The sequence below is a fragment of the Anabrus simplex genome, chromosome 2, assembly GCF_040414725.1.
Source record: "Anabrus simplex isolate iqAnaSimp1 chromosome 2, ASM4041472v1, whole genome shotgun sequence".
Lineage (NCBI taxonomy): Eukaryota > Metazoa > Arthropoda > Insecta > Orthoptera > Tettigoniidae > Anabrus > Anabrus simplex.
Genome location: NC_090266.1, coordinates 1,125,796,876 through 1,126,950,308, shown reverse-complemented (window position 1 = coordinate 1,126,950,308; position 1,153,433 = coordinate 1,125,796,876). Strand labels below are relative to the sequence as shown.

General features: G+C 40.1%; 3 non-coding genes across 3 annotated transcripts; 2 read left to right on the top strand and 1 right to left on the bottom strand.

Annotated features, from left to right (window-relative positions):
* The first annotated feature begins 454,967 nt into the window (after positions 1-454,967).
* On the top strand, positions 454,968-455,044 carry TRNAS-CGA (transfer RNA serine (anticodon CGA)). Its single transcript has one exon. It is a non-coding gene; the product is annotated as a tRNA-Ser (tRNA).
* Positions 455,045-804,201: 349,157 nt separating this feature from the next.
* Positions 804,202-804,278, bottom strand: TRNAS-CGA (transfer RNA serine (anticodon CGA)). The gene has a single exon. It is a non-coding gene; the product is annotated as a tRNA-Ser (tRNA).
* Positions 804,279-804,350: 72 nt separating this feature from the next.
* On the top strand, positions 804,351-804,427 carry TRNAS-CGA (transfer RNA serine (anticodon CGA)). Its single transcript has one exon. It is a non-coding gene; the product is annotated as a tRNA-Ser (tRNA).
* The last annotated feature ends 349,006 nt before the right edge of the window (positions 804,428-1,153,433 follow it).

Sequence of the window (1,153,433 nt, the reverse complement as noted above, 5' to 3'; positions counted from 1 at the left end):
CCGGAATTACCACATATTCCCACAAATAACAAAAGGCGAAGGGAATTCTGGTGATTACGAAACACCTCATTTGATGAACCAACTGTACATGCCATAAGGGTCTAAGCCCTACACTTAAACAAACTATCAATAGATTCTCACAGAATCTAGCTTCAATGAATCAATGATTACCTAAACATGTTCACACACTTCTACCACGTGGAAAATAAAACACATATAAAATAAATAATGGCTGCATTTATTTTATTATTGTACGGCGCTGTGTGACTAACAATTCTCATCGTGCCCCAAGGTTCGAAGTAGTGACCTCGGTTCCTTCCATATCAGGTCTCCTGAAAATGAAAACCCTATCTACCGCATCATTAGGTGTAACAATTAAATGTTCCTACATTAATTTCGACATAGTTTGTTGCGAATGAGATAATCAAGTAAAAATACGCCTCCTACTAACATAAGAACACAGTGTCTGAAAACATTCATTTCCTCGCCAAGCGGCATAGAGATGTCGACTCGCCGGTCTTTCTCTCAAAAGCAGCAACCCTCGGGTCACCTGCCATAAATAACTTGGGACAGACCTTCCGAAGGGACAATAACCTACTTAAAACAAACTACTCCACACAGTAACGCACTCTCAATGCATGGTCAGCGGCTAATTATATTAACGCAATAATACTGACGCACTTAGAAACATGCTAAAATCAACTCGGGCGTTCATCATATCCTATAAATATCTGTCAAAATCATGCTGCTATACCACTTCATATTTTCTTAACTTCACAGAAGGCCGGAGTTCAGATATCGTTCCCTTCACCGCAGAGTTAACCGCAATTTCCAATAGCTCACAAGCTAATATTTACTATTATCTCAGGCCAAACCAAATAAATTAACTCAATAAACATAAAATAACAAGCAACAACAGACAAAAAAATTACACAGGGGCCTAGCTAGTGTTTGGGGATGGAAATCGAACCTGGGCACAATGAATTCTTCCCACACATTTAGATACAGCCAGGTCTGAACCTACCATGCAATAAATTCTACTACTTTACATTAGAAAGAGAGTGCTGTGACTATCCCACATTAAAATACTGTTCAAAGGCAGTTGGCGAAGACCCTACCATCATATTATCCTGACTCATCTTGAATAGTCACTCAAAGGAACCCTATATCATTAGCTCACCCTAAATGTTGTACTCTCTTCCCCCGTTTCCTCTGACAGCACTCGTAAACACAAATAACCCCGAAACATGCACGTGCAATTAAATAAATTGGGACAAAAATACGTGCAATTACCCTAATTTGTTTCCTTCCCGAATAACCTCAAGTAGTTATCTTAAAAGGGAACCTACTGACCACTCTAAGCGAACTAATCTGACAATTCAATACTATAAATTATCTTAACCCTATCCTTACACCTCTACCTATTTACAAGGGGAATATTAGCATTACACAGTCATGACTTGGTACTCAACAGCTTTGGTTTGTCCACCATAGTCCGAGTCCTCAAGGGACTCGCCTGAAGCGTCTACTCCATGTCGCTGAGGTGGGAGGTGGTTCCAGACGTCCCTCGATGACTCTTGAATAATCCATGTTCTGGAGTCATGAACACTGGAAAGATACTATTCACACTGATTTTCACACAGACTTCTTCTGCACACGTCACAGTCAAAATTCCCCTTTTATTGGTATGCTTGCGATCTTTTTCAGAATTAATTTGATGCCGGACGCAGCTAAACTACCTCAGTTCAACAATGATAGTACAAAAATCACGGTTTCGTCACTGCAATAGTTTATTTAACTGAATTTAGGTGACATTGGGTTCCTATATTTATTTCAAAACCCAGTCCCGTACGTCTGTTTCTCTGTACTTATACAATTACGCCGTCATTCAGAACGATAACTTAATACTGGAGTTCTGTTTATATTATATTACACGGACATTCGTGCTACCTTTTTACATGTCTACCTTCACAGAATTCAAATTATTCTCACACACCACGAACTCTCTCTCTACCACGGGAGATTAATTGAAGAACAGTTTTCTCCGTCCGATATTCGGCACATCATAGCGTCACAGTTTCGCGATGTGAACATACGACGTAGTTCACGTAATTATGTGGCACGTTGCGAACAATCCATAATTCATACAGCACTATCGCTCAGTTAAATTTGCTACTGGCAATTCGTATGAGAAGTTGTACTTATGTTCACTCCCGTTGATAACCACATTTTCTATACAAAGAACAGGAACGTTCGACCACAAACCGACCGTCTGGTCACTTCATAGGCTGCCTGCTGACTAACTAACCACCCTGAGAAGTGCGAGCATATATGGACTCACATGGAGAGGGGGTTGGACAGAGGTACTGTTCCCTCTCCAACTTTGAGATCTCCAGATCCACTAAGTTTATGGAAAACAGCGATGCGGCAAATTGTGTGGCTCACAAATCACTAATACTAGATGTAAGCGAAACGCAAAACGATCAGTGGCTTAATAGTAATTCGGTCGTCTAAATCAAGAGCCCAACCGGGAACCCCTGTTGGTTGTCTGCTTCACAGCTAGCGTCATGACGCTAGAGCCGGTTACGTAACTTCTCTGGGACGTAATTTCGTAAATAATATTATACCATTTTAATTTATAATTTTCTTGTATTCTTGCTGTTACTTCGACGTGTGCTTCATGGTTAATTTAAGCGTTATTATCCCGAAAGTACTTCTAAAATCACCTCCTCATGTTGGCTCTACTGTGAGTTGGCATTTGTTTTAGGGGCGGAGTCAGCAGAAACTATTTTTTCCCTGTCTTCCCTCATCGTGCGCGCTCACTTCGAGGATTTTATAAGCCATATTCTGCGTGCGTTAGGCGCCAAGCTGGCGAAGATGTTACGCAACATGATGCAATCGAGCTCCCGTCCTGACAAAGAAGCTCCAAGCATGCACACTCCTCACATATATATTTCCGAATAAATATTCAATGTGAAGATACGGTCACATCACATCACATCACATCACATCACATCACATCACATCACATCACATCACATCACATCACATCACATCACATCACATCACATCACATCACATCACATCACATCACATCACATCACATCACATCACATCACATCACATCACATCACATACATACATACGTACATACATACATATATACATCATTATAGACCGAAATGCCCTTCAGCGTTCAGTCTGCAAGCTTCTGTGAATTTACTAAATGTCACCACAATCCTATATTTGCAAATAGTGCTGTGGCCTCGCTTAGCTCTATACCACTTATTTTTAAATCGTTAGAAACTGAGTCTAACCATCGTATTTCCATTGCAAATATAATAAAATGATAGCCGCAACAGCACATGTTAAACTTAAGGTCCGTTTTACAAACCGTAAGAAATCATAATCCCTAAAAGTGAACTGGCAATGCGGGCCGAGAGTGACGTGGGCAGGGTGACAATATCAGTTGGTCAAACGGCCAGCAAAACAATAACCTTCGCGGTGGGGAAGTTGGTCGAGCATCTTTGACAATGCTGAATACGGTCAAAATTTGAGAGGAAACCATAACGATCTGGAAGTGGAAACGGCAAGAGTCTTTCACTAGGCTGTAACACTTCGTCTTTTGAAATATTAGTCCTAAACTCTGATTGAACAAAATTTAAATCGATTAACTGATATGCAGATTTAGGTATACAAATATGTATGAAACAATAAATGTGCAACATATTGATATTTGGGCCCAAATGTAACTTGGGACTTAAAAGTCCCGACAGCATTGACGGGAATATTTTCGAGGTGCATGTGAATAACAGACTACTTCACAACGGTGTTAGCCAGAAAGGAAGTGTAAGCCTAGAAATGAGTTCATTTCATCCGACCATGTTATCTAGTGCCATGTCTAAATGGTTACCATGTCGGCCGTTGTTCCAAGGGATCCCACGTTCAATTCCCGGCCAGATTGGATTTTTTACCTTCCAATTCTTCGATCTTGGGGACTTGATATTTGAGCCGTCTTCATAATTAGAATTAATCTCAGGCAGGGCCCTATCCTCGCTGGTGTGCAGGTCGCGCAAAGGGAGTCAACTCAATATACATGTATATCACTCAAATGATGAAATAAAGCTAAATAATAATTTTCAATTGGCACTGGTACAACTCATATTTACCATGAATAGGCTGTTCAATAACCAATGGGTCCCAATGCAGTTAGAAACTTCTAATCATAACCTCAATTACTCTCTGCTATCTCTGGTATTCGACGGGACTTTGAAGTCCCCAGTATTTTGTAAAATCAGAATTTCACAATGCTACATAATGAATAAGTTCGTACAGAACATTTTGGTCATTTTAGGTAACCATTTAGGGAAGAAATATATACATATACTGTATTACATGTAGCTTTACGTCAAACCGACACAGATAGATATTATGACGACTATGGGGCAGGTAAGGGCTAGGAGTGGGAAGAAAATGGCCGTGGCTTTAAATAATGTACAGCCCAAAGCACTTGCCTGGTGTGAGAAAAATATTAGACTACCATTTGAGCAGTAGAAAGCTTTATATTTTTGATACTCCAACATTCAGCTTGGCTTCACCACGACTGTGTAGTGACACGCATTTGAGGCAGATAGCTGCTACATATCGTGCGTGATTGATGCTGCATCTCTCACTATACTTTGAAATTATTTTTGAAGAGGACTGTTTCAGCATGAGGTTATCTGGTTTGTAAGCTGTATCCTCGCGAAGGGAGTCTCAAGGCACGCGGAATGCATACCACCGAACATGTGCTCTAACTGCCTTAGTCTATTCATACTACGAGAGGTGGGGCAAAAGTCATGGCAACTATTTTTTTCTTGAAGATACCAGTCCGGTTGGAAAATGTGACATATACTGACGAAAGGACAAGGTGTTATTTACATGTGTGGAGAATGAATAGCACTGAAATATCGTAACACACGAATTTATTACGGTAGTATACAGGGCAATATGGCATTCCCGGTGCAAAAGAATGACAACACGGTACACATAAAGTTGACATGACAAATCTGGGCCTAAGTACTCTCAAAGTAGTCCCCTGCTACTGACATCACACGCTGCCAACGATGTGGGAGACGCTGAATAACATCTGCCTCAGCATTTTCCGCACCATGTGTGAATCAGGTCACCTGTTGGCGCACAGCATTAGCAACGTCCTCTCGCGTTGCAAACCGCCTACCACGTAGTTGTTCCTTAATATTTTGAATGAGATCAAAGTCACAAGGCGAAACGTCTGGAGAGTACGGTGGATGCTCCAATATTTCCCATTCCCAACGTCGCAGTAGTTGCCCTCTGCTTTATGTGGGTTTGCATTATCGTGCAGGATTTTTGCACTCTCCACAAGATCCGGGCGTTTCTCCCGAACGCCACGTCGTACCTGTCGCATTATGAAGTCCCTGTAGTACTGTGCGGTCACTGTTCTGCCATGTGGAACAATGTGGCAAACAATGACACCACGGACGTCATCCGCAACGATCACCATCAATTTGACTGGGGAAGGATTCTGATGGACCTTCTGCCTCCTTGGTGATCCAACATGTTGCCACTCCGCGGACTGACGTTTCATTTCTGGTTCGTATGCCCTGGCCCAAAATTCATCGATGGCGATTATTCGTGAAAAGAAATGATCGCCGTCCTGTTGCCGGCGTGCAAGGTGGTCGGAGCACATTGCATAGCCCACCCACCTTTGAACTTCCGTCAGTGCATGCGGTTCCGACCACTTTTTTTTTGCTAGGGGCTTTACGTCGCACCGACACAGATAGGTCTTATGGCGACGATGGGATAGGAAAGGCCTAGGAGTTGGAAGGAAGCGGCTGTGGCCTTAAATAAGGTACAGCCCCAGCATTTGTCTGGTGTGAAAATGGGAAACCATGGAAAACCATCTTCAGGGCTGCCGATAGTGGGATTCGAACCTACTATCTCCCGGATGCAAGCTCACAGCCGCGCGCCTCTACGCGCACGGCCAACTCGCCCGGTGGTTCCGAACACGATGCGATTTTGCGCAGTTGCAGGTCATTACGCAATATATTGTGGACGGTGCGTTTCTCGATGCCACTTGCCCTCTCTAACTCCAGTAGCGTCCATCGTCTGTCTTCATCCAGGAGCTGCTCGATGACGGCGCGTGAACGCGCCGGTCCGCACACTGACAGGTCGTCCCGAACGTTTCTCATCACTGGTTGACACACGTCCTTGCTGAAACTTTCCTACCTACCGTGCTACTGTACGGTGTGGTAGACCATTATTCCCAAGGGCTTCCACTAATTCACTGTGACATTCCATCGCATTTCTCCCTCGGAGAACTGCTATTTTGATGTAAGCGCGCTGCTCAACACGGGTTACGTCCATCTCGCACGAAATTCACCAAGTGACTTATTTCAGAGCCCTCGCTGCGCTACTACCAGCTATCACAGAGCGATATGTTGTTCTGCATACACAATATGCCTCCAGAACTTCCGTACGACACATATACGTTTGTGATCCGTTCACACATCTACAAGAAAAAAATAGTTCCCATGACTTTTGCCCCAATCCTCGTATATCAGTGAGCAGAAGATCGAGGAGATTACGAAACAGGTTGGCCGTTCATACTACGAAGCGCACCGCAAGTTAAATTTCATGTTCCTAAAAAGCAGTTAGATTATAGCACAGAGCATGCCAATTTTGTCGTTTGCTCCAGCTACAACATCGAATACAGTTGCGCTCTCCGCGCCTGTTTCTCCGGTGACCAACCCCGCTAACAATAAAAGCAGGAAAGGTGAGACCTATCCCAACTTCAAACACAAATGAATCTGTTCAAGCGAAGGCAAATAATCCGGCGCAGTAGGGGAAGAAGTCCAAGTTACCTACCCCTAAGAGGTCGGTGACAGCGGCCCATAAGCCGAAGGAGGTTGGGAATAACCACTTCCAGTTCTTTTCTACCATAACAAAAGACAAAGAGCTTTGCTCAATCGATCCACACCCCTACTAATGCAGAGAAACCACGTCCAACTCCTGAAATGTATATGTCGGCGCTTGGTGGAACATCTACCAAGCCTAGCTCGCTCTGCCCTGCGGGAGATTAGCGTCACCTATGGAAAGCTTGTCGGAGGCCTTCGAAGACCCCTTACCACTGTAAAACTTCGTCAGAAGACGATGGACTTTGAGGTTTCCATCCTTGGATGTCGAGGGAAGCAGTGTTTAGGTTAAGAAGCAGCTTGGCGCTTGAAACCTAACTCACATCAGAAAGAGTCAACAGTATGTCACTGTCGGATATAACAAGCAACTTATTGAACTGTTCAAGCTAAATAATAACTGAGTACATACTCCATGAAATAATATTTCTCTGACCATATCATACGGTACATAAAATGGGATAATGCCAAGAGGACTGCCCGCGGCGTTGCTACCTTCATCCGTTGTGATACCTACAAAAAACTGGTACCTCTAAGGAGCTTTCCTACTCTCTTGGATATGAATACGCGCCTTAGCGCGGATTTTCTCAAATGGTACCAAATTGACACCAGTATGCTGCGTTCGATAGGTTTATGACCACGAGGTTGTTCTTTTATAGTTGTTGCTATTTTCTCGATCCACCTGAGAGAAATGGGTTGAACTCTTCAGCAGTAGCAAGTATTAATTTGTGTCCTACATCTTTGTGTACACTCCGGAAATGATTGGAGTGAGGAAGGCTGTTTGTGCTAAATGTTGCTTATCAGCCACAAATTGCACAGATAGACTTGTTCGAGCAAGGATATACCATATGGCCCAACTTCTGGCCATTATAGCACTACACATGAAGTAGAATATGGGGCCTCTCTTCGGAACGAAAGATTGTTACCTTGAGTTTTGCTGGTAATACCGACTGCATAAATGATGATGAAGGCACCGTTGGAAATGTTTTCCTCGTTGGCAATGGGCGTAATGAGCCTGAAGTGTCCTACACCACGGCTCTTCATGTGTTTGGTTAGCTAATCTTCTGTGCTAAAGATCAGGCCCTGGTGGAGGATCATACCGTGAACTATACTGAGAGATGTGTGTTCATCCATTTTGACGGGAAGATCTCCAAATTGGTCGCACTTGTGCAAACGATCAGCTTAAGTTGTAGTGCGAGTCTTAAGTGACAAACTACCATTACGCATATACGTTAGATAGTCACATTCACCGTAGAAACTTTTTTTGTTCTACTAAACAAAATACACTTTACCCGCTCGATGCCCTTTCCACCAGTCCTGGTAGCAACCAGCTAACCAGGAAAGCGGGATCCCATACTTTCCCACTGGGCTTGTTCTAACGGGAGTGTCCAACCTGAGGGAATCGAATGTTAAAGTCCTGGAAAGCGGACCACGCTGGACAGGCTGGGGACGTTGCGAAGCCATTCCCGAACGCATTTTCCCCAAATGCCACCAACCCCGATCATGAGCAGCCTTTGTAGCGCCACACAACGAAGATAATACCTGCTTGGATTGGAACATGTTCGTCGAGGTCAAATGTTTAACAATACTGTACCGGTATGTACACCGAAGTATATGAAGAGGGGTCCTTGCCCAGGCTTTCCGCTGTACGGAGACCTGCATTTTTTAGGCGGATACTACCCTACTGGTACATGACCCACCCTCCTGAAGGGTTTGGGATTTTCTCCAGGATTTTGAGCGTGGTCTCATACATAAAAGCACCCAGACTCAGAACAAATTTCCGGTAATCGGCGTCCCTTGAAGACAGATAAGCGTTCAGGGAAACTAACAGATAGCGTTATTATTATTATTATTATTATTATTATTATGATGATGATTATTATTATTATTATTATTATTATTATTATTATTATTATTATTATTATTATTATTATTATTATTATTATTATTATTATTATTATTATTATTATCCTTAATTCAGAAATATCAGCACAGGAATTTGAGTTATCATGTTTGTAGTGGTACGTGTCCATTATTTTAATCTTCGTTCCATTACAATTTTAATTACCCGTAATGTGAAACTGTGATTGAAAACAGAACTGTCAAACACGAGCAGTAATGCAATATCATTTTCAAAGAATGCAGCGGGTATAATAACACCAGGCATTATGCTATTAACCACATGTAACTGGCTTCTATCGTGTTGACCTCACACCGCACGTGGATAAAATCAGATTTCTATAAATGCGATTCTACTAACAACTATGTATCAAATACGAGTTTCTTTTTCCAAATACCCCCTTCAAATGAGTATATATGAATTAATTAACATTCTACGGCCTACTTACGTCAGTAAGAGTTTAAACAGCAGAGTTCCGTAAAAATGTGATCAATGGTATTGGGAACATAGACATATAGGCCAAAGAACTGTGGATTTAAATATAGTTAATTCGATTACTATTATTTGACCTTATATAAGAAGGAATCAAATAATTTTATCGTAGTAATGAATGTATAGATTAACAACTGTAATCACTCAGTCTGTATAAGCCGTAAAAGTAGCTAGCGGGACGAAGACGAAATTGAAGCGTCTGATTTCCACCCGACTTTAGGAACATACTCATCACACGCAGGCTGCGACGTTAGAAAGAAGTGGTGGGGGCTTGGGGTGGGGGAAGGATCATAGGGCTTAAATTCTGATGTTTATTTCAGGCAGTACCAAGCGGGGGAGGAGATACATAATTTACCCCCCCCCCCCCGAACAATGTAAAGTTTATATCTTTTTGTTTGAATTATGTTGCATAACAAGAATGATTAAATATTGGAAATTTATTTCATTACTCGGACATGAGTCAACTCCCGTACCGAGGTCGATAGCTGCAGTCGCTTAAGTGCGGCCAGTGTCCAGTATTCTTTAGATCTTGGGTTCGAACCCCACTGTCGGCAGCCCTGAAGGTGGTTTTCCGTGGTTTCCCATTTTCACACCAGGCAAATGCTGGGGCTGTACCTTAATGAAGGCAATGGCCGCTTCCTTCCACTCCTAGCCCCTTCCTCCCTAATCGTCACCATAAGACCTACCCGTGTCGGTGCGACGTAAAAGTAAACGAAACAAACACAACTCCCGTAGCTATCTCCCTTCACGTTTTAGGACTGGTGGGGAGCACTTTAACTCCTCGGCATTCATTTAGAATGTTTGGAATGAGTGCGAAAGAAAATCACCCTATCTGGTCATCATTTTAAATTATAGTTTCTAAACTCTAATAAAAATAATAACAATCATCATGGCGTGTAGCCTCCGATGAGACCTGGTGCACGTCTATCGAGCCCGTCTGTGAGTATGGGGCCCCACCTACAATGAATTCTAATGCTGAAGACAGCACATACACACACCCAACTCCCGAGCTATCGGAAAACGAATGAAGGTTAAAATCACTGACCCAGCCACGAATCGAATCTGGGACCCCTTGGACAAAAAAACTAGCACGCTAACCGTTTAGACATGGAGCTGGTAATAATAATAATAATAATAATAATAATAGTAATAATAATAATCATAATAATACAATGTGCTACTTCTTTAACATCATTTTGGCGACGGAATATTGGAAAAGTGTTAAGATTGGGGGAGGTATCGGCCGTGACCTTAATTAAGGTCCAGCCCCATTATATGCCTAGTGTGAAAATGGGAAACTACTCAAAACCATCTCCAGGGCTGCCTACAGTGGAGTTTCGTATCTGCAATTGCTATGGATTTCAGAAAAGCAATATTATCGGAATTTTGTTCGACATTACCTCTTTTATGCTGGAAGCAGTGACTTGGAGTTGTTGAACTTGAATACCATCATATGCCACCGAACTCAGCCGGAACCCGGGATTTCCTTGTTGCCAATATTGAAATAATTAGATTATTTATTAATGTATTTATTCATTTATGTCATTAAATATGTATTCCTTCCTATAAGTGTTACAGCAATACAATAACATCAGCTATTGTGTTTTTAGTAGCTATGTACGATTCACTTTTGATGAGATACCGTAACTGACAGAAGACAGGAGAATACGATTTTCTAAGAGCGAATGTGTCATGATCCGAAGAAGACTCACACACAGGAGGGCTACTGTGAAAAGTATTGTACCATTACATTTCCCCTCCTTTCTCTAATCGTACGCATATCAGAGTGCACGCCTATGGTGGACTAGAAGATGGTCCGAGCGAAATTTAATTCAGAATCCTTGCGACAGGATTGACACGATGTGGTTTAGTCTGAGCAGCCATCAACGACTCCTCCTTCTCAAATTCCGTAATTTGATAACCGAGATCTACATCACTGCTGCCGCAATGAAGTTTAGAATTGATTTCCTCTTGGAATGGGATGGAGAGCAGATACGGCGCCCTGCGGCTGGAAATACGCCAACGTCTGCCACAACTGACAGACGATGAAATTCCCAAAGGTCAATGACGTATATTTGAAACGGCATCCTTAAAAAATCAGATCAAATACGTTAACTCAAATCATAATTAACTTCTCGCTCCAAATTTCAGCTTTGATAATGATCAAGGCGGTCGAGATACTCCGAATATACTTGAAATTTGTTACGGCTACCTTTCGTGGCAACGCAGAAGTTGTTCTTGTTTGTAAGTTGATTTTACTGTATATGTCTAAAAGATGAAATAATATTCTGTATTTCTTGCGACTGCTGCTTTTGTGATTGATTAATCAAGGGACCTATATTTAACGTGAAATTTGAACTAGGGAGAATTTAATCTAATCTTTTATTTATTATCCAGTATTCGAATAGTGGCCTCCTTGATAATGATGGTGACTGTTATTTTAAGGTACGAAACATCTAGGTCATTGGCCTTTGAGCGATAGCCACTTTGGTGATAAGTCAATGACAATAACAAGTGTTCACACTTGTAACCTTGTGAACACTTGTTTCAGCTGACCTGAGTTGTAGAAGATTCTTCAAGTGCGGGATTTTAAGTGCTTCTTCAGTGATCCATATTGGAAACAAGTGAACATCTCAAACTTTTCCATCAACATCATTCTGTTCACACTTATTTCAGCTGAGCTGAGTTCTAGAAGATACCTCAAGTACTGGTATTTTAAGTGCTTCTGTGAAGTGCATTTTTCAGATTGGAGGAAGGCTTAGAGCTTGCACAGGACATGTGATTGTGATGAGTGTTCTTCAAATCTTTACTTACCTTTCATTGAATTTCTACCGGTCGAGTTGGCCGTGCGGTCAGGGGCACGTGGCTGTGAGCTTGCATCCGGGAGATGGTGGGTTCGAATCCCACTGTCGGCAGCCCTGAAGATGGTTTTCCGTGGTTTCCCATTTTCACACCAGGCTGTACCTTGATTAAGGCCACGGCCGCTTCCTTCCAACTCCTAGGCCTTTCCTATTCCATCGTCGCAATAAGACCTATCCGTGTCGGTGCGACGTAAAGCAACTAGCAATTTAATTTGCATTGAATTTCATGCTTGCTTCATAAATTTTATCTATATTGATGTCTTTCCTTAACTTTAACTTTGACTGATGATGGCCTCTAGTAAGAGAAAAACTAGTTTCAACAAATGTATGTAATTTTTTTAAGGTTAAACACAAATAGTATTGAATTGGTGGAATCCTTAAAGCTTTTGTTTTACACTATATTGCTCTTCAATACGGATTAATATGAAATGCATTACCTATGAACACGCACAGATTAAGTGAGTTATGAGTGTGTCTGCTTCATCATTCTCAGTGGCTACATTATGTACCACTAAGTTAGGGAGAGATGGCAAGATATGGAGAAAAAGATAATTTAAAAGCTCTTTCTCTTGATGATTTGAGGAATTCTTTTCCAATAAGATGTGCCTCCCAAATGAGGAGACTAGGTGACAACGTCGTGTACTATACATCGACGCTATAGGTGCCTGCTGAGACAAATCCTCACGTTAGTATGATTTTATCAATACCATCAATCGATGCAAACTATTTCGAAAATCTTCAGCAAACTGATGTCGAGAAAAATTCAGATCCGTAGGGGCTTGAGCAAAAGAGTGCAACAAAAACTATTCCTGTAGAACACTGATATTACATGTTTGGTAGTTTTACAATATAAACACACTGAAGCCTATCCTTGAATGTGTGAGTTCTGCGGAACAAAATAGTAACCCTAACACAGATACGAGCTTGGTCAACCTCGAAGGAAAGGACCAAAGTAAGGGTGATTCCACGGGGCGTTTTGTTGAGTGTATAGTTGACTGTACAACACGTTACACAACAAATCCTTCAGGTCTTCGCTACAGGGAACTGGGTAGGGTGAAATGACCAAAAATGGCTATTTTTTAAGCTCAAGAAATGCTCCTCCCTTTTCCAATGACGACAATATATAACACATTATCAGGGGCGTTTTTGAGGTTATTATGGATATTTTTATGTAACCATGGATACGTCTAGGTCTTGTGGTGGCACGCCATTGTTTCCTTTTCCAGCAATATTTCATATTCTACATCGTGTAACTGAGAGCGTTAAAGTTTGTTGACTTCGGTTATTCTTCTGTCCGTCACACTGGCTAGCCTGAGTCTGCTTTAATGATCTTCAATAGTTTTCCTGTGTCTTCTTAATATTCATGCTTGCAATTTGCTTTACGTCGCACCGACACAGATTGGCCTTATGACGACGATGGGATAGGAAAGGCCTAGGAATGGGAAGGAAGCGGTCGTGGCCTTAATTAATGTACAACCACAGCATTTGCCTGGTGTGAAAATGGGAAACCACGGAAGACCATCTTCAGGGCTGCCGACAGTGTGGTTCGAACCAATCATCTCCCGATTACTGGATACTGACCACACTCAAGTGACTGCAGCTATTGAGCTCGGTATTTTTTATGTTTGCCTGTCACATCCTGTTTGGTTTACATTGTGATTTGTTCGGTATTGTGTATCTTGCTTGTTTTTTATTTTCCAAGTGTAAAATGTGTTTTCCACATGGAAATTCCGTGGAAACCAGCATACACCGTCTCAGAAGAGACAGGCATGTGAAGATGATATTTCTGATGAAATAACTCAGCAAGATACAACTCCGCCTGTATTTGGAGTTTATGAACGTCAGAATGAGAGTAAGAGAATCGACAGAAAAGGCGTACATTATGCCGGCAGAACAGCTGAATATGCATCAAAGGAAGGCAGAATAAGAAGAAGACGAGAAAAGAGAAACAATGAAGAGGATAAAGGTGATTATTGCCCTGAAATGTTTTAAAATCGTGGGTAAGTTCTTACTCGAACTTCAACCTCATTTTTCTCAAAATGACATTTTATCCAGTTATGTACCTTTCCCTCGGAAACTACAAAGTGTACAGACGGAACACCCCTATAATACATTCAGAAAATACCAAAGCATACACTGAAGCAGAATGGGTTATTTCGTTAGTAGTTATTGAGATACCAATTAAATACAAACCTAAAATAGTTTAAAAAGGTTCAAATATTCACTAGATTTTATTTTTTATAAAATCAACCATAAAAATAAATCGCTATAAATCTGCTACCGAGTATTAAGCACGTACATTTCATTGTATGTACCAATATTCATGACTCTGTGTCATCTGCATCACAAGAATAAGGTACGCCAAAAATCAGTGGCTTGTTTCGTTTCAAAAAATAATAATTTGAAATTTCCTTCAGTGATCACTGGGTCAGTCAATAATTTCAAAAGATACTCGTATATATGCCCACAAGTGATGAAAAATGAAATGTCGTATGGCTTTTATTGCCGGGATATCCCAGGACGGATTCGGCTCGCCAGGTGCAGATCTTTCTATTTGACACCCGTAGGCGACCTGCGCGTCGTGATGAGGATGAAATGATGATGAAGACAACACATACACCCAGCACCCGTGCCATTGGAATTAACCAATTAAGGTTAAAATCCCCGACCCTGCCGGGAATCGAACCCGGGGCCCTCTGAACCGAAGGCCAGTACGCTGACCGTTCAGCCAACGAGTCGAACTCCCACAAGTGATTGTATAATACTTCAAAATCACACAAAGATTGTCGGAGTAGTTTGGATGATATTAAGGATTTATCGGCGACCCGGTCCGCCTCTGTGGTGTAGTGGTTAGCGTGATTAGCTGCCACCCCGGAGGTCCGGGTTCGATTCCCAGCTCTGCCACGAAATTTGAAAAGTGGTACGAGGGCTGGAACGGGGTCCACTCAGCCTCGGGAGGTCAACTGAGTAAAGGTGGGTACGATTCCCACCTCAGCCATCCTCGAAGTGGTTTTCCGTGGTTTCCCACTTCTCCTCCAGGCGAATGCCGGGATGGTACCTAACTTAAAGCCACTGCCGCTTCCTTCCCTCTTCCTTGCCTATCCCATCCGATCTTCCCATCCCTCCACAAGGCCCCTGTTCAGCATAGCAGGTGAGGCCGCCTGGGCGTGGTACTGGTCATTCTCCCCAGTTGTATCCCACGACCAAGAGTCTGAAGCTCCAGGACACTGCCCTTGAGGCGGTAGAGGCTGAGTCCGAGGGAAAAACCGAACCTGGAGGGTAAACAGATGATGATGATGATGATGATGATGATCGGCGACCCGCGTTTACACCACCCTGTCCCATTAACGTACACATTGTTATCTAAATTCAAGGGTTGTTCAATTGAAACATAGACTGGGTATTAAAAACTTTCACTACGTGCATTGGACAACATGAGCTACAGTATGTAAATACGAAAGTGATGACAGATTGAGAGATTATCAGATTATCTCTCACACACCAAGGCACCTGTCTCTAAGCACAATCATTTTCCCTACAACCTCCACAATGAAGGACATTGGTTATTGGTTGAACCACTCCTCCTCAGCACCGGGAGCCACTTAAACGGTTGTGAAACTATTGCTCTTCAGGATTCTCTTCAGCAGATAAATGGCATTTCTGTCTCAAGGGGAGAGATCTTATCTGTAAGGAGGATCATCCGTAAGACCTCAGTGCATTCAGTACCAAAAACAACAGCGTGGACTGTCCATTGTTGCGACCGCAGTGTGTTGACGTGCGTCACTGTGGAGCACGTACAAACTTTGTGACAGTTTTCGCCGTTAGTCCATCTCCTCCGCACAAGAATTGAATCTTCGTATTGACGAAACGATTAAACAAAGATGTTGCGTTAGCTTTGTCCTCTACTTAAGAGATTCGTGTCTCACACTGGACACATTCTGAACTAATACAACACACACCAAAACTTACTTTGGTTGCTTACTCTTTAATGGGGCCTAAAGTAAACCGTACACTACTCCCATCTCTTGGCAGTTATTTAATATTTCACGAGCTCCGTCTACGTTTCAGTTGAATAACCATTATAATGACCTAATTAACTCTTAGGAGAGAAGGATCTCCAAATGCAGTAACATTCCGTAACTTTACTCGTTCCAGCGAGTCAGATTTCGTCCGGAGTGGTATTTTGTCAATTGTCAAACGCCAGTGGAGATGTATAACTGACCCAGTCAGTACCATCAATTATTCTGTGTCATGTTCATACTTTATACGAAGCAGAATACCATGGCTTTGAGGTATCTTTATATCCTCAGAGAGGTCCGGCTCCATATCAGAATGGCCAGCGTACTAGCCTCAGCTTGAAAGGGTAACGGGTTCGTTTCCCAAACGGACCGAGAAATTTAACTGCATACGATTAAATTTTCTGGCTGTTTGTGTTGGTCTCAATACGCTTATCTTCATCTACATACAAATCCATGACGTTACCAACCACCACAGCAACACGCAAAATTGAATACACCCCTCCACATAGGTTTGTCTTCAGGAAGGATAACCTGCCGAAAAACTGAGCCAAATCCCACCAAGTGCCGATCCCAATATATTAGAAAAATTATAGGAATAAGAAGAAGATTATACCATTTCTGCTCAGCATTAAATGATGAGGTGATAATAAAATAACTGAGATATCTTGGAATTTATTGTGAGAAAATCAGCAGGGTAGCCCTTAAACTGATCGAATGCTTCATTTGCTTGTCTCCTTACCTTAGTATTACCGTAATCATGTTCAAGTTTGGAAGTAATTTCTTTCAAATTGCTAACTAGCAAGCATTTGAACTCTGTATGATAGCGCTCAAATATAACATCTAAGATTTCTTAATCTGCTTTAGTTTTACATTACTTTCTTTTCACACATTTAAAAGAAAACATGAAACGACGAGAAGTTCAGAATTTAGTAAAACTTTCACTTCACCTCGATACACGTAGGAAAATGACTTAAAATTAAAACGGAAAAGGATATTTCATCAGTAAATACTCATGTGGACGATGATGAAACTGCGCTCGGTAAGACGTACATGTTGTGAACCTGTTCTGAACACTGACATGAAATATAGTTCAGAGTAAGCTTTTACTACTCATGAAGGATTCAGTAAGTACCAACTACTATGAAAAATATGATATGCTAATGATGAATGGTTGTACAATTATATTTTGAATCATCCAATCAATTTCAGGGCTTACGCATCATCATGAATGATTATGACTGCGTATGAGTGCACAATATAAATATGGAAATAAAAATCAGACCGCAGATTTATAATAAGAAAGGAATGAATATTCGGAAATATTGTAATGAAGAATTACCGTACTTTTGTGCACAATGCATTATTTACTTGGCTATCACACACCGTGTATGGCCCACTAGAGAATACGCGTTATTGCCCTTCAGAGCGATCTCTACCTCTGCACTTCGCTGATTACCCTCGAGTATAAAAACAAATGACAGTGCCACCTGATGGGGAGCAGCAATGAAAATGAAGTACGTGTTTAATGACACCCATCAGTTTGTTGAACGTCAAATTGCGTAAAATACTGGGAATCTGGGTACAGTTATCATTGAATATAACTTGCTTAGAAGTAGTAACATCGAGGGTTACCTGGGTAGAGTTCATATGCCAACTGGGAACCCTCAGAAGTTCAGCATGTGATAAATACACCACTTCTAACTTAAATATTGTAATGAACACTCTTCATATAGCATCCAAACAAGAAATGAAAAATCTATTATTTAAATTACGCACAGGATACCGAAATGAGAAACCCAAAAGTATGTAGGCGATGAGTCACGGAGTTATCTGCATACATTCAAGAAATAGTGGGTTCAAACCCCACTGTTGGCAGCCCTAAAGATGGATTTCCGTGGTCTCCCATTTTCACACCAGGCGAATGCTGGGGCTGTACTTTAATTAAGGCCCCAGTCTTTTCCTTCTCACTTGTAGATATTTCTTATCCCATCGTCGCCGTAGGATCTATCTGTGTCGGTGCGTCGTAATGAAAAGTGTATAAATGTATACTGTAGATAGCGTAAGGATCAGTATAATGTGCAATCGATCACAATTTCACATTCAATTAAAACATCATTGAACAACTCAAGAATTGGAGCTTAGTTCGTAATAATATGAAACATGAAACGTGAACATCACAATTACATCTTGTATATCTTGCTACGCAATTTTTGAAACAATCTTTATGATGGTGTTCCTTCTTTTCGTTTCGTTACTTTGGTGGTTGATCAATCTGTCCCGTAATTGACGTGATCAAGTTAAGCATCTATTTTTCTTCGTTTTCCCTGCAGTATAAATACTTTTCGTTTGTTTATTTCAATACAGTTCTCCTAAATTACAACATCCATAGAGTTTCCAGGCACATTTTCCAAGAAGTCTATCATGTATGTTATTAAAAGACAACAAACTTTATTTTCGTCTGCTTGACTCTTAGTACAATGATTCACTTTCACCAAACCGATAACATTTTTTTACTGCAGAAATATATGAATAAATTGTTGCGTTAGATACTGGTATTCTTCAAACAAAGGTAGGTGAACAAGGCGGTATTAAAATGGTACATTTTTGCTTTCAGAGGACGACTATGCATCAATTGGATCATTTATTTTCCCGTCTGAATTTTTACGTGAAAACTGGTTGTACTCGGAAAACCACGCTTTCTGTTCGGAGATGCATACGTGCTTTCAGATTATCCCAATAATTTCGGGTGGCTAGAGTCACATTGGCACATTCTTTGTGTTTCGGTAGGGATTTTAGGCCAGATGCCCTTTTTTGACGCCGTGTGATATATCAATACCCGGTCTTGGAAAGCAATAATAACGCCCGAGGGGACTCATAGTGCTTACCACACGACACTAATAATCTGTAGGACTTCGGGTTGAGCAGTGGTCACTTGGTAGGCCTAGGCCCATCGGGGCCCTTGCGCCATGGGGTTTGGTTTTGGATATATCAATATGGAGTTATCATAATCAGCATCATCATAACTTGAAAAATATCAGTGAGAACTATTTTTAATAACAGAAAGGAACAGCACTCATAGAAGAATGTTTATTAAGAGGAGATAAAAGTCAGGTAATAAAATGATACAGGGATGAGACATGTCCACATAAATCGGCGTAGACGATATGGTCTTGAATAACTACCTCTAAGAGATATGAAATTGTCCACAGAGTGCAAGTCGAGGAGAAGAAACTGATGGTTATTCGTTATACTTAATTACTTAAAGGAGAAAGGCGTGATGCAAGAGAAGACGCAGAACTATTGAGTTGTCTAGAAAGTACAGACCTAGGCAGAAATGAAGATGATATCATGATTTTTATTAGATCATATGTACTCATCAAACCATCCTGAATTCCATTTTATACTGTTTGATGATATGTTCGAAATTTCTACAATTCCCCCGTCCCCCTGTAAATCTGAGTAGACAAGGGGACAGGGAGGTCCTCCAGGTGCTGCTTGACACCGCCAAAGACATCGAATAAATTCCTGTCCACATAGTACAGGAATTGTAATTCTTCAGGGACGCAAAGTCTAACTTGGATGGTGGAATGACTGATAAAAAATAGTAAATACTGGCTAGCCTATTATGTGCCATTTCTTGAAAGTGATCTAATAGGCATGGAGTTTCATACTTGCTGCCGGTTCTAGTCTCCTATGTAGCTGCATTTTCAGTTAATGTACGCTTAAGACACGCTAATATGGTGTCATTGCATGGGACTAATTTCTAGCAAATGACACTGGAGTTCTACAAATATTAAGAAAAGTCTGTTCTGGTAGGAATATTCCTCTTCAATATTTGTTCAACACCTGGACTCCAATTTCTTCTCTGCACTGTATGCTTAATTTCCCATTAATTACTTTCGTTGCCTATTAAAACTATAGGTATTTTAGAAGGAGTATTGGCTCATGCAGTTCTTATCTGTCACGCAAACATATTCTTGAACGTACATATAGAGTAACACGAGTGTTTATACATAAAATATTCTCAAAACAATTCAGTCGATTCAACAACCCAGCAGCCACTAAGGGAAACACGGGCAGCTATTAATTTGTGATCAGAAATTTTCAGAATAAAATGTTTGTATACGGATTAAAACACCTAAATCTACCACCGCGAATATTTCTGAAATGAAAGCAATTGATTCGCTGTTCTCAGTGTACTTATAGGGGCTCACCAATTTAGTCCATACAGCGATTCAAAGACGCTTGGCAATTGTTTTTAATGGATTTCTATTAGCACATAGATGTTAAACGTTGAGACGATTATAATCACAATGAATTTTGTTCCAGAGTCTTAATGCAAATAGTGCATGAAATATAGTACTGTCTGCGGTCTGCTCGAGTTGACCTGTCCCTCGTATAAAACTGGTATGTGAGCCTACCTCGCCCGACTGTGTAAGTTTACCAGTTGTGTTCAAAATGAAGGCAACCACAATATATGCTTCCAGTATTTCAAGCAAAGATAGATTTGTGTCAAATCAGGAAAACCGGCCGGCCAGCTTACAGGTCCTGTCCGCACAATTAAGCGATCGGGGAGCATCTGTTGAAGACAAGATGGTAATTCGTCTTGCACTATGAGCTGAGCACCCAAAATGCTAATACCACATGTCCCTTCTCGAATCCAACGGAATGTTCTCTAACATCTACTGTTCCCAAGCACATGTTTAAATTTCATGGATGTTGATATTCCACTTGTCGAAGCAAATGGGAATTGGTTACTAACATATAGTTCATGGTTCTAAGATTTACCTCATCACTTGGCGAAGCAAGTGCGAATTGGTTACCGGCCAATGGTGCACAGTTCTAAGATTTATCTGACCACGATTTTTTTACCGTTACTTCTTCTGTGAAGAAGATACATGGCAACTCCGGTGTGCCATGTCCTGATATTTATTTACGAAAATCGATACGATTATGAAAATCACTTCCGGGTTGAGTGACTCAGACGGTTGATGCGCTGGCCTTCTGACTCCAACTTGGCAGGTTCGATCCTGGCTCAGTGCGGTGGTATTTGAAGGTGCTCAAATACGTCAGCCTCGTGTCGGTAATTTACTGGTACGTAAAAGAACTCCTACAGGAGTAAATTCCGGCACCTCGGCGTATCCGAAAACCCGTAAAAGTCGTTAGTGGGATGTAGAGCAAGTAACATTATTATTATTATTATTATTATTATTATTATTATTATTATTATTATTATTATTATTATTATTAAAGTAAGTTTAATTAAAAGCATAAAATTTAACTAATTTTATCTCACAATATCATCAGAAACTCGTTTGATAATTTTAAAGAAGAGAAACTGTTTAACGAAATATACAAACGGAAATGATCTTATCTCACAAATTCAAAAGGGATTCTATGTTTGAAATTTAGCACAAACAAGTGTATTATCTCACATAATCCAAACAATTGTTTTGTCTTTTTGAATTTAACACAATCTTCTTCATCTCTTTGAAGTGGGTAGTTACGCTGGAAAAATATTTTGCGCTGATTGGATTCATAACTTAGCTTAGAAAATTGTATCTGGTATGCATTATCTTTTTTTTTTGATTTATTATGGTTCATTACTGAAAATATTTTCCCCCAAACATACATCAAGCCATATATTGCAGCCTGTGTATGTAGCCGTGGGAACACTTGCTGGGCCAAATGTTCATGAAATCGTAGAAGATCTCTTGTAGAATGGTACCGATCTTTAAGGATTGTATGGCACTGTAACCAGATCAACTCCCTGTGGTAGCTGGCTGCTGCTTATTCAGACACAATGGAAAGGGTCAAAAAACCAGCGCCTCAACCGCCTGAGCACTTCAGCCCGGCTAAACTTCCTTTATTTAAATTTATGTTAAATGTGAAATTATTGAAATTCAATTATTGTTTTAGTGGGTTAAAATATAATTTACGTTTATATCTTGGTAGAATAATTACCTTTGTTTACAAAATATGTTCAAATCGGAAATGATGAAATTTTGTTTTGATTTTGAGAAACAAAATATCTTTTACGAATAATCAAACACCCTTGTTTAAATATTTAAGTTTCGTTTGTTTTTAAATGTCAGTTAAGTTCACGATATGATTATGATGGGAATGTTAGGCGGGACAGTCATTCCAACGTTGCCCTTTGGGGTGAACACGTGCCTGACAGTGCTGTTCAGTTACTCCGTCATATCCATGTCGCTCAGGGCAGTTGCTCCGCTCACTTGCAGGTTAGCTGCCCGGAGCCGCCCGTTGAGTAGTTGAACTGTAAAGGTATGAACTACACAATATTGTAAGTTCGTATACGCCTTAGCAGCTAGCATCAAGGTTTCCCAAGCTATCAGCGACTCGTGACCTCAACACCCTTTCCTACTTCCTGACCATCCTCGCACACACCATCAAACGGCACACCCACTCGTTCACGGAAGGTGCTACGCGGATCCCGACGACTTACGGAGCCTAACGTCGGGATCCTCATTCACGAACTGGGATAAGAAATATCACCTTTCAACTTAGCTGTGACTATTATTGCTGTTAGAATTATAATTACGACTATAATTATTTATTATTATGTACAATTTGTTTACGTCGCACCGACACACTTTGGTTTTATGGTGACGATGGGATAGGAATGGGCTAGGATTGGGAAAGAAGTGGTAGTGGACTTAATTAAGGTACAGCCTCAGCATTTTCCTGGTGTGATAATGGGAAACCGCGGAAAACCACCATCCGGTCTGCCGACAAACAGGGTTAGAATCCATTATGTCCCGAATACAATCTGATGGCTACGTGACCAAAACCGCGCATTTCTTATTGTTCATGATGATGTTAGTTGTTTAAGTGGGCCTAACAGTTAGGTCATCGAACCCTAATGGTACGAGATGCAACGAAATGAAAATGAAACCTTCAACATTTATCCACTGACTAGAATGGATTCTAAAACGAATGATGATGAGAAAATGATCTTGAAGCCTAAACAACCAGTAGATCCAATTTACAATGCCTTAGTTACTTTTTTTTCCTTTTTGCTAGTTGCTTTACGTCGCACCGACACAGATAGGTCTTATGGCGACGATACCTTTGTTACAGGTATGATGCTTATTATCTAAAGCGGTCCGAAATCCAGGTCACCGGCCCCTCTTAATGGTATTAATCACCGTTAAATCAGAACCATAGTCTTCCTCCTGTAGTGGTAGTAATCACGGGTAACGCAGACTCATGGTGGTCTTTCAAGTGTAGTAATGCAGACCCATGGTATGACACACATAACGACAACACTCGCAGGTAACAAGAACCCATGGTGTTCCTCACATAACGGCACTACTCGAAAACAACGTAGAGTAGACCCATGGTGTTCCCCAGTGTGGGTCTAACCACGGGCGCCGGCAATATCCGTGGTCTTCCTCACATAAAGGTACTAAGAACAGGCAACGTATAATTATGGTGTTTCTCACATAGTGGTACTAATCATACGCAATGAAGAACCACTTTGTTTCACACATTACGGTACCACCCATAGGCAACACAGACCCATGGTGTTTCTCACATAATGGTACTAATCACGGGCGATGTACAAACCCATGGTGTTCCTCACATAGTGGTACTAATCACGGGGGATGCACAAACCCATGGTGTTCCTCACATAGTGGAACCAATCATGAGCGATGCACAAACCTATGGTGTTCCTCATATGGTGGTACTAATCACGGGCGATGCACAAACCCATGGTGTTCCTCACATCGTGGTACTAATCACTGGCGATGCACAACCCATGGTGTTCCTCACATAGTGGAACTAATTACGGGTGATGCAAAAAACCCATGGTGTTCCTCATATAGTGGTACTAATCACGGGCGATGCACAAACCCATGGTGTTCCTCACATAGTGGTACTAATCACGGGTGATGCACAAACCCATGGTGTTCCTCACATCGTGGTACTAATCACTGGCGATGCACAACCCATGGTGTTCCTCACATAGTGGAACTAATTACGGGTGATGCACAAACCCATGGTGTTCCTCACATAGTGGAATTAATCACGGCCCATGCACAAACCCATGGTGTTCCTCACATAGTGGAACTCATCACGGGCGATTCACAAACACATGGTGTTCCTCACATAGTGGTACTAATCACGGGCGATGCACAAACCCATGGTGTTGCTCACATAGTGGAACTAATCACGGGCCATGCACAAACCCATGGTGTCCCTCACATAATTGAACTAATCACAGATGATGATCAAACCCATGGTGTCCCTCACATAATTGAACTAATCACAGACGATGATCAAACCCATGGTGTTCCTCACATAGTGGAACTAATCACGGGCGATGCACAAACCCACGGTGTTCCTCACATAGTGGTACTAATCACTGGCAATGCACAAACCCATGGTGTTCCTCACATAGTGGTACTAACCACGGGCAATGCACAAACCCATGGTGTTCCTCACAAAGCGGTACCAATCACGGGGGATGCACAAACCCATGGTGCTCCTCACATGGTGGAACCAATCACGGGCGATGCACAAACCTAAGGTGTTCCTCATATGGTGGTACTAATCACGGGCGATGCAAAAACCCATGGTGTTCCTCACATAGTGGTACTAATCACTGGCGATGCACAACCCATGGTGTTCCTCACATAGTGGAACTAATCACGGGTGATGCACAAACCCATGGTGTTCCTCACATAGTGGAACTAATCACGGGCGATGTACAAACCCATGGTGTTCCTCACATAGTGGCACTAATCACTGGCGATGCACAAACCCATGGTGTTCCTCGCATAGTGGTACTAATCACGGGCGATGCACAAACCCATGGTGTTCCTCACATAGTGGAACTAATCACAGAGGATGCACAAACCCATGGTGTTGCCCACATAGCGGAACTAATCACAGGCAACGTAGAGTCATGGTGTTCCCCATATAGTCGTGCTACTCATAGGTAACGCAGACCCCATTCCGAACACAGTGGAACCAACACTGTCGAGTGCAGTACTCGGCATCTACTCTCGCAAGACGCCAGTCTATACAACCGAGCACCACGGTGGAATGTCCACACGGTTGTACTAATCACAGGCAACGCTCAAATCTGTGGTATGCCTCACATAATGGTACTACTCCTAGGTTAGCCCTAAGGTGTTCCTCATATGGTGGTACTGATCGCAAGTAACGTCCACTCATGATGTTCCTCACGTAATGGGACTTAGCACAAGTAGTCTCATGGTTCTTATTTCATCACCCCTTGTTGACCCCTTTTAGTCGCAACTTACGACAGGCAGGGGATACCGTGGGTGTATTTTTCATCTGTGTCCCTCCCCCACGGGGTATTATTATTATTATTATTATTATTATTATTATTATTATTATTATTATTATTATTATTATTATTATTAAAATTTGTAATATCGTTATTATACCATAATTTAGTCTGTTTATACTTAAAATTATTTCACAATAACTTCAATTTTATCAGTTTCTTATAGTTGTTAACTTGGTTTAGTGTAAGAGAAAGCTTTAATGCCTTAACTACGCCAAATAAATCAAGCCAAAAAGCTAAATAAATAACTAACTGAATAAGTAAATAAATAAATCTGTTACGGAAGGTACACCCACCCTGTTCATTCAAATGAAGCACCTTGGAGAATGCCATCTACAAACTAAAACGCGCAACAACTAATACAAGAAGTTTTCTCTACATATATCTCTACTAAAAACTTATGTTATGCCCTATGGTGTGAAGAGGAACAATTAAAATTCTAAAGTAATTTTTCATTCTAAGGTTTACCACACTGAATTGATTATTCTTTTTTGGTGTGTTAAAGTTTACAGTACTTCTACCGCTTCCCGCCAACTTAAGATATTGGCCAATAGAAAAGTTTGTATGTTTATTTTTCATCCAATCGACGTTGTCTGTCATTTATTTAATTGACCAATAAAAATTGGGGGCGTGTCGGGCCTTTGTCCAGAGTTTTCCGGAACTTTCCTCTCGGGTATAAAAGCTGGCAGATTTTTCGACCAGGGTGTTTTTTTGATCGCTCCAGTCTAGTGTGTGTGTTTATAAAGGAGGCGGGGTGCCTCGTCCATCATCGAGTAGTCCATCTGCTCAAGTTAATGGCAGTCTTGGTTTAACTAAGTGATAGTTTTCTGACAGCTAGCTCGAGAAGAAGTTTTCCGAACTTTAATAATGTAATTTCAATCTTCTATAACGTAAATTTCAAATTTTTAAATTTCAAACTTATAATGTAAATCTCAAAGAAACGAAAGGAACTTAAACGCAATGAGGGAATAGAGAGTGCGCTACACTTTCGTGTTACCTACCTATTTGATTCTGAGGTGAATATGACTTTGTAACTGTTTTCTGCTTTTAACCTTCGTAACTGAAATATTTTCTCCATCTAGTCACCTCAGTATCATGAGAGTAGCACCAGTAACCTCGGGCCATGAGCCCAAATAGAGTTTTAAGCTTTTCATTGCAAATTTCAAGGAGCAACAAATTAATCTAAAGGGCCACCTAATCGATACATTATTTCTTTTGCCTTTGGCAAACTTAAAAATACATTAACAAACACAGTACATATTTCGACCACTTAGTGGTCATCTTCAGCCGTATATAAAAATCTTAGATGATAACATTTAAAAGCAAGCACATTGGATCTTAAAACTATGTCCCATGGGAATCTAAAAACTATTGTTCTAGATGCTTTAAATGAAATGGAAGATGTGGGGGGGGGGGTTGGGGGTAAGGAGATTTATGTGAATGATACTTAAATTACAGTATCGTTTATAATTGTGTTTAAAAACTTAAATGATGAAAAACATATTTAAAATATTTAAAAGTGTCTATGGTAAAATTCTTTTTGATAACATTAGGTGGCGTGAATAAAAAGTTTGTGTTCGTAATAATCTTCAGGCATTTGTGATAAAATAATAACTTAATTAAAATTCGCGTCTGTGGTGATGTTAAACACTTTGTTTTTAATAACCATACTTTAAAATATTCTAAAGTGTCTATGGTAAGGCACTTATTCAAAAAACACTTGTGCTTGAATGAAAGTTTATGTCATATGCACCAGTCTTCAGGTATTTGTTGTTTATATTTAATAACTTCCTTGAGTGATATTCTTGTGGTTAAAAGGCCGTGTTGACTGTTTAACTTCCGAGAATTGCTCTGCGGAATGTGATAAAAGAAATTGCGTTAGTCGTTTAACTTGCCAAAACCCTGTGGTGGCTTCTGTTATATAAAATGGCGATCTGATTCGGGCAGCTAGCCTCGCGATCTTATCTGGCAAATGTTTAATCCACGTTGCCTTGGAGAACTGCCTTCGTGCACGACGTAGTGTGATAGCGGTGTGGTCACCACAAGAATATCACTCAAGGAAGTTATTAAATATAAACAACAAATACCTGAAGACTGGTGCATATGACATAAACTTTCATTCAAGCACAAGTGTTTTTTGAATAAGTGCCTTACCATAGACATTTTAGAATATTTTAAAGTATGTTTATTAAAAACAAAGTGTTTAACATCACCACAGACGCGAATTTTAATTAAGTTATTATTTTCTCACAAATACCTGAAGATTATTACAAACACAAACTTTTTATTCACGCCACCTAATCTTATCAAAAATAATTTTACCATAGACACTTTTAAATACACTGACTGACGGAGCAAATGCAACACCAAGGAGGAGTGGTTCGAAAGGGATGAAAGTTGGGGAAAAAACAGAGACGGCACGGACGAATAATTGATGTTTATTTCAAACCGATATGCAGGTTACACAATGCGCACGGCATCGACTCAGTAGGATGTGGGACCACCGCGAGCGGCGATGCACGCAGAAACACGTCGAGGTACAGAGTCAATAAGAGTGCGGATGGTGTCCTGAGGGATGGTTCTCCATTCTCTGTCAACCATTTGCCACAGTTGGTCGTCCGTACGAGGCTGGGGCAGAGTTTGCAAACGGCGTCCAATGAGATCCCACACGTGTTCGATTGGTGAGAGATCCGGAGAGTACGCTGGCCACGGAAGCATCTGTACACCTCGTAGAGCCTGTTGGGAGATGCGAGCAGTGTGTGGGTGGGCATTATCCTGCTGAAACAGAGCATTGGGCAGCCCCTGAAGGTACGGGAGTGCCACCGGCCGCAGCACATGCTGCAGGTAGCGGTGGGCATTTAACGTGCCTTGAATACGCACTAGAGGTGACGTGGAATCATACGAAATAGCGCCCCAAACCATGATGCCGCATTGTCTAGCGGTAGGGCGCTCCACAGTTACTGCCGGATTTGACCTTTCTCCACGCCGACGCCACACTCGTCTGCGGTGACTATCATTGACAGAACAGAAGCGTGACTCATCGGAGAACACGACGTTCCGCCATTCCCTCATCCAAGTCGCTCTAGCCCGGCACCATGCCAGGCGTGCACGTCTATGCTGTGGAGTCAATGGTAGTCTTCTGAGCGGGCGCCGGGAGTGCAGGCCTCCTTCAACCAATCGACGGGAAATTGTTCTGGTCGATATTGGAACAGCCAGGGTGTCTTGCACATGCTGAAGAATGGCGGTTGACGTGGATTGCGGGGCTGCCACCGCTTGGCGGCGGATGCGCCGATCCTCGCGTGCTGACGTCACTCGGGCTGCGCCTGGACCCCTCGCACGTGCCACATGTCCCTGCGCCAACCATCTTCGCCACAGGCGCTGCACCGTGGACACATCCCTATGGGTATCGGCTGCGATTTGACGAAGCGACCAACCTGCCCTTCTCAGCCCGATCACCATACCCCTCGTAAAGTCGTCTGTCTGCTGGAAATGCCTCCGTTGACGGCGGCCTGGCATTCTTAGCTATACACGTGTCCTGTGGCACACGACAACACGTTCTACAATGACTGTCGGCTGAGAAATCACGGTACGAAGTGGGCCATTCGCCAACGCCGTGTCCCATTTATCGTTCGCTACGTGCGCAGCACAGCGGCGCATTTCACATCATGAGCATACCTCAGTGACGTCAGTCTACCCTGCAATTGGCATAAAGTTCTGACCACTCCTTCTTGGTGTTGCATTTGCTCTGTCAGTCAGTGTATTTTAAATATGTTTTCATCATTTAAGTTATTAAACACAATTATAAACGATACTGTAATTTAAGTATCATTCACATAAATCTCCTAACCCCCAACCCCCCCCCCCCATCTTCCATTTCATTTAAAGCATCTAGAACAATAGTTTTTAGATTCCCATGGGATATAGTTTTAAGATCCAATGTGCTTGCTTTTAAATGTTATCATCTAAGATTTTTTATATACAGCTGAAGATGACCACTAAGTGGGCGAAACATGTACTGTGTTTGTTAATGTATTTTTAAGTTTGCCAAAGGCAAAAGAAATAAAGTATCGATTAGGTGGCCCTTTAGATTAATTTGTTGATTATATTCATCGATACGGCCATGAAGTGGACAGCTTGCAATTTCAAGGAGCGCAAATGTCCGCCTCCACACTATTTTGATTTTTCGGCCAGTTACAGTAACCTATTGTTTTCACACAGGACCCGGTAGAATGGGTATTCAATACCCCTATGAAATTCGATTTCATTCCTTTTATGTTAAGATGTTAGACTGTTGAGCATACTAGACAGTGAATACTGCTCGCAGTGCTGGATGAAGGTGTTTGGAGGCCCTGGGCTATTTAAAAATGTGGGGCCCCTTCTTCGTAACATCACGTAAGACTAGCATACTGAAGTCGTTAGAGAACTACTTGCACTTAAATTAATGAATAGGGAAGTATTGAAATAGACTAAAATTTTTCTTTATTTTTCATGTTAATATTTCACAATGCCAAAACATATTTTACATTTGTCTCATCATCACTCTGAAATCGACATATAAACAGAACTTACGTTTTTTGGCACCGCTAGGATATTTTCTATCCATTTTACAAAAACATTACAGTTGTAACTTATAATGGTTCAATAATCAGAGGTGAAGTGGAAGTTCTCTTCCTGATGCAAAGATATAGTATAGCATGCGCATTCCACCATGCTTCCCCTGTCCCCTCCCGCTCACTTCCTAGACCTCTTCACCCCCTTCCCTCTCTGCCCGTACTCGCAAGCTGCCAGATTTAAATTTTCGTCAACAATAACCTTTACAATAATTACAGTGCGTAAGTAGCGAGGATTCGTGTCTCCGGACGGTAACTGATTCTAGCAGTGATGAAATACTAACGCGGACAACTGGTAAGAAGGAAGGAAGAGTGCGTGTTCGATATTTTGCGAGCGTAAATATTCATATACATGCACGTAGGTGGAGCAGCAGGTCTTTTTATACAATTTTAGGTTCGGCCAAGGGCCGGGGCCCCTTGGCATGCGGGGCCCGGAGCTCCAGCCCCTTTAGCCCCCCTCTTAATCCGGCCCTGACTGCTCGAATTTGTAAAATGTAGGTTGTGCCTTTGATAGGCCTGAAAGTTAAAGGTAAATTTTTTATACAGCATGGAAGCTCTTTCTACTAACGTAGAGATGTTAATGTAAATATTGAAAGGTGCCTTTGTAAGGCTGGAAAAGTGTAATGTTTGGAGAGTAGACTCCTAGATAAAGGTGCCCTTTTAAGAGTGTACATTTGAATACTATATTGCTACTACTGCTGCCTGGCCGAGGCGGTAAAGGCATGCTCGGTTCGCCCGGAAGGACGTGGGTTCGAATTCCCGTCAGGAAGTCGTAAAATTTAAGATACGAGATTTCCACTTCCGGAGGTGCATATGGCCCTGGGGTTCACTCAGCCTACACCAATAATGAGCACCAGGTTAATTCCTGGGGGCAAAGGCGGCCGGGCGTAGAGCTAAGCACTCTACCCCATCACGTGTCGCGGTTAACAATGGTGGAAGCCTTTACCTTCCACTCCTCCAAGGGCCTTCATGGCCTGTACGGAAGTGACTTTTGTTTTTTTGACTACTGATGTAAAAGAAATTGGAAGACCCGTCTCCTTGACTGTTTGTTGAAAGGAGCCTCAGCGCTCATGGAGAATGTATAATTTGGGAGCTTCAAGCTCAAAGTTGTTAATTAACTTTCTAAATTGTTATCCCGTCTTATGGACTTTTGTAGCTGAACTGTTAAAATTCAAGATACTAAAAAAACCAAAAATAGCAGAGAAAGAAAATATAGCTATAATTTATGAGTTTTAAAATTAATCTTCTGATTTTCTTATATCGACTCATTCATGCCCGCACCTTCTTTCACCTCTGTAATCCACAAAAACACCGTAACAAAATCAATGAATAAAAATACATACATACATGGATACACGTCTCCTCAGTGCATGCAAGGTTATCTATGATACATGTACCATTGAAGTTTGAAGTTATCACCGGATTATCCGGCAATCCTACAACATGGGGTATCCGTTGCACAGGAATGGAATTAAATATCACACACATATCGGACGGAATATGAACCATAGTATGCGATGGAGCCAGAACACAGCCGTGGTCCATTCGCTCCACCATTCGTGCAATAGCCGAGCAGAATGAAATATGATATATTTTCATTAGACTATCCACCAAACAATTTATTTCTCCTTTATATATTTTAATGATGCTGACCAGGACAATGTAAAACACAATATTTACCAAGTTGTAATCCAACAATCAGAGTAATATTAATTACATTTTTCTTATTATTTCCATGCAATACCCGTAACATTATCCAATTACAAACTTTGGTGCATAGAGTTCATTACTTTGGCAAGGGTTGTAGGAAAGTGTTGGAAATGGTGTATAGTTTTGTAGAGGAAATAGAACGACAAATTGAATGTGAGTCATTTACGGATTTAGATCGATGTTCACTACTTTAGAAACAGTATATGAATGATCTCATTCCGACTGTGTCAAAATTGTAGGCTAAAATCTCGGCCGATACCGGAGTTACTTTTGATATGAAGTCACAAATCTGAGGTTCTTCACGCATAAAACTACTGGCCATGCCCGTGATGTAAGCACCACATAAGCTGCTTTTGAAGTTGAGTTCATATCTTTCGGTAATAGCATACTTTACTGCCAGGCGGCCCCGTGGTGTAGGAGTAGCTTGCCTGCCTCTTACCCGAAGGACCCGGCTTCGATTCCCGACCCGGCCAGGCCATGGATTTTTACTTGGACCTGAGGGCTGGTTCGAGGTCCACTCAACCTACGTGATTGGAATTGAAGAGCTATCTGACGGTGAGATAGCGGTCCCGGTATAGAAAGCCACGAATAACGGCGGAGAGGATCCGTCGTGCTGACCACACGACACCTCGTAACCTGCAGGCCTTCGGGCTGAGCATCGGTCGCTTGGTAGTCATTCAAGGGCTGTAGTGCCACGGTTTTTTTGGGGGGGTATACTCTACTGCCAAAAGTTCATCATTGTGGGTTTCTCTTTCGATATCTGATTCACGTAATTTGACTGTCTTTCAGTTGTTGTGACAAACTTCCCACAATAATATTTATTCCACGGCACTAATTTGAGACATTTCAAAATACATTTACGCACTAATATTTACAGCATATTGCTTAAATGTGTATTTTTATACCACTGACTTTATGTCGCACCGACTCAGGCAGGGCTAAGTCTAGGAAGGAATCGAATGTAGCCTTAATGAAAGTACAACTCCAGGATTTGCCTGACGTAAACATGGGAAACCATGGAGACGAATCTTTTCAATTGCTGACAATGGAGTTCGAAACCACGACCTTCGGAATTCAAGTTTAAAATGTAACATGGCTGGAGACTCGTAGCCATATCGCTCTGTGATAAGCAGATGTTTTGTGTAATTTATGAAATAACCGACTTACTATAGCACAAAACGTACCGTATTTCTATGGATATCTGAGTGGTGAGCGGCTCCATATTCAGTGGAATTAATACACGGAACGATGATTATACACGAAGAAGGAAGCAAAGTAAAAACTAAAAGACTGATTTCTTAACTTCTAACAATAGACCAAAGAGACTTGCTATATTTAAGCGTAGTTCAAGAAAACTCCAACTTAATGTTCTTCGCTTTAAGTCCACTGTGATGTGCCTGGAGTGACGGGCTCGTAAAAATCCATGTCGGAAAATAAAATAGCGGTTGTAAAAATAGACGTGTCCCGTACTCAACAGCACATCCGTGTGAGTTTCTCACCCTCTCGCACACCATAAAAATGAGTGTTCGTTAATGTTTCAACGTTTCCCACATCAAGAGGCTATTAAGTAAGAATCCCGCCAAAAATTAACAGCTACTTGAGAGAAATAAGATTAGTTTTAATAAGTTACTAGAGATAGAATATAAAAACCATTACCACTCCAGACTTTCTTGACATAGCATTTAATATTAAGGGCAGACTCAACTAGCATTTTAACATTCTGCTAAGCCAATTTTCATCAAACATCCGCAAGTTGTTTGTAGTGGTTATAAGCTTATGGAAAAATGGTTCAACTAATTTCCGATTTATAATATACAGTATTTCAAATTTTTCTAAGCGATACTTACTAATACTTTTAAAATTTTTGAGGAATTTCTTGTGATAGTTATTCAGTTCATATGAATAACAATAGGTAACCCCATGGCACTACAGCCCTTGAAGGGCCTTGGCCTACCAAGCGACCGCTGCTCAGCCCGAAGGCCTGCAGATTACGAGGTGTCGTGTGGTCAGCACAACGAATCCTCTCGGCCGTTATTCTTGGCTTTCTAGACCGGGGCCGCTGTCACACCGTCAGATAGTTCATCAATTCTAATTACGAAGGCTGAGTGGACCTCAAACCAGCACTCAGGCCCAGGTAAAAATCGCTGACCTGGCAGGGAATCGAACCCGGGGCCTCCGGTTAAGAGGCAGGCACGCTACGCCTAGACAAAGAGGCTGGTGAATAACAGTAGGTATCATTTTCAAAATTTCCTGTTGTCAACATAGAAGATTATTTTTCTCTACGTTTTCAGATATTCTATTTCGTCTCCGCTTCATTCAGGCCTTGTTAAATATAACTAAAAAAGTAGTGGTTCCTCACCGATTCTGGATCCGCCAACTCCGCACGCCTCTGGGAGAGGCCATTGTCTCAGGAACGTGCTGAATAAGAGTGCATGCTTAACCTCACATGGACTCTTCTGAAAAGTAGGGCGGGTTGCTAAGAGCGCGCTCTAGCTCACATGACCCTACGCTGGCTACGTGTCCAGGCATAATCTTACAGACCTCGGGTTTGACCCCAGGTCTAAGGGTGCTAACCGTACATACACTAGTTCGAAGCCTAAAAGTACAACCTTAGCCTAAGAGACGCAAAAGTTATCACTGGGCTAACCACATAAGAGTGTAAGCTTAACTAACAGACTTCAAGTTCGATACGCTGGCAAACTCCATAAAAGTGCAGGCCTAGCGCTACGCTTACCACGCGTTAACCTAACTTAATCTTCAAGACTAACCGCAAAAGAATGTAAGCTTCACTTAACAGAATTTAAGTTCGACACGCAGAGTAACTGCACAAAATTGTAGGCTTAACCTCACTATATCCAGGCGTTGCACTAAACGGTTGCCCTTCCCTACACCATGCAGGTACGAAAATATGTTCGTGCTACCTGCATGCTAAAAGATTTTATGACCTATTTAAAAATCCCCTCCCCGAATGGAGATTGAACTTGATACTCACACTGAAGAGCTTAAAAGTAATTCAAACATCTAACTCTGAGTAAAGAAGAAATAACAGACTCGGGGTTTTGAGTCTGGAGGTCACTTGGACTTCGACCCACACAGAGATCCAACTTGGGACTCCCTAGAACAAAAGAAGAACTAATGCGGGACTAAAAACTGTCACTGTAGTTTCTCGGAAAAGTGTTAAAAGTAGTTAGTAGGACGTCAAGCTAATAACATTAATCAGAATATCTAACCCACACACAGATCGAGTCTAGGACTCCCTTGAACAAAATAAGAACGGACATCGAACTGGAACTTTATTAGACTGAAGCTCAGCATAACCAGTAATCGAACACTAGATTTTTTTGGACTGAAGACTAGTGTAACCTAACAGTATAACCCGTTACAGATAAAGCAATCCTGAAAAAGTACTATGAAGCGAACAATGTCACGTCCCAGCAAAATTATTTCTACAGTGAGCTAGGTTAACTAACCTAGCAAGCGAACTTTTCCTTTAGAATTTTTATGCATTTAGCCAGGTGCTCGTACATGTCTTCGTCCCTGTCTGCGTGTGGAAAGAATATGCATTCGTTTGAACTTCGGATTGCTACATAAAGTCGGGGGCTATCAACAGTGTGTTTGTTATTACTCATCAGGGAGCTCGTCGTAAATACTTGATAAGCTACGTTCTTCTTCTTCTCCTTCTGCTTCTTTTCCTTCTTCTTCTTATTATTATTACTGAATAATACTCCATGTTCTTAACATTTCGACTAGGACTGACTCTTTACTGTTATGTCAAATCTCTAGTGATGAATTGTAGTTCTCGTTGTAACTTCAGCTTGCAACTATGCCCGACCTTTATTGGTGAATTCTTAGTTTCTTCCTATTTTAGCTTTGCAACTATGTTTTTAATACATACACTTACGTTTAATCTCTGTTGATGAATAGTTGTTATTTTGTAACTTCAAACTTGCAATTATGTCCGTCCTTTATTGGTCAGCTCTTAATTTCTTCAAATTTTAACTTTCCAACTTTGGTTTGGATTCAATTCCACTGCCTAACATTTCGAGTGACTACATAGCTGATCTATTTGGATTCAAACTAGAAACCTAGAGTATAGTCTCATCAGATTGATATTATGCCAGACTGAGTGGCTCACACGCTGGAATATGGACATTCTAAGGCAAATTTGGTGGGTTCGAACCTTTCTCAGACGGTAGTATTTGAAGGTACTTACATGTGACAGTCTCGTGTTGGTAGATGGGACAATATTCCGTCACCTCTGTGTCTCCGATAGACCGCAAAAATAGTTAGGCGACGTAAAACGAACAACTTAATTATTATAATTTACCCCCAGGTATTTTATAGGCAAAATTTTGGTCTGCAGTGCCAAATGGACTTTGTCCCATCCTTCAGAATTTGAACCAACGATCTTGTAATTGAGAAACAGACACACTACCACTGATATACAGACGAGATGCATGTCTACACCTTAGTCCCGTTTCTTAATTCACGGTCGGGTATAAGGCGAGATGAATGTATATGGCATGTTTTACGGCCGGATGCCCTTCCTGACGCCAACCCCAGTTGAGAAGCTAATGAAGATTAAATGAATTATGGTGAATGAAATTGGGTAAGAAGGTGGAAGTGTTAAGCTGTGGCCTACGAATAGGAACTTCCCTGACATTTTCCCGGATGTGAAAATGTTAAACCAACGAAAACCATTCTCAGGACAGGCAACGGCGGGTTTCGAAGCCACGCGTCTCCCGAATGCAGCCATATTATTTAATACTCTCGACCACTCCGCTCGGTAATCTACAGACGGAGATGAAATGTGACAATACTAGCAATAATCGTTAAATCATCTATTGAGGTGGTTTGAAGACCAGATTCTTCAGGTCAATGACTTGATTCATCACTACATTGGCAATTCACACTTAATTATATGTATTATTGAGAAGACATGAACTGCTGCAATAGAGATTCCCATTCCTTTTATACTTTTGGAGTTTATACGTAATCCTCAAATTTCAAGAACACGATAGATATGCAAGAAATACTAGACACGACATAAATGCAAATTAACAGCAACTTACTGAAAGGTTGTCATTGGCTCTTAAGGCCACATCACGGTACTTCGGTATTGTGGAGGAAGCTAACAGCTGATATTGCTCTGAACCCATCAACATAATTCAGTCTTCTCACTTATAATTTGCTAAGGAATGAGGGTCTCTCTCCCTCTTCCTTTCTCCTTCTCTCTCCCTCTCTCTCTCCTTTCTCCTCTTTACATATCAATTCCAGCACGACTTGTCACCTTCAAGTCTAGATTCAAATTCCCGCATACATTAGTGTCAACGCGGATCTCGAATATTATGTCGAATTGAGGAAGTCAAAGTTTTACTGAGTGCTTCCGCAGTAAGGCACGTAGCATACTAATAGGTGATGTGTTGATTTACCACCTATCTTCTTGGTAACATGGCAGTATAACATCTTTCTTCCCTCTTCTCCTTCTGCTTATGCAGGGTATTTTAACTGCATTCATGAAGACATGCAAGACGTCTTCTTCCACTTAGATACGAACACGAAAATTTTACCTTTTCAGATTTATACAGAGGGTGAGTCAGGAAGAACGTTGCCATTATGGAGATCTAACAACACATGCATTCGATTTCTAGCCTTGATTTTTAAGCCTTTTGCTTTTTTACGATATTTTGAGTCCTGCCGACACACATAGGTCTTATGGCGACGATGAGACAGAAAAGCGTAGGAGCGGAAAGGAAAATACCGTGTCTTGATTAAGGTACAGCCCCAGAATGTGCCTGGTGTGAAAATGGGAAAAATCATCGCCATAAGACCTATCTCTGTCGGTGCGGCCGTAAAGGGAATTGTTAAAATAATTGGGAAGACGCTGAAAACCATCTTCGGGGCTGCCAACAATGGAGTTCGAACCCACCATCTGCCGAATGCAAGCTGACAGATAAATGAATAAACTTACGCGGCCACTCGCTCCGTGCAGCCGAAATTAGAAACCATTTGAGTGGTTTAAATGTTTCCTTGCAAGGCAAAAATATGTTGTTTGGTTATGTGGGATAAAATTTCGTTCTTTTAGGATGGAACTGAAATTTATTGCTCAATGAACAATTACAGGAGAAATATTTTGAATAATTCCCATGTTTAAAACTATGTGACTTGTCCGATTGCAACACCCGTAGTTACTGTGAGGGACTTAAATAAATCAACCATGGCTTAGAAATAAATACAAGACGAAATTTTGTGTAATTTTTGAGAACGCTTCAGAAGTTTCAAAGACAACTAATGGAGCTTCAGTGCAACACAACTTTCAAGGATGGCATGTGCTGCACTGGCATGGGAGCGGCTTGTACTGTACACAAGGCTGTTCCAAGTGGGCAGCCCCGTGCTTGGCCCGTGACAGCCCACGGCTGTCTGGGCTGAGAGTGAACCCTCAAGGGGAGAGTGGAGAAAGGGGAGTGAGGTGCATGAGACAGGAAAGAAATTAATGAATTACCAAAATCAGCCTTCATAAAAATTATCCAACAAAATGCTTCTTTTCCTACAGTTTGGAGAAAACAGTTTGAGCTAAGATTGCCAGCTTTAACCCTCGTGTGCTGGTGGAAGTCAAACGTGAGCTCCCTCACTTGCCAGCTGCAAAGACTGATCAGACAGGCATTAGTGGGGTGGCATCGAACTAGTGTCGTCTACAGTTAAACAGAACATACCACATATTATCAATACGTCGTGACTCATACCTATATATCACGACTTACTGATGCTGACTGACATCCAGTACGCGCGCCACGGTCCAACGGGTATAGTCTGGAATACGTAGGTACTGAATTTCTCCCAATTAAATAATTCTAGTTTGCCAGGGAAAACTGAGCAAAATAAGAGCGTAATCCTGCTTCCAACGCACCATCAGCCAAACCGGGTCTACTTTAATTCAGGTCTATGACAGATAATATATGCATATTCAGTCCTCAGCCTGAAGGCTGGTTGGATCCTCAACAGCTGCACCATTTGTTGTCATAGAGGGCCAAGGCATCAGTGAAGAGGCATGCTAGAGTAATGAGGAGCGAGGTAGTTCCACTTTGCTTTCCTCACTGAACCAGAAATTGCTATTACATATCAGTCTGCCAAGCCAACTGACTCACATGCACGCACCAACCGACCCTATGAGCAACATTTCCACACCATTCATGGCAAAGACTGGCTGCATAATGAATGCCATTACTAACATCGCTCATATATCAGTCACTTTCATATTGTTAAAGCCAAGGATATGACAGGGACAGAGCAATGAAAGTAACGACATTGCTCTAGAGGACATATTTCACTATAAACACTAGGACTTGCAACAAAAGCATATGACAGAAATGTGTTTTCGCAAAGTTATGTACACCCAAATACAGTAACTATTCGGCACGCCAACGTGCGGATACACGGAAACGCTTCTTATTACGAGATTTTATGGAATGCAAGGAGGTCGTCAGGAATGCTGTAATACCTATCCTTCATAGTTGTATTACACCAAAGCTTCATTTTTTCTCTTTGCAATTTGACTGAAGCCTGCTCAGAAGTTAAAGGCTCATGTGCTAGAAAGAACCAGAACTCAAAGTATAGCATAAAAAAGCTGTTTCGAATGTGAAGTCGCTCAAGAAAGGAATGAGCACATGCTATTGTATAAGTTCATCGAAGATGCACTTTTCTGAACAGGGTTTGTATCAACATGGAAGGTAAATTGTATTTTGAAAATAAGTTTGATAAAATATTAAATGCAAGGAACATTAAATTCCTTGAGCTAATTCTTTGTTCGAAGGACTATACAATATTCAAGCCTCTCATTGACTAGAATGTACATGCTAATTCTTTTCCAACACATTTATTAAGAAGTCTAACTTGTGATTCGGACATTATTTTATAGATGTATTCAGGTGAAACAGCAAACAGAAAGTCAGGAAGTAATGAAAAATAGTTCGACGCACAGGTGAAAAACAGGTTCACAATAAGAACTCAAACTTTCCTTAGCGTTGTCAGGGGGAAGAATGAAAATCTGCTTACAGCAGTTTATACTTTGACCGTGAAAGCAATCTGCCAATGCCCAAGGTACCCGACCAAATGTGTAATTAAAGTAGGTAATTAAAGCTCTATAATATCCGTCTCCATAGGTAATTGCTTAGCACGGTGGTCTTTGGTCCAAGGGATCCCGGATTCGATTACCGACTGGATAGGAAATTGTAGCTTTCACTAATGGGGGACTGGGTGTTTGCACCAACTTCAACATCAGAATAACTCATCGAGTGGTTCTCATCATTATACACGCGCAGGTCACCTATAGGGAGTCAACTCGAAAGACCTGCCCTAGGCCTCGGAGGCTGCATGCCGTCATTATCTTATCAAAAAATTTAGGGGTTCTGCTGTCATTTCCTTCGCCATATTTTGATATATTTATCCGTTCTAGGTCAACTCAAGTTCATATCAGTAGTTTTTAGCTTTCGTGTCTGTTTGCTTGTTTGTTTGTTCCATCATCACGCGTAAACGGCTGAATATATCTCAACCAAACATCATCTACTCATCCAGGAGCAGGTTTCGATTTGTATATAGCTTACAAATCACAGAAAAACAGGGTTTTATATAAAGACCGGAAGAGATTCCTTTAAACTGTATATTATATCTCGACCAAACTTCATATTTAGAGTCTACGTATTAATCAAGGAGCAGGCTTCAATTTGTATATCACTTAAATATCACTGAATAGACTGGGGGTTTATAGGAAGATCAGAAGAGGTTTCTTCATTTTTTCTTACACTCTTGATTATACGTAAATTGATATTTCACGTTACTGCACCGCAATTTCGTACGAAAACATTATTTTTACTTGTCGCATTAAACGCGTGAATAGAGCCAGTTTGCTTCGCATAAATTCCTGAAGGAAACATGTAGGTAATTCACTACCTATATTGGTCCCAAATCCATGTGTAACAATATGTCTTGTTTATTGATCTGTGAAACAGCCTACCGTTCTGATAGAATTATAGAGGTAACTAGCAATTGTACCCGTTCTTCGCGCGGGTAAGAATTTTCTCCAGTAAATCTGTATCATTAGTTTCGTGTTTTTTTCCTTTTTTTAAAATTTGAATTTATTGTGTTACAGCACAAAGAAATGGTTCACATGACCCTTTTAGGACGAGAACTGTTTCATTCACCATGTGAGGATTCAGATGAGGATGAAGTTGACGACTTTTACGAAGCACGAACTGACATCGTAGAGAGGGTCAATAGCAAGGATGGTCCGATGACCTTAGATGTTACGCTCCTTTAAACAACAAGCATCATCAGTAGCAAGGGCAGGATAATGCCAACAGGTAATTTCAATGCTATGTACAATGTTACAAGCACGGTACTCTAGGTTGTTTTATAGTATTAATGTGTAACAGTGTGTTATGTAAGAAAATATCGAGGCAATCATGTTATTAGTTTGGCAGAATTAACTTCAAACATTATAATGTACGTATCTGAGTTATAATAAATAAGTTATGGTTTTCAAGTATTTATTTTGTCAAAATTATGCATATTGGTGGTAAGAATCAGACAGCCTTTTCTAGGACATTTCAACTCTGCCTCTTTGTGTAACAGGAAGGGCTGTACTATTTGGTAAAACCATGGACATTATTATCCAGGTAAAAACAGCCGCGTGAATGTGATCAACACAGAACGTAAAATTTGTCACCCTGGGTTTATCAAAGCACCTGATTAAGAAAAGGTGGAGAGATGGAATGGAACTGAATCTCGATTTGATTGAAGTAGAAAAGGCGAATAACGCGGACATAAAGACGTAGGAAGTGTTTGTCTGGAGAGAATTCTTTATTCCGTTTCAGAGTCCCCATGACTTTACTCATTCTTTCCGTGGATACTTTTCTGATTGCGGCCCTCGTTCTGTAGTCATTGACTGTGGACCATGACTGTTGTCAGTGTATTGTACTGGCAGTTCTATATTTGTGAAGTTTGAGTGAATATATTTATCGTTGCAGTGTTGTAAGTGAGGGATAGACTGTGGACTGTCTCAGTTCGGTCGCAAACGAACTATCGTCGGTCTATTGGACTATTTTTAAGTAGCTCGTTAAATATTACCAAGTGCATCAGTTTGTATGCCATACTGTGTTGGTGGTAATTGAGTGCGTCCGGCAAGAGGGAGGATGGAGATATGTGCACTGACATAGTACAGCGCGAGTTTGGAGATATATCGTCGCAGGGAGGTCGAACTGAGGACGGCTCTGGAGGCCTCAGATCCACTCACGGAAGCAGTAATCTCTTGGAGTGAGTGGCCATTCATTCTCAAGATGGGATGAAAATGCATAATAATACGATGGAGAAAGGTTGTTGTGATTCTTATGGAAAATTATAAAACCTAATTGGTAAAATTTTGTGTGATCTTGTTTCCTTTTGTTGAAGTAATTAAATGTATTTATGGTAGACTGATTAGCATGCTCCTACCATTTTCTAAAGTTTGCAGGGGTACTAGGTAACGCCCAGTCAACAAAGTACCAGTTTTGAAGCTTTGATGACCACGACCTGAGAGGAACCTTTTATGCTCTCATATATGAGTTATTATTATTGATATTGTTATTAATATTCCAAACTAAGTGATCTTTTGCTGACCTCTGGCGCCCATTTATCTGCATTTTCGGCACATTATAAATTATTATCGCAATTTATTTATTCATTCACGTATAAAAATATATTCCACTGGAAGCCGCTAAGTGATAATTACATTCCTTTATGGTACGAGAATTAATATTATTAATATAATTTTGAATGTTACAATTAACACCAAAGCATGAAGTAAGTACTTTATTACATTACAATGCGAGAATTGTAAATAGAACTGAAGGATATGAGGTGATGGGTAAATATGGGGGTGATATGGAAGCTAATGGCAATGGGAAGCATTTACTGAACTTCTGTGATGGTATGGGATTCAATGTTACGAATAAATTCTGCAAGCATAAGGCAGAACGGTAGGGGGATACTAAATCCATTATAGACTATATCATAACCGACTTTGAATTCAAGAAATCTGTTACGATGATACAGGATAGAGAAAGTGAATACGTCTGAAAAACGATATTTTTGGATATTCTCCAGGACGAGGAAATTAGACCGAAGTACACAGATAGGATTAGTGAAAAGTTCTAAATAATAAACAATAAGCAGGTTCGGGATACAGAAAGAGAACGGGTGGCATTCGTTGACGCCTTAGTAGAAAGAGCAAGGGAATGCATAGAAACACCTGCGTGTAAAGATGGGGAAAATCTAACATCTTGGTGAAATGATGAGCTGAAGCCAGCTTATCGACGAAAAAAAGAGGAGGAGTATCAGAAATGTCTCCAAACAAGGACTCATACAGACAAGGAATTACAGTATACGTAGATGTAAAAACAGAGCGGTATGCATAATTTTAGAATCCAAGAAGAAGCCATGGGAAGATTTCGGTAATAACATGGAAAGGCTTGGTCAGGCGGCGGGGAAAATTTTTCCGGACTAAGAAATAATCTTAGAAAGGGACAGAAAAAGGAAATGAACAGTGTTTTGATGAACTCATAGTATATACGCTGACATTACTAAACTGGTTGTAGGAGTACTTTGAACGTTTTAACAACGCAAAAGGAAATCTTTCGGTTGAAGTCGCGAACAACCGGTGAAATAACTCTTGAGGAAGTTGAAAGGATGTTACAAGATATTGCACTGTCATAAACCAGAAGGAATAGATTAAATAATACCTGAAATGGTTAAAAATAGTGGGAGGCAGGAGGGAAATGGCTTTCTAAAGTAATACAGTTACAGTAGGATGGACTATTCTTAAGATAACTTCTGACTGGAGAGAAGTAAGGGAACAGGAAGGATTGCAACCACTATCGAGATGCTTCATTGATCGGTATACCAAGCAAGTTGTTCACTGGTATTTTGGAAGGGAGGATGCAATCAATGGAGAGTAAACTGGATGAAAACTAGCGTGGTTCCAGACCATAGAGCAGGGCCTCTCAGGGTGCATGCGCGTGGTGCATGCACTGTGCACGGTGCAAGAGACGACTTGGCTTGGTTGACCAGAGTGCAGACCCCCCACTCCTCGATTTGGAGCAATAGCGCTTACTCTCTCTTTCCTCACGCCTGTCTCGCTCGCTCCGCCTGTCTCCCTCTGCCCCACTTGTGCCGTAGCGCTCCAAATCCAGGCTGACTTGAGCCGAGCATAGGCGAGTTGAGCCGAGCTTAGCCGAGTAGCCCAGAGACGAAGCGTTGATCCGAGCCATGCCGAGCGGCAGCGATGCACAGTGCACGGGAGCTCTTGCGCCTCTATCTGCACGCGTGAGGTTTTGGGCGTTTGAGAGGCCCTGCCATAGAGGATAAGATTTTTAATATGGGCCACGTAAATGAAAAATGCTACCGGAGGAATAGAGAGTTACGTTTCAGTTTCTCTGACCAAGAAAGGGCATATGACAAAATACCCAGGGAAAAATGTTAGCCATACTGAGGGATTGTGGTATGACGGGTAGTGTTAAAAGTAATCAATGGCATTTATATTGACAATAGTACTTCAATGAGAATGACCATTTCAAGTATTTATGATGTGTCTTCTCCCAGGATGATGATTGTATCAAAGTGCAGCAAAACGAATGCAGTGAGCTTGCAGTTGCCATCAACAGTAGCCTGTAAGAAAGAAGTCAGCTCCCGGAAGAAATTTTCATAACACGGGTCCGTCTTCAGATCAACTTTGTGGTACGGGAGTGGAGGCTGGTTGGACTCAGGGTATCTTATTCATATGTTAGAAGTAACAAACGCGAAAGTAGCGAGAAATATCAACGGTACAAACAGGTGGGAACAATGGCAGGATGGTATGCGCAATGAGGATATAAATTTTAAGTTAGGAATGAATTCGATGGGTAAAGCTGTACGCCTAAACCGGCTTCGGTTGTAAGGCGAATGGAGAAGGGCAGGTTACCTAGGAGAATAATGGACTCGGTCATGGAGAGTAAGATGGTTAGAGGAGGAACAAGATGATGATGATTAGACACAGTTTCGAATGGTTTAGAAATAAGAGGTATAGAATTCAACACGCCCACGGAGCTAGTTACAAATAGATGATGATGATGATGATGATGATGATACTTGTTGTTTTAAGGGGCCTAACATCGAAGGTCATAGGCCCCGAGTTACAAATAGAAGGTTGTGGAGGCGTTTAGTTAATTCACTGATGCTTGCGTACCAAACGTTGAAAGGCATAACAGTACATAGATTGAGTGGCTCAGACGGTTAAGGCGCTAGTCTTCTAAGCCCAAGTTGACAGGATCGATCCTCGGTCTGTACGATGGTGTTTGAATCTGCTCAAGTACGTCAGCCCCGTGTCAGTAGATTTACCGACACGTACAAGAACACCTGAGGGGCACAATTCTGGCACAGTGACGTCTCCGGAAACCGCAAAAGTAGTTAGAGGGACGTAAAGGTAGTAACATTATTGACAGTATGTAATGAACCAGGACGTACGCATGTATGTAAAATACACTTATGTGTGGAAAAATAAACCAAGCGAGTTGGCTGGGCAGTAAGAGGCACGCGGCTGTGGGCTTGAATTTGGGGTATAGTGTGTTCGAACCCCACTGTCGGCAGTCCTAAGTATGCTTCTTCGTGGTTTCCCTTTTTCACACCCTGCATATGCTGGGGCTGAACCCTAATTAAGACTCCGGCCTCTTCATTCCCATTTCCAGGCCTTTCCTATCCCAAGACCTAACTCTGTCGGTGCGACGTGGAGGAACTAGTAAAATATGTGAATAGTAATAATTGATAAGATTACAAGCAGCATTCAAAATTTGGTTCCATTTATATTACTTTCATGATTAATTACTAAAAATAAACTGTAAACATATAACCATTCATTTTTAGCAGCTTTAATTAACTCTACCGACTTTCGGTACTTACGTACGGATGAAAGACTGAGCTATAAATTATCAAATGCCAGTCACAGAACTCTAAGGAATACCTGCGAGATCAAATAATAATGTTTGGCACGGTCTAGAGGAGCTCAATCGATAAGTGACTTTTCTGTCGGCTCAGTTCGCTACCAAAGGCATGCAAATGCCACTCAACTAACACAGGCTTCATTCTGTTGGGAATTGCACTGTATTTGTAAAATGCAATCGGAGTTTTCTAAGTATTTAAAATATTGATAATTGAATTACGGGATAATTTCAACAAGAAGTTTCAGGTAGAATTATTATTATTATTATTATTATTATTATTATTATTATTATTATTATTATTATTATTATTATTATTATTATTATTATTATTATTATTTGTTTATTATTATTATTATTATTATTATTATTATTATTGATTACAAGTTGCTTAACGTCGCACCGACACAGATAGGCCTTACGGCGACGATGGGATAAGAATGGGCTAGGAGAGGGAAAGAAATGGCCATGAGATTAATTAAGGTACCGAAAACCAAACATTCAAGGGTGCCGACATTGCTGTTCGAACCGACTATCTCCCGAATGCAAGCTCACAGCTGTGCGCCCCTAACCGCACGGCCATTCATTCGATTGACGCTTTATATCAGGTTTGTGACCACGTCTCATCAATGGCGACAATGCGCTATAGAAATGCGTCTCCATCATTGGGGTATCTGTCCAAGGGGATGCCAGCCAGTGCATAAAGGTGCCATTTCTGTACGTCGGTGATCTGATGTGGAACCCAACGGGACGCAATTGTCCAAATGTTAACACATTTCGTCAGTATGTGCCACACCGTTTGATGACTGAGACCAACCTCTACGGATATTTACCGGATAGCTCATCGATGGTCCATGGAAACCAGACCACTCACAATATCAATCTGATGTTGAGGAATGGCCGTCCGACCTGTGAGGCGCAAATCAGCAGTCTCATTCCGACCCACACGAAACGCCTTGGCCATTGTGCAACCGTCTTATATGATAATGCATTCTCGCCACAGGCTTCACGTAACCCTAGATAACATTCTGAGGCATTTTTACCACGGACAATCTCAATTTTAATCCACAAACACTGATCACCTTTTGAAAACATGCTTTAGAGCGGTGAAATAGACACTTTTCACTTCAACGCCACACAGCCACAACACTCCCAACTGGACGCCTCTCGGATACACACAACACTGCCACCTGACCGCTCCCATATCCCATTTGCGCATGCGAGTGTCTGGACTACATTGCTACTACTTCCTTTACAGCCCTCGTATGATCACTTTATGGAAGCTCCAGAGAAAATACAGCATGGAATTTCAAATTGCCCGCTACTACATAGCTAATGTGGCAACTATGAGGTTTAGTGGCGTCAAGATGGCAGCATGATGAGTTCTTGTTTAAAGATGGCAGCTGAAAGCTGTCAAAAAGCATGTTTAATTTCAAATTTCGCGCGTCTACGTGTCTAAGGTGGCAAGTATGGAGTTAGTGCCTTCAAGATGGCGGCACTGAGGTTAGCGATGCAAGACGGCCGCTGACAGCTATCAAAAAGCACGTGGCTTGGTATAAAGATCGCCGTTGACAGCTGTCAAAAAACACGTGGAATTTCAAATTGCCCTCCACAACATGCCTAAGGTGGCTTCTATGAGGTTTAGTGCCGTAAAGATGGCAGCACTGAGGTTAGCGGTGCAGGATGGCCGATGTGAGCTGTCAAAAAGCACGTGGAAATTCAAATTGCCCGCCATCCCCTTGCCTAAGGTGGTAGCCGTGAGGTTTATTGGCGTAAAGATGGCAGCACTGAGGTTAGCGATGCGTTGTTGTTTAAAGATGGCGTATGACAGCTGTCAAAAAGCACGTGGCTTTCAAAAAAAGCACGTGGCTTTGTTTACACACAAGAGCACGTGGTGATGACGTCCCCGTCACGTGGTCACGACATGACGGGGTTAATGACCCTGGCCGGGGTCAATGACCTCAGGTGCTGACTCAGCAAAAAAATTGCTGACTCATCGTATTTAGAACTCTCTTTGCTCCCCTACTCATTCGCCGTCGCAGGCGACAGGCCGGCTTTCAAGGACAGAACCGATGCTATCCCACGCACGGCAGCGAAGAAGGAAAACGTTCTGTCACCGGTCAAGCTTTAAAAATAAAGCCCTGTATAAACATTTTATTTGTTATCCAACATCATTTGTTCTCACAGTTCGTTTCGATGTGATTCAATATGGGTGGTTTGCCGCAGAGGTAGAAGGCATAAGCTGCAGCTTATAAATTGTAATCAGACAGAAATATATCCTAGGAAGAAAGACATCACTATGCACAAATTAGCGAGAATTTACAAACGAAGGTCACATTTAGACACTGTGTTCTCACTTGGACTTGGAAATTTTGGGAGAACATCTCTTCTTCTTCTTCTTCTCTGGTAGGTGGTGTACACGATAGTCCATCCATAATATGTTATCCGACAGTCTTCAAATAATGCTGGGGAAGCGGACGTCTTCCAGCAACATTTGGTAGTGCCTGAAATTTCTGTAGATACACTTTAGACACATGTCTTATCACTTCTATTTGGAACGTTTTCTGATCATTTGCTTTGTTGTAAAGATTACAAATTTTCTGAATGGCTACGTCAAACATCCATGACATGTAACTTATCATTCTCCCTTCTTCAACTCCCGAATACTCATCTGTATCCATAATAGGTTCTGAAGGCTGTATGAAAAATGTAATTTTCACTAAGTGTAAGTGACTTGATCACTTACAATACCCAATGTTTCAGCAGTTAAACGTCCTCTCCAAACGAAAAATATGATTGATCTGTGTCAATGAGTACAACCTCCTTGCGTGCCTACAGTATATAGCAACTCTAAACTAAAGGTCAGCCTAGCTCAACTAATGTAGGTCATAATTTTCATAGAGATTTATGTAAGTTTAATGAATATAAACGCAATGATAAACCTAAATGAACTAATAATTTAGCACAGATAAAATTGCACTAACGCAAAACCTTCGCTCTTCATTTGCATATTGATTTAATGCATTTGAAATTTAGCTGCGTTGTCGTTACAGTGGGAAAGAAACAACGAAACTGGGACAATTATTTCTTAGCGCACATAAAATAAATAGCGATAAAAGGCTTTTACAGTATCTATTGATAATAATTTTTAGATCTGTTTGAAAATTACGTTTTAAAATTGCATATTTTCCGTGTCCGTATGGCAACTGTAAGTGCCACTGGCTTAAAATTAACGTTTAATGAACTCAAGTATGACAATGAGACCTTTAATGATTTTGTACGAAATCATTTAAATTAATTACCTTCTCACTTTAAACACAAACCAACGGGCTAGAATATAATATATAGAGTCGCTATATGTTAGCTACAGACTGAAGTTTTGTCGTCAACTGCACGGCATGACGGTTTAGACTTGTTATTCCCAACCATATGCAATATGGGAGGAAACATTAATCCCAACGCAGAGAAATGTAGATCAGCATATAGAAAGAGTTTCCTGGGACAGATTGACTCACCGATCACTGCAAATTTCGGACCATCAAGAAGTGATGTGCTTTTCTTATCTATGTACTACGGTTTCTTCTGACGGCAGCACCTCTACTGATCATTATCTCTGTGCAACGAATTACGAGTCTCTCACCATGTGCTCTGAAAATGTTGTTGAATAAACAACAGGAAATGTCATCCGTGAGGTGGGAAAAATTCAAATGATACGACTGTCTGAAGGTTATGTTTGCTCAGCATTCCGAAGAGAAGAAAGGACTAATTGCCCAGAAGGATATAATGTAGGTATAGTCTATTTATCCAGATTATGATATGAAATTGGTACGTGGTTGAAAAGGTATTTAGAAAAAAGGCTCGGTCGTGAAGGTAACCTAAAATTTATGTTAGCTACAGACTGAAGTTTTGTCGTCAACTGCACGGCAGTTATTTTAGAGTAAGCATCACTATTTACTTCTACTGACTTTAGTGGTAAATCCCATTAGGCGTGCATGACGAAGTATACGTTACATCCGTACTTTAAATTGGACTGCATGGCAGATACAGAGCTATTACACAAGAACTGAAAAGTGGAACCACGAGGTAGATGTACACGAACTAGGACAATGGAACAGAGCTAGGAAATACGTATCGGTTCATGTGAATGAGAGAGCTGTCTCGTATCGAGAAATTTGACTGTTAATTGATCAATATAAAATTCAATCTTTTATTGTAAATAATATTTCCAGTCTTTGTTATAAAAAAATGTTTACGTAGAAAGGTTGCCTTTGAAATATATGATAATACATTAAAGTGCGCTTCATTTTCATGGCACCGAGCTCGATAGCTGCAGTCGCGTAAGTGCGGCCAGTATTCAGTATTCGGGAGATAGTATGTTCGAACCCCACTGTCGGCAGCCCTGAAAATGGTTTTCCGTGGTTTCACATTTTCACACCAGGCAAATGCTGGGGCTGTACCTTAATTAAGGCTACGGCCGCTTCCTTCTTATTCCTAGCCCTTCCATGTCCCATCGTCGCCATAAGACCTATCTGTGTCGGTGCGACGTAAAGCAACTAGAAAAAAAACCATTTTCATGGCTGTTTAAATACGCATCCTAATCCATAATATTGTACCGTAGGCCTATACTCTTCCAGATGATGATAAATGTTGGAGGTGTACGGATATCTCCACATCTTTGAGGCTAAACATTAATTGATTTAACCATTTTCAACAACACAATGCTTCAAGAGCAAGAAATAATTATATAATTTGTTTCTTCTTTTTTAAGTTACAATACATTGCGATTTTTTCGGGATCCCCCGCTTAGGGAAAACCTGTATGCATAAAATAGTTACGCTTTCCATTCAATGTTTTTATCATCAACTCATGTAACCTCTAACTGTTATACCTAATGAATAATAGGCCTATCTGCGCAAAAATGTCGCATTTTCCCTCTCAGTTCTGCACTCGCTTACACAGCGCTCTGCCTAATGAGGTACATTTAAGACATGGTGGTCGCCAGTTCAACTTTTTTCGAAGATGGCACCGTAATAGCCACTCTATGTATTATATTCTAGCTCTTTGACAAAAACCATCTGTCACTGACTGTGATCATAAGGGAACTGAAGTAAAATATTATAACCTTTCAGTGGTCTCGAGGTCAAGAGCGAAGGAGCCATTGAAAGTTATAAGTAAATAGATCAACAGAAGCGGTGCATAAGTACACAACCAGCCGGAATACGTCCAGTCTATACGTCCAACTACGTACGTAAACCGAGGCAACTCGCTCATTAAAAGGAAATCTAATGGAATGAAATCAGGAAATTCACAAGCTCAGAACCCCGTGGTATTCAGATGATTGAATTAAGAACATGAGTTGGGATACAAATGGAGACCAGCAGATGAAAGATCTCATATCAACAGCTGTGAAGGAGAAATCTCATATGTAACATTCAGGTCAAGAAACGTCACGCGGCGGAGACCATGGAACAGTTTGGAGCAGTGCAAGTTCAACCATCAAGAAGGCGTATGCGGAGTGACGGATCGTATGCATTTGAGAAAATAAATGAATATCAGAATGTGTTCCTTTGTGCAGTTCCGTGAATGAAGAGAGTGACTGTGTTAGGCAAAGTTCCTGAAATGTCAAAAACATATGTAACGGAGAATACGACATAATAATTTTAGTGTGAATCATAAAATGCGAACCAAAGTATTATTGTGATGTTATTAAAATGGGATTTTGTTTTATGTCAATGTATGAAGAAAAAACATCGTAGAAGTTTTAATTCGAGAATAGCTCTGATACATATTTAAAGGAATTGGGGAGATTATAAGAGTTTTTAAGATATTGCAAGGTTTAAAAGAGCTCAATAACAAATTATACGACGTCAATATACGAAGGCGAGTTTAGTAAACGAAATTGAGAATTTTAAAGTCTGTTTAGTACTATTCTAATCTGTACTGTACAAGTTTCAGGGTGGAAGAACAACGTAACTGGTTATTATTATGATGAAGATCCAACTAAGACGGAAATATGTGCCTAAGTCGAGACTGGGATCCTGATGGGTCAGAGTTCTGCTGGTGAGGCCACAATTACATGAAAACGGATGTCCATAGCTACCACAACCTAAAGGATGGGACGAACAACAGAGTCTTCGGATGTTAAGTACCCAAGCATTGTCTTCCCTTATTCTATTTGTAGAAGCTTATAGTAGTGTTAGATTTGTCATCATAATGCGGGTGACTTTTTAAGAATACGGCTTGAGTAACCTAACGTGTCTGTCATTATGTATCTGTGTGAAGTGTTGATCTAAACATTGATAAGAGTGAAATTCGGTCTATCGTCAGTGTCAAGTAGTAAAGGTATACAGGCGCGATTATATTTCATCTAATGTCCTGATATTGTCTGAATAATCGTGAGAATCTATTTGCGATGAGATAATATCGAGTGCTGTGTATGTAAGTTTAGTGAGTGATTGTACGTAATTTATGTCAATATCGAGATCCTCTTGTGTCGCAGAATAATTTAATGAGGAGCGTATATGCTGTAAATGATATGATGATTTTATATGCGTATAGCTGAGGTTCTTCGATACCTGCGCTTGTATATTTGAATAATGATGTAGACATGGAGCACATTTTTGTTGGGATGTGGTAAATATTAGGGTCGTTGAATATGTTATGGTAAGATAGTGTGATTATTATAAGAATGTGGTTTGTTGAGATTGACACTACGGTAACGTGGTAAATCTTCGAGAATGTCAATGAACCTAGGGTAGTAATGTCAAGTGATATGTTCATCATGAGATTTTAAAGATTTTGAATAGGCAAGCGGAATAATGTGATGCTAGTATTTTCAAACGTATCCCGGGGAGATTAAATGTTAAGCGTGTAAGAAATCATCAAAATACGGATTTACAGCACAGCATAGAGGTAAAACGGGTATATTAGCGGATGAACTGTTAGGATCTTCGGTACATGACATATCCAAACAATAATGTAGTGTTAGGAGGTTAATGTCACCTGATGGAGTGCGTTGGCAATCAAGGTGATTGCTTGCTGTAGTTATTTGGGAAGTAGAGTTATTTTCAGGAAACACTGGAGGAGAGCAAATGCAGTACAGACCTTACGATATTATCGTTTCATTGAACATGCCAGTAGTTAGATGTTGTTGATTTTCACGTACGGCGAAGCTGAATGTTCCCGATGAGTGTGACAGCACCATGATTGTTCATTTATTGAATTTATTTGGGTCCTTTTGGATGATTGACAGATGATTATATTTTCTCTTGCAACTTTAGGGAGACTAACCGTCAGGATATTCAAGTTGTATATTAGATAGCTAGACAGTTAAATGATGAAAAAGATAGAACAGGGGAAGGCAGACTGTGGGCAAGTATTGACTCAGATGAATTAACAAAGTGAATGACTTCATGATTGGCAGATTTTCGGAAGTGTTAATAATTTCATTATTGTGGAGAATGTTTCAGATATTGTGATGAATTATTTAAGAGTTTAAAAGTTAACGTCAGATAATGTTTTTTTATAATTATGTGTTTGCGGAACCAACAAAGATTGATAAGATGTGTGTTACTTGTAATTCTCCGTCATGTTATCTAGTCAGATGATTATTATTATTATTATTATTATTATTATTATTATTATTATTATTATTATTATTATTATTATTATATTTTCTTTCTTGATTACTTAATTAAATGGGATATCCTTCCAAAACTTTATTGTGATCTTTCATTCTTAAATTACAATTTAAGAGCCTTCATATAGTTAGGTAGGACGTGAAAATTACTCTGTTTGAGCTGATGTTGGAAGAGATTTGACCGGTACTCGCCGAATGACCATGCCCGTGAGTGGAGTTTCTTGCGAACCGTTGATACTAGCTGAGGTTTAATTGAAGAAGATCATATCATTTCGAACCACCCACATCCACAAACGGTCAAAAAATGAAACAAGAATGTGAGGTGGTAGCTTTACCCAAGCACACACGGGTAGTTCATGCTTTATCCGGATAGAATTCAGGTGGAAATTGAAATGAAATAAATTCCGTGCTTTATCCTGGTAAAGCGTAAATTAGCAACACTCCTTGCTTTTCCCGTATGATATATATGCGGCAGCTAAATAGCAAAGCTTTAAGTAATCAAGTAGACATGGTTGCAATGAAGTCTAACGACATGTGTTCGGTGTCTGTTAATGCCGTGGTAATATCCCTTACATCAAAGACCTCAACCAAAAGCCCAGTTGCTGTATTTCAACTTCATGACATGTTTTGTGGACCGCATTTCGAACTTCGATATGATATATCGCGATAAGACAATGAATAATAACCACCAACGCACGCCTATACATTCCAAGTTACGAGCCAGTAATTAGCAGAATGCTGTATTTTCTAACGATCTAACACGACCCTATTTCATTTTAACCAAGTTTTATGGAGAGTTCTTACTAAATTATTAAAAATTATTACTTTATACGTTGAGAGCTGCCTGGTTTGGTGGTGCTTTGTTTGCCACACTAATAACAGGAAGAAATCTCTGAGACTGGGATTCCGCTCAGAGGGAAAGTTACAAGAGAGAATAAAAAGCAATGCCGAGTACTGGAGAGGGGAAGAGGATGGAAGATGCCGTTAATTGAGTCAGTTTTCAGGCAAATAAATATAGGTACGTTATTACTTTCATTTTTTACCAAGACAAAAATGCTCCGAAAGCAATTTTGATTCTATTAATTGGAAATTAAAAGAGGAATTTTTACATTTAGTCTCCAAATAACAGAGGTAAACTGAATAAATATGTTCCTTGCACTAATGATAATGTTATAGGGACATGTTTCAGAATGTTGACACAAAATGACAGATATAAATGAGCAATTGATTATTAATGGTCATACGGCTAGTTAATGCATGCATGGACAATGTTACATCGTAATTAGTCCAGAAGCCCAGCAGACCGAAGTAGTACCGCAAAAAACCCAGTTTCTTGCTCTCAAAATCCACCTGTCCAATATGTTCTTAACGACTGCTGCACAACCGGCCTCATGGGAACCCACTGGAGTGGCTATACAATTTTAGCAGAAATTCTGGAAGCACTCCTGTAACCTAAATTTTGCAAAGTTCTCCTATGATACTGCTTTTAATTCATTTTTTGAAGCAGAATTACGTCAATTCAGGTGAAATTTCATGCCTGGAGAGAAGCAGAAATTACAGGTGTCTACATCGAGTAAAGGAGCCTCCGTGGCTCAGACGCCAGCGCGTCGGCCTCTCACCGCTGGATACCGTGGTTCAAATCCCGGTCACTCCATGTGAGATTTGTGCTGGACAAAGCGGAGGCGGGACAGGTTTTTCTCCGGGTACTCCGGTTTTTCCTGTCATCTTTCATTCCAGCAACACTCTCCATTATCATTTCATAGCATCTATCAGTCATTAATAATCACCTTGGGAGTGGCGACCCCATTGTAATACTAGCCTATATATGGTTCATTCATTACATTCCTGACCCAATCTAAGACTGGAAAACAGGTTGTAGGTTCTCATTTTCACATCGAGTAAAATTGGTGGCATGCAGGAACAAAGGACGAGAGACTACGAGACCAGTACGAACCGATTTGCAAATGTGTTGTCTTGGAGAAAGTACCACTATATACTTACATACTTTTCGGGAAACTTTCAACGGATGGTGTCCCACAAACAACGCAAACTATCTAGAAATAGGAATTTGTTTGCATCAGGATTCTATGTTAGTGGCCACTCGAACAAATCTGATATTCACTGAGTCACGATACAGTACCGTCAGCATTACCCAGATGCTAACAAAATTTAATGTTTTCATTCTGCTCTTCAAAATTTGTTTCTCACTTCACAACACTATCACGACTATTAACAGAAGAAAGCTTTGGCTCGTGACTTCTCGGTTACACGCAGTCATCCGATGTTTCGATTCTACTTCATGTTACTTTTACACTTCTATGATCTTTAAAATTTGTTCCACGTCTTTGATCATTAGCTTGGATGAGCAGTAAGGTTTCCAAACTCATTATTGATACTAGCTGATATACCCGTGTTTCGCTACGGAATTCTACATTGTATACAGAATTGTAGGTTAGATAGAGTACACGTTGTGAGCAAGACTGTATTAAATTGCATAGCTCTTAACGTTACCTTGGAAAGGCGACAGAGAAATCACCAAACGTCTTTTCTCATATGAAGACTGCGTTAGGGAATTTTCATTGTAACGATAGGCCCGCTTGCCTACCGTCACTCATAAGCAGGTTGGGGAATTGCATTATAATTCCACCTGCGTTTTTACATCCTCTGAAAGACTGTCTTAGTGGTTTTCCCAACGGAAATGAACATAGGTCATTACAATGACGTCAGTACGAATGATTTCACATGAAATACTCGATCAAATGAAAAGCCACACATTTTTAACGAACAGTAATACGGTGCCGATCTAACAGTCCAAAGTTCCAGAGGTGGAATGACCAGGACGCAGTCAGCCATGATTCGTGAACACTCTTCGTCTTTTTTTTTGGAGTGGGTGGGGTGTCGAATAGTGGAGAGTCCCAGCGCAAGAACTATGCCCTTTTACTAATCTGTTTCCTAGGAGTACCGGATGAGTCGGAAAATCTCAGTTCACTACATTGGCGGTGGAAAAATCTATCTGACTTGGAGGCAATTTCTTCCTCCAAGCCAGAGGAGAAACCCCCCCCTTTCACTGCTAATTTTGAATAAAATGAATGTAGAATTTAATAAAAGTGAAGAGGAGGAAGCTCTTTTTTAAGAAACAGCTCTTTTCAGGGTTGAATTTTGAGTTATTTAGTGAATTGTGGTGCTATAACTTGGAATATGCCTAAATTGTAATTCTAGACCAGGTCATACTACTACTACTACTACTACTAAGTGAGCCTCTGCCTTAAGAGACCAGCAGTACGCATCATAAATTGTATGAACGAGAGGAATGACATGCTAAAGAAGAAAGTTTTCTTACTCCCCAGTTATTTCCTGCCAATATTCAGTCAGACTGTTATACTCGGTTCGCAGCAGTAAGCCCATCTATCGGAGTTGAGCGGCAGCATAGGAGACAAAGAACATCACCACCAACAATGGTCAATGTAATGTTATTGTTGATCTATGTTATGCGCTTATGCTACTACTACTACTACTACTACTACTAAGTGAGCCTCTGCCTTAAGAGACCAGCAGTACGGCATCAGAAATCGTATGAACGAGAGGAATGACATGCTAAAGAAGAAAGTTTTCTTACTCCCCAGTTATTTCCTGCCAATATTCAGTCAGACTGTTATACTCGGTTCGCAGCAGTAATCCCATCTATCGGAGTTGAGCAGCAGCATAGGAGACAAAGAACATCACCACAAACAATGGTCAATGTAATGTTATTGTTGATCTCTGTTATGCGCTTTCAATATTGTAGGCCTTTTGTTTAGTTTTCTTCCGACTCTGAAATACCACTCTTTCTATAGTCGGTACGATAAAATTGAATAAAACATAAATGGTCGGAAATTGTATTCTCTATAACTTTTGTTATGTAATACTTTTCGATAGGACCAATAACATAGGTATTTGAAAATTAAATTTTAGGCGCCTTCCCCTAAACTGCTATTTTATACAGGACAAATAAAATTGTTTATAACTTAGACTGTAATTTCTTATTCCCCGACTCTGTATACCGACTTTCATTAAGTTCTGTTCACCCATTTTCTCATGGCTCGGCGTTGATATGGACTTGGCAACAAAAATACAAATTCGTGAATATCTGTGTTATCAGAGCCGGTACGGTAACAATGTATGACATAAATTATCAGAAATTTAATTCGATATAACTTTGGTTATATAGTATTTATCGATAGGACCACTAATAATATAAATATTTGAGAATTCAATTTTAGGCCTTCCCTAAACTACTATTTCACTCAGCGTAAGTAAAATGATTTATAGCCTAGATTGTAGTGGTTCATCCCCCGACTTCACATACCGATTTTCATTAAATTCTCTGCAGCCTTTTTCTCGTGATGCGTGTACAGACAGACAGACAGACAGACAGACAGACAGACAGACAGACAGACAGACAGACAGACAGACAGACAGACAGACATTACTGAAAAGTAAAAAGTGCATTTCCTTGTTACTGCGGACATGACCGATACAGAAAAACCATTATTTTCTAATTCTGAGCAATGTACAGACAAAACTCTTATTTTATATATATAGATTATTATGAATATTACTAACAAAATTACGTGGATTAGGCAGCAATGGATTTGAATTTTGTTTGTTAAAACTCTTTTACTTTCATTTTAAATGAGGCCTCCGTCGCGCTGATATAGATAGGACTTATGGCGTCGATGGGATACGAAGGGGCTTGGAGCAGGAAGGAAGCGACTGTGGTCTCAATTAATGTACAGCCCCAGTATTTGCGCGGTGTGAACGTGGGAAACCACGGAAAACTATCTTCAGTGATGCCGACATTGGAGTTTCGAATCCACTATCTCCCGAATGCATGTTGACATCTGCGATCAACAAACCTCGCAGCCACTCGCTCGGTGTTGAAACTCTTGTATATGTTCCATTTTTCTAGTGTTTATGATAATCGCGACTCGTTGCCGAGTTTGTAGAACTATCTGTTAAGAGATTGGCATTCAGTAAACAAAACACTACTTTCACTCATGTTTTACGGTATTTAATTCAATTGGGAATAAAGAAAGTGCAACTGCAATAATAAAGTTTCCTTTTATAGGATTAATTGGGCTGGAAAAAATACTAGATTTCAAGTATATAGGGTGATTCAAAATTTCTCAGTATAGCATATCTATCAAAAGGAAGAAAAAAGCTACACGCAACTGTATGTTTGTTGTTGAGGGTAGTAGGCCATTTATTGTAATAGTCAAAGCACTACGAGTGTAAAAGTAAGGTACGACCAAACTATCAGGACTCATTCTCCACACGTAGAAGAAGAAAATATGTTATATGAACATGGGTCCGGAAACGCTTTATTTACACGTTAGAACGCATTTCCTACAACTCTACATTAGTGTGTATTAATCGTGGGAAATTCACAGGTTCAGAACGCAGCATAGCATACGAAACTCTTTCTTACCAGAAAAGTACAAAATGCCCTCCGTTAGCATGGGCAAATGCATCAGTTCGCCGTCGTATTGATGACGAGATGTAACTCTCAGGGTAGGATCTTCGGGTATTTTCAGATAAATTATGTAGGAAATATTTAACCCATTTAGTGGACAATATGATAAATCCCTTTTTTCATGCGAGCCTAAAGTTAGTGCCGGGATTTGAATATAATCTTCACTAGGATGTTCGGGTGATTTACCTTCGGTATCTTCTTCCTTTTTCTCTTACTGCGAATAGGTATTTTGAAAATATAAACCCTCTGTAATCTTTTATCCTAGTCGCAGCCTAATTTGGGCTTATCCCCAGATTAAATGTGGCACCCTTTCCCCATTAGGTTATTTTTTTGACCTTTTGCTTTTTTCCCCGACATTTTAGAATACTATTCTGTCTTCAAGTTTGGAGTTAATTTTCCCTGTGGCCTATTATGTCATAATTTTGAGGGAGGAAATCCCAATTAGGATTTAAATTTTTGGACTGTTTTGGTTCCCTGTTTGGAGTAACTGAGTTCTAAATACCTGAACTTCCTTTGCGGTACGTCAATATTTAATGTGTAAAATGGGGCTTTAAAACAGACTCTGTGTACACTCCCTTTCTTGGACGAATTCTTCAGGACTCTATTAGCATTCTTTGCCTGGGTTCCTACATTCCTTGAGACTGGATCTCTACCCTGTTAAATTTATTAATAATTAATGTATGCTCTATAATTGTTAATTGTTGAGCTTACATTTTTATCCCTTGCAGATATTTAATTAATTGTTTAATATTGTTTTTAATTGATTGGTGAAGAAAGAAAGAATGAACTTTTTATTTTTCAAACATGATAAAATTGAAGAGTCTGATTCTTCTCGTAATCACCTAGTCTTGCCCTCAGGCCCTGCCTTTTTCTTAAACCAACCCTCCGCTGTAACACTTATATCTTCTCATAAGCGACATTACGTCTCATATTTTGTCAGCCACTTGACGCACGAATTCTCAGTAATGTGACTGGGGAGGTCTCGCCTTCGTTGCCTCCCCTACCACGTACAATGTATCATTACTTCGTTAAGCCGCTCACCAAAAGTTTTCCTTCCAATTATCATGTTCTTTCTACACTCCTAACGGCTTTGATTGCGATTATTGCTCTGAAATCACATTAGAGACGGCTACAACCCGGACGCAGTGTTTAGACCGCACTCGCTGTGAGCTGAGATTGGCTACAAACAAAACACCCGCAAATGAGTCAACCATTACAGCGTATTGACAATGCTAATGATCCGTAATGGGGAAAACAAATACGAACACGCTGTCAACTTGTTACAACAGTCATTTTTTTTAGTTCACAATGGCAATTAATGTATTTACTATTACATTAACGTATAACTCAACTGCTTACAGGTGATATTTAAAAATTTTGTTTGTCTTGTGTTTCACTGTTCCTGTTGAATTTGCCTTCATTTCTAACGTCTAAGGGGCCGATGACCATCGATGTTAGCCCCCTTAAAACAACAAGCATCTCTAACGTCTAAAGTGCTCTGCGAATAGTATACGCCAAACGTCTCGCATGAGTGTCGGTAATTACGTAATTCTCGAACACCAACATTTGGGGTAAGTATGTGTGACCTATTCAATTTCTCCAAGCTTGTCATGGCAAAACATTTCTACTGTAGGAATGCCATTCTTGGTTTGATTTTTGTTGCTACTTCAAATCGGACGCAAGGAAAATCATGATCATCAGTTCACTTATTTGAATATGATAGTATAACATAAATTCTCTGTGATGTTGTCGAGTCCATTTTAATGCCGAAAATCCCAAATAGGGTGTAATTTCTGGAACTGTTTTGCGGTTTCCTGTCTGGAGAAAGTGAGTTCTAAATACCCGAGCCTTCTTTGCGGTTCGGGAATATTTAACGTGAAATCTGGGGATTGAAAAGCCCACTCTGTGTAAACTCCATTTCTTGGACGAATTATTCAAGGCTCTATTAGAATTGTTAGCTTAAGTTATTCTTATTTTAATTCAGACTGGATCTCTACCTTGTTACGTCTATTAATGATTAATATATCCCTTATTATCGTCAATTTTGTATTTCACTTTTTTGTTGTCTCATGTATATATTTAATTATTTCTTATGTTTTTGTTAATAGATTGGGAAAAAAATAAATAGTGAAAGTTGTTAAATACATCTACCACAGAATACCACGTCCCTCAAGCTTCGAAACATTTACTACGACAGTGGGTTCGATATCATAGTGCCAAGCAGTACAGTAATAATAATTAGTGGAAGAGAAATAAAGCCCATTGGCATAATCGCTAGGTTTTCATCGAGGTGGTTATGGTTGATCAATGCATGTGTGAGTTCCGAAATCGATAGTGACTGGTATTTCAAATAAATTATAGTTCGTGAGACAATAGATTTTCTTCTTGCCATTCCACCATTTACTATGTGCGGATTTAACTCAGTTTTACTGCCAAGTGCTCTGCCAGTCACCAACCCTGGATGTAGGGATGTTTTCACTATTGTGCCTCTGTGGTGGTTGGTAGTGTAATGTGTTGTGTTGTGTTTGAATGAAGATGTGTATTAGGGCCAACACAAATACCTAGCCCTCGAGTTAGAGGAATTTGTGAGATGAGGTCAAAATCCCTGTTCCGGTCGATAATCGAACCTGGGACCCTCTGAACTGTGTACTACTATCGTGACCATTTAGCCAAAGAGACAAACTCCTGAGATTTTAGCTAATATGGTTTGATACTAAAATGTATATTATAACACCCTATTAGGAAAACGAGGAGGAGATGATGATGATGATGATGATGATGATGATGATTATGGTGGTGGTGGTGAATGGGAAGAAGTAAAATAATAAATGCTGTTAGGTTCGTAACCACTACTACCAGCCTTCATTCTTCAGGAAAGCACTTTTGACAAAGATTTGCATTTAAATAGGGTTCCTTTATCAGGGCCTCTTGCCTTTAAGCATTTATAAATGCTAAGGAAACTTGAAATTCATTATCGAATTCAGGGGGACAAGTACTTAACCAACTAGGTTACTCAGTTGACCTCAAGAAGTGTATCGTTAAGAAGTAGGAAAAGAAGAAAGAGATTAAAAAGAGAAGAAGAAAAAGACACTGACATCACGTGTAACTAAGTGCAAGTCTTACATAAGAGACGAACATTTCCAAACCACCCGATTTTCGGGGATTTCTTTCAACATAACGTCGGCTTCGCTTCGGCAACAATACAGAACATATATGCACCGAACGTGTTCCAAAGATTCTTACGAATCCTATATTTGCTGATATACAAGACATTGGTAGCCAATACTACCCCATATACATATCGCTACAGGTTATATACCGTGGTTAAACAGCCATATTAGATCATATTAGGCTATCATCCCATGACTTAAGAAGTCATGTGTAAGGAAAAATTCTAAATCATGAAGTACCTCAGATATAAGTTAGATTCCTTCATTTGAAAGTCACACAAGTTAGGTAATTACCCGGAATTTATCTCATAGCAGTCCATTATCATCGGTGGACATATTCTAAACGGAATAATGAAGTAGATGCTATAGCTGTATACCAGGAGAATGTAGCATTAGAATTATAACCCAGTTAACAGTGGGGATTATTATGCATGTATTCAAGTGGACTGCAATTTGGAAACAATGGAACGTACTGCTGGCCGTTGTATGGCAGCAGATATTGATCTTCGTAGCCAGAGAGATACTGATATGCATAGATTATGCAGCTCAATTCTCTTCAAACAGTATCTCTATGAAAAAAAATATTCCATATAATATACTGAAACAGTACGTGGTAATTAGTGTTGTCAGTATGGCTCAAACAGTTCTTTATCTCACAATTCTCATACTTCCCCTCGGTGGTGTCGTTTGTTAGCGTAACAGACATGGTCCGTTTTCCAGAATTTTGAAAAATGATAACAATACGATTTAAAATATTGACAGGGAGCTTATGCAATTTTCAAGTTCATGTTGCTACCCAACCCATAAGTGGTGACGAATTAAATCCACATGCAGGGTTTACTTCACATGTCGTGGTAACCACGTTATATCTTCCAAACGTGTTGGAAAACGATAAGTTCTAGTGTAACACTCTATTGAATACCACCGACAAATGGCGTCTATTTGCATTGTTCATTAGAAGTGCTCGAAAGTTGAGGAAAAGTCCTTTTCTTCGACTATCCGAAGACGAGGCCCTTTGTTCACACTGGGTTATTATATGCCACAAAATGGTGGCTTTTATTTGTCCTTTCTGTTTTGCCTTTTTAGGCGCTTATGGCTTATTGTTACCTTCATAACATTTTTCAGGTCTTGACGGCCTTATTCTTTTGCAACTTCGCCTTTTTTCTACCACATTTTTACTGCCCATTCTCAAATCGAATCATCATTAGTTCATCCGTCACCTCATAAACCTCTTTCCTCTGGCAAAAATATGGAAAGAGCGACAATGAAATGAAATTTGGTATCAAATTATGAGTGAAGTAGTGAAAGGAGAACATTTTGAAGACGAATATCTCCCTTGATACAAGAATGAACCCATATCGTCCGTTCATATGGACAGAATTTTATCGATGTATCGCAACGTGCTGTCTGAAAACCCACGATTCTTTACAGCTCAGAACCTGGATATAACTATTGTGATATACAGCACAGACATCTGAACAAAGTTCAGGAATACCAATTTCTGTAACCCTATTGTGGATAAGACAAATTTGATTCCAGTTGTACCAATTTCAATTTCTTACTCCAGAATGTCCATTGCGGATTCGTAGAAATCATCGTAGGTGGAAAAAATATTTCATTCTAAATCCTGCAAAATCTTTTTAACAAACGAGGATTTCTATTTTTAAATTTACACATACATACATCATCATTATAGACCGTTACGTCTTTCAGCGTTCAGTCTGCAACCCTCTGCGATTTTACTAAATGTCGCCACAATCCTCTATTTGCAACTAGTGCGATGGCCTCATTTACTTCTACTCGTATACCCCTTATTTTTAAATCGTTAGAGACTGAGTCTAACCATCGCATCGTCGTCTTGGTCTCCCTCTACTTCTCTCACCCTCCATTATTCTCCTAGGTAACCTATCCTCCTCCATTCACCTCACATGACCCCACCAACGAAGTCGGCTTATGCGTACAGCTTCATCCATCAAGTTCATTCCTAACTTAGCCTTCATATCCTCATTCCTTGTATCCTCCTGCCACTGTCCCCACCTCTTTGTACCCGCAATCATTCCCGCTACTTTCATGTCTGTTACTTCTAACTTGTGTATTAGATATCCTGAGTCCACCCAGCTTTCGCTCCCGTAAAGCAAAGTTGGTCTGAAAACAGACCCATGTTAAGATAATTTGGTGCGGGAGCTCACTTTCTTCTTACAAAATACTGTTGATCGCAACTGCCAGCTCACTACATTAGCATTACTGCACCTTAATTCAATCTCACTTACTATATTACTATCCTGGGAGAACAAACATCCTAAATACTTGAAATTATCGACCTGTTCCAGCTTTGTATCACCAATCTGTCATTCAGTTCTGTTGAATTTCTTGCCTACTGACATCAATTTAGTCTTCGAAAGGCTAATTTTCATACCATACTCATTGCACCTATTTTCGAGTTGAAAGATATTCTACTGCAGGCTTTCGGCACAATCTGTCATTAAGACCAAGTCGTGAGCGTAGGTCAGACTGCTTACTACATTTCCACCTAACTGATCCCCTCCCTGCCACTTTATACCTTTCAGCAGATCATCCATGTAAACTACGAAAAACAAAGGTGAAATATTACAGCCTTGTCTAACCCCTGTAAGAACCGGAAACCAAGAACTCATTCTACCATCAGTTCACACTGCAGCCCAGTTGTTAACATAGATGTCTTTAATTAATTTTAATAATCTACAATTAATCCCATAGTCCCCCAGTGTGGTGAACATCTTTCCCCTCTGTACCCTGTCATATGCTTTCTCTAGATCTGCGAAACTTCAACACAACTGTCTATTCGTCTCGTAGCATTTTTCAATTACCTGGCGCATACTGAATATCTGATCCTGACAGCCTTTCTGTGGTCTGAAACCACACTGGTTTTCATCCAACTTCCTCTCAACGACTGATCACACCCTCCCTTTCAAGATGCCAGAGAATACTTTGTCTGGTACACTAATCAACGGAAAACCAATACTTATTGTACCGGGCGGTACACCTCCACCCCGCTAATTCAAACCTTGCGCCAGTTGAAACTCCTCTGCTGGAGGAAGTCTCAACTTTATCAACTGTATTAATTTTCAAGTTTCTCAGACGATGTCACTACTTGGAAATTTTGAAGTTTCTGAACTGGGTCGTTTTCGATGTATTTTTGTTTTACCTGTAGTAAGAAGTGTGAACTTTCTCTTCTAGAGGACACTACTGAAGAACTACAATGGTGCACCCTAGTGCGAAGTGAAAGAACTGTTTTTTGGAGAAATTTTTATTTCAAAAGTTTGTTCCTTGTTAAATTTCTTTCTGTTATTGTTTAAGTTGGCTGTATACCCCTTTCTTTCCCCTTGTTTTGAATTTAGCCAATCCCGAATTTCTTTAATTAATTTATGACCAATCAGGTGTATCTTCTCCAACTTGAATATCTTGCTTAACCCTAGCCAATAAAGATTTTGTGGGAGGGTGTTCTCATTCCTGAAACGCCTCGAACTTTCTGCGAGAGTATATAAACTGCTGATTTTCGGGTTTCCGGGCCACTTCAGTAACATCTTTCTGTGTGTAAAGTACGTAGCAGGGGGCGGGAAGCGCCTCTTTCTTCGGGCAGCAGTTCATCCATAAGGTAACGGCCGTTTAATAACTTCTTTTCTTGCTAACTCGGCAGTTTAACTCTCGGGGCGGGTCCGAAGCTTTTCCGCCATGTAACTTTTCCCAAAAATGTAAAGCCTCTTAGTATCTATTCTCTTTTAAGCTACATATTGGGATAGAGAGTGCTTAACCCTCTCGAGCTCCCACTCATATTGTTTTGAGGTGAACTAATTTTTCACAACCAATTCTTCCTTAACGTAATGTAAATGGTTTCTTTCTAAAGTCACCTCTTTAGTATGGGATTAGCCCTTGCATTAGCGGCCTAGAGCCAGATTAGGTTTTAAACAAAATGTATTAGGAGTGCAGATCGCCTCCTCTCAAATTGGTATTTTAGAGGCCATGTAATTAACCTTTTCTCTCTTAATAGGCCTCAGTAGGTTGGGTATTTTACCCCTGTTTTCGTGTCCGTGGAGGACAACTTGAAAGCGGAATTTGGTGTGGCCTTTGATAGGCTTAGGGTTTGAGAGCGAGTGGCTCTTTCTTGAAAATTGAGTGTTGTATGCCTTGAGGAGGCTTTTCTGTGTAATTTCGAGCAAGTGCTCCTGGGCATGAATGGAGTTTTCTGCCCCTCTGTTAAATCTTGTTTTGGGGTAAAGTTGGGCTAGTTGCCCAAGAATTGTGAGTTCGGGGCTCGAAGCCCAAATCCTGTAAATACTGTAATTGTACTTTTGTTGCCTTGCTACTCTGTACCTGCCATGCTTGTTATTTCTTGATTTTGCAAAGAAAATATAACCTTGTTAAATTTTAAATTAACTTTAATTTCGTAGCCTGAGACCTGTTCATCCCCGCACCTTCTTTCACCTCTGCTGTTCCACAGATACCTCGGAACAAGTGGTAGCAGAGCGTGGTTGAATGGGTCTCAATATAGCCCCTTTTGACGGCTAAACATTGCTTTGATCCGAACTCTAACAATTTTCTAGGTTGCTGGAATTTTTTTCTTTTTCTTTTTCGAAATTGTTCTGTCATCATGCCCGGCCCTCGCGATGTTCTCCATCTTAACTATTTGCGCAAGGAGGAGTTGGTCTATGAGTTAACTATTAGAAATGTGCAATCTGGAGGCACGGTTGCGGTAGACACAAATAAGCTTAGAGAGTCCCTTGATTTGCCCATTTCCATCCCCACCTTGGAAGAGAAAGGAATTGACGATTCTCTTTCCACGATCACTGACAATACTACTGAGCTAGCATCTGTAGTTAGTTTTTTTGAAGAAAATGATCCTTCTCCTAATCAAATTAAGCGTGTGCAAGCCAGGCTATTTCATTTTTCTAATAGAGTTAATGATCTGTTGTCTCTGAAGTTGAATGACGTTCAGAGGAAGGAAGCTAGTATGGTTCTTGAAAATCTTTCTGAATTGTCCAGTAAGGTTACCCAATTGTTAACTGGGGAAGTTCCTCCCAAAACTGATCAACCCGCCACGGTGAATGTAGGTAGCGAGGAAGAGCCTCCTAAGGGAGAAGTCAATAGGAAAACCGTTGGAGCTCAAACAACCTCTGCCCCATTGGACGACGAGTCTGAACGCCGTACCTCGTTGAATAATGTACGTTCTGAATTATCATCTTTGCCACTTAAACCTTTACCTACTATGTCACCTGGGTTCAGCAGCTTGCCTCATCCTTTAGCAATGTTGCTCAGAGGTATCTCTAAGTTTTCTGTTAACACTACCAGTGAAGTTATTTCTTTCTTAAGGTTTTTAGTTGAATTTCAGGATCATGCCCTTGTTTTTTCTCTTTCTCCATGTCAGATTTTGCAAATCATCTATCCCTATGCAATTGGTATTATCTCAGACAAAATAGTAAGAGCCATTGCCGAGCAATCATCTGTTGAAGACTTCCACGCCCACTTGCTAGCTAACTTCATCCAGGCTAGGGCAAGGTCCTCCCTTATTCAGAAGTACTATTATCGTGTACAGCGCTTGGATGAAAACTTGGCAGACTTCATCCAAGATATTAAATTCTATACTAGGGTGTTTGCTCTTCACTTCCCTGAAGATCAGATTGTACAAGCTATTGTGGAAGGCATTTCACCATCCTATAGATCATATTTGTGTTTCGCGGCGTGCCCGCAAACCTTCTCTGAACTTGAAGCATTGGCCGTCTCAGCGGAAGGAGTTAGATACGCCGATTCCTTGCGTGTAGCGAAAGAACCCCGTCCTTCTTTTAGTAATCCTCGGCCTCCACCTCGCCGACCAGTCACACCCCGTAAATGTTATGCTTGCGGGTCGCCTGACCATCTTCGCAATAAATGTCCATTGGTCAAATCTAGTAGGGCAAATAAGGGAGCTGGTTCATCACAAGGTTGTTTTAAATGTGGGGCTTTCTCACATATTGCCAAGAATTGCCCAAATTCGACTAGCACCCCCTCCTACTCAACGTCTGGTGCAAATTCCACCAATGTCACTAATAATACGTGACTAGCGGCTTCGGCTGAGTCGACTAATCCATCTTCTCGAGGCTCAGCCCCTGGTAAACAGATCGAAAATTCAGGGAAAATGCCGTCCTCAAATTCATCTGTTGAATGCCCCAAAGAATGTCTTAGGATTGCGGCGGATACCCCTGCACCCGTACCTTTTCTCAAAATTGAGTTAAATTATGAGCCTATAACAGCTCTATTAGATTCTGGCAGTGTTTGTTCTATTATTTCGGCTGAATGGTATTCAAAATTGAAATCTGTTTGTAAGCTTCCTGACTATTGTTTGTCTGCGATCCAATATGTTTCGGCTAATTCATCTCCATTAGAAATTCTAGGTTCCTTACATGTCAAAATTCGTATTTTTAAATTTACATGGAAAATCAAATTGTTTGTGGCTAAGCACTTGTCTTGCCCCATTATATTGGGAGCTGACTTCATTTCTCACACTGGTCTTGTGCTCGATCTTCAGAGTAAGTCGTGCACCTTCAAATTTGCTTCTAATTGTAAAATCCCCTTGTTAAAGTGTAATTCTGTATCATGTTCCTCTATTTCGCCGACCCAGGATGAGATGTTATTAGACCTTAGACATCTACTTGAGGAGCAGGCTGATAGTATTCGTAAATTGTGTCAGTCGTTTCCTGAAGTGTTCTCTGATACTCTTGGTGTTACTGACCTTATTGAATACAAAATTGAGATCACGGATTCGATTCCGGTCCGTTTTCCACCTTATAGGCTATCTCCACCTAAAATGAAGGCTCTGAAAGAAATCATCGATCAAATGTTGAAGGATGGTATTATTCGGCCCTCTAAGTCGGCGTATTCTTCACCTATTTTTCTAGTCCCGAAACCCCAAGGGGGCTTCAGGCCTGTCATTGATTATAGGGCTCTCAATCGGAAGGTGGTGCTACAATCTGTGCCCCTTCCCGACCTTCATTCTTGCTTTTCATGGTTTCGTAAGGCCAAGTTCTTTACTATCTTGGACCTGAATCAGGCCTACAATCAAATTCCCCTTGCCGAAGAGTCTAAACATCTTACAGCGTTTGCCACGGATTGGAATTTGTATGAATACAACCGCGTGCCTTTCGGGCTCCCCACGGGAGCAGCTGTACTCACTAGACTGCTAGATAGGGTCTTCTCCGACATCAAATTTGAGTATTTGTATCACTACCTGGATGATGTCGTCGTATTTTCGGAGACCTTTGAAGAACATCTAGGTCATCTGCGAGAAGTTCTCAATCGCCTTCTTAAGGCTGGGTTAACTGTTAAGTTGTCCAAGGTTGCCTTTGCTAAGCCCTCCATGTCATTCCTAGGACATATTGTGTCACCGGATGGTGTTGTATTCGATCATTCTAGAACACAGGCCATCCGCGATTTTAAACCTCCCAAGGACATTAAAGGTATCGCCAGGTTCATTGGTATGGTGAATTTCTTCAGGAAGTTTATTCCTAACTTCGCTAATAGAGCGGCGCCCTTAAACCTTCTTCGTAGGAAAGGCATCAAATTTGAGTGGGGACCTTCTCAACAAGCCGCTTTTGAAGATCTTAAATTAGCTCTCTGTAATGCCCCTGTCCTTGCTATGCCTGGTTTCTCAAAGAAATTCATCGTCCAAACCGACGCGTCGTCGTCGGCGGTAGCTGCAGTCCTTCTTCAAGAGACTGAACTAGGGAGGCGACCCATCGCCTATGCATCTAGGACTCTGTCGTCTCAAGAAGCCAAGTATTCCATCTATGAGCTCGAAGGTTTGGCAGTCTTATTTGCCTTAGAAAAGTTCCGTCTCTATCTGGAACATGTCAAATTCGACTTGGAGACAGACAATCAAGCCTTAAGCTGGGTCTTAGGTAGGCCGCGTCGTACTGGTCGTATAGCCCGTTGGGCCATTCGTATTTCTGCCTTCCAATTCGATGTCAGGCATATCAGAGGTACCGAAAATGTTGTTGCTGATGGACTCAGCCGTATGTTTTCCAACGACGTTGAGACCCATGAACCGGTCGACAGTTCATCACCTCCCGAGTCCATACTATCTGATGTTAATGCCATCTTAACAGATGCTCCCATGCTCTTTAGGGATATCGAGAAATACCAACGTGAAGATCCGATGCTGGCTCCGATAATGGAAACCCTTTCTTCTGGGGAACATGTCGTCCCTTATGTACTGAGGAATGGTGTTTTATGTTGCCCGTCGAGGCATGATAAGATGATGAAGGTTGTCGTTCCAGCTGTTCTTGTACCTATGATCTTCAAGTACTATCATGAGACCCCATTAGGGGGGCATCTTGGAATCTTTAAAACTCGTGAGAAGATTCGTGAAATGTTCATCTGGAAAGGTATGGACGGTGAAATCCGTGAACTAGTAAAGGCTTGTAAATCCTGCTTGCTTAGTAAACCCACCATGTCCACCAAGGTAGGCCTGTTGTCTTCTCATCAAGCGTCGCACCCTATGGAACGTCTGTATATTGATTATGTAGGACCCTTCCCCCAGTCGAAGGGAAATGCCAACAAGTTCATCTTTGTATGTGTAGATTGTTTTACTAGATTTTCCTGGTTATTTCCAACTAAGCTGGCTACCGCTCAGTCCACCATTACTTGTCTAAATTCTGTCTTTGCTTCTTTTGGTCCGTGTCAATATATTGTGTCTGATAATGCTAAGGCTTTCACATCTAATTTATTTCGTAAATTCTGCTTTGACCTGTCCATCTCTCATGTGACAACTTCTGCTTATTACCCTCAACCATCTCTGGCTGAACGGGTTAATCGTAATCTCAGGTCCGCGCTTATCGCCTATCATCACGAAGATCATTCCAGGTGGGACACGTCCCTGCATTGGTTAGCTTTTGCTTTGAACTCCGCGGTTCATGAATCTCATAAGTTTACGCCAGCTTCGCTGATGTTCAAGTTTGTTCCCAACACGCCGCTCTCTAACCTCTGGTCTCTGAGTGACATTCTACCTGAGACAATAGACCCAGATTACATTAAAGATCTTTGGAAGAAGGCTAAAGCCAATCTTAAGGTGTCTCATGAAAAGGTTAGGGAAGGATATGATCGTGGACGGAGACCCACCAATTTGAAGATAGGTGACCAGGTGATGGTCAAAAATTTTGTTCCCGCGGGCAAGCTTGCCCCCAGATTTCATGGGCCGTGTATAATTCTCGATTTTCTTACGCCGGTCACATTATTGTTAAGCAATCCAGCCACCGAGAGGATATTTAGTGTTCACCTGTCACAGGTGAAACCGGTGTAATTTCTGTGTTAACTTGCTTCATTTAATTTGGAAAGAAATAGGAAGGTTATATTTTTTGAGGGGTTTCACTTTTAAGGCCTTCTGCTCTTGGAATCTGTTTCCTTGGTGTGTAATTATTGTTTGTAAACCTCTCCCGATCAGTTAAACTGCCATCCTGTCCTTACCATGGCCATTACCACGCTCCCGTCTCCTGCTAACATAACACACAGTGGCTTATAGATGCCATGAATATCTTCACGCCGCTGGCCCCTCAACCTCTCCACAAAGCCTGTGCCCTCAAAATATGATGATGGTCCAACAAAATTCTGCCGCCGAGCTTTAATGTTTCAGTGCCCCCGCAGCAGCACGGCGCCGTACCGCTCCTGAGGCAGGGTACGGGCCCGCCCTTCCCCAGTGAGGCCAACCTGTGTACGGCGAGCCGGAGTCCTTCTCCCGGCCAAGGCTGATGTGCGGCACACAACCTGTAACTGGCCCGCGACCTGCATGTTCGCCGCGGGCGCGGCGTGCTTCAACTCCACTACTCCTCTCATAGTGCGGGCGAGCGGTATCTCAGGGTACTTGAGGGGTCCGAGCGGCCTCCTCTGAACTCAAGCAGCGGCGGCTGGTCTGGCCGTCAAACTGATCAACGTTTAAAAGTACATATCCAGCTATATGGACATTCCAGTTCAACTTTATTACCTTCTTTTTTGGATTTTACTGCAATATCTGGTGGACTTAGAAAATTTTTTCTTAACCTTAAAAACTAAAAGTTTCCTTCTGAATTCAACTTCTACAGACATAAAGACATTACTTCAACAGCTACTACAAGAATTTCGAAACTGGATCAAACCCTAATTTAGAAAATTTTTATAAATGCTTCTGCAATTAATCTCCATATCAATATCATAACTTGGACCTTGTTATCACACAAATTTCATGTGTCACCCCTGGAGGGACTTTTGGGGGGGGAGGTCTGTACCGGGCGGTACACCTCCACCCCGCTAATTCAAACCTTGCGCCAGTTGAAACTCCTCTGCTGGAGGAAGTCTGAACCTTATCAACTGTATTAATTTTCAAGTTTCTCAGAAGATGTCACTACTTGGAAATTTTGAAGTTTCTGAACTGGGTCGTTTTCGATGTATTTTTGTTTTACCTGTAGTAAGAAGTGTGAACTTTCTCTTCTAGAGGACACTACTGAAGAACTACAATGGTGCACCCTAGTGCGAAGTGAAAGAACTGTTTTTTGGAGAAATTTTTATTTCAAAAGTTTGTTCCTTGTTAAATTTCTTTCTGTTATTGTTTAAGTTGGCTGTATAACCCTTTCTTTCCCCTTGTTTTGAATTTAGCCAATCCCGATTTTCTTTAATTAATTTATGACCAATCAGGTGTATCTTCTCAAACTTGAATATCTTGCTTAACCCTAGCCAATAAAGATTTTGTGGGAGGGCGTTCTCATTCCTGAAACGCCTCGAACTTTCTGCGAGAGTATATAAACTGCTGATTTTCGGGTTTCCGGGCCACTTCAGTAACATCTTTCTGTGTGTAAAGTACGTAGCAGGGGGCGGGAAGCGCCTCTTTCTTCGGGCAGCAGTTCATCCATAAGGTAATGGCCGTTTAATAACTTCTTTTCTTGCTAGCTCGGCAGTTTAACTCTCGGGGCGGGTCCGAAGCTTCTCCGCCATGTAACTTTTCCCTAAAATGTAAAGCCTCTTAGTATCTATTCTCTTTTAAGCTACATATTGGGATAGAGAGTGCTTAACCCTCTCGAGCTCCCACTCATATTGTTTTGAGGTGAACTAATTTTTCACAACCAATTCTTCCTTAACGTAATGTACATGGTTTCTTTCTAAAGTCACCTCTTTAGTATGGGATTAGCCCTTGCATTAGCGGCCTAGAGCCAGATTAGGTTTTAAACAAAATGTATTAGGAGTGCAGATCGCCTCCTCTCAAATTGGTATTTTAGAGGCCATGTAATTAACCTTTTCTCTCTTAATAGGCCTCAGTAGGTTGGGTATTTTACCCCTGTTTTCGTGTCCGTGGAGGACAACTTGAAAGTGGAATTTGGTGTGGCCTTTGATAGGCTTAGGGTTTGAGAGCGAGTGGCTCTTTCTTGAAAATTGAGTGTTGTATGCCTTGAGGAGGCTTTTCTGTGTAATTTCGAGCAAGTGCTCCTGGGCATGAATGGGGTTTTCTGCCCCTCTGTTAAATCTTGTTTTGGGGTAAAGTTTGGCTAGTTGCCCATGAATTGTGAGTTCGGGGCTCGAAGCCCAAATCCTGTAAATACTGTAATTGTACTTTTGTTGCCTTGCTACTCTGTACCTGCCATGCTTGTTATTTCTTGATTTTGCAAAGAAAATATAACCTTGTTAAATTTTAAATTAACTTTAATTTCGTAGCCTGAGACCTGTTCACCCCCGCACCTTCTTTCACCTCTGCTGTTTCACAGATACCTCGGAACACTTATATCCAATTCGCGCGGCTGTGAGCTTGCATCCGGGAGATCGTGGGTTCGAGCCCCACTGTCGGCAGCCCATAAGATACTTTTCCCTGGTTTCTCATTTTCACACCAGGCAAATTCTGGGGCTGTATCTTAATTAAGATCACGGCCGCTTCCTTCCAACTCCTAGGCCTTTCATATCCCATCGTTGCCACAAAACCTATCTGTGTCGGTGCGACGTAAAGCAACTAGATATCCAATTCTGATTTATGATTTATATTACTAATATATCTTATTCTCTGTTATAACAAAACTGTATTGTTGGTCATTTTTCTGGAATGTTTTTTGCGAACACAATCCTTCTCGGTACTTGGTCCAGGTTCAGCGGCCTTAATGTCACCTGGCCATTGGCACAACGAATCTCCGTTTCTGCAGTCATGCTTTTTACTTCCAAATTCCTAAGTATGTTCTGAGGAAGATAAACTGCCTTGCAAATCTTCACAATTACAGTTGGGTAGTCCAATTTTCGTTGACACGTAATGAACCCGGGTATATTATTTTCCGCGATAAAGGAATTATTTTCCAACCATGTTGCAAGTCATGTATATTTTTTGACAATTCCCCAGTTTTTTTAGATGATGACAGCTTTGTTAAGTTTTGACTGAGCGGTCTTATCTTAAATAACCGAGACAATATCCGTCACGAGGTGCTTCCTTTCCATGAGACCAAATATACAGTCACAACAACAACAAAAATTCGTATGACCTACTGACAGAAAAGAAATCGTTATTTCATGTAAACCTGACATAACTCTCTACATGGTAATGTTATTTTTATTTTGTGCGACGCACTTGTCTGCATGCAGAAGCAAATCGCAGCACTACGACCGTACTCCGGTCTACCGTTTTTTAAAATTACCAGTTATAATAAATGCAGCCAAGTAAATATCTATAATTTTAACTGAAGTCTTCCTGCATAGCGTAACGGTTATTGTTATTACCTGCCGTCTTCGGGGGCCCGGGTTCGATTCCCGGTACTGCCAGTAATTTAAGAATGGCATCAGGCCTGGTATATGGTTGAAATGGTACACGCATTCCATTTATGGGTGTGCCTGAAAAGAGTTGCACCACCGCAGGACGATGACAAGAGTTTGCCCTTTTTATTGTAACCCTCCACATGGCAATGCTATTTTTATTTTGTGCGACGCACTTGCATGACAATGCGGGAACTTCATTTATATCTGAAATCACCTATGTTAAATTCCCATTGCGACTTAAGGCATTGTTCTGCTAGACTGCACTACCAGTTTCCAAAATTATTTTGAAGAATTTTCCGTAAGGCCACGTCACTGTCACTGGCACTACCTTCAACACGTAGTTCAAGGATCAGACTGACGGATGGTGCCCAAAAATAAATATTCCTCGCCCCTTCCGCCTTTTTCCTTCGGAGCGTAAAATTTTGACACGCTACTTAAAGGTACGATTTCCTGGAGAGGGTAACATAAGTAAAAGGCCTCAGAATGTTTGCGGCTCATTTATATCGAGGTGCAGCACGCCCGCACAGTGTTTAATTAACCTATGCACAAGGATCACCCTTAGAAAGTATCCCACCGTTTTGAATCAAACCTACCTCCTCTCCTTTCCTGCATATCATATAGCAACTCTGATTTCATATCAGTTTATTTTATCTGTAAACAGCCTTCAATAACATGATTTCGTACATAAATTATTCGACGTCCGAACTAAAGGAGAACCTTTTCTTTACAAGTTGCTTTAGGTCGCATCGACACAGATAGGTCTTATGGCGACGATAGGATAAGAAAGGGCAAGACGTTGGAGGGAAGCAGCCGTGGCCTTAATTAAGGTACAACCCCAGCATTTGCCTGGTGTGAAAATGGTAAACCACTGGAAACCATATTCAGGGCTGCCGACAGTGAGACTCGAACCAACTATCTCCCAGATGCAAGCTCACAGCAGCGTGCCTCTAACCGCACGGCCAACTAACCCGGCAAAGGAGTACTTTTTGATATTAAATTATCTGAAATTTTGAGACGAAAGGAAAGCAATAGGGTGCCATATTCCCTTTCTGTCTTTATTAATCTGCTTCCATTCAGGGTTGGTTTGTCTCTCGGACTCAGTGAGAGATCCCACCTCTACCGCCTCAAGGACAGTGTCCTGGAGAATGAGACATTTGGTTGGGGATACAACTGGGTTGGATTACTAGTAACTCACCCAGGCGGTCTCACCTAAAATGCCCAACAGGGGCCTTTGGGGGATGGGAAGATTGGAAGGGGTTGACACGGAAGAGGGAAGAAAGCGGCTGTGGCTTTAATTTAGGTACCATCCGGGTAAGAAGGGGAAAACCAGGGAAACCACTTCGAGGATGACTGAGGTGGGAATCGATCACCCTGTACTCAGCTGACCTCTCGAGGCAGAGTGGACCCCGCTCCATTCCTCATACCAATTTTCAAGTTTTGTCGCACAGCCGGGAATCAAACCCGGGTAGACGCAAATTATACCAACCACTACACCACAGAGGGCGGACGCCATATTAAGTAAACAGATAAATTTAAAGATCATAACTAAATCACCCGCAACCCTTCGTCATCTAACAACTTGCATTAGACCGTTTCTGGTCTTTTAGGTTTTCAAGATCCATGCTGAATTAATATATCAACAACATGTTATGTTAGTATGAGCGTTTCACGTGGAACATACGCATATTGCGCTATTTTCTGATCTGCCTCTAAGAAAACATTTTGTGTGTGTCTGTTTACAGAGAAAATAACTTCAAAGATTGCAAGGTTTTATTCTCCATCGCCAATTGTACAATTCCCTACCTCCGATATACATGCCTCTTCCCTCCCTATCAAGCGACTTGACCGTGTGTTTGGCTCGCGTCGTTCTGAGCTTCAATTCGGGAGATGGTGGATTCGAAATCCAGCGTCAGGAACATGAAGATGGTTTTCCCTTGTTTCCCATTTTCACACTAGGAATTTCTGGGGCCATGGCCCCTACCTTCTCAATCCTAGCTCATTCCGATGCTTGCGTCGCCGAAAACCTTTGATGTGTTTCGATATGTCAGTGGGACCTCAAAACATTAGAAAGAAGAACTTCCCTCCCTTTCCTTTAATTGATGAACGTGCCTAACTTTAACTCTCCGAATCGCCTTTACAACTACAGAACGGTGCACAGCATTTCCAAATTCGAATATTCAATTTTCTTGACCATGCGGCACCAGTAAACCTTTCAATGATCATGTATACACACGCGGAAGAATGAAAATCTACCATACTTACCCGTATTTACGGTTATCATATTCTATCTGTTACAGGAATTAAGCATGTTGAAATACTGTACAACACAAAGAGTACAAACTTAATCATTTATGTAGCCCGTGTATACATTTCCAATCAATGTTTTAATCTCAACTTGAAGGTTACAGAGCGAGTATAATTTTATCTCCTCCAATGAATACTGAGCAAGCATGAGGCTTTCACTATCACATCTATCCCGTTACTGCAGTAAATACCTCTTTACTGCAATGACCTGCACGATAGCCATTGATTACTAAAGGTCAAAAGACAAACACTGAAGGCACTAAATAGTTTCGAAACTAATGATACATTGCTGCAGAAACAATTCCAGCCTTCCCTGCCCGTCCAAAGCGAGCAGTATAGTTTGTTACATTGAACACGAATTTAATGAATTAACAATTTCAGTTTCTACCAAGAAATGAATAAAACCACGAAATTTCGTAGCCTAATGAAATGTTTCTTTAAATGGTTGTAATAACACAGAGAGTAGTCTACTAATGAGGCCAAAATTAGGAGCAATATACAAACCTTCACAGCAAATATAGACTATATTTCATGGATAAATTAATTTATCTTCGGGAATAAAACCGAAAGAGTAACTTTTTAAGATATGCGAAACACGTTAACTCTCATGCTCTATACCTTAGCTGTCATTTAGTATTAGTGGGAAAATGAGAGCGAAAAATAGTCATGAAGGCAGACAACCATAATTCTTCTGACGAGTATATAAATCATGACCAACTTGAACAGTTGGCAGTAGAGCAAGGCATAATTTGGCGTGGAATCACTCCACACGTCACCGAAACTGCAATATAAATAATGTTACCACGTAAGATTTTGGGATTTAGTTTTTACATATACGTGTATGTGAATGCATAGGTAATCAAAACGTCCAAATCATAAATCAGTATGAGCTCAGACATCAGGAGCCCTTGAGGCCAAGGTCACGCCTTATAGAGAACACCAGCCGAGTCGCACATGTAAATGTCGGGAGCTCGAGCACCAAGCGACGAAGGAAATAGAACGAAGCATATGATCAAAACAAACAACACGACTTCAGCAGGAATTATCTGGACCTGTGCCCAGGAGGTATATCATTTCATTTCACTGAGAATAGTAAAAATCAAGTTACAAAATTAGTTTCGTTTTGACAAAACACAAGCGAAAAATCACAAAGCTCATGCGACTCATCAAGAGTAACTCGATTATGAGAATATGGCTAGAATTTTCAGAAGCGTGATAGTATCACAGACAACTTTAAAAAAGTAGGGTCATTTAGACCGTGACTAGACCAACATTTGATACTTGAAGAATAAACTCCTGGAATAATAAGGAGTTTCGACACAAAATAGATTAATGTTATCACAGTTAAAGAAGGGAACTAGCAGTAATCCTAAACGTTTAAAGAGAAAAAAGGTACGACGAATCGCACACCGAATACCTATTGTTTGTAATAAGTATAGGCCACTTTTACAAATCGAAGCACATGAATTAAAAAAAGGGGGAAAAGAAAAATGGACCGGGAATGGGAAAATTGTTGTCGTGAATGGCAAGGATGAAAGGAGTGAAATATCAGGCTGCTGTCTCTGTTTCTTTGAAATCACACGCACACAGGACGTACAGAAAGTTAGTGACCGAGAAAGATGTTCGTTCAAGCACAATTCCTTGCACAAGTATCACAAATACTGAAGGGTAGAAAAAGTCTATCCCAAACTGTATGAAGTACCCAGCGTGGACCAGAGTTCGAAAGGATAATGTAAGTTAAGGCGTAAGAAGCCAAATTTATTTTAAGAAATCAGAATAACATGATTGTAAGTCTGCTCACCCTGCACAGTGATGAAGTGAAGTCACGTAGAAGGAAATTATAATTTAAAAATTTGGCGTGGAATCACTTTACACGTCACCAAAACTGCAATATAAATAATGTTACCACGTAAGATTTTTGGGATTTAGTTTTTACATATACGTGAATGTGAATGCATAGGTAATCAAAACGTCCAAATCATAAATCAGTATGAACTCAGACATCAGGAGCCCTTGAGGCCAAGGTCACGCCGTGCGAAGAGATGCCTGCTCCCACCGCTTACATTAACACAGAATGCCTGACTGGTAATTCGATGGATGCGGCGAGTTTATATACCGTAGCGAAGTGAGGCCGAGAACATGCTGGAATCAGGTGACGTAGTCAAGTGCAGAGCAGGCAGCAGGAAAAGCAGGCAGTCGCAGACGAGGCGAGTGAGGAGACGGAGGACAGTGATGCCAGTAGAAATGTTCATTGCAGCAAGGCGACGAAGTAGGCAGAAGGTAAGACGACAGATGAACATAATAGCGTAATTTTGGGAGCCCGCAACACTATGAAATGAAATGGCGTATGGCTTTTAGTGCCAGGAGTGTCCGAGGACATGTTCAGCTCGCCAGGTGCGGGTCTTTCAATTTGACTCCCGTAGGCGACCTGCGCGTCGCGATGAGGATGAAATGATGATGAAAACAACACATACACCCAGCCCCCGTGTCAGCGAAATTGACCAATGATGGTTAAAATTCCCGACCCTGCCCGGAATCGAAACTGGGACCTCAGTGACCAAAGGCCAGCACGCTAAACATTTAGACATGGAGCCGGACAATACAACTATCAGTGTAACCCATTCTTTCCTTACATGAATCATTACAACCAAGTCCATAAAAATGTTGTTAGACACATGTTAGGTAGGTGCCTTACCGAGCATACACACACCGTGATACTAGCAGCATTTCATACGTTTTGTAGTTCATGGTACAAATTGAACTCTAGTGGAAAGCCTCATTTGATTTGATCTGCGATGACAGCTTCTATGTATGATCTAGTTTAATGCTACCCGTCGCGATTAGTAGAGTTCTGAAATACGTCGGTCCCTCTTCCTAAACCGGGGTAATATAACGAGATGTGTGTTTACCGGTTCGATAACAGCAGGAATCATGATCGCCACTATTAATTGATTACGAGTACGACGAATGAACCCGTAAAACTAGCACGGATACGAAGAACATACACCTTACAAGAGGACGTGCACACACACACACACACACACACAGACCAGGAGCATGTAATTCATAGGCTCGGAACTGCCCGCCGCATGTTAAGCCTCAGAGTATCTCACATGGCTAGGGCGCGGTGTGAGATGTGATAGTGGAAAGTGCTCGATGGTTCGGATCCTACGCAAGTACTTGTTTATACCGCCTATTGCCCGAGATATGGTAAGGTTGCATACTTGATAGCTTCTACAGACTGATTTGTTTATCCGGCCCTGTAAAGAAACGTAACTGTCGTGGCATAGGACATGGAGCTTGGTTGGACAAGGATGAAGATGTGGTGGTATGTGGCTGGGACAATAATGTCGCTCCTCATGCTGCCAGTTTTGATACAAATGATTGGGAAGTGTTCATAGGATCAGTTTACATTTCAATAGGCTTGGTGGATTGATTCGTTATAGCACTTTAGGACTCTGTGAAGAAAGCAATGGAAAACTACCACATTTCTCATTTCTCTAGCACACCCCTTCAGCGACGCCTAGGCTGTTTATGACAGCCGAAAGCAAAAAATACATGTTTTCTTATTTTCAAAACATTAAAAATACCAAATTTCACATCTTAAAAATGTTAATATTTTGAGATGTTCTGTAGATATGTCCATTTTAAAAATTGACCCCCTTTTTCAGTTTCCCTTAAGTGGATTTTTCGAAAACAAATTATCTTTGTTTCTTTACTTTACAGGAGAGTCCAAGTACCAGTTTTCAACTCTGTAACATGTTTAGTGTCTGACATATGTTGTAGGCCTAGATATATTTTTTTCAAATTCCACCCTTTTTTCACTCCGTTCACCCGCTATTCATTGGATTTTTCAAAAAACGTGTTTCTTTATTTTCATCGGGGATTCCAAGTACCAATTTTCATGTCTTTAACATCTTCATTTTTGAGATACATATATCCTCATTTAAAAATCGCCCCTTTTTTACCCCCTAAGAGACGGAATACCCGAAAATCCTTCCTTAGTGAGCACTTACACCCTTATATTAATTTATTCTCAAAATTTCCAATTTCTTTATGTCCAGTAGTTTTGGCTCGGCGATGATGAGTCAGTCAGTCAGTCAGTCAGTCAGTCAGGACATGTTATTTTATTGTTATAGGATGTTGGAGGGACGTAACATTACATAGACCGACGGTCTAACAGATCATAATTTAGGCAATTATATCACTTGCCGCTAAAAAGCATATCAGGCATTTATTTACGTGGGCATTTCTTAACTAGTAAAGTGGCTCTGTATAACATAAATATTTCACGTCACAGGGGCATTGTTCGCACAGCCTGTCCCAAAATTTCTTGCAATATTTATATAGTTACTACAGCGGCATTTCTTGCACGACCTGTCCAAGAAGTTAGTCGTTATAACAACGAGGGAATTTTCTAACACAACCTGTCACAAACTTTCTCCTCCTTCTCCTCCTCTTCCTCCTCCTCCTCCTCCTCCTCATCATCATCACCATCATCGTCGTCGTCGTCGTCGTCGTCTAAAGCGCATTCCAACTTCTTCAGTACATATTGGTGCACTTTCGATGTAGCCCAACAAATGATTTCATACCCAAACTAATTTTCCAACACAAATTTTCAGTAACAAGACAAATAATTCTTGACCTCAAGAAAATAACATAGACACTTATTTCTAACACACGCTGTTCCATAAAACATTATTAAAAAGTCAAGTTTAACTTCCTCAGTTTTATATTTCTTTACGACACGAATTAATTCTTAGCTCTTGACTAACAGTATTATTAAATTCATTTTTGAAAGTTATTAATATTTAAATTATTACTATACTTATTATAATGATTGAGTTTTCGCAGATACAAAATGCGGAGGATTTACCGTTACTGTTAATTTCACAAAAATGAACTCTGTATAAACTTGTTTATAACGAAACATGGACATAGACAATCTAACCAGAATTACACATTAAAATACGCATAAGAATTTCCATAAGCAGATTAAACATTTACTATGACACTTCGTAACATATTTACACAGCAGACAGCGGTGGCGACATTGGCCATTTTTTAGCATTTAAGAAGCCACTTTTTAGATGCTAATTACACATAGTAAAAATCATATTACAGACCATGTGTGTTGCCGTCGAGTTCTCCATGGCCACAATCCAAAATCCAGCGGCCTCACAGCTTACTCCATCAAAATGATTACCACACATTTCTGCCAAGGTTTGCCTCTGGATTCCCTTATTGATGTATTTGAATCACCTACTAACACAAGTTTAATGTTTACTCTAAGTTACATAGATACAACGTATCAATAATAATTTTCAACACGAACAATTCACGTCCACACTCGGAATCGCTTTACAAACGACTGCCCTACAAGGCCTTCAAAGAAGTTTACCGTTATCGATGACATGATTTGTCTCGGTAACACGGCCTGGGATAACACCGCTTCTTCGCTCCCAGCTAAAGGGAGGAGCAGATATACAAAATGCCAGATAAATCTTGAGTCAAGTCTTCTCTGCAGTCAGAACAAAATTAACATTCACCGCTTCCTACAAAATTTTATGAGCTGTACTAGTACAACACTAGGTCCGACTCATTGGCTGAATTGTTAACGTCGAGGCCTCCGTTCAGAGGGTCCCAGGTTCGATTCCCAGCCGGGTCGGGGATTTTAATCGTGTTCGATTAATTCTTCTGGCTCGGGGACTGGGTTTTTGTGTATGTTCCAACACTTTCTTCTTCATATTCAGACAACACACTACACTACCAACCACCACAGAAACACGCAATAGTGATGACATCCTTCCACATAAGGTTGGGGTCAGGAGGGGCATCCGGCCGTAAAACAGGGCCAAATCCACATGTACGACACAGTTCGCACCCGAGATCCCACAGGTGTGGGATAAACGGTAGAAGAAGAAGAAGACTATATACTTTTTTTGCTAGTTGCTTTACGTCGCACCGACACAGATAGGTCTTATGGCGACGATGGGACGGGAAAGGCCTAGGAGTGGGAAGGAAGCGGCCGTGGCCTTAATTAAGGTAAAGCCCCAGCATTTGCCTGGTGTGAAAATGGGAAACCACGGAAAACCATTTTCAGGGCTGCCGACAGTGGGGTTCGAACCTACTATCTCCCGAATACTGGATACTGGCGGCACTTAAGCGGCTGCAGCTATCGAGCTCGGTAGAAGACTATATACGACACTAGCTCACTACACAACGTACTTTGTTACTTGAAAATCATTCAATGTATTGTCATGATGTTTGAAATTAATTCTTAATACAAAACTTACACAGTTCTTATGAGTTCCTTCAGTTCCCACTTACAGTTTCGATCCTCTGACATTTATAAGCACCAATATCGAAAATTCACCTTCGAGAATCCGTCTAGGTCTTTCGCATATGATAGAGAAAATATATTTCCCGAACACGCGTTTCCTTTTACATAGCCAAACGCAGGTTCAGTCTTCGGACGACCAACCAAGAATGAGGGAGCAACCAATGTGTGTGGGGTATTTATCAATTCAGTGGGATCTCATAATGATTGCAACATCTAATTACTTTATATACCACTGGAATTTTAGCAGAAATATGTAGCTTACGGGATTCATTAAAAACAGCGGGGGTAGTCTCATATTTTTTCTACTTTTCCTGGAGAAGTAATTATGAAAGCGTCACATGCTATTTTTCCCATGGCTGTAGTTGTGAAATATAGCAACGCGCTGATCACCTTCTGGTGTTTGAGCGATGAAGCTTCTTTACAAGTCCTTTTAAGCTGAAATTTTGTAGTAATTTCTCAATAAATTTCTTCTAGTAATTTCCCTATTTTAAATGCCGGCCAAAATGTATCGGTGTTATCAGTTACCTATGATTTACTGTTATATGACACTCGAATATATTGCGAAGCTCTCCCGCCTCCATCGATGATTCGGGTCACGTTACGCACAGCCAAGGTAATCAGCATACAAGAATCTAAAATCCCTGTATTCTTGCTCACTCTAAAATAAAAATGGAGTATCGCTCTCCAGCGCAAACAAATACTGCAACTCCCAAAGCAGTGTCTCTGACCACGTAAGACAGGGCCTCTCAGGGTGCATGCGCGTGGTGCATGCACTGTGCACGGTGCAAAAGACGACTTCGCTTGGTTGACCAGAGTGCAGACCCCCCACTCCTGTCTCCCTACACCTGTCTCCCCGTTCGGCCTGTCTCCGCGTTCCTCACCTTCACTGCTGTTTCTCCCCCACTGCGAAATATTTACGTGTGGTGAGCGGAGACGCACAGTTGTATGGGACAAGGTTACCAGTGTTATTAAAAAAATTAAAAAAGTGAATTAGAAATACACATACATGTTTGAGAGGAATGTAAATATAATTTAAAAAAATGCAGAACCTGTAACCAAAATGAAAATGCTACAGTACTGGAACAAACCTCATTTGTGGATATAGAATGCTGTTCTTCAAGATGTTTCAACTTCCTTAATTCTTTCTCTCTGACGTCTCCTATGATTTCACAATAATTTTCCGAATGTAGTCTGTTGTAGTGTCTTTCAATAGACGATTTTCTTACGCACGTAATTATCGTCCCACAGATTAAGCATTTGGCGTTATCGTCACGACAAACAAACAAAAAAAAAATACGAAAGATCCCAGTTCGATTGAAATGGACTTTCGGAAGTCTTTGCTTTCTTCGAAACAGGTTATTCTATTATTTTGTTGTAGTCGTGCGCTTATCTATTTCACTGATAAACACGTCGTCTACCATCAAACGCTTCGTCGCTCTCAGCACACTACACCATCCGAGTCAAGCCGAGTTGAGGCGAAGCGTACCGATGCACAGTGCACAGAGCCTATGCACCTCGCTCTGCACGCGTGAGAGTTTGGGCGTTTGAGAGGCCCTGACGTAAGATATGGGTTCAATATATAACAGCGTATTCAGCTGTTGAATATCATCTGGATCTTGAGCCATAGCGAGCTAAAAGGTGTAAGTTGTATAGGAAATCGGACTGTGGCTAAAATGATCCTCCTCGAATTCTACGAAAGTAAATCGATGATATATAATTCAAGGGTATCTGATGAAATTGTTTGTATCATGTATGGTCTAAAATTGGAATCAATGTTCATGCTCTAATGATAATTATGAACTTGATGCCAAGTTAACCTTACTCCATCTGTTCTGTGAAAGCACGATGTTCGACGTACTGCCATAAATATTTTGTTCTGTTAAAAATTCCAGTTCCTACGTTGAACTCATTTGTACTGGAAAGGAGTCTTCTTGACATAGAAATTGCATACGTTTTAATTGGTATAAGGATGACAAAATACTGCTATTAAAACTTTATACAGTATATGTTATAAAGAAATGTCATTTGGCTGGAAAATTGTTGACAATATCTGGTGCGAAATTCATGTGTATAATTCAAAGGGCGAGGGTGTTCCATGTACAACTAGATATGCCTAGTTAAGTTAGATAATTCTGGTCTCTGGCAAATAACTGAGGCTGTGTTTGTAAAGATCTTTCCTATGGATACACTAAGATAGAAAATTACTCTCCATTTAGAGTGATTACCTCTTGCCCCTGTCATAATTAACCTATTTATTTCTCGAGAAGGCTGAGTGAACCCATGGACTGTCTGCCTCTCTAGAAGTTGAATTTTCTATTTCACATTACTAAATATCCTGAAGGGGAATAGAACCCACGTCCTTACTGGCGTACCAAGCACATCCTAATCATCTCTCTGCGACATATCATCTTTTAGTCTTGAGTCCAAGCCAAACCCCACGGGACTAGAGCCCTGGAGGGCCCTGGTCTAGTAACTGACCGCTGCTCAGCCAGAATTCCTACAGAATAAGAGGTGTCGTGTGTGATCAGCGAAACGAATCCCGTTGTTTATTATTCTTTGTTTTCTAGACAGGCTCCGCTAAATCACCGTCAGATAGCTTCTGATTTTTTCTCGCATAGGATGAGTGGACCTCAAACTAGGCCATGGAAGTCATCTCCCTACAGGCCATGAAGGCCCTTGGAGGGGTGGAAGGTAAAGGCTTCCACTATCCGTAACCTCGGCACTTGATGGGGAAACTAGGCCATGGAAGCACGGAAATATCCCTGACCTGGCCCTGAACGAAACGCAGAGCCCCCGAGTATGATGCAACCTCACTGTCCCTAAACAAGTACGCCGGCTTTAAAACTTGAATACTGAAATGAAATAACTTTCAGTTCCCAGAACTAATATTAGAGCCTTAATCAGAAGACCTACTCTCCCTGGCTGAATTGTCAGCGTACTGGACTTCAGTGCAGAGGGCATCAGGTTCGATACCCGGCCGGGTGGAGGGTTATATCGGCGTATGTTTAATATTCCTCTGCCGCGCCTCCTCGTCTGTGTACATCTCGCCACACTACCAAACACAGACACACGCAAAATTGAATATCTCCCTCCACGTAGGGTTGTCGTTCCGAAGGGCATTCTGCCGTAAAACCTGGGCCATACCCGCTACCACTGTCGATCCTAATTGAATGGGAAAGAGCCCAAGGAGGAGAATCATGAGAAGCCCTGCTGTACGATTACACAAAATGCCAGGGTATTTTGTGCTCGTGACAAACGAACTCTAACGTAGTGGGCCTACATCATACAAACAGGAAAGTAAACTAGGGTCCAGATGTTGAAGACATATAAATTGCCTAAACCTAACCTAAAATACCCCAAAAAATGACCTAAAATCTGGGGGAAAAGACGTAAAAATGCGAATCAAATTCATTCATAATTTTCATTTTAATTTACATAATTAATGAAAGAATATAATGTTTAAAAATGCAAAATTCTAGTGATATGCAACATTCAGTGCAAACGTATGAGTGAAATACTTACTCTTCTGACATTATATATACTTACATTAACATAATTCAAAGAAGTCCGTGTTTGTTAATAAAGTGCTTGCAGAAATTAGAATGAAACATGTTTTTCATATAGAAGGAATACAGCGAACCCGCAATTGTCATCGAGGAGAAAGAAATTGAAATAAGTTTAATTGGAATAATATTTGTCTCAACCACACTAGGGTTACAGAAATTTGAATTAGGAAACCTTACCTCAGTTGGCTTTGTAGTATAACACAACAATCAAATCCAGGTTCTTAGGTGTAAAGGATCGTCGCTGCGGAACATCGAGAAACTTGTCTCCATACCATCAACGGGTGTTAAGGGTTCATACTCCAAGCAAGTGAGATCTTCAAAGAAGCACTCTTATGAAAATTTTCTCCTTTCAGTATTTAACTTATCTTGCACATAATTTAATACCCCTGTTTTTTCAACAACTAGTTTCATTTTTTTAATTTCAATTCATTTCATTTCATTTTCTCTCCTTTCATATATGTATGTATTTACTAAGAGAAAATATGTCCAAGAGGTGATGGCTGAACTAATTATCATTCGAATTGAGAATGGGCAGTAAAAGTGTTCTAGAAACAAGGTGAGGTTGCTAAAAAGTCCTTAAGAAATAAAAAAGTCTAGAAAAGACCATTAAGCAAAAAGAAAAAAAACCGCAGGAAATTGCAAAGAAAGGACAAATTTAAACCCACCATTTTGTGACCAATAATGACCCAGAATGGAAATATATTGTTGGGCCTCGTCTTCGGATACTGGAGAAAAAAGTTATTTCTCTCATGAGCCCTAATCATGTACATAAATGATCGAACGAGATACTCATGGTACAGAGATTTTTCATCGTACTATTTCCATATTTTCTCGGTATCTTCACATCAAATCTATTAAACTACTCAACAGTTCAATTACTTTCACTGCAGTCATTAAACTGTTCTTGTTGAAATGTATTATTTGCTGTCCAGTTCAGAGTTAACATTCATAAAATACATTTTGTGTTGTACCTCTGCGAGAAATGAAGCGTCGCCATTGAAAGATCTTTCCTATTTCCATAATTGTGTCTAGTAGTTCGTTAGAGGTACGAAGGAGGAGGACGACGACTGTACGGTTTAACAGCATTAGTCTTGTGCTGAAAGAATTCCACTTTCCAAGATCCAACATAAAGTGAGCAAGAAGTCATCACAAAAGCTTCACTCAAAATATTTCACCAGAGAATTGAATAATTCCTTTCCTGGAGTTAGCGAGCACTGGGGAGCAGTTACTGGCGCGAAAGAGAAATACGAAGTAAAGAATGGATCAAGGTAACGTTTAAATATTAATCAGGAAGGTGAGGAAGCATAATAAAAAAAGAATAACAATATCATTTGCTACAGTGTGTAATGTACCAAGCTATCTTTTTGAGTTTCCACATTACTCAGAGCACCATGACTGTACTCGTTAAAATGTAATTGTGTAGAATAAAAGAAACAAACACAGAATTAAGCCAATTCCAAGCAACTGATGCGATGGATTTTGCTGCGATGTCTTCTCTCTTGTGGTTGACGATGAGGCTGGAATTGGTACCGTTCACACATCGAAACTATAAATCTCTGTCTTGATAGTCGTTACCAGAAAGCGAGTGGATATTATAAACACACTCTCTGTCTGTCTGTCTGTCTGTCTGTCTGTCTGTCTGTCTGTCTGTCTGTCTGTCTGTCTGTCTGTCTGTCTGTCTGTCTGTCTGTCTGTCTGTCTGTCTGTCTGTCTGTCTGTCTGTCTATTAGGTCATCATAGAGGGGGATGATTGAAATCTTCGAACAGCAACACCGATTATATGTAAACCACAAAGGAACGATGACGGAACAGAAAGGAGGAGTATTAAGCAAGATGAGGAATGCGGTAGTTTGCCAATTCATTCCTCACTGGGCCATGAAGTGGTATTGCAGCAGCAGGGTCGGCCCTAGAAAGAGTAACAATTCATAACATCTGAACGCACTAGTAGTACCAGTATTTCAAAACAGTGTAATTACTCAACGCACACATCAAGAGCTTCCATACTGTCATAAAATTAAATGGAACTCTGGCCTGTGTCAAGAGATAGATACAAAATTACTTTATCCTTCTAGGCGTAGCAACAGGTGCTTATCGACACTCACTTCCGGCAAATGTTTGAGGCCTTCATTTACACATGTTCCACAGCACCTACTTCAGTACATACATCACTAATCCCAATGAAAGATCGGTTTCTTCCACAATGAATACTGTTAAGGAAACTTCGATCTGGACAAAGTGCTGAAAGTGTGACGTTTAGATGAGATATTGTAAGTTCAATATTATATGGACATCGTTAAATTAAGTGTTGAAATATGAAGAAAGTGTAAAATTTAAGAAAAAGTCTATTTGGGAATATATTACTTACAATACAGAGATTTATCAGCTAAATGCTATTAGACAGTGACAGACAAGTCTTCGGTTACCTTTGTAAATCAGTAAGATAGAAATGATTCGTTTCACTGTAAAAAACGGAAAAGCGCTAGTGACGAACAAATGGAAGGGAGACTAGACAAAGGAATATTTAATTCTACAAGGTATAACACAATATTTGTCATTTGCCTGTTTATTTTGCACTAATGGAGACTTCAGATCTGTTTATCAAGAGCATTGTCCACCTCCACAGAGTAAAAATTACCGCTATTATTTGTAGTTCCCGGGGTTCATTTCCTGGCTGTGTCAGAGAGCTAGAATTGGAAAGAGAGCTGGTAAGTTGTTAAAAATTTACAGGTAGCTCACCTCTCTTTGTAGTGTGCCTGAGAAAGCTGTGCCGACGCGAAGAACATGAGGACACGCGTTTCTTTAATCTACAAGGCAATTACATACTTAGGTTTAAGTATAATGTTTTATTTTTACACTGAGATTAGAGTTTAAGTATGGAATTAATGAAATTGCTACTTATGTATGAGTTAACAATGCAAAAAGAAGTAAAATGAGAGCCCTAATTGAAATTACTCATCATGATTGCTTGGTGCCCCTACACCACGGGGCCGGCGCCTGTAATGTACACACACTGTATATTCTACTTGCACGAAATAAACTTTCCGTTCCTCAGCTACAGCTAATTCCCATATTCTTTTAAGAGTCTGTACAATTTCACAGGTTAACATACTCTTCAGTCTTCACTTAAGTTCTCGTTCTTACTCTATTCGTTCAGTTTCAAACATAATTATCCTTTGACTACTATGAGTACTAAACACATGCAATCAGCATTATAATCAGCAATTACTATAATTTCTATAAATCAATTTTGAAATGTATTATAACGGCGAGGGATATTTTGCTCTAGAAGGGATTTTTCGAAGTCCTTAGAGGGGTTTTCATTTTCATGTTTCTTGGCAACACTCCATAATGGTTAATGGCCAGAAAAATTTCAATTAAAGAGCTTCCTATGGAAAACTTCGGAGGTGGTGATGACAGCGCCAGTGCTCCTCCTGAGTAATCAACTTGATGAGCAGTAATACAGTCTGTTTGTTCAAACATAACCATACCTTACGACAATCTCGTTGAGGGTAAAGGTTTACACACATATAAAGAATGTCTGTGTCTGTTAGGTCATCAGCCCAGAGGCTGGTTGGAACCTCAAATAGCACCACCAAAGGTTATGCGGTTATAAGGAAACCGCAAAAACCAATGGCAGCATCAAAATGAGGCGTACTAGGCAAGACGAGGAGTGAGATAGTTTGCAATTACTTTCCTCACTGGGTCAGAAAGTGCTATTGCAGCACGACTGACCCTATGAACAACACCTTTCATAACACTCAGATGCACTAGTCGTGCTCTGAATGTCATTACTCAGCACCACCCATACCCCAGCAGCTTCCATATTGTCACAGCCATGGATGAGACTGGGACTTGGTGGAAGCTACACTTTACTCTGGCCTGTGCTAAGAGATGGATACAAAAGTACTGTATCCATCAAGAAATGGCAGCAGGCAAATATTCCAGGATATTCATATCATAAGATCGGTGCTACGTTCATGCATCAGGCCAAATTAAGTAAACCATGTAGACTTATCGTACATAGAAATGCGTATTTTTATTTGCAATTAATCTACGTGAGCACATTTTCTGAGTTAACATTATCCTTACAAATATAATTATGAACTTTAAGGATTATGGGGCTCAGACGCTGGTATAGAAGAGGACAAAATTAGTTGTACGAATGCACAAGCCGTTTTGTTTATTAAGGTACGGTTTCCATGTTTTCCTTGTGTAAAAATGGGAATTAATGGGATATCAGAGCTGCTTGTGGTGAGGTTTGAAACAAGCATGTACTAAACACAGCACTAGGGAATTATCGTTCCTTTATATTTTAGTACATACATTGCTTGTGACTTTTTATGACCTCGAACCTACTACGCTGGCGTAGCAGGGGGAGAGGTGATAACTCCCACGTGGCGCGTCCCAGGTGGCGGATTGGGGGGTCCTAACCGGCTTGCCGGCGGACTTGAGAGAAATAAAATACCTCTCGCGGACCAAACACACAATCCCCTGTGGGTGGGGGACGCAGACGAAGAATACACCCACGGTATCTCCTGCCTGTCGTAAGAGGCGACTAAAAGGGGCGACCAAGGGATGATTGTCTTGCAACCATGAAACTACTTGTGATTAGTACCACCACGCGGAGAACATCATGGGTCGCTTTTACTTGCGCGTTTTACCACTTTATTATGTACCAAATAGGTGTGTGATTAGTAGCAAACAGGAGCACCGCGCGATCGGCTTTTGCAGTACCTGTGATTAGTATCGCCATATGAGCGGGACCATGGGATGATAGCTACCATGGTTCTGCCTTGCCTATGATTAGTACCCACTATATGAAGAACACCACGGGATAGGGGAAGGTCCCTGTGGTCAGTACTCTTATGTGCTGAACACCATAGGTTTGCGTTGCCTGTAAATGGCGCCGCAATGTGAGAAAAACCATAGGTCTCTAGTATATGTCGAATTTCATAACCTGTGAGTAGTACCATAATGTGTGGAATACCGCGAGTCTCAGCTACTTTTGATTAGTACCGCAGCATGACAAATACCATGGTTCTACATTCCTAGCGATAAGTATCGTTATGAGGGGCCGATAACTTGGATTTTGGACCCCCTTTAGACTGCAAGCATCATCGATTCAGTATTATGCTATAGCAGCAGTCCCTTGGTCAGTAATCCTATTGTTTTACGTCAGAATATGTGGCTGTAAGGCATTGAGGGTCGCATCCACTGATTGTTTTATATTCATCTCCATCCATTCATTCTTCGTCCTCACGTTTTGAATTCTGGTCAGTGGAGAATTTCAGACTTTTATTTTGTCATTCCATTTCGTCTCATTTCATACCATTAGGGGCCGATGACCTCGATGTTAGGACCCTTTAAACAGCAAGCATCATCATCATCATCATCATCATCATCATCATCACTTTCTATGACGCAGTATATTATTCTCTTCAAGAGTCTGCTCAGACTGGTAGCATCTTCTATCTCTTCTAAAAGTAGTGTGAGGAAATGGGACACAGCGGACGAACGTATGGTTAGTTACTCCATTCGAAAAGTATTTATGTATGTAGGTCGTTCAGTTTTATCCCTCATAAGTCATTTGTGATTTATATAAATGTAGCATATCGATTAAACACAACTTTCTAAGGGTAAACTCAATCTCACACTTTGTTGAGAAACCACAATCACTTCAGACTAAATGAAGAATATTCCAGCTATCAGGACGTTTCTAGACAATCCAAAGGAGGGGTTATGCTGTTTAATTTGGTTTACTTTCACGTTCCAGGTCTTGGTGATATATTCCATATCAGTCTGCTGCTTACTTTGTAAGCATGTCTGTTTACTCATATTGGCGTAGATAAGATCCCATCCAACCGTGTCAGGAAAGCAGATAGGATAAAATACGATCTCAATGACTGCAATACTAAAGAAGAAGGAACTATAGACCTATGACTGACAAAGTAATGCATTATAATCAGAGATATCAAAATAATTCCAATTAACATACAACATATGAAGACAGCTCCACCCATTTTTATTAGAAAGCTTGCTTTAGATAACATAGACACAGCCTTCATACAACAAGTTGGGGTATATAAGCGTAGGAGCAGATGATAAAGTTGTGCTGGAGAAAAATCTGTGAATCTTCAAATTTAGTAGCTACCTTGCATGTAGGTAAACAGTTGTTTATATGCGTTTCCAATGTAATATTCTGTTCTAGGGATGTTAAAACAACTGAATCACCGGCCGACTTAGAATGATGCACGAGATAAAACATATCATCAGGATATCTACCTTATGAAGAGACGGATCCACCTTCTTCCGCTGTGAGGGACTTAGCCCTACACTGCAATGAGTAGATGAAGGCAGTCGTACTGTGGGTTGACGCAAATTGTCATCACATTAAGAGGGGGAGCACAGACCTCAACTGAAGAGAAGAACAGCTCATAGAGTTCTTGGTAAATAATGAAACGGGAATGTCACAGCGACATTCATTATCAAAGTATTTCTGGTGCATACGAGTGTAACCCGTAACAACAGCTGTACGAGAGGTTTGAAAAGACCGCGGTGCGCGCAGGTGACCGATGTAGCACCTATGCACGCAACCTGCTCGCTGATGGAAAGCCATCCAAAGACATATGACGTAGCCAACGAACATTCGATTCCTTCCATCCCATGATTTCCAGAACCGAATGTGATACAATAATGTCAATTAAAACAACAACAATGATAACAACAGACGATAGAATACCAAATTTCATTAAAATCAGCGGTGGGATAACCGAGAAATTGAAGATTGAAGATTGACGAATCAGAAGCCACGATGACCAGAATAGTGGTATAAAAGGAGCTAGTTGAGTTAGCTTAAAGAAGTATCTGTGTGTATTCCCAGCTGCCACGGTGTGCGGGCCCGCTGTGGAAGATATCGTTGAGAGATCTTTACTCTGTTCGGCAGACTGCCGACCGTAGTTGCGTTTACGAAACGTACAAGTGTTCGCGTCTGTGGACGTACAAATTTCTAAGTGTCGAAGGTGGAAACTTTGAACTCTAATTTTGTGCGAGATAGGAAGTGATATAATACTTTAATTCGTCAACAGCTGATAGACTTGTGTATTAAAACTTGAACAGTTCGATTAATTAACATTCATGAGAACGGGACTAAATTCTCCGAGCGAATAATCATAAACTATTATCAACTTCCATAAACTGGGTGGACTCGCCACATAGTTCTTACTGTACTTATTCATGGAAGTGAAAGTTTAGTTACAAACGAGACCATTTGATTCATGTCAATCTTTCGCAACGAACTGTATCATAATCATTTCTAAACACTGCGCCTCAGTGACAGAATTTATTTAGTAAAAACTGTGCTTTAATAACAGAATTTACTTTCATGAGACTGTGCCTTAGTAACAGATTAGACGCAAGTTTTATGAACTGTGATATACTATTAAGTTACGTCGACAAGTGCTTCGAACGACAATCATTTCATTTATGTTGAACTGTGTTAATCTTCTTCTTTTGTTATGAACCGTGGAACTTGTAAAAGTCTACGAACTGTGTTGAGTATTAATATTCAGTGAAGGTCCTAATTCGCAAAATGTGCAGTGCAGTAAAGAAGTATCATACCAGATCTCATTGAGATTCCGTGCGATGCCTATCCACTTCTTTACTCCCTTCATGGGACGGAAGTGGAATTAAATGCTAAATCAATAATTCCTCATTGCACGTAATCGATCATCAGGCGTCAGACTCTCGGATTCAATCCCAATCCTTATCAGACCTTCAAGACCAGTCAACCACCGTGGGATAACGTGGGTCCATGGTGCTGAGAGGAGACCCATGGTAAGGGGGAAGGAGTCCAGAAACGTGAGATATCGCCGACGCCGATGCCGAGAGACAGCGTCACTTCCAACCACTGTTTGGACTTTCTCAAGTCCATCCTTCACATCTGTAAAAGGTGATATATTCCTTGTCTATCATGAATAAACGAAGACTTGAATTTAAAAAGAACCTTGTCTCTGTGGTTCCAAGAATGGACCATACACGCCACGGTAGCTAGAAGAGAGACGGTAGGTGTCACGAGACGGATGCGCAGTAGACTGCCGTGGTCGTGACGTCACTGGACCGTCACTCCCATTACACTACGCATTGTTTGGCGCGTTAATATCAGTCTATATACCCTTTGGTGTCGGTAATTTCTTTCTAAGCAGCGAATTTCCGTGCATTGCTGTTCGTCTGCAGTCTGCACATTGTTTCATTAATTATTTAATTACTTTCGAGGCTTGCGAATGTTTTGAAAGTCGTGCACTTGGGCATAACGTTCGTGAATGAAGTGAATTCCAATGTATATGTCGTGTTTGTGCTGTTAAAATGCCGTGCTGTGCGGTGGCAAGCTGTACAAACCATCCCAGCCCTAATATACCTTGTCAAATAGGGCTTCATGCTCTACTGGATATTCAATATTATTATTATTATTATTATTATTATTATTATTATTATTATTATTATTATTATTATTATTGTTACGGACTTTTCCGTGGTAGGTAGAAGTGAAAGAAGGTACGGGTGTGAATGGGTTTCAAGCTACGAAATTATAGTGCAATGTAAAATTAATTTAAAAGTTAACAAGGTTATATTTTCTTTTCGAAAACAAAGAAATAACAAGCATGGCAGGTACAAAGTAGCAATTCAAAAAGGGGTTAGTTACAATATTTACAGAATTTGGGCTTCGCGCCCTGACTTCACAATGCTTGGGCAATCAGCTCAGTTTTACCCCAAATACAAGTTTTAACAGAGGGGGAGAAAACCCCATTCATACCTAGGAGCCCTTGCTCCCAATTACACTGAAAAACCTCCATGAGGCATACAACCCAGAATTTTCAAAAGAGCCACTCGCTCTCAAAATTTAAGCCTCTCCCAGGCCACACCAAACTCCACCTTCAAGTTGTCCTCAACGGACATAAACACAGGGGTAAAATACCCAATCTACTGAGGTCTATTAAAAGAAAAGCAGGTTAATTAAATGACCTCTAAAATAACAATTTGAGAGGAGGCGAACTTGCACTCCTAATACACTTTGATTAAGACCTACTTGGCACTAGGCCGTTAATACAAGGGCTAATCCCATGCTAAAGAGGTGACTTAAGAAAAGAACAATTTGTTTTACATTAACGAAAAATAGGTTGAGAAAATAAGTTCACCTCAAGACAATGTGAGTGGGAGCTCGAGAGGGTTAGCACTCTCTATCCCAATATGTCGTTTTAAAAGAGAATATATGAAAGGAGTAGTTACATTTTAGGAAAAGGTTACATGGCTGAACGCTTAGAACCCGCCCCGAAAGTTAAACTGCTGAGCTAGCAAAGAAAGAAGTTATTAATCGGCCATTACCTTGTGTTGAACAGCTGGAGAAGAAAGAGGCGCTTCCCGCCCCCTGCTATGTACTTAACACACTGAAAGATGGAACAGAAGTGGCCTAGAGACCCAAAAATCAGCAGTTTAAATACTCTCGCGGAAGTTTCTAGGCGTTAGGGGAAAGAAAACACCCTCCCACAAACTCTTTATTGGATAGGACCCCGCAACAGATTAAAGTTGGGGGAAGATACATCTGATTGGATAGAAATTAATTTAAGAAATTCGGGATTGGTTAGGTTCAACACAAGGGGAAGAAAGGGGTAAATATTGCCAACTTAAACAATGATAGAAAGAAATTTAACAAAGAACAAACTCTTGAAATTAAATTTTCTCCAAAAAAATAGTTCTTTGACTCCGCACTAGGTTGCACTATTGTAGATCTTCAGTAGTGTCCTCTAGAAGAGAAAGTTCACACTTCTTACTTCAAGCGAAACAAAAACACATCAAAAATGACACAGTTCAAAAACTCAAAATTTTCCACGTGGTGACATCTTCTGAGAAAGTAGAGAATTAATAGAATAGATAAAGTTCAACCTTCCTCCAGCAGAGGAGTTTCAACAGGCGCACATTTTAAATTAGCGGAGTGGAGGTGTACCGCCCGGTACAGACCTCCCCCCCCAAAAGTTCCTCCAGGGATGACACATGAAATCAGTTTGAAACAAGGTCCAAGTTATGCTGTGGGTATGAAGATTGATTGCCAACAAATTTATAAGATTTTCTTAATTTGGGGTTGATTTGATTTCAAAATTTGTTGTTGCAGATGAAGTAAAGTCTTTATATTTGTAGAAGTTGAATTTCTGAAGATAACTTTTTATACTTGAAAGTGAAGAAAAAAAATTTCAAAGTCCACCAAATATTGCAGTTGAATTCCCAAGTGTAGTCATTACTTATAGTATCTGTTCATGTAGTAGATGGAGATGAAGTGGGATGGCCAGACCGGCCGTTGCTGCTTGCGTCCAAAGAAGGTCGCTCGGACCCCTCAAGTACCCTGAGATACCGCTCGCCCGCACAATGAGGGGAGCAGAGGTGTTGAAGCACGCCGCGCCCGCGGTGAACATATACAGGCTGCGGGCAAGTAGCAGGTCGTGCGCCGCACATCAGCCTTGGCCGGGAGGAGAGCTCCGGCTCGCCGTGCACACGTCGTCCTCGCTGGGGCCGAGGGGGCCCGTCCTCTGCTCCAGTAGCTGCACGGCGCCGCGCGGCTGCGGGGGCACTGAAACATTAAAGCTTGGCGGCAGAATTGTGTTGGACCATCATCTTTTTTGAGGGTACAGGCTTGTGGAGAGGTTGAGGGGCCAGCGGCGTGCAAATATCCATGGCATAAGTCAAGCCACTGTGTGTATTGACGCAGGAGACGGGAGCGTGGTAATGGCCGAGGTAAGGACAGGAAGGCAGTTTAACAATCGGGGAGGTTTACAAGAAATGCTTACATATAAAATAAAATAGAAGGAGAAGAATGCCTTAAGAGTGGAACTCAAAAAAAAATATAACCTTCATATTCCTAAAAATTATATGAAGCAAGTTGACACAAAATTTACACTGGTTTCACCTGTGACAGGTGAACCCTAAATATCCTCTCGGTGGCTGGATTGCTTACTAACAAGGTAACCGGGGTGAGGAAATCGAGAATTATACAAGGCCCATGAAATCTGGGGGCAAGCTTGCCCGCGGGAACAAAATTCTTGACCATAACCTGGTCACCTACCTTCAAAGGGGTGGGTCTCCGTCCACGATCATACCTTTCCCTAACCTTTTCATGAGACACTTTAAGATTGGCTTTAGCCTTCTTCCAAAGATCTTTAATGTTATCCGGATCTATTGTCTCGGGTAGAATGTCATTCAGAGACCAGAGGTTAGAGAGCGGCGAGTTGGGAACAAACTTGAACATCAAAGAAGCTGGAGTGAACTTATGAGATTCATGAACCGCCGAATTCAAAGCAAAAGCTAACCAATGCAGGGGCGTGTCCCACCTAGAAGGATCTTCATGATGATAGGCGATAAGTGCGGACCTGAGATTACGATTAACCCGTTCAGCCAGAGATGGTTGAGGGTAATAAGCAGAAGTGGTTACATGAGAGATGGACAAGTCAAAACAAAATTTACGAAAAAGATTTGATGTGAAAGCCTTAGCATTATCAGATACAATATATTGGCACGGAACAAAAGAAGCAAAAATAGAGTTTAGACAGGTAATGGTGGACTGAGCGGTAGCCAGCTTAGTCGGAAATAACCAAGAAAATGTGGTAAAACCATCTACACATACAAAGATGAATTTGTTGGCATTTCCCTTCGACTGGGGGAAGGGTCCTACATAATCAATATACAGGCGTTCCATGGGGCGCGACGCTTGATGAGAAGACAAAAGGCCTACTTTAGTGGACATGGTGGGTTTACTAATCAAACAAGATTTACAAGCTTTTACAAGTTCCCGAATTTCACCGTCCATACCTTTCCAGATGAACATTTCACGAATCTTTTCACGAGTTTTAAAGATCCCAAGATGCCCCCCCAATGGGGTCTCATGATAGTATTTGAAGATCATAGGCACAAGAACAGCTGGAACGACAACCTTCATCATCTTGTCGTGCCTCGAAGGGCAACATAAAACACCACTCCTCAGAACATAAGGGACAACATGTTCCCCAGAAGAAAGGGTATCCATTATCGGAGCCAGCGTCGGATCTTCGCGTTGGTATTTCTCAATATCCCTAAAAAGCATGGGAGCATCTGTTAAGATGGCATTAACACCAGATAGTATGGACTCGGAAGGTGACGAACTGTCGACCGGTTCGTGGGTCTCGACGTCGTTATGAAACATACGGCTGAGTCCATCAGCAACAACATTTTCGGTACCTCTGATATGTCGAACATCAAACTGGAAGGCGGAAATACGAATAGCCCAGCGGGCTATACGACCAGTATGACGCGGCCTACCTAAGACCCAGCTTAATGCTTGATTATCTGTCTCCAGGTCGAATTTAACATGTTACAGATAGAGACGGAACTTCTCTAAGGCGAATAAGACTGCCAAACCTTCGAGTTCATAGATGGAATACTTGGCTTCTTGAGCCGACAAAGTCCTAGATGCATAGGCGATGGGGCGCCTCCCTAGTTCAGTCTCTTGAAGAAGGACTGCAGCTACTGCTGACGACGACGCGTCGGTTTGGACGATGAATTTCTTCGAGAAATCAGGCATAGCAAGTACAGGGGCATTACAGAGAGCTAATTTAAGGTCTTCAAAAGCGGCTTGTTGAGATGGTCCCCACTCGAATTTGATGCCTTTCCTACGAAGAAGATTTAAGGGCGCCGCTCTATTAGCGAAGTTAGGAATAAACTTCCTGAAGAAATTCACCATACCAATGAACCTGGCGATACCTTTAATGTCCTTGGGAGGTTTAAAATCACGGATGGCCTGTGTTCTAGAATGATCGACTGCTACACCATCGGGTGACACAATATGCCCTAGGAATGACATAGAGGGCTTAGCAAAGGCAACCTTGGACAACTTAACAGTTAACCCAGCCTTACGAAGGCGATCGAGAACTTCTCGCAGATGATCTAGATGTTCTTCAAAAGTCTCTGAAAATACGACGACATCATCTAAGTAGTGATATAAGTACTCGAATTTGATGTCGGAGAAGACCCTATCTAGTAGCCTAGTGAGCACAGCTGCCCCCGTGGGGAGCCCGAAAGGCACGCGGTTGTATTCATATAAATTCCAGTCCGTGGCAAACGCTGTAAGGTGTTTAGACTCTTCGGCAAGGGGAATTTGATTATAGGCCTGATTTAAGTCCAAGATGGTGAAGAGCTTGGCCTTACGAAACCATGAAAAACAAGAATGAAGGTCAGGAAGGGGCACAGATTGCAACACCACCTTCCGATTGAGAGCCCTGTAATCAATGACAGGCCTGAAGCCTCCTTGGGGTTTCGGGACTAGAAAAATAGGCGATGAATACGCCGACTTAGAGGGCCTAATAATACCATCCTTCAACATCTGATCGATAATTTCTTTCAGAGCCTTCATTTTAGGTGGAGATAGCCTATAAGGTGGAAAACGGACAGGAATCGAATCCGTGACCTCAATTTTGTATTCAATAAGGTCAGTAACACCAAGAGTATCAGAGAACACCTCGGGAAACGACTGACACAGTTTGCGAATACTATCGGCCTGCTCCTCAGGTAGATGTCTAAGGTCTAACAACATCTCATCCTGGGTAGGCGAAATAGAAGAACATGACACAGAATTACACTTTAATAGTGGGATTTTACAACTAGAAGCAAATTTGAATGTGCACGACCTAGACTTGAGATCGAGCACAAGACCAGTGTGAGAAATAAAGTCAGCTCCCAATATAATGGGGCAAGACAATTGCTTGGCCACAAACAATTTAATTTTCCATGTAAACTTAAAAACCCGAATTTTGACCAGTAATGAACCTAGAATTTCTAATGGAGATGAATTAGCCGAAACGTATTGAACAGGAGAAGAGACATAGTCAGGAAGTTTACAAACCGATTTCAATTTAGAATACCATTCAGCCGCAATAATCGAACAAACACTGCCTGAATCTAAGAGAGCTGTTATAGGCTCGTTATTTAACTCAATCTTAAGAAAAGGAACAGGTGCGGGGGTATCCGCCGCAATCCTAAGCAACTCTCTGGGGCATTCAAAAGATGTATTCGAAGACTTATCGTTCCCTGAATTCTCGACCTTTTTGCCAGGGGCTGAGCCTTGGGAAGCAGAATTAGTTGACTCAGCCGCAGCCACTAGTCACTTTTGATTATTGTTGGAAGTTACACCAGAAGTTGAGCAGGAGGGGGTGCTATTCGAATTGGGACAATTCTTTGCGATATGTGAGAAAGCCCCACATTTAAAACAGCCTTGTGCTGAACCAGCTCCATTATTTGCCCTACTACTTTTGACCAATGGACATTTATTGCGAAGATGGTCAGGCGACCCGCAAGCATAACATTTACGGGGTGTGACTGGTCGGCGAGGTGGAGGCCGAGTGTTACTAAAGGAAGGCGGGGGTTCTTTCGCTACACGCAAAGAATCGGCGTATCTAACTCCTTCCGCTGAGACGGCCAACGCTTCAAGTTCAGAGAAAGTTTGCGGGCACGCCGCAAAACACAAGTATGACCTATAGGGAGGTGAAATTCCCTCTACAATAGCCTGTACAATCTGATCTTCAGGAAAATGAAGGGCAAACACCCTAGTATAAAACTTAATGTCCTGTATGAAATCAGCCAAGTTTTCATCCAAGCGCTGTACACGATAATAGTACTTCTGAATAAGGGAGGACCTGGCCCTAGCAGGGATGAAGTTAGCTAGCAAGTGGGCATGGAAATCCTCAATAGATGATTGCTCGGCAATGGCTCTTACGATTTTATCAGAGAGAATACCAATAGCACACGGATAGATAATTTGCAAGATTTGACATGGAGAAAGAGAAAAAACAAGGGCATGATCCTGAAATTCCACTAGAAATCTTAAAAATGAAATTACGTCACTGGTGGTATTAACGGAAAACTTAGATATACCTCTGAGCAACATTGCCAATGGATGAGGCAAGCTACTAAACCCGGGTGACATAGTAGGTAAAGGTTTCAATGGCAAGGAAGTTAATTCAGAACGGATGTTACTCAGCGATGCACGGCGTTCCGACTCGTTGTCCAATGGGGCAGGGATAGTTTGAGCAGCAACGGTTATTCTATTAACTTCTCCCTTGGGAGGCGCTTCCTCACTACCTGCATTTACTATGGTGGGTTGATCAGATTTGGGAGGAACTTCCCCAGTTAACAATTGAGTGACCTTACTAGATAATTCGGAAATATTTTCCAGGAGCGTACTAGCTTCCTTCCTCTGAACATCATTCAGTTTTAGAGACAACAGATCGTTAACCCTATTCGAAAAATGATATAGCCTGCCTTGCACACGCTTAATTTGATTAGGAGACGGATCATTTTCATCAAAAAAACTAACTACAGAAGCTAGCCCAGAAATATTCTCCGTGATCGTGGAAAGAGAGTCGTCAATTTCTTTCTCTCCCAAATTGGGGATGGAAATGGGCAAATCAAGGGACTCTCTAAGCTTGTTAGTGTCTATTGCAACCGTGCCTCCAGATTGCACATTTCTGATAGTTAATTCATAGATCAACTCCTCCTTACGCAAATAGTTAAGAAGGAGAACATCGCGAGGGCCGGGCATGATGACAGACCAATTTTGAAAAACTCAAAAAATTCCAGCAACTGGGAAAATAGTTAGAGTTCGGAACAAACAATATTTAGCCGTCAAAAGGGGCTAAATTGAGACCCATTCAACCACGCTCTGCTACCACTTGTTACGGACTTTTCCGTGGTAGGTAGAAGTGAAAGAAGGTGCGGGTGTGAATGGGTTTCAAGCTACGAAATTATAGTGCAATGTAAAATTAATTTAAAAGTTAACAAGGTTATATTTTCTTTTCGAAAACAAAGAAATAACAAGCATGGCAGGTACAAAGTAGCAATTCAAAAAGGGGTTAGTTACAATATTTACAGAATTTGGGCTTCGCGCCCTGACTTCACAATGCTTGGGCAATCAGCTCAGTTTTACCCCAAATACAAGTTTTAACAGAGGGGGAGAAAACCCCATTCATACCTAGGAGCCCTTGCTCCCAATTACACTGAAAAACCTCCATGAGGCATACAACCCAGAATTTTCAAAAGAGCCACTCGCTCTCAAAATTTAAGCCTCTCCCAGGCCACACCAAACTCCACCTTCAAGTTGTCCTCAACGGACATAAACACAGGGGTAAAATACCCAATCTACTGAGGTCTATTAAAAGAAAAGCAGGTTAATTAAATGACCTCTAAAATAACAATTTGAGAGGAGGCGAACTTGCACTCCTAATACACTTTGATTAAGACCTACTTGGCACTAGGCCGTTAATACAAGGGCTAATCCCATGCTAAAGAGGTGACTTAAGAAAAGAACAATTTGTTTTACATTAACGAAAAATAGGTTGAGAAAATAAGTTCACCTCAAGACAATGTGAGTGGGAGCTCGAGAGGGTTAGCACTCTCTATCCCAATATGTCGTTTTAAAAGAGAATATATGAAAGGAGTAGTTACATTTTAGGAAAAGGTTACATGGCTGAACGCTTAGAACCCGCCCCGAAAGTTAAACTGCTGAGCTAGCAAAGAAAGAAGTTATTAATCGGCCATTACCTTGTGTTGAACAGCTGGAGAAGAAAGAGGCGCTTCCCGCCCCCTGCTATGTACTTAACACACTGAAAGATGGAACAGAAGTGGCCTAGAGACCCAAAAATCAGCAGTTTAAATACTCTCGCGGAAGTTTCTAGGCGTTAGGGGAAAGAAAACACCCTCCCACAAACTCTTTATTGGATAGGACCCCGCAACAGATTAAAGTTGGGGGAAGATACATCTGATTGGATAGAAATTAATTTAAGAAATTCGGGATTGGTTAGGTTCAACACAAGGGGAAGAAAGGGGTAAATATTGCCAACTTAAACAATGATAGAAAGAAATTTAACAAATAACAAACTCTTGAAATTAAATTTTCTCCAAAAAAATAGTTCTTTGACTCCGCACTAGGTTGCACTATTGTAGATCTTCAGTAGTGTCCTCTAGAAGAGAAAGTTCACACTTCTTACTTCAAGCGAAACAAAAACACATCAAAAATGACACAGTTCAAAAACTCAAAATTTTCCACGTGGTGACATCTTCTGAGAAGGTAGAAAATTAATACTGTCAATAAAGTTCAGACTTCCTCCAGCAGAGGAGTTTCAACAGGCGCACATTTTAAATTAGCGGAGTGGAGGTGTACCGCCCGGTACAATTATTATTATTATTATTATTATTATTATTATTATTATTATTATTATTATTATTATTATTATTATTATTATTATGTTTTGTATTATATTATATTTTGTTAGCAATTAAAAAGCAATAATGTTAGTACAGTACTTACTATTTTCAGCAAAAGTAACAACATGCAGTATTTAATTATGTGTACTTTATTTAGACTTTGAAAATGTACAGCGTGTTTCGGTTAATATTATTTCTTGGTTAAGCTCTGATTTATTTAATCTGTAAGTGTATAGGATTGGGAACTGTTAATACTAACATTTCCCGTATAATGGAACATTTAAAAGTGATTTTCAAACATATTAGCAAAATGTCACACTATTCTGGATTTCAGAGTACAGTATATCTGCAATATTTACGAAAGCACACAAACAAATCAATAAAAATAATAGTTCTATGCCATATCTTAGTGGTTTCATGTGATTTTTTTATTACAACTTAGACGTAATTGTGATAAGGAACATAAGCGGGGTGCTCGGCACGCTGCTTTGGAGTAAGTTACAGCGCCGGGCAGACGGTCCACGGTCCGCTGACGTCACACGCTCCTGGGCGGCTGCGCGTGACATCTACCGTCTCTTTTTAATTACCGTGGTACACGCCCTGGTGTCAACCCATGCTCTCCCATAAAGCTAAAGTACGGGAGTTACTGTTACAATACAGAGTTGAACACTTTCAATACTGTAAACGTAATGAGCGTAACATTCAAAAAAGCCAAGTTAAGGATGCAATGCTAGGGACCAAGGTAACGGGAAACCTAATATCAAACGGGCGTATTTCCATTGATGAATCTCCATCAGATCATAGGTATGTATGTTTCAACATTGAATAACAGGCATTTTAACTTGTGATATGTAGGAACCCCAAGAATATTGGCTGGCAAGTATATATTTAAGACCTGCCAGCGTTGAAGAAAAGTTTAACTGGGAACATACGTTTGGTATTGGACACAGAGTTGGCTGCTGATGAACTGCAGCAAGCTATTCTCTTACCCTCTTACCAAAATATAAGGCTAAGGTAACTCTTTCACCAAGGAGTGTTCATTGGTGTTCTGAAGAGTTATAGAATTTTAAGGAAATGCTACAAGGCTTTTCAATTAAGTTAAGAGGACTGGTGATCGGGGCGGCACCTATAGGAATGCCCTTCCTTGCTGCAATACTGCCTTGAGGGAAACCAAACAGGATTCATAGGGGATGTACATTCATTATATAGAGAATAATTATATCCATCAATGGTGTACTCACGTAATTCATGGCTTAAGGTGTTTTGCATACAATTAGCACATTAACGCTAGCAGAATGAAGCCTTCTTTCAAATGGGAAAGCAACTCTAAAGGAATTGTTTGTAGCAAATTTTCCAGAATCAGTATTAGTTTATGGATCTCTTACATAACAGGAGCTACCACAACTGTGTTTTAGGAACAGAATAAACCTAGAGGTCTGGCGACTTGTGAGAGGGAATTTCAATCAAACTAAGATAATATAGCCGGTCAATTCACTTCCAACATATAAACCGACAGGCCCAGACTTAGTAATGCTTGTTCTTCTGCAGCAAGTAATTGAAAAAGAAATCAATAATAGATACAAATTTTAGGGCCTGTCTGGCTTTAAGCATGGAGTTTCTTATGTTTATATTTGAACCCCGGAAAGGTGGGTGAATATTTGAAAATCCGTAGGTCCACCATACTGCTCATGCTGGAATTACAAAACACCTTGGTGAGGAAAATAGTAGATCGTGAAACAAAATCATCTGCACGTTGGCTGTAGTTATTATTATTACAACTTGAACCCGGATTGAAAATAAAGCTCTACGTTAGTGTACAATTATATGAAACGTTGAATCCATTTCATTATTAGCGGCTAGCTACGCCCCACTTATTAGTGCGGCAATATAAATTGTTCTACAATGCCGGTGATGTGTCAAGTTAGTCATGCTGCAGCTGCCATAAAGTTACATTGCTCCGACTCCCACTGCTCACACTCAGCACTGTAAACCTCATTCAATGTGTCAATTACCGCTACACATACGTGCAGTTAACGTGAATTAAATTGGCCTACAAAGATTTTAATTATGAGAGTTTCACGTCATTCACAGTAATGTTCATTATTAACTGGTTGAATTTCTCTCTGATCGAAACTATCCCTAACAATATACCAATAAATCAACTTATGAAACAATTTGTCACGAAAGATATTACAGCTCCACACACATTATGTCTATCAAGAATGCCTGCATATCCTCTGGGAGAGATAAATTGTGTAACGCTGTTCCATGAATATTTGCTTGTATTTGATATCTTCATGTTCAATGACGCCTTTGCTGGCGGGACCGAGTGCTTACAGTGCACTATATCTTCTGGTATGGGCTAGAGCAATTTTGTTTCTTTCATTGATCTGTCTCAGCTTTATCCTTGGCTTTGACAAAATGAAAGTGACTGAGGTATGAGTGATGCTAGTAATGCTATTCCTTCTGCAGCCGGTCCCTGCTATAAATGGTGTGAAGATATTGCTCATAGAGTCAGTTGGTGCATGCATTTCAGTAGGCTTAGCAGACTGATATGTAATAGCAACTTCTGGCTCGGTGAGGAAAGCAACGGGAAACTACCTCACTCCTCATTTCCCTAGTACGCCTCTTCAGTGATGCCTAGGCCATCTATGACAGATGATGGCGGAGCTGTTGAGGATCCAACCAGCCTTCGGCTGAGGACTAAACAAACAACAACAACAACAACAACATGTTCAATGAATTACGTGCTCATGACCTCCCTTTACTTTAATACATAAAGCAGGCTCAATTAGACAGTACCTTAGTAAGCAGCCAATTGAAAACTCTGCACACTATAGACCTATGATTTTCTAGAGATATGTAAAATACTGATAATTTCATGTGTTTTCTCAAGAGAAGAATACTTTTCCGACTGTATTCCAAACGAAAGCCTGATAAGGTCAAGTAGGCCCCCTGAGGAGTGTAAGGTTAAGATTTCTATGATTCTTAACCTCGGAACTACCGAGGAACCTCTCTCACATCGAGGTCAGAAACGCGCACTTTCTTTGTTAGATATTATTAAAAGCTCCTCACAACATCAAGTTTGCATGCGCTATGTTGGTTGATCGACTTGACTGTTTACCACACGGAAGAAGTTCGTCCTCGATTTAGAAGTGACCTTATCAGTGCAGTGCCTCATTCTTCGTTGGTTGTCAGTGCTTCGAGTTAATCCTCTTAGTGCCATGCCAATTTGAATTGGCTAAATTAAAAATCCCAATCGCAAAGTGGATTATACTCGCCTAAATATGGCATGGTACTGTGACAAGTCTTATGGAGTTTACTCATAGTAACATACAAAAAATCCGGGGATTTTTCCTTATTGTGACATGTAACTTAAATGTAATTTGAAAGCTGTCCAGTCTGTTGAACACACAAGTTAAACATAAATAATACAGTATACCGTAAGTGCAAAAGAACACATTATAAAGCAAGGAATAAAAATAGTATTAAACAAAGAATGACATGTTTTGTTCTTGAAAAAACATCATCAGATTCTATCTAGATACACTTAAATATTTAGAATATTTATGTATATTTCTGTTTCATACTTAGGAACGTGAAATCTGGAACTTACCTTAATGATTTCCTCCTTTATCCTTTCTTCAGTATTTACTGTCTTTCCCCTTAACAAATTACTGTGAGGCACAAAACATCGTTTCAGGTTAAGTCCGGGAAATCTTTATAGTAGCACTCCCTGGAGATTTTGATTGTTTGGATGTTGTGCGGAGGAGAAAGTCTCTTTTCAGATATCCACTCACATTCTAGAGTTCCAGTAATTAAGGATGTAAATATTAGGCATGACATTGGTGCATTTTCCTAACACAATTTTTACTTATGCATATCGCCATCAGCATCAAACCATGCTAAAATTTTGCAAGGAAGCCCCGAACACTAACAAGGAAACCCTTACAACTGTAAGTCATCGATCTGATTGAGATTTGGTACAATGGCTTCAGTAGGAATGCTTTAATCAGCCATATCAAAATTATATTTCCAGTCGTAAATATAGCACCTGTTATGGGGAGTCGAAATTTGCTCATTTAAGCTCCGCATAGACAGGAGTGAGCGGCGGGAAGCACATACACGCATGCACAGAAATGGTGTCCGGACATAAACAATCAGCACTGCCCCACTCCGATACTGAAAACGAGGGGGAGGGAGTGAAGAGGTAGTGTCGAAGGCCACTCCAGTACCGAAACGGAGGGGAAGGAAGTGAACGGGTAGTACTGAAGGCACATTATGTGTATTACTATACATCCACCACTGTGTTCATTTCAATCACAACAGTCTTTTAGCAGGCTGTCTACCTGTAGAAATGCGTTAAGTGAGGTTTTTTAATAACGGGACACGATTTCAGTGCATGCGTATAAACTTCATGTGTCACGCTCACGTTCTTTCTCTCTAACAGATATATTACTTCCCTATCTCTACCTGCTTTCCGTCACTCACTCCTGTCTACGCGGTGCTTCAATGAGCAAACTTCGACACCCCAAAGCAGGTACTATATATACAATTGGGCATCTAATTTTGATATGGATGAATAAAGCATTTCTGCTGAAGCCGTTGCATTGGTGACTTACAGTAGGAAGGGTTCCCATGTTAGTAAAATATGCACCAAGTTCAAGCGCTGATACCTCCAGAGCAATAAAGCGCAGTACCAAGCTATAAGCAGTAATGGAAATGACGCACCTTTGTCGTCTAGCAACTAACTCTGGGTCCCATCAGTGAAACAATACTCAGTAATTAGTGCTTAATTGGGCACCTGCAACAACAGAGTGATCACATTCACGGCAATTTTAGCGACAAAGGGGAGCATAGACCGAGGAAACGTCAGGGCCAGGGGCCACTCCAGATGTGTAAGTCTCGTGTTAAATTTTCCGTTTTTCTCGCGGAGGAGAACGACCTACCATCTCCGTTAGACAGTCCACTTGAATGTAAAACAACAGAACTTCAGTAATTTTCCTAGTTTTATCTCTAGAAATCTAGAACAACACTTAGTGTTACCAAAATTTCGTACGAAACATTACAGGTGCCAATATAAAAGGTTCTCGTTCCCAAAGACGCCACAGTTCTATGTTGCCAATCTCTCCGAACAGATCTCAGAAAGTAAATGCAAAAAAGCCAGTTATTTTACTTGAATGTTGGTACAGTGATCGTCCGGCTCCATGTATAAATGGTTAGAGTCATGGCGTTTGATCCAGGGGGTCTCGAGTTAAATTCCCGGCCGGGTCGGGGGTTTTTACCTTCATTGGTTAATTCGTCTGGCTCTGGAGCTAGGTGTGTTTGTCGTATTCATTATTATGAATCATCTGAGGTAGGGCACTATCCTCACAAATGTGCACATCACCGGGCGAGTTGGCCATGCGGTTAGGGGCTTGCAACCGGGAGATAGTAGGTTCGAACCCCACTGTCGGCAGCCATGAAGATGCTTTTTTATGGTTTCCGATTTTCACACCAGGCAAGTGTTGGGGCTGTACCTTCTTTAAGGCTACGGCCGCTTCCTTCCAACTCCTAGGCCTTCCCCCAACCATCGTCGCCATACGACCTATCTGTGTCGGTTCGACGTAAAGCCAATTGTAAAAAAATGTGCAGATCACCTGTAGGCCGTCTACTAGAAATAAGTGCTGCACCAGGCCTCTCCTGAGGCCATATGCCATTATTATTATTATTATTATTATTATTATTATTATTATTATTATTATTATTATTATTATTATTATTATTATTATTATTATTATTATTTACTGCATGATCCACACATCACAAGTATACCATCTCCCTTTCTCCGTCTCTCGTTTTCTCATATAAACATACTTAATTTCAGGAACTTAGCCTACAGCAATTCTGTGTCAGGTATGAGTTACTTAGACGGTATAGTTCTGGCTTTCTGAGCCCAACTTGGCAGGTGACGGAATTTTGTTCCACAGGAGTACTTTTACTTGCCGGTAAATCTACAGACACGGGGCTGACGTTTATGAACACCATCAAATACCACCGGACTGAGTCAGGGTCGAGCCTGCCAAGCCCGGGGTCAGTAGGCCAGCCCCTTAACCGTATGAGCCCCTCAGACCGACTAATTTCACCAGAAGAAGAGATAGACTGATGGGACACACCTTGAGACACCAGAAATTGTTTAGTTGGTTTATGAGGGAAGTGTAGGCGGTAAGAACGGTAGAGGTAGATCAAGGTATGAATATGACAAGCAGATTAGAGCAGATGTAGGATGCAGCAGTTACGTAGAAATGAAACGATTAGCACAGGATAGGGTGGCATGGAGGCTGCATCAAACCAGTCTATCGACCAAAGACCTAAACAACAATAACATCATGTAGTAGAGGGACGATGACGTCGGTAAAGATAAGAAAACTTCAGAACAAAATTCATCATCATCGTCATCGTCATCATTATTGATGAGAAGTAGATACCGAGCGAGTGGATATGCATTTTTGGTCAAGTATCTGTAACGTTGCATTCTGGTGTTAGTGGGCTCGAACCCCACTGTCGAAAGTCCTAGAGATAGTTTTCCGTGGTTTCCTATATTCAATCCAGGCAAATGCTTGGACTGTGCCTAACTAAAGGTCACGGTCACTACTTTCCGAATCCTATCCCTTTCTCCTTAACATCGTAACACCCGTGTGTGTTAATGCGAAGTCAATCAAACTGTAATTGAAGTAAGACGAGTATGTGGATAATCATTTCCCAATTTGTGATCAGACAGGTACTGGAGTGTTGCAGTAATTAAGGCCTAGGGCGTTACTTTCCCGGCCCTTGTTCCCAATCGCCAACCTAGGTTAATGTGACGCTAAGCAGGTATGAAACAGAAAAGAAAAATAATGTTTTCTTCCTAGAGGAACTGCACCCAGATCTACCACTTTCGCAAGTCATTTCTCCTTTAACTGTCCACAAATGCACATATCTCATTATGACAATTCATTTCTTGTGTGCTCATCATTTCTAATGTGATACACAAGTAAATTAAGGAACTCCAACAGCAGGGTCTGAATGTGGCCCATGATGGACCAAGCTTTCAGTAGAAATACGTATTATTGTTGTTATTGTTATTACTATTATTATTGTTAAGTACAATTTTACATATGCTACATATCTCAACGTAATAAGTATCAAGCACATAAACGTTACTTCTCTTTGACAAATATACTGAGATGTTGTGTTCTGGTGACACAGTTCTTTAGATGATTTCGTGAACAAACCATACCACGGAGTCGGCAGGTGCAGTGCAATCACCCCTTGAAGTGTGGAAACCGATGATTAGAAATGTCTTCCAGTAGAACTGGCAGATGCCGAAGAGTATGAATTAGTGACATAACTTGTAATGAGGCCTTTTCCAGATACTGACCTACTGAAGAACTCTTCTGATAGACCGTGCGAGTAGAAGCGCGGTTTGAATCACGTAGCTGTCAGCTTCCATTCGGGAGCTAGTGGGGTTCGAACCCCAGTATTTGCAGCTATGAAGGTGACTTTCCGCGGTTTTCCATTTTTGATTAATTACTTTAATGAACGCCACGATCGCTTCTTTCCCACTCCTAGCCCTTTCCTATCACATTGTCACCGTATGAACTATCTATTACGGTGCGACGTCACCATAGCTTCAAGAGCAACAATCGATGCGGCAGCATCAGGGTCTCCGTGTACAGATTTTATGACCTCCAAGAAGTACGGGTCATTGTCTGTTAAACCAGGTGATATAGCTGCCTCTATTCATTCAGTTTTATGCAATCAGCATATTATATCTTAACCTTGATCACTCACAACAATGTCTACGCTTTCTATAATTTGTTTATTCGTGTCAACCAAATTAGTTTTCTTTCTTTCTTTCTTTCTTTCTTTCTTTCTTTGTTAATCCGTTTACCCTCCAGGGTTGGTTTTCACCTCGGACTCAGCGAGGAATCCCACCTCTATCGCCTCATTGACAGTGTCCTTTAGCGTGAGACTTTGGGTCGGGGGATACAACTGAGGAGGAAGACTAGTACCTCCCAGGCGGACTCACCTGCTAAGCTGAAGAGGGGCCTTGTGGGAGAATGGGAAGATCCGAAAGGATAGTCAAGGTATAGGGAAGGAAGTGGCCGTGGCCTTAAGTTAGGTACCAACGTGGCATTTGTCTGGAGGAGAAGTGGAAAACCACGTAAAACCACTTACAGGATTGGCTGAGGTGGGAATCGAACCCACCTCTACTCAGTTGAATTCCCGAGGCTGATCTGACCCCGTTCCAGCCCTCGTAATATTTTTCAAATTTCGTGGCAGAGGCGGGAATCGAACCCGGGCCTCCGAGTTTGGCAGCTAATCTCGCTAAACATTTCCCTCTTCCTTGCCTGTCCCTTCCAATGTTCCCATCCCTCCACAAGGCACCTATTCAGCATATCAGGTGAGGCCACCTGGGCGAGGTACTGAGCATTCTCCCCTGTTGTATCCCCAACCCAAAGTCTGATGCTCCATGACACTGCCCTTGAGGTGGTAGAGATAGGATCCTTCGCTGAGTCCGAGGGAAAACCGACCCTGGAGGGTAAACAGATTATGAAGCAGAACAAAAAGAAAGTTATTTATGACCAATGCAGTTTTTTGTATTTTCCACGGATACAATAAAAGTTGGGCCAACAACCTCAAATATTTTTATAATGTACGTAATAATTTACAATATTCACTATTATATTCTAAGAGGTGCTTTAGAAACTGTTCTAGTATAATACGGAGTTACGGTGGATAAGTTGTGACTTGTGGTGGTTTGGTTTTAAATTATCTGGTATATTCAGCAACAATGCATTCATGCTTACCGGGATTAACATCAGTTAGTTATTTATTTGAAGGCATACTGCATATCTCTTTCGTAGATGCTTTTAAATTGTTGCCGTTATTGTTGTACTTTTATCTTTGATAGTACGGTAAATATCTATGTTCTCACTCGTGATGAAACTCCCTCACCATTATTATCGGACGCCTGATAAGGTGTTCGAAATAATATTTTCAGAAATTCAGTGAACAGGGAAAGTCACACAAAACTAAAAACTGTGCAAAATCAAACGTTAAACTAGTTGAATTATGCGAACATATTTCGTTTTGCTAAATGAATAACAGGGATTTTACTTTTTTTAATGGAAATACTGTCATTCGCACCCAAGGAATTATAGATCGTGGCTTGTACACTCAAACGTGGCATCTATGTAAACTGCAACACTAAAATAATAACGTGCCAGTTTTCTTTGAATGTATAAATGTGCTGCTTATACAAAGTGCAGTATAAATCAAACCGGAATGTGTCAAAAAAGTCCGTTTTCTTTCGATTACAGCGTTTTCTTAAATACTCTTCCCGAAAAGACAATTCGCTGAATAGTGAAAGAGAGCTTCGCAGTCACAGTCGAACGACACAGCTTCACTTCACTGCAAAGTGGGTCCGCTCTCTCGCCTCACTGTGACGTATGCTTGCTAGGTACGCTGCCCACATTTACGTCACGCCAGCCCAGCCGCACTGGGCTTGCCTCAGCGGGCGCCCAGCTGAGCACCTCTGATCTAGACTCACTCGTCCAGGCTATGGCCTATGGAAGTGTTGCCGCACTGCCAACGACCAATATGGAGTAGCTCCATCCTGCTGGAATAACATCCTTACCCGTGTTATAAGGAGCACACCCTCGAAAATGAGCGGGGAGTATTCACGGTACCTGAAATCGAGCTCCCCTTATCCAGTGAGAATTTTTAAAGCTCCAGTAATGGAAGTTGTGACGAGTAACAGTTCCGATGTTTTGAAATCTGTATTAGTCACTGGAGAGAATGTCCGTTAAGAAATCCGCATCATCTTCAATACCTTGCAGTATCCTTGTGAAAATTATATCCCGTTTTGAAGGTCATCTCCGTGAAGTTCCCGATGTAGTTGCTTATGGGAGGGGTGGAATTAAAGGCGGTGCAATTAGCGCAGTACAGCTACATGGCTGATATTCAGTTCATTTCCAATGGTTCGTGAGCTTGTATGCAGGTTGTACATAATTACATTTTGAACAGCTTATTCGTCATTTCAAGACGCCACTGGAGCATCCTGGAGTGCAATGCATAAAATGACCCCGTTGCACGCAACCGTCTTTCAACACGTCGAAATGCATCTGCATTTGGCAGTCTTTGCCAGGAAATCGTTCTTGATATAAACGTATAGATTCCCCTGAATTCTGACTTGCTTCCCCACAAAGTAGTACCATATTCACACACTCATCCCGTGAATACGAAATGTTTGTTCTTGAGCTAACCGTACAGTAGGTGTTCTCACTTTCCTGCAAAGTTTGCGATGTAATGTCCCATGTTCCCTACGCATGACGTCCATATAGCTGTTAGTCGTTCTTCGAGTTCAACGTGTGCAGTTGCTTGGTTGAATGGTTGTGTCATAATGTTGAAAATAAGTGCAGTGTTCTTCATTTGTTGTAGCCTTTTACCATATGAAAGTCGCATGTTACTATTCCTTTCTTATGAATGCTTTACTTTTTAAGGTGAAAAATTACTTTTCAGACTTAAGCAAGTTAAACCTTGAATACGAATGCCTTTACGAATATAATATAGGCTAACAAATAAATTAGAAAGAAGGCAACTACATTCCAACTCTGAATCACTGGAAAATACTATATGCTGGCTTCGAATAGTATCACGTAGCCACTCCAGGCGACAAGGCGTGAGCATCAAAACTCTGTACCAAGCGAATAATCTAGGCTGTAGCATCGAAACTGATTTTGTAGGTTACAAGTTCTGAACTCAAATATGCGGACAGATGGAGTGCTGTAAACACCACAGTGCCATTAGGACGTTCCCTACGCGTAGAGTATGTACCTATTACTTGGTTGAATGAGTCCAGCACAACGTTTCAGGTGGTATTCACAATACATGTGTCCGTGATCGGTGTTTACGTTGCGATTGTACCTACTTTAGAAGAATACCTGAGACTGCAGAAAAGTCAAGTCAAGTACGAAATAATCGCAGGAATAAAAAAGGGTTTGAACTCTCACTGCTCCATGTAGGCTATACAGGTACATATACTATGCATAATTCGGCGCAGCTACTTCCAGCATGAAAGCTCGAATCTTATAACTCTGTATTCACGAAGACAGTGAAAGTTCTTGCTTCGAAAAATTACTGATGTGTCTACCGACAGCTACAGGGGTGGCTATGGTTTGTACAGTAGAGTAATATTTCGTAAAAATGACTGGAATATTGGACTCCGCTCTACATAAAATGGTACAGTGTTTTTGAGATGGGCCTCAATTACTGTCTCTTGTAACGATTTCGCACTGGACGGGGAAGTCTATATCCGGCTAACTGCATATAAAACTGCTGTAAGATGTTGCATAAGATAAGACTAAGGGACATTTAATTCCTAACTGGTTGCATATGTTCGGGAAAAATAGGGGCAGCTCTACCAGCCGGTATATCGTCACTGTTTGGGTAAAAGGTCATATCTCACAATGCTCTTACTCGCCATTATTTTCTCTAAAACTGGTTACACCTCTCTGCCACATGTGTATATGCAATCCATTAAAATAATTTTCGTTGGGTTCAATTTCTTATGCTAACGTTAAAGGAAAATGAACCTGAAGTACATTATACTGTACTGTAGGAGCGTGTAAATAAATCATGCAAACATACATATTCAACGTCGTACTTTCTATATAGAGGTGTGCATCATGTACTAACGAACAGGAGGCCTAATCATTGGTTTACAAAGGAGCGCTACAACGTGCTGTATTTCGGATGTGAAACATATAGCAGTCATTTTACTACACACGTTCTACGACAGGGTGTATTTGTAAACATTCCAAAGATGCAGAAAGTAACGTTTAATAACTCATTAATTTAAAAAAGTACAGATATTCCAACTCGGCCATACAGTTGGTTGTATTAGGCATGTGCCTTGAACGAGCCATTAGGTCTTCATTGCAAATATGAATATGTGTTTAGAAAGCAGGCGGCTGTTTGAAAATTCCAGCGCAAACAGTCTGCGAGCTTCGACTGAATTTCGACGAGCTTCTCCATCATCATCATCATCATCATCATCATCATCATCATCATCATCATCATCGATTTTCCGCTCTTCCAGTACGTCCTGTCCATCCACAGATGATGTTCTACATTTTGCTGCCAATTTACTTCACGTTTTGAAAGGTCATTGATAATTTGCTTTTCCCAACAATCACGAGGCCTCCTCCTGGGCCTCTTACCAACAACATTCCTTTCATAGTAAGCTCTTGGGGTCCTAATTGGAGCCATTCTTCTCATATGTCCATACCATCGTATTCTGCTTAATTCTAAAGTTTCCAACAGGCTCCTGTCCAATACAAGTTGTTGCCGAATAATTTCATTCCTGATTTTGCCTCCTGTAGGTGACTTGGTGCAGATCTATTCAATGTTTCTGCTTACGGTCAGTATGTTAGAATTGGTATGTTTTGTACAGCGTAAGCTTGCAAGCTTGGGGAAATGAGTACAATATCACTGCTGTTGGTCTCAACACACCGACAACGACAAATGCACAGACGTAATTTTAAAATCTATGTAGAATCTATAGCCTATAACTGAGTGTTTGAACACGGGGCATATTGGAAGGGTTGCTCCGAGGAACATGCAGCGAGCAGTAGTACCACTATGTAAAATCAGTCATTAGACATCCCATTCATCATTAGTGCATGCGGGACACTTACAAGTAGAAAGTACGGCACCAGTGGGCCACCTGGTATATATTAAGTATGTCGTTCCGTTTTCCCTATATTTTGAAACACGTAGGATTCCTTTCAGGTATCTAAAGTTTATATTCCCTCCTTCTAAGGTTTCCTACATTCAATTAACGCCATATCAACTGGATAAGCTATACGTTATGATTGGGGCGACGTTAACAGTTGAAAAATGAAATGAAATGACGTGTGGCTTTTAGTGCCCGAAGTTTCCGAGGAAACGTTCGGCTTGCAAGACGCAGGTCTTTTGATTTGACTCCCGTAGGTGACCTGCGCGCCGTGATGAAGATGAAATGATGATGAAGGCGACAAATACACCCAGACCCCGTGGCAGCGAAATTAACTAATTATGGTTAAAATTCCCAACCCTGCCGGGAATCGAACCCGGTACCCCTGTGACCATAGGCCTGCACGCTAACCATTTAGCCATGGAGCCGGACGATATTAAGCGTTAAAGGAGCTTTGGGATCTGATATATGGAGTTGGCTGCCACTGCCGCTCCTTCTTCTGTGTGAAGCAAGGCCGTACCCAGGAATGTTTTTCGGAGGGGTTAGGATTTGGGGGGGTTTAGAACTCAACGGGTGAGATACTCGTAGAAAGATAAATTCGTAGCGGTCTGGTGGGCAGAGCACGCTTTAAAACGTGCCTGCATTGCGACAAAAAGAAGTGTTTAAAATGGAGGTAACAATATCCTTCACTGTAAGTGTTGATTCATTTTTCTACATTGTCTGGTGGCTTGATAACATGAAAATATCTTTATAAATTTATTGAAATCGATTTTTATGGTGCAAAATTTATTAAGTACGTAATAACAAGCAATATGTACTCCAAATCAAAATTAAAATTTCCATCATTATTTTTCAGTAAATACATAAATAAATATTTAAGATGGCACAGACATTATAGGTTAAATTCACTTGTTTGTTTTGCAAATAGTTGTTTTTATACTTTTGCTAATGTATTACAGGCTATTTGAAAACCCGTATAAGCTGTTTAGATTTGTCAAATTCACTTTTATTTCGTAGAGGGTTTGAATCTTACTAACCTACACCTGGGTACGACCTTGATGTGCAGCATCAAGGTTGTGTCTGTAGTTTGAAATATTTTAAGGTTGATGTGATTTCAAATTGTTCTCAGCCACAAATGAACACGTAATTTGTCGCCTGTTTCCGGTTTGATGTCGCTTTCCGTTTAATATGTCCAACTAAGGGTCCGATGACCTATGTGAATCCCCTTAACAAGACAATCATCACAATCATTGGAAAAGTCTTGATTAACGCACACATACGTTGTCTGCAGTAATTGGTCCAAATCTAGTGCAAATTGAATAGAAATAATATGATATCAACCAGGAGAAAAACAGAGTTGAGTTGTAAATTTATGAGTTAAAATAAAGTCTGTACCTGGATTTGCAACGTTCCCAGTTTTAGCGAGCCACATGTAACTAGAATGAAGTGATCCAAGCACTCACCTGAAACAAAGAAAGTAAACAGTGACGTAAACTCATTCCTTTTTGTTTTCAATCAAAATCTGAATTTTTAAAATAATTAAAGGCACAAAACCACACACAAATGTGAGAAAATGAACTTAAATTGAAAACTTATTTCAGTAAAAGTATTATGCTGACAAGTATTTTAATGCACTGCAGTGGAAGGAGTAGGTGAGATGCCTCAATAATTAGACTTGTATACATACACAAGTACTCGAGGTTGAAGAGTTGTGATATCTCAATATCTCAATAATTATAATAAATAAGAAAATATTCCGTACACAAAATGCATTAGAACTGATTCATCAATCTGTATTTATTATTTTTCCTGACATTGATACATGGAGCTGAAATGATAATTTTTGGACTTATACTGTCATCTTCACTTAGATGAAAGGTAAGTTTAATTGTTAATAAGAACATACATACATACATACATACATACATCATTACAGACAGTTATACCTTTCATATTCGCTTCATTCCATTACAGTTTGATTGATTTCGCATCGACACGCACGGGTGTTACGATGACAAGGGAAAGGGCTAGGGTTGGGAAAGTTCTGAAGATGACCTTTAGTAAGATACACTCCGAGCATTTGCCTGGAGTGAAAATAGAAACCAGAGAAAACCATCTTCAGGGCTGCCGGCAGTGGGGTTCGAATCCACTATCACCAGAATGCAAGCTTAACAGATACTTGACCAAAAACGCGTTGCCACTCACCCGCTATCTACTTCTCCTCAAAGATGATGATGACGTTGATGATGAATTTTGTTCTGAAGTTTTCTTATCGTTATCGACGAACTTCTCACTAATCACATCCGCGTACGTCTGTCTAATTTCCTCATTCTAGAGACTTTCTACCCTTATTAATTTACAGACAGATTTCGCTTTCCCTATCCTAGGCCTAGATATACTTAGTTCACTACAGATCAAACAGTGGTCTATTTCATCGCAGAATTCCCAGTAAACTCATACATTCCTAACATATTTCCTGAATTCGAAGTCGGTTTTGATATAGTCTATTATGGATCTGGTACCCCTAGCCTCACATGTGAGCGGTGAATAGTCTTATGCTTGAAGAATGTACTCCAAACTGCTAAATCCATACTGGCAGAGAAGTCCAGCAAACGATACCCATACCTATTAGCTTCCATATCTTCCCCATATTTACTAATCACCCTTTCGTACCCTTCAGTTCTATTTCCAACTCTCGCACTGAAATCGCCCATTAGCACTATCCTATCCTTGCTGTTGACCCTGACTACGATGTCACTCAATGCTTCGTGAAACTTGTCAACATCATCCCCATCTGCACCCTTACATGGTGAATACACTGAGACAATTCTCGCCCTAATTCCTCCAAATGCCAAATCTACCCACAACATTCGCTCATGTACGTAGCTTACAGAAACTATGTTGCGTGCAATAGTATTCTTGATGAACAGCCCTACACCACACTCTGCCATTTCCTTTTTAACACCCGTCATTTACACTTTATAATCTCCTGTCTCGTCCTCATTATCTCCCGTTATCTGAACACCACTTACTCCTAGCACAACCAGATGCATCATCTTTGCTGACTCAGTCAGTTCTACGTTCTTTCTTCCAAAAGCCCCGTTAATATTGATAAATCCCCGTCGAATTCCATTTCGTTCGCCAAGTTGATTCCATGGAGTCCCTCGCCTGTAAAATGGGAGTGGGACTCCGTTACTCCCACAGGTCCTAGGCTTGCTTAAAATGTTCAGAGCTCGGTGAATTCGTGAAGCAGGATGCTACTCTACATACACATAGTCCAAGTGAGAATTACTCCTCCAACGGGTTAGGGACTACCGGTCAATTGTATAGACATTGCCGCCTGAGCACAAGGAGGGCCATGACTCAGAATATGTCCGAGATGCCCACACCCATTCCGTAGCTACTGGTTTCCTGACTCTCAGGACCACTTGTTAAGCCACTCAGCCGTAGCCCATGGTTCACGAACTAGGACGTGACTACAGTAACCCATACCATGAGCCATCCTTAATAATAATAATAATAATAATAATAATAATAATAATAATAATAATAATAATAATAATAATAATGGTCACAGCCAGCAATTTTTCTACACAGTTTAGGGAATGTCCATGCAAGTTTGAAAACAGGACGTAGCAGTTTCTCTTTTATGCTACTTAAAAGACGGTTTCCGTGGTTTCCCCCATCTTGAAGTGAGCTTTTAGTTGTATGTGATTTGTTTACATGTTGAGGAGGACAGATTTAGGGTAATTGGTAGTTATGCCAATGATCCCCGTGAGATACAACTCAAGATCATGCTTCAGCTGATGAGATAAGCCAGTCGTCCAGATAGGGGAACATCTGGACGCCAAACTCCTGGGTTAGACGTTCCTGTACTTCGGTGGCCCAGCGTTCCATGATGGATCGGGCGAGGCTATGCCCAATCGGCAGGCGTGTCAAACGATATCGAACCTCACGGTAGATGATACCGTAGGGGTGTTTGGTTATGTTGAGAAATAAGGATCTGGTAAAAATCTGAACGAAGATGGAGCTTGCAGGCAACATGATGGGACGGAATTGAAGCTAAAACCTGTGACGGGCCACGGAGAAAGAAGTAGGGTGATTCATACGTAGTACAGTCATTAAGTTCTGAGACTTGACGCCTGGAGGATAGGCACCCACACGACTCCGTATATTGCACACGATGCCGCATTACACGGCGTATACCTACACAGGACCACATCCACCCTCCAAATAGTCGCCGTTGGCCGTTAACCACGTAAACAGAACCACAACCACTCTCAAAATAGTCGCTGGGAGCCGTTATGCACGTTTGCCAACGTTGGTATAGCTGCTGGAAGCGCCGCTGAAAAGAAACACTATGTTTCGTCTCCAGTTAATATCCGGTTGAGAAACGTTAGAACATCGTCAGCACTACTGATGAGGTAACCACAAAACGTCATCTGTTTATCACTTTGGTCTTGCGACAGGATTCGTGGCTCACTGTGCTGGGTAACACGAGACATGTTGAGGTCATCCGTCAGAATTTTGTGGCATGTACCATGGCTGACCCCTATTGCTGCTGCGAGATCGTCTACCGATTGTGATCGGTTAGCTCGCACCAACGTTGCAACTTCTTGCATCTTACGTTCCGAACGTTACGAACTGCTTGTGGCCGACCAGTACGCACATCATCTTCCAAACTGTCCCGTCCTTCCTCAAAATTTCGGTGCCACTTAAACACAACACTGCGACTCAATGCGTCCTCACCGTAAACCTGCTGCATCATTTCATACTTTTCGGCAGCGTTTATACCTAATTTCTTGCAGAACTTGATGTTTGCCCTTTGCTAAATCTGTTACATGTCAAGGTCCGACGGTCGCATTCAAATCACCGCCACAACAACGACCGTACTTCTGCTTCTAGTGCATGCAGTCAATTGTATCTTGCAGGGACGAGAGACTAACTAACATGGTACCATACCACGGCGCCAGCTATGAGCTATAGTGCACAACAACGCCATCATGCGGTCAGTCTCAGAATTTAATGACTGTACTACTTATATTGAGTCCAGGCGCTAAGGTCATACACGACCCGCGCTGCTCCTGATTACATGGGGACGAGGAACAGGGGGAAGGCCGACGAATACTCAACCCTCTCGATGATGCCGTGTTGGTGGAGGTCCTGGATGGCCTGGTCCATCAACTGGGACTTTCAGGTTGGGCGGAAGATGGTCGGTGCATCAGCGGGGCGCGCAAGTTTGACACCGTCGGCGATGATCCGTGTGGCGTAGTGTCCCATAGGTGTGTCGAGGTACGGCACTGGATGAGAGAGAATAACTGTAACGGAATGGTAGCAGGTTAGCTGCGACGGCGTTCGCAGGGCTGGAGGATGATATGGATCGGCATCTAGTGGAGGCGGCCGTGGTCGTAGGAGGAACCACGGGCACCTGAATTCGGCAATGTGTGGATCTTCCTCCTCGTCATTGGTGCCGTGTCTGTCCCGTGTGCCCACCCATGACACTTCCATTTCCTCCCGGGTTAAAAGACTCCCAGTACTCGTGGAGGACGTCAGACAAATTCGGCTGGGGCGCGCAGGCGATGTACTCCCTGGTTGCAGGCGAGGCGGACCGCTCTATACGACTGTACCCAGGCCACCTCCGACCGGGGGACCCTACACGCCAGGTGGTGCGGCCTGGACGACCGGCAAACTGCTGATGTTTAGACAAGTCCGGAACGAAGGTGGCGGCCCTCCTTTATATAGGTTCGAGGCTCGCGTGTCGAACGTTTTACTTTTCTGTTATGAAATTGACTAAGTCCCGTCACTGTACCGATTGAATAGACTTAACCGCCTCAACCACCTTGACTTAATTGTATCGTGAACCTTTGTTCAAACAGGGAAGATATTGTCCAGTTCGAACTTAAAATAAACTAACACACGTCCCAATTCAATTCAAAGTGTCTATTTCCTTTAATGAAAAGTATGAATGTAACTGCCTGTATGCAATGTAATACGCATGATATTAATTTTGATATTAATATTGTGTTTTAATACCATGTCCGACTCCTTGGATGAATGGTCAACGTCGAGGTCTTCCGTTCAGAGGGTCCAAGGTTCTGTTCCCGGCCAGCTCAGGTATTTTATCGCGTCTCATTCTCATTAATTCTTCTGGCTCGGGGACTGGGTGTTTGTGTTTTCCTAGCATTTTCCTCTTAATATCCGCACAACACACTACACTACCAATCGCTACAAAAACACATAAGAGTGATAACATCCCTCCAAACAGGGTTGGCGTCTGGGAGGGCATCCGACCAAAAAAACAAAAAAACAAATGTACGACACACGTCGCACCCACGAACCCACAGATGTGGTAAAGGCTGTAGGAGAAGCTATGAATGCGGACCTTTCTTCTTCACTCCGATTCCACCACAACACATCTTCCGTTCATCGCGACCTGCCGCTACCGTCAGTGTACACTTTTCTCCATCATACAGTCCGACTCGTTGGCTGAACGGTCAGCGTACTGGCCTTCGGTTCAGAGGGTCCCGGGTTCGATTCCCGGCCGGGTCGGGGATTTTAACCTTAATTGGTTAATTCCAATGGCACGGGGGCTGGGTGTATGTGTTGTCTTCATCATCATTTCATCCTCATCACGACGCGCAGGTCGCCTACGGGAGACAAATAGAAAGACCTGCACCTGGCGAGCCGAACCCATCCTGGGATATCCCGGCACTAAAAGCCATACGACATTTCATTATTTTCCATCATACAGTTTCACTGAACAGACAGAGCTGGATAGAACGAAATGGGTGAAAGTAAAGCAGTTCAAGTTAATTGTAAAGCATTTACCTCAGATGCGCAAGATTATTGTGAAGTACAGCATTTACCAATTTAACGAGTGCTATGTCGTGGGATGAACTTAACTTTCAAACTTACTGTAAACAATGAATTAGTTCACCATTAATTTGAGTTTGACCAAAATTAGTTTCCTAAGTGGAAGTCTGCTTTTTACCTCAGTGGGTCTCCTAGAAGAATGGAGAAATAGCAAAATCAGATGATCAGTCCGTTCAAACAGTCATTCACGTTTTGTGGGTAGTAGTAGTAGTAGTAGTAGTAGTAGTTGTTTGTGTCTTCAGACCATATACTGGTTTGATGCAGCGCTCTATGCCACCCTATCCTGTGCTAATCCTCACATTTCTACATAACTGCTGCATCATACATCTGCTCTGATGTGGTTGTCCGACTCGTTGGCTGAACGGTCAGCATACTGGCCTTCGGTTCAGAGGGTCCCGGGTTCGATTCCCGGTCGGGTCGGGGATTTTAACCTTAATTGGTTAATTCCAATGGCACGGGGGCTGGGTGTATGTGTTGTCTTCATCATCATTTCATCCTCATCACGACGCGCAGGTCGCCTACGGGTGTCAACTCGAAAGACCTGCACCTGGCGAGCCGAACATGTCTTCGGACACTCCCGGCGCTAAAAGCCATACGCCATTTCATTTCTGATGTGGTTGTCATAGTCATACCTTGGTCTACCTCTACCGTTCTTACCCCGTACACATCCCTCAAAAACCAACTGAACAAGTCCTGCATGTCTTAATATGTGTCTTTTCATTCTATCTCTTCTTCTCATCAAAAGTATCCATCAAAGATCTCCTCTCACCATTTCGGTTTAGTATCAATTAATTCATGTTTTAATATATCCATCTCACCTTCAGAATTTTTCTGTAACACCACATTTCAAAAGCTTCTATTATCTTTCTTTCTGAGCTAGTTATCGTCCACATTTCACTTCCATACAATGTAACGTTCAAGTCAAAAGTCTTCAAAAATACTTTTCTAATTCCTGTATCAATGTGCAAAGTGAGAAAAAATCTTTTCTTAAGAAAAGCCTTCCGCGCTTATGCTGGCCTGCATTTTATGCCTTCTTTACTTCTGCCGTCGTTAGTTATTTTACTGCCCAAATAACAATAATCATCATCTACTTCCTTTACTTCCTTTAAGACTTTATTTCCTAATCGGATATTACTTTTGTTTTGGATTTATTATTATATTCATCTTGTACTCCTTACCCAAGACCCCGCCCATACCATTAAACAATTTCTCCAGATTTTCTGCACTCTCGGGTAACATTACGACATCATCGCAAATCTCCTCTCCTAGGATTGTGATTCCCTTTCCAAATTTCTCACTACAGGGCGAGTTGGCCGTGCGGTTAGTAGCGCGCAGCTGTGAGCTCGCGTCCTGGAGATGGTGGGTTCGAACCCCACTGTCGGCAGCCCTGAAGATCGTTTTCCGTGGTTTCCCATTTTCACATAAGGCAAATGCTGAGGCTGTACCTTTATTAAGACCACGGCCGCTTCCTTCCCATTCCTAAGGCTTTCCTATCCCATCGTCGCCATAAGACCTATCAGTATCGGTGCGACGTAAAGCAACTAGAAAAAAAATATACCTCACTGACTTCCTTTACTGCCTCCTGGATTTCTGCTACTTTTTCATAGCCCTCGCTTCTTAACACTGCAGAGTGATTTTTATATAGGTTGTAGATAATTTTTCGTTCTCGGTACCTGGTCCTGATCACCTTCAGAATGTCAAATAGCTTGGTCCAATCAACATTATAGAATGCCTTTTCTTGATCTACGAACGTCATTCACACGGGAGTGTCCTTCTTAATTCTATCCTCTGAGATCAGACGTAAAGTCAGGATTGTTCCATGTTTTCCGAAATTACTTCTGAAGCCAAGTTGATCTTCTCTCAATTCAGTTTCAACTTGTCTTTCCATTCTTCTGTAAATGATACTTGTTATAAATTTGCAGGTGTGAGATACTAAACTAATTGTGCGGTAGTTTTCAGACTTGTTAGCACCGGTCTTCTTGGGAATAGGTATAACAACATTCTCCAGAATATCGGATGACTCTTCTCCTGTCTCATACATCTTAAACATTAACTGGAATAACACCGCCATGGTTGTTTCTCCTGAAGCAGTGAGTCATTCAGAGGGAATGTCATGAATTTCGGTGCCTTGTTCCTATTTATGTCTCTCAAAGCTCTGGCAAATTCTGACCTCGAAATTGAGTCTCGCATTTCATCAGTTATTTGACTTCAATAATCATATTAGATCTTTATTTCTTCCACATATAGTACTTAGAACGTAATTACGTTCTCCACTTCCTTTTTAACGGCAGTCATGTGTACCGTAATGCATTGAAACTGGGCTATGCGGCTTGGTAAATTAATATTTGCTCTGTTGGTATATATTTGTATAACTCTCAGAGCTGCTCGCAGCATCGCAGTTAAAGGTAGTCTTTTATATACTAACAAAATTAAAAAACAAGGCCTCGTAGAGAAGCAAATTAATCTATGTAGGATGAAAACGAGGTTTTACGGGCACCGATGTCAATAATAAACAGGAATATTTGAGAACTGAGAGCCTTGAAAGCCTTCGTACAGAAGAATACTTCAACGTAACACTTGATACAGTATTCTGTTCAAAAATACGTAAAGCCAAACCTTTCCTTTGTTTGCATGAGTTGCAATGACACATGAACCCATATCCTACAACAACGAAGACGATCATGTGGTGCTGTAGCGTGTTAACCTTCATTATTACAGACCTCACGCATGCAATGACGTGTTTAGCTATCCCTAGCTTTATAAACAAGAACAAGTATTCGGCAAATATCTGAACAGTAGTAGTAATCATGATGTGATATTTTAGGACTATGTCATGTAATAAAGTATATAAACACACTCAAGTGCCTTGCCTTCCTTCATCAGGAGGAAACAGAAAACGAGAAACACCACGCATCAATGGTTGCTAAGGGAAAGCAATAAGGAACTTAAAATGGTGTCCTAAGATGTAATAGGGATGCCATTTTAGCCCCTTTCTAGGGACACGAAATGGCAGCATTAAAGCATCACTTTATGATGGTTCTGATAATAGGTATCCATGACTCACGGAGGTTGACGATTTCCGATAGTCCGCTGTCGCTCCAGGTCCGAAGTCCTGCGAAATTGTCCATGATTCGTATGTTGCATATTGTACCCATGGTCAATGGTTTGGCGCTCTGACATTGATGATACATCCCTTAATATAACTATGTCCCTTAGAAAAGGGTAAAATGGCTCTGTAGTATTTACCGTTGCCCAACTTGAAGTGACATCCATGACATGTCCCACGGGACTTGGACTAAAAATCCAATTTTTCGAAATCTGTGTTATTATCCGTTGTGCAATCGATACGTAGAGTACATGCCATAAAGCAACGGAAATAACACATTATTAAACGTTTGGTGCATACAGTCTTTTGTTAGATCTAATGCTGACGAAAAATTTGAGAATAATTTTCTTATAAATACCTACTCCATGCGATTACCATGACATCATATGCATCTGGTAACACACCCGAGTGAGTAGAATCCAAATACATAGCTTGGCTGAAGTACGTCCAGCAGTTCTCCACTTTAGGAATATACAAACAGATAGATAACTAGACAGATAGGTAGACAGACAGACATCAAAAGTTTACCTCATGTTAATTCGGTGTTCAGGTGCATTAGGTGGGCGTAATTTTAATGCCGAAAGAAACATGGTGCATCCTCTGATTTTTCCCTGTTTTGGATCCTTCAAATAACTGTACGTCTGCAAGGGTGACCGTCACTGGCTTCAGAGCATGAAACCCACAGAAAATAGTAATTTTCTCCGTTATTTGAATAGTAAGCAAAATTATGTACCTAACAACAATATTTAAAATGACGGGGGGTTTACGTATAGTCTACAGATTTTACATATAATGTATAGTGTAAGAGAAAATGGAAAAATGGGAAAAAACCTATCCTGGTCTTCGCATAAACTCCCGGTCTATTCAGTGATTTTTAATCGTTATGCACATGGAAACCTGTGCCTTGATGAGTAGACTCTAGATATAAAGTTTGTCAGATGTATAACAAATAGTGTAAGAGAAAATTGAAACAATGTCTTCTGGTATTCCTGTAAACCCCCATTCTATTTAGTGATTTTTAAATGTTATGCATATTGAAACCTGCTCCTTTACGAGTAGACTATACATATGATGTTTGGTCCAGATATAATTAATAGTGTAAACCAAATTGAAGAAAACTCTTTAGGTCTTTCTATAAATCCCCAGTCTGTTAAGTGATTTTTAAATGGCGGGCATATTCGAACACGCACCTGGATGAGCAGACTCTGAATATGAAATTTGGTCGAGATATAATCGATAGTGTAAGAGAAAATTTTAAAAAGTCATCTGTTCTTCGTATAAAACCCCAGTCTATTCAGAGATTTTAAAATTATATTAATATAGAAAGCTGTTCCTGGATATGTAGGCTCTAAATATGGAGTTTGGTCGAGATCTGTTTTACTCATGATGGTAGAACAAACAGACACGAAAGCTAAAAACTACCGATACGATCTTGGATCGACCTGAAACGGATAAATATATCATAATTTGGCGAAATAAACGGCATTACGGACAACGGGCCCCCTAGAATTTCATCTATAAGTTTATTTTGACTGACTGAACAACCTAATAGTTATAAATTAACTGAGTCAGAACTGAAAAATATGGCTGCAGATATCACAAATAGAATGATTGATTAAATTCCTACAGTGAACTGTAGTAATTCTCAACAGACATCATGCTTCAGAAAAGTGCAACGCTTTCCGATTGGTATGAAGGTAATTACAGAGTGGCTATAGGTTCCTTTAGAAGATTATATATTATTTGATGTATTTAATAACGTATTTGTGCATTAATAGAGAGCCTCCGTGGCTCAAGTGGCAGCGGCCGGCCTCTCCCCGCTGAGTTACGTGGTGCAAATCCCGGTCACTCCATGTGAGATTTGTGCTAGACAAAGCGGAGGCGGGACAGATTTCTCTCCGGGTAATCCGGTTTTACCTGTCATCCTTCATTCCAGCAACACTCTCCAATATGATTTCATTTCATCTGTCAGAAATTTTAATCATTGCCTAAGAGGAATCCGACAGGCTTCGGTAGCGGGCACAATTCCTATCCTCGCCACTAGATGAGGGCTTCATTCATGCCATTCCCGACCCAGTCGAATGACTGGAAACAGGCTGTAGGTTTTTATTTTCATTTATGCATTAATAAAACTCCAGGCACATCATGACGGCATTTATTTGACACTATACTAAAGCTATAGATGCACCTTTAACTGTTTGCTGTTACTAGCCCATAAATAGCCCCATGTGGCGAAATTATTCGACTAATATAAAAGGTTATGTGACGATGAGTAGCAACATTTTCTTTTTAATACTTTACTATTATATCCTTAGCAGCTGTAAACTTCATAAACTTCAGGAAATTTGTTAGTTATTGCACAGATACATCAATATAGGGAGAATTTGCAGACGTACAGCATACAGCATAAACATTACAATTAATACACGATCCTTACACCGTAGCCAACGGCCGTAGCCGAGGTGAAACACCGGATCCCGTGAGATCTCCGAAGTTAAGCAACATTGGACGTGGTCAGGAGTTGGATGGGTTGCCACGCGCTGTTGGTGGGGGGTAAGGGAATGGAGGAGCGGAAAGGAACTGCCCACCCTACCGTACGTAAACTCCAGTTCAGGAACACCTCTGCGGAGGTTTGGACCTGCCTTCGGGCAGAATAACCCTTACCTTACCTTACCTTACACCGTCACTACACATTTACAATTAACAGTGAAAGATTTTAACATCCGTACAGCCTGAGCCATACAGGTACCCGTAATTGAGAAACTAATTGTGTACACGGATAATGAGGAGACCTTGTCTTCGACGGCATTTACTGAAAAAAGTAACGTTAAGCGCGGCAGTCAAACTTCAGATTTCAGTTCAGAGTAACTATGAGTTCCAGTGTTCATTTTAATGATGGGATTTTATTTTTTTATTCTTATTTACGCTTCCTGTAAACTTAAAATCAATTGAAATATTTCAGTGAAACCGGAAAGCTATACATTTACTTCCACCACAGGTAATAATAATAATAATAATAATAATAATCGTATGGCCTCAGCTACCGTGTGCAGACATTTCAATTTGACGCCATCTGGCTGTCTGCTCGTCAATTTCGACGTTCCGTTTTACTCTAGGCCACCACTAGATGGCAGACCGAGTAAACCGAAACTCTCTTGGGCGTCTATGGCTGAGATTTTTAATGAATTTTGTCGGGTAAACACCAAATATGTCACCAGAGATCTTTTACATGCCGACATCGTACGACATGGAGTGTCGAATGGACTTTTTTCCGCCCTTCAAAAATCCGACTACCTCTGCCGGGTTTGAACCCGCTATCTTGGGATCCGGAGGCCGACACTCTACCGCTGATCCACAGAGGCAGCTTCCACCACAGGTGCAATGTAATTACCTTCTTCGTCTTATTCTTATCCTTTTACTTATAATTCAGATAAAATCAAATATCCAAATAAAAAGCAGAATAAGTGGGAGAGGATAATTAATTTCAATGAAATCATGATTTTTACTGTATAAGAACGCTCTATTACAGCTTTGATTGGTATATAACATAAGATAACTTATTATTCCAAAGTATGGGAAGAGATAGAAATAAGTCCACATTGTTTAACCCTTCCCTCCTACTAGGCGTGCAATTTTCATTGTTCGACGTAGACTTAGGGAATACCTGCTGCAAGAATGTGTTTTTTCTTTTGCTAGTTTCCTTACGTCGCACCGACACAGATAGGTCTTATGGCGACAATGGGACAGGAAAGGCCTAGGAATGTGAAGGAATCGCCGTGGCCTTAAATAAGGTACAGCACCAGCATTTGCCTGTTGTGAAAATGGGAAACCAGGGAAAACCATCTTCAGGGCTGCCGACATTGGGGTTCGAACACCCTATCTCCCGGATGCGAGCTCACAGCTGCGCGCTCCTAACTGCATGGCCAACTCGCCCGGTCCAAGAATGTGTAAAGGAATCTGTGAAATGTCCTACTTAAATTGAGATACTGCGTGTGATTGATGGAAAAGTAATGGACCGACTTCAATATTTAAAGATACAATGAGAAATGAAGAGTATCTCAAACACTGGATATATATTTATTTTCTTAAATAAAGGCGTGACGTTCCGTGTCAGGCAGCAAAGATTGTAATGAACCTTCTTCATTGAATGGAGAGAATATTTTAGACTTGATCAAGAACAGCTCTCGATAAACCTGTTATGGATACATTTTAAAAGTCTTGGAAGACAGAATTAATGAAGATAAATGTACAACCAAATAATACTTATCAAAAAGTTTGATCAATCTGTGGAATCAAGAATAGAGACTTTAAAAATTGTTGTCATTCAGGGGACTAAATATGAAAATCTTCCCCAGCTCTTAACTCATTCGAGATGTAATCAAGGATAAATTTGGATGTATACCGAGTGAAATTTCATGTCTGTGCGAATGCTGAATTTACAATATAGCATTCGTGTTTGGTTCGTGTAAATAGGTTTTTAGAGATGCCGAGGTGCTGGACTTTGGTCCCGCAAGAGTTCTCTTATATGCCGGTATATCTACCGACGTGAGGTTGGTGCAAATAACACAGGAGAAAGATGGGATCAAACCCACCAACATGGGCCTCTCAGTATGGCCCATGCACTCTAATGGCAATGTGAATGTCCAGAATTGAATTCGGATTTTAGAGCATTGGTCTCATTTTTATTAAAAGAAAATTGCTTTTTGGGGTACAGAGTCAGACTTATCTTTGAAGTTATTGAAGGTGAAGTTTTAAAAGGTTACCAGTGCAGTAAAAAAGTGAATTCATACCCGCATAGCGAGGTAGTGCACTCTTTCCTAGCACACCCTCAATACAGACGAGCTGCATGTAATATTTTAACCGAATACCACCACTCTTGTCTCCGTGGCTCAGGCGGCAGTGCGCCAGCCTCTCACCACTGGGTTCCGTGGTTCAAATCCCGGTTACTCCATGTGAGATTTGTGCTAGACAAAGCGGAGGCGGGGCAGGTTTTTCTCCGGGTATTTCGCATTTTCCTGTCGTAATTCATTCCAGCAACACTCTCCAATACCATTTCATTTCATCTGGCATTCATTAATGATTGCCCCAGAGGAGTGCGACAGGTTTCGACAGCCTGCACAATTGATATCCTCGCCGCTAGATGGGGACTTCATTCATTCCGTTCCTGACCCAGCCGAATTACTGGAAACAGGTTGTGGATTTTCATTTCACCACAACTCTTGCCATTCTTCAATCTCTGGTAGTTCAGAGAATTGAACCCACGCCTCCGAGTATGGCAGCAACGCTATGGAGGCGGAGACTACTGTAGTAGCGTGTGACTTTGTACAAATGTCGGGGCACTAGTTAGATGGCAAATTACACATCCACACCGGGAACACGAAAGTCACCGGACACTCTAGCCTAAAGGAGTGCAGATACTTTACGTTGCACGGATTCCAAAAGTGGACTGAATACAACTGCAAAGATGTAAAGTCTACCTTGTGTCTCAAAGTTCCCTGAGGTTTTCAGATGCAGGTTTTCGGGTGCAAATAGACTGTTACAACACATGCCATACATGCTTGATTGAACAATGCTAGACAAACGCGATGGCTACACCAATTTTCAGAACTCAGTAGATTGCTCCTGGAATCATACCTGGACAACATCGGTTCAAAGACAGGGTTTCGCAAATATATTTTCGTTGTCAGGGAACATGAAAATCATTGCTATATTGAAATGATCACCAAGGACGGCTTTGTAGTGATATCATTTGATTGACCTCTGGGTCCGACTCAAGCCATCTGAACACACCAGTATGAAAACACAACCATTCTACATAGTGACTTGTTGACAACTGCGATTCACGATCTTATGGGTTTACAACAATTCATCACATATCTTCAGCACGAAATAACTTTTATCCTGACTCATTGCGTCATGCCAAGTTTTTCCAGTATTTCAGAGTGAAATTAGTGATTTCATAAGCCGTGAGCCCGTATTTTGCTACTAAGAGGGGCTCTGGGATGGGTCCTCTACTCCTATATTTCGTAGAAGCTTCGCATCACTGCACATGTACGTGCACAGAATGTGCCTACGGTTTGTGTCATTGTTGCTGATCTCAGACTATGGACAATAATTTCACTCTAGTCAGACATTCCTTTCCAAGACTACTGAGTGACCACATTTGGGAACTGTGCACTGTCCATGGTGAGTTGTAATATCATCAGTGGCGTTTCCTCGAAACACGCGTGGCAGCGTGGAAAGAAGAATACAAAATGTTTCCTTGACTCCAGGAATTGGACGTCACATACAGCGTGTTATATGTATAACAGGTCACCTGAATTTAAACTATTTATATTTCTCGTTGATAGGTCTTTTCGTGCGCCGTTACTCGCTACTTAACGCAGCGTTCACCTTTAAATTTAAAGGCCATAATATGTCCATGTAAAGATGGAGGTATTTTAATACGTCAGTTTGAGTCATTTATTTAGGAACAAGACGGGGTGGAGTGGACGCTCGTGTTAACGCGCTACGGCTATGGATCCAAGCGTAAGACGCGTGGGTTCGAAACCCACCGTCAGCTGTCCTGTTAATGGTTTTCTACGGTTTCCGATTTACACTTCCAGGCAAATTCTGGAACAATTCTTATTCATAGGCCAAAGCCGATTCTTTCAACCTCCTTACCCAATTTCGTTCACCCTCATTCATTTAATCTGCATTCACTCCTCAACCGAGGTTGCCAGGCTAAGTGGCTCAGATGGCCTTCTGACCTCAACTTGGCAGGTTCGACCCTGACTCAGTCCGGTGGTGTTTGAAGGTGCTCAAATACGTCAGCCTTGTGTTGCTAGATTTACTGGCAGTAAAAGAACTCCTGCGGGACTAAATTTCGGCACCTCGGTGTCTCCCAAAACCGTCAAAACTAGTTAGGGGGACGTAGAGACAATAACATTATATTTTATTATTATTATTATTATTATTATTATTATTATTATTATTATTATTATTATTATTATTATTATTATTATTATTATTATTATTATTATTTCAACTGAGGTTGGCAACAGGATGGGCATCCGGCCGTAAAACATGCAACATTCGCCCTGTGTAGGTTATTGTAGTAAATAATTTTTGTGAATACATTTATTCCATCCCCTTGTCTACGGAGACTGGACTGTTGAAGTAGGGGACTGCCTGGAGGGATGAAGTACAGTGGGGACTTCCAGGGCCCTGGGACCGCTACGGTAGCTTCGAAGGTCCTTCAGAAACTCTGAAAAGCACTAGCAAAAGGGGCTCTGGTTAGGAGGCAGCAGATCGTTGTGCACGTTAGGTACCAAAATAAGTTAAAATAAAGCGATGCACAATTAAAACTTATAGCGATATTGTATAGTATTTTTGAAGTGATTCCACATACTGTTTATTAGTTGATTATGTGTGTAAGTACAGAAGATATTATGAGTAGAATTTTGTAAATAATCTAAATTTATTAAGGATGAGCCGTGTGTTTAATAGAAAAATGTTAATGTAAATTGTATAATACTGCGTTTTAAGAAAAATATCTTATTTTCTATTTAAATTAAAATATAGTTGTTGAGAATAATGTATTTTTGTGTATCATATGCCACCGAGGTAGAGACCTCATTGGCAAATAAAGTAATTTAATTTGATTTGATTTGATTTGATTTGATTTGATTTGATTTGATTTGATTTGATGTGATTTGATGTGATGTGATGTGATGTGATGTGATGTGATGTGATGTGATGTGATGTGATGTGATGTGATGTGATGTGATGTGATGTGATGTGATTTGATTTGATTTGATTTGATTTGATTTGATTTGATTTGATTTGATTTGATTTGACACTACGGAGGTAAGCGCCCCGCTCATCATGCGAGTAACCGCGGGTTAAGGAATGTGTTACAGAGCAAGTGGCCGCGTGGTTTGGGCACATAGCTATCAGATTGCACTCGGAAAATAGTGGGTTCGAACCCCACTGTTGGCAGCCCTAAAAATGGTTTCCCATAATTTCCCATTTTCACACCAGACAAATGCTGAAGCTTTACCTTAATTAAGGCCACGGGGCTTCTTTTCCACTCCTAGCCCTTTCCCGTCCCACCGTCGCCATAAGACCTATCTGTGTCCGGGGGACGTAAAACAACTTAAAAAAGGAATGAGTGAGAGAACATTCTGTATACGGCGAGTAGAGAACCTAGACAAATCAACTGAGGCCAGCACATCACGTCACAGTTCATTTTCATACAGTATAAAGGAGGGAAAGGGGGATGAGGGAATGCTTACTGATGCACAGTGATATACAGTAGATATAGTGATCAAAATGGGTGTCAAGTTACCTCCTGCGTGCACAGACGGTCGGGCATAGAGTTAACCAGTCTACCCCCACTAGGTGCAGAAATTATGGATAGTGGAAACCATTTCCTTCATTCCTCCAAAGGCCTCCGTGGCATCAAGAAGATTTCTTTTTTGCAGATACTGTAGAATGAAATCATGAGAACTAAAGAATGAATAGGCTACCCTGAGGTTTAATATTTCTCCTTGGCAATCACAGGCTTAATATATAAACAGTCTAAAGTGTAGCAATTCCTTTTCTGTTTTCATGAGCACCCTACGGCCTATCAGAATTCCTCGTGTTATCGCTGGAATAGCGTTGTTAATTGTAAGCTACTTTCCCTACGCTTTGGGTGTTATAAATCAAAGCACGGAAAGATTAACTTTCATGTGTTGTGTCTCGCTGTTCATGCAATCAGATAAATGAAAGCGTGGTGTCTATTCAAAAGGGTTACGTATTATTCAGTTCATCACTGCAATAATGCTGAGCTTAGTTTAGATTGCGGTATCAACACCGTTACAAACTAGAGCTATCCATGGATAATAATTCCCACCCTTCCCTCTGTTCTGTTATATATTTTAACCTATCTCACACATAGACCTACGCAGCATGTATCAACAGTCAACGAATAATAATTTAGCAGGTGCCATATACTACATTAGTAGTTCTAATTAAATTAATGAAGATTTAACACAATACACGCATATGTAAAAATAAATTGCGCATTATAAAGGAGTTGCCATTTTGCAGCAAAACTTGGTAATCTGTTACATCTCACACAAACTGTCCAATAATTATTAGCCAAGTGACATGGTTAGTTTAACGTTTTTGTCACCAGAGGCTGTGAATGTGCTGCCACCGTTAGCCTATAAAAAAGGCTCGCGGAGGCTACGCGGACATGTTTATCAATTGCAAGATGACAATTAACAACATGTAAGGGCTTATATCAACTGTAATTAGTTCCACCATGCTCGATAGAAGGAATACACTATAACTGTAAGTATCAAATAAAATATAAGAAGCTACAACAACAATGTAATCCAACAGTAAACTGTTTACGAAACCATTGTAAAAATGAAACTGTTGTAAAAATCTCGAAATAGTAATAAAGCACATAGCAAGAGACACAAATCCCCCCCCCCCCTTCACCATGTCAAACGATCCTAATACGTCTCCCTACTGAATCAAACCTCCAAACACGTCGAATCTCTTGGCCAGAGAGAAGGTTTTACCTTCTAGATGGCCCGCCCCTCCCCTTGAAAACCTTCCCTTGTCCTTCTACGCGGACGTAGTGGAACGCTGCTTCCGCGATCGCCCATCACCTAGGTCGTGGTCAGACTATTAGGGCGTGTTGGGATCAAGGGATGCGTGAGGGCAGCTGGGCTCAGCGCAGTTTCGACTGACCACCAGGGGAGAGGATCATCAGATCCTCCGACCAGTGGTATCATCGCGCTCTCTCAGGTCGTGCGAGCTAGCTTTCCTTCATTACACTTACGGCTGTCTAAAGACTAGGTATACTCGCTCGCCAATTTGGTCCTCACCTGCTCTCCGTTGACGACCTTAAATATCCCCCAGATTTGCTGTTCTCCATACTACAAAACAAGTGCAAAAGTAATTGGATGTTAAATTACTAATCCTCAATATCAATCTAAACTATTTGTTGCTGTTCTATACACGAGCAAAGAGGTGAAAAACTAACTGAATATTAAATTACTTATTCTTCTCATTAATCGAAAAGGAAACTTTATGATAAATTGTATATCTCGACCATTACTGGGTAACATTCACTTGAGACCGCAGTTGTAAAAGCAAGGGCATTGACAGTTTGCCTTTTAACATACAAACTATATTCTAGCTGGATGAATGTGAAGCCTACTAATAAAACAGTTTATAATTATTAAGTCGAACAATTGTTCGTAACTATGTGACGTAGTGCCGCGGAATGAAATGAGGAATACCATGGCATTCTGTCATTTTTTATCGTGAATTTTGAAGTGTTAATCGGTCACGTTTCATAAACAAACGTAAGGAAATAGGACGGAAAAAGGAATAGTTCCGACCCTTCAAAAATGAAGGCATCGGCAATAGAAATAGAAAGGCCACGAAGGTCGTGGAAATGACAGATTCCCTTACCCTGGGTCGGATAAGAACAAGAGTTGACCAAGGGAGGTCAGATAGGAGAGGTGAAACTAAGGAGACCAGCATAAGCGGTAACAATTCCAAACCACGCTTCAGCAGCGGTTTTCACGGATGTATTTTAGCGCACTCACCCATAGGGGATTATGAGATGTGGAAGCATTTCATGTATTCCAATCGTGCAACGATTCATAGTACCTGTGTGGAGATAATTCCACACACAGTTTTCAATGCAGTAATAATGGAGAATGGCCTCCGGAGAGGCCTGGTGCGGGTCATTTTCTCCTAGACGCCTGTTAGGTGACCTGCATGACTGTGAAGATGAGGGCCCTACCTAGGATGATTTCTAATGCTGAATACGCCATACACGCCCAGCCCCCAAACCATTGGAATTAACCAATTAAGATTAAAATCCCTGACCCGGCCGCGAATCAAACCCGGGACCCTCTGAATCGAAGGCCAGTACGCTGACTATTCAACCAACGAGTCAAACTTCAATATAGTGAAGGTACTACAAAATATACTCTGAACAAAAAATCTCAAAACTAAAGCTAAACTGAGACATACGAAGACAAACACAACCATCTTACTCGGCCTTTTAAAATATTTGTTTCCGAAATTTAGTCCACTTTCCTATTCATTAAAAGGGCATTCTATGTACCGGTTGTAAATATTCTTAGAAATTTGCTGAGCGACAATGACTCTTGTAAATTTGCAATTTTCTGCAATGTGCAAAACATTTTAACTATCAGTCAGAACACTCATTAAAAAATGCCATGTTTCTGTAAGTTATATTCAAGGAGAAAATAGGATTTGAGTACTTCTCAAGCCGAATATCCCCTTCAAATCGGAAGCATTGCACGGAGAATAAATTGACAGTGACTTGTTGGTGAAACAGCCAATATGAGTAGAGGATAATATCGAGAACCTTCGATCTCGGCAATGTTAATGGTGGTTCTAAAAATGGAATTCCCCTGGTTTAAAGGGAATTAGTCTGATCCTCCAACAGAACCCAATTTATAAACTTTACATGTTGCAACATTGGTTAATTTGCTTTGGCAGTATGCTTTTAAAACATGTAAGTGATGTTTTATTAATCTACCGTATTCTCTTACTACAGTATTTACGAAAACCCGTCACATTCCAATAATCATTCACATTTTTCTCTTCATTGCTGATGCATTCCCACACATTTTTCCCGCTTCTGTATATTGCTTCTTAAACAACTTCAGCCCAGGGTCGGCATTTAAATATTTTCTTCTACATAATATCATAGCGCGTAGGACGGATGTACATTCATCATTTACAGCTACCTTCATAAGAAAACATATTGACCTGGCGAGTTAATCCGTGCGGTTAGGGACGCGCAGCTTCGAGCCATCCAGCTCCTCATGTTGTAAAATTCCTGAATTAATCTATGTAAATTCAAGAGCGTCTCAGTTTTTGGTAAATTATTGAAGGCACCTTCCCATCTGTGATATTTGTTAAATGTTCCATGTTACGAAAGAAAAGAAATAAACTTCCAAAATGTTTTCTTTACTATACTTAAATTCCGGTTCCTCTTCCAACCATTCACACCTCAAGCTTCGCTCCCCTCTCTGCTTCACGGAAAAAAGTATGGAACCTTTTCTCTGTTTTCCTCTTTTATCTTCAAGTTCATTTCTCGATACTCGAATCATTCGTTGGATCATTGCTTATTCGTGCCTGATTTCGTATGTCAATGTCTTACTGATATTCCTCATTGAAAAAATCAACTCTAAGCACTGGCGATTAGCTTCCCAGCACTTTCTCGGCTGTAGTTGTAACAGTAAGTTTAATTTTATGCCACTAATAATGTATGGGCTACTACTGTCACGCTGAATTATTTTAAATCCCATTTGACAAGTTTCAGGGGGCGCTGTTTGGCATTACAAGTAAGTTCAGGATTAGCATCGAAAGATAGCATAGTGAGGGATTTCAATCCATATACTGGAAATAGAACATTAGGGCTTGATAATCTAGTGGTCAAGTTTTGTAAATGTATGAGGCTTGCATGAACAGAAAAATTATGAGTATTGTTGTACTAAATTTGACTTAAGGTCATATCAGAACAGGTGATGTATTACATTCGAAGATAGTACATCTGTACGGTTCATCACTTCCTCTCCACTTTCAATGCTGTCATTCCTGATTTATTCTCTCCAAATAATGATTTTATTTTCATCCTCGGCTATACGTCTCGAGAAGGGTGGAACTGGGTGAAGATGTAGGAAAGCTGACGTATAGTAAACGCTATTTTGGACGATAAAATATATATTTTTTTAACAATTTTTCCATATATCACTTGGCTTGTTGGGTCAAATTTACTGTATGAAAATGAGATGTAGATTAACTTTAGTTAACTTTACAGGAGATGTGGGTAACAGGTAAGTGACTTTAAATCTGCAGCTACTGAAAAATGGAACTTGGCACGTTTGTAGATTGTAATAATAGGATGGATGTGGAACAGAATAACATTTTTGAAGCTAGTAATATTACAGGGCGTTTGCTGCGGGAAGTTAGAAAGTACTACTCAATTTCCGGTAATGATATGATCTTAATGAGCGAAGTATTTGAAGCGAAAGATGTGCTCGGCAACCGGGGTGACCATGATTACCCAGAAAAGAAAAAATCTGTGATTTAGAATTAATGGCTGAAAAATTACATTTAAACTTAAACTAGAAATGTCCATACAAATAGTTGTGCAATGTGTGAAATAAATCTTTTACAAAGTTTCTGCAATTTAATCTCAGGAACCGTTTTCTAGTGTAGCATTTGTATATATTTCTTGAAAATTTGAGATAAATTTGAGTCGATCATTACCATTCTTTAAATAAAACAGCTTTTATTCTATTCGTCCTGAAACTAGTCATAGGTTTCGTGGATTAGCAAGGATAGTATAAGATGCTTATATATAAAAGTATAATATTCTGTTCCTTTCCCTATAATAATAAATAAAATATCTGCAATTAAATGGAAGATGATCCACGAAAATAGACCTACAATTTAATTTCTTCTTTTGGATTCACAACTAGTACACATAACGGTGAAAATCAATCTGGTGATTTTCAGTGCGCGATATGAAAAAATACCGGCTAAAATTTTGACATTGCCGGGCTGAGTGGCTCAGACGGTTGAGGCGCTGGCGTTCTGACCCAAACTTGGCAGGTTCGATCCTGGCTCAGTCCGGTGGTATTTGAAGGTGCTCAAATACGTCAGCCTCGTGTCTGTAGATTTACTGGCACGTAAAAGAACTCCTGCGGGACTAAATTCCGGCACCACGGCGTCTCCGAAAACCGTAAAAGAGTAGTTAGTGGGACGTAAAACAAATAACATTATTATTATTATTATTATTATTAATTTTGACATTGCTGATGTGGTTACTACACCGATTAGTAAGTAAATATATTCACTCATTTGCAATAATATAAAAATGCACACCAAGGAGGAGTTGTCGAAATCACATCAATGGGTGATTGTACATTTGAAGTAAGTGATTATAATATCAGAGCAGTGAGACAATTCCTTGCCTAAAACTGAACAGTTGAAGTGAAGTATTCTCTGGATTTGCCTCCACCTTAGACACAATATGTGGTGCGAGCGGGCAAGGTGACGTACACTTAACAGTTTTGCATAGTATTCTGCAGCATATCTGTCCATACTTACTGCAAGTGGTTCTCTAGATCGTGTAAACACCTTGGATACCTTGGATACTGAAGTTAGGGCTCGAGGTATCCGAGATATGCTCAATGAGTGGAAACAGCCAGGCCACTGAAGTGAGCCTAAATTGCTGGGAAATGCCTCTTGGTAGTCCTGTCATGAAGGGCAACATATTCGGCTGTAGTATGTCGTGCATACAGCGCTGTGCTTCTCGATGTTTCCCATATCATGACTAGGGGTGACCAAAGGTCATATGCGATTGCTCCCAGACTAGCACACCAGCAGTGTGTCGCGCCACAGCAAAGTCAAGACAGAGATGCTCATCACGAGGCCTTCAGATATGAATACGGACAGCGTTAATGCACAAATAAAACCTGGATTTGTCACTATTTCCAGTACGTACCAGTCTACGTTTGTCGTTCATAACACCATTGGAAACAGAGATGACGATGACTTGGTATCAATCGTAGGTTATGTACAGTGTGTTGTCAGACTACATTTCTTTTAACCCAGCGCCTAGGCTTTGACTACTCTCGGGTGATATGTAAACCGCGGATATTTACATAATTTGCATGCAATTATTTGTTGAAATGTAGACTCTGTTCCAATCTTATTTGTTAATGACACAAAAAATACAGCAGAGCTCAGTAAAAGCTTCGAGGTTCTTCTTGGAACTTGGTACATATGTGTATCATTGGACGAGTACACATATTACACACAAAGCCATAATCGTAGTAAGTTATAGCACAAGACAACAAACTGGGATATTCTGGTGGGTCTTGGCCACTTTTTCATCCCATCTTTACCCGAAAATATTTCCTAAAGCTTTACGTGTGGAGCATCATTCGATCAGATCTTAGTTTCTCCTACAAGCACACTTCCCTACACTGAATTTAATTTTTTGATGTTACTATGTTAACTTGTAATCATGAGGGCTTATATAAGCAGTATAGGCAATGTAGAATGCAAAATGGTGCCTTTTTCCTGTACTTCGCGCCGACACAGGTAGGTCTTATGGCGACGGTGAGACAGGAAATGGCTAGTTGTGGGAATGAAGCAGCCGTAGCGTTAATTAAGGTACAGCCCCAGTATTTGACTGGTGTGAAAACGGAAAACCATCTTCAGGGCTGCCGACAGTGGGGTTCGAACCCACTGTGTCCAGATTACAAGCTCACAGCTGCGCACCCGTGAACGCACGACCAGTTGGCTCGGTTAATAAATATCTAGGTTACATAAAGTGATTTAGAGTGCTATCTCCTTAGAGCTACCTATGCGAAAAATGCAAAAGCGTATTCACAATAGATGTCAAAACATTCTGGATATGAATTTGTCTTAGAGCCCGGGGAGGTGGGGGGGAGCGTCATCCGAAAATTTGCGTGAGGCCGTGTGACGTGACGAGACGTGAAATGGCAAATAGTGTAACGGAAGTGGCGTCACAAAACGTTTTACCTAGCAACAGTGACTTTTAGATGTGCACGGGCTGTAGATTCGGATAAATAGAGTGTGCTGAAATATAAGGCACCCGTTTAAGATACGTAGTGGTGTACCACGACATACTTGATCTAGTTCTATTTCTAGATCTAGCTGGCCGACTGTATCTACGCTGCTTCAAGTCGGCCGTAATAGTACTAACATTCAGATCTATCGCCTCCCTCTTATGGTATTACTGTAGTACTAATATGTAAATCCACAGCCTTCTGTTTAGGCAATGTCTTACGACTGGCGGTCATCTAAAATTAGCAGCCGTTGAAGATTTACAGTTGAACATCGATATCTCGAATGACCTCGCGAGCTAAATTTTATTTCGAGTTATCGAAATTTCGAGATATAGAGAATGCCGGTTTCGAGTATTTATAGCAAATAACTGAATCGTATATATCTGCGGGCTTATTCTGAATGCATTATTTTTAACAGTATTTAAAAATATACAAGCAAACTCTATTTTACGACATCACTTTAATTATTACACTTATTATAGTAACTTTTAGGAAGACAGGATACAGTACATACATTAGTGAAACAAGGAAAATACCTCGGTTAATACCTTTGAAAAAATCCGTCAGTCTCTTCTGTTTGTTACTGTTAACCTTCCCTCCCTTCACGATGAAACTTCTCGCCCATACCACGCATCCGAGATTCGTAAATGGAGCTTGTCGTCCACGACTTCGGGGGTTGCTTTCGTACGTGACCGGTAATTAATTCACACCGGAGAAACAGCGAGGCTTCGCCGATTTTCTGATCATTAGGAGTTTTAATTTTTCGGTTCCCGTCATATGAGCTCGCAGCATCACTGCAAACATTTCCTTACTTGTTAACTCTTCCTCACAAACCACAAATGCCGTATTGCACAATTAATGTTGCACAAAATTCGAGTTAGAGAGTAATTTTTACTTCAAGGGAGGAAATGTTTGCTTTGAGAAATTCGTGTAACCGAATTTCGAGTAATAGAGAAATAAATACACGCCAAGAGTAGGACAAACGGTTGGGAAATTTAAGTTACTTTGAGATACTGAAAATTCGAGTAATGGAAGTTCGAGATATCGAGGTTCGACTGTACTTACTGTAGTAACGGATACCTTGAGAGGTGCACGGGCTGTAGAATTGAACTAAAGAGAGCCTCTGTACCCATATTTGTGAAGTGATGCAAATAAATCGTTCGTCATAAATATCTGAGTTTAATTTACTGAAGGAGATATTCATGATCATTAGCATTTCGCAAAAGGAAAAGTTTACATTTTGAGATAATCCTTGACATTACCGCCCCATAACAAAATCTTCTTAAACATATCGCAGTTTAGCTCACCTGACTGCCTGCCTACCCGCTCGCCTGGTCATTCTCTCGCGATAATCGAACAAACATTTTCCAAATTATCTCACCGTACGTCGATTATGTGATATAATCAAGATGCCTATTTTTCAATTTAAATATGCACCGACAAGTAATTTTCATGGGACAACACTGAGTTGTTCGTTTTGTTGTTGCTAGTGTTTCTAATAGATTCATAATAAGATGTGTGTTTATTGAGAGTTCCGCTTATTCTCATTTCTTATTTTGTACCTTTAGAAAGAAAACGGAGTCAACTGTGCCCTTGTGTGTAATAACGTTTAATCCTTCTCAGTATCCATTCATGTCAGGGTATAATAGATCAATTCAGGGCGTAATCAACTATTTTTATTTTTTCAATTAGTTCTTCAGCCGATAAATAATATTTCTAATGTGAGAAATCATTCATGAGTAAATAAAGAGTTATTGAAATACTAGTCGTATTCACGGCTAAATTAAATGTCATAATTTGTCATTAATCATTAGTCTCAGTCGTTAAAACAACTAACATTATAGTGGAATATAGTGAAATTTTAGTGAAATACCTTACACTGAACTGAATGGTTTTCTTATATAATCAAAAATGACCATAAAATGCGTACTAATCCATTAAATTTGTCGTTTTATGGAAAAATCAGTCAAATTAATTGAAAACAGTGCAAATGACACTGCGAAAGTCACAGCTTCTTTGATTTCCATTCGGACTCCGATATTGAAACTTAAAAGAAATCATCAAATAAGACTAAGAAAGTTAGTTTTAAAATGTCATATATTTCCGCCGGGAAAGTAATATGAAGCTCATTCCACTAAACTCATTCATGAACTGTATGCATACTCTACGAGCGCGCCCACACACACACACACACACTCACACACACACTCACACACACACACACACACACACACACATACAGCAAAAAAATTGGAACATAAAGGATGCAATGCATATAAAGTCACAGAACGTTGTTTATTGCATCAGAGACATAACTTGGAAGTGTAAACCTTCACAAATTCTAATGTTTTTCTTCCAAAATCTAACGAAAATAAACAGTTATCATGAAAAGTTTACAATTTATACTTTATCTTTCTGAAGTTTGTATATACTAATACCATTCTTACCAGGAATGGTATAGTTAACCCCAGGCTCAACACACAACGCAGGCTGCGAAGTCTGCTGTATTGTAAACAAGCAATTGAATTAGTTGTCTGGATACAGTCTTCCTTACTATTTACGACATGACTAAACATACCATGCCTAATCTCACAATATACCAAACCAATTCTTGACGTTGTATATGATGTATAACACTCGTATGAAATCATCAGGACATGAGGAGAGGATGTTCATATTACACAAGTTTGCTGAATACTGAACTTACTTTGTTCCTGGTCACAGTCTTTTACTTTGTGACAGTACTTTCGCATTAATTGAAAAACATACGGAGGTAAGGTGGGCCTTTGCTCCTCATTATCCGTAATCATTATTACAACAGTTTGCAACATTCAAAATTATGAAGCTTCGAATGGAAAAGTATGATGTGCTAGAATTTAAACTAGCATTTCAAAAGGTCATTAATTTAACAGATGCTGGCACAACATAAGCCCCGTTAATTAGAAGTGCCACTACTTAATGTCTTGTTGCTGTATATCGTATGACCTCTAAACTAAATCATGCTATTTCTTGTTAAGTCAATAATGGTTTCTGGTGCTCAGTGTCTTTATAATGTTTAGTCTCAAAATATACTAGCGTCTGCGCTGCCAGTTGTCAGGAATTACCGTTCTCTCCAACACAAAGAATCATTTTGGGAATGAACATGCTCCATTGCCATCATAAAATTTAATTTAATTTCGTGTGGCTATTTCTAGCCGCGTGCAGCCCTCGTAAGGCAGACCCTCCTATGAGGGTGGGCGGCATCTGCCATCTGTGGGCAACTGCGTGTTATTGGGTGGAGGATAGCGTCATGTGTGGTGTGTGAGTTGCAGGGATGTTGGGGACAGCACGAACACCCAGCCCCCGAAACATTGGAATTAACCAATGAAGGTTAAAGTCCCCGACCCGGCCGGGAATCGAACCCGGGGCCCATTGAACCGAAGGTCAGTACACCGACCATTCAGCCAACGAGTCGGACATCATAAAATAAGCAGGCCTTACGTAAACCTGTGCTCATTATTCGAAATAAAGTAGTAGACAAACGCAAATAATTAATGTTCATTAAAAATAGTAAACATATACATCTGTTATCAGCACAAATTAAAAATTATTATATACAATTTGGGGAACTTATACAGACTATACATCATACACTGCCTGACAATAAATGATAAGCACCCTGAAAGAGTGGGTCCAATATTCTCCCTTGTCGGTATACATGCATACCATTGACTTACTTACTTACTTAGTCGGTCCTCTTCTACCTTGCGGTGTAGAGATTTTCCAGAGGGTCCTCCAGCAGGTTCTGTTACGGGCCAGCTCCTTCACATTCCTCCATTCCCCACCCCTGGCTTCCACAGCTGCCTTTACATCTTCTTCCCACATTCTTCTGGGTTTGCCGCGCGGTCCAGCTCCTTGCATTCTGGCGTCCAGAGCTTGTTTAGCCATTCTTGTATCCTCCATTATTTGGACATGTCCAAACCATCGTAGTTGGCTTTGTTCAATTTTCTCGAGAACAGGTGAGACGTCAAGACTGGTTCTGATGGTCTGATTCCTGATTCTGTCCCTTCTCGTTTTCCCTTCAATTTTGGAACTTTTACGATAGAAACAATCTAACACCTCGTTTACAGAGTTATACTCTTCGTCCTTGCATTTGCAGTACAATGTGGCTGAGATTTCTTTCATTCGTTCCTGTTCATATACACTGACTGACAGAGCAAATGCAACACCAAGAAGGAGTGGTTCGAAAGGGATGAAAGTTGGGGAAAAAACAGAGACGGCACGGACGAATAATTGATGTTTATTTCAAACCGATATGCTGGTTACACAATGCGCACGGCATCGACTCAGTAGGATGTAGGACCATCGTGAGCGGCGATGCACGCAGAAACACGTCGAGGTACAGAGTCAATAAGAGTGCGCATGGTGTCCTGAGGGATGGTTCTCCATTCTCTGTGAACCATTTGCCACAGTTGGTCGTCCGTACGAGGCTGGGGCAGAGTTTGCAAACGGCGTCCAATGAGATCCCACACGTGTTCGATTGGTGAGAGATCCGGAGAGTACGCTGGCCACGGAAGCATCTGTACACCTCGTAGAGCCTGTTGGGAGATGCGAGCAGTGTGTGGGCGGGCATTATCCTGCTGAAACAGAGCATTGGTCAGCCCCTGAAGGTACGGGAGTGCCACCGGCCGCAGCACATGCTGCACGTAGCGGTGGGCATTTAACGTGCCTTGAATACGCACTAGAGGTGACGTGGAATCATACGCAATAGCGCCCCAAACCATGATGCCGCGTTGTCTAGCGGTAGGGCGCTCCACAGTTACTGCCGGATTTGACCTTTCTCCACGCCGACGCCACACTCGTCTGCGGTGACTATCACTGACAGAACAGAAGCGTGACTCATCGGAGAACACGACGTTCCGCCATTCCCTCATCCAAGTCGCTCTAGCCCGGCACCATGCCAGGCGTGCACGTCTATGCTGTGGAGTCAATGGTAGTCTTCTGAGCGGGCGCCGGGAGTGCAGGCCTCCTTCAACCAATCGACGGGAAATTGTTCTGGTCGATATTGGAACAGCCAGGGTGTCTTGCACATGCTGAAGAATGGCGGTTGACGTGGCGTGCGGGGCTGCCACCGCTTGGCGGCGGATGCGCCGATCCTCGCGTGCTGACGTCACTCGGGCTGCGCCTGGACCCCTCGCACGCGCCACATGTCCCTGCGCCAACCTTCTTCGCCACAGGCGCTGCACCGTGGACACATCCCTATGGGTATCGGCTGCGATTTGACGAAGCGACCAACCTGCCCTTCTCAGCCCGATCACCATACCCCTCGTAAAGTCGTCTGTCTGCTGGAAATGCCTCCGTTGACGGCGGCCTGGCATTCTTAGCTATACACGTGTCCTGTGGCACACGACAACACGTTCTACAATGACTGTCGGCTGAGAAATCACGGTACGAAGTGGGCCATTCGCCAACGCCGTGTCCCATTTATCGTTCGCTACGTGCGCAGCACAGCGGCGCATTTCACATCATGAGCATACCTCAGTGACGTCAGTCTACCCTGCAATTGGCACAAAGTTCTGACCACTCCTTCTTGGTGTTGCATTTGCTCTGTCAGTCAGTGTAATTCTCCAAATATTTTATGTTCCTACATGGTACAGAGAAAGGGCCAGCTGGAGATCTTGAGAAGATATGATCACGTTTGGCTGGATTGGAAGAGGCTAGGAAAAGGGAAAGAATTTCATTGAATTACGTCGTACGTGTTACAAGCTTCGTAAGACACAGGTAGGGCAAATTGTGCCCTATCGGAACGATAACTACCGAGCTCGATAGCTGCAGTCGCTTATGTGCGGCCAGTATCCAGTAATCGGGAGATAGTGGGTTCGAAACAAACTGTCGGCAGCCCTGAAAATGGTTTTCCGTGGTTTTCCCATTTTCACACCAGGCAAATGCTGGAACTGTACCTTAATTAAGGCCACGGCCGCTTCCTTCCCAATCCTAGCCCATTCCTCTCCCGTCGTCGCCATAAGACCCATCTGTGTCGGTGCAACGTAAAGCCAATAGCAAAAAAAGAAAAAATATTGGAACGATAACTGTATGCGATGCCAGGTAGGTATGATCATTTTCCGGATTCTAGGGTGTCACTATCACTCGCTGCAACACGGTTACAATGGGAGGTGCACCCACAGATCAGGAACAAGTACTGTATAGGGTGGGAACTACCAGCTGAATGTTAGGCCTCGCATTAGCTCACTTGGCAAGGCCGCGGTTGGGGATGTGATAGCAGGTAGTGCTCGTGGGTACGTAGGATCTAACGTAACGCAATTATTTTATCAGAAATTGCCTGGTACATGTCAAGGTTGAATACTTAATGGTTTCCAGAGACTGATTTCCTTATTTGGCTCTAAATAGGGCCATTGGTGTCGTGGCATAAGGTATGGAGCTGGGTAGGAAGAGGCTACGAAATATGCAACAGTATTTTAGTTTTCTACGCCACTGTACCCATCACGTGCTCAATCTAACGAGCCCGATGTTCGATATAGAGCTGCGCGAGGTGTTGTAAGGGCCGTCTGTGCCTTTGCAACATTTCTGGCGTAACGGATCCGCATGCCTCGGTGATGAGCTGTCCATAGTGACTAGGACTGGCTAGCTCCTGTACATACACCATTTGTTTTATATGGCCCCACAGAAAAATCCAGGGGTGTAAGATAAGCTGATGAGGCGGGCCAAGGGACAGATAATCTACTTCCTATCTATTTATCAGGATACGTCGGATGGAGACGGTTCCGGACGACCACCGTCGCGAGAGGTGGATCTTCGTCATGTTGAAACCTCATCCTGCAGCGGTCAAAAAGTGGCACATATTCCAACAACGGTGGTAGGCTATCTTACAGAAACGGCAGATAGCGTTATCCCCTGAGATGGCGCTCAAAAGAATGGGTACCACAAAGTAACACCATACGTTCACGCCCCAATGTACCCGAAACGCTGCCTGTCGTACCCAGTGGAGATTATCCACATTCCAATAGTGCATAATATGGCGATGTACGGATCCACTGTTGTGGTACTACGTTTCGTCTGTAAATATAATGGTTGCTAAACCGGCAGGATGAGTACCCACATATTGTAGGCTCCATTGACAGAACGTCACCCGTACTTCGAAATCATGACCATGGAGATCCTGGTGTAAGTGCAGATGGTACAGGTGAAACCGCTGGATACTCGCATAAAAGATACTGATATTCGCCTCGTGTGCAATGGATCGTACGTTAGTGTGAGCGTTATGCCGGACTACGTCCAGCACAAACTCTTCACTGTGAGTAAACGTCCGTGGAAACTATTAAGTATGCAACCTTACCATATAGCAGGCAATTGGCGGCAAAAATAAAAGAAAAAAGCGGGAGATTGGAACCTGCGTACCCTCGAGCTCTGTCCACTATCATAGCTCCGATCGTGCCCTTGCCAAGTGGGCTATTACGAGGATTGATATGCAGCGGGCAGTTCCCGGTCTATACAATGCTTGTTCCTGGCCCGTGTATGCACCTCCAGTTGTAATGCGCGTGTTCTTCGTGTCTTAGTTTTCTTGCTAACCCTATGATTGTTGAGTTGTTCAGTGACCTTTAAGTGACAGGCAGTTCGGCTAAAATATAACGTCTTGCCACAATATGCTCCTAACCCTACCTTCGCAGTTCCATCTCTTTCTCCTTACCGTCTTTGTTACGCAAGTATCCTTGATATATTGATCACAGAGTGAATACTCAACTACAAATCCACTTTCCTCAGCAGTATCTTGTTCCTTTGGTTGACGAAACACGCACTATTGACAACCAACTATATTCGATTGTATTAGAATAAACCACGAAACACACAATATTCATCAAACTAATCCTTAAGAAACCGTTACACAATTTTACAAAAATACAATTCTTGAAGACCCTCACTCCTCTCGCGGAACAGTTCATATGTGCCTTCGCTTACGAAGCGACCACTGCTCAGCCCGAAAGCCAGCAGATTGCGAAGTGACGCGTGGTCAGAGTGACGAATCCTCTTGATCTATCATATCGGCTTTCTGGATCGAGGTGTATCTCACCGCAAGGTAGCTCCTGTAATCATATAGGGTGAGTGTACATCGAGCCAGCACTTACAAGGAGACACTGCGCTCGTGCCATTTGGGATTCAATTCAATTTTGGTGGGGCCCTTTTCGAAAAATATCGATTTAAAATTTTGCTTTGGTTTAAACAGAATAAAAGTTACATTTAATTGCCGGAGTATGGTTAGTCCTTGTGGAAGCGCGTCGGTGTCCCTTCCCAGTGACCTGGGTTCAAGGACCACCAACGACATCTTATTTTTTATAATTTGTTTTATGATGATTAATTTTGAGATGCTTATTATTAATTTATTGCATGAACACAATGTTACAAATAAACTCAATGACACTCGTGTGCTTTTTGACGTGAAAATCGCCAATAGCCCACCGGTACTTGAAATGAATATGGTTAGTGTGATTAGCTGCCAACCCCAAAGCGAATTTTTAAAATACCGTAGTTTTTTCTCGATAATGGGGGAGTTGCGTCTCAATATTTTGACCTGTAGCTCTTCTGACCATGCTGTATAACCCCACCAAAATGATCCGAATCCGAGATGACACGTACGAAGTGTCTCCTCGTCAAATCGAGATAAAAATCCCTGACCTGGTCGAGAATCGAACGCACGGCCTCCGGTTAAAGAGCAAGCTTGCTACCCCTAGACCGTGGGGCCAGAAAGTCAAGGATTTACCTTATGAGGATTATTATAGTTCCTTCAAAATTCTAACATGAATTTAAGTGAGAATACTTTGGAATATTGTATTGGTTTCTCTTTTATAATTATAACGTTTTCATCTCTCATAAAGGAAAAGTCGACAACTCATACTTGAACTTCTGATGTAGAACATCCAAGTGGTGTCTCTCTTCTAACGTAAACGAAACACGTTTCATAATTATTGCAAACCCTGCACAACACACTCCCTTCAACCGAGACCGAAGTGCAAAGGGACTGGTGGTTGTGACAGCACATGGAACTACCAAAGGAGAAATGGATCTTTGTAACAGGAGTATTAAGAAGACAACGGCGTTTAATAAGTTGCACACAAGTTGGCGCACAATAAAGCACATGTTTTCCTTACTTCATGAATAACACATTTTTTGTTGACAAAATTTGTAATTTATTGATGTAGTAGTAAAGAGTACAGCTTGGAAATACAACCGAATGAATCACGTGTTCAATACGACAGCCGTTTCCTTTTACAACTTATTCAAGTTGCACACATGCATTTTACTGAACGAAGAGGGTGCCATTTCATCAATAATGTTTATATTGAAACAGGAAAGTTTTGTCAGTAAAACATAAAGGAAATTTAGTAGTTTTGCAATTTCCATTCTATTCAAATACGGATATGATTGAGACTTATTTAATTAAATGGACGCTGATAGAATCCCTTATCCAATTCTATAAAATTTGTAGTAAATTTCTTCATTAAAAGCTGCAGTTACTTAAATGCAGCCAATATCCAGTATTCGGGAGATAGTGGGTTCAAACCCCACTGTTGGCAGCCCTGAAGATGGTATTCCATGGTTTCCCATTTTCACACCAGGCAAATACTGGGGCTGTACCTTAATCAAGACCAGGGACGCTTGCCTCCCACTCCTAGCCCCTTTATGAATTCAACGAAAATTTTTATGATGGACTGCATAACCATGTGTGACCCGGAGGCTTGACCAGACTTAAGGGAAATATTGGACAGGAACAGCATTGTAAGATACGTGGTATTGTTTCTTAAAGGACGATATCGTTCAGCAATTTCTGAAGCACCTCCAAATAGTAAGTTCAAATGAACGTATCGCTAGCAGATCTAAGTGCTTTCTTCAGATTGCCTAGCTATTTCTGGAGTCTCTGGAGCCACCAAGGTTTATCTCGGTTTTGCCTTTAGTTTTAAGGCCGGATTCCCATCCTGACATTAAGTGATTTTTGAGATGAAAATCACAACCCTTGTTCGACCGGGCTTCGAACCTCATCCGTCCGGGTAGGAAGCATTCAGCTAAGCCTCTGAGATAATCACGCCATCGTTAGCAAAGCTAAGTAACGTTATAACTCATATTCAGAACACACACGTGTGACTATCAATTTCGAGTACAGATTTACAATCATTTTTGAGAGACAGAAAGATGGCTGTGAAATAGTTCACAGCATTCGCAAGGGAGATACCCCGACAGATTACTAACACCAGTCTTATTCAGTCATAGCCCTTTGGATATACGTCGAAAATAAAGAGATGCTGATAGTGACCGGCCCGTATCATATTGAGCTACTTACTACTAAACGTTTTCGTTCCTCCCCTGAAGGTGGAGGCGGGCCTCTTAGACGGTGACGCCGTCTCTCAGGCCGGGATATTTGTTACGGTGAAGGAGATGTGCAGAGAAGGTGAGGGGGTTGGCGGACGTGGCCTATACTACGAACTGTCCCGGCATTCGCCTTAGTGCAGGAGAATGGAAAATTGAAATTGAGCTACTTTGCATCATTTGAGATGCGAGTGAAGTTATTAGAAAAGTGAAAGTTATTGACAAACGAGTTAAGGGATACTACGATGGACTACAAGATTTGGAAACTTTCTAAGAAAATATCCTATACTGCAATGCGCGTATCTTCGTTAGCAATTGTATTATGAATTTTTTATTTGCTTGATTTTCAACAGAACCATATCGCCATTCCAACAACGTCTAAATCACGGAGGACATATGTAGAATTTCGATCGTCACTTTTTCTTTTCATTGCGTCTAAATTGTTCCCCCACCAGTAAGAAAGTTATGTCTAGTCGCCAAAGTAGGTAAATTAATTATTGTAGGCTACTAAATTAACATAGGTGAAAAACACAATTAATCATTTGTTTAAAAGCAATAAAATAAGTGACAATGACACTCTGAAAAACTTGTTGAGTCTCTATTAACAAATGAATTACTCTTTACAATATGTCTAGTAGGAAATTTGATATAATTATTCCTCTAAGGGAATCGTAGCTGCAACTAGAGTCTGTCTTAAGAAATCGGACTCCTGTATTCTCCAGAGAACTGAAGAAACATAGTCACAATGAGAGCATGTGAACTGAAAATAACTAAAGCCTAGATGTGCGATAGCTCTGAATTAATGCGGTTCAATAGTTTGGAAATGATCTGAGCGTTTACTGGCTCTCCACCAAAACGCATGGCTGATTCCTCCAACGGCTACTGATTTTACATAGTGCTCTAATGCGACTTAGCGTGTCAGATTACAAGTACTCCCACATTAATACATGTTATATCGTTGTTAATTAGCACTTTGTGTTTGAAGTCCAATTCCATACCCGCTTGTATGGTTTATTGTCAATAATTCCTGGATAATGGGAAAATGCGTATAACTTCTGGAGATGAACACTGGTACACCAGGATTGTAAGGGTAAGAAAATTTGCACGTCTAAGACAAAAAACAACTTCCTAGTTAAAGCTGAAACATTATTAATTTCTGTGTACAATTATGAATAATTGGAGCGGTATAATAATAATAATAATAATCCTGTAACTTACAATTTTCTATCATTCGAAAAATATCCGACACTATGAGAAATGTTTGACAATAGCTGAAAAGTGAAAGGGAAAAGTTATTTAGTGATGACATTCATTCCTGATTAACTAGTATATTAAATGCCATTTTGTCAGGGCGTCGACGTAGAAATATCTTTTTCCCCTACTTGCACCATATGCTATGAACCTGCGTGTATTTGGAAATTTCGGAAGTCTAAAGTGTTAAATGTGAGGAAAGGAAAGTTAAGGACGACAGAAACACCCAGCCCCCGGGCCAGGGATATTAATCATTTACAATAAAACACCCTGACCCGGCCGAGAATCGAAGCCGGGGCCGCCGGGTGACAGACGGACACGTTGCCCCCTACATCGCGGGACGGACTGATTAACTAGTTAATCTGACGTCCTAAAATTTTATTTTTTTCACCCTAGGTTCACTACTTATTCTTAATTGTGGTATTTGAATCTACTCTAAGTGATCTAACACAATATACGTGTTTTTCTTCTTTACTTCATTATTTGGAGTTCGAAGGTTTTGATGAAATTCTTTTAATTAGTGCATTCCATGCCACGAAACCCGAACTAATGGTAACCATGGTAATCTTTCTTTCTTAATCTGCTTACCCTCCAGGGTTGGTTTTTCCCTCGGACTCAGCGAGGGATCCCACCTCTACCACCTCAAGGGCAGTGTCCTGGAGCTTCAGTCCTTGGTCGGGGGATACAACTGGGGAGGATGATCAGTACCTCGCCCAGGCGGCCTCACCTGCTATGCTGAACAGGGGCCATGGTGGGGGATGGGAAGTTTGGAAGGGATGGACAAGGAAGAGGGCAGGAAACGGCGTAACTTAAGGTACGTACCATCCCGGCACTTGCCTGGAGGAGACGTGGGAAACCACGGAAAACCAGTTCCAGGACGGTTGAGGGGGAATCGAACCCACCTCTACTCAGTTGACCTCCCGAGGCTGAGTGGACCCCGTTCCAGCCCTCGTACCACTTTTCAAATTACGTGGCAGAGCCGGGAATCGAACCCGGGCCTCCGGGGGTGGCAGCTAATCACACTAACCACTACACCACAGAGGCGGACAACCATGGTAATACTGTTCATAACTCTTTAGTTTTAGATCTCTGAAAACTGTAAATTCTGAATTCCAACCACATCTAGAAATTAGCTGACAGACGCAGTCCGGTAATTAATCGATCGGTATGTTACTCTATTACAAATTATGCAGCATGCCATGCTGGTGAGCTCAGTCAACGGCTATATTGATTTCAAGGCTTCAGTCACACGTCTCTTATCCAACTTCTCATTCTGTGGCAGCCACATCGACGGCGGACATTTACCTTTCTATGGGAGTAGGTATGCAAATTCTCACCTAAATGGAGCAAAGAAAATTCGCTAGATTCGTCAATACTGAACATCAAACGTTCCGCCACGTTAATTTATCGCCACTCCCTAAGAACAATTTGCTAATTACGTCATTTACTCTAACCAAGTAATCGCTATGTTGGAAACAAAGTTGGCAATAATTAATTATTACGCAGAACTGAAGTTGTATCGAACCTTCAATTTACCAATCAATTTCTTATTTCGTGTGTGGAAACCGAGCGTCCAAATTTTCATCATGAATAGGTGTAGGATGGGTATTTATTACTTTCTCCATGCAACTTGATTCATTTCACTTATTAACATGCAGTGTTATTTGATACCTTCTTGTATTATGACAAATATTATATTCTAAATTTTCTACCTTCATTGTCGAAATATAGTATTGTAAGCGTTGTTGAATCTGCTCAGGAAGACTGTGGGTGAATAATTGGAACGCAATCTCGGTCCATGTGATCGTTAGTCTTAGTCTTATGAACAACTCATATACTTTCGGGATAAAGGAGTCATGAGGCTGTTGATGTCATTAAACACGCCACACAACGTCAAGTTCATGGCAATATCACCTGCGAATTGAAAATCTTTTCCACGGAAAATTACGCAATATATGTCTCGGAGTAAGAAGATGATCTTTTGGAGTATAGAGATCACTTCTGACAAAATGGACATCGTCAGAGTTCACAGAACTATCAAGACAAGGGGTTTACTCTAACTTTCTCCTGGAAAAGCAAATGTAGACTGAGTCACTACATTTATCTCAAAGTTTCACTCCACTCGAATTAAAACTGAACTCCTATGGTGTGGTAAACACACAGTAAAAAAAGAAGGTGAGTCTTGTAACGTCTGGTATGTGAACGTTAATTTGGTACATGGGGTTCCAATGATCGTACAGCATACCTTGAGAACTTAGCTACACAGAGTATGTCAAATCGAAGTTATACTCCACCGGTAGACGTAGCCATGCATTAAACTGTCAGGTAACAGCTCAAAACAAACTGCATAGCTGTGCGTCCGTGTGTCGTTGTGAGGTACACAGACTACTGCGGTCATTTGAACACGTTGTACGTCAACCAGCACATCCCATGAGACATCTTAACGAGATTTACGTCGCAAGGGCCGTCACTTTGATCCAGGAAGGATGGACTTTTCTTCGTGTTGCTGTGGATCTCAATGTCTCTCCGTCAGTTATTCACCGCTTGTTGAATCCCTACAATAAGACAGGCCAGTTCACAAAGAGGGTTGGACAAGTTCGTGGACTCATGACAACCCCACAGGATGACCGGTATCTGACCATCTGTGCATTGCGGCGTCGTTCAGCAACTGCCAGAGAACTGCAACAAGACCTTAGGAGGGCCACTGGAGTCACGGTGTCTGACCAGACAGTAAGGAACAGGTTAAGAGAAGTGTCCTTATGACCCAGACATATTGTTCGCGTGCCCCGTTTAACGCAGCAACAGCACGCAGATCGCCTTCTGTTTGCTCGTACCCACGTCAACTGGCAACTTCGCCAGTGGGGACCTGTGTTGTTCACAGACGAGCCTAGATTTTCCCCGGCACAGCGTGATGGACGTCAACGTGTATGGAGACGCCGTGGTGAGCAGTACATGCCAAATGTTGTCCAGTAAGGTGACCGATTCGGACAAGGTTCTGTAATGGGGTGGAGTGGCATCAGTACTGATGGCCGTACGGATCTTGTCGTCGTCCGTGGTAATCTTACCGCTGTGGAGTACATCCAGCAGATACTGCTACAGCATGTGTTGGTTGTTGCATACGGTGTTGGCCCTGAATTCGTACTCATGCACGACAATGACAGGGCTCATGTAGCTCGTATGACCAGAACTGTCTTGCGAGAACCGGACATTCAAGCGGTGGAATGCCAGTGGTTTGTGCCGACCGTAATCCCATCGTGCATGTGTGGGATAGGCTTGACATAAGTGTTCGTGGGTGTCCTGTTCCACCACAGACTCTCCAATACCTTGAAGAGGCTCAGGTTGAAGAATGGGACCTGATACCGCAACGTGACCTCCTTCGGTTTATACGGGGCATACCACGCAAGTGCCAAGCTGTGATAAATTTTCGTGGAGTACATACACCATACTACAACTCTCCAACTGTGTTAAAAATCCACCCTGAGGGACTGTTATCTATTTGTTTTCGCTCCTATTTGGACATTTCCTTTGTGTTCTGAAAATGAGTGCGAATCCATCGATGTACTCCTGTATACTTCAACGGTAAAGAATAAAGTTTTAGTTGGTAATGTACCTGGGTGTGAGGTGTTGTTTTGTGGAGCATGACATACGTTCAAATGAATGGATGAAAACCATAACGGTATAAGTAGCATTTTGGTCATTCAGAGAAAAAGGCATTTAAACATCTTATAACTCATATAAAGCATGCTATTTGTAGTCATACCACCCATCACTAGAGCGCAGAATATTACCGTTATCACTTGTATCTCTTTGCTGGGAAACGATACATCCTCCCGGACTTATATCCTGCACTTAACTCATTTCTTAAAAAAATGTCACTTGTACCGTTATGGTTTTCATCCATTCAAATGTATCTTTCCCTAATTTTGAACTGTGTAATTCAATATGATAATATCGGTGTAACGTGGCGATTCAGTATGCTTTCTTCAAGAGAGGTAACACATTTGATCGTTCTGAATTGTTCACCACACCGAAGGAATTTAAATCCATCCCCTCGTCATGATTTCTTCACCTGGAAAAAGTTGAACGAAGGAATGTTTACCTTTGGATGGTGCAAAAATAATCTGCGTGTGAACAGTAAAATGATTTTGTGAGCCAATCATTACATTTCACTAAGTTGTCATCAACGGTGTTCAATAACTATCAAAGCAGAATTTATGTTCACGATGAGCGGCGAATGAAGAACGAGTCACTGCACTGACCACTTACGTGATTTCAACACATCCAGACACACCCTCTTTGCTGATTCAGCCACTTCTACTTTCTTTCTTCCATAAGCCTCATTAAAATTGATAGTTCGCCACCGAATTCCATTTCGTTCGCTTAGTTGTTTCCAAGAAGTTCACCGCCTGTCAAATGTAGATGAGACTCCGTAACATCCACAGGTCCGAGGTTTGCTTTAAACGTTCTGAGAGCGCTCGATGAAAATTCCGTGAAGTTGGATGCTACGCTAACTTACCCAATAGTCCCAGTGAAGAACTCTCCTCTAACGGATTAGGGATTAGGGATCACCAGTCGATCGTATAGTCCTAGCCGTCTGAGCGCAAGGAGGGCCATGACTCAGAATATATCTCGATTGCCATCTTCCATTTCATAGCAACTGGTATCCCGACTCTCAAGACCACTTACTAGGGCACTCAGCTATTGCCCCTGGTTCACAAACGATGACGTGACTACAGTAACCCACACCACGAACCACCCATGATTAATAAAGGTAGGATTTTGCTTGCAGTTTTTAGCAAACGGTAGCAATTCCATGAGGTACGCGGTAGTCAACTGTTTCAGTTCCTGGCTTTCGGAAGGGCCGTAGCCTACAATTGGCGATAACAGCACAACTTCAAGTGGTTTCGCATTGTTGATAGTAACTACTGTTAACTTCTGAATGTCGACCAGTCACAGCTGCCTTAATTTGCGCCAAATCATGGCTCTAACTAGCGAATCTAGTGACTCCGGAGATGAATGTGAGTTCGATAACAACACTAAATTTAATACGATGCTGAAAGAACACAAGATTTTGTTCAGCAAATCTCAGCCTTCTGCGATGAAAGAGGAAATCGCAATACAAAAAATCGAAATATACGAATAGCAATTTGAAGAAGTGTACGATGCAAATAATGTAAAAGAGTATTTCCGGAGCTATTGGACTGTTAAAATAACTCAACCTTTATTAAAATCCCAGATAAGTAGATTTATCTTCATATAATGATTTCAACGAAGTAGTTTATATCATAAGTTGCTAATACCCATTCATTTATTTTATTTAGGAGCTGTACCTGTGAGAAGTACGTTCTCTGTATCGCCCTCTGTGAAGTATATCAGCAATGGGGAATATTTAATTCCACCTAGTAAGAAGTTCTACCGGAGAGAGAGAAAACGAAGCATATGAGAACAAGCGCATTGCAGCGCCTCCTTGAACTTGAACAATTGAAATACACACGCATGCAGCATAAATAAATGTTGATGCGCATGTGTAATGAAAGTGATGTTACAAAACAAGGAGACTTCACCTACAAGAATGTGTATGTTTGGTTCTGATCACTGCCTTTATTGTCTTGTCATTCGCTTTAATGTATGGTTTACTTTCAGTTACATTTTCCACTTCAATTAGTGTTCTTTTCTAAGTAAGGTGAAAATCGCTGCACAGAGGTATAATGGAATTTGAGTCCTATGAAGTGTTGATGTTGAGTAACAAAGAGATGTAGTTTTTGAAATTCTCATATGAGTAATATTCTGTTGGTAAAAACTACTCCTACACATTCTCAGACTAATTTGAAATTCAGCCAGTTGGAGAAATTGCTCCAAACGTTTTAAGAGAGCAATCCAGAACTAGTCACAAGCAAGGTTAGTATGGAACATTACAACTACAACCCGCATATTTATTTAGACACACACAGAAAGTTACAAGAAGTTAAGTGGTATAATTTACTAAGCTAACCAATATGACCATTATTTACGATCTGAATAACACTCATTTCGATTCTAGCAAATTTTTTTAATAGTTCGCTTTAACACTTAAATTGGCGCAAAATATTTACGAAACGTGAGTCTTAGTCTGTAAGGTTAGGTTGGGAAACTCGTACGATGAAATTAAACATAACTGTAATGAATCCAGCGCGGTCTGTTATTATAGTGCAGGGCTGGCCACAACGAGGCTGGCGAGCCGCATGCGGCTCTTGAGTCAGTCTTGCGCGGCTCTTGACACCAACCTTAGAGTAAAATTAAATGATATAATTAATGGAATCTAACGACATCTCGCGGCTGTCGGCAGTCATTAGCAGCGATGTGCGGCTTAACATTATCAGCGCTGTAGGTCAGTGGTAAGACATGGGAGGTGAAGATAGTTCCGGCGCCTTCCATTTGATAGTGCTTTGAGCGGGAGAGTGTGTCAGTGAGCCAGTGTCGTGAGGTGAAGCCAGTCGCATTCAGGTGTAGGTAGTATCGACACTCGCTACTGCCTATACGTGAACGCGACTGGCTTCACCTCACGACACTGGCTCACCGACACACTCCCGTTCAAAGCAATATCTTCCTTGTAAAGATATGACTTAATTGGCCCAGGCTGTATTTAGCTTTCATAGTAAGTTGAAGCATTTTGGGAAAGACCTTCAGACAGAAATATGTTTTCACTTCAAGTGTTTGAAGAAAATTACTGAACGCCTTCCTGACGTTCGGGTGGAAACTGAAGATGGCATGAGTAAAATGTCTGGCCTTGCTGAAGAAATCAATGGCAGATTTAATAATTTGAGATCAGTTAAACCTTCATTTTCATTCTTGGAAAATCCTTTCTCTGTTGATGTTGTGGGCGATGGCAGTCCTGTTCCATCACCAATAACAAAGGATACAGCGGCTCTAGAGTTGGAGCTACAAGAACTGCAAGAGGACGAAGGAATAAAAGGACTCAAACGAAGTGTCGTTTCTACCATAGAATTTTGGAAGAATGTTCCACAAGAAAAATACACACTAACAAAACAGTGTGCCAAAAGACTAATCTCAATCTTTGGGACTACTTATGTGTGTGAATCACTGTACTCAACGATTAAATTCATTAAATCTAAATATCGATCCGAACTAAGTGATGAACATTTAAGTGAACTTGTGCGAACTGCGCTTACCAATTATCAGCCAGATTTCAAAAAACTAACAGCAAAAATGAATACTCTAGAAAGCACTTCTCAAAAGTAAAATCTCATTCCTTGATGTGTACCAGAAAAATAAAGTTATGTGTAGTGTAGAAAATAAATGTTCCTTCATTTCTTATAAAATGAAAAACGTGTCTTCATTTTAAACCATTTTCTAAACATGCTCCCAATTTTTTGTCTCCTAAATTTGCGGCTCCCGGAAGTAAGGTTAGTGGCCACCCCTGTTATAGTGTGTGAATCCTGAAATATTTTATATTCATAACAATAGACTACACTTTGAAGGAGAGAAGTAGCAATAATTACCAAGTTAACTTTAAGAACATCTCATCCTAAGAAGTTGAAAGAAAGACACCGCCTACACCTACAACCTAGATAAATTTTGATCCTTTGTAAGTCAAACAATAATATTATACAATGCTGGAATCCGATATGTACCAATGACAAGAATTAACAGTGAAATATAGGGACTTCACGACAGCTTTTGCAATCCTCGCAGAAGTACTTTCATTTGACTATCGTATATTTGGAAGTGTTCATGAACAGACTTCAGGGACAGGATCTCTTGATTCAATGTGTCCGTTATCAACATTAGGGTAATAAAAGTAGGTTTATGTGATTTAAAGATGAAATAACTATAAAGACCTGTCTACACACAATGGTTGAAGCACGGTCAGGTGTCACACTAGCAAAACATTCCGTGCTCCTGTCCTCACAAACATGAATGTCACATAATACAGAACCAGACAGCATAAGGGAAGCTATTCATTTCTCTTCAGTCGAGAATTATTTCTTTCCAGTTTCATAATCAAAGCACCGTCCTTCCCTTTCTATTATGCCCCATTTTCAGCAGACCTACATACTTGGCACTGCAGTATATAAATGAAATTATGTTCATGGAGGTCGATTCCTGCCCGTAAGATACCTTTGATTAGGATCTGTCACGCACCAAATAAGCACGTTCGTACGACTGATCGTACAAGGAACGGAACATTGGCTCCTCACTCAGTATACATTTATTGGCAAATACTCAATTTTCTCTAGTGGTTCCACATGGAATTGCTGAAAGTAACTTTTATCCTGGTTTCATCTTGGGGAGTGTGAGCCTGTGCTAATGACTGCCGGTATTGCTTGGAGACCTGTCGTTTGCGTAAAAATATCCAGACTACTGTCCACTACGAAAACTGTAACAGTACGGTAGTTAGTAGTACGTAAAACCGATAATGTTACAAGTGCCTGAGACATTTTCATCCCTAAGTTTGTGCGATTCCTCGGGACTCGTAGCGAAGTCAAGTCAAAGTCGATGGCCAGGTCTGCCTCGTCGTTTTCATCATATGGGCAACCAGTTTTTTTCTTCGAATTTCTTACGATATGATCGGTCTTACTTTACTTATTGAAGGGCATTTCCAATGCTGTGTATGAAACACATGTCAACATTTACCAAATTTCAATCCACGGAGCATTTTCTGCTCAGCTGGAAACAATGTTTTCACACTCTTAACACTTCTTATTCCTCCCGCGTACATTTATCAATCTTAGGTTTAGCGTCTGCTGTTCTGCACTTTCCTTGCCATTTAACGCGATCTTTTGCATTTTTAGGAGATACTTTCATTGAATACATACTTTATCACAAAGTGTCGAACCAATAGCATATATCTAGTGTGCTTCTCGCAACTGAAGAGTCTTTGCTGAGCGGTCAGTGGCTATGCTATTGCAGACGATTCTCGCAGTTTATCAGGAATCTGGGACACAATAAAAGCCGTCTGAATGTCCCCATTTCTGAATTGGTCCAGTCGAATAAGACCCTGGGGCGAGCGAAGCTTTTTCATTTCCATGACCTATAGCTGTTTTCCATGTCTCCTTGTATGGCAAAGCAGACGAATGAGTCGACAGTTGGAACAGACTCCGATTACATAAAGCGCCACTTGTTGGACGGCATTCTACAGATTTTTAATTTCGTGTGCAGTGAGATATTTCGATCAAAGAGGACTCCTGTGACGTGGTATCATTCATCCAGGCAGCGTCCATTCTGTTTCATTCATTTGGGAGCGTGTTACCGCCTCAGAGTATAAGTGATCTCTGATATGAAACTGAGATGTTTTAAAACAGTCAACGTCATTGGTGTTAACTGACCCCTCACTTTGTACCCCATATTTAAGCTACTCTGTCTTCTTGACGTTAAACCGCAGGCCATAATTTTTCAAGCTTGTTTGGTAACAGACGTTACAGAATTTCATGGAATACACACGCGATCACAATACCATTAGCATAGAGTATAGTCGAGGGGTGTAGTGTTATCAGCTGTTTAGTGATGTTGTCGAGGGCTAGGATGAAAAGGGGTGGAGAAAATATTGATCCCTGATAAGCGCGAGTTTGAATTGGAAAGTTTTGGAAGTTCTTGGCGCACATCCTACATAGCTGGCAACATTTAGATACAAAATATGGAGTTATTGAATGTATACTTCAGGTACACCATACAGCCGAAGTGCATACCAAATATGATCACGAGACACCCTGTCAGAGGCTTTTTCAAGACCCAAGAAATGTATGTTGAATGCTATTCTCTTGTGCTTGCTCATTGCATCGGAAGGCGTGCAACACGGAGTAGCATCGATTTGTCTACATATCTTACTATACTGCATTGTTCTGTAGTTATGTGAACCATATCATGAAGATGTGTGTCAGGGACGTACTTGAACAGTCTCTTGCATCACATTTCCCTTTCCAAATAGGAATTATGGTGCCGGAAAGCCAAGTAAGAGGAATGTTTTCTTCATCAATGATCCTATTGAGTAAATATGCCAGAAAATGATCACGTTGTGGTCCAAGCAACTTCCACACCTCGGGTAGGATATCGTCAGATACAGTTGCATTTACGTTTTAATTTGCTTGTTAGCAACCTCTACTCCAGCAAGGGTGACAGATGGAACTGGACTATATAAAGGATCCACTGATGCCATTGGATGTGATAATTCCTCGTTTGAGAGTTTTTCAAACGCTCTGTTCCATCGGCCGAGTATCCCAAAGGTCTTCGCATCAATTTCTGGTGTTCGTGCTTTATAATGAAGAAATGTCCAGTATTCCCGGTGTAACGGCAGCGATCCTCCGCTAGTTGGTAGGAAGTGTTTGCTCCCTCTGGGTTGTTAAGTTCATCAAACAATTCTTGTTTAAGCACTTCTTGCTTGGCTATTTATTTCAGTCGTCTATACTTTAGATCATCAGTATCAAATCTTGATTTGAGCCAGATTTTATAGCCTAACATGTTGTTCCTTAACAGCACATTGTGCATATACATTCTACCATAAAACCTCACTTTAGAAGCAATGACATCTACGCTTTGGTGTACCCATGCCGGTTCTGACACATATCTCAATGTGTTGGACGACAGTTGTCCAGAGTTCACCAAATTGTTATCTATGTTCTGGAGCATCTAATGAATTAAGAGATGTTTTTCTGCTGAATACAATGCTGGTTTTATTTCCAACAACTAATTCGGTCATATTTACACGTCAAAGTTTTCTTGCAGAGATCGATGTGGATCCTAGAGCTGAGAAGGAACAGATGATGATCGGGCAAACTATTTTCGTATCGAACAACTTTTGTTTCAAAAATTGATTTAGAATCACGTCTTCCTTCTAACCAATAATCAATCTGTGTAGTTCGTCCGTCACTACCAAAGGTAATGAGGAGCAATGGACGCTTTCCGGAAAAGGAAATGTCTCAGCACACTCCAGGATTCTGTATGCATCCTCATTTCACTCTCCAAAGCACTCACATCCATGTATTCGGTCGAAAGCGTTTTTCGCCGACGTGTCAATTTAGTTCACCACCATCCAAGGGAAGCTCATCTTCCTCAACAGATCGCAAGTGAATGTAAGTCCGTTACAGATCTCATCATTTTCACTGTCGGTGCACCCAGTTTGTGGTGGATAACAGGAGACTTGGCTTAAAGATTTCGTTCAATCTTGTGGGAATCGATTGGCTATTGGGTTGAATTCAGTGATGATATCGGAACTTTGAGCTCACGACGATAGCTACGGCATTACAGTTTGGTGTCGCTTCGTGATAAAAGAACCTAAATTCTTCACCGTTATCTTTGGATTTTGAACCAGTCCACTTGGTTTCTTGGATATATAGAATGATTACATGTCGGTTCTTGGCTTTGACTGGCAAGTGTACCAAATGTTGATGATGTCAAAGTCTGATTTAAGGACTTGCCCCGTTAGCCCACCCCGTACGTCAGTGAGCAGTAATGACATCTACGCTTTGGTGTACCCATGCCGCCCATTTATCTCACCATACCTATGCTAATGATAAGGCCGGTCTCCACTGATTAACATTTAACACCAACATGTTAAATTTAACATGTTACATATTGACATGTGTATTGTGATTGTGTCTTCCAATTGACTTTGCATGTTAACTCAGAATGTTGATGTTAACACTTTTAACATATTGGCGTGTTTTATGTCAAGTCAATTCGTTATTCGTGAGATGTTGGCACACCTTCGGCAACTTCCTTGCCGTTTCCATGTCAACAGATAGCTAAACGACGCAAACGACGTGCTTCTCGTGAAGTAGGATGATAGCTACAACACTCCGCAACACTCATTCTCTTTGTTTAAGCTACAAATACAGTACCGGTACGCGCACGCGTGTCGTTCTCTCTGCATTATACTAAAATTTATAGGTAGTCAGAAATGGAGTGCAGCAAGATTACTTTAGACTTGATTAATGACATAATATAAATACCATGTTTGTGGGATGTCTCATCAAAGGAATACAGAGATAAAGCGAAGAAAGCCGACGGTTTCCAGGAACTCTAAATTGTCTATAATTATTCCTGCGAGTGCATCGAAAAAAAACTAGCGTCCCTCCGCTCCCAGTACAGTCGAGTATTGCAAAAAATCAGAAAGGACGGAAGTCGGTGGTGGGGGGGGGGGGTTGCGGGAGCGGACGAATTTTATACTTCAAAGAGGTTTGTTGTTGAAGCAATGGGCAGGATGAAGGGAGGAAATGTGTCTAATAAAACTGCATTTCTAAATCATTACAAGAAGCAACAGTGGCAATAACAAAGGCCAAATCCTCTTCATATGAGTCCATTGTCCTTTTTTGAAAATACTAGACACCACCTAAATGTATTAACGCAAATTGATATGATGAACTACCTATATATAAACAAAGAAAGTAAAGTTTAACATGTTTATTAAGTGTGGACACAATGTTAAGTGAAACAGTATTCAACATTTAACATTTAACAAGTTGATGGTGTTACTAGTTAACATTTAACACTTTTAACATTTAATATGTTGTTGTTAAATGTTAATCATTGGAGACCGGCCTATACACGCCACCTACATCAGAGGTGCCCTATCAGTATGAACCACACTATTTCATCCAAGCGGATGCATTAAGATACAAAAGATGCTTATACTAAACGATACTCAGCTCCAACCCTGATGTTGAACCCTTCTCTTTTACCCGGACTTGGAACCGGCTACACCAGCTACTGAGCTAATTACTTTACACAGCAAACAGGTGAAGGTTTTCACACTACTAACTACTGGACTAGCGAGAAAATGAAAATCTGCAGCACGGTGCCTAATATGGAGGTAACCTGTATGTACTTCTTGAGTGTTACCTTTCAATTGTGTTGTCCTTCCGCCCCGCCAACTTTAAAGAACCCCTAGGGAGCAACTAACTATATTAAGTAATTAAGGAATTAAGAAAATATTTCATACCCATTCATGCTACATTAAACATAGCATTATCTGAAAACTGAACATGTAGTAAATGTGATGTAAAATTATTATTATTATTATTATTATTATTATTATTATTATTATTATTATTATTATTATTATTATTATTATTATTATTATTATTATTATTTACACAATTTTCACTGTTACTTCAACACTACTTTTAGTTCTGAAACGATTCATAAACATCATGGATATCATCAACATGAAACGGAGTACTATCCCGCAAGAACCTGGGAAATAACCAATCAGCCATGAACTGAGAGAAGAATAGTCACTTTAAGCGTGGTGGATGACGTTGCAGAACATCGATGACGTACTGATGGCTGGTGATGAGCATCAGCTTTTATGATTACTGTGGAATGAAGCATTGGGACAGGAAGGAGTATTTACGGCTCTAGATGCGAGGCTGAGTTGACGTTGATGAGCCGCAGACAGGGAAGGGAAAATATGAGAAATCTGTATAGAGCTACTCCGATCATCTGCGGAATATGCTGTTCAAGTACTCACATTGAGTAGGTACGATTCTCTAAAAAAAGCTTGGTTTTAACACGTTATATTCTGGGGTCAACCTTCTACTAACTCTCATGTGGAAAGATTATTATTATTATGAGTTATGTTACTATCCAGATCGTTACACGGTTGTGTAGACAAATCTATTTCCAAGCCCCTGTGAACTAACTGAAGAATCCCACATTCAGATTCATTCAAGTTGGACGGCTAATGCCTTAATTATTTTGAAATTCGTACTGTTATTACCAAAATATAAGTTTAACTAAATCGTGTTGGCTAATACGTGCTGACTCCAAAATATGGCTGATATGAAGTACTACCATTCTTAGCTTAATAATCTGAATCGAAAATAATTTTAATAAATATAAATGGTCTACAAACACTTCAGAATCTGATGGAAGCCAAAATACTGGAATAGTCAAATCTGTCTAATCATATTAGATGGTGGATTTCTTTAAATTGTATTTGCATTTCCCCGGGGAAAATGCTATGAGTGCACTGTTTGTAAAGATATGGATCCAGACTCTCGTTCATATCGTTTCGAATATACTTGAGACGAACCAGCAACATATCATCATATTTTCACCATATATTACTGAGGTGTCCTCTATAACCTCTAGAGATAATTAGGTACAATTCAAGCTACAATAAAGTTGAGACAAACACTTTACAGTCAGTACAAATGCCAAATCTCCGTCACTCAGCGAAATGATCTCTACTGCTGCGTTCCGTACACATCAGCTTTCATGTGATGTCGAGATGAATACCTAAACCCCAGTGTACTTCACATATGACCGTAATTTAAAGGCCATAAGGGAATACTAGTCTACCATAGCAAATAAATTGGATGGATTTGGTGCCAGTCAGTGCTCACATTACTTGTCAATTCTCTGGTTTAATTTACTAGATTGTAATGTACAACATATATACTGACAGTTAACAATATGCAGGAGCAATATCAATACACTTACATATCTTTTGTCACAGTATTTCAGGCTGGAGTAAACGGAATTCGTTAGTCCGCGGTGCAGTCATTATAACGGTGTCCATATTTATCAAGCAATTTACCATAATATATTCAATTTTAATATATTAATATATCTAATCCAAGCTCGTGAAATTTTCGGTTCACTGATCATAATTTTCACAATAAATATTCGATGACATTGTGCATGTAAGGAATAACTCTTACTGACATTAACATCGACATAAGAATTACAATTCTGATTTGCAATGAAACACGTCAGTATTATAAGGTAAAATCATCGCAACATTTCAAAGGAATGTTTAAAATTCACTACAGCTTTCACCCACTTTTCTAGCTAAATGAGAGAGAGAATTGGGTGGTTAGGATAGAGTGGTACAGAGAACGAAGCATTAGTTTGAGACTCTAGGTAATTAATGTAATGCTCTCTGAAAAACATCGATCGGGCATGGAATTTATGGACCGTAGAGTCACATCAAAAACTCCCTGAACGGCTGATCATGTTATATTCCTACTCTGCTGTACGCATTCCCCCAATGTGGAATCAATCAGGTGCGCCTTTCTTGGTGCTGCAATTTTAATAGACAACTGTGTATTGTCCACATGGTTTATTAGTAACGGATAATACCTGTTAGTAATTTTCTCGTATTGAAACTGGTGAAGGTCAGTATGTTCTCACCCAGTACCTTGTATATGTTGCTACGGCATCAATTTTTGTTTTGCAGTGACTATTGAAAGGCAGCTTTCAACTTCCCAAGTTCAGAACATGCAATAAACAGATTCGGTGTCGATAATCAGTAGCACACTATTTCAAGTTTAAAATTTCAATTGAATTTCAAGCAGGCAGTCCAGAAGTAACTGATTAGAAATATCCTTATAACATTCTAGAATACGCTGCTACGAATGAGAATTTGTGGACTAAATTTATACTAGAATCCTGACAGCGTTTCAACAGTTTGTTATATAGTCACTGTTCAGGCAAAATGACGTATCTCACAATGCTTTTCCTATCCATTATTTTCCATAAGGCTGGTGACGTCTCCCAGCCTCATACTGATATGCAGCCCATCCGAACAATTTTCATTGTGAGTTCCTTTTTAATTGATACTCTGGACGTTAAGAGTTGTTCCTATTTTTATTTTATGTTTAGGAATCGGGGCATTTTGTTCAACAGCCCGATGTACTTATTGTAATGTAAGACAGTCTTATAAAAGCTACTACCGTTGTTCGTGTATTTATGTCCAACAATCAAACTACAGTCGACCCCGACATAGCAGATAGAACCACAAACCTATAAATACGCCGTGATTATGCTTTGGAAAGTAGATTATCAGACCATACTCCTGATATGCCGGCATCCTCCCTACTTTTCGTGTGCAGCAGGACCGTCTACTCTTCCAAAAGGGAAATTATTCAGGCTCGCATTTACGAGTCCCAGTCGCTGCAACAGAAACATCGTTGTCGCAGGATTGTTTTTCTGATGATTGTACAGCGACTGATAAATATCTCTGATTCTTTGCAGTTTCACTAGGGACTTCATCGAAACCACCTGCGTTATTGTTTGTTGCTGTGAAAGGTCAATTATGATGCAAAAGGTCATACTGAGTTCGTCGGATTTCAAGCCAAAGATTGCTTAAATGACAATTCAAAAAATTTATTCAAGATTTTTTAAGCATTCCAGTAAAATAATTCAATAATGCATTTATTACTAGCCGATTTAAATTAGTTTTAATGAGTTGCACTACGTGATTAGAGCTAACATGATGTAAAGGAACACAAGATGTAGAAAGACTATACAGCCTGAGGGGCATTTATCAATAACGTTGGGGTACGTACATCTTCATATTCAGTGAATATATATTGATATAATTAGTTCTGGTAAACGAATGTCTTAAACAAAGATTGAATGGTTGCTTGTGCTCACAGGTTCCTTCTTACCTATGTGATTCAATCCGAGACAGCGACAGTCGCGTCGCCAAAAGAATAGGCTTGGTTCCATCTATGTATACCAGGTGGCTCCCGGACCCGGAACACACTAGCCATTGTTGATAAGCAGACAGTAAATATAGTGCGGCTGTACCATACACCAGCCTAGAAGTACGCGGTCGAAAACGATGTTTACTAATGCAAGGAGTGCATTCGACCGGGAACGCTGAGTAACATGCTGCGAGTGTGACTCTGTTCCTTATCTCTTCATATTCTGACGTAACCCGCCCGCTGGCAGTCGCACCCCACACATCATTTATGCATGCGGGACATTTATAAGTAGAAAGTATGGCGTCCGGGAGCCACCTGGAATATATATATATGCAATTTGCATAACGTAGCACCAGCACAAATAAGTTTCATGGTGACGATAGAATAAAAAAAGGTCTAGGAGTAGGAAGGAAGCGGCCATATCCTTAATTAAGGTACAGCCCCGGCCTTTACTCGGCATGAAAATAACCGCGGAAAGCAATCTTCAAGGCTGCTGACAGTGGGGTTCGAACCCACTATCTCCCGAATTCAAGCTCACAGCTGCCCGAACCTAACCAGACAGCCACTTGCTCGGTGTATCTTTTTAATCACTGCGATTATACAGTCACATGTAGAGATGAGAAAAGAAATATTGCGGTATTTGTGGGGAAGTGAAGTATAAGAAAGCCCACTTCGCCTATATTCGGCTTTCTAGTGTCAGCTGGATTCGTTTCGCAACACGGTCCCCTATATCTCACTCATTGTGTCAGCTGCTATCACTCTAACCTCTCCCCTTTTCCTTCTCTATCTCCTCCTCTTGCATGCACATGCATTCAGCAGTATAAAATTGATAACACGTGGCACACTTCTACGTAGTGCAGTGAATCATCTGTAGGCTACAAATTCGTGCGTAACATAATCGCTGAAGTTCAAATCCTGGCATAAACGATTCGTTTCAATTTCCGAATGAAGACACAGTCATGTCAGTGAACGAACACGCCTACTTTGGCAGAGGTAACTACGATGCTGAAAGATTCATTCCATTCTGAAATGGTGCATTATTCACACGCGTCAAGAGAGCAAGTATAGGCTCTCGTTGAACACAGCAGTTTTAGCATTCGTGAGGCAGCGATTCGGTGTGGCGTTTCGTCTAGGGCTGCTCAGAGGTAGATACGGCAGTGGCAGGGGTGGTGTTTATTTTTCTAGGAGGAAGTACAAACGAAAATCCATCCTCAATACAGTGGCGAGTGTCAGGGGACATTGGACGTCTATCGAAGACTCGTTTTATTTTTTATTTTTTTTGCTAGTTGCCTTACGTCGCACCGACACGGATAGGTTTTATGACGACGGTGGGACGGGGAAGGGCTGGGAGTGGGAAGGAAGCGGCTGTGGTCTTAATTAAGGTACACCCCGAGCATTTTCCTGGTGTGAAAATGGGAAAACACGGAAAACCATCTTCAGGGCTACCGACAGTGGGGTTCGAACCTAATATCTCCCGAATACTGCATACTGGCCGCACTTAAGCGACTGCAGCTATCGAGCTCGGTGAGGACTGGTTTACTATGGGTTCTACTAGGGAATAGGAGAATATGTTAGTTCAAACTTCACAGTAGAACATGTTATTAAATTCGCGGAGCTTCTGAAAGGCGGCTAATTTTCCTCGACGTTCATACAGTGTCCATAAACGTTTACGAGAATTGCGCCTCCACTGCAGAAAACCTGCCGCCAAAGAGACTTTCTCCTATGAACAGGCTGTCTATCGGTTCGCCTTTGCACAAATGGTATTAAATCGTGATTGAAATATTGTGATATTATCTGACATTACTTCTTTCAGATCGGTGAAGGTTGGGCCGACTCATGTTCGCAGGCCATTTGGAGATCGATCTGACAAAGGACTCAATCACCGCGTGTATGTGTCGTGTTTGGGGTATATATCGTCTGTTGGGGCTGGAGTGTTTTTCATCCCACATCCCACTATTTGGACATTCTGCAGAATATTACTGTTCCGACTGTGAGAGAACGCTATCCAGATGAGATAACCCAGTCCATGCAAGACAACTCCCCAATAAACACGAGTGGTCGTGTTCAAGGGCTAGTTTTCTGAGCGGGGCTCCACTGAAGTGCACAGTTTTATTCCCCGAGCTCCAGACTTGAACCCCATTGAACTTGTGTGGGCAAGGCGGAAACGCCGTACAAAGGAGCACAGGCCTCAAACTCACCCGGCATTCGCATGATGGTTTGTGGGGCGTTATGTTGGATCGTGAGGAAGATCACTCTCGACGAGGAATACTTAAGGAAGCTTGTTGAGTCAATGCCATGTCGGCTCCGACAAACTGCTCAAGCCGATGCATACTGGAAGAGGTAATAAGTCACGATAAAAACATTCACTTTCAGGACTAACATAATTAAGATCACAACGCGAGATTTCGCGATGAATTTGCATATGCACGTATTTGGTTAACGCAACACTATGAAAGTTTCAAGAAAATTAGTACGTAGAGTAGCACACGAACATTGGTTGACACGTTGACATGCGGGTACGTTACCTCGGAGCGAACTGGTACGTGCATTAACACGCTTAATACTGTAAGGCTGTTGCCCGCTGTGCATGGCACGTAGCATATCTAAAGCTAAACCTATATAACAGTCCTCCGAGGGGCCAGTGATAATGAATTACGCACTCGTTGCAAGCAGTTGGAACGAAGTACTGATAGTATGGTGAAATTACACAATAGAGTAAGGCGTAACCAGCATTCGCACTTCGTATCTGCCGGCTGATAACAAGGGTCTGTTCTCTACCGAGCTCGATAGCTGCAGTCTGTTAAGTGCGGCCAGTATCCAGTATTCGGGAGATAGTGGGTTCAAACCCCACTGTCGGCAGCCCTGAAGATAGTTGTCCGTGCTTTCCCATTTTCACACCATGCAAATGCTGGGGCTGTACCTTAATTAAGCCCAGGGCTGATTCCTTCCCACTCAGAGCCAATCCCTGTTCTATCGTCGCCATAAGACCTATCTGTGTCGGTGCGACATAAAGCAACTTTTAAAGAGAAGGACTTTTCCCCAACATTAATTGTGTCACGCCGTGAAACGCTTCACATCGAGTTCCACTTAGCAGTTCTGTCCCAAATTTTACACATATATTCAACCGTTACGGCAGTTTCTGATCCGTTTCAATGTATTCTTTTGTGTTATTCAGGTATGTGGACGGTTGCGTTTTGTACTGAAAGTCGCACTTCGTCAGGAACATGTCGCTTGAAAATGAGCAAGCTACATTATTTTAATGGTGGCTATAACTCCTCGCCCAAGGACTATGATACCCAATACAGGACTTCAAATTTTTCAGGCGTCAAATATTGATTGTTCAACTGTACGTGCATTCGTATTTATTTATGGTAATGGGTTTAATTTCAGCGACTAAACAACCACACGGCTATAAATCGCAAGTGCACGCCTAACGTCGGACGCAAACGCATCCTAATTAAAAGAGGAACGTATTGTTCTAGGAACCCTTTAATAACATTCATAAAAAATAAGAGTATCAAAATATTTAGAGCCTCCGTGGCTCAAGCGGCAATGCGGTGGCCTCTCATAGCTGGATTCCGCGGTTCAAATCCCGGCCACTCCATGTGAGATTTGTGCTGGACAAACCGGAGGCGGGACAGGTATTCCTCCTGGTACTCCGGTTTTCCCTGTCATATTTCATTCCAGCAACTCTCTACAGTATCATTTCACTTCATCTGTCATTCATTAATCATTGCCCCAGAGGAGTGCGACAGCCTTCGGCAGCCGGCACAATTCCCATCCTCGCCCCTGGATGGCAGCTTCATTCATTCCATTCCTGACCCGGTCGAATGAATGAAAACAGGCTGTGGATTTTCACTTGATTTTCATTTCATCAAAATATTTAACGAATCTGGAGATATTTGAGGTGAACATTAACTTTGAATCACCCTAAATACCTAATTAACGTGGATGGAACTGGGAAGAAAACGGTCGTGGGCTACATTTCTGGTTTTCGGGTACCATTACTAATTTTTCTACCTAATACAGTCATTCACTGAAACTCGTAGCTGAGCGTAGAACTGACTCGGACATACTAGGCTAGTATGCTAGACGCCATATTGCAGTTAAGTAAGGAGGTGCCCCGAAAGCGTCTCAACTCGGAAGCGTGTAGTTCAATCCGGCATTGTTTACACACACTCAGGCCAAGCTCTTAATTTCCATCCTTACTATTTACTCTCCTTTGGTGAACTCCTGTCTTCTTTCAGATTTTACGATGTTAGGTTTAAGAGGCCGAGATGTTTGTTGTTTACACGGGCCTAACAACTAGATTATTGGCCCGTAAAGGTACGAGGTGAACGAAGTGAAAATTAAAACTTGAACATGTACCTTTTGACAGGAAGGGTACGATTCTCAGACAACGCAGACCCGTGGTTTTCCTCACAAAGTGGTACTAATCACAGGCGCCTGCCAAACTCGTGGTGTTTCTCACATGGTGGTACTACTCACAGGTAACGCAGACCCATTCCGAACACAGAGGAACTGACCGGTGGAATGCACACGATGGCACCTAGGACAAGCTACGCCCAGACCAGTAGTGTTCTCCACATGTTTTAATTGTATTGTTCCTATGTAAAGTAGACCCATAATTTTCCTTGCACCGAGCTCGATAGCTGCAGTCGCTTAAGTGCGGCCAGTATCCAGTATTCGGTAGATAGTAGGTTCGAACCCCACTATCGGCAGCCCTGAAGATGGTTTTCCGTGGTTTCCCATTTTCACACCAGGCAAATGCTGGGGCTGTGCCTTAATTAAGGCCACGGCCCCTTCCTTCCCACTCCCAGCCCTTCCCTGTCCCACCGTCGCCATAACACCTATCTGTTTCGGTGCGACGTAAAGCAACTAGCAAAAAAAAGATATCCTTGCAAGGTGGCACTAGTCACAAGTAAGCCGACCCGTGCTGTTCCGTACGTAATGGTACTAATTGTTACGGAGTTTTGTGGATTTGCAGAGGTGAAAGAGGGTGCGGGTTGGAATAGGTCTCAACTACAGAAGCACGAAAGATGAATTAAAATTTTAACAAGGTTATATTTTCAAAACTTAACAATGGTAGCATAGAATTTTGAGCATACAACAAATAACAACAAGTTAAATCAGGTACACAATTTAGAGAATATTTAACCGGTTCCCACTAGGGGAAATAACAAAGACAATCAGGTATACAGCCGCTGTACCGAAAACCAGTTAAGTGATGTTTACATATATTGGGCTACGGCCCGAATTCATTAACTCTTGAGCTCTCAGCTCACAATCACAAAAGCTACGGGGCAGAAAACCCCTAAGTACGAGGAGCACTTGCTCCTAATTACAATGTTAGAGAAAAGAGCAGAACTGCTCTCAATATTACCAGCCTATCAAAGGCTACAACCTTCAGTTCAGACTGCCCTCAAGGCACACTAAGAAACAGGGGTATTTGATATCCAACCTACAGGGCCTTTACATGAGGAAAACAAAGCATCAGGTTAAATTACTGGCCCATAATACAAGATTGAATGGAGGCGATAACTTGCACTCCTACACAAAGTTTTGTCTAAAACCTATGTGGCGCTAGGCCGATGATACAGGGGCTAATCCCAATCTATGGAGGTGACTAGTTGGCAAATAAGTTTAAGACTTTACGAAAGAAGAGAAAAACGGTTACGAAAACATAGTCACCTCAAATTCAAAATGAAGGGGAGTTCGAGAGGGTGAAGCACTCTCTATCCCCGCTTTACAGATTAGTAATTTGTAGATAGACAGAAAAGAATTTACATTTTAAAAGGGTAGGTTACATACTAAAGGTTTCGAACCCTCCCCGAGAGTTGAACTGCTGAGCTAGCAAGAAATGAAGATGTTAACAGGCCATTACCTTGTAGATGAACTGCTGCTTGGAGACAGAGGCGCTTCCCGCCCCCTGCTATATATTCCCACACTGAGAAAGATGTTACTGAAGTGGCCCCGAGACCAGAAAAGCAGCAGTTTATATACCCTCGTGGAACGTTCGAGACCTTTCATGAATGATAACAACCCGCCCACAAACTTTTATTGGTCGGCTAAAGATTACAAGTCAAAACTGAAGAAGAAATCTAGGATTGGTGGAAAATTAATTTAGAAAATTTTGGATTGGCTAAATTTAAAACTGGCGGAAACAGAGATCAATATTGCCAACCCAAAAATGAAAGAAAGAAATTTAACAAAGAACAAACTTATAGATACAAAATTTCTTCAAAAACAGTTCGTTCACTTCGCACCAGGGTGCACGGTTATAGTTTATAGTAGTGACATCTAGAAGAGAATGTCCACACTTCTTGCTACGGAGCAAACAAACACAAATCAAAATAGACACAGTTCAGAACACTCCCAAATTACCAAATTTACAGTAGTGACATCTTCCGAGAAACCATTGAGTTAATACAGTTTGTTAAAGTTCAGGTTTCCTCCTGTAGAGGGGTTTCAACTGGCGCAATATTTGAATTCGCGGCGTGGAGGTGTACCACCCGGTACACTAATCACAAGTGATTTCAATTGTTCTAATGTCATCATCCCTTGGTTGTTCCACCAACAGGGGTTGAGAGAGAGAGAAAAGAGAAAAACAGAATGGATCCGACACTTCAAAAAATGAAGTACCGGGCAAAGAAGGACAAGGGCCAAGATGGGCGTGAAAATGAAAGACTCCCTACGCCTTCAATGCTCAAATGCCTTCGGCGTCGGAAAAGAAAAAAATGACCAAGGGAGGTCGGTCAGGATAGATGAAATTGAGGAGCCTGGCACAAGTAACTGGAAACAATGCCAGGACTCATCTAAAAGCCCCGTGGTCACCAAACCACGCTCCCATGTTGAGAGCCCCTGGAGCCCCTTTCAGTTGCCTCTTACGACAGGCAAGGGATGCCGTGTATGCATTTTTCATCTGCATCTCACACCCACATGTGTCCTCTTTCTTCTGCCATTATTTTCATTACTCAATGGTTCATACCTCTTATCCTTTCTTCTACGATCTGACCTATTTAATTAATATCCTTGGCAGACCAAACATCCATCTGGTTACCGGTATTGAAATATACATTTCTTATGCATTACGACTCAATGAAACTAATTTGAGCATATATATAATTCTACATATTAAACTACCTTTCTATGAATCATAAGTATATGGATATGTAATTTATATTATTTTTCTATGAGATCAAAATTATATTCCCGTGACATTTCTACATAATACACATCAAGGAGACCTAACTGTATATCAAGTTCTACATTTTACCTTTCGAAGCTTCAGAAATATATATGCAAAATCCAATGGCCTACCAAGCGACCGAAGACCTGAAGATTTCTAGTTGTCGTGTGGTCGTCCGTTACACTTGGCTTCCTAGACCGGGGCTCCTATCTCAATGCAAACAGCTTCTGTATTGTAATCAATTAGGCTGAGATGATCAGGAACCAGCCCTCAGATCCAGGTAAAATTCTGTGACCGGGCAAGTTGGCCGTGCGGCTATGGTCGCGCAGCTGTAAGCTTGCATCCGGGAGATAGTGAGTTCTAACCCCACTGTCAGCAGCCCTGAAGATGGTTTTCCACGGTTTCCCATTTTCACACCAGCCAAATGCTGGAGCTGTACCCTAATTAAGGCCACGGCCGCTTCCTTCCCGCCCCTAAGTCTTTCTCATCCCATCGTTGCCGTAAGACCTATCTGTGTCGGTGCGACGTAAACCAAATAGCAAAAATTCTCTGACCTGGCCGGAAGCCAAACACGGGACTTCCACGTAACGGGCCGACACGCTACCCCAGTTAAGTTTTTGTTAGCTTAACAGAATTTATACTTATTCCGTATACTGAAGCTATCAAGGTTCCGAAAGTTCAGTATCGCGCTGCGTGGTATTCAATCAAAATAAAGAGAAGTCCATTGATGTTAGTTGGTTTTGATATTATTAAGAGCCGTCCAATTTATACAGTGTCTGAACTACATATCTGTTGATATGTTAGAGTCCAGTATCTCTGATGGAGAGGCGTGAAGCCTAGAGATGTTGTGTGAACGAATCGTGGTTGGCGACTAGTTAATTTTAGCTTGATTCCGCTACCTTATATAGTATATTCATCTCTGGATTTACGTGTCAACATGTTACAAAATATGTTATGACAAAGGTGACGTACATTGTCTATTTACTGGGAGATTACAATAACAAGTTACTCATGAGTTGTGCTCGAGGATACATTGTGACACAGGAAATATATTGTAATATGTTAGGGTTAGTTGTTATTGAAGCTAGCCTCTTGCCTTATTGATCATTTATATAAGCCTTGTTATGAACCAACAGGGAGTGAAGTAATTACAATGTACTTCGTAATATAAGAAAATAATAAGTTCTGCCTAGAACTCAAATGGTTGGACTGTTGTGGTCCTACCTTCGATTACTGGGGTTGGTATACATAACTCCCCTACTACGGGCCGGCTTCACAAGTATTACAGAACTTCTACATATTCCCTTTCTGTGGGCTCGAAATAATCCATCTATAACAAATTTACACAATGCATTTCAAGATGTCGCAAAAGTATTCCACCAAATTTTACTCTCTTGAACCTCAGACGTTTTAGCCCTACAATCCTAAGTAGCACCAGTCTGTTGATTCAATTTTTATACATTTCATTTCAGTGCCACACATTTTTACACACTATAATGCAGTGAGTCTGATATAACAATGTTATCTTTAACATTTCCATAATGCGCAAATATATTCTCAACAATGAACACCAATTACTTTTATCCACGTCATCTCGTATGGCTTTCAATATATATCAGGGAAAAGTTTCAACACCATATGTTCAGGAGAAATATTTTTGTACACAATGTTAACAATTAACCGAGCATCTTTGATTTCGAAACTTTTTAAGGTTAGCACATGATAGGGTGACAGAGAGTGCTGCATCATACCAGTCTACGGACTGATGACTGAAACAACAACAAGCTTTCCTTTCTTTCCTTCTGTTTTTCCTTTTTTCTTTCTTTCTTAATCAGTTTAGCGTCCAGGGTTATTTTTTTTCCTCGGTCGAACTGAGGGACCCAACCTCTACAACCTCAAAGCCAGTGTCCTGGAGCGTGAGATATTTCGCCGGGGATACAACTGGGTAGGGTGACCAGTACCTCTCCCAGGCACCCTTAACTGCTCTGCTGGTCGGGGGCCTTGTGGTGGATGGGAAGACTGGAAGGGATAGACAAGGAAGAGAGAGGGAAGCGGCAGTGGCCTTAAGTTAGGTACCATCCCGGCATTTGCCTGGAGAAGAAGTGGGAAACCACAGAATACCACTTCGAGAATGGCTGAGGCGGGATGCGAACACCCCTCTACTTAGTTGGCCTCCCGAGGCTGAGTGGATCGGGCTCCGTTTCTCGAGTTAAGTTTTTAGCTCAACAAAATTTATATTTTTATGGGTACTGAGCTATCAGGTTCCGATAGTTCAATATCGCGCTGGCCCTTATCAAATTCAGTCGAAATGAGAAGACAATTTGATGTTACCTATTTATTAATTTATCTGATTATTCCTATGCACAACTGTTGAAAAATTACATCTCTACTGTGGTCAGAGATCGAACCCATGATCCGAGGCGTGCCAAGCCTGAGAGCTTACTAGTCTGTAGCTAACTGGTTGACGAATGAGCACCTTATGAGCCTTATGAGACTGTTGGTTTTATACGTTTAGCTTTCAGGTTACAATCACGTGTCAGTCCATTGGAAAACAATCGTACATGTTTTGACGTATTGTTGAGCAATATTGCAACACACTTGTGAAATATTGCAGTAATTCGTGAGGGCCACCAAATATGAACAACACATATTTTCTCAGAAAAGGAGGGTAAGCTTCTTATTGTCAAGGTTTGTTATTCTCAAGAAACCCATATTCCTTGGGGAGTGCTTCCTAAGTGAAATAATATGAAGCAATATAATTTTAGTTCTTTGAGAGCCGACCAAGTAAGGTCTTAGCTAGTGGGTTATAATATATATTTAAAATCCCAAGTTCTGGAGCGTGAAGGTCTTGGACTCGACACTAGGTTTCGGGATGCATAACTCCCCCACTGTCACTTGCTTGTTACCGTCCTCGGTAAGATATTTGTTAGTTTTACATTTTACATTTTTACATTGGATACATAATTGATACTGTCTTTTTCTAAAGATTAACGAAATGATACAGGATATACTTATCATAAAAATTACAGTCATATATATATAAAATGCCTTTTAGTAGTATTACCTTTCGGGACAGGTGTTAGGTCTGATTTCAGTTTCTTTATATCAAGGTGGGAAAAATGGAATTTTATTTCATTCTTTACATAGTGTTCGTATTGGATTTATATGAGTGGGAATGAGTACATATAATTTGTTGGATGCTGTTGCAAGGTAATACCCATGCTGGAAACAGGACAGGATTCATTGGTATGTATAATATTTGGTCCGGAGAGCTTGATCGTTCTTTGAAAATCTTGGCATGTTTGCAAAATAACCTGAGCCAGGCTGAGTGGCTCAGACGGTCGAGGCGCTGGCCTTCTGACCCCAACTTCGCAGGTTCGATCCTGGCTCAGTCCGGTGGTATTTGAAGGTGCTCAAATACGTCAGCCTCGTGTCGGTAGATTTACTGGCAGGCAAAGGAATTCCTGCGGGACTAAATTCCGGCACCTCGGCGTCTTCGAAAACCGTACAAGAGTAGTTAGTGGGACGTAAAGCAAATAACATTATTAAATAACCTGAGGGGCTTTGTTGAAAAATAGAATATGTTCCCTGTTTAAGGATTGAAATAATTGTACATCATTGTTAACAAAGGCAAATTCACATACGGAAGTGTCTGTAAGATCACACTTTTTGGTTCTGATATTTTAGTATATACTTACATATGATTCAGCATTCTTTATACAAGGTACATTTGACCATTTGAAGGTTGAAATTTGTAAATGGTGTTTTTCTGAAGGAATTAATACTAGATTATTAATACTAGGCATAGGTGAAATGGAATACATTTGATACTGATTTCCATCTGTGATTGGCATAGCAAGAATCACAATAATTTCTTTGTCCATCATGAGAACTTGCGTTCTTAATAATTTAAGATTTTCGATTTGATGGTATTGATCAGTATGAATCAAAGTCTTTGTAGGATTAAGTGATAGCAAATGATTTACTACATTACATAGGTCTCTTTGTTAAAAATATTTTTATATTGGTCATTTCATTAAATGATAAATTGATGGTTTATTGTAGCACTCGCAAAATTTTATTAAATGCACTCGCGCACAATAACACGTATTGTAAATGTTCCAATATATTTATCTTGAAGTCTTCTTCCGGTAAGATACCTTGGATTACCTTCATATTATCATCGACATGGTTCATTTAATCATAGAATTTTTGAGTAACTGAGTTAGCAAATGGTACAAGTTTAATCATGTGTTTAATTTCTTGATTATGACATTGTTTTAATGAATCTATTTGACTTTGCAAGTTGTCTAAATCGTTCTGATCTAAATTTCTAGAAATAAATTTGATCACGTTACCTAAGCCGTTTATTAAAACTCTCTTAGCCCTAGATGTCTTAGGTGATATCTTATTCAATTCTTTCTTTGCTTCCTTAATGGCTTTTTTAATTCAGACATTAAATAAGGGAAAGTGTTATTACTTCGAGATATTAGATTTGTAACAGTGTTGCGAATATTATTATAAGATTCTCGTAAACTAGTGATATCAAAATGAAACATGAACTTATGGTAATCGTTAAATATTGTGGCAGATCCCATTGAGTTAGCATTAAATTCTTGGGTTTTTATGGACTGAGTGAGGATGAAGCAGTATCCGAGGAGGAACCTGAAAGTGTAAGAATAATTCTTTTAGTTTTATGTCCCGGAAATTTCTTACTTGTATCTTACCATATTTGATTTTACAATGTATCCTGTTTTCTTCGATTTTCGTTATTACACCTTCATTGTACAGGTTTTTTGATTTCTTGTTTATAGTGAGTGGATCTAATACATACACAGTGTCATTATTTTGGTATGTATGATCAAAAGTGTCAGTGTTAGGTTTAGTGTAACTATCTTTCAGAATTTTCAACCGATTACCTTGTTTTTCAATACACATATTCTTTTTAGGAGAGGGCGAGAAGGTATGGTCTGACGCTTGGTAGTAGGGTCCGTAGAGAACGTTAAATGGAGATCGCTTAGTTGTGGAATGGATTGGGGAGTTGTAATTGTTAATTATGGTTACAAGTTCCGAGAGTGGAGTGAATTTATCAGAGTCTCTTGACATACGTAATATTTCAAGCAGGGTTGAATTGAATCTTTCTACTGGAGAGGTAGAGTGGTACTCAATATTCGTGGCTTTACAGTATTCTTTAATGACCTCGTTCTCGAATTCTCCTCTTTGATCATGGGTAATTTTCTTTGGAAACCCATGATGTGTGAAATATACTTGTAACTGACTTAGCATGGCAAAAGTTGTGCCACTCAGCAGTACATATGCTTGTCCGTATTTTGAAAACACATCTATCACAATTAAGATGCGATTCTGTTCAAAATGAAACGTACCAATGTGCACTTGCGAAAATGAGTGATCCGCTGTTATGGGACCTTTGTTGTTTACTTCGTTAGGGTGCCTCTCATATTTGTTTCTCTGCCAAAGGTTACATGGGTTTATCAATGTTGTAATTTGCTCACGTAAATGTGGCCAATAGTACTTAGTTCGAAGGTGTTCAGAGCTCTCTACGATACCATTATGATTTTCAGAATGATAGTGCAGGATTTATTGCCTTTGAGTTTCTGGACATTCAGTGTCTTCCAAGAACTTGGATGACCAAATGATAATTTGTTCAGAAGTAAGTGATTTCTGACATCCTCTAATAAGGGGAATTTCTAGAGTTATGCCATCGAAATAAGTAGCAAACTTATTAGATGTAACAATTATTTTCAGTAGCTGATCACTCAAATCTTTCTGAAAATTATTTCGTGTAACAATCATAATGTGTCGTGTATGTTTCCTGAATAATTTTTGTTCAAGAATCCTAGGGGAATTGCCATATTTAACTATGATCTGGTTACGATTCTGATTCAGATTTCGTTCAGATGACTTCAATGTAAATATGAGGTCTTCTTGGTTGGAGTGTACAGTTTCATTGTCCAATTCTTTCTGGTATGCATCATCTCCGGGGATAGCTGCGTTGGAATCTATCTCGTCATTTGCATTTATCTCTACTCTAGATAGTGCGTCTGCTGCATAATTAGTTTTTTCTTTGACGTACTTAATGTCGAAGTCAAACTCTCCGAGTTCCATCTTCCATCGATAAAGTATCGAGCTTGGGTCCTTCAGAGTGAAGAGCCATTGTAGCGTGCTGTGGTCACATTCCACATGAAAGTGCCGTCCCCATAGATAGGGCTTAAAATGCTTGCTACTATCTACGATAGCGAGTAACTCTCTTAATATTGTGGAGTAGTTTCTTTCTGAGGGATTTAAGGTTCTGGAGTAGTACGCTATGGGATGTCCTTTCTGTGACAGAACCCTTTCCAGAAAAAATCTGATCTGTCCGTAGTTAACGTGAATGCTTCTTCGAAGTCTGGGTAGACTAACACAGGAGCATTTATTAAAAGGGTCTTAAGAATTGTAAAAGCGTTCTTGTATTCAGCATTTTCTGCGTCGACTTTTGTTCCCTTCCTTAGATAGCGAACCATGGGCTGTGCTACTTTCGCAAAATCCTTTATGACATTTCTATAAAATCCACCTACGCCAAGAATTTTTTTAATTTCATTGTTGGATTTCGGAATAGGGTAGTATTTTGACTATTCTGATTTTTTCGGGATTTGGTTTTACTCCGTCTCGTGATAAAATGTGTCCAAGAAGGGCGACTTCTTTATGAAGAAACTCCGTTTTTCCGAGTTGTATCTTGAGATTTACTTCTCTTAATTTTCTGCAGCACAAGAGTTAAGTGTTGCATGTGCTCTTCTAGAGATTTGCTATATATGATTATATAATCAATATTCATAAAGCAGAATTTATACAAAAAGGGGCGTAGGACGTTGTCCATTACACGCTGAAAAGTGGCTGGAGCATTTCTGAGACCAAATGGCATTCTTTTGATCATAAGAGGCCTCTTGTTAGTAGTAAAAGCAGTCTCCTCTACTGCATTCAACAGTTAACGGGAAATAATTTAAACCAAACATGGGAGAAGCTAAGATCTTTGGGCATAGGCAAAGCCGTAGAAGAGCACATTCCCACCATATCTCTAGATACGTTAAATGATTACTTTTCTCAGCCTAAAGTCGGACCAGTTCCATTACCGGCTAATCCCACAAACTCAGCATGCCGTTCCGAGCGCGACCAGTACTCTTTCCACACCGTTAGCGCAAATGATGTTAAACGTGTGCTGTACTCTATCGCTACCGATGCGATAGGTAATGACGATATCTCGATAAAATTAATTAAAAATATCATCGGGGCTGTACTGCCAACACTGACTCACATATTCAACTACAGCCTGACCAATGGAGTATTCCCTATTGTTTGGAAAGATGCACTAATAAGGCCAATTCTGAAAAAACTCTACGTTAGATTGTCCACCAGATTACCGTCCTGTGTCCATCCTACCACCCCTCGCAAAACACTCGAACGTCTGATCCATGCAAAAATCACTGTATACCTGACCCAGAATTTCCTCCTTGACCCATTTCAATCCGGCTTTAAAAAAGGACATAGTACCGCGACAGCATTACTGCGGGTTACGAACCATATCAGACATGCAATAGACCAACGATATGTGACTGTAGCAACACTACTAGACCTAAGCAGCGCCTTTGACACAGTTAGCCCTGGGTTACTACTGCTAAAACTCTGTAGTCTCAACTTAAATGAGACATCTCTTACATTTTTAGCCCCTACCTTACTGACCGTCGGCAACGAGTATCGGTGGGAACAATGCACTCAGAATGGCATAACAAGTCAATAGGTGAACCGCAGAGGTCGGCTTTGGGCCCACTTTTATTTGTTGTTAGTGTGAACGACATAGGGGACACAGTGAAATATAGCAAGTACCATATCTATGTGGACGATCTTCAGATTTATTATCACTCATATCCACAAGACATAGATGTAGCCATTGACAGAGTAAATTTTGACTTACGACTACTGAATGACTATGCCAAACATAACAGCTTGTTAATAAATCCTAACAAAACTCAGACTATTTTATTTCGTACCAAAAGAAACCTTAACTTGTTAAAAACTAGACATGTACCCCCAATTATTTTAAATAATACTGTCGTGCCCTATTGTACGTCAGTAAGAAACTTAGGTGTTATAATGACTGAGACACTAAATTGGACCGAACAAGTGACAAATACATGCCGTAAAGTGCAGAAATATCTTTTTCCTCTCAAACGATACTCTACCATATTACCAAAACATCTGAAAATACAACTGGTAAAATCCGTAATCTTACCAATTCTAGACTACTGCGACACTGTACTTGCGGACATAACTCAAGACAGTAACAAGATGCTCGAACGGAGTTTAATCACTGCATTCGATTTATATTTAAGCATCGATATGTTTCTCACGTTTCACCTTATTATATGGAGTTGTCATGGCTTCGTGTTCATGAGCGTCGCAGTCTCCACATGTTGTCCCTTCTGCATAGAGTTCTAAAGTCAGGTATACCGAATTATCTCTCATAAAACTTTAATAACTTCTCCTATCATAACCACGATACTCGATCTGGCTCCTATTTAACAATATCTCTCAGTCACTCCAGAACTCACAACTGCTCCTTTGTAGTCACTGCCGCTAGGCTGTGGAATACTCTCCCTGCTACCATTAGGGATTTACATTCTCGTAGGAGATTTAAGATAGATTGCCGAAATCACTTGCTGAATACCTCTAGCTGACTTGTTCGATGTGCGTAGTGTGAATGAGTGCGTGAATGAGCTTATTTTCACAAAAAAGGTAAATGTATTTGCTTGATATAGACTTTTACTGTGTTTCGTTCTTTTATTGTTACTAGTGTTAGTTTTAAAAATATTATCATGTTCATTTATATTGTCATGTTGTACATTCTATTATTATTTCTTTTATTACTATCTCCATATTTGCTATTAGTACTATATTATTTTTAAAGAGGATTTATTGTATTTAAAAAATTATATTTATGATAATTACTTTAAATGTTGTGGTTAAGTGTAAGACAGTGACTTGAGCTCTAACTTCGAAACGAATAAAGACGAATTACTTACTTACTTACTTACATTCTTATCTGGTCAAATCCCTGGGCTTGGCAATGTCCGAGATTGTCCAAAATTTCTGTTATTCTTGGGGAGGGATATTTGTCCTCGATCGTCTTTCTATTTAACTGCCGAAAGTCTAAGAACAGTCTCCATTTCATTTCCCCTGAAGCGTCTAACTTCTTGGGTAAAATACAGACAGGATTACAATATGGAGATTCACTATGCGTGATTATTCCTTGGTCAAGTAGCTTTTCTACTTTGTCATTTAGTAGTTTCTTTTACGTGGGTTGATATCTATATTTCCCTTCATGTACCGGACCTTCATCTGTAGTGCGGATAAAATGTTTTACTGCACTAGTAAATGTCAAGTCACATCCTGGGTAGTAGAAAACACCTGAGAATTCAGAGCATACACTTTGAATTGTTTGGTCTTCTAAAACGTTCATGTGTTGGATACGAAGATATTCGTTAATGTCTCTTTCTGTAATTGAAATTATTTCTAATGGTTGAATAATTACATTGTCTAACGTTTCAACTAAAGTAGGTTCAGTAAATTCTTGTTTCAATTGTGTGTTTGTTGGATAAAGTACTTCGTAGTCCTCAGCGCATAAAATTGCGTCTGAAAAATACTCTCCACCATATTCGAAGCCTGGAACGTATATGGCTCCTTGTTGAATATTGACTGGAATAACAGTAGTGGGTGCATCTAATGTTGGTTGAAAAGTTTTCTGCTTATTGGAGGAGTGAAAGTGAAAGGTATGTCTCAGTTGGCTAGAACAACTAGGTTCGATGCATATTGAATTTTGATTTTAGTCGGGAAAAATCAGCCGTACCAATTAATGCGTTGAAATAATTATGCCATTGCATAACTTTGAAATTTACAGGGGTGTCAATATCATATTCGGAAAAAATTGGAAATCGGACATTGTATTCTCTTATTGTTTCAGAGTGAACCGATTGTATGCAAGATGGTTCCTTGAATATAAAATCTGAAAATAGTGTATGTGCTATTGACGCATTCAAGATTGAATTGGAAGCACCACTGTCAATCAAACTTTTAGTCCAAATAGGTTAATAAATTGTAATTTGGGAGTATTACCAAAATTGTTTAAGTCTTCGACTTGGATGACTGGGATATACGAAAATCCTGATATTGTTCCTCATTTTCATACTCATTTGTACGGTAGGGAGAGTTATATTCATCTCAAAAGTTAGGTGAGTCTGGCTGAGGGTCGAACTCATATTATTGTTGAAATAATCCTACTACGGAATATAATTATTTTGGCTGTGTGTCTTCAAGTGGATCCATGTGAGAATTTACATTTCCTATAACGGTTGAAACACCAGACATAGGTTGTGGAAAGCTTTGGTTTGGGCTGTTGGTAGGAGTGAAACGTCTACCAATGCTACTCGGAGTAGGGTAAGGACGGTTCATTGGAGTTGTGGATTTAAAAGGTTGTTGTTTCGTAGGTTGTAAAGGTTTTAAGTGAGGTTGGTTTGATTTTGTTTAAAGAATGGTCGGTTAGGTTGATTCTGGGGTATGAATTGATTAGTTGGTCTTTCTTATGTAGTATTTTTGTGATTTGTGAATGGGTAGTGTCTTGTGTAATTTACTGGCTGAGTGGTTTGAAATCCGTTTGGAGGTAACTTTGGCGTTCCTCTCAACTGATCCATGTAACTCTCATGTGCCCTGTCATTTTGATAAGATCGACAGAGTCTGGGCGCTTGATTTAGGTCCGTAATATGTGCGTATCTTAAGAAAGAACGGTAAGGATCTAAGATACCGGCATTGAATGTGGTCCAACTCAACTAATTCTCGAAGTTTTAATTCTAGAATCTGATCCCGATAGTTTATCTCACACAAACTTTTACATTGAAGAGTCAATGTGTCCAGCTTGTCATGATACTCTGTATACGACTCCTTCCTTTCATGGTAACAATTCGCGATCTCTTGATTCAATTGTCTTTCGTCTTTGACATTACCATATTTTATTATCATTTTTTCCTTAAATTTCTCATAATTGCTGTTAGCGTCTAAATCTAGGGTGCTACATGCTTCTGCTTTTAATTTAGCTTTAACTACATTAAAGAAAAAGTAATTATTTATAGCCGCATTGGGAGCTGTAGCAGCTCTCTTATGCATGTTTAGAAAAGATTCATACCTTGCTATGAACTCATCTAGACTGCAGGTTCGAACTGCCGATAAATTAAGGTAGTAATTGAATTTGTGCGTATTCAAATTTTGATAATAGCTCTGTTCCTCACATGTTGAGCTTGTGAGAAATGAATGAATATAAAAAAATATTTAAATGATTATTAATTCAATTAACGGTGACAAGCGAAATGTCTCATAGATTCTACACTATATTCACGTAATATTTAAAGGCAAGGAATTATTATTAGTTTTGTTATTTAGTTCCCATTTGCTGGCTTCGTTCATTACACATGAAATGAACCAAGCTAGTTAATATTCAGGCGCACAAATAAAGTATTTGTAGTAGACTTACAGGCATGGAAAGATGACAAGCGTTGACTGCATCCTGCGTGAGCTGTGAAAGTCGGGTGTCTTCTCTGGTCGTCGTGATGGACAGAAAGGCGCCTGGTCAGCGTTGTCGGTTCCAGCAGGTCGACAAGCGTTGTCAGTAGGCGGATGTGTCGAAAGGCTCCTTCTTTGAGGAGTTGTCGCTCGCCTCCGACAGTCTGCGATGATGAAGTCGTCGCCAGGCCCCTGGCGGAATGGTCGTTCTACTTCCTTCAGAGCAGTTTGGCTTCCGATGAATAGATTTCTCAGTGTTGCGAATGGCTAACTTGGTGTCGCTAGCAAAGTCACGAAAGCCTCCTTGTGAGGTTGTCAGTAAATATTACCGCCTTATTCGTAAAATATTGTGAATAATCATTAGCCATTCCGAACAGGCCCCCAGTTAAGTTTGTAGCTCAACAAAATTTGTATTTGTATGGGTACTGAGCTATTAGGTTCGAAAGTTCAATATCGCGCTGAGCCTTACCTAATTCAATCGAAATGAGAAGATAATTTGATGTTACCTACTTATTAATTTAGCTGACTATTCCTATGTAAAACTGTTGATAAATTACATCTCTACTGTGATCAGAGATCGAACCCATGATCCGAGGCGTGCCAAGCCTGAGAGCTTACTAGCTGTAGCTAACTGGTTGAAGAATGAGAGCCTTATGAGCCTTATGAGACTGTTGGTTTTATACGATTAGCTTTCAGGTTACAATCACGTGTCATTCTATTGGAAAACAATCTTACATGTTTTGAGAAGATGGGTTGGTGACGTATTTTTGAACAATATTGCAACACACTTGTGAAATATTGCAGTAAGTCATGAGTGCCACCAAATATGAACAACACATATTTTCTCAGAAAAGGAGGGTAAGCTTCTTATTGTCAAGGTTTGTTATTCTCAAGAAACCCGTGTTTCATGGAGAGTGCTTCCTAAGTGAAATAATATGAAGCAATATAATTTTACTTCCCTGCGAGGCGACCAAGTATGGTCTTAGGTAGAGGCTTATCTATATATATAAAACAACTTGTCCTGACTGACTGACTGACTGACTGACTGACTGATTCATCATCGCCGAGCCAAAACTACTGGACATAAAGAAATGAAATTTTGGGGATATATTCATCTTAAGACGTAAGTGCTCGCTAAGAGAGGATTTTTGGATATTCCGTCGCTAAGAGGGTGAAAAGGGGGGTGAAATTTTAAAATTAGTGTATCTGTATCTCAAAACTTTAAAAGTTAACAGATGTAAAAATTGGTATTTAGAATCTTCTTTAAAAATAAGGAAACACGTATTTTTTTGTTTTCAGAATATCCCAATAGGAGGGGTGAAAAAGGGTGAAAATGGGGAAAAATGGGTTGAATGCCTTTAATCAGGATACCGGTACTTATATCTCAGAAACTGAAGATATTACAGACCTGAAAATTGGTACTTTTGATCTCTTTTAAAAATAAAGAAACACGTATTTTTTTGTTTTTGGAAAATCCAATTAATGGGAGGGTGAAAAGGGGGTTAATTTTTAAAATGAGTGAATCTATATCTCCAAACTTTTACAGTTTGCAGATGTAAAAATTGGTATTTACAATCTTCATTAAAAATAAAGAAACACGTATTTTTTTGTTTTCGGAAAATCGCAATAGGAGGAGTGAAAAGGGGTGAAAAAGGGGGTGAATGCCTTTAATGATGCTACTTATATCTCAGAAACTGAAGATATTGCAGACCTGAAAACTGGTGTTTGGGATCTCCTTTAAAAATAAAGAAACACATACTTTTTGTTTCTGGAAAATTCAATTAAGGGGGGTGAAAAGGGGTAATATTTTAAAATGAGTGTATCTATATCTCAAAACTTTTAAAGGTTATACATGTGAAAATTGGTATTTAGAATCTTCTTTAAAAATAAAGAAACACGTATATTTAGTTTTCGGAAAATCCTAATAGGAAGGGTGGAAAAGGTTGAAAAAGGGGTCCAATGCCTTTCATGAGTCTACTTATATTTCAGAACCTGAAGATATTACAGACCTGAAAATTGGTGTTTGGGATCTCCTTTAAAAATAATGAAACACGTATTTTTGTGTTTTTGGAAAATCCAATAATGGGGGGGGGTGAAAAGGGTGTGATTTTTTAAAATGAGTGTATCTATATCTCAAAACTTTTAAAGTTTATAGATGTAAAAATTGGTATTTCGAATCTCCATTAAAAAAAGAAAGACGTATTCTTTTGTTTTCGGAAAATCCCAATAGGAAGGGTGTAAAAGGGTGAATAATGCGTTGAATGCCTTTAATGAGGCTACTTATAGTTCAGAACCTGAAGATATTACAGACCTGGAAATTGGTATTTGAGATCTATTTAAAAGTAAAGAAACACGTATTTTTTTCGTTTTTGGAAAATCCAAATATTGGAGGTGAAAGGGGGGGTTAATTTTTAAAATGAGTGTGTCTACATCTTAAAACTTTAAAATTTACAGATGTAAAAATTGGTAGTTAGAATCTCCTTTAAAAAGAAAGGAACACGTATTTTTTTGTTTCCTGTAAATCCAAATAGGAGGGGTGTAAAAAGGTGAAAAATTGGTTGAATGCCTTTAATGAGGATACATATATCTCAGGACCGAAATATATTACAGAACTGAAAATTTTTGTATGGGATCTCCTTTAAAAATAAAGAAACACGTATTTTTTAGTTTTTGGAAAATCCAATTAATGGTGGTTAAACAGGAGTGACAAATTGGGGTGAATTTTTTGAAAGACTATATCTACAGAATATCTTGGAAACGTAAAATGTTACAGGCGTAAAACGTGGGTGTTTGGAATCTCCTGTAAATGTAAAGAAACATAGGTTATTTGTTTTTGGAAACTCCACTTAAGGGGAACTAAAAAGGGGTGAAAATTTTTAAATTAGAATTTTTACAGTATATCTAAAAAAACATGTTACAGAAGTGAAAAGTGGTACTTTTTTATCTCTATTAAACATAAAGAAACGTGTATTTTTAGTTTTCGGAAATACCACTCGGGAGGAGGGGGGGGGGGTAAAAGTGACTGAAAATGGTGTTGAATTCTTTTAATTAGGCTACTGATATCTCAAAAATGAAGATGTTACAGACTTACAGACGAGAAATTTGATATTTGCAATCTCCTTTAAAAGTAAATAAACACGTATACTCGGAAAATCCAATGAAGGGTGGGGGGGGGTGAAAGAATTGAAAAATTAATTGACTTAATTGTATGAGAATACATACATCTAATAAAAACTAAAGTTGTTACAGACGTGAAAATTCGTATTTTGATCTCCTTTAAAAACAAAGAAAAACGCGTTTTGGGGGGGAAACCATCTTGGAGAGCGAGAGTGTAAAGGAGTTGAATTCCTTTCATGAGGACACATAAATCAAAAACTGAAGAAGTTAGAGTCGTGATAATTGGTATTTAGAACATCGTTTACTATTAAAGAAACAAGTATTTTTTGCGGGAAATTTCACTTGGAAACTCCACTTAAGGGGAACTAAAAAGGGGTGAAATGAAGTGAAAAAAGTAAATTATTTTAATGGGGATACTTATATATCAAAACTGAAGGTAATAGACGTGAACATTGGTGTTTGGAATCTCCTTTAAACATAAAGAAACAAGCTTTCTTTTAATTTTTGGGGGGCGGGGGTGTGGCGGTAAATAAACTTAACGGCGATGGAGTGTTGAAGGAGGTGAAACCAATTGATTTTATTGTTCGTAATGTACTTATAAGGATCCTTCGTTGCTCAGGCGGCAGCGCGCCGGCCTCTCACCGCTGGGTTCCGTGGTTCAAATCCCAGTCACTCCATGTGACATTCGTGCTGGACAAAACGGGGGCGGGACAGGTTTTTCTCCAGATACTCCGGTTTTCCCTGTCATCAGCCATTCCAGCAACACATAATAGTAATCGTAATAATAATCATAATAATAATAATAATGTTCCGGACCGTCGTCAAATGTGCGGACCGCGCTGGAAACGGCTCTTGGACGGGTAATGACTAGGAATGCAGTCCGGCCGCGGGTTCAGTGCCGCCAAGGCACCCAATAAGACACCACGCCGGATCTCCTGAAGGATTTTATCCATATTAAAAATGATTATAGGAAAAAATGGCAAAGATTTACGGACGCAACTGACCGGGAGGAATACCTGAGCCTAGCCCGGGAAGTACGAAATCGATTGCTGGAAAGGAAGATTGAAAAAATGGGAGGAAACGTGCCGTAATCTAATAGAAAACGAGTCAGATCGGGAATTTTGGTGGATTCTCGCAGAAAACGAGTTAGATCGCGAATTTCGGCGGATTATATATCTAAAACAATAAGCATTCAATTATAAATTTCAGTATAATAACCGTAGCGAAGCACGGGTATCTTGCTAGTCATATATATTTAAAATCCCAAGTTCTGGACCGTGAAGGTCCTGGACTCGACACAAGGTGTCGGGATAGATAACTCTCGTAAAACTTTTCAATTTTCGTTTCAGAGCAGAGAATCGAGCCTGGGCCTCCGGAGAAGGCAGTTAATCACACGAACCATTGCACCATAGAGGCGGGTTCTAAGTTTTCCTTCTGTTCTTGATTCGGTTCGAACTCGTATCAACAGCCTGTGACATGAGTGACGTAACTACCGCTCCAGACTCATTCATAAGTAATATGCACATGAGACCTATCGATCACGGTGTACGTAGCACTGACTGACTAATAACAAGCTGCATTTGCGTCATTCCGTGGAAGTGAACAGCGCAACATCTACATGTGCCTGCTCATCGCTACAGCCAGATTTGGGAAATAACCTATTAGGGAGTGCGTACAATTTGCACTTCAACTGCTGTCACAGCAAACCTCTGCTCGGAGATCAGGGTTAGTGATTAGTGCATGTTGGTGGTAGAGTGTGAAACAGGAAATGGGGAGAGTAAGTAATATTTACAGGAAAGATGGGATTTTTAAAAAAATATGGCAGTGTGTTAAAGCTCCTACCCACGAATAACGATGTTAGGGTTGCTTTGAGAGGGATTGCTTTCATGAGTCAGAGAGTGTGCAGATGAAGGTCTATTTCAGTTGTATGGACTTCTTTGTTGAAGCATACCGAGTCTCATGGATTAATGCAAGTTAAGAGATTAAGGGCTTATATATTTACAAAGCGAGACGCTTGCATTCATGGTGTTCTGGATTCGAACCCAACTGTCGTCGGCCATGAAGATAGTTTTCGCTTGATCTCTATTTCCACACGAAACAAATATTGCGTTTGTTCTGTGATTATCTTCCTAATTTGATCCCTCTCATATTGTAGTATCACTAGAAAAGTTGTGTCAGTGTGACCTTATACATCTGGGTAAAATAGCTTCACTGTTCATAACCCTGTAATTAAGGGGGTTAAGTTGTTTGTTGTATTCCAGGCCTCCTAGCATTCATTTCTCTTTAACACTAAATGGGACAATCTGACCCGTGTATACCTGTGTCCCCAGTAGACACTTAATCTTGTTATAAAAGCTCTTGACATACATGAAGTGTGAAGTTTACCCGCAAACTTCTGGAAGAATCAATCGAGACCTTGCCACTTCGAAAAGGAATTTAATCACTCGCAAATGCCAATCACCTGTGTTGAGGTTTAAGCCCGCATCCATTAGCATAGGGGTCGAGCGCCTATTCAATTCCACTATTCATGCGGCCAGGGAGGAAGGTGAGAAAATTAGACGGCATCATATACGGGGAAAATTCAATAAACAAGAAGTTCCATTGCCAAAATCAATTCCAATCCCCGCATACATGTGTAATATATCGATTAGTTATTCATATCCTCCATAATTGTGTCAAGTATTCTTTATAACGGCCCATTAATGCACAAATCCTGGCGAATTAAATATCAGGGCTAAGTATCTGAAGCCAGGTCGTGACGGATTGCTAATTTTCACTATTGGCTACGAGTAACTTCCCTTCTGTTATATCATGAACTTAAAGCCAAATTGAGGTGCACGGAGGATGATTCGCTTCTTGCATTGTATTGGACGACGGTACTTTCATCACTTGTGTTATAAGTAGTCGGTCTAAATCCAGTATTAAAAGTTCAGTCCAATGTAATTTTAAAGTCGCATTGTTGGCACTCTTACCTGAATGTACTTGTCATGAGTGATGCATCATCTGTACTTCGAGCAATTATCACTTGATCGTTGACAAAGAGTAAATTGTGACGATATTCATCTCAGTGATTAGGAATATCCAAGGTATGGCAATTCCTACGGTAATTCGTTGGGCAAAAGGTCATATCTCACAATGTTCTTCCTATCCATTATATTCATTTAGACCGGTCACTTCTCTCAGCCACATATGTATATGCAGTCCACCACAGCATTTTTCGTTGTGTTCATTTTCGTATGATAGCGCGTAAAGGAAAATGAACCTTAAGTACATTATACTGTATGAGTGCGTAAATATGTCATGCAAATATACATTCCAGAGTGCGGTACGGTAGGATTCATTTTCCTTTACACGTAAACATAGGAAAATGAACACAACGGATATTGATCTGATGACTAAATATCCGTATGTAGCTGTGAGGCGTGACCAGTCTCCAGGAAGACAATGGATAAGACGAGCATTGGGAGATATGACATTTTGTCCGAACAGCGACGAATTGCTGAGCCATTGTCGCAAGTCCATATTGACGAATACATTAAAGTGGTTGGCTGATATACGGCAGTAGTCATTTTCAAGTTGTGAATTCTCTCGACAGAAGAAATCCGGTTCTAATAGGATATTGGTTCTTTCAATACGGTATACGTAGTGTACCAGTTGCATCATCCTTCATGTTTATTTTAGTAGATTATAGTTATCTTGGCTTGAAGAACAGCCCGGCACTATGTATTTCAGTGGCTTGGCAGTGTGTCACGGGACAGTATCTTCTGGCTCGCAGAGGAAACTACAGTGTTCCTAATTTCCCTACTTCGCCTCTTAAGTGATACCCAGGCCACATTTGACAGATTATGGTGGGTCCGTTGAAGATTTAATCATCCTTCTGGGGGAGGACCAAGCATATATGCAACATAATAAACCGACAAAAAATCAGTACGCGAGCCTTGAATGACGTATATGCGCAACTGGGGCACTTGTATAAAGATCTCCTCTATGAGAATCTCCGAAAAGGTCTGATCGAATTGAAAACCTTGTCTTAGACGCCGTCTGGAATGCTCCACATGTTGGTAACGGATTATAATTAGTCCATCATTCCGTATGGTGCTATTACGTAACAATAAATTTCAACCATACCATGGACAATAACATAAAAAAACTCCACAATCTAACTTGGTCACCCCAGGAGAAACTTTTCTGACATTGTACGAAGTGGCCAGTGATGTATCCTTTTTACCAAGAGCACTCTTTTCGGATAAATCAGGATTTTACAACAGCGACGCTAAATAATATCGAACTACAATGTACCTTTCCAGGCCCAAATAAAAATATCTTCTTTGGAATGGAGTAAGAATGTGCCTGTACCATATCCACACTAATAAACATAGCAAACGAAAGGTACAGGATGGGATTTGAACTTGTTTATGAACGGTGTAGGTCCGTGGCATTGACGGTAAGCACTTTTGCGTCCGTGGCTTGCGTGAGACCTAGTACTCTGCAGTGAGTTGCAATCCATACGTATTCGTTCACAGGCTTAATATACGCTTCCTCTCCTGAGGTACATGTTATTCGCAGCTGAAATTGTTTTATGAATTCATTAGATTGTGTATGTTCACGTCTGTACAGTAGTGGTTAGTGTGAATAGCTGCCACTCCCGGAGGGCCAGGTTAGATTCTCGGTTCTGACACGAAATTTGAAAAGTGGTACCAGGACTGGAACGGGGTCCACTCAGCCAGGGGAGGTCAAAGACGTAGAGGGGCTCGATTCCCACCTCAGCCTCGTTAGAAGTACTTTTCTGTGGTTTACCGCTCCTCCTACAGGCAAATGACACGATGGTACCTAATTTAAGGCCACGCCACTTCTTTCCCTCTTCATTGCCTATCCTTTCCAATCTTCCCATAACCCAGAAGGACCCTGTTCAACATATCAGAGGTACTGGTCCTCCTTTCCAGTTGAACACCCGACGAAATGTCTCACGCTGCAGGACACTGCCCATTAAGGCGGAGGGGTGGGATCCTTCGCTGAGTTCGAGGGGTGAAACCAAACCTGGACAATAAACTAACTAAATAAAACATAACAGATTATCTATCTATGATTTACCACTGCCATTTACTATTGTACTCTCGAGTTAAAACCAAAATATGACGTTGTACTAGTCCTGTGTAGGAACAGGGATCGATATTCTTATGATGTATAAATACATTACAGGTTTGCTTAAAACTGAACTATAAGAAGCTGGTATACATCGTTTCAGTCTAATGTCTGTTACAGAAATAATCTAACAAGCACGTTGACATTATTTAAGCTGATCCTCTTCCTTTGCAAATTTATCACTTGTAGAACAACTGAAAAGACCTAATTATTATTTTAACTCTAACTAGGTAGCAGTGGAAGACGTAGCTTCACATGAAACCTCAAGACGTGTACTTTGAACATCTGTACTTCTCAGTTTTGCTGGGTATGTACAGCATTTTCGAGGTTGAAGTATGGAAACCATCCGGAAGCAAAATGCTCTTAGCGTGGATTGAGATCTTACCATTCCAAAGATCTGTATGTGATGTACTTGTCGATTTGGATATCTTCGTTGGTAGCTCTGACAGTAGAATTTCCAGCTGCTCAGGTATTAATGTTGTTTGATGTGATTTTCCCTCATTTGCCAAGGAAAAACACTACGAATTAGACCAGAATCAATCAATCAATCAATCAATCAATCAATCAATCAATCAATCAATCAATCAATCAATCAATCAATCAATCAATCAATCATAATAAACTCGTGTCCTCATCCCGAGGTGGTGCAGCTCTTTTCAGGCACACCCCAATTGAAGGTGAGCTGCATGTACCATTTCAACTACATACCAGCCCTCCTGCCATTCTTAAATTTCTGGCAGTACCGGGAATTGAACCCGGGCCCCCGAGGACGGCAGCTAATGACACTAACCGTTACGCTACAGAGGCGGACATAATAATAATAATAATAATAATAATAATAATAATAATAATAATAATAATAACAATAATAATTGTTACGGAGATATCCGTGGAGAAGAAAGAGCTGAAATAAGGTGCTGGGATGAATGGGTCTAACTACAATATCAAAAATGTAATTAAAAGTTTAACTAAAGGTTGTATTTATTTTAGAATTTCCAACTTAACAAATTTCTTCACTGAATGAACAATAACAAATGTGTGGATTAAAAAAGAGAACCCCAGAATAGGGCATTTAACAGTTGTGGGCTTCAAGCCCTCGATTTGCAGGGTCTGAGCTACAAGTTCAAGTTTACAAAATTTACAACTCAAAATGAGGAATAATTTAGTCAAGGGCAGAAATCCCCCAAATTGTTCCAAAAATTACAATCTCTAGCCTTCCAGAGGCACCCCTCTATATTGCCAAAACTTATGAAAGAGCTTACATGCTCTCAATTTCTTATAGCCTACTCAAGGCAACATTACATCAAATCTTGCACTCTCTGGCCTCACGAGGTACGATTTACAAATGGAAATAGCTTTACACAGGGGTATCTAGTACCCAACCTAGTGGGCCTTTGCGGAAAAAGAAAAAGTTAAATAAATGGCCCGAACACAAACTGAATGGAGGCGTACACTTGCGCTCGGGCCCATCGAAACAGGGGCTAATCCCAAGCTACTGAAGTGACTCACATGGAAATAAATCTAAAATATTACAGTAAGAAAACAGTTACGAAATCGTAGTCACCTCAAACCAAGATGAAGGGGAGCTCGAGAGGGTAACTCACTCTCTATCCGCGATTTACAGTTTAAGACTTTATGAAGTTTTACATTAGCCGAATAAAAATTTACATTTAAGAAAAGTTTTCTTACATAGTTAAAATTCGGACCTTCCCCTCGGTTAAGTCTGCGGAGGTAGCTACAGGAGAGAGAATTTAAGTGGCCATTACCTGGCTGATGTACTGCCTGCCGAAGAATGAGGCGTCCCGCCTCCTGCCTTAACACACACACTCAGAAAGGCGACGATCAAGAGACAAAGAAACTTGAAAAGCCGCAACTTATATACCCTCAGGGAAGGTTCTAGAGGATTCTGGGCTAATCCGGACACACCCTCTCATTTTTATTGGCTGAACCCAAAATTTGCACTCAAAACCGAACATGAAGCCTGCGATAGGCTGAAAATTAATTACAGAAAATTTTCATTGGCCAGATTCAAAACTGGCGGAATGAGACAGAAGTGTTGCAAACCTAGAATTACATAAGAAACAAATGAAAGTTGAGAAAACCTATAAATACAAAATTTCTTTCAAAAACAACTTCCTTTACCTTGCACCAGAGTGCATGACCATAGTTTTTTGGTAGTGACATCTGTGGAAATATGTCCAAACTTCTTGACGTACAGCAAAATCAAAACATGGAGAAATCCAATCAGTTTAGGAAACTTCACAATAACACAATTACTTAATATTTCAGTAGTGACATCTTCTGATTAAAGTCTCAACTTTATGTAGTAGAAATTTCACATTTTGGTCGGTAGAGGAGTTCACGAAGGCGCTTATTTTGAATGTGCGGAGTAGAGGTGTACCTCCCGGTACAATAATAATAATAATAATAATAATAATAATAATAATAATAATAATAATAATAATAATAATAATAATAATAATAATAATAATAATAATAATAATGGGTTTTACGTGACATCAACTAATTTCATGGTTAGTGAGAAGCCATGGTGCCGGAATGTTGTCCCGCAGCAGTTTCACGAGTTGGAAGGTCTATAGATACGAGACAGGCACCAGGCTAGGGTACTCAGGTTTAGGAGCACTGAACCTCTGGCCCCACTTGGTGGGTTCGATCTAGGATCAGTCCGGTACCATTTCAAGGTGCTTAAATACGTCAGCCTCGTGTCGGTAGACTTACCACCTCGTGAACGTACTCCGCTACGGAACGAAATTCCCGCACGTCGACTTCCCCGGAAACCTTCAAAGTTGTAAAATAACGTAAAATCAATAACATTATATTTATTATTATTTTAGCACTTACAAATATTATCGAACTGAGCGGGGATCGAACGTGTTAACTTCGGCTCAGAAGACCAGCACTTCTACCGTCTGAGCCACTCAGCCCGACAAATTAAATGATAACAATCAATGCAAAGAACGAGGGAGTTCAGTAATAAAAAATTACAACAACGTTTCTAAGAAGTCCACCTCAGTGAAGAAATCAGAAAATATGCTGAAGAAGACGTTGTCATGCGCTGTGTTCTGTCTGTCGTTAACCCTCACAAATCAATGATAATTAAAAGGGGTAAATTATTCCTCCTCGTACTACGACGTGAGCTTCATTTTTTCTCCCCTGCAATTAAACCCTCACAACGGCAAGCAATTCAGTCCCCTCCAGGTCATGCTTGGGTAACTGACACGGCATCAGCGCAATGTTCCGGGACACTGCTCCTTCTCGAACAGGCCTCGTAATACGTCGCGTCGTCATTCAGGAGGAAGCGGGGACAAACTGCATTGCTTTGCTCGCACAGTTACTTGGGTGACATGAAAGGACTTGAAGACCAAAGAAAAGAAGTTAGAATCTGTGCCATGGCAAATATAAACAGCATCCTGAATATGTGATTCCTAAATGTTTTATCCGAAAACGCAACTGGAAAATAATAAATTTCAAGAGATGTTTCCCCCTTCTCTCTGAAAATAATTTTCATGCGCACACAAAGTTACGAAAACCACGCTAATACTGAATATTTGGAAAAAATTGCGCAAGGCAGTCGGAGAAAAGAACGAGCAAAGGATTAGATGGCTAATAAAATTGCATCATCTGTGATCAAGAATCGAACAATGTAAAATACTACAGAATTTCCTCATTTATCGAGGCAGTTACGGCTCTTTGCATAGTAGTTCTGTCTAGACAGCAGCATACCGCCACGAGAACCAATTAGACATGACTTACCTTATTGTTGCGAATAAAACCATGTCGGTTTAATTGGACTAGTTTAACATGGGATGACCCAATTAGCGCACACCCACACACACACTCAGACAGAGTTACTCGTGACAATGAACGACAACAATTCAGTAATTAGTGGCCATTTACAAAAGTCTCCTGCTTTCACAGTGGTTCTCCGACTGGCTGGTATTTACCAGGAACGAGTGATCCTTCCATAATCTTGATTGACAGGTCTCACATTTTACTTGGCGTCGCACGCACCAGGCACTTGACTCAGCAGCTCCATTCAGAGAGGTCCGAATATATATACACAAAAAGGCACGACTGCTGTATACTTAGTTCGACTCCAGACAAGGCAGATAAAGTACACAGTCTACTAACGTGCTTGTTCCACAAACTTAACGACTCATCACTCGATAAGACAAAACAAGACAACACCATCAACTCAACTAATCACTGCAACCACTAAAGAACGAAGAAGTTACACTCCGTCGTGGCTAGCCTGCTTTTATATTTCTGGTGACGATTATCTAGTATTTTCGGGGTGTGGCCAGAACAGGAAAGTTCTAGTTTCACCTTCCAGAAAATCCACGGAGACACCTAACGAAATTAATAATACAAGCAGAGGCCGTCACATGCCCTACGACTTGCTGTGGAATCCCTAGCTAGACTCGCTCATATATTCTAGGAGACACTCGCATTCTTACGTAACAATATTTACTCTTCTTCAGTTCATTTACTTTTTGAAACTATAACGTGAAAATTTCATACGGATATCTTACAGAAATTATATCGCAAATTCACGGTTTCTGATCATGAGCTGTAACAAATAGGAACTCAAGGGAAACGAAGCACGCGTGGAAATTCTCCATATTAACGAGAGTTTCAAAGTGATATGTTCATTCATAAAAGCGTTTCTAGATAACGAAATGCAGTGAGCTGATTTATTTGAATTCATAACTTCATTTACCTGCAGCTGTGATGCATTTGTCTCTTGGTACAGCCACAACAAAATTTAGCTTCTACTCAAGTCGGTCTCATTTTCAGCTTTGACAGGATGGAAAGTGGTGAGTTATTATTCGGAGAACGAGTAGTGCGTCTGAATGTTATGATATGTGCCATTTGTGCTGCAATGACACTTTCTTGTTTAGTTATTAAAATAACGGCAAGCTATATTATTTCTGATCATGCCATGTAGGGCCTATACCTCATTATTGCACCACCATCTGTTCTTTTAGGTTTCCTTATAACTAGAGGCTTGATATTTTCGCATTAACGCTAAACACGTCAACACATATTTTGAAGCGATTTTGAGATATCCTAAAGAATCATATTATTCTGGTTAAGAAATTAATGTTTTTTTTCACAAAGTATAGCTAATTAATACGATAAGGCCATTTTAAAGCGAAATGTACTGATTTTGCGTTAATTGTGAAACTGCAGCGAAATTAATCTAAAATAACGAACTTGAAATTTTATTACAATATTACGTGTGTGAAGAGAAACGGAAGACACAATAAGGATTTCTCAGTTCGACAGAAATACCTGTTCGTGTTAATATTGTACGATAATCCTTAAAGGTTATGGCCAGATGGGGTAACATCTATGGTGATGTACGGTGAAATGGTATTGTATTTAATTCTGCGATCTTGTTTAGGTCTATAATATAAGCCTAATGGAAATTACATAAGGAGTAATGAATGATAATCAATATTCTTTATCTTGATATATATCTATCATTCACATAAATAGTTCACAAACCGCATGAACGAGACGTTTTATGAATAATTTTAGAAAATGTTTACAGCGAAATGCAAGCGATCGGTAAAGCCCTATTTCGCGAAATAACGCGATCAATTGTTTATGCAAAATCGAACATGAATTAATGCTAAAAAACCATGCCTCTTATTATTGTGTTTGACGGTGCTATTTGAGGTGCATTTTCTTTTACAATTTGCTTCATGTCGCACCGATACTGACTGGTCTTATGCAACGATGGCTAGGAGTGCGAAGGAAGTGACCGTGGCTGAATTGAGGTACCCCCGCGGTCAGAATCTCCGACAGTAGGGATCGAACCAACTACCTCCCGAATGCAAGCTGACAGTTACGTGAACAAACCCGCACAGCCACATGCTCGGTATATTTGAGGAACAATCTACTCTCTAGACTGAAGTCTTGACAAACATACATCACTTCAAAAGGAGAATTAACAATGAGATTAATCTAGGCAAATGGACGTTGATTTTGCTTAATTTAAATTCACTAGATGAGGAAGTGTACAGTAGTTTCCAGAGCGAAGTGTTCGTGATTATTATTATTATTATTATTATTATTATTATTATTATTATTATTATTATTATTATTATTATTATTGTACCGGGAGGTACACCCCAAAGCCGCGCATTCAAATTCAGCGCCTGAATAAACTCCTCTATTGGCAAAAGAGTGAAACTGAAACTACACCAACTTAGAACTTTACTCAGAAGATGTCACCACAGAAATATGATGTAATTTTGTTATTGTACAGTTGCCTAAATTGAGTGAATTTCTCCTTGTTTTGTTTGCTCTACATCAAGAAGTTTGGACATTTTTCTACAGATGACACCTCCAAAAAATGGATGTTCATTCACCCTGGTGCGAAGTGAAAGAATTTGTAATTTAAAGAAGTTTTGTATTTCCAGGTTTTTTTTTAACTAAATTGATGTTCATTTATTTTTGGGTTAGCAATATTTCCGTTTCCTTTCCGTCAGTTTTGAATCTAGCCAATCCCTAATTTCTGTAATTAATTTTCAACCCATCACAGGCTTCTTGTTCGATTCTGAGTGTAACTTTGAAATTGACCAATTAAATTGAGAGAGTGTGGCCGGTTTAGTCTGGAATGATCTCAAATCTTCCCTAAGGGTTTATAAACTGCGGCGTTTCACGTTTCTGGGCCAATTGATCGACGTCTATCTGAGTGTGTGTGTGTTAAGCAGGAGGCGGGCGGCATCCTTCGTCAGCAGTTGGAACATCTACAAGGTAATGGCCACATAACTTTATTATTTCTTGCTACCTCCGCAGTTTAACCCGAGGGAAAGGTCAGACTCTTTAGTTATGTAACTAGCTTTTTAAAAATGTAACTCTCTTCCGGCTAATGTAAAACCCTCATAAAACCTTTAACTGTAAATAGGGGATAGAGGGTGGAGTACCCTCTCGAGCTCCCCTACATCTTGGTTTGAGGTGCCTACGTTTGTTGTAACCTTTCGTTCCTGCAATGTATTAAAGTAATATCTATACGAGTTACCTCAGTAGTTTGGGAATAGCTCCTGTTTCATCGGCCTAGAACCCCTTAGGCTTTTAGTGTTCTTATCTAGGAGTGCAAGTATACGCCTCCATTCAATTTGTGTTCGGGCCACTAATTTAACCTGTTATTCTATTCCACGAAGGCCCTGTAAAAATAATTTCCATTTGTCAATGGTGGTTTGAGAGACCCGAGATTGATGGAATGTTGTCTTGAGTAGGCAGTAAGAAACGGAGAGCCGGTTAGCTCTTTTTCAAGTTTTGTAACTGTAAAGAGTGCCTCTGGAAGGACAAATACTGTATTTAGGGAGCAAGTGCTCCGTGAAATAGGGGATTTCTGCCCTTGAATAAATTTATTCTCTTTTGTAAATTTGAGCTGGGAGCTCAAGAATTCATACCAGGCAAATGCTCGGGCTGTAACTTAATTAAGGTCACGGCTGCTTCCTTTCCACTCCTAGGCCTTTCCTATCCCATCGTCGCCATAAGACCTATTTGTGTCGGTGCGGCCTAAAACAAATAGCAAAAAATATTCTTCTTCGTCTACTTCTCATTATTATTCTTATTATTATTACTTTTATATTTTGCTTGTAGTTCAGCGTCGCACTAATGCATCAATGGTTTTCGGCAAAACAGGATGGAAAAGGGCTAACATCTCTTGGAATCGAACACGGCCCCTGCCACAGCGCTCACAATTCAGCCAAGGGAGACCATAAGAGAAGAGTAATAAGGATATATTTTAATACACATTAGGTCATACACAGTTCGGCGAGGATTTTATAGCAAAAGTCTAGGTTTGAGAAGGTTGAACGTGGTCTTGACTAAGGTAAAGCTCCAGCATTATTCTGATGTGAAACAAAGCATGCACAGGAACTCGTCCTTAGGGCTAGCAACGGTGGAGTTCAAACCTTGTACTGAATTCAAGCATTAAGCTACATACCAGTACCGCGAAGCGCATACCCTCAGTACAAAGATATCACTTCATCAGGTAACCCCGTAGCACTCCCACATAAGAAGTATTTAAAGTTCTATGTCAAAAGACCGCACAGTTGACGGCATGAAAACTACGTATGGGTCCGTCTAGGATGGATTAGATGAAAAGAAAAAAGTAATAAAAGAACGTAAATCGGGGAACTTTGAACGTGTAAAGATACCATTTAGCAACCTCACTGGCTTCTCGCCAAGGCGACTGCAGTTCGAATCCCGGCTAATTTATGTGAAATTATTGGAATGAAAAATCACACCTTTGTGGTTCGAATTCCATGCAAACTTAGAAAATCTGTAGCTGTTATCACGATATCGACAGTTATATACAACTAACAGCTTGCTTTTATTAGTGTGTACTAGACGAAATCAATAAAATATCTGTGAAGCAACCGTTAACCTGAACATTCATGTACCAAATTTTCAAGAATGTATTGAGAATGGCATACCAATCTGAACACAATAAGGCTGCGTCAAAACTGAATAAATCGTCCCTTGTTCATGTGAGATGTCTGAAGGGTAATATTCTCTTTTAGAACTAGTAACTGCATAGCAAAATTTTGAAATGTCTCCAAGGTACTTGGACGAAACTGTAATTGATATTTGTGAACTACTTGTTGCTGCTGAAACGCTCTGGGCTCACTTTATCTCAGATGAGTCCACGTAGGATCGGCCGCACGCTATAGCAGCCATGGAATACAAAACTGATTCGTATATTAATTTTTATGTAGGGAAGTTGAGTCCGTTAGTTCTTAATAACAACAAAGGCAAAGTTCGCTAATCTCACGCTACCGTCTTAACAGTATACCAATAAAGATCTGCCTGAGGCTCGATATATCGCTTGTAGTGATCAAATTTGCTGTCGCACGATACGTATCCACGCATCATGGTACCTGGTGGTAATCATTGCAAGTACTGAAGAAATAATATAAATCGACAATCTTATAAAAAATTTAAAACAATATTATTTGTTTTTATCACATTTTCCATCCCCGAAAATTATTTATCAAATCTGCATTAGCAGTTCTCACCACGTTCACCCATATATATACATATGACACAGTCAGAAACGTCGTACGTCCGAGTGTGTATCGATCCCCAGACCAAACAGGTACGTGCTGATATTCATTTCCTCTCCCATTTCACTCTCTCAAAGCACACTGAAAACACATAGAAAATTATTTTTGCGAAAAGAACAGGTAAATTATTTTATCCGCATGCATATCCTGAAATAGTTATTGACCTAATTCGTTGACACTATAGTCGGTCAAATTAAATTTTACAAGTATCGTTACGTATACGCCAGAAATTTTACTTCATTTTCTGGGAGATAATTCGATGACCAGTCCCCAAGGTGAATGTGATATTGCTGTCAGTCACTTGAATGAGACTCATCTTTTGCCCATTTTGTATTGAAGCTCCCTTTGTCAAATATCGTCACGAAAATTTCTGGGTTGAACAAACGGGAGATCAAAGTAATTGGTGTAAAGTGCGGCAGTTTGCGATCACCCGGAACTCCAAAAACAGGGCTTGTAAAGGAAGGGAATGCATATGTAATGTTTGCATTCTTAATGTGCAAAACACATTGAACCTGAGGGCCGTGATGTCATTATGTCATAATGTGCATACCTGGTAGGAATCCTACTTTGTGAATGGTACTGACTTTTGCTTCAGCAGTCTGATTCAGGGCACGCACAAGTTCCTTTGTTAACGGACACTATACGTGGTGTACATGAATACTGTTGTGTGTTTCGCAAAATGACTTGTAAGCTTCATACTGTTGTATATATGAGATTTTGTAGAATTATCAAGCGGACAACACCCTCCAACATGCAATGATTGCCATTTGTACGACAGTTGTATAACTTACTGGAGCAACATGTCCGTGGCGACGCTGTCACATAAGGAGGGCAGACCTTGCGGTGTTACAGTGATGGAACGTCAGACACATTATCTGAACGTAGTGTACCAGGAAAGCCTATGTCCTGGCCCATATCAATCGAAAGAAACGTTATTTCAGCATAAAATATCCGTCCGACGTACGAACATTTAAATAAAGGAATGTTCCAGCAGGTACCAGACATCACGAGTGCACTAGGCGAAATCAAGTGACGTCACCTGTCGCCGAAGCTCACCTCCCCTAGAGATATTTCTCGAAAAGAATTTTCTTTTCGCAAGCTTTTCAACGCCTTAACCAATTTCAACGAGACAAACGCTGAATTGTAGCGGACGTCATAAAAGTTAATCCCTGTGAATTTCGAATTAATCCATCCCATGGTTGTTGAGTTATAATAATTTAAAGTCTAAGAAAACTATACACTCACGGTCACATGGCCAAGATAAACCACCCCTCCCAGCGCCAGCATATATATGTCAAGGCTAACAAGCAGAGCAGCGCAGTACAAGGACGAGTACACAGATGTGTCGTACAGTATGTTCGCGCAGTCACGGTGAATGTACTTGCCGTCGCGTTTCCGGAACACGAAGTTATATCGCCGACAAAATTATAAAAGACGTCGCACTGTATTTAGTACATCGCGTCGCGACTACAGTCCAATTCTAATGGCATTTGAGAATATAATACGAGTGAACTTATTGAAGTGCAAATACCAAATATTTAACGTTCACAGAATATATCATTACGTGTAGACTTAGGTTACTTCTCATGATATTGAACTTCTACAGAAACTAATGTGTAGAATTACCAGAACTCATTTCTTTTCGAGTATTGAACTGTATTTCTTTATTCACGCCATATTAGTATACGACTTACAGTAGTAATCTGGGTGAATACTAAGAACTTTTTCTGAGGTAATATGGCGTTACAATAACAAGATAATCAGAAAATAATCCTTAGTAACTTAATGACCGTGTTCAAAGACTGCGATTAGAGACTATGATTTGCCTTTTCAAGTGTGATCTGTGTAATTATGAACGTTTCAGTAACGACTTTAAATAGTATTTCATACAGGAAGGACTGTGAATATTCATTTAACGTCTTGAAGTTCAATTACGCCATAAACTGTGTTCAACAGTAAATGACAGTGTCAGTGATAACTACTCTCACTAAGTGAATTTTTCGTGTGCGAGAAATCACCTTAACCCGCTGCAATTCTACACGATCCAGTTCCAGCCGTCTTCATCTCATCAGGGACGTCAACATGGTGTGTTAAGGGAACATCGCCGATCCTGATTCTCCACGGAACATTCCAGATGTCCATCTTTCAACATTTGTAGCAACATTTCTTTCATTAAGTGAGTAGTAACAAACTGACTAAAATTTTCTCATTAATTTTGAACAGTGGAAACTTCAGTGCCGCGTGTGAACAAATATTTCAGAGTTCTCATAAGTGATTAATTTAATTTTCAAATTTAGTTTTCATATCTCATTTCAAGTGTGCTATACATCAAGGTTTACAAACTGAAAAACTGAAAAACTTTTAACAGAAATTTAATTTCTCATGTCAGTTTGCAATTACAAGTGGGTGCTCATATTTAGAAAGACTTTAGGTGGAAATCTAATACCTCGTCTTATCACATATGAAAGACTTTGAAATCAGTGATATTCATTTAATTTTCATGAACAGAATTCAGGAAGATTACGTTCAAACTTTTCATTTCAATGCCAGATTTGAGTCCAATAATCATATTGCAGGGTGAAGAATTAATTAAAGGTAAAAAATTTTTTTAACCATCTATTATTCGCTCTGCGAGTCTATCCTACTCTGTATCGGCTCCAAAACCAAGTTCCACTCCCTGAGGTCCTACTCATGCCCTTTTCCCAAAAACTTTTCCTAGTACAGTAGTGATATGCCGGACACTACAGCACACAACGTGGCAACCTATGAAATGTCACCCACCCATCAACGAACAATTTTCTTTACAAAAATGTTACTGTAGGTATTTATGACAGTGTCAAGTCTGCAAAGAAAGCCGTAGCAGTAACTGCCCGAAAATTCAGAACAAAACTAGAGAATATCCGACAAATAATAAAATTGCTTGAGAGAGAGGTGGAACGCTAAAACACAAAAGTGTTCGAATTTATACCAAATTAAAGAATGTGCGTGATATAGACTACGACTCGCATTTCCCTACTGGCATTTAAAGAAATTGGCGAGAAAGCAGCTACTTTGCTGAACTTTCTCAGCCTTAAATTCAGAACGTATTTCCTACAGGAATTCAATCACTGCTACAAAATAACATCACACAAGACCACAAGGTCCGTTAGTATGTGCGATGTTACTCTTGATTCCACCGTGAAGATTAGGGGATTGAAGATTTTACCCAAAGTACGGCCTTAACTCCCGCTCATTAAAACGATGCCGAAAGGTGCTAAGGACAGACTAAAGTCGATTTCAGTATGAATTCATGCGAAATAGGACACTGTCAGCAACCAAGGTAAAGATGAATGAAGCTGCTGTTCAAAGAGTTGCATTTATTACCCACTCCTACACCATTCAGGTGCTTATTTCCATGCCAGGGAACCGCACGATACTTTCACGAAGCGATTCGTAAATTTGACAATCGAGTTTTGATCCCTTACAGCATGACACAATACAGAAAAGTTTCTCCTTTATGTACGGGTCTGATAATCGAGTGGCACAGTGACCGGTTTCACACCAATCCCGGACGACACAAGTGGGATTTTTTAAGACATTGTCGCTGCCGGGACAAAACCTCCTATGTGAAATATTTTAGCTTAGAACTTTGGCCGGTAAGGTTCTGTCATCTAAGGTGCAATATTGTGTGAATATCTTCAAGGCATTCTCTCCCTTCATCATGTATGTGCTGCGGGTCAATATATCTCCAGAAATACAGTACTACCACATAGGAGGTTTTGTCCCGGCAACGACGATATGTCACATGCCTGTGAATAGTATTCTACATAGAACTGAAGGTCCCGTGGCTATGTTCACGATATCTATAGTCATGCAAAACTACAAGCTTGTTTTACTCTAATGTTAAATTTCATCCACTTGTTTCCTTGTTTACCAGAGATCATCAGAGTCCATGTCAATCTTAGGGATTCGTCCACGTAGGTACTGTGAATGTAGAAATATATTATATTCTCTTTGTGCACTGGACGTTTAGTACAGAAATGCCTTCCGGCTGAGTGCGTGGCACGATGTTTCATACAGCAAGATATTCTGACAACACACTTCAGACGGGTTGACCGAGAGCGAAGTACCATGTAACACAGCCAATTACGTAAGTTGTATAAGATATACAATAGGAATGGAGGTTGTGTTTTCCCAACTAGAGAGCAGAGGTCTGAGAACTTAGCTGACTTCTTTCAGACAGACATGTTAATAAGCACGCGAAAGTTCTCTGGGAACGTAAAGAATTTTACTTTGTTTTCTGACACAGCGAAAGACCAAAAGCTTATTAACATGTCTACAAATACTGACCATGAAAGCACCATTCTTAATTATCCTTGAGATACATAACATGCATGCATTATCCCTACTATCACTGTAACTCGCCGAAACGAATTTAAGTGGACAGGAATTTGGACTGTTCAATATGACATGATATTCCACTGTGAATTTTGTTACAGGCTACTTTTTTACATGCTGGTTCACATCGCACGGTCACAGATAGGTCTTATGGTGACAATGGGATAGTAAAGGGATAGGAGTGTGAAGGAAGCGACCGTGGCCTTAATTAAGTTAGAGCTCCAGCATTTTCCTGGTGTGAAATGAGAAATCATGGAAAACCATCTTCAGGGCTGCAGATAGTGGGCTTCGAACCTACTATCAACCGAATGTAAGCTGATAGCTACGTGACCGAAGCCGTACAGTCTCTTGCTCGGTATTTAGCGGTTGTTGTAAGGATGTAAAGGAGAGGGCATGTAAGTCTATGGTAAGACTCCAACTAGAGTATGGTTGCAGTGTATGGGACCCTCACCACGATTACTTGATTCGAAAACTGGAAAAATTCCGAAGAAAAGCAGCTCGATTTGTTCTGGGTGATTTCCGACCAAAGAGTAGCGTTACGAAAATGTTGCAAAGTATGGGCAGGGAGGACTTGGAGGATAGGAGACGAGTTGCTCGACTAAGTGGTATGTTCGGGAGCTGTTAGTGGAGAGATGGCGTGGAATGACATATTTTGTAGACGAAAAAGATTGAGTGGTGTTTTTAAAAGTACGAAGGATCACAATATGAAGATAAATTTGGAATTTAAGAGAACAAATTCGGGTAAATATTCGTTTATAGGCTGGGGAGTTAGGGATTGGGATAATTTGCCAAGGGAGGTGTTCATAAAATTCCAAACTCTTTGCAATCATTTAATAAAAGGCTAGGAGAACAACTGATAAGGAAATCTGCCACCTGGACTACTGCCATAAATGCAGATCAATATTGATTGATTGATTGATTGTTCGATTGATTGATTGTTCGATTGATTGATTGATTGATTGATTGTTGGATTGATTGTTCCATTGATTGATTGATTGATTGATTGATTGATTGATTGATTGATTGATTGATTGATTGATTGATTGATTGATTGATTTAATACCTACAAGTGAATTATTACTTTACATATTCCCAAATATGTGATTTGCTACCAGTTAGCTGGTGTAGAACTTCCGATAACTTACTTAATTATTTTCTCTCACCTTTACTCCTAGTTACGTTTCGAATGTTTACAATTAATATTATATTTTTAACATCTGATGTCCAAACAGACGTTAAGACATCGGAATTTTATCCGCTTGTGTTCCTTGTCGTGCTGGAAGCCAACGCCACGAAGTTATAGTAATCAAACTCCGTTAAATAAAACATACTTCAGCCTGGACAGAACCTACATATGCAAATTAGAGGCGGATGCCTAACAGAACTATGAATTGAGCCACTGACCAGGTAGGCGAAGTACCTCAAATTGTCAACTCGTAGAGGTGAATTGTATCTTGTTGCTTTCTTCAGAACAGAACAATCGACGTGGTTAATACACACAAGGGCAATCGTGAGCAATGACTGCATGCTGTTGATTCCACGGGTAGGGACAAGCAAAGAAGAAGTCACTGCAAAAAGCCTTCTTTCTAGGTAAAACTCTCAAACGACTAAGTTAATGCCATTGATTCAATCGACGCAAATAAAAATATAGAAATAACGTACATTGATTAATGAGACAACTCTCTTCATCAGTGTCTCACTGTTCTCCTCCACAGCGTAAATGTTAGCATTATTAGCTACAGTCATGGGAGGTCCGGGTTCTATTCTTGGTACTGCTGCTATGTGGTTGAAATCGTACATGCTGCTCAGCTCCATTGCGGATGTGCCTGGAAAGCGCACAACTCTTCGGAACTAGGACACGAGTTTACGTTAATTCGAATAATGTAAGATGAAACGATATCCCTTCAACGAAACTCGACTACTGTACTCACGCCATGAATACGACTAAAACAATCAGTATTTTAAAAATCCCAGTCAAACCAAATGGTACTGTAGGTAACACGCTTCTTTGGTTTACTGACTGACAGCTGCCCTCGTTGGAACAAGAAGCAACCCAGCACTGTGCATGAGGAATCAAATCGTCGTTAAAGTCGCAATTTAAATGACTGGACTGTAAAAATTTTGAGACACTGATTCTATCACACTCCAGCACTCCATTTCACTCATCTATTCCTAGCTGAGGCAGAAATTGAATCTATGACGTCTTGGAGAACTAGCATCACCACCACCTCTAAACCACATTTGCACAGCTGGGCGCCCGTTGAGGCTAGCCTAGTGCAGTCGGGTCCGGTTGTCTGAAATGCGGTAAGCTTAAGCACCAAACATATGATACAGTCAAGTGAAAGAGCGAACACACTTGACTTGGGAAAGGAGCTGTGACCATCGACTGCGACTATGAAGCTCTCGTGGCATCATTCAACGAAATGTTGGAGTATAGTATGAAAACTGGCATTATAATCGCAAATAAAACCGACCTTTAAAAAAAGTTCGGTTTCGATTTATACTGCATTCGATATTAAGAGACATGTAATTTTTCTTGCAGTTACAAGTTCAAGGAAAACTGCAATAAACAAATATACGGAGAGGAAGGGCGAAAATCACGATTTGCAATTTTTTGATCGAGAATGATAGAATTTTCACTAAGAAAAGTAAAATTCCTTTCATTCAGACAGTAAAACGTAATACATTTGCATACGCTACTTCAACAAGTTTAATGTTCTGTGACTTTCCCTGTTTAATGAGTTTCTGAAAATAGTATTTCAAACTTATTATTAGACGTCCATTGAAAACAGGTAGCCCCTAAATAGCGAATGAGTTTCATCACTAGTGAAAACACATATATTTAAAATCCAAGTCTATTACTGTAAACATAATAACAAATAGATATATAGTATGTCTTCAGATAAGTAATGCAACTAGTGTTATCCCCGGTAACAATTATTACATTGGCGATAAGTTTATCAGATAATTTCATTTCGAGAAACAACAATCCGTAATTTATCTGTTTTACTTCTTACTAAATTTCAATGTTTCTAAAAGAAAATACCCTCTTAAATCATAATAGTGAAGGATAGTAATTTTTACGTAGAATACAAAAATATTTTGAGGTACCGGTAGACCGTTTACTGTATACCGCCAATGAACATAAACACAATATAAATAACTTATTTATTACAACGTAAGTTACACGCCAAGTGACTCGGATTTATATTGACTTTCACGGCATGTGACGTAACCACAACGTCACTGAGGCTGAAGCGCACACACTGATTGCTTGTCCGCACGCTCGTCCAGTAATGTGCTGCGTGCCCGCGCGACGAGAAGCTCAGCGCGAGCATCCCTGCTCAAGGCAAAGGATGTCATCAAATATTTACTCTCTATAAGAAAATGAATGAAAACCTGCAAACTGTTTTCCAGTCTTTCACCAGGTCATGGATATAATGAATGAACCCTATATAGGCTATTATTACAATGGGGTCGCCACTCCTAGGGTGACTTATTAATGAATGATAAATGCTATGAAATAATAATGGAGAGTGTTGCTGGAATGAAAGTCGACAGGGAAAACCGGAGTACCCGGAGAAAAGCCTGTCCCGCCTCCGCTTTGTCCAGCACAAATCTCACATGGAGTGACCGGGATTTAAACCACGGTATCCAACGGTGAGAGATCGACGCGGTACCGTACGAGCCACAGAGGCTCCATTTACTCCATATTATTTACTCTCTACAAATAATATATATTCTTTACAAATTGTTTTACGACGCACCGACACAGATAGACGATGGAACAGGAAATGCCTAGGAGTGGGAAGGAAGCGGCCGCGGCCTTAATTAAGGTACTGCCCCAGCATTTGCCTCATATGTAAATGGAAACCACGGAAAACTATCTTCAGGGCTACCGACAGTGGGGCTCGATCCCACTATCTCCCGGACGCAAGCTCACAGCTTCGCACTCCTAACCGCATGGTCAACTCGCCCGATATAAATAAATTTTAGATATTAGAAAGCTGAATATAGTTTTGCGTTTTATGTCACTAATACTCTTGTGTTAAGGGAGACGCGACGTACAATTCACGTGGAATCTGAATCACTTGGATGTAACACCACATGCCAAAAATGCTTGGTAAGAATCCAGCTACCATGCCCTCCCACTCTAGGGTATACAAGGCACATTATTCCACAATATTAACATAATTCGAATATTAAATTAAGAAATTTGTTGGGGACACTCCGGCGCAGTGTTATAGTACATTGGATAGACTTTTTTCTAAAGTCAGATGCGATGGGACAAGAATCCATAACAAAACTCCCACTCCAGCATCAAATTGATACTGGGTGCTCCGACTTGGTATAAACGGGAGAAAATTTCTTCTTTAACGGCAAAATTTATTTTCAGGCCTATTCACAATTCTCAAAGTTTGAATGTTATTTGCTGGATTTTGCCAGAATATGTTAATTCCTGATCTCCTTCTTAATTTCCTTCAATGAAAACTTCGAACAAAGCCTTTATTGGAGTAAGGAGTTCGTAGCATTTCCATACATAGTCTACATATCCTTAATCCTTGGTTTGTTGAGACTGCACTTCGAGCATTTCTTTTGTCTGGTCAACCTGACGAGCTTTGCTCACATCTTCCTTGAATTTCTCCATGTCCTCCCGTGACAATGGGCCTGGGTTCATCTCGACTCCTCCAATGACTATTAGAGTAGCCAATACAGCTGCCGCCATCAACAATTCTGCAGTTCTATTACTTTATTAATTCCTATTTTGCACTCCGTCTTGATCAACTTGTCCCGGCTGTGCCATCGCCCTATAACACTCCTATGCTGCTGCACTGTTGCGCACATACTGCTTTCCCTGCACTTCCAGATCGTTAACACACACGTCTGCTCACTAGTCCAGCTCAGTAAATACCGGTGCATATCTGTACCTCGGAGACATAGGGCACTATATCCATTTTTAGCTACAGTACAATGGTATTATTTTCACACACATATGGGTTTCTTGTCCTCTACCCAGAGGTAGGCTATACAACACTATGTACTACATCATATATAGCGGGTGCTATGCTTTGAAAGGAACACCAAGTCCTGTTTTGCTTAGAGGAATACAACTTCTGCATCGTACGATAGATTTTTCATTTTTACATGTGATTTAACGTCATTATCTCCAGTGAGTGTATGGTAGGAGTTTGATGAATGAATACACATTCTTATGAATGTTAAATTATGATGTTACCCAAGGCAGTAATAGTGCTTATAGTAGTGAATATTTACTACGGTCGCAAGCATAACCTAAATTATTAGGCATTGGTACTTCAACAGATCATAACTCAAAAGCTCTTACGAAAAGATCGTACCCGTATGGAGGCTGAGGATGAAGCTTATTCGAGCATGTTAACACTCTGAGACTGGAAACAACTGGTACCGGTAAGAGAAACTTCAAGAAAATGCGCTGTTCGTAATGTACCTGGAGGTACACCTCATCCCCGTGCATTTGAATGAAGCGCCTTGAAGAACACTAACATACAAATCTTGAAACAACTAGTGCAAGAAGTTGGGACGTTGTTCAAAAGATGCCACTACTAAAGTGATGGAGTAATGTGTTATTTTATGGTTTCCTAGAATGACTGGATTTCTTTTTCTCTTTTTTGTGTGTATGACAGGTTGCAACAACTATTTCAAGAAGTTTAGACTTTTCTCCACAGATGTCTCGATTAAAGAACTGATGTCATGCACTCTGGTGCAAGGTGAAATAACTAGAAATTTAAAGAAATTTTGTGTTTATAGGTTTTCTGAACGGAATGGACTTTCCTTATTTTTGATACTTCAAGGGTTGCAACACTTCCTATTCATCCCGCCAGCTTTGGAGTCTGGCCTATCATAAGTTTTGTGCATTTATTTTTCATCCAATCAAACGTTCCTTGTACCTATTTTATCGTCCAATAATGATACGGTGTGTCCGGATTTAGTCCAGAGCCTTCTCGAAACTTCCTCTCTGGTATATAAGCTGACGCCCTTTCGAGTTAACTTGTCTTATTGATCGTCGGATTACTGAATGTGTGTGTTACAAGAGGAGGCCGGGCCTCATTATACGGCAGTCAGAACATCAGATAAGGTAATGGCCACCCGTTTCTAACTCAGGACTTATCTCCACAAGCCGACTCGAGGGGAAGGTTCCTATTTTTAACTATATAACAGTCAATTTCCTAACATGTAAACTTATCTTCCTTCTCACGTAAAAGTCCAAAGTAAGTCAAGTACTTAACGGAAAACCGGGAATAGAGAGTGCGTTAACCTCTCGAGTTCCCCTTCAATTAATCATGAGGTGATTATGATTTTGTAACCGTTTTTGCTTGTAATTTGTAACTTAATTTTTCCATCTAGCCACTTCAGTAGGGTGGGATTAGCCTCTGCATCGTCGGGCCACTAGCCCAAGTAGGGTTTTAATCTTTGATTTCAAAGAGCGCAAGTTTCAGCCTCCATACATTTTGATTTTTGGGCCATTAACTTTAACCTGTGCTTTTCCACAAAGGCCTGGTGGAATGGGTACACAATACCCCTGTAAAATTTCCTTCATATAAACTTAGGACTACCAATATAGTCTTGTAAATTGTAGGTTGTGCCTAGAGAGGCCTGAAAGCGTATGAGTTATCGAGCAAAGACGCTCCCATCTGAATTGTAAAAGTTTATATTTGCCTTGAGTAGGCTGTAAAGGGTTTGCGAGCGTAGTCTCCTGGGTAGAATAGTGGAGCATTGTTGGCTTCTTTCCTGTAATGTATATTTGTGTAATATTGAGTGGTGCCTCTGGAAGGCCGTAACTTGTAACCGTTGGAGCAAGGTGCTCTTCAAAATTGTGATTTAGAATTTCCTGTGAAACAAATTGGGAGATTCGTCTCCTTGCCCATCCACTAAACGCAACATTAGCAATGTTGGGACCAATGTGAATTATGAGCTTGAAGCTCAAAGTGTAACTTACCAATTCTTAGTTTTTCTGATTTTCGATTTTTTACCAAACTGCTTTGTACCTGAAATCTTGTTCTTTCACCAAGTGAATAGTTCTGTTAAAATTTAATACCTGAAAAGAAATATAACCTTTATTTGAAAGTTTTAAGTTAATCTTTGACTATCATAGATAGGCCCATTCCTAGAAGCACCTTCTTTCACCTCTGCGCTCCACAGAATACCTCGGAACATATATTATTAATAAATCAAAATTTCAAACGTTTCACCTTACTGTTTGCCAAAGAAGACTGTGAAAATACTCTTGTTCTTAGGAAGAGGGATATTGACAAATGGCAATATCTTCTATTAAACTGTGTGCAATAACAAGTGAAAGAGGAATGCATGGGAACACCGTGTTTAAAAAAAAAGTATATTTTTACTGTGAGAACCAAGAGGTTGAATTTAATAGATTCGGCCCTCGAATTTCCAGTAGATTTGAAACAACTCTCAAATGTCCCAATACCTATTTCCCAGTAGAAATATAAAGATTTATCGGTATTGCTGCCCTATGCCTTTCAGTTTGCCATGAATTTTATACAAATTTAGAACATACAAGGAATACATTTTTCAGTTTATTTTCCGGGTTGAACCGTGTGAATAAACTAAATAATTCTACACACCGTGGAAGCTTCACCTCTAAGATACAAGGAATACAATCAAAGGAGACTATCCAGAAGAATACATGGATGAGGTTCATTATCAGATGGGGCATTTACGTTCTTACGGCAAGTCATTCCAGAATTTTCGTAATATCACGTTTCAATATATTTTTAAATGAAATTAATTGTGATTGAGTTATATGTTTCTGGTTATTTCTTAAATACAATACGACACGCTCATTAGAGGTAAAGACATAAATAACATTACACGTAAAACCCCATGTTAAACAATTATTTACAAAGAGTTAACTGGTAAATGATTATTACGAAAACGCTGTAAGTAGGCAGGAAAATTAAAGGAGAACAAAGTCAAACATCTTCAAACGGCTCTCCTGTACAACTGAGTAAATGTGACATAGTGTCCAATACCTCCGTGGTACATACAGATGGGAATTATTACAATATTACCCTGCGTTTCATGATGTTAGTCCCTCTTCTCGTAAACCTATGTTTCATTGCAAACAAATCCCACGTACATTACTGCATCCCCATTCATGCTAAAGCTGAATACATACAGTTCATGCACGTGTCAGTCTCTGAGAACGTATTCCTCTGATGGAGATCCTTTACTAAAGCTTTCATGTGAAAATGCCAGCTGGAACGTCCTCCCCGACAGTAAGCAAACCAGCATATCCCACGGAACGAAAATCTTGCAGCTTCGCATATAGATTACATTGCTCTCACAAAAGCAAACACACCTTATAGTAATGAATTCCAGTTCGTTGTATTAGTGAAATACAAATAATGTTATTGATTATTCTAAAACATCAACTCACAAAGAAATATTAATATTAATCCAACGTTTCCTTACAAGGAAACTCACCATATATTGTCAGAGAGCAGGCTCAGTCAAGCCTAAACTGAATGCAGTTCTTAAGTGCATACTGTTATCTGAAAAAATATTTTACCGTGTCATTATATTGGGATTACAATAACCTTGTGGTTTATTACTCCGTCAATATCATCGTAATGCAATGTAAGCATCAATATAAAAGTGTTGTTCTTCATTTCCTTCCTGAATTGTCTATCCAAAGACTGGTTAGCGGTAGTCTTCCATTATAATCACTTCCCAGATTTCATTTTAATATTTTCTGTAGGCTGTATCTTTATAATCATCCATTAATTGCGTGGTGTACTTTGCTATGAGTCTTTTCCTTTATCCTTTTCATTTAACTGGGGCCCTACAGTTTCAACATAAACAATCCCTTGTGACGCAGGGTGTGTCCAGCAAGTTCAACCCTTCTGTAGGATATATGTTTCCACATACTCATCCGGTTTACGACTTCTTCGTTTATAATCTTACCTGCCAATTTTGCAATTAGAATATACTGGTAGCACTATATTTCAAAGATACTAAAATTCGCTTCTTCACGTCGCAGCTAACGGTCCATGTTTCTGAGGTATAATGACCCTATAAAGCTATGACCTCTGGAAAGCGTTTTTAGAAATATTTTCGCGTTGTTCATTTTATGCTGTTGGAGGTGAATATTTCCCATTTTCTGTTAAAAGCTGTTAGCATTTCCTCAAGCTGAGTGGCTTAGGAGGTACAGTGCGGGAAAGTTGAGTCCATATTGTCCGGTTTGATCCTGGTTCATTTCGGTAGTATTTGAAGGTACTCAAATACGCCAGCCTCGTGCCGGCAGATATATCGGCGTATAAAAATCTCCTGCGGGACAAAGTTCTGGCACATTAGCCCTTCTGATAATCACGAACTTAGTTAATGAGACATAAATGTAGTAGGCCTAATATTAGTATAATTCTACTGATTATTTCTTTCTTTGACCGACTGTCCGTGGTGATTTTGTTACAGAGGTTCGTAAACTAACAAATCTAGTAAAGTAGTTGCTTTCGGAGATAAATATTTAGCTATGTATTTCATTCCTGTTCATTAATTTTTCTTCTGTTATGTTTATTTTCATATTATATTATTCATACCTGTTCAGATAAATTTTGGAAAGGAGGGCGTGATCAATGATGGAGATTAAATTGGGTTAAAAACAAGTGTGGTTTTACAAAACTGAGGGGCTCTCAGGACCAGATTTTCGGTATGCGTCTAGTAATTGGAAAATGCCATCAGAGGAATAGACAGTTATGTTTATCTATATATCTGTATATATAAAATACCTTGTCCTGACTGACTGACTGACTGACTGACTAACTGATTCATCATCGCCGAGCCAAAACTACTGGACATAAAGAAATGACATTTTGGAGATACATTCATATTAAGATGTAGGTGCTCGCTAAGAAAGGATTTTTGGATATTCCGTCGCTAAGAGGGTGAAAAGGGTGGGGGGGTGAAATTTTAAAAAGAGTGTATCCTATATCTCAAAACTTTAAAAGTTTACAGATGCAAAAATTGGTATTCAGAATTTCCTTTAAAATTAAAGAAACACGTATTTTTTGTTTTCGGAAAATCCCAATAGGAAGGGTGGAAAAGGGTGAAAAACTGATTTGAAAGCCTTTAATGAGCATACACATATCTCAGAAACTGAAGATATTACGGACCTGAAAAATGATATTTGGGATCTCCTTTAAAAACAAAGAAACACATATTTTTTGCTTTTGGAAAATCCAACTAATGGGGGGTTGGGAGAAGGGGTTAATTTTTAAAATGAATGTACGTATATCTCAAAACTTTTGAAGTGTACAGGTGTAAAAATTGGTATTTATAATCCCCTTTAAAAATAAACACATTTTCTGTTTTCGGAAAATCCCAATAGGAGGGGTGAAAAAGGGGTTCAATGCCTTAAATGAGGATACTGATATCTCAGAAACAGAAGATATTACAGACCTAAAAATTGGTATTTGGGATCTCTTTTGTAAATAGAGAAACACGTATTTTTTGCTTTTGGAAAATCTAATTAATGGGGGTTAAACAGGAGTGACAATTTGGGGTGATTTTTTAGGAGGACTATATCTACAGTATATCTCAGAAACGTAAAATGTTAAAGACGAAAAAATTGGTATTTGGAATCTCCTATAAAAGTAAAGAAACGTAGGTGATTTGTTTTTGGAAACTCCACTTAAGGGGAAATAAAAAGGGGGTGAAATTTTAAAATGAGCCTTTCTACAGTATATCTCAAGAACGTAACATTTTACCGAAGTGAAAAATAGTATTTTGATCTCTATTGAAAATAAAGAAACATGTACTTTCTGTTTTCGGAAAAACCACTTGGGTGGAGGGGTAAAAGTGACGGAAAATGGGGTTGAATTCTTTTAATTAGGATACTGATATCTCAAAAGCTGAAGATGTTACAGACGTGAAATTTGGTATTTGAAATTTCCTTTAAAAATGAAGGAATACGTATTTTTTGTTTTTGGAAATCCACCTAAAGGGAGGAGGGAAATTGAAAATATTAATTGAATTATTTGTATGAGGATACTATTATCTCAAACACGAAAGATTTTGCAGACGTGAAAATTCGTATTTGGAACCTGCTTTAAAAACAAAGAAAAAAGCGTTTTGGGGCAAAATCATTTTGGGAGTCGGGGGTGAAAATGAGTTGAATTCCTTTTATGTGGACACATATCTTAAAAACTGAAGATGCTTGAGACGTGATAATTGGTATTTAGAAGATCCTTTACCATAAAAGAGACAAGTATTTTTAACGGGAATTTCACATAAGCGGGGGGTGGTAGTGTGAAAGGAAGTGAAAAACAGTGAATTCTCTTTGTTGGGATACTTATATCTCTGAACTGAAGGTAGCTGATGTGAACATTGGTATTTGGAATCTCCTTTAAACATAAGGAAACACGTCTTCTTTTTTGCGGGGGGGGGGGGTTAATCAACTTAACGACAGTGGGATGAAAAAGGAGTTGGGACCAATTCATTTTACTGTTCATAATCTACTTATTCTGATCATAAAACAGATAAATTTTAATCTTTCCTGGGTTCGTTTTCAAAAACCATATTTCCTATGGAGTACATGAAGTTAGATTACAGTAGAACCTCCTGGCATATAAATAAAAAATTAAACACATTTGAAATAAACGATATGAATGATATTGACCGTGCAATTGTTCACCTCTATAATAAGGTCAATAATTCACGCAAGTATATCATTCGTGTCGCCAGAAATTTCGCGCACTTTCCTACCGGCGACGATGGGGCTGGTCACGTTGTCAACAATGACAATGGAAGAAATGTAATTTAAAGCCAAGTAGCGGTCTTCCATCTTGCTGTTGGTTCCAGACCATCAATAATAATAATAATAATAATAATAATAATAAACTAAATTCAACTAATATCACGCACCCTAATAATAATAATAATAGTAATAATAATAATAATAATAATGTTCTGGACCATCGTCAAAATGTGCGGACCGCACTGTAAACGGGTCCTGGCCGGGTAATGACTACGATTGCAGTCCGGCCGCGGGTTCAGTACCGCCAAACACCCAAGATGACACCACGCCGCATCTCCTCAAGGATTTGATCGATATTAAAATGTTTATAGGGAGAGATGGCAAAGATTTACAGACCCAACTGGCCGGGTGGAATACCTGGACCTAGCCCAGGAAGTACGAAATCGATTGCTGCAAAAAATATTGAAAACTGGGAGGAATTTTGCCGTAATCTCTCAGAAAACGAGTCAGATCACGAATTTTGGGGGATTCTCTCAGAAAACGAGTTAGGTCGCGAATTTTGGCGGATTATATATAAAACGTTAAGCATTCAATTATAAATTTCATTATAATACCGTCGCGAAGCACGGGTATCTTGCTAGTATATACAGTATATAATAACTTGTCATCATCGCCGAGCCAAAACTACTGGATATAAAGAATTGAAATTTTGGGGATACATTCATATAAACATGTAGGTGCTCGCTAAGGGAGTATTTATGGATATTCCGTCGCTAAGGGGTGAAAAAGGGAGGTGCACTTTTAAAATGAGTGTATCAATATCTCGAAAACCGAACAGTTTAAAGACATGAAATTTGGTATTTGGAATCCACATTAAAAATAAAGACACACGTATTTTTTGTTTTCGGAAAATCCTGTTAAGATTGTTAAAAAAGGGGAAAATGGGTTGAACACCTTCCATGAGGAGAGTTATATCTCAAAAACTGAAGAAGTTACAGACATGAAAATTGGTATTCGGAATCTCCTTTAAAAATATAGAAACATTTATTTTTTGTTTTTGGAAAAACCAATTAATGGGGGTTAAACAAGCGTTAGAAAGGGGGTGAATATTTAGAAACTTTTAAAATTAGTGTGTATATATATATATATCTCAAAACATTAAAAGTTTACAGATGTAAAAATTGGTATTTCGAATCACCTTTAAAAATAAAGAAACACGTATCTTTTTGTTGCTAAGGAAGCGAAAGGGGGGGGGGTGACATTTTTAAATGAGGATATCTATTGCACCCGTCCACCTCCCGAGTCCCAGACTAGCATTTATCTCAGGGGTGTCGGTTCATTATTTAAGTCATCAAATATAAATATAACGGCATAATAGAACACGGGGATGAACGGAGCAATTAAAATTAAAAATGGGGAAGGCTCGATTGTAAACTTGAATTTAAGGACTCCATGATAGGACTAGGAAGTGACTGTTAACTTTAAAAGGGGCATCATCTAACTACAATAAAAAGATTATGAGAGTGGTTTCCTTTGAAATAATTTGCCAGAAGGAGCGGTTTATTACGCCATCTGACGTATGAAACTTTGATACATTTGGCAACGACATTTAAATTTCCACACATGTTACATACACAAATCACTTGCCATACCGCAAGTGGTATCAATATCTTGCTGGGTTGCTTCTGAAATAAAATGACATTTTGGAGGTATAATTTACGGATCGATTCCATTTGAATCGAACCGTTGTTCAAAGATATAGCTTCCTTCTATCGGGAGCCCGAGCATAACCCATGTTACGGTCGGCTTCCCGATTTAACTAAGATGACGTACTCCGGCTATATACATTTTTCCGAGACCGGTGCTCGGACTGGGTAATGTTTCTCGTGAAATGCGAAAACTGGATTCCACGGACAGTTCCTATCTTACGATATCCAGCTGATGCCATACCACTGAATCAGCATTTATATTTTATTTACATGTGATTTGAAATGTTGCAAAGTAGCCTCAACAGACTACTGACACAGATGAGATAACGAGAAGCAGTTGGGAAATACCGTGGCAATGGCCCCCCTCGCATCGCGAGCGAAGTAAACAAACACGCAAGTATGACTGTAACATCGTCCCATACGGAAACCGTACAATAACGAGGTAAACAAAATGATTCTAAATTCTCATTCTCATTATTCCACATACGAATAGAGGGATGTTGTAACCAAATAATTAACTCCACCGTCGTCACAATATTCATGAAATTATCATCCTCGAAATTATTATTATTATTATTATTATTATTATTATTATTATTATTATTATTATTATTATTATTATTATTATTATTATTATTAACGGTTCCTGGCACTGTCACGTTTGATTAATATCGTCATTATTATGCGGGATGCAAACACAAATCGTTATTACCGTTATTATTATTATATCCCTCTTGTGATTATTATTATTATTAATGAATAGGTGACTCAAGATATTATTATTATTATTCACGTAACTTAAGAGGTTATTATTATTAATGGACCGGTCACTTCCGCCAAAATATATACAGATATCGGTCGCAATTACAAATATTTCACTGATCAACCAACGGCATCATACTGTTACTATTATGACAATTATTATTAATCTGACCGCGGTGATTTAACATCGTCCTTACATTATTATTATTATTATCGGTTGCATATTATCATTTAGATTCCCGTTTAACATCTTTATCAACGCTCATTTAATTAAGGCGGTCCAATCCTTTATCTGCAATATTTATTATCATTATTATCACGACAACATGATTGTCCTCGCTCGTCATTACAATGAATACAATATACGACCATTTATGTGGAATCTGAACTCTCATTATCCTTAGATCCATTGTATCTCAACGAATAGCTGTGCAGTCTATTTATTTCGTACATGCTGTCACGGGTTCGAATGCTACCCGCTGCGTAACTCAGTATTTCTCTGTGACACTGCCCGTACATTTTACACTCATATCAACATCCTAAGTGTCTCTCGTACGGAATTCATTTTCCTTCCTATCTCAATATTCCTTTCGTTTATTTCTCACAGAATTATCAACTGACTTATTTATTCACTTCTGATATCGTACGCCCTTTTATTATCTGACTGCAGATTCTCTAACATTTTCTATCTCATTTTGATCTACGCCTTAGTTCATTCTCCACAAATAATCGTAACATCTTGAAATTATATTTACCAAAAATCGACAATCATGGTTTCGTAATATTAGTCCTACGTTTTCCGGCTAATGAATCGCAACTTTAAGACACGACATTTATACGTAAAAATATATTGGACCGTAATTTAAACCACACGTCCATAACATGTACGGATTATTAGCACCGATCTACATTTCAATATTATTAATTGATCAAATTAAATTACCACGCACTTTAATTCCGAATTAAAAACGACCTCCCGTCATTAAATGATTCCCAATAAACTCAACACCTGATCACATAAATTTATTATTACGCACTGCTCACTAAATATTCCAATATCACATGAATTATTATTATATCCAAATTATATTTAAAAAAATATCTTCACAAAAAAGTAGTTATATTATTTATTTATTATTATTATTAATAAAAAAAATAATTTTCGCCTGTAATACGGTAGTCCACTCGTAATATGTTTAACGCATAACCCCTTTCACAAATTCGATTTATTCTGGCACTAAACACTCCAGATATGATTTACTTTGAATATTATATTAATCGCATCTCACAAATTTAACAACTTCACTATGAAATATGACCATATTAATTACAACAAAACACAACTGGTATGGCGAAGCTGGATTTTCCTTCCATGTCATTACATAGCTCGTTAAAATGATAAAACAGAAAACACATATCGGGTCTTATTTAACTACCATAACCAAAATCAAACGTAAAGAAAATTATTGACTACAAAGAAATATGAATGCATGCATGACTTAACGTACTACACTATATATACAAATTTACATCTCCAACAAACTGAATACATAAAAGACCCGATTATTTACATTATTATTATTTACTACTGTCCGTGCTACAAATTTAGGATGGGGTCGTTAAGCGACTCATCTTGTTACAGAAGGTAACCAAGTATAATCCAATTATTCCATTTTTCCCATCACGATAACATTTCCCAAATATTATTTACAATTTAGTACTCATCTTAGTTATCGGTATTCCATTACAGCTTTGCAGATGAGAGGCTCCTCCGGCCCCTCTCTGCGTTTTACTCCTCCATTCTTGATGGCGTAGTTCCACAAAAGATTTCCTGGCACATTACCATTTTACACTCGTATCTTAATTTCCACAAACCTTCACCATTTACAAAGTTAACACTGAATACTTTAACTTTGATACAACAAATTACTATCCTAGACCCAAGAATTTAATATTTACACTCTTTAATCTTCGTCCAACTACCGCACAATGGACCTGGACACGTACGACGAGGTGTCAACTTTTACGCCCGTCGCGGTACGCTTGTTTCGTACGGCACTCTTGACGTGTTCATGACATCGGTTCGATATAGCAAAGTACAGGCTACTACTTCCTTAAAGTACTGTTCGTCACACAGTCTATTATGTACGTACTTATTTGATATAATTTATACTACTCCCTTGCAGTGCAATTACTTTACATCACTGATATTCATAAATGACAAACACTGTCCTACGTTAACTATTTCTAGTTCATTTTGCTTGAGCGCGATCAAATTTTACAAACACTGGCGGATGGTCGCGCCATTAAATGACTGTACATCCGTAGAATTCTAAGTTATCGGCGACCAACAGTTCAGCTCCCGATATTCAATTCAAGTGTACCGCGACCGTCAATTCAGCTCCCGAGATTCACTTCAAGTGTGCTGCGACCGTCAACTCAGCTCCCGAGATTCACTTCAAGTGTGCTGGCGAGGATCCCTTGCCCCGTATATATGGATGAAGCCCTTTTCCCGCGGATTCGTTGACGTCATACCCCTGAGGGAGGGGGTGGATTTTTAATATCGGTGCTTGCACTCCGAATTGGAAGTTAAAATTTACATCAAATTAATCCACTCCGCTAGCATATCTGCTGGATTAAATATGAACTCCTGGTGATCACAGATTTAGGAGATACGGGTGGATTTAGCTCCTCACATTTCGCGCCTTTAGAAGCGTCCCTTACAATGTGGTCTTCCAGCCAATGAGATTCAAGCTGTCTGGTTTCCAAGAAATCCAGCCTCCAATTTATTTAATTTGCTAATAATTATTGATTATTTTTCCATGCGTGACATCTAATAAATTCATTACATCCATCCGTGTACTCACAATAATTTATTACTGATTACTTTTGTAGTTACGAAAATATCTCATCCATCATTCCTTAAGATGGTATCCCTGAGCCTTCCATTAAATTTTTACGATTGGCCGGCAAGCGGTCACGTGATTTAAATCTCCCCCTGCTCGAACTTAGGCCAGCGAATGTACACGCGGCCGCTGTAATTTTCCACGAGGTCACGGAATTTCCGTCCTGCCAAAAATATCCCAAGGTATTACTCATGTTGTGAGTTTCCTTTGTATGATTCTCCCCCTTCTCTTTCTGACTAAGACTTATTTGTGGGCTCTGTATTTCCTTGTTCGGCAACTAATGAGATTCCCTGCTGTGAAGTAGCTAAAAGTTGTCGTGTTGAGCTAATCCGTCAGGCTCCAGTCTGTCGTCCTTCCTTCGCTCATTATTTCGACATTACATATATGAAATGTTTTCAACTACACTCCTGTATTCCAATAAATGTACCATATATTATATTATCAATCAAATCATGACTGACTATGGGCCTAAGTCACTCGGGTTCACTATATCTCAAGAACATAAAAGTTTACAGACGTAAAACTTTGTAGTTGGAGTCTCCCTTAAAAATAAGGTGATACGTGTTTTTTGTTTTCGCAAAATCTCATTAAGGGGCTGAAAAGGGGGGGGGGATGGAATTGGTTGAATTCCTTCTATGAGGATACTTATATCTCAAAAACCGAGTATGTTACAGACATGAAAATTGGTATTTGGAATCACCTTTAAAATAATGAAACACTATTTTTTGGTTTTTGAAAATCCAATGTATAGGGGGTGAACGGGGGTGACAAATGGGTAGAATTTAAAGAAAATATATCTAGGCCTGCAGTATATCGCAGACACTTAACATGTTACAGACTTGAAAACTGGTACTTGGAATCTCTTGTAAAAGTGAAGAGACATAGATAATTTTTTTCGGAAAATCCACCTAAGGGGAACAAAAAAGGGGTGAATTTTGAGTATGAGCATATCTACAGTATATCTCTTAAACGTAACATGTTACAGAAGGGAAAATTGGTACTTTTAATCCCTTTCAAAAATAAGAAACACGTATATTTGGTTTTCGGAAAAACCACTTGCGGGGGGGTGGGAGGGGCAGGTAGAAAGGACTGAAAAGTGGGTTGAATTCTTTGCCTTAGGATATTGATATGTCAAAAACTGAAGACGTTACAGACGTAAAACTTGGTGATTGGAATCTCATAAAGGAATGCATTTTTTTTTTGTTTTCGGAAAATCCACTTAGGCCGGGGTGAAAAAATTGAAAAATTAGATAAATTATTTGTATGAGTCTACTTATATCTCAAAAACTATAGATGTTGCAGACATGAAAATTCGTGTTTGTAATCCCTTTAAAAGTAAAATAACAGATATTCCTTTCATTTCGCAAAATGTCCGTCTCGTTGGCTGAATGGTCAGCGTACTGGCCTTCGGTTCAGAGAGTCCCGGGTTCGATTCCCGGCCGGGTCGGGGATTTTAACCTTAATTGGTTAATTCCAATGGCCCGGGGGCTGGGTGTTTGTGCTGTCCCCAACATCCCTGCAACTCACACACCACACATAACAATGTCCTCCACCACAAGAACACGCAGTTACGTACCCATGGCAGATGCCGCCCACCCTCGTCGGAGGGTCTGCCTTACAAGGGCTGCACTCGGCTAGAAATAGCCACACGAAATTAATTTCGCAAAATCCAATTGGGGGGGGGGGGGTTGAAGGAATTGAAAATTTACTGAATTTTTGGTATGAGGATACTTATACCTTATGGAAATTTAAGTTGAGACAGACGTGAAAATACTTATATCTTATGAAAACTAAAGTTGATACAGACGTGAAAATTGGTATTTGGAATATCCTTTAAAATACAGAAACGCGCATTTTAGGGGGAAAATAAAATTTGGGGGAAGGGGTGAAAGAAATTGAATTCCTGTTATGAGGACATATATCTCGAAAACTGAAGATGTTACAGTCATGATATTGGTATAAAGAAGCTCCTTTATAAATATACACGTATTTTTTGTTTTCGGAAAATTCACTTAAGGAGGGAGGGTGATAGGAAGTGAAAAAATCGAATTCTAGTTATTTAGATACTTATATCTCAAAAACTGATGGTTACAGACGTGAAAATTTGTGTTTGGAATCTCCTTTAAAAAAAAGGAACACGCATTCCGGGGGAATCAACTTAATGGGGCCAACGGCCGTAGCCGTGTTGAAACAGCGGATCCCGTGAGATCTCCGAAGTTAAGCAACATTGGGCGTGGTCAGGTGTTGGATGGGTTGCCACGCGCTGTTGGTAGGGGTAAGGGAATGGAGGAGCGGAAAGTAACTGGCCACTCTACCGCACGCAAACTCCGGCTCAGGAACACCTCTGCGGAGGTTCAGACCTGCCTTCGTTCGGAATAACTCTTACCTTACCTTACTTAATGGGGATGGAGTGAAAAATGAGTTAAATTCCTTTCGTGAGGGTACTTATATCTCAGAAAAAGATGTTACAGACCAGAAACTTTGTATTTGGAATCTGATTCAAAGACAGGTATTTTTATGTTTTCGGAAAATCGACTTGGGCGCTGGGAAGGTGAAAAAAGTAAAGGAGGAGTTGAATTCTTGTTAAGATGATACTTATATCTCAGAAACTGAAGATGTTACAGACGTGAAAGTTGGTATTTTGAATCTCCTTTAGAAATAAAGAAACACATATTTGTATTTCCAGAAAGACCACTTAAAGGAAGAGTTTCCGGGCTAAATGAAACTAACCGGGCGAGTTGGCCGTGCTCGTAGAGGCGCGCGGCTGTGAGCTTGCATCCGGGAGATAGTAGGTTCGAATCCCACTATCGGTAGCCCTGAAGATGGTTTTCCGTGGTTTCCCATTTTCACACCAGGCAAATGCTGGGGCTGTACCTTAATTAAGGCCACGGCCGCTTCCTTCCAACTCCTAGGCCTTTCCTATCCCATCGTCGCCATAAGACCTATCTGTGTCGGTGCGACGTAAAGCCCCTAGCAAAAAAAATGGACCCAAATTTGTCTGTGAATGTTTATACTTTAGGGATTTTCAGATAATGTCTTAGTACAGTACCTAGGAACGATTACTTTTATTATTTTACGAAATCCACGCGAGCGAAGCCGCGGGAAACTGTTAGTATTTCATATATCTAGAGAAGGCATATGACAGAGTACCAGGGGGAAGTACATGATTACAGAGCGATTTGGCTGTGCGGTTAGCGCCGTGCAGTTGAGAGCTTGCATTCAGGAGATAGTGGGTTCGAACACTACTGTCGGCACCCCTGAAGATGGTTTTCCGTCGTTTCCGATTTTCTCACCAGGCAAGTGCTGGGGATGTACCTTAATTAAGGCCATGGCTGCTTCCTTCCCACTCCTAGTCATTCCCTATCCCATCGTCACCATAAATCTCTCTGTGTCGGTGCGACGTAAAGCAACTTGAAAAAAATGCATTTGCCATAGTGGATTATGGAACAAGGAGTAGGTTATTAGAAGCAATCAAAGACATATATGTTGACATTTGGTCTGTAGTGAGAATAGATGATAGAATGAGGCTTTGTTTCGAAGTAGTTCCAGGGATTAAACATCGCTGTAATCTTTCACCTTTGATGTTCATAATGTTATATGGATAGGTTACTGAAAGATATAAAATGGCAGGGATGGATTTAGCTCAGTGAATATGTACTTAGTATAGCCTATGACGCTGATTTGGTCTAAATGGGTGAAAGTGCTGAAAGGTGGAATCTAATATCTTGTAACATGAAACATGGGCATTTACAAGACTGAAGTGATGCCAATAAGGAAGACATCTAAGAGAACAGAATGGCAGATTGGGAATACAAAACTGGAACAGGTAGATCATTTCAAATATTTGTCATGTGTAGTCTCCCGGGACGGTAGTACACTAAGGGCAATGGAATTAAGGTTTAATACAGTAAGTTTGTAGTTGCGATTGACGAACTCCCCTCGTCTTTGCGATTCTTCTAGCGACTTTCCAAACCAAATGGCTGCTTCCTCATTTTCTTTAAATTCACATATTAATCCAGGATCTCAGTAGATGAAGCTCATGTTCCTCAATACATCAAGCATGTTCTTCCAAATCGCAATGACAATTGGGTTTTAAATACCAAGACAATGCATGTTACTCTAATTCTGGCTATCCTTTTCTCTGCCCTTAGACTGCTGTCTAGAACAGCCCATCCCCCCACTCCTCCATCCCGCCGCCGCTCCCCTTTTCTGACGACAACCTTGCTGTCTCTTAGCAATTATCCGACTTTTGTGTCAATTATGTTATGCAAAATGATGTGACGATGTAATGAAATCGAGTTGAAGTTAAGAAAACACGTAGTAAGCTAACAGACACCACAATTCAAAAGCTATACATTTGAATTACTAATGTAGGATATTTGCATATTCCATTCAGAAATTTACTTTTGGCAAAAATTTAGAAAAGTCATTAACAATTGCAGTTCTTCAGTCAGATCCTTTTTATATGCTTTTCAACTATTCCTTTGTTTCTAAGTTAGGAACTCAGGTGTATTGAAAATTCCTGATTACTTTACTAATTACGATTTTCCTATCAGTATGTTATAAAATGTCTCTTTACTCCTCCAAATATTAATTAATGCTTAGACAAAACTATACCATGACACAATACATTTATTTATTTATTTATTTATTTATTTATTTATTTATTTATTTATTTATTTATTTATTTATTTATTTATTTATTTATTTATTTATTTATTTATTTATTTATTTATTTATTTATTTATTGTGTGTAACAGAGAACAGCTCCAATTAAAACAGCCATAAAGGTACAAAAAATATACACTCAAATACAAATAATTCTCAAAGCGGACACAAAAATACAAAGAGAAATAAACTCCCATAAAATATATACAAGTGAAAATAATTACAATTCAGAACATTTTTACAAATAAGTTATAAATATTCAATGCAAATTAGGTACAGAAATGTGTAATGTCATGTAGCTAACAAAGGCTAACAAACAATATATTGGTTTACATTAATGAAATGCAATTACCTGAATAATATCAATGTAGTGTGGGTAAATTCATTAACGGTAAAACAAAATCTACCGGCTTCCCAGATGTTGCTAATTTATTACATGTCTGACACATTCTGTTTTAAGCCGGTATGTGTGAACGTATAAAATAAAATGGTTGACGCGCACACAGACTGGACATTTTGGCTTTCCAGAAATTCTGCATTGCCAACAACACCTTTAAGATATTTATGGGAAACTGCCAAAAGTATTTCTTCCTTCCGTGTATTAAAGGACTCAAACTAACATTCATCAAGTGACCACTTAAAAGATCTTCAGTCCTGGTGTGAAAAAATCTGGATGTTTTGAAATAAATACAACGCAGAAACTTATTTTGATCCATCTCAAGTTTACTACTATACAGCAAATTGAACAATATAACAAATGAATAATATAAGTAATAAAATAAAGTCATTACATTCTTTCTCATTTCTAAATAAATCCTAATTTTTCAAATGCTTCGTTTGTCATGTTTTCAATATGGATATAAAAAATAGACTCTACCACTTATAATAATATAATTTTATTAAACACACTGTGTACAAGGTATTAATTAATTAAACGAAATTAGCATCATTTGCATAGTGTGACAAAGTCAATGTCCTGTCTTTGCACTCAATGATATGGTACGTGTTGCATGGTCCTCCACATATGGTGCACAGACATCTGTCGGTGGGGCTGTGGTATCCCTTGATTGAACATATTCGGTGATGTAGTCCATGGGCTGCCACTCTCGTATATAAATGGCGCAGTTGGTAGTTGGCCTTTTTCCATTCGTTGCTTGTCATCGCTGGGGTGGTGAGGAGTCCGGGATTGATGTCCATCGCTTTCTGTCGCCTGTCTTCTAGGAATCTGGTGCTATGTGGTATTGGTATCAGATTATAAGCTTTCATCAGGTCTTCTATAACGAAGGTTGTGTCTGCCAGGATAAACGTTATTCTGTTTTGCGTGTATTTTGAGACACAGAGCATTCTTTTCAGCTAGGCTCTTTTAATTCCCTCTAATCGCTTCAGATTCGAGTATGTGAGGTGGTTCCATATAAGGTGTGTGCCGTATGAGGTAATAGGAGCAATCTTTATGTCGAATAGTCTCAGGGCTGTTGTGACGGATAGTAGATTCAGTTTTTTTTATCTCGAAAGTCGCCTTTATTGCTCTTACAGCTCTGTCTTCAATGTGCTTGGAAAAGGCATGTCCTGTCACTTGCAGTGTGCACTTATTAAAGTGCCCAAATATTTTATGAAATTTACTATCTGAGCCGTTCGTGTATATATTAAATTATTAAACAAATAGGGGTCCTTTATTCAAGAAAATGTTCAAACAAAACATTTATTGTAGTTCAAATGCAGCTTATTTTTTATGATCCATTGATAGCAGTTATTAATATCCAATCGTAATTCAAGTAAATCTTTATTATTTGATATGTTTAAAAAAAATTGATAGCATCAGCATATAGAAGACATCGGGAATGATTAATAACACTGTTTGTAAATAATTAACATCCACGAAAAAGTACAAACGATCAAGATTAGACCTTTGAAGGACGTCCAACCAGCCACGGTACTGGAAGCTTCTAGTCGGGTTAAACGTAAGTCCTGTGTTCATCCGATAAAATAAGAAAAAATCCGTTAGTAATTGAAAGGAGAGGCCAAAATACGATAAATTCATTTGTAAAATCTCGTGATCAAGTTTATCAAATGATTCTGTTTGTCAAGTCTGGAAACGAATGTACAATATTAACGACATTTTTTGAAATAGATCTTCCTGGATAAAAGCCATTTTGGCATGCTGATAGATGTGTTTCCGCATGATCAAAAATTCTAAAGCAAGGAATATCGTCGGTGAAGGTACCAAATATCGTATGTCACGATGCTCTTCATAACCATTAAAATCCTTCAGACTTGTCATGCCTCCCAGCCACATATGAATAAGCGGTCCATCAGACCAATATTTGTTGTGTTAATTTTCCTATGCGTTAGTGTAAAGTAAAATTAACCTTAAATACTGTATAATGTACGAGTGAGTAAATTCGTCGCGTAAACATACATTCCTATTGTTCGGTACGGGTCATTTTCCTTTACACCTCAGCATAGGTAAATATACACATCGGGCATTGTTCTGATGGACTACATATCGATATGTGGCTGGGAGTTTTCACCAGTTTTTAGGTTTGGTTTCTCCAACGACGGTATGTTCTTATAGTTTCACCGGTGCACAAATTACAGAAATACCTCTGTTAGTTTCGTACTTTATGGGAATAACCACCCTTTCAAATAGGATAAACGCTACTCAGTTTTCAAAGAGATGGGGATGTTAGTCAAACAATAATTAAGTTATATATGGCACAGAGGAAGCACAAATTCACTCGCACAAATTTTTATAAAATATGGACATGTATCACGAAAGGGCTGGAGAATTCCCGAAGGAGAGTATCGATTCCAGACACACGTGAATTTTTTTGGACATCCTCGTATGATTGTTCACGCCTGTCCAAGGATCTAGGATAACGTCCTATCACAAACACTAAAAGTAGCAGAGGTAATCAGTCATATTTATCCCATGACCTCGTTGTAAATGTCCATAAAATTGAGTCATCGATAAGCTGCGTATGGGTTTGACGAGGATTTCATCTCTCCCCTCAGCGTTTCCGTCCAGTCAAAGCGCAATAGATCGATTTTTTTTATTCTGGGCAAAAATCTAGTATTATCGTGTCTCAAAATACAGATACCAGTAGATGAGACGTTGAAAATTATTATCATTGTTAATCAAGCGAGAAACTAAATCTTTAATCATCCTCAATCAATGAAATATGACAGTGCTAATGGGGAGATCTGACTGTATTATTTTTCTAAAACACAGTTATACATTGTGCCTTCCGTTAAGATCACTCTGCAATAGCATAATCTGGTGTATTTCCATGAAAAACAAATACTATCAAAGAGTTATAGATACATAAATTAGTTGAATAGGCGAAGTTGCTAACCTGACACGGTTTTAAGGCAATTAAGTGATCAGTATGGCTACATAATTCACCCCCACAATCAAAGATCTACCTGAGGGGAGACGTGGAATTTTCACTTATGATGTTAATGGTTAGTATTATTACACCTATTTACCGTACGTTGTTAATAAATATAATTTATTTTCGGAATGATCAACATTTTAGAAATTCTGTAACGGTGACAACACGACTACGTCACGTTCTACTGGCGCCACGGAGAAACAATGTGCAATGCGGTCAGCATAACTTCGCCTGAAACTTTCTTGTTGAGAATGATGAGGTAGTTTTCTACTTAAGTCCCAAGGTACCCCCTCCTCAATCGGAACCTAAAACACTTAACATTAGAAACACCAGAAGACTTCAACAATCCGGCAGAGGCGAGCATGATATTACGTAAATATTACATAGAGTAAGAACAGTAAAAACATAATCAAGAAACTGAAATGAAATCCTATCAGTTATAATGAATCACGACATTCTCTTCAGAATTAACATACAAATTGATCTCTATATGCAGAAACTTGCATTGTTTGCTATTTCAAAAGTTTTCATTATTCTAGATATGGTTTTCAATCCAGATGAATTCTGACATGGTTCCTAGTACGAATCCATGACTGCATCCTTCCCAATTATAGTCCAAATAGGACCAGTAGGAGGAAGCAAGCCATGCTATCTTATATCCCTGGTCAAACCCAGTACACGCCCGGATAACTCTTGTGAATTCATAAAAAAGTTACTATTGCGCAGATTATCATAGACGTCGCACGCTCCTCTTACTCAATGTTGCTTGCCATAATGTTCAGATCCCCTGTGAAGGAACTAGATTTATTGAATTGTTAGAATTTCAGAGTATTTGTTACAGTGTAAATGTATATTCCAAGCTGAACGAGACACGAATTATTTTGGCCTCATTCTCCGTAAATGAAGTGAATGTTAAAATAAGGAGTATTTTATGGTCGGAAAGCTTATGCTTACGTGTCGCAAGATACTCAGTTAAGGACACTAGTCGTGTTCTGAATGCGAATGAATAGAACCTAACTTCCGAGGAGGCTATCTTGTGTCTTCGTCTGACTCAAGACGTAGGGTTCGCCTGAAGTTCCCTAGAACAGCTCTTCTTAAATTGTACCCAAGGGAACGGTGGCTCAGTGAGGAGTTGAGAAGAAGTCTCATGCCTACACAAACTTCTCCCTGTCATAATACATTCTCTATGCAGTCCCTACTTGTTCCACCGTAATCACTTCTTAGCAGCTTTAAGATTAGAAGAATGGTCAACATATCAAAAAGCCAATTACCTTACATGCGCAAACTAGGTATTACTAAGGAAATGAATAAGACTGACAGATGTGTGATTAATTCAGTATTATCATGTCCATGAGAAATTATGGGCTTGTTTCTTGTAGTGGACCATGAAAGAATATACATTGAAATCAATATGTTACTACTGCACTGTAATTAGGCAGAAACCTGTTACTGTTTAATTATTACAATATTATTTCTTGTCAACTCTCACAATACTTGGAGATATACATCAATTACACAGATCGATACATTCCGAAAATGTTTACTTAGCTCGGTATTCTTTATAATATTGAATATCCAATTCCCTTCAGCATGCTCTTATTTTGGTGTGAATTGCCGTCCGGTGTAGACTTAATGAACTCCGAGTTCTAGAAATAAGTATAATAGTTGTTTCAAGAATTCATATAACACAGGGAAACACTGATACAAGAATTAAATAATAGAGAAAAGAAATAGGGAAAAAAATCAACTACCACCTGGATTCAAGAAGTCAAGAAATACCTGGAAAGGAACAACATACGAGAACAAGAATTATTGTAAAGAAAGATTTTTAGGAAGAAAGTCTTACAAAGGGAAGGATTGCAAGGGAGGAAGGAAAGGAAAACAGGCACAAAGTGGACTGAAGACAAGAAAAAGAAACACAGTGAAACAATGAAAGAATACTGGAAGAAAAGGAAAGAACAACTAAGGAGGAACAATTGAAATTGTAACGTGGTCCTTAGAAGGCCGGAACGCAAGAAGAAGAAAGAGATGAACACATGTGTACTCAGTATTTAAAGCGGTGGTGATGTACTTTGCGCATCTCTACACACTTGTGTGAGAGAAACCTTTCCTGTAACATACCGTGCGATTCTGTTGGACCTTTAGTAGTTCTTATGTGGAAATACGTACTTTCTGATGTATCAGACTCTGTCGTGGGCTTGAACATCAATTCCTAGCTTGCATTTACTGACGTATTCCGGTCAGTACCTTACAAAAGGGGTTCAAATGCCCACGCCTGTCGTCGCATGAAGTTAGGAACCCGCTCGAATTTGTACGCATTGCTTGAAATGACGTTATAACTGTGCTATGAAGAGGTTACTTCCTCCTTCAGAGCAGTCGTGTGCACTAAAGACTTTGCGTAACCCCGCATGAAGATGGCCTTTGGGTTTAGATCAGGTGATCGTTGAGGCCAAGAAATTGTGCATCACCGGAACCATGTTTGTATACAATTCTTTTCCCTTCTCTCTACGTAAGGAATCCAATCTGAAATTATGCCGTGGATTTTTACACATATTTTATATTATTTATTAGTATAAGTAACGTGGCAACACTAAGAGGAACGCGCAGTAAATGTCGAATTTATTCGTTAATATTAGCTATATTGAGAACTATATACTGTACATTTCTGTAAAACATAATATCCGATCTTTTATGTTTCACGCACGTTTACCGTAAGATAGCAACCGAGATATTCCGATATATTTTCCCAAAATACCAAATATCTTCGGAATTATTATTAACAATACATCGCAATTGTGTACTATCCCGGTGGCAATGATTACTTACTGTAGTGTGATAATAAAGAAAAGTCAAAACATCGTCACCCAATAACAACAGCAACAACATCAAGGGTACAACATACAATTCCACCGAGCTCGATAGTTGCAGTCGCTTAAATGCGGCCAGTGTCCAGCAATCGGGAGATAGTGGTTTCCCATTTTCACACCAGCAAAATGCTGGGGCTGTAACTTAATTAAGGCCACGGCCGCTTCCTTCCAATTCCTAGGCCTTTCCTATCGCATCGTCGCAATAAGGCCTATCTGTGTCGGTGCGACGTAAAGCAAATAGCAAAAATAAAAAAATAACAATTCCATGGAGTGAAAATATTACAAGAAATACTATTACAGTAGTTTAACATTCTACATCCAGCATCATTATATATAAATTCACACACAACTTAAATATTTCCAGTGCTTAACTCTACGGCTTACAATACTGCAGGTAGAGCTTACTACAGCTTAACATCACCTTAAATATTTCTAAATTTTGCACTATGACACACTGTAGATTGAGCGGTCCGATTACTAACTATTACTGTAAATACAGCACGTTCATACGCAAATTCAAACATACCAGAAATAATTCAGATGCCTTAGTACTACAATATACAGTGGATTGAGCGTTGCATTAACATATGACACCATCACATAGAAATTTACACACACATAATTTACAAAATGCTCGGGTCTATTCTTGAAGCATCTTACATATTTGGGAAAAGACTCTAAGACAGTTGCAGGTAATGCATTCCAGTCATCAATTCCCCGATTTACAAACCATAGTTTTTCTTCGATCTACATTTTACTTTATGCGGATGATCTGTCCTGCTTATATTGTAATAGGGTTTTTTCTAGTCGACTGTTCAACTCTCCGCAAACTGGCTTATTCGTGTACAGTACGTAATAACAATATAGATATTTATTTTACAGTCACTTTTGTCTGATACATTTTCATCGTTTGAGTTATAATAATGGAGATATTCAAGAATTTAGTTTGTTTTTTGGCCAAGTCCATCAACATCGAGCATCACTGACGTGGAAGTATTTTTCCGTTGACATAACAACTAGTAGGTGGTGGTGGAGTTTGTTGTATTCTTATTATCAGCTGAAATTCCGCATGCTAATTATAGCTTCTTGAACAGGAAGATCGTCAGGAAGACTATTAAAATGAGAAAGGAACATGAAGGTACCATAACTAAGTGAATGTGGGAAAAGTGGATCATAAAAACGAAGGCTGGAAGCTTTAAGCATCGATTGCTTTAACATCACTGAACTGGAAGGAAACAAAATGTGATGGACTGTAATGTCATAAATCAGCAATAACAATTCACTGTCTGTTGTTAGTTGAGCTGTGCTTTGTTTCCTCTGTTCTCACTCTTATCCGCTAGATGGCATGACTGCCACAATATACTACAAATACAACTCGACCAACGACCAATAAGACAAGTTGTTTGAATCTAAACATTCGAGCAGTGCCTTGACTTTAAATGAGGACACGATGGAACGCGGAATAGATTTACGCTCATGACACCACCATCCTCGCTCGAATTCGAATTAGCTTCTTCGGCGTAACATTGAATGTGTCTCTGGAAGTAGATCAAGAGTTGATGTGATGTAATGTGAAATTTACTGAATGATAATTTTCGATCCATGTGTCCTTAATATTACCTCAACCACTCCTAATTTAACACTGCGACATTGAGATTGAATTCCACTTCTCTTTATTTTTAAGAGATATCACGCACAACACACACACAACATTACATTAAGTATTCGCACTACATTATAGTTCTATATCGACGATTTAACGTTTTAATTACGAATGAAATGAACGTCATTATTGAAACATAAATGAATGGCACGTGGTGTGATTGTGTGAACATTTCAATTAATTAATAACACAGGCACGCTAAACCAAAAATTAAATATTCCCGAAAGACCTATTTTTTAAATTCCCTATTAAGATACGCAAGAGCATTAGGAAACCAGAAGGAAATCGTTTGTTCTACGAAAACCTCCGCTGAGGAATATAAATATTTTGTGATATGTGGAACTCAAGTTATTGCCGTTGTCTCAGACATACGTTTTATATTTCCTACTTGCTTCATGTCGCACCGACTCATACAGGTCTGACGACGATGGATTAGGACAGGGCTGGGATTGAGATGGTAATGGCTGTGGAAATAATTAAGATCCAGCCCCAGAATTTGCCTTGTGTGAAAACGGGAATCGCGGAAAACCATAATCAGGATCTTCAACGGAGAGATACGAACTATCTTCCGATAATAGCTACGTGATCCAAGCGGTTTCAGGTACGGTCAGGATGATCATGAATACCTCCAATGTTAGACGTAAGTTTTCAATTCGAGTGCTGATAGACTCCATGTTGAAGTTAGTATTTCCACGGATATTCCCAATTAAGCTTAAAATATCCCACGATTTCTTCCACAGTCTCAAGTTAATTACAGCCACGCACGAATGTATAAACAAGAGAATGACGATGATAATGATATTTTAAAGGGCACAACCTCGAGGTCATTAAGTCGGCAACAATAACAACAAGGATAATCAATGTCAAATTAGAAGGAACGGTAAGTTGACTGCGAGATATTAAATCTCATGACGTGCAATTCAACAATGACTAAATTCTTTCTGGGCTAGCAATAAAGATCTCATTCACAGAAATATTTATATGGATTTTTATAATAATGGTATATGAAAAGATCCAATATATTGGTGAAATTTAATAACTAACACAGTACATGAGATCCACCCTGGAATTGGTTCACACAATCGCCTCAGATTTCTCACAAATATTTCCATTCAGAGGGTTGTTCCGGAACAGGAACACAATGTATAGTCTACTATAAACTTCAAAAATTAAAACTAATTTTATGAATTTATATTCGTTCGTCTAGCATAAGAATTTGAACAAGGGAGGTATTTTTAACATTGACGTGGTCGTATATTAGTTGAGGAAATTTGTTCTGCAATTCCATATTGAGGACACATTTTCAGAAAGGATGTATTTGAACGCAGAAAGGGAGAGCGGATCGCTGGCCACCACTGCAGCTCAGAGTCCAGCAACAACATTGTAATCCGCTTATCAGTTTCCATACAAACGATCGAAGTGAGCCTCCGAACCAGGGCTTATATTAATACTCAGAGGAAAGGAATTGTGTGAATTATGTAGAACAATAATTCAATGTAAATTACGTGCGCAAGATCACCTTCCTTCTGCCTCCGTAGCGTAACGTTTAGCACTATTAGCTGCCGTCCTCGGGGGGCCGGGTTCGATTTCCGGTACTGCCAGAAATTTGAGAATGGCAGGAGGGCTGTATGTGATTCAAATGGTACATACATCTCACCTCCACGGAGGATGTGCCTGAACACAGAAGAAGGACACGTACTTAATTTCCTTCTTGATTGGTACTCACCTGCCTGAACAACCTTCTAAATGGAAATATTTGTTAGAAATCTGAGGCGAGGGTGCGAACCAATTCCAGGGTGGATCTCATGTACTGTGTTGGTATTAAAGTTCACCAAACTGCGCTTTTCGTTTTCAGAACGTAACATGCAGTAGTTTTCAAGGTTTCCAAAAACTGTTGCCATCATTATCATGAAGCTGTACTGCTTTGTTACACCTAGAATTTCAATGATTTTTCCTGTTAATTAAAGGATTGCCGGGCTGAGTGGCTCAGACGGTTGAGGCGCTGGCCTTCTGACCCCAACCTGGAATGTTCGATCCTGGCTCAGTCTGGTGTGTTTGAAAGTGATCAAATACGTCAGCCTCGTGTCGATAGATTTACTGGCACCTAGAAAAAGTCCTGTGGGGCTGATTACCGGCAACTTCATGTCTCCAAAAATTGTAAAAGTAGTTATTGGGACGTAAAGACAATAACGATATTATTAATTAAGGAATTTAATTATTTTCATAATCAAATACCTTCAGAGAATGGAATGTTTTCAGATATTATTTAATACACAAGTCTTGTTATCAAGAATTGAAGTAATTTCCACTTGCCAGGGTCAAATAGCGTGTCTTGAATAAATCGAAGTAATTGTATGCTACCCTCTGTAACACTGTCTCAGCCACTGTCCCCCAAAAAGTACATGATGATATTCTGATGAAGAACAAACTTCTGCTTCTTCCCATTTGATGTCGCGTTGTCAGTTCTGTACAGTAAAATAAATATTGCAGTAGTCATTTGGTTGTGTGTCCTTATAATCTATCTTAGGAATGCTTATAAATTGTGGAACAGCCGTGTTTACGGCATACTCTTTGCATAGAGGTCGTCCCACTCGTTATTGACTTAAATAAACACATTGACTTATTGAAGAGCAGATTAAGGAAATTCGTGAAATTTGAGCGATTTTAACACATTTATAGCCATTTAATGGAGGAGTAAATAATTATTCTTTTATGATTGGTGAAAGTGACTATACAGCACACAAAAAACTATTTAGACCCGATATCTAACCTTGCAAGCTTGGGCTAGGAAAGGGTTGAAGAAGTCTCACAACTCTACCTAAAGACATACATAATGTACATACAAAAATTCCAGTGTAGGCCCACCAGTATAAGATGGATTACTTCGAAAATCTTACGTCGTATTATTTGTAAGAGTGAGATATTTTTATTGTCAAGCCTGCGGAACCCCTATCCCACTCCTAGAGATATGCATACGGTACTGTTATAAGGGAATATCACACACTATGGGATATCTTCCATACCATCCGTGTCAAAAGACCTGTCTTGGTTAAAAATATGATACATGGTGTCACTCCCAGAATTCAACATATATACGTGATATTATCAACAGTGGAACAACAAATGCACCTCGCTATAAGCCACACTGCCCCACTCTCTCCCCGCCTTTATTCTCGGCGAGGCTCTTTATTATGCACCCTTGAAGATTTAGCCCAATGGAGTGTCATTATGAGCCACGTCTGTCCAAACCAATCGAGTGTCACTAACAGACATCTTACCAACAGTTTATAGCAATTAACTAAGCCGCTAGCAACAAAAGAGCTTCAAACAATGGTATCTCGTATCGCTCCGTGGGAGGCTACAATTTTTTCGTGACTGGCTGGCATATACTGGAGATAATAATAATGTTATTTGTTTTACGTCCCACTAACTACTCTTTTACGGTTTTAGGAGACGCCGAGGTGCCGGAATTTAGTCCCGCAGGAGTTCTTTTACGTGCCAATAAATCTACCGACACGAGGCTGACGTATTTGAGCACCTTCAAATACCACCAGACTGAGCCAGGATCGAACCTGCCAAGTTGGGGTCAGAAGGCCAGCGCCTCAACCGTCTGAGCCACTCAGCCCGGCATATACTGGAGAATTACCATGTTTATACACAAGGTTTGGTAAGAATGTCGCCTGTTAAAAACTGTATTTCTTACCGTTAAGATCACTCAGACTGGTACCTACCATCGCAAAACGCGTCTTTTTGAACAGATGTGAAAACAGGTCGATTTTTCCTAAGGAAAGTCTCACATAGATCTTTTTCAGAATGTTTCTATTTTAATTGGTCGCGTTGGGAAATATTTTTGGTATCTGATTCTACATTTTGAGATAAGTTTCCCGTTACAATACCAAATAGCAAAATGAGCTACTATGGTGGCGTAAATTTTGCAGTAGATTCAGCTCGAAGCAATTCGATGTGAAACAGCAAAACCCTCTCTTTCTCTCTCTCTCTCACACACGCACACATGCACACACACAGGTGCACCCCTTTTTACACATGGCTGCTGAATACTCAGACTTGCTGCTTCTCTGATACAGTAGACGTAATGAACAACGTATCCCAGAAACCATTCGTTTTATTCATAATTCTGCAACATAATCAGGCTAGAACAATTTCAAAACATTCTGCAGCAATGCGCACGCAGCGATAATATTACCTGTCGTATTGCAATAAATGTATCCGCTATACCTAACGACGTTTCCGTGATTACGGCAATAACAGTCTAAGAAATTACCTTCATCAAATTCCGAGTGTGTATTCGTAGATATTTATCAGCATATCTGATCTTTCCAGCCCTATGATAAAGGTACCGTGATTCAGGTATTTTGAAAGGCCTAGTAATAGCTTTCGTTGGTGAATAATAACAACAGGGAAGAAGTAAGAGAATCTATTAATCATTATGAAATTGTTCATGCAACTACTAATTCTACCATGATCACAAAAGATTTTCACAAACATTAAACCCATTACTTGTCAGAGGCAAACTTACTTACCGTAAATTGTATTGTTGATAATTTTCATAACAGACAATGCAGAGGTCCCCATACCATGAAAAACGTAATATTAAGCAATTTCGTGAATTGTGCCCAAAGTTGAAGGGCTGAGTGGCCAGGGGCGATTTAAAATTGTGAGTTCTGGATAGTTCTATCAAACTAACGAAACAGATTTTGAAAATCACACCCAGCCTCAATCCAGTTCCGGAAAACTGCCTTAAATCGCTTCTTTCCTTCCTCGTATTCTCTTTTTTTCAAATCCTAGCCAAATTAACTTATTTTCATAACGCTTCCTGTAATGTGTCCCTTGGTTCAATACCCTCAGGCGATTTTTGATTTTTTGAAAAATGTCTACACCGAGTGTAGTTATAAGAGCTTAAGTGAAACTCTGCATTGACTCACATTAGCGCTCGTAGTGGTGTTTAAGTGAAACAATGCCTTTACTCACATTAGCGCTCGTAATGGTAGAGAAAGACAAACTGCTAATCCAATCGACCGGATAACGATGATTAAGGAAAGTTCAAATTTTTAGGAATAAAGAAAGAAAATATTCTCTTATTTTATTATATTTGATTTACCTAAAATTCGCAGCTCATATCCCTAGGATGTTTCCAATATTGAGCTGCTTTCCTGAAGGGCATTTTTATAAATGTAATAAATGTAAACATTGATATTTTTATTTGTAGCTGTTCTTAATGTGTGTCCCCGTCATCTCACAATCACAATATGTAGTGGAATTTCGAGAATTTTTACATACTGTATATAGAATAAAATGCAAATATTGTTGGTAAAAATCAATTCATATTTTAATACCTCACCAGAATGAGTTTCAGGAGTTCTCCTTATAGACCATAAACTAAAAATGAACCTGAACTTCGCACTCTTGTTAAAATGTTAAATAGGGAATGGAAGATATCTAAGTTGGAATACTATAGTAGAATTATTAGCACCTCCTATAACGCTGTTAAATCATGTATCATGATAAGTTACCATAATATTTCAGTATCTTTCTATATTTGTAGATTACATTTCTTATTTTTAATAACGTCCGTGATAAAAATGTTAAATTCCAAAAATATAGTTCTCAACACTAATGGGTTCAGAATTTTTTTATAATGGTAATAGAATGGTGAATTGGAAAGGATCGTGGTGATTTGTATAGAATTGTACGAACATCTATATAAACTTTTATCGAAGAGGCAAATTTGAATCTTCATGATTTTATTCATAAACACATATTCCTCATTTCGTATTTATAAGATCCTGAGATATACACACGTGTAATCAGCATCACTGAACCCGCATTAATCATTCCTTATCAGTATATCCCTTTTATTCTCGAGATCAGCAAGCAAAATTAGATTATCATAAATTAACAATGCAGCGCCAAGGTCACTGCTGGTCGGATTATAAGAGAGATAGTTGCAAAATCAATGTAAATAATAACGAATCTTAGGAATGAGCCACTGAAAAATTAAAATAATTGATGATCACCAACAGGAAATAATTGTTATGGATATGCAAGACCTGCTAAATTTTGAACATTTTATCTGCCACTAAAAATACACCACCATTCTCTGAAAGTCAATTGTTAAAAAACATTGTAAATGAAATTCCCTTAGGGAATCCTCCGATTTCGTCCTAATATTTGTATATTCCTTTCTATACAGTGCGTCCTCTGCAACTACGGCGTTTATCCTACGTGTCTGATCACAAATTTCAGTTCGCAAATGAGGTCCGTATCTTTAACGAAGGAAATAATATATGTCTAAAGGCAAAGAAACTCATGAAGTATGTACAAAAGTTAATCGCTACCTGTAGATGTCACGGTGAGAGTATCTATGCGTTAGAAGTAAAGAATTAAACAGTTCAATGAGGTAGTACAGTTGAGAATACTTAGCTGCTGGCAGGACGAGCTGTAAATCTCCATTTTAGAGACTGATACTTCAAGATCGCAATTCCTGTCTAGAACACTGTGACTTTATTCAGATATCTATGTTGGTTCTTTTCCCTCTCCAGTAATAATATCCCTGAATTTGATTCTCACTGAATACTATTGCTTTTTCGTAAGCGCACAGTTGAGGAAATTTTGTCCTGCAAAAATTATTTTACGTTCCAGTAAATATATGGACAGGAGGCTGAAGTATTTGAACTGTTTGAGTACCTTCAAACACCATCGGACTAAGTCAGGATTGAAACCACAAAATTGGATTCTTACTGTCTGAGCCAGTCAGACGGTGAAATTGTTGCTTGCGTTGATTGGTACGTTATTTATCTTGACCTACTTGTAGAAACAAAACAATGTATAGCCTATAGAGAAATGATAATACGAGTACACTGAATTTAAAGTAATTAAGCATTGCATACTTTAATGATTTAATCTGCTAGTAAGTTTGGAATTATTACATCATATCATTTTTCCTGAGCCAGTTGCATTTATATTTCCCAGTTCAACGACTGAACAAACAACTTATTTAGAAATCTACCCCACATAACACTGACAAGTACCGTTTCTAAGCAATATTTCATGCCAACTTTCACACGACTTCCTTGTTAATTTTGTTTAATTTTCGTCAATGAATAACATTATAAAAATAGCCACTTACGACGGGGAACATAATGTGTATTTTGATTTAAGTAAAGATACACTGACACAGACCGTTTATCAAGTAACGTTTAGAATATTGACAGATTTTGAACATTGTTTTCTCGGTATAACACAACTCGCTACTGCCCATAGCTAAATAATTACAGAGGCATGAATTTCATAAACGTGACATTATTAAGTGAGCTTTCTGTAACATACACACTCAAATAAAATATTTCTATGGTAAGAACAGAAGATTCTGCATTCTAAATGATCTCATGAACTCTTCATGTAGAAAATTATGTTACATATACAATTTGACAAAAGTATCGACCAAACCGCATCATACAGTAGGCTCTAATTCGTTAGGGCACTCCTTAAGAACATCATGTTCTGAAGAACGTGTCACAGTTCAATTATAACTACTTTCAGAATCAAAACTTTATGTGTATTGAGCGTTTGAAATACGATTTCCATCATGCCAAGAAGTTATTCTTATTCTCTTTCCTGGCCTCCTTCCGGTTCAATGCGTTTGGAACGTTTTATGGATTTGGCCCAGATTTACTGTCAAATGCCCTTGTTTGCGTCAACCCAGTGAGGAGAGATGTACTGTACTCACTACTGCGTGCCTCTGTGGTGATTGGTAGAGTGCTGTGCTATGAGCAGATGGAAATATGTATGAAGACGAGCACAAAAATCTAGCCCTGAACTTGACGAATGAAATACACCGAAAGGAAATCCTCGATCCGACCGATAGATGGATAAGGAATGGGTGAGCCCTGCCTTTGCAGGACTCCACACGTAGGTCTATGAAGACCCTTTGTGTCCATGAAACTGGTTTGCCTAGTCCAGCCCTAGTGCTCCTATAAAGGATAGGGGTGTCCGAATGTTGGCGTTTCTGATATCTTCCAGGTTCACAAAGTGTGAGCCAAGATATCGATGTATTGTGCTACCAAGTGCCTCACACTGACACAACACATGCGCAGGGGTCTATTTCTCCCTACCGCATCTTCTACACATCGGACCTTGACTGATTTTCATGATATGTAGGTGTCTCTCTAATGTACTGTGGCCTGTGAACAGTCCAACTACCATTCGTATTCTGGTCTTAATCAAGTTTATAAGGACCTTCTTATATCTTTGGCTGCGCCATTCGATAAGTTCACGTGCCTGCCTTGCTGTGGGTAACCTCTTCCAAATGTCTACGTGAGACTGGTTTGTCCACTGGGATATTAACAGTTTCACGCTTTGGAGTGATACTCTCAGGAAGGGCTCTGTTCCTATGAAATGACCTTTTGAGCCTTGTTTCGCTAGTTTGTCAGCTTCTTCATTTCCACTGATTCCTGTGTGCCCAGGAACCCATAACAGGGTAACTGGGCTAAGTTCACACAGCTTATATTACATCCTTTGGCACTCCCATACCAGTTTGGAAATTTTTTTTGCTATTCTGCTTTACGTCGCACCGACACAGATAGGTCTTATGGCGACAATGGGACGGGAAAGGCTTAGGGATTGGAAGGAAGCGGCCGTGGCCTTAATTAAGGTACAGCCCCAGCATTTGCCTGGTGTGAAAATGGGAAACCACGGAAAACCATCTTCAGGGCTGCCAACAGTGGGATTCGAACCCACTATCCCCCGGATGCGAGCTCACAGCTGCGCGCACCTAACCGCACGGCCAACTCGCCCGGTTGAATGTAGTTCTAACTGCACATAGTGCTGCAAATATTGATGCATCTCCTACGCCCAGTCATGTTCCATACATGTACAGCACAGGCCAGTATTGCATATACATTGGCCTGGAAAACAGTAGCATGTTTACCCCTGGGAAGGGAGAGCCTTGTCTTACGCCCCCAGGACCCGGCGCCCGTGCCCGTCTGCGTCCACGAGCCATCTGTGTGCCATGTATAGTCCACAGACTTAAGACGGGCCCCAGCATCCTTGACCCACTTCTCCCTCGTGGGTATCACCACTGTGAACGTATAGTTCATATTAAAGCTAGGCTGCATCAGGTACCCGATCATCATTGTCGAAGGCCAGGTATGATGAAGCCTTGTAAGAATAGAAGCATGACCTCTATTCGGATTCTTGAATGACCATCCTCCGAGTGACCAGAGGCGGTAAGCACTCATTTCCGCCATCTCCTTAACATATAAATATAAGGGGGAAGGCATAGGATGGCCTCCATTGCACATAATGGTGTAGTATCCAGTGCCCCTATTATTCCTAGACACGCAAGTCATTGGACACTGTTTAACTTGGTGGTCACAGTTTTACCCTCAGAACCTGGCCACCAGACTAAAGATGCATATACGATCGTGGGCCATACAATAGAAATATAAAACCATTGGACCACCCTAGGTCCTTGGCCCCAGGTCTTACCGACGGCCCTGCGACAGGCCCACATAATCTTGCGAGCTTTATCCACCCTGTAGTCTATATGTATTTTTCCAACTCAGTCTTGCCTCGAGGATTACCCATAGGTACTTAACTGAGGTTGTCTTCACTAATTTTTCCCAAATAGGAGTGACTCTGACAGTCCGTCTAGCCTCCTCCTCCTGGTAAACACCACGAGCTCCGTCTTGTCGGGATTGACTGACAAGTGCGTAAGATGGCACTACCTTTCCACCCTGCGTAGGGAGCTCTCTAAGAGCTCCGAAACCGTACTGGGGAAATGTCCTACCGCCATTAGGCTAATGTCGTCTGCATAGCCTTGGGCATAAATTCCTCCAATATTTAACCTGGTAAGTAGTTCATCTACTACAAGGTACCATAATGTTGGTGATAATACTCCTCCCTGTGGACTGCGTTGAGGGTAAAGAGAATTTGACAGCCCTGCAGTGAGGTCGATCCGACCGAAAATAGAACCCAGGGCCCTGTGAACCGAAGACCAATATGCTGAGTGTTTAGCCAAGGGGCCAGACCACCATGCCAGGAATAACTGTTTGTTAAGGTCCAGTGCTCTTCATCCAGCTCTGTCACCAAGTAAAGTAGCGCTAAATACAGTTTAGCTAGTTTTCCCTAAAATTCATACTGTCCTGTTGGTAATGCGAGACTCATGTGATGTCTATACTCATGCCAATGATGTACCCACTGCAAACATTCATCATTATTGTGGTGTGTGTTTTAATACAAATTGAATCAAGAGAGCATCATTTACCATATCTTGGTTAAGCGATCTCCTTTCGTCACTAATGTAGTTACCAGCTGAAAAAAAAATTCTTTCACTTGTCGCATTGCAGGCTGGAATATGCAATATTTTCTTCGCTATCAGAGCAAGTCTTGGATATTCTTTGCTGTTACTTTTCTACTATGCAAGGTGATCATCATCAGAAGGGCGGCATTTTCATAAGTACATTTTTGTTACAAGAATATCGGCAACGCCCATGGTATGCGCCAAGATTAACTCGTTTTTGACAAGATCGACGAACCAGTTCTCGAAACAATCGTAAAGGGACGGAGATCTGTTGCACACATTGAACGCATATCCGTGTAAAGTTTTGCTTCGTATAATGCGATACTGTATTCGCCGGCACTTTACACACGTGTGCTTTCTTATGTGAGGTAGTAGATACAAATTTCAGTGACGAAGCACAACTTTTACATGGCAAATATCCTGCATGTTGACCATTCGCAGCTGTTGTTACTAGTAAGAACTATTCTCACATTTTGTTCTTCATACTTTCTTTATTTAGTAATCCAAATTGCTTCCTCTCAGCTTTTGCTTTCACCCTGTCTTTGGAAACCCGTTCCATGTTCGCACCGAGTGTCGTAGTGACTGCGAATGTGAATAAGTCGAACCGAACGTGGTGCGTTCGTTCAGGCTGTCGAGCTCTAAGCGGTCGGACGGGACTACCTTCGTCCGACCGTCCGTGAACGAGGAATGGAGAACTTTAACACACACACTCCTTTGCTGAGTATGTCCCCAATATATAATCGTCAGCTAAGGATGTACTATGTTTAATTAGGAACACACACGTGAAATTCTTCCAGAATCAGTATGTAAAGTGAAAACATGTGAGGGTATTAATTCCTTCATGTAAATCTTCTTCACTTAACATAATCAAGCCAGGCAATGCCATCACTTTATGCAGCAGAGTATTAATTCACATAACGTTGCTTGCCGCCTTTTTTAATTATTAAATGTGCATGTGTGTACATGTGAGTGTGATACAGAGGTATGAGTGAGGATATAAATGACTGGGTCTTCTTACTCTAATAAGTATAGGGCCTAGTATAAATCAAGATAATTATTATTCTAAGAGTAGTGTTTGGAATGTAAATACAGTATCTAAATTTGAACTTGTCTACACACATGCAAATATTCAGCAGAGTTTATGTAAACATACATGAGGGGATGGAGTGACTCCCGTGTATTGGAGGCTTTCCCTAGATTACAAATGTAAAATTTTAGAAAAATAAATTATAATAATGATCCATTGCAAGAATAGCTGATACATGGCTACTCTACTCTATGTATTCTGTAGGAGGAAAGCAAGATATTTATATCTATTCCTGTGTTTTCCTATTCGTTTAGTGCATACTGTTAGACAAGGTCAAATTTTCCAATAGACCAACTAGGCTATAACCTTAGGTGCTTTTCAAGAGGGAGCGCAGGAAACGTACGAGAATATGACCCAAATAAAAAAGAAAGAAACTGTGAAACGTGGATGGAAGGGCAGACGAACGATGAGGGGAGAGATTTAAATTTCGTAATCTACAAAACATTGTGTAATAATAATAATAATAATAATAACAACAACAATAATAATAATAATAATAATAATAATAATAATGTTATCTGCAACAATATCGTTGAATCTGATTCGTCTGGAAATTTGGAACTGGTTGTTAGTCGGTTATAGCGGCCGGAACGACATCTTATGGGGCGGTGCAGTGTGGGTGGTGATGTATCTGCATTGTCATATAGCGTTTTGACAAACTTATTGGTATTAATAATACGAGATTTGTGCTGGACAAAGTGGAGGTGGGACAGGTTTTTCTGCGGGTACTTCGGTTTTCTCTGACATATTTCATTCCAGCAACACTCTCAAATATCATTTCATTTCATTTGTTAGTCATTAATCATCGCCCCGGATGAGTGCGACAGGCTTCGGCAGCCAGCACAATTCCTATCCTTGCCGCTGATCCGGTCGAATGACTGGAAACAGGCTGTGGATTGGTGTTAATAACAACGACAGTTATGTCACATGTTCTTCTTCACTACTATTGAAAATGTAAATTCATTAAAGCTGTATGAAAATGTGTACATAGAGCGTGTAAAGGGTATTCGAACTAGGCCTACTTCATATTTCATGCACTGTTCTGGACTAAAAAACTGCCGACGGTCCAAACTGCCAATCCAATTGTAACGGTCAGTAATTTAATTCTTGCGCAATGATTAATTTATTCGTTTCGTGTAGGGACGTACATTCCTAGTTCATGTGTGCTTTACCGTTTTTATAATAGACAGCATGCATTTAGTTCATAATGTAGCCGTGTAGAAGATTTTACCGGTATCGGTGAATTATATTCTCTTCTTCTGGAGACGTTTTAATTTTAAGCACGAATGGAGGAACTACTTTGGGTCCAAGTTCATAAAAGAACGCAAAGCTGCGAGTTGAAAGAAGGGAAGAGGAACTTGCAAAAATACCCAACATTAGTTCCTTTTCTGATTCCGTTCTCTAAAACAGCAAAATACATGTGAAAAATCAATGCCCACAACATCCATAGCTAGTTTTTTACCAATAAAATCTAATTAATTTAATTAGTGAAGGGGATAATACAAAAATCGAATTGCCAAAACAAACTGAAAACGAAATTTTAAAAACAAAGACTCTTCCACAGACGATGAGTTTAAATTAAGTTCAGATTCTACTGAATGGCTAATCAATGAAGCTCCAAATATTAGGTTGCAATGTATGGTGTGTGTAGAAATACTGAAAAGGATTTTGAATTATCAAGAAGGCATTACATAGATCGAGTACGATAATTAATGTAGTTAATTTTATACACTACAGTTTTATATTGCGCTGTTAAAACACGTTTAAAGAAATAAAATACATAACTTGACGTTACTGAACTTCTTTTTCAATTTTTGAAGTTTTTCGTTCTTATTTATAAAAATTACATAAAACAGGGCACGATAGAGAAAATATGAATACAGACTAGGATTCTACATCCCTGAATATCTAATCACTAATTTCAGGTATATTGTCTTATTGAACTAGATGTATGTTTTAATGATAAACATTGCCAATTTTGATGATGTTTCGATTTTCTTTTCAAAATTGCAAAAAAATGACGTGACAGAAAAAATCTGAACACAGATGTGCATTCAGGTCAATTTGGTTAATAGGAATCAGTATAATTTTCCCTTGTAGCGGAAAAATTACTGAGCATGTAATGAATATTGGCTAATATTCTTCGAAGAGTTGTCACCGTAGTCAAATATTGAGCAGATCGAGGTCTTCCGCTGCAAGGATCTGATGTAAAATATGGTTCAACAATTAGTGGCAAATTCATGCGTTCATTGGAATTAATTGCAGAGCTTATAACGAATCATATTCTACTGAATGGCAACATAGGAAGTGGTCATACATGATACTTGTCTATGAACATTTATGAAGAAATATTTTGTGTTATAGTGGATGAAGTGCGGATAGTTAACAAATTAAATCTTTCAAATACTTTTCTGTGTTGGTTGAATGCACACCCGATATTGCACATATTGATCAACTAACATTTATTATCCGTTACTTGTTATCTAACAGAATACTCAAAGGCAGATTTCGAAAATGTTTAGCTAAACAAGGACACAAACCAGAGGACACGAAGAATTCCATTACTGAATTGTAGAAGCCTGAGCAATGATAATGCTTCTAACATGTCTGGAACGTACAACGGTCTTCAAGGAAAGATTAAAGAAATTAATTCTTTCGATAGGTATGTGTCTTGTTTAGCATATTACACTGCTATGCATTTCTAACTTTTTAGTGCTACAAGGGAAAATGTTGCTGATATCAGTTAACCAATGTGCCCCGAATGCACATCTGTGTTCAGATTTTTTGTATCATGTCAGGTTTGTTTTGCAATTTTGAAAGGAAAATCGAGAAAAACATCAAAACTGGCAATGTTTATTATTAAAAAATACATCTAATTTAATAAAACTACATACCTGAAATGCGCGGTTAGGAATAAAGGGATGTATAATCAAAATTTGTGTTCAGATGTTCTCTATAGTGGCCCGTTTGATGTAATTTTTAGAAACAAGAATTGAAAAGTTCAAAATTGTATAAAGAAGTTCAATAACGTCAAATTAGGTATATTATTTCTTTAAACGTGTTTTAACATCGCAATATAAAATTTTAGTGTATTAAATTAACTATAAAACATTGAATTATATTAATAAAAAGTACATTAAGCCATTCATTGCTCAATTTATCGGTCGGAATTTCGTGTCGTTTTGATGCCCCGCTGTGACTTTGCGATGTACTTCTCTTTAAGCAACAGATATCTTTCACCCTGCTCCTCACTCATTACACCAAGATTTTTGGGAAAGTATTCAATATGGCTGTGTAGAAAATGAATTTTCACACTCATGTTACAACCTAGGGATATGCCACGAACCTACTACGCTGGCGTATTAGGGGAAGAGGTGATAATCCCACGTGGTGCGTCCCAGGTGGCGGAGAGGGGGCTACCAACCTTCTTGCCGGCGGACTTGAGCGAAATAAAATATCTCTCGCAGACAAAACACACAACCCTTTTGGGTGGGGGACTCAGGTGAAAAATATACCCACGGTAACCCCTGCTTGTTGTAAGAGGCAACTAAAAGGGGCAACCAAGGGATGATCTAATTAGGACAATGAGACTACTTGTAACTAGTACCATCACGCTAGGAATACCATGGGTCACCTTTACTTGCGTGTAGTACCACTATATTAGCTACACAATAAGTTTGTGATTAGCAGCAACGGTGTGTGAATCAGGATGGGTTTTACAGTACCTGTGATTAGTACCACTACATGTGTAACACCGCAGGCTTCCGTTGCCTGTAATTCGTACCATTATGTGAGAAACACCACGGGTCTGCGTTGCCTATGATTAGTACTCACTGTGTGAGGAACATCACGGGATACTACGTTTCACTGTGATTAGTACATCTATGTGAGGAATACCATGGATTTGCGTTGCCTGTAAGTGGCATCGCAATGTGAGAAACACCATAGGCCTGCGTTTCATGTGCGTATTACATTACCCTGTGTAGTACAATAATGTGTGGAATACCACGAGTCTACGCTCATTTGATTAGTACCGCAACATGACAAATAACATGGTTCTACTTTAATAGCGATAAGTACCTTTATGAGGGGCCGATGGCCTGGATTTTGGACCCCTTGAGATAACACGCATCATCGATTCAGGATTGTGCTTTAGAAGCATCCATGGGAATGTTATATGTAAGGCAGCCATAATTCTTCCTTTCTCGGATGAATGAAAAGTGTCACTGATTCAAATATTTAAGCACGCCATATCTTTATTGGCCTGGTTAAAGGAAAAAATTATAATATTTACATAGATATCGAGATATTGTGATCACTTTAAGAATGTTCCTATCAACAGCAGTCTCTAACTGCAGTACCGAAAGATCTTTGTCAGCCCCGAAGTCCGTAGAAAACTCCTTCGCCTCCACACCGACACTGGAGCAACTATGGAATATATCGTCGGTGAAGGCACAACACCTCATATATCACAATTCTCTTCCTGTCCTTTATTTTCTTAAGTCTTGTCACGCCTCCCAGCAACATATGGATTTGCAGTTGATCAGAACAATGTTCGTTGTGTTCATTTTCCTATGCTAAAGTGTAAAGGAAAATTAATCTTAAAAGCCGTGTATTGTAGGAGTGCATAAATACGTCATTCAAACATATATTCCTACAGTACGGTACGATACGGTTCATACTCTTTTACACGTAGGCATAGGAAAATGAACACAACGAAAATTATTATTATATTCAAATGTGACTGGGAGGCGTGATCCGTCTGAAGGGAAAGTTGTCAAAGGGATTTTTTCTAGGAAATCAGGACAAATTAACTTGAAATTTGAAGTTTGTTTATAAATATCCACCTTTTTTGCTAAGAAGTAGTAGAAATACAAATGAAACTTGCTTTCGGCTATATGATGCAATAAAGCTTCGAATTTCTCATGTAACCTAAATCTAATTCAAATTAAGTAGTGTCCAGTACTGTGCACCATAAATACCTGCTCAAAAACTGGAAAGAAAACTAAACAACATATTAGAAGAACAAAATCATGAGTAAAATATAAACGTTAACATTCACAATAGATAAATTAGTACAGTAAATACTCTTTTGAGAACGTTTATACCTACTATGTTCTTGTTTCTTTTTGTTTATATCTTATAATACTCCACATGTAATATTAGGTATGTCCAATGTTTAAATTGACGACAAACGTGCGATTCTGAATTGAGGAGGGGGAGGAGGTTGCCTAGAAGATGTTGGCCTTGGTGCGAACAAGTATCTGTATCCAGCCATGTTGTTAGACTTCCAACGTCAGCCTTAAGTTCAAATGTATTATTTCCAACTATGGCAGTATCCATAATATCGCTCGGAAATGTATGCAAATGTTTTTTCATGTCCTTTGCAATGGTTCACTACATTACGTAAAGGATAACACTGTTTTCATGCTATATGAAGCCATCTATTTTCAGGAATTCTATGCTGGAGTGGAGTGCAGTAAGGACTTCATTAAGGTAAGTTTCAAAATTCAAGATCTTAAGGATATAAATATAAATAAACAAATGTTTATAGATTTCTAAATATTTGAATGTGATTTGATAGAATCTGATGATGTTGTTTCAAGAGCGAATCATGTCATTCTATTTTAATTAAGTTGTTTCTTTTTCGGGTATAATTCTGTTAAATAACGTTTTATTTTGCAGAGAGTTTATAAATTTACGTATTCAAAGTTAGTTTCGGCAGACTGAAAAACATAACAGTTGTGAGTTAAGGGTGATACTGGCACAGAATTCGCTTCTCGTGTGTTCAGGACAGAGAGCTTGAATACCGACGTTAAACCTCCATGATACTATATTCAGTAGTTTTCTGTTTAATTCGTTGTCAAATATCAGGGACGTGCACTCACAGTCTGATAACAGTACAATTATGATATCCTGTTTTAAGTGATGAATTAATGTACGAGTACGGACATCAGGAGAGATAGATTTAATTTACACAATAGGCACACCAAATTAAGTGATATGAAGTTCTTACAATCGTAACTAGAACACTAGAATACAGAAAGGTGTCGAAGATCATTTACTTGTAATAAAGTACTCGAGATTTGAGATTGTGTTTCCTCCAATAATGGTGAACTACTTGTATTCAGTCTCGGCTAGTATATTATTGCAGTGGATTACTCTAATCCCATCATGTTCTATTACATATTCCTTAATCAGTATTATAATTTCAGAAACTAAGTACTGAACCATCACTCGTTTGTCAAACTTTTCAGCTAATTAAAGTAGTTTCCTGCACTGTCGAAAATAATTTTCAATCGATTGTTGCCTTTACGCTTGCTTTGTTTTGATTTATTTCTTACCTTCTTCTCAATTCACTGAAGACACTTCCTCCTTAATGCTTAACGAGCAGCACTGCGCTCCCTTGACCGGATATCTATCTCATTAAATCATCCATTTGTTCGCTCACCCAGTGAGCCGTGAAGAAGAATCCTAACTGGAACCGTCCGCACTACAGCTATCGATCAAGCTGCAGTGGAATGGCAAGCGGAAGTGCCCTGAAGGTAATGAAATGCAGATATGCTAATATTCCAGACCTCACCAAACAGGCTTCTAAACGTAAGTCACTCAAACAAGAACTTTCCTTAATTGGCTTCCTCAGGGTAGGAATATTAACGATGTGGTAGAAAAGTTAAAAAATTCCGAAAGTCATCTAAAGAAACTTGTTCGTACAAAAGACCTCCAAATCGCTTCAAACTAAAATAAGCGAACGTAAAATATATATGAAGGGGGGAGTTTTGTAACATCTGGGTAAATTATGGGACGTAAGAATTTAAGTCCCTCGTCCTGTCGCAGGAAGAATTTTAGCAAACTACCTCCACTTCTAGAATGAAAAGATTTATCAAAAAGTCGCATAGTAAGCTGTGGCATTAAATGTTAGAACCTGTGGCCAATGTACTTAGTAGTATTACTCCCTAATTTTTCTTACAAATTATTGATCATTCCGTTCAAACTCCAACAGATTCCTTTTGAACAGTAATTCTGGTTGATGAACCTAAGTTTTCGCGGATCATGTTATTAAAATAAATACATAAATATGATTAACTGGATTAAAGCCACGTATTCATTACTAAAAGAAAGCCGAGCTTTCCGCCAAAATACACTGGTTTTCATCAGGGCATGTGAAGATCGGCTTCTGAAAATGATCATAGAAATTCTTCAAAGAACATGGAAGTTTCTACCATACTATCCACGGACTTACCACTAACTGGACTCAGGTATCGTCGCGTTGTGAACTTTACTCCCAACCACCACAGCACAGGGAGGCCGTGGATAGTACGGTCGTGACTTCCACGTTCTTTGAAGAATTTATATGTTCACTGACAGAAGTAGATCTCCACATGCCCTGATGAAGGCCACTGTAATTTGGCGGAAAGTTCAGCTATGTATTAGTAATAAATAAGTGGCCTTAATCCAATTAATCATATTTATTTATATATTTTAGTAATGCTGTACCATCACTTCGTAAAAACAATCAAACTTAAATAATTTAATATAAGCAATAAAGGTTAAACAATATACTTGAACTATTACACAGATATATTAATTTACTTCGGAACAAAGCTTAGTTTCCAAAAATCTACTACAACAGCTATGATGATGATATTACCACAGGGACTGAAATATGAATGATAGACATGTTTTGTTTTCTAATACTTGTCTACAACTAATTCGATTTGAGATTTGAGGATCTGTTCTGGTCTGAGAGCTAACATATCCGGTCAAAATTATCCAGGCCTAGTAAGTCATGAAATAACACAATGTGTCCAATAATGCTTATGTAGCCGTGTAGTAATTCACAAGCTTTTCGTTGCCAGTTTTCAGCAAATACTGAAGACACGTACAGGATACGGTTTCAAGGTGAGATATTATAGTCACGGTTGGCAATTATTTTTCAGTGGGTGGTTTTAACCATGGTTATATCCGGTTTTAACCACCGTGGTTAAAATCAACTAAAGTGGTCGAATGATGTAACTGACATTTATGGATAAAATTTCATGACTCCTTGTATCCTAGTGGTTAAATTTGTAACTACCGCTTTCTTCGGTATGCACAAATATGGTTTTATTTCTGATCTGCAAGATATTATGCTAGAATAGTTTGTGTGGGTGTAAATTTGGTTAGTTAAATTTGCTTTGACTGATTATTAACACAGTTTTCAAGGTATGTATTCAGCCACAGTATATCTAGGTTCAGCACGTGAATGGCAGTCAATTATATGCGGACAAAGTTTCCACTTATGTAGCTACCAATCAAAAAAGGCATCAACAAATTTGAGCGTTAATGTTTAAAAAGAACTAACACTCCGAAATAAAAAAATATCATTTAGCTTAGAGATGTAATTTAACCTCCAGAAACTTATATACAAATAACATAACCAAATGCAGAAAAAAATATATATCAAAGGTTAGGCTAGTACTATAACCTTTGAATTTGTTTCTTTTTTTTTACTTTTATGTTTGCAGTAATTGTCTGCCAGTCATGTTCCTGCAAACAGCTTTTATTAAACAGAGTGTAGCATGCGACTAACTTAATAGCCGTTTATAAAACGAATAACTTTGCTATTTTTTTAAAGCTAAAATTTGAGAGTAGATATACCTTCAGTAAATATAGAGGGCCTCTAAATGCTGGGTGTAGAAAAAGCTTTTGATTTCTCTGAAGTCGGTGTACTACCTATTGTGGGGAGACATTCGCCAACATCGTTCTCAGAATGTTCAGTCTCCACTTTACATCTCATATTTTATGATACCTTAGGCTTTGTACCTTTGCAATAAATATCTTGTCATAGAAGTTACATTACTGAAAGTATTTCCTACTTCGCTCAGAATGGGATTAAATTTCTTGATATTCATTCCAGATTTGATCTCTGTTACTACTTCCTTTCAATTCACTCACTTTTGTATTCACTAACAACCACTACCACTACAAGTTAACTAGGTCAGTTTAAGTGTAACAATATGCAAAACAGTTATATCAACAGTAAGACTACTTGTAACTGATATCAGTTTGAATTTAAATTGTTGAACATTGGAAGTAGATTCAAATGGAATTTTACATAGGTTATTTTCCCATTTTGCGACCATTTTTTACGATAATAGGCCTTTAAAGCCTTGTTAAACCACGTGTGATAACTACCCTGGTCAGTATTAAAATCGAATGACCATTCGTCAACTCTGGCTGTACAATATGTTGATAGGACACTGAAGATTTGTGACCTTGCCTGCTTCAATTTCGTACAGTTCCATTCAGAATCTTCAAGTTCCCGTGATAGTACGCGGATTCTCTAGTGCATGTTTCTCTTCTCGTTGGCAACAAGACTTGTTTGTCAATTTCCCACCGAAGGATTTACGGCGCGTTTGTCAGGGAATGTTCTCTCCATAAACGTTCCTGTGAAGGTATCTAGTATTTTTACACTGGAACAGATTTGCAATTTTTACCTTTCTAATGGCAGTAACTTATTTTCAAGTATTTATCATGTTCAGAAAACCGTCCTCTGTACTTACCTGAACTCTCACTGTTTGTAAGGGTGAAAGCGATTTTGTAAAAGCACATCGCTGTTTGTGATGCTGTGATGCGATGAAATATTATCAATAAACCTTTTCCTCCATAGTCACACCATTTCAGAAACTTTCCTCGACTAGTTTTCTAACTTACCTGTACATATAGTTTATGTTTATGGTCCGTTAAATACCAACTGGTCGTGCCGGGATTCAACTTTAAACTTTGAGCAAAGAGAGTAATCATTTAACCAAGTTCCTATTTTGCCATTTGGCAAATATTTCTGGATTTCCTAGAAATATGCAGCGGGGGAGAATGACATAAAAAATCCCATGTCGGTAATTTAAATTGTTCGCCGAAAAGGACGAAACAAAACTTATAGACTGGTCTGCTTGAGGACGGGATCTCAGCCCAATCGAAAACGTGTGGGATGAGAAAAAGTGGTCATTATAGAGAACTGGCCAACCCTGCCCCAAGATACCAATATGACATGTTGGATCAGCCCTTGGTGCTTGGGAGGTGCTCGTCGGGAGCTCGTCTCATGGCTTCAGTTCCTCACAGACTACAAGTGGCAATCGAATCCGAAGGCCTCTATAGAAGTTAATAGCCGAGCTCCACAAAAGAATGTTTGTTCCGGCTGCTGAAAAGTATCGTCAGAAATCCTACTCACTAGGGGTCAGTTAGCCACCAACCCCCACAGCATCCTGCGATGGCTAGTAATGCCAAATATAATAATAACACCGTTGAACACACAACAAAGGTAGAGACTTGGATTCGAACTTCAACTATCAGTTACGGTATATGGTACCATCCAACCGTTTTACAGTCTGAGCTATTAATCCCTGACGAGCCCACAGATAAATCGAGATACTTTTATTGAAATACAGAAATCATAGTCATCAAAGACGAGGCCTCTAACTTATGCTTAATGAAGCGAAGGACTGACATATTTCGGATATTAAATAATAAAAGAATGTGTCTAATTAAACTCAAGTAAGTAATAACAAGTAGTGTGAATTGTTGTCCCACACGGAGGTCCGGCTTCGATTCCCGGCTCTGCCAAGGAATTTGCAACTTGGTACGAGGACTGGGACGGAGTCCACTCAGCCTCGGGAGGACAATTGAGTAGAGGGATTCGATTCTAACCTCAGCATTCCTCGAAGTGGTTTTCCGTGGTTTTCCACTTCTTCTCCAGGAAAATGCCGGGATAGTACCTATTTAAGGCCGCGGCCGCTTCCTTTCATCTCCCTTGCCTATCCACTCCTATCTTCCCATCCTTCACAAGCCCCTGTTCTGGACGAGTTCTCCCCAGTTATATCCCCGACCAAATGTCTCACGCTCCAGAAAACTTCCTCTGAGGCGGTAGAGGTGCGATATCTCGCTGAGTCCGGGGAGAAACCAGCCCTGGAGCGTAAATTGATTAAATAATAAACAAAATAATAATAAATAATAGCAATCAGAAGTAAGTCTTCTCTCTATGCTTACCATCTTACCTAAGGTCTTTAAGTACTGATGTACACGGAAATGAAACGAAATAAGGGAATTATGATTATTGCCCCCCATTCATACTGTTAATGTATTATAAAAGGCGACCCTGCTCACAAGTTGTTCTAGTTAGAGATTAAAAATAGTATCAAGTAATAGGGGAGGTTCGAAGCACTGCAGTTTACATCCTTTCGTCCCTATACAGTGCCTCTACCAACTGAGGTACTAAATCTGTTTGAACTAGTCGAATAATCCCCAGTTAGCGATGCCGTGTGTTATCAATGTGTGTGACGGACACATAGTTGCCCCTTAACATTCTACAAAAATATTCCTGTTTCATTTGTTATTTATGTGTGGTCGGTTGTGTTCGAACCCCACCGTCGGCTATGCCGAGAATAGTTTTCTGTGATTTCCCATTTTCACATCCAGGCAAATACTGGTAGATTTCCTATTCATAGGGCACAACCAATTCTCTCCTCCTCCTTACCCTATTTCAATCTATCATGTATTCTTCATTATATTTCCTACTGAGATTGCCGTAAGAACATGGCATTTACTTTCATCTCACCACATCTACGACCCTGTATCAGGAAACGGAACTAATATTGGTGGTGTTTATGTGTTATCTATCGATCTACAAATCGTATCTCAAAGATTTCTACAAGCAAGGTACTATGTATCCTTCTGTTTCACGGCCAGTACTGTACAGATATACCCTGATTGGTGAGTCTCTAATGTGGTGGAATCTTCGATTTTATCTAGCGGCTAAATTCTGTGCGGTTGAGTGTACAATATTTACATAAATAAGCGTACCTTCACTCTTTCTTCCACTTAGTTGCAACAAACAATCTGCATACATTTAATGTGCTCACTCGCTGGAAAACTCTACATGAACCCATACTGGCCTGACTTTGGTGGTTTCAGTTTTTATCTGGGTTCCTGCCACTTTAGAAACACTCTACTGTATCATAACGGACAAGGATGTTCAGACCACTTGTGGAAACCCGTGTAGAAGGTTTTGTCTTTATTGCAACTGAGAAACAATACACATATTGTGGAAGAAACCAATGTGAACCCGCTGAATCCGGAAGCTGATATCGATTTCGTTTGGCATTTCACTTGAGCCAGTGATCACTTGAGTACTGGGTCTTAAGAATTGGCTTTTAAAGAGGCAAAACGAATTGCAGGCTTAATGCAACATGACGTAAACTCCTCCCGCTCATCATCCCGTAGAGCCACAATGCAGCCAACCACCGAGCCCATGGAAATTCTGTGAACATTAGTGAGCATGCTCTGGTTCACGAAATTCCCTCCAGGGGCGTCCTCATCATTCTTATAAACCGTATTGCATATATGCTACACAATACTTTTAAGAGTTAACCAGTTACATAAAACAGATAACCCATAGGAAGTAATTATATTTTCCGTATAAAAGCTCTTCTACAGAGATCAATTTGACGTGAAAGCATTCAACATTTATTTAATATCCCAGATTATGGCAACGGTGATTATTTAGAGAGCCAAAAATGCGGATGTTAATGAAGATGATGTTTTTGTTTAATGAGGCCTAACATCTAGGTCATCGGCTCCTAATTGTACGAGGTACAACGAAACTAAAAGATAATTAAAACTTCAAAGTATATCTACTGACTTGTATCTAAAACGAATGACCATGAATCCAAGACGGACACGGATTCAGTTTACAATGCCCTAATTTTTGAGATGATTATTTTTGAACGAAAGAGCCCAAAATTAAAATCACCGGACCCTCATAATTGTACTAATTACTGGTAAAGCAGAACCATGGTGTTTCTCCTATAGTGGTAATACTCACAGTAAACGTGGACTCATGGTGTTCCTCGTATTATAGTACTAATCACAGGTGATGTTGACACATAGTATGTCACACATAATGGTACCACTCACAGGTAACCCAGACCCGTGGTGTTCCTCACATAACGGTACTACTCACAGGCAACGCAGACCCAAGGTGTTCCTCACACAGTGGTACTAATCACGGGCAATGCGCTATCCCGTGGTGTTCTTCATATAGATGTGCTATCCACAGGCAACGCACACCCAAGGTATTCTTCATAAAGTTGTACTACTCGCAGGCAACGCAGACCCGAGGTGTTCCTCACCTAGTGGTATTAATCGCGGGCAATGCGCTATCCCGTGGTGTTCCTCACAGGCTACGTGGTGTTCTTCATATAATTGTACTACTCACAGGCAACGCAGACCCATTCTGAACACAATGGAACCAACACATTCCAGCGCAGTGTTCGGCAGATTCCCTCGCTAGACACTAGACTGTGTAGCCGAGCACACGCTTCCCTGCCTAGGTGGGATGCACACAATGGTACTGATCACAGGCAACGCCGAGACACGTAGTAATCCTCACAATCAGTCAATCAATCAATCAATACTGATCTGCAATTAGGGCAGTCGCCCAGGTGGCAGATTCCCTATCTGTTCCTTTCCTAGCCTTTTCCTAAATGATTTCAAAGAAATTGGAAATTTATTGAACGTCTCCCTTGGTAAGTACATAATGGTACCGCTCCTAGTTAACATACACCAATGGTGTTCCGCACACAGTAGTACTACTCGCAAGTAACGTCGAACCACGGTGTTTCTCAAGTAATGGTGTTTGCTGATATATATGCATATACGATGATTACCACGTCAGAGGTTTCAAAATACGACAAGCTCCTGAAAAGATACAGTAAACTGAAGGCAGAAAGAAATATTAAAAACGCACAGAACTTTGTGAGAAAGAAAAGAGGAGGCAACACAGTTTTCACAGGAAACGTGCGCTGCAATTCACTGTCATCAAGCAGCGTATAATGGCGAAGTTTAATGATGTGCGAAAATGCGATTTTTCCACTCATTATTGGCATTTACAACATTGAGCATTGGACGAACCCCGGAATACAAACTTTACAGCGTCATTGGGATTTATTACTAATTCGAAAAAAGGAGTTTAGGATAACATCGTGCCGTATAACTTTGTTCCAAGCAAAGATACGGACGACGGAGAAGAAATGTTTCAAAGGGCTCAAACATTTTGCTGAGGTCAATGCGCATATCACGACAGTAAGCATCCAGATGGATTCTGTGTGGAACTGTGATCATAGTCAGTTCAACTATGAGCTTTCCTCTGAAAGAACGCTATACATGAAAGGGGAGAGAAACACTGTATCGACATTGCAGTCAGTGCACAGTGCAACACGCACCTACACGATCGACGTTGATATATCGATGGACGGGCGATTGGCAGACAAATTCTATAATTATGTGCTTCCAAGAAACAAATGGAAAGTCTGGATCCCGTAGCCACAGGAAATAGAACATTTTTTTTTTGCTAGTTGCTTTACGTCGCACCGAGACGGATAGGTCTTATGGCGACGATGGGACAGGGAAGAGCTAGGAGTGGGAAGGAAGCGGCCGTGGCCTTAAGGAAGGTACAGCCCCAGCATTTGCCTGGTGTGAAAATGGGAAACTACGGAAAACCATTTTTAGGGCTGCCGACAGTGGGGCTCGAACCTACTATCTCCCGAATACTGGATACTGACCGCACTTAAGCGACTGCAGCTATCGAGCTCGGTGGAAATAGAACAACGGTGCCAACGAAATATCTTCGTAGATGCAATTGTGAGCGGGAAGATGGCAAAGGAACATCTGAAGACCTCTTTGTGACGCCTAGTCAGGACATAAGGATGAACAAGTATTACTGGAAGCTTCTGGAGGAAACGATGTACACTTAAAAATCACTCCACCTAAAACTACAAAAAATGCACAACCTCTGGACGTTCATTTCTTCAGGCAATTTAAAATATATGCCAAGAGAATAACAGACTTTCTTAAACTACGTTCCAGTAACGTACAGCTCAACTTGCATGACAGATTCCTTGTCATGAAATTGCATTCTGGAATTTACAGGCAATTATCTGTGGACGTATATACAGTACTGTGCGAAACGCAACGACGAATGTAGCTTTCACAAGTTGTGTCACTGCCAAGTAGCATAACTCGATGAAACTTGAACCATACATAGGAGGAACTGCTATATTATGGTACGGTAGGCAACTGAAAGGAATATGCTATGCGTCGAACAGAAATTACACATTTATACAGAGAAAATAAATTACAAATAAGTCACTGCGGCTCATGATGGTCCCCTGGAGATCCCAAAAGAAGGGACATGGTTCCTAAAACGGTGTGCGATCACCACTGGCAGCGATGCATGCTCTGCAATGTGTTCCCATGCAGGTCAAAAGATTGGTCAGGCGTTCCATTCCTCCACCAGCGCGGTTGACAACTGCTGGATGGCCATTAGTGGATGTGGACGTGCTGCAAGGCGTCTGCCCAAGGTGTCCCACGCGTGTTCGATGGGATTTAAGTGGGGGGAACGGGCAGACTAGTCCATTCGCCGAATATCCTCTCATTCCGAGAGCTCCTTCACCTGCGGTATTCGATGCGGTCATCCATAAAAATAAAGTAACGTCCGAATGCACCCCTGAAGAGACGTACATGGGGGAAGGAGTACGCCGTCAGGTTGACATTGACCGGTGAGTGTACCCCGTTCAAATATTTGGAGATCGGTACGCCTATGCAGCATTATGCCTCCCACACCATAACACTTCGACCACGAAAATGATCATGTTCGACAAAGTTCCTGGGTGCATTACGTATTCCCACCTCTCGCGAGATGAGGGTACGTCTAGAATCACTACTTAGACAGATTTTGATCTCATCTGAGAAGAGCACGCGTCGCCACTCCACGTTGGTCCAGACCTGATGCTCTTGGCACCATTGCAAACGGTGCCGCCGATGTACGGGTGTCGACGATTCACAACGTAATCGTCGTCGGACCAACAGGCCACACACATGCAGTCTCCATGCCACTGTGTAGCGTGAGATTGGGCGCCTTACAGTAATGTTAAATGTGGTTGCAGTTGCATCCGTTGTCTCCTCTGCCTGTTGCACAATGTAGCGGTCATCTAATGCTGTAGTTGACCGTGGTCGACCCCCTCCTCTCCTTCGGGTAGCAGTGCCTGTGGTTCGGAATGCCCTCCATGCACTTTAAACAATGCTGTGACCAACACCAGAACCCTGGGCTACACTTGTCACACTTCGTCCTTCTTCCAGTTTCCCAATGATTCGTCCTTGCCTGAAGTCATCAGTATGTTGTATCCGCGCCATTTTCCAATGAATACCACCACCACAGTGCACTGTAACAGCACGCTGAATGGCTTACTCCGTCTTGTCCCGTCCCTTCAACTGCCTCGCTTTGTGCGTCCTGACCCATTTGGCGCTATAGTCGCGCTGACCTCACACCAGATTTCAATGCACGTTTGGCAGACCTATGGCAATATCTTACCGCACTTTCGTTCATTTCCACCGAGTAGTTGATATGTTAACCTTCGTGGCTCAGGCGGCAGCGCGTCGGTCTCTCATAACTGGGTTCCGTAGTTCAAATCCCGGTCAGTCTATGTGAGATTCGTGCTGGAAAAAATCGGGGGGCGGGACAGGTTTTTCTCCGGGTACTCCGGTTTTCCCTGTCATAATTCATTCCAGAAACACTCTCCAATATCATTTCATTTCATCTGTCATTCATTAATCCAAACATCATCACGTAGTTGCTCTAGGAAGCCGGTGTTACTTGCTCCGCTCGGGACGGCTGTTTGCCACGTGACAAGAGAGCAGCGGACAGGCGGGTTGCATACCGTGGCCGTACTGTACTTGCCGCTCGGATATGTTACCATATGAACAACAGCTATAATAATAATAATAATAATAATAATAATAATAATAATAATAATAATAATAATAATAATAATAATAATAATAATAATAATAATAATAATTTGAAGCATGAATCATATGAGACGAACAGGACACAGATTACAGAGTATAACAGGACAAGAAAATTATTCATAGGTCACGTACATTTACCGAAAGAAAATACAACTTATGTGATTTGTTCACATTCTTTGCACTCTCATTAATATACACTTCAATATTTGTATGGCATTTATGACTATGACAACAAATTAAACACGCGAACTGAAACACATCACTGGCGTACCTCTCCTTCACGGGACTTCGGGATCGTTTAGATAGTATTGCAGCAATGTTTGGTACTATCGTTTGCGTATTGCCAAATCGCAAAACACATTTCAAGTCTTCATCGGTGAGCCTACTTCTGTGTCTAGATTTACAAAACTTCATTAATGAAAACATCTGCTCACATAAATAGGTCGATTCGAATATACTTACAATATGAGCCTTAAATGTGTTCAATCGAGGAAATCTCTCCCGTTTAAAACGAACGTAAAATTCAATCAAACTGTGTTTGCAAACCTATCTTTCATTTGAGTATCGCACTGTAAGTCAATCAGTTCTAGCTGCAGTTCTGGTCTAACATTCTGAACATCCACTGAGAAGGGCGTAGCGAACACCAACTCTCAAAATTGTCACCAATGACCTTAAAACCTCTTTATATACTTCCAAAATTTTTAATGTGATTCAATGTTTTATTACTTATTACACATTTTGCTGTGTTATTTTCTTGAACTATTAAATACTCTTCTTCCCAGAAAGGTCCTGAAACTTGTTGGCGTCGATGGCCTACGCTGTGCTGAACTGTCTTCCATAGTAAATGCAACATGTACCAACTAGATTTGAACGCCGTGTGGTGTGAGGATAAAAGCGGAACTCACTACTGTCACCTCACATGAGTTCACGCGTATCGTGTCGCAATCTAACCTGTGCAGAAAGATGTGCTATACCTTTGCGCCAGTGGCCTTTGGTATGTATTACGTTATGCACTTCCCCTACTTGCTCGCTAAGCTGCTCTCGTTCCTCGAGAGGGGGGAGCAAACTGGCTCCGAAGGCATTTCGCTCTCGATTGACGATGCCTGCATTAATAAATGCCCCAGAGGAGTGCGACAGTCCTCGGCAGCCGGCACAATTCCTATCCTCGCCGCTAGATGGGGCTTCATTCATTCCATTCCTGACCCGGTCGAATGACTCGAAAGAGGCTGTGGATTTTCATTTTTTCAGTTGATACGTTACTTTGCTTTATCAATCTGGTCCTTAAGTTTTGCACAGCAGTGTAGATCAATGCATCGTTATGCGCGGAAGAACGCAGGCTACGTTATTGGAGAACCTGTGGACAACTTAAAAAGTGTTACTGACGTGGCGTTCAGAAGTGATATTATGGAATGTGCATTTATGACATGCGTTTCGTCGCGATGCGTTTTGTAGTCATTCATATCGTTTTGAGTATTTTATTGAAAGTCCTCACTTGCAATTACAGTTAAGTTATCGGCATTGCGTTTGACTCCTACAGTGAAAACTGCGACATCTACAGCACGTTTGTGAAGTCTTGCAGAATACCAGCACATTGCGCGGTACGTAATTGTCCTGCAACCAAAATTTCATACAGATATGTTTGTTCCAGCGCAAATACTTTCCTTGTTAGTCTAAAAGCATATCTCCTGACCAGTTGTACGTTACAGTTATTCGGTGGTCATCCTCAGTAAATGAATGGTGTTGAGTGATAATCATCTGAACGTGTGTGATGTACTTTCTTAGAACGAATATGTTGAAGGTTGTAGGAAATGGAAGCGAGGAAAAATCTCTCCTGGTACGTATCGCATGTACAATAACAGTTTAAGTACCGTGCTTGAATATTTAAGATTAATGGTCCCTTAAAGCATCAAACATGCTTGCATTCATAGCCTTATATTCGCCATTCATAACATACCACTGTGCCTTGCATGTGATAGAGGATGGTTGTTCAGTTGGAGTTCCTAACGCTGTTTGATATCCATAAAACCTCCTCTAGTTTTATGAGACACCAGAGTGCCGGAACATTTCACCTTAAATGTAGTCATGGAAGTATCAATAACGCTAAACAGCTTAATATTCAATCCTTCTGCTTTTCATTAAATCCCACGAGACGAGTAGATAACGAACCGAGATGCGAGTATGGTGTAAAGCAGGATGAGTATTATATTACAGGCTGTTTCCAAACATGTGGGAAATAATCGGCAGTGGCGTAGTATACGCCAAAACAGCACAAAAGTTCCCTATGAACATATGCCCTACGGTCGATCGTTTACAACTTACAGGCTTTCAAAATGTGTACGACACATCCCATGTAGAGTAGCCGTTGCCATGTTAGTGTACAAGCAGGGGTGCTGTGTTTAATAACACGAAGTGCTTAAAATTTCCACCATTCGCCAGAATTCCCGCCTGATCATGGGACTCTCACCAGGATTACTTGATTTAATAAGTGGAAAAAATCCAAAGAAAAGCAGATCGATTTGTTCTGGGTGATTTCCGACAAAAGAGTAGCGTTACAAAAATGTTGCAAAGTTTGAGCTGGGAAGACTTGGGAGAAAGAAGACGAGCTGCTCAACTGAGTGGTATGTTCAGAGCTGTCAGCGGAGAGATGGCACGGAGTGACATTAGTAGACGAATAAGTTTGAGTGGTGTCTTTAAAAGTAGGAAAGAACACAATATGAAGATAAAAGAACAAATTGGGGAAAATATTCGTTTATAGGAAGAGGAGTTAGGGGTGGGAATAACCAAGGGAGATGCTCAATAAATTTGCAATTTCTGTGAAATCATGCAAAGGCTAGGAAAACAAGAGATAGGGAATCTTCCACCTGGGCGACTGCCCTCAACGCAGATCAGTATTGATTGATTTGATTGATTTGATTGATCTCATTGATCGTTGGATGCGGTAGAACACTCCAGGCATTGCATGCATTCGATGGCAACGTTATTCCACAAGCTGGCGAAGTACTGCAATGTCCGCAATTGCATGCCTGACTGCAAATTTGATCCTATGTACGAACGCAACAACCGCCTCCCCCTTTCACCCACACAAACACACCATCCCAACCACAGTTTTAGCTAATAACTAAAAGAGGCTGACATTTTTTCAAAACTCTCGCAGGATTAAATGTGTTCGATATCTGCGGAAGGGGAATTTAAGCCCGTGAATCTTCCTTTAAGATCATTAAACTATACGTGCGTTCAATCAATCAATCAATCAATCAATCAATCAATCAATCAATCAATCAATCAATCAATCAATAAATCAATCAATCAATCAATCAATCAATCAATCAATCAATCAATCAATCAATCAATCAATCAATCAATCAATCAATCAATCAATCAATCAATCAATCATCTGCATTTATGGCGGTCGCCCATTATGCAGATTACCTATCAATTAATTACCTCATATTTATATTTATTTATAACGGTTCACCTCGCTTTTACATTTTCGACGAACTGGGAAATTTATCCATTTATCCATTTTATTCCATTCCCTTACGCCTGCCAACGGCCGTCGCCGTATTGAAATACCGGATCCCATGAGTTCTCCGAAGTTAAGCAACATTGGGCGTGGTCAAGAATGAGATGGATTGCCACGCGCTGTTTGGGGGGGTCCGTTTTTTTCCGTGGTTTTCCCTTTTTCATACCAGGCAAATGCTCGGGCTGTGCCTTAATAAAGGCCACGGCTGCTTCCTTCCCATCGTCGCCATAAGACATATCTGTGTCACAAAGCCCACGCAATTGTTTTACGGACATTTCCTCTTCGGATAAGAACTGGACGTACTTCAAGCGCAAAGTAAAGTATCACTGTAACAGCAATCAAATGAATTCCTATTCTTATTCTTTATCAATTCTCTGACGGTGATAAGGGCATATGAAACGTGATTATTAAGCCAATTACCAACAATAACTGTTCAAGTAGGCGGTATTATCCGGGTGCCTTTTAACAGAATCAGTACCAAATGACATTAAATTTCCGTTTGGAGTGGACTTGTAGGCCAAGAATCGATGAGGACTCTAAATGTAGCGCAAGCCACTTTGAGGTCAACAATACTGAACTCTTGAAGTACTAGTCGATGAGAAGTGTAGTCCACGTAGCTGGGAGGAGTATCAGAAAAATCTATAACCTCTCATAAGTTATGTATATGAAAATACGTAATAAGCGAGTCTGTTACCAAGTGACTACATTTTTTCCGTGTACAAAACAATGGATGAAAATTTTTGAGGCCGTATCGATACTGAAAATACCACTCTAAGTGTAGGTGTAGTGTGTGCAGCCATGTTTCCAACATACTTTTAATGGAAAGCTCCCCATAATGGGACATGGCAAATTTCATAGAGCATTTTGCACTTTTGGCTAGAAGTAAGTGTTGAATTCATGTAATCAGCCTTACACACTAAACAGTCCCTTGCAGTCAACAATTTTAATGAACACCACTCGCATCTAGAAGCATAATTATTCAAAGTATGAAACAGTTGTATGAGTATGGAACAACAATTACTGAAGTCCGCGAGAGTCACTTCAAAAATCGTGCCACGAATTTATTGGACTCTACGTGAGTAAACTCATATACATACCGACTCAGAAGATGTGTTGAAGTAACTTGAAATTGACTTACTATTAAGAGTATGTATATACCTTATCCATTCAGCTACGATCAATGATACTGAGACTTCATAATGTAACGAATAAACGCTGTCTGCTTTATTGATCTAATTGAATGCAGGATGACCCAAGTACTCCCACAATTATACTTGAAAATGAATGACAACATTTCACTAATTAGTGGCTATTTACAAAGTCTCTCCTTCCCATCTTGCTGTTATTTACGTAGAATTGGCAAACCTTCCAGAATCTTGATTGACAGCTGACACCTGGCACGGACATTATACACCAGCTGTATACACACAGGTTCGAAAACAAATCTGTTGACTGTCACAACACGCAGCTGCTATGCACTTGGTTCTACTCCAGACAAGACCGGTAACTTGACTCACTTGACTGTTCCACAAACTGAATACATAGCATTCGACTACTGAACACCTATCACTAAACAACAATGACAACACCGCTAACACTACTGGAATAACTCCAACATCACTGTTCAATGGACCACCACGACTTTATCCTCTCAACAATCCAGCAAACAACACCTCAACAACTCCTGCTTGGTCGCGACAACCCTACTTTTATATCACTAGTGATGGAATACCAGACACATCGGGGTGCGTCTGTAGTAAGAAGTTTCGCCTTTCGGAACATCTACGGATACACAAGACGAAAAGCACAATACAAAGAAAGGCCGTCACATTCCCTCAGACCGGCTGGGAAGTCACCAGCCTGACTCATTCATTTCTTCCAGAAAATACCTAAGGGGCTTCCAGAGTACTGAAATTCCTATGAACTGGTAAGAATATTATTCCAAGAAACAGATATAACTAATATCCACTTACTATGGAAAAGTGTACAAGAACTTAAATATTTTCAAATATTTTGATGACCTTGATGGTGCTCCTACGATTAACAACTGCCATACTGAGAACGTAAATTCTTACTCGTAAACAATAGATTGTTTCCATTAAACTGTATGAACAAGACGGGCATCAATACAATTACATTCTAAGAATTTTTGACGACTGTGAAATTACAAATTCTCAACACAAATAACCAGTCAATGTGAATATCTACAATCTAATTTCACTCGCAGTATTTCTTGAATCAGAGTTCATGCCTTAGGGCGTGTTCATGTGATTATAATGGTTGTGCGGTGTGAGGAATAAAAATAGCAGGAATGGAGCATACTGTCACCTGAATAACTCATTAACTTTCGTGTGTAAAAATGAATTCATAACTATCAAGTTCTTCAGTCCGTCGAGACAGTTATAGATAAACTACTTCGGAACTAATGTCTAAAAATGATCAGAATAACAACTTTAGAATTATACGCAAGAACTGAGTTTATCAATCCTTGTGCAGCTGCCATTGGTTAACCTAAAACGTAAGCAACTTAATAGTCTTCACAATTATCCCGCATTTCCTGCATTGGTACAGACAGGTTTTCATTAGCTATGGGAAAGCAAAGGAATGGGGCTGTAAGGCGGAAGCCGTGACATTAATATTTAGGGCTGTAGACGGTGTAGTTTGAACTCTCAGTCTTCGTATTTTACGTCCAATGCTCTATCAATTGCGCAATAATGCCCTTGACATTTCGCTTATGTTGGTTAGGAACTTAGCTACAAGTGAAAATCGAAGAGTGTGGTTTCGGCTCCTACCGGTATTTCCTGAACACAAACTCACAGCTTCAAAAACGTACCATATTTTGACAAGAAAGTTGTCATACAAGGAATACTCTTATCCGTAGGAAGCATGGTGAGATGTGTCAGAAGAGACTAAGCGATAAACTTAAATGTTTACGTTCACTCGTAACTCTGATACAGTGATTTTAAAAAGAATTTTTATGCGTGACAGTCAGTGTTCACCCTCCCTACCAGCGACTGCTCGCAATATGGAAAGGGAAGGCCAGCTAGGACTGAATGGACAAGGAGTCGTCTTGTACTACAGCGCGTTGCAATTTACGCGTACCTCAATAAATACCAGGAATATTATCGGAAAATTATTCTCTATGCGTTTTTAAAAATTAATTTAACAGCACAAAGCTATCGTTTATCTTTCACCACCACATTATACTCCAAATAGGATTTCAGCGGTTAGTTCGTGCCACGTACATACAGAACATGCTACAAATATTTTAAATGCAAACCAATTATAGTCAACCGGGAATCAGTAGGGGCAAAACTCCCTATTTTCGAATTCACGTCGATGCTCAACCATTTGAGCTGTTCCGTTGGCTAGGAACTTAGTAGCACGCAAAATTCGAATACTTTGGTTCTCGGCTTCTACAGTATTTATCTCACTACTTCCCGTCTTTTTATCATGAAGTTTGTGTACTTGGCACCAACTAATAGGCCTAACTGAAAGTTAATTTGGATAAATCGTTTGAAATTTTTTTTAATTATTGTGCATGTATAAATGAAGGAACTCCCGAGAATTATGACTTTTACGAAACACAGTGCGAGGTGTCGTTCGAAGTTCAAGAATTGACTGAAACTTGAACTTAACGAGGCCGTTCACAATGCTGATATAAACACTAATTTTTACGCACAAAGTGTTATTCATAATACGAAGAAATGTTTCAAATCAATAACAGGATCTCGTTCCACCCTTAGGTAAACTTGAACTAAGCGAAAATCAATCATACGCCTAGAGAGATGTGAATGAAGTGCTTAATGGTTCATGAGCAGCACGCTAAATTTTTCAGTATCCAATGACATGTGAAGGAGCTTTCTAGCTTCCTCCTCGCATGAATTGAAGAGAGGACTAACAACAGCTTTTCTCAAGCCAACGCTTCGTCAAATTAGCTGCAGTCTTATCGATTGCCACTTCGTAACCCAATTATGTCCATCAAGCGCGTACCTCCCGTACATCAGAATGCTCTTCGGTCTCAGCGCTGACATGACCCATAAGAAACAAAAATTATTGAATACTATAAATATGAAATTCGGAAGATTCTCTCTGGTAATGGTACACCGTTTGAGAGACGGGAATAAGACACACCTAATTAGTTTACTACAACTAATAATTTCCCAATATTTTAAAAGTACTAGAAGGGCCTTTCTTTAATAGTACCCATATCCCTGTGTCGGAATATTTTGCTATTCAAGTTGGTTTCAGTACCGCTGCTGTTGCCAGTTAGAAGAAATTGACATTTATCATGCACTTAGACAGAGGCGGCATCGATGTTCTTATTCTAATATCAAGAACTTGCAGATTCGATTAGTGCATGAATTGAATGACTAAAATTTTTCCGTTTCGTTTCTACTACTACTACTACTACTACTACATGATCGCCATGGTTCTATCTCCCTTCCAGCAGATATACACTTCATACATTTCATTTTCAGTCTATTACTCAAATTTCTTCATCCACCTCAAAACACAGTCCGTTTCCGGCACAGCTGACTGAGAGCAGCCTGGTTAACGTTAAGGTGATTCATAGTAATGCATGTGGAGATATCCATACAAGTGAACATCAAAAATATGAGTGTCCCTTTCGTACTGAAAAAGTTACCGCATCCGTCCAGAGAGCGGCGCATTCCCGTTCAAGTCCCGAGGACGGTCAAACGCCAAGATTCTTCTCTTTGAGTCAACCAATTTTATTTCAAGGAGAGTTAGAGCGGCCAGTATCAAGTAATCGGCAGATAGTGGGTTCGAGCCCGACTGTCGGCAACCCTGAAGATGGTTTTCCGTGGTTTCCCATTTTTACACCAGGAAAATGCTGGGGCTGTACCTTAACTAAGGCCAAGGCCGCTTCCTTCCAATTCCTCGGCCTTTCCTATGCCATTGTCGCCGTAAGATATATCTGTGTCGGTGCGACGTAAAGCAAATAGCAAAAAAAAAAATCAGTTAGAACCCTTAAAAATAAAAATTGTAGATTTTCATTCCACAAAATGTTACAATTTTATTATAAAATATGTGTATCAATTATTATAAGTAAAGCATTTCATTCTGTATCCATGTTGACAATTGATCAGTTCGATTCGACCTAAGCTTTCGAGCACACTTACGCTAGGAAGCTGAGCATTAGGGGGCATCTACAGTACTTCACACTGATCAATTGATAAAAAAAACATCCTTTCATTGGATTAAATGGGCCACTGATTCAAGCTGTAGATGTTTCCCCTCGGCCTTATAACAACTCGCATATTCACATCATCTACTCACTAAGAATTAACTTGCATCAGTATAATCGTCTAGCACAAATACGTCGATCAACCTATTTATTTCTTTTTTACAATTCTGCTTTACGTCACACCGACACATATAGATCGTATGGCGAGGACGGGATAGGAAAGGGCTAGCAGTGGGAAGGAAGCGGACATGGCCTTAATTAAGGTACAGGCACAGCTTTTTTCCGATGTGAAAATGGGAAACCACAGTAAACCGTATTCAGGGCTGTCGAGCTTGGTCCTTTCGTAAGACTCAATGTGCTTATGGACATGTTTCATTGGTTTCAATTTCTGTGATAACGAATACAAATAATTTACCAAGTGGTTTCAATTTTATATTTGGTGATTGCTTTTGTTATACTTTATATTGTGTCCGACTCGTTGGTTGAATGGTCAGCGTACTGGCCTTCTGTTCATAGGGTCCCGGGTTCGATTCCCGGCCGGGTCGGGGATTTTAACCTTCATTGGTTTATTCCAAAGGCCCGGGGGCTGGGTGTTTGTGCTGTCCCCAACATCCCTGAAACTCACACACCACACACAACACTATCCTCCACCACAACATCACGTAGTTACCTACGCATGGCAGATGCCGTCCACCCTGATCGGAGGGTCTACCTTACAAGGGCTGCACTCTGCTATAAATAGCCACATGAAATTATTATTACTTGGTATTGTGGCATCTATGGCTGAGGATGACCACATGTGTTAAAAAGAGGTCGAAACTAGTCTCACAATTAATTAACCCGCCAATGCACGGGTTGGGTCTGTGAGACCCATGCGCTGGTATTTCCAACATTTTCTGATAGACGGTGATAGCTGCATACTTCCGGCTTCTGCTACCTTCCTTTTATCACCGGTGTAGTATTCCTGCAGACGAACATGGAAGTGATTGCTTTAGTACGTGAGCAGTGGTAAGTTAAAGTGCTCTGTGGGCCTGTGAGACCCAACCCGTGCAGTCGTGTAAGTTTTTTTTATCATAAGCATTTTAGTCTTTCCATATTAACCGTGTACATAAAGAAGATTATAGGGTGATTATATCTTAGCGTCTCTTCCAAATCCGTGGTTTAGCTAGCCTGGCTGTCTTTCACCTTAGTTCCTTGGGTTTTAAGTGCAGAGGTGACACTGAAAATGGGTTGACCTAGGCTAATGAGTTCGTTTCTTCGTAGGTCTAAGAAAAAGGAGTGTTATGATGTCAGCAATCCACGTGATACGGAACGAGTTGCCGCATTATTGGAGGAACCATTATCAGATGATGAAGTTTACTATGGTTTTCCTCTCGTCGATACACAGCGACGATAAAACTGAGGAAAGTATAGAAGGAAAGAGGAAGCCTGTAATAGTCACATTCTATAATTCAGGTAAGGGTGGTGTAGCCTGTGTAGACGAAAGGACGGCTCGAAACACCATAAGTTGGACAATGGTCGTCTTCTATGCGTTGCTGAATATTACAGGCTTTAACGAATATTTAATATTCAGAGCCAACAACACTAACTCTCCAGACGCAAGGAACAGAATGATTTTTTTGAAGAAACTCTTGTTTCTTCTAACTGATGAACAAATAAGAGAAAGAGGTGTCTCAAGATATCTTCCTAAGAGCGTTCGAGATACTGCAAGAAGGATATCTGGCTTGACGGCAGAAGCAGGGCGTGAAAATACAGAAAATAAAAGAGGACACCGTGCATACTGTAGAGTCAGAAAAGACCCGCTACTCGTGCTGTTTGTGCAGAAAGTAAATGTATATTGAACCCTCCGTATTTGTGTGCAGTGAATGTAAAGCTGAAATTTGAATGTTCCAGTGAACATTCTGGATCGTGAAGATTAGGTTATGACGATTTCATAAATTTTGACTTGATAAGCTCTGAATTTTGTGATCAAATAAAATATTGTGTGTAAATTTTCAGTGGTTAGAGAATTGCTTTGTAAAATGTTAAGTAAGTGTTAATCATCAAAGATTTTGTGAAAGCAATGCGTTTATGATGTTATCGGAATAGGAGGGAATGAATACTGAAAATAAAAATATATTAGCATACTATAAAAAATAAATATGATGATGGGTCTGTGAGACCCAACCCGTTTACTCATGTAACATTTGTGACCCGTGCACTGGCGGGTTAAGTATAGATACAACAAATTAAGCCTATGAATGATCACGAAAATCCTTCCAGAAAAAAGTTTTTGATGTTGAGTACGTCAGAGTAAAAATATACTTCATAATTCACAAGTTTTGATTGAAACCTTCACATCCAAAGCGAGAAACAAAAGAGGCTTTGGTTTCCACAAAAGTTTTAGGAACATGTTCATTATTTAAGCTGGTAGAATTTCCAATAGCTGCCCACAGTGATATTGTTTGAAATTCAGTGGTTTCTTGTACGAGTATGCGTAATGCTTCAGTTTGATGGCAACTTTTGGCATTAATATTTTAAGTAAAACTTGTACCTACCTGTATATCCTTCAACAGCAGAAGAGGAATATAAAAAATAATTTCATCAAGGATTTTAAATAACCAATATATTAGAAATTATTTTCTGACTGTAGGAATTAAACACGCCTACATAATTTACGTTATTCTGAAAAAATAGAATACAATTATAAATCATGTTCTAATCAGATATTTCAGTTCATTTCCTCTCTGTGAACATTCTATTATAAAGCCAGATGATATTTATGGGATTTATAGTAAAGGAAATGTCCGAGGTATACAGACAGACATGGGTCAGTTTTAACACATAACAATACTGTTGTAATTTGAATGGGAATGGAAAACTTTCTGCCTGGATTCACTGTACTGAGGATCTGAGAACAGCACTAACATTTCACAAAAAGATGAAATGTACAACATTATATCAATTTTCGAGTGTTATACTTCGCACCCCAGCGAGGGTGGGGCTGGGGTTGGGATACCGCCACTTTGAAGACCAGTGGTGTTTGACACAGGAAGACGTTATCATTTTCCGTGCGAATATTACAGGTAGCATTCTGATATTTTTATGAGGCTGAGGTGGGGGACCAAGAAATGTTCTCCTTTTGGGTGACATAGAAGTGAATTCCATTCCATTTCACCTCTCAGTTTTCCTCATTAGGATGAATGCACAAGTCTCAATTCTCCTAATAGGATATGAATCCTAAGTGTCATAGCCATTAGATAGTAAACAAGGAGACCGTAGTTATAATCCCAGCCAATGCAAGTGGGATTTTAACCCAAAACTCACATTCAATAATCTTGATTCCACACACAGTTGAGAGTGCCACAGCTATGATCACGATATTAACCATAATGTTAAAGTGAAAAATACAGGATTTATTATTTATATTTTTAAATTATGGTAAACTGCATGTTAACAACTAGTCTATGGCGTCGAGCAATTATTTTCCTTATTATAGAAGTTATTTGCGGCCGCAATTCTGGATACACTTTCTGACTTCTCGTGATTTTGTACACCAAGATGGCGTGCTCAACCATGAACTGAAAATTGATTTGACGAAGAGAAATAGCGAGAACTCAGCCTCAGGTTAAGTATTCCAGTCTAGGCAGTCCTAGAAGTGGTATCTTTTAGTTTACCACTTCTGTTCCTTGAAAATGCTGAGAAGACCTGTACCTATAGTCCACAGTCGCTTAACTGCCAGTTCATCAGACATCACACGGAGAGATATTTCACACACATGGAAGGGAAGGACGTTATCTTATCCACTGCTTGGTCTCCATGCTCAGATTGGTTAGCAAAGGACAGGTTTCTGAAATGGCTGGCCTCGTGGCTACATTTTACGAATAAAGTCCTCTATTCCAAAATAGTCCATACTGGAATATCCTCGGCCTTTATTTGTGGCTGGTTCCATTTGTATTCTGTCCATTAGACCAAGTCACACGTCACCTTCACCCCACCTTCAACCTAAGATCTTCAGGAGGGAAATGGTGAAAAATTCGCAGTTAATTAAATCTGAAGCTATGCTCCGAGATTTCCAAAGAGCACACCCAATTCCATTTTCGTGCGTGCAGTTAGCATTTCATGGAGATATCCAGGAGAATATCGCGGAAGGTGTACGGTCCTAAAAACACGTGATCATCAAACAAGGAATAGCACAGGTAGTGTCGACATCGCCAAGCAATGGAGTTTATAGTTTGACATTATGCTGTGCGAACCGATGCAAATAGCAGGAAAGCATTGCGTTTCACGAATACAGTTTGACATAAGAGTCAGCGCAAGTTGTGATCTCGATTGCAAGCAAATTGTGGGTTATGTGAAAATGATTGACGTACAGATTATATATACATCGTCAGTTACGTTGTGATGATTCAATCACAATTAGCCAGGACTTACTTCTTCCTAGAATTTTCCCAATTTTATTAGTAATAATGTTATTGATTGTATGTCCCACTATCCAATTTTGAGAATCCTATGTGCCGAAATTTAGTCCCACAGGAGTTTTTACGTGCCAGTTAATCTACCGAATTGAGGATAACGTATTAGAGCACCTTCAAATACGACCGGACTGAGACAGGATCCATTCGGCCAAGTTCAGGTTCAGAAGGCCAGCACCTTAATCGTCTGAGCCACACAGCCCTGCTCTCCAAATTTTATTTTGGTCAGAACTTCAAGTGGGTTTGGCCTGTTTTTACGACCGGATGCCCTTTCTAACACAAACCGCGTGTAGAGGGATGTATTCACTATTGGGTATTTACCGAGCTCGATAGCTGCAGTCGCTTAAGTGCGGCCAGTATCCAGTATTCGGGAGATGGTAGGTTCAAACCCCACTGTCGGCAGCCCTGAAAATGGTTTTCCGTGGTTTCCCATTTTCACACCAGGCAAATGCTGGGGCTGTACCTTAATTAAGGCCACGGTCGCTGCCTTCCCATTCCTAGCCCTTCCCTGTCCCATCGTCGCCATAAGACCTATCTGTGTCGGTGCGACGTAAAGCAACTAGCAAAAAAAATGGGTATTTCTATGATAGTAGATAGAGCAGTGATCTGTACGCAGATAAAGAGATGTGTATAAGACGAACACAAATACCCTGTCGCCGAGCCAGATATATTAGGCCTAACTACAGGTAATTAAAATCCCTAACCCGTGCGGGGATCGAACCTGGGGCCCTCTGAACCGAAGAACATTACGCTGACCATTAAGCCATGGAGCCGGAGTAAGCGACCATGCTTAATATTATATAATAGCAGTCCGTTGAGAGACTGAAAACTAGTTAGCGCGAGCTTATTCAGAATGCATGTGACACATTTGGTCGAGAAGGTCACATCCAACGTCACATGATGAAGTTGCTGGAGTGACATCTAGAGGAAGAAATAATATAAAGGAGGCCTAGACGTTCCACATGCTAAAGCCTCAAAATGTATTTCAAGTAGTCTCGAAGTCCGGTCTGATTACGAAGCAACTTACAGTGCAGAATTTACGAGACTTCATCTTCTCCTCTCAGTGGGAAATTTTCTTCTTCCGGTTGACTCGCTCGAGACATACTGTAGCAGAATAGATCAGAACAAAATAGAACACTCCCATCCCCTATTTCTGGATCACCAGGAACTGGGGATAGATACTGTAACAGAACCCATAGATGTTTTCCGATCTACTGTCAGGGTCATCTCTCCTGGGTGTACGCATTACCTTCAGCTACCGGATGTACTATATTGCCGGCAATTCATGGCGATGCTGAAGCAGATTGCAGATCATGCCATCCTTAACAATGTTCAGTTTACACTATTGAGGAGATATTCAGTTTCATTGCGAATGTGTGTAGTACACAATCAATTCTGTCCTTGCAGACTTCGTTTGAAATTCCTGACTACATGTAGATAAGATGATTCACCGTTAGAGGACAGAAGTTTGAAACACCGTCCGAATGGTTGGTTGAAGTTATGAAGCAGAGTGATTCGGAAGTTTGCCTGTGGCAATCCTTCTAGGAAGAGCGCATTCTGATATCACGAATTCCGTTTTCAGTGTACAGTAATTCTTGGACATGTCCACACTTTTAATCTTTTACCAAGAGCTACCAACAACCCATTTTTGGACTGGGTGAAGGAACATGTGGTCTACATGTTCGAAAACTATTATATAATATGGATGATGAGACATAATGTGACCGAGCTCGATAGCTGCAGTCGCTTAAGTGCGGCCAGTATCCAGTATTCGGGAGATAGTAGGTTCGAATCCCACTGTCGGCAGCCCTGAAAATTGTTTTCCGTGGTTTCCCATTTTCACACAAGGCAAATGCTGGGGCTGTACCTTAATTAAGGCCACGGCCGCTTCCTTCCCACTCCTAGCCCTTCCCTGTCCCATGGTCGCCATAAGACCTATCTGTGTCGGTGCGACGTAAAGCAACTAGCAAAAAAAAAAAAAAAGACATAATGTGTACAAATTCGTAATCTACACGTCAGTAGTGTACACATTAACCTCAACTCTATTAAAATTGGGATCGCATTTTGAGCTGACTCATCCGTTCGTTTACATCTAAACAAATGGTACAAGGTCTCAGTGAACTGACATTTCTTTGTGCAAATCGCCTCGTTCCACACATTTACACTATTTTAGATTTTCATCCCAGAAAGAAATGTATAATTTCCTATACTCCGCACAGCTTTACTTCTATATTGACGTTTCGCAAAACAAATGGGCGTCGTCTTACCCCTGTTGCCATCGCGTTACTGCCGCGAGAACAGCGGGTGCAATACGATCGCGGTAAACAGCCGTCGTAAAATAAAATACCGTACTCAGAAATGTTAATTAATCGAGATTGAAAACAAATTCACATAAACTGCACTTACTAACAAGATCCGACATTAAAAAGGGGATACATTATTAAGAATGAAAGAGAGTGAGGAAATAACACATCACTCATCGCTAATGGCTGGCACAGGAAGGACGTTATGGATTACAAAGGGAACACTCCACTGATCTCAGAGTCACTTTCTTGCCACTTGTCTTTCCCGAAATACCCTGAGACATGCTAAATACGCACGGACGTACTACACTAACCAATACAAGGACATAATAGAATTACAGCTATATTTTTATACATTGAACTATTAAACCTGTATTGTACTAACTTATTACTATGCTAAGCTGTTCACTACGCTATACTGTACTATACTAGAGAGATAAAGACTAATATGAAAAACACTAACTACTGGAGAAAAATGCAAAAGATCGCGAACTGTACCAAATACCATACACGCTGAACGAGACAGGTTAACCATGTGATGAATGGAAATACAAGGTTGGTAACAGGGTTTCCAGATCGCACTCTGCCGATATAATTCGATATGAATTTTTTTTAATTTCGTATGGCTATTTCTAGCCGAGTGCAGCCCTTGTAATGCAGACCCTTCGATGAGGGTGGGCGGCGTCTGCCATGTGTAGGTAACTGCGTGTTTTTGTGGTGGAGGATAGTGTTATGTGTGGTGTGTGAGTTGGAGGGATGTTGGGGACAGTACAAACACCCAGCCCCAGGGCCATTGGAATTAACCAATGAAGGTTGAAATCCTCGACCCGGCCGGGAATCGAACTCGGGACCCTCTGAACCGAAGGCCAGTACGCTGACCATTCAGCCAACGAGTCGGACGTCGATATGAATGGCAGCTTGGGATTGGTTGGATGTCCATGTTTCAACACATAACCACCAGACAGAGTCAAAATCGGCCAAAACGTCAGTTTAGATGTAAAGCAGTGCGGAGTGTAGGTGGTGTATATTTTATGAACGGATTGGATCTAGAAAGAAGTTTACCGAGCAAGTTAGCCGTGCGGTTAATGTCTGGCAGTTGTAAACTTGCATTCGGAGTATGGTGGATTCGAATTCCTCCGTCGGCAGCCCTGAACCTGGTTTTACGTGGTTTCCTATTTTCACACTAGGTAAGTGCTGGGGATGTACTTTCCCCCATTCTCACGTCGCCAGTAACCTGCGATATGTTAGTGCAACGTTGAACAAGTTGCAGAAGGGAAGTAAGTTTTTGATGTTTACTAAGTTATAGCTGAAACTTGTAACTAAGCCTGTCTTCGACAGTCGAAATTACCTTCTACCATATAAAGTAAGGAATAAAAGTTACACTTTCCATGTTTTACACGGCATTCGAATGGAATCAAAACAGGTATTTTTGTATTTTCTTACAAACCATATTGAGTGCGGTTGTAGCTCGGAGTTGTATTTTGACGTCTATGGCTCTGCGTATCCTTGATAAAGCTACATACAACTGTCCTAAACACTGGAGTTTGGAGATTAACTAAACTTTAAAGTTTATCTTGGTGATTTATTCATTTTAACAGAGAAGGCTAAATTTAGAGGAAATTGCCTACATTTAACAGCGAGTGGTATACCCGGATTCATAGGTGCTAAATCTATTATTAGAATGAAACGCCTTTTTCCTGAATCTGATCCCGTCTGAATTTCTGCATGAACGATGTTTTTGTCTAGCTTCCGTAGATTAACTCTCGTTCTATTACACCAACCTGATTTATTAACTTCATTAAGATCACCGCACTCTATGGAGTCAATGCCATCGTACGTTATTTGGTCACGTATCAATCAATTCAGAACCTATTGGTTGATGATGTTAACTTGCTCGCTTCTTGGACAAAAACGTTGCTACTTTGAAAAACATTGTACACTGACTTAGATGAAAATAAGAACCAAGTGAATATCGTACCATGTTGCATTAAATACGATTTTGGTGAATCTCAATAGTGCATTTGGCCTAATTGCACGTTTTCAAGTTTTCGAAGCCATTCATTGAAGTTACATCTTAATTTTGTGCCATAAAGTAGAATCTTCAAAACTTGGTCTGTAACAGTGAGGAATTACTATCAGGTACTTTTTGAGGTTTGCATTCAGCAATATCACTTTTGTAGCGAAAGGTGATTTGTCGTTCATTATAAGTAGCTGACCTAATGATGAAATCGCGTAAAGAGAATCCGTGCTTTCCTCGTCCCATATTATTAACTTAACCTGTCTTATTTACTCCGCGTCTTCTGATATTTCTATGTTAGCCCTAAAGTTATGCAAATTTAGAATTCTTACTCTCTCTTTACTGTGACGTAACTTTACTCAGTTCATATTTCTCCACACGTATCATCTTATCTTCAGTTGTTTGTCTCTGTAACTGAATATTTTACCTTTGAAATTTTTAGTACGTTGGAAGGTCGGCTCATTTAAAATTGTTGATTTAACATCAGAAATTCATACATCGAAAATTCTTCCAGGTGAGATCTCATGCCTTCATGGACATCATGTTCTCCCATACGAATTTCTGATGAAGTGTCGGATGCTGCGAAAGTGATGATATGAACTCCACAGTCGATTCTGTTAGGCAAATGATCCACACGGTGATTGGGACAGGAGCGAGAAACTGCCTTCTGTCGTGGCAACAAAGTGTTAGTGTTTAAACTATTGAAGCCATCATGTTTAGCACATATGTAATGCGTGACATAATCAACGATTTTATATTTCCCCTAATTATCAGTATGCTTGAACGTATAGCCGGATAAACTAAGTTCATAGCTCCAAGCTCAAATGAAAAGAAAAAAACATATTTTGTGGTCTGAAATACGTTTCTCTCGAGACAATATCATGAAACAAATAATTAACCCAATTTCACGACAAGGGTACAAGATGTGAGTGCACTTCATATTGGATGAAATGTAAAACTCGGCTCGCATGCCAAATTCATCAACTAGATGTACAGAATACGAAGAATTATTTTGTTTAGCTACTGTTTTAACGTCGCATTTACACATCCAGGGAATTTGGCGACGAAATGATGGGCAAATGCTAGTATTGAAAAGGCATGGCCGAACCGTTAAATAATCTACAGACCCAGCATTTTCCTGATGTGAAACAAAGAAACTAGGGGAAAACGTCTTCAGGGCAGCTAACGGTGGCATTCGAATCCTACATTTCCCCAATGCAAGCTTACGGCTACATGACTCGAATGACGTAGCCAATTCTCTCGGTACGGAGGCTTTGAAAATATGTTTACTTCAGGATTCTCTAAAAATAACAATGAAGAACGATAACTAGAAAACATTTTTAAAATAATCCAATGTTATTTTTATGGGATTAGTGCATGTATCTCATTTCATATTCAGTCATAGTTGTGAGACTGAATTCCACCTCTAAGGTATGACTCTGTTTATCCATCACTAGCAAAATTTACTACAGTCCAATTTCTGTTATACGAGAACCAGGTAATACTTCAGCAGACTGCGGTACAACTCGAGTGTTTCTATGTCAGATGCATTATCTCTGACTAGCGTAACAAAAGCGTAGCCGGCGGTTACCTGAGTGTTGAAAATCTCTTCTGAGATTCTACGGTTCTATACTTTGACCTGAGCTTTGTATACCGCGCGATACTGTTTGTAGTATAATCGTATCTATAGTAATTAAACTGGTACTTAATAATGAAGCCTACTATCAGTAATACAATTCTTTATGTGTGTGTTTGATATTAATGTAGTAAGATGTATGTTAATTATCCCCCTTACTTGACCACCATTCTGTGATGAAATGAGATGGCATTAGGATTTACTTCGTCTTAAGAAGAATTAATATGTGGCCGTGTAAGTGTACGGTTGTAACTCTCGCGAATGGAACCTCATATCTAATAATGAATTCGGACCAAATTCAAGGTCATCTACCTCAATGACATTTCTCCTATCTGGAACAGATACTTTAATGACCTATTTTGTAATGGTGTCACATCACAGGGCAGGCATTCCCTACAAAGTTTAGGTCATGGGACTTTTCATACGTGTTCGCTCTGTAACAGAATGAGCGTGTACAGTGAATGCATTTGATAGAACCAACTGGACATACACATGTACCATATTCTTCCAAAATCTTTGTTATGTGTAGAGCACATATACACCATAAACTGTCTCAAATTGTGTAACATTTTCCATATATATTGGGGCCTACTAAGCGTCTCATTTGAATTATACTATCTGTTTGTAGTACTATTCATTTATGAACATTATTATCTGATATATTAAGAAAGTGAAAGTGAAGTTTTAGTTATTTATTTCAAAAGAGGCAGTTGATCCAAGGCTCAGAATGGTGCAGCACAATTAACTACATTTTGCAACAGAGTTGTAATTTAGGAACATCAGCTTCTAGGACAAATACTCTGTACAGTGAATTCTCATACTAAAGTATCGTAGTGATAGAAACCAAATATGAGCAGCAGTATTGTATACTAAAGCAGTACTCTATAGGCTACGTATTTTTTTTTTTTTTTTTTTTTTTTTTACTTTTAGAAAATTAACAAGCTTGGTTTGAAAGATTTGAACTTAGTAGCTTCTCGAATATGCTCAGGAAGGCTCTTGAAACCTTTACTGAGTAATGCCACAAATAATTAGTGCCACACTTAGAAAACTTTTGATGATTTACAGTGAATTTTAGTAGATCCTCTTTTACTGGATGAATGTATATCAGAATTCAAGTTGCATACAGTGTTGGAATGAGCTCGGCCGTTTTTAAATTTATACAACATAATAGCTGAAGGTTTTCTTACGAGGACCGTCTAGTGATACCACATTACAATAATGGTAATTATTATTATTATTATTATTATTATTATTATTATTATTATTATTATTATTATTATTATTATTATTATTTAGTAGTATTATTATTACTATTTCGTTTCGGCCAACTAAGGAGCACGTCATTTCAACTGTTTGCTTTGAGGTTTAATATTGGTCCAGTATTCCTTCAATTGTTGGTGTTAAGCTGGGTAAGTTGAAGAGTATTTTTAGTGCTCCTTTCTGCGAAGTTGAAGGACAGACACCTTAAACAAATTTGATGACTTAATTGACAGTAGTGTTGATTAGTTATAGCAACTATACAAACAGTTGTGTATAACTCAAATTATACTGCAATTCCCATATCGCCGGTGTGTTCAGTGTGATAAACGATTATTTCCTTGGAGATACTGTTTCATTTTGTCTACACTTCATGAACACTTCTCCTATCGGAGGACGTACAGCTTAATTCATCAACAGCTGTCCTGTTCATGTGAGGGGTTGTGTGTAGTGGATCAATATCAGGCGATATTTCCCTAAAATTAGATTCATTACCTGCAATCACTGAACACACAACATGGCGCAATGCCCCATACGGCTTGTCGTAACAAATACAGATCCCACTACAAGCACAGAGGTGAGCTAATAACTGTCATCATATACGACAGAGCAATGTAAATTAAGCAAAATAAAGCATTTTCAGCTTTCTAAATTGGCTCTCGATCAGAGCGAGCATTGTTTAATATGACACAAATCAATTGTAAGTTTCTTGCTGTGTAGGTCTACCGTAAGTACTTTTCCACACATGCAGGTGAACACAATGGATATCTAGTCAGTGGTGTGATTTTGATTGTCATCATCATTAGTTACATGCTTGTGTAAGGATAATATTTTTTTATGCAGGCCCAGGGTTCTATTCCCGGAAAAGTCAGGGATTTATACCTGGATCTGTGGATTGGTTTGAGGTCTGCTTAGCCTACACGAGAAGAATTAAGAAGCTAATTGAAAGTGAGATATTTGACGCGATCTAGAAGGTCCAGAGTAATGGTCGAGATGAATCGTTATGCTGACCACCAGGCACCACTGAACCTGCAGACCTTGAGGATGAGCAGCGGTCGCTTGGAAGGCTCTGGTCCATTAAGTCTGTAACACTATGGGTTTATTATTATTATTATTATTATTATTATTATTATTATTATTATTATTATTATTATTGTACCGGGCGGTACACCTCCACGCCGCTAATTTAAAATGTGCGCCAGTTGAAAATCCCCTGCTGGAGGAAGTCTGAACTTTATTGACGGTATTAATTTTCTACTTTCACAGAAGATGTCACTACCTGTAAATTTCGGAGTTTTAGAACTGTGTCATTTTTGATGTGTTTTTGTTTTGCTTGAAGTAAGAAGTGTGAACTTTCTCTTCTAGAGGACACTACTGAAGAACTACAATAGTGTACCCTAGTGCGAAGAAAAATAACTGTTCTTTGGAGAAAATTTTAATTCAATAGTTTGTTCTTTGTTAAATTTCTTTCTGTTATTGTTTAAGTTGGCTGTATACCCCTCTCTTTCCCCTTGTTTGCTTTTAACCAATCCCGAATTTCCGTTATTAATTTCTGACCAATCATAGGTATCTTCCCCCAACTTGAATATGTTGCTGTATCCTACCCAATAAAAAGTTTGTGGGAGGGTGTTTTCATTCCCCTAACACCTAGAACCTTCCGCGAGAGTATATAAACTGCTGATTTTAGGGTCTCTGCGCCACTTCCGTTCCATCTTTCTGTGTGTAAAGTACATAGCAGGGGGCGGGAAGCGCCTCTTTCTTCGGCAGCGGTCAACAACAAGGTAATGGCCAATTAATAACTTCTTTCTTTGCTAGCTCAGCAGTTTAATTCTCGGGGCGGGTCCGAAGTTTTTTCATTATGTAACCTTCCGTAAAATGTAAAGAAACTGGTATCTATCCTATCTTTTAAACTGCATATCGGGATAGAGAGTGCTAACCCTCTCGAGCTCCCACTCACATTGTCTTGAGGTGAACTTATTTTCTCAACCTATTCTTCGTTAATGTAAAACAAATTGCTCTTTTCTAAAGTCACCTCGGTAGTATGGGATTAGCCCTTGCATTAGTGGCCTAGAGCCAGATTAGGGTTTTAAAAACAAGTGTATTAGGAGTGCAAGATCGCCTCCTCTCAAATTGTTATTCTAGAGGTCATGTAATTGCCCATTTTTATTTAATAGACCTCAGTAGGTTGGGTATTGTACCCCTGTGACCATGTCCAGTGAGGACAACTTGAAGGTGGAGTTTGGTGTGGCCTGAGAGAGGCTTAAATTTTGAGAGCGAGTGGCTCTTTTGAAAATTGAGTGTTGTATGCCTCGTGGAGGCTTTTCTGTGTAATTTGGAGCAAGGGCTCCTAGGTATGAATGGGGTTTTCTGCCCCTCTGTTAAAACTCGTGTTTGGGGTAAAACTGAGCTGGTTGCCCAAGCAGTGTAAAATCAGGGCGCGAAGCCCAAATCCTGTAAATATTGTAACTACCCTTTGACTTGCTACTTTGTACCTGCCATGCTTGTTATTTCTTTGTTTTTGAAAAGAAAATATAACCTTGTTAAATTTTAAATTAATTTTGCTTTCGTAGCTGGAGACCTATTCACACCCGCACTTTCTTTCACCTCTACCTACCACGGAAAAACTCCGTAACAAGTGGTAGCAGAGCGTGGTTGAATGGGTCTCAATTTAGCCCCTTTTGACGGCTAAACATTGTTTGTTCCGAACTCTAACTATTTTCCCAGTTGCTGGAATTTTTTGAGTTTTTCAAAATTGTTCTGTCACCATGCCCGGCCCTCGCGATGTTCTCCATCTTAACTATTTGCGCAAGGAGGAGTTGATCTATGAATTGACTATTAGAAATGTACAATCTGGAGGCACGGTTGCAGTAGACACAAACAAGCTTAGAGAGTCCCTAGATTTGCCCATTTCCATCCCCAATTTGGGAGAGAAAGAAATTGACGACTCTCTTTCCACGATCACGGAGAATATTACTGGGCTAGCTTCTGTAGTTAGTTTTTTTTGATGAAAATGATCCTTCTCCTAATCAAATTAAGCGTGTGCAAGCTAGGCTATATCATTTTTCGAATAGGGTTAACGATCTGTTGTCTCTAAAGTTGAATGACGTTCAGAAGAAGGAAGCTAGTACGCTGCTTGAAAATATGTCTGAATTATCTAGCAAGGTCACTCAATTGTTAACAGGGGAGGTTCCTCCCAAAAGCGATCTACCCACCACAGTGAATGCAGGTAGTGAGGAAGCGCCTCCCAAGGGAGAAGTTAATAGGATAACCGTTGCTGCTCAAACTATCCCTGCCCCATTGGACAACGAATCTGAACGTCGTGCATCATTGAGTAACATCCGTTCTGAATTAACTTCCTTGCCATTGAAACCTTTACCTACTATGTCACCCGGGTTTAGCAGCTTGCCTCATCCATTGGCAATGTTGCTCAGAGGTATCTCTAAGTTTTCCGTTAATACCACCAGTGATGTAATTTCTTTTTTAAGATTTCTAGTTGAATTTCAGGATCATGCCCTTGTGTTTTCTCTTTCTCCATGTCAAATTTTGCAAATTATCTATCCGTATGCTATTGGTATTCTCTCAGATAAAATCGTAAGAGCCATTGCCGAGCAATCATCTATTGAGGATTTCCATGCCCATTTGCTAGCTAACTTCATCCCGGCTAGGGCCAGGTCCTCCCTTATTCAGAAGTACTATTACCGTGTACAACGCTTGGATGAAAACTTGGCTGATTTCATACAGGACATTAAGTTTTATACTAGGGTGTTTGCTCTTCATTTCCCTGAGGATCAGATTGTACAAGCTATTGTGGAAGGGATTTCACCACCCTACAGGTCATATTTGTGTTTCGCGGCGTGCCCGCAAACTTTCTCTGAACTTGAAGCATTGGCCGTCTCAGCGGAAGGAGTTAGATACGCCGATTCTTTGCGTGTCGCGAAAGAACCCCCGCCTTCCTTTAGTAATACTCGGCCTCCACCTCGCCGACCAGTCAATCCCCGTAAATGTTATGCTTGCGGGTCGCCTAACCATCTGCGCAACAAGTGTCCACTGATCAAGTCAAGTGGGACAAGGAATGGAGCCGGGTCATCACAAGGCTGTTTTAAATGTGGGGCTTTCTCACATATCGCCAAGAATTGCCCAAACTCGAATAGCACCCCCTCCTGCTCAACTTCTGGTGCAAATTCTACCTATGCCAATAATAAAAAGTGAATAGTGGCTTCGGCTGAGTCGACTAATCCATCTTCCCGAGACTCAGCCCCTGGTAAACAGGTTGTAGATTCAGGGAACGAGCAATTTTCAAATTCATCTTTTGAAGGTCCCAAAGAGTGTCTTAGGATTGCGGCGGATACCCCCGCACCGGTCCCCTTTCTCAAAATTGAGTTAAATAACGAGCCTATAACTGCTCTCTTAGATTCAGGTAGTGTTTGTTCTATTATTTCGGCTGATTGGTATTCAAAATTGAAATCTGTTTGTAAACTTCCTAACTATTGTTTGTCGGCGATCCAATACGTTTCGGCTAATTCCTCTCCATTAGAAATTCTCGGTTCCTTATATGTCAAAATTCGTATTTTTCAATTCACATGGAAAGTTAAATTGTTTGTGGCCAAGCATTTGTCTTGCCCCATTATATTGGGAGCGGACTTTATTTCTCACACTGGTCTTGTGCTCGATCTTCAGAGTAGGTCTTGCACTTTCAAATTTGCCTCTAATTGTAATATCCCTCTATTAAAGTGTAATTCTGCATCATGTTCTTCTATTTCGCCTACCCAGGATGAGATGTTGTTAGACCTTAGACATCTACCTGAGGAGCAGGCTGATAGTATTCGCAAATTGTGTCAGTCGTTTCCCGAGGTGTTCTCTGATACTCTTGGTGTTACTGACCTTATTGAATACAAAATTGAGGTCACGGATTCGATTCCTGTCCGTTTTCCACCTTATAGGCTATCTCCACCTAAAATGAAGGCTCTAAAAGAAATCATCGATCAGATGTTGAAGGACGGTATTATTAGGCCCTCTAAGTCAGCGTATTCTTCGCCTATTTTTTTAGTCCCGAAACCCCAAGGAGGCTTCAGGCCTGTCATTGATTACAGGGCTCTCAATCGGAAGGTGGTGTTACAATCTGTGCCCCTTCCCGACCTTCATTCTTGTTTTTCATGGTTTCGTAAGGCCAAGTTCTTTACTATCTTGGACTTGAATCAGGCCTATAATCAAATTCCCCTTGCCGAAGAGTCTAAACATCTTACAGCGTTTGTGACGGACTGGAATTTATACGAATACAACCGCGTGCCTTTCGGGCTCCCCACGGGAGCAGCTGTACTCACTAGGCTACTACATAGGGTCTTCTCCGACATCAAATTTGAGTACTTATATCACTACTTGGACGATATCGTCGTATTTTCAGAGACTTTTGAAGAGCATCTAGATCATCTGCGAGAAGTTCTCGATCGCCTTCGTAAGGCTGGGTTAACTGTTAAGTTGTCCAAGGTTGCCTTCGCTAAGCCCTCTATGTCTTTCCTAGGGCATATTGTGTCACCTGATGGTGTAGCTGTTGATCATTCTAGAACACAGGCCATCCGTGATTTTAAACCTCCCAAGGACATTAAAGGCATCGCCAGGTTCATTGGTATGGTGAATTTCTTCAGGAAGTTTATTCCTAACTTCGCTAATAGAGCGGCACCCTTAAACCTTCTTCGTAGGAAAGGCATCAAATTTGAGTGGGGACCTTCTCAACAAGCCGCTTTTGAAGACCTTAAATTAGCTCTTTGTAATGCCCCTGTACTTGCTATGCCTGATTTCTCGAAGAAATTCATTGTCCAAACCGACGCATCGTCGTCAGCGGTAGCTGCAGTCCTTCTTCAAGAGACTGAACTAGGGAGGCGCCCCATCGCCTATGCGTCTAGGATATTGTCGGCTCAAGAAGCCAAGTATTCCATCTATGAGCTCGAAGGTTTGGCAGTCTTATTCGCCTTAGAGAAGTTCCGTCTCTATCTGGAACATGTCAAATTCGACCTGGAGACAGATAATCAAGCCTTAAGCTGGGTCTTAGGTAGGCCGCGTCGTACTGGTCGTATAGCCCGCTGGGCCATCCGTATTTCTGCCTTCCAGTTTGATGTTAGACATATCAGAGGTACCGAAAATGTTGTTGCTGATGGACTCAGCCGTATGTTTTCTAACGACGTCGAGACCCACGAACCGGTCGACAGTTCATCACCTTCCGAGTCCATACTATCTAAGGTTAATGCCATCCTAACAGATGCTCCCATGCTCTTTAGGGATATCGAGAAATACCAACGTGAAGATCCGACGCTGGCTCCGATAATGGAAACCCTTTCTTCTGGGGAACATGTTGTCCCTTATGTTCTGAGGAATGGTGTTCTATGTTGCCCTTCGAGGCATGATAAGATGATGAAAGTTGTTGTTCCAGCGGTTCTTGTACCTATGATCTTCAAGTATTATCATGAGACCCCATTAGGAGGGCATCTTGGAATCTTTAAAACTCGTGAAAAGATTCGTGAAATGTTCATCTGGAAAGGTATGGACGGTGAAATCCGTGAACTAGTAAAGGCTTGTAAATCCTGTTTGCTTAGTAAACCGACCATGTCCACCAAGGTAGGCCTCTTGTCTTCTTAGCAAGCGTCGCGCCCCATGGAACGCCTGTATATTGATTATGTAGGACCATTCCCCCAGTCAAAGGGTAATGCCAACAAGTTCATCCTTGTGTGTGTAGATGGTTTTACCAGATTTTCTTGGTTATTTCCGACTAAGCTGGCTACCGCTCAGTCTACCATTACTTGCTTAAATTCTATTTTTGCTTCTTTTGGTCCGTGCCAATATATTGTATCTGATAATGCTAAGGTTTTTCCATCTAACTTATTTCGTAAATTCTGTTTTGACTTATCCATCTCTCATGTAACTACTTCTGCTTATTACCCTCAACCATCTCTGGCTGAACGGGTTAATCGTAATCTCAGGTCCGCACTTATTGCCTATCATCATGAAGATCATTCCAGGTGGGACACGTCCCTGCATTGGTTAGTTTTGCTTTGAATTCGGCGGTTCATGAATCTCATAAGTTCACTCCAGCTTCCTTGATGTTCAAGTTTGTTCCCAACACGCCGCTCTCTAACCTTTGGTCTCTGAGTGACATTCTACCCGAGACAATAGATCCGGATAATATTAAAGATCTTTGGAAGAAGGCTAAAGCCAATCTTAAGGTATCTCACGAAAAGGTTAGGGAAAAGTATGATCGTGGACGGAGACCCACCACTTTGAAGGTAGGTGACCAGGTGATGGTCAAGAATTTTGTTCCCGCGGGCAAGCTTGCCCCCAGATTTCATGGGCCATGCATCATTCTCGATTTTCTTACGCCGGTTACATTGTTAGTAAGCAATCCAGCCACCGAGAGGATATTTAGGGTTCACCTGTCCCAGGTGAAACCGGTGTAAATTTTGTGTCAACTTGCTTCATATAATTTGATAGGAATATGAAGGTTATTTTTTTTTTTGAGTTCCACTCTTAAGGCATTCTGCTCCTTCTATTTTATTTTATATGTAAGCATTTCTGTGAAACCTCCCCCGATTTGTTAAACTGCCATCCTGTCCTTGCCACGGCCATTACCACGCTCCCGTCTCCTGCTCCACTACACACTGTGGCTGGCTTAGATGAAATGCCATGGATATCTGCACGCCGCTGGCCCCTCAATCTCTCTACATGCCTGTGCCCTCAAAAGAAACATGATGGTCCAACAATATTCTGCCGCCTAGCTTTAATGTTTCAGTGCCCCCGCAGCCGCGCGGCGCTGTGCCGCGACTGGGTTCGAGGACGGGCCCCCTCGGCCCCAGCGAGGACGACATGTGCACGGCGAGCCGGAGCTCTCCTCCCGGCCAAGGCTGATGTGCGGCGCACGACCTGCTACTTGCCCGCAGCCTGTATTCCTTCACCGCGGGCGCGGCGTGTTTCAACACCACTGCTCCCCTCATAGTGCGGGCGAGCGGTATCTCAGGGTACTTGAGGGGTCCGAGCGGCCTCCTTTGGACGCAAGCTGCACCGGCCGGTCTGGCCATCCAACTTCATCAACCTCAACTACATGGACAGTTACGATAAGCAATGACTACACTCGGGAATTCAACAGCAATATTTGGTGGACATTGCAAAATTTTTCATCACTTTTAAGTATTAAAAGTTTATCCTCAGAATTCTACTTCTATAAACTTAAAAACTATTCTTCATCTGCAACAACAAAATTTTGAAACTAAATCAAACCAAATTAAGAAAATCTTATAAATTTTTTTGGCAATTAATCTCCATATCTACATCAAAACTTGGACCTTGTTTTCAAACAATTTCATGTGTCACCCCGGGAGGAACTGTTGGGGGGGGGGAGGTCTGTACCGGGCGGTACACCTCCACTCCGCTAATTTAAAATGTGCGCCAGTTGAAACTCCTCTGCTGGAGGAAGTCTGAACTTTATCTACGCTATTAATTCTCTACTTTCTCAGAAGATGTCACCACGTGGAAAATTTTGAGTTTTTGAACTGTGTCATTTTTGATGTGGTTTTGTTTCGCTTGAAGTAAGAAGTGCGAACTTTCTCTTCTAGAGGACACTACTGAAGATCAACAATAGTGCAACCTAGTGCGGAGTCAAAGAACTATTTTGTTGGAGAAATTTTTATTTCAAATGTTTGTTCTTTGCTAAATTTTTTTCAGTCTTTGGTTAAGTTGGCAATATTAACCCCTTCTTTCCCCTTGTTTTAAATCTAGCCTATCCCGAATTTCTTGAATTAATTTTCCACCAATTATGTGTTTCTTCTTAGTATTGTGTAGGGGGTTTATTGATCTACCAATAAAATCATCGCGGGAGGGTGTTTTCATTTTCCTAACGCCTAGAACCTTCTGCGAGAGTATTTAAACTGCTGATTTTAGGGTCTCCGGGCCACTTCTGTTCCATCTTTCAGTGTATAAAGTACATAGCAGGAGGCGGGAAGCGCCTCTTTCCTCGGCAGCGGTCATCAATAAGGTAATGGCCGATTAATAAATTCTTTCTTTGCTAGCTCAGCAGTTTAACTTTCGGGGCGGGTGCGAAGCGTTCCACCATGTAACCATTTCCTAAAATGTAACGATCTTTCTTCTATTCTCTTTTAAGCTGCATATTGGGATAGAGAGTGCTAAACCTCTCGAGCTCCCACTCACATTGTCTTGAGGTGAACTTATTTTCTCAACCTATTCTTCGTTAATGTAAAACAAATTGCTCTTTTCTAAAGTCACCTCGGTAGTATGGGATTAGCCCTTGCATTAGTGGCCTAGAGCCAGATTAGGGTTTTAAAAACAAGTGTATTAGGAGTGCAAGATCGCCTCCTCTCAAATTGTTATTTTAGAGGTCATGTAATTGCCCATTTTTATTTAATAGACCTCAGTAGGTTGGGTATTGTACCCCTGTGACCATGTCCAGTGAGGACAACTTGAAGGTGGAGTTTGGTGTGGCCTGAGAGAGGCTTAAATTTTGAGAGCGAGTGGCTCTTTTGAAAATTGAGTGTTGTATGCCTCGTGGAGGCTTTTCTGTGTAATTTGGAGCAAGGGCTCCTAGGTATGAATGGGGTTTTCTGCCCCTCTGTTAAAACTCGTGTTTGGGGTAAAACTGAGCTGGTTGCCCAAGCAGTGTAAAATCAGGGCGCGAAGCCCAATTCCTGTAAATATTGTAACTACCCTTTTTGATTTGCTACTTTGTACCTGCCATGCTTGTTATTTCTTTGTTTTTGAAAAGAAAATATAACCTTGTTAAATTTTAAATTAATTTTGCTTTCGTAGCTGGAGACCTATTCACACCCGCACCTTCTTTCACCTCTACCTACCACGGAAAAACTCCGTAACAAGTGGTAGCAGAGCGTGGTTGAATGGGTCTCAATTTAGCCCCTTTTGACGGCTAAACATTGTTTGTTCCGAACTCTAACTATTTTCCCAGTTGCTGGAATTTTTTGAGTTTTTCAAAATTGTTCTGTCACCATGCCCGGCCCTCGCGATGTTCTCCATCTTAACTATTTGCGCAAGGAGGAGTTGATCTATGAATTGACTATTAGAAATGTACAATCTGGAGGCACGGTTGCAGTAGACACAAACAAGCTTAGAGAGTCCCTAGATTTGCCCATTTCCATCCCCAATTTGGGAGAGAAAGAAATTGACGACTCTCTTTCCACGATCACGGAGAATATTACTGGGCTAGCTTCTGTAGTTAGTTTTTTTGATGAAAATGATCCTTCTCCTAATCAAATTAAGCGTGTGCAAGCTAGGCTATATCATTTTTCGAATAGGGTTAACGATCTGTTGTCTCTAAAGTTGAATGACGTTCAGAAGAAGGAAGCTAGTACGCTGCTTGAAAATATGTCTGAATTATCTAGCAAGGTCACTCAATTGTTAACAGGGGAGGTTCCTCCCAAAAGCGATCTACCCACCACAGTGAATGCAGGTAGTGAGGAAGCGCCTCCCAAGGGAGAAGTTAATAGGATAACCGTTGCTGCTCAAACTATCCCTGCCCCATTGGACAACGAATCTGAACGTCGTGCATCATTGAGTAACATCCGTTCTGAATTAACTTCCTTGCCATTGAAACCTTTACCTACTATGTCACCCGGGTTTAGCAGCTTGCCTCATCCATTGGCAATGTTGCTCAGAGGTATCTCTAAGTTTTCCGTTAATACCACCAGTGATGTAATTTCTTTTTTAAGATTTCTAGTTGAATTTCAGGATCATGCCCTTGTGTTTTCTCTTTCTCCATGTCAAATTTTGCAAATTATCTATCCGTATGCTATTGGTATTCTCTCAGATAAAATCGTAAGAGCCATTGCCGAGCAATCATCTATTGAGGATTTCCATGCCCATTTGCTAGCTAACTTCATCCCGGCTAGGGCCAGGTCCTCCCTTATTCAGAAGTACTATTACCGTGTACAACGCTTGGATGAAAACTTGGCTGATTTCATACAGGACATTAAGTTTTATACTAGGGTGTTTGCTCTTCATTTCCCTGAGGATCAGATTGTACAAGCTATTGTGGAAGGGATTTCACCACCCTACAGGTCATATTTGTGTTTCGCGGCGTGCCCGCAAACTTTCTCTGAACTTGAAGCATTGGCCGTCTCAGCGGAAGGAGTTAGATACGCCGATTCTTTGCGTGTCGCGAAAGAACCCCCGCCTTCCTTTAGTAATACTCGGCCTCCACCTCGCCGACCAGTCAATCCCCGTAAATGTTATGCTTGCGGGTCGCCTGACCATCTGCGCAACAAGTGTCCACTGATCAAGTCAAGTGGGACAAGGAATGGAGCCGGGTCATCACAAGGCTGTTTTAAATGTGGGGCTTTCTCACATATCGACTCGAATAGCACCCCCTCCTGCTCAACTTCTGGTGCAAATTCTACCTATGCCAATAATAAAAAGTGAATAGTGGCTTCGGCTGAGTCGACTAATCCATCTTCCCGAGACTCAGCCCCTGGTAAACAGGTTGTAGATTCAGGGAACGAGCAATTTTCAAATTCATCTTTTGAAGGTCCCAAAGAGTGTCTTAGGATTGCGGCGGATACCCCCGCACCGATCCCCTTTCTCAAAATTGAGTTAAATAACGAGCCTATAACTGCTCTCTTAGATTCAGGTAGTGTTTGTTCTATTATTTCGGCTGATTGGTATTCAAAATTGAAATCTGTTTGTAAACTTCCTAACTATTGTTTGTCGGCGATCCAATACGTTTCGGCTAATTCCTCTCCATTAGAAATTCTCGGTTCCTTATATGTCAAAATTCGTATTTTTCAATTCACATGGAAAGTTAAATTGTTTGTGGCCAAGCATTTGTCTTGCCCCATTATATTGTGAGCGGACTTTATTTCTCACACTGGTCTTGTGCTCGATCTTCAGAGTAGGTCTTGCACTTTCAAATTTGCCTCTAATTGTAATATCCCTCTATTAAAGTGTAATTCTGCATCATGTTCTTCTATTTCGCCTACCCAGGATGAGATGTTGTTAGACCTTAGACATCTACCTGAGGAGCAGGCTGATAGTATTCGCAAATTGTGTCAGTAGTTTCCCGAGGTGTTCTCTGATACTCTTGGTGTTACTGACCTTATTGAATACAAAATTGAGGTCACGGATTCGATTCCTGTCCGTTTTCCACCTTATAGGCTACCTCCACCTAAAATGAAGGCTCTAAAAGAAATCATCGATCAGATGTTGAAGGACGGTATTATTAGGCCCTCTAAGTCAGCGTATTCTTCGCCTATTTTTTTAGTCCCGAAACCCCAAGGAGGCTTCAGGCCTGTCATTGATTACAGGGCTCTCAATCGGAAGGTGGTGTTACAATCTGTGCCCCTTCCCGACCTTTATTCTTGTTTTTCATGGTTTCGTAAGGCCAAGTTCTTTACTATCTTGGACTTGAATCAGGCCTATAATCAAATTCCCCTTGCCGAAGAGTCTAAACATCTTACAGCATTTGCCACGGACTGGAATTTATACGAATACAACCGCGTGCCTTTCGGGCTCCCCACGGGAGCAGCTGTACTCACTAGGCTACTAGATAGGGTCTTCTCCGACATCAAATTTGAGTACTTATATCACTACTTGGACGATATCGTCGTATTTTCAGAGACTTTTGAAGAGCATCTAGATCATCTGCGAGAAGTTCTCGATCGCCTTCGTAAGGCTGGGTTAACTGTTAAGTTGTCCAAGGTTGCCTTCGCTAAGCCCTCTATGTCTTTCCTAGGGCATATTGTGTCACCTGATGGTGTAGCTGTCGATCATTCTAGAACACAGGCCATCCGTGATTTTAAACCTCCCAAGGACATTAAAGGCATCGCCAGGTTCATTGGTATGGTGAATTTCTTCAGGAAGTTTATTCCTAACTTCGCTAATAGAGCGGCACCCTTAAACCTTCTTCGTAGGAAAGGCATCAAATTTGAGTGGGGACCTTCTCAACAAGCCGCTTTTGAAGACCTTAAATTAGCTCTTTGTAATGCCCCTGTACTTGCTATGCCTGATTTCTCGAAGAAATTCATTGTCCAAACCGACGCATCGTCGTCAGCGGTAGCTGCAGTCCTTCTTCAAGAGACTGAACTAGGGAGGCGCCCCATCGCCTATGCGTCTAGGATATTGTCGGCTCAAGAAGCCAAGTATTCCATCTATGAGCTCGAAGGTTTGGCAGTCTTATTCGCCTTAGAGAAGTTCCGTCTCTATCTGGAACATGTCAAATTCGACCTGGAGACAGATAATCAAGCCTTAAGCTGGGTCTTAGGTAGGCCGCGTCGTACTGGTCGTATAGCCCGCTGGGCCATCCGTATTTCTGCCTTCCAGTTTGATGTTAGACATATCAGAGGTACCGAAAATGTTGTTGCTGATGGACTCAGCCGTATGTTTTCTAACGACGTCGAGACCCACGAACCGGTCGACAGTTCATCACCTTCCGAGTCCATACTATCTAAGGTTAATGCCATCCTAACAGATGTTCCCATGCTCTTTAGGGATATCGAGAAATACCAACGTGAAGATCCGACGCTGGCTCCGATAATGGAAACCCTTTCTTCTGGGGAACATGTTGTCCCTTATGTTCTGAGGAATGGTGTTCTATGTTGCCCTTCGAGGCATGATAAGATGATGAAAGTTGTTGTTCCAGCGGTTCTTGTACCTATGATCTTCAAGTATTATCATGAGACCCCATTAGGAGGGCATCTTGGAATCTTTAAAACTCGTGAAAAGATTCGTGAAATGTTCATCTGGAAAGGTATGGACGGTGAAATCCGTGAACTAGTAAAGGCTTGTAAATCCTGTTTGCTTAGTAAACCGACCATGTCCACCAAGGTAGGCCTCTTGTCTTCTCAGCAAGCGTCGCGCCCCATGGAACGCCTGTATATTGATTATGTAGGACCATTCCCCCAGTCAAAGGGTAATGCCAACAAGTTCATCCTTGTGTGTGTAGATGGTTTTACCAGATTTTCTTGGTTATTTCCGACTAAGCTGGCTACCGCTCAGTCTACCATTACTTGCTTAAATTCTATTTTTGCTTCTTTTGGTCCGTGCCAATATATTGTATCTGATAATGCTAAGGTTTTTCCATCTAACTTATTTCGTAAATTCTGTTTTGACTTATCCATCTCTCATGTAACTACTTCTGCTTATTACCCTCAACCATCTCTGGCTGAACGGGTTAATCGTAATCTCAGGTCCGCACTTATTGCCTATCATCATGAAGATCATTCCAGGTGGGACACGTCCCTGCATTGGTTAGTTTTGCTTTGAATTCGGCGGTTCATGAATCTCATAAGTTCACTCCAGCTTCCTTGATGTTCAAGTTTGTTCCCAACATGCCGCTCTCTAACCTTTGGTCTCTGAGTGACATTCTACCCGAGACAATAGATCCGGATAATATTAAAGATCTTTGGAAGAAGGCTAAAGCCAATCTTAAGGTATCTCACGAAAAGGTTAGGGAAAAGTATGATCGTGGACGGAGACCCACCACTTTGAAGGTAGGTGACCAGGTGATGGTCAAGAATTTTGTTCCCGCGGGCAAGCTTGCCCCCAGATTTCATGGGCCATGCATCATTCTCGATTTTCTTACGCCGGTTACATTGTTAGTAAGCAATCCAGCCACCGAGAGGATATTTAGGGTTCACCTGTCCCAGGTGAAACCGGTGTAAATTTTGTGTCAACTTGCTTCATATAATTTGATAGGAATATGAAGGTTATTTTTTTTTTGAGTTCCACTCTTAAGGCATTCTGCTCCTTCTATTTTATTTTATATGTAAGCATTTCTGTGAAACCTCCCCCGATTTGTTAAACTGCCATCCTGTCCTTGCCACGGCCATTACCACGCTCCCGTCTCCTGCTCCACTACACACTGTGGCTGGCTTAGATGAAATGCCATGGATATCTGCACGCCGCTGGCCCCTCAATCTCTCTACATGCCTGTGCCCTCAAAAGAAACATGATGGTCCAACAATATTCTGCCGCCTAGCTTTAATGTTTCAGTGCCCCCGCAGCCGCGCGGCGCTGTGCCGCGACTGGGTTCGAGGACGGGCCCCCTCGGCCCCAGCGAGGACGACATGTGCACGGCGAGCCGGAGCTCTCCTCCCGGCCAAGGCTGATGTGCGGCGCACGACCTGCTACTTGCCCGCAGCCTGTATTCCTTCACCGCGGGCGCGGCGTGTTTCAACACCACTGCTCCCCTCATAGTGCGGGCGAGCGGTATCTCAGGGTACTTGAGGGGTCCGAGCGGCCTCCTTTGGACGCAAGCTGCACCGGCCGGTCTGGCCATCCAACTTCATCAACCTCAACTACATGGACAGTTACGATAAGCAATGACTACACTCGGGAATTCAACAGCAATATTTGGTGGACATTGCAAAATTTTTCATCACTTTTAAGTATTAAAAGTTTATCCTCAGAATTCTACTTCTACAAACTTAAAAACTATTCTTCATCTGCAACAACAAAATTTTGAAACTAAATCAAACCAAATTAAGAAAATCTTATAAATTTTTTTGGCAATTAATCTCCATATCTACATCAAAACTTGGACCTTGTTTTCAAACAATTTCATGTGTCACCCCGGGAGGAACTGTTGGGGGGGGGGGGAGGTCTGTACCGGGCGGTACACCTCCACTCCGCTAATTTAAAATGTGCGCCAGTTGAAACTCCTCTGCTGGAGGAAGTCTGAACTTTATCTACGCTATTAATTCTCTACTTTCTCAGAAGATGTCACCACGTGGAAAATTTTGAGTTTTTGAACTGTGTCATTTTTGATGTGGTTTTGTTTCGCTTGAAGTAAGAAGTGTGAACTTTCTCTTCTAGAGGACACTACTGAAGATCAACAATAGTGCAACCTAGTGCGGAGTCAAAGAACTATTTTGTTGGAGAAATTTTTATTTCAAATGTTTGTTCTTTGCTAAATTTTTTTCAGTCTTTGGTTAAGTTGGCAATATTAACCCCTTCTTTCCCCTTGTTTTAAATCTAGCCTATCCCGAATTTCTTGAATTAATTTTCCACCAATTATGTGTTTCTTCTTAGTATTGTGTAGGGGGTTTATTGATCTACCAATAAAATCATCGCGGGAGGGTGTTTTCATTTTCCTAACGCCTAGAACCTTCTGCGAGAGTATTTAAACTGCTGATTTTAGGGTCTCCGGGCCACTTCTGTTCCATCTTTCAGTGTATAAAGTACATAGCAGGAGGCGGGAAGCGCCTCTTTCCTCGGCAGCGGTCATCAATAAGGTAATGGCCGATTAATAAATTCTTTCTTTGCTAGCTCAGCAGTTTAACTCTCGGGGCGGGTGCGAAGCGTTCCACCATGTAACCTTTTCCTAAAATGTAACGATCTTTCTTCTATTCTCTTTTAAGCTGCATATTGGGATAGAGAGTGCTAACCCTCTCGAGCTCCCACTCACATTGTCTTGAGGTGAACTTATTTTCTCAACCTATTCTTCGTTAATGTAAAACAAATTGCTCTTTTCTAAAGTCACCTCGGTAGTATGGGATTAGCCCTTGCATTAGTGGCCTAGAGCCAGATTAGGGTTTTAAAAACAAGTGTATTAGGAGTGCAAGATCGCCTCCTCTCAAATTGTTATTTTAGAGGTCATGTAATTGCCCATTTTTATTTAATAGACCTCAGTAGGTTGGGTATTGTACCCCTGTGACCATGTCCAGTGAGGACAACTTGAAGGTGGAGTTTGGTGTGGCCTGAGAGAGGCTTAAATTTTGAGAGCGAGTGGGCTCTTTTGAAAATTGAGTGTTGTATGCCTCGTGGAGGCTTTTCTGTGTAATTTGGAGCAAGGGCTCCTAGGTATGAAAGGGGTTTTCTGCCCCTCTGTTAAAACTCGTGTTTGGGGTAAAACTGAGCTGGTTGCCCAAGCAGTGTAAAATCAGGGCGCGAAGCCCAATTCCTGTAAATATTGTAACTACCCTTTTTGATTTGCTACTTTGTACCTGCCATGCTTGTTATTTCTTTGTTTTTGAAAAGAAAATATAACCTTGTTAAATTTTAAATTAATTTTGCTTTCGTAGCTGGAGACCTATTCACACCCGCAGCTTCTTTCACCTCTACCTACCACGGAAAAACTCCGTAACAATAATAATGATATTTGCTTTACGTCCTACTAACTACTCTTTTGCGGTTTTCGGAGACGCCGGGGTGCCGGAATTTAGTTCCGCAGGAGTTCTTTTACGTGCCAGTAAATGTACCGACACGAGGCTGACGTATTTGAGCACCTTCAAGTACCACCGGACTGAGCCAGGATCGAACCTGCCAAGTTGGGGTCAGAAGGCCAGTGCCTCAATAGGCTGAGCCAGTCAGCTCGGTCATATTAAGGTTTGGGGTGCGAATTCTCAACCCTTCGAATGTATGCCTACCAATACGCGACCTATAGCGGGTTAATTTTATGACCACTGACTATCATTTTCGAATTCACTGTTTCCTGAATAAGACGCGTACCATGTTTATTTTACCATCACAGATCTCTAATCATTTCGTATTCACAGTCTCCGAAACGTAAGCCTAAAATACTCAATCCGTAGCGAGTTTTATTTCATGATAACTGACTCCATTATGTTCAAAGAACTGTAGTGTAATTTTCCTTACTTCAAATAAATATCAACTCACAGAATTTGCGGTTGCCGTGTTGGTCTAGACTATTGTGTGTGTGTGTGTGTGTGTGTGTAATTTTGATCGAGCTCGGACGTTAATGATATACATTGATTCTAATTCACTTCCTGTAAGCGTTCTAAGTATTCTATAACGATAGTATTGTTTAATTTTTACTGTATATTGAGTTACAATTTCTTTGCTCACCAAATAAACATAATGTATGGAGTTCGGAAAGTACTGTATACGTTAAGAGAAAAACAATACTAACAAATGCATTGATCATATTACTTTTAAAAAATTTCTTTCGATCTTATAAAATTGTCTGAATGTCTTGGGTGAAAGAACAATACAGCCTATCTGACAAGCAGGCCTAAGAGATTACTTAACTGAAAAAAAAAAAATACCCGTAGATATAATATGTTGGTATGAGGATTCCAATATTTATCCGAACCAAAATTTTTATTATTTTCCATTGTTTTCCTAACGACCAGTCACGCCTCCCAGCTTCATATGGATATTCAGTCCATCAACACAGTTTTCGTTGCGTTCATTTTTCTACGCTCATGTATAAAGGGAAATGAACCTTAAATCCATTATACTGTAGGAATGCATAAATACTGTACGTCATGCAAACATAGGCTATATTCAAACAGCGCGGTACGGTCGGGTTCAGTTTCCTTTACGGGTAACTATAGGAATGTGAACACAACGAACGTTGTTCTGTTCGCCTACATATCCGTATGTGGCTGGGAGGCGTGACCAGTCTTATGAAAAATATTGGACAGGAACAGCATTTGGCAATAAGAGGTTCTTTTGTAACAGCGACGATAAGTTGTTGTACTCAATACTGTAAATGAACAGTTTCTTGACAACATTGTTGGTTCGGATAAATATTGGAATCCTCATACGCACATATTATATCCTATGATATTTTTATCACATAAATAATCTGTCGGGCATACATGTAAAGCACTTCCGCCGACCCTGGATGAATCAAATTCCTTTCTTGTCGATGGTGTAACTTCACACTAAAGCACATGGAACGATTTCGGTGACGCAAGGATGACAAACGACCAGGATTCGGAATGTATCGGCCATGGTCTTCATTTTGGTGTGAAAATACGAAAACATGGAAAACAATATTTAGAGCTGGTGGGGTGTGTTTGAACCCACCATCTCCCGCATTCAAGGCCACAACAACTTGGGTATTATTATTATTATTATTATTATTATTATTATTATTATTATTATTATTATTATTATTATTATATCCAGCTCCATGGCTAAGTAGTTAGCGTGCTGGCCTTTGGTCCAGAGGGTCCTAGGTTCAATTCCCGGCCGGGTGGAGGATTTTAACCTTCATTGGTTATTTCCGATGGCTCGGGTGCTGGGTGTGTGTGGAAGGGGGGGGGGGTATTTCAGCATGGAAATCATCACAGGTAGGACCGCACCTTCACAGACGCGCCAGTCACCTGTACGGCATCAGCACCAGGCCTCTACGTAGGCCACACTCCGAACTTCGACTTGATCATGGTAAACCTTTTATCTTCTACTTTTGCATATAATATGTTACACATTTACATCGATGTTTTGGATCAATATCATGTTGAAAACACAAATGTCAAGGAATATTCTTGTGGCATATGGTAGCATATGCTTATCCAAAGTACCTTTGCAGTAATGATCCTTCATTATACCATTGATAAGTTCTATTGGACCTACGCGTTGAGTGGAGAAGCATCCCCAGACGATGACGTTCCCACCTCCATGTTTTACACTAGGAAACTAGAAGCGTGGACGGTATGTTTTATTTCTATGGCGACGAACAGTTTTAATACCATCAGATGACATCAAATTCAATTTGCTTTCGTCGCTCCGGAATACCCTAGACCACTGCTGCTATGTCCAGTTACGGCCCTGTTTAGCAAAGACAAGCCTCGTCTTTCTGTTTTGTGCACTTATGAAGGGTTTCTTGAAGGGCGTTTAGCTAATAAATCCTGATCTTTTAAACTACGTTTTACGGTAGATAGATGGACATCTACTCCATAATTATGCCTCAGATCTGCAGTCATATGTCGATCTGACTTTCTAGGGTCTGCTACTAATTGCCTTTTAATTAGCCTATCTAACCTCTCGGTTGTTTTTTCGAGGTCAATCTTGTCGCGGATCATTGTGCACATGAATATGTACCGCTTTTCTTTCCAGACAGATACCACTTGTCTTGATATTTCAACGTACGAGCAACATCTGTCTTTAATCTCCCCGCCTACAAGGCACATATTACTGCCTCCTTGAACTATGGAGTACTCTTTACGCTTAGGAGGATGCATTGGACTTGTTACAGTTACCATGAAACACACAGAAATTGACAATTGAGAATGAAATATCTCTCAAAAGAAATTCACTGCTGTGTAAATGCCCATTAAAAAACCTTGACTGCACCTAGACTTGTTGACTCTGCTGCGTTGTAGTAAACACTCTGTAACTTCCCTCTACCCTTAAACACTTCAGTTGGATCGTCTTTGTTTGTGCTGCCATCGTCAAAAGACTTATGAGCGCTACTGTATATTAAGATTCCTAATTAGCTGTGGATTTCAGATTTCCTGTCTAAATATTCATATAATAAAACCACGCACATTCTATACCTCATTTCAAATGTGAAACTCTTTGGGTTACGACCGTTTCCATGAAGTAAAACATTCTAGCCGGGCGTGAATTTTATTTAATGCAGTGATTTAATTTCGGTGGAGTGCAACGCATTGAGTGAGAGAGATAACACGACAACGCAGCAAGCGCTAACCTTATAAGGACAAAACGATTTCAATTTAACACAGACTGCAGAAGTGGTAAGCCCTTTTATAATATGTTTCTTATATTATCTGATATCTGAGAAGAATTTGTTTTACGTCGCACCGACACAGATAGATCTTATGGCAACGATGGGATAGGAAAGGGCTAGGAACGGGAAAAAAGCGGCCGTGGTCTTAATTGAATTAGATCCCTGGTATTTTTAAAAATTATTTTTAGACTTTTTGATTTTTACCGATATTTTCTTTATTTTCTAATTCTTTCCTTGTTTTCGTTTCATTTTCTGCTTAATGACGACACACACACACGCAGTCCTCGTGCCAGCGGGAATAACCAATTAAGGTTAAAATCCCGACCCGGCCGGGATTCGAACCCGGGGCTCCTTGAACCAAAGGCCAGCACGCTAACCATTCAGCCATGGAGCCGGACATAGGAAAGGGCTAGGAGTATTTGCCTGGTGTGAAACCAAGGAAAACCATCATCAGGGGTGCCGATAGTGGGATTCGAGAGCACTAAATTCGGAATGCAAGCTGACATCTAATATCTGAATTCGAGGTATTATCTTAATGTCTAAGTCAGACACACGTCCTCCTTTTCAGTTTACAAAACTCTGTTATATGTAAGGTCTGATCTATAGTTTCCACGGGAAGAAAATACATGTACACTTGTTGTTGTTGGTTAATTATGTTTTAACTTTATTATCACTTGTAATATTAAGCTAGTAGTAAGCCCAACTTGTAGTATTATAGGCCGTAGTGTTAAGCACTGGAAATACTTAAGTTTTGTGCGAATTTTCATTGGATGATGCTGGATTTAGAATTTTAAACTAGTAGTAATTGTTGTAATATTTCCTTTCCATGGAATTGCTTGATTTACTCTTGTTGTTGTAGTAACACTAGTTCCTGTTTTAGTAGTAGTAGTAGTAGTAGTAGTAGTAGTAGTAGTAGTAGTAGTAGTAGTAGTAGTAGTAGTAGTAGTAGTAGTAGTAGTAGTAGTAGTAGTAGTAGTAGTAGTAGTAGTAGTAGTAGTAGTAGTAGTAGTAGTAGTAGTAGTAGTAGTAGTAGTAGTAGTAGTAGTAGTAGTAGTAGTAGTAGTAGTAGTAGTAGTAGTAGTAGTAGTAGTAGTAGTAGTAGTAGTAGTAGTAGTAGTAGTAGTAGTAGTAGTAGTAGTAGTAGTAGTAGTAGTAGTAGTAGTAGTAGTAGTAGTAGTAGTAGTAGTAGTAGTAGTAGTAGTAGTAGTAGTAGTAGTAGTAGTAGTAGTAGTAGTAGTAGTAGTAGTAGTAGTAGTAGTAGTAGTAGTAGTAGTAGTAGTAGTAGTAGTAGTAGTAGTAGTAGTAGTAGTAGTAGTAGTAGTAGTAGTAGTAGTAGTAGTAGTAGTAGTAGTAGTAGTAGTAGTAGTAGTAGTAGTAGTAGTAGTAGTAGTAGTAGTAGTAGTAGTAGTAGTAGTAGTAGTAGTAGTAGTAGTAGTAGTAGTAGTAGTAGTAGTATAATAATACTATTTGTTGTTGCTGTTGTTGGGTAAATATGTTTTAACTTTACTTTATCATCAAACTACTGTATGTAAACATTGCCACCGGGACATTTCCCAATTGCGATGATTTTTTAGTAATGCAAATATATTATTATTATTATTACTATTATTATTATTACTACAGGAATGTAAAGTAAATCGTGGTGACAGTGACGGTTAACACAGAAATTTAATAGTGTGCATACATATAATCATTATTTGTTAATATTACCGATTCACATACAATCACATGTAGGGGACGTGTTAATTTCATATAAGTTTCGAAACTCTTCATTTCTGAAAGGCTAAGCTCCGTTTTTCAGGATTACAAATGAAGTACCTACAAAACAACTGCAATGTGACACTGTCTTCAACGATTTGTATTATAGCATGAAAACAGTTATCAAAATAGTTATTAGTAACTTTTATTTTATCGCTTAATCCAATTATTTGAATCAAGAGCTAAGTTAGCAAGCACTGACATTTAGTTTGCGAGAGCTCTCCCATACCCAATACAACCTGCACTGCTCCAGCGGAATTGATTGGCTGTTATCGTATTAATTAAGTCAACAGCATTCGGTTCCACACTAAATTGCTAGAGTACACGCTAGGAATGTGGTGATGATGATGATGATGATGATGATGATGATGATGATGATGATGATGATGATGATGATGATGATGATGATGATGATGGTGGTGGTGGTGGTGGTGGTGGTGGTGGTGGTGGTGTTGGTTGTGGTGGTTGTGAATTAATAAACTATAATATCATCACCATCTTAGTTATAAAGGAATGAGGTTATTTTGCACATCTCATTATGTTGATCAATTACCTTCATAGATTGCTGCGATGACCAATCATTTATTTAGTTATCTGTCAGACAGAACATCTCTGATTCAAAGTGTCGCTAGTTTTGTCGATGTTATAATTAATGAATTATTATGTAGTGTAGGCTGAGTAAATATTCCACCGTAACATTTTACGATAATTCATTCATTAGCGGACGGGAACCCAGTTACAACAAATAGACTTTTATTCACAAACATGATGAGAGATGCAAATAATGTTTTGTCATTTCACCATCTAAAATAATTTTACGACCAGAAGTAATCTCTCTGTTTACGAATGAAATGACATCGCTCTGTCTACCTGCCGCAATTTGAACCAACACCACGCCTAAACCGCTGGGCGGAATTACGAAAACGTTTGCATTAGCATTCTCAAAGGGGACTGTCACCACGGCTAATTTTGTTGTATTTCAAAATATTGAACACAAATATCTTATCTGCGAAGTTATTTGCAAAAAATCGTGTAATAGTTAAAAATAAGATGGTGCCTGTTTCATTATCGCTCAATTAAACCAAAATTTTACGACCAGCTGAGTTTATATTTGGTGGGCATACATTTCAAATATTCAGTTCATACATAGCTCTATTCTGACCTTTCCGGTAACTAACCCTTTGAAAATTGAGGTTATTAGGGGCTAGGTATTAACTTGCGTATGCTTAATCCACTAATAATAATAATAATAATAATAATAATACTAATAATAATAATAATAATAATAATAATAATAATAATAATAATAATAATAATAATAATAATTTCGTGTGGCTATTTCTAGCCGGGTGCAGCCCTTGTATGGCAGACCCTCCGACGAGGGTGGGCGGCATATGCCATGTGTAGGTAACTGCGTGTTATTGTGGTGGAGGATAGTATGTGTGATGTGTGAGTTGCAGGGGTCTTAGGGACAGCACAAACACCCAGCCCTCGGGCCATTGGAATTAACCAATGAACGTTAAAATCCATGATCCGGCCGGGAATCGAACCCGGTACCCTCTGAACCGAAGGCCAGTATGCTAACCATTGAGCCAACGAGTCCACTGAAGACATAGATAATGGGCTAAGGGTCCGCCTGGTTGCCAGGAGCGTTAAGGCATCAAGTCTATATTGTCTGACACCCTTGTTAGCCGTTTCGACTCCCGTGGTTGGAACAAAATTTAACCATAAGGATGTTAGGCAGGGTATACAATTTACATTCACTAGATTGCATGTCAAACGCCTTGATTGAATTCCAAACGCTGGGATGAGTGACTCAGACGGTTAAGGAGCTGGCCTTCTAACCCCAACTTGGCAGGTTCGATGCTGACTCAGTCCGGTAGTATTTGAAGGTGCTCAAATACGACAGCCTCGTGTCGGTAGATTTACTGGCACGTAAAAAACTCCTGCGGGACTAAATTCCGGCACCTTGGCGTCTCCGAAGACCGTAAAAGTAGTTAGTGGGACGTAAAGTAAATCACATTATTATTATTATTATTATTATTATTATTATTATTATTATTATTATTATTATTATTATTATTATTATTACAAACCTCTCCGGGGCGCTCATATGAAGTGAAGACATATGACATTGTTGATGGTTATTCGTCCGTCTGATGGAGACGTTAAGCTTTGAGCAAACCGCATTGTGCCAACTGACGAAAGTAGGCTATGTGCTGACACGTGGTTTCAAGGGCTAAATATATCATTATTATGATCATCTCACAGATCACTAAAGTGTCTCAAATAGGAAGAAATAGGCAGACCTGAACCAGGAGAGCCGACCATGTCATCAGACACCCCTGGCACTAACAGCCATTTGATAAATAAATGGTTAAATGGTTTGTGCTGTCACAAAATAAATCGGAGCATGTGGATATAAAAATCAGATTTCTACAAAGAAGTTCACAAGCATTTTCTTCCTAATCCGAATAGTTCTCCAGGAAGTTAAGTTTCTACATCTTAAAACACGCATTCAACAATAGCATCACAATGGCTATGTCTCTCCTGCTGCCACTAACTTCTACTAAATGGCACTGCTCTGGCAACTATAAGAGGGTAATCAGCCAACGACGGGTCCTACAATAGCTACTTGTACAATTTATAATATAACGACTGAGGAGTGTTAAAATATTATGAATGAGACCTTGAACGCTAAACATATAATACTGCACTCAGGAAATACATTAAGATTAAACTTATGAATGCTCTTCACATATCCACGAGCTGCAAGTAGATTCCTTTCAGGTACATCATTAACAAAAATGTCGGCATATTTATTTATTTATATATTTATTTATTTATTTATTTATTTATTTATTTATTTATTTATTTATTTATTTATTTATTTATTTATTTACAATTCGCTGGGGCCATCAAGGATCACGTTAAATCTTGTTGCATTTGACACTGAACTTGGCCTTCTTTAGAGCCCAAATTTCCCTCATTCTTTGTGAGTGGGCCTGCTTACGCTCCTCTGCCCAAGGGGCACCGTGTCTTCTCTTCGGTTGCTCGTCTCGGTTTAGCCCGTTCGTCAATATTTTCTTGCGGAAGAGATCTCTGTTAAGGGCGTCTTCAGCTGAGATATGTAGCATTTGCAGGTCTTCTTTGGTATTTCTAAACCAGGGAATTGTTGTTTTGGGGTTTGCATCAAAAAAGTGAAAGATTTCTTTAGTTAACTTTCTTCCGTCTATTCTTTTCAGATGACCGTAAAATCGTGCCCGTTTTCTTCTGATTGTGTCGGTAATTTTCTCTATTTTGCTGTAGACTTCCTTGTTGGATCTCTTTTGATGGATTCCATTTTTGTACTTTGATCCGAAGATTCCTCTCACAATTTTGCGTTCTCTTTTCTCCAGTTCTTCAAGGAGTCCTTAGTTGGCATTTAGAGACAGGGTTTCGGCTGCATATAGAACTACTGGCTTCAGAACTGTTTCATAGTGACGTATCTTGGTGTTTTGGGAAAGGCATTTTTGTTGTAGATTGTGCGGGATGTTTGGTGGCTATTTCCAGTTTGCGTACTCGCTCCTGAAGTGCTTCTTTGTCCAGTCCATTTTTCATGATGATCTCACCCAGGTATTTAAATTTGTCTACTCGGGTGATGTCCCCGTATTTTGTATGGAGTTTTGGTGGAGCCCCTTTGATGTTAGTCATTACTTCTGTTTTCTCAAACGATATCTGCAGACCAGTTTGTTCGGCAATTTCCTTTAAAATTTCAACTTGAGGTCTAGCGGTTTCTATGTCGTTTGAGAGAACAGCAATATCATCGGCAAATGCTAAGCAGTCTGTTGCGATCCCCTTGGATTTGGTTCCTATTCTCAATGGACTGTAGTTGGTTTCCTGTAATCTCACCCGCCAGGTTCTGATGATCTTTTCAAGAACACAGTTGAAGAGTATCGGGGATAGCCCATCACCTTTTCGGACTCCTGTTTTGATGTCAAAGGAATGCGAGAGACATCCGTGGAACTTCACCTTGGATTTTGTATCGGTCAGGGTGGCTCTGATTAATGCCAGCAGTTTCAAATCAACTCCAAATTCATTTAAGATGTTTAGCAGGACTTCCCGGTCAATGGCGTCGTACGATTTCTTAAAGTCCACAAAGACAGACACATACTGCTTGGACCTTAGTGTACAATATCTGATGATCGTTTTGAGATTTTGTATCTGTTCAGCTGTTGAGCGACCTTTTCTGAACCCTCCTTGGTATTCACCTATTTGATGTTCGACTTGTGCTTCCAAACGCTCCAGGATGGCAAGTGATAGAATTTTGTAAGTCACGGGTAGCAAAGATATTCCTTTGTAGTTGTTGATGTTCTTCATGCTGCTTTTTTTGTGTAGTGGATGGATCAAAGCTATTTTCCAATCTTCGGGTAGGGTCTCCTTGTTCCAAATTTCCTCTATTTGCTTTTGCAAGATATCAAGTGATTCCTCTGGGGCATATTTCCATAGTTCTGCTACTACTGAGTCTTCACCCGGCGCTTTGTTATTTTTGAGACGGACAATGTGGCGCTTGATTTTACCTCTGTCGGGTGGTCTGGAATCTGGTTACCTGAGTAAGGGTTCCTTGGTCTCAATGGCGCTTTGCGGTTTAGAGCAATTAAGTAAATTCTTGAAGTAATCCGCCAGAATGCTGCAATTTTCTTCATTTGAAGTCGCCAGTGTGCCGTCCTTTCGCTCATAGAATAGAGATGGTGGTTTATAGCCAGTGAGTTTGCGTTTGAAGGCTCTGTAGTACTCTCTGCTTTCATTCATCCTAAAGTTTTGTTCTATCTTTTCAATGAGAGATTTTTCGTATTTACGTTTCTCAGTTCTGAACACCCTAGCTGCTTGGGCACGTTGGGTTTTGTAGGTTTCCCAATCGTTTTCTGATTTCGTAGAGTAGTACTGTTTCCATGCATTGAGTCTTTCTTGGAGGACTAATTCGCAGGTACCATTCCACCAGGCATGCTTTTTGCTTCTCTTGATTTCTGCAACGTCTTTGGCAGCCTCAACAAGGAGACTTGTGGCGTTGTTAAAGTCACAGTCGTTTGGTCTAGCCTTCTCCTGGAACTCCTCGACCCTTTGCCGAAGATTATCGTTGTCGAAGCGTGTGATCTGTTTGGTTGTCTTCCTTGTGTTTGCGGGAATTGGTTTGAATTTGATAAGAGACATATAATGATCTGAGGCCACATTGATGCCTTTCTTTACCTTGACATTCATAATCTCAGGGCTGTTTCTCCTGGAGATTGTAACGTGATCAATTTGGAACTCTCCGAGAGCTTGGACGGGAGAACGCCAAGTCATTTGCTTTCTGGGTAGATGGCGAAAGTATGTCGACATGACCTGCAGGTTGTGATTTTCGCAAATGGACACCAGTCTTTTTCCGTTGGGATTGGTTCTTTTGTGAGCAGGGTAATTTCCTATAACTTTCTTGTACTTCTCTTCACGACCTAGTTGGGCATTGAAGTCACCCAAAAGAAGCTTGACATGGTGTTTGGGGATTTTGTTTAATTTTTCATCCAGTAGGTCCCAGAAATTATCAAATTCGTCTGGATCAGACTTGTTCTTATCGTTTGTAGGAGCATGTGCGTTAACTAGGGCGTAGGTTTTGTTCGCGCATTTAATTGTGAGTATAGACAATCTGTCATTCACAGGTTCGAAATCTGCAACCGATTTAAGGATCTTGGTTCTAACAGTAAACGCGGTTCCAAGCATCACAGCTCCATTGAGGATTCCACTTTGCGCTTTGCTCTTGAAAAATCGGTAGCCTTCGGATTCAAAAATCTCTTCATCTGGGTACCTTGTTTCCTCTAGGGCCATTATGGATATCTGATTTTCGTCAAGAGCTTTGGTGAGGGTTTTCAAATTGCCAGTTTGTGTAAGTGAATTTATGTTGGAAGTTGCTAGAAAGGTTTTAGATTTTGGCCTGAGTTTTTGACTTTTCGGGGTACACCGAGACGCTCCGACTCGTCTCTTGCATGATGTCGAGTCTCCCCCAGAATCCGAATGAGGCTCGTGCGCCGTGGGATTCACGACGAGGGATTTATCCGAAGATTTACCCCCTGGGGTATGTTTCTTGAAATGTTGTGCCATCATGCGTTTTGACATGACTTTGCTTTGGACGGGTACCCATCCTTTTGCAACTAGGGTTGTTAGCCCTAGAGGTTGCCTCAAGATGTTTTCTGGCTTCTGGCCATTTACCAGTCTTCGCTGTAACCCTGGCAAGGGACCAGTTTTTTTTTCACGGTGGTATTTTATTTCCCTACTACCCTCTGACTTTGCTGGCGGCAGAGCCAGCGAGCTTCCCCAATTCCAATGGGACGCGCCCGATGGAGGTAACCGGTAAATCCCCACACGGGTTTATTTATTTATTTATTTATTTATTTATTTTTTTATTTATTTATTTATTTATTTATTTATTTATTTATTTATTTATTTATTTATTTTATTTTATTTTTTATTTATTTGCACACTGCATGATTCTATATCCCAATAAATACGAGATGAACATTAAAACTAGGAAGTGAAAATCAAAATAGTATAATTACAATAAAATCTAGCATATGAAAATTGAAGTAATGGTCCAAAAAATGAAAACAAATTTAAAATGTTACAAAATTCGAGCAGATTATCTCTGGATTTTGGTAGAGAACTTCGCCAGAATTTTAGCCGAAGGAATACTAAAGTGTAAGGCACTATTTCTACGACCAGCACTGCTGAAGATACTGCATAGTCAGTTCAGCGGTGAATTTATGTGGGCTGATATTCTAATTCTTTTGTTTGTAAGTGTGACGTCATTCCTTGAAAAGTTACGCGGTACTTGGAAAATTAAGATAGAAATGAAATGAAATAAATGAAATGAAATGAAAATCCAAGCCTGTTTCCAGTCATTTGACAAGACCAGGAATTGTGCCGGCTACCTAAGCCTGTCGCACTCATCTGGGGTAATGTTTAATGACTGGCAGATGAAGTGAAATGCTATTCGAGAGTGTTTCTGGAATGAAAGATGACAAAGAAACCCGGAGTGCCCGGAGAAAACCTTCCCCGCCTCCGCTTTGTCCAGCACAAATCTCACATGGAGTGGCCGGGGTTTGAACCATGGAACCGAGTGGTGAGAGGCCGGCGCGCTGCCGCCTAAGCCACGAAGGCTTTAGAGAAATTATTTCTCACTCATCAGTTCAATTGTTTATGGCTTTAAGGTTTTGAAAGCGAATTTCATAGCAGCTCTTCATTTTCGCGTTTCTACTGTAGACTATATATTACAAAATTTAGTGGAATTTCCTGATACTGTATCAAGTGCGAACGGTTTGCCGTTCTTTTGTAATGCAATGTAGATATTTTAAAAATTTCTTTACCTCTTTCGCCTCTTCTTCAAATAACTCGGGGAAGAGACTTGTTTCCTTCATTTAACCTAATATAATCACGTAGTACAAACAGAAAATCCACAAACTCTGTTTAACCTTTCTAAAATTTAAATATTTCCTTCCAGTCTGCCTACACTATGTATAATTAAGCATGCTACTACTCAAACAATTTCGTTAAGGTTTTTTATTTTCTCAGAGAAGCATCTATGCCCATACAAATATGCATTGATTGTAAAATTTCGTTCAGCAAGTTCAGTAGTGATGAAATTAGCAGTAAAACTCACTAGAATAAATGAAGTATTCTTCCTATTATTCGAAATGTAGTGAATACGGATACTATTATATTCAATAAATCTCCTGTTCCTACACGAATGTAAAGACACCGGGGTAAAAGATACGGCAATCATTAAGTTCTGAGTTTCTGTGTTGTTCAAGGAATAAGGGCAGGGTAACGAATGCCACTGATGTATATCGCCTTGACCATAAAGCCAATGATGAAATAATGATAGTTGTTTAACCTCCATTAAATTATTACAGATTATAAAACAAACTGAGTTGTCAGAGTGTTGTCCTAAAGGAGTTTACTTTCACTTATCGGAGTTGCCGTATTCGAGCACACTCAAATGAGACCAACATCAGTCAGGATCGAACTCGTTACCAAGAGAAAATAAAGACAACAAATGACCAATAGCGCTTGTCAACTCCAGGAAAGAAATATAGCTGTCAGGAAACATGACTGACATTTGTTTTCACCTATAACCTACTCTCGTTTATTTAAGTTAAAAAAAATCCCACCACTCGTATGCAATTTTAATTAAATTAGAAATAATAGGAAATCTTATCATAAACCAACGTACATTCTGGTATTGTGTACAATGGTGTGCGTCGGTGGACGGAGGAAGTGAAATCAACCTATTATATTGAGTCCTCACAGTACATTTCATCGACTTACTTTTCAACAGTGAACAGACGAAAACTATTATTAAATAATAAAAATAAATCAATTTCCTAGAATATGTTGATGTTTATTCACTTCGAACCCTCAACAATTGATGCTGTCTCTGTTGTTAATATTTCAAACATCTATCCTAAAATGTAGCTATTTTTGACTTACTGTCCTAAGCCTTGGTATATAATAATAGTCCACTTGTACTTCGACGGAACTCATATTTTCACTAATAAATTTTATATTGAAAATAATAATAATAATAATAATAATAATAATAATAATAATAATAATAATAATAACAAGGATGGGCCGTAGTCATACACTCGTTATCCTTCCGTTCCAAAGATAACGGATATGATCTGTGGCGAAGGTTGGTGGTATTTGTGAGTGTAAAATTGCGACTACTCCCTATCGTTGGTTTGTTGTCAGACCTGACGATTAACACATAATGTTATTATTTTGTTCCCATGAGGCAAATGCCCTTCAAACCTGATTTACGTTTCAATCACTCTCTTCCGCGCAACGAACATTGTTTTTCTGATTCTTCCCGTAACAATTCACCTTCTTACCGACTTAATTTATTCCAGCTGAAGAGCCCTACAACGCCTAACGGACTATATGACCGTTTCTTTTTCCCTTATATTACAGATGTCATAATGTGATTATTTATTTATATTATTATTTAATGGAATATATTTCTACCTGTTCCGAATTAAATACCTATGATTATTATCTTACCTGTGAGAAAAACAGACAAGACGAAACAAAGGAAGACCTACAGGAAATGAACATATCAGAAGACTTCGTTGGACATCGCGGAGAGATTGAAACATTAGCATCTAAACATAAATTTACGGGGAAACATAACTGTTAAATTTTGGTCAGAGTAATGTAAAAATCAACCGAAGGAATTCAGGAAGAGGTTTATTGAGAATATGAAGACGAAAACCGAGCGAGAGGCTGCGTGGATTAGTCGGCAGCCCGAAGATGGTTTTCCGTGGTTCCCCTTTTCACACCAGGCAAATGTTTTGGCCGTGCCTTTATCAAGGATACGGTCGCTTCCTTCCCACTCCTAGCCCAAACCATACCGTCCTCACCAAAGACATATTTATGTCGGTGCAGGGTAAAGCAAAGTGTAAAAAAACCAAGGAGATGAAAGGCACAAAAGCAACTAAGAAGTTGCAACGTGATATTTAAATTGGTGTAACGAATAAACATAATAATAATAATAATAATAATAATAATAATAATAATAATAATAAACGATGGATTGAGAAATTTGTTCCTCAAAATATTGAGATGTAATAAGTATTCTTCGTGTTCTTAATATGCTGAAGTATTTTGGTGCTGCAAACCCTCTAGTGCCCAGGATAGGTCGCCATAGGAAAACAATTATCTCCATTCAGACTGATATTTATATGATTGTTCTATAAATATTCTACGCATAATTGAAAACTTAATGGTATGCATTGTTACTGATCTGTCACAATGGGCATTAGCGGCAGAGATGTTTCATAGCTACAGGAAAATACTAAATTCCCAATGTTACACATATGTAACGCAGGCCACTACAGGGTTAACCTGTTAAAATGTAATTCAAGACGTCATCCTGCTACGGAATATTCCAAAAGGTTCAGCTGCGCAGAGATAGCGTCACCAAGCGTAGTCACATAAGCAGTAGAAGCTACTTTAGTTCTTGTGCATGAGACGAAATGTCAGAACATATTACGGAGACTGCAGAGTAAGCTAATAACTGCAACAAATGAAATGAAATGGCGTATGGCTTTTAGTGCCGGAAGTGTCCGAGGACAAGTTCGGCTCGCCAGGTGCAGGTCTTTAGATTTGATGCCTGTAGGCGATCTGCGCGTTATAATGAGGAATAAATGATGAAGACGAGACATACACCCAGCCCCGTGTCAGCGAAATTAATCAATGATGGTTAAAATTCCCGACCCTGCCGGGAATCGAACCCGAGACCCCTGTGACCAAAGGACAGCACGATAACCATTTAGCTACGGAGCCGGACAAGAACTGTAACATTCTTTACTCGACATAATCAGGTACTGGTTATAAGCTTTTTTTGTAGAGGTGATGTGACCAAGTTAGCGAACACGTCTTTTTCCTATTTTCCATAACTGCAGCAAGTGTATGCATACTTTTCATTAACATATTATCAAGAAATATCTTATTTTGATTGTATGTGCCTTTTTGTTATTTTTCAAGTGCATCCTCCAATTAGAAGTTGGCCAGTGGAGAAAGCATTTCACAAACATCAATAATTTGAGTGCATCCAAGATGACAGAACAATGTGTTTCCATTCTGATTGTCTGGCAATAACTGTAGCTCCACATGGCGAAAGATTGTGGGATACGAGGTATTGTTCGTGCACCGTCGATATGCAAACAGAAGCGTTGAATTCTCAGTAACGGAAGGCGTCAATGAAGTGACCACAATTATTTAACTCTTGCCCATTCAGGTCACTTATTTAAAGGAACGTGGTAGATTCCTAGCAACCCATCTCAAAGTATAATGGGCATATTAAGTATAAGCAAAGAGTGTGTAACTATTTCTAAGTAAACAGAATGCCACCATAGTGTTGAAATCCTAATCATAATATACCGTTAATACCGTCACAGTAACGCCTAAGTAATCGTACTCACACAAAATTTAAGTGAAGAAAACAAGAACCATAAAGAACGCACTATATTAAACCTAACATTTCCAATGACAGTGTACAAAAAGAATAACTCTTTAAAAATTATAAACATATTGTTTAATATGTGTACACTGGGAGCATTGAATTGCATGATTATCCGGATTGGGCGAAGCATGTTATTCCGCGCTTAGTAGTGAATTTTTCTGCAGCTTTTATAACTACTGGAAAGTTTTTCAATTCTTAAATATTGTTCATAAATATTTGTGCAGCAATTAATTAGATTCAATACGCCTGCATGTGAGGACTGCATATAAAGTAGTGATAATGTAGTCAAGACACTCTCGAGAAATCAGGGATGCGGAAATATGGTATGGGAGCGGTCAGGTGGCACTGTTGTTGATGTGCAGTGTGCATTTGACGGGCATCCAGTTGTTGCTGTCAGATTGACATCGTAAGTGGTCTCATATCCGTAGACCATCACTGGACTGTCCGGGAATTACCCGTAGAAGTTGGTCTCAGTCATTCAAATGTGTGGCACATACTGTTGACATGTCTTAACACGAGGGAAATTGCAACCCGTTGTGTTCCATATCAACTCACCGACGTACAGAAATGGCACCGGTATGCTCTGGCTGCCATCCACCTGAAAAGAAACCGCAACGAAGGGGACACATTTTTGCAGCGTATTGTCGCCATTGATGAGACGTGAACACGAGCCTGAATTACAGTGTCAATCGAATGAATGGCGTCACCCAGTTTCGCCACGTCCACCGAAATTTCGACAGGAACACAGTCAGGTGAAGCTTATGCTGATGTGGCTAACGATTACGAGGCTGTTATTCCTACTCATGTTGTGTCTGAGGAACAAACCGTCAACAGTAACTGCTATTGCCGATTTCTGGAGAGGCATCTGTGCCCCACGTTTATTGCGAGACGATCGCCCTATCCTGTTGCACGACAACGCAAGTTGTCATGTCGCAAACAGTGTCAAGCTCTCATTGCAACGGTGGCATTGGGAGGTCTTGTAACACCCGCCGTACTCACCAGACATGAGTCCTTGTGACCTCGACCTGTTTCCGAAGTTGAAGAAACCCCACCGAGGCCGCCGTTTCCCTGACGTGGCATCTGTACTCCGCGCAATAGGGTGCTCCGTCGCTGTCTTCAGCAAAGAACGCCTTGCGAATGGTCCGACATTTGACTTTGCGAGTGACTACACTGTAGGAATGTAATGCAGTTGTACTTGTTAGTTCATTATATATTGCACTCTATCAATATTGCCACTACTTTACTTACAGCCCTTGTATGTATACTAAAATTATAAAGAGATGCAGTTTGTGGTTTCTTTTACACGCGGAAGATAATACTAGCTATCGTTCAATAGATTTCAGTAATTCTTTCAGCATTAGAATGCTTATTTTTACTAGATTATTGTAGGCTAAATCGACAGCTTAGTTTAATACCACATGTCTGACAATGTTGTTCCTATCCAATATTATCCTTATACTGGTCACGCCTCTCAGCCACATATTGATATACAGTCCATCAGAACAATTTTCCTTGTGTTCTTTTGCCTATGCTTAGGTGTATAGGGAAATTAACCTTAAATATATTATTCTGTAGGAGCGCGTAAATACGCCATACAAACGACGTTCCTACAATGCGATAAGTGTGGTACGGTTAGGTTAATTTTTCTTTACAAATTAGCATAGGAAAATGAACACAACGAAAAGTGTTGTGATGGACTGCATATTCATATATGCCTGGGGGTGGGGGGGTGGGGGCGAGACCAGTCTTAAGGGAAATATTTGATAGGAAGAGCATTGGGAGATACGTGGTATTAGGACTAGGCCGCCGATATATAACTATGTTAGATTGTCTTGGTAGTATTTATAAAAATAGGGAAACTCGAAAATGCTATACGTTGAATGCCGTTAAATATATATACAGTGCTTGATCTGCTGGCAATGTTCAACCAGTTATTTTTTGCACATAAGGCAGGTTTTTTGTGTGTATTCCTGTTGTAATCTACTATTTTACGAAGTCCGTACAGTCAAACTCTTTTCACACGGTATACTGTGTGATGGAACCATCAAACCTCTCTTTCCCCAATGCTAATGAAGTGACCATTAGTGGGAGATTCCTTCCAGCACTCACATTACATCAGTGAGGAATAAATTACAGCTTCGTGATTCTAAACATGTAGTTTGCGGTTAATTAGACTACGCTGTTCCTTTTTTGCGAAGATTATCAATTACTATGCACACTTACGTTCCAAACACTATGATTTGAGGAGATCTACGTCATAAGCGATATCGGACATCTTGAGCTATTAAGACTCCATGCTAATTGACGCCGGTACAAGCACGGACTTACTTGTTTGCGTGCAACTTCATCGTAATCTCTACAAATAGATGATGGCCACGTATAACTCTCCGGCTACGTCCTATTTAAAGCCACTTCTGCCGCACCATGATATTTTCAGTTGCACTGGGAAAATGTTTATCTCCCATATGTCCAGCGCAACAACACACGTGCTTCACTTAGGTATCGTCTTATCGTCATTGTATGAGACGGGAAAGAGAACTCCCCAGCAGATTGAAATTTAGTGGATAGTCGTAAAAATATAAGCTGAATACTATCGATATTGTCCTTGCTACGTGCCAGGTGTCGGAGAATGATATGCACGGTTTTAATTATACGTGACGTGAAGTTACATTAATGTCATTAATTGTGCTCAGAAGTTGAGGAAAAATTTCTTTTTTTTCTCGATGGTCGGAAGAGGGCCCCAATATAATACATTGTCGCTGCCGGGACAAAATCTCCTATGTGAAATATTTTAGCTTAGAACTTGAATATTGAATATTGTGTGAATATTGTCAAGGCTTTCACGCTCTTCATAATGTATGTGCTGCGGGTCAGTATATCTCAAAAAATATTATCACATAGGAGGTTTTGTCGCGGCAACGACGATTTATTCATTCTGGGTCATTGTATGACAGAAAATGGTGGGTTGTATTTGTCCTTTCTTTGGATTTTTCGTAGTTTCCTGGCTTATTCGTCCTTTTTAGCCATCTTTAGGACTTAAGAGCTTTCATTGCAATTTCACCTTCTTTCGACTACACTTTTACTGACCATTCTTAATTTGAATCATCAATAGTTCATCTATCACCGCTTAAACATCTTTCTTGTAATAAATACGTATATTTGAATCATATCTGAAAAGAGAGAAAGTGAAATGAAATGAAATGAAATGAAAAATGCAACTAGCTCTCGAAAAAATCCAGGAGTATCAAATTCTGTGCAAGACAAATGAAATATTGAAAGGAGAAAACAAAATTTTAAAAAATTTATTTTAAACTAAAAATATATATTCTCTGAAAGAAAAAATTTTACAGATATATGTTTGCACTGTGTGTTGCATACCACCAGAACTTGCATTTTTAAACATTAAATACGTCATTAAAACTAAAATTATGAATGAATTTGAATTTCATTTTCACGTCTTTTTGTCAGTTTTTTGGTCTTTGTTGGAGTTTTTTAGAACTTCTTAGACAAATTACAGATCTTCAACTTCCGAAGCCTAGTCACTAATGAGGGCTTTGATACGTTCGTATTTAGGCGATGTTCCTTTTAATGAATTTTAGCCCAAAATCACCAAGCACTGAATATTGACAGACCATTATTATTATTATTATTATTATTATTATTATTATTATTATTATTATTATTATTATTATTATTGTTGTTTTTGTTGTTGTTGTTGTTGTTGTTGTTGTTGTTGTAAATGTTTATTATTACTTAGGTAGTAAAATAACTAAAGATGGCAGAAGTTAAGAGGACATAAAATGCAGATTAACGCATGGGAATGCCCTTCTTGAGAAAAAACTTTTGCTCCCTTCCAACATTGATATGGGAATTAGAAAGGTGCTTTTGAAGACTTTCGTCTGGAGTGTGGCATTGTAAGTAAGTGAAGCATGGACGATAACTAGCTCAAAAAGAAAGAGAATAGGAGGTTTTTAAATGTGGTATTACAGAAGAATGCTGGAAGTGAGATGGATAGATCGAATCACGAACGAAGAGATACTGAATCAAAGTGGTGAGAGGAGATCAATTTGGCTAAATTTGATAAGAAGAAGTGATAGAATTATAGGACACATCTTAAGACACCCAGGACTTTTTCAGTTGGTTTTTGAGGAAAGTGTTGGGAGTAAAAATGGTAGGGACAGACCAAGGTATGAATACGACAAGCAGAGCAGATGTAGGATGCAGTAGTTACATAGAAATGAAAGGTTAGCACAGGATTGGGTGACACTGATGGCTGAATCAAGCCAGTATATGGACTGATCCCTCAAACAACATTATTACTATTTTTGGATTTACATCCCACTAACCGAGTGAGTTTACTATTCGGTTCATGTCACATAGCTGAGAATTTGTATTCGGGAGATGGTGGATTCTAAACCTTAAGGCCTGGACCACTCCCTTCTCAACTTAGACGTTCCCTACCCTAGAAAGTCCGAAAACCTTCCACGTCTAAGTGCGGCGCTAGACACTAGCAAACCGAATGTATCTATTAACATAAGAGAGCGTATATTTTAATTTTCACAATTTTCAAAATGTACAATTTTTCTACACAGTTCATACTGTCAGAGAAGTTTGACATACTCGAATTTGCCCCCTTAACTTTGATATATGACTATATACAAAAATAAATCAGTTAAAAGTCTGGCCATTCCTGAGCTTAATCACTGAATTTTAGGTAACTTTATTTCTATACATGCACTATTAAACTGAACTGGTAGAGGTTGTTGCTCTTCACACAGGTGGAAATACACTAAACTCAATAATCCATAACATTTGCAAAACAGTGGATATTCCATAAATAAGGAATATTCGCTAAGTTTTGCGGTTAATTGATGATGATGATTGTTGTCTAAAGGGACCTAACATCTAGATTATCGGCTCCTAATGATACGAAATGTAATTACAATTTAAAAGTCATCCATTGACCAGAATTCAAAACGCGATGATGAAGGATGAATGGGTGAATATGAATTTTAAATTATCAGTGGATACAACTCGCAATATTGAATGTTAAAATTAATTCCAAAATTAATGCACTGACTAGAATTGAAAATAAAAGGGACGAACAATGATTATGAACTTAAAACAATCACTGGATTCGACCCGCAATGCTCCACCTTCCCAGAAATTTTATTTAAACAATTGCATATATTGACTAAGGGGCTCGTTCCAAAGCACCATCCTGAATCGATGATGCGTGTTGTCTAAAGGGGGTCCAAAAATCAAGTCAACGCCCCTCATAATGGTACTTACCGCTAGGAAAGTAAGAACGATGGTATTTTTCATGTAGCGGTACTAATCATGAGTAAAGTAGACCTACGATGTTCCACACATTGTGATACTACTCACAGGTAATGCAATACGCACAGGTATAAAGTACACCTATGGTGTTTCTCACATTACGGTGCCACTCATATTCAACGCAAACCCATGGCGTTCCTCATATAGATGTACTAATCAGAGGGAAACGTACTATCCCGTGGTGTTCCTCACATAGTGGGTACTAATCACAGGCAACGCCCAGACCCGTGGTGTTTCTCACAATGGTACACATCACAGGCAACTTAAGCCCGTTGGTGTTCCGCATATAGTGGTACTAATCACGGGTACTGTGTTGCTACTTATCACAAACCTATTTTGTACCTAACCTAGTTGTACTACTCGCAAGTAAAGACGACCCATAGTGTTCCTAGCGTGATGGTACTAATCACAAGGAGTCTCATGCTTCTAATTCAATCGTCCCTTTGTCGTCTCTTTTAGTCGCCTCTCACGACAGGCAGGGGACACTGTGGGTGTATTCTTCGTCTGAATCCCCACTCAAAGGCAGTTGTTGTGTGTTTGGTCCGCGAGAGTTATTTTATTCCCCTCAAGTCCGCCGGCAAGTCGATTAGAGCCCGCTATCTGCCACCTGGGATGCGCCACGTGGGAGTATCACCTCATCCCCTACTACGCTAGCGTAGTAGGTTCTGGTGCAGTTAATTAGGCCTATGTCATCTTTTATAAATATGCATAAACTACCACTACATGGCCGTAACGCAAGTTAGCTGCTCATACTGACTCCTTCGCTACAGATAGGTAGTTATACATAATCCGTGCGTGCAACAGCATACTTCTGTGGCAGTGCCATAGAACGTTATTCTGTCTGACTCCTAAGTAGTTGTTTACGTTGTGAGTGCATACTGTATGTATGTCTACCCCGTACACCCATTTCCTGATACGGAGTTGGGGACGAGGAGATATGAAATTATCATGGCATGATTTTTACGGCCGGATGCTTTTCCTGAAGCCAAACTCAGCTGAGGACCTAATGAAGATGAAATGAATGAGGGGAATGAGGTGGAAGGAATCAGCTGTGGCCTACGAATAAAACCTCTCCAGCCATTTTCCTGGAAGTGAAAATGGGAAACCACTAGAAAAATCATCCTCAGGACAGCCGGCGGCGGGGTTCGAATCCATTCGTCTCCAGAACACAGAGAGCTTGGCTTTATGGCACGTTAACCAGTGCGGCCACTCCCTTCGTTTGTGAGTGCATATTGTGAATTTGAAATTAATGAATTGGTAAGTATGTGCATTCGTATTTGTATCTTACACAGTTAGAATTGCGATCAAAAGATGTGAAAGGTTTTACACCAGATTGAATTAAAGTCTCTCACGTGAAGTACAGTACATGCAAACACTATTTTCAGTTTTGTCAAGAAACTTGAAGACGCGACTGTCAATGAAATAATGAAGGTTGAAAAACTGATGCAAATGCCTTCCCAGAAATCTATTGATATCTAACCTGCTTATGAACCTTTTAATAGTGATGTAGCTAAGAACTAAGTTCCTTTTTATGACGTCAATAAATAAATTAAGCTATAAACAATGGATGGTTATTGAAATCAATTATGCTTCACTTCAGGAAGGTCAAGGAGAGCAGCTTCCTATATTTGAATAGGATATATTATGAACAGAAGGGAACAAATCATGAGAAACTCAGACAATATCGCAGAATACGTGGTATAATTTTCAAGGAGTAAGGGCTAATTAAATAACTATGCATGATATTGATATAAGCGAGTGGGCGTGGAAAAAAGCACTTGCATTGATTGATTTTAAAACTTGATCGATCAGGTAGTTTAAGAGATTGTTAGCCACAAATTTACACTCTTTGTATGCTATGAGCATGCTCAATCGGAGGAAGATATTAAGGATTATGCAGCTGCATTTGGTATTGAATTCACTGAGAAGAACGGTACCAATTATTCACCAGCTAACAATCTGAATACCGACGAATCTGGATTTAATAATGAAATTTAAAGAAGAATTGCACTAGCGAGGCAAGATAGTCGAAGTGAAATCAGCACCTGGAATATCATATTTGTGTACAATTTAGCCCATTGTGTGTATGGGAGGTACATTTCTCTTTACACATATTGCATTTTTACGTGAAGTGGCACATTTGGTCACCTGGTGGAGCAGAATATGATCCGAATTCTTAACGTACAGTATATAAAACTGGGTCAAGAAAAGGCTAGGTGGGCAAAGGTAGCCGTGAACAACGACACAATAACTGTCTTTTCCCCGATGCTGGAAAAAACGTTGTCTGTTTTAGATTCATTTTCCTCCATCAACAAAATCAGACCAAAAACCGCATAAACGCGAACAGGTAACAACTAATCCACCTGTTGCATCATCCCTTTTTCAACCTTCGGATGTACGTCGATTTCGTCAACGAACGAAGATCGCCAAACGCTTTTGTCAGCGAATTTTACTCAAAAGCAATGATATTGACCTCTAGAGCCGTAACGCTATCAGCAGCTCTCAAGTGCCTTTCAATAATCAGTTCGGTGCCTCCATATAGAATAACATGATTGAGTATGCCTGGAATAAAGCTACATTTCCAGTCGAATGTGATACCTCTGATTATCCTGACAGTGTTGCATTGGACACTGAATATTCAAGTTGCTCAACTGCAAACTGTACAAATGCATCATTCATCCAAATGTGATTATTTTCATTTATATTTCGATGGTCTAGAACCATTTTGTTCTAACTCCCGTTTATCTCATTTTACAGTAGAAGCGATTTCATTCCAGGGCAGTCAATTTATACTTTATTACTTATCATATGCTGAAATTCTGACTTTATTAAGTAATTATAAGATGCAATAATGAACAAACCATTCCAAGTATTGGAAATTAATTGGCCACAGAGAGGTGATGGTGATCGACATAGAACAAAATGGCTTACAGCTGTAGATTTATTTCACAGATGAAGGTCATAGAACATTCATATTAGTTATATTCGTGTAAACAATTGTAATACACTATTACTCTCAGTTTCTGACATCACTGATACAATTTTCACTTCTGGAAACAGTTCCATACCTCTTTGTTTTCTAATGAGAAAAACTTTCAAAGTTACTTATTGTCCTTTCTCCTTTTTGAATTAATTTTACGGCGTGCAGTGCTAATTACATTTGGTTGTGGTAAACATGCAGTAGAAATAGACTCGTCTTAGTGTGCAATAATATGCTAACTTCCTTAAAATCACTATCTGAAAATGAGCATTTGTGTTTCACTGAACTACTGCCTATTTCATATTGTATACGTTTTAATTTTGAGTACGGTACTTTGTTTAGATTTGATTTTTAAGCAACTGATTTAAAATTAAAAGCACCTTTTGGCTAACTTTGACTTTCTTATTCGACCTATAGTTCAGGATAACCCTGAACACATAATTCAAACGTTTCCTTCTATAACTGCAAGCATTGAATCGACCTCTTGAACAACACTATAACCATGTTCTTGGTGTTTAGGCATATGTTCCATAAGGTTTATGCTATGTTTGTCGCGTTAAAAAATTAAGGCCGTCGACATGTTGTGTCTGACTTTATGCTGGTACTGTAATACTTTGACATGGAACAGTATGATCCGGAAATTCATAGGAAATATGGACACAAAACAAAACTTTTCTGTTGATATCGGGTGATTTTAATGGATCTCCCCCCTCCCTGCCATTCACAGCATAGTTCTGAATACGGAACATTTGCTGAGCTTCATAACTAATATTTTAGTAAAAATGGATTTAGAAAAGTCTGGTTTCAGACCATCGATTTGTAAACAGATTTCTACATTAAGACCGATAATTATTATTTATAAGTATAGGCCTATTTAACGACAACTAAAATTAGTAGAATAATCATTATTAAAACCTGAGCTTCCTGTAACATTCATTATGCCAATATATGTCTGACTAATAAACTTGTATAATTATCACGTTGGACAGCTAAAATTAGTACAATAAGCATTGATTGCGGCGGAAATTTCTATCGCTATTGATCAGTGAGATACTTCCCGAATGTTCTTCGTAAGTGCCACTGAGAGCTCACAGATAAGAGAGACAAATCTGAACGCCCAATCAATTCTGTACACTTGCAAATGTATACATACACAAACAACATAAACATTACATCGTCCCCAATCAAAGCCCTGACGGTTACCATAAATTACTACCCTCTACCGTCAAAATAAACGAACATACCATACTCGAATTAAGAACAGTGTTTGCCTTCTGAAGGAATGACATGGCGATTCAACTTCCCTTGACATGTTTGTCCTTTGGTAAGCATGGTGCACGCAGTCTAAAATTTAACAGTTCTGATAACAAACAAGCCACATGACTAAGTGAGGAAAATTATGTGCATGGCACTGGCAGAAGTATTATAAAATTGAAGTACTTCCTCTTCCACTGCTACAACTTCATGTTCTTATTGACTTTATGAATTCATTATAGATGGAAAACAGGCTCCCAATAACGAATTCACTTTTTAGAAGTTTACAACGCGAGAGTTCAGTTTTTTACTTGCATGATTTCCTAGTACTCATTAAGAGATTTAAGGAGAGTGTGGTCATCAGAACCTAGCTGTAAATTACCTTCGCATAGTTATGTTTTGTTTCTCGGCGAATTCCTAACGAGCAGAAATTATTTATCCATGAGTCTGTCGTAAAAGGGGTATAATAAACGGATTGATAGTTGTACCTATGATAATGAGAGTAGCTATAATGAACCTGAGTCAAGGCGACTTAGACGTGAGATACTACTCAAACTTAATTATTTTTAAGTGGATTTTCTCTAAAATGCTCCATTGATTTTCACGACATTTGGCACACTTATTACAAAATCCATTTACAACCATTTTTGTAAATACCATTGACCTGTAGTACTGTAAATTCCGCATTTTTTGCATAAAGGAATGTTAACGAACTTTTCACAATTTTACTTTTACTTTGAGTAAATATTTTTAGAGAATATTTCATGAAACAGTACAAAATTTCACAATTTATACAACCATATGCACTTAATTTCATTGTGCCTATTATATTGATTTAGAGTTATAATGCAAAAAATATGTTATAACGGTATTAACTCCTCAGTAGCTTACTTGCCATAAAGGTATTTAAATAGACTTGAGCGGAACATAATATAACTCATATAAATCAATTCTATTCTACTTATAAATCAAGAAGGTATGTTATACACGTACAGTGGGTCAAGAAATTATTTGAGCACCCAGCATTTTATGTATAACTGCAAAGAAAATACTATATATCTATTACAAATTATATTGTGTCATAGCTTATGACCAGCAATGAAATAGTACGCATTTGCACGTTTCAAATAAAAAATTACAAAAAGAACTCAAACAACGTAATATCTCATGTCAAAAAAGTATTTGCACACTAGCTTCTATTCAGTAAAACGTTACGACTAAGTATGACAATCATTTAACTCCTCTGTATTGCATATCGAAGTACCAGCGGTCAGTGCATGTTTTGATCTAGAACGGTGAGCATGAATCCCAAAGCAAGAGAGCTTTCAAGATCTCTGCGAGATAGAATTGTGTGGTTGCGTCAACAGAGCAAAAGCTATCGTGAAATAGGGACAACTGTAAATATCAACCAATCCACAGTGCGTTACGTTATTAAACGACATGAAGAAACCGGTGGACACAGTGAATAAGCATCGATCAGGCCGTTCGCGAACACTTACTGATAGGGAGCGCCGGCAAATTATAAGGCAAGTGACAACGTGCTCAAACATTAGTTTCACATATCGCCACAGCATCTGGTAAACGTATTAATCCACAGAGAATAAGAAATATATTGCAAAGTGCACAACTGCGCGGTAGAACACCAAGGAAAAACACATTCACCAGTAAGGTTCATCGACAGAAGGGCTTAGAATTCGCTAGAACCCACGTAAAAAAAGCCCATGGAGTTTTGGAACACTGTCATTTTCTCCGATGAAAGTAAGTTCACTCTTTTCGGGTCTGATAGAAAGGACTTCGAGTGGCTAAAGCAAATACTGAACTGTGTTCAAAGAATCTGTGAGCTACTATGAAACATGGTGGGGGCAACGTCATGATTTGGACATGCATAGCATACAATGGAGTTGGAAATATGACGTTTATTGATGTAAACATGACTGCCAAGAAGTATATTGAGGTGTTGCGAGATCGGTTAAAATTAAGTGCAACAATACTGAATCTGAGTGATACATTTTATTTCCAACTGGATAATGATATGCTTGGGATACACGAACGTGGCTTCTGTACAACGTCCGTAGAATGCTGAACACACCTCTTCAGTTCCCGGACACTAAATCCATTGAAAATGTATGGAACATTCTGGATGTAGAAGTGAGGAAAAGGCATATTTCCAGTAAACGTCAAATGATGGGCACTGTTCGAAGAGTGGTACAAGATCTCATAAACTATCGTCCGATTTCTATATTACCTACACTGTCACTCATCTGAGAAAAGATTATCCACCAGCGTCTTCTTTCTATCACATTTCTTTATATATCATCCCAGCAGCATGGTTTCTTCCTGGTAGCTCCTGCCTAACTAATCTCGCTGTTCTTCTCCATCGTGCAACATCTACTGTTAATGCCGGTTCTCAGCTGGAGGTGTGCTACAGTGACATTGCAAAGGCTTTTGATACCGTAGACCACACACTTCTTTCCTATAAACTCTCAGAACGTTTTAATATCCATGGTCGCTTCCTAACTCTCCTGCAGAGCTTCCTCAATACCAGATCTCAGCGTGTGGTTCTTGATGGGTTCAGCTCGACTCTTGTTACGGTACATTCTGGCGTCCCACAGGGCAGTGTCCTTGGCCCGCTTCCTTTTATCTTATTTATCGACGATCTCATTAATACTATATCCTCCGTTTCTTGTGAAATTCTACTATTTGCAGATGACTGTAAAATATTCAAACAAGTCGATTCATTATCAGACGTAAACTCCTTACAGAGTGGGCTTAACTCTCTCTCTGAATGGTGCTCCACATGACGTCTTAAGCCTAATCCTACCAAGTGTTCCTCTAGTTCGATCACGCTTCGTAAATTCCAGATTCTCAGTAAATACTCCCTCCTCGGTAACCCGTTCCCAACTCTAACAGAACTAAATGACTTAGGAGTGTTGTATGACAGCAAATTGTTATTTGTCCGCCATATACAAAAGATAACCTCACGAGCAATGTCACTTCTCGGTTTGTTGTATAGATTTTCTGACATCACCGATGTTCAAGCCCTCCGAGCCTACTATGTATCTTGCATCCTACCGATTATTGAATTCGCGTCTCATATTTGGTCTATCTCTTCACCCACTAATCTGGATCACATAGACCGTGTGCAGTCATTCTTCTGTGCCATTGTTAGAGCCAGAGTATCTGATTGTCGAAACTTGAGCAGTAATCATATAATAGATAAGTTAAACCTTCGTCCGTTATCTAGTCGCAGGAAAGTAGCCTACCCTAGATTCCTATATAACGCTGTTAACGGTTTATTTCGTTCTCCCGAACCTGCATTCTTCTTTCCCTTGAATGTTCCAATTCGCAAAACCAGGACTAATCCCTTCATATTCCGTATTCCCGCCTCTCTCTTGTTCAAATAAATTTATTTATCCGCATACTAACCCTCCTTAACTCTTTATCTACTGACAGGAACTTGGACGTTTTTTCTTCGTATGCATCCTTTAATCGATTCTTCCTTAACTTAACCTAGTTAATTTTCTTCATATTCCTTTTTCTCTCTTCTCATTGCTGTCTTCCCTTTTGTACATAATGTAATATTCATTTTTTTATTCTACTATACCATTACTTATGTGTTATATCTGTATTTATCTTACTGTGCCCAGCTATAAGTTCTTCTCTTCGTTTTACGTTCAATCTTCGGTTTTCCTCGTTGTTTCTTTTGCCTTTATATTTTGTTCTTAATTGTTGTGTCTCTATTGTTATTTTGTTAGTTTTTAATTTTTTCCTCTATTTTTATCATTAGATGTGTCTTCCTCATTGTTCATACACTTATTTTTTTAATGTTTGCCTTGTGCTACTCCACTGTGAATATATTTCTCCTCTGCGGAACTCTGTAATTCGGCTTCTCGATGTTTTGGTTTCCCAAATAGATAAATAAAAAATAAATAAATAAAACTGCATACAAACTATGGTAGTATAAATGCCAAGAAGATTACAAGTCGTGATCGACGCAAATAGAATGCATACAAAATAGTGATGTACATACGTTTCTTTGTATGATACAATTCGGTTATTTGTTTTCATCATATGTAAATAGTTTTTTGACATTCGAATTTACATTCGTTTCTGTTCTTTTCGTTATGCTTATTGTGTAAGACTTGCTAATGGGTAATAGTTCATTGCTGGTCATAAGCTATGACCCAATATCGTTTATAATAGAAATGTTGTCTTTTCTTTAAAGTTATACATAAAATGCTGGGTGTGCAAATACTTTTTTGACCCACTGTAGGTAATGAAATTGAACAGTGACCATTTGACCATTTTCTTAAATCAATATGTGTTGAAAAATGCAATGCTATTATGGCTGCAATGTTTCATCAAAATTGAAATACAAAGTGCGAGGAGTGACCAGACAGGAAAGGTTAGAGTTCTTGACAACAAAATCGTTCACTAAACATAAATTGAATTGGCCCTGCTGTCAGAACCCCTACTGTTGATCTTCTTCGAAAAAGCCTTTGGAAAACAATCCGCCACTCATTTGGTCTCAACGTCAGGTTCAATGCACTTCAACATCCAATGATTTGAGCGTGGTGAGAAATTATAGTCACGGTTATTTGCATCAAGCAATAGGGTGGTTGAATCAATGCTTCCTAATGAGTTATTCTCAATAGAGTGCTTGTTTGCTTGGTCGCTGTTGCGCAAGTATTACAGATTGTGCGAACTATTTGATTGTACGTCCGCCTCTAGTGCTGAACGTTGTGAGACGGCAAGCATTTAGAAATACCTAAATCCGAGACCTATTTACATGTATTTATAATTCGTTAGAGAATCTTATAGAGGGTAGAATTCTGACACTGAGACATTAAAGCATTTAAGGGACTTAAATAACGTAGTATTGACATTAATAAATAAACATAAGTGTTTTATTGACCGAAAGACGACTTGTTTCTCGATGTTTTGTGCATTCCATTAAGAATGGTCACGCCTCCCAGGAACATATGGATATGCAAACCATCAGAACAATTTTCGTTGTGTTCATATTCGTATGCTAGCGTGTAAAGGAAAATGAACCTTAAGTGCATTATACTGTATGGGTGCACAAATAAGTCATTCAAAATACATTCCTAAGTGCGATACGGTGAGATTCATTTTCCTTTGTACGTAAACAAAACAAAATGAACACAACGATTATTGTTCTGATGGACTAAATATCGTTATGTTACTGGAAGGGAAGTAATGGACGGGTAGAGCATTGTGAGATATAAGGTTTTGCCCGAACAGCGACGAATCAACCCATGAACCTCCCGGCCAAAATCGAAGATATCCTGGGTTACGGTACTCCAGAGACAACAGAAATAACTGGGATAAGCGGAAAAAAGAAATAATAATAATAATAATAATAATAATAATAATAATAATAATAATAATAATAATAATAATAATAATAATAATATACATTACTATTGGAACACCACTGCTGGTCATCAAACTAACACAGGTTGTAAAGAGATTTAACACTCTTACATACATGCACAGCGGTGATGAAGTGTGTGTCGGCTTTCTTTCAAAACTCAGCATGTCCACAAAAATAAAAAGTGAGATAATTTATGTTTCATAATCTTTGGGTCTCTCTATTTAGTACTTGATAATTTCTTTGTTTTTCAACTCTTCTTATTCTTTATATATTAAACCTTAAATTTTCAGTTCAGTTCCGAAACTGAGTAAGTCCACAACATGTTCTGTTCCTGAACTTGACATGTCCAAAGAAACCTCGTAACAAAAGGAAACTTTTTGCTGTAAGAAAGGTTTGCTGTTAATAAATCGTATTACAATGTATCGACAGCGGCTTCTTTATATTCATAAGCCAGTGTGCACACTCACGCAGCTTTTATAACTAGTGAAATGGATGGTGAACGAGAGATTATATCAGCGTAGATGTAACAGACCGACTAAAAACGCGATGAAATTGTAATGGGTATGTTTGATACTGACGCCCCAAATCACACAAAATCCGTACTTACAGCTTTCCGGTACCAGGACATTCTTTTATACCACAGAAAATAAATCCAAAGTAGGGGAATTATTCTACAGCCAGGGGATTATAAGGACATTTTCCAGAAATAACGAAGTGTAACCTGTCCCGATTATTGTTTATTTGAAAAAAAGAGTCAGTGAATTTTTTATTATTAAAACCACCTGCTAGCTGGCATTTTCTTCCTAGAAAAGGTTGAACAGGCAAAGGAAAAAGACCACAGTAGCTATTCGTGGCGATACAACATATTTCACGAGGTGTTTGCAGAAGAGGCAAGAACATGAGCCAAACATTTATTGAACCAATACAGCTTGGTGTTTTACCCTAAGTTAAAAGATCAATGACGTTCTTCTCTAAATCAGCTCAAAAAGTATTATGGCAGTGAATGGGAATCTAATACACATCTCAGCTTCTGCAAGGAACTGGCAAATTCCAGACAGCTGAACTTCCAAGAGCAGGAAGAACAGCAGGATGAGGAAGGTGAGCAGGTGATTGACAGTGATGCTATTTGAATGTATTCTCCGAGAAGACAACATTCATTTACTCTTAATGTGGAAATAATCATTGAAGTTGAACATTTTCCCATTTTTCCCACGGTAAAATATAGAATTGCATCAAATACGGTAATAGCTATGTAAAACTTAACGTAAAAATACGAATGTATAGTTCTATTAAGTCTACAACATTACTCAAAATCTAATCCACAACACATTGTGTCCATTGCTGTTTGTTCCTATAATGAACATGTCCACTTGTACTTTCCAAAACTCGACAGGTCCAAGATACTTTCATTACTATTTAACTCTAATAAAATCCTACATTATTGTCATTGTTGTTATTTCTATCACAACAATTGCCTTTATCACAATGCACATTATCATCAGTTTGACCCCGACATTAACATTGATAACAGTTTCTTCATTTCTCTCAATTTACTTTAACATGGACATGTTGAGTTTCGGAACTAACCGACCCTAGTGAAAATAACTGTCTCCGATGCAACTTTGGAACAATAATAGGATATTTACTTGGGGAGAACATTATGAATGAAACGTATGCGTGATTCTGAGTTGCAGGTTTAATATTTTCCGTTAGTGTTGACTGTGTGTAGTTGCTAACGTCCTTTGCTCTGGGTTACATGGAAGTTAGGAAATTCAGCAACAACTGCCCCATAGTTACTCTTGTTTTAGAAAATTTATATTTCAACATATTTAACCAATGTTCCATATTCTCTTCTTCCTTCAATAAATGTTCTGGGTCTTGAGAGTATAAAGATGCTAAGCTCTACTAAATCATACTAACAAATTCAGTGATGTTAACCTAAACATTTTTCCTTTAACAACACATAACGTCATGTCTCATTCAAGGATGAAAAGAACTATTATAAACTAAATAAATAAATAAATACATCTAAATTAATAAGTACATAAATGCGATTCAACAACCGGCTAATGGGTCCTTGACAATCATGTCTGTCTCTGAAGTCTTCAGCCCGTAGGCTGGTTGGATCCACAGGAAGCATCACCAAAGTTTATATAGTTAACGGAAAACCCCATGAAACGGTGTTAATGACATAATGAGGCCCATAAAGCAAGATGGGGAGAGGAGTAATTTGCTACTGTTTTCCACACTGGACCAGTACGTACTTTTGTAGTGAGTCCAGTATCGTGAATGGACATAGCGCCTTTCATAACATCCAGACGCAGCAGTCACTCTCAAAATTTCATTATGCGGCAGCAGCCACCCACGCACGCACGCACGCACGCACACACACAAACACAAACACACACACAATCCAGCAGCGCCCATACTGTCATAGCCATAAAAGAGGCCGAGAATTAGTAAAAGCTACATTTTGCTCTGGCCTTTGCCAAGGGACAAAAATCAATGTAAAAGTACTTGCATCCATCAATAAATAGCTAAAGGCTAATATTTGTCCTGTTTCTCCACAGGGTCGGTTATGAGCTGAGATGTATCAGTCGTGGCGGAATTTTATGACCAGACATCAGCCTCATCAGAGCAGTTAATGAGAAGAAATGAATGACGTTATCTATGACAGTAGAAAGGCAGAGGGTGAAACCCGGTGCCGGCACATAGCCTACTCCTGTCGAATAGCACCAAGGGGACTGTCCATGGTTTAACGTCCCCATCCGACGGACGAATCACCATCAACAGCGGCATATGCCCTTACTCCATATGATCACTGCGGAGAGGTTTGGAATTTAATCCAGGCTTTTGGCACGCAATATAGTGATTAGAAACTGTATACCACCATCTCTTCTGCCCTCCCGGCCAACATTCAGATAGTGAACATTTTTTCGACCAACGGGATTCGAACCGGCTAACCACGTTGTCAGACCGTTTAGACTTCAACGCCTTACCGATCATGGACACAGGCGGGCTGCAGGCTAATGGCAATAATAATTTATTTCTTATACGTATCTATAACCCATCAAAAGCAATCAGTAGGTCATCCCACATTTAAGAATTATTGAATGCCAACTGACTATAACGGGACTTGAATCCTGAACCAATTACACACAAAAAAACTTCAAATGAACTTCACAACTAAGCTCTCCTCTTAGGAACTTTTTGCGTGCTGTCAAGGACGCATGAGCGGGAAGAAATATTGGTCTCCCAACAGACGTAAATTTGGATTACGTTACCACTTCCGTTATCCCTTGATGGGAGATGTGGAAGAAGGAAAGAATAAGAAGAGTAACAATGTTTATAGTCTGTGCTAAACACGTAATATATTCATTCACGTAGCCAGTGAGCTAATCATGTAAGAGAGCATGATTTGAAGAGCTAGCCGGATCAATGTTGTCGCGAGGGCTGTCAACACTTACGTAGTTCTGTACGTCAACAGCCAATTGTTTTTCCCTTGCCCGATTCCGCCCACGTCAACCTCGTCGACCTATAACAAAGAGACATCCGGAACGTCTAAATCAATGGCGGGTAGTTCACATCGTGTCAGCTCTCTCATTTCTCTTTGTTCTTTCACCCTGAAAAGCACTCAGCAGCTAAAACGATTGTGGTTAATGTCGGAGTTAATTTCGTGAGTTATTTACTCCACCAGGACTGTCATTTCATGATTATTTTTGTAAGAAACAGTTATTACTAATGAAAACTGTTCATTAATTGCATAAACATTGGCTACGTACGTTTGTTGATGCTATGCAAATCGTGGTTACCAAAATATTCTGGCTCACTCCACCTAATTATATCAAAAAGCCAAAATCACGAAATAAAACCCCTTAAAAACGTTACACATGCGGGAAATTCTTACCGTGCTCTGAGACAGTACTTCGGCTAATTTTGACGCTGCCCGATACAGCTCGTGTATACCGCTGATGCACTTACCAGCGATAACTGGGCTATGATCTTGGCCTCCACTCTGAGCTTCCCATAGCCCCACGCCTAGTGCACTCTCGTTGAGCCCAACAGCCCCGCGTTTTCAGTACAGAAATTGAACATCTTCTCTGGTTTTGGAGGGCAACCGAGTTTTGATGTCAAAACCATATTTACATGTGCAAACAGCCAGAGATGATTAAAGGATAGGCTCTTAATAACACATTTTACTAAGAGTTTCTATTTATAGGGTGCTCACTGCACAATAGAACTAGCATAGAAAGCGCTGGGCTTGATATGGATATCAGTAAATGTCACCAGAATTTTCAATTAATATTATCTTCTGAAACCACGTATATTTAGTGACAAAATATGGAATATGCTATGAAGAACACTTTTAATTTAATAGCGTGATCTATGATAACTCTATTCTCTGTACTTGCCCATTAACAGAAATTCACTCTACGATCTAAGTCCTAGTTATTGATAGTCTATACTTTGTCATCAATCAATCAATCAATCAATCAATCAATCAATCAATCAATCAATCAATCAATCAATCAATCAATCAATCAATCAATCAATCAATCAATCAATCAATCAATCAATCAATCAATCAATCAATCAATTTATCAATGATGTGCATTTAGGGCGGTCGCCAGATGGCAGATTCCCTATCAATTTTTACCTAATATTTACATTTATTTATAATTTTTACCTGGATTTTTCTTGAATATTTTCAACGAACTTGTAAATTTATCGAACATTTCCCTTCCTAATTTATCCCAATCCCTTACTACTCGTTCTACAAATGAAGATTTTCCCCAATCTGTCCTCTTGAATTCCAAACTTAACTTCAATTATGATCTCTCCTACATTATAAAGCTCCAATCAAGCTTATTCTTCTACTTGTGTACATCCACGACAACTCACCACTGACAGCTTGAAACATACCACATAGTCGAGCATCTTGTTTCCTTACTCCCCAGTCTTCCCAGCCCAAAATTTGCAACTTTTTGTAACATACTCATTTGTAAGAAATCACGCAGAACACATCGTGCTGCTTTCCTGTGTATTGTTTCCAGTGCTCGTATCAATTAGCCCTGGTGAGGTTCCCATACTCTAACTGCGGTCTTACCAGAGACTTATACGCCCTCTCCTTTACATCCTTACTACAAACCCTAAATAACAAACAACACAATATTTAACCAATTATTCATTCAAGAACACTGCACTCCAAGAAAAAATTTAATTCATAATAAATACAATGCAGCTCAATGACTGAGTGATTCATATATTATATTACACCAATACAAAAAATTGTAGAGATGTGAAGGCAATGTTCGTAACAGTCCAGTTTGCCTCCACAAGGATGGCATCAATGCTGAGCATTAGAAGTGCAAACAAACTATTGTAAGTTTTTTTTTCTTGCTAGGGGCTGTACGTCGCACCGACACAGATAGGTCTTATGGCGACGATGGGATAGGAAAGGCCTAGGAGTTGGAAGGAAGCGGCCGTGGCCTTAATTAAGGTACAGCCCCAGCATTTGCCTGGTGTGAAAATGGGAAACCACGGAAAACCATCTTCAGGGCTGCCGATAGTGGGATTCGAACCTACTATCTCCCGGATGCAAGCTCAGAGCCGCGCGCCTCTACGCGCACGGCCAACTCGCCCGGTCTTTTGTAAGTTGGTTCAGTATATGCCTATACGTATTTTCGGCCAATTAGGTTGAAACATTAAGCGTAACATAACTGCATATGGCAGCGATACGTACCTACGTATGAAAGTAATCTCTTGAAGATTCTTTCATCAATTAGATTCCAAAATTACGACAAATTATTAGACAGTGATTGCCGGCGGTTTAATGCCACACTAACTCGGATAAGTTTTCTGCGACGATGGGAAAGTGAAAGGCTAGGACGTATAAAGAAGTGACAATGGTCTTAATTCAGGCACAGCCTCAGCATTTACCTGGTGTGTAAATCGGAAGATATGGATTACCATCTTCTGGGCTGCCGGTGGAGAGGTTCCAACCCGAACCGCACCGTCAGCTCGTTCGCTATCGAAACGTACTTATATCTACGTCGTTTCACACGCGTTAATGCTGTTCACTTACTGACGGTAATTCTTTGAACAGCCCAGACGATAGAGCGCTTGCCATCGGCGACCGAGTCGATGGGTTCGATCCCAGCTCAGTCCGGTGGTAAAATATTTGAAGGTGCTCAAATATGCTAGCTTCGAGTTGCTAGATTAAACAGCACCTAAATACTCCCGTAGGACAAAGTTCTGCCACCTCGGCGTCTCCAAGAATCCGTAAAATGGATAGTGGGATATAAAACCAACAACATTATCATTATTAAATAATAATGGCTAAATGGTCAGCGTGTTGAATTTTGGTCTAACGGATCCCGTGTTCGATTTCCGGCCAGGTTGGTGATTGTAACCTTCATTGGCTAATTCCGACGGCGCTGGGACTGTGTGTGTGTGTATACTTCGGCACTAGAATTCATCATAGGTATTGCTCCATCCTCAGAGACGCAGAAGTCGCATGTAAAGTGTCAACTCGAAAGACCTGCAACAGGCTCCTCCAGAGGTCACACGCCATTATATAATGAAAAGGACGAAAAGAGTACTTTCAAGTACTAGAGGTTTTTTTTTTTTTGCTAGTTGCTTTACGTCGCACCGACACAGATAGGTCTTATGGCGACGATGGGACAGGGAAGGGCTGGGAGTGGGAAGGAAGCGGCCGTGGCCTTAATTAAGGTACAGCCCCAGCATTTGCCTGGTGTGAAAATGGGAAACCACGGAAAACCATTTTCAGAGCTGCCGACAGTGGGGTTCGAACCTACTATCTCCCGAATACTGGATACTGGCCGCACTTAAGCGACTGCAGCTATCGAGCTCGGTGACTAGAGGTTTTAAGGAACGTTGACGAACCAGAATAGGTCATAAAAAATAGGATCCCTCACACACCGAAAATGTACTGATACGAGTACACGAACATTCAGCGCGGGCATAATAAATAAGAGGTTTAGTCTCTGGCTTCTCACCAAGGTGTACGTGGTTCGAATCCCGCCTAACGTAAGTTTTTCAAATGTTTCAACTTTTCAGTTCATATTGCGCGTAAACCGGGAGGTCTCGTGGTTATGATGATGTTATACATTCATGTAAAACTTCAAGCTTGCCTTCTTTAACATTTTAATATCAACCGACCGTACTAGAATTCGATCTCAAACTACTCTGCTAGTTAGCATCAAATCGATGAGGGAGTGATTGACTTTGTTTTTTGTTTCGTCGATAATAACGCAAAAACATTCTGGTTACAAAAAAGAACGAAACAAACTGAGAAAAATATAAATCCGTTGCAAACACGTCATTAAGTTAGGTAAAATTTGTTTTTTCGTAGGTAATCACCAAGTTGAATCTTCGCACAGTACTTCGTAATAATGTAGACATAAAATACATTTCCCCGAAACAAATTATTATCTCTGACTTCACGTTGAAAATTATAAAGTTACTCATGTTTGTTGTTTGAGTCATCAGTCCATAGACTGGTTTGATGCAGCGCTCCATGCCACCCTATCCTGTGCTAACCTTTTCATTTCTACGTAACTATTGCATCCTACATCTGCTCTAATCTGCTTGGCATATTCATACCTTGGTCTACCCCTACCGTTCTTACCATTTACACTTCCTTCAAAAAGCAACTGAACAAGTCCTGGGTGTCTTAAGATGTGTCCTATCATTCTCTCTCTTCTTCTCGTCAAATTTAGCCAATTCGATCTCCTCTCACCAATTCGATTCAGTATCTCTTCATTCGTTATTCGATCTATCCATCTCACGTTCAGCATTCTTCTGTAACACCACATTTCAAAAGCTTCAATTCTCTTTCTTTCTGAGCTAGTTATCGTCCAAGTTTCACTTCCATACAATGCCACGCTCCACACGAAAGTCTTCAAAAACATACTTCTAATTCATGGGAGATAATTAAAACTACTAGGACATATTTTGACTCCAAGCACTAGAACAATCAACACATGCACACAATTTTACGTTAAATGCAACGAAAAAGAATGAAATGCTGACGTTGAGACGAGAGAGGCATCATCTCACATCTCTGTGTCAAGAGCATGCAGGAATTTAAATCCCGCCACGGAACATTTCTATATTATGAATATGCCCTAGGAACTACTTCCCGATAACAATAAAAGCAGTACATTCAGTGGGAAATTGGATAAATATAGATATTAGAATTCTTAAGTTTTCCTTATATTGTATTCCCATCTTGGACTCAATTCGCCGAATTTTTGAACATGTCGATTTCGAGAGTATGAAAATATATATATTTGCTAGGGGCTTTACGTCGCACCGACACAGATAGGTCTTACGGCAACGATGGGATAGGAAAGGCCTAGGAGATGGAAGGAAGCGGCCGTGGCATTAATTAAGGTACAGCCCCAGCATTTGCCTGGTGTGAAAATGGGAAACCACGGAAAACCATCTTCAGGGCTGCCGATAGTGGGATATTATATTTTAATGGAGATGATTAAAGCCTTCAATGACCCATATCCATATAACAATATTTCTTGTTCAACGTGTGAGGTATGTGTCCTGAAAGTTTAGGTGTACCAAATTGTTACTTCTGTATAAATTATAATTATAAAGCTTTGCACTGAGAAAGAAAGAAAACCGATCTGTTGTGTATCTTCCGCAAGAGGGTTTACCGTCAACATGTGTTAACATTACTGTTAGCCTTACTATGGTTTGGACGTATTCATAGAAGGTTTCCTCATCGATATATCAGTAATTCCAATCTTCGATTCTTTGTCTGTTACCATACAAATGACATATTTTACAAGTTCTTAAGGCTTATTACAAAAACGACATTGCATGCGTGGTACCGACCTCAACATTTGGATTGTCACGCGAGGCTAGTGAGTCGTTGAAGACCTCCGCGGAATAATTATATAACCGACAAATTTTTGAAAATTGATATTTCAGTGGAAATGTTGATGTACTATATTGTATTATTGTGTCAACGTTGTTACGAAATGATTTTGTGTTCATTTTAACTGCGGAAAAACGAAACAAAATATATGCAGGGTCATTCACTTAAAGTGGTGCCGGCCGGTCGGTCTGCGCAGCGCAGCGGGTAGATGGGCGAGCTGGTCCGACGAGCACATGGCAACTCGCTGAACTTGGGGCCGAATATAAGCTTACAGTTACGTGACCCAAACCACACAGCCACATCCCTCGAATTGGTATCAAGAATGTGCGAAGTCCATTCATAATCCCAGCCTCGAACATTACATCACCTAGAAATGCATGCATCTCCTGAACATGCCGGTATATTCTGCCGCGTCTTCTACGTTTCCATTCCATTTGTCGTCGTGTATTTGGCCTTGGTGATATTCGTGTTTCATCTATAAACATGACATTTTGCCATTTATCCCACCCTCAATCAAGATGTTGGATGGCCTTCTCTTCTCGACATGATGACGATTCTCCAGTGAAACGCGTCAAATTGTTGAAATGACCTTAGTAGAGAACTATGCAGCCGATGCCAACGGCCGTATCCGCGTTGAAACACCGGATCTCGTGAGATCTCCGACGTTAAGCAACATTGGGCGTCGTAAAGATTTGGATGGGTTGCCATGCACTGTTGTTGCGGGTGGGGGTGGGGGATGGAACTAGCCAACCTACCGTACGTAAACTCTGGCTCAGGCACACCTCTGCGCAGGTTCGGACCTTCCTTCGGGCAAAATACAATCTTACCCTTTATGCAGCCGACTGCATACACGTTGTGCCGGTACACGGACCCCGGTTGCCCTCAAGAAGTCATCTTGTAATTGATGAGCAGTCGAAGTCACGCGATTATCCCGATCGTGACTGACGTTATCACAATCATTCGACCTTCTTTACGTTTATCGGTCACATTATCGTTCTCACGGTACCTTTTCCACATTTCTGGCTCTGCTCTCTTGGGTAATGCTTGCGATGCGCGATACCACTGCTAGCGTTTGGTATGTCCACCCTGAATCAATGTTGTCACAATTCTGGCTAGGTCACATTGTTTTTTTTTTGTTTTGTTTTTGCTATTTGCGTTACGTCGCACCGACACAGATATGTCTTATGGCGACGACGGGATAGGAAAGGCCTAGGAATTGGAAGGAAGCGGCCGTGGCCTTAATTAAGGTACAGCCCCGGCATTTGCCTGGTGTGAAAATGGGAAACCACGGAAAACCATCTTCAGGGCTGCCGACAGTGGGGCTCGAACCCACTATCACCCGATTACTGGGTACTGGCCGCACTTAAGCGACTGCAGCTATTGAGGTCGGTGGTCACATTGGGAAATAAGCATTGTACATGAAACAAACTCTAGATGAAGATCTAACCGCACTGTATAAACTACTACAAGTCGTCACATGAAATGGCTTTTTTTTACAATTTGCTTTACGTAGCACTGACACAGATAGGCCTTATGGCGACGATGGGACAGGAAAGGACTAGGAGTGGGAAGGAAGCGGCCGTGGCCTTAAATAATACACAGTTCCAGCATTTTCCTGGAGCGAAAATGGGAAACTAAGGAAAACCATCTTCAGGGCTAACGACAGTGAGGTTCGAACCTCCTATCCCTCGGAGGCAAGCCCACAGCTGCGCGTCCCTAACCGCTCGGCCAACTCACACGATATGGTACAGTTCACCCCAGGCTTAACACACACCGCAGGCTGCGGCATCCGCGGTATTATAAACAACTACGACTTACAACAAGACTACACGCGCCCTAGCATACAACGCGCCTAGCTGCACAAAATTCCAAACTTCTGTTGAGGTGTATAGTTCCATCATGGGAACTTACTTTTTGATACGAAATATTACTATTGTATTTTTCTTTCAGTGTCGTCTTCAGTTGGCAAAATTTTTCATAATGGGAGCACTAGTGTGAATACGATTTTCCTGCCAATCTTCTGGCAGTGGGAAACAAGGTGGTGATAATATTATGGCCTTCCTAGGTATATTTTCGAAAGCATTTGGGAAGAAACGATAAAATATTCTTACGAATAGTCGAGAACGATTTTCAATGACCGGTTAATTAATAGTTCCGAACATCGTCGAATAAAGTGCCCAATAGACGAGGAGAAGTTATAGTTCGACGCTTGTTTTCCTAGCTGCAGCCCTGAACCAATTCAACTACACAGCACACTGAGCAGTAAATCACATTACGCTGAACTTGCATTCATTTTGTGTGAACAGTGAATGTAGGATAAGGGATGGCCCTTTCTATCATAAGAATAAACATCCTAATTGCTGACGTATCTCTTTTCGCAGCCACTAAATTTGTTGAATCGCTGTTGAATTATTGAATCATGAAATGTGATATGATTCGGTATTGTTTCTTTTGTTTCGTCAATATATCTAATGTCATATTTTATTTGAATTAATACATCAATTATGTAGAAGTGTATCATCTTGGCAACTAATATTTGTTTGCGATCACACAACGACATCAATAAAGACTTCAAATTACGATGAGAATGACTGAAGTAGATATACCGAACATTCAGGTAAAGTCGACTTATGTGGACGAAGATAAGAAAGTCTCTTTGAAATATTACTCATTTTCTTGTTTATTTACTCTACTTTGGTATTCATTCCATCTCTATCGTCTTGAAATGACTGTGTAGTTTGATAAGTTTTTCTCTACTTTGTGAAATATATAACGATCATTAGCTTTCCGAAGGCAAAAAGAACGGACAGCTTTGAACCAGAACTTATTCATTGGTATAGTAGTGGGAAAGGAAGAAAGTTTTACTGAAACGGCAGAGAGACATTTACAGCAATCACCGGTGTTTATCTTACCTATTTCCTGTTCACACAACTTTACAGAAGGTAATGAATAGCACGCAAGAAATGTTTCTTTAGTGGAAGAAGGGAGATAGCCACGCCGATAGCTCAGTCCGGTGGTAATTGAAGGGGCTCAGATATGTTAGCCTTATATCAACGTACTCCAGTTGTACCAAATTCCGGTACCTCGGCATCTCCGAAAACCGTAACATATGAACAGAGCAGTCTTATTTATCAGCGGCGACAACTCAAAATCCTTCCACCCTGCAAAACGAGTGAAATTCAGAAAAAAATGCACCATGATCCTATAACCATATCAATAATTAATACTTAAAGTACAGTCTGAAGGTAAAAAAAGTATATTTCGATCATTTTACTTAAAACGTATGGTTCTGGAAACATTCAGGTAAGTATATTTCGCTTTGTTTTGTATTTTTGAAGTGTATGATAGTTATGGCAAGAATTGTGGCAGAGATGATTCGTCGTGCTGACCACAAGCCACCTCGTAACCTGCAAGTCTTGGGGTTGAGCAGCGGTCGCTTTGTTGGCCATGGCCCTTCGGGGCTGTTGCGCCATGGGCTTTGGTATTATTTGGCCGGACGTTACGGTTTGGTAATGATGTAGACCGTACAGGCAGCAATTCATCACCGAGTGTCGTGAGACGGGAAATAACTCGACTCCCTATGGGGGCTTCCCTTAGGAGACATGGTTGTTTTCTCTGTGGGGGAAATGCCACTCGAATCCAAAATGCAGCATCTGCTGAAAACGCCGTTGTCGAGGGTTACAAGTGAAATCCTCAACTGTCAACGGCTCCTGAAGGCGGGTGTGTCTTTAAAGGACAATAGAATGAGATCGGGACGGTAAGAGGAAACCACCTAGTTACTTTTTCATGAACACAATATGCAGAGATGTGAAACAAATAATAATGAATAATTGTTGAGCGACTCGACTAGCAATCGACTCTTCTTTGGGTCCGGGTTATCTGGTGCGAAATGGGATACTGGACATGCAGTGGTGAATGCTCGGGCCCTAGATTGAAAATATGTCACTGATCGAACAAGGAGAGACTAGCTACATAAAGAAAAGGCCATTGCAACATGGAATTTCATAGGCTTGCTAACAATTGGGAACTTCATATCGTTGAGCTAAAACTAAATGACCACAATCATTGCAATATGGAAATTCATGGTCTCGCTACAAATTCGGAATTTCATGTCGTTGAACTAGAGCTGAATGGCCGTAACATCCATTCTATGGCATTTCAGGAAACCCATTGGGAGGAGCGCTGTCCTTTGAATGGAGGATCATACATAATTTACATCTCTGATGCTGATGTCACAAGTCCTATTGGCATTTATTATTAGCAAGAGATCCTCCTGTTACACTGAATCCTACAGACTCATAATGTCAGACTGTTGACTCTAACACTTTCTTTAGTAAATGTTATACGTTGCACCGGTACGGAAAGGCCTTATGACCTGGAAAGGAAGCTACCAAGGCCTTAATCAAGTTGCAGCCCCGGATTGGTTGAGAACGACATAAGACATGGCTGAAGAATAGACAAAAAACAAACCGATGGAGATGGCCTGCGGTTAGGGGTGCAGGGCTATGAGCTTGCTTTCTGGAGATAGTAAGTTCGAACCCCAATGTCGGCTGGCCTGAAGAGGGTTTTCCATGGTTTCCTATTTTCACATCAGTCAAAATCTGGGGCTGTATCTTATTTAAGGCCAAAGACGCTTCCTCCCCACTCCTAGCCCTTTCCTATCCCATTATCTACATAAGACGTATCTGTGTCGCTACGAATTAAAGCAACTGCCGACTAGTGTGAGATACTCTCACCACATAGCTAGAAAATTAGAGGCGTGGAAGTAACTTGTAGAGTGAAATGTTGGCGCAATGGTTACAAGACTCGATGGCCATATTGTGGAGGGTTACGTTTGTGTGGCGGAAAACGGGTTAGTTGATGGGAGCTGCCAGTGAGGCGGTTGCATTGCATTGCTCCCGTTGCCTTACAAGGTTCCAGCTAGTGATATTCATTCTCAGCTCAGACATTCGGTAATGTTCTACTGGGAGGACGAGTGCCAGGCCCACCCGTGTTCCCAAGAAACTGAGAGGAATTGAAGGAACTATGAAAGTATGAATTAATACCCTTCAGGTGTCTCGGACCGAATCATTGATATGATGTCGCCTTAGGACTGGCCTTGGTACAGCAACGGACTCCTACTTACTGAAGGGAGAAGGCCTACCGGCGGCCCTCTGACCATAGTACAAATTCTTATGTAGTGCGCGGACATAGCAGATCCGCGTCGTAGTGTAAATTTTCAGAGAACAATCACTATTTTGACATTTACGAGGCATCTTGAAGTCTCAAAAACTGGATTGAAAGCCAAATTAGCTTAAGATAATTTAGATTTTGAGTATGTTTTATGCAACCTTGAACATTTTTTTTACTATTTTTTATGTCGCACTGATACAGATAGGTTTTATGGCGAGGAGGGGGCAGGCAAGGACTTGAAGTGGGAAGGAAGTGACCGTTGCCTTAATTAAGGTGCAGCCCCAGCATTTGCCTGGTGTGAAAATGGTTAACTACGGAAAACCATCTTCGAACCCTTTATATCCCGCCTGTAAACTCACAGCTGCGTGACCCTAACCGCACGGCCAACTTTCTCGGTGAATATAAATCAAAGTTAACGCTAGGTTTTTCACGTATTTATCTCTGAAAATCGAGTCGTTTCATAACTCTGAATGCAGAAATGTGTATTATTGAAAAATAACAGCAGATGGGGTTCCCTAAGTTTAACAAACGACGTTTATGTAATTAAAATGGCTTCTCTAGGTATATAGTTTTCTTGGATGTTCATAACCTATATTTGTAACAAAATTAGACAATTTCCGTCCATCATAAAACAAATTCCCGTCTTTAAAGAGAATAAGAGCGAACAAAAAATTTCAAACATCGTATTTGCTTACTTTATATCAAACTGAATAGAAATTGACTGATTTTAACTCGGAAACAGTTTTAGTATTGACCAGTATTACCTCTTTTATTGTGCCTACACGAAACGTGTGCCGTTTGCCTTCATGAGTCGTGTATGTTTCTTGTTACGCATAGTGAGCAATGCTTCACTTTAGTGAAGCCATTTGTTCAAGCTGTGTCCATGTCACACGCATCGATGCTAAATATTTTGTGAACTTGGCGATCAGTTTGGGAGAGTTCTCAGTCTGTTCTGCCACACAGCCACGTCATCTTCCTCCAACGAAGCTTTCTCATCTATGCATTTCATGTAGCAGTTCATTTCCAGATCCCCGGGCCAACAAGGCGTAATCAATCAAATGATCACCCATCCATTCGCTGACCACTCTCAATCAATCACAACTGGGTAGATTGCACGTGGTTCTGTGATTCGAGATGGCTGTGGCCATTCACTTGCTCTTGAGGATGTACCAGGAAGCAAATAAGCTGACTTTTATATTTATCTCAGCGTCAGCATTAGCTCACGTATTAAATAAGTTACAAGATTGTGAGCAACTGCAAAATGACCACGATAATGCTGTGAGATGGACAGCAGGCAATGGTATGAACATAAACGGAGTTAAAAGTTAGGTTTTGAGTTTCACAAACAGGGAAAGTCCTCTCAGTTTTAATTACTGCGGTTTTTTTTTTTTTTTGCTAGGGGCTTTACGTCGCTCCGACACAGATAGGTCTTATGGCGGCGATGGGATAGGAAAGGCCTAGGAGTTGGAAGGAAGCGGCCGTGGCCTTAATTAAGGTACAGCCCCAGCATTTGCCTGGTGTGAAAATGGGAAACCACGGAAAACCATCTTCAGAACTGCCGATAGTGGGATTCGAACCTACTATCTCCCGGATGCAAGCTCACAGCCGCGCGCCTCAACGCGCACGGCTAACTCGCCCGGTAATTACTGCGTTGATGGGGTGAAAGTTCCTTATGGGATCACTTGTAAGTACCTAGGTGTTAATATAAGGAAAGGTCTTCATTGGTGTAGTCACATAAATGGGATTGTCAATAAAGGGTACAGATCACCGCACATGATTATGAGGGTGTTTAGGGGTTGTAATGGGGATGTAAAAGAGAGGGCATGTACGTCTCTGGTAATATCCCAAATAAAATATGGTTCCAGTGTGTACGACCCTTACCAGCATTACTTTATTAATGAACTGAAAAAATATCTAAAGAAAAGCAGCTCGATTGGTTCTGTGTGATTTCCGACAAAAGTGTAGCGTTAAAAAATATTTCATAGTTTGGACTGGGAATTCTTGGGAGAAAGGAGACGAGCTGTTTGACTAAGTGGTATGTACTGAGCTGCCAGTGGAGAGCTGGCGTGGAATTACATTAGTATACGAATAAGTTTGAGTGGTGTCCTTAAAAGTAGGAAAGAAGATAAAGGTGGAATTCAAGAGGACAAATTGGGGCAAATATTCGTTTAAAGGAAAGGGAGTTATTCTGGCGCCACGGAGAGAACCGAATCTGATGTAAACAAAGAACACTGTGTATCCCTATGTATCCATCCGCGCTCTGAACGCTGATTGGAGAATCACCGGGCCACTTCCGGCCACATGTCAGGAACCACGTGGGCAGTCTTGAAACTGTCGTTACTTCGCTTCATTGCAGATATTATATCAGAGTTAGCTCTACATAGATTGTTGCTGGATACCACTGATGTCAACATGCAGTTGACACGCATTTGTGATGCGGATTACGAGACAAATTACAGTATACTCACTGTCCGCGAGAAATAAACAACAATCGAATGGCAAATGACTTCTGGATATTTAACATATCAGAAAAGAAAAGTAGATTTGAATTTATGGCCAAAACGTAAATACGTAAGAAATCAATCACAACAGCGCATATAAGTAAAACTTCACAGATTTAATATTTCATTTTTTTTTTGCTAGTTGCTTTACGTCGCACCGACACGGATAGGTCTTATGGCGACGATGGGACAGGGAAGGGCTAGGAGTGGGAAGGAAGCGGCCGTGGCCTTAATTAAGGTACAGCCTGGTGTGAAAATGGGAAACCACGGAAAAACCTTTTTCAGGGCTGCCGACAGTGGGGATCGAACCTACTATCTCCCGAATACTGGACACTGGCCGCACTTAAGCGACTACAGCTACCAAGCTCGGTATTTAATATTGCAATAACATAACACAAAATTCCAGAGGGGAACTTGTAGCATGCAAAAGGCAATATTAAAAAAAGTGCAGTACTTTACCTAATCAGAATCTGATAAAGGGTGAGGTCCTCCCAAGTCGGCCCTTCTTCGATTTCCCGTGTGTTGTAACCAACCCTTGGTGCAGTCGTTCGCTGTGCGCGTAATTAATGCTCAACTCCGTAACACCAGTGAACTCGGATGTCAACTTCGCAATGCCATTTAAAGCTAAATATATGAAACACATTCAATGCAATTATTCTCTTCTCGCCACTTTTCAGAGGTTTCCCTTTGCGATGCTTAACGAACTCAACCCGGTGATCCATATTGCACAAGAAAAGTGTTGTCTCACTTATGCACTGTATCTGCTTGCTTCCCATGCTCACAGCTTAACAAATGGCGGGTCAAGCATAAGCGCATACGTCCCTGGCGCTCTTCAATTTGAAATGCTTGTTTATATTAAATAATAATGAATACAAATAGTTTTTTTATATTTTTCTTATTTAAATTATTTGAGGAATTTATATTTCGGACATTTTGCATCTAGGATCGCACTAGCCATGATGTGGCTAACGAACTACTTTCATGTCTCCGCGTAGGTGTCCCGCGGCAGTACTAACCAATAAACGTTCATCCAAGCACGTGCTTATGTTTACATCACGACTGGCTCTCTGGGTGAAATCTGTATAGGGATTGGAATAACTTACTAAGGGAGATTTCTTTGAAATCATTTAAGAAAAATTAGAAAAACAACAGATAGGTAATCTGCCACCTGGGTGACTACCCTATATGCAGACCAGTAGTGACTGATTGATTTATATTAATTTTAAATCTCACTTTGATTGTTTCATGATAAAATATATCTGCTTTTTTCAACGAAGGAAACTGTCATGGTCTGATTAATAATCACATTATTCTTTTTTTATTTCACAGCAACAGTCTCCTCGCTCCTGCATAAACAAGGTAAACAATGAGCAGAGAGATGTTTTTATAATACAATTAAAACTTCTAAACGCAATTGTGTAGACTAAATTGGCTCCCTTTGATCTTTTTCAGGGTTAGTAACAATTAAAATTGGCGTTATGTGAAAATATGGCTGGAACTTTTAAATTGTCTGCTCGTGTATCCCATCCCATTTAAACTCCCTCCATAGTGCTCGGAGCAGTGGAACGGTCTGCCGCCGAAGAGGCACGAGACATTTTAGAAATATATTACAAAAGCCGAGTGGATCCTTTTGCTGGAATTGCATGCAAAATGGCCTTTACTATGCAGGACTGTGGTTTGCATTAATGCCACGTACATGGAAGCTGGTTAAGTCTGAGAATAAAAAATGTCTAAGGACCAATAACATATATTTGATGCTGGGTTAGACGAATTTAACTGCACGTATTGAAAGGAACACAAGTGGTGGGAAAAGTAAAATTAAAATCGTCTCCTCATCCCGAGGTGGTGCAGCCCTATTCATACACACCACCATTGGAGATAAGCTGCACGTGCCATTTTAACAACATACTAGTTCTCCTGCCATTCTTAAATTTATGGCTGTAACGGGAATCGAACCCGGGCCCCAAGGATGCAGCTATGCTACCGAAGAATACAAGTGGAGGGTTATATCTTTAATTTCGTGTGGATATTTCTAGCCGAGTGCAGCCCTTGTAAGGCAGACCCTCCGATGAGGGTAGGCGGCATCTGCCATGTGTATGTAACTGCGTGTTCTTGTGGTGGAGGATAGTGTTATCTGTGGTGTGTGAGTTGCAGAGATGTTGGGGACAGCACAAACACCCAGCCCCCGGGACATTGGAATTAAACAATGAAGGTAAAAATCCCCAACCCGGCTGGGAATCGAACCCGGGATCCTCTGGACCGAAGTCTAGTACGCTGACCATTCAGCCAAGGAATCGGACAATTGGAGGGTGAAAAGGAGTAAACAAAAGGTCGAGATTATTGTCGTGGGGATGGAGGTACTTCCGTGTATGTGGGGGAGAGATGCTTTTTAATACAATTTAAGGCAAATGAATAATAATAATAATAATAATAATAATAATAATAATAATAATAATAATAATAATAATAATAATAATAATAATAATAATAATAATTGCCACTTACACGCAATGTATGTACATTATAAGTGCAGTCAATATCACAAAGTTAGAAATTGTGTTACAACAGTCTGCCTGTGGCCATGATCGTTAAGGAGTTGAAGTCTAACTGGTCTGACACCGTGCTTAGCAGGTTCGAGGCCCGTTGGTCGTAAAAATTTCACCATCAGAATGTTGGCCGGCAGGATTGGGGAGGTCTTGGTTTATAATTTCTAATACGTAGATTGCGGGCCAAAAGCCTGGATTTAGTTACAAAGTTATCCGCAGTGCACATATTGAGTAAGGGCATATGACGCTGTTGTAACACAATTGCTAACTTTGGGATTGTACGTCGGATGGGGATATTAAGCCTTGAGCAGACCCCTTGGTTCTATTTGACAGGAGTAGGCTATGTGCCAACACCGAGTTTCACCATCTCCCTTTCTACTATCATATAGCACGTCATTCATTTCATCTCATTGACTCCTCTGATGAGGTTGACGTCAGGAAGGGCATCTGGTCGTAAAAACCCGCCACGACTGATTCATCTCACCTCATACCCAACCCCGTAGAAAACGGGGCAAGAGGTGGACAAACAACAACAGTTATTGTGTTACAAACTACATATTTTTTTTAGTAGTAAGTCATTTGCTGCTTGAGAGGATTTCCCAGCTCCTTGGCCGAATTGGCAGCGTCACGGCCTTCGGTTTAGAGGGATCAAGGTTCGATTCAATTCCATCTCCGAGGATTTACCCACCTCAGGCCAATTCCTCTGACTCGAGGACTGAGTGTTTTGTCTTCGTCTCAGTCACAGTACAACTGTCTTCATTGTACACACAACACTATACATTACATCACCAACCACTATTGAAACGTATAATAGTGAATTCATCCCTCCACATAGGGGGAAGAGCAAAAATCAAGGCCAAACTCACATGAGTGACACAGTTCGCAGCCACGAACCCACCAGGGTCTTTGAAAAGTTAAAGAAGAAAAGGGTGAATTTGATTATATGATAATAATAATAATAATAATAATAATAATAATAATAATAATAATCATAATAATAATAATAATAATAATAAATTAACAATGGGGTATGGCCTTCCGAGTTGACACCGTACAGGCGATCTGCGCGTCTGTGAGGATGGTGTCCCACTTATGACGAACTGCGATGAAATTAAGTGATGACACTAAAATCCCCATTCCAGCCGGGAATCGAACCAGGTGCCCCATATAATAATAATAATAATAATAATAATAATAATAATAATAATAATAATAATAATAATGTAAAATCGATCATAATACTATCATTAAGATTGCAGCTTAATATCTCAAAGTGTAACAAGGAGGGAGACATCTTCCAATACATTGATGACACCAGTGAAAACTCGTCGACTGCCCGGTGTAGTTGGTTAGGCGCCCACCTTCTGTACTAACTAACTACAGTGGGATCTCGATATCTCAAGTCACCTCCGGAGCTAAATTTTATTTCGAGTTATCGAAAATTCGAGATATAGATGATACCGTTTTTAGCATATATTGCACATAATTGTATCATGTATATCTACGGGCTTATACTGAATATATTATTTTTTACAGTATTTACAAATATACAAACAAGCTCTATTTCATGGCTTCACTTTAATTATAACCTTTATTATGATAACTTTATAGACGACAAGATACAGTACATACAGTAGTGGGAAAAAGAAACACACCTCCATCAACATCTTTGGAAAAATCCCTTACTCTCTTCTGTTTATTACTGTTAACCTTTCCTCCCTTCGCGTTGAAACTACTCGTCAATACCACGCATCCGTGATTCGTCATCCGCGACTTCAGGAACACCCGAGAAACAGCGAGGCTTCGCCTATTTTCAGATAACTAGAAGTTTTAGTTTTTCGGTTCCCGTCATATTAGCTCCCAGCATCACTGTAACCTTTTCTTTACTTGTTAACTGTTCCTCACAAACCACGAATGTTGTATTTCACAGTTAATGTTGCACAAAATTCGAGTTATAGAGTATTATTCGCTTCAAGGGAGGAAATTATTATTATTATTAAATATATAGTACAATAATAATAATAATATGTTATATATAGTATAATTAGTAATTATTATTATTATTATTATTATTATTATTATTATTATTATTATTATTATTATTATTATTATTATATCACCGAGTGGAGTTGCCATGCCTGTGAACGAAGTAGGGCTATGGATCAAAGCTCTCCATTCGGGAAACCTACTGTATGCGTTTTAACCCAACGTCGGTTGTCCTGAGAATTGTTTTCTGTGGTTTCCCATTTACACTTCCAGGAAAATGCCACAGCCAATTCTTTCCACCACATGCCATATCATTTAATCTCAGTTCATTGCAGACCCTGTATCAGGAAACGGGACCAATGAGTTGCCAGATATCACTTTCTTTTTAAGTTCGCCTTACGTCGCACCGACACTCATAGGTCTTATGGCGACGATTGGTTAGGAAAGGCCTAGGAGTGGTAAGGAAGCAGCCGTGGACATAATTAAGGTATAGACCCAGCATTTGCCTGATGTGAAAATGGGAAACCACGGAAAACCATATTCAGAGCTGCCGATAGTGGTGTTCGAACACACTATCTCCTGGATGCATCCTCACAGCTGCGCGCCCCTAACCGCACGGCCAACTCTCCTGATGTATTGTAATTTTTCTTGATGATAATAATAAATAAAATCATGAATAAAAATATATAAATAAAATTACTCATAAACTTATTAAAATTAATAAGCATAATTAACCAAAATGTCCGTAGTATGGGCGCCAGAGTTCACCAGAATGGATCCCTCGAATTTAGATAAGAGCATGATAAACTTTATATCCAAGGGCGTGTACATAAAGCTGCGTACTGGTACATCTGCTGCAGGCCTTACCTAACCTCCTGAAAACGACTAATTAGGTAGGAACTGCACCTAGGTTCATCAATAACACTGATTCTAAAATAGCTAACTATATTCTGAACAAATTCCGTGCATGAGCACCTCATCAACATACAACGTTATACATATAATACACACATAAAATATTGCTGGAAGACTCCATATTTACAACAACAACAACAATAATAATGAAAATCGTGGGAAAACGAAAGCGAGAACTAAGCTACCATTTGTAGATAGTCTGATGAACAATGTACATGTATGAAGATAAATACAATTCACTGTCTCTATATCAATTCGACTTACCGATTCTCATAATCGGCAGTTATCACATCACACAGATACTGTACCTTGTACTACTGTGTTCACATATTTTAACACTTGTTGTAAAGGTATATACACACGTCTGTCGATCCTCAACATATAAATTTATGGAAAGTCTGAGATAGCTTTCACCAACATATAATGCTAGGCCGCCACAAGTGCTACAATACTTAATGCGCAACCACTCTCCACAATCATCCACTTTCCACGAACATAACAAGACTACGCTCCACGAACGTTTGAAGTCCAGTCCATTGCAGCCGTGTCATTCCAGTACCGTGTATCAGCACCACTTCCTTCCCGTACAGTGCGTCAGTTGTAGTTGTAGTTGTAGTTATCTTCCTTCTCATTCCTTTACAATCACCTCTACAATCACCCTTACAATGTTCCTGGTTGCCGCCGTATGATCAACCTTTATAGACATCAACATCCCCCTCCTCTCAGATCATACGTCTGGATTGGTGATTGCCAGCCAATCGTGAGTGATCTCAAGTCAAGACCAAGCCCTGAACTACTTCTTCCTCCCAAGACAATAACAAACTCTGGGGTATATTCCATGAGTCGCCAAATTTTCCTAATACAACAACAAGCTCATCTCATCAGGCTGGGATATATACATGACTCATGAATTTCCCGACACAAGTACATCACAACAAACACTGGGGTAGCCATATGACTCATTCAAATTACCAGAGTTATTAAAGCAATGTTTTCCCACTCGTGCAAAACAAATTACTCATAACTACATATGTGGATATCTTCCAGCTTACCAATATAAATGGCAAAATATACAAATGAAATACTGATAATAATAATAATAATACTAATAATAATAATAACAACAACAACAATAATAATAATAATAATAATAATAATAATAATAATAATAATAATAATAATAATAATAAAAAATCGAATACTGACAATAATATCTCTAACTTCTACATATAATTCGGGGGTGTGATATATGTACTATCACAGTATGTACAGTATATATATACTAGCAAGATACCCGTGTTTCGCTACGGTATTATACTGAAATTTATAATTGAATGCTTAATGTTTTAGATATATAATCCGTCAAAATTCGCGATCTGACTCGTTTTCTAATAGATTACGGCAAGTTTCTTCACATTTTTCAATCTTTCTTTCCAGCAATCGATTTCGTACTTCCCGGGCTACGTCCAGGTATTCCACCCGGTCAGTTGGGTCCCTAAATCTTTGCCACCTTTTCCTATAAGTATTTTTAATATGGATCAAATCCTTCAGGAGATCCAACGTGGTGTCGTCTTGGGTGCCTTGGCGGTACTGGACCCGCGGTCGGACTGCATTCTTAGTCATTACCCGTCCAGGACCCGTTTCCAGCGCGGTCCGCACATTTGACGACGGTCCAGAACATTATTATTATTATTATTATTATTATTATTATTATTATTATTATTATTATTATTATTATTATTATTATTATTATTATTATAGATGTTCTGGACCCCACAACTTAGATGCAGGACCGCTACCTGGCGTTAAATTACATCTGCTGCCAATGTCATTGTTGACAATGTCAACAGGACCATTGTCGCGCGTAGGCAAGTGTGCGGGATTTCTGGCGATACGAATGACATACTTCCGTGCATTATTGACCTTATTATAGAGGTGAACAATTTGACGGTCAATCTCAGTCCTATCGTTTATTTCAAATGTGTTTAAATTTTTATTTATATGCCAGGTTAATCTACTGTAATCTAAGAACGTTCTCCGATGGAAAAGATGGCTGTTGAAAACGAACCCAGGAAAGATTAAAAATTATCGGTTTTTGATCAGAATAAATACATCGAATATATACAGCCTGTTTCCAGTCATTGCACAGGGTCAGGAATGGAATAAATGAAGCCCCATCTAGCGGCGACAATAGGAATTTTGCCGGCTGCCGAAGCACACCTCTGGGGCAATGATCGATGAATGACATATGAAATGAAATATTGGACAGTGTTGCTGGAATGAATGATGGCAGGGAAAACCGGAGCATCCGGAGAAAAACCAGTACCGCCTACGTTTTATCCAGCGGGAATGTCACATGGAGTGACCGGGATTTGAACCACGGAACCCAGCTGTGAGAGGCCGGCGCGCTGCCGCCTGAACAACGGAGGTTCCTTACAAGTACATTATGGACAGTAAAATCAATTGGTCTCATCTCCTTTTACACCCCAGCGTCGTTAAGTTTATTTAGCCACCCCCCCCCCGGCCCAAAAGAAACCCACCAATGTTCACGTCTATTACGTTCAGTTTTGAGATATAAGTATCCTCATCAAAATAATTAACTTTTTTTACTTCCTTTCACACTCCTCCCCCCCCCCCCAAGTGAATTTTTCCGGCAAAAAGTACTTGATTCTTTAATAGTAAAAGATTTTCTAAATACCAATTATCAAGACTCTAACTTCTTCAGTTTTTGATTTATGTGTCCTTATGAAAGGAATTCAACTCCTTTTCATTCCCGCCCACCAAGATGGTTCCCCCCACCAAAACGCCCTTTTCCTTGCTTTTAAAGGAGATCCAAATACCAATTTTCACGTCCGTAACAACTTTACTTTTTATTAGATGTATGTATTCTAACCCGGTCTACAAAGCCAAGAATAACGGCCGAGAGGATTCGTCGTGCTGACCACACGACACCTCATAATCTGCAGGCCTTCAGGTTGAGCAGCGGTCGGTTGGTAGGCCAAGGCCCTTCAAGGGCTGTAGAGCCATGGTGTTTGGGGGTTATGTATTCTAATACAATTAAGTCAATTAATTTTTCAATTATTTCACTCCCCCCCCCCCCCTTCATTGGATTCCAAATATCAAATTTCACGTCTGTAACATCTTCATTTTTGAGATATCAGTAGCTTAATTAAAAGAAATCAACAACATTTTCACTCACTTTTACCACCATCCCCTGCACCCAAGTGGTATTTCCGAAAACTAAACATACACGTTTCTTTATTTTTAATGGAGATAAAAAATACCATTTTTCACTTCTGTAACATGTTAAGTTTTTTTAGGTATACTGTAGAAATTATCATTTTAAAATGTCACCCCTTTTTAGATCCCTTTAAGTGGAGTTTCCAAAAACAAATCACCTATGTTTCTTTACATTTACAGGAGATTCCAAATACCCACTTTTTACGTCTGTAACATTTTACGTTTCTCAGATATTCTGTAGATATAGTCTTTCAAAAAATCATCCCAATTTGTCACTCCTGTTTAACCGCCATTAACTGGATTTTCGAAAAACAAAAAAATACGTGATTCTTTATTTTTAAAGATCTCATATACCAATTTTCAGTTCTGTAATATCTATAGTTTCTGAGATATAAATACCGGTATCCTGATTAAAGGTATTCAACCCCATTTTCACCCTCCTATTGGGATTTTCTGAAAACAAAAAATACGTGTTTCCTTATTTTTAAATAAGATTCTAACTACCAAATTTTACATCTGTAAACTTTTATAGTTCTGAGATATAGATACACTCATTTCAAAATTTCACCCCACGTTTCACCCCCTTAGCGACGGAATATCCAAAAATTCTCTCCTAGCGAGCACCTACGTCTTAATATGAATATATCCCCAAAATTTCATTCCTTTATGTCAAGCAGTTTTGGCTCGGCGATGATGAATCAGTCAGTCAGTCAGTCAGTCAGTCAGTCAGTCAGTCAGTCAGTCAGTCAGTCAGTCAGTCAGTCAGTCAGTCAGTCAGGACAAGTTATTTTATATATATACATATATATTTGTATCGCCTAACTAGTACGGATTTTTGGCTGAATGGTCAGAATACTGGTCTTCGTTTCAGAGGGTACCGGGTTCGATTTTTGGCCGGGTAGGGATTTTAACTGCCTATGATTAATGCTCTGGCTCAGAGGCAGTATTCTGTGTTCATCGTAATACATTTCTCTTCATCTATATACTGCATATCACACTACCAATCATCTCAGAATCACGACAATGTGTTAGCATCAGGAAAGACATCCGGTAGTAAAGCTTGGCCAAATCCTCATCTAGTGCCGACCGCAAGTAACTGAAGAAAAATGACCGAGGGGAATGAGATTCGTCGAACTGAAAATTAATGGAATGAAATAATCAAATTTAGAAAGTAATTGACTTGTAACGATTACATTTTTAGTAATTTTATTCGTACTTGTTACTCTCCACAGAATATAACATTTACTCGTATTTTCTTCTGAAAATAAAATTGTAATTGTTAAATTTTAGTAATTGATATGCAGGGTGCTCAGAAACAACGTGAACCTGGTATACGAGCGTTACAGCGTAGGACATACTATGAAATGAAAATGAAATGGCTTATGGCTTTTAGTGCCGGGAGTGTCCGAGGACAATTTCGGCTCGCCAGTTGCAGGTCTTTTGATTTGACACATGTAGGCGACCTGCGCGTCTTGATGGGGATGAAATGATGATGAAGACGACATATACACGCAGCCCCGGTGCTAGCGAAATTAACCAATGATGGTTAAAATTCCCGATCCTGCCGGGAATCGAACCCGGGAACCCTGTGACCAAAGGCCAGCACGCTAACCATTTAGCCATGGAGCCGGACGTAGGACATACTGATATGCAATTTGAAAAATAATGATTACGTCGATATCTCGCTACGTTGTTATTTCATTCGCTGCTGAAATTATCCAATCAGATCGCTACGCAGACGGATTCAGGTGTGCTTTGGGAGGCGGTGGTGCTAAATCTACACGTGGCTTATGACCGAAATGAGAGCGCCAATAGGAGAAATAAACTTCTCCAGCGGATGGACTTGAACAAGGACATCCCTGCTGACAGGCTCGGCCCATAGCGAACACGCTATGGTCGCATTGGCTGAAAACCAAGGTGTGTCAGTGTTTGATGCTCATTTCTCGGCATTGCTCTCAATCCAGACCAAGCCACGTTCAGATCAGCAACACCGCCTCGTAAAGCGCATCTGAAACAGCCTGTGAAGCGATCTGCTTGGCTAACTTCAGCACCTAATAAAATGAAAACGGCGCGAGATATCGACGTATTTTTTTCAAATTAATTATAACTATGACCAAAGCTCTAATGTTCATGTTCTTTTCTACCACCCTGCATGTGCCCCAGCACTCGCACCAAGGGTATGTTCCAATATACGACGCGCACTCGTTCATTTACTCGCAGGTTCTCGTGATTACTGGTTGAGATTTAGTAATCTGTATTACGTGGTCGAGATGATGTCGGTGGTTGTGCTGGTGATTATTGTTTCTTTGAGGAAGTACAACTGGCCAACTACCCTATAGTAACACTAATCAGGAGATCGCACACTTCGAAAAGTGAAGGTATCGGCAAGAGGAAGGCAAGGGTCACAAAGGGCTTGTAAGTGAAAGACTCCCTAGGACTCGAAAACCCAATATCGGCGAGGTCGGGAAATAACAATAGCTGACCAAGGGAGCTCAGAGCGAAAAGACAAAACCGAGAATATTGACATAAGTAGGAGGAAACAATGGCAGACTCACCTAACGGAAGCGTGGTCGCGAATCCACGCTCCCAAGTTGAGAGTCACTGGTCTCACTTTTTGACACCTCTTGCGACAGACAGGGAATATTGTGGAAGTTATTCTACAACCCCCACCCACAGGGGTTACATGGTCGAGAATGGAGCCTGAATAAACATACGACGGAGAAAGGGTTAAGCCAATTCAATTCCCCTATTTTGAATAAACATTTTGAATTAGGAAGTTTTCCTGGAAATAATGAAAACACGATAGTGACAAGCAAATGTTTCTTGGGAGCAATCATTTTGAAAGTCTGACTAGTCTTACCTAGTGATAGCAGCCATATATTATCTCTATACTAAAGAACACAAAATGGAGTAATGTATTTTTCTTTGCAAAACTTTGGTATCATTCCATCGCCATGTGACGGTATGTCAGCGATTCCTTAAATAATAGCGTTCTGTGAAGTAATTGTAATAGAGCATTTTTTTTTCTCAGTTAACTGTTTCTTTTTAAAGGTTGTTTTACGTCGCACACACACAGTTAGGTCTTATGGCGACGGTGGGACAGGAAAGGGCTAGGAGTCGGAAGGAATCGGCCATGGTCTTAATTAATGAATGCGAAACCACGGAAGACCATCTTCAGGGGTGCTGACAGTAGGGTTCGAACACACTATATCTCGAATTCTGCACACCGGCTGAACTTAAGCCACTGCAGCTATCGAGCTCTGTCAGGTGACTGTAACTGAGTCCTATTACGTATACCTTGTACTTTTCTCATCACTGGAAATAATAAAAACTTCTTGTAGCTGTTACAAGGGGATGTAGCCCTTGTACGACACGCTCCCCAATGGGGCGAGGTGGCGTCTACCGCGCATGAGAGACACTGTTGTTGCAGAGGAGTGTGGCGTGGGATGTGGTGAGTGAGTTCAGGAATGTTGAGAACAATACGAACACCCAGTCCTCGAGCCAAGGGAATTAACCCTTTACGATTAATATATCACGATATAGACATAAATTGGACCCGGGGCCCATGGCCCGAGGGCCTAGACGCTGACCACTCAGCTATGAAGCAGGGCGTAGGATGAAATTATGATTCATTACTAAACTGTCTTAAATGAAATGCATCAGTTGTGAAAGGAAATAATTAAATATTTAACCAACTTAGAAATGGCAAATTGGCTGAGAATTCGGTTCAGAAGGCCGAAAATTTTTAACTGCATATATTTAATTGGTCATTCTAATTTTTCAATTCCAACGTATACAAGTTCAATAGAACAATGGATTCCTAGAGCAAATCCATTTACCAGTTTTTCATTCAGACAGTGTATGCATTGTTTGCCTTTTTGAACATTACGTAGTAATGTTCTGAAGGGAACGTAGCTAAGTGAACTCCGCAAAGGAGGAAATGAGAGATTAAATTTTTCAGTCTAAAAAGGGAAGAACTATGGACTTTACAACATTACCCTGGCACGTTGGTCTGGTTCATTCTCATAAATAATGACACCACTGGACACGCAGGAATTAGATACCTAGAATATGAACTAAAAATGTAATCGAAAACTAGTCGCCGGATACTTTACGCCGTGATGTGAGTACGTAATATTGCACAGCATCATCACATCGTTAGTTCATAACGATATTATGACACGTGAGTAATTATCCGGGCAACAGCGTCACATTTTGCAGCGCGCTAGGAATCAGAAATGTATCTGCTTATGGAACCACCGCATTCTACCGGGAAGCATTTAAAACCACACATGTGTATCCATAATAATTTCAACACATTTCACAGGTGGCCTTGTAGGAACAATTTGAATAATAATAATAATAATAATAATAATAATAATAATAATAATAATATTAATAATAATAATAATAATAATAATAATAATAATCATGTAATTGGCTTTACGTCCCGTTAACTACTTTTACGGTTTTTGGAGACGCTGAGGTGCCGGAAGTTTGTCCCGCAGGAGGTCGTTTATGTGCCAGTAAATCTACCGACACGAAGCTGATGTTTTTGGCACCTTCAAATACCACCGGACTGAGCCAGGATCGAATCCCTCCAGTTAGGGTCAGAAGTCCAGTGCATTAACCGTCTGAGCTACTTAGCCCAGCGGAATCAATTTTGTAAGATTTTTGTTATTTTACAGAATAATTTTCTGAACGATATCCCACCCAATACAAGAATTTCTTAGTAATTACAACATAAAAATATAATTTTATATTCCAGGACGATCATATTCAATAGCCTATCCGTACCGATAATTGAAGTTAACCTCTACATTTGATTTCCGTACTAGCAAGCTCTTTCGCGGAACCATTCTCCACACAAAAGGTAATGTTGCCATTAACTACTTTCAACAATTTGTTGACGAACTATTAGTTTGTGGTAACAACTTATGACGATGCAGATTAATAATCATACGAGAAACGCTGCCAAATACTACTTGTCACATATGTACGTGATTATACATACTGTTCTACTCATCGTTACAATCGTCAAATGACTACCAGTATATGCAGGTCACTTGCAGGGAATTCCTGCAGGGAGCATACTGAATTCAATAATTCTGAATAAATTTTTCGCACAGGCTGTTTTTGTATGTACTACTAGCAATTACCCGCGTCTTCGCTCGCGTGGATTTCGTAATTTGATCGAAGTAATCGTTCCTCGGCATTGTACTAAGACATTATCTGAGAATTCCTAAAGTATAAAAACTGGCCCAAAAATTGGGTTTCATTTACCCCATAAATTCTTTGTAAACCATGTTTGTGGTATTACCTTTTGGGACTAAGACGACCTAGCGACATAGAACTGTACATGTGAGAAACAATCTTCTCTCAAGTCGAAGAAATAAATACATGTGTATTTATTTTAAAGGAGATTCCAGATACCTATTCCGACATCTGTAACATCTTCAATTTTTGAGATATACATAAGTATCCCCACAAAAAGAATTCAACCCCTTGATCAGTCCTTCCCCTACCCTCACCCCCATCTAAGTGTATTTTCCGAAAACAAAAATTCATGTTTCATTATTTTTAAAGGAGGTTCCAAATACCAATTTTCACGTCTGTAAAATGTTTAGTTTTTAAGATATAAGTATCCTCATAAAAATAATTCAACTATTTTTTACTTTCTTTCACTCCATGTTAAGTGCCTATTCCGAAAACAAAAATGTACAGATTCCTGTATTTTTGAAGAACATTCCAAATACCAAGTTTCTTGTCTCTAACACGTTAAGTTTTTGACATATAATGTAGATATACCGGTACTCATTTTAAAAATACTCCCGCTTTTCCAATTCATTTCAGCCCCTTAAGGGGATTTTCCGGAAACCAGAAATACGTATTTCGTTATTTTTAAAGGAGATTCCAAATACTAGTTTTCATACCTGTATGTCTGTAATACCTTCAGCTTTTGAGATAAATGTATACTCATAAGAATAATTCAACTTCCTCTTCTTCACCTTTCTCCACCCCTCTCCCGCCTTACTTGGACTTCCCGAAAGCAAAAGTACGTGTTTCTTTATTTTGAAAGGATATTCAAAAAACCAACCTTCACGTCTGTAACAGCTTCAGTTTTATAGATAAAGTATACCCATAAACATATTTCAACTCCTTACTTACTTATTTGCAAACCCACACCCCTTACGTCGCATTTCCGAAAAAGCAAATGCGTGTTTCTTCATTTTTAACGCAGATTTCAAATACTAAATTTTACACCTGTAACATCTTTAGTTTTTGAGATGTAAGTATCCTCATACAAAATATTCAACAAATTTTTCAATTAATTCTCCCCCTCCCCCCCGTTAAGTGTATTTTCAAAAGACAAAAGATTACGTGTATCTTTACTTTGAAAGAAAATCCCAAATACACATTTTCATGTCTGTAACATCTTCAGTTTTGGGGATAAAAGTATCCTCATGAAAATAATTCAACTACTTTTCCACTCCAACCTCGCCCGTTAAGTTGTTTGACCTCACCAAAAAAATGCGTGTTTCTTTTATTTTTAAAGGAGATTCAAATACCAATTTCCATGTCTGTAATCTTTAGTTTTGAGATATAAGTTTCTCCAGAAAAAGAATTCAAATTTTTTTACATCCTTTCACACTCCCCACTCAAGTGAATTTTCCGAAAACAAACTGACCGTTTCTTTAAAAGAGCTTCCAAATACGAATTATCACGACTGTAACATCTTCAGGTTTTGAGACATATGTATCCTCGTAAAAGGAATTCATCTCTGTTTTCACCCCCACCCCCGCCGCCTACAAAGTTGATACCACCACTAAATGCTTGTTTACTTTTAAAGGATATTCCAAACACTACTTTTCACGTTTGTAACATCCTTAGATTTTTGGTATATATACATTCTCATACAAATAATTAACTAATTTTTCAATTCTTTCACCCTTCCCCCCGATGTTTCCGAAAAGCAATGAATAGGCCTACGTGTTTCCTTATTTTTAAAGGAGATTCCAAATACCAATTTTCACGTCTGCAGCATGTTAAGTTATTGAGATATACTGTAGATACACTAATTTTAAAAACTCATCCCCTTTTTCAGTTCCTCTTAAATGGATTTTCCGAAAAATATATTTATGTTTCTTTATATTTACAGGAAATTCCAAATACCAGTTTTCATATCTGTAACATGTTACGTGTCTGATATAATTTGCAGGTACTGTCTTTTTTGAAATTCAACCCGTTTGTCACTCCTGTTCATCCCCTATTCATCGGATTATCCAGAAACACAAAAATACGTGTTTTTTTATTTTTAAAGGAGATTCCATATACCAATTTTTTACGCTTGTATACTTTTAAGTTTTTTGATATAGATATTCTCATTTTAAAAATTCATCCCCTTTTTCACCCCCTTCGCGATTGAATATTCCAAAATCCGCCCTTAGCGAGCACCTAGATGATAATATGAATGTATTCCCAAAACTTCATTTCATCAGGTCCAGTAGTTTAAGCTCGGCGATCATGAATCAGTCAGTCAGTCAGTCAGTCAGTCAGTCAGTCTGGACACGTTATTTTATATATATAGATTTATCAATAATATACAGAATGTTTCAAGGACATAGGGCATAATTTTAGGGTTGGGTACTTCACACGCATAGTGAAGGAAAAAATGTGTATATAAACATGGGTACGAAAATGCACAATTTCCGATATATCAGAAAGTACAAAGGGCTACAACCCCAGGCGTTGCGGGCTAGCTTGCATGTACTGATGTACTCTGGTCATTACCTTACAAGAGGTGTTCAAGTTGCCCACCTCCTGCCTTACTGCTGACTCGTGCTTGTCATTGCACGGAGTTAAAAACACGCTTGAATATGCCCAGTGTTGTATATGTTGTTTGACAGGATCTTACAACTCTACCATGAAGTGCTACTTCATGCTCCGCAGCAGTGGTGCACACCAAAGACTTTACGTAACAACACACGAAGAATTTCAGTGAGTTTAGTTCAGATGATCGTGGAGACCAAACTTGGTCCACCTCTACTTATCCAGTGACCAACGCAAAGTACATTAATGTGCTCACGAAAAATACGACAAAAATATGCAGGGGCACCATCTTGCATGAAGCATAGGTCTTGATGTATGGCTACTGTAATGACTTTTAAGAGACCAGGTAACGTGGTGTGCAAAATTTGCCTGTAGCCTCCCCTATCAGGCTTCCGGGAGGTACATAGGGTCCCAACAAGCAGTCACCAAGAATGCCAGCCCAGATGTTGATGGCAAACCTCTTGGTGAAAGCCTGGAACAGTGGCATTCGGAATAATACCTGCCCACAATTTTTGGTTTTGGAAGTATTTGACGGCATCGCATGTGAACGTTGCCTGATCAGATCCTAATAGCAACGCTGGAAAATTCGGTCTTATACCACACTTATCTGCCTGCTGTCATTTCTTGATGGATACAGTACTTTTGTATCCATCTCTTGGCACAGGCCAGAGTAAAGTGTAGCTTCCACCGAAGTCCCAGTTAACATCCATGGCTGTGACAATATGGAAGTTGATGGGGTATGGGTAGTGCTGAGTAATGACATTCAGAGCATGACTAGTGCATCCGAGTGTTATGAAAGGTGCTGCTCACAGGGTCAGTCGTGCTGCAATAGTACTTTCTGACCCAGTGAGGAAAGCAATGGCAAACTACCTCACTCCTCATCTTGCCTAGTACGCCTCATTTTGGTGCTGCCATTGATTTTTGGAGTTTCCTTATAACCGCATAACCTTTGGTGGTGCTATTTGAGGATCCAACCAGCCTCTGGGCTGATGACCTAACAGACAGACAGAGACCACACACATGGAGCAACCAGCTGCAGACCGTTAGTCGTGCAGAGAAAAGCGCAGGTTCCATGGCTTGAACCCTCTTCTAGGTAGAATGGATACAGTTGGAGTTCTCGAAATTATTTCCAGATATTGACATGAGCATTCTGCTCTACAAGAGCGAGAACAGCTTTGACAGTATCAGAGATAGTGGTTCGTGGCCGTCCTCTGGTGCCCGGTGTATTTTCAAACTTGCCATGTTCAAGTAAACGGCAATGGACACATTCGAATGTCTTCTATCAGAGTATCGGCGATTTGGATATTGTTCTTGGTACAAACGTCGTTCCTCCACGACGTTGCCATCCACCAAATCCTACACGAAATGCATGTTTGCGTACTCTGCATTGGAATACTGCACCCACAGACAGTAAAACTTCAACAACAGCTAATAAACTAAGAATCGTGTTAACAATATCCAATTACCCACATTACGTCAGCAACTGTAGAAGTAGCGAAATATCATCTTAACCGTCTCCAGGAGCACGGTACTTACAGGTTTCTCTTCTAAGTCTTCATTCCTTACCCTGGACGGGTAAAGTTGGTATTTAATGTAACTGTCCCGGAATTTGCCTGGAAGTGAGAATGGAGAACAATAGAAAACTATTCTGAGGGCAGCTGAGGGTGAAGTTTCAAAACCTACTGCGTCCCTAATGCAGAGCTGTTAGGCCGTAGCCACTCCACTCGGTGTTACAGGTATTTTTACTTTAATTCCATGGCCATCAGAGATGCGGTGGGCCACTTAGAGAGTAATGCCCTCTCTCTGTCCAGATGATGTGAGGCGATTTGCAGTACTGTGAAGGATGAAGGAGAAGGCACCGGCTATCGCCTACAAATATGAACTGGTCAGGCATTTACCTGGAAGTGAGAAACCAAGGAAAACCATTCTCATGATAGCGCGATGTATTACACATACTTTTTCTGGGAGGTCCCCCAATGTCGCACTCCCCTGCTGGTGATCATCTGAACGTACATCGCATCCGACATGCTGTTATTTCTGAAAAGGGAACGAGACAACAGGTAAGTGACACTTTATGAAGTATCTGTTAGTCCCCAGGCCAGATGTGGTGGTGACGTATTATACAGTAATTGTGTAATCAAGTCGTAAGCATCAGGATAAAACCACGTTGTTTCTATGCCTACTTGTCTTGCAAACCACGGCAATTCATTTCCGGTTGTTGACAGATTCCTTTAACCATTGGTTTTCTTGAGCCACACAATTAGGTACACGTATTGTAAGTTAGTTAGTGTTAGAATATTAAATGCCAGCAAGTAACATTCCTTCTCAAGGCAATAAATTGATGGTATTTCGAAAATCTCGCATTTCCGGCCCCATGTTTATATATATTTCCTTCTTCTCCACACGTGAGGAATCCAACACTAAAACTACGCCATGTATTTTTTAACAAATTGTTTTCAGAACCGTGTACCATGTACCGCCCAGAAATTGTGTTGCTGGTATAGTTGTCTTCGATCAATCGATGCGTCACCAGAGATTCTTTACATGTCGACATCGCACGACATGAAGATTCCATGGACCTTATTCCACGCTATCAACATCCGGCTAGGTCAGCGGGTTTTGAACTCACGATCTCGGGATCTGAAGGCCGACCTTCTACCACTCATTCACAGAATAAAGTAGGAGGCCATGACGGAGGTACTCGTACATGCTGTGAACCCTGAAGCCTCTGTCATATGCTGGAGGAATGCACAGTGGAGAAGCATAAACTTCTCCAACGTTACATTATCCCAAAGAAATGAAAGGGCCCTCTCACAGTGCATCGTGGGTGTACAACCAGACATGGCCCACGCAGTGTGAAGCGGCGCAGAAGGTCACGATACTTTAATGTGTCATGCTAGAGCTTTCTTTGGAGGACACCCGACATCACAGCTCAAGATTTACCTCTGAAGTTACCGGACTTAAATGCCACAGAGAACGTATGGGTGATGTTGAAACGAAGGAGGCTCAGCGTCTATCCACACGACCCACCATGACATGCAGACCAGTCTTAGGATCAACTTTTCAGAGACTGGGAAGATCTCACCCAGGACGAGCAATACACCGAAAGAATGGGAAGAATGGCCAGTCTGAGTGGCTTACACGGTTGAGGCGCAGGCTTTCTGACCCCAACTTGGTAGGTTCGATCCTGGCTCAGTCCGGTGCTACTTGAAGGTCCTCAAACACGACATCTTCGTATCGGTAGATTTACTGGCACGTAAAATAACTCCTGCGGGGGAAAATTTCGTTACAACGGCGTCTCCAAAAACCGTAAAAGTATTTAATGGTACGTAAGAACAACAACTTTATTAATGGGAAGATTTAACGGTGTGGTCTCACAAGACGGTGACAAGTGGCTTCAATCGCTGCCGCGCGGTGAGAAACTTGCGGCAACTGTACGCAACACCGCGTGGAACAGTGCATGGCATGTGGTTAGCCTAACAGCAGCTTCATGGAGATGAGTAAATATCACAATGGGCCAAAATAAGCTCACCGGACAAAAAAATTCACCCCTGGAAAAATCATTACAAGCATCACTCAGTACCGTGTAACTCTGCTTATGGACTTGATAACTGCCTGGATTCGATTGGGAAGTGATTCCTCATGATTGAGCAAGTACGTCGCATCCAGATTCAGCCACTCGCTGAGGATTTGATCACGGAATTAAACTTAATTGCAGGGATGCTGCTGTGGGTGATTTTCTCGCTTTTCCAACTTGACCCACAGATTTTCAATGGGGTCCGAGTCAGGTGATTTTGCAGGGCAATCGACATGTAATAGGGTGGGTGAATGTTTATAAAACCAGACACATATGCGTCCCACCCGATGAACTTTACTGTTGTCGTCCTGAAAAAAACACGCTATCAACATCATACTTATCGTGCAAATGTTGACTGAAAAGCAACACCTGATAAACTAGAATGTTTAAATAAACATGCTGGTTCATGTTAGCGGTCATCTCAGTGAGCGGGCCCAACCCATGATACGAAAAATATACCCAAAACATCATAGCCACATCTCCGGCTTGAACCTAATCTTGCGCACATCCAGGATGAATGCTTCATGTGGCATTCGGTGCACTCACCGACGTGGGTCATTGGAATACAAGCAAAAAGGTGATTCGTCAGACCACATTTTGCTCCGCCAGTCAGCTGCTGTCCACGTTCTCTGATGTCTAGGCGATTGAAGACGCGTAGCTTTAGGTGCCTTTGTGAGCAATGCCCTCTTGTGAGGTGATCGACCCCAAATGTCAACTGCATGCAGCACTCTTCGCAATGTTATTTCTCTAACAGGTTTGGATGGATCTTTCTTCACTGGTTGCAGCAATTCCTGTCGGAATTTGAAGCGATTTTGATTCACAAGGCGTGAAACGCGTTTCCAAGCCCTCTCAGTCAGGATTTTCTTCCGACCACAATTCTGATGTCGTGTTTCGTGGCCACGTGTAATACACCAATGCTTGTAACCACGTTGACTGTTCACGCACGTGCTGTGAACCACCAAGACATCCAGCAATTTCACACACCGTATGGGCATGAGCACGGCCGAACGTGATTGCCCTTTTAGCCATTCTGTCACATCCTTACAACTACTCATATTGCCGTACAGTGTCCAACATCAATGTCTCACTGATCGCTACTGCCTAATGCACACGTACAGGCAGTGTGTGTGTGGTTGAGCTTGGTACTCGTTCGCTGCGCCATCTGTACGGGCCTCACGATCCATCTGTTCGTGTGAACTAGGGTGACTAATGTTTTGTCCAGTGAGCATAGTTTCCAATTGCGAACAGTTCAGCAGCAGTTCGGTCTCCAAACTGATGCCGAGAGAATTGTGAACCTCAACAAAAAGGTTAACTCTTTAAAGAAAGAATATGATACAAAACGAGAATGATCTTACAGCGTACCCAACGGCTTATGTTGTCATTTGTTTTCTGTTCCAGTAACTACGTTTACGGTTTTCAGAGACAATGAGGTGCTGAAATGTCAACCGCCAGGTGTCCTTTTTACATGCCGGCTCTCCAAACACGAGGCTGGCGTATTTCAGCACCTTAAACTACCACCCGACTGAGTCGAGATCGAACACGCAAACTTGTGCTTAAAAATCTAGTGCTCTTCTGTCTAATAGACTAGCCGGGCATGCGCAAGTTTTAAGAAGACAGGGAGTGACGACACATGTTGTTCAGGAAGGCCCTATAGTGTATGCGACACCTGCTGGAAGGCAAGTTCTTTCAAATGGTGTGTTAAAAGAAACTTCTGTGGTGTGGACGACAGCTTTTGGAAAGCAGATACATTCAAGAGATATGGTTAGGAAAGAGCCTGAAATATAGGCAACGACTGTTAGAAGGTAAATAAATTCATGGGATGGCAGGTCATGATACAGTAATGTAGACAAATAAGCACTTTGGAGACAAATGGTCACACATATGATGATGACATGTGATGATGGTGATCATGATGATCATGATAGGTTGGGAGAGTGTGAAACAAGGTGTTGGCACATAGCCTACTCTTGACGAATAAAACCAAGGGATCTGCGGAAGGCTTGAAGTACCCATCCGATGAACGAATCACCATCAACAGCGCCATATGCCCTCAGTAGTTAGGTACCGGGCGGGTTGGCCGTGGGGTTAGGTGCGCGCAGCTCTGAGCTCGCATCCGGGAGATAGTGGCTGTGAATCCCACTGTCGGCAGCCCTGAAAATTGTTTCTCATCTTCACACCAGGCAAATTTCGGGGCTGAACCTTAATTAAGGCTACGGCCTCTTCCTTCCCATTCCTTGGCCTTTCCTGTCCCATCGTCTCCATAAGACCTATCTGTGTTGGTGCGACGTAAAGCAAGTAGCAAGTAGTTAGGTAAGATATTGGTTAAGACTGTTGGAACGCTATCAAGGTCAAATGGTGTGATTTGAAAATAATGGTACCGTACTGCAGGCGATGGTAATAGAAATGTTGTTAGGACGGGAACTGTAGTGTAGGTGACGGAATGTGTTGGAATATATTTTCTTCAATGAGGTGAATAGCAGCATTCTTGCAGAGTAGGCGATGGCCGTTGCAAGGATGAACATTATTACTGCTGTTTACTTCATCTGAATTTATGTGTACTTGATATGCATGAGTGGACGTATTAGGTGATAGTCGGCGTCATTAGCTTCTAACCAAGTTGTCCATGGTTCGAGTTCTGGTTAATAGAAATGAGAATTTCGGAACGGAGAGTCAGATCCAATTGTTCAGATTTATCGTAAAAGTGTGGACTGCGTATCTTCTGATTTAGAACTTGCAGTCTTGTGAGTCTTCAAGCTTACCTCAAAGATGCTTGAAATCTGTGTGGTAGAGTATGCGGATGGTATTCCATACTAGTACGTAATGTTTAATTAGTTGAAGTAATCAGCTACCATCCCAGTAGCGCCTAGAACTGAAGGATGGAAAGACACAGGGAAATTGTTTCTAGGACTGTGTAACTCAAATCCACCATCTCCCGAATGCAAGCTCAAAGCTACATGAACCACACCGTGTAGACAACTCACTCGGTCAATTTTTCACTTAATGTCGTTTATATCATTATTGATCTCACCTTGCAAGTCCACGGGGTCGGAGGAAAAACTGAAATTATTCTTGAAAATAAGTCAATTTTCTAACAACTGAAAGCATATGTGATGGTGACGATATTCGTTTTGGAAGTTTGAGGTATTACTGGAAGAATGAAATGCACCGTTTCGCATTCTGCACCGAAGTGCGTATCATTCCCGTCACATTCCACTTCCTGCAAATCACAATAGACTAATGTGGGAACTGTGGTGTATCTTGTGTTGATATTCTTGAACACATATTTAACTGTCACCGACAGTTCAAAGGCCCTGCATCTGGAGAAATATTTAACCAATATCCAATCCCTTCGTACACACCAACACGTACATATCCCATGGATTTCAATGATATATATATATAATAATGTACATCTATGAGAAAATTTCATTATATAGCAGTTCTGTAATTCCTTCAGGATTTTCGAAAGTTGAACGTCTGAACTAGTTACGTACTGCGTGGTACAGCTGCCTATACACACACAGTTTTATGCAACCCGCAGATTATAGTCTAACCTAAAAATACTGACCTTTGCTACTCACAGCAATGTCTGGTCATATTATGCTTTCTATAATTCGTTTATTCGCCTCAACGAAATCAGCATTAATGATAAAGTACTGAATGATGGTAAAGAATCGTGAATATTCGGTATCAAACAAACGTCATGTACAGAGAATATGAACATAACATGAGTAAATGACAACTAGTGACAGCCAAGCATGCTAAATGTTAAAGGAGAAAAACGGTGCTCGTTAGTCAGAGGTTCAAGTCTGACGTATGAGAGTATTTTTATTTCGTTGTCCACGTTCGTGTGAGTCGCGCTGTTGAAGAAAAATATAAATCATGATCAGTTCTCATGTTGCAGGTACTGTTCTATGCTTGTTTTTACGTAACCCCTCAAAGAGCCATTTGCAATATAGTATGCTATTACCGACAGGGGTGCAATAGACTTGTGTATCACCGTTCGATTAATGAATGAAATGTTCAAAATTAGCACCTCCTTCGATAATGCAAATCTGAGCACGGAGGTGGAGAGACAAAATACGTGGTGGAACCTTCCTGCATACTTGAGTTGTGAGCCGCCTCTCCGGCTCCTGTTGGTAGACTGTTTCCTTTAAATAACACTAGAGGAAGGAATCTAGTGGAATAAGGTCAAGTGATCTAGCCTGCCATGCGACAGACCCCCTCCTCCAATCCAGGGTATGTCTTATGCAAATGGTTCCGTACTTCCAACGACCAGTGTGGAGGAGCTCCATCCTGCTGGAACCACATCCTTAACCGTGTCATAAGGGGCACAACCTCTAATAAGAGCGGGGGATATTACCGACGAAACTGTACATAGCACCTTCCCGTAAGGTTTCCTTCGAAGGAACGAGGTCCAGTTATCTTGTCATCTATTATCCCACATCACAAGTTGACGTCTCATTCGAAGGAACGAGGTCCAGTTTTCTTGTCACTTATTATCCCGCAGCACAAGTTGACGTCTCATTCGAAGGAACGAGGTCCAGTTATCTTGTCACTTATTATCCCGCAACACAAGTTGACGTCTCATTCGAAGGAACGAGGTCCAGTTATCTTGTCACTTATTATCCCGCACCACAAGTTGACGTCTCATTCGAAGGAACGAGGTCCAGTTATCTTGTCACTTATTATCCCGCACCACAAGTTGACGCCTCATTCGAAGGAACGACGTCCAGTTATCTTGTCACTTAGTATCTCGCACCACAAGTTGACGTCTCATTCGAAGGAACGAGGTCCAGTTATCTTGTTACTTATTATCTCGCACCACAAGTTGACGTCTCATTCGAAGGAACGAGGTCCAGTTATCTTGTCACTTATTATCTCGCACCACAATGTGACGTCTCATTCGAAGGAACGAGGTCCAGTTATCTTGTCACCTATTATCCCGCACCACAAGTTGACGTCTCATTCGAAGGAACGAGGTCCAGTTATCTTGTCAGTTATTATCTCGCACCACAAGTTGACGTCTCATTCGAAAGAACGAGGTCCAGTTATCTTGTCACCTATTAGCCTGCACCACACGTTGACGCCTCAGTGTATCTGAAATCGAGCTTCCCTTACCCAGTGAGGATTTTCACCACTCCAGTAACGAAAGTTGTGAAGATTATCAAACAGTTCTGTTGTTGTGAAATCTGGATTTGTCACTGAAGGGAATGTCCGTTAAGAAATCCGCATCACTTTCAACTCTTTGCAATATCCATTGCTAACATTCTATCCGGTTTTGAAAGTCATCTCCGAGAAGTTCCTTGTGGAGTTGATAATGGTAGGGGTGCGATGTATGGTGGTGCAATATGTGCATTACAGATACATGACTGATGTTCAGTTCATTCCCAGTAGTCCGTGAGCTTGTATGCACGTCGTATGAAATTGCGTTTTGTACAGCTTTCTCGTTATTTCCAGACCTCACTGGAGCATCCCGATCGGGAGGTAATGTATAAAATAACCCCCTTGAACGCAACCGTCTTTCGAAACTTCGATATGTATCTGCAGTTGCAGCCATCGCCCGGGAAATCGTTCTTCATACAAGCGTCTGTCTTCCCCTGATTTCTGCCTTACTTCACCACAGAGTAGACCATATTCGAACAATCATCCCGTGAATACGTAATGTTTCCTTTTGCACTAACCGTATAGTAGGCGTTCGTACTTTGCTGCAAATATTACGATGTGCTTCGCCATGTGCTCTACGTATGAAGTCCAGATATCTGTTAGTCGTTTTTCGAGTCGAACGTGCGCAGTTGCTTGGTTTAATGGGTGTGCCATGATGTTGACAATAAGTGTAGCGCGCTCCACTCGTTGTAGCCCTTTGCTATGTGAAAGTCTCATTGTATTGTTCCTTTCTTACGTATGCTGTCTTTGTAAAGATGAAAAATGACTTTTGAGACTTAATGAAGTTAAATATTAATTACAAATGCATTTTCGAGTATAATATAAAAATAAAATTTAAAAGCTTGTAAATATATAACCAAGAATCTCTGGATAAGATCACACGCAGGCTGCGATTAGTACCACGTAGCCACTCCAGGCGACAGAGAGTCTCGCAGCTCTGTACTAATGGAGTAATCTAGGCTATTGCATCAAAACTGATCATGTATATTACAAGTTCTGAACTCGAATGTGCAAACACCACACTGTGCTAAAGAATCATGTCTCTCTTAATCCCAGATAGCTGCAACCATTTCCTACGCATAGAGTATGTACCTATCGCTTGGTTAATGAATCCAGCATAATGTTTCAGGTGCATTTGTCCGTAGTCGGTGCTTACATGGCGAAATGTATTATGTCTGCTAATTACAACTTACTTAGAAGAATATCTGAGACTTCAGAAAAGTCAAGTCTTCGTTAAGGATGCCTAAGCGAATATGAAATGAAAATACAAAAAAGGTATGACTCAATAAGAGTTTGAACCCTCACTGCTACAAGTTGTCTACTGAGGTATATCTACTACGCATAATTCCGCGCAAGCTACTTCTAGCGTGAATGTTCAACCCTTATTACTCTGTATTCATGAGGAGAGCGAAAGTTCTCTCTTCGAAAGTTACTGCTGTGTTAAAGGCTTATGGCCCTGTTTTATGCCTTTATAGTACTTGCATGGCGTATGCTATCACATCTGTTGTACAGTATTTGCTTGCCATAGATTATGAGCTACTGTGAAAAACACGTTTCTATTAATTTCGATGTGATGAGACTGTACAAAATGACGGTGAATCTACATGTCTGTAATTGATCCTAAGCTACCACGTTTTCTACAATACCGTGGCTGGCCTTTTCTATCAAAATAAAATGGCCTCTTGGACCAATCAGGTGCCCAATTCCTTACCGATACATAGTCTATAATAGCGGCTATGGCTTGTACAGTACTGATCACCACTCTACATAAAATGGTGCAGTGTTTTTCTGATGAGCCTCACTCACTGCCTCTTGTACCGTTTCGGGCTAACTGCGCATAAAATTGCTGTAAGATGTTGCGCCAGACAGGACTAAGGGACATTTAATTCCTAGCAGGTTGCATATGTTCGGGGAAAGGATAGGAGCTGCTGTACCGCCAGGTATATATTTCTAATTTCGAAACCACAACGCCAGGTTCAACAAACTCAAAACCATAACTTCTTGAACAAGAATTATCTGTTTTTCATGGTTCCATCAATGTTTATATTAATGTTTGAATCATCCTATTTCATACCCTGTACATTCAAAATTTACTATATATTTCACAACAACTCATAGAGGACTCGCACGGTCACTAGATCCTCCTGTAATCGTTTGCGCAGCTCTCAAAAGTACGAGAAATGTAAATTAAGCATTATTATTGAGTAACGGATGTTGAATAACTTTTGTGAACATAGGGGAGGATTCTGAGAGTGTTATTTAAAATCTACAATAATGAAATTCTTCAGGCAATTTCAATTAAAAGTGAACTTTTCATTTTCCTTCAAGCATAATGTTTTTATTATGGTACAGGCGAAAGATATTTATTCACTTATTACAAATAAAATATAATTTCGATTATGAAATCACATAACAACGCTATAGTATGGAAAACATCTTTCTAACACCCTGATAGAATTATCTATTACAGTTTATCAAAAATCTGTGTATCCCACAGCATTAAACTTGTATCAGTAATCTCCAGTTGTACCTTGATATGGAGTGTAGATATCGTTCGTCTGATAAAAATACGATCTTGCGTATATTACGAACAAGAGCTCATGAACAGGAAAATAAAAAAATATACTTGCAGAAAAGTGTATGTCTCAAAACATCTATCGATGAATGTCAAACTATGACACTATAATTCAGAAGTCAGACTGTCAGTCTTCTAAGTATCAGAGTGCCTATTTGTGAACAATAATACCCCCACTAAGATGGCAGCTGTATCAAGGTAACGATGTAGATAATTTCGTTCTGGAACATGAAGAGGCTGTTGATCCTGATGAAATGGGAGACCCAATTTTGAGGTCAGAGTATGACAGAGCTGTGAGTGACCTAAATAGGAACAAGGCACCTGGAATTGATGATATTCCCTCTGAATTACTGACTCCCTTAGGAGAAACCAGCATGGTAAGGTTATTTCATTTAGTGTGCAAGATGTATGAGACAGGAGAAGTCCCATCCGATTTTCGCCAGAATGTTGTTATACCTATTCCCAAGAAAGCCGGTGCTGACAGGTGTGAAAACTACCGCACTATTAGTTTAGTATCTCATGCCTGCAAAATTTTAACACGGATTATTTACAGAAGAATGGAAAAACAAGTTGAAGCTGAGTTGGGGGAAGATCAATTTGGCTTCAGAAGAAATGTAGGAACACGTGAAGCAATCCTGACTTTACGTCTGATCTTAGAGGATCGAATAAAGAAGGACAAGCCCACGTACATGGCATTCGTAGATCTAGAAAAGGCATTCGATAATGTTGATTGGACCAGGCTATTTTTGATTCTGAAGATGATAGGGATCAGATACCGAGAACGAAGAATTATCTACAACCTGTATAAAAATCAGTCTGCAGTGATAAGAATCGAGGGCTTTGAAAAAGAAGCAGCAATCCAGAAAGGAGTGAGGCAAGGCTGCAGTTTGTCCCCTCTCCTTTTCAATGTTTACATAGAACAGGCAGTAAAGGAAATCAAAGAGAAATTTGGAAAGGGAATCACAGTCCAAGGAGAGGAAATCAAAACCTTGAGATTTGCCGATGATATTGTTATTTTATCTGAGACTGCAGAAGATCTCGAGATGTTGCTGAATGGTATGGATGAAGTCTTAGGTAAGGAGTGCAAGATGAAAATAAATAAGTCCAAAACAAAAGTAATGGAGTGCAGTCGAACGAAGGCAGGTGATGTAGGAAATATTAGATTAGGAAACGAAGTTTTAAAGGAAGTAGATGAATATTGTTACTTGGGTAGTAAAATAACCAACGATGGCAGAAGTAAGGAGGACATAAAATGCAGACTAGCACAAGCAAGGAAGAGCTTTCTTAAGAAAAGAAATTTGCTCACTTCAAACATTGATATCGGAATTAGAAAGATGTTTTTGAAGACTTTTGTGTGGAGCGTGGCATTGTATGGAAGTGAAACATGGACGATAACTAGCTCAGAAAGAAAGAGAATAGAAGCTTTTGAAATGTGGTGTTACAGAAGAATGCTGAAGGTGAGATGGATAGATCGAATCACGAATGAAGAGATACTGAATCGAATTGGTGAGAGGAGATCGATTTGGCTAAATTTGACGAGAAGAAGAGATAGAATGATAGGACACATCTTAAGACACCCAGGACTTGTTCAGTTGGTTTTTGAAGGAAGTGTAGGTGGCAAGAACGGTAGGGGTAGACCAAGGTATGAATATGACCAACAGATTAGAGCAGATGTAGGATGCAATAGTTACGTAAAAATGAAAAGGTTAGCACAGGATAGGGTGGCATGGAGGGCTGCATCAAACCAGTCTATGGACTGATGACTTAAACAACAACAAGAGCTTTTGAATTACATGAAAGAAAGTTCCTGGGAAAGATAAGAGGACCAAGGATTCTGCCTATTGGAAGGCGATGGTATAAACCAAGCTGTGAACTCTACCATTCCAAGGAAACCTCACACATGCCATTAGAAGAAGATGGCTGGCTTTCTACCGACACCTGTGGAGAATGGACTCCCACAGGCTGTCCTATAAGATCTTTAAAGTAGCCAACAAGCATGTAAAAGTAATCTCGCAGTACATAATATTAATCAAGCCGCAATAACTAACAGAGGTAACTACTGGTCACCTACCAAAATTACGCCCTTCCTAACATTCCTTTCAGAAGCTAAACTCAATGAGACCAGGAAATTGTCCGAGGAATGCAAGATAGAGTTCAGCAAGAAAATGGGGATTACTGGGTCAAGAGAAAAGCACAAAGAATCAACAAGAATGTAGCTGCCGAACCCACTACAAAGAACACTTGAAGCGCAAAACAACGATAACAATAACACAGCTAAAACACAAGCACCGTGGTTCACATGCGGCCCAAACTAACTCAAAAAAGTAAACACGGAGTGTCGACTTTCATTTAAATCCCATTTGAGAGTTTTCTATAGAAATATTTCCCGGAAACTGGCAATAAATATGCAGTTTTAAAGCATGGCGTACAGTATATGTCGTTTTTATTAATCGTGAATGTAGTGGTTATGAGTGTACGATTCAGTTCTCACTAATACACTCCAAATTATGGTTTTAAGCCAATTCCTCATTTTACAGTCTTATCTTGCAGCCTTGAATTAAGAAAGACGTGCTTCAGAATTATCGCACCATTACGGCCTGAATTCACTAGCTGCTCTTTTTTCAAACCTTCTTTTATTTTCAAACCTATTAATATTTCTAATAAATTTGTTGTGATATGTAGTGTAACCGAGGTAATTGAATCAATCTATTCTATTCACTTTTTAGGTGAAATCATGCCAAAATATTCGATTACATGTCATCTCATCCGTATCATAGAATGAAATGTATTGTAATCATTTCACAGTTATGTGTGGTACAGGTTATTTGACATATATTTAAATAACCTTACCGTAAACACTCCTTACGTATGACTCATTCTTTGGTTCTCCATCCAGTCCAGATCTGCACTTACCTGAAACACAAAAATATTAAAACAAACATTAAAAACTACCTTAAACTCAGAATTTTGCTTTACGTCACACCGACACCAGTATTATGGCAACGATGGGATATTAGAGGGCTAGGAGTGGTAAGGAAGCGACCGTGGCCGTATCTGAGGCACAGCCCCAACATTTGCCTGGTGTGAAAATTGTAAACCAGTGATGACCATTTTCAGGGCTGCTGACAGTGTGGTATCTCCCGAATGCAAGTTGATAGTTACGCGGCCCAATTCATTCGGCCACTTGACGGGTACCTAGAATTCTATGTTGATGTGAATAGCTAAAGTATGTGATACAGAAGAAATCTCAGGGGCGTGATAGCCGAGTGGCATCGTCAGTGGCTTCTAAGCAAGGAGACACTTGTTCGAATTTCGGTCAATGTGCCTGGAATCCTTCGCTGTGGTTCAGATCCTCCGTAAACTAGAGGTCCTTGGCCCACGCTAGAATCACGAAATGAGTTTGGTTTAGGTGAAAATACGAAAGATTCAAGTGTTGTCGAGGTTAATATTGCCAAAAAAAAAACCGCCATTTGCTCACTTCGTGTTGAACCTGACGCAGGAATTGCAGCTAAATCAAGTTCTTGCAAGAAAATGTTTAGCTCACATCAGGAAAAATAAGAGGTACCTAAAAGTATGCAAAGAGGACAAAAATAACCCAGTGTGTGTAGTGGGGGGGGGGGGCAAGAGTATCGTAAGAACTGTCTGAAGTAAAAACTTGAGTAGTAAAACATGAGCACCGTTTTCCTTGGTTATGTATAATTGCAGGATATACATCGATACCAGCAACATGATCTTAGTTAATCGTAATAAGAAGGGATATTATTTAACAAATACCTAAAAGGAATTATAAATATTTTGTGGCACATTTTAGGTAAAAAATTGCACTTTCTAAATCAAGATGTATACAGAAATGTAGGCTGAAAACGGTATTCTGTTTAAACAATTATTATTATTATTATTATTATTATTATTATTATTATTATTATTATTATTATTATTATTATCAATCCGTTGTTTTAATGAATTGCAGAGGGATAAGATTCGCCTGGGATGAATGAGTGGACAAGGAATTAAATAAAGCAGAACTTAACAAACCGGGCAAGTTGGCCGTGCGCGTAGAAGTGTGCGGCCGTGAGCTTGCATCCGGGAGATAGTAGGTTCGAATCCCACTGTCGGCAGCCCTGAAGATGGTTTTCCGTGGTTCCCCATTTTCACACCCGGCAAATGCTGGGGCTGTACCTTAATTAAGGCCACGGCCTCTTCCTTCCAACTCCTAGGCCTTTCCTATCCCATCGTCGCCATAAGACCTATCTGTGTCGGTGCGACGTAAAGCCCCTAGCAAAAAAAAAGAACTTAACAAAACAAATTTTGAAATTTTATTTCTACCCTCACTTTTTAATTAAAAAATTTCAATAATCACCTGTCGGTTGTCGGCAATTGAAGTACTTACACACCGTTGTCCCGATTTGGGCTTATCTATTGATCATCAGTTATATGTTTAACTGCTCCCAAAAGAGAACTAACCATAAAATACTCTCCACACGCCAATAAACTTGCATGGTTACCATTGCTCATACTAAGTGGCCTTACTTTATTATAAAAAGAAAAGGTTGGACATGACTGAACATAAACAAAAGGCTAGGAGGGGAAACACTTGTCCTTCTTATAGAAATATTAAAAACCCTAAGTGGACTTAAGGCCCAATAATACAGACTCTAAACTTATTCTAAACCCGGGTGACTAAGTAAGAAATATTAAAGCCAAATGTGATTAAAGAAATTTAGAGGTTTTGAAAACTGTAGTCACCCCGTGCCAAGTTGAATGGGATCCGACAGAGGGTAGTCACTCTTTGTACCCTTACATTACATGTTTGCAAGTACGGAATGGGATATAGTCCTCAGACTTGCCGAAAATCCTACATTTAAATTACAAAATTAGAAATGTACATAAAATAGGTTGAAATCTACCCCTCAAACTATGCGCAGGCGCTATCACATAGCTATGAAAATTCTGCCATTACCTTGAATTGCTGGGCCTCCCTAACTCCAGCCGCACCTCTGCCTCCTGGTTCACGTCAATACATCCTCCTCACACTGGAGCAATTCAGACAATACCGCCCTAAAACGCTCAGCTATTATAGTAGTTTTGACGGGAAGCTTCCAGAACTCTTTACTGATAGGCAGGATTCCTGTACACACCCCCAATTTTAATTGGCTGGAGAAAATATTTACGGGTTTCTGATACGTTGATTACTATTGAAGAAAGAACTGACTGAAGTGTTGGCAGCTTTGTTACCTATCAATCCTCAAACCCTAAGATTTGCCAACTGACAAAATAAACATTTCTTTATGCAACAATTAGAGTTCTTCCCGCTAGAGGGAGCAATTTAAACGATGATAGAGACATCTAACATTTGAATACCAAAGTATCTTTTTGAACACCAGTTCAAGTTTGTTTATAAAAATGGCCTTATAGAAGGCGCGCAGTTTAACTGGCTGGGAAAGGTGTACTACCGGTGCAATTATTATTATTATTATTATTATTATTATTATTATTATTATTATTATTATTATTATTATTATTATTATTATTATTATTATTATTATTATAGCCGAAGGTGCAAATAATCAACCTTAAAAATTTCTAGTGTCGTACACGAATATATATTGAGAAATGTTTACCGGAATTTTGAGTATTCAGCAGGAGCGAGATAGGCAGGTCTTTCTCACATGAACTAGCTTTCGTGCACCCGTCATGGTGAGTTAGTTTCTGTAACTGCACCATTACGTAAAAGCATCTAACTGAGATGAGCGGGAGAGACAGAGCACTTCTACTTAAAAGAGTCGCTCAGCGTCATATTATTGATAAGTTTCGGGGACTTAGAACATTGTAGGCCATGACAAGTCATCACTATTGGTCGTTTTGTTCATTGCTAAGCATCGAGGCCATACAACTTTCTCATTCCTGCGTTGCAGCCTTGAGGAGATGCCTCCAACCAGAGCGGTTTTCAGCTTTCCTTAGGAAGATCTGAAGAGGTACCTCATTGATCTTCTTTGCCTGATCTAACCACAGCCAGAAAAAGAAGAGGAACCTCAAAGTATCAAAGGAGGACACAAATAATCCAAAGTATAGGGCAAGAGTATACTATGAACTTTCTGAATTATTGTTATTATTATAATAGGTAAAGATGCTAAAGGACAGTGGTTCTTCCTTCTAGAGCGGTACTGGGGATTCGGGACTTAGACTTTATACCACCCCTACCCCTCTACGATTTTTCCTTCCTTCATTTTGCGATTGACAATTATTTCATGTTACCCTTAATTCTTGGTGAGCTATATTCATTATCTCCCTGAACAACCGGGGAATAACCTCCTGCGTCGCGTCTCATGAGAGACATCACCAACCTTGCCCGTTAGTTCGTCAGCGTGACTGCTGAACCACATCTTCATGTCATCGATACTCGGCCACTGAAGCCTTAGCCACAAATACCTAATTTCGTGAAAACTTCCATCCTTAAGGCTCGTGTACTGAGGCACAAATAAAATAAGGAATAGTAGATTGCTCGAAATGTTAATGAAAATAGCCTTGTATTTTATCCTTCCTGTAGTTGGAGCCTTACTTCCTTGACAGGAATGGTAAGGAGTATTCTCGCTGACTACAACACATGTGTGAGGTAATCCAGGCAAAAGCGTCTCTTGAAGATATTTCTGGAAATTCGTAGAATCTCATGAAGGTAATCTCTGAGTTTATTTTGTCTTTAAAAATAAGACAGACTTCTTCAGAAAAACCCTTATCATTACCTGCATACGTAAGAACCTGTCTCTGTCCAGAGCTAGCATAAGAGACGACCCAATTTCGTGATAACTTTGCCAACACTTCTTAACCGTATAATGGGGAGGAACCCATATGTCATCAATATATACAATAGCACGACCTTCCCTACGATATTTCACAATACCTTGAGGGTAGCGCAATCTCGAAGTAACGATAGTATTCCTTTCCCATACTACTCATCCATAATTCTTTTTGGAAAATATAAACCACTTCTCGCAATATCTTCTTCCATGTGTCTATGCTTCCTTCGAAATTAATTTACTCCTTAACGCTGCATTAGTCACGTGTACGGTGGTGATTTTTTGCTGTAAATTTAACATGCTTGAGGTTAGAAGCCCATCTCCCCTCCTAGCTTCCTGTCTCGGAAGTGGTGACATGCAGTAGTGTTGTGACCTTCATGCAATACAAATGTCACGAGATGCTGCCAGCTATATCTCAGAGATACGACGCGAGGAAATTTGTAAAGTATCAATGTTTATCTCAAAAATGCATTTGATTTTCTGTGAATTATCCCATTATTGTTTGTGCTAGTGCTTGCATCTCGAGATCTTCTGAAATTGAAAAATAAGATGAAGATGATTTGTAAAACTGTATTGTGTTCAGTGAGTTGTTTGACTAATCAGTAGCACTGCAAGCTCAGCATCCTGAAGGCTGTGAAAACAACAGTCAGATAACTAGTTTAATTGTTTCAAATATGCCAGTGTCCTTTCTCAATATTGCAATGGATATGTTGTAAACAAATCTTAACGTGCATTTTATGTTGGTTTATATCTTCTACAAATTATATAGGGGTTGCGTAGATTGACTGAACGTATTATCTCCCAGATACGACGCGAGCACTGGTGATACTTTTAGGACACACCTGATGCAGTGTTAAGAATTGGAAATGTCCTCACCGCAGGAACTTCTACTTTATCGCAAAAGAATCGTGGGCTATCCTAATAATGCACCTGTCCATGTTACCTACAGCAATGCGATGAGTTCTAGACCTATTGTTGCCTGGTTTGCTCAGCTTCTCATCCCCACGAGCAGACCTTCTCTATTTATACGTTGAAAAGTCTATCCACACTTGTGCGGGGGGCGGGGGTTGATTAGCTCAGCGGCTTATCTGTTAGCCATCAGCGCGGAAGTCGATTACCGTTTCCTTTATCTCTGTCTCCATTATGGAATGAAATAAGTCTTAAAATAGCACATCTGTCTCCAGCACGTTGCACGCGCTTTAGGCACTAGCAGACTAAGCAACTATACAAGTTTCCATTCCGTACCTCGAACGGGCGTCTTAGAGGCGAAGGAGATCTGCGGAGAAGGTGAGGTAGTTGGCGGCCGTGGCCTATACCAGGATGTTTTCTGGCATACTCCTTAGTGCAGGAGAATGGAGAATAGAAAACCACGAAGAACCATTCTCAGGACAGCCGACGGTGGGGACGAAACACTCTCCGTCTTCCGAATGCATAGGTCAGCCTTGGCCATCTGTCCTCTGATCGGTTGGTCAATCGAAGTGCAGAACTCTTCGACCACGGGCCGGCCGTCAGCACTCATCCTCTGCTCGGTCGCTCGGAGTGCAGAGCTGTCGAACCACGGACCAGCCGTGACCACTCGTCCTCTGCTCGGTCGGTCGGAGTGCAGAGCTGTCGGACCACGGACCAGCCGTGGCCCCCTGTCCTCTGATCGGTTGTTCGGTCGGAGTGCAGAACTGTCGGACCACGGACCAGCCATGGCCATCTCTGCTCGCTCAGTCGGAGTGCAGAACTATCGGACCACGGACCAGCCGTGGCTACTCGTCCTCTGCTCGGTCGGTCGGAGTGCAAAACTGTCGGACCACGGACCAGCAGTGGCCCCCTGTCCTCTGATCGGTTGTTCGGTCGGAGTGCAGAACTGTCGGACCACGGACCAGCCGTGGCTACTCGTCCTCTGCTCGGTCGCTCGGAGTGCAGAGCTGTCGAACCACGGACCAGCCGTGACCACTCGTCCTCTGCTCGGTCGGTCGGAGTGCAGAGCTGTCGAACCACGGACCAGCCGTGACCACTCGTCCTCTGCTCGGTCGGTCGGAGTGCAGAGCTGTCGGACCACGGGCCAGCCGTGGCCCCCTGTCTTCTGATCGGTTGTTCGGTCGGAGTGCAGAACTTTCGGACCGCGGACCAGCCATGGCTATCTCTGTTCGGTCGGTCGGAGTGCAGAGCTGTCGGACCACGGACCACGGACCAGCCGTTGTCCCCTGTCCTCTGATCGGTTGTTCGGTCGGAGTGCAGAACTGTCGGACCACGGACCAGCCATGGCCATCTCTGCTCGGTCAGTCGGAGTGCAGAGCTGTCGAACCACGGACCAGCCGTGGCCACTTGTCGTCTGCTCGGTCGTTCGGAGTGCAGAGCTGTCGAACCACGGACCAGCCGTGGCCACTCGTCATCTGCTCGGTCGGTCGGAGTGCAGAGCTGTCGAACCACGGACCAGACGTGGATACTCGTCGTCTGCTCGTTCGGTCGGAGTGCAGAGCTGTCGGACAACCACCACCTACCCGGATCTTTCGTCGACTTTGTGTAGTGAGTCACGATGTCGCGAATGTTGTGGCCTGTCAACCGGTATGGGATTTGACAGTCCTATGTTCAAAGTTATTTCCGTCGCTTGCGTTGCTTGCTGCTGAAATAGCTTAAATTCGGACGTGAGGTCATGGCTGGCCAGTGTGTGGCCTGGCGCTAGGCGCTGGTGTTAAGTCAAGATGACTCTCGGCCGTCGGTCTCGTAGTTCTTTAGTGGGTTGGCTAGCGGGTTGCCTGCGGTAGGCAGTCTCTTCTATAGTTTGTTGGCCATGATTAGGGCTCGGAAGTTGAGAACCTATAAAATGCCTAAAAATTACAACTAAAATATTCAAAAATGACGTAAATTGCGATCCAAAATCACTCAAAATTTTAGTTTTAATTAAGTATTTAATGAAGGAATATATGTTTAAAAATGAAAAGTTCTGGTGATACGCAACATACAGTGTAAAATTATAAGAGTGAAATACTTCTTCATTCAGGCATTATGTATTTTTAGATTAACATAATTTAAAAAAGGGATTCTGTGTTTGTTGAAAAAGTACTTGCAGAATTTAGAATTAAATATTTTTTCCACCTAGAATGAATTCAGTAAACCCGCAACGGACATCTTGTAGAAATTAACTGAAATTAGTATAACTGAAATCATATTTGGCTTAACCACACTGGGGTTACAGAAACTGAAATTCCGAAACTTTACCTCAGTTGGCTTTGCAGTATATCTTAATAGTCGTCTCCAGGTTCTTAGCTGTAAAGGATCGTGGGGTATTGAGACAATACGTTGCGAAACACCGAGAAAATTCCCCCCATATCAATGGATGGGAAGGGTTCATACCTGAATGAAGTAAGATCTTCCTTTTCGAAAGCACTCACATCAACATTTTCTCCTTCCAATATTTTACTTATCTTTCACATAATTTGATACCGCTGGATTTTTTCAAGCAATACTTTCAATTTTAATTTCATTCCACTTTCTCTTTCTTCAGATATGGTACTAAGGAAATTATATTTAACAGGTTATGGATGAACTAATGATGACTCGAGTTCAGAATGGGCAGTACAAATATTATCAAAAGAAGATGAAGTTGCAAAAGCAAGCCATTAAGAGCTAATGTTCGCTAAAAAGCGACAATAAGCCAGAAAGCACTGACAAAGGCAAAAATGGACAAATAAAATCCACCAATTTTTGACCTACAATGACCTAGCCCCGTCTTCGGACACTCGAGAAAGAAAGAGTTTTCCGCAGCTTCCGACTCTAGCCATGATCCTCCAAGCTAATGTTACAGCATTCGTCGTGAATGTCGGTATTTCTAGTAAACCAATCAGCCCCTGTAATGAGGCGAAGTGCCCGGTTCTTTACGGATTACACTCTATTTAAGTGGCTTCCGGTGGCAATGCCCCATATACGACAGACATCCTCAAATATCGGCCTAATCACAGTGACATAGAGCAGGATCTTGTTTTCAGCGGAAAAGCTATTTTTAGCGTTCAGTAACGGGAATAGTTGAGATACCCTTCTGTGGGTTACGGACGAAATTTGATATGCTGACGGAATGTCACTCCTCGATGCAGTGGAATACCCAGGTACTTAGAAGTTGGAGACCGTCTGATGATGATAATAATGGAGTATGGCCTCCGGAGAAGCCTGGTGGGGGTCTTTTTCTCGTAGACGGCATATTAGGTGACCTGCATGTCTGTGAAGATGAGGGCCCTACCTAGGATGATTGCTAATGCTGAATACGTCACACATACCTAGCCCCCGAGCCATTGGAATTAACCACTTAAGGTTAAAACCCCGGACCCTGCCGGGAATCAAACCCGGGACCATATGGCCCAAAGGCCATCACGCTAACCACTTAGCCATGGAGCCGAACGATCTTCTCATGACTTCGCTAAAGAAGGCTACTTGTACGCCGCAACGTACTCTGCAACGGCTGACCTTTTAGCAGACTGATGCACTAAGGTAGGTTAGATGCACGTTCAGAGAGCTAGAGGAATGAGAGAACAGTGAGGGAACTGGGAGACCTACCGCTCTCCGGCATTCATTATTTTCTGGGAGCATAGTAGAGTACCATTTTAATTTTCTTCACCTCTTCTTCTTTCTTTCTTAATCTGTTTACCCTCCAGGGTTGGTTTTTTTCTCGGACTCAGCGAGGGATTCCACCTCTACCGCCTCAAGGCCAGTGTCCTGGAGTGTGAGATTTTGGGCCAGGGGTACAACCGATGAGGAGGACCAGTACCTAGCCCAGACGGCCTCACCTGCCATGCTGGACAGGGGTCTTGTGTACGGTTAGCAATATTGGAAGGGATAGAGAAGGAAGAGGGAAGGAAGCAGCCGTGGCCATAAGTTAGGTACCATCCCAGCATTTTCCTGGAGGGGAAGTTGGAAACCACGGAAGCCCACTTCGAGGATGGCTGAGGAGGAAATCGAACTCCCCTTTACGTAGCTGATCTCCTGACGCTGTGTGAAACCCATTCATTTACCTCCCAATCCTCTAAATGGCCTCCACAGCATGCTATGGAGATAGCATTCCTTCCTTTCTCTACCGTTACAGTACTTGGTGTGGATCAACACAAGATTCCATCTCTGAAAGGCTTGTACCATCTTCTACTTCTTGTGAAATAGAAAAGAAGAAAATAGTAGTCTACAAGGACTTTGGTTATGTGCCCTACATGTGCAGAATAGCAATTAAGTTAGAGAAGAAATTTAGCAAGAGAGAGAAGCTTTACGTGAAGATTGCCTTCATAGAATGCTAGTAATAGCATTGTAGAAATCTATGAAGAATTCAACTCAACAGCAACGAGAACTTGAACTCTACATAAATTTGCTACTAAAATAAAGTTTAGAAATCAGATAACAGAAAAGGGTATTTCAAAACAATTAGAAAATTGCACAACAGTTAAAAATGTTAATTTAAACAACGAAGAATAGAGGGGGATGAAACATTTAAAAAATAACGCGGAATGATTCCTTGAAGAACATACAAACGATCAGGAAATAATTTATGTTGTCTGTGCATCCGTAGAAAAATAACTTCATAATTTTAATAAAATATCGCCATTATTACGTAAAAGAAAGTATTAAGCAAAACTATATTTTCTTTCTAATCAATTGGCTTTTCGTCTCACCGACACAGATAGGTTTTATGGCGACGATGAGACTGGAATGGGCTAGGAGTGGTAAGGAAGAAGCCATGGCCTTAATTAAGGCACAGCCCTAGCTATTGCCTGGTGTGAAAATGGAAAATGACGGAAACCATCTTCAGGGCTGCCGAAAGTGTGGTTCGAAACCACTATCTCTCGAATGCAAGCTCACAGCTGCGCCCGGTCGAAGTAAATAAAAGAAATAAGGGTTAAATGACTACAAATTTAGAGAACTTAAAATGTAAAGTATGAATTCCGATATCTGTATGGTAATGGCGTTATAATCAATGAATCCCTGTTGGGTTTGGTAATTAGTGTAGTTTTGTTCCTGCACAAACGGAACACGCTCAACAACTAAATAAAATAACAAATCCAATACTTGGAATTCGTTGAAAGAGTAGAATGAATTAAACACCGACATTTCATACACAACTAAAAACACAAATAATGCAAATGCTGATTCAATTATAAAATCTGTACAGATTAAAAAATTGAATTTAACATCATCTCCCCAAATAAGGTACAAAGAAGTATAAAAGGCCCACCTCCGTGGTGTAGTGCTTAGTGTGATTAACTGCTACCCCAGGAGGCCCGGGTTCGATTCCAGGCTCGGCCACGAAATTTGAAAAGTAGTACGACGGCTGGAACGGGGTCCACTCAGCCGCGGGAGGTCAACTTAGTAGAGGGGGGTTCGATTCCCTTCTTATACATCCTCGAAGTGATTTCCGTGGTTTCCCACTTCACCAGGAAAATGCCGGGATAGTGCCTAACTTGAGGCCACGGCCGCTTCCTTCCCTCTTCCTTCTCTATCCTTTCAAATATTCGTATCTCCTCACCAGGCCCCTGTTCAGCATAGCAGGTGATGGCACCTTGACGAGGTACTGGTCCTCCTCCTCAGTTGTATCCCCGACCCAAAGTCACACGCTCCAGGACACTGCCCTTGAGGTGGTACAGGTGGGTTCCCTCGCTGAGTCCGAGGGGAAAACTGACCCTGGAGGGTAAAGAAATTAAGAAAGAGAGTAAGAAAGAAAGAAAGAAAGAAAAAGAAATATAAAAGAATTCGAAATTTTATTGATTGTAAAATGGTGCCTTCTTCCTCCTCTCAGCCATTATCCCGTTTCATTTGCGGCATGCTCTAAGAGTTTGGGTTTTATAAAATAATGGACAACTTACAATTACCATAAAGCAGTATAATAGAACTACGTCCGAATTATTGGCTGAATAGTCAGCGTTGAGGCCTTGGTTCCGAGGGTCCCGGGTTCGATCCCCAGCTGGATCGGGGACACACTTTTACTAGTTGTTTAAGTCACGCCGACGCAGATGGGATAGAGAAGATCTAGAAGTGGGAAGGAAGCGGCCGTGGCTTAATTGAGGTACAGCCCCAGCAACTGCGTGGTCGGGAAATGGGAAACCTCGAAAAACAATTTCCAGGACTGCCGAGAGTGGGTTTCGACCTATTAACTCCAGAAAGCTTCCACACTGACGTTGATAATAATAATAATAATAATAATAATAATAATAATAATAATAATAATAATAATAATAATAATAATAATAATAATAATAATAATAATAATAATAATCTGTCACCTACTGTTGGCGGATAGTGAACTGTCGAAATTTCACTCAAACGAAGAGTTCTTCAACGTATCAGTAGATCTAGAGGCACAGATCATTCACATCAATCACCTTTAAACGCCGAAAGGCAGCGTGCGGCTTCGATTTTGTAACGTTCAGCACAGAAAGTGAACGCATACCGAGCTATGCTGCTCAGCTTGAAAATTTATTTCTTTACAGCAATCTTATATTTTATTTTAAGTGACTGTTGATATCGTGATAATAGCCACAGAACCTCTAATTTTACGTGCAATCCAAACCACAGGGTCATGACATTTCATATCAAAATTCCCGTATGCTTCAGTACAGGTTTGAACGACGCCTGCCTTGATCGGAGGGCAGCGACTATGCCACTCGACTACCAGGCCCCATAATTTAGTGCCATCTTTATTTTACAGGAGATACTGAAATCATACCAGCTGCTGTAATACGTTATTGTGTTTGGTTTATTATATAAGAGCAAATAATATAAAATTATATTGTTGGCAATCTAGGTCAACAACTCCGAGTACATCGCTTGTTCGAAGTACTGTATCTCCGTTGACGTGTTTCCAGGAGTTCAGTAGGCAAACCACCGAAACCCACCATTCCATGAATATGCCAGGAAAGCCTTTTGATAATTTTGATTTGGCAGTTTATCACGTCAGACTGCTGCAATCACTCAAACCAGTCGCAGAGTCGGGAACTGAACACAAACCTACTACAGGAAAAAATAGTGTTCCTAATCCCTAAACCAGGACATCAGGAAGGACAATTAATTAATGAAATCACACACACGCAAGCGTGTTTCAGGAGGAAGAATAAATATCTACGGACCGAGTGGCTGAGAAGGTTGAGACGCAGGCCTTCTGAACGCAACATGGCAGGTTCAACGCTAACTACGGTGGTGTTTGGTGGTGCTCAAATACGTGAAGCCTCGTGTCTGTAGATTTACTGTCACGTAAAGGAACTCCAGCGGGACAGAATTCCGGCACCTCGACGTCTCCGAAAACAGTTAAGGAATTAGTTATTGGGAAGTAAGGATATTATTATTATTATTATTATTATTATTATTATTATTATTATTATTATTATTATTATTATTATTATTATTATTATTATTATTATTATTATTATTATTATTATGCCTTTACTGGCGAGATGTAGTGTTTAAAGTTCACTATGTCTTCTGGTATGGGCTATATCAAATTTGTTATTTTCATTGACCTGTCTCAGTCTCATCCTTGGCTTTGACAATATGAAAGTGACTGAGGTATGAGTGATGTTAGTAATACCATTGCTTATGCATCCAGTCCCTGTTATGAATGTTGTGAAAATATCAATCATAGGGTCGGTTGGTGCATGCATTTCAGTGGGCTTGGCAGATTGATATGTAATAGGAACGGCTAGCTTGGTGAGGAAAGCAACGGGAAACTACCTCACTCCTCAATTCCCTAGTACGCCTCTTCAGTGATGCCTAAGCTATTTACGACAGCTGTTGGCGGAGCTGCAGAGGTTCAAACCAGCCTTCGGGCTGAATACCCAAAATAAAACATTTATTATTATTATTATTATTATTATTATTATTATTATTATTATTATTATTATTATTATTATTATTATTATTATTATTATTATTATTATTATTATTGAAACATTCAGTAGTATGATCTATTTCATGAAAGAAAGTTCATGTGAACGTGTGTGCAATGGTTGTGGAATTACAGCTGTTCGTAGAGTACGCATATGCACAACCCTTAAAACATCAATTATACAAAAGTGAATAATTAATATATTTACAGATGCATTAACCTTACATAATGTGCATCAGTTCAACACAAATGACCTATGGATGCATTTATTTATGCATAAACCTACGTCCACATACACACATTGGGGACATGTTAACATGACATCTTTTAATCGAAATTGATGGTGTATTAGTGACAAATAGAAAGCTTGCATTCGGGAGATGTTGGGTTCAAACCCAACCGTCGTCAGCGCTGAAGATGGATTTTCGTCGTTCCCCATTTTCACACCAGGCAAATGTTGAGGCAATAACTTGATTAAGGCCATTGCCGCTACCATCCCAGCCTTATCACTGCCCCATCCCTGCGCTGTGTTATTCCAAAGTTAAAGCACTAGCAAAAAGCCACAGTTCTAGCCTTTCAGGCAAGTAACTCGATGTTGACAACATCCTAGGGATATGAGCTACGAATTTTAGGTAAATAAAATGTAATAAAGTATGAGATTATATACGTTATTCCTAAAAATTACAATCGTTTTCTTTATCATCGTTATCCGGTTAATTAGATTAGCAGTTTTCCTTTTTCTACCATTAAAATCGCTAATGTGAGTCAATGCAGTGTGCATAAGTTTCAAAAACCGAAAGTAAATGAATTAGACTAGGATTTGTAAAAAAAAAGAAGGAAACAAGTGATTTTCGGCTGATTTTCCGAAACTGCATTTAGGTCGGAAGTAATGAAATGGCGTATGGCTTTCAGTGCCGGGAGATCCCAGGACGGGTTCGGCTCGCCAGGTGCAGGTCTTTCGATTTGACACCCGTAGGCGACCTGCGTGTGGTGATGAGGATGAAATGAAGATGAAGACAACACATAAACCCAGCCCCCGTGCCAGGCAAATTAACCAATGATAGTTAAAATTCCCCACCCTGCCGGTAATCTAACCCGGAACCCCTGTGAACAAAGGCCAGCACGCTAACCATTTAGCTATGGAGCCGAACAGGTCGGAAGTGATGTATACATTTATTTTGATAGAGCTGTCCAAGTCTCACAATTTGAAAACCTTCTGGGCCCTTTAGCCATTCAAATCTCGGCACAATTGACGAAATTGCTTAATTTTACGTTCTTCGTAATATGGAGTCCCCTACTTTGTCTGATGAGAAATATCTTCAGCATTAAAATGAAAGCAAGGAAATGAAGGACACACGCTTCATTTACAGTTATGTAATAATTATTATAATAATAATGGCCTTACGTCCTACCAATTGCTTATGTGATTTTCGGAGACATCAAGATTCCAGAATGTTGTCCTTTGGTAGTTCGTTTCCGTGCCAGTAAACCTATTGACACGTGAGTGACGTGTTTCACCACTTGAAACACCAAAGGACTGTGGCGGGATCGAACCCGCCAAGTTGAGCTTGGAAGGCAAGAGCTCTACTCATCCCTGTCCGTGGGTAATACTGTCAGTCAGCAGCGAATGCAGAAGATTACTTCACTCCTACTGGGTAAGGGAAAGTAGCGGAACGCATGAAGGATCGTATTTCCTCAGTGGAGGTTTGTACCCTCCCACCTCCACTACCACATTTCGAAATATCTGTATACTGGCGCTGAAACAAGAGATTGGCGGTAAATTCACGAAGTACCGCATCAAACTGAAGTGCAGTAATGACCCGGAACACGAGCGTGCTCCACGAGCCGCAAAAGTCGATACGGAGCTTGTGCGATTCCCAACCCACAGATACGCATACCGCAGCGGCGAGCACATTCTAGCCAATCTAATCTTCACCTACACTTTATCTACCAGTTTATCGACAGAATGTGCAATATCCTTCAAGTAAACTCAGTCATTGTTGCTCAACATTCCTTAATTAGAGATTAGAAACGCGAAAAGTCGTATAACTTACCTATAGTACATTGTGGTCCAACGGATGAAGTGCGATAAACGACAAAACCTACTTCCCGCTTCATAATCTCTCAACATGACTAAGATTCTTACTCTCGGCCCCATGTAATACTCGTCCTCTAGATCCAATAATAATAATAATAATAATAATAATAATAATAATAATAATAATAATAATAATAATAATAATAATAATAATAATAATAATAAAGTCGGCTACAAAATTTTCTCTGCATGCCTGTTGAAAAGAATACAAGAACAACTAGAGCATAAAATTGGTGAATATCAAGCTGGGTTCAGCCCTCACAGATCATGCACTGAACAGATCTTTAACCTCAAAATCGCTCTAAAATTCAGGGCCCTCAGAAACCTTCCAATCATCTGTACCTTCGTAGATTTCAAGAAAGCTTATGATTCAGTTGATCGTCAATCTCTGTTCGGCATCCTGAAAGAACAGGGACTAGACTCCAAAACGCTAAACTTGACCAAACAGACCCTCACTGACACGAAGTCAAGTGTGAAATTCATGGGAGAAATCTCAGACGAATTCCTGATAAAAACTGGTGTCCGGCAAGGAGATGGACTATCACCCCTCCTCTTCAACCTCGTACTAGATAAGGTGATGAGGGAATGGGAAAACGAAATGAAAGCACAAAATAGCTGGAACCCAGTAAACATCGGGACACGAAAAAACAAGCTTGAAATTCCATGCTTAGCCTTCGCGGATGACCTGGCCCTTTTGTCCAGCGATGAAGTCACAGCAATAAAGCAAGTTGAAATTCTCCAAGAATGTGCCAGAAAGGTCGGACTTCATATCTCCTTCCAGAAAACTGAATTTTTCTGTGCAAAACTAGACATCCATAGCCTCAATACAAAATACGGACAAGTCAACAGAGTCCCTCACTTCAAATACCTGGGCGAAATCCTCGAACCAATCGGACAAGAGAAAATAGCCCAAAACAACCGTGTCCAAAAACCCAGAAGAGCTTATGGGAGAACAAGAGAAATCTACAACAAAAAATGTATGTCTCTCCACGTTAAGATTAAACATTACAATACTGTAATCAAACCGGAGGCTTTATATACAGGGGAAACTCTAACGCTTCATAGAAAGGGCGAACTGGAAAATATCCTAAAAGAAGAGCGAAAAATCACGAGGAAAGCTTTAGGACCAAGACACACGGGAGAAGGGTACCGCCTCCAAACCGGGAAATCCACAGAAAAATTATCTAACATTGCGGCAGACCTCAGGAACAAAAGGCTAAAATTTTATGGACATGTTAAGAGGCTTCCAGAAACTAGACTAACCCACCAAGTTCTTGAAAGAGTTGACAAAGTGAAGAATTTTCCTTGGATACAACAAACAAAAGCGGATAGGAAGAACGCACAAATTCTCTGTGAAGACATTTTGAATCGAAATATATATAGAAAGAAAATTGACAATTGGGAAGTTACCCCAGAGAATGAAGTACCAAAAAGAGCAGGTACCAAGTGGACGGAAGAAAGGAAAAGGATCTTTAGTCAACAGATGAAAGCATCCTGGATCCTCCGCAAACGAAATCATAAATAAAGCTTCGTGTGTTCCGAAAGGGACCATTCACGCATAATAATAATAATAATAATAATAATAATAATAATAATAATAATAATAATAATAATAATAATAATAATAATAATAATAATAATAATAATAATAATAATGTTTGGACTGGAAACAAAAGCCTATGAAATTAGATGCCAAAGGTGGAAACTACATATCGACTAACACAGAATATCTATAACAAAAAAGTTATCTTCAACCACACAAAACTAAGACATTACAATACAGTCAATGTCTTATGGATCAGGAAATCGGACATTCTCCTCTGTGGCGTAGTGTTTAGTGTGATTAGCTGCCACCCCTGGAGGCCGGGGTTCGATTCCCGGCTCTGCCACGAAATTTTAAAAGTGGTACGAGGGCTGGCACGGGGTCCACCAAGCCCCGGGAGGTCAACTGAGTAGAGGTGGGTTCGATTCCCCCCTCAGTCATCCTGGAAGTGGTTTTCCGTGGTTTCCCACTTCTCCTAACTTAAGGACACGACCGCTTCCTTCCCTTTTCCTTGTCTAAACCCCACCAAACTTCCCATAAACCACCAAGGAACCTGTTAAGCATACCAGGGTAGGCCGCGTGGGCGAGGTACTGGTCATCCTCCCCATGTGTCTCGCACGACCCAATGTCTCACGCTCCAGGACACTGAACTTGGGCGGTAGAGGTTGTATCCCTCGCTGGGTCCGAGGGAAAATCCAAACCTGGAGGGTGGGCAGATTAAGAAAGAGATCAGATATTGAAAACATTGAGAAATAATAATGCTAATTCCTTTTACGTCCCACTAACTACTTTTACGTTTTTCGGAGACGCCAAGGTGCCGGAATTTTGTCCCGCAGGAGTTGTTTTACGTTCCAGTAAATCTACCGACACGATGCTGACATATTTGAGCACCTTCAAATATCACCGGACTGAGCCAGGATCGAACCTGCCAAGTTGGGGTCAGAAGGCCAGCGCCTCAACCGTCTGAGCCACTCAGCCCGGCAACATTGAGAAAAAGGAACATAAAATCATAAGAAATATTCTAAGCCCAAAACTCACCGACGGACAATACCAACTTAGTGGCAGACAGGAAATAAAACAATACATAAATATTTAGAGTGACATTAGAAAATGCAGGCTTGTCGTGTCCCCCCAGGGACATGAACCCAGGACTGCTATTCCCTCCGAGGATCGAACCCAGGGAACGTAGGATGAATAGCTGTACCTGACGTACTGGGATCAGCCTGTAATAGAGGCTAGGAGTCAGGTATAGGCATACCTAATAGGCGTACCTGATAATAATTAAAAGATGTAAAATAATTAGATTCATGAAATTGAACAGCTAAAAGTAGAAGGCATATTTCTTGCATGTTAGGAAATCTTGAGTAAGAGAGAAGTTTGTCATACAGGACGTGAGTCATGTTGACCAGGGCATGGTTCAACTCTATAGACGCAGTAAGAAAGTACTAGAAGGTCTCTTGGATACAGGCCTCTGATTGGCCAGAAATTACGGAAAGTTCGGCGGACACGTACGCCGGTTACCACAAGCTTCCAGAACATGGGGTGTGGCCCCGGAGGCTATATAAGGGCAAGGAAGTCATTATTCAGGGCTTCTATCATTCACTTCGCGGACCAGTTACCAGTAGAATCCCTGCCGGTCGGTAGGACGATTAAGTAATCAGTAATAATAATAATAAGTATTATATACTTCAACGGACGGCTAGTAGACTTCTCGCTCAAGACTTGCCAACATTAAGTATTTTAATTGTACATAGTGTACATACTGTAGTCAACTCTCAGTGTCAGAATATATTAACTTCGTGGGACTCCACTTCGTCGACTTCCTCCTGATCTGCACCTTAGTTGAAACTTCCCAACCTATACGTTCCAACCGCTCGGGAACGATCCAACTAACCTTCCAACCAATCTGACATTTCCTACGAGCTCACCTATAAGCTCAAATCCTGTCTGTCACGACAGAAGACAAAAATGTTTTGGTGTCAGATGTGGGGTGGGAAGCAGACAACCTCAGCAGAGAAGGAGACGATTTATTTTAAAGCCCCGCAGAAGAGGCTTAGCTCAAGAAAGAAGTAACGGCCCAGCAGAGTTCCCGTTCCAGTGAGAGGTGCCAGCAGCACGACAGCAGCCTACTGAGCCAGCCCAGCGCGCGGTAGCAGACAGCAACCGGAGACCGAGGATCCAGCCCATCTCCAGCACCGATCAACCTTAAGGGTGAGTGCTTGTAATTTTGTTACAGCACAACAGTATGACAACCAACTCTACCTTGGTGTCTCCAAAACTTCCCAATCGGTAGTAGTTGGCAACACTGGACCTTACAAGAAAACAACGGAAATGAAATACTTACCACGATGTCCAAAGGAGAAAAGGCATGAAAAACGGACACTCGATGCCAGAGGCTATGTGAATCAAAACCCAAGAGAATATACTGACTATAAATCAAAGACAGATTAAAAATTAAAACCAATTTTAATGGATCTGGACTTCAATTCTCAAAGGGCAGTAATAACTTTCGAACTTACAGTTCGATGATTAAAAGAAAAGAAGAAAATTACCATCACATTAAAAGAAAAGATAAAATAACTTGGGTCGACCCTTGAAAATATAAGAAATAAACCTTGGGATCACAATCCTTGAAAACCAAATTAATCAATTTAATTAGTAGAGCAGTAATGGAATAAACGGTAAGTTGAGGCTTGTTTCTCGACACGTCTAGTATAATTCACAGAAATAACTGAAGTGGCAAATAAATGTTACCAAGATTAGGCGAAATAGAACCCAATAGTAATTAAATTAAATAATGGAAAGGAAGACGTATTTCAATTTTAGAATTAGTAAACTGAAGTACAATATGAGTCAACACACCGGATCAAAGATACAATCGACAGCCATCAGCTGTTTTTTTTCAACACACGGAAACCATCTTTGTTTACAACAGTTCCCATAGAAACGAATCACGTGTCGCGATTAAAGCATGGCTTCAAAACGTTATCAGATAGACATCGACCAAACAACTCCAACTTACCGATTTTCATCTGTGATCCACCGAAATAACGCTTAGCTATCTGTTACAAGAAGTTTTGAAATGAAAATTTACCAAAACATAAGAAATCTGAGTCCCGATTTTAACAAAATTACATCTTATTAATGCCAGAGTAAAGGCTACCGCGTGATAAAGAAATTCCTCTTGATAACCGTAGTTTAAAACATACTCGCAATTCACTTTTTTAACTTGTTCAGTCCAAACCAAAAATCTTGAGGATTGTGGAGATACCTCGGTGGGAAAGGGTATTCATGCAGATTTCATAATGCAGGGTACTTACAATTTCTCGGAAGCAAATATAAGTTGATAAACAAACCACAAATCCATCTAGAATTTGTGGCCGGTTGGCCACAAATTTAACCAGGGTCGAAAATCAACCACATCTCCCTCGTCTTCATCTTATTGATCGGGTTTCTTTTAAAAAAACCAAGTATCCGCGATCAAGTTCCAACAGTTTGGCTTCACGATTTCCAACAACAACTAGAAGAAAACAAAACAACTACTCACATATTGTCGAACTCGATCGATAATTGGCAGAGTAGCGCTGAACTTCACGCTGTGCTCACAGATGGCAGTAGGATGCAGTTCAAATGGAACACTCAGTCTGATAGCCGACTTTTCTACTAGTAAGAACCCGCTTCTAATGAATCGTGTACAATTTCATCATGCTTTGAACAACCTTTAAATAATTTTCAAGTCCATGCATACTCGAAATGCGTGATATATATGCATACGCCATAATTTTCTCTTCTATAATGGCAGAGTCAAGTTTAATGGGTAACCTGGTAGATAATGTCAGTGACGTAGGATCGGATACGGGTAGTGTGCATGCGGAAGAACGATTATTTATATCGGCAGCAGAAGGCCATAAATAGGTCATGAATTTGATGGCAGTAAACCGGAACGCCTCCGCGAATTCATTGCGAATGTAGAAGCCGCACACTGTATGGTACGACCTAATGAGAAGGGATTGTTTTTTAAATACATCCTAACAAAGGTAACGGGTCCAGCTCGCGAGAAGTTGCTATCACGGGGGGATATCATAAATTGGAGGAACGCAAAGAATGCGTTATGGGAATACTATGGCAAACAAGGTACGTTTGAACTATATTTATGCAAGCTATTCCAGTCCAAGCAAGGGACTAGGGATTCCGTGGCAGAATGGGCTCACGAGGTTGAAGAAATCGTAGTCATGTTCAGAAACGCGATTTTAGAGGAAGAACCGATAGAAGGCCGTGAATATCAGCGCCGAATTATAGTTAAAATAGCCATTGCCGGGTTCACTCAAGGGCTCCGAAATAGGAGGATTCAGCACAAGGTGCAGGACCGAGATCCTAGAACATTCGAAGAGGCTGTAAATACAGCCAGGCAGGAAGAGGCATTACTTCTCTCTCAGGAAGAGCGTGAAGCCCTATACAAGCCACAACCGGTTAGAACCCCTCGTAAGGAAAGTTGGCAGATAGTGCCTACAAAGGGCAGCTCTAAGGGCAATTTAGGGCGACGTCAGGCAACGGGAAATAGGCAAGGCAAATCCCGAAACGTACTGGTGACTTGCTTCAACTGTAAGCAAGAGGGCCATATCGCAAAAGAGTGCGAACGGCCAAGAACCAAGTCTGACACACCGGCTCCTAAGTTCACATACTGCAAAAAGTTAGGCCATAAGGAGCGAGAATGTAGAAGGAAATTAAGAGACCAAGAGAAACCTATTACCGGGGAAGTAAGGATAGTCAGGTCCACGAAAGTACCAATTAAGGTACAATCCCAGCATGCGCAGGGAGCACGAAATCGTAAGGGGCGATCTGAGCCCGTCATACGATGCTACGAATGCAATGAAGTGGGCCATAAACGGCCCGAGTGCCCACGACGAAATAAGGACCGTGGACACACACGTAAGCGGTGTTATGCCTGTGGGAGGCAAGGCCATTTACGGTGGCAATGTACCGCCAAGCAAAGCCGAAAGGCTCAAGTCAGCCCTCAAGGAAGGGGCAAGCAAAGCCAAAAGGCACAAGTTAGCCCTCAAGGAAAGGGTCAGAGTGTAGTCCAGGCTGGTGTGACACAAAACAGCCAAGACAAGCCGAATAGTCTTAATAAAACACGATGGTCTCACGATAGCAAAGACTGTTGGTTCAATACCCGGGACACGTTAAACTAACAAGGGGTCACGAGCAAGGGACTGCTGTGAAAACCCCGAAAGTATCAAGTCCCGGTGCAACAGAATTATCTAAGACAGAAGGCTCAATCTAATAGATTTTTAATAGATACAGGTAGTGATGTATCTCTCATCAAGGAAAAGTGTGCACCTAAGGACGTTTTCGTGAATCGAAAGGAGATCCTCCAACTGAAAGGCATCAGTTGAGACGTAGTATTCACGAAGGGGGAAGTTCGAATCCCGATAGGAGGAAAAATCCTAGAATTCCACCTGGTAGGCAATGATTTCAATCTAAAGCAAGATGGGATCATTGGGAAGGATATCCTGCATAATAGCATATTAAATTACCAGGATGGGTATGCACTAATAGCAGGAAAGAAGTATCCCATTGGTGCACGGGAAGCCCTATGGGTCACTTTGGAACCCCGAACCCGAAAGATAGTGGCTATCGAAATAGATAAGATTAATGCCGAAGGCCTTGTTGAAAAGCAAGAAGTAAGACCGGGCGTTTACTTAGCAGAGTGCTTGACCAAGTCGGAAGATTACACGGCTATTGTCAGTATGTTGAAAATTAAATCGCACTGGAATATGATTGTTGTGAATCAAGTTATAGTAATATAAAACTCAGTGAAATTCCTGAATTAAACAAGGTGACTGTAGGTAATTTGTTGAATCATGTAAATGTTGTAAATGTAATGTAATACTGTAAATGACTTGAAATGGACCAGTCAAAAATAAGTGAAGTCGAACGCTTGGTGCAACAGCAAGAGACTGAACTCAAGCATAAAATGGCATTAAGATATGTAAGTGTATATCAAATTGTAACTTGGAGTGTTTTAACCCTAATGATAGTAATATTGTGTTGTTGTTGTTGTTGTTGTTGTTGTGGCTGTTGTAAAAGCCGTAAGTATAAACCCAAGTGCATTGAGGACTACAAGGAACGCTGCCCCAATCTCTGTATCTATCAAAATGTGATTACTGCCAACAGTAAGGCAAGGGTATCGGACGAAGACATTACCGTCCAATTTAGGCAACACAGGACTACTGGAAGGGCCCCCAGTTAGCCTTGTTTGCAGTCAGTTAGAATGAATAGAAACACCGGAGTCAAGCGTGTTACCGGAAGAGAAATTGGCACAGCGTAGTCCCACTAGTAGGGGTGTAAGCTCCAAAAGATTGTAAATCATAAGTATCATAAGCTGTAAAGATTACAGTTTGAGAGTAGCGAAATGAATGCAAGAGATGTTTGCATTCATTTCTCCCTAGGTGAGGGAGGTGTCATGTCCCCCCAGGGACTTGAACCCAGGACTGCTATTCCCTCCGAGGATCGAACCCAGGGAACGTAGGAGGAATAGCTGTACCTGACGTACTGGGGTCAGCCTGTAATAGAGGCTAGGAGTCAGGTATAGGCATACCTAATAGGCGTACCTAATAATAATTAAAAGATGTAAAATAATTATATTCATGAAATTGAATAGCTAAAAGTAGAAGGCATATTTCTTGCATGTTAAGAAATCTTGAGTAAGAGAGAAGTTTGTCATACAGGACGTGAGTCATGTTGACCAGGGCATGGTTCAACTCTATAGACGCAGTAAGAAAGTACTAGAAGGTCTCTTGGATACAGGCCTCTGATTGGCCAGAAATTACGGAAAGTTCGGCGGTCACGTACGCCGGTTACCACAAGCTTCCAGAACATGGGGTGTGGCCCCGGAGGCTATATAAGGGCAAAGAAGTCATTATTCAGGGCGTCTATCATTCACTTCGCGGACCAGTTACCAGTAGAATCCCTGTCGGTCGGTAGGACGATTACGTAATCAGTAATAATAATAATAATAAGTATTATATACTTCAACGGACGGCTAGTAGACTTCTCGCTCAAGACTTGCCAACATTAAGTCTTTATTTTAATTGTACATAGTGTACATATTGTAGTCAACTCTCAGTATCAGAATATATTAACTTCGTGGGAATCCACTTCGTCGACTTCCTCCTGATATGCACCTTAGTTGAAACTTCCCAACCTATACGTTCCAACCGCTCGGGAACGATCCAACCAACCTTCCAACCAATCTGACATTTCCTACGAGCTCACCTATAAGCTCAAATCCTGTCTGTCACGACAGGCTAAAATGATGTGGACACATTAAGAGAATGCATCCAGACAGACTCACCAAAGAAGTAGTCGGATTCCATGAAAACAGGAGTAAAGCTAAAACAGACACGCGAGTTGGCCGCGCGATTGGGGGCGCGCAGCTGTGAGCTTGCATCCGGGAGATAGTGGGTTCGAACCCCACTGTCGACAGCCCTGAAGATGGTTTTCCGTGGTTTCCCATTTTCACGTCAGGCAAATGTTGGGGCTGTACCTTAATTAATGCCACGGCCGCTTCCTTCTCATTCCTAGGCCTTTCCTGTCCCATCGTGGCTGTAAGACCTATCTGTGTTGGTTCGACGTAACGCAAATAGTAAAAAAAAAACAGACACAATGGTATTGTTTGGCGATATCAAAACCGATTTTAAACAGGTAGGAATTACACAAGAAGATGTGCAAAACAGGGTAATCCTCGGGTCCAAAATTCACAAATGGCAAGTTGACCGAGAGGAAAGACCAAATAAGAAGACTGGAACAACCTGGTCGAAACCCATAGTAAAAGGATGAAAGAAATATGGGAACAAAGGAACGCATGTATACGCATCTAAGTACTTTGCGTAGTCTTAATGGGCTTACTGGCATTTCATAATAATAGTAATAATAAAATAACAATAATAACCAAGTGTCTCGTTCCAATCTGGACGTTGGTGACTTTGTTGTTACCTAAACTGAGCGAAGGGAACATTAATCATTCTTTCTGAAACGAAATGCACAGTCGCTCAAAAGAAAACAATGACTGCATGGCACTGTATATTCCTGGCATTTAATTGATCACTTTTTCGAAATTAATTTTAATTACCACAACGAACATACATATAATTTAAAGTGTTTCTGAGGAATGTGTACTTACGAGGAACTTGTACAATACCATGCGCTGATTTCTTGTTTTTAAAGACTAAACATGTGGTCGGGTGGCCAGTTCAATTTTACTCTTTCTCTGGGCAACACCTCCTGGTCTACACGTCCGTGTGGTGACAGATAAAGAAAGAAGGAAAGTTTTACTTTGAAATTCTGGTCGCTTGTTTAAAATCGATCTTGATATAATCCACTTTGCATTAGTATGTAATTACCCCAAACACATCTTAACTTGAATTCTTTCTTTTTTAATCGTTTCACCCTCCAGGGTTGGTATTTCCCTCGGACTTAGCGAGAGATCCCAACTCTACCGCCTCAAGGGCAGTGTCCTGGAGCGTGAGACATTGGGTCGGGGGATACAACTGTGGAGAATGGCCAGTACCTAACCCAGGCGGCTTCACCTGCTATGCTGAACAGGGGCCTAGTGGGGGAATGGGAAGATTGGAAGGGATAGACAAGGAAGAGGGGAGGAGGCGGCCGTGGCATTATGTTAGGTGCCATCACGGAATTTGCCCAGAGGAGAGGTGGGAAACCACGAAAAACCACTTCCAGGATGGCTGAGAGGGGAATCGAACCCACCTCTACACATTTGACCTCCCTAGGCTGAGTGAACCCCGTTCCAGCCCTCGTATCACTTTTCAAATTTCGTGGCAGAGCCGGGAATTGAACCCAGGCCTGCAGGGGTGGCAGCTAATCACACTAACCACTACACCACAGAAGCGGACTTAACTGGAATTACTGGTCGAAATATTTCCTCTTGCCTTGGTTTTACTTTGCACTGCATCGTACAATATTCGTATTCAACTTATCCGATCTATAGGTAATCGTATATTTCAGTTAAATTTAACACTTCATTGTCTCTGTCTTCATTGCATTACTTTGTGATCCTGTATTGAACATACTATTCTCTTTTCCTACTACTCAAAATACTATCCCTAATTATCTAACCTTCCAGCCTAAAATGTTAGAAGCCAAAGCTGTACTTTAGAACAGGTTTTTTTCTAGCATTTAACAACAGCATACAAGAGAATTGAGAAATATATTGATTTCCAGACGACTTGACATAGTAGACGAACTTGCATGATCTCATCTCCAATATACAGCGTGATTCAGCCGCCTCTTCCAATGTAGTTTTATGCAACCCACAATATTCATTCCGTCCTGAAACATCTGCCCTCCCGGTATGCTCAGACAACACAACCGGATATCTTCGTATGTACCGCCTCACCATGATAGGACGCCATAATGTTATTGCTCGCATTAAACAATGGAAGACATGCGTGTACCTTCTAGATCATATGAACCTGACACGCCGACGAAACAAGAAATTGATATTGTGACCGCAGTAAACCTTATACTTGCTATAAGCTTCGCAGTGTGCCGTACGGAACGGTAGTGTAGTTGGTAAAAGGCGTGGCGGTGCGGGCTTGCATTTCAAGTGGGAGGTTCGAGTTCGGGGCGAAGATTACGAATTTTTGAAATATTTGTTTAATACGTACCGCACGCAATGTTAGTTCAATACCCGCTTTCATGCAAACTGTGTGCGAATGAATGTGTTTGTGGCCTTAAGAAGGGCCGATTAGTTAGCAGACCGTTTACATACAGACCTGAAATAATAGGAACACAACTGCCCTGACAACGTTTTATAGCAGCAAATGTTTGATATGATGACCGTTTTGGTTTATGCACGTTTAGGCCCGGTGTCCAATAGATTGTCTTGCGCGCTAAAGCATTCCAGATGCAATTGCTTGTCAGGCGACCGTGATGAGTTGCCAGAGCTAGTCGGGATTTTCCGGCGCTTGAGTGTTAACGACGTTATTCAAATGTCCCCACAAGAAGAAGTCTAACGGCGTTAAATTCCGTGATCTGGCAGACCAAGAAACAGGGTCTTCTCGTCCTATCCATTCCCCTGACAGATCTTCGTTCAGATGGTTACGAACGGGCAAAGTCGAACCACATCCTCCATTAGCTGTGGGAGTTCCTGACGCAATCACCCTCAAACAAAATAAGGTCCAATGAGGCGATTTCCGAAGATTCCACACCAAACATTCACTCCCCATCGTACTTGATGGGCCGCCTGTCGCATCCAGTGCGGATTATCCGGGCTCCAGTAGTGCATGTTGTGGCGATTGACGTTCCCATTATTGTGGACACGTGATTCGTTTGTGAAAAAGATAAGTTCTACGGTTCGAATGCTGCCGCATGTCCATCCTACATAGTAGGCACTGACAGAACTCGATTAGAGCTTCGAAATCTCGCCCATGGAGCTCTTGGTGTAGCTCAAGATGGTAGGGATGAAATTTGTGTTGAAGCTGTATTCGCCAGACGGACGCCTTGCTGGTGTTCACCTGTTTGAAAAATAATCTAGAGCCGCTCTCAAGCCCGATAAAGGAGGAGAGACACGCAAAAGAGTAAAAAGCATGTCCACCACCTTGTCCACTTGGTCTAGCTCAGCTCCCTAGGGTTATTCCCATAAAATACAATGTATAGTGACCATCTTGCACATTAGCCCCTGGCCCAGCTCCAAGGACTACCCGCATATGTCGTCCTTGTACTGATGTGTGGATTATTACGAGCTGCCTCCAGAATGGCATCTTCTGTTTCACCCGATGTAACGGACCTATCGCGGGCTGGTGGCTGTTTGGAAATCACGCCTGTGGACCTTAGGCGTCTTTCAACACGGCGGAAGGTCGTAGCAGCCGGGTGTCGCCTGTCGGGATACCGTTACTGGTACAGACGTAGTGCCTCGCGTTTTGTCTTGCTTCCCCATAAATGAGGAGCATGTCGGCGTATTCCTCTGTGGAATGTATGCCTAATGAAAGCGAAGATTACAGTACATTCAGGCCCTAACAAGCGGAGTATGCGCAGGGCACAAGATGAATAACAGGGTCATTCTACTGTTTGAATGTGACAGACGAGGACCTGTGTTTACGTATTCAAACATCATACCTGCAAACGTATTTGAAAGATGCAGGATTCGAACTGCCACTGGCACATTCCGCCTAACCTCAGCCGCTACGCTACACTGCTGGAAGCATGCTGGTAGTACGACGAGAGCAGAGTACATACGCCATTCTGTTCGGTGTTTAAGACATTAATTACTGCACTGTTACCTATTTTTATGCATTGATTCCCCTCTTCGTTACACCCGGTCACGAGGCACGACACATTAACATAGTTACATGGTTAAAAGGATGTTGCTACACGATTTCAAGGCGTCATGTTTTGCTAACGGATAATATAACATTTCGCTAGGGTTCAGAATCGTGTGCAAAATGTGCTCACTCAACATTAGTACCATACAGTACGCCTGCAGGGGAATAGCATCCATATAACCATGTTCACGTTAGTTGGTCTGCAACAAACGATATTGGAAAGGACTGATGAATCACACAGTATTTAACGTTTCTTGTAATTCTCCTACACCTCACCTGTAATGTATTTGAGAAGAGATGCACCAATTTTGCAAACTAAGAATTCAACGACCAGTAAAAAATTATTGACAGACAGTTTTAACACCTGATCATTAAGTTCTCCAGAAAATACCACTCACCACCGCTGAAGGACTTAAAATTACCACTGAAGCAGGCAAGACGTTGGAAAAATGTGCTATATAAACTTTCCGAGGTTTACTACAACGACGTAAGAACGGAAATATATTTCTCAAGAGAGGAGTGCATGATACCTCCACCAGTTAATGTTGAAATGAATCGCGATACAGTGGTGAATATCTGGATGGGGCCTCTAGTGAGCAAAACAATTGCGCCGGAGAATGGTTGAAGCTCGTGATGAGAAAGCTCCTAGAAGGAGCTCGAAGCTGATTATCAATGGAGAAGGCACCCAGAACGATCAGGAATTAAAAGTGACCAGAATATTCCACTCACCTATATAAGAGCGCAACTGTGGGAGCGCGGAGTAATTCAGTCAGTCAGGAGTCAGTCTCAGGTGAATTAGTCTTGAGTTAGTCAACCACGAGAGGGTCTTGAAGCCGTGACGTGTCACTTATCGGAAGTGAATCGTTCAGACGGATACGTGGAAATCAACTAGGCTTGCTATGTTATGGACTGCTCTGGAACGACAATGTTTTTTAAGACTCCGTGCGGAATACAGGGTTTCGACGCGCCGGTGTGCACTGTGGTCGCCCAAGTGAGTTACTGTATCAAGTGATAAACTGAAACGTGAGTGAACTTGTCATTAACGGTAAATACCAGCTCAATACTTAGTGGACAGTTAAAACACGTTGCCTCCCGGTGTAGTAATTTCACTTTTAAGGATCCCGATAACCCTCAATTTAATTATTGAACAGTCAATAAATAAGAAGATAATACAATCTTACGATTTCTAAAAACTTTTATCACTTCCATTTCGATATACATTGCGTAACAAACGTGTTCTATGTAATAAAATTTAAATAAATAGGAATATTATCGTGTATAAAATCTATTTTATGAGTAGTTATAGCCCTGATTTTAATTTTGAAACTTTCTTGACGACAGTAGACAGAAAGGAATGCTACTATTGTTTATAATATGACAGCCGTCGCTGGAAGAATGCCATCCAAGTTTAGTAGCCTAGATACCCTTGTTACAGAATATCGTCCGAACTAATGGTGGTAGATAATGTGTTGAAGTACATAGTCTGCTCTGTGTTTAGAGGTATTAGGAGTGGGAGAACATTCGCCAACAAGTTTCTGCAGTTGAAAATTTTAATACTCCACTCACTTCTTTTGATCAAGCACATCTAAGCCTCTTTGACATAATGCTCCTCTAAATCAAGAAGTCTCACATGTGAACTCGCATTGCAATCCGCGTAGATTACTGCGTGCCGTAAGCAATGTTCGTTAAGTTAGTACACTACTTTTATTATGGTGCCGATTAGGCAGCTATAGGATTTTGGATCCTGATTAAATTCTATTTTATTTATGAAATACCATTTTGAGAATATTTTCATGACTTCCCTTTTGCACACCAGACAAATTCTGGGCCTGTACCTTAATTAATGCCAGGGCCGCTTCCCTCCTTCCACTTCCCCACCCAATCGTCGCCCTAATAAGACCCATCTGTGATGGTGCGACGGAAAGCAATTTATACAATAGAATATTTACAGTTCTCTGAGGTATATTATTATAATCCATTGTATAACACTACATTCTCACGAAAACCAGTTCATGAAAATATGAATGACTCTCCCGCTATAAACCTGTCGTCAGATGAACCATTTAATTGATCAACAAATTAAATTATGCACGTAATAGGTTTAAATGACTCTAGTTATTTTAAAACATGGAAAGATATTTTTTAAAAGATCTGTTTTACTTGTAGATACGAAAATTATTGCCTCCAGCAGGTTCTGCATAAGGATCATCTGGTATCTTGAGTGAGTCGCTTACGACTGCACACCACACATCCATTCATCACTTCCCCGGAAGGGTGTAATTTGGAAAGGAATGTACCTCTAGACAGACATCCAAATGAACCCTGTTCGAGGGTAACGGGCTAAGTGGGAACTGCGCGATGCGGAAGGGATTGCAATTATGAGATTAAGGAAACAATGAACAAGAATGGAGAAAGCAGGGGAAACAGTTCAGATCGGCTGCTTTAACTTGACAATCTGTTCAGTGAGCCTGGGCCTTGTAGAGGGTTCTAAAAGTAATCTACGCCATCCACCAATGTGAAAATGAACTAATCCTTAAGACAGTGGCATGAAGAGTTTCCACCCAATTGAGATGATACTGACAATAGGGAACGCTGAATACTTACCATATAAAGATAAATAGAACAGAAAATTGTATATTTCAAGACTGTCTTCCATAATTGGAAAGTGGGCTGTAATAATGCTCAGTGTATTTATGCGAATAAAAGAAAATTATATTCATGGTATTCATAAATTAAATTTCATATTAAATTTAGTACTTCAAGGAACGTAATATGCTTGGTATGTGACATAAAACATAGTGATGGGGAAAATACGGAGCTCGTGCTTGTATGAATTGTTGATCACCGGACCAGAATATGCGTCGAAAGGAAGCAACAATGAATTTACAGAAACGGAATCACTAGAAATGGCAAAATAAATACCACATTCCATATTGTCAGTATCATCCTTCGCTACACTGAGTCATTGAAAAGAACAGATCCACTAACATACTGCACTGGGTCATCTGGTGTAAGTGCTGTCGGCTTATTTCTCATGAACGGAAAACGATGCAATGGGTTATGTTATTCTAAAGCTAAGGTGCTATGCTTGCAATTCAACTTATGCTCCCCTAAGGCTTTCCCTCCAGTGTAGGACACTAAAAGGAGAAGCTTGTAGTTTTACAGGACTTTTCATCTCGCGATTATGGCCACAGTATTTTTGGTGTGAAAATGGAAACCATGGAATACCAACTTCATAGCTGCCGACTGTGGGGTTAAAACCACTAACTGCCGAATGCAAGCTCATAGCTACGTGATTCAAAACCACGTATCCACTTGCTCGGTGCATTCCTTGTACAATTACCTTTCGGCACAACTGCAACTTTACAATTCCGCTCTCTTGACATTGCAACATTTAACTTGCCATAGCTGAAAATTGGCTGAGGTAATAGAGACTTTACGTCCCTTGAGGTTTATTGATCATGGCACGAAATGTCAAGCGAATTGGAAAATGATGCCTTCTTGAAAGAAAATTGAAGTGTTTTATCAGATGCTGTTAAGTAATTTCGAGGGATTAGAGCTCTCTGCCCAGCTTTATCTCCATTTGCTATTTCCAAATCTAAACAATTTTCGTACATACTTCTTAGAATTAGGACCTAACCTGGTTCCGTTTAGGAGCCGATGGGAAACGTTCCGATTTCTCTAGGAGCATAACTGTGTCTCCAATTTCTAGAATAAGAATATGTGGAGGCAAACCATTCATTCGAAGGAATTCAAGAGTTATGCAGGAAAATAAAGTGGCTAGTTTGCATCTTCAGTATTAATCTGTTGACACTAGTTTATGGTTTTGAACAACCAATGCCCAATGACCTTCAAATTATTTAAGAATGACAACTTTCGAGAAAATGATGTAATCTCTCGCTGAAGTGAACGTTTTTCTATAAATTTCTATAACGATATCATCATATGCTAAAATTATGGCCTGTAGTGTCCGACTCGTTGGCTGAACGGTCAGCGTACTGGGTTTCGGTTCAGAGGGTCCCGGGTTCGATTCCCGGCCGGGTCGGGGATTTTAACCTTGTATGTATGTATGTTCAGTCATCAGCCCTAAGGCTGGTTGGATCCTCAACAGCTCCACCATCAGCTGTCATAGATGGCCTAGGCATCACTGAAGAGGCGTACTAGGGAAATGAGGAGTGAGGTAGTTTCCCGTTGCTTTCCTCACCGAGCCAGAAGTTGCTATTTCATATCAGCCTGCCAAGCACACTGAAATGCATGCACCAACCGACCCTATGAGCAACACTTTCACACCATTTATAGCAGGGACTGGCTGCATAAGGATTGGTATTACTAGCATCGCTCATACCTCAGTCACTTTCATATTGTCAAAGCCAAGGGTAAGACAGAGACAGACCAATGGAAGTAACAAATTTGCTCTAGCCCATACCACAAGACTTAGTGCACTGTAAACACTAGGTCCCGCCAGCAAAGGCAGAATTTTAACCTTAATTGGTTAATTCCAATGGCACGGAGGCTGGGTGTTTGTGTTGTCTTCATCATCATTTCATCGTCATAACGACACAAGGTCGCCTACGGGCGTCAAATAGAAAGACCTGCACCTGGCGATATCCCGGCACTAAAAGCCATACGACATTTCATTTCATGGTTTGTAGTTAAAAATCATTTTATCCGTGACCATCTACAACTGGCGGCCAATTGCAATTTTTATGTAAGCGGTGTGTTTTGAATAAGGGTCAAAGAGGAGTCTATTTAGTACAATTATAATTAAATAATTGTTTGGAGATAAGCGTGTGGCAAAACACCCAAAAGCTTTATTAAATATCCCACAAGAAAAATAATTTTCGCACCAGAAGAAATGGAATGCCGTTAGCTATGATATATTTTAGAAGACGATTCTCACACTGCCTATTTGCCACTGGGGTTTTATCTCATATTGATCCGTGCTTATCTAATATCGTCAGCTACCATGGAAATAAATTTTGATCCAGACACTGAACTCTCATTTAAATTTAGAGGAATTTTAAATGTAATGTGCACAGTTCAACTGATGGGGAGCAACACAGCGACTATTCCTGTCTACGAAGTACAGATGACCAGTAAGGGTACTGAAATGCCTCACTCAGCGCTCATCACTCCTTTCTCCTCACACAGGAAGCTTGAGATGCAAAACAAAGCATAGCGGCGCTCATGCCGACACTTCACTCCTCATGGTCCTACCTCGAGAGTCAGATAGGTTTGATTCTGAAACGATGTGCTTCCTGAGTGTTGTTCTGTGATTGGCTGGCTCAAGGCCAAGGCCGAATACTTTTAATATTATGGGCGTATGTTCATTGAAGGTAAAATATCAATATTAATTTAGTACTCGTAGGCCACTTATTTCATATTATCTTTGTACTCCACGAATGCAATCTTTCGATAAAGTACGGATTACTTTATTGGAATGGGGAATACTATTACGTTACTACCGCGTACGTTATTGTGATGACCAGCTTTTCTTCAATGGAAATAGGGTTCAGATCATAGTTGCTTTTTTTTGCTAGGGGCTTTACGTCGCACCGACACAGATAGGTCTTATGGCGACGATGGGATAGGAAAGGCCTACGAGTTGGAAGGAAGCGGCCGTGGCCTTAATTAAGGTACAGCCCCAGCATTTGCCTGGTGTGAAGATGGGAAACCACGGAAAACCATCTTCAGGGCTGCTGATAGTGGGATTCGAAACTACTATCTCCCGGATGCAAGCTCACAGCCGCGCAATGATAGTTGCTGTACTTCCGTGGTTTCATATTTCCTTGAATTCTTTTAGCAAATTTGACAAGTCTGCATTTTTCTTCTTCTCTTTCTTCTACCATTTCTTCCATAGTTGTGGGGTTGCGGGTGTGAACCTCTCACACATATGCATTTGACCCACTTCCTAACGCCAACCCAATGTAAGAGGGATGTTGGTGGTTGATTGGTAGTGTGGCGTGTGCTCTGAATATGAGTCGGAGATTGGTAGGACACACACAAACTAACAGTCCGCGAGCTAGAAGAATAACTCGCACGTTATGAAAATCCTCGAACCGGCCGGGAATCGAACCCGAGACTCTCGGAACCAAAGGTCTGAACGCTGTCCATTCAGCCAAGGAGGCAGAAATTGAAATGTCAGCATTGACATTCTTAGAAAGCCGTGGAATTTATCTGGGTCTTTCTTCACTTACTGGTATAAATGATGGAAATCGCCGAATTTCTGCCTTCTCTTATTAATTCAGAACTTCAAAAGAAGTACAGTTCGCCTGCTACCGTAAATTCACCATCATTACTGCTACTCTACTTCACCATTATTTATAGAGACAACTGCGAACATCTGCATAAAACACAAAATTAAATTTAGAGAACACAACACCATCTTCTCGTGAATGCTGCACGATCATAACTGGATGGAAAAGGTTTCTTCGTTAATGAAGAAAGAGCGAGGTCCCCGCACCCAGTATGTGCGTCTTTGAATGATAAGTGACGAGTGAAGAGCACTTCTATGAGCTCTGAGTGAGGAGCAATCAACCTAGCATGTACATACACTAAGACGTCCGACTGCGCATGCGTGCCTATCCCCTTTCCACCTCCCATAACGTGCCACCTGCTCAGCGCTCTCACGGTTCAGGTGGCCTAGAAGTACTGACGAGCGCAATGACCAATGAGAAGGCTACATTTTCTTTTATATATATAAAATATATGGCAAGAAATGTTCATGCTTGTAAATACACTGTGCAAATCTACAGGCCAAGAGCTTTCGTCAGAATGATTTACGATGTCAATCGGTTCAGCTGTTCACTTAAACTCAGTGTAAGAAAAATCACCCTAGTGTTTCTATATATAATAATAATAATAATAATAATAATTGTTCCGAGGTATCCGTGGAACAGCAGAGGTGAAAGAAGGTGCGGGGGTGAACAGGTCTCAAAATACGAAATTAAAGTTAAGATAAAATTTAACAAGGTTATATTTTCTTTTAAAGATTAAGAAATAACAAATGGAACAGGTACTCAGTAGCCGAAACACAATTCGAAAATGTACAATTACAATGATTACAGGATTTGGACTCCGAGAGCCAGACACCTAATTCTTGAGCAATGAGCCCAACCTTAAGCTATACAAGTTTCAACAAAGGGGCAGAAGACCCCAATCATGCCCAGGAGCTCTTGCTCCCAATTACACAGTAAAGCCTCCTCGAGGCATACAGAAACAAATTTTAGGAAAGAGCGACCCGCTCTTAAGTTCAGGCCTATCAACGGCCACACCAAATTCCACCTTCAAGCTGTCCTCCAAGGACACATACACAGGGGTAAAAATACCCAACCTACTGAGGCCTATTTAGAGAAGAAACAGAAATATTACATGGCCTCTAAAATACCAACTTGAGAGGAGGCGTTCTTGCACTCCTAATACACTTTAAAACCTACTTGGCACTAGGCCGTTACTGCAAGGGCTAATCCCATACTAAAGAGGTGACTTTTAGAAGGAAACAATTTACATTACGTTAAGGAAGAAACGGTTGTGAAAATAAGTTCACCTCAATGCAATATGAGTGGAAGCTCGACAGGGTTAAGCACTCTCTATCCCAATATGTAGTTTAAAAGATAGAATAGATACTAAGTGTCTTTACATTTTAGGGGAAAAGTTACATGGTGGAAAGGCTTCGGACCTGCCCCGAGAGTTAAACTGCTGAGCTAACAAGAAAAGAAGTTATTAAACGGCCATTACCTGGTGGTTGAACTGCTGCCCGACGAAAGAGGCGCTTCCCGCCCCCTGCTACGTACTTTACACAAAGATAGGTGTTACTGAAGTGGCGCGGAGACCCGAAAATCAGCGGTTTATAAACAATCGCGGAAAGTTCGAGGCGTTTCAGGAATGAGAACACCCTCCCACAAGAATTTTATTGGCTAGGGTTAAGCAACATATCCAAGTTGAAGAAGATACACCTGATTGGTCATAAATTAATTAAAGAAATTCGGGATTGGCTAAATTCAAACCTGGCGGAAAGAAGGGGTTAATATTGCCAACATAAACAATAACTGAAAGAAATTTAACAAAGAACAAACTTATGAACACAAACTTTCTTCAAAAACATAGTTCTTTCACTTCGCACTAGGGTGCATAATTGTATTTCTTCAGTAGTGTCATCTGGAAGAGAATGTCCACACTTCTTACTACAGGCAAAACAAAAATACATCGAAAACGACCCAGTTCAGAAACTTCAAAATTTACAAGTAGTGACATGTTCTGAGAAACTAGAAAATTAACACAGTAGATAATGTTCAGACTTCCTCCAGTAGAGGAGTTTCAACTGGCGCAAAGTTTGAATTAGCGGCGTGGCGGTGTACCACCCAGTACAGACCTCCCCCCCCCCCCCCCAAACGTTCCTCCAAGGGGAAACACAGAAGAAAATAAGGTCCAAGTTATGATGTTGATATAGAATTTAATTGCAGAAGTATTGACCAACAAATTTTCTTAAAATGATTGGATCCAAATTCAAAATTCTTTGATTACTATTGATGTAATGTCTTTGTACTTGTAGAGGTTGAATTCAGAAGGAAACTTTTAGTTTTTAAAGTTGAGGAAAAATTTTCTAAGTCCACCAGATATTGCAGTTGGATTCAAAACTGTAGTAATTGTTGATGTTAAATGTCCATGTAGCTGATTACATATATCCAAGGTTGATTAAGTTAGACGGCCAGACCGGCCGCTGCTGCTTGTGTCCAGAGGAGGCCGCTCGGACCCCTCAAGTACCCTGAGATATCGCTCGCCCGCACTATGAGATGAGTAGTGGAGTTGAAGCACGCCGCGCCCGCGGCGAACATGCAGGTCGCGGGCCAGTTACAGGTTGTGCGCCGCACATCAGCCTTGGCCGGGAGGAGGACTCCGGCTCGCCGTACACTGATTGGCCTCACTGGAGAAGGGCGGCCCGGTACCCTGCCTCAGTAGCGGTACGGCGCCGCGCTGCTGCGGGGGCACTGAAACATTAAAGCTCGGCGGCAGAATTTTGTTGGACCAGAATGATTTTAGGGTACATTCATGGTGGTGGAACTGAGGGGCCAGCGGCGTGGAGATATTTATTTAATTCCCATAAGCCACAGTTTGTAGTTGAGCAGGAGACGGGAGCGTGGTAATGGCCGTGGTAAGGACAGGATGGCAGTTTAATTGGTCGGAGAAGGTTTACAATAAATAATTACACACAAAGGAAACAGATTCCAAGGGCAGAAGGCCTTAAAAGTGAAACCCCTCAAACAAAAATATAACCTTCATATTTCTTTCAAAATTATATGAAGCAAGATAGCACAGAAATTACACCGGTTTCACCTGTGACAGGTGAACCCTAAATATCATCTCGGTGGCTGGATTGCTTAGCAATAAGGTAACGGGAGTAAGGAAATCGAGAATAGTACACGGCCCATGAAATCTGGGGGCAAGATTGCCCGCGGGAACAAAATTCTTGACCATCACCTGGTCGCCTACCTTCAAATTGGTGGGTCTCCGTCCACGATCATATCTTTCCCTAACCTTTTCATGAGCCACTTTAAGATTGGCTTTAGCCTTCTTCCAAAGATTTTTAATGTTATCGGGATCTATTGTCTCAGGTAGAATGTCACTCAGAAACCAGAGGTTAGAGAGCGGCGTGTTGGGAACAAACTTGAACATTAAAGAAGCTGGAGTAAACTTATGAGATTCATGAACAGCCGAGTTCAAAGCAAAAGCTAACCAATGCAGGGACGTTTCCCACCTAGAATGTTCTTCGTGATGATAGGCAATAAGCGCGGACCTGAGATTACGATTAACCCGTTCAGCCAGAGATGGTTGAGGGTAATAAACAGAAGTTGTCACATGAGAGATGGACAGGTCAAAGCAGAATTTACGAAATAGATTAGATGTAAAAGCCTTAGCATTATCAGACACAATATATTGATACGGACCAAAAGAAGCAAAGATTGAATTTAGGCAAGTAATGGTGGACTGAGCGGTAGCCAGCTTAGTCGGAAATAACCAGGAAAATCTTGTAAAACCATCTACACATACAAAGATGAACTTGTTGGCATTTCCCTTTGACTGGGGGAACGTTCCTACATAATCAATATACAGGCGTTCCATTGGGCGCGAAGCCTGATGAGAAGACAAAAGGCCTACCTTGGTGGACATGGTGGGTTTACTAAGCAAACAGGATTTACAAGCCTTTACTAGTTCACGGATTTCACCGTCCATACCCTTCAAGATGAACCTTTCACGAATCTTTTCACGAGTTTTAAAGATGCCAAGATGCCCCCCTAATGGGGTCTCATGATGGTACTTGAAGATCATAGGTACAAGAACAGCTGGAACTACAACCTTCATCATCTTATCATGCCTCTAAGGGCAACATAACACACCATTCCTCAGTACGTAAGGGACATGTTCCCCAGAAGAAAGGGTTTCCATTATCGGAGCCAGCGTCGGATCTTCACGTTGGTATTTCTCAATGTCCCTAAAGAGCATGGGAGCATCTGTTAAGATGGCATTAGCCTCAGATAGTATGGAATCGGGAGGTGATGAACTATCGACCGGTTCATGGGTCTCGACGTCGTTGGAAAACATACGGCTGAGTCCGTCTGCAACAACATTTTCAGTACCTCTGATATGACTAACATCAAATTGGAAGGCAGAAATTCGGATGGCCCAACGGGCTATACGACCAGTACGACGCGGCCTACCTAAGACCCAGCTTAAGGCTTGATTATCCGTCTCCAGGTCGAATTTGACATGTTCCAGATAGAGACGGAACTTTTCTAAGGCAAATAAGACTGCCAAACCTTCGAGCTCATAGATGGAATACTTGGCTTCTTGAGCCGATAGAGTCCTAGATGCATAGGCGATGGGTAGCCTCCCTAGTTCAGTCTCTTGAAGAAGGACTGCAGCTACCGCCGACGACGACGCGTCAGTTTGGACGATGAATTTCTTCGAGAAATCAGGCATAGCAAGGACAGGGGCATTACAGAGAGCTAATTTAAGATCTTCAAAAGCGGCTTGTTGAGAAGGTCCCCACTCAAATTCGATGCCTTTCCTACGAAGAAGGTTCAAGGGCGCCGCTCTGTTAGCGAAGTTAGGAATAAACTTCTTGAAGAAATTCACCATACCAATGAACCTGGCGATACCTTTGATGTCGTTGGGAGGTTTAAAATCACGGATGGCCTGTGTTCTAGAATGATCGACTGCAACCCCATCAGGTGACACATTATGCCCTAGGAATGACATGGAGGGCTTAGCGAAGGCAACCTTGGACAACTTCACAGTTAACCCAGCCCTACGAAGGCGATTGAGAACTTCTCGCAGATGATCTAGGTGTTCTTCGAAAGTCTCCGAAAATACGACGACATCATCAAGATAGTGATACAAGTACTCAAATTTGATGTCGGAGAAGACCCTATCTAGCAATCTAGTGAGTACAGCTGCTCCCGTGGGGAGCCCGAAAGGCACGCGGTTGTATTCATACAAATTCCAATCCGTGGCAAACGCTGTAAGGTGTTTAGACTCTTCGGCTAGGGGAATTTGATTGTAGGCCTGATTCAGGTCCAAGATGGTAAAGATATTTAGCTTTACGAAACCATGAAAAACAAGAATGAAGGTCAGGAAGGGGCACAGATTGTAACACCACCTTCCGATTGAGAGCCCTATAATCAATGACAGGCCTGAAGCTCCCTTGGGGTTTCGGGACTAGGAAAATAGGTGAAGAATACGCCGACTTAGTGGGCCTAATAATACCATCCTTCAACATTTGATCAATAATTTCTTTCACAGCCTTCATTTTAGGTGGAGACAGCATATATGGTGGAAAACGGACCGGAATCGAATCCGTGACCTCAATTTTGTATTCAATAAGGTCAGTAACACCAAGAGTATCAGAGAACACCTCTGGAAACGACTGACACAACTTACGAATACTATCAGCCTGCTCCTCAGGTAGATGTCTAAGGTCTAACAACATCTCATCCTGGGTAGGCGAAATAGAGGAACATGATACAGAATTACACTTTAACAAGGGGATTTTACAATTGGAAGCAAATTTGAATGTGCACTACTTACTCTGAAGGTCGAGCACTAGACCGGTGTGAGAAATGAAGTCAGCTCCCAATATAATGGGGCAAGACAAGTGCTTGGCCACAAACAATTTAATTTTCCATGTAAATTTAAAAATACGAATTTTGACATATAAGGAACCTAAAATTTCTAATGGAGAAGAATTAGCCGAAACATATTGAACAGACGATGAACAATAGTCAGGAAGTTTACAAATAGATTTCAATTTCGAATACCATTGAGCCGAAATAATTGAACAAACACTGCCTGAATCTAAAAGAGTTGTTACAGGTTCATTATTTAACTCAATTTTGAGAAAAGGTACGGGTGCGGGGGAGTCCGCCGCAATCCTAAGACATTCTTTGGGGCATTCAAAAGATGAATTTGAAGACTGAATTTTCCCTGAATTTTCGACCTGTTTACCGGGGGCTGAGCCTTGGGAAGCTGAATTAGTCGACTCAGCCGAAGCCGCTAGTCACTTATTATTAGTGACATTGGTGGAAGTTGCACCAGAAGTTGAGCAGGAGGGGGTGCTATTTGAATTTGGGCAATTCTTGGCGATATGTGAGAAAGCCCCACATTTAAAACAGCCTTGTGATGAGCCAGCTCCATTATTTGCTCTGCTACATTTGATCAATGGACACTTATTGCGAAGATGGTCAGACGACCCGCAAGCATAACATTTACGGGGTGTGACAGGTCGGCGAGGTGGAGGCCGAGGATTACTAAAAGAAGGAGGGGGTTATTTCGCGACACGCAAGGAATCGGCGTATCTAACTCCTTCCACTGAGACGGCCAATGCTTCAAGTTCAGAGAAGGTTTGCGGGCACGCCGCGAGACACAAATATGACCTATAGGATGGTGAAATACCTTCCACAATACCCTGTACAATCTGATCTTCAGGGAAGTGAAGAGCAAACACCCTAGTATAAAACTTAATATCTTGGATGAAATCCGCCAGGTTTTCATCCAACCGCTGTACACGCTAATAGTACTTCTGAATAAGTGAGGACCTTGCCCTAGCCGGAATGAAGTTAGCTAGCAAGTGGGCGTGGAAGTCTTCAATAGATGATTGTTCGGCAATGGGTCTTACTATTTTGTCTGAGAGAACACCAATTGCATAAGGATAAATTATCTGCAAAATTTGACATGGAGAAAGAGAAAAAACAAGAGCATGGTCCTGAAACTCAACTAAAAACCTTAAGAATGAAATTACTTCACTGGTGGTATTAACGGAAAACTTAGAGATACCTCTGAGCAATATTGCTAATGGATGAGGCAAGCTGCTGAACCCAGGTGACATAGTAGGTAAAGGTTTAAGTGGCAAAGAAGTTAATTCAGAACGTACATTATTCAACGAGGTACGGCGTTCAGACTCGTTGTCCAATGGGGCCGAGGTTGTTTGAGCTCCAACGGTTTTCCTATTGACTTCTCCCTTAAGAGGCTCTTCCTCGCTACCTACATTCACCGTAGTGGGTTGATCAGTTTTGGGAGGAACTTCCCCAGTTAACAATTGGGTAACCTTACTGGACAATTCAGAAAGATTTTCAAGAACCACACTAGCTTCCTTCCTCTGAACGTCATTCAACTTCAGAGACAACAGATCGTTAACTCTATTAGAAAAATGAAATAACCTGGCTTGCACACGTTTAATTTGGTTGGGAGAAGGATCATTTTCTTCAAAAAAGGTAATTACAGATGCCAGCTCAGTAGTATTGTCCGTGATCGTGGAGAGAGAGTCGTCGATTTCTTTCTCTCCCAAAGTGGGGATGGAAATGGGCAAATCAAGGGACTCTCTAAGCTTATTTGTGTCTACAGCAACCGTGCCTCCAGATTGCACATTCCTAATAGTTAATTCATAGATCAACTCCTCCTTGCGCAAATAGTTAAAATGGAGAACATCGCGAGGGCCGGGCATGATGACAAAGCAATTTTGAAAACAAACGGACAAATCAAAAAATTCCAGCAACTGAGAAAATTGTTAGAGTTCGAAAATAAGGCAATGTTTAGCCGTCAAAAGGGGCTAAATTGAGACCCATTCAACCACGCTCTGCTACCACTTGTTCCCAGGTATCTGTGGAACAGCAGAGGTGAAAGAAGGTGCGGAGGTGAACAGGTCTCAAAATACGAAATTAAAGTTAAGATAAAATTTAACAAGGTTATATTTTCTTTTAAAGATTAAGAAATAACAAATGGAACAGGTACTCAGTAGCCGAAACACAATTCGAAAATGTACAATTACAATGATTACAGGATTTGGGCTCCGAGAGCCAGACACCTAATTCTTGAGCAATGAGCCCAACCTTAAGCTATACAAGTTTCAACAAAGGGGCAGAAGACCCCAATCATGCCCAGGAGCTCTTGCTCCCAATTACACAGTAAAGCCTCCTCGAGGCATACAGAAACAAATTTTAGGAAAGAGCGACCCGCTCTTAAGTTCAGGCCTATCAACACCATATATAGCAACATATCCAAGTTGAAGAAGATACACCTGATTGGTCATAAATTAATTAAAGAAATTCGGGATTGGCTAAATTCAAACCTGGCGGAAAGAAGGGGTTAATATTGCCAACATAAACAATAACTGAAAGAAATTTAACAAAGAACAAACTTATGAACACAAACTTTCTTCAAAAACATAGTTCTTTCACTTCGCACTAGGGTGCATAATTGTATTTCTTCAGTAGTGCCATCTGGAAGAGAATGTCCACACTTCTTACTACAGGCAAAACAAAAATACATCGAAAACGACCCAGTTCAGAAACTTCAAAATTTACAAGTAGTGACATGTTCTGAGAAACTAGAAAATTAACACAGTAGATAATGTTCAGACTTCCTCCAGTAGAGGAGTTTCAACTGGCGCAAAGTTTGAATTAGCGGCGTGGAGGTGTACCACCCGGTACAATAATAATAATAATAATAATAATAATAATAATAATAATAATAATAATAATAATAATAATAAGCATCACTATCATACGCAAACAAGATTATATATGTAAGAGGAATTTGGTATAATTAAGCCAACACAGTATGTAATTAACTAATTGATTAATCAACAATAATAAATGGATAACGAAATAAGAGGGCAAGGGCTAATATTTCATGCACGAAATAGTAACAATAATCATTATAGTACCGAGCGACTGGCTGCGCGGTTTGCGTCACGTAGCACTCAGCTTTCATTCGTAGATAGTGGGTTCGAACCCCACTGTCTATAGCCCTGAAGATGGTATTCTTCGGTTTCCCATTTCCACACCAGACAAACGGAGGGGCTGTACCATAATTAAGGCCATTGTCGTATCCCCTCATCACCAAGCCCTTTCTTATCACATCCTTGCTCTAAGACCTATCTGTGTCGGTGTCTCGTGAAAGCACGTTGTAAAATAATAATAATAGTAATAAAACAAATATTTTTATTGAAATGATTTAATATAAGGTGATCCAATTAGTACACAAACACACACAAAATTAGACTTAACAATCAATGACAATATTTGACAAATCTGTAGCTGTTTACAAGCGTCTCTTGGCCTCAAAGTTGGTCCCCAGCTGGTAGTCTTTACCTGGAACTGGCGATCCTTCCGTAATTTGATTTCACACAGCAGTTCCATCTAGCCAGGATAAAATACACGAACGGTGGCTAGTACAACGTACGGTGACTGTAAACTAGGCTCGAATACAGACAAGAACGATAACTCGCAGTGTCAATTCACATGACCGCTCCACACACTGAACTCTTACATAACGAAATGTAACTGATTACTCAACGCTCACCACAGTAACACAACACAACTCAACTATTACCAACTACTGTTCGAGGCGAGCCCGCCTTTATGTATTTGGTGATGAAGTTCTAGTATCTTCGAGGTGTGTCCAGAATACAAGTTTTCTAATTCCGCCAACCAGAAAATTCACGGAAACCACAGACGAAGGAGACAATAGAAACCAAGGACACCACTTTCCCGGAGGGCGGCTGTTAGCTCACCAGCTTGACTCACTCGTATCTTCCAGGAAATACAAAATGGGCTTCAAGAGGGCTGGCAGTCGCATGATCACCTAACAATAGGATAAAGAGATAAATATTTTATATACTTAAGCATATATATTATTTAAATAATAAAAATATTAATACAATAATGACCTAAAGAAAGAAGGATTGTTGCTGTTTGATTTACAAGGCCATAGACTGGTTTGAAGCAGCCCTCCATGCAACCCTCTCCTGTGCCAACCTGTTCATTTCTACGTAACTACTTCATCTTCCATCTACTCCAATCTAGTTTTTATAATCATTCCTTGGTCTACCCCTACTGTTACCATCTACATTTCGCTCAAATACTAACTGACCGAGAAAGTTGGCCGTGCGGTTAGGGGCACGCAGCTGTGGACTTTCATTCGGGAGATAGTGAGTTCGAACCCCACTGTCAGAAGCCCTGAAGGTGGTTTTCCGTGGTTTCCTATTTTCATACCGAGCAACACAACACAAGTGGGACTGTACTGTAATTAAGGCCACGGCTGCTTCCTTCCCACTCCTAAACCTTTCCTATCCCATCGTCGCTATAAAACCTGTCTGTCCGTGCGCGTAGAGGCGCGAGGCTGTGATCTTGCATTCAGGAGATAGTAGGTTCGAATCCCACTATCGGCAGCCCTGAAAATGGTTTTCCGTGGTTTCCCATTTTCACACCAGGCAAATGCTGGGGCTGTTCCTTAATTAAGGCCACGGCCGCTTCCTTCCAACTCCTAGGCCTTTCCTATCCCATCGTCGCCATAAGACCTATCTGTGTCGGTGCGACGTAAAGCCCCTAGCAAAAAAAAACTGTCTGTGTTGGTGCGACGTAAAGCAACTTGTAAGAAAAAATACTAAATGAACAAGTCTTGGGTCTTATGGTCTGCCTTACCATTATATTTCTTCTTCTGCTCAAAAGTTTGCGAAATGGTTATCCTCTCACAAATTCAATTCAGTATCTCTTCATTCGTGTTAGATCTATCCAACGCACCTTCAGAATTCTTCTGTAACACCACATTTCGAAAGATTGTATTCTCTCTCTTGCTGAGCTAAATATTGTCCATGTTTCACTTCCATAGAATGCCACGCTCCAAAAGCATATTTCCAATTCCTATACCAATGTTTGAAGTGGCCAAATTACTTACGTGGAGTCAATACTTGATATATTTAAACATATGCTGTATTTAAATAATAATAATAATAATAATAATAATAATAATAATAATAATAATAAAGCCACCCGTGGCCTTTCTTGACAACGCTGCTTTATAATATGCTATAGAAAGTAAGTATTCAGTACCTACCACTATCGATAACTCTGTTCACCTTTGAATAAATTACAGTACGATCACCCTGTAAATTGCTCTCCCGCATCCAGAATTCTTGATCTGTGACAGTTTTTTTTTTAAATAAAACATGTAGGAGTGTCACGCTTTATTCAGAATACGAATTATAATTAAGTTTATGCGCGCACTAGTCCAGTCTTCACCAATTCCTATCGCAGGAACAGCAAGCCAACATCATGACAAACCAGCAAAACCATATTAAACCCTGCTCACGGTGGGATTCAAACCCACCATCTCCCGACTTCAAGCTCACAGCTACATATAAAACTGTGAAGCCAACTTGTTACGTTGTTTTTTAGTATTACTGACGAAGTCCTTACATGACTGACTGATTTGTTTGTTATACATCTGAGGTTTCAAATATACGGGTGGCCTAATTTTTTCCTTGTATTCAACATACACATCGACCTTTTTCCTTTGTTGAGTATATGATTACTTCTGACCCCGATGGGATTAGAACATGCAAGGAAGAATATTTTCCATTTCATAGCATCCTGGTCTTATTTAAACAAGGCATTCAATTATTTCCTCTGTCGGTCGAAAGAGGTCCAGTACAGAGGCATGTAGCCTGTAGCCCTGTACCAAATGGCGAGCATCCTTCTCCACTAAATGGACTGCGCCCGCAAGCGTTCATCTCTGATGATTCAAGGAGTTGGTAACATGTTCCCTGAGGTATTATTTAGCTTGCTGTGGCTTCTCATTGTATTTTCTGACTATACCTCCCTAACTAATCGGAAGTGAACATTTGCCTTATCTACAAAGAAATGTTACACCGGTTTATTTTTGCTGATATCTGGAGTTAAACAAATAAAGTCATTATTATTAATTACAGCATTTTAGAATGTTCGCTTTGTAGCTTCACATGTGCACACAACATTCACATAACGACAATGGGGGCGGTGACTTTAGTGAGGCAAGTCAAAACAAGGAAAAGTTGTTCATGTGATTTCTTGGGTTACACAACCTAAACTGATAAAGCTAACATTACAACGTGATTGATCCTAATAAGTAATACATGAAAATTCCGCGTTGTTATATAGTATCTACCTTGTCATGATTGATTCTCTCAACGATTAAATGAACGTGTAAGTATATTTTACTTCCGGCAGGTACTGCCAACTTGACGAAGGCAATATGGCATTGCCGGATGTTTTTGGAGTCTTGCGTGCTCAAATGACCCTTAGAGCTAAGCAAGCGGGAGCTACGGCTTCTGGTATGGGCATCCAACTAAAACCAAGGGACAAAAGAAGAACCGGGCGGATGTAACGAATAAACGACCCTGGCAACGGAAACGGCTCATGAATTGGTACGTAATTCACTACCCCGAATATAAGAACCCTGAGCAAACCTGGAGGATTACTGAATCTGAAAAGGAAATGAAGGAATATAACGTTACTGTGGTAGCAATACAAGATGTAAAATGGAATGGAAGTGGAGTACTTGCAACTGTGACAAACACTTTGTTCTATAGCTGTGGAAACAGAGGATACGGAGATACGGAGGTAGCGGGTTCCAAATTGATAATGCATATAAGAATGTTAACGTCTTTTGAACTTTAAGCTCGGTAATGACAGGATTTCTGTTATTCGAGTAAAAGCACGCTTCCTCAATATATATTACACATGCACATATGAACCAACATAAGATGTAGAGTCGGCAGAAAAATATACCTTTATGAACAACTGGAACAAGAATTAGCTCTAGTGGCAAAGCATGATGTTATGGGCGACTTCAACGCCCAAGTGGGAAGAGAAATTACTTACAGGAAAACTGTTGGTAAGGGAAGTTTTCGTGAGGTTTAGAATGAAAATGATATAAGGTTGATTGATGTTGCTACAAAATTCTGATTTTGCATACTAAACGCACATGAATGCAAAGGAAGGATATAAGGAAAGTAACATGGTGCTCTCCTGATGGGATCACAAAGAAACCAAAAGATCCTGTGCTTTTAGATAGACGGCAAACTTCAGATGTCCTAGAAGTGAATAGTTATCGAGGTGCAGTTGGAGATAGTGATCATTACCTGTTAAGAGTAAAGTACAGACAAAAGAGAGCCAACTACACAGAGATGAAGAGAGCTCCTATACCCAGGTTTGATCATGCTAGGATAACAAAGGATTAAAATATAGCACAGCATTATGCAAAGCTTTTGACAAGGCCTGAATGAAGTGGAAGATTGGACAGGAGAAAATATTGAAGAAGGATGGCACACGGTTAAAGGTATAATGTACAAAAGGGCGGAACTGTATTGGGCAGAAAGAAACAGTCGAGGATACAGCACTGGATTGATGGAGATTGTAGGTAGAAGATTGAATAAATGAATGAAACCAGAAGAAGAATGTTACAGAGAAGAACAAGAACTACTGTAGAGGAATACAGGGAGAAGAGAAAGGAAGCGGACAATATAGGAAGAAAAAATTAATTTGATAAACAGTGGATTGAAGAGTCAGAATCGAGAAAAATCTGCTCAGGAAAATATAGATATTATATAAGGTTTAAAGATATAAAGAAAGAATTTCAACCCAGAGTCGTTTTCTGTAAAGATAAGGAGCGAAATCTGACTGGAGGTAAAGACAAATGGGTGGAGTATTAGTGAATTGCTGAATACGGAATCAAGATATGAAGGTGGGGTTGAAGATGGAGAGACGGAAGAGAAGGGGCAGGAACAAAGAGAGAAGAGGTGGACCTGGAATCAATAAAGAAACCTACATTGCGAGATGTTAAAGATGGAATGAATGCTCTTAAAAACGATAAGGCACCAAGAGAAGACAACATTACAGCATAAATGATAATATAAGGAGTTAAGAACTTAACAAGTCGGTTGTATGAGGTTATAGTAGTGTTGTGGAAAAAGGAGAAAATGCCAGATCGATGGAATAAAGCAATACACTGCCCTATACATACGAAACATGGTAAAGCCGACTGTGGGAATTATAGAGGAATAGCACTGCTATATACCTCTCATAAAGAAAAAAGTAGCTGGGAGGTTAAGACCATACGTTGAAGAATATCTAGGAGAATAACAGTGCGGCTTCAGAATTAACAGACCTACTATGGACCAGATTTTTACTATCAGATAGATCCTTGAAAAAGGTTATAATGTTGATGTTCACAAGCATATGTTGGTATCAAAAGGGATCAGCTAATGAAAGCAATGAAAGAGGCATGAATAACTAACAAACTGACAAGAATGGTTCAAATACTATGGCAACAATGACATGTAGGGTAAGGGATGAGGGTACTGTATCAAAAGCTTTTGGAGTTAACCAAGGATTGCCGCAGGGTGATGTACTCTCCGCCCTTTTGTTTAACATTGTCTTCTAGAAGGTAATGCGAATAATACAAGAGAGCAACCCGGGCGGATCTTTGTTTAATAGAGTGACACAAGACCTTGTGTAGGCAGATGGCATTGATTTGTTATCTAGGAGACTGGATCTGGAAGAGAAGTTGGGAAGACTAGAAAAATATGGGGCTGAGATGAGACTGATGATTAATTAGTTATAAACTAAGTACATGCTAAAGTCTAGGAAAAAGTATAAAGAAGAAGAAAATGTGTAATGTGAATGGGAAAGAATGTGTACGTTTCAAGATCTTCAAATATCTAGGGTCGATGGTAGCTAAAAACAATGATATACATGCTAGGATATGAGCTGGTAATAGGAGTTACTTCGCCTTAAGCAAAGTAGGAAGGAATCTGAAGCTGACTGTTTATTGCACTGTAGTGAAGCCTGTGGTGATGTATGGTGCAGAGACTTGGACTATGACACAAAGTGCTGAGGAGTTGTTACGGATATGGGAAAGGAAGATACTTAGGAAAGTCTATGGAACAGTAAAGGATGGTGGAGTCTGGTGAATAAGGAAATCAGAGAGCTGTATAATAAACCAGAAATAGACGGTTGTGGACTGCGATCGTTAGGACGTGTACAAAGAATAACAGAACACGACGGTGAAGAAAGTCTTCGACGGGAAACCAGAAGGACGTATGAGGATCAGATGACTGGACGACGTGGAGGAGGATTTGAGAAGAATGGGACTTACAAGATGGAGAACCAAAGCAGTCAACAGAGAAGAGCGGGTGGAGTTTGTCCAAGATGTCAAGACCCTACAGGAGCTGAAGCGCCAAGGAGTAAGTATATTTTAAACACTTCATTTCTTAAAGAATAGGGTACATACTTCGTCGTCTGGACGAGCTCTGTGTATACAGTATATAATGCGGAACAATTTTGGCTACTGCTTTTAACGTCACATTAATACAAGAAGGTCTCCGGTGATACAAGGGTAAGAAAGGACCAGGGCTGGTAGATAGTGCTCGCTCCCTTCTTATGTGTTTACGGTACGCTTTACGTCGCACCGGCACAGATAGGTCGTATGGCGACGATGGGATAGGAAAGAGCTAGGAGTAGGAAGGAAGTGATCATAGCCTTACGTAGGTAAGTTACAGCGCCGGCATTTGCTTGGTGTGAAAACGGGGATCCACGGAAAACCGTCTCAGGGCAACCGAAAGTCGGGATTGAAACCGCTATCTCCTGAATGCAAGCAGTGCAGCCACTCGCTCGGTGCTCGCCCGTAGTAAACGGATCAGTACTTGTGTCTTTAGGCTAAGGGGCAAAAATGGCCGAGCGCGGGCTTTCTGAGTTCTTCCTACCAGTTCGAACCCGGCTGAGTGTGGTAGTATTTGAAGGTGTGACTGTGTCGTGTCGGTATATTTACTGGCACGTAAAGGAACTAATATGGAACAAAATACCGGCACCTCGGCGTCTATAGTGAGACAAAGTCATTATTATGTACTTGTGTCAACACGTAGGCCTATTGGTGTTGTAATGGGATGTGCCTGTAAGCTTAGGATGAATAATGAATTGGTAGGCTATCGTTTAACATGGGTGCGTAGGGTAGCCGTTTTTCAGGTGAATGGTCCTTCTTCGTTTGGTGAAAAAGAAAACTACAACCTGTTTTCCAGTCAATGGCCGGGTCAGGGATGGAATGAATGAAGCCCCCACCTTGCGGTGATGACAAGAATTGTACCGGCTGCCGAAGCCTGTCGCACTCTTCTGGGGCAATGTTTAATGACTGACAGATGATATGAAATGATAGTGGAGAGTCTTGCTAGTATGAAATATGACAGGAGAAACCGGAGTACAAGGACAAAAACCTGTCCCGCCTCCGCTTTATCCAGTACAAATCTCACATGGAGTGACCGGGATTTGAACCACGGAACCCAGCGGTGAGGGGCCGACACACTGCCACGGAGGCTACATTTCTTCCTTTGGTGTATGGATAAAGTGTTAAAGAAGGGACGATCCTGGTGAACTTTAGATTAATAGATAATACTCAAATACGCCAGCCTCGTGTCGGTAGGTTCACTGGCACGTAATGGAACTAACATGGGACAAAATTCCGGCACCTCGGCGTCTATGGTAAGTAAAACATTATTATGTACTTGTAAATATACTAAATAGTCTATCACATCTATCCAATTCCGTGCCTACCTATCAATCTATGTATCTGTCTTTGAATTAGTGAAAGTAATTCCCTTATGATTCACATTTTTAGGTTAGGCAGCTAATAACCATGTCCACCAGAAGGGTTTCCACAGGGAGATTTTGTAATGTCATGCTATGTAGGGGGCCTATGCGTAATAAGGTGCATGTTGCTAAAATTACTTCTGACTAAAGTTGGGATAAATGCCCAAGTATTACAAAGTTTCACTAGCAAGCATTTCTTTATGACAGCAATGTATGAGGAATCCTAGTAAATTCATACTATGGATAGTGGTAGAAAGGACTGTTAGTGTATTTGAATATAATTTCGAGTGAAATATATACCGTAAGGAAAACTATGGTAGGAGTGAGTTTGGTAACAACGCACAGGATCAATAACAATCAACGTCGAGATTTGTTGTTAATATTTCATTTAAGAGGTTTGTGATCCATAGCCCAGTGCACTCTGCGTGTGTGAGAAGTTTCTTAGATAAACTCTGTGCATATGACATCTTTACTAATAAGCGTGTGTGTCCTTTCTTATTTATTTTTTATTGACTGCAGAGGAAGTGGTAGATGTTGTGTAATCTCAAGGAACTGAAGTGGGAAAAAAACATAAACCAACTTCAGGACAGCTGATAGTAGGATTTTAATCCTATTCTCTCGTCTTCTGGATTGTATTGCCTGAGGCTGAGCGCAGATCGTTCCAGTACATTAAAAAAGTTTGTAGCAGAACTGCGATGGAACCTGTGTCAGGCGGATGGGAATCTGTTATTTCAAAAACTACACTAGTGCAGATTTGGGTATTTGTATCTCAGTCGTAAAGCACGAGCAGTTTCTATGCCTCTCGTCGCATAAGACCTTAAACATTTTCTCAGGCAGGAGTAACCTGTTTTTTTGTTTTTATTGCAGTAGGCGCGTTCTACTGACAAGTATTAGTAATATTTTGTTTCTGATTATGCACCTCTAGTTCAAATTGAAATGTCACGAACCAAAATTTGTGGAAGGAGATAGAAACGAAGCAATAATCAGAATTAGGTTACTATCATATTTTAAGGTTAACAAATGTGGTGTACGGATTATTTCCTTTATCTTCAACTTGCACACTTCTATTTGTGGATCAATAGAATATAAAACTACACCTGTTTACTTTATTCACATATATTCAGTTAATAAGCAGGGGAATTTCAAAAGCCTTCAGATTATAACTTTTATATTAAACTTTTAAGGGTATATGGTATGGAAATGACCGAAACCAGTTCATATGATGAGCCCAATGCTACTATTTAAATTTTCAAAATTTTTTAGTACATAACAAACTTAAAGTTAGAGGATAAATAAATTCCTCCTTACGTTTACTTCTACGTGTAAGTCATTAACACTGATACAAAGAGTCTATTATTAATATGTAGTGCTGTCTTTTCTTAACATCAACTCAGATGCCATACTTCATCGGTAAAAATTCTGACGCCCAGTTGTTTACATCAGGAAAGGTAGTTATAGACCACGTTAATGAACCTTCAGATATTTTGGAAGTGTTTTGAGTCCAGAATAAATGTATTCGTTCCCCGACAGCCTTTATCCTTTCCTTTGTACAATTGCTGTACCGTTTCATTTTTTTCGTACAAGATTTCAGTTTTCGAACTATATCTCTGTTTTGTTGACTATGCCATCCAGTTTGGTCATCATGCATTTTGATGTCAATTCATTACTTGGTTTTTTCCTATTTTTCTTAACGCCGCACCGACTCGTGTATGTCTTATGGCGACGATGGGACAGGAAAGGTCTAGGAAGTGGAAGGAAGCGGCCGTGGCCTTAATTAAGGAACAGTCCCGGCATTTGCCTGGTGTGAAAATGGGAAACCGCGGCAAATCATCTTCAGGGCTGCCGACAGTGGGACTCGAACCCACTATCTCCCGATTAAATTCTTTACTTGTATTATGGATATTTCTCTACTGTTACTTTAATATACTGTAGTCTACCCAGAAGACAATGCAATGGCGGTAGTGCAATATACTGCATGCAGCCTGTGGGGCTATATTTGTCAAGGCTGTACCAGTTCCTTTAAGTAAAATGTTTTCCTCCAACCTTCGAATACATTTATGTGTGCTAGATCACGTCCTTCTAGCCTACTAATATTAGATTCTAAACAAAGAAATTTCTCCCTTTATGCATGGTTATTTCCAAATAACATCCCACGCAATCCAGTAATTTAACCGCACCAAACAAATACTTCGCCTCAATTGCTACATTTAAAGGAAATGGGAGGCACTTACCATATCACAGAGGTGAGTTACAACGAGGCGCACAAGTGATATTAGTAGAGAGGCCAAAATCGGAAAATGAGCGAAACACGTAATCATCATATTAAGCATTATGAACAGCAAAATTACGGATATAGATGTGCGTGCACTGTAATATTTGACGTTTTTCACCCAGCCATTCCTTAGAACAACTTGTCATGCGATCTGATTCAGCAGGAAATGAAACCAGTAATATTTATAACTTGGTATGCTGCACTCTACAACGTCTACAACGTAGTTTACTGGAGTGAATCTACAATCTGCTTTGGACTTATTTTATTTTTAGAATAATATCGTTCGCAGACTGCCCTATCTTTTTGATTACACTGGGTCTCTGAGACCGGCGTTTGTTTGTTTGGTTGATTGAATTATTTATTTAAATATATTTATTACTTATCCGTGCCTATGTCTGCATGATCTGTACACAGAAGGGCTGAGAATTTTATCCACATCTGGTTATTTCCTCCGGGTCGGACACTGTCTGTTCGTGTTATTGTCGTCACATCACTTTATTCCCACAGAACACAGCACCAATGACTACAGAAAAACTTAATATACGAAAGCATCCCCCACACTGATTTGGCACCAGGAAGGATATCTGGAAGTGAAAATGGGTCAATGTCTCACGAGCGGAACAGTTCACAAAAATATTATTTATTTAACTTATTCATTTATTTATTTATCCTTTAGTACATCAATCAATCAATCAATCAATCAATCAATCAATCAATCAATCAATCAATCAATCAATCAATCAATCAATCAATCAATCAATCAATCAATCAATCAATCAATCAATCAATCAATCAATCAATCAATCAATCAATCAATCAATCAATCAATCAATCAATCAATCAATCAATCAATCAATCAATCAATCAATCAATCAATCAATCAATCAATCATCTGTATTTAGGGCTGTTGCCCAGCAGGTGGCGGTTATCCTATCAATTCTTTTCCTAGATTGTTCTTTAAATATTTTCAATGAACTTGGACATTTCCCTTGATATTTTATTCCAATCCCTTACTCCTCATGCTATAAATAAAAGTTTGCCACAATCTGTCCTCTTGAATTACAACTTTATCTTCATATTATGATCTTTCATACTTTTAAAATCTCCGCTCTAGGTTATTCTTCCACTTACGTCATTCCACGCCAACTCACCACTGACAGCTCGAAACATATCACGCAGTCGAGCATCTCGTCTCCTTACTCCCAAGTCTTACTAGCCCAAAGTTTGCAACAATTCTTGTAACTCTTACGGTTTGTTAAATTCAGCATCAGTAGAGAAAGAACTGAGCACATTTTGAAGAAACGAACAAGACTGGCTAATTATCTTCTAATTACTGTTCAACTAATAATTTTAAACTGTTAATAAAAATTGCAGAATTGTTAAATTTCTTTACTGGACAAAGATTATGCGAGCGTAAATCACACCCTTGTTTTCCAGTTTAAATTAAATGATCTTGCACTATAGCAGCGACCTAAAGAATCCACAAAAATGACTGCAATAATCAATACAAAGTAGTCTAACTCCTCGGCTGAGTGGTCAGAGTCTTGGCTTTTAGTTATCAGGGTCCTGATTTCGATTCCCGGCTGGAACGTGTGACTTTAATCGTAAACGGTTTAGTTCCTTAGCTTGGGGACTGGGTATTTGTTCTTTCTCCAATATTCCTCCAACTCAAGCACCAGATACAACTTTATCCTTCGCCACAATAACACGCAGCATACCTCGCCCACGCTCGTCTGTCGGAGGATCTGCTTTACGGGGGCTGCGCCAGGCTAGCAATAGTCACATGAAACTATTATTATAATGCGAAGCTGGGTTGCTTTAAATTATCCTGTAGGAAAAATAAAGATATTAAATCACTCACCCCGGAGAAGAACGAGATAAACCGTGCCTTTTAGTTTTTTAAATGTTTTCAGTAACCTATTAAGGTCAATGCTCTCTATCATTTGACAGTAACAAGAGAAGTCATTTCGTCATAATACTGAATAAATAGCCAAATTTTACTTCCAGAGTATTCCAGAATGCAAACAGACCCCGTTAAGTACCTGATAATTTGAGTAATATCGTTGATGTGCTGAAAGTTGTTAATAAAGTGGCTTAAATCATATACGTAAATTTGTCTTAGGTGTAATATATTTTCTGTGGTTATTGTGGACGTCGAAATTATCATCTTTTAAATGAATTATTGGCAGTGAATTTACACAGCTTCTTCTGTTAATGATACCTATTGAATCTTACTAGCACTCTGTTGGTCGTGCGAAGAAAAGTCACGTCAGTGGCCGCGCGGATCACAATTGTGATCCGTACTTTCTTTGTGATATAAGGCTCTTCTTTGCTATTTATTAATTGAATATGATTATGCATTGTGAAAAGAACTACCTCTATTTTCTATACAATATAATATAATAATGCATGCATTTATAATAAGTACCTGAAAAATTACCGGACTTTGTGATGTGTCTCACTTACTCCCTCCATAATTTTTTGAGGTACCTCACTGTCTGGTTCATTCTGCCACCGATTTATATTATCATAGTCATCCATTTTGTACTTATATACCAATAATTTATATAATCTCATAAAACGGAGTAGATATATGCACATGAACTGAGAAAGGACACCGTAATAAGAAAACAAACAAAGTCAAAAGAAGTCACGCTATTGGTCGCACGGATCACAGTTGTAATCCACAGTAATAAATTGCTTTATAACGCAACAACCATCAGTCAATGTTAGCATACTACAGCGTTATAAGAGAAGGGTTGGGACACGAGGAAGGTTCACAGATGTTCAAGGTCAACAGTCATACCAGTCACTATTGTGATCCGCGCGACCACTGGAGTGCTAGCTAACATTACACAAATGTGACTTACAAGCTTTGGTTTGGACTGGTCCACTTAAGAAACTAATGCTTCGTCAATATAGGACAATACAGATTCCTTCGAGTTCCAAAGCAGATATTTCAATCATTTTTTTTATTAAACAAAATTCAACCTAAACCATTATGTAAAAAGCTGTTTCATAGAACACAGAATAGTTTGACAAAATTTGGTGAAGCGGTGATTTCGTAATGTTTAAAAACAAAAACAATGCTTCCGCTGAAAATTTGAGGTTCTTTACTTACGTTGTTATTCCCCGGGATGAGTGAAATATGCTCACGAGAGCTGAAATCTAGCGTTGAGCGCTAGTGGCAAGAAAAACTTGACTAGCGCTGCTCAAAAAATAGTCTGTTGCCATGGTAACGATCCCAGTGACGTCACATTTGTTAGGGCTGTTCTCGCCACGTGGCTTGGCTTGCTCTCTGTTACATGTGTGATAACATATGTAGTTTTACTGTGTTGTTATTGCTTCACTTACATGTTTGTCTTCTGAATATTACGTTTGTTATTACTTTATCTTTGTTAGTTAATTAGTAACTAGTTGTAAGATTTTCTTAGTTTTTATACTGAAGTACACCGTCAACAACGGACATTCTATTCTACTGTATATTATTCTATATTCTATATTATAACACATTCTTATGGCTGACTGATGGATAGAAGATTCTACAAATTTGACCATTTTCGGTCCTTAATTGGTCCGTATTGACTAAGTTTATACAAACATTCTTCAGGTGATGGTTTGGTCCACCCTGTCAATACATTACCAAGTTCCTAACTTTATACAAACCGAGCTCGATAGCTGCAGTCGCTTAATTGCTGCCAGTATCCGGTATTCGGGAGATAGTTCGAACCCCACTGTCGGCAGCACTGAAGATGGTTTTGCGTGGTTTGCCATTTTCACACCACGGCTTAATTAAGGCCACGGCCGCTTCCTTCCCACTCCTAGCCCTTTCCTGTCCATCGTCTCCGTAAGACCTATCTGTGTTGGTGCGACGTAAAGCAACTTACGAAAGAAAAGAAAGAATTTTGTACAATTATTTCACTCATACATATTTCGGGAGTCCCCACTCCCTTCATCAGCGATTTGTACCTCATAAAGCAAGATTCCCCATATCATAGGATCTAACATCATTCAGTTATACATACAACATCGTCAATATATAACCTTATTTTAACACGTACGCACACAATGGCAATTTCTTGATAATTATTGTACCGGGCGAGTTGGCTGTGTGGTTATGGGCACGCAGCTGTGAGCTTGCATCCGGGAGATAGTGGGTTCGAATCCCAATGTCGGCAGCCCAGAAGATGGTTTTCCGTGGTTTCCCATTTTCACACCAGGTACACTGTATTTTAATTAAGGCCATGGCCCCTTCTTTCCTATACCATCGTCGTCATAAGACACCTGTCTGTGTCGGTGCGACGTAAAGCAAACAGTAATAATTATTGTTATGTAATAGAACACTTTAAAATACTTATAACAATTTCAAATAGTTTTCCTCATATTATCTAACACTTTAAATACGTATTAAAACGTCAGCTGATTTCCTACTGCGTTAACAGAGAGGGGATGGGACGCGAGGAAGGTACGCAGATGTTCAAGGTCAACAGTCATACCAGAAAACAGGAGCGAAAAAACTAAACGGCTGGTTTGGACTGGTCCACTGTGGTCGTGCTGACCACATGACACCTCGTAATCTGCAGGCTTTCGCCAACAAGTTTTATTAATCATTCATCCTGTATTAAGGAATAATATACCATATGAAAATAATAATAATAATGTTATTGGCTTTACGTCACACTAACTACTTTTCGGTTTTCGAAGAAGCCAAAGTGCCAGAATTTAGTCCCGCACAGGTCGCCTACGGGTGTCAAATGGAAAGACCTGCACCTGGCGAGCCGAACGTGTCCTCGGATACTCTCGGCACTAAATGCCATACGCCATTTAATTTCAGCCCGGCCACACATGAGATAACCACGCCAACGCAGCTTACGTAGTAACTGCCTCTGCCGCTCAAATGACAGACTCCAATCTTCATGGGTCCAGGCTAAGAAGGTTACGTTGTATAGAGGGAAACAGGGTTCTCATTCATCCCAAATGTGTTATATGGGTTTCTGGTTGGTGATTTGACCTTTTTCTGTCCATATAAAGAATATTACTGTGCACACACTATTCCGATACAAATGTTACAAATCACTGTCATGCTGTCACGATAGTCTACATCAAACTACTCTAGTATAATGGCACAAATATTACATAACCAGTCAGTATGTCCAGGTAAACATTCACATTTAGACTTGCACGCAGTACTGCGAGAAGGCGAAGTCCATTCTATGAAATGTAACCTCCCCTCGATATAGCGCAACCTCACACACATTTCAGTGTTGTTAATGCATATGTTAGCAGTTTCTGTTCTCCGTAAATAACGTTAGGGTGATGTTAAAATGCATAAGGTTCGACGTCTCTACAAACGAACAATCGAAGAACTCAGACCAGCAAGGGAATCAAGTCCTGCGTCTGGGAAGATCTCGCCTAGGAAGATGATTACTTCTACAACACGAGGGACTTCATGCCGCGGAGAATTAAAATAACTCGGGAAGCTCAGGGTATGTGGACAAAGTATTAGGTCTGCATATCTGTCTGTTATGCATTATGATATTTTATTTTAACGGATATTAATATTAATGTGTCCACATCTTTCCTTCAGGCTGCTAAATGGCAATCCAAGTCTCTCGTTTCCAGTTGTGAACTGTCGGGAAGTGTCGTTCTTTACACCATTTGTGGCAAGCTTAAATGCTACCAAAACGCATCAAGTGTAAGCGTGCAAGTTCAGGGCAGACGACGGAACACTGTAACGTGTTAAAATCGCTTACCTTATTTTTCTTCTATGCTCAAACCCAACGCATCGTTTCGCGACACGAACTGTCTGCCTTCATGCCTGCCTTCCGAAGTACGCCTTGGTGTATTATACCTTCCTCTGCGCTCCGCTCTGCTGAGTTTATTGCCTTGTGAGTTTAGAACTTGTATACTGGAGCGTCCTGCCTCTTACGCATAAAGTGTTCATAACAACACTGACAGGTTCAGCGAGTAGAGGCAGGATACAGCAGTACAGCAAGTACATTTCATATCTACATCCAGAAGTAGAACATGACTCTCCTCCAAATATTTATTCAATGAATGCATCCTAGGATTACCAGATAAAGGAAAAAAAATATTTTAAATATTTTATATGCTTAAACATATTACCTGTAGTAATAAATAAACGTAAACCACAACCTCTGCCGAGCTAGAAAATTAAACGCGGCAGTAAATGTTACGACGTGTGTCCTTTAATTTATTATTATTATTATTATTATTATTATTATTATTATTATTATTATTATTATTATTGCTGTACGGCTTGCCCGACATGAATAACAATCGCAAGATTGTGACTTAGACTTGCGTGTCCGCAACTGTGTTTTGTTTTGTATACAAGTGGTTATGGCGGTGGGATTTTAACGGAGAGGTCTCGGGTTTAAATTCCGCTCCCACGTACAGATTCTTAAAACCGTAATACATAAGGATGTCAACGTAATTAAATCCTAGTCTTAGGCACTGTAAAGCAACACGTTTCCTGAACATTCTCATCGCGTATAGAAGCTATGCGATGGTTCTCTTGTAAGCGAGCGTCATACAACAGTAACCTTACTAAGATGTACGCAAGAGAAGAATACACGATAGTACGAATAGTTGATGAAGCTGGAGGAAACATTTCTGCTGCACAAACACTCTATCAACAACGCTTCCAGCGACGTCGTTTGCCTTCGCGTTATGTCTTCCGGGACACTATTGTGAGAGAAGAGAAGCACAGAACTCTTACGATCAGTCCGTGTACGAAGAGTTAGACCGACTGTTGATGGGCCCTAGGAAAATGTTCTGGCTATATTTCTCGGAAACCTTCACGTGAACACCAAACAAGGCTAGGACTCAGTAAACCTTTCACTCATCGAATACTGTACTCCAAGGACAGAAGCCTTAACCGTACCAACTTTAAGCGAATGATACGAGATCGAACCTCACTCTCTGTTATAATAATTTTAGTACCGTTATACGCGTGGTTCCATGGTTCCAAGAGCTGTTCCATGGTGATGATGGGACATCGTCAGCAGCAGGACGGAATGACATCATGCCTAACTAGTCTCCAATTGTACTGAGGTGATATCATCGCTGTTTGGCAACAGGTTATATCTCAGAGTGCTCTCACTATCCATTATTTTTCTGAAGACTGGTCACGCCTCCCAACGACATATGGATATGCAGTCCATCAGAACAATTTTCGTTGTGTTCAATTTGGTATGCTAACGTGTAAAGGAAAATGAACCTTAAGTGCATTATAGTATATGAGTGCGTAAATAAGGCATGAAAACATACATTCCTAGAGTGTGGTACGGTAAGGTTCATTTTCTTTTACAGGTGAGCAAAGGGAAAATGAACACAATGAATATTGTTCTGATGGACTAAATATCCATATGTGGCTGGGAGGCGCGACCAGTCTTAATGGAAATAATGGAGGGTAAGAGCATTGTGAGATATAACATTTTGCCCGAACAGTGACGGTATAATCTTGACCTTGTTTTATAAATCAGCAGTTTAAAAGGGCATGAACTTCATTCGAAGTTTCCTTCCCTATACCCGCTCCCATGTGAAGTGCCGTACACGCCCTGCGTCCTATCTCGTGCTCTTCAAGCTCAACAATACGGGCATTTCCTGTTACACTCTTCAAGCTCAACAATACGGGAATTTCCTGCTACAATATATACATAAATGCGGACATATATAATCCTTCACATTCTTTTAGATATTAAGAGACGTACGTCAGCTGTTAGGTTTTCATCGACGATAGGATAGCAAAGGGCTACCAAAACAATTTTTGGGTTGGTGCAACGTTATACCATACATCGCATTACCTCCGAAATGAAGCTCTCTAAACGCTGAGCTTAGACATAATGAATGAAATTGTAAGATATTTTCTACTAATATTACTTTATAATTTTTACTCGCAGGTATAGAATAGAATTAATTTAACAGAACCAGTGACAAGTCAATTATTCAGAAATAATAGTACTAACAGAAAGAATCGAAACCCTGATTTTCAATAAGAGAAATGGTCCGTAATTATGGGTCTCAGAAATGCATATCCCGAATCAAATACATTACACATTATAATTTAATTATTGTTTCTGTCTTATCACTAGAATGGAGTAACATTGGTCTCGATTTAGTGTACCTCTCTGAGTAGCAACTTTCTAGCACAGTTTGCTATTGCGGAGTTTGTGGTAGTGTTCATGAGTGTAATTAATTCGGTCAACGACTAATACAGGCCCGGCAGTACTCGGAGCGAGAGCGTGAATATCCCTAAGGAAAACCACACCCAGGATAATTCCCATCAGCTTTGGAATTCAAACATGAAATAATAAAATGATGCAGTTTCGTAGGCGTGTTCTGTACCATGATTTGGCACGCTCAATTGTTTTTTCACAACATGACGAATTCTTAAGTTCACGTTGTATGCTAACAAGGAATGATATTAACTTTCTTCACTGAATAATAATAATAATAATAATAATAATAATAATAATAATAATAATAATAATAATCTACTCCCTGGCTGAACGGTCATCGTTGAATCCTTCGGCTTAGAGGGTCTTGGATCCTGTTCTCGATCAGGACCGTACTGTAAGGACTGGCCCAGTGCGGCGAGGCATGTATCGCCTACCTGAAGGGGTGCGTGATGTCATCAGCATGATAGCACAGGGCAGCGCTCCAGTATGTGAGGTACAAAGCTTTCTTGTCTGGCTTAATTCGTGCTATTGCCACATAATACTATTACTTCGTATACTGATAATTAATTATGATACCGAAGCCTTCATTCTAATATCTGTTTGAAATAACAGAGTGTATACGTTTCTTTGTATATGCTTACAGTGCTATAACCGCAAGACGACTTAGTTCACACGCTTGGAAGATCACTATGTTATTTTACGCGTACTGGTTTTTTCCCCTTTAAAACCTTTTCTCCAGCATATATCCTTGATAGATAATAGACGTAATGTTTAATGCAATAGTGCTTAACTGTTTCAATCTACCTCGTCGCTGCTGCTGATGATGACGATGCTTGTTGTTTAAAAGGGCATAAAATCGAAGGTTATCGGCCCTCGTTTTAAAGCAGCCAATTTTAGTATTCCTTTCCTGCTTCTAGATAAAAGCACCAGACCATAATAAATGCACAGCCTGAAAATACAGTAAAATAATCAGGACAGTTACACTCATAATATTTACATCAACAAACTTTCATTACCTTTCAGATTCTCCGGTTGGTGGTTTAGCAGAAAATCCAAAGAAATCGTGTAAGCATCCGAGTACACTCATCTTCTAATCTGAATATGTTAATGAAAAGAAACCTCGATCCGCTGTTAATAGAAAAGACAAGAGAGCAATTAAAGAACATGTATTCGTCACAGTTTTAAAGTGTTTATATCACTTGAAAAGAGTTTCCATGAAGGTTTCAAGTAGTGAGGTACGTCCACCAAAATTCCAACTCGTACTTTCAGCGTCTGCAGGTAAACAAATATGCAAAATTCAATGCACGCACATTTTTGTCCATAGGGTTCTTATTCGAATTTTTCTTCCACACCATTCTTGTCTTTTTCCTAATCGTGGTTTAGCATGACACTTACACCGATTATTTATATTATTATTGTTCCGGGGATATCCGTGTTCAAGAGAAGTAGGGACCTGTATGCAATTAACAGCTGAGCAATGCCAAAATTAGAGTACAAGTTACCCTAATAAGATTCGAGAAATGTTATATATTTTCTTTCTAATTAATTTTAATTAAGTTTTGACAATGAACAACAGTCAACAAAGTCGTGCTCTGCAAAATGATAGCATAAATACTATTGCAGACCGTCAGCTCTGAGTGAATGAAAAAGAGCTCGTAAGCTCTGAAGCAGGTACGATAATGACTGTATAGCTTGAAACAGATATAATAATCAGGGAAGTAATTCCGGTATTTTTCTCTAACATACCGTACTAGGATAGCATATTAGATCTTTACCGGTACATTCAACAGAGAACAATATTGTATTGCAATTAAATTAACCACAATTCGAAGGCAATCCTTAGCGGAAGAAAGAGACCATGTCTCTTGGCACACTTTTAATTGAAATATCCCCACCTGGTGACATACACCACCAAATAATCCCCTGTCGTGCAATATAAGTTTACGTGAGAAAATACAATAGTAACACAGCCTATTTAATGTCAAGGTTACCCTCAACACACAAGTACGTGCACAGGCATATACCCGATACCACACGGCCTCGAAAACATGGAAACGTTTACTAACAGCCGGAATACAAAAGTTGAATGGAGGTGGAAAGTAGCTAAAATGGAAAGCATTTAAGGCCAACAAGGAATTTTAAATTTAGAAGGTAAGAAATTTTAGTCACCTAATTCGAAGGAAATGGCAGGATTTCGAGGGGAACCACTCGTGCTCCCTTATATTTGATATAATTTCTCAGTAGGGAATACAATGAGTCCGAAGACGGTGCAGAAATTACTACATTACTAGGAAAGGAAAGGCGTAACTATTACATTCAAAATTAAAAACCGCTAAAGTATTCCCCGCACTTAACACACCAGAACACTCAATTTAAGTTTTTTACTATCATACCTTGTCAGTGTGAACCTCCTTCAAGCCGTGACTCCCGCCTTCTTAGCTCACGAGGTAGCCTCTCTCAATCCTCCTTCACGATGTACACACTGCCGCACTAGCCAGATTAAACCAGGAGCCCAAGTATTGCTCGTCTTATAAAGGGAGAATTAGAGAAACATCTAGATCTTTACAATCGAAGGATGCGATTGAACAGCTACAAACTACCAAACAGGTCCATGATTGGGGAGTATTTTAAATTTCTAGATTGTGAAAGGTAGGCAGAATTAGATAAAGTTTCGGATATACTATTGAGAACTTTATAAAAACAAAACATAACGTAAGTAACTTCAACACTGAAATGTACTCACAAATTAATTTTGGGCGTTGCCCTCCAGAGTTCATTCCAGAACATACGTTAGAGCCATCTAACGATCGAAGGAAGACCTTTTACAATATTTTAAAAGTGCTTAGTGGCTATCAGATATGGCTATGGTGGGGAAGGCGTACAAAACAAACAGGAACGGAAGGTGCACTTCTGGTACAATTATTATTATTATTATTATTATTATTATTATTATTATTATTATTATTATTATTATTATTATTATTATATAACTCCCCATTAAACAAAAGCATCAAGCAAGCATTAATATTATTATTATTATTGCGGTAATAACACATAAATAGGAAACACCAGATGACAGCATCCGATAATTAAAACTTGCAAGGTGATCAGTACAATCGTCAAAAACGCAGTATTGTATTCAATGTAGGCCTACTCACTATTACGAAAGGACAAGATAAAAATTAAAGAATATGCATTCGTCGCAGTTTTAAAGTGTTCTGTGTTACTCTGTAAGTGGTCCCTTAAATGTTCGATGTATTGAGGCATATCCGCAAAAACCCATGCCTTCCTTTCTGAGCCTACAAGGTTAATAAAATTGTGTTCTATGTTGATATTTCGAGTTGTTTGCAGTGTCCCACAGCCTTCTGAATCAGGAACAATGGCTATGTTTCAATTTCTGATGATTCTTGTTTTTTTCAAGTTGCTTTACGTCGCACCAGCAGACGTTGGTCTTATGGCGGCGATGGGAGAGGAAAGGGCTAGGAGTGCGAAGGAAGCAGCCGTGGCCTTAATTAAGGTACAGCCCAAGCTTTTTCGTGGTGTGAAATTGGGAAATCACGGAAATCCATATTCAGGACTGCTGATAGTGGGGTTCTCTGAGGAATCTAGAATGGTGATTATCTTGAAAAGTAATTATCGATTTATATTCTTATCGAAATCAAAATATACAGGCTGTTTCCACTGAGCCATGGGGACTAAGAATTCTATCTATTCCAACATCATAAACAAACTTCATGTTTACCTGCATATCATCAAAGCTCAGAACACAAAGTTTATCTGCCGTGGGTAAGTTTTCACTACATTTTCACACCAGTTTCACTACGTTGTCAAGAATACCCGGGCTGCAAGTGAACTTCGCGCACCACCTGCTAAAAGTTGTTGATGTATTTTCAGAAGTCATAGGCCCTTATTAATGAAATGCCTTCGTTTGTACATCGGATAATTTTTCCTGCACACGTCAATGACCTCATCTGCGTAGGTGAGAATTTTCGGGCAAGCCAGTTCGTCAAACGAGAGTTTTCTTCGTTTATACATATAAGGACGCATAGTTCTTGTTTTAATTCATGTGCCTTAACAATATACAGTACTTCATGATGCGTCGTAATGATTCCTGTTTTCATTTTGTTCATTTTACAATGTTTCCATTGTTCTTCTTTAAAAACGTTCGAGTTTGTTTCCATGAAGTGACCAGCTTTCTTTAAAAATGAATTTTCTTCGAGTAATTGGTAGTAATGAGTACAGTAAACAGAGCTTTCATCTACTTCTTGAGTGGAGATAGCCTTCTGCTCGTGGTTTCTTTGGGATTGCATTTTACTGTCTTTCCAAGGAAGCTAAACGAATATGTCTTACTTTAAATCGCAAGGGAAAATGTTAACTACTTGTATATTCAGATTCCGCATGACCTGGTATTTTTAGAGATGGAATAGCACTTTGTTCAGTATTTTCCTTAAAGATAAATGTAAAAGGAAAGTAACAGGTGCTGAAGATTTCAGTTCATTTTAAAGCAGGGCCTCTCAAACGCCCAAAATCTTACGCGTGCAGATAGAGGCGCAAGAGCTCCGTGCACTGTGCATCGCTGCCGCTCGGCATGGCTCGGATCAACGCTTCGTCTCTGGGCTACTCGGCTAAGCTCGGCTCAACTCGCCTATACTCGGCTCAAGTCAGCCCGGATTTGGAGCGCTACGGCGCAAGTGGGCAGAGGGAGACAGGCGGAGCGAGAGAGACAGGCGTGAGGAAAGAGAGAGTAAGCGCTATTGCTCCAAATCGAGGAGTGGGGGGTCTGCACTCTGGTCAACCAAGCCAAGTCGTCTTTTGCACCGTGCACAGTGCATGCACCAAGCGCATGCACCCTGAGAGGCCCTGTTTTAAAGCATAAAGCATGAAGATGTTCACGGCATCTCCACTAATGGCAGCACTCTCGAATAGACTTCATAATCTTCGACAAAAGTACCAAGCGGGTACATCATCGTTACATCCGGCAAATTCGAGACTAATGTGGAACAGCCAGTACAAGTCAACACAGAGGAAAATAATATAAACAATTCAGGTATCCGTACTCTATTATTAAATATCACCTGAAATAGTAGTTTTTAGCCAGAGGCACGATTATGGCTTCTTTTCCGACTTCTACAACTGACTCGGAATAAGCAAAGATGTCATCCGTGCTTATGTCCGCACAGCACTCTAGGTATACATATTGAGATATCATTTACACTCATCCTCATGTAAATAAACTCAATGCACCGCATATCACAATTTTTCATCTTGTGTTATGGGTTTAACATAAAATTTCCCTTCTTCATAAATGGTGTAGTTTGTTAACGTGTACATTTCGTGTAGTATTCCGGACCCTTATACTCCTCACCTTGGTCAAAAGAACGGCATAGGACTTTTCTCTAAAAAATTGAAACCAAGGGTTCCTTATGACTTTGGATTTAGGATTCTTTTCAAATAATCAGGAACGATGGCTAATTGTTTAATTCCTGAAGATTCTATAGTGTTCATTATCTTGAAAAGTAACTATCGATTTATAGTCTCATGGAAATCAAAATACAAAGGCTGCTTCCACTAAGCCATGGGGACTAAGAATTTGATCTAGTAAGACATCATAAACAACCGGCCGGGCTGACTTGCTCAAACGTTTGAGGCGCTGGTCTTCTGAACCCAACTTGAGAGGTTCGATCCTGGCTCAGTCCGGTGGTATCAAATACGCCAGGCTCGTGCCGGTAGATTTACTGGCACGTAAAAGAACTTCTGCGGGACTAAATTTCTGCACCTTGGCGTCCCCGAAAACCGTCAAGAAGCAGTTAGTTGGACGTAAGAACATTAACATTATTATTATAAACAAGCTTGTTGTATACTTGCATATCATCAATGCTCTGAATACAAAGTTTAGCACCGGGCGATTTGGCCGTGCGGTTAGGAGCGCGCAGCTGTGAGCTCGCATCCGGGAGATAGTGGGTTCGAACACCACTGTCGGCAGCCCTGAAGATGGTTTTCCGTGGTTTCCCATTTTCACACCAGGCAAATGCTGGGGCTGTACCTTAATTAAGGCCACGACCGCATCCTTCCCATTCCTAGGTCTTTCTTGTCCCTTCGTCGCCATAAAACCTATCTGTGTCGGTGCGACGTAAAGCAACTAGCAAAACAATGTTTATCCCCCGTGGGTATGTTTTCACTACATTTTGACACCAATTTCACTACATTTTCAAGAGTACCCAGGCAGCAAGGGGTTAGTGAACTGCGCGGACCACCTGCTAAAAGTTGCTAATATCTTTCCAGAAGTCGTAGGCTTTAGGGGATAAGCCCCCTATCATTACTGAAATGTCTTCGTTTGTCCACCGTGTAACTTTTCCTGCACGTGCCAAGGGCCTCATCTGCATAGGTGAGAACATTCGGGTGAGGCAGTTCTTCAAACGAGAGTTTTCTTGGTTTTTTAATTTAACGACGCACAGTTCCCCTTTTAATTTCTATGCCTTAACAATGTATGTACTTCCGGATGCGTCGCAATGATTCCGGATTTCATCTGTATTAATTTACAAAATATTCCATTGTTCCTCTTTCAAAATATTCGAGTTTGTTTTCAAACCAAACCAAACCAAATTCCATGGCACTACAGCCCTTGAAGGGCCTTGCCCTATCAAGCGACCGGTGCTCAGCCCGAAGGCCTGCAGATTACGATGTGTCATGTGGTCAGCACAACGGATCCTCCCGGCCGTTATTCTTCGCTTCCTAGACCGGAGCCGCTATCTCACCGTCAGATAGCTCTTCAATTCTAATTACGTAGGCTGAGTGGACCTCGAACCAGCCCTCAGATCCAGGTAAAAATTCCTGGCCTGGCCGTGAATCGAACCCGGGGCCTCCGGGTAAGAGGCAGGCACGCTACCCCTACACCACGGGGCCGGCTTTTGTTTTCAAAGCATGAACTTATTTCTTTGACAATTAATTTTCTTCGAGCAATTGGTCGTAATTAATACAATATATATATATCCTGATTTTAAGTGAAGTCACATGTGGTCACTAAATTACTGTTATGAAAGATGTCTTCAGGATCCCATTGAAAACAGTTTCAATATAAACTTTTCATGAGGAAGAACAAGCAATAAGTTAGTGTTTCATTGATCTCCCTTTCCACATCTTAAACCGACATCTCGTCCACTTCATTAGTGATCCGTTCTAGCAAATCTTTCCGTAATTGCATTCATTCAGACCTTATACAGGCGATCTCAATAAAAGTCTGTATAATCTTTCCTCGGTATCTCACCCTTAATAAGGTAGTTGATGAACCACAAATGGACTGAAAATTTCTTACGTTGCGCCAGATTTATGACACAGCTGGTAATAATGATAACAAGACGTAACCTGTTGAGCCCCACTGATCATTTGGGTGTGAATCTAACAGATGTTAATATTCCATATAACTTGAATCCTGAAGTATAAAACAGTTTGTGTGATAATCATTTAGGTAATCGTTTTCATGGGGGATGAATATGAGCTATAATCAAATATGTCTTGTTATGTAACATTAGTCACCATATAACCGTTATTAATATTTCAGGACCCAGTTGATTTAAAATTCCATCTTCCGAGTCTGTCGCAAATACGGTGTCCCTCTAGCAGGCGTGTTCTCGCCTTTACTGCAAAATGTTGTGTTTCATCCCCGTAGAATTGCTTCATAACTTTTTTCGAAGGGATTCTCTAACGTAAAAATTCAGTTTTAAAACGCAATCACTTAAATGGACGAGATAGGGCTTTTATATCACTAACCTCTTGCGTAATATTCAGACCGCTGTTACTGCTCGTTTTAGAGCATCTCGTTTGAAGATTCTCCTTGCCCGTTTTCTCTCCTGGCCACTTTTCGCTTGGGCGGACTTAAAGGGAATGTATTGTAACACAGGAGGGACGTAACGAACTGCAAACGCCGTGTAGTCTGCTAAATCCTACTGGTATGCGGTTAGGAGGCTTTAACTCTCACAATTTCACTTTTATTGCTCTGAAGTTGGTTTACAGTATTAGTCCTCTGTAACTCAGAATCCTCACACCTGGTATCGTTAACATTTCTAGCTGATGTTTAACGCCATCTTTATTATATTATCAAAGAATTAAGTAAAGAATTAGAGACAGCGACGTTGCAAACTAGCAGACCAAGCAATTCCATTATCATTTATTGCTCGAAACAGAACAACCTAATGACCAAAACAGGTTGTTAAATATTTACTTGCAAAGACAACAGAAGACAAAACATCCATAACATCAGATGATAAACATCAAGCAAATCGATAGCAACAACGTAGAGTAAAATAATGTCACCAACAAAAGAACCTGCATAATTATGTAATGTTTGCTTCTTTTAGCGCAAATGGATTTAACACCATTTTCAGAGCAGAGAAATCTGGTTCTTTATCATAAATAATTGTTGAAAACATAAAAAATGTATTCACACGATTAAACATGCCCCACAACGGGCGACTTAAACGCACTCTACAGTGTGCTAGCAGCAGTGCCAGACCTGTAGCTCAGATCCTTTCAAACAGAACAAAGACGGCCTAGGCCACCATAGCTCAATTGGTAGAGCAACCGACGCGAAATCGGGAGGTTGTGGGTTCGGATCCCACTGGTGTCCGGCTGGCCATTTTTGTTCTGTACTTAACATCTCTTCAACACGTACTACATGTACGTAACACGACCTAATACGTTGAAAGCCTGTTTCGATTACAATGCGGTCGTGAAAATTCAATATTCATTGACATGCCCCACAACGGGCGACTTAAGCGCACCCTACAGTGTGCTAGCAGCAGTGCCAGACCTGTAGCTCAGATCCTTTCAAACAGAACAAAGATGGCCTTGGCCACCATAGCTCAATTGGTAGAGCAACCGACGCGAAATCGGGTGGTTGTGGGTTCGGATCCCACTGGTGTCCGGCTGGCCATTTTTTGTTCTGTATTTAACATCTCTTCAACACGTACTACATGTACGTAACACGACATAATACGTTGAAAGCCTGTTTCGAAAACCATAGATGCTTTCCAGGAATCTGTCTCTCTACATTTTTTCGGTACTAGCAATACTGCTGTCATGTTCGTGACGTTGTTCTCGGATAAAATTAAGAGTTGGCATATCGTTCTATATACTAATATTGTTCTGACCCAATAATAATCTGTACAAACCCGTACAACGACGTTTGATATAGTTTCCTGTATGCTAACGTGATTTATAACAAGGCACTTCGTCAACAAAGACAACAAGTTATCAATCGATATATATATAAAATAATAATTTTGTCTGTACATTGCTCAGGATTTGAAAAGAATGGTATTTCTGTCTCGGTCATGTCCACAGAAGCAAGGAAATGCACTTTTTACTTTACCATAATGTCTGTCTGTCTGTCTGTCTGTCTGTCTGTCTGTCTGTCTGTCTGTCTGTCTGTCTGTCTCTCTGCACACGCATCACTAGAAAACGGCTAAAGAGAATTTAATGAAATCAGTATGCAAACTTGGAAAGTAAGTCGCTACAATCTAAGCTATAAATAATGTTATTCACGCTGATATAAATGGTAGTTTACGGGAAGGCATAAAATTACATTTTAAGATATTCATGTTGTTAGTGGTCCTATCTTAATAAAAATTGGTATGCAAAGTCTGCAAATAAGTCGCTACAATCTAGGCTATAAATAATTTTATTCACGCTGAATGAAATGGTAGTTTAGGGGAAGGCCTAAAATGTAATTCTTAAATATTTACGTCATTAGTGGTCCTATCTCATTGAAGACTGGCATATAAAGTCGAAGAATGAGCTACTACAATCTAGGATATAAATAATTTTATTCAAGATGAATGAAATGGTAGTTTAGGGGAAGGCCTAAAGTTTAATTCTCATATATTTATATCACTAGTGATCGTGTCGATAAAATACGACATAACCAAAGTTATATAGAATTAAATTTCCGACCATTTATGTCTTATACATTTATACCGTACCGGCTACGATAACACAGATATTCGTGAATTTCTATTTTTGTTGATAAGTCTATATCGACGCCGAGCCACGAGAAAATGGGTTAAAAGAATTTAATTAAAATCGGTATATAGAGTCGGGGAATAAGAAACTACAGCCTAAGCCATAAACAATTTTATTCACCGTGGAATAAATTGTAGTTTAGGGGAAGGCGCCTAAAATTTTATTTTTAAATACCTATGTTTTTGGTCCTATCGAAAAGTACTACATAACAAAAGTTACAGAAAATACAATTTCCGATCATTTATGTTTTATTCGGTTTTACCATACCGAATATGATGAGTGGTATTTCAGGGTCGGAAGAAAACTAAATGTGAAGGCCTACAATATCGAAAGCGCATAACATTGATCAACAATAACATTGCATTGACTATTGTTTGTTGTGATGTTATTTGTCTCTTATGCTGCCTCTCAGCTCCGGTAGATAGGATTACTTCGGCGTACCGAGTAGAATAGCCTGACTGAATATTGGTGGGAAATAGCCTTGGAGTTAGAAAACATTCTTTTTTAGCATGCCATTCCTCTGGTTCATACATTTTCTGATACAGCTGGTACGTCACACACTGGTTCTTCATAGTACTCTGACTCGCTGTTTTGAATGAGCAGTGTACATACTTAAGGCAGAGGCTGACTTAGTAGTAGTAGTAGTAGTAGTAGTAGTAGTAGTAGTAGTAGTAGTAGTAGTAGTAGTAGTATGGCCGTCCGGCTCCATGGCTAAATGGTTAGCGTGCTGGCCTTTGGTCACAGGGTCCCGAGTTCGATTCCCGGCAGGGTCGCGAATTTTAACCATCATTGGTTAATTTCTCTGGCACGGGGGCTGGGTGTATGTGTCTTCATCATCATTTCATCCTCATCATGACGTGCAGGTCGCCTACGGGAGTCAAGTCAAAAGACCTGCACCTGGCGAGCCGAGCATGTCCTCGGACACTCCCGGCACTAAAAGCCATACGCCATTTCATTTCAGTAGTATGGACTGGTCTAGAATAACAATGTAGGCCTACTCCAAATTATAGCACCACAATTCACTACATAGCTCAAAATTCAACCCTCAAAAGAACCGTTTCTTAAGAAAAGCTTCTTTCTCTTCACTTTTTAAAAAATTTACATTCATTTTATTCCAAATTATCAGAGAAGAGGGGGTTTATCCTCTCTTCTGCCAGATAGGGAATCTGCCTCCTGGGCGACGGCCCTAAACGCACATCAGTATTGATTGATTGATTGATTGATTGATTGATTGATTGATTGATTGATTGATTGATTGATTGATTGATTGATTGATTGATTTGCTTGGAGGAAAAATTTGCCTCCAAGTCAAATAGATTTTTCCGCCGCCAGTGTAGTGAATTGATATTTTGCGACTCATCGGGTACTCCTAGGAAACAGATTAGTAAAAGAGCATATTTTTTTTACCCTGGGGGTCTCCAATATTCGACCCTCTCCCCGCCGAAAGAAGACGAAAAGTGTTCACGAATCACGGCTGTCTGCAACTTGGTCATTCCAGCTTTGGAACTTTGGACTGTTTGATCGGCAGTGTAGTCCTGTTCGTTAAAAGTGAGGAAATGTGTGCTGTTTCATTTGATCAAGTAATTCATATGAAAGCATTGCTTTTAATCGCGCCATTCCTACTGACGTAATTGTAATGTATGTTCATTTCAGTTGGGAAGACCACTAAGAGTGTCTTTCTGAGGATGTAAAAAGGCAGTTGGAGAGTGAGTGTCTACGATTATATTTAAAACTACCTCACCTGATTGTGACTTATGGTATGCAAGCGGGTCTACCATTACAGTGAAAATTCCCTAACTCAGTCTTCATATGAGGAAAGATGTTTGGTGACTTCTCCGTCGCGTTTCTAGGGTAACGTTAAGAGCTATGCAATTTAATACAATCTTGCTCACAACGTGTACACTAGAATTCCGTAGCGAAGCACGGGTACATCAGCTAGTAATAATAATAATTTTATGGTTTATGAAAACTCCGAGGTGTCGGAATTTTTCCTGCAGGTTTTCTTGAACGTGTGAGCGAATGAATACTTAAATGTATTGCCAATCTATGAAAATCACACGGTCCTTATGTAGACTACGGAGGCAGATTCCACGCAACTTGTTCCGCCAGCCAACACTTGGAAAAATTTCACTACCATTGAATTCAATACTTATAAATTCTTCAAGCCAACGGAGTTGGGGATTTTGATATCTTAAGGCAGTCAGTTTGATATTTGTTTGCGTTGTAATTCCAATTATCTACGATGAGTGGTGAAAAACTTGTATTAAATCAGGCACCAGTCGTCTAAGGGACTTGGGGTTTTGCTCATTCCATTAAGTTAATTTTGCAGCTTGAATTGTTTGTAATTTCCTTATTTTAGATATCGTCGCTGCCGGGACAAAACCTGCTATGTGAAATATTCTAGCTTAGAACTTTAGCCGGTAAGGTTCTGTCATCGAAGGTGCATTATTGTGTGAATATTGTCAAGGCATTCCCGCTGTTCATAATATATGTGCTGCGGGTCAGTATATCTCCAAAAATATTATCGCATAGGAGGTTTTGTAGCGGCAATAACGATTTTATGCACCCGATTGTGCGGAATTATATTTAGTAGCATGTGCGTGGACCATTAGATAGCTCAGTCGGGCTGTATTGTTGTATACCCCTAATATCCCAAGTGTAACGATTACGATAGTCCAGGATGCCACGTTTTATCATTTTGTTACTTCAAAATGAATATTTAATGCCGGTTGGGATGCTGTGTCTTAAGTGTCACAGTAATAATTGCGGTGACAGTGCCGTCCATCAAACGATTCTGAGGTTTAAGATCAAATTATGCCCAATCCAAAGCTATAAAAGTTCAATTCGAAAGTTTGTTTACTTTTCGAAACTAGTTGCTTTCATCATGAAATTCTGGATAGTTTTCTTTACTCTTGAATGAACTTCGAGTACTAACTCACTGTCATATTTTATGAGCTGTTGTGGGGATAACATCCATGGCATCTCATGGTTAAATTCATAGATGCAAAGAATGTTTAGGTTATATCTAAAGGAAGCCTAATTTTTTCCCAGTTTGTTTTTGTGAAACTCCTGTGGCTTGAGAATTTACATCTAGGCAGTAAGTTACATACATTAGCCTTGCCAATTTTGCGCTGGATATGTTTGGAGTATTTCGGTGTGTTGGTGAGTGAAATTTATAGGCAGGCGATCATTGAGTCGAGCACAAGTGATTTCTTGCCATGTGAGGCATTACAGGCATATTATGGTTCATGTGTGAGTTATGGGCACAATGAAGGATATTTGTCCGTGTAAAAACATGCCCATGTGGTCTGAGGCATGTTGTGATGTTTTTAACGCATTGGAGTCTGCGGCGTATTGTTTAGGAAACGTTTTTTTTATCTGTAGAACATATTATCCAGTTCTGAGTAGAAGGCAGGTCATGACCAAGGTTTCCAGTGTATATTGAGTTCGCAGTGACGTTTCTAGTGAGCTGTACTAAAGACATGTTATAATTATTTTACAAGGCATGTTAATCTCAAATTAGTAGTCGGTCTCGTTGGCTGAATAGTCAGCGTACTGGCCTTCGGTTCAGAGGATCCTGGGTTCGATTCCCGGCCGGGTCGTGGATTTCAATCGCTTCTTATTAATTATTTTGGCTTGGGGACTGGGTGTTTGTGTCCGTCCCAACATGCTCCTCCTCATAGTCAGACAACATACCACACTACCAACCACCACAGAAATACGCAATAGTGATTACATCCCTCCGTATAGGGTTGGCGTCAGGAAGGGCATCCGCCCGTAAAACAGGGCAAAATCCACATGTGTGGCGCAGTTCGCACCCGCGACCCCTCAATGTGGGAAAAAGTGGTGGGGAGGAAGAAAAAAGAATAAGTTAATCTCAAACTAGTAACAAATTTCTTCATGTGTTGCGTGTAACGTTCTATGATAAAGCGTCTTGAGATACTATTCCCTCGGTAGGTTGAATGTGTGGTAATTTAATTTAATGGAAGAAATCAATGTCATTTTATGCAACTTCACTTGTCAGTTGAGGCTAAGGCGGAACGGTTTCTGATGACCCGAGAAATTTAGTCACGAGGCTACTTCAAGTGGGAACATTTCTTTTATATGGTTTCCGGATCCTAAACTACCTAGACAGTTCCTGTTGGCAACTTTATGTTTGAAAGTCATCATTAATCAACCATTGTTAAGTGGTTTAGGTGTGTATTCCTAGCTTGATTGTGTAAATCTAGTACGTTTGAGCAACAGTACTCGTTGATTTCTCTCTATATTCTTGCGCAATTCATTTAGAAGAATGTGTGATTTGCCCAGGCATTGTCAGATTTGGTTATGGTTTTGATACATTATCGGTAGGGCTGATCTAAGTGGTATTTCAGTAGGGATTTCCAAGCCATGTGGTAGCTCAGGTTGAAGCTTACCGTCTGTAAATAATACTGTAAACAAATATCCTATGGGTAATATAATTTGTATGTGTAATAATAATAATAATAATAATAATAATAATAATAATAATAATAATAATAATAATAATAATAATAATAATAATAATAACCTTAATAAACAGAGGGTCAGCTGATTCCATGTGCGAAATAATAATCGTAATTAATATTTCAGTAAGCATCCTAGGTTTGTGTGATCATTTATCCCTTGGATCTGATTTGATTTTGTGTTGCCTTCATGTACTGTGCGTGGTTGTGTTTTTACTTAGCTTGGACAGTCTTTTGAAAGAATGATATTCTTCGTTAATGGTTATGTGTTCTGTTGTTATCAAATTAGTAATAATAATAGTAATAATATTTTTACGTCCATCAAACTACTTTTGACAGATTTCGGAGACGCTGAGGTATCAGAATTGTTTCCCGCAGGAATTCTTTTACGTGCCAGTAAATCAACGGACACGAGGCTGCCGTATTTGAGCACTTTCAAATACCACCGGCATGAGCCAGTGTCTAACCTGCCAAGTTACGGCCAGAAGGCCAGCGTCTCAACCGTCTGAGCCACTCAGCCCGGCTGTTGTCACGTTTAGGGTTCAAGTATTGTTATTAGTGGAGATATATTCAGTTTATTTTAGGAGTAGGCTTCAATCATGATATGTGTTTCGAGATTGAATTAACACATAAGAATAGCTCACATGTTGTGCCAAACGTGTATATTATTATAGGTTACATCCAATTTGGGAGTGATGTAGGATTTCGTAATATTTATTTCATTTTTAAATGCCGGGCTGAGGAGCTGGCCTTCCAGCCCCAGCTTGGCAGGTTCGATCCTGGGTCATTCCGGTGATATTTGAAGGTGCTCAAATACACCAGCATCGAGGCAGGTTTCTTTTTTTTTTTTTTTGCTAGTTGCTTTACGTCGCAGGCGACGATGGGACAAGAAAGGCCTAGGAATGGGAAGTAAGCGGACGTGGGCTTAATTAAGGTATAGCCCCAGCATTTTCCTAGTGTAAAAATGGAAAACCACGGAAAACCATTTTCAGTGCTGCCGATAGTGGGGTTCGAACCCACTATCTCCCGGATGCGAGCTCACAGCTGCGCGCTCCTAACAGCACGGTCAACTCGCCCGGCAGTCAGTAAACTTATTGGCACATAAAATAACTCCTGTGGGACTACATTCTGGTACAGCGGTTTCTCCGAAAACCATAAAAGTAGTTAGTGGGGCATAAGGCCAATAATCCAATTACATTATTATTATTATTATTTCATTATTAATTTAAGGCAATTAGGAAATGCTTGAGAGGATTCATTCAATTAATATTTTTTGTAACGTGATAATTTCATATACTGGTTTTAGGATCCAGTATTTAATCCACACCTGGATTGGATTGAATAAATAAATGGTTTTAAGTGTGATAACTTGAAACGCAATTGAACAAATAATTGGTTTTGCTGTTGTTGATAATCAACATCCTGAGACAGAACTACCTATTAAACTATAATATTTGGTTGTTGTTGTTGTTGCATATCAACAACTTGTAACTCAAATCATATCCGTTTAACGTGAGTATGCTGTGTTCCAATGATGCAATAATTTGCTGAGATATGACTTTTCAATATATTTATGGATTTTATGGCCACAAAATCATTTTAATTTCATTTTTTATCCCTCTGTCTGGCCTTACCAAAGTTGAGTGTGGGACCATCCATTCGCTTTGTAAAATAAGTAAGTAGTTTGCTCTCAATTTTCACTTGATTTTGCCCTTAGCTAGTTGCCAGAGTGAAATGTATCACTCGTCCATTACAAGAGATTATATCCTTATATACACCGGGCATAGGCAAGGTTGAATGAGCTTCACCAGACACTTAATGTAATACAGAAAAAGAAGAGTATTTGTCCATTTATATCAACAATATGTGATGTATAATATTTCGAGTAAATACAATTAATTAATTAATTAATTGAGTATAATGATCTTCATATTTGGACACCATGAAAATGCACAAATGAGGCAGAATCGACACAATAGAGGAAACTAAGCTATCCACTTTTTCAAACAGCTTCGCAGAATTTCTTGTACAACTATTTGGATGAAGATGCGATGATTGACGAATACTTCAGGCATTTCCTCAAGTCCATGCCATGTTGGCTTGACCAAGTCTTGGAGCATTATGAAGTTTGAATGTTGCTAGACTTTTAACTATTATAACTGACAAAATAAAATCGAACATCCGATCCAGAAAGAACGACATTTGAGAGAATAATGAAAATGTTAAGTGCAGTTGTTGGACTCCAATCATTAAACTTATAAGTGTTAAAACGTAATAGCTAGAGATATCAATTTATGTACAGTATTCAACGATCGACTTGAACACTAGTGTATGTCTTAAACACAGCATTTATTTGTTTCGATTGCATTTTATATAACGAGGAATTGTCTGTCTTAATGTTAGTTGGCTGCAATGCAATAGGATGACAATTGAAAAATGTACAACATATAGACGCAAAATGTGAAAGTAATCCAAGAATCTGTTAAAAACTTTGGAGTAGCATTCATACAACATCTTACATGCATCTTCGTTACAGGCCGCTATGCCTTTCAGCGTTTGTGTGTCAGTTTAATTAGCACCTTGTCCAGTTCTGCGGCCTCGTGTAATTCCACACTCCTGCTGGTAGTTTATCGTCAAATTAACACATCGAAGGTTTTCGGTGACGGAAGGATGGGAAGGTAGCGGCCGTGGCCCCAGCATTTGCCTGGTGTGAAAATGGGGCACTATAGGAAACCATCTTCACGGCTGCCGACGGTGGGATTCCAACCCACCATGTCACGAATGCATGCTCACAGCTACGTGAGCCGGGCTGAGTGGCTCAGGAGCTGATTTTCTGACCCTAACTTAGCTGGTCCGATCCTGGCTCAGTCCAGTGGTATTTGAAGGTGTTCAGATACGTCAGCTTCGTGTCGGTAGATTTGCTGGCACGTAAAAGAACTCCTGAGGGACTAAATTCCGGCAACTCGGCGCCTCCGAAAACCGTACAAGTAGTTAGTGGGACATAAAGCCAAAAACATTATTATCAGGTACGCGACCGTATCCGCACGGCCAACTTGCTCGGACCACATCTCGTACTTTTGAATAATTAGAAAACCGAGTCTAATCTTCATCACCTAGGTATCCCTCTAATTCTCCCACGCTCCATGGCCGAGTCCATTATTCACTTAGTTTACTTGCCTCACGTTACACTACCACCGGATTTGGATTGCACGCACAGCTTCATCCATTGAGTTTGTACCTAACGGCCTGTAGGACATAAGTGCGAGTACCATCTAAAAGTTGTTTCCATCCATTCTTACAAGCAATCTTTCTTGCTACCAGTATATTAGATATTTCCAATTAGATATTTCCCACTTACGAATACGATATACATATCCACCCAGCCTTCACTTCCGTATATCCCACAGTCCTTCACATACTGTCATATAAAAGGGTGAACCTTATTAGCAGCCAACCGAATGGACGGGGTTGCACAAAAATCCACCCCAGGTGCTTTCCATTTCCTACTAGAGTCTGAGCCATGGTGTCATCTCGCTTCTGAGAAATGACTGCACTCACAAACGAGGTGGATTAGAATGAGGCTATTTCTTAACCAGCCTCAAACCCAAGTTGTTAGGTCAGTCGCAAGGTAAGTACGAGAGTAAACCAGAATGCAGGCTTGTAGAAATAACAGCGAATGGGATTAGTAGGAGTAGTTTAGAAACCTCTGAATACAGACCAATTAGAATACTTTGAAGCTGACTTAACTAAACTACTGCCAGACTGCCCTCACACAACAATTATGGGAGACTTTAATACGCACTTAAATGACGCAACTTCTTCCCAAACCATGCGAATCAAAACATTGTTTCAAGCCTATACGCTAATATGGACACCTTGTATCTCTCTCCAACTCACCACACATCTTATTCACACACATTATTACATCTTATAGTTACCAGCAACTCAGGCAGAGTTCTTGTACCTGCTATCTCCGCACGTACATATTGTATTACGCCTAACGCGAAAACATTGTGGAAATCCCTTAGTAACCTTGGACTTACGAAGAGCAAGAACAGAGACGAAATTACAGCACTTCTCGAGAATCTTAACGAGTACTTTATTGTTAATTCTTCCGCAGCACGATCTGACGAAAAACAGAGACTCATGCACCATTACGATACACACCCTACCCCTGACAGAGATACATGCTGTTTCAGTCGAGTGACGTCCCTCCAAGTCAGAAAAGCAATCCTCAGGATAACTACGAAAGCAGAAGGAATTGATGACATGGTCAAACTAATTCTTGATTTTATATTACCAACCTTAACTCATTTCTCTCTTCTATATTCCACAAATCCGTCTCTCTGGAAGAAGGCTATTGTGCTACTACCTCTTCCAAAAAGTCAAACGCTTTCGGAAGACGGAGATTATAGTCCAATCTGCATTTTATTAGCTTGATACAAAATCTTAGAATGTATAGTGCATACACAAATGTCTGAGTACCTTCAAACTCAAAACCTCCTTAAGCCGTTCTAGTCCTGTTCCTCACAAGGATATAATTCAACTACAGCCTTACTCAATGCGACTGAGGACGTTCGGCAAGCTATAGGCAGAGAACGATTCACAGTTCTGACACTACTAGATTACAGTAAAGCTTTTGACAGCGTAGACATTGACATATTACTTGTAAAACTGAAGGCTCTAATTTATGATTGCTGATGCATTACTATCTCCACTCACAGTCTTGCCTAAGCCACCGACAAAGGAGGTCGCGTTGAGCGGTGAGTCCCGGGAGGGGGAGTGAAGTTCGAGAGTGTGGAGTGCTGGAAGGTCGCCGAGAAGTGGGCCGACAATGATTGGTATAGAGCAGTACAGAGCGACGATAGGAAGATGGCAGAGGAAAATGAGGAAAGAAGAAAAGAAGCCAGGTGGGTGTAAAATGGATATGGAGAGGAAAGGAGAACTATTGTTATCGGCAGCAGTGATTATAATTTTACTATGTATTGGGGGAGTCGAGTTGAACCCAGGCCCGTCATCTAGTAGAAATGAGGAAAGAGAAAATATGGACGCAATCAAAAGAGCTGTAAGGGAGGTGTTGAGAGAAGTTTGCCCTTTCGGGCAAATAAAAGAGATGATTGAAGAACAGACCAGTAAGATTGAAAAAATGGAAGTATGGATAAGAGGAAAAACGGACGACATAGCAGCACAGGTGAGAAATAACACCGAGGAAGTGGTAGCATTAAGGAAAAAAGTAGGACGACTTGAAGAGGAGAATTTAAAGCTGAAAGTATAAGTGGAAGCGAATACTTTATATAGAAGGAAGAAGTGCTTGTTTATTTATGGAGTGCCTGAGGAGACGAGTGAAGTCAAAGTAATTACAACTTATAAAGTAGTGGACCTAATACAGGGAAAAATGAAAATAAATTTTAGTGAAGTGGATATTGACGATGTGCAGAGAGTGGGGAGAACTAGAGGCAATCTATATATATAAAATAACTTGTCCTGACTGACTGACTGACTGACTGACTGATTCATCATCGCCGAGCCAAAACTACTGGACATAAAGAAATGAAATTTTGGGGATATATTCATATTAAGATGTAGGTGCTCGCTAAGAGAGGATTTTTGGATATTCCGTGGCTAAGGGGGTGAAAAGGGGGGTGAAATTTTAAAACGAGTGTATCCATATCTCATAACTTTAAAAGTTTACAGATGTAAAAATTGGTATTTAGAATCTTCTTTAAAATTAAGGAAACACGTATTTTTTTGTTTTCAAAAAATCCCAATAGGAGGGGTGAAAAAGGGTGAAAATAGGGGAAAATGGGTTGAATGCCTTTAATCAGGATACCGGTACTTATATCTCAGAAACTGAAGATATTACAGACCTGAAAATTGGTATATTTGATCTCTTTTAAAAATAAAGAAACACGTATTTTTTTTGTTTTTGGAAAATCCAATTAATGGGAGGGTGAAAATGGGGGGGATTTTTAAAATGAGTGATTCTATATCTCCAAACTTTTAAAGTTTGCAGATGTAAAAATTGGTATTTAGAATCTTCATTAAAAATAAAGAAACACGTTTTTTTTTGTTTTCGGAAAATAGCAATAGGAGGAGTGAAAAGGGGTGAAAAAATGGTCGAATGCATTTCATGAGTCTACTTATATTTCAGAACCTGAAGATATTACAGACCTGAAAATTGGTACATTTGATCTCTTTTAAAAATAAAGAAACACGTATTTTTTTGTTTCTGGAAAATACAATTAATGGGAGGGTGAAAATGGGGGGATTTTTAAAATGAGTGATTCTATATCTCCAAACATTTACAGTTTGCAGATGTAAAAATTGGTATTTAGAATCTTCATTAAAAATAAAGAAACACGTATTTTTTTGTTTTCGGAAAATCGCAATAGGAGGAGTGAAAAGGGGTGAAAAAGGGGTCGAATGCATTTCATGAGTCTACTTATTTTCAGAACCTGAAGATATTACAGACCTCAAAATTGGTACATTTGATCTCTTTTAAAAATAAAGAAACACATATTTTTGTTTGTGGAAAATCCTATTAATTGGGGGGGTGAAAAGGGGGTTATTTTTTAAAATGGGTGTATCTATATCTCAAATATTTTAAAGTTTATAGATGTAAAAATTGGTATTTAGGATCTCCTTTAAAAATAAAGAAACACGTATTCTTTTGTTTTCGGAAAATCCCAATAGGAAGGGTGTAAAAGGGTTAATAATGGGTTGAATGCGTTTAATGAGGCTACTTATATTTCAGAACCTGAAGATATTACAGACCTGAAAATTGGTATTTTGGATCTTCTTTAAAAGTAAAGAAACACGTATTTTTTTCGTTTTTGGAAAATCCAAATATTGGAGGGTGAAAAGGGGGGGTGAATTTTTTAAAATGAGTGTGTCTACAACTTAAAACTTTAAAATTTACAGATGTAAAAATTGGTAGTTCGAATCTCCTCTAAAAATAAAGGAACAAGTATTTTTTGTTTCCTGTAAATCCTAATAGGAGGGGTGTAAAAGGGTGAAAAATGGGTTGAATGCCTTTAATGAGGATACATATATCTCAGAAACGAAAGATATTACAGACCTGAAAATTGGTGTTTGGGATCTCCTTTGAAAATAAAGAAACACGTATTTTTTAGTTTTTGGAAAATCCAATTAATGGCGGTTAAACAGGAGTGACAAATTGGGGTGAATTTTTTGAAAGACTATATCCACAGAATATCCTGGAAACGTAAAATGTTACAGACGTAAAAAGTGGGTGTTTGGAATCTCCTGTAAATGTAAAGAAATATAGGTGATTTGTTTTTGGAAACTCCGCTTAAGGGGAACTCAAAAGGGGTGAAATTTTAAAATGAGAATTTTTACAGTATATCTAAAAAAACTTAACATGTTACAAAAGTGAAAAATGGTATTTTTTATCTCTATTAAACATAAAGAAACGTGTATTTTTAGTTTCCGGAAATACCACTCGGGTGGAAGGGGGGGGGGTAAAAGTGACTGAAAATGGTGTTGAATTCTTTTAATTAGCCTACTGATATCTCAAAAATGAAGATGTTACAGACGTGAAATTTGATATTTACAATCTGCTTTAAAAGTAAAGAAACACGTATTATCGGAAAATCCCTTGAAGGCGGGGGGGGGGTGAAATAATTGAAAAATTAATTGACTTAATTCTATGAGAATACATATATCTAATAAATATAAAGTTGTTACAGACGTGAAAATTCGTATTTCGATCTCCTTTAAAAACAAAGAAAAACGCATTTGGTGGGGAAACCATCTTGGAGGGCGGGAGTGTAAAGGAGTTGAATTCCTTTCATGAGGACACATAAATCAAAAACTCTGAAGAAGTTAGAGTCGTGATAATTGGTATTTAGAAGATCCTTTACTATTAAAGAAACAAGTATTTTTTGAGGGGAATATTCACTTCGGGAAGGGGGAGGGGGGTATTATGAAATGAAGTGAAAAAAGTAAATTATTTTTATGGGGATACTTATATCTCAAAACTGAAGGTAATAGACGTGAACATTGGTGTTTGGAATCTCCCTTAAACATAAAGAAACAAGCATTATTTTAATATTTTTTTGGGGGGGGGGGTTGGCGGTAAATAAACTTAACGGCGGTGGGGTGTAGGAGGAGGTGTATCCAATTGATTTTACTGTTATTAATGTACTTATAAGTATCCTCCGTTGCTCAGGCGGCAGCGCGCCGGCCTCTCACAGCTGGGTGCCGTGGTTCAAATCCCGGTCACTCCCTGTGACATTCGTGCTGGACAAAACGGAGGCGGGACAGGTTTTTCTCCGGATACTCCGGTTTTCCCTGTCATCAGCCATTCCAGCAACACATAATAGTAATAATAAAAATAAAAATAATAATAATAATATTCCGGACCGTCGTCAAATGTGCGGACCGCGCTGGTAACGGCTCCTGGACAAATGACTAAGAATGCAGTCCGGCCGCGGGTTCAGTGCCGCCAAGGCACCCAATATGACACCACGCCGGATCTTCTGAAGGATTTTATCCATATTAAAAATGATTATAGGAAAAGATGGAAAAGATTTACGGACCCAACTGACCGGGAGGAATACCTGAGCCTAGCCCGGGAAGTACGAAATCGATTGCTGGAAAGGAAGATTGAAAAATGGGAGGAAACGTGCCGTGAAATAATAGAAAACCAGTCAGATCGGGAATTTTGGTGGATTCTCGCAGAAAACGAGTCAGTTCGCGAATTTCGGCGGATTATATATCTAAAACAATAAGCATTCAGTTATAAATTTCAGTATAATACCGTAGCGAAGCACGGGTATCTTGCTAGTAGGCCTATAAAGGTTCATTTGTTTTCAACGTTGATGGCGGATATTGTGTTAGCAAATGCGGGAAATGTCCAGAGGGATAAAATATGGATAAAGAGAGACGTGGGAAGTGACGCGATCAGAAATGAGAGGCTACTCAGAAAACACAAGATACTGGCTGTAAAACAGGGGCTGAGGGCAACTATCAGAGGTCAAAATCTAGTGGTGTCAGACAGAAACTGGAAGAGAATCTGGTCTGTGGATAGATTGATGGATTTAGAATCGAAGTTAAAACAAGAGGGAGAAAAGGAGAGTAGTGCGATAAACTGTAGGCAAGTGAGGCGAAATACAAATAACAGTGTGCTGAGGATGGACTTAGAGATGAAGTCAAAGCGGGCTGAAGAAAAAGGGAGTAGTGCAGCGATTAGTGGAGAGGATAGGCAAAATACAAGAAGTAACAGTGTACCGTGTGAAGAGAGGCAGGGAGAAGTGTCAAGTGATAAAGTGACCAATAGCAGTGTTCGGAGTGAAGAAGTGCTGGCAGAGAGGCCAAGTGAGAATGTGACTATTTGCAGGGAAGAGAGAAGCAAGGGAAGTGTATGCAGTGAAGTAAGGGAAGAGCAGGGTAAAAAGGTAACGGCAAGGTTAAACCTGAGGAGTCTCGACCAGAGTTTGGCCGGATTCAGGAACAGAGATCTGACAGAAATGTGGGGTACAAGTGGACATGAGAGGGGGGTAGTTACTAGAAGTAAAAAACAGTAGTAGGTGGTTCGGTTACTGAAAGTAGAGTTGAGAAGCGAGAATGGTATTTATTTGTGGAGGCTGAAATGTTGCGATGGAGAAGTGGTATATAAGATGATATGTTATAGGGTTGAAATGTGGTGTTGGAGAAGTGGTGGTATAAGATGGTGGATGGCAGAAGGTGAGTGTAATGGTAGAAGACGTTGAGGTGGTATATGAGGTGGAGTTGGTGTTGTATTGCTGAAATGTGGTGTTGGAAAATATTGAGGGCTTGGTATTTTTGATTATGTGTTATGATTAATTTAGGAGGTGTTATATCGTTGGAATGTGGTGTGGGAGAAGTGGTGATATAAGTAGAGGTGGTATATGATGTGGAGTTGGTGTTGTATTGCTGAAATGTGGTGTTGGAAGTATTGAAGGCTTAGTACTTATGATTATGTGTTATGATTAATTTATGAGGTGTTATATCGTTGGAATGTGGTGTGGGAGAAGTGGTGATATAAGATAGTTGAAGGCAGAAGGTGAGTGCAATTGTCGGAGAAGTAGAAGTGGTATATATAGAAATGAGGTGTTGGAAATGTGGATATGAGGTGATGTATGGTTTGGTATTGAGATGGTTTATTACGGCTGAATTCGTGGGAGTTGGGAGGTGGTATTATTGTATTGGTGTCTGGTATGGGTATTGAATTTTTGGAGTTGGAGAGAGGTGATTTTATTATCATTTTGTAAATTTTGGTTTGTTTGTATGGAGAGGACGAAGAAATGTGATGTTGGAGAGGTGTTGGGATATGCGTGATTGGTATTTGTTATTCATTGCCGAAATGTTTGGAGATGGAGGGGTAATTTTATTATGGAGTGTTATGGCGGAATGAAATGAAATGAAGCAATGTTAACGCGGATTGGTAAAAGTTGTGGTATGGTGGATTGGAATGCAATGACGGAATAAAATGTGGAGAGGGAGAAATGATGGTAGGGGTATGTCTTTTAATTATAGTGTATTTCAGAGAAGTAGTGCATAGGGGCCTATATGTATATGTGAGAGTGGAATAGGTATTATGGGGTATTCATTGTTAAAATGTGGAGAGAGTAGAAGTATGTCTGTTAATTAGATTGTAATTAGAGAAGTAGTGCATAAGGGTCTATGTGTATGTGTGAGAGTAAGCAAATTGTGGTTTTGCGGTCCTGAAGTGGATCAAGCATGGTTAAGCAAGAATAAGTTGCGACAGGTGAGGTGTAAGGTAAACATAGGCATGGTTGGCCTGAGCACACCAAAGCCGAGTAGGTCAAGCAGAAAAACAATGGCGGTGTTGGAATGTGCTGAGTAAACAAGGACAGTTGGTAGAAGGTGTAGTCTTGCTCCGGGATCGCATGTGTGATATTCTAAGTTTATTATTTAAGTAAGGCAAACGGTTCATAGAGGGAATCTACCGTTGGCCAGTTGATTATTAATATTATTATTATTATTATTATTATTATTACTTTATTATTATGATTATTACCATTATTTTATATTATTATTATTATTATTATTATTATTATTATTATTATTATTATTATTATTATTATTATTATTATTATTGACATCACTATTATTATTTTATATGTGGGTAGGGGGTATATTATATTTAGTTATTTATTTATTTATTCATCTAATTATTTATTTGACGTGATAGTGTAGGGTGGCTTAGGAATTGAGTATTTTTTTAGGAGGGAAGCATGGACGTGCCATGGGGAAAAAAGGATGGTTGCCGTGGTGACCTATATTTGAAGGCACGTTTCCGGAGCATCCTGTGGACTCCATGGCGCGCCCAAAGGAGTGCAGGATGGCATGCGGTTTTCTCTCCCTAGTCATGTATAAAGACGGAGTGGGGGTGGGCCCATTCCAAATGAAGAAGGGGTGGGAGGGACCCACGCAGATTAGAGTTAAGAGGATAAGATGGGAATAGAGGAATAGGAGAAGGGAGCGGCGCCAGTTAAGTGGATGGGCCGCATTGGATTGGTGAGAGGGAATCACATTGTCATATGTGAGGATTATGGGGGTCCATAGTTAGACCCCAGGGAGAGGGCCGGCCATGTCATCGACGGGAGGGTGGCCTTTCTCTCACCGAGGGTGATGACATGGCCGGGCAGTAGTAGTAGTTAGTTAGTATTGTGCTCTATTGTGAACATGTATTGGGGCTAATCGCCTGTGTTGTTCATAAATAAATGCCCATGCCCATACTATCTCCACGGACGTCAAAAATGTGTGAATGGTAACAATGGAATAGTTTCTTCTTCGCAACACTTGAACAGATAATTCCTCAAGACTCTGTACTTGGACCTCTTCTTTTCGCACTCTTTATGAATGACATATCATCGAATTAAGACATTGCAAATACCATAATTCTGCTGATGAACTTCAACTCTACAGATACTCTAAATCACGAGACCTTCAGGAAAATATAGACTTACTAAACATTGACTTACAGGCTGCTAGTGGTTGGTCGGCCATGCACGGCATGAAATTGAACCCTGCAAAGTCACAAGTAATCCTTCTTGGCCACCAAAATCAAATTACAAAGATAAGTAAGCGTCTTACGCAGGAGTAAACCTTCAGGATTTTCCAGTTCCTTTTGTATCACATATGAAGAATCTCGGCGTTATAATGGGTGAACGTATGACTAGGTATGCACATGTCTTACATACCTGCCAAAAAGTTTTCTAAGCTTTATATATTTCCAATAAAACTTAAGAAAGAAATTAATAGAAGCTCCTGTAATACCTCAGTTTACTATTGTGATGTTGTTTTCAAGGATGTGAGGCCACAATTGTCCCTAAAACTAGAGCACGCTCGAAACGCATATGCGAGATATACATGAATTTTAAGACAGTATGACTGCGTCCCATCATCCTTCCTAGAACTAGAGTGATCGCGACTCCATGTTCGTCGTAATCATGATACTTTGTCTCTCCTCCACCGAGTTCTTACTACATCTTACCATTCTTCGCGTTTCCATCACTTCTCAAATGTTCATAACAGAGATACAAGGGTTCGAACATCAAACCTGCTCGTCATTCCTCACCATCGAACTGCCGCATATAACAACTCATTTTCTGTGTTTGCCGCACGAGAATGGAATCGTTTGCCGGATGACGTCAGAGAAATACCAACCACAGTGTCACTTAAAATAGATATAAGAGGTCTTTGATTGGTCGTGCCTTTACAATATTATTATTATTATTCCTATTCTTGTTCGTATTATTATTAATAATAATATTATTATAAGGTTCGTTCAAAAAGAAACGAGCCGGAGGGTATAAAATGAAAACCTGTACCGTTATTTCAAAAGTATTGCCCAGCGCTGTTGGGGCACTTAACCCACTGCAACCTAAGGCGGTGAATGGCCGTCTCGTAAAATTCCTGGGGGGTTGCGTTGTGAACCAGTTCCGAACATACTGCTCGACTCATTGTCCGAGGTAAATCGCTTGCCTCTCAGTCTTCTTTAGCTCGCACTGGATTTTTTGAGTGGCGACGACCCTGCATTCTTCCACTGGAGACTTTGTGGTTGTGACTCGGGTTCGAAGCGATGACACCATGATTCGTCTCCAGTGACCACTCGTGACAGGAATTCATTCCCTTCCTTGGAACAGCACAGCAGATGTTCATGAGAGAGGCCCATTCGACATGCTTCCTGAGCTAGTTGAATACTGTGAGGCACGAATCGGGTGCACATTTAGCGAAATTTCAATATTTCCTTAATGATAGCGTGAACAATTCCGACGTTCACTCCAACCTCTGCGGCAACGGCTGATACTGTAACTCGCCGGTCTTGCATAATTAGGGCATTCACCTGCTGGACAACGGCATCGGTAATGCGGAGTGGCATTCCAGACCGTGCATCATCGGCCAACGACATCCGTACTTCCCTGAATCGCTTGCACCATGCCTTGACACTTGCAACGGACATGCAACACTCTCCGTACATTTGTGCAATTTTTCGATGAATTTTCGATCCTCTTGTTGCTCTTCTACTGAAGCCTCCATTTCACTGTTTTCAGCACGCCTGGGTCCAGTGAATGATCAACGCATACGCGTGCTTGATGTGTCGTCACGTGGTGTGCACCCATGTCCCTCTAGCGGCGATTTTAGGACCTCAGCGCTCTTATATGAACAACACCTTCTTCAGCAGGGAATTGCATTACGATCCTTTCAGCAGTTTTCATTTTATAGCCCCCGACTTGTTTCTTTTTAATAGCCCTCATATTATTATTATTATTATTATTATCATTATGATTATTATTATTGTAATTCTGTATATATATCTTTAAGGTGGAATTCATTTCAGTTATATATTTTGATTGCGTTTAATTGTCCTTTATCTGGCATTAATTAGGACAGTATTAGTTTTGATTCTTTTCTTGCTAGTGGCTTTACGTCGCAACGACACAGATAGGTCTTATGACGACGATGGGATAGGAAAGGCCTAGTAGTTGGAAGGAAGTGGCCGTGGCCTTAATTAAGGTACAGCTCCAGCATTTTCCTGGAGTGAAAATGGGAAACCACCAAAAACCATCTTCAGGGCTGCCGACAGTGGGATTCGAACCCACTATCTCCTGGATGCAAGCTCACAGCCGCGTACCATTAATATTCCTACGCATAATAATTGGTTTAGTGTAAGAGAAGGACTAATTGCCTTAATTATGCCAATAAAGACAACTATCTCTCTATCTATCTATCTGCCTATATATCTATCTGTATCGAAGTCGTCTGAAAGATAATTTATTCCGAAAATTAATCAAGTAATGTCGCTGTTGTTACTTCATATAAGGGGGGTTGGGACAACCTGGTATGTGGCCCCAAATAACAGCGTGTGTGCGTTGTCTGATATGGTGTCCTTAGTTTACGTTTTTACTTGTGTATGCAGCAACAGACCATTGTGAAACTTGACAGGGTAATAATAATAATAATAATAATAATAATAATAATAATAATAATAATAATAATAATAATAATTTGTTAATGACGCTAAACACGGCAATAGTTTATCATTACGAATCTTAGCACCACATAAATCTGCCGTCTGCACCTCCGCATTGCCTGGAGGAAATATTAAATTTCAGTTCCTTATGGACTACTCCTTCACTCTGTTTCAGGCAAATTTCACTTCCCGTCGTTGTGTGGGTTGTAAGCAGTAATTGGCGAATGATTTAACGGTTCAGTGAGCTATCATGTTGTAAGCTGCTTCTTGCCTCATTTCTCCCAGCCCCAAGCTAAATTACAATCGCTCTAGACTTGGTAAGTAGCAACGGGGTTGTGTGAATCTCAAACTGACTGAATAGAGGAAGATAGATCTTTAGGAGTAACGCTCAATGTAAGGCAGGATAGAGTATTCTCAAAATTGCTTTATATGTTAAGTTTTACATTTTATTTGGCAATCAATCAATCAATCAATCAATCAATCAATCAATCAATCAATCAATCAATCAATCAATCAATCAATCAATCAATCAATCAATCAATCAATCAATCAATCAATCAATCAATCAATCAATCAATCAATCAATCACCACTGATCTTTATTTAGGGCTGTCGCCCGGCTGGCTGATTCCCTACCAGGTGTTGACCTAGTATTTTTAAATTATTTTCAAAAATATCGAAAATTTACCGAATAAATCCCTAAGTAAATTATTGCATTCCCCAACTCCTCTATCTATAAACGAATAATTTCCCCAGCTTTTCCGCTTGAATTCCACCTTTATATTGGGACCGGTCTACACTAGTGTCCAAAAGTTAAGCATAAGTTACGAGTAAGAAGGGCAACAGGAAATACACCGCAAATCGCACGACATATGTACTTACCAAACGTACGTGTTCGCTCTGTATAGAAAAGGAGTGTTCCCTGCTTTGACGAGCGGCGTAACCGCGAAGTAAACACAGCCAGGGCCTGCGTCCCATATTCCCTCAGTAATATTTGCCCTGATATAGTGTGAGGAGTGTAGCCTCATGGTGAAAGTGACAACATAATGACACAACGACGCCATTTGGACCCCGTTTTGCAGGGAGGAATACCCGGCCGCCTGGAAGCAGGCCAGACACAGACCGAAGTCGCCGTATCCTTGAATGTGCCACAAAGTGTCATTTCCAGGGTTTGGAGACGATTTAGAGACACAGGATATGTTTGTCGTAGGCCAGTACGAGGTTGACCGAGGGTAATCACCCCGCAGCAGGACGGATATCTGTCCTTAATCGCCCGACGAATTCGGAGTGCATCTCCGAGACAAATGTCGGCGGAGCTTGCAGCCGTCTCATGGGTTGCCGTTTCCCTGCAAACCGTGTATCGGAGTATCAGAACAGCAGAGCTGTTTGCCCGACGTCCAGCGGTGTGCGTCCCGCTCACTCCAGCACAGAGACGGGCCCGTTTACTGTGGAGCGATCAACATCGAATCTGGACCATGAATTAATGGAGGCATGTGCTCTTCACAGATGAATCCCGCTTCAGTTTGCAGAACGGTTCCCGTCGCACATTAATCTGGAGAGAACCGGGTAGCCGATACAACCACAGGAACATCGTGGAACGGGACCAGTATGGTGGTGGTGGCGTCATGGTGTGGGGCGGCATCATGTTGAATGGACGTACGGACCTACACATTTTCATGGGTGGTCCGAGGAACACTGTTAACGCTCTGAGATACAGGGATAAGGTACTGAGACCACATTTTCGACTCTTCAGAAGTGCGGTTGGCCCAGTCTTCCTCTGAATGGACGATAATGCCAGACCGCACCGCGCTGCTCTTTTGGATGAATTTTTGACTTGGGAAGACATTAATCGCATGGACTGGTCAGCGAGTCTGCGGATCTGAATCCTATAGAACATGCCTGCGATGCAATGGGGAGGCAAATTGCATCCCGTCAGCCTCCACCAAGGACCCTCCAAGACCTTCGAATTGCCCTTTCGGAGGAATGGGATCGACTGCCACGAGAGCTCTTGGACCATCTGATAGAGAGCATCCCACGTCGCTGCGAAGAATGTTTGGCCGCTAAGGGTAACCATACACCCTATTAACAGCATATTTTTTTGTGGAAGACATTGCCAAGTTTTGTTAGTTGTTGTCAAAGGTGCACCTGAGCAATCAGAACCTTTCTGTCGCTGTTTTTGTGGACTAGTTGTGTGATATATGGTGTGTGATTCAGCTTCCGTTTGTCCAGAAATACGTATGACATTCCTATCTGGCGGTATGGCCTCGTTTAGTGATTAGGATTAACTTTTGGACACTATTATACTTTCAAATGCCACTCCACCCTTTTAGTCCACTTTAATTGTACGCCGTCTCTCCACTGACAGCTTGGAACATACTGCTTAGTCAAGCAGCTAGTTACCTTGTTCTCAAGTCTTCACGCCCGAAGTTTGCAACATTTTCGAAACATTACTCTTTTGTCGGAAATCGCCATTATCAATAGGGATTTTTAGAAGTGTTACCCTTTAGTTCACTTTTACTCTTCGAGGATGTTATTAGTACTTATAATAATCCCGAATAAATATGTGTACGTAGTGCTCCAACGAAATATTTCATAGTATGAATGGTCAAGTGAGAGGGAAGAATACATTTAGCTTAACTGATACTCATGTTATTCGTCGTGCTGACCACACAGCACCTCGTAATCTGTAGTCTCGGTCTGAGCAGTGGTCGCCCTTCAGGGCGGTAGTCCCGTGGGGTTAGTATTTTATTAGTTGACACTAATTTTCAATTTCTCTTCAGTTCTTTCGTAGCTGTCTTCTACACATAACTACTTCGTAAAGCCACTGGAATTCAACTCATCACTATTGTTTGCCTGCAATAGAAAGGCGTAAGGTGAGGGAAGAATTGGAACGAGTTACTCTCCGGTTTATTTTAAATTCATATCCCGAGGGACAAGTTCCAAACTCATTTCATCCTTCATTTATGATTTCCATCAAAATGTTACACGAACCTTCATCAAACACGAATAACGATTCTAATGTCTGATGGCAAAACATAACCTAAGCTTTCACTACCAAGGAATAGTAATGATGATAATGATAGTAGACTAATAATAATATGTCGTCGTTGGGCCTGCAAAAACCGCTATGTGATAGTGCTGTTAACAGAATTACTGACCCGCAGCACATATGAGTATATCAAGAGCTGGAATTCTTGCATATTTCTAGCACAATATTAAACGTGAAATGACAGGCCCTTACCACCCAAAGTCCAAATTTGAAACAGTTCACATACTGGTTTTAGCAACGACGATATGTGGTTACATGGTTCCGGTCACGTGGAATGGTTCTGTTCGAGGAATAGTTGGTTCGAATCTCATTGTCGGTAGACCTGAAGATGTATTACCGTGGTTTCACATTTTCGCATCAAGCAAATGCTGTGAATGCAGCATAATTAATGCTATGGCCACTACCATCGCAATCATAGCTCTTTCCCATCCCTGTGCCGCACGAAAACTTGAATATGGTTAGTGATAATTAGGGCCCGAAAGTTTATGACCTAAAAATGTTAGAAATATGCAAGCATTTATGACCTAAAATGTATTAAAAATGACAATAAGTATGTCTTAAAAGTCTTTTGGTCTCATTTCCGAAATCTTCGAAATCTTGCTGCTGTTTAAATTAACATTAGATTGAAAATATACCTTTTCCTTGCTAGGGGCTTTACGTCGCACCGACACAGATAGGTCTTATGGTGACGATGGGATAGGAAAGGCCTAGGAGTTGGAAGGAAGCGGCCGTGGCCTTGATTAAGGTACAGCCCCAGTATTTGCCTGGTGTGAAAATGAGAAACCACGGAAAACCATCTTCATGGCTGCCGATAGTGGGATTCGAACCTACTATCTCCCGGATGCAAGCTCACAGCCGCGCGCCTCTACGCGCATGGCCAACTAGCCCGGTAATTATACTTTTAAAATCTAGAACATTCAATAATCATAAATAAGTAAAATATGAATTTTATTATGATATTTCGAATTTATATAATTACTCAATCCAGAGGTAACTCTTAACTCTTCACAGAATGAAATAAATGTCATATTTCATGGGCGATCAGAAATAATTTCAATAGTTTTCAAATAGGAACGATCTTCTGTTTTCGCGTAGCATTGACTTCTAAGGGGAAAAAGACTACTCAGCATCGCAGGATGTTTTGGGGGCATATTTGAAATACGTCAAATCATTAGAGTTCAATTATTGTGGCTCACCCTTTGTTCGCTTTCTACGCATCTGTCTCTTTCTGTACAGCTTACCTTCCTAATTCACACGCACATATATATATTTCTAAGAAAGATATTTGTAAGGGATTACAGACAACAATTAGCAGATGTGAAAAATCCGTCCTTGAGAAGACTGCAAGCATGTATGGAAAATGGAATAAAAAGATAAGAATATGACCAAAATACGAAAATTCACGAAGAAATATGACCATAATATGGACAGTTACAAGAAAATGACAAGACACGTTAAAGGAGCCAAAGTATGACTTTGTATGGCCCGTGGAAATTGCATAATTTTAGTCGCCGAAGATAACATCACACTTAAAGTGTATTTTGCATTGAAATAATATAAAAGAAAAATATATGACATGTCATAAACATCCGGGCCTTAATGATATGTTTTTTTTTTTTTTTTTTTTTTTTTTTTTTGCTAGTTGCTTTACGTCGCACCGACACAGATAGGTCTTATGGCGACGATGGGACAGGGAAGGGCTAGGAGTGGGAAGGAAGCGGCCGTGGCCTTAATTAAGGTACAGCCCCAGCATTTGCCTGGTGTGAAAATGGGAAACCACGGAAAACCATTTTCAGGGCTGCCGACAGTGGGGTTCGAACCTACTATCTCCCGAATACTGGATACTGACCGCACTAATGATATGTTAAACCATTAGCAAAAGAAGGACTCCTTAAAGGTTGCAGTTTAGGCGGCCTGATTAACAATTTCAAAATTTTAGACTCAGTATCATCTATTGAGCTAAAAAGGAATCTACTGAACAGTTTCTACGGCTGAGCAAATTTTTGTCGTGATAAAACTTACTTCACCACCAGGTAAGTTAGAGGGGCCCATATTTTGTCCCCTTAGCAGACCTGGTCATGTAGAAATTCAGGAATATTATGGACAAGGCTAGAAATTCGTATTATTTATTACCGAATATATTCCCCACTTACGGGCACGTTACACTGAAAGTGTTATAGCATGTGTTCATAATTTCGTCCCACACCAAATTTATGAAAAGTACAGTTATTTGTAATTCTTTTTTCTTTCTAATCTTACCAAACGCTTTACCTGTAATGAATTACTTGAAGACCATTTATGAAAAATGTGTTCTTTGTATTCTTTTTAACATAGTCTTTCAGCGTTGCTCGTGGATGTTAAACGCTTTACGTGCACGTTTGTAACCCATTATCCTGTTCCAAGCTACCTTGATAGCCTTTTTCATAGCCTTCTTATCCCACTGTTTGCGTTTTCTCACCTATAAAAAATAATAAACTTCATAAATAACAAATAAAATGAAGGTCGATGAAATCGCGAACATTCCCTGATTTATTATAATAGCTGTTACAGTAACTCACGCCAATCACCTCACTGTAGCGATTGCACTCCATGAACTACACCTCACGACTGAAATGCAGTCCAGTATTTCATACACATATCAGTGCTCACTCTAGGAATAACAGGCTCAATTTGAATTCTGTACTAACTCGGCTCAGAGTCACAAATGAATTCCTCCTTGTATACCGAAACTAACCGTGGTGCACACAGCCAACTCTCATAAGACAACAGGATCAGGCTACGCGTGTGTGCGCGGCTAAACGTTAAGCACAAACCGTGCAAACTGGAAATCGCTAGGGGGACGGAATTAGGTTCGGAGACGGAATTTGCCGCCACCCACCTTATATTTAAGTGCCGGTCTCTCGGCGCTCTGACGCACTCTATCCTTCAATGCAGCTTAGAAAGTCGTCAACGAAACATACGTTCATGAGTTCTTGAAGTTCCAAGATCTGACCTTGACCGTGCATCTATTAGAACTCCCAAGAAAGGGAAATACTAGTCAAATATTTCACGCCACCATGGTTGCCACGTAACAAGAAGACACATTCCAGCTGATCAAATCGAATGTGCGGTAAATAAATTTGCACAGATGATAAAATTGGCGATGAAACGATGTTTTCAGAGTTAAATGAAGTTAACTGTATTCAGGGGTTCAACTGGAAAAAATAAGATTGGGTACCACCTAGAATGTTAAGAACATTCCATAGAGGATTACGTTTCAGGGTTTCTCGAGGGATGTGCGCGACTAAACATTAGATACCAACCGCGCAAACGTGAAATCCCTAGGGGACGGAATTAGGTTCGAGGACGGAATTTGCCGCCACCCTCCTTATGCCCGTCTCTCCGCGCTCTGACGCAGTGCAGCTTAGAAAGTCAAAGCTTCTTGAACCAGGGATGTCAGGAAGAGACGTGAATAATCACATGTGACAAGTCGCAAGTTATCGGTTATTTGTGCAGAATAGAACAGAATGACGGCAGGAGCCTACTATCAACCCGGCAGTAGCAATGAGAAGTCAGACAGGTACTTCTATATTGCAAATATTCACGGACTTCTTGGTAAAATTTCCTTTCCGTCTTTCACTCACCAGCTACGATTTTACATATCGTCGCTCGACCGGTAAAAGGTTGTATCCCACAATGCTCTTCCTAGCCATTATTCTCCTTAAGACTGGCCACGCCTCCCAGCCACATATGGATACGCAGTCCATCAGAACAATGTCCGTTGTGTTCGGTTTCCTATGTCGACGATTAAACGAAAATGAAGCTTACATGCATTGTACACTAGGAGTGCGTAAATACGTAATGCAAACGTACATTCCTACAGTACGGTACTGTAAGGTTCATTTTCCTTTACACATGGGCATAGGAAAATGAACACAACAAAATTTCTTCTGATGGACTGCATATCCATACGTGGCTGGGAGGCGTGACCAGTCTTAAGGAGAATAATTGATAGGAAGAGCATTGTGGAATACAACCTTTTACCGGTCGAGCGACGATATGGTTGAGGGTTGAAAGTTTCAAGATCTTTTCCCAGAACGATAATGAATATTGGATGAGATAAACGTTCAACTACAGTAGAAACCTGTTTCGAAAAGAAGTTTCAATATCATGCATAGAATTTAATGAATGTGCACATGCATGAGTTGGCTCCATCCTGGCTCAGCCCGATGGTACTTGAATGTGCTCATATACGCCAGCCCCGTGTCGGTACGTTCACATGCGGGACAAACTTTCGGCAACTCGGTGTCTCCAAAAACCATTTAAAGAGTTAGAGGGCCTTAAAACCAATATTATTATTTTCATTGTTATTATTATCATTAATTATTATTGATAGTATTAGTAGGAGGATGAGTAGTAGTTATTAATGCTTAGTTGTCCCACTGCATATCCTCAGTATCCAACAGGATAACATTTCTGGCATGGAAAACGTGGTGATCCTTAACATAGTAAAGTATTCTTTCTTTGACTTCTCTTATTTTTCACTTAACCTCTACGAATCAACTTAATGAATCACAGAAATGCACGAATTATGTTTATAGGACATGGCAGGCGGAGTAAATGAAAATCAATGGTGACACCGAGCTAATAAAGGAAAAAACATTACTTCCGAAAAGAACATTAATTTCACGAAAACTACAGAAGAATTCAGTGTAATGTACCTGGGACTAATTTGCTGAGAATGCGTTCCATGAAGGATGCTTAACAATATCACTTTGTGAGAATTTCCATTGCAGTTGCTCATGGTTTTCATTTAAAACATCAATTTGATGGAACAATGCATTGAAATGAAATGAAATGAAATAAATGAAATGAAATGGCGTATGGCTTTAAATGCCGGGAGTGTCCGAGGACGTGTTCGGCTCGCCAGGTGCAGGTCTTTTGAATTGACACCCGTAGGCGACCTGCGCGTCGTGATGAGCATGAAATGATGATGAAGACGACACCTACACCCAGCCCCCGTGCCAGAGAAATTAACCAATGATGATTAAAATTCCCAACCCTGCCGGGAATCGAAACCGGGACCCCTGTGACCAAAGGCCAGCACACTAACCATTTAGCCATGGAGCCGGACATGGAACAATGAATTTAATAACGTTTATACATTATAGCCAGCTTAATCGTTTGTTCAAAGAGAAAGAAGTGTGGCTGTGAAGAATTATATGCTTTTTAAATTCACATTATTTTGAATTCGTTCCCATACCCTTAAAATGATAGATGGTGTTCCTTATACGTAAGTTTTTCTCTATTTAGAAGATCAATTTAATTGAACGCTTGTTTCATTCACATCGATGGCACCACATAACAAACATTCAGCCTGAAATACAAGTTTTCATACCTGCTTCACCGAGAGTTGGACACAACTTTACCTGTACACAAATAATTTAAATGAAGTTATCCTTTCATCGATAAAAGTTGAGCAATTGTTGTCCGTGAATCAATATGTGTCTTGTGAGAACAAATATTTGGGAAAATACATTTAGAATATTGCTCAGATGTAGCTGCTGCACTAATTCTTACTGCAGGAAGTGGCAGAGCGTGTCCTAGTTCGACTCCTTCCGATTCATGTTATACGTATTTTACTAGGTATGGCATGTATGTGTATCGGTAATGATAAGCCATAAATAGTGTTCCTTAAAGGTTCAAAATATTAATAAAAGTAAAAGCCGAACACTCTCCTCTTGAATTCAGTTTTTATTTATTTTTGTTTTCAGGCCTGTATATCTCGCTTGACTGCCAAGTTAGAGAGAGTAGTTATTGCATCAGTTTTGCACGTAATAATAATAATAATAATAATAATAATAATAATAATAATAATAATAATAATAATAATAATAATAATAATAATAATTGCTTTACGTCCCACTAACTACCTTTACGGTTTTCGGAGACGCCGAGGTTCCGGAATTTAGTCCTTCAGGAGTTCTTTACGTGCCAGTAAATCTACCGATGCGAGGCTGACGTATTTGAGCATCTTAAAATACCACCGGACTGAGTCTGGATCGAACCTGCCAAGTTGGTGTCGTAATGCCAGCGCGTCAACCGCGTGAACCACTCATTCCGGCCATTTTACACGGGGTAGAGTACTCTTATCTTAACCATTCACGAAATCGACTTTCAACCTATTAGGTCATGTTACATTCATATAGTACGTGTTGAAGGGATGTTAAGTATAGAACAAAAATGGCCAATCGGACACCAGTGGGATCCGAACCCAAAACCTCCCAATTTCACATCGGTTACCCTACCATTAGGCTATGGTGGCCTAGGTCATATTTGTTCTGTTGGAAAGGATCTAAGCTACTGCCATCACACTGTACAGTGCGTGAAAATTGCCCGTTGTGTGCAGAAACAAAGAATATAGGAGTTTCACGACCCCATTGTAATCGAAATCGACTTTTAACGTATAAGTTCGTGTTACGTACATATAGTCCGTGTTGAAGTGATAATTAATTAAGGCTATGACTGCTCTCATTCTTTGGTCGTCGAAAACCTTCGATATCTTAGTGTGACGTTAAACTACCAGAAAAAAGAGAAGAATATTCGAATTGCCTCAACTCATAATGGAATCGACGATTAAGGGAAGGAGAGAAAAAGTCAGTAAAAGGACATTCTGGCTCTGTAATGTATTATAGTGGAGAGATCTGATTCTACAACAGGTAATTATAAGTGCTCTGAACAGAAATGCATGTGCTATAATGACCACCAACCTTCGTTTAGGTGACAGCACTACAAAAAGAAGAAGCAGTAATTTGTATTGCGTATATCAGAAATTAAGTGATAGTGAAAACGGCTTCTTCAACGAGGGATGTCAAGAAGAGACGTGAATAATTACGTGTGACAAGTCGGATGTTATCGGTTATTTGTCCAGAATAGAAACGGATGACGGGTTGAGCCTACTATCAACCCGGCAGTAACAATGAGAAGTCAGACAGGTGTAGTACTCGTGTAGTGAGGACTCATACAGTTCGTTATTATCACCTTTATTAAATGTTTCTTTGACTATTCTACAGCATATCACCAACTGCCACGTGTTTCATTTAAATTGGCACGCATACAGAGTATCAGTGAATACAATAGCCGGAACTTGAGCCAACGTCGTAATTAACAAAGCTCAAGCAGAAATGGAATATACTGTACTCCCTCTCAACATTCCCAAACACAGGTTCTAGCAATTGTGGAAAATCAGTTGTGCTACAAACGTAAAGGAGCGAATCATCCTGAAATCTATTATTTTCACTCAGTTACCTTTCTTTCCAACATTGATCTTATCTTACGTACTTCTGGGGTCGATAAAGTCACCCTGGATCACTTTGGCATATAAGCGGGGGATACAAGCCGTATGACCTTCATCAAAGTGAGTGATTTTAAACCGAAAGTTCCACCTTCAGAATCCATCGTCAGTCGAACCTCAGTCGTCTGGATGCAAAGCAGGCAGACAAGACACTGAGTCAATTAAAACATGTAGCGTCAAAACGGATTAAAGCTTATGGCCTCTCAAGAACACTGCTACCCAACCAGATGGCCTGCAGACACGTCACATTATCGTCGGCCATATTGTCCACTGCTCCTCTGTTGGTCTAACAAGTAAATTAAAATCTTGGACTGGCCGTGAATCGAACTCAAGGCCTATGTGAAAGAGGTAGACCCACTTCACCTACAAGACGACAGTGGCACCAAACTGATCACATACTTCTTAATATTGAGTGACGATGAATTATTTACTACACAAACAAGAGAAAATGACGTTGGAAAATTATAGTCTCCGCGACTCAGCGGCAGCGCGCCGGCCTCCAACCACTGGCTCATGTCCCGGTCACTCCATGTGAAATTTGGGCTGGCCAAAGCGGAGGCGGGACAGGGCTTTCTCCGGGTACTCCGGATTTCCCTGCCATATTTCATTCCAGCAACACACTCCAATATAATTTCGTTTCATCTGCCAGTCATAGGAGTGCCTATCCTCGCCGCTAGATGGGGGTTCACTCATTCCTTTTCTGGCACGGTCGAATGACTGGAAAGAAGTTGTGCATTTTAATTTATTTAACAGTGAGGAGAAGAAACATATCAGTTCCTCACAGAAAAGTTCTTTATAACTGTTCTCTAAATATGTGCTATATCATTCAGTGTGCCTTTTTTACAATTTTCTAACGTTACTTATAGGTATAGGAAAGGGCTAGAAGTGGGAAGGAAGTGGCTGTTAATGTACAGCCTCATCACCTGGTGTATGCTATGTAAGGCTAAGGCGGGCACGACGATAATTCCGATCATTGAGCATCGCTCCTGCTCAGGCAGGTAAAGGAGCAGTGTATGCGCTCTGACGGAACGTACGTCCTACAGTTACAACTAAGGGAGGAACGCGTATCAAAACAGATTAAAACTTTTAACAGTTTTATTTTGTCTAATGCCTCGTTCTGTTCAATGCATTACATTATGGTGAGGAAAGAGAATGAGTTATTTTGTGTAAAACAAGCTATTTTATGTTTACAAACCCCATATCCTGAGGACATATTTCATTCTATTATTTTCATGTTACGCGTAGGAAACAACATATATTATTTGACGTGTGATAACTAACTACTCATCTCATAAAAATAATTTCGTGTGGCTATTTCTAGCCGAGTGCAGCCCTTGTAAGGCAGACCCTCCAATGACGGTGGGTGGCATATGCCGTGTGTAGGTAACTGCGTGTTATTGTGGTGGAGGATAGTGTTATGTGTGGTGTGTGAGTTGCAAGGATGTTGGTGAGAGCACAAACATCCAGCCCCCGTGCCACTGGAATTAACCAATGAAGGTTAAAATCCCCGACCCGGCCGGGAATCGAACCCGGGACCCTCTGAACCGAAGGCCAGTACGCTGACCATTCAGCCAATGAGTCGGACATCTCATCTTATAATTCAGGCCGACGTAGAAGCTTGTTTACGAACACAACATAAACAAAGAACGACAGACGTACTGCCCGACAGTATTGCTTAAAAATAATACACTCAGTCAGGTACATTGCTGTGGCTTTGCTTAACCTTGACTCCACATATCGGCATCTGGTCTTTATAGCATTAACTATCAGAAGTCAGCTGTTCTCTGCTCATACGCCTAGTTCACACGCCAGTTGATGAGACAATATTGTCAGAAGACCCTTGACTGGCTTACTATTATTAGCTACGTGTGAACACTTCGGTCCAGTTGTCGAGGCAATTGACCTCACAATTGCCGTGCAATCGATTGTCTCCAGGAGTAGACTGATGACAACCAACTGAGCCCAACTGCAACCTCCACCAACCGGAGCTCAGAAATATCGGGACAGTTGACGCTGTGTGAACATGACAGGCCAGTAGCTGTATTTGTGCCAGTTCGCTTGTGTCGTCCGAGAGGTGGTCTTGATAATTTAAATACTTTAAATTTTAAATTATTTGCAAGATTTTTGCTCAATTATGGCTCCAAAGTAGGGCGACGGTACTAACGTACAATTCATTGACCTGTATAGGGAAAGATGACGTTTATGGGACCTGTACAAAGACAAAAATGCTCGTCAAGAGGCACTTTCTGAGATTACCGATAAAATGAACATTCAAGTTTTCGGTGTGATTGAGGTCAAAACTTGGCATGACTCAGCAGTGAATTTCCGGGAAATATAATTACTAAATAAATTTAATTCCTCACTACAGACGCTGCACACTCAGCCATTTCTCGTCTTCTACTGGTGTGGCAATAATTATCTCGTGTGAGCGGGTTCTCGTTCATATGGACTGGCCAGCGATCATTGACCGGCAATAATTAGAGGACAAATGTCACCAGCAGATTGTCTTACCAACTGGCATCGTGTAAACTAGGTATTAGGGTGCTCATACCTCTAGCTACAGGAGCGCGGATCTCTCATTGCCCACCTATAATGCAAGGTAAAATCCCAGCGTTCACCTCAAGTTTAAACCACTACTGTTATGAAACGAGATAGGACTTCTCATTTATAAGTTAAAACTACATAATTACACTTTTTATGAGTTAACACCAGCACTGGCTAAACTAGGAATATCTTGTACATTTACTGGACGGAAATAAACTTGAAGAGACATACTTTCCGTGAAATCAGTTTACATAAAAGTTGTACGCCTTCTTTCATGAATGTAAAGCTTCTAGAAGCCAGCGAATTAGCTTTGACGAAAGCCCGTAAATTTCAGGAAGCACGCTTCAACCTGAAGGTAGCAATGAAGACCATACGCTCTCAGCATTGCTCTGCTCAGTCCAGACGTGACCCATAAAAGACGAGAATTATTCTTCACAACAGGTTTCTTGTAACACGTGTCCTCTTACGTAAATAACACGAAAATCAAACTCAAATAACACAAACTTCTCTGACTATTGGAAACATACAGTATTTCTCTTTTAAAATTTGTGGTAATTATACAAACAATATTACCGAGCGAGTTGGCCGTGCGGTTAAGGGTGCACAACTGTTAGCTTGCATTCGGGAGATAGTGGGTTCAAACCCCAGTCCTCTCCTATCCTACTGTCGCCATAAGACCTATCTGTGTCGATGCAACGTAGAGAAACTTGTAAGAAGCAAACAAACAATGTTTAGAACTATATAATTAACAAAGTGTAGGTAGAGTTCGAAAAAATGACATTTTGAGGGATTTGAAAAATTTAGTAGTTCTTTCTATTCCCCTGGCTGAAGACGGTGGCATTTAGGGGTGTATAAATGCGACATCTTAATATCTTCGACTTACGAAACGTTAAAGAACTCATTTCAGGACAAGGTTCTGATGACCGAGTGAGTTGGTCGCGCGGTTAGGGGCGCGTAGCTTTCAGCTTGTATTCAGGAGATAGTGGTTCGAACACCACTGTCGGCAGCCCTGAAGATGCTTTTCCGTGGTGTCCCATTTCCACCCCAGTCAAATTCTGGGGCTGTACCTAAATTGAGGCCACGGCGACTTCCTCCCCACTCCTAACAATTTCCTACACCAACGTCCACATAAGACCTTTCTGTGCTGGTGTCACGTAGAGCAAATAATTAAAAAATGTTCTGAAGGTTTCTAATGTCGTCTTAGCGTACGAATTACACACCTTGCTCCTAATTTTTGTTGTTATGTGAACACAGTCCGACGATAATTTGTCTACCGAAATTACACTAGTATCAATACTACACTGGAGTGTATATTGGATAACCAACGAGCAATCCTGCAGCTCCTTTACAGTTATAATTACGGTAATCTTCAAGTCCGTGTAACTGTAAACATGTCTGTTTGATAGGTCGTGTGCTCAAAGGCAGGTTGGATCCACTAGCAGCGCCCACACAACGCTGTGCGGTTATGGGGAAATCGCAAAACCCGAACGTGGCGCCATAATGAGGCGTACTAAGTAGGATGAAGAGTGAGTTGGTTTGCCTTCACCTTCCTCACTACGCTAGAAATTGCTATTGCAGCCTGCATGAATGACTTTTGATAACACTCAAATGCACTAGTTGGGCTTCGAATGGCATTACTCAGCATAGCCCATATCACAGCTGCTCCCATACTATGTTAGTTATACTGGAGACTGGCACTTCGTTAGATACTACATTTCATTCTGACAGATACAAGATCACTACATCCATCAATTCATAGTTTACATTTTATTTATGGCTCCCTTGCGAGGCATTATCATTCCGCCTTTTGGCTTAGTTGTATTTTGTTAAATGAAATAAGTAGCAAGGCAGTTATTAGCTACCTCGTCTAGGTCGAGGAGGGGAAATGGGAAGAAATAATTTTGAAGTATTTAAGTAAGTGGAGAATGTCAATACATACAGGTTCCCGTATTACCGACTCCAAGTAAATGAGCCTATTTTATTATGAATTACACCTTGGTTACAATTATGGTTGATTTACGTTGGCGCAGATAATCTCAGAATTACGATTATTATTATTATTATTATTATTATTATTGTTATTATTATTAATAATATAATTACCATCCGCCTTAAGTCTCACGGACATAGACTGGCCTTAAGACGACGATGGGATAGGAAAGGGCTAGGAGTGGGAAGGAAGCAACCGTGGCCTTAATTAAAGTACCGGGAAATGAGAAACTACGGACCACCATCCTCAGGGCTGCCGACAGTCGGGTTCAAACCCACTCTCTGCGATATGGAAGCTGATAGGTACGTGAGCCACACCGCACAGTCACTTGCTCGGGTGTGTCAGAATTATGCGTGAAGTAACACTACTTCTCCTGTACTGCAGTATTGTCAAATGTAATGCAACGAAGATTTGGTAGGATTGAATGTTTTCAGTAATAGTTTTCATAGTTTTCACAATTAGCTTTCCTTTTGCCCGAAATATATATATTTTGAAAAATGAAAGTGACCACGTGCATCTCAAACATCGGACGGCCATCTGATCGGGAAGCAGTCATGTTACAATCCAGGCCCATAATGGCCTATATGAGCCTGTAATAATGTTTTAGTTCTATCCACATGCAAAACTTCCCACAAAATTCATACACAACTTTGAGTGAAGCTTCCACTGTGTGTAGAATTATTTAGTTCATTTTCCGGGTTGAAGCGTGTTGTTGTTTTCTGTATATTGCGTACAGTTTTCCGACGTTTCGAATACATTGCAGTATTCTTTGCCAAGGTGACTGAAATACTCCTACTCGATCCGAGGTAATCAGTCTCCCAACAACAACACGGCTCAACCCGAAAATAAACTAGAAAATTCATACATAGTTTGGTATAAGAAATGCTGACAAAATTCTGCATTACAATCAAAGGATTATCCTTAATGAAATGTACAACAAGTTTTCGCGATAATATGTCAGCTTAGAACTCTGACCAGAAAGGTTCTGTCATCTAAGGTTGAGCAATGTATGAACTACATTACCTATAGAATTTTCGTTTTAAGTCATACATGTGGTGCGGGTCAGTATTTCTCCCCTTAACGTTGTCATATAACGATATTTCAAGGCGCAATGAGGATATAACCTCGGCATTTACCCGGTGTGAGAAGCATTGGAATAATCTGAAAGTTTCAAAATGGTGAGGTTAAAACCCACCAGCTCCCTAATTTAGCTTCCACCCACACGAACCATGCCACGCGAACAACTCGCTCAGTATTAGAGGTGGTAGTGTAGCGTAACATCCTTGCATCGTGACGTTAAGACCGAAAGTGTTCTTCAAAGATGAAGATATATACTTGAAAATGTGTGTTTTTTAAATGAAGATAATGCCGGAGTTTTGAACGGACCTGTAATGAGATCAGGTGAAAATGGTAAAAATTCGGAAAGGAAATTCAGTGTTAGACCTCCACGCTTTATCCTCGAGGCCATTAAATGTCTCCCAATTCTGAAGGCGACTGTTGCACCTTATTTCAAGGGTTTGTCATTTGTTGTGTTCACAGGTGTGGATTTACAATTTTGCTTTACGTCGCACCGACACAGATAGGTCTTATGGCGAAAGGTGTAGATTGTGATGCATATTAGAAAGAATAACAGTGCAAATAGTGTAAATGTACTTAATAATTATAATTTTATGGAGCGTCCGGCTCCATGGCTAAATGATTAGCGTGCTGGCCTTTGGTCACAGGGGACCCGGGTTCGATTCCCGACAGGGTCGGGAATTTTAACCGTAAATGTTTAATTTCCTTGGTAAGGGGAGGTCTTCATCATCATTTCATCCTCATCACGACGCGCAGGTCGTCTACGGGCGTAAAATCAAAATGGCTGCAACAGGCCTCTCCGGAGGCCACACGGCATTTCATTTCATTTTCATATTATGGGGAGAGCTGAGTAGCTCCGTCTGTAAAGCGCTGGCCTGTTGAACTCAAGTTAGCATGTACGATCCCTGCCCAGTGTGGTGAAATATGAAGTTGCTTTAATATGACCGCCTCGTGAGTAGATTTACTGGCACGTAAAGTAACTCCTATGGGAGAGAATTCCCGCACCTCGTCTCACCCAAAACCGTAAAATAAGTTGTTGGGGCGTTAAATTAACAAAATTATTATTTTGTAATTGACGAGCAAGTTTGAGGAATATATTTTCTTGTGGTGCTCATTTGAATCGTTCCTATGATTTGTTTGATAAAAGTATGACTCAAGTGTGATTCGGTGTCCAAGAGCGTCAAGTATTTGTGTTCAGCACACGAAGCGACTGATTGCAGATAAGAGTTCTACAGCCGCAGTCATTCTTCACCTTGTGAAGGAATTAGTCTGGCACGATTGCCCTTGCGTGAAGTAAAGTGTGTTCTCGAGTTGCAGGCTCTTCCTCCAAACTTGGAGGAGAAATTCACCTTAATAGTGTAGAGAACATACTCACCGTGACCCGTGTATCTCGAGCTCGGAGAATTAAGAAACCCAACTAGAGACAAAATTTAAATAAACGGTCTTCTATTTTTCGTACATAAACATGTTAATTTCTCATTGTGGCCTTAGTCGACACACCGTTGAAGTTTTACTAGATATTTTGTACTAGCATGCCGTCCACATTTTATAGCAGACTCTGAGTGCTATAAGCCAGATGCAACCCATTGCTTTCTCTTCTACTTCCTTTACGTCGCAACGACACAGGTAAGTCTTATGGCGATGATGGGATAGGACTGGGAAGGAAGTGACCCTGGCCTTAATTAATGTATATCCCCAACACCTGCCTCATATAAAATGGGAAACCACGGAAAATCATAATTCAGGGATGTCGAGAGTGGGGATAGAACCCACTATCCCACGAATGCAAGCTGACAATTACATGATTCAAACCAGTAGCGTAGCCAGTATCGACCAATAGGGGGTGGAGGTGAGTTAAAAAATTATGATAGAACATAATGAAGGTGAATGTGCATGAGTGTCATAAGGACACTGATACAAGTTAATTATGTTGATATACAGATTGCAGCACCGTATTCTACAAAATCTTACGTTAAAATACAAAACAAGAACAATATAATCAATGTGAATAGTTTTAAGGCGAAATTGTGTTCATATTACAATCTAAAATCCAACTTTCCAGGTTTCTTAGGAAATAGATATACAGGGTTATTCACCTAAGATGTTACACAGAAATAACTTTCAAACCATAAGGATATTGGCATTATGTTTTCATATTCCCAAATGGTACCCAGGGTCTTATAAAATAACGTGCTACTTATTCTCATGGGGTGATTAATAACCTAGATATTGATACTAACTCCATTTTCTTAAATAGAACAACAGGAATGCATCCAGTTGGTCTAAAAGTTCAACGGCGTACAAGCTCAAATATCTAAGTATTTTCAAAATTGGACAGTTACTTTTTGAGATATCAATAAGAACGCATTTAGGCTTTTGAGTGCCACATCAGACAGCGTACGATCAGCCAAGGACGTATTGGCACGCAAGCTGTTTCCTGGCATTGATTCTAGCCATAGAACGGTTGCCATGCATGTACTGTAAACTATCCTACTCATAATGTGATGTACCGTAGCATACCCTGGGTGTAAAGTTATTGTATGACTGGCGAAAACACAACGGGGAAGGGAGATTATTCGGACATTATTCATTATATTTTCTAGAAGGAGCTCTTCCGGTCTCCCGCATTATGTTTATTTCTCAGTTCATACAGTAGTATGTACTGTGCACTCAAACCAGTGATAATTATAGCTTTCGTAATGTTCCTTTGATGTCAACGTAATTATTTTATTCCTTTTAAAAACATCACACCTTCCTGTCCTGTCATACACACTTTGCAAACCCATCACATGTGTAGGATATGCTTACATTCCTGGTATCCATTCTGTGGCTGGAATCACACCCAAGAACCTGCTTGCGCGTCAATATGCCCTTGCCCGACTTCACGCTGTCTGATGCGGCATGCAAAACAGCGCAATCTGTTCTTATTGATATCTCAAAAACTAACTGTCCGATTTTGAAAATACTCACATATTTGAACTTGTACGCAGTTGAACCTTTAGACCAGCGGTATGAATTTTTACGGATCTATTAAAAATACGGAGTTAGTATCAATATCTCGGTTATTAATCAACTCATGGGAATTCGTAGCACATTATTTTATAATCTCCTGTGTACCATTTACGAATATGAAAACAGAATGCCGATATCTTTAATGGTTTAGAAGTTATTTCCGTTTAACATCTTAGGTGAATAACCTTGTATAAGCGACCTGTTGGTTTTACGATTTTCTCTCTGTGAATGTTCAAAAGAACCAACCAATTGAGTTGCATTTCTATTGTTTATTATCAGTCTCTGTTTGTTTTATTCTGTAAGAATTCCATGGGAGGGGTGGGGTTCCAAGCCCCGGTAACCCCCGTTTGGCTACGCCACTCACTCGAAGACTCGAACAAAGTAGCTAACTCGCTGGGTCGAGCCATTGCTCTCTAGCGACAAGACGGATTGCGCCCTTGAATACAGTCACTAAATGTCACGAGTACGAGTGTCCGACTCGTTGGTTGAATGGTCAGCGTACTGGCCTTCGGTTCAGAGGGTCCCGCGTTCGATTCCCGGCCGGGTCGGGGATTTTAATCTTCATTGGTTAATTCAAATGGCCGGGGGCTGGGTGTTTGTGCTGTCCCGAACATTCCTGCAACTCACACACGACACATACCACTATCCTCCACCACAATAACACGCATTTACCTGCACATGGCAGATGCCGCCCACCCCCATCGAAGGGTCTGCCTTACAAGGGCTGCACTCAGCTAGAAATAGCCACACGGAATTATACTATTACATGTACGAGTGAATTATATGTGAAAGGTAGAATGGGAAGTCATGCCACGCATAGACAACAGTATTTGGACAAGCTGTAATCTGCGATAGTCCATCACCTTCTGATGTATTTCAGTTTAAAATAGTGGATTACAGATCCAAGATCATGGAGGTTCACATCACTGGTGTGATTGTATCCTTTATTCCTTTTCGCCTTAATTCAAGGTGGAATTATTTAGGCAATTTAGACGGAATAGCCACTTGGTGGGAATCAAAGAAATTTTAGTCCACTTTATAAATTAAATAAGAATTGAAGGGATAAAGAAATTGAAATGGCGTATGGCTTTTAGTGCCGGGATTGTCCGAGGACAATTTCGACTCCCCAGATGCAGGTCTTATGATTTGACTCCCGTAGGCGACCTGCGCGTCGTAATAAGGATGAAATGATTATGAATACGACACATACATCCAGCCCCCGTGCCAGCGAAATTAACCAATTATGGTTAAAATTCCCGACTCTGCCGGGAATCGAACCCGGGACTCCTGTGACCAAAGGCCAGCACGCTAACAATTTAGCCATGGAGCCGGACATTGAAGAGATGATTAGCTTGATTTACGAACATCATTTACTTCTCTGAAAGTCATTACCGCATGTAATAACATGGACGGTTTAACGTATAATTTCTGAAATGTCAGCGACAGAGATAGGGTCATCTATTTGCTCAGTTGAATGTTCCTCCCATTCCTATTCATTGACAAGGATGCACAAGTTTCAAATGCTTGCAGATGGCTGAAGACCCACGAGATGAACTCCACAGTGTTAGTGCACATACCTAATAGCTATTCGCTCTCCCAGAGGCACATGTTTTCGTAACGGTTTTAGTTCATAGCGGTGAAACTGGAGGTAGCGTGCTCCTGTCAGACGGCGCTCCTGTTCAAATGGGTGGACATGAAATATTCCAAAACTGACATGTGCGTTTGGATTCTGTCTGGTCTATGAAGTAGGAAATGCTAACATTGTTGGTGAATATTATGTCGATTAGTGGTAGGGCCTACAGTCGTGGCATTGTCTGCTTCTTATTATTCGGCATCTGCTTCGGAGACGACTGGTTGCATGTACTCATTTACAGTGGAAACCTTGACCCTGGACCTGAGACGTATCATGAACATTGAGCTGATGAACGCACACAGTAGCGTGCAGACAGGTAACACGTCTTGATTTCAGACGAGTCCCACTTTAACATCGACTACAAATATAGCCGTATACGAATTAGACTACAGTATGTTAACATGAACATGTTTTTAGTCTGGGAATTAGAATTATCATTTTACACAGAATAATACTAACTGTAATAATGTTATTGGCACTACGTCCCACTAACTACTATCTTACAGTTTTCGGAGAAGCAATGGTGCTGAAAGTTTTCCGGCAAGAGTTCTCCTACCTGCCGGTAAATCTACCTACACGAGGCTGACGTATTTGAGCACCTTCAAATACCACCGGACTGAACCAGGATCGAAATTGAAAGTTGGGTTTAGAAGGCCAGTGCTCAACCGTCTGAGCCACTCAGTCCGGACGTCTGAGAGAGAGAAAGAGGGAGAGTTTTCTAAGAAATATCAATAATAATAACAATAACAATAATATTAAAGAAATAAGCTTTAATATATTTATTCTTCACAATGGCAACTTCAGAACAGTGACAGATCATTAAGGACCAAGCTTCATTTTTCGTTCTTCTGATAATATCCGTAGCTACTTACAGTAGTTCCTAGATTTAATTACTCTCCATCCTGTCCTCTTTACGCGTGGTGAATGATTGAGTGAAATTACCATAAATTAACTTCATAGGAAAGCGCACATGGAGAGAGCATGTCAAATGTAGTCAGTTCATGATATCATCAAATCAATGCCTTGAAGTAAGACCCTGAGAGTATTTGTTATGCTGGCTGATGAAATGTGTGAGAATTAATCATCTGATGGAATTGACTGTTGGCTATAACGACGATATTAAAGTGTACTGCCAAGTGAGCGGGCTAGAATTTGAGGATAGTGTAATTGAAATCCTGATTCCGGAAGATCGTGATAATATGATGTACACCTTATAGGTCTTACGTCCCACTAACTACTTATTTCAGACACACAGATGTGCAGTATTTTTCCCCGCAGGAGTTCTTTTACGTGCCAGTAAATCTATCAACACAAGGCTGACGTATTTGAGCACCTTTATATAGCACCGGATGAGCCAGCATAGATCCTACCAAGTTGGGGTGAGAAGACCAGCGCCTCAACCGTCTGAGGCACTCAGCCCGGCGCAGAATAATGCATCTATAGCTCATTCGATGTTAAGAAAACAGTATTGCTCTTATGGACCTACAAAGAGTGAACACATCCCCTCTTAGACACTCATAATTCCTCATAATTAATGAATAGTATTATGTACTTTATACTGTATTGAACCCTTGGGAGGTAAGATATGGGTTCAGTATTATGAAAGAAAGAAAATGGATGAGGCACGATTTGCCCGTGAGTTATTAAAATAACGTCTTAACTTTCTCTATTTATTAAATTACATTCGCAGGAAGGAAGCACGAGGACGGAATCGGGCTTACAATTACACTGCCCACAAAGCGTAGTCCGTTCACTTAACAGTAAATTTTAATATCGTTCTTCTAGGCAACAGTAAATTCCACGAAATGGTATATTCTCATACACTCCATCAACCAGCATAATCAATACTCTCTGATCCTACTTAAAGGCATTGATTTAGTGATATCATGAACTGACTACATTTGATATGCTTTCTCCATGTGTGCTTTCCTATGTGGATTAATTCATGGCAATTTCACTCATTCATTCACAAGCTGAAAAAGGACAGGTTAGAGAGTAATTATACCTAGGAACTAAGTAGCTACGAATATTATGAGAATAACGATAAAACAGAAGCTTGTTCCTTAATGACCTGCAGCTGCTGAAGATTAAAATCGTTATTAAACACAGAATATGTTACATCCAGTCCAGTGTACGCCTTCTTTTCTTTTTTTTCTTGCTAGTTACTTTACGTCGCACCGACACAGACAGGTCTTATGGCGACGATGGGATAGAAGAGGCATAGGAATGGGAAGGAAATATTTGCCTGGTGTGAAAATGGGAAACCACGGAAAACCATCTTCAGCGCCTCTGACAGTGGGGTTCGACCCCACTATCTCCCGGATGCAAGCTCATAGCTGCGCGCCCGTAACGGCACGGCCACCTCGCCCTGTGGTGTACGTCTTCCAATTCCTCAAATCACATTGGATAACACATACATGTATTACACAAATGTGTTCACGAATTGGAAACTTGTTGCCGCGTTGGAAAAGAACAGCAAGTTAACTAATTAGGAATTAAATATTCTGCCAGGGCCGAAATACCGAAATTTATACATAGCATATTATATTCTCTTTTGTAACTCGCAGCTCAAAGGTAAATATTTAACTTAAAATTATATAACCAGCCTTATCTCTGCCGTACAGCAACAAGTTCACGATTCGTAAATGCATCTGTATATAAAACTTGTGTACGGAATATGTACTCCAGTAAATGATCATGTAATAACAATAAATAGCACATTTACATTTGATCACTGTATTTAATGAATTACAAGTAAAAAACCTTCATCTGCTTATGTTTGAGGAATGGAACTACTTGATTTAGTACCCCAAAGTACAACAGCAGGTACAACAAATACTGTGACAAACTTCCAGTTTACTTGAACGCCAACAAATTAAAATTTTGTTCTATTCGTTAAAAACTCTTGCAGTGATAAATAAAAAAAAAATATTATGAGGGCGTGTAATTTTTTATGATTTTTAAATTTTTCACAGCAATTTCGATGTATAGGAGGGACAGTGCTAGCATACATACAGTTAAGCTTTTACTGAACGGAAAGCGTATTTATATTGTATCAGTCATTAAGTTATATCCATTTTTAACTAGGGGGAAGCAAAACACGAACTGTCCAAAAAATGCTCAGTAACTCGATAGTAGCTCATTCAGAAATGACTTTTAACCGCCGCCCGCCGCCCTCAAAACCTCGCAAGCTACGTAATAAATATTTCATTAGAATAATAATCATAGTATATTGTTTTAATGTATAGTTCTTGAAATATATACTGTTTGAGGTTATATATGGTAATTTACAGCTTATTGTCGTTCACTAATACACTTATCCTGTTTTCCAACATGATTTTGATTTTTTATGTGATCTAAAGATGTCTACTTGATTGGACGAAAATAATAGTTTTAATAACGTTCTCATTTCCAACTCTCGTGTTTTAATTTTCGCTCATGTCTAAACTTTGTTAGATTTTATGTGCTACTATGTACTCGGTTAGACTAACGAAAGTGGTCAGTGGATTAGGCCATGAGGCTCAGGGAATTCAATGGTATAGTTGAAATAGGTAATAAAGGTAAACGCAGAAATGAAATTAGGGGTAGTCACAATCACTCCTGGGCTACGAAATACGTACCTCAGAATGGGGCACAATGTTCCCCTTTGAGGTGATGTTTCACCACGTTCGTCTAAGAGTATGAAGACACGTTTCTTTCAGATCACATGATGATCATTTTTTAATGAGTTCTGAGATGTTGATTTAAAAGAGTAATTTACCTACATTCTCGTGAGTTCTTTTTTAACTGACACACAACTCTTAAATACACTGTAATTAATCTAATTAAAATATACAGCTCACCTTTAAGGTCAATAATACATTCTAATTTCCCTGTTCATCTCATGAAATTACCAGCAACGCCATTTGTGATGCTTCCTTCATGCTTGACCTGACAGCTTCCCTCGTGTTAGCTGGACAGACAGAGTGAATTAGGAGCATGCCTGTTTCTTCCTTCATGCTAGACGTGGTCAAACCTCGGGCGAGCAGCGCTGCTAAATAATTCAGGGCCACCGTAAACTGATAATATCAAGTGGACTGAATTCGTATTCGCTTCAGTGCTCAGCGTTCCGAGATATTTGTCTGCCTTTTACGAGGATATTCAAACCATTAGTAGTTGCTTCGCATTACCAGAATAAACGACAGACGCCCTGAAGAGTTTAATGCATGGGGATTGCGTCATTAGTATGGGAAAATACTTGATCACAGATCAGAATAATAAGGACTCAATAGTTCTGGAATTTCAGTGTGTTGCGTAATATTTTCCATGATAGAAGAAAGCGGTTCTTTTTTGCTTCTTTACTTTGTGTTAAGTTTATTGTAGGGGGGATATTGTTATTAAAAATAACTTTAAATTTTTGGTTTCAGTATAGTAAGAGAATAATTTTTTTACAGTTGATTAGCATCCTGAGAGAAAGTTGAGAAAGTTGAGAAAGTTTGAAAAGTAATTTTCAATAGAGAAATAAGTTTAATTCAGTATTTAATGGCAACTTTTGGATTTGTGCGTTGGTTGTAAATTAGGTACAAAATATTAATATATCATTTATACAATAAACATGTACTGTTTTATTGAGATATTTTAATAGAATTAAACAATTAAAATAAAAAGTTAGCAGCATTAATTTTATCAACACATAATATTTCACGTTCCCTTCGAGAAATGAAGCACGATGAATTATATGGTACAAGCTTTAACAGGATGTGGAAGTGCCTGAATGTTTGACGTTCAGATTTTTAGCCTGGGAGGCGGGTCCCCAAGTGTTTTACAGTACAATACCAAGAATTACTTTTTATTTTCTGTCTGTTTTTCATCGCATCGTCGCAGATAGGTCTTATGGCGAAAATGTTATTAACAGGGCTCGGAAATGGAAGGTAGTGACAGTGGCCTTAATTCAGGTGCAGCCTCGTGCCAAAATTGAAAACCACGGAAAACCATCTTCAGGGCTGCCGACAGTGGGGAACGAACCTCGTATCCAAACCACGAAGCAGAATCGCTCGGGATCTGAAATATTCTCTGATACTGTAGTTCTTCGAATATTTCACAACAGTACGATATTTATACGAATAATGCATGCTTGACTCCGGAGTGTGAGAATTCTCCAAAAAGTAAAGTTGTTTTACAAACAGTAAATGCATTGAAAAGGGTGCCCCTTAAATCTCAGTCAATTGTAACAAGATCTTCACAATATTCACTCACCGAGCTCGATAGTTGCAGTCGCTTAAGTGCAGCCAGTGTCCAGTAATCGGGAGATAGCGGGTTTGAAACCCCACTGTAAGCAGCCCTGAAGAAGGTTTTCCGTGGTTTCCCATTTTCACACCAGGAAAATTCTGCGGCTGTACCTTAATTAAGGCTACGGCGCTTCCTTCCCATTCCTAGGCCTTTCCTATCTCATCGTCACCATAAGAACTATCTGTGTCGGTGCGACGTAGAGCAAATAGCAAAAAGAGTCAACAGTTCCTCACAAATTAAAAAAAACAATACCTCGCGACTGCAGCTATCGAGCTCGGTCTATTGACTTTTAACGCTGAGACCGGTCCTAACTATAGTAACCACTATGCGCATCAATATTGTACAGTTGTAAACAACGCACAACCCAGAGATAATACAACATATCGCCGTTGCCGGGACAAAACCTCCTATGTGATAATATTTTGAAGATATACTAACCCGCAGCACATGCATTACGAAGAGCGAGAATTCCTTGACTTTATTCACACAATATTGCACCTTATCTGGCAGAACCTTACCGGCCAAGGTTCTAAGCTAAAATATTTCACATAAGTGGTTTTGTCCCAGGAGCGACGATATACTGTGATTACTGCAATTGTCATAGAACTTACCGCAGTAATTATCGCCATACAAATTACAGTGAAGTGACATGTTCCGTGATGGAAAAATGTGGCGACTTTTATGCTGTAAACTCGACACTATAGTTGGGAGGGGATTTATTAGCTTAGCCCAGCTTCTAGTTAATGTGGAACGTCTCATGCAAAAGTTGATGATAATATTATTGTTTTCTTTCCTTGCACTGTGGAGGAGGGTTGCCATTCACTACACTAGAGACATGTAGACACATGACGTTGCAGAACACGTCCTTGTCAGTAACTTAATGATTGGGATGTTATCAGCAGAGTGCACCTTACCTGCGGTTTCCCGCACGAAGAAAATGTGTGAAAAAGAAAATAGGAGATATTCAAACGACTGGAATTTACCTGTACTTCAAGTGCTAATTTTAGGCCGATTGATGGGGTAACATGGTTAAGGCGTTAGGAAAATCAAGCATTAAATTGCACCATATATCACCTGAAAACGGTGGTACGAAATGCATTTCAGTGCACGCTTCTGGAGGAAATGCTTCCCAGAGTGATGAACGGCATCGGCCAGACCGCGAAGACGGTGTCATATCTGGAGAGATCCGCTTTAGTTTAGCTGTTTCCCCATACCATGACACTTGACGTCGATTTGCTATGGAACTCGAAGATCATTATGAAGCGATCTTCGCATTCCCGGCTGGAAGCGGTGTATTGTGTATAAAAAACTAAAGGTGAGGAACTTCGTCTTGATGGAATGGACGAAAGTCTCTACGAAAGTCTCACGGACGATTTGATAATATTGCTGGAGAATTTTTAATTAATTCGCCACCAAAGACCTTGAGGCAAATATCACTATCAGCATTCATCTAATTTTAAGATGGATGCATTACACTTGTAGAAATCTGCAATGCAAGTGAGAAAGTTTCACCTGAAATCCATGACATAAAGGACCGCACCGTACAGTGCATTCTTGAAAAGTTTCAAGTCACAATGGTGCAAAAATTGATACTTGTTTGACCTCGATCAATTGTAGACTCGGCAAGCTGAGTGGCAGTAGCGGGGAACGTGTGTATAGAGAAGTTCGTGACCTAATATCGGATGTTAATCAGATCAAGAAAAATGTCGACCTAGAGAGCAAATTAAATGACTGGGAGGTCTCCGATGATGAACATGGAAACTGTGATGATGTTGTGAGGAAATATCTTAAGTTACCTGGAAGAAAAGGGAAATGTGCTGTCCATGAGTGTAACAACTCTGGCAATGGTGGTGAATTTAGTTCGACACAGCTTGATCATTCCTGCGTCCAGCGAACCGGAGGTAGTAGTCTCCATTTCGGGCTGAGCAGCGGTCGATTGTAGGTCAAGTCCTTCGGTGCTGTTTCGCCATAGGGTTTAGTTTTTTTGGTTCCCACCTCTAAATGCGTTTACAATCGTGCTGGGCCGGATTATACTCGGACATGGGTTTGGTAATTAGGCTGAGTAAAACAACAGTAATAATAAAATACCTTTATTTTGTAGCTGTTTAACAACGTACAAACTCAGATATTCTAGACATTTGAAGACGATGGGGTTATTTTTAGTTCACAGAATGACGATTTGAACATAGATAAGATCAATATGGACTGCTACTCACATTATTATGAAGGCTTCCCCGGAATAAAGATGTAACCAACAAATCAGTAATTTTTCAGGCCAGAGGAAAATTATTTTTGGAGTCGTATTTCATTGCATACACTACTTGAACCAATCGCATATGCAAGTGTATACATTAATTCATCTCTTAAAACAATATTTTATTGTTATAACTTCATGCTTTAAAAGTAATGTACGAATTGGATGTGGTAGAGTGTGAAATAATCTGCAAGCTTGGAACCTCGATAACTCGAATGACCTCGGGAGCTAAATTTAATTACGAGATTTAGAAATTTCGAGATATAGAGAATGCCGTTTCTGAGCATGTATAGCACATAATTGAATCATATGTATTACGGGCTTATACAAAATACAGTACTTTTAACAGTATTTACAAATATACAAACAAACTCTATTTTACGGCATCAATTTAATTATAACCCTTATTATGGTAACTTTAGTGCGATATCTTCTTTTTGTGCATGTACTAACAATGGGACAATTTATTCTAGGAATGCAGTGATGGCCTGCATGTTATTTCTTTTAGGCAAACCACGTGCCAAATTTTATTTCCTTATTTACCGAAAAAAACGTTTTTCTTTCATAATTACCATTTTATCCTAAACTATTTGAGATATTTTCCTGAAGTATTACAGTTAACATAAAAACTCATTTTACAATTCATAGTAGTAGTTTTTTCTAGATACATTTTGAAAAAAAGTATGAGTATATATGTAACTTATGTTACATTTTTGTTAAAATTTAATTATTATTTCCTCATAAACTCTGTTTTACAGAGTTCTTTATTTGCCTGCATGTAGTCATTATAAAAAAAGGCATGCACAAAGCAATGACGGGTTTTGTGAAAATGCTCCTCTTGTCAATACAGAATTTTAAAATTTTGAATTTAATAATTTGAACAATATTAATATTTTATTTTCGTACTCGTACGATTTTAGTGAAATACAATGAAATACAGTTCTTTGGATAGTACAGTAACTAAGGATGGCACAAGTGAGGAGGACGTGCACGAGTACAAGCAAGAACGGCCTTTCTTAAGGACATGCATTTTCTCACCTCGGACAGTGATCTAAGAATTAGAAAAAATGTTTATGAAGAATTCCATATACATGCATGTGAAACATTCACAGTAACTAGCCCAGAATGAAAGAGAATATAAGCTTTTCAAACGTGTGTTACGGAAGGATGCTGAACGTGAGATGGGTGGATCGAATCACGAATGGAAAGATGCTGAATCGAGGCGAGAAGAGAAAGATTTGGCCAAATATAACCAGAAGAAATATTTTATGACACTCAGGACTTCTTCAGTTGGATTTTTTTTTTTTTTTTTTTTTTTTTTTTTTTTTTTTTTTTTTTTGCTAGTTGCTTTACGTCCCACCGACACAGATAGGTCTTATGGCGACGATGGGACAAGGAAGGGCTAGGAGTGGGAAGAAAGCGGCCGTGGCCTTGATTAAGGTACAGCCCCAGCATTTGCCTGGTGTGAAAATGGGGAAACCATGGAAAACCATTTTCAGGGCTGCCGACAGTGGGGTTCGAACCTACTATCTCCCGAATACTGGATACTGGCCGCACTTAAACGACTGCAGCTATCGAGCTCGGTCAGTTGGATTTTGAGAGAAGTGTTGGCAATAGGAACGACAGGGATAGACCAAGGTATGAATATGACAAACAGATTAGAGTAGAACTAGTAGAAATTAAAAGGTAAATTGGGGATAGGGCGTCACAGAGCGCTGCATCATAATAATCTATGGACTGTTGACGGGAACAACAAGAAAATAATTGTAAATTAATGAAAAATCATTTAAAGGTAAAATGTTGTAAATTATTATTGTTTACTCCAGTCTAAAGAACATATAAATCGGTATTCGCCTAAGAATCAGCAACCACCACTGCACACATTGTCCGCTTTTGCCTCCATCTACCGGCTCGTTCCGAACTACCCGATGTTTATTGGCTTTGGGGGTTGCTTATCGAGTAGTTCGTAGTTTGTCCATACATCCCTTATGGGTTATTTACAGCCTTGGCACACAGTTCAACTCCTCACAATGCAAATAGCAGTATATAGCCAACTGGCCTTTCATACTTCATCAATAAAAATAATTATTTTTAAAAAGCCTATGAGAGGTTCTACCCAATTTGATTAAAACGGTGCGTATGACTTTACCTGCTTTTTAGAGCTCATCTCCGAGGATTAATATCCGTGGACAATCACCCGGCTCAGCTGACAACATTCACGGCAGAACTACAATCAGTTACTGTCATTTAAAACTATCTCATATCAAACTGTCATGACCATTACTGGCAGCAGTAACGTTTAGTAAAATGTTAAATGGCGAAATAAGCTCAGTGAACTTTCATTTCCTAAATACTCTACCGAGTGAAGTGACACGTTGATTTAGACTTCTTATTACGGTAATTACCTCGTCAGGTAAGAAAGGTATACTCTTCTTAACTTGGAAATAATTACAGGAGGGCAGAGAGGCATAGACTTGTTGAAGTACAAAATTAACTTTAATCTTCTCTCGATACCCACTTAATTAGACCAAATTATCCCCGTCTTTGAGATCTGATCGTAGTCTAACCGGTGTATCAATTATGCCGGTAGCCTTTGTGAAGTATGAACTCTGACTTCAATTCGATTAACATCATGCAGGACTGTGTTAAAATCAGTCTTTCACTCGTCTACCTAAAATTACCAGTCTGTAAACTTCACTTCGCAGTGAATGAATGAATGAGTGAATGAATACAATTAGGTGATCGCTGAAGCACCAGTAAAGATTCACAGGCGAGATTGCTCAAGTAAGAGGCCGGCCTTCGAGATTCAGACGGTATACCCTGCCATCTGAGTCGAAGTTGGTGAGTTCGGTCACGGAGCAGCCGGTGATACTTCAAGGTACTCAAATACAGTAGCCACGTGTCTGCAGATATACTGGCACATAAAATATTCCTGCGGGGCATAATTTAGGCACCTCGAAATCTCCAAAAGTCACTACCTTACACATGAACCCAAACATGCCACTTTGTTCTTATTTGGACGTACACATTATATATTGGTGTACTGTTGCTTCAACTGCTTCCTCTACTTATCGGATGCATGTCTCAACAGGAAGACTATATTCTGCTGGGCTGAGTGGCTCAGAAAGCTGAGGCGCTGGCCTCCTGACCCCAACTAGGCAGGTTCGATCCTGAATCAGCCCGGTGGTATTTGAAGGTGCTCAAATACGTCAGCCTCGTGCCGGTAGATTTACTAGCACGTAAAAGAACTCATGCGGACTAAATTCCGGCACCTCGGCGTCTCCGAAAACCAAGAATGTAGTATGCGTGACATAAATCCAATAACATTATTATTAGACCGTATTCTGAACTGGTACTACACACACCAAACCATGCAGTTCTGCTACATATTGTCTACCTCGCCAATAATTTGAAGTGTTGCCATTTATTGCTACTTTTAGTTGAACTACCCTTATATTTACAACTAAAATCTAAAATAGGCTGAAATAGTGTACTTAGAGTGTAATCAAATATTCGCATAAAATGTTACCTTAAAGCAATACGAAGTCAGTTGATACTTTCAGTGTTAAGTAGTAGCAGTAGCAGTAGTATTATTGTAGCGTGAAGAATTAGGCAAAACTTTAAACGACGTGCTTTATTGTAATCTAGTGGCGAAATGTCGAAATCCATCCAGAAACGCCTGCTATTGCTTTGGTTCTTTAACCTCCCCATAGGTAACGCTTCATCAACCAGTGTGGCACCCTAGGAGCAGGTGTTTGAGCACTTTAGTGACAACTGAACCTTTTGAAGTTGGTACACCTTACCTTGTTGCTGTCTCCCAACGGTCTTATCCATCGTCGACAAGAGTGAGGACCTGTTGCCTCTGCGACAAGGGCAAGGTAAAATGATAGGCTCTCACCATCACTATGTAATATTTGATGTCCGTTGGCCGACGGAGATGCTCAGTGAGCTATCATATAAGGTTTAGGACTACTAATCAAATGTTTCAAATTTTAATGTAGGATGTTTTCTAACTAAATTTCCTTTCTTCGAAGAAATGTAGGTGTCTAAAGGTGATGATAAACTTCTAAAAAGAAGTATGAGTATGGACCCTAATTCCTCCATTTCATTCCTTTCTGCGACTAGGACCTTTCAAAATTTATCGTAATTTTTGCTTGTTGTAGTTTTCCCATTTTTCTAGTCACAGTCTAGTCTCTGTATCGTCGGATAGTTGTGCCCCATTAGATGTTGTCATTTTAGTTCTTGTGAATTGTGAATTACTTTATCTATATCCCTATTCTAGTTTTTGCTGGCCTTTTCCAGATTTAACGATGACTTTGTTTTGTCTCCTTACAGATTCATGGCCTGTTATAGTATGAAGTCTGGTCTGTTTACTTCGAGAATCTCTCTCCTTTTGGAAGATGAATTTCTGTTTTCTTCCTGAGCTTTTTGGGAAGACAACGAGTGTTGATATAGTGCTTAACCTGTACCTGAAGGCACCAGAAGGTATCTCCCTTTGGGGCTGGGAAACCAAACTGTATCATACTAAGGTGAAAGTCCTCCGAAAGCAGTAAAATTTTAAAGGTTTGTAAGCGTCTTATATAAACATTGTTATTGTAACAAATCAATTACTTTATTGTTATACTGTTTACAAAAGAGAGACAAGGCAGAAAGAAAGAAAAAAGCAAAACTTTTAGTCATAATACAGCATTTTGTTTCCTTAATATTTTGTTAATGATCGAGTGACTGCGCGGTTTGGGTCACGTGAGCTTGCATTCGGGAGATAGTGGGTTCGATCCCACAGTCTGCAGCCCTGATGATAGTCTTCCGTGGGTTACGACTTTCACACCAGCCAAAAGCTGTGGTTGTACCTAAATTGAGGCCAGGGTCCATTCTTTCCCACTCCTAGCCTTTCCCGACCCCACCGTAGCCACAAAACCTATCTATGTCGGTGCGAGGTAAAGCAAGTTGTAAAAATAAATAAATGGTTATTTCCTTCATCCAACATTACGGTTGTGCCGCGTATTCCCCACCCACTATGTACCAAATAACAATTATTACAATGCTGTAATGTTCAGTAGTTGTGAATGTTTTACTTGTAAATTGCGAATGTGAAATCTAGTATTCTTTTATTCTCTGGCCTGAATATATCGAATATAATCTGATAACGTATTATTAAATTTGAGCTACATTGACGAAACATACCTATTTAATTTACTTAATTATTATTTAATTTCATATTTGTGTCAAGGATAGAATAACATACACTAGACCCATAAAACTAGCTGCTATCAAAGCTTAATACAATTACAACTACTACTTTTCATTCTTATTAAATCTCTGGCTACCGGGTGAGTTGGCCGTGCGGTTAGAGGCGCGCGGCTGTGAGCTTGCATCCGGGAGATAGCGGGTTCGAACCCCACTGTCGACAGCCCTGAAGATGGTTATCCGTGGTTACCCACTTTTACACCAGGCTCTACCTTAAATAAGGCCACGGCCGCTTTCTTTTCATTCCTAGGCCTTTCCTATCCCATCGTCGCCATAAGACCCACCTGTGTCGGTAAATCAAATAGCAAAAAAAATATCTGTATCGTTTATTGCTTTGTCATATTAAAGTATCCACGAGCTTAAATGAACGGCTTTATCCTGCAATAAGAATTTAAAGTGACATGATTCGGTCAAAATAAATCCCTTCATTGACTGCATGTCTAACCATTCCACAATTAGGAAAAAGCTTGACTATGATGATTCTTATCTTAAAAGAATTGAGGCTGTGGTAGCCGGTTGACAACGCCATTGGCTTTTCAGCAAAGATGGTCGTGGTCAGAATTCATGCCATTGCATGTGGAATAACAGAAGTGAAAATTCGCATTAATTCTGTTCACATTCAAGGTACAACTGGAGGTCACGTGGCTATGACCTTGATACTAACAATCACATAAAGCTGAAAACTTCTTCGCTTTCATTTTTGAAAGAATTGTTATACATTTCTAGGAATAAACCTAATATCTATAGTGTACCATTACGCAATCCCTAAAGTGGAAATTAAATGAGAGCAAAGAAAAATGCGAGTGCCGGCAGCGAAGTAAAAGACAACTTCTGAATCGCTTTTTTCTGAGAGATCCATGCAAGTAAGCTGGAAGGATAAATTATCATATTAAATCATCACTATAGAACAAGGAAACTCATCTAGGAGTAGACTAACAAGAATCTCTAATCAAATTGCCTATAAACAGCAAAAATTACATGGAGAAAATTCTAAAATTCCAGAAAAATTGATCCGTAACGTCGGAAGGAAACGAAAGCACTATACTTAACTTCAGGAAATCCACCAAGAGAAGAGAAGGAATTAAACCAAGTGTTTAATATTGATATTAGCCAAGAAAATCAAATTCAATACTCAGAAATCTCATATTCACCACAAATATTTGGAGAAATAAGTGTACTCGAAATTTAATGAACCGCATCAACATATATTATTTCATACAAATTGTATCTTATGGTTTCTTGAACGAGCTCGTCACCTTGGAATATTTCTAGGATGAGGGAATGGACTGCCCAAGATTGCATAATTTAGCTCAAGATGATCGACCGTGGTCAGCGATGACACTCGGAGGGGCAGCTGCCAGCCGCAAGGGTCGCATGTAGCAGATGAGGAGAAGACACCATCCCAAAAAAGGCGGAGGAAGCGAAATAAATTTCTTGTTTTCAAAATTTTTGTATCATTTGGTAGAGAATAATTTCAGTAGCTTAATTTGCAAGAGATATACATATAATCAATGTGACAAACGTGATCATCAAGGCTAACCTATTTCACGTGAACTTACGAATGATTATCTTGTTAATCAATCTACTGTATATTGGTGTAGGAAGTGACAGAGATATAAACGAATTTCAATCTTACCACGGTTTTGTGCCATAGCAGAGTGTGTTACGAGTAGACGTACAGATTCCAAATCATATTGAAGGTCTATGTGGTTGTCATTCAAAGAGAATTGGAGAGGATACATGCTGTATGAAATTAAGATGGGTTTTAGGATATAATAATATTAATAGACAGGACGACGGCTGTATAATATAAAGAAGAAATATAGCACATGTGAATTATGGGCAAGTGTAGAAGCAATAACGTCGAGGGAAGTTAAACGTTATGAAGAATGAGAGGCATTAAGAAGATATGAGATGTGAAAGGCATTGTCCACGAAGTGATATAGTTGAATAGAGTAAATATGTAACTGTAAAAGATATGAAGGTGTATCCGTCGTCGATTTCGAGTAAGGATGGAATAATTGTGATATTAGGTGACATGAAAATAGGATCATACTTGGTAGTTATTACATGACAGAGTTTTTGTATAGAAGAGAATATACTACTATGATTACTGCGTATTCCAACCTTAGTAAGACTCATAGTAATGTCCCGTAATGGGATAATAGCCTAGATACTTGAAATAAATATCATGGTAGTGGATTATAATAGGGTTAATCGACACATTCATAACTACCCCTCTCCAGATCAAGGCAACGTCGATGTTATGAAGTGATTCAATATAAATGACACATGAGAGTTTATGTAATGTCAGCTTATAATATCACCACAGAAGGAAGAACAATACATGTTTGGCAAATATCTGAATTCTTATGCTCATTTATATAGAATGTAAGATATGTATGGCATAGTGAACCTTGCTTATATGTTATGTGAATTTAATATGTGAATGTTACGCGTAGAAATATTTCGTTGTGAATGATAGGTTAATAACAGCAAATGTTGGCTACACACAAGAAACTTATTGAGCATTCCGAAACCTATGTAAACAACTGAGGTCATAATAACATTTCAGATAATAAAATTAAATTATGAATTTCGAAAATTAATTCAGATCAAATAGATTCAGATGAATCAGTCAAATAATAATGTAACGATTGTGAAAATCCGGGTAACTGTCAATGTACCTCCTAACATTACTTTCCTTAAGACTGGTCATGCCTCTCAGCCACGTACGGATATGCAGTCCATCAGAACAATTGTCTTTGTGTTCATATTCCTATGCCCACGTGTACAAGAAAATGAACCTTAGATGCATTATACTGTAGGAGGGAATCATACATACAATTCTGCAGCAGGCCTATGCTACAAGGTATGTGAGGTTCATTTTTCTGTACACATAAGCATATGAAAATGAACACAACGACATTTGTTCTGATGGACAGCATATCCGTACGTGGCTGAGAGGCGTGACCAGTCTTAAGGAAAATAATGGTTAGGAAGTGCATTGTCACTTACCCGGTTTTTCACAATCGTTACAGATATTATACCTTAGTTAGGATATTAAACTGATGTTATTGAATATATCGATACTTAATATATTAGTTTGGTTAGATACGATGCTAAACTTAAATTTTCAGTTAAGGGCATAGACCAAGAAGAAGAATTTAAAAAATCAGTTCAGAATAATGTGAATTGACAGATGAAGATTGTAAATAATCAATCTCAACTTATAAGAAAGCATAAATGAAAAAAGCGAACCCAGTTCAATTAATGACGTGAAGAAAGTAGAAAGCGAGACACGAAGGTTAGTTGCATAGTATGAGGAATCAGCTGTTCAGTGATTACTTATCTACTGGAAAACAATTTGTGTATAATTATATTTTTCTCTTCCTATTCTTTATTAAATTATTATGTTTAATATACAGTTATAAGTAATGGATAACTTGAAGTGTTATTTATGGAAATAATAGTGGGATAAGACGTAATAGAAATAAGGTATTGAATTTTTCGAGTTGGATATCATTGCCGTGATGTGTCGGATGGAGACGTCCATAAGCGAGGTCGATATTGATGGTATAGTAATCGGCGCATCGAATAGTCTTTCGAATCCCACGTAAAAATGAACCAAATTTCGACATTCCCTGAGAAGCTGGCTGGGAATCCTTTACGTTGACGTACATGGACGCAGGAAGGGTGTAATAGTATGAGAGCAAAATAATTTATATAATCATTAAGCACTCAGAAGAGAGTGTTGCAAATATATCAAATTGAAATTCAAAAACAGAATTACATTTGCTGTTGTCACAATTTAAACAATCCCATTACCACGTCCCATGATTCGGGAGTTCAATTGCTTTGGTACGCTTGACAGATACATTTTATTCATTGACATATGTTAGAGCAAGTTCAGCTGACATAGATTTAACCTTTGAAAATCAGAAAGATATTTTTCAATGTAACGGATTTGGCTTATATTGGCTATGAAATGGCATTTTAAAACAATCTGTGTTGGAAAGATTAAACTGTAGTGTTCGACAAGATCTGTGTCATTGAGGACTGCAAAACCTGCCAGTATATGTATACATAACATTTCGAAATAGAGCATTCCTAAACGGCCTCCTTGTTTGAGAATTATTTACTTCGAATCGAAAATATTTAGCAAGCATCATAGTAACCAGTACAGCACTTAAATTTGAAAGCAAGACCTAAAGTTATGGGTTTTGAAGGAGAGGTGTAATTAAGATCAAAATTTTCATTATGAATTTAGTATTATTGCAGGTAAATTATGTCACAAATATAGGATATACAATGATTACCACTTTACAATTGCATATGCAGTTTTAATACAAAATTATAAACATTGTAGGTACTATCTGTGGTGTTTCACAAGAAAATGTTTAATAGATCATGGTTATGTATAAAATACAAACGAATATAGCATTCAACACCGTACAATATCACATTTATTGATATCATTAGCGTTTTTCTTACCATAAATTTGAATAAGAATCTGCAATAAGAACTTAAGGCGGTAGAGGTGTGATCCCTCTCTCAGTCCGAGGGAAAAACAACCTTGGAGGTTAAACAGATTAAGAAAGAACAAAGAAGAATTTAAACTTACATAAAATGGTGAAATAATCCCTTCACTGAATCCCCGTTTAACCATTCCACAATCAGGAAAAGAATTGACTATGATAATTATTCTTGAAGAAAATCTGAAAATGAACTATAGAAATAAGAACATTTTCACTTTTACGGACTGCCAAGCTGCCATTACGGCACTAGAGGCAGTCCGGATAATAACTAGGATTGTCTGGTATTGGCACTCATTTCTCCTGAAGCTTTAAAAGTACATTGTCAAATTAATATGGATACCAGGGCATGCGTTTATAGAAGGAAATGAAAAGGCAGATAACCTGGCCAGTAAAGGGGCAGAAACTGTATGCTTGATTTCCTATGGACAAGCCCGATACTGCATACGAAAATGGGTACGAAATAAACAAATGGAAAACTGGAAAAATACTCCAGGATTCAGGCTTTCAAAGGAACTGATAAAAGTTCCAAACAAGAGGCATACTAAAGAACTGTTGAAACTCAGCAGAGAAAATATAAGATGGGTAGCAGGACTGTTGTCAGGACACTGCCATCTGAAAAAACACCTACATAGAATTGGAGTGATAAGAGACAACATATGTAGGAAATGCAATGAAGCATAGGAATCAGCTGAACACATACAGTACTTTTCGAATGTGAGGTGCTGGGTAGAATCAGGCTCTCCACTCTAGGACTACCTCGAGGGAGCCTCGCCGGAGGAGAGGACCGCGCGGGGCCGTCCGACTTCTCCTTATCGAAATGTTTTTTGATAAAACAATTTCGGTAATGATCCTTCCGCAAGTTCACCTACGGAAACCTTGTTACGACTTTTACTTCCTCTAAATAATCAAGTTTGGTCATCTTTCCAGACACATCGGAAACTGCGCGAAGCAGATCCCGCGCACCGGTCCGAAGACCTCACTAAATCATTCAATCGGTAGTAGCGACGGGCGGTGTGTACAAAGGGCAGGGACGTAATCAACGCGAGCTTAAGACTCGCGCTTACTGGTAATTCCTCGTTCATGGGGAATAATTGCAAGCCCCAATCCCTAGCACGAAGGAGGTTCAACGGGTTGTCCGGTCCTTTCGGACTAGGAGGACACGCTGATTCCTTCAGTGTAGCGCGCGTGCGGCACATGGTAGAAAATAACGTTAGAGGTCAACGCTATTTAGGAACTAATATTTAGAGGCCCCATGAAGAAAATAATAATAATTAGAAGATGATAATTCAGGGGCCTATTAGCCGACTGACAACTTCACTGGCTTTTCAACCAAGGTGGCTGTGTCCACCTCTGTGGCCTAACGGATAGCACTATTAGCTGCCGTCCTCAATAGCCCAGGGTTCGATTCCTGGTACTGCCAGAAATTTAGGAATGGAAGGAGGGCTATTATGTGGTTAAAATAGTAGAAGCAACTCACCTCCATTGGGGGTATGCCTGACAATTTCTTAACCACCTCGGGATGAGAACACGAGTTTCCTTCCCTCCATTATCATCAATCTAATCAATTGATCTGTCTGGCTCTGTGACGAACTCAGTTAGCGTGCTGGCCTTTGATCCGTGGGGCCTTGGATTTGATTCGCAGTCAGTTTGGAGATTTCAACCTTCATTCGGTAATTCCTCTGGCATGAGGACTGTGTGTTATTTCCATCCTCAACGTTAGGTTTCATCCTAGGTAGTGCTCCTCCCAGACGTGCAGGTCGCCTATAGGAGTCAACTCGAAGAACTTCACCAGGCATCTCCTGAGTTTTTACTATTATTCATCAATCGACCTGAGCTGGTATGTGTATTAAGGGTGCCTGAATTATTGTAAGGGTATTATTTGACCATCCTCTTAACTATTACAAGTTTTAAAGCTATCGCAGTTTGTCAACAGTTTACCATGAAAAGTTTTCTTCTTAATGTGTAGAAATCATTACCCTTAAGCACGGATGTGACAGAACTGGACACCGCTAACTTGATCTCAGGAGTGAGAGTCAAATCTATTAATTGAGAATGTATATTTATATCTCTATTCTGATATAAACAGTATATTTTCAATTTATTCAATAATTTGAAGATGATACAGAGGAAATTATTGCACGGGATAACACCGCTGTTTTTAAATTCAAAATTTTAATTAAATTCTCCAACGTCAGTCAAGATAATTCTCTTGCGATAGATAATTTTACGTTTTGCACTATTAAATAACAGAATAGGAACTGTTTTTCAATACCAGTTTATGGTTTCAGGCCGTATCTTTCCCAAAGACACACTACGACGCATAAGTCTTTCCACACTCCGAAATATCATGCCAGTCGGTTTTCGCCTATATGGATAGCGTTCTTGGTACAGGCCTCATATTTGGGGTAATTGGGTGATTAGATTTACGTAAATTTTGCAAATCAAGGAAGGTCACTTGTGCAAAATTATTATGAAATTGAATTTGACAAATTCTGTGGAATCTATTGAAATTTAGACGGGAATGTTACTTGCCAGGTCCTCGATGTTGTACACCTCGACGAGTAAGTAGCGCTTTGTTCGCGAGGAGAAGAAAATACTCTTAACGTTTCTTATGTTGTTTGCCACTTAATGTAATATTTTACACTCTACTTGTGAGAGTGCCGGCACAGTTTCATATTTCAGTGTAATTGCTTAGTAGCGTAAGAGGAAGAACACAAGCCATGAACATTCCTACAACACTGTATTTATCTACGTCATAAGCGACGGACCTGTACCTGATATGAAGTAATTTAAAATACATAATTTTCATACGTATGTAGAGCCATTTATCGAGCAGGAATGTTTCTAGTCTCGAAGTCTCTCTTTTGGGAGTCAATTTCCTCCCTCAGCTAACAGCCATTAGTTATATGCTTTTCTTTGGTTCGAAGAGGTGGAATTTAGTCCCAGTCGGCAATGAAGATCTCTTATATGCCAAAGATGGTTGTGGGTACATTTAACCGACACCTTAACCAACTCTTTTGAGTTCCGATATGATGACATCCCTACTATCACATTTTACTAATATTAACAATTAAAAATGGACTTCAGATATTAATTCAATATTTTTTTTCAAATGCGGACGTTTTCAAAGGCGCCGCATATATGTCTAAGTGACATTTGTTGTTAAAAATATGATTAGTAGAGTCTACTCAAAAACATGCGGATAGCGTCCATCACAACCCCTTCATTGTGAGCAGACGTCACGGAATGATCTCAATGAGGACGTGTCCTTCTCAAGGACACATTAGCCCGCATACGTCTTTCCACATTTCAAAATAGCATGCCTATCGGTTGTCGTCTATCCGGATAACGTTCTTGATACAGACCTTATGCCTGGTACGCATTCGATCTAGCTTTTCCACGGATGAGGAAAACATCCCACATATTCGGCGCATTAATACACCACGAGGCACTGAATAAGCTTTGTGTTGTGTTGTGACATACTTTTATGGAGGGGAGTTCGCGGAGCTACACACATGCCAACCATTACATGTTGTCATCGTTCCAATGGGACACACTTTGCCCTACATGTATCCTATGAAGCATACGACGTAGTTAACTGCTTGCCTGTGTGCCAGCCACAGACTATCACACCCTCCTATGCCACGATACCAAAGACCCGTTACAGGGGGAAATAAAAATAAAAATATAAATAAAAAAATAAAATGACTTGCATGTAATTCAAACCTCTGTAACATTTAGCATTGCCCACTATCACATTTCCGATCACTCCCCCGCCAAGTGAGCTACTGCGAGGCTTGCCATGCTTTAGGCAGTTCCCAGCATATACAATAGCTGTGCCTGGTCTGATTGTGCAACTCGTGTTGTAAAGCACATGTTCTTTGTATCTGTGCTCGTCTTACGGGTTCATTTGGAGTACCCATAATAAATTTATGGTGGCGCTCACGATTCCTGCTGTCTTCTAGCCCGTAATCATACATCTCGTTAAATCGCCGCAGTTTCGGGAGAGAGACCGATGTAGTTCAGAAGTGTAGTCAACTAGGCGGGTTGAATGAAACTAGATCAGAAGGGACGGGTGGATCACCCGGTATAAATATTGTACTGAGATTAGAAATAATAATACAATTTATTCCTCTAAGAATTTTAACCGCTGTAGCTAAGTTTCCAAACGACTCTAAACATTCCTGAGTCAAGAACATTTTGAAAATCGACTAAACTGTTTCTAGAAATGTCATAATTTCGGTAAGGTTCGTTGGCAAAATTGTACTTTTTCTTAATAAAAAGCATATTAATCAAGTTGTAAAACATAGAAATATGATTACAGGAAATATAAATTTCAATAGGGTATCCCCTTAAAGTGACTGTTGTTTAAAGATAAGCGAAGTATATGCCCGTCCGTAGGGCTCAAATTCTAATTTCCTTCCTACGGACGCATGCGTAAATAGAATCCAGCAGACCAGTCAGCATATGAAACTTCCATACATTCAGGCTCATTGATGTAAAAACTATTATCATTGAAGGCACCTTCCGAGTAACGACTGGATTAATGTGAACTAATTCAGCGCTACTTCAGAGTCCTGTCTAGCTGTTCCGAGCTTCCCCTTTTGTGATGTTGTTTATTATTATTTGACGCGGCCTAATATCTAGGTCGTCGAGACTGGTGTTAAATTGGTCGTGATTCTAAATCGAGAATGATAAAGATTTGTTCACTGCAGGGCTAGAACTTGAATCTTCCGCCCAGTGGACCTATGTGCTTACCATTTCCATGAGTAAGGGACATTGAGTCATGAAAATTGACGTTCGCAGTAGCATATATGAGCTATGAAGGGACCAGTGGTCATCCATTTATGGAAGCGATAAGCGGTGTTTTGGACTGCCAAGTAAGGCCTGTCTCTGTGACACTGGTTTCCGATTGTTGGCCATTTAAGAATAAATGATCTATGAAACTTTAATTCCTCAGTCTTTTTCCAGTCATTAGACCGGATCAGGAATGGTATGAAGTCCCCATCTAGAGATGAGGATGGGAATTGTGCCAGTTGCCGAAGCCTGTCGCGCTTCTCTGGGGCAAATGATTAAATGAACTGAGATGATAGTGGATAATGTTGCTGGAATGAAAGATGACAGGGAAAACCTGTCCCGCCTCCGCTTTGTCCAGCACAAATCTCACATGGAGTGACCGGGACGAGAAAAATACTATAGGATTAATTTCAATTCTGGGCCATTGACCTTCGATGTTAGGCCCCTTTCAACAACAAGCATCATCATCATCATCATCATCATCAATTTGAATGCTGCTCTAACTCAGCTCAGCATGAAAAATGGATCTTCCTTGTACACGGAAACTAAACGTGGTGAACACAACCAACTGTCAAGAGAAGACAAAGTGTGCGCGTGGCTAAATATTAGGTACCAACCGTGCAAAGTGGAGATCCCTAGCGGGACAAAATTAGGTTGACGATGATAACAACAACAATAATAATAATAATAATAATAATAATAATAATAATAATAATAATAATAATAATAATAATAACCATAATGGTTTTACCTCCCTCTAACTACTTTTGTCGGTTTTCGGAGACGCGCTTTGCTGTACCTTGATTCAGTTTCACTTAGTACACGATCATTCTGAGAGAATACTCATCCTAAATACTTGAAATTATGTTTGAGTTTCTTATTCCCTATCCGACAGTCAATCCTCTTAGTTATCTTTCTACCTTTAGTCCACAAAATGCTAATTTGCATGTCGTACTCACTGCACCTCTTTCCAAGCCCCAAGACATCAATTAGATTTCGGGTTATGAGCACAGATTTCTGTTAAGACTAAATCATCAGCAAAGACAGTAGAAAGCACTACATTTCCTTTCAACTGAATCTCTTCCGGCCATTTTTTTACCTTTCAGCAAATGATCCATGCAAACTATGAACAAAGAAGGTGAAATATTACGGCCTTGTCTAACACTTAAGAATACTTTGAACCGAAAACTATTTCTACCATCAATTTTCACTGCGGATAAATTGTCCACATACATGCCTACGACCGCCTGAAATAATCGAGCCCTATCCCATAATCCGCGAGTACGTTTAACATATTTTTCCTTGGTTCTCCCTCACATGCCTTCACTAGATCTGGAAAACGTAAACAGTCTATTCCTTTTGCAGCATTTTTAAATTACTTGATACATACTGAATATCTGATCCTGACAGACCCTCTGTGATGTGAAACCGCACTGGTTTCCATCGAACTTACTCTCCACCACTGCCCTTACCTTGATGTGAACACCTTGCCTGGTACACAGATCAACGAAATACCTCGACACTTGTTGCATTCCTTCCTATTCCCTTACTTATAGATAGGTTCAGCTATTGCTTTCGTCCAGTGAGAAGGTGCCTTACTAACAGTTCGCGCTAATCCAACCTATTTTATATCTGCATTCACCCAATAGGTCTAATTTAATCTATTCCTGCTGATTCATGGCAATTAAATTTATTTACCAACATTTCCACTTTCTCGAGAGTAATTTCACTGCCTTCGTTGTTCTCCTCTCCGGGAACTCGATTGTTCGAGACATCAACAGAGAGATTTCCGTCTTCTGAAGAAGATCTTCAAAATATTCCTTCCATCCGTCGAGTAATTCTCTAAGATCTACCGTGAGTTAACCTGATTTATCCCAAATACTATAAATTTCCCTTTTCTATCACTTTCTAAGATTCTTTACTAGAGTCGAGAAAGGTTTCCTTACTGCTGGACCAAAGTTTATAGGAAAGGATCAAATCGGTATGAGTTGTTTTCTGAAACAGTATATTGGGTGTGTTGTTTGCATAATTCACCATGAATAAAGATAACATTGCTCATGTTTGTAAATTACTTTTCTAGTGTTTTCTTGTCACACTGGCTCCCACAATTCTTATGGTGAAGATGGGTTAGAACAGATCTAGAGGCGTATCCCTAGCATTTATTTGTCAGGTGTGTAAATGAAAAACAACAGAGATCTCCGGGGCTGCAGAGTGTGGGGATCGCACCCACTACATCTCGAATGCAAACTAACTAATACTTCATCCCACTCACACGGTTTAAGAAAATCCGTCTTCTTAAACATTACTTAGTAACTTTATAGGCTATTGCATTTACTTTCCACACAAATTAGCATAAAGTAATCGAAAGTAAATTTGAAGTAATGAAAAAGGGCGTAGCCCATTCCCGTTTATAGACAGACTAACTGCAAGTACGCAGAGGACAGCCAACTACTGAGCGACCAGTGTATAAAATACTCTATAAACATCATTTATAATGAAAGTGAAACGTGCATTGGCTCCCCAAATTGCCTCCAATCACTTTAAAAGCACGCTGCACGTAAGGGTACATCATGTTCAGGCAGGCAAAAAAGGAATGAAGAATGGCATTGATTTTAAGCTCCTCGCAGGTACACTTTTCACAGAAACAATTGAATCTACATGAGAGGTGAATTTAATTTTTATAATAATTAAAATAATTCTGTTAAAATATTCAGTGCGAGGAACATAAAATACCGTGCACTCATTCAACTTTTGAGCATCTATACCTAAGGGCTAATCGAAGTGTGGGCCTCAGAACCGGGTGATTTCATCACAGGCTTCCCACCAAGGTGGCCTTGGTCCGAATATTTGTTTAATACGTACCGCACGCAAAGTAACTTCAATAGCAGCCTTCATGCAAATTGTGTATGAATGAAAAATGTGTTTGTGGCCGTAAGAAGGGACGATTAGACATCACCACGTGTATATGGTTCGGGTTCCACGAAAAAGCGGAAGGTTCCCTGGCTATAATGAAGTAATCAGCAGCCAAGTGCAACTTGAAAGCCTGTTAGTTTGCTTTGGTTAATCAATAATAATAATAATAATAATAATAATAATAATAATAATAATAATAATAATAATAATAATAACAATAATAATATCTTGGGATCAAAGTACAGAAATGGAATCCATCAAAAGAGATCCAACAAGGAAGTCTACAGAAAAATAGAGAAAATTACCGACACAATCAGAAAAAGACGGGCACGATTTTACGGTCATCTGAAAAGAATGGAGGAAGAAAGTTAACTAAAGAAATCTTTCACTTTTTTGATTCAAACCCCAAAACCACAATTCCCTGGTTTAGAAATACCAAGGAAGACCTACTAATGCTACATATCTCAGCTGAAGACGCCTTTAACAGAGATCTCTTCGGCAAGAAAATATTGACGAACGGGCTAAATCGAGACGAGCAACCGAAGAGAAGACACAGTACCCCTTGGACAGAGGAGCGTAAGCAGGCCCACTCACAAAGAATGAGGGAAATTTGGGCTCTAAAGAAGGCCAAGTTCAGTGTCAAATGCAAGAAGACTTAACGTGGTCCTTGATGGCCCCAGCGAATTATATATATATATAAAATAATAATAATAGTAATATGTTATTTGTTTTACGTCTTAGTAATTACTTACTTAAAATTACTTTTACGATTTTTCGAAAAGTTGAGGAGCTGGAATTTTGCCCCTCAGGAGTTCCTTTACGTGCCAGTAAATGTGACGTAAGTAAACACCTTCAAATATCAGTGGGCTGAACCTGGATCGAGCGACTCAGCCCGGCTTGGTTAATGGAAATCACGTGCACGAGTTCGAGGAACTGAAAAAGGAACAGTAATGTTACTAGTAGCTCAGTAAGTCTCCAGGTCGTTACAACTGGGCCCATACTGCCAAGCTAGCCGCCGAGATTCAACCTCGTCGACTCGGAGTTCATTGTTTGCATTCATTTCGTTAACAGGTATTTGTATGCAGAACCCACTAAAGGAAACAGCGCTACGTGTACCAGACGAATTTCACAGTTCGACCGACCCGGTACTCAAGCACTAACCCATTGTGCAGGTAAACAATAAACGATATCACGCATAGTTACCCGCCTTCATAGCAGAGCACATTAAGACCGTCGTTTGCAAGACAAACACTCAATAGGAGAGATTCGAACGAGGGGTCAAGGCACTTGCGGTGGGTCCTCTTTTCAATTGCATTTCTAAAATAGGTCAGAGGGTATGCTATTTTTGAAATGAAAAGTATATTTCGTATTGTTTACATTCAATTTAAAAGTAGAGTTCGTGTGGCTATGATATCAACGGACACCAAGATAAGTTACCATGCTTTGAATGAAGATAAAAAGAACTACAGATACATGCACATTCCACATTCTGCAATAATACAGAGTAATCACCACAATATAAAATAGTCTCAGAAATTTCCCGTACTCCATTTATGGTCGCTAATTTTATACAGCTTGATTCATCCGCCCCTTCCAATAGAGTTTTATGCAACCCATAATATTATTCATTCCGTCCTGAAAATATCTGCCCTGTCGGTATGCCCAGAAAACTCTACCGGATATCTTGGTATTTACCGCCCAAGAGATATCTTCAAAAAATTTCCAATTTTTTTCCAATCATTTAGGAGAAGGCTGGGAAAACAACAGGTAGGGAATCAGCCACCTAGGCGACTGCCCTAAATGCAGATCAGTATTGATTGATTGATTGATTGATTGATTGATTGATTGATTGATTGATTGATTGATTGATTGACTGATTGATTGATTGATTGATTGATTGATTGATTTTTTCACTCAGCCGATAATGATAGAACGCCGTAATGTTAAGCACTGGAAGATATGCGTGTGCCTTCTAGATCATATGAACCTGACACGCCGGCAAAACAGTAAATTGATATTGTGACCGCAGTAACGCTAATACTTGCTATAAGCTGCACATAGGAGAGCCTGCCGAGTTTAATGATGGGTGAAGTAAGCGCAACTGTTAATAGTGCTAAATAATTCGAATGCTGAGTTTGATAGTTTTCATTTAGACTAAGTTGTGATGAGGAAACAGGAGAGAGAGAGAATACGGAACAATACATAAGGGGAAGAATAAAATGGACAGACTCCCAATATATTAAATAAATGTTAAGTAAGTATCACTCAGTTGGTAGTTTTTGTCTCAAGAGCTGTTAGTAGTCATGTGTACCTATCTTTATGATAGTAGATTTGTTTTCCTTCGTAAGATTAACTCTTTTGATAATTATCAATGAAGACATGGCTCTGTCTGGTAATCTGACACCGAGCTCGATAGCTGCAGTCGCTGAAGTGCGGCCAGTATCCAGTAATCGGGAGATAGTCGGTTCGAGACCCCACTGTCGGCAGCCCTGAAGATGGTTTTCCGTGGTTTCCCATTTTCACACCAGGCAAATGCCGGGGCTGTACCTTAATTAAGGCCACGGCCACTTCCTTCCATTTCCTAGGTCTTTCCTATCCCATCGTCGCCGTAAGACATATCTGTGTCGGTGCGACGTAGAGCAAAAAATAATAATAATAATAATAATAATCTGACAACAGAACATTTTCTCTATTTACAGATTTCTGTGTTGTTTTCATTTCAATGACATGTTCTCGTCAATGGTCTCAAAAATGATGCTGTTCAGTTTATCACAAGGGATAGACAGAGATTACTTCATCATTACTAGCGTTCCGGGCATTTCTTGCAGTGAATTAAGTGATGGTGTAGAGTGGAAAACTCCCTCATGAGACATTTCGAAGAAATGCCCTGCTTTCAGTGTTAAGTATATGTTTCCTGTGGAACCTGAGGTATTGACATGCATCCACAGAATCAAAATGATCTATATTAAAACATTACAAAATAAACTTTCTAACATGAAATGACTTGCATGTGTGTGTGTGTGTGTGTGTGTGTGTCAATGGATGTTCTCTGGTTTTAATTTTTAATGGTTCTCCGGGCTACAGTGTTGCCTGCAAACACCCCTTCATACGAAAATGCTCAATCCCTTCGCGCATGAAATTAATGTGTTCTCACGTCTCTAAACAGAAGAAGTGAAAGAATCTGCTCGTCTTTACTTCACCAGTTGGAGACTGGTGTATTGAAACCCACCTCTATGAGTAAGGTCTAGGGTTAATTTACGATTTAAAAAGTCTTGTATCCTGAAGAGTAAAGACCAAATTGAAAGAACCTACCGAACGACTTTCAAAATACTGCGGTTCGGATTGCATACATCCCCGGCAAGTTGAATGTACAGACTATGTTTTTTTCACTGTACGCAGAGTGGTGAAGGCTTTGGTTGAAATATACAGTAGGTAGTCGGTGTCCTTTGTTTAATTTAAAGGAGTCGTGATAATTAGCCTACCATAACTGCGCTAGTTACTTATTTGTTTACTTATCTCCATAGTCATTGAGTTTAAAGATATTTCATACATATGTTCACACTAGTAGTAACAATGCTTTGAGCCCATGACGTTATGCTTAATAAAATCCTTTCATGCATTAAAAATGTAAGTAATTGGAATGATAGATGGAATCAAATCAATCCAAAATAATCCAACTGCGAAACTGGATTCATTATAATATTATAATAGTAAAGGCGAAAAGTTATAATGGAAGGGCGAAGAACCCAGCTAGACAAGCATAGTTAAATTGAAGTATGCTAACAAATATCGGAATAAAAATTCTGTACTCTAATGAATCTGATGACGTAACACAGGATGATAAAGACAAGGGAGATATCATGTACTTGGTCCCAGTCATATCTGGCTGCCAGGATGAGAGCTACAGCAGACTTCAATGCTGACAAGTGCATATTTGTTATGTTTATGACGTAGTAATGACATAAGGGAAGCTAAGAACATAACAAGTCCTGGAGGAATCATGTCCTAATTTTACTGTATCCTACACAAAGTCCACAATCAGTCACCAAGATTTAAACTTAGAGAACAACTAGACTCACGAACAGACATAAAAGTGTTACTTGAACTGAGGTTACTTTTTGTTGACAAACTGTGGATACAAGAAAATGTAAAATGGCAGAAGGGTATAGGCCTACCGTCAAGTAATTAACTTCAAGGAACCTCAAAAGAAAATGCATAGCTGGAATAAAGAGACGGTAGAAGGAGTAGTTTTTAGTACTCCATAGAGAATATGTTTCGGGATTCAGAAAGAAGTTACGAATATTTCAGGATTATTCACAGCTGACTTCCCTAAAGTTGATATCTATATATATAAAATAACTTGTCCTGACTGACTGACTGACTGACTGACTGACTGACTGATTCATCATCGCCGAGCCAAAACTACTGGACATAAAGAAATGAAATTTTGGGGATATATTCATATTAAGATGTAGGTGCTCGCTAAGAGAGGATTTTTGGATATTCCGTGGCTAAGGGGGTGAAAAGGGGGGTGAAATTTTAAAACGAGTGTATCCATATCTCATAACTTTAAAAGTTTACAGATGTAAAAATTGGTATTTAGAATCTTCTTTAAAATTAAGGAAACACGTATTTTTTTGTTTTCAAAAAATCCCAATAGGAGGGGTGAAAAAGGGTGAAAATAGGGGAAAATGGGTTGAATGCCTTTAATCAGGATACCGGTACTTATATCTCAGAAACTGAAGATATTACAGACCTGAAAATTGGTATATTTGATCTCTTTTAAAAATAAAGAAACACGTATTTTTTTGTTTTTGGAAAATCCAATTAATGGGAGGGTGAAAATGGGGGGGATTTTTAAAATGAGTGATTCTATATCTCCAAACTTTTAAAGTTTGCAGATGTAAAAATTGGTATTTAGAATCTTCATTAAAAATAAAGAAACACGTTTTTTTTTTGTTTTCGGAAAATAGCAATAGGAGGAGTGAAAAGGGGTGAAAAAATGGTCGAATGCATTTCATGAGTCTACTTATATTTCAGAACCTGAAGATATTACAGACCTGAAAATTGGTACATTTGATCTCTTTTAAAAATAAAGAAACACGTATTTTTTTGTTTCTGGAAAATACAATTAATGGGAGGGTGAAAATGGGGGGATTTTTAAAATGAGTGATTCTATATCTCCAAACATTTACAGTTTGCAGATGTAAAAATTGGTATTTAGAATCTTCATCTATATATATAAAATAACTTGTCCTGACTGACTGACTGACTGACTGACTGATTCATCATCGCCGAGCCAAAACTACTGGACATAAAGAAATGAAATTTTGGGAATATATTCATATTAAGATGTAGGTGCTCGCTAAGAGAGGATTTTTGGATATTCCGTGGCTAAGGGGGTGAAAAGGGGGGTGAAATTTTAAAACGAGTGTATCCATATCTCATAACTTTAAAAGTTTACAGATGTAAAAATTGGTATTTAGAATCTTCTTTAAAATTAAGGAAACACGTATTTTTTTGTTTTCAAAAAATCCCAATAGGAGGGGTGAAAAAGGGTGAAAATAGGGGAAAATGGGTTGAATGCCTTTAATCAGGATACCGGTACTTATATCTCAGAAACTGAAGATATTACAGACCTGAAAATTGGTATATTTGATCTCTTTTAAAAATAAAGAAACACGTATTTTTTTTGTTTTTGGAAAATCCAATTAATGGGAGGGTGAAAATGGGGGGGATTTTTAAAATGAGTGATTCTATATCTCCAAACTTTTAAAGTTTGCAGATGTAAAAATTGGTATTTAGAATCTTCATTAAAAATAAAGAAACACGTTTTTTTTTTGTTTTCGGAAAATAGCAATAGGAGGAGTGAAAAGGGGTGAAAAAATGGTCGAATGCATTTCATGAGTCTACTTATATTTCAGAACCTGAAGATATTACAGACCTGAAAATTGGTACATTTGATCTCTTTTAAAAATAAAGAAACACGTATTTTTTTGTTTCTGGAAAATACAATTAATGGGAGGGTGAAAATGGGGGGATTTTTAAAATGAGTGATTCTATATCTCCAAACATTTACAGTTTGCAGATGTAAAAATTGGTATTTAGAATCTTCATTAAAAATAAAGAAACACGTATTTTTTTGTTTTCGGAAAATCGCAATAGGAGGAGTGAAAAGGGGTGAAAAAGGGGTCGAATGCATTTCATGAGTCTACTTATTTTCAGAACCTGAAGATATTACAGACCTCAAAATTGGTACATTTGATCTCTTTTAAAAATAAAGAAACACATATTTTTGTTTGTGGAAAATCCTATTAATTGGGGGGGTGAAAAGGGGGTTATTTTTTAAAATGGGTGTATCTATATCTCAAATATTTTAAAGTTTATAGATGTAAAAATTGGTATTTAGGATCTCCTTTAAAAATAAAGAAACACGTATTCTTTTGTTTTCGGAAAATCCCAATAGGAAGGGTGTAAAAGGGTTAATAATGGGTTGAATGCGTTTAATGAGGCTACTTATATTTCAGAACCTGAAGATATTACAGACCTGAAAATTGGTATTTTGGATCTTCTTTAAAAGTAAAGAAACACGTATTTTTTTCGTTTTTGGAAAATCCAAATATTGGAGGGTGAAAAGGGGGGGTGAATTTTTTAAAATGAGTGTGTCTACAACTTAAAACTTTAAAATTTACAGATGTAAAAATTGGTAGTTCGAATCTCCTCTAAAAATAAAGGAACAAGTATTTTTTGTTTCCTGTAAATCCTAATAGGAGGGGTGTAAAAGGGTGAAAAATGGGTTGAATGCCTTTAATGAGGATACATATATCTCAGAAACGAAAGATATTACAGACCTGAAAATTGGTGTTTGGGATCTCCTTTGAAAATAAAGAAACACGTATTTTTTAGTTTTTGGAAAATCCAATTAATGGCGGTTAAACAGGAGTGACAAATTGGGGTGAATTTTTTGAAAGACTATATCCACAGAATATCCTGGAAACGTAAAATGTTACAGACGTAAAAAGTGGGTGTTTGGAATCTCCTGTAAATGTAAAGAAATATAGGTGATTTGTTTTTGGAAACTCCGCTTAAGGGGAACTCAAAAGGGGTGAAATTTTAAAATGAGAATTTTTACAGTATATCTAAAAAAACTTAACATGTTACAAAAGTGAAAAATGGTATTTTTTATCTCTATTAAACATAAAGAAACGTGTATTTTTAGTTTCCGGAAATACCACTCGGGTGGAAGGGGGGGGGGGGGTAAAAGTGACTGAAAATGGTGTTGAATTCTTTTAATTAGCCTACTGATATCTCAAAAATGAAGATGTTACAGACGTGAAATTTGATATTTACAATCTGCTTTAAAAGTAAAGAAACACGTATTATCGGAAAATCCCTTGAAGGCGGGGGGGGGGGGGTGAAATAATTGAAAAATTAATTGACTTAATTCTATGAGAATACATATATCTAATAAATATAAAGTTGTTACAGACGTGAAAATTCGTATTTCGATCTCCTTTAAAAACAAAGAAAAACGCATTTGGTGGGGAAACCATCTTGGAGGGCGGGAGTGTAAAGGAGTTGAATTCCTTTCATGAGGACACATAAATCAAAAACTCTGAAGAAGTTAGAGTCGTGATAATTGGTATTTAGAAGATCCTTTACTATTAAAGAAACAAGTATTTTTTGAGGGGAATATTCACTTCGGGAAGGGGGAGGGGGGTATTATGAAATGAAGTGAAAAAAGTAAATTATTTTTATGGGGATACTTATATCTCAAAACTGAAGGTAATAGACGTGAACATTGGTGTTTGGAATCTCCCTTAAACATAAAGAAACAAGCATTATTTTAATATTTTTTTGGGGGGGGGGTTGGCGGTAAATAAACTTAACGGCGGTGGGGTGTAGGAGGAGGTGTATCCAATTGATTTTACTGTTATTAATGTACTTATAAGTATCCTCCGTTGCTCAGGCGGCAGCGCGCCGGCCTCTCACAGCTGGGTGCCGTGGTTCAAATCCCGGTCACTCCCTGTGACATTCGTGCTGGACAAAACGGAGGCGGGACAGGTTTTTCTCCGGATACTCCGGTTTTCCCTGTCATCAGCCATTCCAGCAACACATAATAGTAATAATAAAAATAAAAATAATAATAATAATATTCCGGACCGTCGTCAAATGTGCGGACCGCGCTGGTAACGGCTCCTGGACAAATGACTAAGAATGCAGTCCGGCCGCGGGTTCAGTGCCGCCAAGGCACCCAATATGACACCACGCCGGATCTTCTGAAGGATTTTATCCATATTAAAAATGATTATAGGAAAAGATGGAAAAGATTTACGGACCCAACTGACCGGGAGGAATACCTGAGCCTAGCCCGGGAAGTACGAAATCGATTGCTGGAAAGGAAGATTGAAAAATGGGAGGAAACGTGCCGTGAAATAATAGAAAACCAGTCAGATCGGGAATTTTGGTGGATTCTCGCAGAAAACGAGTCAGTTCGCGAATTTCGGCGGATTATATATCTAAAACAATAAGCATTCAGTTATAAATTTCAGTATAATACCGTAGCGAAGCACGGGTATCTTGCTAGTTAAAAATAAAGAAACACGTATTTTTTTGTTTTCGGAAAATCGCAATAGGAGGAGTGAAAAGGGGTGAAAAAGGGGTCGAATGCATTTCATGAGTCTACTTATTTTCAGAACCTGAAGATATTACAGACCTCAAAATTGGTACATTTGATCTCTTTTAAAAATAAAGAAACACATATTTTTGTTTGTGGAAAATCCTATTAATTGGGGGGGGTGAAAAGGGGGTTATTTTTTAAAATGGGTGTATCTATATCTCAAATATTTTAAAGTTTATAGATGTAAAAATTGGTATTTAGGATCTCCTTTAAAAATAAAGAAACACGTATTCTTTTGTTTTCGGAAAATCCCAATAGGAAGGGTGTAAAAGGGTTAATAATGGGTTGAATGCCTTTAATGAGGCTACTTATATTTCAGAACCTGAAGATATTACAGACCTGAAAATTGGTATTTTGGATCTTCTTTAAAAGTAAAGAAACACGTATTTTTTTCGTTTTTGGAAAATCCAAATATTGGAGGGTGAAAAGGGGGGGTGAATTTTTTATAATGAGTGTGTCTACAACTTAAAACTTTAAAATTTACAGATGTAAAAATTGGTAGTTCGAATCTCCTCTAAAAATAAAGGAACAAGTATTTTTTGTTTCCTGTAAATCCTAATAGGAGGGGTGTAAAAGGGTGAAAAATGGGTTGAATGCCTTTAATGAGGATACATATATCTCAGAAACGAAAGATATTACAGACCTGAAAATTGGTGTTTGGGATCTCCTTTGAAAATAAAGAAACACGTATTTTTTAGTTTTTGGAAAATCCAATTAATGGCGGTTAAACAGGAGTGACAAATTGGGGTGAATTTTTTGAAAGACTATATCCACAGAATATCCTGGAAACGTAAAATGTTACAGACGTAAAAAGTGGGTGTTTGGAATCTCCTGTAAATGTAAAGAAATATAGGTGATTTGTTTTTGGAAACTCCGCTTAAGGGGAACTCAAAAGGGGTGAAATTTTAAAATGAGAATTTTTACAGTATATCTAAAAAAACTTAACATGTTACAAAAGTGAAAAATGGTATTTTTTATCTCTATTAAACATAAAGAAACGTGTATTTTTAGTTTCCGGAAATACCACTCGGGTGGAAGGGGGGGGGGGGTAAAAGTGACTGAAAATGGTGTTGAATTCTTTTAATTAGCCTACTGATATCTCAAAAATGAAGATGTTACAGACGTGAAATTTGATATTTACAATCTGCTTTAAAAGTAAAGAAACACGTATTATCGGAAAATCCCTTGAAGGCGGGGGGGGGGGGGGGTGAAATAATTGAAAAATTAATTGACTTAATTCTATGAGAATACATATATCTAATAAATATAAAGTTGTTACAGACGTGAAAATTCGTATTTCGATCTCCTTTAAAAACAAAGAAAAACGCATTTGGTGGGGAAACCATCTTGGAGGGCGGGAGTGTAAAGGAGTTGAATTCCTTTCATGAGGACACATAAATCAAAAACTCTGAAGAAGTTAGAGTCGTGATAATTGGTATTTAGAAGATCCTTTACTATTAAAGAAACAAGTATTTTTTGAGGGGAATATTCACTTCGGGAAGGGGGAGGGGGGTATTATGAAATGAAGTGAAAAAAGTAAATTATTTTTATGGGGATACTTATATCTCAAAACTGAAGGTAATAGACGTGAACATTGGTGTTTGGAATCTCCCTTAAACATAAAGAAACAAGCATTATTTTAATATTTTTTTTTGGGGGGGGGGTTGGCGGTAAATAAACTTAACGGCGGTGGGGTGTAGGAGGAGGTGTATCCAATTGATTTTACTGTTATTAATGTACTTATAAGTATCCTCCGTTGCTCAGGCGGCAGCGCGCCGGCCTCTCACAGCTGGGTGCCGTGGTTCAAATCCCGGTCACTCCCTGTGACATTCGTGCTGGACAAAACGGAGGCGGGACAGGTTTGTCTCCGGATACTCCGGTTTTCCCTGTCATCAGCCATTCCAGCAACACATAATAGTAATAATAAAAATAAAAATAATAATAATAATATTCCGGACCGTCGTCAAATGTGCGGACCGCGCTGGTAACGGCTCCTGGACAAATGACTAAGAATGCAGTCCGGCCGCGGGTTCAGTGCCGCCAAGGCACCCAATATGACACCACGCCGGATCTTCTGAAGGATTTTATCCATATTAAAAATGATTATAGGAAAAGATGGAAAAGATTTACGGACCCAACTGACCGGGAGGAATACCTGAGCCTAGCCCGGGAAGTACGAAATCGATTGCTGGAAAGGAAGATTGAAAAATGGGAGGAAACGTGCCGTGAAATAATAGAAAACCAGTCAGATCGGGAATTTTGGTGGATTCTCGCAGAAAACGAGTCAGTTCGCGAATTTCGGCGGATTATATATCTAAAACAATAAGCATTCAATTATAAATTTCAGTATAATACCGTAGCGAAGCACGGGTATCTTGCTAGTATATGTATATACACTTCATCTTGTTTCCTTCACCACTTTATTCACATTCAGATAGGATTGTGGGTGTGAACTGTGTCAACATTTGAACTTCACAATTTCTTGCGATCGCGTGCCCTTCCTGACGACAACCGTGCTTCTGTGGTAGTTAGTAATGTGTTATGTTGTGTGTATATGAAGAAGAAAGGATCAATGAGACCAACGCAAACATCCAGTCAGAATTTCAGCGATTTAACCAGGTGGGGCTAACATTTTCGACCCACCCGGAAAGTCAAGTGTCAGTGTAATAATCAAATTACTGTTTCATTTTCAGGTTCATTCCAAGTCCTCGTTGTCATATTAATATTAAACTGTAACTTATCACAAGGCACTAATTAGATTTAAAACTTATTTCTTTGAACTGCGCTGTACAGTAGATGATTTTGACATATTATGACGATGTCTGCAATTTTGATGTGAGTGACATCACTGTAGCAATCAGTCAGGATCGAGCCAAGGCCCCTCAACCACCACTCCATGATCTCCTTTCAGGCCTTCTCGATGGTACCAAACGGGACTCGAAGGCGAAACTAGTGCATTCGATTCCGAGAGGAATCTGGAGGTGCACCTTTCCTCGAAGCGTCTGCAAGGGTCGGCCTCCCTCTTTAAGGCAGGCTGGACGTGTTTAATTGTTCAGTTGGGCTCAGTTGTGTTCAGTTACGCTGGTGCTTGAGGCGGTTCAGTTCTGTGCAGCTGTGGAGCTCTGGATCAGTCAGTGGATAGTGCTGGCTGGTAGTGCTCTGCGCGTACTAACGAGTGCGGGACATTGCACCTAATTGACGAGGGACAGTGAACGATGACCGCCGTGAGTGTACGAACTGTGTACAACGTACATAACTGTAAGACTGTGTAGAACACGTGCAATCTGTGAACTGTGTGGCCGTCGACAATTTACAGTAAGTGTACACGTGAGCGTTAATTTTTAAAAGGTGAAGTGAATAAATATTGTGACTGAACAGTAAGGACAGAGAGAGATAGGGCGTGAAGTAGTATAATTGTGTGTCTGTGTAGTTGGTGAGCAGTGAATGTTAGTTTATAAATCATAAGCCCGGTTTGTTCAACTCTGTGTTACATTTTACTTAACAAATGTTAACTAACAATTGTTGTTAATTTAACAATTCGGTTAAAAGTACCCTGTTTCACGAATACATTTCCAACATTTATACGAAATAATTGTTAAAGACAAATTAAAACGTTTCTTGGGATTTCTGAACGCTTTTGAAAGTGGGTGTCTTTTGATTATTTACATAAAGCACTCCAAGCGGTGTACTGACGTAGTATTTTGTCACATATAGTTGGCATTATTATAGGTTGTGGTCAGCGGAGACCGCTAAGACGTAAATATGTCAAGTAAGAGGCAACAAAAGCGTTATGATGATTATAAAGCTGGTTTTTAATTAACTTATTTTACTGCATTTGTCCTGAATCTTGAAGTGCTAATTCAACGTTCGATATTAGATTCAGTAATAGAACACTTTCTTTAAATGAAGCCAATTTTATTCATTTTAAATATTTGCCAATTCATTGGTATATAATGGACAACACACAAACAAGGGAAGAATCCTACAACCCTTGAAATTTGGTTGTATTGAATTAGTTGTATACTAGTAACATTTCATCTTATTCTAATTTTCCAAATACCTTTTGTGAGTTAAAAACGTTTACTTCAATTTGTAATGTGCCAACCAAATTTCTCTGCATTTATGTTATATGTGTAGAAAATATCATTGTTGAAGACTAAAAAAGATACTACTAAGAAATTCATAAAATTGTAAGTTTTATGAATTTTGTGACATTCTTGCACAATGAGACTTTTATTAATGGAACCCTTTTTAGGGTCCTCTCCCAAGAAGTTATTTCGTAAGGTAGGATTTTTCCATACACCTCTTTGATTTTTCTTGTGCTTAATTGAATTCTATAGTGTACGTGTCTCTTGAAAGGTTAAATACCACATAATTACCTTTGGATCTAGCCTAATTGTATTTTATCTAGAACTTCAGGTTTATTATCCCTCCTGTTTACAACTGCACATAATATACCAGGTTTTTAAAAATTATTTTTACTTGTGGATGTTTAACCCTTTGAGCGCCGCGTGCTATTACGGTTTCCTACCGCTGAGTGCCAAGTCCAGTTTCCGTTTTTTGCAAGCTTTTGTTTGATCACTCACAGTTCAGCTGTAATTGTAGGTAGAAACTTGAAATTTTCGTTATTTTTTTACTAAAATGATTGCCTATATGAATAAAGCCTTACTCAGTTCATTTATGACCATTAGTAAACATTTGGCAGCAAAACCCAAATAAATATTAATTAACGAAAAATGAAAGAACGGACTGTTACATCACAACATTCAATATATTCTTATATGTGTGCAATCTAAGGCTCCTACAGCATCAGGAAAATGTGAAATTGATATGTCTTGAATGATTTTCACGCATTCTTTTATTGCGGGTAAAATAATGTAAAGCCTTTTAATGCTGCAATGGCAGCAGAAATTCTTTGCGAATTCTACACACTGCTGTGAGCTTGCATCCGGGAGATAGTGGGTTCGAATCCTACTGTCGGCAGCCCAAATGATGTTTTTTCAAGGTTTCCCATTTTCGCACCAGGTAAATGCTGGGGCTGTACCTTACTTAATGCCACGGCCGATTCCTTCCCCCTCCTACCTAGTCTTTTCCTATCCCATCGTCGCCATAAGACCTGTCTGTGTCGGTGCGACGTAAAGCCACAAGCAAAAATATTGTAACTTATTTTCAATTTCTTCTTATGCCTTTTTCATTATGGTTAGTGAGGCAATTGTTTTGTAGAAATCATTCTTCCGACAACTCTAAAAATATTTTTCTTAATATGAGTCGTCTTTTGCAGTCTTCAGCTTGTCCTCATACAGCAGTAAATATTCAAACATACGTCTTCGACATGCTACCATTTTGAAATTTTAACAGCTGTTAAGAGGCTGCTGGCTTGTTAATTTAACACAAACCGAGCTCGATAGCTGCAGTCGCTTAAGTGCGGCCAGTATCCAGTAATCGGGAGCTAGTGGGTTTGAGCCCCACTGTCGGCAGCCCTGAAGATGGTTTTCCGTGGTTTCCCATTTTCACACCAGGCAAATGCTGAGGCTGTACCATAATTAAGGCCACGGCCGCTTCCTTCCCATTCCTAGGCCTTTCCTATCCCATCGTCGCCATAAGACCTATCTGTGTCGGTGCGACGTAAAACAAATAGCAAAAAAAAAAAAAAAAAAACATTAACACAAGTATTAACAATTTGTTAAAGTTAACTATTCCTGATGAGACGGCCACTTTGTTAAATTGTGTGTTAAGTCTACTTAACAGCAGTGTTCACACTTAGCATTTATTGAAGAAACTGGGCCTTAGTGTAAACACTGCCAGTTGTGTGTTCATTTACAATCCTCGCCACGTTACAATGCACTGTCCTAACAGCTCTCCCCGAAGGACCATCACGGACTGAAAATCCTAGTTCTGAGAGTTGATACAGATAATTACAACGTGAAACGCGACCGCTACTTCCCTCTTGGGCATATGAAAGAACCATACTGCCAAAGGAAGGGTAGGTCTCAGAATATGTGTTTAAGAAAGAGCTTCACCTGTGGTTGACGCTACGAACCGCTACTGCATCCTTGATTTATAACTTGAAATTAACAATATTGTGCCCGTCGCAAGCCTGTGCTTGTGCTAAGAATTCCGCTGGAAAACAGCCTAATGTGCAGAGGGGGATAGTAATAAGCACAGCTTTCTCAATTTTCAAGTTCATTGAAAACATTATCAAATTTTCACCTCAATGATAATCTAAATTTTAGAGTTACATTAAAATCAAACCCAATTTTCTTGAGTAAAATGTTATCGTTGCCATTATTAATGCCTAATTCTCACTGTTATTTCAATACTGATCAATCCAGTGTGGTAGATTACTCAATTTGCGCAAACTGTGTTAAATATCGCTCTAATGTCGCACTGCTTTCCATTGCGCTAATGTTGTGGGGCAGTGGAGTGTCTACAATGCTAAGGTGGCTATCGATCACCTCCTCTTTCTCTGCAATAAGCCGATATAGCCGAACTCAGTCGTGACATGTGGTGGTGTAAATAATAATATATTGCTTGAACGATACATAAGGATATGTTACAAGACTGTTTCCTTTGAAGTATTCCCACCCCTTTTTGGATTTGGTTATGAGCAAATAGTGAGTATGTACACTTGCGTGCAGAAAATATAGCCCATTTCTGTAAGTGGCAATAGTGTTTACCCTTCAGTAAGGTTTGCACATTTGCCTGACTAACTTCCGACTCAACCCGACCCTTGCTGCTTCTCTATATGACTGCCAGAATGAATGCAGAGAAACAAAAATAAACATTAAAAATTTAACAAAAATGGCGTTAAAGTTCATTAGTAGACGAATAAGCTTCAGTGGAGGTTTCAAAATTAGGAAAGTTCATAACATAAATATGAAGTCTGAATTCAAGAGGATAAATTGGGGATAATGTTCGTTTACAGGAAAAGGAATTAGGGGTTGGTATAATTTACCAAGGAAAATGTTCTATAGATATTAAACTGCTTAAAACATTTTTAATAGAAGACTAGGTAAATAACTGATAGGAAATCTGCCACGGTGTGATACGAAGAAAGGATCAGAAATCACCTCCTTTTGTGAAATTTGCTACATTTGAAGAGACAGGCCAACCCGATGTAGGATGACTCGAGGCTCGACCTTGTGGGGGGGAGAGGCATCGAGTTTTCGTCCACTGGGGAGGGTAAGAACTTAATAATCATGTTGCTAGAAGCGTTCAAAGAGTGGAAGGGAGATGGCACATTTCAGAAAAATGATATTTTAAGACCTTATGATCTGTACGCATTTAAAGTTACCTTACTGCTAAGGAATGATGCACACGAGATGGTAAACAACCGTAGGGTGCACAACTATGGAACTAGAGATCAAGACAACTATTTCAGTGCAAAGGTAAATAAACGGTATGATCATCAGGATACTTTTTAAAAAGAGAGTGGTGCATTATAACGGAAACCCCAATCAACTAGAATTCTTGTCAGAATTTATATTTAATAAAGCATAAAAAACATAGCAGTTTCAAACATGCTATATTTTATTCCAATCTTCCTTCAGCCCAAAGACCTGAAAGTCATGATTCAATATCATTTCGTAATCCACCTAAGAAGTGAACATTAGATGATCTGGAACTAATCAGTGCTTCTCCAGAGGATGAATCTGTTCCCTCATGTTCAAACGTCGATCCAGATTTGCCATAAAATTTCCCGATTGGAACTAAATGATTTAGTGATAGATCTCGACATTTTGAAAAGTTACGCGGAATCATTGGGTTCTCGTTTTCAGGGGTGGAATTTATTGAAGCAAAGTGTTAAAATATCATTTCGAAAACGGCAGCAATCACTGACACCTCTGTTTTCTATTAGCAGTCATTGCAACTTACTGTGATGAGTGACGTAGGCGGTTTCCTGCAGGAGCTACGAAGCTGCCATTATGCTAAAGAATCGAGACACTTCTTAGATTCGTCTAAGGTTCTAAGTTAGTTTAAAAGCAACATATTTTCATAATGGTTATATTTACACGTCAGTACCACTGGCTTTCTCACTTAACATGAAGAAAACCAAGAGAACACGGATCCTACCTTGAAAGAAATCAATTACGAAAAATATGAGTAGCAGATATGCGAAGACGTTTAGGAATTCAGTCTGTGTTTATAAAATACTGTTGTTTTGTATGTCGACCCGCGGTCTATTGGTAGCGTGCCTCGTCTTAACCGGAGACCCCCGGGTTCAATTTCCGGCCATGTCAATAATTTTTACCTGGATCTGGGCGTTGGTTCGTTGTCCACTCAGTCTACATGATCACAATTGAGGAGCTATCTGACGGTGAGGTAGAGGCCCCAGTCTAGAAATCCATGAACAAACAGCCGAGTGGATTCGTCGCGCTGACCATGCAACACCTCGTAATCCATAGGCCTCCGGGCTGAGTAGCAGTAGCATGGTAGACCAATTTCCATCAGGGCTGTTTTGCCATGGGGTAGGGTGTTTTCTTTGGGATTGGGACAGCCCAGCAAGGGATAAATATTATAAAATCATGGACTGGCCAATGCAACTGGCGAGAAAAAGCGTCAAGAAAGACAAAATTCTCCTCCCACTGCTACATTTTAAGTTAGAACTAATGACAAATTCTGTTAAACATTTAGACAAACATGGTTAGGGTTTTGGTTACTTGAGAACAAAATGTCCTAATCCTAGTGACAGTAAGTTAAAGAGGACATATTCGATGGATATCAAATACCTGCGATCATCCATGAAGACTTGTTTGTGGACCTGTTACCAGAACAATGAGAGAAACACTAGGTTAGTTTTCCAACTAGTAGGTCACGCAACAATTTTCTTGAAATTGTGAAAGATGACAACTGTAAGGAAACAATTGGGAACGTGCTGAAAACATGTGAGCGTATGGGTTAAAATACGTCGTTGAAAATCCACCATTCCACACTGCCATTTGAACTTCCTTCCTCCTAATCTTGGAACAGTTAATGATCAGCATGGTGAAATATTTCCCCAGGATATTTCTGTTCTAGGTAAAATATATTGAGTAAGTAATTACAGAACATGCTAGCAGACATTGTTCTACCTTCAAACTAGAAGTCTCTGTTGCCAGTAAAAGCAAAGGAATTCGACGAAAAAATTCTTAAAAATTCAAGTCATTGTAACTTTAAAAATATAAATGAATTTACTCCACGTAATTTCTCTATACAGAAGGCCTATGCTTTTCACATATGAAATTTTCAATATTTTTTTACAAATTGTTTTAGGTCGCACCGACGCAGAGAGGTCTTATGGCGACGATGGGACAGGAAAGGGCTAGGATTCGGAAGCGGTGTGAAAATGGGAAACCACGGAAAACCATCTTCAGGGCTGCCGACAGTGGGGTTCGAACCCCTTATCTCCCGAATACTGGATACTGGCCGCACTTAAGATACTGAAGCTATCGAGCTCGGTTTTTTTAATATTTAAAATAATTCACACAGCTAAGTACACAAAAATAACCATTTAAAATATCAATACTTTTAGTTAGTGTGCTACTTTTTTAAAGTTGCACTAACACATCGAAGGGTTCCGGTGATGGAAGGATGAGAAACGGCTAGGACTGAGAAGGTAGTGTTCCTGACCTGGTGTGAACAGCTCTGAGTACACTTAGTACTAAAATTAAAATATTGAAAAATACATTCTACAAAAGTGGTGGGTGATGCAACATTTTCGATGGCAGATTTAGATTCAGCTGTGACGAACTATAAGCATTCTCCTATTTTCATTCAGGGGAAAATTAAGTTCAGATTTGTTAACTTGCGAAATGCTTCGAACATTAAAATAAAACGTAAAACTAAAGCATAAACGACCCTCGTCAACTGTATTTGTTCAGCTTGATTTATATTTAGGAAGAACCGACAATGCATGCAAATTGACGGGCAGATATTATCCACGGTCGTTAGACATACAGACACGCTGTGATCTTACTGAACTAGTGTCATTTCCAGCTCAGCTGATTTACAGTCATTAAATATAACGTTAAAGGCTACTTTGTTCTCTGGCCATGAATAAAATTTAACTAGGTGTGGCATGCGAGTAATAATCAGGTGTACGTACTTTCTTTTTTTTTTACAGTTAATGAAATTTGAGACTCAGAGTTTTGCATGTTAATTGTCGGCAGGCCTACAATGTAACTTACATGATATTTTAAATATATACCGTATCAGGGAATAATATCTAATATTGCAACTAGTAGCATTATTCTACACATAGCAGATAATGTAACGCTGTATAGGCCCTGATATGTGTAAAGAATCATATAGTATTGAATGTTAAATAAACGAACTCCAATAAAATCAATAGCAATAGCCAGATGAACGAAATGAGGCGATAAAATCTGAAGGTTTGTCACTCATTTTGCCAATAAAGTGAGAGTGGTTTCCATCCTGATAACATTCATACTCATATTGCAATCAACAGCAGCTCTGGACCGAAATATTTTTGTTTGGAAATCATTAATTAGCAATCCATTCTACATATGCCATTCGATTATCACTTGTTTCGTGATTCCCAGAGCCAATTTCACGATAAATCTTCCGATGTGAATGAGGGTATAAAAATGTTCGGTAGTGTACAATTCTTCCTGACGAACAATGTGGAGTCATGATGAAGAGTGAAGCATGATTACTCACGCCAAAATAAATCGCACATTAATTAATTCATTAGAGCACTATAACCTGCTAACATTCTGTTCCAATAATCTAAACGAGAGAAGTATTATAAAGCTTAATCCTCTCAGTGTGGCTAAATACTCGTTTCTAGATCATTGTTTATTATTTATGGATATTGGAAAATTGAAATATTAAATTCAAATTGTTCCAAAATTGTCAGTAGTGTTATAAAACAGTAACGTCAAATTATACAACTGTTATTGTTGTTTAGGACTTAGTTTGTCCTCTTGGTTATCATGTTTTTCTTGTAATAATGCATAATACACCGTATCTATTGTATTAGAACCTTAACCGCTTTTGTCCGAACGGTCAACGTTCTGGCCTTCGATTCAGAAGGTTCCCGTTCGATTTCCGACAAGAGCTTGGGATTTTAACTGATTATGGTTAATTCCTCTGGTTGGGCAATCGGTGATTGTGTTCATCTCAATACACATTTCTTCATCTATATACTGTACCACAAGCCATCACAGAAATACCCATATCCCTCCACATAGGGTTGGAATCAGAAAGTGCATGGCCAGAAAACTGAGCCAAATCCACATTAGGTAAAAGAGCCAGGAAGAAGACCCACCACGATTTCTTCGTCAGGCATTATACGTAATGAAGACAATTCTAACGTCAGTCAGTATAACAACAACAATCATAATAATCATGTGATCTGATGTGATGTGATATTATTATTTTTTTTTGCCAGGGGCTTTACGTCGCACCGACACAGATAGGTCTTATGGCGACGATGGGATAGGAAAGGCCTAGGAGTTGGAAGGAAGCGGCCGTGGCCTTAATTAAGGTACAGCCCCAGCATTTGCCTGGTGTGAAAATGGGAAACCACGGAAAACCATCTTCAGGGCTGCCGATAGTGGGATTCGAACCTACTATCTCCCGGATGCAAGCTCACAGCCGCGCGCCTCTACGCGCACGGCCAACTCGCCCGGTGATATTATTATTATTATTATTATTATTATTATTATTATTATTATTATTAATATTGTCACTACCCCTGCTGGTTACTCCTCGATTGTAATCACCCTATCAGATTCTTGGAAATATTTTCTCTAACCAATTATACCCGGGGGTGTGTACAGAAATCCAGCCTATTAGTAAAGAGTTCTGTAAACTTCCCCTGAAAGTACTATAAAAGCAGGGCGCTTTAGGGCCGTATGGTCTGAATTGCTCCAGTAATTGTGAGTGCGGGGGATCCGAGGGGACGCAGGGGCGCGGCCTGCGTGAGGAAGGCTTAGCCACTCAAGGTAATGTCAGAATTTTCATACACATGTGATAGCTATTGCGGATAATTTGAGGGGAAGTTTTCAAATCTCTTTTATTTTATGTAAATTTCTATGTATTGTGGTTTAAATGTGTAATTGCCGACAAGTCTGAGGACTCTGTTATATTCCCTATTGGAAAATATGTAATGTAAGGGAACGAAGAGTGTTCACCTTCTGCAGTATCCCAAATCAACCTTGCATGGGGGTGACGAAAGATTTAAAAAACCTCTAAATTTCGTGAATCCTTATGGCATTAATGTTTCTCATGTAGTCACCCCGGCGTAGTATAGGATTGGCCTTTGTATTTTTCGGTCACAAATTCAGCCTTTTGTTTGTAGCCGGCCATATGCGACCTTTTCTTTTTACACTAAGGCCATTTAGTATGGGCAATCATGCCCCTGTATAGTTACTTCTGAGTGTAAGGTTTTTCTGGTGTTAGTTCCCTTTGGAAACAGTAACCCCTATTACTCTTGAACAATAGATAACTGAGACCAAACGATGGATTGTAGTGCGGAATTGAAGTGCGCCATAAGAATCTAATGCCTCTGCGAGGCGGGACTATGGCACATTTGGAACGCAGACTCATGTGTTGTGTAAATGATTGGAGCAAAACAAGAATTGCGCTATCAGGGATAGTTTTCCATTAATGTGGTATTATCGATTGCGGCAAATATGCTACTTTTATCAAAAAATGACAACATTATCGTTAATATTTCTGATTCATTGTCACGTAGACTTGGCCCTATTTTACGGCCAATTGGTCTTCTTGACGCCAACCGTATGTGGAGAGATGTACACGCTATTGCATGTTTCTGTGGTGGTTGTGGGTAAATGAAGTGATCTGTATTAAGACGAACGATAAGTATGGAACTCTCCGTCTTAACGTCACGGAAGGAATTTTTCTTTAATCATCCCGTTGTATTTTCAAACAGGAAGAACACATGATCAATTCATGAAACAAAGTAGTGCCTCGGCATCTTTTGTTTCCATGCTAACGTAGACTTTGTATTGATATAGAAGGGTGATACAGTGTTAGTAGACGTAGAACATCTGGAGGGTGCTCGAGAACAACACAGTTTTATACCAGCTTTACAGTAGATAGGTCATGAATGTCCCAGAAGTGAGTGGGAAAAATCTCTGTGATTCCTCATGCAGAACGTCAAGTTCGAGTGCTCACGTCCACGGTAGGATATCCTCTTGCTATATAGGAACCAAGTACATACTTTAAAACCTTCCAAGCGTGGAATTCTTACTACGTTCAGAAATGCAAGTGCTTGTGGATGAAAGCTGGTGGAATGGCAGATGAGGGAATATCGACTGACTCTTGTTACATAGATGACCACCAGAAAGTTACAATTAAATGAAGCAGAAGGTTACTGTCATTACTTACAATTACTCGTAAATGATTAACCAATTTAAGTAGTTCAATATCGCACATAGTAGTGTCACATCGTGAACGGTCACACCAATTAATGCATGGAGCACGAATGACTAAACACGACTTCATTTTACTTTCTTGCTTTATTTCAAGAAATAAATTTAGCGTTGATTTAGGCGGTGACAAATATTAAACTGGTATAGAAAAGTCAGTACCCACGCATTCCTACTTCACATTCCAGAAGAGGAGGTGCGAATAATGGAGAATGTGATTCTTGGATCAATTGCATGTTCTATATTATTGTAATACAACATACAGGGTGTACAAATAAGGTACAGCTAAACTTTTGGGACATATTCCTCACACATAGACTAGTTATAGAGACATGGTTCCCAAAACACTGTACATTCATATTGGAACTCACTTTTTTATAACAAGGTATTAGAGATTCAATGCGACTGGCGAGTGGATGCATGCTGACGAAAGGCATTTCGAACATTCATGTAAGAAGGAGTTTCATGTGCTATACTGGTACGTTCTGACCTGCACGTGTCCCATAATTAATATACTATGTACAGTTGTATAAAATTAGTTCAAACATGGAAATAAAGTGTTTACAGACCCATTTTTAACCATTTGTGTGTGCATGTTTCATTCGAGAAAGAGCATCTAATAACACTGAATAATCTATGCCAGAATCTCTCAGTGCTTATCGTAACCAAGTTCTAGCTCATCATAACATTGAATTTCTGTCCGATTTTGAACGTATGCAGGTATATGTAACTCTAGATGTTCGTACGTCTCTAAGTGGTAGAATATCTTCGGCAATCCTGATTGACGTGCCCGCCTGAGTAGCTCGGACAGCGCCGACCTTCTTGGCCCAACTTGGCAGGTTCAATACTGTGAAGTACAGAGGTCACTTAGGATCAGTTTCATCCCACAGACATAGCAACAATGGGAACGGGTGGGAATCAATTCACTTCTGCGAATATTTACCGACTTCTCCATATGATCTAATTGTGCTGGTAATCGAAATGGCTTATATCATTAAAATAACATATTTTCTCGATCATCACATACATTTATCTGAATTTCTTTATTTTCTAATAACTCAACCGAAAATTTAACCCACCATCGTTTGAAGTGTAAGCGCAGCTCTCACAGTCAATTTCTCATAGCCGCCGATAGATGATCTATTGATTCGCGGTGCCTCTGGCTGTCACGTCTGATGTTAAGAATTCCATCTTTTCATCTGAGAAATAAATTTGGACGGAATTTACGGCGATCAGAGTGACCGCATTTTTCTTTCAAAAACAACGGTTCAATACATTATAACTTATAGATCTAACTAACATTCGTTTTACGTCTTAATTTTTATATTTTCATACTTCCTGTTTGGTTTGACCTCTCTCCCAACTTAGTACTTACTAAGGGGCACATTACACCCTACAGACAATAATGTACGATTGGTAGAACCTTTTAATAATGCAGTAGCTATATCCTAATCTTCCTTTCCCGTTTGTTCAGAAAATATTTTCTGGTTACATTCTTCTTCATACATTCAGTATAGTACTAGTTAAGAAATTTACGTTAGAAAGCAATGCACTTTTATATGGTTCGTTTTAGGGTTTTAGTTTTAATGGAAACAATTCACAGGTGTATTTTTACAGTGAATAGTTCTCGTGTATGACGACTCGTATGATCGTAACACCGAGAAGGGAAGTTTACACACCTCCCGACGGCAATCACCACGAAACTTTCTGCGATGAACAAGCACGAAACTAAAACTCGTCAGATGTGCAGCAATCACCTGCAATCCCTGAGACAAAGTTCACGATAGAAGGGCTCGTTGACAGTCGTAACGTGCCAAACACAAATACCTGTGAAATATGACACATGTAAATGCTGAGAATACATACAATACCTTGAATGTTCAAATGCCACATGCAAATCTCATTCTAAGTCGTGGGAATGTGGTGTGAGAAGGCAGTGTTGCGAACAAAGTTGTATCGCACACAACGAGCAAATCATAACGGCACTGGAATCATAGTCAGGACAGCTGCATAGGTCAAGAACAGCATAATTGACATCCAAAACATTACGGAATGGAAGTGGAATGCCCTGTGATTTTTATACAGACGCCTTCCATGCATAGCGAAGCAAATGCTGGTACGGTGGTGCAATCAAGAACCTGTCATACAAGTTGACGGCGTTCTCCTCATTACAAAATATATACTCTTCCATGTATCGCACAACTAGTTCCTACTGTCGAAAGGCATAGGTCGAGAGTACTTTGTGGTTGTAGGTGTAACCCGTGTGATGTGTGTGTGGAAATGTACATCCCTTTTCCGAAGGCTTCGGTCTATACACTTGTGCTGGTTTGAACTGTCCATGAATCCAGCAACAGACTGATCCTACCCTTAGTTCGGCTTCCAGTACTTCACGCATGCAGGACAGAAGGAGATCTGTTGACTTCCTACAGCCAATGTTGTAGTCATATTCTATATTTTCAGGCTGGTTAAGCTGCAGTGTGTCGGAAACACGTTTGCAAAACTTACCACCTGGTTCCTGAACACATACATACAGTTTCTTAAGAGAAGTCTTGAAATGGAAATATGCAACAGAATGGAGAAAGAGTGGGTAATGGATCGCTTGCCCTATGTCGCACAAATGCCGGAATTTGGTTCAGATATGCTCATGAATTCGAGCATTCCTTTGCTCTAATGCATTGCAGAAACATTTTCGTGGATACGTCTTCATTTCGCTCAGGAGGGTGATTGTTAATAGTAACTGGTACTGTTACCACGTTGTGTGTTGACGTCCACGGCGTATGACTATCTCCAGATAAATTTTCTGACGTTCCCTCACAAACTCACCAAAACTCCCTACATGGCAGCGCCGCCTCGGATATGTTGCTCCAGAACGTTGTACAGGATGAGCCCCACGAGAGTTGCCGTCTTCGTCTCATGCCGCATGTGGGCAAATGAAAGTGCGGTCGGCATTCCCGTTGGCCAGTAGAAAATCCTTAAACTTCAATGAGCGGATACTTATATTGAAAAACAGATAGAAAAACGAAAAAACTTACCCCAATACGCAAGTGTAGAATATGCCCTTAGCCTGTAGAGAAGCACTGTGGCGTGTGATGATATTTTGGCTCACTCTCTGCAATTCAGCCTCATTAATCTCCAAAATTTCGGTGGAAACTGAGTTTAGAAATCGACAGCACGCGAAAATAAGCTGTTCAACACTCATTCAGAAGCCATAAAACGCACTAAACCTTTATAAGGAGCAATCACGCTGTACGGAAGGTTATCGCAGACTATAGCATTACATCACTGGGCAAGAAACATAGGTCAGGCGGCTATTGCATCATCCACTCGTCCAGACATGGCAGTGGGAATAAATGGTAACTCGACTGAGGGTCGCATTTTGTAACTCCAGGGCAATTCGCCCGTCAATGAATGTCGGAGGCGTGTTGCCCTCTTGCTAATTCTGCATTAACTCATTCACGAGTATCTGTACCACAGCATAAGGATTACAAGTCATTTTCTTAAACACACCACCGTATACACGTATTTTACTGTACATACAGTATCGTTAACATAGGAACAGACCCATGTCCTGAATCAGACAGCTGAAGCAACAGTCACTGATATACAAAACGCAGGATAACAGTCAGGTACACGCAGTACCATTTACTGGGAACATAGTTCTCACGTACAGATTTTCTGGCGCGTTATGACTTCAAATATTACTGTCACACCCCTATTTTGATAAGCCTTGTTTTAGGGATCGCAGGTAATTGAGAGGTGTTGCACTTCATATGAGTTAACTATCAAGATACCCGTGCTTCGCTACGGCATTATACTGAAATTTATAATTGAATGCTTATTGTTTTAGATATATAATCCGCCGAAATTCGCGATCTGACTCGTTTTCTGCGAGAATCCACCAAAATTCCCGATCTGACTGGTTTTCTATTAATTTACGGCACGTTTCCTCACATTTTTCAATCTTCCTTTCCAGCAATCGATTTCGTACTTCCCGGGCTAGGCTCAGGTATTCCTCCCGGTCAGTTGGGTCCGTAAATCATTGCCATCTTTTCCTATAATAATTTTTAATATGGAAAATTCCTTCAGGTGATCCGGCGTGGTGTCATATTGGGTGCCCTGGCGGCACTGAACCCGCGGCCGGACTGTATTCTTAGTCATTACCCGTCCAGGAGCCGTTTCCAGCGCGGTCCGCACATTTGACGACGGTCCGGAACATTATTATTATTATTATTATTATTATTATTATTATTATTATTATTATTATTATTATTATTATGTGTTGCTGGAATGGCTGATGACAGGAAAAACCGGAGTATCCGGAGAAAAACCTGTCCCACCTCCGTTTTGTCCAGCACGAATGTCACATGGAGTGACCGGGATTTGAACCACGGAACCCAGCTGTGAGATGCCGGCGCGCTGCCGCCTGAGCAACGGAGGATCCTTATAAGTACATTAATAACAGTAAAATCAATTGGTCTCACCTCTTTCTACACCCCACCGCCGTTAAGTTTATTTACAGCCACCCCCCCCCCCCCCAAATTAAGAGAAGGCTAGTTTTTTTATGTTTAAGGGAGATTCCAAACACCAATGTTCACGTCTATTACCTTCAGTTTTGAGATATAAGTATCCCCGTAAAAATAATTTACTTTTTTCACTTCCTTTCACAATACTCCTCCCCCCCTAAGTGAATTTTCCCGCATACTTGTTTCTTTAATAGTAAAGAATCTTCTAAATACCAATTATGACGACTCTAACTTCTTCAGTTCAAGATTTATGTGTCCTCATGAAAGGAATTCAACTCCTTTACACTCCCGCCCTCCAAGATGGTTTCCCCACCAAAACGCGGTTTTCTTTGTTTTTAAAGGAGATCCAAAAACGAATTTTCACGTCAGTAACAACTTTAGTTTTTATTAGATGTATGTATTCTCATACAATTAAGTGAATTAATTTTTCAATTCTTTCACCCCTCTCCCACTTCATTGGACTTTCCGAGAATACGTGTTTCTTTACTTTTAAAGCAGATTGCAAATATCAAATTTCACGTCTGTAACATCTTCATTTTTGGGATATCAGTAGCCTAATTAAAAGAATTCAACACCATTTTCAGTCCACCCAAGTGGAATTTCCGAAAACTAAAAATATACGTTTCTTTATGTTTAATAGAGACAAAAAATACCATTTTTCACTTCTGTAACATGTTAAGTTTTTTTAGATATACTGTAAAAATTCTCATTTTAAAATATCACCCCTTTTGATTTCCCCTTAAGTGGAGTTTCCAAAAACAAATCACCTATGTTTCTTTACATTTACAGGAGATTCCAAACACCCACTTTTTACGTCTGTAACATTTTACGTTTCCAAGATATTCTGTAGATATAGTCTTTCAAAAAATTCACCCCAATTTGTCACTCCTGTTTAACCGGCATTAATTGGATTTTTCAAAAACTAAAAAATACGTGTTTCTTTATTTTTAAAGGAGATCCCATATACAAATTTTCAGTTCTGTAATATCTTTCGTTTCTGAGATATATGTATCCTCATTGAAGGCATTCAACCTCTTTTTCACCCCATTTCACTCCTATTGCGATTTTCCGAAAACAAAAAAATACGTGCTTCTTTATTTTTAATGAAGGTTCTAAATACCAATTTTTACATCTGCAAACTTTAAAAGTTTGGATATATAGATTCACTCATTTTAAAAATTCACCCCCTATTCACCCTCCCATTAATTGGATTTTCCAAAAACAAAAAATACATGTTTCTTTATTTTTAAAAGAGATCAAAAGTACCAATTTTCAGGTCTGTAATATCTTCAGTTTCTGAGATATAAGTACCGTATCCTGATTAAAGGCATTCAACCCATTTTCCCCCATTTTCACCCTTTTTCACCCCTCCTATTGGGATTTTCTGAAAACAAAAAAATACGTGTTTCCTTGTTTTTAAAGAAGATTCTAAATACCAATTTTTACATCTCTAAACTTTTAAAGTTTTGAGATATAGATACACTCATTTTAAAATTTCACCCCCCTTTTCACCCCCTTAGCGACGAAATATCCAAAAATCCTCTCTCAGCGAGCACCTATATCTTAATATGAATATATCCCCAAAATTTCATTACTTTATGCCCAGTAGGTTTGGCTCGGCGATGATGAATCAGTCAGTCAGTCAGTCAGTCAGTCAGTCAGTCAGTCAGTCAGGACACGTTATCTATATATATAACGCCGAGCCAAAACTACTGGACATAAAGAAATGAAATTTTGGGGATAAATTCGTATTAAGATGTAGGTGCTCGCTAAGAGAGGATTTTTGGATATTCCGTCGCTAAGGGGGTGAAAAGGGGGGTGAAATTTTAAAAAGAGTGTATCTATATCTCAAAACTTTAAAAGTTTACAGATGTAAAAATTGGTATTTAGAATCTTGTTTTAAAATAAGGATACACGTATTTTTTTGTTTTCTGAAAACCCCAATAGGAGGGGTGAAAAAGGGTGAAAATTGGGGAAAATGGGTTGAATGCCTTCAATCAGGATACCGGTACTTATATCTCAGAAACTGAAGATATTACAGACCTGAAAATTGGTACTTTTGATCTCTTTTAAAAATAAAGAAACACGTATTTTTTTGTTTTTGGAAAATCCAATTAATGGGAGGGTGAAAAGTGGGTGAATTTTTAAAATAAGTGAATCTATATCTCCAAACTTTAAAAGTTTGCAGATGTAAAAACTGGTATTTAGAATCTTCATCTATATATATAAAATAACTTGTCCTGACTGACTGACTGACTGACTGACTGATTCATCATCGCCGAGCCAAAACTACTGGACATAAAGAAATGAAATTTTGGGGATATATTCATATTAAGATGTAGGTGCTCGCTAAGAGAGGATTTTTGGATATTCCGTGGCTAAGGGGGTGAAAAGGGGGGTGAAATTTTAAAACGAGTGTATCCATATCTCATAACTTTAAAAGTTTACAGATGTAAAAATTGGTATTTAGAATCTTCTTTAAAATTAAGGAAACACGTATTTTTTTGTTTTCAAAAAATCCCAATAGGAGGGGTGAAAAAGGGTGAAAATAGGGGAAAATGGGTTGAATGCCTTTAATCAGGATACCGGTACTTATATCTCAGAAACTGAAGATATTACAGACCTGAAAATTGGTATATTTGATCTCTTTTAAAAATAAAGAAACACGTATTTTTTTGTTTTTGGAAAATCCAATTAATGGGAGGGTGAAAATGGGGGGGATTTTTAAAATGAGTGATTCTATATCTCCAAACTTTTAAAGTTTGCAGATGTAAAAATTGGTATTTAGAATCTTCATTAAAAATAAAGAAACACGTTTTTTTTTTGTTTTCGGAAAATAGCAATAGGAGGAGTGAAAAGGGGTGAAAAAATGGTCGAATGCATTTCATGAGTCTACTTATATTTCAGAACCTGAAGATATTACAGACCTGAAAATTGGTACATTTGATCTCTTTTAAAAATAAAGAAACACGTATTTTTTTGTTTCTGGAAAATACAATTAATGGGAGGGTGAAAATGGGGGGATTTTTAAAATGAGTGATTCTATATCTCCAAACATTTACAGTTTGCAGATGTAAAAATTGGTATTTAGAATCTTCATTAAAAATAAAGAAACACGTATTTTTTTGTTTTCGGAAAATCGCAATAGGAGGAGTGAAAAGGGGTGAAAAAGGGGTCGAATGCATTTCATGAGTCTACTTATTTTCAGAACCTGAAGATATTACAGACCTCAAAATTGGTACATTTGATCTCTTTTAAAAATAAAGAAACACATATTTTTGTTTGTGGAAAATCCTATTAATTGGGGGGGTGAAAAGGGGGTTATTTTTTAAAATGGGTGTATCTATATCTCAAATATTTTAAAGTTTATAGATGTAAAAATTGGTATTTAGGATCTCCTTTAAAAATAAAGAAACACGTATTCTTTTGTTTTCGGAAAATCCCAATAGGAAGGGTGTAAAAGGGTTAATAATGGGTTGAATGCCTTTAATGAGGCTACTTATATTTCAGAACCTGAAGATATTACAGACCTGAAAATTGGTATTTTGGATCTTCTTTAAAAGTAAAGAAACACGTATTTTTTTCGTTTTTGGAAAATCCAAATATTGGAGGGTGAAAAGGGGGGGTGAATTTTTTAAAATGAGTGTGTCTACAACTTAAAACTTTAAAATTTACAGATGTAAAAATTGGTAGTTCGAATCTCCTCTAAAAATAAAGGAACAAGTATTTTTTGTTTCCTGTAAATCCTAATAGGAGGGGTGTAAAAGGGTGAAAAATGGGTTGAATGCCTTTAATGAGGATACATATATCTCAGAAACGAAAGATATTACAGACCTGAAAATTGGTGTTTGGGATCTCCTTTGAAAATAAAGAAACACGTATTTTTTAGTTTTTGGAAAATCCAATTAATGGCGGTTAAACAGGAGTGACAAATTGGGGTGAATTTTTTGAAAGACTATATCCACAGAATATCCTGGAAACGTAAAATGTTACAGACGTAAAAAGTGGGTGTTTGGAATCTCCTGTAAATGTAAAGAAATATAGGTGATTTGTTTTTGGAAACTCCGCTTAAGGGGAACTCAAAAGGGGTGAAATTTTAAAATGAGAATTTTTACAGTATATCTAAAAAAACTTAACATGTTACAAAAGTGAAAAATGGTATTTTTTATCTCTATTAAACATAAAGAAACGTGTATTTTTAGTTTCCGGAAATACCACTCGGGTGGAAGGGGGGGGGGTAAAAGTGACTGAAAATGGTGTTGAATTCTTTTAATTAGCCTACTGATATCTCAAAAATGAAGATGTTACAGACGTGAAATTTGATATTTACAATCTGCTTTAAAAGTAAAGAAACACGTATTATCGGAAAATCCCTTGAAGGCGGGGGGGGGGGGGGGGTGAAATAATTGAAAAATTAATTGACTTAATTCTATGAGAATACATATATCTAATAAATATAAAGTTGTTACAGACGTGAAAATTCGTATTTCGATCTCCTTTAAAAACAAAGAAAAACGCATTTGGTGGGGAAACCATCTTGGAGGGCGGGAGTGTAAAGGAGTTGAATTCCTTTCATGAGGACACATAAATCAAAAACTCTGAAGAAGTTAGAGTCGTGATAATTGGTATTTAGAAGATCCTTTACTATTAAAGAAACAAGTATTTTTTGAGGGGAATATTCACTTCGGGAAGGGGGAGGGGGGTATTATGAAATGAAGTGAAAAAAGTAAATTATTTTTATGGGGATACTTATATCTCAAAACTGAAGGTAATAGACGTGAACATTGGTGTTTGGAATCTCCCTTAAACATAAAGAAACAAGCATTATTTTAATATTTTTTTGGGGGGGGGGGGTTGGCGGTAAATAAACTTAACGGCGGTGGGGTGTAGGAGGAGGTGTATCCAATTGATTTTACTGTTATTAATGTACTTATAAGTATCCTCCGTTGCTCAGGCGGCAGCGCGCCGGCCTCTCACAGCTGGGTGCCGTGGTTCAAATCCCGGTCACTCCCTGTGACATTCGTGCTGGACAAAACGGAGGCGGGACAGGTTTTTCTCCGGATACTCCGGTTTTCCCTGTCATCAGCCATTCCAGCAACACATAATAGTAATAATAAAAATAAAAATAATAATAATAATATTCCGGACCGTCGTCAAATGTGCGGACCGCGCTGGTAACGGCTCCTGGACAAATGACTAAGAATGCAGTCCGGCCGCGGGTTCAGTGCCGCCAAGGCACCCAATATGACACCACGCCGGATCTTCTGAAGGATTTTATCCATATTAAAAATGATTATAGGAAAAGATGGAAAAGATTTACGGACCCAACTGACCGGGAGGAATACCTGAGCCTAGCCCGGGAAGTACGAAATCGATTGCTGGAAAGGAAGATTGAAAAATGGGAGGAAACGTGCCGTGAAATAATAGAAAACCAGTCAGATCGGGAATTTTGGTGGATTCTCGCAGAAAACGAGTCAGTTCGCGAATTTCGGCGGATTATATATCTAAAACAATAAGCATTCAATTATAAATTTCAGTATAATACCGTAGCGAAGCACGGGTATCTTGCTAGTCTATATATATAAAATAACTTGTCCTGACTGACTGACTGACTGACTGACTGATTCATCATCGCCGAGCCAAAACTACTGGACATAAAGAAATGAAATTTTGGGGATATATTCATATTAAGATGTAGGTGCTCTCTAAGAGAGGATTTTTGGATATTCCGTGGCTAAGGGGGTGAAAAGGGGGGTGAAATTTTAAAACGAGTGTATCCATATCTCATAACTTTAAAAGTTTACAGATGTAAAAATTGGTATTTAGAATCTTCTTTAAAATTAAGGAAACACGTATTTTTTTGTTTTCAAAAATCCCAATAGGAGGGGTGAAAAAGGGTGAAAATAGGGGAAAATGGGTTGAATGCCTTTAATCAGGATACCGGTACTTATATCTCAGAAACTGAAGATATTACAGACCTGAAAATTGGTATATTTGATCTCTTTTAAAAATAAAGAAACATGTATTTTTTTGTTTTTGGAAAATCCAATTAATGGGAGGGTGAAAATGGGGGGGATTTTTAAAATGAGTGATTCTATATCTCCAAACTTTTAAAGTTTGCAGATGTAAAAATTGGTATTTAGAATCTTCATTAAAAATAAAGAAACACGTTTTTTTTTGTTTTCGGAAAATAGCAATAGGAGGAGTGTAAAGGGGTGAAAAAATGGTCGAATGCATTTCATGAGTCTACTTATATTTCAGAACCTGAAGATATTACAGACCTGAAAATTGGTACATTTGATCTCTTTTAAAAATAAAGAAACACGTATTTTTTTGTTTCTGGAAAATACAATTAATGGGAGGGTGAAAATGGGGGGATTTTTAAAATGAGTGATTCTATATCTCCAAACATTTACAGTTTGCAGATGTAAAAATTGGTATTTAGAATCTTCATTAAAAATAAAGAAACACGTATTTTTTTGTTTTCGGAAAATCGCAATAGGAGGAGTGAAAAGGGGTGAAAAAGGGGTCGAATGCATTTCATGAGTCTACTTATTTTCAGAACCTGAAGATATTACAGACCTCAAAATTGGTACATTTGATCTCTTTTAAAAATAAAGAAACACATATTTTTGTTTGTGGAAAATCCTATTAATTGGGGGGGGTGAAAAGGGGGTTATTTTTTAAAATGGGTGTATCTATATCTCAAATATTTTAAAGTTTATAGATGTAAAAATTGGTATTTAGGATCTCCTTTAAAAATAAAGAAACACGTATTCTTTTGTTTTCGGAAAATCCCAATAGGAAGGGTGTAAAAAAGTTAATAATGGGTTGAATGCCTTTAATGAGGCTACTTATATTTCAGAACCTGAAGATATTACAGACCTGAAAATTGGTATTTTGGATCTTCTTTAAAAGTAAAGAAACACGTATTTTTTTCGTTTTTGGAAAATCCAAATATTGGAGGGTGAAAAGGGGGGGTGAATTTTTTAAAATGAGTGTGTCTACAACTTAAAACTTTAAAATTTACAGATGTAAAAATTGGTAGTTCGAATCTCCTCTAAAAATAAAGGAACAAGTATTTTTTGTTTCCTGTAAATCCTAATAGGAGGGGTGTAAAAGGGTGAAAAATGGGTTGAATGCCTTTAATGAGGATACATATATCTTAGAAACGAAAGATATTACAGACCTGAAAATTGGTGTTTGGGATCTCCTTTGAAAATAAAGAAACACGTATTTTTTAGTTTTTGGAAAATCCAATTAATGGCGGTTAAACAGGAGTGACAAATTGGGGTGAATTTTTTGAAAGACTATATCCACAGAATATCCTGGAAACGTAAAATGTTACAGACGTAAAAAGTGGGTGTTTGGAATCTCCTGTAAATGTAAAGAAATATAGGTGATTTGTTTTTGGAAACTCCGCTTAAGGGGAACTCAAAAGGGGTGAAATTTTAAAATGAGAATTTTTACAGTATATCTAAAAAAACTTAACATGTTACAAAAGTGAAAAATGGTATTTTTTATCTCTATTAAACATAAAGAAACGTGTATTTTTAGTTTCCGGAAATACCACTCGGGTGGAAGGGGGGGGGTAAAAGTGACTGAAAATGGTGTTGAATTCTTTTAATTAGCCTACTGATATCTCAAAAATGAAGATGTTACAGACGTGAAATTTGATATTTACAATCTGCTTTAAAAGTAAAGAAACACGTATTATCGGAAAATCCCTTGAAGGCGGGGGGGGGGGGGTGAAATAATTGAAAAATTAATTGACTTAATTCTATGAGAATACATATATCTAATAAATATAAAGTTGTTACAGACGTGAAAATTCGTATTTCGATCTCCTTTAAAAACAAAGAAAAACGCATTTGGTGGGGAAACCATCTTGGAGGGCGGGAGTGTAAAGGAGTTGAATTCCTTTCATGAGGACACATAAATCAAAAACTCTGAAGAAGTTAGAGTCGTGATAATTGGTATTTAGAAGATCCTTTACTATTAAAGAAACAAGTATTTTTTGAGGGGAATATTCACTTCGGGAAGGGGGAGGGGGGTATTATGAAATGAAGTGAAAAAAGTAAATTATTTTTATGGGGATACTTATATCTCAAAACTGAAGGTAATAGACGTGAACATTGGTGTTTGGAATCTCCCTTAAACATAAAGAAACAAGCATTATTTTAATATTTTTTTTGGGGGGGGGTTGGCGGTAAATAAACTTAACGGCGGTGGGGTGTAGGAGGAGGTGTATCCAATTGATTTTACTGTTATTAATGTACTTATAAGTATCCTCCGTTGCTCAGGCGGCAGCGCGCCGGCCTCTCACAGCTGGGTGCCGTGGTTCAAATCCCGGTCACTCCCTGTGACATTCGTGCTGGACAAAACGGAGGCGGGACAGGTTTTTCTCCGGATACTCCGGTTTTCCCTGTCATCAGCCATTCCAGCAACACATAATAGTAATAATAAAAATAAAAATAATAATAATAATATTCCGGACCGTCGTCAAATGTGCGGACCGCGCTGGTAACGGCTCCTGGACAAATGACTAAGAATGCAGTCCGGCCGCGGGTTCAGTGCCGCCAAGGCACCCAATATGACACCACGCCGGATCTTCTGAAGGATTTTATCCATATTAAAAATGATTATAGGAAAAGATGGAAAAGATTTACGGACCCAACTGACCGGGAGGAATACCTGAGCCTAGCCCGGGAAGTACGAAATCGATTGCTGGAAAGGAAGATTGAAAAATGGGAGGAAACGTGCCGTGAAATAATAGAAAACCAGTCAGATCGGGAATTTTGGTGGATTCTCGCAGAAAACGAGTCAGTTCGCGAATTTCGGCGGATTATATATCTAAAACAATAAGCATTCAATTATAAATTTCAGTATAATACCGTAGCGAAGCACGGGTATCTTGCTAGTTAAAAATAAAGGAACACGTATTTTTTTATTTTCGGAAAATCGCAATAGGAGGAGTGAAAAGGGGTGGAAAAAGGGTTGAATGCCTTTAATGAGGCTACTTATATCTCAGAAATTGAAGAAATTACAGACCTGAAAATCGGTGTTTGGGATCTCCTTTAAAAATAAAGAAACACATTTTTTTTCTCTGCAAAATCCAATTAAGGGAGGGGGTGAAAAGGGGGTAATATTTTAAAATGAGTGTATCTATATCTCAAAACTTTTAAAGATTATAGATGTGAAAATTGGTATTTATAATCTCCTTTAAAAATAAAGAAACACGTATATTTTGTTTTCGGAAAATCCTAATAGGAAGGGTGGAAAAGGTTGAAGAAAGGGTCGAATGCCTTTCATGAGTCTACTTATATTCCAGAACCTGAAGATATTACAGACCTGAAAATTGGTGTTCGGGATCTCCTTTACAAAAGAAACACGTATTTTTTTTGGAAAATCCAATTAATGGGGGGGGGGGGGAAAGGAGGTGATTTTTTTATAATTTGTGTATCTATATCTCAAAATTTTTAAAGTTTATAGATGTAAAATTTGGTATTTAGAATCTCCTTTAAAAATAAAGAAACACGTATTCTTTTGTTTTCGGAAAGTTCCAATAGGAAGGGTGTAAAAGGGTGAATAATGGGTTGAATGCCTTTAACGAGGCTACTTATATTTAAGAACCTGCAGGTATTACAGACCTGAAAATTGGTATTTGGGACCTACTTTAAAAGTAAAGAAACACGTATTTTTTCGTTTTGGGAAAATCCAAATATTGGGGGGTGAATTTTTTAAAATGATTGTGTCTACATCTTAAAACTTTAAAATTTACAGATGTAAAAATTGGTAGTTAGAATCTCCTCTAAAAATAAAGGAACACGTTTTTTTTTTGTTTCCTGTAAATCCCAATAGGAGGGGTGTAAAAGGGTGAAAAATGGGTTGAATGCCTTTAATGAGGATACATATATGTAAGAAACGAATGATATTACAGAACTGAAAATTTGTATATGGGATCTCCTTTAAAAATAAAGAAACACGTATTTTTTAGTTTTTGGAAAATCCAATTAATGGCGGTTAAACAGGAGTGTCAAATTGGGGTGAATTTTTTGAAAGACTATATCTACAGAATATCTTGGAAACGTATAATGTTACAGACGTAAAAAGTGGGTGTTTGGAATCTCCTGTAAATGTAAAGAAACATAGGTGATTTGTTTTTGGAAACTCCACTTAAGGGGAACTCAAAATGGGTGAAATTTTAAAATGAGAATTGTTACAGTATATCTCAAAAACTTAACATGTTACAGAAGTGAAAAATTGTATTTTTTTTATCTCTATTAAACATAAAGAAACGTGTATTTTTAGTTTTCGGAAATATCACTTGTGTGGAAGGGGGGGGGGGGTGAAAGTGACTGAAAATGGTGTTGAATTCTTTTAATTATTCTACTGATATATCAAAAATGAAGATGTTACAGACGTGAAATTTGATATTTTCAATCTGCTTTAAAAGTAAAGAAACACGTATTCTCTTAAATTCCAATGAAGCTGGGGGGGGGGGGGTTGAAAGAATTGAAAAATTAATTGGCTTAATTGTAAGAGAATACATTCATCTAATAAAAACTAAAGTTGTTACAGACGTGAAAATTCGTATTTGGATCTCCTTTAGAAACAAAGAAAAACGCGTTTTGGTGGGGAAACCATCTTGGAGGGCGGGAGTGTAAAGGAGTTGAATTCCTTTCATGAGGACACATAAATCAAAAACTGAAGAAGTTAGAGTCGTGATAATTTGTATTTAGAAGATCCTTTACTATTAAAGAAACAAGTATTTTTTGCGGGTAAGTTCACTTAGGGGGGGGGGGGGGGAAGTAGTGTGAAATGAAGTGAAAAAAGTAAATTACTTTTATGGGGATACTTATATCTCAAAACTGAAGGTAATAGACGTGAACATTGGTGTTTGGAATCTCCCTTAAACATAAAGAAACTAGCCTTCTCTTAATTATTTTTTTTTGGGGTGGGGGTGGCGGTAAATAAACTTAACGGCGGTGGGGTGTAGAAGGAGGTGTATCCAATTGATTTTACTGTTATTAATGTACTTATAGGGATCCTCCGTTGCTCAGGCGACACAGCGCCGGCCTCTCACAGCTGGGTTCCGTGGTTCAAATCCCGGTCACTCCATGTGACATTCGTGCTGGACAAAACGGAGGCGGGACAGGTTTTTCTCCGGATTCTCCGGTTTTCCCTGTCATCGGCCATACCAGCATCACATAATAGTAATAACATAAAATAATAATAATAATAATAATAATAATAATAATAATAATAATAATAATAATAATAATAATAATAATAATAATGTTCCGGGCCGTCGTCAATTGTGCGGACCGCGCTGGTAACGGCTCCTGGACGGGTAATGACTAAGAATGCAGTCCGGCCGCGGGTTCAGTGCCGCCAAGGCACCCAATATGACACCACGCCGGATCTCCTGAAGGATTTTATCCATATTAAAAATGATGAAAGGAAAAGATGGCAAAGATTTACGGACCCAACTGACCAGGAGGAATACCTGAGCCTAGCCCGGGAAGTACGAAATCCATTGCTGGAAAGGAAGATTGAAAAATGGGAGGAAACTTGCTGTAAAATAATAGAAAACGAGTCAGATCGCGAATTTCGGCGGATTATATATCTAAAACAATAAGCATTCAATTATAAATTTCAGTATAATACCGTAGCGAAGCACGGGTATCTTGCTAGTTTTATATATATATAGATTTCGTCTCCTACTTGTTCCCCCTCTGAAAGTTGTAACGGTCGTCGGCAGGGCAGAATCATTCCCTTGTGAAAATTGAATCATGCATTTGTTTGGCATCATTGCTGGGAGATCAATTTCAGTGGCTCAGAAGGTCTTCTTTCCTAGGGTACTGGGTTCCATCCTAGCTAAGGTCAGTAGCGTAGGAAGATGTTCTAAGGTTACGGGGCGAAATTCCGATGACCCAGCACCTGCTAAAACCATCAGTATTTAGAATAGACATTAAACAACATGATTATTGGTTGGGAAATTATATAAATAGTAACATACCGTACTCAAACTTCTATGGGAATTTTATTTTAGTAATAATTTAGGATTTTATTAATTCATAGATCTTAAAAGAGAGGAAACCTAAATAAAACATTAGCTGCCTGAAGGCTGTATTTATTTTCCCATTCTATTCCAATTACGCATTTACAATGAATAAATGAGGGAAAAAGAAATAAATTTACCCTTATCGAAACTGTTGAAGGTAAAACGGCGATAGTTGCGCAAGTAAGGTCTTTCTTGAGTCATACGGAACGCCGATTCCACACCATGGTCCTTTTTATTCATCTTGTCTTGCAACAAAATTATGATTATGATAATGATGATGATTATAATGATTATAATGATTATTATTATTATTATTATTATTATTATTATTATTATTATTATTATTATTATTATTATTAATATTACGGGAATATCGTGGAACGCAGAGGTGTAGGAAGGTGCTGGGGTGAACGGGTGGACAGAGAAAAGATTGGAGCATAATTTAAAACCCTAAACTTTGAAGTTTATTTTTTCCTTTTTTTGACCTTAAACTTTGATAAACAACACGATAAACAACAACAACAACAATTCAGGAGCTTGTCGGCTCAAATAACAGGAATGATCAAAGTTCAGGTACGCAATAACTTGGAAAATGAGCTTGTGGCTCCAATGTTACATTATTAAAAAAGAGTACCATTACTCCATTCATTTAATACTCTAGGAGACTGCGCTCCAAAACTTAATACAATCTAGCCTCACCAAGACACAATTTTTTAATCAAAATTTTACATTAGGTCATTACAAAATACGTTCACTGTCTAACCCGTTCGACAGTCTAATTCACACTTTACTATGAACAGTTAGAAATTGAACAGGGGCAATATGGGCCCATACTGAATTACCTTGGAGGTCAAAAGACAGGGCTTGAGATATCGGCCGAAAACACTTGCACTCCTTTGAAAATACACTCTGAAACACTTAAAATCCTATGTAAGCTTATAGCCCTAAGTTACAGAGGCTAAGTATATACTACAGAGGGTGACTTGATCGAGAAATAAAAAAAAATCTAGTTGCTTTACGACGCACCGACACATATAGGCTTTAGAGCGACGATGGGACAGGAAAGGCCTAGAAGTGGGAAGGAAGTGGCCGTGGCCTTAATTAAGGTACAGCCCCAGCATTTGCCTGGTATGAAAGTGGGAAACCACGGAAAACCATCTACAGGGCTGCCGACAGTGGGGTTCAAACCCACTATCTCCCGGATGCGAGCTCACTGCTGCGCGTTCCTAACCGCACGGCCAACCCGCCCGGTGAGAAAAACATTAATTCCAAAAGAAGAGATAATTTTTTAAGTTTTACGAAATCGTAGTCACCCCTATACTAAGCTGAATGGGAATTAAAACTGGGTGAACACTATATATTCCCTAATATACATTTTGCAGAACAGGGATTTGAATCAAGCCCTAAGACTTGCTTGAGAATTTACATTTAAAAGATGATATTGAACTTTAGAAATTTACATTGAGAAATAATTTTGCAACCTTCCCCTCAACTCAGCTATCAGAAACTATCACATATTTAAAAGATGTCTGCATTTACTTTGAGCTTGTGGGTCTTCCGGCGGCGGGCAAAGTTTACCCTTGCCTCCACTCCGTACGCACTCTAGACCTCAAACTGGAGCAACGAAAAGACCACATGGCCCAAGAACTCCCAGCTTTAATAGCAGAGGGGAAGGTTCCGGAATTTTGATTTGCGCATTCAAATAATATCCAAAAATTCTGATTGGCTAATAATTTCATGAAAAAGGAGGAGATAGCAGTGGTAGTAACATTCGAATACAAAAAGCAATCTACAAACATTTCAATTTTGTAAACTGAGAAATATCGAAAGCCATAGAAAATTAATTATCCATCCTCCCACAAGAGGGGCACATAAAGTTGATATTAGAGACATCTTAAGATTTAAGTCCAAACTTCTTCCAATACATAGTTCAAGGTTCACATTACAGATGGCCTTCTAAAAGGTGCTTAGTTTAAATGTACGGGCCAGCTGTACCTCCAGTACGGACCTCCACCCGCTAAAGTTTTTCACGGTTGGTACAGTTTTGAAATTTGAAGTTTAAGAAAATTAGAAAATTAGAGATCGAAGTTAGAAAATTTCTTGATGGACTGTGCATTCACAGGATATTTGAGTAAAATAATTATTGAAATATTTATGAAGTCGTAGATTTCCAGTCAGTTATGTCCAAGTTCGACCGCATGAGCGGCCGCCACTGACGAAGCTCGAATGGGGTCCCCCGGGCCCCTCAAGTACCCTGAGATAGCTCTCTCCCCCTACTTTGTGAGGGGTAGGCATGGTGATGGTCACTACGGACCAAATATCATAGTTCTGACCACTGATGCACTGGGCGGTTGTGGTAGAGCATCCCAGCCATTACCACAAATGATAGTGCCCAAGTTCGCCTTAGTTCGCCGGTACGAGGCGGGCCGTTACCCCGCGCCGGCACCTCTCGCCTGTTGTTACAACGCGGCTTCTGATGACATCAGTGCACTGTAACAATTATTTACTTGGCCAGAGTAAATTATTTTCTGGACAGTGTACCACTTTCTTATATTGGTTGGCAGTTAAGTTTGGCGGCATACAGGGCGTGTGCACGGAATTTGGTGCTCAGGGTTGGAGGCAGGCGGAAGCTAATGGGCGACAGGAAAAAAATGTTGAAGGGAAGGGTTTAAAAGAGGCAGAAAAATATTTTTCAGTTAGAACCATATTTACAATTCTACATCATTGACAGGCACAGAAGGCCTCCTCTTTTAAAATTACTTATAAGAAACTTAATACTCTGAGCACTTAAAGAATTGGTAATACCATCACTTGGTGGCCTATAGTGAAAGCCACAGATTTTATACCGGTTCTACCTAGGACAGATTAACCCTAAAATCCCTCTCTGTGTGCGAATTGCTCACCAAGAGGGTGAACGCGGTTAGAAAATCAAGAATTATGCACGTTCCATGAAATCTGGGGGCAAGCTTGCCTGCAGGAACGAAATTTTTTACGATGACTTAGTCTCCAGGCTTTAAATTGGTGGGTCTCCGTCCACGATCATACCCCTCTTTCAGTTTCTCACGAGAAGCTTTAAGGTTACTTTTGGCCTTTCTCAACATATTCCTGATATTATCAGGGTCTATTGTCTCGGGAAAAATCTCATTGATTGACCACAAGTTGGACAACGAAATCTCAGGAGCGAACATAAATATAAGATATGCGGGTGGAAACTTGTGTGACTCGTGAACCCCCGAGTTGAATGAAAAAGGTAGCCAATGCAGTGAGTATTCCATCGAGAATAGTCTTTATGATGAAAAGCAATCAAGGCAGATCGAAAATTACGGTTAACACTGCCAGCTAGAGATAGTTGTGGGTGATAGGCTGACGTTGTTACATGTGAGATGGATAGATCAAAACAGAATTTTCGAAAAAAATTAGAGGTGAATGTCTTGGTATTGTCAGACCATCTACACACACACAAGGATGAATTTGTTCCCGTTCTCCTTACATTGACGTCGGCTTGCTAACCGAACGAGATTCACAAACTTAAACATTTCCGTAATTTGGCCGTCCATGCTCTTCCAGATAAACATTTCTCTAATTTTTCCCCAGTTTTGCAGATGCCTATATGCCCTCCTAATGAGGTTTCCTGTAAATACTCGAATATCGTAGGCACAAGAACAACCGGAACTACAATTCTCATCTGTTGCTCATGCCTTTAAGGACAACATGGAACCCCCTTCCTCAGAACGTAAGGTACAACATGTTCCCCTGAAGAAAGGGTTTACATAATGGGAGCCAGCACTAGATCATCACTTTAATATTTTTCAATGTCACGGAATAACATAGGGGCATCAGTCAAAATGGCACTTTCATTAGGAGGTATGGAAATAGAAGGAGAAAAACTTTCCTCCGGGTCAATGGAATCAACCTCGCCGGAAAATATACGGCTTCACCCATTTGCGACAACATTCTCGGATCCCCGAATCTGTCGCACGTCAAATTGAAACGCCAAAATTCTAATAGCCCGAAAGGTTATTTGCCCTGTACATCGGGCCCTAGCCAAAACCCAGCTCAGAGCCTGATTGTCGGTTTCTAATTCGAACTTAGCATTTTCATGATAAAGGCGGAATATTTCCAAGGCAAACAAGACAGCTAGTTCTTCTAATTCGTATATGGAGCACTTGGATTCTTGAGCCGATAGGGTCCTAGACTCGTAGGCAATTGGCCGCCTTCTGAATACATATTCTTGAAGAAGGAGAGCAGCGACCGCAGATGACGAAGCGTCTGTCTGAACAATGAATTTCTTAGAGAAATCTGGCGTATCTAGGATTGGGGCGTTACAGAGAGCTAACTTCAAGTATTCAAACGCAGTTTGCTGCACTGACCTCCATTCAAACTTGATACCTTTTCTACGGAGGAGTTAAAGGGGCGCCACACTCTTAGCAAAGTTGGGAAAACATTTCCTGAAGAAATTCACCATGGCGATGAATCTAGAAATCCTTTTGGAGGCTTTAAGTCACGGGTTGCCTGCGTTCTGGAATTATCGATTGAAACTCCGTTAGGTGACACAATATGCCCTAAAAAGGACATAAATGACTTATCAAAAGGTACCTGAGACAACTTGACTGTCAATCCAGCCGTAGGAATGTGATTTAGGACTTCTTCTAGATGTGGTAAGTGTTCGTCAAAGTTTTCAGAGAAAATCACATCATCTAGATAATGGTACAGCCATTCGAATTTGATGTCGGAGAAGATCCTATCTAGCAGTCCAGTTAAGAACAGCCGCGCCGGTGGGGAGACCGAAAGGCATACGGTTGTATTCGTACAAGTTCCAATCGGTAGCAAAAACATTCAGGTGTTTCGATTCTTTCGCCAGAAGTATCTGGTTATATGCTTGATTAAGATCTAGGATGGTGAAGTACTTAGCCTTACGAAACCAGGACAAACATGAATGCAAATCAAGTAGGGGTACTGTTTGCAATAAAACCTTACGGTTTAACGCCCTCTAATCAATAACTGGCCTGAAGCCGTGTTGAGGTTTCGGTACAAGAAATATGGGCGATGAATAGGCTACTTTGAAGGCTGAATGATACCATTCTTCAACATTTGATCTATAATTTCCTTAAGGGCTTTCATTTTAGGAGGAGATAGCCAATATGGAGTAAAACTTACAGAGACCGAATCCTTTACCTCGACCTCATAATCGATTAAATCAGTAACACAAAGGGTTTCTGAAAATATATCCGGAAATGACTAACATAACTTGCGAATACAATCAGCCTGATCCTCCGGTAGATGTCTAACGTCTAACGGCATCTCACTCTGGGTAGGCGAAATCACAGGAGATGATGCAGTGTTACATTTTAAAAGGGGAACATGGAAATTACTTTTGAATTTGAATGTGCAAGACTTACTATGAAGATCGAGCACTAGACCAGAATGTGATATGAATTCCGCCCCTAATATCACAGGGCATGACAAATGCTTGGCAACAAACTACTTAAACTTCCAAGTAAATTTGAAAATGTGAATTTTAGCACGAATAAATCCTAAAATTTCTGAAGATGAACAATTCGCCGAAACACATTTAACAGAAGAAAAACTATAATCAGGAAATTTACAACAAAATTTCCATTTGAAATACCAATCTTCAGCAATAATAGAGCTAACATTTCGTGAGTCGAACAGAGCCGTGACTGGTTCATTATTTACCTCTATTTTGAGGACGGGCAGAAATGCTGGGTTCCCAGAGGCGATTGTGAGACATTCCCTCAGACCTTAAAAATGTATTAAATGGTCTTTCCTCCTCAGAGAGTTCGGTGTCCGACCTGACTTGGGCTGAGCCTCGAGAAGCAGAAGATGGTGACTCAGCAGGGCTCGCTGTCACTGCCTATCGCCTTTGTTAGCGGAGGCAGCACTAGAAGTAGAACAGGAAAGTGTGCTGTTAGATGAAATGCAGCTTCTCGTGAGATGTGAAAATGATCCACGCTTAAAACATCCCTGGGATTGCCGTGCTCCATTCCTAGTTCCATTAGATTTCACGAAATGACACTTATGTCGAGGATGGTCCGCCGATACACACGCATAACATCTGTGGGGAGAGAAGATTCGGCGAGGTGGTGGCCGAGAACTGTTATATGATGGCGGAGGCTCGCCAGCGACTCGTAAGATGTCGGCGTACCTAACTCCCTCCGCGTACACTGCCATAGCCTCGAGTTCTGAAAATGTTTGGGACCGAGAATCAAAATACAAATACGACCTCTAAGATGGAGAAAACCCTTCGACAACGGTCTGTACAAATTGCCATTCAGAGTAGTGGAGGTTCAACACCTTTGTATAAAATTCGATATCCTGGATGAAATCTGCCAGATTCTCGACTAGCCTTTGGACTCGGAAGTAGAATATTTGTAGTAGCGATGACATGGTTCTTGCAGAAATGAAGTTAGCTAAGAGATGGGCATGGAAAATTTCTACAGAACTTCTATCCGCCACGGCCTTTACAATTTTGTCGGAAAGGACACCAACAGTGTATGTGTAAATGATCCGTAAAATTTGGGAATTCATGATCCTGAAATTCCAAGAGAAAATTATAAAAGCAATTATATCATTAGTAGGGTTGACTGAAAACTTTAAAATTCCCTTAAGCAACATTGCTAATGGGTGAGGCAAACTACTGAAACCTGGTGTTATTATCGGAGATGGGGCTAGATGTTGAGGGGTTTCGAAAGCTGCGTTGCTGATGAAGAAGGATGGAAGTTGCTGTGGATGATTAATAACTTGTTCAGAATGGGCAGAAGTTTGTTGTGGGTGAACAGATTCCCCACTCTCAGAAGACTTATTAGGGTCCCCTTCAGATTGTACATTTACTGCGGGAAGATAGTCACCCTTTGAACTAGCAGCTTCAGACAACAATTGATTAACCTTATTAGATAACTCAGAAATATGTTCCACCAGAGTGTTAGCCATACTGGAATGATCCTCCTTAAGTTTCAGAGACAATAGGTCCCTCTCTCTACTGTAGAAATGGAATAACCTAGCTTGAACACGCTAAGGTTGATTTCCTGAGGGTTTAACTACTCCAGAAATGGCTGAGAACAGAGGCAAGATCAGTAATATTGGCAGTGATCGTGGATAAAGCCTCACCAACTTCCTTCTTCCCATGCACCGGAACACATATGGGAAACTCTAAAGACTCTTTAAGTCTAGCTGCGTCTGTTGCAACCGTGCCACTAGAATGGACCTTTCTAACAAAGAGTTCGTAAATTACTTCTTCCTTGCGCAGATACTACAGTGCTAGGACTTCTCTAGGAACAGACATAATGAACAAAAATGTGACAAAGTTTGGAAAAATCCGGAAACAGAAAATTTTTTAGAGTTTGATTTCAAATTCTATGAAAAGCCGTCAAAGGGGCTTTGTCCAGGCCCGTTCAACCACGCTCTGCTACCACCTGTTACGGAAATATCGTTTAACGCAGAGGTGTAAGAAAGGGCGGACAGAGAAGAGATCAGTGCATAATTTAAAACAAAAAAATTGTAGTGATATTTGTTTACTTGTTTCAAATTTAAACTTTCATAAACAATAACAACAATTCAGGAGCTCGCCGGCTCAAATGGTAGGAATTATCGAAGTTCAGGTACACAATAAGTTGTAGCAAGAGGTTGTTGCTCTATAGTTACATTATTCAGAAAAGAGCAGCATTGCTCCATTCAATTAATAGTGTAGGAGCCTGCGCTCCAAAACTTTTTACAATCTAGCCTCTCCAAGGCACAATTTTCTAATCAAAATTTTACAATAGATCTTCGCAAAACACTTTCACTCTCTAACCTGTTCGACAGTCTGATTCAGTTAGAAATTAAACAGGGGTAATAAGTGAACACACTAAATGGCCTTAGAGGAGAAAAGAAAAGGTTTTAGATATCGGTCGTAAACAAAATGCTAGGAGGCGAACACTTACACTCGTTTGAAAATACACTTTGAAACACTTTAAATCCTATCTGGGCTTATGGCCCTAATTTACAGAGGCTAAGCGTATCCTACACAGGGTGACTAGATGGAGAAAAATACTAATTCTAAAAGAAGAGATAAATTTTTAAGTTTACTAAATCGTAGTCACTCCAATAGGACGTTGAATGGGAATAAAAAGAGGGTAAACACTCTCTATTCCCTAATTTATATTTTGCCAACAGGGATTTGAATAATGTCTTAAGATTTGCTTGCGAGTTTACATTTAAAATATTGTATTGAACTTCAGAAATTTACATTGAGAAAGAATTTTGGAACTTCCCCCTCAAGTCCTCTATCAGAAATTATGACATATTTAAAAGATGTCCATCATTACCTTGAGCTGGTGGGTATTCCGATGGCGGGCGAGTTTTCCCCTGCCTCCACTACGTACACACTCTAGACCTCAAGACTGCAGTGATAAAAATACCACATGGCCCAACATTTCCCGGGTTTTATAGCAGAGGGGAAGGTTCCAGAACTCTCTAGGCCGAAGGCCTGTACACACCCTCAAATTTGATTGATGCATTCAATAAATATCCAAAATTTCTGATTGGCTAATAATTTCATGAAGAAGGAAGGGATAGCAGTGCTAGTAACCTTAAAACACAAACACTAATTTACAAACATATCAGTTTCAATTGTGTAAAGCTAGAAATATAGAAATTCCTTAGAAAATGAATTGTCCATCCTCCCACCAGAGGTGACACATAAAGTCGATAGTAGAGACATCTGAAGATTAAAGTTCAAACTTCTTCCAACACACAGTTCAAAGTTCACATTACAGATGGCCTCTTAAAAGGCGCTCAGTTTAAATATATGGGGCAGGTGTATCTCCGGTATTATTATTATTATTATTATTATTATTATTATTATTATTATTATTATTATTATTATTATTATTATTATTATTATTATTATTATTATTCTACTGCTTCTCCCACACCTTGTTCAACGAGGGTGCGAACTCTGTTCCACATGTTGATATGGACCTGTTTTATGGCTGGAAGCTCTTCCTGACGCAAAACCTATATGAAGGAATGTAATCACTTTTGCGTGTTCATGCGGTGGTTGGTACTGTGGCGTTCTGTCTGAATATAATGAGGAGAGTGCTGAAACATACACAAACAACCACTCCCCGAGCCAGAAGAATTAATCACACTCGATTCAAATCCTTGACTAAGCCGCCAATTGAAGCCGTGACCCTCTGAACCGAAGGTCTCAACGCCAATCATTCAGCCATGGAATCGGGTTATAATTATTTTTTAAAGGTAAAGCGCACAAATTTTGCATAGAGTTCAGAACAAAGTAGAATTACTGACATCACTCATTTTCACATCGGATCACAATAGAAGATCTCCGATCTGTACAAGTGAGTAGCCTACATGGTAACGGCTGCATTTCTCACCGCATAATTTACATTCGCAGGATTCGTCCAGGTCATGGAAGTACTTTGTATTACACGGCTTATGGTGGTATCCATGTACCGCCATCGAGTTAACAAAGTGTTGTAGGTCTCAGTTAGTGCTTGTCCATGTTCTGTTCATCATCGCCTGTGTTGTATAAAAGTCGATCCAGATTTCGTTTCTTTCCTTCACTCTGCTCTGCATTAGGTTTTTCCAGGCGTCTGTGAATGGAGTTCCTGGATGATGAAGGGCTCCTTGGCAAGTTCATATGCAGCCGAAACTTCACGTATTTCCATATCCCCCAGCTAGCTTTCAGAAGACACGATGTACCCGCTTCGATAGTCCTCAAGTCCGCCACAGTCAGCTTCTCTCAGATTACTTCTAGCCCGTACGTGGCGATGGGAGCTATTTTCGCGTCAAGTAGTCTCATAGCTGTTCCCAGTGAAAGCTTCGAGATTTTTAATATCATATATATGGATTTGGTTATCGCCGTTGCTGGAGACTTTATGTGGGCTCTGTAGACTATAGCTGCTGTTTGTAATATCAATCCTTGATATGTGATTGCATGTACTGACTTGAGGGAATTTGATCCTAGGTAAACCTCGTCACTAGCTGCTTCTCTGTCTCCTTTCAGAAACGTCATTTGCACAGTCATTATAATCTGATATCAGAGGCTGTGGACTCCGTCAAGAAAGCCAGACAATAGACCGAGAAGAATGTTGCCGAAACGACCACATGAACTCCCAAATCTCATCTTCTTCGAAGCAATAGTCCTGTCAGACATAGTATGTAAACTGTACGTGCTACGGTTTGTTTCTAGTATTAATTTCATCGTAAACGCTATAGAACAAACTTAATATCGAGCCCGCAACCTCTAGGTGGAAGTAAAGTTACTCCTACGCTGCCAGTGTTTGCCACGATTTAACTAATCACAAGTGAATAATAACATGCTGTCTCGAGTGACTGAATTACCATACCCACGGATCACTCAGACTGACGTTTAAGACAGTGCAGTGAAAGTCACTCGAGGTATACTGTATTGGCAACTGTTGAGGTCACAGATCTGTAAACAGGGACATCGTCACGAAGTCAAATGAGGACAGCTGCAGGATACTGACCTCTTGTGTATCTAATTAAACAGGAATGCAAAACTGGACAGATCCAGGGAGGGCTGTGTCACTCGTTCACAACTCGCGCGAAAGTGCAATTAGAGTGTATAGGGAGCCATGAATGTTAAATCCGTTTGTGAGCTGCCGGAGAAGGAGACTGTTGTTCAGGGAGACTAAACGCTTTGCCATCACACATTCATCGAATGTTTACTACCGGCTCCACAACTGATTTTGTGATCACATTTTTTTGCTAGTTGCTTTACGTCGCACCGACACAGATAGGTTTTATGACGACGATGGGACAGGAAAGGCCTAGGAATGGGAAGGAAGGGGCCGTGCCCTTAATTAAGGTACAGCCGAAGTATTTGCCTGGTGTGAAAACGGGAAAACACGGAAAACCATATTCAGGGCTGCCGACAGTGGGGTTCGAACCCACTATATCCCGGATGCGATCTCACAGCTGCACGCATGATCACTTTTAATTTACAAAAGAAAATTTTTATAACTGACAGGTTCTTCAGCCAGCTGAAACTGATTTGAAAAAATAAATGTATAAATTGCCTAAAAATGAAAGCATATGCTGACAGAATTATACCTAAGAAAGAAATTATATGTAGCGAAAATGATATAACAAAAAATTACCGGTGTCATAGGCAGCCCCTTAAATTCTCACTAAGAACTCCTACATAGTTCATAGAACACTTTTAAAACGATATTAATAATAATAATAATAATAATAATAATAATAATAATAATAATAATGAGCAGCAGAGATACTTGAACTAACTAGAACTGGAGACCTCGAAAAACTAGAGAAAGTTGAAAGAAGAATTTTGAGAAAAATACTAGGAGCTAAAGAAATAATAATGCAGAATACAGGTTAAGCCAAACAGAGAGCTCTATTTGAAAATTGAAAATGTAACTGATGTAATAAGGAATAGAAGACTACGGTTTTTGAAAACATTTATAGAATGGAAAGCAACAGAATAACTAAACAGATCTTCAATTTATTGAACAGTTACAAAAACAAACCCACATGGTTTATTGAAAAAGAAAAACGATGTGAAGAATGCTGGAATTAAAACAAACACAACAGAAAACAGAAATTTTTTAGATAAATAACTCAAAAGGCAGGATTTCAGGTGAGGGAGAAACCGACAACTAGAAAAACGTGAACTCAAGACGAGAAAGAACGACACTCTCAAAGGATGAAGGAAATTTGGAAGCAAAGGAAATAGAATACAGTGAAAAATATCCAATATTTAAACGGTGGCGCCTAAATGTTCCGCGTTGGCAGATAAACATACATTTTTCATGAAACAAGATCCTGATTTGGAGAGAATATATTTTTCCCTTCAGTCTTTAATTCGATTGCATCAGTACAATGTCAGAGTTGGTCAAGTGGTTTTAGTTCTGGCCAGTTTAAATGAAAAATACGAATAGAGGAGGAAAACAAATTCTTCAGTACTTCTCGTTTTTCTTTTCTAGTCTTTCATTAAAGGACATTTTATCTTCAAAATTTTCCTGGGATTGAGGTTATTTACAATTTTTTTCAGCAATGTTGCAATTGATCATCAATAAACGTAAATCTAACAGGTTACTGTTGAAACAGTACCTCAGTGACGAGGCTTTCCAGGTCAAAATTAGTGTGAAATGCAACACCCACCCACAAGGCAGCATTTTTCATTTGTGTACTCAGGAGTATCCTATGATAACGTTACTGTTTTAAAGTCCCAGTAACAAATTTTGACGGTTTTTGAAAACGATGAAGTGATGGAATTTTGTCTCGCAGGAGTTCTTTCACTTGAAAGTAATCCTGCTGAGAAGAGGCTGACGTATTTGATCATTTTGAAATCGAACCTGGAAAGTCAGAAGTCAGAAGGCTAGCGCCTTAACTGTCTGAGGCCATCAGCTCGGCACAGGGGTATCCAATGCTATCATTGCAGGTTCATGTATAGATAAATGTTTAAAGCAGAGGAAGAGTCCGTTTGGAACTCCATATCGTACGATGCCGGTGACACATCCGGAGTTCTATAAAGGAATGACAGCACAGTTCATATTTTCAGCTTTTTCTTGGTCCTTTCATGCACTGAGCAATGCAATTATTCCTCCCTCGATAACGTGTTGGATGGAAAATATGTATTCTATATAGAAATTTTATTTTACAGCGATCCATAACCTTTTATTTGTTCACAATTTGCTTCACGTCACACGGACACAGACGATGGGATAGGAAAGGCCTAGCAGAAGGAAGGAAGCAGCCGTGCCCTTTATTAAGGAACAGCCCAAGCATTAGCCTGATGTGAAAATGGCAAACAACGGAGAACCATCTTCAGGGCTGCCGACAGTGGGGTTCGAACCCACTATCTACTGGATGCAAGCTCACAGCTGCGCGGCCCTAATCGTACGGCTAACTCGCCCGGTAAAATACATTTTATACACTCTTAAGCATACCTTATCCGTAAGAAATACCTAGAAATAACCTACAAGCCGGATGGAAGGAGAATTTCCTGGTGTAATGTTACTAGGATAGAATTGCTCTATGTGACGTCTCATCTAAAGTAACCCAACACCTTGAAGGATAAAACATGCAAGTTTAACGTACTTATACAAAGTTGTAATGTATAGGCATTCTTTATAGAAAGATTCAACAGAAAGTAATATTCGATATTAACTGCGCAGTGATAACTGATTAAACTGAGTTTCTATCGTTTACCTACTTCGCTTTATGAGCAAGTTCCATTCTGAATCTAAAAGGAATGAAAGGGATGCAAGAAAAGCCGGCACTCTAAAAGATCATTTCTTCATTCCTTCAGTTCGTCTTTTACCAACTTCCTGACTTCTCAATATAACATAAGATGAAGGAGAGCAATTTCTGGCAAGCATCTTCCTCGTTTCCATGTAATTCCCATATAAGAACGGCTCTGCCTCTTAGGAGTTGGAAATGCTAAATGGATGTGTATTCCTTTCAATTCCGAAAGATTGCATTTGAGAAAATGAATCTCTATATGATATTTCTTTACTGTTTAGGTAAAAGTGTTCCTTCTGTATTATTGAACTAGCAATCCCCACGGCTCCGCTCGTGACTCGCTTTGAAGTCAGACAATTCAATTTGTGCACTGTTGATAACAATAGTGAACAGTTCAATAACAAAGTACATTTCGATTAGCTTGGTCGAGCGTTACCCCTAACTTCCATCTCAATCTCACTCACTCACTTACTGACGCTCTCAACGGGTGAGTTGGCCGTCCGGATAGGGGCGGGTGGCTGTGAGCTTGCATCTGTGAGATAGTGGGTTCGAACCTCACTGCCGGTAGCCTGAAGATGGTTTTCCGTGGTTTCCTTTTTTCCATATCAGGCAGATGCTGGAGATGTACCTTAATTAAGGCCACGGCCGCTTCCTTCCCACTCCTAGGCCTTTCCTATCCGTTCATCGCCATCAGATCTATCTGTGTTGGTGCGACGTAAAGCCAATTATTAAAAAAAACTCTCTCTCTCTCCCTCATAGAGTGGATGAATCCTGGTTTTGCACCACCAAGTGGACACAAATAGCGATAGTAACCCTTAATCAAACTAGCAGTACCGCACTTTACTTGCGACTGCCCTGGGCCGCATTGTCAAAATCCTCTCTTAACACGATAAAAAGTTATTTTATACAGAGTGTAATTGAAGTAAAGTGTGTCATTTGAACTGGTGGTGGAGGAGGGTATTCTAGGGAAACATCTCCAACATTTTTCATCGCATCATGGTCAGTGTAAGAGAAAATAAATCACAAAACTTCAGTCAATATATTTGAGAAGTCAATAGGCTCTGAATACTCCCCTCTGCGAAACATATCGTAAACACAACCTCGATTTCTCCAGGTCGCCCTCCCCTCCACGGCTGTGCAATATAGGTTAATGTGTCTCGAGGTCAGTGCACTGCGACCTGCAGACGAGCTCTGAGCAGAGGCGAAATGGCTTTGCCAAACTACGAAATGTGCGATATGATTTTAATTTATGGTGAGGCACGTTCTAAGAGCGCAAGTGCGGGATGAATGTAAGGGAACCTTTTTTCCAACCAAGAATACCCACGAATCGGGCTTGGGTCGCTATTATTCAGAGATTTTCACACAACACGGCTGATTATTGTGTACTTTTAAACCACAATCAATCAATCAATCAATCAATCAATCAATCAATCAATCAATCAATCAATCAATCAATCAATCAATCAATCAATCAATCAATCAATCAATCAATCAATCAATCAATCAATCAATCAATCAATCAGACTTCCACACTTACTAGGTAGGCGACACTGTGTTATTAGTGGTCCAAATATCCCAATCGTTTAGGCTGGTGTAGAACAACTTGTTTACGTAGGGTTGTTATAAGACGACAATAGCAGTGCTCGTCTTGTACAGTCCCTACGTAAACATAAATTGCTGTTCTTATGCTTGGATTACGCAACAATTTCCACTCAGCGACCTTGCTCCGGTTCGAAACTGCTGCCTGAAGAGTTACTGAAAACGTAAAAATGATGACGTTTTTTATATTTAATTTTAAGTACAAAGATAGCTGACCATTTTTTCACATTAGTTGCCTACAATAGTCAATTCTATGCTTTTTTTGACGGGCTACCTTATTTCAAGTACACCCGGTGTATTGACGTGTTTTAGTCCGCCTCCGTAGCGTAACGGTTAGTGTTATAAGCTGCCATCCAAGAGGCCCGAGTTCGATTCCCGGCACTGCGAGAAATTTAAGGACGGCAGGAGGGCTGGTATGTTGCTGAAATGGTGCATGCAGCTCACGTTTATTGGGGGTGTGCCTGAAAAGAACTGCACACATCGGGCTGAGGATACCAATTTCCTTTTTTTATGGGACGTTGAATTTTAAATACTGCATGCATGTTCGTTTCTTAAGAAGACTGCAAGTACTAACATGAGCTGAAAGACATAAGGGAATATTTTCCTGGAAAACAGATATAGGAAGAAAATGCATATGAATGAACATTCAGTTTTAAAAATATCTTTATACACCCCGTGGGCTCTACTTTAATAGCACGAACGGATGAGGCGACATATTTACTTGTAAGTGTCCCCGATTCACACATCTTTCCGGCACAAGTTCAGAAACGGATTCCTCAAACACTATAGAGAGAAGAAAAGGAATGACAACATGAATTGGGAAATTCGTAATTCGAGAGTTATCTGACCTTCTCGTTAGTTCATAATCAACAGCAATCAAATACAAGACATTGTTTAAGTGTCCCCTAAGATGAAACTTCAGCGGGGGGAAGAGGTAGGGTTTAAGTCAGGAAAGTTTCGTAGCCAAACAAATTGGTCCAGCTTTACCTATCCAGCTCCCAGAGTAATAAGAATTGAAGTGCCTGCGAGCATGAAGGGTGAAATATGTAGGAGCATCATCAAGCAAGAAGTACAGCTGCCGACTGGATGGTTGTGAAATACGCTAGTGTCCAAAAGTTAAGCATAAGTTACGAGTAAGCAGGGCAACAGGAAATGGACCGCATCGCACGACATATGCACCTACCAACCGTATGTGTTCTCTCTCTCTATAGGAAAGGAGTGTTTCCTGCTTTGACTAGCGGCGTAACCGCAAGGTGAACACAGACAGTGCCTGCACCCCATATTCCCTCAGTCGTGTTTGCCCTGTCATAGTGTACGGAGTGTAGCCTCGTGGTGAACGTGAAAACATAATGGCGCAATGACGCCATTTCGACCCCATTTTGCAGGGTAGAATACTCAGCCGCCCGGAAGGAGGCCAGACATGGACAGAAGTCGACGTATCCTTGAATGTGCCACAACGTGTCATTTACAGGCTTTGGAGACGATTTAGAGACACAAGAGATGTTAGTCGTAGACCAGTATCAGGTCGCCCAAGGGTAACCACCCCACAGCAGGACCGATATCTGGCCTTAACTGCCCGACGAAATCGGAGCGCACCTGCAAGGCAATTGTCGGCGGAGCTTACAGCCGTTTCAGGGGTTGCCGTTTCCCGGCAAATTGTGTACCGGAGGCCCAGAACATCAGGGCTGTTTGCCCGAAGTCAAGCGGTGTGCGTCCCGCTCACTCCAGCACACAGACGAGCCCGTTTAGAATACTGTGGAGCCGTCAACATCGAAAGTCGACCATGAATAATGGAAGCATGTGCTCTTCACAGATGAAACCCGCTTCAGTTTGCAGAACGTTTCCCGTCGCACATTGATCTGGAGAGACCCAGGTAGCGGATATAAACACAGGAACATCATGGAACGTGACGAGTTTGGTGGTGGTGACGTCATGGTGTGGAGCGGCATCATGTTGAATGGCCGTACGGACCTGCACATCTTCATGGGTGGTCCGAGGAATACTGTTAACGCTCGGAGATACAAGGATGAAGTACTGAGACCACATGTTCGACTCTTCAGAGGTTCGGTTGGTCCAGAATTCCTCTTAATGGACGACAATGCCCGATCGCACCGCGCTGCTCTGGTGGATGAAATTCTGGCTGGGGAAGATATTCATCGCATGGGCTGGCCAGCGAGGTCTGCGGATCTGAATCCTATAGAATATGCCTGGGATGCATTGGAGAGGAAAATTGCATCCCGACATCCTCCATCATGGACCCTTCAAGACCTTCGCATAGCCCTTTCGGAGGAATGGGATCGACAGCCACAGGAGCTATTGGACCATTTGATAGAGAGCATGCCACGTCGCTGCGAAGCATGTGTGGCCGTTAGGGGTAAACAAACACCCTATTGACAGCATATTTTTTTGTGGAAGACATTGCCAAGTTTTGTTAGTTGTTGTCAAAGTTGTACCTTACTTATAACAACCTTTCTGACACTGTTTTTTTTTTTTTTTTGGACAAGTTGTGTGATTCAGCTTTCGTTTGTTCATCAATCCCTCTGTCATTCCTATCAGGTGGTATGGCCTCGTTTAGTGATTATGCTTAACTTTTGGATCTAGTCCCGGTCTAGAAAGCCAAGAATAACGGCCGAGAGGATTCGTCGTGATGACCACACGACACCTCGTTATCTGCAGTCCTTCGGACTGAACAGCGGTCGCTTTGTAAGCCAAGGCCCTTCAAGGGCTGTAGTGCCATGGGGGGTAATCAGGCAATTTAGTAGGCTACGCAAAAAATCTGTGTGGTTCTGCCAGAAAGCCTGTCCGGGTGAATGCAGAGTCCTAACAAGTAATCAGCAGGAACTGGAGGGCACAGGATGTCATGTGCCGAGGCAGATCAGCCCCACATCAAATTACTCGCAACGTGATTAGTAGGTTTCACATTTTCTCACCAGGCAACTGCTGGGGCTGTACCTTAATTAAGGCTACGGCCACTTCCTTCCCACTCCTAGCCCTTTCCTGTCCCATCGTCACCATAAGACCTATCTGTGTCGGTGCGACGTAAAGCAACTAGCAAGAAAATCCACTCCAAATCTCTGTCTTCGCAATTCAGGGCCTTAAAAAGATATGTGCCGCAGGGATTATTATTATTATTATTATTATTATTATTATTATTATTATTATTATTATTATTATTATTATTATTATTACGCACAAGGGCAGTAGATTAGAAGAAGCGGCAGTGCCTAGGATACTTGGCAAAATGACCACAACAGAAAACTTTCTCTTTCCTGCAGTTTCTTTCTTAAACAACCAACAATGACAACAATAATGATGCATTACACATGAAATGGATAAATATTTAGAAAGGGTGTTAACAAGTATCTTACAGTACAATTGAAGCTTTAAAGCTCCGTTAATAGCCGGGGAGTATGAGATCCCAATTTTCAAGACTTATTAGCCATTACCATGGTAAGACAAATCTTTGGTATATCGCACAACCTTATTGATAAATCCAGTTCAATTTACACCACCCAAAGATACCGAACTCCCCTTCAAAACCCTAAGGGCCTAGTACCAACATCAAGGGACCTCCTTAATTCATTCCTAGAGGGGAAAACTTTAACCTTAAAAGTGTACAGGCTTTTAGCTCATTGACACTCGCTGCCCTTATTTCACAGCGAAGCAACAAACTCAAACTTGGATCAGAAGGATCCACGTGAATAAGGATCAGAAGCTCGTACTACAAAGCCCAAAGTACTGTAACTTAAATGGAATGTTCAGTTGAAAATGGACCAATAACTAAATGAAGGGGATGCTGATCCCACCCAAGCAATCTGTTTCTTCTACCGCTTTACCTACCTCTGAGGGGTCGCTGGTGCCAACTGTGTCGCATATGTGGATTTGGCCCTGTTTTACGTACCGATGCCCTTCCTGACGCCAACACTATACGGAGGGACGTAATCACTATTGCATGCTTCTGTGGTGGGCGGTAGTGTAGTGTGTTGTCTGAATATGAAGATGAAAGTGTTGGAACAAACAGAAAACCCCGTCCCCGAGCCAAAAGAATTGATCACACGCAATTAAAATCCCCTATCCCGCCGTGAATGGAACCCGGGACCCTCTGAACTGAAGGCCTCAATGCTGACCATTCAGCCAGGGAGTCGGACGAACCTACTAAAGCAATCCCATACCATAATCACAATAAAGCCTAATGGGACAGAAGGAAGCAATACTATATTTTGGCAAAGGCCAGGAAAGTTAATGATCGAAAAGCTAGAAGGAAAATATTAAATTTAGGAAAGCTCAGTCACAATAACCAAAAATGAACAAGGAAACGAGGGTCCTCACCCGTGCTTCATTATGGCATGACTCCCGCTCGGGTATTTACACTCGTAGTTAGAAATTCCAGAAATCTACATTTTTCGAATTAAGTTTAATTACGAAAAATTTTACATAAAAATAAATTATCCGCGACACAACTCTAACCGTTACATGCTATTAGGGAGCGCTGGTATCTTACCGTCACTACACTCAAGTAAGTACACATGTTAGGATAAGTTTCTAGAGGCCTACCTTAAATGTTTCCCCACTACACCTGCTGGCTTATGTGAAGAAGGCCCTCAAAAGTCGACGCACTAATCAAGGTAGATCCAGAAGATCCAAGATCGGGTTTCTTTATAGTGGCGAGCTGGACCATGACTATTTCATTTATATTTGAAATGACAGTAAGGGCATTTGAAGAACAAAAGGAATGACCCAGAGAGTGCCAACCCCTAACGATTACAAATCCCCACTAAGGAGATTTCATTCCAAACCCCTAGGTGGAACCCCAAACAAAAGTACTGCCATCTGTTTACAAAACTCAGAATTATTTAGTTTTCTGAAAGTTCAGCTTGTCTCCACTAAACTTCACCATACACAGACCTTAAAGTATTGCCCGCCACTAAGGATGGGCTTTTCAGTTGGCGCAGTTATTATAATTATTTATTCTTTCTTCGATCTCGGCCACCTGTGGCCACGTGAATTAATTTAATGATTTTGTTCTCTCCTTGCCCTTATGTGTTTCCAGTATTTCTTCACGCTTTCACTATCCTCCATCCTCTTTTCCTCCATCCAGACTGATGTTCTTTTGTTCTCCCCTTTCTCCGAGTACCGCGTAACTCTTTAATCCCTTTCCTTAAAATAGCTATATACAATATCTCGCTGTTCTTATGAAACCTAGCTCAGCCATATCCTGTTTAACTCCGATGTACCATCGGATTTGTGCTTTGGGATTTTTATGGAAATCATCTTGTCATCTTCGTTAGCTTCTCTGGATTCATCCCGGCCAAATGGCCATACAGACAAATTCTCAATTGTTTATTATTGTTTTTATTGTAAATAAAATATATCAGGTATCACTCCCCTTTCCTTTACTTTCATTTAATTTCAATAGCTCATTAACGAGACCGGTAATCACATGACTACTTTCCTGAGTACCGAGCTCGATAGCTGCAGTCGCTTAAGTGCGGCCAGTATCCAGTATTCGGGAGATAGTGGTTTCGAACCCCACTGTCGGCAGCCCTGAAAATGGTTTTCCGTGGTTTCCCATTTTCACACCAGGCAAATGCTGGGGCTGTACCTTAATTAAGGCCACGGCCGCTTCCTTCTGACTCCTAGCCCTTCCCTGTCCCATCGTCGCCATAAGACCTGTCTGTGTCGGTGCGACGTGAAGCAACTAGCAAAAAAAAAAGAAAGAACTTTCCTGAGCTGAAAATCCGTCCCTTGCGAAGTAGAATAACACAGACAGGGTAGATCTAGACCAGACCAAATGCACAGTTTTGTGTGGTGTTAGGATGGAAATATCATCACGAAAAATAACTCGTTCACATGCTGAACACACCCTACTTTGCAGAAATGTATACGATCGTTGAGTTTATACAGTCGATAGCAGAATGAGTAATAGCGTAATTATTGGAGGCACACAAGATCCGGATAGGCTATATCTTGTTAGAGGTATTACTGAACAGAAAGTCTTCACCTCTTCTATCCTGTCTGTTTTCATACCAAGCTCGATAACTGCACTCGCTTAAGTGAGGCAGCATTCAGTGTTCGTGTTGGTGCGACGTAAAGCAACATGTAAGGAAAAAGTTTGTTTTCATTGCCTTTACAGTGGTTTTTGTTTGCTTCGCTTCTTAAGGTCTAAATTTTGTTTATTTGTTCATTTATTTAATTATCTATTCATTTATTCATTCACGTAGAAGGTTTCTAGGAAGATCTGCTTGACTTCAAGCAACACGTTGACAACGTTATCAACAGCTGCATAGCGAATGTGTGTATTCGGCTATGATCACAAACCATTGTTAAGTACAACTTCAGGGTGTAAAAAGTAAACCTATTTACACATTACACGTTTCGCTTAAATACTTGTGCATTTTGAACAATATGAAGGAAAATGATAATTGTATATTAGAATCGAACGGTAATAGTTGTAAGAATTGTAAGCAAACAGTGAAGATTTAATATTTATTTAATAACTAGCAAATGTACCCGTGCTTCGCTACGGTATTCTACATTGTATGCGGATATCGACGTAAATACTGTGCGCGCAGTAAATGAGATTGTTTAAAAATTGCATGTCCTTTAGCCTTATCCGAGAAATAGCAAGGGGAGGTCCCCATACGTTATTTCCAATGTAAAGTGAGGGTTGCGGAGTTGTGATGATAACGGCAGGCTCACTTGCCTACTGCCATTCACAATCGAGTTGGCAAGTTTACATTATAATTGCAGACCCCATTGCCTACTGCGTGGTCATAATCGATTTAGGTAGTTTTAGTTACAATGGCAGACCCATTTCCTACTTTCAGACAGATTACAGTTGAGGAGTTTTTATTATAATAGTAGGCAACTTCCCTACCACCAGTCAAAATTGAGTTGTGCAGTTATCATTATAATGACAGGCCCTTTTTACTGCTGCCAGCCAGCTTACTGCCAGTCACACAGAATTAGTGAGTTTCCATGAAAATAGCAGGCCACTATGCCTAATGCTAGTCAAATTTTAGATTGGAACATTTGTTTATAATAGCGGCCACCCTGGCCTAGAGCCAAACACAATAGGGTAGGGGACTTTCGAACAAAACTGCATGATCCCTTGCCTTCTGCAAGACAAATCGAGAAGTGAATTATTCATTAAAATGGTAGGCCCTCCTTACTAATGCAATTTACACAGGAGTTGAAGAAGGACCCGATTCCTACTGCAAGCAGTCAGTCAGTGTAGGGAGTACTGATTACAATAGCAGACACACCCTTTCTCGATCGCTACAAATCGACATCAATGAATATATATAGTTGGAAATACGAAAGTATATGCATGTTTACAATATTGCAGACCTTCATTTACAGATTAACTGCTGCTAAACGGTACGTCATATTGACAAAGGATTATACCGTAAGGCGCAGTATTTAGCGATCTAAATGGCTGGTCCTATGATATTTTCTCGCAACTCATCTATTCATAGGTCAGATTGAATGTGAAACGTTGAATAGGTTGAAATTTGTGTAAGATTATCTTACATTTCATTACTTTTCGGATAATTATGTGACATAGCATTTGGCTCACATATGGTTACTGGGTGGGCCAATGTTCATGCAGAGTTTGATCATACTATCTTTCCTGTAAGTGATAGAAGGTATGAATTATATATAGGTAAAGAGTCCGAATGTACTTAAAATCGAGAAATAGAGACGAATCTAACGTATAAGCGATACAGATACGACAAAAAGTCATAAGACCGAGGTTGAAGATCACTCCTAATTCAACGAAGATTGTGTCATCCGTTATGTGATAGGACTTCCGTTTATCACACGAAATACCTCGAAACGAAGTTCTGCACCATCAATAAAATAGCTTCCATATTTCGATATTCTTCGGGGATAAAAAATAAAAAATTAAAGATTTGTGAAGTTTTTCGTTCGTTACAGGTTGAAACGTATAATTTTACCAAATTTCAATTTTCTTGCTTGTCTGGCAGATTATGCTGCAATTTGGATTTTGGGCGAGGGGGTAAAAATTATGACTTTCAGAAAATTAAACCAAAAAATATGCAGACGATCATTATTACCCCTCAAACGGGTATCTGTACGAAAATTTCACCATAATAGTCAATGTACAGGCACACACAGTCGTTAGGATTTTATTTATATAGATAGATAAGGAATCTGCTCCACGTAAAACACATTTTGGCTACGTCCGCTGCAAAACCAACCGTTCATGATATCTCACTTATTAATCCTCCTGTCGAAAAATTCACATGAGAACAAAAGTTTTAGAAATGGATTTCCATTAAGGATTGTAGATTTCGATTAATTTCGGATGTGCATATTTTGAGGAAGTGCAAAATCATGGTTCCGGTTTCGGATAAACCCCCTGTAAATTTAGGTATTCAGAAATAATATTGGCCGTATAACCTACACAAGGACAGGTGGATTCTAAATATTAAGTTTGGTAGAAATATATTCAGTAGTTTTCAAGTTATAAAAACTCATACAATCAAACCGACAAACAGACACCAAAGTTAAGAAATATGCAGATGGTCATTAATACAACTGAAACGGATAACTGTACGGAAATTCCGCCAAAATTTCGTTGCGATTATATTTATATAGATGACAGATAAGCATGGGCACGTTTGAAAGTGCAAACCGTCATTTAGAGATTTACTGCTCCTAAACGGTACATCATTCCAACAAACGGTTTAAACCCTCAGACGTCCCTTTCATCGCTCTACATGTCTGATGTTAAAACATTTTCTCGTATCCTACATATTTATGGGTTCGATTGAGTTACGATATTTGAATGGGGTGAAATTTGGGTACATTTTCATCATTTTACATTAATTTTCACATACTTATGTTGAAGCTGGAATCATGAAATATGGTTCGCGTATAGCCATTTGTCGTGTCAATGTGCGTGCCAAATTCGATGACTCTACCTTTCCTATAAGTGTGTCAAACTAAGTAATGCACGTGTAAAAAGCACAAAATTTACGAACCATCGAAATATACAGCCAAATCTACCCTATAAGGGAGAGAGAGGGATACCACAAAATATAACAGGAACAAAGTTGTAGATCACTCGAAATTGAACGGAGATCGTGCCATCCGTTTTGTGATAGGACTTACCGTTTAGCAGCGAAATACCTCGAAACGAAGGTCTGCACCGTCATTAAATTGCCTTTATTTCGAAATTATTCGGCATAAAAAGTGAAATATTTAATGATCTTGGAAGTTTTCCGTAGGTTACCTGTTAAAACGTATAAATTTGCTTAATTTCAATTTTTCAGCTCGTGTGGCAGATTGTGAGGAAATCTTGATTTTGGGCGAGGGGGGGGGGGTAAAATTTAGGACTTCCAGGAAACTATCGCTGAAAAATATGCAGGTGGTTATTATTACCCCTTAAACGGAAAGACGTACGATAATTTCGCCAAAATAGTCAATGCACAGACACACGGTCGTCACGATATGATTTATCTAGATAGATAAGGAATCTGCTCCACGTATAACACCTTTTGGGCTATGTCCTCTAGACTTAGCCTGAAAACCGACCTTTCATGTTATCTCCCTTATTAATCCTCCCGTTGAAAATGCATATGAGAAAAAAATTAGAAACGGATTTCCAAACAGTTTGATCGATTTCCAGTCAGGTTGGTCTTGTACTTTTTATATTGTGGGGGAGTAATTTAATTTAATAGAGAAATGTGCACTGAAGTTTGAGCATTAAATAAATTTCACATTTCAGTCTTTGCTACAGTCTGTTATTGTCCTGGGAGAGTAAACATCACCATTTCCGTCCCCTATAAAACCCCCAGTCCATTCCGGGAATTTGAAATGGTATAAACCTTAAAACCTACCCTTGGAGGGGTGGATGCTAAATATAAAGTTTGGTTCAAATATCTCAGTAGTTTTGAAGTTGTAAGAAATACGCTTTACACGAACCGGCTCTTGCGTTAAGTCCGGTGGGACTTGTACCGAAAAACGGTCCGTTAATAATATCTCCGTTATTAATCACGGTATCGAAATGATGCACATGAGAAAAAAATGTTTAGAAATTAATTTCCATTAAGGCAGGTAGATTTCCATTAAATTTGGTTGTGTATATTTTGAGGGATTGCAAACTCACGGTTTCGGTTTCGTATAAACCCCCAGTTAGTTCAGGGATTTAGAAACAATATTTGCCCTAAAACCTACACAAGGACAGGTGGATTCTAAATATGAAGTTTGGTGGAAATACAGGGTGTTAGGTGTATACGTGCAGATATTAAGCTAGTCGGCTAAGAAAAATACATCTCATAATATATGCTATGTACTTTTTACCTTGTCCTATTAGTTTGCCCATAACTGAGCCAAATATTTCAGGACCTAATGTGTTTTGAACGGCCGTAACAGGATACGCCGGTGATGTCATTCTGTCCACGCGTAGCGGAAGTACAGTAGCCGAGTATAGGGCTTGTTGAACCTGTTTCTTATCGCAGGCCAACACATGTTGTTGTGCACTTCCCCTAAAGGCTTGGCAAGTAGAAGAGGATGACTCACGTGCCAGGTCACTTGCTGTACTCGAAAACCGGTGTAGGGTACTCTGTGTGAAAAGTACAAAGAATCCTTACAGTGACGTCGAAGATCCGTACAAGCACATACGTGCGAATCAAGTGTTGTGTATTTGTGTGCGATTTTTAAGACGTCAATGGCATTACTCAGTGATCCAAGCTGACAAAATGAAAGGAAATGGTTAATAAGTAAATGAAATATGGGCGCAACATTTCTGTGCTGTTATTGCGACAGTCTACGATGAATTTCTGACAATAGACAATGCGGGTTGTCTATGCTTATTCATAAACTTTTTAGGTCATTGAAAGGACGGTGGACACTGAAAGAAAAGGCTATAAGTATTCAGTGACATTGTTATTAATGAGACAAATTTCAAAAACCGTAGTTGCATCCATCGTGAACATTGCTCGAAGGAAAAAGACCTACTGTGGAATTGCCGCCGGGCATTTCTAATAGAAGGCTTATTCTTCTTTTTCCTAATCTGTTTACCCTCCAGGGTTGGTTTTTCATGGGACTCAGCAAGGGATCCCACCTCTACCGCCTCAAGGGTAGTGTCCTGGAGCGTGAGACATTGGATCGGGGATACAACTGGGGAGAATGACCAGTACCTCACACAGGTGGCCTCACCTGCTATGCTGAACAGGGGCCTTGCGGGGGTATGGGAAGATTGGAAAGGATAGACAAGGAAGAGGGAAGGAAGCGGCCGTGGCCTTAAGTTAGGTACCATCCCGGCATTTGCCTGGAGAAGGGGGGAACTACGGGAAACAACGCTCAGGATGGCTGAGGTGGGAATCGGACCACCTCTACTCATTTGACCTCCCGAGGCTAAGTGGACCCCGTTCCAGCCCTCGTACCACTTTTCAAATTTCTTGTCAGAGCTGGAAATCGAACCCGAGCTTCGGGGGTGGCAGCTAATCACACTAACTACTGCACCACAGAGGCGGACGGAAGGCTTATTACTGAACAGTAAGTACCGATAGGTAAAATGATGACTGTAATGGACCCGTTTAATTAGAACTTCCGTAAAAATAATATTACTACTACTTCTACTACTACTACTACTACTACTACTACTACTACTACTACTACTACTACTACTACTACTACTACTAATAATAATAATAATAATAATAATAATAATAATATCTTTACGTTCCACTAACTAATTTTCACGGTTTTCGGAGACGCTGAAATGCCAGAATTTTTTTATCGCAGTATTTTTTAATGCAAATAAATCTACAGACACGAGACTGACGTATTTGAGCACCTTCAAATACCACCGGACTGAGCCAAGACCAAGCCTCCCAAGTTGGGTTCAGAAGGCCAGCACTTTACGCAGTGCTGCACCAATCATCTTGCCGGGCTGAGTGGCTCATACGGTTGAGGCACTGGCCTTCTGAGTCCAGTCTTGACAAGGTGCTCAAATACGTCAGCCTTGTGTCAGTAGATTTACTGGTACGTGAAGAACTCCTATGGTACTAAATTCCTGCAAATCCGCGTCTCCAAAAACCGTGAAAAGTAGTTAGTGGGACGTAAAGCCAATGACATTATTATCATCATCTTACCTGCACAGTTCATAGGGGTATCTTACCTGGAGTTCCTCATAGGTACGTTATTAGAGCTTTCAGAGGACGCTCCGATTCGAATACGCCGAAACATGTGGTTTTTACACGATGGTCCACCACCTGATATAAGCCGCTTACTGCGTGATCATTTGGATCAGTCCTTTGGTCTATGGCGAATAGGACGACATGGACCCATCGATTGGCCCGCCAGATCTCCAATGAATATTACGGAAGACTGGATTCGGAGAAGTGATTTTCTTTTGTTAGTTGCTTTACGTCGCACCAACACAGAGAGGTCTTATGGCGACAATCGGACAAGAAAGGCCTAGGAATGTTAAGAAAGTGGTCGTGGCCTTAATTAAGGTTCAACCCCCGCAATGCCTGGTGTGAACTTGGAAAACCACGGAAAACCATCTTCAGGGCTGCCGACATTGGGGTTCGAAGCCCCAATCTCCCGGATGCGAGCTCACAGCTGTGCGCTCCTAACCGCATGGCCAACTCGCCGGGTACGGAGAAGTGAAGCCTGCAGAGTAATCCAGGGAGGTCACTTGAACAATTGCTACGTGTTTCACATTGGTATGTCAGATGTTACACCATTTCTGCAGCGTATTGAGTTGGGAGTTCAGTTCTCAATCGATGTAGTATTTTGAGTCTCGATAGTTCGATATTCTCATAAATCCGAGCAGAAAAATTGAAGTACCGGTAACAAAAATTATAAATCTAGAGTTTCAGTTCGCGATTGCCTTGTACGTGGCGCAAGCTGAACACAACACACGGAAGACGTGCTTGTTAAAACGCTAGATATTGACCTTGAACACAGCATGGCAGTTCTTCATTCTACACTGTACTGGTTTGGGTACATTGCGTGTGTGTGTCTGTTGATGTGCATGTTTGATGTTTATACACAAAACCTGTTTGTCACACTTTGTCCTCTAGTGCTAACCACAATACGAAGATACACCTGACTCATCGCTAAGAGACCTGGTTCTGGTCTTACGCATACTATCCTGTAGTAAACTACTGCGAGCGATGTAGACACGGGTGAAGTATATTTCATCTTGTTTCCTCCTACACCACGCATATTTTACTATTTTCTTCCCTGCCTTTCAGCTCCTAATGACTTGTTAATAATAATACCGGTAATGTTATTTGCTTTACGTCCCACTAACTACTCTTACTGTTTCTGGAGGCGCTGAGGTGCTGTAATTTAGTCTCGCAGGAGTTCTTTTTACGCGCCAGTAAATCTACCGACACGAGGCTGACTTATTTGAGCATCTTCGAATACCATCGGACTGAGCCAAGATCGAGCCTGCCAAGTTGGGGTCAGAAGGCCAGCGCCTCAACCGTCTGAGCCACTCTGCCCGGCAGCAAAAATATTATTATTATTATTATTATTATTATTATTATTATTATTATTATTACCGGGCGAGTTGGCCGTGCGGTTAGAGACGCATGGCTGAGAGCTTGCATCCCGGAGATAATGGGTTCGAATCCCACTGTCGGCAGCCCAGAAGATGGTTTTCCGTGGTTTCCCATTTTCACACCAGGCAAATGCTAGGGCTGTACCTTAATTAAGGCCACGGCCGCCTCCTTCCAACTCCTAGGCCTTTGCTATCCCATCGTCCTATAAGACCTATCTGTATCGGTGTGTCGCACCGACACAGATAGGTTTTATGGCGACAGATAGAACTAAGGACTAGGATCGGGAAGGAAGCAACCGTGGTCTTAATTAAGGTACAGCCCTAGCATTTGTCTGGTGTGAACATGAAAAACGACGGAAAATCATCTTTAAAGCTGCCGACAGAGGGATTCGAAGCCAGTACATCCCGAATATTGGATACTGTTCGAACTTTAGCGACTGCTACTATCAAGCTCGGTGATGATTTAAGAGTGGATTTCTGCCGCTGGTTAATTGATCAAGCACTCAATCCAGAATTTCTGTCAAGTGTATTAGTGACACATGAGGCAATTTTTATAGAAGGAGTGTTTAATATTTAGTATACCAAGGCAACCTCTAGCACCGGCTCTCAATTAATATCTGGATGGATGCAGTGAGAAGTCTGTCTCTTTGACCAATCGTCTTTTTATTAGCGTTATTTTGCTTTACGTCCCACATACTATTTATACCGTTTTCTGAGACGCTGAGGTGACGAAATGTCATATCGCAGGAGTTCATTTACGTGCCAGTATTTCTACGACACGAGACTGACGTATGTGTGCCCCATCAGATATCATCAGACTGAGCCAAGATTGAACCTGCCAAGTTGGAGGTCGGAAGATAAGGACCTCAACGGTCTCAGACACTCAGACCGGTACCAATCACCTTACTTGCATAAATTTGATCGGTGTAGCTTTCCTTATGGTGACGATGGGACGGGAAAGGGCTAGTATCGGAAAGGAAGCGATCGTGGCATTCATGACGTTACAGCCCCAGCATTTGCCTGGTGTGAACATGGAAAACCACGGTAAACCACCTTTAGGGCTGCCGACAGAGGGGTTGGAACCCACTATATCCCACTCATGAGCCGTGGAATATCCCCATTCAATAGGACAAGGCAGTTTCCAGCACCGGTTCTAATTAATATCAGGATGGGTGTAGTTGGAGGTCGGTTACATCTTTGTATTAATGTTATCTTGCTCCTGTACAGTAGATACAGTACGTTACTGGAGCTTTCAGAGGACGTGTCGCTTCGACTACGCCGAACCACGTGGATTTTACACGATGGTGCAGACATTTCCTCAACGGTAGACAGGACGATGTGGAACTATCAATTGGCCAGCCCTTATTCCAGAGGATTGTTATGCCTGGGGGGACATGAGAAACAAAGTATGCCGAACTGAGGTAACCACTTCGGATGACCTCCGTGAACGTATGTTTAAGCACCAGAGGATATTCTGAACCACAGTGGTGTCTTGGCTCGAATGACAAGTTGCTTTACGTCGCACCGACACAGATAGGTATTACAGCGATGACGGGGCAGGTAAAGGTTGGGAGTGGGAAGGAAGCAACCATGGCCTTAATTAAGGTACAGCCCCAGCATTTGCCTCGTGTGAAAATGGGAAACCACGGAAAACCATCTTCAGGGCTACCGACAGTGGGGTACGAACCCACTATCTCCCGAATACTGGATACTGGTAGCACTTAAGCGACTGCAGCTATCGAGCTCGGTGTACCAGTAAATATACCGACACGAGGCTGACGTATTTGAGCACCTTCAAATACCACTGCACGGGGCCAGGTTCGAACATGCGAAGTTGGAGTCAAAAGGCTGGCACCTCAACCGTTTTAGCCACTCAACCAGGCAGGAAGCACGAAATGTAGGTACGTTTAATTTACTTAGTTGTATAATATGTCCATTTTTCGTTTGAAACAAAAAGGTTCGATGTGCTTCGATAATTCAATTCTGATTCTACTCATATGGATATCCTATGCCATGCATTTGTTCGTTGGCGCAAGGAACTGTCTTCCATCTTCTACCTTTACGCAATGCACAACGGGGATCGTACCGCATTTCACGTCCCGGCGTGCGTATCCCAACCAATAATTATATCACACGCTCGTACAGGTCGCGCACCGACACAGGTTTTCAGGTCATTTCCATACTCACTAGACCACAGGGCTGACGACCACAGATATCCCTATCCCCTAAAGGACGTAACAGCAAATGAACCAGTATTAACGCTGAGAATTCAATACATCTCCAGGGTCCGAAACCGGTAACTAGTGTTGTCTGAAACCCCTAAGACGGAAACTAAATACTAACAACAACAAACCAATCTGGCGATAATGTAACGTAACATGTTGTAGACTGGTAGCCTTCAGCTGTTACCGTAGGTCAGTTGCTCGTAAACATAAAACCAGTTTGGCAAGTATATTACGTAACATCTCGTGGCATTGAATAGGGAGCGCTCAGCTGTCACAGTAGTACATTTGCTCTTGAACATAAACAGAACAGAAACCAGTTTGGCAGGGATGGCGCGTGACTTGCCTGTTATCAAAGGAAAGCTATTCATTCACAAGAACAAGGCATACTACCTATTCTAAAAATATCGTACCCCTTTGCTCTCGAAAATAACTTCCGAGGATTACTAAAAGTTTGATATACAGTGGTTCGTCACATCGTTCTCTATTGCTACAATAAATATCTGCACGTATACACCTAACACCCTGTATATCCAGTAGTTTTCAAGTTATAGAAGGACAGACAAACAGACAAACAAACAAACAGACAAACAGACACCAAAGCTAAAAATAATGCAGATGGTCATTATTACACCTGAAACGGATAACTGTACATAAATTTCGCAAAAATAATCAATGTACAGACACACGGTCGTTATGACTTTATTTATATAGATACCTCGGTAGTTGATGCTTTGGATAAGTGGAAGTTCCTCTAAAACTAGGAATGAGTATGGTAAGATGGTAAAATATTATAATTTTTCATTTTTATATTTTTGCAGTCTCATTGTTATGAAAATGTACTCTACTCCTTCATAATAACTGTTCATATTCTTTTATTTAGAAAGTACAAGATACAGTTATATTGCCACTTCTCATTCGCACTTTGAATATATAATGAAATGACGTAAACTTCCATTCAAAATATAATAAGCATTACAAATCAGTAACAAAATGAAGTATATACAATATAAATAACAACAGTCTAAATTAAACCCTGCATACTGAAGTTACTCCTGAGAGTACATTTGAAGTATGGAAGATCCTGAGGAGGAACACAAGAAACTGATTTCCTATTATCTAGAGCAGGCAATATTTAACTTCACAATCAATGGACTCGTTAATAAATGAAACTGCCAAGTCGATCAAAACTAAAAGGCTAAACCTGTCACACAGCTTACGCATAATAATAAATGACAACCAAGAAAGAGATTATTAATGAAGAATGATGATTCACCGAACCAGAACTTAAACATTTCAAATGTCCAAATAGGAAGCCACCATATTCCATTAGTGAAACCTATTAATAATTACTGCGAGTACTAGAATTTAAGTTCATAAATCAACACCTGTAATAAATGAAACACCCATTCGCTTGTTTCAGGCACTAAATTACTGGGGAAAATTGGTTTATAATAAGCTATAGATTATTTAATGACACAGTGCTAAAATAACGAATTCCAAACGTAATAAAATGGCAATATAGGCACGTTGTAAACCAGCACAGTGTAACAATGAAAACGGATATTGTATCTAAACGTAAAGCCGTCAGTGTGACTTACAACCTTGACCTTGCCCATGCCCCTCAAAGCCAGTATTTGGTAATAGATCGCGGCCCGCATACTGGATTATCTCCTTGTTGTCAGAACTTCTAAAAGAAAAGTATTAATTCATTTAAACTTAATAGACTATATTAGGTAACAATATTTTCCGAATCGTTGGCTGAATGGTGAGCGTACTTCCAGGCTCTATTCCCGGCCGGATCGGGGATTTTAATCGCTTCTGATTAATTGTTCTGGCTCTGAGACTGGGTGTTTGTGTCCGTCCCAACACTCTCATCTTCATATTCAGACAACATACCACACTACCAACCACCACAGAAACACTCAATAGTGATTACATCCCTCCATATAGGGTTGGCGTCAGGAAGGGCATCCGGTTGTAAAAATGGTGAAATCCACATGTACTACGCGGTTTGGACCCGCGACCCCACAGGTGTGGAAAAATCGGTAGGAGAAAAACAGAATAAAGAAGACGAATATTAGGTAACAATATTATAAGCAAGCAAGTACGTTTGTTTTCGTTGTTTTATGTGACTCTTAATATATCATGAGCACAGCCCTTGGACCTCCAGTTTTACGTGCAATGAGAACGATATCGACGTGCTTTATTCTTTCAAAAATCGCACTGGCGTTGATCGGGATTCTAATCGGAGCTACCTTGTCGAGGATTCAGTGATATTACCAATAGGCTACCACGCCCCCAATATAATACAGTATTCCCGGTTGGATAATGTTCTCTCTTTATACTTCAGACTGTGTGATCAATTTGAATAAGTTAGAATTTGTGGGTAAGTGCAAAGGAATGAAACAATGAATTTACCAAAACGGACAAAGTTCGGTCACTTCCGGTACAACATAGATCGGCCATGACAGCGAAGGATTTTACCACGCTGATCAGGTGACGCTTCAATATTTGCTGGTTCGTGGTTTTTTAAGTTGAACATACAGTATGTTACCTCGTCGATCAATTGATATTCTGGTAATTATACGGGGTGACTTGGAGAGGTTATTCATTGTATGATTAAGCAAGTCACGATATAGGTGGCAAGTTATATCTGACAATGTGAAAAAAAGGACCATCGTGCTGAATGGAGTGGGTCAGTTCGGCGGCGTGTCATGGCAGTCTGTTAACAAGGTGTGTATGGACCGATATGCCTCGCTTCCAACCTCAAACTGGCGAATGGGTGAAAAATTAATTTTGTTGACAGGAATCACCGCAATGGTGCACGGCTAAGGATAGAAAATCTATATCACGTCTGTCAGAATATGGAGGTTCATTCCGAAATTGCATCCGATTGACGTATGGAGCAGAGCACTGAAAAAAGACCCCCTTGTTGTCAGGAGAGTTTCATAAAGCAGCACGTTTTTATATGCTCGCCGTTACAAAACCTGGACTCTGGAGGACTGGATAAGTGTAATGAGGTCGATAAATCTTGACTTCATTTCTTACCTTATGACACGAGGTGACACGCTTACTCTACCTCAGGCTTGTCCGAGCCCCCACTATCTTTTTTGCGATCACCTGCGGTAGCGATAGGGAGAACAACTTCGCAGAGCGGCTTTCGAACACATTTTTGCGGAAGTCTCACAGTTATACATTCATTTCCTTCACGCTTTCCAGTTCCATATTACATACGGGAGCTCCAAATTTCATATATAGTACGGTGTATGGTGACGGGAATATTATGTACAGGAAACAAATTATTTTTGAAATAAGAGCCTTTTGCAGTTGGTGCTTACATTTTTATACTTAAGCGATAATTTACATATACAATTCGTTTATATCGGGAGCAAGCTTCCATGTAACTTCCAAAGAGAGTGGCGTAGGGGGCTGTCTGTGAGAGATGGTCACAAACTGGGCTTTAGGTTTAAAGCCGAAAACAACACATTAGCAAATGTAAAAAGAACTGAATATGAGATATTTCATCACCGCTTTATAGAGCCTCCAATACACTTGCTGAGTGAATTTGCTATAAAGCCCCTGCAAAATAAGGCGTTATTAAACCCATCTTCAGTTCTGTATAGGATTGTACAATAGTCCTAGGAGCTCCGGTTACAAGGTATAACGGACGTCTTCATCTAACACAGAAGTAGGTTAATCTGAAGTGCAAATAAACCGTGTGGAAAATTCACGTTTAAAGCGCTGAATGACTTTCCTGTGTATTCCATTATTATAGCTTTCTACGGAATGTTTTTTCCTATGTGAAATGACAAAGCCACATAAAGACACTTTGCCGCTTCCACTATGTGGAATTAATAAATAAGTCACCTCCTTCTCCTTTTGAAGATTGACGTCCCACTGCCTCTCCGCTTCTCCACTACCTTACTACTCGCCATAGTTCAAATGCTACCGCGAATCCACGTTTTACTCTATCGTGAACACTGTGTAAACTGCCAGGTAAGCAAGGGAGGAACGGAGAGAAAATGACTCGTGCAACTCTTGCGCGCCAGCGCATTGTCTGATGTGTGACTGGCGCGCTGCTTCGCCGGGAGCGCTGTTTGGACAGCTCTGTTCTAGATCCCTTCACCTGAGCTATCTTGTATCTGTTACTCAAGCCGAATCACTTAACTTGCTAAACTACTGGAGATAAAGTATATGAATTTCGGGAGTGGATCACAGAAACGATACACACGACGATCGCGCCATTCTGCTATAAATGTCATCGCGTATGGCTGCAATTCAAATGATCCTGGGTACAGTTTCCAGCCCTGTGCCGCTTTATTTCCAGGAATGGGCTCTGAAATGGGGATCACTACAATTTAGTTGAGTACCTAGCTTACCAACTGGGCACGGACACCGATCTACGGTAGTACATTGAGGTAAATAAGAGCTATCCAAACAGTGCCCCCCGCCGCAACGACGCAAAACTTGTCTAGGTCAGTCTCTTTTCTTCCTCCTGCCTTATCTCGCATTTGTTCAGCACTTGCGATGAGATGAAATGTGTGTGATTGGTGGTAGCATTTCTACTGTCGTGAGTCCTGGAAAGAAACGCAAAAGTGAAAAGTCATCGTCGTCGTTGGAAGGTGACTTATTTCTGCATTACGCACAGATAATATGCTAAATTCTTTTTTCACCTCATTTTAAATTAAATGAAATTCACTGTAACACCATTATAATCGAAAACTCAGGGCAGATATTCGAATTTCCAAAGATTTATTTTCCATACGGTTTAATAAGTTTGCACCTCTAACCAATTCTGATTTATGTGTTGAACGTTTTACTCTGTCGGATTAAGTTATGCATTAGATTGACCTCGTAGAACTACAGTGCCATACCAGGCTGAAGGATACGTTATCATACTTTGCAGGGGTCTTGCGGTAAATTCTCTCAACAAGTGTATCTGGGACTCCACAAGGAGGTGGCGATAGTAAATACATCCGTGAATGTCTTCCTTTTCCTTTTTTTAATATCTCATCAAGCCATGCTTGTAAGGATCTCTGACAAACGGCTGCATTTGTCAATGTCAGCACCGAAAAAAAATATTTCGCTCAGAGAAATCGATTGCTCTCCTTACGAAATAATTTTGTGTATACTTAATGTGTAATATACTATTTAGAGTAGAACTGGAAATAGTTAAGAAACTAAATTTAATATTAAGGCACGTGTCTTTGCTGGCAAGACCAGGTGGTTACAGTATGTATGTTAGACCAAATTTGTTACTTCCACAGACCTATATAAAAGGCAGCGATGCTAGTAATGCCATTCCTAATGCAGCCAGTCCCTGTTATGAACTGTGCGAAAATGTTGCTGTGCGTGCATTCCAGTGTGTCTGGTCGACTGATGTATAATAAACAATTCTGTCTTGGTGAGGGAAAAGAAACGAGAACCTATATAATTTCTCATTTACCTAGTATGCTACTTCAGTGTTGTTTAGGTCACCTATGACAGATGATGGCGGATCTGTTGAGGATAAAACCAGCCTTTGGGCTCAATAGTAAGTTTACAACGAGTTTTCCACAAAATGCCTTCGAATGTTGTTGGTGGTCAGCGCGCTGGTACACCGGAGTTACGTAAATAATGGCGAGATCTATCGTGGGGTCACATAAAACTAGTTCTGTCCTGAGCTTGTAGCTATTGGACAGAACGCCAAGCCGTACGGCTCCGTGGCTGAATTTCCACCGTATTAGCTTTCGGCTCAGAGGTTATGGATTAAAGCATTTGGAATGAAATAACAGTGAATTCAAGAGGGTCCGCAATTTGAATTAACGGATAACACTGACTTACAAGGGGACATGGTGTTTACTGTTTCTAGTGCAGTTTTTTAATGTTGATTTCAAATCTGAAATCTGTTTTGCTCTACGACGTCAGGTTTTGAAGATGTTTACAAAGTTTTATTTTTCATTTAACAGCGTTCATCGACAATTGTTTTAATTCTTTTTCGTTCATTTTCATACAAAGCCAAACATTTCCATTTGCTTCTTTTCATTTTCAGTTATAGCGGATATTTTGGCGTCCAGAAGTTGAATAAATTCACCAGATCTGTATTGCTAATTGTACGGCTATAGAACAGGAAAATTCCGCAATAACTGCCATGCACAAATCTTAGCTAAAGCCATGCTCATTAGTACTTCATGTAGCAATCAGTGCTCTAGTAAAACTTCCGTCTGTGAGTTATTTTCCTTGATATAATGCTAACATATCTAAATGACTTATGTCCTATAGGCCTATATCAAGAACGATGGGTGATAGAGTTAAATTATCTGCATATTTTGAATCAGCATGTTACAGTTGTCTTAGAACGCGTATTGGCTACCAAGCTATCCGCCGAAAGATATTTTTTGTTGATCAGTAGTAATAAAATTTTCAGTACCTAGTGTTTAAATAAACCGATTTATCTACCAGGGTAGAAACTATTCTTAGAAGCCATTAATTTAAACAAAATGGAAAAAAATTTACACCATATGGTAACTTGTTATTTGGCTACCCTACAACAACTGACCTATTGCTCAACTCTCTCCATCTACTCTACAATCCTCGGAGTTACATTAAGACTCGTCTGAAATATTGCTTTTATGTCATAAGTTAATGAGGCCGAAGCGACATTTCACTTTACTTCGTTAATTCTCCACTGACTCAAATCCTACTGTATGTTAGCTTCTTCAAAAATAGATGATCTTGCACAAAGAGGAAGTTGCACGTCAGTTACTCATCCACTCAAGGCTGTTAAAAAGATCGAGCATATTAAATTCAAGAGCATTAAGAGAGAGGGGTATGAAAATATGGTGGAAAATCCCTTCTTATTCCCCGGCTGACTACCGAGATCCGTGTTATCATCTTGCTAGTACAAGCACACCCTGTTAGAAGGTGAAATCAAGCCAGGAGCTTAACTCTTCTTCGTGCTTTTAATAACCAAGTCCATCTGGACAACGCTAATCCAGCTGGCTGCTACGAGACAAATACAAGAGGTAGAGAATTACTCGTAATTACCTGCGTATTTTTGTGAGTTTTTGGAAAGTACTCTGAGACTTGAGCAATTACAGTTTGCAAACTTTCACATACCTGTAAATATTGTGATGTAATATTGCATCTGCAGTATTTCATAAAATACGAACCACAGGGACATAACTTGTCATTTCAAAATTACATCATGACTTAGAAGCAAACGCTAACTGAGCATCGTCGTAATCGGCCAAGTCCGCATTCTGCGAAAAATAATTTTTCTTTATCCATAAAGACCTATGTACTACTACTACTGTATTGTTTTTATGTAGCGGTACTTTCGGTCTTAGGGACAGCTGAGGTCTTGAATTTGTCCCTGGAGAGGGGTTCTATAACTTGCCAGTATCCCTGTTATTGAGAGAAGCCGGTATTAAGTGCATTGCTTCACTGGCATAGCGACTGAAATGAAGATCGAGTTGACTTTTGTGAGGTCTAAACTAAAGCAAATGGAATTCTAGTAAACCTCCAACAGCCTGTCAACCGAAAATCGCATTAACAGAAAAGTTTAACGGAATTTTATACAGAAATTTTAAAGTTTTAATTTGCACTATGTTTATAAAAGGGAGGGATGGGAGGAAATGGGGGAATCGTTGAAGACAGGTGGTCGAATGTTTTAAAAGGGGAAGGAGATTTCAGGCTAAGATCTCTGTTCAGGATCAGAATTCAGGACAGGTGTCTGTGAGAAATCGGTACGAGTCACTGCAGGTAGAACAACCGAGGGAAGGTGAGGAACAGGGAACCGTTGCTGATATGTGTGGAAGTAGGAGGAAGAGAAAAGGTAGGAAACGGAAATGTAGATTAGTGGAAAGGAAAAGACAGGTGGAACAGGGTCATGGGAGGGAGAACAGGGAGGAGGAAGTAGCTTCTGCAGCAGTGAGAGAAGATAGGGCTGACCAGGAGGGGAAGGGTTCAAATGAGGTGCGTAGGGTTGAGGCTCTGTTCATGGGGGATTCCATCGTTATACATGTTTGGAAAGTGTGTGGAGGAAAGGGAACCAGGGTAGAGTGTTATCCACGAATCAGGTAGGGCAGATGTTGAGGAAAGTAGAAGAGAAGGAAGAGGGAAAGGAGAAGGTGGTAGTGTTTCACGTTGGTACTAACAACGTAAGGCAAGCAGGTATAAGTGGGATGTGTGGGATTTGGTAAATGCAGCACGGATGAAGTTTAAGGAAGCGGAGATTGTTATCAGTGGAATACTATGTAGGAGGGATACTGACTGTAAGGTGATTGGGGATTTAAATGAGGCTATGGAGTTGGTATGTGGGAAACTGGGAGTGAGATTTCTAGATCATAATGGGTGGGTAGGAGATAGGGATCTGCGCTCAGATGGCCTTCATTTAAACCGCACTGGTACATATAAGTTAGGAAATTTGTTTGGAAGGGTAATAGGGAGGTACATTCAGGGAAACGGGATGGCCTAGGGAGCGGTGATAAGGGAACAGGGAACTGGAAATCAAGTAGGGATGACATAAAATTGTTAGTGTTGAACTGTAGAAGTATTGTAAAGAAAGGAATAGAATTAAGTAATTTAATAGATATATATTTACCAGATATTGTAATAGGAGTTGAATCATGGCTGAGAAATGATATAATGGATGCAGAAATTTTCTCACGGCACTGGAGTGTGTATCGTAGAGATAGGATAGGAATGGTGGGAGGGGGAGTGTTCATTCTGGTGAAAGAAGAATTTGTAAGCTACGAAAAAGTTAAAGATGAGACACATGAAATTCTAGGTGTAAGGCTCATTTCTAAAGATAATAGGCAACTTGATATATTTGGAGTGTACAGATCGGGAAAGGGTAGCTCTGACGTGGATTCGGAATTATTTGATAGGATAGTCAGCTATGTGGGAAACGCCATGGAAAGAAATGTGATTGTAGCGGGAGATCTGAATTTGCCAGATGTCAATTGGGAAGGAAATGCGAACGACAGGAAGCATGACCAACAAATGGCAAATAAGTTAATATGGGAAGGACAGCTGATTCAGAAAGTGATGGAACCAACCAGAGGGAAAAATATCCTGGATGTGGTGCTGATAAAACCAGATGAGCTCTATAGGGAAACTGAAGTAATAGATGGTATTAGTGATCATGAAGCTGTTCTTGTGGTATTTAAAAATAAATGTGATAGAAAGGAAGGTCTTAAAAGTAGGACTGTTAGGCAGTACCATATGGCTGATAAAACAGGCATGAGGGAGTTTCTAAAAAGTAACTATGATCACTGGAAAATGGTAAATAAAAATGTAAACAGACTCTGGGATGGGTTTAATGCAATTGTTGAGAAATGTGAAGATTGGTATGTACCTTTAAAGGTGGTAAGGAATGGTAAAGATCCACTATATTTTAACAGAGAATAAAGAAACTAACAAGGAGGTGCAGATTGGAACGAAATAGAGTTAGAAAAGGTTATGGAAATAAGGAGAAATTGAAGGAACTTACAAGGAAATTGAATCTAGCAAATAAGTCAGCTAAGGATAACATGATGGCAAGCATAACTGGTGGTCATACAAATTTTAGTGAAAAATGGAAGAGTATGTATAAGTGCTTTAAGGCAGAAACAGGATCAAAGAAGGACATTCCAGGAATCATTAATGAACAAGGGGAGTGTGTATGCGAGGATTTTCAAAAGGCAGAAGTATTCAGTCAGCAGTATGTAAAGATTGCTGGTTACAAGGATAATGTCCAGATAGGGAATGTGAGTAATACAAAAGAAGTATTAAAATTTACCTATGATAACAATGACATTTACAGTACGATACAAAGTTGAAAACTAGAAATGCAGCTTGAATTGATAAGATTTCTGGGGATATACTAAAGGCAATGGGTTGGGTATAGAACCATATCTGAAATACTTATTTGATTATTGTTTGTTTGAAGGAGCTATACTAAATGAATGGAGAGTTGTTATAGTAGCCCCTGTGCATAAAGAAAAGGGTGATAGACATCAAGCTGAAAATTACAGGGCAGTCAGTTTGACATGCATTGCATGTAAGCTTTGGGGAAGCATTCTTTCTGATTATATTAGACATGTTTGCGAAGTTAATAACTGGTTTGACAAAAGGCAGTTCCACTGAAGCTCAGCTTGTAGAATTTCAGCAAGATATAGCAGATATCCTGGATTCAGGAGGCCAAATGGACTGTATTGCGACTGACCTATCTAAGGCATTTGATAGGATAGATCATGGAATACTACTGGCAAAAATGAGTGCTATTGGACTAGAAAAAAGAGTGACTGAATGGGTGGCTATATTTCTAGAAAATAGAACTCAGAGAATTAGAGTAGGCGAAGCTTTATCTGACCCTGTAATAATTAAGAGGGGAATTCCTCAAGGCAGTATTATTTGAACTTTATGTTTTCTTATATATATATATATATATATATATATATATATATATATCAATGATATGTGTAAAGAAGTGGAATCAGAGATAAGGCTGTTTGCAGATCATGTTATTTTGTACAGAGTAATAAATAAGTTAGAAGATTGTGAGCGGCTGCAGGGTGACCTCGATAGTGTTGTGAGATGGACGGTGCAATTGTATGATGATAAACGGGGTTAAAAGTCAGGTTGTGAGTTTCACAAATAGGAAAAGTCCTCTCAGTTTTAATTACTGTGTTGATGGGGTGAAAGTTCCTTTTTGGGGATCATTGTAAGTACCTAGGTGTTAATATAAGAAAAGGCCTTCATTGGGGTAATCACATCAATATGATTGTTAATAAAGGGTAGATATCTCTGCACATGGTTAAGGGGGTACTTAGGGATTGTATTAAGGATGTAAAGGAGAGGGCATATAAGTCTCTGGTAAGATCCCAACTAGAGTATGGTTCCAGTGTATGAGACCCTCACCAGGACTACTTGATTCAAGAACTGGAAAAAATCCAAAGAAAAGCAGCTCGTTTTGTTCTGGGTGATTTCCGACAAAAGAGTAGCGTTACAAAAATGTTGCAAAGTTTGGGCTGGGAAGACTTGGGAGAAAGGAGACGAGCTGCTCGATTAAGTGGTATGTTCCGAGCTGTTAGTAGAGAGATGGCGTGGGAGGAAATCAGTAGACGAATAAGTTTGAGTGGTGTCTTTAAAAGTAGGAAAGATCACAATATCAAGGTAAAGTTGGAATTCAAGAGGACAAATTGGGGTAAATATTCGTGTATAGGAAGGGGAGTTAGGGATTGGAATAACATACCAAGGAAATGTTCAATAATTTTCAAATTTCTTTGCGATCATTTAAGAAAAGGCTAGGAAAACTACAGATAGGGAATCTGCCACCTGGGCGACTGCTCAAACTGCAGATCAGTAGCGATTGATTGATTGATTGATTGATTGATTGATTGATTGATTGATTGATTGATTGATTGATTGATTGATTGATTGATTGATTGATTGATTGATTGATTGATTGATTGATTGATTGATTGATTGATTGATTGATTGATTGATTGATTGATTGATTGATTGATTGATTGATTGATTGATTGATTGATTGATTGATTGATTGATTGATTGATTGATTGATTGATTGATTGATTGATTGATTGATTGATTGATTGATTGATTGATTGATTGATTGATTGATTGATTGATTGATTGATTGATTGATTGATTGATTGATTACAAAATTGACAGCTCTGAAGCAAAGTAGTTGTCGTCATCAAGCTGCTATGGAGAATGCTTGCGAGGTCAGCAACACTTCCCCTTACTTACTGAGCCATTTCCGTCGAACGGTTCACATTTTAATTTCCTTTGCAATCCCGCATGTAGGCCTACATTTTTCCTGTAGTGAATATTGTTGTTGGGATATGTTCTGAGAGATTTAGGGCACGCCGAGTAGGAACATGGCGGAGTTCTCTAGGCCTATTACCTTTTCGTTTAAAATGGAGATTTAACTCCGTTTACCAAGTTTCATGGGTTCGTTTCTTACAAACACAAGGACATTTTAACCTGTACATTTTTGAGACTCTGTTTGCTTCGCATACTATTAATTTTATTCCCCTTTGGTACTAGTATTTCACCTTTACTCGTCCTTGGCGTGTGGGGAGTTTTAGTTAGCCTTGTCTTCCGCTGGGCGGGAACTTATACGGGTCTCTCTTATAAATCCAGACCGAGCGCACGGTGTTTGTGCTCTGCGCTACAGCAGCTGCCTCAGCCCAACTTTTATCGCGAGCAGCCGCCCTGCTTTAAGCGTGTATACACTCTTGTGTGAAATCTTACCCTATAAAAATGCTGGAGGTGTCACCCTTCACAATGAGAGACTTCATAAAAACCATTAGGATTTTTAGCACACCAATAGCGAGAGTTGTGATTCTTCACACGACCTTTAAAATGAAAGCAGGCTCCATCGGAAAAAGAAACACAAGCTGCGGGTCGAATAAACGATCATTCAAAGATACAAGATACCATTCAAAATATCTCACTCTTGTGGCTGGATTAGCAGATTTTAAGCAATGGGCCCGTGTAAACCTGTACTGTTTGATGTGTAACAATATTGTAGCTCTGTGTGCAGAATAAACCGAAAACCCTGTTTGTTGTGTTAATTTTGTGAGTGATTTATTCGGCAACCATTCAAGATTCGCACCAATGTCACCTAGCTTTTCCTCTGTTGAAATTGTTGAACAAATTGCTGAACAAATGCATCGCGTCCCCGTCGAGCCGACTCGTACTTAAAATAATTTTACATATGAAAATACGGTGTTGCAATGATAATTGTCTCACCATGTTAACAGCCTGGCTACTAATGCTAGCTCGAACATGAACACGCTCCTTGCAAGATCAAGAACTATGCGCACGCATCTTGTACAGCTGCTTGGGTATCAGAGAGTAGAAACGCCGCTGGACGGTCTTGGTTTACGAGAGAGACTCTGTATATATAACGTGGTCGTATTGTCCTTGCATATAATTATTTGAGGTAGCCGTTATTTATTTTCGATTATTATGTATGTACATTTTGTCATATTTCAGCGTTCTTACGTTGACATTTGTTGGTTTCCTCCCGACTTATTTCGAACTGTGTGGTTGCCTGTTTGCTTGAGTGCTGTTACCTTGCACGTTTTATGTATTTCTCACGACGATGGGACATGTTTCATAACGCAACTGAATTATTGAAGATTTTTATCTTGATTATTGCGAGTAATTCCAGTCGGGTTTTTGATATGCGCAGCAAGAGGTTATTGGTTGAAATATGTGGTTAAGTGCTGGTCGCAGTTATATGATACACGGATGTTGATGCCTCCTGGTGAAAACATGGTGGTATGGAGATACGGGTTCCTGCTTGAAATCGATCCTGATTTATTTGTGAGAAATGCCTAATTTGATTTGTGATTGGGGAATGTATTAGGGCTTATATTCACATTCTTGCCACATTTGCGTATGAGTGTTTACTATAATATGCGAGATTTGTCGTATCTCTCAGGACAGTTTTTCTTCGCTTTTAAGCTTTATTTATTTCATGTTAGTCATTGGACACTGTAACCTGTATATTTGTTTTTGACCTACACCAGACGCCAAGAAACAAGTGAAAGTATTTTATTTTCCGTTCCCTCCATCTTTGATTTTCCTTTCCTTCTTCTTTGGTCCCTTTTGATTCTGTTTCTGTGGGGATATAGTTATCCATTGGCCTTTGATTGTTGTGTGGGCGAAAACTCAGAGGGTGAGACGACCCACATATAGTCACTGTTACAGCAAAACTTCGTATCTCCCAATGCTGTTTCTCACTCGGTAGTCGACTATCTACATCAATGAATGTTCACAGGCAAACGAGGTCGGTAATAACTGGAAAGGGACATTTTGGACAAATTATACCACGCTTGAAATTCTAAGACTTTGCACGTGTAAGTTTAACTGGATAGAAATAGATCTTCCTCAATGTGTGAAGAATTCCTCAATGTGTGAAGAATGAGTGGTGTCTTTAAAAGTGGGAGAGATCACAATATGACGATAAAATTGGAAATCAAGAGGAAAATTTAGGGGAAATATTAGTTTATACGAAGCGGAGTTAGAGATTGGAATAACTTACCAAGGGAGATGTTAATCAAATTTCCAATATCTTTGAAATGATTTAAGAAAAGGCTAGGAAACAACAGATAGGGTATTTGCCACCTGGGCAACTGCTCTAAATGCAGATCAGTATTGATTGATTGATTGATTGATTGATTGATTGATTGATTGATTGATTGATTGATTGATTGATTGATTGATTGATTGATTGATTGATTGATTGATTGATTGATTGATTGATTGATTGATTGGTTGATTGATACAATGAATGTAGTTTTGATCTATTAATGATAAGCGAGCAGTATATAGCACAGTTGACCAAATGTCCAACACATCTTCTTACAGCTATTTACGTTACCATCGATGTTGTCGATAATATAACGTCGTTGAGCCTGCGAAAACCGCTATGTGATAATATCTTCGGAGTAATAATGACCCGCATGACATATATTATGAAGAGCGAGAATTCTTGGTAATGTTTTCACAATATTGAACCATAGATGACAGAACGTTGCGGACCAAAGTTCTAAGGTAAAATATTACACAGTGGTTTCTGCAGGCGTACTGACGATTAGTTTCCTGAGATTGTAGGTCGTGATAGAATGGGGATTAAAACTTGTGACATTTCACCAATACGAATTATGATTTTCACAGACATCAGAGAGTGTGTGCGAGGGAGGGAGAAAGAACAGACTATCAAAAATGATTACATTCACACGTCCACGGAATTTCGATTATCACCATAATGCCAGCCATGAGATCCAAACCTCTTACTTCGGGACTGGGCATTACTGCAAAGACTTTGCATAACATGATTCAAAACAGTCCAAATTAGGGCCAGAGTCAAGGGAAGCGATAAAATATTAATTTTGAGCTCACCCTCCAAAAGTAAATCGTATCATCTACGTTGGAAACACTCTGAGAAAATTCACAATGGCAGACTTCAATAGAAAGTTAAACAGTTCCGAAGACCTTGACTCATCGAATCAATTATTACTCAAAATATCGAAGTTTTTAGCAGGAGTTATTTTCTTCATAGATAGTTTGCATCAATTACAGCAAAAATAAACAGTGAAACAGCAGAGAATGAAACCGCGTCCTTTATTTATTACAAGTAATCATTTCTTATCAGCTTATCGTCTTCTTTCACTTGCCTTGCGATTTCCCGGTTCCTTAGTGATATATGATAGGACACGGATGAACGCTAGTATGCATCTTGATATAATAATTTAGTGTCTTTCTAATAAATCTTAAGAACATTCTTTACATAAAATTATTCAGTTAAGGACTATTTTATCACTGGAACTAGTCACAGCATATTCTCAATAAATTCAATAGTTGGAATGGTAAATCACGGTCGCTAGCACGCAAGTTAAATTCCTTCCAGGTGAACGAATTAAGAACGCCAGACACATTACGCTCATTATTCTTAGTTTGCTGTTACCTCCGAAAAGATACTCTCCCCGCTGCGAAATTTTGTACACAACAAACGTCTCCTCATGGAACCGTGCTCAGAAATCGCAATGTGTTGGAAATTCCAACAACAATATACGTCCCAGTATATAGAATGTTCCTGAATGTTGGGTCCTAATTCGTCTGGAGACTCTCCCCAGGTCAAATAGGTAATAAACAGAGACGTGGATAACTCTAGTCTATAGCCACATTTAAATATTTTGTCAGTCTCTGACATGGCGAGCAGAGTTCATTGGCGCATCGCTAAGGTGATTTACCGTAATTCACTTCTTGCCTTACAGATATCTCCTTTTCAACATCAAAGAGCTTAATTTGATTGCCACGTGTGCTGGCCGTCCTTGCACGCATAAACCGAGTAGGGTAATTTGGGTTTCTGTCCCGAGGATAGTAACTATATCAGCTTTCCCGTTATAAATAGAGACTGCATCATTACCTAGATATTTTTAAAACATCTCTTGGCTCATTCCTTATCAGTGATCGCTACATGGTTTATTTTCCATATGACTCTACAAATATAGTGAACTACAATTATTTGACGCTAAAATATGAAACCGATTCCTAAAGACTTGAAACAAGACATAATCGTGTCTTTTATCCGGAAGGAGACAACAGAAATGTGGTGAAATGCATGCTCGGAAGGTACGTAAAATATCTCCCTATTATCATTTTTTTGCTAGTGGCTTTACGTCGCACCGACACAGATAGGTCTTATGGCGACGATGGGATAGGAAAGGCCTAGGAGTTGGAAGGAAGCGGCCGTGGCCTTAATTAAGGTACAGCCCCAGCATTTGCCTGTTGTGAAAATGGGAAACCACGGAAAACCATCTTCAGGGCTGCCGACAGTGGGATTCGAACCCACTATCTCCCGGATGCAAGCTCACAGCCGCGCGCCTCTAACCGCATGGCCAACTCGCCTGGTCTCCCAATTATCGTTAGGGACGCGCAGCTGTAAGCTTGGACCCGGGAGAGAGTGGGTTTGAACCCCACTGTCGGCAGCACTGAAGATGGTTTTCGTGGTTTCCCATGTTCACACCAGGCAAATGCTGGGGCTGTGCCTTATTTAAGGCCATGGTAGCTTCCTTCTCACTCCTAGGCTTTTCCTATCTCATCGCCGCCATAAGACCTATCTGAGTCCGTGCGACGTTAAGCCAACTGTAAATAAACATCAGACAAGTCCCAGTCATCAGTTATTCCATGACGTACAGGAACAGGAATCGAGTGTAAACATCATTCATCTAGCCTGATATCACACACATCCAGTTATGATAATAATGATATAGTTTTACGTCCCACTGTATACTTTTACAATTTTTAATAGACGCTTAGGTGCCAGAATTTTGACCCACATGATTGTTTTTTTCACGTCGGTAATTTACCGACATGAGGCTGAGGCTTTTGAGCAACGTCAAATACCACCACACTGAGTTGAAATCGAACCCACAAACTACCCAAATGAAAATGAAGGAAGGGAGTGAAGGGATAGTACTGAAGACCACTCCAGTACTGAAATAGTGGGGAAGGGAGTTAACGAGTAGTGCTGAAGACACAGTGTGTGTATTGCTATACATCCACCACTGTGCCCATTTCAAACACAACAGACTTGTAGCGGGCTGTCTACCTGCAGCAATGCGGTAAGCGAGGAGGTGAGGGGACGCCATGCTTTGCTTATATCGGGACACCAATTCTGTGCACGCATGTACAATTCACAGGACTGTATATATTATGTTTCACCCCTTCCTTGTTTCTCCCTGGTAAAGCACTGGGAAATGTTTATGTTTTATCTCATTAATATTTCATACTTGGTATTTCCCATCAAACCAATTCAAATCGTTTTAAAGTATCTATTCAGTTTATCTTTTCTTCTTTAAGTCTTTTCTTTTCTTAGATTCTTTCTGTCTTTCCTTATTTCTTTCTTTCCCTCCTTCTTTAGTCCATACCGTCATGCATTCGTGGTTTCCTTCGGTTTTTCTCGTATTGCACTAGTATAATGTGTTCATGTCTCATTTTCAAGCAGTGCTACACTCTCAAGATGCACTTCCACAGTAAGGAATGTAATTCAAATGATAAATTAACTATATGTATGCTAGATGTGGGCTATTTTACTTTTCCACAAAGACGTACCTTACTTCAACAACTATATTAGTTATATATCGACAGCCTAGTTCTAATACCACGTATGTGACACTGCTGCTCTTATCCAATACTTTTCTTAAAACTGGTCACGCCTCCCAGACACATATGAATGTGCAGTCCATCAGAACAACGTTCGTTGTGCTCATTTTCCTATTCTGATGTGTATAGGAATGTGAACCTTAAATGTATGGTACTGTAGGAGTGCGTAAATACGCCATGCAAACAACATTCCTAGAGTACGGTACGGTAAGGTTCATTTTCCTTTACACATCAGCACAGGGAAATGAACAGTACGAAAATCACCGTGATGAACTGCATATCCATATGTGGCTGGGAGGCGTGATCTGTCTTAAGGGAAATAATGGATAGGAACATCATTGTCGGATACGTGGTACTAGAAGTAGGCCGTCGATATGTCCTATCGTCTTCCACCGTCACGGCTTACTCAACTAGGAAAAAGTGAAAAATATATCTTGCCTTTAAAATCCATTTCCTGTTCTCACATTATCTGGCTATTAAACTATAAGGCGTGATTAAAAAAAGTTTCCGTTCGGGGGCGTTGCTGCAGCGGACGTATATAGGCACGGACATGAAGGCAAAAGGATTAGTGTCGCAGTCGTATCGTGCCGAGGTGTGTGTGTTAAATGCGGCCACGTGAACTATGGCGATGTTTTTAGCAAATGCGTCCGAACAGGACCAACGTGCTGTTATTCTGTTCTTGGCTGCCGAAGGACAAACACCGGTGGACATCCATCAGGGAGTGAAGAATGTGTATGAGGCGGAATGTTTGTCGAAAACCACCGTTGTGGAAGGAGCATCATGTTCCGTGCGAGTCGCGTTTCGATACAAGACGCCGGTCGATCTGGGAGGAGAGCCTCATCCATTACGGACAATAACAAGCGGGCGGTGGATGTGGTGGTTAGAGCGATTCCTTTATAACTCCTTCGATCCCCTCAAAAAGGCCTTGAAGGGTCGACGTTTCCTGTCGGTCGAGGATGTGCAGCGGCGGTTACGGACTTCTTTACACATCAGGACACGGTGTTTTACAAGACGGGGATGACTGCCGTAATGCTCATTGGCATCCCCATTCGGGATTCTACGGCAGTCGAACGGAAACATTTTCATCGGCCCTTATAATTCCGTCATCTTCGCAATACCGTCTTCAGTGTTCACTGAGGTATATGATTGGCAGGGATGTTAGGAAGAGCAGAAATTATCAGTCCCCGAGCCATGGGAATTAACCCTGCCGGGAATTAGACACGGGGCGCTATGAACCGAAGGCTATTATGCTGACCACTTAGCTAAGGAGCCGGACATAGCGAATTATATACCATGATCATCATAATCCCCTTTATATTTACATATCTTTGATTGCATTATTGTGACAGTTCTGACGTTATAACACGGCTATCAATATAGATGAAGTAAGAATAGAAAATATTCTGATTACTACGTTTCTGTAACTTGAGTTAAATATAGGTGAGTCAATCCTTCTCTAACGTCAGCTATGCAATACATGTTGTGAATGGATGACTATGTAAACCCTTACGGAATATTACTCAAGACATACATCCGTTCTTCAAGAAATTCGGCACACATCGAGAATAATTTGTAATCGGAACCATGCTGACAGGCGGTCACAATTCATTTTAAAATTAAGCAAATGACGCTTTTATCATACAGAACTCAATTACGACGTTGTGCTTTTATTAATTTCAACACTGATGCGATTTAATCAAGTTTATCCCCGTTATTTTTATTCACTAGTTATATTCACACATTTTTAATGTCATGCGTGTGCTATGAAGGCTGAAAGTAAAGTGAAACTAAACTATATGTATGGTTTTTAACTAAAGTACATATCACAGTATAGTTTTACGTGTTTTATATTTTAATGAAAAGCCCGATATATGCCTTAATCCCTCACTGATTTCTACTGTAATCTCTCCTGTAGGGCGGTTGTGAGATGAGTAGAGTTCATGTTGTGGGAAATACGCAAAACAGTTTTCCAGTCCCAGTTTTCTATTAACCAATGTGCTTGTCTCAAACGTATATGTTAACCCATAATCACTAAGAAATGTGCCGAACAGTATTTTTCACGTACAATATTCTATCCCTCCAGCAGGGTAGAGTGCATACAAACATATCAGCAGAATCAAACATTTGCAAGAGCACTGAATGAATATTGAAATTAACTAGTTTTCACTATTAAGAATCTTAAAATTGACACTGACACAGTTTTGCCACAATTGGACGATTATGATAATGAATTACTGAAATTTCTTAATAAAATATGACAATGTTTATCCTGAAGGTGAGTGCAGACGTCAAATTAACACTAATTACTTCCTTTTTCACGTATATTTGGATTGTTAGGCAGAGAAAACTTTTCACTCTACGTTGTTATATTTATTATGATTATGTTTTGTACAACAAAAACAAATAACGCTGAAAAACGTATCTGGATAGACTCAAGCGGTTCAACATGAAATGATGAGATCAGATTGTTTCTGAAGATTAAAATATTATAAGTCATGTGACGAAAAATTTCCTTCAGCAGTAGCAAATGATTTAATACAACCTGTGACAATAAAGTTCGGTAAATAGTACTGTACTATCAACAAAGATGAACAATGGACGACAGTGACCTTACTGTCCTTTGAAACAGTCCCCTCCCATAACTATGCACTGCTGAGATCGGCGATACATGCCCTGGAAACTTTGCAGGAAGGTTTCCCTTGGGGTGGTGATCAAAAGTCACGTCAGGTTTCCAAGTCCCGTTGGATGTTAGGGATATCGTCAAATCTCTTTCCTTTCAAAGCGAGTTTGAGTCGTGGGAATGGGAAGAAGTCTGGAAGGTTGAGATCTGGCGAATATGGGGGAATGTACAAGTTGCACCACCCCCTTTTTTGCTATGAACTGTTTGACAATATTGGCTTTGTCGGATAATGAAACGGGCGAACCACTCGTACACACACTTCAAGGACAGTGCTTGATCTTCATAAACACGTACCAGCATCGCTTGCGTTTCTTTCGGTGTCTTTTCAAGCTTAAAACAAAACTGCACATTGAACTTTTTGGTCGTTCATATTCCTGTTCGCAGTTCAGAGCCAACGCACTAAACACGCACTGTGTCAAACAGGTCTTACAGGCCACGCACATGATGCTCAACTGAACAACATTGGGAGCTGGTGGTCAAAACCTGCTACTACGCAGGTGCAGCCTTGTGTGTCGCCAGTGTTGCCGGATCGACCGTTCTCACTTCATTCACCATATAACTAGACGTAAGAAACTCTATTTTACGTAGTATCCGAGATAAAAACGTGCAGTGGAGATTTTTCTTAGGGCTGGTTTACCATCTCCTGGTAATGGAAGTATACTATCCGGAGGTTTAAATCCCTTGGCACTTTGCCTTGCGTGTTTTATACAGTATCACCACCTACGTACAAGTGTTAGGTGGCAACCTCGAACTAGACACAGATATACGAGTTTGGCTCGATTGATTTCGCAATTTCTCGGTTTCGACTGTGGTGCTGTAAATCATTACACATGTGTTAATATATACCGCACAAATGGATACGTGCTGGACGTCCGTGCCTAGAATCGCGGAGTAAGCTGTATGACTAAGGAGAAAATTCAAGATCCCTGCTGTCTGTTAACAGAACTGTTGTCCACCCGAGATATTTCTATCCATTTAACAGAGGTTTTCGGCAAGGCTTGCATGTAACTGGACGAAGCCTTATGAAGTATAACTCCAGTATTTACCAGGTATGTGTAGCCTCCGTGGCTCATGTTGGCAGCGCACCGGCCTCTCATCGCTGGGCTCCGTGGTTTAAATCTCGGTCACTTCATGTGAGATTTGTGCTGAAGAAAGTGGAGACGGGACAGGTTTTTCTCCAGGTACTCGGGATTTCCCTGTCATCTTTCATTCCAGAAACACTCTCCAGTATCATTCATTTCATCTGTCATTCATTGCCCCATAGGAGTGCGACAAGCTTCTGCAGCCAGCACAATTACTATCCTCGCCGCTATATGGAGGCTTCATTCATTTCATTCCTGACACGGTCAGACGACTGGAAACAGGCTGTGGATTTTGCATTTACCTTGTATGAAAATGAGAAACCATAGGAAACTCTCTTCGAGTACACGAACGGCGAGGTTCTAACCCACGTTCTCCCGAATTCAAACTTACTGCTACCTGACAAATCCCGCTCGGGGAGTAAAAAATGCCTTTCCGCTGTTAATTCTCAAAGTGAATTCACGACTGGAGACATTTAATAGTTCGAATTACGTGTTAGGGCTAACATGAGACGGCTCACTCATGGACTCCATCCCATTTTACAGGCTATTCGATTGTAATGCAATATACAAGATACTGAACCTGCGCAGAAGGCGATATCAAATAATAAGTAAAAAGGTAACGGCATGCGTATCTCATCATTGTTAATATGTTCGGAAGACCATCACCCACTGAAAGTAACTGGCATTTCTTTATAACGAAACATTTTATACATATACATCTGCCTCATAAACACTTATGCCCTTCAATGTTCAATCTACGAGCCTCTGTGAATGTACAATCCCCCCCCCCCCACAATTCTCTATTTGCAATTAGGTTTATGTCCTCAATTACTTCCCCACTTCTTACACATAAAACATTAGAAAAGAAGTCCAACCAACATTGTCTTGGGTCTCCCTAAGCCTCTTCAACCATTCATGGCCGAATCCCACGGGGTCCATAGCTGAATCCTGTCATTGCTTCCCCTTATTTATGTCAGGTTCCTCACTGTCATCTATCCTATTAGACCTCCCTTGATCAACTCTTTTTCTTTTCCCACTCAGGATGGATGAGAGCATTCGAGGCCTAGCGTGTCTCATTTTCATGTCCTTCGTGGCGCTTGTCTTTCTGTGGCCGATAACTTCATTTTTCAAATTGTTGGACCCCTTCCATTTTTCCCTCTGATTAATGTAAATATAGGATCGTTGCCCAGTTGTACTTCCTCATAAAATAATAATCACTACCACAACCACCACACTCATGGCCGTACCCATTATTCTCCCATGTAAGCAATCTTCCTAAATTCACCTTACATGACTACACCTCCCAATTCCATACACACAGTTTCATCATTTGAGTTCATTGCCAAATTATACTTATCTACACATCACATCAATTCCCTCCTGTCACTGTTCTCACCTGTTTGTACACGCCACCATTCTCGCAATTTTTCATGCCCGTTATTTCCGGTTTATGAAAAAGGTACGCTGAGTCCATTAACTTTTACACTCCCACACAGCCAATTCGATCTGATGTGAAGATAAATTCGTCAGACGAATCCCCTTCTTTACTACAGAATATCACAGATGCAGCTGCAACAGTACATTATTTTGACAAAACAATCTCAAGTTTAAAGATAGGTCCAAACATTATACAGGAAATTCTGAAGGAGAAAGGGACAGATGTTCCCCTCAAGGTTTCTCACGCTATTAAGCAATGTTAAGGGGAAATGGGAGGAAGACTGTCCGTCGAATTCATCCATCATTCGTTACCTGTTAATTTGAATTATGAGCCCGGTACTCTAAAATACTCGCAGTGATGAGAGCTTCATCTAACTACAAACATATTTCAAGCAGATCTGTTCATATTTATCCAGCATCGTTTGTTGTTAATTGAGGCATGTATTCGTTATTTTGCATTCAGAGAACGATGTTACAATAGACACTAATTCCATAATATTTTGTTACTCGCGACTTTTCCGAAAAGGAAAAATACAGAGAATTATTTATTTTGCACAACTGAATTTGGTTCCGAGTTTCAATGTGTGGTATAAATTATAAACGACGACAGCTGTTATCGACAAATATTTCAATTGATTTTCCCAAGGTCCTGTGAGGTAAATAATGTGCGACTTTGTATCATAAATCGAGGTGAACATACGTAGATGTTAATAAGGACACAATGCAACGGAAAAAGCGTGCAGTCATATAATGTTACGAACAGGTATTTTCGGTGTGTAAAACGTATATCTTCGTTTAAGGGATTCTACTTTATTAGTATATAGCAGCGGTCTAAACTTGAAAGAAACAGTGTTAAACTGAGTTAGATTTGATTATTCCGTCTGAAAGAATGGAAATCATATTTCATATAATGTGTGGTGGTATAATTTAAAGGGGATTAGTATATTAACTGCCAACTACGACACTTAGTATGTGTGGAATTTAAAAGCTATCATTTAAAAATGCGCCATGAACTGCTAGACAACTATTTGATGTATTTGGTTGATTGATATACGTTCAAAATCTTGATTGGACGACGAAGAGTGATTTCTACGGCTTTTATTCCGTGACCCCGCTGTGCGATCGTCAACTGTCGACGTGCGTTGACTTGTGGACCTACTCTGTGAAGTGGGAGTTAGCAGCCGGTCATGTTCAAGATGGCTGTGTTTGGGGCGACGATCTGTCTAGCCATTACGGTTAAAGGAAATGATTACCTTCCGCCCTAGTTAAGGAACTGACGTAGCTGTGGAGCCTCTTACTTATATTGTACCTGTTTAAAAACATGCTATTTGTTCGGGGCGTCGACCTGGAAAGATATTTTGCCCCTACTGGCAACCTGCATGTGATTATAATGGAGGAAGAGAAAAGTGTTGAATGTGAGGAACGGAACGTTAAGGACAACACAAACCCGCCGTCCCCAGGCCACGGATATTAATCATTAACAATTAAAAAACCCTGACCCGGCCGGGAATCGAACCCGGGGCCTATATTGTACCTACTGTGTGATAAGTTATTTTGTTTTGTTTCATGTACTCTTCAAATAGGTGATTAGTACAGTGTAATTTAATTTTTTAATAATAACCGTGTGTTATACTACTGTTTAATAAAATTGGGCCTCTAAGGGTTATTAATGGACCTCTTCGTCGGTAAGTTTTTAAAACTTCATATTTTAGTGAAGGTATCTCGTCTACGATGGCCGTGTTGGCACAAGAAGTTCCCAGAAATTCAAACATGTCCTACTGCATTATTGGCTATATACAGTAGTCCGGCTCCATGGCTAAATGGTTAGCGTGCTGGCCTTTGGTCGCAGGAGTCCCGGGTTCGATTCCCGGCAGGGTCTGCAATCTTAACCTTAATTGGTTAATTTCGCTGGCATGGGGGCTGGGTATATGTGTCGTCTTCATAATCATTTCATCCTCATCACGACACGCAGGTCGCTTACGGGAGTCAAATCGAAAGACCTGCAGCTGGCGAGCCGAACATGTCTTCGGACACTCCCGGCACTAAAAGCCATACGCCATTCCATTGGCTATATAGCGCAAAAGTGATGCGTTGGTAGTTCCTGTGGTATTGAGTGAAAATGTCCCAAATTGTGGGTTCATCCGTTCAAATAATATTTGATGTAGTTTAAAAGTGTTCCCCTCTAAATTCCAAGGTGATATTCGGTATGCACTTTGAAGCCATTAAAACAAAAGCACACCTGTGGTCTCCGTAGTTAAGTGTTTTTCTCTCGTATTATAATGTAAAGACTGTTCTCAGTACAGCTAAAGCCTAATAGCATATTGTTACCATTGTTACAATTTAAATTTGGCCTTCTCAACGGTGTTCTACTTAACTTAATTCTCTCGGTTTATTAGTATTATTATAATTATTTTTTTCTTTGTAGCTAACTCATTTATTTTCTACAGAATATTGAAGGTGCTATTATCCTTTTGGGGTTTCATTTTCTTTACGTTATCAATTTACTCTGTTTCTCGCAACTTTTATTCTTGCTACGGTTGTTGTTGCATCATCTTGTAACGGTTATGTTATTGGTGGGACAAGATGACGTGTAGCCTATTGATAAGATGAGATTAGATATGCGTTGAGTCACCGTTACGAGTTGTCATTGTCTTTCGAAAAGCGTTGTGGATTAGACGCTTGTGGGGTGTAGTGGTCAAGTCTTTGATCGATTGTGACTGTGGTTAATAGTACATAATATTAAGTAACATTTTCGATGTGATTTAAGGAATGTGATTTCTTCGATATTTCTTCGGTTTTATTTGTGACTAGCCGATGTACCCGCGCTTCGCTACGGGATAGAATTCTCAGAGAGACTGACCTTGTGGTTTTCCTAACTGAAGTCAACTTAGGTCATTACAGAAACGTCAGTAGGAATGTAGCGATTAAAAGTAATGATATCATATAAAATACTCGATCAGATGAAAAACCGCACATTTTCTCACTTTCAACGAACAGTACTACGGTGTCGATCCAACAGTCCAAAGTTCCAGAGCTCGAATGACCAAGCCGCAGACAGCCGTGAACACTCCTCTGCCATTATTTCGTTAAATATGCACACTGCTCATTCCAATCAGTGCCTCAGAGTAGGGATTGAATAACTCGCATGCTATAATGGACCAGTATCTTACGTACCAGTAGTATCAGAGCATATGTAAACCAGAGGAATGGCATGCTAAAGAAGAAAGTGATCTAACTCCCCAGCTACTATCCGCCAATAATCAGGCAGGCTGTTATACTCTGTTCGACCGTGTGAGTTGGCCCTGTGGTTAGGGGCGCGCAGCTGTGAGCTTGCATCCGGGAGATAGTGGATTCGAACCTCACTGTCGGCAACCCTGAAGATGGTATTACATGGTTTCCCAATTTTACACCAAGCAAATGCTGGGGCTTATCCTAATTAAGGCAAAGGCCACTTCCTTCACACTCCTAGCCTTTCTTATCCCATCGTCGCCATAAGACCTGTCTGTGTCGGTGCGACGTAGGCAAATTAAAAAAAATACTCGGTACGCAACAGTAATCCTATCTATCGTAAATGAGTGGCAAGAGAAGACAAAAAGCACATCACAAACGATGGTCAATGTAATGCTATTGTTGATCAGTTTTATGAACTTCCTATATTGTAGACCTTTACATTTAGTTTTCTTTCGACTCTGTGATATTAGGGCGTCTTATAAAATTATTTATAGCGTAGACTGTAATTCCTTATTCTCCGACTTCACATACCGATTTTCATTAATTTATGTTTGCCCATTTTCTCGTGACGGCGCTGATATGGACTTGGTAACAAAAATCCAAATTCATGAATATCTCCGTGATCATAGTCGGTACGGTAACAAAGTATAAGACATAAATGTTAGGAAAATTAGAACTATAACTATATAACTTTGGTTATGAAATATTAATTATCGATACGACCACTAATAACATAAATATTTGAGAATTAAATTTTATGCCTTGCCCTAAACTACCATTTATCTCAGCGTGAATAGAATCCTTTATGGCTCAGATTATAGCGATTTATTCCCCGACTTTGCGTACCGATTTTTATTAAGATAGGACCCCTAATAACATGAATATTTGATAATTAAATTTTAGTCCTTTCCCTATGCTATCATTTTTCTCAATGTAAATACAATTATGTATAGCCTACATTATACCGACGTATACGGCGAATTCGCGTACCGATTTTCGTTAAGATTTGACCACTAATAACATGAATATTTGAAAATTAAATTTTACACCTTCCCCTAAACTACCATTTTACTCAACGTGAATACAATTATTTATGACCTAGATTATAGCAACTTATTCTCAAACTTTGCATACTGATTTTCATTAAGATAAGACCACTAATAACATAAATATTTGAGAAATAAATTTTAGGCCTTCCATTAAACTACCATTTGACTGAACGTGAATAAAATTATTTATGTCCTAGATTGTAGCGACTTATTCTCCGTCTATGCATACCTATTTTCATTAAATTCTCTTCAGCTGTTTTCTCGTGATGCGTGTACAGACAGACAGACAAACAGACAGACAGACAGACAGACAGACAGACAGACAGACAGACAGACAGACAGACAGACAGACAGACAGACAGACAGAAATTATGGAAAATTAGAAAGTGCATTTCCTTGTTGCTGTGAATACGACTGATACAGAAATACCATCCTTTTTAAATTCTGAGCAATGTACAGATAAAACTCTTATTTTATATACCGGGTGGTACAGCTGCCCCTTTTTTTTCCGAATATATGCAACCAGCTAGGACATAAATGCCTCTTAGTCCCATCTTGCGCAACACCTTACAGCAATGTTATGTGCAGTTAACCCGATGTAGACTTCTCCGCACAATGGAAAAATGGTACAAGAGGCAGTAAGTGAGGTCCATCTCAAAAACACTGTACCATTTTATGTAGAGCGGTGTCCAATACTCTACTAATTTTTACGAAATGTTACTATACTGTACAAACCATAAACACGCCTATAGCTGTCGGTAGAGAATTGCGCACCTGATTGGTCCAAGAGGCCATTTTCTTTTGATACAAAGGGCGGTCGTGGTATCATAGAAAACGTGATAGGGTAAGACCAATTACAGACATGTCAATGCACCACCATTTTGTACAGTCTCATCACATCGAAATTGATAGAAACGTGTTTTGCACTGTAGTTTATAATCTGTGGCACGCAAATGCTGTACAGCAGATGTGATAGCTTACGCCATGTAATTACTACCGTTAGAGCGATCAAAAAAGGCATAAAACGGGACATTAAGGCTGTAACTCATCAGTAACTTGTCGAAGCGGGAACTTCCGCTCTCCTCGTGAATACAGAGTTACAAGGATAGCGTTTGTACGTTGCAAATAGCTGCGCGGAATTACGTATGAAAGACGTACCTTGATAGGTTACTTGAAGCAGGAAGGGTTCCAACCAGTCTTGTGTCATGCATTTTTTAATGTCATTTCGTATTCGCCTAGGCATCGTTTACGAAGACCTTTCTGAAGTCTCCGATATTCTTCTACGGAAGTTATAATAAACAGATATCATAAATATCGCCACATACGCACCGATTGTGAATACCACCTGAAACATAACGCTGGACTCATTCCACCAAGTAACGCGTAGAAAATGGTTGCAACTATCTGGGCGTAAGAGAGACGCGATTCTTTAGTTCACTGTGGTGTTTGCACATTCGAGTTCAGAACTTTTAACATCAACGATCAGTATCGAAGCGATAGCCTAGGTAATTCCATTAGTACAGGGCTACGAGACCAATTCTTTGTCGCCTGCAGTGGCTACATGGCACCAAACGCAGCGAGCATACGATATGTTAGCAGGCATTTAGAGTTCGAATCTAGTTACGAGCTTTTCAATTTTATTTTGATATTATACTTGTAAGGCCATTCGTAATAAATATTTAACGTTCTTAAGTCTCAAAAGTAATTTGCCACCTTTACAAAGAAAGCATACATACGAAAGGAATAATAACATGCGACTTCCATATGGCAAACGACTACAGGGAATGAAGCGCAGTGCACGTGTTGTCAACATTCTGACCCACCCATTCAACCAAGCAACTGCGCACGTTCGACTCGAAGACCAACTAACAGCGGTCTACACTTCATACGTAGGGCACATGAAACAGCATATCGTAATCCTAGTAGCAACGTGTGAGCACGTACTGTACGGTTAGCACGAAAGCAAACATTATGTATTCACGGGATGATTATGTGAATATGGTACTACTTTATGGAGAAGCAAGGCAAAATGCACGGGAAGCCAGACGCTTGTATCAAGAACGATTTCCTGGACGAAGGCTTCCAACTGCAGATACATTTCGACGTGTTGAAAGACGGTTGCGTGCAACGGGGTCATTTCATACATTACCCCCCGTTCGGGATGCTCCAGTGACGTCTGGAAATAACGACGAAGCTGTTCAAAATGCAATTGCATACAACCCGCACACAAGCTCACGGGCCATAGGAAATGAACTGAACATCAGTCATGTATCTGTACTGCGAATATTGCACCGCCATAAATTCCACCCTTTCCATCAACAGCTGCACCAGGAACTTCACGGAGATGACTTTCCAAAACGGATAGAATTTTTGCAATGGATATTACAAAGAGTTGAAGCTGATGCGAATTTCCTAATGGACATTCTCTTTAGTGATGAATCCAGATTTCACAACAACGGAACTGTTAATCGTCACAACTTCCATTACTGGAGCGTTGATAATCCTCACTGGATGAGGGTAGCTCGATTTCAGGTACAATGGGGCGTCAACGTGTGGTGCGAGATACTAGGTGACAAGATAATTGGACCATATTTCTTCGAAGGAAACCTCACGGGACGACGCTATCAAGAGTTTCTTCGTGAGTACCTCCCACTCTTATTGGAGGATGTGACCCTTATGACACGGTTACGGATGTGGTTCCAGCAGGATGGAGCTCCCCCACACTGGTCGTTGGCAGTACGGAACCACTTGCATAGGACATATCCTGGACGATGGATTGGACGAGGGGGTCCGGTCACATGGCCGGCTAGATCACCTGACCTTACTCCACTCGACTTTTTCCTCAGGGGTTATTTAAAGGAAAGAGTCTATGAGCAGGAGCCTGAGAGCCCGAATCATTTACGGCGGCTCATCACGGAAGCCTGCAGGCAGATTCCACCACATATGTTGCAGCAAGCACGAATGTCTCTCCTCCACCGTGCTCAGATGTGCATTAACGAAACAGGTGGTCATTTTGAACATTTGCTTCATTAATCGAATGGCCATGCATAAGCCCATCGCACCGCTGTCGGTACAATCTCACTTTATTGCAAATAGCTCTTTTAAGAGCTCCTTAAAAAACAAACATAGCTGAGTACCTGCAATATGAGAACTGATCATGATTTAGATTTGTCGTCAACAACACGACTCTCACGAACATCAACAACGCAATAAAAATATTCGTCGTACACATGACTCGAACCGCCTACTAACGAACACCGGTACTCTCCTCTAACTTTTAGCATGCTCGGCTATCACGGGTTGCTGTTTAGCGCTGTTGTGTTGCTGCTACTTCTAGTCATTCACCAATAATATTCTCTGTACAGGACGTTTCTGCGACACATAATTTTCACGATTCTTTACCATCAATCGGTATTTTATCATTAATGCTGATTTGCTTGACACGAATAAACGAATTATGGAAAGCGTGGTAAGAGCAGACATTGTAGTGAGTAGTCAAGGTCAATATTTTTAGATTCGACTATAATCTGCGGGTTGCATAAAACTGCGTGAATAGGGGCAGCTGTACCACCCGGTATATAGATGTGATTTTTAAAAATTAATTCCTTTTTGTTTGAATATGTCGTGTTAAGGCATGTCGCCGACTTGTAAATTTTCTAGTTTCCCCTTTCACCTTCTTCCATTCATGGTGTTTTGAATTAGTTTGTTGGGATGTTTCACCCTCCATTCTGGGGAATTTTCTTTATTTTATTTTTGTGTGACCTTTAAATGGAGTTGTAATTATGCACTTCAATCTTCTAGTATAAAATGTTTCTACTAAAAGGGGTACCACGCTCTATTTTGTTTAAATCGCAGTTGTTGAGAGTTCTCAAACCTGTATAGTCATATGACCATCGATTAAAAAGTTTTTTAAAGAAGGAACTGCAGATCGTGTGCAATTTTTTAAAAGGTATTAAACGATTTGTGATGAAGTCATTGAGTATCTCATTTTAAACCCTGGCTATTGGTACCCGATATCTATGTTTTAATTCTTGTTTCTGAAGATTCCTTCCATTAAAATTGTTTCAGTGAAAGAATTGTTTTCTTCTTACTTTCTATTTAATTTATGTAGTTTAATTTCATTGTTTTTTATTTAATGAATTATTTATGGGGTGTTACTCTCCTTTTTTAAACATTCTTATTTATTAAATTTTATGTGTGTTTAAACTATTTATGGTGTTACATGGTTTTTTCATGAACTGTAATCTCCTATTCCCTGGATCCACCCTCTTTGGTGGGTTTGTTTTTGCCCAGATTCAATCGCTTCCCAGTTCTGTGACTTGTGTTTTGATCAAGGCCTACCCTAACTAGCTTGTGTGGCCCCTAGCCGGTTTTGTAGTAGTACTGGCAATCGAGACCTGTGCGTTTGCTGTGTTGAGCGGTCAGTTGTTTCGTCATTTTTGTGTTCGATTGCACGTACGTCACATAATGAATAAAAATGTTATTTAAATTTATTCTAGAAACATTAAAACCAAAAGACGGATTTATTTATTTATTTATTTATTTATTTATTTATTTATTTATTTATTTATTTATTTATTTTGTGGGTAGTAGTATGCGAAGCTCTACACGCATCATTATGTTTAGAGTTAATATAATTTTACGAAATTGACAATAAATTCAAAAAGTACAGATAATTCACTTAACCCCATTTGTTGAATAAAACCTTAATTCAAACGTATTATACAGCTAGCGTTTGTACCCGTTATTTACATGGGAATTTGCAGTGGATTACATGTAACTTCAGGAATTTATGCGAATTAACATGGCTCTATTTATGCGCATATTGCGACATGTTAAAATGATATTTTCGTACGAAAGCGCGTGACAGTAACGTGAAATTTGATGAAGCTGAACAAAGTCGAGAGAGAATGATAACGATTTTCGAATTTATTGTACGGTACAGTTCCTGGTCCGAAGTCCTTAGTCCATGGTTCTCAGGTTGCATATTGTATCTCTGACGACTGGTGTGGCACTCCGACATTGATGATACCTCCCTTAATATCAGTCCTATCAAAAAGAGTAAAATGGCTCCTCAGTTTCCCGAACTTTAAGTTACATGCACGACATGTCCCACGGGACTTGGACGAAAAATCAAAATTTTCGTAATCATCTGCTTTATTATCCGTCGAACGATAAGTGTGTACATGGCATAAAGGAACGGAAATTCTTGAACTTTTGTTGTATACACTCTTTTTATATACCTAATGTTAACGAAAATATTTCAGAATAATCTTCCTTTAAATACCGACTCCATGTGATTACCATGACATCATATGCACCTGATAACACAATTCTGAGTTGAGTAGAATTAAAATACGTAGTTTGGTTGAAGTAAGTCCAGCACTTTTAGGAGTATACAGACAGACAGGGAGATAACCAGACACACAGACACCAAAGGAAAAAGTTCTACCTCTTGTTACCTCGGTGTACAGATACATTAGTTAGGGGTTATTTTAAATCTGAGAGAAATATGATGCATCATTTGATTTTCTCCCGTTGTGGATCCTTTAAATAATTACACGTCTGTGAGGGTATCCGTCACTGCCTTGCAGAGCATGAAACCGGTACAAAATAGTAATATTCTCCGCCATTTGAAGAGTAGGCGAAATTATGTACATGAAAAAACTATTTAAAATGAAGGGGCATTTCACGTTATAGTCAACATATGCATATTGAAATCTGCTCCTCGATGAGTCGAGAGAGAATGATAACGATTTTCTAAGTTATTGTACTCTAAATATGAAGTTTGGTCGAGATACAATCAGTAGTGTAGAAGAAAATGGAAAAGAAATTATCTTTTGTTCTTCGCATAAACCCCGTGTCTATTCAGTGACTTTTAAATTATATGCATATCCAAACCTGCGCTCAGATTAGTAGACTCTAAATATGAAATTTGGTGGAGACATAATCAACAGTGTACAGGAAAAATTGAAAAACACTCTTTTGGTCTTCCTATAAAGCCCCAGTCTATTAAGTGATTTTTAAATGAGATACATATTGAAACCTTCTCCTGGATGAGTAGACTCTAAATATGAAGTTCGGTCGAGATCTGTTCAGCCGTCTTACCCGTTGTGGTGGAATAACCCAGCAAACAAGAAAACAAACAAACAGACAAGAAAACTATAAACAACTTATACGGTCTTGAACTGACCTGAAACGGGTAATTATATGAAAATTTGGCGAAATAAATTACATTACAGGCGACGGACTCTCTTGAAATGTTAGTTATGAGGTAAAAGCGTTATGAGTTAAATATAAGATGATTAAGAGACAATGAAGCCAGTAAGCAAGATAATGTAGGGATAGAATCATCATTCTTATGTCAGTGTTAGATCAGACATTCATTAGTTTGCATTAGTATCCACGTTAAATGTTTATTATAATGCTCAACAAATTAATTCATTTGATAATTCTACGAGTTTCGGTCCTGAAAGGTTTTGAAACGTTTGGCACCTTCCGAAGAATAAAGAAATATTCTCTTTAGCACAAACTGTCGACGTCAAATACACCACTAATGATTCTGAAGAAAGTAGTTTTGTCAGTGCCCATGCACCTATATTTAAATTTGATAGGAAATATAAAGTAGGAAAGGATTTCAAGTAAATGTGAGTACTCTCTGGATGGACGGGGAGAGTGTCGTACTTTGAGGACAGAGTATCTCGGAAAAATGATTTTTCTGGTTTGTGTTGTTATCTGATGAGCTCAAACTCAGTTTTTAAAATGCCAGTAGGTGACGCATAGTTTATCTTTTATTTGTTGTGTCAATAAGAGTAGGTGGTGTGGGTAAAAATGGAAATATCTCGCTCGCTTTTATAAATCTGTAACACACAAACGGAATTGTGTTCCTTAATATAACCGTCTGCATTGCTTTCTTATCATCAGATGAGTGAATGTGTATACTAAAAATTGATTGTTGAAGTAGATTTTAAAATTTTACAAAGATGAACTAAGTTTTAATCAGAAGGTGTGTTGGGAACTGGTTTACAAATTTAGCGGTACCACCAATAAGAATTACCCTCAGTTATGAAGTTAAAAAGAAATACGTAATTGATGGTGAATGGAGGGGATTCATGAAACGTCATCTTGTATGTTCCACAAGAACACCATGAGCTACAAGTTTAGGCAGGCCGAGGAACGGCAACGTGACTGGAGTATCTACAGTCCAGACACAAAAAAAGATAGTAGCTCCAAATTGAATAAGTCTGATTGAGGTGGGGTTGGGCGACATCTTCCGAACTTGGCAGTCGTATCAAAATCATTGTGATTCGTAATCCACCAACGTTTAATGAATGTTTTCAAGCCTAAAATGTTGTGTGGCGCATCGTCTGGGTCAACTGTTGCTGCTAGACCATCTAGGTGTTCAAATGAAGAAACCTTCCTACAGTTTGCGAGGAGTTTTCTTAAATATCTGAAGGCCTCCAAAATAAGAACGTGTTTCCTTGTTGATAAACAAGGGCAACGTTCATCTCAGTATGGAAACTCCAGATAAAGCACCTGATCCGCGCATTGTAATAGGTGCTCCATTGCCACGCACCTTCCCACCCACACCTCCCATAAAGTACAATTCTTCTCTGAATTCTTCCTCCAATCTCGTGGCATAAGAAGATGTAGTTCATATTGGATATTATTACGTGATCTTCGTGTTGGCTTGTAATTTCTTTTTCCTAGGCAGAATACTTATTTGCGTATATGCTCAAGATGTATGTATTTGCAGAATGAAATGAAATCCAATCGCTCCGAACGAAGAACTTTAGAAGTAATTGATCGAATTTTAAGAGTAACAGGTATTTTTAGGTTTTTAATACCCTATGGCACACTAAAAAATGCAATTAGGCATGACTTATGAACACAAAAGTGAAAATGAAAACCCACAGCCTGTTTCCAGTCATTCGACCGGGACAGGAATGGAATGAATGAAGCCCCATCTAGCGGCGAGGATAGGAATTGTGCCGGCTGCCGAAGCCCGTCGCACTCCTCTGGGGCAATGATTAATGAATGATAGATGAAATGAAATGATAGTGGAGAGTGTTTCTGGAATGAAAGATGACAGGGAAAACCGGAGTACCCGGAGAAAAACCTGTCCCGCCTCCGATTTGTCCAGCACAAATCTCACATGGAGTGACCGGTTTTGAACCACGGAACCCAGCGCTGAGAGGGTGGTGCGCTGCCGCCTGAGCCACCGAGGCTAAAAGCAAAAAGTGATTATTATTATTATTATTATTATTATTATTATTATTATTATTATTATTATTACTCTATTATTTCTTTTAAAATCTGATTTTCGTCGCACCGACACAGAAAGGTATTATGGCGATGTTGGAATAGGAAACGGCTAGGAGTGGGAAGGAAGCGACCGTGGCCTTAATAAAGATACAGCCCCTGCATTTGCCTGGTGTAAAAATGGGAAAACACAGAAAACCGTCTTCAGTGCTGCCAAAAGTGGGGTTCGAACCCTCTATCTCCCGAATGCACGCCTACAGATGCGTGCCCCTATCTGCACGGCCAACTCGCTCGGTAGCTTGAGAAGTATTCGTACGAGTCTCGTCATATTATTCACTGCTGTTTAATGTTTAAATAACATGCGAATGATTGACATCCTGTGTGATGGGGATAAATTCCGTCGTTGATCTTTTTTTACTAACGTGGTAACTTCTACATGGTCTTTCACTTAAAGTGGGCCCGGTCGGTCGGCAGCTCGCCTACGAGGTGTCAACTTGAAGGACCTGCACTAGGTCTCTCCGGAGGCCTCACGTCTTTAATCATAATAGTAATAGTAATAATAATAATAAAGTTTGTGTCAATTTCTTTGATCTCCCGTTGTTTTTATCCCTACCTGTGAAGGCTGTATCACTAAAGATACACATTTCATGTCGTAGTAAAAACTTTCCCAATTCGGTTCGTATCTAAAAATCAGCACGATTACTTCACTGGTAACGTGCATATTGTCAAGAAATCTGCCTTCATTGTGGCACCAGAATATTCACTTTGCCATATACTGAGGTCCATCAAAGGTGAAACGCTGCAGAGAGGTTCATAATCCACTTTAGGTCTCGCTCGACCTCGTTCGAATACTTGTCGTTCACCTGCTTTCATTATTTTCCTCGCCTCTCTTTCCCTCTCTCCTCAACCACCCTGCCCTCCACTTGAGAGCGTCCATACATCCTCGCGTGAAAGGGACAAACGACATATTACAGTGGCTAAGATGAGTGATATGCAGCAGAATTAATACCGAAGGGCCTTACTACGTAATGGTTTTCTCACCCAATATACGTAAATTTAGTAGTCAAGCCACATTCCTACAACCATGTTTAGCAAGTCAAGCATTATGAGAGAATTGTAAGTCAAGTGCTTATATCGCACGCCATGACCGCATTCTGCGATTCTCCGATTATCATCATCGAAACCAAGTAAATCATAAAATTATACTAATTTTGTTGCTAGTTGCTTTACGTCGCACCGACACAGATGGGTCTTATGGCGACGATGGGATAGGAAAGGGCTAGAAGTGGGAAGGAAGCGGCCTTGTGCGAAAATGAGAAACCACGGAAAACCATCTTCAGGGCTGCCGACGGTGGGGTTCGAACCCACTATCACCCGGATGCAAGCTCACAGCTGCGTGCTCCTAACCGCACGGCCAGCTCTCCTGGTAATACCAATTTTAAGTCATATTTATTTGAGTCAATTTAAGACTACACTCGACACAGTTAAATCCACTACATAGAAGCAAAAGAAAGAGAAATTTGCATAAACGCACAAAACTGATAATTTGAAATACTTTATTAGTGATTATACAGAAATAGTGGAGGTTAGGTCTCGGAAATAAATCTTTAGACATGCAGAATATGAACCTATTAAGGCAATGTAAATCTTCTGGAATTTTGACTGAATTGTTCGAGTTGGTAAACAAATTCCTATAAAGCCATATTTCCGCCCTATGGGCAGTTTGAATGAATTAAACGGGAAAAGGATAATCGAGAGATTATAATACAGAATTTTTATACAAATAATTGCATGTCGTCGCTGCAGGGACAAAACCTCCTATGTGAAAGAATTTAGTTTACAACGTTTGCCGGAAAAAGTTCTGTCACCTAAGGTGCAATACTGTGTGAATATTGTCAAGGAATTCTCGCTCTTCAAAATGTGCTGCGGGTCAGTATATTACCAAAAAAATTATCGCATAGGAGGTTTTATCGTGGCAACGACGATGTATCCGATAATAATATTTTTCTGATTCCCCTGTACTTATTTCACAACTTCTTACTCACCTAACGGCATGCTGTGATATCAGTCCTAGGCCAGGTTCATTCCAGATGTCTCCACTCTGGGAATAAATTAACTCTCACTTACCTGAAACGAAAGAATACATAAGAATATTATTTTTTAAAATTTTGCAAGTTTTCAAGGAGCAGCATACTTTTACATAAAATATTCCCTTAGTGTTCAGTAGATTTAAAAGGGTTTCTACTGATAAGGTAGAATAATATCAACAACAGTAGAATACCACGTCTATATTCCATTTCGTCGCTCAAGAAAATAAACCTCATATCACACAATGTTCTTCCTGTCCGCTTATTTTAATTAAGACTGGTCACGCCTCCCAGCCGTATGTGGATATGCTGTCAATCAGAACAATTTTCGTTGTGTTAGTTTTCCTATGCTTATGTGTAAAGGAAAATGAATCTTAAATACAATATGGAATAGGAGTGCGTAAATACTTCATACAAATACACAACCCTACAGTAGAGTACGGTGAGGTTCATTTTCCTTTTCGCGTAGGAAAATGAACACGACAAAAATTGTTCCGATGGACTGCATATCCATGCGTGGCTGGGAGATGTGACCAGAATTAAAGATAATAATGGATCCGAAGAGCATTATGTTTCCCGACGATTTGTTGCCGAAACATCTATGATACACGGAGGCATGCAATGTACAATAATTCCGAGAATGGACGGTACTAGCAAATTACTAGCAGATTGCTTTCAACTACGCGGATGCGGACTGGAGCTTCACTAGATTTACTTGTCGACTCTGTGCAGCGTGCACTCCAGATTACACTCAATTCCAAAAGTTAGTCTCGTGTATTTCGCTACGAGAACGAAATTCGTCAGATAACTTGTACTGTCGACAAATGTGTGCTAACACGCATATTTTCTTTTTTATTAATAGGAATCGTGTTTGAATAGAAACGTCCCAGGCCTGTATAAAGATACGTTTCTTAAGGCGTGTTGTAATGCTTGTCATATGTTTGCTGCATTAGAAAGGGCAGTACCTTATATAGACCATGTTCAAACACAATTTTACTCAAAAACTCTGGAGTGCATCGAACAAAAATTCAATATAAATATTACAATAAGCATACCTGTAAAACACATACTATTGAACAAAGAATAATGTACACCTTTTTCCACAAATAACGACATGTTTCTCTCTCAAGTCACACTTAATATTTGGAATTTTTAAAAAAAACATTTCTATCCGAACACCTACGAAATTGAAATCTGAAGATCATCTTAATTAAGTCCTGCCTTGTCTCCATTCCAGCATATAATGCGATGATTTTGAATACAGGTTCCTCTTTCATTGGATCGAATCTAAACCGGCTGCCGAGTTTGTTGATCCTCATTACGTCGCCCACACTGGTTGGGTCAATGACATGCTGCACTTCCCCTTCAGGTTCCCTTAGTATTATCATTATTCTTGCTCTTATTATTATTATTATTATTATTATTATTATTATTATTATTATTATTATTATTGTTACGGAGATATCCGTGGTAGTTAGAGGTGAAAAAAGGTGCGGGCTGGAATAGGTCTCAACTACAGAAGTTCGAAAGATGAATTAAAATTTCAACAAGGTTACATTTTCAAAACTTAACAATGGTAACATAGAATTTGAAAACTTAACAAGTCAACAACCAGCCAAAAATCAAATACAGAAAATTTACAAGAGTTAGAGGATTATTACAAGGTCTGGGCTTCGAGCCCCACAACCACAATCCTTGAGCTATTAGCCCAACTTTACCAAGGTGCAAAATTGAACAAAGGGGCAGAAAACCCCATCATGCCAAGGAGAACTTGCTCCAAATTACAGTGTTAAGCCTCCTAGAGGCACACAGAAAACAAATTTAGGAAAGAGCAGACCCGCTCTCAAAGTTCAAGCCTATCAAAGGCCACGACGAATTTTACTTCTATCTGCCCTCAAGGCACACAAGGAAACAGGGGTATTTAATACCCAACCTACAGGGCCTTCGCCATGAAAATAAAACAACAGGTTAAGTTACTGGCCCAAAGTACAGAGAGGACTGGAGGCGTGAACTCGCACTCCAAATACACTTTTAAAACCTAAGTGGCTCTAGGCCGATACACAGGGGCTAGTCCCAAGATAGGGAGGTGACCCGTATGAGAAAACTTTAATACATTAAGGAAGAGAAGAAACGGTTATGAAAACGTAGTCACCTCAATTTCAAAAATGAAGGGGAGCTCGAGAGGGTACAGCACTCTCTATCCCCGCTTTACAGTAAAATATATTTGTAGTTTTTACATAGACAGGAAAGGAATTTACATTTTAAAAGGATGGCTTACATACTAAAGGCTTCGAACCCTCCCCGAGAGTTAGACTGCTGAGCTAGCAAGAAATTAAGATGTTAAAAGGCCATTACCTTGTTGAAGAGCTGCTGCTTGAAGAAAGAGGCGCTTCCCGCCCCATGCTATATATCCACAAACTGAGTTAGATGTTATACTAGTGGCCCCGAGACAAGAAAATCAGCAGTTTTTATACCCTCGTGAAAAATTCGAGAGCTTTCAAGAATGAATAGACACAACCCCTCAACTTTATTGGATAGCTTAGAGCTACATATCCATATCGAAGAAGACATACACTATTGGTCAAAAATTAATTAAACAAATTCGGAATTGGCTGAGTTCAAAACTGGCGGACAGAAAGATTAATATTGCCAACCCAAAAAATAAAAGAACAAAATGTAGTAAAGGCAAAACTTAAGAATACAAAATTTCTTCAAGAAAGTTCATTCCTTCGCACCAGAGTGCGTAATCATAGTTTTTAGTAGAGACATCTGGTAAAGAACGTCCACACTTCTTGATCAATTACAAACAAAACACATCAAAATTCACACAGAGCCATCTTCGGAGAAACTGTTGAGTTAATACAGTTTTTTAAAGTTCAGGCTTTCTCCTGTAGAGGAGTTTCAACTGGCGCAATATTTGAACTAGCGGCGTGGAGGTGTACCGCCCGGTACAATTATTATTATTATTATTATTATTATTATTATTATTATTATTATTATTATTATTATTATTATTATTATTATTATTATTACTATTTCTCGTATTACATCCTAGAATTCCAACTAATCCTAGTAGTGGCTGTATCGCCTTACTGGCTCAAATGCGTGCTGTCCGTCCATATAGTGATTACTTTCTGCGGAGAGAAAGTACGGAATATGATTACATTCACATTAACGCGTGTTGCATTTCGTGAGTTCTGACGAGGTACTTATCTTGTTTGAATAACTTTCATGATTAAGCCGAGAATACACCTGTATTCTCTACCTTGACGTATATTAACCTACTCACCAACAAAACATTAGGGGAACTTAATTTCTCGACTTATCCTTGTAGATAAGCTGTATGTGGTAATACACCCTAAAATACTTAACAATATTGATGAGTTAGCATAGGGTATACGGCATTTAGTGCCGGGAGTGTCCGAGGGCATCTTAGGCTTGCCAGATGCAGGCCCTTTGATTTGACGCCTGCAGGCGTCCTGTGTGTCGTGATTAGTATGAAATGATGATGGAGACAACAAATACACCCAGCCCCCGTGCCAGCGGAAATAACCAATGATGGTTAAAATTCCCTGCACCGGGCGATTTGGCCGTGCGGTTAGGGGCGCGCAGCTGTGAGGTTGCATCCGGGAGATAGTGGGTTCGAACTACACTGTCGGCAGCCCTGAAGATGGTTTTCCGTGCTTTCCCAATTTTCACACGAGGCAAATGATGGCGCTGTACCTTAATGAAGGCCACGGCCGCTTCCTTCCCATTCCTAGGCCTTTTCTATCCCATCGTTGCCATAAGACCTATCTGTGTCGGTTCGACGTAAAGCAAATAACAAGAAAAGAACCCTGCCCTGCCGGGAATTGAACGCTGAACCCCTGTGACGGAAGGACAGAATGCTAACTATTTAGCCATGGAGCCGGACAACAATAACGATAATCAACAATAAATGACCTTAATGGAAATGCACTTTCGCTGAAGAGCTTGCGAATAATGCACAGACCTCTTTCAATGTATTGCATATTTAAGTGGTTCGTTCGAAAAAGAGCTCATGGAAGCTATATATTTGCTGAGGAGATGGTAGCTAAGTGAATTTGACATCAAAGGATACCGGTAAATAAAGTTTTTTACGTCAAGCTTGTTAGGTAAAGGTTTCACAGGAGAACACATCCTTTGACCTCCCAGAGTGCCATCACTCTACAGTCACTAATTATTAAAATATCCACTCTCCCTGCAAGCAGCAGATGGTATCAGGTTGGAATTTCAGGTATCGTGAGGGAATACAGAATTATGTGGTAAAATTCTAGCATTCACCAGCTGTTACCTAACACACATTATTTAAGGAGGTAGCATTAAATTAATGGATTATACATCATGAATGGAAGAGATAACTGTGGGACATTTAACACTTAATCTCAAACTCTTAATATTTGATTCTCTTCTATCAGGTTAACACGATACCTGTTTTCCTTGGCTGTTTTATGTTGCTTCTCACTGTTTTGCTAGAGGGTTATCCCGTTAACTCAGATTTTCTGAAACGATAGGATAGGAAAGGGCCACGGCTGGGAAGGAAGCGTACGTGGTCTTAATGAAGATACAGATCCATCATTTGTCTAGTGTGAAAATAAGAAAACCATTATTAGGGCTGCCAATGGTGGGGTCGAGCTAACAATTTCCCGAAAGCTAGCTATCAATTACGAAGGGCGGTATTGGTTGGCTTTGTTGACCAGGTCTACTGCCTCTTGTATCAGCTGGTTAGTCACTTGGTCTCATGATATTGAGTTAGCCCCATTCCAGCCCTCAGTAAAGAAGTAAAATTGAGGCCTGTCCAGGAATCAAATCCGTATCCTCCGGGTAAGAGTCAGGCACGTTACCCCTACACCATGAGACTGGCAAAGTGCTTAACCCTCTCATATATGTATAAGAAATATTTACTTCAATACTTTAAGAACTGTTGATCTTTCGGGGCTAGCAACACATACTTAATTTTAGTGTATTGTCTTCTAGCTTACGTTAAGCCCTACCTTTTACCTCCAACTGACGAAGCATTAGGCCTTACATACTTGAAATATAACTAAGCAAAGCTACCCCCGTACAGGTTACGAAGGCCCTTAAACTCCGTATTTGTGGAAAATAGTAGTTACTTTTAGGCTCAGCCGTCTTCACCACACGAATTAAAACTAACCTTGTGCACATTTATTCAGTGGCCTGACTGAAATCTTGATCAAGTGCAGTACCAAAATTGGAAGTTTCGTTTCGAAGATTCTCGATTCCCTGAGGAGGATTGAATTCCTGTTTTTCATCGTGAACCATGAACACCTTTATCGTCTCGGCTAGACAGTCCCCTTTGACAAATGTTTATATTATGTATATAGATGGTCAAATATTTCCCTATATTATTAAGTGTGCACGTTTTGGGTACATATCTAAACAACACGTGAATATACTTTTCAAGGTAATTGGAGGTAATCCACCGCGGTTCAGTCTTTCAATTTAAGGAGCTTGCGATATCTTGGTCAACAATCCACGTTTTTATTGTGTTACTTCAAACGGACTGCGTAGTGTAGATATTTAGGCATTCGCCTTCAATGTTCTTGGCATTTAGGACTGTTTAACTGTGAGTGAGATGTGTCAGTCAAGTTCTTGGCACGTTACAGATTCTCTCCTAAGGTCGAGGTTCCGGTGTATATTATAATTTAGAGCAAGTGAAGACACGTAAGACACATATAATAATACAATAAGAAGACCTGTACCAACACTCAGAGAAACTCTCAGACACATTTAGGAAAATACTATTGACATTTTACGGACATATTCTCAGAATAAGTAATCAGAGATTAACCAAAAGTGTTCTGAAGTATGCCCCGTCAATTAAAGGGAAAAAGGCAATTGACTGCCTGAAGTTGGAAAAAAATCTTCTGAAAATACGGATCGATTTCTAGCGAGACTGGGGATTTTAATTGCGGATGGTTAATTCCCATGGCTCGGGGACATCCCAGATATGTTCGATAGGGTTCATATCGGGGCTCCTGGGTGGCCATGACAGTCGTTGGACCTCCGCTGCATGTTCCTGGAATCATTCCCGGGCGACGTGGGAGTGATGTGGCGGCGCGTTATCATCTTGAAACACCACAGAACCGTCTGGGCGCTGGAAGGCCAAAAGTGGGTGGAGATGGTCTCCGAGCAGCTCAACATACCGTGTACTATTCAAAGACTCTTCCAGAACAACTAGGGGGCCCATTCCATACCAGGAAAATGCACCCCAGACCATAACGGAGACACCAGCGCCCTGGACCACACCTTCGAGGCAGGGGGCATCCATCGCTTCATATGGTCTGCGCCATACACTGTGCCTCCCATCGGCATGGTGCAGTTGAAATCGTGATTCGTCCGACCATATCACGTTACGCCAATGTTCCAGTATCCATCCCTGGTGACTGGCGACAAATGCGCGTCGTTGTGCCCGATGACGTTGGGTTAACAGTGGCACTCGTGTGCGGCGCTGGCTCCCATACCCCATAGAACCCATGTTCCTGCGGATTACCCACTGGGAGACGTGTCTAGCATGGCCTGTGTTGAATTGAGCCGTGATTTGTTGCACGGTTGCCCGTTTGTCACTACTGACAATCCGCCTCAGATGTCGCCGGTCACGGTCATCGAGGGTGGCTGGACGGCCGGTCGTTCGTCCTTTGTGGACGGTGACACCCGCATTCAACCATTCACGATACACCCAAGACACGGTTGATCGCGTGAAGCCGAATTCCCTCACCACTTCCCATCCGTCGGGCACCGACCACCATATCCCGTTCGAACGGTGTCAGCTCACGACGACGTTCCATGTTACACCTGTCACATGCACAGCCACTACTCACAAGGTCTCCTATACAACTGCCGCTGTCACAGGGGGCGTGTGGTGGGCAGACAACACACCTGCGCATCAGTGCTCCGCTATCCCGTGACATTTGCTCAGTCAGTGTACATTTTTATTACAGTGTAGGTGTTCACTAAGGAAGGATTTTTGGATATTGCGTCGGTAAGGAGGTAAGAAGGGGGTAATTTTTTAAATTAGTATATCTATATCTCAAAAACTTAACAGTTTAAAGACATGAAAATTGGTATTCAGAATCTTAAAAAAAAAAAAAAAATAGTATTTCTTCTTTCGGAAAATCCACTTAGGGGGTTGAAAAATGTTAAAATGGTGTGAAATTTTAAAATGAATTATATCCCAAAAACATGTACAGATGTAAAAGCTGGTATTCGGAATCTCCTTTAAGATTGTAATTTTTTGTTTTCGGAAAATCCAGTTAATGGGGGAGCGTCGGCAGAAAAGGACTGAAAAATGGGGTTGAATCCTTTAACTGAGATACTTATATCCCAAAACTGAACATGTTAGAGGCGTGAAAAATTGGTATTTGAAATCTCCTTTCAAAATAAAGAGAGACGTGTATTTTTCGTAAAACCCACTTTAGGGGTGAAAAGAATTTAAGACTTGGGTAAATGTTTAAAATTAGTATACCTACAGTGTATCTGCAACATGAGAAATGTTCCTGACGTGAAGATTGGTATTTGGAATCTCCTTTAAAAATAAACGCATATACTTTTGTTTTCAGAAAATCCACTTTGGTTGGGCTGAAAAGAACTGAAAATGTGGTTGAATCCTGTAATTGGGATAGTTATATCTCAAAAACTGAGTATGTTACAGACGTTAAAACTGATATTTGGAATCTCCATTAAAAATAAAGAAACATGTCTTGTTTCTTGTTTTCGGAAATTCCATTTAAGGTAGGTGAAAAGGACCGAAAAATGGATTGAATTCTTTTTATGAAGGTATTTATACTACATCTCAGGCCGACTGGTTGGCTGAATGGTCAGCGTACTGACCTTCGGTTCAGAGGGTGCCGGGTTCGATTCACGGCCGGGTCGGGGATCGTATTCGCTTTTGATTATTCGTTCTGTCTGGGGGACTAGGTGTTTCCTTTTTTTTTTTTTGCTAGTTGCTTTACGTCGCACCGACACAGATAGGTATTATGGCGACGATGGGATAGGAATGGCCTAGGAATGGGAAGGAAGCGGCCGTGGCCTTAATTAAGTTGCAGCCCCAGCATTTGCCTGGTGTGAAAGGGTGTTTATATGTTCTCATAGCCAAGGGATCGCCAGTGTTACGTAGGATCCGAACCGTAGGAACGGGACATGACTTCATGTTTCAAAAATTGTGCGAACACGCGCTCGCTGGTCGGGATTTGAATGGCGACCGTGTTAGTGACAATATCATTTAACTATCACGCCCCCGATTTTATAAAGTAATATTTTATCTTCAAGCTACTAATATCTGTTAAAATTAATTTGAACTGCTTTATGAACTTACGTGGTCATTAGAATTAAAGGAAGATAGGCATACAATAACTATCAACAACACCGTGCAAGAACTGTGTGTTTACTGCACCAAATTCATTTACATACCCAGTTTTAAAAGTGACAACCTTTAGTTACTCTGCCTATGTGTTACTTCGTCTTCGTAGGTTGAATTTCTGTACTAACTTACATCCTGATATGTCTCATTGCCGTGCATCCCCACTCGCACTTCATTACGGTCATCGATCTTCTGCTTGTAATGTCCTTCGCCTCACCTGTCAACTTTCACATCGTCGTTATGCTCGGGCTCTTACACGTCTTCGACCTGCACAGTTATGTTACTCCTTTGAAGTAGCAGTACAGTTTCATTGCGTACTGATATCAGTTGGCCTTCGTTAAAATGTATAGGATTATATTCTACACATGGCAACAAAATACAAATCATTTCAGCTCTATGTTATTACTTAATTTAATCCGTTTTCCCTCCAGGGTTGGTTTTACCCCGTACTCAGCGGGAGATCCCACCTCTACAGCCGCAAGGGCAGTGTCCTGGTACGTGAGATTTTCGGTTGGCGATACAATTGGCAAGGAGGACCAGTACCTCGCCCAGGCCGCATCACTTGCTATGCCGAGCAGGGGCTTCATGGGGGATGGGAAGTTTGGAAGGGATAGTGAAGGAAGAGGGAAGGAACCGGCTTTGGCCGTTAGTTAGGTGCAGGCATTTGCCTGGAGAAGATGGCTGAGATGGGAATCGAACCTCCTCTACTCAGTTGAACTCCCCAAGATGAATGGAACCTACTTCAGAACTCGTACCACGTACATTTCGTGGCACAGCCACTGATCACACCAACCAATACACCACAGCTTTACAATCAGTATAATCATTGCAGTCATATGTATGAGAGTGTATTCATTCGTATTTGTTAGTCTTAGTGATTATCGGTTTAAACTGGTATTTTTTTTATTGTGTGGTTTGATTATTTAACCCCTACCGTCATTCTTTTATTTGCCTCGTTTGTCATTTGTAAATCTATCCACTGATACATTGTTTTCGTTTAGTACTGTAACCGTTCATCACCATGCCATAGGCATGTTAGGAGGTTTGGTCAATTATATATGCCGTTTTCCGCAACATTCTGTGACATCTAATGTAGTAATTAGCAGTCCACATGCCGAACCGGGATGTGATTCGCGATACGCCATTCCAAAGGGAACGGTTCTCTGCGCTGTAACGAGTAAAGGATAGCGCAGTATTCCTAAACCTTGAAATCGCGCTCTCTTTTCGATCAAGCGAGAAGAAGAGATGACGCTACGCATGAAAATATAGGTTGTCGGAGAGTGGGCTGAGTTAAGGTGTGTTAACCCCTGAGAAATAAATGCCCTCTACTAATTCAACACCGCATTCACTGGTACCACTTCAATATAATTTACTAAAAAGAGGAAGAAGAAGAACACCTTCATCTGAAATAATTTTTGGAGATTTATGAGTCAGGTCTCATTCGAACCGATGTATTGAATGCTAATTGTTGATGCATATAAATGCAGTACTTGAATAGTGGATCGGTAATGACGCTTATCATACAGTAGTACGCAGATTAAAGATGACTGCTGAAGTCTGACAACGTGTGGAAAGAAGTGGGAGATCTTGCATGATGAACCATGACGCGTGATTTTCTAAAAGGACGCTTTTGTGATTGTGAATGACCCACTCATCGCTTTGGTTTTGTATGTGTTCAGTAGAAAGTAGAGGTCATAAGTTATAATTTGATTGTTTTCACGTCGCTGAAAGACTCCGATGACCGGACCTTCATTTTCAGCAGGGGAATGATTTACCTCCCCCCTGATCATTTTGTCCGGAGGCTAAAAGTAGAGCCAGGGCCTAGATACAGTATCTCATTGTCATTTGTGTAGTTGCAGTACTAACACGTTAGGAGTGAACTTGGATATCAGGATATGAAGTGTTGTGTCATAGAAGAAAAAGACATTAGTGCGATGTAAAGTATCGCGAAATAAGCCGTGTGGCACCAGACAATGTGCAGTATTAGTGAATAGAAGCCTTATTTCACCATTCAATATTGCAAATGAGAACAACAGTCAGTTGCGGCCCATGATGCAATAACCAGTGAAAGAGTAAACGCATCAGGTTGTTTAGAGGTAGTGAGACAGTTAATTATATTCAGTTTTCAATAATAACCGATCCAAAGCATTTTAAGAGTGGGCGACGTTCAGAAAAACTAAAGAACTATTCCTGATAAAATTAGCGTTTGCATACTCCACGGACACTCGTGGTGATAGACTGTGTGAGTAATGGGAAATGCACAGTGATTTCTACGAACTTGCCACCATTTGCATTAATTTATTTAAAGTCATTGGTGGATCTTATTAACAGTAGATTCCTTTGAAAAGTACATAAACAGTGTTTATTAACTGATTTCCCATTTTGCCTGTATGCTCGTGAGTGATCGTCGAACCCCGAGATCTGGAGACTACAAGAATCGCGCCTAAGTGCCTGCGATCATTTTCTACAGGGAACGTCCAGAGACTCAACTAAGAAGACCACAGTTCGAAACATGGATCGGGTGAGGATAAAGATGAACCAAGGACTATCCAAGAGAAGACCACTCATCATGACTGAGTAAAAATCTAGGATGTACCCCGAGATGACAGTAAACCATACCCATCATTTGATAAGTACACATAATTTTGAATATATTTTTACCACGAGATTTGCATGCCAGTAGCAATTTTATTTTGTAAATATTGGAATGTTATAATTAATCATATTAAATGTAGGGAACACTATACGTGTGTGACTGGGAAAGATTTATTAATTTAATTAGGGTTTTCAAGTGATTTAAGAATAATCATTGGGATTTGGTAGGCTTATTTGCATGAATAATTATATAGATCCCATAAATTATTAGTGTATATGAAGCACATATTTGGGAAGAATAGCGACTTAGCTAAACTTATAATTTCTTCGTAATGTTATTATCTGGTAAAGATTTTATTAGTAATTTGAATATAAACTATATGTTTGCTTCAAGGTGATTCAGGTATTTATAAATCCCGTATGATAATAGATGATCATTGAAGATGTCCCAAACCGCGGTATTAAGAGAATTATATACATGTGCGAGAAGAATTAAATAACCTGTAAGAATGGAGTTTTCTCAGTAAATTAACGGGACGGATTTGAGATGCGGTGGTATGATATGGAAGGTTGAAGCTGTAACATGTTGTGTTGTTGGAATGTTAAAGGATAATAATAATTATGGCTGTTGTGACATATTGAATTGGGCTGAGTATATAGCCAAATAATGAATAATAAGAAGTAATGGCTCTCAAATGAATGCGTACTTGAGAACAAGCCGTGATGATATTTAAAGGAAAGTAAGTAAGAAAGAAAGAAAGAAAGAAAGAAACAGACGACGAGTTCAGTGTGTTTTTGTAGCCACGGAGCTGGTCACACACCTGTTGTCATGATTGACAGATTAACAACATGAGGACTGTTAGGGTCCGAGAGAGAGAGAGATTCTGTCGTTTCAAACAAGCTTACCAGTGCAGTCTCAATTCAAATCTAAAGATACGTTATGAGTAACACGGATAATTTTCCGATTTTTCGAAGGATAGATCCCTTCCCATTTTTATGCACTAAATTAGCTCGTGATTGGAGTTTTAAAATTTTTATCTTGGAAGCTGGAGTACCTGAGTTCAACTCATGTTGGAACGAAGAATTTAACTTGATACTATGGTTTGATTAAACCATATCTTCAAGATGTGTTGTGTGATATATATTCGATATCTTCCCTATGTAATGTGTTTACGTGTTTTATTATTTCCCAAAGTGTTCTATGGTGATGGGTTCGATTCCAGCGTTGGATGATTTTTCTTTAAATATAATTTCTTAGGTAAACCCAGGAGACACGTGTGTGTTCAGTGTAATATATAATTGTCATGGTCAAATGGACCATATGTTTGATATGCGGCGATGCAATCTCGTGTGTAAAGTAGATGTACTTGTGATTTCATTCCAAATCATGATGATTAATAATTAATTAAAGGTATGTTTAATTAATGACGATTTATGATAATTAATTAATCAACAGAATGGATGCCATTTAATATCCATTTTTGATTAGTTTATTAAAATATTAGATGCCATTTAATATCATTGTTATAAATAAATAAAATCACGTATCAGTGTGTATTAATCAAATGACTTGAGGTATGCCAAGGACCAACTACGACTGTGAATAAACTACAAGAACATGAAGGCATACCATATATATAATTTTGAATCAGTTTTGATTGTTTCTTTGCTCATGTGTTGAAATATAGCATCATCTCGTGTGGTTTCTAACAGTATAATAAAATGTTTAGAAAAATATATTTGAACGAAGATTCTTCTTATTTAATAAAAGTAGTGTATTCCTCTCACATTATAGAGAATCCTACTTTCATTATACGTATTTTATGTAGTGCCTATTTTCTTTCGAACATTCCATCGCCCGTATGCTTCATGAGTTCAGCCGGAGACGCATTGAAAGTAGGGAGGACGAGACTTAGAACCTAGTAAGTGACTTCTGAAGGTTCTCATCCAACAATTCCATCTATACATATGTTTGTGAAACCAAATTATGTAATAATTGCCCTAAATGACCCAGTATGGGTAGAGTACCACATACCACATTAGTTTTTTAAACATGAAATTGCTCTTCTTGGTTTGAATTTTATCTAAGAATAACGGCTGACGCCGAAGTTCGAGTGGTTAGCGTTAGACCACAGATTCCATTCAGACCGAGTCGATGGGTTTTTGAAGGAGAAAAATTGTCATGTGAAAGTGGTATTGGCATTAAAAGAACCCCGATGAACAACACAGGTATTCAATCTAATAAAATCTCCTGCATTCTAATATCTCACTTAAGTTTTACTAAGAGAAGTACTGATAGTTCGTTCGTTTCTTTATATATATATTTTTTTTTTTACAATTCGCTTTACGTCGCACCGACACACCCTCTTATGACGCCGGTGGGATAGGTAAGGACTAGGAGTGGGGAGGAAGTGAACGTGGCCTTTATTATGGTACAGCCCCCAGTATTTGCCTATTGGTAAAGTGAGAATCCTAGGAAAATCATCTTCAGGACTGTCGAAAGTGCGGTTCGAACCCACTGTCTCAAAAATGGAAGCTGATAGCTACGTGACTCAAACCGCGCAGCCGCTTGCTCGGTACTGAATCAACTTAACAATCCGTGGTGTGAGTTTTTTGTGATAAGAGACTCGTGTATTTCCCAGATGAGGTCATACCATATTATTATTATTCTAATTTGTAATTGGCATCTTCTTTTATATGAACCGTGGACTTTCACTATTTTACACATTTTTTACAATCATACAGAAACATTTAAGTTTCCAGATCTGTTTTAAACATGCATGTACAGAGCACACGCATATGCCACTGTAAAGAAGGCATAAAATGTTTGAAATGCCAAGTATTCAAGCCTACTGATTTTCTCATCGTGTTAAATGAAATGTCGTATGGATGTTATCTCAGGACGGGTTCGGCACGCCAGGTGCAGGTCTTTCTATTTGACACCTGCGCGTCGTGATGAGGATGAAATGATGATGAAGTCAACACCTACACCCAGCCCCCGTGCCATTGGAATTAAGCAATTAAGGTTATAATCCCCGACCAGGGCGGGAATCGAACCCGGGACCCTCTGAACCGAAGACCAGTACGTTGACCGTTCAGGCAACCAGTCGGACTCCCAACGTAGTGCAAAGCGCATTGCGAAGAAGTAGAATATTAAATGAACGAAAGAGATCATTTTGATAATTTATTTTAGATTTTCTCTTTTATTTATGAAGTTCCCAGCTCCTCAGCTGATTGGTCGGACTAGTGGGTTCCGGGTTTGATTAGCCTACCTGTGTGGGCAGGGATTTTAGCACGGCTCGAGGACTGTGTATGTGCTTTCGACACAATACACACAACACTAACAGGCACCATAGTGATACACAATGAGGAGTATATCACGCTACATGGGGTTAGGCCGCAATACTTGGCAAAACACATATCATGTAATGAGGACCCAGAATCATCGGAATAAGACCAAGAAGAAAAAAGGAAGAATAATTTTTTCGGGATATTTGATCCGGAATCTTTTACTGTTCAAAAATATAGCTAACTTGATGATGTTTAAGCAACACATTTTAATTATTCAAATTGCTGAGTTCAATTATGGCAATTGTGAACGTGTTCGACCATGATATTTCCAAGCAATTTTTCACGTTTTTGCACCAGTATCCTGTAAATTGAAATTAATCTCCCGAAGTGACCGTCAAGGAAAATATATAAACATGAGACATTTAGTAATTGACTGAAACCGTACAAGAGAACAGTTTAGATGTGAAGGGTAAGGTCAGTAATGTAAATTTTTAACCTTGTAAAGAAGGTGATTTTTAACAGAAAGTGTGAATACAACTTCATCATATTAATGTTTACTCTAGTTAATTTAGTACAACGATGGAATATTTGGATGTCTTGCTAGTCTAACTCATCCAGTATGAATGTGAGAGCAGATCAGACTTCATATTTTTGAGATGAAGTAAATTCTAACTGAGGTCAAATTTAATGAAGATGTACGGAAATACTGAACTGAAAATATAAGTAGGAAATTGAATGTTTCATCAAGACCAGCTTAGTGTTCAGAAATGGATTCGTGAAAGTCATGTCTGTACATTGAGTAGTACAAAATGATAATTTGAAGGAAAAAAGACGGGGCTCGCTATTGTATTACGTACCAGGTAAGATGAGGTTCCGAGAGGCGTAGGGATCCAAAAGGAGCAGAAACAATAGCAACAACATAAACTGAAATGGGTATTACTAGGTACTTGACTCAAGAACGCAGCGTTTGTCCCACAAGCAGACTACACGAAGGAGCAATTAATATCTCGAACAAAGAGTTTTTCAAGGTAGACTACGAACTGGCCGATGTTCTCTGAGGAAAATTAAGTATAACATTAGCGAAAAACTGTATTTTGATTAAATTATCTCCAAATAACTATTTTTTGTAAATATATCCGTGCGTGTGGAAACTTGGTGTATTGTTCTCTTGTTTCAACAAACTGGCTTTGCATACACCACCCATCTAGAGATCATTACTTTCTTTAAAGTTATGTAGAAGTAGCAAGTAGCGTGAAATAGTTCGCAGGTGACTGCAATGGAATTTACTAGGACTATGATAAATCTGAGATTCGAACGCCTTTTATTCTAATTCTACAGTACTCACACAATTCTTAGATTATCTCCCTGAAAATTATATATGTGGGGACAGCCAATACACCCCCCCCCCAATGGAGTGCAGTAACTCCAAAGGTATGCAATCCTGCAACAACAAATTGTACATTTTTAAAAGGTGTTGCTCAAAACCAGCAGTCCAGGCCGTGGCCGATGCGTTAAAGAACTTCCAATTTGAAACATGGAAATACTTATCAATACATTGATATTCCTCTCGCTAAATAAACGTAAACATGGCGAAGATCTGAACGGAACAAATTAAACAGTGTTGAGCTAATTACGAATGTGGAAAATTGACATCTTTCAGCGCGTTAAAATAATGAGATATGAATATCATGTAAGATCGTGTTTTACATATATATATTAAATCAACATTTTATGTCTAAGGAGAAAAATTCTCAAAAGGCTTCACAGTGATATTTTACTCGACAACAATGCTCAAATCTGAGAGAAGCTTCAACTACAAATCTACAGTGATGTCATTTCGTTTCATGGTTAACAGGTAAGATATACGTCTTATAGTTTCGTATAGGCGTTATAATTGGAGTCACAGGTAACAATTGTTTGTATGAGTGATAAGGAATAATTCAAATAACGTAACTTAATTTTGTCGTTAAGAACTGAATGAAAATTGCTTTTTGTTAAAACTTTGGTTTTGAGCAGCTGAATGAACTGTATCTGTACTCATAAGCATTTGAAACACACGAACGAATTTACAAATTACGAGTAGTGTCATTTCAGTACTGAACAAAAAATATTTATATTTGCTTGCTGTATTATGCGTCAGGACACCCAAGGAGTGTTTGTAAACATAATATTTGTTACTGTAGATATCCACTCCCACGCAATCTACCATCACGCAAACAGCTGCAGCCAATGTCCCAAATGGGAATAGATGGACGTAGCGTGACACGACATGATGTTTTATAAACGTATTCTTTATGCCCATCATTTGCTCGCAGATATCCTTCAGAGCGCCAATCTGACGATGAGGCAAATTACACATATTCAATTGCGTACAAATTGTTGCAAATTAAGTAGACTGCACCATACAATAATTACTGGATTTTGTAACCGGTATCGACTTCACTGATGTATACAAAAATTTACAATGGTCCCATAATAAATACTATTTAAATGAACAAACCTTACCGACCATGCCGCCATATTCTGTGCAAATGCTTTCGTATCACTAAGGTAGTTTCGTCTATCGGGTTTCACATATGTGGAGCACAGTCATAGCAGCAATCTACACTTATCGCCTTTGAGAACGGAATTCCTAAGATTCCGTATAATCATCATCATCTTTCTTCACGGTTTAGGCCTAAAGGTCTGTTCCATATCCACATTTTCAATCTCTTTTCTGACCTTCACACGTCTCTTCGATCAGGATTTTAAGGGTTCAAAAATTTCTCACTGGATTACATTTTAAGAACTCGTTCACAGTATTTATATAACTGCCACATTTCCTACTTTTACACCTTCGTTAGCTACATGAGCTACTGTTTTATGACCCCTCCCCCTGCTCACCCAGAAATATTTAGCGCACCAGGAGCTGGAAGAGAGATGGTAGCATCGTTTATATAGGACAGGTCTACCAGTATTCTGTTAAACCGATTGCAACGCGGGGGGAGCGGGCTCCGCCCCCCCCCAGAAAAAAAAGTTTACTGTTAGCAGTGACTCCGGCATCAGAATGGGAAAAGCACCCAACTCTCTGGGTTTGAATGAGGACAAATTGGAATGGCACAGCGTCTTTGTACTAGCATCTCTGAAACGCCGTGGCTTGTGCGCTACTCTCGTGCTCACGTATCGAAAGTGGCGCAACGACGGAGAGACAAGGATGCGTCGCCCATCCATGTGCCGACCACGACTCACTGATGTCGAGAAGTCACCAACAGGTACAACAGTGATGATCAGGCCAAAGTTTCCAGCCTATCGACCATCGAACACTGCGGTGGATGGGACTGCAGAGTTAACAACCCCGTCGTACCCCTACGATGACAGCACAAAGTCATCGCTACTGGACTATGGATGATTGAAGAAAAAGCCTCCTGATCCGATTAATCATTATTCCCGGTTCACCACGTCGACTTCCATTGGAGGCTATGGCAGGTGGCTGCACTTTTGGGTGCGAACAGGCTGGTGTGATGATCTGTGTGAAACACTGGGGCGCATTATTCCGGTACAGAATATAAGACATAATTTCATTAAAATATATTCAGACGTCAACCCTAGGTCGTTAACTTTCTCTATTTTATCTGATAAGAATATGTAACATTCCCCCAATTGTCTACATACTACTGCATTTAACCTTGTCGTCGACTTCTGCATCACCGCGATACTACCAAACTCTAATAATAATAATAACAATAATAATAATTGTACCGGGCGGTACACCTCTACACCGTTTATTTAAAAGTTGCGCCAGTTGAAACTCCTCTTCTGGAGGAAGGTTGAACTTTATCTACTCTATTAATTCTCTACTTTCTCAGAAGATGTCACCACGTGGAAAATTTTGAGTTTTTGAACTGTGTCACTTTTGATGTGTTTTTGTTTCGCTTGAAGTAAGAAGTGTGAACTTTCTCTTCTAGAGGACACTACTGAAGATCAACAATAGCGCACCCTAGTGCGGAGTCAAAGAACTATTTTGTTGGAGAAATTTTTATTTCAAAAGTTGTTTCTTGTTAAATTTCTTTCTGTTATTGTTTAAGTTGGCTGTATACCCCTCTTTTTCCCCTTGTTTTAGATTTATCCAATCCCGAATTTCTTTTAGTAATTTCTGACCAATCTGGTGTATCTTCCCCCAACTTGTATCTGTTGCGGGGTCCTATCCAATAAAAACATTGTGGGCGGGTGTTTTCATTCCCCTAACGCCTAGAAACTTCCGCGAGAGTATATAAACTGCTGATTTTAGGGTCTCCGGGCCACTTCTGTTCCATCTTTCAGTGTATTAAGTACATAGCAGGAGGCGGGAAGCGCCTCTTTCCTCGGCGGCGGTCAACAATAAGGTAATGGCCGATTAATAAATTCTTTCTTTTCTTGCTCAGCAGTTTAACTTTCGGGGCGGGTTCTAAGCGTTCAACCATGTAACCTTTTCCTAAAATGTAAAAACAACTGGTATCTATTCTATTTTAAAACGACATATCGGGATAGAGAGTGCTTAACCCTCTCGAGCTCCCACTCACATCGTCTTGAGGTGAACTTATTCTCTCAACCAATTCTTCCGTAATGTAATGTAAATTGCTATTAAGTCACCTCTGTAGTATGGGATTAGCCCTTGTAATAACGGCCTAGTGCCAAAGTAGGTTTTAAAATCAAAGTGTATTAGGAGTGCAAGTTCGCCTCCTCTCAAATTGTTTTAGAGGTCATTCAATTAACCTGCTTTTCATTTAATAGACCTCAGTAGATTGGGTATTTTACCCCTGTGTTTATGTCCGTTGAGGACAACTTGAAGGTGGAGTTTGGTGTGGCCTAGGAGAGGCTTAAATTAAAGAGCGTGTGGCTCTTTTGGAAACGGAGTGTTGTATGCCTCGAGGAGGCTTTACTGTGTAATTTGGAGCAAGTGCTCCAGGGTTTGATTGGGGTCTTCTGCCCCTTTGTTAAAATTTGTATATCGGAAAGTTGGGCTAGTTGCTCAAAAATTGTGAACTCAGGGCTCGAAGCCCAAACTCTGTAATCCCTGTAATTGTACATTTCCAATTGTGTTTCGGCTACTAAGTACCTGTTCTTTGTTATTACTTAATATTGAAAAGGAAATATAACCTTGTTAACTTTTACATTAACTTTGATTCCGTAGTTTGAGACCCATTCACGCCCGCACCTTCTTACACCTCTACCTACCACCAAAACACGGTAACAGTAATAATAATAATAATAATAATAATAATGACTTTACGTCTCACTAACTACTTTTGCGGTTTTCGGAGGCGCTGAGGTGCCGGAATTTTGTCCCGCAGGAATTCTTGTACGTGGCAGTAAATGTACCGACTCGAGGCTGACGTATTTGAGCACATGTAAATACCATCGAACTGAGCCAGGATCGAACCTGCCAAGTTGGGGCCAGAAGACATGCGTCCTAACCGCCTGAGCCACTCAGCGCAGCATTACCACTAACACCTCGCACCCCTGCCTGTCATATTACTGAACACCGCATGGCTCTGTCTCTTCGCTCCTCGCATCATCGTCACATCATGAATACGTCACTTTCTGGCGAATTTCTCAAATATTTTCGTATGTCTCCACCACCTTCCACATGCCCTATACATTCTGAGACTTTCCGTCCCTTTCTCAGTCATAACAGTGGTATGTGTGGAGGGCTCAACGTCTCGCCGTGCTGCGTGCTGCTCACGCCTTCACACGCTTCCCGAGCTTTGCTTATTGATTATTATAATTATATTATTATTGCTCACTTTGTTACTATTCTAAAATAAGATACTAAATAATATATCTGAATTATGCCTATTTGAATTTTATTTTACGTCACAAACAATTAGCTGAGCTAACATCCAGTACTACTACCTCATCCACAAATAACATAGAACAAACGCAGCAATTATACTCTGCTATATAACGTACGGCTGTACAAGTACGTGAAAGGAAGTATTGAAGTCAAACCAAAAACCAAGCCCCATGGCGCAACAGCTCCGAAGGGCCATGGTCTACCAAACAAGCGCTGCTCAGCTCGAAGGCCCACCGAGCTCGATAGCTGCAGTCGCTTAAGTGCGGCCAGTATCCAGTATTCGGGACATAGTGGGTTCGAACCCCACTGTCGGCAGCCCTGAATATGGTTTACCGTGCTTTCCCATTTTCACACCAGGCAAATGCTGGGGCTGTACCTCAATTAAGGCCACGGCCGCTTCCTTCCCACTCCCTGCTCTTCCCTGCCCCATCGTCGCCATAAGACCTATCTGTGTCGGTGCGACGTAAAGCAACTAGCTCGAAGGTCTGCAGATGACGAGGTGTTGTGTGGTCGGCAGGACGAATCCTCTCGGCCGTTATTCTTGGCTTTCTAGTCGTGGCCTGCCATGTCAACGTCAGATAGGTCCTCAATTGTAGTCACGTATGCTGTGTGGACCTCGAAACAGGCCTCAGATCTAGGCAAAAATTACTTAACTGGCCAGGAATCGAACACTGGGCCTCCCGGTAAGAGGCAGACTCACTAACCCTACACCGCGGGGCCGGCTGAAGTATTCAAGCAGAAACGGAAATTTGTCAATATGGGGGTAAACTGCACCTAGATCCCAAGAGTCATATATCTCGGCCTGAGTGCACAACATATATACTTCTAGCAACACGGAGAATTGGAGAAGAATCGAAACACAAATATCCCCAGGATGTTTACTCAGGGGTAATGTGAGAGCGATCCAGCACCCTAGAGAGAAAGCCAGTTCGCTGCGCATCTAGATAACAGAGGAGGAGGCGGTAAGAAATCACTATCCGAGTGTGTTTTTCAAACAGCAGCCATACCAGATTGATAACCACATGTTCTGACTTTAATTTCTCTAGAGTGAATTCTGTTCTGTTCCTTAACCACATAGAGACGTTTAAATGGGATGAAGGGGAATAATTCACCCACAAAATACCCATCAGAATACGCAAAATATTTGACAAATAAGTTTTAAGTGTTTGATAATCTACGTCCGTAAAACTGTTGACGCCAAGAAATTGGGAAAAAGGCTACGAAGAAGGAGAACAAAATGTATTATTATTATTATTATTATTAATATTTCCAAGGCGGTAATAGAGATGCATGCTGATCCAGTAAAACATGGGTTTGCTTCCCTGCTAGTAAGATTAGAAATTTAGATACTAGGTTTTACAATTCTGGAGAGGCTCACTTAGCCGACACCAGAAGTGAATCCTACTGTAGATGAATTCCTGGGAACAAAGGCGGTCAGGCACAGAGCTCACCGCTATCATGGAAGGCCTTTCACCTCTCCAGAACCCTTCATGGCCTATTCGCATAGGGCTTCGCATTCTTTAAATAGTACAATTTTACATGTAATCTCAACCACCATAATTATTATTATTATTATTATTATTATTATTATTATTTGTTATTATTATTATCATTATATACATTTTTATCCTTCTTCCTTGCCTTTTTTGCAATTTTTTGGGGTTTTACCGACGGATGCCCTTCCTGACGCCAAACCTACGTGAAGGGATGTATCCACTATTACGTGCTTGCGCGTTGATTGGTAGTGCGTTGTGTTGTGTGAGTATGGAGAGAAGTGTATCAACACAATTACCCAGCCCCCGAGCCAGAGGAATTAACAATACCTAGTAAAAACTTCGACCAGCTCGGAAATCGGAACTGGGGCTCTCTGAACCTTCAGCCAAGAAGCCAGACAATAGATCCAAAGTTCCACATCTTCAGGAAAACAACTCAATGTTGAAAACATCCTAAGGATATGAGCTACGAATTTTAAGTAAACAAAATATGTGAGACTATATTCTTTGTCAATACCTAAAAATTACAATCACTTTCGTAACGATCGTTATCCGGTCCATTAAATTAGCATTTCGCTTTCTTCTAACACTAAGTGCGCTAAAGTTAGTCAATTAATTGTTTCACTTAAGCACGACTACGAGCACTAATGTGAGTCATTGCATAGTTTCACTTAAGCCCTTATGCGAGTTACTACATTCGGTGGGGATATTTTTCAAAGAATTAAACAGCCTGAGGACATTGAACCAAGGATCACATTACAGCAATAAATATGTAAATAAGTTAATTTAGCTAGGATTTGAATGAAAAAGGAAACGACTTAAGAAACAAGCAATTTTATGCTGTATTTCCGGAATTGCTTATAGGGTGGAAGTGATTTTCGAAATTTGTTTTCTTTTTAGTTTGATAGAGGTATCCAAGACTCACAATTTGAAACCTTTCGGCCGTTTAGCCGTTCAAATTTCGGCACAATTGAGAACATTGCTAAATTATCATTCTTTAAAAGTCTGAATGGCATAGTAATCTGCAAGTTTGTAGAATGGCTACACTTGTCGACTGAAAATTCCCTAAACAGAGTCATAAATACAGCGATCGATTTTTTTACTAGTAAACCTAATTATAATAGCAGGGTTAGGTGATTCAGGAAGCAGAACGCTGGCTTCCGGAGCCTAAGTTTGCGGATTCGAACAAGCTCATCCGGTAGTGCCGGTCTGTGTGGCTCAGACAATTAGGCGCTGACCTTCTGATCCCAAACTTGACAGGTTCAATCCTGGCTTAGTTCGGTAGTAGTTGGGCTATGTATGTTCTAGATCACTGGGGTCAGCATTTGTTTGCCGAGCCAGCAGGTCATTGTCTCCGAGGTCATTGACCCCAAGTAACACGTGCTATTGTTTACAAACAAGACCACGTGCTCTTGTTTACCAACATAAGCGCGTGTGTTGCCCGGAGTTAGAAAAAGAGAGCAAACTTAACCTCACAGACGTCATTTTGTAGGGGTGTAACCTCACTCTAAGTGCTCTTGTTTACAAACAAGAACACGTGCTGTTCTTTATCAACACAAGAACGTGCGAGGCGCTGATTTTGAATAAGAGATCAAGCCTAACATCAAAGAGGTCATCTTGGAGGCGCCTAACCTCACTCTACGTACTATTGTTTACCATTACGACCACGTGATTTTTTTATCCTAAATATAGTTTATCGATTTGACAGACGTAACAGAGAACAACATAACTTGTGCCGTGCATATTTGCAGGAAGCACACTGAATCGTAGTACAAAAGTTTTTCACTCGACCACATAAGCAATATCTTCCACGTTTCTCCTTGATGATGATGCTGCTTGTTGTTTAAAGGGACCTAACATATAGATTATCTGCCCCCCTCTTCTTCTTCACTGCTCAATCAGGGTTTACATCATCTACTGCAGGTCTACGATATACAGTATATCGAGTAATGCTCTGACATTGGATGGCAGTGACTTTATGGTTGCTCTTTCTATGAGGTGCAGTTTCATAGCAGATAAAGACTATCATGTCAAAAGTTACTCCTGGTTACCTTTGAACTTTCAGGATTTGAACATTAGAGAACTTGACATTTTGCACCAGCCATGTTCAACAATGAGTAAACACTACCATAGGCCATCACCCTGTAATGCGTGAAACACTGTAAATATTGCTCATTTGGTCATACAATAATCCATCATTATCACCGATTTCCTCATCTCAGAATCAACTTTGCGTGTATCGTACCTTGCAGATATCAGAATTACAGCTCGGTTACTTTTATGAAGTGAGACCTTCCCTCTCAGATACAGTTCCATGGTTACTTCTAGTGATGACTTCATATTTTTCATCTGATCTGCTTGTCTAAGTAGTCTGCCTGTGATGGTTGATAAAGTAATTTGGATATTTCCGCTGGCGCTAATGTCTTAAGGAAGCGAAAAATATTGCAGTTGAAGAACTAGTTGTTAATACTGTGTTTTAAACCCTGTCGCCTCTCGCCTGATCGCGCACCGCACTCACGACCCTCATTGTCACAATATGGTAACTGATGCTAATGCTACAATATGATTCACATTTCTTCGAACATATTTCTTTCCTGAATAATGAAATAGGACAAGTCCGTCACCACAAAAGAAAAATTCAGAATAATTTCTCAATAAGGAACTAAATTCCAAGTCCACCGTACTCTAGTATCTGAGAAATGATATACATGGACAATCTTGTGATTAAAACTGTATGTATAGTATCAATCAATTGCAGGGCTCGACTGGTGCCGTCAGAGATCACTTGAAAGTTGGAATGGCGGGCCGTGGTCTTCAGCGATGAAAGCAGATTCTGCCTGCACGCAAATGATGGTCGTTTGCGCTAACAACGTAGACCTGGCGAGCATTGCCTCGCAGAGTGCGTTTGTCCAAGACACACTGGCCTCACCCCTGGCCTTAAGATCTGGGATGCGAAAGCTACAACCCCCTTTTCACCTTTGGTGTTTGTGGAGGGAACACTGACCAGCGCTCGGTACGTGGAGAATGTTGTGAGACCCGTTCTTTGCCATTCATGAAACACGTACGTGTTATGTTGTTCCAACAGGATAAGGTTCACCCACACACTGTGTATGAAACTCAATGAGTTCTGCAAGACGTGCAGCAACTTCCCTGGCCAGCACGACCTCCGAACTTGTCTCCCATCGAGCACATGTGGGATATGATAGGAAGACAACTGACCCGTGCGACTACGTGAACATGTCGAACAGCGTGGAAAAATGTATTCCAAGACTGTATTCGCAATCTGTACGATCGAATGGATGCCAAAATTAGCGCCTGCATTGCCACCCGAGGAGGATACACCAGGATAATATGGGTGTTTCAGCACGGATCGACACCTGGTACCTCAGTACCGCTTGAGCTATTGATCTGCAAATGTAATATTTTCATGTACTCCATATGCACTGTTTCAAAACTAAATCTTGAGTGAACTGGAATACTCTAACAGGGTGTACTATTTTTTCCGGCAGTGTATTTGATGTTGTGAGGGAACCTACTGAATTGTGATAATTAATTCTGAATAACATTATACTATTTATCCTCCTATTGATTCTTGGCGCTTATTGTTATATCGGAAGATCATTCACATAGTTAATTGAAGAGTGATTATCCTGATTTGATACGTCACTAGATGTGTTTAGGTCATCCTGAACGAATCGCTATGTTATGAGTACCGGTATTTCCAGAATTTAAAATAATATTAGTAATTACTAACTTCTCATTTCAGTGAATTGATTTTGTTCCAAAGTACGGTGGGCCTACTTACATGACTTGCGCTGAAAAAAAGTGAAAATCCACAGCCTGTTTCCAGTCATTTGACCGGGTCAGGAATGGAATTAATGAAGCCCCTATCTAGCGGCGAGGATAGGAATTGTGCCGGCTGCTGAAGCCTGTCGCACTCCTCTGGGGTAATGATTAATGAATGATAGATGAAACAAAATGATATTGGAGAGTGTTGCTGGAATGAAAGATGACAGGGAAAACCGGAGTACCCGAAGAAAAACCTGTCTCACATCCGCTCTGTCCAGCACAAATCTCACATGGAGCGACCGGGATTTGAACCACGGAACCCAGCGGTGAGAGGCCGGCGCGCTGCCGCCTGAGCCACGGAGGCTTTTTACTTGCGCTGAATAACTGTAATATTTTGGATTTGTACAGCCACATCAAAGCTGATGTGAATAATTTACCTTACATTACTAATTCTAAAGGACAAACTTCTTATAATTTTCTATTGGGGAATTATTCAATAAGGAATTGTAATCTTAGGATTTTTGATTAGTTTAAATTTTATCTCATTTACTTTCTATGTATTAAATTAGGTTAGTAGAATCTTGTACCGAGCAAGTGATTATTCGGGTGATAGTGGGTTCGAAACACACTGTCGGCAGATCTGAAAATTGTCTTCAGTGGTTTCTCATTTTCACACGTGGCATATGCTGGGGCTGTACATTAATTAAGTCCTCGGTCGATTCCTCAAAGGCCTGTCCTGTCCCGGCGTCGCCATAAGACCTATTTATTTCGGTGAGATGCAAAAAAGTCATGTGTTCTCATTCCACTAGGTATTGATTAATCAACGGTTGATAACAACGTACGATTCACTACCTTCCACGCCTTTCAGTAAATTAAGTTAGCCTTAGCAACGCTACAATTGGTCACCATCTCGCAAACTTTCTGAATGAGCACACAAATCAATAGATAATCTACGCTGTTGAGCAATTATGATAGTGCTGCTTCAATGCAATTTCCTTTTCGTTCGTTATTATCTACGTAGCGTACTTAGCATCAGTATTCAGAAACAAACAAGTTCTATTATGTGATAGAAAAGATTATATTTTAGGATTCTAGTGGCTGGCATCAATGCGTTGTTTTCTACCCCAAGAACCAATACTATTTTAAACCGTAGTGTAAAACACTGGAAATACTTAAGAACTGTGTGAATGTGTATATGATGATTCTGGATTTAGAATGTTAAGCTAGTAGTATTTCTTGTAATAATTTTCTTCCCATGGAAATGCTTGCTGTACTGTTGTTGCTGTAGTAGTAGTTGTTGATCTTGTTGCTTGTTAATTATATGTTAATTTTAATTCATTATCACACCTCTGTAAGTGACCCTTGCCACCGGAATATTTCCCTTTTGTGATGTATTTGTTAATAATAATAATAATAATAATAATAATAATAATAATAATAATAATAATAATAATAATTGTTACGGGGTTACACGTGGATGCAGAGTTGAAAGAAGGTGCCGGGGTGAACGGGTCTAACTACAAAGTCAAGAATGGAATTTAAAACTTTAACCAAGGTTATATATTTTTCTTTTTTAGAATTTCAAACTTAACAATCTTTCACTAAGTGAACACGATAATATATCAGGTACAATGACAAACTAGAAACAAGAGAAGAAAGATCCCAATTTTAGTGATTTTTACACTCCTGGGCTATACGCCCCTAGTTTTACAATTTTGAGCTCTTAGCTCAATTTTACCAAAGCACAAAACACAGATAGGTCTTATGGCGACGATGGGATAGGAAAGGCCTAGGAGTTGGAAGGAAGCGGCCGTGGCCTTAATTAAGGTACAGCCCCAGCAATTGCCTGGCGTGAAAATGGTAAACCACGGAAAAACATATTCAGGGCTGCCGACAGTGGGATTCGAACCCCCTATCTCCCGGATGCGAGCTGACAGCCTATACGCGCACGGCCAACTCGCCCGGTACAATGACAATTTCAGGCCTCCCAGAGGCACTATTACAACACTTGAAAAAGAGGTAACGTACTGTTAGTTCACAAGCCTACTCAAGGCAATATCAGACTTTACAATTACTTGTCATCAAGGCACAACTTACACAAATGAAACGGGGGTATCTCGTACCCAACCTACTGGGCCTTAGCAGAAAAAGAACAGGTTAAGTAAATGGCCCGGAACACCAAGTTAAATGGAGTCGTGTACTTGAACTCCTAAATATGCATTCTTGAAACCTAAAAGGCACTAGGCCGATGAAACAGGGCCTATTCCCTAACTATGGACGTGACTCGTATAAGAATAGTTTAAGACATTACAGAAAGGAAGAAAATCAGTTACAAAACGTAGTCCCCTCAAACCAATATGAAGGGGAGCTCGAGAGGGTAAATCACTCTCTATCCCCGAATTACAGTTGCAGATTTTATGACGTTTTTACATAAGCCGGCAGAAAATTACATTTTTAGAAAAGTAGGTTACACGGTAAAAGTTTCGGACCTTTCCCGCGGGTTAAACTGCTGAGCTAGCAAGAAATAAAGATGTAAAACGGCCATTACTTTGCTGAAAACCTGCTGCTCGATGAAAGAGGCACCTCCTGTCTCCTGCTTCACATACATACACTTTGATAGATGTTGCTCAACTGGCCAAGAGCCGTGAAAATCCGCAGTTTATAAACCCTCGGGGAAAGTTCGAGACCATTCATGAATAATCCAGACACACCCACATAATTTTATTGGGGGATACAAAATTTGCACTCAAAATCGAAGAAGAAATACGTGATTGGTTGGAAATTATTTACAGAAATTCTTGATTGGTTGAATTCAAAACAGGCAGTAAGAAAGGATAATTATTGCCAACCCAAAAATGAATGAACGAAATTAGGTAAAGGAAAAACTTATGAATACAAAATTTCTTCAAGAAGGTTCCTTCACTTCGCACCAGGGTGCATGATCATAGTTTTTTGTAGTGACCTCTCTGAGAGAATGTCCAAATTTCTTGATGAACAGAAAACAAAACAAGTTGAAATACACACAGTACTGGCAATTTCATAATCACAAAATTACGGTAGTGACATCTTCAGAGGAAACGTTTAAATAGGTCTAGTTTCAAGTTCCGTGGTTCCCCTGTAGAGGAGTTTTAATTGGCGCTGGATTTAAATGTGCGGCGTAGAGGTGTAGAATAATAATAATAATAATAATAATAATAATAATAACATGTAAGCAATATTTCGAAGTGAGTAATTTGAGTAATTTCGGTCTTCTAGTGATTACAGGGTTATAATGCCAATACCAGAACCCTTAAAATAGCTGTGAGGAATTACGCACGATATACTGTATATACCTATCTTCTCAGTGCAGTGAGGGTTCGAGTTCTCCTTAAATCATGATTATTTTATATGCAGTTTTTACTCGGTAAACAACATTAATGACGATCTGACATTCCTGAAGTGTCATATATGCTTGTAATTAATTCATAATAATTGAATCAGACATAGTAAATTTCGGAACATAAAAACCGACTATGGAAAAACGCATTTTTAGTATAATGCTGAATCAATCAATCAAATAATAGGTACATACTCAACTCATTCGGAATGGTTACCACTTTCTGGGCTTAAGAAGTTGCACGATCCAATACACTGTGGCCGTTGCAGCAAGGTAGGTAGACAGGCTAAGATAGACAGACAGGCAGATAGATAGATAGATCGAAAGATAGATAGATAGATAGATATATAAATGCCTTTTGGCGTATTTATGACCATTCGGGCTTCTCTTACACAAAAACATTTAGTATGCATAATAGTCACAATTAATACTACCGTAATTTGTACCAGATAAAACACAATTAAACACAATCAAAATATATTATAACTGAAATAAAATTCCACACCAGTGAGATATGCTTACAACAGCAATACTACTACTACTACTACTACTACTACTACTACTACTACTACTACTACTACTACTACTACTAATAATAATAATAATAATAATAATAATAATAATAATAATAATAATAATAATAATAATAATAATAATAATAATAATAACTAGTAATGATATTGTAATAGCACCATCAATGAAAGGCCAGAAATGTACATTTCACTCGTCTCCTGCTGTACCTCTTAACGCTCTTTTAAATGACACTATGGTTGGTATTCCTCCGACGTCATCTGGTAAACGGTCCCATTCTTGTGCGGCAAATACAGAGAATGCGTTGTTATATGCGGCAGTTCGACGGTGAGGAATGAAGAGCAGGTTGGATATTTGAGCCCTTTTATCTCTGTTATAAACATTTGAGAAGTCATGGAAACGCAAAGAAAGGTAAGATGGGTAACATGTGGTAAGAACTCGATGGGGGAGAGACAAACTATGATGGTTACGACGAACATTGAGTCGCGACCACTCTACTTTTAGGAAAGATAGTGACACGTGGTCATATTTTCTTAAAGTGCATGCACACATGCAATTTCAGCGCGCTGTAGCCTTAGGGAAAATTGCGGCCTCACATGGTTGAAAACAACATCACAATAGTCAAATTGTGTCATTACAAGAGCCTTCTCCGCGGTACTATTTTATCCTACTATTTTTCAAAGCGGACCCATACAACGTCGGCATCATGTAAGTCACCATAAATCACCATACAATGATATAATACATAGATATAAACACATGGAGAATGAAGCAATCACCTGTAAGTACATCAACATACCATATAATTCACACAATTTAATGCCTTCTGAAATTGTGTCCCTTTACAGATCTCTTGGTGTCGATCCAAAGATGTCGATACCACACGGTATCAAACCCGTGTTAGTTTGACCTCGAGGTGCCAGCTGAAATCCCTTTTCCGACCTCATTTGAATAAGAAACTTGGAGGAATACTTCACCTATCGGTTGATGGAACGCTGATGGTAAGAAATTATTGACAAGTAAATAATCAATTCAGTGCGAAAGTGAGGAAAACATCTTATGTGCTCCTGCGAGCACTGTGACAACACAACGGGCTAGCCTCGAAGGCTCGGCCTATTCACTCACTGTCCTATATTCTGAGGGCCATAAATATCTCTCTCTCTCTCTCTCTCTCTCTCTCTCTACATCAGCCTGCTGCCAGCTGAGAAGGACATTGTAACTAATCTCGAGACGTAACTACGTATTTCTCTTTTCAGTATCTCGCAATTCTCCAAGCAAATAATCATACATGGCTACATTCAAATAATGTTTTGTCATTGTTTCGACCATATCCAGCCTTGTTCATTTTATCACTATGATTGTTATTGTTTTTCAATCTGTCATCTTAAACATTTTCACACGCACTGTTTCACCATTCACTTTACACAAGTATATCCCGAACCCACGTTATTTACGCCTTAAGAGGACCCTAAGTCGATAGGTAATTAAATTAGCATAACGTTCACCCGCGTAACTGTATAAATGATTGATTGCAACTCGAGCCATTATCTTCTTCTTCCAGTCGTCAGCATCCTTAAGATTTTAAGGGGAATAGTTGGACACATGCATTAATTCGTAAAGCCTTGAAATAATATATATATATGGAAGATTGGAAAGACCCATCTCAACAAATTGCACTTGGAATGGATTATGAAGTCTGCTGAAGTATCAATTTCACCCATAAAAATGCTTCACTCAAGCACAAAACACTATCGGGCCTTACATACAAATTCATGCAAAAATCCACGGAATTAATTCGTGAATATCCACAATCACATATGAAACACATACAATAAAACTAATAAAAAATTACTCCACTGGAACACGTATATTGCGTCACCTACATATTATCAGATTATAAGCTGGAAATCTCTATCTTTACAAAGTTAAGTCTTAATGTGACCTTTCTGATTTTCATTCCTAGAAGTATCATGAAATGTACTTATCACTGCTGCGTATAACCGCGCCGTCATTAGAGGGCACATCTATGGGTTTAGGCCTCCATTACAGACATCTCGTTTGCTGAGTGTCCTAGGTTAATCTTCTTCGGGTCGCGTCCATGTCTTGATCTGCAGTATCCTACGGTCGGAATTTCTGGATGGTCCCTGAATGAATTAATGCAAGTAAAATCCAACAATGCAGGCACAATGGCGCGTTCTGGTAGAGTAGAATCCGGGATTCGACGAGTACTCACACACATGTGGACAAATGGGAAACTGGTTACTGAAGTACTGTTTATGTGCCTCCAAATAACATAATATGGCTAGACCCATTCATAAGCTCGAATGGACTACCTATGTAGCGGTTGCAGTCCCTACTACTCGATTCCTCTCTGTTATAACAAGACACAGTTACTGGCTCCCTCTATTTTTACGTGAGCGTCACTTGTTCAATTATACATCACCTCCTGACTAGTAAAACACTTTCTACTGGTTAGAATAACGTTTCCTATTGCTACACATGCCATAATTGCGGCAAAACAATATTGGTAGACTATACTCAATAACTCACTACGTCTTGGTGATCAGTGGGACTTTACCCGTTCTTTCAAAATTATTCGTGTGAGCAGATACTAACTTCACTAGTCTGCATCCCCTTAATAGATACTGGGATTAGAAGCACCCATATTCACACACCACAATTATTATTTCACACAAGAGAAATGTGAATATATTATAAACGTGTATCGGTCTGTCTAACACAATTACTTAAACACTGAATAACAAAGAATATTCATGAGTGGCACTGAATCACAATGCATGAGCAACACTCGTTCACAATGAATGACGAAGTCTCAGCAACGAATGAGTAAAGAATGGATATGAAGGGCTCGCCTGCATTGCCTTTATAGTAAATCCCGGTCACCGGCGATGGAGAGGGTAAGCTCCGCCCACAGGTGACAAATCGGTTTTGTTAGTAATAATCCCCCAGAGACGTATGAATATGCATTTTGTAGATCCTGAATTCCTCTTTTTACTGATATGTTTGCATGTAAATCGCATCGCTGAATCTCTAGTAATCTTACAAGCTTTATCTTGGAGACTTGAGCGCGAGGCATTATCAGATGGGGTCTCTCTTATTACCCAACATCTGGTTCCCATTATGTACATCTGTCTAATTTGCGTCATTACACTCATTACTAATACGTTCGTTAATTAGTACATTTTCTGACATCATTAGATAGTGTAAATTATGCTGACTCCAATGAGACCTTATTTGTGAATTTCTAAGGCTTGTACCAAAATGTTATTATTATTATTATTATTATTATTATTATTATTATTATTATTATTATTATTATTATTATTATTATTATTATTATTACTTGACGCGCGGATATTGTGAGTTGGAATCCATGAATATACAGGGAAATCACTGAGAATCTCCAGTTCTCAAGTTAAAACCCTGCAAAATGAACAGCGCCTCCTGACCTAAGCAGTCCTTTCTCGCTCACTGCATAGAGAACGTAATTTGAAGGTTTCGCTGAAATGAGAGCTCCTTCCCTCTGCACGCGTAATTAGAACTTCGCCCTTCGAGCTAGCACAACGCCTTTAGTATCCTGAAACGGGCGTAAAATGCTTATCACGACCAAATATGTCGTAGAATGACGCGGAAAACGGCATATATTACTTTTTGTACCTCATAACATGCCTATTAGCATGATATGGAACGGTTACATCTGTGAATTGAATATGGAATATAGATGAGCAAGACTTGAAGCATGTGGTGCTTTCCTTTATTCAAAAAACCCATGGCGCAAAAGATCCGAAGGACCACGGCCTAACAAAAGGCTGCTGCACAGCCCTGAGCTATGCAGATTACGAAGTGTCCTGTGGTCAGCAAGACGAATCCTCTCAGCGGTTAATCTCGGCTATCTAGACCGGGGCCGCAATCTCACAGTCAGATGGCACCTCAAATGTGATCACGTAGGCTGAATGGACCTAGAACCAGCCCTGAGCTTTAGGTAAAAATCCCTGATCTGGCCGGGAATAGAACCCGGGGTTTCTGGGTAAGTGGCAGGCACGCTATTCCTACACCCAGGGCCTGGCATTTTCTTTGATAAAGGAAGGAAAAATATTTTACGGTACTCAAAAAATATTCTGGAAACCCAAGAAAGATATGTGATAGTTACAATTAAGATCTAGAGTTTGCTTTAGAAATTAAAAATAGGACAGCTATTTTCCTCATAATCAGAGACTCGAGAAATCGCACGAATCTGCTATGCAGATAGAACTCGACTGCGATGGTAAATGAAGGAGTGATCTATTCCACGAGACAATGTGTAGCCTTGCATGCCTTTGTTCACCCACAGAATGTTACAAGGTGGATAAAATGTGTTATCACGACCACCATGTTCCAAACAATTCATCCGAATTCCATTTGCATCGGTCACTTTAGAATTCATTGAACTGGAGGTGTTACAGTGGAGGCTGCATGCTTCCTACTTAATATCTTCAATCTTAGAAGTTGTGACGAGAACGGTACCGAAATTTGAGTTGGAGGCGCTGGACATTAGAAGAGATTTTTATACTGGTTTAACGTCGCACTAACATATCGAAGTATTTCGGCGACGCAAGGATGAGTTAGGATTGTGAAAGAAGTGGCCGTGGTCTTAATTATGATTTATTATGATTTACCTGGTGTGAAAATCGGAAACCACGGAAAACCACCTTCAGAGCAGCTGACGGTAGAATTCGAACCCACCTTCTCCCGAATGCGAACTCACAGCTACGCGACCCTAACCACGCGGTAAACTCGTTCGATTTAGGAGAGCAGGAAGCACGATTACGTGCCATATACAACGCCTATACGAATAAGTCATCTTGGGCAAATTCAACAGTTGACTAGAAAGCCTATTACATAGGCAGGGACAAATATTCACGTAAAGTAAAAGGAAGACGACAGAATAACGTATGGTCAATATCCATTTGCAAATTACGGAATCGATAATTGGAATGCATTACCTGCAGCAGTATTAGAGCCTTTTAGCTAAAATAAAATATATGCTTCAAGAAAATCCTTAACTCTCATGATAAATGTGTATACATTTCCGTGTGATGCTGTAAATACAATGTTAAGTTGTATTAAATCACTATATCGTTCGATCTATTTTCGTATATAATTTACTTTACGTCACACCGACACAGATAGGTTTTATGGTGACGATGGGATAGGAATGAGCTAAGAGTAGGAAGGAGGAGACCGTGGCCTTATCAACCTATTGTAAATAATAGTTTATGTACAGGAAGTAATTAATTCATGTGTGAATTAACGTGCAATTGCTGTGTAGTTATTATTATTTACAGTCTGCCACAAAATATTTTAAAATTGAATAACCAAGTTTTTCTTGAATTTTTCGTGTTTGCTTTGTCCTCATTTTTAATTATTATGCAAATTCCTGTTTTGGTACCGGTATTGTTTATTGCACTAATTTGCTCTCACGTAATTTTGTGTTGTAGCCCATTTTTCTTGTTGTTATGCAAAGTGTGTTTTAATTTACTTTCGTCTTAGTACTGTTGTATTCAACCATTCACTGGTTCACCACCAAAATGCAATGCTTTTGTTGGCAGTAATAATAATAAAAACATTTAGAGATTTCAGCATTACACAAAACCACTTTGGACTCCTACTAGCTTATTTATACGCCTATGAATGTTATCATTCGTGAAAGGAAGAAAAAATAAAACAGAGAATTCCATACAGAATACATGCTTTTACATCGACTAAAAATCTTCCTGGATACTGCAGTATTTCCTCCAAGTCTTGGCTTGAAGGAATCGAGAACCGACTGCTACGGGACTCAATTCGACTAGAGGTGTCTAAGGAAACTGCTAGGAAAAGTTAATGTGATGCCTACCTGCTTTGCCGATGGGCATGGGGAGGTCCCGGTTTTACACCTCGACATGATGCATAACGTTAGAGGTGGGTAAGAAATGATGCTGAAAGGACTCTCTAGAACAGATGTAGGTGGTGTCTACCGGGAAATATCGGATACATGTGAACACAGATAGGTGTCTGAAGGAAACAAGGTAACACGGTACGTCACAGATATTGTGCCAGATGTGTGCAGCGAACTAGTCACAATAAAAGTTCGCCGCATATATTGTGTGGTTTTCTGGGGTTCAGGGATGGCATTCTCCAATGAACAGTATCGCCAGTATTTCGGAGAAGACTTAACCATACTGGACATCATCACAAAACCTACCATCTTAATGGTAAATGAAATGATTTACCCATGGCCGGGCTGAGTGGCACAGACGGTTAAGGCGCTGGCCTCCTGACCCCAACTTGGCAGGTTCGATCCTGGCTCAGTCCGGTGGTATTTGAAGGTGCTCAAATACGTCAGCCTCGTGTCGGTAGATTTCCTGGCACGTAAAAGAACTCCTGCGGGACTAAATTCTGGCACCTCGACGTCTCCGAAAACCGTAAAAGAGTAGTCTGTGGGACATAAAATAAATAACATTATTATTTATTGATTTGCCCATGAATCCCACTGTATAAGTTTGGGATAATTTGAAATTAGCTACTCGTCCTGATCGAGCATATAATCAGCAAGACGTATGCAAAATCACCGGCGACGAATTGAACAAGTAGTACTAGATGACCTTGGGTACTTCGTGACTATGTACCAAAAGGGATTTCAGTACGTAATCGAGCAATGTTTACATTGCCGAGGATAATGAAAAATTTTTCGACTGGAAATCCAATGTGATGTTCTATGGAAGTATTTTCTTCTCCGGATGGTGCGGAGGATTAAATGTACAGGCTGGGCAAGATAGATAGATAGATAGATAGATAGATAGATAGATAGACATGATTTGTTTTAACTGGCAAAGTTAGGGACACGTGTCCCTGTCTTACACTTAACCAGTGAAATACATAATTAACATAAAAATATATAACATACTGAACAAATGAAAAAAGAGACTGAAACAAATTACTACGGTACTATGCTATCCTGCTGTACATAAAAATAACTATTATAATACACAATATAAATTAACATTTTGCTTCCTGCGAAGAAATTAACATACAACAAAGAACAAATTACAATTTCAATAATAATAATAATAATAATAATAATAATAATAATAATAATAATAATAATAATAATAATAATAATAATATAGATAAACCTACTAATATTTACAATTAATTTGTCCAATTCCAGAAGTATATCACATTGACGAATGTTCAGTTTTCATGTGTTTACTGTGGGTGAAAAACATTGCAAAATGGGGATAGGGATAAGGATAACTATGCAGGAAAACCACAGCTGAGTACTTTCTAACACTACTGAATAATAATAATAATGGGCATAAACTGGTCCAGAAAATATTTATAAGACAGACACGGAATTAACTCTTGTAAACTGCCCATCAGGGGGAATGCTGGAAAACGTGATTTCGATGCACCAGTCGTTTGCTGTCACATGCTTGTGCGTGAGAATCCCCCGTATGCTCTGTCCCCAGTACGTCGCTGTGTTTTTACGTGTGAGTAAGTGAGAGAAGCAGTTGAATGCAACACAAAATGGTGCTCACGACAAAATAGTGCGTGTTCATTGTCGAGTGTTATGCAAAGCACGATTCGTGGAGAGCCAGTGGGGGACTGCTCTCGCAAGAATTTAAGACTGAAGTATTTTGACACAACCTCCAGCAAAGTCGGCAATGCAAAACTAAATGGCAAAAATGTCGTGAATCAGGCTCTGTAGCGAATGAAAACCGTAACTATCCGGAAAGAATTCGAACACCAATAAACATTGCTCGAGTGAAGGAAGGCCTGGAACGAAGTCGGACGAAATTTCATCTCCGCTTATCTGTCCAATTATGAATAAAGAAATCGCCGTGTCGAAACAATATCAAAAACAACCTACATCTGTACCCTCAAAATTTACAGTTCTTCGTGCGTTAAAGCTTTCAGACGGACCTTCACGTGTTGAGTTCTGTCGTTGGTTTCTGAGTGACGTTGAGTCAGGACTTTTGGATGTTCAGTTTTTCATTTCTTCATATGAGGACATTTCCAGCATCTTCTGTGAAGTACATTAAGGAGGGTCGATCTCGTACCAGTTTTTATTTTTCCCTCCCAGTGTGATACTCGTATAAATTATATTTTCTTTGCATGAAGTATCATTAATTAAATACTGCACAGGTGATGCTAAACCCTGTTAAATACGTGCATTAAAATGATAAAAATTGGACTTTTTTCCAACTTTGTAATCCCCTTATGAGTTGAGAATGTTCCATAGCTATTCCAGTCAATGTAACCTCAACAGGAGCGCGAAAAACGGATATGGTAACCTGCTAAGCACTTTGATCTGCATCTAATTCAGCCGCCCAAATGGGTATTATACAGTATTGATAGCCAACATGACGGAAGGCGAACAGATGGTGGCGACATAGCAGCTTGTTATAGCGGTATTGCGTGTTTTAGTCTTATTACGCCACAGAGAACTGCTCGGGGAACAATGAAAAGTGCGTTGCGTTATATTACTCGCGAGGAGAATGTCTGAAAACTTTTAATGGAACCAGTAAGAGAAATGTAGGAGGTGTATTTAATGTAGCCCTTGCGAGAAGTGAGCCTACCTCCGTCAGTTTCGAACATCTAGAAGCTCTTCTTGTGAAGAGTGCCTTTTATATCGGCCTTCATCATTACAGTGGCTACGGGAATTCACAACACTAGTAAATGTATCCCTATGATAGAAATGAGCTTGTTTATTGATATAGCGAAAACATATCTCGAATATGTGAAAATATTCTGTGGTTGTTATTTTTATAGCTTTTCTCAAGTGGTATGAAACGTGATAACAGTTTCCGCACTCTCACTGAAGGGGATCCGTGAGATGAGCAGGAGTGCAATGTCTGTTCTAGAGAGGTATAAACTATATCTTATGGGATGTTGTTGTTTTTGTTGTTGTTGTTTATGATGATGATGATGATGATGATGATGATGATGATTATGATGATGATGATGATGATTGTGGTGGTAGTTGAAGGACCCGGGGGAAACGGCCGATTACTCTGAAATTTCAACAGTACGAACTACTTCACTCTGACTAATATGCAAGTTATCACACTCACTTCGGCCAATTTACTGACTTAAGGCGGCTTTGTACTGAGGTAACCACGGGCAATCACACCCCATGCACCAAGTTGCATGTTTTCTGTTGACTGACAACACAGATCCATGCACCTTGGGATACCAGATTGCGGTTGTTCACAGCTGACAGCTTACCCATCTTCGGTGGGTTCAATTGTTCTATCACATGCCGAAAACGAGTTGAGATTAAAAAAAAAAAACTAATTCCCTGATTGAAGAATACCGTGAAGAGCGAATACTGTGGGATTTGCTGATGCACTATCCCTAAAAATTGCACCGGATATTAAATTGAATGGAGCTACCCTGTTCAGAAGCAAATTGAACTCCTGTTTACACATATAAAAAAAACGTTTTGAGCAGGCGTTTGTCGAGAACAACAATTTTACTTAAAAGGTCACTGCGAGATAAATCACTCTTTACAAATATCTTTCCGCAGCACACCTTTCTCCAGACTGCATTTCCTCCTCTCCTTCAACATAATGAAAGCCGCAGCAGCTACTGTGTGCATCGACACTTGCAGAAGCGGACTGAAAAATTGGAGCAACCACTCGCACTGTGTGTAAAGGGACCATCAGCACAGCGCAACGATTGCTCACTGCCGCATGCTGTTTTGCAATTTGGGTGGCTACCGATAATCGCAAGCTGCAGACAACTTGGTTGATGCAAGTTGCCTCGGAGTAGAGCAGCCCAACCCCTCCCCCACTTATCATCACCTACAACTAGATGCTTTTATTTTTTACGAAAACCTATGACTAAAACGTAGTGATTATATCAGTGCCATACTAGTGCTCACCCACTCTTTTGGAATTTTAAGTGGGCTGATACCGAAGTTGACGAAGTAAATCGCAAAGTTTGTGTTCTAGCCACAAGGCACCGAATCCATCATCATCATCATTATCATTATTATTATTATTATCATCATCATCATCATCATCATCACATTACTCTACTTAAAAATTTCACCTGAAAAGAGGGGAAAATGTAAGAGGAGTGACTAACGTGCCAACGTCCACCTTAAACGAATCAGTGCACTCAGGAAATATTACCAATAATGAAGTGAAACGAGTGTACTGCATGGTGCACTATGTGCAGTCGCACATCATCACATTGCTCAGACTAGAAGACTGTAATTTGTCAGACAGCAAGATCTAGGAGGACACTGTAAAACAGCAAATAAAGACAAGTAAACGGCTCCATACAGTTATCCGGCCTCCTTGAAACAGCCAGATATTTATTGTCCTTGACGCACCATGTACAATAAATGGTTGCAAGTGGGTAACGTTTTTGGTGAAACAGGAACTACGAAGAATATTCTAACAATTGTTCATCAGACAATATAGGATCATTCTATGATGATGATGATAATAATAATAATAATAATAATAATAATAATAATAATAATAGCAATGAACGATAGAAAAAGAACAATTTCTAGAAAATACACTGCAGTATTCTCTATCAAGATGACTTGCGATCCGAGGATCGGAAATGTGAAATTAGATGTCTAAAGTTTCATTGAATCAGCTTCGGACGTATATCTAAAATTAAAGATATCGTCCTGATAACCTACTTGACCAAATGTAGAAAGTTAAAGTTGGAATGCAATGGTATGACACTTCATTTCGTAAATCTCGCGTCCATTACTTGAGAAGTGAAACGTGACTATCATGTAAAGACTCCACCATGGTGGCACTGAACATTCTTTTTCCGATTTCTTTGATAGATTCTTAACATTTTTTCTGTTCTTTATTTTTTTTTACTTTTAAAATTTGTAAAAGAGAATAAATAAACTCTGGGGGACTCAGCACACATTCAAATAAATACAAAATCTATGCATTTAGAAGTTGAACGTTTCGGAATATCTAAGAAGAGGGTGCTTGTAAGCATAGCTAGGTGCATGCCTCTGTCAGATATTGTACTGTTAAGGAGCGAGTTATTCGCGCGTTTAGGGTCACGTAGCCGTCACCTTGCAATCGAGAGATAGTGTGTTCGAATCCCACCAGGAAAATTCTGAGGGTGTTCCTTAAATAAGGTCATGGTTGATAACTTCACAATCCTACCTCTCCCCCATTCTTGTGTCACCGAGAGACTTCGATATGTCAGTGCGACCTTCAACCACTAGGAAAACAATCTACCGTCGCTTTAACATCCACTTAGAAATCATATTGTATACTTCGTGGAACGAAAAGTGATCAGCTGAAAATAGTTAAGTTCCCGAATAGAAGTGCGACTGAAAGAATGCGGCACAATATCCGGGTTGGTTTATACACCGAGGTTCATATTTTGCCAAAAAATTGGAGGACTTGCAGGCTTCTGTAATGAATTTAATTGATAATGATTGCTACAAATTTCTTTAACCGCTCGTTGTCTGCTTCCTAACATAATAGGATTATTGTAGTTTACAGGCTAAGTATGCATGTATTGAAGAGTAAAACAAAAAAACATTTTGTTACGGACGACCACAGAAAATGCAACGAAATATACAAAGATTGAGGCTGATTCTTCCGTACAAGAGCGCACTCAAATCCTTCAACCGTTTGTTCTGGACTGTGAACTTAGTGGTAGTGGTAGAACTAGTCATTATTACCCGAATTTGGCAGTAAAATGGCAGTACAATGCCATTCCTTAGGGTACAAAATACTATAAACATATTATGATGCGGACGTACCTTTATTATTATTGTTACTGAGAGTCCCCGGGCTTAATTCGCCCTTACGTGGCTTTCAGTTCACATGTTTCATTGGTACAAGATGCTTTCTATTTCTACGAGCCTACGAGCCTTTTAGTGTGATGACATCTGGTATTATCCCTAAAATTATTTCACAAAATCTCTGAAATAGCCATTTTCTGTTTAGTAAGCTTCCTTCGGTATCCAATTAATGAAGGCTTTGTAGAAGAACGTTCAGTTCTTATGGACTCAGTTGAAAATTGTATTTTTCGACATCCATTAATTCCTTCCATTTGTCTTAAAATATGATTTCAAGTAGTCCTTCTCTTTCAAATTACCCTGCCTTTCTACTTCCATCACTACCTACAATCCAATTAACCCAACTTTCTCCTTTTCATTTCTCTGACACGTACATTTCTTTCTGGCTCACAAAAAGCGCAAGTAGATATAGTCTCCCTTTCATCTCTCATCGTCCACTGCGCAGATGGAATTGTGAGAAAAAAGCTTGAGTATTCATTTCCGCATATTTCAACAACGCATGCATCTGGAGCTTCTCCTTTACTAAAATGATTTTCCGATACAAGAACCTATGTTGGAAGCCTTGACGGCATTCAACAAAGAAGTATAAGTTTCTAGGGTAAGGAACTTTAGTGTAGCATTTTATATCTAATAATATTGGTTTCATTTTCATTTTGCAATACATCAGTTCTCTTCCCCGTTTACGCAGAATGATGGAGGATATGAAGTCGTTCAAAAAACATATTTCTTCACACCCTAAGTAAGAGACTACAATTTTCTTAGCATTTCAGTACGGTTGGCACTAAAAGATCATCCCTAAGAAAAGTGAATACCAATATTCTTCAGCATTGTTTTACGGGAGTGCATAGTTCATTATTCCACGCAGCGCAAATGACGTACCGGTACAATATTTGCTATCAACAAAAGTAGCCTTCTGCAAAATGCTCGTTCTCAGTTTTCATTCTTGTTCACGTAAAAACCTATATTTTATAAACTGAAGAAACGATTAGCCAGTGAGTAGTTTAAGGGAATTTTTAACCATGTTATTCGTGTTTCATTTGTTTTCCTTGGTCGGTCTATCATTTTTTACTGTGTTGGCTTATCCAGAAAGGAATGAGGAAAGGCTGCAGATTGTCCCTTCACTTTGTTAATGTTTATCTATAGAGCAGACCGTAAAATAAATCAAAGATGAATTTGGAAGGGGAACCGCAGTTCAGGGAGAGAAAATTAAAACTCTCAGGTTTGGCGATGATATTGTTATATACTGAAGAAAATGGAAATTGCAACACCCAGAAGGAGTGGTGCTACATTGCTGCAATTGAACATTCAGAACGATTGTTCGATTGTGATTTGATGATTACACTTTCAGGTCCCTCTGACCGCAAGTTTGGACAACAATCAATACAGGATGTGCCCACCACGAGCTGCAATACATACATGAATTCGTCGAGACATGGAGTCAATAAAGCCCTGGATCGCTTCCTGAGGAATTGTGGCCCATGCTTGCTGCACTGCACGGGTCAGTTGTCCCAGAGTTGTGGGTGGCTGAGGACGGTTGGACAGTTGTCGACCCATCATGTCCCACACATGCTCAATAGGACTGAGGTCCGGGATCTGGCGGGCCATTCTAAGGTTGTGATGTCGTGGAGAGCTTCTCTGGAGATGCGTGCAGTGTGAACCCGGGCATTGTCCTGCTGAAACATCCCATTAGCAATGTTCGCAATCATAGGGACAACCACTGGATTGAGTACCCTATCAACGTACTGTCGTGCAGTCATAGAGCCCGCAACAAGCACTAATTGTGATTTCACATTAAAGCCAATAGCTCCCCAGACCATAATGCTTGGTGTTGGTCCCGTGTGCCTCTCGACAATAAGATCTGGGCGGCCCCTCTCCCCGGTACGTCGGCGCACACGATTCCGGCGATCTCTGCGGGCAAGACAGAAGCGCGATTCATCACTAAAGACGACCCTATGCCATTCGTCGACCCAAGTAGATCTTTCTCGACACCAGGCCAGCCTTACACGTCGCTGTTGTGGGGTCAATGGAACGCCTTCTGCAGGGACACGGGCTTGTAAGCCAGCTGCACGCAGGCGGTTATCAACTGTTTGTTGTGTAACGTGGGGTGCCACAGCTACTCGAATTTGCGCTGCTGTTGCATGGGGTTCTATCCGGGCCATCCGAATGATGCGGCGATCCTCTCTCACAGTTGTGCGTCGCGCTGGGCCTGTGCCAGGTCTACGAGTGTGAGTACCTTCATTTGACCACTGCTGCCATACACGTTGTACCGTAGGTGCCTGTCGGCCAACACGTGCAGCGACAGTCCTTAGCGATAATCCAGCCTCACACAGCCCAATTATCCGAGCCCTCTCAAACGGCGACGGTTATTGGTAGCGTGCTCTTCTCTGTCGTCGAGGCATGTTTGACGGGGAACACTTCACCGCACAGACTGCAAGTCAACTACGCTACACCAAAGTCCGTTTACTGGAGTTGATTCCTCCGCGACCAATCACGTAGGGAGACCTGTAGCAACATTCACATGGGTCTGAAACTTTGATCGTTTACATACCTACATGGCATCATTCCATATCTTGAAAATCAACACAAACGACCAATGCATTCATGGTGTTGCAATTTCCAATTTCTTAAGGGTATTATCTGAGTCTGCAGTCCAGCTTCATAGCTAAATGGTAGCGTGCTGGCCTTTGGTCCAGAAAGTCCCGGGTTTGATTCCCGGCCGGGTCGGGGATTTTAACCTCCATTTGTTAATTCCGATGGCTCGGGGGCTGGTGTGTTGGCCGTTTTCATCACTAGAATTCATCATAGGCAGGGCCCCATTCTCATAGACTCGCAGGTCCCCTATACGGCGTCAGATCGAAAGACCTGAACCAGGCCTCTTCCGAGGCCACATGCCACTATGATTAATATTATTATTATTATTAATAATAATATTATTATTGTTATTGATATTATTATTATCTGAGTCTGCATACGATATGGATCTAATGTTAAATGGTATAGACAATGTTCTGGAGAAGGTGTACAAGATGAAAATAAATGAATCCAAAACAAATATAATGGTATACATTTGAACGAAGAGAGGTTATGCAGGAAATATTAGATTAGGAAATGAAGTCATAGAGGAAGAAAATGAATATTCTTATTTGGGTAGTTACGTAACTAATGATGGCAGGAGTAAAGACGACTTAAAATGAAGACTATCACAAGCAAGGAAGTTCTTTTTGGAGAAAAAAAATTCTCATTTCAAACATTGATACAATGAAATGATTCTGAAGATTTTCGTGAGCGTGGTATTGTATATAAGTTGTAACGTTAGCTCAGGATAGTGTGCTATGCAGAGCTACATATCAAACCAGTCCATGGACTGATGACCTAAACAACATTTTAAAAGTAAATGTTAGTGTTTCTTGCAACCAATCCAAATTAATCGAAGATCAACGTATTTTACAATGTTGGTGGAAATTCTGGTGGTGATAGTGATTTCATAATACTCAACCGTCGGCACGTCAAGCGATAAGCCATTTGCACAGAGGATTTGAGAAAAAAAAGCGATGTTAAGTATCTATTGCGAAGCGGAAGAAAACGAACGGTTATCCTGAAAACAAAATGTAGCCCTGAACAGCATTAGTTTAATTTAGACGAACGTAGACAACAAAGACAAAATAATAATAAATAATCATATATATTTTGAAATTTTGTGTTATGATTATTACGCCTACATAGTCCTATTGTTTTACAAGTTGCTTTTCGTCGCCATAGTTCTATTAACAATGGACTTATGACTAAAAGCCATTTCGGAGTTCGGACATTGGCACATGTCATCTAGTCCCTTGGACAACATGGTGTGACAAGAGTAAAATAAATGTCTCAATACAATGAAACATACATTTCGATTTACGGAAGTCATCTCCTTACTCAAAGTTCTATCATTAGTCTACGGATGTCCAGAAGGAAGAAGTCTGTCAGATTGGGGATTCATAATTTCAATTTACGAATTCTATGGCACGATCTGGAACGGAGACCTTATCGATCAAAGATTTTGCAAGCTATAGACGATTGATTTATACGCTTAATATTTCACTTCGAGGTGTCGAGAAAGGTAACATTTTTATAAAAAAGCGAAGGATCTGCATCGCTTGCAACAGTTGATATAGCTGTCTAACACCTAACCCCATGGCACTACAGCCCTGAAGGGCCTTGGCCTACCAAGCTACCGCTGCTCAGCCCGAAGGCCTGCAGATTACGAGGTGTCGTGTGGTCAGAATGACTAATCCTCTCGGCCGTTATTATTGGCTTTCTAGACCGGGGCCGCTATCTCACCGTCAGATAGCTCCTCAATTCTAATCACGTAGGCTGAGTGGACCTCGAACCAGCCCTCAGATCCAGGTAAAAATCCCTAACCTGGCCCGGAATCGAACCCGGGTTCTACGGGTGAAAGGCTGGCCCGCTATCCCTACACCACGGGGCCGGCTGATTGAGCTGTCATTTGAGGAAATTGTTAAAGATCGTCAGTGATGCCCCGCCATCTGTAAATCGGTGCCTAAACGATGAGAACTGTGGATCAGAAAACAGGGTAGCCATTTTGAACAAATGGTGTAAAGAAATGAGCAATCTAAGGTTTCAAATCTTTATGTAAAGATAAGTTTATCTGACTACCGAGGATAGATGATAATGCGGGAGGATGAAAACTTTGGGTTTCGATCTTACATGGGAGTACAATTTTGTAGATTCCTAATGAGCCACTGAGAATGACGTATTCCGGAACAGGAGTTGAAATGGGAAAATGAAGAACTGCGGCAGCACGAAAACATCCTGAAATATTGCTGTTAAAGCTGATAGTCGAGTCCTGAAACTCGTACAGGGCAGCGGATGCAGCAGTGTTCAACATTAACCACCAAAATACACACTTGATCGTAATATGGATTCAGTCCGTATACATTAATAATTTACATCCATACCTAGGTATAAACACATGAGCTTGATTCACTTTTACATTACTCTCTCTGTATACATGCTTAATATTACTATGACTATGATTATTATTATTAGTAGTAGTGGTAGTTTTTTTGCTATTTGCTTTACGTCACACCGACACAGATAGGTCTGATAGTGACGATAGGAGAGGGAAGGCCTAGGAATGTGAAGGAAGCGGCCATGGCCTTAATTAAGGTACAGCCCCAGCATTTGCCTGGTGTGAAAATGGGAAACCACGGAAAACCATCTTCAGGGCTGCCGACAGTGGGGTTCGAACCCACTATCTCCCGATTACTGGATACTGGCCGCACTTAAGCGACTGCAGCTATCGAGCTCGGTGGTAGTAGTAGTACTGTCCATCAGTAAAAACTATCCCTAGTGGTACGCAACACTTTAAACGCCTGAGGGTGAAGAAATCTTGCGGAAATGTGTTGAACTTTCTGAAGAGTACTTAATTTTCAGGTTAATTGAGATACGTCACTACTTTTGATTTTGGACTGTCACCTAGCAGTTTGGAATGTGTGTGTTTTAGTTGGGTATCGTAAATGTTTAGAGCATGACACAAGAATGCTTACGTCTTCTGTTTCTAAGTTGTCACTACCGTGATCCCAACTAAATCCACCAATCATCGCCCAGCTCGCACCTTCAAATAGGGATAAATTGACCCTTACCTATCTCTCTGGATCGGATAGTGAACAATGCAACAACCTGTGACGTCCTCCTCACAAAAAGCTACTGGCCAGCTTGGGCAGTTCTAAGGTAGGCAGCTATATTTAATTATACCATTTGAGCTTCCTTGCATGTGGCGACCGAGTAATACCATCGTTCCCTTCTAGCATGTAACAGTTAAGATTGACCATCGCTTACATTTATTTTTTCGTAGGTTCTCGTAATTTCATTTAATTTTGTAATACGTAGGTTACTAGGCTGTCTTCGGACCGAACGTAACCACTCAAGTGGTGATCATGTAATTTTTTTTCTAGGGGCTTTACGTCGCACCGACACAGATAGGTCTTATGGCGACGATGAGATAGGAAAGGCCTAGGAGTTGGAAGGAAGCGGCCGTGGCCTTAATTAAGGTACAGCCCCAGTATTTGCCTGGTGTGAAAATGGGAAACCACGGAAAACCATCTTCAGGGCTGCCGATAGTGGGATTCGAACCTACTATCTCCCGGATGCAAGCTCACAGCCGCGCGCCTCTACGCGCACGGACAACTCGCCCCAAGGTTAATAGAGAACAGTAAGGTTCGTCATTCCGCGTTACGGGCTGCCATTGGCTGTCGCTGTGACGTCACCATGGAACATCGCTGGTAGCCGCTGACGGCAGACTGTATTAGCGCGCGGGTAATGTTTCACATTTTAATAATATACCGAAGTGATATTTTAGAATTTTTTAACGTCATACAATGTATTCTGTAGATACATACATTCTGTACAAGATAAAGTACGTATAACATCGTAGCGCTACAAAACAAGAGGTACTTAGAAGTGAGCGATATGTTAGCTTTAAATCAACAGATTCGGGACAAATAAGACTATTTTTATTTACTGTTATTCACTCTTACCTCAGTGAAGATGATGTTGACGAAATGCATGGAATCTGCACCTCACTCTTACTGACAGATGGGTTTTGTTTTATATCACAAAAACTGTTAATTTGTTCAACACTTCACGGTGAAAACTTACAGGATACATTGCGATATGTAATAACTTCAAGTCTTGGAACACTAGCACCAAATAAACGGTTTGTCTTTCTTTCCGTTAACATAAGTCTAGAAGAGTATCACAGTCTAGTATATTCACTATCTATCCGATTTTCATCAAAAGGGCTACAGTTCGAATCGTAGTCAATGAAAGCGAGACAGGGTATGAAATAAGTTCTTTTCCGAGTTCTGCGCATAAGGCAAAGGTCCCGTGGCTTTGCACACGAAGTTTAAAACAACAAATACAACGGTAACGAACATTTCTTGACATTTACTTTGTTGATAAATGCCACATTCTCGTTTTTCGCTTACGGGCAGCCTTTTTGCCGGCTGAGTGGCTCAGACGGTTGAGGCGCTGGCCTTCTGACCCCAACTTGGCAGGTTCGATCCTGGCTCAGTCCGGTGGTATTTGAAGGTGTTCAAATACGTCAGCCTCGTGTCGGCAGATTTACTGGCACGTAAAAGAACTCCTGCGGGACAAAATTCCGGCACCTCGGCGTCTCCGAAAAGAAAAAGAAACTATGTCCTCTGACACTCTTTTAAACACCCATGCACTTTAAAGGTAAAAAAATACACCCGATACATGTGATAACTGAAAAAGTTGCCTCGATCTACCCTGGTCCCGCGTGGCTAGCTGTTCCACCGTGACGTCATGCGCTAAGCGAGGGAAATGCAACACCTTCTGCGCACGGCTGAGTGCACCCCCCTGAACTCGCCCAGTGTAATATTTTAAAGATGTACGAGCGTGGACCCTCATTTCCCTTGTTCAACGTGCATTTTTGATGACTAAGCATTCAAAATTGTCTACATTTTTTATCTTGCATTTCAGACAGTAATTTTCTTCTTAATCTCAAACGTAGTATGGCTTATCCTCTATGTCCCCGGGACTCCTGCCCCATTAGAATTTATTGCAAGTCATGTCAGGGGATTCCTTGAGTGGGTTCAACAGCCAACTCTATTTTTTCCAGCCTTTTCTGTTAATCGTTATTTTCTCATTCTTGGCCGTGTATTATGGGATTCTGTTCCTGCTTCTTATGGATCCTTCTGATCCATATGTTGTGTTTCTACTTCCCTCTGAATTAAGGGCATCGAGTGTCAAGTAGGGTAAACGCTCATAAGCATGTAGTGTACTAAATGTACCCTGATGTGGATTCTAGGCCCGTTCGGCCGTTAAATGTTCAATTTGAGGATTTGATATCCCTCTAGGGAGTGACATTTATTATTGGAAGCTCTGGCTTCTTCAGTATTTATATAACGAAGATTTCCTGAACAAGGCTGTGATAAGTCTAGCGAACTGTGCTACACATATGGATTTGGCCCTGTTTTACGTCCGCATACCCTTCCTGACGCCAGCCCTATAGAGGGATGTAATAACTATTGCGTGTTTATGTGGTGATTGGTAGTGTGATGTGCTGTCTGAATATGAAGAGGGAAGTGTTGGGGAAAACAAAAACACCCAGTCCCCGAGCTAGACGAATTAATGAGATGCGATTAAATCCCCGAATCGGCCGGGAATCAAACTCAGCACCCTCTGAACCGAAGGCCTCAACGCTGACCATTCAGCCAATGATTCGGCCAATAATAATAATAATAATAATAATAATAATAATAATAATAATAATAATAATAATAATAATAATAATAAACGCATTTTAAATACACAGAGGTCCGTTTAAATACAATTTAAGGGGATGATGAAAAATTAAAATCCACAGTTTGTTTCCGATTTCAACCTGGTCATTAATGGAAAAAATTAAGCCCCCATCTAGCGGTGAGGATGGGACTTGTGCCGGCTGTCGAAGCCTATCGCACTATTCTGGTTCAATGATTAATGACTGACAGGTGTAATGATATTGGAAAAAGACGCTCGAGTGAAAGATGATAGGGAAATAGGGTTTACCTGGGGAAAAACCTGTCACGCCTACGCTTTGTGACCGAGATTTCAACAACGGAACTCAGTGGTCAGAGGCCGGTGCACTACCGCCTGAGCCACGGAGGCTCTTACTGGGGAGATACGAATAGTAATAGTAATACAAGTAATGCAAGTAATAATGTCAATGGATGTATTTGCAAGTGGATGGTTTTTTATTTTAATTTGTTCTTACCTATTTGCAATAAGGAGTATGAGTGCCCCCTACTGAGGGACCTCTCTAATTATTTATGAGTTATTAATGTATGATGGCTGAATCCATGCTACGGCCAAGTCAGTCAATAATTGGTTCTGGTTTAATCTGCGAATTAAATAATAATAATTTCGTGTGGCTTTTTCTAGCCGAGTGCAGCCCTTGCAAGGCAGACCCTCCGATGAGGGTGGGCGGCATCTGCTATGTTTAGGTAACTGCTTGTTATTGTGGTGGAGGATACTGTTATGTGTGCTGTGTAAGTTGCAGGGATGTTGGGGACAGCAAAAACACCCAGACCCCGGGTTATTGGAATTAACCAGTCAAGGTTAAAATCCCCGACCCGGCCGGGAATCGAACCCGGGGCCCTCTGAATCGAAGGCCAGTACGCTGACCATTCAGCCAACGAGTCGGACTCTGAATTAAATACGAATAATATAAATAAATAAAGTAGATAAAAAATAAAATCAATGAATTAATAACTAACTAAATAAATAAATAACTAAATAAATAAATAACTAAAAAATAAAACCTTTCACTGCTGACGATCTAAACATGGAGTAACAGATGTTTGCCCTAAATACGGTTTCTTTACGTGAGAATTAGTTTCTTGAAACAGTTTCTGTTTATCACGGTAGTGCCGAGATCTGAGCCCGCAATCGTCAACAAAGACTAAACAACTTGGTGTATATAACGGTAAAAGAAGAAATTCGCAACTATTTTCAGCTTGTGTAGGTTGCTGCTAGAGAACCAAACTCGCTCAAAATGTTGGTGTCGCCTTTTGTAACCTCAAGCCTGTGTTTGGTACTGAATGAAATTACCTTTCCAATTTCAACGTGCTGGTTTCATACTCAACCTAAATATGGTATATTTTTGTTAGTTTATGTCACTCCATTCATAAAAGAGAGTTCACAATGTAACAGGATTTTAATATTTCAAAACATCATATTGCTCATAGAGGTCGATACATCGGGGGATTGCAAGCGACATATTCGACACAATCCTTCATTGTTTAGAAAATGATGTGATTGGATTTCCATAACGTCAAAGAGTACTGTTTCGCGTTGTGGTATTTGAAAATGAAAACCGCAAAATGTTGAGGCTGAGTCTTGCTAGCTTGTGTAATGTTAAAAATAACCCCAAAGTCTATCATGAATATATTTTTATATACTACCATAATACAGCATATTACACAGTTCGTTGATTAATATATTCATATGCAGAAAACTACGACCTGATTCGCGGCCATCAAAAGTGTGTGTGAAACATCCCATAATTACTAACCCTTTCAATCTTAGTATAAATAACATTCATCTGCTCGAATTATTGAAGAGAACCGGGCGAGATGGCCGTGCGGTTAGGGGCGCGTGGATGTGAGCTTGCATCCGGGAGATAGTGGGTTCGAATCCCACTGCTGGCAGCCCTGAAGATGGTTTTCCGTGGTTTCTCACTTTCACAACAGGTAAACACTGGGGCTGTACCTTAATTAAGGCCACGGCCGCTTCCTTCCAACTCCTAGGCCTTTCCTATCTCATCGTCGCCATAAGGTCTTTCCGTGTCGGTGTGAACGTAAAGCCACTAGCAAAAATAAAAATTAAAGGGAATCAGTCTACCAAGGTAAAACTAATTTCTAGACTGAGCGGGTGGGCATCGTATTGCTGTAACCTTGACCGCAAGATGTGCTGGGTTCGAACTGCGCGACTCGTAGCCCTAAGTATAATTTTCCAAGTTGTCCTACATTTTCACCAGGTAATTGTCGGAACTCAACCGTTATTATTACTATTATTATAATTAATGATATTGGCCTTACGTCCTACTAACTACTATTACGTTTTTCTGAGGCTCCGGGGTACCTGAATATAGAAATATAGTCCCGCGGGGGTTCCTTAAGGTGCCAGTAAATCTACGGAAACTACAGACTATTTTTACTACTTGCTTTATGACACACCGACACAGACATGTCTTATACCTTGATAATGGGAAGGAAGCGGCCGTGGCCTTTATCAAGGTACAGCCCCAGCATTTGCCTGGTGTGAAAATGGGAAACCACAGAAAACCATCTTCAGGGCTGCCAGCAGTGGGTTCGAACCCACTATCTCCCGGATGCAAGCTCACAGCTGCGCGCCTCTAACCACATGGCCAACTCTCCCGCTGCTGACATATTTGAGAACCTACAAATAACACCGCAATAAGCCAGGATCGAACCTGCCACGTAAGGGTCAGAAGGCCAGAGTCTCACACGTGTTAGCGACTATTATTATTATTATTATTATTATTATTATTATTATTATTATTATTATTATTATTATTATTATTAGAACATTTTTATTGCATGAATTGTTCGACCTAAAGTGGATGACAGTACTCTGAGATGCTTTGAAGATTTTAAATTATAGACATGAGCATTAAATAGGAGTAAAGGAACTCAAGAAAGGTCGGTGAGTGAATGAAAACTTTGCGCAACAAAGGGTGGAAGGAATATGTTTCTTTCCGTTATCAACTCTCCTTCTGGATCTCCCATTTTTAAAACGCTTGCGAGTCATTTCAAAGTCTTCGTGCTTAAGAGGTGTTAAAGATGTTGCCATGTATCTCCTCCAAATCCATCTGCACTTGCTGAAGCTTCATGAATTTTACCTTCATGGAATCACGTTACGTACAGCTGGAAAAAAAATGTGACCGCACTCTTGAAAGCAAGGTAGCTTCTGGGCCCCACCCTACCATTCGTAGACAGGCAATGTTACGTGTTGCTGGGTCCATGTCTGACGTGGCCTCGTATCCATATTTACATACATACATACATACATACATACATACATAATCATTATAGACTGTTATGCCTTTCAGCGTTCAGTCTGCAAGCCTCTGTGAATTTACTAAACGTCGCCACAATTCTCGATTTGCAACTAGTGTTGAGGCCTCATTTAGTTCTATACCTCTTATCTTTAAATCGTTAGAAACTGAGTCTAACCATCGTCGTCTTGGTATACCTCTACTTCTCTTACCCTCCATAACAGAGTCCATTATTCTCCTAGGTAACCTATCCTCCTCCATTCGCCTCATACGTCCCCACAACCGAAGCCGATTTATGCGTACAGCTTCATTCATCGAGTTCATTCCTAAATTAGCCTTTATCTCCTCATTCCGAGAACCCTCCTGCCATTGTTCCCACATATTTGTACCAGAAATAATTCTTGCTACTTTCATGTCTGTTACTTCTAACTCATGAATAAGATATCCTGAGTTCACCCAGCTTTCGCTCCCGTAAAGCAAAGTTGGTCTGAAAACAGACCGATGTAAAGATAGTTTCGCCTGGGAGCTGCCTTCATTCTTACAGAACACTGTTGGTCGCAACTGCGAGCTTACTGCATTAGCTTTACGACACCTTGATTCAATCTCACTTACTATATTACCATCCTGGGAGAACACACAACCTAAATACTTGAAATTATTGACCTGTTCTAGCTTTTTATCACCAACCTGACATTCAATTGTGTTGAATTACTTACCTACTGACATCAATTTAGTCATCGAGAGCCTAATTTTCATACCATACTCATTGCACCTTTTTTCAAGTTCCAAGATATTAGACTGCAGGCTTTCGGAACAATCTGCCATTAAGACCAATTCGTCAGCATAGGCTAGACTGCTTACTACATTTCCACCTAACTGAATCCCTCCCTGCCATTTTATACCTTATAAACCATATAAACTACGAACAGCAAAGGTGAAAGATTACAGCCTTGTCTAACCCTGTAAGTACCCTGAACCAGGAACTCATTCTACCATCAATTCTCACTGAAGACCAATTGTCATCATAAATGCCTTTGATTGATTTTAATAATCTACCTTTAATTCCATAGTCCCCCAGTATAGCGAACACCTTTTCCCTCGGTACCCTATCATATGCTTTCTCTAGGTCTACGAAACATAAACACAACTGACTATTCCTCTCGTAGCATTTTTCAATTACCTGGCGCATACTGAAATTCTGATCCTGACAGCCTCTCTGTGGTCTGAAACCACACTGCTTTTCATCCAACTTCTTCTCAACGACTGATCGCACCCTCCCTTCCAAGATGCCAGTGAATAATTTGCCTGGTATACTAATCACTGAGATACCTCAATAGTAATTGCAATCCTTCCTGTTCCCTTGCTTATAGACAGGTGCAATTACTGCTTTTGTCCAATCTTAAGGTACCTTACCAACACTCCACGCTAATCTTACTACTCTATGAAGCCATTTCATCCCTGCCTTCCCACTATACTTCACCATTTCAGGTCTAATTCCATCTATTCCTGCTGCTTTATGACAATGGAGTTTATTTACCATCCTTTCCACTTCCTTAAGCGTAATTTCACCATCATCATTTTCCTCCTCCCCATGAGCTTGGCTGTTCGCAACACCACCAGGATGATTTCCTTTTACATTAAGAAGATGTTCAAAATATTCCCTCCATCTCTCTAGCGACTCCCTGGGTTCTATTATGAGTTAACCTGAATTACTCAAAACACTGTTCATTTCCCTTTTCCCTCCCTTCCTAAGATTCTTTATTACTGTCCAGAAAGGTTTCCCCGCTGATTGACCTAGCCTTTTCGGGTTATTTCCAAAATCTTCCCACGACTTCTTTTTGGATTCAACAACTATTTATTTCGCTCTGTTTCTTTCATCTACGTACAAATCCCTGTCTGCCTCGGCCCTTGTTTGGAGCCATTTCTGATAAGCCTTCTTTTTACGTTTACAAACTGCTCTCACTTCATCATTCCACCAAGATGTTCGCCTTTTACCATCTTTACACACAGTTGTTCCTAATCATTCCCTTGCTGTTCCTACTACAGCATCCCTGTATGTCACCCATTCATTGTATACATCCTGAACCTGCTTACTGTCTATTGTTCGAAACTTCTCACTAGTCATATCCATGTACTTCTGTGTAATTTCCTCGTCCTGGAGATTTTCTACCCTTATTCGTTAGCATACAGATTTCACTTTCTCTACCCTAGGCCTAGAGATACTTAGTTCACTACAGATCAGATAGTTGTCTGTATCATCGAAAAATCCCCGGAAAACTCGTACATTCCTAATAGATTTCCTGAATTCGAAGTCCGTTAAGATATAGTCTACTAGCAAGATACGCGTGCTTCGCTACGGTATTATACTGAAATTTAGAATTGAATGCTTATTGTTTTATATATAATCCGCCGAAATTCGCGATCTGACTCGTTTTCTGAGAGAATCCGCCAAAATTCCAGATCTGACTCGTTTTCTAATAGATCACGGCAAATTTCCTCCCATTTTTCTATCTTTCTTTCCTGCAACCGATTTCGTACTTCTCGAGCTAGGTTCAGGTATTGCACCCGGTCAGTTGGGTCCCTAAATCTTTGCCATCTTTTCCTATAAGCATTTCTAATATGGATCAAATCCTTCAGGAGATCGAGCGTGGTGTCGTCTTGGGTGCCTTGGCGATAATAAACCCGCGGCCGGACCGCATTCTTAGTCATTACCCATCCAGGACAGTTTCAAGCCCGGTCCGCACATTTGACGACGGTCCAGAACATTATTATTATTATTATTATTATTATTATTATTATTATTATTATTATTATTATTATTATTATTATTATTATTGATGTTCCGGACCCCACAGCAAGATGCAAGACCGCTACTGGTCGGTAAATTACATCTGCTGCCATTGTCATTGTTGAGAATGTGACCAGCACCATTGTCGCGCGTAGGCAATCATGCGGGTTTTCTGGCGATAGGAATGACATACTTCCGTGCATTATTGACCTTATTATAGAGGTGAACAATTGCACCGTCAATCTCATTCCTATCGTTTATTTCAAATGAGTTTAAATTTTTATTTATATGCCAGGAGAATCTACTGTAATCTGAGAACATTCTCCGAAGGAAAAGATGGCTCTTGAAAACAAACCCAGGAAAGATTAAAAATGATGGGTTTATGATCAGAATAAGTACATCGAAAATCTACAGACTGTTTCCAGTTATTCGACAGGGTCAGGAATGGAATGAATAAAGTCCCATCTAGCGGCGACGATAGGAAATATCCCGGCAGCCGAAGCACTCCTCTGGGGCAATGATTAATGAATTATAGATGAAATGATATTATATTGGACAGTTTTTCTGGAATGAATGGTGACAGGGAAAACCGGAGTATCCGGAGAAAAACCGGCCGCGCGTCCGTTTTGTCCAGCACGAATGTCACATGGAGTGACCGGGATTTGAACCACGGAACCCAGCTGTGAGAGGCCGGCGAGCTGCCGCCTGAGCAACGGAGGCTCCTTATAAGTACATTATGAGCAGTAAAATCAATTGGTCTCACCTCCTTTTACACCCCACTGCCGTTAAGTTTATATACCCCCCCCCCCCACCAAAAACTAATTAAAGAAGGCGTGTTTCTTTATGTTTAAAGGAGATTCCAAACACCAATGTTCACGTATATCACCTTCAGTTTTGAGATATTGCACCCATCGGATGAGTCTGATTGGCAACATTTTAATAATTGGATTTGTTAATAAATAGTAATAGCCAGCGTTCTTAAACAAAGGGACAGCATTGGAAATTTCTGGTAGCTAGCTCGTGAGAATGAAGCCTTGATAAGAACCCACGCTTCGTTCTCTGCTAAAAATAAATTATTGGGACACCTGTTATTACATCATCTTTTGGAACTGCGTAGTTAGAGTGGAAAAGTACTGGCAGGAGTGACTGAGATGGAGAATCATGGTTTTTGATACCCGAATCCCCTTATTCTGGAATGAACTCGTCCATATAGATGAACATCGGAGTATGCGCTCCAATCAGATTGCTGCATTTAAATAATTTCAAAGTTAGCGCGACCAAATGACATGTGGCTTGTAATTAATCCCTGTCAGTATTTAAGGAAGATTATATCAAAGGAGATGTCAGTAAATTATTGTAATAATTCTGAACTAACTTATTGGTTTGTGGCAAATGGATTGGAGTATTGTGTATCCAGATGTTTGTTATCACCGGCAGTGGGAACCCCTTGTCAGCGCGAAGAGTGGTTTATCAGCGCGGCAGAAGATATAGTCCAGCTAACGCTTACTGTATTGTAAAAGAAATTACGAACAATTTTAGAGTCACGATGCATCATGGTAGTAACAAGAATTGATGCAATTTGTGTGTATAAAACATTTCATGTTTTGGTAACTTTTGTTTTGGAGTTACCCAGCATTCCTTTGGTTGGGATTTTTAGTGGCAAGAATTAGTGTTCCTACGCCGATTAGTGCGCCCAACATCCCCCGAGTAGTGGCTTCTCACTAATCAGTCATCACCAAGAGTCTTGGGGCGGACAGACGTGTCTTAACTTTGCTCCGTATTTAAGTACAAAGGTACAGAATTGTGTGTATTTATTACTACAGTGGAGGTGGAAATACGCTTTATAAACAGTAGTTGGGTTGTTAAGGTATTTAAAAACACCCAAGTGAGTGGAGTATTAAATTGACAGATTTTACGAGTGTTCAGTCTATGCAGGGCGAAGACGAAACTTTGAATTATGCAGTAAATTGCATCTGAGGTGAAGCAGCTTGAGTATGTAGCCTGCAGAATAACGCAGACAGTTTAATATGTGTGTAAGCCGTAAGTAGTGGAGAACAATTGGCCTGCCACAGCGGGGCTGTTAATGTGTTTGAAACATTTGAGCGGAGGAAATACTCTCCCTTTCTATAAGTATTTAGGTCGATTGGGGGGGTGGACACTTTCTCTCACGGCTGGGTCTTTACAAAGGAAAACGTTGAGCCTGTGCAAGATTTTGCTACGTGAGAAGCAGTAGTGTGTTAAAGCAGAGTACTTAAAATCCGACCTAAGTTCCAAATATCTGAGTACTGCGTATGTGTGTATATATGTATTATAGTGTAATGTTTAGTTTTAAAACAAGTTATTGTGTTTAAAATTATGAGTAGGAAATAAACGTGTGTAAAGTGTCAAGAGAGTGGAAAGTAGTAATACAAGCCAATGCCGGATACATCAAGAATGGTCAAGGATATTAACATGTTGGTCATGAATCTGTAAGACAACATGGCTGCCTTTAGTCCTGGCGATCCCGAAGTGCCCTCAATGTGAGTACACAATCTCATGTTTGATTTAAAATCTAAAGCTTTCCTTTGATAATGGTATCTTTATTTAGACGGGTATGCGAGTGACGATGATGTAACTATAAACCCGAGTACACAGCCAGAAAATTAGGATAATTCTGTTTATGAATAGTGTAAATATTATTATTATCATTATCATCAGTCGTGCGTGTACTATTTTGTTCTGTATTGACCAAGTTATATTTTTGAGGCAATTATAACGAGTGATTCGCCTATACCTGCACTATTATTATTATTATCAGTAGCATTGTCAGTATTGCATTTAGGCGGAATTTTATTTGTTTCACGCAAGCACAGTTATCGTGGGGGAGTAGTGATGAAGTCAATTAATGATAATCAAACATATATATATATATATATATTCAATAGTTACTGTCGAGAATTCTGTTGGACGACAGTAACACTGATACATCCACATGTTGGTTGCTATGGCAAGTAACGCGGTTAGACAGTTGAGTGAACAATGTTAAATAAAAGGATTTATTTTTGGCTCAGGTAAATCCTGGTGTTGTTAAATAATAAGAGCGATATTGAGCAACGGTAATTTATTTGAGATGTTTGAAGGTCCGTAGTTGAGAGTATACGATAACATATGAGGTTATTTACCTGAAGATAAATTATGGAGAATAAAGAATATGGCGAACATATTCTCAGTAAACTGGAAATATAAGTATCAGCGTGATAGCTGAGAGGTAATAGAATTCGTGCAGAATAAGGAATGATGGTGACGTCGTAAATGAATGAATGTGAGGAAATAAATAAGCCAGTTATAGAAGGTACACAAGTTAGAAGGACCAGATAGTACATGTAAATGGTTTAGCCGTGATACAATATCGTTTTATGCAGAGAAAGTTATAGTACGCATTTGAATGATATTTTGAAGTTAGGTTGGTAACATGGATCACGCAACTGGGCTGGTGTGGATGCTTGCCAGTAGGAACTATTTTATTGGTTTTAACAGATGATTATTATTATTATTAATATTAAATATATTTGTTATTTTTATTTGCATCGTATTAGCCATCATTTGGGTACATTCTTTTATTGTTTGTGCATTGTCTATGCATTTTATTCTGAAGAAACCACAGTAACATTTGCAATGGGTCATGGCTACATTTCAGCGAATTATAATATGTTGAGACGCTGAAATAAGTCAAAAGTGTGGTGTGTGCTGATGACAGGGTTCATCTATGTATATATTAGTGGAACTTTAAGTATTAGGTTAGGATTTCGGGCTGCGTTACCTCGCTTGGTGTACATATTAGCATAAGTTAATGTATGTTTCTTTAAAGTAGGAGAGTTTGTCTTTTCCAGATTAATCTTACGATATCTAAGTAAGGGTCACTCGCATATATGAAAGCAAAGCTTTAGATTTTTGTGTGCAACAACAACCAAGGTCCATTATGTGAGATAAAGTTACTGAATTCTCAGGTTAAAGCAAGTATTTGTTTATTGCACCTGGAAGGAAGATATTGTAATTATGGGAACTCAGTAACAGTTTTGATAAGAGAAATATTATTATTATTATTAATATTGGTGAACTCTATTATGAGAATTTCATGGTTATGCCTTTACACAGTGGATTAGGCACTTCATTAAATTATGGCAAATATGGTTTTATAGATAAAGAAAACCCAATATGCACTGTTAAGTAAGATTCTATTCAAATGGTGTTACTCATGGCAAATGAATGTTCTAAGATAACTGACGTAAACATACTATAATTTATCAGGATGGTGGATCAAGAGTACCGTAATTACAGGTCATGTTAAGATATTATTAATTATTATTATTATTATTATTATTATTATTATTATTATTATTATTATTATTATTAATATTGAATATTATTATTTAACATTTTACCAATGCAATTCACAAGCAATTAGGGAATCTTGATGAATACCATATTAATCACTTGTGTCAGTCAATTGTGGATTTATTAATTAATTAAATAATTTACATTTTATATTTTTTATTATTCAATTTATCTACGATTTGGTTAACAACAGTATTGGATTTTGGTAGGCGATTATAAATTCTTTAGGACTTTTCTTTATGATATCCAACATAGAAGTAACATTCATTAAGTGATATTATTATTCTCGTTTCAATTATTATTATTATTATTATTATTATTATTATTATTATTATTATTATTATTATTATTACTATTGTATTACATTTTAGGTTGGTTTTCCACACTTCAGATATGTATTTGGGATACACTGTGGAGACTTTCCTGTATTCTTTTAATTGGTTTACAATGTGATTCAGTGATATCAAAACAATTTTATTAATTAATTAATATCGATATTTTATTTATTTTTTTATATCTATATAAAACAATTTTATCTATTATAAATATATTTTACTGATGGCAAGTAGTTTTTTTGATGAATAACTTGATTTGGCTATACAAAAATTTATTCATATAAATATTATTATTATTATTATTATTATTATTATTATTATTATTATTATTATTATTATTGTTATCATCACTAAATGTTCTCGTGAGTATATTGTTATTCAATTGATCCACCCGGTTTATAAACAACATTATCCTAGTAAATATGTAGAGTTACACCGACATTATATAATTGGATGAACAAATATGGGAAATATCATTTAAAACAAAATTTTATGGAAAATTACAAATATTATACTTGAGGGATTAATGAGGCAGTCATGTGTGTCATTAATGAGAGTTCTAGCTGTACAGTCTCATATGATAATAATGTAACATTAACAAGTCTATATTTACATTTTATGAAATTTATTTACTTTTCTCTTCTTGATTTATCAATAAAATTTTATACACATATTTAAACTCAAATCAGTCTGAGTCATAAATTATTGTAGTCAATAGTTTACCGAATGCACTATCCCTATGCATCCTGATTCGACGACAGGGACTGATCGCGCCTGAGAAGAGGACCTCACCACCTTCGGTAAGTATATATATTTTTTTTTTAGGGCAGCCGAGGCAACATTGACATCTAATCTACACCGAAGGAGCTCTGCAAGGGTGCATAGGTAATCAGTAATGAGTAATATAAAATGGCGCCCAACGTGGGGCTTGACTGTCGTCTATAAGGGAATGGTAAGTCAACGTTAGGATTATTTAAATGACCAGACTGAAACTTAGAACATTCATTGAACTTGCAGTAAAATGAACACTGTGTAAAAGGCGGAATTTCATATATGTGATACATATTGAATATATGTTATTAATGTTTATTTATGTAAAACATGGGACATTTGTTGTTGTTGTATATAGCACGTAAGGTCACCTAGGCATAGAGGCAGACTTTTATGCATAATGGTTATAACACAGGAGCAGTGGGAGCAGCTAGTTACGAGCATTAATATGCTCAACACCAAGGTAGAAACTGTACAGAGTGAGATGAAGGAAGGACAGGATGAAATTACTAAAAACTTAGAAAATAGTCAAACAGTACTCAAGGACGAAATTACTAAGAACTTAACAGAAAGTCTAGAAAATAGTCAAACAGTACTCAAGGACGAAATTACTAGGAACTTAGCGGAAAACTTAGAGAATAGTCAGGCAGTGCTTAAAGATGAAATCACTAGGAGCGTAACTGAAAGTTTTTCCCAGAAACTAGAGGATACGCGGGCTATGTTGGAGACACTCGATGGTAAAATTGTTAGTAGTCAGGGCGAACTGAGAAAGGAATTCCTAGATAACCAAGAAAACTTATTAAGGCTCTGCGAGACTAATAGGGCACACACTAAGCAGGAATTGCATAGTTTAGCCGCTGCACATAAGCAATTAATTAAGCAGATAGGCGATGTAAGCATATCATTTACAAAAAGTTTGCAAGAAACCAAAGAAGAAGTGCAAGCTCAGTGTGAAAAGATGTCACAAAAGATCGTTATGATCGAAGATAGGGTCAACCAGGTGGAAACGGAGACACGTGATAACCTTACGGCGGTTAGCGCTAAAATGCAGGAAACCATGGAAAGGTTGGACCAGGGATTCAAAACGGTCGAGGCCAACCGGGTAGCAGACCAGGAAAGGGTGACACAACAATTCGCTGACATGAAAGAAGACATAGTTGAATGGCAGGTGGACATGAATAATAAATGGGAACAGTTAGATAAAGGCTTGATCTCTAGTGAAGAAGGGGTTAGAGAAGAGGTGAAAGAAGTCCTAAATAAGGAAATACACCAGTTGCAAGTACAAAGTGACAACTTAGCAACATTAATAAAATTTGTGACAGAGGAGCAAAGCGAAATTAAGAAACAGCTGGCTCAAACCACGACATCACAGGTAGTGACAGATGCTAATCAGTTCCGGGATTTGTTGAATAACAAGGAATCCAATACTCCATTAACTTCAGTTGGAGGTGGACAGACAGTTGCTGCACCGGCAAGTCTCATAAATGTGCTTAAGATTACCGATGAACAACCGAGAAAATTTAACGGGAGTGGGTCGTTAACTCCAAAAATGTTTCTGAAAGATCTTAAGGCCTACTTTAGGGAAATGCAGGTACCTGAAGAAAAGAGGTTGAGAATCGCAGAAAGATACCTCGAGGGCTCTCCTAAAACATGGTTTATTGGTTTCCGATTTTTATTTGAAACTTTCGAAGATTTTGAAAAGGCATTTCTGAATCGGTATTGGGGAAGCGACGCTCAACAGAATTTAAGGCTTGAGTTATATTCCAGAAAATATAATTCCAGTATGCCTACGAGATATAGTGATTACTTTTTGAACCAGCTGGTCAAGATGAAAGAGCTAGATAATCCTCCTTGTCAACAAGAGTTGGTTCAAGCCATAGTAAAGCAGTTTCCTCCAGATGTACAAAGGATGATGATTACCGCCAAAGCACAGAGTCCTGAGGAAGCGGAAGGAATTTTGCGACAGCTGGACAACACTGTAAATATGAGCACTCCGAGGCAAGCCAAGGCCACAGAGCACAGGGCATTTGTAGTTGACACGGTGAAGGCAAATGATAAACAAGATGAAAAGGGACGTGTCACTGGTACAATTTCAAGACGACTACCGAATGAGAGGAATACATCAAGTGGTCGGGAATTTTATGAACATCGGCAGTATCAACAGAACTACAATTATCCCAGGTCATATTCGAGAAGATACTGGAACAAGGAGCAAAATAGATACCAAAATAGGAATAGAAGTCAGCCATATCAACGGTACAGTCGAAGAGGAACGTGGAGTGATCATCCATCGCAGAGATCAGGCTACAGGAATCCAGAATATCGCAATTATGAGAAGAAAAGATATGTGCAGGAACTGCGGGAGCAACAGCAACAGCAAGAGCAACAGAAGTGGAAGCAAGCGTTGGATAGACAAGACTTAAATCCCGATCTCACTGGAGCAGAGAGTATAGAATTTCAGCGAGCAAGGGAGCAGGATGGTCGACGCCAACAATCGCTTAATCCAATGGCTCAAGCTTACCCACCTGGGGGTAACAGTCAAGAAAAGAAGAAAAGCATCAATTTTGAATCCTCAACTAAACCTAACTGGAATTAATAGATACTATGCTAAATTCGCACCACTTTACATAGGCCCATATCGTGTCACTCAAACCTTTAACAACAATGCGTACAAGATAACAGATCTGGACGGGAACAACGAAGTCATTTTCAATGCTTCAAATTTGAAACTCTATAGACAGCCACGACACGAGGTTCCACCACAAGTTAACATCGTCGAACAGTGGGGAAAATCATCAGAAGAAGATGACGTCTGTTCCGAGAAGGAAGAAGAAGATGGGGAGGACACGGAGCCGTCATCAGATGAGGAGGCGACATCCCTTGTTTCCGAGGAGGAAGACGACACCATTTCGGCCCAACGCCAGGGAGAAGAGAGAAGAGAATGCTGCCCAGTATGTCTGCAAGAACGAGTGGAATTGAGGAAAGTTTTACTAACTATAGCAGAAAATAGAGGAACAGAGACGCCTTCTTCAAGAGAATCAAGAGCTCCGGAGTAACTTGCTTAAGTCAAATAGAGCATAAAATAGTACAGACTCACAGATGGTTGCAAGTGATGCACACAAGTTACATTATCAACATGGAGGTGGAAAAAATTTTCTCGATACTCTCAAAAATTTTATTTAAAGTGGGAGAGTGTTGCACCCATCGGATGAGTCTGATTGGCAACATTTTAATAATTGGATTTGTTAATAAATAGTAATAGCCAGCGTTCTTAAACAAAGGGACAGCATTGGAAATTTCTGGTAGCTAGCTCGTGAGAATGAAGCCTTGATAAGAACCCACGCTTCGTTCTCTGCTAAAAATAAATTATTGGGACACCTGTTATTACATCATCTTTTGGAACTGCGTAGTTAGAGTGGAAAAGTACTGGCAGGAGTGACTGAGATGGAGAATCATGGTTTTTGATACCCGAATCCCCTTATTCTGGAATGAACTCGTCCATATAGATGAACATCGGAGTATGCGCTCCAATCAGATTGCTGCATTTAAATAATTTCAAAGTTAGCGCGACCAAATGACATGTGGCTTGTAATTAATCCCTGTCAGTATTTAAGGAAGATTATATCAAAGGAGATGTCAGTAAATTATTGTAATAATTCTGAACTAACTTATTGGTTTGTGGCAAATGGATTGGAGTATTGTGTATCCAGATGTTTGTTATCACCGGCAGTGGGAACCCCTTGTCAGCGCGAAGAGTGGTTTATCAGCGCGGCAGAAGATATAGTCCAGCTAACGCTTACTGTATTGTAAAAGAAATTACGAACAATTTTAGAGTCACGATGCATCATGGTAGTAACAAGAATTGATGCAATTTGTGTGTATAAAACATTTCATGTTTTGGTAACTTTTGTTTTGGAGTTACCCAGCATTCCTTTGGTTGGGATTTTTAGTGGCAAGAATTAGTGTTCCTACGCCGATTAGTGCGCCCAACATCCCCCGAGTAGTGGCTTCTCACTAATCAGTCATCACCAAGAGTCTTGGGGCGGACAGACGTGTCTTAACTTTGCTCCGTATTTAAGTACAAAGGTACAGAATTGTGTGTATTTATTACTACAGTGGAGGTGGAAATACGCTTTATAAACAGTAGTTGGGTTGTTAAGGTATTTAAAAACACCCAAGTGAGTGGAGTATTAAATTGACAGATTTTACGAGTGTTCAGTCTATGCAGGGCGAAGACGAAACTTTGAATTATGCAGTAAATTGCATCTGAGGTGAAGCAGCTTGAGTATGTAGCCTGCAGAATAACGCAGACAGTTTAATATGTGTGTAAGCCGTAAGTAGTGGAGAACAATTGGCCTGCCACAGCGGGGCTGTTAATGTGTTTGAAACATTTGAGCGGAGGAAATACTCTCCCTTTCTATAAGTATTTAGGTCGATTGGGGGGGTGGACACTTTCTCTCACGGCTGGGTCTTTACAAAGGAAAACGTTGAGCCTGTGCAAGATTTTGCTACGTGAGAAGCAGTAGTGTGTTAAAGCAGAGTACTTAAAATCCGACCTAAGTTCCAAATATCTGAGTACTGCGTATGTGTGTATATATGTATTATAGTGTAATGTTTAGTTTTAAAACAAGTTATTGTGTTTAAAATTATGAGTAGGAAATAAACGTGTGTAAAGTGTCAAGAGAGTGGAAAGTAGTAATACAAGCCAATGCCGGATACATCAAGAATGGTCAAGGATATTAACATGTTGGTCATGAATCTGTAAGACAACATGGCTGCCTTTAGTCCTGGCGATCCCGAAGTGCCCTCAATGTGAGTACACAATCTCATGTTTGATTTAAAATCTAAAGCTTTCCTTTGATAATGGTATCTTTATTTAGACGGGTATGCGAGTGACGATGATGTAACTATAAACCCGAGTACACAGCCAGAAAATTAGGATAATTCTGTTTATGAATAGTGTAAATATTATTATTATCATTATCATCAGTCGTGCGTGTACTATTTTGTTCTGTATTGACCAAGTTATATTTTTGAGGCAATTATAACGAGTGATTCGCCTATACCTGCACTATTATTATTATTATCAGTAGCATTGTCAGTATTGCATTTAGGCGGAATTTTATTTGTTTCACGCAAGCACAGTTATCGTGGGGGAGTAGTGATGAAGTCAATTAATGATAATCAAACATATATATATATATATATATTCAATAGTTACTGTCGAGAATTCTGTTGGACGACAGTAACACTGATACATCCACATGTTGGTTGCTATGGCAAGTAACGCGGTTAGACAGTTGAGTGAACAATGTTAAATAAAAGGATTTATTTTTGGCTCAGGTAAATCCTGGTGTTGTTAAATAATAAGAGCGATATTGAGCAACGGTAATTTATTTGAGATGTTTGAAGGTCCGTAGTTGAGAGTATACGATAACATATGAGGTTATTTACCTGAAGATAAATTATGGAGAATAAAGAATATGGCGAACATATTCTCAGTAAACTGGAAATATAAGTATCAGCGTGATAGCTGAGAGGTAATAGAATTCGTGCAGAATAAGGAATGATGGTGACGTCGTAAATGAATGAATGTGAGGAAATAAATAAGCCAGTTATAGAAGGTACACAAGTTAGAAGGACCAGATAGTACATGTAAATGGTTTAGCCGTGATACAATATCGTTTTATGCAGAGAAAGTTATAGTACGCATTTGAATGATATTTTGAAGTTAGGTTGGTAACATGGATCACGCAACTGGGCTGGTGTGGATGCTTGCCAGTAGGAACTATTTTATTGGTTTTAACAGATGATTATTATTATTATTAATATTAAATATATTTGTTATTTTTATTTGCATCGTATTAGCCATCATTTGGGTACATTCTTTTATTGTTTGTGCATTGTCTATGCATTTTATTCTGAAGAAACCACAGTAACATTTGCAATGGGTCATGGCTACATTTCAGCGAATTATAATATGTTGAGACGCTGAAATAAGTCAAAAGTGTGGTGTGTGCTGATGACAGGGTTCATCTATGTATATATTAGTGGAACTTTAAGTATTAGGTTAGGATTTCGGGCTGCGTTACCTCGCTTGGTGTACATATTAGCATAAGTTAATGTATGTTTCTTTAAAGTAGGAGAGTTTGTCTTTTCCAGATTAATCTTACGATATCTAAGTAAGGGTCACTCGCATATATGAAAGCAAAGCTTTAGATTTTTGTGTGCAACAACAACCAAGGTCCATTATGTGAGATAAAGTTACTGAATTCTCAGGTTAAAGCAAGTATTTGTTTATTGCACCTGGAAGGAAGATATTGTAATTATGGGAACTCAGTAACAGTTTTGATAAGAGAAATATTATTATTATTATTAATATTGGTGAACTCTATTATGAGAATTTCATGGTTATGCCTTTACACAGTGGATTAGGCACTTCATTAAATTATGGCAAATATGGTTTTATAGATAAAGAAAACCCAATATGCACTGTTAAGTAAGATTCTATTCAAATGGTGTTACTCATGGCAAATGAATGTTCTAAGATAACTGACGTAAACATACTATAATTTATCAGGATGGTGGATCAAGAGTACCGTAATTACAGGTCATGTTAAGATATTATTAATTATTATTATTATTATTATTATTATTATTATTATTATTATTATTATTATTATTAATATTGAATATTATTATTTAACATTTTACCAATGCAATTCACAAGCAATTAGGGAATCTTGATGAATACCATATTAATCACTTGTGTCAGTCAATTGTGGATTTATTAATTAATTAAATAATTTACATTTTATATTTTTTATTATTCAATTTATCTACGATTTGGTTAACAACAGTATTGGATTTTGGTAGGCGATTATAAATTCTTTAGGACTTTTCTTTATGATATCCAACATAGAAGTAACATTCATTAAGTGATATTATTATTCTCGTTTCAATTATTATTATTATTATTATTATTATTATTATTATTATTATTATTATTATTATTATTACTATTGTATTACATTTTAGGTTGGTTTTCCACACTTCAGATATGTATTTGGGATACACTGTGGAGACTTTCCTGTATTCTTTTAATTGGTTTACAATGTGATTCAGTGATATCAAAACAATTTTATTAATTAATTAATATCGATATTTTATTTATTTTTTTATATCTATATAAAACAATTTTATCTATTATAAATATATTTTACTGATGGCAAGTAGTTTTTTTGATGAATAACTTGATTTGGCTATACAAAAATTTATTCATATAAATATTATTATTATTATTATTATTATTATTATTATTATTATTATTATTATTATTATTGTTATCATCACTAAATGTTCTCGTGAGTATATTGTTATTCAATTGATCCACCCGGTTTATAAACAACATTATCCTAGTAAATATGTAGAGTTACACCGACATTATATAATTGGATGAACAAATATGGGAAATATCATTTAAAACAAAATTTTATGGAAAATTACAAATATTATACTTGAGGGATTAATGAGGCAGTCATGTGTGTCATTAATGAGAGTTCTAGCTGTACAGTCTCATATGATAATAATGTAACATTAACAAGTCTATATTTACATTTTATGAAATTTATTTACTTTTCTCTTCTTGATTTATCAATAAAATTTTATACACATATTTAAACTCAAATCAGTCTGAGTCATAAATTATTGTAGTCAATAGTTTACCGAATGCACTATCCCTATGCATCCTGATTCGACGACAGGGACTGATCGCGCCTGAGAAGAGGACCTCACCACCTTCGGTAAGTATATATATTTTTTTTTTAGGGCAGCCGAGGCAACATTGACATCTAATCTACACCGAAGGAGCTCTGCAAGGGTGCATAGGTAATCAGTAATGAGTAATATAAAATGGCGCCCAACGTGGGGCTTGACTGTCGTCTATAAGGGAATGGTAAGTCAACGTTAGGATTATTTAAATGACCAGACTGAAACTTAGAACATTCATTGAACTTGCAGTAAAATGAACACTGTGTAAAAGGCGGAATTTCATATATGTGATACATATTGAATATATGTTATTAATGTTTATTTATGTAAAACATGGGACATTTGTTGTTGTTGTATATAGCACGTAAGGTCACCTAGGCATAGAGGCAGACTTTTATGCATAATGGTTATAACACAGGAGCAGTGGGAGCAGCTAGTTACGAGCATTAATATGCTCAACACCAAGGTAGAAACTGTACAGAGTGAGATGAAGGAAGGACAGGATGAAATTACTAAAAACTTAGAAAATAGTCAAACAGTACTCAAGGACGAAATTACTAAGAACTTAACAGAAAGTCTAGAAAATAGTCAAACAGTACTCAAGGACGAAATTACTAGGAACTTAGCGGAAAACTTAGAGAATAGTCAGGCAGTGCTTAAAGATGAAATCACTAGGAGCGTAACTGAAAGTTTTTCCCAGAAACTAGAGGATACGCGGGCTATGTTGGAGACACTCGATGGTAAAATTGTTAGTAGTCAGGGCGAACTGAGAAAGGAATTCCTAGATAACCAAGAAAACTTATTAAGGCTCTGCGAGACTAATAGGGCACACACTAAGCAGGAATTGCATAGTTTAGCCGCTGCACATAAGCAATTAATTAAGCAGATAGGCGATGTAAGCATATCATTTACAAAAAGTTTGCAAGAAACCAAAGAAGAAGTGCAAGCTCAGTGTGAAAAGATGTCACAAAAGATCGTTATGATCGAAGATAGGGTCAACCAGGTGGAAACGGAGACACGTGATAACCTTACGGCGGTTAGCGCTAAAATGCAGGAAACCATGGAAAGGTTGGACCAGGGATTCAAAACGGTCGAGGCCAACCGGGTAGCAGACCAGGAAAGGGTGACACAACAATTCGCTGACATGAAAGAAGACATAGTTGAATGGCAGGTGGACATGAATAATAAATGGGAACAGTTAGATAAAGGCTTGATCTCTAGTGAAGAAGGGGTTAGAGAAGAGGTGAAAGAAGTCCTAAATAAGGAAATACACCAGTTGCAAGTACAAAGTGACAACTTAGCAACATTAATAAAATTTGTGACAGAGGAGCAAAGCGAAATTAAGAAACAGCTGGCTCAAACCACGACATCACAGGTAGTGACAGATGCTAATCAGTTCCGGGATTTGTTGAATAACAAGGAATCCAATACTCCATTAACTTCAGTTGGAGGTGGACAGACAGTTGCTGCACCGGCAAGTCTCATAAATGTGCTTAAGATTACCGATGAACAACCGAGAAAATTTAACGGGAGTGGGTCGTTAACTCCAAAAATGTTTCTGAAAGATCTTAAGGCCTACTTTAGGGAAATGCAGGTACCTGAAGAAAAGAGGTTGAGAATCGCAGAAAGATACCTCGAGGGCTCTCCTAAAACATGGTTTATTGGTTTCCGATTTTTATTTGAAACTTTCGAAGATTTTGAAAAGGCATTTCTGAATCGGTATTGGGGAAGCGACGCTCAACAGAATTTAAGGCTTGAGTTATATTCCAGAAAATATAATTCCAGTATGCCTACGAGATATAGTGATTACTTTTTGAACCAGCTGGTCAAGATGAAAGAGCTAGATAATCCTCCTTGTCAACAAGAGTTGGTTCAAGCCATAGTAAAGCAGTTTCCTCCAGATGTACAAAGGATGATGATTACCGCCAAAGCACAGAGTCCTGAGGAAGCGGAAGGAATTTTGCGACAGCTGGACAACACTGTAAATATGAGCACTCCGAGGCAAGCCAAGGCCACAGAGCACAGGGCATTTGTAGTTGACACGGTGAAGGCAAATGATAAACAAGATGAAAAGGGACGTGTCACTGGTACAATTTCAAGACGACTACCGAATGAGAGGAATACATCAAGTGGTCGGGAATTTTATGAACATCGGCAGTATCAACAGAACTACAATTATCCCAGGTCATATTCGAGAAGATACTGGAACAAGGAGCAAAATAGATACCAAAATAGGAATAGAAGTCAGCCATATCAACGGTACAGTCGAAGAGGAACGTGGAGTGATCATCCATCGCAGAGATCAGGCTACAGGAATCCAGAATATCGCAATTATGAGAAGAAAAGATATGTGCAGGAACTGCGGGAGCAACAGCAACAGCAAGAGCAACAGAAGTGGAAGCAAGCGTTGGATAGACAAGACTTAAATCCCGATCTCACTGGAGCAGAGAGTATAGAATTTCAGCGAGCAAGGGAGCAGGATGGTCGACGCCAACAATCGCTTAATCCAATGGCTCAAGCTTACCCACCTGGGGGTAACAGTCAAGAAAAGAAGAAAAGCATCAATTTTGAATCCTCAACTAAACCTAACTGGAATTAATAGATACTATGCTAAATTCGCACCACTTTACATAGGCCCATATCGTGTCACTCAAACCTTTAACAACAATGCGTACAAGATAACAGATCTGGACGGGAACAACGAAGTCATTTTCAATGCTTCAAATTTGAAACTCTATAGACAGCCACGACACGAGGTTCCACCACAAGTTAACATCGTCGAACAGTGGGGAAAATCATCAGAAGAAGATGACGTCTGTTCCGAGAAGGAAGAAGAAGATGGGGAGGACACGGAGCCGTCATCAGATGAGGAGGCGACATCCCTTGTTTCCGAGGAGGAAGACGACACCATTTCGGCCCAACGCCAGGGAGAAGAGAGAAGAGAATGCTGCCCAGTATGTCTGCAAGAACGAGTGGAATTGAGGAAAGTTTTACTAACTATAGCAGAACAGTTAATAGAGGAACAGAGACGCCTTCTTCAAGAGAATCAAGAGCTCCGGAGTAACTTGCTTAAGTCAAATAGAGCATAAAATAGTACAGACTCACAGATGGTTGCAAGTGATGCACACAAGTTACATTATCAACATGGAGGTGGAAAAAATTTTCTCGATACTCTCAAAAATTTTATTTAAAGTGGGAGAGTGTTGCACCCATCGGATGAGTCTGATTGGCAACATTTTAATAATTGGATTTGTTAATAAATAGTAATAGCCAGCGTTCTTAAACAAAGGGACAGCATTGGAAATTTCTGGTAGCTAGCTCGTGAGAATGAAGCCTTGATAAGAACCCACGCTTCGTTCTCTGCTAAAAATAAATTATTGGGACACCTGTTATTACATCATCTTTTGGAACTGCGTAGTTAGAGTGGAAAAGTACTGGCAGGAGTGACTGAGATGGAGAATCATGGTTTTTGATACCCGAATCCCCTTATTCTGGAATGAACTCGTCCATATAGATGAACATCGGAGTATGCGCTCCAATCAGATTGCTGCATTTAAATAATTTCAAAGTTAGCGCGACCAAATGACATGTGGCTTGTAATTAATCCCTGTCAGTATTTAAGGAAGATTATATCAAAGGAGATGTCAGTAAATTATTGTAATAATTCTGAACTAACTTATTGGTTTGTGGCAAATGGATTGGAGTATTGTGTATCCAGATGTTTGTTATCACCGGCAGTGGGAACCCCTTGTCAGCGCGAAGAGTGGTTTATCAGCGCGGCAGAAGATATAGTCCAGCTAACGCTTACTGTATTGTAAAAGAAATTACGAACAATTTTAGAGTCACGATGCATCATGGTAGTAACAAGAATTGATGCAATTTGTGTGTATAAAACATTTCATGTTTTGGTAACTTTTGTTTTGGAGTTACCCAGCATTCCTTTGGTTGGGATTTTTAGTGGCAAGAATTAGTGTTCCTACGCCGATTAGTGCGCCCAACATCCCCCGAGTAGTGGCTTCTCACTAATCAGTCATCACCAAGAGTCTTGGGGCGGACAGACGTGTCTTAACTTTGCTCCGTATTTAAGTACAAAGGTACAGAATTGTGTGTATTTATTACTACAGTGGAGGTGGAAATACGCTTTATAAACAGTAGTTGGGTTGTTAAGGTATTTAAAAACACCCAAGTGAGTGGAGTATTAAATTGACAGATTTTACGAGTGTTCAGTCTATGCAGGGCGAAGACGAAACTTTGAATTATGCAGTAAATTGCATCTGAGGTGAAGCAGCTTGAGTATGTAGCCTGCAGAATAACGCAGACAGTTTAATATGTGTGTAAGCCGTAAGTAGTGGAGAACAATTGGCCTGCCACAGCGGGGCTGTTAATGTGTTTGAAACATTTGAGCGGAGGAAATACTCTCCCTTTCTATAAGTATTTAGGTCGATTGGGGGGGTGGACACTTTCTCTCACGGCTGGGTCTTTACAAAGGAAAACGTTGAGCCTGTGCAAGATTTTGCTACGTGAGAAGCAGTAGTGTGTTAAAGCAGAGTACTTAAAATCCGACCTAAGTTCCAAATATCTGAGTACTGCGTATGTGTGTATATATGTATTATAGTGTAATGTTTAGTTTTAAAACAAGTTATTGTGTTTAAAATTATGAGTAGGAAATAAACGTGTGTAAAGTGTCAAGAGAGTGGAAAGTAGTAATACAAGCCAATGCCGGATACATCAAGAATGGTCAAGGATATTAACATGTTGGTCATGAATCTGTAAGACAACATGGCTGCCTTTAGTCCTGGCGATCCCGAAGTGCCCTCAATGTGAGTACACAATCTCATGTTTGATTTAAAATCTAAAGCTTTCCTTTGATAATGGTATCTTTATTTAGACGGGTATGCGAGTGACGATGATGTAACTATAAACCCGAGTACACAGCCAGAAAATTAGGATAATTCTGTTTATGAATAGTGTAAATATTATTATTATCATTATCATCAGTCGTGCGTGTACTATTTTGTTCTGTATTGACCAAGTTATATTTTTGAGGCAATTATAACGAGTGATTCGCCTATACCTGCACTATTATTATTATTATCAGTAGCATTGTCAGTATTGCATTTAGGCGGAATTTTATTTGTTTCACGCAAGCACAGTTATCGTGGGGGAGTAGTGATGAAGTCAATTAATGATAATCAAACATATATATATATATATATATTCAATAGTTACTGTCGAGAATTCTGTTGGACGACAGTAACACTGATACATCCACATGTTGGTTGCTATGGCAAGTAACGCGGTTAGACAGTTGAGTGAACAATGTTAAATAAAAGGATTTATTTTTGGCTCAGGTAAATCCTGGTGTTGTTAAATAATAAGAGCGATATTGAGCAACGGTAATTTATTTGAGATGTTTGAAGGTCCGTAGTTGAGAGTATACGATAACATATGAGGTTATTTACCTGAAGATAAATTATGGAGAATAAAGAATATGGCGAACATATTCTCAGTAAACTGGAAATATAAGTATCAGCGTGATAGCTGAGAGGTAATAGAATTCGTGCAGAATAAGGAATGATGGTGACGTCGTAAATGAATGAATGTGAGGAAATAAATAAGCCAGTTATAGAAGGTACACAAGTTAGAAGGACCAGATAGTACATGTAAATGGTTTAGCCGTGATACAATATCGTTTTATGCAGAGAAAGTTATAGTACGCATTTGAATGATATTTTGAAGTTAGGTTGGTAACATGGATCACGCAACTGGGCTGGTGTGGATGCTTGCCAGTAGGAACTATTTTATTGGTTTTAACAGATGATTATTATTATTATTAATATTAAATATATTTGTTATTTTTATTTGCATCGTATTAGCCATCATTTGGGTACATTCTTTTATTGTTTGTGCATTGTCTATGCATTTTATTCTGAAGAAACCACAGTAACATTTGCAATGGGTCATGGCTACATTTCAGCGAATTATAATATGTTGAGACGCTGAAATAAGTCAAAAGTGTGGTGTGTGCTGATGACAGGGTTCATCTATGTATATATTAGTGGAACTTTAAGTATTAGGTTAGGATTTCGGGCTGCGTTACCTCGCTTGGTGTACATATTAGCATAAGTTAATGTATGTTTCTTTAAAGTAGGAGAGTTTGTCTTTTCCAGATTAATCTTACGATATCTAAGTAAGGGTCACTCGCATATATGAAAGCAAAGCTTTAGATTTTTGTGTGCAACAACAACCAAGGTCCATTATGTGAGATAAAGTTACTGAATTCTCAGGTTAAAGCAAGTATTTGTTTATTGCACCTGGAAGGAAGATATTGTAATTATGGGAACTCAGTAACAGTTTTGATAAGAGAAATATTATTATTATTATTAATATTGGTGAACTCTATTATGAGAATTTCATGGTTATGCCTTTACACAGTGGATTAGGCACTTCATTAAATTATGGCAAATATGGTTTTATAGATAAAGAAAACCCAATATGCACTGTTAAGTAAGATTCTATTCAAATGGTGTTACTCATGGCAAATGAATGTTCTAAGATAACTGACGTAAACATACTATAATTTATCAGGATGGTGGATCAAGAGTACCGTAATTACAGGTCATGTTAAGATATTATTAATTATTATTATTATTATTATTATTATTATTATTATTATTAATATTGAATATTATTATTTAACATTTTACCAATGCAATTCACAAGCAATTAGGGAATCTTGATGAATACCATATTAATCACTTGTGTCAGTCAATTGTGGATTTATTAATTAATTAAATAATTTACATTTTATATTTTTTATTATTCAATTTATCTACGATTTGGTTAACAACAGTATTGGATTTTGGTAGGCGATTATAAATTCTTTAGGACTTTTCTTTATGATATCCAACATAGAAGTAACATTCATTAAGTGATATTATTATTCTCGTTTCAATTATTATTATTATTATTATTATTATTATTATTATTATTATTATTATTACTATTGTATTACATTTTAGGTTGGTTTTCCACACTTCAGATATGTATTTGGGATACACTGTGGAGACTTTCCTGTATTCTTTTAATTGGTTTACAATGTGATTCAGTGATATCAAAACAATTTTATTAATTAATTAATATCGATATTTTATTTATTTTTTTATATCTATATAAAACAATTTTATCTATTATAAATATATTTTACTGATGGCAAGTAGTTTTTTTGATGAATAACTTGATTTGGCTATACAAAAATTTATTCATATAAATATTATTATTATTATTATTATTATTATTATTATTATTATTATTATTATTATTGTTATCATCACTAAATGTTCTCGTGAGTATATTGTTATTCAATTGATCCACCCGGTTTATAAACAACATTATCCTAGTAAATATGTAGAGTTACACCGACATTATATAATTGGATGAACAAATATGGGAAATATCATTTAAAACAAAATTTTATGGAAAATTACAAATATTATACTTGAGGGATTAATGAGGCAGTCATGTGTGTCATTAATGAGAGTTCTAGCTGTACAGTCTCATATGATAATAATGTAACATTAACAAGTCTATATTTACATTTTATGAAATTTATTTACTTTTCTCTTCTTGATTTATCAATAAAATTTTATACACATATTTAAACTCAAATCAGTCTGAGTCATAAATTATTGTAGTCAATAGTTTACCGAATGCACTATCCCTATGCATCCTGATTCGACGACAGGGACTGATCGCGCCTGAGAAGAGGACCTCACCACCTTCGGTAAGTATATATATTTTTTTTTTAGGGCAGCCGAGGCAACATTGACATCTAATCTACACCGAAGGAGCTCTGCAAGGGTGCAATATAAGTATCCCATAAAAATTATTCACTGTTTGCACTTCCTTTCACACTCCCCCCCCCCCCCAGTGAATTTTCCGGCAAAAAATAATTGTTTCTTTAATAGTAAAGGATCTTCTAAATACCAATTATCACGACAACTTCTTCAGCTTTATATTTATGTGTCCTCATGAAAGGAATTCAACTCCTCTTCACTCCTGCCCCCCAAGATGGTTTCCCCCCAAAACGCGTTTTTCTTTGTCTTTAAAGAAGATCCAAATACCAATTTTCACGTCTGTAACAACTTTAGTTTTTTATTGGATGTATGTATTCTCATACAATTAAGTCAATTAATTTTTCAATTCTTCCCCCCTCCCCCCCTTCATTGGATTTTCCGAGAATATGTGTTTCTTTACTTATAAAGCAGATTCCAAATATCAAATTTCACGTCTGTAACATCTTCATTTTTGAGATATCAGTAGCAAAATTAAAAGAATTGAACACCATTATCAGTCACTTTTACCCCCCTCCACCCAAGTGGTATTTCCGAAAACTAAAAATACACGTTTCTTTATTTTTATTAGAGATAAAAATTACCATTTTTCACTTCTGTAACAGTAACATGTTAATTTTTTAAGATATACTGTAGAAATTTTCATTTTAAAGTTTCCAAAAACAAATTTCGTATCCTTCTTTACATTCACAGGAGATACCAAATACCCACATTTTACGTCTGTAACATTTTACGTTTTTCAGATATTCTGTAGATATAGTCCTTCAAAAAATTCACCCCAATTTGTCACTCCTGCTTAACCGCCATTAATTGGAGTTTCCAAAAAGAAAAAGAAAGTTTTTCTTAATTTTTAAAGGTGATTCCATATACAAATTTTCACTTCTGTAATATCTTCAGTTTCTGAGATATATGTACCCTCATTAAGGCATTCAACCCATTATTCACCCTTTTACACCCCTCCTATTGGGATTTACAGGAAACAAAAAATAAGTGTTCCTCTATTTTTAAAGGAGATTCCAAATACCAATTTTTACATCTGTAAATTTTTAATGTTTTAAGATGTCGACACACTCATTTTAAAAATTTACCCCCCTTTTCAGCCCCCATTATTTGGATTTTCCAAAAACGAAAAAACACCTGTTTTTTCATTTCTAAAGTAGATCCCAAATGCCAATTATCAGGTCTGTAATATCTTCAGGTTCTGAAGTATAAGTAGCCTCAGTAAAGACCTTCAACACTTTTTCACCCTTTTCCACACTTCCTATTGGGATTTTCCGAAAACAAAAATATAAGTGTTTCTTTATTTTTAAAGGAGATTCTAAATACCAATATTTACATCTGTAAACTTTTAACGTTTTGAGATATAGATTCACTCATTTTAAAAATTAACCCCTCTTCACCCCCCCCCCCCCATTACTTGGATTTTCCAAAAGCAAAAAATACGTGTTTCTTTATTTTTAAACGAGATCCCAAACACCAATTTTCAGGTCTGTAATATCTTCAGTTTCTGAGATATAAGTATCCTTATTAAAGGCATTCAACCCCATTTTCACCCCTTTTCACTCCTCCTATTGGGAGTTACCGAAAACAGAAGAAAATGCCTGTTTCTTTATTTTTAATGAAGATTCTAAATACATATTTTTACATCTGTAAACTTTTAAAGTTTTAAGATATAGATAAACTCATTTTAGGATTTCACCCCTCTTTTCACCCCCTTAGCGACGGAATATCCAAAAATCCTCTCTTAGCGAGCACCTACCACTAAGTATGCATATATCCCCAAAATTTCATTTCTTTATGTCCAGTAGTTTTGGCTCGGCGATAATGAATCGGTGGGTCAGTCTGTCAGTCAGTCAGTCAGTCAGTCAGTCAGTCAGTCAGTCAGTCAGTCAGTCAGTCAGTCAGTCAGTCAGTCAGGACAAGTTATTTTATATATATAGATTAAAGATCTGGTACCCCTAGCCTCACATTTGTAGCGGTGAATAGCCTTATGCTTGAAGAATGTATTCGTAACTGCTAAACCCCTACTACCACAGAAGTCCAGCAAACGCTTCCCATTCCCATTATCTTCCATATCTTCCCCACATTTACCAATCACCCCTTCATATCAATCAGTTCGATTCCCAACTCTCGCATTGAAATCACCCATTAGCACTATTCTATCCTTGCTGTTGACCCTGACCACGATGTCACTCACTGCTTCATAAAACTTGTCAAATTCATCCTCATCTGCACTATCACATGGTGAATACACGGAGACAATTCTTGTCCTAATTCCTCCAACTGACCAATCTACCCACATCATTCGCTCATTTACGTGCCTAACAGAAACTATGTTGCGTGCAATGGTATTCCTGATAAAGAGACCTACCCCAGACTCTGCCCTTCCCTTTCTAACACCCGTCAAGTACACATTATAATCTCTTATCTCTTCCTCGTGTTCTCCCCTTACCCGTATATCACTTACTCCTAGCACATCCAGATGTATCCTCTTTGCTGACTCAGCCAGTTCTACTTTCTTTCTTCCATAAGCCCCATTAATATTGGTAGCTCCCCATCCAATTCCATTTCGTTCGCCAAGTTGTTTCCAAGGAATCCCTCGCCTGTCAAATGGGAGTGGGACTCCGTTACTCCCATAGGTTCGAGGCTTGCTTAAAATGTTCTGAGCTCGGCAAATTCATGAAGCAGAATGCTACCCTACTTACACATAGTCCAAGTGAGGATCTCTCCTCTAACGGGTTATGGACCACCGGTGAATTGAATAGTCCTAGCCGCCTGAGCAGAAGGAGGGCCATGACTCAGAATATGTCCGAGATGCCCACTCCCATTTCATAGCAACTGGTATCCCGACTCTCAGGACCACTTACTATGCCACTCAGCCGTTGCCCATGGTTCACGAACAAGAACATGACTACAGTAACCCACACCATGAACCATGTATCTATATTTATAATGGCATAATTCTGCTTGCTAATGTTGTGGTGAAGTGCTTTCGATTTGGACTGGTATTCATTAGGCTAAACGTTCGAGCACAATCTCCTGCTTGTTATATTTCTAAGAGAGAAAAAAATATAAATGCTTCTGTGAATTAAATGATTGTTTTAGTAATTAACACCAGATTCATGAATTCATTATGCCATGACTTTATCATTATTTATTACAACATTTTGGCTTCAAATTAAATACTTTATTCTCAACAAAAATATATTTTGTAGAAAGAAACCTCTCTGCCTAAGAAAATTCCAGTAATGAAATGTAAAAATAAATCAAAGCCAGGATTGAATATTTAGTCCACTTCCTCCCAACTCGATTAAATTTTGCAGTCGTGTAGGCGTGGAGTTGGAAAGTCCTTTCAAATAACGACTGTTTACAGCTACGGGATTCCAGGCATCCTGGACGGGCTTCCCCAAATCATCATGATGTCTTGAATGTGTATTCGGCCAATTTTTTTCGCCTATGATTCTTTAATTATACCCACCTAGTCCCTATTGGCTTCAAGTCCGGTGAGTAACAAGGCCAGTCTATCAATTCGGTATCTTGTCTGCTCGAAAATCCGTCTGGAATCAATTGAGATGTGTGGACTGAACGATTATCCTGCTGAAATGGAAGAATTCAGTCAGGATACCACAACCTAAGAGAACCACATAACGTTCCAGAAACCATTCGTATTTATACTGGTTTATACTGGTGATGGATTTTGTCCACTCCATGACGAAAAATACGCCCCAGTATTACATAGACAAACAACAACTGTGGGTTTGAATGGCGGAGTATCTGCGGTCCTATCTGTTGCCAGAAGGCCAATATAAAAAACTGGATACTTCGTTTGTAGTGGAAAAGTTAACTTCATCATAAAAGATTACCCCTTTTCCAATCCCGATCACACTGTATACGCTCGTTTATAAGCTCTTGCTTAAGAAGGTCCTTATCAATGTCACGTCGAGATATACAATTGACAGCCATTATACGATTTATCACGGTCTAATAGTGGCCACGTAAATTAACAACTGCCTTAAAAGTACCAGCTCTGTGAAAGGGATTCATTTCAACATCTACCACTAATCTGGTCTCCTGTTGTGGTGTTGAAATTTTCCTTCCAGAACTTTTAGCTTTCGGGCAAAAAATAACCCGAGCGTCGATTATTTTGCATCCATCTCCGACCTATCCTCTCTGAAAGATGGAAACGCCTTACACTTTCTTTCGTGCCTTTGCCACTTTGTGGAGCCAAATCAAACAGTCAGCTGCAAACTCTCAGACAGAAGTGGCTTCCTTGGTTGTCTCGTAGAGTGATAGGTTTTACACACGTTTTAAATAACAGTGAAGTGTTCAAAATAATACAAAATTAAATTTTAGAATAAAAAATGTATAATAGAAATAAAACACGAATTGTATTAATTACTACGGTATTTCCAGACTTTTATTCCAAATATTAAAGGAAAACATAGTTCATAATCTCGACCTAAAAGCCGTAATTTGTTTTTTTTACATTCTTTTACAATTTGCTTTACGTCGCACCGACACAAATAGGTCTTATGGCGACGATATGATAGGAAAGGCCTAGGAGTGGGAAGGAAGCGGCCGTGGCCTTAATTAAGGTACAGTCCAAGCATTTTCCTTGTATGAAAATTGGAAACAATTGAAAACCATCTTCAGGGATGTTGACAGTGGGGTTCGAATCCACTATCTCCCGGATGCAAGCTCACAGCCTCGCGCCCCTAACCGCATGGCCAACTTGCTCGGTCTTTACCTCTATTCCACGAAAAGCAGATATGGGGTAACTCCTTAAACACCATAGTTCAGCATAGTTCACTGTGCTTCTACATGACAACTACAAGCGTATGCATTGAGTAACCGCACCGGGATCCGAAATGGAACTTAGAATGTATTCACTGTTCAGTTATGGACACATTTTTCGACAGCTGTTCACTGCCTACCCCTTAGGCCTGTTTCTTGATACGGTGTCGAGGATAAGTTGAGATGAATGTATGGTCTATGTCCTTAAGGTCGGACACCTTCCAATGTGCTAACCACCGAGTGACTTGGCCGTGCGGTTCGAGTCGCGTAGCTGTGAGCTTGCATCCGGGAGATAGTGGGTTCGAATCACACTGTCGGCAGACCTGAAGATGGTATTTCGTGGTTTCTCATTTTCACACTAGGCAAATTTCCTTCCCACTCCTAGGCGTTCCCTGTCTCACCGTCGCTATAAGACCGATCTGTGTCGGTGAGACGTAAAGAAAAGTAGCAAAAAATGTACTAACCTCACTTGAGGTGCTTATAAAGTTGAAATTGTCGTCATGAGGTCTGTGTGAGTCGGTTAGACGTAACATCAACAACAAAAAACCAATATTTTACTACACGATAGTGGCTATTTATTTGTCCCCACTTCCAATATGCAAAATTGTGTAGAGCATCATATTACAAATTATATCAGCAATACGTTGTTTTGGTTATACTTATAGTATTTCGGCATTTCTACCACCCTTATGCTAATCAGAGACAAAATACTGCCCCAATCACGCGCTGTTTTAATATAATGAATACAAATTAAATAAGCTGAGTCGTTCCTTTCCAAATTCGGAGCTCACTCCGGCAACGGTAAGAGTGCAGCGCTTCGTACCTCTACGTGTCCATTTATGTCTTCTAGTTTACTTGTATTGAATTGTCTAAAATGCAGATGTATTTGTTTCTATTTGTTTGTTTAGGTCAAAAGAAGATTCCTTTCCTAAGATATTCAAGAGTTGTTTTTAAACCTCCGAGAAGCAAGTGGAGTCCCGCAGTCTGCTTCCCGTGAGAACAATCCCTAGTGATTTCAGAGCTCACGAACTAAAGGCACGTTGAACTCCACCCCAATTTTCTTTGCATTACCTGTATAGTGTGGCTCATATTTCGTAGTGAAACAAATGTCGATTCTGCAGGAATAATTTCTCAATTCTGGACACAGCAAGTCATCAAAGCCTGTCCTTTCCTTGGGCGTTACAGACATAGTTCTTAATTCTCCACGATGCCAAAAAGTAGATTTCTTTTTTTTTATTGCTAGTGGCTTTACGTCGCACCCACACAGATAAGTCTTATGGCGACGATGGGATAGGAAAAGCCTAGGAGTTGGAAGGATGCGGCCGTGGTCTTAATTAAGGTACAACCGCAGCATTTGCCGGGTGTGAATATTGGAAACCACGGAAAACCAGCTTCAGGGCTGCCGACAGTGAGATTCGAATCCACTATCTCCCAGATGCAAGCTAACAGCCGCGCGCTCCTGACCGCACGGCCAACTCACCCGGTAAAGGTAGGTTTCATCCGACGCACTGTTAGCTAAGTTAGTCAACACTAACTGACAGAGACAATATACACATTCCTTTTACATGTTCGAATCGCAATAAGAAAGAGTCAGCACAGCTTTTAAGGCTATGACTCAAATTTTACTTCAAGCAAGACAATGACAATTCTGGAACTACGAGGGTTGGAACTTAAATAGTGGCAACACTGCTGTGGAGACGCTATGCAATGGAATCTAATATTGTGGCTGATAGCAAATGTTGGTTACATACCTACCTTACATGAGGGCAATTGGACTCGCCCTTCCCGCATCACATGCCTGCGCACAAGCGCGAGAAACACAGTCACTTGTGAGCTAGCGGTCTAACGTAACGGTGTCACTATGTTTTCCAAACAGGAACAACGGAAATGGATCAAGATTGAATGTGCCAGAGGTCGTACAGCACGACAGTGTCATCAAGATCTTCAAGAGGCTTGCGGGGAATCTGCATTGCCTTACAGAACAGTTGCACGTTGGGTAAAAGCCTTCAACGTCGCTTATCAGAGCTACCCCATAGCTCAAACGAACTTGCTAACGACTGGAAGTAACTTTGAAGGACATTATTAGAATGCAGTCCAAACTTAGCCATTTCGTTAAATTTTCCCCCATTTTTCCAGTGAATTACAACTTAAGTAATATCAATTTTACTTCTTACCTCAAGAGTAAACTCTAATTATTTTACGTTAATTTTTAATTCGGCATTCAATTTAGAACTTCATAGGTGAATTTTATTTATTTTCATAATAAGTCAAACTGAATAATTATTCCAAGAAGGAACATTTTATTTATTTCGTTATAGTTTTGAATTGAGTGTTTGCTTAAAAATTCAAGAATGAACTTTGACCATTTTAATATAACTGTCAACCATTAGTAGATTTCAAATGCCAAGAATAAACTTTATTTGCTTTCAGACATGAAATTTTGATGGTATGCAAGTTCCATTTGACAAGGTCTTCTTGATATCACATGTAATTTATACATTTGCCAATAGTAATAAAAATTAGTATGGCCTACTATGCTATACTTAGTCAACTGCAATTCCTTCTCTGTACCCTCTCCTGCTGTAAGACTGCACACGCCCTGCGTACTTCTCATGCTCGATCACGCGCGTGATTAAGTGCGTGTCTGCTCCTGGTACAATACACTGCTGTGCAAAACTTACGAACTAGATAACAGAAACCTAGCATATCAATTAATAAAAGTGCGGTAACATGTTGCCAGAGGTCTCCCATACGTGCATAGAAACCTGGCGTGAGGTCAGCGCGACTATAGCGCAAAATGAGTCTGGCCGCACAAAACGAGGCTGTTGAAGGAACTGGACAGGACAGTGTGAGTCAATCAGCGAGCTGTAGCGGTGCACTGTGGTGGTGTTATTCATTGCAACATGGCCCGGAGGCAGCATTTGGATGACTTCATACGGGGACGAATCCTCGGGAAACTGGAAGAAGGACGAAGTGTGACGAGTGTAGCCCAAGGGTTTGGTATTGCTCACAGCATGCTTCACGTGCATTGAGAGGATTCCGAACCCCAGGCATTGCTGTTCAAAGGAGAGCAGGGGTCGACTACGGGCAACTACAGCAGCAGATGACCGCTACATTGTGCAACAGGCAAGAAGAGACTCAAGTCAAACAACTGGTGCAATTGCAACCACATTTAACAGGACTGCAAAGCACACGGCGACTGCATAGATGTGGTCTGTTTTCAAGACGACCATTACGTTGCGTTCCGTTGACACCCGCACATCTGCGGCACCGTTTGCGATGCTGCCATGAGCATCAGGGCTGGGCCGACGAGGAGTGGGGTTGTGTGCTCCCCTCAGATGAGAGCAGATTCAGTCTGAGTAGTCATTCTAGACGTACAGTCATCTGTCGAGAGGTGGGGATACGTATGCACCCAGGAACATTGTCAAATATGATCATTTTAGTGGTTGTAGTGTTATGTGGGTAGGCATAATGTTGAATGGACGTACCAAAATCCACATAATTGAAAGGGGTACATTCGCCAGTCAACGTTATTGTGACAGTGCACTTCTTCCCCATGCACATCTTTTCAAGGGTGCATTTGGCCCTGACTTCATTTTTATGGATGACAATGCACGACCGTATCGAACAGTGCAGGTGAAGGAGCTCTTGGAAGGAGAGGATATTTGGCGAATGGACTCACCTGCCCGTTCCCCTACTTAAATCCCTTCGAGATCGTGTGGGACATGTTGGTCAGACGTAATGCAGCACGTCTCCATGCACCAACGTCCATCCAGCAGTTGAAAACCGCGCTGATGGAGGAATGGAACGCCCTACCACAAGAACTCCTTACCAATCTTGTGGCCAGAATGGTAACACGTTTCAGAGCATGCATCGCTGTCTTTGGTGATCACACACCCTTTAAAGAACCATGTCCCTTCTGTTGTGATGTCCAGGGGAGCATCACGAGTCACTGTGACTTGTTTGTAATGTATTGTCTCTGTATAAACATGCCATTCCTGTTCGTCTCATCGCATATTCCTTTCAGTTGAATACCGTACCATACCGTAGCAGTTCTTCCTATGTATGGTTCAAGTTTCATCGAGCTATGTTACTTGGCAGTGACACAACGTGCCAAAGTTACTTTCGTCCTTAAGTTTTCACAGCAGTGTAGTTTCCTTATATTGGTTAAGGATTTTACCTTGAAGGCTTGTATAATCTCCTGCCATAACAGTGGCCCCATCGTAAGTTTCCGCTATAAGTTTGTTTGATTGTGTGTTCTGTTTTGTTTTCTTTACAATTTGACCGGGCGAGTTGGCCGTGCGCGTAGAGGCGCGCGGCTGTGAGCTTGCATCCGGGAGATAGTAGGTTCGAATCCCACTATCGGCAGCCCTGAAAATGGTTTTCCGTGGTTTCCCATTTTCACACCAGGCGAATGCTGGGGCTGTACCTTAATTAAGGCCACGGCCGCTTCCTTCCAACTCCTAGGCCTTTCCTCTCCCATCGTCGCCATAAGACCTATCTGTGTCGGCGCGACGTAAAGCCCCTAGCAAAAAAAAAAAAAAAAAAATTACAATTTGCTTTACGTCGTACCCACACAGATCGGAGTTATGAGACGACGGAATAGGAAAGAGGTAGGAGTGGGAAGTAAGTAGCCGTGGCCTTAATTAAGGTACAATCCATGCATTTGTCTGGTGAAAATGGGAAACCACGAAAAACCATGAACAAACCTCAGTGAAGCGAAGAAATCGTTCCTTTGAGTTACCGGCCCTAGTTATACACCCAAGGACAAGTGACACTTGACACTTTATGGTTATATTAGATGTCTCGTAAATTATTAGGGCAATAAATCGTACCACGTTTACTTCAGACTTTACATAACACGCCATTAACTGAGAAACAGAAAATATCCATGTACCACGAAAATAAGTTGAAGTTTTCTAATGGGATTGGGCGTGACGGCTGTAAGGCGCTAAGATAAGAAGAAGGCTTACGTTCCATGGTCCAACAGTCTAATGACCGTCTTGACCAGTCGAGGTGACAGTTGCCCAGCCATATGGCCTGCAGATAGAGGAGTGCCATATACTTAGCCTTAGGACGTCGTGAGCTGCATTGTGCGAGTTTCATGGGCGAATCCGCTGCTTCTCATATCAAGCAGCCCATCGGTTTGACTCGCAAGGCTGGGTGAACACCGCTTGAGCCAAGATTCGAGAATTACAATAACAGGAAAGACCGGGAAAAGAACCGTGTGCTTCAAGATGAGAGGCAAGTACGCTATCTATACAACATAGGGCTGATTCAACAGCCAATAGCCCCTGGTGTCCGTAAGCGGTCGTTCATCTAATTACTAATCATGTCCAATGTTCTAAATTGTGGTGATCGGTCGAGATCCTGTGTATTCAACATTGCCAGAAATAATAATAATATTACTATTAATAATAATAATAATAATAATAATAATAATAATAATAATAATAATAATAATAATAATAATAATAATAATAATAATATGGTTTTAGGTACAACGTCTATAGGCATTGTCATTTCACGCCATTGTCCTACATGTTAATTAAAAGTTCCCCTTTAAAACTATTGCAGCGTATTAAATAATTTCCTTTGGTAATCGCATAATGTGTCACCAGAGATCTTCAATATGCTGATGTCGTATTTCTGCCTTTCAGGAATCAGACAACTTCTGTTGGGTTTGAATTTCCTTTCACAGAATCCAGAGACTGGTATTGCACTAGCGATCTACACAGGAAGCTAAGGACCTAGAATATACCTTAATTAAAATTAGTTCTAAAACTCATCGCAGTTCGAAATCCACTCTATTAATTTTGTCTTCAAAGGCCTCTAAAACCACGTGTCGTAATGTCCACGGCTATGGAGTTAAATACTATACTTGCTGGTTATATTAATTACCCACTCTATACCTATAAAGGCTCTGTGTATGGTGCTTTGTCTGTTTCAGTTTACAACCTCCCTCTGATAATAATTCGCTTCATAAAGCTGTACAGCCTCAATGGATTATAAAAAGCAGTACCAATAAATTTAATTACATGTAGTTCAATTAAGTACGTTATCTCCCTCTCTCTTCCACACTCACTCTTATATAAATGAGATTAAATAATAATCTATTAGTATTTTAACCAATTTTAAAATATACTGGTATGAATATTCTACAATGGTATTGTGATGAAGTGATACTCAACGTTCAAAAGAGTGAGATGAAACTCCAATATCCCATATATTTTCCAAAAATTGTTTGTGTTATGATGTTTTAATACAAAATATGTCCCCCTCCGTAGCGTAATGGTTAGTGTTATTAGCTGCCAGCCTCGGGGGCCCAGGTTCGATTCCCGGTACTGCCAGAAATTTAAAACTGAGAAGAGGACTGGTATGTGGTTCAAATGGTACGTGCAGCTCACCTCCATTGGGGTGTGCTTGACAAGAGCTGCACCACCTCAGAATGAGGACACGACTTTACTTTCTTAGTAGAAAATGTTAAGACTGTAGTAAGTAATTGTACCGTTCAGTCTAGTGGTGAAGTATTTGTAGTTATCTGTGAATTTCTGTGTGACCGTGTTGTAACTGTTGTGCTACATTACTTGTGAAGAATGAAAGTAAGGAGAAGACTACTCGAATATTTTAACTTATATTTTCTGAATCCTGAGCGAATTTCTGAATGAATTTAGTTACGCTTTATGTATTTTTCTGGATCTCGCCATCTAGGGGTAGCGTGCTTGCCACTCACCCGTAGGCCCCGGGTCCGATTTCCGACCACGTTGATCGACAAGGCCAAGCTGAACCACATCCTCTGTTAGTTGCAGTTGAGAGGGGTTATATAAATGAGTCAGACGTGTCATAGCAGTGATGCGATATACTAGTCAGCTGTGGATTTTCCTCGTTGAGACGTATCTTTCGAAAGTACTGTAAATCAGTTGCTTAAGAAGTGGAAATAATTGCCTTCTTATACTATAGTAAGTAGCCTATATACCTGCCTAAGCAATTACAATTGAGGAGCTATCTGACGGTGAGGTACCGGCCCCATACTAGAAAAACAAAACGAGCAACCGAGAATATTCGTTGCACTGACCATGCGTTATTTCATTATAAGCAAGCCTTTCGGTTTCAGTAGCGGTCACTTAGTAGGCTAAGGTCCATCAGCGGGAGTACATATATTTTAACTTGGCAGGTTCAATCCTGGCTCAGTCCGGTGGTATTTTTAGGTGCTCAAATACATCAGCCTCGTGACGGTAGATTTACTGGCACGTAAAAGAACTCCTGCGGGACAAAGCATCAGGCACCTCGGCGTCCCAGAAAATAGTAAAAAGGTATTTAGTAGGACGTAAAGCCAATAACATTGATTATATTTTAACTTATTTTCTGTGTGAATTCTAATTCTGTCGAGGTAATTATAACGTTTTATTTTCAAGTATTTCTTTTTTTTTGTCTTCGTGTATTTCTTTTTTATTCTCTCGTTTTCATGGCATTTCTTGTTTTGATAAAACTTCCTTCAAAATCCTGTTTTCATGTAATTGTTCTTGTTATGAAATGTATATTGGCATTTAATTGCCTTGTTATACTATTGTATGTACATAGGGCCACACGGATATATTCCACTTCCAACGTTCAGAGCGTTCAGCACCTACTGCCATGCATCTCCCCCAGGTCCGCCCCCTGCTGCCTGGTGGACGCATCTAGCGAAGGACCAGACAACGCCAAGCTGAACCACACCATCTGTTAGCTGCAGTTGAGTTGGACTTGTCATAGCAGTGATGCGATACACTACGGAGCAGAGGAATTTCCTCGTTGAGACGTATCTACGAAAATTACTGTAATTCGGTTACTTAAGAAGTGGAAAGAAGCAGGATCTCTTTCTGATAGAAATAAGCGACGCCCTAAGCTATCTATCGCCGAAAAACCACTTCACCATATCCGAGCGAGGATGGTACTGAGTCCGAACTGCTACATTGATCAAAATTTGTAGGTAACATTTGTTGAGTAAAATTTAACACGCTGTTAATGAAACCGGGCCAGAATGTTTTATTGGACAAAATTTAATTTAGGATGACCCAATGGATACACACACACACATAACACTTAACAAAGATTGTCCAGAGTTCACTAATTATTGACTATTTACTAAGTCTCTAGTCCTCTCAGCAGGACACCAAATTGCTGGTATTTACAGAAGCATACCACCTGGGTCCAAGATAAAAGGAATAATTAGCAGCGGTAAAATTTAAACATGCCAAGTGGGTCCTGTGAGGTGTACAGCTGCAAGGTGGTGATGTTATTTAACGATAGGTATGCTCTCTGGTGTCAATGTAACCTGTGTCATGGGGACGTGAAATAGTGTAATGTGGAGTCTGTTAATGCGAATCTTCAAGAGGATGTTTCAAATAACGACGAGTCAAAGTGGGATAGACTTAATGGTTATCAATGGATACAAGTACAGATATAACGTCTTAGCTAACGGAACAGAAAACTGAAAATGTGTTTCTTAAACGTTAAGTACTGTGACGTATTGTGCAACATAGTTAAGATATCTTGAGAGCTTTCTCCAAAACTAAATCTTTTCATACCAGTTGAAAGAAAAAACTACCAAACGATGTCTGTGCATAGGCCACACTGCACCGAGGAGTCGATCACATCAAACAAGAAAGGAGCAGAGTGAGCGGAAGCAGTACTGGGGGGGGGGATAGTAGGAGAGGTTTACCGTGGTAGGTACCAAACATCAAAAAAGAACACCACGTTACAAAAAAAATTTAGATGACCAAGTGTATTGGAAACAGCAGCTTTAACGAGAATACAGTACACACTAACATTTTTGGAGAAAATAGATCCTCAAATATACCCTGGACATTTTAGGAAAGTATCAAAGGGATAATTAAGCTAAACCTACAGAATAAAATTGACCAATATATATACAAGAGATTAAAAAGGAACTGTCATGCAAGGTCCGTGCTTTAACTTAACAGTTTTTCCAAAGTTATACAGATAATCATCTCAGATGATATATTTCTTATGTAGAGTTTCAAAACATTTGAAAGAACAACTCTTTTTTTTTTGGTCAATAAAACTGGTGAAAAAAGTTTTATCACAATATACATCTTGTTAACCAAGGAGATATAGTCCGAGCAAAAATCCCAGGCATTGATTACAAAGACAAAATAGCTCGGGTCCCCGTTTTAGAGGAAACGTTTTCGAAAGGGGACTAACCCACAGATAAGTTTGGACAAAATTACAAAAATCGTTACATAGAACACTGTGTCAGCGTGAATCTCGACCATGTAATGGAACTAGATCACAAAACCAGTTTTCTCAATTATTATTATTATTATTGTCCGACTCGTTGGCTGAATGGTCAGCGTACTGGCCTTCGGTTCAGAGGGTCCCGGGTTCGATTCCCGGCCGGGTCGGGGATTTTAACCTTCATTGGTTAATTCCAATGGCCCGAGGGCTGGGTGTTTGTGCTGTCCCCAACATCCCTGCAACTCACACACCACACATAACACTATCCTCCACCACAATAACACGCAGTTACCTACACATGGCAGATGCCGCCCACCCTCGTCGGAGGGTCTGCCTTACAAGGGCTGCACTCGGCTAGAAATAGCCACACGAAATTTATTATTATTATTATTATTATTATTATTATTATTATTATTATTATTTTGAAAAGAGAGGTGTCACACACACAATCACCTCAAAAGATAATTATTAATATTACTATCTGATCAAACATGGAGGGAACAAGTACACTTTTACCATGAAGATCAAGAAATATTTGGCCACACACACACAAAAAAAACGAATACGCCTCCAGGGCGCCCTAATATAAAAAACATATACACCTAATAAAAGAGAAAAGGGTAGGGTAAAAAGGAGGATCAGTACAATAAGGATAAGTGAGGATGAAAAGAAAGAAAAAAACTCCGACTGCGTAATGCTGGAGAATGTTTGATCTGCCAATAGATTTTTTTTAGAATCGTCTAAGGTTGTGAAAGTTCTGTTTGACGATGTTTAGGCTCAGTCCACATCACCAAGTGTTCAGCACTAAAAATCAATTAATCTTAATCAGTTTGAAGGTGGCAAGGAGTTAGACTCGAAACCAAGGCCTTGAAAGTTTTCATAGCATGCCATCACTCAAAATGCCGAAAGAGGCCGAGTTTTAATGTTTCCAAAACAAGTTTAGTAAATGATATGTTTAGCTCACCAAAGTCCTTTCAGAATAACTCCATCAGCTGGTAGGGAAGAAAATGGCGCAGCACACGGCAAGCCGTGCGAGGTCCGTAGTCCCTCCACACACACACACACACACACACACACACACACACACACACACACACACACTATTTTACAGAAGATGATGCCAGTCCGCCCAAGACGGGCCAAGCAGTTCAATATATACACGCCCGGAAGCGAAGACCAGTTCATTCGAGAAAGATCATGTGACGTGGCAGATGACGTAGTAGGTGCGAGGCAGACAGAAAGACAGCAATCAGTGTGTCGAGAAATGTCGGAGGGTAACGACAGGTGAGCAAAGTAAGGTAATTCCGATGATAGGAAGAAGCATTGATAACCAGAGCAGATAATAATAATAGCATTATAGTCTTGTAGAAACATAATATTGTAGAGTATGTGGAGATGTACAAGCGACGAAGTTTGCAGAAACTCGTAGAATGTCGATGGAGAGGTTATGGCAGTAGCACGTTACAGTACTAAAAAAAAATCTTGAATGCGTGACTGATCGTGAACACTGATGAGATACAGAAAATGCAATGAATCGATAGAAATTAAACAATGCTTTGAAACGCGACGAAGGACACGACCGAAAGGCCTTTTACAACTTTTCATAGAGAGATATGAACAAATCATCTTTTTGGCGACACATTCACCAGTTAAGATCTTCAGTTGTTGGGTAAAAATAATCATCGATCTAGATAATCTCTCATGCCTAAATTACTCAGGGACCTCGCAGAACTAAACAAAACTTTAGAAAACCCCACAATGGAAACAAAGAAAGAAAAACATTTTTTGCTAGTTAATGGTTAGGAAAATGATATAGTGATATTCCCTCGTGAGACAAATTTTAAGTTTCTGTTGCATTGTGCTAGTGTGTTTGTTGATGGGTCCTTTGTGAAAATTCTATTCGTATTGCAGGTTTGCAGGTTCAGCCAAATAACATTTTAAAATCTTGCAGATTTCGCTCGGGCCAGAGCTGCTTTAAAACGAAAATACAAGTATAAGGATTAAGTGAGGCGTACAGGGAAAAGACGCAGACGTTGGCAACTTCTTAGAATTGCTTTCTGGTTTGACATTTCTTCAACCCGACGATATCGATGACGTCAGCGAGTACAAGTTTTCACAGATTATGATTCTACAAATTGTATCTCTCCGGATTGTGACCTTCCACCTCCCATTTGGGCAGAGTTTTCCTTAAATGCAACAAAAACTACAAACAGCTGTGAGGCCTTCCACTGTAAGTTGAATTCAGTGTTTAATCATCAAATTTCCAATATATATTTAGTACTTAATGCAATGAAAGGACTACAAAGCGAAAGATGTTCTAAAATTAATAGTGCTGGTAAACAGTCCAAAACGAGGAAAATCATTTGAAGGAAAGAACAATACATCGAAGAAAAATAGCACCAGGGTATGGGAAAAATGTTAATGTTCTAGAGTTAATTTCAGCCTTTCCAATTATAATATCTGGTAGCATTAAATTATAACATTATTGGTCTTGCTTTAACATGTTCTTTTCTTTCATCACATCCGTTTAATTTATTTTTGAGGCACTCCTATATGCCATGATTGGGACCCAAATTGTAAAACTACTCTCGGAACTCCGTTGGTGTTAATGTGAATGGGGCCCTGTTGGTATGTGACGGACCCGAGTGGTCTGAAGCCGTATTTAACTGGAACGGGCCACCCTTCCGTAATGTTGATTGACAGCTCTCATGTTTCACATGGCATGCACTACCGTCACCTTACACAGCAGCAACATCCACACAGCTTCGGACACAATTGTGTTTATTATCAGGCAGCACGGCGACTGTACACATGGCATGACTAAGGCCGAAAACTCACACGTGACTGCAACACAGCACTCAGATATTCTCCAACGCTACTAATACTACATACACTCAATGACGACGACGACAACAATAACAACAACAGCAGTTGCTCCAACACGTCATCACTATGACACTCATTCCAAAATCACATCACTGTTTCAACAACACTCACACATTGACTGCCTGTTCATGGCGGGCGTGTTTTAATATGCTCGTGATGAAGCACGTGACCCTTCGAAGTGCATTTCTTTTCACAATTTGCTTTATGTCACACCGACAGAGATAGGTCTTATGGCCACGATGGAATAGGAAAGGCCTAGAACTGGGAAGGAAGCGGCCGTGACCTTAATTAAGGTGAAACCCTAGCATTTGCCTGGTGTGAAAATGGGAAATCACTGAAGACTATTTTCAGGGCTGACGACAGTCGGGATTGAACCAACTATCTCCTGGATGCAAGCTCACAGCTGTGCGCCTCTAACCGCACGGCCGATCAGGGTGCATCTGGAGAAGGAAATCCAAATCCAGCAAATCCAAAGAGATAGCATACGGAAAGCACAAAGCAAGGAAGGACCGGAAAATGCCCTTTGGCCTGCTTACTCGCTCATTTCTACCAGGAAATAACAAAGTGGGCTACAACAGGGCTGACAGTTGCATGGGCTCATACCAATATAAATGGAAAATATCACTCACACACTGATCACTGTGTGTCACAAACCACAAAACTGGTAAGAGTAAAATTTGTGACAGTGTATCCTCTGATCTACGATATAATTTTGTAAAACTCAACCACTATGTGATGTCCGGCTCCATGGCTAAAAGGTTAGCGTGCTGGCCTTTGGCCTTTTGCATTAAATGTTACTATTATAGTAGCCCGGAAACTATCACTATACCCCTTATTTTTATCACATAGTGGTAAAATGAAAGGCGGCAGGGTCGGGAATTTTAACCATCATTGGTTAATTTCACTGGCACGGGGGCTGCGTGTATGTGTTGTATTCATCATCATTTCATCCTCATCACGACGCGCAGGTCGCCTATGGGAGTCAAATCAAAAGACCTACATCTGGCGAGCCGAACCCCTCCTGGGATCTCCCGGTACTAAAAGCCATACGCCATTTTATTTTACCACTGAAAATGAAAACCTACAACCTGTTTTCCAATCTTTGACCGGGTCAGGTATGTAATGAATGAACCATATATAGGCTATTATTACAATGGGGTCGCCACTCCTAAGGTGATTATTAATGAGTGACAAATTCTATGAAATGATAATGGAGAGTGTTGCTGGAATGAAAGATGACAGGGAAAACCGGAGTACCCGGAGGAAAACCTGCGCCGCCTCCGCTTTGTCCAGCACAAATCTCACATGGAGTGATCGGGATTTGAACCACGGTAACCAGCGGTTGTATTTTACCACTATGTGATAAGAATAGGGGGGTATGGCCATAGTTTCCGGGCTACTATAATAGCAACATTTAATGCAAAATAATAACATTCATATCACTCGTGGCTTTCTCTGTAATAGGCAGGAAACCTCCATGCGTAGAACGGTCAGTTCCACTAGTGTATTATAATTACATTAGTCAGATCCGTTTGTACTGTCATGTGTCATGAATTACAGCTTATAGGTCTACCATATGTCATAGCTGAAGCTACTCACTTTACTACTGTCACGTACTCAGGCGACTGTCAGCCTTCTGCAAGCGCCTCTAGAACATTTCCAGCAGGCTATGAGTAAGTCAGGCAGGAGAGCTCCCGGCCGGCTTGAGAGCATGTACGGCCTCTACTTCATTTCTGCTCTTTGTCTGGCGACTCCATCGATTTTTTGGAAGGCGAAACTAGAACGTTTCCGAAGATACTAGAACTTAAGCACCAGTCATACAAATGTAGGCTCTCCGCGATCAAGCCGTAGTGTTTTGTTTTGTTGCCTTGACAAGTGATATTTGTTGAGTAGTTCAGTATGTGAAACAGCCACGTGAGCTGATGTTTTCGGGGGTGGCTCGGGGGAAGGTTTTAACGGTGTTGTCTGGAGTCGAGCCAAGTGTACAGTCGTCGTGTGTTGTATAACCGAAGTTGGTGTGTTCGAAATTTACTGCATGGATCTGCTGTATGAAGGACGGTGGTGCTTGAGAAGTGAATGTTGTAACCTATCAATCAGGTATAGTAAATAATGCCAGTGAAGATCCGCTGTGAGAGAAAGAGTATTTTATATATATTCAGTAATTAGTCTCGTGTTATCATTTCTTAGCAAGTATAATTGTGTGTGTTTGTGTAAATAATCGGGTCATCTTATATACAATTGAATGGGTGAGATTAAAACGGATAATATTCAACTCGCAGTAGTTTTCGGTAAACTAAAACAGTTTTACTACAAAACGATTGCTCAGATTAATAAATGTACCGTTACATACTTGTTTGTATGTACTGTATATTAGTCGCCATACTGTAATATACATTACAAAGTAGTATTCATATTGTGTCTCCTGGCTCAATTTACAGGCAATAGAATCTTTTCCTTCTTTATCTCATGGAGTTTGGAAATGAGAAGTGTCTACAAAAATTTAATCCAATTTAGAAATTTACTTTTTTAATCAATATTATCGTTACCTTTTATACCGTCCGACTCGTTGGCTGAATGGTCAGCGTACTGGCCTTCGGTTCAGAGGGTCTCGGGTTCGATTCCCGGCCGGCTCGGGGATTTTAACCTTCATTGGTTAATTCCATTGGCCCGGGGGTTGGGTGTTTGTGCTGTCCCCAACATCCCTGCAACTCACGCCACACATAACACTATCCTCTACCACAATAACACGTAGTTACCTACGCATGGCAGATGCCGCCCACCCTCATCGAAGGGTCTGCCTTACAAGGGCTGCACTCGGCTAGTAGTAGCCACACGAAATTATTAATTATTATACCTTTTATACCTAACAATATTTTGTAAATTATTCATAACGTAAAACCATATTCTTAGTACGCTATACTGTTTATTTTATACAAATAATGTCTAGTAGGTCTTTTGTAATACCAGTCACTGTTATCATCACCCGCAGCACTTGTAGGCGGGCAAGTTAAAATGTTATTATAAACCTGTCTGTACTAATCAGGTATAAAGTGCATAACTTTCGGGACATCATCTAGTTTCTTCCTTAATGGGAACTTTTGCGCCATATGTATTTTGCGAAGGGTGGTTCAGATTTCCTCATCTAAAATATAATCAGGCAATCAATGACCTCATTAGCTGCAACATAATCCCGGTTCCTCTTATTTTGAAAGTCAGATGCTTGTATGTTACTTATTTTGAATGATACTTTTAGACGTCTCCGTAATACGAGCAGGTCACAATTTTTTAAACCTTAATTCCTTTATTTAGTATTGTGTGAACACAAAATCAAAGGACTATCATTTTTTAACTCTTGGCTAATTTTATCATATTATCCTAGCGCTATAAAAGCAAATAGCTTACAGGTTAAGTTTATAACTCACTCCGAAATTCAACATCCAATAGCACCTCAGAATTTCGTAGATTCTTTCCCTTCTTTCCACTTTCCACTTTGACCAACAAATGAAATATTTTCTGTTTTAATCTCACCCATTCAATTAGACTTGATAAAATGGCAGTGTTTTATTCGTAACACTGTGTGCACTTGCATGCAGAAAATCTGGCGCATACCCTTAGATCGCAATAGCGTTCCCTCTTCCGTACGGCTTCCGTATTTTCTTGACTAACATCTGTCTCCACCCAGCCGTTACTTCTTGTCCTGATATAAATCTTGATACACAGATATTAACCAATAAACGATGTTACATTCGGTGGGAGATAAAGAGTGAGTGGGTGGTAAATAAACTCTGTTAATAAATAAAAAGGTGATATGACTGAAGTAAACAAGGAGAGTGTGCTGGACACGCGACTCGACCTTGTATGTAGACGGTGGGCTGCGTCTCTTGGGGGGAAGTAAGTCACTTGTCTTATCATGTTGCTAGAAGCATGCAAGGGAGAAAAGGAGGTTAACACTGGAGAAGGAGAGACTATTAGATATTTAATAATCAACCAAAATCGGCTTTCCAATATGGGTCACATATTTCCAAGCAAGTGTACGCAGGAAGTTTTTATTGTCCGCACGTTCCAGCAGGAAATATCCTGCGTTCTTCATGATCCATATGTCCTTTGGTTTCACAGTTAACAAGATCTCAGCACGGCTCTTTAATAACGTATGAGCTAATTAGCTCGAGTTCTCCGTTCGTCAGGATATGCACACACACACACACACACACACACACACACTCATTGACTGGTAATCTTCAAGGCACCGGGCGAGTTGGCAGTGCGGTTAGGAGCACGCAGCTGTGAACTTGCATCCGGGTGATAGTGGGTTTGAATCCCACTGTCAGCAGTCTTGACGAGGGTTTTCCGTGGTCTTCCATTTTCACATCAGGCAAATGCTGGGGCTGTACCTTAATTAAGGTCACGGCCGCTTCTTTCCCATTCCTAGCCATTTCCTATTCCATCGTCGCCGTAAGAACTGTCTGTGTCGGTGCGACGTAACGCCACTAGAAAAAAATCTTCAAGGCAAGTCTAAAAGCCGGCAGAAACGTGGTGCAACCCGCTTTGACTCACTCTACCGTGTATCTGATGCAATATGAAACAAAAGCATTGGGTATGCCAGCGATGCACCCGTATTGATATGACTTCTTGATGATGATGCTTGTTGTTTTAAGAGGCCTAACATCGAAGGTCATCGGCCCCGATATGACTTCTTAGTGCAAACGATATTCGCCAGGTGTCCGCCTCTGATGCGTAGTGGTTAATGCGATTGGGTGCCACCCACAGAGGCCCCAGTTCGATTCCCGGCTCTGCTACGAAATTTGAAAATTGGTACGAGGACTGGAATGGGGTTCGCTCAGCCTCGGAAGGTTAAGGCCTACTGTGTAGAAGGGGTTTCGATTCCCATCTCAGTCATCCTCGAAGTGGTTTTCCGTAGTTCCCACCTTTTTCTCCGGAAAATGACGGCATGGTACCTAACTTAAGACCACGGCCGCTTCCTTCCCATTTCTTGACTATCCCTTCCAATTTTCCCATCCCTCACAAGGCCCCTGTTCAGCATAGCAGGTGAGGCCGCCTGGGCGAGGTACTATTCCTCCTTCCCAGTTACATCCCCGATCAAATGTCTCACGCTCCAGAACACTGCCCTTGAGGCGGTAGAGGAGGGATCCCTTGCTGAGTGCGAGAGAAAAACCAATCCTGGACGGTAAACGCATTAATAAAGAAATGTCGTCTCCAATGTCATAACTGAACAGTCGGAATTAAATGAGAATTGATAACATGTCTATGGACATTATCTGCATTTGTTCGTTAATATGAATGTCATAAATGTGCTGTCATTTGTCTGACACCGAATAAATGATACATGAAAAACAATTTTCCGGCAAATGTTTCTAGATAATGTTCACAAGAAAAGTAAAAACTTCAAATGCACACTGTGAAGGTAGTGCCATTTTTAAGTACTTAAATTATGATTTTTATTTATAATAACAATAATGTTGTCTAGACGTGATGAAGGTTTTGGGGCTTATGCCGTGTCAAGAAAATAAGGCGAAATTATTTACATTTTGCAGAAAATTTTGCTCTGCGTCATCAAAATCAAATCGAAATCAGGCTGAATGAGGGGCAAACTAGTTCGGTAGTCCCAAAATATTGGTGGTGAACTCAATACTGATCTAATCATGGCAGGTCGATTTGCAAAATTCATATTCCGAAATGAAGATTCAGAAGAACTAAGAAGAAAGTTCCAAATTTCAATGTCAACTTTCACATCCTTAATTTCGTGAACTTACCATTCAAATGACACGAAAATCTCTCTGATAACATACATGGCTTTAGGGTCTGCATTACTATGTATAACATTATTAATTCATGTTAACGTTGGGAAGGAAGTGCAGAAACAATGTCATATTGAAGAAAGCAAACGTTATCAATAATCAGATAATGGATTTTTGAAGTCTGAAAATACCAAAACTTGACAGAATTAGATCATTATTTAAGAAAAGGTATGTGTTAAGGTAAGATCTATACGCGAGACCTACCACGTGAGAACAGACAGAGCGACCACTGCGGGTTAACCTATGCATAACCCACTTCTAAGATAATCGAGGTAGGAATTTCCTTCATATCAGTTGTCAAGGCTGGATACAGTAGAGTAGGCTAAACAGCAACTAGTCTTGAACTCATTGCAGAGTAAGGAAACAATCCCTGTCTAACGGCATAAAAACCTACAAGGCTAACCCTCAGACCATGATGGCGTCAGTTTCTAGACTTCCATTACGTAGACATCATATCGTCGTTGCACCTAGAAATACCGCTATGTGATAATATTTCAGCTTAGAACTTTGACCAGGAAGGTTCTGTTATCTAATGATCAGTATTACATCACTCTATTATGAAATCTTCGTTCTGAGTGATACATGTGCTGCAGGTCAGTATTTTCCCCCTCAACATTGTACTATAACGGTACTTAAAGGCGCAACGACAATATGATCTTTTGTTAAGAAGGAAGCCACACTTTTCATTGCAACTTTAAGAGGAGTCATACACAAGTCAGGCCGTGTTTAGCTACCGCTTGATAGAAATATGACGATTTCCTACGTCATTTCAAGTAGGGCATTGAAAATTAATATGGTGATATAGGCTTATAACGTCCTAACCTATTGCTTGATATAGTAAAAATCAACATTTTATGTAAAGTAGCCACATTATTAACTTTATCAAAATTATTAACCACACGTAATACAAGAAACTTGATAGCTCTTTAAATATGAGCTTAATTGTTCTTTTCTTTCTTTTGAATTGAAACTCACCGAATATTGTGGAGGATAGACTAAGATAAAATCTCTTAGTGCTCTCAAAATAATTTTGCAGATTTTATAACGGTGCATAATTTTTACCTTTTTATGACCTATTTATATCATAATATTAAGAATAAATTTTGTCTCAATTCCATTATTTTAGTTCATCCTCTATCGAATTCAAATTTTAACAACTGAGTAAAATTTCATGTAGATCAAATTAATGGTTCTTTTGATATTATATTTCTTGTTCGAAGAAGTAAGGTATTCAGAAAAACACTTGTAAAGTTGTAATACACGGTTCGATCACGGTACAACTTAGAAGGCTCCACTGGCATATGTTATGCCATCTGTATGGATTTTCTTGGACTTTTCACCCAGTCTTAGCCTCTGCTTAGACCTTCGAGCCTCCAAAGTTGATTTTCTTACATTTTACGTCGTAATCTACCCTTCCCTGGTCGAACTTGCACACAGTTTCCAGAGTATTCTTCTCAAATTTGATGCCCAATACGTTCAGTACTTGTCGGCTACTGCCAGATACGTCTTTAAAACATTGGCTACTGCACTGAAGGTTGTTATTTTAACAATTTTACAATCACTGCATGATGGTTTGGGACATATGGACCAAAATTTACAGTTTAAAGACTCATTTGCATTTTGGTTTCTCCCTTTTAGACATCTTGACATCTGTCTTTTAGACATCTTCTCTGTGGCTCTGTTTTGCTAAGATCTTTGAAAACTGGCTGTATGGTGTCCATTACAGCTTTGGAAATGAGATGTGTGTGTTTGCTGTAAGTATTAACTGTCCCATCTGATTCAGCTCGTCGATAGCCACACCAAGATTTTGAGGCCTTGAGACAAAAGATGACCTAACTTCTGGCCCAAGTTTCCTCGCTGATGCAGGATACTGGTTCTCTAAGTAATAATATTGCTATTATTATCTCTCTCATGATTGGAAAAGCGATTGCAAGCAAATCTTCTCCATCTCCATCTTACTACATTAACTTTTACTTTCATGATGGTCACTATTCAAAACCCCGTGTAATAAAAATTTTCAAAGCAAACTGATACTACTGCCAAGCAGAACACAACAGAAACCATATGAACAGAAGTTCAAAGGTCCATTCTCGAAGACAACCGTCTGCCGCTGTACATTTGCATCCATTGCTACGTAGCTAGACCCATCACAATGTGCAAGCTGCCACTAAAATATAAATATCTCTAAGGCTATCAGAAATTTTTTCACAAAACTTCGTACGTATATTTAGAAAGCCACAACCTTTCGTCTCAAGTTAGTTTTTAAAAATTACATTGTTTATCGTAGTCTATTGTATGACCCCTCCTAAAGTTTTCAGACAGCCGAAAACACTTATTATAACACATACAACACTATAATGTACCTGTCATATGATATAAACTTCGACCAGAGATGGTCCCACTGTTAGAAAAATTTAACATCGGTAGACTTTTCGTCCCCATATTCCCTACGGCAAGATCACTGGTTAGATCTCTCTGGAATACTTTCCCCTCATTCTAAGGACACCATGTCGTTATTTTAAGGGGTACCGATGTTACAAGTGACGTTTTAGAACGTTCTGAAGTGGACATCACATATCTGCGGCGTCGACATTTTTCCCGTTTACATTGTAGTGACACATGTATAAAGATGTGGTGTATATCAATGCTATAACCCCACAAGAGTATCTAGTTATAAATGAAATGGAAGAAGGTGACAGTGTGATTCCTGATAGGACCTACTTTTGATAATACTGATGTAGATGACAAGAAAATACCACATTCTTCTTAGGGCATTACAATCTTACCAGAAGAATTGACGACTGTGAACGATTAAGACTGTAAACTGGTTCCGACTTTGAAAGAATGATTTTACACACCTCTTTAGGGAATGTATTTCATTAATATGATGTGTTCCTTTGGTGTAGTGGTTAGTGTGATTAGCTGCCACCCCTGGAGGCCCGGGTTCGATTCCCGGCTCTGCCACGAAAATTGAAAAGTAGTACGAGGGCTGAAACGGGGTCTACATAGCCTCTGGAGGTCAACTGAGTAGAGGTGGGTTCGATTCCCACCTCAGTCATCCTGGAAGTGGTTTTCCGTGGTTTCCCAATTCTCCTACAGGCAAATGCCGGGATGCGGGATGGTACCTAACTTAAGGCCACGACCGCTTCCTTCCCTATTCCTTGCCTATCCCTTCCAATCTTCCCATCCCTCCACAAGGCCCCTGTTCAGCATAGCAGGTGAGGCCGCCTGGGCGAGGTACTGGTCATCCTCCCTAGTTGTATCCCCCGAGCAACAGGCTGAAGCTCCAGGATACTGCCCTTGAGGCGGTAGAGGTGGGAGCCCTCGCTGAGTCCGAGGGAAAAGCCGACACTGGAGGGTAAACAGTTGAAGCAGAAGAATAAGAAGAACAGGATGTGTTGATTTTATGGATAAAATGAAAAATTAGCCTATGGAATTTTTAGTATTTTACCAGAATGTGTGCATTTTTATTTATAATAAAATAATGTTGAAGAAAGCAAAAGTTATAAATTATCTGATAATGGATTTTTAAAAACATGAAAATATCAAAACTTGAGAGAATTAGATAATTAATTAAGAAAAAGTTCGTGCTAGATAAAATCTATATGCGCGATCAATCGCGTGACAACACACAGAGCGAACACTCGTGTGTTTAAGACATTGATACATAATACTTCGAGTTTATTATTATTAGAATGAACTCACCGAATTATTTTAACTGATATGTTGTAGTGTATCAACTAACGAACACACGCTAACGTAAACTTCTAAACGACATACCGAGAACCTATACAATATGTAAAGAAAGCACCAAAATCAACTCAAACAGGTTATTTACTTTAATGATTTACAAATAGAAGTCCGGTGCTACTTGTAAGTGTAATGGTCTTTAGTTCAGATGGGTCCGAGTTTGATTCGCGGTCGGAACGGTGATATTAACTGCGTACTTAATGGTTAATTTATCTGGCTGGGAGACTGAGTGTTTGTGTTTGTACACTTTTCTTACCGGGCGAATTGGCCGTGCGCGTAGAGGCGCGCGGCTGTGAGCTTGCATCCGGGAGATAGTAGGTTCGAATCCCACTATCGGCAGCCCTGAAGATGGTTTTCCGTGGTTTCCCATTTTCACACCAGGCAAATGCTGGGGCTGTACCTTAATTAAGGCCACGGCCGCTTCCTTCCAACTCCTAGGCCTTTCCTATCCCATCGTCGCCATAAGACCTATCTGTGTCGGTGCGACGTAAAGCCCCTAGCAAAAAAAAAAAAAAAAAAAAAACCACTTTTCTTCACCTGCGCACAACACACCATACTACCAACAACCACAGAGAGACGCAACAATGATCACATTATTCCACATGGGGTTGACACGAGTAAGAGCATCGTGCTGTTCAAGAAGCGATCCTAAAAATCTGAGAAACGGCCAGACAGAAGAAGAAGTTACAAAATAGACGTTATGTACTATGTATAAAAGAAATAACTGGTGAATAAGTATACACTCCCGATTTCGAGTAATTTTGTTGCCGTTCTGGCTTCATGAAAGACATTGAAAAAATCGTTTACTTAGTATTCTATGTGTAGGATAACGAGTGTGTCAGAATGTTCATGTTTTAAGCAGTTGTCTTAAAAAATTCAAACTAAAAGAAAACATCATAGCATAAGTCAATCCTGAACGACTTAAAGCATGCACTGTCCCAGATTGAGTTCTACTGAAATATATATAAATGAAAAACGTTTGTGGCAGTTTTTGGCAGCAGATATCTAAAGCTCTTTTGTTAATAATAATGAAACAGTGAAGTGGAAAGATGAATTTTAGTGAATGTAGCCGTATTTCTATCAGGCAGTCTTTCCTAGATTCTCTTTGACGCAGTATGGGTACTCTTTAAAATGGGTAACATGAACGAATAAGTGAATTTATAACGCAGAGTGCAATGTTATATTCGCTCCACTCCCAAAGTGACGCACGTTATTACCTCGCATGGAAGTAATGTACACACTACCATTGAAACAATTCTTCCCGTATGTTTGTAAAATTTGTGAGCATTCGAGTTTTACCATGGTGTATTTTGTACATTCATTTCATGAAATTAATAAATGCATAGTTACAGCTCATATATCTCAGAGATAATTGTGATTAAACAAGTCTGGTCCTTTCACAAACGACAACCACAATGAAAAACACTGCACTGCAACAGAATTACACAAAGTTTTTATAACATGGATTAAATGCAAAATTAATTAGTCCCGTAACATTCCCCTAAAGCTTCATATATTCCATGATACGGGCGTATAGCGGTAACATTTTGCAGACACTCTTCCAACATGAATATCAACAACATGCCTGCTCCAGAACAGCAGCCTAACATTACAAACCAGAGAAGAATCGTTAATGTAAGACGTACAATGAAGTGTGTTGATGAAATGTCACTAGAGATATAGTCCTGAATGAACTTTTAGGTGGTGTAGGCTGAATGCAATTGTTGCGTCTCGAAGTACAGTAATGGCAACGTTGAGGGGGGAAATACTGACCCGGAGCACATGTATCACTTAGAACGAAAATTCGTTGATAGAGTTCAAGTAATACTGAACTTTAGATGACAGAACTTTTGTGGTCAGAATTCTCAGCTGAAATGATATCACATTGCGGTTTTTCTAGGCGCAACGACGATGTCTGCATTGAGAGAACATTCACACAAAATATACTTGCTCTAGAAATCTTTGAAGGAAATTTATTATCACACAATTATTTATAATAGTCTCACAGTTATCAGTCAAGACCCCCTGATGTCACTATGGACGTGACGGACTCCTGTCTACCAAGCGACCTCTGTTCAGGCCAGCGTCCTGCAAATTACGAAGTGACGCGTGGTCAACGCGACGAATTCTCGTGGCCATTATTTTTGGCTTCCCAGACCGGGGCTGTATCTCACCAACAGATAGCTCCTTAATTGCTGTAAAGTGTGTAGGTTGAGTGGACCACGAACCAGCCCTCAGATCCAGGAAAAACTTCCTGTCCTGGTCGTAAATCTAACCCGGGGTCCTCTGCATAAGAGTACGTAGACCTCGGGGCTGACATCCATTCAAAATTTAGGAAGTAAATTATATTTGTACGTCACAGTTCTTGCACAGAATATTTAGTGATTGTCCTGATCTAGAGATAATAACTATACATAACAAAATAGAAAGGTACGAGAGTTACAATGTTATCGTCTCACATCACAGTAACTAATATTTAAGGTTTTGGAAGACGCTGAGGGACTGAGATTTCGTTCCAGAGGAGTTCTTTCTCCTTTTGGTGAACGTGTCGACATGAGGCTAACGTATTTGAGCGAGATCCAATCCGTCAACATGGGCTTAGAAAGCCAGCCGGAAACCGTCAGTGCCACTCCTCCCCGAAAGTAGCTATGAGACTACTGCTAATATAACATTAGCATTAGGAACGTTATTAAGGAAGTCGGGTAAAAAAACGATAATTTTTATTTCCCACAGCACATTTCTCACAGACGTAAATGACCACTTTGTTTCGCCTATGACACAGAGAAAGCCAATACGTAGAATATAAGAGTGGATACAGTAACATCGTATCTGTCCAATGCGGTACAATGAAACACAATTACCGTGTAGGTAGGCTACACTGGATTACCCATTATGCTACGCACAATAATGCCATAGTGTACGCGTGACGTCCAGTCTTATCTTCACAAAGCCGGTACGTACACTTACGAGCAACGTTCACTTCACAGCAGATGTTCAAAGCGACCACTTTGCATTTGCAAACACTTCGCCACTCGCTGGAGCATACTTTTCTGGACCCTGCGCAACACACCTGCATCCACCATTGCCAATGCACGCGAGCTATTAGGTATTGTACATCCATGGGTGGAGTACTATAAACATGTTCCTTTAAGTGTGCCCACAAATAAAAATCTAGTGGAGTAAGATCCGGGGAACGTGGAGGCCAGAACATTGGACCTCCACGACAAATCTATTTCCCTGGAAACGCTTCATTTAACCAGTTACACACAGTCATTCCAATGTGTGGCGCTGCACCATCATGCTGAAACCATAGCTGTCGCCGAACACCAAGTGGAACGTTTTCTAAAGCGTTAGGCAAAGTATTGCCCAGAAACGTATGATAGCGGGGCGCATTCAACTTGTCCGGCAATAGGTAAGGGCCAAAAAGCACTCCTCCCACGATTCCAGCCCAGAAGCTTATGCCAAAGCGTGCCTGATAGCCACGTCCACGGGTGACGTGTGGGTTGTGGTCAGACCAATAATGGCTATTGTGATGGTTGAAAATATCTTCCCGTGTGGAGCTACATTCGTCACTCCATAGCAATTCTTTATAAAATATTCGTTATCTTCAACTTGTTGCAAAAGCCATTCACAGAACTGAACTCGTTGAATGCGGTTTTCTGGCCGCTGGTGTTGAATTAACGTGTAATTAAATGGATGCAGTTTTTCGTCGTGCAGCACGTCGACAGCAAGTGTTTGAGATACCCGGAGCTGCCTTGCAATATCACGGGTACTTCGCCAAGGTGATTGATGAACGGCTTCAAGAACGTCGTCCTCTGTTTTTGGAGTACGTCTAGTCCTTGGACGACCTCTGTCCACTACTTGTAGACGAAGATTACCGGTTTCCCGCAGGCGTTGCTCAAGGCGACGAATAACATTCTTATCAGGATGGTGCCTTTGAGGGTACCGTACTGAACACTCACGAGCAGCAGCAGAAGCTTCGTTATTGGAAGCACCCAACACTAAAAGCATATCGACGTATTCGCCGTTTGTTTACTCCATCAGGAAATCGCCCTACATGCACTTGACAGGACCAGTTATGGTTGTGCACTGCGTGGTTAGTCGACTCATGCATTCAGTTGAATGGATCACACTTATGTGTTCGACTATTGTCATGTGGCAACAGGATGTCATGCTTACAAACGCAGTTACACGACGGGAACTAGGGACCTGACGTCACACACACAAAAGAAAAAACAACCTGACGTAGATTCGAGCCGTAGCTCCATGGTGCATGTGGGTTTGATAACCCAGCCGTGTACTCAGTGAGCTGCGACGGCGGGTGCGATAGAGCGGGATGATGCACGTTTCTCTATTACATTCCGATGGGCTGCAGGATGTGACAGTGTTGCCAGCTTATCGTTTTCGACTTGTTCCAACAGATCCGATTTGGCTATAGAAACTTTTGTCTTGCAATGAGAGAGGAATCGCATGCCGACCTCCAAGTGCGGCATTTTTTGTTCACTCTGTATGTACGTTGCATTTTCTAATCGGGGATTCGTCAATTTTTAGTAAATTATTAAGTTGCTGATCTGACATGCTTAAGTAAACTTGGTTCGCCTTATAGTGTTCTATCACCTCCGCTTGGTCCGAGGTGGATCCTGTATCATGACATATTTGACGGGTTTTTTCGAATACAGATGCGCATTGACTTAATCACTTAGACGCGAGTTACTGTGTTACTGTTTAGTGTCTCCCCATAGGTATATTACAGCTCGTTGAAATAGGTTGGACGAAAGGCCTGGCTCTCCTTGTTAGATATTTACCGCCAGCATTGTTAGCGGCATTTATTGCAAAACATATGGTATATCTCCGTGCTGGAATTATTTCTGAATATTATCCTCAAAGGCATGTGTAGACAATAAATGATGAAATTTCAACACACACAACTGAAATATATGACGGAATTGCTAATGATAGGTGGATACTTATTAATACTATGTCATATACTTCGATATTTTCATTTCAGTGTGTCTTTCGTAAACACACACTAGTGTCACAATAGCGACATTTAAGTTAATCTGGTGAATGTACACTTTTTTCATTAGAAAGTCATAAATTTCCGTTCTAATGCATTCTGTGACCGATACGTCACGCAGAGCGTTTTAGGGATAAAGGTGCCTTCCCAACTAAATTCAAGAGTGGGCGTATTCAGTTCCAGGACATTGTCTAATGGAAGGTAAATAATATTAAAATTCTACTTCAGTGGTTTAAACGCAAAAGTCCCATTCTCAACTTTTTCAAATTTCAGGTAATCTTAAGAGTGATGAAAATGAAAGGAGAAGTCATTATTAATTCACATCATAACTTTCATCTACAGCGTGTCAGAGATTTTGAGCCAAAATCGGAAATAGTTTAAACCATTAAAATGAAGAAGAAGCCTAATATTGGAGAATGTGACTTTTACAACCAGGTTTGGCAAATAATGAGTTTTGAACTTGACCTTTTTGGAGAATGTTAGTTATATCACCTAGAAAAATCAGGATGTAACACTTCAGGAAACGTAAAATATATACTAAAGGATTTATGCGAATTACTTACGAAAACAAACTGACGTAATACACACAAAAAAAGGGCAAGCGAATGCAAACACAAATATATCGCACATTGTGATATTTTGCAGAGACTCTCCTACATCTAATAAGAAGTTGATTCTTGTACACAATGGAAATAATCTTCCTCGTCTCATTTAATGTCAATTTCTGTTTCATCAGTAACCTCTTGAAAAAGTGCGGGGTGTTGTTAGTTCTCCAGTCTTCTCAGAAGTGTTTTTTGTAAAGGGGTATCGACATAGTATTTATTCTGCTCTTTCCTAACAGAATTGCCATTAGGAGTGTGTTCTGTGATATTCGAATATTTTACTCTACATTTGTATTTTTTTAACTTTTCAATACACCACTTCCTAGCCCATTAACACTTGTGAAATTACATATAGGTTGAAGGGCCGTTTCACCTGAAATTTCTCAGCGTATCTCATTCGCTGGCTTCACATTCAATTCAATTCAATTCAATTTTCAAGAAAGCGAACTTAGGTTCCTTATTAAAACTGCACAATATCACAACACAACACAAAATACCCAGCAAAGTAACGAACGCTCAGTGCAGTAAAAACACCTAGTGGCCATGCGACCTAGGGGAGGATTCCTATTGGCTAAAAGGAGAAAGTGACTTTTGAAATCAAATGTTCTACAAAGGTTCTATTTCTGGGATGAAAATATGTTATTCTGAAGGAATTTACATTTCTAAGTTCAAATTTCCAATCAGAATTGCAAAACTGCAGAATGGCAAAATTTCCATAATAAAATGGTACGATAACAAGGGAACTATTCTAGTGTCCTCTTGTGTCAAAATACTTCACCGGTTGGCAAGTGCAGGAGATGGTGTAAAAAAAGAGAATGATAAATATGATCAAATTCTGTAATGAGTTCATGGGAGGGGTCGACTTGAATGACCACATGATTGCATATTGTCGCAATAAATATCGCACGAACAGGTGGACTCTCCATGCAATTCTCCATTTCTTGTGTTAACGCCTGGATCCAGTATCGAGAAAATTGCGAGATACGGGGAATTGTTCAAATGAACATAATGCAGTCTTTGAACTTTCGCATTCTTTCTGCAGAACTAACCACAGGAAAGGAGAGCACAAACGAAGCGAGTGGTGAAGATGTCCTTCCGTCGTCAACAGGCGGCATTTTGGATGGGCCTAACCTCACTTTAACGGCTAGATGCCATTCCCGACGCTATGTTGAGTAGTAGGGCAATGGGTATTCGCGCGACGTCATTTTGAGTATTAAGGCAATGTGGATTCGCTTAAGACAGCAAGGGCATCTGCCCATAAAACTGAGGTTAGGCCCCTCAAAGATGGTGACTGTGAGGTTAGGTTTGCTCTCTTAAGCAAAGTCCACGTCGGATAAGGCAACTGGCCATAAAGGTGAGGTTAGGTCCCTCCAAGATGGCGTACGTGTGGTTAAGCTTGCTCTCTTATGCAAAATCCTCAATCAACATAGCCCTACTACTAGGGGTCAATGACCTCGTGGTCAGAACCCTCATAGGTATACTACTAGGGGTCAAGACCTAGGCTGCTGACTCAGCAGAAAAAAGCTGACGCCATGGTCCAGAACTCGCCTAGCCCTACTACTTCATTTAAACAACAAGCATCAACAAGCACATACTCCAACTATGTGTGAAAATGTGTTTTCGATATGCAAAACTATTATTCCCCCACTTTTATTCAGTGTTGAAAATTGGCTGTAGTTACGAAACCCCCATTACACCCGTCTACAAAAATGTCCTATTTCTGGAGAAAAAATGTGTGATTCTCATAGACGTTAGCGCTGAATTCAAATCTCGTTTTACATTACGTACACCAGGAATACTTAAAGAGCAATCCAATTTTTAATTTCTTTTACTATTTCCATATCATTTTAACGTCGCTGTTCGGGAAAAAGGTCATATCTCACAATGCCCCTCTTATCCATTATTTTCCTTCAGAGTGGACACGCCACTTAGACACATACGGATTTGCAGTCCATCAGAACAATTTTCGTTGTGTGCATCTCGTATGCTAACGTGTAAAGGAAAATGAACCTTAAGTACAATATATTGTGGGGTGCGCAAATAAGTATTGCAAACATACATTCCTAGAGTGCGGTACGGTAAGGTTCATTTTCCTTTACACGCAAGCATAGGAAAATGAATGCAACGAATATTGTCCTGATGGACTAAATATCCAAATGTGGCTGGCAGACGTGACCATTCTTAAGAAAAATACTTTATAGGAAGAGCAATCGGGGATATGGCCTGTTACCCGAACAGCAACGATATGTAGCATTAGTTTGGAGTCATAGACATACTAACAGACATTCAATTTTGGGGGCCTATAATCACTAAAGAGTAACAGAAGATGATAGTTGAAGTGCTCACATAATTTTCTCAATTTTTGACAGTCATTCACAGGAGTGTTTATAAGTGATTATAAAAAATGGATTATATGGACAGAAATTTGCCAACACAAAGATTTATACCTTATTTCTTCCTTTTGTATTGAGCATCCTTCCTGTCCAGAATTATACTCCAGTAGTAATCGGCTAACATTGTGGACATCCATTTCCCCACATGCCGTTTCTCCATGGTAGCTATGTGTTAACCTCTTCAGGACCGGCTATATATTAGTGTCCTCAATTGAGGACATTGAGTTTTATCATAATTTTCTATGTTAAATTCATTGACAATACTCCAGACCAACTTTACTCCATTTAGGACAATTAGACTGCTCCCTGGTAATAGAATTTTCATCTGGAATACGCGGGATCGGTTTATTTTACTTCGCAAGCCGCATTGTTTACTTAAGAAATACTCCACTGCAAATTATTTATATTGTTTGTGTACGATTGTTAGTACCCAATCTTTCTCTGTTGATATGGTCTTTCCTTTCAGTCCTTGATTATTTATTTGAAGGTAATTGAAGACATTCTGATCTGCATTCGTCGTCGTAGAATTTGTCCTCAAATGAGGACATCAGGCTTCAAGTTAGTATTTTCAAAGTATTTACTTATTTCATTCAGTCTTTTCTCTTACTGATTAGGTTGGGAAATTTAATCATTATTTTTACAATTTGATTTTATTTACAGAGAGAATGTCACTGAGGAATGCATTATCTGAAGACGAAATTATGGATTTGATTGAAAATGGCGATGTCTCTGATTTTGAAGATGGCAATCATATTTAATGCAGCATTTCAGATCATTCCATTCCTGACATTGTATCATATAAGGTTGATGTTGAGAATCGGGAAGTGGCTCAAGGGGAGGATGATGTGTATGAAGTTCAATCTGAGATGACTGAAAATGAGTTGAAAGGGAATATTATACAACCATCTCTTTCTTCCGAATGTGATTTATTCTTCACAAATGGAGAAAACACTACCAGTTTCAAAATCCAGAAATTGGGGATGATATTCATCCTTCATGGGAGGATGTTCATAATAGGACAGAGTGGTCTGTCATTCATTAGTTTAAACAACATATAACTAAAGACATTTGTGAAACTATGGCCTTGAACACAAAATTGCGACCTGAACATAATAATGGAAAGAGTTTGAATGTAACCAAGTGTAAAGTTAAGCAATTTATTGGTGCTGGAATTCTTGTGGTTACTCTAAATTACCCAAAAATTAGAATGTTCTGTAAGAGGAGTACCACGGTTCGGATGATTGCTAGTTCTACTTCAAGGCAAAAGTATTTTGACATCAGAACTAATTTCAAGTGTGTCAATGACAATGATGTTAAGCAAGAGCAGTGAGATAAAGTTAAGCAGTGGAAAGTTCTACCATTCTTAGATTCTGTTCGCTCAGGCTGCTTGATGCTCCCACGTCCCACGTTAATTGATGAACAAATGATTCCCTTTACAGGGAACACATCTCTCAAGCAGTATGTAAAAGGAAAATCCAACCCCGTTGGACTAAAAGTTTTGTTTTGCCATCGCCATCAGGATTAGTGCTTGACTGTTATGTTCATCATGGGAAAGGAACGTACTTTGCTAATTATAAAGACATTTGGCTGTTATTCATCCTTGTGAGACAGTGCCCCCGGCATCATGTATTTACACAGTCAGGTATTTCAAGTCTCACAAACTGGTCGACTTCTTGATCCAAACATCTGTCTGTGTAAATGGTACCATTCAAAGCAACAGAGCTCCAATTGTTCCTCTAAACGCAGGCAAAGAATTCTCAAAACAGTCCCGTGGGCCATTCGAAGTATTTTTCTGTGTTGATGGCATTTTAATTTCTTATCCAGAAGCAGTCCTCTTCATAGCGAATACCGTAGGTTGTGTCAGTTTGTTCTGTAAAGAGTTTCTGTACATAAGGAGCAAAGAGAGATCCATAGGTATTTCGAATAAAAGTTCCGAACTGATTACAATATTCAGGCGTGATCATAACCTCAGACATAGACGGTAGATCTTGGGTTGATGTAGTATGTGTTTCAGAAATAACATCTGTAGTTAAAAACTTAACACGCTTAGGTGGTGAAGTATCGTTAAAATCATCTTCCTCATCCTCTTCTTCCTTATCTTCTTCTTCATCCATATCCTGCTTCTCCTCTTCCTCATCCTGTCCTCTTCTGCTTAATGTTTTTCTTGTTTATGCTTCTCTTATTCTTATTCATGCTTTTCTTGTTTATGCTTCTCTTTATCATATGATATTTGCATTGAAAAAATTGAAGTAAACTGAGGCAATGAAGTAGAATTTTTATAAATTATTTCAGTGGTGTACCTAGTTGCGTTTTCAAAAATCAGTGTCTGCTTGAATACTTTTAAGCTCTTTAAATTTCCGTCGTATATTGTTTCGAGCAAGGATTATATGTTTTTAATCTCCTTGCTAGATGTTAACATGATGGTGGTTTTTGATCAAGTGGTGACTGTAATTCTGTGTTAATGCATATAAAATGATCGAAACTCAATCGATATCGCCCATACTGAACGTCACTATCTTTATCAATAACTACAAAGCCGTTATGATATGGTGACCAACATGTAGCACACATACGTTTAAAGTCATTGAATGTCATATCAGTGATAACATGATCATCATACACATGCCGGATGTTGCGTTCATAATACTTAGGTGTACGCGTATCAACTCCTTAGGCACACGAGAACAGGCTTGACACAAACGGATGCAATCTACATATTTATTTCGCCCCATACTAATGTATGCACGAATAACGTTTAGTGGTTCTGTTGTGACATCGTCAAAGATCATAAGAGAATAGGGAAGCACATAATCCGGTGATGGTACTTGCTCATGTGAATTAAATTGAAAATATTTTTATCCATCTTTATCCAGATTATGCATCACAATTTGAGGAATAGTATATAGCGGTTGATAGAGTGACTTGGCGAAAACGTAAATATTCCCGAAGCGTATGCTATTTAAAGAGATAATCAGTGCGAATAAAAGATTTGTCTTTCCACATCCCGATGGGCCAGGTATTATATATCGAATAGTAAAAGGAAACAACGTTCCATGACGTTTTTTGTAATTGTACTAGAACTAGGTAGGATATGCGGCACAATGTCACTAACAGATAGTATGTCTTGTTGCTTTATGACCTTCATGGTAACTGAATAATAAAGTTGGCAATAGTAATATATATTTATCAAACAAAAGAACAAGTGACTGTCAGTTCATAATTTGCTCTTCACGAGTAATGTCGTGTACAGAATGGTGAAACAACGATATCCAAACGATATGAAGAAGAAAACTGAAACTGTTGGATGGAAAGATGTTGTAAAGGCTGCACGAAAAGCTATTCGTGGGGAATACAATCCGCGTGTAGCTATTACTAAGGCACTACGCGCAGCAAGAGCGAGAAATTCACCAAAGTACAGAGCAATGTTTTGTAAACGTACATGAATTATTCCTGTACCAAAACGAGGAGGATTTCTTCCTGCGCTGTTTGCTGGACTAGCAGCTTTAGGGTCTTTGCTGGGTGGTGCTAGCGCTCTAGCAAGAATTGTTAATGCTGTAGAAGAAGCGAAACAACGGTTGAAAGAGGGTGGACGTCACAACAAGACGATGGAGGCAATTGCATTACGAGGCAAAGGAGTATAGTTGAAGCTAGCGCCATACACAAATGGGCTTGGACCATGCATATCTCCAAAAACATCCACTGAATGCACTGCCACATGAAGCTCTAAGCCACGAAGAAGTTTTTACGTTTGTTAAACAACTATCAATTCAATATTTTCGAGGTGTGTATGTGCGCGATCAACTACCTGCGTGCCCACGTGAACGTGAGAGTGCTGTAATTAACTCAGACAACAGTCGTGGACCTGGAACTCATTACCTTGCCTGCGTAAAACGTAAATGTAAGGTATGGTATTTCGATAGCTTGGAGGCTTAACTCCTCCATTTGAGCTCATACGCTATTTCGGAAGCAGTGCAGGCATTGTTTACTATAAAATCCGTGTGCAAAAATGCAATACACGCATGTGCGGATGATTATGTATGTTAGTATATGAAACCCAAATAGTAGACAAAAAGCATTAGTGTGCACGTGATGACTAACGATGAAAGAACGTTCGCTGTGCGCTGAGAAGGACCTGAAACAACCGTCTACTTTAATCCACCAATCGGACTCGGTTATCAGCTACATAGTCTTGGACTGGTGTCGTTTGAAAGCTATAATAAAATCTATGATGTGCGTAAAGACGTAAACAAGCTCTATTACGATGAGTGTGTGCTAATGCTACCATCAGGCAGTTATTCAGTAGACGATATTCATGACTATATTGAAAGTACGTTAATTGAACAATTTAGAGAAGAGAGTTTTATTAATCGTAATTACAAGTTTACAATTACTGTAAGCAACATCACACATAAATGTGTTGAGTCATCACTTAAGATTGACTTCAAATGACAACCTGATTCTATTGGACCATTGCTTGGACATTCACCAAGGGAACTCATACCGAACGTACGTTACTAGTATGATCAACCTATAAAACGCTTCAATGATCATCATGTGAACATTACTTGTAATATTATTACGGACTTGAATAGTAATCAACAGACTTCGCACGTCCTGCACGACTTTATTATTACAGAGGAACGTGGATATACCATTCGTGAGAAACCGTCAGTGGTTCTTTATCATCCTATGTCTGTAAAACACATTAGTAACATCACTCTTAGGCTTGTAAATAAACATAATCAGCTTATGCATTTAGATCGGCTCACGTACTGTACCAGGAAGGCCTAGGTCCTGGTCCATGTTAATTGAAAGAAATGTTATTTCCAGCATTAAAAATCCGACCGACGTACGAACATCCATGTAAAGAATGTTCCAGTATGTGCCAGACCCTACGAGTGCGCTAGGCGGAGTCAAGTGACGTCACCTGTCGCTTGAAGCTCACCTCCCCTAGAGATATTTCTCGAAAGAAATTTTCTTTTAACAGCTTTTTAACGCCTTAACCAATTTCAACGGGACAAACGCTGAATTATAGCAAACATCATAAAAGTTAATCCCTGTAAATTTCAAATTAATTTATCAAACGGTTGTCGAGTTATAATAATTTAAAGTCTCAACGAAATTACGTAATCACGGTCACATGGCTGAGAGAGCCGCCACCCCTCCCTGCGCTGGTATCTATATATGTCAAGGCCAGACAGCCCGCAAACTAGTACAAGGACAAGCAAACAGCTGTGTGAGTGAGATAGCGAAGAGACCGGCCCGCGTACAGTATGTTCGCGCAGTCACGGTAGAAGTACTTTCCGTCGTATCTCCGAAACGCGAAATTCTATCACCGATAGAACTATTAAAGGACGTCGCACTGCAGTTAGTATACCGCGTCGCGATTACAATATAATCCTAAAGACATTTAAGACTGTAACGCGAGTGAACTTATTGGAGTACAAATATTAACTATTTCATTACGTGTGGACTTAGGTAACTTCAAGTAACATTGAACTTCTACTGAGCCTAATACTTAGAATTACCAGAACTCATATTCACGTCACATCAACATAAGACTCACAGTAGTAATTTGAGTGAAAAAGTGAGAACTTTTCTGTGTTAATATAACATTATAGTAACAGGATTAGCAGAAAATAATCCCTAGCAACTTCAGACTGTGTTCAAAGACTGTGCTTATCGACTTACTTTCTTTTCTTTTTTTAATTATGTGAACTGTGTGATTATGAACGTTTCAATAACGACTGTAAATAGCATTTCGTATAGAAAGGACTGTGATTCTTCATACGCCATAAATAGTGTTCAACAGTGTCAGTGATAAACTACTCACACTAAGTAAATTTTCGTGTGCGAAAATCACCCGAACAAGCTACAACTCAACGTGATCCAGTTCCAGCTGTCATCACCTCATTGGGAACGTCAACATCGCCAATCCTGATTCTACATGGAACATTCCAGACGTCCATCTTTCGACATTTGGTAGCAACAGTTCTTGTCATAAGTGAGTAACAAACTGACTAAACTTTTTCATTTATTTTGAACAGTGAAACTTCAGTGTCGCGTGTGAACAATTTTCATAATTTCTCAAAAGTGATAAATTTAATTTCAGTTTCATTTCTCATAGAAAGACTGTAGGCTTTCAAGTGTGCAATATATATCGAGATTGACGAACTGAGAACTGAAAACTTTGATAATTTCTCATATCCATTTACAATTACAAAAGTGTGCTTAGGTTTAAAAAGACTTTAGGTGGAAATTCCCACATATGAAAGACTTTGAAACCAATGATATTTATGCCATTTTTTTAAGGAGATTATTTTCGACATTTAATTTCTATGCAAAATTTGAGTCAATAATCATACCGCAGGGTGAAAAATTAATAAATTGTTTTAAGAAAAAAAAATTATTTACCATCTATTATTCGCTCTGCGAGACTATCCTTCTCTGTATCGGCTCCAAAACCCAGTTCCACTCCCTGAGGTCCTACTCATGCCCTTTGCCCACAATTTTTCCTGGTACAGAGAGGATAGTATAATAATAGATGGCGCCCAACGTGGGGCCCGATTTTGGAGCCGTACTATAATAATAGATGGCGCCGCAACTTCAAGGGCTCGATTTTGGAGCCGTACTATAATAATAGATGACGTCGCAACTTCAAGGGCCCGATTTTGGAGCCGTACTATAATAATAAATGATGCACTTGCAATAATCGCAACATTCAGGGTTCGATTCAAGTCATTATATTTTGAGCACAGGATTTGACTGCAAAGAACTTGTTGTATTTGACTTATTCGAATATTCCGGAAACATGGATAACTTACTTGCAGCAATCGAAGCACTCAGGCTTAGCATTAACGATCAGAATGCCAAGATTGATCGAATTAATACGCAAATGGTAGAGTCTAATAACCAATTGCAGGCTCAAATGGTAGAGTCTAATTCCCAATTACAGGCTCAACTTCAACAACAAATGCAGGCACAAAATACTCAACTTCAAGCGCAGTTAACTGAGTCAAATAGTAAGGTTGAAGACTTAACATCTAAAATTGACAGGACCTTGGACACTAAGTTTGCTGAAGCGGATAAAGTCATTAACAAAAGACTCACTTAATCTAGTGCCCTTCTCGAGCAACGATTCCGTGAAGCTGGAACTCGCCTCGAAAAGAAACTTACTGATTCTAGTGCACAAGTCGAAGCCACATTGAAAAACATGCGGGATCAGTTTGTTGAAAATTTAGAGTCTATTAAGGAAGAAATAAAGACAGAGGTCGTCAAGTCTTTAGACGAAGATCTTAGAAATATTCTTCCTTCCGTTCAAGCATTTTCCACTGAACTTAATGATTTACGGACTGAATTTCAAGAATCCCATGGTAACATCTCACAAACTCAAGCAAAGTTAGCTCAGGTGCAGGAAACTTTGCGAGATGCATTAAAGAGCGACGTGGGTAAATTACAAAGCGAGATAGGATTAATTAAGAGCACGCAAGGAGAACTCGACAAGCGTATTACAGGACAGCTAGATAGCACGCATACCCAGATAGCTGCTTTCTGTAAAGACGTACAAGTCATTAAAGCTGACTTGAGAAATGAAATAAAAAGTTTAGACACCTCAATTAATTCTAAAATTAAAAATTTGTCCGAAGAAATTAATCAAATTAAACTTAAAGAACATACAACTGACGTCACAATTCCTGGTTCGTCGAGGGAAATACACAATACAACTACCCTTATTAAAGTACCAGATGACAAACCAGTCAAATTTTCAGGACGTGATGAGTACACTGCTCGAGAATTTTTGTTAAATGTCGACGATTACCTGGAAGAGAATAGGGTAGAGGACGATAGGAAACTTAGAGTAGTATCCAAACTTCTAGAAGGACGAGCCTTATCATGGTTCATAGCTTTTAAGAGCAATTTTAAAAACTATGATGACTTTAAACAGGCACTTCTTAAACGCTTTTGGGATTCAGAAAGACAGCACCTTGTCAAGATGCAACTCTACTCTAGCAAATACAATACTTCAGTCAATACTTCCCGATATTCAGATTACTGTCTAATGCAATTAAAGAAACTCCAGTTTTTAGATCCACCTTTGCCAGATATTGAACTTATTCAGATCCTGACACTTCAATATCCGCCTCATGTTCAAGAGATACTAGTCGCTGCCAACATTAAAACATTGGAGCATTTTGACGCTACTTTGCGTAGGTTAGATACGGCTAATACCCAATCTAGTCCGAAAACTAACAGGAGTCGAGAAATAAATACGAATTCTGCGGAAATAAAACCTCCGGAGAGAGAGGAACCCAGGACATGTGAAGAAGGCAGATTAAGCCCTACTAATCCAACCAGATTCCGGAATTTTAGACGTCAGAGGAATCAGGATAGACACCCTTACCAACCTAGGAATTCATGGAGACAGCGCGAAAGCACTCCTGAAGGAAATCGTGAGGCCAGACGGCGAGAACTCGAAAGTAGATGGAAGGACACACGGGAATACATCAGGGAGAGAAACCGTAATCCTGATGAACCTGGAGCGACATCCCTGGAATATCAACGTCAATTCGGACCAAGAGAACAAAGATCACCTGATCCTGACCCAACAGGCGCTATAAAAAAACGCCGATCTCGCAATAGGGAGATTGACTACCGAACACGATGAGGTCGAAACGTCAAATTATTGTACTGCTGTTATCAATTACTGGCATATTGACGATTCCGAATTACTATTCGAAGACGCACAAACACTAAGGCCAATTATTACACGTTCATTACCTGTCATAACAGCACGCACAGGCAACCTACAGGTGATTACGCTCATCGATTCTGGAGCGCAAGCTTCTTTAATTTCTGATAAGCTTGTAGACTCGCTGAAAGATCAGAACAATGTTTTGTTATTACCTGCAGCTCAGATTAAAGTAAGAGGGATAGTTCCTGATAAGATTGTTAAATGCAAATCCCAGGCATTTTTAGAGTTTGAAATTAACAGTCAGATGTTCGAACACATATTTTTGGTAGTATCACGTCTTAACTTCAACTTAATACTTGGATCAGATTTTATGATCAAATACAAAGGAACCATTGACTATGATGCCAACCTAGTAAGATTACAGAATAATTCCGTAGAACTACAGCTGGTAGGACGAGGTGACCTGGATGTTCAAGAGAAGGGAGCCCGTTTTGAAGAAGCCGGTGGTGACATTATTAAGCCCGCTGTAAGCGAGGTTGCGCCAGCCGTAGCAGAAAGTAGAAAGGGTGACCAAAGTGAGGACGACGCAGAGTCCCTATTCAATGAGAACTCCATTATAGGTCCGGATTATATAATGTCAATAGCCAGTGTGGTTGAAGACCCGGAAATTAAATTAAAATTGGAGGAGGCTAAAAATGACGTTCTACAGAAAATTGCATGTGTATTCGATGACAAGCCTGGAGAGATAGCTGACTACGAATATCATCTTGATGTAAATGACTTGTCTCCTTATCAGAAGAAACCATATCCCGTACCCGAGAAATATCGAGAAGAAGTTCGTAACTTAATTCATAAAATGACAATATGTACCACAGGAAGAGTAAAGCCTGGAAAAGAAAATTCTGCGTATTTTCTTTTCGTCCAACCAAGGGGAAGATGTACCAGGAAGGCCTAGGTCCTGGTCCATGTTAATTGAAAGAAATGTTATTTCCAGCATTAAAAATCCGACCGACGTACGAACATCCATGTAAAGAATGTTCCAGTATGTGCCAGACCCTACGAGTGCGCTAGGCGGAGTCAAGTGACGTCACCTGTCGCTTGAAGCTCACCTCCCCTAGAGATATTTCTCGAAAGAAATTTTCTTTTAACAGCTTTTTAACGCCTTAACCAATTTCAACGGGACAAACGCTGAATTATAGCAAACATCATAAAAGTTAATCCCTGTAAATTTCAAATTAATTTATCAAACGGTTGTCGAGTTATAATAATTTAAAGTCTCAACGAAATTACGTAATCACGGTCACATGGCTGAGAGAGCCGCCACCCCTCCCTGCGCTGGTATCTATATATGTCAAGGCCAGACAGCCCGCAAACTAGTACAAGGACAAGCAAACAGCTGTGTGAGTGAGATAGCGAAGAGACCGGCCCGCGTACAGTATGTTCGCGCAGTCACGGTAGAAGTACTTTCCGTCGTATCTCCGAAACGCGAAATTCTATCACCGATAGAACTATTAAAGGACGTCGCACTGCAGTTAGTATACCGCGTCGCGATTACAATATAATCCTAAAGACATTTAAGACTGTAACGCGAGTGAACTTATTGGAGTACAAATATTAACTATTTCATTACGTGTGGACTTAGGTAACTTCAAGTAACATTGAACTTCTACTGAGCCTAATACTTAGAATTACCAGAACTCATATTCACGTCACATCAACATAAGACTCACAGTAGTAATTTGAGTGAAAAAGTGAGAACTTTTCTGTGTTAATATAACATTATAGTAACAGGATTAGCAGAAAATAATCCCTAGCAACTTCAGACTGTGTTCAAAGACTGTGCTTATCGACTTACTTTCTTTTCTTTTTTTAATTATGTGAACTGTGTGATTATGAACGTTTCAATAACGACTGTAAATAGCATTTCGTATAGAAAGGACTGTGATTCTTCATACGCCATAAATAGTGTTCAACAGTGTCAGTGATAAACTACTCACACTAAGTAAATTTTCGTGTGCGAAAATCACCCGAACAAGCTACAACTCAACGTGATCCAGTTCCAGCTGTCATCACCTCATTGGGAACGTCAACATCGCCAATCCTGATTCTACATGGAACATTCCAGACGTCCATCTTTCGACATTTGGTAGCAACAGTTCTTGTCATAAGTGAGTAACAAACTGACTAAACTTTTTCATTTATTTTGAACAGTGAAACTTCAGTGTCGCGTGTGAACAATTTTCATAATTTCTCAAAAGTGATAAATTTAATTTCAGTTTCATTTCTCATAGAAAGACTGTAGGCTTTCAAGTGTGCTATATATCGAGATTGACGAACTGAGAACTGAAAACTTTGATAATTTCTCATATCCATTTACAATTACAAAAGTGTGCTTAGGTTTAAAAAGACTTTAGGTGGAAATTCCCACATATGAAAGACTTTGAAACCAATGATATTTATGCCATTTTTTTAAGGAGATTATTTTCGACATTTAATTTCTATGCAAAATTTGAGTCAATAATCATACCGCAGGGTGAAAAATTAATAAATTGTTTTAAGAAAAAAAAATTATTTACCATCTATTATTCGCTCTGCGAGACTATCCTTCTCTGTATCGGCTCCAAAACCCAGTTCCACTCCCTGAGGTCCTACTCATGCCCTTTGCCCACAATTTTTCCTGGTACAGTACGTAGCTTACAAACTTCATCTTAAACCAGTATGAAAAAATATAAAAACTGTGTATATTCCGAAGACATACTACATGTTTGCGAAGACTCATAGACTTAACAGTTAACCATAAGCAGATACTCCAATAATTAGGTTATAGCTTACTACAACATAATGGAAGAAATGCAAGACATTATGAACACAGTAGAAATTCATGATGGTGTAGTACGAAATGAGCCTCATTCTTATCAAACTTGTAGGTTTGGATTAAATAACAATGATGAAATTCGCTTCATCATTAATCAGGGGGATGTATACACTCTACCACACGAAAGCTACTTATATATCGAAGGACGACTAGATAAGTGGGTGACAAGATGGCGACTACTGTGTGTGAGTCTGTGATATCCGTGGTGGATAATGGTGTAAGATACAGTGAAAAATGTGGCAAATGCAGAAGAGTAGTTAAAAATGGGATTCTGTGTCTTAACTGTGATGAATGGTACCATTTTCGTTGTGCAAATATTGTAAATAGGACTGATATTGAAGAAAGTGTGTGGCTGTGTCCCAAGTGTAAACGAACTGATAATGAGGCAGAACAACAAGAAAGAGAGACTTACGAATCATTGCTTAAGATTTTACGAGTGCTACAAGAAGATGTATGTGCTCTGGAACTTGAAAATGAAAGCTTAAAGGACAGAATAAAGAAACTGGAAGATAAAGAAAACATTGGAGAAGAAAGATCGCCATGGACGGAAGTGACTCGTAGCCATTTTAGGCCTAATGTTAAACATATGGGAGAAACTACGTCCAACTTAAAACCGGGAAAAAAATCTTTGCAGTGCCAAAATAGATTTCAGTCATTGAAACAAGTTCCAGAATAAGACACATCAAGTTTTCCGAATAATTTTGAATCCAGTGGAGGTTACCTACAGATGAAGAAAACCAACCGGAAGTCAAGATCGCCAAAAATTCATCTCTACGCAGACAGTCAAGGGCAGGGTATGGCAGAAGGCATCAAGGATGGGCTGCATAATCCAGAAACTGAGGTTTTAGGACTAATAAAACCAGGTGCCAAAACTGAAGACGTCCTTTCTAGTTGTGATCCTGTGTTAGAGAAGGACAATTATGTGGTGATTGTGAGTGGTACAAATGATATTACTGTAAATGAAGGTGAGGACCTTATTACGACCGTCAGAGGTAAGATTTCAAACTATCTGACTCAAAAATAATTGTAGATAATGTGCCACCCAGGTATGACCTTTTAGAGGATTCGTGTGCGAACAAAGCTGTACATGATGTAACTATAATAATCAAGAGATTATGTAAGAGTTTTAGAAATGTCTATGTCGTAGATACTTTAGGTCTTGGCAGGCAAGTTTTCACTAGGCATGGGTTACATCTGAATGGTAATGGAAAAGCAACATTCTGTAGACAAATTGCTACAATTATCAACCGAGATTTGCAAAATAATATGCATTTAAGAAAACCCATACCACTAAACTGGCATATACAGGGAAACTTGCCAGAAAACTCAGATCCTTAAATCAAGATCTATATACAAGGATCTGGGTTCCAGGGACGTTCTCAATTCATGAGTCAAATGTTACCCAATTGCAACAATCAGGTTTTAGGGAAGAAGGGGGTCTGAGATTGCTCTTGGTAAACTGTCAGAGTGTAGTAAATAAACAATTAAAATTCGCTGCATTGATGGAATCTTATGAGACTGATGTGTTGATAGGAGTGGAATCGTGGTTGAGAGAAGGGGTGGGTAATAGAGAAGTATTTCCAGAAGAGTATACAGTCTATCGTAGAGACCGAGCAGATAAAAAGGGAGGGGGGGTGTTTATTCTGGTGAAGGAAAATTATTGTTCACATGAATGGTTTACCGATGAAAGGGATGAAATATTAGGGATAAAATTAGTTTATGAAAATATGAAGGAGGTGGGAATTATAGGAACATATAGGCCTGGAAGAGAGGAAGGAAACGTGGAAATATTTGAGAAAATAATAGATTATACTCATAAAAACAATAATAATGATACGGTAATAATTGGGAGAGATCTAAACTGCCTGAAGTTGAATGGAATGTAGCTGCACGTGAAGCCCATGAACAGAAACTGGCAAATGAGTTGGGAGGGAGGATTTACACAAGTAGTACAAGAACCGACTCGTCTCAATATCTTGCTAGATGTATTCTTGGTTAAACCATGGGAAATTGTTGATAAAACTGAGGTAATTGAAGGAATATGTGACCATAAGGCTGTAATAATGGATGTAGGACTCGTACCAAAAATGCATGATAAGAGGGTCATAAAAGACAAGAAATTATACAGAAAAACTAACGTTGATGAATTTGGGACTTACCTTAAATCACAATTCAGTTGTTGGATAAGTGAAGGGAGTAATGTGGATACACTTTGGGCTAAATTTAAAGGAATCATTTGGGAAGGAGAGAAGAGATTTGTACTTGTTAGGAAGGGTAAAATGACCTCAGACCCTGTTTATTTTACAAGGGAAATAAGAAAATCAAAAAGAAAATGTAGAATAGTAAACAAGAAAATCAAAGAGGGTAGAGAGAATAGAGAAACTAGAAAACAGCTAATGAGGGAACTGAATAGAGTGAAAAAGGAAGCGAAAGAGAAATATATAAATGGCATACTTCAAAAGGGTAATGACCAAAACGGGAAATGGAAAAAGCTGTAATCATATATTAAGAATCAGAAAAGAAAAGGAATCCAAATTCCTACAATGGTGGGAGAAGAGGGTGAACACTATTTAACAGATACTGAGAAAGCAAATCTGTTTAGTAGGGGATTCAGAGAATCAGTAGAAGATTGTCAGGAGTTGGAAACAGTAACAGAAGATAGAGAGGGAGAGACACATAGGGAAACAAGAAGCTTCTCATTCACAAATGAAGATATTTTCAGAGAAATCCAACTCCTTCAGCAAAAAAAGCTGCAGGAAGTGATCAAATTACTGGGGAGGTATTAAAGACAATGGGGTGGTACATAGTGCCTTATTTAAAATTTCTCTTTGACTATGCCATAAATAATAGTGTAATACGAAAAGAATGGAAGGAATCTATAATATACCAATTTATAAAGGAAAGGCTGATAAAAGGAAACCGGAGAACTACAGACCAATCAGCCTGACCAGTATAGTTTGTAAAATACTGGAGAGTTTAATAGCAAAGTGCATCAGAGGGATATGTGATGATAAAGGTTGGTTCATGAGGAGCCAGTATGGATTTAGAAAGAAATTTTCTTGTGAGGCACAACTGGTGGGATTTCAGCAGGACATATCAGATCAGTTGGATTCAGGAGGCCAGTTAGATTGCATAGCCATAGATCGTTCCAAAGCCTTTGACAGAGTGGAACATGGAATATTATTAAAGAAATTGGAGGGAATAGGATTGGACGTAAGGGTTATACGTTGGATAAGATCATTTCTAAATTCAAGGGTTCAGAAAGTCAAAGTAGGAAATAATATATCACAGGAATAGAAAGTTTGGAAGGGAATTGCACATGGTAGTATAATCGGTCCGTTACTTTTCTTAATATACAGAAATGATTTAGGGAATAGTATAACATCAAAAATAAGATTGTGTGCAGATGAAATAATTGTTTATAGGGAAATAAATAACATTGAGGATTGTTCAGAATTACGAAGGACCTTGAGAGTATCCAACAATGGGTTGAAGAAAATAATATGAAGGTTAATGGAGGCAAAGCAACTGTTAAAACAATTACAAAGAGGAGCTTTAAAACTGAATTTGGATATACTTTGCATGGGGTAGTTTTCCCAAAAGATGGCAAGTGCAAGTAATTAGGTGTGAGATTTTAAATTAATTTGCACTGGAAGGGTCATATTGATGACATTGTTGGGAAAGCATACAGATCGTTACATGTCATAATGAGGGTACTTAAAGGATGCAATGAAGAAATTTAAAAATATATTACTTAAGTATGGTTCGTCCATTATTGGAATATGCAAACGGTGTTTGGGATCCTCACCAAGAATGCCTGATAAAAGAAATAGATAGTGTGCAGAGGAAATCAGCAAGATTTGTAACAGGGGATTTCAGGAGAAACAGTAGTGTATCAGAAATGTTAGAGGAACTGGTATGGGAAACTTTAAGTAAGAGAAGGAAGAAAGTAGAGTTATAGGATTATATAGAGCCTATACAGGAGAAGAAGCATGGGGAGAAATCCGTGAGAGGCTTCAGTTGGAAAATAATTATGTCGGCAGAACTGACCACAAGTATAAAATTAGAAGGAATTTTAGCAGAAGCGATTGGGGTAAATTTTCATTCATTGGGAAGGGCATGAAGGAGTGGAACAGTTTACCAGGGGTAGTGTTTGATCCTTTTCCAAAATCTGTACAGATATTCAAGAAAAGAATAAACAGCAACACGGAAAATAAATTAAATGTTAGAGGGCATTCAACCAGAGCAAGCTACTGTAAATAAAAAATGTGTGTGAAAAAATGAATTCCATCCCCTGGTCCATGGAGTTTGGACAGCCAAAGTAGGTAGGGGACTGCCTGTAGGGGTGAAGTACAGTGGGGAATTCGAAGGCCCTGGGACGGCTACGGTGTCTGTGAAGGCTCTTCAGGAACTCTGAAATGTGGTGGCAAAAGGGGCTCTGGTTTAAGACGCAGAAAGTCGTTATGCTATTTAGGTTCCAAAATGGGTATAAAATTAAGTAAATAAATGCAATGTAAATTTTAATCTTATACGAGTTGCATAGTATTATTTGAAGTAATTCCACATACTGTATATGAGTTGACTATGTTTGTAAATATGTTGGGTACTCAGCCCGAAGGCTGGTTGGATCCTCAACAGGTTCACCATTAGTTGTCGTAGATGTCCCAGGTGTCACTGAAGAGGCGTACTAGGGAAATGAGGAGTGAGGTAGTTTCCCGTTGCTTTCCTCACTGAGCCAGAAGTTGCTATTACACATCACTCTGCCAAGCCCACTGAAATGCGTGCACCAACCGACCTTATGAGCAACATTTTCACACTATTCATAGCAGGGACTGGCTGCAGCAGGAATGGCTTTGTATGTATAGGAGATACTATCAGTAGAATTTTTTAAACAATATAAATTTATTAAGGATGATCTCTTTGTTTAATAGAAAACTGTTAGAGTAAATTGTATATTATTGTATTCTAGAAAAAATTTCTTCTCTTTTTAATTTAAAATTTAGTGCTTGACTATTATGTATTTTGGTGTACCATTTGCCACCGAGGTCCATACCTCATTTGCAAATAAAGAGATTTTGATTTGATTAGAAGTCAGATTGAAGTGGGCCAAGCACATCTCAACTAAACAACCATTGTCTAGCTTTTCTCTTTCCTGAAGCGCGATATGAAGTAAATAATGTCGAAAGAGATACACCGAGGAATGTTAGTATTACAAGTGCAATGAAACTCTATCCTTCTTTTTGTGATGAAGAAAGTAATATTTTACGGATGGTAGGACGTTATCCAAAAGCTACTAATAACTAAGTGCTTAATCAGGACGGAATTTTACAGGTATGTTTTCATTGAAACATAATATGGGCTTCGCATAAGACTTTAGACGTATTATAATTAACGCAAAACAAGAGCTAATTCTGATCCGAGATCGAAGTGATTGCAATTCTCCTAATGCAGCAGAAACACCAGTAGACCCGAAAACTACACTTCATCGTATATTGTGGAGGATTCCACGTGTAATCTGATAGAGAAAATCTTCGATTACTCAAGATTGTAGAAAATGATACACTATTAATTATACGTTTTCGAAGTTTGGAGCTGCAAGATTATCTAGTGTTGCCACCTACAAACAAGAACAGCTGGGCTGTTAAACCATCACGTTTTACTGAAAAGCCTTTGTATATTATTTTTGTATTTCAAACCCATCGTAAATTTAACCATGAAAAAGATAGATCACAGTTTGATCACTGTAAATTAAGAAATAATAGACTATATCTCAACGAAATTAACGTATCCATACGAAAACATGGACATTAATTATGAGAAGAAGAAATTTGGAATGCTCTATGACATGTTTTGCAAATTCCAGTCATCGTATTTTTAGAAAGAAGATCGTCCGCTATTTTCGCCTGAATAATATAAAAATAAGGCGCCGTTTGTAGTTATAGATTGCTCTTATCATGAAGAATGTATAAAAGAATCTCCTGCCGATATTCATTTAGAATTTGAAACGTCTGAAAACACTCCTGCTAACACAACAGCCTATTGTCTTATTATTCACATGAGTGATATTACATACCATATATACGCTAACGAATACTGTTACAAGACTATAAATAATGATATCCCTTTTTCATGAACATTAGTGTTCGCTCCTACATCGTACACCATGGAAGAGAAGGAAGAAAAAGCTACACATTTACAGAAAATCGTATTGATAACAAACAATACTGTGAATATGCATGCTGTTTACATGCTAATATGCAACATCTTATTTATCCCATACGAATAAGTGAGGCTATTAAGATGTTCTATAAGCATAGAACATTATATCAGATGCCAAAATATCTGATTCAAAGTTTACCACCAGGATTTTTATCTACATACGCTGCTTCTTTCGTAAATGCTTTTTGGGACACCCTTCCTCTCAACAGCAATATGTCAATCGATGTAGCTTTATGCAGACTCTGTCAACGTCATTACAAGCATCGAGATAAAAATTGTGATGATGATTGTGATGGACCTACTCCAAAGATTAAAAACTGTACACATGGTATGGTTGAACTTTATCCCTTCATCACAGTACCTGTAATAATTCAGAAAGGAACAAAGCACATGAATAACAACAAGGTAAGAACTGCATTAACTTCTTTGTAAAGCTTAACATACGAGTACATAGTATAATATATTCCATAAACAATAAATATTTTGTTTAATTTGAATGTTGCAGGGGGCATTACAATCTCGGGAGCATACTATCATTTCGCAGTAAGCTGTTAAGGAGTACAGCAACCTTCTCTGCAGCATAACCTAGACTGATGTGTAACCGGTAATAGATTGTTAAATTCTATACATAATTATACCATAAATATTTCATTACATTCAACATGTTCTACTTTTTGCATTCCTTTGCCTCCTTACACCTATCGAAAATATTCGCACTCATTCCATCTATACAGGCTTGAGTTTACTGGAGAGTGACCTTGATAACGAACAAGTCTGAACATACATAACCATGTCGACGTCATCACTGGATGTTAAAAACAGAATAATCTTTGTATGGCACGTGCTCAATCCCGTCGGAGACAGTCTGTCGGATGGAGGCGTATAGCCTTAAGCATAAGATCACGTCATCATAGTTATGCATGTTTAGACTTGTTCGTTATTGTCGGATGGAGATGTAAAGCCATATGCACAATAAACTGGGCTAGACCCCACCAAAAGTCTTTTTAAAAGGATAGGCCCCATCACGATGGCGTCTGTGTGTTTGGTTAGGATTTCTCTCCTACGCAGGATATGACTGTGACGTCACGTTACATGTATGTCGGATGGAGGCATAAAGTTTTAAGCAGACCACTCGATAACATATGTGCACCTGAGCTGGCCTCTTCCCCCTCTAGTGGGAGGATCAAAATGGTGGCGGGAAAGTCATCTGACCGTAAAACAGTGCCCTGTGTAGTTAGGCCTCTCCAAGATGACGTCGGGAAAAGCATCTGGCCATAAAACTGGGTTAGGTCATATGTGCCTCCGCCTAGCGAGGATCAAAATGGCGACGGGAAGGTCATCTTACCGCAAAACTGTGCCCTGTGTAGTTAGGCCCCTCCAAAATGGCGGCGGGAAGGGCATCTGATTGTAAAACTAGGCCTTGTATAGTTAGGCTCCTCCATGTAGTTAAGTGTGCTATCTTATGGGAATCTCCATTGCCGTACTACTCAAGATGATGTCGCGAGAATCCCCATTGCCCTACTACACAAGGTGGCGTCGGGAAGGGCATCTGACCGTAAAACTAGGTCCTGTGTAGTTAGGCCCCTTCAAGATGGCGACTGTCTACGTCGGAAAGGGCTTCTGTCCGTAAAAATGAGGTTAGGCCCCTCTGAGATGGCGACTGTGAGGTTAGGCTTGCTCTTTTAAGCAAAGTCCGCGTCGGGAAGGGCAACTGGCTGTAAAAGTGAGGTTAGGGCCCTACGAGATGGCGTATGTGAGGTTAGGCTTGCTCTCTTATGCAAAATCCGTGAATCGGCATAGCACTACTACTGCGGGTCAATCACCTCGGTGTTAGAACCCGCATTGTTACAGTATACTACTAGGGGTCAATGACCTCTGGTCCTGACTCAGGAGAAAAATGCTGGCGCCATGGTCCAGAACCCGACTAGCCCTACTACTAAAGGGGCGTAATATATAGGTCGTCGGCCTAGGAGTACGTGCGTTTTTGATAGTGCAGTTATCACAAACCTATCAATGGCCTATGTATATTATCACGTCTACTTCATTATTAATTCATGTCATAATGCATAATGTTATAGGATTTACGTCCAGTTAACTACTTTTTTCGGTTTTTGGAGACGCCATGCTGACACAATTTAGTCCCTCAGGAGTTCTCTTATGTGCCACAAATCTACCGACACGAGACTGACTTATTTGAGTACCTTCAAAATACCACCGGAATGAGCCAGGATAGAACCTGCCAAGTTGTGATCAGAAGACCAGCGCCTCACCCGCCTGAGCCAGTCAGCCCGGCTATTTCAAATTGTTAAATGTAGATGCCGGAATATTTTCCATATTGGATATTGTTTGTATGTCTGTGTACTACACTTCTGAATCCTGGTCTATTCAAGGACAGCAAAAACAAAATATCAACAAACAAAAAAAATGTTGGATGCATCACCAGTGTTGAGGCGATGCTTATACAGTATAATTGTGTGTTCAACGTGGTCCAGGATTCATTGTCTGTTGTCTAGATGCCAGTGTACAGTATTTATGGTCCAATGCCAATCGTTTTGTAGTCTGTTAAAAGTGTCCACCGATTACGGTCTATGAACAATGGTGGATAGTATATTAACTACAGTCTGCTGCCGATATCTTGAGTGTTGTTGAGCTACTTTAGTCTATGGTCTGATTTGCGGCCTGGTGGCCATGATCCTTAATGATCTGACACCGTGGTTCCCCCTATCGAATCCTGTTTTTGGAAAAAAATCACCATCAGTGTATTGGCCAGTAGGGAAGGAAAGTTATACAACTTTCAAACACTAGATTACGTGCCAGAAGCCCGGATTCGATTCCAAATCTCTCCGCAGTATTCATGTGGAGTGGGGACATATGACACTGTTGATGATGATTCGTCCATCGGGTGGCGACGTTAAACACTTAGCAGACTCCTTAGTGTTATTTCGACAGGAGTTTACTATGTGTCGATAACGGGTTTCAGCCTCTCCCGTCATCATCATCATCTTCATCATTATTACCTCACATCCAGAGGCGCGGTTCGCTCATAGGCAACACACAGGAAGTCCGGTACCAATTGAGCCTAACATCTCCTCAATGAGCTTGTGCGAGGGCGCTTTAATGTTATGTCCATCAACGACAAGATGGATGAAAAATCAGCTCCGCTGGTATGGTCACCTCAGAAGAAGAAATGAACAGCATTTAGTACAGAAAGCTCTTACCATCGAAGAGTCGGAGAGAGTAAGAGGACGTCCTAAGACAACATGGAAACGAACTGCTGAGGCTGCCTAAGGGAAAAGTGAAGTGCCAATTGATCTTGTGCGAAGAACGTCGGATATACAGTACTCTCTCCGAATGAGACGAGCCGAGTGAGCTCGGGAGTGCCCGTTTTATGGATATATATACGGCCAGGAAATAAGAAAAGTAAAACGACCTAAATGAGTTGTGAGGTGAAGACTTGTTTTTTTTTCAACGTGAACGATACAGCCTACCTAGAAGAGTGCGTGACAGTGAGGTACACTTCTGGACATATACATGGTTCAGAGTATCATTTGCCGATGGAACGTCCTATGAGACTTGTATACGGTTACACTAATTTACGAAAGCGTGTCGTTTTTTCCGTCGTTGTCTGTTCGTTACTACAAATGATAGTGAACAGTCATTGTATTGAGTCATTAAAGAATAGAAGTCATAATTTCCCAAGTACTTTTATTTCAGATTTGGATTTGTGTTAATATGATCATTTGATAGAAGAAAATATATGGTCTGCTGTTCGGTTCTGCGTGGGAAAGTAAATACAGTCATCTTCCCTTAGTTCAATTTTCTGAAATTAATTCAAATGAACCCACTACCTCCCGAATGCAAGCTGATAGATACGTGACAGAAACCGTGCAGCCAATTGCCCGGTATTAAGCTTCTAGCACAGAAAGTAATGATATTATTATTATTATTATTATTATTATTATTATTATTATTATTATTATTATTATTTCGTAAGTTACCGCGAAGCTCTAATTAAAATCACCAACACAACAATTCTTCCTTACAGAATGTAAATGGAATTTATTAGCTTGATATACAGATAATACACATACCAGTGATTTTCGGAGACAGTGGAAGCTTGAAAATATTTTCCTCCGTCTCAGAGGAAAAGTTGGGAGCTGAGAACCCAATTGTACCACTACCTATTATCCCGTAAATTCTTTCAGTACTTATTATTGTTATTATTATTATCACCGATAAATCTCCCATGATTAAAGAAAACCTGCGTTGACACTAAATATCTCTCGGTGGCGTGGTATTCAATTTGGCGTGGGAGCTATCCCTTTAATCACCTTTATGGTGAGAAACGACTAGATCCTTTGACAATCCCACCAAATGTTTAATCTAAGTGTCGCTTTGCTTCATGCCAGGCAAGCTTTGCTGCTGTGCTCTCAATGTCACCTGTTGTATCGTTTCCATTGCGGTATTCGGGTTCACTTAACGGAATTGATACTTATCGATTATATGGTCTGCTGTTCTGTTCTGCGGAAGAAGGTAAGTACAGTATCCTTCCCGTCGTTAAAGTTTCTAAAATTAATTGAAATGAGTCGGCAGGAAGAACAGATAATGAATATGCTAAAAATAATTGATTCTCTTATATACCCATTCTTACCTAAATTCCTTTGCATAAACATATACATAAGAAAAATCTCATTATCATGCGGAGTTCACGGTGGTTGGGTTGATGACGGGGGGTACCTCCCCTAAGAGATCACGGCATGATCAATTCACCGGGAAAGGTGTGTACTTGATTCTCATCAAGAAGTTCATGAGTTGAGAAACTGATTTCCCCTCCTGGAGAAATACAAGCACCTGCTGTTCAATCCACCTACAATAGAAAATGTGTGACAGGGTAATTCAAATGAGCAAAGGCTGAGAGTTAACATTTCCGTTCCACTTATTTTTCACTTATAAATACTTCGCATATTCTCACGACTTGTATTGGAATGACTGCTTTTCATTTTTTACTTTGGTTAGCAAGGTTTGAAATCTAATAAATATCACGACGGTATTTTCTCCTAGAAACACAATTTTTACGAAAAATGACTAGCACACATCTCTGGAAAAATGATAGCGAGTAACAGTGATAAGAACGATGCCTGAAGTACTGTGATAGGTAGAAGATCTCTATTAGGCAGAATTCACGATTGCAGTAAGTACAAGGGGATGATGACAATGGTGTTCATTAAACAACAGCGATACCATTAATGTCCATGCTCTGTATCTTATAAAATGATGTTTCCTCCCTCTTTTCAGTTTTCAGCATTTCATCACAACAACAGGTGAGGACGTTGTGCGGTTACGGTTACGGATTCCAGCATAGTTTATCTTCGTTCCTAAGATCGGAATTCGATAGGTTTCTCAGACTACTTTCTTAAAAGAGAAGGATTTATGCGTGCGCTAAGCCATGCACTAGGGTCTCTATCATTCCTGTCAGCATTTTGTTAAGCGATTCGCTACATCAAGGACACGGCTAATATCGTCGATGCGCCTTCGAAAACTTCTATGTGATTGTGATGTGAGAGAAATAACGACACGCGGCACATATATCGTCAAGAATGAAAATTCCTTGACAGTTTTGTACCCTAGATCGGCCGGGTTGAATGGCTCAGGCGGTTGAGGCGCTGGCCTTCTGACCCCAACTTGGCAGGATCGATCCTGGGTCAGTCCGGTGGTATTTGAAGGTGCTGAAATAAGTCATCCTCACGTCGATAGATTTACCTGCACGGAAAATAACTCCTGCGGGACTAAATTCCGGCTCCTCGGCATTTCCGAAATCCGTAAAAGTAGTTAATGAAATGTAAAGCAAATAACCCCACCAACTTTACATGACAGAACCTAATCAATGTTCTAAGCTGAAATAATTTCCATAGCGATTTGCGCAGGCGCAACGACGATATTTTCATTCGTATTTCCTTCAACGTCCTCTTTTCTTTCTGGCCATCAAGGTTATCACTTCTGAGCTCGATAGCTGCAGTCGCTTAAGTGCGGCCAGTATCCAGTATTCGGGAGACACTAGGTTCGAACCCCACTGTCGGCAGCCCTGAAAATGGCTTTCCGTGGTTTCCCATTTTCACACCAGGCAAATGCTGGGGCTGTACCTTAATTAAGGCCACGGCCGTTTCCTTCCCACTCCTAGCCCTTCCCTATCCCATCGTCGCCATAGGACCTATCTGTGTCGGTGCGACGTAGAGCAACTTGCAAAAAAAAAAGTTATCACTTCTACGAACTTATTCGGTACGTGTATTTTGATTAATAACCAGTCTTACTGTGAACCAGATGAGCTGGCTGCATACTTCAATAAATTTTAAATAAATGTTCAATTAATTTCCAATTTCTTTGAAATCATTTAAGAATAGGCTAGGAAAACAACAGATAGGGAATCTGCCGCCTAGGCGACTGCCCAAATGTACATCAGGATTGATTGATTGATTGATTGATTGATTGATTGATTGATTGATTGATTGATTGATTGATTGATTGATTGATTGATTGATTGATTGATTGATTGATTGATTGATTGATTGATTGATTGATTGATTGATTGATTGATTGATTGATTGATTGATTGATTGATTGAAGAAAAATAATGCAATATAAATGTATAAAGGTGACGAAATGTTACAAATAAAAACAATCCAGTCATCGCTTGAGCTATATTCACGGGCAATATCACTGCTGAAGCATGTACCAGAGAACGACCTTACAAAAATGCAAGCCACATTATTATTATTCTCTGGATTCTTGGTTAAAGGTTCAGTGCAGTTCAGAGGTCCTCGGTCCGACTCCGGGAGGGGCTGGGATTTTAAATGTGTATTGTTAATTTCTCCGACTCGGGGACTGAATGTGTGTGTTCATTTTAATATACATATCTCCATCCATATACAACACATCAGGCTGCCAACCACTACATTAAAACTGATCTCAGGAAGAGCACCTGCCTGTAAAACCGTGGCAAATCCTCTTGAACTACTGACTCCGATAAATTTAGAAAACGTCCAAGAATGAGAAGAGGAAGATATTATTATTATTATTATTATTATTATTATTATTATTATTATTATTATTATTATTATTATTGATACGGGGATACTCGTGGAGCAAAAAGAGGTTAAAGAAGGTGCCGGGGTGAATGGGTCGATCTACAATATCAAAATCAATTTAACTTGAACTGAAGGTTATATTTTTTCAGAAAACAACAACTTAACAATTTTCACTTGGTGAACATAAAACATACCAGGTACAAAGTACTCTTGAAACAAGACTAGGAAAGTCCGAGATTAGTGATTTTTAATGAGAACACATTTAGTCAAGGGCAGAAATCCCCCAATTCAAGGAGCACTTGCTCCTAAAATTACAATATCTAGCCTTCCAGAGGCACTCTTTACAATTACAAAAGTTGAAAAATAGCTAACAGGCTCCCATTTTCTCAAGCCTACTCAAGGCAAGATTACATCAATTTCTGGTCTCTCAAAACACCATTCAAAAATGGAACTTATTTTACAGGGGTATTTAATACCCAACCTAATGAGCCCTCGTGGAAAAAGAACAGGTTAGATAACTGGCCCAAACACAAGGTGAATGGGGGCACACTGCGCTCCACGATAATGAACACTTTAAAAAACAAAGGGCTCTAGGCCGTTGAAACAGGGGCAATTCCCAAACTACTGAGGTAACTCGTAGTGACATTGCTTTAACACCTTACAGAAAAAAAGGTTACAGAACGTAGTCACCTCAAACCAAGATGAAGGGGAGCTCGAGAGGGAAATTCACTCTCTATCCCCGATTTAAGGTTGAAGCTTTATGAAGTTTTCATATTAGCAGAAAGAAGACTTACATTTTAGGAAAGTTTGTTACATAACTAAGATTCGGACCTTTTCCTCGGATTAAACTGCGGAAGTAGCAAGAAAGAATTAAGTTATGTGGCCATTACCTTATATATGTTCTGGTTGCTGACGAAAGAGGCCGCCCGCCTCCTGTTTAAACACACACACACACACTCAGATAGACGACGATCAATTTGCCAAGAAACGTGAAAAGCCGCAGTTTATAAACCCTCAGGGAAGGTTCGAGACCATTCAAGACTAAACCAGCCACACCCTCTCAATTTAATTGGTTAATTTCAAAGTTACACTCAGAATCCAACAAGAAGTCTGTGATAGGCTGAAAATTAATTACAGAAATTTGTGATTGGCTAGATTCAAAACTGGCGGAAAGAAAAGGTAGTGTTGCCAAACCAAAAATAAATGAACATAAATCAGTTATGGAAAACCTAGGAATACCAAATTTCTTTAAATTATAACTTCTTACACCTCGCACCAGGGTGCATGATCATAGTTTTTTTGTAGTGTCATCTATGGAAGAATGTCCATACTTCTTGATGAATGGCAAACAAAACGAAGAGGAATTCACTCAGGTTAGGAGACTGCACAATAACAAAATTACATAATATTTCGGTGGTGACATCTTCTGTATAAAGTTCCAAGTTCCTATTGTAGTTCGATAGAGGAGTTCATTAAGGCGCTTATTTTGAATGCGCGGCGTTGAAGTGTACCTCCCGGTAAAATTATTACTATTATTATTATTATTATTATTATTATTATTATTATTATTATTATTATTATTATTATTATTATTATTATCCCCGGTCTAGAAAGCCAAGAATAACGGCCGAGAGTATTCGTCGTGCTGACCACACGACACCTCGTAATCTGCATTCCTTCGGGCTGAGCAGCGGTCGCTTGGTAGGCCAAGGCCCTTCAAGGGCTGTAGTGCCATGGGTTTGGTGTGGATTGGATTAATATTATTATTATTATTATTATTATTATTATTATTATTATTATTATTTTGCTAGGGGCTTTACGTCGCACCGACACAGGTAGGTCTTATGGCGACGATGGGATGGGAAAGGCCTAGGAGTTGGAAGGAAGCGGCCGTGGCCTTAATTAAGGTACAGCCCCAGCATTTGCCTGGTGTGAAAATGGGGAAACCACGGAAAACCATCTTCAGGGCTGCCGATAGTGGGATTCGAACCTACCATCTCCCGGATGCAAGCTCACAGCCGCGCGCCTCTACGCGCACGGCCAACTCGCCCGGTATTATTATTATTATTATTATTATTATTATTATTATTATTATTATTATTATTATTATTATTATTATTATTATTATTATTATCATTATTATTATTTGTGATTTTAACTTAATATTGGATGGAAACTGATCATGTTAATGAAAACGATACTACTCCACTATTTTTCAGAATCTGAAATGGGTAGCCGTGGAATAGAATGTTAATATGCCGATAGAGGATCTGAACTCGCCTGTGTGCTGAGTTTAGGGGTGATGGCTATACTAGCTGCGGTCCAGTAGCTGAACTAACCAGGTTGGTTAATATGAAAAATTCTTATTTTTTTCACCTTACCCGCAAGATGACTGCATGTTGCAGGTGCTGAATATTATTTCTTTCACATATTTATAACATGATTGTCCTCAGACATAGCTTCAATTTTAGCTTATTGCTAGCTTTTTACATGATACAGATACAATGATTGAACTTCAAAACATTAGTACAAACTAGTGAAAATACTATCTTCTGAAAAGGAATTACATTACACTCGCACAAGTTGAAAAGGTAGGTCCATTTTCTCGAATATTTGACCAGGTCAGAAAACTTTCTGTTATTTAAACGTGTTCTAGACTATCGGAATAATGCAACATAATACTGAAATTTCGTAGTTACTGTTGTCTACCTATCTCTAAAAACATATCGATGTCATAATTGAAAATATTGAAAGTTTCATCGCATTTGAAGAGTCCCCAAGGTCATCAGCTCAGTACACGCATTCTGTAAAAGTTGGATAAAAACCTAACAAAGGAGGTCACTTTTCAAACTTTGGGACAAACGAGGAAATGGCAGAGATATTTAGTAACATTCCAAAAATTTGAATGCCGCTTTTACAATTGCTGAATTCTTTCAAAAATTCGTTTCTCCGATCTGCCTTGAAAGTCTTAATCGGCAATCTGTTTTACTCCAGAAGCCACCACGCACCTTCATGAGTAAGAGGTATGAATGAAAAACATTCATCTCTGTACAAATGACTTTTTTCTCGAGGCATAGTACTATGTAGACAAATTTAGACTGATTTTGTCAAATAATTTTCAAGTTTTTGGGCCGATGGCCTCGATGTTGAGTCAATTGAAATAAAAATCATCATCATCGTCATCATAATTATCGTCATCATCTTTTACATTTTGACTACAATGATGACCTTCATTTTATCTCTAAGTAAAATTTCAAGCGGCATTATCCGTACGGGAAATAATAATGTTATGACTTCGTATATGACGGTGTTGTAATGTTAAGCTAGTAGCACTCTCAACCTAGAGTACTGTAAGCCGTAGTGTTAAGCACTCGAAATACTTCAGTTGTGTGGGAATTTCTATATGATGATGCTGGATTTAGACCGTTAAACTAGTAGTATTTCTTGTACTATTTCCTTTCCATGGAATTGTACCCTTGTAGCAGCAGCAGTAGTAGTAGTAGTAGTAGTAGTAGTTGGGTAATTACGTTTTAAGTTATATTATTATCCCACCACTGTAATTACAGTAGTATATAGTATATATTGCAACGGGGTTATTTCCCTTATTTCCCTTTTGCGATGTATTTAATTATAATAATTATAATAATTCTAGCTATCATATACACGGCCCATTCAAGGTATTTGAGGAAAGCAAAACAATTAATAAAAAGTAAAATTGATTAGTCGAATGGTTAAAACAATGTACGATTCAATACAATTTAATTGGTAAATATAATAATAATAATAATAATAATAATAATAATAATAATAATAATAATAATAATAATAATAATAATAATCATAATAATAATACCATTATATATATAATAACATATATAATATATAATAACACTATCATTATTATTATTATTATTATTATTATTATTATTATTATTATTAAAATAAGGTGATTTAATTTAATTCTGAAATTACTAAGTTAATTGATTTTTATGAATGTTTTCTGATACTTATCGTTAGCATAAGCATTATTGGTAATACTTTTATTACCAATTTTATATATGGGACCATTACCATTATTAAATTTATCTTCGCTTAACATTCAGAATCAGTAGGCCTATATTGTAGTTTATTCATTTCATTTTATTGGAATCTTATTTGTTATTGTGAATTTTCTGCTGCCACCGGTTGTAAGCCACTTGTAGCAGAAATAAACACTTATTTAATCAGTGAATGGTGCAGGCCACGCTTGACGTGCGACATTATAATTTTAAAATTTGACTTCACCTTTGGAGAGTTCTTTCAGAGTCAAGACACGAAACGTGACATTATCAAAGGCACCATAGAGGTTTCTTTAAGCCCAGCACTTTCATCTGAAAGACGGCTACGTCCCGTGGAGTCTCACTCGTATTTGTTGAAAAATGGATTAACTCGCGGTAAGTGATAGCTCACTTGAATGGGTGACCCGCTGTAGGAGCGAGAAACCAATCAATTTTACCAGTAACACGAGCCGCCTATTCATGCCTTCATTCAGGTAAGTCTTCACGACTTGTGCCTGTCATATATAAACGTTCGTGAGGAAGATGTGAATCAGTCACACGGTGTCTATCACAATGCTAGAAACTAAATCGAACACTGCAGTAATAAATTATTAAATTACAGTAATGTGCCGTACGTCAATCACTGCCAGAAATACATTTCTTCCCGGAGAATTACGAGGGAGAACGAATAAGTAAGATAAAAGGTCTCTCATTGCGTAAATTTACGCAGTTCCCATATACAAGCACAATAAAGCGGATGGATTTTGCAACAATTACCTTTACACTTAGTTTCCACATTTGCCTAAATATTTATTTCACTATACAGTATACTATGGCATACATCTGCTATGCTATAGGTTTCATGGAGCACGGGCTCATACAGGTATTATGGCGGCAGCGGACAGAGTGAGAAGTGACCGCAGCCTTAAGGTACAGTCCCAGAATTTGCCCAATTTGAAAATGGGAAACCACGGAAAAGTACAACTTCACATTTGGCAACAGTGAGGTTTGAACACATTATCTCCCGCATGGATGCTAACTAATATCTACACGGCTCATTCAAGCTATTTGAGGAAAGAAAAACTATTAGAAAGAAGGAAAAGTGATTAGTCGAATGATGAAAACGATGTACGATTCAATATCATTTAACTGATAAAGATGTTGTTCAGACGCGCTTCAAATCCGTACACGTGCATTAAAAACGAAATTGAGAAGTTCTACAATACCTTATAGTCTTCAATATTTGCTTCAAGATTTCCAAATTACCCTCTTCCGTGTTTCTATCATACTGCATTTTAAAATAATATGTTCATTCACTCGTTTGTAATGTAATACCTGACCACGAACCGTTTAATATACAGTATATTGCGCTTAAACCGAATCTATTGTTTGTTTGTTGGATGCATTTACATTTCAAAACTCCCGGTGGTAGATAGAACCAATGTAAATGAATATCAGGTTCCTACATTACTTCAAATTTCCTACTCTGGACAGTAATCTAGGTTACATAGATCACCAGATGGAAAAATACCTAAAAAGTATTGACTTTTAAATTGATGCAAATGATCTGTTATAGTGGAACTGAAATGCTTTTACACTTGTTCATAATATTAAACTGTATTTAATAAGTACCAGTGTGACTGAAATGTGATTTGGTAGAATTCGGAGATGTTCTTCAAGAATGAAACAAGTCATGATGTTTCTAAACTAAATTCTAATTTTCAGGTATAATCTGTTATTAAACGTTTTCACTTTCTGGTATTTTCCATTCTTTAAACTGCATCAGCTTCGACGGACCGAAGCACTTCACAGTGATACAATATAGGTACTTCATGCAAATGAGCAAGGTTCGAATATGAAGGAAAAGTCATATTTCTTTCTGAGCTTATTTTACCAAAATATGGAAAAAAAACTGGGAATGGTGGGTCCCTCACCCCATTTAAAGCAATTTTATGTTCCTTATAAATGCATATTTTGGTTATTTTCATCGTTTTGAAAATATGTTGCTCATTTTACTGATATAAAGTAATATTAATTATATTTTAAGCAATTTTGTTTCAATTAAGGTGTTATCTGCGTCGAGGTTCAAACATAGGACTCCCAGATACTGTACTAGATTTGCTTTTCTTTCTATTCCCCGGAACAGACAGGTAGCAGGACCTCTTGTGCGGACGTCTCATTGAGGAGTATAGTGATAATAAATCGTCCGTTCTCCAATCAGGGTGATCATTCGATCCGGAGTACAGTCAAGGTTAAAATGTCAATAGAATGTTAAAACATCAGCTCAGACGCAATTAGCAAACAAGGAAATTCCATGTTTTCCCTTTTCCAGTTCATGCTTGACGGATCCATTTACAGCCCTCTTCCCCTCAAACTGCGAACGAATTTCAACACATGATCACACTTGAGTACTATAGTGAACTCCGTCATGGCTAAAGCGAAGGAGTAAAAGTAAGAAATTATGTGAAATAACGCGGTGAAGAGATCTTCAGAACTGACGGAACAATTCTATTTTGTAAAGCGTGTGAAGTTAATGTGGTGGCAGTAAAGCGATTTAATGTGAATGAATATTGAAAAACTAGCAAGATACCCGTGCTTCGCTACGGTAATATACTGAAATTTATAATTGAATGCTTATCGTTTTATATACAACCCGCCGATATTCGTGATCTGACTCGTTTACTGAGATATTACGGCAACGTTCCTCCTATTTTTCAATCTTTCTTTCCAGCAATCGATTTCGTACTTCCCGGGCTAGGTCCAGGTATTCCACCCGGTCAGTTGGGTTCCTAAATCTTAGCCATGCTTTCCTATAAGCATTTTTAATGTGGATCAAATCCTTGAGGAGATCCGGCGTGGTGTCCTCTTAGGTGCCTTGGCGGTAATAAACCGGCGGCCGGACTGCAATCGTAGTCATTACCAGTCCAGGACCCGTTTCCAGCACGGTCCGCACATGTTGACGACGGTCCAGGATATTATTATTATTATTATTATTATTATTAGGGTGGTTGAAATTAATTGGATTTAGGTATTATTATTATTATTATTATTATTATTATTATTATTATTATTATTATTATTATTATTATTGATGTTCTGGACCACACAGCAATATGCAAGACCGCTACTTGGCGGTAAAATACATCTGCTGCCATTGTCATTGCTAACAATGTGACCAGCACCATTGTTGAGAGTAGGCAAGTGTGCGGAATTTCTGGCGATACGAATGACATACCTCCGTGTATTATTGACCTTATTATAGAGGTGAACAATTTCACGGCCAATCTCATTCCTATCGTTTATTTCAAATGTGTTTAAATTTTTATTTATATGCCAGGAGAATCTACTCTAATCTAAGAACGTTCTCCGAAGGAAAATATGGCTGTTGAAAAAGAACCCAGAAAAGATTAAAAATGATCGGTTTATGATCAGAATAAGTACATCGCAAGTCTACAGCCTGTTTCCTGTCATTCGACAGGATCAGTGATGGAATGAATAAAGCCCCATCTAGCGGCGACAATAGGAATTGTGCCGGCTGCCGAAGCTCCCCTCTGGGGCAATGATCGATGAGTGACAAATGAAATGAAATATTGGACAGTGTTGCTGGAATGAATGATGACAGGGAAAGCCGGAGTATCCGGAGAAAAACCTGTCCCGCCTCCATTTTGTCCAGCACGAATGTCACATGGAGTGACCGGGATTTGAAACACGGAACCCAGCTGTGAGAGGCCGGCGCGCTGCCGACTGAGCAACGGAGGCTACTTATAAGTACATTACGAACAGTAAAATCAATTGGTCTTACCTCCTTTTACACCCCACCGCCGTTAAGTTAATTAAAAGAAGGCGTGTTTCTTTATGTTTAAAGGAGATTCCAAATACCAATGTTCACGTTTATTACCTTCAGGTTTGAGATATAAGTATTCCCTTAAAAATAATTCACGTTTTTAACTTCCTTCCACACTCCCCCCCCCCTCCCTCACAAAGTGATATTAAAGCAAAAAATACTTGTTCCTTTAATAGTAAAGGATCTTCTAAATACCAATTATCACCACTCTAACCTCTTCAGTTTTTGATTTATGTGTCTCCATGAAAGGAATTCAACTCCTTTTCACTCCCGCCCTCACCCCCCCGCCAAGATTGTTTCCCCCAAAACGCGCTTTTCTTTGTTTTTAAAGGAGATCAAAATACCAATTTTCACGTCTGTAACAACTTTAGTTTTTATTAGATGTATGTATTCTCATACAATTAAGTCAATTAATTTTTTCTATCCTTTAACACTCCAAATCCCCTTCATTGGATTTTCCGAGAATACGTGTTTGTTTACTTTTAAAGCATATTCCAAAAATAAAATTTCACGTGTGTAACATCTTCATTTTTGAGATATCAGTAGCCTAATTAAAAGAATTCAACACCATTTTCAGTCACTTTTACGCCCCTCCCCCCCACCAGCCACTACCCAAGTTGTATTTCCGAAAACTAAAAATACACTTTTCTTTATTTTTAATAGGATAAAAAAATGACCATTTTTCACTTCTGTACATGTTAAGTTTTTTGAGATATACTGTAGAAATTTTCATTTTAAAATTTCACCCCATTTTAGTTCCCCTTAAGTGGAGTTTCCAAAGACAAATCACCTATGTTTCTTTACACTTACAGGGGATTCCAAATACCCACTATTTACGTCTGTAACATTTTACGCTTCTCAGATATTCTGTAGATATAGTCTTTCAACAAATTCACCCCAATTTGCCACTCCTGTTTAACCGCCATTAATTGAATTTTCCAAAAGCAAAAATATACGTGTTTCTATATTTTTAAAGGAGATCTCATTTACAAATTTTCAGTTCTGTAATATCTTCAGTTTCTGGGATATATGTATCCTCATTAAAGGCATTCAACCCATTATTCACCCTTTTACACCCCTCCTATTGGGATTTAGAGAAAACAAAGAAATACGTGTTCCTTTATTTTTAAGGGAGATTCTAAACACCAATTTTTACATCTGTAAACGTTTAAAGTTTTAAGATGTAGACACACTCATTTTAAAAATTCACCCCCCTTTTCACCCCCATTATTTGGATTTTCCAAAAACGAAAAAATACCTGTTTCTTTATTTTTAAAGTAGATCCCAAATACCAATTCTCAGGTCTGTAATATCTTCAGGTTCTGAAATATAAGTAGCCTCATTAAAGGCATTCAACCTATTTTTCACCCTTTTTCACCCTTCCTATTAGGATTTTCCGAAAACAAAAAAGTACGTGTTTCTTTATTTTTAAAGGAGATTTCTAAATACCAAATTTTACGTCTATAAACTTTAAAAGTTTTGAGATATAGATACACTCATTTTAAAAATTTCATCCCCCTTTTCACCCCCCATTATTTTGATTTTCCCAAAACGAAAAAATACATGTTTCTTTATTTTTAAAGTAGATCCCAAATACCAATTTTCAGGTCTGTAATATATTCAGTTTCTAAGATATAAGTATTCTCTTTAAAGGCATCCGAACCCATTTTTCACCCCTTTTCACCCCTCCTATTGGGATTTTCCGAAAACAAAAAAATACGAGTTCCTTTATTTTTAATGAAGATTCTAAATACCAATTTTTACATCTCTAAACTTTAAAACTTTTGAGATATAATGCACTCATTTTAAAAATTCACCCCCTTTTTCACCCTCGCATTAATTGGATTTTCCAAAAACAACAAAATATGTGTTTCTTTATTTTTGAAAGCGATCAAAAGTACCAATTTTGAGGTCTGTAATATATTCAGTTTCTGAGATATATGTATTCTCTTTAAAGGCATTCAACACATTTTTCACCCCTTTTCACCCCTCCTATTGGGATTTTCCGAAAACAAAAAAATACGTGTTCCTTTATTTTTAATGAAGAGTCTAAATACTAATTTTTACATCTCTAAACTTTAAAACTTTTGAGATATAGATGCACTCATTTTAAAAATTCACCCCCCCTTTCACCCTCGCATTAATTGGATTTTCCAAAAACAAAAAAATACGTGTTTCTTTATTTTTCACAGCGATCAAAAGTACCAATTTTGAGGTCTGTAATATCTTCAGTTTCTGAGATATAAGTAGCGTATCCGGATTAAAGGCATTCAACCCCTTTTTCACCCTTTTTCACCCCTCCTATTGGGATTATCTGAAAACAAAAAATACGTGTTTCCTTATTTTTAAAGAAGATTCTAAATACCAATTTTTACATCTGTAAACTTTTAAAGTTTTGAGATATAGACACACTCATTTTAAAATTTCACCCCCCTTTTCACCCCCTTAGCGACGGAATTTCCAAAAATCCTCTCTTAGCGAGCACCTACATCTTAATATGAATCTATGCCCAAAATTTCATTTCTTTATGTCCAGTAGTTTTGGCTCGGCGATGATGAATCAGTCAGTCAGTCAGTCAGTCAGTCAGGACAAGCTACTTTATATATATAGATTTAACGTATGTTCGCTTTGTTCGCTTTGTCCTTTTGCATCATGTAATGTGTCAGCTGGATTATCGCTAATCACATTTTGGTACATAAGACGTTTATTGTTAGCAATACTCCCATATTTGTTCCCTATCCCTAAATTCGTAAGTCGTATTTCTCTTCTTTCGGTCATATTTAGCTCGCAGTAGGGCATATTTGATTGCATATTTTGTACTTATTTAGGTCATAAACATCAAAACCCTGAAGATAAGATATAATATACAGAAATAGTATTGAAACAATGACAGATGTAGTGTACGTATTTCTACGCTCGTAACAGTGTCTTCCCGACATAAAGGATAGGAAACGATAAATATTAGTGAGAAATATATGGATGGGAAAGAGTTTGATACAATTACAAATGAACAGGCACTTTACACAATTGCTAAGCTATTGAACATGGAATGGAAGAAAACTGGAAAAACAGCAAAATGATTTAACATTATTAGAGTTATTTGGGGAAAAATATAAGGAAATCAGTCAAAATTACATGTAGTTAAGGATGCTATATACTGGACTGTATAACTTACTGTAAATTCAGGTACAGTAATACCGAATAAGGATTCATGTTTTTGTTTGTTTGTTTGTTTGTTTGTTGTTTGTTTGTAGTACGTTCAAATCTAACTGCATGTAATGTTTTAGATTACATTAAACGAATACACTCTCCCCAGTTGGTGATCATCCGTGACTGGGAGAGAAGTGTATTCATTCATTCATAAAGGATAGGAGAGGGACACAAAAAATAAATAAGCAGCATCAGTTGTTGTGTATGTTTACGCACTTTCTACGTACATAGAATACATGGTATAGACTTTGTATACATAGTCCTCACACTTGTCGACGTTGAACGCTTTATGAATCTTACCATACCGTATTGTAGTGATGTATGTTTGCATGAGGGACTCCTATATTTTAATATATTTAAGATTCATTTTTCTTTACACATAGGCATGGGCAAATAACAATAAGGAGAATTGCTGTGATGGGCTGCATATCCATATGCGGCTGGGAGACGTGACCAGTCTGAAGAAAATAATGGATAGGAATAGCATTGTCAGATATGTGGTATTGTTTCTTAACCCGAGTTATTTATTGTAACGGCTAGTGGAGTCAGTATACAGAATCTCGGAGCATATGGCGATAGAGCCGTAAGTGAGTTCCAAAAACAACTAGGGATTGTTAACATGAGAATATTACTCGATAAATTTTACCATGGAACAATACCTAAACACGCACAAGAGTTAACGAATAGAATAAAAAGATATTCAAAACGAAATCTGGCAAAAATATTGCTATAAGAACACGAAAACTTATGTCAGAAAGAAGTTACAGTCACTGTTGTGATACATTTAAATTAACGACTTCGTACTTTCATATTTCGAAAACATAATTACAATGTTGTTGTCTATTCATCCTGTTTCAATAACACGTACCAATAATAAGTAATTGGTCTGAATACTGTGATCAGGTGAGAGAAATGTTCCCAGGTTCCTGTCGAGACTGCACCACCATACAGTAGAATGATTACAGATGCAGTTCGTTTATAACAGTTAACCAATTCTGAACTGTTTAAAATGTTGATACACTGTGTATCATATCTTGATCATAAGACAATATTTCTGCAACAGTTCACTTTATGTTCTTTATCTGTTCTAAACTCTTCAGCCAGATATACACTGACTTAGCAAATGTCATGGGATAGTCACCTAATAGCGTGTGGGGCCTCCTCTGGCCCTGCGAACTGCAGTGAGACGCCGTGGAAGTGAGTCGATAAGTCCCTGGTAGTCCTCTGGACGCAGCTGACATCAAATCGTTTGCAGAGCGGCCGCCAATGCTGGTCTGTTCGTGGGTGCAGGATCCATGTCAAGGAGCCTACGTTCCAGGACATCCCAGATATGCTCGACAGGGTTCATATCGGGGCTCCTGGGTGGCCATGGCAGTCGTTGGACCTCCGCTGCATGTTCCTGGAAAAATTCCTGGGCGACGTGGTGGCGGCGCGTTATCACCTTGAAACACCGCAGAACCGTCTGGGCGCTGGAAGGCCAAAAATGGTTTGGGATGGTCTCCTAGCAGCTCAACATACCGCGTACTATTCAAAGTCTCTTCCAGAACAACTAGGGGGCCCATTCCATACCAGCAAAATGCACCCCAGACGATAACAGAGACACCAGCGCCCTGGACCACACCTTCGAGGCAGGCGGGATCCATCGTTTCATGTGGTCTGCGACATACACTGTGCCTCCCCATCGGCATGGTGCAGTTGACATCGTGATTCGTCCGACCATATCACGTTACGCCATTGTTCCAATGTCCATCCCTGGTGACTGGCGACAAATGCGCGTCGTTGTGCCCGATGACGTTGGGTTAACAGTGGCACCTGTGTGCGGCGCCAGCTCCCGTACCCCATAGAACCCATGTTCCTACGGATGGTCCACTGGGAGACGTGTCTAGCACGGCCTGTATTGAATTGAGCCGTGATTTGTTGCACGGTTGTCCGTCTGTCACTATTGACAATCTGTCTCAGATGTCGCCGGTCACGGTAATCGAGGGTGGCTGGACGGCCGGTCGTTCGTCTGTTGTGGACGGTGACACCCGCATTCAACCATTCACGATACACCCTGGACACGGTTGATCGTGTGAAGCCGAATTCCCGCAACACTTCCGAAATCGCACTTCTCATCCGTCGGGCACCGACCACTATACCACGTTCGAACGGTGTCAGCTCACGACGACGTTCCATGTTACACCTGTCATATGAACAGCCCCTGCTCACAAGGTCTCCTATACAACTGCCGCTGGCACAGGAGGCGTGTGGTGCGCAGACAACACACCTGCGCATCAGTGCTCCGCTATCCCATGACATTTGCTCAGTCAGTGTATACCAATATGGTATTGAATTTTCCATTCCTTATACTAACCGTGAAGCAAGCGGTGTTCTGCACCTGCGATATCACATGCCACAGCATACAGATGCCGTTATTTAACCAACTTCTTCTCTCATTATTATTATTATTATTATTATTATTATTATTATTATTATTATTATTATTATTATTATTATTATTATTATTATTATTATTACCGAGCGGGTTGGCCGTGTAGTTAGGGTTGCGTAGCTGCGAGCTAACATTCGGGAGTTCGTGGGTTCGATTTCCAGCGTCGACAAGTCTGAAGATGGATTTCGTGGTTTCCTATTTTCACCAGGCAAATGATGGGGCTGTACATTCAATTTCTTAGTGCGACATTAAACCACTATCAAACATTTTTCTTATTCTTATTCTTACCGGGCGAGTTGGCCGTGAGGTAAGGGGCGCGCGGCTGTGAGCTTGCATCCGTGTGATAGTGGGTTCGAATCCCTCTGTCAGCTGCCCTGAAGATGGTTTCCCGTGGTTTCCCATTTTCACAGCAGGCAAATGCTGGGGCTGTACTTAATTAAGGCCACGGCCGCTTCCTTCTAACTCTTAGGCCTTTCCTATCCCATCGTCGCCATAAGACCTATCTATGTCGGTGCGACGAAAAGCCACTAGCAAAAATATATATATTCTTATTATCACAGCTTCTTCTAAACCTGATGGGGTCACGGATGGCAACTGTGTCACAGAAGTGGACTCTGCCGGATGGTCTTCTTGACGCCCACCCTGTATGGAGGGATCTGTTCATTATTGCGAGTTTCTGAGGTAGTTTTGCGGTGTGGTGTGGCGTGGCGTAGTGTGTGAATACGAAGAAGAATGTGCTGGGACAAACACAAACACCCAATTCCCGAGCCAGAGGAATTAATCCGACGCAGTTAAGTTCGCTGACCTGACTGGGTATCGAAACCGAGGATCTCTGAAACTAAGGCCTCGACGCTTACCATTAACCAAAGGAGCAAAATGACTTTTTATAATAACATTAGAAAAATATTCGAGGTTTCTCCTGATGAATTAAGACGATGTATTTTTAAACTCACTGATCGATATCAGTTTCACTTTCTTTTATACAATTATTATTATTATAGAAATAGGAGATTTGATACGTGAAGATTTCATGCTAAGATGTGAACGCAGAGCTCTCGGTTGAAACGTTGCATCCTAGTAGCTCAGTGGGTGCTCTTAGATGCAGGCTACTTAAGTTCGAGAGGTTCGTTTTGTTTAATAGAGTAACTCTTCTTGATAGCGACATTCTAACACTCCAGTGTATTTAAGACAGAGAGTTCAAGGGACGTTAATTATACAAATTAAACTCGAGTATCAAGTTCATAGACATCGGTGAGTAGTTGCCATTGGGAGGTAATTCATAAAAATAGCCTAATGAAATAAGGTCTCACAAACATGCATTGCCCGTTAATGATTGAGAAGCTTCCGTGTGAAGGCAATGAAGAAGGTAGCATTGATATAAAATATGGAGTGAATATATGTTGAATTGTATTTTGTTTTGTTGGTAACATAGAATGAAGAAACAGCCCATTCCCGCAAAGATTTCCTTTTAAGAAACGCATAAGTTTGTTACATTTCAGAAAATTTTAGTTTCTTGAGGAAAGATTTAAGGAAATAAATAGGAAGACGAAGTCACAGATAATCACAGTAGTGTCCGACTCGTTGGCTGAATGGTCAGTGTACTGGCCTTCGGTTCAGAGGGTCCCAGGTTCGATTCCCGGCCGGGTCGGGGATTTTAACCGTCATTGGTTAATTCCGATGGTCCGGGGACTGAGTGTTTGTGCTGTCCCAACATCCCTGCAACTCACACACCACACATAACACAATCCTCCACCACAATAACACGCAGTTGCCTACCAATGGCAGATGCCGCCCAACCTCATCGGAGGGTCTGCCTTACAAGGGCTGCACTCGGCTAGAAATAGCCACAGGAAATTATTATTATCACAGTAGTCCATCCAATAATAAATATATTTCCTCCACTGTAAAATAGATTTGTGTTTCATTATAATTTATTTTAATTCCTTACTTACTATCATTTTGTTAATGGTGCAACGTTGCGCTACTACACGGAAGGTTTATGGCGATGTGGTGGCCATGGCCTTAATTAAGGTAGAGCCTGGTGTAAAAATGAGAAAACGTGGAAAACCACCTTCAAGGCTGCTGACTGTATGACTCGAACCTGCCATCTACTCAATTCAAACTCACAGCTACAATACCCCATCCGAGTGGCCAAATTGCTCGGTTGTCCACTTATTATGTCCGTATAAAAACTGGGAATGAGGTCACCGTCCATTTGATGACCTTGATATTATCAAATTCTCGTAAAGTGAATAGAATGCATGTTTTGCTTATGGTTGATATTCTGCTGGCACCTGTGTGAGTGAGGGCAGGAGGCATAGGTGAGGTTTGTAGCAGGTTCCAGCATTCTGCCATCCAACATCGTTCGCTGCTTGTTCCGGCCAGAATCGAAGAGCTTACAAGGCAGAATACCAAAGGTGCACTATACGGCCTGAAGCTATGCTTGAGAAAAGCGAGCACACAAAATAGCTTTACTGAGGAGAATCTTAGCGCGTATTCCAGGTAAAAGGCCAGAGAAGACACTGATTATATTGGAATTCGGGTGCCAGATTTTTATGTTTGAGTGCTTAATATGTACGGGACCTGGCACAACATGGCCAAATAGCCTTGTTTTTTTAAACAAATTAAAGGAGTGTTAAATGGTTCAAACATAAGTATTGTGAACAGAGGAACAATAGTTCTGCGGTGATTAGGAATGTATGCTTACACACTCCTTCAGTATACTATGCTTATGGTTCATTTTCTTTTAGAGCCCTTCATAGGAAAATGAACACAACGAGCATAGTTCTGACGGACTACATATCCATATGTGACTGGGAGGCGTGACCAGTCTTAAGGATAATAATGGATAGGATATGCCTTTGCTGGCGAGATGTAGTGTTTACAGTGCACAATGTATTTTGGTACGGTCTAGAATAAATTTGTTACTTTCAATGATCTGTCTCGGTCTCACCCTTGGCTTTGACAATATGAAAGTGACCGAGGTATAAGCGATGCTATTAATAATATGTAGCCAGTCCCAGTTATAAATGGTATCAAAATATCGCTCATAGGGTCGGTTGGTGCATGCATTTCAGTGGGTTTGGCAGAATGATATCGTCGCTCCTATGCCAAACCGCGAATGTGACAATGATCTTCCAATCCATTTTTTCCCTTAAGACTGGTCACGCCTCCCAGCCACATATTGATATGCAGTCCACCAGAACAAATTTCGTTGAGTTAATTTTCCGATGCTAACGCGTAAAGGAAAATGAACCTTACAGTACCCAACTATAGGAATAAATGTTTGCGTGACATATTTACCCGCTCCTAGAGTATGACATATTTGAGGTTCATTTTTATACCTACATATGCGCATAAGAAAGTGAACTCGAGGAAAATTGATCTGACGGACAGTATTGAATATGTGGATGGGTGGCGTTGTCAATCTTAAAGGAAATAATGGATAGGAAGAGCATTGTCACATTCGCGGTTTTGACACAGGAGCGATGATATGTAATAGGAAATTCTGGCCCGATGAGTAAAACCACGGGAAACTACCTCACTCCTCATTTCCCTAGTATGCCCCTACAGTGACACATAGGCTATATATGACAGCTGCTGATGGAGCGGTGGAGGTTCAAACCAGGCTTCCGGTTGAATACACAACATACATACACACCTATACAATGGATAGGAAGTGTGTTGTGACATACGCGGTTTTATTTCTTCATCGACGATATTCTGTTACGTTTTTATTTTACCGGGGTATACATCTCATGTCTCGCACGAAGAAACGGAGGCTATTTTTATCCTTTTTGCACCCAGATCTCATCTTAAGGGAAGAAGTAAGCACTTGAAAGTCCGAAAGTCACCGAGTGGACAAGTCTGATCACTTTACCTCAGTCCTTTCTTATTAACTGGAGGAAGGAAACTTGAGATGTTTGCTCTACATAGCGTGCACGAGTACCGCGCTTGAAACCTCTTGGAACTACCAGAGGTCTATATGTGTGATAGCAGGATGTTCTGTCAAAGTAACTGTTTCTTGTAAGCTAAAACCACTTCTTTATAAGGGGGAAAATGTTGACGCTGAGAAGCTACAGAACAGTCAACGAGTAGACCTATATAATAAGTACGTCTACTTCGGAGACGTTACCTTTATACAGCATAAACATTTATACTCTCCGTGTGGTTTTATGACCTTAGCATAATATTTCAGGTTATAAAGAAGTAAGAAATATGCAGCAAGGAGTTGATAAATCTACAATTGAAGACTGCCTGCTCAATAGGAGCTATTTCCACCTAAAGAAAGTTGAGGGGAAAACGCAAGAAACGAAAAATAAAAAGTACATGGAACGTACCCATGATCGGGATGGGCAAAAATTTTAAGGAATTACATCTTCCTGGTCTGGATTGCACATAGTAATATTCAAGTACTACAATGCATGTGGACAAAATACAGATTTACTTCTTGGAAGTGGATATAGCACCATTTGAACACATATTCCATAATTGCTATTCAGCATCCGGTATGTTGGAGTCCTTTTTCAGGAGACAATGATAAACTAAGGCCTGCGTTGTATGAATTTTAGCTATTTGCTTTACGTCGTACCGACACAGAGAGGTCGTATGGCGACGATGGGATAGGAAAGGCTTAGGAATTGGAAGGAAGCGGCCGCGGCCTTAATTAAGGTACAACCCCAGCATTTGAAAAATGGGAAACCACGGAAAACCATCTTCAAGGCTGCCGACAGTGGGATTCAAACCCACTATCTCCCGGATGCAAGCTTACAATTCCGCGCCCCTTACCGCACGGCCAACTCGCCCGGTGTTTTAATTATGATCAGTGATTTTACGAATGGCTGCAAGTTGGGGTAACACAGAATAGTGTCGAAAATAAACATATCACCTGGTGGTTCCTCAAGGCATGTATTTATAGGGGAACTACAATTGTGCATCTACGGAGATCTAGAAATGTAAACACCTACGAGTCCTCCGTGTCCCGTTTGGATCGTGACTGCTGATATCATGACCACAACCACGTGATCAAACACCTTATGTAGAATCCGGATCATGTTCATTTCAAGGATCCCACATGAATATTGTCGGCGATTCGGACCATGGCCACTTTCGTTAGAAGTCACTGGCAATGTCACACGGCTAATACACCCCTCTGATTAAAATATATGATACCTTATACGAGTACACTCACTACAATTAGCAATAGAAGAAAACTATTAGGAGGTGAAACAAAGGTGCCGCATATCCCATAATCGAGAGGCCACCAGAACAACAGAGCGTGGAGCTAAGCGTTGTTAATAATAATAACAATATTATAATAATGAATGTCCTTTTGTGAGGCATAATTTAATGTCTCGTAGGTCGTAATATTATAATGATACCTCGTCAGGATGAATTTTAATTATTAATTATAGTATTTCTTTCTCCACCTTCTTCTCATTCTACCTTCTTTCCCCTTTCGTCTTCATCTTCTCCTTTTAATGACTGTTTTATCATCCTTCTTGTGTTCGTCGTCCTGTACCTATAGTTCTTCTTCTTCAGCAACAGAGTTTTGCGGTCATTTGTTCCACAACACTTTGCCTATTCTGAATAGCTGAGCTGATTACTGTCGGATTATTGTCTTATTTTCATCAACCTAGAAGAATCCGGCCTTAGACCAACATAGTAGACAAACAACAGACAATCAGCATTTAACCTAGAAGTGTATCCCGTGTATTCTGTCCTTAACCGTCCTTTCAATGAAAAGCTGAAGGGATTGGTATCTCTCGTTCCACAATTTATGCCAAAGCATCTCAATCATCTTTCTTTATTGCTTGTACAGCCTCGTGTCCTTCACCGTATTGATCCTCCATACTAATAAATCATTTGTCTTCGAGTATAAACAATTAAAATATTAACCAGATTTCTAGTGTTCGAGTTAGAAGGTTGCGTGATTACCTCAACGACCTAATGTTGGTTTTCCCTACGGAGTCAGAGGTACTATTTCCGGTTGATTCCAGGATGGAATTTTCAGCTAGGTAATCCGACCTTGACCTCCGGCCAAATCCCAAAATGGGCCAAGTGGCAGACCTACATCGGATAACCTGGAGAAAGTAGTAATACCAGTGGTCGATTTTTGTCATGAAGAGTAGCAAATTTGATTTCACTTCCTCGAATTATACGGCAAGAACTTCACTTAAATCTACTTTCGTAACTACGGACTATACGTATTCTCACGACTCCTTGAGTTTCCAAGAACACAGATTTGTTTCAGGCACTACAACCATCATATGAATGGCTTTCCCGTGGTTTTCCTATACTAACTCCAGGACAATTCAGGGAGGGAATCATATCAGTTTCTTGGATCGAATCAGTAGAATACTTCCACTTTGGAATGTGTCACCTCAACATATTAACTTGGTAATGCAAACTAAGAAAGTTTTTCATGACATGTTCTGTTTATAATACATCACCTCTGACATTTTTTATCCAGTTGACTATAACCATTGAAGTGCCATTTGTTCTTAATCTAATCGACTGAATAATCTACTTTTAAATACACTTCGAGCTTAGAATTTAATTATATGTGGCCAAGTTAGGAGATCTCTGATTATCAGCTCCATTCGTTTTTGGATGGGCCAAAATTGTCAGATAACGCACGCTACTACAGGCTGTGTATGTGTAACTATTCCTTACTAGGAGAGAAGGACGGATTCAGTGGGGTGCGTTGACGGGGAAGGGGGTGCCCCCTCTCATTAAACAAAAAATACAGACTTCAACATAATCAGTCTTAAATAAAGTTTACAAAACATGACACAAAATTAATAAAATGAATATAAACTTAAGCACGGAAAAGTTAAGTACGGAAAACACTGTTGCCACAGCGTTCGTAGCTTGCCTAACCAGTAGCTTTTGCTCGTTTGCAATAAATATAAAATTAGTCACTAACTAATTATAACATTTTTCAATTAACTTATTTAAACATAACTCTGTAAAATTTAAATTTCCGTCATTACTGTTAACGAGTTAATTTATTTTTCTATAACTTACTAAAACATCATTAATGTATATCCATTACAAGCGTACTCTATCATCAACAGCCACAGCAGAATGGACGTTTTGAAAGTTCAAGCGACTGACGAGTTCGATAAGAACAGGAATGGCTGAAGATTGCTTTATTGGTCCTGCACACAGGTAGAATCTGAAGATGTTCTTGTAGAAGGAAACATCTCATTCTTTTTTTAAAAGGGTGTAATTTTAGTAGTGTTATGTGTGTTATAGTTAGTATTTCCTACAGGCTGAAACACTCTGCAGTTACATTAACTATGTCAACACTGGAAAATATGGCTTCCTTCTTAATAAAATAACCATTTTGTTGTCAAGATAAATTAGAAAAATAAAGTGAGAATCTAAATGGAATCTATGTTACTTCGTCCTTGTTACAGACGTGATGGTGGTACTTCGGACACATGTTTTAGCAGTCGATGTCATTGAAAAACGCAATAATACTCCTGAACGCATTATAAGAACGTTAATGCGACCAATAGATTAGAGGAGAAACGATCAGTTGCATTTCCTGACTGACAAGTGTGTCTTAATTATACCGTGTTCTTCTACTGTGTGTGCAGTTACATACATTATCATTATAGACTGTAATGCCTTTCGGCGTTCAGTCTGCAAGCCCCTGTGAATTTACTAAACGTCGCCACAATCCTCTATTTGCAACTAGTGTTGTGGCCTCATTTAGTTCTATACCTCTTATCTTCAAATCGTTAGAAACTGAGTCAAACCATCGTCGTCTTGGTCTACCTCTACTTCTCTTACCCTCCATAACAGAGTCCATTATTCTCCTAGGTAACCTATCCTCCTGCACTCGCCTCATATCACCACACCACCGAAGCCGGTTTATGCGTACAGCTCCATCCATCGAGTTCACTCCTAAATTAGCCTTTATCTCCGCATTCCGAAAACCCTCCTGCCATTGTTCCTAGCTATTTGTACCAGAAATCATTCTTGCTGCTTTCATGTCTGTTACTTCTAATTTAGAATAAGTTATCCTGAGTCCACCCAGCTTTCGCTCCCGTAAAGCAAAGTTGGTCTGAAAACAGACCGATGTAAATATAGTTTCGTCTGGGAGCTAACTTCCTTCTTACAGAATACTGTTGATCGCAACTGCGCGCTCACTCCTTTAGCTTTACGACACCTTGATTCAATCTCACATAAAATATTACCATCCTGGGAGAACACACAACCAAAATACTTGAATTTATCGACCTGTTCTAGCTTTGTATTACCAATCTGACATTCAATTCTGTTGATTTTCTTACCTACTGACATCAATTTAGTCTTCGAGAGGCTAATTTTCATACCATACTCATTACACCTATTTTCAAATTCCAAGTTATTAGACTGCAGGTTTTCGGCCCAATCTGCCATTAAGACCAAGTCATCAGTATAGGCTAGACTCCTTACTACATTTCCACCTAACTGAATCGTTCCCTACCATTTTATACCTTTCAGCAGATGATCCATGTAAACTACGAAGAGCAAAGGTGAAAGATTACATCTTTTCCCTCGGTACCCTGTAAAATGCTTTCTCTATATCTACGAAACATAAACACAACTGCCTATACCTCTCGTAGCATACTGAAAATCTGATCCTGACAGCCTCTCTGTAGTCTGAAACCACACTGGTTTTCATCCAACTTCCTCTCAAAGACTGATCGCACCCTCCCTTCCAAGATGGCAGTGAATACTTTGCCTGGTATATTAATCAATGAGATACCTCGATAGTTTTTGCAATCCTTCCTGCTCCCTTGCTTATAGAAAGGTGCAATTACTGCTTTTGTCCAATATGAAGGTACCTTACCAACAGTCCATGCCCATCTTACTATTCTATGAAGTCATTTCATCCATGCCTTCCCACTATACTTCACCATTTCAGGTCTAATTTCGTCTATTCTTGCTGCTTGAATACAATGGAGTTTATTTACCATCCTTTCCACTTCCTCAAACGTAATTTTACCCACACCATTTTCCTCCTCCCCATGAGCTTGGCTGTTCGCAACACCACCAGGAAGATTTCCTTTTACATTGAGAAGATGTTCAAAATACTCCCTCTATCTCTCCAGTGATTCCCTGGGTTCTAATACAAGTTCACCTGAAGTACTCAAAACACTGTTCATTTCCTTTTTCCCTCCCTTCCTAAGATTCTTTATTACTGTCCAGAAAGGTTTCCCTGCTGCTTGACCTAGCCTTTCCGGGTTTTTCCCAAAATCTTCCCATGACTTCTTTTTGGATTCAACTATTTGTTTCGCTCTGTTTCTTTCATTTCCGTACAAAACTCTGTCTTCCTCGGTCCTTGTTTGGAACCATTTCTGATAAGCCTTCTTTTTCCGTTTACAAGCTGCTTTCACTTCATCATTCCACCAAGATGTTCGCCTTTTCCCATCTTTACACACAGTTGTTCCCAGGCATTCCCTTCCTGTTTCTACTACAGCATCCCTGTATGCCACCCATTCATTTTCTACATCCTGAACCTGCTTACTGTCTACTGTTCTAAACTTCTCACTAATCATATCCATGTACTTCTGTCTAATTTCCTCGTCCTGGAGATTTTCTACCCTTATTCGTTTGCAGAGAGATTTCACTTTCTCTACCCTAGACCTAGAGATACTTAGTTCACTACAGATCAGATAGTGGTCTGTATCATAGAAAAATCCGCGGAAAACTCGTACTCGGTTAAGATATAGTCTATTATGGACCTGGTACCCCTAGCCTCCCATGTGTAGCGGTGAATAGCCTTATGCTTGAAGAATGCATTCGTAACTGATCTACCCATACTAGCACAGAAATCCCGCAAACGCTTCCCATTCCTATTAGCCTCCATATCTTCCCCACATTTACCAATCACCCTTTCGTATCCTTCAAGTTCTATTCCCAAATCTCGCATTTAAATCGCCCATTAGCACTATTCTATCCTTGCTGTTGACCCTGACCACGATGTCACTCAATGCTTCATAAAACTTGTCAACTTCGTCCTCATCTGCACCCTCACGTGGTGAATACACGGAAAACATTCCTAGTCCTAATTCCCCCAACTGAAAAATCTACCTACATCATTCGCTCATTTACGTGCCTAACAGAAACTATGTTGCGTGTAATGGTATTCCTGATAAGGAGCCCTACCCCAGACTCTGTCCTTTCCTTTCTAACACCCGTCAAGTATACTTTATAATCTCCTATCTCTTCCTCGTTATCTCCCCTTACCCGCATATCACTTACTCCTAGCACATCCAGATGCATCCTCTTTGATGACACAGCCAGTTCTACTTTCTTTCTTCCATAAGCCCCATTAATATTGATAGCTCCCCATCGAGTTCCATTTCGTTCGCCAAGTTGTTTCCTAGGAGTCCCTCGCCTGTCAAAGGGGAGTGGGACCCCGTTACTCCCATAGGTCCGAGGCTTGCTTAAAATGTTCTGAGCTCGGTAAATTCACGAAGCAGGATGCTACCCTACTTACACATAGTCCAAGTGTGGATCCCTCCTCTAACGGGTTATGGACCACCGGTGAATTGTACAGTCCTAGCCGCCTGAGCACAAGGAGCTCCATGACTCAAAATATATCCGAGATGCCCACTCCCATTCCATAGCAACTGGTATCCCGACTCGCAGGGCCAGTTACTAGGCCACTCAGCTGTTGCCCATGGTTCACGAACTAGGACGTGACTACAGTAACCCTACAGCTGTTTAATATACGAATTGTAGAATTGCCTGTAAGAGACAAGGGCAAGGAAACTTGTGCATACGTGTGGAGAATTACCTCTCTTTTCATCATACACCCCACTTCCCCTCCCTGCCCTCCTCTTCCCTTAAGCCAGGCAGCGGTGCGGTGTTTGCTCTGGTATAGCACATACGGTAAGTTCGTCAATTTGAATCGCACATCTGAAAGTAACAAGGTAACCTACAGCAATCCGTTTGCACCATCATTCTTAGCATAACATGAAGAGCATCCCTGATTTTTTTGTCGTTATAAATCTGATACACCCTGCAGATAGTGAACTGTGCGTAAATTAAAATAAACAGATCGAACCAAATCACTGTAGATTCCAAGGGAAAATCACGGGAAGCTTTTGGTAATAACTCCGAAAAGCTTTGTCGAACGGCAGGGAAACCTTCTTGGACTGTAATAAAGAATCTTATAAAGCCGGGAAGATGGGAAATGAATAGTGTATTTTTAAATTAGGTACAACAATTACAAATCCTAAGGAATCCATAGACAGATGGAAGAATTTTTTGAAAGTCTTCCCAATATGAAGTGAAATCTCTCTGTTGACGTCCTACACATGATGTCATAGAGCAACAGAAACAGATCGGATTCGAATTGGTGAAATATATTGGGAAATCAGTGATGAAATAGCTTCATAGGTTATTAGGATGGGTGTAGCATATGTGTAAGGTACATTCCGATTTGATGAAAGCAGTTTCTCACTAATCTCTGATCAAAGGAACAGAAAAGACTGCAACACGTATCAAGATGCTTGTTTGATGAGTAAAAAGGCAATTTATTCACTGACATCCTGGAAAGGAAGGCGCGATCAATGGTTGAAAACTACTTTGACATCAGACCACACAGTAGTAGTAAGGACCAAATTTTCAGTCAAGTCATGAATCAAGTAATTGGAAATTGCTAAAGGAGGAACAGGAAATTATATTTGTAGATCCAGACAAAGCATATAACGGGTACCTAGGGAAAACCTGCTATTTACACTGGGGGATACTGGGATTGGGGGTAGGTTATTATCTATATATATGAAATAACTTGTCCTGACTGACTGACTGAATGACTGACTGATTCATCATCGCCGAGCCAAAACTACTGGACATAAAGAAATGAAATTTTGGGGATATATTCATATTCAGATGTAGGTGCTCGCTAAGAGAGGATTTTTGGATATTCCGTCGCTAAGGGGGTGAAAAGGGGGTTGAAATTTTAAAAAGAGTGTATCTATATCTCAAAACTTTAAAAGTTTACAGATGTAAAAATTGGTATTTAGAATCTTCTTTTAAAATAAGGATACACGTACTTTTTTTTTCTGAAAACCCCAATAGGAGGGGTGAAAAAGGGTGAAAATGGGGGAAAGTGGGTTGAATGCCTTCAATCAGGATACCGGTACTTATATCTCAGAAACTGAAGATATTACAGACATGAAAATTGGTACTTTTGATCTCTTTTAAAAATAAAGAAACACGTATTTTTTGTTTTCGGAAAATCGCAAAAGGAAGGGTGGAAAAGGGTGAATAATGGGTTGAATGCCTTTAACGAGGCTACTTATATTTCAGAACCTGAAGATATTACAGACATGAAAATTGGTATTTGGGATCTACTTTAAAAGTAAAGAAACGCGTATTTTTTGTTTTCGGAAAATCCCAATAGGAAGGGTGGAAAAGGGTGAATAATGGGTTGAATGCCTTTAACGAGGCTACTTATATTTCAGAACCTGAAGATATTACAGACCTGAAAACTGGTATTTGGGATCTACTTTAAACGTAAAGGAACGCGTATTTTTTCGTTTTTGGAAAATCCAAATATTGGGGGTGAAAAGGGGGGTGAATTTTTTAAAATAAGTGTGTCTACATCTTAAAACTTTAAAATTTATAGATGTAAAATTGGTAGTTAGAATCTCCTCTAAAAATAAAGGAACACGTATTTTTTTGTTTCCTGTTAATCCCAATAGGAGGGGTGTAAAAGGGTGAAAAATTGGTTGCATGCCCTTAATGAGGATACGTATATGTCCGAAACGAAAGATATTACAGAACTGAAAATTTCTATATGGGATCTCCTTTTAAAAAAAAGAAACACGTATTTTTTAGTTTTTGGAAAATCCAATTAATGGCGGTTAAGCAGGAGTGACAAATTGGGGCGAATTTTTTGAAAGACTATCTCTACAGAATATCTCGGAAACGTAAAATGTTACAGACGTAGAAAGTGGGTGTTTAGAATCTCCTGTAAATGTAAAGAAACACAGGTGATTTGTTTTTGGAAACTCCACTTAAGGGGAACTCAAAAGGGGTGAAATTTTAAAATGAGAATTTTTACAGTATATCTAAAAAAACTTAACATGTTACAGAAGTGAAAAATGGATTTTTTTAATCTCTATTAAACATAAAGAAACGTGTATTTTTAGTTTTCGGAAATATCACTTGGGTGGAGGGGGGGGGGGATAAAAGTGACTGAAAATGGCGTTGAAGTCTTTTAATTAGGCTACTGATATATCAAAAATGAAGATGTTACAGACGTGAAATTTGATATTTTCAATCTGCTTTAAAAGTAAAGAAACACGTATTCTCTTAAAATCCTATGAAGCGGGGGGGGGGGGGGTGAAAGAATTGAAAAATTAATAGGCTTAATTGTATGAGAATACATACATCTAATAAAAACTAAAGTTGTTACGGACGTGAAAATTCGCATTTGGATCTCCTTTAAAAAACAAAGAAAAACGGGGTTTTGGGCGGGAAACCATCTTGGAGGGCGGGAGTGTAAAGGAGTTGAATTCCTTTCATGAGGACACATGAATCAAAAACTGAAGAAATTAGAGTCGAGATATTTGGTATTTAGAAGATCCTTTACTATTAAAGAAAGAAGTATTTTTTGCGGGAAAGTTCACTTAGGGGGGGGGGGGGGGAGAGTAGTGTGAAATGAAGTGAAAAAAGTAATTTACTTTTATGGGGATACTTATATCTCAAAACTGAAGGTAATAAACGTGAACATTGGTATTTGGAATCTCCCTTAAACACAAAGAAACAAACCTTCTTTTAATTTTTTTTTTGGGGGGGGGGTGGCGGTAAATAAACTTAACGGCGTTGGGGTGTGATGAAGGAGGTGAAACCAATTGATTTTACTGTTATTAATGTACTTATAAGGATCCTCCGTTGCTCAGGCGGCAGCGCGCCGGCCTCTCACAGCTGGGTTCCGTGGTTCAAATCCCTGTCACTCCATGTGACATTCGTGCTGGACAAAACGGAGGCGGGACAGGTTTTTCTCCGGATACTCCGGTTTTCCCTGTCATCAGCCATTCCAGCAACACATAATGGTAATAATAATAATAATATTGTTCCGGACCGTCGTCAAATGTGCGGACCGCGCTGGTAACGGCTCCTGAACGGGTAATGACTAAGAATGCAGTCCGGCCGCGGGTTCAGTGCCGCCAAGGCACCCAATATGACACCACGCGGGATCTCCTGAAGGATTTTATCCATATTAAAAATGATTAAAGGAAAAGATGGCAAAGATTTACGGACCCAACTGACCAGGAGGAATACCTGAGCCTAGCCCGGGAAGTACGAAATCGATTGCTGGAAAAGAATATTGAAAAATGGAAGGAAACGTGCTGTAAAATAATAGAAAACGAGTCAGATCGGGAATTTTGGTGGATTCTCGCAGAAAACGAGTCAGATCGCGAATTTTGTCGGATTATATATCTAAAACAATAAGCATTCAATTATAAATTTCAGTATAATACCGTGGCGAAGCACGGGTATCTTGCTAGTAGGAAATAAAATCCCTTTTTGTTGAGAATCGAGCTGCAAGTCTGTGATCCTTTACCTTTGTTGTTCATAGTATAAAATATCAGGGAGGGTTTCAGTTAAGTGGAAATGTAGTAAACATTTTGGCATATGCTCTTAAATTGGCAGTAACACCCGCGTTCTCCCCTCTTTCGAAACCTACCTGGAACCAGTTGAACAGTTTTGCTACCACATAGAAGAGGGCTGGGGAGAATTGGACGATGTGTTTCAGTGAAAATTGTCCTCAGTTGTACCAAGAATACTTTTCTGTATTGTACATTTCTATGTACTCGTGAAAGACGGTATTGTTTAGAACTTCTTTTATCTACGTTTGTAATAGTCTAAAATATGTGCTAGATAATAGCAGGAAATCGTGTTACGTTCTACAGGGGACAAGTCTTCCTTCAGAAAAATTATTTAATTGAAGGCCTTTTCCGATTCCGAATTTTTCTCAACACTGACCTTGTACATATAAGTCGTTGTATAGAATACTGAAGCCACGAACTTATTTTAGCTACTAACATTTAGCAGTAACACCGTTGACTTCTGCTTTTTGGGCAAAAATGGGCGTTTATTTTATTCTTATGGTCCGATTTCACCTCGGAACGAGTTAATATCCATAGAGAAAATGCTGTATTCAAAAATATGTACAGTAGTGGCATTAATTCTGGACACTTTATTGAAATGTTCATTCATTATAACATCACGAAATGTACGTAAGTTGTGGTATACTAAATCTATAAGTTATTCTTTTATCTTTCGTTTATGATATGTATACTAAATACTTATCATATTTCGAAAGTGCGATATGTTGTATTTTTATTGAAAATAAGTAAATAGATTTAACTGACAACGATTAAAAAACTTCACTATTTTACATGCGTTTGCAGCTGTAAAACAAGTTTGTTATTTGTTTTGTTGCGACAAATCATAAAATGAATGTGTATTATTATTGCTTTATCCAATGAGAAGAAGTTTTATGATGACTGTTGCAACAGTAATAGTCAGAAAAATATGGTTGTTGTTGTTGTTGTTGTTGTTGTTGTTGTTGTTGTTGTTGTTGTTGTTGTTGTTGTTGAAGTGTAGGATTTCTTTAAAGTGAGCTGAGTTGAAATGGAATACAGTATTGAAAACAGTGTCTCCTGTGCCGAAACGTGCTGATTGGTCACCGAGTTAAAGGAGTAAAGCAATAGCACTTCATGAAGAAGATTATACTTATGAAGAAATAGCAAAAAGTTTGGGTGGAGGCGCTACGAAGTCGGGTGTGAAGATAGTTTGCAAGCGGTATGAAGAAACTGGGTCAACCAAAACTGCTCCAAGAACTGGCAGAATACCAATATTGACTGGTCAAGGCTGTCGTAGAATCTGCCGTCTTTCTCTACATGATCGTCGGCGTACCGCAAAAGATATAAATGCCATCATGAAGACTTCATGGGTTGAAGTTTCAGATCGAACGGTCAGACAGAAACATTGTGAAAATGGCTTTGTGAGCGAGGACTCCAAGAAGAAAGCCTTATCTGAAAAAATGCTGAGGCCGAAAAGTGTGCAATGGGCTTTAGCACACAAGGAGTACACGCAAGAAGACTGGGCTAGATTCATTTGGAGTGACGAGACCAAGATCAACATCTTTGGAAGCGATGGAATAAAGTTTGTTCGTCGTCGACCAGGCGAAGATTTGTTGCTGAGTGCACCACTGCCACTATGAAGCATCCCATCAATGTCATCGTGTGGGGATGCATGACTTGACATGGAATTCGGCGTCTGGATGTGTTACAGGGCAACATTAACGCCAGAAAGTGCCAAGGAGAAGTCTTGGAGTCGAATTTGATGCCCACTATCCCTGATTTGTTTCAAGGTAACAACGATCAGTGCATTTTTAACAAGACAATACGCCATGCCACAGCGCAAGAAGCAATAAGAGATGGTTTGCTGACCATCACATAAGTGTGTTTCCTTGCCCTGGCAACACTCCCGAACTCAACCCAATTCAGAACTTGTGGAAAAGGCTAAACGTTTTGGTTTCACGATGGAATCCTAGTAACAAAATGGAGCTGCCAGAAGCCGTCGTCAGTTCATGGTTCAGAGTGATCACACCAGAAGATCTTAGAAATTTGGTAGACTCGATGCCGCGCAGAATTTAGGCAGTGATTAAATCAAAAGGATATCCCACGAAATACTGAGAAACATTGCAATACCATTTGTACCTAATAATTAGTAATTTTCTGAAATTGTTGTGTTGTGAGTATTTTATTAAATTTTGAATACATTTTTTATAGTTTAATTTAAATTTTCAAACAGCGGACATTACGGCATGTTTCCTGAAACTTTGTAGTAAATTGCAATGTATGTTTCAACGTAAATAAACTCCTGAATACAATATTCAATGAATCACTAAAAAGTTTCCGGAATTAATGCCACTACTGTATATTAAATAGCATATCCTGACTGACTGGCTGACTGACTGACTGACTGACTGACTCATCACCGCCGAGCCTCAACTGCTGGATATAAAGAAATGAAATTAAATTTCGGGAATGCATTGGTATAAGAGTGCAGGTGCTCACTAATGGAGATTTTTTTATATTTCGTCGCTAAGGGGTTGAAAATGGGCGTGAATTGTTTAGCTGAGTGTATCTACATCTCTAGAACATAAAAGTTTACAGTCGTAAAAATTGGTATTTCCAGTCTCCTTTTTAAAAAAGAAACGCATGTTTTTTATTTTCCGAAAATCCCATTAAGAGTGGGGAGGGTGAAAAAAGTGAAAAAGAGGTACAGTACCTTTTATGAGCATAATATATCTCTAAAACTGAACATGTTACACACGTGAAGATAGGTGTAAGGAATGTACTTTAATAAAGAACACCAATTTTTTGTTTTCGGAAAATCCACTTAAGGGGGTGAAACGATTTGAAAACGCGGTTGAATTTTTAAAAACCAGTATATCTACAATATATGTCAAAAACTTAATGTTGCAAACGTGAAACTTGGTATTTGGAAAGCCATTTAAATATACAGGAACGTGTACTTTTCCGGAAAAGGCAATTAACGGGGGTGGAAAGAAGTGAAAAAGTGATGAAATATGTTTTATGAGGATACCTATATCTCCAAAACTGATGATGTTTCAGCCGTAGAAATAGGTGCTTGGAATCTTCTTTAAAAATAAAGAAACATGTACTTTTTTGTTTTTTTGCTTTCGACTTGAGAGAAGACTGTTTCTCACATGTACTGTTCTTAGTCACATTGTCACCTTAGCCCCCAAAAGACAATACCACAAACGCGGGTTACAATCCGTTTCTGGAGTGAATGAAACTCAGTTTTTGGTGTATTTTTATACTTCAGAAAATTTCAGATAATGTGTTAGAACAGTACCGAGGAACGATTACTTTCATCAAATTACGAAATCCACGCGAGCGAAGCTGTGGGTAACTGCTGGTATTACATATTTTAGAAATTAATTATGTGAACCGCTATCACAAATACTCACGAGCCACCAGTGGGTTAGGTGCTCCACGGATACATGGATTTTATATATAAACGCGAATAACAAGTGAGGGACTAGTATTCATAGTAGTACAGCCGTTTATATTTTCATCAAGTGAGCTTCATCCAAGTGGTGTGTACTAACTTGCCTGCAATTCTTCGGCATTCAAGTCACTTTCAAGACAGTGAGGAGCCAATTAGGACGACTTAGATTACAAAGCCAGCGGCGATCTTGTGTCCTACACAGCTACTTCCCAATTAGCGCTCTCTCCAACTTGAGCTAGCAGCGGAACACACAGTTCCTCATAAAATATAATGGACTTGTAAAGCCCTCGCTCAAGCTTGCAAGCTATACAACTCCCAATTTCAGAGTTTATAAAGTAACAATGCATCCTATTTATTAAATAGCTACGCGATTTATCAGCTCTCCAATTACTCTTAGTTCTTTATTCCTTCTAACGATCCATTCAATTCATGAACTCAGCGTGACAAAAGACCAAGTTTTGTGCCTGGATTTACTTGGCCATTAGCAGAGGACACGCAAATAAATACAGTTCCAATATTCAATTTACAGAAGGTCTCGCATACTCTATGCTTCAAAATTATATTAATATGGAATACCAAACTCTCTCTTCCTGTTCCAGCTATCCCTGCGCAACCCCTTCTTCAGAATACTTATCATCAAAATTTCAGAATCACATTTAAGTGAAAGATTGATTAATAGCATTAAGAAATTACTTTCTGATTTTCTCTATGTTATTGTCTCTACTTGTTTATGTTATTATACTATTGCCTCGCAATAAAGTTAGCCTTAAGGACTCAGAATTCACTCCAATACTTTTTTCTAATTATTAAGTGCAGTGTTGCCATTTATGACAAATTCCAGTAATTCTACAGTGTGGTATAGCTGCCCCTACTCACTCAGTTTTATGCAACCCTCAGATTATAGCCTAATCAAAAATTCTTGACCTTGGGTACTCACAACATTGTCTGATCTTACTGCGCTTTCTATAATTCGTTTATTCCTGCCATCCAAATCAGCAGTAAAGATAAAATACCGAATGAATACCGTGAAAATTATGTAGGTCTATCACAGGGACGTCATGTACAGAGAATACGATGGCTGAATGACTAGAATTAAAAATGACATAACAGCAGTAATTGACAACCCGTAATAGAGGAGGAAGCCGGTGCTCTTTTGTAGCTGGTTCGAGTCCGATTTAGGACGAATATTTTTATTTCGGTGTTATTGTTCGTGTGAGTCGCATTGTTTAAAATAAATCTAAATCATGATCAGTTATCCTATTGCAGATACTCTGCTATGTTTATTACTAAGTAGCTCTTAAAAGAGTTCTTTGCAGTAAAGGAGGTTATTACCGACAAAGATGCAATGGGCTTGTGCATAGTCATCCGATTATTGAAACAAATGTTCAATATGACCACCTCCTTCGGTAAAGCAAATCTGAGCACGGTTTAGAAGAGACATTCTTCTTTGCTGCAATATATGTGGTGGAACCTGCCTGCAGGCTTTAGTGATGAGCCTTCGTAAATGAGTCGGGCTCTCTGGGTCCTGTTCAGAGGCTCATTCTTTTAAATGATCCCAGAGGAAAAATCTAGTGGTGTAAGGTCAGGTGAGTCCGGCCCCGCGGTGTAGGGGTAAACGCGTCCGCCTGTCACCCGGCGGCCCCGGGTTCGATTCCCGGCTGAGTCAGGGGTTTTTAATTGTAAGTGATTAATATCCCTGGCCTGGGGACTAGGTGTTTACGTTGTACTTAACGTTCCTTTCCTCACATTCAACACTCTACACTTCCTCATATTATATGGTGCAAGTAGGGGCAAAAGACCTTCATAGGTCGACGCCCCGAACAAATAGCATTTTTATATAAAAAAAAAAGGTCGGTGATCTAGCCGGCCATACGACAGGACCACGTCGTCCAATCCATCGTCCAGGATATATCTTATGCACGTGGTTCCGTACTGCCAACGACCAGTGAGGAGGAGCTCCATCCTGCTGGAACATCATTCTTAACCGCGTCATAAGGGGCATATTCTCCAATAAGAGTGGGAGGTATTCACTTACTAACTGTGGATAGCGTCGTCCCAAAAGTTTTCCATCAAAGAAATGTAGTCCAATTATCTTATCACCTATTATCCCGCACCACACGTCGACACCTCATTGACCTGATATCGAGATCCTCTTATCCAGCGAGGATTTTCAACGCTCCAGTAGTGGATCTTGTGACGATTAACAGTTCCTTTGTTGTGAAATCTGGATTCGTCACTAAGGAGAATGTCCGTTAATAAATGCGCATCAGCTTCAACTCTTTGCAGTATCCATTGCGAACGTTCTGTCCGGTTTTGAAAGTAATCTCCGTGAAGTTCCTGGTGTGGTTGTTAATGGTAGTGGTGGAATTTTATCTCGGTTCAATATGCGCAGTACATGTACTGTACATGGCTGATGTTCAGTTCATTTCCAATTGCCTGTGAATTTGTATGCGGGTTGTACGCAATTGCATTTTGAACAAATTCTTCGTTAATTTCAGACGTCACTGGAGCATCCCGAAAGGGGGTAATGTACTGTATGAAATGTCCATATTTCACGCAACCGTCTTTCAACACGTCGAAATATATTTGCAGTTGGAAGCCTTTGTTCAGGAAATCGTTCTTGATACAAGCTTCTGGTTTCCCGTGAATTCTGCCTTGCTTCCCATAAAGTAGTAAACTATGCACATAATTATCACGTGAATGCATAATATATGCTTTTGCGCTAACCGTGCAGTAGGTGTTCTTAATTTGCAGCAAACATTACGACGTGTTATGTGCACTACGAGTCGAACGTGCGCAGTTGCTTGGTTGAACGGATGTGTTATAAAGATGACAATAAGTGCATTGCACTTCTTTGGTTGTTAGAAAATCAACCATGGCGCAACAGCCCCGAAGGGCCTTGGCCTACTAAGTGACCGCCGTTCAGCCCGAAGGCCTGCAGATTATGAGGTGGAAGTCGCAAGTTATTGTTGCTTTGTTATGTATGCTTTCTTTTTGAGTGTGAAAAATGTCTTTTGAGACTTAAGGAAGATAAAACTTAATTGCGAATGTCTTTACGAGTATAATATAAAAATAAAATTGGAATAGTCATAACTAGATTCGTACTCCGGATTCCTGCAAACAATCATATGCTGGTTGCGATTAGTACCATGTAGCCACTTCAGGCGACAAACAGTATGTCCTGTAACTCTGTACTAATGGAATAATCTAGGATATCTCTTCGAAACTGTTGTATTTTACAAGTTTTGAACTGGGATGTGGATAGAGGTTTACCATGTTGCAAACATTACAGTGTGCTAAAGAATCATGTCTCTCCTAAGCAACCATTCCCTAAGCGTAGAGGCGTACCTATTACTTCGTTGAATGAGTCCTGCGTAAGGTTTCAGGCGATGTTCACAATGAATTTATCCATAGTCGGTATTTACGTGGCGATATTTATTATGTCTATTTGTTGTAACTTGCTTAGAAGAATATCTGCGAGTTCGGAAAAGTCAAGTTTTGGTAGAGCGTGTCTAGGCGAGTACGAAATGAATAAAAGAGTCAAGAAGGGTTTGAAACCTCTCTGCTACAAGTATCCATGTACCATGCTTAATTTCACGCAGCTACTTCGAGCGTGGAAGTAAATCCCTTGTAACTCTGTATTCACCAGCAGAGCGAAAGATCTCGCTTCGAAAAGTTCCTGATGTCTTATAGCCTTTTGACCCGGTTTTATAACTTTATTGAACGCTGTAAGGGTAGTAAGTAATTACATGGCACCAGCTATTATATCTGCTGTCCAGCATTTGCGTGCCATAGATTATAAAATACTGTGAAAAATACGTTTCTATCAATTTCGATGGGAAGAGACTATACAAAATGGCGGCGAATTGACATGTCTGCAATTGGTCCTAACCTATCACGTATTCTGTGATACAGCGACCACACTTTTCTATTTAAAAATGGCCTCTTGGAACAATCAGGTGCTCAATTCTATACCGGCAGCTATAGAACTGGCTATGGTTTGTAAATCACAGTAACATTTCGTAAAAAATGACTAGCGTATTTATTGCATACCATTCTACATAAAATTGTAACGTCTTTTCGAAATGGGCCTCACTTACAGCCTATTGTACCGTTTTTGTATTGTGCGGGAAAGTTTATATCGGGATAATTTCACATAAATTTCTTGTAAGATGTTGCGTAAAACGTGACTAAGACAGATTTAATTCCTAGCTGGTTGCACATGTTCGGAAAAAAGTAGAGGTAGGTGTAGCACCCGGTGTATAGATCAGTTTCGTGTCATTTGTGAGTGAGTACTAAGATGGTGAAACAGAATCTGATGTGACCATTCAAGGACACAGTGACGATACCATCACTGAGGTTTGTAGGTAGTTCGTAGTCTTGGTGAACTTCTCTAATTACTTCGGAATAGCAACAATAAGGAGACCGATTAGACATATCCTTCTTGGATTGTTTATTTTGAAGTTTGGGCCATATGTTGCCTTCTTTCTAACGTTGATAGCCACTACTTGTTCAATGTCCTCGGGTAACAGAGTCAATTATTAGCGCATACATTGAAGTTTTGAAGTAGGCGAATATGTCCACACAACGCATTCATCAATTCATTCATTCGCACTAGTCATGCACTTCAAGATCTTTCAATCTCAATGATGACGCAAATTTCTGAGTAATGATCCGCGGTCGCGTAGTCCTAGAACGAGTCCAAGCGTTTCAGTCTCCAGGCAGCTACATCTGCACAGGGTAACGTGTTGCGACCTTCCGGGCAGAACTGATTTTCAGTATTCGTGGAGTTGCTTCTTCGTTCAAAGGAGTTGGAACGATCAACCTCACCAACTGCCAACGTTATATAGCTCGTTGGATAGGGAGATTAGACTTATTTTTGATAATTATTTACTGAACTGGAGTTAAGTGGTACTTCTATGTATGTACGAATATATGTTAAATACGCAGCCCGAAGTCTGATCGGATCATCAACAGCTGTGTCGTCTTCTGTCACAGATGGTCCAGGCGTCACTCAAGAGCCATACTACCATACTAAGAAATGAGCCGTGAGGTAGTTTCCCATTACTTTCCTCATCGAGACGGAAGTTGCTTATTACATATCAGTCTGCCGAGCCTACTGAAATGCAGGCACCACCCTACCCTGTGGGAAACTTTTTCACACTATTCGTAACAGGGCCTGGCTGTATAAAGAATGACATCGTTCACTCAGCAGTCACTAACTCACTGTCAAAGCCAAGAACGAGACTGATGTAAGTCAATGAAAGTAAAAATAATAATCTTCTCGCCCATACCAGAAAACAGTGCACTGTAAACACTATTCTCGCAAGCAAAGGCGGAAGTGATCCCAATGATCTGAATAAGGTTTATATTTTTTTTTTATTAATGCTATACCTGATGGAGACCAAGAGTGTCTAATTGAAGCAGTGAGAAACTCTTCGATAGTAGTTTAGTTCTGTCGTCATTTCAAAACATACATCAAAATTATAATATTATAGTTCGTATGATATATTCCTCTTCGATAGTAGTTCATTTCTGTGATTCGTTTTCATTATTTCAAAGCAATGATCAACATTTGACATTGATGTTAGGCACATGCAGTACGGATAATGTAAAATTCTAGAAACTTTGATCACAGTAATTCATTAGGCTATGGAAATCCGTACAATTTCTTACTTTTCCCGGCCTTTTTTAGACTTTCTTACAGTCAGCGCTACCCCTGGATATTGTCCAGTTTTAGGGCTGGATGCCTTTACTGACACCAGCTCCTATGTAGAAGGATGTATACACTACTGCATGTTCCTGTGCTGTTTTGTAGTGTAGTGCGTAGTGCGTTTGGTCTGTAAGAAATAGTGTTTATAGGACGAATACAATCATCCATTCCCGAGCCAGAGGAATTAACCGGACGGCCCGACTGAGAGTCGGACCCAAGGCGCTACGACGAAAAAGAGCCAGACATTTAAATCTTGTAAAACGGAGGAAACGTATACACCGCTCTAGGTAGCCATATTAGCTACATCAATGCTACAAACTTAAAGCATGCAGTTCTCTTTAGAAATTACTGAATATGACAGCCTTCTCTACTGATGGTTTCGGAAACGCTGAGGATTCCACGGAAACATGTGAAACGTTGAGTAATCTTCAACAATAACCTATTAAATTCTAAAACTTGTTTTTTAACAAGTAATACACAAATTTAATCAAGAAACTTGAAACACTTAGGTGGCATGAACATCTATAAATGTCAAATGTTTCCACTTTTAGGTTTTTAATTCCTGTAACAGACTAACATTCGCCACAACGTAAACAATAACTTGGAATTGGAACAGTCCAATTACAATACTCTCTTCTGTAACTCTAAACAATCATGTCGACCGATGCGTCCCCAGTCCATTCCACGTTCAGTATCCCGTGCAATTATATCTGTTGTTCGTAGTCTTCATTAAGGCTGCTAATAAGCGTGCTGTATTTCTTGGGATTCCTAGACAAATATTTCCCTGTTATTCATCTATGATCACAAGAAATACACAGTCTCTCAAAAAATAATAAGCTCATTTTATTGTATGTTCCCCGGATTTAATATTTTATCAGAATTTTATTTATTGATAAAATGTAATTCAATTCAACTGTGGATACAAATATCCGACATTTACAATACAAATGCATCTCTATACACACAAAGATTAGACACTATAACACGGTGATCAAATCTGAAGTACTGTATGCGATCTAAACGCTGGTTCTGAAAAGAAAAGGAGACCTCTGGGGTCTCCTGAAGGAACAGCGAAAAATCGTGAGGAAAATTCTTGGCCCAGATATAACTGAAGACGCATATAGCCAAAAATCCAGAAAATCAAGAGAAAAACTGTCCAACCTGACAGCAGACGTCAGAAAAGGAAGGTTAAAATCTCATGGACCTGTTCAAAGACTCCCAGCAACAAGGCTTCCACCCAAGATCATGCCATTCACTAGAAATATGAATAGTTTATCATCGATCCAAGAAGTGAAAAAAGTACCTGAAGAAAGCCCAGCAATATTTGATTGGAATCTGTTCAGTCAAAAAGCAAATAGATGGTAGTCCAACCAGAGAATGAATTTCAGAGACACCAGAAACAACGTGGATTGAAGAAAGGAAGAGTGCCCATGGAGAATGAATCAGAGCTCTATGAAAGATTAGAAAGGCGAATTATAAAAGCACTGCGTGATCCAACAGGGTCCATTCACACATAATAATAATAATAATAATAATAATAATAATAATAATAATAATAATAATAATAATAATAGGGCCAACGGTAAGGATTCTCCATAGTGGTAGGCAACAAGTTAAATGCCTGAGTATGGTGAAGTCCTGCGCAGACACGCTGAACTTTCAGAAAACTAAATCAATTTGAAGATTGTTAACATATGTCACTAATTTGATTTGGGGTGCAACCTAAGGATTTGCAATTCTCTTTAGGTGAGTATTGTAATGGTTAGCGTTTGGCACCCTCTGGATTGTTTCCTCGGTTCTTGAGTTGTCTCTCCTGTAATTCCAGTCTTAAATCAACCAATCATAGCCCAAATCCCCCCCATGGCACTAAGCCCTTGAAGGGCCTTGGCCTACCAAGCGACCGCTGCTCAGCCCGAAGGCCTGCAGATTACGAGGTGTCGTATGGTCAGCACAACGAATCCTCTCGGCCGTTATTCTTGGTTTTCTAGACCGGGCATAGCCCAAATCGCTATTATAAATAAGGCGGGTCTTGGACCTGCTGAACCTATCATGATTTGTGCATCGACTTGTGAGGGTCTCCCTCCGTGCTGGTGCAACATTTAAGTTAGGTGGCTAAAACCCTCCTAACATGTGAACTTACTTGCGTGTGGCGTTCCTCTCTAGTATTTAATAGTTAGGGTTGCGCCATGTGTACTTTATTTTAATGTAGGGTTTATTTATTTAAGTTAGTTTTGTAAAATGTAGGTTTCTAGGTTTTCTTCCTAAGTGCTTTTCTAATTTTTTTCCCTTCTTGTTTTTCGATCATTACATTTCTTGATCTTAAACACAAAGCAGTATGGCTTATTCTTTGTGTCATCAGACCTTCAGCCCCATTATATTTTATTTTGATCATGTCATGGGATTGACTGAGTTGGTTCAGCATCCCCTTCTACTCCTACTTTCTATTTATTGAACATTCTGGTTAGATTACTCTAGGCTTTGTGAAATGAGATTATTCTCCTGTTTCTTCTGGATCCTTCTTATTCAAGTTTTGTTTTGTTGCTTCCCTGTGAAATAATGGCAGCGAGCGCCAAACGTATAAAAGCTTGTAGGCTTTTAAGATTTACCTCTTCCGTCTGGAAATGTATTAAGGAAGTACATTGATATTGGTACTAGGCCTATAAAGTTTTATCTTGGGGCCATTTTGTACATGATCCTAGGCCCTGCAATTTCTTCCCTTCTACTGCCATTGTTGGGTATCAAAAATAATAATAATGATATATATATATATATATATAAATGAAAAGCTCATAAAAGTAGGCAGAATTTAGTGTGAAGTACTCGTGGGCAGTTGAAAAGACGTAAACATTTCAGATTTAGTGTTGTGTAATCATGGTTATTTAATAAAATAATACATGTAATTAAAGACCAAATTCTCAAATTACCTTCGTCAGTCTGCTATATAATGTATTCAAATAAGAATTACATTGAATATTGAATTTTCACGACCGCATTGTAATCGAAACAGACTTTCAACGTATTAGGTCGTGTTACGTACATGTAGTACGTGTTGATGAGATGTTAAGTACAGTACAAAAATGGCCAGCCGGACACCAGTGGGATCCGAACCCACAACCTACCGATTTCGCGTCGGTTGCTCTACCAATTGAGCTATGGTGGCCTAGGCCATCTTTGTTCTGTTTGAAAGGATCTGAGCTACAGGTCTGGCACAAACAGAACAAAGATGGCCTAGGCCACCATAGCTCAATTGGTAGAGCAACCGACGCGAAATCGGGAGGTTGTGGGTTCGGATCCCACTGGTGTCCGGCTGGCCATTTTTGTTCTGTACTTAACATCTCTTCAACACGTACTAGATGTACGTAACACGACCTAATACGTTGAAAGTCTGTTTCGATAAGAATTACATTGTTTCCGACTTTTATGCAGTATGAGTTACGTTAGATTCTTCGAAAATATATTGAATTATACTGAAAACCGCGTTACATTTTAACTCTTAGCCACGAAGGTACGAAAAACTCATATTTCCATAACAGGCATATTAAATAAACACTTTCTAATCCAGAAGCACATGCATGTTCCTAACATGTTATTCAGCATAATTATTACAAACCTATCCAGAGATCCTTCGAAATCGAAAACAATCAGTTATTTACTTCTCCTGTAACATTAGTTAAATCGAATATATGGGGTTTTCAGACTCAGTTGTCGATGTACCAGGAGGTACACCTCAACTCCGTACATTTAAATGAAGCGCCTTGAAGAACGTTATCTATCATACAAAATTTGAAACAGCTAGTGCAGGAAGTTGGGACATTGATCAACAGATGTCACTACTAAATGATGGAGTAATATTTTATTTTAAAGTTTCCTAAACTGACTAAATTTCGTTGTTTTGTTTTGGTGTATCACTGGTTTCAAGAAATGTGGACTTTTCTCCATAGATGTCTCTAATTTAAAACTGAGGTCATGCACTCTGGTGCAAAGTGGAATAACTAGAGATTTTACGAAATTTTGTATTTATAGGTTTTCTGAACTGAATTAACTTTTCCTATTTTTGGTACTTCAGGGTTTGCAACACTTCTTACTCAACCCGCCAGCGTTGGTTTTTAACCAATCAAAAATTCATGTAATTATTTTTCAGCCAATCAAACGTTTCTTGTACCTATTTCATCCTCCAAATAAAAATGAGAGGGTGTGTTCGGATTTAGTCCAGAGCCTTCTCGAAACTTCCTCACGGGTATAAAAGCCGTCGCCTTTTCCAGGTAACTTGTCTTATTGATCACCGGATTTCTGAGTGTGTGTGTTAAGAAAGGAGACGGGGGTCCTCATTCTTCGGAAGCAGAACATCAGCCCAGGTAATGGCCAACAGTTTTTCCATCTAAGTAGTTATCTCCGCAAGCTGACCCGATAGGAAGGTCCTAATCTTTAACTATGTAACCACCTGTTATCTAAAATGTAAACTTTCTTCTTTCTCATGTAAAATTTCATATAAGTCCTAAAGACTTAAATTGTAAATCGGGGATAGAGAGTGCGTTACCCTCATGACTTCCCCTTCAATTAATCTTAAGGTGACTACGATTTTGCAACAGTTTTCTCTTGTAAATCATAATTAACTTGTCCTTCTAATCACCTCAGTAGTGTGGGATTAGCCTCTGCATCGTCGGGCCACCAGCCCAAGTCGGGTTTTAATTTCTGATTTCGAGGAGCGCAAGTGCACGCCTCCATACGTTTTGTGTTTGGGCCAGTAATGTAAGCTGTTCTTCTTTTCGAAGGCCCGGTAGTATGGGTACTAGATACCCCTGTGTAATCTAAAAGGTAATTAATATGGCGTTGTAAATTGTAAGTGGTGCCTAGAAAGGACTAGAAATGTAATTCTATTGAGCAAAGAAACTCTAATGTAAACTTATAGGTTGCATTAATCAGGCTGTAAGGGTTGGGAGCGCAGTCCCCTTGGTTGAATTTGTAGAGCATGTTAGCTCTTTTCTGGTATATAATATATATTTGAGTGGTGCATTTGGAAGGCTGTAAATTGTAACCGTTGGAGCAAAGTGCTCTTGAAAAATTGTGTTTTGGGAGATACTTCTCCTTTTCTACCTGTCTAACACAATAATTGTGATGTTGGGACCTTGGTAAATTATGAGCTTGAAGCTCAAATTGTAACTAGCCTTTTCTGGGTTTTCCTGTCTTTTCTATTTTGCACCTAACTACTTGTACCCGAAATGTTGTTTGTTAACATTTAATTTCTGAAAAGAAACATAGTCTGTATTTTAAAGATTTAAACTAATCTTTGACTATCGTAGACAGACCCATTCCCACCAGGACCTTCTTTCACCTCTGCATTCCACAGATAAACCCCGGAACAGTCGATAATGTTATTTGACTGACGTCTCCTGAATTAATATGGATTTAATCAACTTTTAGTTTACTGAACTTCGTTTCTTAGCAAACGAAATAATAGCTAATGACACGGAGTTACATTTACACGACATCAGATGCCACCAAACTCACTATGTTCACGTTCGCTATCCAGGCAAGAGAACTGGCTGCACCTCTGAGGTCAACTGAACAAAGTGAGTGAAACTGAAATGTATTTACCATTCTCTACTTTGAACGCCCAGGGAATAAACGCTCCACCAACTATGGGGACAAAATTCTAGGAATGAGTGATAGAGACATAGTGTAAGTTCCCACTACTGGTAGGCTGATTCGAGATATGTAAATGTAAGACAGCTATTGAAAGCCTTTGAGACCCAGGATATTAACCAACTTACTCTTCTTGATTTTGTGCTTCAGGTCATAGCAGCAACAGCTGTATCGCTAAACGAAGCTTTGTTGTGCTAAATTCCAAGGTGAGGGCTGAGAGAGTCTCAAGACATGCCATGGCCCAGTTTAGTCCCGGGCAACGTCTGAGTATCAAAGTAAACTATTTCTCCCAGCTACTGTGGCGGTCAATAGTCTCAACCAGGTAATTTGCGCAAGAATAATCGGTCAATATCATACGTTGTTGACGTCAGTTTTCAGGCATGCTAGAAAGAATGATCTGATCTGCCAGTGAAGAATTCATCTTCTCCAGTGTTTTTCATTCCCTTCAACTAATCTACTAACTCTGAGATTTCAACACACGTTAAATAACGATATAACAAACTCTTCCTTTGTATGAAGACAGATATTACAATCGCCTTTCCTGGAATCAGACCCGCCTTTCCGGTATAGATGGGAGCAATTAGACTACATTAAGAAATAAAGGAAATTTTGCCTAAGGTAGGCTTGGGGAAGTGCACGAAAATGGTCCTTGAGTGGACTAATGGAATAGTATACAGTTGCCAACAAACAAACGTTTGCGGCACACTCAAGGGGCGGGCAAAGAGCCACATTGTGGGAGGCAATAGCTTATTTGTCCCATCCTCTGGCCTGTAAGGCTTGGTCATAAGTAGAGCTCTATACTAGCGTTGATGAGGCACGTGATTTACTTGACGCGTTCAGTGTTTGTGAAAGAGTACGGTGACAGTTATCAATCATGGTTAAGTACTGGTAGAATATTCAACAACGAGTGTTTATAGTTGAAACATATATTCAAAAATTAAATCTTATGACTGGTGTGCGCGGAAGTCTTGCAAATGATTCCTGGGAAGTTTTTCACTATCAAAACCGTATGCTCATGCTTTGCATGATAAGTGGCGTGAACCTGGATCCGTGCTAAACAGAAAAAGGGTCTAACTGGCAAAAGGTTTGAAAATATGACAATCAATTTAGCAGCTGAAACGATACTAAAGTGCGAAACGGAAAATCATTGCCTACTTTTCATCTCTTTTCTGTTTTCTATGATAATGAAGCCGTTTCTTAATTTTCTCTTATTGAAGGGAAATGCGGCTGTAACCATCAAGAAAGCTCGGTAGGTTTCAGGGGGCAATGCAACCAGTCCTTCCTGACAGCTCGTTCTTTTTCGTCAGTCGCTGTATAATCTGGCACACAACTGCACTATCCCGAAGCTTAAATAACGATTTTCAAAACATTCCGTTTAGCCACTTTCCCGTGATGTAACAGACAAAGCTAGCCGTGCGGTCTAAGGGTAGCGTGTTTCCCACTCATCCGGAGGACCCGAGTTCGATTTCCGGCCAGGTCAGGGATGTTAACTTGGATCTGAAGTTTGGTACGTGATTACAAGGTATGATTTGTTAAGTGAAGTACGGATAATTTTTATTTAAAAAGCTTTTTTCTTCCCATACTACATACCGCAAATTATTTCTTCATATAGTTAACACCATTATTAATGCATTTGCCAGAACGGGGCATAAATGTTTGTGTATCCTGATCACAGAACGACGCCACTTGTGATGAAAGCAATTTAAAGGAGAGAGAATCATGAAATTTTGTATCGTCTGTCCTCACAAACTTTTAGTTCAACCGAGCACAGCGAATCACTAGTGACGACAGACGGCTGGCAGCTCCGCGGGACCTTATGCACATCCTAAAAACCTTCAATGAACAGTGAATCATATTTCCTCATCATTCCATCCGTAGCTTCATTTTCACCATACACCTGACACTCTTGGCACTGAATGTCATCTGGTTTTAATGTTTCGTGCATTCAAGAAATCATTCACGCACCAACGGACCGTATCTCACAGTCGGTGGTTTGATCTATCGTCTTGAAAACTTTAAACACTCACTTCAACATGGACATTCCACGTAAATGTCTCCAACGTTGCATGTGGCGTGTCAAAAGATGAAGGAAGCCATTACGAATCATTAACATCGCAACCGCAGCACTGCATCGGAAATATACCGAACCGGTACTTAATGAAATCGCTCATAGTAAAATTGAGGAACTACCTGATGTTGAGATGACGACCCCTGACCTTTAAAGCCAATAATAATCGTCCAAACGATTCGCCACACTGACCATGCATCACCGTGTAATCTACAGGATTTCGGACTGAGCAGCGATCGCTTGAGGGTTGGTTGGTAACAGACAGACAGCAAACATTGAATTGAGGCTACTTTTGGATCTTTTATACTTCGTACGAGATCAGTACCAAGTAAGAGACTATGTTATTACCTCGAAACCGAAAATACTACAATTAGTGATTCTGGTTTGTAAGTCCGTGATCGAAACGAAATTATAAGTTACAAATTATCTTGCATTTAAATGGGAAACATTCTACTAAATAGTTTTCCAAAGATATCCTCGTTTTACGTCTCCTATCTAATGCATAAAATGTAGCCCTGTTCTACAACCAGCAAACTTTATCCTCACTGAATAACTTCTCGATAAAGAATCTCCCTGGATATCTTGTTTGAGTTGAGTAAGAATAGCTTCCCTTTCCTCCCTTCGAAGTAATTGATGAAGAAACTCCTAAAACGTCTAGTTTCAAAGTAACCCAATTATTATATTATAATCAATTCATCCTTCCTTCCACATCATTATGTGGGAACCAATGTGTTACACAGTTACACAAAACCATTCTATTAGTTTGTTTAATGTTCCTTTGTGAATCACTGCCTGAAAATCTGTGCTGTAAATATGATAGGATTTGTTATCAGATTAGGAATAATCTTACCCTAAAACAGGATTAAACAAGAAGGATATGAATAAGGTGGTTTCATATCCTTTTCCCATATCCTCGCATTTCAGAGCTCCGTCACATACAAGTTGTTCAGAAACAATGTGAACTGGGTATGAGAGAGTTAGAGTGTTCATCATACTGATAAGTAATTTGAAAAAATAACTCTATATCTCGCGCTGTTGCCATTTTGTCAGCAGCTGAAGCTGCTTGAGTGCACCAATCGAAGAAGGCTTGTGTTGCAGTTCGAATGGAAATCCATCCATGCATGCCACACGATTGCTTAACGAACGATTCCGTAAATGATCAATCGCCTAGCAGCTACCTATAACCTAGCATACTTGCTATGTCACGATCCTGTCGACTCAGAAATCCGTGTTTAATTCCCTCACCTGGCGAGGTTTTTTCTTCGATTGGTGCTCCGAAGTAGGTCTCAAGCCACGTGCAGATCTAGCAACACCGCCTCACAAAGCCCATTTCAATTCGCCCGCGAAGTGCTCTGTTTGGTTAACTTCAGTAACTGATAAAATCATAACTGTGCGAGATATTGACTTTTTCAAATTATTTATCAGTATGACCAAGCCTCTAACGATCACATACCCGATTCATGTTGCTTCCGAACACCCTGTACATATTGTACCAGGAACGGTAGACCAGCGTTGCTGCACAAATTATTTCAGTTTGTTTAAACACGCGCTGCTCGTGAGTGAGCCAACGAGGTTAGAGCGAGCATACTCCCAGCTGCTCAAGGGTAAGCTACGTCACGTATCGAACATTCGATTCTATCATCAATTACTAGCATAATAATACTGCAATATAAGAGTAACATCACCATGTGTCCTAAGACTAACAGGTCTCGCGGAAATCCGCTGAGGATTAAAAAAATTATTGTAGGTAGCAGAAATAACTGAATTCTAAGACGCGTCCAGCGAAATGAGTGTAAATAAAAGCCCGGATATTGACATAGACACGAAATTATCCACAAGAAGCTGTAGTTGTATGGGTTGGCATGTCGAGCTGTTGCACGTTGGGTGGTGGCCTTCTAACGTGAACAACAGTGGACCGGGTGCGCAGTGGACGTCCTGCAACAACAGCGGACCGGGTGCGCAGTGGACGTCCTGTAACAACAGTGGACCGGGTGCGCAGTGGACGTCCCGTAACAACAGTGGACCGGGTGCGCAGTGGACGTCCCGTAACAACAGTGTACTGGCCCAAGGGCAGTTTCTCCAAATGCTGAAGGACTTAAAGGAGAGTATGGAGGCAGATAGGAAGGAACTAAGAGAGAGCATGGAGGGTCGATATCAGGTAAAGTCCGGACAAAGACGCAGACACCATCGTGGAAATGAAGCCGACAGAAGATGGAATAAGTATGACAGCTCCAGACGTTCTGACCGGTGGCATGGGTCTGAAGAGGAAAAGGCAACATCTAAACGATTTGGTGCCAATAAGAAGAGGCCTAAGAAAAGCAGCAGTGACGAGAGTGATGAAGATTGAGATGGGGATGCCAGTGATCACGATTATAGTCCGTCAAAAAAGCCTAAACGAAGTGCCAAGAAGGGAAAACCAGCTGCTAAAATGAAGAAGACGAGGAGGATGAAGAAGAAGAAGGGTAAACCACCTGCTAAAGTGAAGAAGGGCAGTGACGAGGATAGTGATGAGGATTGGGCGAAGTCGAGGAAACCTAACGCTGGAGATGGAGGTGCCAACGATGAAGAAGAAGGACAAACCACCTAACTTCCAATAAGTCAACTACAATTCACTAGAGATAGACCCTGTAACGGAGAACCACTAGGAACCTGATTGTCTCAACAAACGTCTGTATAACAGGAGTTGAGAAACTGCAGAAGGGAGAAGAATGGTATTAATGTTCAAAGGTCATGTTTCATCAGAAGTCGAAATTTGAAATTTCACCATCTGGATTGTATTGAATGCAATTGCATGTCACTGCGAGAAAGGAATTCGTTGTCTTGGAGGAAATATGAACCCATGACCTTTGTGCCCTAAGAATTTTAAGTATGAAATTTATTATATGAGGTCCATGTCAATTGTAATAAGAAGCTCGATTTGTATATATCTCAGAGGCGACACGTGACAAGAGGTGTGGCTACCTTCTGTCCCACGCTCTGAGATGTGACGTCATCCGCACGTGTCGACAGTGGAAGGATACAGAAGAAAGTTTATGTTGAATAAATATAGTTAAATGAAATAATTAGTGGTGAACGCAGTATGATGAGGGCCCTGTATTAATCTATAAGACAATTGGTCTTTAGTAGGACGGATTTGAGACTGCTAAGCCATTTCTGTGTTTCTGTGGATTATTTCAGAAGTACGCACGTGTCTAGTTTACCCACGCTTAGTCGACAAAAATAGTGCCTATCGAATGAGGTCATTTATCCGGTTAATTTAATAAGAATAAATTTTAGATGTTCATGAACACTACCGCTACCGAGGAAACAAGTATGTGGTTACATCAAAAACTCTTTTAAATACAGTTCATTTAAGTCGAAAATGTTACGCAAATTTTCTTGGTGGCAAAGGTAAAATGCCTGGAGGAAGGGGGTAACGTCCATAAATAAGAAGGTACGCCATGCTGAAAGCCCTGCATTTGCATCATTGAGGCTTTAGAGAGAGGGTTGAACAGTTCTGTAAATCGATCGACAAGAAATAGACTAAGTCCAACAAACAGATTTTTGGCCGAGGTGGCTGGGGTCTTGAATCCATGTGGAGCATAAATAATTTGATAAAAAGGACGGTCAAGATACCGAAGAAGTATTTATAAAGTTCCTTTTGTGTTGTAAAGATAGTAATTCGTGTGCGGGTAATAAATACAATCAGTCGAGTGCGATCAACGAAGACGCCGATTGAAGGGAAACATGAAGAAAATTCTATGTACAGCCAGAAATGTAAAAATGGCTAAATAAATGACAGAGGGTCAAAGATGAGCTCAGAGTTTGACGCTGACGTAACATAAGGTAGGTGACATACCATCTTACCGCCTAGTATATCTTGTTTTATGATGTCAGACTTATATGTAGTTGTGATGGATATTTATGACGCAGTTGGTCACCCATATGTTTTTATGACTGTTAGAAATATGACGAAAGGTCATTTGTTTTATTTTCTGCTTGGATAAAGTTTTAAAGTATTGCGAGTGTCGTGTGATGTTGAAAAAGTTATTAATGAGAATTTCGAAGTGATATCATGTCCAAACGAGATCGTCATTTCCGTGAACTTCTTGCCTATATTTTATGATGTCATATTAAGATTTTTATTCGACGTAAATTTTTCTGTTGCAATTTTGATGGAATTGGTGCAAACAGATCCGTGGTTACCCATTTTCAGTCGGGTGCAAGCGCTGTATGCAATGTTGAGTAATGAAGATCGGTGAATTTTGTCACGAAGTGTAACGTTATTCTATGTCCGGTTAAACTGGGTCTATGTGACAATAAATAACAGTAAAATTTGTAAGTCATTTTTGTGAAAATCCAAGTTTTAAAATACGAGATCATTTTATGCGAAGTTGTTCCTTATTAAAGTATTTGTGCGTTATTATGCGTCATGGATTCTAGTAAGGATTTTTATTCCAGTTCTTTCGTCAGTGATAGTCGTTGAGTTGAAGACAAGAGGTTAGATTTGTCGTATGAGTTGAGATAGGACTTGTGAATCAGGTGATTGGAAGCCTGTTAATGGTGCCGGGATTTGTATGAGCCCGAGGAAGATTTCTATAATGTTTGGGATGGAATGTAGAGTGAGAGAACCCACGCAGGTATTAATTTACGACGTGTACGATTATTGTTGGACATTTAAAAGAAAAATCCACGTGCATATTTGTTCGTCAGAAATGTCGTATTTTATTCTATTTTGCGAAGTCAAAGGTTTCGTTCCTAGAGACCATTCAAGCCTGACGAAAGACATGTGTTTCATGTCGAAACTGACGGCAGGAGGGTCGTTTGTTTCAATGCCGCCAGCTGATCGATAGGGGACAGTTTCGAATAACGGAGGTTGTGTAGTGTTTTACGTATTGAAGTGAGATAGCATTTCTTGGCAACGGAGATCATTATTTGCGAGAACTAGTTGAAAATATCATCCGGAAATAACGTGTAAGTTATTAGATACTGTGAATTTGTTTAATTGAAAACGTAATGTATATCTGAAACCACGAAGTTAGAGTATAATGAGCGAGGTTAGCCAATTTCAGGGATGTCCAAAATATAGAGTGACGGTAATGATGATTGTTTGTTGTGAGTGGTACACAAAGCTTTATGGAATGTTATATCAAGATATGAGATCGTAATCGGCTTACATTGTACGGCGAGTTACTTATGCTTTTGTACTTAATTATTAGGGTTATCCAAGTATGAATAATGGTTAGTATTAGATTAAATTAAAGTGTGCTATCATGAAACGAGATATAATACTGGAAATAAATGATGTAAATTTTTTCCAGCTGCACGATAGCAACAGACGATAAACATGAGTGAATTAAAATTTAATTCCATCAAAATTTGGGTAGGGACTTGTGAAAGAAATTATTCGACCGTGGAGATAGATTTTGTTGTTCATTAAGATTTCATTAAATCATTTAAATTTATTTATTTACTAAATTCAGTGGAAACCGTATTTATGAAATAACTTTAAGCCAAGCGAATAACTTGAAGATGCATTCTGGAAATCTTAGTTTATTTTTCTGGGAATAATTAAAAGTTAACGTAACGATTAAGGGGACATATCCGAAGGTAATGGATTTTACTGCCACAAAGTATTGTGAGCGTTGTTGTTGCTGTTGCATTATTTGACTTTGATTGATTGAGCAGTAAATGTGCTGAGGTTAGCAAATTGGAAACTCTGGTCATCAACCGATGTAACTTAATTGTGTTTAGCCTTCAGCTTAGAAACTTGGATGGTCATGGGGTCATCAACCTCAGTGACTAAAGATTGGGGCCATGTGCCACTCTATCATTATTTTCCTTGCGGTCATCATCCACAATGACTTTAAAGTAACTTAGAAGTTTCGAGGTCGGACCATGACATAGTCCCAGGTCACATCAATTCAATTATGGGTCCATGCCGTATAACCACTGTGTGGCACAGACCGATTGGACTGCCTTAATTATACCCAGAGTCCAGAGTTCGTGTTACGAGGGTAGGACCATCAAGAATCATTATGATGGTACATGTAGTCTTACATGGAAGCCGAATTTAAGGATTTCTAGACTTTCCTTTCTTTATTTAATAATTGACACAGTGGTTTCTAGTAAGGATGCCCATCAGGCAGTTAAGTCAAAGGCTCAAACCAGCGTTCGACCCCTCTGTGTAAAAATGGTTGTAGTGTCAAGTGAACAAGATTTGAGTCCAAATTATATTGATTATAAATAATTATCACTTCATGAATTACATGAATAAATAGCAATATTTTTAAACGGACCTTTTACCTCAGCAAGTGACGAAGAACCCGAAACGACCCAAGAGACAGATCTCGTGAAATTTACTGATAGCTAAGGAAAGTAGGTATCCTTCAAAGTGGACCAAAGGCTTCAATACAAACAAAAAATAACAAAGAGAGAAAATGTGAACTAATTATTGTACCTAATCCGAAATATCCGGCTCCATGGCTAAATGGTTGCATCCGGGATATAGTAGATTCGAATCCCACTGTCGGCAGCTCTGATAATAGTTTTCCGTGGTTTCTAATTTTCACACCTTAATTAAGGTCACGGTCGCTTCCTTCCAACTCCTAGGCCTTTCCCCTCCCATCGTCGCCATAAGACCTATCTAGCGTCGGTGCGACGTAAAGTCACTAGCAAAAAAAAACAGACTAAATATACAGTCTTGTTTCTTCTGGCTGTAATCCACACTGTTACCGAAAGTTCTACTTTAACCTAATTCTGCGAGACAATTTGGTAGATACCTGGAAGAGTTGGAGCCCCTTTCTCTGAACTGCATAAAGAATAGTTTTATTGGATTCTTTCGTCAGGGATTCCTCATTGCGAAACAATATACGAACACAGTCTTCCTTGCCGTTCAAGAATTTGTATGTTTTTCCTCTCTCCCCCCTTTTGAAGTCCTTTTTATCATTGAGCCTCCCTTTGAAAGCACTTTTTAGATCTTCAATTACACTTGCGCTGAAGTTACAAGTCTCCTTAAGTTTCTACCATGTCCCAACAGAGGTGGGCAGAAGTGCATAGGGTGCTACTGCCACACATTGCCTGCTGTAGGGTACGACTCACTTGCCGATGTACTCCAATGGTAAATATTTACACTTCTACAAAATCAATGTTTTCAATTGAAATAATAACAGTACCGTCGAACGTTTAACCAACACTCAACTGGATCATAATATGTGCGATATTACGTAATAATGTGAACATTTTCTACATGATTGAAACGCTGCATTAACTCAACAAACACTACGCTATTATCTATGTGATTAAAATTGATAATTGTAACATTTTATTTTTAATACATTATTCAGAATACTATACCTGAAAATAAGGAATTCAGGGTACCAGAGGAAATTTTGTGAGTAAATTACCAGAGGAAAACGTGCCGTTCAATTCAATTCAAATGCAGCACATCGTGACTTCAGACATCATCAACATACATACCTGCAAAGGAAGAATAAATGTCAATTAGAAGAAAGTACAAAAGTCATGTGCATAAGTTTTTCTTTAAATACTGTACTTTTAAGGCAATACAACTCTAAATGTACATCTAGAAAGGAAAATTATTTTCAAGTTTAATCCTCTAGTGAGAGTATATGTCAGTCCTCCTGACGAAGCTAGGTATCAGAAACGAGCCGCGCGGGGCTCAGAAAAAAAATCGATAAGAACGGGGATTAATGATGAGAGGGTTCCATTTATGAAGACAATAGTGTGTCTGACTATGAGAATTAAGTTCTTGCTCGTTTATGTTTACATGTCTTCCCTAGTCGTTCCTATCAGTCCACTAGCTTGTCATTGTATTTATCCTTTTGCAAATTCCTATATTGTTCTTCTTATCTCTGAATTTTAAGCTTATGTAAGCGTTTGAAAGCTGATGTTGAAGTGTATAATATTCCACAGTGTAAAAATGTATGTGTATGCATTGTATAGGCCGTTCTTAGACGGCTTTCTCAAACATGTCGTCTGAGGTGGGCAGAAGTGATCAGTGTGTACCTGACACTCATTGCCTGTGTTGGGCAATTATAGGACAGGGAAGAAGGGAAACAAGTGGTTTGATGAAGAATGCAAAGCAGCTTTAGAAGCACAGATTTCAAAACATATTATGAAGAAATATGAATTCCAACAAGAGGGAATGTATGAAATCTAGAAGGAAAGCTAAACAACTCTTGAAAAGGAAGAAAACGCAAGAACAGAAAAGAAGTGCATATAGCACTGTATATGGCAAGATGAGGATGAAAACACAGTGGGGGAAGAAAAATCAGTAGTTAATTCGTGGAGCGAATACTTCAGAAAAATACTAAGTGAAGAAAGCACAACAGGGGCAGATTCATGGAAGACCTGAACCACTAATTACGAAACATGCATTTCAAGAACCAAAGGGCATCAGAGGAATTAAAGAACAACAGAGCACTGGGATAGGCTATAATTTCACCAGAGATTAGCAAACAGGGTGGTAGTTCTCCATAGAAGCAAATTTATAACTAATTTAATTACTGTTTGTGAAAGTAAGGAAATGCCGAACATTAGGCATATTTATAATTAGCACTATAAAACCGAAGTTGGCGGTTTCCGTTCGGGCTCAGGCCGGTAGTATTTGAAGGTGCTCAAATACGTGTCAGTCAAAATAGAAAGCGAGCCGGTAGTTAGTGCTTCAAAACGTCCATCCTATATTACCTGTATCACAGTGGCATAATATAATCAAATACTTCAAATTACAGTAGGTTGCGTCAAGAACATGTCGTCGCTGGTGTGCCAAAACCGTGAATTTGACAATGCTCTTCCTGTCCATTATTTCCCTTAAGGTCGCCATAAGACCTATAGTACGTACACCTTTTAGTTTTTTTTTTTTTTTTGCTAGTTGCTTTACGTCGCACCGACACAGATAGGTCTTATGGCGACGATGGGACAGGAAAGGGCTAGGACTGGGAAGGAAGCGGCCGTGGCCTTAATTAAGGTACAGCCCCAGCATTTGCCTGGTGTGAAAATGGGAAACCACGGAAAACCATTTTCAGGGCTGCCGACAGTGGGGTTCGAACCTACTATCTCCCGAATACTGGATACTGGCCGCATTTAAGCGACTGCAGCTATCGAGCTCGGTACACCTTTTAGTGATAGACTACATGGACTCCTTAGAGCTGAATCGGTCGACCTTGGTAATCTTCGAGATTCGTATTGGCAACCTTTGAAACACAACCTATGAATCGCTTATGCATCGCTGTGCGACATCTGGCGTACACTTTACGTACTAGTACTGTTGTTGTTTACACAGCAAACCCAAACTATAGAATTCATGCTAGGAACAAGATTCGCTTCGAGAAATATTATATAATGTTATACAATGTGTGTGTGTGTGTGTGTGTGCGTGTGTGTGTGTGTGTGTGTGTGTGTGTGTCACAGTTGTTGGCTTAAGATAATAAAGGTTTAGAAAATTCATATCGATCAATCATATTATCGATTCAATTCAGATTTCATTTCCATTCAGTTGGCAGTATTACCGGAACCTGGAGGCTCCCTTCTTACTCCTCACTCCTGTACAAAAATCAATCACTAAAAAGTGTGCGAATAATATCTGTATCGGTGTGACGTAAAGCCACTAGCAAAAAATCCCTTAAGACTGATCACATTTCCCAGCCACCGGAACAAGTTTCGTTCAGTTTATTTTCCTATGCGCGTGCGTAAAGGAAAATGAAGCTTACTGTACCGTACTGCAGAAGGGTATGTTTGTCTGACATATTTTTTGTTTGCTATTTGTTTTAAAAAGCTAGAACAGGTCGATAATTTCAAGTATTTAGGTTGTGTGTTCTCCCAGGATTGTAATATGGTAAGCGAGATTGAATCAAGGTGTCGTAAAGCTAACGCAGTGAGCTCCCAGTTGCGATCAACAGTATTCTGTAAGAAGGAAGTCAGCTCCCAGACGAAACTATCTTTACATCTGTCTGTTTTCAGACCAACTTTGCTTTACGGGAGCGAAAGCTGGGTGAACTCAGGATATCTTATTCATGGGTTAGAAGTAACAGACATGAAAGTAGCAAGAATGATTGCTGGTACAAACAGATGGGAACAATGGCAGGAGGGTACTCGGAATGAGGAGATAACGGCTAATTTAGGAATGAACTCGATGGATGAAGCTGTACGCATAAACCGGCTTCGGTGGTGGGTCATGTGAGGCGAATGGAGGAGGATAGGTTACCTAGGAGAATACTGGACTCTGCTATGGAGGGTAAGAGAAGTAGAGGTAGACCAAGACGACGATGGTTAGACTAGGTTTCTAACGATTTAAAGATAAGAGGTATGGAACTAAATGAGGCCACAACACTAGTTGCAAATCGAGGATTGTGGCGACGTTTATCAAATTCACAGAGGCTTGCAGACTGAACGCTGAAAGGCATAACAGTCTATAATGATAATGTATGTATGCATGTATTTGTTTTAAGTCGCACCGACACAGATAGGCCTTATGGCGATGATGGGACACACAATTCCCTCCTTTTCACGTGTCACATTTGCGGATTGGCACAGTAGCGACGAAATAGTGCAATCAAAATCTGGCGCAACACAGAATGGTTGCCAGCGGAAACTGTTGGACACTCCTCATAAGCCAATTTTCTTACTTCTATGACGTCATGTATGCAGTCAGAACGAGGAGAAGGGAGGTGTCAGGGCTGACATGCTTCCTTGTTTTTATATTGTCACTTAATTTAGGAGCGCATTCAGTGATCTGGTTCTTATTCTTGACAGAAAACCTAGAATTATTATTTTCTTATAACGACATGTACAAAAAAGTTAATTAGTGCAGTATTTATGAGTCAAGAAAGCTGTAGACACCTCATCTATATTATAACATTGAAGATTTTTCAGATATTTGTATATGGTCACCATTCTTGTAGCTCTCTCTATGGATCCGTGGTAGAGTGCCGACCTCCGGATTTCAAATATGTGGTTCGAACATGACAGAGAGAGTCCGATATTTGAAGAGCGGAAGAAATTCATTCGACACTCCATGTCGTACGATGTCGACATGTAAAAGATCTCTGATGACACATTTGGTGTTTACAGATAAAATTCAATAAAAACTCAGCTATAGACGCCGCATAAGAGAGATTCAGTTTTCTCTGACATCTAGTAGGCCTAGAGTAAAATGGAACGTGGAAACCAGATGGCTTCAAATTAACATGCTTGCTGAGGCCATGTGATTGTTATTTATTTTATTATTACAATTTCTTTTATTATCATCACATTATGAGACACTCTGATTCATAGGAAGAGATTATTATAAGAGGACTGATATTTTCGCATTGACGCTAAACGTGACAACAAATATTTTGAAGCGATTTTGAAATATCTTAAAAAATCCTATTATTCTCGTTAAGAAATTAGTGATTTTATATTTCGCGAATTGCAACTAATTAAAGCGACAAAGCCGGTTTAAAGTGAAATTTACATATTTTTCTGTAAGTGCGACATTCATGGTAAGTAACGAACTTGAAATCGTATTCCAATATTACGTGTGGGAAGAGAAATAGAGGACACAATAAGGATTTCTCAGTTCACAAAAATACCTGTTCGTTTGAATAGTGTAGGATATTCCTTAATGGTACGGTCATATAAGATGAAATCTATGAGGATGTACGGTGAAATGGTACTGCAATTTGTTTTTTAATCTTAATTAGGGCTATAATATAATCCTAATGAAGATTATATAAGGAATAATGAATGTTGTATATCATTATATATACCTTTCACATAAATAGTTCAGATACCGCATGAACGGGACTTTTTATGAATAATTTTAGAAAATGACTAGAGCGAAATTCAGGCGATCGGTAAAGTTCGATCCCGCGAAATAACGCAAATAATTGTTTTGTTTTTGCAAAATCGAAACTAAATTAATGCGAAAAAATCATGCATCTCACTATTAAGATTGGGAAGGTGGAGAGGTCTCGGAGACGAGGACGGCTAGAATTGAGATGGATAGACTCCATCAAATCCAACATGAACATGTCACTGAAGTATCAGAAGTATATGGTTGACGATCTAAACATCTGGAGATAGTCATCACGTCAACTTCACATCACCTGATCGTCATCATCGAGCTTTAGAACTGCCATTGGCACTGCTCCCATTTACTCCTGCTTGACCTCCCTTGGTTAACTCAATCTCGTACAGTCATTTAAAGGATGCCTTTCCCGCTCCAACCACGGCCAATGCTTGAATGCACTGAGATATCTTGGTCAGTAATTCGAAGTAATTTTAAGCTGAAAAATGACAATTAATCAAACGTTCGTGTTGGATAACTGCGTCACGAGACGCACATACTGCTTTGAAACACCGGAAACGAATACACCAATAGCCACGCAGATAGCGTTCGTCGCTGGGTACAGGTATCCCCCGCCCGAAATAAAAAACTATTATAAGAGAGGTGATTTACTTCTGTTCGGAGATGCTGAGATGTATTCTCTTTCCAACAAATTACAAAGATTAACTCAAAGTAAGACGTAGCATTGTGATTATAGTTCATGAGCCGGCTCCGCGATAGCAAGCCTGCCTCATACCCGTAGGTCCCGGGATAGATTCTCGTGAAGCTCAGGGATTTAACCTTTATCTGAGGACTACTCAGACTACATGAGAAAACAATTTGAGCAGCTATCTGATGGTGAGATAGCGGGTGAGGTCGAGGAAGCTAAGAATAACGGCCGAGAGGACTCGCCACGTTGATCACGCATCATCTCGGACTCTCTAGGCCTCTAGGATGAACTGCGGTCGCTTGGTGCCCTAAGGCCGTACGGGGCTCTAGTTCACCTTCCCATTCTGACTTGTTAGAAGTGAACCTTTTAAAATACAGTAGGTTGACAGTTATGCAATTCGCCTTAAAAAGTAGTGTGTTGCTTAGGTACAGTTTTATGTATTTTAAGTAATATGGAACATCGACCAAAAAATTATGATTTGCCACATCTCTAGGTATACTGCGACAAGTATGTAACTATCTAGTTTTCAACGCTACTTCGTACCTCGTATAATATTTATCACGCTTCGTTCTAACTTTTGAAATTGTAGAGATAAATTTCGACTCCTTTAACACATCTATTACGGACATTTTTTACGCGTTCATGCGAGCCACTGCTTATTTAAGGTAACCAGCATGCTGTTTGTCCTTTCGAATATTTAAGCTGGTTGCTGATGCAGTTATAATATTGTCTTCAAGAAAGTCGTCCTGCACTACACTTGCAGAATATTCTCAGCCTTCCACATTTCGGTACAATGATACGTATGCAAAATATGTACAATTAAAAGTCACAACAGCGTCTTTCATTGTAGTCACGTTCAGAAGACGCGAAAAGGAGATAATTATTCATACCTCCGGTCGACATGCAAGAGACATAGAATTGGTCGAATACGAAAAGTCCGTCAATGCTGACGACATGCCTCTCATAGAGAGGTTAATGTTATAAACGTGGTGGACGGCCAACTTTTTTGCTCAGTTTTATTTTGATGTTGAACACATTTTTAGCAAACTATGTAGCATATCCCATACTACGTAGCATATCCCATACTACGTAGCATACCCCATACTACGAAGCATACGTAGCATACCCAAACTACGAAGCATATCCCATACTACGTAGCATATCCCACACTACGTAGCATATCCCATACTACGTAGCATATCCCACACTAGGTAGCATATCCCATACTACGTAGCATAGCCCATACTACGTAGCATATCCCATACTACGTAGCATATCCCATTATACGAAGAACGTAAAGTTAAGCAATTTCCACAATTATGCCGAAAGTTGAAGGAATAAAGTTTCCGGAAAAGTTTCAAATTGTGACTCTTGGATAACACTATCAAACTAAAAAACAAGTTTAGAAAATCACTTCCCGCCTAGAGGCAGTTCCGGAATGACATCCTAAAATACCTTGTTTCCTTACTCGTTTAGGTTTTGAGTCAAATTCTAGCCAAATTAAGTTACTTACATAATTCTTTCTGTAATATCTTCCTTGGTTCAATTCCCTTAGGTGTTTATTGATTTTTGTAAAATATCCACATCGAATGTAGCTATAAGGGCTTAAGTTAACCTCTGCATTGATTCACATTAGCGCTCATAGTGGTAAAAAAGGCAAACTGCTAATCTAATCGAACGGATAACGATGATTAAGGACTGTAATATTTAGGAATAGGGTCCGCCTCTGTGGTGTAGTGGTTAGCGTGATTAGCTGCCACCCCCGGAAGTCCGAGTTCGATTCCCGGCTCTGCCACGAAATTTGAAAAGTGGTACGAGGGCTGGAACGGGGTCCACTCAGCCTCGGGAGGTCAACTGAGTAGAGGTGGGTTCAATTCCCACCTCAGCCATCCTGGAAGTGGTTTTCCGTGGTTTCCCACTTCTCCTCCAGGAAAATGCCGGGATGGTACCTAACTTAAGGCCACGGCAGCTTCCTTCCCTCTTCCTTGTCTATCCCTTCCAATCTTCCCCATCCCCCGCAAGGCCCCTGTTCAGCATAGCAGGTGAGGCCGCCTGGGCGAGGTACTGGTCATTCTCCCCAGTTGTATCCCCCGACCAAGAGTCTGAAGCTCCAGGACACTGCCCTTGAGGCGGTAGAGGTGGGATCCCTCGCTGAGTCCGAGGGAAAAACCGAACCTGGAGGGTAAACAGATGATGATGATGATGAATATTTAGGAATAAGTAAAGAATATATTCTCACACGTTATTATATTTTATTTACCTAACATTCGTAGCACATATCCATAGCATGTTTTCAACATTGAGTGTATTTTTGATTTGGTCATGGATTTGGAAAAATGGAAAAGAGTGTGCAATTAGTTTTGAAAACTCTATTGGACACAGAATTAATTAATGTTCTATCCTAGAAGAGATTATTGACTGCAACCGCAAGAGAAGGTCAGGACGGTAAAGAACAGAAACACGCCTAACTGCCAGTACGGACATCGTAACCACAGATATTCCCAAACAGACTTCTAAGTACACGATATTGTTGACTCGTATCATTCAATGAAGGAAACACAACGGAATATTTCTCCTTCTGTACATGAAGTGCGAAAGAATAAAGTAAATCCTTTCCCTTCTCGCTAGGAACTAACAGCATTGCACAATGTCCTAAAAATGTTAAACCAATCGTTTCTGCGCTATCATGCTGGTATAACTGCGTATTTCCCTCGCCAAGGCCTACAGTAATAATCGCTCACGCGAACATGCCTGATAGCGGAGAGAAGGCAGTGGCAAATGTTGTAGAATAGAATCAATATAAATCTTGAATCAGGATTCATTCTCTCCGAAGTCCTGTTATTAATACTCCCATTCCCCTGCAGAGATATATATCTTCGTAATAAATTTACCTCGAAGAGGAGGAGAAATAGGAAAGATGGAATCAGGAAACTCGATCTACTTGCATGAAACATACTTCGTGTTCCGTTCTATACAGCACTTTCATTTTCTATTTTCCTTTCACATCATAAGTTAGTATGTGATGTTACAGAACTATTACACTCTAAATAAAAATACTGTAAGTATGATTTGTACTTAAATCTCCTCATCATAGCAAACCCAATACAATTTTGTTGTTTTACGTTACACCGACATAGATCTTATGGTGACGATGGGTTAAGAAAGGTGTGGGAAGGAAGCGCCCGTGGCCTTTAATAAGGTACATCCTGGTGCTAAAATAAAAAAAAAACGGAAAAAATCTTCAGGGCTGCCGACAGTGGGATTCGAACCCACTATCACCAGGATGCAAGATCACAGCTGCGCGCCCCTAACCGCACGGCCAACTGGCCCGGTATCATAACAACCTCGCACAGAGAAAAGGAGGTAGACGTTTCGAAGAGCCCTATTACTAAAGTAGAGCTGATAATTCTAAGTTAAATGGAAGATATGATATTAAACCATGACATTTGTTTTATAGGCTACTGGGTACTGAAATTTATAATAGGTTACTTGCAGTTTATTCTTTAAAAATTTGTTTTACGTCTCACCGATGCAGATAGGTCTTATGGCGACGATGGGATAGGAAAGGGCTAGGGGTGGGAAGGAAGCGAAAGTGGCCTTAATTAAGGTACATCCCCACGGAAAACCATCTTCAGGGCTGCCGACAATGGGGTTGGAGCCCAATATCTGTCGAATGTAAGCGGACAGTTGCGCGCAAATTTACTGAAACGAGTCTCTCATATCTGATGCTGACAGACTGAGTCGGAGCCGGGTCTCGATCCAAATAACTGCAACACGGGAGGCCAGATTCTTATAAATTAACGGTGTGCAGTGGGTCGTGTCGAGCCCTGCTCTCCGTACTAACACAACATATGGGCGAGGGAAGGAGAGGGAGACAATCTTGTCGTCACAAAATCAATATACGATCTAAGTTACCTTCCTAAACTAATATCAATTGCACGCCCAATTTCCCCTTGTATTCATGTCCCTTCAGGCAGGGTTTCTATTACTTTCCAAATAATCTGAGATTATAGAACACTAATATGGAAATCCTTGAGTAACTCGGAATAAAGGCAGATATTCCAATGAGTATTACAGAAATGTCCGACATAAATTTCAGAGGTGCAGTATTGTGACAGCAAGATAGATGGCTGATAGTTGGGAAGTTTGAGATAGTACCTGGACGTTCGACTTTGATATTACTTATAACATTAAGGATTACAATGGAAACTGAGGTACGGAATGTCAATCCTTTCCCATGTAATAACCACACTTTGCAGTGTACTTTAATCCAATGCTTATTCCTGGAATGGTGAAGTCTCCTTTCCTATATTGATTGTGACGTCAGCGTCCTGGCGTGCCTGCACGCTTTAAAAATAAATCAGCGCCAATCTGGTATTTGGGGAGTGGAAAGGGAAGCATGCAGGGGTTGAGGTTTTAGAATCCGCAAAGTGCAGCTAGCTGGTTGAGATGCTATATTACGCAGTGGGAGGGTGGCTTTCGAACATGGAGTTCAATGAGCAGGTTTTTCCTAACGAGTTGATAAATTTACGCGAGTCTTCTTATTAAATTTAAGGTACTGAATATGTGTTTAATCGATCAAAGATACTCTTGAGCTAAGTCCTGCAAACTAATAATAATTTCCTAAATGTTAAACCACAACATCAGTATAACGATTGTTTTCCCAAATCGAAATTTACCAAATCAGAGTGATTGCGAATATATGTATTTTTGCTACTCTGTAATGCTTAATGTCAAAAGTCTTCGATGACATTGGTATAGGAGAGCTTGAAACCAGTCAGTTATTTCTACGCGCAATTTCATCTAATCTTCCCTCCTAATGCCAAAACAAACTTGTGGTTCGTTCAATCCATTAAGAGCCTTGATCCCCAACGCACTTGCTGCCCAAAACCGAATGGATAGCAGATATTCGAAGTCATGCAGTCAAATTAACGAGTTTCATCAGCAGTATATTTGCTCCAAGTTTGAGAAAACTTATGTTCACCAAATCGTACCACTATACCGGATCATATAAATCAAGGCAATTTTTATATTTCCGAAAAAACCAAAATTATGACTTTTTAAACGCGTAGGAAACGTAGCGAAAACTGACGCGCATTCTAGTGGAAGAAATAATAAATCATATCCTGCAAATCACTCTCGCGCTTTCCTTTCCTCTCGCCATGATGTAACGGTACGTGTTCAAAGAAGAAAGCCAACACTGACTACATGTAAATTCATAAAAATGTAATATTCAATAATAATGTTATTAATTTTACGTCACACTAGCAACGTTTTGACGGGTTTTGGGGACGCCAAGGTGCCGGAATTTTGTCCTGCAGGATTGTTTTACGTGCCAGTAAATCTATCGACACGAGGCTGGCGTATTCGAGCATCTTCAAATACCATCGGAGTAAGCCAACTTGGGGTCAGAAGACCAGTGCCTCAACAGTCTGAGTCACTAAGCCTGGCGAAACTCTAATGTGTTCTTGTAGTATGTTGTGGTATTAAGAAAAGTGTTTAGCATAATACACAGAGGTTGTCTGATTTAGGAATGATCTACGCTGACGCCCTTGTTTCATGATTTAATTTACACCTAGTCACAAGTATTCTGTGTGATTATACTGAATTTTGATTCGTAAGCATCAAGATGTACAAGAATAGATAGCGTGAATGAAACACGGTAGAAGATATAACGGGAAGGGAAGGGACTAAGGCTGTAAAGGGTTTCTCCGTTTCCCTGCGAGGACGTAGATTCGATTCTTCGTCATAAATTCGTAATTTAGAAACGAGACTTCTATTCTTGGCACTGGGATTCACTCAGTCTACATTAGACTGGAATCCTGGGAGCAAATTAATCCATGGATACAACTACCCACCCATTTATTCTTAGTGTCGTAGTTACAGATAGAGGTTTCCACTTCTCTAAGTGTCTTCATGGTATGTATGGAGTGTAAGGACTCATGTGCGTTCAATGATTAGTCTTCGTCACTCCGTTTATACATCGCTGGTTAATGGGAACACTCAAATGAGTGAGATATCCTCGAACAAAAATCTTACGATATATAATGTAAATTCAAAGAAACCCAGCTCTAGGAATATTAATAACGATTTTCGTTCTCTGAACAGCTGATTTTACATCTGTTTCTGAAGTCAGTATGCAGCAAGGTAGGGTACCAGGCGCAACTACGTAATGTTACCAACAGTTGGGGACGCAGTGAATTCAGCTAAAAAGAAAATATTTTAGATATCCTTCCTAAGAGTCTCCAAAGAGGTCACTTTTCATTAATAATGGCAACCACGTACGTAGTTTTTATCATTCGCTCTGTATGATTTATAAAATATAGCTTATTCATTCGCTTTATGAATTTACAAATTAATCTATTTCTTGCGTGTTTACCACAATTATTTACGTATTTATTTATTTATTTATTTATTTATTTATTTATTTATTTATTTATTTATTTATTTATTTATTTACTAGCGAATGTACCCGTGCTTCGCTACGGTATTCTACATTGTATTCGAATATCGAAGTAAATAGTGTACATGCAGTAAATAAGATTGTTTTAAAATTGCATGTCTCTTAGCGTTATCCGAGAAAGAGCATGGGGAGGTCCCCGTACGTTGTTTCCAATGTAAAGTGTTTGTTATGGATTTGTGATATAACGGCAGGCTCACTTGCCTACTGCCATTCACAATCGAGTTGGGAAGTTTACATTATAATTGCAGGCCCCATTGCCTACTACGCGGACAGAATCGATTTGGGGAGTTTTCGTTAAAATGGCAGCCCCCTTTCCTACTTCCAGACAGATTACAGTTGAGGAGTTTTTATTATAATAGCAGGCAATTACCCTACTATCACTCGAAATTGAGTTGTGCAGTTATCATTATAATGCCAGGCCCATTTTCCTACTTCCAGCCAGCTTACTGCCAGTCACACCAATTTGGTGAGTTTCCATCAAAATAGCAGGCCACTATGCCTAATGCCAGTCACATTTTAGATGAGGACATTTCTTTATAATGGCGGGCACCCTTGCCTAATGACAAACACAATCGGGTAGGGGAGTTTTAAACAAAACTGCATGCTCACTTGCCTTCTGCGAGTCAAATCGAGAAGTGAACTATTCATTACAATTGTAGGCCTTCCTTACTAATGACAGTTACACAGGAGTTGGAGAAGGAACCCTTTCGTACTGCCAGTCAAAGTCGGTGTGGGGAGTACTGATTACAATAGCAGACCCACCCTTTCTCGATCGCTACAAATCGACATCAGTGAATATATATAGATCGACATACGAAAGTATATGCGTGTTTACAATATTGAAGACATCCATTTACAGATTAACTGCTATTAAACGTACGTCATATCGACAAAGGATTATACCATAAGACACGCCGGATTTAGTGGCCTAAATGGCTGGTCCTATGATATGTCATCTATTCTTGGGTCAGATTGAGTTAGAAACGTGGAACAGGGTAACGTTTTTGTAAGATTATCTCACATTACATTACTTTTCGGATAATTATGTGACAGCTACATACATAGCATTTGGCTCACATATGGCTACTGGGAGGGCCAATTTTCGTGAAGAGTTTGATGACTCTGTATTTCATATAAGTAATCGAAATTATGAATTATGCATGTGAAAATTCCAAATTGACTTAACATCGATTAATAGAGAAAAGTCAAACGTAAAAGGGATACAGATAGAGCTAAAAGTCATAAGACCAAGGTTGTAGATCATTCCAAATTGAACGGAGATTGTGCAATCCGTTATGTGATAGGAATTTCCGAAGGTCTGCACCATCATGAAAATTGCCTGCACATTTCGATATTCTTCGGGGATAAAAATGAAAAATTTAATGATCTTGGATGTTTTCCGTTCGTTACAGGCTAAAACGTATAATTTTGTCAAATTTCAATTATCTTCTTTTTCTTCTGGCAGATTATGCTGCAATCTGGATTTTGGGCGAGGCGGGTAATAATTAGGACATTCAGGAAACTAAACCAAAAATTTTGCAGATGGTCATTATTACCCCTTAAACGGAAAGCTGTACGAAAATTTCGCCAAAATAGTCAGTGTAGAGGCACACAGTCGTTACGATTTGATTTATATCGATACGGAATCTGCTCCATGTAAAACACCTTTTGGGCTATGTCCGCTGGACTTAACCTGCAAAAGTGACCATTCATGATACTCCCTTATTAATCCTCCTGACGAAAAAATGCACATGAAAAAAAAAGCTTTAGAGGTGGAATTCCATCACGTTTGCTCGATTTCCAGTCAGGTTGATCTTGTTCTGTATATATTGTGGAAGAGTAAAATCACCATTTCGGTTCCCTATAAACCGCCAGTCCATTCCGGAACATGAAATGTTATTTACGTTTAAAACCTACCTTTGGACAGGTGGATGCTAAATATAAATTTTGGTTCGAATGTCTTCAGTAGTTTTCAAGTTGTAAGGAATACGCTTTACACGCACCCGCTCGTGAGTTAAGTCCGATGGGACTTGTACAGAAAAACGGTCCGTTATTGATATCTCCCGTATTAATCCTCGTATCGAAATGATGCACATGAAAAAAAAAAGGTTTAGAAATTAATTTCTACCAAGGCAGGTAGATTTAAATTAACTTTGGTTGTGGATATTTTGTGGAAGTGCAAAATCACTGTTTCGGTTTCGTATAAACCCCCAGTCAGTTCAGGGATTTAGAAACAATATTTGCCCAAAACCTATCAAGGACAGGTGTATTCTAAATATGAGTCCTGGTGGAAATACATCCAGTAGTTTGTAGCACTCGCGTACATACGGCGTAATTAAGGAAGAAAATAATACAGTTAAGAAAGTTGAAAGTAATAGAAAATGGATTATAACTGAGGACAGCCGGATAACGACAAGTATGTAAATGCCAAGTGAATGTATTGGAAAATCAAATGCCCCTCAATAAATTATGCTAGTGTGAGTTATGGATATAATAAAGTGGTAACAGAGGAGAAATTTAGGTCCAGTGATTCCTAGGTAAACAAATAATAAGAATATGACTGATGGTGTTATTATTTAATCTATTCGAGGGCGGTTATAACATCCAACGATATTCCGCCAATATCCCGCAGATAGGCCGATTGTCGTCTCCGTTTCCTTCTACCCAAGGAACAACCACGAATTTAAAAGCATGATGAGGAAAATGGCAATACGTTACTTCGCTGCTGGCATGCAGTCAGAGACGTTGCCATGGTAACCTGTAGGTTCGTTGTCGGTCTGTCGGTCACTCAATGCAGAGCATGATACCAGCGGAAAATTGTAAATTTCTCCGTCATGTGAAAAGTAAGGTAAATTATGAACATAACGAAAGTTGTTTATAATGAAGAGGCGTTTCACGTACGGTAAATGAAGTTAACAGAAAATCAATAGTATAAGAGAAAATGGAGGAAAACCATTCTAGTTTTCCTATAAACCCCCCGTCTATTCAAAGATTTTAAAATGATATGCATATTGAAACCTTCCCCGGTATGAGTATACTCCAGATATGACGTTTGGCTGAGATCTATCCAGCCGTTTCGACGTGATGGTGGAAAAAACCATTCTGGTTTTCCTATAAAACCCCCGTATATTCAAAGATTTTAAAATGATATGCATATCAAAACCTTCCCCGGGATGAGTATACCCTAAATATGAAGTTTGGTTGAGATCTATCCAGCCGTTTCGACGTGATGGTGGAAAAACCATTCTGGTTTTCCTATAAACCCCCCGTCTATTCAAAGATTTTAAAATGATATATATATCGAAACCTTCCCCGGGATGAGTATACTCTAAATATGAAGTTTGGTTGAGATATATCCAGCCGTTTCGACGTGATGTTGGAACAGACAAACAAACAAACAGACAAACAGACAAACAGACAAACAGACAAACAGACAAACAAACAGACACGAAACGTAAAAACCACCGATTCGGTCTTGAGTTGACCTAAAACGGATAAATATCTGAAAAATTGGCAAAACAAAAGAAATTACAGACAGCGGACCCCCTACAATTTTATTTATATAGATAAGTAATTGAAAGTATGAATTATGCATGTGAAAATTCCAAATTGACTTAACATCGATTAAAGAGAAAAATCAAACGTAAAAGGGATACAGATACGGCAAAAAGTCATAAGACCACGGTTGTAGATCGTTCCAAATTGAACGGAGATTGTGCAATCCGTTATGTGATAGGAATTTCCGAAGGTCTGCACCATCATTAAAATTGCCTGCATATTTCGATATTCTTCGGGGATAAAAAGTGAAAAATTTAATGATCTAGGATGTTTTCCGTTCGTTACAGGCTAAAACGTATAATTTTGTCAAATTTCAATTATCTTCTTTTTCTTCTGGCAGATTATGGCGCAATTTGGATTTTGGGCGAGGCGGGTAAAAATTAGTACTTTCAGGAAACTAAACCAAAAATTATGGAGATGGTCATTATTACCCCTTAAACGGAAAGCTGTACGAAAATTTCGCCAAAATAGTCAGTGTAGAGGCACACAGTCGTTACGATTTGATTTATATAGATAAGGAATCTGCTCCATGTAAAACACCTTTTGGGCTATGTCCGCTGGACTTAACCTGCAAAAGTGACCATTCATGATATCTCCCTTAGTAATCCTCCTAACGAAAGAATGCACATGAAAAAAAGGTTTAGAGGTGGAATTCCATCACGTTTGGTCGATTTCCAGTCAGGTTGGTCTTGTTCTCTATATGTTGTGGAAGAGTAAAATCACCATTTCGGTTCCCTATAAACCGCCAGTCCATTCCGGAACATGAAATGTTATTTACGTTTAAAACCTACCTTTGGACAGGTGGATGCTAAATATAAATTTTGGTTCGAATGTCTTCAGTAGTTTTCAAATTGTAAGCAGTGCGCTTTACACGCACCCGCTCGGGAGTTAAGTCCGATGGGACTTGTGCAGAAAAACGGTCCGTTAATGATATCTCCCTTATTAATCCTCGTATCGAAATGATGCACATGAGAAAAAAAGGTTTAGAAATTATTATCTACCAAGGTAGGTAGATTTCCATTAAGTTTGGTTGTGTATATTTTGTGAAAGTGCAAAATCACTGTTTCGGTTTCGTATAAACCCCCAGTCAATTCAGGGATTTAGAAACAATATTTGCCCTAAAACCTATCAAGGACAGGTGTATTCTAAATATGAGTCTTGGTGGAAATACATCCAGTAGTTTGTAGCCCTCGCGTACATACGGCGTAATTAAGGAAGAAATAATACAGTTAAGAAAGTTGAAATTAATAGAAAATGGATTATAACTGAGGACAGCCGGATAACGACAAATATGTAAATGCCGAGTGAATGTATTGGAAAATCAAATGCCCCTCAATAAATTATGCTAGTGTGAGTAATGGATATAATAAAGCGGTAACAGAGGAGAAATTTAGGTCAGTGATTCTTAGGTAAACAAATAATAAGAAGATGACTAATGGTGTTATTACTTAATCTATTCGAGGGCGGTTATAATACCCAACGATATTCCGCCAATATCCCGCAGATAGGCCGATTGACGCCTCTCTTGCCTTCTACCCAAGGAACAACCACGAATTTAAAAGCATGATGAGAAAAATGGCAATACGTTACTTCCCTGCTGGCATGCATTCAGAGACGTTGCCATGGTAACCTGTAGGTTCGTTGTCGGTCTGTCGGTCACTCAATGCAGAGCATGATACCAGCGGAAAATTGTAAATTTCTCTGTCATGTGAAGAGTAAGGTAAATTATGAACATAACGAAAGTTGTTTATAATGAAGAGACGTTTCACGTACGGTAAACGAAGTTTACAGAAAATCAATAGTATAAGAGAAAATGGAGGAAAACCATTCTGGTTTTCCTATAAACCACCCGTTTATTCAAAGATTTTAAAATAATATGCATACAGAAACCTTCCCCGAGATGAGTGTACTCTAAATATGAAGTTTGGTTGAGATCTATCCAGCCGTTTCGAAGTGATGGTGGAAAGACCATTCAGGTTTTCCTATAAACCCCCGGTCTGTTCAAAGATTTTAAAATAATATGCATATCGAAACCTTCCCCGAGATGAGTATACTCTAGATATGAAGTTTAGTTGAGATCTATCCAGCCGTTTCAACGTGATGGTGGAAAAACCATTCTGGTTTTCCTATAAACCCCCCGAGTATTGAAAGATTTTAAAATGATATGCATATCGAAACCATCCCCGGGATGTGTTTACTCTAAATATGAAGTTTGGTTGAGATCTATCCAGCCGTTTCGACGTGATGGTGGAACAGACAAACAAACAGACAGACAAACAGACAAACAGACAAACAAACAGACACGAAACGTAAAAACCACCGATTCGGTCTTGAGTTGACCTAAAACGGATAAATATCTGAAAAATTGGCAAAACAAAAGAAATTACAGACAGCGGACCCCCTACAATTTTATTTATATAGATTTATTCATTTATTTATTTATTTACCCCTGCACCACGGAGTAGGCGTTCTGGTTTAGTTAACCATGATAATTATTAGGTGAATTATGGAAACGCACTTAAAGGTTTTGGCGGTTTGCCAAGAAATGTAACCCCTTTCATGAAATCAAAAGTTTATGCTGTATTTTCATTCGAAGGGTGCACATCATATCGAGAAATAATGACTGCGTAAACTGAGTTATACACATTGCCGGAAAGAAACAAACATGCAACATCCTCAACGACTATGTTCAGTGGCACCAGGGTATAAAATGTGCGTACTGAGGGCTTGTTGTGTTAGTGATTCATTTAATACGGATATCGGCGATTAGAAGGCGCCCAGGAAACGTGTCCGCGCGCACCCCGCTTTGACTCTGCAGGGAGTAACTGTGTAGAGGTTAGGGATGAGAATTTGATCGAGCTCGATAGCTGCAGTCGCTTAAGTGCGGCCAGTATCCAGTGTTCGGGAGATACAGGGTTCGAACCCCACTGAAGATGTTTTTCCATGGTTTCCCATTTTCATTTTCACACCAGGCAAATTCTGGGGCTGTACCTTAATTAAAGCCACGGCCACTTCCTTCCTATCCCATCATCACTATAAGACCTATATGTGTCGGTGCAACGTAAAGCTAAATGTAAGAAAATGATCTGTAATCACGAAAAGTCTACCCAAACACAGACAAAATAACTACCCATGTTATCAGCCTTCATCCACACTAGGTAGATTTTGCCGTTGACCATTTCTTAAACCTTGATACTTAAGACAACAACAAGCACTTCGACATAGCGCAAGATACGTAAACATGCAATAAATACATGTCGCGTGGAACGTGGTGGACACGAGTTGGGAAGTAAGGAGATTACAAGAGCGGGTGAAAGGCAGAAAATCCCTTGAAGTTAATTAGCTCACCAGATTAAACCGACCGTAACATTGTATTTACTCGACAGTAAACACACACTTACAAATAAATGAAAGCATTGCATATAATAGAATTTTACTGAGAAGGATATACCACTACTGGGACACAAACTAAATCCGTTGCAATGCAGAGGATTATATTATTTGAGTTATGGCTTATAGCTTATAGGAATCGGAAGAGTGAATCATAAAAGTTAACATAATTCCAGCCAGGTACTCACAACTTGAGTTCATAAAAATGTTTGTAGGGGCGTTGCCTGCGCTAAAACAATCTTCGTAGTCATTGGCTCCTACTCTGGTCTATATTCCTTTCATCGTTCTCTGATGAACTTCTCGGAATTATAATAAGATATTTAAAGTTTCCCGGCCGTGATAATAGAGCTTCATGTCTTTGGCTTGTGTTCAAGGTCGCCCTGAAAGTCACGTACCTACCGTTCAGATTCAACTTTAAACTGGAGGTCCCATGGTCATAACAGCGATACCAACAGAGGAATGAAATGGCGTATGGCTTTTAGTGCCAGGAATGACCGAGGACATGTTCGGCTCGCCAGGTACAGGCAGGTCTTTCGATTTGATGCCCGAATTCGACGTACACGTCGTGGCGGGAATGAAATGATGATGAAGACGACCCATGCACCCAGTTCCCGTGCCAGCGAAATTAGCCAATGGTGGTCAAAATTCCCGACCTTGCAGGGAATCTAACCCGGGTGCCCTGAGACCAAAGGCCAGCACGCTAACAATTTAGCCATGGAGCCGGACGATACCAACAGTCATGTAAATCTACAAGCTGGCTTTTTGCTTTTCCCATCTATATTGCGCATTCCTTTTCATTACACAGCACATTCCTTTATTAAGACATCACAATGCGAATTTTTCATTGTCCTGATAAGTTATTCGAAAGAATGAAAGAGGGCTAAAATAAGACCTACGTTTATCAGTGGATTTACTAGTGCAGATGGATAGATATATAGATAGTGTACCGGACAGGGACGTGAGCCGAGAAATAATGGTCCAGTTTAATCATCTAAGTCACGGAGGTACTATTATTTAGGAACGCAAACTTAAAACAAATAACTCTCAACATCCCGGCAACTAATAAAATTATCCTATATATTTTATTCCAAAATCTCTCTTCATAATGATCAAGTTGGGCAAGCATTTCTTTGTGTGGCAAGGAGCTTGCGGAACTCGAAGCTTGGGACGCCTCGGGGTGTGGCCGAGCCAGGGAATCACCAAGCTGAATATTAGGGGAAGTTACACCAACTCATGTTGTTGCCAAGTGGGAGAGGTAAAGTATTTCGCATTGAAATATAGGAGCCATCTTTAAATCAGCATGACCAACTTGATCCTCTATGATGAAAGAATTAATGAAATTTATATTACTGCATTGCAATTTGATCCCAAAGAGCTGGTCGTAATTAGATAATTTATTTAGAGTGGGTGATGTCCTTTTTAGTAATAATCTACTGCTACAAGGAGGAATAGTTTGTTGCGTAACAACGGAAAGTTACTGGGGTCATGTGGTTTCTCTCTTCACACTCAGTTGACAAGGGGATTCCCATGAACGGTAGGGATATTGAAGACAGATATTTATTGATTAGTAGAGGTCCCACGATCGGATTTCGCCCAGAGATGTCTCATTTACATTAGAATTTTACTGGTCACCTGACTGTTGAACTATTTTGCCTCTGAAACGCCGAGATTAGGCTGTACACGAAATTTGAGAGGAGGAAGTCTCATAGTGATTAAGAGGATGCAGGAGCGTCACCCTAGCCACTTCCGTTATTCTTCTCGCGAGGAACGGACCTACGTCCAAATGAGCTCCGAGTTTTTCTGTGTCTTGTGAACTCTTATATCAGAAAACTGTTAAAACTGCTTGAGCAAAGTTACCGAGCTCGATAGCTGCAGTCGCTTAAGTGCGGCCAGTATCCAGTAATCGGGAGATAGTGGGTTCGAGCCCCACTGTCGGCAGTCCTGAAGATGGTTTTCCGTGGTTTCCCATTTTCACACCAGGCAAATGCCGGGGCTGTACATTAATTAAGGCCACGGCCGCTTCCTTCCAATTCCTAGGTCTTTCCTATCCCATCGTCGCCATAAGACGGTGCGTCGTAAAGCAAATAGCAAAAAAAAAATAGCTTGATCAAAGTGAAATGTGTGCTGAATTAATACGTGAGATCTAACGAAGTGCGTGATTAACCTGTGACGAGTTTGAACATATTATTTAAATTCGTGAACTTGTTATTATTATTACTCCAAAGCTTACCCGAAATAACGTAGGGGACGCGAAACAATAATAAGCACTATTATAGTTTAAGATACAAGGTTAACTCAGAGTTGAGTAGTAAATAATGTGTGCGGGTCATATTGTACTTCCCTGTATCAGTATTCATTGATCCGGGGACTTGATGATCAAAGACCAAGTCGGTCTGTGCGGGTTGATTCAGACGTGCGGAACTTGTATTAACTGTATGCATATCTGTGCCTAGATTACTGATTATTTTCCATTGCCAAGGACGATGGAGATTATGAACCGCAGTCAGCATGTAGAATCAGCGATCATTACAGTGGACATGAGCCGGCACTAAATCTACAAGATTTGCCACCGGAGCTGACCAAGGTGTTATCGTGGGACCGTAAGGCTCAGTAATACCATTCTTTTATGCATGACGTAAGGGTACGGATAATTCTTCTAAAGCTGTAGCTATTAAATTACAGGGAATTCAGTTTATTTAAATGTAAATGTGCCTATGCAGAGCACAGAGTCTTTCTTTTGTAACAAGTCTGTGTGGCTTAACTTGTAAATATGGGTAAACTTATTTGCGGGGAAATGTGCTCTACGTTTCATTTTATTTGGGGTATTTACGTTTCTCTTATTGTTTGAATATGATGAGTAGTATTGGTAGATTCTGGGATAGATTATGCAGGGGAAGCTGGTATTTAACCAGCGGAGTTATTATGCATGCTGAGTAGTATTAGTGTGTAATAAGTGGTGTGAAAGAAGAAGTGCAACTGTGAGAATCGCCCAGAGACCCGAACCATTACCTCAAAATGAGACATTTAGCTAGGGACTATTTCATTTTTATTGTGTTCATTTAACGTGTGTTTTGATAACTGTAGGGCTCAGTGTGCTTAGAACCGTGTGTAATTATCACTGTGTTTGTTGTTTTCATTTAACGTGTGTGTGATACGATGTGACGGTTTAATGACTATGTAAGTCACGTATGCACATCAGGTATAGAGCAGGCCCATTTTAAAGCACCCATGATAATAGTAGAATAATAACAACAATAATAATTTTTAGAAGCCGGAGTTTTAATATTCGAATTTATGTGTTTGATTACCATCGGATCAGCTGAGTGTAAGATTGTTAGATGTGGATTATGTTTGCTGGCATTTGCGTCAGACGACAAATCTAGGAGGATTCGAATGGAAGACTCACGGTGTGGCGTATTGATGTCAGATCGTGTTTGCACATATGCGGATGTTTGTGATCGAGAGACGAAGTAAGAATCATCTCACTGTGATGAGAGAGTTATTTTATGTTGCGATTTCATGTGGAAATGCTCTTTTAAATGAACGATATTGGTTCTCCCTTTGACAAGCGGTAGGGTGTCTTTCAGCCACGCCTCACGTCTGCGAGGGTGGCGGAGCAGCAAAACCGTATTTATGTGCGAGACTCTTGTGGAGTATTTTTTGTGTTTGCTTCGACCTCACCGTGAACTTGTATCCTGGCTGGCATTTTGTTTTGTCGAGACGAGCCATTTGATTTATTGCTTCAGCTGACTTAGATAAACATCAGAAATGAGCGACCACATTAAAAGACTAGTAGGGTTTTCAGGATCCCTGGAGACATCGTGGACACGTGTTCGGTTCTGGGCTTGTGAATAGCTATCTCACAGTATTGGGACAGATGATGTGCGTTTCACATGCTTTATATATATCAATTTGTGTTTCTCAAGTGTGTTTATGTTTGTTTTTGTGTCTTGTTTGTGATATTATTCAGCATCGACAATGGTGTTCCCCATTAGTGTGGCGAAAGTGTGTATACAGGTGAGGGTTCGATCCGAACCCTAGACCTATGATGCTTGTATTGTTTGTATCATGTCATGTCAAGTTATTCCATTGGGAAATGAATTTGTGGTAGGATAGGTGTCACTCAGATTTGTTTACATTGAGTGTTTTAATTTTCTTGCCCAGTAATTTGCGAATAACTTCAGTGATTTATGTTTCCGTACACGTGAAGTCATCGCATAGTCCGATATAATATGGTATTACTCGGTCTTATCCCGCAAACATATTTCTTTTAACAACCCTCAACGATGTAGGAAACGATTCTTGTACGAGTACTCGCCTTGTCTATGTGTATCACTCTTCATTACCATCGGGGTTCAATAAACCCCCTTGATTTGTTTTAAAACGTTTAACAATTTTGTTCTCATTCTAGTGTAGTTATGACACCCGTTTTCTCCTACCCTTTATGCCGCTAAGTTATTTTATATGTTTGATGTTCACTTGATTATAACCCTGTAAGCGACCCTTCTTCAATCTCAGCCACTTTTCGTATGTCCTGGTGGGACCTCGAGTGCGATCTTGACTTGGTTCAATGTTGTTGCCGCAGGCGCTTTCTGACGCTCACCCTAATTATCTGTATTCCAAACCTTCGCTGCTAATTTTGGTGGTACGCCCCACCCCCTCCTCTCTCCAGCACGCTGACATCGTATGTAACCTATGCTGTTTCGATGTAAGTTAGAATGTCTTCAAAGAATCTGAGGTAATTGCCCAAAGTATTACCAAACATCCCCCCAGATATTTAATTGGAATGAAAGGTAACACCGGTGTCTTTTTGGCTATATGTGCGAACAACTTCGTCGTCATTAAATTGTTGTTTCAACCCGAGATTTGCTACATTTCCCCACATCGTTTGTCCAAAGTTTTATACGTAACGTTTTATCAACGCGTTTTGGAAGAGTGTTCGTGCTGCGTTCATGGCTACAATGAAAAAAAGCCACCATTGTACCGTGTACACTGAGGGCTAAGTTCAAAACAGTTTGTTTCTGCAGACGTCTAAAATCCATTATTGAAAATTGAGGGCTATGTTCAAAATGCTTCATTTCTGCAGACGTCTTTACTTTGTGAATTATATCTATAGGCTACTTGGTCTTTCCTGACAAAAAGAAAGGAATGCGTATTCCCTTACAACACCGTGGACTCTTAAAGTTGGTAGCAGATACGATGAATTTGTTTTCAATATTCCATCACAGAACATTTCCCTACTTGCTGTGAGATACTGCAGTCCACCTTGGGTATGAATGTCCACCACAATTGTCACCGTCGAAGAATTTGCTTTCCATTTAGCGGTGTGTCGTAAGATGTTCTGAAGGCACAATTGTACACTGACTGACAGAGCAAATGCAACACCAAGAAGGAGTGGTCAGAACTTTATGCCAATTGCAGGGTAGACTGACGTCACTGAGGTATGCTCATGATGTGAAATGCGCCGCTGTGCTGCGCACGTAGCGAACGATAAATGGGACACGGCATTGGCGAATGGCCCACTTCGTACCGTGATTTCTCAGCCGACAGTCATTGTATAACGTATTGTCGTGTGCCACAGGACACGTGTATAGCTAAGAATGCCAGGCCGCCGTCAACGGAGGCATTTCCAGCAGACAGACGACTTTACGAGGGGTATGGTGATCGGGCTGAGAAGGGCAGGTTGGTCGCTTCGTCAAATCGCAGCCGATACCCATACGGATGTGTCCACGGTGCAGCGCCTGTGGCGAAGATGGTTGGCGCAGGGACATGTGGCACGTGCGAGGGGTCCAGGCGCAGCCCGAGTGACGTCAGCACGCGAGGATCGGCGCATCCGCCGCCAAGCGGTGGCAGCCCCGCACGCCACGTCAACCGCCATTCTTCAGCATGTGCAAGACACCCTGGCTGTTCCAATATCGACCAGAACAATTTCCCGTCGATTGGTTGAAGGAGGCCTGCACTCCCGGCGTCCGCTCAGAAGACTACCATTGACTCCACAGCATAGACGTGCACGCCTGGCATGGTGCCGGGCTAGAGCGACTTGGATGAGGGAATGGCGGAACGTCGTGTTCTCCGATGAGTCACGCTTCTTTTCTTTTTAGAGTATCTGACACTTTGAGATTCAATGACCTATATCACTATATCGTTCCAACAAACCAACGCCGGCACTGCGCTGCCGCAGGATTCGAATCCCGCGGCCGAAAAGAACGCGTCCAGTGTAGTGTGGGAGTCTGTGTAAACTACTTTTGCCAGTCTGATCTAGTGAAAAGTGGGAATAGGTTAATAAAAAATGAAGTCTATAATAGTATCATTCCAATTTCCTAAAGATATGTCACGTCTGAGCTAATGTTATTTTTCGGAATTCCCAAAGGGATGTCACAAATGAACGTATAAACACAGTTTTTCTTTAATTCATTACTAAGTAATTTGTAAGCGATATTCTGTAACAATATTAAGCATAAAATTTTATGGTATTCGAAGGAGGTAACAATTTCTATGTTTCACCCAAAAGGTATGTCAAGCGCCGTGCGGTACCATACGGTACCAGGCCCTCATTTAGAAACCAATCATCCAATTTTTAGAAAAATGACTTGTAAGTGTTCTATAGGATGTGAAAGCTGGGAATATTAAACAAAAATTTAAAAATCGAAAATTGAGAACTCCGGCGTTCCCGGGTTAACTGCCATGATGCTTGTAGTTATAATACTACTCAAGACGAGGTAGGCTTGGATTCTGAGGGGATAGGAGTTGGCAGGGCTACTGCTAATGTGGAGGGTGTGCTGATTATGACTGTGACGTGCGGGTGAGGAGTAAACAAGGCACTGATCTTGGCGGAATGGTGTGAGTGGCGGGGGGTTTCTTGGCTACAGGATCTCGGCTACTCGATCCACCGAGGTGGCTCTGTGGTAAAAGGAGGTTGAGTTTCTGGGAGTTGATGTTATTGAGGGGGAAGTGAAGGGTACATGAAAGAAAGAATGGGTCCCTCGCAGGTAAATCGACCCAAGCGAAAGTTCCGGAATTGCGACGCATCGGCCGAAACGATCAGCTCGAAAGTCGACGCCCGAAAGCGGAACCCCCCATCCACCGGGGACCATGGATTGAGGTCGCAGGTACCGGGGTACGTCCCCTCCAGGGCACTGCTCTCTTTGGACGGGGTACCGACCAGGCGGATAATCCCGTCATCAGTTATCACATGTCCGAAAGACGACCACCTAACATCCTCAGGATTACGATGAACTTATGGGGAGGGAGCACCAGGGCACGATCCCTTGACCTGGGTGGGGGGAGGGGAGGGGGTCAAACGCACTTGGCATACCGACCAGGATGCAACCTGTTGCCTGAGTCGTGGCAGGGGTAGTTTTGTAAGTGGTTAACGCCACTGACAGGTCAGGAGCACAGGACACCAAGTAGCCGCGACAAATATACGATACTTGGCTTGGTAGACAGTATGCCAGGTGAGGCGTGGCTAGGACCCGTAGCCTGTGCACCAGACTACTTTTTCTTCACTTGGTGGGGACGTAGTTGCAGTTAGGAGCATTAGGCAGAGCTCCAAGACGGTTTCCTTGGAGAAGGTAGACTATAGAGCTTGATTGGTCGCTGGGTCGATCGGTACGCTCTGATTGTTCGGAGTGTCTTGATAGGCCATCACGGGCTGCTGGCTCAGCTGGAGTGGCCGTGAGAGCAGGTGAGCTGCGGACTTGGCGGCCATCTTGTCTTGGTCTGGCGGAAGGCTAGCTCTACTGTGTGCTAGCCGTGGCTGGGCTGGAGCTGCGGGGTCTGACCACCCTTCTTAAGAAACATGGAGCCGAGTTGGAGTGGCTCTTTCCAGGCTGAGTGCTAGGTCCGGATTGAATGGTGGTGTGTGTAAGCCCATCACTTGTGTACAGACAGAATATACTCGCGTCACTGAAGATAGCAGTGCGCCATTCCCCTCTCCAGTCGACTCCTTCATGACATCAGAGTAGGCGTGCTTAGCGATTTCGTGGTGTCATTGGCCTGGCCAGAGGCACACGTTGTCGTAACCCTGCTGCAAGCAGACGGATCCCAATGGTACTTAGCGACACAGTAAGTGTAACATGTTACTGGATTTCGTTCCTGGATGAGGTACGGTCGGCCACTGCTGCTCGTACAATGCTTCTGTCTTGACGTGCGTCTGTATTACGCGGACGTCCGGAACCTGGTCTTCGGGTGTGGGAATGTTCCTCAAACCACTGGTGAAAGTAGCGATACACCACCGATACATTGTGCCCAAAATGAGCAGCAATCCGTCAATACGTCCATCCAGATTTCCGCAGGCCTACAATGCGACCCCGTTCTAATAGCTGCCGGAAGAATAGCGTTAGGGCCCACAGGGACTGCAATGCAGGCGAGCCCTGGTCTTTAACGGGGCTCCACTGACTTCTCACGAAAAGATTACAGTAAAATAATCTCACATGACCAAAAAATTGCCATCCCTCCAGAAATCATTTCAAGCATCATTTAATACCGTGAAACTCCACCTCTGGACTAGATAACTGCCTAAATTCGTTTAGGAAGAGAATCCACAAGGTTGTGCAGGTACGTCACATCCAGGTTATTAAGGCTCTCACTGAGGATTTTATTGCGCAATTCCACCAAACTGCGGGGATGCTGAGGTCGGCGTTTAAGTCAGGTGATTTTGCAGGCCAATCGAGATGTAATAGGGTGAGGGAGTGTTCATAAACAAGTCATATTTGGGTCCAGCCCGATAAACTTTGCTGATGTCGTCTTGAAATTTTTAAAACTAAAACCACGGCCGATACCTTCTCAATCCTAGCCGTTTCCCACCTGTCTTCGTTCAATGTTAAAACACTAGCCAAAAATGTTCAGAATAATATAATGCTTTACACTGCACCAATTTTTTTCTTGGCTGCATGCAAGAGAATGTATAATTACTCCATTTCACAACTCTGTGTTTATTGTAAGAGAGAGATACAGCAACATTTTCATTTTCTTCGGACTGTCTAAATAAATTCAAGTCTCTGTTCTCCTTGCATGTATTACACCCAATGGCAGCAGTCTTGATGTTCCATTGCCCGCGTATGAACACTTTTCACTCAGAAAGAGCGTTATTATTCAATAACATTACGTCAAAAATTCAAGAACATTTTATGTATATTTATTGGCATGAGATAAAAACGTTCGTGGATTGCGTAAAATGATGACGATACAGAGTGGGTACTTCATACCTAAGACGCCATATGTGAAACGTATGGATGTAGCCCGTGGTGACGCGTGTGGTGAAATAATTACTAATATTGTTGTTTCCACCTAAATATACAGTGCTATGTACTAGCCTTATGTTTGTCTACTATATGTGACTAGAGATAGATTCTGAGAGACTGTAGTTCAGGAATAATGAGCTCTGAGAAATAGTTTTTGGCGGCATAGTGGAGACTTTCCTCGTGTTTACAAGTCAAATCCAGGCGTCACTGGATTAGTATAAAAGAGCGACCGCGGAAGAGAGGGACATATTTTGTCATTTGTTAGTTTTCTTGTTTGTTCACGGTATCACGCTGGCGATGTAACACCGAGACTATGAATGTTTTATGTTTACAGATTTGGACTGGACTTAGCTTTATTTCAAGGGATGTTGAAAGGAACTTAAAATCATTTGCATAGTCAGTGCTAACGGTTGAAAACTTTTGATACATGTGCGTGTTCCACGTTAAAATTTATTAAATTGCTCTTGGTAACAATCATGTACGCTTGATGGAGTGCAGTGTTAAAGTGCAATTACTATAGGATTGCATAAATCTGCATGAAGCCACGAATTTAACGGGGAAGGACGGGAAGTGGTTGCGACTACTACTACTACTACTACTACTACTACTACTACTACTACTACTGTGCTATTTTGTGTGAAATGAAGCCTGCCAGTTGTCACACTAATGTAGTCACCAGCTGACCTGCTCACAGCAGAAGGAGATTCGCGAAATATAGCACTCACAAGGAGTCCATGTGAACTTTTCCGTTGCAACTAGCGAAGTGAACGGTCCTGCATTCTCGTTCACGCCTGAACACATGGACTTATCTGCATACAAAACTAATTTAGTGTGCAACTAACGTTCAGTGCCATCAGACAGTAATCGCGCTCTATATAAACTTTTAATAATTGGATTCCGAACCGGGAATAATATTTTCAACATGACCCGAGACGTCAGCTGTTTGACGGGGAGAGCCGTTCTCTCTCGTAGAACAGTTACGCCGAATCTGTGCGGCTCAAGATTATTTCGAGAAGAGGAAGACAGAGCGAACGAGAAGTCGTGGTCGATGAACGAGGATCGAGTGTGCTAATGAACCAATATGGGCATTATGATTCTGAAATTCACTCAGTAAAATATTTCTACGTGTGCAATGAATCGCGTGAAAAACCACAAGAGGATGGATCAATCTGCGGTAATTGTGTTTAGCGCTGCGGCTTGATTAACGCAACTGGCTAGCTGAAAAACATGTTGTATTGGCTGTAATGGAAGGTTTGTCGAAAAAAAATTGTAATTTTCATTGTATATAAAACATGCTTTTTCATTAGTGTAGAGATTACATGTAATTGCTATGTCACACGTGGTAAATTAAAATACCAAGAGATTTTCTATTAGCAGGGTTAAGGTTGCGACATGTGGATTGCTATGTCTTTGTCCATGTCAAGCGGTGTCAGAATTGGGTTATTTTGCCATCTAACTTTTGTTGTAGAGTCATGTCTTAGCTCGAAGTCGAAATTATTAATTATAATACATACATACATACATTTTCACTATAGATCGTTATGGCTTTCAGCGTTCAGTCTGCAAGCCTCTGTGAATTTACTAAACGTCGCCACAATCCTCCATTTTCAACTAGTGTTGTGGGCTCACGTAGTTCAATACGTCTTATCTTAAAATCGTTAGAAACTGAGTCAAACCATGGTCGTCTTGGTCTCCCTGTACTTCTCTTACCCTCCACAACAGAGTCCATTATTCTCCTAGGTAACCTGTCTCCCTCCATTCACCTCACATGACCCCTCCAACAAAGCCGGTTTATGCATACAGCTTCATCCATCGTGTTCAATCTTAACCTAGACTTTATCTCATCATAACGAATACCCTCCTGCCATTGTTCCCACTTGTTTGTACCACAATCATTCTTGCTACTTTCAAGTCCTTTACTTCTGAATTATGAATACGATATGCTGAGTCCACCCAGATTTCACTCCCGTAAAGCAAATATGGTCTGAAAACACCCGATGTAAAGATAGCTTCGTCCTGGAGCTGACTTCCTTCTTATAGATCCATTATGAATTCACCTGACTTATCCAAAACACTGTTAATTTCCGTTTTCTCTCCCTTCCTAAGATTCCTCATTACTGTCCAGAAAGGTTTCCCCGCTGCTTTACCTAGCCTTTCCAGGCTATTACCAACATCTTCCCAAGAATTCTTTTTGGATTCAACAAATAATTGTTTCACTCCGTTTCTTTCATCTACGTACAATTCCCTGTATGCAACGGCCCTTGCTTGTAGCCATTTCTGATAAGCCTCCTTTTTGCATTTACAAGCTGCTCTCACTTCATCATTCCAACAAGATGTTCTCTTTTTCCATTCATTACACACAGTTGTTCCTGGGTATTCCCTTCTTGTTTCTACTACAGCATCCCTGTATGCCACCCATTCTCTTTCTGAATTCTGAACCTGTTTACTGTGCATTGTTCGAATCTTCTCACTAATCGTATCCATGCACTTCTGTCTAATTACTTCGTCCTGGAGATTTTCTACCCTCATGAATTAGCATTACAGCAGTAATACCGCACCATAGTTACAAACGATCGGTATAAGGCAAAAAAGGTAGCACACGACTGGATGACCACTTAACTACAACTAAATTTATAGTAATTCTATAACTAAATTTGTCTGACCGCGACATCATCCCTTGGTGAGGAACTGCGAACACCTTTTCCTGGGATACAGGGACCAGACATGTCTCATGAGGCCGGAAATCGAGCCTTCATAGATCCCTTAAGATGTCAATGCTATTTTCCTCACCCTTCTACAATGTAGCAGCTCACACGTGGGCGGATTGCCAGCTCCACATGTAGCATACTACATCTGCATTCTCCTGTCGAGACGGATACCATAACTCGGCTCTTATTCCTTTGTCTCATTGACATCTTACTCCCCACTAACCTAATACTATTTTCTTCCTTACTCTACTCTACAAGTACAGCCGGTCTGATTCATCAATTTAGCTTGAGATAGGTCAGGCCTATCTCTCCCTCTCACACCACTACGCCACACAACTCCACCAACTTTCTCCTGCCTTTTCTTCCTAACTACATGGTCAACTTTCCAGGTACATTTCCAGACCCTCCTTATGCTTAGACCCTCGTACCCGCCATCATACTTATCCTTTATCATTCATAGAATTCCTATTTAGACATACACACTCATACACGTATACACACTATACACACCCATGTGTTCCTCACAACTTAAAAATATGTCTAATTCATCGAATTTTATTGCACACTTAAACATTCCATCCTTAAAATCTCGTTCTTTTCTCGTTATTACAGAGCTCTTTCAGCACATTCACTCTCTTCTTGTGAGTTTATTGTCTTTGACTTACTCTACATCTCAGACTATTTTACTCCTTGTATCTTTCCTTCCATTACCAATTCTACACCTTTCCATGTTTTAAACCTTTATGTACATACCTTCCAAATTACATCCATACACTTCTCCTTAATACTCCTTCTTCCTATTTACCTAAACATTATATTTTACTACCTAAGCCACTACCCATCCTCTTAACAATATACACAAAAACAGTCCATCCTTTATACCTCAATCCCTCTTCATTATTTCTTTTCATAGTTATTTCCACACTGCCCCTCTCTTCTTCTTCACACTATTGTCTTTAACTTAATACTACTTCTTACACACTTCTACCCTTACATTTCACATCAGTTATATACCTTTTCGTAATCAACCCATTATGTCCATTGCTTCCAATTTTATCCGCTCCATCTCTTGAATACTCCGTTTCCATTCTTATTTACCTTAATCTTCTCTTTTACTACCAAAGACCCTATCAACCTTTATACTTCTTTGCTCGTTCTCACAATATAACACTCGTCACCTCATGCTACCTTCTCACTCTTATCTTTCTTTCACTCGCTCAATTTCTTTATAATCTACTTTTATTCGTTTGCAGACAGATTTCACTTTCTCTATCCTAGGCCCAGAGATACTTAGTTCACTACAGAACAGATAGTGGTCTGTATCGTCGAAAAATCCCCGGAAAACCACTACATTCCTAACAGATTTCCTGAATTTGAAGTCGGTTGAGATATAGTCTATTACGTATCTGGTACCCATACCATCCCATGTGTAGCGGTGAACAGCATTATGGTAGAAGAATGTATTTGTAACTGCTAAACCCATAGTAGCGCAGAAGGCCTGCAAACGCGTCGCTTTCCTATTACCTTCCATATCTCCCCCTCATTTACCAATCACCCTTTCATATCATTCGGTTCTACTTCCAACTCTCGCATTGAAATCGCCCATTAGCACTATCCTATCCTTGCTGTTTATCCTGACTACGATGTCACTCAATGCTTCATATAACTTGTCAACTTCATCCTCAACTGCACCCTCACATGAGACAATTCTCGTCCTAATTCCTCCAACTGCCAAATCTACCTACATCATTCGCCAATTTACGTGCCTAACAGAAACTTTGTTGCGTGAAATGGTATTCCTGATGAACAAGCCTACTCTGCCCTTCCCTTTTTAACACCCGTCAAATACAATTTAAGGTCTCCTATCTCTTCCTCAATATTTCCCCTTACCTGAATAGCATTTTCTCCTAGGACATCCAGATTCATCCTCTCTTCTGACTCAGCCAGTTCTGCTTTCTTCCTTCCATTAGCCCCATGAATATTGATAGCTCCCCATCGAATTCCATTTCGTTCGCCAAGTTGTTTCCAAGGAGTCCCTCGCCTGTCAAATTGGAGTGGGACGCCGTTACTTCCATAGGTCCGAGGCTTGCTTAAAAATTTTTGAGCTCGGTAAAATCATGAAGCAGGATGCTACCCTACTTACACATAGTCCAAGTGAGGATCTCTCCTCTAACGGGTTAGGGACTAGCGGTGGATTGTACAGTCCGAGTCGCCTGAGCACAAGGAGAGCCATGATTCAGATTATGTCCGAGGTGCCCACTCCCATTTCATAGCAACTGGTATCCCGACTCTTAGGACCACCTACTAGGCCACACAGCCGTTGCCCATGTAATAATAATAATAATAATAATAATAATAATAATAATAATAAAAATTTTCACTGATTAATCGAGGATAATTCCGGCAAAATTTCCTAAAACTTACTAAGGGAGGTCTAGACCTTTTTATGCCGGTTGTAAGTAAAATGGTCTTGAAATTTTAGCTCCGAAAGTTATGCGTGTTCCATTTCAATTTTGATTTATTTGGGGATATGTTTGAAATTCTACGTGAGATGGAAAATATCCGATGCTGAGTAAAGCATGTTATGTCTGACTTGATGAGTTGTAGTAGTTCCTAACTCTGCGTTTTGTAATTTGCATTTGAGGAAAAATTTTGTCCTGGTTAGTCGCCATGGAGGCGATCCCTGAGTTTGCTGAGAGAGGTGTAGTCTTTGGGACAAGGTCTATGATCTTTTTTTTTTTTTCTTTGCTAGGGGCTTTACGTCGCACCGACACAGATAGGTCTTATGGCGACGATGGGATGGGAAAGGCCTAGGAGTTGGAAGGAAGCGGCCGTGGCCTTGATTAAGGTACAGCCCCAGCATTTGCCTGGTGTGAAAATGGGAAACCACGGAAAACCATCTTCAGGGCTGCCGATAGTGGGATTCGAACCTACTATCTCCCGGATGCAAGCTCACAGCCGCGCGCCTCTACGCGCACGGCCAACTCGCCCGGTCTATGATCTTTTATGGAACCACCTAAGAGTCAGTAATATGCTAGAAGGAATCCTGTATTTCAATTTAAAGCTGATCTCAGAGAAGTCAGGTATTTCCTGAGTTATTTAAAACGGAACGAGACAGACTAAAAGGTCATCAAATAAAAGTAGTTTCATTCTAGTAGATTTTCTCAGTGTAAAAAATGTATGAAATCTTCATTGTTTGTAATTACTTCATATAGCAAGTTAAGTTTTTACAATCTTTACTTTTCTTCAACGGTATATTTTGTGAACGTTCATGTTGTAATGAGTGTCTTATTTCATCATTTCTTCATCAGTGCATCATTTCAGAATCTTAGGCTGTTGATACTTGACTATTGATGTCTTGTTTTCTATATTAATTAATGAATATTATGTTGTGGAATTGATCATCCTGCTGTTCTCTACACTAAGCAAGTCATGTTGTACAGTTACAAATAATATTAGGATTTCTTCTGTCTTAATCCTTATGTCGTGGATATGATTTCTGTTTAAACAGTTTCTTGTAGATTAAATGAGTTGTGTCGTGCAGCAGTGAAGTATATAAGACATTTTTACTTATTCTTGAAAGGGAAGAATTTATCATATAAATGTCGTGGATTGAATTCATAGTATACTTTCATTAATATTACTTCAGAGGCTGTTTTATTCTATTATAGGGGCAGAAAAGTTTATATGTTCAGTGCAGAAATGGTTAAGATTCTACGGTTGTACATTTTACTTGTGAAACCTTAGCTTAGCAGCTCCAAGGAGATGGGACCTCAGCTAACCATTTACAAGTGTTGTATTTCAGTTCATCAAGGGTATATTTTAACATAATATGTGTTTTGTTCTGATCGTTATTGGATTTACACCAGCGTTACATTTTTTGTAGCTATGTCTTAACTGTAAGTCATAACTACCACAGCTATATAACTAACGAACGTTTCGACAAACCACGTAGCAAAGTTTTCTTAACTAAATCATCAACGTGGATACAAATCACCTTTAAAGCTTATAAACCAAATGGAAACTAGTTGTGTAGTAATTGATTATCAAATTTCCATTTAGGAAAGTATTGGAGACTACGATTGACGAATTAACTACCAGGAAAGTTGTATCATAATAAAAGATCTCACGATGTGAAACTGTCTCTCCTACAAATGTAACGGTGCTTTATGCTGGTAGAGTAAAGCTGCAAGAGATCGAACGAGTCAAGCAGTTTTGCTACCTGGGAAGTATGGTCGCCACTGAGGAAGGAACTACAGAGGATACAGGAAAAAGAATAAATAAGGCAAACGGAGAATTTGCAATGCTGAGACTAATCAGGTAATCTAGGGAACCTAACGCCTATATCAAACTAAGCATCTCCAAATACAAATATCACGTCAGTACTGCTCTATGAGTGTAAAACTCGGAAGACTAACAAACAACTGATTAGCAGACTCCAAACATTTATTAACAGAATTACGAGGAATATCCTGAGGATTTGGTGGCCACAAGTAAGAGCTGTGGAGAAGAACCCATCAGACACCAATTGACATTGAGATACGTCGTAGGAAATGGAAGTGGATTGGACATATGTTGTAGCGAGATCAAGGCAACATATCAAGCCACGTCCTATAATGGAACCCGCAAGGTAGCAGGAGAAGTAGCAGACCATGGAACACATGGAAGAGGAGTGTAATAGCGGATAGGATGGAGAAAGGAGACAAGAACTGGATCGAAATCAGGACGACGGCGCAGAACAAAGTCCGGTGGCGCGGTGGTTCATTGATGCCCTATACTCCACTTAGGAGATACAGGAAAATAAGTCAAGTAAGTCAAGAGTGAATAATAGTTAATGAGGATCATATGTAGTTGCTTTCCCCTCACTGTATAAAAGAATCTGTAATTTTATTCATCCATGAAGATGGAATTAAGTTAATATTGTTATCAGTCATTTCTACTTCATAAACTGCAGTTAATTGAGGAATCGCGTCAACTTGTTTTACAACGAATCTATAATTTTCCCTACCCGAAAAATGCAAGAAGAATCCCGAAACGCCTGAGATCTACAGGAGTATGTAAGTATTCAGACTACAAACTGGATTGCCGACGAAGATGATACGCAAAGTACAGTATCTTAGTATATCAACTACGATCTGTGGCTTCGTTTCTACATTCATTATCATTAGCAATCAATGCATAACAATAAAATTGATGGGAGAACAAACAAATAGAATTCAGAAGTATGGAGAAGGTCTGAAGGATTTGTGGTTACTAATTGCTGTAGTGCTCACCTCGGCTATGCCACTAAACTTGAGAATCGTTAATACAATCTTCGATGAAGATTCCAAGCTTTGTATATATTAGCATAGATATTGTCCCTTTCCATCCTCGAGAAATTCTGAGCTGCTCGAAACAATAGGTGCAGTCTACGAACTAATTTTGTGAGCCGCGCTTTCCTATACATATGCAAACAAGCGCATATTACTTTCAACTTCTACACAGGGGCAGCGCGCAGTGACGGGAAATAAGGATTTACGACTTCAGATTATGCACACTTAACTGTAAGTATTAACGATGTGAGAATAATAATAATAATAATAATAATAATAATAATAATAATAATAATAATAATAATAATAATAATAATAATAATAATAATTTGATGTAGTCTAAAGTTAAAATGAAGCAAGAGCTTGTTTACGTAATAGTGGTCATTTGAACTTATTTTCATCATAGCCACCAGATTAAACGAATAATAACAAAATTAATTAAAAATCATAAAATACCGAGCGAGTTGGATGCTCGGTGGGGCCCTGTGGCTGTTAGCTTGTATTCGGGTGATGGTGGCTTTGAACCTCGATATCGGCAGCACTGAAGATGGTTTCTCGTGGTTTTCCAGTTTTTCAGCAGACAAAAACTGGAGCTGTACCTTAATTAAATCCACGGTCACTTGCTTCCCTGCTCCTGTCTACTCCAATACCATCGTCGCTACAACTGAGTCACAACGACATACTACTATTCTACTACTGTGATGCTGTATTCATAGATGCAACGAAAGAACAAATTATAAAAATACAAAGCACCATGAATTCCTGCATCAGATTTATATTTTCGTTACGCTACGACACTCATGTCACACCTTATTGCAAGCAACATTTCCTCCTTAAATTTGAACACAGAAATCTTCATGTAGCCCTGTTGGTGTACAGATCACAAACTGAGAGAACTCCCCAGTACCTGTCACCAAACTATACATACCTTTCCTCTTTTCACCAGCATAATACACGCTCTGTTACTACACTTGTCATTCCCTTTAGCAGGTCAGCTGCCTATAATCGCTCATTTATTGCGACGGGAAGTAGATTATGGAACTCTGTTCCAAATAACATACGAAGTAGTAACTCACTAGAGTTCCTTTGCTAGTTGCTTTACGTCGCTCCGACACAGATAGGTCTTATGGCGACGATGGGACAGGGAAGGGCTAGCAGTGGGAAGGAAGCGGCTGTGGCCTTAATTAAGGTACAGTCCCAGCATTTGCGTGGTGTGAAAATGGGAAACCACGGAAAACCATTTTCAGGGCTGACGACAGTGGGGTTCGAACCTACTATCTCCCGATTACTGGATACTGGCCGCACTTAAGCGACTACAGCTATCGAGCTCGGTACTAGAGTTCCATAGAGTTCCATAATAAATGAGCGCTTCTAGGCAGCTGACCTGCCAAGTGTTCCAAATAACATAAGAAGTAGTAACTCACTAGATCTTTCCTTTCTTGCTAAAATTTCTTCAGCAGCCCAATCTTCATCTACTATGTTCCCTTCAGCGTTTTCATTTTTGTTCTGTACTTAACATCTCTTCAAGACGTACTAAATGTACGTAACACGACCTAATAGGTTGAAAGTCGGTTTCGATTACAATGCGGTCGTGAAAATTCAATGTTCATTGACTTGGCCCTCAACGGGCAACTTAAACGCACTCTACAGTGTGATGGTAGTAGTACCAGACCTGTAGTTGAGATCCTTTCCAACAGAACAAAGATGGCCGGGCCACCATAGCTCAATTGGTAGAGCAACCGACGCGAAATCGGGAGGTTGTGGGTTCGGATCCCACTGGTGTCTGGTTGGCCATTTTTGTTCTGTACTTAACATCTCTTCAAGACGTACTAAATGTACGTAACACGACCTAATAGGTTGAAAGTCGGTTTCGAATACAATGCGGTCGTGAAAATTCAATGTTCATAGTACCTCACTCTATTTTTCCTTCAAGATGTCTAAATTCTATATCCTTGAATTCCCTCCTTTAATTCAATTTCTTCAAATCCAGATGGCATTTCATGACGGCCAAGTTGTGATCAGAGTCCGCATATACTCCTGGGAAGGATTTTCAAACTAATGCCCGATTTCTGATCCTCTGCCTAATTATAATGAAGTCTATGTGATACTATCTAGTGTGTTCGGGTCTTGTCCATGTGCACAGCCGTCACTTGTGGTCTTTTAACTAGGTATTAGCAAGGAATTTCTTGTGATCGGTGCAGAATTCTAGTAAAAGACTTCGTCTTTCATTCTTTCGTCGCAGCCGAACTCACTACGACACATTACCTTCTATTCCTCTGTATACCACTGCATTCCTGTCTCCGATCACAATTAGATTTTCATCTCCTTTTACATAATGTACTGTATCTTCAATCTCCTCATTCACTCATGTTCATAAAATACAAAACACCTTGAATGACTAGAGATAGGAAGTGCATATTCACAGGATATTTTCATTAGTATGTTCTGCAGAAACGATTAGCATTTTAGTCACCTAGGTTCAGCATGTGTCCTGTTGCCTTGTAGGCACTGGGTCTTCCATGGGCACTGATAACTTGTTCCATGCGTGATGGCATAGACGCGTTTAAGGCGCGAAAGACTTTCTGGGGTATAGCCATCCATGTTGGATTCACCTGGTTCCACAGTTCATCTTTGGTGGTTGGCATTGGGTCAGAGCGCCGCACCCGCCGCTTAACCATATCTCACACATTTTCTATTGGCGGCAAGTCCGGTGATCTGGCGGGCCAAGGCAACAGTCTGACATCCTGTGGCAACAAGAAGGTACGTGTTCGTGCAGCAACATGTGGTCGCGCATTGTTCTGCTGAAACACGGCGTCTGGGGTGCCGCGCAGAAAGGGTATGGCTACGTGTTGCAGGGTGTAATTCACGTAGGTCAAACTGGTCACTGAGCCCTGGACTTGCACCAACTGTGATTCGCGGTTGTACCCAATAGCACTTCACACCATGAGGCTTTGGGTCAGCGCTGTATGTCTTGTGCGAATGCAGTCAATGTGATGCCTCTCCCCATGTCTGCGGCGAACCAAAATGCGGCCGTATTTTCAAACAAACAGAACCTGGATTCATCCCAAGACATTATATGCTGCCATTCCTGTCCCCAGTGACGTCGTTCCATACACCATTGCAGTCTAGCATGTTTATGCACATTAGTCAAAGGTAGGCGGAGAACTGGACGACGCACCGTTAACCCAGACCGTAATAAACGGCGACGGACTGTCACTCCCAATAGTGACCTAATAGTCCACTGTTACTCCAGAGCCGAGGAGGACGCAGATCTGCCCTGCAATGCCATTCGGAACAGGTGTCGATCTTCTCTGGGGGTTGTCTGGATGGGGTACGACCAGACCCATCTCGCCGTGTTCTCCGGCCTTCTGAACCATTCTGTATACACCCGTTGCACTGCGGACACACTTAGTCCCATACGAGCAGCAATTACCCGGATGGATGCATCACGTTCTCTCATGCCATTAATGCGTCCTCTTTCAATCTCACTCATTTGACGGTGCGGTTCTCGCATACGTCTGCGACGCATTCTTCACGTCTACTCAAGTCACACTGATCCATTACCTTTGATTTACAGCGTCAACGAGAGCCGCAGGCGCATTTTACCAGTCGGTGGTGGTTAGCCGAGATATGGATATTGACCTTGAATCTGAGGGCCGACATGGTTCATATGCTAATCATTTCTTCAGAATATACCAATGCACATCACCTGTGAATATGAACTTCCTATCTCCAGTCTTTCAAGGTCTTGTGGTTTTTATGATTATGAGTGTGTATTTATCGATTTCTTGATCTACTGGATTAGTAGGCATATAAATCAGCACTAACGTGGTGGGCAACGGATGTCGCCATTAGTTTTCGATGAAAGGAAGCCATGAACGAAATTATCACATGTTCAACGAAAATGGAGAAGATCGTGCATGTTTTGTTGTAGTGTTTGCAGTAAAATTTGTGAAAGTACAAAAGATGTGATTAATACAAGATATAAGATAGCCACACGAACACAGTCTTTGTTTATGTTTCAGAGCAAATTTTAGAATTAAAAATAACTAGGAGTTAGGGGTTAATAATTCAGGGAAAGCTGCGTTAGTTCTCTATAGAATCTTCCTAAATGCCTAGTAATTATTTGCTGAAAGTGTTGTCAGATTGTGTATCACCACGGAAGAATGTATTCAGAAGTGTAGTTTGATAAAACGCTTTCAAACTGATTGGCAATTGATATATTTGAATGGTATTCGTAAATGTTCACTGTACGCCACTCTACCGCTTTGCGAACTCTATTACGGACAAATTATGGTCAATTTTTAAAAATGTATTCACCAATATGCATATGGGAACCAGATTAATCCCTGTTTATGTACAATTTCGAACATTGCTAGCCTTGAATTGCTGTAGAATTTTATTAAACGTCACCACAGTTTCAAACTACAGGAATGAACACTTTAATGTGTTTATTATTCATTGTCTTTGTTTTTACACTTCCTTCGTGCAACACCTGGAAAATATATAGAAATTGGATGTGATTCACATTTGCAACTTTGGTGATACTGATGGAAATACTACGGAAAAGTACGGTACAATTAAATTTATATTATAAGCGAAAACCTCGTTGGGATAATTTTCCAAGCAAAGTGCGTACTTAATCATACTAGGTTTTGCAATGAGTGGAACAGGAACCGTCGTCTCATCAACATAATCTTTCGAGTGAGACGAGGATTAATCGATCAGAATCAGTCCAAATAATCATGCGGGAATGGAATCGCACTCTAGCTTTATAAACAGTGGTATGTACCTCCCCGAAGAAGGCAAAAATCGCACAAGAGGCAGAAAGTGAAGCCTACCTAAAAACAATGTGACCTTTTGTGTAGTGCGGAGTCCAAGATACAATTCGTGACCCGTTTTGTAGAAAGGGACCCAAAGTCTGCAACGGAAATTCTACAGCAGAGCGTACACATTGCATTTCTATGTTTTGATTCCTTACGCTACCTGTGGGTCTTCTTAACAAACTAAGATCCGCAGCAGTTCTGGCCTTCGCCATTTGAAGTCAAGAAAATTTTTGTACAACTGTTAAGGAAATTAGTGAAAGATTTATTTGCGTTTTTCTGAAAATACAGTTTTAATAGCAACAGCCAGTAATTAATTCATTAATGAACTCGTCTCTTAAATGCTCAGGGTCTTATTGCAATTTTTGATCCGCAAAAATCCCTAAACCAAAAATCCTACTTTACGTTCCTCCCCGCACAACGGGCCACATTTCCTTTTAAGAGAAAGGGGCAATCGTGGTATAATACAAGTCGTGATAGATTAGGATCAAGAACGGATGGGTCAATTCACGGTCATTTTGTACAGTCTCGTTACATCTATAGTCAACTGAAACCAAAATACTTTATTTCCAATTGCAGTATATATGACAGCTTACGCCACTTATTACTCCTGCTTTAACACACAACCAACTATTCTAAGCGAGACTTCGACCTGATATTGAGTACAAGTTTATAATGCGCAAAACTGGTCGATAAAGCGTACGATATCTGCCCCCTTACTTTCTAATATAATGCTGAATTTTTGAAGTCATTGATCTACACAATATCAGTACTGAATTGCGGAATATATATTTACGTACAACACAGATTGTTTAGAGCTAGTTTCATTCAAAATTAATTGAAATTCAACTGCATTACGAAGCTACCATGTGATTGCAGGCTAATTATTCCACAGTACCATTGCTGTATCACACTCATATTCAACAACTTGATTAGTCGTGAATGTTTTGACCGAATGAATCAAAGTGTACACAAATTATATTTTAGATAATCATTAATTAGTTTATATAACCAGTAAAATCTCTCCTCAATTCTAATTATATTTTCCATAACAAATAACTCAATACATATCTTGCTTGAAATGATAAATTTCATTCCAAATATTTATAGAAACGTTTGAATTAAACTACTGTATGCACAGGTACATGAAATAGATACGTAAGCTTTATTATTTTTGGAGGAATATATAATATTTTACCGCTAACTGGGCCAATTATTTCAATAGCACTGAAAATATCAATCACTGCAATCACTTCCGCGGCACAGTGGGGTGCAAAAATGGAGCTATTGACCCTCTAGCGGTAATGTGGATATTCATTATTTAGTGTGATGAGGTAGATTGAAAAATAAATTCTCGGGGCATTTCCATTTACTACTCTAAATAAAATACTGCATCAATACCTCACTACCATTCACATCCTTAACCAAATATTCTTCCCTATTTCACGTCACCATACCAATTGTTTGGATGCACCCTGTATTTTATAATAACATTTATACATGAAGAGACAAATTCACTCATACCGGGGACAAACGACAAGAATAATTTTTTCAGTTTTTTAAAGTTTTGGAGTAACTTACTGAAGTCAATGATCTTCACCCTTTCACACTGGAAAGATTACTTATTTCATCAAAATACTGAAGAAATTGCAAACATTTACTTCCAGATTATTCAAGAACAAAAAAATAGTCACTGGTAAGAACCTGTTAATTTGAGTTATCTTGTTAATATTCTGAATATTGTTATTAAAACTGGCTTCAACCAGATGAATCCTATGTGTAATATATGTTCTGTGGTTATTGTGGAAGTGGACATTATTATCTTGCAAATTAATTATTTGTCGTGAATTTACACAGCTTCCTTTGTTAAGGAGAAGTGTTAAATATTACTAGCTAAAAGTACGCATATGTGTCTTACACCGCTTTGGATTTGACTGGACCCACATCCGAAAATAATGCGTGGTCAATATAGGACAAGTCACTTTCATGCACGATCCAGAGCAGATACCTCATCAACATTTTGGATTAAACAAAATCAAGCCAGAACCATTATGTAAAAAGCTGTTTAATACAACACAGAATGGTTTGACAACTTTTGGTGAATCGGTGATTTCATATTGTCTAAAATAAAAAATGCTTCCCTGAGAACTTCACGATAAAAAGTGAGCCATAGGCTAATGCTACGAGTAGAAGGCTCGATAGCTGCAATGGCTTAAGTGTGGCCAGTATCCAGTATTTGGGAGATTGTGGCTTCGAAGCCCACTGTCGGCAGTCCTGAGGATGATTTTCCGTGGTTTCACATTTTCACAACTTAAATAAGGCCACGGCCATTTCCTTCCCACTCCTAGCCATTTCCTGCATCATTGTCACTAGAAGACCTAACTGTGTCGGAACAACAAAAACAAAGTTGTAAAAAAATGCTAGAAAAATTAATCCGACGTGGCTAAGGTCCCCAGTCCAGCTGGGATGTGAACCGGGATTCCTCCGAACTGAAGACCGCTATGTTGACTAATCAGTCAAGAAGATTACGAACTAAAAGAAATGTTATCGAATCCTCATTCCGAATTCAGATAATCCTGGGCGTCTTTGACTTACACGAGGGTCCTCAAGCGTGAAATAACACGACCAAGGTGAGATGTGAATACAATTACTCTTTGAAGAGTAGGTTTCTTTAAAGTATATTAAGTGACAATGTAACGACTGAATTCCCTATTGTGTTATATCTTCGAAAGTTCGAATTGTAATCCGGCCTTCTGGATCGACTCGCTTGCCCGAACAGTCTATGTATCCCCGGTGTTTCATGACGGGATCCATGCCTTGTCAATGAATCACCCCCGAGCTCAGTCAACACCGGAGCTGTATTGAGATAGCATTTCGTCAGTGAACTTGCAATACAACGTATCCGACGTTTAACAGATTTTACGATAAAGGGAAGAAACGACACCCTGGATGGTCCTTGAAGGTTACGGTTTAATTTATAGTATTATTTTACACAGTTTTAACCCTTGATTAATCATTTTTACGTAATAGCCGGAGTATATTTATCCAAATTGCGTCTGCGCGCATTATTACCAGACAGCAATCCGCATCATCCACGTAAATGTGTGGTTTTATTTCTCAAAAACAGCATTGTTCATTTTCATTCAATCCAAATGGGAGTTAAGCTTAACCGTACGAAAATCAGAACATAACACATCAGTCAACTTTCAAAACTGTCCAAAAATTTGCATGGAAAGGAAAAACGAGGAAGAATTACATGGAATAGTTCAGGGATATTGGCGCATTAAACAATATAATATATACGAATTTCTGTTCGTTTCCATATTTATTGCATAATTTTAAATGTAATTAGGAATATCATTGGAGAAAAAATATAAATGCATACTATGAAACCAACTGTACGAATTCCATACAGCACAGATAGTCATTACATTTCTTAGATTAGCATCGGTCCAAAAATATTAACTTGAAGCTCATTATTAAGTTTAATTGCACACAAGTACATGAGAATGATGACCGTTATGTTCCAAGTCCGTATGGAAGCAACAACAACTACATTTTACAATTTGCTTTAGATCGCGCCGACAAATATTGGTCTTCGGCGACGAAGGGAAAGGAAACGCCTAGGATTGCGAAGGAAGCGGGGGTGACCTTAATTAAGATACAACGCCAGCATTTACCAGGTGTGAAAATGAGAAACCACGGAAATCCGTCTTCAGGGCTGCCGAAAGTGGAGCTCGAACCCACAATTTCCCGGGTGCAAGCACACAGTTGTGCGCTCCTAACCGCACGGCCAACTCGCGTGGTCACTACTACATGAACGCATTATTATTATTATTATTATTATTATTATTATTATTATTATTATTATTATTATTATTATTATTATTATTCAGACTAGCATAAGCAAGGAATGCCTTTCTTGAGTAAAGTAAAGAAATAGCTCACTTCGAACATTTATATAGGAACTAGAAAGACGTTTGTGAAGACTTACTTCTGGAGCGTGGCATTGTATGGAAGTGAAACATGGACAGGAACTAGCTCAGGAAGAAAGATAATATAAACTTTTTGAAATGTGGTGCTACAGAAGAATTCTGAAGGTACATCGAATCACAAATGAAGAGGTACAGAGTTGAGGTGGTGAGAGGAGAACGAATTGACGAAATTTGGCCAGAAGAGATAAAATTATAGGGCACATCTTCTGACACCCAGGACTTGTTCATTTAGTTCCTGAGGGAAGTATAGGTGGTAGAAACGGCAGGGGTAGCTTAAAGTTTGAATATGAGAAACAAATCGGAGTAGATGTTGGATGTAGTAATTACTCAGAAATAAAAAATTAGCACAGGATAGGGTGGCTTGGATAGCTGTATCAAACCAGTCTATGGACTGAAAACCCAAACAACAACAGTGTTTTCCCGACGGTGCTTGGCCGTTTTCCTTCAACTAACTTTTAATGCGGATGACGAAGAAATTACGTAATTATCTATTCTATAGTTCCTGCGAAACATGCTAAACAGTACACCTTTAGTTACTGTAACCTATACTATTTTCAGACATTATCTATATTGAACGATTGAATTGAATATTGAATATTGAACGAATCTCAATAACGCTTCGGGTGTGGCAAGCTGAGCCTCCGTGGCTCAGACGGCAGCGCGCCGGCCTCTCACCGCTGGATACCATGTTTCAAATCCCGGTCACTCCATGTGAGATTTGTGCTGGACAAACCGGAGGTGGGACAGGTTTTTCTCCGGGTACTCCGGTTTTCCCTGTCATCTCTCATTACAGCAACAATCATTTCATTTCATCTGTCAGTCATTACTCATTGCCCCAGACGAGCGCGACAGGCCTCGGCAGCCGGCACAATTCCTATCCTCGCCGCAAGTTGAGAGCGTCATTCATCCCATCCCTGACCCTTCCACTGACTGGAGAACAGGTTGTAGGTGTGACAAGCTCATCGACGAACAGTCAAGTTCTTTGGGTGAATGGTGAGCGTAGCCGCCTTTCAAGGCCGCGGGTTACATTCCGGCCTGGTCGGAGACTTTACCTTCAAACATTTCATTCTCTAATACATTGCCCTGCACCGATGCCTTGCCATGCAGCAGTCAGTTGCTATGCACCAGAGCAAAGTGGCGTTTCATAAGACAGTGCGTCATGGAGTCGGAATAGACATTGCCATGTACGAGATAAGAGTGATTTAAATGTCGTGACATATATATGACTAGTAATTGCCCGCGGCTTCGCTCGCGTGGCTTTCGTAATTTGATCAAAGTAATCGTTCCGCGGCATTGTACTAAGACATTATCTGAAAGTACCTAAAGTATAAAAACTCACCCAAAAACTGAGTTTCATTTACCCCAGAAAGTCTTTGTAAACCATGTATGTGGTATTACCTTTTGGGGCTAATACGACCATGCGACATAGAACCATATATGCGAGAAACAGTCTTCTGTAGAGTTGAAAAAGAAATACATGTTTCTATATTTTTAAAGGAGATTCCAAATACCATTTCCCACATCTGTAACACCTTCAATTTCTGAGATATACATAAGTATCCCAATAAAAAGAATTCAACCCCGTGATCAGTCCTCCCCCTTCCCTCACCCCCCCCCCCATTTAAGTGTATTTTCCGAAAAGAAAAATGCATGTTCCTTTACTTTAAAGGAGATTCCAAATACCTATTTTCACGCCTGTAACATCTTAATTTTTAAGATATAAGTATCCTCATAAAAACTTGTTCAACTATTTTTCACTTCTTTTCATCCCCTGTTAAGTACCTTCTCCGAAAACAGAAAGGTACAGGTTCTTGTACTTTTAAAGGACATTCCAAATACCAAATTTCTTGTCTCTAACATGTTAAGTTTTTTATATATAATGTAGATATACAATTACTCATTTTAAAAATTCACTCGCTTTTCCAATTCTTTTCAGCCTCTTAACTGGATTATCCGAAAACAAAAAAATAGGTGTTTCATTATTTTTAAAGGAGATTCCAAATACCAGTTTTCATGCCTGTACGTCTGTAACACCTTCAGTTTTTGAGATTAATATATACTCGTAATTCAACTTCTTCTTCTACACTTCTTTCCACCCCTCTCCCGCCTTAAGTTGACTTTCCGAAAACAAAATATATGTGTACCTTTGTTTTGAAAGGAAATTCAAAATACCAACTTTCATGTCTGTGACAGCTTCAGTTTTTAAGATAAAGTATCCTCATAAACGTATTTCAACTCCTTATATATTTATTTCCAACCCCCCACCGCTTACGTCGATTTTCCGAAGAAACAACAAATGCGTGTTTATTCATTTTTAAAGGACACATAAATACTAATTTTCATGTCTTTAACATCTTCAGTTTTGAGATATAGGTATTTTTTGCTATTTGTTCGCGGCGTCGTCCTAGGAAGAATTATTTGCACCATATGTGAGGAACCTGCGTTTATTATATAAATGGCGGAAGTATAACGTGTTGAATGTGAGGAAAGGAACATTAAGGACGACAAAAATACCCAGTCCCCGGGCCAGGCATTTTCATCATTTACAATTAAAAACCTCTTCCCGGCCAAGAATCGAACCCGGGGCAACCGGTTTGCAGGGGGACGCGTTGCCCCCTACACCGTTGCGCCGGACTCATAAAAGTAATTCAACTCCTTTTTCACTCCCCTTCCTACCCGTTAAGTTGATTGCCCTCTCCCCAAAAATGCGTGTTTATTTTTAAAGAAGATTCCAAATACCAAATTTCACGTCTTTAACATTTTTAGTTTTTGAGATATAAGTATCCTCACACAAAGAATTCAAAAATGTTTTCAATTCATTCACCCCCCTTAAGTGGACTTTCCGAAGACAAAAGAATACGTGTTTCTTTACTTTGAAGGAAGATTCCAAATACAAATATTGATGCCTCTAACGTCTTCAGTTTTTGAGATATAAGTATCCTCATAAAAAGAATACAACTCCGTTTACACCCCTGCCCGTTAAGTTGATTCCCCCTTCCAAAAAATGTGTGTTTCTTTATTTTTAAGGTGACTCCCAATACAAATTTTCACGTGGGTAACCTTAAATTTTTATATATAAGTTTCTCCATAAAAATAATTGAATTTTTTCACTTCCATTGACCCCCCCCCACCCCCTTAAGACAATTTTCCGTAAACCAAAAAACCTTGTTTATTTATAAAGGAGCTCCCAAATTCCTATTATCACGACTACAACATCTTCAGTTTTGTGATATATGTATCCTAATAAAAAGGAATTAAGCTCCTTCTTCACTGCCCCCGCCCCCAAGTTGACCCCCAAATGCGTGTTGTTCTATTTTTAAAGGTAGTTCCAAATACTAATTTTCATGCCTATAACATATTTAGTTTTTGAGATATAAGTATCCTCATACAAAGAATTCAACAAAGTTTCCAGTTAATTCAACCCCCTTAAGTGGATTTTCCAAAGACAAAAGATTACATGTTTCCTTACTTTGAAAGAAAATTCCAGATATAAATTTTAATGTCTGTAACATCTTCAGTTATTGATATATAAGTATCCTAATAAAAGTAATTCCACTCCTTTTTCAAGCCCCCATGCCCCGTTCTTCCTACCCGTTAAGTTCATTCGCCCTCCCCAAAGGTGCGTGTTTATATTTAAAGGTGATTCCAAATACCAAATTCCACATCTTTAACCTTCAGTTTTGAGATATATGTATCTCCAGAAAAAGAATTCAATATTTTTACTTCCTTTCACACTCCCCACTCCAGTGAATTTTCCAAAAACAAACAGTACTCGTTTCTTTGAAAGAGCTTCCAAATACCAATTATCACGACTGTAACACCTTCGGTTTTTGAGATATATGTATCCTCTGCGAACCATGTGACCTTGCCGCGGTGGGGAGGCTTGCGTGTCCCAATGATGCAGATAGCCGAGCCGCAGGTGCAACCATACCGGATGGGTATCTGTTGAGAGACCAGACTAACGAATGGTTCATCGAAAGGGGGGTAGCAGCCTTTCGGTAGTTGCAAGGGCGGCAGTCTAGATGATTGACTGATACGGCCTTGTAATAATACTCAACATGGCTTAGCTGTGTTGATACTGCTACACGGCTGAAAGCAACGGGAAACTACAGCCGTAACCACCTCCCGAGGACATGCAGCTCGCTCTGTATGAATGATGTTCTGATGATGGCTTCCTCCCGGGTAAAATATTCCGGAGGTAAACTAGTCCCCCATTCGGATCTCCGGGTGGGGACTACACGAGAGGGGGCGATCATCAGGAAGATGGATACTGACATTCTGCGAGTCGGAGCGTGGAATGTTAGAAGTTTGAATCGTTGTGGTAGGTTAGAGAATCTGAAAAGGGAGATGGATAGGCTAAAGTTAGATGTAGTTGGTATAAGTGAAGTACGTTGGCAGGAAGAACAGGATTTTTGGTCAGGCGATTACCGAATTATCAACACGAAATCAAACAGGGGTAATGCAGGAGTTGGTTTAATAATGAATAAGAAAATAGGGCAGCGGATAAGCTACTACGACCAGCATAGTGAAAGAATTATTGTCGCCAAGATAGACACCAAACCAATGCCCACCACAATAGTGCAGGTCTATATGCCTACTAGTTCAGCGGATGATGAAGAAATTGAAAGAATATATGAGGAGATAGAAGATTTAATACAATATGTCAAAGGTGACGAGAATCTAATTGTGATGGGAGACTGGAACGCAGTGGTAGGCCAAGGAAGAGAAGGTAGCACAGTAGGAGAATTTGGATTGGGACAAAGGAACGAAAGAGGAAGTCGGCTGGTTGAATTCTGCACTGACCATAATTTAGTCCTCGCCAATACTTGGTTCAAACACCACAAACGACGGCTGTATACGTGGACGAGACCTGGAGACACTGGAAGGTATCAAATAGACTTCATTATGATTAGGCAGAGATTCAGAAACCAGGTGTTGGATTGCAAAACTTTCCCAGGAGCAGACGTGGACTCTGACCACAACTTGTTGGTCATGAAATGCCATCTGAAATTGAAGAAATTGAAGAAAGGAAAGAATGCAAAAAGATGGGATCTAGACAAGTTGAAAGAAAAGAGTGTGATGGATTGTTTCAAGGAACATGTTGCACAAGGACTAAATGAAAAGGCCGAAGGAAACACAGTAGAGGAAGAGTGGAGAGTCATGAAAAATGAAGTCAGTAGGGCTGCTGAAGAAATGTTAGGAAGGAAGAAAAGATCAACTAAGAATCAGTGGATAACTCAGGAGATACTAGACCTGATTGATGAACGACGAAAATACAAGAATGCTAGAAATGAAGAGGGCAGAAAAGAATACAGGCGATTAAAGAATGAAGTGGATAGAAAGTGCAAGGTAGCTAAGGAAGAATGGCTGAAGGAGAAGTGCAAGGATGTCGAAGGCTGTATGGTCCTGGGATAGGTAGATGCTGCATACAGGAAAATCAAGGAAACCTTTGGAGAAAGGAAATCTAGGTGCATGAATATTAAGAGCTCAGATGGAAAGCCACTTCTAGGGAAAGAAGACAAAGCAGAAAGATGGCAGGAGCATATCCAACAGTTGTATCAAGGTAACGATGTAGATAATTTCGTTTTGGAACATGAAGAGTCTGTTGATGCTGATGAAATGGGAGACCCAATTTTGAGGTCAGAGTTTGACAGAGCTGTGAGTGACCTAAATAGGAACAAGGCACCTGGAATTGATGATATTCCCGCTGAATTACTGACTGCCTTAGGAGAAACCAGCATGGTAAGGTTATTTCATTTAGTGTGCAAGATGTATGAGACAGGAGAAGTCCCATCCGATTTTCAGCAGAATGTTGTTATACCTATTCCCAAGAAAGCCGGTGCTGACAGGTGTGAAAACTACCGCACTATTAGTTTAGTATCTCATGCCTGCAACATTTTAACACGTATTATTTACAGAAGAATGGAAAAACAAGTTGAAGCTGAGTTGGGGGAAGATCAATTTGGCTTCAGAAGAAATGTAGGAACACGTGAAGCAATCCTGACTTTGCGTCTGATCTTAGAGGATCGAATCAAGAAGGACAAGCCCACGTGCATGGCATTCGTAGATCTAGAAAAGGCATTCGATAATGTTGATTGGACCAGGCTATTTATGATTCTGAAGATGATAGGGATCAGATACCGAGAACGAAGAATTATCTACAACCTGTATAAAAATCAGTCTGCAGTGATAAGAATCGAGGGCTTTGAAAAAGAAGCAGCAATCCAGAAAGGAGTGAGGCAAGGCTGCAGTTTGTCCCCTCTCCTTTTCAATGTTTACATAGAACAGGCAGTAAAGGAAATCAAAGAGAAATTTGGAAAGGGAATCACAGTCCAAGGAGAGGAAATCAAAACCTTGAGATTTGCCGATGATATTGTTATTTTATCTGAGACTGCAGAAGATCTCGAGAAGTTGCTGAATGGTATGGATGAAGTCTTAGGTAAGGAGTACAAGATGAAAATAAATAAGTCCAAAACAAAAGTAATGGAGTGCAGTCGAACGAAGGCAGGTGATGTAGGGAATATTAGATTAGGAAACGAAGTCTTAAAGGAAGTAGATGAATATTGCTATTTGGGTAGTAAAATAACCAACGATGGCAGAAGTAAGGAGGACATAAAATGCAGACTAGCACAAGCAAGGAAGAGCTTTCTTAAGAAAAGAAATTTGCTCACTTCAAACATTGATATCGGAATTAGAAAGATGTTTTTGAAGACTTTTGTGTGGAGCGTGGCATTGTATGGAAGTGAAACATGGACGATAACTAGCTCAGAAAGAAAGAGAATAGAAGCTTTTGAAATGTGGTGTTACAGAAGAATGCTGAAGGTGAGATGGATAGATCGAATCACGAATGAAGAGATACTGAATCGAATTGGTGAGAGGAGATCGATTTGGCTAAATTTGACGAGAAGAAGAGATAGAATGATAGGACACATCTTAAGACACCCAGGACTTGTTCAGTTGGTTTTTGAAGGAAGTGTAGGTGGCAAGAACGGTAGGGGTAGACCAAGGTATGAATATGACAAACAGATTAGAGCAGATGTAGGATGCAATAGCTACGTAGAAATGAAAAGGTTAGCACAGGATAGGGTGGCATGGAGAGCTGCATCAAACCAGTCTATGGACTGATGACTCAAACAACAACAACAACATGTATCCTCGTAAAAGAAAATCATCTCCGCTTTCTTCCCTACCCACCCCCCACCTACCAAGTTGATTCCATCAACAAATATGTGTTTCTTTATTTTTAAATGAGTTTCTAAACACCAGTTTTTACGTTTATAACATCTTTACATTTTTGTATATATACATTTATATATACATTCTCATACAAACAATTCAACTAATTTTTCAATTCTTTCATCCCCCCTCCCGCTGTTAAGGGTTTTTCCCGAAAACCAAAGAATACGTGTTTCCTTATTTTTAAAGGAGATTCCAAATACCAATGTTCACGTCTGCAACATGTGAAGGTTTTGAGCTATATTGTAGATACGCTTATTTTGAAAATTCAACCCCTTTTTGGTTCCCCTTTTAGTGGATTATCCGAAAAACCATATTAATATTTCTTTACCTTTATAGGAAATTCCAAATACCAGTTTTCAAATCTGTAATATGTTACGTGTCTGAGATATTTTTCAGATATAGTCTTTTTTAAAATTCACCCAGTTTGTCACTCCCGTTCACCCCCTATACATCGGATTAACCATAAAACACAAAAATACGTATAGCTTTATTTTAAAAAGAGATTCCAAATTCCAATTTTCGTGTCTGTAACATCTTCAGTTTTTCAGATATAAGTCGCCTCATAAAAGGTGTTCAACCCATTTTCTCCATTTTCACCCCTCTTAATGGGATTTTCCGAAAAGAAAAGATACATATTTACTTATTTTTAAAGGAGATTCCAAATACCAATGTTTATGTCTGTAAACGTTTAAGTTTTCGAGGCATAGATATCCTCATTTTAAAGATTCACCCCCCCCCCCCGCTTTTACTCCCTTAGCAACAGGAATATCCAAAAATCCTCCCTTAGCGAGCACCTACATGTTCATATGAATGTATCCCCAAAATTTCATTTCTTTATATCCTGTAGTTTTGGCTCGGCGATGCTGAATCTGTCAGTCAGTCAGTCAGTCATAATAATAATAATAATAATAATAATAATAATATAATTTCAGTTCTGTGTGGTTGAAAGTAAATGAAAAAGGAGGCACTCATAAGGAATGAGGTATTTATTTAGACATTGAATTCAATTACTAACTGAGACATTAGTAAATTCCTCTGTATGATATAAAATATTTTTAGATTTTCGAATAAGAGAAGATAATTATTGAAGTGTGCAGAAACCAATAGTTAAAGTGGGTATAAAACATACTCTGTGCAGAACAACTGTTCATAAAACATTGTCCAATATGATTTATTCCAGTTTCAGAGTTATTCTCAATGATAAAGATGTCACTTGGTGGAATTTATATCAAAATGATAATGCACTAAAAGGTCCAGTCCCATGGCTAAATGGTTAGCGTGCTGGCCTATGGTTCCAGGGGCCTCGGGTTCGATTCCCAGCTTTTTCGGAGATTTTAACCTTAATTGGTTATTTCCACTGCCTCAGAAACTGTATATGTGAGTCATCCTTAAATAGACAATAAAAGGAAAACAAGGAAATAATGAGAAAAGTACGAAAAAACATCATTAATATAAAAGAAAAAGTAAAAAATTAAAAAAGGAATAGTGGTCATAAACGTTGAGGAGGTGGTGACTTAAACCCAAAAATATGGTCAAAATGTAATCCAGATCTTATCCAAACTCCATCCAGATGGTCAGATAAGCCAAAATTGTATTTACTTGCACTGTTTTTATTTTCTGGCTATTTTGAAATTATGTCTCATGTGATATTTTCGTAGTTTCGTATTTTCTTAGTAATTTTAAATTGTAATCAGATTCTTTTCAGTTATTTATTTATTTACTCGAGTCAGAAGCATCCAATGGAACTATTTTGTTTTGGATTTACATTACAATTTAGTAACAATAAAACAAAAGGAATTTTTACACATATATGCCAAAATGGTATTGAATAGTATTTGCCCAGAAGCAAGCAACTGCGACTGCATTTCCTTCTGCCTTGAGCAAATCCTCCTCACTGCAAGAATCAGTGCAACATGAGCACTGACGTAGATGCTTTTCAGTTTAGTTTTATGTTTATTTAACAGGGAACAATTTAAGACGAAGTGGTTTATTTATATTTTGCCTCATTGTGATCATAGTCGGATAAACCTCCCTTCAGAGGCTAGATGTTAAAACAATGAGCAACCAGGGCCTATGATATGTTCATTGCAGTCGAACTATTTTTTATAAGTCGCTTTGACGCTCAATCAGCTGTTACTACTTATAACTTCATCTCTGGGTCTTCAAAGACGTGTAAATGCGCTGAGAACGAATATTAAGATGTCTATAAAGTAATCTATTAGTAATTTATAGTAATTTCATAGAATATTTGCCAGCGCTACGATTAGCGTACGTTTTATGAACAAGTTAGTGGAGGTTAGAATATTTATGACAAGGCATAGTATTGTTTGTCCAAAACATTAAATGAAATATGAATGCGAAAATTTGCTACGGTTATTGTATTAAGTATAGTCTTCAATAATATAGAAAGGACAGATGGACATATTGTACCAGTAAAAGAGCCCGACTTTAATGTTTTAATTTTAACGTAAGCATGAAGTAGTTCTCAGGGCGAAACTTGATAGACACTAGCTAGGGCTTGGTACAGGAGGCAGGGTCCTATCTACAAGAAAAATTTTAATCAGATTGAATAAGAGTTTATTCATGAAATGCATATCAAATTGCACATCACCTCATTGTAGATACGGGTTGTCTTCAACATCGTCCTTTTAATGGTCCGGGTCTCCAGCTCACCGGGCCGAACAGGCTGGAACACGTTCCGGGAGATGCCAAATACGCCGTTAAGATGAGGCCAGAACACCTAGGTTGGTCGTGTATGAGTAAGTCTCGAACTTCCGATGTTCTGGATGATCTCCGATGGTCTCTGACGATGTTGCAGGTAATAACTCATCACCTAAGTCCAATGTGGCTGATAGACTCAATGTCCAAAACGTCTTCGAAAATGTGTTCTTCGTCACTCGCAGAATTTACAAGTCAAAGTTCATAAAGACCTTCAATAATTGGTTTCTCACCACTGGCAAAATCACAAGTCAATGTCCATAAAGACTTTAAAGAATTCGTTCTTTAACACTCGCGAAAATGACAAGTCCATGTTCATAAAGACTTTGAATAATTTTGGAGTTCATCACTGGCAAAGATTACAAGTCACTGTTCATAAAGACTTAGAATAATTTGTTCCTTAACACTCGCAGATATTACAAGTCCATGTTCAGAAAGACTTTGAATAATTTTAGAGTTCATCACTGGCGAAAATTACAAGTCACTGTTCATAAAGACGTAGAATAATTTGTTCCTTAAATCTCGCAGATATTACAAGTCCATGTTCAGAAAGACTTTGAATAATTTTAGAGTTCATCACTGGCGAAAATTACAAGTCACTGTCTGTAAAGACTTTGAATAAATTATTCCTTAACACTCGCAAATATTACAAGTCCATGTTCATAAAGACTTTGAATAATTTTAAAGTTCACGCGCGCACAATTGATAAGTCCCATATGGCCGTGATGGTTTAAGTTCCGCATGAAGACTGTAACTACTCGAAGATAGCCTCTGACGACTACGGCAGCGTGTAGAGCCAGGCTGAATACTCAGCTACGACTGACTGATCAGGCTAAAGTGAGCCCTCCTTATATTCGGTTTGGGGGCTTCTACGTCATCATATAGCGTGATCTGTTGGAGCTGGGTATCTCATGAATTCCTATACGGATTTACTTGAGATTCACGCTTTGCGACGTTTATGTGATTCCCTTCAAAATGACATGTCGCTCAAATCGCTACCATAATTATTAAAGGAGTTTTAAAATTTTCTTAATCGAATGTTCCTGAAGGTGTGACGCTTGAATCCAGAACATACCAGGTCAGGCCAGCTACACTTGGCGTGTCAGGCGGGTGATCTATCTTGCCCCTTCACGTCACACACACGGCTGTCCTGGACTCGCCCACTCGTTCCACCGAATGTAAACAAACCAGGCTTGCTCGGAATATTACGCGTGATGATTAAATGCAATTAACTATCAAAGAATACGCATGCACAGGCCGTAACCGGTACAATATACAGGTGTCGTAGTATTTTCAAAGATAATTCCACTACAAAAAGGACATGTATGGTAGCCGAAAAGATGAACAAGGTATGACAGATCTTCTCTAAGTTAAGGTAATGTGTTTCTTTACAAGCCATATTCATGACGATTTAGACTATAACAGTAGTAATATTTGTAGTTTCTTTTAGCTCATTTGATGCATACTGTAATTATTAGGTTATGATATTCAGTGGTAGTTAAAGTCTGCTTACTAACCGCTTGTAAACTTTAGTATAATCCATATTCTCAGTTATATGCTTCTGAATATAATATATAAGTAATTAGGTAGATGTGGTATCTTGACGAGTATATTTCATTTGCCATAATGAGGTACACGTGATATGTGACTTTGACATTTTTGAGTAGTTCATGCCCATAAAATTTATAAATAACAACGTGTAATGAAATGTGGCGAATTATATGTAAAATATCGAGCTCAGTTTCACATTACATAATTTGAGAATATGAATTAATTCCTGTTAAATAATGTACGGATAAATAATTATCTAAAACGGGGTAATTGGATATACAAGGTTCGGGTATCATACGAGATGGAGTTAATTTAATGTTCGCGCAGTGCGAATGAAAATTTAGGTATTTCACGCCAAGATATTATTATTTTCTCAAATGAATTTTAACTAGATGGAATATCATCACTGTTCTAATATGAATTATGTATGATAATATTTAATATTATTGGACGGGGAATATGGTAAAATGGGAATATGATACTTCTTATATTTTGTTATGTCAGTACAGATTAATAATGTCATAGAGAAGGAAATTGTCACAGTTAATGTAGTATGTAGAATGAAATTTTTATAATCTTGAGTATTATTTCTATTATAACTTACTGACTTCATCATTTCGTTGTTTTGCTACGAAATATACGACATTATCTCATTTTAAGACAATCAAACTCGGTAATGATGAAGTAAATTTAAATTTAATTTAATTTTATATTTACCAATTTACCAATTACTGTACACGAAAATCACTGAAGTGCCTATTACCTGTACGCCAGAGATAGACTGGATCCTTGCTCATGCATCTGTTAAGGTAGCAGCCCGGAATTTAATTATGTTAACACCATATATTTTCACTATAGGTATCGATTGGAAAACACTGAGACAGGAAACGAATTACTTTCTCATCCAGATGGATGTAAATGTGTTTATCTGGAGTGTCAACGCTGGCCCCAATTTGTTCAGTTAAGCCTCTGGATGAGCACGTCAATGAGTTCAACCTTAAATGCTTCTTCCCTCAGGCTCGGGGACTGGGTGTCTCTACTGTCCCCAACATTCCTGCAACTCTGACATCCCACCAAAATATTATCCTCCACTACAAGGACACGATGTTCCCATACACGGAGTTCGTGATCGAAGCCGAGGGATCTATTGTCAGTAATTTATTAGTGAACTCGCTAGGTCAGCGTTAAATGGGCATGTCCCGTCCGAACTAGGTTTACTCACAACCCTAAATCCATGGAAAGGTGATTCTCGGTGTTCCCACTAATCTAGTTCTCCTAGAACTAACTGTTAGCGCAACTGTCCAGCAAATCGGTAGTTTTGTGTTCGAGGTCAGAGCAGGATTGGTTCTCAAAGCAGGAGAATTTCTAACATTTAAAGTTGATAAGAACTTGTGTCAATATTCCCTTGTAAATTTCAAGCTTGGCTGCAGACACCTAACGAACCGTTGTTTGCTCCGTGGCTTCATATGTTTGCACATATTACTAACGTCCTGCATGGAAACGTTGACTATATGTGGAAATTACCACTACTGAAATATTTTTCTAAAAGGGCGTAAATCTTGAAACACTGAAATCAAGGCTATCCACTTCAACTTCAGAAACATTTGATGTGATATTGCTTCGTAACTGGCAAATTAGGTAAAAAAAAGCATGTTGTTTATTTCATGTCCTTCAGGGTTTAATTGGTGTTTTGCTTCTCCCTAACAATGTACACAATGTACAACAACGCATATTTAAAAATATCATTAATTTCTTTAACATTATACAGTATTACTGGTTCTTCTTCAAAATACATGTGTAATTTAAATTTATTGTTATAGTTTCTTCATACTAGAGACTTGGGATATGTTTTCTTACATATCCGTTAACAGATCAATGCAGTGAAGTGGAGTAATGAGTGGTTTTTACGTCGCACTAACACATGGAAAGTTTCCGGCGACGCAAGGCTGGGAAAGACTAGGACTTGGAGGGTAGTGGCCGTACTCTTATTTAACGTACAGTCCGAGATTAGTGTGAAAATTTTAAACAACAGAAAATCATTTTCAAAACTGCCCACGGTGTGATTAGAACCAACCTGTCTTGTTGTGAAATCTATTGTAACATAACGAGCTGACCCAGGTTTGAGGTTATATTCCCAGTAAGCAGAATATTTCCCAATATCTATCGGGAGTGAATAAAAAGGCAAATAAATAATGATTAAGACAACCAAAGTTGGCACCAGTATGATTATTATTATCGAATTATATATATTGCGTGTTTCTAATTTACTTGATGTTGTGTCGGCTTAGGGGGATTTATAATTCACATTTCATTTTGCGACACTATCTAGAGCAGTGGTATTCAAACCTTTTGATTGGCGTATCCCCAAAGTACAATTGTTTTACCTTCGTACCCGCGAAGTACGAGTATATTGCGATTACATCAGAAATAACAAATTATTCTTGCTGGATGCCAAATAATATTAACTATCATTATCATCATCCGCAGCTTATCCCACTTGCTCAGGATATCTGCGCTCACTGAGGCAGGGAAGTGTTGTGGCCGGGGATTTAAGGTAGCATGCCCTTCCTGACACCACGGGATTTTCAACTAAAAATTCCACCCCAGCAACACCAGAAATCAAACCACGGTCGCTGGGATGATAGGCAAGCAGCTAAATCGCTACACCAACCAATAATAATAATATACTGTGTATATCTAGTCACCATGTACGTTAGTGGTGTGCCTAGTGAAACTGTTCAATACCTTTCTAATAGACATGTCATGATGCCCAGAAAGATATAGGTCCATGTATTGAACCATTCTGTTCATGGTCGGAGAACGATAATACGTTGATAATTATGATATGCTGATGGAACCACAAAGAATGGATATTAGATTGTATTTTATTGTGCAATAGTACCTAACATTGCGCGCTCTTCAAGAGAGCTTAGAGTGAGACGCGAGACGAAGTTCCCAACATGAACATTACAATTTATTAACCCAAGCGAACCACTTAGCTTATAGCGTGGGACACGAGCAACTTCATGAGAAACCACGGGGAAGCTTAACTTGGAGGGAAACAAACTTATTCGATATTTCCGCCCACAAGAGGAACATGGAGATTTGGATATAATAGTTGGAATGAGCATGTTTTTCTGCAAATTTTTATTTGCCACAGGACTATAGTTGTAATCTCCACGAATAAATGAATAATTTTCATATGTACCGTGAGATAATTTTCAACTTCGCTCGCACGCTTTCTAGGCCCACACACGATGATCCCGCAAGCGTGGGTCATGCACATTCATATATACAGCCTGCGAGAACGTTGACCTCATTCACTGTGTGTATCGCTGACAGGGAAGTATCTGTCTCACGGCAACTCTACGAGGAGAAGATAACCTTTGTCTCCACGCAGCGCAGTCAGAGACTGTTTTGTCCTAGTGACATTTTCTCTAACATCACGTGTGTACCTGATACTGCCAAGTCATCACGCTGAGGCAGTAGTTTCAAGTGGAACAACGGAACATCCTTCACGGCAGCGAGGTAAGAACGAGGGCTGCCAGCAGCGTGTTTCCCACCCTGTCGACGCACCGTCCACAACGAGGAGACGGCAATCTTCTCACCAGAACGAGTTCCAGCTGAACGTCGAAGAGGATCAGCATGTCACCAGTCACGAACCCCCGACTGCTGTCGTCCGTTCACAACTTTTGCATGATGTGCTAGAAATCAGGTCCGCACGGGAACTGCTCAGATGATATCGCAGATGCAGGTCAGACCAACCTTTTTTTTCTCATAATGCAGCAGCGATGCTAAATGGCAGGATCTTAATAATGTAATTAAGGCCTTCCGCCAGTATGTAAATAAGAAAGGTGTCCTCGGGCACGTGTACATAAATTTATGCCCCAGGACTCACGCGTGTAGGATAGTTAATGTTTGCAAGTTATTGTTTCACATTTTTTTTTCGTTGATATTATAACTGTTGTACATAATGTCTTTAATCATGGAAATAAGGGTCGTATAATTTCATCTACCGAAGACTTACACAGTCTCAGATTCTTATAAGAAGGACAAGATGTTTAGGGACTAGCTAGATGCATGAAGCATGTGTAGATATTAGTGTTTTCTTGTGACAGTATAAGATCTATATTTCTTTAATACACTCGGAATTGGGTACGAAATTGAGCTGGTCATGAATTTACGCAGAAATATGTATGAAATGAGCAATATGTTTGATAAGCCCGGAATCAAGCGATAAAGCCCGTAATAGCCTGATGAATGCATGCATAAGCTGCGTTATGATAGTTGTGTGTGACGGTAACATGCACAAGTGAGTATCTGAATAAATGCTCCAGTTGAATTCGAGTTACGAGCAGATTAGAGTGCGGAGTTTCGCACTGTATTAAGTGAGTAGACATGTGGTAATTACATGTGAATTATATGAGTAAGAGGGAACAGAATTTGTAGTATTGATGATGATGATGATACTTGTTGTTTTAAGGGGCGCAACATCGAAGGTCATCGGCCCCATTTGTAGTATTAATGGGCTAGAATTGGAGGTACGATTGTTCACCAAGGGTAATTTAAGGCTGTCTCATCATGGCCGCTCAGTTCGTGCAAGGTCCAGGGTCGTGTTAAAAAGAACAGAAAAACGTTCTGACGTCACTGCTAGGGTAGTCTACAAGTTTGCGGGAACAATACTGTCTCTGTCAAGAAAGGAATGGAGCGTTGACCTAATTCTTACTGCTGTTTGGTAGATAAAATTTATAAACGACTGCGTGTTTCATTAGTATGTGTATGTCGTGATTCATGAAATATCTGCACAGTGTAAATAATGTGTTTCCCACTGTAGTATAAGCAGGGTTGTTGCAGGACTTTCTGTAGTCTTGAGTTCGATTCCCATACGGTAGATTTGTATTGCATGTTTACTTCTAAGTGCGTGTGCTAACCCTAAGTCCTGTGGCATAAATTCACTAAAGAAATTTTTTTATGTTGTTTGTGGATACGATTTAGCTCTTCAGAAACTCATTATTTGATTTTACTTTCTTTGGAGGTAGCCTTACTGTGGTTGCTGCAGCATCAAATGTGTACGATGCTAGGGGTCTCCTATACCATGCTACGAACATCGATTGAAGACTCATTATTATTCAATTCTTTAGTAATGAAAGCATTATCAATTGTGTAAATTTGACAGATTAATTTTATACCAGATATTTGACTCTCATTTGTAATAAACTATATTATTTAAGCGAATTTGCAGCTCACATATCTGTTTCTTATTTCGGCTTAAGTTAGTTTATACCCTGAACGTACTATTCCTCTTCTTTTCTTTTTGTTACGCTGACCCATCTTCACCCATTTTACCCTGTTGCTGACTGAGCGACGCCGAGCTGAAGAAGAGGATATACGAGCCAGGTAAGCTGTGTGCCAAAGAGCACTTACCGTTAGGTGAGTTTATTTTCCACTATAATGTACTTGGTCGGATCTCAGCATTTGCTTGATAGCAACCAGGGCATTATAGGGCACAGTACCGTTTTCCGGATCATTCTATGAAATATTTGGTTGTAACAAGCATTTTATGCCCGGTCCAGGATACGAGCGACGCTGCGTGAGCTCGAGCGCAGAAGCTCTAATTACGCATAAAGAGAGCGAGAGCTCTAATTACAGCGTGGCCTTGGTTTTGTGGTCTCTATCGTGGAAGCGAGTGCGATATAGGACGCTAAGTTCAACTACTGCCTAGATCAGAAGGCGGAGTTAAATTTACAGGGCTCTAACTTGAGAACTGGATATTTTCACAGATTTCCCTGCATATTCTTGGATACCTACCCACAAATTTCACGCGTCAAGTAATAATAATAATAATAAAATTTTGTCAAAAGCCTAAGAAATTTACAAGTAATGGTCAATGAACTCAGCATAATTTGCAGTATTTGATAATGTAAGAAAATGAATTACGTATCGAGCGCATACTTAATGATGCACTTCAGACAGACAGGTGGTGATGAAGGCCAGATGGTTATAGCACTTATCTCGGAGCAGATAGGGGAGGCCCTATGAACCCACCCCTTCGCGAGCTAAAATGCAAAATGACGCATTAGAGATAATCAGTGAACCTGCGATGCGATTCAAACAAAAATAGATCAGTAAATAGAGGACGTCAAGATCTGTAAAATAAATACCCATTAGTCTCTGAGAGACCCTTATCGGCGGAGCGATTTCTCCAAGGTGGGAGGAGTTTTCGCTCTACATAGTAGGCAATCCGCGTCTTCCGTATAGGGACAGCCATGGCAACTCTCGACACTCAGTATATTCGGGATTGTGCCAGACAGAGGTTTACTCCATGTAAGATCAGCCAGGAAGGTGTACAATAAATGAACAGTGACAATCACGTAGGAACAGACAAATTAGTAAATATTTATCTCTGTAACGAACGGGAATCGAGTGGCGGTCTTCAGAGACATTACTCGCTATATAGGTAGTCCATTTCGAGTATATGAGTGGATGAGTGGATCTATCAATGTCATGTTATTCGAAGTCATATAAACAGTGCTTCAAGTAACCGATTCCTATTTGTTCGCATGTATGTAAGAGCTCTTCGAACCCAGGATTTCCCACTCAGAGATCGTGCCTGTGTGTCTGCGAAATTACTGTTTGAAGGCAATGCAGAACGTCCAGCAGTTGGAGGTAGCAGATCATGACATCATGGGTTCAACATGGAACGAGATGAACCAAGGACTTTCTGCTAGCGAGACGACAGCTATAGATAACTAAATCCATACGGGTAACTGAAAATGACAGCAGGTTACACCTCGACAGGACAAGTACATTCCCATGATATTCTTGGCATGAAAATCAGCCGTGTCGCGGTAATATGTAAAACTTAACTTGTAAATAGAACCTAGCGGCATGCTTTTTGATTTTTCCATAAAGTGCAGGTGACGCAATATGCGTGTTTTTATCGGTTAAAGTCCTTTTATGAGTTTTATTTTTGTATTCTGTGATTATTTAATTGGCTACTCACAAGTCATTCCATGTCCTTGCATGAACTAGTATATAGTGTCCCATAGTTTGTTATATACTTCAGTGAAGTGTTCGTAAGGTTGGACTTAGATAATTCAGCGGACTTCATAATCCATTCCAATTTCAATCAGCTGATATGGATCTTCTCAATTTTTCGAATATAGATTGTCTAGAGGCTTCACACAACTTTAACGCATGCATATCGTTACTCTCCTGTTTAGTCTAAGGATGCTGACGAGTGGAGAAAGGAAAGTTGACTCGAGGTGTGAACTAATGACCTTTGATAGATACGCGAGTGAATGATATGCTTATGCTAAATTCCTGTCGTAGAATCTTCTCAATGTGTGAATAATGTGGATACTAGGTACACGTGTGTGAGAAATGAAGGGTAAAACAGTATATGTGGAAATGTGCAAGGCGATAGATTTGATAACAATAACAATAATGATGAGAGAAACCAATATTGAAATTGGCTGAGGTATCGATATAAAAATTGAAGAGTGTTCATAAATGGCCATATGCCGGGAGAATACGAGATAACTGAATTAAGAATTACGTGTTTCTATTCGGATGAAATTGTGTTTACTCAGTTGGGCGCGAGCCATGTTGTTCTCGAAGTGAGAGATTTATGACCTCAAAAGGAATGACAAGAGTGGTAAAGGCCAGACCCTGGCTTCTTGTCTCGTTAAATGTCTGTCGAACGCTCGCACAAAACACGCAAGATGTTTATCACATTTCACGCTCTACTGAACATTCACTTATCAATAATTTGTTATCATCGGTGCTGTGTGTCTTTATTGAGTCGATAGATGATGTAATTCTCTAATTTATAGATTTGAATAAGACCGTAGTAGAGATTTTCAGATATCACCTCGAAGTCAAGATAACGTGGTTCCAACCCGATTGGTATCGACGTCCTTAGATTGACACCAGGAGACCCGAAAGGGGTCACTAGCAGGAGATCTTTCTGAGTACCTGCAACCATTAAAATCACTACAAAGTTCCACACTTCAAACAGGTGGTTTTTAGCGGCCTTTGTAAATTTAAACCTGCCACTATATGCCTTGACTTCCTCTAAAAATTTGTCCTCAAATATTGGGAGAGTATCCAAAATAAAAGTAAGGATTACTTGAAACGGAGCTTAATGAAGCATTATAATAAAAATGTGGTGTAATACCAAAGACACCGGCAGGGAAACGGGTTTGTTTCCTGTACGAATCTGATAACTTCTCTTCTGTGGATTTGTCAATATATGTGAATACCATGCTGCGTTGTAGATGGTCCTGTCCTGAATAAAGCGAGGATGAGCATTCGTGACTCTTGCTTGTTTGATGGAACGCGTCGGGAAAGGACGTCGCTCCACTTAGCGACAGGCACCTGGGTTCCCAGGGAAAGATGGCCAGTTCCTCACAATGATTTGGTCTACATGCACTACCACAAAACATTCTGGTTTGTTCCTGGCTGCAGATATTGTTTCGTCCCATTGCAAAGGCACTTCCAACTTCTTTATGTGTACTAGCCCCATATCCTTATCACATTTCAGAAAGGAGTGATCTCTCACACTGTATCTAACAACTTGAGGACTAGAACGACATATTGAAGATAGCGAAATATTTCGTAGTTCTTCTTTTGCCCTTCACATGATTCACAGAATTCGGTGGGATTTTTAATCAGGGATATGGGAAGTTTGTGATGTAATAACGGAGAAATCTCACGACCTCACTGGAGCTTTTCCTAACAGATTAGTATTTCAGTGTATCCAAATCAAAGTGATCTGCCGATAGAAAGCTCATGAATATTGAAAGTGCAGTACGACAACAGTCTTCTGTACCAAACGTAATTTGTAGTGATGTAGTCACTAGGAGGTTTCACGTGTAATCAATGCATACAGCTTCTTTCATAACAAACTTCAGGCTGCCTTTCCTGCAGGGTATTTTCTAGAACAGAATGCCTCTGTTCCCCTCAAATGAAGCTCCTGCAATGTTTTAAGAGATTTAATGTGTGTTGAAATACCATTAGTTTATTATAGAGTCAGACTACCCTCCGCCAGTCGTTTCTTTAGCACTCAACTTCAGCTGTATGATTGTCACAGTTAGAACATAAATCATATATCGGGTATTCAAGGGCTATATTGAATTCAGTATTGAAAATCACTAGGTATTTTTCATATGAGGTCTTGATGTCAGAATGTAGCTTGCGGAGCATGTCGCACATCTTCAATTCGCTAAGGTCTCCAGGTGGACACAATTTCGAAGATTTCTTTAAATTGTAATTTCTCTTACGACCCTTAAAAATTGCTATATTATCATGGTCTCCGAATATGTGAGATCCGTTTTATGTTTGCCCCTATGGTTATTCAGCGTTAAACCTGATGCCTTCTGTCAAACTTGACTAGTCAATACCCTCACCGTTGCAATGCCATGTAAACTTAAGAAACTCTTACTGCAAACTTCTAATTCTTCATAGCCATCTCCTTGTCCCACTCTAACTCTGTAGTGAAACGATCAGTCATGGAAATTGGCCCCATTTTGAGATCCCTTACTGCATCTTTGTTTAATAGAAACAATAGTACTGAGACCAGTAAGATTTGTTTAATTCAGTTACCAAGTGCAATGAACTTTTTAACCATAACTGACCACACATCTGGAGAAATGTTTCGAAAACACAGATGAACCTTGTATTGACGGTCTGGGGTTGTTTAGAATGTTGAAGCACGTAGCTTTATCATCAAATTCCTGACTGTTCCTGAAGTAATATTTTCTTCACTGATTGTGATCCAAAAGGCCTGCTTCCACCTTCTTGTAACGAAGTGTTTTCACATTTCTCATTTAAGTTTGGAAAAGACTAATACTAATAATACAATAATGTTATTGCCTTTATGTCCCACTAACTACTTTTAAGGTTTTCGGAGACGCCGAGGTGCCGGAATTGAGTCCCACACGAGTTCTTTTACGTGTCAGTAAATCTACCGACACGAGGCTGACGTATTTGAGCACCTTCAAATACCAACCGACTGAACTAGGATCGAACCTGTGAAGTTGGGGTCAGAATGCCAGGGTCTCAGCCGTCTGTGCCACTCAGCCCGGCAAGACTAAAACTACTGCTAATGTTATAATATAATGTTTGAGTTACTCTAACTCTTGAGTTGTACTGTTTGTAACCTATCGCTTTGTAGAAGAGTAGAGAATTGTGTTAATGTTAACACTGATGCTTTCACGGCACGTACTTATTACTGTAGAAGACTTCCTTCGGGAACAGTCGACATTTTCTTCTGAAAATGCGGCACAAAGGTTTCTACGGAGCGTATAGAGTTTCACCTTGTTTTCTCGACATGGCGTACCAAAAGACCATATCAAGTCTTCAATTGTGCTAATGTTTGTTTGACGATATTTTAAGGCAAATCAACACCGTAAATTGTATAAAAAATCAGTCATCATGTAGAAGCGTGGACAGAAGAATCAAGTCATGATAACTATTAGTTGTATCTTCGTTTGAGGCGCTGTGGTTCAGCTGATTTTTCCATTGAACACTATTTTTTTCAAGCTTTTTCATAGCCATTCCCTTATCCCACTCTAACTCTGTAATTAAACGATCAGTCATGGAAATTGGCCTCATTTTGAGATCCCTTACTGCATCTTAGTTTAATAGAAACAATAGTCATGAGACTTTACAGGTTGCTATTGACTCGTTTTTAATTTTTGGTATTGGGGATGTTTCTGTAATCCGAATGGATTACGAGAAGGCGTTAAAACCGAAATTTCGATATTTTGAGGCTTAGCTGGTTTTACTTTTGGATTCTTCATATAACGGGTGGGCACAATATAACTGGCCCGTAAAATAATTGCATTATAACTGACGCAGGATTGACGCTTGTTAATGATCATCACAGAAGAAGCTGGAAATGGCCTCACCTGAAGAAATAAAAACCGAGGATCCAAAAGTCCTGATTCCACTTCACTCAGAAACCACCGCAGAACTCAACACGCGGACGCTTTAACGCATGCACAACAGTACATTTTTAAGATACAGATGCAGATTCATTTTGACAATATTTCCACACGACGATCTCTTTATGCCCACTTCCACAGATAAACGGCATTGAGATTTCCTCGGACTTCTTTCCGGGCTTTCCTTCACGCGAGCAATGTTTTCTAGTGTTCAAACTCTTTTCCGATAGTTAGGATTTTATTCGCTACTAAGTTCTGCATTTCTGACTTTGCTGGAGGTTTTTACTAAAGACTTCCGGTCTTAAACTCTTGTAAAGACAAGTGAGCATCAATTACAATTAAATTATGAAATTATATGCGTTCAAATTTAGATTTTCGGAGTCGTTTGTTACAATTATTATATAAAGTTGCAATGTAATATCTAGTAAAATGGTAATTATAGTGGAGTTCTGTGTTTTGTGTGTGTATGGAGATTCACATAACGCACAGTGTTCAGACTTTGAATACAAGAAATGTATTGTGTAGTGTTAAGCGTTCAGTCTGAGTATACAAATATCTATTTCTTCTTAATTAACCGTAAAATGTTTATGGGCATCTTGGTTCTGACAAACAACCGGAATGTTATTACTAATGAAAAACTTTATTCAGCTCCTCCCAGTTATTTGTGGGGTCACTGAAGCCGCCCAGGCTCATTTTGGTCTTGGTCGGGGATTTGGGACCGGATGCCCTTCCTGACGCCACGTGATTTGCGAGATGAAGGTCTCGACCCAGATCGACCGGGTTTCGAGCATCAGCCATCCGGGTGGGAAGCCAGCAGCTAAGCCACTGAGCTAATCACGTCCCGCCCCCATCCCCACCCCCACCCCAAACCATGTATTACTAATATAGTAGCAAAATCAGGAGGCTTCATATATTTGATATTGCATTGTGTAAGATGTACTGTTTTATTTCTACTCAATACCAGTGGTCTGAAGCATCTTTCCTATAGGATGCTTGCATTTTTTATAAATTAAATAAAGCAAGGAAAAAATAAAGAAACATTATGAAGCAGAATACTTTGTTTTTTTAGCTATGCCGTTCAAAACAGAGTTCGATTTAGATCTGAAACTGCTTGAAAGACATTAAAAAATAGAATCAGCCGTAATGCATTTAGCTACAGAACACTGTCCTCCTTATATTGACGCACACCTAACACCCTCACTCTTTCTACCAATACCCTACATAATATTCACAACCTAAAGATTTAAGTAACATTTCAACGATATTTCCAATATTGTTTGAAGTGGAGCGAAAACAATTAGAATAAACTGTCTGCTCGACATTTACAGTTGTTCGCAACACGGGGCCTTGCCTGGCTGTAATCCCACCTCTTCTTGCCGGGAATAACTGAAAAATCAATAGCTGTGTTTTCGTTCTTTAACTTATTCTCACTGTAAACTGGGTTGTTGGATTCAAAAATTGAAAAACACTCAGGTGTGAATCCTCCGAGCGAGCTGGCTGTGCGGTTACGGCCACGTAGCAGTGAAATTGCATTCGGCAAAAATGTGGGTTCGAATCCCACCTTCAGAAGCCCTGAATACGATTTTCCGTGGCTCCTCATCTTCGCACCAGGCAAGCTTGAATTTAGGCCAAGGCGGCTACCTCCCCAATCTCGACCCTTTCCCATGCCTGCGGCTCCGAAAAGTTTCGATGTGTTAGGGCGACAGTAAAATAATTAGAAAGAAACTTAGCATCCACCCTTCCAACACAATTTTCTTTAAATGCTAAATGTCAACACTTGTAATTTTTTATTAGTTAAATATATCAACAAATATTTAGAGCTGTGAGCACTTTTCCCACACTTCATACTTTAATAACGAATCGAATGAGATATTTCACATCATCACAGGTGCTGTAGTGTTTTCATAATTTTACGAAAGTTACGAAATTAGATAAGAGTGTTAAATATAGTTCATTGGTTGATCAATTAGCTCGTATCATTTTTTCTTAATCTGCTTAACCTCCAGGGTTGGTTTTTTCCTCGAACTCAGCGAGGGATCCCACCTCTACCGCCTCAAGGGCAGTGTCCTGGAGCTTCAAACTCTGGGTAGGGGGATACAACTGGGGAGGATGACCAGTGCCTCTCCCAGGCGGCCTCACGTGCTATGCTGAGGAGGGGCCTTAGTGGGTGATGTCAAGATTGGAAGGGATAGACAAGGAAGAGGGGAGGAAGCGACCGTGACCTTAAATTAGGTACCATCCCGGCATTTGCCAGGAGGAGAAGTGGGGAAACCACGGAAAACTACTTCCAGGATGGCTGACGTGGAATCGAACCCACCTCTACTCAGTTGACCTCCCGAGGCTGAGTGGACCCCGTTCCAGCCCTCGTACCACTTTTCAAATTTCGTGGCATAGCCGGGAATCGAACCGGGACCTCCGGGGGTTGCACCTAATCACACTAACAACTACACCACAGAAGCGGACAGATCGTATCATTGACGAAGTATTTCTTTGCAGATACCAAAATCAATGTGTTCTTCTGTTAGGACTCCATACTTTTCAATTAATTCACATTCATTTATAATTTTGAGATGTGGTTAACACGTTTGAATTTCTTGTAATGAAATCTCCAAACCGCTATGAGTATTAAAAAATTGAACTTTCCTTGTGAAATCGTTATTTCCCAATATTAATTTTCTCCTTCATATGGAACTTCAACTCTTACTAGCTCGTTGGTTGAGAAATATTTTATGAGATTTTTTCCTAGAACTGAAATTTTGCAGGTATACATAGCATAGAACGTTGGCGGTTATTTCTCTGAGAAGAAACTAATCGAGATGAACTGTAAATGGTAAAATAATTTTAATTGAATGAATTTTCTATATACTACAGTTGGATAGGCGATTCCCTTTCATTCTCCTTAAGCTATATGTAAGATATTTGATATTGATAATTTTAGTCGTAGGCGTGTACTTTAATAGACAGTTTAAGTTTTCACACCATTTTCGGAATGTCGTCGATTTTAATTGGTTAGTTAATACCAATACCTTGGATGATTTATTCTAGTTCTTGTTTACGTTTCGTATAACTGCATCCCCTATCTGGGTTCTTGCATCTTTTGCGATCAATAGGTGTTAGCGCTGATATTATAGACCGCAGGAAATATTTCTCATCGTCACTTTTGACATTAATGCATGCACGTTTACGACCTATTTTACCGGGTAATTTTATATAGGATGCCGCGTTCAGGGGCCATAGCTGTTAATAGCTAATTGAAAACCAATAACTCTATATAGAACCCGGTCGAAGCCATCACAAGACTGAGATTAAAATTCTTCTACTGGCGCCAGTCTCATTCTAACTGTATAAACGTTCCTTGAACATCCGCCATTGAATGTAGTATACAAACAGGACAGGAATTGTAGTTCTCGTAGTTCATCAATAGTCTGTCTGTTGTAGGCCTACTTACAAAACAGCAACATATAAGCTCTCATCGATACTGAGACTGTCCCTTGTTTTTTAAGTATTTCAAGCTTTGTAGAATTCAGAAAGTGTTTCGGTTCCAGTCCATTTAGGTTATTCTCAATAATAACAATTTTTAATCTAGTTTGAAACACTTTTTCAGTTTGAAAACTTCCGTGACCTTTTCTCTGCCTCTCTCCCTTTCAATTACTCCGCTACAATACGCAAACAAGACGTCTTTTAAGTGTGTTGGTTCTGGAGTATGAATCTCACTATGACCACGACTATTATATAATGGTGAACGCGGATTTTTGGGACTGTTATAAATATATTATCACTAGAGGGAGAGTGAGAGAGATGAAATCGAAAAATTGTAGCCAACATTACATAATGATTACAGTGAAGATACAGCCTCATAATTTATTCATTAATATCTTTTCAATATTTCCCTAAAGATGAAGTAATCTTCTAATGGAAACATTTATTTCATTTCTATTTTATTTAGTTCTTCTTCCGGGTTAACAAAACAACAACACGGTTCATCTCGAAACAATAACTAAATAATTCTACAGACGTGGAAGCTTCAATTCATTTGTATTTTGTAGTACTATACACAGTTCAAAAAATTAGGGGAACATGTTTCTGAACGTATGCCATGCTCCACAAAACAATACCTTACACCCAGGCATATTACCAACTAAACATTTATTCTTTACCGTTGAAGTATACAAAGGAACATCGATGGATTCGCGTTCATTTTCAGAACACAAACGGAAATGTTCAAATAGGGGCGAAAGCAAAGTGATAACAGTCCTCCAGGGTCGATATTTTTCACAGTTGGGGAGTTTCAGTATGGTGTATGTTCTCCACGAGCATTTATCACAACTTGGCATCAACGTGGCATGCTGCGTATAAGTCGATGGAGGTCATGTTGCGGTATCAGGTCCCATTCTTCAATGAGAGCCTGTTCGAGGTCTTGGAGAGTCTGTGGTAGAACAGGAAGCCCACGAACATTTTTCTGTGAAGCCTACCTCACACGTGCTCGATGAGATTAAGGTCGGGACTCACTGCTGGCCATTCCATCTCTTCAATGTCCAGTTCTCGCAAGATAGCTCTGGTGATGCGCGCTACACGAGCCCTGGCATTGTCATGCATGAGTACAATTTCAGGGCCAAAACCGTACGCAGGAACCAACACATGGTGTAGCAGTATCTGCTCGATGTACCTTGCAGCGTTAGGATTACCACGGACGACAACAAGATCCGTACGGCCATCAGTACTGATGCCACCACACACCATCACAGAACCTTGTCCGAATCGGTCGCCATCCTGGACAATATTTGGCATATACTGCTCACCTAGGCGTCTCCATACACATCGACGTCCATTACGCTGTGTCAGGGGAAATCTGGACTCGTCTGTAAACAACACAGGTCTCCATTGCCGAAGTTGTCAGTTGAGGTGAGTACGGGCAAACAGAAGGCGAGCTGCACGATGTTGCTTCGTTAAAAGGGGCAGTCAAACACGACGTATGGAAAATGGTTCTGGATCTCGATAACTCGACATTCATAGAAGATCCATCGACACGATTCTGGCACAACTGGCTCTCTCTACCGTGACTTGGGCTTTGGTGAGCGTTCAGATTCATAGTGGTCTGAAGCCGGTTTGCATGAAGTCTGAATACCGTAAATGATGTTATATTCGTCATTTGGAAGTAATATTCCTACAGAATGTCTTATTTTATAAAAGGTAAGCACAGACATTAGTTTTATCTTGTGGTGTTCAAGTACCAGTGCCTATCTTGATTACTATGAATTTTGATCGGTGAATGAACGCTATTAGGAAACCTGGCATAACCTAAAGCTCTTCCTTTAGCATCAAAGTTACCACAACATTGACCGCCAGATTTTTATTACGATGTGCATTCCTTCAGGGGATGCTGAGTTGGGCCCACGGCCAGGGATGTCCATAAAAGGGATGGTAGACATGGGCCCATGGTCAGCTCGGTTTGAGGGTCAAATTGCCCCCAGTAGTCACTACTTTTGGAAATCAGTTAAAATGAGTTTTAAATGCGATGTATAGTCCGTACTCAAAACTATATTAGGTAAGGTTTAGTGATTAAGTGATGACTTATACATAAATTATTTTTAAACCTTAATTCCATTTTAGTTAAAAGGACGTTTTAATAAGGACGTTATTATGGTAATCTTTGAATGGGGACGTAATAGTTTCATTAACTGTCTTTAATTGATATTAAAATGTAATTTTGATACTTCTTAATATTAAGGACATTCAAATAAAAATGAGCGGCGGAACATTAACAAACGGAGGAACCTGGGAACAGGGACACAACAAGACCTCGACCCTTCGAGGATCGATGGTAATCCGCAGGGGAATGTTTTGACCGTGGACCCAACTCCAACGTGTCCTATTCCCACGCTTATTTGAAATAACGATATCTGGATTATGCACATTATTTTCAAACTAAATTCGGCATGTTGTCGCCACGTTCTGAAATAAGCTCCAGGTAGTCCCAGTACATGTTGAACAGCTAAAGGGAAAAGTGGACATCGTGGATCGTAGATGATGACACCAATAAGTTAAGCATCGAACTTAAGATAACGTCTGCTTCTTGGTGACAGTGGTGACAAACTCCCTCAGACATTCCATCTGTAAATTCAAATGGAATTTAATCATCTTGAATGCAATTTTCAGTACGTCGCATGCAAATGCGTCTTTGCTTCGACGATTTTATTACTGAATACCAACACTGATTTAATACTGTCTTTTTCATCAAAATATAACCTGGAATTGCTTTTGATTTAAAGTCTGTTCACATAATTACTAGATTCCACATTTATAGGAGTGGCGTTGAAACACTCTCAAAACTGAATAGCTTTCCCTAAGGTTTCTTTGTCCAGGAGGAAATATCATTGTTTTTATAAGTGCCTGATCTTGCTGATAATAGAGTTTGTTGTTTGTCTAATAAATATTTGGCTTCAAAAGCGAGCATAAAATCCAACTACTTAACTCTTATAAATGTGCTACCGATTGACACTGTCAGTATTTTTTCTACGATGAATGAATTTCCACTCATTTTAAATAATCTACTCATTCATAGATAAATAAGTGAAGAGTGATTAGGAACAAAAAATAAGTCTCAGAGAAAAGAAAATGAAAAAGGAGTGGTACGGTGAACTATCGCCAAATTGTATTCGTTAAGTCACAATAGTCCCTTGTGGTTGTAGCAAAACAATTCTACTACCGGCGCACAACTATCCTTCAGCTCCGGGATGGCTCAACTGGAAGTAAATAAATCACTTGTACGATTTTTTCCTTTTTTGGAAAATCCTGGTCAAAAATATCCAAGTAGTTGGTTAGAGATAATGTAAATTTCAAGACTATATTCTCGTAAGACATTACAATTTCAGAAGATCTTTATCATGAAAGTATTGTTTGAGATATTAAATTTAAATAATTGAAAGACTAGTGCATTTATTACTGGGATAGTGGCATTTTCAGATTTTCATTGTATATGACGCCTAAAGCGCATTACTGGAAGTGCAGATATAATATCAAGATATTTATGTAAACAGAACGCTTGTCTGTTAAATAAATGCTAGCATATTATGAATCAATGGATTTTAAACAGCCAGTACAGAAGAAAAAGGAACAGAAGAAGGACACAAGGCAAGGAGATTCTGGAGCTGTTAAACAAGAAAAATACAATCGAAAAAATTCTACAACTGAAATAACGGTACAAAACTTGAATATAATGCCGATAACAGAATGCGTAACATATAAGCTTGTCATAGATACTATTGATAAAGTCTGAGATAAATGAGGAGGAACAGGACAGTCTGTCGTTATTGTTACAGAATAAACTAGGAACATTCAGAAAAGGCAAAAACCTTACAAAGAAAATAATGATAATTTTTTCCAATACTTTCAACGCCGGAAGAAACATCGTTTGAGAGAAACATATTTGTGGATGATTAATCAATCCCTTCTCCAATAGTGAAAAGTTTATAGCCACTCTAAGCAAATTGTGAAGAGCGTGAAAAAAATGCTTACAGGATAAATGAAAAACTCTAAACTTACGACTTGAGTTAGTGGGATCTACCAAAACTGCTAATGAATTTTGAATTAAGATCTGTAGAAAAAGAGAGATACCCAGGAAATATAAATGTAGGATTTGATTATAATGATGTTATCATAAAATAAACGGTTAAATGTTTATTGGCACAAGGGGTCTTCGTGAATTAATGACGAGGAAATGTATATTCAAGGGAGAGTATACGAAATAAGATTTAAATAACTGCAAGGAAGTAACAACAGAAAAAAATTGATTTATGAAAACTACGATCCAGCGATTATAAAAGTAAGGTCATCTAATGGAGACAAAGTGATGATTATCCTAGGTAGTCTGGGGAACAAGGTGTAGGCAGACGGACATCCCTCCTAAATCACGGACCGGTGTTGCTAAAATATACCCAGATAATCCTGTAGATTATGTGTTGTTGTTAGATCACAAGCAGTTTTTTCATAGGATTTTAGTTATTCGTGTTAAGGTAATAGCTGGAAGTAAAATTTATCATAACGAAAAGGTCGGTACGAATTTGAAGACCTATGCAGATTCCTTCTTTGACTTTAGGCTAACTTGCCTGTGGAAATTTGTCTCTTTGTTCATCCCCTTCCAAACTTCCTCATTGGCGGAGTTTGATGTGTAAAGGGGGCAGAAGACTCTTGCTTCGATCAGCCAGAGGAATGTGCTGAACTTCCTTTACCCCAGGTTGCAGAGTTTCGAGACATTTTTTTTCTGTCGCAGTGCGAGGATCGAGAACGAATGTCCTCACTCACACAGGAAACAGCAGTACTTGGCGTAATCCACTTGCGAGCCCAGCAATATTGCAAACACTTTCAGGTTGACGCAGATATGCCATTGGTGGCCTTTGTGCTTAATTGCTTCCCGTAGTATTTTAATACTGTCGTATGTTTCCTTCATATGGACAGCATGACCTAAAGGAATTAAAGGACGAGAAACTACGAGCTTGAGGAACGGAAAGCTTGCAAGTTGTGATGTCCACATATTTTAGGAATATGTTGCGTGCTGGTTTTGTGAAGCACTCAAATTCCATTTTCTCGGAAATGGGTGAACATTTCCCCTTGGAATTTGAGCCAGTAGAAGTCTCTCCACGGCCGACACGTATACTGAAAATGGATCAAATCTGCTGGGACATGCTTTTAGGCCTATTGCTCATCTGTTTGATGAACTGAGTTGAAGTATGGTGTTAAAGGAGGCGAAACTACGAGCTTGAAGAACGGAAAGCTTGCAAGTTGTGATGTCCACATATTTTAGGAATATGTTGCGTGCTGGTTTTGTGAAGCACTCAAATTCCATTTTCTCGGAATTGGGTGAAAATTTCCCCTTAGAATTTGAGCCAGTAGAAGTCTCTCCACGGCCGACACGTATGTTGAAAATGGATCAAATCTGCTGGGACATGCTTTTAGGTCTATTGCTCATCTGTTTGATGAACTGAGTTGAAGTATGGTGTCTGATCTGGAGTATTAGAAGCTAATTTGTAAGGAAGATACATAACATACAAAAAGCGAGATAAATAGATCATTTTTCCCATCAAGTGAGCTGACTATGTGGTACGAGTTGCGTAGCTGTAACTTATATTCGGGACGCGGTGGGTTCAAACCCCACTATCGGCAGCCATGAAACATGTTTTCAATAGCTTCCCTTTTTCACACCAGGCCTTATTAAGGCCAAGAATACTTCCTTCTCAGTCCTAGCACTTTCATATTCCATCGTCACCGAAAACGTCCCCGATTCAGAACGACGGTAAACCAGCAAAATAGGAGGGAGAAAGCCCAAATTAGAAAGTGAATGTATATTTATATAGTATTAGCTTTATCTTTAACTTACTGGTCAGGTTCTTGTGTTTCCTTCACGTTCGTTATTAATGCTAACGGTCTTAAGAGACGCAGAGGTGCTCACATTTTATCCCTCGTGATTTTAATTCTCTTCTAGCCGACGACACGAAGTTAATAGATTTAAAAACATTCAAAAGGTTTTTTTTGTTATTTGCTTTACGTTGCACCGACACGGATAGGTCTTATGGCGACAATGAGGGAGGAAGGGGCTAGGAGTGGGAAGGAAGCGGCCCCAGCATTTGCCTGGTGTGAAAATGGGAAACCACGGAAAACCATCTTCAGGGCTGCCGACGGTGGGGTTCTAACCCACAATGTCCCGAATACTGGATACTGGCCGCACTTAAGCGACTGCAGCTATTGAGCTCGGTCAAAAGTTATCAAGCTCACCTGGAATCGAATCTGTCATTGTGGAGATTAGAGGTCTAACTACTGACCGGAAGTCTTCTTCGTTCCCCTTCCTCTACCTGTGCGGGTGCGGACTGTGTCACACAGGTGAGTTTGGCCCCGTTTTACGGCCGATACCCCTCCTGACGCCAACCGTATATGGTTAATTGTGATCACTATTGCGTGTTTCTGTGGCGGCGGTGGTGGTGCTGCTGCTGCTGCTGCTGCTGGTTTCTATGGTGGTTAATAGTGTGGTGTCTGCATAAGAAGAGGAGAGTATTAGAACAAAGACAAACACTCATTCCTCGAGCCAAAATAATCAATCAGACGAGATTAAAATCCCCGACCGAGCCGGAAATCGAACCCGAGACTCTTTCAACCGAACGCCTCAACGCTGTCCATTCAGCCAATGAATCGGACAGGAACTCGTCTTCATTCTCATCCCAAATAATCAAAGAAAAAACATATCTACGTATAGAAAGAAATGTACGACGTCCGCCCCTCGGCTGAATGGTCAACAAATTTGCCTTCAGTTTAGAAGGGCCCGGGTTCGATTCCTGGCCTGGAGAGAGATTTTAACTGTGTGTGGTTAATTTCTACGGCTTGGAAACTGAGTGTTTGTGTTTGTCTCAACACAGTTCTCTTCATTCACACACACACACACACACACACACATCACACTACTAACCACCACAGGAACACACAATAGTGAGTAGTTTCCTCCGTGTATGTTTAGTGTCAGGAAGGACAGCCGGCCGTAAAACCGGGCTAGATCCACATGTGCGCTACGGTTCACACCCGTGACCCCACCAGTGTGGGGAAGTGGTAGAAGAAGAAGGAGAAGATAAAATGTACGTCATATTGCAAAAAATTATTTATCAGTACGTATTTTCGTTAACTATACAGCGTAGTAAACCCAACAGAACTTACAAGGATTTTAGATAAAATCTACAAAATAAAAATTATCACGTCCTTTGTTAGTTCGGTGGAGTTTCATGAAACCAGGAGCTTGATTTTATTTTATAGCTCATTAGGAGGGCAGTGTCTTGTTCTTTACTGTATCTTTCAGGAACTTGTAGTAGACTGAGAAACTGCCATCGTTATCATTGTTGAGACACCCCTCTGTTATTATCCTACTTGGATGTCACGCACGGCACCATAATAATGATGTTTCTAATTTCTCTTTCTATCTCAGGTATCAGCCGAAGTTTTATAATTATACTAGCTTTTATTCAGGTCTCCACACATGTCAACAGAGTTTTACGAATCTAAACGATTGTGTCCTCGGATTATCGTAAAAATGCACCTAAAAAGGCACCGAAATATACCAGTTATAATTGTGGGAAAATATTCAGATCTGAAAGAGTTATTCTGGCATTATCCTTATTCCAGAGCGTGTGAAGACAACATACTGGCTGATGAAGAGTATAGTATACCCTGAACTTTCCATGTAACCGAATTTGATCACGAGTTTGGCTATTCTGGTAAACGGTATGTCTATTCCGAACATGATGAATAAGCAAATCCATCATATCTACTTACGATTAATGGAGTGCAGATGCAGTAGCAAAGGCAAGAGGAGAGTCCTGTGTGTATCGCCCAATACAAACGACATACATATCAGCAATGGTCGGACAGCGAGTTGATTCTTCCAGAGAGATTTTGTGCAGATACGTAGAGTTTGAGTGGCGTCGCTCATCATTCACTACCATGCATGCAATGTTCCTATCGTAGTCTGTTAACAATAATGTTTGTTCCTGTATATTCACTATATTTAGAGAAAACACTGTTTATCGACAAGTGTTTAGGTCCTTTCGTGGACAACAACGATGGGCCTTTGCTAATATTCTACTTAACTGTAATTAGAAACTCTTCCAAGAACACAAGACACACATCGGTGGAAGCTTGAAGTTATCCTAAAATGTGTAATAATGCTACTTATGGGCCTCCGTGGCTTAGGCGGTAGCACGCCGGCCTCTCACCACTGGGTTCCATGGTTTAAATCCTGGTCACTCCATGTGAGATTTGTGCTGGACAAAGCGGAGGCGGGACAGGTCTTTCTCCCGGTACTCAGGTTTTCCCTGTCATCTATCATTCCAGCAACACTCTCCAATATCACTTCATTTCATCTGTCAGTCATTAGTCATTGCCCCTGATGTGTGCGCCAGGCTTCGGCAGCGGGCACAATTCCCATCCTCGCCGCTAGATGGGGGCTTCATTAATTCCATTCCTGACCTGGTCTAATGACTGGAAACAGGCTGTGGATTTTATTATTTCATGGTACTTATAAAATCACAATGCCACTAAAATTCACGTTTTGTGTGCGTGACAAATTTGTATTTATATTAATTAAGGGATTATCAATTTCAGACTGAAGGCTGCTATTTCTGCATAAAAATGCAGTGTACACAGTAATTATGCACAATCAATATTCTCGATATTAAAAAAGGATTTAAAATTTAAAAGTGGATATAATCTAATAACATAGAAAATACGGCATTTTCGCCTTGTTCTGATCAACTTTCACATACTGTGGTCTTCTAGTCGTTTCTTATGACGCATCGGGGAATCCTCAACAAAAGGGTCACAGAGCTTTCGTTTAGAGCATGCCTAATTAAACTGTATGTGCAACTTCATATGAAATGGTAGCAACTTCTTATTGCACACGTTCCATTGAGCTCCATTCTAATATTCCCTGCAGTGTATCGGTATCCCCGTTCCATACATTTACCTGACGTTTATTTCACAATGCTTTCTGCTTGAAGAGAAACCTTAATGCACATATCTTGCCTCACTCCGGGACGGCCTAGGAACACGCGATCCCCGAGTGGCGAAAAATGTAAATATCCTTGAACAAGTGGAGGGGGAGTTAAGCTCGTATCTTTCCTTTTAAAACGATAACCATTTTGTCCACGCACTTTTAAATACGAATTTAGCGTCCGTGGAATTTTTCTATGGACATGAAAAGTGTATTAATGTAACGGAAACCATAACACACATCTATTTTTCCTACCGGCTACAGAAGGCGTCTTAGATACAAGTACCTTAGCTTTGAACACCAAGTGCAGTTCATTTGAAGTGCAATTGAAGTGCAATTGAAGATGCAGGCTACTGTAATTCAACATCTAAACACAAGTGGGAGTTCCCGAATATATTTTATTATTTCTTAACTGTCAACGTTGTAGATAGCTTTTCGGAAATAGATTGGTATAATAGTGCTAGAACTGGGAAGGTAACTGATCTAGTCTTCAATAAACCTTAAAACTCTAATTTGTTTACATACCTCTACGCGTATTTATTTTTCTAGAAATGTATGACTATACTGCTATGTGTTCTTAAAGTTAAAACAATTTATTTTGCAGAACTCAAGCTGGAATAAATGAATTTACATACGTACACTAACAAAGAATATAATAGAATCTACAAATGTCCGTGTGTATATTCAGTTATGAAATCATGTGGGAACGTCATAGGCTTCTAGGTTACCAAGTCTGAGCAATCATCATATTCTAATGAATATTCTTCAAATTCACATTCACCAAATATTTAGCAACCACCTCGATACTCTCTTCCCTAATCAGGTTCCGAAAGCCAATCATCTTCACTCGAGTTCAAATCATTCACAATTGTGCTTATGTCAGTACTGCTCATAGGGGATGGTTGCCTAGTTGTACTCATTCTTAAAACAATAATCAACACTGAGGTAGGTAAAGTAAATCACCACCACTACTAGTACTGCTCAGACAACTTCATTTGCTTGAGGCCAATTTGCGCGTTTCAACTATAAACATAGCGTTCGGTATACGTTCCGTGGTTTTCTACCAAAATCGTGCTAAGAATTGTATTTTGAAGTTCATGGAATCTCTAAAGTCTCCGTATTGCCCAACAACTGCTTAATACTCAATTTCTTCCATTACAACACGTTTTTCCTGGAGTGAACATTATATCGGAACATTTCCGACAAACGAGCACAACAGAAAATCGCGATGTCGGAACATTTCCGACGTACAAGCTTCAAGGGTTAAGGTCCGAGTAGTATAATTGGACAGTTCGGCGGCCTCCTCCTCCTCCGGCTCTCGGGAGAGGCCTCCTCCTCCCGCGGGAAATTTGAATTTTGGCGGGAAATTTGAATTTTGGCGGGAGATTTGAATTTGTAAACAAAGCCACGTGCTTTTTGACAGCTGTCATCGACAACAACGCATCGCTAACCTCAGTACTGCCATCTTGACGGGCCTAAACCTCACTAGTGCCAACTTAACCTAACTAGCATGAGGTAAACAAACCCACGTGTTTTTTGACAGCCACGTGCTTTTTGACAGACAACAACGCATCGCTAACCTCAGTACTGCCATCTTGACGGACCTAAACCTCAGTAGTGCCAACTTAACCTCACTAGCATGAGGTAAACAAAGCCACGTGTTTTTTGACAGCCACGTGCTTTTGACAGATTTGTAAACAAAGCCACGTGCTTTTTGACAGACAACAACGCATCGCAAACCTCAGTACTACCATCTTGACGGGAATAAACCTTAGTGGTACCAACTTAACCTAACTAGCGAGAGGTAAACAAAGCCACGTGCTTTTTGACAGCCACATGCTTTTTGACAGCTGCCATCCGCCATCTTTGAGCACCGTGCTGCCCTCTTTCGTCACCTGTCATCGGCAGTGCTGCCATCTTGACGGGTCTAAACCTTAGTGCTACCAACTTAACCTAACTAGCGCGAGGTAAACAAAGCCACGTGCAGCTGTCATCCGCCATCTTTGAGCACAGTGCTGCCCTCTTTAGCTACTTACCTTTGAAATGTGGTGGCGGATAATTTGAAAAATGCTTTTTGACAGCAGCCATATTGCATCGCAAACCTCAGTGCTGCCCTCTTTAGCTAGATACCTGTGGTAGCAGACAATTCCACGTGACAGCAGCCATCTTTGAGCACCGTGCTGCCCTCTATGTGGTGGCGGCAAATTCCACGTGCTCTTGTTTGGAAACAAACTCACGTGCTTTTTTGACAGCTACCATCCACCATCTTTAATCAACAGAGCACAGTGCTGTACTCTTTAGCTAGATACCTTTGAAATGTGGTGGCGGCAATTTGAAAAATTCTATGTGCTCTTGTTGGGAAACAAAGCTACGTGCTTTTTTTGACAGCTGTCATCCGCCATCTTTAATCAATAGAGCACTGTGCTGCGGGCAATTTCGTTAGCTGTCATCCGCCATCTTTAATCCAGAGAGAACAGTGCTGCACTCTATGTGGTGGCGGCAAATTGAAAAATTCCACGTGCTCTTGTTTGAAAACATACTCACGTGCTTTTTTGACAGCTGTCATCCGCCATCTTTAATCCAGAGAGAACAGTGCTGCACTCTATGTGGTGGCGGTAAATTCCATGTGCTTTACAAACCTATGTGCTTTTCTGACAGCTGTCATCCGCCATCTTTAATCTAGAGAGAACAGTGCTGCCCTCTATGTGGTGGCGGCAAATTGAAAAATTCCACGTGCTCTTGTTTGAAAACATACTCACGTGCTTTTTTGACAGCTGTCATCCGCCATCTTTAATCCAGAGAGAACAGTGCTGCCCTCTATGTGGTGACGGCAAATTCCACGTGGAAACAAAGCTATGCGCTTTTTTTTGTCAGCTGTCATCCGCCATCTTTAATCACCGTGCTGCCCTGTGACGGCAAATTCCACGTAGAAACAAAGCCATGTGCTTTTTTTGACAGCTGTCATCCGCCATCTTTAATCACCGTACTGCCCTGTGACGGCAAATTCCACGTAGAAACAAAGCCATGTGCTTTTTTGACAGCTGTCATCCGCCATCTTTAATCACCGTGCTACACTCTATGTGGTGGCGACAAATTCTAAATGCTTTACAAACCCATGTGCTTTTCTGACAGAGCTGTCATCCACCATCTTTAATCACCGTGCTGCCCCGGTGACGGCAAATTCCACGTGCTCTTGTTTAGAAACAAAGCTTTTAATCCAGAGAGAACAGTGCTGCCCTGGTAGCGGTAAATTCCACATGCTCTTGTTTGGAAACAAAGCTTTTAATCCAGAGAGAACAGTGCTACCCTGGTGGCGGTAAATTCCACGTGCTCTTGTTTGGAAACAAAGCTTTTAATCCAGAGAGAAAAGTGCTACCCTGGTGGCGGTAAATTCCACGTGCTCTTGTTAGTTCGTGATTTAAAATCTAAGCTAGCTGTAAATCCCCGATTCTCGACAGATTCTTAATCCGAGTTGTCAGGAAGGGCAACCAAGAGCTTAGATACTACTAGTTGTGCATCAGGGAGGGCGACTAGTCTTAAAACAAATTCTTGCGATTTAAAATCTTAGTTTTGCGTCAGGAAGGACATCCGGCCGTAAAACAATAGTTCGTGATTTAAAATCTAAGAAGTGCATCTAGCTGTAAATCCCCGATTCCCCGTGTTAGACGTTGTAAAACAGATTCTTAATCCGAGTTGTCAGGAAGGGCAACCGGTCGTAAAACTATGGTGTATGAGGTTAGATACTGCTAGTTCTGCATCAGGAAGGACAACTCTACACATTCATGTGATTTAAACACATTTTTATTCCCAAGAGAATCGAACCCGAGACTACCGGGTGAGAGGCATGCATACTGTAGGCTATAGATTTGTTCTACAGTCCTCGAAGTATCGGCACAGTCATTCTGAGCGAGTTGTGTGGAATGTGTGTGTTAGCTGAAATTGTACACGTATCTTCCGGCTCGACCTTGAGCGAGGACACTGATAAGCGGCTTGTAACTCGCGAAGGTCTTCTTAGCTGAGTGCCATTCAAGCTCTTAAAACACAGTACTAATTAAGGTTGTAAAATATTCTGAAATAGTCCTCCTCTGTAGTGCAGTAGTTAGCTGCTACCCTCGGGGGTCTGAGTTCGATTCCTGGCTCTGCCACGGAATGTGTAGCATTTAGCCTATGTAAGTTCCTAACGTAAACTATCATGATTGTACGGAGAGGTTAAAACACACACAGTGCCTACTCCTATCGAAAGAACCTGCACGGTACCGGCATGTAGGCTTCTCCTGGTGAAGGAGCTTGCACATAGTTTAACGCCTCCTATCAACAGCCCTTACTTAATGCTGGCTTTTTGCACACCCCGCCTCACACCATACGACCGGCTGCCCTTCCTGACTAGGATTTTAAATCGCAGTATACGTGATAAATTTGTTGTAGCGGGTTTTATAACTAGATATCCCGGTACCGATACATAGCCTACTCGACTGAAGAAGCCTGCACAAGGCTTATTGCCTCCATCCGACAAATGAATCAGCATCAACACTCTTGTACTAAAAAAAAATCATTTTCGAAGGAGTCTGCACAAGGTTTAACGTCCCCATTAACAGCCCTTACTTATTGCTAGCTTTTTTGCACACCCCGCCTCACACCATAGTTTTATACGACCGGCTGCCCTTCCTGACTAGGATTTTAAATCGCAGTATACGTGATAAATTTGTTGTAGCGGGTTTTATAACTAGATATCCCGGTACCGATACATAGCCTACTCGACTGAAGAAGCCTGCACAAGGCTTATTGCCTCCATCCGACAAATGAATCAGCATCAACACTCTTGTACTAAAAAAAAAATCATTTTCGAAGGAGTCTGCACAAGGTTTAACGTCCCCATCAACAGCCCTTACTTATTGCTAGCTTTTTTGCACACCCCGCCTCACACCATAGTTTTATACGACCGGCTGCCCTTCCCGACTAGGATTTTAAATCGATATCCCGACATAGCCTACTCCTACCGAAGAAGGCAGCTTAACGCCTCCATCCAACAAATGAATCACACTCAAACACTCTTCAATCATTCTCGCTACTTCAGAAGATAGCGGGTTCGAACTGGAAGCCGTAAATGCTAGGCGAGGGGCCTGCGCGATCGTCATTACATGATCTAGCTTTAGCTCAATACCTACAGGTAAGGAATACCGCGGATGTACCCTCGAGAAGTCGAGGATCACACGCTAACTTTCCAAGGATCGAACTCTTAAATTCTGACACCTCGGTATCAACAGGAGGTTTGAATACGTCAGCCTGCAGGTAGGAGCTCTTGTTTGCATTCGTTCCGACTGTACCGCAGTTGTCAGCTCAGCGATTATCATATCCGCTTGGTAACAAGCAGAATATTTAGCCGCAGCAGTCTGCGCGAAGTGCTCACAGTTCTCTGTATGCGTTTATCACGTACACATCTCCCGTCTGCAGTGAATATTATTCTTCAGCCTTTATCTTAAGGTAAGGTAGAACTGTTAATTACCTTTTTTTATTTGCAAAGCAACTTCTACGCTAGACATCTACATTCATATATGTTTGTTCTTTTTTTAGGTACCGTTCGAAAGTACGCAACAATTTTATTCATCCCAGTAACAGCCTGCAGCACGTGCATTTTTTTTAAAGGTATGTTTTCGAACTTTGAGTTGTAAAGATAATTAGGTTAGATGATGTACCCTACACTACATTCATATATGTTTCTTCTTTTTTTAGGTATGACCAGAATATTATCATTCGAGTTTCAGGCTTGAACGCACGCATTTTATACATCCGAGTAACAGTTTGCAGCGCGAAGATTTTAAGGTATGTCTGACCTCTATTCGTTGAAACTTGGTTTCTTCTAAAACATCGTAACTTTAGTCTATTGATAAATAGTTGTTCTCTTTAATCCTCACGCTATAGACGAGGTGCGTACATAGCTATGTCTGCCCTCAACAGGCTGAAACTTGGTTTCTTCCGTAACTTTAAGCTAATCATAAATAGTTGTTCTCTTTAATCAACATACTATAGACGTGGTATAATTTCAAACACGTACACATAGCTATGTCTGCCCTCAACGGGCTGAAACTTGGTTTCTTCCGAACATCGTAACTTTAGTCTATTGATAAATAGTTGTTCTCTTCAATCTACATACTATAGACGAGGTGCGTACATAGCTATGTCCGTCCTCAACAGGCTTAAACTTGGTTTCTTCCGAACATCGTAACTTTAAGCTAATCATAAATAGTTGTTCTCTTTAATCCTCACGCTATAGACGTGGTATAATTTCAAACACGCACACATAGCTATGTCTGACCTCAACGGGTTGAAACTTGGTTTCTTCCGAACATCGTAACTTTAGTCTATTGACAAATAGTTATTTTCTTTAATCTGCATGTCATAGAAGAGGTTAATCTTATAATTTCAAACACGCACGCATAGCTATGTCTGACCTCAGCAGGCTGAAACTTGGTTTCTTCCGAACATCGTAACTTTAAGCTAATCATAAATAGTTGTTCTCTTTAATCAACATACTATAGACGTGGTATAATTTCAAACACGTACACATAGCTATGTCTGCCCTCAACGGGCTGAAACTTGGTTTCTTCCGAACATCGTAACTTTAGTCTATTGATAAATAGTTGTTCTCTTTAATCTACATACTATAGACGAGGTGCGTACATAGCTATGTCCGTCCTCAACAGGCTTAAACTTGGTTTCTTCCGAACATCGTAACTTTAGTCTATTGATAAATAGTTGTTCTCTTTAATCTACATACTATAGACGTAGTATAATTTCAAACACGCACACATAGCTATGTCTGCCCTCAACAGGTTGAAAGTTGGTTTCTTCCGAACATCGTAACTTTAAGCTAATCATAAATAGTTGTTCTCTTTAATCAACATACTATAGACGTGGTATAATTTCAAACACGCACACGTAGCTATGTCTGTCCTCAACAGGTTGAAACTTGGTTTCTTCCGAACATCGTAACTTTAGTCGTTCTCTTCAATCCTCATGCTATAGGCCTAACTCACAGCCATGTCCAACCTCTATAGGTTGAACATCGCAACTTTAGGCTAATCTCTATTGGTTGTTCTCTTTTCAGAACTTGTTGCATACGCTGTTCACCTAAACACTTTATTCGAAGAAAGAGAAGACACTATGTTCCCATGCGAGCTGTGTAAGGCAATGTTCACAAGACGTGACAACCTTGCACGCCATGTAAAAACAAAACATCATCAGCTATCTGCTTGCGACTATAACCCAACTATGTTCCCCTGCGAACAGTGTAAGACAACGTTCGCAAGACGGGATAACCTCGCACGTCATATAAAAGCAAAACACCCTAGCATAACATCTGCTTTATGTGATGTTTGCGGGCTGTACTTCGCTAATGTAGAGCAATACCAGGCTCACTTAGCAGAGGTACATCAAATATCTACTTGCCCTCAGGTAGTAGTAGGGAAAAAGCGTGCAGCTACTGATGTAGCTGTAGAAAGTACTAGTAGTAAAAAACCTAGGAAAAATGAACTTCAAACTATTCACTGCGAGCACTGTAACACTGATGTACCATCTTCGCATTTTCAGGGACACTTACGGAGTAATGCGCATAAAAATAATGCGTGTAGAAGTGGTAGTAACGCAAACATCGAGGAAATTAATACAGCATTTAAAAGTAGGATTGCTAGTTACCGAATTCGCACCAGTCAAAAGTTTCAGATCACTTCAAACTTTTTAAATTGCGTTCAACCGGATGTACAACAGCTTCTTGCTAAATCTTTGTCCAATCATAGTTTATTTAAAGTTAATTTTGAACTTTTCGCCTTGTACATTAAAAGCACGGATGAATCCGAAATAACGGACATTAAATCATTTAATACGAAGAATTTTGTCATAAGTGAGTCGACTAATTTTGGTGATGTACTTAGGGATGTCTCTAACATTATTTCAACTAAGAGCGAGGAATTTCAGGAAAAGGAATCAGGGTGGGCTTTAGTTGAGATAATGTATCTAGAAGTTAACATCAATAAGTACAATCCCATGCGAGGTTCATCGTACATCGAGCTGCCGGCATGGATTCAGCGAAAAGAAGCTGTTGTAAACATCCAAAACAATGACGAAGCATGTTTCGCATGGGCGGTGATGTCGGCTTTAAATCCTGCGAAATCAGACGTAGCTAAGAGAACATCATCCTATCCACACTATTCAACGCAGCTAAACTTCGATAGTATAGAATTTCCTGTGCAGATAAAGGATATTAAGCGCTTTGAGGAACTAAATAACATTAGTATCAATGTGTATGGTGTAGAGAAAAAGTCTGTAGTAGGTCCTCTGTATTATACTTACATAAGAAGAGTACTCACGTTAATTTACTCTTTATTGAAAACAGTGAGAGTAGCCACTTTTGCTGGATTAAAAATCTGAGTAGACTTGTTGGTAGTCAATTGTCAAAACATGATGGTAAAAAGTGGCTATGTGATGGATGCTTGCAGTATTTTAGAACTGAAGATCAGTTAACGAAGCATTCCAAGAATGACTGCAATCATGTACGTACAGAGATACCTACTACAGGTAATAATGTTTTAAAATTTACAAATTTTCATAAGCAGATGTGGGTACCGTTCGTGATTTATGCAGACTTTGAAGCCATCCTCACGCCATGCAACACATGCTCACCTAATCCTGACAACTCTTTCACTAATACTACGCACATGCATGTCCCGTATAGCTTCGCGTATTACATCAAGTGTAGTTACGATAGTACGCTTAACAAGTTAGAGCTGTATCGAGGACATGATGCTGCTAAAGTATTTTTAGAAAGACTTGAAAGTGATGCAGTTCGTCTCGGTCGTATTCTGAATAGTAATATTCCTATGAAGCCACTCACCGACATTCAGTTAAATGATCATGAACGTGCTACAAAGTGTAGCATTTGTGATGGGGAATTTTCCGAAAATGACCCTAAAGTTTTTGATCATGATCATTTAACTGGTTTCTACAGATGTGCCGCTCATTATAGCTGTAATCTTAAGTATAGAGTTCCTAAATTTATCCCTGTAATTTTTCATAACTTATCTGGTTACGACTCTCATTTCATCATTTCACAATTTGGAGCTTCGGATGAAAAAGTAGATATAATCCCTCAGAATAAAGAGCGGTACATTGCGTTTGCAAAGTCTGTAAAAGTAGATGCTGAGCATTCTATAAAACTGAGATTCCTTGACTCGTTTCGCTTTATGGCGAGTAGCCTCGATAAACTTTCTAGTCATTTACAGCCTGAACAATTTACGGAAATTCGACGCGTTTTCCCTGAAGAAGCGCAGTTTAATTTACTTCGGCGTAAGGGTGTTTTTTGTTACGAATATCTCGACTGCTTAGACCGCCTCGAAGAACGTGCCTTACCATCGAAACAATCCTTTTACAGCTCGCTGAATTCAGCAGATATTAGTGATGATGACTATTTACATGCGCAACATATCTGGGAGCAGTTCCACATTCAAACTCTGGGTGAATACTCCGATTTATATTTAAAGACAGATGTTCTTTTGTTAGCTGATGTTTTTGAAAATTTTCGCTGTGTTTGCATGAACACCTACAGCCTTGACCCATGTCAGTATTTTACTGCACCTGGGTTAAGTTGGGACGCGATGTTGAAACACACGCGTGTGAATTTAGAACTGCTAACTGATATTGATATGGTGCACTTTATAAAAGCATCCATTCGAGGCGGTCTGAGTCAGTGCAGCGGCCGGTATTCGAGTGCTAATAATAAGTACATGCCGAGTTTCGATTCCAGTCAGGAATCTCGGTATATCGTTTACCTCGATGCTAATAATCAGTATGGGTGGGCGATGAGTCAGCATCTACCGGTGAGTGGTTTCCGCTGGCTGACGCAGTGCGAAATTGATGCTTTACAGCTACACGCCCTAGGTGATGAAGCTGATAAAGGTTATTTCCTCGAAGTTGACTTACAGTATCCTAAAGAGTTACACACTTCTCATAATGACCTACCGTTCTGCCCTGAAAATATGAAGTCCCCGTACATTACATCAACGACGAAAATGCTCATTGCTAATTTATGCGATAAATCTAAGTATATCATTCATTACCGAAATTTAAAACAGTGTTTGCAGCATGGTTTGAAGTTATCCAAAATTCATCGTGTACTAGAATTTAATCAGTCACCGTGGCTAAAGCCATATATCGATCTGAACAATAATTTAAGAACGATTGCGGTTAACGAGTTTGAAAAAGATTTCTACAAGCTCATGAATAATAGTGTGTTTGGTAAGACTATGGAGAATGTTGACAAACGCGTTGATGTAAAACTGATTACAAACTGGGATAATATTAAGAAAAGGTATGGTGCTAACTATTTAATAAGTAAACCAAATTTCCACAGCTGCACCATCATACATGAGAATTTAGTTATTATACAGTTGAATCGTGTCAAGGTTAAGTATGACAAACCTACCTACGTCGGCTTCACAGTACTTGAATTGGCTAAAACACTCATGTATGAATTCCATTACGATTATATGATGAAGAAGTACGCGCATAATGCGCAATTGCTCTACACAGATACCGATTCGTTTATTTATCAAATCAAAACTGATGACTATTACAATGATATAAAGCCTGACTTGGGTAGGTTTGATACGAGTAACTATCCTGCAGATAATCAATATCATCTGCCGCTAGTGAACAAAAAGGTTCTAGGTAAAATGAAAGATGAATGTGCTGGGAATATTATCGATTCATTTGTAGGTACTAAATCCAAGTCATATTGCATAAAACTCTTAAATGAATTACAAATAAAGAGATTGAAGGGGGTTAAAAAGAATGTCGTTCAGAATCAGCTAAGTTTTGAAAACTATAACAATTGCATTAAAAGTAATCCACCTGTTTTGCATAAGCAAATGTCTGTCATTAGAAGCAAGAAGCACCAGTTGTACACTCATTTAATTAGTAAGGTAGCCCTTAATAGCGATGATTGTAAACGGTTTGTCATTCCAAATTCTACCAACACGCTAGCCTGGGGGCATAGTAGTATTGATAAGTACTACTTTACATAAACATTATGCTAGAGGTGTGTGTACTTACGTTACGCTGTCTTACATCACAATTCGGGGAGGAACGCTGGTACGGCAAGTCTAAACTTGTACATTCAAGAATTGCATCGAGAAGTACGCTAGGGTGAAATGATTCGAGATAAAACTTGTACATACAAGATGTAAATAAATAATGTAGAATTGGCATATTCTTTTATTTTAGGTTAGGTATCACCTTCCTCCCGCTCCTTATTTGCAGGATAGAGTTTTTGTTTATTACTCATAGAAGAAAGAAGGTGATGAGCAGTTTCGTGAGTATAGTTCGGTAAGTATCTCGAGAGCAGAATTTTTTTTGTCAAAAAAGCACATAGCTTTGTAAAGCACGTAGAATTTGCCACCACCGGGGGCAGCACTGTTCTCTCTGGATTAAAAGCTTTGTTTCTAAACAAGAGCACGTGGAATTTGCCGTCACCGGGGCAGCACGGTGATTAAATATGGTGGATGACAGCTCTGTCAGAAAAGCACATGGGTTTGTAAAGCATTTAGAATTTGTCGCCACCACATAGAGTGTAGCACGGTGATTAAAGATGGCGGATGACAGCTGTCAAAAAAGCACATGGCTTTGTTTCTACGTGGAATTTGCCGTCACAGGGCAGTACGGTGATTAAAGATGGCGGATGACAGCTGTCAAAAAAAGCACATGGCTTTGTTTCTACGTGGAATTTGCCGTCACAGGGCAGCACGGTGATTAAAGATGGCGGATGACAGCTGACAAAAAAAAGCGCATAGCTTTGTTTCCACGTGGAATTTGCCGTCACCACATAGAGGGCAGCACTGTTCTCTCTGGATTAAAGATGGCGGATGACAGCTGTCAAAAAAGCACGTGAGTATGTTTTCAAACAAGAGCACGTGGAATTTTTCAATTTGCCGCCACCACATAGAGGGCAGCACTGTTCTCTCTAGATTAAAGATGGCGGATGACAGCTGTCAGAAAAGCACATAGGTTTGTAAAGCACATGGAATTTACCGCCACCACATAGAGTGCAGCACTGTTCTCTCTGGATTAAAGATGGCGGATGACAGCTGTCAAAAAAGCACGTGAGTATGTTTTCAAACAAGAGCACGTGGAATTTTTCAATTTGCCGCCACCACATAGAGTGCAGCACTGTTCTCTCTGGATTAAAGATGGCGGATGACAGCTAACGAAATTGCCCGCAGCACAGTGCTCTATTGATTAAAGATGGCGGATGACAGCTGTCAAAAAAAGCACGTAGCTTTGTTTCCCAACAAGAGCACATAGAATTTTTCAAATTGCCGCCACCACATTTCAAAGGTATCTAGCTAAAGAGTACAGCACTGTGCTCTGTTGATTAAAGATGGTGGATGGTAGCTGTCAAAAAAGCACGTGAGTTTGTTTCCAAACAAGAGCACGTGGAATTTGCCGCCACCACATAGAGGGCAGCACGGTGCTCAAAGATGGCTGCTGTCACGTGGAATTGTCTGCTACCACAGGTATCTAGCTAAAGAGGGCAGCACTGAGGTTTGCGATGCAATATGGCTGCTGTCAAAAAGCATTTTTCAAATTATCCGCCACCACATTTCAAAGGTAAGTAGCTAAAGAGGGCAGCACTGTGCTCAAAGATGGCGGATGACAGCTGCACGTGGCTTTGTTTACCTCGCGCTAGTTAGGTTAAGTTGGTAGCACTAAGGTTTAGACCCGTCAAGATGGCAGCACTGCCGATGACAGGTGACGAAAGAGGGCAGCACGGTGCTCAAAGATGGCGGATGGCAGCTGTCAAAAAGCATGTGGCTGTCAAAAAGCACGTGGCTTTGTTTACCTCTCGCTAGTTAGGTTAAGTTGGTACCACTAAGGTTTATTCCCGTCAAGATGGTAGTACTGAGGTTTGCGATGCGTTGTTGTCTGTCAAAAAGCACGTGGCTTTGTTTACAAATCTGTCAAAAGCACGTGGCTGTCAAAAAACACGTGGCTTTGTTTACCTCATGCTAGTGAGGTTAAGTTGGCACTACTGAGGTTTAGGTCCGTCAAGATGGCAGTACTGAGGTTAGCGATGCGTTGTTGTCTGTCAAAAAGCACGTGGCTGTCAAAAAACACGTGGGTTTGTTTACCTCATGCTAGTTAGGTTAAGTTGGCACTAGTGAGGTTTAGGCCCGTCAAGATGGCAGTACTGAGGTTAGCGATGCGTTGTTGTCGATGACAGCTGTCAAAAAGCACGTGGCTTTGTTTACAAATTCAAATCTCCCGCCAAAATTCAAATTTCCCGCCAAAATTCAAATTTCCCGCCAAAATTCAAATTTCCCGCGGGAGGAGGAGGCCTCTCCCGAGAGCCGGAGGAGGAGGAGGCCGCCGAACTGTCCAATTATACTACTGGTCCGCTTTTGCCATTTGCCGAAAAAGGGAAACCACTAATGAGCCACTTTCAAACTCACCATCCCTCGAATGGAATCCGAAGGCTACTCTCCTGTAACGATATGCAATAGTGGCGTCCGTTTAACTTGAACATTTTCAACATCAATGAATATTAAATTTTCAAGACCGCATTGTCATCGAAACAGACTTTCAACCCATTAGGTCGCGTTACGTACATTTAGTACGTGTAGAAGAGATGTTAAGTACAGAAAGAAATGGCCAACCGGACACCAGTCGGATCCGAACCCACAACCTCCCGATTTCGCATCGGTTGCTCTACCAATTGAGCTTTGGTGGCCTAAGTCATCCTTGTTCTATTGGAAAGGATCTAAGCTACAGGTCTGACATTACTTCCATAACACCGTGGAACAAGGATGACATAGGCCACCATAGCTCAATTGGTAGAGCAACCGACGCGAAATCGGGTGGTTGTGGGTTTGGATCCCACTGGTGTCCGGTTGGCCATTTTTGTTCTGTACTTATCATCACTTCTACACGTACTAAATGTACGTAACACGACCTAAGAGGTTGAAAGTCGGTTTCGGTTTTCAACATCCTTTAGGAACCTGGACTTGATGATAAAACTAAAGAGCCAATCAAGCTTTCTCTAACACAACACAGGAGGAAGACAAGAGGGTGGACAGAAGATCATCAGGGAATGGACCGCGTTCCTACCAAAATCGTTGAGCATTACGGTCTGCAGTCCGCCTCTGTGGTGTAGTGGTTAGTGTGACTAGCTGCCAGCCCCGGAGGCCCGGGTTTGATTCCCGGCTCTGCCACGAAATTTGAAAAGTGGTACGAGAGCTGGAACGGGGTCCACTCAGCCTAGGGAGGTCAAATGAGTAGAGGTGGGTTCGATTCCCACCTCAGCCATCCTGGAAGTGGTTTTCCGTGGTTTCCCACTTCTTCTCCAGGCAAATGCCATGATTGTATCTAACTTAAAGCCACGGCAACTTCCTTCCCTCTTCGTTGTCTATCCCTTCCAATCATCCCATCCTTCACCAAGGCCCCTGTTCAGCATAGCAGGTGAGGCCGCCTGGCGAGTTACTGGTCATCCTCCCCAGTTGTATCCCTCCACCCAAAGTCTAACGCTCTAGGACACTGCCCTTGAGGCGGTAGAGGTGGGATCCCTCGCTGAGTCCGAGGGAAAAGCCAACCCTAGAAGGTAAACGGATTAAGAAAGAAGAAAGAAAAATATTTTGAGTATCAAGTTAATCACTTCACTCGATTCAGAAAATATACGGGGGATATATTGAACTAGAACATAAGTCTGCCTTCGACAGTCGAAATTACTATCTATAAAATAATTGGAAATTCTTAATGGACTATTAGTATATCTTATTTATTATAGTTACACTTTCCAGGCTGTATAAGGCATTAGAATGGAATCCAAACGAGTATTGTAGTATTACCTTACAAGCCATATTGAGTGCAAATGTAGTTCGGGTTTGTACTTTGATCTGTATGGATCTCTGTACTCCTGAATAAGCTACATAAATCTGTCCAGAACGAATCACCGTCAGCAGCGTCATACGCTCTCACCGCATATGAGCGTTGTGGAGAGGTTTGGAATCTAATATATGCTTTTGATGTGCATTCTAGTACTTGGAAATTGTGTAACACCACCTTCACCTAACCTGCCGGCCAACATTCTGATGGTAAAAATACTATTTTCAACGAACGGAACTCAAATTGCTAACCATGGTTTCGAACATTATAGACTCAAGAGCGTTGATGACCACGGCTAGGATATCGGCTACTCTCGTGCTTATCGATACAGATAAACCACAGAATGGAAAAAAGTGTTTATTAATTTCACTAAAAGATAGTGTTTCTCACTGAACAGTTGAAGTATGATGGTCTTCAATTCGTTGTTTTTGAAACTAATAAATCTACAACTTTAAGTCTCTCAAACGTTCCCGTTTACTCAATAAGTCTGTGTAAGGCAACACAAGTCATAATGTACGCAGGTCGGCCACATGTCGATAGATATAGCTCCTCATCATGGAGATTATGTAACAATAACTCCGTTGATAGAAAGGTATTTTTCTTTAAGAAAAGTACAAAAGTCATGGTGGTGATATGTTCATTGCATCCTTGTAAAGAAGACATCAGTACCAATTTCAGCTGTTAGAACATTCTCGTTTTCCCCGCATCCCTGCGAATGACAGACAGAATAGCGATTTTACGCATATGGGCTATTCCCCACGCTCCATAGTAAACACTGTAATTATTCTAAAGGAAATTTACTTTAAGCCGCGATCTTCTGCATCATATAAGTATCAATACACTATCACCGACCATCTATCATAAAAAATACGTCCTCACTGGTGTACCAATGAAGAGATTTGATGACGTATTTGTTGCTCAAGAAAGGAAAGAAGAACATGTCATTTTCATACCAATTTTAACGTCACACAAACACATGGAATATTTTCCATGACGCAACGATGAGAAAGAGCAAGGTTTAGGAAGCTAGTGGCCGTGGCCTTAATTAAGGCGCCTGGTGTGAAAGCAGGAACCGATGGAAAACTAATCTTCAGGGCTGCTGACGGTGGGATTCCTACCTACCGTCTTCATAATGCAACCTTACAGCTAATATTGTCCAGCTCCATGGCTAAGTGGTAAGCGTGCTGGCCTTTGATCACAGGGGTCCCAGGTTCGATTCTCGGCAGGATCGGGAATTTTAGCCATCATTTGTTAATTTCGCTGACTTGAGGATGGGTGTATGTGTTGTCTTCACCATCATTTCAACCTCATTTCGACGCGCAGGTCGCCTAAGTGCGTCAAATCAAAAGATCTGCATCTGGCGAGCCGAACATGTCCTCGGACACTCCGGGCACTAAAAGCCAAACGCCATTTAATTTCATTAGAGCTAATATTCAATGTTAACCTTACTACTGTCCCCTTCAAAAGTGGTAATATTTTATTAGAAAGGAAATGATTTATTTCATCAGCGTGTTGGGACATTATTTTAATCTACAAGAGGGTGAGATTCTGTATTTCGTGCCAGGGCGAGCCAGTCGCTTCGCGAACAGGTTTTTCCGACCTTCAGAGAGCACGAGGGAGCAAGCTGGAATTCCTGTTATGTGGCCTTCAGACACATGTGTGCGTACCACGTGACCCGGCGAGCAAGCAGATCTCAATCGATCAATAAATGGAAAGTCAAGTGACGTAAAACTGGAGCAGCCAATAAAAGTGACAACCTTCACTGCAATTCAACAAATCCACCAATTAGAAGTAATTAAGAGACACACCTATGTCTTACGACAGGAAATTAGTGGTAATTCCAGAGGAAAATTTGGTAGAGGGTTTTATACTTCTGAACGCTAAATTTTAGCATTACTCTGACTGCGGCAACCGAAGAGATTGGACGTCGTTTGCTTCATCGGAAGACTTTACATTGGAGAAGGCATCGAGGACTGTATAAACCGCAATTCAGACGCTCGACAAATTCACTACGATTAATTTAGGGTTATTCTAAGATAAGTGTCTTCAGCCAAACTATAAAGCATCGAGAGTGAGTCCTGGGCTATTTCTAAGACTTTTTGTTAGTTTCAGCTTTCTACAAGAACTTGAAAGAAGAAAGGTCCTGAGTTCGAGTTTACTGCAAGATGGATATCCAGTTCTATGAAGAATACTGCAAGTTCCTGTACATCGTCAACGCCTCCATGAGTCACTAAACATGTAAGGCATCGGACATGGGCGAAACTTCGTTCGACGGAAGGTGATGTGACCACGTGCTAGGTCATCAGCCACAATCCAGTTCACACCAGTCACATGAGTATTCTTTAAGAATTCAATTGCTTTCCATCTTTGTAAATAATTGTAAACGCAGCCTTACTTATTCCTTTGGATTTCTATTAGTTTTGCAGTAGTTTGATTTTTCATTCTTCTTTCATTGGTGAGAGGTAGTTAGAACCTTGGAATGAGTGTGTGTTTGCTCTATTAGTTAGAAATGTGTGTGAATCATCGAGAGAGACCTTAACTGTCCTAAGAATTTAGAAGACAGGAGAGATAAAAATTAAATGAACCCCGCGTTAATTTTGATTAGTTTTGAAATAATTTGGAAATTATTTGAAACAAATTAGGACAGTGTTCTAGTGTTTTTTCTTCGTGTAGAATTTCATTCTACGATTGTACAACATGTTTATGGGTTCGAATTTATTTAGAGTCATCCGAATAACTTCACACGACAACTTTACGAATGAGATTACGCACGGTCAGGGATAATAATAATAATAATAATAATGAGTAAAAATAATTAAAGCTAATTACGGGCTAAAATGATTTAATAAGGTCATGAGTTTAATGCTAGTTATTGTTGGAGAGTATTATCGTGTGCTCACTTTATGTAAAGTAAGCCTGGGACATGGCAAATTCTCCTGACGGAGTATCGACGAGTTATAGGTATATTTCTGCGCTATGAATTTGAATATGACTTGCAGATGGGCATTATATTTTGAGTAATAATTTATGCACCCATTAGAGTCAATTTTGGGAAGAGATGTGTCACTGGACATGATTTCTTCGAGCTTCAGTGCAGAATAATTGAGAGCCACGACATTATGATGAATAAATATAAATGCCGCAACTCATGTACCATAAGCGCGTATCCTATTATTTTGACCTGTGTTATAATTATTCTACTCGCTAAATTAGGATGATTTCTGTTTAAAATACTCCTTGAACATCGTTGTATAGTTAATTTCTTTGTATAAGTGATAACCTTAATTCTATCACATTCTGAATTGATACCTGAGATGTGTGTGATAGTGTCATCTAGAGAATGATTTCCCTAATTCACAGTAAAATCCTAAAATTAATAATAATGGGTTAGTGTTCGTGTAAATAATGTTATAATAATGCCGTGTAACCCTGTGTGAATGTGTGATGTGAGATTTGATCCTAATCTGTGTTTTTTTTTAATATTTCATGTACGATTTTGTGAAGGTAATTTTCATTATGTGCGTCAAAGTTTTGACCGACTTGTATTATTTCGCGTGTCCGTAATTGGATCAATTTTGAATCTTTAGAAGATTTTATCGTAATTTAAGATAGATTAGGGCCTAATTTACTAACTCAAAGTGGATAAGAGAAGGCAACGTCCGTGGACTGATGTCACGAGATTTAATTGTTAGATATTGTACAGTCACTTTCTGCATAAAATTGAGCCAAAGTTAGAATGATAGATGTTCAAGTAAAATTTATTAAAAGAATTTTATTCAGTCAATAATTATATAAATGATATAATTGTGGAAAGGAAAGTCTAGGGAAGACTTGCTAATCATAAATTAATGAATTAAATAATTTTTAATAATTTAAATAAGGAGAAGAAAATAATCATTTTCTTGGAAAATAATTAAAACCCAGAGGGAAGATTTTAATTTTAATTATCATAGGAGAAGGATATCAGATATTATTTTGTTTTCAGTCAATTTTTCAGTAAGTTAATGATTTTTATATTTATTATTGCAGAAAAGAACAATCATTGAAAATTTATTTGAGCGAGATCCCTCACGAATGAAAGCACGAGGAGAAGATGTTATTCAAGAATTCAACCCAGATTTTGTTAATTTACTTGTTTTCTTTAAAAGAGTGTTAGTTTAATAAATGTGAAAACCTAATTTAGTCTCCTTTCATTTGTCGCTAGTCCTTTATCTATCCCTGCCTTTAAAATTTTCTGCGCAGCCGATAGCGAACGGTCCACGACTGAGACCCTCGCTCTCCGGCGAGCTGAGCCCGGCATGAAGGGGGCACTACATGTTGTAAGAAAGTAACCTGGACTGATTATGTCATGTCCTTAATAAGCCTGTCTCCGCTGAGAATTGGCAGCATAAGAGTTTGGAAATACAGTCGAAACCGTTTAGTGCGACATCGCTTTTAACGGCGTATTGTATGTAGCGGTAAAATCTAACGGTCCCGTATAAATTTTATATAAAACTGTATTTTAAAATTTCAATTAGTACGATATCGATTATTACGACATATCGCATAAAACGGTGTATTCTTATCTAATTTTCAAAGATATGTATCGACTATAACGTCCAATGTTGTGTGTTGTTTCTTACGTATTTCGGGATTGCTGTCATAAATAAAAAGCTTCTTTTCAACTTCATGTTTTCAGTAGGCTGTAGATTTTAAATCCAGTTTGTCCTTTAAATATTAAAGGCAAGCATTGCTCTGAAGATATCGAAAAAGAAAGGGAAAGTCTTTAACCGTACAATGCATAGTGATTCAAATTTAAATCGTACGATTTTCTAGCTTGCTGTTTAAACCTGTTACTGTAATTTTATGTTACAACTCTACAACCAAAGGTAACCCTTCCACTCCGTCAACATCCACGGGTACCGAGTACCGTTTATTTTTCGTGGGCCCTCCCCACCACATTACCACAGGCTTCAAGAGTACCTCTGGCTCAGCCTCAAAGACATTACGGACCTACGGGATCCCACCTCTACCGCCTCAAGGGCAGTGTCCTGGAGCTTCAGACTCTGGGTCGGGGGGATACAACTGGGGAGAATGACCACTACGGATAGCGGTACGATTAAAGTTTATTGTACCTGTTGTTTATTGAAAAATTGCGAAATATCGTAATTATATTTTTTTTTGTAATTGCTTTACGTCGCACCGACACAGATATGTCTTATGGCGACGATGGGACAGGAAATAGCTAGGATTTGGTAGGTATGCCTGTGTCCTTAATTAAGGTACAGCTCCAGCATTTGCCTGGTGTGAAAGTGGGAAACCACAGAAAACCATTTTCAGGGCTGCCGACAGTGGGGTTCGAACCTACTCTCTCCCGAACACTGGATACTGACCGCACTTAAGCGACTGCAGCTATCGAACTCGGTCGTAATTATATTCCATTGTGGCAAACCACATAACATACGAGTGTTAAAGTATTAGCCCCATTTAAGAATTGATGGTAAGCCTAAGACATTGAACGTAATCTGAAACTTAAAGAAATTTTCGCCACCAAAGAAAAATAAAAATAATTCATGCAGTAAAGGGTCATTATTGGAGAAAAGTCATACGTAACATGAGCGATTAGAAAATGGGGAAACGAACATCAGCATCGCGAAGGCATTGTGTGTATCACACAACGATTTCTACAGTTCGCTAAGAACATCTCATTTATTAGCCGAGACCATGCGCGACATTGACGATCAGTTTACATTGTAGCTATTTTCCTCACTTATTATTTTGTATTGTGCTGGCATATTATTCCTGCACGTACTTTGTAAACATCCTCTCAGCACCACCCACCAAATACCGTGTTGCATATGCAGTACTTCTGTTACTTATATCCCCCCAACCCCATGGCCCTACAGTCCGTGAAGGGCCTTGCCCTACCAAGCGACCGCTGCTCAGCCCGAAGCCCTGTAGATTACGAGGTGTCATGTGGTCAACACGACGAATCCTCTCGGCTGTTATTCTTGGCTTTCTAGACCGGGGCCGCTACCTCACGGTCAGATAGCTCCTCAATTCTAATCACGTAGGCTGAGTATACCTCCAACCAGCCCTCAGATGCAGGTAAAAAGCCCTCACCTGGCCGGGAATCGAACCCGAGGCCTCTGGGTAAGAGGCACTTTTAGTAAGAACAATAAAAAATGAGATCGGTTTGTGCGTTATAAGTGGTTTGGACTGTACTATGATATAACGTTAGAAGAACAGGACCCAATCAAAAGCTAAAATCAATCGATGAACGTAACCTCACGAAATAACTACTTGTAACATCATGTTTTGGGCACTTTCCAGTTTGTTAAATGGACTCATCAAATGCTATGGGACCTGTACTTTATGGTTTACCAAAGCAAAAGTTAGCTTTTTAGCTTGATCGTGTTCGAAGTTAAAATATTGCAGAGGAAATATCATCTCGAACAATAGTGACCTTGACGGCTGGCTAGATAAGGGCATCTAATAAAGTAATGCTATAATATGCAGATCACTAGCACAAAGAAAAAAGGCGTAACGAGTTCATTTATTTCCTCCATGTTGAGAAGGTAGACGTATTTCATTTCCTAGAACTAGAGAATGCTTTACTACTGAATTATTTCCGAGAAAAGCAATGATAACCTAGCGAATGCGGGCCTCAGGAAATATTACATACGATTCCATTGGGATTTTATTGCAGTTTTAATAGGATATGGTATGCTGTTTACAGACTCAGACAGAGGTCATCCATGTGTTTGTATTAATGTCACGCTAGATTTTTTAGGAAGTATACTTTTTCCACATTAAAATCCAGTCAATATGTTTCTAAATGTTCTCAATACAATCGAAATTTTAGTTAATTTAAGACCTATAAGAGAAAGGCTATCTTCACATCGTAGGATAACTAACAGTCAAAATGAGGCAATACATTGTTCACACAAGGATATTTTTATAATCACAATACAATGGTGAATACAGTAATAGTCTGTAAATATTTCTACATCAAACAGCTTTTAAACCGTTCAATATGCCAAACGAATGTTTTCACTTTCACTGTTGGTAAAAAGGGTTTAGAAGCAAAGGGGCTACACCTGCAAAAATTTTTTTAGAAATTGTGTCTGTATGCGGCAAGTATAACAGAAGTACCGGTCTGTTTGGTGGCAAAACAGTGTACTACAAATGCTCGCTCAATGAAGATCTAGAATTTGGGTTGGGCGCCCAACAACCAGTGCATTAATTATAACACCTTACTATGAAGTGCGTCTAGAAATCACCAATGTAAAGTACTACGATGTACAATATCTTCCAAAATATTTGCCGCTAATTCACCATAAATTTTACAAAATACTCAAGCATGGCTGACAGGAGAAGACAACCATATCCGCTGCAGTGACGCCTTCTTCGACAATAGCGGGGAACAATGATGATGGAATACTTCCGGGATTAAGATTAATAATCATTCATACCTAACATTTAATGTCCCATACTTATCACTGGCACTTTAGATCCTACACTCGTAATAATAAATAAATCCACCGGGCGAGTTGGTCGTGCGTTTAGGAGCGCGCAGCTGTGAGCTTGCATCCGGGAGGTAGCGGGTTCGAACCCCACTGTAGGCAACCCTGAAGATGGTTTTTCGAGGTTTCCTATGTTAACACAAGGCAAATGCTGTGGCTGTACCTTAATTAAGGCCACGGCCGCTTCCTTCCTACACCTAGTCATTTCCTATCCAACCGTGTCGGTGCGAAGTAAAGCAAAATTGAAAAAACCTAACAGTACTGTAAATACCGGGCGAGTTGGCCCTGCGTATAGGGGCGCGCAGCTGAGAGCTCGCATCCGGGAGATAGCGGGTTCGAACCCCACTGTGTAGGCAGGCCTGAAGATGTTTTCCGTGGTTTCCCATTTTCACACCAGGCAAACGCTGGGGCTGTACCTTAATTAAGGCCACGGCCGCTTCCTTCCCACTGCTAGGCCTGTCCTATCCCATCGTCGCCATAAGACCTATCTGTGGTGGTGCGACGTGAAGCAAACTGTAAACAAGTGTAATAATAAACTGCGTAATTTTGTGACAATTGCAGTAATTTATTGCCGACTTGCACGAAACAAATGATTGTGCCCGGGGTATTTATTATTATTGCTTAAGATTTCGTATACAAATACACAAACTCGATAGCTGCAGTTGCTTATATTTTGCCAGTATCCGGTATTCGGGAGATACCGGGTTCGAACCCCACTGCCGACAGCTCTAAAGATGGTCTTTCCGTGGTTTCCTATTTTCACACTAGCAAAATGCTGGGTCTGTACCTTACTTAAGGCCACGGTCGCTTCCTTCCCATTCCAAGCCCTTTCCCCTCTCATTGTCGCCTTAAGACCTATCGATGCGGGTGCGACGTAAAGTAACTTGCAAAAAAAAAAAATGATTAACAAATACACAACACCACGCACAACAAACTTATATTAATAATATTTTGATTAACGTTCAGAATTTGCAATAGGATCCAAACTTTACAGCCGTTTTCCTCAGAAGTGTATTTTGGCATTTATACCCCCTTTTCTTCTGACTTCCTCATATGGTATAGTATTTTCCGGAGAGTCGATGCCAGCGAGATAACTGTATGAACATAGTTTCCACAAGCGGAACTACACTAACTTCTGTACCATGCATGCTAATTCTAGCGCGTAATTATTGCTGAAATCCGGCAATAAAGTTGAAATAGGATGGAATGTATTCAAATGTACTCCATTTATCAGATGCCTGGTGGACAGCCAAGATTACACAGTACAATGTCTTTTCTCATTCCTGTGAGAGCTAGGTATTCGACCTGCTGTGTCTTCCAACACGTTTGATAAAGCCTCTTTTTATTTTTCTTATCTCTAGATGAGGAATCCATTTCTGAATTTTGCTGATCAATGAGAAGTTTACTTACGTTGAAAATAAACAGCCAGGAGTCCGAGGGTTAGTGCCATTGGCCGTATGTAATGAGGAAATGGGTCTTTAAATTCTACAGACTGTATAGACAGATAGATACAGTAGATGGTTTATTTTAACCAGCAATGTTAAAAATATAAAATAAAAATTTAAAGGTATATAAAAAAAGAAAAGCACATTACTATGCTACCGTGCTACCTTGCTTTACATAAAATATTATCTATTATACTACACAATATAAATTAAATGAACATTTTCCTTACCAAGTACAATAATATAATAAACCAATCCAAATCAAACTTGCACTACAGTCCTTGAAGGGCCTTTGCCTACCAAACGACCGCTGTTCAGCCCGAAGGCCTGCAGATTACGAGGTGTTGTGTGGTCAGCACAAAGAATCCTCTCGGCCGTTATTCTTGGCTTTCTAGACCGGAGCCGCTATCTCACCGTCAGATAGATCCTTAAGTCTAATCACGTAGGCTGAGTGGACCTCGAACCAGCCCTCAGGTCTAGGTAAAAATCCCTGACCTGGTCGGGAATTGAACCCGGGACCTCCTGGTAAGAGGCAGGCACGCTACCCCTACATCACGGGGCCAGCATACAATAATATAATAGGCTACCTAAAAAGAAATTAAAATACAAATAATAATGATAACAATAATAATGGATAACAATAGACTTACAAAGAATATATTTGATGTAGTAAACAGTTCAAGCAAGAAAACAAACTGCTATCATGAAATAGAGAAAGACTTAAGGCCGGTGGGGATCAACAGACAAATGATAGAGGGCAGAAAATAATCCAAAAAGAAAATTAGGATCACAAAATGTATAGTAAATGAGAAGAAGAAGAAGACAGAAACAATGCGGACAGAACAAAGGAAACAGGAGCACAGATAAAGGATGAAGAGATTTTGGGAAGAGAAAGGGAAGAAGGGAAAGAAGTGAACATTGTGCCATCATGAGATAATCGAGTTCAAACACTGCCCATAAGGGCAGAAATGAATAATAATAATAATAATAATAATAATAATAATAATAATAATAATAATAATACATGTTACGGGGCCGATGACCTCGATGTTAGGCCCCTTTAAACAACAAGCATCATCATCATCAATACATGTTACATGTTGACAATTTGCGTGTATATGTTGCATCGCCTGTTTAGTGGCCAGCGTGCCTGACTTCCACGCGGTTGTTCTCGGGTTCGAGACGTACTGTACCATACGTCCATTTATAGTATTTTTCTTTTCTGATCCCCTTTCTCATTTTCACTTTCATTAATTGGGTTGAAAATTAGCGGCATTCATTGAAAACTGAAAATCCACATCCTGTTTCCAGTCATTCGACCGGGTCAGGAAAGGAATGAATGAAGACTCCCATCTAGCGGCGAGGATAGGAATTGTGCTGGCTGCCGAAGCCTGTCGCACTCCTCTGGGGCAATGATTAATAACTGAGAGATGAAATGAAATGATATAGGAGATTGTTGCTGGAATGAAATATGACACGGAAAACCGGAGTACCCGGAGAAAAACCTGTCCCACCTCCGCTTTGTCCAGCACAAATCTCACATGGAGTGACCGAGATTTGAAACACGGAACCCAACAGTGAGAGGCCGGCGCGCTGCCGCCTGAGCCACGGAGGCTCTCGGTATTCCTTAAAGAGTTTTATTTCACTGATATACAATATACTATTCCACAACTACAAGATTTTTTACAAATACAGTGCAAAATATGAAGGGTTGGACTCTTCATATCGTCGCATCTTTCCCAAACCCGTGAATGTAAAAATGCTCTTCATATCCATTACTTCCCTTAAGACTGGTCCCGCCTCCCAGCCACATATTGATATGCTGTCCATCAGAACAAATTTCCTTGAGTTCATTTTCCTTCGCTTACGCGTAAAGGAAAATGACCCTTGCTGTTCCGTTCTGTAGCAACGTTTGTTTGAATGGCATATTTAGCCGCTTCTAAAGTGTGATGTATTTAAGATTCATTTTTTTACACACGCGCATAAGAAAAGGAACTCAACGAAAATTGTTCTAATAGACTGTATATCAATACGTGGCTGGGAGGTGTGACCAGTGGTAAGGGAAATAATGGATAAGAAGGGCATTGTCACGTTCGCAGTTTTGACATAGGAGCGATGATATGTGTTGAAAATGAAATAATGTACATGGTTATAGAAAACCTGGAGAGTCCCAAGAGAGTATGAAATCTCAGAAATTGGGAAGTCACGCCACTATTTTGACATTTGTGTCCGCGAGCCCCTTAATGCACGTCATCAGTGGATAGGTATTGGTGGACGATTGATGTTGAAAGTCCTACCTTCTCTGTGAACGACTTATTTCCTTGAGGGTATTGTGCGAAGAGGGTAATTCCTTTACCGCTTTTTACAAAGGGAGCACCATTTTTTGAATTCCTCGTTTTCTAGCCTTTCCCTGATAGCTTTGCTCTTTGTTTTTTTTTTTTTCCGAAAGCAATGTTCAAATCACGTAAACAGTCGGCTTTTGCCTTCTCAGTATTTCTCCCACAGAGTGCATATCCGTTGTTAGATTTTTCCAGAATGTTTAACACGTTAAGATGTTGGATAAATGCTTTCCACTGTGCCTTAACTAACGCTAAAGCATTGTGTTTCGTAGGTGAATAAACCACGGCATCAGGAACATCAATTCACTATGAACACATTCTTTAACAACTGGTCTACGTCCTTAAGGAATACTTTTTTCGACTGTTCGAGTAGGGCATTCTGCAATGGATACACAAGCACTGGCCACATTTGGTTACATTTTTTTTGCTAGTTGTTTTACGTCGCACCGATACAGATAGGTCTTACGGCGACGATGGGGCAGGAAAGGGCTAGGAGTGAGAAGGAAGCGGCCGTGGCCTTAATTAAGGTACAGCCCCAGCATTTGTCTGGTGTGAAAATGGGAAACCACGGAAAACCATTTTCAGGGCTGCCGATAGTGGGGTTCGAACCTACTATCTCCCGAATACTGGATACTGGCCGCACTTAAGCGACTGCAGCTATCGAGCTCGGTTTTGGTTACTTAGTATCATTAACTTTTGATTAGCTTTCATAAGTGGAGTGCGATTAATTTCTCTTATTTACCTTGTAGGTTATTGATAACTTTATTACGATTTATGGTGACTGTCTTAGAACAAACCTACTCACAAATGTTTATTTGTTTCAACATTGCCAATGCTTTTGATGGTTATTTTCTCTGAAATCTATTTACTTTATTGATTATAACGCCGGAACACTTGGATTCGTTGAATTCCAGCCCAATATTTTCAACCATTTTAATAGCCTTTAGTTCCCGTTCCTCAACAGATTCTTGATCTTTTGCTATTAACGCAATATCGTCCGCGAGGCACATAATGGAGCTATTGTAAGTTCCAGGTACAAGCCGAAATCCAAAGGCCTCTGTAACTGATTTTTCGCATAGTTCAACAATTACGAAATCGATATAAATATTAAATATTGTTTTCAATATTGGTGCAACCTGAAAATTCACATGTTTTGTTACACCCTTAAGCATTTGTATTCTAGTGCTGAATCCAGACAGTAAATTTATAATTAATCTTCTTAATGTTTGTGATAAACTGGATGTTTCCGGGTGGAACAAGCATGATCATGACCGATATTATTATACGTCTTCGTAATATCAAGGATTAATATTGCTGCGCAATCATTTTCTTGTTTAACTTTCTCCAATACAGAACTATTGGTTGAAGTATTAATGTATGGTCCGGGAAGTCTGGGGAAACCTCTTTGATTTGGCTTAAAGGAGATGATATCTTTCATCCATTTATCTAATACCTTTTCAATAGTCATTTTTATGATTGAACATATTGTTATTGGTCTTCATTAATTTTTATCGTTCACATCTCCACCCTTATGAATTAAAACTGTACGAGCAACCTTCAAACATTCAGGAACCCACGTCTCTGTCAACATCCTAGTCAGTATTTTAGCTAGTCGTGCACATTTAACAACCCTCATACAAACCTTGTCAGGGCCATGCGCTGTATCTATCGTCATACTGGTCATAGAATCCATTACTTCTTCAGAGCTCACCGTCGTGTCTTCATAAGTAGAGGGGTCTGAATTGCGGTGCTGGATAATTTTTTCTAACCGTTGTGTTGAGGGTAGAGAATTTCATAATGAATGGCTGATCAAGAAGGTTAGGATCAATCGTACAGGCATGCTTGTTATCTCTCAATATCATCTATCTTTCCGCCGTTGATTATAAAAGAAATACTGTTCCCTTTCACATTCGTACTTCTTTCTTGCAATCTGTCTTTTCCCCTTGTACTTTCGTGATGGATTACTTCGTTATTTAAATTCATTTCGTTTCGACCTGTAAGGCATTTGGTTTGTAATACCTTGCTGCAGGAGGTTTGTGTCCAGGACGCACATCAAACGCATTTGCAAGAACTTTAAGAAATCCTTTACTCTTGATCTTAAAAATGTCCGCATTATTTATATTATTGAGTTCTTCTGACAATCCTAGTAAGCCTATGATAAATTCATTGTTCTCTTCTTTCTGAAACTTCCTAGGTAGATTTTCCCTCGTGATTCCGCTGCCTTCTCCTGATTTAATATTTTTGGTTTGGTATTTATCTATTTATCTTTGAGTATGAGATCAACTAATATGCCGGTTTACTGTAGGAGTGGGTAAATACGTCACGCAAACATATATTCCTACGGTACGGTAGAGTACGGTCCATTTTCCTTTACACATCAGCATAGGAAAATGAACACAACGAAACTTGTTCAGATGGACTGCATATAACTTACATATATATGAGGCTAGGAAGCGTGATTAGTCTTACGGTAAATAATGGACGGGAAGAGCATTCCTACATACAAGGTTTTGTTTTTCAACGGAGATATACACATCATAAGGGGTTGTGATAAACTGCTCACAGAGGTAACCATTTGATTTACGTCGCACGGACACAAACAGGTCTTTTGGCGACGATGGTATAGGAAAGGATTAGAAGTGGGAAGGAAGCGACAGTGGCATTAATATAAAGTAAAACCTAAGAATTTTCCTGGTGTGAATATTGGACTCAACCGGAAACAATCTTCAGGCCTGACGACAGTGGGGGTCGAACGCACTATCTCCCGAATGCAAGCTCACAGCACTCACAGCACTCACAGGGGTGTAATAGATATACAGTCACAAATATTCCTCTATTCATTTTGAAGATAGATCATCTATTTTCTTACCGATATGGTGCATAAACCTTAAAAGCAAACCTGTCACCCAGGTTTCAACTTTTCGAATCCCAAACTCAGGACCATTAATCATTCTGAGGTACATGTTCAGTAGTTACAGGGCAAATGCTGTGGAAATACTTCGACATCATGAGACGCGTTAAAAAGAAATACACTATTGAATAATAATAATAATAATAATAATAATAATAATAATAATAATAATAATAATAATAATAATAATAATAATAATACAGAACTTTTATATTATTAATTAATAATTTTTCCTCTTAGACATTGTAACTGAGTGTCCTGCTGTGTGGCTGTCCGATTAGCGTCTTGGTCTTCGAACCTCAAGCTCCAGTGTTCAATTCCCTGTTGGGTCGTGAAATTTCGGCCGTGAAAGGTTAATTCGCTTGGCTCGAGAACTAGTTATTTGTGCCACTCCAACATTTGTGCAACTGGCACACAACTCTACCCTCCATCAAACAAATACGTAGTCTTCCATACAAGTTAGACGTCACCCATTCTCACTGGAAGGTCTACCTTACGACGGCCGCACTGGGCTACTGTAACACAAGAAAAGTTAACATAATATTATAATTATATATATATATATATATATGGACTCGTGCCAGAAAAAGTGAAAATAATTGGTGGTTCGTAAATTCCACAATATGCCATTATTTAAGTATTGATTTATTTATTTATTTATTTAATCTTCTTTCTTTCTTAATCTTTTTATCCTCCAGGGTTGGTTTTTCCCTCCGTCTCAGCGAGGGATCCCCATCTACCGCCTCAAGGGCACTGTCCTGGAGCGTGAGACACTGGGTGGGAGATAAATTGGGGAGGAGGACCAGTACCTCGCGTAGCCGGCCTCACCTGCTATGCTGAACACGGGCCTTGGTGGGGGATGGGAAGATTGGAAGGGGTAGACAAGGAAGAGGGAAAGAGTGGGCGTGGCCTTACGTTAGGTACCATCCCGGCATTTGCCTGGAGGAGAAGTGGGAAACCACGGAAAACCACTTCCAGGGTGGCTGAGGTGGGAATGTACCCATCTCTACTCAGTTGACCTCCCGAGGGTGAGTGGACCCCGTTCCAGCCCACGTACCACTTTTGTGGCAGAGCCGGGGATCGAACCCGGCCTCCTGGGGTGGCGGCTAATCACACTAACCACTACACCACAGAGGAGGCCTATTTATTTATTTAATTAATTAATCTATTTATCTAAAATGTTTGATTACGTGTGTATGCTTTCAAGGAGCGAGTTGCAGGAGATTCTATATCAGGATCTCCAACTTCTATTTTAGAGGAAGCTGAAATGATATCAAGAATCATATTGACCCCAGCAGGACGTAGAGTGAGAGAAAGTTACGAAATACTTCGTACGTCGCAAGCGTCCATCACATTAATCAAGGATATGGACTTTGTGATTCTCAATGGTGCTATGAAGTTCTACCCGTTCAAAGAAGTAGCGGCATATCTAAGATATGTCGGTCACGTCACTCTGCTTAATATGACCTAAATATACCAAAATGAAACGTTTTATCTGTGTGTAACTTACTTACCTCATTAGAGGGAGTTTGGGAAAGGGATTATATTTCTGACCATTGATGATCTCAAGAAGCAAAAGGGTCCGAACAGTGTCCTGTATTCTGACTGATATTTTCCCGAAATAAGATATTCAACGAATATTCAAAGAAGAATTGTGATAATAGTGCGGGATGTTTAAATATTATTATTGTTATTATTTCTCTTGAAATGTACATTTGCAATCTGGGGGTGATAGATTGATAGAAGGCAAGCCCCACATACATGGAGGTACCTCCATCCCAACATGTATGTGTACATAAAACTCTACTGAATATTTACAGATGTAAAGACAATTTTAAATTTACATATTTATATTCCAAGCACTGAACTAGCCGGACTGAATGGCTCAGAGGTTGAGGTGCTGGCCTTCTGGCCCCAACTTGGCAGGTTCGATCCTGGCTCAGTCCGGTAGTATTTGAAGGTGCTCAAATACGACAGCCTCGTGTCGGCAGATTTACTGACACGTAAAAGAACTCCTGCAGGACTAAATTCCGGCACTTCGGCGCCTCCGAAAACTGTAAAAGTAGTTAGTGGGACGTAAAGCAAATAACATTAATTAATTAGAATTGTACTCTTATAATAGTAGTTATCTCTATTTGTGCTATACATATTTAGAGCGAAAAGGCCCAGTCATTCTCACCCCCACTCATACGCCAATATACACACTCTTCCGAGCACATACTCTTACACAACCACTCACATACGCGCACGCATACACATTCTCCCACATTCAACAGTACATGCACACAGAATTCAAAAATTACTAATTTATACGAGTTATACACATCATTTATCAGCGCTGCTGTGCCAGAACCGTGAGTGTGACAATGCTCTTCCTATCTATTATTTCACTTAAGACTTGTCACACTTCCAGGACAGATATTGATATGCAGTCCAACAGAACAATTTTCGTTTAGTTCATCTTCCTATGCACGTATGTAAAGGAAAATGAACCTTAAATACAAGAAACTCTAGATGTGGATAAATATGTCATTCGAACATACATTGCTACAGTACGTAAAGTTCATTTTCCTTTACACACGTGCATAGGAAAATGAACTCAACGAAAATGGTTTTGATAGACTGCATATCAATATGTGACTGGGAGGTGTGACCTCTCTTAAGGAAAGTAATGGACAGGAAGTCCATTGTCACATTCGAGGTTATGCAACAGCAGCGACGATATCGGGTTCTCTTTATATATACATTATTTTTACTGCGTGGAGGAAGTGAAAAAGAGAAAGAAATTTCACTTCAGGAAATTCCATAGCCGAGCAGACCGTGCATAAAACCCATTTAAATATCTGGTTGTTCTGGCAAGGGCACGGGGGTGGAGAGGACAAGAATAATTACTTGGCCTCTCTTAAATGAGAGGAAATTAAGCTGCAGATGTTGGATAGTGGAGAGATGTGTGTTGCCTGTCAGTAATTTCATAAGGAAGGCGACGTCTGTTGGTTTACATATTGAGTTTACTGTTTGAAATGAATGGACTATACTTAAAGGGATCTGTTTGATTATTTTATACGGTGAGGAAACTTCATTTTTTTAGAATTACTTTTTTAATTAAAAATGCTATTTGTTCGGATCGTCGACCCATGAAGTTTTTTGCCCCTTCTTGCACCATATGTAAGGAACCTGCGTGTATAATGTAAATGGCGGAAGTATGAAATGTTGAATATGACAAAAGGGACGTTAAGGATGACACAAACACCCAGTCCCCAGGCCAGGGATATTACTCATTTACAATTAAAAACCCTTGACCCGGCCGGGAATCGACAGACGGATACCTTCAGAGATAGGTCTTACGGCGGCGATGGGATAGAAAATGTCTAGAAGTTGGAAGGAAGCGGCCGTGGCCGTAATTACGATAAAGACCCAACATTTGCCTGTTATGGAAATGGGAAAAACAGAAGACTATCTTCAGAGCTGCCGATAGTGGGATTCGAATACAAGCTGACACCTACGCGCCCTAATCCACGCGGACACCCACTAGGTTCAGTGAAGAAACAATACCTCGTGTGTCAAAATGCTCTTGCTATCCATTATTTTTCTTAACACTGGTCACGCCTCCCAATCACATATGGATATGCAGTCCATCAGAACAATATTCGTTGTGTTCATTTTCCTACGCGAAATTGTAAAGGAAAATTAACCTTAAATACAGTTTACTGCAGCGTAAATACGTCACGGAAACGTAAATTCCTGCAGTACGCTATGGTAGGAATCATGAACTAAAATTGTTCTGATGGACTGGATATTAATATGTGGCCGGGACGCGTGACCAGTCTTAAGGAAAATGATGGAAGGGAAGAATACTGTGACGTAAAAGTTTTTTTCTTCAATGAAAATATGTTCTGCCCGGCGACCTTCCAGTCCTCTCATACTTTCCGCCAGGCAGGAAGGCCATAGAGCAGTATGGGAAATGTACGCTGTTCGTAGTGCTTTGCTTTTTCCTCCGGAGAAACATCTGATGACAAATCGTAGTGCTCTGTATGCCTTACATCTCACTTCCTCCACGAGCTTATACCATTTTAGATTCTCCGTAATGTGAATACCGAGCAGTTTGCTATTATCATTGTTATTATGCTATTTGCTTTACGTCGCACCGACACAGATATGCCTTATGGCGACAATAGGATGGGAAAGGCCTAGCAATGGGAAGGAAGCGGCCGTGGACTTAATTAAGGTACAGCCCCAGCATTTGTCTGGTGTGAAAATGGGAAACCACGGAAAACCATCTTCAAGGCTGCCGACAGTGGGATTCGAACCCACTATCTCCCGATTACTGGATACTGGCCGCACTTAAGCGACTGCAGCTATCGAGCTCAGTACCGAGCAGTTTGATGGAGTTGAAAGGCGGTAGATGGATTCCACGTACAGTAGGCTGATTCTTGAGTGGTTATCTAGCTCTCCTTAGTCATATATTGACACTTCTTAACATTTATTCTTCTTCTTCTTAATCTGTTTACCCTCCAGGGTCGGTTTTTTCCTCAGACTCAGCGAGGGATCCCACCTCTACCGCCTCAAGGGTAGTGTCCTGGAGCTTCAGACTTTCGGTCGGGGGATACAACTGGGGAGAATGACCAGTACCTCGCGCAGGCGGCCTCACCTGCTATACTGAACAGGGGCCTTGTGGAGAGATGGGAGAATTGGATGGGACAGGCAAGGAAGAGGGAAGGAAGCGACCGTCGCCTTAAGTTAGGTACCATCCCGGCATTTGCCTGGAGGAGTAGTGGGAAACCACGGAAAACCACTTCCAGGATGGCTAAGGTGGGAATCGAACCCACCTCTACTCAGTTGACCTCCCGAGGCTGAGTGGACCCCGTTCCAACCCTCGTACCACTTTTTCAAATTTCGTAGCAGAGCCGGGAATCGAACCCGGACCTCCGGGGGTGGCAGCTAATCACGCTAATCACTACACCACAGAGGCGGACTTAACATTTATGCACATGTTATTTACATTACATCACAGAGCTCTATTATCCATATCCGATTGGAATTGTACCGGATCATCATTAATTTTCATGGCTCTGTAAATGTATCATCAGCTACTGTGCCATGGTCGAATGTACACAATATATATTTTTATATAATTAAAATGCTATTTGTTTGGGGCGTCGACCTAGAAAGATCTTTTGCCCCTACTTGCATCATATGTGCGGAACCTTCGTGTATTTTGTAAATGGCGAAAGTGTAAAGTGTAGAATGTGAGGAAAGGAACGTTAAGGACGATACAAACAACCAGTCCCCACGCCAGGGATATTAATGATTTACAATTAAAACCCCCGACCCGGCCAGAAATCGAACCCGGGGCGCTGGATGACAGGCGGACGTGTTGCCCCCTACACTCTGGGGCCGGACACACAGTCCGGTAAGTAGACAGCCTACTAAATAGTGTACAGGAGAAATTAATCAAATTCTGATTCTAAGCATTAACAGGAAAAGAAAGTATAAAAGAAATTGATTTTAATAGGGATGAATATCAGCGGAATGAATACGTAATAGAGAGGAATCTAGCGCATGTAGGGAGTAGTCATGTGACACTCTGTGTTCGAACTCGTGGGCCCCATCAATAATCTACACGTTATTATCTCCTCGAGTAATCAATGAAAGGAAATTCAGCAGATAGACGTGGTGATGATATCGATGATTACGACCATTACAATATAGTCTTGGCTAACACGTTTCTTTCACTGATGCCACCCAGACGATATGTGGATCAATTTTCATAGTCCTAAGTATGTCACTTAACTATGACTAATAGTATGGGCAGCGCAGGTTTATGGAAACCAATAATTCCATGTAGTCTGATTAGGATTCTGAGAACTACAGAGAGGTGGAATTGACTGGTAACTGCATCTGGACAAAAGTCATGCATTTTTACCATTCTAGGCGACACTTACTATATAAATCCCATTAGTAAACATGGGTTGAGCAGCGTTCTTGCGTCAGTCAGCAAGTGGCTGTCGAGTGTAACTGTTCTCTATACAACGCTGCGTATAAACTCATGTAAGTTATGTTAAACCGCAACATTATTCTTTTCCTATAAATGGTTCCTAAGGAACAAATTACCCCCTGCCGAGTAAGTTGGTCTGGCAACTGTGAGCTTGCATTCGGGATATAGTGTGTTCTAGCCCCACTGTCGACAGCCCAGAAGATAGTTTTGCGTGGTTTCCCATTTTCACACCAGGCAAATGCTAGGGCTGCACATTAATTAAGGCCACGGCCTCTTCCTTCCCGTTCCTAGCCCTTTCCTATCCCATCGTCGCCAAGACATATTTATGTCGGTGCGATTTAAAGCAACTTGTAATAATAATAATACAATAATTACCCCTATTTTTATCTAATATTAATAATAATAATAATAATAATAATAATAAATAATAATAATAATAATAATAATAATAATAATAATAATAATTCGCTCACCGAACTCGATAGCTGCAGTCGCTTAAGTGCGGCCAGTATCCAGTATTCGCGAGATATTAGGTTCGAACCCCACTGTCGGCAGCCCTGAAAATGGTTTTCCGTGGTTTCCCATTTTCACACCAGGCAAATGCTGGGGCTGTACCTTAATTAAGGCCACGGCCGCTTCCTTCCCACTCCTGGCTCTTCCTTGTCCCATCGTCGCCATAAGACCTATCTGTGTCGGTGCGACGTAAAGCAACTAGCAAAAAAAAAAAAAAAAAAAAAAAAAAATCGGTCATCAATAATGTTCCTTATTTAACGTCCTTGCAATTACCATAGATGTTGAGAGGCAGCGGGATGTCATAATATGTGCCGTAGGAATCCTTTATTTAAATAAATAATTCTTTTCAGGGCCTTAAAGTCCTTCAAATGACACCCTTGTAATCCATTATGAAACCATACCTTCTTGGGAACAGATGGACAAGTATTAACCCATTGCGCTATGGAGATTAGCTTGTTATTCCCCCCGGGATACATGAAGACTCTGTTATACAATAGAACTCCACACATGTTGAAGAATATCAAACGAAACTGCCAATAATTCAACGAGAACTGTAGTGAATCGTGGAGAGTAACTTACGCACGTATCAAGGGCGGTAGTCACTTTCAGTAGCACGTTTCATAAAGATATTGAAGAAGGTAATTTTTAAAATCGCTAATAATATTGTTTAATGCTTACACCACCGACAGTCTACAATATTATGGTGGGCGCTAACTCATAGAAAAAACAAAGTGTGGTTATCAGGTAAATGAATCGCTCTCTATAATGTTGCTAACGTTAGTAGCAGAGTAATTTCATAAACAGACACGAGTGACATTGTGAGTTGGAGATTTCCTCATATTCTAAAGTCATTTACTATGAAAAGTTATGAACAGGTTAGAAAACATATCTCAGATGTACAATAAGTGCATTTTTACATCAATTATGGAGAGAGAGCACCGAAGTGGCTTTGATGCAGGTCCATTGTCACTGACAAGATCATCAATGCAAACAGAGCAGGCATATTGGTCACTGATTAGTAAATCAGAGTGAAACATCCAATCGAAATTGCAGTACCTCCCTCAAAGCAAACACAACCAAACACCATATTCCACAGATCAACAAGTACATTGACTTAGCAGAGGAAACTAGGCAAACATGTTAGATAACAATGGTCTGAACATACTGATTCTAATATCGTACAGGACCTTTAACAATTCTCGTGCACCTTGTTATACTGTACTACGGTATCTCCATACACACAGCTCTTTTTAGTTCAAATACAGAGGTATTTATATCGACGACACTTGTAACATTATTTGACTTTGTGTACCACTACTACGACTAAGTTTATTTCAATAACACAATTTTCTACTACTGAGGCTCCCCTAGTGGAAAAAATACACAGAAAGGCTTAAATCGGTACATAGGTAATGGAAGGGCGAAATATTACAGTAGCATATTACGAAGACAATCGCATGGGAACCAATGCTACTCCTACTTCTACTTACTATAGCAATGATAATAATAATAATAACAAGAAAAGTAAAATGCTGTCATATCGTAGTTCTAACGATTAATTGAGGAGTTCTCTGCATCTTCATATCGTCGTTGCCGGGACAGAACCTCCTATGTGATAATATTTTTGGAGATATACCGACCCACAGCACATACATTATGAAGAGCGAGAATGCCTTTACAGTGTTCACACAATATTGCACCTTAGATGACAGAACCTTACCGGCCAAAGATCTAAGCAAAAATATTTCACATAGGAGGTTTTGTCCCGGCAGCGACAATATAAAAATCCCATTAACATGAAATAGTGATATTAGTGGTTAAAAGCTTCGGGTAAGAAAACATATTACAGCGAGGCTTGCTGTAACACTCGAATTAGTAACAAACATGAAGAAAGTAACAGAGAAGAGATTGAGACAAATTATTTCTCTTCCCATTCATAACGCATACTAATGACTTAGGATGGCAGATTTAAGGGGGCCATGAATAGGCATTTACAGTATTCTATAAATCATTCCAAATAAAAATCTTTATTAGTAGATATAATGGCGGGTTCGGCGGCCTCCGCCTCCGCAGGCTGCCAGGGGCCTCCTCCTCCGCCGCCATCCCGGGGGGCCTTCCCAGGGGCCCACTCCTCCTCCCGTCGACAACAACGCATCGCTAACCTCACTGCTGCCATCTTGACGGGCCTAAACCTCAGTGCTGCCAACTAAAACTTACTAGCACGAGATTTGAAAGGGTAAACAAAGCAACGTGCTTTTGTGACAGCCACGTGCTTTTTGACACCTGTCATCGACAACAACGCATCGCTAACGTCTGTGCTACCATATTGACTGGCCTAAACCTTAGTGGTGCCAACTTAACCTCACTAGCGCGAGAATTGAATCAGTAAACAAAGCCACGTGCTTTTTTGACAGCTGTCATCCGCCATCTTTAATCAAGAGAGCACCGTGCTGCACTCTTTACGGCACTGCTGGTAAATTGACAAAAAATTCCTTCAGCTGTCATCCACCTTCTCGCATCGCAAACCTCAGTGCTGCATTCTTGAGCTACTTACCTTTGAAATGTGGTGGAGGGCAATTTGAAAAATTCTATTTGACAGCATCCATCTTTAATCAACAGAGCACCGTTCTGCCCTCTTTAGCTACATACCTTTGAAATGTGGTGGCGGATAATTTGGAAAATGCTTTTTGACAGCAGTCATCTTTAATCAACAGAGCATCGTGCTGCACTCTTTAGCTACATACCTTTGAAATGTGGTGGCGGAAAATTCCACGTGCTCTTGTTTGGAAACAAATCCATGTGCTTTTTTGACAGCTGTCATCTGCCATCTTTAATCAAGAGAGCACCGTGCTGCACTCTTTACGGCACTGCTGGTCATTTGACAAAAAATTCCTTCAGCTGTCATCCACCTTCTCGCATCGCAAACCTCAGTGCTGCGTTCTTTACTACATTGCTTTGAAATGTGGTGGAGGGCAATTTGAAAAATTATATTTGACAGCAGCCATCTTTAATCAACAGAGCACCGTTCTGCCCTCTTTAGCTACATACCTTTGAAATGTGGTGGCGGATGATTTGGAAAATGCTTTTTGACAGCAGTCATCTTTAATCAACAGAGCATCGTGCTGTAATTTTTAGCTACATACCTTTGAAATGTGGTGGCGGAAAATTCCACATGCTCTTGTTTGGAAACAAATCCACGTGCTTTTTTGACAGCTGTCATCCGCCATCTTTAATCAACAGAGCATCGCGCTGCCCTCTTTAGCTACTTACCTTTGAGGCGGAAAATTTGAAAAATTATATTTTGACAGGCTGCCATCTTTAATCAACAGAGCACCGTGCTGCCCTCTTTAGCAACATACCTCTGAAATGTGGTGGCGGACAATTTGAAGAATTCTATTTGACTACCTGACATCTTTAATCAACAAAGCATCGTGCTGCACTCTTTAGATACATATATTTAACATGTGGTGGCGGATAATTTGAAAAATTCCGTCAGCTGTTATCCTCCATATTGCATCGCTTACCTGAGTGCTGTTAGGTTCACGGTACTAAACATTATCGTTGTGATGGTGGGAAATTTAAAATCTACATGCTTTTTGACAGATGTCATCCGCCGTCTTTAATTATGAGAGCACCGTGCTGCTATCTTGCAGGTAATTCCGTCCACTGTCATCCGCCATCTTTAGTCAACAAAGCACCGTGCTGCTATCTTTAGCTACATACATTTAACATGTGGTGGCGGCAATTTGAAATTCTATCTAGATGCCATCTTTAATCTACTGAGCACCGTGCTGCTATCTTTAGCTACATACCTTTGAATTGTGGTGGCGGATAATCTGAAAAATATCCGTTAGCTATCATTATTAAACATTAGTGCATTCGCGAACCTAACCTCTCATCTACTATCTTAAAGGAGACTATACGACACCTCCTCTACCTCGTCCTCCTCTGTCAAGGCATAGCTTTATCGAGCACGCATCGGGAAGGCAAGAGTGCGCAGCGATAACATTATTGTGCACGTTTAGACTTGCGGATTACAAGAGAAACATAACAAGACTAAAATCGATGTTGTTAACTTCAACATGTGATTAGAACATTGATTGTTGTGTTCAGATCACTAACTAGAACCGAACACAGTACAACATGAGTTTAGAACATGTCAGGGGATGCCTTTGTTCTAAAAAGATCAGATTGAAACATAACAAGACTAGAATCGATCGATGTTGTTAACTTCAACATGTGATTAGAACATTGATTGATATGTTCAGATCACAAGTGATCAAGACTAGAAACGAACGCTGTACAACATGTGTTTAGAACATGTCAGGGGATACCTTTGTTCTAAGAAGAACAGACTGAAACATAACAAGACTTCTTTTTTTGCTAGTTGCTTTACGTCGCACCGACACAGATAGGTCTTATGGCGACGATGGGACGGGAAAGGGCTATGAGTTGGAAGGAAGCGGCCGTGGCCTTAATTAAGGTACAGCCCCAGCATTTGCCTGGTGTGAAAATGGGAAACTACGGAAAACCATTTTCAGGGCTGCCGACAGTGGGGTTCGAACCTACTATCTCCCGAATACTGGATACTGGCCGCACTTAAGCGACTGCAGCTATCGAGCTCGGTCATAACAAGACTAGAATCGATGCTGTTAACTTTAACGTGCGATCAGAACATTGATTGATGTGTTCAGATCACAAGTGATCAAGACTAGAACCGAACACTGTACAACATGTGTTTTGAACATGTCAGGGGATACCTTTGTTCTAAGGAAATCAGATTAAAACCTAACAAGACTAGAATCGATGCCGTTAACTTCAACATGTGATTACAACATTGATTAATGTATTCAAAACACTAAATAAGTGATCAAGACTAGAATCAAACACGGTACTCGATACAACATGTGTTTAGAACATGCCAGGTGATACCTTTGTTCTAAGAAAATCAGATTGAAACATAACAAGATATCTGTCAGTTTTAATTACATGGTTGTACTTAATGACTCTAGAGTTTTAACTACACCCGTCAGATTTACAGACGGGTTTTCTTATATTTAGTGAAGATAAATGGAGGTCTGTCTGTCTTGGAATGGAGATCTATTAATTGTAATTCATTCCCTATTGGAGGGTAAAATGAACGTGCATGAAAATACGATCTGACTCAATTATATCGAGAAAAGTATATCGTTATCTTAAAGCAACTTGTTTGTCAGATTAAACCAGTAATTATAATGGCGTATAGCCTCCGGCCAGGCCTGGTGCATGTCTTTAAAATCGACGTCTGTAAATAACCTGCGTGCCTGTGAAGATGAATGAAAAGTATGAATTATAATGTTGAAGAGGGCACATATACCCAGCCTTCGAGCTGCAATAATGAACCATTTAAGGTTAAAGTCCCCGTTTCCGCCGGGAATCGAACCTAGGATTTCTGGCACCAAAAACAAGCCGGACATTAAACGTCTCACCACCGAACATAAAACGCAGTTAAATTAGACAGGTACCAGATTCATTGACATTTTTGGATGACACCCCAATATTCACCTATTTCCCGAGTTCTGATCAGCACCAACACTATCAATGATGTCTCTACACACAATTATGACCATCATTTAACCTATGATTTTGGTTCAACTATATTTGAGGAATTTCTGAACCAAGAGTTGGAATAGTATTTCAAACCCCAGCTTAAAAGCAGAGCAACATGTGAATGCAACTTTTAATAAGACTGTTACATTGCACGTGTTGGAAATTGTGACGACAGCTGAAGAGCTTCCGGTTTTGTCTCCAAAATTTAAAACATTGCAAATTATATTTTCTAATATAATATCCATATAAAGGTAACAGTTGCGTTTATGCTTAAACGCGCAAATACGACCCACAAGAACATAAAGCGCATTCCAAATTTGGAATAAATTATTTATCAGTAATGTACGATAATACAAATTATGACTTGTCTATCGAGTTTTATAACATTATCCGTCTTTCAAATATAGGAATTATTAAATGAGCGTATTTTTTTACTCACTTAATGTAACAGAATAATTTCTAAAATAGCGTTACAAGTATTTTACACAACATGAGAATAATGATTTTCACATGATGAAAGGAGGTTCAAGTTTTGTGTTTAGCCAACGTTGCTTCAGCAGTTATGAAATCCCATGTTGGAAATGAAAGATCACAGTCGGATTTATCCAGAATAAAACGTGCGGATCCTGCCACACAATTGATTTCTAGAAATAATATAAACATTATTATGTTTTCAGTTCGAAAATAAATTAATGTTGGAATCTACTTAATTTTCAATTTCTCCAGTTTTGGAGCACAGAGATAATTATAAACAAAGATATTTATCTGATTCCTCCCGTTGTATGAATTGAATTCACACCTAAGAGTAGAGGAAAAAATTTTCATCTTCTAGCTGTCTGTTTCCAGTAGTCATAATCCTCATTTATTTTAAAAAAAGCTATTTTAAAACATCTTTCAATATGTTGCCAATAATGCTTTTACGGCCCGTGCTTATAGACATGATACTGTATAGGCTTTTGAGCTTATACCGTGTCACGTTATTTTCTTGACGCGGCATAAGCCCAAAAGCCTACACAGTATCATCTTACAATATGTTTTACGCATAATAGTTTTGATCTATGCCTACTGCAGTTGCCTTTCGAGGAGGTCCTCGATGAGATTTTCGTTCCTATCCCTTCCGTATTATCTGTATTGTCTGTATTATTATCTGTATTTTGTATTATCCGATTCGTTCGCAGCGATTTCTCCTATTCATTTTAACTGCTACATCACCGTAATATGTTAAAATAATCATGGTATATTCAGAAGAGTCCCAGTGAATGAATATATCTGAGCGTCTAAGGTCTCTTGTGCCAAGTTTTAGCTTGTTAGTATTCAGTGCATTTGCAACCGCCAATTCTCAAGATACGCCGGTAGTTAATCCCAGTGGAAACGCGTGGGTAACGCGTGGGGCCCAATTAGGCAATCACCTATAATAAAACTTCACTGCAAATTGCCGATGGAAACGCCCTTCAATAATCGCGTGTGGGTTAAGGTCAGCCCATGTATTTGACGCACCATTATTCGCGAAACATGCTTAGTCTATGGCCATTACTTAAAAGGGGAACAATGACCGTCGTGCCGTTTCGGTTATTTACCACGTACAAACTTTGTAGTAAATCCTTGTCCTGTAGGCACCGTACACGTGGCACGTGGTACGATCGCAGTCATGCTTTATGCAGGACCCGAAGAACAGCCCACCGGGACACATCAACATCGCGCATCGCAGGGTCCTCTTCAGTTACGTCCAGAATGTCGGCTTCTACTTCTAACATGATAATAAAATTACTGGTATTGAAAGTTCCACTAACTACTTTTACAGCTTACGGAGACGCGGGGGGGCTGGAATTTCGTCCTGTAGGAGTTCTACCACGTGCCAGTAAATCTACTCAGCACCTTCAAATACCACCGTACTGAGCCGGGATCGAACCCGATAACATGAGTTGAGAAGGCCAGAGCTCTGTTGTCCAAGAACGTAGCTCAGCCCACTGCTAATAGTTGCTCCTATCTTTGCTGATCACTGTCTTAACAGCACGGAAAATACTACCAGCATCGCGTACCCGGTGGTGCACTGCAACAAGCGTTCATTTGCTGGGTATGCGGCTATCAGAAAATCGTTCTCTGTACAATCGGAAAGCAGATCCTGAGTTACGATATAAGAAGCATATCCGCCAACTCGTTTGTAGAAAACTCCATTTTGAAACAAGAACTGAGCGAAGTTTTACTTTGCTCGTATTCCACAGACAGACTGGGTCCATTACCGGTCTAGCAATAACCAGTTCGTATGCTTGTTGTAATTCCCTCTGCTACTCTGACCTTCTTCCTGGTGTGTTGTGTTTGTCACAACAGGTCGCTTGACCTTGTGAGTGGAGTGCCTCATGGCATACAGAAACAAGCCACTATACTGCTGCATGTATTCTTAACTATTGTATTACCCAACATGAGGTAAGGCTCCATGGATGAATGGTTAACGTGCCTTGTCTTTTGCTAAGAGGTTCCCGGGTTCGATTCCAGGCCGGTCCGGGGATTTGAACCTGAATTGGTTAATTCGTCTGGATGGAGGTATGGGTGTGTGTGCCGTCTTCAGAATTAGAAATCATCTTTGGTAGATCACCATCCTCACAGAATATTCTTATCTTCCAATCTCTGCATCTTGTCTTGCATTTCTTAATTTCTTTTTTGCTATTTGCTTTTCGTCGCACCGACACAGATAGGTCTTATGGCGACGATGGGACAGAAAAAGCCTAGGAATGGGAAGGAAGCGGCCGTGGCCTTAATTAAGTAAAACCCCAGCATTTGCCTAGTGGAAAAATTGCATTTAATTAAGCGTTCGCTTTTTTATATATCGTCGTAAAGTATAGGGTTGTACAATTTATGATGTGTATACTTGTTTCCTTTGTAAAAGTTTGTATATTTTAGTTAAATAACTATTTAAGAGTGGATATTACTGTTCTTTGTAATTTGGCGCTATGCTGTTGCTGATTTTAAATGAATACATAAATAAAGAATAATTTTCATAGAGTTTTAGTGTAAACGCATAAATAATTTAAATGTCGCATGAGGGGGAAAGAGCAGGCTAACAAGCAGATGGCCGGAAGGGCCTTGGAAAAACGCCGCACTGAACCACGTAGATACATGAGGAGAAAAACAACTAATGCCGTCTACAAGGAGATATTAAAAGCCTATCACCATAAATTCAAAATTGCTCTTGTGCGAAGTTGGGTCCTGGTCGGGTCGCTTGTATCATAAATAATTCCTTTCCGACTTGGTACAGACGTGTCTGCTTTTGAATACCATGTTCTCGAATAATTCATCATAGTAGAACTGCGAGAGTCTGGTTAAATTATCGTGAATGTGCATGTCTCACCACTACAGCGGTCCTAAATCTTAATAATTGCTTGCAGGGGAAAGAATTCGAGAGTATACACATGCTGAGGGATTTAAATGAGAAGTAGTGAAAGGGGGTAACAGTATCTGTAGGCGCGGGAAAACTCCCGCAGGACCACCTAAACATTAGCAATGTGAGAGCGGATAATGCAGCGGCCCCTGCAACAGACAACGCTATTCCCTCAGCAAGCAAAGGAAGAGGACTAGTGAGCCATTATTGTGTAGGCCGATCACGCAATGCTGCAGTTCCCCGGCCCTTCCGCCCTACCAATATGAAGAGACTTAAAGAGACTTTACAAGCTAACGGGGCTCAACGCTGCCGTGCCTTCATCCCAGTAATGAAAACGAACTAGTGTGTCTTCATTCCAGATTGCCACAATAAACTCGCAGGAAGTTACTAACTTCTGCTAATCTCATGGCTTTCATGGTCTTCAACTTGTTACACAGATTTCTTCAGATTACTAGCAAGTAAGGATAAAGTTACCGATTCTTTTCCTTAGGAAATCGTATATTTTCTTCCAGATATGAATCATGTAAATGTAATTATGTTCATGACAATCTAACATGAGCTTTCGGTTACAGATGTATCTTTTTCCTAGGCTTTTTTAATTTATTGGGGTCAGTATTTTTGTGAAATTAGCTCCGTTTTACAGCCGGATGCCCTCCCTGTTTCCAAAACTACATGAAGGAATGAATTCACTATTGCGTGTCTATGCAGTAGTTGGTAAGTGGGGGTGTGTTTTATGCAGATGAAGAGAAGTGTATTGAGACGAACAGAAACACCAAGTCTCCAACCCAGAGGAATTAATCACAAGAATTTAAAATCCTCGATTCTGCCAGGAATGAAATACGGGGTCCTCTGAACCGAAGAAGAGTACGCTGACCATTCAGCTATTACAAAGAAATAAATCATCCTATTGTTTCGAAACATCTGGGAATTATTCTGCAACTTATTTCATCACATTGGACCTTTACAAACTGAATGCTTATTACAAGACGGTGTATGAATAATTCGAGAAATTACTTCATTTAGGAAACGTGTTGATAAACTGAAATCAACACATACATACATACATACATACATTACCATTTTAGACTGTTATGCCTTTCATCGTTCAGTCTGCAAGCAGCTGTGCATATACTAAACGTCGCCACAATCCTCTATTTGCAACTAGTGCTGCGGCCTCATTTAGTTCTATACCTCTTATCTTTAAATCGTTAGAAAACGAGTCTAACCATCGTCGTCTTGGTCCACCTCCACTTATCTTACCCTCCATAACAGAGTCCATTATTCTCCTAGGTTAACTATCCTCCTCCATTCGCCTTACATGACCCCACCACCGAAGCCGGTTTATGCGTACAGCTTCATCCACCGAGTTCATTCCTAAATTAGCCTTTATCTCCTCATTCCGAGCACCCTCCTACCATCGTTCCCACCTATTTGTACGAGCAATCATTCTTGCTACTTTCATGTCTGTTACTTCTAACTTATGAATAAGATATCTGAGTCAACCCAGCTATCGCTCCCGTAAAGCAAAGTTGGTCTGAAAACAGACTGATGTAAAGATAGTTTCGTCTGGGAGCTGACTTCCTTCTTACAGAATACTGTTGATCGCAACTGGGAGCTCACTGCATTAGCTTTACGACACCCTGATTCAATCTCACTTACCATATTACCATCCTGGGAGAACACACAACCTAAATACTTGAAATTATCTACCTGTTCTACCTTTGTATCACCAAGCTGACATTCAAGACATTCAATTCTGTTGAATTTCTTACCAATTGACATCAGTTGAGTCTTCGAGAGGCTAATCAATATCATTCCGTTGCACAAATCAGTTTAGTATTTAGATTGTGAAGAAGAATATTATGACTCGTGCCACTTTTATGTCTAAATTGTGGAGAGTCATGCCTCAAGGATGAAGAAAGTTAAAAATTTAATAAGTCGCATTATACGGAGTCAGTGTTAGTTTACAGTCAATTTCAGCCGTCCCCCGCTTCTGCGTAAAAAGAAGAATGAGCGCATGTCATTGTATGTTCCTCGTATTTAGTACTTTATCACACTTAATTTTAATTATTATCAAAATATAATTTACCTCCCATACGCACACAAACCCTATGGATCCAGACAACAAACATTATATCTATAGGTTCATCTGTTGTTGAATGTGACGAAATTATACAGTACCTTACGCTAGTACTTTTCTGAGCGAGTGTACGTTAATTTATCTCCCTTCAAAACGTTCAGAATCTGTTGCTTAATGAATTTATCTTGTTCTACTATTTCCGTAAAAATAATTTCATTCTTGTTTCGATGTCAAAGAAACCCAAACTAATATTTTACAATGGTTTCTTATTTTATTTTGTGAAATCTCAATAATACCATTTTGGCCTAGTTCCCCATTGTTGGGTTTTAGAACCATTTTACTAGCAATGTACGAGTTCTTTCCCTGGATTAAAAATCTTCATTTTGGGACAGAATGTATAATATCTTAGTCAGGAACAGCGAGGATATAAAATCCTGCTTGCAATGATATTTGAATTCATTTAAGAGATTCAAAACATTTGATGCTAATTTGATACCGGTAGTCGTTTTCAGTTTCCTTTCGCTTATATGTAGATATCTCATTTTCTTTCCAAAATGTATCCTCTTCTTTCTGCTGAAACTTCTTTCAATACCTCAATACACTCAAATCATAATAAGGAATTATTGTGTTTGCTTCGAACATCTTAAACTCACCGATAATAGAGAACAATCGTAGCGTATAATATTTGTCTCACCGAGCTCGATAGCTGCAGTCGCTTAAGTGCGGCCAGTATCCAGTATTCGGGAGATAGTATGTTCGAATCCCACTGTTGGCAGCCCTGAAAATGGTTTTCCGTGGTTTCCCATTTTCACACCAGGCAAATGCTGGGGCTGTACCTTAATTAAGGCCACGGCCGCTTCCTTCCCACTCCTAACCCCTTCCTGTCTCATCGTCGCCATAAGACATATCTGTGTCGGTGCGACGTAAAGCAACTAGCAAAAAAAAATATATTTGTCTCAAGTAATCCGGTAGCCACGCGTGTCCATTTGCTTTAACTCTGGCAGTAACATTGGTGATATGTTCTGTGTTTTTCTTGTATTTATGTTTTTATGATATGATAACGGGCACAGCAAATGAATACATTGCGGTATGTGGCACTTGTCCACTTGAATAAAGTTCTACAAGCACCAAAGAGAAGGCAACGTACCTCCCAGGTGAAAATCAACCGCGAATGAACATAGTTCAACCTCATACCTATAGGTAAAAAAGTGTGCGTTGACATGACGAATATGGTACAACAGTTCGCACATAGATTCGTAATATTCTTTAAATAGTAAAAATTAGTGGTTGTGAGACTTTCATCATTTTCCTCGTAAAGGAGAGATGAGAAGTTATATCTGGGGCCAATTCCAGCTGTTAAAACGGTCTAATTTTCTCAAAATCACTGTGAATATCGAACATAATATGTATTTTATAAATATAGATGTATCGCTGAAATCCGAGCAGGAAAATGGAATTTAATTGATCCAGTGTTGATAAATAAGGCGACTAATGACATAATTCAACACTAGGAAGCATTAACTTTCGAAATGTGACATACGGGTCCTGAGGATCCGACCGTGCAGTAAAAGTTTTTGCGTTGGTAGCAGAGTTTTTTTAAGAAGGAAGCACTACCTTAGTAGCAATGAATTCGAAACCTTCATTGTATATACATTCTAAAGAGTGACCATTGCTAAGCTCCAGTTTGCTTGAGTTCGACTCGTTCTGTTAAGTTACATTAGCTTTTTGTAAAATATGTTATTTCATAGTACGTCGAACTTCATATATTTACGTGGTAGAAAATAATGCGGACAGTGGAACTAACGATCCTGTACTTCCTTACCACACTCCAAAATAAAAACAAGCCATCATGATCCTTATTCAATGCGTGTAAACCAGTTACGTAGATCTTCGCCGGACAGCTACACTGCTTCGTGAGTGATTGGCTGCTCGCCAGACAGCTACAATGCGTCATGAGTGATATGGTTGTTCAGAGAGCCCCAGAACGAGTGTAATGCAACTTCGATGTATACTTCGCATACAAAATAACATATTTATGGACTAGCAACATTGATTTAACCACTGAATGTTTAAATCGCAATGAAGAACCACTCACATTTTTTTACTAAAAAACTAGCTAGATTAAACATCGTTTTTGTAACAACTGCAATTATATGTATATCTGAAGCCATCTCCTTTCAGTTTATGACTACTAGGTTATTCGGTCGGACGAAAACAATTTTGAATAAATAAATGTATAAACTACCTGAAAAGGAAAACGTATGGTAACCTGAGATGAGGAAAACTAATTATTGCAAATAGACATAAGGATCAACACTTACCAAATCCAATATTTAGGCTAAAGTAATATATTCATTCAATCGTTCTCCATTGTTACCCAAGAATAAATTTTTAATATTCCTCTTTATATCATAATTCTGATTTCATAGGGATCAATTTTCCAATTACTTCTTTCGATTTATCAAAATCAATTTCTACATTTCGTTCCATGTTTAGTGGTGGGTTGTGAACTGAATGATGCCGATCGTTCCATGGATGAGACCTGAACTGACCATAACGTGCTCATATTAATATTATTTTATTAGCAATAAAAAGTCAACAGACTACGGAATAATTGTGATTTACGTTACCGAAACAAAAAGTGAGGTAGGTATTAGGACGAAATTAGATGTATTTACAATGCTCAAAAAAGTTTGCATATTACGGTTTCCTATCGTTGCTGCTGTGGCAAAACCGCCAATGTGACAATGCTATTCCTGTCCATTATTTTCCTTAAGACTGGTCGCGTATTCCAGCCACATATTGATATGCACTCCATCAGAACAATTTTTGGTGAGTTCATTTTCCCGTGTGCGTGTGTAAAGGTAATGAACCTTACTGAACCGTATTGTAGGAATGTATTTCTGAATGACGTATTTACCCACTCCTAGGGTATGATTTATTTAAGATTCATTTTCCTTTACACACGCGCAGAGGAAAATGAACACCGGGCGAGTTGGCCGTACGGTTAGGGGCGCGCAGCTGTCTGCTTGCATCCTGGAAATGGTGGGTTGGAACCCCACTGGCGGCAGCCCTGAAGAAGGTTTCCCGTGGTTTCCCATATTTTACACCCGGCTATACCTTAATTAAAGCCGCGGCCACTTCCTTCCCTCTCCTAAGCCTTTCTTATCCCTGTTTATTTCAGTTAAAGCAACTTTCAGCTGCACCAAAAGATGTTCGGAATCTATATTTCTACTTGACTTCGATAATTTGAGATAGTCTGGCACCTTTTATGAATGGCTTCGGTTCAGAGAGACTCGGATTCGATTCTCTGCTGAGGCGGTAATGTTAAAAACGGTTAGTTAATTCCTCTAGCTCGAAGGCCGGGGGTTTGTAATTGACTTAATACGCATCTCTACAAAGGGTAAATACGCCTAATAGATCACACTACTAACTGTCACAGAAAGACGCAATAGTGAAAAGAACCCTCTGTATGAGTTTGGCGACCCAAAGGGCATCCGGCGGTAAAACTATGCTCAAACCACATGAGTGCTGACCCCAGATAACTGGAAATACGCCAGGAAAGGAGAAGATTATTCCTTCGGGAAAATAGTTGCTGACAGAAAGAAGTAGAAGGAAATACAGCTAAACTTTGGCTGGCTATAATCTTAATTTTATGAATTTAGTGACTAAGGATATTGCCTTCTTTTGACGATTTCAAATGTTAATATACTAAATTTCGGTAATTGGGTAGATAAAATAATTATTGTTATATCGTTAAACGTATTTTAACCGAAATTGGATCATTCGGTGGTTTCGGTTCAAAATTTGCCGCTAATTTGATTTCGATCTAACTGAACCTTGTAGATAAATTTCAATCTTGAACCGAACAAACTCTGAGTGACGTGTTCTTCTTCAACCTGGCAGCAATAACTCGCCTTCATCAGCCACACATTTTCTACACTTATCTTGAAATTAAAGCTCACGGCTGAAACGAGCCACTCTCCACAAAATATTGGGGATCCCTCCCAAAGTAGCGGTAAGCAGCGAGAAATTACCACAAACTTTTTCTCTCGTACATGTACACGAGCAGTTAATTTGAATAACTTCACTCCAACAAAGTCTTCACCCAACTTTGTTCACTGAATTTACATAACGTCATGAGTACGTGAATACATTAATTGACCTGTGTCACGCTACTCAGCTACATTCCACTTACCCTTAATGAAATTACTTTTCCTTTACTTACCGTTTTCTAGGTTTACGTTTAACATACGTCTTCAGTAATAGTACACCCCTATTTATATCTCAAAACACCAACGAGCTCTGAAGTAGAGGAACTACACGTTGCAATGTCAAATGCATAATGCTTAGCACACTCAACGAATGTTACTAAGAAAAATGTAATTTTAACACTTGAGGTGGGTATAATAGTTGATTATAATTTAAAGAGAGTTTGTCAGCGGTCTGATAATTACCAGTTAACATTAAAAGGATTTCAATTCAATCGCGGAATGCATATCTTAGTAGAAATGTAATTATCCTTTCAAAAAGTTCGGCTTTTTCTTCTTATTGTAATCACGGACTAGTATCACTAGAAAATATTAGTAGTTTAAAAAAAGCAAAGTCTTCTCCGTACAGGCCATGAAGGCCCTTGGAGGGGTGGAAGGTAAAGGCTTCCACTACCCGTAACTTCGGCACTTGATGGGGTAGAGTGGTTAGCTCTACGCCCGGTCGCCTTTCCCCCAGGAATTAACCTAGTACTCATTTATGGTGTAGGCTGAATGAACCTCAGGGCCATATGCACCTCCAGAAGTGGAAATCTCATTTCTTAAATTTTACGGCTTCCTGACGGGGATTCGAACCCACATCCTTCCGGGCGAACCGAGCACGCCTTTACCGCCTCAGCCAGGCAGCCCCTAAATATTAGTAGTTACCCTGTAGATTTTCCAAGGCTGTATCACGAACTATTTCAATGCACTTTCCTCAAAACCGAGGTTAATCCCACGACTTGACCATTAGGCCACACGGGAAGAAAGGGTAGTTAGATACAACAAGCCGGCTTCCGTTCGCAAACACGGTATTATTTTTTTTTTGCTAGGGGCTTTACGTCGCATCGACACAGATAGGTCTTATGGCGACGATGGGATAGGAAAGGCCTAGGAGTTGGAAGGAAGCGGCCGTGGCCTTAATTAAGGTACAGCCCCAGCATTTGCCTGGTGTGAAAATGGGAAACCACGGAAAACCATTTTCAGGGCTGCCGATAGTGGGATTCGAACCTACTATCTCCCGGATGCAAGCTCACAGCCGCGCGCCTCTACACGCACGGCCAACTCGCCCGGTACACGGTATTAAATCTAGTCTATGTATGTATGTATGTATGTATGTATGTATGTATGTATGTATGTATGTATGTATGTATGTACGTATGTATGTATGCATGGTTGCGTATGTACGTATCGTACCCTTTTTGAGCGCATTCTCAGCTATAAGTTCAGAATATTTACCTCTCTTCCTATCTCTTATGGTTCCCACCGGCTAGCTTGGGGCGCAATTAGATGATCAAGAAATTTGCCTCTCATGGAGTGAACGGTTGTTCTTCAACGTTGGCAGGTCAGATTGGAAAGACATAGAAATATCATTAATGAAATGAAAAATGTGGTGTTCCTATAATATATGAATTTACTAAATTTAAACTAAATGTATCCTACTCATTGGCATAAACACAAATTTTAAACAATTATATACTAAACATTGTCACACCTGACAATGATAAACATCATCAAATTTGAATACCATATCCTAATTTAACATACATGACAGCAAAATCCAAAGTGAGTTTACAATATCACCTCCGGATCGAATGTTTTGGTCTCTGAAAAAGGGTTACTAATATAACGCGTAAGTATTTCTATGCCTGTTGAACAAGACATAGGTTTTCTTTGTCGTGCTCCATTTGCATAATAAACGCAATAATATGAATCATCATCACTGGTCAGTCAGAATCGACAATATACACAATCCTGTCCTAATCTCAGGTAACACAGTAAACAAGCACAAACTCAAACAACAAACAGTAACATTGATCAAATGCGAACAAACAACAGTTGGTCTCAAACCTAGCGTGAAATAATCTGAAATCACTTGATCACAAGCTCACCACAGAAACACAAATACTATCCAAGAATCCACACAATGGTTATCATACTTTAAGCCATCATTATGTAATGAAAATAAGTAAAAGAAGAAGAATAAAAAGCAGAAGGAATAATAATAATAATAATAATAATAATAATAATAATAATAATAATAATAATAATATGGCTAACAAACACTTGTTAATGAAAACTTAATTTATTATTGCATGATTTTGTTTTATTAAACATAGCCAAATTTTCCTTCAAACTTGCACATCAAAACGTTCTCAATGTTAATAATAATAATATTATTATTGTTTGTACGTCACACTAACTACGTTTAAGGTTTTCGGAGACATCGAGGTGCCGGAATTTTGTCACGTAGGAGTTCCTTTATGGGCCAGTAAACCTACCGACACGAGGCTGACGTATTTGAGCACCTTCAAATGCCACCGGACTGAGCCAGGATCGAACCTGCCAAGTCGGGGTCAGAAGCCCAACGCCTTAACCGTCTGAGCCACTCAGTCCGGCAACATTATCAATGTCGTGAAAATGATATGTCGTATGGCGGGTTCGGCTCGCCAGGTGCAGGTCTTTCTATTTGACGCCTGTGGGCGACCTGCGCGTCGTGATGAGGATGAAATGATGATGAAGGCAGTACATACACCCAGCCATTGGAATTAACCAATTAAGGTTAAAATCCCCGACCCGGCCGGGAATCGAACCCGGGACCCTCTGAACCGAAGGCCAGTACGCTGACCGTTCAGCCAACGAGTCGGACATCAATGCCGTGATAATAAAACTTATTCGCAATATGACCGCCTGTTCCATCGGCTTTCCATTGGTTGGCACTATTTCTTGTCTCAGCGCAGCGAACACAAAAATTTGGATCCCGAAAGTGAACTGTCAGATGGAGCGCTGTATTAATACAGTGGCCAAAGAAAGTATTCGTACACCTATGGGAAGTGATAGAACATCATTACGACTTACGAGCTGAAGTCAGATTTATAAACGGCATAACGACAGACATCAGATATACACGGTGAACATACAGATCGTTTAAAATGTAACATGATCGGCACGATACTGTATACAAACTGCAGATCGTACCGCCAAGAAAGTATTCGTACTCTGCGGGTGCAATGTCTTTGTGATTAGTTAAATCAGTTGTCGCCACAGTTGTGCCTGTTGGTGGGGTTCTCTCTTCAGTTATCACTGTGCTGACGTTGCCGCAAGGTTATTTAGTATGGGGCGAAAGAAAACGGAACCTTCATTGAATCAACGAAATAATATAGTGTTACTGTGTAAGCAAGGTAAAAGTTATCGTCAAACTGGAAAACAACTCGGCATTAGCTTTACTACGGTGAGTTCAATAGTTAAAAAATGCAAGCACAGCGGACACACGGAAAACAAACCCAGATCTGGTCGTCCAAACGTTCTGACAGTACGGCAGCGACGCAATATTGTGCATTCGACACGAAAGGACCCGTTACGAAGTGCTACAGAACTCGCTTCAAGGTCCAACAAAACGGTGTGTGTGCAAACTAGAAGGAATGTATTGCACAGTGCAAACCTGCGCAGTAGATGTCCACGAAAGAAGCCACTGATAAGTGAAAGAAATAGGCAGATGTACCTACAGTTCGCGAAAGAGTATTGTGAAAAGGCAATGGACTTTTGGAACACCATTATTTTTTCTGATGAAGCGAAGTTTACACAGTTTGCAACTGGTAGGAGCAGGAAGAAATGGCGGAAGCCAAACACCGAACGTGAATCTCAATAAGTAATCCCCATGGTAAAACATGGAGAAGCGAGTGTTATGGTTTGGGGCTGCATGGCTGGGAATGGAGTGGGAAACCTGGCATTTATTGATGGTATTATGCATGCCAGGATGTACATAGATGTGTTGCTCCATAATTTAAGCAGCAGTGCACACAAGCTTCATCTGGAAGGAGTCTTCCGCTTCCAACGGGACAATGATCCTAAGCATTGTGCCAAGATAACCAGTGAATGGTTGTTGTACAACGCTCCAAGAATACTTCTCACTCCACCGCAGAGTCCAGGTCTCAATCCCATAGAGAACCTGTGGGACTATCTAGGCAAAGAAGTGCAAAAAAGCCGTCCTACTAGTAAAGAACATCTTAAGGAGATACCCTCGGATGCACGGTCCAACGTATCTGAAGCGTACACCAAACGTTTAGTTAACTCAATGCCAAGACGTCTGGAACAGATCATCAAAGCTAAAGGCATGCATACAAAGTATTAAGACTGTGTTTGAACAAAGACTTCGGAAAGTGTTTGAATTATCTAGTAGTGTACGAATACTTTTTGTTGTGTTAAAAGACGAGTTTATTTGTTTACTATGTTGAGCGCTGTAAATCTCATAGCAAATGTACAGCTAGCTTTATGCATATGTCTCGTTGGATGTGTTTATATTACTTCATGGTGCTTAATATACAAGGTATACATTAAAATGTTGGTGTACGAATACTTTTTGTGGCTACTGTTTATCATATCCGGCTCTTGTCTACGGATGCAGTATGTATGTATGAATGTATGTATGTATGTATGTATGTATGTATGTATTTATGTATGTATGATATAAGGATTCGTCTAGCACCAACTTAATCGTGATTCATGACAATGCTGCCCACTAACCATGTAAGCATGAGGAGATAAAGAGGAAGACGGGGCCATTCATTATGCATGAGTCAACAAAGTATTTCCTAATCAAAGCAATGCGCACAGTACGAAACAGCAGAGTGATTCGCAAACAAACCATTTCGCAGAGTTATTATATAGTACATATGGATGCTCTGTTTTGGTGTTTTCCGCGAGTCAGATGTACAGTAAGTATTTGAAGTGCCCGGTTGGCAATTAAAGCCAGCAACTCTGATGTATAAATAAATACACACATACGACGAAGATCCATTAAAAGGGGAGGCTATTGCGCGACTCCTGTAGCGGTGATTTGAAAAAGAGAATATGAAAATGGATTCAGCAGGGCTAATGGACAAAAAGTGAATAGGATGAAAGAAGCCTGAGACGTCCATATTGAACAGCCATACAGTGAACCCAGTCAGTTTCTGACAGTTACGATTCTGCTCATGTGTGTGTACTAAAATAACAGAAAATGAAATTAAACTCACAAATAGAGATATTCATAGATTATGATACGTGGACTGTCAAAATACACAATTCATGTCATCTCAGCATTAATAATAATATTTCGCTTGGCTATTGAAAGCCTGGTGCAGCTCTTGTAAGGAAGATCCTCTTACGAGGGTAGGCAGAGAATAGGAAATCGTGTTATTGTTGTGGAGGATAGTGTTTTCTGTGGTGTAAGATTTGAGGGGATGATGGGGTCATTACAAACTCCCAGTCGCTGAGTCAAAGAAAGTAACCATTTAAGATTAAAGTCCCCACCCGGCCGGGAATCAAACCCAGCGCCCTCTAAACTAAATGCTGCTACGTTTACCACGCAACCAAAGCGTCGGACACTAAAGCATCAAAGACTTAATTTTCTAAAGGCCTAAGTGTGATTTTGTCACTTTTTATTTTTAAAAGTTGCTTTACGTCGCACTTACACAGATAGGTCTTACGGCGATGATGGGATAGGAAAGTTCTAGGAGTGGTAAGGAAGCAGCCTTGGCCTTAATTGAGGTACACACCGGCCGAGTTGGCCGTGCGCGTAGAGGCGCGCGGCTGTGAGCTTGCATCCGGGAGATAGTAGGTTCGAATCCCACTATCGGCAGCTCTGAAAATGGTTTTCCGTTGTTTCCCATTTTCACACCAGGAAAATGCTGGGGCTGTACCTTAAATAAGGCCACGGCCGCTTCCTTCCAACTCCTAGGCCTTTCCCATCCCATCGTCGCCGTAAGACCTATCTGTGTCGGTGCGACGTAAAGCCCCTAGCAAAAAATTAAGGTACAGACCCAGCATTTGACAGGTGTGAAAATGAGAAATCACCGACAACCATATTTAGGGCTGCCGACAGTGGGGTTCGAACCCACTATCTCCTGAATGCAAGCTAACAGCTGCACGCCCCTAACCGGGCGGCCTACTCACTCGGTTTTGTCACAACTACATTAGTATTTTCAGAACGATCTCTCCTGAAATGTACAGTACATTCTGATCGTACTCTTATGTTTTATGTGAGTCGTCAGTCCATAGATTGGTTTTCTTCAGCTCTTATTGCCACCCAATCCTGCACAAAATTTTCCATTTGTTTTACGGGAACACTCGAAAACTCTTTTTCGATACTTAGTTTCTTGAAAAGTGTATTCATCTGTCTAGTTCAATTTGAGCTCATTCAGATTAAGATTATGAGGTGGTTGTGTTTTTGTTGTTGTCACATTACTGGTCGGAGAATGAAAACCTTGGTAATATACAGTAACTGAAGTACTTGCCGCTCGTTTGATCACCACCTATAATTTCTTTTGTTTTGCCAATTTTTCAGATATTTATCCGTTTTAGGTCAACTCAAGACCAAATCGGTGGTTTTTACGTTTCGTGTCTGTTTGTCTGTTTTTCTGTCTGTCTGTTTGTCTGTTCCACCATCACGTCGAAACGGCTGGATAGATCTCAACCAAACTTCATATTTAGAGTATACTCATCCCGGGGAAGGTTTCGATATGCATATTATTTTAAAATCTTTGAATAGACGGGGGGATTATAGGAAAACCAGGTTTTCCTCCATTTTCTCTTATACTATTGATTTTCTGTAAACTTAGTTTTCCGTAGTGAAACGTCTCTTCATTATAAACAACTTTCGTTATGTTCATAACCGAGCTCGATAGCTGCAGTCGCTTAAGTGCGGCCAGTATCCAGTAATCGGGAGATAGTAGGTTCGAACCCCACTGTCGGCAGCCCTGAAGATGGTTTTCCATGGTTTACCATTTTCACACCAGGCAAATGCTGGGGCTGTACCTTAATTAAGGCCACGGCCGCTTTCTTCCCACTCCTAGCCCTTCCCTGTCCCATCGTCGCCATAAGACCTATCTGTGTCGGTGCGACGTAAAGCATCTAGTAGCGTTATGTTCATAATTTACCTTACTCTTCACATGACGGTGAAATTTACAATTTTCCGCTGGTACCATGCTCTGCATTGAGTGACGGACAGACCGACAACGAACCTACAGGTTACCATGGCAACGTCTCTGACTGCATGCCAGCAGGGAAGTAACGTATTGCCATTTTCCTCATCATGCTTTTAAATTCGTGGTTGTTCCTTGGGTAGAAGGCAAGAGAGGCGTCAATCGGCCTATCTGCGGGATATTGGCGGAATATCGTTGGATGTTATAACCGCCCTCGAATAGATTAAGTAATAACACCATTAGTCATCTTCTTATTACTTGTTTACCTAAGAATCACTGGACCTAAATTTCTCCTCTGTTACCCCTTTATTATATCCATAACTCACACTAGCATAATTTATTAAGGGGCATTTGATTTTCCAATACATTCACTTGGCATTTACATATTTGTCGTTATCCGTCTGTCCTCAGTTATAATCCATTTTCTATTACTTTCAACTTTCTTAACTATATTATTTTCTTCCTTAATTACGCCGTATGTACGCGAGTGCTAGAAACTACTGGATGTATTTCCACCAAGACTCATATTTAGAATACACCTGTCCTTGATAGGTTTTAGGGCAAATATTGTTTCTAAATCCCTGAACTGACTGGGGGTTTATACGAAACCGAAACAGTGATTTTGCACTTCCACAAAATATACACAACCAAACTTAATGGAAATCTACCTACCTTGGTAGAAATTAATTTCTAAACCTTTTTTCTCATGTGCATCATTTCGATACGAGGATTAATAAGGGAGATATCATTAACGGACCGTTTTTCTGTACAAGTCCCATCGGACTTAACTCACGAGCGGGTGCGTGTAAAGCGTATTCCTTACAACTTGAAAACTACTGAAGACATTCGAACCAAAATTCATATTTAGCATCCACCTGTCCAAAGGTAGGTTTTAAACGTAAATAACATTTCATGTTCCGGAGTGGACTGGCGGGTTATAGGGAACCGAAATGGCGATTTTACTCTTCCACAATATATACAGAACAAGACCAACCTGACTGGAAAACGACCAAACGTGATGGAATTACACCTCTAAACCTTTTTTTTTTCATGTGCATTTTTTCGTCAGGAGGATTAATAAGGGAGATATCATGAATGGTCACTTTTGCAGGTTAAGTCCAGCGGACATAGCCCAAAAGGTGTTTTACATGGAGCAGATTCCTTATCTATATAAATCAAATCGTAACGACTGTGTGCCTCTACACTGACTATTTTGGCGAAAATTTCGTACAGCTTTCCGTTTAAGGGGTAATAATGACCATCTGCATAATTTTTGGTTTAGTTTCCTGAAAGTCCTAATTTTTACCCGCCTCGCCCAAAATCCAGATTGCGGCATAATCTGCCAGAAGAAAAAGAAGATAATAGAAATTTGACAAAATTATACGTTTTAAACCTGTAACGAACGGAAAACATTCTAGATCATTAAATTTTTCACTTTTTATCCTCGAAGAATATCGAAATATGCAGGCAATTTTAATGATGGTGCAGACCTTCGGAAATTTCTATCACATAACGGATTGCACAATCTCCGTTCAATTTGGAATGATCTACAACCTTGGTCTTATGCCTTTTTGCCGTATCTGTATCCCTTTTACGTTTGATTTTTCTCTATTAATCGATGTTAAGTCAATTTGGAATTTTCACATGCATAATTCATACTTTCAGTTACTTATATCAAATACAGAATCATCAAACTCTTCACGAAAATTGACCCACCCAGTAGCCATATGTGAGCCAAATGCTATGTATGTAGCTGTCACATAATTATCCGAAAAGTAATGTAATGTGAGATAATCTTACAAAACCGTTACCCTGTTCCACGTTTCTAACTCAGTCTGGCCCAAGAATAGATGACGTATCATAGGACCAGCCATTTAGGCCACTAAATCCGGCGTGTCTTATGGTATAATCCTTTGTCGATATGACGTACGTTTAGTAGCAGTTAATCTGTAAATGAAGGCATTCAATAGTGTAAACACGCATATACTTTCGTATGTCGATCTATATATATTCACTGATATCGACTTTTTGCGATTGAGAAAGGGTGGGTCTGCTATTGTAATCAGTACTCCCCACACCGACTTTGACTGGCAGTATGAAAGGGTTCCTTCTCCAACTCCTGTGTAACTGTCATTAGTAAGGAAGGCCTACAATTGTAATGAATATTTCCCTTCTCGATTTGACTTGCAGAAGGCAAGTGAGCATGCAGTTTTGTTTAAAACTCCCCTACCCGATTGTGTTTGGCAGTAGGCAAGGGTGCCCGCCATTATAAAGAAATGTCCTCATCTAAAATGTGACTGGCATTAGGCATGGTGGCCTGCTATTTTGATGGAAACTCACCAACTTGGTGTGACTGGCAGTAAGCTGGCTGGCAGTAGGAAAATGGGCCTGGCATTATAATGGTAACTGCACAACTCAATTTCGAGTGATAGTACGGTAATTGCCAGCTGCTTTCACTTGAGCTCAGACCCTTTAAAGTGCTTCCTTACTTCTTCCCAACGGATCACAAAGAGTGTTTTAAAACCTAGGTAAAGATCCTTGAGGCACTTTAAAGCGATAGACGCAGTTTACAGTAAATGCACTCCAGTGTAAGCTCGTAGGGGATGAACCCTAACTTGGGATAAAAAGTGAAAAATTTAATGATCTAGGATGTTTTCCGTTCGTTACAGGCTAAAACGTATAATTTTGTCGAATTTCAATTATCTTCTTTTTCTTCTGGCAGATTATGCCGCAATCTGGATTTTGGGCGAGGCGGGTAAAAATTAGGACTTTCAGGAAACTAAACCAAAAATTATGCAGATGGTCATTATTACCCCTTAAACGGAAAGCTGTACGAAAATTTCGCCAAAATAGTTAGTGTAGAGGCACACAGTCGTTACGATTTGATTTATATAGATAAGGAATCTGCTCCATGTAAAACACCTTTTGGGCTATGTCCGCTGGGCTTAACCTGCAAAAGTGACCATTCATGATATCTCCCTTATTAATCCTCCTGACGAAAAAATGCACATGAAAAGAAAGGTTTAGAGGTGTAATTCCATCACGTTTGGTCGATTTCCAGTCAGGTTGGTCTTGTTATATATATATTGTGGAAGAGTAAAATCACCATTTCGGTTCCCTATAAACCGCCAGTCCATTCCGGAAAATAAAATATTATTTACGTTTAAAACCTACCTTTGGACAGGTGGATGCTAAATATAAATTTTGGTTCGAATGTCTTCAGTAGTTTTCAAGTTGTAAGGAATACGCTTTACACGCACCCGCTCGTGAGTTAAGTCCGATGGGACTTGTACAGAAAAACGGTCCGTTAAGGATATCTCCCTTATTAGTACTCGTATCGAAATGATGCACATGAGAAAAAAGGTTTAGAAATTAACTTCTACCAAGGTAGGTAGATTTCCTGTAAGTTTGGTTGTGTACATTTTGTGGAAGTGCAAAATCACTGTTTCGGTTTCGTATAAACCCGCAGTCAGTTCAGGGATTTAGAAACAATATTTTCCCAAAAACCTCTCAAGGACAGGTATATTCTAAATATGAGTCTTGGGTGAAATACATCCAGTAGTTTGTGGCACTCGCGTACATACGGCGTAATTAAGGAAGGAAGAAATACAGTTAAGAAAGTAGAAAGTAACAGAAAATGGATTATAACTGAGGACAGCCGGATAACGACAAATATTTAAATGCCAAGTGAATGTATTTGAAAATCATATGACCCTCAATAAATTATGCTCGTGTGAGTTATGGATATTAGAAAGAGGTAACAGAGGAGAAATTTAGGTCCAGTGATTCTTAGGTAAACAAATAATAAGAAGATGACTAATGGTGTTATTACTTAATCTATTCGAGGGCGGTTATAACATCCAACGATATTCCGCCAATATCCCGCAGATAGGCCGATTGACGCCTCTCTTGCCTTCTACCCAAGGAACAACCACGAATTTAAAAGCATGATGAGGAAAATGGCAATACGTTACTTCCCTGCTGGCATGAAGTCAAAGACGTTGCCATGGTACCCTGTAGGTTCGTTGTCGGTCTGTCGGCCACTCAATGCAGAGCATGATACCAGCGGAAAATTGTAAATTTCTCCGTCATGTGAAGAGTAAGGTAAATTATGAACATAACGAAAGTTGTTTATAATGAAGAGACGTTTCACGTACGGTAAACTAAGTTTACAGAAAATCAATAGTATAAGAGAAAATTGGTTTTCCTATAAACCCCCTGTCGTTTCAAAGATTTTAAAATAATATGCATATCGAAACCTTCCCCGGGATGAGTATACTCTAGATATGAAGTTTAGTTGTGATCTATCCAGCCGTTTCGACGTGATGGTGGAAAAACCAATCTGGTTTTCCTATAAACCCCCCGAGTATTCAAAGATTTTAAAATGATATGCATATCGAAACCTTCCCCGGGATGAGTATACACTAAACATGAAGTTTGGTTGAGATCTATCCAGCCGTTTCGACGTGATGGTGGACCAGACAGACAGACAAACAGACAGACAAACAGACAAACAAACAGACACGAAACGTAAAAACCACCGATTCGGTCTTGAGTTGACCTAAAACGGATAAATATCTGAAAAATTGGCAAAAGAAAAGAAAAGAAATTACAGACAGCGGACCCCTACAATTTTATTTATATAGATTTACAATAAAAATTAAAATATAAACCTAATATTATACTTATGAACTATGGACAGTAGTAAGTGTGTGTTTCAAATTATTATTTTAATTTCTCCTAAAGTATGCATTGAAAATGGAAACCTAAAACCTGTTTTTCAGTCATTGACCGGGTCAGGGATGTAATGAATTAATCATATATAGGCTGTTATTACGATGGTGTCGCCACTCCCAAAGTGATATACCTAAAATATAAAATATTAATCTAAACTAATCAAAGGACTAAATTATTCATGGTACACAATAATGCTCCTCTACTTACTTTACGTCTTCTCTCTGTGTGAGTTCTCTTCTGACTGACCTTAAGAAGATTCTCTCGTCGTGAAATATGTCCACGTTTGGCATTTTGTTAATTGACTGACGTATTCTGTTTAATGGTGAATTCATATGGTGATTTGTGTTCGACCTTTTAACAAGGAAAGTTAAATTATTTCTATTGCTTCCAAACGGTGCATACAGGTTTATTTGGTGGAGTAAGTCTCGGTTATCTGCTTTACCTTTGATAATTCTATGTAGGTATTTTACACACTTTAATGTTCTCCTAGTATGCAACATATCTATTCCAAAATTTGTTATTCAGTCACTATATGCCCCATATTTTGCACTAGTTTTAGAGATAAAGAAATACAGATATCTTAGAAATTTAGCTTGAACATTTTCTATTTCTTTTACACGTTTAATACATGATGGATTCCAGACCATAGAGGCATATTCTATTACTATTCTAAGTAGTGAATTGTAAACCTGTATTATCGCTTTGATATTTTTGAATTTGTTTGTGTTTCTCATTAGGAATCCTGGGTTCCTATAGGACTTATTTACGGCGTTATTTATGTGTATATTGAAAGGGCGCATAGTAGCCATTGCAGTAACAGTTAGCCTATTAATGTGTGAATGTAAATGTCATTGTATGAAATTCCATAGCCTGTTTCCAGTCATTTCACCGGGTCAGGAATGGAATGAATGAAGCCCCCATCTAGCGGCGAGGATAGGAATTATGCCAGCTGCCGAAACCTGTCGCACTCCTCTGGGGAAATGATTAATTAATGACAGATGAAGTGAAATGATATCGGAGAGTGTTGCTGGAATGAATTACGACACGGAAAACCGGAGCGCCCGGAGAAAAACCTCTCCCGCCTCCATTTTGTCCAGCAAAAATCTCACATGGAGTGACCAGGATTTGAACTACAGAAGCCAGCGGTGAGAGGCCGGTGCGCTGCCGCCTGAGCAACGGAGGCTCTTAAATGTCATTGTAATGTACTCTATAGTTAATTAATTACTGTAGTAGTGCAATTTTTCCGTGGATGAAACTACTGCACCACACCTACTATTTTCAAAAGCACTGTAAATTCTACTTTCATTGTCGGGCTCCATGGCCACATGGTTAGCGTGCTGGCCTTTGATGACAGGGGTCCCAGGTTCGATTCCCGGCAGGGTCGTGAATTTTAACGACCATTGGTTAATTTCTCTGGCACGGGGGCTGGGTGTATGTGTCGTCTTCATCATCATTCATCCTCATCACAACGCGCAGATCGCCTACGGGAGTCAAATCAGAAGACCTGCACCTGGCTAGCCGAACATGTCCTCGGACACTCCCGGCACTAAAAGCCATAAGCCATTTCATTTAATTCCATTTCTACTTTCAATATTTGTGTCTCGTGTTAAGTTCTTCATTCATGTGCTTAATTATTACCTGCGTATTTGAAAACTGAATGTTAGCCTTAACTTAAGCAGATAAGAAAAATGAACTCCGTCAATAGCATTTAACGCAGCGGTGTTAAGTTACAGAAGGGTTGTGACAACAAAAATATAGGCTACTACGAAATTTATTCCTTGACTTGCTATGTGCTTCACCGAGAAACAGCTCTTGGCCATTCCTGATTTCAACGAGCATGTCAACAGCAACGTCGGGCAGCAGGAGAGGAGGATGGACCAAGCAAGTAAGCTAAGCTATCGTTTAATTATTTTCGCTTCACGATATAATCTGATTTATGCTACGTGATCGTTCTGTCCCAGAAGTAAATTTCTATTCAGCCATTCTCATCGGATTATTATTAATCTAATTGTATACATGGTGCTATTTCATCTACAATATCGTAGTGCTGATCAGTGGAAACTAGACTGATGAGGGGGAGCGGGCGGTGGAAGAGTTGATGGCGGCAGAGCCATACCAGAATAAAATGTTACGAACCGCCTTTGCACAGAACATAAACTATGGTACAATCATGACATATACCACGACCGCGTGTGAAAGAAACCGGAGGAAACCATTGTCAGGTAGGTTCCCAAATCTCACCACCTAAAATCAAACCATGATTCGTCACTACATGAAGCTCCTCATCTTAAGACCCGCGTGAGGCTATTGTAATGAGTAGTGAAACTGAACGAACATCATTTTAGGTGAATTACGTTTCTCCATTTTAAAATGCCACAGACGAGAAGGAAACATATTGTAACTTAATTCTCTGTCCGGCTTCATGGCTGAATTGTCAGCTTGCTGGCGTTTGGCCCAGGGTGTCCTGGGTTGGATTCCCGAACGGGTCAAGGATTTTAATCTTTATTGGTTAATTCCGATGACTCAAGGGTTGGGTGTGTGTGCCGTCTTCAATAGTAGAATTTGTCATAGGTAGAGTTCCATCCTCATAGACGCGCAGGTCGGCGATATGGCGTCAACTCGAAAGATCTGCTGCAGGCTTCATCGGAGGCCATGCGCCATTAATTAAATTTAATTCTCTTCAATGGAAGAACACGGTGTCAGCTCAGGAATTCTCGGAAATAAAATTTCTTGAAGTAAAACGTCGCAAACCTCTAACCAATTAGCGCTGTTATTAAAACCCAGACTTGAACTCTGTTAAGGTGGCCATTTAGTCGACTTCTTCTGTAAGAAGGAATTCTTCTTCTCCTTCTTGATCTGTTTACCCTCCAGGGTTGGCTTTTCCCTCGGACTCAGCGAGGGATCCCACCTCTACCGCCTCAAGGGCAGTGTCCTGGAGCGTGAGACATTGGGTCAGGGATACAACTGTGGAGGAGGACCAGTACCTCGCCCAGGCGGCCTCACCTGCTATGCTGAACAGGGGCCTTGCGGTAGGATGGGAAGATTGGAAGGGATAGGCAAGGAAGAGGGAAGGAAGCGGCCGTGGCCTTAAGTTAGGTACCATCCCGGCATTTGCCTGGAGGAGAAGTGGGAAACCACGGAAAATCACTCCCAGGATGGCTGAGGTGGGAATCGAACCCACCTCTACTCAGTTGACCTTCCGAGGCTGAGTGCAGCCCGTTATAGCCCTCGTACCACCTTTCAAATTTCGCGGCAGAGCCGGGAATCGCACCTGGGCCTCCGGGGGTGGCAGATAATCACACTAACCACTACACCACTGAGGCGGAAAAGATGGAATTACAGTTGGTATAACCTACATCCCACCCACAAGAGACTAACTTCGTCTATCAAACCAAACTACACCCAATAATGCAAAACCCCCGAAGGGCCAAACGACCACTTCTCAGCCCGAAGGCCTGCAGATTACAAGGTGTCGTGTGGTCGTCACGACGAATCCTTTCGACCATAATTCTTGGCTTTATAAACTGGGACCGCTATCTCGCCGTCAGCAAGCTCCTCAGGTGTAATCACGTACGCAGAGAGGACCTCAAACCAGCCCTGAGATCCAGGTAAAATTCCCTGATCTGACCAGGAAATGAGCCCTGACCCTCCCGATAGGAGGCAGGTGCACTGCCCCTAGACGGCGGGGCTGGCTTTCCTATCAAAGTATATTCTATACTGAAGTAATTTAAAGCACATTTAAGAGGCTGCTGTCCTAATTACATTTTAATTAAGTGCGGAATACCAATATCACCTTAACTTCATTAATGGCTTAAGATACACTTTCATTGATTTCCTATCATCACTGTAATCTTATGTAAGTTCTGATGTAGAGCAACACCGCAGACTGGGAATGTTGGCAAAGTTATGTGCATATTTTAGCTGAGCATACAGGGCTTTGGCCATGTAAGAGGGTGGTTTCTGTTAGCGCTTCATTTAGGCGCAAAAACTTCATGGACAGTTCACCGAGGTAAATACTTTAAATGTATGTACTAGCAATGTAACGTGAAATTCACTGACACTTGTAGCAGCCTAAATAACGCAAGGCGTCAAATAAATTTCAAAATTGGTATACAGTGTCCTAGACCCTTCAACACACGACTACTGCTGAGTATGAGAAATTCATTGTTCTAACCTACCGAGGACGATGGACTACGTTGCTTTTGAGGCCTGCATGTTTGTAATTAATCAGGGCTAGTGTTAACTGGTACACTCGTGATCAGAAGATTTTCGGGTGGGGAGAGAGAGACAAGTAACGTTTGGAAGTATATATTGGCCAATCCTGAGGATGAGGAAGAGAGAAGGGCGAGAAACGTCATACGTGTTCTTCTTCCAGGAGGTGTGGCTTTTACCACTTACTGCTCCCTCACTCCCTCACTCCCTTCCCCTTCCTTTTTTCCTTGTTCATCAAACCACACTGTGTATTTTGCACACTGGCCACGCATACTGGATATAATAACGTTTTCTAATCAAAGAAACCGATCAATTGATTGCAATTTCACTGTGAAGAAATGTGCATGGTATGATTCCGTCGGAATACGTGTGGCACTTAACTGTTTGATCAGCGGTGATAATAGTTGAAATGGAGAGGATCTTCGAACACCCTTGCGTCTCTGATGATCATAAGTATTTATTGCCAGGTTATTTTTACTTCGGTTGTTGATTATCATTGTTATTATTATTATTATTATTATTATTTATTTTTTTGCTAGGGGCTTTACGTCGCACCGACACAGATAGGTCTTATGGCGACGATGGGATAGGAAAGGCCTAGGAGTTGGAAGGAAGCGGCCGTGGCCTTAATTAAGGTACAGCCCCAGCATTTGCCTGGTGTGAAAATGGGAAACCACGGAAAACCATCTTCAGGGCTGCCGATAGTGGGATTCGAACCTACTATCTCCCGGATGCAAGCTCACAGCCGCGCGCCTCTACGAGCACGGCCAACTCGCCCGGTATTATTATTATTATTATTATTATTATTATTATTATTATTATTATTATTATTATTATTATTATTATTATTATTATTATTATTATTCAACATTTAGGAAATGAACTCAGCAGTTATTTAAAATTCAATTCAATACAGGTGGAAAAAATGGTCAGACTAAGAAAGAGTACTTTTATATTACTTGGCAGTTGGTGTAAAGGAGTGAAAAGGAAAGAAAAGAAAGGCCTATTTAGCACGTTTTCGCCTGCGAATAACTTCTGAACCTGTAATGTACACTGATGTTCATAAAAACCAGAACACCTTTAAGCGCTGGAGATAGGAAGTTCATACTCACAGGACCCTCTCCTGCGAACCATGTGACCTTGCCGCGGTGGGGAGGCTTGCTTGTCCCAATGATGCAGATAGCCGAGCAGCAGGTGTAACCATATCGGATGAGTATCTGTTGAGAGACCAGACTAAGGAATGGTTCATCGAAAGGGGGGTAGCAGCCTTTCGGAAGTTGCAAGGGCGGCAGTCTAGATGATTGACTGATATGGCCTTGTAATAATACTCAGCATGGCTTAGCTGTGTTGATACTGCTACACGGCTGAAAGCAACGGGAAACTACACCGGTTACCAACTCGCCAGGACATGCAGCTCTCTCTGTATGAATGATGTACTGATGATGGCTTCCTCCCGGGTAAAATATTCCGGAGGTAAACTAGTCCCCCATTCGGATCTCCGGATGGGGACTACACGAGAGGGGGCGATCATCAGGAAGATGGATACTGACATTCTGCGAGTCGGAGCGTGGAATGTTATAAGTTTGAATCGTTGTGGTAGATTAGAGAATCTGAAAAGGGAGATGGATAGACTGAAGTTAGATGTAGTTGGTATAAGTGAAGTACGTTGGCGGGAAGAACATGATTTTGGGTCAGGCGACTACCGAATTATCAACACAAAGTCAAACAGAGGAAATGCAGGAGTTTGTTTAATAATGAATAAGAAAATAGGTCAGCAGGTAAGCTACTACGACCAGCATAGTGAAGAAATTATTGTAGTCAAGATAGACACGAAACCAATGCCCACCACAATAGCGCAGGTATATATGCCTACTAGCCCAGCGGATGATGAGGAAATAGAAATAACATATGAAGAGATAGAAGATTTAATATAATATGTAAAAGGTGACGAGAATCTAATTGTGATGGGAAATTGGAATGCAGTGGTAGGCCAAGAAGAGAAGGTAATACAGTAGGAGAATTCGGATTGGGACAAAGGAACGAAAGAGGAAGTCGGCTGGTTGAATTCTGCACGGATCATAATTTAGTCCTTGCCAATACTTGGTTCAAACACCACAAACGACGGCTTTATACGTGGAAGAGACCTGGAGACACTGGAAGGTATAAAATAGACTTCATTATGATTAGGCAGAGATTCAGAAACCAGGTGTTCGATTGCAAAACCTTCCCAGGAGTAGACGTGGACTCTGACCACAACTTGTTGGTCATGAAATGCCATCTGAAGCTGAAGAAATTGAAGAAAGGAAAGAATGCAAAAGGATGGGATCTAGACAAGTTGAAAGAAGAGAGCGTGAGGGATTATTTCAAGGAACATGTTGCAAAAGGACTAAATGAAACGGCTGAAGGAAACACAATAGAGGAAGATAGGATAGTCATGAAAAATGAAGTCAGCAGGGCATCTGAAGAAATGATAGGAAGGAAGAAAAGATCAACTAAGGATCAGTGGATAACTCAGGAGATACTAGACCTGATTGATGAACGACGAAAATACAAGAATGCTAGAAATGAAGAGGGCAGAAAAGAATACAGGCGATTAAAAAATGAAGTGGATAGAAAGTGCAAGGTACCTAAGGAATACAGGCTGAAGAAGAAGTGCAAGGATGTCGAAGGTTGTATGATCCTGGGAAAGGTAGATGCTGCATACAGGAAAATCAAGGAAATCTTTGGAGAAAGGAAATCTAGGTGTATGAATATTAAGAGCTCAGATGGAAAGCCACTTCTATGGAAAGAAGACAAAGCACATAGATGGCAGGAACATATCCAACAGTTGTAACAAGGTGAAGATGTAGATAATTTGGTTCTGGAACAAGAAGAGACTGTTGATGCTGATGAAATGGGAGACCCAAATTTGAGGTCAGAGTTTGACAGAGCTGTGAGCGACCTAAGTAGGAACAAGGCACCTGGAATTGATGACATTCCTTCTGAATTACTGACTGCCTTAGGAGAAACCAGCATGGCAACGCTATTTCATTTAATGCGTAAGATGTATGAGACAGGAGAAGTCCCATCCGATTTTCGGTAGTGTTGTTATACCTATTCCCAAGAAAACCGGTGCTGACAGGATGAGCCATATTTGAATGGCAATTTCATAAAAGTTACCTTTATGTTATTTCTAATGGCCTCTTCCGACTTCTCATTGATTGACTTAACTATTTCCAAGATTGTATTAGAGAGGGCAGCACCCTCAGTTGTGAACACGCAGGATCATTCTTTCCGGCGAGAGTGTAATTTTATCTCTTTGACTCGTATGTTTGTTGTGGTTTAGAGATAGGGATATCAAATGGACCCCACGCAGATCGGAGTGGCTTTTCTGAGCTATATATGGGTATTTATTAGATTCAAACTTATTCTATACTGCCATCCTTCTTCTTACCTTGATGGTTAATATTACAGGTATGGCAATTCTTTCATATTATTATTGGTTCTACTGTCCTTTTGTGATATCTGCTCTAGTATTCATAGCAGATTCATACGCGTCCTTTCGCTCCACAGCATGAATGGGCTGCGTGTTTGGTTGTGGTTATTGGAATTATTTTTTTGTGATAATTGGGTCTCATAATACTTCGTTTATGTGCACTGCATTCTAAAGTATTTCGCCATCAAATAACTGTCTGCCGTTCGTGTCGCTGCGAGCTCCCACTCGCTTCGTACGAGGCGCGTACACTGATGGCTTTGTGCATGAGAACGGGATTTTTCTGATCCCGCAGCTGATTCATTTGTGCTGTGCACTCTACGTCTGGTGTTAACGAGACCTTGTTTATTGACCTGGGAGTCATACTACATGAAAATGAGTTCGTTATTTAACTGGAGCTGGTGCTCATATTGGTTGCCGATACCGGCTTTGTCTGACTGGTGTGCACGTATCTTGGTATGAGAGGGGAGTGAAAGGATGACGTATCGGTCGGTTAAATTTCCATTTTAAGTTCTTGTTTTTTGTGTCTCATTTTTGTTTTTTCGTACAGTACTGTTTATTTTGCCTTCGCACGTATTCTGGGCGCTCGCTTACCCAGAGGGCAGCCATGTTCTTTTTATATTTAGGCTATACGCATGTCTGAGTTTCTTCTTCGGGTTATTGACATCGTTTCTTTCGTCCAGAGATGTTTCTCTTTGTGCCATACGGATATCTTACATATTCTATCTTTCCTTCTCTGTTTTTTTTCCTCCGTGAGGCGCGAGAGCTTGGACGGTCATTGTTGATTGTTGATGAGATGATGGAGTTGAAATAAGAATGTAAAGGATGGTATTGAACTCGTGGAAAGAACGACCTTTTTGATCTGTGTTTCATGTATTGGAAGTGGCATATTGAATTATGATTATCAATTTAAGTGAGTGAGCTCGTCGTAAGTTTAATTTTACCTGGTGTTTGATAACGCCATGCTCACGCAATAATGCTACGACATCGACTGAACAAAGTCTACTCATGTATGTACCTTTTCCTCATATCTTTAATTTATTGGTTTTATTCTTTACCTTTTGTTTTTATTTTACAATATCAACAAACCCTCATTAAATTTTACTTGAATTTTATTGGTTGCAGTGTTTGCCTCTTAGCATTCTTCACTGGTAATGAGGGTCTTTTCCATTTCAAGGCCGTGTTGTTTGGCCTTTCCTAGTCGCGATCTACGCCTCAGGTCTCCCGATACATCCGTTGGTGCTAGGTTAGTGTTTGGTAAGGGAGGGGGTGTGGTTCACAGGTGTGTAAACTATCGCACCATTAGTTTAGTATCTCATGCCTGCTAAATTTTAACACGTATGATTTACAGAAGAATGGAAAAACAAGTTTAAGCTGAGTTGGGAGTAGATCAATTTGGCTTCAGAAAAAATGTAGGAACACGTGAAGCAATCCTGACTTTACGTCTGATCTTAGTGGATCGAATCAAGAAGGACAAGCCCACGTACATGGCATTCGTAGATCTTGAAAAGGCATTCGACAATGTTGATTGGACCAAGCTATTTAAGATTCTGAAGGTGATTGGGATCAAGTACCGAGAACGAAGATTTATCTACAATCTGTATACAAATCAGTGTGCAGTGATAAGAATTGAGGGCGTTGAAAAAGAAGCAGCAATCCAGAAAGGAGTGAGGCCAGGCTTCAATTTGTGCCCCTCCTTTTAAATGTTTACATAGAAAGGGCAGTAAAGGAAATTAAAGAAGAATTTGGAAAGGGAATCACAATCCAAGGAGAGGAAATCAAAACGTTGAGATTTGCCGATTATAGTGTTATTTTATCTGAGACTGCAGAAGATCTCGAGAAACTGCTGAATGGTATAGACGAAGTCTTGGGTAAGGAGTGCAGAATGAAAATCAATAAGTCCAAAACAAAAGTAATGGAGTGCAGTCGAACGAAGGCAGGTGATGCAGGAAATATTAGATTAGGAAATGAAGTCTTAAAGGAAGTAGATGTATATTGTTACTTGGGTAGTAAAGTAACTAACGATGGCAGAAGTAAGGACATAAAATGCAGACTAGCACAAGCAAAGAAGAGCTTTCTTAAGAAAAGAAATTTGCTCACATCAAACATTGATATAGGAATTAGAAAGATATTTTTGAAGACTTTCGTGTTGAGCGTGGCATTGTATGGAAGTGAAACATGGACGATAACTAGCTCAGAAAGAAGGAGAATAGAAGCTTTTGAAATGTTATGTTACAGAAGAATGCTGAAGGTGAGATGGATAGATCGAATCACGAATGAAGAGATACTGAATCGAATTGGTGAGAGGAGATCGAATTTGCTAAATTTGATGAGAAGAGGAGATAGAACGATTGGACACATCTTAAGACACCCAGGACTTGTGCAGTTGGTTTTTGAAGGAAGTGTGGGTTGTAAGAACGGTAGGGGTAGACCAAGGTATGTATATGACAAGCAGATTAGAGCAGATGTAGGATGCAGTAGTTACGTAGAAATGAAAAGGTTGGCACAGGATAGGGTGGCCTGGAGAACTGCATCAAACCAGACTATGGGCTGATGACTCAAACAACAACAATTCACAGGACATGTGGATTAGTATCTTCTGAAAAAATGATAAGTATTTGAACCATGTCGGCCCTCAGGATCAAGGTCCACGTCGGTATCACGGTGCACCACCTCCGAATGGTAAAATGTGCCGGCGGCTCTCGTTGACGCTATAAACCGAAGGTAATGGATCAGTGTGAGTTGAGCAGACGTGCAGGATGCCTCTCAGATGTATGCGATAACCGTACCGTGAAATGAGTATGAAAGAGGGCGCATTATTGACATGAGGGAACATGATACATCCATCCCAGAAATTGTTGCTCGTGTGGGACGAAGTGTATCGGTAGTGCAACGGGTGTGTGCAGAATGGTACACAGAAGGCCGTAGAACACGACGGGAGGTGTCTGGTCGTACAACCCAGACTACCCCCTGAGAAAATCGACACCTCATCCGAATGGCATTGCAGGACGGATCTGCGTTCTCCTCGGCTCTTGCGCAACATTGGAACAGTGTAACACATCGTACACTATCAGGAATGACAGTCCGTCGCCGTTTATTATGGTCCGGGTTACCGGTGTGTCGTCCACTTTTCCGTCTACCTGTAACAAATGTGGATAAACATGCTAGACTGCAATGGTGTATGGAACGTCGTCACTGGGGACAGGAATGGCAGCAGATAGTATTTTCGGACGAATACAGATTCTATTTGTTTGAAAATGATGGCCGCATTTTGGTCCGCCGGAGACAGAGGGAGAGGCATCACACTGACTGCATTCACACAAGACATACAACGCCAACTCAAGGCCTTATGGTGTGGGGTTCTATTGGGTACAACCACAAATCACAGTTGGTGCTCGTCCAGGGCACTGCGACCAGTTTGACCTATGTGAATGAAATCCTGTGACCCGTAGAGGCACCCTTTTTGAACGACACCCCAGACGCCATATTTGAGCAGGACAATGCGCGAGCACATGTTGCTGCACGAACACTTTCCTTCTTGTTGTCACAGAATGTCAGACTGTTGCCCTGGTCCGCCCGATCACCGGACTTGTCACCTATCGATAATGCGTGGAACATGGTTCAAAGACGGGTGCGACGCTGCGACCCAGTGCCAACCACGAAAGATGAACTGTGGTACCAGGTGAATGCAGCAGGGATGGCTATTCCCCAGGATGCACTTCGCGGCTTATACGCGTCGATGTCATCACGCATGGAGCAATTTATCAGTGCCCATGGGGGACCCAGTGCATACTAGGCAACAGGACACCTGCTGAAACTAGGTCACTGAGATGCTAATCCTTTCTGCAGAACATACTAATGAACATGTCCTGTGAATATGAACTTCGTATCTCTAGTCTTTCCAGGCATTCTGTTTTTTATGAACATGGGTGTATTTACGGCAATGTAACAATTGCACACAGTACCTCGACCTACTGGAATAACAATCATTATCAGTCCCACATAAATACGAATATCTTCATAATTCATTTTTTCCAAACTGTTGACAAAATCGGAGTTGCATAAAGCCGTTGAAATGCTTCAGTAGCCGGCGATTGTTGTAAGTTTTCGGTACTGCCATCTATCTTCACAGTATCTGCGCAGGGGGAAGGGGTGTGGGAAGACACGGACACAATCGACCGTATACATCAGAGATGGCCAGGGTGTAAGGTAATGTGGTCGTCCGATATCAAATACTGCTGAAACGGTCATCAATCAGAAGACACAGTTTTATTTTAGATAAGAAGATACCTGAAAGAGGGCACGGCCTAAATAACGCAATGTGTCAAATATATTTCAAAATATTCAGGGAACCAAGGCTCCTTAAGAAGACAAGTAAGGGGAAAGAAAGCTATTTTAGAAGCCAGAAATGAAAATCCTTTGCTATTATCAAAGTAATGTACAGCCATTGAATTTCCGCTTTAACCTAATTAATTTCTTCCAATTATTTAAATAACTATAACATTATTATTTTTGTGAAAACTATTGCATTGTTTAAGATTATACATACTTTTCATTTTATACAAATGCAATTACTTTCGTAAGCAGGGACCATTCTTATTATTTAAATATTTATTCTTACAAAATGCACTCCTTTTTATCCTTAAGACATTGTATTTTGATAATATAAGAGTATCTTATTTTTATTTTTTACAATTCACCTATCTTTATTCTGTTTCTTTTGGACTATGAAGTCATTTAACCGTAAACATTGTCTCTGTCTTTTATTATATATGCCATTTTATCCCATTTGATTTCTCTACCATTTCCCACAATTATATTATGAAAAAGCATGGTATGATATTTCAGTGAAGGAGTACTTTTTTGAATGAAACACAAATCGTCTTACTAAGTCCTTAGTGACGGCTACCTTCTTTCATCCTAATGTCTTTTTTATTTCTTTTTTATTTCTTTTTTATTTCTTTTTTGTTGTTGTTTCACGTCGCACCGACACAGATAGGTCTTACGGCGACGATGGGACAGGAAAGGCCCAGGAGTGGGAAGGAAGCGGCCGTGGCCTTAATTAAGGTACAGCCCCAGCATTTGCCTGGTGTGAAAATGGGAAACCACGGAAAACCATTGTCAGGGCTGCCGACAGTGGGGTTCGAACCTACTATCTCCCGAATACTGGATACTGGCCGCACTTAAGCGACTGCAGCTATCGAGCTCGGTCATCCTAATTTCTTGCGTCCAAATTAATAATGTTATTTGCTTTACGTCCCACTAACTACTTTTACGGTTTTCGGAGACACCATGGTGCCTGAATTTAGCCCCGCAGGAGTTCTTTTACGTGCCAGCGACACAAGGCTGACAAATTTTAGTTACTTAAAATCCCACCAGACTGAGCCAGGATTGAATCGGCCAAGTTGGGGTCAGAAGGCCAGTATCTCAACCGTCTGAGCCAATAAGCTCGACGTCCAAATTTGATATCTGTGCGTATTTTAGATCAAAATATATCAATATTGCTTTTGACAGTGCTTGCAAGATTATTAATGTAGATTAATTTAATTTAATTTAATATTGTCGAAAATTAGGATTGTTCGACTCATTGGCTGAATGGTCAGCGTTGAAGTCTTCGGTTCAGAGAGTCCCAGGTTTGGTTCCCGGCCGAGTCGGGGATTTTAATCGCCTCTGATTAATTCTTCTGACCCGGGGACTGGGGGTTTGTGTTTGTCCAAACACTTTCATCTAAATATTCATACAACACACTACACTATCAACCACCACAGAAACACGCAATAGTGATTGCATACCTCCATATAGGGTTGCCGTCAGGAAGGTCAACCGGCCATAAAACAGGGACAAATCCACACGTGCGACACAGTTCGTACCCGCGACCCCACGGGTGTGGGAAAGGCGATAGAAAAAGAGGAAGAAGAAGAATGTCGAAAATGAGGGTCATTCTTTCTTACAAATATTGAGCGCGATGCCATTAGATAATGAAGTCATGGTCGAGACCACTAACATTTCAGCCAGCCTTCGTGCACAGGAATTACAAAGAAATAGGAGAATTTGGTCCTCAATGAGTTAACGTACGATAGTACGCGTCTGTTACTCTCAAGGAGCCCGTGTGGCTGCTCCCCTCATTTCCCTTTCTAGCGCATCTTCAAGTTCGAGCCAGAGGGACCTGCAGGCTTGCGAGGGAGCAAGTCCTTCCCCTCTACCCGTGTTTGTTCATGCTAGATCTCCCGCCGTTTTCTCCATCTCCATTCGCTCTTCAAACGTGTGCATGCGTTACGCGTCTACATGGATCTGACCAGTGAGAGAGTGTGTGTAAGCAGGTACTACGCAGTTCTGAGGGCTGTACAGGTTTCCTTGCCTGAATGAAAATTTCTGGCCACGATTTTTCAATGAACACCAGTGAAAAATCTCTTCTTATCCCTGAGTTCAGGAAGAAGAATACTAATTATTTCCACCAGGATGGCTGAAGCTGAGATTTGAATCCGCTTACGTTCTTGGACTGAGTGCACCCTATTTCAAACCTTCAGAACTGTCTTCCATTCTTAGCAGCTGGGAATCCAACTTAAGCTAACGGAGAAGAAAGTTAGAGGTCTCAAATTTGCAATCGCATGTGTAGTCCCACTCTAGAATAAGACGGGGAAGCAAATAACGTAGCATGCTTTCAGCACAAACTTCTCGCACTTCATTTTCAGAAACATCATACAGTTTCTACCTATATACAAGAGTATACGGTGATAAATGCTGAAGTAGTTCCGAAATGAGGTATTTCTTCATGACGTATCTTCCGAGTGTTACTCAATTTAGAAGTTGCAATATTGACCGTGCATCTTCACAATGTTCTGTAGAAGTATCAGTGATATGGATATCTGCTAAAGTATTGTCAGTTCTCAATCACTTCCTTAAATTGCCTTTCCAAAGTGTTGCTTTCCAGTGTCAGTGTTAACCCGAAGAAGACTTGTCAGATATCCTTGATAGATATACAAGAACTTGGAGGAGGATTATGTTGACAGGTGACAAAGGATGTAATCCCTAAACTGAAAACTGTGTGCGGTATGGAAAAAAGAGGCATAGGTTTTGAATGTACTAGCAAGAAAATAATGGAGTAATAGGTACAACGATATCTTTAGCATAATCTTGCACTACATCTGTATTTGTTGAACTAAATGCATCACCCACGTAGTACATTGGATCCGAGACTTATTGATTGTTCTCAACGAGTGAATGAGCAGAGCAAGTAATCCCGTTCTTTTATTCGCACGTCATTTATTGTAAATGAAGGAGTTTTCCGTTTGAGCACTGCAGTGACAAGCTCCTTAAAATGAATTGTAAAAACAATAAACAACACAGAACAAGATAACTCAAAAAATCAGCACCTGGCACAATACAAAGGTAACTCATTAGCAGGCAAGTCACTAATTCAAAGAACGTACTTATGTTCCTTAAGAAACGAATTGGAGCCAAGAGATTCGGGACATATTACTGCATTATGTAAAACGGATCTGTATGCTTCTTTCTGACGAAATGATGAGGAGGCCTCGGGAATGGAACCCAAAAATGTAATAAAGAAATCAGATTTGCATCATGTGGATTCAACAGCGGGTGAGGTTCTCTGATACTAGAATACGCGTGATTAAAACAACCGACTGAAGTTAGATTCATCACACCATTAACACAGAGATTCTAATCTAGTGCAACCATCTGCAGTCTCTCACCTACGTAGAGATATTGTCAGCTGTCGTCAGTTGGCTCTGCAGATCGTTCTTTAGCCATCCGGGTTAGTCCCTAGCTGTCAAATTACTGTTTGGAGATGTATATGTTCTCAGGTATTGTATATTTCCTTTCTAATATTTTGAAAAGTACCTATATGTATTATGCCATTCCTTTTCAACAATTGTAGGTTTAACGTAATGTTTCCAGTTCTTACGTTCTGTAATTTCACGCCCTTCTAATTTCATTTGTCTCCCATTTTAATATTTCCTCACATTTATTTTTCGCTAAATACAATTCTGGTTTCTATGCTGTTATTATGGTAATGCTAATTAAGTAAAACAGTGTAAACCGTGCATCAAAACTAACTTCCTCTTCAGTGCCGTGCCAATAAATATGACAAATTTTGCCCAAGTTAAGGAGAAGAATATGTAATACATAGTTCATCTGTAATATCTGAAGCCATTCCTTTATTCTTCTTCTAGTATCGACTCAGATAATTTATAACTATTAGGTCTTCAGTCCGCTGAAACACATGCTTTACGTCGCACCGACACAGATAGATTTTACGGCGACGATGGGATACGAAAGGGATAGAAGTGGGAAAGAAGCGGCCGTTGCCTTAATTAAGATACAGCCCCAGCAAGTTGTTTCTCTTTCGAAATCTGTTGCTTCTCCTTCAAGTTTAATACTGTTTCCATATGTTTTCTTTTTAAGGTAGTTCATAAATTTATTACTTAAAATTAGTTTTGGCAGACTGAAGATACCAACAGTTATTATAAACATTACTCATCTGCTATAAGTTTAAAAATACAATAGAGCACGTGGGCATACATCTTTCATTGGCTTCAGTTTGGTATAACTGTACTGTATATTGTGTACCTCAGCAAGTAAAAACGTTGATGCTTTGTTTGCGGACTGGTGATTTTTCTTTCAGAATGAAACTGAAACATTTCTCGTAAGAGAATTTCATGACTACATCGAGAGAAACTGAATAGGTATGACATATTAAATCCCAAGTTAGGGTTCATCCCCTACGAGCTTACACTGGAGTGCATTTACTGTAAACTGCGTCTATCGCTTTAAAGTGCCTCAAGGATCTTTACCTAGGTTTTAAAACACTCTTTGTGATCCGTTGGGAAGAAGTAAGGAAGCACTTTAAAGGGTCTGAGCTCAAGTGAAAGCAGCTGACGTGGTGTTGCATTAACAAAAGGGACTACACGTCAAGGGGAGGGGAAGTTCCTTTCTTATAGGTAATATTAAGACCTGACAACTAATCCTTGGTTCACACTGGTGGGTCCACATCCCCTGATGGCCATGCAATAGACAGCATTTATGCACGGTAGATTCATGTCTTTGATGTAGTCACCTTCGCGATTTCACGCATTAATAACCGATTTCTAAGGAAAACCGAGGAACATTATTTCTTCATTTCTTCATTTATTTATTTATTTATTTATTTATTTATTTATTTATTTATTTATTTATTCATTTCATACCCATGACATACACTATATAGTCACATAATTTGAAAGTTAATAAGACTGTATAAAATATCTAGAAATTATCTTAATCAATAGAATAAAATAGTATTATAAGATATTGAACATTTGGGCCATGTCATTTGTTCAATATATTTTGTTGATGTTTAATATTATCTGTCTACATTACCTAACAATAGGTCTAAATCATACTTGCTCTTACTCACTCTAACATTCATACAAGATGTTCACGTATTTAAGAGGAAATCTGCGCAATACCGCTTAAATGATGCTATTGAACTGCTATTACGTATACTGGCAGGGGGGGTGTTCCATAGCCTTGCCCCTGACACCTGGAAGGAGCAGATGTATACAGATGAGTGATCAAAGGGTATCATAAGTGTAGAAGTAGATCTGTTTTTATTTCCGTGTTTAGAGGAGGTGGAGTTAAAATCTGAGGATTGGTATTCAGGTGTAAATTCGTTCAGAAGTCAAAATATTAGTGTCGCAGTATGTAGGTTTCTTAGTTTATCGATTTTCAGCCAGGGTAACTTCTCATAATAATGGTAGATATATGCCCTGAAGTTCAATGAAAATATAAATCTTATGCAACAGTTGATTGCCCTCTGAAGTGTCATTGTTTGTTCTACAGTTGCATCGGTTAGTACTGTGTAGAGATGGGAAGAATGCAAGAATGAGGAATGTGGCCTGCAAGCACGAACTTCCTGTTCTGTCCAGACAGATCGGCTCTTATCTGCTCTTATCTGCTACACGAAAACATTGACTCACACTTTGCGTTTTGCTGGATTACAACTGACAAGGGCGAAGAGCTGCCGGTAGAAGACAATATAAAGTCGCCTGGGTAGTAGCGGAGTTGCTATGGTAACCATTGCGTCACTGGCTGTGCTGGTGAAAATCCCTTCACCCCGTGCCTCACCGAGCATGTGCATTCTTCTGATCTCCCAACAATACAATATTAGTCATAAATTGTTAGAAAAATGAGTGCTTGAATAAATGTTGTTCATACTATGTGGAATTATTGAAACAAGAAAATAATGAATAGGGAAAACGATATTTCACGAAGTTTACAGTGAATACCCTTTCTAATTGTAATAAATACATAAATACTTATTTAAGCCATTCTTGTTATTCCTTAATGACATACAGAAAGGCGAGGAGCTTGCTATATCAAGTCACCATCATGTAAACATATTCAGAGCCCAAGTCTGTAAAAATAATGTTTCAAAGTGGTATTACCACTTTGTGTCTACCTCTGTTAATAACTGTCCACCTGTTCACAAGATAGTAGGTTCAATCCAAGCAGAGATTAGTAGTTTTCTGCATAGCGGTAACACTGTCCTTTTTCTGATAGCCACCTTAATAGCCATGCTTGTGAATTCGTGCAATTCTAAACGTTAAGAAAGAAATCTTCATTCAGAGATTCTAGTTTCGAATTCCAGGAATGACAGTAGATAGCCTGAAAGTAGCAAATCCGTCGGCTTCCCAACATTCAGTGCAGACAAGTATAAGAATATTACTTTTCCTGAACTTCCACGGTCCCACCGCGATTCTGGTATAAATAACTGTTACACACAGACAAAAGTAGAATTCAACATAATTTGTTGTTGTTAGTCGTTTAGTCGCTTTCGACTCTCCGTGACCCCATAGACCAAAGTGCGCCATTTCTTCCTATCGTATACTATTTTCGGAAGTCTTTCTAAATTGAGAGCCGTGGCTTCCTTGATGTCATCAATCCACCTCATCCGTTGTCGCCCTCTTCTCCTGTTACCATCAGTCTTCCCCAGCATTAAGGTCTTTTCCAGTGAATCATGTTTTCTCATAATACAGACAACATTTTACGCTTACAAACTTCCGTGAGGATGACGAAGGATTGAATATCCGAACATCCGAATATAACATTCTCCATCCTGGTCCCATGAGTTTTGAGACATAATTTATTTGTCATGAATGATTTTCCGCAGACGTCTTTAAATGTTTTCCTTTCATTCAACGAGTGATTGATAAATCAATGTTATGTACATCAAATATGGTATATGGCTCACAATGTTTGACAGTTTACCGTTATTGAACTCGATAATAATTTTATCATTCCAAGTCAGTGACATACCAACCGCGCAAGGCAAGGATTCGAAGGTAGTGAGTAACTACTACACACGCTAGCATGATCTGTGTATCAAGAGGTCCTTTAATACAGCGTCCGCTCACACGAAGTCGATACAGTGTTATGTACTCTGAAATAATTACTGACCTAAATGGCGTCCTCATGTTTGAAGTGTTCCATGTTACGTAGCAAAAACAAGCTATGATACTTGTCAGCTTCATGGAATACCTTCCATTTCTATTTTTTGATTGAAGTAGTCAGCATTACTATAAGCTATGATAGTTATAAACCTCAGTACTTGTAAAACGAGAATAATTATTTCCAGTTCCTTCAAAAGTGTTGTTGTTGATCATGAAATCTAAGAGGAAGTAGGTGAATACTGTTGATTGGTGGTAAAACAACAAACGATTGTAGAAGTAAGGAAGTAATGAAGTGTTGAATAAACAGAGACATGAAAGTCCTTGAGAAGATATCTCATTTCAAATGTAGCTGACCATACTCGAAATGTATGCCCGTAGAAATGTTTGTGTTGCGCGGAATTGTAAGGAGGTATGACATGGGTAATAATTTGTGTAGAAATAAAAATAATAGCAGTAATTTAAATATGGTCTTAAAGAAGAATGTTGATGATGTGATGGACAGACAGGATAACAAATGAAAAGATAACGAATCGATTCAATGATAGGGAAATGAGTTGCCAAAATTTGAACCAGAGAACGTAGAGACTCATGGAGTATTCGTATCTAGGTCTTCCTTGCGTTTTCGAAGGTAGTGCGAAAGAAAACTGAGAGGAAGCCAAGATATGAGTAAGAAACGAAAAAGGGACGACCGAGCGAGCTGGCCGTGCGGTTAGGGTCGCATAGCTGTGAGCTTGCATTAAGGAGATAGTGGGTTCGAACCCCGCTGTTGGCAGACCTCTAGACTGTTTTTCGTCGTTTCACATTTTCAAACTAGGAAAATGCTGGGGTTGTGTTTCCCACTCCTAGCCCTTTCCTATCCCATTGTCGCCATATGACCTATCTGTTGTAAGATGTTCCTGAGTCGCTGACTAACTTTAGAAACATATATATTATATATAAAACTGCCTTTATATTGATCATCTGAATATCTGCATTTAAAATGCAAAATCTGAAAATTAACATTCATTAAATAAAATACACACTCGTCGAACCTTGTACTCACACTTACTTGTTACCTGGTTACTTACACATACGTTATTTGAAGGGCGCCAGCTGTCACTCAGTACAGCAATAATAGAATGAGACTCTTGACTATCTCTAGGGTGTGGGGTAATAAGCTTACTTTTGACAACATACATATAAGTTCTGGGAAAAGGAGATTGGCGTTCGGTTTCCCCATTAATTTTGAGGTTAAGATATTTTACTGTCAATGAAATGAAACTATGAATTCGTTTGATAGAACAATATATATTCTTTAAATAATATATCAAAAAATAGTGAGTCTTGTTGCGATAAAACAGATGAGAATATGAAATTATGACATTGCAACTGAAAGAAACTAGGCATGAATTTGAATTCTTCTTGACCGGACATTTAACAATTTATACGAAATATTTCCCTCACTGATTCACTTGACTGTACCTTTAACACTTTGAGTGTAATTACGACGTAATCCATTGCTCTGGTGTTTACTGTAGATGTGTCACGCCTAACGTGGTGATACATCCTTGAGACTGCTTCTTCTCCATATCATCTGACTTCTTTGTAAGTCAATATGGTATGACCTCTTGGCAGGTCCAGGGTTGCCCTCTCTGACTCCTTGGTAAGCCTTGCGTCTGCGTCTTCCACTAAGTGACGGACCAACCATTTGGTCTCACTCTCTCAATGACCAATAATGGCTCACTGAGTCTTCATCATCTCTCGTTCACACTGGTTGACGGACCAACTAAGGCCTCTTGATCTAGTAGACTACTTCACTGTACTGCATCCGTATAAGTAATGACTGACGCTACAATGTGCATCCACCTTATATAGACGTTGGTTGACACAACTACGTAATCTCCAGAAAAAACAATGACATACTCCCACCTACGCGACAAATATTACATACAGTGGTGAAATAGCCCGCAGGCGGCTAACTCCGTGAGCGCATATCTAAATAAATACAATGCCGTAGCCATGGCGCGGCGATGACTTGGCAGAATCTCCACTGGTATAGCAATATAACAACGTCACTTCCAATCTCTGATATACACAACAATTCTCACTGTACAGGTATTGAGTGTGATTCTACACATACGTATATATGCATACATCTAAGTACAATCTTGCAAGCAACAGGCAATTGCAAAATCGAATTGAATAAAACGGATAATTACAATAATAGTAATAATACCACAGATAAAATAATAATAATACTGACATAATAATAATAATAATAATAATAATAATAAAATACAGATAATATCATACAATAATAAAAATACAGATATCATCTTGTAACGAGATTTGAACCGTTACAATTCGCCTCCCTCATAAATAAATCGAAGAACAAAGAATCGATTGATTTATGAACAAAATTATATATATAACACTGACACATATAAACACTTTAAATAAGTATACAACAATAATTTTCTTTTTCAGCATCCATACATTTTATAATACATCACATATGAGAATTTTTCTCGCACATTGCCATCGTAGATAACTGTTCAGTGTCCCATTCTCATACAATTCACAAGAGCATAGCCCTTAATTTAACACACACAAATAATTTTCAATCAATATACAACATTCTTCTCCTTTTTTTAACATATCAAAATATTTTGTGAAAATTCACTTATATGAGAACTTTTCTCGCATATTGTTATCGTAGATAACTGTCCAATGTCCTGTTCTCCGTTTTTTTGTCACACAGTACATGACAATGTAGCACTTATTCTTCCAATACACCAATACGACACTTGGTTCACACGCAAATCGCAGATGTTAGTTTTATTTTGCCAGTTTCTTACCAAAATTTAATCATCTTATTATTACCTCAACAAATCTCACGTGAAGTACTTCTTTACATTGATTATACTATAAATACCGACAATCTTCCCTTCCTGATCTTTATAAGAATATGCACACTCCCCGATACGGTTCACAATAGTGAAATACCCCTGATACAAAAGAATAACTTCAAGATATTTCCCGCCTCTGCAGATGATGAAATGGAACTCTGAGTAGCACTCTGTCACTCAAACTGAATCAATTTTGCCCTTATTAACTTACATCTCTCAATAGATCACATCCTCCTTGGCAACAATAATTAAAGAATCAATACTATAGCTACAAGATGGTTCAATTATTCCGTAATCCAGCATAATGTTTATTTGTTCTTAGACGTCACTAGCATTTTTAAGTTGAATGGGGTACTTACCTCCCACAAATGATGAATGGTCATGTACTACAAATTTATGTTCATATACGTGTTCTTCCTCACTTACCACTAAATACATCTCGATGCTTACCTAACATCGAACACAATTACTCCTCCTGTAATTCACTCAAATTACCTCACGTCACTGCCTCATACCGACGATCCCTCAGATCCTGGTCGTCATAGACACCTGACACACTTCAACACATTTCCTCTCACTAGGAACAACTTCACTTACCTCTCAAATATTTCAAAGAACACACGTTATCAACACACTTACCTCAGACCATCATAATTAAGACGTACTTCTTTGCCAGTTTCCTCACAGAACAAACACACACTACCTAAATTAAAGTCTATTCTACTTCCATGATTTGCAACCAAGTCAGCTCCTATAACAACTGAATACACAAGTTCTGGTACAACAAGGCATGTCCGAAACTTACAATTATCTTTACTTATGATCGGTACCGCTATCATTTTATTTACTCACGATGACTTACCCAACGGCTTCAATAATATCTAATAGTACCTTTGCTCACCTTCACAATTCACAATTTCCATCATCGGAGTTACTACCTCACTACTTACATCATATTCTCAGTATTATAAGTACTTACATCACTTACCAGAACACTTCTTACGTCTAGCTTACTACTACTATTAATTACTTCATTATCTACGACTACGTCATTACTTAAATCACTTAACATTACTTAGGTCACAATCACACTACTCTTAAATTTACTTTCACTACATAACTACTTATACTAAATAACTGTTCATCTACTACCTTCAGCCTGTCTACTTAACTTACCCGATTCCCTGTGAATCTGAAATATTCTGGCTCGATAACGACACCTTGATAACCTTCATATTCGGCTTATCATTATCCCTCTGATAACTCAAATCCGTACGCCTCCCATCTTCCGATTCTCTCTGATTACTCTTCTGACCTTCTCTCTCATAACTCAAATACATACGCCTCCCATCTACCGATTCTCTCTGGTTACTCCTCTGATCCTCTCTCTCATAACTTAAATACATATGCCTTCCATCTTCCGATTCTCTCTGATTACTCTTCTGACCTTCTCTCTCATAACTCAAATACATACGCCTCCCATCTTCCGATTCTCTCTGGTTACTCATCTGACCACTATCACCATCAACACAACTATTTATCCTCTGCGGATCATGATCACCCCGTCTCCTCTGATACACGGCTAACATTTTCTCCTCTCTCTCTACTATACTACTTTCCCTAGACATCATGCACTCTCTCTCTCTCGCGCGCCCTTGCACACATTCTTTCCAAATCCTATCAATGAACACTTTAAACTCTCCTAAATCAGACATATTATTCCAGTATACTCGAAACCATATTCTACTTTCACCGATAAAAACATTCGACAAAATATCCAACACGTATTCCCATTCAATAACATTATTCCTCAACTTACTTGCAAATCTTTTCTCGACTACTTTTACAAATTCTGTAGTACTGAACTGTTCTCCAGAAAACCTGGTTAAATCACGATCCCTACTGAACAAACCACTCACTATTACCACTTCTCTCGCCGTCTCACCTGTACCTTTCTGCCGTATCACTCCCTGGCAACTCAAAATTTCTTCTTCTTCCGCTGCTCTCTCAGCATTCTCTTCCACTATTCTCCCTTCTTCCTTCAATTCTTCCTCTCTTTCTCTTACCTGCTGTGATAACGTTTCCTGTTCGCTCCGTAGTTCACTGACCTCCACAAGTTTGCTTTCAATTTGTTCAATTCTACTAATCTGTTCCCTCGTATCTTCCCTAACTGCATTGTAAATTTTGTCCAATCTTTCCTCGACTACCTCATAAATTTCTTCCCGATTACTCGAAATTTTATTTCTTAATTCTTTGATATTCTCTGTACAAGTTCCTTTGACATGCTCAATTTGAGTATGAAGATCGCTCCGACTCGACTCCATTTCTTCCCTAAGGTCAATACACTCTTTATTTACCTTATCTTCTAACTTAGATATTTGACTAGTTACCTTTAATATCTTAGTATCTATATTACTAATGATCACATTACAATTTTGGTTATTGCTGCTAATTAATTGATCCATTTTGCTACTCACAGAGTTAATCAGTATATTAAAATTTTCATTACTACTAGTCATTTTCTTACAGTTTTCATTGTTGAGCTCGGTCATTTTGGCCATCAGCAAGTTAAAATGTTGTAAGGTCATTGCCCCTGAAACTTCCTTTTGAGTTTCAGTGTGCTTCTCAATTTCTGCACTTTTCTGAATTACCTCAGAAGCTTCCATCGTCTTTACCTGCTCCCTACTCTGAATTTCACCTTGGATGTCAGCCGAAGCAATGACCTCGTCGTCACATGACTTGTTATTGTCTTCCTTGTCCATCTTTGGTTCACTAGTGATACTACGCGATCTCAAATGAATTTCCCTCTTCAAATCCCTTGACATATCCCCAAAATACAAATATATATCACAAAATTACACTCCTGACATTTACCGGTAATAATTCCGTTGGCTTAAATGCGCATACTCTCCCAAAATAAACCTATGATATCCTGTCATTCAGACCAAGTTCTGAATTTATTCGAGTCCCACGTTGCGTCGACACTTTGTAAACATGTTCCTGAGTCGCTGACTAACTTTAGAAACATATATATTATATATAAAACTGCCTTTATATTGATCATCTGAATATCTGCATTTAAAATGCAAAATCTGAAAATTAACATTCATTAAATAAAATACACACTCGTCGAACCTTGTACTCACACTTACTTGTTACATGGATACTTATACATACGTTATTTGAAGGGCGCCAGCTGTCACTCAGTACAGCAATAATAGAATGAGACTCTTGACTATCTCTAGGGTGTGGGGTAATAAGCTTACTTTTGACAACATACCATATAAGTTCTGGGAAAAGGAGATTGGCGTTCGGTTTCCCCATTAATTTTGAGGTTAAGATATTTTACTGTCAATGAAATGAAACTATGAATTCGTTTGATAGAACAATATATATTCTTTAAATAATATATCAAAAAATAGTGAGTCTTGTTGCGATAAAACAGATGAGAATATGAAATTATGACATTGCAACTGAAAGAAACTAGGCATGAATTTGAATTCTTCTTGACCGGACATTTAACAATTTATACGAAATATTTCCCTCACTGATTCACTTGACTGTACCTTTAACACTTTGAGTGTAATTACGACGTAATCCATTGCTCTGGTGTTTACTGTAGATGTGTCACGCCTAACGTGGTGATACATCCTTGAGACTGCTTCTTCTCCATATCATCTGACTTCTTTGTAAGTCAATATGGTATGACCTCTTGGCAGGTCCAGGGTTGCCCTCTCTGACTCCTTGGTAAGCCTTGCGTCTGCGTCTTCCACTAAGTGACGGACCAACCATTTGGTCTCACTCTCTCAATGACCAATAATGGCTCACTGAGTCTTCATCATCTCTCGTTCACACTGGTTGACGGACCAACTAAGGCCTCTTGATCTAGTAGACTACTTCACTGTACTGCATCCGTATAAGTAATGACTGACGCTACAATGTGCATCCACCTTATATAGACGTTGGTTGACACAACTACGTAATCTCCAGAAAAAACAATGACATACTCCCACCTACGCGACAAATATTACATACAGTGGTGAAATAGCCCGCAGGCGGCTAACTCCGTGAGCGCATATCTAAATAAATACAATGCCGTAGCCATGGCGCGGCGATGACTTGGCAGAATCTCCACTGGTATAGCAATATAACAACGTCACTTCCAATCTCTGATATATACAACAATTCTCACTGTACAGGTATTGAGTGTGATTCTACACATACGTATATATGCATACATCTAAGTACAATCTTGCAAGCAACAGGCAATTGCAAAATCGAATTGAATAAAACGGATAATTACAATAATAGTAATAATACCACAGATAAAATAATAATAATAATAATAATAATAATAATAAAATACAGATAAAATCATACAATAATAAAAATACAGATATCATCTTGTAACGAGATTTGAACCGTTACACTGTGTCGGTGTTACATAAAGCAATTATGTATTTGAAAGAATAGGGATGCAGTAGTTAGGTACAGATGAAGTTAATACGGGTTAGGATAGCATGAAGATTCCGGCTCCTTTTCTGAATGGTCTGTATCCTGGCCTTCGGTTCGGAAGGCTCCGAGTTCGATCCCCGGCAGAGCTGGCTATTGCGCATGCTTAATTCCTCTAGTACGGAGATTGGGTTTGTGTGTCTGTCTTAATACACTTTTCTTCATTCACATGCCAACACCACACTACCTACCAAAATACAAACACCCAATAGCGAATTCCTCCCACCACAGACGATTGGCGTCATGAAGGGCATCTGGATGTAAAACAGGGCCACATGCTCATCAAGTTATAACACCAATAAATTGATAAGACATCCAGGAAGAAGGAGAGAATGGCATAATGTTTGGATTGGTGGCTTAAACAGCATCATTATTTACTATACTGTGTAACCGTATCGGCAATTATTCATCTACCCAGTGTGAGAAAATTGGTTCATCCTCTCTTCCCTCCAAATCACCACTCAGTAAGTAATGTTGGATGTTGGACAGTCGAATGCACTTTTAAAAGTATAGTGAGCATAATTACGACGCAGTATTGATGCACTGATGGGGCACATTCACATTTTCTTGAAAGAAATTCTAAGACCCTCTCACTTTCCATACATTTATGTTCAACATTGTTTGATTAAAGGCAAGGGTGCATTCATTTACAACACCTGTCACTTATGAAGAAAGTCCACTGGAGGTATAGCGCACATTACGCATCTTTGTGAGGCAGTCGAAATAGATTTGAATTATACATTTATTCATAACACCCACCGCATAAACGACCGAAATTATTTCAAAACTTAATTATACATACTATTTATTGTGGGAGTACTTATTTTATATCATCTCAAGTACCTTTCCTGTAAACATTTCTAATATGATGTATTACACTAGACACACTTAGACTTTCAAGGTTAATGTTAGATAGTTTATTTATTCTTGCAATATAAGAGATGTGTCAAATATATCGTCGCTGCCGGAAAAACACTCCTATGTGGCAATATTTTTGGAGATATACTGACCCGTAGCACATACATTATGAAGAGCGAGAATGCCTCGACAGTATGCACGCAATATTGAACCTTATATGACAGAACCAGGCCTTTGCTGGCGAGATGTAGTGTTTACAGTGCACTATGTCTTCTGGTGTGGGCTATATCAAATTTGTTACTTTCATTGCCCTGTCTCAGTCTCATCCTTGGCTTTGACAATATGAAAGTGACTGAGGTACGAGTGATGCTAGTAATACCATTCCTTATGCAGCCAGTCCCTGTGATGAATGGTGTGAAAATATCGCTCATACGGTCAGTTGGTGCATGCATTTCAGTGGGCTTGGCAGACTGATATGTAATAGCAACGGCTGGCTCGGTGAGGAAAGCAACGGGAAACTACCTCACTCCTCGTTTCCCTAGTACGCCTCTTCAGTGACGCCTAGGCTATTTATGACAGCTGTTGGCGGAGCTGCAGAGGATCAAACCAGCCTTCGGGCTGAATACCCAACATACAACATACATGACAGAACCTCACCGGCCAAAGTTATAAGCTAAAATATTTCGCATAAGAGTTTTTGTCCCGGCAGCGACAATATTTCCAAATGCAATCGACGAGATACCAGAGACCAACCTCATTAACGCATATTCAAGTTAACTTCAATGATTCTATATCTACCTATACTTCGTTCTATCGTGATATACTCGAGAGTGACGATCCTTTTGCCCATCTATTTATTACAGTTTCAAAATCCCGTACTTTATGGTCCCGCAAATATTTTGAATACGGCGAGTTAATTACCTTGTAAATACTCTTAGCACTGTATATATTTAGAGTGAATTACGCTGTTATACCAATTCTATCAAACATTTACAAAATCCTACTGTGAGGAGTATTGAATCCTGTCCTGAAGTATATAGGGTGTATGTACTCGTACCAGAGTTTGTATTTATATTTAATTCAGGTAAAAGTCAGATCAGCTTTTCGGTTTTAAAATATTCTCAGAATAATCCCTTTACCGAGATCGATAGCTGCAGTCGCTTAAGTGCGGCCAGTATCCAGTATTCGGGAGATAGTAGGTTCGAACCCCACTATCGGCAGCCCTGAAGATGGTTTTCCGTGGTTTCCCATTTTCACACCAGGTAAATGCTGGGGCTGTACCTTAATTAAGGCCACGGCCGCTTCCTTCCCACTCCCAGCCCTTCCCTTCCCATCGTCGCCATAAGACCTATCTGTGTCGGTGCGACGTAAAGCAACTAGCAAAAAAAAAAATTTATCCTTTATGCGGCAAACACGGCTATATTATACATAGCCTTGTCAAGGTAGTGACTTACGACCCACCCGGTATTATGATTGAGAGTTAGGCAGGATTAAAGATCCATCGCCGTACACACATGACTGCCTGTGGACTTTTCCAATGAACAATTATTTTACCACACTCACTTAGTTCGTCACTGCTGTCTGAAGAGTTACCAAAAAACCTAGAAATATACACTGCTAACATTTGTTTTAAATTAGTTGACAATTTCTGCGCATAGGTTTCTTAGATTAGGATACTCAGTGCCACGTTAGACGGACGTACCTGATTCCAAATATATCCTGTATGTTTGTACTCTTGAGTTTCAATTCAGTTGGAAATTTCTTTATGGTATTACATTCAGATATGAGTTTACTAATGTGTAAATAAAAATATTTAAAAATTCAACCATTTTTTGAAAAAAAAAATATGAAGAATTCTGCGACATAATTAGTATTTGGGACCCATTCACTAATTATTGCTATACTGAACCTAACTTGTGCACCATCATGAAAACACTGTGTTACCTATACATAGTGTCCTTGAAAAAGTTTGCAAATATTCAGTGAAGGCAGATCACAACAAACGAAGGAGAAAAGTCCTATAAACTTTGGTCGTTAACCCAATATCTACAGAGTTATGGTCCCCTACCACTGATATCAATGATCGCGATGTTCCAATAGTTTACGGAGGGTCGTATGCAACAAAAGACGGAAATAAGTTCCTATCTAAACATTGGTTGTAAACCCACCGTCGTGTTGTGTTATGAAGGGGAACCGGGCCATTTTCTTTGAAGGTCTTTCATGTGTGATGGGGAGGGCCAGTAGCTTGGCCTGCCCGTTTGCCTGATCTTAAACCTAAAATTTTTGGCTTTGGGACCTGTAAATACCATAAAAAAATAAATGAAATGGCGTATATCTCTTAGTGCCAGGAGTGTTCGAAGACATGTTTGGCTAACCAGGTGCAGGCCTTTTGATGTGACACCCGTGGGCGACCTGCGCGTTGTGATGAGAATGAAATTATGATAAAGACGACACATAAACCCAGCCCCCGTGCTAGCAGAATTAACCAATGATGGTTAAAATTCCAGATTCTGCCGGGAATCGAACCCGGGACCCCTGTGACCAAAGGCCAGCACGCTAACCATTTTGCCATGGATCCGCGGTCCTCATAAATTATGTGTATAAAGTACAAGAACGGGTGTCCAATGCCTGTTATGCACTTCGGCAACAGCCAGGGTGTTTCCAATGAATGCGTGATCCCATGCGCCGTAGGATGGAAGGCTGCATTGCAGTGAATGGCGATCACATCGAGCACATGTTGTGAAGAGTTGATCAAAGGAATGGTGATCACTAATGGTAGTGACAGAAGACCATAACTCAGAAGGTACTGGGTTTGCGACCAATCATCATAGGACATTTTCTCCTTCATTTGCTGCCTCCTCTGTAAGTACCGGAAACTTTTCCAAGGACAACCTGTATACTGAGAGTTAACTTGGATAACAGGCAATCAAAATACGAGTCTTGTAAGATGTTAAATAAAACTCTTGTCAATGTGCTGCAATATGCATATCATTTTCTTTCATTTGTGGGTTACGAATTTCTTGCACGGTTCCACAGATTTGCGATTTTCTATTGGCAAGTTTTAGTTTGCTTACTCATGCCTAGAATGATCTATGTGCTTGTTTAGCTGATACGATTTTCTTTATCCCTGGTTAAATCCGAGTTGTCGTTTAGGTTATAAAACATCGCAAGTAACCTACTTTGAAAATATATGTTGAAACTAAAGGGAACAATTTATTTACTTAGGCAATGTTTGGAAATTCGGAGGTATTTTTCTCATAAATGAACTCACAACCCGATTGGTTGGCTTTTCCCTCAAACTCTGCAGGGTATCCCATCTCTACCGCCTCAAGGGCACTGCCCTGGAGCGTCAGACATCGGGTCGAGGAATACAATTAGGGGTTGGAATGATCGGAAGGGATAGAAAAGGAAGAGGGAAGGAAGCGGCCGTGGCCGGTGCCATCCCGGCATTTGCCTCGAGGGGAAGTGGGAAACCACTTCGAGGATGGCTGAGGTGGGATTCGAACCCACCTATACTTAGTTGACCTCCCGATGCTGAGTGGACCCCATTCCAGCCCTCGCACCACTTTTGAAATTTCGTGGCAGAGCCGGGCATAGAACCCGGGCCTCCGGGGATGGCAGCTAATCACGCTAACCACTATAACACAGAGGCGACTAAACTGATTTTAAAATTGCAATATCCGTGAGATGTTCACATTCTTTCACTTGTAAAATTGACGGTGGATATAAAACAGTGAATGGCTCTCTCTGTTAATTCAAATCATCTTCTCGTTTAGGGAAATATACTTTGAAGTACGTAAGTGTCCAATAATATCCGATGACAAGGCTTCAGACAGAGAAATACCTGATTCTCATATACAACTACAAAGCACACGAAAATAGTCTGTGATATTCCTGTCCATGCTCATTTCTCAGAACTCAAGATTTTCAGAGTTGAATCTATTATATCACGGACTGAAATCGCACCAATAGAACTTCACGTAAGAGATAGGTTTAATTCGTTTAATTCGTTCGAAAGCAAAAAAAGAAAAAGTCAACCAAATATGCTAAAGGTTGCAACCAAATTGAATATAAGTTTGGAAGATAATTGAAAGTCACAACAATAACGATCAGAATGAAATACTACTTCTATATGATCGATATAAAGCATGGAAATTATCCACGAGAGTAATGATGAATGTTTGTTATTTATTTGACTATTTGCTTCTTCCTTAGCATCGTGGCATCCTGGGCGAACAAGTATAAATATATTAATATATCCTTGTTCGAATTTAAGTCAGAATAATAAAAATCACATCAATAAATACAGCCAAAGCAAAGGAAGAATGGGAAATTTTCGCCCCGTCTCCACAGATGGAATCTGGATGAAGAGGAAATATGAAATATGCTCAGACGCTTCCAGGAAAAGGCGATTTAAATTCTACGGTCACATTCTCAGAATAAGCAATTCTAGAATGAGTAAAGGAATTCTCAGCCTAGTTCTCTCACTAAAAGGCAAAAGACAAGAACGAGAGTCTTCCAGAGAACGGCATCATAGGAAAAAAAAAATGTTCAAGACAGATCTTTCACTGAGCGCTTGTACCATAGCTTATGCAATCACGTAGGAATCGTGCTCAGTGTTCCAATAAAAAGTTGAAAGCGTCAAACCAGTGTTCTGTTCCACTGCTTGATATGTGTTTTGCAGTTTTTAGTAAGAAGTACGTGCCCTATCACATGAACATAAAATGAACCTTAAATACATCTTACTGTAGGAGCGGGTAAATGTCATGTAAACATACATTCTTACAGTACAGTAACACGTTAGCATAGGAAAATTAACTCAACGAAATTTGTTCTGATGGACTGCATATCAATATGTGGCTGGGAGGCGAGGCCGCACGTCAGAAAAATAATGGATACGAAGAGCATTGTCACATGCGTAGTTTTGCGATAGGAGCGACGATATATCAGCTTACTTGTTTGTACGGGAACGGTTCCGGACTCCGACAAAAATTCATGTCTAATGTGAGGGACTAGAATGGAGTGTACCATCAGCAGAAGCAAAATAATTGATATGAGAACTGAGTAAAAAGAGCTCATTTGAACCTCACCAATGGAAATTTTGTAGGATTTCTACCTCCAAGCAATGCTGCAATGGCGTCTAATATATAGGCTACAACTACTTACTTCCAAAAAAAATCGAAAAAACACTAACATAGCCGATGCAGTGCCCCAGATGAAATTCGCAATCGATTGTTGACCAGGATTCTTCGAAACACTAAATATTAAAAGTCTAATTTCGTGTATAATGCAGTATAACACCAGACTACTTACATTCAGCATACTAACATGACGGTGTAACTACACTCTTTCTCATTTCCTCTTCCGTGTATCCGATTTCCTCTCATAATTCTGGAGACGACTCCGCTATGGTACTGATCCCTAGGGCCTTGTAATTTAACCTCTCTTCCCGCCAAGAGATTACGTGGATGCACTCTGGTCAGTTTAATAGACTACCCGGAAACCAGCTCGTTTGTATCTGGATTATCATGTTTAGAAAGTGCTAGACAACAACGTTACAAACTACATAGTCCCCATGAGAAGAAATAAATGGTATATGACAATTTTTATGTGGCTATTGGATGTATCAATGAAAAACGCTTTGCTTTTAAGTGAAAGTGTGATCTTTCCACTGGATACTTTGGAATTTCGAAGAGCTGTAGCTCAAGCCATGTTAACTATGCACTCTAAACTATGTCTAAGCTCCGGTCCTCGGCAACATTTGCAGTCAAGGAAGAGACTGGAAAATCCTATGGCGATCCCCTGGAGCTGAACATATTATTATCGCCTTTCAATCACACATAAAATGAGCTTAGTGTGTAAACTAGGTATTTAAAACATGAATATTAACAGTACGTGGCCATCAGCTTCAATAAATGCACTTACATCGAGTATATGCAACATAGATTATGCAATCACGTAGAAAGCGTGCTCAGTGTTCCAATAAAAAGTTGAAAGCGTCAATCCAGTGTTCTGTTCCACAAATTGATATCTGTTTTGCACTATTTCGTAATAGAAGATGCCCTGTCACGTGAAAACTCGAAACTGTGTAAATAATGACAGCACCTTCAAATACCACCGAAGTGAGCAAGAATCGAACCTGCCAAGTTGGGCTCAGGAGGCCAGCACTATACCGTCCGAGCTACTCAGCCCGGCTTTACCTATTTTCCTCCACCTTATCTCCTTATTGCATTCTCCAGACTTACTAAATTGTTATAACAAAGGGAAGAGCTAATTTGCGACACAACTCTACAAACATAAGTAAGATTATGATCAAATATCAAGCGCTTGACAATTCGTTTTGCAATCCAGTGGGTAGAAATTGTAAATTGTGCACTAAGCAAAGGAAAACTACCTAGCTGTTCAATACCGCGCTAAAGATTGGAAATATGGTAATTACTTTGCATCTTGCCAGCAACATACTCTCTTCTCTAGAACAGTGAAATATCAATAATAATAATAATAATAATAATAATAGTAATAATAATAATAATAATAATAATAATAATAATAATAATTCTCCTCGAGAGTAATGATGAATGTTTGTTATTTATTTGACAATTTTCTTCTTACTTAGCATCGTGGCAATGGAACTAGAAAACGAGCAGCCAAGATCATCAGGGAGGTCAAAAGAAAGCACATAAAGCAACAACCGGACTCGATTGAAGATAACTTTCGTAACTACAACGTACGAGATTTCTACAGGAAATTCGGAGGACAAGTCCGTGTGTATGCTCCCCTACACCTGGCTCTCAAAAAGTCAGATGGAAAACTTGCACTCGGTAATCAGAAAAATTGTCAGGAACTAGCACTTTACTTCGCTGATCTCCTCAACTGTCCAAAGCCCCTCACAAGATTCCTTCAGGAACCCCCAAAGCATACATTCTCAGATTCTCCACCACCGACAGAGGAAGAAATCCGCGGCTACATCCTCGAACTTAAAAACAATAGGACCTCCGGATAAGGTGGAATTATTGCGGAACTTCTGAAAAATATTGGACCTAACTCCCTGAAGGAACTCACTCAAATCATTACAGATATCTGGCAATTGGAAGAATTACCTAAGGACTGGAAGTGCGCCCTCATCCACCCATTACACGGAAAGGGAGATAAGACTGACGTGAACAATCACAGTGGAATTTCTCTTCTCCAAGTGGCATCTAAAATATTTTCAGCTTGCCTTTTGAAGGAAACACAAGAACAACTTGAACAAAGTATTGGCGAATATCAAGCAGGCTTCCGCCCTGGTCGCTCGTGTGCAGAACAAATATTCAACTTAAAGGCAACACTTAAATACAAAGCATTGAGGAACAAACCGGTCATTTCCATTTTTGTTGACATCAGGAAAGCGTACGACTCGGTTGATCGACAGTCTCTCTTCGTTATTCTTGTGGAACTGGGGTTTGAGTCCAAGACCCTCAACCTCATCAAGGCAACACTCACTGACACTATCTCCAAAATTCATGGGGTAGATCTCGGAACCATTCCCGATTAAAACTGGCGTCCGACAAGGTGATAGCCTATCTCCGCTTCTTTTCAACCTCGTCCTAGACAAAGTCATCCGCGAGTGGGAGAAGACATTGAAAGACATGGGATACTGGCGCCCCTTACGACTAGGACGACCCAAAGACAGCATTGAGATATAATGTACCGAGCTCGATAGCTGCAGTCGCTCAAGTGCGGCCAGTATCCAGTGTTCGGGAGATAGTGGGTTCGAACCCCACTGTCGGCAGCCCTGAAGATGGTTTTCCGTGGTCTCCCATTTTCACACCAGGCAAATGTTGGGGCTGTACCTTAATTAAGACCACGGACGCGTCCTTCCCACTCCTAGCCCTTTCCTGTCCCATCGTCGCCATAAGGCCTATCGGTGTCGGTGCGACGTAAAGCAACTTGCAAAAAAATGCAGAGATATCCTGCCTCGCTTTTGCAGATGACCTGGCCATACCGACAGATGATGGAGTCACAGCCGTTAAACAAATTGAAACCCTTAGCGAATTTGCTGGAAAGGTTGGCCTACAAATTTCCTTTGAAAAGACCAAGTTCTTCTGCTCAAAACTTGACATCCAAAATTTGAACACGACATATGGACAAATCAACCGAGTACCACACTTCAAGTACTTGGGAGAAATACTTGAACAAATGGGAGGCGAGAAGACTGCCCAGAAAATTCGCCTACAAAAATTTCGGAAAGAATACGGTAGGGTTCACAACATATACAATAAAACGTGCTTGTCCCGCCCTGTAAGGATCAGACACTATAATACAGTAATCAAGCCCGAAGTCTTATATGCCAGCGAGACCCTTACACTAAACGGGAAAGGACACCTAGAAAACATTTTAAAAGAAGAAAAAAGTGTACCAGGAAAAGATTATGGGGCCAGAGCATGGGAAGGACTCAGGTAGTGTGCGGTTACTTATTGGAGCAGGTACAGAGAAGGATAGTTTCGCAGTGCGAATAATAGAGAGTAACTAAGTTCTTTTGACAATATTTATTTATATTTTCACGTAAATCACCCTGCGGTTGATTTATCAGGATTAAATTTTCAATCAATCTCTCCAGAATGCAAAAATGAAATATAGGCGCTGTTGTATTCTGAAACATCCATTTGATATTAAAAATGTATACCAAAATGAATACCAATTTCCCGAGATGTTAAACACCCTACAGTTCATCTAGGATCTCTTATATGGATTTAAATTCCGAAATAACACCTTGCACATAGAACTTCATTCAACCAAATTTCTAGATTGCGTAGAAATTAAGACCAACACTTCTGATGCAAACCTACAGTTTTTCTAAGATTTTTAAACATAATATTAACACACACTTCCATTAATAATCTGTGAGTTCAAATAAATGTTTTCAATCACTTGCTGTAAATTCCTACAGTTCATCTAAACCAATTTTATAAGAAAATAAAACAGTGCACTTATTTTATGGCAATCCCGATAGTTCATCTATGTGAAATGACTTCAATTTACACAAATGTTAAAGAAAAATCTATAGTTCAAAATAATACCTGAAGTCTTCTTGAATAACCTCCTACAATTATTAGGAACAGTAGGTTTAGAATCTACACGAAGCACTTTTCTTTTGACGAATGTAGCACTATTAATGATTGAGTGCTTTGTTAAGAGTCAGTTAGTGTGTTAAGTGGAATTACTCATTCAAAAATATGTGAAAAACACTCATATCACCTGTAATCTGCTTATAAGCATTGATGAAGTACTGTCCTGCGGCTTGGTGACTGGAACTTTCTGAAGCATGCAGCCAAGACTCGAACTCGACACCAGCAGCGTGACAAGTTCCATCCAGTGAAAACACCACATTATCATCCCTCGTCGAAACCATAATCAATCCCTCGTCGGGTACCACGCTCGAAGAAATCACGATTAATCCCACGCTGGAGATGCCGTTCTACGTAGCGTAATATCACGACACTTCGCCAAGATTTCCGATGTTCTTTTAAGCAGAAATATTGAGACACGGAAAGTTCAATCGGCACAATGTAATGGGCTGTAGAACTCTTAATTATCATTAAGATTTGTATTTTACACTAACACAAGTATTAATGCACAGTTTGTATTCTCACCTTTGTTTTACGATGTTAAATACGTGACTCAGAATATCACAGTCTATACTACAGTGTGATCCATAAGTCAAGTTAATGCAGTAATGACCTACAGGCGTTTCCAAAATGGAAAGCACAGTGTTTCACTCACAGTTTATAAAACATGAATTAAACACTGTCACAGTTCATAACAGTCACTGATTATGTCTTAAATTAACTCGTAGAGTAACCATCACAGTCCGTGAAACACTCGATAAAATGCAGTTAATATCGCTCCTAGAACAGTCTCTTGAATACTAATGTTCATAGATTAACGGTTTTTATGACTGAATTTGCATGACACTAGTTCGTATGACCTAATATTGCCATAAAATTTCCTTAATATTCAGTTAATATTTCATAGTAATAATCGAAATTTTGAGAAAATACGTGAAAATTAGTCACATTTAGTCTGGTCAATTATTGAATATTCTAATGGAATGGCATTTCAACAGTTCACAATCGTATTATTATACGAGAAATGTGTCTCAGAATTAATTGAATTGTCATAAATTGGAAGTTCTGTTTATTACGCACTATGTCCTTGTATGCTGTCACTGTCAATGACAAAGTTCAAAATTATGAGAGAATTACAAAGTCCACAATACCGTCAACTGGTAAATTAAACACTTGAATGCTCAACTATACTTCAATGCACAGTCTCTATTGTAAATTCACTTGGTTAAGACAATTGTAAATCTTATACAATGAAGATTCAGACCGAGAAAATTTTGTAACATTCCACACGTCACGACGGGGTTGAAACTTCACTTGCGACGACCTTGCACAATTTCAAAGTTCTAGGGTGTAACTTTTATGTCTCTCGCGAAGCGCGATGGAGCATTATAACGTCTAGTCATGAGTGGTAGAGTTTAAGATACACTGACTATACCCTCGGGTCTTCAACCTATTTATATCCGGCTGGAAGTAGCTCTCTGAGTCGGGCGACAGAGGGGTGGATATACTTCCCAAACTTCAACTCATCATATTTTTGAAACCACTAAACGTATTAATCTCAAATTTGCAAAGTTATATTTTCAAAATGTAAGCTACAATTTGGTATTAGTCTCATATTTATTAGTCAAGTCGTTGAGAAGTATGAAAAATGTTTTGAGACGTTTCTGCGGGGAGGTGTAATGCATGCGGTGCTGACGTCACTCGACCTTGCCCCACTCATGCTGTCTTCTTCACGCAGAGCAGACGAGAACGTTCTCTCATACAGCTGTTCGTACATCGTAACTTAGACGTTCTCTCATGAATAAAGATTTTACAACACATATGTGCCAGGGCCTATGCCTTCCTGGTACAGAAGAATCCTGAGGAAAATTCTCAGCCCCCGAAAAACAGAAGGTGGTTATAGACTGAGGTCACGCAAATTGACAGAAAAGCTTTCCAATATTGCAGCAGACATCCGCAAAAGACGTCTGAAATTTTATGGGCACGTCCGCAAACTGCCGGCAAGTAGACTGACACACAAGATTCTCCTCTACATAGAACATCTAAAAAAAATTCCATGGGTACTAGAAGTGAAGAAAGATCTGGAAAAAGCCCAGATGAACTCAACTGACACTGCGGACAGAAACATCTATGGGAAAACAATAATAATGGATGGAAAGTGCAACCAGAGAACGAAGTGAAAAAAAAAGACTGGAGCAAAGTGGACAGAAGAACGAAAGAGGATCCACGGAGGAAGGATGAGAGCTATTTGGCAACTCCGAAAACAGAATCGTTAGAGCTTTTGCATGATCCATTGGGTCCATGAGAACATGATAATAATAATAATAATAATAATAATAATAATAATAATAATAATACCGGGCGAGTTGGCCGTGCGGTTAGGAGCACGCAGCTGTGAGCTTGCATCCGGGAGATAGTGGATTCGAGTCCCACTGTTGGCAGCCCTGAAAATGATTTTCGGTGGTTTCCTATTTTTACACAAGGCAAATGCTGGGGCTGTACCTGATTTAAGGCCACGGCCGGTGTCTTGCAATTCCTAGGCCTTTCCTGTCACATCGTCGCCATAAAACCTATCTGCGTCGGTGTGACGTAAAGCAAATAGCAAGAAAAAATAGATATGACATGCACTTTTGAGCTTATGCCGTGTCAAGAAACAAGGTGAAACTCTTCGTTTTGGAGAGAACCTTGCTCCGCGTCTTCAGAAGAAAATCTCGACTGTTCACGAGGAAGACTTTTACAATTCTGAGGGTTTGAATTTATGAATGCTTTACCGTTGGAGCTATGTTTTCGAAACTCGTACGTTCGTCAACACCAGATGGTTCATTCCAAGCTATGGATGTGTTATGTGTCAAACTTTCACAATGTGTGCACACTGGTTATAGCCCCTGGGGGGCCCCTCTCCCATACTACACTGTATCACATCATTATCATCCTCTGGTTTTCTTCACACACTTTCAGTCCAATCTTCACGTCTGTTCTATTCTATCTTGGTGTCTTCGTTTCATTTTATTTTATTTTATTAGTCCCATTTATTTCTGCTACCACATTCGTCCCTGATGCGTCTGATCTGCTCTCTCTTACTTTTCACGCACACTCGGTGTGACAGATCATCTTAACTGAAGCTTAACCCTCACGGCCTTGCGCACTCATATGAAACGTTAGTAGTCGCGCGAGGTGTTGAGAACAACCCAACTCTCATTATTCATAGTACTACCTATATCAAGATCAATTTTTCCAAAAAGAAAACGTATTATTTATAATGCAGATTTATAAAATAGAGGAGCGTACGAAAATCTTAAAATGCGCAATATATATCTACAAGAGAACCAAGCATATGAAAATAATGAAATAATATCTCAGTTTCTGCATTTCAGTACAAAACGAATCAATATATGAACATTTTTTAAAATTCTACCCGCTCTTTCTCTTATTAAAGTGAAGTAAAGACATGTAACAATACCCTCAACATAACACAAGGACAGAAACCTAGTCTGTATCACTGTATAGTACACCTCAGTCTTGATAATTTTTTCACACAAATTTTTAATATGTTTCCGACACATCACGCTACAGCACCGATCACAGTACGACTTAGTTTTTACATCTTTGCTTCTAGGGCATACTATGCACCATGATTATTTCTGAACTCGTTCTCGGACTTTATTGTCTTATAGGGGTCATCAGCACCAGCTATTTTGCCGGTTTCTCCCGAATGGCCTTCTGTAGGCTTTCAGTACAGACTCTTTTACGCACTGTAGGATTCACAAATTCCACCCAAGTTCATGCATGAACATTCGGCGTACAAGTTTCTCCTCGGGGTTGTTTGAAGAAAATAAGATTTTCGCATTAATTTCGGCAATGTCAAACATTCTGAAAAATATCAGTGTGTTCCTCTCAGTATTGTCACTTTCTTTATGGCCTGACTTACCGAAACCTTCCTTACAACTTTCATCTTCTTCTAAAAGTTCGCACATTCTAGCCTCCTGTTTTGCACAGCTACATGTTTTCGTAGAAAATAAGACTTTCTCCACTCAAGCGAGAGATGAGCACTGAACCTGAAATGTTACGATAGTGGTCGCGCGGGGGTATCACGACATCCCACGGGTGAAGAAAGAGCATAAATGCCTGTCATAGCAATTCTAATTATAGGCACTCGCTGATCACTTCGAGATCAAGGTCACTTTGAGAGGTATAAGTGATTACAGCATACAAAACAAACTCCATCCCAGGATTTAACTTAACAAAGTTAAGTCAACACCGCACGCGACTCTTTGAGAGTTAATGTTTTCGTCAGCTACCGCCTGCAATACTAGTGGTGGGCGAGCAAACAGCGGGCCACCTAGTGACCAATGAGCGTACCACTACAGCCCTAACGGTAAAACATTCTTGAATTTTTCAATCAAGCCCTCATTATTGTAGAAGTCTTGTTCGTGAACGCACGAGATTTTCTTCTGAAGATGCGGAATAAAGTTCTCTGCGAAACATAAAGAGTTTCACGGCAGAGGCCCAAAAGTGCATATCACGTCAACAAGTACGGGCCGTGAATTCATCAATAATATGTTATTATAGGTTTCTAGTTCCCACTAACTACTTTTACGTTTTTCAGAGACGCCGAAGTGTCAGAATTTTGTTCCGCAGGATTTCTTTCACGTGCCACTAAATCTACCGATATGAGGCTGATGTATTTGAGCACCTTCAAATACCACCGGGCTGAACCAGGATCGAACCTGCCAAGTTGAGTTCAGAAGGTCAATGCTCAACTCAGCCCGACAGTGAAATATCAGCAAACCTACCAACAGCTTATGAAGGCTGTCGTTCCACATGACTGTTAATATCGTGATCACAGTCTTCGGACCTCCACTTTTACGACGTGACTTTTAATTTCAAAACCCTAAATGCATTAGTCGAGATTTGAACTATGGTCACCTTTGTGAGTAGCGAGTAAAATATCACTCGTCATCGTGCCCCAGTTATGAATGAGCAAACTAAACATTCCGACCACTTGGGGTGCCTGATGAGTACTTCACTTCAGCGCTGTGCTGCGTTACTATTAGTTTTTTTTCTATTTGCTTTACCTCGCACCGACACAGATAGGTCTTATGGCGATGATGAGATAGAGAAGGCGTGGGAATGGGAAGGAAGCGCCCGTGGCCTTAATCAAGGTACAGCCCCAGCATTTGTCTGGTGTGAAAATGGGAAACCACGGAAAACCATCTTCAGGGCTGCCGACAGTGGGGTTCGAACCCACTATCTCCCGATTACTGGATACTGGCCGCACTTCAGCGACTGCAGCTATCGAGCTCGGTTACTATTAATTAACTTAGGTAGATGATAGGAATTATTCTTGTATTTATACTAATGTAAGAGTCACTTATAGACTGAAGGAGTTGGAAACAATGCCCTAAAATGTGGAATTGGGCATCATTATACAGTATAATTTCTTGAAGTGTGCGAGGAATGTAACGGAAACGTATTACAATCAGTGCTACAGCCAAATATCCCCGTAACTGGGAATCATACATTACATGTTGCATTACCGTTGCAAAGTCCACATACCTCTTTTTCATCTGTTGAACCTAGGACACATGCCTACAATGGAAGTTCGCACGTAAAAGAACTGCAAATTTTCCTTCCCAGCTGACGAAGGTTTAAATACTGGCAAATAATAAGTTAGTGTAACTACTGTTTTGCTAGACTGGTCCAATCCCTATACGCAGACCCGCCGGCAAGGTGGACATCGTCTTCCATTATAAGATGTATGTATGTATGTATGTATGTATGTATGTATGTATGTATGTATGTATGTATGTATGTATGTATGTATGTATGTCACCGGGCGAGTTGGCCGTGAGGTTAGGGGCGTGCAGCTGTGAGCTCGCACACGGGAGATAGTGGGTTCAAACTTCACTGTCGGCAGCCCTGAGGATGGTGTTCCGTGGTTTCCCATTTTCCATCAGGCAAATGCTGGGGCTGTATCTTAATTAAGGCCACGGTCGCTTCCTTCCCATTCCTAGGCCTTTCCTGTCCCATCATCGCCATAAGACCTATCTGTGTCGGTGCGACGTAAAGCAAATAGCAAGAAAAATGTATGTATCTATGTGTGTGTATGCCTGGCTTTTAGTCCCGTTTCTTGATACGGGGCTGGGGATGATGTGAGATTATTTTATATGACATGTTTTACTGCCGGATGCCTTTCCTGACGCCAACCTCAGTTTAGTATGTGCGGTGTATAAGATACTGCGTGTTATTGTGGTAGAGAATAATGCTGTGTGTGGTGCGCGATTTTCAGGAGTGTTGAATTGAGGACAGTACAAACACCCTGTCCCCGAGCCAAGAGAATTAACCGTTAACGACTTATAGACCACCGCCCAGCCGGGAATAGAGCCCGGCACCTCGTGCACCAAAGGCCAAGACCCGGACCACAGAGCCATGGAGCCAGACATTGTTAAATTAATTCGAAATATATTTTTGGAAAATATATATCTCACCTTCATTTTAATAGTCGTATTACCCCATCATATTCGTAACACTTCGTTAGTATGCGGATCTTTGTCCAAAATGTAAGCGAATCAAAGAAATCAACCCCATACAAGAGTATGGTCGTCCAATATTCTGAATTCAGCATCAGAAATTTGTTTCAATTAGGAATTTATAGAAAACTATTAACAATGTTTTAGAAGTGAATAGTCGAACAGAGTAGCCAGTTTATTTTATTTATATATGTGTATGTGTGTATTTCCCTCCTGCTAACTCTTTCAGAATGCACGGTACTATTTTGTACTCACTGTACTCGGAGTGGCATGTTGTCCTGGAACACAAGTTGACACTATAATCGCTCGCAGGATTATTGCGCTGTTACGCTAGCCTAACGCAGAATAAACATTATTTATTTCATGACAATGTTCCCAAACCCTCACTGTTACAACATCAACCACTATGAGCTTACAAAATGGACGAAAGGATTACAGAGGAATATTTTCTGTTTTTTACTGGGAAAGATCATGGCAGGCTGCTGACAGTGATAATGGTTGTAATCGCTGAACTGTTTGCAATAGTAAAATCTACATGTCTTGTTAATAGGTGAGTAAAAAATGTAAGTGTCCCTTTTAGAGTTGTGTTTATATATGTGAGTTAATTTTATTAAAATAATCAAGTTGTTTAATTCTCTCCCTGAATTTAGGACCTTATTTTAATTGGAAACAATCGATATTTATTTATTTATTTATTTATTTATTTATTTATTTATTTATTTATTTATTTATTTATTTATTTATTTATTGCCTTAAAGTTTCGGACCCAGACTAAGGAGTTAAAATGTGGAAAAACGACGGAAGAAGTGGAGACTGTTGGTAATCCGACACGAACAGATTTTGTACACGCCATAACAACTTACAGGTAAAAGAGGAACGTATTATACTTACTGAGGAGGACTGTGGCCAGAAAAGCGTCAGCATTTTAGAGGAGCCGAACACTTCAATAAATAATAATAATAAGAAGAAACATCTATCTTACTTTCAATCTGGGCTGAGTGACTTAGACGGTTGAGGCACTGGCCTTCTGACACCAACTTGGCAGGTTCGATCCTTGTTCAGTCCGGTGGTATTTGAAGGTGCCAGAACACGTCAGCCTCCTGTCAGTAGATTTACTGGCACGTAAAGGAAATCCTGCGGGACTAAATTCCGACACCTCGGCGTCTCCGAAAACCGTAAAAGTAGTTAGTGGGACGTAAAGCCAACAACATAATTATCATTATCTCACTTTCAATTGAGGGACAATGAAGGGCCGGAATTTTGCCCTCGAAAGTGCAATTGACAGTAAATATACTGGCATGGGTCTCACTCATTCAAACATTCTTAAATGTCGTCGACTGTGCCAGGATTTGATCACGATCAATCTATAGAACATCTGTGAGACATGACAGGAAGACGCTTGAACAACTCGCCTCATCCACCCCGTACTACAGACGAATTGACCCTCAGGGTTCCACAGGACGTGATCCAGGGACTTTCTTACTCTACACCGCCTAAGATTACGTATTGCAGCTCGGAGTGGGCACAAGCTGTACTGACCTCTTTCCATATGTGAGCACAGTGGCCCCTATGCCTCACACCTGGGGTGTTGTAGGCACACCTTTCATGGTGTCGCAATTTTCATTTTCCCTAGTGTATTTAAAACTGGTACTCGTAACTCTATGTTTTCATCGTAGATTCTTTACTACTACTAAACGTTTTCATTCCTCCCCTGAAGGGGGAGGCGGGCCTTTTAGATGGTGACGCCGTCACTCAGATGGAGATGTGCGGAGAAGGTGAGGGGGTGGGCGGCCGTGGCCTACACTACAAACTGTCGCAGCATTCGCCTTAGTGCAGGAGAATGGAAAACTACGGAAAAGCATTCTCAGGACAGCCGACAGGTGGGGTCAGGCGTGTAATCGAGCACTGTGCCCCAGGCCCGTCTCCCGAATGCAGAGGCGTAGAGCCACAGTAGAGCCGTGGCCACCTTTCCTCTGCTCGATTGGCCGATCAGAGTACAGAGCTGTTGGACCACGGACAAGCCGTGGCCTCTTAAAGGACGAAACCCAAGGGCCGAAACCCACTCTGCATCTACAGACGTAGATTCATTTAGTCTGCAAGCTCCTATTAAACAAACAACTAACCGCAATAGTCAACCGGGTAGTGAAATTTCATGAATTTCAAGAAAAATATCAAAATAGGGTTTAGAACACCAGAAAATAACCTGATATGTGCTCTATCAAAAATGCTTTTATTTTTAATACCGCCATTTCAAAAGTCATCAGCTTCTCCATAAAATGGCGCTGCGCCGGAATCTAATTGCCTTATGCTCTACCGGACACGCCCCAACAAAGCGGGAAATGGAGCTCAGGTGAAAGCAAAGATCTGAGGATAAAGGTGATCAAAATATCACTGGAGGAGAGATGAAAGAAGTCTTAAGGGCACAGGGCAATTCTGATGTGAGTGAAGTTGCATAAATATTTATTTTGCATTTTACGCTTTAGCAAAATCTTCATGTTTTCTTTCATAAAAGATTCCGTTATCATGCAGTTTTTAACTGATGTAGGTGAAATTTTACACAGTAGTAATTAGATATTTGGTGCATAAATAATAATGTCAATTTTACAGTGGAAGGTGATTCTAAATTATTTTTGATCACCGAAATGTTGCGTTTATACTTGTTTTAAAATATAAATTTAAACATAAAATTTAAAACATATCTACATGCCATTATGTGCATTAAACAACAAACTCTGACACTAATATTTGTTAGCGTAATTATCCAGCAAACTGGTGCACAATTTGGTGCCAAATTGAAAATAATTGTGATACCAAAGATTTTGTTAGCGATGCTGATAAAATGAAAGTAACAACATTCCTACTCAAAACATTTTATAAATACAATATTGAAAGTTGGCAACATCACTGTATCAGAGGAGATAAAACTCATAAAAATGGTAAACATTCATAGAAAAATATAGAATTTAGAAATTTCACTCTAGTGTTACCTTAATTAGTGTTTTATTGAATACTTTGTGTTTGTAAATAATATTTGAATTTTTTCCTCAAGTTAAATTATTCAAACTTTTCCCTTCAAAAACATAAAATATTCATTTTAATATTCGTGGTAGATTCACAAGAAAACCTCCAATCCTTTATTCCTATACTTGAAATGCTGAAAAAAATCAAATCTCTACCCTTAGTAATTCCTGAGGAAAAGGAACAACTGTCTAAGAAAAAATGCTCCTGAAGATAAATATTACATTAATGTTGACCAGACCCATATTCTGGATCATTTTGGTTGCCTTCATCTTCTCTGCCCCTCTTCTGGTTTCTTTTTAACTTTCTAGCTTCCTTTGAACTGGCTTCAAATGTTATATCTGATATTCTCGTACGTAAATTTTCCGTTTCAATGCAAGCAAAAATCATTTTCACATGTGGTTATATACCCAGTTTTCTCAACACTTTCATCCTAGCGTTGTTCCCCTCATTGAATGTCAGTAGAGCATCATATACATCTATTAACAAAGTGCTTTTGTCCATGGAACACTGCTTTCGGCACTTTGTTCCAAATCACATTATGGAACGACTCGTATGGATATTGAGTCCTTCCTTGCAAGCACTTTTGAAGAAGATCGTGTGACTACAAAGAAAACAAATGAATGCCGCACACCATCTGTCAGTCAGATGAATACACAAAATTCCCCCCAGGTTCCAAAAACCTTTGAAATACAAAGGGACTTGTCCAGAAAACTGAAAATATTCCAGTTCTCGGGACAGAAGGAACAGATCTAGAAAGTAGGCGTGGCTCTCTTATATGTCACGTGGCCTTTAAATGGCTGTTAAATGGCTTTCGAGGTACAATTTTAGAACATTATAAAAAGGACTTCCAGCTAATAAAATCATTAAAATTCTAAACATGTTATGTTCAACCCAAAATTGTTTTAAACCTCCTCTTAATCCTGAATTCGAACGGCACCTTCCAATTCTAGCTAATAACAAGAACAGGCGTAACTCGAAAGTGATTGACTACAGCGCAAATGTCCACAAGAATTTCTGTGTTGTGCTGGTGTGAGCTATCAATCCCTCTCCTCCACAACTACTCACATACACGGGAACACACTGTATATCAATTATTGAACAGCCTTTTATTTTTGGGGGCGTGATCGTCAAGTGACTGGCTTACCACGAATGTGATCAGGTGTCATTGCATGTGGGCATTTTTAAAATGAAAATTCACAAAAACCACAAGCTTGCTTCGCTTTACCGTATCTCTTCGTTTCGAAAATTCCTCTGCCATTGTTCCCACCTACATGCGCGAGCCTCATCTCAACAGATTTTATCTGTTAATTCTATTTTATATATTTAACATCCCGAGAATACCATAATTTTACTAGAGCAGGCTTGAAAGCATAAGATATGCAGAGTGTTTCACCAGACAGCAGTATGGACTATTTCGAGTAAAGAAAATTAGGTCATGTGCATTAATAATTCATTTGTGTGACTTCGTTAATTATTGTATGGTTGTTCTTATGCGTACCATACAAACAGCTTTAATTTCACATTTGGCACAAGTTTGAACGACCTTTCGTACTTTAACTAGCCCATATTATTACCTCCTGAAATACTGACCATCCCTACTCATACTTCCCTTATATACACGAAAGTGTTCGTAGAATTCGAACATAAAATTATTTCAGTACCACTGACTTCTCTGCTATAAACTGTAATACTTTTCCTGTCCCGAAAAGAGTATTGGGCAGGAATTTCACAACAGTATCAAAAGGAAGACGATATTCGTAAGATTACAGCATGTCATATTAACACCAGTTCTCCTTGGAATGAAATGGTGCATTGGAACTCCCATTCCTATTATGAACACTCAGAACATACCTTTGTGCATAGTGTGGCAACTCCACCAGGATATATTTCACGGAGGGTTAAGTGGAGTGTCTCAGAGACTTAATAATTCACCAGGTAACTTGCAATGAACTGTAGGAGAAGATGCAGAACACAACAGCTAGACAGGTTTTTAACTACAATGCTCATCAAAAGTTTGCAATAAGACGGATGCGACTATTTAGGGTTCTTACAGTCCACCATTTGGTGGTTTTACAATAAATATTTTAAAATGAGCATATTTCCCTCTGAATCTAACAATTTCCACAATATATACCATATATACCACAGGCAAAACAAAAGGCATCTTCTGAAATTAAGTCCAGAAAACAGCACTTAAAAACTCTCTTCATCGCACGGTGCTAGCAGTCTTTAATAATGGGTATGGCCACCCCATGTACGAATGAGTTCATTCACCCTGTGCTGCATGCTTCGAATGAGGCCATTAAGTTTATCTTGGAGCACATGGTCCCATTCCTCTATTGAAACTTCAGTAAGTTCTTGAAAACGGCCCGGTAAGTTTGGACGCTCTGAAGTGGCCACTCTCAACATTCTCCATGTATGCTGAATTGCATTCATGCCTGGGGAATTTGCAGACCATTTCATTCGAGTGATATTGTATCTCTGGAGATACCACAAAACTGTCCCGTGATGGTGAGGTCTTGCATTGTCATCTGCTGGGATGAAATGATCGCCGAATTCAGTTCGGAACGGCCACACAATTGGTAGTAGCGCCTTTCGAATGTATCGGAATGATTTTTCACCCTGGATGGGAATAAGAGGTGTTCGCCGTCCCAGACTTATTCCTGCTCCGAATATAAGAATTCCGCCAACATATGGATGGAGTTGCAGGACAATGCCTATACTGATGACGTCGTCCCGAGGTTCTCCACGCTCTTGTACGTTGGGGGTCAGGTCTCAAACCAATCTTGGCCTCATCGATAAACATGACATTACCCCATTCTGCAATGGTCCAGTATTGATGAGCAAGAGCCCAGTTCCTTCGACAGCTCGGCCCTGTTGATTCAGTGCAAAGCTTCCCTTTGGCATTCTGTTCTGAATACCAACCTCATTCAGTCTTCTGTACACTGTTTGGTCTGCGATACGAACCCCTGTTACTATAGAGATGTCATTCTTAAGAGTCCTGGCAATTGATGCTGGACGTCTGCGAGCCGACACTTGTGGATAACGATCCTGGGCAGGTGTTGTAACATGAGAACGGCCAGAACGAGGTATGTTGATCATCTTCCCTGTCTCACTGTACTACCTCCACACCTTATACACGCTGCTTTATGTGTCATTTATCCGATCGTCAACGTCTTGCTGTGTATGACCTGCAGAAAGTCCTGTCAAACGTTTGTATTCGTCTACTTGGCATGTCACTGCACAAACTGACTGTAGCGTTAGGTGATAGGGGACAATACACAATTTTTTCTACAGCACTCAATGTATGTTCACGTGACTCGTATATGAGCACAAAGCATGCCTGTGATAAATACTGTCGAATTTCAAGATAGTGATAGTCTAACATGCGGCATGGAATATATCAGAATGCTCGTTTTGGCGGTATTTCTAACTTTTGTTGAGGTGTGTATTCTGCGTGAAAGACATTAAAAGGGATATATCTTCAGCGAGATTTACCTAAGTGGATGATCATGGTAACTCATTCTTCAAAATGGGGTAAAGCATCTGTACCACTGAGTGAGTCGCGCATTAACTTGTGGTGATGAGTGGGATTCGACGGCTCTCGTCCTCGAAAATCGAATAGTACGATTAATTGATCGTTTACGTAATGACATGGTGTATGGCTTTCCGTGCCGGGAGTGTCCCAGGACATGTTCGGCTCGCCAGGTGCAAGTCTTTTGATTTGATCCCCGTAGGCGACCTGCGCGTAGTGATCAGGATGAAATGATGATGAAGACGACACACACACCCAGCCCCCGTGCCAGAGAAATTAACCAATTAAGGTTAAAATTCCTGACCCTGCCGGGAATCGAACCCAGGACGCCTGTGACCAAAGGCCAGCAAGCTAATCATTTAGCCATGGAGCCGGACATCGTTTAGATGATCACCCCATACAACGATGTTGTCTGTACAAAGCAACTGAGGAGTTTAAGAACATTTCGATTTTTCCTAAAGTACGTACTCCATGAGAATCCAACTATGTTTTAAACCTTTATGGATCGGGTATGTTTTGAACGAGAGCATCTAAACGGACCATCGTTTTAACATGTGTTGGGGTGAACAAGAACTAGGAATTTGTATCATATTCTACAGATCTCCTTTCATAAATCCATAATATTAGTTTTAATCAATATTTCTTTTCCATCTATTCTTAGAAATATCGAGAAAGCTTTTTTGTCTTTACAGGACATCTATAAGATAATTTTCATTAAAAAATCTATGTTTAAGAAACCTTCAGTTTAATCCATAATATAAATACCGCTCGCTGGTCTCTTTAGTTAGGGTACAGTCATTGCTAATATACAGGGTGTTAGGTGTATACGTGCAGATATTGATTGTAGCAATAGAGAACGATGTGACGAACCACTATATATCAAACTTTTAGTAATCCTCGGAAGTTATTTTCGAGAGCAAAGGGGTACGATGTTTTTAGAATACGTAGTATGCCTTGTTCTTGTGAATGAATAGCTTTCCTTTGATAACAGGCAAGTCACGCGCCATCCCTGCCAAACTGGTTTCTGTTCTGTTTATGTTTAAGAGCAAATCTACTACTGTGACAGCTGAGCGCTCCCTATTCAATGCCACGAGATGTTACGTAATATACTTGCCAAACTGGTTTTATGTTTACGAGCAACTGACCTACGGTAACAGCTGAAGGCTACCAGTCTACAACATGTTACGTTACATTATCGCCAGACTGGTTTGTTGTTGTTGGTATTTAGTTTTCGTCTTAGGGGTTTCAGACAACACTAGTTATCGGTTTCGGACCCTGGAGATGTATTGAATTCTCAGCGTTAATACTGGTTCATTTGCTGTTACGTCCTTTAGGGGATAGGGATATCTGTGGTCGTCAGCCCTGTGATCTAGTGAGTATGGAAATGACCTGAAAACCTGTGTCGGTGCGCGACCTGTACGAGCGTGTGATATAATTATTGGTTGGGATACGCACGCCGGGACGTGAAATGCGGTACGATCCCCGTTGTGCATTGCGTAAAGGTAGAAGAAGGAAGACAGTTCCTTGCGCCAACGAACAAATGCATGGCATAGGATATCCATATGAGTAGAATCAGAATTGAATTATCGAAGCACATCGAACGTTTTGTTTCAAACGAAAAATGGACATATTATACAACTAAGTAAATTAAACGTACCTACATTTCGTGCTTCCTGCCTGGTTGAGTGGCTAAAACGGTTGAGGTGCCAGCCTTTTGACTCCAACTTCGCATGTTCGAACCTGGCCCCGTGCAGTGGTATTTGAAGGTGCTCAAATACGTCAGCCTCGTGTCGGTATATTTACTGGTACACCGAGCTCGATAGCTGCAGTCGCTTAAGTACTACCAGTATCCAGTATTCGGGAGATAATGGGTTCGTACCCCACTGTCGGTAGCCCTGAAGATAGTTTTCCGTGGTTTCCCATTTTCACACGAGGCAAATGCTGGGGCTGTACCTTAATTAAGGCTATGGTTCCTTCCTTCCCACTCCTAACCCTTACCTGCCCCGTCATCGCTATAATACCTATCTGTGTCGGTGCGACGTAAAGCAACTTGTCATTCGAGCCAAGACACCACTGTGGTTCAGAATATCCTCTGGTGCTTAAACATACGTTCACGGAGGTCATCCGAAGTGGTTACCTCAGTTCGGTATACTTTGTTTCTCATGTCCCCCCAGGCATAACAATCCACTGGAATAAGGGCTGGCCAATTGATAGTTCCACATCGTCCTGTCTACCGTTGAGGAAATGTCTGCACCATCGTGTAAAATCCACGTGGTTCGGCGTAGTCGAAGCGACACGTCCTCTGAAAGCTCCAGTAACGTACTGTATCTACTGTACAGGAGCAAGATAACATTAATAAAAAGATGTAACCGACCTCCAACTACACCCATCCTGATATTAATTAGAACCGGTGCTGGAAACTGCCTTGTCCTATTGAATGGGGATATTCCACAGCTCATGAGTGGAATATAGTGGGTTCCAACCCCTCTGTCGGCAGCCCTAAAGGTGGTTTACCGTGGTTTTCCATGTTCACACCAGGCAAATGCTGGGGCTGTAACGTCATGAATGCCACGATCACTTCCTTTCCGATACTAGCCCCTTCCCGTCCCATCGTCACCATAAGGAAAGCTACACCGATCAAATTTATGCAAGTAAGGTGATTGGTACCGGTCTGAGTGTCTGAGACCGTTGAGGTCCTTATCTTCCGACCTCCAACTTGGCAGGTTCAATCTTGGCTCAGTCTGATGATATTTGATGGGGCACACATACGTCAGTCTCGTGTCGTAGAAATACTGGCACGTAAATGAACTCCTGCGATATGAAATTTCGTCACCTCAGCGTCTCAGAAAACGGTATAAATAGTATGTGGGACGTAAAGCAAAATAACGCTAATAAAAAGACGATTGGTCAAAGAGACAGACTTCCCACTGCATCCATCCAGATATTAATTGAGAGCCGGTGCTAGAGGTTGCCTTGGTATACTAAATATTAAACACTCCTTCTATAAAAATTGCCTCATGTGTCACTAATACACTTGACAGAAATTCTGGATTGAGTGCTTGATCAATTAACCAGCGGCAGAAATCCAATCTTAAATCATCACCGAGCTTGATAGTAGCAGTCGCTAAAGTTCGAACAGTATCCAATATTCGGGATGTACTGGCTTCGAATCCCTCTGTCGGCAGCTTTAAAGATGATTTTCCGTGGTTTTTCATGTTCACACCAGGCAAATGCTGGGCTGTACCTTAATTAAGACCACGGTTGCTTCCTTCCCGATCCTAGTCCTTAGTTATATCTGTCGCCATAAAACCTATCTGTGTCGGTGCGACGCACCGATACAAATAGGTCTTATAGGACGATGGGATAGCAAAGGCCTAGGAGTTGGAAGGAGGCGGCCGTGGCCTTAATTAAGGTACAGCCCTAGCATTTGCCTGGTGTGAACATGAAAAACCACGGAAAACCATCTTCTGGGCTGCCGACAGTGGGATTCGAACCCATCATCTCCGGGATGCAAGCTCTCAGCCATGCTTCTCTAACCGCACGGCCAACTCGCACGGTATTAATAATAATAATAATAATAATAATAATACTAATAATAATAATAATAATAATATTTTTTGCTGCCGGGCAGAGTGGCTCAGACGGTTGAGGCGCTGGCCTTCTGACCCCAACTTGGCAGGCTCGATCTTGGCTCAGTCCGATGGTATTCGAAGATGCTCAAATAAGTCAGCCTCGTGTCGGTAGATTTACTGGCGCGTAAAAAGAACTCCTGCGATTCTAAATTACAGCACCTCAGCGCCTCCAGAAACAGTAAGAGTAGTTAGTGGGACGTAAAGCAAATAACATTACCGGTATTATTATTATCAGGTCATTAGGAGCTGAAAGGCAGGGAAGAAAATAGTAAAATATGCGTGGTGTAGGAGGAAACAAAATGAAATATACTTCACCCGTGCCTACATCGCTCGCAGTAGTTTACTACAGGATAGTATGCGTAAGACCAGAACCAGGTCTCTTTGCGATGAGTCAGGTCTATCTTCGTATTGTGGTTAGCACTAGAGGACAAAGTGTGACAAACAGGTTTTGTGTATAAACATCAAACATGCACAGCAACAGACACACACACGCAATGTACCCAAACCAGTACAGTGTAGAATGAAGAACTGCCATGCTGTGTTCAAGGTCAATATCTAGAGTTTTAACAAGCACGTCTTCCGTGTGTTGTGTTCAGCTTGCGCCACGTACAAGGCAATCGCGAACTGAAACTCTAGATTTATAATTTTTGTTACCGGTACTTCAATTTTTCTGCTCGGATTTATGAGAATATCGAACTATCGAGACTCAAAATACTACATCGATTGAGAACTGAATTCCCAACTCAATACGCTGCAGAAATGGTGTATCATCTGACATACCAATGTGAAACACGTAGCAATTGTTCAAGTGACCTCCCTGGACTACTCTGCAGGCTTCACTTCTCCGTACCCGGCGAGTTGGCCATGCGGTTAGGAGCGCACAGCTGTGAGCTCGCATCCGGGAGATTGGGGCTTCGAACCCCAATGTCGGCAGCCCTGAAGATGGTTTTCCGTGGTTTCCCAAGTTCACACCAGGCATTGCGGGGGTTGAACCTTCATTAAGGCCACGACCACTTTCTTACCATTCCTAGGCCTTTTTTGTCCGATTGTCGCCATAAGACCTCTCTGTGTTGGTGGGACGTAAAGCAACTAACAAAAGAAAATCACTTCTCCGAATCCAGTCTTCCGTAATATCCATTGGAGATCTGGCGGGCCATTTGATGGGTCCATGTAGTTCTATTCGCCATAGACCAAAGGACTGATCCAAATGATCACGCAGTAAGCGGCTTATATCAGGTGGTGGACCATCGTGTAAAAACCACATGTTTCGGCGTAGTCGAAACGGAGCGTCCTCTGAAAGCTCTAATAACGTACCCATGAGGAACTCCAGGTAAGATACCCCTATGAACTGTGCAGGTAAGATGATGATAATAATGTCATTGGCTTTACGTCCCACTAACTACTTTTCACGGTTTTCGGAGACGCGGATTTGCAGGAATTTAGTACCATAGGAGTTCTTCACGTACCAGTAAATCTACTGACACAAGGCTGACGTATTTGAGCACCTTGTCAAGTCTGGACTCAGAAGGCCAGTGCCTCAACCGTCTGAGCCACTCAGCCCGGCAAGATGATTGGTGCAGCACTGCGTAAAGTGCTGGCCTTCTGAACCCAACTTGGGAGGCTTGGTCTTGGCTCAGTCCGGTGGTATTTGAAGGTGCTCAAATACGTCAGTCTCGTGTCTGTAGATTTATTTGCATTAAAAGATACTGCGATAAAAAAATTCTGGCATTTCAGCGTCTCCGAAAACCGTGAAAATTAGTTAGTGGAACGTAAAGATATTATTATTATTATTATTATTATTAGTAGTAGTAGTAGTAGTAGTAGTAGTAGTAGTAATATTATTTTTACGGAAGTTCTAATTAAACGGGTCCATTACAGTCATCATTTTACCTATCGGTACTTGCTGTTCAGTAATAAGCCTTCCATCCGCCTCTGTGGTGCAGTGGTTAGTGTGATTAGCTGCCACCCCCGAAGCTCGGGTTCGATTTCCAGCTCTGACAAGAAATTTGAAAAGTGGTACGAGGGCTGGAACGGGGTCCACTTAGCCCCGGGAGGTGAAATGAGTAGAGGTGGTCCGATTCCCACCTCAGCCATCCTGAAAGTTGTTTCCCGTAGTTCCCCCCTTCTCCAGGCAAATGCCGGGATGGTACCTAACTTAAGGCCACGGCCGCTTCCTTCCCTCTTCCTTGTCTATCCTTTCCAATCTTCCCATACCCCCGCAAGGCCCCTGTTCAGCATAGCAGGTGAGGCCGCCTGGGTGAGGTACTGGTCATTCTCCCCAGTTGTATCCCCGATCCAATGTCTCACGCTCCAGGACACTACCCTTGAGGCGGTAGAGGTGGGATCCCTTGCTGAGTCCCATGAAAAACCAACCCTGGAGGGTAAACAGATTAGGAAAAAGAAGAATAAGCCTTCTATTAGAAATGCCCGGCGGCAATTCCACAGTAGGTCTTTTTCCTTCGAGCAATGTTCACGATGGATGCAACTACGGTTTTTGAAATTTGTCTCATTAATAACAATTTCACTGAATACTTATAGCCTTTTCTTTCAGTGTCCACCGTCCTTTCAATGGCCTAAAAAGTTTATAAATAAGCATCGACAACCCGCATTGTCTATTGTCAGAAATTCATCGTAGACTGTCGCAATAACAGCACAGAAATGTTGCGCCCATATTTCATTTACTTATTAACCATTTCCTTTCATTTTGTCAGCTTGGATCACTGAGTAATGCCATTGACGTTTAAAAATCGCACACAAATACACAACACTTGATTCGCACGTATGTGCTTGTACGGATCTTCGACGTCACTGTAAGGATTCTGTGTACTTTTCACACAGAGTACCCTACACCGGTTTTCGAGTACAGCAAGTGACCTGGCACGTGAGTCATCCTCTTCTACTTGCCAAGCCTTTAGGGGAAGTGCACAACAACATGTGTTGGCCTGCGATAAGAAACAGGTTCAACAAGCTCTATACTCGGCTACTGTACTTCCGCTACGCGTGGACAGAATGACATCACCGGCGTATCCTGCTACGGCCGTTCAAAACACATTAGGTCCTGAAATATTTGGCTCAGTTATGGGCAAACTAATAGGACAAGGTAAAAAGTACATAGCATATATTATGAGATGTATTTTTCTTAGCCGACTAGCTTAATATCTGCACGTATACACCTAACACCCTGTATAGTCCGTCAGTCTTTTTCTCGAGGGTAGTCGCTGATATACACTGGTGAGCAATTGAATTATAAATACCTACAATTTTGTTGAAATACCTGTGTGGTCGGCCCACGAAATGTAACATTACGGCATGGAACGGAGCTTTATTGTCGTCAGACATCGTATTGGCCATATGAGTAATAACTAAGCAAAGAATGGTTGACGCGACATCGCAGTACATTTGATGGTGGCCAGATTGTGGGTGCGAAACGCATGGGCTGTTTCATCTCCGAAATCGTATAGGCACTGGGATTTGAATAGCTACAGTGTCAAGAGTGTTTAATAAGTACAAGTATTCAAGAAAATCACCGCCATTAGGGTCAAACTCCATGGTGTTCAACGTGTTGATGACAGGGACCTTCGTCGCGTCGACTAACTTGGGAGGTAAGAGCGGACAGGCAGGTCACAGCACAGCAGTTCACCTGCAGATTAATGCTGGACAGCAACGAAGTGTTAGCAGCCGTACCATCGAGAAACATCTCCTCGCAGAGGAATACAGAAGCCAACATCCCACTGGGTAACACTGCTCACAACACATAACAAGGCGCAAAGACGGACTCAGCGAAAGAACACCGCCGTTGGACTCCCGAAGCATGGAGAAAGGTTGCTTGGACACATGAGTCGAGGTACGAATTGGCACACGCTAATGGTAGGGTGGAAGTGCGTCGTCGAGCTCATGAGGCAATGAATTTCTCTTGTCAAGACGGTTGAGTCCAGACTGGTAGTGGTAGTATCCTCAGATGGAGACTAATCACTGTAGGATGCAGTAGGACCCCTGATATATCTACCAACTTCCCTCACTGGTGAACGGAACAGAAATCTGCTGTCAAATCATGTCCACCCATTTGTTTGCCTCCAGAATCCCGTAGCAGACCTCTGTCTACAGCAAGGCAATGCGTCGACACATCGTTTCCGAATTGTGGCAGATTGGTACGATGAACACTGGATGGTAATGACGATGCTTGCCTGGTCCCCCAAGTCACCTTAACTCAAACCTATGGAACACATCTGGAATAGTGTCAGGAGGGATATACATGACTTGTTCCATGCTCCCATAAATCCCTCTACATTTTAGGAGGCTGTACAATGGTCGTAGATTAATATGGCTCCCAAATGCTTCCAGCGACTCTTACAGTGAATGCAACGCAACATCGCCTTCATCATCAGGGAGAAAATATGTACCGCACAGAACAACCCATGCATCTCTAATACAAATGCTCATAGGTGTACATTAGTTCATCGTACAAAAGAATAAACACTTCCGATTCACCGTTTCGGCAGTAGACTTTTTGTTTCCCTAGCGGTTTAATATAGCATGGCCTAAAATAGGTTTTCGTCTATAAAGGGATAGGAAAGTCCAGAACTCTGAAGGAAGTGGCCGTGCTGTCAATTAAGGTACAGTCTCAGCACTTTTCTCGTAAGTAAATGGGAAGGAACGGAAGTCCATTTTCAGAAGTACAGGCCTCTCCTAAATGCGAGGTTATGGCTACGCGGCCCATACCACGCAGCCAGTTCATTCGGTTTCGACAACAGAATGAAACAAATACAGGGTCCCTCTTTTAAACCCAGACCGTCCAGCGCGTTTCTACCCTCCGAGACCTAAGCTGCTGTACGGGAAGCGCGCGCATAGTTCTTGACCTTGCAAAGAGCGTGCACGTGTTCGACTTAGCATCAAGAGCCATTCTGAATTGCAGCTGTTAGCATGGTCAGAGAGTTATCATTGCAATAGGTACCTATTTTTGTATGAAAAGGTTATTTTATGTACGAGTCGGCTCGACGGGAACGCGATGCATTTGTTCAGAAATTTCCTGGTGAAGTACCACCTTCATGAGAATAGAATGACGTAATTGTAAATAAACTTGAAACTACTGGCTCTGTGCTCAGTAGAATACATTCGCGCACACAAATCATTTTAACAGAGGAAAAGCTAGATGACATTGGTGCGAATCTTGAACAGACACCGAATAAATCAGTCACAAAATTAGCACAACATGTAAGGATTTCGGTTCATTCTGCACAAAGAGCTACAAAACTGAAATACTTTAAACCGTACAGGTTTACATGCGCCCATTTTTAAAACCTGCCGATCCAGCCAAAATACTTAGTTTAATCCAAATACGTGCTGACTCCAAGTACTAGGGAAAAGGCCAGTAAAAAGAACAATTTCAGAAATATAGAGAATCTTGCCTTCATGTGGTGTGCCCTTTGCAAGTAATATTTATATTGGGTGGTCGGAAATAATATGAATTGGGTATATGAGCGTTAGAGCATTGGTCATACTGATAGGTAATTCGACAAATTTATGTCGATATCTCGCGCCGTTGTCATTTTATCAGCGGCTGAATTTGGCCAATCAGATCACTGGCCTGAGAGCGCCAATAGAAGGAACAAATTTCTCCAGGGGAAGGAATTGAACAAGGACCTCCCTGTTGGTAGGCTCAGCCCATAGCAAGCACACTACAGTGGCATTGGCTGAAACTCACGGTGTGTTAGTGTTTGATGCTCATTTCTCGGCATGGCTCTCAAGCCCGACCAAGCCACGTGCAGAATTAGCAACTCCGTCTCGTAAAGCCCATTTGAATTCGCTCGCGAAGCGATCTGATTGGCTAACTTCAGCAGCTGATAAGGTGACAACGGCGCGAGTTGTTCAAATTACTTATTAGTATAACCAACGCTCTAACGCTTATATACCCGGTTCGCGTTGTTACCGACCGCCCTGCAGTGGAATTTACCGCTGTTTAACAAAGGCTACTTCATTTAAAATTGGTAGGCATTCCGTAAGAACTTCTTATCATCGTAATGAAATGAAATGGCGCATGGCTTTTAGTGCCGGGAGTGACCGAGGACAAGTTTGGCTCGCCAGGTGCAGGTCTTTCTATTTTACTCCCGTAGGCGACCTGTGCGTCGTGATTAGGATGAAATGAATGATGAAGACGACTCATGTCCCAGTCCCCGTGCCAGCGAAATTAACCAGTGCTGGTTAAAATTCCCTACCCTGCCGGGAATCGAACCCGGGACCCCTGTGGCCAAAGGCCAGCACGCTAATCATTTTGCCAAGGAGCCGGTCTCTTACCATCGTACGTAGATGCTACAGGTTAAACGGTTTATCTTTGTAACAAAATCATGGGGGAGTTTATGGAAATATACACCCGGTCTACCAACAACAAGAATTCAAAGTTGAACTGCTAACATTAGAGTGATTATTAAAGTAGTACCGTATTCATTTCCACTTATAAATGATAAATCTTGCATCCGGGAGATAGTAGGTTCGAATCCCACTATCGGCAGCCCTGAAGATGGTTTTCCGTGGTTTCCCGTTTTCACACCAGGCAAATGCTGGGGCTGTACCTTAATTAAGGCCACGGCCGCTTCCTTCCAACTCCTAGGCCTGTCCCATCCCATCGTCCCCATAAGACCTATCTGTGTCGGTGCGACGTAAAGCCCATAGCAAAAAAAAAATGACAAATTCACCCAATCGTACGTATCGCCAATAGTTTGTTCACCGTATATAAAAGTGGTGTGTCTATGTTACGCATGACAGCATTAATTATACATTAACAGTCGTTCGAAAAGAATGAACGCATGGTATTTTATTAGTTCTTAGCAGGTAGAAATTTCTCAGAACCAGCCAACCTATATATGTAATATTTAGTGTGGGTATCCACAGTATTTTCATCTACATGGGAGGTGAATTATATTTTGATAATAATCTATAATGTAAGTCTGACAGAATATGAAATGTGAGAAACATATAATGCCATTCACTCATTCTTCAGTTGAGAGACTGTGTATTTCTACGCAGCTTTGAGGATCCATGATATACAAATAGAAAATACACGATAATTCCCTTTGATTTATACTATAAAATGTGTCGAGTCGGTCAACTTAGATTATAAATCTAGAGCTTTACTTCAGGCATTTCTGAGTTAGGATACTATTTTATAAATACCTCACTTGTCAGAGGATTTTATTTAACCTCACAAGTTTAAATTCACGAGCGCAATGTAGCCTACAGGCATGCTCCATATAAATCGCCCGAAATAGACTCTTTATTTGGAATAGATGTATAAGCTACTGTGTACCATGCAGGACTTCTCGGGGAACTATTTGCATTGCATCATACGACTTGTATATATATTCTATCACAAAAGCCAATCTTCGTGCCAGACATTGGGTCAACTCTCAGCCATTTCAAGTTCACCAGTAAAGAAATGTTTGGCTCTCATGGTGACAAGCAATCAATAGAAGAAAACGTTAGCGTGCGTTTGTGGACTTTATGCATTCGATCTCGTTCACATCCCAAAGAAGCATACGATTGGAAGGATATCGAGTAATACAATGTAGCAGGACTGAAACAGTTTTGCAAACAATTGGAGTGAAGTTCCCTCTAACATTTTGTATTGTAATGATCCAAAATGCTCTTACACATCTCATTTTTTTTCCAAAACAGTGTTCCCTGAAACTGAATTCAGCAAAGTACGAAATCTTCGTCTCTCATACCGAAACCAGAAATATTTAGCATGAAAGTCAAGGCTTAATCATTTTAGGTATGTAACACCCTAGACGTGAACCGAGCATTCTTTCAGTAAGTTGCTTTCCTTGTTAAATCGTTACATCTTTTTCTGACGCAACCTTCGTTTGCAATGAACTCGCCGTACAAGACGTTGAATCAACTAGCACTTTGTACTTACTTTCGAATTCTTCTACTTATTTTCAGATATAAATTACGGTAGGTTACATTTTTTTCGCAGAATCTATCCCTATATATAACCTAGAATCCTCCGTGGATATTATTATCATCTTAGAAGCATTCCGGTTGATATTTTAGTGCTGAACAACATTCCTATTCAACAACGTGGTTTATAGAAATTCATGCAGCTCTCTTCCCATAAATATTCCAGTAAAGTTCTCATTGGTTACCACATGTTGAAAGGGAGAAAGGATGTTTTTTCTATCGTCTGTACCAAATGGGAGAGATCTTCCCTCAGATCATTTTTAATAAATATGAATATTTTGGCCCGACACGAGTGATATTTAACGCAGCGAAATTTTCCGCGTAGTGTATTGCATCACTTTAAGTGGGTGCCGCATGGTTGGACAATTACTAAGTAAAATCTAAAGGCCAAACTATTTTCTATGTGACGCAGATTATAGTTGTACTTCCCTTTAAACCAATAATTGCAGCCACCGTCACAACCATCTCGACAAGGAAACAAAGAATACTTGTAAGTAAACCAACTGTCGGCATATTTTCTTACCTATATATTTCGTCTTCCGATGAAGCATCCTTATCCTGATAGACTACATTAAAACGTATTATTCATCATTTATTGATGATAATGCAATATTATTAACATCACTTACAATATTATCGGATTTCACGATTTGCGGAATGCAGGTATGTTTTTCAATAAACGAGTTCTTCAACGAGCCAGCAGTTCACCTGATAGGGGGCTACTCCCTTTTTACCCACACATAAAAGCACACTGTCCGTATTGGCGAGAGCATAATTCTTTACGCTATATTTCAGGTACCTAATATCGATTTTTAATTCACGTTCCCATAAAATTCCTGAATATACCTTCACCGTTTGGCGCAAACATACATACTTGAAGTAACCTTGAATTATTTTGTGGATTACAAGTCATTAGGATTTTATTTATTATTTCAGAAATGTTACATGTATTGACGGGGATCCGAACAGATGTACCTTCGTGAGCAGACAATGAAGCCACTCCGCTTTCACGCCTTTAATTTCTTAGCACAGATTGTGGTGCTTGTGCGAATAAGTTTCTCAAAAGGTACGTTATATTTGAAGCACCTATGCCCAAAATTTGTGTGATTCATCGTTGGTTATTTTATCATGGAGAAACGATCCCGCACTGTAGGAGAGATGCTCGGTAACCCTCTGCTCTATGCGCTGAGTAATTCTGAATTGTCATAAGAAATAATTGATCATTATACGAAGACATTTTTAGCAGCTAAACCAGAATCTTAAAATAAGGTAGACCGAGCTCGATAGCTGAAGTCGCTTAAGTGCGGCCAGTATCCAGTATTCGGGAGATAGTAGGTTTGCAAACGACACCTACGCGTTAAACACATACGTCGGATTATTCGAGGCCAGGATCGCAACTGGGAAAGGCGATTGACACAGCCCTGAACTGGAAACGGTTTTATCATAAATCGATAAAGGATATGACTCAAACAGTGCTAGCAATGAAATGCCAATAATATTTAAATAAGGGTTTATTATGACTTAAAATAAAATGAAAACAAACAAGAAAATTGAAGCCAATGATTTAAAGAGGGAAAGAATTTCAACGTGAACATACCTTCTTCAGTGGTTTTTACAACATCGTTGTAGGAGCTCAACATTATTACGCTCAAGAATAATAAGGAAAATTGTTACAAGCTCCATGTCTTAATTTCAGCCATATTACATTACCACCAATATTATTACTATTAACACGGCCTAACTCGATCGTTCTTTCACGAGACTCATTTCATTTTTAACGTAGGAGTGTGTACATCTCATTCTCGACACAACAACAAAATTCATGGTTCATTCATTGCCACACGAGTCATGGAATACAAAACGGAGAAGAAAACTAAAAGAATGAAGGTATCAGCATGGGACAGAGACCAACACTCTGAACTACAGCAACAAAGATAAATCAAAGAGAATCGCAGGCATGGACATAACTAAAACTACGAAAAAATAAACATGGGCAAGCAAACGCCCAAGGCGGGGACATGGCAAAAATAAATAAAATCGTACCAGGAATAAACATGAGGTACTGAAACAAGATTTTAAATAAAAATTGAGTTGGCTGATATATCATCTTTTCGCCCCTTCCTCACTCAACACACATCCCAGCATTCACACACATGCCGGTACTACCAACGATATGAGCGGCCGCTCCACTTATCAAAGTCGAAACTAATTCATGCACCGTGACTCACCTGGTCACTAATCAGGCCTGGTGTAAATCAAGTAGCAGCGTGCACCACACAGATAATTTAACAAAGAGATCGCAGGAATCCCGTACACAACTCATTACCGCAGGCGCTCCGTACGACGTGAATGAAGTTCAAGTCGGGACGGGGGGGCATTCATACAACAGCTGGCGAAATATCATAGCACGCAGTGCACATTAATAGAACAAGATCGAGACCCAGTTACCATCACTTCATAATCACAACACATCAACAAGCACATATTCATTCATACAGCAGAGCTGAAGGGTATATATCAATCAGCTATGGTTGAAACTGAAGAATACCGGGACAACATCGTAATATCAAAGTTAAAACAAGGTTTGCACGTACCTGCAATATTAAAAATCAAGACAAAAGTAGGACGCAAATAAGACCTCGTATTTGAATAAGTTAAGAAACCATTTAAAGCACAGGAAGGCTACTTCTATCGGCGAGGGTTCCATGGTTAAAGCATCACAAAAAACAAGGCAAAGAAGTGCAGTTAAGAGATAACACTGCTCGTCTCGTAAAAGCAACGACCTTCCGTCATTACAAATGAGGGTGCTGCCCTCTCTACTACATCGGCAGAAGTACTTAAGTCGTTTGAATAGGGAACGTGCATAATTTTCAAAAATATTTTTTAAAAGTACACCAATGAAATAGTACGTAAACGTATTACATTGTGGTAAGTTGCCTTGTTTTCTACCATTAAAAAATATCTAATAGTGCATTTCCGCAAGGCGCTTGAAACGGCCTCTGACGTAAGCGGCGCGCTGTGACGTCACGATCCAGTACCGCATGCAGCTCTACCAGCCGTTGTGCATCAGCCGTTGCTAAAAGCCGATTGTTTATTATTCATGATCGCGAATAACTTCGAAATGACAGAAGAAAGGTTCGAAACAGCACAGTCAGACAATCGACCATGTGCAGATGTCATCATTCTTGAAAAATAGTGACTTTTGTGGGCGCAGAAATTCGCGGATAAAAAGCAAGTTTGTAAGTGGCGTCTTTTATATACGTGCAATGTACTGTAACCCATAGTATTGGGATAACAACGAACCTGGATAGATATCACATCACTTTCAACATTTCCTTCTAGACTGATTCCCATATTAAAGAATAACATTACATTTTAGGGTTTTAAGCATTAGTAAAGTAAGAAATCGGATTTCAGCACTAACATAAACATATAGGTAGCATTATAGTACTAGTCCGCCTCTGTGGTGTAGTGGTTAAAGTGATTAGCTGCCACTCCCGGAGGCCCGGTTTCGATTCCTGGCTCTGCCATGAAAGTTGAAAACGGGGTCTACTCAGCCTCGGGAGGTCAACTGAGTAGAGGGGTTTCGAATCCCACCTCAGCCATCCACGAAGTGGTTTTTCGTATTTTCCCACTTTTCCTCCACCAGGCACCTAAGGCCACCTCCGTTTCCTTCCCTCTTCCTTGTCTACCCCTTCCGATCCTCCCATCCTCCAAGAAGGCCCCTGTTGAGCATAGCAGGTGAGGCCGCCTGGGCGAGGTAATGGCCCTCCTCACCATACCCAATGTCTCACGTTCCAGGACACTGCCCTTGAAGCGGTAGAGGTGAAATCCCTCGCTGAGTCCGAGAGAAAACCAACCCTGAAGGATAAACTGATTAAGAAAGAAAGAAAGAAGGAAGGAAAGAAAGCTCATAGTACTATAGGGCTATAATCTATCATTCCCCAAAAAATATATATTAATGTTTGGGACAGCTGGACTACCCACTTCCGGGGCCCATGAAAGAGAAACATTAAATATCTTTGTGCAGGGAAAAAGTTAAACATGATAAAGATAAATATGACTTCATCTAGTTTTCACAAGTCGGGCTGAGTGGTTCAGACGGTTGAGGTGCTGGCCTTCTGACCCAAACTTGGCAGGTTCGATCCTGGTTCAGTCCGGTGGTAGTTGAAGGTGCTCAAATACGTCAGCCTCGTGTGGGCAGATTTACTTGCACGTAAAAGAACTCCTGCAGGACTAAATTCCTGCACATCGGCGTCTCCGAAAACCGTAGAAGTAGTTAGCGGGGCGTAAAGCCAATAACATTAATTACATTTGGCTTTTAACAAGCCGAGCATATCAGGCGAGAAAACTGTCCTGATGACATTTTAGTCGTTCAATACAGGAATGTCTTTGGGTGCTGTGACTTTTACTTTTTTTTTTTTTTTTGCTATTTGCTTTACGTCACACCGTCACATATATGTCTTATGGCGACGATGGGACAGGAAGGGCCTAGGAATGGGAACGAAGCGGCCGTGGCCTTAGGTACAGCCTCAGCATTTGCCTGGTGTGAAAATGGTAAACCACGGAAAACCATCTTCAGGGCTGCCGACAGTGGAGTTCGAAACCCACTACCTCCCGAATGCGAGCTCACAGCTGCGCGCTCCTGACCGCACGGCCAACTCGCCCGGTATTTTTACCGTTCGGTTTATTGACTTGGCTTGTATAATCCAAAACTTAGGCCAAGTTGGTAATATTTTAAACACCAACATCACTATTTTCACCTGTGTGCAATTATGTTATTTATTTCATTAATATTATGATAATTATTATAATTGAACATTGTTAACTTATAAGACCCCAACAGACAAGTATTGGTTTTGTGTAGAGTTATACATTTGTTAAATTCACGTTGTTTCCGTCCATGATGCACACGCCTATTCTTTGTTACATTATAGAGTATTTAGATACAGCCTAAATTTCTTTACCAATTAAGCTCTTCAATAAAGACATACATAACTGTCGTATGCCAAGATAAATTGGTAGAATTAGAGCTGTCAAAATGGTTCATAACCCCTTTGATTTATTATCTTGATATGGCTCACCCAAAACATAGGTTAGGTTTGGAGAATACTTTAATAATCAGCATTAATTAATGCACTGTTTATTACTTTCATATTCCAAGATGTAATTGAAGCATTTAAATAAAGCATTATACATTAAAATTTAAAGTTTATTACCAGAACAGCTGACATGAAAAAAGTGATTGAAAATTCAAACAAATTCATCTTACGTTAAAATCTTCCAAAAAATAAACTGTAGACATTTCCGATATATCACCAGCATTTCTCCGGCTCGCCAAAATCCATTTCTCCCTAGTTTTAGCGTCTTAGGAACAATTATAAACAATTTGTTTGGGATGGTATGCGATGTGCTATTGCACATCGGAACTCTCCACCATTTATAAGTTTTCTGCCTCACTGTCTGCGCAGGATTCATTTAAGTCTAAAATATACCACTCAGATTATTATCCAATGTATATACCTCGAATTTAACTATACCAGACACTAACATAAAGTAGAAATACGCGAAGTGTATCCTGCTTCTCACAACACACTATGTGTTATTTCGTCCGCTAATTCAGTCAACCTGTACGATGACGTCAGACCAATGAGATCGCGTACTTGCGTCACGTGATAGTTTCGTACATTGATTTAGATTTTTATCATATTTGGAGTTATTATTTGTACATTCTGATCACATTTTTGAATTCTGCATGAAATTTTGAATCAGATTAGCATTTTTTAAATTAAAACCCCGGATCATGCATGTTCCCTATTGAGGCCGTAAGAATTCCTTTACCAATAAGAAACATCATACTTATAGGCGTGCTATTCGAGTGTGGCACAGGTTCGAACCGCACTGTCGACAGCCCTGAAGATGGTTTTCCCTGGTTTTCCATTTTCACACCAGGCAAATTCTGGGGCTGTACCTTAAGGCCACGGCCGCATCCTTCCCACTCCTAGCCCTTTCCTGTCCCATCGTCGCCATAAGACCTATCTGTGTCAGTGCGACGTAAAGCAACTAGCAAAAAGAAATTAGGTTGTGTAGACTATCCATTTTGTGTACTTGTGTTTGTGGCAATTTATGCAAACGTCAAAATGAAATGAGGCAAGACTGCTTTTGAGTACGGTTTGTTTTAACCACTACGTCTGCCTCAACTCTTTCAGCAGATAAACATCGCGAGCTTGAATGACGTATTCGTGAAAGTAACGAGCAAAATGACTGAGTACAGCAGTTATTTACCGAACGTTCCTTACTGCCAGCCAAAAAGAAGCAAGAATTTCCCCTTCTTCTTAAAATCTAATTGTAGTTGAAGGATGATTCATTCAATTTCTGTCATACTGTCTCCGTAAATCTCTCTGGAAATATCATTTTTATTCCGACCAGAGAAAGGGATTATTAATGCCAGTTTGGAGTTGCTTGATAATAAAGTGATTGTTTTACAGAACTCATGAAAGTAGGCTACGTCATTCTCATGTTGCTTTTCTTTTGGTACGTCGTACCGACACAGATACGTCTTATGGCTACGACGGGATAGGAAACGGCTAGGAGTGGAGAGGAAGCGCCCGTGACCTTAATTCACGTACAGCCCCAGAATTTGTCTGGTGGGAAAATGGAAAACCACGGAAAGTCATCCTCAGGGCTGCCGACAGCGGGGCTCGAACTCACTATCCCCCGGATGCATGCTCAAAGCTGCGCGCTCCTAACCGCACGGCCAACTCGCCCGGCACTTCATATTACAGCATCATATTTATTATAACGCGTTATATTTACTACTGCTTTTATTTCTGCATAATTTGCTTATTTTCGGAGCCCGAATGCACAGAACTTGTTTTGTACAGTAGTCGGGAAATACAGAGCTATTTCCAGAGCTGAAAATAGGCCAACATGAGAAACTTCTTGAGTCATGTCTGCGTCAAAAACGCAACCAGATGAATGGCGTCTGTATGGTATCTACGGACAAAGAACCAGGCGAGTTAGCCGTGCCAGTAGGGGCGCGCAACTCTGATCTTGAACCCGGGAGATAGTGGGACGAACTCCACTGGCGGCAGACCTTAATGTGGTTTTCCGTGATTTCTCATTTTAACACTAGTCAAATGCTACGTCTGCTGAGGCAACGGCTGCTTCCTTCCGACTCCTAGCCTTTTCGTGTCCCATCGTCGCCATAGGACCTCCATGTGTCGGTGCGACGTAAAGCAAGTTCTAAAAAAAAAAGAAAATATACGGACCCAGATGTGTGCTCTAGAAACATGGACTTGATTACCCTAGGTGTCAAAAGGAAGCATTAGCACGATTGAAACAGCGTGCTTACTGTCTAAAAATAAATACAGTCGATACCGTTTATTGCGATATGGCTTTTTATACAGCATACTGGATACAACGGCGAAATCTAACGGTCCCGTCCAAGTACTATATAAACACTCGCTTTGCACGACGTATTCTGATCACATTTTAGGAGAAATGTATCGGCTATAACATCCAATGTTCATTGTTTGCTACGTATTTGAGGATTGCTGACAACAATAACGCGTTTTATAGTAGACTTCAAATCAGTCTGTCTGTTAAATAGTCAAGGAAAGCATCGCTATGAAGACAACGCATAATAAAAGAAAAGTATTTAATATTGAAGAAAATTCACACATAATATTGCGATTAGGAAATTAAGAAACAAACGTCAGTATCTGAAAAGATGTGTGTGTATCACGCTGAATGCTTTCTACAACTTCGAAGATCAGAGAGAAAATCCAGTCTCTTTCCGAAGAAAAGTATTTAAAATGCAACGTGCCACAATAACTGAGCACAAATATGTTGAAGAATGTTAACTGAGATGCGAGCACATACCTCATTGATGCGAAGAGGTGATAGTCAGATGGCGCCAGGTCGGGGCAGTACGGCCGGTGCGGAAGGATCTCCCATCCAAGCGATTTCAAGGCGCTTTTCGCTGGTTTTCCAGTGTGAGACGACGCATTGTCGTGTAACAAAATCACTTTGCATGTCTTCTGGCCCATTCCGGTCGTCATTCGATCAATGCCTGATTTAATCATTTGTTAGCGATAGTAATATGTATTTAAGGTTTCGCCGGGCTTGCTCGTCTTCGCACTTTTGTGGTCTACCAGAGTGTGCACTGTCTTTCACATTAAAATCAAACCAAACCACATGGCACAACAGCCTCGAAAGGCCTGGGCCTACCAATGGACCGCTGCTCAGCCCGAAGTCCTGCAGATTACGAGGTGTCGTGTGGTCAGATTCTTGGCTTTCTAGACCGAGGCCGCGATCACACCGTCATATAGCTCCTCCATTTTAATCACTTAGGCTGAGTGGACCTCGAACCAGCTCTCGGATCCAGGTAAAATTCCCTGACCTGGCCGGGAATCGAACGCAGGGCCTGCGGGTAAGTGGCAGGCACACCAACCCTATACCGCGGGGCGGCTCACATGGAAATCACCACGTTTAAATTGTCAAAAGCATGCCTCACATGGTCACCATATCCTTCTACCAATAAACATTGACTTTCCACTGCCTTTTCTCTTTTGATTAAATAAGAAAAGCAATGCGTGCCGCAAATGTTCGTTTTCAGGCACAAACGTCGACATGATCACTGAAGGATTCAACACAGACGCTAGTGTTTGGCGGACTCAACTTGTGTGTGTTGGTAGGTTAATTTGAGACGAATAAACTGACGTATTTGTCAAATTCATACGCTGCGTACTGTTCGTTGGCGCCATCACTTATTATGTTGCTTTACGTCGCACCGACACAGATAGGTCTTATGGCGACGATGGGACAGGGAAGGGCTAGGAGTGGGAGAGAAGCGGCCGTGGACTTAATTAAGGTACAGCCCCAGCATTTGGGCGCCATCTCTTAGTGAAACCTATGCGTACACCCGGTAGTGGCAGAAGGAGATAAGACTACCATTTTCCACAGCGAAGGCTTTGTCGAGAAAAATATCAACCATCTATAACTTACGTATTCACGTGCCATGTTGTCGTCGTCTTTCTCTGGCTGCCAAGACTTCAACCATCTACTTGAATACTGTAGATCAGCTTGGAGGACTTCATTAAGATAAGTTCCAAACTTAAAATATATAAAGATTTAAACCGAATGTATATATAAATGTTTATATACTTCTAAATATTTTCGATTATGATTTGATTCAATCAAATCTGATGATATTATTTTAAGAACGAAACATGCCATTCTGATATTAAGTTTTTCTCTTTCAAATGTACTCTTTTACTATTTATTATCTCTTTCAGGTAGTTTTATTTATTCACAAATGAATTTCCGACAGACTGAAGAATCTTCTTTCTTTCTTTCTTAATCCGTTTACCATCCAGGGTTGTTTTTTCCCTCGGACTCGGCGAGGGATCACACCTCAACCACCTGAAGGGCAGTGTCCTGGAGAGTGGGACTTTGGGTCGGGGGCTACAACTGGGGAGGAGAACCAGTATCTCGCCCAGGTGTCCTCACCTGCTATGTTGAAAAGGGGCCTTGCGGGGGGATGGGAAGTTCGGAAGGGTTAGTACAAGAAGAGCGAAGGAAGTGGCCGTAGCTTTAAGTTAGATACTATCCCGGCATTTGCCTGGAGACGAAGTGGGCAACCACGGGGTACCACTTCGAGGATGGCTGGGGTGGGGATCGAACCCCCCTCTACTCAGGTGACCTTCCGAGACTGATAGGACCCCGCTCCAGACCCAGTACCACTTTTTAAAATCTCGTGTCAGAGCCGGGAATCGAACCCGGATCTCCGGGGGTGGCAGCTAATCACGCTAACCACTCCGCCACAGACGCGTACATGAAGAATCTAAAAGTTATAGACTAACTCTGTTTAATTAAGATAAAATTATTCGTCATATATCACACTTTAACCTTCGACTAGAGAGCACCAGTTTCCTCTTCTAACTTTTAGTACGCTCGGCTATCACAAGTTATCGTTTACCCCTCCTATGTCAATACTACTTCTAGTCATTCAGCCATCATATTCTCTGACATGACGTTTCTGTGATACAGAACTTTCACGAATTTTTACCATCATTCGGTATTTTATCATTAATGCTAATTTGGTTGACACGAATAAATGTACTATGGAAAGGTAGGGTCAGATTTTGAAGTGATTAGACAAGATGAGTATTTACAGTTTAGACTATTATTTGCGGGTTGCATAAAACTGAGTGAATAGGGCCAGGTGTACCAGACGGTATACAGTATATATATTGGGCGTAATCAACTTTCAATCAAACTCGTTTCAAGGAAACCCACCTTCGAAGAATGAAAGAATAATGACTCAGGGATAAATATGTCGAAAAAGCAATATTATGTGATGGGGACTCAGTTAGGAGCGCTCGATTCTGTTGAGATGACTGCACAGTTGCAGAGTCTGCCGTCGAAAAATAGTCCGCTGCAATACAGGGGATCAAGACCGTCAAAGTGACCCTCTAACTCACAATTTATATTCAGTGTCAACTAGGGGGTGAAAATAACCGAACGTGGGTTTATAATCACCACTCTGCGGGCGTTCATCTTGGTCTCAGTTCCGTTTTTTTTTTTCAAGTTGCTTTACTTCGCACCGACACAGATAGGTCTTATGGCGACGATGGGACAGGAAAGGGCTGGGAGTGGGAAGGAAGTGGCCGTGGCCTTAATTAAGGTACAGCCCCAGCATTTGCCTGGTATGAAAATGGGAAACCACGAAAAACCATCTTCAGGGCTGCCGACAGTGGGGTTCGAACCTACTATCTCCCGAATAGTGGATATTGGCCGCAATTAAGCGACTACAGCTATCGAGCTCAGTGGTCTCAGTTCAGTTGTGTACGACAGGAGTGAAGGAAGTATTGTACAAACATTCGACCTCTGGTCTTTGACAGAGGTGGGTTGTACAACAGAGCAGCGGTTAAATATATCGTGGGAGCTCATTTCGATGTATTTTAAACATTATGCGGACCTTAGATCTCGTCTGAAGCATAACGTCATATTGGAACCTTTCCCACCGTCCCCCATGACTCATGGGACCATGTGACAACAAACCAACCCTTTCGGGTAACGAACACATGGGACCATGCTCCACGGAAGTCGATAGTCAAGGGATCTTTTTGGCCTTTGCCGATTTCTCCTCATTGGGATTGTATATTTAATCCACTCACATGAGAGGTTATCGCCCATACGGCTCAGCTAGATCATAGCTACTCTCCCGTTCCTGAGGTCTGAACACGGACTCCTCAGGGCCGAAGACCGTTCGCGGCATAAAGAGGCTATCAAACATAAACTATCTTAAAGGCCTACAATGAACGGAAGAGGATTCTGGATGCATGTTTTTCGGTATAGATAGGCACGAAATCGTTTAGAACAATTTACTATTCACTCGGTGAAATATACAAAATTTACATACACTCTTGATACTTATTACACAATTGATATAAGCAATCACTTATTTTAGCAACGGAAAAATCCGTGCTGCCATTGACGTCAGCTGTTACCTCCACAATCCACAGACAACAATCTATGTGGACGGCAACGTTAGCTGGTACTGTCTCTACTCCAATAAATTTTCCTTTTTGACACAGACGTTAATATCCATATCCCTCTCTACCAAAACAGAGAATAACCGAGAGGTTGTTAATATGATCTCACTTTTTCACATACTATCACTTTGAATTGCCTGTGTCCTATATTGCTTACATAACTATTACATTAGTTTGGATGTATGCCACACAGATTGTTTTGTGTATTATTGCGATTGTTTTGTGCGTGCTATCACCCGGTTTAGCATAAACCACTGAGTACGACATACACAATAAAATGACCCTACCATATTCACAAAAACAAAACAAGCCATGTTCCCCCAATGCGAGTATTCCATGGGACTGAATCCCGTATTACACATTAGACTATTTACACAAAAGAAAAATGTCGCTTTTTGAATGGTCGGCTAACTTAAGAAATCAATAAAGTAAATATTAAAACATAATTAATCCGAACATTCTGACCATATCAGAAATCCGTCACTAAATCACGGAAAAGGAAAATAAATGGACTCAAGTCTTCCATATAAAATTAAACACAGACTTGAACAACGAACTATCACTTGCAATCACTACCCGTGGACTTTCACGAAGTCTAGATTCAAATCGACATCGACTACAAGTAAACAAAAACACATCCTGGAAAAGAAATATATCAAACACATGTATCAATAAATACAATGGCTGTAGTTCATCCGTTGTAACCCGCTGTCTTAGCGAGCTGTTGATCCCTGCTGTGCTCACACGAGGTTTGAACCTGAGACTCTGGTCGTCTCCATCCAGGGCGCTGTAATGCAAAACCCTAACTAAGCTAATCATGTCTCGTACAGTAGTTACTCTCTACATTGTTTTCCGGATCAAGGCTAATGGACAGTGTGTAGTATTTACATAACATTTGCGTCTTCTTTCACACAGTAGAACGCAACATTCTACCAGAAACGTTTTCTTAACAAGGCGAGTTCCTTTTCTTTTCATCCCTGGCTATAAATCAGGACCCAAGTCCGTTCCCCTCTCGCAAAACGGCGAGACTAATTCGCCACGCTCACTGGCGGCCATCATTGAGACAATAGCATCATTCAATTTAGCTAATGCAGGGTCACCTGCTCAAATTAGCTCACTACGATCATTATGTCCAATAATTATTTATTTATTTTTATTACTCAGCCAGATTATATCAAAAACTCCCTCATTATACTAGCAATTGGAATTTACCCATACATTTCCAATCGTATCCTCATTCACACTTCCAATCGCCTGTCCTCGAAAGACAACGTCTCCTAATTCCACCCGTGTGGGTATAGATTGTGTACCTGGCATAACATTAACTTGCCATTTAAATAGATCGGCATGAAATCATCGATCAAAATATGAAAGAAAATAATAATAATAATAATAATAATAATAATAATAATAAAAAAGTTAATTTGAATTATTAAATCCTGCCAAAACAACTAACAGACCTTCTACGTGTAACCTCACTAGTGTAGTGGAGGACAGGGGTTCAAACCTCGGCACTTCATTCCTTGAACATCTTCAGTTACAGCCAAAACTTATATTACCATGCAACAAACTAATATTTCTGTCTTTACGAACATAGTGCTGATTCTAGCCCAAGCCTTTCCTATTATACGGGCACTTGTTGATGACTCTGTCACCTCGCTAACCCCTGCGTAACTTAAGCATTTGCTCAGATGAGATCTACATCATTAATCTACATAGCATTCTACTCCTTTTCCCCCTCAATTCCTTCTCAGCACTAAATAAACAAAATATGAGAACATGCAAATATAGCCACTAAAAGGGGTCCCACATTCTATACACTAACATAGGATCACTCCCTTCCCATAGCTAATTAAATAAAACCAAAATGAATAAAAGGATTCCCGACCATTCTATGCGGATTTAGTCTATTTAATCATGTTATCTATAACCCTATACTTCATGACTGTTATTTACAAAGGGAAATACTAGCATTGGAATAGAAACATAACTTTGTACTCAACGGTTGATGTCTTCGGCCTCCTCCGAAGGTTCCGGAGGCCTACCCATGTTGGCTTACTCCATGGCGCCGGATCCTGAAGTCCTGGAGTTCAGAAGTTCCATATCTTGTCTCGCGTAATCCATTTTACTAGCACACGGATCACTGAAATTAGATTGTAATTTACACAATTTATCGATTTCTTGCTCACGTGTCACCATTCACTCCTACAACTTCGTTGTCTACCCACTGACAGTTACATGGAGATGATTATACCGGCTACTTTCAGCTAGTCTACCTCAATTGCACTGCTAATACGGGCATTCCCAGCAACCACATGAAGCAGAATTTGCTATCCCTATCTTCTGTATGTTTTAATAGTTCAGGAACACTTCTCACTGCCTGTTAATCAGTAAATAATCTAACCTGCGCTTTGTTCAGAAAACAGCGTAGATTTATACAGTTCTTTGTCTCTACCCTACCTATTTCGAAAAAGTCTTTGAATACTGTGATTCTGTCCCTCTCACTAGTTCGTTCTTAAGGCTACTGGTTGTCAATCTACGAGAGCGTTCTCCTACATAAGTCCTGCGTCCTATCATGTAGTCGTTGCTATACAAATCCTACTTCATATTCCACGAAGTCTTAGTCTACTTTGCAACCGATATCTTAAGTACGTCTCATTACCATAATCTTCTGTTGCCTATCACCAATTATAAGCGAAAAACACTGAAAAATTTCACTCCCGCTTTGTTCACATAGTATACAAAGGAGCGGTAATTCGATAGCGAACCGGCCGTCGTTTCCCGTCGAAAGCTCCTCACCGAATGCTGCTGCTCCTTAGGAAGTGCAAAAACTTATACTGGACCCGGCAGTAGGGGCGGCTAACGAGCTCATCCCCCACTCTTATTTCGACTGCTCCTGGATAAACCAGCCTGTCGAAATTTGCAATACGCTAGACTGTGTGACTTGGTTATGCACAAGTGCGCTATGCCATGCGGAATTGAATATGTTCGGCGGATCCGCAGTAATTAATTAATCAGCTTGGAGGGGAAGTAGGGAGTCCCCGAAGGCATCTGGCTTTTCACTAAGCGTCCTTACGCTAACTCAGTTATATAAGTTGTTTACCAACGCCTTTCGCTTGGAGAGTATTTTCTACCCGATCTCCTGACTTTATAATTCCACCAAAATTCAGCACACTGCTCTGACGGGTGCAGTTTTGTTAATCAAGCCTTATTTACGCCGAAAATACATTAAATTTAGCCCGATCGCTTTGGCATCGCTGTACGCTGGCATTTGTTTTCCAATATGGAGTCGCTAAATAGTGTTCTTCTCCTGCTTCTTCTATGACGTGTGCCTAGTTCGGGGATTCTTTAAGCCACCCAGTGGGCGTGTGAAGGCGCCTCTCTGGCGGGCGTCGTATTGCACAACCTGATGCTACTCCCAACATCCACACAAAGAGAGCTTGCTGCCTGCTTCCTAACCAAGCATATCACTTGAAATAAATATTAATTGTGCCGATACGGTCACAATATGTCCTAGTTTACTCTTGGTGAAAATTGCGATTGTATAGCTCGTTCATATTTTCATCATAATTGTCCTGATTTCTTTTATCAAGTCCTGTGATTATTGTATGGCATTCTTCGTACACCATTTATATCAAGTTTACAACAATAAAACAGTATTAATCGGACGAGTGGCCGTGCGGTTAGGCGCGCGGCTGTGGGCTTGCATCCGGGAGATAGTGGGTTCGAATCCCACTGTCGGCAGCCCTGGAGATGGTTTTCCGTGGTTTCCCCACTTTCACACCAAGCAAATGCTGGGCCTGTACGTTAATTAAGGCTATGGCCGTTCCAAACCCTAGGCCTTTCCTATCCCATCGTCGCCATAATACCTATCTGTGTCGGTGCGACGTAAAGCCACTAGGATAAAAAACAGAATTACTGTTGTGTTGGTGGGTAAGAGAACATATTGTGGCGAATAGAACACTGGAATTTATTGGACCAATTTAATCTTGGATGATCCAATTGGTAAACACACAATTTACTTGACAATGAACGACAGCGCTTCAATTACTATTGGCTATTTACAAGTCTCTTGTCCTCACAGAAGATCGTTGTTTGGCTGGTGTTTACTCGAAACGGACCAGCATCCACCCGTCACTTCACACAGCAGCTCCAATGCAGGCAGGTTCGAACACACGAACTTTGGCTGTCACGACGGACGATCACTGTACTCTTGGCTCGACTCCAGACAAGGCCGATAGTTTGCACAATCAACTCACATGACTGCCCCACACGCACACTGAACTACGTAACCCACATAACACACATCACTCGACAGGACAAAAATACGTCACCAATGCAGCCACTACTCAACACTCACAACTGAATATTCCAACACTCCTCAAAGATAGCAACCTGCTCGCTGCGAACCGTCGTTTATAGACCTGGTGATGAAGTTGCAGTATCTTCAGGGGTGAGGACACAATACCAACGTTCCAGTTTTGCCTTCAGAAAATCCACTGAGATACCAAAAGGAAAGCAAAACGCAGGGAGAGGTCGTCGCATGCCCGCAGGCCAGCTGGGAAGTCTCCGGCCTGAGTCAATCATTCCTTCAAGGAAATACCGAAGGGACCATCCAGAGGATGGCAGTCGCATAAGTGCTTAGCAATATATAATATATGTTTGTGAAGTAACACATAAGCTACGAGATCTTGATTAAGGGCAACAAAACTACAACTGGACGAGTTAGAGCTTAAAAGTAATGAGGAGTCCTTTAATATGACAGACATTCAAAACACACTAAAACAAGTCGCATGGCACTCGAGCACTGATGAGCCTTGGACTACAAAGCAATCACTGCACTGTCTGAAGATTACGAGGTGATGCATGGTCCGCTCAGTCGTTGTGTTTGCCGTTCTAGACCGCGGCCGCTATCTCATAATCAGATAGCTCTATATTTACAATGGCGTAGGCTGAGTGGACCTCGGACCTTCCCTCAAATTCAGGTGCAAATCCCTAACATAGGCTGGAATCGAACGCGAGGCCTCCGGGTGGGAGGCAGGTACGCTGCACGTAGTCCGTGGGGCATGTATGGCCATCGATTATACCCAAATAAACATAAAACGCAAATTAGAATGTTGGTAAAGAACAGAAATGAACATATAAGAGAAGAGCTGAAAATCAAACCAAACAAGCCGCTGTATGGCAGTTTCATGGCTCACAACTCACACCATGCTAAATGTTCCATCATGCTATGTAGTGAACAAACTTACAGATAATGACTGAGCATAATAAGAAGCCCACTGCAATGTGACGTCCACAGCTACACAGATGTCAGGCGATATTTCCATCCTCTCTTTGAGGGACAATTTTAGAAGATTTATTGTGAATTCACATTTTATGATCCAGCAATATCGTTTTTACTGCCCACTTTTTCAAACCGCTTGACCAACAGGTTAGTGATCTTAGAGGGGTGAAGCTACTGTGATCAGGATAAATTCTTTGCGTATGTTCTCGCACCAGGAATATTATTTTTCTTTATCTATAGTCATGAACGACAAGAACACACACACACACACGACTCTGACTGACTGCCTGCTGCACTCCACTTCGGCACAAAAATGGGCTGTGGTGGAAACTGCCGAACACCACCGGCCGATATGTGGCCGCCTGTTCCGAATTCACAGCCGGCCCCGTGGTGTAGGGGTAGCATGCCTGCCTGTTACCCGGAGGCCCCGGGTTCGATTCCCGGCCACGTCAGGGATTTTTACCTGGACCTGAGGGCTGGTTCGAGGTCCACTCAGCCTACCTGATTAGAATTGAGGAGCTATCTGACGGTGAGATAGCGGCCCCGGTCTAGAAAGCCAAGAATAACGGCCGAGAGGATCCGTCGTGCTGACCACACGACACCTCTTAATCTGCAGGCCTTCGGGCTGAGCAGCGGTCACTTAGTAGGCCAAGGCCCTTCAAGGGCTGTAGTACCATGAGGTTTGGTTTGGTTTTTGTTCCTAATTCACTTGTAAAGACCTGAGCATTGTCCGACAAAGGAGTCTTGCAGAGTAGGTTTTGGCCTATAAGTGATCTGACAGCTCTGCGCTCTTATAGACCAACCAAGCAGAGGAGAAGTGGCCACAGTGGAGCCTACGCTACTGCATTAGAGAGACGGAGAGGGTCTGGTCCCCACTGTCAGCTGTCCTGAGAATGGTTTTCCGTGGTTTTCAATTCTCCTGCACTAAGGAGAATGCCAGGACAGTTCCTAGTACAGGCCACGGCCGTACCCCTCACCTTCTCCGAGCATCTCCTTCACCGCAACAGATCTTCTGGCCTGTGAGAAAGCGTCACCTTCTAGGAGGCCCATTTTTAGTAGTAGTATTGTCTCAAGGGCGTACCTTCTTGGAAAGTTGTGGCAATTCAACTGATCAATCCACTGCACCACTGGGGTGAAACGCTAGTGATTTCACGATTCGACAAAGACTGAAGAGAATTTAATCATGATTTCTTTCGGGAAACTAAACTTTTTTATTATTATTTATTATTATTTATTATTATTTATTTACTATTAATGTTCTATTTCATATCTGTCCCGTGACTTTGTAGATACCTACAATTAGCTAGCTGCTGTGTTCCTTCGTAGACGTGAGCAGGAATGCCATCTAGAGCAGATGAGTGGCTTCAGAAGCAGCTGACAATAAGAGTCAGCAGTCTGTAGAAAGTTATTGTCTACCTAGTAGGGGCTTAGGCCATTGCAGACCAATATATTTTACTTTCTCCGCGCTCGGCGATATTGCGGTTTTCGAGGTCCAATTTTTCAGTTCCACTCTTTCCCGCTCGGACGTCTATCAGTCACTGCACACTTTGTAAATGAGTATTTCGATGTGGAGCCATAGCAACAAGAATGTCCAGTTCTGTCTCATAATCATGAAAGTGTGAATTTAGCAGCTGGTTGCTATTTGGATCACGTAGTAGTAGTTCTGGAGGTAGGCAATGAGAGAGCTAACGGCATGAGTACGGAAAGGGCCGAGAGCACCTCACTTGTAAGAATTTGTACTGTAAAGACTAGGTGGCGATATGTGGAGTCAAGTTGCAAGCAAAGCCACAGCATTGCACCTGGCTGAGTAGGCTTATATTATGTTTATGCAATACAATCTCACAGTTCGTTTGTAGTTCATTGTTTATGCTGTATTATGTTGACCTGCAATATTTCTACGAGTATTTACTTATCACATGTCAAAATAACATTATTTTCTACGCATAACCTAATGTAATGAATATAATTATACGTATTTACATAGTATTGTTTGTATATAAAATAACTTATTTTCACTACAGAAAAATCCACTGGATAGAACGAGATATTAGGCACAATAAAACTGTTCAGATACAATTAAACGTATTTAATAAGCATAAGGCGTTTGCTTATATAAAACAACTCATTTTCATTATAATCTAATGCAATGAATAGAACGAGGCATTACGCAAAATAAAACTGTTAAATTTTAAATCATTTTACATCCGCACCCCTTCAGTAGTTGTAACGGAGAGCCGTGCAAGCAGCAGTTGGGCTGAACCTTCCATCAGAGCGTATACTCTGCTGCCGTACCTGCGTGAGTTGGAGAACTGTGTCCGCCTTTGCACTAGAATATGGTACCTGGAAATGAACGATCTGAGCCATTACTAACTGGCACATACGAAATACAGCACGTAGCAACGGTTCAAATTAGTATCATGTGAATGTAGTTTGTATTGGGTGCAAATAATGTACTTAAAAACATACAGGGAATTACTAACGTCCGGTAACAGGTTTATTAATTATCACACATAAACTACTAATGTCACAGCTTTCCTATACATATATTATATTAAACAAGAACTTAAATGGTTTTTGTTTCAATGTTTCATTTAACAATGACTCAATATGGGTATCACTGTAACTCGGTACATGTCTACACAAAAACGGAACTCTCAACATACTCTTTGGAGCATATCCGCAGATACAGTGGTGTCAACTTCTTCAATCCTACGCCTCAGTTCTTCAGCATTTAGTGGTAAAGGTGGCACATCCGCACAATCTTCGATGTAACCCCACAGGAAGGAACCACAGGGAATTACATCCGGGGATCTGCGAGGCCAGTTTTCGTAATAGGTATCGTCATTTCTTGCTCGTCCCATCCAGCGTTGAGGTAGCTCGTTGTTCAGAAAATCACGAACGTTGCTATAGTAATGGCGTGGGGCCCATCTTTACAAAACACCAGCTGCGATGGAAGCGGGAACTACGAGCATTGGATGAAGAAATCCGTCACTCAGAAAGCGCGCTCTCTGGAAGAAGTTACCACCTTTTCGGCATGCCTACTGAGGTGAATGCTGGAACTACGAGCATTGGGTGTAACATTCAAACAAAAGCATTTGAGTTTCTCTTCAATATGACATGTACAGGAAAGCTGTATCATTTGTATTTTTTGTGTAATAAATTGATAAAAGTGGTACCGGACGTTAGGGACTCCTTGTGTCTTCTATTTTATTAATAAAGGTCATTTTAGATCTATTCAAGGACTAATACGTGCTCATGAAGAAATTATTTTCAGTAACTCCTAACTGCAAAATATGACGGCGCTGTTAAGCAGGTAGAAGTGTCCTAGCTGCATAGTTCAATATTGTATGGCGCAGACCATTGTCAGTTAGTGCTGTGGAGGGTGAGATAGTACAATACACCTGTGGTTATGTTCTGTTCGTGTTGAGTCTCAAGCTCTGTAGGACAGAGTAGAAATGTCAACTTGAGGAACAGATAATTTATTTCACTCTCAATTCAATGTAGCCCATTAGCCGAAGGATTAAACTTCCTCGATTATTGCATGCACCTGTTGAATAGAATTCCTTATATACAATGTATGATCTTTGGTACGATTCCCCCCCGCTGTATGTTAAGTTTCTGATCTGTTTTCTGATACAATGACGTATCCTTATTTTAAGCTCAAAATACACGTCAATCAATCCCGTGAAGGAAGTAGGGATAAACAATACAACTACAGTGATTATCCCTGCAGAGCCGCACGTAGTGTCCAATATACCTCATATCCTGTATAATGATAATGACGATGATAATAACAATAATCATAATAATAATAATATAAATAATAATAATAATAATAGAACTAAAGGTGTAAAATATTGGTAGATGTATCCAAAACTGGATTTCAAGTTTCTTATCAAAAGACAAAATACATGGAAGGGACTAGATCAGGTTTCAATAGTAAATCGTTAATCACAACATATGGAAAAATCGCTCATGTAGACAAATTTAAGTATCCAGGTGAAAGTATTGAACCATCAGGCTTAAATCAGAGAGCTAACAAAGAAAGGATTTTAAAATGTTAAAGAGCATACAAAATTACTTGGAACAGATATAACAAAAGAACTATATCAAAAAAGGCAAAATGACGACATTATAACGCAATAGTTAATGCACAAGCACTTTACGCATCTGAAACTATTATAATTGGTGGAAAATATCGAATAAAGGTGATCGGGAAACAAGAAAGAAAAATCCTCAGGAAATTCTTAAGACCAAACTGCGAAAATGGAATATGGATGAAAAAAAATCTCATAAAATCTATTAAGTTACAGAAAAAGTCACAGAAAAAAGACAGACACAATCAGTAAAGGGCGATTACAATTTTATGGCCACTTACAAAGAATTGGAACACAAGAACTGGCTGTACGGACCTGCTTACAAGCTGAACGCTAGAATTGTCGTCTCCCATTATAATCAGCAAACGCACTTAGGCCATCCCTCTCTCTCTCTCTCTCTCTCTCTCTCGCCCCTTAAAAGCCATCCCCACACGTGAGACATTGGAATAGCCTACTATATGACTATCAATGTGTCTCCTAAGAAAAACGAAAACATAAATGCACTCCCACAAATAGAACAACCATAGAGCCTACCCCCGTTATGTGTAACGCTACGCGGCCCATGAGAGGATTTAAACTAAAGGAGCTCCAAAGGAGGTCCCACAAACGGAACGGAAGTCGTTCCCCACTATGACTGCTAGTGAGTGCCTGACAGTTACTATCTGACTGTGTACATTGTTACTCAATGGAATTTAATTACCAATGTAACCTAATAATTGAGTATTATTGTGTGAATGGCCATTGGCTGCAATAAATTATTATATAAATAATGGATAATAACAGTCTCGCAGAGAAAATTTTGACCTTAGTCCTATCAATGAAAAATCCCAATCCTAGCTACAATCCTACAAGAAATCAGTGAAGACTTGAATGAAACTGGCATTAATGAGGAAGCCATTCAAGATAGAATACAATTCATAACTTTAATTCACAAACAATAATTTTCTGCAAAGCAACCCGACTAAATACGGGATGGACTGAACAACGTAAAACGGGGCGAGTTGGCCGTGCGGTTAAAAGCGCGCAGCTGTGAGCTTGCATCCGGGCGATTGTGGGTTCGTATCCCACTGTCGGCAGCCCTGAAAATGGTTTTCCGTGGTTTCCTATTTTCACGCCAGGCAAATGCTGGCTGTACATTAATTAAGGCCACGGCCGCTTCCTTCCAACTCCTAACCCTTTCCTATCCCATCGTCACCATAAGACCTTTCTGTGTCGGTGCGACGTAAAACCACTGGCAAAAAAAAGAACATCGTAAAAAGGAACACAGCGAGAGGATGAGGAGGTATTGGAAGGAGAAGAAGGAAAAAGTGCTAATACCTTCACACGTGCTCCTTAGTTAAGCAAAACGATGATAATGGTTTACGTTCCACTGACTACTTTTGTTTTCGGAGACGCTCAGATGCCGGAAGTTTGTCCCGCAGGAGTCCTTTAACGGGCCATTTAATCCAGCGATTAGAGGTTGACGTATTTGAGCACCTTGGAAGTACAACCACTCAGAGCCTGGTTGGAACCCGCCTACTTGAGATCCGAGGGCAAGCAATATTATCACCTGAGCTACCCAGCTCGCCGTCTTCCGTATACTCATCTATTCAGCGCCACTCTCACTGCCCTGCCACAGCGCCCTACAAAACGTCCTTTTGCACTCTAATTACTTGGACTGAAACCTGTGTTACTCAAATGTCTATTGACAAGGACATGAAATTAAGAGTTGTTAGGCAGTGAGAGCGGCCTCCGATAATGAAGTTACGGACTCATAGGGAATTTATATCACCGAAAGCGTTGGCTGCGTGGTACGAGCCGCGTAACTGCTAGCTCGCATTCGACAAATAGTGGGTTCGAACTCCACTGAAGATGGTTTTCCATGGTTTCACATTTTCACCCCAGGCAACATTACTTTAGACTAACATCCCTTCCTTCCTGTGTCTAGCTCAGTCACCAAAAGACCTGTCTGAACAACTGCGACGTCAATCCAATAGTAGAAACTTGCGTAATATCGAGTAATTAGAGAAGACAGTTCTGAGGATAACCATCAAATGTTCACTGTGACGCACAGTCGAGTCAGTTAGGTTGTGCTCCTTCAGCTCCTTTAAGATTTTAGAAATTATTTCTACAGATATTCTTTTAAGTTTTCAAACGTTTTAAATGTTTATGTAGCTTTTAACTTCACTAATTGGCTTCAAGAATTGTTCAAATTTGTACATATAATTTCACAATCACATTTAATTTTTCGAGTTCTTCATAAACTAGTTCTTTCTAAGTCAACATTCCCTCTACTGTCTACTTTTCCTCGGGCAGACTCTAGATGGAGATATAATTTATAATTTAAAAAAATCGGTTACTCATAACGTTGCTGTAGTTATGCAACAAACTTACTGTTTTTTTCATATCCATGTTTACATTAGACAACTGATGTATTTTCAAAGTTGTAAACTGCAACAAATTTTATTGATACCAAAGATATACCATTCATTTTATTCAAAATGTATCCCCATTTTCTCAAAGAAGTAAATGATTCAAGTCATTTCCGTAAATAATTGTAATAATCGAATTGTTTCAGTCACCCACCTACAGGATATCCTCGAATCTCCGTCCACTTCACTTGGCTTTTATGCTGATTTTTTGTACACAAAAAATAAATATTTACAAAAATCAAAACAAGTAAACACTGAAAATAAGCGCAATACCAATACCAATGACTTTGTCATTAAACTTTGATCATTATCGCACAAAGTAAATGTGTGATTTTTTAAACAATATAAAACAAGTTTAGAATGATTATGCTATCATAACATTTACAAGTTTGCATCTAAAATAAATGTATGAATTAATACAAGAGAACATCAAGATTTTCACATAACTGTTGAACTGAACTGTTCAGAAGATAAGGTCATATCTCTCTTCTTGTCAAGACCAATGATTAAAAGGCATGGAAATAAATGTAGTTTGAGGGAAACCACCTACTTCTACGGGAATACGACAAGGTTGATCGTAGAATTTTCATCCTACCCAGCGAATAATTCTTAGAATATCCTACCTGGAGTCGTTTTCCGAGATAGGCTCGGCTGGTAAAATAATATTGGTGCTACATATATTTAGCTCCAAACCAAGGGCAATATTTCTTATGAGAGGCTAATGGGAAGACAAATCCACTTATCACTCTTTAAGAAAAAAATTATCTCCAAAACTGCCTTTGAATGGCATCCACAAAGAGATTAATCCTTCAGGTTTCCCATGACATACAATAATACGCGTATAAAGGCACTCGAAATATATTTTGTAGTCTTTGTTTATGGCATGATGTCCTACTGGACTGCGTGTTTCGTTAGATATTCCACGAATTACTGTACGAGAAGTAAGTTGTAAGAATATTTGATGACACACGAACGGAGTTACCCGTAACCTTCTTATGATATAGATCATTGTTTTATCTTTTCTTCCGGAGCTGATTGCAACGGCACATATCGAGCTCATCTATTTATAGAGTAATTGAGAGCTACCATTTATGTGTATTCTGAATTTTCGTTACATCTGTCTGTAGGCCTCGAGAAGCAGCGTTGCATGAAGTTAATTATGTTTGTCTTCCTCTGCTCCAGTCTATATTAGAAAGTCTTTTTGATAAAGATGGAAGCCGTGTACTAACAAATGCTTTTAACAAGACGCCAGGAGGACTGACATTATTGAGTGATCCTCTAACAGGAGGAAAATTATACATCATATGTTTCTCGTCAAGTTACTGTGAGTGTCTTGAAAGAACTGTAACATGCAGTGTGTGCTTCTGATCGCAAAGCTAACTATAGTCACGTAGGTAATTTATAATGAAACCCCAAAAGTGTAGTTTGCGGTAATTCCTTTGAGAAGACTTAGAAACCAGATTTAATTAAGTTATTACATTTCCGTCTTGCTTGGCGATGAGTGATGGATGTTGTATTGAATTTCCACAGCTACTTAATTGAATTCACACTGATTACTTGACAAATGAAGTACTTCATTGCCATCTTGCTAGAAGGCAGTAATTTACTGCCCCCGCATTCGAAACAATACGTATTCATAAACATTCTCTCCTGCTTGGAGATAATAAAACGACAGCAATACTAGCACTCTTCTTCGCGAACTGTATGCTAAGTACAGTTTAGTATTAAACAATTATATTGATATACGTTCCTTTTACGGTGTGAAACTACCATTAAGTACTTGGTGGGAAAATTATTCTATAGTTAGATAGTCGATGACTCTATACGATATAGCTTACAACATTTTTTTCAGTCATGCGTTTCCATTTAAAAACTCTGCAACTTATTATAGAAAAAATCAATGTATATTTTTTGTAAATTCAACTTTTATAAAATTGAATAATTAGGAAGGTAACCCATGATTAATCCTAGGTCTGAGGTAACTGTTTGACGGGCGTTTCGGAACGTGAAGCAGATCAATTGTCACTGTGATTGTTTCTAATTAAAAATCTCCCCGGCATTCCGCATGACCACAAGGGTCCCTAAGAAATAGACAGAAATATAAACATTTGTAAATACCTAAAATTATACTCTAATGGCACTATACTTTGAAAGGTGCCATACAAACGGTAATTCAAATTATTCGCTCAGATGTCGTCTATCTTTTTTCAGTAACGCCGAGTTATTTCAGGATGGCTACCACGAGCTCTGAAGATAAGACCCTTTACTCGCCATGCCTTTGTGCTCAGGTGAGGTATGCATGGAGCCTTATTCCCCTCAAGAAATGCTTGCTAACTGCCCTGTTCCGTTCCTACCGTTGTGTATAAAGTCACTCCTCGTGTTTCTTCTCTGTTAATATCAGCTCGAAGCTTGCTGCCGTCCTCTGGGGCACAGTACACCACCACACATTTCCCAGTGCAATTTTGGTAGTAATATGACAATTGAAGATCGCGCTCAATGATGACGAGCCTTTCTAAACTCCACCTTTATAACTTCTCCACAACACATGATCCAGCGTCTCCGGTTCTCCTTATCCTGGGTGTCTACACAATATTGTGTACTCACTGCTTCCAGGTACCGCTCTAACCAATGGACATCCTTATGGAATTAACCCATTGGGTGCACGACAAGCATCTCCTACTGTACCCATGAAATAGTCTTGAGACATTAAAATTCGTCGTTGAATGGAAGTAGAATTATGATAGTATTGGTGAGCTTCGTCGGTTGAATCCTTCCCTTATCGCGGGTTTCAATCGAAGTCCTAAAAACATACTTAAACTGACTTCATATTGTATTTTCATCTCCTGCCTATCTCCTCCAGTACTAGTACACCCCGTAACCGTTAAGCCCTCAAGGGAGGTTTATGGACTTACCGTGGGTCGATGACAAAGTTCGCACATTATGTAAGTAATCATTCTCATCAACAACGACAAAACACTGAGACACCAGAAAGGGGTGACTTTGTTAGCTAGAGTTTGGTTGTTTTTATTTCATATTATTCGACAGACCATGCATTTAGTGTGTGTTTGTATGTTCGAAAAACTGTTTGTCAATGGGAACTGTACTCATATGTATATTTGTAATTAACTGGAGGCTGGGATTGGGAGGATATCACCTGTAGCTTACGTGTAAAGAATCATTCGACCATGTATCCAAACCACCGCCGGTACTATGGGGCTAACAATAGGTCAGGTAACTTGTAGCCTGCTAACCGGTAACGTTTTCATGCGCTATGTCCTAGCAGTTTATTCCTTGACTGTATGCTTTGTTGTAAAACGGGTTGGAGAGCTGGCCAGGATGTGGCTCGGCGTTAAGGGTGGTACAATTTTAAAAGACTCTGTATTTGAGGCCTTGGGTCTAATATTGCCCTAGTGTGCTCACAAGAGCGTTACCTGTTGCAGGTTACCTGTCATAAAATTTGGCAGCCATTTTCAACTGCCGCACCCATACAGTGAGTATGCAGCACTCTTGGTGAATATCAGCACCGCATGTGAACCGATCAGCACATGTGATAAATGGCGGTGCCCGGTTTTCGACAGTTGTTTTCCAGTTTTCCAGTTTTCCAGTAGGATTTACGAGAGCTTCATTAATATACTGTTGTAGATAATCGATTGCTTGAATAGTTGATCTTCTTCTTCTGAAGCCAAACTGGGAGTCTGGGAGCTTGTCGTTTTTTAATGTGAGGAGCTTACATACTAGCTGTGTCAGTGTCTTTAAGAGTGTGCATTCCAGAGCAATTCCTCTGTAAGAATTAGGGTGTGTTGTATCACCTTTGCCCTTATACATAATTTTTATTGTGTACTTAGCCCAACAGTCTGGTATCCTACCCTGTTGTAAATTTGCATTCAATAACACTGGGACTATCCCTTTCAAATGTTCATTACAAATGTTATCTGGACCACATTCTTTCCCATTGTTTTGGCTTTTGACAGTTTCTCCTATTTTTCCAAGCGTAGAAATCTCTCTGAGTCATCAGGGATAAATGTTGGGTCGACATTAAAATTGATTGGGCGCGTCGCTCTCTCTCCTGAAGAATTGCGCGAAGGTGCGCTTCCCAAACATTCAATGGTAGGTTACGAGAAAATGTTCGCTGTTTAGGACGCAAACCTTTGTAAGGGTCCTGAGTAGCATCTTCAATTAAACGTCTTTCTTCCTTCCCCAAAATGTCTGATGGGCTTGTTTAGGTATGACTTTATATTCTCTTCTTAAATTAGGGTAGTACTCCGGCCGTTGTTTCGTGCGTTGCAATTTTTCTGCATGCAAGGCTGACAAAGCTGTTTTCCTTGCTTTGTAGCAGGCATCTGTAAACCATGGTTTTGCTTTTTTATTGTTAATTACTGTAGGAGGTATTGCCTTCTTAAGGATTTTCTCCAGTTTTAAAGCAGCCTGGTTCAGAGTCCCTTTGTGTAGTGTATCGATTATTGCTTTGTTGTCTGATTCCTCTAGTACTGCTAAGTCCAATCTCCTACTCAGCTTTAAAGACTAACTTCTTACTTTGATTCATACCGTTTATTTGCAGCATTGTTTCCGCGGGCAGATGCTTTTTCTCAGCTTCTATGATAGCACTTTGATATTTAGTGTTATACTGGAATTTATGAAGACAAGATCAATTGAACTCATGCCATTATAGCAAATCGTCGCTGCCGGGACAAAACCTCCTATGTGAAATATTTTAGCTTAGAACTTTGGCCGGTGAGGTTCTGTCATCTAAGGTGCAATATTGTGTGAATATTGTCAAGGCATTCCTGCTCTTCATAATATATGTGTTGCGCGTCAGTATATCTCAAAAATATTATCACAAAGGAGGTTTTGACCCGGCAACGACGAAATATATGATGGCTGTTCCTTCTTGATGATTAGTATTAGCCCTTCTTCTTCTACATAGCTCAATACTTCTTTCAAATTCTGTAATTGTGTATCTACACGACAATTGAGATCACCCGCTAGGATGATGGGATCACCCTTAGTTACGATATTTAAACAGTTACCTATTTCTTCTCTAAAATCTGTGGACGTGAACTCTGGTTGAAAGTAAATACATATAAGTACGCACTGCCTTATTCATATTACTAACGTGTTCTTAGACTTACGTTGTAGTATAGCGAATGGTGCGAAATTATCTTTGTAAAAGCAGGCGATCCCCCCATTTTGGCCTGCCAGTTGGACCTTTATCTACAAAGACAAGAATTGAATAATGGCTTTTGAGTTTCCACTCCGAAGTTAAGAAAGTTTCAACTAAAATTGCGATATCGTAGACCTGTAATATATTCGGAACTGTTGTTGCTATACTCAAGAACCCTTCTACGTTCCAAGATAGCAGTTTGATTTCCTGCGAGACCAAGTCTTCCTTTACAATCAGATCTTGTTCACTTTCGAACACTGGGTGAAAAGGAGTTTCCTCTTTGTTGTTGGGGACGAAAGGCATACTGCCTTACAAAAACATCTTGAGGCCAAAACTCTGGGCATTTCACCGTGTGAAAGTGGTCAATATCTATTCCTACCTTAAACGCCTTTTCTATTCCCTTGCTAGGGAGTTGTTCGCACATGATGTCTCTAGGAATTCCATTATCTTTCAAGTATTTTATTAGGTCGTCTGTTTCGTTCGATGGATGAACACTGCCGACATATAACCAGGCAGTCCTTGGGGCAGCCTTAAGGCTGCTGTTGACAGTTGTTTTCATCCCCTGACACCGGCACTCGGATTGCGAGAATATTTACGCTGAACGGCCTCCGCCCAGGTTACTTCTTCATTTTCTTCCGACACGCCGTTGACCACTCTCGAGGTATCAGGTATGGCATCACTGATTTCTTGGGGAATTTCCTTGCTGTTTTCTCATCTCTTCGGGTAACGACACAATTGTACTGGTTGTTTGGGCACTTATTGGTTTTCTGGGCGGGTCAGGTGCCGTTCTTTTCTGTCCTTCTATCTCTCAATCTTTCTCATTGCTTAGGGCGGGGATGGAAGGCCTCGTATCTTTTGTCATTAATTCTCGTTTTGACTGTGATAGAGCTTGTCTTATTTCCACTACGACAGTCTGCTTTATTATAATTTTCAGGTTTCTAATCTCCTCCCATATTGCTTTTAACTCTTCTTTGCCATTTTTAAGCATAGCAAAGTCAGCTTTACATTCCGTGAATAGCCACATAAGGGAGCAACTAGGCTTCTTGAGCGTAGCAAAAACCCCTGCACTGACTGCCACCTCTTACACATTCCTTCACATTCAATCGCTGCATCAACTTCCGTTGCAAGCTTTTCGCAGCATCGGCATGGCGCGTCGGTATCTGTCATATCGATTCTTGGCAAGCTTGTTATGTTACGATTTATGACTGCGTATAGATTTTCTTTGGCAAGATGGCGGTTCCTATAGATGGTAATCCAGGTCTAGTTTTGATTCGATAAACACAGTCAGTAACTATTATTCCGTCAGCTGATAATATGGACACTCATAAAGGTTCGCTATTACATTACGAAAATCACTATCCGTGAATTTAACGCGGTCTGTAACACTACTAAAGTCACTTTATAAACACATTTCAACTTCACCAATCACTGCCACCTCTACTAGTTTAACCCATGGCCTAAATTTGACTTAGACTACATACTGGCAATGCATGATTCCTCGGTCTAGGGTGACACGCAGGTACCTCTCATTCAAAGAAGTCGGGACCACCTTCGAGCCTGCTAAGTCGTTTCATAAATTGTACCGAGTGACACTTCATTACGTTAATTCTGATTGTCACTGTTCGACCCAGGTTTCGAGTGAGGACGGGCTGTCCTGGAGGTAGTGTTTGACTATGGATGCCTCCCATAAGAATGCATACAGAGCTGTATCGTTAGCATATCGGTTGCTTCCTTCTAGAACCTCGTATGACCCAATCCTATCCATTATTTTCCTTAAAACTGGCCACGCCTCCCAGCCATATATTTCTTTCTATGCAGTCCATCAGAATAATTTTCGTTGTATGCTAACGTGTAAAGGAAATAGGACCTTACCATACTGTATTATAGCGATGTATGGCTCCATGGCTAAATGGTTTACGTGCTGGCCTCTGGTCAGAGGGGTCCCGGGTTCGATTCCCGGCAGGGTCAGGAATTTTCCGCTGACACGGGAGCTGGGTGTATGTGACGTCTTCATCATCATTTCATTCTCATCACGACGCGTAAGTCACCTGCGGGCGTCAATTCAAAAGACCAGCACCAGGCGAGCCGAACTTGTCCTCGGACACTGCCGGCACTAAAAGCTATACGCCATTTCATTTCAGTATAACGATGTTGATTGCATGTCAAATGTACGCACACCTACATTATAATTTATTTAAGGTTCATTTTCCTTTACAAATTAGCATAGGAAGATGAACACAACGAAAATTATTCCGATGGACTGCATAAACATATATGGCTGGAAGGCGTAAGTACTTAAGGAATATAATGGGTAGGAAGAACACTAAGGCATACGACTTTTTAATAGAAAGCCATCGATATGTAGACTTCGGCCTTCGTTGCCCTTGGAATGCCAGGAGTTATTTCGTTTTTAAATAGTCGGCTTGATGGTGCTGCCCTGCGGTGCGCGCAATGGACGACACCTTTATAACTGTAATTTTGAACTTCTTATAATTAAGGCAGTTCACTCTTAGACCTATTACATACGAATGGAAGCCTAAACTGTTTCATATTCTAATGCGCGCAATGGACGACACCTTTATAACTGTAATTTTGAACTTCTTATAATTAAGGCAGTTCACTCTTAGACCTATTACATACGAATGGAAGCCTAAACTGTTTCATATTCTAAGTCCTTCCCGTATTCCCCTGGGAATGAAGTGGGAAATCATGAAAGAGCACTTCCCGAATGGTCATGTGTGGCATCTACAGTGATAGTAAAAAATATTCGTGCACTTAATACTAAAACCAAAATACTTGACTTAGTACACTTATTGTCATGTACGTTGTACACTGACTGACAGAGCAAATGCAACACCAAGAAGGAGTGGTCAGAACTTTACGCCAATTGCAGGGTAGACTGACGTCACTGAGGTTTGCTCATGATGTGAAATGCGCCGCTGTGCTGCGCACGTAGCGAACGATAAATGGCACACGGCGTTGGCGAATGGCCCACTTCGTACCGTGATTTCTCAGCCGACAGTCATTGTAGAACGTGTTGTCGTGTGCCACAGGACACGTGTATAGCTAAGAATGCCAGGCCGCCGTCAACGGAAGCATTTCCAGCAGACAGACGACTTTACGAGGGGTATGGTGATCGGGCTGAGAAGGGCAGGTTGGTCGCTTCGTCAAATCGCAGCCGATACCCATAGGGATGTGTCCACGGTGCAGCGCCTGTGGCGAAGATGGTTGGCGCAGGGACATGTGGCACGTGAGAGGGGTCCAGGCGCAGCCCGAGTGACGTCAGCACGCGAGGATCGGCGCATCCGCCGCCAAGCGGTGGCAGCCCCGCACGCCACGTCAACCGCCATTCTTCAGCATGTGCAAGACACCCTGGCTGTTCCAATATCGACCAGAACAATTTCCCGTCGATTGGTTGAAGGAGGCCTGCACTCCCGGCGTCCGCTCAGAAGACTACCATTGACTCCACAGCATAGACGTGCACGCCTGGCATGGTGCCGGGCTAGAGCGACTTGGATGAGGGAATGGCGGAACGTCGTGTTCTCCGATGAGTCACGCTTCTGTTCTGTCAGTGATAGTCACCGCAGACGAGTGTGGCGTCGGCGTGGAGAAAGGTCAAATCCGGCAGTAACTGTGGAGCGCCCTACCGCTAGACAACGCGGCATCATGGTTTGGGGCGCTATTGCGTATGATTCCACGTCACCTCTAGTGCGTATTCAAGGCACGTTAAATGCCCACCGCTACGTGCAGCATGTGCTGCGGCCGGTGGCACTCCCGTACCTTGAGGGGCTGCCCAATGCTCTGTTTCAGCAGGATAATTCCCGCCCACACACTGCTCGCATCTCCCAACAGGCTCTACGAGGTGTACAGATGCTTCCGTGGCCAGCGTACTCTCCGGATCTCTCACCAATCGAACACGTGTGGGATCTCATTGGACGCCGTTTGCAAACTCTGCCCCAGCCTCGTACGGACGACCAACTGTGGCAAATGGTTGACAGAGAATGGAGAACCATCCCTCAGGACACCATCCGCACTCTTATTGACTCTGTACCTCGACGTGTTTCTGCGTGCATCGCCGCTCGCGGTGGTCCTACATCCTACTGAGTCGATGCCGTGCGCATTGTGTAACCTGCATATCGGTTTGAAATAAACATCAATTATTCGTCCGTGCCGTCTCTGTTTTTTCCCCAACTTTCATCCCTTTCGAACCACTCCTCCTTGGTGTTGCGTTGTCACTGTCAGTCAGTGTATAACATAAATAGGTTAGCTTTCTGTACAATATGTAAAGATATGTACATCATAAAACACACAATTGATGAACATTTCTGTCATTAATACATAAATAAATGAAAACACCATGATTTCATACTCATAAAAATTATTCGTACAGTCCGGTTTTACTTTCATTGCCAAGCCGCCTGGGCATTGAATGAACTAGACTGGAGGTGAAGGTGGGCTCAATCTTACCCCATTCTTCCAAAAGAGCCATCTTCAAAACTTTCTTTGATAAAATATGTCTTGTGCTCAGTCTCTTTTTAAGAGACGCTCACTTATGTTCAGTCGAATTCAGATGCGGGGATTGGGGGATTTACCATATATTTGGGTGCGTTGTATAAAATCCACAATCGTGTATCAAGGGCCGCATGTTTTGAATCATTATCCTGCATGAATACATAATTACCCAGAAGTCCCATTTTTTCGGCACTAGATGCGAGATGTTTCTTCAAGACTTCAATATAGTAATTACGGCCCATCTTCCATCTATGAATTCTAAGGAACCTACTTCAGCTGAGCTCATGCACCTTCAAGCCATGAAACAACATCCACTATGCTTCACTGAAGGAAGCAGATTTTTTCTTCTAGTTCTGTGTTCGTTTTCCTCCACACCTTTGAGCCATAATCTTGAAAAACACTCAATTTACTTTCATCCGTAAATATAACTCGATCCCAGAATTCCAGGGAAGGATGTTTATAGTCTGTAGCATATTGTAATCTTTTCTTCCTATTTGCTGGGGTAATTCAAGGTTTTCACCTGGCATTTCTACAATGATACCCGTTCGTATATAACAATTTTGAATTGTGGAAGTACAGATATTACTGTAAGTTTTAAATCATTTCCTAGTTCAGACTTCAGTTTTGCAGTACTGATTCTAGGATCTTTCTTAACTTTCCTGAGGATTAGTCTTCTAGTTAGATCGTCTAGATTAAATGGACTTCCACATCTACGTGCATTTTTGATAGATTTTCTCTCACCATACCTGTCAATAATTCCCTGAATTGTAGCTCTTGGTCTCTTCACAAGTTTCGATATTTCCGAGAGCGACTTACAGAATTATGAGCCCGGATTACAATTCTTCTCTTTTCTTCTGTTGTTTCTTTCATTTTGCGGCCCATCTTATTGATTGACTGTAGCACTTGTTGTTTAGAACGACTGAAGCACAACTGACTTGGTACAAGACGTGATCTTTACTGCTTACCTGCGTTGCAAGGGATGTTATCAAGGACTTTGATGTGAAATAAACCATCTGTACGAATACTTTTTATGCATCTATATTTCGACATTATTGGATGACACGTTTGTTTCAACAACCATTTCTAATGTAGTATTTTTATTTACGGTACGTATTCATATTCATGTTTAGCGAAATACCGAAATATAGAAAAGTAGTGAAATTTCTAGCAGCCTATGGGCAATGCGTCAACTACAAACGACAACCTTGCTTAACGTTTAAGGTGTTCGTATACTCTTTCCCATGACAGTATTTTACCTGCACCTTGGTCTAGTCTCTCAAACCAGTCTTCAGTTTGTGAATGAACCGAGAATTGAAACCATGTTAACCAGACGGTAAGCCTACACCATGAACGTGGACGAATAATATATATACTTCAGTGATAAGCTCATGACACATCTAGTTTTGAAGTGTAGTTTGTAAAGCCTTGATGGCAAGCAGAGCGGTACGAGGAGAGGCTTACTCAGGCATGCCTTGGTGAAGGACGGAACTTCACGCATGATGACTTGTCTGCTGAGCACAACAAACGTACCGTGGGGTTCTCATGGATCAATAACACTATTGTTTAAACAGCTCAGGTGTGGGCCTTTCAAGGAGGCGTACGAAGAGGGGAAAAATAAATGAACAGTCACAATCTTTCACAAGATCTACCCACGTTAATAAACGAAGCATTCACTGATATACTTGAATATCTCTCACATGGTTTTATAAGCTACTCCGTGATATGCATTGCCTTAAGTTACTACAGACGTGTCGCTATTATCCGCGTTATAACTCATATGATACAGCGTTTCAATATCTGAGGAGGGCAAATATGAGCAGGCTATATCTTTCTATGAGAACGATTGACCACTGAAAGTACAGATTGCAATTTTATCAATATATGAATGTGTTTATCACAAAATTCTTAAAAAATATATAGTACACTACGTTTACAGTAAAAATTATCATGTCCTAGTATTTTGTTATCTTTAAATGTGATGAAGTACTACACATGTGCCTACTGTTAAAACTTCATTCTAATTTACGAATATTTCTTCCATATAAGAAGTGCACAGTAGTATTTTTATTTTGTATTCGCCGCAGCACTTTTGGAATACCATACGAAGACTCTCTACTAACATTTAATGCTGAGGTATTTTCTTTAACAACACTTAAGAATCTCTGATAAATTTCACGAAATTATATTTAGATCTTCTCTCATATAGTATTCGATAACGACACATGTTTGATCCGTATGCGGGTTCCTTGGCCTGCCTCTGTATCACAATACAGCTATTAGCTCTCGTCCTCGGTGACCCAGATTCGATTCCCGGCACTGCGATAGATTTAAGAATGGCAGGACGGCTGGCAAATGTTTAAAATGGTACATGCAGCTCACATACATTGGAGGTGTGCCTGAAAAGAGCTGCATCACATCGGAAGTTTAATTTACCATATAGGCCTAGTCCTTTTCGAAGTTTTACGCACTCTCACAAACGCACACACTATTGGGAACTGCAGTGTTCGCCGAAACTGGGCTGAGTGGCCCAGACTGTAGAGCGCAGGCCACCTGACTCCACGTTGGCGAGGTACGACTCTGGCGTAGGTAGATTTATTGGCAGAAAATGGAATACTTCTGGAACTGTTGACTGTTGATATTGTGATGACTCTCTAGTTTTACATTATTATTATTATTATTGTGACTGGTTATGCCCAACCAAGGACCGCGTGTGAACTTATTTTGCACAACGTTCTTCTTGTCTTCCCAAAATCTCTTCATCCTTTCACTGTGCTTCTTTTTGCGTTCTTCCGTACATCCTGTAGCTTTTTTTTAGGTTGATCAGCAAATTTATGTTTGTTTATGAGATTTCTGATTTTTTTCTGTCTTGCATGATGCCTTCATTTATACCATCATCCTGAAGATCTTTGCTTATTTCTGTAAGCCAGTTGTTGTGAATTTTTAGAAATACTCTTGAGATTTATTGTTTTCTTTGTTAGCATATTGTTATCCATCGTGATCAGGTGACCATAGAATTTTAATCTTCTATTTCTAACAGTGTCTGTGATTTTTCATGTTACTTGAGAAATTTTCCGTGATTTCCTTTTCATCCAAATGGCATTCTCGCATTTATATCCTAGAATTTTCCTGAGAAATTTATTCTCTTGCTTTCCGATGCTTTATATTTGTGATTTGCCACCAATTATCTGAGTTTCTGATGCATAAAGGGCTTCTGGTTTGACAACTTGGCTTAAAGCCGTAGAATAACAGGCAGGAAAATCCATGCGGCAACGTCTAAGGCTCAATACCTCAGTTGTATCCCTGAGACAGACTTCGATCGATCTCCCCACTATCTTCAACTTGTCAGAATGATGGAAATGTCAGTTGACAAAACAATTACCCTATACCCTAGTACAAGTACTAGTTTATTTGGATCATTGGAATCTGGAGGACCGAGAACATCATGCGGGAATGAATCGGAGCTTCCCAAAACTCTTCCACCGAATCTAAAACACTTCATAGCTACTTTAAACACCAACATATTATTATTATTATTATTATTATTATTATTATTATTATTATTATTATGATTAACTCCAACTTCATAACTCCATGGCTGAGTGGTCAGTGTCCTGGCCTTGGGGCCCTAGGTTTTATTCTCAGCTTTGTCTCGGGATTTTAATAGGAAATGGTTAACTCCCTTGGCTTAAGAACTGGGTATTTGTGCTGTTTCAAAATTCCTATAACTCAGATACCACACACAACTCTACCCTGCACCACAATAACACGCACAGTCCCATACACGGCAGACGTCATTCATCCTCGTCCGAGAAGGGTCCTCCATACAACTGAAGTAATAATAATAATAATAATAATAATAATAATAATAATAATAATAATAATAATAATAATAATAATAATAATAATAATAATAATATATTTCTAAGATATCTGTATTTCTGTATCTCTGCAACTAGCGCAGAATATGTGGCATATAGCGACTTAATAACAAATTTGAGGATAGATAAGTTGCTTGCTAGGAGAGCATTAACGAGTGTAAAATGCCTACAAAGAATTCTCAAAGGTAAAGCAGATAACCGAGAGTTACTCCACCAAATAAACCTGTATGCACCATTTGGAAGTAATAGAAATAATTTAACTTTCCTTATTAAAAGATCAAGCACAAATCACCATATAAATTCACCATTAAACAGAATATATCAGTCAATTAATAAAATGCCAAACATGGACGTATTTTACGAGGAGAGTGTCTTGTTAAGGTTTGTCAGAGGGGAACTCACACAGAGAGGAGACATAAGTTAAATAGAGTAGCATACTTGTGTAGCATGAATAGTTTAGTCCTTAGATTAATTAGATTAGAGAAATTAAAATATTAAGTTGTAACACACGCCCACTGTCCACAATTCTTAAGTATACTATTAGGTTTCATATTTGAATTTTTATTGTAAAATATTCATAACATTAGAAATAAGAAATGGAAATGTTCTATAAGTGGGCAGAAATGCCTGTTGAACAATCATTAAATAAATAAATAAATAAATAAATAATGATATTAATAATAAAATGTGATTGTTTTTACGTCCCGCTAACTACTTTGTGACGGTTTTCGGAGACGCTAAGGTGCCAAAATTTTGTCCCGTATGAATCCTTTAACGTGCCAGTAAATCTACCGTAACGAGGCCGACGTATTTGAGCACCTCCAAATACCACAGGACTGAGCCAGAACAGAACCTGCCAAGTTGGAATCAGAAGGCCAGCGCTCTACTGTCCGAGCTATTCAGCCCGGCCCAAAAACTGGCAGACACAACTTGGGGTGCCTGGGTACTACAGGAATTGTGTTAGCGTACTCTAATGCCTCCTACTCTTCGGCAGGATGGTTTAGAAGTGACCACGTAAGTGAAGTAGATACACAACTGAATGAAAACATGAGGATCGTACCAGGCACCATAAAATCAACATTTGTGGCCTGGTTATAAGTGATGTCCAATATACCATCACTGCAGCTCAGAAGCTGCTTATGAATGAAGTACAGTTCCGTCGATTTATTCGATATTCGCGCTTGACATTCGGGAAGCCATGTTGGATCAATATCATTATTAAACAACCGGAAGCAGTCTAGATCAATCAAATGTAGAAGCAGATACCACAAAATCCAACTAGACGACCCCACTGAACCTCCCAGGAACTCAACTTGCCGGCTAAACCGCGCACGAACAGGCCATGGGGGATGAAATGCGTCGCTCTAGGAGTAGGGCACACTCTATTTCTCGAAGCGAGATCGTGGAACGCGAGAAAAAAGCAATTACCTCATTAAAGAGAGTCTACATCAATGGTTTGATGGTGATTAGAACGAACTAGTTAAGATTTCTCCTGTTGTCTTGTCCTGGCTGAATGCCCTAGATGTTCAACTATAACATTATATATATTCTTACACACTATTGTAGATTGTAAATACGACACACAAAATAAATAACTACTATGCCCAAGAAGACCTCGCCTGATTTAATAGAGGGAGGACAAGAAATAAAGAGAGCATTATTAAAATACTTACAGCGTATGTAATTAAAACTCTACAACTTTATATTTCTGCTGACTAAGAAAATCAATGCAAGGATCAAGTATTAGTTCATATACTTAGTTATTGATATATTCATATTGTATAACATTCTTGTACGTATTCGTCTGAAAATTTCGTCCACTATCCTGTAAAATTTGCGTACATGCCTATATGATGGTGTTGTATTTCCAATGTTAAGTTAGTATTAAATCACTGCACCCCTCAACTCTAAAATTTAGTATTACGGTATGTGAACTATTTATCTGCGATCGGTTTGCAGCTGTGTTGCGCTGCATGTAAGGTACTATTTTAACCTATTTTCTGTAAATATCAAATGAATTCCTAGGCGTAGTAATTATGTTACGGTTCCTGTAAGGAATATCAAATTGTCAGTACGGGAAACGCATGAGAATGATTTGCAACTCCGAATACTAACAGGGGCAGTAAATGGCAAATTTGTACTCGACCATGAATAATCCTCACACATTTTGACTGAACATTTTCTCTTCAGTTTATGAGGAGGCATTTCTCCGTGTAATAATACGTTTGATATTTGTGATAACATTCATCGAAACTCATCGTCCGGTTTAAGATAAGGTTGGAATTTCCTTACACGAGCCAGCATCGGAATGTTAAAATTTAGTTTACTCAAAGAAATGCTAAAAATGTGCTTAACAAAGGAATTCGCTCTTACTAATATTACCAAATATTCTAATATTGCGGGGATGCAGGAATTAGAATTTGCATTGTTATAACTTGGTGAAACGGAGCTGCAGCAGTTGAAATCCGTAAATGTCACCCACGACTTTAGAAGCAGGAAGCCAGCGACCAAGTCATTTTGCCTCCTACGTCGGCATTAACGTCCTCCTTCTGGATGCGCTTGCTTCAGACAAAGCCGTTTACAGCATTTGCACTGCACGTTACATTGCACTATAATTTCATTCATAGAAGCACAAGGCACGCACGCAATTTTGTGCGATTCTCATCAGCTACTTTATGTTAGTCTAATATTGAGTCAAGGTATCAACTTACCGAGCATGTGACCGTGGGGTTATGGTCGTACAGTTGTGAGCTTGCATTTGGGAGATAGTGGGTTCGAACCCCACTCTCGGCAGCCCTGAAAATGGTATTCCGTGTTTCCCATTTTTTTAAATATTTGCTTTACGTCGCACCGACACAGATATGTCTTATGGCGATGATGGGATAGGAAAGGTCTAGGAATTGGAAAGAAGCGGCCGTGGTCTTAATTAAGGTTCAACCCCGGAATTTGCCTGGTGTGAAAATGGGAACCCACGGCAAACCATCTTCAGGGCTGCCGACAGTGCGACTCGAACCCAATATCTCCCGATTACTGGATACTGGCCGCACTTAAGCGACTGCAGCTATCGAGCTCGGTGTTTCCCATTTTAATACCAGCAAGGGCTGTACCCATATTAAGGCCTCGGCCACTTCCTTCCCACTCCTAAGCCTTTCCTATCCCATCGTCGCCATAAGACCTATCTGTGTCGGTGCGATGTAAAGCTAAATTGTAATAAAATAAAGAGATATAAACTGGAAGAGTTCTTGACAGCATCCTTCGATTCCGGCCGAATGATCGCACATACATTCGATTTCTGTCTTACAGGATGATTCAGGGAGTGAAATATGTGTGTAACAGTGAAAGGTCATAGCAAGCTCTAGACAAAATTTCGGCTCATTTTAATTTTTCCTCCAATTTCTTTTTACGTTGTCCACTATTTGTCTGCACACCCATTATCGTAAATATACATACTGGGACTTCGTTTCTTTTATGATTTGTTAAGTTTCCTTTTTACGGAAATAAACATCTGTTCAGAGATAAGTGTAGGTCTACTTACCTTTGAAATAAGTCGCAACTCCTTGATGAAAAGCAAGACGTTAAATGTCTTAGAAAATACGAGGTAGTTTGAAAATTTCTTAACGTATTCTCCGATCAGAAATTTTAAAATCAGAATATCCTTTATTTCTGATAACTTAACGAAGATTTTCTTTACCTGCTAATATTCGCAACCGAGTAGAAAGCAGCTAATGTCAAGGCGAAGAAGCCGCCGAAGTGCTTTACAACGAGTTTCCTTTATATGACATCAAAACAAAAACAAGGGACACCATGAAAAGAGGATTCTGAATATCGTGGTGATTTTGGTGCGGCATCTCAGCCAATACGTTCAAATGTCTGTGCATTTGATATTATACTGCAGTCTTTCTGCTTACCATTTGTTGACTCCTCTGATGATTCTTTTTGTGAATTTCTCATGCTGAATGCAAACATACCTCACTTGATTAACTACGTGGATGCATATTATTTATTTATTTATTTATTTATTTATAGTACATCCATAACAGGGTATATCTCCAATTACAATGGATGGTACAAAGTATATTCAGTATACAAATGGTACCTATATGTAGAAAATAATATATAAAAATTAATAAACCAAGATTGCCATGACTAAATTAAGAATAATTTAAACATATTTTCAATAAAACATACAAACATATGAAATGTCAAAGTTAAAGGAGAGAAACAAATTAACAGAGAAAAAAAGAAAAATATTCATAAGAATAGTAAATACACAAACACATATACATTGGAAAAATAATAGAGGCATTACATACGTCATATTTCAGTGCTGAATTAATTTCCTCCAATAAATTATTCATGTAAATATTGTTTTAACATTTTTGAAAATAAGGGAAGTGATAAAGCAAAATCTATTTATCTGATGTCTGAAGATATTCTGTTATATACTTCACACATTTTTACAACAGGTGAATTTTTATGATGTGAGGTGGTTGAGAAGGGGCAGTAAAATCTTTGTCTCAAACATAGAGTTTCCCTCTTGGTATTGAAGATGATTCTTTCAAGAAACTGTTGGTTATCTAATATTCCATTAACTGCCTTGTAAAGAAATATCTGTTGAGCTATTAATCTACGTGCACTGAGCTTCATTAAGCCAAATTCATCTAATAGAGTTATATAAGAAACTCTTTGGTGATATGATAATCGGTTATATTTTTTAAAATATCAATATCGCATTTTTTTGTATTTTTTTCTATTTCGTTAATTTTATTGTACACATGTACTGAGGAGCCCACATTACACATGCATATTCAAGTTTACTTCTAACAAGATGACTGAATAAGGTTTTTAAAGTATGTTCATCCCTAAGGTCCTGAGTATTTCAAATAATAAACCCTAATTGTTTAAATCCATCATTTGTAATTTTATGAATATGACTGTTAAATGAAAGTTTTGAATCAAGCATAACACCCAGATCGTTTACTAATTACACCTCTGCAAAGTCTCACCATTAATGCTGTGGTTATGCACAGTCACATTCTTATTACAAGAAAATATTATTACAAAATATTTTTTAATATTGAAGAAAAAGCCTGTTTGCAACACACCATTTGTAACAGTCTTCCAGATCGGCTTGCAATTCCATAGCATCATCATACCCGGCAATTTGCTTATAAATCTTTAGGTCGTCGGCGAAGAGTAAGCATTTTGGATATTTTATTACTTTTGGTAAGTCATTTATAGATAATAAAAGAACAATGGACCAAGGTTTGAGCCCTGAGGGACTCCAGAATTAATTTTGAACTGGAATGAAGTATTTTGTGCATAAGACACAAACTGTTTTCTGTCTGACAGATAGGAAGAAATCAATTTCAGAAACTCAGAAGATAAACCAAGTAATGATAATTTACTCATAAGTACACCATGAAAAATGTTATAAAAAGCTTTTGCAAAATCAGTACAAAGTGCATCGGGAGGAATCCCGTCATTCATTGAATCAGAAATATCCTTAATAAAGTTCATAAGATTAGTCGTGGTAGAACGCTTGGGATAAAAACCATGCTGAAATTCTGATACGTATGGTTTGATATGATAGAATATTCTAACAGAGTATTTGTTCAAAGAGCTTCGCTGGAGCACATGTTATTGAGACAGCTCTGTAGTTCTCAGTTTTAAAACTATCACCAGATTTAAGGATCAGAGTTATTTTACTTATTTTCCAAATCTCAGGAAATATTTGCGTCTTTAAAATTAAATTATATATGGCACATAGTGGAACCATTAGCACCTCTGCACGTCCTTTAATAATGTAAGGAGGTACGTGATCAAATCCCGCCGATTTAGATGCCTTAAGTTTTGTTACTGCATCCTTGTATTCATTTTCGCGTATAGGACCCATCTGTAATGTGTGAGCAGTAATCATTGATTCTGACTCAGAGGATATATATAAAGAAGGCTGGGGTGCATAAACAGTTTGAAAATGGCATGCAAACGCGTTGGCTATTCTTTCCGCAGTTACCAAGTGGTTTCCACCATATATCATACACTGTTTGAACAAACTATTATTTCGTTTACTTTTTATGAAACTCTAAAACGTTTTCAGATTTTTTTATATTATTCTTTGACTGTAATATATACAATTTATATGCCCTTGCAATAAGTGACTTAGACTGTTTTCTTAATTGTTTGTACATGTGAGCACTGAATTCAGAATGCTTCATGTGCTTCCTATGAGTCTCCTTTAATTTCAACATTTTAATTATATCTAATGTAAACCAACAAGGGTACATTCTTTTCTTGTTCAGTGCTTTTTTAGAAACATATTTTGTGAAAAGGTTAATAAGGACTGCATTAAAATAGCTTACTGCATTATTAGGATCTTCACTCATTAGTAGCTGATTCCAGTCATATTTTTGTAAGGATGCATACAATTCATAAAAATCGGCCTTCTGGAAATTGTGGATGCTGACAGGTAATATTTTGACTCGCTCTTTGTTAACAACTAGTTCAAAATATAAAGCAGGATGATTAGAATCCTCAGGCACAAGGGGGACCTCAGGCACAAGGGGGAAATCTCTTCTGAATACATGAATATTTCCTACATAGTTCGACAGGACTAAATCAAGTGTCTACCACTGGCATTTTTACGCTATTAAACTAATTCAGATTGAATAAATCAATAAAATTAGCCAGAGCAAGGTATTTTGGTTCACAGTTAAGTAAATTACAGTTACTATCAATGATCAAAGGTAAGATAAAATTACCCGTTATAATAACATTACAATGTTGTATGAATTCGATGTTTTCAAGTACTGCAAAAAAAGTTTCTAAATCTGAGTTTGGTGGAATGTAAAAAGTTATCACTAGATATACCTTTCCACATAAAATAAAATTAACACAAACACATTCGATGTTCTCTACATCAAGTTTTACAAGAACAGATTTAAAAGTATTAGCAACAGCTATCAAAACACCACCACCCTTCTTATGAACATGATCCCGCCGAAAATCATTATATCTTCTATCAAATATTTACCCATTATACAGGGTGTTAGGTGTATACGTGCAGATATTTAGCTAGTCGGCTAACAAAAATACATCTCATAATATATGCTATGTACTTTTTACCTTGTCCTATTAGTTTGCCCATAATTGAGCTAAATATTTCAGGACCTAATGTGTTTTGAACGGCCGTAGCAGGATACGCCGGTGATGTCATTCTGTCCACGCGTAGCGGAAGTACAGTAGCCGAGTATAGGGCTTGCTGAACCTGTTTCTTATCGCAGGCCAACACATGCTGTTGTGCACTTCCCCTAAAGGCTCGGCAAGTAGAAGAGGATGACTCACGTGCCAGGTCACTTGCTGTACTCGAAAACCGGTGTAGGGTACTCTGTGTGAAAAGTACACAGAATCCTTACAGTGACGTCGAAGATCCGTACAAGCACATACGTGCGAATCAAGTGTTGTGTATTTGTGTGCGATTTTTAAGACGTCAATGGCATTACTCAGTGATCCAAGCTGACAAAATGAAAGGCAATGGTTAATAAGTAAATGAAATATTGGCGCAACATTCCTGTGCTGTTATTGCGACAGTCTACGATGAATTTCTGACAATAGACAACGCGGGTTGTCTATGCTTATTCATAAACTTTTTAGGTCATAGAAAGGACGGTGGACACTGAAAGAAAAGGCTATAAGTATTCAGTGAAATTGTTATTAATGAGACAAATTTCAAAAACCGTAGTTGCATCCATCGTGAACATTGCTCGAAGGAAAAAGACCTACTGTGGAATTGCCGCCGGGCATTTCTAATAGAAGGCTTATTCTTCTTTTTCCTAATCTGTTTACCCTCCAGGGTTGGTTTTTCATGGGACTCAGCAAGGGATCCCACCTCCACCGCCTCAAGGGTAGTGTCCTGGAGCGTGAGACATTGGATCGGGGATACAACTGGGGAGAATGACCAGTACCTCACCCAGGCGGCCTCACCTGCTATGCTGAACAGGGGCCTTGCGGGGGTATGGGAAGATTGGAAAGGATAGACAAGGAAGAGGGAAGGAAGCGGCCGTGGCCTTAAGTTAGGTACCATCCCGGCATTTGCCTGGAGAAGGGGGGAACTACGGGAAACAACTTTCAGGATGACTGAGGTGGGAATCGGACCACCTCTACTCATTTGACCTCCCGAGGCTAAGTGAACCCCGTTCCAGCCCTCGTACCACTTTTCAAATTTCTTGTCAGAGCTGGAAATCGAACCCGAGCTTCGGGGGTGGCAGCTAAGCACACTAACCACTGCACCACAGAGGCGGACGGAAGGCTTATTACTGAACAGTAAGTACCGATAGGTAAAATGATGAGTAAAATGATGACTGTAATGGACCCGTTTAATTAGAACGTCCGTAAAACAACAACAACAACTACTACTACTACTACTACTACTACTACTACTACTACTACTACTACTACTACTACTACTACTACTACTACTACTACTACTACTACTACTACTACTACTACTACTACTACTACTACTACTACTACTACTACTACTACTACTACTACTACTACTACTACTACTACTACTACTACTACTACTACTACTACTACTACTACTACTACTACTACTACTACTACTACTACTACTACTACTACTACTACTACTACTACTACTACTACTACTACTACTACTACTACTACTACTACTACTACTACTACTACTACTACTACTACTACTACTACTACTACTACTACTATCTTTACGTTCCACGAACTAATTTTCACGGTTTTCGGAGACGCTGAAATGCCAGAATTTTTTTATCGCGGTATTTTTTAATGCAGCCGCCTCTGTGGTGTAGTGGTTAGCGTGATTAGCTGCCACCCCCGGAGGTCCGGGTTCGATTCCCGGCTCTGCCACGAAATTTGAAAAGTGGTACGAGGGCTGGAACGGAGTCCACTCAGCCTCGGGAGGTCAACTGAGTAGAGGTGGGTTCAATTCACACCTCAGCCATCCTCGAAGTGGTTTTCCGTGGTTTCCCACTTCACCTCCAGGAGAATGCCGGGATGGTACCTAACTTAAGGCCACGGCCGCTTCCTTCCCTCATCCTTGCCTATCCCTTCCAATCTTCCCTTCCCCCTACAAGGCTCCTGTTCAGCATAGCAGGTGAGGCCGCCTGGGCGAGGTACTGGTCATACTCCCCGGTTGTATCCCCAAACAAGAGTCTGAAGCTCCAGGACACTGCCCTTGAGGCGGTAGAGGTGGAATCCCTCGCTGAGTCCGAGGGAAAAGCCGAACCTGGAGGGTAAACAGATGATGATGATGATGATGATGATGATTTTTTAATGCAAATAAATCTACAGACACGAGACTGACGTATTTGAGCACCTTCAAATACCACCGGACTGAGCCAAGACCAAGCCTCCCAAGTTGGGTTCAGAAGGCCAGCACTTTACGCAGTGCTGCACCAATCATCTGGTTACGTCTCAAAACTCACGAATCTCAAAACTCACGGGCTATAATTAGTAACAAATAGTATCAAAACTCACGACCACAAACTGGTAGCTAAAGTAAACATCCTAATGAGTCTCAAAATTCACGAATTCTGACAACAGGTGCTTGCGATAACTGCAGAAGGGATGAGGTGCGCGGTGACTCACGCTTCCCTTCAACCGATGATTTTCCACCGACGTAGAACAGTCACCCAGGTAGCAGATTGCCTATCAGTAGTTTATATAGTCTTTTCTTAAATAATTTAAGAGCCCCTGGTGGCCCATTTTAGTTGCTCCTTACGACAGGCAGGGGATACTGTGAATGTTATTCTGCCACCCCAACACACGGGGGAAATAATGGTTAGTGAATGAAAGAGACCGAGGTGTATTATTATTATTTTAATAATATTTTGCTGTTGTCTTAAAGTTAATATAATGAATTTCTTACCTTTCACATAAATTTATAATAATGAGGTGTGACCTCCGGGGTGGTCTGGTGCAGGTCTTCAGAGTTGACACCGTATAGGTGACCTGCACGTCTGTGAGGATGAAGCCCTACCGAAGATGAAGTCTAATGCTGAAGACGGCACGAACACCCCGTCCCCGAGCCACAGGAGTTAACTAATGAAAGTTAAAATCTCCCATCCGACCGGAAACCGAACTCGAGACCCCTTGGACCAAAGGCCAGAATGCTAACCATTTATGCATGCAGCTGGACGACATAAAATTAAAGTAGGTATATATCCCGCTGCTAGTTAAAAGAAACTGTCAGTTGTTAGTACTGGGGCTTAGCTCCATAATGTGGCCAGAAGGCGGCATTTACTTGAATAAGGAATTTTATTTAGAGATATTAGATGTCAGGCCAGTTAATTCACTCATTTAGTTTCAACATTTGGAGATTCATCTGGAAAAAGGCGTATTTCTAATTTTCGTAAGCGTTCATCTATTCGCTTACTTTAGTCGGTTATCTACCAGACACATTCAAACCGAAAAATTATCCGTGTCGCATCCTATTATTCCGCGCGATATAACTGAATGATATTTGAAACTCATTCGATTATTTTATTTGATTATTGATTCGATTATTTAAATAATCGGATGAAAGTTATTTGATTATTAAAAGTATTCGATTAACCCATCACTAATAGGGTGGACATTTAAGCATTCAAAGGACTGGCCCTGCTCGTGAGTTTTCAGACTGGCGCAGGTAGAGAAACTCTTTCTAATCCTCTTCCAGGAATTCGTGAGTTTTGAGACTGGCCCAGGTAGAGAAACTTGTTCTCACTAATCCTCTTCCTGGAATTCGTGAGTTTTGAGACTCGTGAGTTTTGAAACTCGTGAGTTTTGAGACGACACGAATCATCTTGCCGGGCTGAGTGGCTCAGACGGTTGAGGCACTGGCCTTCTGAGTCCAGTCTTGACAAGGTGCTCAAATACGTCAGCCTTGTGTCAGTAGATTTACTGGTACGTGAAGAACTCGTATGGTACTAAACTCCTGCAAATCCGCGTCTCCGAAAACCGTGAAAAGTAGTTAGTGGGACGTAAAGCCAATGACATTATTATCATCATCTTACCTGCACAGTTCATAGGGGTATCTTACCTGGAGTTCCTCATAGGTACGTTATTAGAGCTTTCAGAGGACGCTCCGTTTCGACTACGCCGAAACATGTCGTTTTTACACGATGGTCCACCACCTGATATAAGCCGCTTACTGCGTGATCATTTGGATCAGTCCTTTGGTCTATGGCGAATAGGACGACATGGACCCATCAATTGGCCCGCCAGATCTCCAATGGATATTACGGAAGACTGGATTCGGAGAAGTGATTTTCTTTTGTTAGTTGCTTTACGTCGCACCAACACAGAGAGGTATTATGGCGACAATCGGACAAGAAAGGCCTAGGAATGGTAAGAAAGTGGTCGTGGCCTTAATTAAGGTTCAACCCCCGCAATGCCTGGTGTGAACTTGGGAAACCACGGAAAACCATCTTCAGGGCTGCCGACATTGGGGTTCGAAGCCCCAATCTCCCGGATGCGAGCTCACAGCTGTGCGCTCCTAACCGCATGGCCAACTCGCCGGTTACGGAGAAGTGAAGCCTGCAGAGTAGTCCAGGGAGGTCACTTGAACAACTGCTACGTGTTTCACATTGGTATGTCAGATGTTACACCATTTCTGCAGCGTATTGAGTTGGGAGTTCAGTTCTCAATCGATGTAGTATTTTGAGTCTCGATAGTTCGATATTCTCATAAATCCGAGCAGAAAAATTGAAGTACCAGTAACAAAAATTATAAATCTAGAGTTTCAGTTCGCGATTGCCTTGTACGTGGCGCAAGCTGAACACAACACACGGAAGACGTGCTTGTTAAAACGCTAGATATTGACCTTGAACACAGCATGGCAGTTCCTCATTCTACACTGTACTGGTTTGGGGTGTCTGTTGATGTGCATGTTTGATGTTTATACACAAAACCTGTTTGTCACACTTCGTCCTCTAGTGCTAACCACAGTACGAAGATACACCTGACTCATCGCAAAGAGACCTGGTTCTGGTCTTACGCATACTATCCTGTAGTAAACTACTGCGAGCGATGTAGGCACGGGTGAAGTACATTTCATCTTGTTTCCTCCTACACCACGCATATTTTACTATTTTCTTCCCTGCCATTCAGCTCCTAATGACTTGTTAATAATAATACCGGTAATGTTATTTGCTTTACGTCCCACTAACTACTCTTACTGTTTCTGGAGGCGCTGAGGTGCTGTAATTTAGTCCCGCAGGAGTTCTTTTTACGCGCCAGTAAATCTACCGACACGAGGCTGACTTATTTGAGCATCTTCGAATACCACCGGACTGAGCCAAGATCGAGCCTGCCAAGTTGGGGTCAGAAGGCCAGCGCCTCAACCGTCTGAGCCACTCTGCCCGGCAGCAAAAAATGTTATTATTATTATTATTATTATTATTATTATTATTATTATTATTACCGGGCGAGTTGGCCGTGCGGTTAGAGACGCATGGCTGAGAGCTTGCATCCCGGAGATAATGGGTTCGAATCCCACTGTCGGCAGCCCAGAAAATGGTTTTCCGTGGTTTCCCATTTGCCTGGTGTGAACATGAAGAACCACGGAAAATCATCTTTAAAGCTGCCGACAGAGGGATTCGAAGCCAGTACATCCCGAATATTGGATACTGTTCGAACTTTGGCGACTGCTATTATCAAGCTCGGTGATGATTTAAGAGTGGATTTCTGCCGCTGGTTAATTGATCAAGCACTCAATCCAGAATTTCTGTCAAGTGTATTAGTGACACATGAGGCAATTTTTATAGAAGGAGTGTTTAACATGTAGTATACCAAGGCAACCTCTAGCACCGGCTCTCAATTAATATCTGGATGGATGCAGTGGGAAGTCTGCCTCTTTGACCAATCGTCTTTTTATTAGCGTTATTTTGCTTTACGTCCCACATACTATTTATACCGTTTTCTGAGACGCTGAGGTGACGAAATTTCATATCGCAGTTCATTTATGTGCCAGTATTTCTACGACACGAGACTGACGTATGTGTGCCCCATCAAATATCATCAGACTGAGCCAAGATTGAACCTGCCAAGTTGGAGGTCGGAAGATAAGGACCTCAACGGTCTCAGACACTCAGACCGGTACCAATCACCTTACTTGCATAAATTTGATCGGTGTAGCTTTCCTTATGGTGACGATGGGACGGGAAAGGAAGCGATCGTGGCATTCATGACGTTACAGCCCCAGCATTTGCCTGGTGTGAACATGGAAAACCACGGTAAACCACCTTTAGGGCTGCCGACAGAGGGGTTGGAACCCACTATATCCAACTCATGAGCTGTGGAATATCCCCATTCAATAGGACATGGCAGTTTCCAGCACCGGTTCTAATTAATATCAGGATGGGTGTAGTTGGAGGTCGGTTACATCTTTTTATTAATGTTATCTTGCTCCTGTACAGTAGATACAGTACGTTACTGGAGCTTTCAGAGGACGTGTCGCTTCGACTACGCCGAACACCGTGGATTTTACACGATGGTGCAGACATTTCCTCAACGGTAGACAGGACGATGTGGAATTATCAATTGGCCAGCCCTTATTCCAGTGGATTGTTATGCCTGGGGGGACATGAGAAACAAAGTATACCGAACTGAGGTAACCACTTCGGATGACCTCCGTGAACGTATGTTTAAGCACCAGAGGATATTCTGAACCACAGTGGTGTCTTGGCTCGAATGACAAGTTGCTTTACGTCGCACCGACACAGATAGGTATTATAGCGATGACGGGGCAGGTAAGGGTTAGGAGTGGGAAGGAAGCAACCATGGCCTTAATTAAGGTACAGCCCCAGCATTTGCCTCGTGTGAAAATAGGAAACCACGGAAAACCATCTTCAGGGCTACCGACAGTGGGGTACGAACCCACTATCTCCCGAATACTGGATACTGGTAGCACTTAAGCGACTGCAGCTATCGAGCTCGGTGTACCAGAAAATATACCGACACGAGGCTGACGTATTTGAGCACCTTCAAATACCACTGCACGGGGCCAGGTTCGAACATGCGAAGTTGGAGTCAAAAGGCTGGCACCTCAACCGTTTTAGCCACTCAACCAGGCAGGAAGCACGAAATGTAGGTACGTTTAATTTACTTAGTTGTATAATATGTCCATTTTTCGTTTGAAACAAAACGTTCGATGTGCTTCGATAATTCAATTCTGATTCTACTCATATGGATATCCTATGCCATGCATTTGTTCGTTGGCGCAAGGAACTGTCTTCCTTCTTCTACTTTTACGCAATGCACAACGGGGATCGTACCGCATTTCACGTCCCGGCGTGCGTATCCCAACCAATAATTATATCACACGCTCGTACAGGTCGCGCACCGACACAGGTTTTCAGGTCATTTCCATACTCACTAGACCACAGGGCTGACGACCACAGATATCCCTATCCCCTAAAGGACGTAACAGCCAATGAACCAGTATTAACGCTGAGAATTCAATACATCTCCAGGGTCCGAAACCGATAACTAGTGTTGTCTGAAACCCCTAAGACGGAAACTAAATACTAACAACAACAAACCAGTCTGGCGATAATGTAACGTAACATGTTGTAGACTGGTAGCCTTCAGCTGTTACAGTAGGTCAGTTGCTCGTAAACATAAAACCAGTTTGGCAAGTATATTACGTAACATCTCGTGGCATTAAATAGGGAGCGCTCACCTGTCACAGTAGTGCATTTGCTCTTAAACATAAACAGAACAGAAACCAGTTTGGCAGGGATGGCGCGTGACTTGCCTGTTATCAAAGGAAAGCTATTCATTCACAAGAACAAGGCATGCTACCTATTCTAAAAACATCGTACCCCTTTGCTCTCGAAAATAACTTCCGAGGATTACTAAAAGTTTGATATATAGTGGTTCGTCACATCGTTCTCTATTGCTACAATAAATATCTGCACGTATACACCTAACACCCTGTATATGCTCTAGCAAGGACACTTGTGTATATGCCATTTATTTTGGTGTTCAACCCTCTAACATTCTGATAGTAAAATGATAATAATTTATCCCTTACAGCCATGTACATCATATCAAATTCTTAACATCATCAATCGTTTTAAGAGTATATACATAAGTGTCACTTGCTTTATTCCTAAGTTTAATATTTCCTGCATTATCCACCCACAAATATGCAAAATCTCCCTCCCTTCTTACCTTCCTCGCTTCACTGAAAATAATCCTCCTGTTTAAAGTGAGATTTTGGTTGACATAGATAGGCCCCCCAGAGGTAAGTCCAATGTCAGCACAGCTCAAGTTATGTTTAACTTTACGCCACTGGAGAAACATATCCCTGAATCCCACCAAACTCGAAACATGCGAACGTACGTGTAATTCTCAAAGCATCTCCTAACAGATAATTCATTAAGAATGCAATCTCCACACACTTGAACGTTCTTTACGTTTGTACAAGGTCCTTTTCCTTTTTTCAGGATCAGATCACATACTGATACAGGGTTTTTAGCTCATTCATATTCATGAACACAGCGTACGTCTAATCGCGATTGAACTTAGCAAAGAGGCGTAGTCTAGTATCACTTTTCAATAACTTACATTTATTCTAAACAGTTGCACTGTATACTGAGCGTCAAAAATGCTCGTATTATTCATAAATTAACAGTAATGAGACACTAAGGAGCTACAGTATTTAGGAAGTGCTACCGAAATTAATTCAGGGAGCGCTCTACAATACGACCATTTCAAGAAGAAATTGTATTCAGCCAAGAAAATCTATTATGACCCACTCCCGGGCACAACCACAGCTCAGTGCTTACCGCTGAGACTTTGCACCACTAATTCCTAATCAGGTCTAGTAAACGAGAACCACTACTGAAATACCTCCTTCACTGAGATTCCCACGTGAATTACTTATGGAACTGAACATTCTCATCAGCGGTTACAGACGGATCGTCGATTCACTATCTATTCATTTATGATTCGAGCTGTCCACCTCACCTTCAGCATTCTTCTGTAACGCCACATTTCATAAGCTTCTATTCACTGTCTTTCTGAGCTAGTTATCGTCGATGTTTCAATTCCATTCAATGCCACTTTCCTTAAAAGTCTTCAAAACATATAATTCCAATATCAATGTTCGAAGTGAGCAAATTACTTTACTTAGGAAAGGTCTTGCTTGCTTATGCTATTCTATGCTCTTTTATGTCCTCCTTATTTCTGCCATCATTAGTATTCTGCAGCGCAAGTTGCGATATTCATCTCCTTCCTTTAAGACTTAACTTACTAATGAAATATTTTCTGCATCATCTAACTTAGTTTGACTGCACTTCATTAATTTTCTTCTTTTTCTTCCTCCTCTTCTACAGCTTTTACCTTCACCTGTTAGTTCGCGGGTGTGACCTGTGTCGCACTTGTGGATTTGGCCCCGTTTTACGGCCAGGTGCCTTTCCTGGCGCCAACCCTGTTTGGAGGGAAGTATTCACTATTTCGTGTTTCTGTGGTGCTTAATAGTATGTTGTTTTGTCTGAATATGAATAGGAGAGTGTTGGGACAAACACAAACGCCCGGTCTCAGAGCCATAAGAATTAAGTAGTCTCGACTAAAATTCCTGACCCGTCTGGGAATCGAACCCGGGACTCTCTGACCCGAAGGCTTGAACGCTGACCCTTCAGCCAAAGCGTCGGGCCAATCCATTACTTTGATTTTGGATGTATTCATTTTCATTCTATACTCCTCCTCCAAGACTGTCCATACCACTCAACAATTGCTCTGGATCTTATGCAGACTCAGATAAAATAACAATATCATCGACATTATTTTTCCTAAACGAGGCCACATAGCTAGTTGGAAATAGAAAATGTTGGAAGCGCGCAGAAAATTCACAGAGGCTTTCAGACTGAACGCTGAAAGGCACAGCAGTCACTGGTGGACCGACTATGCCAGAGACGCTCAGGGTGCATGCACCGGTGCATTGCAGGGCGCAAAGTGAAAAAGACGACATCGCTGCTTTGGCCAGAGTGCAGACCCCCACTTTTAGATTTAGAACAATATAGCTGTCTCTTTTTCTCTACGCCTGTCTCACTCGCTCCGCCTGTCTCCTCATTCCTCACTTGCTCTGCTGTGCTCCACCATCCGAGCTTAGCCGATTCGCACCGAGACAAAACACTGGTTCGGACCGAGCCGAGTCGAGTCGATGCACGGTGCACAGAACCTCAGCACCTCGGTTTGCACGCGTGAAGTTTTGGTCATTTGGGAGGCCCTAGACTATGCAATATCTTCAACAGTGTAGTTCGCAGAAAAGGTGCCTCGGATTTCAGTACGCCTTTGGCTAATTTTTCAGCGTAATTCCTTACGACCCCCCAGATACAATCTGATCCAAATTTGTAAACAGAATAAACTTCATTATTTTACACAAATATTTCAATTTGCTTAGCCTAGCTTTTAATAAATTTGCATTATTTTTGCATTCTTTTTGCTTTATCTTCATTTTTAATAAATGCAGTATTTATCTAAATTTTAATATAGTGTTAGCCGTACAAATATTGTCCTATGTAAATTTGACGGTGCTGTAATTGCGAATTATAATCGTTTAGTGTAGGCATAAATAAGTAAATAAATGAATAATTAAATAATTAAATAATGAACGTATAGGCTACTGTATGCGTATATCTATACCTGATCAAAGTGTATTACGAAAAACTACCATTAGAGCCGTACAGAATAAAAATACCTTAAAATACACGAAGGTAAAAGGACTTGGCCCATAGAAAGCAGCCCCGGTAGGCAGGAGCAGTGGGGAGCAAGCTGCGCTACTCTCAAGGTAAGACAGAGCGGGAAGAGAGGGAATAATTATGTGCGACGCGAATTAAGTTCATAGCCGCTGTCATGAGAACAGCTCGAGTTCATAGTAAAGCACGATAACATGCCAGTTCCACTCAGAACGTGCTCACGGTGTTTCAAGATGTTTTATATTTCATTACCAAGACAGCTACTGTGAAGTTAGACGTTCCCCTTTCCCAGGTGGAATCACAGAACTGTCCTCCAAAGAGATTCGTACAGTCATAGACAGTTAAATATTGAGATTTGAAAATAAGATTCTTATGGTACATTAGATGTTGATACACTCATCTTACGTTACACAATACATGTTAATTCAAAGCTTACCGAGCGACTTGGCCTTGCGGTTAGGGGCGCGCAGCTGCGGGCTTTAATTCGGGAGATAGTGGATTCGAACCCCACTGTCAGCAGCTCTGAAGATGGTTTTCCGTGGTTTCCCATGTTCACACCAGGCTAATGAACGGGCTGTATTGTAATTAAGGCCACGGTCATTTCCTTCCCCACACCTAGCCCGTTCCTGTTTCATCGTCGCAATAAGATCTATTTGTGTCGCTACGACGTAAAGCCAATTGTAAAAAAAATGTGCATAACTTTTTACCACATTTCAGTAAAGACACAGATTCCCCTGTGGATCAGTGGCACACTGTTGGCCTCCAGATCCGAAAATCACGGATTTAAGCCCGGCAGGGGCAGTAGGATTTTTAATAGCCGGTAACAATTCCATTCGGCACTCCATGTCGTACGATGTCGGTATGAAAACTATCTGTGGTTATACTGCAACATTAATTAAGACTCAGCAATTGGACGTGCAAAAGTGATACATTTCCCTGCTAGCTGATGAAGTGATACCGGACGGCTTTCTTTCTTTCTTTCTTTCTTTCTTTCTTTCTTTCTTTCTTTCTTTCTTTCTTTCGTTCTTTCTTTCTTTATGTATTTATTTATTTATTTATTTATTCATTCATTTATTTATTTATCTGGGAAAACAAAACAGAGAAACCGAATTACAGACGTCCGTATAAAACATATTTACAATAGAGTAGCAAAATGAAAGCATAAAAAGTAAATGATACAGAAACGAAAAAACCATCTAGCAAAATAGCCTTAGTGCCACAACAATTAACAATCATACACAAAGGCAAAAGAAAACTAGGAGAATTAAAGATTGAAAGTAAAACGAAGAGAAGAACTGACGGCTAGGAACAGTAAGTTAAATACACAAAAAATGACACGTAAGTGACGGTATAGTACAGTAAAAATTAAATAAATATTACATCATGTACGATAGAGGTACAGCAGTGAGAAGAGAAAAAAGGAATATGAAGGAAATGAGCTAGGTTAAGTTAAGGAAGAATCCATTAAAGGACGCTTACGAAGAAGAAACCAAGTTCCTGACAGAAGATACAGAGTTAAGTTCTTTGAACGAGAGGGAGGCGGGAAAACATAAACTGACAGAAAGGCAGCCTAGATCGAGTCAAATCAAAATGCTATACAGGGTAGCCGAGCATTATTGTTAGTAGTAACGTGGTGATAAAATAATTATGCAGACATAATTTTCACGGTCAGGAATACTGCAAGGGTGTACAAAACTTTACATATTTGGTATTCTTATATCGTAGTGGTAAAGAGTCTGCCTCTTGCTATTAGGTCCCTGCTTCGATTCTATTCCCGGCGCATCGGGGACTTTTATCTGGATCTCAGGGCCGATTTGAGGTTCACTCAGCCTACCTGAGAACACGTGAGAAGCTACCTTACTGTGAGACAGCAAACGCGATCCACAATGCCGAAAGTAACGACCGAGGAGATTCGTCGCACTGAGCACGCGTTGATTTGGAACGTGCAGGTCTTCAACTTCAAGATCAAGGCTAAGGTGCCATGGGGTTTGTTTTGTACGGATAGATGCATGAACTAATTCGTCCCTACAGCAATGAACATATAGGGCAACTACAAGGGCATAATCCGGTTTATTTTGTCGTCTACATATGATTCATTTTAAATCTACATACCGCATGCAGTTAGGGTCGTGCAGCTATGAGTTTGCATTCGGAAGATAGTGGGTTTGAACCTCATTGGCGGCAACCTTGAAGATGGTTTTCCGTAGTTTCCCATTTTAACACCAGGGGATGTACATTAATTAAGGCCACGTCCGCTTCCTTCCAACTACTAGCCCTTTACTATCCCATCGTCGCCAAAAGACCTATCGGGACAGGATGAGTGGCTCAGATGGTTGAGGCGCTGGCCTGCTGAACCCAACGTGGCAGGTTCAATCCTGGCTCAGTCCCGTGGTATTTGAAGGTGCTCAAATATGTCAGCCTCGTATCGGTAGGTTTACTGGCACGTTAGAGAACCCCTTTGGGACAAAATTCCGGCACCTCAGTGTCTCCGAAATCAACAGAAAGTAGTTAAAGGGTCGTAAATACAATTAAAAACTATAGGTGTTGATGCGACGTAAAACAAAATTGCAAACAAAAAAAGTATTCTGCCAACAGATTAGAAGAGCTTTTTGAAAACTCAATATCTCCAAAAATTGCGATTTTTAATGGCTAATTCTGTAATGATCAATACATCTAAATAGAATCGCGTATTATATTTGGATCAAATGATGTTATTTACCATTTATGAGCCCGCAACTAAACAAAACTGTATTTCAAAACTGAATAGATATATCACCTATAACATTTCATACCGAGAGTCAGTATAGCCATGTTCTAAAATACACAGCAATTTTGATTTGTTTTTAAGACCTGAATACGTCCACTGATTGTTAGTTTTTGAATATACCACTTCCCATTAAAGCCTCTACACAGGACCTAATCCGCTGGGCCCGATCTGCTGGGACTCTGCAGATTGGATGGTGTGTAGGTTTGTCGGGACCGGTCGGGCCAACACAACCCATGACGGGTGGTTGGTCGGGCAACCACACAATCTCCCAATTCACAATTGCAGCACTCTGCAAGTTGGGTCTTGTGTAGTGTGGTTGTGCAACTCGGGCCGCCTTGTCATCAGATGTCTTGCGGTCACCTAGCACGTATTATGTGTTAATTGAGAGCAGTGAGTAAATTACTTCAATTACATTATTACAATCGATGATGTCAGAAAAGGCGAAAGAGCTATGGTGACGTGTTTTTACAGCAGAGCGAGCCAGCCTACTGCAGATCGGACCCAGCAGATTGTGTCGTGTGGAGAACATCGTCCAATTTACCGCGCCAACTACCCAGCAGATTGTGTCGTGTGGAGAACATCACCCAATTTACCGCGCCAACTGCAAAGCACATCGGACCCAGCAGTTTGTGTCGTGTGGAGACCAGCACCTGATTTGCGCGCCAACTACTCAACATATTGGACCCAGCAGATTGGGACATGTGGTGAGCAGCAACCGTTTTACCGCGCCAACTACCCAGCAGATTGTGTCGTGTGGTGAGCAGCGACCCGTTTACCTCGCCAACTACCGAGCAGTTCGGACCCAGCAGATTGTGTCGTGTGGTGAGCAGTAACCGTTTTACCGCGCCAACTACCCAGCAGATTGTTTCGTGTGGTGATCAGCGACCCGTTTACCTCGCCAACTACCGAACAGTTCGGACCCAGCAGATTGTGTCGCGTGGTAAGCAGCAACCGTTTTACCGCGCCAACTACCGAGCAGATTGTGTCGTGTGGTGAGCAGCGACCCGTTTACCTCGCCAACTACCGAGCAGTTCGGACCCAGCAGTTCGGGACATTTGGTGAGCAGCAACCGTTTTACCGCGCCAACTACCCAGTAGATTGTGTCGTGTGGTGAGCAGCAACCGTTTTACCACGCCAGCAACCGAGCAGTTCAGACCCAGCAGTTCGGGACATGTGGTGAGCAGCAACCGTTTTACCTCGCCAACTACCAAGCAGTTCGGACCCAGCAGTTTGGGACATGTGGTGAGCAGCAACCGTTTTACCGCGCCAACTACCCAGCAGATTGTGTCGTGTGGCGAGCAGCAACCGTTTACCTCGCCAACTACCGAGCAGTTGGGACCCAGCAGTTCAGGACATGTGGTGAGCAGCAACCGTTTTACCGCGCCAACTACCCAGCAGATTGTGTCGTGTGGTGAGCAGCAACCGTCTTACCGCACCAACCACCGAGCAGTTCGGACCCAGCAGATTGTGTCGTGTGGTAAGCAGCAACCGTTTTACCACGCCAACTACCGAGCAGTTCGGACCCAGCAGATTTTTTCTTGTGGTGAGCACCAAACCGTTTACCGCGCCAACTACCGACCACTTCGGACCCAGCAGATTGTGTCGTGTGGTAAGCAGCAACCGTCTTACCGCACCAACTACCCAGCAAATCCATTGCAGCAGATTTCATCGTGGGAAGAGGCCTTTAATATTACTTTCATTCTGTCACAACAGATAGCAAGCAGCACTACAAACTTCAGATAAACAGTTTTCAGCACCGAAACATTGGCTGGATTATTTATGCTATATCGACTAGGATATGCACACATATGCTCAAAGCTGGCAGGGAGAGATTTTTCTATTGTTTTCCCTGTAGTGTTTTTGTAAATAACAGTTTGAGATCAACTGAGCAGTACGTGAAACTAAAAAGTATCAAAGTTGATGAAGAGACTATGGTAATTTTTGAAGCGCCAATTAAGATTGGCACTTCTTCTGAAAAAGCTTGTTGCAAACAGTTGATACCTAATGGAGGTAAAATCCAAAATTAATGTGGTATTTTCATGTACTAGAGTGTTCACAGGTTGAATAATCTGAACCATGTGGCTGCTTAGAATATGGAAAAGCTATACATGTTTGACTTCACCGTGCATTCGTTTTGTCTAGTGGTTTAACGTCGCACTGTCACATCGAAGAGTTCTCGGTGACGCAAGGATGGGAAAGGGTTATGATTGGGAAGACCATGCCTTAATTAAAGTGTGATTGGTGTGAAAATGGGAAACCATGGAAAGCCATTTCAGCTTAGAGCTACGCGACACTAACAGTACGGCCAACTCGCTCGATACTATGCGTATTATGCACCTAATATACACAGTGAACAGTTTACTATACAAAGTGTTAGCTTATCATTATTGCGTAATTGATATTAATTTATGCCTTGTATATAGTGTGCTATAGTGGCCCCATTTCAATTTCTAGATATAATTGGACCGAAATAAGAGGATTAATAAAAAAATGACGAATTTTAGTTTACGTTGTACTTGTTGACATTATTTTCAAGATAAACATTACCTACTTGTAAAAGTATTCGGTATAGTTTTAAATCTTTCATTTTCAGATATAAATATAACAAATTTTCCTAAACTAAATGTCCACTTATTTTGTTCACAACTGAATACCTCCAGAGTTCTTTTACCAATCTTTTCCTTGTACAATATAAATACTTTAGTGCATTTTTGGTCAACGTATGTTGCTCTTTCTCAATAAAATTCGGAATGCATAATTATCCATTTTGTTAAACAATTTTCTCGATAAATGTATGATTGTGGAGATATTCAGTTTTGAAGTAATCTCCTCTAAGGTGGAGTTCGTTAGACGATCGCCACCCACATTCAACATTGCAAAATCGAAAGTAGATACAGTCAATTTACATTTACGAGTTCTTTATGCTTCAGATTCGGGTAGTTCTTATTTATAATAAGTATTAGGTTCTTCCGTCTGTGGAACCTGATTTTAGAATAGGCCTAAATAAATTTAGAGTCCGCCTCTGTGGTGTAGTGGTTAGTGTGATTAGCTGCCACCCCCAAATGCCCGGGTCAAATTCCGGGCTCTGCCACGAAATTTTAAATGTCGTACGAGAAATGGAACGGTGTACACTCAGCCTCGAGAGGTCAACTGAGTAGAGGGGTTCTAATTCCCACCTCAACCATCCTCCAAGTGGTATTCCATGATTTCCCACTTCTCCTCCAGGCAAATACCGAGATGTTAACTAACTGAAGGCCACGGCCACTTCCTTCCCTCTTCCTTATCTATCCCTTCCAATCTTCCCATTCCCCCCACAAGTAGGCCCTGTGCAGCATAGTAGGTGAGACCGTCTGGGCGGTGTACTGGTGTTCCTCCCCAGTCGTACCCCCGACCCAAAGTCTCACGCTTCAGGACACTGCCCTTGAGACGATACCGGTAGGATCCCTCACTGAGTCCGAGGGAAAAATCAACTCTGGAAGCTAAAACAAGGAACGAATGGAATACAGAAACTAACTGAAAAAATTGCTTGTCTCAGGGCAAAAAATAGACATTCTTCCTCATGATAGTTCTTGAAATGACGTATATTATTATTATTATTATTATTATTATTATTATTATTATTATTATTATTATTATTATTATTATTATTATTTGCTTTACATCGCTCCAACACACACAGTTCGTAGGGCGAAGGACTAGGAGTGGGAAGGAAGCGACCGTGGCCTTGATTCAGGTACAACCCCAGCGTTTGCCTTGTGTGAAAATTGGAAAACAGAAAACCATCTTCAGGAATGTCGACAGTGGATCTCGAACCCACCATCTCCCGAATGCAAGCAGACAGGTACGCGAGCTAGACCACGCAGCCACTCGCTCGGTATCGGGAACACTTACTAGTTCATTCTCCTGTTCCTGATGATTTTCGAACTACAGTACGACAGGATGTTCTCACCAAGTTGCATGAATATACATTTTCAAAATGATGATTGACAGGTAACCCTGAATTTAGACATTACTCCTTTAATTTGGTCCACGACTTTAGCGGACATACAAATACGGAACCCTTCCTAAGTAGAATTACGGGATGAGGAAGACACAAACCGTGTCGTTGGTAGCCATTCTTCATTCAAGTAAACTAATCTCATTGTAGTTCCAGAAATGGCGATATAGCGTATGTTACAGACAGAGACAATCTGGCAAGCATATCTTGAAACCTGCTGTCGAACTTCGTTATTACCCAAGGAAACATAAAACTAGATAGCTCGGCGAAGAGGTATAAACAAGAGAGAAGTGATTACATGGCTTCTCCTATACGGTGGTTACTCTAAACGAGGTGGACGAGATTATCCTACGATGACTACACCATAAATTCCCCGATGTAACCTGCCACGAGCTCAATTTACCAGTTTCAAGCTCCAGTGTTATATTCTATCCCAATATGCTTTCAGAATCTCTTCCATAGTCTATCATGAAATATCAAAACCCCTTTTCAATTCAGTAATCCCCTTCTGCTTCAAATGCATAGCTTCCGCAATGGTGCACACCATTATCCATGGATACTGTAGTGTATACCCACGAACATAACCATCGGAAACATGAATCAGGTGATAATGAAGCTAATCGATTATTAGTTTAAATTAACGACCAGTTAGATAGTTTATTGACATTATGAGCACTCATCAAAATTTCTCTCGTGTTAATTACTCGGCACAGAACTTCCACTTGACAGCTTCAAGGGAGATGTCTGATTTTGTAAATTGGTCTTCAAACCAAACCACTTCCATTAGTGATGTGAATGTTTCAAGGAATAACACCATTTTTAATTAAGAAGGAAATGCGTTGTACTAGTGGAGACACATTATCCTTCAGAGTTTTAATGTATCGACGTGGCAAGAAGTTGTCCAGATGTGAAAGGAAATGTTACAGATTTCCATAAATAGAGTAAACTACTATTTTGTCGCCTCGATGAGTACTGTAATGAATTACTGGTTTGTAATGAAGGAATTTGGCATACGTTTCTTGTTCACTCCCGTATTATTGAATGAATTTCAGGAAGATAAGCCTTTATTTTAATATTCGAACTAACCAAAATCAACAGCATGAGTGGTTCCACTGGAATAATAATAATAATAATAATAATAATAATAATAATAATAATAATAATAATAATAATAATAATAATAATAATAATAATAATAATAATAATAATAATAATAATAATAATAATAATAATAATAATAATTCCGCCTCCATGGTGTAGTGGTTAGTGTGACTAACTGCCACCCGCCGAAGGCCCAGGTTCGATTCCCGGCTCTGCCACGAAATTTAAAAAGTGCCACGAGGGCTGGAACGGGGTATACTCAGCCTCAGGAGGTCATCTGAGTAGAGTGGGGGTTCGATTCCTTCCTGAGCCATCCTCGAAGCCGTGGTTTTTCACTTCTCCTCCAGGAAAATGCCGGGATGGTACCTAACATAAGGCCACGGCCGCTTTCTTCCCTCTTCCTTGTCTATCCCTTCCAATCTTCCCATCCCCCCACAAGATCCCTGCTCAGTATAGCAGGTAAAGCCGCCTTGGCGAGGTACTGGTCGTCCTTCGCAGTTGTATGCTCCCGACCCAAAGTCTCACGCACCAGGACACTGCCCTTGAGGCGGTAGAGGTGGGATTCCTCGCTGAGTCCGAGGGAAAAACTTACCCTGAAGGCTAAGTAATGAAAGAAAGAAAGAAAGAAAGAAAGAAAGAAAGAAAGAAAGAAAGAAAGAAAGAATAATGCTAATAACACTAGTACGGTTTCTTCCTATTTGTAGGCAACTCTTATAACGCCTGAAAGCAGTAGATTCACATGGAGACAGGCTAAACTGAACTTAAATTTCATGTTAATTATTTTTATTATTATTATTATTATTATTATTATTATTATTATTATTATTATTATTATTATTATTATTATTATTATTATTATTTGCGAATCTACCAATGACGATCACGCTACAATTTCATTTTTGGTTTTTCTGAAGTTTCCTCTTTCTCCAGTACTCCTTCATGTCGACGTTATGCTGTTTCTTCTGTTTATCCGTCCAGGCTCTTCCCGAATTAGCAGTTCTTTCGACTTGAAACCCTTCCAAATTTTGAATCATGGTCCGAAATGTTTTCCTGTCTTACATCAGAACTTCCTGGATATTGGACTTTTCTATATCTTTACGAACTTCCTTAATCCATGCCGTCGTTTTCTTTGTAACCCTTTTAGGGGAGTTATATGCATATAAATATATATCTTTAATAATACTGCCGAGGGAAATCACAAAGTATCGGTGACACCGAGTACTTTCAATCGGTAGGTAGTAATATTACGCAGCGAGTTAAACGCCAAATTGAGAATGGAGGCCGTGGTAAAAAAAAAATAAAAAAAAAAAAAAACGATCTCCAATAAGCATTCCAAAATAACCACAGATAGCGCAGTGGAAACCATGCTAGATAATATTAGAAAATTACAAGAGAATGTGAGGAGAAATAAGGGACATGACGGGTGAAAATAGATGAGAAACCAAGATAAAATTTGAAAACATATATTAGAATAATAAATCAAAACTCAAACAATTTACATGAAATTTTCCCAACCACATATACAAAATACAGATTCATTATAGAAAAATAAGATACCCAAGATAAAGAAAGTAAATGAGAGAGAATAGCGTAGGAATGGAAAGGGACGAACAAGGAAAGGATAAATATAGCTGTAAAAAGAGAAACCCAGAACAACGAGAAAAAGGGGATGTTTACAGTTACCAAATTCGAGTATGCAGCAGGAAATCTTCTGAGCAAAATCTAAATGCAATATGCAAGTCACAACCACTTCCGTTATCACTCGATTGACACAAAGCAACGTAGTTCTACAGGCGAATAATCACAATATACTTCATGTGAACCAGTTTCACAATATTCAGAAACTCAAATGGCGAAGCACTGAACGGGTAGAAGTGTGTATACAGTAGGAGTCGCACAGTTGCCAATACACCACACGCACATTTAGAAAGAAAATCGTTACTAGGTTCGTTAATGAAAAGTTTAAATACAAAAAGGACAAGTGAAATTTCGGCCTAGAAATGCCATGCTCCCAGTCAGAAATTGCAAGGAAAGTATCTCGCAATGCAACTAAAGGTATTTACAGTAAAGAAATCAGTTTGTCATACCTCATCATGAACCAAATTGCACGAACTGCCCGAAAATGGAGACTTCTGGGCACATGTCCCTAAGGACGGAGTAGACGTTAGATGTTGCTCCCTCCACACAGGCCAAAGTCCATCTCAATATATTCAGAGGAAGGCCAGGTATTTATAGTGAGGAATAATGAGAAATATGTCTGGAAGATTCCAGAGGTTAGTGGAGCATGCGTGACAAAGCAGGCGATGTCACATGACGTCAGGTGGCGAAAAGGAAGTTAGTTTATCGTAGATCGTAAAGGTGGAGAGAGCAGAGTTCGTGCAAGGTACGATGTGTGCAAATTCACGTAAGTATGTAAGTTCCAGTTGGAGAGAAAATGCGGTTTATATCATGATGAGGGTAAGTCCATAATAATAGTAGAAAAAGGTTATGTGCGTGGCGAAGTTCATAACAGTAGTTGCCGGTGAAGTGAGGAGTCCGTTACATTTTCTTGTTCCACATGTAGTCGAATAACTCTTTTTTAGTCTATTTTTGTCCATTCTCTATAAATGTCCGACAAATGATAACCTTCTCTTTTTCATTTCCTCCACATTTATGTAAACTTCATTATTGTTCTCAAGTTTCCAACCGGTTTCAGTCTGGATTGGACCCAAGATTTTCCATAGTATACTTCTTTCTAAGATCTCCAACTGCTCCAACTTGTAATTCATCGAGAGGTATTCGCTACCATACAAACATTGTGTTTTTACTACAGTGTTTTAATGCCCTATTTTGTCATTCCATGATATGTATTCCTTGTTGTAGATATTATTAGTCAGTCTATAAGCTCTCTCCATTTTTGAGATACGATCGTCTACAGCAGCTTTTTCTAGTCCGTTCTCTTGGAAGATTTCACCGAGGTATTTGAACTTTTTAACACTAATCCGTCCAACCCCTGTTTCAAGAAATTGCGGTCCATATTTGTCATTCATCATGAAATTGATCTTCCTTTTCGAGATCCTACGTCCCGTCTTGCTAGCGATCTTTTCTAGGATGTTGAACTGTATAGCCGCTTGCTCTAGGTTTTCTGAAAGTATCGAAAAATCATCAGCGAAAGCCGGGCGGTTGACTTTGATTCCTCCCGATTTTCTTCCTAAGCAGATCGGAGTTATCCCTTGATTTTCAAGTTCGGAATTCAAAATTCTCACAGTCTTCTCCAGGACACAGTCGAATAATTGTGGTGATAATCCATCACCCTGTTACACACACCTCTTAATTTCAAATGACTGAGACAATTCTTCGATGAATTTCACCTTAGAAGTTGTGCCGGTTAAGGTTTCTCTGATAATTTTGCCATCTTTTGTTTTGACCCCAAATTCTCTGATGATATTATATAGGTCCTCTCTGTCAATCCGAGTCGAAGGCTTTTCAAAATAAGGATTTGCTCAGCACAGAGGCAGCCTTTCCGGAACCCACCCTGGTATTCTTCGAATTGCTTATCTAGAATTCCTTAAATTCTGTTCAGAAGTGTATCTTGGAGAGGATTTTGTAAGCGACTGGGAGTAGCGACACGCCTCTGTATTTGTTATCATCTTGTTTCTTCCCTTTTTATGGAGTGGATGGATCAGCACTGTTTTCTATTCCTCAGGTAGTTTTCTTTCTCCCATATTTGCTGGAAATTATGGTGCAGGTCGTCCAGGATTTCAGGTTCAGCCCATTTCAACATTTCTGTTGATACTGAGTCTTCTCCACCACTCGCTTTGTTGCTCTTGAGAATGTTCAGGGCTTCTTTTATTTCTTTCTTTTTTTGGTGTTTTTGTTTGTTGGTGGTATATCACCTTCTAGGTTCATAGGAGGAGCCAGAAGTTCTAGTGTGTTTGCTGGAGGGGGCAGTTAATTTCTCAAAGTATCTGGCTAATATATTGAAATTTTCTTGATTGTCCAGTCCAGTTTTGCTTAGTTCGTTTTTGAAACTTATACTTGGAAGTTGGTATCTTTGAGCTCTTCCTAACCTTGGCAGGTTCGATCCTGGCTCAGTCCGGTGGTATTTGAAGGTGCTCAAATACGACAGCCTCGTGTCGGTAGATTTACTGGCACGTAAAAGAACTCCTGCGGGACTAAATTCCGGCACCTCGGTGTCTCCGAAGACCGTAAAAGTAGTCAGTGGGAAGTAAAACAAATAACATTATTATCATTATTAAAAGGTTCGGAAGGAATCTCTGGTGTTATTCTTAGTGAAGTTGTCCGGGAGATTTTGTGACTTTGCATTCTCAAATGACCGTTTGGTCCTGCGAAATGTCACTGATGTTTCTGTCCTTTGTTTTCTGAATTATTCCAAATGTTCCGTATTTCTTGAATATTTCTATTTTCTCCCGCGTCAGATCTCTTTTCGAGTGCTCTCTCATATTCTTCATTCCACCAGATTTTACGTTTGCTGTCTGCTAGGCTGTTTACTTAGCGGCTACCTGTATATTATTATTATTATTATTATTATTATTATTATTATTATTATTATTATTATTATTATTATTATTATTGTCCGCTTCTGTGGTGCAGTGGTTAGCGTGATTAGCAGCCACCCCCGTAGGCCCGGGTTCGATTCCTGGCTCTGCCACGAAAGTTGAAAAGTGGTACGATGTCTGGAACGGGATCCACTCAGCCTCGTTGGTTCAATTCCTACCTCAGTCGTCCTTGAAGTGGTTTTCCGTGGCTTCCCACTTCTCCTCCAGGCAAATGCTGGCATGGTAAATAACTCAAGGCCACGGCCTCTTCGTTCCCTCTACCTCGTCCTTCCCTTCTAATCTTCCCATCCCCCCCTCAAGACCCTTGTACAGTGTAGCAGGTGAAGCCACCTGGGCGAGGTACTGGTCCGCCTCCCCAGTTTTATCCCCGCGACCGAAAAGTCTCACGCTCCAGGACACTGCCCTTGAGGTGGTAGAGGTGGGATCCTTCGCTGAGTCCGAGGGAAAATCCAACCCTGGAGTGTAAACAGATTAAAAAGGAAGAGAAGAAATATTATTATTGCTAGTTGCTTTACGTCGCACCGACACAGATAGGTCTAATGGCCACGATGGAACAGGAAAGGCCTGGGAATTGGAAGAAAGCGGCTGTGGCTTTAATTAAGGTACAGCCCCAGTATTTGCCGGGTGTGAAAATGGGAAACCACGGAAACCACGGAAAATAATCTTCAGGGCTGCCGACAGTGGGGTTCAAACCCACTATCTCCCGGATGCGAGAAGGAGAAGAAGAAGAAGATGCATCTGACACTTCATTGTAAGAAAATATAATGACAAATGTTAACACTGAAACACGTTGAAGCGCTGACCTCCTGTTGGGTAGTACAGTTCAACCTATGTGTTTTATACAACTTCGACCACAGAAGTTAAAAGACATATTAACTCAACAAGAAGCCGGTATATAAACGTAATTTAATGAATAAAGTACATTACACGCTACAACAGTGAATCAACTCTTTCCTTTAACCGTTGGTTAGAGACGTGCGACAAGTTTCTCAGGCGAGTACCACGTTGTTTATTTGGCACTTCAAGTAACAAATATCTAGCGAAGTGGAAATCAATATCCTCTAGAAATGGGCAAATATTTCATCCGTATTCCAAGAGGCGTTTCTGTGAACTCACCTGACGGTCACATGAATGGACTGATATACCGGGCCACTTTACTTCGTGTACTGTTGAATTCGTGTGGCCATTAAAGACGCCACAGTGTGCTCCTCAATATCATAATACATATCTGACAGGCTTCGTATATGGAGACCTTTCCGTATGAAGCACCTTGAATTACAAAATATGTTATCTCTCACAAAATATACTTCCCGTATACAACAGCTTTCAAAACTAATTTAAGGGATAGATTTTCCTACATACAGTAGTTTACATTATCCGGAATGTTGTATTCGAGTCACTGTATTAAAAAGAGAGGAAAAACTGTGACACGTAGAACCAATTGGCAATGTGACTGCCGTCCAGCCTCACGGCCAGCAGATGTTGGGGTGCCACGTGGTAACCGGTACGGGATTCGTGACCGGGTCCGCTGTCCCTCATATCAGCCAATTCCTCACTTGGTCCCAGAAGGCAGCGTGAGCGCTGTTCGAGACTTCAGTTAAGAAAAATCACTGAACTAATCGGGAATTGAATTCAGGGCTACTTGGTAAGAGGCAGGCACGAACACCATATGGTTGGCGTATTATTAAACCGTGGATCGTGGAAACTGCGATTTACTTCGTTTGGAATATTCCGCTGGACAATATAAGAGAATATGGTGATGGACAATCAGTCGTGAATGATCAGGCCTCAGTCACAATACAGTCTCGAACGAGTTAGACGGGACAGTGAGTCATTCAGATTGTCTTGGCTACGTGGAATTCAGCGTGGCGTGTTAATTGAGTTTTTGGCCTTTACAAGGGGAGGGACTGACATGTGCCCCACCGACGTTTATACAATTTTGCAGGAACATTCTATAATGAATATAAAGACGCACGTGCGTCGGCGTTTTGCTAGACACTCCCTAGTTTTTGAAAAAATCGAGGTCAAGATTGATGACGAAAAATTTTATTTTCAAAGCCATACGTTGTAAGATCGTTAAAAAATATGATTGATTTATTCATATAATATGGGTTATTATCGTTTGTTTTGTTTTTGATAAAGTCTTCTCACGAAGGGTTCCACAAGAGGTATATTGAATATTAGATGAAGATTGTTAATCGCACCTCCCGATGCTTTATTCTTAAAAAAGGCAAAGAAAACTATTCTGATTATCATACTATTATCATATTAACAGAAAGAACATATTGAATGAAAACAAAACAAAATGCCACGCCCAAAGACCGAACACGGACCAGCTGTTTGGTAGTCTGACGCCGACCTCGGTTTGCTCCAGCATGAAAACAACAAAAACGTTAATAACTCAAATATTATTAACTTTGGACCCCATATTGTATATATAAATCATGTTTTAGACAATCTTTCGATGTATAGTAGTGAAAATACGATTTTCCGTCATAACTTTGTTCTTGATTTTTTCAAAAATTATGGAGTGTTAGCAAAACGCCGAAACACGTGTCTGATCATTTTCAATATAGAACGTCCGTGCAAAATTTTATCAAAATCAGTGAGGCATATGTCAGATCCTGCTCTTGGCCACGATGCTTGTTGTTTAAAGGGATCTAACATCTAGGTCATCGGCCCCTAATGGTACGAAATGACACGAAATGCAACGAAAATTTTTAAGTCCAAAATTCATCCGCTGACCAGAATTCAAATGATGAAGAATGAATGGATGAATATGAATTTAAAACAATCAGTGGATTCGACCCGCAATGCCTCACCTTCCCAGAAACTTTATTAGTGACAAGGGGACCCCTTACAAAGCACAGTCCTCAGTCGATGATGCTTGTTCTCTAAAGGGTTTCAAAATCCAGGTCAATGGTCCCTCATAATGGTACTTATCGCTAGTTAAGTACAACCATGGTATTTCTCAACTTGCGGTACTAATCAAAAGCAGCGTAAACTCACGGTGATCCAAACATTATGGTACTACTCACAAGTATTGGACGTCGCACAGTTAACGCAGACGTATGGTGTTTCTCACATAATGGTGCCATTCGTAGGCAATGCAAACCCATGGTGCACCTCACATAGGTGTACTAATCACAGGGACTCGTACTATCGCGTGGTGTTCCTCACATAGTAGGTACAAACCACAGGCAACGCGGACCAACAGTGTTGCTCGTATATTGGTACTACTTACAAGCAACGCCCAGACCCGTGGTGTTTCTCACACGATGGTAAAAATCACAGGCAACGTAAACCCGTGATGTTTCTCATATAGTGGTACTAAACACAGGTACTGGAAACCCACAGTGAACCGCTCTCTGCTGCTACCAATCACAAACCTATTATGTACCTTTACTCGCAAGTAAAGGCGACCTATGTTATTCCCCGCGTGATGGTACTAATCACAAATAGTTCCGTGGTTCTAATTCAATCATCCGTTGGGCGCCCCTTTTAGTCGCCTCTTACGACAGGCAGGGGATACCGTGGGTTATTCTTCGTCTGCGTTCCCCACCCACACGGAGTAGAACCCTCCCTTGTTGTGAAGTGCGCTGCTCTAAGAGAGGCCCTATTAAAGAGTACATACTGAGGAAATGGGAAACTCCAACTCGAGTACACTTGTGTGCATAGTAATTTTAATAAGTTAAATGTCTTTCATACTATGACAGAACTGCCTTTTTTCCGTACTCAAAGGAGTACGAAAAATGATACTTTTCCGTACTGTAATTACGTTCTGCACTGTTTTATTAGGAATCGTCTCTGACTGGCTGATCTCCGCTAACAGTAATATAAACAAGGATAGTCATATTATGAATCCGAGAACACCTAACTTAACTTCTTGAACGGTTCCTGATTGCAGCGCTGTTCCCATATACATAAAATATGGCGTCTACGCTTTTCCAGCTCAAGTAATCCGCCACCATCACCATCATGTTGACCATTATATAGGTTAGTCTTTTCCGACAGATAAATTTCGCATATATTATGGTATATCGTAAATTTAGTCTTACCTTCATTAATCCAGCACCGGACGACCATGTTTACGACTCTGCTAGCTTAGTGGACTCTTCACTGCTTCAAATAACAATAATTTTGATGTTTTATTACCACATAACTCCCCGTACACACCTTTTATATCTTTCTTAGCAACAACCATGGGTACATTTGTATACAATGATGCTGGATTTAGAATTTTAAGCTAGTAGTGTTTCTTGTAATATTTTCTTTCCATAGAATTGCCTGTTGTAGTCTTGTTGTTGTTGTTGTTGTTGTTGTTGTTGTTGTTGGGTAATTATGTTCTAACTTTACTTTATTATCACACTATTATAAGTGATGATTGCCACAGGAATATTTCCGAATTGCGATGTATTTGTTAAAAAAAAAATAATAATAAATTGCGTCACGACGTGTCAAAACTAATATTGTTATTATTTTACCATCGATTTTCCCACACCTGTGGGGTCGCGGGTGCGAACTGCGTCGCATGTATTGATATGGCCCTGTTTTAGGGCTGGATGCCTTTGCTGACGCCACCTTATATGGAGGGATGTAATCAATATTCTGTGCTTCTCTGGTGGTTACTAGTGTGGTGTGTTGCCTGAATATGAAGAAGAAAGTGTCGGGATATACACAAACACCCAGTCGTGCGCCAGAGAAATTAATCACAAAAGCGACTGAAATCCCTGACCCGGCCAGGAACTGATCCGGGGACCCTCTCAACAGTCGTACAGTATGGTGACAATTCAGCCAACGCAAGGCGCGTCAGAATTATTTGTAGTTAAATATTTACCTTAAAATAAGTACATTTAACGTGCAGTAGATAAAATAAAATTTTGTACGCAACGGCCACTAAAGTGGTAAGTTTACGTTACTCGTTTCAAACCTCCGTCCTCAGATGTAAACACCTCACTCATAATGTATAAGATCTCTTTCCGTGGTTTCCCACTTCCTCTTCAAGCAAATGACGGGATGGTACCTAACTTAAGGCACGGCCGCATCCTTCCCTCTTCTTTGCCTATCCCTTCCAATCCTTCCGTCCCCCACAAGGCCCCTGTCCAGCATAGCAGGTGAGGACGCCTGGGCGAGGTACTGATCCTCCTTCCTAGTTGTATCCCGTCCAAATATCTTATGCTCCAGCACAAGGGTAGAGAAGTCTGTGTAGGTTATTGTGAGCATTCTCATATGTAACCACATTTCAAGGGCTTCTATTCTGTTTACCGAGGAAGCATTTTTTTTTACAAGTTGCTGTACGTCGCATCGACACAGATAGGTCCTGTGGCGACGATGGGACAGGAAAGTGCTAGGAGTGGAAAGGAAGCATCCGTTGCCTTAATTAATTTCCTCTTGTGTAAATGGGAAACCACGGAAAACCATCTTCAGCGCTGCCAACATTGGGGTTCGAACCCACTATCTCCCGAATACTAGATACTGGTCGCACTTAAGCGACTGCAGCTATCGAACAGTGTTGATCATATGTAACATTTCACCAGCCTTTACCTGAGTTTGAGCTTTAGATTATTATTGTTACCGTGGTTTGGTGGATTAGCAGAGGTGAAAGAAGGTGCCGAGGTTATATTTTTGAAAATAGCAAAACTTAACAATTTTCACATATAATTTCAAAGTTTAACAAATAACAACAAGTCAACAAATAACCTACAATCAGGTACAAGACCAGGAAAAGCCAAGATTTAGAGACAATTTAACAATCTGGGCTTCAAGCCCCAAGTTTTACAATTCCTGAGCTCTCAGCTCACAAACACATATTTACCACAGGGCAGAAATCCCCTAATAATATGGAGCACTTGCTCCCACCAAGCAATGTCAAGCCTCCTAGAGGCACATTTCCAGTACTTTAAAGAGCTGACCCGCTCTCACTTTTCTGAGCCTATTAAAGGCCATAACAGACCTTAGCATTCATTGCCCTCAAGGCACAACTTACAGGGAAACGGGGGTATCTTGTACCCAACCTACTGGGCCTTAGCAGAAAAGAACAGGTTGAGTAAATGGCCCGCAACACCAAGTAGAATGGAGGCGTGTACTTGCACTCCTACATGAAACCCTTTAAAACCTACGAAACACTAGGCCGATGAAACAGGGGCTATTCCCAAACTATGGAGGTGACTCGTATAAGAAAATTTTAAGACATTAGAGAAAGGAAGAAAACCAGTTACAAAACGTAGTCACCTCCAATCAATATGAAGGGGAGCTCGAGAGGGTAAAGCACTCTCTATCCCCGAATTGCACTTACAGATTTAATGAAGTTTTTACATCAAACGGAAAGATAGTTTACATTGTAAAGGGATTTGGACCTTTCCCGAGGGTTATACTGCTGAGCTAGCAAGAAATAAAGATGTTAAACGGCCATTACCTTATTGAAGAGCTGCTGCCTGATGAAAGAGGCGCTTCCCGCCTCCTGCTACATGTCTATACACTAGGTTATAAGTAGATGAAGTGGCCCCGAGACAAGAAAATCAGCAGTTTTTATACCCTCGGGGAAGATTCGAGACCTTTCATGAATAATTAAGACACACCCACAGGCGTTTATTGGCTACTGTACACAGTTACACACAAAATCGAAGAAGAAAGACACGATTGGTCAAAAATTAATTACAGAAATAATTGATAGGCTAACTTCAAAACTGGCGGAAAGAAAAGATTAATATTGCCAACCCACAAATGAAAGAACGAAATTTAGTAATAAGAAAACTTATGACTACAAAATATCTTCAAGAAAGTTCCCTCACTTCGCACCAGGGTGCATGATCATAGTTTTTTAGTAGAGACATCTATGAGACAATGTCCAAACTTCTTGATCAATGGAAAATAAAACAAGTTGAAATCCACACAGTATCGACAACTTCGTAATCACAAAATTTACGGTAGTCACATCTTCTGATAAACTTATGAGTTTTCTAGTTTTTAAAGTTCAGAGTTTCTCCTGTAGAGGAGGAGTTATTGGCGCAAGATTTAAAACTGCGGCGTAGGGGTACAATTATCACAAATCAATAACCTCACCTTTTGGAAAGACGATATAGAAATCCCAATACGGAATCTGACATCCTTTTCAGGGACCAGATTGCCTGTTATGGTGCTCCCAAGGTATGTGGACTCATTTATTCGTTCAATGTCTTGATCATTTAATTAAATGGAAGCAACATTATGTTTTTTTTTTTACTAAAGTGAATGAAGTTGGCCCTCGAAAAATTGATGCTTAGACCCTATCATAATCCACTGAGATCAGTAATTCATTAACGAAATTCATCAGTAATGTCCTATTGTACGAAGGCTTCAAAATCCTACCAAATTTCGTTACGCCAACTTTTCTAGCCTGCACTCCTACCGGGAGACAGAATTATATGACGGCAGCATGTCAATAAGGTGATTCATGGAAGATTCAAGTTCAAGTGCGGGGCAGTACTGGAAGGAATGTACAGAAAGTTTTGAAACAATTTATCTAATTTGTTTTTAGAAAGCGAATTCACATCGACGGTACGAAACAATATGGACACAATTATCGTTCCGTAATTCAGTTATTCACATGTCCATTTCAGATCATTTGGTCTGATTTTAACCATCATGAAACTGACATAGTTGCTACAAATTTCACGTAACCTGTATGGTACAATCAATATAGTTCTTTACAAAGAATACTTACATGGTATCATCACCCAGTGCATAAGGAATCGAGAGTCAGTTATTCTGATGCCAGGCCACCGGGTTAACAAGGGTTGACTAGGCCGTACAGCAGTATACCAACATACAGGAACTTACCTGTAAAAAGAACAAATGTTTAATCATAATCAAGTCCCTGAAATCCTCATTATTTTTGCTATGACTATGTTTGTAAGACAGCATTTCTAAGGGGACTGTGTAATGATCGTATTGTTTCTTTATATTTTCGTTTCGTGTAAAGTTGTTTCAACGTCTTGATTATCAACCTCGCTTAGTACGACTGACTGTGTTTGTAATTAATTAAGGCTAGTACTGAAAAGGAAGTGATTTTTGCCTATATTCTGGCTACCATCTCAGCATTCACCTGGGGGACCCATAGACACCCGCCAGGCTGAGTGGCTCAGACGGTTAAAGCGCCGGCCTTCTGACCCCTACTTCGCAGGTTCGAACCTTGCTCAGTCCGGTGATATTTGAAGGTGCTCAAATACGTCAGAGTCGTGTCGGTACAATTACTGGCCCGTAAAAGATCTCCTGCGGGACAAAATTCCGGCATATCGGCGTTTCCGAAAACGGTAAAAGTAATTAGTTAGTGTGACATAAAGCAAATAACATTTATTATTCATAGATACCCACTTCTAGGAAGGCTTACTTCTATACTAAATTATGTTACGTAAAGCTAGGAGCACATATTTCCAGTCCCTCAAACCTACTTTGAGTTAACGGAGGCTCGGGAATAGAACCTGAGCCATCTGAGAGTAAAACCACTATGCTAACCCCTGGATCATGACAGTGTGATATGGCTGATGGAAGGAGACTTTTGAACCGATATATATCACCGACAAGAGCTGGAGAGGAGATTCATACTCTTATTCTTACTCGTGAGCAGATTGTCACTTGTATTCGGACATTCTGATTCTGATTCTCACTCTTGGAAGACACTCTTACTACGATTCTACGTCTGCACATCGGAGAAGATTTTAACATAGTTCACTTCGCATCTGAGTATATACTACTCAAAAGTTACTCTCTTTGGGACTTGTTATCTCAATGACGAGAGGTAGTCAACGGGAGACCGGTTTTCACTAGTATAGGGGAGGAGAGCTTTTATTATGAATTTAGCTACGCTACTGTTCCGTAATACGGAAGAATACAAGTGTATTCTCTCCATGAACATAACCCATGGTGGTTTTGAATTTATAATTAGGACTCATTACGACTTTATGTAAGGAGTACAGTAGGAAGTGTTAAGGACAGGAAATGTAGAAGTAGGACTGGAATCCAACAACAGAGAAGGCAGCCGGTACGAGATCCACACATCATCAGCTTCAAGACAACAGAGTCTACATATGGTGAGCTTATGGCATAAGTTACTGCAAGTCTTCGCGCAACAGTTCATTTTTAAAATTAATTTTATTCAATTTTTCTTTTGCTTCCGTAAGTTCAGATGTCGTAAAAACGCCGTTACGTCACGTTTTTCATCTTAATAAATAGCTGTTTTAATTTGTATTTTATGAAATGATTATTAATGATCCTTAAATTCCAAGTTGGTGTACTTAATGGTTTGTGTTCCGTTCACCTCACCCCTGGGAGTTTTTTGAGTCTCATTACGTATTATTATTATTATTATTATTAATTATCTACTTTTGTTTTCAAGCCATAAGCTTGAAGACTGGCGCCCTTGGGATACTGTTTATGGAGAAACAATGACATATCATTTATTTATTTTAATATTAAAGTGACCCGCCACGTTATAATTTTGTCATACATCTGTGGGCCAAGTGGGTACGTCACAATGTATTAAAGTTTTCTCATACGAGTCACCTCCCTAGCTTGGGATTAGCCCCTGTGTATTGGCCTAGAGCCACTTAGGTTTTAAAATGTGTATTTAGGAGTGCAAGTTCACGCCTCCAGTCCCTTCTGTACTTTGGGCCAGTAACTTAACCTGATGTCTTGTTTTCTTCATGCGAAGGCCCTGTAGGTTGCGTATTAAATACTCCTGTTTCTTTGCGTGCCTTGAGGGCAGATAGAAGTGAAGTTTGTTGTGGCGTTTGGTAGGCTTGTAAAATTGAGAACAGGTCCGCTCTTTCTGGTATTATTAAGCGGGAGCAAGAGCTCCAGGTAATTAAGGGTTTTCTGCCCTTTGGTATTTTGTGATTGTGAGCTGAGAGCTCAAGGATTGATGAATTTGGGCCCGTAGCCCAGAATTTGTAAAGACCACTTACTAGTGCTTTTCTTGTAAAACGGCATTGTACCTGATTTTCTTTGTTATTTCCCCTAGTGGAAACTGGTTAAATTTTTCTCTAATCTTGGACTTCTTGATTGTGTACCTGATTTAACTTCTTGTTATTTGTTGTACGCTCAAAATTCTATGTTACCATTGTTAAGTTTTGAAAATATAACCTTTATTGAAATTTTAATTCATCTTTCGGACTTGTAGTTAGACCCATTCCAGCCCGCACCTTCCTTCACCTCTGATTTTCCACCGATACCTCGGAACAATTATTATTATTATTATTATTATTATTATTATTATTATTATTATTATTATTATTATTATTATTATTATTATTATTATTATTAACAACTGCCAATTAACGTAAGTATTCCCGGAATGCTGCAAATTTGCTATGAAATAGGTTCACTAACGAATCAAAAACCTATCGACATGTCTTTCTCGGGAGAAATCATCTTGAAAGATCAACTAGATGCAAGGATTATATGCCACAACCTCGGAAACAGCCAGTTATTGTAATCATAATTGTATCATACAGATTATCTGACAGAGTTCGTGACTGTGCTAACATTTTTACTACTGACTCATGATTTTTAGATTTATTTGTAAACAGTTCATGAAGTGTTTTAAAACTAGCGTATAAAGATCTAGTTTAAAGTGCAATAACATTATCCTGGGAGTTTCAGAGGATGCATAATTAAACAATGAGAGATGAGACCAATTGCTCTCAATTTTTTTTTAAACGTTACAATTAATAGCCTCAATGCTAGAATATTTGCATATTTTCTGCATAGTGGTACATAAATTAATGATTTAAGGCAAATAAATATATTTCAATATCAAATTCTACACGGAGAAAATACTAAAAAATCACCTGCAATGTAATTGGACTACTCGAACAAACGCTCATCAGCGGAATATTTGTGCAAATAATGATACTAGCACTTCACATCTGAATATCATAAACCACAACCTACTGACCTGTTAAAAATAATTGTGGTAGCGATGGTGATTGTTGTTTAAAGGGAAGTAAATGAGATTACCAACCTCGATAATTGTGTTTTGTAGCCGTGGTCAAGGGGTTATCATATTAGCTCCCGAACGTTTGGCTTGGAGTCAATTTCCTGCCGTACAGGATTTGAACCGTGGTTTAAACTCTGCGATGCAGTATTTATTTATTTATTTATTTATTTATTTATTTATTTATTTATTTATTTATTTATTTATTTATTTATTTATAATTTTGTATTTCGGCCATTCGTTTAATGCACGCTTAAGGTAGGTCTACTCTACATTCACTTCGAATAGTGTATACATTATAGCAGGACTAAATCAAACGGTACGCAAAAAATGCATCAATTTAGCGAACATTTGGGCATGAAGAAATAAAAAAAATGTGTACAAATTGTGTGCTTGCACAATTTTCGAAACAGTAATCAAACTGAGATAAAATAAAAATTCCAAAATAAAGATTTATAAGTGAAGGGAAGAAAAGTTGCATTACGTCGCACTGACACAGGTAGGTCTTTTGGCAACGATGGGATAAGAGAGAGCTAGGTGTGGGAAGAAAGCGGCCGTGTCCTTAATTCAGGTACAGCCCTAGCATTTGCCTTGATTGAAAATGGGAAACCAAGGAGAAAAACTTCAGGACTGCCTTCAGTGGGGTTCGAACCCACTATCTCCCGAATGCAAGCTCATAGCTCCGCGCCCGCAACCGCACGGCCAACTCGTTCGGTGATATTACAACTAGCCATGTGACACTGTGTATTTTAAACGGTGCGTGTGCAGAACACTATCACATATGGAATTGTTACAATAAGGAGCTTTTACTGCATATACCTTCTGAATTAGCTCTTGTTCGGCGTCGAGGGGTTAAAGCGATTCTACTACAGAGCTAACTAGCTGCACCACTGGATGATGAGAGATTTGAATTCCACCAGCTATAGAGAATGTGGTATTTTCTACACTCATTTCAACGATAATATTTCTGTACTGGTATCTCACAATTCCAAGCCATCTATCCCAATTTCAACTTAAAATAACTATATTCCGGATATTAGGACTACAACTAACGTCAGGGCACCGCGTGTTGTCGCTAATTAGGGCTAATGATCAGCGATATCCCGAGTGTCAATTAACATCCACCATGGCCATTACGAACAACAATTTGGTAGTTTCGACCCTGACTCAGTCCGGTGGTATTTGAAGGTGCTCAGATACGCCAGCCTCGTGCTGGTTGATTTACTGTCACCTAAAGGAACTCCTGCGGGACAAAATTCTGGCACCTCGGCGTCTCCGAAAACCATCAAGAAGTAGTTAGTGGGACGTAAAAACAATAATATAATTAAGAACAACAATATCCTCAACCTCGCAGAAAATATATTCAGATATAAAGGCAACGTGGAGCTGCCTGGCCGAGGCGGTAAAGGCGTGCTCGGTCCGCCCGGAAGGACGTGGGTTCGAATCCTCGTCAGGAAGTCGTAAAATTTAAGAAACGAGATTTCCACTTCCGGAGGTGCATATGGCCCTGAGGTTCACTCAGCCTGCACCAAAAATGAGTACCAGGTTAATTCCTGGTGGCAAAGGCGGGCGGGCGTAGAGCTAACCACTCTACCCCATCACGTACCGCGGTTAGCAATGGTGGAAGCCTTTACCTTCCACTACTCCAAGGGCCTTCATGGCCTGTATGGAGGTGACTTTGTATTTTTTTATAAAGGCAACTAGTAAAGGCAAGTTCACACTTTCAGTTGGTCGCACCGCAGGTCACTTAACACTTTTATGTTTAAGGAGACTGCATACACTCTGTAATCCTGATTCTGCAAACTTGCATCCTAAAGCAAGTTTGGAAATCTAGGAAGTTTAAACTTTTTATTCATTAGCCACGAGATGTACAGTTTTACATAGAATACGAATAATAGGGTTGTAATAGCCACAGAAGATATTGCAAAGATTTGATTTTCCTGTATAAGGTAATTGATTATAAAATTGATGACTCAAATACGTTGCAGTCAGTCTATTTCTACGCACCACAGAAACTGAGTCGTCCTAAAAATATCGTCCTTCTTTCAAAGGCTAACACTGAAATACATGAGAACTCCCCAATTAACAGAGCAATGAGACTTTACAATAATATGCATCCATACGTCGATATTTTTAGTTTGACAGAAGCTACATTCACTTCGTCATATAACACGAAATTTTGAACATAATTTCATGGACATGAAGAAATCAAAAGAGAAAAATTAGTGTAAGCTTTGTAAATCATATTCTACAATATATTAGATCATAAGTAAAATCCTGTTTTTTTTTTTACAATTGGCTTTACGTCGCTCCGACACAGAAAGGTTATATGGCGGCATTGGGAGAAGAAAGACCTAGGAGTTGGAAGGAGGTGGCCGTGGACTTAATTAAGGTACAGCCCCAGCATTTTCCTGGTGTGAAAATGGGAACCACGGAAAACCATCTTCAGGGCTGCCGACAGCGGGGTTCAAACTCACTATCTCCCGGATGCAAGCTCAGAGCTGCGCGTCCCTAACCGCACGGCCAAGTAATCCGCTTATCCTGTTCTAATAATTGCTTTAAATACTATATTAAACCTTAATTATTATTAATTAGCACTCTAATGTGAAAATGAAAATCCACATCCCGTCTTCAGTCATTCGACCGGGTCACGAATGGAATGAATGAAGCCCCATCTAGCGGCGAGGATAGGAATTATGCCGGCTGCCGAAGCCTGTCGCACTCCTCTGGGGCAATGATTAATGAATGACAGATTAAATGAAATGATATTGGAGAGTGTTGCTGGAATGAACTATGACAGGGAAAACCGGAGTACAAGGAGAAAAACATGTCCCGCTTCGGCTTTATCCAGCACAAATCTCACATAGAGTGACGGGGATTTGAACAACGGAACCCAGCGCTGAGAGGGTGGTGCGCTGCCGCCTGAGCCACGGAGGTTTGCAGAACTGTAATGTAATATTAGTTACATTTGCCTTCATGTTCTTTAATGTGACGTGTGTCACTAAAACTAATATATATATTTGCTATTGGCTTTACGTCGCACCGACACAGATATGTCTTATGGCGACGATGGGACAGGAAAGGGCTAGGAGTGGGAATGAAGCGGCCGTGGCCTTAATTAAGGTACAGCCTGTGCCTGGTGTGAAAATGGGAAACCAGAGAAAACAATCTTCAGGGCTGCCGACAGTGGGATTCGAACCTACTATCTCCCGAATACTGGATACTGGCCGCACTTAAGCGACTGCAGCTATCCAGCTCGGTAAAACTAATTTAAAGAATATCCTAGCTATTATTTTACATCTAAGTAACAACTGTCCTGAACATTGTTACTGGAAATCAAGAACTGTTATGTTAATAAATAAATAAATAAATAAATAAATAAATAAATAAATAAATAAATAAACAAATAAATAAATAAATAAATAAATAATCCACCTCTGTGGTGTAGTGCTTAGTGTGATAGCTGACACCCCGGAGGCCCAGGTTCGATTCCCGGCTGTGCCACGAAAATTTGAAAAGTGGTACGAGGGCTGGAACGGGGTCCACTCAGCCTAGGGAGGTCAACTGCGTAGAGGTGGGTTCGATTCCAACCTTAGCCATCCTGGAAGTGGTTTTCCGTTGTTTCCCACTTCTCTTCCAGGCAAATGCCGGATGGTACCTAAATTACGGCCACGGCTACTTCCTTCCCTCTTCCTTGTCCATCCTTTCCAATCCTCCCTTCCCCCGCAAGGCCCCTGTTCAGCATAACAGGTGAGGCCGCCTGGGCGAGGTACTGGGCATCCTCCCCAGTTGTATCCCCGACCCACAGTATGAAGCTCCAGGACATTGCCCTCGAGGCGGTAGAGGTGGGATCCCTCGCTGAGTCCGAGGGAAAAACCGACCCTGGAAGGTAAACAGATAAAGAGGAATAAGAAGAAATAAATAAATACATCTTAATTACGGACTGTTATGCCTTTCAGCGTTCAGTCTGCAAGCCTCTGTAAATTTACTAATCACCGCCACAATACTCTATTTGTGATCAGTTCTGGGGCCTCGTTTAGTTCTATAACTCTTATCTTTAAATCGTTGGAAACTGAGTCTAACCATCGTCGTCTTGCTCTTCCTGTACTCTTCTTACTCTCCATAATGCAGTCCATTATTTTGCTAGGTTACCTACCCTCCTCCATTCGCCTCACATGACCCCACCACCAAAGCCGGTTTATGTGTACAACTTCATCCATCGAGTTCATTCCTAACTTAGCCTTTATCTCCTCATTCCGAAACCCTCCTTCCATTTCTCCCATCTATTTTTACCATTAATCATTCTCACTACTTTCATGTCTGTTACTTTTAGCTTATTACCCAGCTTTCACTCCTACAAAGCAAAGTTAGTCTGAAAGCAGACCGATGTAAAGGTAGTTCAATCCGGGGCCGACTTCCTTCTTACAGAATACTGCGAGCTCACTGCATTGGCTTCACTGCACCTTGATTTAATCACACTTACTATATTACTATACTGCGAGAACATACATACTAAATATTTGAAATTATCTACTTGTTCCAGCTTTGTATTCCCTATCTGACATTCAATTCTCTTGGATGTCTTATCTTCTGACATCAATTTAGCCTTGGAAAGGCTTATTGTCATACCATACTAATTGCACATATTTTCAAGTTCCAAGATATTAGACTACAGGCTTTCGCACAACCTGCCATTACGACCAGGTCGTCAGCACAGGCTAGACTGCTTACTACATTTTCACCTAACTGAATCGCTCCCTGCCACTTAAAACCTTTCTGCAGATGATCCATGTAAACTATGAACAAATAATGTGATATTTTACAGCCTTTTCTAAAAACTGTAAGTACCTCGAGCCAAGAACGCATTCTACTGTCAATTACCACTGTAGCCCAATTGTCAATAAAATGCCTCTGATTGATTTGAATAATCTAACCTTAATCCCACAGTCCCCCAGAATTGCGAACACCTTCTCCCTCTGTACTCTGTCATATGCCATCTCTAGATCAAAGAAACATAAATATAACTGTCTATTCCTCTCGTAGCATTTTTCAGTTACCTGCTACATACTGAAAATCTGATCCTGACAGCCCCTCTGTGGTCTGAAACCACACTGGCTTTCGTCCAATTTCCTCTCAACCACTGATCGTGCCCTCCCTTCCGAGCTGGCCGTGCGGAGAAGGGCGCGCAGCTGAGAGCTTGCATCCGGGAGATAGTTAGTTCGAATCCCACACTCGGCAGCCCTATAGATGGTTTTCCGTGGTTTCCCATTTTCACACCAAGTAAATGTTGGGGCTGTACCTTAATTAAGGTCACGGCCACTTCCTTCTCACTCCCAACCATTTCCTATCCCACCGTCGCCGAAAAACATATCTCCGTCGGTGCGACGTAAAGCAAGTAATAATAATAAAACAAGATGCCAGTAAACACGTTGCCTGATATACTGCTAAAGGTACTTTTCTAACACTCCATGCTAATATTCTTACTATATGTAGCCATTTTATCCCTACCATCCCACCATACTTCACCATTTCATGTCTAATTTAATCTATTCCTGCTGCTTTATTACAATGGAGTTTATTTACCATCTTTCCTTCTTTTCTGCCTTCCTAAGCTCATTTATTACTGTCCAGAAAAGTTTCCCTGCTGCTTGACCTGGCCTTTCCAAGTTCAACAACTATTTGTTTCTTTCTTAACTCGACTTACATTTATGATACGCTTTTTCCCATCCATACACACCGTTGTTCCTTGACATTCCCTTGCTGTTTCTAGTACTTCATCCCTGTATGCCACCCATCCTCTTTCTATACATTGAACCCGCTTGCTGCCCACGGTTCGGAAGTTTTCACTAATCATATCCATGTACTTTCATCTATTTTCCTCGTTCTGGAGATTTTCTACCCTTATCCGTCTGCAGAATGATTTCACTTTCTCTATCCCTGCCTAGAGATACTTAGTTCACTACATATCAAATGTTGGTCTGTATCATCAAAAATTCCCCGGAATACCCTCACATTCTTGACAGATTTCCTGAATTCAAAGTCGGTGATGGTATAGTCTACTATGGATCTGGGGCCCCCTACTCTCCCATGTGTAGCTGCGAAGAGCCTTGTGCATGAAGAATGCATTTCTAACTGCTACTCCCATACTAGCACAGAAGTCCAGCAAACGCTTCCCATTCCTATTAGTTTCCATATCTTCCCCACATTTACCAATCATCCTTTCGAATCCTTCAGTTAGATATCCAACTCCGCATTGAAATCGCCCATTAGCACTATACTATCCTTGCTGGTGAACATGACAGCGATGTCACTTAATGCTTTATAAATCTTATCAAATTCATCTTCATCTGTACCCTCACATGGTGAATACATTGAGAAAATTCCCGTCCTAATTCCTCAAGCCGCTAAATCTACCCACATAATTCGCTTATTTACGTGCCTAACGGAAACTATGTTGCGTGTAGTAGTATTGATGAAGAGTCCTGATGAAGAGTCCTACCCCACACTCTGTCCTTCTCTTTTTAACACCCTTAAGTACAGCTTATAATCTCCTCTCTTTTACTTGTGGGCCGATGACTTAGATGTTTGGCCCCTTTAAACAACAAGCATCATCTTTTCCTAGTTATCTCCCCTTACCGGAATAACAGTAACTCGTAACACATCCAGACGCATCCTCTTTGCTGATTCAGCCACTTCTACTTTCTTTCTCCCATAAGCCTTATTAATATTGATAGTTCTGCATCGAATTCTATTTCGTTCACAAATTGTTTCCAAGGAGTCCCTCAGCTGTCAAATATGTGTGGGATTCCGTTACTCCCATAGGTCCGAGGCTTGCTTAAAACGCTCTGAGCGAGCTCGAGGAAAAATGCTGTGAAGCAGGATGCTACCCTTACTTACACATAGTTACTTACACATAGTCCAAGTGACGATCTCTCCTCGAACGGATTAGGGAGGAGCGGTAGGTTGTATAGTCATAGCCGCCTGAGCACAAGGGGGGCCATGATACAGATTATGTCAGAGTTGCCCACTCCCATTCGATAGCGACTGGTATCCCGACTCTCAGGACCATTTACAATCGTACACCAACCCCAGCTACAAAATGTTACTGGACGAACGACTCCAGAAAACTGCATAAATAGACCCGAAATTCTTTAATACCCCCACCGTGAACAATGATGAAAGGAAATCTGCCAATTTTGAACTATGTCATCTCTATACGAGAGGAGCATTTCACTGCTTTCATCACCGTATTTGTAATAAGAAAGTTTTTCACCAGGCACCCAGCGACTGTGTTTATGAAATCTGTGGCTCATATTGTTCACTATACCACCTGTTTGACTACACATAAATAACACTTCACCTTCTCATTATGCTAAAGGTGAAACCTTCTATTGACATTGAATTTCTCTATTTTTAAAATCGTATATACACATTGTGTTTAATATTAGTCAGCCGTTGCTCATGGTTCACGAACTAGGACGTGACTACAGTAACCCATAAATAAATAAATAAATAAATAAATAAATAAATAAATAAATAAATAAATAAATAAATAAATAAATAAATAAATAAATAAATAAATAAATAAATAAATAAATAAATAAATAAATAAATAAATAAATTTACATTTCCATAGTCTCAAAAGAAACTATGTCACTTCATGGACGGTAAAGCACAATGTTACCATTAAAGGCATCACACGATGTCTTGTTCACTTAATAAATATTGGATGGGAGGAAAAATATTTTCACGGGATAAATATGGGGAACATGCCTTCGGAAAACATCTGCCTCTGGGTAAAATATTCCATAGTGGATAAGAATTATAATTCATGATGTGAGCATCGTCCCAGCTCACAAAATGATGGAAGGAGGAATTTCACTTGAACCATGAGAATGCGAGTAGTGTAACGAGAATGTTACAGTCCTTGGTCTGGGACGATTTGGAGACGAGCTGCTCGACAAATCGGTATGTTCAAGGCTGTTTTATATCAATAAGCAGTAGATGCATAAGCTTGAGTGGCATTTTTTGAAAGTAGGAAGGGTCATAATATGAAGATAAAGCTGGAATTCAAGAAGACGAATTGGGACAAAAGAAGTCGGGATTGAAATAATTTACTAAGGAACATGTTTGATAAACTTCCGTCTTATTTGAAATTATCTAGGAAAAGACTAAATAAACAAATGATAGTGAACCTTCCACCTTGGTGACAGCACCAAATTAACATAAGTTGTGTTTGACATGTGAATGAAGAATGAGTCTCTGAACGTATTACAAAAGTTCGCTCTATTTAATTCTTTGGCGTTGTAATTTGTTCATTCAGATTGCATTCTTTAAGATTGTCTACGCATTTCATAGTCCTGAAGGAGTTCGCTTTCGTTTAGGTCGACTGATCCTTTAGGCTCAAGTGCAAACTCTCGTTCCTCATTCCCGCACTTCGAACCAATTACTTAAAAGTCTTCCATTATTTTAGGTTTTCTGACGATGATCAAATTGTGAAATTATCCTATGGATAGTCCCCTTATTCAGTGGCAGATGCTTTTTCGCACCTACTTTCCTTATGAGAAGAATTCACATGGTCAGTTAAGAATGTGCGTGTCAACTAGAGGTTCCATGTCGTTTTCAACTGTTTGTCGACGACCTCGCTGTGAGATAGGCTCGTCGTCATATTCATTGACTGGGATTTGAACCACGGCCATCGTGATCGGCAACGTCACAAAAGTAACCTGATACTCAGCCTGTAACCGCGATCATGTACCTGGCATGAACATTTATAGAAGACAACCACCTTCTTACAAAATCCGTTAAATGGCATATCTAATAATTTGATTCTCCTTTATTTTTGTTAAACGAATACTCCAGTAAAAGAAAAACATTCTTTGAATTTGTACCAATCATTTCAGAATCCCTGGAAGCAAGTGTTATGAGATAATGTAGAAAAGTATTCGGTGGGTACGTCAGGGACGGCCGTGAGTGCAGCAGTTTCCTGCTACAAAGGGAGCAGAACGAAAAGCTTTTTGTCGATTAAAATAATGACGGGTCATTTTGGTAAAGACTGCTCCCACACTGGCTGCATGTCGTTCACCGCAGCTCTTCCTACAGCCTCAACCGTTCTTCAACATTGAGTTCACTGTTGATGTCGTAACTACTAAAGGCACAACGATAATCTGGAGATTAACGTTATAGGAGAAAAATCGTCAACATAACTCATGTTAGGCAGGTAGAAGAATTACCAATTTCTGGTACTGAAAATATGTTTGACTAGCTATTGCCGCTTTAGGAGGTCAATAGCTTCGTATAAGTACAGTAATACCTGGGGAATCCCATTACATGCAGAACTGTGGTATCTCTTATAACAGGCCTATCTGTATACTTAAGTAATTGAGTTTTCGATTGAGGGGAAAGCAGCCTTTGCTCACATGCGATGTAAAATCCAAACATCCGTCTAGAAGGGAAGAGATAATTCACGAAATATCCACAACCACGATTCACGCAGTGGAATAATAATAATAATAATAATAATAATAATAATAATAATAATAATAATAATAATAATAATAATAATAATAATAATAATAATAATAATAATAATCTTTCAAAGTGTATGAATTTTAAGAAACGCCAGAGTATTAGAATTATGTCTCGCAAGAGTTTTATAACGAGTCGGAAGACAACGATACGGCATTATCTCATAAAAATAGCCTCAAATGCCACCGGCCTCTGCCTGGATTGAACTCTCTATGTTGAGATTAGAAAGACAACAAACCACGGTAACCATCTTCAGGGTTGCCGACGGTGGAATTCAAATCCACCCTCTACCGAATTCAAGCTAAAAGCTGCACGCTCGGTTGTCTCGGTTGTGTTCCCGAGACTGAGTAGCCTACATCTCGTTCTATTCCCTCAGAGCAGTATTGCGGTACATTTAAGAAGTGAACCCTGATCAACAGTACAGGAAGATACTTTGTTATTTCTAAACTTCCGTAGTGACCTCCAAAATCAAATGTTCATTCATTTAATTTTCGTACGGTTTCCGCGTTTACCTAACGAAAACGTGACTCCAACCGGCCTTTACTGATCACCTCTACGAATGACGGGAAGTAAAGCCGGTGAAAGGAAAATAAACCAGTGAACAATGTTTTAGCCTGGTGCGAAATGGGAGGTACATTGAATTAGCCTTCCTCTATGAAATTCGCCATGATAGGATGAAATAAGGATACGTGGGCCTGCCGAATATAATGATGATGATAATAAGAGAGCTGCGCACTAAGGTGCATTTAAAACTGTATTCGACACTAATATTGTATGTTATTGTACTGTTTGAATGAGATCCTTCTTTGTTGGCATAATGTTAGGCAGTACCTCTCGCAAGCTGAATGGTGCACACGCAAGTTTCGTTCGGTTTATGGAAGTGAGTCCTTATGCATATCTTGTAGTGGTAACCGTGCACTGCCAAACGGGTCAGTACATGGCGGAGTTTTTGATTGGGTCCATCCAGCCTCTGTCTATCATTGCGTCCGTAGAGTGGAACTCTTCCCTTATTCCTCTCCTCTCTCTTTCCTCCATTAAATTCATGGTCTTTCGGGCTGATTTCAGTTCTAGGAGTACTCTTGAGTCGTCCGAAAGGGAAGTCTATCTCACCACCTCATAGACAGGTATTCAAGGTGAGAACTTGGATAGGCCTAGGGCTGTTTTGTACGTACCGGGCTTTCATATTTTCAATCTTCGATAGGTCTCGTGACGTCCGCTTTAGCCGGATGAGGTCTATAGGTCAAGATCTTTGCATTTAATAAAGCAATTGTTGTTTGTAAGAGCAGTCTTCTGATTTTCTTGATTCCATATATTGTTTTTACTGCAGCTATCGCTCTTTCCTTTATATGCAACCTATACGAGGTGTTCGTGGTTTGTAGTGTAATGTTTAAATACTTGAACGCACTTGCTCCTTCGAATGGGTTGTTCTCGAAATACAGAATAACGTCCTTAGCGAGTTTTCTCTGTTTCGGAAGGTCATTTGTTTAGTACTTTCTTCGTTTACTGTGAAGTTGTATTCAGTTTCCCATTGTTCTAAAGCGTGGAGGTGCCCTGAATGCTGGTAGATGCAAGGGCCATATCATCAACATACATACAGTGAGTCACAATGAAACTCGTACATCAGATAAATATTTCTTTGAGCATTTACCAACAAACCAATATATAATTTTCTACTGTAGTATTCAAAATTAACATAAATACATTTAGTCTACAAAGGAAACTAAAACGTTTTTCTCAAACGTACACAGAAATAGATCACAGTGAAACTCATACAGTCTGTTGTACGACCTTGAAGCTCGAAATAAGACAAACTCAGTATTATGTTGGATATCCCTGGGCTCGTATAACGTATTTTAAATGGGCAGGCATGGATAGTACTGATTTTTCTCAGTATGATGGACTTACTTTCTCCCATTATTCACGTAAAGCAGCTTAAGGTCATCCTTGTTGGAAATCGTATGTTTCCTTATTGCCACTTCTAAGTGATGACACAAGTTCTCTATAACATTTAAATCTTGTGACAGGAGATGTTTCCAGCACCTTTGGACATTTCTACAGGAGCTACATTTTCACTACATGAGCTTTGTGCTTGTACGGTCGTATCTTGATAATACTTGTAATGGTCATGTATTGCAAGATTCTGAGCACTAGCAGGCAGATTGCTTTTCGGTATGTTCAAATATACATTTTTATCCATTATCATGTAAATGAAAGTCAACTGCCCTACACCACTAGCTTCCATATATTGATAGGCTTTAGTTCTTCATTCGGTTTTCTCCAGACAGTAAATTTCCTATCTGGTCCGTAGAGATTGAATGTGCTTTCATCTGCAAATATTACCGGTTTCCAGGAGTCAAAATATTTTCCCATGTGCTCTGTTAGCTCTTCTTCCTATTCAGTTTGTTGACTAATGGTTTTCTCCTACTTATTCTTCCATGCCTATTACTTTTTACTGATAATGACCCTAGTTGTTTCTGGATGGGCTTCCTTTGCTGTATCTTCCTCCGCCATCACGGCAAGTTTTGGAGCACTAATCATTGGGTTCTTCTTAACCACTCGTAGCATCTAACGTACATCTGAGGAATTAAAGAATCTTTTCTGACTTACTTCGCCGTAATTTTCAATCTGGTTGGTACTTTTAGACTATCTATAACACATTGCTGAGTTAAATGACTTCTCTTCACAATTTTGCCCGTTTCTCTTGACAATTTTCCTGTTTTATAATGAAAAATCATCAACTCTCTTCTTTCAAAGACTGGCCTCTCTGACGGCTTATTATTACACAATACGTCCCTTTATTTCGCAACGCTTGACGATAAACTGAACTTGTCTCCTGTGTTTCGTATTGCACTTGACAACCAAACGTACATTGATTATACTTGTCCATCGAGGTCCGTATGAGTTTCCTTGTGACCTCAACCAGCACCATAATACCGGATAATCAAATATACTTGTGTTAATTTATGGCCAAGTTAACTAACAGGTAGTGGTATAATAATACAGGATATACACGTTACATTGCACATAAAAATATGACAAATCTAATCACCCAACAGTCTGTTCATAACGAAACAATTAAATTACGATCGTGTATGTGTTTCAATGTGACTCACTGTACATAGTGAAGTTGACTTCCTTAACAGTTGTATTGTCTTGCTGATGTCCGATGTAGCTACGTTGAAGGGAAAGGGTCTGATGCGGTCTCCTTGTAGTACCCCTTTTGTCTTCGTTAGGTCCGCTGTTGCTGATAAGGAGTCATCAATCGAATACTTGTTTTAAGATTGGATGCCCCTTAATACCTTGTTCGGCGGATGTCCTCTCGTGAGTAGTTCGAGTTTTGATACTGAGTTGGGTTTTCCTTCGAACATATCGACATCTGTTGAGTAGTCGATGAAGACACAATGCAGTGGTTCAACGAATGTAATATGGCCTTGTATAGGGATGGATGTGAAGTGCTCATCTTTTGTGGAGAGGTAAGTAACTTATCAATAATGTTGCTAGAAGTATACAAGAACCGAAAGGACGAGCAAGTGGCTGCGTGGTTTGGGTCATCTTGAATTCGGGAGATAGTGGTTTTTAACCCCACTGTCGGCAACCTTGCAGATGGTTTTCCGTGGTTTCCCATTTCAGCCCAGGCAAATAATGGAGCTGTACCTTAATTAAGGTAGGCTTGTCTATAAAGAAAAATGTACCTTGTAGGCCTATACTGTAGGAGTACATGTATACGACATGCAAACATACCTACGGTACAGTAAGGCAGGGTTCATTTTCCTTTATACGTAACCATAGGAAAATGAACAGGACGAAAATTGTTCTGACATACACATATCCATATGTGACTGGGGGTAACCAGTCTTAAGGAACATAGTGCATAGGAAGAGCATTGTAATATAAGTGGTGTTTGTTCTTTAGCGACGATATGATGTTTGTAGCATGACTGTCGTTCGTTGTTCAGGGGGTGGCTGCACTGTGAATCAAGATTAAAATCTGTTAATGAGCGGGAAGAGGTAAGGATCGCTTGCATTGCACTGAAATTTGATTTCAATCTATGGAATAGCCTAGGTTCGGGGAGTGTCCGAGGACATGTTCGGCTCGCCAGGTGCAGGTCCTTTGAATTGACTCCCGTAGGCGACCCGCGCGTTGTGATGAGGAAGAAATGATGATGAAGACGATACATACACCCAGCCCCCGTGCCAGCGAAATTAACCAATTATGGTTAAAATTCCCGACCCCGCCGTGAATCGAATCCGGGACCCCTGTGACCAAAGGCCAGCACGCTAACCATTTAGCCATGGAGCCGGACATGATGAAGATGAAAACCATATTAACAAAGACTAGGGGACCCGTGCGAGAATCCTGGTGAACTACTGGGGAACTGAGGAATATAGAAATCTATAAGTATTATACAATCTTACTTGCCTCTTAATGTAATCTTTCATTTTTTAACGTTTATGGTATCCACTTGAACGGAAGGAAATGCAAGTGCATTATTATACTGACGAAAGTTCTGGAAGTAATATTTGGTCTTGCTGTAATTTTTTTCTTAACTGATAACTGCAGAATGTCCTAATGACATAAAACAGGCGTCCCAGCGGCCAAAATGTGAAGTGGACAGCAATAATGGCGCGCATTTTCCCATAGCAACAGTATTTGCAAATCGCACACTTCGTACAAATGTTTAACTCATTTTAAAAGATATTGCCGATATTTATGAAATGAGAGTGTAATTAGCCACTGATAATGTCCATTCTCTTTCTTTTGAATTCTCATTTGTCACGATCGGATACTTGTGAGCGCCGCAAAAGGGATTACTGAAATAATACATATGATATGAAGAGAGAAATTTACTACGGTTGATAATCGCGTGCAGGCTAAATGAGAAACATGCAGAAGTATTATTTTACTAATGGCATTAATATTTTATTACTTTATCTGTGCACTTCCCAGGAATAAAAATATGAAGTACTGGCGGGTATAAAATAAATCCAACCGCCGGATTCGATACTGGTGCGATGAAACTAGTAGAAATCAAGAAAGAGAAAAATAGGAGATACAGCCCGTTTACCAAATGATAACGAAATATCACCTTAGCAACCTTGAATATTCGGCGAAAGAAGCACGTTTAACTATATCATTTTTTACTTCTGCTGCAGACTGTGAATCAGCAATGATGTCACCCATACCGTAGCCTCACAGCACTGAAGGTATTAGCATATCGAGATATAATTTATACTTCGTGGCTGCGGTGCCAAAACCGCTAATGAGACAATGCTCTTCCTAACCATTATTTCCTTAAGACTGGTCACATCTCCCAGACACATATGGATATGCAGTCCATCCAAACAATTTTCATTGTGGACATGATAGGGGCTTGTCATTATGTTCCGCAGCATGAATATATTTCACCAGGATTCAAATAGTGACCATATCGAACGGAAAGTTGTCTTATACTGGCTGTGATTTTTTAAGAGTATGTTTTTTTTGCAAGTTGCTTTACGTCGGACCGACACAGATAGGTCTTACGGCTACGATAGGACAGGAAAAGGCTAGAAGTGGGAAGGAAGCGGCCGTGTCGTTATTTAAGGTACAGCCCGAGGATTTGCCTGGTGTGAAAATGGGAAACCACGGAAAACCATCTTCAGGGCTGCCGATAGTGGGGCTCGAACCCACGATCTTCCGAATACTTGATACTGGCCGCACTTAAGCGACTGCATTTAAGAGTATGTGTGTTGTTATGTAAGGACAACTGTTGTTCCCTCTAACACGATCAGTTACCAACTTCCAAATATATAATTAGGCCTACATAGTTGTTGTTATCCTGTCTTTTCTTCTTGCATAGCGAATAGGTTATACGCCTTGTAAAGAACCTGTAAGGACGGATGAGCACGCCCCTGGGTAGAAGGTTAGTTAGTGATGTGATAAGGGATTTATTGTGAAGCTAAAGTGTTGGGTGGGGAAGGCAAGTGATGGCAGACACTACGTACGTCTTGGTCAGGAGTGAAGATCTCTATATGAACATACTTCCTTACCCTAGATCACATTTCGACTACGGGAATTACATGGACTGAAAATTATTGACAATTCTGCAGTTTTGCTATGATCTCTTACTAATCTTATCACTGCAGGACATGTAAGCGATTTTTATACAGCTTTGTACACGCCTTAAGAGATCTCAGACATAAAACAACGAGACTCACACCGTTAGAGAAGACGATTGTAACTTAATACCAAACTGCAGAAGTTCGAAGTTTGAAGTACAGGGCTGGAGGAAAGAGGAAATCCTGGCTGTTCTTGTATTCTCCAAGAAGAAATGTAACGGATATTTCAAAACTTCACTCCGTATCCAAAAGCATGACAAATAGAACAACATTTAACAGGCTCCACAATTTTTAAGTATTTCCTCCAGTCAACCAATAGTTGTATTAAATACGGCTGGACCCACACACAGAACTAAATTCGTCCAAGTTTGAAGTTATGTACATTTTAAACACAGATCTCCATTGCATTTGTAATTTAAGACTGAAGCTATGTACACTTTAAACATAGACTTCCATTGCATTTTCTGACTGTATTTTATCTCAAGTTTTTATATATCACTGCTTTCTGTATACAGAATGAAGCGAAATTCGTGCACTCGGGCGTCGCAGCGCGACTACTCACATGCCAGCAATAAAAAAATGTGTCTCAAAAAAGTTCGTCCTGCGAGTATATCCGGCAGATAAAGGACGTTGAAAAGTGGCAATCTGGCAACTCTGTAACCACATGTAGGGCAACAACCTCTGTCAGCAAGCAATAGTTGTGCTATGCAGTTGGTGCAGTGGATAGAGTTTTGGTTTAGCATGCAGGTCAAGGGGTCGATCCTGGGTTGAGGCATATGTTTTTTATTTCGTAAATGTAGTCCAGGTTGTATGGTATCTGGCATCTTAATCGTTAACAGCGATTGCAGCGGGTCCTCTAGAAACCATTTGCACTTACATACTACGATCGTAGAAATGGACGAACATTCGTTTTTATTGGTCAGCTTTGAAAGACTCGCTTTCCACGTCGTGGGCGTGAATTTATTCGCACCACTTCATCTACTAGATGCGTTACATCGTGTTCAGCGTTACTAAATTTTGTAAATGTAGGTTACATGTGACCTAAGAAACGGTGTCTTACTGTATTACAGTATGTAATGTCCGATGGAAATTAGCAAATAAAAATGTGCCTCAACCCAGGATCGAACCCTCTATTTCCTGCATGCTAACCCAAAACTCCATCCACTGCACCAACTATACAGCACGACTAACAGCTGCTGACAGAGGTAGTTACCCCATATGTGGTTACAGTGTTGCCAGATTGCCACTCTTCAACGTTCTTTTTCTGCAGGATACACTCGCAGGACGATCTTTTGTGAGATACTTCTTTTATTTCTGGCATGTGAGGAGTCGCGCTGCGACTCTCGAGTGCGTGAATTTCGCTTCATCCTTTATATCCTTCTTCTTTATGTTATTTTAGCCGATCATGACCTCTAGGCTAGGTCGACACATCTCCTATGTCGCTTCTTAGACAGACCATTTATCAATTATTGGCAGAAGTGTATTCAACAGGTGGACTTTATACAATTAAATTGTTTTAGTATTTTATCTTAGATATTTACTGTGAAGTCAATACGGAAGCGGAATGAAGTTCATTACTTGTATAATAAACTGCAGAAGTCTATTCAGCTTCCTTCACTCTAAATAAAGAACATTATTAAACACATGTGGTCCGCCTCTGTGGTGTAGTGGTTAGCGTGATTAGCTGCCACCCCCGGAGGCCCGGGTTCGATTCCCGGCTCTGCCACGAAATTTGAAAAGTGGTACGAGGGCTGGAACGGGGTCCACTCAGCCTCGGGAGGTCAACTGAGTAGAGGTGGGTTCGATTCCCACCTCAGCCATCCTGGAAGTGTTTTTCCGTGGTTTCCCACTTCTCCTCCAGGCGAATGCCGGGATGGTACCTAACTTAAGGCCACGGCCGCTTCCTTCCCTCTTCCTTGCCTATCCCTTCCATTCTTCCCATCCCTCCACAAGGCCCCTGTTCAGCATAGCAGGTGAGGCCGCCTGGGCGAGGTACTGGTCATACTCCCCAGTTGTATTCCCCGACCAAGAGTGTGAAGCTCCAGGACACTGCCCTTGAGGCGGTAGAGGTAGGATCCCTCGCTAAGTCCGAGGGAAAAACCGAACCTGGAGGGTAAACAGATGATGATGATGATTAAACATATGTAACGAATAGACAAGGGAGTCTGGTTCCCAGCTAGTGCAGAGCCGTCATCTATATTTTTTCGATAAAGCCTATTTCGCTTTACTATTTCTAATTTCACACCTCACGAGTGATCCGCGCGACAGTTTCATTTCATCGATCTCATCACGAAAGAGAAGTGAACCGAGAACTCTATACTGGATGTACACACTCCTCACACGTAGAAGAAGAAAACATGTTACATGGAAATGACTCTGGAAATGCGTTATATCCATGGTAGAACTCATTTTCTACAACGCCGTGATGGCGGGTTGATGCATGTATAGTGTTAGCGGAGGGCATTTTGAACATTTTGTCCAAGAAGTAGTTTCATGTGGTATGCTGGCACGTTCTGTTCCTGTGTGAATCCCATAGTTAATGCACTATGTAGAGCTGTTCGAAATGAGTTTTCCGGTCCCATGTCGAGGAATGTATCCCGAATGTTTAGCTATACCTTATTGTTACACTCTGTGTAGATATACGCATACGGTAGATCGTTGGCGTTCTGAGCGCATGTTGGTGAGTTGGATCCCGGTTCGGTCCACTGGTATTTGAAGATCCACAAATACGTCGACATCATGCCGGTAGATTTACAGCAATGTAGGTCTAAATGATATCGTGCGGAACAAAATTCCGGCGCAAATGATATTATTATTATTATTATTATTATTATTATTATTATTATTATTATTATTATTATTTCTGCCTTTCCAACGGCCATAGCCGTATTGAAACACCGGATCCCGTGAGATCTCCGAAGTTAATCAACATTGGGCGTGGTCAAGATTTGGATGGGTTGCCACGCGCTGTTGGTGGGGGTAAGGAAATGGAGGAGCGGAAAGGAACTGGCCACCCTACCGCAGGTAAACTCCGGCTCAGGCACATCTCTGCGGGTGTTCGGACCTGCCTTCGGGCAGGATACACCCTTACCTTACCTGTTTTCTTTCTTCGTTTCGGCCAACTAGGGACCACGTCAGGTCAACTGTCTCCTCTTTCGAGCTTTAACTGCCACCCAGTGCTCCTGCATTCTTCTCCGGTCTTGTTCTTACCTCTCTTGGGTCCACGCTTTCCCTGTCTTCAGCTTCGGCTTTTCCTGGAAACCTTTGTGCGTACCTAGGTTTTCCTTAAGCGGAATATGCTCCTGGATATCTTTAGGAGAAATTTCCATTTCTCGTAGATCTTTCTCAACTTCTGTGAACCATGGCCTTTTACTTTTCTGATCTTGAAAGTACGTTAATATCCGTTTAGATATTCTGCCTGGGCTCTGTCGTGTCAAGTGGCTATAAAAGGCAATTCTTCATTCTCGAATCGTGTCACTTTTATTCTCCACGTGCTTGTAGCGCCTTCTGTACTCGTTGTATTCTTTGATGGGACCCAGAATTTTTCCCAAAATATTCCTTTCTTTAGCCCCTAGTTTTTCCATTAGACCTTTCTCGTTGATCGTAAGAGTCTCGCCGCTTACAGAGCCCCAGGTCGAATAACAGTGCAGTTATTATTATTATTATTATTATTATTATTATTATTATTATTATTATTATTATTATATGGTTTAGGACGCCCAGAGGATGAATTTTTCAGTATTCAATGAACAACATGGCAGGCTCTAATATCAGGAGATATCATATTAGGAACCTTCCCGAAATTAGAGTTGACCACATGGATACAGAATACTGCAGCAGGTTTATAAATTAAATATAGGCCTGTAAAAAGGATGTGATATCCGGCGCATTCATTTCGTTAACTTGTGGATAAATGGTTATTGCTGTCACAAAACCGCGAATGTGACAATGCTCTTCCTCTCCATTGTTTCCTTTTAGCCTGGTCACGCCTCCCAGCCATAAAAGGATATTCAGTCCATCAGAACAATTTTCGCTGAGTTCATTTTCCTATGCGTGTGTGTGAAGGAAAATGAACCTTACTGTACCGTACTGTAGGAATATCTGTCAACATGACACATTTACGCACTCCTAAAATTAGGTGCATTTAAGGTTCATTTTTGTTTTAAATTTTAGCATGGGAAAATGAACAAAATAAAAATTAAGGCCCTCTTTTACACTTAACCACAATATTTAAAATAATTTACAGACATATAATTTTTAAAATATAACAAATCTTTTTTAAATAATATAATACTAATAGCAAATATTTTGGGCGTATGCCGTGTCAGGAAAATAAGGTGAAATTATTTACGTTTCACAGAGAACTTTGCTCTGCGTCTTCAGAAGAAAATCTTGACTGTTCAGCAGGAAGACTTCAACAATAATGAAAGTTTGAATTTAGAGGTTTCTAGTAGAACTGTAAGTGGTACGTTCAATCGTCACCAGATGGCTCATTGTACGCGCTACAACGCTAGCATTCGAACTGGACGCTGACGGCAGCATCAGAATCAGTTTGAGAGGGATTTACACAACAGCTGTAATAAGAATAAAAATTCAACAGAAATGGACACACAGAGCATGTCCCTTCCTCCACAAAATGAATAGACTTATTTAAAATCCTTCAGGTAATTGGCATGCCGAATTCATCTTTAAGATAACTGAGGTATGGAATCTCCTCGAAATGGGAATGATCATTGTGAATTATTTACAAGTGTAACAATAATGTTACTGGTTTTGCAATCGTATGAGCGACTCGCCCGCTAATTTGTGAGCGTTTGTAGGGTGTCCGATGCCAGAGAGGCTGAAGAAGTTACAAATTGAGGTTCTCCAGATCGTAGCCAAAGCGTAGGACATCGCAGAAATCCCAAGCAAGGAAGCGCCGTACGTCTTGACGTATGGTGTTACATTACGTTCCAAAGGATCTAAACATAACAGCTAACTCCACCTGTCCTATACACCAACATACCACAGTAATCACCACGTCATATTACCTCAGAACATCAGCTATTCTTCCAGGTCACAGAATTCGGCTGTCCGAGGAATTCGAACGTACTACTTCTATCATTAAAATAGTTACGTATACGGAGTGTGAACTAGAGTCCGACCCGTTCGCTGAATGGTCAGCGTACTGGCGTTCGATTCAGAGGGTCGCAGATTCGATCCCCGGCCGGTTTGGGGATTTTAATCACTTCTTATTAATTCTTCTGGCTCGGGGATTGGGTGTATATGTCCGTCTCAACACTCTCCTCATCATATTCAGACAACATACCACACTAACAACCACAACTGAAAAATGATATAGTGATTACATCCCTCCATATAGGGTTGTCGTCAGGAAGGGCATCCAGCCGTAAAGCAGGACCAAATCCACATGTGCGACGTAGTTCGCACCCGTGAACCCACAGGTGTGGGAAAAAGAGGTAGGAATAGAAGACGGAGTGTGAACTAGAGGTAAGTGTTGTAAGCAGAGTTCGATATTTAGTAATGAATGATGATATACGGTTAGAGGTAATATTATTTATAAAATACGATTACGTTTCTAGTAATCGTAGGTCATCTGCAGTGATGACTACCTCACATAATCTGTAATCACATGAGATTCCCAATTAAATTAATTCTAATTTGGCACCCATTTTAAATTATTGAAGGTCTTACCGTAAGTGCAATAAAAGGTGAAGGAAAGAGATTCAACGTATTTTTTAAATTTTCTTTCTTAATCCATCATTACAATTGATATGAATAGGCTATTTCAATTAAATTCAGATTTGCTTTCTTAATCACTCCCTGGTCACACTTTTGAGCTGATGGCCTCTTCGTAATTGTCATTCCACAGGAGTCGACTCAGCTTTGAGAACGGGTGGAGTTCGATTACCACCACACGTCCCTGGGAGCGTCATACACTGCCATGTTCACCGTAGATATCAATATCAAAGTCGTGCTTCACAGAATTCAGTGACCAATAAAAAGCTTGAAGTGCTTTTTAATATATTTTTGGTGAATATTACAATAATTGCTTAAATGTAATCAAATAATCATTCGTATGGTACAGAATATATAGTGGCAGTGTTATACATTTATTAAGTAGTTTGGATTTGAAATCGCACAGTATCGTTCCAGTAATATTAAAACCAAATAAACTAAATAAAAATAATTCCCTAACTTTGAATAATTTCATTTGGCATTGTCAGTTGTTGAGTTTTGCAGCCGTGCTAGAGGGGTCCTAACATCACCCGCGGGGAGAGAGGGGAAGTCTACCTGCATTTATCAGCGTGACAACACTCGGTTCGGAGGCATCATGTTGGAGTGCGGGCAGAGATACTGTGTATTGCTAGTGAACATTCCGGCTATGTTTGTCGTTTGGGCATTACCACGTAGGCAGCACAGCACCACGGTGTGCTCATGAGCAGCAGTTTGCTTTCCGCATGACCAAAAATCCCAGCATCTAACAGTAGCAACCTCTTCTGCTACTAGAAAGAACCAGAAGATGATAACAATAATGTTATTCTCTTTACGCCCCACTAACTACGTTTTCGGTTTTCGGAGAAGCCGAGGGCCCGAAATTTTATCCCGCAGGAGTTCCCTTAAGTGCCAGTATATCTACCGACACGAGGCTGACGTATCTGAGCACCTTCAGACTGAGCCAGGATAGAACCTCCCAAGTTGGGTTTGGAAGGACGGCGCTCTATCGTCTGAGTTACTCAGCCTGGCTGAACCAGTACAAATACAAGGTCTGGAGTAAACAGAATATATTTCAACAATTTATCATGATCTCATGTGATTCTGAAAAGAACACTTTATCAGAAATTCTAAGGGCACCAAGTTAACGTAATATCACTTCATACTTGGTCCCTCTTCGTATTGTAACGGTTCAAATCCCGTTACAAGATAATATGTATATTATTATTATTATTATTATTATTATTATTATTATTATTATTATTATTATTATTATTATTATTATTATTATGCCCGTATTATTATTATTTTATCTATGAGATTACTATTATTTTGTTATAATTATTATTTATAATTGAGTGTAGGCATATATACGTAAATGTAGATTAACATTAAATACCTGTACAGTGAGAGTTTCGATGTATCAGATGTTTATTTATTTTATTTATTTATTGTCTTGTTTTATATGGCGGGACTCAGGCTATGAAGCCTGCTATCCTGTCCGACCATACATACACCTACATGAAGAGTTAAATATACACTAAATTATCTACAGTTTAATATCTTAAGGTAGCAATTAAATGTTTTAATTAATCTAAAACTTAACTATGATCTAATCCTACTATGTTATAAGAAATCATTATTATTTATTAACCAGGTTTGACAGAGTTTCTTAAAGCGGAGGTGGTTTGACACGCTCCTAATTTCAGCAGGTAGGGAATTCCAAATTCGGCTGGCGGCGACTATAAATGATCTACTGTAGCCAGTTGAGCGGTGAATGGGAATGCTTAGTACTGCGGTGGATGATGATCTGGTAGGAATACTAGAAGGTGATGCTAGGTAATGGAATTGTGTGGCAAGGTATTCAGGTGTGTTAAGGTTCAGTATACGATGTAACAGGGAAAGAGTGTGTAAATTTCGTCGCTCTCTTAAGCGTAGCCATGAAAGCCTAGCAAATGCGGGAGAAATATGGCTAAACCTTGGTATATCTGAAATAAATCGAACGCATGCGTTATGTGCCTTTTGGAGCTTGATGGAAAGTGAGGCATTCAGGTTACTGTATACTACGTCACAGTAGTCGAATATTGGCATTACCATACTTTGGATAAGCAGTTTTCTTAAATTTTGGGGGAGTAAATCTCTGAGTTTTTTAAGGGAATGTAAGGAATAAAACACTCGCTGACATATACCTGTTACATGATCGTTCCAACTAAGGTTTTTATCCATTATCATCCCTAAGTTTTTAACTGTGTCTTTGAATTGTTGAATTGTTGGATGTGACGTTGTTATATTGTGCTATACTGGCGATTCTGCCAAGTCATTGCCACGTCATGGCTACGTCATCGTGAGCTTTTGGCAATGCGCTCAGAGAGTCGGCCGCCCCAGGGGATTTCACCATTACATGCAACGGTTTGAGGCGTTGTGGGAGTATGTCATTGTTATTTCTGGAGATTACGTAGCTGTGTCAACCAACGTCTATAAAAGGTGGGTGCATATTGTAGCGTCAGTCATTATTTAAACGGAAGCAGTACAGTGAAGAAGTCTACGAGATGAAGAGACCTCAGTCGGTCAGTCAACGAGTGTGAACGAGAGATGGAGAAGACTCAGTGAGCCATTAATCATTGGTCATTGAGAGAGTGAGGCCAAAGGTTGGTCCGTCACTTAGTTGAAGACACGGACGCAAGGGCTTACCATGGAGTCAGAGAGGGAAACCACCTGCTATGAGGTAATACCATATTGACTTACAAAGAAGTCAGATGATATGGAGAAGAAGCAGTCACAAGGATGTATCACCAAGTTAGGCGTGACACATCTACAGTAAACACCAGATCAAAGGAATACGTCGTAATTACACTCAAAGTGTTGAAGGTACAGTCAAGTAAATCAGTGAGGAAAATATTTCGTATAAATTGTTAAATGTCCGGTCAAGAAGAATTCAAATTCATGCCTAGTTTCATTCAGTTGCAATGTCATAATTTCATATTCTCATCTGTTTTATCGCAACAAGACTCACTATTTTTTGATATATTATTTAAAGAATATATATTGTTCTATCAAACGAATTCATAGTTTTATTCAATTGACAGTAACATATCTTAATCTCAAAATTAATGGGGAAACCGAACGCCAATCTCCTTTTCCCAGAACTTATATGGTATGTTGTCAAAAGTAAGCTTATTACCCCACACCCTAGAGATAGTCAAGAGTCTCATTCTATTTTTGCTGCACTGAGTGGTAGCTGCCGCCCTTCAAATAACGTATGTGTAAGTAAGCAGGTAACAAGTAAGTGTGAGTACAAAGTCCGACGAGTGTGTATTTTATTTAATGAATATTAATTATCATAATTTTCAAGTTAAATGCAGTTATATAATATTTGTAAAATCAGTCAGCAAGTTAGGAAAGTAACAGTATAAAAATGGATTCATGGTACTTGTAGTCATTCACCTTTGGGGAACAAACATCTGTTTTGAATAAATACAAGATCATAATTCCATTATTTCAAATATTTATGACAATTAATAGGAGACTAGTCCGACACTGTGGTGTAGTGGTTAGTGTGATTAGCTGCCACCCCCGGAGGCACGGGTTCGATTCTCAGCTCTGCCACGAAATTAGAAAAATGGTACGAAGGCTGGAATGGGGTCCAATCAGCCTCGGGAGGTCAAATGAGTAGAGGTGTGTTCGATTCCCACCTCAGCCATCCTGGAAGTGATTTTCCGTGGCTTCCCACTTCTCCACCAGGCAAATTCCGGGAAAGGGAAGGCCGTGGCCTTAATTAAAGTACAGGCTGGTGAGAAAATGGGAAACCACGGAAGACCATCTTCAGGGCTGCCGACAGTGGGGTTCGAGCCTATTACCTCCCGGATACAAGCTCACAGCTGCGCGCCCGAAACCGCTAACTTGCCCGGTAAACGCCAATTTAACACAGGAGTTGCTTAAAGACCAGAAGGCAATGACAACTTCGAATGGCAGCGACATCAGGCGCGATCAAGCCCGTTATCCGTAAAATAGAAGGTCGGCTAACCAGCCGTACCACTAAATTGAGCACTTAAACTAGCTGGCGTAATCTCTATGAGGAACCCTTTTTAATGCGGGTTGAGTACAGTGTGCACTAGTTCAGTCTTCGGGATGCGACAACTTCACCTGCGTTATCAGTTGCACTTAAAGACACGAATTTACTTCACACAAATATCGAAACATTCTGAATCTTCTCCATTATCCTTGCTTACAGCAGCAATAGCATGGTAGGTAGCGTAATGGAAGTGAAACACGATTTGTCCCTTCATTCGGAACGCGCGGCCACCTTTACTACTACATAAACTTGTATAAAGCCTACATAGTTACTTCAGTATGAATGTTTTTCTCTGCAGGAAGAGAGATATAACGCACTGTAATGGTCGATACACTGTCTGAATGGCACAATCGATGCTCTCTATGTTCACAGAACTCGGAATGGGGCTTCATTTTGAAATGTAAAGGCATAAAGGGGTAGTATCAGGACTGATAATTTTTAGGCACGTACGGTATTCAGCTTGCTCCAGCTGCGAAGATCTAACGGCTAATGCAGAAGCCTGATTATCAAGACCCACATTTCGATCCTCGGTGGCAGTAAGCGAACCTCAGTAATACAGTCAATTATGCGCCGACCTGTTCCCAATCTAAAATAGAATAGAATAGAATATTATCTCTCCATTAGTCTTAGATCATCAGAAACTGTGGAGAGCAATGTTGCCAACTTATATTTTCAAGATCCGCTAAATACTACTAGAAAAACCGCTAAAATCCGTCAAGAAATCAGATCTCAAATAATGAGTAATAAAAATTAGCAATAATAATCATAATAATAATAGTAATAAATGTCTGCACTCACGTCATCGGTGAGTTTCACAGGGATTAACACCCTGCCTGCGTGCCGGCGAGCTAAAACTTGTAGGCGTTTTAGTGTCGGGTGCAAACTAGGTGAATCCCCTACCTCAAGGGCCACGCACAAAACAGGCCAGTTCTTTAAACGGCCTTCCTTCGTAGCATAAATATAAGTGCTACTCTTTCACAGTTTCATTATCTGCCGTCATTCGTCAACTAAGAGAAAAGTACCCTTTCCCCACGCATTACCAATGTATGATACCATGATCTCATAATATCGAATCCAAATAACATGTTTTACTCATGTGACTGCTAGCTCCTGATAAGAAATACGGAAAAGCTTGGAGACAGACTGGAGTACAAGTGGTTTAAGAACGTAAAATGGATAAAGCACTAAATTCCGCTATAATAAATCTAGGATTCCGCCAAAAATTCCGCTGTCCGCTAAATGATATATTTCTCCGCTGACAGACTTCTAATTCCGCCAAATTAAGCGGAAAATCCGCTAAGTTGGCAACACTCGTGGAGAGTGAACAATTTCATTGGAACCCAAATTGTTTTTATGTATGCATTCTACATTGTTCGTGTCTATTAATACATTATAAATGATAATTAGACAAAAGGAGTGTTTATGTATCATCATACACTTCATTCATCCCAAGGGAATAACAAAATAAGTCAAAAATTAAAGTCCTCAGGGGAAGCATATTTATGTTTTTAATTAATGAGAAATCACCGATTAAACAAATGTTATATGAAACAGATTTTTTAATAATGGTATTGGTTTGATTCTGTTTCATCTTTCTTTCTTTCTTAACACTTTTACCCTCCAGGGTTGGCTTTTCCCTCAGACTCAGCGAACGATAACACCTCTACCGCCTCCAGGGCAGTGTCCTGGAACGTGAGACATTGGGTCGAGGGATACAACTGGGGAGGATGACCAGAACCTCGCCCAGGAAGCCTCACTTACTATGCTGAACAGGGGCCTTGGCGGGGGATAGAGGATGGAAGGGGATAGACAAGGAAGAGGGAAGGAAGCAGCCGTGACCTTAAGTTAGGTACCATCCCGGCATTTGCCTGGAGGAGAAGTGGGAAACCACGGAAAACCACTTCCAGGATGGCTGAGGTGGGAATCAAACCCACCTCTACTCAGTTGACCTCCCGAGGCTGAGTGGACCCGGTTCCAGCCCTCGTACCACTTTTCAAAATTCGTGACAGAGCCGGGAATCGAACCCGGGCCTCCGCGGGGGGGGGGGGTGGCAGCTAATCGCACTAACCACCACACCACAGATGCGGACTGATTTTGTTTCATACAAAATACACTGACTGACAGAGCAAATGCAACACCAAGAAGGAGTGGTTCGAAAGGGATGAAAGTTGGGGAAAAAACAGAGACGGCACGGACGAATAATTGATGTTTATTTCAAACCGATATGCAGGTTACACAATGCGCACGGCATCGACTCAGTAGGATGTAGGACCACCGCGAGCGGCGATGCACGCAGAAACACGTCGAGGTACAGAGTCAATAAGAGTGCGGATGGTGTCCTGAGGGATGGTTCTCCATTCTCTGTCAACCATTTGCCACAGTTGGTCGTCCGTACGAGGCTGGGGCAGAGTTTGCAAACGGCGTCCAATGAGATCCCACACGTGTTCGATTGGTGAGAGATCCGGAGAGTACGCTGGCCACGGAAGCATCTGTACACCTCGTAGAGCCTGTTAGGAGATACGAGCAGTGTGTGGGCGGGCATTATCCTGCTGAAACAGAGCATTGGGCAGCCCCTGAAGGTACGGGAGTGCCACCGGCCGCAGCACATGCTGCACGTAGCGGTGGGCATTTAACGTGCCTTGAATACGCACTAGAGGTGACGTGGAATCATACGCAATAGCGCCCCAAACCATGATGCCGCGTTGTCTAGCGGTAGGGCGCTCCACAGTTACTGCCGGATTTGACCTTTCTCCACGCCGACGCCACACTCGTCTGCGGTGACTATCACTGACAGAACAGAAGCGTGACTCATCGGAGAACACGACGTTCCGCCATTCCCTCATCCAAGTCGCTCTAGCCCGGCACCATGCCAGGCGTGCACGTCTATGCTGTGGAGTCAATGGTAGTCTTCTGAGCGGACGCCGGGAGTGCAGGCCTCCTTCAACCAATCGACGGGAAATTGTTCTGGTCGATACTGGAACAGCCAGGGTGTCTTGCACATGCTGAAGAATGGCGGTTGACGTGGCGTGCGGGGCTGCTACCGCTTGGCGGCGGATGCGCCGATCCTCGCGTGCTGACGTCACTCGGGCTTCGCCTGGACCCCTCGCACGTGCCACATGTCCCTGCGCCAACCATCTTCGCCACAGGCGCTGCACCGTGGACACATCCCTATGGGTATCGGCTGCGATTTGACGAAGCGACCAACCTGCCCTTCTCAGCCCGATCACCATACCCCTCGTAAAGTCGTCTGTCTGCTGGAAATGCCTCCGTTGACGGCGGCCTGGCATTCTTAGCTATACACGTGTCCTGTGGCACACGACAACACGTTCTACAATGACTGTCGGCTGAGAAATCACGGTACGAAGTGGGCCATTCGCCAACGCCGTGTCCCATTTATCGTTCGCTACGTGCGCAGCACAGCGGCGCATTTCACATCATGAGCATACCTCAGTGACGTCAGTTTACCCTGCAATTGGCATAAAGTTCTGACCACTCCTTCTTGGTGTTGCATTTGCTCTGTCAGTCAGTGTATTAATGAAGTATCTGCTCTGGATCTTGAATGAAGGTGATTTGTCCTAAATTGACAAGCCAATATTTTCTTATGTGACCAGTCAAAACCGAAGTGGTGTAAGTCACATTTGTGCATTGTTAACTAGGAGGATTTTAACAGATTTCTTAACAAAGGCCGCTGTTTAAATTCACTACCGATTGTTCATTTACAAGGTAATAATATCCACGTCCATAATAACAACAGAAAATATACTACACACAAGGAAAACTGACTTATCTGGTTGAAGCCAATCTTATCGAAAATATTCAGAATATTAACAAATAACTAAACTTATCGGGGTCTTACCGGTGACTGTTTTGCATTCTTGAATAATCTGGAAGTATAATTTGGATATTTCTTCAGTACTATGACGAAATGACTTCTCTTGTTAGTGTCAAAGGATAAGGAGCATTGACCTTGGTAGGTTACTGCAAAAAAATAAAAACTGAAAAACATTACTTATCTGGATTTTCCCTGGGACGTGTGACATAATAATAATAATAAATGTCCTCGACGTTAAACAGTGCTCTATATTTGAGGACAAATATAAATATCCTATTCTTTACTGCTTAAAATAGTGCTTATTTCTTACCATTTCCTTTCCTCGGGACATATACTTCTTTCAATAATAATAATAATAATAATAATAATAATAATAATAATAATAATAATAATAATAATAATAATAATATCCACTCCTCTGGGGTAATGATTAATGACTGAAAAGTGAAATGAAATTATATAGGAGAGTATTATTGGAATGACAGGTGACAGAGGGAAACCGGAGTACCCGGAGAAAATCCTGTCCAGCCTTCGCTTTGCCCAGCACAATTTCTCACATGGAGTGGCCGAGATTTGAACCACGAAACACAGCGATGAGAGGCCGGCGCGCTGCCCCTCAGCCATGGAGGCTCAAGGCTTTTTTTCCGACTTTCAATATAGAGCCATTTTTTAAGTATTTTTATTCCTGTGTGAAATACTAACTTTCTATTTAAGTTTTAGAATTAACTTCCAGATATTTAACTGTAACATTCTGTCTCCCTACAGTCTCTTAATAAAAGTTTCCCTTTCATTCTCGTTACTTTCTCTTTTTCACTTTTCTTCTTATAAACAGAGTAGCCGCTGTACTTCTTAAATTCTCTACTTGTTTCTCTGTCTTCGTTTATTGCCATTTATGTGTAGATTTCAAAGAATTCTAGTAATGTTTGTTTCGTTGTATACTTTGCATTATGGAAACTTGTTTTCGAATATCTGAGGGACAGGCCTATCTTCTGGTACCTTCTTACTCAGAATCATTTCATTATTCTGAATCTCTGACCAGGCTGAGTTGCTCAGCCAATATATATCAATATATATCAATTAATTGACCTCATGAGCCCAAAATGGCCGTATCGAACCCACCTGAGTCGGATGGTAATGTGGTACATGGACCAAGCGGGTTGGCTACGCGGTGTAGTCACGTAACTGTGAGAGATGGTGGCTTCGACTTCCACCGTTGACAGCCCTGAACATATTTTATCATAGTTTCACATTTTCACATCAGGCTAATGCTGGGACCGTACCGTTATTAAGGCCAAGGCCACTACTTCCCTATACCTATTCCTCTCCAATCCCTGCGTTGCCAGAACTTCCGATGTGTTAGTTCGACATTAAAACACTAGAAAAATAAAAATGTGACTTTTATTCATTCAGTATCTGAACCCAATCCTAGGTATGTTCTGTCAGATTTCTTCGTCTCAAGTGAATGCAGTCGTCTAGATTAGCACTGCCTTCCCAGTTTTACACAGCATCTTGCAGCGAAAGTCGAATTAGTATTATTACATGAATAGACCACCTTAATCTGAGGTTTGAATTCCACAAAATCGGTACCATTAAGCAACTGTGCCGGCCCTGTGGTGTACGCGTAGCGTGCCTGCCTCTTACCAGGAGGCCCCGGGTTCGATTCCCGGCCAGGTCATGGATTTTCACCTGCATCTAAGGGCTGGTTCATGGTCCACACAGCCTACGTGATTATATTTGAGTAGCTATCTGACGGTGAGATAGCGGAACCGGTCTAGAAAACCAAGAGTAACGGCCGAGAGGATCATTCCTTCTGACCACATGACCCGTCGTAATCTCTAGGCCTTCGGGATGAGCAGCGGTCGCTTGGTAGGCCATGGCCCTTTGGGGCTGTTGCGCCATGGGGGTTTGGTTTCTTTGATATTAAACAACTGACTTAGTTCAATGTTCGTAACACCTACTTCCTTCAATCACTGAGGAAGGTAGAGATGTTTCTCAAATCTTAAAGTCACTGAAGTCTTACTATAACCGAGTAAGCCTCTTACAAGGGACACTACTGAGAGTGTGCACTCCAATTCTGATGGAAACTGGGTCATTGAAAATGCATCAAAAATTATGAATAATGATAGTAATTTTGTCGGCAATTTATCATCACTGCTCAATAGTGAAAATATAGAATGTATACTGTAAATCAATAAATATTAGAAAATAATATAATTAACGGATGAAGCTACGTAACGTTGACAATAATGATAATATAAATATGAGAGAAATATAATAATTACGGGCACCCATCGCCGGTGAAAATTTCACATTCATACATTTGGTTTCAACTTCAGGTACACTAAAGGGTGTCACTGTGGTTGAAGCTGTCTTGTAAGCATCGTTAATTGAATTTATTTCAATCATTAATACCTTCGCCTCTTAGACGATGGACACGTTATTAATCTTTGAAGTCTAGATCACTATACTGTTGTCAGTTATGCCTGTAAATAATAACAAATTTGAAACAGTACTTTTTTGTAAGACTAACTGCATGATACTAATCAATCAAAGAATATTCAGTGACGAGTTACACTAGGATTTCAAATATTTTTACTCATTTATGCGTTGATAATTACGAGACAATATAGATGTCATCGTTGACCTGTACAACGATTATCGCCGACAATATGTGTATTATTGTTCATCATTTGAGAAGCGTTTACAGAGATATTAATTTCAACAAAGTTGGAGTCTAAATTTAGTTTAGTAAGAGTAATTAAATATATATTGTATATACACCGGGTAATCCGCCCGCTCCTTGCGATCTAGCTTCACGCAACCCTCTGCGTTTACAACAATTTGTGGAAAATACCGTGGTAATATAATGAGATATGCGGTTATGGGCTACAGGAATCGTGAAACCTCTATTAATTCATTATGGGTACCCAATGAACACGTAAAACGAGCACAGTTAAGAATAAAACGTACCTTTGAACAGGAGGCACACACACAGGCCTGGAACAGGTATTGTATAGGCTGGAAACTCTCCGCTCACGTAGTGGCGGTACGGTTGGAGATCGTAGTGGCCAGGAGTCAAGGGTACGGAGGTTCCTATCCCAGGCAAGTTGTGTTTGTTTACCGCTAATTGCCTGGGATGTGACAAGATTACATGCTGAAGAGTCTACCCAGACTGATTTGTTTATGTCGAACAGAAAGGGCCGTTGGTATCGTGGCAGGGGGTATGAAAACGAGTTGGACGAGGATGAGGAGGTGATTATCTGTGGCTAGGAACGGCCAACAGCATTCCAGTTAGCTACGCTGCACATGTTCCAAACCACATAGGTCACATGTAGGGCGAAGTGTGACCCATTGAAACGATAACAACATGTGATGGCAGACAGGTGTGTAACCCCGCGAACTCCCCTTCTCCAGGCAAGTCACAACACAACACAAAGCTTAGTCACTTGCCCCTAATGTATTGCAGGGACGTATACAGGGTGAAGCGTAATTCGCGCACTCGGGCGTCGCAGCGCGACTCCTCACATGCCAGCAATAAAAAATTGTCTCTCAGAAAACTTCGTCCTGCGAGTATATCCGGCAGAAAAGGACGTTGAAATGTGGCAATCTGGCAACACTGTAACCACATGTAGAGTAACTACCTCTGTCAGCACATATTAGTCGTGCTGTACAGTGAGTGCAATGGGTAGAGTTTTTGGTTGGCATGCAGGAGGTCGATGGTTCGATCCTGGGTTGAGGCGCATTTTTTATTTGCAAATTTCCATCTGACATTACCTACTGTAATACAGTAATACACCGTTTCTGAGGTCATATGTATCCTACATTTACAACAACATAATAATAGTAATAATAATAATAATAATACATTGAGATACGTACTTAACAGCATGCGGTTACCAGACGCAATGTTGAAAGGCAGAATTATTGGGACCATGGTGATAACACATACAAATTGTAACCGAGTTTGGACATTATTCGCAGAGCACGTTGCTAGGCCTACTGGTAACGTAAGGCCCTAACGAAATGTAATGGACCTGAACGAGGCAAGAATAACAGTTGGTACTAATCTATGGGATCATTGGAGGAGGGTACAAAGAAAACAGGTTTCACATCTAGTAGATGAAGTGGTGCGAATAAATTCACGCCCACGACGTGGAAAGGGCGCCTTTCAAAGCTGACCAATGAAAACGATTGTTCATCCATTTCTAGGATCGTAGTATGTAAGTGCAAATGGTTTCTAGAGGACCCACTGCAATCGCTGTTGACGATTAAGATGCCAGGTTCCATACCACCTGGACCACATTTACGAAAAAAAACATACGCCTCAAACCAGGATTGAACACTCGACCTCCTGCATGCTAACCCAAAACTCTATCCACTGCACCAACTGTACAGTACGACTAACTTCTGCTGACAGAGGTAGATACCCTACATGTGGTTACAGTGTTGCCAGATTGTTACTTTTCAACGTCGTTTTTCTGCCGGATATACTCGCAAGACGAAATTTTGTATGATACATTTTTTTATTGCTGGCATGTGAGGAGTCGCGCTGCGACGCCCGAGTGCGCGAATTACGCTTCACCCTGTATATGAATACGTTACTTATCTACGGAGAAGCTAGACAGAATGCGTACCAGCCACAATGCCTTTCTCACGATCGCTATGCGGATAGATGAAAATTGACAGGCATGATATTTCGGAATATGGAAATACGTATGCGAACAACTGTGCTCCTGGGAACGGCACGGCCGGTTCGAGATCATTCCGTGAAGTCTGTTCGCAGTGAAGAGGTTGTGTTGGACGCTATCCGGCATAACCCTCACACTAGCACACGTGCCGTTGTACGGGAGACGGACATCAGCCGGACTGTTGTTATGTGGATATTGCATACCCATCGGTTTCACACGTACCATATGCACTTACACCAGGAGCTCCGCAGTCATGATTTCTAAGCCCGTGTGGCGTTCTATCATGGACCCTACAGTATATGGTGATCCTGCCTTTTTAGCGACAATCTCATTTAAGGATGATACGCGGTTCCACAACAGTATGCACAACTGGAATGCAGAAAATCCCCACTGAGTACGACAGGAAGTTTTTCAGGTACAGTGGGGCGTAAACGTACGGTATAGCATTATGAGTAAACACCTCAATCCCCATTTCTGTGAGAGCCATCTTATGGGAGGACGCTATTTGCAGTTGTTGGAACATATGCCATTCCTTGATGACTGCAGGATGTGGTTTAAAAATGGCGCAGATCCAGAGCACGTGGCGGTGGTCATCCGGACAATCTCCATGCGGCTTATCCTGATAAGTGTATATGAAGTGGCTGACCTATGCTCTGGTCCACCCGATCGGCAAACTTCTTCCTTTGGGGCTATGCACAGGAGCCCGCCTATCTTGGTCACCTTAGACAACTCATCACCGTGGCACGCCGATCCATTTCACCGGATATGATGTAACGTGCCTGACGGTCTCTACAACATCGTGCGCAACTCTGTATCGATGACGGAGGTCGTCAGTTCGAGCAGGGGCTGCGTTAAACGACGTAGGTTACTGAAATCCTGTCACATGTTTCCTAGCCTCGTCCAACCAAGCTCCATAACCTATGCCAAGATACCAACGGTCCTTTCAAGGCCACACAAACAAGTCAGTCTGTGAGAACTATTGAGTATGCGACCTTGTCACATCCCAGGAAAATGGCAGTAAAAAAGAATCATTATTTGCGTGGGAGTTTTACTTTCCTGCCAATAGTTTCAGGATAAGTAAAACTACCACCGGGCGAGTTGGCCGTGCGGCTGCGAGCTTGCATCCGGGAGATAATGGGTTCAAATCCCACTATCGGCAGATCTGAAGACGGTATTCCTTGGTTTCCCATTTTCATACCAGGCAAATATACCTTAATTAAGCCCACGGCCGCTTCTTTACAACTCCTAGGTCTTCCCTATCCCCTCCTCGCCATAAAAGCTGCCTGTGTCGGTGCGACGTAAAGCCCCTAGCAAAAAATATTTAAAACTACTATTCCCATCTGGACACTGTTACTCCCTGGTATTAGCGAGAGCAAGATAGTGAAGCACGAAGATCGGATAAAATGTGAGAGATGTTGTTTCTCGTGTCCTTTCAACATACATTATTTCAATTCACGGTTCTTCTTACGTCTGACTGACTTTCATACTGCAAAACGCTCCACTTCTTTCCTGGTGTATTCTCAATATTGGAAGGATGGATGTATCTGTGCATGAAGCTTGTAAGTATAACAGCCGTGTATTCCTACGCTATTTTTTTACGAGGTTACGAGTCAGTGATAACTCCCAGAACTTTATGTAAAACACTGTCTCGTACTTCTTTATAGGATTTGGTACAGGCAATTGAAAAAGTACGCAGCCAGTTCCGGTGGTAAAGACTTCGTTTGTAACACGACCCAACAATGGGACAATGGAAGTAAAAATAATATTGAAAACTTTGAAACCAAAAGGGAAGCACGGTAACTTTACGTAACAGCACGGACGTCAGCAGACACCTTTTATGAGAGGGGAGGGGGTGGGGGAGGGACGTAGCATAAAATGTATAAAGAATTCCTAAAAATATTATTTTTGAAATGTGAAAAACTTTGTCACTTCTCTGGTGTTAAGGCCCAAACGTGCGGTAGAAGCATCGCGGATATGAAGGGAAAGCAATGTAATATAAAATGCATATAGCGCGTGATATTCAAACGGGAATACATTTTATTTTCTATTCTTGTTCTTCATTTTTGATGATGATGATGCTTGTTGTTTAAAGGTGCCTAACATCTAACGTCATCTGCCCCTTCTCGATTTTCAGGGGAAGGGGAGTTGCCCATCTTGCTGCCCCATTCCAGACGCCCAGGCGTGACAGATGATACGTTGGTCACGTTACGGGGATCTCCAGTTTTGAATGGAATTCGAGCCATCGCGACTTGACTCTTCATTTCACAAATCCCACATCCACGGATTTCGAACCGTGGTAGCTCTGGTGAGGAGCCAGTAACCATGTCACTCGACTCCATGCCCTTACCGTTAAACTACCATGATATAGCATGAGATATGTGAGTGTATTAAATGATCTGAACAGTTTAAATATAATATTGCTCTGCGGGATAAAGTCTACTGCGGTACACAAACATTTCCTATTCATCACAGACAACGTTCCATGGATGAGAAATTGACTTCCTTGAGGCACAGATAACTGAAGTCTCTGTATGATACTAGTTTACAGTGGTTCTTGATAAAAAATGTTCATCATTTACGAATACAACTTCAAGAATTATGCACTTGACTGTCTTGTTAAAACTATGCTTACCAGCTATTAGTAACTGACAGGCCCGCTGTAAGACTGAATGTGTAACAATGCGACTAACTAGTGTTCCTATATTTCATGAAACACATAAATGAAAATATAAACCTACAACCTGTTTCCAAACAGTGACCAGGTCAGGGATGGAAGGAATGAAGCCCCAATCTTACGGCGAAGATAGGAATTGTGCCGGCTGCCGAAGCCTGTCGCACTTCTCTGGGGCAATGATTAATGACTGAGAGGTGAAAAGAAAAACCTATCCCTCCTCCGATTAGTCCAGCACAAATCTCACATGGAGTGACCGGGATTTGAACCACGGAACCCAGCGGTAAGAGGCCGACGCGCTGCCACCTGAGCCACAGAGGCTTGTATGAAACATAGAATTACATTAAATTCAATTTCGGAATTCTCTTGTACTTTGAGAGTGGCCATCTGAAGTATCTAATTGCATACGGGAGATAGTGGGTTCGAGTCCCACCATCGGCAGCCCTGAAAATTATTTTACATGGTAACCCCTTACCACACCAGACAAATGCTGGGGCTATACCTTAATTAAGCCAACGGCCGTTACCTTCCTAATACTAGCCTTTCCACATCCTTCCGTCGCCGAAAACTTTCCATGTGTTAGTGCGACATTAAACAAGAAGGAAGAAAAGACTCTCATTTTAGCGCACACGTATTTCATAAGAGTGCAACTGGCACACAGCGCAAAATGTTTCGACATTGAATCCGTTGAGAAAATAAAAGAATGCTCGGGGTGTGTGTGAATAAAGGCGAATAGAGACGTTTCCGACAGCCTGAAAACTGTATTATTCTAAACCATGGATGGACCTCAACTCGTTCTCGCCTCTGGGACAGCTTAGTTGTACCGTCACCCTTTCGCATCATAAACCTGAACTACAGTGCGAGCTTCAATCGAGTTGCCAGTTATCCCCAGTGTGGTGTCTGGGCGAGTGAATGATGCAATAGCCACCTGACTTACATAGCTCGCCCGGTGATGTTATGATATGAGCTAGTCCACGATAAGCTTCCGTACAGCGTACGGCTTTATTACTTCTCATACAGCAGTAATTCGTGAGTTTAGTGCGCTTCGTGGCTTCTGAATATATATGTACCGAGAGCCGTACTTTCGTGTGCTGTAGATTACAAAATGCAATTCGCACCAAAATCTTGAAGATTTATCGGGTTGAAATCCAGAGCGTGAAATGGAATTTCACGACACATTATAACGCTTGTCCACAGTATTTGGAAGAGCATTTTTAACACTTACTGAGTGGGGCAGTTTTTCCTTCTTTTTCTGTTCTGCAATTTGATTATCCATTCATCGAAGTTGATGGGTTTTCTAGGGTTGTACAGTAACTGTGCAACGGCGAATGATCTCATGTATACCGACACGCGGCATGAGAAAAAAGGGCGATTTTTGCGAGACTCGCCATGTATATCATTTTTCCTTGCAAACCCTCCAAAATAAAAACGAGGGCAATGCCTTTAATAAGTACGAGGACAGATCGTAAAATAACGTAGAGCATTTCTTTCTCACTAAAGAACTATTAGAGTACGGACGTCCAAAGCTGGCAGATAAGGAATTAAGTTCGTGTGCTACAGACATCATTGGTTCGATTGGATGCTGCCGTAACGGTGCGAGAAGTAACTAGTGAACCAAAATAGTCCTTATGCAGGCATCGTCTCCGTATGTTGAGCAGCCGGAGTAGTGAAATGCTGAAGGAGTGTGTTTCTGGTTGCCTGGATCACAGCAACATTTCCGGATGGTACAGATTCTTTGAAGAGCGCCTTTGCCGATGAACCAAGCTCCGGCCGATCTGTGGCTGTTTCAAAACCATACAGCGTCAAATGCATTGAGGCGGATATTCGAAATGATGGCCAGGCTACTAATGTAATTTTTGGCACAATTCAACACCATTACCTCACGAGGTACAATGCAGCGCATGATACATAGGGTTTTCGTAACGTCAGTACAAGCTGAGTGCCTAAGGCCCTTTCAGAAGGGCCGGAGACTCATACATTACGCTGACGAGGTATGGTGACAGCTATGAATCCTGGGTGTACCAGTTCACGCCCGAAACAAACGCAGGCCAGCTTAGTGTGGAAACATTCCATCTCCTCACTAAAGAAGAAATTGGATGATATCACCCAATCGACGAAAAGCGTGACAATCCTCGTCTCCACGTTACGGCTTCTTGTCGAGAACAAATATACTGAGGCTAGTGTTAAGGTCGGTAATTTTTGGGAGGGTATTGTACGGCGCAGAAGTTTGGGGGCTGGATGAGAAAAGAGAGGAACTAAGAAGGATTGTTAGTAGTTTTGCTAAGTTAGTAATGGGCTTACCGAGGTGCACAGCAAATGCAGGGGCGGAATTAATGTGTGGGGAGGATTTGGAATCAGAGGGTGTGAAGAGAATAGTTAGATACTGGATGAATTTAAAAAGACAGGAAGGTGGGAGGGTATTACAGGCAGCGTTTGAACAGCAATGTAGGAGCATGTATAGGAGTGGATGGCTAGAAAAAATAAAGGGATATTTGGAGAGGATAGGATTAGGACACCTGTGAGGGGAGGTCTGGTCGAAGACAGAAGTGAGAGGGATGAAGATACTTGAAAGGAGAATTAGAGATATGCATAGGCAGAAATTATTGGGGGAAAGCAGACTGAGAAACTCGCTGAATGTTTTGACGAAAATAGAGGAGATAGCAGGGTTGAATATTAGATACGTTGATAGGTCAAAACGGTATGGGATGATGTGGTGGCTGTTAGGATGCAAAGGAATACAGGGTGGCTGCAGGGGGGGATAAGACAAGGTGTATACTTTGTGGAGCCGTGAATGATGAATTTCATTTGCTAAGAGACTGTGAGGAAACGAGGGAGATAAGGTATGGATTATTGAGTGCTGAGCATCGGAAAATTTTGGGGAGAGGGGATGAGAAAGCAATCTTGAGATGGATTATTAAACAGTGGGAAAAAGGGGGTTAATTGAACAGGTATTTACGTGCGGTAAAAGAGGCCTGCGGGAGTAAAATGAAGGAGGGTGAGTTAGAGGGTGGACAAGGGGGTAGGGGGGTGGAATAGTTATGTATATAAGGGAAGGGGATAGTATGATAAAATTCTAATGGGCTAGAGAATATGGGAGTAGAGTACTTAGTTAAGTATGTGGAGTTGGGTAATGATATGGGATTGCATGAAGGCAAGGTCTTTCTGTTTGTGTTAGAGTTGGTTGGAATGCAAGTGCTGAAATGCTGAGTGTTGTTGTTTGGAGTATTGATTAGGTGTAGGTCAGGAACAATAATGTGACGCAAGTGCAGAGCGCAATAAGGACATTTGATGAGCATGTTTGAACATTGAGTAAGTGACTGCTACAGCCAATGACTGCTAGGAATAATACTACCATATTTATATTATTATTCTTCTTATCATTATCTTTATAATTATTTCTCTCTGGATTCTGGGGTTTTAATTCAACGGAATGAGGGGCATGGCACGAGGTTCTGAGGATGACTGATACGTTTCCGGAGAATCCAACAAACCTCATGGCATGCCCAGGGGATATATGAGTTGTCCATTATTATTATTATTATTATTATTATTATTATTCTCTATTATTTATTTTACTTTGTATGTGAACATGTATAGGGGCGAAGTCGCCTGTTATGTTCAATAAATGTTCTAGATATAAACGATAATAAGCATTTTTCTATGAATCAACAACCACCACCGCACTGATTGTGAGTTCGTGCCACCAAATATCGGTTCGTTTCGATCGCCGTGATGTTTGCTGACATTGCAGGTGCAGTGGTTCGGGATTTGCTCATACATTTTCTAAACTAAAGAATAGGCCAACTAATTTCCTTGGATTCAGACATGTATGACTACAAATCAGCAAATAAATCACAGGAGACATGGAAAAGATTCTACTGAATCGAGCATGTTTTTCGTTTTACAGGTGACAAGGGCTCTCAGCAAGTTCTGAGTGACAGAAAACAGTATTAAAGTTTCGCAATTGATGGAGATTTCCTTATATTTCTTTATAAGGACAATTTTCCAAGACATGATCGAAATGCTAGGATATGCTTTTAATTTCACATATCTGGTTGCATTGAAAGGGAAGGTGGAGTTCATATTTGCAAAATCTTCCTTACAAGCCATCCTTACAATGAGACATTTTTGAAAATAAACATGTCATAATCATCATCATCATCATCATCATCATCTCGCGGAAAGAAACGTCAGTAAAATAACTAATTTAAGTTCACTAGATATTAGATGTGTCAAAATGAGAATTACTTTTCTATTTAACTCTTCTTAGTTTTTTACCACCTACTGTAATTTGTGGACAGCTGACTCACCCATTCTTGCATTTGTATTGTAGTACTATGTCGACTGGCTTGGACACTGAAGTGTTGAATTCTTTGCTCTGACAAATCCGTACCTGATGACTGTGGTAATTAACATGCCGAATGTAATGAACTATCGTTCCCTCACCCGGTGCTCTAAAGCGGAGAGAATTTCAATACTACTAACGTGTTTCCTTTTCTTTGATAAACAGCTAGTCATTAAGTATTCACAATGATGAAATGGACTTCCAAGACAGCTGATGCCTTTCATATGCTACATGAATGCGATGTCTGAATTATTTAGCCCAGGGTTTCGTGAAGGCGGCAGCTTACAAAGAGGCAATCAATATGGTTACCCCCTTCTCTTGTCTCTCACTTTCACCGTCTCCTTTGCTCTTATCAGTCTGTATAACACTTCCCTGCCTCCCTTCTCCGCCTGTCGGATCTGCAAGGTAGGTTACTACAGCACAGGATCCATTATCGTTAGGTTCTGAACTCGGGTTTGAAGTATGAAACATGACACCTTCTTCCTATATCATTATCTTCAATGCCTCCGGAGAGCGAGAGATATAAGGAGTTACATTACCTACTAACGTTGATGATTATCATTGTTCGCAACGTGTAATGTATATAGGTATTATTTACTTGACTTAAGACAACTGATGGTAGATACTACACAAACAAGTATCTCATTCACCACGTTTACTGTATTTATTTATTTATTTATTTATTTTACATTAAAAAGCCCTATTTTTCATCTCTACAAACACAACTGTCATTACTACCAAATCTCAATTTATATAAATAAAGTTAAAATTTTCCGTGACCCGAAAGATACCGAGCGCTGGTGAAATTTGGTTTCAATAAACTGCACTCCAAACGGTCCTTTGCCGTGGGAAAAAAGATTGTTCTTGTAACTTCGCCCTTGTTTACTGTATATAGCAAAGCAAAAGTTAAGGTTTGTCCCTTATCTAAACGTAGACGTTAGCGTCCCCAGCTAGGTTTCACTGGTGAGACGTTCACTTACAGTGGGATGGCCAGTCCCTTTGCGCTTCACGTCGTCTACCAGTCATGCGCTAGCTATATCAAATGTTGCTTAAATTCAGAAAACGAAGCTTCAACATGGATATGGGGATCACACTATATGCCACTAATACTTATACAATTAGCAAACAAACTGGGCGAGTTGGCCGTGCGGTTAGAGTTACGCAGCTGTGAGCTTGCATCCGGGAGATAGCGGGTTCGAATCCCACTGTCCGTAACCCTGAAAAAGATTTTCCGTGGTTTCCCATTTTCACACCAGACAAATGCTGGGGCTGTACCTTAATTAAGGCCACGGTCGCTTCCTTCCCACTCCTACTACTTCCCCATCCCATCCTCGCCTTAAGATCGTGTCGGTGCGACGTAAAGCAAATTGTAAAAAAAAAGAATAGTGAATTGACTTTATCATTTCATTACCTATCTTGATTTCTATATTTACGCCTAGGAGTGGAAAGGAAACGTCCGTGGCCTTAATTAAGACACAGCCCCAGTATCTGTCTGGTGTGAAAATTAGAAACCACGGAAAACCATCTTCAGGGCTGCTGACGGTGGGGTTCGAACACAATATCTCCCGTATGCAGGCTCACAGCTGCCCGGCACAAACCGCACGGTCAACTCGCATGGTAATTCACTATTCTTAAACATAGATCTGCTTTAGTAATAATATGGACTGAATGTATAATTATACTATTTTCATGCTAACGACCCAGCCCACAGATTATGTACTATCTACAATAGTTCACTTCGTTAGTCTGCAGTTCACCAATTAGAAACTTCGTGATAGACATCATGGTCTCTGAAAAAATCGTGAAAGTAAGTCGAAATTCTTTCGAAATCTATAATATCGCACAATACTCTTAATAATTAAAATGAGGCGTATTACGCAACTTTCTAAGCTGTTGTATTAGTTCGTAATCTTTTGAATCGGAGGATGGTTGCCCAGTTGTATTTTCACTTAAAACAATTATCATCACCACCACCACCTGAATAGCTCACTAGTAGGAACGCATGAAGCTACATTTTGACCTAAGTTAATTCTGTGTGAGTCACAAGGTAAAAATGCTAAATTTCTTGACAAAAATAGACGAGTTGCCTTATTTTATGTGTATTCTCTATACACGCAAAATCTCGACTTCCTTTCTAAACCTCGTAAAACCTTGACTCGTTCGGGTTTCTAAGTGAATGCACTCATCTGACAGCCCAGGATTTCTCCTGTCGTTCTGTGCTTTTAAGTGGCCAATTATCTACAAAGGAAACACGCGCTCATTCAGAGTCTATTCACGAGAAAATATTTAGGACATGCCTTCAATATATTCCACATCAGTATGTCAAGTTTTACGCCACAATGATGCACGAGTGCACTCATTCTAACGCTGTGGAGGTAGAGAGGTAGAAAATATCTATATATAAAATAACTTGTCCTGACTGACTGACTGACTGACTGACTGACTGACTGACTGACTGACTGATTCATCATCGCCGAGCCAAAACTACTGGACAGAAAGAAATTAAATTTTGGGGATACATTCGTATTGATATGTAGGTGCTCGCTAAGGGAGGATATTTGGATATTCCGTCGCTAAGGAGTCAAAATGGTGATGAAATTTTAAAATGAGTGTATCTATATCTCAAAACTTCAAAAGTTTGCAGATGTAAAAATTGGTATTTTGAATCTTCTTTGAAAATAAAGAAACATGTATTTTTTTGTTTTCGGAAAATCCCAGTAGGAGGGGTGAAAAGGGATAAAAGTGTTTGAATACCTTTAATGAGGATACTTATATCCCAAAAACTGAAGATATTACAGACCTGAAAATTCTTATTTGTAATCTCCTTTAAAGATAAAGGAACACGTATTTTTTTGTTTTTGGAAAATTAAATTAATAGGAGGGTGAAAAGGGGGGTGAATTTTTAAAATGATTGTATCTATATCTCAAAACTTCAAAAGTTTACAAATGTAAAAATAGGTACTTAGAATCTCCTTTAAAAATAAAGAAACATATATTTTTTGTTTTCGGAAAATCCCAATAGGAGGGGTGAATAGGGGTAAAAGTGTTTGAATACCTTTAATGAGGATACTTATATCTCAAAAACTGAAGATATTACAGACCTGAAAGAATTGGTATTTAGAATCTCTTTTAAAAATAATGAAACACGTATTTTTGTTTTTTCAAAAATACAATTAATGGGAGGGATGAAAAGGGGTGAATTTTAAATTGATTGTATCTATATCTCAAAACTTTAAGGGTTTACAGATTTAAATATTGGCATTTACAATCTCCTCTAAAAATAAAGAAACACGTACCGGTATTTTTGTTTTCGAAAAATCACAACAGGAAGGGTGAAAAGGGGTGAAAATGGGTAGAATGCATTTTGTGAGGATACTTATATCTCAGAAACTGAAGATATTACAGATCTGAAAACTGGTAATTGGGATCTCCTATAAAAATAAAGGAACGTTTTTGTTTTGTTTTTGGAAAATCCAATTAATGGGAGGATAAAAAGGGGGCGAATATTTTAAATGAGTGTATCTATAACTCAAAACTTTTAAAGTTTACAGATGTAAAAATTGGTATTTAGAATCCCCTTTAAAAATAAACACACATATTTTTTATCTTCGGAAAACCCAAATAGGAGGGGAAAATAGGGGTTGAATGCCTGAAATGAGGATACTTATATTTCATAAACAGAAGATATTACAGACCGGAAAATTGGTATTTGGGATCTTCTTTGAAAATAAAGAAACAAGTCGTTTTTGTTTTTGGAAAATCCACTTAATGGGGGTTAAACAGGAGTCCAATTTCGGGTGAAAAGCTCCAGTACATCTCAGAAACGTAAAATTTTACAGGCGTAAAAATTGGTGTTTGGAATCTCCTGTAAAAGTAAAGAAACGTGGGTGATTTGTTTTTGGAAACTCCTCTTAACGGCAGTGGGATGAAAAATGAGTTGAGACCAATTGATTTTACTGTTCATAATGTACTTATTTCGATCATAAACTGATCATTTTTTATCCTTCCTGGGTTCGTTTTCAAGAACCCTTTTCCTTTGTAGAACAGAAAGATTACAGTAGATTCTCGTGGCATATAAATAAAAATTTGAACACATTTGAAATAAACGGTAGTAATGAATTGGCCGTGCAATTGTTCACCTCTATAACAATGTCAATAATGCACGGAAGTATATCATTCGTGTCGGCCAGAATTCTCACGCACTTGCCTACGCGCGACGATCGTGCCTGTCACATTGTCAGCAATGACAATGACAGCAGATGTAATTTACCGCAAATTAGCGGTCTTGAATCCTGCTGTGGGGTTCAGAACAATAACAATAATACTAACAATAATAACAATGATAATAATAATACTAATAATAATAATAAAGATGGTTCATGGTGTGGGTTACTGTAGTCACGTCCTAGTTCGTGAACCATAGGCAACGGCTGAGTGGCCTAGTAAGTGGTCCTGAGAGTCGGGATACCAGTTGCTATGGAATAGGGGTGGGCAACTCGGACATATTCTGAGTCATGGCCCTCCTTGTGCTCAGGCGGCTAGGACTATACAATTCACCAGTGGTCCCTAACCCGTTAGAGGAGAGATCCTCACTTGGACTATGTGCAAGTCGGGTAGCATCCTGTTTCATGAATTTACCAAGCTCAAAACATTTTAAGCAAGCCACGGACCTATGGGAGTAACGGAGTCCCACTCCCATTTGACAGACGAGGGACTCCTTGGAAACAACTTGGCGAACGAAATGGAATTCGACGGGGTGCTATCAATATTAATGGGGCTTATGGAAGAAAGAAAGTTGAACTGACTGAGTCAGTAAAGAGGATGCATCTGGATGTGCTAGGAGTAAGTAATATTCGGGTAAGGGGAGATAACGAGGAAGAGATATGAGATTATAAAGTGTACTTGACGGGTATTAGAAAGTGAAGGGCAGAGTCTGGGGTAGGGATATTTATCAGGAATACCATTGCACACAACAGAGTTTCTGTTAGGCACGTACATGAGCGAATGATGTGGGTAGATTCGTCAGTTGACGGAATTAGGACTAGAATTGTCTCCGTGTATTCACCATGTAAGGGTGCAGATGAGGATGAAGTTGAGAAGTTTTATGAAGCATTGAGTGACATCAGGGTCAGGGTCAATAGCAAGGATAGAATAGTGCTAATGGGCGATTTCAATGCGAGAGTTGGGAATAGAACTAAAGGATACAAAAGGGTGATTGGTAAATGTGGGGAAGATATGGAAGCTAATGGGAATGGGAAGCGTTTGCTAGACTTCTGTGCTAGTATGGGTTTAGCAGTTACGAATGCATTCTTCAAGCATAAGGCTATTCACCTCTACACATGGGATGCTAGAGGTACCAGATCCATAATAGATTATATCCTAACCGACTTCGAATTCAGGAAATCTGTTAGGATTGTACGAGTGTTCCGGGGATTATTCGGTGATACAGACCACTATCTGATCTGTAGTGAACTAAGTATCTCTAGGCCTAGAGTAGAGAAAGTGAAATCTGTCTGCAAACGAATAAGGGTAGAAAAACTCCAGGACGAGGAAATTAGACAGAATTACATGGATATGATTAGTGAGAAGTTTCAAACAGTAGACAGTAAGCAGGTTCAGGATATATAAAGAGAATGGGTGGCATACTGGGATGCTGTAGTAGAAACAGCAAGGGAATGCCTAGGATCAACTGCGTGTAAAGATGGGGAAAGGCGAACATCTCGGTGGAATGATGAAGTGAGAGCAGCTTGTAAACGTAAAAAGAAGGCCTATCAGAAATGATTCCAAACAAGGACCGAGGCAGACAGAGTTTTGTACGGAAATGAAAGAAACAGAGCGAAACAAATAGTTGAATCCAAAAAGAAGTCATGGGAAGATTTTGGGAAAAACCTGGAAAGGCTAGGTCAAGCAGCAGGGAAACCTTTCTGGACAGTAATAAAGAATCTTAGGAAAGGAGGGGAAAAAGGAAATGAACAGTGTTTTGAGTACTTCAGATGAACTTGTAATAGAACCCAGGGAATCACTGGAGAGATAGAGGGAGTATTTTGAACATCTTCTCAATGTAAAAGGAAATCTTTCTGGTGGTGTTGCGAACAGCCAAGCTCATGGGGAGGAGGAAAATGATGTGGGTAAAATTACGTTTGAGGAAGTGGAAATGATGGTAAATAAACTCCATTGTCATCAAGCAGCAAGAATAGACGAAATTAGACCTGAAATATTGAAGTATAGTGGGAAGGCAGAGATGAAATGGCTTCATAGAGTAGTAAGATTAACATAACTAAATGGGGCCACAACACTAGTTGCAAATCGAGGATTGTGGCGACGTTTAGTAAATCCACAGAGGCTTGCAGACTGAACGCTGAAAGTCATAACAGTCTATAATGTTTGTATGTATGTATGTATGTATGTATGTATGTATGTATGTATGTATAATAATGTTCTGGACCGTCGTTTAAATGTGCGGACCGCGCTAGAAACGGGTCCTGGTCGGGTGATGACTACGATTGCAGTCCGGCCGTGGGTTCAGTACCGCCAAGGCACCCAAGACGACACCACGCCGGTTATCCTCAAGGATTTGAACCATATTGAAAATGCTTATAGGAAAAGATCGCAAAGGTTTAGAAATCCAACTCACCGGGTGGAATACCTGGAATTAGCCCGGAAAGTACGAAATCGATTTCTGGAAAGGAAGATTGACAAATGGGAGGAACTTTGCCGTAATCTCTCAGAAAACGAGTCAGATCACGAATTTTGGCGGATTCTCTCAGAAAACGAATAAGATCGCGAATTTCTGCGGATTATATATAAAACGTTAAGCATTCAATTACAAATTTCATTTTAATACCGTAGCGTGGGTAAATAAACAAAGAATGTTAAATAAAACACTTTTAAGAAAAAGTGTACGTAATAATTTTATATAGTAACTTGGTATTTTCCTCGTCCTTTTTTTGTCAGTATGTATACGTAATGTAAGCAACTTAGTCCTAGTACTGCACGTTAATTGTAGGGACTATACAAATTGGTATGAAACACACACTGTGTAGTATCAGAGACCTTACTAAGGGCAAAATACAACGCAATTACGAAGATGGAAGCAAACTCAAACTGATGAAACTTAATATCTAACGAAGCTTCCTCCCTGCTGGAAATAATTACGAGACTTGTTACATGCGATACCAGCGTACCGGCACAGCTGGTAATGATCTTACTCCATTGCAGTCTATTGCTGGGCGAAAGTTCCTACATTCTGTCAACATTTATTTAGGCCACAAGATGGACAGATGACTAATCAATGTCATAATGACAAAAGTTCACGGTCGATGGTGTAGTCATTAAATTTACGGGCAGCGGTATTGAGCAATGTAAACTTAGCAGCGCGTGAACTAAATAGCCTACGCTTTACTTCTGAAGGTGTTCAACACGACGATCATTTGAGCTGAAATACTAAATTACTGCATTTTTGAGAATATTAATCATATTCCTGGTGTACAGACATGGACTGGCTCATTATATTTAAGTCCATTAGTGAGCATTTCTAAAGGTTATATAGTACAGATATAAAATTGAAGAGAAAAATGACTATTTGCTTAAAAATCGTAATCCTTTTTAATATCCCACATATCGCGGGTTAAGAAACAATAGTACATATCTGGCAATAGTCTTCCTATCCATTATTTTCCTTACGACTGGTCACGCCACGTACGGCTAAGCAGTCCATCAGAACAATATTCGTTGTGCTCATTTTCCTCTACCGTCTGAGCCACTCAGCCCGTCTACATCAAAAGATATTTAAGGCCATTAGCAACTGAATATCAAGAACTAAACATTTTCACAACGTGTGGTATCATTTGGATCATAGGACCATACGTCATAACCAGATAGCTGTCATCATTCGTTTGTGTACTCCTTCAGCACAGGCTGCAACATGAAGGACATAGTTCGAGTACATAAGAACATCGCATGTTGTACTCGCATTTATTTACTATGAGTTTGAAATCCAGATTGTAGGGTAAAATGTTCTTCCTAAAGTACGGTAAATTCAAATATGATTCAACAAGTAATCCCACTTTTAATACTTGTTGAAGCGTAATTACAATTTAAGTCCCGAAATTTATAATGTACTTTTGTTTTCATAATCAATATAGAGAACGGTGCTCTATGTACTGTGTGACTCACGGTACTGATATACTGTAAGTTAGTATGTTTGCATAACTAAGTAGTCAATTGTACGAAAAATTTACAATTAATTGGTTAGCAAATTACAGTATCAGAAATGTCCCTAATTTAACTTTTTTTTTTTAAATCTTGCTGAGTAAAGAAGTTAATACATTTCAAAAAATGTATTTGTGTCCTAGTATACCGATTTTAAGTTTTGAAGATTCAAAATTTTGTAATACTTCTACAGTCCAGAATATGCAAAGTTCTGATGTTAGGAAACACGTATCTGCCAAATATCCAGTCTTGTTATATATTCATAAGTTATGCAAATGAGTTCAAAATGTGGCAAACTTCCAAAATTATTCCAAGGTTAAAAAAGTATGTTTCGAACTTAGCCGGTAATTGTATATCAAATGGATTTATAGTCATTTAGATCTCGCTCTCGTTACAGGTAAATTCAACATCACTGGACACGTCTAACTGAAACTATTCACGAAACATGCAAGAGTGAATACCTCCCTCTAAATAGGGCTGATGTCAAGAAGGGCATCCAGCCGTAAAACAGGGTTAAATACATATGTACGAGACAGTTCACACCGATGACACCACTAGCGTGTGGTAAAAGCGGTAGATCTTATTTTTTACATTAATATGTGAAGTGCATTAAATGTATGTTATTGTTAAAAGAACGATTCCAAGGTTCTTTGTCTAGTCCGAGACAGTGAACCCCGTTTCAAAATACAGAAATACTATCTAAAATTTTAGAAATCGGATGTTAGTAGAGACTATGAAAATAAATGAAAGGATTAGTCTTGCCATTTAATGGCGACAGGCTTTAGGTCTTACTAGGTCTAACTTGTCCGGCCCCGCGGTGTAGTGGGCAACGCGACCGCCTGTCACCCGGCGGGCCCGGGTTGGATTCCCGGCCGGGTCAGGGGTTTTTACTTGTAAATGATTAAAATCCCTGGCCTGGGGACTGGGTGTTTGTGTCGTACTTAACGTTCCTTTCCTCACATTCAACACTCTACACTTCCGCAATTGCATTTACACGCAGGTTTATGTCATATGGTGCAAGTGGGGGCAAAAGATCTCTATGGGACGACGCCCCAAACAAATAGCATTTTTATCTTTTAAAAAATATCTAATCTTGTTAGCGAAAGACAAAAACGTAACCCTCTTTGTAACTCTTGATATCGTTTTTATAGCCCTACTGAGCCGTATTCTGCCGGACCATAATAATAATTAGAGTATTATTTGACCCAATATGTAAAATTTATTCATAAAAGTTACAGTCTAACATGTTAAAGCATCGTATCCCAAGATAGTTGATACCGGATGTTGAGCAAGACAGTGAGTCGCTGGACATTGCTTCATATTTCCGTATGACCGTGAGAAAGGGTGGCGTAACCAAGCGCTGGCAAGGATCGACACGTGTATTAGATGCTGACCAAGCAAAATATTTCAGCCAATGGAAATTAAGGACTTGGGAAACATGGAGGCCACACCGCGCCAAATCTTAATTCCAGAATGACCAACGTGCTCAGTTGCTAAAGTCAGTTTATGTCGGTAATCGGTTTTCTACAGTTTCAGAAGTCAGATATATTTGGAAAGGTAATATAAAAATTGGTGGAAGCGATTTGTTAGGGTTTGAGCTGTGTTTTGTAAATATATGACAATAAATATTGTGTCATCATATACGACGAATTTTATGATTGGTGGTTGGTTCAGACACCCGGGAACCCCATTATTAATATGGCGTCACCGAAGCCTCCTCAGTAACCCTAGCTCTGGAGAGCGTCACTCTGTGTTAAATGCTTGGATAGTGCGGAAGCACAAACTCACAATTGGTGACCGTGATTCCAGTAACAGTATCTGGTTCTAAATGATATTTTAATTTGTGCAGTTGGCAGATTTTACTGTTCTTGAGTAAATGGAATAGTATATTTTGGCAGAGTTTACTTTCAATATATACAGACGGTGCTTAGTGACCGCTGTGTAACAAGTGTAGTGGAAACGTGCTATTGTTTCACTACTTCGCGACGGGCGCGTTTCGCGAGGAACTTCCGTAGCGAACCGTGTGCTGCTTTTCAAACTGTATTCTCACCCTGTAAGTGAAGTGTATTATAATAATATCAGTGTGTTTAGCTGATCTTGTAAAGAGAAAGGGTATTTCGGCTCGTAGCATTAAGCAGCGAAGATATTATCAACCATAGTCTTCTGTGTTCCAGTGGATTATTTTCAAGCAAGATGATGGCCATGCATGCAGAAGAAGGAAGTGCATTCCCACATGTTAATGTTGTGATTAACATGGAGTAAATCCCTAAATCAGTGGGGATGTAAGGTGCTATCGTGGTATCTCGAGAGTCGTCGGATGGAATTGAGTTAAGACGCATGTGTTATTTATGGCATGATATGTAAATTATGTTAAGGTACTAGGGCAGTGTAGATAGAATTTTTAATTTTCATGTAAAGTAAGCCTCACGGCATGTGTTTGTTTTATTTTGTTACTATGATAGATTCGGATACGAGAATACTGCATGTTTATTTTATTTTCATTTTGCTTTATGATTAGATGATTGGGAAAATGAGGGATTGATAGGATTAGTTGTTGTTTATTTACGTATGTTACTTAGTATAGGATATTCTGAGTTTTCCTTATTTATATGCTAGAAGGGCTAGATTGACAGGTTCATCTTTATACAACGTTCCATACGTATTAGTTCATTTCATTTCGGTTATTCAGAGAGACAGGTATAGATATTCTGCATGACGCATGATTTTACGGAAGCTGACTGAAGGAGCTGCAGAACGTCGTTGTTAAAATAAGATCTTTGAGTTAAGTTGGATTCTGTTTTACCTGATGGTCTGTAAAGGACACGAACTGAGTCTCATAATGTGGAAGGCCAATGGGATTTGAATAATGAGATCAAGATTGCATGCTGAATTATAATGTATTGATGCAGGCTGATTGTATGCCTGACAAGAGAAAGAATATTGTGCAGATGTGTGTGCCTGCTAAGTGTCTTCTGAGTGTATATTGTGATCAGAATGGACAGTATAATTCCAGACTATTGAGTCTGATGATATTCAATGGTAAACGCATGCTAAGAAGGAATGAATATACGTGAGTTTCCGCGTAGCCGGCGAAAGGCGTTATCTCATGGCAAGCTGATTTCTAGCCTGTGTTTATCTGTAGGTTTGAAGGAGACGATACTTCCTTGTGACCGCCCCGGGAGACAGAATCCAAACTTTAGCATAGTATTGAGTTCAACATTTCTTTTCAGCTCGTAATGTACCCGGAAGAACATGACGGATGACCGCGCAGTTGAGCGCTCAAATGCAGCAGAAAGAGGCAATGTTGCCCATTGCTTTCTTCGCGATATCAAGGGTTATTTATATGTCTTTCCCTTACAGGTTGATGTTTTACATTGTTATTTGTGATTGTATACTTGTCTCGTTGTTTTAAAAGGGAACAGCCCGAGTGCTGAAGTATTGGTGGTTTATCTAGCTCTGTCTAGATCTTTTGCAGTGAACCGGGTTTCACATTAGAATATGTGTAGCATTTAAGATTTTACTCGATATCCGATGTATATAGATGTGTTTAGTTTGATTATTTGAATTGTTGTAAATATAGTGTAGGATATGCCCCTAGTATTTTGCATAACTTACTTAGCGTCCATTGCGTCTTAATTATTTTCCTTTTCGTCGTAACTTTTCTTTATAATGTAACTTTTATTTAACGGTAGTATTTCGACGACTCTCGGATTTAACTTAAATTTGGAAACCGTATCGTTGTGATGCGATAGTGTGTAACTCCATACGGAAATACCACATGTCAGTGTTTGCGTACACTTGTTGCCAGACAATATAAATAATGGACTATAAGAAGAAGCTCAGTTTTGATGTATATAATGTTCTTTGTTGAACTTGATTTTCTTGATTTCAAATTTTGTCTTATCATTCAAGTAACGTTTTGATTTCCATTTATTTTCTACATTTTTGAGTTCATTTTGACATATTATTTTTTCTTTATTTAATTGTTTTCTCGTAATATGATCGGGGATATTTATCAATAAATCCATCTTACCCCCTATGATTGTTTCTCATTCGTGTTATACCTCCATTTCCTGTCATTGATTGATATTTTAGAGTAGAAATTCGACTTTTTATCTTGACCCAACCGACAACCAACCCACACTCTGCCCAACCCTGAGTTAGTCGGATGTTCATACAGGAATGGAGGCATCGTCCTAGAGGGTATTTACCCTTGGGTACGGTACAATACGACCACCATTTTTAAGTGAAATTCGAACCACAGGGATGTAACGTTGCATTTGAAAAATCCTCAGACATCGGGACCTCTTTGCTGAGATGTCACTCGGCTATCACGCTCCCAGATAGAAAGATAGTATGGACAGGTACTTCACATGAGAAATCAACATTAATTAACTTTTTTCGAAATGAACTATAACAGGGAGTGTGAAATGAAATGCAGTAACTACTCCCTAGGCCCTTGAAGTACGGTCTGGGTGGACCACTCCACACCTACCGCTATCACACCTTCCCACATAAAATTTTATGAAAAGTTCATCAGGGGAAATGGAGGTCTATGTGAGCACGAAAAACTAACCGACTCTCTCTTAAATCCCCCTCTTTCTACCGCGTGTTTTACTGTGATATGATTTGAGAGTTACATACAAAGGACGCAATAGGTGAGAGAATGATTATGTAACAATCCTGAATTCGGGCTACCAGTCCGGAAACATATCACGTGGCCCGCCAGCGCCGTACTTTCTACGTACTAGTGTCTCGCATGCACAAGTGATGAACGGGATGTCTAAGAATTGATTTTCACAGGGGTAATAGTGTTTACAGGGACGTTACGTCAAAATACGAAGAGACAACTACCGGACGGGCACTCACTGCATATTCCTCACAAGTACACATCAAATGCAAGTCTTGTTTTCGCACACATAGCACAGTAGCGTGCAACTCGTTGGCTGAATGGTCAGCGTACTGGACTTCGGTTCAGAGGGTCCCGGGTTCGATTCCCGGCCGGGTCGGGGATTTTAACCCTAATTGTTTTTTTCCAATACCTCAGGGGCTGGATGTGTGTGGCGTATTCAACATTAGAAATCATCCTAGGTAGGGCCCTCATCTTCACAGATATGCAGGTCGCCTAATAGGCCGTCTACTAGAAAAAGACCTGCACCAGGCCTTTCCCGAGGCCAAACGCCATTAATTAACTAGCACGGTAGCACCACAGTTGCTGTCAACATATCGACAATGGCTGGTGTGTTCAGAGAATCTGGTCGGAATGAAGCCGAGGCTCGCAGATGGTATAAGCCTGGCTTCTACAGGGTGTCCATGAAAAAGGTACCAGTAATTACAGAGGAGGCAGCACGCAACAAACAACGAAGGAAAATGGTGCTATAAGGATTCGCCGCAAACAGATTATCTTCAGAGTTATTGCCGGCTACCAGTACCATCAATGATCACGATGTTCCAGTAACACTAGTCAACAAGGTTTTTGCCATATACATCTGGAGAATTTACATAAAAACATTCAAAGAATGAACCCATGTCAGCCGAGCAAATGACCATGTGGTTAGGGTCGCGCAGGTGTGAACTTTTATTCGTCAGATAGTGGGTTCGAACCCCACTGTCGGTATCCCTGAAGATGGATTTCCGTGGTTTCCAATTTTCACACTAGGTGAATGCTGGAGATGTTCCTTAATTAAGGCCACGGCCGCTTCCTTCCTACTCCTAGCCCTTTTCTATCCCATCGTTGCCATATGACCTACCTGTGTCGGTGCGACGTAAAGCAGATTGTAAAAAAAAGAAGAGAATCCAGGACTAAGGAAAAAGAGGATATTGTGTTCCATCGGGGCTACACAACATCTTGCATACCATTGATCTCCAGTGGAAAGTTTTACGATATCTATCACACTCGCCAAAGTCACTGGATTTTTTTTTTCTTTTACCATCCTACACAAACTTGATTTGATCTATTCAGAAGTAGAAACAATTTGGTGATTTCAAAGCTCCATCTTTTACTCGTGCCTTTGCTAGCAACTGTGTAGTATGATAGTTTAGGAGTTTGTTTCAGATTTCATATTACTTACGTGTACTGAAGTTTAACTTTGCCTGGTAAAATAACTCACCCATATTATTATTCCCTAGGGATATAGCTTACCATCAACCACAAGAACAGAAATACAGCCGTAGTACAACAGCGAACAAGGGCCCTGGTCTGCCAAGACCGATCAAATGGCCTGAAAAATACTGGAGTGCACTGTAGTCAGTGTGACGTCATTCTCAACCATACTACTTGACCTTCTTAGCCGGGTCCTCCACCTCTCCTGTCATAAATCTTCTTAACTGGTCTGACGAGGCTGAGCGGCCCCGTTCCAAATCTCCCGCAAAATTAACTCCCTTCACCGCCTGGGAATAGAACCTTGGGCCTCTGGTTAAGAGCACGCACACTAACCCTATACCACGCGACTGGAAATTTACCATCAAGTCGGGTTTCTTTACTTCTCAAGAATTTTCCCTTAATGTTCTGTTTTCTAGAGATGTGACGTTGTACTTCAGATAATAATATTGATCACAGCTTCATGACATTCTTATATCTTATGTTATAAAAGGGAGTTTCATTTTACTGGTCCACTCAGATGGCATGCGAATACTTGCTACAAAGAAGTGTA